Source organism: Aquarana catesbeiana, linkage group LG03 (assembly GCF_042186555.1).
Source record: "Aquarana catesbeiana isolate 2022-GZ linkage group LG03, ASM4218655v1, whole genome shotgun sequence".
Lineage (NCBI taxonomy): Eukaryota > Metazoa > Chordata > Amphibia > Anura > Ranidae > Aquarana > Aquarana catesbeiana.
The window spans coordinates 473,251,445-474,404,877 of record NC_133326.1 but is presented as its reverse complement, the minus strand read 5'-3'; the positions used below and the strand labels follow the sequence as shown (position 1 = coordinate 474,404,877).

Sequence of the window (1,153,433 nt, the reverse complement as noted above, 5' to 3'; positions counted from 1 at the left end):
ATTAAAACAAGGTGTGCATCCTTTCATGCTGTTTTCCTTCCATTGTACAGCTGAACCTGGAAACAATTAGTACATGTTTTATGCCTTAGAATATTACAGTAAGGTCAATGCAATGTCATATGAAAACACACCGTCTGACTGCCAAATGCACATTTCCATCAAAAATAAAATATATAAATGCTAAGCATTACTTTTTTTTTTATTTCCAACAATAAAATGGTTTTAGTAAGAGTCAAAGTGAAGTAAACCACAGCAACCATTCAGAAATCATCCTTGGTCTACCCAAGCTAATGTACAATCTGATTGGTTGCTTTAAGTCAAAGTAGCTTAACAAAGGCCAATTCTTTGCACATGATGCAATTGTGAACCCAGCACATACAATGGGACCGTATGCAGAACATTACATTTACAATTATAATAATTAATCAATATTAAACCAATACTACAATGGATTTGAATGACCGGGGCCCTTTATTATTGGTTATATATTTTATTTACCAACTTATAACAATAATAAACATGTCCATTTTCTTTAAAACACAACACTCATTTATTTTTACCATAAACTATCACTATAACTCATTCATGACAGCTCGAGTTAATACCAAGACATGTTCAATATTTCCATAACTTGAGAAAAGGACCAAACCACATAACAAGGTCCTTGACGATGGAAGGGAGGGTGGGATGCTTCTTCTTCTCAGCTGATCTGCCACTCCTACACAATATTAATTCCTTATATAAGGACTAGCTCGTGCCACCTTAACACCTGCCTTTTAGCCAATAATATTTTAAAATTTTATTTAAAAACTTTACTAAATAACTGTCATTTTTAACATGTAGTCTGCCCCGACCCCATAGGTGGGCGTAGCAAATTCTTTTGCTCTTCCCTTTTCCTTCTAATTTAATTTATGAGTGCTTGAAACAGCCAAATAAATAGTGCTGTATATCAGAGAAAACTTAGGTATTTTTCTAGCAAAGAGAAAATCTTAATTTTTCCTTTTAGGGTCTGTTTAAAGTAGTAGAAGACCCAGAACTTTTTTCTGTCATACATGCTGACTGGTTAATGAATATGCTGGCTTTTTATATGTCTCAGGGACAAATAAAAGTGAGCTTCCATCTCCTCCAGTCTGCCACAGTCATTACATGGGTCTAACATTTTTTTTATTTCACCTTTTTCTTTTAATTTCTTTATACAGTAGGTAAAATGCATCAAGATTGAGCCTCAATGTCAGGGAATGCTGACCTTTGGAGTCCATAAAACTTAAAGGGTAACTCCACTTTCGTAGAAAAAAATGCACATAAAAAAGCATATACAATTGCTACACAAGCAATATCGTAATTTAATGTTCATAAAAATGACCTTTCCTTTTTAATCTGCAGTCACTTTAATTTTCTATAAAATTCAATGCACTATAGCAGCCTGGAGACAGTCTTTATGCCTTTTGTGTACAAAATGCCTCCAATAATGTAATTTCCTGCCCAGGTGAAGAACTCTGCACTAAGATACAGGTGAGGTTTTAAGCATGATCTGCAACAAACATGTCATTTTACTTTTTGTGGAGATACTCCCTAATCATTACTAACTTCTAAAGGGATGAAACACTGCACCTTTTCTCATCAAAACCCTGAAATTGCATCAGCTAGCCAATGGATGTGCGCTGGCACCCGCCGATCGTCAAGGAGAGAGGCTGGACAGAGCTCCGCCTATGTAAACTGACAGCGGGGGATGTGGTGGATTGTCTTTTCCTCCAAATCAGGGAATAAAATCCATCACATCCTTTAGTAAAAGCACCACACACAGGACACATAAACATTGGCTAGGAACACATTCACCCCTTTGATCTCCCTAGATGTTTAACCCTTTCCCAGCCAGTGTTATAAGTACAGTGACACTGCATATTTTAGCACTAATCACTGTATTGGTGTCTCTGGTTTAAAAGTGTCATTTAGTGTCAGATTGTCCATCGCAATATCGCAGTCCCTGGTCACTGATCGCCGCCATTACTAGTATAAAAATAAAAAAATTAAAATTCCATTAATATATACCATCGTTTTTAGACACTATAACATTAACATCAACCAATGTAAACCAATCAATATACGCTTATTTTTTTTTACCAAAAACATATAGCAGAATACATATTGACCCAAATTTATGAAGAAATATGTTTTTACAATTTTTTTAATTGGATATGATTTATAGCAGAAAGTAAAAATCGTTGTTTTTTTTTTTTTTTCAAAATTGTCTGCCTTTTTTTATTTATAGCGCAAAAAAACTAAACAAATGCAGTGGTGATCAAATACCACCGAAATAAGCCTCTATTTGTGGGAAAAAAGGTCATACATTTTATTTGGGAACAGCGTGCCGTGCAATTGTCAGTTAAATAACGCAGTGCCATATAGCAAAAATGGCCTGGTCATGAAGGGGGTAAATCTTCCGGAGGTCAAATGGTTAAAGTAGAACTAGGATTAAACTATAAGATCATGTCAATTATTATGCCAAGTAGAAAACTGGGCTCCCTGCTTCCACTCCCCCAGAACATTTGATCCTGGGAGAAGAAACAATGGATATGCACTTCCTTTGATAGTCACAACTTTCTGCAGTGAAATAAATTTAGTGTTGTCACCCTTGCTGGTGTAGCTGCTTAGACCAGGGGTCTTCAAACTATGGGCCTCCAGTTGTTCGGGAACTACAATTCACATCATGCCTAGTCATGTCTGTGAACACCAGAGTTTTACAATGCCTCATGGGATGTGTAGTGGAGGGCCATAGTTAGAAGATCCCTGGCTTAGATGCTACCACTGTGGATAGCTGTATCAATGAATAACCACACCTTGCTCCACCATCAGGTGATAGCATATTTTTCAATCTATTGGAGCTCAGGGAAATTATGTAATAGCCTTGCTTAGTCCTACTTATCTACTCCAACACTGTCTAGCAGGGTGCAGAAAAATCCAACTGTCCATCTGCATTTACCATTAAAAAAGAGGTAAATTATTAATGACGACAATGATCAATCTGTAACTCTCTGTAGCTGTGAACACTCTTTCCAATGAAAACTACTGAAAGTGAAAGAAGTATATAGAAGTGTATTACATTTTAAAGACTTTAAATATGTCAATTTACCTTGAAAATGTCTGTGAATCACTCTGACAGGAAAGGGAAAAAAGTGAAGACATTAGGAGGAGTTTTAAAGAAGCCAGTGGAAGAGTCCACCAGTATTTATTTACCCATAACTGAAATGTAATTTTCGGTTGGATTGACCCTTTAAAAATGTAAATAATCTGAACATTAGACTCTTAAGCCCCATACACACTATCAGATCTTCTGCTGAGTTTTTCCTTTAGATTCACCAAAACCATGTAGTGCAAGGGCCGGCCTGATTGCATACACATTGAAATTACTAAGGTTTGACCTCATATTATATGGTTTTGGTAAATCTGAAGGAAAAACTCAGCAGAAAATCTGATAGTGTGTATGGGGCTTTACTAGCTCACAACTCTCTAGTGGTACTGATTATTAAACATCTTGTGTTTGCATTTAGTTGACTTTGAGAGATCTTAGTTCTTTGTTTCACACGGAACATAAAACTATCCAGGGATCTATATGTTAAGAACTTTCGTTTTTTTCCCAGCATATCAAACTTTCCCAGGAGGCGTCTGATTTTTGCATTTGTGAAGACGTAAAAATTCTTCCAGACTTGTTCTACAGTGTAATATGTAACATCTGTGCCAAATGTCATAACATGGTGGGCCTCTGGTCATGACAGCCATGAATTCCATTGCTTTTTGTACGTGTTGTATGACTGCACAGTATAATTCCACTGAAACTGGAGCAGGAAGTGAGGTAATAAAATACCCTAAACATTAAGCTGCTCTTTTGTACTTGGAAGATATTTTATTGAAAAAAAGTAATGTAAATGCTCCACAGAGTTCAATGACTGAGCAAGTAGTCACTTATTCAAGTTACACACACCCACACATGAATACTTCTTCCTCTCCCTCTTTTTTTTTCTCTCTCTCTCTGATTTTGTGTATGGCACAGTTTGCTATACCTGAGACTACACATTTCAGGCTGTTTTTGAAAAGTAAATAGTTATTTGAAGGTCTTTAACAAGTAAAGAATGCTATAAAAGAGGAAAACATGTATGATGGTTGGTGTTATTGCACATCCCCTATGGCCCAGGCTAGCAATATCACATATATAAACATGGGTATAAAAAACAGAAAACACCTCCAAGGGGAAATGACCAGCTCTATAATGTAAGGTATTGCAGACACAAGTCATCAAACTGTATGGTATGCTGCTGAAAAGAAAGTCCATGGAGACTGGACTGCAGGTAACCCCTACAAAAGGGTGACTTCCTTCAGCTTCCACTGTCTCTGTCCACTATACCAAGGCTGACAGAGAGGCGCCCAGGATCTCCATCTAACCTCCGCTCTGGAGCTGTCAGCAGCTTGCGGCTCCAGTGACCATCCCCATGTGGATTCACACCATCTCAGCACCCCAGCTACATGTCTTCCCCCCCGGCCAGGAGTTGACTAAGGTAGTAATCCATCCACATGATCCATCCAGGTCTGTTTCACTGCACTTTTACAGCAGCTTGGTCGCCTCACCGTTAGTTCTGCCAGTGTATTATTGTCTTTTATCCTTCATTGACTTACTACTTCATTGACTACATCAGTTTGCCATGTTTGGGACCACTTTTTTTTATAAATAAACATTTTTTTTTTAGGCCACTAGGCTCTTAGTACACATACGTGCCAAGGGGCTGTTCGAGTGGCAACATACTTGGGGCATGACTTTTTCCTCCCAGGTGGAATTACAATTCCATGTATGTCTAGTTTTTGCACTGATCCATTTTGTGTCTATATGAACGTGGGTACCACTCAAGAGTATCAATGTAAAACAAGCATAGTGCTGATTTTCTTTGGGGTCTTATAGATATTCAGCAATATTTTTAACCCAAATAGATTTAAAGCTATTTGAAGGCCATCTGTCAGCTTTGTGTGGTTATTATTAGAGAATATACTGTAAATGTACAACTTGTTTGTATGTGTACAAACCCAGAAATTATCACAAAAATTACCCAATTTTAAAATCAGCAATTACGGTAGTTATAGCAAACCAAGAGAAGATTTACAGGTATAAGAATGTCTCAAGCACATGCATGTATCTCAAATATACAGAAAGTATACAAACATTTTTTTTACTAATAGAGAACCACATATTGATAGATTATACCTTTAAAACTACTGAAAAACATATAATATATATATATATATATATATATATATATATATATATATATAAAAATATATGCTATATACAGTATATTGCTCTGTTATAAGGCACTAAAATCCCCAAATGTCCAAAATAAGATCTTTACTTTATATTAAAACTGTAAAATTCAATACTGTAGCACCACACTGTTAACATGTACTGTAACTTCCGAAAGGTCTGGTTAATGTAACTTCAAACCCCATGCTGATCCATTTATTTTATTGATATTATTTAGAAGAATGATGGCTTTATTGGAATTACCGGTATATATATTTGGACATAACCTCGTTGTTTATCCATATTTGTAAGAAAATATAAGAATATGGTATTAGACTTTATATAACCACTTGACCTCCAGAAGATTTACCCCACTTCATGACCAGGCCATTTTTTGTGATACGGCACTGCGTTACTTTAACTGACAATTGCGCAGTCATGCAATGCTGTACCCAAATAAAGTTGATGTCCTTTTTTTCCCCACAAAAACGGATGGTCTTTGAACACTACTGCATTATTTTTTTTTTTTTGCACTATAAACAAAAAAGGCCGACCATTTTGAAAAAAGAAAACAATATTTTTTACTTTCTGCTATAAAACATATCCAATTAAAAAATTGAACAAATATATATTCTGCAACATATTTTAAATAAAAAAATCCCAATAAGCGTATATTGATTGGTTTGCGCAAAAGTTATAGTGTCCACAAACTATGGTATATATATTGGATTTTTAGTTTAATTATTTTTTAACTAGAAATGGCAACGATCGGTGACTTATAGCAGGGCTGCGATAGCATGGCGGGAAATCTGACATTAACTGACACTTTTGACACTTTTTGGGAACCAGTGACACTAATACAGTGCTCAGTGCTAAAAATATGCACTGTCACTGTACTAATGACACTGGCTGGGAAGGGGTTAAACATCTAGGGTGATCACAGGGTTAAATGTGTGACTAGCCAGTGTTTTGGTGTATTGTGTGTGGTGCTTTTACTGAGGGAGATAATGGATTTTACTTCCTTCCCTCTACTTAGCAGGGAAAAAAAACATTACTTCCCTGCTGACATGACAGAGCTTTGCCTTGTTTACATAGGCAGAGCCCTGTCCTGTGTGTCTTCCCGACAATCGGCGGGTGCCGGCGGTCATCTATTGGCCGGCACCTGTTGATCAGCATCTGCTGTGTCTAATCAGTCACCTCCTACCCAGAAGTGCCAGATCATGTACTTAGTACATGATCTCCAATGCAATACTCCCAACGCACATGTTCCTGCACCAACGGCTATATCTTAGATTGGTAGGATTGATAGGTGCTGAAATGACCAATGACTGGAACCGACTGCAATCATGAGAAGAAAGTATCACCAGCACACCAGGATCTCCAAAACTGGGTCCAAAACTTTAATCACATAGTATGAAAAAATAAAAGCGACGTTTCGGAGCCACGCAGGACCCCTTCATCAGGCATGTGACCTGCATGCCTGATGAAGGGGTCCTGCGTGGCTCTGCTTTTATTTTTTGATACTATGCGATTAAAGTTTTGGATCCAGTTTTGGAGATCCTGGTGTGCTGGTTACACTTTCTTCTCATAGTATGTGATCTGGCGCAGAAAGGGCCGCCTTGCGGCCGTATTTGTAAGTTACACAGTCAGCAAGCGGATAATAAATAACAAGGTGTCAACATTTGTATTAAAGAAGTATCAACCTCTAGGTCAGCCAAATGTTATTTTGCTAGCGTTTGATATGACGTTAATATAAATGTTGATAAATGTTGACACCTTGTTAATTTTAAGAAATTTTAAATTTGGTAATATAATTTTGACTGTAGCTACTTACATGCACTGAGATTTGACATCCCTGTGTACATTGGCATCCCTCCTTTAAGGCATGTGACCCTCTAATGCAGAGTCTCTGATGTGACCCGGGACCTCATGCTGTGTGATGGTTGGTTTGACAAGCCCAGATCGTGTTTAACAGGTTGCTAACCCATCATACCAGAGTATCAGAGTGCATGGAGTCGACAGTGGAGTAATCAAGAGGAAGCAGGAGCCGTATAAGCCGATGCTTTCTCTGTACGACCAGCTCCGGTCCCAGGCAGAGTGATACCAAGCGCGCTTTGCCTGGGACCTTTCTTGCAGCCTGGAGAGTGATGCCAGCAGAAGCTGGAAGAGAAAAAGGTGTATCAAACTTCACATACATTGCACTTTTGCAATGGGCATATTAGCACTTAGAAAGAAGAGCTATTAGGCTGCTTTTTCACTGATCCACCGGTGCAGCACAGTGCTCATCAAAGGCCACCTGCAGCATTCCTGTGCACAGGAAACCCTCATAATGGGTACAGCAGATGTAAGGACATGGGAACTCGGCACAGGGATAGTGGAAACCCCTCATAATGGGCACAGAGGGTGTACAGACCTGGGAACTCAGCTCAGGGATGGTGGGACCCTTCATAATGGGCACAGCAGGTGTACAGACCTGGGAACTCAGCTCAGGGATGGTGGGACCCTTCATAATGGGCACAGTGGGTGTACAGACCTGGGAACTCAGCTCAGGGATGGTGGGACCCTTCATAATGGGCACAGCGGGTGTACAGACCTGGGAACTCAGCTCAGGGATGGTGGGACCCTTCATAATGGGCACAGTGGGTGTACAGACCTGGGAACTCAGCTCAGGGATGGTGGGAACGACTCATAATGGGCACAGCGGGTGTACAGACCTGGGAACTCAGCTCAGGGATGGTGGGACCCTTCATAATGGGCACAGCGGGTGTACAGACCTGGGAACTCAGCTCAGGGATGGTGGGACCCTTCATAATGGGCACAGCGGGTGTACAGACCTGGGAACTCAGCTCAGGGATGGTGGGACCCTTCATAATGGGAACAGCAGGTGTACAGACCCGGGAACTCAGCACAGGGATGGTGGGAACTCCTCATAATGGGCACAGCGGGTGTACAGACCTCTGCACAGGGGGGGCAGCATTTACTAGAACTGATTGTCCGTCTTTTCTTCCTGCAGCTGCTGACTGCTGGTGGAAGGGAGAGGAGAAGAAGACAGTTTTCAGATGCTGCAAGTGAAGGAAAATACAGCCCAGTTCTAGTAAATGCTGCACCCCCAGGCTGTACTAGTATCAGCAGTCACCAGGAGAATCCATAGGGACTAGTAGTGAGCAGCAGCCTGATGTGTAGGCAATGTTTTTCATGGGTGGTCACCAGCAGAAGAAAGAAACATAAAGAGAGACAACACCCTGACTGCCCTGCACAGCACTGATATCAGTAATAGCATTGTGTAGCTGGACACTGATCACTCACCCACATCCTCTGTTTCCAATCTGCCATGCTGTGACCTGTGCAATGTGACCGGGGGAGGGGGAGGAACATTCCAGGAGGCTCGGGGTTATCAGGAGGAAGAGCTGAACTGAACATTGGTATCATATCATCCTGTCCTGAAAGTTGTAGAAAGCCGAAGGAACTGTTTCATGTGCCATGTAATGGACAGGCTGAGTGTGTGCAGAGCGCAGTGTGCGGAGCAGTCAGTGGGGTGGATATGCTGCAATGTAAAGGCTCGGGGGTCAGTTGTGTGTAAAATAGCGGCATTTACAAATACCAGTCTCTGTATTTTCCTCCACTGGTGTCTCCTTATACACGTGACCTGCGGATGGCTCCCTCCAGCTAGGACTTTATGTGTGTGTGTCAGTGCCGAGGATTACTGTCAGGAGCTGGGCGGAAGACAGCAGCCACAGTTGCACCCTAGGTAGCAGTGCGCCCTAGGCGGCTGCCTAATCTGCCTTGAGTACTATGGTTGCATGCTATAAACTTTATGACATTGGTGTCACTGTTACACACAAACCATTGCAGAAAAGAGACTGTACCTCCACACCAGAGTAAACTCCAGGGATGTCAGTCTCAAACAGTCCAGGTTCCTGCACATCTCTATAACTAGTATATAAAGAAGCTGGGGTTTGCTTCTGGTCCTGAGTGATACTTAATTTTTAAAATGACAAGCAATCGAGAGCATCCATAAAAATCAGTTAATGTGTTTCAGCATTTTAGTAAAAATAAAATAATTGCAATTATTGGTATTATGTTTACAAACTTCAGGTGGGGGTTTGGGGAGGTGAACTTGCCAAAATATGGCTAAACTGTTAATCTGTTTGGTAAAATGTAAAGAGGCTGGTTGTGGATAGAACCCATGTTCAATCCCAACCCATAGCTCACCGTAGTGTGTAGGGTGCTATAGTATCAAAGTGGCCATGTTTCTTTTTGCACTGGTCCAAATCATTTGATGGAGGGGGGATTATGGTGTGGGGTTTTTTTTGGGGGGTTGGGCTTGGCTCCTTAGTTCCAGTGAAGGGAACTCTTAGGACATCAGAATAGTTGGACACTTTAGACAATTTCATGCTCCCAACTTTGTGGAAACAGTTTGGGGGTGGCTCCTTCCTGTTCCAACATGACTGCGCACCAGTGCACAAAGCAAGGTCCAAAAAAACATGGATGAGCAAGTTTGGTGTGTAGGAACTTGACTGGCCTGCAGAAAAATGGTCAAACATTCCCATAGACAAACTGCGAAACCTTGCGAACAGCCTTCCCAGATTTGAAGCTGTTATAGCTGCAAAGGGTGGGCCAACTCAATATTGAACTCTACGGACTAAGACTGGGATGCCATTAAAGTTCATGTGCGAGTAAAGGCAGGTGTCCCAATACTTTTGACAATATAATGCATGTACTGCCATGTTGGCACCAGTGAAGTTACTTGGCACAAACAGTTGGAGTGGTGGAAATTGTGGTGTGCATATGTCATTGTTTTGTTGGTTTTGCTGCACTCTACAAACCTATTGCTTGTAATACAGTGTTACTTCATTTATACTAGTGGATTTATAAAGATTCCATAAGTTCCATAGTTTTAGGGCCCAATCTCACCACATGCATTGGTCAGCACAGTCCTAAAGATGGACAAGGAAGATAAGCCTTGTTTTGTGCTGTGACCGTTTGTACCAATGCACTGTGTTAATGTGGGTTGTATAAAAAATAAGGCAGGCATCATTTTATTGCATTGCAATGATAAAAAAAATTGCAACAAACGTAAAACACACATCACAGCACATGCTAAAATGTACCCAATCTGATGTGAACTGACCCTTACAAATCAGAGTTTGTGTGGAATGCTAGTCTTACTTCACCTCAGTTTTAAGACCTTAGTGCCAGATCTAAATACAAGAGGAAAAATGAGAGCTATGTAACTGCAATAGCAAAGCTTTGTGTTTTACAAGCTCTTTTTTAAGCCAAGGCATCTGAAGTGTCCTGATGGAATGAAGCACATGAAAAATGTTTTCTTTGGGAAGAGCACATGTTGTTTTTTCCAGTCATCATTCCCAACAGTAGAGTGTGAAAGGCCTTGCGGTCAGCTCCTCTGGGAAAATGGTCAGTCGTCAAGCCAGTATCCTCTGTGGAAGCTACAAAAAAAAAAAAAAATTAACTCCAAACAAAACCAGAGGCTGATTATGCTTTGTTTCCTCATTTAAAGATAAGGACACATGAGAAAGCTGAACAATGCATGAAACCTATTTTCTTTTTCCTTATTTTTTTACATCTAGAATAAAGACTGTAGCAAAAGCCCGGCTATAATATTTTCAAAAGTACTGTTTTTCTTAAAAGCAATGCTGTCCCATGAGCAGCATCTGATATCAAGTAGACCTTACTCCCAGAATCCTCAGCTGTGATCAGAGCTTTGGTATTTTCACTATCCTTTATAATAACTTCTATTGAAGGTACACGTAGACCATTTGCTTTTTGTTTTCCCTTATTTTATTGGCATTGAACTTAAAAGAAGGTCTGTGGTATGGGGCAGCGTGATTGCATGGAATATAAAGAGTTTTCAAAGGACATCTGTCGTTTGTTGCTACTGACGTTCACTTTTGTTTATCCCATGAAATAAAATGCGGCTTCTATTTCTAAAGACTATTGTCTATTTAAGTGCTCCTTTTAGTTACTAGACAACAATAGCAAAACAAAAGGTTACTTTGGAAGGAACGAAAAACTGTAACATCTACACAATTTGTACTTATTATTTTCCTTTTACTTCTCTTATAATCAGTAGGTTCCTCCTTTACACATTCATTTGTGTGGAGGATGCCGTGAAGTATGTGGGATAAATGTCTAGTTTGTTGGCTCAATAGGAGCAACTGAAACATGTGGTATTAGGTTAAAACATCTACTAGGTACAAGTGTCTAGAAACCCATTTAAATGGACCACAGAGGGCAAAGCAACAGGTTCCCTTTTCTCTGGGCACACTCTCACCACCCACAACCATACACCAAACACCATAGGTGTACGTCGGCCGCTTTAAGAGCGATAGGGGGCTCCCGCGTAACGCCGGTGCTGATGTGCTTGGCCTACGGCCGCGATGTCCGCCGGCCACCTGTGATCACTCCACAGAGAGCCAGAATGGGGATCCATGTATGTAAACAAACAGATTCCCGTTCTGACAGGGAAGTAGAGAGAGATCTACTGTTCCTAGTGATTAGGAACATCGATCTCTCTCCTCCTCCAGTCAGTACACTGCCCCCACAGTTAGAAACACCTCCCTAGGGAAACCTTAACGCCTTGATCGCTCCCTAGTGTTAATCCCTTCCCTGCCAGTGACAGTTATACAGTAATCAGTGGCTATTTTTAGCACTGATCGCTGTATAAATGTCACTGGTCCCAAAAAAGTGTCAAAAGTGTCCGATCTGTCCGCCGCAATGTCACAGTCCCGCTTATAGGGCAAAAAATAAAAAACGCAGAGGTGATCAAATACCACCAAAGAAAGCTCTATTTGTGGGAAAAAAGGACGTCAATTTTGTTTGGGTACAACATCGCACGACCGCGCAATTGTCAGTTAAAGCGACGCAGTGCCAAATCACAAAAAATGCTCTGGTCATTAAGGGGGTAAAATCTTCTGGTACTTAAGTGGTAAATGTCGGTCTCGCACAGAGCACATTTTTGCCTTTCCTTCATTCGCTACCACTCAGGGAAGGAGCCCATTCTGTGTAGGACCAAGTTGTGAGAACTGTCTCCACCTTTATGTGACACTGATGGGTGCCTAAGCAGTCAATCACTAAGCATCAATGTTGTCACATGGAAGTAACATGGATGGTGAGTCACATGTTTTCTATAAGCAGAAGTACTGTTTTTTGGTCTTTGCTGCTGGACCAGAGCTTTTTTTCTCAAACAATAGGTGCTGGAACTTAACCACAGCCCCACAAATCCCCTCCCCCTACACACACCCTCCAAATCATATCAAATAGTGGGTGTGTTCAATCAAATTTCATGAAAACAGTAGGAGGGTCTTAAAGGGGCATTAAATATCGGGATTGCATTACATACAGAGTACAGAGTTCATGGGGGTTACACACAGAGTGCAGAGAGCTTTCACTTGTAAACACAGAAACCAGACTTCTGTGTTTACAGGTGATTGTGGTGAGCAGGCACCAAAGGGTCTGAGCCAGAGGTGGTGGAACTGAGTTCCACCAAGTTCCCCCTGAAAAAAAGCCCTGTGGTGGACAATAAGTGGAGCAGTGGAGGGACATAGGAAAAGATAAGTATCTGGTTGGGCTGCCATTAAAGTATCCAGCTCTTGTTTTTGCCCTGCATAATTTGTTTTTAGTTCAAGCCAATAAAATGGCAGCCTTATTGTGTGATTGTAAAAATACATTATGAGGTATTTCTGTACGCTCCCAATCTCAGCATAACCAACCTTCTTTTCAAATAAACACCTACATTTTCCAAACCTCTATATGTGATAATGGGGATATATTGTATATTAGTCTGCTCTAATGGATATATATCTATAACTATCTATCTATCTATCTATCTATCTATCTATCTATCTATCTATCTATCTATCTATCTATCTATCTATCTATCTATCTATCTATCTATCTATCTATCTATCTATCCCTTCTTTAATATCTAATGTACTAACATTGGATTGTTAGTACAGCGGCTCTGACCTGAGCCGTAGCGTGTACGAGGCTTAAAGCAGAGTTTCACCCATTTCTGTGTTTATTAAAAGTCAGCAGCTACAAAAAGTGTAGCTGCTGACTTTTAATAAACAGAAACTGACCTGTCCCATGGTCCTACGATGCGGCCGCCCAAATGCTCGCTTCTCTCCTTCTCCTCTCCGCAGCGCCGGCATTGCAAGTGTGGGCATCTGGCTGTGACAGCTTGGGTCTTCACAGCCGGGTGCACACTGCGCATGCACAAGTCGCGCTGCGTGTTCTGAATGGCCGGGCAATCTTCTGGGACCTGTGAGGTGTCCCAGAAGATTGCAGGTAGGGAGGAGAGGAGAAATTCCACTCAGAGCCACTGCGCCATGAGAGGAAGTGGGAGCTGGGTACCTGTCAAAACTAGGTACCCGCACCCCACCAAAAAAATGACATTCCAAATGTGGCATGTCAGGGGGTCAGGATTTCTTAAAGTGGAGTTCCACTTTTGGGTGGAACTCCGCTTTAAAGTGATTATAAACGAAAAGCAAAACATTTGTGTATAGATATAAAAAAAATTAGTATAGTTCAGCCCCCCTAAAGTTTGAAGGACAGTAAACTGTCCCTTTCTTCAAAAAGTTTAGAGACCCCTGGTCTAGCAGATCAGATCAGATAGCGGTCAGGTGTAAATGGATAGGCGGTCCGTTTACATCCCAACGCCCATAGCGGAGAGCGGGCTGTGTCCACTCTGTATAAGTAGAGCTGACACAAAACAGCCATCCTCCTGCTCAGTGAGGATCGGCGGATAGATTCCCCTCTGAGCAGGTGGACTCCATGTGAAAGAGGCCTAAAGCTAGAAGATTTTTATTTTATTTTTCTTTTATTATACAGCCCATCCTCATGTTTTTAAGCAGGCATTTTCAGCCAGGAATGTTCGTTCATCAGTACCGTGTGCCTTAAACTGACCATAGATGGGTCCAAATTCTGCCAGCTCAGCAGAGACCGGCTGGTTTTCGATCCATCTATGGTCAATGGGCTTGTTGGAAGACATTGCTTTGATCAGTGCTGAAGCGAAGTGATCAGGTCCTATGCACTGCACATCACTGCAAGACCCTGTGGATATGTGAAATGACAGCCTCAGCCCGAGCTCCAGCCAAGCCAAGCCAAGCCATGCGCCCAACGCATTTCACTCTGGCCCCGGAGCTTAATCAAGGGGATTGGGGTGCAAAGGGCCTTTATATGTTGGTTTTCACCCTTGATTACACCAGAGTTTATATACTCCCTTCAGTTTAAAGATTGCCCCTTGTGGTTGTTGGCCTCTTTGGACATTGTGCACCATTATGGACCATGTGTGTCGGCCTAGGAGTTTCAGGTAGCATTGTGGCAGATTTTCTTTCCCATTCCCTTTACCCTCTCCTTTGGTGTGTGGTCTCCATTTCAATATATGTATCCCCCATGGTTTCGGGAACATCAAGTTACTTCTCATACTTTCCCTTCACTCCACACCCAGATATGGTATATTCCCATCTAATCACTATTCCCCCCACTACTTCTCGGGGACAGCATTGGTCCACACTCTATAATCTTAAATAGGTACACTATATGTAATAATACACATAATTCTCATACTCATTTGCAGAGGTTCCACGGCTATGTTATTCACATCACCCCTGACTAAGGGGGACCTTAGTCCCAGGGACACCTGTCTCCTGAGGGTTTTTTCACCAATTTATCTTGGGTTTTTCCACCTCAGCTCCCAGGGCTGAGGACTGGTCTAGCCAGCCTGCAGCTCTCATCGCTCTATTTCAGACTCATAGTTATATAGTAAGTATGGGTGGATGTTTTCAGTTTTTCCATACTTTTCTTTTTCCTCCCCCTCCCCTGCCCTCTTACATTGAGACCCATTATTAAAGGTAACAACTTATCAATTCTAGATATATATCAAGCATCTGCTCCAGATGAGTGGAGGTCATCCACGAAAGGCAGTGTGCTATTCTGATGCCACTATCATGTTTAGAGTTCAGGACCATTGCACTAATTTTTTTTTTATCATGTTTTATTGTATTATGTTGTAACAATCATGTATTCTTTTATATATGTACTGTGTGATATATGGATCAATGTGTTGGATGTTCCACAAACGTTATTATCATGGATTATTATGCTATTTTATTATGATTCCAAAAGAAGTGGAAGGTCCCCTTGGGGTTTTTAAGCAGCAATCAAAGAAAGGTTTTTTTGATTGCTGCTTAAAAACCCCATCTAATATATTTCATAGCTGCTGAACTGATTAAAAACAAAAAATGTCTGCATGATAATAAAAAGATTCTTCAACCTTGGACCTCTATCACTCTACTAAACCTTTAAAATATCAACACAGAATGCACAACATAGGTTTAAACAGTTGCAGCAGCCATTTTCGTTACAAAGACAAAATAAATAACACATAAATAATTTTGACAGTGCAAACAGGGAGGGATTCTGGATGTCCTTAACCAGTTCCTCCCGGCTTATTGACAAATGACGGCCGGGAGGTCCATTTGCCGTTTTAGATGATTGTCATATGATGCCCCCCTGAACATTCCTTGTGTGCACCCCATAGACTGTGCTGTGGCGTGATCTGTCACCCGCTGTGTTCAACAGACACAATAGATGACCGATCAGTTTACCGGCCATTGCCGGTACAATGTGATTGCTGTGACCAATCACAGCAGATCACCTGACAATTGTACACAATGGGTAGCTTTCATTCATGCAATCCATTGTCCTCTATTGTGTTGATCTCTGTGATTGGTCACAGTGATCACAGAGTATAGACAGGGCCAGTCACAGCCCATGTGTAATAAAAAAGAAAAAAAATGATTCAATCTTTTTGTGTTTAATTTTTTATTTTTATATATACTGTCATCATTACAACTTAAAAAAACTCGCCATGCCTCTTACTAAATACCTTGGACTGTCTACTTTCCAAAAAGGGATCATTTGGGGCATATTTGTACTGTTTTGGCATTTTTGGGCCTCAAGAGATGACACAGGGAATCAGAACATCAGGATTGATCAATTTTCAGATATATACAGTATATACTATACTGTAGCTTGTGGACTAATTTTCCTACAGTCTAATAATAAACACTGATTTGGGTTATATTCACCAAAGAAATGTAGCAGAAGTTTGGCCTAAATTTTTTGAAGAAAGATTATTAATTAGCAAATTTTTATAACAGAAATGAAGAAAATGCGTATTTTTTCAAACTTTCTGGACTTTTTTAGTTTATTTAGAAACAAAATAAAAAAATGCAGTTGTGATTAAATACCACCAAAAGAAAGCTCTGTTTGTGGAAAAAAAAAATTATAAAACTTTAATATGGGTACAGTGTTGCATGACTGCGCAATTGTCATTCAAAGTGTGAGAGCACCGAAAGCTGAAAATAGGCCTGTTCAGGTAGGGGGTGAAAGTGCCCAATATTGAAGTGCTTAAAGGCACAATTTATAACTAGAATCACCCTTGTCTTCAGCTGCACCCCAACTGCCTCGAAGACGTTGCAAACTCACACACTTACTTTTTTCCTCAGAGCACCTAGCTCCTGGAAGAACAACCAATAACCAACCAACTGACCTGCCAAGCTTCTGCGACAAGAAATCTATAAATATACTTATTTATTTTTTTAAATTAAGACCTCCCATGACCCTTGACTTACAATGAACCGCAAGTCTAGGGTGGATGGGTGGGGAAAATTTCTCTTTGCCTAAACTTCTCGCAATGATTACCCAGCATCCTTCACGTGAACAACCCTCGTGGCTCTACCCTGCTCACCTGACCGCCAGCCTCCAATCAGGTAAGATATACATCACCTTATGCATAGAACTCACATTTTTAACCTTTTATGATCTGTTCCGCCTTTTAGTCATGCAGCCCCTCCATCCATTTTCCCTTCTCTGGGTCTCACTGGAATATGAATATTTGCAAAAGTGTGGAATGAAGTTCGGAAATACCAGTGGTATGAATAACTTTTGTGCATTATTATGAGAAATTTTGTTATGTGGTATGGAATAATCGGGGGATCAGGAAGGAATTTTTTTCCCCTGCTTTAGCAAATTGGAGCATGCTCTGCTGGAGTTTTTCGCCGTCCTCTGGATCAACTGTGGATGAAGAATTGTGTATATGGGATTGTATGATTGTTTATTTTATTTTTTTGGTTGAACTAGATGGACTTGTGTCTTTTTTCAACCTGATTAACTATGTATGTAAAAGAAAGCACAGCATACAGATTTGAGTGGTGCGGGGTATGTAATGTACTAAACAGTATACAGAATGGGGCAGTCTGGTGTATGTCACGCACAGCATAGTATATGTGTATTTATATATTATATAGAGTTAAATCTATCAAACGAACAGGAAAGGATAAATAACTGGTTATATATAGTCTCCTAACAGCTCTTTTAATGTTCTAGCAGTGATATTAGGGATACTGGCTCCCAAACTGCTTGAGAAAAAAAGTGTCAGGGCATTGATATAAACACAGATCACTAAGCAGCTCTGTCCACAGCCTAGAAGAATGGAACTTGTTATTTACTCAGCTAATGATTTCCTGCTTGTCCCTCTGCGGATGAAGGCCATCTGCTGACTCTATCCTTATGTCCAGGAAAACACATCTCTGTGTCTTTTATCAATAGAAATATCCTACTTCCTAAAAAAACAGCCTATTACACTTCCTAATGATCTCATATTCGGAAGAGACTTTAGTCGATGAAAGAGTTAAACTGGCTGACAAAGTTTTTAATCACTCTTTTAAAACTAAGTCCCAGACAGATATAAAGTCACACTTTAACCTATTTATGTATTAATTGGAAAATCATAAAATGTATTTTACATAGAACTAATTTAGATAACTGAATCTGCCTCTTGCAATGCCCTGCACAGATTCACTCGGCCTGGGACAGAGAGGGCCTGTAACAATAACCTTTCAGTGCTCTGCTGTGTGCAGTGCTGTCAGTGAACAGTTTGAATATACTTACAGGAGACGAGAGCAGAATGGTTATCTCATCAGCTTGCTGCCCCTTCTTCATCCAATTACAGACAGTTGCCGCCTGTGCTAAACAAACCCCCGCCTGCACTCAGCCTCTCAATTGTGATGGCCCCCCCTGCACTCAACCCTCCATGGTGATGGTCTCCCCCACACTCATCCCTCTACGGCTTCCTCGGCTTCTCCTCCCGGCCAACCCGATTGGCCAGGAGGAGAAACCGGAAGACAAATAAATTCGCAATTGTTACAAGTGGGTGGGTTCGGGGGGCAGTGCTCTGCAACCCAAGCCTTTTTCAAGTCAATTAGAGCCTCAGGCTCTATTTATGTGGCTTGAAAAAAAAAAAAAACTACAAACTTATGAATCCAGTGCCCTGGGGGGGGGGCACTGATCACAGACTAGGAACTGGTTGGTGACCAAGTTGTATTACTGTATCTTAAAGCTGAAAGCCAGACAAACAACTCAAGACTTAAATGTGAGCTGTTGTTCCTGACAAAGTATTTGTATTTCTGCCAATTCAGTTCAGAAATTTGCACAGCTCTGTCCCACAGTGCAGACCTGTCTTGCAGAGTGGGAGACTTGATTTCTCCACCCCTCTTCACTAATTATTACATCATAGAATAATAGGAAGTAATATTTCCTATCAATCATTGATCTACAAAAGTCTTCTATCAGGGAATCTTGTCCTGCCTGGATTCTTCTACCACCTTGTAAACGTCTCCTGTGAGCTCCCGAACATCTCCTTTACTTCTCCCTCACTTCCGTCTGTTGTGAATAAGCAGTGCACATCAGTTATGGTCATGTACACTACTCTATGCACACTACAAATCCCATAATTCACAGTTCATAGTCTATAGTCCAATTTGGGAGCAAGCAAGAAAGGGTGCCTACATTCTTACATACTGTAGGACCATGGAGAACTAATGTCGTCACCCACCAATAGGAAGTCAGACCACAGCACCAAAAGAAAAAAAGAATTTGGAGATTTGGAGATGGCTGAGAGCAATAGAATGGATTTTTTTTTTCAAGCTAAGAATACATACTTTTTTTAAACCAGTCTAGTGACACCTGGAGCGGGTTCTTCTTTTTGTTACAGTACTGATCAAATCAGGGGAATTGCCAAATGGCCTCATCTTAACGCATATATTCAAGATACTCATCAAATATGCAATTTTCCGATTCGCATGGTTTGCAAACCAATTTGACCATCATAGAGGTCTTTCAGTAACAGCTTGCAGATGTAATGGCTTCATCCTAAAAAAATATTTCAGTGCCTGGTAAGAATTAAAGTCGACTCAGCAATATTCTTTGTTTCAGTGAAGTGGTGTGTATACATTGTGCATTGTTTACTTTACCAAAAGAATTTTCCTAATTCCTATTGTTAATTTTTCCAAATACAGTAAAACCTTGGATTGTGAGCATAATTCGTTCCAGAAACATGCTTGTAATCCAAAGCACTTGTATATCAAAGTAAATTTCCCCATAAGAAATAATGGAAACTCAAATGATTCCTCCCACAACCATTTATTCATAAGTCCTTCAGTTTAAAGTCTATATAAAAATATTTTAGCAATGTGATAGGTTGTGTAACCATAAAATGTCCATCCACAAATGGAAGCCTCCACAAGGGGATTAGAAGCAAACTCCAGCAGGAGCTACAGAGTATAAAAGAGAAGAGAGGCGCCTCTAAGTGTAGCAATATGGTTACATTTAATGAAGGTACAACATTTAGCAACTCACATGGTTGATGGTTAAAAAAGGCACATCTAAGTATGCAGGCATCCGGGGTGAAGCTGTCCACATAGACCATCTCCCACACAGCCGGCTCTCACCGTATCCCACACCGCCGGCTCTCACCGCTTTCAGTCTGCAATCATGACTGGGAAGACTACCCTGCAGTAGAGCGATTGAACCGCTCATGGAGCGCAGTGTAGAAGGGACGATGTTGATGGCGGTAAGGAGGATGGTCTATGTCAGGGGTCTCAAACTGGCGGCCCTCCAGCTGTTGCAAAACTACAAGTCCCATGAGGCATTGCAAGGCTGACCGTTACAAGCATGACTCCCTCAGGCAGAGGCATGATGGAATATGTAGTTCCGCAACAGCTGGAGGGCCACCAGTTTGAGAACCCTGGTCTATGTGGACAGTTTTACCCCAGATGCCTGCATACTTAGATGTGCCTCTTTTAATCATCAACCATGTGAGTTGTTAAATGTTGTACCTTCATTAAATATAACCATATTGCTACACTAATGCCCCGTACACACGGTCGGACTTTGTTCGGACATTCCGACAACAAAATCCTAGGATTTTTTCCGACGGATGTTGGCTCAAACTTGTTTTGCTTACACACGGTCGCACAAAGTTGTCGGAATTTCCGATCGACAACCAAGCGGTCACGTACACCACGTACGAGGAGACTAGAAAAGGCCAGTTCAGAACCAAGCGCGGCACCCTTTGGGCTCCTTTTGCTAATCTCGTGTTAGTAAAAGTTTGGTGAGAGACGATTCGCGCTTTTTCAGACTCGTGGCTTTCAGATCGTTTTCTGCTGTTCAGTTTGTGCTTGTGGGTTTGTATCTGCTCTTCAGTGCGTGCAGTCAGTTCGTATCAGAGTTTTCTGTGTGATCTTGCCTGCTCGTTACTGTTTTTCAGGTCACTCTTCACAGGCCTTGCTGTTCTTCAGTGCGTTCTGTTACTTCGTTCTGAGCAGCCGACCGTTTTCTAGCCATGTTTCGTATGCGTACTCCTCGTACAGTTCGTGCTCTGCGGGGGCTTGGTGTTGGGGTCCTGACCTTGACACAAGTCCAGTCCATGAACAGGGTGGGGAGGAGTTCATGGACCAAGAATTGGTTGCTCCAGCGTGACCAGTTCTGTCATATGCCTTTGCTCCGTGAGATCCGTGAGAATAATCCTGATGATTTCAGGAACTTTCTCAGGATGACGGACCCCGTGTTTCACCGTTTGTTGGCTTTGCTGACCCCTTATATTAGCAGGCAGGATACCTGCATGAGGCAAGCCATCACTCCGGAGCAGAGGTTGGTCGCTACCTTGCGGTATTTGGCCACAGGGAGAAGCCTGCAGGACCTCAAGTTCTCGACAGGCATCTCCCCCCAGGCTCTTCTTTGTGGACATTTACTGCTTGTGTTTGTTTTAGCTGACCCTGACAGAAATGTGTGGAGTGCAGAAAATGTCGTGATTGTGTAACCTTATACAAAGCACTGTTGGCTGTTATTTACTAAATGCAAAGACACTTTTCACTACAAGTGCACTTGCAACTGCACTGAAACTGCACTTGTAGTGCAAAGTGGATTTGCCCTTAGGAAATAACCCCCATTTTCTCATAAAACAACAATTACATCACCCCAAAAGTGTTGTAGCGTGAGACAATAATCCACACATTCTTGATGAACAATCTTTTTAATACCTGCACAATCACATGTGCATTTACCCAAGGTTTTTCTGACAAACCAACATGTTTGTTGTATAACAATTTTTGTGGTGTCATTATCCAAAATCAAAATGTCCATTTTATAGAAAACAGGCCTGTGTAAAACCCACAAGAAAGACACAAATCTTTTGATCTTACAAAGTTCACATTTGGTAGAACTGGAAGGCAATATCAGACATGAGTATTTAGGAACTGTGTTTGATATTGCGTTCAGATGGGGGGAAATCACCCCTGGAAAAGCCAAATTTGGAAGATGCACACAAATTTTCCAATGTCAACATGTGCTATCTGCCATCAGGGGGGATCAAGGGACGTGTTTTGGGGGAGAAAGCCCTTCCTGACCGCTACTTTATTATTTAGGAAGGGGTTGCACCCCCAAAACGCGTCCATTGATCTCCCGCGATGGCAGATAGCACATGTTGACACACTGTGTGCATCCTCCAAATTTGGCTTTCGGAAAAATCACAAAAACATTTAGCACATTGTAGCACACAAAAGAAGAAAGTGATTTGGAGGGGTTTTAAACTCGCCCCAAAACATCAATGATGTTTTTATATTTTGGAATAACATCATTGATGTTTTGCTTGATGTTTTCCAATTGTAAATTGCACCCCATGATCTCCCCGATCACGATCTGGGCACTTTCGGATGTGAAAGGATCTTCATCCACAACCTCACGATCACCTAAAAAGAGAGGAACCCCAAAATAAATTAGATTTAAAAAAAATGCCGCAATCCATCTCTTATCTGAGCCTGTGGTCGCAGACACTCACCTGTTGTGGTAACTACTTCCACCACGTCTTCTTCCTCCTGCTCATCTTGTGTTGGGGGGATTTCCCCTTCTTCCAGAGGGGGGGGGGGCTCTGGTCTCCTCGGATGAGGGGTGTCCTCTGAGTCTTTTCTCCCCTATGTAAAACAAAAATGGTATAATTAGCACACAGATATTTAATGTCAGAACTATAAAGATGAAACATTGCTTGGAAGTGGGGTAAAATTGTCTATTTTAGCAGAGTTCCAAGATGTAGCTTTTTTAGTGCCCTTTGTCAAGCTGCAATACTTTACCTGTTTGGTAAAAGCTTCACAGATGTAGCCCCCCCTATAGTATACACTGGAGCACCTGTGTGGCCCCCCTAATAAAAATGGTGTTCTGGGGTCCCACACTAGTGCTCCAGTGTCCAGATGTGAAAACAGCTGCTGAGTGTCCTCTCCTTACACACAATCTAGTTTGCATTTCATTCTAGTAACAAAGCCATCTACACAACCCAATTCTTTAAAGACAAGTATAGGGCGTCAAAATGGTGGCCAAATGCATATGGCCTAAACAATGGTATTTTATCGTCCGAAATAACAATGTGTGATCTGAACGAATAATGTGCCCATGAACATGAAAGTTGCCATTTTAAACTGTACAACAGTTCCTAAAAGCACATGGAGCAGCACGAACGTAATAAACATAAAGAATAGGAACACAGCACAACTACTTACTTTTTTGCAGCACTCTCCGGATCTTTCTGTACTGCTCGTGTTCTCGTAATTTCAGGTCCGACCACCGCTTCCTGAGCTGATCTTTCGATCGTCGTACCCCGAATTTCCGGTGCAGACTCCTGACCACTTTCGCCATGATCTTGGCCTTTCTGACATTGGGGTTGGGGTAAGGCCCATACTTTCCATCATAGTCGGCCTTCTTCAGGATGTCCACCATCTCCAACATCTCCCCAAAGGACATATTTGAGTCCTTTAATCTCCTTCTGGATTGGGACGTTTCAGGCTCCAGCCTTTCCTCCTCCTCCTCGTTGCTACAATTAGCACGATCCTGCTGTCTATCCACCATGTGCTCTTCCCCCACTGCGCTGAACGAAAAGGGGCGGGGAATAGACTAGAAAGAACGTCAGGGGCGGGCGGAGTTATACGCATGCGCAGTGTGTATAAATTGTAACGCGCGCGTCTTACGTACGATCTGTGAGCGGAGAAAGGAGCATCGGAGACGCCGATTGTGCTAACGAAGGTAGGATCTAAACTTGGGCCTATACTGCTTCGAAATGGAAGCCTATATTGTAACAAGATTAGGAGAGTTTGGCCTGACATTAGGCTTTGTCTTGTGTTGTGTCTTACAGAGAAAATGGATGGGTTCAACGACCACAATTTCCTGCCCCTGTTCATAGACAAGTACAGGGAGCTGCCCTGTCTGTGGCAAGTGAGACACCCCCACTATAATCACAAACAGAAGAGGCAGGCAGCGCTGGAGAAACTGCTGGAGTTGGTGAAGCCGGTGGTCCCCACAGCAACCATCCCTTATTTGAAAGCTAAAATTGGTGGCCTGAGGAACACTTATCTTAGGGAGCGCAAGAAGGTCACAGATTCCCAGAGGTCCGGAGCTGCAGCAGATGACGTTTATGTCCCCAGGCTGTGGTACTATGAGAGACTGCGATTTCTGTCAGACCACACTGAAGTCAGGGAATCCCTCTCCACTCTTCCTTCCACTCTTCCTTCCACCCCAGCTGAGGCTTCCGATGTCCAACCTGGGCCTTCCAGCCAGGAAGAAGTGGAGGAGCCCAGCTGGAGTCAGGTATAGCATTCTTCAACAGATTTCTGGGCAATAAAGAAATTATGTTTACTAGATGTTATTATTGATCACTAATTGCTGATTGAAAGTGTTTTACATATCAATAGACAGTAGTGGGCACCCAAAATTGGGAAAAGAATGAAAACTGCTGGGCTCAGAAGGATAGTCTGTTATATTTGTTAACATTCAATTTGCAGCAGTCAGGAGGTGAAAATTGTGTGTGATTGATGAATAAAAAACTAAAACTATGTCCCTTTTTCATACACAGGAAGACCTCAGCCAGGAGGAGGCTGTGGAATGTGGCAGTCAGGAGGAGGCGGGGATTATTAGTGTCAGCCAGGAGGAGGCGGGGATTAGTGGCAGCCAGGAGGAGGCGGGGCTAAGTGGCAGCCAAGAGAAGCCTGGGACAAGTCGCAGCCTGACTGAGTCTCAGGTCCCTCCCCTCCGCCTGCCATATAAACGAGCCAGGAAGGCCACTCCGAGTCCCGTGCAGGATTCAGCGTACAGGCTGATCCAGGAGGCTTCTGCGTCCCTCAGAGCCTTCCCCAGTCCTGAAGAGGCCTTTGCCTGCATGGCTGCCACAAAATTGCAGGGCATGCAGGAGGGTCAACGCAAGATCTCTGAGGACCTGATTTATCAAGTCCTTTGTAAGGGGGAGAGTGGGGAACTGACACACAAGACGGATGTCATTGAGAGGGACGATCCTCCTCCTCCTCCTCCTCCTGCTGCCACAACTCCACCACCACAGCCAAAGCCTGTAAGGAAGCGTGGAAGGAAGACCAAAGAGTGATGACCCTGGGTTCAGTCTGGTCTGACAGAAGATGCAGTCTCTCGTATGACCACAGCCTGGGGACACAGATGTCATCTGCTGCTTTCCGGACCAGACTGCCCTCCCTTATGATATGGACTCCTCAGGCCACCAATTTTGCTTTTAAATAGTTGATGTCTGCCCCAGGGGTCCAAGGCTTTGCCCACTTCTGCAGTTTCTCCAGCGTTGCCTCCCTCTTTGTTTAGTTGTGAGCCCTTACTAAAATTTTTTTGGGTAAATTATACTCTCCTGTGTGTGTTTTCATCCAAAAAGGACAGTTTGTTGGTGACGATTCAGGTACATTTCTAAAGTACAATGTGAAATTAACAAGGGACAACAACACCAAACAATCTCCTACAGATTAAATAGAACAACATATCAATGGTGTTGTGGGAACTTGTCACCAAAAACACACACAAACATTTTCGGGAATACAAATCAAAATCACCAAAAAAAAAAAAATAATAAAAAAGAGAAACACAAAAAAAGAATCTACATTAAAGTCCAAAAAAAACAAAAAATGTTGTTGTCAGATGTGAGAAATCAAAATATATTGAGGGAATCCCGATAAATAGTAACGAAATAAGTTTGTGAGAAGTGTGTGTGAATACGAGCAGCAAAACTACTTAATTCTTGTCACATTATAAAGAAGAAGAGAGTGCGCTGTATTAAACCATTTTGAACATTGCAGCGTGACGAAAGTGCTGTATCCATTCCGAACGCTACGTTTACCAGAACGAGCTGTCCCGTGTCGGAATTTCTTCTGAGCATGCGTGGCACTTTGTGCGTCGGAACAGGCCACACACGGTCGGAATTGACGCGATCGGATTTTGTTGTCGGAAAATTTTATCTCCTGCTGTCGAACTTTGTGTGTCGGAAAATCCGATGGAAAATGTCCGATGGCGCCCACACACGGTCGGAATTTCCGACAACACGCTCCAATCGGACATTGTCTATCGGAAAATCCGACCGTGTGTACGGGGCATTAGAGGCTCCTCTCTTTTCTTTTATACTCAGTTGTGACGTGACGCTGCTTGTATATCAAGACATCGCTTGTATATCAAGTCAAAATTTGTTAAAAAAAAGTTTGCTTGTTTTGCAAAACGCTCTCAAACCAAGGTTTTACTGTACACATATAAAATGAATTATCTGGGTCATGAGCAGTACCCATTTTCTGCCACCAGATGGTACTGTTGCCAATGGCTAGGCTTTTAGAGCTAATCGGTAACAGATGCTCTAATGTGCTTTTATAGATTTAGCTTTCATCCCAGTTGTTTCCTTGACAACGGGGAGTCACAGGATGCTGATCAATGCAGTGTTAACCTTCTATTTGCCGCCTGGAGGAAGGAACAGTCTCAGTTGGCAATTCCCTTTTCCTGTTCCCTTATTTCTGTCTTTCTTGGTGACATATTCAGCTTCAGCTTCCTGCTATTCTGGATTTCCCTGCCTGGAAGAAAACAAATGAGCAATAGCATTAGCGCTGGGCAGCGGAATGGGTCTAGTTTTTTTTTTTTTCTTTGGCTTAATATGGACATAAAGGAAGGAGAGCATAAAATCTGCAGCTGCTGTGGAGCAGGAATCCAGGGGTTACTGTGCTATAAAATTTCATTAGTAAGGATTTGGATGTCTATTTACCAGTCTCCTGTTGAAACAGAGAGCTGGGGGGAAGGGGGCTGAGTTTCCCTTTGGAATGTAATCATCAGAGGGAAAACGTTTTATCCTTAAACCTTCGAGGTGAATGCATTGTTGCGTTGCACGCTTGTTAGGGCTTAGCATTCGCACCTGTGCCTGTGCTCTCCAGGGGTAATCGGTCCACACAAGGGAGCGACAGAAATGATCAGGAACTGCGGTATATACCAGAATGGTTGCTGCAGTCCACATTCATTTTTACACGACACAGAGCCCTCCCCATTTGTGCAGAGCCATTCACACACTGCCTGTGTGCCAGCAATGTATCCTAGGTCCTCTTGTTTGTCTGCTCTTGTGTACAATGTCTACCACACTAGGTGCTTATTTATTGATGCCTGAAAATATGGCTTAAAGGATTGTTATTGCAAAAAGCATGGTATTCTGATGACTGATTATTACATAGAATGATGGCTTTCAGTGTATGAATTTATTTTCTGATTTATTATGTCTTTATTTTTATTTTCTCCACCTTTACATACAAGCTGGGTGTGGTCTGCATGTCAGTGTGTGGAAAACCTAATTAAAGGCATATTTATGCCTAAAAAAATGGACTTCAAATAGTGAATGCTATCAGTTCATGTAGTAACCACATGCAGTTCTCAGTATACATTATTATACGTTATATATATATATATATATATATATATATATATATATATATATATATATTATTAAACATTTATGATACATGTATGATACATGTCGCTATACTTCCAGGGCTGCAACAGGAGAGCTACACCTCTCATAATCACATGCCACATGTTGTTTGTCCACCCTTCCTCTTTTGCCCATTCATAGAACACTTTGTATTTTGTAAACAATTCATTATTATTATATAAAGCGGAGGTCCACACAAATTACTGGCCTAATGCTATCCCCTAAAAAAAATTTAAGTGCTGTATTTACCTTATAATTTGTCTTTATTGTGGCACTTCCTGTCTGTTACTCCCACGGGAGTAGGCATGTACATTCCTTTTCCCCGGCGGCGCACTGTCTCCTGGGAGGTAAGTGTCAGCATTTCCAGGAGTCAGTGCAGATCGCCGCCGCGAAATCTCGAGAGATCATCTGCTCTTTCTCCCCGTACTGACCTTTGCTTCGTCTGTGTTTGTTGAGTATATTTTTGGTTGCTATCACAATGAGGTGGGAACTTCCAACAACGCCGCCCATTGTGATGGCAACCTGCTCAGTTTGCAGCGCTCCGCGCCGTTACAACTGAGCATGCACGGGAACGAGCAGTGAATGCTGGTAGCTCAGCATTCACTAGAACCAGGAAGTTAATGTTTGTGGGCTTCTCATGCCCACAAGCAAGATGAAACCGGCCGTACCCTTTTTTTCATAACTTCGTTTTGTAATGGAAACCAGACATCGGGGGAGATAAATCACTAGAACAGTGAGTGTAACATTGCAATTAGACCTTACCTCACTAAACCCATCAATTTAAAGCGTTTGTTACCCTAAAAAAAAAAAAAAGGATCCTGTTAACCCTAAAGCATGAATAACAGCACAGTGCCTGTGCTGTGTAATTTGGCCCCATGTATAACCTAAAATACCTGGCTAATCCTGCCTGGTTCTGCCCCCTCCCCCGTAAACTGACCATGTTTATCATGGCTGCCGTGTTTGTTGGCAGACAATTGTGTACCGTTTGTATGCAAGACAAATTCATGGTACAGCCCCTTCGGACAAAAGTCTGATGCTTTGTTGGCGGAAAATCCGATTGTGTGTATGAGACTCTACATCACTGGGATTTGGATTTTAAACACCAGTAGAATATTATATGTAGAACATCACAGTTGAAGGCTATACCTAATGGTGGAATTCACACCAATAAAAGAGATTGAACACTGTTTTATACACTATTACCAAATAGTGTTGTTTGGACATTTTAGCACTGGACATTTATTGTATTTATCAAGGATCACTGGATATTATTGGAGTATTTTATGAGTATAAGCCCGGGTTCACACCTATGCGAATTAGATGCGGCTTACACCACATCTAATTCGCAGGACATTTTAAAATACATTCATATGAATGCATCTGGTTCACATATGTGCGTTGCATTCGCACTGCGCATGGCACAAAAAACGTGTGTGTTTTCTGGGCATTGCGGTGCGAATTACAAGCCCCTTATCTTCTATGGGAACGCATCTGCTTTGCAGATGCATTGCGTTCTGAACATGGATTTTCTCCTTCTCCTCAATACACCTCCCCCTCTCCCCCCCTCTTTCTCCCCCTCTCCCTGCTCACTGATCCTGAGCTAAAACGCAGTGATTCCTTTGAACAGGAGATTTTTATCTCCCCAGTGAAACCTGAGCTTCAATTTGCACCGCACATGTGTGAAACCGGGCTTAGTATTTTATTTAGAAAGTTAATTTCTACTCACTTCTTTGATGTCTATATAGTATTTTTCATTGTACACATTGGTATATAACAGCAGTGCAGAACTCTTTATTTATATATATATATATATATATATATATATATATATATACACGCCTTACTGATAAATATTACTTCCTGTGCCTGAAGAACTGATTGTATGGTCTGCAACATGTAGTACCCTTGGTATAACTGCCTTGTTTGTGCCTTTTCTTATTCTAATATAAACAACGTTCAAATACCTCTGTGTAGTGATTCCTAATATCCTTCGGGTACACTGATTAGGCCCAACCTACACACACTGATGCCACAAAAAAAAAAGAAGTGACAGAAATAGATGATGGATAACAATCTCCTGACAAATAATACAAAATCACTTTAATGTCTCTAAATATTAGACTGTTTCTTTTGCCTTTTATCTACCAATTTAAATTGTGTGTACAACCCCCACACTTATAACTGATAAAGAAAAAAAGAAGATGAGAAAGAAGGGGAGTTATCAGAGCAAGTATTAATGAACACAGAAAGACATTTATTATTCCTATTACTTCACAGAAAGTAACAAAATGCAACGTTTATGCAGCAGACACATATTACCTGTCATTTCATGGAGTATATGGATCTGTTCACATAAGCGTCAGTCTGCCGAAGGTGGGAGCCAACTAATCAACCAGTGTAGTTTTGAATTGTGTGATGAAATCTACACATGCACAGGGAAAGAAAGGCAGTCAGTGAGACATCTGCATATCCTTGATACTGTCTGGTGTTGTCTGTGTTATCTGGCTTATGAGCATGGGGGAGCTCATGTCCATAATGGGGGTGGTAGTGACACAGCCCCAAATGATCCACAATGGCTCAAAATTGATATGGTGCAGAAATATTTAGACAGAATAAAGGTGGATAAAGCATCTGGACGAGATGGCATCCACCCACGGATCCTAAAAGAATTGAGCGCTGTCATTTCAAAGCCATTGTTTCTAATTTTTAGGGACTCTTTAATGACTGGCATAGTACCACTGGATTGGTGTAAGGCTAATGTGGTGCCTATATTTAAAAAGGGATCAAAGTCTTTACCAAGTAACTATAGACCTGTTAGTTTAACTTTTGTAGTTGGGAAGATACTGGAAAGTTTAATAAAAGACCACATAGATGAGTTCTTGCTGGAAAAAAGTATTTTAAGCAACAGACAGCATGGATTGATGAAAGACAGAAGTTGTCAAACAAACCTGATTTCTTTTTATGAAGAGGTAAGTAAAACCTTGGACAGAAGGGTGACTGTGGACGTGGTATACTTGGATTTTGCAAAAGCGTTTGACACATTTCCCCACACACGGCTCATGTGTAGGGTAAAGTCTACAGCAGTGATGGTGAACCTTGGCACCCCAGATGTTTTGGAACTACATTTCCCATGATGCTCCACTACACTGCAGAGTGCTGGAGCATCATGGGAAATGTAGTTCCAAAACATCTGGGGTGCCAAGGTTTGCCATCACTGGTCTACAGGCTTGGAAAGATCATTTTGTTAATTAATAGAAAACTCGCTCAAAGACCAAAGTCAGAGAGTAGTGGTTAATGATTCTTACTCTGAATGGTCTAAGGTTATCAGTGGTGTACCCCAAGGTTCAGTGTTGGGACCCTTACTTTATTTATACATGATATAAGGTCTGGGATTAAAAGTACAATTTCAGTGTTTGCAGCTGACACCAAGCTATGCAGTGGAATTACGTCCTTACAGGATGTCTCCAACGTACAAGCCAACCTCAATGCACTGTTTAATTGGGCAACTATGTGGCAAATGGGGTTTAATGTTGATAAATGTAAAGTTATGCACTTGGGGGCTAAGAATATGCATGCATCATACATACTATGGGGAGTACAACTGGGGGAATTAATGGTGGAGAAGGATCTGAGGGTTTTGGTAGATCATAAGCTTAATAATAGCATGCAATGCCAAGCTGCGGTTTCCAAAGCGAGCAAAGTCCTTTCTTGTATTAGGAGAGGTAAAGACTCCAGAGAGAGAGAGAGATACAATTTTGCCCCTGTACAAATCATTAGTAAGACCTCATCTGGAATATGCAGTTCAGTTTTGGGCACCGGTTCTCAAAAAGGATTTCGGGGAACTGGAGAAAGTGCAGAGAAGGGCAACCAAACTGATAAGAGACATGGAGGAGTTCAGCTATGAGTAAAGATTAGAGGAACTGAATTTATTCTCTCTTGAGAAGAGGAGATTAAGGGGGAATATGATCAACATGTACAAATACATAAGTGGTCCATATAGTGAATTTGGTGTTGAGTTATTCATCACAGAGGATAAGGGGGTACTCTTTACGTCTCGAGGAAAAGATATTATTCTCCAAATATGAAAATGTTTCTTCACAATAAGAGCTGTGAAAATGGGGAATAAACTCCCTCAAGAGGTGGTTCTGTCCAGCTCAGTAGATTGCTTTAAGAAAGGCCTGGATTCTTTCCTAAATGTACATAATATAACTGTATACTAACATTTATAAGTAAAGTTGATCCAGGGAATATCCAAATGCCTCTCGGTCGGGGCTCAGGAAAGATTTTTTTCCCCTGCTGGAGCAAATTGGATCATGCTTTGCTGGGGTTTTTTGCCTTCCTCTGGATCAATGATTTGGGTATAGGATTGTGTACGGTATATGGGATTGTATGATTTTTTCCCTTTTTATTGGTTGAACTAGATGGACTAACTATGTAACTATATATGCAGGCAAATAATGTAGCTAACACTTTGCTCTTTTTGCTATGGACAAAATAAAGACTTGACTCCCATCATACAGTCGTTCTGCAAAAAGTGTGAAATTCTCTCAGTCATAAATGCTTATAACTGTCAAGAATAGGAATTATTGTAAGATTTGGAATTGGACCATGCATGGCCACCATTAACTGAAAATGTAACATTGTTATATCTCATTTACTGATAGTGAGCACAGTGGTTGGTTAGGCAGCCTATGACCTAAGACAGAGAGTGGACTCTGTATTATATGATAGTGCCAGGATTAGTCTTTAGTAATAGCTAGTATACATTCTTAAAAAAAATTTTTTTTTTCAATCCAAAGAGTTTCGAAAAGAGAACAGTGAGGTTTACGTGCTCTCACAAAATGTGATGAAATCTACTTGGCAGGCACAAGACTATGCACTTTATTCTAGGCCTCTGTTGTCAGTTCTGAGGGTGACAGAGCATGCCAAGGCTCAGTGGGTGATACTTTGTCAGAGCATTAAAGTGGGTCATCCTGGATTCTCACAAAAAACAAAAAAATCTTACATTTGATTTGTTAGCCAACCTTTGAAGTATTTTTTAGTTTAGTTTTATTTGCATCTGGTGTTTCCTGTGAGGTAAAAAAAACTGAAAATATCCCTTCCTCATCTGACAGGAGAGGACAATGCTCCATTTGATTTTTTGCTTCACGATCAATAACACATGAGGAGTGTGATAATTAGATTAAAAACAGGAAGAGCTTTTACTTGCCAGATGACCTGAGGCCAGAGCCTAGCAGGAAGCTGCATTTCCAATACTGAGATAAATAAATAGCATCACATTTTATTATAGCTGTACAGTAATCTGGAAGCATGTGTGCTTTATTTGGAAATTGTGTTTTATTGACTCCAGGTTGGATTCCATTAGCAAATTATGGTCTTTATTAATAAACAGCAATGTTTAAGCAAAGGTAAGGCTTATATGTCTATTTATCAATGATTTACTTTTTGTTAATTGAAAGTTGTGTAGCTCTCAGGTCAAAACATTGATAAATAGACCCCTAAATGTAGGTTGAAATTTTTATAACTCCAAAGACAGCTGGGCAGCTTTTGTTAAACACAAAACTACAACAGACAAGTGCAAATCAGCACCATAGCAGAAAAAGGGTGATTAACTACTTGCCAACCAGCCGCTGTCATAATACGGTGCCAGGTTGGCTCCCCAGCGCAAATTGCCGTAGCTGTACGGTGGGCACTTTAAAGGGTATAGGGGCGTGCGCGTGTGCCCGCCGCCTGATGTAGGAGCTGATGCACGTGGCCGGCCTACTGATTAGGAACAACAATCGGTCTCCTCCTCCAGGCAGTCCCATCCCCCCACAGTTAGAAACACTCCCTAGAACACACATTTAACCCCTTGATCTCCCTCTAGTGTTAACCCCTTCCCTGCCAACGACATTTATACAGTAATCAGTGGCTATTTTTAGCTCTGATCGCTGTATAAATGTCAATGGTCCCAAAAAAGTGTCAAAAGTGTCTGATCTGTCCGGGAAAAATAGGACATCAATTTTATTTGGGTACAGCGTCGCATGATCGTGCAATTGTCAGTTAAAGCGACGCAGTGCCGTATCACAAAAAATGGCCTGGTCAGGAAGGGGGTAAATCCTTCCGGGGCTGAAGTGGTTGATTGAATTAATTATTTTTAGTCCTTCATTTTTAAAGTGATGCTGTTGATATGTTTAACTTCAGGCAAGGCATTACTGTAAAAAAAAGAGTGTAACCAAACATCAAACACTGCTTTGTTTATTAGGAATTGTCCCTGGAAGTCCAATGGGAAATCTGCACTTTTGGTAGTGTCCTTCCAGGAATGTCCATCCCCTAGGTCCCCCGAAGCCCCCACTGGTTCCTTCTACTGAGAGCTGTTGGAAAGCTGGGAGATTAACACTTCTGGAAGTGTGGTTTCCCTGAAGATTTAAGGGGTGAATACATATGAATGGAGCAGTGTTCATGGTGTGGGTGACAGAGGAGGAAATTACTCTTTTTTTTCCTACAGGTATGCCTTATCTGGAGAATTTTAATTTAGTATAGAAAAAGGGTCTCCTTTTATGCACAAAACACCCTTAGAAATCTCAATGAGTGATTGGCTGACTGCTTTTCCCAGGATTATGAACGAGCATGTGATAACCTTTCAAGAACAACTACAACATTCTTTAGCATCAACACCAGGTATCCACCAGTTTAGAGCATTGGGGTGCTAATCAGAATGAAAGGCATCTCAATTTACCATAATGCATAGTTTTAAATGCATAGTTCTAAGTGGCACCATAATGCATAGTTTTAAATGGGCACTTAGAGAACTAACGCCTTTGTCTCCTATAGTGTTCTTTTTGGTTGCCCTTTTTTAAAAAACAATTTAATTTTTTCCCAGCCAAATGTTGTCAACAATATTTTTTTTTTGCCTGTATACAGTTTTAAACATTTTCTCCTTTTTGTCCTAATTTCTGGGATTTCAAATGTGTTTGTGTTCCTATTTATTTATTTATTATTATTGGATCTGAAAATCGGCATGCAAACTTTACTGTATTTACTATAGTGCAAACCCAACTGCTTACTGAATTTATTTAAATTTAAATACTCTTTTCCTTATCCAGTGTTGTTGTATATGTATACTGTAAAGTTGAAAAATATCAGTTGTTTTCACTACTGCTGACTTTGACCATTTGCAGAACTGCATGCAACCACAGAGAAAGCTGGAGGAAAGCCCAACCTATCACCTGGGGAACACAGAGGAAGAGTAGACTGAACTGCTGTGAATTCTGGGAAGGACAGAGCCTCCTGGGAGCAACTTTGACTATTCTGGAATGTAGTCCCCAGGAAGATTGAGCCTGCATTGCAGATGGGCTCTGGGAGTACATATTCCAGCATTACCAGAACTCTGTGGGCAGTAAAAGGCAGGACTATTCTGGAATGCAGGGCAGACTGAGAGAGAACGGGGTGGAACACACACACAGTGTAGCAGGCTGCTGTTGGGTAGTTTGCCTTAGTGTTGGGGATGCACAGAGGCTAAGTAACAGTATATCTTGGTTTGTGGGAATGCCACTGTCGAGCCTGGTGTCACCGTCAGATCGTGGAGAGAATGTCACGGCAGCTGAAATTGCTGAGCCCTGGACGGGGAGTAGGAGGAGACAGGTCATCACCCTAGTAGTTGGTAAAACACTGCTGGTCATACCCTACCCCACCCTACTTAAAAGAACAGCATTGCTTATTGGGTACACCATTCAGACACCTACATCCAGGTTCTAAGGGACCTAATTTTGAGTGCTTCAATGCTGGATTTGGGCCCCAGTAAACTAGCCAGTAGGGGAAGGTTTGCCAAAGACTGCTGGACCATTGTCTTTGCATCACCCCTTAGACAGGTCCCCTCATATAGTTTTGGGATAAGGGGTCAGTCCCCAGTCTGCTTGTTTATTACCAAGTATATATGTTAATTTGCAACTGTTTCACATATTTGTTGAAGTGTTTATTGCCATTTTAAATTCTTTGCTTGATGAATTAAGGTGCATTATTGCAATAAATATCCACCCTTTTGCCTTGTTGTGTCAGAGGGTGTGGTGCTGCTTTGAGAGTCGTGGCCACTGAAAACAGGGAACCCAATAAAACAATTGGGGTAAGCGCTATACAAGTACATGCCCCAAAGTAATGAGACACTTGAAGGCAAATGTTCAGTGACATATTACCCATGTAAGTTTTGTTCCTTGCCAGTACACCTGATAAGGGTCAAAACGTGGTGGTGTGTATTCTGGTGGTTTGGTATTTTTCCAAAGCTGGCTTTCTGGCTCCATATAGTCTACTTTAAACAAGTAGACCTGAACTTAAAAAGTTAAAAAAAAATCACAGATTTTCTATAGGATTGAGGTCTGGGCATTGACTAGGCCATTCAAACACATTTACAAGTTTCCCCTAAACCACTCAAGTGTTGCTTTAGCAATGTGTTTGGGGTCATTGTCCTGCTGGAAGGTGAACCTCCGTCCTAGCCTCAAATCACACACAGAGTGGTACAGGTTTTGCTCAAGAATATCCCTGTATTTAGCACCATCCATCTTTTCCTCAACTCTGACCAGTTTCCCAGTCCCAGTTCTTTGCATGATGTGATGTGTTGGGTTTGCGCCAGGCAGCGTTTTCTTTGATGGCCAAAAAGTTCAATTTTAGTCCCATCAGACCAGAGCACCTTCCTCCATACATTTTGGGAGTCTCCCACATGCCTTTTTGCAAACTCAAAACATGCCATTATGTTCTTTGCTGAAAGTAATGGCTTTCTTCTGGCCACTCTGCCATAGAGCCCAACTCTATGAAGCGTACGGCTTATTGTCGTCCTATGTACAGATACTCTAGTCTCTGCTGTGGAACTCTGCAGCTCCTCCAGGGTTACCTTAGGTCTCTGTGCTGCCTCTCTGATTAATGCCCTCCTTGCCCGGTCCCTGAGTTTTGGTGTGCGGCCGTCTCTTGGCAGGTTTGCTGTTGTGCCATGTTCTTTCCATATGGTTATAATAGATTTGATGGTGCTCCTAGGGATCATTAAAGATTTGGATATTTTTTTATAACCTAACCCTGACTTGTACTTCTCAACAACATTGTCCCTTACTTGTTTGGAGAGTTCCTTGGTCTTTATGGCAGTGTTTGGTTAGTGGTGCCTCTTGCTTAGGTGTTGCAGCCTCTGGGGCCTTTCAAAAAGGTGTGTATATGTAATGACAGATCATGTGACACTTAGATTGCACACAGGTGGACATCATTTCACTAATTATGTGACTTCTGAAGGTAATTGGTTGCACCAGAGCTTTTTATGGGCTTCATAACAAAGGGAATTAATACATACACAGGCCAATTATCAGTTTTTTATTTCTGAAAAATTGTTTTATGTATATATTTTTCTAATTTTACTTTACCAACTTAGACTATTTGTGTTCTGATCCATCACATATAATTCAGATTAAAAAAAACATTGAACTAAAGTCTGTAATGTAACAAAATAGGTAAAAAGCCAAGGGGGGTGAATACTTTTGCAAGGCACTGTAGATGCCTTGCACATTACAATGTCATTAAAACAAGGTTTGAAAATACCTTTTTTTACTTTTATAAAAGATATCTTGTTCCGGGAATCGGCAGCTCCCTCTTTACTACTGATTTCTGTGTCTTGTGTGAACGTCATTTCTGCCCTTCCTTTGTTCCCCTGTCTAAATCTCATGCATGCTCTGGTTCACTCCCCCTTTGTGACGTCTTATACAGTCACAAGGGGAGAACCAGGCTGAGGAGGAGGGCACACTATTGCGAGGCTTCCTTTCTGTGCCGTTTATAGGGAAAAGAAATGACCCGGCATGCTGATGATATAGAAACGGCACACATAAACTATGAAATTACGGACTGTGCATGCGCTGCTGACATCATTAAACATTGCAGGATGGATTCTGAGGAGACTATAAAAGTAAGTGAAGTTTCACAGGCACCAATCAGCAGCCTTATCAGTGTAGATTAGAATGAGCTAACATGTAACATGAGAGTTTACAACCACTTTAACCAGTAGCCTACCACCCACCGTCATATGACGGCGGGACGGTAAGCCTTTTGTTCTGGGTGGACGTCATATGACGTGAGCCCGTTTAAACAGGGTATGCGCGCGATCGTGAGCGTGCAGCCCTGTACTGTCGGTGGCGGCGTGTCACCGAGACACCGCTCGTCACCGACAGGGGTAAACAGCCACTGGGCATGGCTGTTTACCACGTGATCGGCCGTGATGAAGTCACGGGCGATCACTAATGGTACATCCCCGCATTGCACGGCGCATGCGCGCGATCGTAAGCGCGCTGCGCGTGCACGTCGGTGGCGGCGTGTTCCCCGGGAACACTGCTCGTCACCGACGATAGTTTACAGCCATTGGCCAGGGCTGTGTACCATGTGATCGGCTGTGATCCATTCACAGCCGATCACTAACTGTAAACAAAGAGCTGTCACTAGCTGTTACTAGCCCTTCTCTCCTCACACACCGTTTCCAGTGTGAGGAGAGAAGAGCCAGGAGCAGTGAGTTACAGATCTATGTACTGTAGTGTCTGCACCAACACCACTTCTGTCCCATCGCCCCCCCCAATTGTCATCTGTCACCTAACAGTCACCCCATAAAAAGTGCTCCTGTCACATAGAGACTGCCTTCAGTGACCATCAGCGGCCGTGCCCTGTCACCCGTCACCCACCAGTGACCGTGCCCTGTCACCCGTCACCCATCAGTGACCTGCCCTGTCACCCGTCACCCACCAGTGACCGTGCCCTGTCACCCATCAGTGACCATCAGCGGTGCACCCGTCACCCATCAGTGACCTGCCCTGTCACCCATCAGTGACCATCAGCGGTGCACCCGTCACCCATCAGTGACCTGCCCTGTCACCCATCAGTGACCATCAGCGGTGCCACCGTCACCCATCAGTGACCTGCCCTGTCACCCGTCACCCACCAGTGACCGTGCCCTGTCACCCATCAGTGACCATCAGCGGTGCACCCGTCACCTATCAGTGACTGTCGCCTGTCAGTGACCGTCGCCTGTCAGTGACCGTCGCCTGTCAGTGACCGTAGCCTATCAACAATCTGTGACTATCACCTGTCACCGTCCGTGGCCTGTCACCCATCAGTGACCGTGCCCTCTCACCCATCACCCATCAGTGACTGTGCCCTGTCACCCATCAGTGACCATCAGCGGTGCACCTGTCACCCATCAGTGACCGTCGCCTGTCAACTATCTGTGGCCATCGCCCATCACACCATCACCTCTCAGTGAACGTCACCTGCCACCCATCGCACAGCCCATCAGTGACCGTCACCTGCCACCCATCTGTCACCCGTCGCACAGCTACCCGCCACACAGCCATGTCCAAAAGAGTTTATACTAGTGAGGAGGCGTTCCAGATCCTCTCTATGACTGATGAGAGCACCGGGGAGTTCTCATCAGAGTCCAATTCTGATTCCGAATCAAATTCGGCATTTGAACCGATCGAGAGTAGCAATGATTCGGATGAAGAATGGGTCCCTCCTAAAAGGGCACGACACCTAAAAGGGCACGACACTCTGGAAACCAGGACGCCACCAGCAACCAGGATTATATTCCCAGTCCCAGTACCAGCTCTGCCGCCAGAAATAGGCCCCAGGAAGAAAGGCCCAGTACCAGTGCTGCCGCCAGCAATAGGCCCCAGGAACAAAGGCCCAGTACCAGTGCTGCCACCAGAGATAGGCCCCGCGCACAAATGCCCAGTACCAGTGCTGCCACATCACACCTGAGTTCCAGCACAGGAAATTTAACTCCCCCAACTACTGGAGTGTCACGTCCCCCAAGAGCCAGGGCCGCTACATACATGCCAGATGGTCTTGCCAACCCAACATGGCTGCCTTCCAACTCGGGTTCACCAAATATTCCCCCTTTCACAGCACAGCCAGGTGTGCAGACCAACACCCAAAATTTTACAGAGATCAATTTTTTTGACCTGTTTTTGCCCAACACTTTGCTGCAGTTCATTGTGGACCAGACAAATTTGTATGCCCAGCAGTATATTGCCAGCAACCCCCAATCATCTTATGCCCGTCCGTTTGAGTGGAGAGATTTAAATTTGGAGGAGTTCAAATTGTTTTTGGGCCTCACCCTAAATATGGGCCTTACAAAAAAAAATGAAGGACATACCTATTGGTCCACCCACCCCATCCACCATATGCCCATGTATTCTGCCGCAATGTCCAGGTCCCGATATGAGATGATTATGAGATTCTTTCATTTTAACGACAACACCCAGTGCCTTCCCCGCAATCATCCAAATTCCGATAAGCTATACAAGATTCGCCCACTGATAAATTTATTTTCCCAACGATTTGCAGAACTTTATGTCCCCGAGAAGAATATATGTGTGGATGAGTCCCTGGTACCATTTTCAGACCGGCTAGGAATAAAACAATATATTCCTAGCAAAAAGGCCAAATATGGAGTCAAATTTTACAAGCTGTGTGAGAGAGCCACGGGATATCTATATGCGTTCCGCAAATATGACGGAAGAGATTCCCAGCTCCAGCCCCCTGAGTGCCCGGCCAACATGGGCACAACTGGAAAAATCGTATGGGACCTGGCTTACCCACTTCTGAAAAAAGGCTATCATATATACCTGGACAACTTTTATACCAGCCTGCCCCTTTTCAGACACCTATATATTGAAAAAACCCTGGCCTGCGGAACCTCAAGAAAAAATAGGAAGGGCTTCCCACAATCCATAGAGAACAAAAAGCTGCAAAGGGGGGAAAGAGCAACACTGAGATGTAATGAAGTGCTGGCCTTGAGGTGGAAGGATAACAGGAACGTGTACATGATGTCCACCATTCATGATGACACTACAGTTGTAGTTCAGCGAAGACGAGGTCCCATTGAAAAACCGACATGTGTCCAAGACTATAATCTCTACATGGGGGGGGGGTGGTGGATTTCAATGACCAAATGATTCAGCCCTATTTGTCAATAAGGAGGTCCCGATTCTGGTACAAGAAGGTAGCAATATATCTAATCCATTTGGCCATTTACAATTCCTACATAATCTACACAAAATCCACAGAAAGCCCCGCCCCCTTCCTAAAATTCATAGAAGTAGTAGTCACGTCCCTCATCTATCAACAAAGACCCCTCCCAGAAGGACTTCGTTCTGATGCTGTTAGCTGACTTCATGAACGCCACTGCCCGTACAACATTCCACCATCGGAAGCAGGCCGAAGACGGCAAAAAAGATGTTGCGTGTGCAGCAGAAGAGGTTTTCGAAAAGATACCAGCTTCCATTGTCCCCAGTGTCCCTCCCAACCTGGCCTTTGCATTGGTGAATGCTTCGAACTGTATCATACATCCCTAACTTATTAGCCCATATTTTCCCCATTTTCGCTGATCATTTTCCATGCTTCCCCAAATAACCATGCCACTGCCTTCAATGTGAACTGACCCTGGCCTGCCTTTTGACTATGCCTCTGCCTACCGTTTGGACTGCTTCCACATGAACTGACCCTGGCCTGTTTTGACTATGCCTCTGCCCACCGTTTGGACTACTTGCTCGTGAACTGACCCTGGCCTGTTTTGTGACTACGCTTCTGCCTACCGCTTGGACTGCTTGCACGTTAACTGACCCTGGCCTGTGTAATGGACTATGCTTTTGCCTACCGCTTGGACTGATCTGTTGCCCTGCTACTATAGTACACAGGGGTCTCACATATGTGAGGGGCTCCAGAAAAGTTTTTCCGGATGGAGATAACAATTTGTTTTGTTTTCTCCCGGTTTTGTAATTTCCGGATTAGGGTCTGGAGTCCGGAGGCTTCATAGAGATTTGGGTGGGTCGAAGCCTCTACCCCTGTGCACAGGTCTTACCCGATTGCGGCCCTCAGCCTTCTGCTGACTTACTGCCATCATGCCTTTGCCTGCCGCATGAACGGACCACACCTCTGCCTGCTACCTGGACTATGCAAATAATTCGCTGTAGCAAGAGGCAGTATGTTTATTAAGGGCTGGAGAGCGGTACAATAATGAGTGTCTGCAGGTAACAGTGTACCAGGACCAATATTATGGCTGTGCTGGCTGTCTCTGCCTGGACAATTCCTATGGACTGTGCTGTGCCAACTATAGACAATATTCCTGCCTGCTGCCTGGATAGTTATTATTGCTGTCGCTAAGCACATCCCTGACTGCTGCCTGGACCAGTGCTCTCTTCTATGGACACTACTAAAAGCACAGGTAATACTTTTTTTTTATCCTTTCCGCAATAGAATTTATTTTGGATTGTAATTCTTGGTATGTACATGCTATGTGTTAGAAATATGAAGGGCCTTCAAAAATGATAGGTTGCCAGGAAATTATCTATGTAATGTATGCTCCTAGAACGCCTGATGGTGCTACTTGGATGTTGGGCCTCTGTATGTGGCCAAGCTGTGTAAAAGTCTCACACATGTGGTATCCCCATACTCAGGGGGAGTAACAGAATGTATTTTGGGGTGTCATTTTTGCTATGTGTTGGAAATATCTTATAAATGGACAACTTTGTGTAAAAAAAATGCGTTTTTATTTTTTTTCCACATTTTCCAAAAACTTCTGGAAAAAAAATAACCGTTCAAAAGACTCATTATGCCCCATAGATTATACGTTGGGGTGTTTGCTTTCCAAAATGGGGTCATTTTGTGGGCAATTCCTTTGTCCTGGTGCTCCAGGGCCTTCAAAAGTGTAATAGGTGGTTGAGAAATGAGATGTGCAATTTATGCTCGTAGATCGCCTGATGGTGCTACTTCAATGTTGGGCCTTTGTATGTGGCCAGGCTGTGTAAAAGTCCCACACATGTGGTATCGCCATACTCAGGAGGAGTAGCAGAATGTATTTTGGGGTGTCATTTTTGCTATGTATTTGCTATGTGTTGGAAATATCTTATAAATGGACAACTTTGTGTAAAAAAAAAAAAGCGTTTTCATTTTTTTTCCATATTTTCCAGAAACATCTGGAAAAAAAATAACCATTCAAAAGACTCATTATGCCTCATAGATTATACGTTGGGGTGTTTGCTTTCCAAAATGGGGTCATTTTGTGGGCAATTCCTTTGTCCTGGTGCTCCAGGGCCTTCAAAAGTGTAATAGGTGGTTGAGACATGAGATGTGCAATTTTTGCTCGTAGATTGACTGATGGTGCGTTTTCAATGTTGGGCCTTTGTATGTGGCCAGGCTGTGTAAAAGTCCCACACATGTGGTATCGCCATACTCAGGAGGAGTAGCAGAATGTATTTTGGGGTGTCATTTTTGCTATGTATTTGCTATGTGTTGGAAATATCTTATAAATGGACAACTTTGTGTAAAAAAAATGCGTTTTCATTTTTTTTCCACATTTTCCAAAAACATCTGGAAAAAAAATAACCGTTCAAAAGACTCATTATGCCTCATAGATTATACGTTGGGGTGTTTGCTTTCCAAAATGGGGTCATTTTGTGGGCAATTCCTTTGTCCTGGTGCTCCAGGGCCTTCAAAAGTGTAATAGGTGGTTGAGACATGAGATGTGCAATTTATGCTCGAAGATCGCCTGATGGTGCGACTTCAATGTTGGGCCTTTGTATGTGGCCAGGCTGTGTAAAAGTCCCATACATGTGGTATCCCTATACTCTGTAAGAGTAGCAGAATGTATTTTGGGGTGTAATTTGTTGTATGCATATGCTCTGTGAGAGAAATAACCAGTTAATATGAACATTTTGAAAAAAAAAAAAATCTTTCTTTTGCAAAGAATTGTGGGAAAAAATTACAACTTAAAAAAACTCACCATGCTACTTACTTAATACCTTGGAATGTCTACTTTCTAAAAAGGGGTCATTTGGGGGGTATTTATACTTTTCTGACTTGTTAGTACCTCAAGAAATGAGATTCACCTGATGTACTGAAGGCCTGATCAGATGTTTTCAATTTTCAGTGATTGGCACCATAGTTTGTAGACTCTATAACTTTCACAAAGACCAAATAATATACACTAATTTGGGTTATTTTTACCAAAGATATATAGCAGTATAAATTTTGGCCAAAATTTATGAAGAAAAATTACTAATTTGCTAAATTTTATGAAAAAACAAAGAAAAAGGCAATTTTTCACAAAATTTACGGTCTTTTTTTATTTATAGCACAAAAAATAAAAAACCCATTAGTGATTAAATACCACCAAAAGAAAGCTCTATTTGTGTGAAAAAAAGGACACAAATTTCATTTGGGTACAGTGTTGCATGACTGAGTAATGGTCATTCACAGTGTGAGAGCACCGAAAGCTGAAAATTGGTCTGGGCAGGAAGGGGGTTTAAGTGCCCTGTATTGAGGTGGTTAAAGTGTATGCATAGCCAAAACTTTTTTTTAATCTTAGGCTAGGGACAGTCATCTTCTCTGTTTGTCCTTAAGACCACTGTAATCATGTAAAAAGTGATGGGAAATCTCAAACTAAACAGTTGTCACCAGGACAAAAGGTGAGGTGAAAATTTTCCTCCATATGGGGACATCAGTTCCTGCGTTGTCTAAAGCTGGCCATACACTGATCAAAATTTGGCAAGATCAGCAAGTACCATCTGAATTTCAATCAGTGTGTGGCTGTCCTTGCTCGACAGAAGTTGGTTGTCTGCCAAAGGGGCATGCTAAAATCTTCTCAGGCTGCATCCGCTGATGGTGATGGTGGTCCCCACTGTCAGAATACAATGTCCTGGCAGGGGAGATTCCTCCATCCACTTGTTTGTGTGGATGAAGGAATCTGTTACTTTTTTTTCATTCAGTCTGCTGGCTGTCTATGGCCAGCTTAAGAGGGCTAACGCATAACTGTGTGCGTAGCAGCCATTTTGTCATGTCTCAGCTCACCTCAGCCATGTTGTCTTGTGAAGGGCACATCACAGTGACTTTGCCCCCCCCTTACCTTTTTCTTTCAGTTATCCAAATACACAAACTGGTGACTGAGGCCAGGACCTTATCAGTCCAGCGATCAAACACACAGACTTTTTCATTACCCAATCCACAATTTAAGGCTGGAAAACCTAATAAAACTGTCACCCTCTCAATCCAGAGAACCAACAGATATGTGTCGTAAACACCTCAATCCACATGGAGTGCAGACAGTTTAGTACTTAATAATAGCACAGCCATAATATGGACATATTTAGTTTCCTCAGATAATTTGTAACGTTTCAAGTCCAGAGACCCCTATGTCAGATCATATGGGGAACCACTGGTACCCCGTCTTTCTCCTAGTTAAACTAGACATTGGAAACCTGCCATGTTTATATTTGTTTTGAAGCAAATGTCACACTGGACCATAATATGGATGTTAGCAGTCTGTAAACAGTAGAGATGCAGAGATATGAATATTTATCCCAAACTGTACCTGAGACATGGTCACAAATGTAGAGACCTCCCAGCAACCAACCCCTAAATGAGATGACCAGATGATTGGTCATTGGTATCTGTCAACACCCCTTTGATCCCAAAGAAAAGGGAGATGCCAGGACAGTTTGACAGTTCTCCTTTACCATCAAATCAGGAACATCTGCCAAGTTTGAGAAGCGACCAAACTCTGATCAACCCAAGAACATTGATTGCAAGTATCCTTTCTCCTCAATTCTACCTTATTTCTTTGTTGCTGTATATTGTCTTTATTTCCTTGAAACACCCTTTTATGTAAATACTTTATTTGCACCAATTTTGACCTTTTAATTTTTAAAACCTTATTTTGAAAAGTGTTAACCTGTCCCTAAGCTCCTAATGCAAGCTAACCAAGAACCTGTCTCTTGAAGAGTGCTACTGTATAGGATAAACTTTCTGAACATACCTGTCTGTGGTGACAGTGTGTGTTACAGATGATTATTCTAAAATCATAATTGTAATGCTAAATTGGTGGAAGTTCTCACACTTCAGTAAACAAACGTCACTGGTGACAGTTAAAGGGTTAATTGTTTAATTAGTCCAGTGACAATCATTCTCAGGCTGCTGGCATCTAGATTGTGGTTCCACAAGCTGGAAAATCTGTCTCGTATGTCTGGTATATTTGCAATGTAAAATCTAAAGCAATGCTGCCTCTGCCTGCAAATTTTAGGATTTTTGGAGTGAGATTTGGCGATGTTACTGCTGTGCCACTCACTCTTCTCAATGCTGCAGTCTTTAACGTGAGGAACAAAGTCCTCTACCAGGATGGCCATCTCCACACAGAGACACAAAACAGAACAAAGCATGGTAAGTTGTAATAGAGACATAATAAGCTGCAGGGAGATCACAGGCAATACTACTGACCAGATCTTGAAGAAAATGGGACACTTGGGAAAAGGAAGTGGCTGCACACCCCGAAAGATTCAGAAAAAAGGGAATTCTCCCCCAGGAGGAAGGGGTTTTCGGGGCAGCAAGCAACGTATAAGGGTGACACTCAATTTAAAAGGATCATTTTATTGAAACATATGACAATGGAGTAAAAAACATGAGCTGTGGTACAAGAGATATTAAAAGCACAGGAGCACATATAAAACTACACACAAATTATGCAATAATCAAGTGCTTGGATAGTGCTGACGCGTTTCGACCCCATCGGTCTTCTTCAGAGGATATGTATGTGCTGTAGAAAACGTTTGCATGCATAAAAATTGTATCAATGCAATTGTGCAAAGTTATGTATAGTAAATATGAAGATGCACAAACAATTTGAAGCATAGTTACCAATTATGTGTGTATAGCCATATCTCCTGAACCTAAGGCTTTCAAAAGACCCCCACCATCCAGCCCTGGCCCGGATCCCCCCAGCCCGCCAGCACCTCAAGGGAAAAGGCCAAGCAGAGACTGCACAACTTACAGTGGATTACACTTGTGGAATTCCCTGTAATTGGCAAGGGGCTTGTGGGCCAGCGGCACCTGTGATCTGGACATCAAGCAATGGCACTAATTAGTGCATATAAGGAAATGTAATTATAAGTTCTAACTATGTATACTTAATTAAATAAAATAATAATGATCATAATTTTACAAAATTTGGGCTATTTTGCCTTGTTGTAACAGCAATTAAAGTTATATGTATTTAATAATAAAAAATTATTAACATGTATATAAGTATACCCAGGATGAAAAAAGGCAAGAATAAAGTAGATGAGAAAAAAAGGAAAGAAGGAAAAAGGAAAAGGAAAAAACCCACCGTAAGTTGCGCAGTCTCTGCTTGGCCTTTTCCCTTGAGGTGTTGGCGGGCTGGGGGGATCCGGGCCTGGGGCCGGATGGTGGAGGTCTTTTGAAAGCCTTAGGTTCAGGAGATATGGCTATACACACATAATTGGTAACTATGCTTCAAATTGTTTTTGCATCTTTATATTTACTATACATAACTTTGCACAATTGCACTGATACAATTTTTATGCATGCAAACTTTTTCTACAGCGCATACATATCCTCTGAAGAAGACCCGATGGGGTTGAAAAGCGTCAGTACTATCCAAGTGCTTGATTATTGCATAATTTGTGTGTCGTTTTATATGTGCTCCTGTGCTTTTAATATCTCTTGTACCACAGCTCATGTTTTTTACTCCATTGTCATATATTTCAATAAAATTATCCTTTTAAATTGCGTGTCACCCTTATATGTTGCTTGCTGCCTCGAAAACCCCTTCCTCCTGGGGGAGAATTCCCTTTTTACTGACCAGATCTTTGCCCTCTGCTTTTCTTTTTACTGGTTTCCAGAGTTCATTTCCAGTTTAAGACCTATTATCGGTTCAATGTGATGTCTTTTCAATGGCATGTCACAACTTACACTATACTTACTACATTTTTAAAAATTACCTCCATTGTTCCCTCCTCTTTCCCTTAGTAGAGTTCTTTGAACTACCTGATAGATTGCAAATCAGTGTTTCTCTTTTATAATTAAAAAGCAGAGCACAGAACAAACTCTGAAATCCCCTGCCTCAGGTCAGGGAGTATATTATTCAAACTCTAACTATATGTCATGAACGGAACTGTGGCAAGATTATCTAACCCCTTTCACTCATTATTACATCAATGACTAATAGGAAGTAACATTTCCTATTAGTCATTGATCTACTAAAAGTGACAGGTATCAGAGAATCTTGCCCTGCCTACATTCATAAAATGTTTTTTTTTCTATCATTCATATTCATTTTTTCTTCTTTCACTTTAATGGCATAACTTTGGTGTTTATTAATTATCAAAAACCACGATAAAAGTCACAATTTGGTGATATTAATTGAAACAAAATAGCATTATTTTACTTTAAAGTTAAGCACTAGACAAACAGTTAAATACAAAAAAGAAAGCAAAAAATGTTGTATTTCTGTCTATCCAGTCCTGAGAAATACAAAACTCTGACCCACAACCCAGCACCAGTGAAGTAACACTTACTTGTCTCTCCCCCTCAGTGAAAGGAGAAGCAGCAGACTGATGATCACATCTTTTTGTTACTCTGCTCACTCCAATAAGCATGTTCTTTTTTAGCACTGCAGCACAACAAACTGGCTCTTTGTGCTGTTTCTCTCTTGCGGTCTGAGCTATGCTGTACAAAAACTGCAAAATGCTGCTACGAAGTCAAACAAAGGTACTTACACTGACAGCATTAAAAATACATTTAAATTGTATGTAAATTCTATCAATGAACGTCCTCTATTTGCTCCCTTTTGGTCTGTTAAATATACTTTTAACCGCTGTATAGTAATATCATGACTGCGCAGGACCGCTTCTTTTCTGGGACGACGTCATCCCACTCTTGCTGCGCATGCTTCTATGCCGTCTGCATTGTTTATCCACCACGTTTCTGCCTTCCAAGTTAACTGACCTTGTCTGTTAATTGACAATGTTTTTTATCTGCCGCTTGGACTGATCTGTTGCCCTGCTACTATAGTAGTGGGATTCATGATAACACAGTGGTCTCACATGTATGAGGGGCTCCAGAATTGTTTTTCTGGGCAGAAAAAACAATTTTATGGTTTTCTCTTTGTTTTTTTAGTTCCTGGATTACGGTCTGGAGACTGGAGGCTTCAAAGAGATTTGGGTGGTAGAAGTCCCCTGGGACTTACTGCCATCATGCCTCTGCCTGCCGCAGGAATTGACCACAACTCTGCATGCTACCTGTACTATGGACCATGTTCCTGCCTACTAAACATGTGCATTCGTTTTCGTCTGAATGCATTTTCGTCCTAATTTCGGGTATTTTCATTATCGTTTTAACAAACGATAATGAACGTGCAGAATCCGAAAACCGAAAAATCCAACATAAACAAATGCTTCATTTTCGTTTTTGTTGCGACAACAGTACGATATAGATAGGAGGTTCGACTTGACGCTGACAATAGCGATCTGTGTCCATCGAACCTGTGGTCGAATGTGACTACCCTTAGCTCTATTAATCCAAGATTATTCTGCATAGAGAGAAAAGATTCGACATAGAGAGAAAAGATTCGACATTATAGAGACAATAGCAAAAAATATCGAATGTGCTTAACCTAACTCTATTAGTCCAAGATTATTCGACATAGAGAGAAAAGATTCGACATGAAGATTCAATGAAGCAGGCGCCCGAGCGGACATTTATGGTCAAATAGGCTATAGAAGAATTCTAATGTTGGTTGACTAGTAATAATAATTAATAAATATAATTATTACTAGTGTCATACAACATTAGAATTCTTCTATAGCTTGTAGGCAAAATATTCAACCGGAAATGTACGATTCCGACGTCGTACAGCTTAGCTGCTCCGTCAAACATTCAACAGACACCATAAGCTTTCAATGACAGATTCGACCTTTAATTATTTTGGATTTTCGGACGAATGCATTTTTTAAAGAAACAAAATACATAAAAACGAATTTCGGGAGTAACTAAATAAATGTGTTTTTCGGATGAAAACGAAATTCCACATGTCTACTGCCTACTACCAGGACCAATATTTTGGCTGTGCTGACCATGTCTCTTCCTGGACTATTCCTTTAGCTGTTGCTGACCACATCTCTGCCTGCTGCCTGGACCAATGCTTTGGCTGTGCTGACACTATCTCTGCCTGCTGCCTGTACTGATTATAGACAATATTCCTGCCTGCTGCCTGGACAATTACTTTTGTTGTCGCTGACCACGTCTCTGCCTGCTACCTGGACCAATGCTCTCCTTTGTGGACAACTGCACTTCTAAAACCTAAGGTAATCTTTCGTTTATCCTTTGTTTAGCAGAATGTATTTTGGGGTGTAATTCTTGGTATGTACATTTTATGTGTTAGAAATATGAAGGGCCTTCAAAAATGATAGGTTGTCAGGAAATTAGATGTGTAACTTATGTCCCTAGAACACCTGATGGTGCTCCTGGCATGTTGGGCCTCTCTATGTGGCCTGGCTGTGAAAAAGTCTCACACATGTGACATTGCCATACTCAGGAGGAGTTTGGGGTGTAATGTTTTGCTATGTACATGCTATGTGTTAGAAATATGTTTCAAATGGACCACTTTGTGTAAAAAAAAAAAAAGATTTCATTTTCTTTTCACATTTTCCAAAAACTTGTGGGAAAAAATGACACGTTCTAAAGACTCATTGTGCCTCATAGAATATACATTGGGGTGTTTGCTTGTCAAAATTGGGTCTTTTTGTGGGTAATTCTATTGTCCTGGTGCTTCAGGGACTTTAAGAGTGTAATAGGTAGTCAAGAAATTAGATGAGTAATTTATGTCCCTAGAACACCTGATGATACTACTTGGATGTTGGTCCTCTCTATGTGGCCAGGCTGTGTAAAAGTCTCACACATGTGGTATTGCCATACTCAGGAGGAGTAGCATAATGTATTTTGGGGTGTAATTTTTGTACATGCTACGTTTTGGTAACATCTTATAAATGGACAACTTTGTGTAAAAAAAAAATATGTTTTCATTTTCTTTCCACATTTTTTGAAAACTTGTGGAAAAAATACATGTTCAAAATACTCATTATGCCTCATAGAATATACATTGGGGTGTTTGGTTTCCAAAATTGGGTAATTTTGTGAGTGTTTCCATTGTCCTGGTGCTTCAGGGCATTCCGAAATGTGATAGGTAGTCAAGAAATGAGATGTGTAATTTATGCTCCAAGAACACCTAACGGTGCTCCCTCTCTATGTGGCTGGGCTGTGAAAAAGTCTCACACATGTGGTATCACCATACTCAGGAGAAGTAGCAGAATGTGTTTTGTGGTGTAGTTGCAAGTATGCATATGCTGTGTGAGAGAAATAACCTGTTAATATGACAATTTTGTGAAAAAAAAAAAAAAAATCTTAATTTTGCAAAGAATTGTGGGAAAAAATGACAACTTCAAAAAACTCACCATGCCTCTAACTAAATACCTTGGAATGTCTGCTTTCTAAAAAGGCATCATTTGGGGGGGGGGGAGTATATGTACTGTCCTGGCTTGTAAGTGTCTCAAGAAATTAGATACTGTGAGTACATCAGGTGTAATCAGGTGTGATTAATTTTTTGGTACAATGTTTTTATTGATATCCAAAAAAAAAAAAAACAGATGTCAAATTCCCACGCAGGGGATATTAACAGGAACATAATAAAGATTTTCACTCAAGAACATGGGACAAAGCGACGGGCAAGGGGCCCAGGAATAGAAGAAAGGGGTAGGAAGAGAGGTGAAGAAGAGGTAGAGAAAGGAAGTTCCCTCAGGCTGGAGATGGAATCAAGGTTATGTTAGTTTGAGAGCCCTAGGCTGGTTGGGTGTAGAGTTGGAAATGCATAGGACCACCACGGGGCCCATACACTGAGAAATCTGGTATGGGAGTTGTGGAGGATACTGGTCATTTTTGTGTGGATCATAAGAGTCATCAAGGTGCTTGATGTTATTGTGCGCTTAGCCACAATAAACAGATGGGTAGCTAGTTTCTGCTGCTAAGAGAAGAGGCCTGGAATTGGACAATGGAGCAATGCAAGTTTAGGGTCCTTATGGAAGGTACGTGAAAGAGGGTAGACAGGAGTCCAAAGACCCTTGACCAAAATCCCACGAGGGGGCAGGACCACCAAATGTGCATTTCATCTCCTTGCTGACCGCACCCTGGGAAGAATCTATCACTATGGGATGGGTTCGACTTAGCAATGCGGGCTGGAACCCAGTACCAACCGAGGAGGACCTTATAGGCAGCCTCCAACGTGGCTGTGTTAAAGTAGCATTTCGCTATGTTGAACCAGGCTTTACTCCAGTTTGCGAGGGTGGTGTGGGACAGGTCTTATTCCCATTTGAGCACATAGGAGAGGGAGGTAGAGGTGCAGTTGGCATGAAGCGAAGTGTAAATCAAAGACAGTGCAGACAGGTACGTTCAAAGGGGGTCTTTTGGTACGGGAAGGTGTTGTGACACTGGAGGGAACTAATCCAGTGCTGCAGATGAAGATATTGAAAGAGTTTTGCTGAAGGAGCTTTGTGGGTCTCTTGGATCGAGGACCATGTGGGGAAAACACGAGAGCTAAGAGAATGATAAACCTGTGAGAACCCATGGGCAGGCCATCGTGAAAATACATGTGGTTGTTCTAGGCCTGGTGGGTACATGGGGTCATTTAAGAGGGGGAGTAGTGGAAGGAATGGAGACATGAGCTTGCCGGAGTATCGTATTGAGTCCCAAAGTTTCAGTCTATGTGCCATGAGGGGGCTGACAGAAGGGGGATGAAAATTGGGGGGGTAGCCACAGTAAGGTGGACATGGGGCCGACGCACAGTTTGGCACCTCTAAGAAGACCCATAGAAGGTGTGATCAATTTTCAATGATTGGCACCATAGCTTGTAGACTCTATAACTTTCACACAGACCAAATAATATACACTGATCTGGCCTTATTTTTACCAAAGCAATGTAGCAGTATAAATTTTGGCCAAAATTTATGAAGAAGAATTGCTAATTTGCAAAATTTTATAACAGAAACAAAGAAAAATGATTTTTTCATTTATAGTGCAAAAAATAAAAAACCCAGTGGTAATTAATTACCACCAAAAGAAAGCTCTATTTGTGTGAAAAAAAGGACTCACATTTCATAACGGTACAATGTTGCATGATTGCGCAATTGTCATTCAAATTGTGAGAGTGCTGAAAGCTGAAAACTAAAAAACTGGTCTGGGCAGGAAGGGGGTATAAGTGCCCAGCAAGTGGTTAAGAGGGTTTTGTTACATCTGTTGGATAAGTGTAAAAAACACCTGTTGGTCCTAAAAGAAATCTACTGAATTGATAACTTTCTGTACACTATGTCTATGAACACTTCTGCCTATGTTATGGAAAAGAAAGGAGAGTTGGCAATACTGCTTCCTAATAAATACGGTACATTAAGCGAGTATTGTCAACTTAGCATAGGATATATGTTACTGTTGGAATCACCAGGTGAAAATAAAGGAAAAAAAGCCTTAAAACCAAAGGTTGTAAGTGTAATATATATTGGTGTAATGCTATCGGTAACCAGTCCTGGCATATTTGGCTCTACTGATGCCCAATAGGTACATGTGAATGTCCCAGACCCACTTACTTGGTGATAAATGTCCCAGGCACATTCCTTCTTGGGGGTGAAAGTCCTTTTGCTTGTGTGATGGTGGATTAATTAAGGGCACCAGTCAGTGCTGTCTCTTGGCCTAGGCCAACAAGGCCCAGGCTTAAGGCGGCACTCTGTGGGGGGTGGCAAAAAAGCCACCTCCAACACGAAAAAAGCCCCCTCCCTGACCCGTCCTCCCATATCCCGGCTCCCGCCCAGAATAAAAGTGACACTGGGAGCAGCCCAGAATGCAGGGGACGGGGATGGACTGAGTTACGGTAGCGCTGGCTCGGCTCCGCCTCCACCCGACTCCTGGCCACTGGTTGCTAGAACCACCTGGCGTCTAGCAACCAGTGATGTCACGGCCGTGACTCCCTCCCAGCCCAGCAATCAAAGCAGAGGAGGACTTTACTTCCTCCTTCTCCAGCGCGGAGGGGCTCAACAGCTGCCCGGCTCCTTGAGCTGAGCCCCTGGGAAAGTCACATGGGGCGCAGTAGGGACTTCAGACAGGGCTAGGGGGTCTATCTCTCCCACCCCTCTCCCTCCCCCTCTCTCTCTCCCACCCCCACACACCCATCCCCAACTCTCTCCCACCCCCCTCTCTCTCACACACCCACACCCCCTCTCCCACCCCCACACACCCACCCCCTCTCTCTCCCACCCCCACACACCCACCCCCTCTCTCTCACCCCCCATCTCTCTCTCCCACCCCCCTTCTCTCTCTCTCCAAACCCTCACACACCCACCCCCATCTTGGACACTGACTGACAGGTGACAGCAAGTGAGAGTTACTGAACCCATCCCCGCAAGCACTGACACTGCACCCACCCCCTCAAGCACTGACACTGAACCCATCCCCCCAAGCACTGACACTGAACCCACTCCCCCAAGCACCACCACCACTGTCACTGATTCCATCCTCCTAATGAAGGACTACAGGTCCCAGCATGAACCCGTGAGATCTAAAGGGTTACATCCCTAGATCTTAGGGGTTCATGCCGGGACTTGTAGTCCTTCAATTTTGGAGGGAGACACATACTTAGATTTAAGAAGCTCATGTTAGAACTTATAATTCTTCACTTTTGGGGGATGTGACCCCCCCAGCATGAGCCCCTCAGAGCTGAGGATGCTACACGCCCCCTCAACTAGTGAAGGACTACAGGTTCCAGCATGAACCTGTGAGATCTAGGGATGTGACCCCCAATAGTGAAGGACTGTAGGTCCTAGCATGAACCCCTCAGAGCTGAGGATATGACACCCCCCCTCCAAAACTAGTGAAGGACTACAGGTCTGAGCATGAACCCGTGAGAGCTCAGGGGTTCATACTGGAACTTGTAGTCCTTCAATTTTGGAAGGAGTCACATCCATTAAACAGGAAGGGGTGGGGCAAATTTACATATGGGGGAGCCCAATTTTAGTCTTGCCTAGGGCAGCACAAAACCAAAATACACCACTGGCACCAGTCACTTTGAATACATTTTAGATGTTTTAATAATGCCTGTGCATGAAGAGTGGGAAGGAGGGTGGAGGGAACACAGGATACCTAAGGGTTCCATTAACAATACACAGTCTCTGGTCCCATACCTGGTCTTCTCACAAATATCAAACCTTCTGTCACAGAACTCTGCTGGCCGGAATACATCTCATAAATGTGGCTCCTTGTCCACTGAGGTGCCTGTGTATTCTCAGTCTTAGCGTACAAGGCAGGAGAGCAGTAAAAAGGTTCATGTGATGCTTCCCAGGTCAGTCGGTCACCCACCATTCCTGTGGTAGGACAACCACAGCTTTGCTTCCCCAATGGCCAGTAGCACTTCATCTCAGCCAACAGCTTAGGGACTCCTCCCATGACAGGAGATCCCTCAACACTTCATACCTCTAGGCCCTAAGGCCTGAGGCCTATATAAGTGGATCACACAGACATCCTCTCCAGAAAAGTCCCTGGAGGGAAAGAGAGAGAGCAGGAAGTGACTCAGATATTTAATAGCTTTCCCAGCATGCACAGCAAGCTCCCTAGGCCTGCTGATTGGCCAGGTATTAAATATCTTTTATCTGCAGTAATATCTCTAGCATACCCTGCTGGAGAACACTCACAGAGCATGTGACTGAGAAAAATTACTGGACACTATGGGGTTGATTTACTAAAGGCAAATATACTGTGCACTTTGCAAAGTGCAGTTGCACTCTGCAAGAGCAGTTACTCCAGAGCTTAATAAATGAGCATAAGCTTTACTGACTTCCATCATCCAATCACGTGCAAGCAAAAATGCTTTTTTTGTATTTTCTTTGCACGTGATTGGGTATTTTCTGCCAAGTATAGCTTTACCTCCTTTACTAAGCTATGGAGAAACTGTACTTGCAGAGTGCAGCTGCACTTTGAAAAGTGCACAGCCTGTTTGTCTTTAGTAAATCAACCCCTTATGCCGCGTACACACGGTTGGATTTTCCGACGGGAAATGTTCGATAGGAGCTTGTTGTCGGAAACTCCGACCATGTGTAGGCTCCATCAGACATTTTCCGTCGGAATTTCCGACAAACAAAATTTGACATCTGGATCTCATATTTTCCGACAACAAAATCCGTTGTCAGAAATTCCGATCATGTGTAGAGAATTCCGTCGTACATGTTGTACATCACCGCGTTCTTGACGTTCGGAATTTCCGACAAGATTTGTGTGACCGTGTATATGCAAAACAAGTTTGAGCCAACATTCGTCGGAAAAAAAACATGGATTTTGTTGTCGGATTGTGCGATCGTGTGTATGCGGCATTGGGGTGCACTGTCCAGCACACATCTAAGCTGACTAACACTGAACTAACAGATCACAATACACAGCAAAAGGAATTTAAGAAATAACTACATCCCTACATTCGATTTTGTACTTGGGTTTAGATATGCACTTTAGTCATGCATTGATGAATACAAAGCTGCAATGAATTGTGTCTAATTTTTGCCTTGCTTTCAGGTTTAAAAAAAAAGTATCACTTTAAAATGGCTAAGATGACATCACTCCCGCACATGCGCAAGAGTTCATTTATCTTGGCAGATGCTGAAATTGTACGCTTTGGTGTTCACACACAGCTATGTGTACATCATAAATAAGCAGGTAAGAATACTTAAATGCAGTTAAAATCTGTGCTGGCAAACTTTTTTAAAAAGAAAAGTTCCACTTTACATTTCTTTACACTATTCACAGGCCTATAGGGCAAAGGCACAACATAAAGATTTCATTGTATTCTGGGCTGTATATTACATACTCTTGGCCCCAATGTATTTGTCATTTTTCTTATAGGCATGCATACCATTGGATGCCACACCATTTCCCTATTTGCCCAATGGGGCTACAGTCTGCATATTATTAAACTGTGATTGTTTATTTCATAACATTACATTTTTATATTATGACCAAGCAATTCTCTATATGATATGACTTCTTCTCCTGGCTTCTCCTCTTATACCTCTGCAGCAGGACAGCACAAACAAAAACAAAATGTCTGGAACCACCCCTGAGAATCAGTAACAAGAACATGACTTGTACAATTTTCAGTTAAGGCTAAGCCTTCATTTGTGTGATTTGGTTAAGCTATAGTTTGAGAATTCATGTATACGACCTCAAGATAAAAATAGCCAGCCCCTGAATGCTGTGTTTGTCACATATTATGCTCCTGGTGATAATTATAGCACAGTGACTAAGCCTTGTGCTGAGATGAAGAGCATCACTTATGAGCACTCTGAGTAAGATTTATTACATGGAAAATGTACTATTTCAAATATAGAAATTCTAAACATTTTGTATTTTATATTTTCATTTAATTAGATGGACAAAATGATCATGAAGGAAAAAAAATGTCAGCATTGGACTGGTATCTCCCCTCTTGTGCTTGATAAGGTCAATGTGCTGCAAATGGAATTAAAGAAGAATAGGGGATAATTCAAGTATTAGTTGAGTGTTAGGGTCAAAAGCTAAGAGGTTAGGGTTACAACCCCTCAATAACCTATTGATCTCTCCAGGAGAACCATTATTTTTATTTTTTCTTTAACAGGTCAAGCTCTCCATCAGAAGTGGCAGTTAGAGGAGTTAGAACAAACCACTGACAGCTTTTTCCTCTAAGAAAAGAAAGTTGCTGTAAGTGCATAAAAAGGGTTAACTGGAGTTTAGAGTTTAATTTTCTGCTCATCTAAAGTCCATCTAAGACTATTGTGTCACCAGGTCAGCAATGTTGCAGTGTAATTTTACTGTAGAAGAAAAGCCTCTTCTCCCTTCCCCACTGTCAATCACAGAGTGTTGAATTAGAATATAGAAAGGACAGAGATACTCAACTGTAAGCACCACATCCTATGATAAAGTACTAAATGGGGGATAAGGGCTGAATTGCCCAGGAGGATGGGGAAAAAGGACTTTTAAGGTGCTGTTTACATCAAAGATCTAATCCAAAAATTCTGTACAATCATATTAAAAAATGAAAATTTTTATTGAGTTAGGTTAAAATAATTAGTGTCTCTCATAGAAAATGGGACATGCTTTGAAGAACAATATGACATTAATGAATATCACCCAAAATTGTTCACATTGGACAATGCAACATAAGGCAACTACTTAAAGGTGCCATGACAATCTGCCGCTCGACATGTTTCGCTCTAATACGAGCTTCTTCAGGAGTTTAAAGGCTGTGATTGTATTGGACTCTATAATGATGGGAAAATAGACAATAAATCAATACAAATGTACAAACACATTGAAAATACATCCAATGGATGAGTAAATTAGCTTATCAGAAAACAAATTGATACAGAGCATATAAATGCATACATGTAAGTAAAAGTTTGGAGAACAGACCGTTCCACCAACTGTATATGAAAAATCATAATTTGTATATCTTACCAGGCTGTAATGCATCAATGCGACATAAATGTTTCAATTGAGTGGCGACATGAGTGTCTCAATAGAGAGGCAAATTAGTGCTAATTTTGAACCGGGAGATTCTATTATACATGTAGGGACATCGCTGCCATAATATGACCACAGGGGAACACAAAGTTATATACTGGCCCTTTAAAAGAAACAACAAGATAGAATTAGTAAGGGAGGGGGAATGGGGGGGATTATCTGAGAGTGAAGAAATCAGACTCAAAACATCCCTATTTCGTTTTAAGGTGTATTTATAGGGTAGAGCCAATTAGGAGTATTTACCTGAAGCATAAAAGTATCACGGTATATATGTTGAATAAATGTGGCTAAATATAGTAGTTTCGTCAAACCAGTCAATGGTGACTACAGAAACGATAACCAATCGCGATATTTTCTACAGTGGAGAAAAGATATAGTATAAAGGACCATGAAAGTTCCACAAGTGCGGCTCACTGCCAACTGACAGTAATGCTGTAGAGGGAGAACTTACTTTGTGGGCAGTAGTCCGGCATGCAGATTAAGAAGAACCTCACGCTGCCTCCATTGAATGGCGCCGGTAGCAGAGCTGTGGGCGGTAAATGACCGCCTTTATGTACCCCCACCACGGCGGCGTCTGATTTCGCCGCCGTGATGCGGACGCTTATTGAGGCTGGCCGCGTCATGCCCTGGGGGAGGAGGAACGCGGCGGCGTCATTCTGACGTCCGTAGCGTGCCAGGAGCGTAGTGCGCATGTCTCTGGATTCATTGAGCCCGTGAGATATCCGGGTGCCGACAGCGCCATGTTGGAAATGGGAAAAGAAAAGGTATAAAGTATTAAAACTAGACTTGAAGCATTCCGCCTAATCTAGCAACCAATAAGTAAAAGTACTGGCTCATATGTATCTCTTTGTACGTGTTTAAACACCCCATTTAATGCAACAACCAGGATCAAAAAGGGGGGGGCCACCACTCTGGGGACGATTGGCTCTACATCTCCAATAGTGGGTGCCCCAGGCGTCCGTGTGGTCTAAATTGACAGAGATCAACCCAACATAAGAGCATTCCCGGAATATTGTTGCCAATCATAAAGAGAAACAAACAAAGTTTTTGTTAAAAAAACCTTAATTGATGTTTACAGCAACAGCCTGGCAGAGTATAGCACAAAGTAAAACAGTGAAGGTTCAATGATATCAAATATAACATACAAAAATATATATGGTCATAATCTAGTTATTATTAAATATTTTAACATAGCTTATACAGATATGTGACGCCAGATCAGTACAGTATTGATAATACAGAATATAGTTAATATTTTAACATGAATTATGTATATATGTGACGTCACATTAGTACAGCATTGAAAATTTTTTTTAATATGTGTGATTAGTGACCTTTTAAAGGCAAGGAAAAAGAAAGCGCAATGAAAAACAACATCAGAAAAATTCCATCAAAACAAATTTTTAAGCATTTTTCTAAAGGGGTATCCTTTAGTATTAAATCCACTATCGTGTTATGTTTGGGAAACCAAAAATCTTCTGAAAAACAAAGAATGAAAAAAAAAAAAAAAAAAAAAAAAAAAAAAGGAAAAGGAGGAAAGGGGCAGGGGAGAACAGAGTTATATCTAAACTGGAGATGCCCCAATTTTCAAAGGAATGGCTTAAAACTGAACGCATCGTTCATGCCTGGATGCTGGAGAGCTGACAACTCGTGTATCCAGCGTGCCTCCTTTTGGAGGAGGAGCTTATCATAGTCTCCCCCTCTTACACCCGGAGGAATATGTTCCAAGGCAAAAAAATGTAAACAGTTAGCGTCAAAGTTGTGCTGCAGACCAACATGGCGACTGATGGGAGTTTCCATTCTTTTTTTCTGTATAAGGGAAACATGGTCCCTGATGCGGCAAAAAAAGGGTCTCTTTGTCTTTCCGATATAAAACATCTTACATTCGCATAGCATAATGTATACTATACCGATGGATTGACATGTTACTGCAAATCTTGGTTTGAACAGGTGGCCGTTAGGCAACAAGAGACTACGAGTGGCTAGAATGTATCTACAGTATGAGCATTGATGGCAGGGTCTACTTCCCCTGTCGGTTTCTTTGATTTTTGCACTTGGGCTTTCATAGTGGCTATGTACAAGTGAATCTCTTAGGGATCGACAACGTCTGAAAGTAATCGAAGTATTTTTTCTTTAACAGGTCAAGCTCTCCATCAGAAGTGGCAGTTAGAGGAGTTAGAACAAACCACTGACAGCTTTTTCCTCTAAGAAAAGAAAGTTGCTGTAAGTGCATAAAAAGGGTTAACTGGAGTTTAGAGTTTAATTTTCTGCTCATCTAAAGTCCATCTAAGACTATTGTGTCACCAGGTCAGCAATGTTGCAGTGTAATTTTACTGTAGAAGAAAAGCCTCTTCTCCCTTCCCCACTGTCAATCACAGAGTGTTGAAGGCTTCACTGGTGGCTGTGGGACACCCTGGTGGGCCAGAAGCCAAAGGAAGAGAACAGTGCGGCTGTAAAGAACACAACATCGCTGTTACTGACAAAAAGAATAATGAGTTGTTTCTGCAAAGGCATCATTTTGAGAGGAATTTGTACAAATTTTATTCAAGAGAGCAAAATGAAAAAAACATTTCTTGATGATGGTGTCTCTTTAACTGCAAAAAAAGTCAGCTTGCCAAGTTGGCAGTGCTTCCTGACCAGGCTGTGTAAATCATAGGACTTAATAAGCAGACACACAAATTCAAATTGTATTTAGTTGTTTTCCTGGTGTTCAGCTTTATCCTGCCACCTGAGCCTTTGCCCCTCCTGCCCGTCTTTTCATATTTTATTAAGATGGGCACCCACACTGACCAAAGGGAGACTCAGGTCGCAGGGTGAAGCCTGAATCACAGGAGCAGTTCCGATTTGCACATAAATTTAGCTAACTCTATATTTTTTAAAGCTGAACTCTGGGATAAGCAAATTGTATCTAATTATAAGAGTTATATGTATTCTGACTTGAATCTTGGCGATCTTTGTATATTTCTTCCAGATCTGTGCAGCAATCCAGTGTACAACTTTGCTTCTGTGCAGGAGCTTCCTGTAATAAAGACCGGTCACTGCTACTTTGACCACAGCTGTGGACCACACATGTGGACACATTGTAAGAACGCTGAAGTTTAATCTGCTTATATTTTGCTTTCCCTGGTTCCTCCTTTCCCTCCTCATCAACAGTGCTAACAACATTTTCAAATAAAACATTTGTGCTTTAATTACATACCTTATTTCAGACCCAGTGATATCATCATAGGGTCTCTGTGCTTCTCTATTTAACCGCTTCCCGAACGCGTCACAAAAGATATACTGCGGCAAAAGGGCACGTACAGGCAGATTAACATACCTGTACGTTGCCCTTTAAGAGGCTGCTTAGATGCGCGCGCGCATTGCCGGAAGCGCGCGCCCACCGGGGCTCCGTGACCGTTAACGCAGGTCCCGCGGACTCGATGTCTGCGGAGATACCCGCGATCGTCTCACGGTGCGAAAGAACGGGGAGCTGCTAATGTAAACAACCATCTCCCCGTTATGCCTAATGACACTGTCACTGATCACAGCTCCCTGTAATTGGGAGCAGTGATCAGTGTCGTGACACACACAGCCCCTCCCCCCACAGTTAGAATCACTCCCTAGGACACACTTAACCCCTACAGTGCTACCTAGTGGTTAACCCCTTCACTGCCAGTCACATTTACAGAGTAATCAATGCATTTTTAATTGCACTGATCACTGTATAAATGTGAATATTCCCAAAAGTGCACCAAAATTGTCCCATGTGTCCACCATAATGTCGCAGTCATGATAAAAATCGCTGATCACTGCCATTACTAGTAAAAAAAAAAAAAAATCAATAAAAATGCCATAAAACCATCCCCTATTTTGTAGACGCTATAACTTTTGCGCAAACCAATCAATAAACGCTTATTGCGATTTTTTTCACCAAAAATATGTAGAAGAATACGTATCAGCCTAAACTGAGGAAAAAAAATGTTTTTTTTTAATATATTTTTTGGGGATATTTATTATAGCAAAAAGTAAAAAATAATGCTTTTTTTCAAAATTGTCGTTATTTTTTTGTTTATAGTGCAAAAAAAAACCGCAGAGGTGATCAAATACCACCAAAAGAAAGCTCTATTTGTGGGAAAAAAAGGACGGCAATTTTGTTTGGGAGCCACGTCGCACGACCGCGCAATTGTCAGTTAAAGTGTCGCAGTGCCGAATCGCAAAAAACACTCTGGTCTTTGGCCAGCCAAATGGTCCGGGGCTTAAGTGGTTAATGCAGGCATATCATGGGTGGTGGGAAGGGCTGGTAGGGTGCTGTACATAGCTTCCTGAAAACATCACAGCACCAGAATTTTTTGGGAGCCAAATTTTTTGGGGGGGAGGGGCGGCGAACAACCCCCCCCCTGCACGGCAGGTCGACAGGAAGGCAGCGATCCGTGCCTTACCTTCCGATGATGAGGCGGTGCTGGATCCTGGAAGCGGCTGTTGCTGCCCTTCCACCCGCTGCTCCTCGCTCCAGCTGGTGATGGGTCGCCGATTCTGACGGAACACCGGGGCCATTGCTTCTCCTCCTGGCCGAACAGGAAGTGGGTCCTAAGACTCCCTGGCCAATTGGGTCTAAGGACACGCTTCCTGATTGGCTGGGAGGAGAAGCAGGAAGACATTAGCGAATATTAATATATTAATATTAATAAAATGGCCACTTGTGACACTGAGTCTCTGTGATTGAAATAATTAAATAACAGGGGCCAGCCAGGGACATGCAGGCAGGGGAGGAAAGGGATAGATTCTGGATGTCCTCAAGCTAGGAAAAGAGGCGGGCTGTATCTGCCTTGCAAAAACTTCTAAAGCACATTATAAGAATCTCACAGACCGGTAAAGGTAAAGCTCAGCTTTAGTTCAGCTATAGTCATTCATCCCTGGACTTTGTCAGTAGGCTTATGCATCTAGAACAGGCATGTAAAACTGGTCCTTTATAGGTTGCATGCAGCCCCCTCAATCCTTCTTTGTGTTCCTCATTGGTTTAAGGATGTAATAATCCAATTCAACCCCAGCTGTTCTTCAGCTGATAAGTTTCACTTTCTTACATCATTTTGCTGAAAACTTTAGGAATGCTACAATTTTTACTGTAATGTTAGTTAGAAAGTGGTATGATATAGAATGAAGTAGGTGCAGCCCTTAGTAGACAAAACAGGGCCGTCTTTAAAGCAGGGCAAAAGGGGCAGCTGCCCTGGGCCCTGTCATTGTTGTGGGGCCCAAAGCAGCTGCCTCATACTTGCCAACTATCCTAGTTTAAATTCCATTGTCCCTTGAAGTTTTAGTCCCGTGCTGTGTCTTGATATCTCAATGTGAAGTGCAGCTGCTAATTCTGCCCAGCTCTGCCCTATTGTTGTTTACAGATGACTCACCTGCAGACCCTGTGTTTACATGTAAATAACTGGCATTGGTATGTAAATAGTGATGGCATTCATATGTAAATGTCAGAGACCAACGGCATTCATATGTAAATGGAGGCAGCATTCATATGTATATCATGCCCCCCTGAGGTCATATCCACCATCACCTCTGCTGAATGCTGCCCACTGGGGAGATAAAGAGGCATGCTTGAGAGTCCTGCCTGCAACTGTGATCATTCAACTTAACATCAGCCTGTTCTGCAATGGTAAGCAAATTGTTGGGGGGGAGGGTAGTGTGGGGTGTGCACAGGTAGGCAGAGAAGGAATTACAGTTTGGAGAGCACAGGTGAGCAAGGAGGGAATGTATAGAGGTAAGAAAGGTGGGTGCAAAGATGAGTAGAGGAGGCCGGTAGAGTGCAGGGTTATGGAGAGGATGGGGGAGGTTTGGGGTGCAGAGCTTAGCAGGGGTTTTAGGATGCAAAGGTGTACTGACAGGGTGGATAAAGATGTAGGTAATGTGTAGGGAAGCCCAATTATTTCAATGGGCTGCTCTATGCACTAGAAATCCAGGAAGAAAGTCCCTAATGCTTTTTCAAAATCACGCGGTTGTACAGCACATGTCAGCAGATGTGTGAGGATATCATTCAATTAATGGCACTGCTGTGTATTTGCTAAAGGGCAGCACGTTTCTGTGGTGTCAGTAAAGTGATTTTGCATGCATTCCCGACACACACAAATCAGTGTTGCCAACCGCCCGTAGATTTTCGGGCAGCCCGTAAATTTAACCCCTTTTTCGGGGCGCCCGTGAATGCCCGTTACGGGCACCGATGCCGACCACACAACTGCGCATGCGCCGTTCCGAAGCCGGCCGTGCTCGGGAAAGCTCGTACGCGCTCGGCCGGGTGGCGCATGCGCAGTAACATAATAGCGCTGCCCGGCGCCATTTTCAAATCGAACGAGAGAGAGCACGGCGGCCAGCTGACAGCTGAGCCAGGCGAGGCGACTCAGTCCTGTCATGCAGTGCATGACTTGGCTGGCTGCACACACAGGCGCCAGGCGGAGGTACGGAGAGTGAAGCTGTGGGGGGGGATATTCATAGTAAAAGGAGGACATTACTGGGACTGGAGCCGGGAGAAGTAATATGACTCCAAAGACATGCTGGTAGGTTAATTAGAACCTGTCTAAATTGCCCCTAGTATGTATGAATGTGAGTTAGGGACCTTAGATTGTAAGCTCCTTGAGGGTAGGGACTGATGTGAATGTACAATGTATATGTAAAGCGCTGCGTAAATTGACGGCGCTATATAAGTACCTGAAATAAATAAATAAAATAAAATATGATGGTGAATAGAGCACATCAGTCTCTGTCCCTGAGCCCTGGCTGCATGGTATATGCAGGGGACAGAGACGGATGTGCTCTATTCACCATCATATTACTTCTCCAGTCCACATGAGACTCATCAGTGTGCTGTGTCCTCCTCCTGTACCCCTTTCACCTCTGCCCTGACCTGTGGAGAGGTGAAAGGGGTACAGGAGGAGGACACAGCACACTGATGAATCTGATGTGGACTGAAGAAGTAATATGATGGTGGAAAGGGGAGGAGGCTGCTGTGAGGATGTATCATGTCCGCAGTCTTTGTCCACGTCCTGTATCATGCCCGCAGTCTTTGTCCACCTCCTGTATCATGTCCACAGTCTCTGTCCGCCTCTTGTAGTATGCCCGCAGCCTCTGTCCACCTCCTGTAGTATGTCCGCAGCCTCTGTCCACCTCCTGTAGTATGTCCGCAGCCTCTGTCCACCTCCTGTAGTATGTCCGTAGCCTCTGTCCATCTCCTGTAGTATGTCCGCAGCCTCCGTCCACCTCCTGTAGTATGTCCGCTGTCTCTGTCCACCTCCTGTAGTATGCCCGCAGCCTCTGTCCACCTCTTGTAGTATGTCCACAGTCTCTGTCCACCTCCTGTAGTATGCCCGCAGCCTCTGTCCACCTCTTGTAGTATGTCCGCAGTCTCTGTCCACCTCCTGTAGTATGCCCGCAGCCTCTGTCCACCTCTTGTATTATGCCCGCAGCCTATGTCCACCTCCTGTAGTATGCCCGCAGCCTCTGTCCACCTCTTGTAGTATGTCCGCAGCCTCTGTCCACCTCCTGTAGTATGTCCGCAGCCTCTGTCCACCTCCTGTAGTATGTCCGCAGCCTCTGTCCACCTCCTGTAGTATGTCCGCAGGCTCTGTCCACCTCCTGTAGTATGTCCGCAGCCTCTGACCACCTCCTGTAGTATGTCTGCAGCCTCTGTCCTTCTCCTGTAGTATGTCCGCAGCCTCTGACCATCTCTTGTCTCTTATCATGTCTGCAGTCTCTGAGGGGATCCTAGAAAGGATTCAAGAGTGGGAGCGCCACCAGGATGGGGGTTACAGGAAGAGACAGACACGTGTGGACTGTGGAGAGGAGGCTATAGAATAGCCACCAAGCTGGAGCCATCTGACTGAGCCCTGCAGGGTGCACCTGAGAGGAGGTCAGTGACAGCGCCTCCAGGCCAGTCTGGGGGGGATCACTGATGTAAGGCGGGAGTGAATACAATAATGTAAGGGGGCACTGATATAAAGGTTCCCCCTTATATTAGTAATCCCCCCTTACCTTAGTGTATTCACTCTGTGGAAGGTGGTCTCTGGTCACCATCCTGCAGACTCTGATGTAAGGGAGAACTCTCTGCTGGCTGGGTTATAGTAACCTGACCTTCATGTAAATTGAGAAATATGTTTTTTGACTTTTGTTTAACTTAAACACATTGCTAATAGCACTAGCTATGTGTTTATAGTTCAAATATTAATATTTGCACTGTTTAGCACTAAAAACAGTAATTTTAGGTACTTTTTTGCAGTGCCAGTAAAAAATATGGATCTGCCAGTAAATTTTATGTTTTTTTGCCAGTAAAAAATTGTCACTGTTTGTAAACAACACTGACACAAATGTGAACGCAGGCTAAAAGTCTCAGTTACATTGGTGGTCGGTGTAAATCTTCTCATTTCATTGGGACTTGGTGTAGAATCCTTTCATTCACATTAGTGGCCAGTGTGAAGGTCCCCCTTACATTGGTAGTCAGTGTAAATCCCTCCTTACATTAGTGGTTACTGTGAATGCTCCTATTACATTAGTGGTCAGTGTAAATCCCCTTTACATTGGTGGTCAGTGTAAATCTTCTCATTACATTGGGGCTTGGAGTACAATCCTTTTATTCACACTAGTGGCCAGTGTGAAGGTCCCCCTAACATTAGTGGTCAGTGTAAAACCCACCTTACATTGGTGGTTACTGTGAATGCTCCTATTACATTAGTGGTCAGTGAAAACCACTATTACATTGGTGGCTAGTGTTGAAACTCCTCTTTATATTGGTAGTCAGTAAAAAAAAAAAATCAGCATTGCCATTGATCACACACACCCTCCCCTCCCCCCCAGCACTGCCACTGATCCCAGGAGTTCTAGGATCCCTAGGAGTTTCCTGTTTATTGATGGGTCCCCTCACCTCCCCAGTCCATGGTGTTCAGACAGGTGGAGAGCGAAACTGCATGGGCGGGGCCCCAAGAAAATTTTTGCCCAGGGTCCAATCAATATTAAAGACGGCCCTAAACATAATGTGGGCCTTTTGAAGATTTTGCTCTCTCTATTTGGTCCACTGTTTCATTTGAGTTTGACATGAATATACTATACATATAGAAAGCATAAGGCCTGGTTCACACTTATGCAGGTTGCTGTTTGCATCTTGCAGGTGCATTTTGAATTTTTCAATACTTGTTTTTCATCCATTGAAATCTATGGAACCAAAAACCAGAAAAAAAAGTCCCTGGCCCTTTCCATAAAATGCACAGATGTGAACTACATCCATAGGACTGTAGTGTGTTTCTGCAAAACTGAAAACGCACTAAAAAATGTATAGGTGTTAACCAGGCCTTAGAGAATGTAAAACGTTGGGGGTAGGGGAGAAAAGTGTGATTAAGTAGTTTGTACTTATCATATATTACATTTTATTTTATCGCATATTCTTTTTTCAAGGTCCTTCTGCAGATTACGTTGTATGTATTTCTTAGAAGCAGAAACAAAAGAGGTATTTTTATCCTGCAACACTATTTAGCGTATCGGAAAATAAACACAGCTCTGACACAGGAAATTGATCTGCACTGCAGCAAACGGTGAACAATCTGCTGAAGGTCAGCAAGAAATTCCCATAACTCATTCCCTTTGCTGTGGATCTGGCACCTCTCCCATGCGCAATCGTTTTCCTGTGTGCAGCCTTGCTGATTATAATACGTAGCAAAGACACTCTGTACTCTGTGTAAAGCACTGTTTTTTCACCATCATTAGCACAATGTACAGCTGAACAAAGTGACCTCGAGAGATTAAAAAAGAAGAAAAAAAAAAAGCACTGTCTGTACTATTTTTCAAATGGTCTTGCTGGAGGAGAATCTTACAGTTATATATCCATATTGTGTGTGTGTATAGAAAAAAGGAGATATTGGTGTTGTTTACATAGATTATAAAGCAGATATGCTTTGCACAGTATATATCTCCTCTTCCCCCTCCTGGAAAGTAGTTTTGATCTATTTGATTATGTGTGCAGTTGAAAGCTGATTGAAAATTGCCCAAAAATTGCCACTGTTGGTCACTGTATCTATGAGGACCATGTCCATGTTAGCCCTCTTCACTCCAGGTCATTACGGTAGTGAACAGTAAAATGTGTGTGTTACAGCAACACATGGTAACACACAGTATGTTCGTTAATGGTTTGTGATGCTATTGATTGTGGAGGGCACCCTTATGCACCTCAACAAGGTACCTTGTTCTGCAACACATCAAAATGTGTTGTGGTGTGGTGTGCTGCAAAAAAATATAGCAAGCCCTATTTTTTGTGCATTTAGGTGTGTTGGAGCTCATTCATTTTGAATAGGATCTTGCACAGCATGCCCTAGTATACCTTAACATTCAAAAATGCATGCCTTGTGGTATGAATGGGCTGTTAAAGGTCTGCGTGTATGTTTATGTACTTACAAACCTTCCCAGGTCCAAAATTAATATTGAGTAGAATTATGTTTATCCCCCAAAACAGTCCCAGTTTCTCATGTGGCCCCTTGGGAAAATTAATTGCCCACCCCTGTTCTCTGTAAAACTGTCCTTGGCAGAATATCCCGGTCCTTAAAGTGGTTGTAAACCTTCACATATACCCAGTGAAGGGAACAGCCTCAGATGATACACAGAGATGAAACAAATGCTCCAACATAGGTTTTACTTTTTATCTGCAGTATTCTCTTGTTTACACCCCTTCAAAAGGGAAGATCATGTTAAAAACATTTCCTCATCTGTCAGGAACACAGGGGAGGGGATGGAGAGAAAGGAACACACCCCCCTTCACACAGCAGAAGAACTGAATTGTGAACAGACAAGTTCAGTGCTGAGCTCTCCTAACACAATTTTACCTCATGTGTTGGGAAAACTTCTCAGAAGTGACTCATGCTGATAACAGAGGAATGAAGCACCAGAGAGAAAGGACACTTAAAGCTTTGAAGAGAGGTAATTAAACACTACAGATATATGTGCTTTGCTCGGATTCCATGACTGAGGTTTACAACCACTGTAACGATTGACCTAAAGTCTAAATTAAAGCCTCTGTTAAAATAAATGAATATTATTACAATTCTACCGTGTATAGCATAAAAAAGTGGGCTCCCTCCACTGCCAGTTACAGGACCAAATGCCGAAGCATTGGCCAATATGGTCTCTGCTGGATGTAAGAATCACAGAATGTCCAGCTATATCTGAAGACTTTATACCTCACGTCCTTCTGGCAACAAGAGAAATTTCCCAGAATTTGGTCATATGACTGGCCCTCAAATGTAGTCTTGATTCCAGTTTTTATAGTAACAGGTAAACATTCAAGCCTTCTTTGCGTATACATAAGATTACAGGGATTGAGGAGTATAAGTCTGTCATTAAAGTGTAACTCTAGCCAAAATGTTTTCTTTTAGTCTTGCAAAGAGTGGGGCAGGGGTAAAGCCTCTGTAACAGCTGTCTGGCTCCACCATGCAGAGAATTACCCTTAATTCCTTCTAGATTGTAAGCTCTAACGAGCAGGGCCCTCTGATCCCTCCTGTATTGATTTGTATAAAGCGCTGCGCACACTGTTGGCGTTATATAAATCCTGTATAATAATAATAATAGTCTGCTTTAAAGATACTGTCTCCAGGACATGAAGTCAAGGAAATATCTCTAGCAAGGACAAAGACAGTATTAAAAAACTAGCAAAAGTTCTAATTCAGACCCTCTCTACTAAAATGAGCTTTTCTCACTGACCCATTGAAAAGTTTTCCCTTTACTTTTTGCCCTTGTTGACCACACTCTCTCTGATGGGAAATGGAGGAAATCCTTTCCAATGGATACATAGGCAGCAGTAAAAACTCTGACAGAGGTTCTCAGCCTTCCTCACTTTATCTAAAGGCCCGTACAAATGATACGAAAATCGGATGGAAAAATTTGTACTGTCTGCCATTTTTCGGATCACGGTGCTTTCGACAGCCGATTTTGCTTTTTCGTCAGACAAAAGCTGGATGTGCAGACTATAAAAAGTTTTGTCGGATGTGAACTCCGATTTTCATTTCATTAGTACAGTTTTCGTACAAAAAAAAATCGTAAGAGCAAGACTACGCCTGCTCGGAAACGAAAGAATACATACAAAACTATTCAACACATTATGTCACTTCTGATGTTGTATTCTGTCATACGAAATTTTTCATTTTTTGAGTAACCTCTTCACTTTTGACATGAGACTAGCATGCCACAAAAAACGGACGTTCGGTTGTCCGAAAATCTAAGTGTGTATACAAGGCTTAATAATAAGGAAAAAACATTTTTGGCTGAGTTTAAACTTTAACAGCTGGAGAAGTGTGGGTTACCTTAATCTGCTGTAGGACATGTGGTTCTGATCTTGTTTGTTCATACCACACTTTGTAAAGCAACTTAACAGTTATAAAGTGCATTACATGAGGAACCTACATGATATATCATGTACTAGTTTCCCATCTGCCAGCTTGCTGAACAGGATAAAAAATTGGACAGAGTATACAGCCAAGCTGCTCCCATGGCCTAAAGGGACCTTAGCATACGCATGGCTACATGTGTATTCATACAGGTCTCCTATTCCCTTATCAGTACAGCCTTGACATCATGACTGGGTCATTGGCTATTTAGGTCACTAAGCTGTTTTGCGTTCACCAGCTCTTAATGATTAAATCAGATTTTTATAACTGATTTCTTCCTGTGTGGCTGTGATTCTACTGTAGAAGCCGTATAGGATGGTGTGGGAGCTCATTGCTTCTGTGTGGTTGCTGTGAGTAATACGAGTACTGGGAAAATGTCCCAGTCCCCCTACATTACCTCCTTTGCTTTTACTTGACTATGCTTTTCAAATGAAGCTGAAAGACCCATATGAATAAATAATCATTCAGACTCGCTATACGTAAGAAATTTCTAATGGCAGTTTAACTAAAAATTATTTGTTGAGAATAAGTAACATGTTCAGCAGGCTTACTTTAGTTAACTATACTGTATTTTTGTTTTAATATTAACAGTAAAAAGTAGACATTTGGTTACATTTTGTTTCACTGTACAAATACCAGTTAATGGAATAGTATAAATTAAACTGCAAAGCTCAAACTCAAAGTTTTCTTTCTTTTAGGTCCCATGCCAAGGAACTAAATAATTAATTGAAAATCACTATGGACATAAGAAAACAGTGTCAAATGGAGCTATGCTTAGCAACCAACTTTTTTACATTTAGCGCACCTGTTGGCTTACTAAACATAAAAGTAAGATTTACTTTTGTTGCACCACTCTTCGATTCCGAAAAAGGCCTACCTTCGCTCACTTGCCATGCATATGGTAAATGCAGCAAAGATGTGCATCCCCGCTAAATGGCATGTCCCAGAACCACCATCTGTAGCCGAATGGCTTAAACGTATACAGAAAATCACGGAAATGGAGGAACTTATACACCAAACGAGAGACCCCCCCCCAAATGCAGGAAAATTTGGTCTTACTGGTTAAACTTCGTTATGTCGGATGAGTACACGCAAGTTATGACTTGAAATGACTTGAAAGCGTTGTGGTAGGGGAGGGAGGTAGGTTTTTTTTTTCACCCCCCCTTCCCTTTCCACAATATAACACTAAAAGACACCTAAATAACCCTTTTCCACCTTTCCTAATATACCCCCATCCATCCTCCCTTTTGACCCCCATTCATATTTTACTATCCCTATGTTACCGATTTGTACATCATGACCTAGCTACATACTCATTTATAACAACAACTATAGTACAATCTGACAGTTTCTGGAAGAACAGAGAGAACAGAGACTAAGCAGTTAATGAGCTCAGTAGCTTCCATGATGAGATGCACATAGTTTTCACTAGACACTAGGAAAACAAGAGTAACAGCCTAAGAGGCCATTTGCCTACTATCATGTTATTTACGTTATGTCATGTGTAATCTACTTCAATCGGGCACATGTTTATGTCCGTATGTTTATTACAGCGCCTGCATCTCATTTATGCTTTCAATTGCTATGTCTTCTATACCCACAATAAAAACTTCTTGAACAAAAAAAGAAAATTAAAATTTACTCCTGGGCAGCAAAGTGAGGAAAAGTGTGGTGAGTAAAGCAAAAGAGGGTCTGGTGGTCCAAAGTTTACCCAGGGACCTCTAGACTAGTGGCATCTCAAACTGCCCTTAATACATCCTTTGGGGTTGATGTACTAAAGACAAATAGGCTGTTCACTTCACAAAGAAATTGCCCCACAGCTTAATGAATGAGGGGCAGCTCTACTGTCTTCTGTCATCTAATCGTGTGCAAGTAAAAATACTTTTCTTTTATTTTCCTGCACGTGATTGGGTATTCTTTGAAAAGTGAAGCTTTACCTCATTTACTAAGTTCTGGAGCAACTGCACTTGTGAAGTGTCACTGAATTTTACAAAGTGCACAGTCTATTTGCCTTTAGTAAACAACCCCTGTGTAACTACAGGATACACTAGTGAAATAGGGCCACTGGATGGATCCACAGGTGCAGCAGGTGGCGCAGACATGCAAAGTGTGTTGGATGCAGAAGATACTTTGAACATCAAAGCTCTTCAAAAGAACAAAGGTCTTAGGTACTGGAGGAGGAATGGGTAGATAGTTTTGGTAAATGAAACTTGGCCACACGCCCTAAGCATTGTTGCAGTCCATTTGCCTTTAGTAAATCAACCCAGTTGTGTATGATAAACATTGGCATTATAGTATACCATAAGAGTTTTTTTCCCTATTACATAAAGAACTGCTGTGTACAAACTGGCTTGGAACACTCAATCAACAGCTTTTTGTTATTGTACAGTATCACTCCTTATTTGTGCCACTAAATTGTTCAGTCTTAACACAGTGTTCCATTGCTGACTACATGACACTACACAGCTGAAAGGGAACTGAATTTGTTATAATTATACCATAGGCTCAATGTTGGATAAACTATGGCAGCTGTGATTCATCTCCAGTATGAAATAATTAAGTCAGGAAAAGAGATTATGTAAAGAAGTAAATTGGATTGGAGGAGGCGCACAGCATTTGATATGTTAAGTAATCTATTGAAATATGCATTTAGTCAGAATCCTTAAAATTTCCAATTAATTCAACAATCTTCATCCATCCTACACACTGTGTTCTTAGTTTGTAAATTATTCACTGACATTAGGCAAGGACAGCTATACCTGCTAGAGTAGGATGATAGGCTGAAGTATGTATTCATTACTTCCCACTTATATCATCTGCTACACCACGCACATTATTTAATATCATCTTCCTGCCCAGGCAGATACAGTACATAAATGTTTCCACTAGTCTTGATAGAAAATACCAACTCTGCCCACTGGCATAATCCATTGCCAGTTCAACCCACTCCCTCAATGATCTCAGATATTGTCAACTTATAAGAACACAACATGATGGAATATTATTAATTATTTGGTAGAAGAACTTTGGGCTAAAAAAAGAAGAAAGAAGTTACTTTAAAATATATCCTAGAAACACATTTACTTAATATCCCTGCAATGGAAAAGGAGATGATAGGTAAACCCAATAACTACCACCCTCCCAAATATACAGAAGCGTGTTTACAAAGAGCAACTCAGAGAGCAGTCCAGTAGATGGAGTCACATTTTTTATTTCTTTCTAACTATGACATACAGAGGAAGTGATGTAGTCAGGATCAACAACAAAATGACATATTTTTCCACCAGCTACCTATGATGCACCAAGGCCACTCATCACAGAAGAAATGAGGTTTAACCTTAAACTACGTAGAGGGTTCTTTACGGTAAGAGTGGCAAGGATGTGGAATTCCCTTCCACAGGCGGTGGTCTCAGCGGGGAGCATCGATAGTTTCAAGAAACTATTAGATAAGCACCTGAACGACCGCAACATACAGGGATATACAATGTAATACTGACATATAATCACACACATAAATTGGACTTGATGGACTTGTGTCTTTTTTCAACCTCACCTACTATGTAACCTACTTTAACCAACCAATAGGGAGAGGGGTGGGCAAACTTTCCAATTTTTCCAGGATAGTTGAGATCTGCATAGCAGAGCTCCCTGGTATATGGGGCTTTCATGTGCACTGAAGATACTGCAGAGGGATATGTGGATGCACCTGAGGCTGCCTGCCGGATGCAGGAGGTCAGTTTGGATACTTATAACTACTGACAGGTGTCATTTAAAGTGGGAATGAAGCAATGGTAGAATGCAATGTATAAGGGCAAACTGTGCTTTGCACATGCAAGGCAAAGCCACAGGATCACTTTGAAAACCTTTTCCCAACAGCATATACTGTACTTACTCTTCCTTCTGGTTGTTTAATTCAGCTGCTGGGAGAAAGTAAAAACAGTTCTGTATAATCGTAAAGGAAAACTATCATATCATTTTTATTTTAGAGAACTGCCCCCTATGAGACAAAATACATGTAGTCTTTTGTCCCATGTTTCTAAGCACTTTCTAAACTTTGTCATGAGTACTAACATGTCCTCCTCCCCTCCTGCCACAGGCAATCTGACAACAGCTATGAAAGAGACGGTTGCTGAGACAAATATTGGCAAGAGAAATGCAGAGGGAGTGCATTCCTCTTGCGGTTGCTTGACACGGGAAAGTGTTCACAGCTGAGACAAGCTGCAGCTATGAATGAACAATCTCTTTTATAGTTGTTGTTGGATTGGCCGTGGCAGTCAAAATCACATTTTCAGTAGAAGTTCATAAAGGGCTGACTGTCTTTCTGCCCCATGTGACGGAGCTGAGCCAATCATCAAGTACCAGCATTGTCACACGGAGTGAGTTATATGCTGCTCTATACCCAGAAGTACAAAATATTTTCTTTGCTACTGGCAGCTGAATAGAGCATATTTATCAACACCGCCGGGTGAGCGAGAGACAATTTTCCAACAGGCTGCTTGTACACAAGTTGAGCAAGAAATCGTCATACAACCAGCCTGCCCATACATGGATTGAAATTCGGCCAGTCCCTGCTGATCTGGCCAGATTTCGATCTATGTCTTTAAGAAGGAATGATTGCTGTTTTAGGCTGGGTTCACACTGCTGAGGTGCGGGAACGCAGCGAATTTACTGCGGGTTCCCGCATTGCACCAACTCGCATGGCAGTTCACACTGCCATATGCGAACTGCTGGTGAATGTCATACAATGTTAATGACCCCCCCAGTTCAGCCCGCATATCGCACTGCGAACTGACAATTCGGACATGTATCGGATCGCATAGGTGTGAACACCCATGCGATCCAATTCTGGTCCGAACAAAAAAAAGGGTCCTGTGCGAGTTTGGACCGAATGCGGTGTGATATCAGCCATACTATCTGTATGGCTGATATCGCACAGCACAGACATCGCATGTGATGTGAACAGCAGTGCGCTGCGAATCAAATACAATGTCTGCCACCGCAGCAGTGTGAACCCAGCCTTACAGTTGCATCTATCTTTTATGTTAGGGCACAATTTTATCTATAGCTCTGACTTGCATTTGAAATGAAATATTTTGCTTTAATGCTGACACTTAGGGGCATATTTATGAACCAATGAAGGTGACTTTCACTAAGCGTTCACTGGCGGTGAATTCATCACTGTCATTTAAAATACATGCATCAAGAAGATTAACCTGCAGTGAATGCCAGATTAATTGCTTCATAAATATGTCCCTTAGATGAGGTCCATTGTTTTCTACAAAATCACAGGTGCAGATTAACAGTGCATTCATTAAATTAGAACTTAATTTAACATTTCATAAGCTTTTTCAGGATGTAAATTTGTGAATCAGGAAAGGGTGTGGGATCATCTGAGAGCAGCACTACAGCAGTGCATGTCTGTGCTTATTCAGGACATTTAGTAATTAGACTGGGTATTGACTGAGCTAAGTCAATTAGTATTTGACTAATTAACAACATAATCATGTTTTTCTAGGTTGTAGAAATGATTTAATATTTTATTACTTATTCTAGCGTAAAAATCTGGTAATGACATTTTTATTGAACTGGACCTGTCTTGGTTCTTACAAAAAAAGTAAAAAAAATAATACATGTAGCAAGGACCCCAACCCCCTAGAGGCCTAATGGTGACCTCCAGAGTCAGGGAGGATGAACCGAACACCCCCCAGTTCGGTTCGCACCAGAACATCCGAACAGGCAAATAATTTCGAAGAACACATGAACACCGTTAAAGTCTAAGGGACACGAACATGAAAAATCATAAGTGCTAATTTTAAAGGCTTATATGCAAGTTATTGTCATAAAAAGTGTTTGGGGACCCGGGTCCTGCCCCAGGGCACATGTATAAATGTAAAAATTGTTTTAAAAACAGCCGTTTTTTCGGGAGCAGTGATTTTAATAATGATTTTAATAATGCTTAAAGTGAAATAATAAAAATGAAATATTCCTTTAAATATTGTGCCTGGGGGTGTCTATAGTATGATTGTAAAGTGGCGCAGTTTTCCCGTTCCCTGTTTTTAGAACAGTACCACAGCAAAATGACATTTCTAAAGGAAAAAAGTCATTTAAAACTGATAGTGGCTGTAATGAATTGTCAGGTCTCGGCAATATAGCTAAAACTCATTGAAAAAAACGGCATGGGTTCCCCCCCAGTCCATTACCAGGCCCTTTGGGTCTGGTATGAATATTAAGGGGAATCCCGAACCAAAAATTAAAAAAAAAAATTGTGTGGGGTCCCCTCAAAATCCATACCAGGTCCTTCATGTCTGGTATGGAAATTAAGGGGAACCCTGCACCAAATGTAAAAAAAATGGCGTAGGTGTCCCCCCCAAAATCCATACCAGACCCTTCAGGATAAGGGTCTGGTATGGATTTTGGGGGGGGAGCTCTATGGCATTTTTTAAATTTTGGCGCAGGGTTCCCCTTAAAATCTGGTATGGATTTTGGGGGGACCCTTATGCCATTTTTTAAAAATTTGGTGCAGGGTTTCCCTTAATTTCCATACCAGACCTAAAGGGCCTGGTATGGATTTTGAGGGGACCCCCACGCAATTTAAAAAAAAATTTTTGGTTCGAGGGTTCCCCTTAATATTCATACCAGACCCCAAGGGCCTGGTAATGGACTGGGGGGAACCCGTGCCGTTTTTCACCCTTTACATTTTTGTAAATATTTTATTATATCTTTTCATGTGACAACACTGAAGAAATGACACTTTGATACAATGTAAAGTAGTGAGTGTACAGCTTGTTTAATAGTGTAAATTTGCTGTCCCCTCAAAATAACTCAACACACAGCCATTAATGTCTAAACCGCTGGCAACAAAAGTGAGTACACCCCTAAGTGAAAATGTCCAAATTGGACCCAAAATGTCAATATTTTGTGTCACCATCATTATTTTCCAGCACTAACCTTAACCCTCTTGGGCATGGAGTTCATCAGAGCTTTACAGGTTGCACTGGAGTCCTCTTCCACTCCTCCATGACGACATCACAGAGCTGGTGGATGTTAGAGACCTTGCGCTCCTCTACCTTCCGTTTGATGATGCCCCACAGATGCTCAATAGGGTTTAGGTCTGTAAACATGCTTGGCCAGTCCATCACCTTTACCCTCAGCTTCTTTAGCAAGGCAGTGGTCATCTTAGGGGTGTGTTTGGGGTCGTTATGTTGGAATACTGCCCTGCGGCCCAGTCTCTGAAGGGAGGGGATCATGCTCTGCTTCAGTATGTCACAGTACATGTTGGCATTCATGGTTCCCTCAATGAACTGTAGCTCCCCAGTGCCGGCAGCACTCACACAGCCCCAGACCACTCCCACCACCATGCTTGACTTTAGGCAAGACACACTTGTCTTTGTACTCCTCACCTGATTGCTGCCACACACACTTGACACCTTCTGAACCAAATAAGTTTGTCTTGGTCTCATCAGACCACAGGACATGGTTCCAGTAATCCATGTCCTTGGTCCGCTTGTCTTTAGCAAACTGTTTGCGGACTTTCTTGTACATCATCTTTAGAAGAGGCTTCCTTCTGGGACGACAGCCATGCAGACCAATTTGATGCAGTGTGCGGCGTATGGTCTAAGCATTGATAGACTGACCCCAAACAACTTCAACCCCTGCAGTAATGCTGGTAGCACTTATACGTCTATTTTCCAAAGACAACCTGTGGATATGATGCTGAGCTTGTACACTCAGCTTTTTTGGTCGACCATGGCGAGGCCTGTTCTGCGTAGAACCTGTCCTGTTAAACTGCTGTATGGTCTTGGCCACCATGCTGCAGCTCAGTTTCAGGGTCTTGTCAATCTTCTTATAGCCTAGGCCATCTTCATGTAGAGCAGCACTTCTTTTTTTCAGATCCTCAGAGAGTTCTTTGCCATGAAGTGCCATGTTGAACTTCCAGTGACCAGTATGAGAGAGTGAGAGCGATTAACACATCTGCTCCCCATTCACACATGAGAACTTGTAACACTAACGAGTCACATGACATTGGAGAGGAAAAATGGCTAATTGGGCCAATTTGGACATTTTCACGTAGGGGTGTACTCACTTTTGTTGCCAGCGGTTTAGACATTAATGGCTGTTTGTTGAGTTATTTTAAGGGGACAGCAAATTTACACTGTTATACAAGCTGTACAGTTACTACTTTACATTGTAGCAAAGTGTAATTTCTTCAATGTTGTCACATGAAAAGATATAATAAAATATTTATAAAAATGTGAGGGGTGTACTCACTTTTGTGAGATACTTTATATGCAGTAAATCATGCGTGTTATACTCACTGTGGAACCTAAGGCGTTAATCCTCTGCATTGTTTAAAAAGGCTGTTTGATCCTGTATGCACAGATCCTCCCCTTCTTGCATTGCCCCCAAAACATGTACGGATATGACAGAGTTACTGGAGTCATGCTCAGTTTGGTGTGTATTACTAGAGAGTTTTTTTTTTCTTGGGAGAGTGCATGTGATCAGCACAGGGCCAATCAGCACTGTCCAGACAGAGGGTCAGGGGTCCTGCATCCTATTAGGACAGCCAGTGCAATATGAAAACTCTTTCTACAAGCTTTAACCAGGGACTGATAGAAGTCACAAGACTGCTAGATACTGCTGATGAGAAAAGGTATTTAGCAGTTTATATTTACTAAAATAATTGCATTTCCATACTCAGTGTACTGTGGGAGGCCAGATAAAGTGACTGCAGGGTCCTAGGTTTAGTAACACTTTAAAGATCTTATATAGAATCATCTACTTTCCAATGATCGTATTTTCCATCCAGACTAATCAGAATCATTTTGATTAAACTGACTGGTTTTGCTTAACGTGTCTTTTTGATTTTTCATGGGTCCTAACATATTATTCGATTCTTTGAACAATTGTTTGATTAGATGATTATGTGTAAGGACAGTCTGGACCCACTGAATCTGGAGGCCTGTCCTAGTGAACCATATGGAGTCTACCCCTAAATGTATTCTATAACCTAAATTAACCAGATCCTGCAAGTATATTAAATTAGATGTTTGGTGTAGTGTACAAATATTCCAAAATGTGACATACAGTACAATGTACAGTTCAATTATTGTTCATGCTGGTATACAAACTACATTTTTATGCAACTTGAAGGGCCCCAATAATACATGAAGCTGGGGTGATTGCATGTAATGCTACATAATAAAACAATATAATCTAAGGTCCCTGAAGAGGGCATGTGGTCACGATTTGAGGTTAACCATTAAGTACTGAGCCTCTTTCTGAGATTTGGTGTTTACAAGTTAAAATCATTTTTTTTTGCTGGAACCCCAAACATTTTATATAATTTTCTTTTCTATCTCCCTAGAGAATAAAATGGCGGTTGTTGCAATATTTTCTGTCACACAGTATTTGCACAGTGGTCTTACAAGCGCCCTTTTTTTGGAAAAAATACTATTTTTTGCATTAAAAAATAAGACAACAGTAAAGTTAGCCCATTTTTTTTATATTGTGAAAGATGATGTTACGCTGAGTAAATTGATACCCAACATGTCACGCTTCAAAAATAGCGCCCGCTCTTGGAATGGCGACAAACTTTTACCCTTAAAAAGCTCCATATGCGATGTTTAAAAAATTCTACAGGTTGCATGTTTTGAGTTACAGAGGAGGTCTAGGGCTAGAATTATTGATCTTGCTCTAACAATCACTGTGATACCTCACATGTGTGGTTTTAACACAGTTTTCAAATGCGGGCACTACTCACGTATGCGTTCGCTTCTGAACATGAGCTTGCCGGGACGGGGCACGTTAAAATTTATTTTTTATGTTTTCTTATTTATGTTACTTTTTATTTTTTATTTTTACACTATTCTTTAAAAAAAAATTGTCACTTTTACTCCTATTACAATATGAGATCTGGGGTCAAAAAGACCTCAGATCTCATATTTACACTATTAAAATGCAATAAAAAATATATAAAAATGTTTAAAAAAAAAAGAATGTGAATAAAAGTGTAGCGCTAATATGAATAAGTAAACTGAGGGTAATCAGAATATAAATTTGTATGTGAAAAAGTGCCTTAAACACTTAATGTGACACTCGAAATCTCAAAGTGAACAAAACAATATATGTAATGAAACATATATCAAGTTGCACCAATGCGACTATGCTCAAAATTGAAGTCACACAAATCACTGTGATATGTAAAACATATATTCAAAAATATAAAAAATATATTTTTAATAAAAAAAGAAAAAGAAAAAGAAGCTATGCGTCAGCTCACCCTATACTAGTAATCCTAAAGATCACCAAATGCCAAATGTACAGACATGGATGGATAAATCTTAATATGAACAATACATGCCTAATGTTTCAAAATAATAAATATCAGGAAACATAAACAGAATGGTATCATGCAGATATAGTATTTAGCATATAGAGTCCATGTTACTGTGCAAGGTGAGGGTTCATATAAACGAAAATATTGTGATGTTGATATCCCAAATTTCTTATGCTTCTCAGGAAGCTCTAGGAGTGAGCTGACATTCAAGTTAATGCCTTCACATTGCTAGCTTCAAAAGGTAAGGAAAGATGGACTCACATGCCATAAGCGGTGAGTCAAATGCGCTTGTACCGCCAAGCGGTGGATGTAGGTCCCGTCCCAATCCATGGAATATTCCTGCTGGAAGGGGAGCCTGGAACCTTACTCACCAAAGAAGGGAATGAGCTGAGCCAGAATGCCCGGCTATCTAGTTTGCCATCTTACTCTGAAGTGTAGCGGGTATGTATGTATGTATGATATTCATAACCCAGCAGAAGTCTATGAGGACGAAATGCGTAGGGTCTACTTGCTACCCCAGCCACATTTTCACTGTGCTTTTTTTAGTTCAATTGAACTGAATTTTTATTGTCAGGATTGTTTTTATCGGATGTTGGAAGATACAATTATTTAAAAAATCCCTTATCCTTTTGTTTGATTTACACCATGTGGAGGCTCTCTTTTTTTCTTTTATACCCTGGGAACTGTCTTTGATTGAGTGGATTGTGGATGATGACTAAAACCCGCTACACTTCAGAGTAAGATGGCAAACAAGATAGCCGGGCGTTCAGGCTCAGCTCACAGGGGCCATAAATGAAAAGAAGGGGCTGCCACATAGTGTAGTAATTTTAAACCAAAGTCAGGTTTATTAAGGTAAAAGGTACTCACATAAAACACAGCAAAAATCACAGAACTCCAACGAGCAGCGAGCTCGTAACGCATCTCTCAGTGTAAAGTGCCTGTCCCGTCCCAACGCGTGACGTCACACACCTCGTGACTTCATCAGGGGATACTAGGAGGCACACATTACTGTCTTTAAATAGTAATAGCTTAATTCAGGGGTCTTCAAACTGCGGCCCTCCAGTTGTTCAGGAACTACAATTCCCATCATGCCTAGTCATGTCTGTGAATGTCAGAGTTTTACAATGCCTCATGGGATGTGTAGTTCTGCAACAGCTGGAGGGCCATAGTTTGAGGATCCCTGGCTTAATTCATATACGGCGGCCATTTTCGCGTAGTTCAATGGGAAAACACCATAGCGGTCATTTTCCTGAAGTGGGATGGAGGCGGCCATTTTCTTGGTTATCTAAAACTGACACAGACGCTGATAAACCTGCGGTCGGCGTCTGTTGCCGTGAACAACAGGAAAACTATAAAATTATATGACCCAAGTATAAATCGACTATAGATTAGGGGAGAATTGGGTAATAGGTCACTGGGATAAACCCAAAGCCAAATCATCCCTATGCAGTATTAAAAAGAAAAAAAAAAATTATTTGACAAAAAGCTAAAACCAATTTTTAATCTGCGTAGGGACGGGACAGGCACTTTACACTGACAGATGCGTACGAGCTCGCCGCTCGGAGTTCTGTGATTTTTGCTGTGTTTTATGTGAGTACCTTTTACCTTAATAAACCCGACTTTGTTTTAAAATTACTACATTATGTGGCACCCCCTTCTTTTCATTTATGGCCCCTGTGTCCCCTGAGGGACTGAGACATATGGAGAACTAGCCTTGGATCCAGGATTTACTTGAGAAGGAGCCGGTATCAGCGGTGTTGTTTTATGCTGTGACCTCAGTATTATGAGGTAAGGGGCCACTGCTTATCAGTGTAGGATTGGTGCATGAAGAGGAGCCACTATTCTTCTCTGGTCTATACACTTCACGGTTTCCACCTATCTCATGGAATGCCCTATGGAGAAATATCGTTTTATGTTTAAATTCACTGACTGGCACTACATGGACTGATTTGCTATCTAAGTCACTGGATTTTTTGCACTTGTCACTTTTTCTTTTTATGTATTTTCTTTGTTGTTCTATACATCATACATAAGATAACTTTTTAGATTCATCACTGTCTTTGTTTGCACTGGACACTTTGTTATTACAGTGCGTTCCGAGGTGTGTTTGGACGTACAGCACTGTATTGTCCTGCACTGAATGATTTGTATCTTTCACTGTTGTTATGCCGGATGTACCAACATTTTCAGTATTTTTGCACTAAGCTCTATTAAGATGTATCGGTATGTAATTCTGTAGGATGTATGCACCTCATTGGACCTTGCACTTTATTTATATATATTAGAAGGCTAATTATATATTCAGTGTAAACACAATTAGTTCATCTCACTCTCCCACAGGGATAGTTCTTTACCTACCCATATTGTTACTTTTAGCACGATTTTTTAAATATTTTTGGATTAGCGCAGCACCATACTTGATACTGATTTTACTGTTGCGATAGGGGTGAGTTGGACCCTATTCGGTGTAAGCAGCTTTTCCAGTGTCGTCTTATACTTCCACATGGTAGCGCGGGAATAACCATTTTATATTTTATATCTGCATGATACCATTCTATTTATGTTTCCTGATATTTATTATTTTGAAACATTAGGCATGTATTGTTCATATTAAGATTTATGCATCCATGTCTGTACATTTGGCATTTGGTAAACTGTAGGATTACTAGTACATGGTGAGCTGACGCATAGCTTCTTTTTCCTTTTATTTCCATTTTTCATCATAACTATTTTCACTTATTTTTAGTTTTTTGCACTTTGAGTGTTTTATCACTACCTTATATACATTTTTCACATTTATTATTGAAGGCTCACACTTTTGTATCATGTGTATTTGGAACATATGCTACTAGTTTAGAACATTCAATTGAAGATGTGAGCCTCATTGAGGCTTGGAGATATATTCCTGTCACAGATATCACTAATACCTATTTTTGCACACTTTACATTTGAATATATGTTTTACATATCACAGTGATTTGTGTGACTTCAATTTTGTACATAGTCACATTGGTGCAACTTGATATGTTTCATTACATATAATGTTTTGTTCACTTTGAGATTTCGAGTGTCACATTAAGTGTTTAAGGCACTTTTTCACATACAGATTTATATTCTGATTACCCTCAGTTTACTTATTCATATTAGCGCTACACTTTTATTCACATTTTCACTATACAATTGGTCTGATTGTTGTGTTGGCTGCTCACGTTCCTTAAAGTTGGCACGGTAATATCATTATTTATATTTTTTTTAAAAATGTCCCTTTAAGACCTATGGGCGGAAGTGACGTTTTAACGTTGCTTCCACCCTGCAATGGTATGGAGCTGGGTGGGGGCCACCATCCCCTCACTCAGCTCCATACCACACAGGGAGAAGGATCCGATCGCCTCCACCGCTGCCGGCGGATCCAGTAAGGGCCTCTCCTGCCACCGATAAAAAAGATCTCGCGGCGAATCCGCCGTAGAGACCACTTTTATCTAGAACCGGACCGCTCACTGAAGAAGAGGATACCGGGGTTATAGCAGCTAGCTGCTGCCATAACAACGATATTACTCATCAAAGTGCTGACGTATATCGGCGTGAGCCGGTCCGGAAGTGGTTTTTAAAAGAAAGTTTAATCTTAGATTGTAGAAAGGGTTCTTTACTGTTAGAGCATTAAAATGGGGAACTACCCCAGGAAGTGGTAGTAACTGGGAGTGTTGACAGCTTCAAACATTTTTTAGATGTCTTCCTCAGGAAGCAGAGTATACAGGACTATGAGAATTATTAGAGAATCAAAAACAGATGCACGCACACATAGTTTGAACTGGATGGACCTGTGTCGTTTTTTTTAATAAATGTAACCATGCAATATTGTGGCTTTAACATTTTTTAGAAAATAGAAAGTGTGTTGAAAATGACATAGATTTGCAATTAGTGACTCTCCTTCTATTAACATGCTCCTGTCACTGCAGCATAAATGATCAGCTTCTTGTATTGGTACTTCCTCCCTTTCAGAAACCATGAAATCAGGCCGAGACAGAAGTACAGTTAAATCACACTTGTTTAACCACTTGCCTACCAGGCATGAACACCTCCTTCCTGCCCAGGCCATTTTTCAGCTTTCAGCACTGTCACACTTTGAATGACAATTGCACGGTCATACTACACTGTACCCAACAAATGTTTTATCATTTTCTTCACACAAATAGAGCTTTCTTTTGCTGGTATGTAATTACTGCTGTTTTTTTTTTTTTTTTTTACAAAAAAAAAAGATCAAAAATTAAAAAAAAAAAAATAATTTTTTACTTTTTTTCTGTCAGTAAATTTTGTAACTAAGTAATTTTTCGCCTTCACTGATGTGCGCTGATGAGACGGCACTGATAGGCACTGATAGGCTGAACTGGTGGGCATTGATGAGGTGGCACTTATGGGCACTGATGAGGCGGCACTTATGGGCACTGATGAGGCGGCACTTATGGGCACTGATGAGGTGGCACTGATGATGAGGCACTAATATGCCACACTTATGGGCACTGATAGGTGGCACTGATATGTGGCATTGATGAGCACTGATAGGCGGCACTGATGGGCACTGTTAGGTGGCACTGATGGGCACTAATAGGCGGCACTGGTGGGCACTGATAGGCGGCAGTGGCGGGCACTGGGAGGCGGCACTAGTGGGCACGGATAGGCAGCATGGATAGGCGGTACAGATGGGCACTGATGGGCATTGATGGGTGGCACTCATGGGTGACACTGATGGGCATTGATGGACAGCAGTGATGGGCAATGATGGGCAGCACTGATAGGCGGCACTAATTGCCAGCACTGACTGGTATGGCTAATGGGCACTGATTTGTGGCACTTGTGGGCACTGATTGCTGCCACTGGTGGGCTCTGATCACTGGCATTGGTGGGCACTGTATGCTGGCATTGATGGGCGTGGTATTTTATTTATTTATGGCACTTTATTTATATATTGTAATCAGGGCACTGATGATCAGTGCCCTGATTACTTCCTAGCTGTCCCCCTGTGAGGAGATGCCGGTGATCGGCTCTCCTCTCCTCACACTCTGTCACTGTGAGACGGCTCTCCTCTCCTCACACTCTGTCAGTGTGAGGTGAGGAGAGCCGATTACCGGCATCTCCGTGTTTACATGTGACCGGCTGTGATTGGACACAGCCGATCACATGGTTAAAGAGCCGCGGACGCTCTTTACGGCTCTTTACACAGATCGATGTCGCACCGTGTCCTAGCAACACGGTGCGGCCACGATCGCCGCGTTGCGCGCCCCCGCGTTGCGCGCCCCCGCGGGCGCGCGAGAGCAGCCGTTCTGTGCCGCTGTCATATGACGGTGGCTCAGAACAAGAGCTGCACTGCCCCACCATCATATGACGGTGGGCGGGCGATAACTGGTTAATAATAAAAGTAAAAAGAACAAATGTAGTCAAAACATAGCCAAAGTTCAGTAACCGGAACGGATAGTCAGCCAAGCCAGAAGTCAGAGATCAATGTAATGGAACAGCAAGCAGGATCTGGAGCCAGAAGGGATGTCAGCAAAGCAAGTCTTGAACAGGATCGCAGGAGAGCGTCTCAGTTTCTGTGATGTTGACCAAGGCGAAGGCAGAGCTGACGAGCAGGATATCATCAACAGCTGCGTAACTGTGGAGAGATAGGAGCTGGCAATTAGCTGACAGCTGAGCGGCCAGCTCAGAGCAGGGGCTGATCCAGAGTCTAGACTCGGGAGCGCACTGCCAGAAAATAAGGCTACTTTCACACTGGGGCAGGCGTGCGTCGGCGGTAAAGCTGCGCTATTTTAGCACTGCTATTTGGCCGCAAGCGGGGCGGTTTTAACCCATTTATTTCTACTGAGACACACAGCCGCTATATCCCAATATGACATGCTGGTGCGGGTCCTTGAATAAACACTGCATGCATTCTGGGATCCGCACGCATGACATATTGGGATATAGCGGCTGTGTGTCTCAGTAGAAATAAATGGGATGCCGGCATTGGGATGCATGTAACACGTTATGCATCCCCAAGCCAGTAAAAGACAGCCCTGCATGTTGGACGCATGTCTGCAGCACGCCCTGTGTGAATAAAGCCTAAAGATTAATTTTTCTGTCATTTTATATCATCATTATTATCATGATAATCACACAATACAGGTGATGTGGCTCAACGCACCTGTACTGTGTGATTATCATGATGATAATGATGATGATTGGTAATTGTAAAATTACACACGGAGGGGGTTAATGTACTCACTGATGTATTACTAGTGGCAATTAATGAACCCCTTTGTGCTGCATTAGTGGCACTAGTGGCAGTGTTTATAAACTCCTTCACGCTGTAGCATAAAAGGGGTTAACTAACATTGATGGTGCCTCTGTCATTAATGCTGCACAAAGGGGGTTAATTGCCACTGGTCACTAATACATGAGTGAGTACATTAACCCCCTCCATGTGCCATATTACAATTACCAATGTAAATTACTTAACCCCCCTCCCACAAAGCGTTAACCACTTCACATGTAAGACAAGGTGTTAACTCATTAATGTAACAATGCCCGCCTTTGCTCATTAACATAATAATGCCCGCCGTTGCTCATTAACAACTCTGCCGCCACTGACTATGGATGCTGACATGTTAGTGCAGTCAGGGCCCTTTCACACTGGGGCGGGGGTGGCGTTGGCGGTAAAACGCCGCTATTATTAGCGGCATTTTACCGTCGGTATTCGGCCGCTAGCGGGGCAGTTTTACCCCCCACTGGCGGCCGAGAAATAGTTAAAAACCACCGCAAAGCGCCTCTGCAGAGGCGCTTTGCCGGCGGTATAGCCGCGCCGTCCCATTGATTTCAATGGGCAGGAGCGGTGAAGGAGCGGTATACACTCCGCTCCTTCACTGCTCCGAAGATGCTGCTGGCAGGACTTTTTTTCCCGTCCTGCTAGCGCACTGCTCCAGTGTTTACTCTAATCTCTAAACAGACTAAACTGCAACTGTTACTGTCCCCCCCCCCCCATTTTGAGGCTCCAGCAGCTCTGTCCTGACCTGTTACGGTGACTAACCATCATGTTGACTCGACTCCGACGTGACTCACTGACGTCACTCGTTGCTAGACACCAGGCGGCCCTGGCATTAGCAACGAGTGCAGGAAAGAGGCTCCACCCACCTCCTCCTCCTGGTATCCTGCTCAGTCAGTGCGGGTCTCTCTCTCGGCACCACTGATCGGCTGATGTGAGAGAGACTCGGGCAGAGGCAGTGGCAGCCGCAGAGGCACGGCAGAGCCGCTGAGCAAGCAAGTGAGTGTGACTGTGAAAAATCAATGAGATGTCAGTGCTACTATTTCGGGGGGGGGGGGGGAATTGCCCTGTTGCCCCCCCCCCGATCCGCCCCTGGCTCAGAGAAGGAAGGGCTGAGCCCAGCCCTGACACTCCCCCATTTTAAGCTCTGCTGTACAGAGCCTGGAAGAGAATAAAACAAAGCTAAATTCAGATACATACCCTGCTTGCATTTAAAAATATAATTTACAAATGTATTAATAAATCAGAGCTGCATTAGTTTGTGTCTTTTGTATCTGCATAGAGTTCAGCTTTAAATGGCATGCTCTATTGTGGTTTACAAAGAAAGGCAACAGTTTTATTGTCCTACATTAATAATGGAATTTGATGCTTACAAAAGAACAGATGGTTTAAACTTTTGGGCATTAGGTTAATTACAATTTACTTTATTAAAATGCCTTAGATTCCCATGCCACACCCAATTCAATAGAGCTTTGTAATATATGTCTTCACGTTCACTATGCCCTTGCAGTTCATTGCTGCTGATGACATACAGTGAGATGCAACAGATCTACATTAGTCACTAAGCTTGCCCTTGGAATTTGAATTCTTCATTTATATTCCCTAAGCTTAGAAAGTCTGACACAGAGCTTGTTGCTCAACAAAGATAGTAATTGTCAGGGTCAGTGGGATGATTGTTCTAGACAGTTCATCAGAGAAGATAAAGAAGTCTTTAGCAGCAATGACAGCGATGGTTTTGTGCTCATTATGTACTCTTACAATGCACCAGTATTGCCTGTGTAACTCAGTGCATTTGTCCGTAGTCACCAGTCTGAGCCAATGATTCATAATGCTCCGGATGTGGTTTTCTGAATCAGTCCTTTAAATCACAGTGGCCATCTGCACTTTAGGCCTTGGTCATAAATAAAAAAAGGAACCCTTCTTAACAGAGCTGATTATAAACTCCTACTGTTTATAGACTTAAATCAGAAAGGGATTCTAGTACTTGTGGTGTGTTAGCTACTTATAAACATTTCACAATGTGGTTATTTTACCATTTTTAAATATAAATGTGTGGCATTTAAAGAACAACAAATAAAGTGTTGTTTTTCTAAGTATATGCATTACGATGACAATGCAATTTAACTAAAAGCCTTTATGATGTCATTATACCCCTGGGAACCATTGTGCATGTTAAGTCAGCTGTAAAATCACTCCTATCAGAAACTAGGACTAAATACAAAATACTTCAAGAGCTTGCTTTTCTAGCAAATCAAATATTTTAAGGTGGGAGAAAAAATGAATCAACTTTGTAAAATGTCTTTATTACACTGTGTATATGCATTTCTATGCACATACATTTACAGGCCTTTGAAATATCATTTGTACAAAATGTTTTATTGTATTTGGGAGCTACAGACACTTGATGGGGGTACATTTATAAAATGATGGCCCTAGTCTACCCATGTCATCTTACTCGCATTTGCCCCTATGTGTCTAGTTACTAATCTTTATGGGTTTACATATTTTTGGTATTCACCGATCATAACATTTTACCTATACACATCCATCATTTTTCCTAGACACTTTTGAAGCCATTGCCCTGTATTACCAGCAACGTCAACATGGACCTCACCATCCTTTTGGGAGCTTTGGGCTCACGCCCACATTATTTGTGGTTCCTCATCCTCTTAGCTCCCGGAAAAGACACTCGAGATGGTCCCCATCTGTCCAGCAACACGTGTTCACACTTTGAACCAATATGTAAGTAGGGGGATGAATAATCTCCTTCCTCCTGGCTTCTTTTGCTCATTTTCTTTTGTCTATCTTGCCCATTTATGGGGTTCAACATTAGATTATACTGGCTTTTATATATTTTTTCTATAGATTCATCATATGCATCCGCTCCTGATGAGGTGGAACAATCCCCCCAAATGCGTCAAGCTAACTATGATGCATATATGTCCCGTACATACGACGTGGTTTACTCTATGTTTATTTTTGCCTTTTATGATTTCCTACATGGAACATTTGGCTAATGATATTTAATACTTTTTAATTCAATGCTGATGCCCCTATATATCATCGCTCTCACTTTCTCATACTGGTCACTTGAAGTTCAACATGGCACCTCATGGCAACAAACTCTCTGAGTATCTGAAAAAAATAATTGTTTCTCTTCATAAAGATGGCCAGATGGCCTAGGCTATAAGAAGATTACCAGGACCCTGAAACGGAGCTGCAGCACAGTGGCCAAAACCATACAGCAGTTTAACAGGACAGGTTTCACTCAGAACAGGCCTCGCCATGGTCGACAAAAGAAGTTGAGTGCACGTGCTCAGCGTCATATCCAGAGGTTGTCTTTGGGAAATAGATCTATGAGTGCTGCCAGCATTGCTGCAGAGGTTGAAGGGGTGGGGGGGGTCAGCCCATCAGTGCTCAGACCATACGCTGCACACTGCATCAAATTGGTCTGCATGGCTGTCATCCCAAAAGGAATCCTCTTCTAAAGATGATGCACAAGAAAGCCCACAATCAGTTTGCTGTAGACAAACAGACTAAGGACATGGATTACTGGAACCATGTTCTGTGGTCTGATGAGACCAAGATAAACTTATTTGGTTCAGATGATGTCATGCGTGTGTGGCGGGAACCAGGTGAGGAGTACAAAGACAAGTGTGTCTTGCCTACAGTCAAGCATGGTGGTGAGAGTGTCATATTCTGGGGCTGTATGGGGAGCTACAGTTCATTGAGGGAACCATGAATGCCAACATGTACTGTGACATACTGTAGCCAAGCATGATCCCCTCCCTTCAGTGACTGGGCCGCAGGGCAGTATTCCAACATGATAATGACCCCAAACACACCTCCATGATCACCACTGCCTTAATAAAGAAGCTGGGGGTAAAGGTGATTGACTGGCCAAGCATATCTCCAGATCTAAATCCTATTGAGCATCTGTGGGGAATCCTCAAACGGAAGGTGGAGGAACGCAAGGTCTCCAACATCCACCAGCTCTGTGATGTCGTCACGGAGGAGTGGAAGACTCCAGTGGCAACCTGTGAAGCTCTGGTGAACCCTATTCCCATTAGAAAGAGAAAAAAAGCCCCTAAACGAGGATTGGGTGGGACTTTCTGCATGGGTGCTATCTATATACTCATTAATAACGACTTGATACAATAAAAAAGGGGTATTTTATTATAACACAGATACATGAAAGAAAGACAGTATATAACAATACACTTTTTGGCATACAGAATACCACACTGTTTGTTCTACATGTTTCGCCTTGCGGCTTCTTCAGCGCGGGTATTCTTGTCTAATAAGTAAGAATACAGAAGTTAAAAATACAACATTTTTATTGCTATTAGAACAATACATTAATGCAAAAAGTTTTTTTTACAAATTTTATTAAATAGTATGGCAGTACCTGGACATTCACAGAAACCCTGAAATATGTGACTCTGGATTCACTGGTGAAACAGTCAGAGTGTGTATTAGAAAGGGTGACATCAGGGCCATTCATCGAGCACAAAAATGCTGACCCCAACCAAAAAATGTAGGGAGTCACCTCCAAAAAAAGCTGGGGTCCTAGAGGTGGGGAATGATAGTCTTGCTATTATATTGTCTTTCCTAAGACCTAGTTACCTGTGGGTTATAATGACAAGATATACATTTTTTTATCATCGTTGTTTTGCTACTTAGTATTTAAGCATTTATTATATAAAGAACGAAAACCACAAAGTTTGCTTACATAGCATATTTGAATGACATTGCATATCTAGGAGCCACATTTCTTGATGACCAACACTGCAGAAAATTTAGACTGAATATTGAAAATTAACTTTCACATTTGCCAATCTAATTAAAAAAAGAAAATTAAAGAAAGAGCTAGTATATATCTCTCAGTACTATAAATTTATACATTTACTAATGCTTCATCTCATATTTATATGTTTAGATTGGTTACCTCCTCAGTGGATAGTTAGTACCAAGTTCTAATGGTGTACAGAGTCCAAAACTCTTGAGATGTTATTTAGGTCATGCTTGATCGCAGGATCTGCCAACAAACAGACTTTAAATGAATATGAGCGTTATTCCCCATAATTATTAATCCCTGATTTATCTAACTATAACAACATATGTTGCCGTGGTTCAGGTAGAGAGAAAATATTTTTGTTACCTGGTTGCAGCGTCAAGAAATGATGTGGCTCTTAGAGGGTCCTGTGGACTGTCTGTAGCCGCGTGGGTCTATTTATGTTCCCCACTTGTGCGTCATAAGCGGCGCGACGCATGACGTCATGCCGCTTCCGACGCTGCACTGGACGTGTGTGGGTGGCGTCAGCATGTGGAGGGGCGGAAGCCTCCTCCACAATGTGACCTGATATGATGAACACACGCAGCGTCGGGGAACGAACGTAGTCATCCCCGGTGCATGCGCACCTCCAGGTCACTGTGGCAACAGGAGATGGTGGTTGCCAATGGGTAGGGGAGCAATGAGCGTGGTCACAATTAACCACGCCCTCCCCTAGCCTAAACGTCACTGTGTATCCAGACATACATAACACGCCTGTCTCCACAGGGGTTCAGTGTGAGCCATTGTGCAACCGCACTGATGTATGCCCCTGGGTGTCCGTTTGGGAAACCAATGCTGGCAAGGAGGAATGATGCAAAATTATTGTGCTCAAGGATGGCTCTGATATGACAAAAGAACAAAAAGATGAGTAAACAAATTGCAGCAGTGGCAAAAAAATAAAGAAAAAAAAGGGAAGTAATAGTAGCCGTGTTGCTGCAAGCGATTTAATCGCATGCTACAGGGTTCTATGAATGTGCAAGCATTGCAAACAAATCATTTTCAATACAGTCATATAAAAGAGAAAACACATAATACATATTGAATAATAATTGATTAAACATACAATATCCTCAATTTTCATATTATATTCATCAATTTGGTAGAACAAGGAGGGGGGAACGCACAGCAGCGCAAAGGCTACACTGTGTCCCACCTAAATTTAGCGGTGCCCAAATGGCCAAAACTACACAAGGCACCCATGAAAGGCGGGGCCCTGTATAGAGTCCAGATAATGTGTAACGTGGACAAGCCGCGCTAACCCCTAACAATAAGTAAAGTGCCAATAATTTCTTAATAATTGTGAAATAAATAATAACGTGACTAAAGGTGCTGCAACCTAAAAAACCTTAAACATAAGATTTTAGACAAAATAAAAATGGAACTAGGTGCGCTACCCAAAATAATATAACAAAACAGTGAAAATCTCCTGTGAAATCTTTCCTATAGGCTGAATAGAAAATAAATAAAGGTAAAAACCATATACATAAATAAATATATAGATATATGAATTCCGTATAGTATAGAATTCTTCAAGTGACTAAGTAGTGTCCTTTGAAGATAACACTCAAATGATCTGAGGCTTCATTGAAAGCAAGTCCTTCAGTTATATCAGGGCGATGTTATCTGCCTCACATATCTCCATACGTCAAGCAAAGGTAAAAAGGGTCTGCTTACCAGATACGTAGGACCCCTATTACAGAGATCTTTAAGGCTCAGGTCTATCAACCCATCAGTCAGGAACAGCTGATTCAGAACTTCAACGAGACTTCCCCCTCCTAGGACAGTTCAAAACGCTGTGTAGCAGCCAGCAATATTCTCTTTTTGCCCATTATCCAGAAGGGACCGCTCATGGCATATAGTGAAGCATTAAAGAGAGGAAAGAAGGCGCTTCATAGTGCAGCAGGTTAAAACCCTTTTATTTCCACACGATGGAAAACTGACATCATAAAAAGCAGAGCAAAAGCAGTAGTAAACAAAAAACACAGCTGTGGCGGAGGCCAGTTAGCTGGTACGTGGTGACGTCAGGTCCTCAAGCTCCACCCGACGCTGCATTTCTCCGTAAGAGGCATCGACTGGGAGAGCAGCGTCCTCTCCCAGTCGATGCCACGAGCGATCCCTTCTGGATAACGGGCAAAAGCAGAATATTGCTGGCTGCTACACAGCGTTTTGAACTGTCCTAGGAGGGGGACGTCTCGTTGAAGTTCTGAATCAACTGTTCCTGACTGATGGGTTAATAGTCCTGAGCCTTAAAGATCTCTGTAATAGGGGTCCTACGTATCTGGTAAGCAGCCCCTTTTATCTTTGCTTGACGTATGGAGATATGTGAGGAGGATAACATCGCCCTGGTATAACTGAAGGACTTGCTTTCAATGAAGCCTCAGATCATTTGAGTGTTATCTTCAAAGGACGCTACTTAGTCACTTGAAGAATTCTATACTATACGGAATTCATATATCTATATATTTATTTATGTATATGGTTTTTACCTTTATTTATTTTCTATTCAGCCTATAGGCAAGATTTCACAGGAGATTTTCACTGTTTTTCTTATATTATTTTGGGTAGCGCACCTAGTTCCATTTTTATCCTGTATAGAGTCGGCAAGAAGGTGCAGATGAACCCCAACATTGCGACTCTGGAATTGCCATATTCAGGATCTAAACAGAGTGGCTACAGAAAAGGTTTGTAACCTATACTTTCATTCAGGTCTGGGTATCTTGTGGCCTGCAAAAGATAAATCCATTTGGCTTCTAATTGAAAAAGTTGTTTGTCAGGATCCCCCCCTCTATCATTTGGGGGAATGTGCTCCAGAGCATAGAATCCAATCATTTCATGAGGTAAATGACTCCTATCAATTGGCATATCACTCTTCATTCCGGTGCATAGATTGTACCATTTGGAAGATCTGTATTTTCACCTTGCAAGATGTAGTGACAATAATTGCAGCCACAGCAAGAGTATGTGCCTGATTTGTCTATCAGATTTGATCTGCTCGCTGTATAGTGATTTGACACCGTAGTGTCCTTGATGGATCGAGATCTCCGGAAGGTGATCTCGGGGAAGGTTTTTACATATTTATTAATTTTATCCTCTGCTGTAAGCAGATACTAGAGTTTCTTGAAGATCTTTCTAATCTTCTTATGTTGTCTGTTATATCTAGTTACAATCCTAGTGGAATTATCTTTGTTTTCCTTCCTAGGTTTATAAATCAAGTTATTCCTATCCAATAGTCTTGCTTTGTTATATGTCCTTTTTAGACATGTTAGTGGATCCCCTTGCTAGTAGCCATTGATATAATTGGTATACCTCTCTCTTGAAGTCTTCCTCTTGAATACAGTTGCGCTTTATTCTAAGGTACTGGCTATACGGAATACTATTAACCAGAGGTTTAGGGTGTGAACTGGTGACGTGTAACAAGGTATTTCCAGTGGTTGGTTTTCTGTATAAAGTTGAACATAGATTGCCGGTCTCATTCACATAAATCTCTACGTCCAGGAAAGTGATCCTTTCCTGGCTGTGGTTATACGTGAATTTGAGATTGTAACTATTGTTCTGCAAATTTTCCAAAAATTGTATTAGTTCATCTTTTGATCCTGCCCAAACCATCAGGACATCGTCTATATAACGGTGCCAGGTCGTTACATTGTTCAAATCAACGTTGATTTTTTCTTGTGAAAATAAATTGCGCTGCCACTCCTTCAGATACAGGTTAGCATATGAGGGGGCACAGCCCGCCCCCCATAGCCACGCCCTGTATCTGGAGGTAGTGGGACCGCTTGAAGATGAACACATTGTTAGAAAGAATGAATTCCAACATTTCAATATTGAAGTTATTGTATTTGCGGGAATCAGTATCCCTTTGCTCAAGAAAACTATGTACTACTTTTATTCCTGAAATGTGCGGAATGGAATTATATAATGCTTTGATATATATCGCGACTAGCCACACCCCTTTCGGTATCTGTAGTCCATCTGTTATTTTTAATAAATCAATAGTATCTTTCACATGTGAGGACAGACTCACATGTGAAATATAAATATTCATCTATAATTCTACTGGCATTTTCAGTTAAAGAACCACAGCTGGATATTATAGGGCGTCCTGGAGGTGGTAGTATTCTCTTATGCACATTGGGTAGTGCATAAAAGGTGGGTTTGTGGATTTCCAACATTCAGAAATGTAAAGGTGTTATCGTCTATGGTTCCTGTCATATAAGCTTGGTTGAGGATGTTCATGTATTGCTTGAAGTCTGACACAAATGCTAATGGTACAGGCTTGTACCACTCTCTATTGTGTATCGTGTCATAACACATTTTTTCATAGCCCTCTCTGTTCAAGATAACGGTCTTCCCACCTTTATTGGAAGGTTTTACCACTAAGTTGTCATTATTGGGGAGAGAGTTGAGCGCTCGTTTTAGATTAGAAGGCAAATTAGGGAGGGGGCCTGATTTCCAGTTGATGGCTTCAATATCTTTTGTTACCTGCAGGACAATTGCCCAAATATTTGGGTTGCCCTGCAGGACAGGGAACGATTTAGATTTAGGTTTATACGTTTTGGGTGGTACAAAGATAGGTTTACGAAGTTGACTGTGAACTGATTTACCTGGATTGACTCAAGGTACTAGGTGGGTCCAACCTTCCTCTTCTGGGTTACTTTCATCCCATAATTCCATTAAATCATGAAGTGCTTTTAATTCCTCCAAGGTCACATCTTTTAAAACTGAATTATCGAATTCTGGGAGTTTACTAGTACTCTGTTCTTTGTCGTATAGAACCTTATATATTAATCGCCTTGCAAACAAATGCAAGTCTTTTACTAGTTCAAATTTGTCAGCCTCACTATCAGGGCAGAAGGTGAGGCCTAAACGTAATACTGTCTGTTGATCCTCAGTTAAAGGATAGGAAGATAGATTGACAATGTCATAGTTATCCCGGCTTCCACAATCGTGGGGGTTGGGACCTGCTACTTTGGCGCTGGTTTGGTAGCGCGTGCTGATGTAGTAGCTGCTGGTACCCTCCTGGAATCTTGTATGGTTCCTGTGTTAAATATGGGGGCAGTACGCACATCCATATTGCTTTGACTTGTGTTTCCGGAATCGACTACTTGTTGTTTTAATGAACCTTGTTGTAGCCATTTATAGGCTTGACCGTTATCATATGCTTTCTTGTCTCTAGGAAATGTTGTTTCTTTTGTTTTAATTAAGCTTGTAGCTTATTTTGTTAGGTGTTCTTTTAGTTTTTTCTCACTATCATTGTATCCTTCGTGTGAGGTTACGTTGCTATGATGATCCTGCTATTCTTGTATTTCTGCATCTATATTCTCTATATCCATACTTTACTGACCACATAAAATCTGCATCATTTTTATGGAGCAGGCTTGAAGATTAGCCTCCCATGCCTCTTTAATATTTGGTTCAACCTTTCTTATATTAGGGACTAATTGTATACGGAGTCCCCACGGGACTATTTTATTGTCTATATATTGTTCAAAGAATTCCCTGTGCCAAAAAGGCAGGTCTTTTTTTCTACCAGCCTTTGTAGACCAAGGAAAAACTTGTTAACATCTTCTTCTGAGGCTTCACCCTTAGATCTAGATTTTTTAACTTCTGCTATAAAACCTTCCCACTCCTTACCACAATAAGCGGTCATTGCGTCTCACTTCTTACCGACTCCCCCCTCTGGATGAATAATTGGACTCTCAAATTTTTCCGAATGCACCTGCACCTGAAATGACAAATGGACACCACCACTATTGCTTGTTCTCCAAAATGGGGATCAATAAATCCTAAATACAAAAAATGTAACTTAACAAAGATACAAATGAAAAAAAGGAAAAGAAAAGGAAAACAGTGTTACTTGATACAATTATCTCATAAATACATCAATAATTTAAAAATATTACGTTTGTTGATATTTAACCCTATTCCCATTAGGGGTTAAGGCACTGCTTGAAAATAATGATGGCCACACAAAATGTTGACACTCTGGGCCCAATTTGTACATTTTCACTGAGGGGTGTACTCATATTTGTTGCCGGCGGTTTAAACATTAATGGCTGTGTGTTGAGTTATTTTGAGGGGACAGCAAATTTACACTGTTACACAAGATGTACACTCACTACTTTACATTGTAGCAAAGTGTAATTTCTTCAGTGTTCTCACATGCAAATATATAATAAAATATTTACAAAAATGTGAGGGGTGTACTCACTTTTGTGAGATACTGTACATGGTTCGAATCTCGGCCGGTTCAGCAGGAACTGTCTATGGTCGGCCTTACTCTCTTCATCTCTACAACAAAGACACCTTTATTCTTTAGTCCAAGATAAGAACTGGGAAGGCTAATTAGACTCCTCTTTAACCACTTCTGGACCGCCGCATGCCAGCGGTCCGGTTTCTGATAAGAGTGGTTTCTGTGGCGTATTCGCCGCAAGATCACTTTTACTTTTACCGGAGCCGTCGGCAGCGGTGGACACAATTGGATCTTCACCCTTGCTAGGCATGGAGACGAGTGAAGGAAAGATGGCCCCCACCCGTCTCCATAACTTACTGCATTTAAGTGTAAATGTGAGACCTGAGGTCTTTTTGACCCCAGATCTCATATTTAAGAGGTCCTGTCATGCTTTTTTTCTATAACAAGGGATGTTTACATTCCTTGTAATAGGGATAAAAGTGACACAATTTATTTTTTTAAAAAAAAAAACAGTGTAAAAATAAAAGGTAAAATAAATGAGAAAAAAATAATTTTAAACGCGCACCGTCCTGCCGAGCTCGCGTGCAGAAGCAAACGTATATGAAAACGGTGTTCAAACCACACAAACCACACCTCACTCTTCAGCGGTAAATATACCACCATGGCTTATTCAATGTGATGTATGATGACATGCTTCTTTCATTCTGAATATATGTAATGTATTTTTTAGAGCCAATTGGTCCTAAAGCATACTGCAGCTGCAGACTTTGAATATATGGACACTTACTTGTCCTGGGAGCCCGCGATGTTGGCACCCGTCCCTCGGCTCCGGGTGCAGCCTGTTTCCTACTGTGTATGCGTGAGTCGCGCTGCATTTTCTGAATGGTCCCTGCTGTCTTCTGGGACCCGAGTGTCTCCCAGAAGGCAGCGGGGGGGAAGAAGGAGGTGCCGGACATTGCATATTTCACCACACAATCTTGTGGCATCTTTCCTCGGAAGCGGGAGCAGATACCTGGATTTGACAGGTATCCGCTCCCCCCTGAAAAGTGCCAAATGTGGCACCAGAGAGGGAGAGGAATTCGATCCATGGAAGTTCCATTTCTGGGTGGAACTCAGCTTTAAGCTGGCTAATATCTTAAGTAAAATTGTAAAAGAAAGTTGTATAATGTGTAGCCAGCTTTAGTCTAGATAACCTTGTTAGATTCTACTAGGGACTAATAGGCTGGCTCTGAGTTCGGTTCCACACCACACCACCATTTCTGCTGGTGAAAAGCTGTGTTTTAGGCTGGTTGGACAATGGCTGGAGGATCTCACTATCATCACAGATCTTGTCTTCAGGTCTCTGACACCAAGACGAATGGCGTGATCATCCTCAGGGGCCTCTGCAGCTGGACTTTGCTGCAACGATCATTTTGGAGGTATCTCTAATAATAAATATATATACTCAGGTATATGTGCACAGTACCACCTGGACTCTCATTGGGCACTTTGCTGATAATATCAGTTTGTACATTGGATCTACTGTATGTACTATTATAATCTTTTAGTAAAGCTCATATTATTTCCATTATGGTGTGCATCTGTATCCTTATGGTTAATGTTATATGCTGATTGCAGTAGTTCCTCTGCTATCAAATTTGATTAGATTACTGGTTAATTTCCCAGGAAGGGACTTCCCTCTGTTCCCTATTCTTGTTGGAGGCATTGCCAACTTTATTTTCAAACCCACACTTCCACTTAGTGAAGGTTCTGATTCTCATGTGGACCTACAGGTTTAGCTCAATTTCCTGTTTGGGGAGGGCTGTTTGTCATAATCCCCCCTCCCCAACTACATATATGCTACATTAAATATACAAATAATTTTATAAGATTTTGTCTAAATGAATGGTCTGGCAGCAGGGTCTCTTTAATGTCCTATTTTGTGTTTTTTTTTTTTTTTTTATATTTTGTGATATATTTTTTTCTTTTGTGATATTAGGCATGTATTGTAATATCCATTGATCCCAAAATGTAGATAAATGTGTGCTTGCAGTTTGATCTCTATTCATCCTTAGGCACACAACCCTCCTAAATGTCATACCGTATAATCCAGCAATAAGAAATTGTTAATGGCACCAGCAGCAGATAATCACCATTATATTGTTCTTATAGATGAGTAGATGTAGTCAACACAATGAGTGTAGTTTTTGTGCAGGCATTCATTTTCTTGTGATTCATCAGTTATTAGCAGAAATTTTTCCATATGTATAGATAATTACTAAGACCTGCTCAATAGATCTTCATTTTTTTTCCTTGCTATCCATGCCATTAACTTCTAACTTCCTCTTCAGCATAGAAACCCCCGCGAAGAGAAACTTTCCTGGAGCTAATTCTAGAAATAATTACATATGAGAGCGGAGAGCTAGGGAAGGAGGTTGGTTCACAAATCCACCCACACAAGTTGGCTGCAGGCTTGAAACAACAGCTTTCTTTCACAGGATTTCACAAGTATTCTGTTAGAACAGCTCATGTGTGCTGTGTTAAATTACATCAGCTCTTCTCTTTGATATTTATATAATAATGTACCAGAACAACAGAATGGATATGATGCCCATGTTTAGTCTCCAATTTCAGAACTCCAGAACAGTAAAAAAAGGTTAAGAAAGCATTAAAACATTATATCATTCTCCGCTAAGAGAGTCTCACTTTTCCTGTTGAAGAGTCTTAATGTTCTTGCTGAATGTAGTATGTAATATACACTATGTAAACTCATAGAATGTGACATTCTCTTGTAAATTTTATGGTAGGTAAACTGCATACATTTGAAGCCCTACAGAGACTATTTGGATTACCACAATCCATGCGGTTATACTACATGCAATTAAAGCACACTGTAACGACCCAGAGTAGATCCTCGGAATGGTCCCCTTCACCAACCTCATTGTTTAATCTGATAGCAAGGGCAGTCAACACTAAGGGATTATAGTATGGTATCGCAGAACTTTTTAGGTAAGCACCCCCTGCGAATGCTGGACAAGTGGGAGGGAGATGTGGGCCCGATTTATGGAGATCAGTGAGAGGAGGTCCTTCAGGCTGTGCCCACATGCTCTTTGAATGTATCGAATGTGATGCAACTATACATATTGTTAAGAGTATATTATACCCCCCACAGAATTATGTTATGGGTCTCCGGCCCACTCCACTGTGTACCAGATGCAAGAGAGACCATTGAGACATGATCCACCTACTGTGGAGGTGCCCAAAACTCCACCCCTACTGGAAGGGGGTGGTGGACACCATAAACAGGGTGTTTCAGATCTCAATGCCCACAAATCCAAAACACTGCCTACTCAATGTACTAGATGAGTTAGAATGGGAGGAGAGCACTAGAGTGGCGGTTACTAGAGCTCTATTCCTGGCACGTAAGTTAATAATGACTCACTTGATATTGGAGAACCTTCCTGCTATCAAAGAGTGGATTAATGCTGTGGGAGAAATGCTCCGGAAATAAAAAATAATTTACTAACATAGAGGTTGCTCCCAGAAGTTTGAGAAACTTTGGGGACCGTGGCTAAATGTACCGGGACTAGCCCTGGTGGATCTGGTCATGGGCAGATTGCTGGGCATAGGCATCTGATGTGGCTAAATGTCAGACCAATAGAGCAATTCTTTAGACACTAGTGCCTTAAACCAGATTAGGGAACAAGTTATGACCAGATAGTCAAGAAATGTATTGACAAGTATGTGGCACACGTGATATCAAGAAAAGTGCAGTTTGCAGATTAAGCAAGTTTACTGTATCTAATATTTGACTATGTACTTGAATGTATCTGAAGCGTCGGTATGTATTTATATGTTTACTTCAATAAACTTTTTTCTGGATAAAAAAAAAAAATTATGGCAGGTGGTCATAACTGAGAGTTCATATGTAGAGGCTGAATACCTGTTGGTGTAGTGGTGTTGGTTAAAGTCATTCAAGTGATCTGCACAAAACAGTTCACGTCTGAATGAATCTATTCTTTAAAAAAATATATAAGCAAACATTTTTTTGTGTAATGGGTACTTTTATTAAAATGAAATTTCACAAATGATGTTGAGATGTTATGCAGAAATATGATGTGCCCTTCATTGTTAGCAGCATGTGAGAAGGTAGCCTCACAAAAAACAGCGTAAAAAGTTATCCATTGATAAAGGTATCACACTAATGTATATTATTTTGACCCTAGATTCATTTAAACCATGCATAAAGTACAATTTATTACACTAATGCCCCGTACACACGATCGGACATTGATCGGACATTTCAACAACAAAATCCGACGGATGTTGGCTCAAACTTGTTTTGCGTACACACGGCTGCACAAAGTTGTCGGAATTTCCGATCGCCAAGAACGCGGTGACGTACACCACGTACGACGAGACTAGAAAAGGCCAGTTCAGAACCAAGCGCGGCACCCTTTGGGCTCCTTTTGCTAATCTCGAGTTAGTAAAAGTTTGGTGAGAGACGATTCGCGCTTTTTCAGACTCGTGGTTTTTAGATCGTTTTCTGCTGTTCAGTTTGTGCTTGTGGGTTTGTATCTGCTCTTCAGTGTGTGCAGCAAGCAACGCGTGACTCTGTCATTGTGTTCTTGTTCGTTCGTTACTGTTTTTCAGGTCACTTTTCACAGGCCTTGCTGTTCTTCAGTGCGTTCTGTTACCTCGTTCTGAGAAGCCGACTGTTTTCTAGCCATGTTGCGTATACGTACTCCTCGTAGAGTTCGTGCTGTGTGGGGGCTTGGTGTTGGGGTCCTTACCTTGACACAAGCCCAGTCCGTGAACAGGGTGGGGAGGCGTTCATGGACCAAGAATTGGTTTCTTCAGCGTGACCAGTTCTGTCATATGCCTTTGCTCCGTGAGATCCGTGAGAATAATTCTGATGATTTCAGGAACTTTCTCCGGATGACGGACCCCGTATTTCACTGTTTGTTGGCTTTGCTGACCCCCTATATTAGCAGGCAGGATACCTGCATGAGGCAAGCCATCACTCCGGAGCAGAGGCTCGTCGCCACCCTGCGGTACTTGGCGATGGGGAGAAGCCTGCAGGACCTCAAGTTCTCGACAGGCATCTCCCCCCAGGCTCTGGGTATCATTATCCCAGAGACCTGTTCTGCCATCATTCAGGTCCTGCAGAAGGAGTATATTAAGGTAAGATTTTTATCCTTTAATATCACATTTTATTGTATATAATGTTTGTTAATATATTGTATTTCTTTCCACATTCCCTAATTACCATGATTGTAATATGCTGTGAATGTCCCCTTTGTCCTCATGCATGCTGGATTTTTAGGTAATTATTTTTGTTGTCCTTCATACTTATTTGCCTTCACTTACCTCCCCAGTATGCTCTCCTACCCCTATATTCACCTCATGTAGTCACTTAACAATGTATTTTATCAGCTCCATAGTAGTGCTTTACCCTAAATACCCCCTAAAATGTTTATAAATGTGATTTGTGCTTTAAATTCAGGCAGAGTGCCAGAAACTTTTTTTGGGTGTGCCCAAATCATTTTTAACCCGCCCTCCCCCCAACTGCTAAGTCAGCTGATACCAATTTTCTATCTATCCTCAATCATCTATCTGCTGACTTTGCCAAACCCATACACACTATACCCATCTCTTTAGTGGTCAGATGTATGGATGAATTCCCCAAAGCATGTAGTACAAGGGCCTGCCTGTATACTTTCAAATGGTACTGTTTAAAGTTTTTGTATCCTATTATTATCTTGATAGGTAATAGCAGAATGTCCAAATGTGCTCAAATGTGTACAGTGTGTATTTATATCTTTGTATTATGACACTTCTTACCTGTCCAGTAGGCTGCCAATAGTGTAACTAAGGAGGGGCTGGCCAAAGTAATACCCATTATTTAGGCATTCATCTCTCAATAAAGTGGAGAGGCTTACTTGTCCAAGAATCCCCCCCCCTATAATGTTAGAAATGGCCCATGGGGGGGGGGGGGATCTGATAGGTGTACCTTATACTTTGGTCTTTAAAAACTCCCTCAAATAAATGTTATCTTGATGTTGGCCAAGAATGTTTGTGTCTAATCTGCTTTCCCTGTTTATGTGCAAAATTAATAATTGTTTTTTTTTGGTTTGACCCCACAGTTTCCTTCCACGCCACAGGAATGGCAGACTGTGGCCTCCCACTTTGCCCAGCGGTGGGACTTTCCTAACTGCGGAGGGCCAATTGATGGGAAACATGTCCACATCGTCCCACCACCCAACTCGGGGTCGTACTATTATAATTATAAGGGGTTCAATAGTATTGTGATGTTGGCGGTGGTGTCAGCTACTTATGAGTTCCTGTATGTGGACGTGGGGAAGAATGGCCGGATGTCAGATGGTGGAGTCATCGCGCAGACGGAGTTCTACAGGTGTCTCCAGAATGGCAGCTTGGACTTGCCACCTCCAGAAGACAATGTGGAAGGACTTCCATTCATCTTCATTGCGGATGAAGCGTTTGCGCTGGGGGACCATCTTATGCGGCCATTCCCGATGAGGACCCTCACCCCGGACCAGAGGGTTTTTAATTACCGGTTGGCCAGACCCAGAAGAGTGGTGGAGAACATGTTTGGAATCATGGCCAGCCGGTTCTGCCTATTTCTTACACCCATACATATGGCGGAGTATAAACTGAATCATATCATCCTGGCATGCTGTGTTCTACACAACTTTTTACGGCAACATTCTGCCAACTATGCTGGATCAGTTAGGCCTGAGGCTGGACTTCAAAATGAAACAACCATGGCGGCGCTTGAAAGTGGTCGTCCTGGCTTGCCCCCCCCTTAGTGCCCGTGATGTCCGGCTAAGATACCTTGAATACTTTGCGGGTAGGGGGGGCTATCAATATGCCAGACAATGTCTGAAACCTTTTTCTAATAAAAAAAACCAAATAACTACTCAAATCTTTGGTGACATTTACTGCTTGTGTTTGTTTTAGCTGACCCTGACAGAACTGTGGTGAGTCCTGAAAATGGCGTGATTGTGTAACCTTCCAAAGCACTGTTGGGTGTTATTTACTAAAGGCAAAGACACTTTGAAACTGCACTTGTAGTGCAAAGTGGATTTGCCCTTAGGAAATAACACCCATTGTCACAGAAAACACCAATTAGACTACCACAAAAGTGTTGTAGCATTGAGACAATAATCCACACATTCTTGATTAACAATCTTTTTAATACCAGCACAATCACATGTGCATTTAGAAAAGGTTTTTAAAACAAACCAACATGTTTGTTGTATAACAATTTTTGTCACATTAGAAAAAGTAGAAATGCCCATTTAAGATAAAACAGGCATGTTTAAAACCAACAAGAAAGACACAAATCTTGAACTTACAAAGTTCACTTTTGGTAGACCAAAAACTACAAAATTACTGCGCTTCCCAATACCCCAAGCTGCAGTTCTAATTTGTAGGTAACAAAAAATACATAAATCAGAATAATCAACAGAACCGCGCTAACAATTAAAATTTTAAGATTGTGAAGAAACCACAATTTCGGAAAATTATTGAAATAATCTCACACAGTGCAGCAAATTAAAAAAACACAATATGTAATCCAACCCAGATAGTGATATTTGGAAACCATATGTGACTTAAAATAAAAATAAATAATCAATAAGTGAATAATGGTGACTCAAATATAGGAAAGTCCTTAAAGTCAATAAATCCACAAATGGTGATTGAAAAGTTGATCAGCAAGCACCAAGTGAAAAAAATCCACCACCTATAACGATGCACACTTACCAGAGGTAAGCTTTAACCCAGCTTATATTAGAAATCCACTCAGCAGGGACACCACCATCGGTCTCATCACAGGGGAAGGACAACCGGAACTCTCCGTCCAAAGAAACCGAAGGTCGTAAGGGGAGCTTGGTCCAAAGTCATTGGCAGCCTCTGTCATGTACTAGCCCAGCAATTCCCCATTAGTCACTCGAGAAGGGATTTTTCTGTCCAACTTCTCATACAAGAACTCTTCAACCCGTGCACTAGGATTGGGCTGTAAGAGAACCTCTGTCTGGCGCAGGATCTTTTCAGTCCAGTTCTTTGTACTGTCAGCTCTTGTCAATAGGTTTTCAAAGTGAGCATCTAGCTCAGTCCTCTCAGCTTGACCAAACTTCTCCTCTGTAAACTGCACTGCCCTGGTGAAGAATATCCCGGCAACAGAGGCTAGCTTCTTCACATTGAAAAAAAAACAAAAAACTTTTGGTAGAACTTGAAGGCAATATCAGACATGAGTATTTACAAACTGTGTTTGATATTGCGTTCAGATGGGGTGAAGTCACCCCAGGAAAAGCCAAATTTTGAAGATGCACACAGTGTGTCAACATGTGCTAGCTGCCATCACCAGGGATCAAGGGACGTGTTTTGGGGGTGCAACCCCTTCCTCACAGCTACTTTATTATTGAGGAAGGGGTTGAACCCCCAAAACGCGTCCATTAATCTCCCGTGATGGCAGATAGCACATGTTGACACACTGTGTGCATCTTAAAAATTTGGCTTTTCTCAAATTTTTCAAAAAATGTCAAAAATTTTTATCACACAAAAAACTCAAAAAATTTGGAGGGGTTTTAAACTCTCCCTAAAACATCAGTCATTTTTTGAAGAACATCATTGATGTTTTTCTTGATGTTTTCCAAGTCCCTATTACACCCCATGATCTCCCCGATCAGGATCTGTGCACTTTCCGAGGTGAAAGGATCTGGATCCACAACATCACGATCACCTAAAAAGATAGAGACCAAAAAACACCATGTATTATAAATATGCCGGCATCCATCTCTTACCTGAGCCTGTGGTCGCAGACACTCACCTGTTGTGGTGCCAATTTCCACCATGTCTTCCTCCTCCTGCTTTGCTTGTCTTGGGTGGATTTCCCCTTCTTCCAGAGGTGGGGGGTCTGTGGTCTCCTCTGATGAGGGGTGTCCTCCGAGTCTTTTATCCCCTATGTTAAAAAAAATAGTTATACTTAGCACACAGATATTTGATGGCAGAACTATAAATATGAAACATTGCTTGGAAGTGGGGTACAATTGTCTGTATTGGCAGAGTTCCAAGATGTTGCATTTTCTTGTCCTTTGTGAAGCTTCAATACTTACCTGTTTTGTGCAAGCTTCACAGATGGAGACACCCCTATAGTATACACTGGAGCACCTGTGTGGACCCCCTAATAAAAAGGGTGTTCTTGTGTCCCACACTAGTGCTCCAGCGTCCAGATGTGTAAACAGCTGCTGAGTGTCCTCTGCTTACACAGAATCTAGTTTGCATTTCATTCTAGTAACAAACCCATCTACACAACCAAATTATTTTAAGGCAAGTAGGCCCTAAAAAATGTGGGCAAATGCATATGGCCAAAACAATGGTGTTTTCTAGGCCGAAAGAAAAATGTTTGATACGAACAAATAATGTGCCCATGAACATGAAAGTTGACATTTTAAACTGGATAACAGTTTAAGCACATGGAGCAGCACGAACGTAATAAACATAAAAAGAATAGGAACACAGCACAACTACTTACTTTTTTGCAGCACTCTCCGGATCTTTCTGTACTGCTCGTGCTCTCTTAAATTCAGGTCCAACCACCGTTTCCTGAGCTGATCTTTCGATCGTCGTACCCCCAAATTCCGGTGCAGACTTTTGACCACTTTTGCCATGATCTTGGCCTTTCACACATTGGGGTTGGGGTAAGGTCCATACTTCCCCTCATAGTCGGCCCTCTTCAGGATGTCGACCATCTCCAACATCTCCCCAAAGGACATATTTGATGCCTTAAATCGTCTCCTTCTGGATCGGGACGTTTCTGCCTCCGGGCTTTCCTCCTCCTCGTTGGTGTAATTATCTGACACCTGCTGTGTCTCCACCATGTGCTCTTCCCCACTGCGACGAACGAGAAGGGGTGGGGAATAGACTAGAAAGAACATCAGGGCGGGCGGAGTTTCACGCATGCGCAGTGTCTTTAAAGCGTAACACGCGTGCATAGTACGTACGATCTGTGAGCGGAGGAAGGAGTAACGGAGGCACCGATCGTGATTGCGAAGGTAAGATTTAACATTGGGCCTATACTGCTTCTAGATTGAGGCCTGTATTTGCACAAGTTTAGAAGACTTTAGGCTGACATTGGGTTTGTCTTGTGTTGTGTCTTGCAGTGAAAATGGATATCTTGAAAGATAAGGACTTTGCCAATGCCAATCTTCATTGATATGTTCAGGGAGCTGCCTTGTCTGTGGCAGATAAACCACCCTGAATATAAGAACCAAACAAAGAGGAAGGCAGCGCTGGATAATTTGTTGGAATTTGTGAAGGCGGTGATCCCCACGGCAGACATCCCCTATTTGAAGATCCTAATTGGTGGCCTGATGAGCACTTATCTAAGGGAGCACAAGAAGGTCCAGGATTCCCAGAGATCAGGAGCTGCAGATGACATTTATATCCCCAGGCTGTGGTACTATGACGGGCTGCATTTTCTGGCAGGTCAGACTGAACCCAGGCCAGCACTCTCCAGTCTTCCTTCCACGCTTCCTTCCCCCCCAGCTGAGGCTTCTGACGCCCAACCTGGGCCTTCCAGGCAGCAACATGTGGAGGAGCCCAGCTTGAGCCAGGTATAGCATTCTTCTAAATATTGCTGGTTGTCCAATCAATGATGTTAAATAGATGTTAGTTTGGAGTACTAATTTATGATTGTGATTGATGATGCAAAAACTAAAACCATGTCCCTTTTTCATACACAGGGAAGTCTCAGCCAGGAGGTGGCCGGGCCAAGCAGGCTGTCTGATATCCAGGTCCCTCCCCTACACCTTCAAAGACAAAGTGGCAGGAAGAGGAGTAACCTGGAGGAGGCTGCCATAGGCCTCGTTTGGAAGGCTACAGAGGCCCTGAGAACCCCCCACAGTGTGGAGGAAGACTTTGCTGGCATAACTGCCTGCAAAATGATGCAGATGGAGGAGGTCCAACGACTCCTGTGTGAGTCCTTAATTTTGGAAGCTCTCAATAAGGGGTTGAGGGGCCAAATAAAATGTGCTACCCACATTTGTGACCTCACACATAGTCCTCCTCCTCCTCCTCCAGGTCCTACTCCTCCTCCTCCTCCTCCAGGTCTTACTCCTCCTCCTGCCACATCTCCAACATCAGAGCCACAGCCAGGAAGGAAGCGTGGAAAGAAGACCAGAGAGTGATGACCCTGGGCTCAGTCTGGTCTGGCAAAAGATGTAGGCTCTTGTATGACCACAGGCTGGGGACATACATGTCATCTGCTACTTTCATGATCTCTGGGAATTCTGGACCAGACTGCACTCCCTTATATATGGACTCCTCAGGCCACCTATTTTGCAGTAAAATAATTGATGTCTTCCCTGGAGTCCAAGGCTTCGCCAATTTCTGCTGTTTCTCCAGCTTTGCCTCCCTCTTTGTTTGGTTCTGAGCCCTTAATAAAGGAATTTTTGTTTCAATTATACTCGCCTATGTGTGTGTTCCTTCAAAAGGGACAGTTTGTTGATGAGGATTCAGGTACATTTCAAAAATACAATGTGAAATTAACAAGGGACACCAACACCAAGCAATCTCCTTGAGATTAAATAATAAAAGATATCAATGGTGTTGTGGTAACTTGACACACAAAACACACACAAAAATATTCTGTAGTTAAAAAAAAATAAATAAAAAAAACATCAGCCTTGAAAAAAATACAAATCCAAAAAAAAAATATAGTGTGAAGTCTGTGTGAATATGAGCAGCAAAACTACTTCATTCTTCTCACATTATAAAGAAGAGAGTGCGCTGTATTAAACCATTTTTTTCATTGCAACGTGATGAAAGTGCTCTATCCATTCCTTACGCTAATTTTACCAGACCGAGCTGTTCCGTCTCGGAATTTCTTCTGAGCATGCGTGGCACTTTGTGTGTCGGAATTGTCCACACACAGTCGGAATTGATGCGATCGGATTTTGTTGTCGGAAAATTTTATAGCCTGCTCTCAAACTTTGTGTGTCGGAAAATCAGATGGAAAATGTCCGATGGAGCCCACACACAGTCGGAATTTCCGACAACACGCTCCGATCGCACATTTTCCGTTGGAAAATCCGACCGTGTGTACAGTGGTCCCCTAGTTACAAACATCCAACTTACAAATGACTCCTACTTACAAACAGAGGGAGACAACAGGAAGTGAGAGGAAATCTACCCCTAGGAAGGAAAATTCAATCCTGTAATGCCCCGTACACACGGTCGGACTTTGTTCGGACATTCCGACAACAAAATCCTAGGATTTTTTTCCGACGGATGTTTGCTCAAACTTGTCTTGCATACACACGGTCACACAAAGTTGTCGGAAAATCCGATCGTTCTGAACGTGGTGACGTAAAACACGTACGTCGGGACTATAAATGGGGCAGTGGCCAATAGCTTTCATCTCTTTATTTATTCTGAGGATGCGTGGCACTTTGTCGGTCGGATTTGTGTACACACGATCAGAATTTCCGACAATGGATTTTGTTGTTTTATATCCTGCTCTCAAACTTTGTGTGTCGGAATTTCCGATGGAAAATGTGTGATGGAGCCCACACACGGTCGGAATTTCCGACAACAAGGTCCTATCACACATTTTCCATCGGAAAATCCGACCGTGTGTACGGGGCATAAGAGTTATTATGGGAAAAAGATGTCTCCACTGATGCTTTATCACCAAAGCTTGTTTCCACAACAACCCAAAATTTTCCAAATCCAATTATCATTGGGTCAGGAAGTGAGGTGAAATCTTCTGAACAGGGGCACAGACAGCAAAACAAATATTACAGGGGTGTTAACCCTTCCCTATGCTATCCAAAAAGCTTAAAAATAGTATTTTTGGCTGGAGCTACACTTAAAAAATTTACCTGTTCCGACTTACAAACAGATTCAACTGAAGAACAAACCTACAGACCCTATCTTGTTTGTAACCCAGGGACTGCCTGTATATTGAAAATTAAGTGTCACTTTAAATGCTACTAGTATAAACAAAAAAGTACAAGTCGTTAGGCAAATAAAACAGCTTCTATATATGCATTTCAACTGCATGTTGGTTTGCCTTTTGGCAAACCTATTGGTGAAGAAGCAAAGGGAAGGAAAGTAAAAGAGTCTGAAAAGAGTCTGCTGAGGGCAGCATTCACATGAACCAGTGTTCAGTATAAGTGAACACAGGTTCATTACCCATTAACCACTTACACCACGGAAGGTGTTACCCCCTTCATGACTAGAGCACTTTTTTGCAATTTGGCACTGCACTGTTTTAAGTGGTAATTGCGCGGTTATGCAATGCTGTACACAAACGAAATTTGCTTCCTTTTTTCCCCACAAATAGAGCTTTCTTTTGGTGGTATTTGATCACCTCTGGGATTTTTACTTTTTGTTATAAAAAAATCCAATAAACTCAATTTTAGTTATACATTTAGGCCAAAATGTATTCAGCCGCATGTCTTGGGTAAAACATTTTTTAACCCTTTCATGACTAAGCTTATTTTTGAAATTTGGTGTTTACAAGTTAAACGGCGATTCTGAATACTGTATATTTTTTTAAATTCGGCGCCATTGGCAGCCGAGTAAACAGGAAGTGACGTCATGACGTCGCTTCCGCGTTTACAATTAGAAGGCTGGAACGAAGCCATTCATAGCTTCGTTCCAGCCCGCCCCCAGCCGCCGGAGGCAGCCGATTGGACACCGAGCATCTCGATCGCACGGGAGGCCCGGTAAGAGCGGCGGGAGGCGGCGGGAGGGGGGCGTCCACTCCCGCTCCTCCGGTATAAGAGCAGAGCGGCTTTTAGCCGCATTGGTTGTTATATACGGATAGCCGATCGCCCGCTGTAAACAACGATACTGGGATGATGCCTGCAGCTGCGGGCATCATCCCAGTATAACCCCCAAAAGCTGAGTACACACATCTGCGTACGGGCGGCGGGAAGGGGTTAATAAGCGTATATTTTTTGGTTTGCGCAAATAGTTATAGTGTCTACAAACTATGGTACATTTTCTGGAATTTACGCAGCTTTTAGTTTATGACTGCCTATCTCATTTCTTGAGGTGCTATAATGGAAGGGCAGTACAAAACCCCTCCAAATGATCCCTTTTGGAAAGTAGACACCCCAAGGAATTTGCTGAGAGTCATGTTGAGCCCATTGAATATTTTATTTTTTTGTCACTGAGTGATTGAAAATTGCCAAAAAAAAAAAAAAGGTTGTTACTGAAATGATATATTGCTCACATATACCATTGGTATATGTGGAATTAGATCCCAAAATACGTTCTGCTGCTTCTCCTGAGTACGGGGATACCACATGTGTGAAACTTTTTGGAAGCCTAGCCGCGTACAGGCCCCTGAAAACCAATCACTGCATTCCGGCTTTCTGATTTCACTCCTCACTACCTATCACAGTTTCGGAGGCCATGAAATTCCAAGATAACACAACCTCCCCTCCCAAAATGGCCCCATTTTGGAAAGTAGACACCCCAAGCTTTTTTCTGGGAGGCATGTTGAGTCCATGGAATATTTTATATTTTGCCACAAGTTTTGGGAAAATGACAACTTTTATTTTTTTTTTACACAAAGTTGTCACTAAATGATATATTGCTCACACATGCCATGGGTATATATGGAATTACACCCCAAAATACATTCTGCTGCTTCTCCTGAGTACAGGGATAGCACATGTGTGAGACTTTTTGGGAGCCCAGCCATGTACAGGACCCCGAAAACCAATCACCGCCTTCCGACTTTCTATGGGTGTAAATTTTTGATTTCACTCCTCACTACCTATCACAGTTTTGGAGGCCATGAAATGACAAGATAGCACAAAACCCCCCACAAATGACCCGATTTTGAAAAGCAGCCCATGGGCTGAACAAAAAAAAAGAACCTAACAGATTCCTTCATTCACATCGATCGATGTGGATAAAGAAATCTCTGCCATGAAAAGTAAATAAAAATATATGCCGAAGCATAGGGGCAATCCACTCCTTTGTCCACCCCCACCCCTATGCTTCGACATATATGCTCTTTTTTTAACTGTGGTGGTGAAATCACCTCCTACAGTGCTGGAGTCACAGATTTATGTATCATGAGAGAAAACCCAGTTGCTGTCAAAATAAATAAATCAGTGCTGCAGCTGAATGGCGTACCTGCAAAGCAAACAATGGTTAATAATAAATCACAGTATCAATAAAATAAAATATTAACTCAATAAAACGACTTTTTTTTTTAATTGCAATCTGTGCCAAAAAAAAGAGTAAAAAATATATGCCGAAGCATAGGGGCAATCCGCCCCTATGTCCACCCCTGCCCCATGCTTCGGCATATATGCTCTTTTTTTTAACTGTGGTGGTGATATCACCTCCTACAGCGCTGGAGTCACAGATTTACGTATTGTGAGAGCAAACCCTGTTGCTGTCAAAATAAATAAATAAATCCGTGCTGCAGCTGAATAGCATACCTGCAAAGCAAACAATGGTTAACAATAAAACACAGTAACAGTACAGTAAAACAGTAGAATGATATACCTGCAAAGCAAACACAATAAAACACAGTAACAATAAAATATTACAATATAGCACAAAATACAGTAAAACAGTCAAATAAATAATATATATACAGTATCTCACAACAGTGAGTACACCCCTCACATTTTTGTAAATATTTTATTATATCTTTTCATGTGACAACACTGAGGAAATTTCATTTTGTTACAATGTAAAAGTAGTGAGTGTACAGCTTGTATAACAGTGTAGATTTGCTGTCCCCTCAAAAAAACTCAACACACAGCCATTAATGTCTAAACCGCTGGCAACAAAAGTGAGTACACCCCTAAGGGAAAATGTCCAAATTGGGCCCAAAGTGTCAATATTTAACCCTCTTAGGCATGGAGTTCACCAGAGCTTCACAGGTTGCCAATGGAGTCCTCTTCCACTTATCTATGATGTCATCACAGAGCTGGCGGATGTTAGAGACCTTGAGCTCCTCCACCTTCTGTTTGAAGATGCCCCACAGATGCTCAAATAGGGGGGACAGGAGAGGGTACTAATTAAGTAACCAAAAGTCGGACTTTAAGGGCATGGAAACAATGGAGAGGTAGTACAAATAATATTCATTGTATTTATAGAAAAAAATTCATCATATATCACAGTGTTCAAAGAAGATAAAAAACATGAAGATGATACAGTTTGTACAGTGAGCCCTTGTGCGTCTACGCGTTTCACCGTAAGGCTTCTTCAGGACACGATCAAGGTTCAAAGACGTAACAAAAAAGAAAAAAGAGCAAATCTTACTATCTTCAAATGGATTAGGCCTCATGTACAAATTCGCAGTAACCGTAAGGTTTCCAAAAGTATGGAATGCTTATAGCAAATAGTGTGTAAAATGTAAGCAATGCTACAGCAGGGGCAGGTGTGCATCTTATGTCCAAGGGTAGGGGTGACCACCAGAACAATAACACTGGAAAATCCGGATCCAGAAGGAAAAAGCCCTGGTAACGTTCCGCAGAGTTAGCGGCATATAATACAACCCAAACTAGCATACACTGCATAGATATTGAAAAAGATGCGTGTGCCCCTGGGAGACAGCCGAGTGCTGTACACAGTGAGGTGTACATGGAACAATGATGGGAAGAATATATATGTATGTGAAGAGATTATTTTCTAATGCAATAATAATGGTAAGGAAAAAATGAGAAGGGAAAGAGCGAGAAAGAGAGAAAAAAAAGAAATGGGGTAAGATAAAGTAGAAAGGGAAGAGCGAGAAAGAGAGGGTAGCATAGAGCGCCACAGTGGTGTAGTGGGTAGCACTCTCGCCTAGCAGCAAAAAGGGTCGCTGGTTCGAATCCCAACCCCGACACTACCTGCCTAGAGTTTGCATGTTCTCCCTGTGCCTGCGTATATTCCGGGTATACGCAGGGTTTCCTCCCACATTCCAAAGACACACTGGTAGGTAAATTGGCTTCTGTCTAAATTGGCCCCAGTATATGAATGTGAGCTAGGACCCTAGATTGTAAGCTCCTTGAGGGTAGGGACCAATATAAATATAGGTTAATTGGCTTCTGTCTAAATTGGCCCCAGTATATGAATGTGAGCTAGGACCCTAGACCGTAAGCTCCTTGAGGGTAGGGGCCAATGTAAATGTACAATGTATATGTAAAGCACTGTGTAAATTGTGCTATATAAGTACCTTCAATAATAATAGTATAAATGGATGTAAGGATGAGATTTAATTTTTGTTTTTTGGGAAATATATAATGATAGAACTAGGAAAGAGGTTTAAAGCAAATAGATGCTGAGGGGGGGTGGAGGGGGAAAGAAGAGAGGCTGGAGTTGTGATGAGGGAATGGTACGGTGGTGGTGCCGAGAGACATGCTTGGGAAGTGGGGGATCGAGTGTTGGGGGGAGGGGGGAGGAAAGGGGGGGTGGGGGGTTGATGGGAAGCGTACTTGCTATTGATGGATGTCTAAGAGGGGTCATGGACCTAAAATGATTACTGACAAATCATAACATATGTTAGGCAACGAACAAAACAGGATTTCACAAAAGAGAGAGAACAAAAAAATGTATATATCTAAATGTTACTTGTCTTTTTGAGAGGGAAGGAAGAATGCTTGCTGAACAAGAATTTAGAGTAAAGGGCTAATCTCCAGCTCCTCGTTCAACCCACCCGGCGTAAGAGCATCTAGTCTGTAAATTCAATAGGATTCCCATGCGCACAGGCGTTTGTAGCGTTCAGCTGCTGGAAAAGTATTGGGTATGGCTTCGATTACCCAAACTTTAAGATCATGAGGGGAATGTTTATGATGAATTAGGAAATGTTTGGGGACACTATGTTTATCTGACCCTGCATCCACTAGACACCTGTGTTCCCCAAATCTTTTTTGTAGTGTACGGATCGTTTGGCCTACATATAATAGGCCGCATGGACAGGACAGGCAATATATCACAAACTCGGATGAGCATGTGTAAAAATCAGAGTGAAATTCTTCTTGTCTGTGGGTGACATGTGAGCAAATCAGGCATTTCTCTCTATTTGAGCTGACAGAGCGCACATGAACATATGTATACAATATTTCTAATCGTGATATAATAACTGCCTGATAGTATTTTTTAGAGTCTGGCAGTGCCAGCCCACCTGCTTTCTTCTCCTTAGTCAGTACAGCGTACGAGATTCTAGGACGTCTCTGTGCCCATATGTATTTCAATATTAAGGTTCTACATTTCTTAAAGTATTCCTGTGGAAGGGGAATTGGGAGCATCTGGAATTTATACAACAATTTGGTCATGATACTCATTTTAAATGTATTTATTCTGCCCAACCACGAGATGGGTCTAAACTTAAGGAAGTTTACATTTTCTTTAATTACATTAAGTAGAGGAATGTAATTAGCCTTATACAGTCCTCTTAGTGAAGTTGTCAATTTGATGCAGCCACCTTGTGTTCCCTCTCCCCGTTTCCCACTCCCCTGATGTCCCTGCATTCCCAGATTGCCATCAGCAGGGTCTCCAGGGTAAGTACAAACAGAATCGGCAAGAGGGGACACCCTTGCCTAGTTCTATTGAATAATTCCATGGGTGGAAATAGATTTCCGTTTATCCTAATTTTTGCTGTTTGATGTTGATATAATGTCCTAATCCACTGCATCATCCTATTCCCTATTCCTAAAGCCCCAAACTCACTATTAGATTTTCTGCAGATTTTTGTCTTCAGATTTACCAAAACCATGTAGTGCAAGGACCTGCCTGATTGCATACAAATTGAAACTCTTAAGGTTTGACCTCATATTATATGGTTTTGGTAAATCTGAAGACAAAAATCTGCAGAAAATCTAATAGTGTGTATGGGGTCTAAGTGTCTCAGGGTTTCAAACATGAATTTCTAGTCTACCCTGTCAAAAGCTCTCTCAGCATCCATTGACAGGAGTAGAACTGGGTCCCCTCTACGTTTAGCTTCATGGATCAGGAATAATGTTTTAAGGCAGTTATCTTTCCCTGCCCTTCCAGAAACAAATCCTGTTTGTTCATTATGAATCCATTTAGGCATCAAAAATATTAGCCTATTGCCCAATATCTTTGCAAATATCTTTACATCGACATTTAACATAGATATCAGCCTTTAACTTGTAGGGGCCTTTGGATCCTTTCCTTCTTTTAAAATAAGAGTCAAATGGGCTAGTAACGACTCTTCTCGTAACTTTGCCCCCTCTCCAAGTGCATTTAGATATTTACACAAACCTGGGTAATAGGAGTCTCTGAAACCTTCTGTAATACATAATGTTATATCCGTCAGGGGCTGGGCTTTCCCCTACTGCCATATTTTTTATTGCCTTTATCACCTCCTCCTGTGTAATTGGGCATTCTATCTGGTCCAATTCGGGAAGTCCAGGCCCTGAAGGTATTGTTGTATCTCAAGATCTTTCTAACTTTATAACCTACTATAGTATGCATAGAAGACCTTTGCTATATCCAAGGATGAATGGATCATTTCACCTTTCTCATCTTTTATTTTCAGAAAAAAGGATGCATTTTTCTTTTCCCACAGAATTTTAGCCAGCCACTTCCCGGGTTTGTTTCCCCACTGATATTTCTTCTTCATGACCATGAAAAATGCACTCTTTGTTTCTTGGTCCAAGAAAGAAGTCAGCTCCTCCCTTTTCTTAGCTCCTGTCTCTCTGAGATGCCTTTCATAGTTACATATTACATAGTTACATAGTAGGTGAGGTTGAAAAAAGACACAAGTCCATCAAGTCCAACCTATGTGTGATTATGTGTCAGTATTACATTGTATATCCCTGTATGTTACGGTCATTCAGGTGCTTATCTAATAGTTTCTTGAAGCTATCGATGCTCCCCACCGAGACCACCGCCAGTGGAAGGGAATTCCACATCCTTTCAGCTCTTACAGTAAAGAACCCTCTACGTAGTTTAAAGTTAAACCTCCTTTCTTCTAATTTTAATGAGTGGCCACAAGTCTTGTTAAACTCTCTTCTGCTTTCGGTCGGGGCTGCTGTTCTATTTCTTGGATTTCTTTTAAAAGAAGGTCTAATCTCTCCCTTCTCCTCTTCATCGCTCCTATTTTCATCAGTATGCCTCTTATATACGCCTTGTGGGATTCCTACAAAGTGGGGATAGAAATATCTGGCGTTTCATTAAGAGTGAAGAATTCCTCTAGCTCTCCCTCTATCTTGTTAATGACCTCGGGATCTTGCATCACTGATTCGTTCAATTTCCAGGTGTAATTTCTTTGTGCCATTAATGGGACGTCTATCTGGGCTATTGCAGGCGCATGATCGGATAAAGTAATTGGTTACATCAGAGATCTAATAGTCAATGTTCTAGTAATATATAATCTATCCTAGAGTAGGATCCATGTACATATATTCTCTAAACGCTGGGCATCTAATTCTCCAAATATCTACTAACTGGTGTTCTAGGAGTAAGTTCTTACTCTCATTTTGGCTTTGTCTTGATAGACAGAAGGAATCCCCTGAGGAGTTCATCCGTGAATCAAGACGCATATTTAAGTCCCCTGCTGTAAACAGTTTCCCTTCTTCAAATACCCTTAACTTTTTAAGTATTTTTTTCAGAAATTTGTTTGGTTCTCTATTGGGGGAGTAGATATTAGTGAATGCGCATTTCATGTTAAATAGGCTTCCTTTGAAAAATAAGAATCGTCCATCAGGGTCTGCTAGTTGTCCTTGTACTGTAAACATAGTAGCTCGGTCAAATCCAATGGCGACCCCCCTTGAATGATTCGAAGTTGAGTCACCATAAAACTAAGTAGGGTAGAACCGGGAAGTCAACCTACATCTCATCTAGCAGCATGTGAAATGTGTGTCTCTTGTAGAAAGACTATATTTGCCTTATATTGATCTAGTTCTCTATTTATCTTATATCTCTTACTAGGGGTATTTAGACCTTGGACATTATAAGTTATTAGATTTACCAAAACCATGATTGGCTAGTAATGCAATTATCCAACCTGCATGTAGGGGCCAAGAAGAGGGAGACAAGAGAGGAAAAAAAAAACACACTACACCCCCCTCCCCCCAACCCACCCCTGTGGGGGTTCTGCCCCCCAATGGTTCCGGGTCACGCCCGGTAACTGGCTCTGGTCACACTCAACTTGGTGTCGCAATTTGTCCATACCCTCGGGGGGTAAATTCTATATTTTATATTTATATCCACCCAATGCTATGGGTATCACAGGTACTAGTCCCCTCCCGCCGCCCCATCTCCGAGACAGGTCTTCCCCTACTTTTTCTCTCCCTATTCCATATTTCAGGAAAATCCCCCTTGTATATATGTATATGTATATCACAAAAAACATAGCTTTAGGTCCCCATCTTCAAAACTTTATTTAACTCCTCTATCTAGAGGAGAGAGAGGGCCATCCTAGGGGAGGAGGCTTCAGAGAGATAGAGAAGGGGGAGGGGGCTATCTAAGACCCAAAAAACTCCCTCTTCTAATCCTTCCCCCCTCATTCCTCAGCTTCCTCCCTTCTGACTCCCCCCGCCTGTGACCACTGCTTTTTCCCCAAAAGGGACAAGCTATCTCTCTTCTACTCCCAGCCAGGGAGTGTTGGAGGAGATAGATCTAGCTTAGTGCAGAAATCTAGGAGATCCTCAGGGAATCTCAGCACTTCCATACGTCCATCTTTTATTCCTTTAAGACAGGCTGGAAAACCCCACCAATATTGAATATTGGCTAGGTGCATTTGTTCTGTTAATGGCTTCAAAAACCTTCTTCTTGTCAATGTTTCTGCTGCCAGGTCTGCATAAATCTGTAAGGTTGTCCTTTCAAAGATTATTTCAGATGATCGTCGTGCTTTCTCCGCTATTGTAACTTTTTCTTCTACATAGTGGAACCTCACGATAATGTTTCTTGGGACTTCTGTGATCTGGCTTCAAAGTCTCCCCAATCTATGCATTCTGTCAATTTTTAACATCTCTTATGCTTGCCTCTCTAGTACTGGATTAAATATTTCTCTCATTAATGTGGGTAGTTTCTCTGATAAGCCTTTAATACACAAATTTTTGCGTCAGCTTCGATTCTCCTGAACCTCCATTTTGTATAGTAGGGATCTGTGTGCTCGCTTCAAGGTCTGATCTGATCTCGCTTCACCTCCATCACCTGATCATGTATGTCTAACCTTTCCTCTGCCTCCTGTACTCGGTTTAAGACCTGTCCAAGGTCAGCCCGGGCAACTGCAATGTCTATTTTAAGTGAACTCTCTAGTTTTGCTAGCAACTCCACCAAGACATCTTTTGTTAATGGGGTACTTGCCTGGGCTTCCTGATTTATTGTGCTATCTTCAAATGATATCCCTATCTCCTTCGTAGAGGGTTCCTTCAATTCCTTGTTGTTGTGTATCTTAAGACCTGGATTGCCCCCCATGCTTTTTGGGTGGTTAGATGGCTGGCCATTGGGGTTTGTTGCCTCTGGCACAGGTTTTTGCTTGCCTACCCCTGCTTGTGTTGACTTGATATCTGTTTTGGGCTACTAGAGCATCCTTCTATTGAGCTTCTATCTGCTGACATATACCGTTGAATCCCCCCTGGGCTGGGCGCTGTCTGATTAAGTATGGTGCCATCATATGGTCGTTGAAGTCCACCCCTCCCATTTAAGGTTGTATTCATGGGCACAGAGGGGCTTCTCAACAACACCAGTCGCCGTAGTAATTTGGACTGCCTTGTCTGCGTGAATGAAAGACAGAATGAAAATGTTCCGTTTGTCCTTCCATCTCACGGCAAGCAATTCGGACCTCAAGCAGGCTCTCTCCCCCATATAAGTCAGGTATCTACAGGCTGTTGGGGGAAGTCTCTGCGATTAGATGGCATGGTGCAATATGCGCCAATTGCTAATCAAAAATGGTGTCTAAAAAGTGGCACGCTTGTATAAAAAAATTGTCCACGTATAAATGGTACCCCTTTCTGAACAAGGGTGGCACCAAGTCCCAAACAATCTTTCCACTGATCCCTATTGTAGTCCAGGTAGTTGGGGAGCTCCACACTCCTATCTTTTCCCTCGTAAATCATAAAACTATATGTATAGCCTGTTGCCCTGTCACAGAGCTTATACATATTGACCATATATCTGGCACGCTTGCTGGGGAGAAACTATTTGAACACAAGGCGGTCAGAAAATGTAATCAGGGACTCATCAATGCAGACATCTTGATCGAGAATAAACAAGGCTGCAAATTGTTGGTTGAAGTGGTTTACGAGGGGCCGAATTTTGTGGAGCCGATCATATTCAGGGTCACCCTGAGGACGACAGAGTTAATTGTCGTTGAAGTGCATGAACCGCAAGATTTGCTCATATCAAGTCCTGGCCATGGCAGTAGAAAACACGGGCGTATGGTGAATTGGGTCAGTGGACAAATATTACCGCAACTCAGTCTTTTCAGTAATGCCCATGAGGAAGGATAGGCCCAGAAAGGTCTTAAGTTCGGGAACCGTTATAGGTTCCATCTAAATTCTCTGGCAAGGGTCAAATTTGGATTTGGGCCAAAAAATTGACCAGCATATAAATTGCTTTGGTCCACAATAAATCTGTACAGATCTTCTGTGAAAAACAGTGCATAAAAGTCAAGGGAAGTAAAATCCACTGTTTCCACCTGAATTCCAGGTTGGCCTGTGAATGGGGGAAGTACGGGCGCTGCAGAAGTGGTGGGCTGCAAACACATCAGGAAGGGCACTATGCGCTTCTGTGTTTTGAATTCTTGGTGGCTGCGAGGCACTACTTGTGCTCAGTATCCTGTAGGCCTCTTCACTAGAGTACCTTTTGTTTAAAATTTCAGCCACTAAATTTACAGGTACCTAGTGTAACTCACAGGTAAAAAAAGCACCTGGTTGTCAGAGACTGTTTGAATCGCTACAAAAAAAATGAACTGTTAGTGCTTGCAGGGTTCAGGTGTGACTCTGCTAACGCTGCAGTTTTGTCTGGTGTGTTTTGGAAGTGACAGAGATCTACTGATCCTGCACTTTGGGTGGACTGGGCTGAGGGGCTAAACACAGGTACTGGCAGGTGTCTGGGCTGATCCTGCTAACACCACATTTTTGGGAACACTATACTATTGGCGATGCTAGATATTGATCCGTTCAGACACCATACTAGTAATGGAGGTACAGTGGGGACGGAAAGTATTCAGACCCCCTACATTTTTTTTCACACTTTGTTATAGTGCAGCCATTTGCTAAAATCATTTAAGTTCATTTTTTTCCTCATGAATGTACACACAGCACCCCATATTGACAGAAAAACACAGAATTGTTGACATTTTTCCAGATTTATTAAAAAAGAAAAACTGAATATCACATGTTCCTAGGTATTCAGACCCTTTGCTCAGTATTTAGTAGAAGCACCCTTTTGATCTTATACAGCCATGAGTCTTTTTGGGAAAGATGCAACAAGTTTTTCACACCTGGATTTGGGGATCCTCTGCCATTTCTCCTTGCAGATTCTCTCCAGTTCTGTCAGGTTGGATGGTAAACGTTGGTGGACAGCCATTTTTAGGTCTCTCCAGAGATGCTCAATTGGGTTTAAGTCAGGGCTCTGGCTGGGCTATTCAAGAACAGTCACAGAGTTGTTGTGAAGCCACTCCTTCGTTATTTTAGCTGTGTGCTTAGGGTCATTGTCTTGTTGGAAGGTACACCTTCGGCCCAGTCTGAGGTCCTGAGCACTCCGGAGAAGGTTTTTGTCCAGGATATCCCTGTACTTGGCCGCATTCATCTTTCCCTCGATTGCAACCAGTCGTCCTGTCCCTGCAGCTGAAAAACACCCCCACAGCATGATGCTGCCACCACAATGCTTCACTGTTGGGACTGTATTAGATATCTTCCTGCCTTGTAAGGATAGGGCACAGAATCACAAATTAGTTTACAGAGCAAATGCTTTTCAAACAAGTGGGTAAATATATTTTTATATTCCACATTGTGTAGGTTACGTGACAGCGTCTGCTTCTTTCTACTTAGCATGACCCGGAGGTCAGGGGCTTGGCTAAGCCAAAGAGCATCACATGTCCTGGTGACATTTCTTTAGCTTTCTTATGCTCGCCCCTCCCTGGCTATGGAGAGTGAAGTAGAGTTGTCTGTCAGGCATTTGCTCCATCCTGCAAGAGTTGCTGCTGTTACTTGGCCAGCTGGAAAAAAATACACTCACATAGCTGAGTTGCTAAAAGTGGGTGGAGTACATGCTGCATAGGCTATATGAGCTCCCAAATCTTTCCCAGAGAGAAGAAGGAGGGCCTAGTAACTGGTGGGGTCAATAAGTAATTTCTATCAATAGAAAATTCAACTAAACAGAGGTTAGAAAATGATTGGGAAGGCATTTGTTTACGACCACTTTAAAGTGTATGTAAAGCTAAGCTTTTTTTGTCTGTGTCCTGTTTTGGGAGGTTTCCCTTTACTTCCTGTCCCAGGGGCACAACACAAAATGAGATGAAATCTCTTCAAAGCAAGGGAAAATCCCTTCTTAGACAGTTGTTACAAGAGCAGCTGTACCCATGGCAAAATGTCTTCTCACCTCCGGTTCCAGTGACAACTTTAAAATGTCTGGACTTTCTGTACCAAAAACAGTGGTCACCAGGACAAGTAGAAAAGGGACAATCCCATCAGCGGGCATACAGACAGCCATAAAATCCCGACAAGGGTTTTAACTATTCCACACTATTTTAAAAACAAAATGAAAGTATTACAAAACCTTACAAAAAAAGTTATTGCTTGTTTTTCATTTTCATTTTCTGATTTTAACAACAGTTCTCTAAAATATATAGATCATTAATGAAAACCAAACCTCCTAAATCAATGACTTAAGAACAACTCTCTGAGAATGTGCAAGTTTCTCTAACATTTGTCTCTTAGGTTTTGCCTAGCAACTGCCTAGCATATTACAAAGCTATTTTTTGGCATTACAATTAAAAGATCCTAAGAAAAGGTCATGCAGGCCAGTTTATCCTCTTATGATTGGAGAACAGAGACCTTCATTCTTGTGTATCAAGCACAGAAGGGACAGTTACAATAGTAAAGAGACAGACTGTATTGAAAATAGTCAAGAATGTACTTCTCCTGCCAGTACTCAGCATTCATTTTGGCACCCTTGCTTTCTCGTTTAAAGAAGTCCTAAGTTGCTCTTTATTTCATTACCTTCCCACGCTCTTCGGGAAATATGCCACTAAGAGCCCCACTTCTTAATTCTGGTTTCCTAATTCATGGAACGAAAGATGAGCTAAAAATATAATTTTAACCAAGACATCTGAACAAATTAAAGAACATTTACTGTTTGAAATGAGAAACAATAGAACACACCTACATAACTGTACATTGTACATTGTAATTTATATAAATAATATATATATATATATATATATATATATATATATATATATATATATATATATATATACATTAAAAGGATAAACTGGATATAAACAATCTTATCAAATTATGTTAATGATTTTAAAACTTGATTTTATGTTTTAAATGAATTGAATGCAAGAGAGCAACCATATTTTTAAGCAGGCTTTACTTTCTACCAATTTATTTTTCTTATCAATAAGGTCTGTTATTAAATATAACATTCTGTGCAGTTTGTAATGATGTCATATGTCCCACAGTGCACCAGGTAGTTAGAAATGTCATGTTTGCCTAAGCTTTAAGTTACATGATGGAGTTCAGAAGAGGGTTTATAACCGCTTGCCGACTGCCCGCCATCAATCGGCAGCAGAATGGCACTTCTGTGCAAAACGCCGTAGCTGTATGGCGGGCACTTTAAGGAGTATAGGGCGTGCGATGAGGAGCTCGTGCGCGTGACGGGTGGCCCCGATGTCCGCCGGCTACTCGCGATTGCTCCTGAGAATGAGAGAATGGAGCTCTGTCAATATAAACAGACAGATCTCTGTTCTGTCAGGGGTGAGGAGAGCGATCTGTTGTTCCTAATGCTTAGGAACCACGAATCGCTCTCCTCACCCAGGCAGTCCCTTCCCCCCACAGTTAGAATCACTCCCTAGGTAACACATTTAACCCCTTGATTGCCCCTAGTGTTAACCCCTTCCCTGCCAATGACATTTATACAGTAATCAGTGGGTATTTATAGCACTGATCACTGTATAAATGTCAATGATCCCAAAATAGTGTCAAAAGTGTCCAATTTGTCCACCGCAATGTCGCAGCCATGATAAAAATTGCAGATTGCTGCCATTACTAGTGAAAAAAAAAGTAATAATAAAAATGCCATAAATCTATCCCCTATTTAGTAGACGCTATAACTTTTGCGCAAACCAATCATTATACGCGTATTGCAATTTTTTTTTACCAAAAATATGTAGAGGAATACATAACTGATGAAGAAATTAGTTTTTTCTATATTTTTGGGGGATATTTATTAAAGCAAAAAGTAAAAAATATTGCTTTTTTTTCAAAATAGTCCCGCAGAGGTGTACCACCAAAAGAAAGCTCTATTTGTGTGAGAAAAAGGACGTCAATTGTGTTTGGGTACAGCGTCGCACGACTGCGCGATTGTCAGTTAAAGCGGCACAGCACCGTATTGCAAAAAATGGCCTGGTTAGGAAGGGGGTAAATTCTTCTGGGGCTGAAGTGATTAAATCATTGCAAGAAAGCCATACATTTTACACCCCTATATAATGTAGTTTGTTAATGCTGATACATTTCACATTATTCTTCATCCTCTTGAAAAAAGCCCTAGGGAAATTCCCTCACATTTTCTATTTCATTTGTTTCAGACAGTAGAAGGAACTGAAAATTTCCCCAACAGGGACACAGGTAACAATATTTGGGTGGGGAGAGACTGTGTTTAGTTCACAAAAACCTTGACACCATCCACTATTATTTATAAATAGGAAGTAGAAAAGAAAACCCCAAATCACCAAACTGGAGAATGGAGAAGGGGGATGTCACAGTGTCAAAATGCACAAAAAATAAAATAATATAGAAAAAATAAATTTACTTTATTATTATATTAAACAGTTGTTGTATATTAAAATTTAGTTCATATCTACATAATAGGTGTACATGACAAAACACAATCACATTACTACATATACACGCATTATACAAGATAAATCCCATTGTGGAGAAAAAATAAATAAATAAATAGTCCAAATGTCCTAAAGGGTCATAGAGATGGACCAGATAACTCTCTGGGGGGACAATACAGACAAGAATAAAAGGCACCATCTCAGCTAAAAACATTTAGCAGTAAGTAGCTAGTTTGTGCATCCGGAGTTCATCAGTTTTCATCTGTAAACCCCTAATACTAGAATGGAAGATCAAACCAGAAATTATACCTTCCAAATTATCCCTTCATGTTAATTTATTTGAAAGAAGAATCTAAGGACATGACACTACCACATACCTTAATCATTGGCCAAAATGTGAGAGGCCCAGGTTTTCATATCATATATTGAGAGGGGATCTCATATAGTAAGAGACAGATATAACCGTGGCCCAATGGCTAGACAATGAAAAACTATCCAAAACAAAAGAAAATTATTTTGATTGAATTTGGTCATTAATCACTTGCCGACCGGGCCATAGCCTAATGACAGCTACAGCACGGTTGGCTAGTTCAGGGAGGGCGTACAGGAATGCCCAACCATGCCTCATCCATGCCCATCTGTGCCACATCCGTGCCCATCCATGCCCATCCTTGCCTCATACATGCCCATCTGTGCTTCATTCGTGCCTCATACATGCCTATCCATACCACATCAGTGCTCATCCATGCCTCATCAGTGTCCATCCACGCCACATCAGTGCTCATCCATGTAACATCCATGCCAAGTCCGTGCTCATCCATGCCTCATCCGTGCCACATCAGTGCTTACACTGACTGTGCTCCCTGCATGTTAGGCCTCTGTATGTGGCCAGGCTGTGTAAAAGCACATGTGGTGCCACCATACTCAGGAGGAGTAGCAGAATGTATTTTGGGGTGTAATTTTTGCTACATACATGCTATGTGTTAGAAATATCTTATAAAATATCCACTTTGTGTAAAGAAAAATGCGCTTTCATTTTATTTCCACATTTTCCAAAAACTTGTGGAAAAAAAATGATATATTCAAAAGACTCATTATGCCTCCTAGATTATGTGCTGGCGTGCTTGCTTTCCAAAATGGGGTTATTTTGCTGTTATTGCCATAAAAAGTGTATGGGGACCCAGGTACTTCCCTGGGGGACATGTTTCAATGCAAAAGTAAGTTTTTAAAACAATCGTTTTCAAAGGAGTAGTGATTTTAATGATGCTTAAAGTGAAACAATAAAAATGAAATATTCCTTTAAATATCATGCCTGGGGGGCCCCCTTAGTCTGCCTGTAAATTAGCGCATCTGTGCAATGTGCAGAATATGCCATAGCAATAATGACATTTCTAAAGGAAAAAAATTTATTCAAACTTGCTTGTGGCTGTAACGTATTGCCGACTCCCGGCAATATAGATGAAAAAAAACGAAAAAAAAAAAACAGCGTGGGGTCCCCCCCCAGTCCATACCAGGGCCTTCAGGTCTGGTATGGATTTTAAGGGGAAATCCGTGCCAACATTTTTTAAAAATTGGCGTGGGGTCCCCCCAAAAACCATACTAGACCCTTATCCGAGCATGCAGCCTGGCAGGTCATAATAGGGGGGATGAGCGAGCGCCCCCCTCCTGAACCATACCAGGCCACTAGCCCTCAACATGGGGGGTGGGTGACCCCTCCCCCTTCTGATGTCATGTGACACTATGTGATATCAGAGGGGGCCGGGGTCATCCGTGTGGCTTGCCCTTACCTATATAACAGCTGTCAAAGTGAAGAGACAGCAGTCGCCGGGAGGCCTCCCATGGAGGTGGAGCTTTTTTTCTATTTTTCAGGTCCATCGGGCGGTGTGATTGACGATGGATGTACATCACGAGACGCTTTTTTTTTTCTTTTTTAATAAAGGAATTGTCAAAAACTGTCTTATGTGGTTTTTACTTTTTGACACTTTTTTGGTGAATGGGTAGGGCTGCAATTTACCTGATACCCATTCACATAGGGAGGGGGCCGAGATCTGGGGGCTCCCTTGTTAAAGGGGGCTTCCAGACTTATATAAGCCCCCCCGCCCGCAGACCCCGACAACCACTGGCCAGGGTTGTCGGGAAGAGGCCCTAGTCCCCATCAACATGGGAACAAGATGCTTTGGGGGCACCCCAAGCACCATCCCCATGTTGAGGGCAAGCGGCCTGATATGGTTCAGGAGCTGGGGTGCTCGCTCGTCCCCTCCCTTTCCTGGCCTGCCAGGCTGCATGGACTGGCTAAGGGTCTGGTATGGATTTTTGGGGGGCCCCACGCAAGCACCCTGCCTTTGGCCAATCATAGCTCTCACAGCACATTGTCATTGCCAATCAGCAGTTGTCAATGCACTGCAATCTCGCAGTGCATTATGGGGCGCTTCGGGGCGGGCGAACTTCCCGCGAACGCCCCATATGTTCATTTGTTCTACTAACATACAAAAATTCCATGTTCGAGTCAAACTGACGTTTGACTCGAACATTGGGCCCATCCCTAATGTAGACCAGTGACCCTCTAAAAGTCCACAGGGTCTGTCCAGATTTGTCATCTGCAGTTTACAGTTAAGTTTGTCATAAAGGCTCAGCTTCCAAAATGCAATGTTTCCCCCAATCTTGTATTCACAGATAAAACATATAACAGTGCGTCAGGTGTGAAATGTGTAATCAGTGGGCTACGAGTCAAGTAAAGGATATTACTAGTTCGGTTTCAAATAGTACTTAGTATATTCATTGCAAAAGTAGATTCTAGTGCCAAGATTTTGTTTCTGGCTTATTTTGGTGCAGGATAGTACATTTTCAATGCAGGGGAACCCAAAGCAAGACATATAAATATGCAAATGAGGAGCTACATTTTACTAACAGTTAGTGTGAGGGGGGCTTTATGATAAGGCATGTCTTTTTGTGTTAATTGCTTATTAGCTGAAAGCTAATATATCATATTGCTCTGGATATTAGCTTTTACTATCGTTCTTTTCAAAGCTTGCAATTTTATAATAATAAGCTAGATGATCTACAATGTTAACATCACTCATTTTCACACATGATGACAATTATTTCACTGTAATATGTTAATATTCTCGTTACATGAGAGTTTCACGGACCTTTTTTTGCCTCTATTTTCCACCTATTGTATTTATTTTCGGCAGCAAAGCTGCAGCAATACATCATCTACATTGTAGGAGTCTGACATCTCAATCTACCCTCTTGCAGCATCAATTATTGAAGTGCCCCTTCCCCCCTCAAAGGCTTTTAACTCTTTTCTGCCTCTGTGATAATGCCTGAGAAGAAAATAATGGGTTTTCCTGCCAGAGGTGACTTCTGCCATTAGAGGTTCTGCCCCTGCCATCTCCTGCAGCGAAGACATTAGCCACTCAGTCATTACCTCTCTAGTCAAACATTTCGCTGGACTGGAAGCTGTCTATTATCTCTGCACTGTAAACTGCTATCAGAAAACAACATTACTGCTGTTGTCAGTGGATTTATCTGTGTATTATGACTACTCTAAGCAAGTGTTTTTTTTTTTTTTTTTTTTATTGTAACTAACAGTATTAAAATATATTTATTATATTTGGAGCAAAACTAGCACAGATAGCTTATAGCAGCTCATAAAAATGAATTGATTCATTTGAAAGGTAAAATCCTACTGGTGGCCTAGTCCAATACTGTTTTATGTATGTATGTATTGCTCCAGTTCTTGCATATCTTCTCTACAGTATGTTTGAGAACAATACATGAATTGTTGGATAAAAAGATTTCCACTTATTGAATTGTTATTATTAAAATTGTTTTTAATTTCACAATTTTCTTTTAACTTGAATATTTTCTATCTTAACAGGTATATATCATAGTTCATAGGTGGTGTAATTCATTCCCATGGTGATGTTTGATTTAGTTTAGGGTGATGTTCTTCAGGGTGTTGGTAGTTTCCAGATTTATATTGTTTATTTATCTGTCTCCTCCTGCAACTGATGTAAGTTAGGAGATTTGGAGGAGCGTAAGATAAAGAAGAAGGGTTAGTGATGAATTGAGGAGACTGGTTTGGGGATAGGTAGAGGCAGGGCTGGGACAAGGGGTGGGCAAGAGGGTCAGCTGCCCTGGGCCAGACAAGCAAGGGGACAAAGAACAGACACGGGTGGTACGCCTATTCTATAGCATGTATTAACAGTGAGAGAGGGGTGCAATTCTGGATGCTTGCCCTGGGACGACCCTGTCCCGGTATTGGGTAGAGGGAAGATTTATAGATATAGGATGAGATTTAAAGCCCTTTCCTGGGGAGAAGACTTTCTCAGGGTTCCTATATATTGTTATGTATAGTATTTCTAGGGCCAAGGACCAAACCTTCTTAAATCTTTGGCACACGCACTGCATTTTTTATGCCCACCACATGCCCATCACCACAGATAGCTTTGCAGCAGTCCTAGGGTCTCCCCGCCCACCCACCACCTTTAGACAATTCCTATGTATACAGCTCAAATGTCTCCATGCATTAAAACATGCTATTTCCTTTGCTATGACCCACTCCAGCATCACTCTGGAGCTGTAGCTGCTCTTCATATTCCACCCAACCACTATTAGAGTGCCTACATTCTGGACAGAGGAGCAAGAGAGAATCATTTGGACAACAACATTGTTAATCTGGGGAGAAGGAAATGTTAGATGTGCTAGCAGATTTAGATACACAAACAAATTAAAGGCAAACTCCAGCTCATACATTTCAAGCAGTTACAGCAACATTTTATGTTCTTTTGTGATAAGGTTTTACATACAAGCTGACTGTTGTAACCAGCCCAGTCTCAACCCTCTAACTGCTACTGGACTGTTTGTTATTTTGAAAAACAACAGGCTTACAGGCCAGATCACCAGGTGCAAATAAAAGAAAGAAAGCCTCAAAAAGAAAACCAATGCAGCCATCATATCTAAGAAGTGGTAAGCTGTGATATAATAAATGTTTGTTTTGGGATTTAATACCACTTTAGGTGCTTATTTGTTCATCAGTTGGATGACCCAAATGTCTAAATGTTCAAAACTTACAGTTACAGCACTGACATGTAAAACATGTTATTTTCCCACTATGGTGGCTATCGGTATAGTAAGAAGTGGGATTAAAGGAAATGGTACAAACCAAAAGAATGCCTAATGCATTCCGTCTGATGTGAATGACAGACTTTAACTAAAAGAACAGTAAAGTAGTAATTACCAACCACTCTATGAGAGTGGCATCAGGCATCCGAGCAGGCAGGGAAGCAGAGCTAAAGTTATGTATAGGCACCACAGTCTACCTTGCACGGGATGGTTTTAGAATGTTTTTTATTCAACAAGTTTCACTTTCAGCTGACCAAAATGCCATTTTTTTTTTTTTACCTTAGAATATGTAATATTTCACCTTAATTTTAAATAATGTATTGGTTTGAATTTGGTATGCTAGAGCACTTGTTAACGTCTGTTGCTTACCTTTGTGCCTACAGAGCTGAGGCGCACCAAGATGGGACAATTCTGTAAGCTGTCACCATTTGGACAACATTCTAATTTAAGCATAGCTGACAGAGGTGCCTGAAATATATACATTCATTTTATCCCAAACTAGTCAGAAGCTATTGTGGACTCCATGAATCATTATGCATTAATGCTGTACTGGCTATTCTTATGTTCACTAAACTGGAGAATGCAATGCACAGCATATGTTTTATATAACTTATAAGTATTCATGTAAAACTATACCTAAGAGTTAGAAAAAATGTAAGATTGCACATTTTTTCTTTTTGTTGGAAAAATATATAGAGATATAATATACCACATTAATAATTCCAAAAGCTACATTTCATAAACTCTTTCATATATATTTTATAAGAATGTAAAAGTTTAAAGGGAACCTATATAGTTTTTGGTCAATTTAATTTTTTGTCTAAAACCTGTAATATACTATCTACAGTATATACCCAGTGGGCCAAAAGTAGGTATACATCACTTCCACCTTATACATTATTGTACATTATATATTATAATGTGGCCCCTTCTTATTTTGCTTTGTTGGTACAGAGTTATCTTAACAACACCTTCCTACTGTGTTGGGTGACGTGGCAGCATTGCCTGGCCACCATGTTCACCTGACCTGACACCTATGTGTGACAACAGCAGTGTCAGAACTCAACGTGCTGCCACCAATATGTGGTGAAAACTCTGTGAGCTCACACCACGCTGTCATGAATACAAGATGACACTGTCAGCCTCACAGAGGCAGAGATTTTCTAGCTCTTGAGACCACACTTCATGTGCCAGCAGACTAATGCCCCGTACACACGGTCGGATTTTCCAACGGGAAATGTTCGATGTAAGCTTGTTGTCGGAAATTCTGACCATGTGTATGCTCCATTGGACATTTGCTGTCGGAATTTCCGACAACTAATGTTTCAGAGCAGGTTCTCAAATTTTCCGACAAAAAACGTTGTTGTCGGAAATTCCGAGCGTGTGTACACAAGTCCGAGGCACAAAATTCCACGCATGCTCAGAATCAAGTAAGAGATGAAAGCGCTCAGTCTGTTAAAACTAGCATTGGTAATGGAGATAGCACATTTGTCACGCTGCAAATTTTTAACTCTTTCAATGCAGCTCATTGTCTTCTTCTTTATAATGCTAGAATAATAAAGTTGCTTTGCTGCTGATATTCACACACAGTTCTGATAAACTGATTTCTTTATTATTTTTCGTAATCTACTGAATAATCTTTTTTATTTTTTTTTGCCAGATCTCCAAAATAATGTTTTTTTTTTTTATAGTAATCTTCTTTTTTTTGTTTTTTTTAATCAAGATCTCCTGAATTTTTTTTTTTTATAGTGATCTCCATAATATTTTTTGTCGTTTTGTGTGTCAAGTTACCACAACACCATTATTATCTTGTTTTTTTTACCTCTTGTAATCTTGTATTTTAGAAATGTACCTGCCTACTCACAAACAAACTATCCTTTTTGAACTAAAACACATATTTGTAAAAAAAAATAAATAGTAATTTATTAGAGGTCATAACAAACTAAAGCGGAAGGCAACGCTGGATAAACTGTTGAAATTGGCAAAGCCTTTGTACCCCAGGGCAGACATCAATTATTTGACAGGCAAAATTGGCAGCCTGAGGAGTCCATTTAATAGGGAGCACAATCCGGTCCAGGACTCCGAGAGATCGGGAGCAGCAACAGATGACATATATGTCCCGAGGCTGTGGTCTTACAACAGCCTGCGTTTTTTGCCAGACCAGACCGAACCTAGGCCATCACTTTCTTGACTTCCTTCCATGCTTCTTTCCAGGCTGTGGCTGTGGTGTTGGAGTTGTTGCAGGAGGCGGAGGAGGAGTATGGTCCAACTCACATACATGACTTTTATTGGTGAGTTGGTCCCTCACCCCCTTATTTAGGGCCTGAAATATGACCTCCCCACAGATGAAGCATTGGCGCTCTTCCATTTCTTGCATCTTACTGGCCATCATACAGCCAAAGTCCTCCTGGACATTAGGGATGTTTCTGAGGACCGCAATAGCCTGCCGAATCAAACCAAGTGCTGACTCCTCCACGTTCCTCCCCTTCCTGGGCCTTTTTGTTGGAAGGCAGAGGGGAGGAACCTGCGATTCGGTCAGGCTACTGGGCACGGCCACCTCCTGGCTGCCACTTTCGCCCACCATCTCCTGGCTGCCACTTTCCATGGCCTCCTCCTGGCTGAGACTTTCCTGTGTATGAAAATGGGACATAGTTTTGGTTTTTTGGTCATCAATCACACACAATTTTGAGCTCATGGCTGTTGAAATTAAATGTTAACAAATAGAAAAGACTATCATTCTGACCCCAGCATTTTTTCATTCTTGTCCCAATCATTTTTGGCTACTACTGTCTATTGATATGTAAACCACTTTGTTAAATCAGAAATTAGTGATCAATAATAGCATCTAGTTAACATCATTAAATTTTTTGACAAGAAATATGTTGAACAATGCTATACCTGGCTCAAACTGGGCTCCTCCACATCTTCTTCCTGGGTGGAAGGCCCAGGTTGTACATCGGAAGCCTCAGCTGAGGTGAAAGGAAGAGTGGAAGGAAGGGTTAAGAGTGATTGCCTGGGTTCACTCTGGTCTGACAAAAACCGCAGTCTGTCATAGTACCAGAGCCTGGGGACATAAATGTCATCTGCTGATGCTCCTGATCTCATGGAATCCTGGAACTTTTTGCGCTCCCTATTATATGTGCTCCTCAGGCCACCAATTTTTCACTTCAAATAGGTGATGTCTGCCGTGGGAATCACCGGCTTCGCCAATTCCAACAGTTTCTCCAGTGCTGCCTTCCTCTTTAGTTTGTTGGTATAAAATTGCTCCTGATCTCATGGAATCCTGGAATTTTTTGCGCTCCCTATTATATGTGCTCCTCAGGCCACCAATTTTTCACTTCAAATAGGTGATGTCTGCCGTGGGAATCACCGGCTTCACCAATTCCAACAGTTGCTCCAGTGCTGCCTTCCTCTTTAGTTTGTTGGTATAAAATTGGTGTTTCACTTGCCACAGACAGGGCAGCTCTCTGTACATATCAATGAAGTTGGGGAGGAAGTCATGGTCATTGAATTTATCAATTTTATCTGCAAGACACAACACAATACAAACCCTAATGTCAGGCTAAACTCTCCTAATCTTGTCCCAATATAGGCCTCAATCTATAAGCAGTATAGGCCACTAACCACTGATGCTCCAAGTTAAAATTGTACCTTTATTAGCAAGATCGGCACTTATGCTACTCCGCCCTCCGCTCACAGATCGTACGTGCGATGCACGTGCCTTATGCTTTATATACACTGCACATGCATCAAACTCCGCCCCTGACCTTCTTTCTAGTATATTCCCTGCCCCTTCTCTTTCGGCGCAGTGGGAGAACACATGGCGGAGAGACAACAGGTGCATGATAATAGCAGCAATGAGGAGGATGACAACAGCCCGGAGCCAGAAACGTCCTGATCCAGGAGCAGATATAAGGCTCAAATATGTCCCTTGTAGAGATGATGGAGATGGCTAAGAGGGCTGACTATAATGGGAAGTATGGACCCTACCCAAACCCAAATTTAAGAAAGGCCAAGATCATGACTAAAGTTGTGAGAAGTCTGCACAGGAATTTTGGGGTACGACAATCCGAGGAGCAATTGAGGAAACGCTGGTCAGACCTGAAATTGATGGAGCATGATCAGTACAGAAGGATCAGGAAACTGCTTCTAAAAAGTAAGCATTTGTCCTGTGTTCCTATTATTATTACTACTTGCATGCTGCTCCATGTGCTTTTCTTTACTGTTGTACAGTTTAAAATGGCAAGTTTCGTATGCACAGTAATCGTTCGTAGTAAACATCGTTCGTTCACCCACTAATACGATGTTTTTGGCAGATGCAGATGCAACTACATTTGTTCATGCCTATTTGTATTAAAAGAAGTTTAGTACATTGTTCTCTAGATGGGTTTGTAACTAGAATGAAATGCAAACTTGATTCAGTGAATAAGGAGAGGACACTCAGCAGCTGTTTTCACATCTGCTTTAACCTCTGGGCAAACTCTACTCAAGACCCTATCGCGACCACCTGCATTAACCAACTGGAAGAACTAGGTCTTCCACAGCTGATAAATGCTCCCACGTACGGTTCAGGACACACTCTAGACCTCATCTTCAAACAGAATATGGACATCAACATATTCGACAACACACCACTACTGTGGACTGACCACCACGCTATCAAATTTAAAATCACCACTAACACCACCCTCCAAAAACAGAAACACGCAACAACAACGCACTGGAACAGATCTCAGAAGAAACTACACTCTGAACTCTTCAAAACCACATTATCAAACAAAATACCATTGCTAAACTTAAACCTCTCAACGGAACAAACACTCAACTCCCTAAACAAGGCATTACTACAAACAGCAGACTCAGTGGCACCAAAACGCAGAACACTCATCCGCAAAAAAAACTTGAGATGGTTTAACGGCACTCTCACCCTACTCAAGCAAGAACGTAGAAGAGCTGAAAGAGCATGGAGAAGAAATCCTACCAAGGAAAACCATACAAACTACAAAACACTCACTGTGAAATACCACAAAGCAATCTTCAAAACCAAAAAGAACATTTCTCGAACACCATCTTAACTGCCTTAAACCAGCCGCGGGAACTTTTCCAAAATCCCAATCTCGACCCTAAGGACCCTAACAACCGCAGACCGATAACAAGCCTCAACACCATCTCCAAGATTATGGAGAAAGCAGTAGTACAACAGCTACAATGCCACCTTGACACACACCAATTCCTGGACCCGCTGCAATCAGGCTTCCGCCCAGGCCATGGCACAGAAACAGCTCTTCTCAAAATATGGGACGACGCCCTTGAAGCAGCAGATGACGGAGAATCATGTCTCCTGGTACTGTTAGACCTCAGTGCAGCATTTGATACAGTGGACCACAATACTCTACTTGTCCTCCTCACAGAAGTAGCAGGAGCCACAGATTCTGGTCTAAAATGGTTTGCATCTTTCTTAGCGAATCACTCTCAGACAGTGAAACTAGGAGCATTCACCTCTGAAACCCGCGCAATCTCCTGTGGAGTCCCTTAGGGTTCACCCTTGTCACCAGTGCTATTCAACATCTACATCTGCCCACTCCTCAAAATCATCAGAAAATCGGACTTCTGCTTCCACTCATACGCTGATGACACCCAACTCTACTTTCGCATCACCGGACAAAAAGACCATCATTAGAGAAATGTCTCACTTTGATAGATGACTGGATGACCATTAGCTCCCTCAAACTCAATGGTTCAAAAACAGAACTTCTTCTCCTACACGCTAACAAAAATTCCAAAACCAATACTCCGTGGACACCTCCCACCATCTTTGGACAGACCATCTCTCCAAGCACCAAAGCCAAGAGTCTCGGAGTCATCTTTGACTCAGAAATGACAATGGATGCACAAATAGGATCAGTAGTTAGCGGATCTCACCATCTCCTCCGCCTGCTACGTAGACTCATCCCCTTCATCCCAGAAGAGGACAAAGCAGCAGTAGTTGGAACAATCATCAATTCCTGACTCAACTACTCAAACTCGCTCTACATAGGATTACCCCAATATCAGCTTGCGCGCTTACAACTCATCCAAAACACGGCGGTAAGACTGCTAACAGGAAAAAAAAACCTGGGAATCCATTTCCCCATCCCTGAGGAGCCTACATTGGCTAACCATAAAGAATCGGATCACATTCAAGACCCTCTGCCTCACCCACAAATGCATACAAGGAAACGCTCCTCAATACCTTCGAGAGAAAATAAAACACTACACACCCAATCGCAGTCTTCGATCATCTAACTAAAACCTCCTCCTCATTCCCAAATACCGCTACAAAGCAAAGGGAGAACGAAGATTCGCAGTCCAAGGACCTTGGCTATGGAACGCTCTTCCGACTGACATCCGCATGGAAGAAAACCATCAGACCCTCAGGAAAAAACTCAAGACCTACCTCTTCTAAGAAGCTGACAACACAGAACGCATCTAGCACCTTGAGGCGATTCAGTTCGCATTTGCAGCGCTTTACAAATCATTCATTCATTCATTTATTCATCTGGACGCAGGAGCACTAGTGTGGGACACCATAACACACTTTTTAGGGTGTTCCACACAGGTGCTCCAGTGGATACTAGGGGTCTCTACATGTGTGATACTTTACCAAAAAAGGTAAGTATTCCAGCTTTAAGAAAGGGAAAAAATCATATCTTCAGCTTGGAACGCTGCCAAAACAGACAATTGTACGACACTTCCAAGCAATGTTTCATATTCCAATTTCTTGCCTCAAATATCTGTGTGCTAAGCATACTTTTTTTTTATTCACATAGGGGAGAAAAGACTCGGGACATCTGAGGACACCAAGAACACCACACCTCCTAAGGAAGGGGAAAATCCCCACACACCCTGAAGAAGATGTGGAGGGAGGAGAGGTTCAGGAAGTGTGCGAAATAGTGACCACAACAGGTCAATGTCTGAGACCACAGCTTCAGGTAATAGATGTATGCCTGCATATTTTTAATACATGGTGTGTTTTTTTATTTTTAGGTGATGTAGATGTTGTGGAAGAAGAAACTCATTTCACCAGTGCAAGTGCACAGATACTCATCCGGGAGATAATGGTGTGCAATCGGGAATTAGAGAAGATAAGGGAAAACATCAATGATGTTGAAAAAAGACTCAACAACATCATTGATGTTTTAGGCAGAATCTAAAACACCCAAGAATTTTTATTTTACAGTTTGTCGTTATATTTTAGAATTTTATAACAAATTTTAAGTCATTTGAAAGCCAAATTTTAAAGATACACACAGTGTGTCAACATGTGCTATCTGCCATCACGGGATATAAATGTACGCATTTTGTGGGTGCAACCCCTTCCTCGCAACTAAAGTAGATGAGAGGAAGGGGTTGCACCCCCGAAACACGTCCATTGATCCCCCATGATGTGATCTAGTCATTGTTGACATTAGGCATGGAATCAGGAGGGAAATCCACATTTTGACTTGCAATTTGTGTGAATCTTCAAAATTTGGCTTTTACAGGGGTGACATCACCCCATCTGATGAAGACAAGATCAACACAATTTTGACATACTAATGTCTCATATTGCCTTCAATTTATCAAAGTTGAACTTTGTAAGTTCCTGAGTTGTGTATGTTAATGGTTTTAAACATGTTTAACCCAAAAAAAGGATATTTCTACTGTCAAACATAAAAATGTTATACACCAAAGATGTTGGTTTGTTAAAAAACCCTTTTCTAATGCACATGTAAATGTGCTTTGAGTAAAATGTTTTATACTCAACAATGTGTGGCTTCTTCTTTCAATGCTCAATACCAGTTTTTGGAGTAAGCTGGTGTTTACAGTGACAACGGGGGTTATTTACTAAGGGCAACTCCACTTTGCACTACAAGTGCACTTTCAGTGCAGTTTCAGTGCACTCTCAAGTGCGCTTGCAGTGCACTTGTAGTGCAAAGTGGATTTTCCTTTAGAAAATAACCCCCACAGTGCTCTAAAATTTGCCACAATCAGGCCATTTTAGGGACTCAAAGCAAATAATTCATGTTGCTGAAAAGGATGATAGTTTTTATCATTAATGCATTACATACATTAACAACAAAAATAATGTGTGTTTGTAGCGAACCCACAACATAATAGTTAGCTGAAGAAGAGATTGTCACCTCATGTATCAAATAAATTATGTTTGCACTATTGAAGAAAATGGACAAAAATAAAAGGCCATTGGAGAACCTAGGAGACAGCTAAAAGAAACACAAGCAGTAAATCAAATAAAATATTAGTTCAGTTTATAATAAAAATTTATTTTAAAAATGTTTCACACATTCTCTAGCAGATTAATGGCCCCCCACCCGCGAAGTACTCAACATAACTTTTTATAACTTCGCGGGCGCTTTGGGGGGGCAAGCCAGGACGACCAGGTTCAAGTGTCCTCAGATTTGTATTTTGAAATCCGGCCTCAGCCCCAACTGAGGCCACATAGTTTGTTGCATTTTTTCTGAGGTAATTGTGGAGAATGCAGCAGGCAAGTACAATATGGTTCAGTTTATATTCCGCCATGTGTATTGCTGTCAGAAATAGGTGGAACCTGCTAGCCATTATTACGAACGCATTCTCCATGACTCTTCTGGCTCTGGTCAGCCGGTAGTTAAAAACCCTCTGCTCCGGGGTGAGGGTCCTCATGGCGAACGGCCACATTAGGTGATCACCCAGCCCAAACGCTTCATCAGCGACGAGCACAAATGGAAGACCACCCACATTGTCTTCCGCAGGTGGCAAGCCCAAGCTGCCATTCTGGAGCTGTCTGTAGAATTTCGTCTGGGCGATGACTCCACCATCTGACATCCTGCCATTCTTCTCCACGTCCTCATACAAAAACTCGTATGTCGCTGACACCACCGCCAACATCACAATACTATTAAACCCCTTATAGTTATAACAGTATGACCCCGAGTTGGAGGGGTGGGACGATGTGGACATGCTTCCCATCTATTGCCCCTCCGCAGTTAGGAAATGCTGAGCAAACTGGGATACCACAGTCTGCCATTCCTGTGGGTTTGAAGGAAACTGTGGAGTCAAACAAGAAAAAAAATTAGTACGTTTGCACATAACATTGCAAGCAGATTAGACACAAACATTCTTGGCCAACATAAGTATAACATTTATTTTAAGGAGTATTTTAAGACAAACGTATAAGGACTACTTATCAGATTCCTCACCCCCTCTGATAGCCCATTGTAAACATTTTAGGGGGGGGGATGTTTTGGACAGGTAACCCTCTCCACTTCATTGAGGAATGAATACATAAACAATGTGTGTTACTTTGGCCAGCCCCTCCTTACTTACACTATTGGCAGCCCACTGGACAGGTAAGGAGTGTCATATTACAAAAATATGAATACACACTGTACAAATTAAAGCACATTTTTACATTCTGCAATTACCTATCAAGATAATAGGAGAACAAAACTTTAAACAGTACCATTTGAAAGTATTCAGGCAGGCCCTTGCACTACATGGTTGGGGGGGAGGGAAGGTTTCCAAATGAGTTAACCCCCCCCAAAAAAAGCCTCTTGCACTGTGCCTGAATTTAAGGACAAAAATAACATTTAAACACATTTTAGGGGGTGTTTAGGGTAAGCACTACAATGGAGCTGACAAAATACATTGTTAAGTGACTAGGCTAGGTGTGTATGGGCCCAGGATAGCATGCTGGGGAGGTTAGTGAAGGCAAATATGCATGAAGGACAAAAAAGGAACTTTAAAAGCTTCCAGCATGCATGAGGATAAAGAGGACATTCACAGCATATTACAATCATGTGAATTAGGGAATGATGAAATAAACACAACACATTAGCAAACATTAAATACATAGAATGTGATGTTAAAGGGGAAAACTTACCTTAATATAGTCCTTCTGAAGCACCTGAATGATGGCAGAACAGGTCTCTGGAATAATGATCCCCAGAGCCTGGGGGGAGATGCCTGTTTAGAACTTCATGTCCTGCAGACTTCTCCCCATCCCCAAGTACCGCAAGGTGGCGACTAGCCTCTGCTTGGGAGTGAGTGCTTTGCTGCATGCAGGTGTCCTGATTCGTAATCTAAGGGGACAGCAAAGCCAACAAACGGGGAAAAACGGGGTCCTTCATCCAGAGATAATTCCTGAAAATAATTAGATAATTCCTGCAACAAAGGCATGTGAGAGAATTGGTCATGCTGGAGCAACAACTTGGGTCAAAGAAAGAACTCCAACACCAAGCCCCTGCACAGCACGAACTCTACGATGAGTACTTACCCGCAACATAGCTATAAAACGGTCGACTGGTCAGAACGAACTAACAGAACGCACTGAAAATCAGAAAGGACCTGAGAAGAACGATCTGAAAAACGAGTGGACAAGAAGGCACTGTAAAACAGATACGAACTGACAACACGCACTGAAGAACAAATACGAACCCACAAGCACAAACTGAAGAGCAGTAACAAACTGAAAAGCACGAGGCTGAAAAGAAAAAATCGTCTCTCACCAAACTTCTACTAACACGAGATAAACATGAGATTAGCAGAAGGAGCCCAAAGGGTGGCGCACTTGGTATTGAACTTCCTTTTTATAGTGCCATCGTATGTGTTGTACGTCAGTGCGTTCTTGGTGATCGGAATTTCCGACAACATTTGTGTGACCGTGTGTATGCAAGACAAGTTTGAGCCAACATCCGTCAGAAAAAAAATGTCCGATTATGTGTACAGGGCATTAGAGTGACTGACATTGTTTTTATAAAGAGAGAGCTTATATTTGCAGAGTGGAGTATAGTTCAACTGATACATGTGGTATAGAGATATCATCCCAGTACAATAGTTAGAGGGCAAATGAATACTGGATTTGGGACTTTGAATATACTTCTATAGTCACTTAACTTAGCAGGCCCCCCAGCACCCCCTAATACTTACCCTGTGCCTTATCTCTCTCCAGCGATGTTCATGATTCCCTCGGCCATCCGGGATTCTCCTTCTGATTGGCTGGGGCACAACCGCTGTGCCATTGGCTCCTGCGCCTGTCAATCAAAGTCAGTTAGCCAATCAGGGGGAGAGGGGGGCCAGGTTGGGGCTCTGTTTCTGAATGGATACATGGAGCTCTGACTCCGCTCGGGTGGCCCCATAGCAAGCTGCTGGTCTATGGGGAGGGGCCAGGAGCAGCGAAGAGGGACCCAGGCTGCTCTGTGCAAAACCACTGCAACAGGGCAGGTAAGTATAACATGTTTGTTATTTTTTTTTTTTTATTAAAGCAAGACTTTACAATAACTTTAAGAAGGGTGTTGAGAGAAATTACCTGAACATGAACAATCAAGAGATAAGAGGACTCGTTGGTGGGCTGTTTGCAGCTGCCATTACCTCAGATACAGTTTTCTAAATGTGTTAATATCTTCAGATTCCTACAGGTTACATTCTGGTAGCACATATATTACTGTCCAGATGTCCAGAATGGAATTGCCTTTTGAATGAATACAGATACAATAGTTATTAGATGCCTATACCACCTGCGAAGTGGGATGTTTCTAACCAGCCTCTGGTACCACCTCCTAATGTAGGTATGTTTGTTCTGGTATGTAGTTAATACATGTACATTTTTTATTTTTGATCTTGTCATCAGCGCAGGAGTTATGAAACATATTTACATTTTAACTATACAGAGAGAGATATTTGGCCAGGAATGCGTACTATGTTTTCTGCAGGCTAAACTTTTTTTATGGTAGGGCAATAAACCTGGCCTAGCAGGTTGTTAGCATGGACTGGCAGATGTTAATTGTTGTATATACTTCAAGCCTGGTACATTTGGCCCTCGTGTACAGGGCATGCTGGAATGGGCATGCTGGAAATACAGCAGCCGATCGGCATCTGATCAGTGCTTGCAGCCATTGGCTGTGAGCGCTGACCAGTGTGCTCTGATGGGGGGCAGTTCCCCTGTCAGAACACAATAGCTCAGCAGGGAGATTGCATAGTTAGTATAGTTAGTACAGTGAACTCCATGCAAGCTCCTCAGTTTTTTTATGTTCAGCCCACTAGATTGAATAAGAAAAAAACTGTCAGTGTGTACCGGGCTTAAGCCTGGTTTCCACACATCCTTTCCATTGCCCTTAAAAAGGGGATCTTTTAAGGCATTGGCTGACAGCTGCAAGAGTGGTTATACCACTGTCATGTCGGCACATGCTCCACCGTTGATTGAATAGGTTACAGAGATGGACCATATTGAGATGATGAAGACTCCCCTGTCACGTGAATTGGACACATATGAACAATGTTGCCAAATCTGGCTCCCTTGGAAGATGCTCAGGGAATCCCCTGAAATGCGAAATTTATATACGGGTCAGCGGTAAGATTTGAAGCTGGTCCAGAGCCGGGGTGAGTGAGGTGATATCGGTCCAAGTGCCTATTTCTGGTTGCATTATTTTTTATTTATTTTTACTTTTATTTTTAGCTATTCTCCTTTGTTTAGTTTTGTCGTGTTCCGTGTGATGTTGGGAGTTGAAGACATGTATTAGTAAATCATATATTCCATCTAAGTTGGATGGAGGAAGATATGATATGGTTATTCTTTCGAGGGGTTAAAATCTGAATAGTCTAGTTTACCACCATATTTTTCCTTATAATATATGAGTCTATTTATTGGTAGCCTGTCCCTAATTGTACTCCCCCTTTTTTTTTCTTTTTTTTTTTGGGGGGTAGGGGTTTCTGCAGGGTGTATGCATATGTTTAAGTGTAATATGTTTTATGTTGTGTACATTTCTGTACTGTGGTATGTTTTTCATTATTGCATTATTATTATGGTATGTGGATAATGTCTCTTGTTATAGAAATTTGTTTAAATTTCAATAAAGTTAGAATTGAAACAAAAAGGGCATCTGGTTGTATAACCAAGGTCTGTATGTAAAGTGCCATAATCCAGCCAGTAATATATACCCACTTTTGGCTCATCCTGTGTGGATACAGTATATATATACTGTATATGTGTGTGTATATATTACATTCAATCTGTACATTGCAAATAAGCATTTAATATTTACAGGGTGCATCCAATACACAGGCATTATAGAACATTTGGAGGTTTCTGGCAGACAGTTTAAATCATACATCCAATGTGATTTCCTTGGCAAGCTCAACATCAACACTGTAGGTTCAGCATCTTTGTGAGGAAGACTTGTAAAAAAAAAGGAAAACTGCCAAGTGTCCATGGCAACTGGACCTATTTCATGGTAAAACAATGGATATTATTACAAGACCTTCACAAATGAAGCAACCTCAGTTGCAAGCTCTTGAGGGTTAAATGAAAAACCTCTGTTAACTTTGCCCTAAAAGAAATGTAATCTATCAACTAATTTTATGGACCTTAGGATGTTTTTTCCCATTAACTTCAGTTAAATATTTAGACATATGTGCATTTTGAATTATATTCCCAGTGCTCTGAATAGGATTATATGGTATCAAATCCTAGAAAATAGATGAAGCATACTCCTTATTGTACAACAAAGAATGCTATTTTCATTCCCTAGCAGACAATAGGTTATATGAGCCATGTGGCTTCAGGTTCAAAGAGTCATTCAATCCAAAAAAAGATTTTCTGGAACTTGTGTATATGACCAAAAGGAAAATTTTGTAATTGTTAGTCACGGAAAATACATTTTACCAGTGTTCATATCAGTAACGAGATATCTTTCTACTCATTTTTTCAGCAAAGAAAAAGGTCTTGTAAAATCTATACTGTATTTACAGGGTATATGGTAGCCCCTAAATATATGTAGGTGCATATCTTGGTTTATGCTTTTTTCTTTATAGATTTTGGCAATTTATATATTGTGGATAGTACTGAAAGCAACAGACCTCACTGTTAAAAAACCCCCCTGATATTTCACTACAGTGTTATCACCATTTTGACCTGTTGTTATGATCACTTAAAAAAAACAATTAATGCTATAGGACCCCACTCCCATAAATTTGAGCTCACCGCTGGAGACTGCGTTCTGTAACTAGCCAACTCTTTGACCAATGGATGGAAATCACTCTTGAAGCACACCCGAGAGATTCCAGCCTCTCCCTCTCAAGAACCAGACCATCAGTCTCAGCAATGCTGGACAAGGGCGCAAGACTGCCCCCTGAAAGAGAAGGTCCAGCCTGGGAGGGAGAGGCACCGGGTCCCGGAAGCTGACCTGGGTCAGGAGGGGAAACCTTGGCCTGTTCGGCCAGTAAGGTGCAATCACCACCACCTCAACCGCTTCCACCTGGAGTCTCCGTAAAAACCCGAGGATGACCGGGAGTGGGTGAAAGGCATATGTCCTGTTGAAGATCCACTGATCTGTCAAGGCATCCACCCCCAAGGCCTGACTGCAACGGCTCCGTGTGTAGTACTTCTTGATCTTGAAGTTGCAGGGGGTTGCAAATAGGTCCATTTTGGGATTGACTCCCAAGGACAGGATCCATTCAAACATCTGTACATGAAGAGACCATTCGTTGTTGTCCAACTGTGTGTGAGACAGGAAGTCCGCTTGGACATTCTGCACTCTGGTGGATGAAGACCGCTGAAATATTGGCCAGGTTTTTCTGAGCCCAGGACATGATGGGCTCGACTTCTTGGAGCAGAGTGTAGCTCCGAGTGTCCCCTTGCCTCTTCACATAGGAGACTGCTGTGATGTTGTCCATTCTCAGTAAGACAGACTCCTCTTTCAGGAGATGAGAGAAAGATTGAAGGGCACACCAGGATGCCCATGGTTCCAGGACGTTTGAGCCCAGGTTGTGAAGACGGGTATCCCACTTGCCTTGTGCAAGTTCTGACCTGCAGAGGGCTCCCCAACCGGTCTCGCTGGCATCGTTGTGACCATGACCTATAAGACGGGGGAATGGAGTGGCAAGTGAGCAGATTTCTGTGCTGGAGCCACCAAAAGAAGCTGTCCCTCATCACCGAGGTTATGTAAATGGACTGATTGAATTTTATTAACTTGTTTAGATAAGTTAGGTCTATCACGGGGCGCCATGAACAATTTTTCTTCTGCATGAGGAAGAGAGAGGAGTATACCCCCTGAAACTCTTTACCTTTCGAGACAGGCACCGCAGCCCCTTGCACTAGCAATGAGCCCATTAGGTCAATAACACCTGCTTCTTTTCTTCTGACTGTGGTAGCAGGGTGGAAATAAATCTGGGGGGAGGAGTACTAGTGAAGGACCAGGTGTGGCCTATTGAGACCGTCCTGATGGTCCAGTAATCCGAGATTGAAGCCACCCAGATGTGCCGGAAAAGAAGCAGATGCTCCCCCACCCGACCCCCTTGGGTGGGCCCAATCTCAAAAGGACTTAGTCGGCTCTCGTCCACTGGATGCCTGGCTTTTAGCAGACTTTTGGAAGGACGTTTGACCTCTGCCCCAATTCCTTCCCAATTCCTTCTGAAATCTCGGCTGGGCCTGTAAGAGTGTGCTTCCCTTGAACGCTCGGTACTGCGTCTTCTGCACCTGTTACCAAACAATGAGGGCCCCTCAAAGGGGATCCTGCACCAGGCTTGCTTAGATGCTGGATCAGTGAGCCAAGGGCGCAACCAAAGGGCCCGCTTAGCCGTGACCGAGGATAGCATAGTCCAGGCCAATAGGCAGATCAGATCAATAGAAGCCTCCCCCAGGAAAGCCACTGTCAGCTTCAATACCTGGATTGCCAAGCTCCTGGCTAGATATTCTGAAACACCTTTGAGCACGGAGTCTACATTTTCTATCCAATCCTCCAAAGCCTTGGACGTGGCAGCGAGGGCCAATGCAGGTTTGCAAGCCGTTTCGGCTAACCCGTAAATTCTCTTGAGGTCTTGATCTATTCTCCTCTCAAGCCCATCTTTGAAAGATACAGTATCCTCTAAAGGAAGAGTGACGTGTTTGGCAAATCACATCAGAGCTGCATCTATGAGGGGAGCATTTTCCAATTATTTCACTTCTTCTGCCTTGAAGGTATAATCTGGAGGTTTTGTTTGACATAGAAGATTTCTTATTCCACTCCTCGTCAAAGATATCCTTTAATTTGGAAATCATCTCTCTCCAATTTGCTATCTGAAGAGTCAGGGGAGGCATTGTAAGGATGGGAAGGGCCCGGATCCTCCTGGGCCTCATCAGCCAGAAGCCAGATAGAGTGGTGGACTGGCTCTGCATGTGGGTTGTATCCCACTCCTTTAGGGATTGCTGCACCACATGCTTAACAAGAGACTCCATTTGTTGGTTTTCCGTCTCTTATTCCCCAACCGCCCGGGCATAACATGGATCACACAGTGATTTGCCCTCCGGGACTCGTGTCCCACATCCCCAGCAGGTTCTGCGATCAGAGCGGCTGTCATGGCGGTGGGTGCGGTGTCTGGAGGAGGAATGGGAACGTCTGCTTTGTTTGGAGGAGGAATGGGAATATCTCCTCTGCTGTTGGGTCCTAGATGGAGAGTCACGTGAGTGATGATGTTGCAGCCTGGCAAGGTCTCTGTCATCTCCAACCACCCTTCGGTGGTCTGAACTGAAAGGACTGAAGGAAAAAGAGGGAGGGAGATGCAAAATTTGATGTCACGCATAATACATGTACATAGATGTATCTATCCATGAAAAATTCTCAGCCCCTCCCCCTCATCTGCACATACCTTGTGCATGAGGGCTGGCCGCACGAAGGCGGTGACCTCTCCATGACACTTCAAGGTTACGTCAGGTAATCCCACAGTTTTTAGGCAAGACCTAGGAAGCCTAGGACGATACCAAGAAAAAATAAGCCAAAAAGCATTTTTTTTAGGTATGCCCCTCCCTTTAAGAAGGGAGTAGGAGCTAAGGTTAAGTCTTACCTTCAGCTGTGCGAACCTGGGCTCGGGGAAGCTGCCACACTGACCATAGAGCATCCCATACTGACAGGAATCTGACAGCTATTTAAAACCCCCCGCCCGGATGATGTCACCGCCTCTCCTGCATCGTGCCTGCACCACAGAAAGTGGTTAAATGGCGCCTATGTGGCCGCCGGGTGCTCCACCGGTCTGCGCATGCGCGAACCAAGCCTCGATGTCATTGAGGCCTTGTGCATGCGCAGAAACACACGGCGGCCGCAACTCGGAAGTACTGCAGCGTCCTGGAAAGCAGAAGTGCTCCAGGCACCATAAGAGGCCCAAAAAAAGGCTAGCAGAGGCCACCAGGGTGTAACACAGACACACAAACAAATGACATAAGTGGCTGGCATGAAAGATAAAAGATGTCAGACCTTGCCAGCCGAACAAAACTTGATCCGGACGTCCGTCTCGGGCATACTTAGGCAGCCTTCCCTCCACTGGGGTATTCTGTGCCTGAAAACCACACACCCGCCCATGGCTGGGCCCTGGGCTTGCACCGCATGAAAGGTATGCCGGACTCAGGAGTCATCCCAACTGGACGTCGTACAGGAACAAATGATGTAGGTCCATAGAGGAGGGCAAAAAAGGAACGCAGTCTCCGCGGTGAGCTCAAATTTATGGGAGTGGGGTTCTATAGCATTGGAGAGGAGGCAGGTTAACCCACACGTAGGCTGCCAAGGAGTCTGTCAGGAAAGGGAACATTTTTATGTGTGGGCTTATTTTTTTTATTTATTTTTTAATATATACAATTTGAAATGTATGTGTTATATCTTTCTTTACTATATACTGTATATAAAGTTTAGATTTTACAAATCACCTTTTAGTGGATGCATTGATGACACTGGAGTGCACTACTGCAACTCCCTCCTCATTGGCCTACCTTTACACAGGCTATCCTCCCTTCAGTCTATCATGAATGCTGCTGCCAGATTAATAAATCTTACTAACCGATCTGTGACTGCTTCCCCTCTCTGCCGTCTATGTCTTCACTGGCTTCCCTTACCCCATTGTATAAAATTCAAAATACATACCACAACATACAAGGCTATCCACAACATCATCCCCAGCTACATTACCAACCTTATCTGCAGATAGCGCCCAAATCATCCTCTCCACGCCTCCTAGGAACTCCTGCTCTCTAGCTCCCTTGTTACCTCCTCCCATGCTTGCCTCCAGGACTTCTCCAGAGCCTCTCCCATACTCCCCAGTATGTCCGGTCAGCTCCTACCCTGTCTGCCTTTAGGTGATCCTTGAAAATGCACTTATTCAGGAAAACTTACTCCACCTCCTAAGAACTGTACTTGAGTTCCCTCTATCAGATCATCCCCTGCAGCCACTACCTATTGTACCACCTTCCTCTCCCTTTAGATTATAAGCCCCATGAGCAGGGCCCTCATATTCCTTCTGTATTAAACTTTATTGTAAATTGTACTGTCCCCCTTTTATTGTAAAGCACTGCATAAACTGCGCTACATAAATCCTGTATAATAAAAAATAATGATGTTCTTTTTTAGGGGGGGGGGGGTGGAGGCAGGGCAAGGCAGCATCTGCTTATGTTCAGACTTTTAACAATTGAAACTCCAGAGCTATAAGACATCATCACACTACTACCCGGAAACCAGGAGTGAAGGTTTTTTCATGTGGATGTGATGTCAATACTGTGTCTTTAAAGGGGCAAGGATCTTTTAAAGTGGCAAATACTCCCAGTACACAGGATTTGTGTGCACTTTACTTGTGAGTGTATTTTCACTGGGTTTTAATGCGTTTTAGCCAATAAAGTGTATGATGTTAATACATATTGCACAATGAGGGATTTTTTTTTCTGAGCATTATGGAATAAAGAAAAGGCTGGCTGGTGTATTTGGAGCTTGGAGGTTCATGCACAAGACCTGTGCTCAAGATCTAGAGAGTTGGCTGGAAACCTGAAGCCGGGGTTAAAGGATAAGGCGCAATTGGACCTATTTTATAATATAGGTCAATATTCAAAGGCGAGCAGGTGGTGTGAATTATGATGGTGTTCACTGAGGTGATTCATCATTGAGAAACACATAAACATGAGATCTTCAGTTTTCAAGCAGTTTATTATGGAACATTACACATGCTGCACATAACCACTTGCTGACCACCCTATAGCAGTTTTACTGTTACGGGGCAGCAGCTGTGCACCTGATCATTTTTATATCTGTGATTTGGCATTTCCGCCAGCAGGGGGCGTGCCACTTCTGCTATCAATATCTACAACCGAAGCCGATCTGCGGGTGTCGGGCACTCCATGTCCTCCAGCACCTGCTGATCATTGGTTAAGAACACAGAACGGCGATCTGCTTATATAAACAAGGCAGATTGCCATTCTGACAGGAGGGAAGGAATGGATTCTGTATTCCTGTAAAACAGGGACTATTTCATCCCCTAGTAAAAACAGCGCACAATGTACACCAAAACACTGGCTAGGTGCACATCTAACCCTTTGATCTCCCTAGATATTTATCCCCTTCGCAGCCAGTGTCATTAGTACAGTGACAGTGCATATTTTTAGCTTTAGTTCCCAAAAAGTGTCAGTTAGTGTCCGATTGACTGCCACAATATCGCAGTCCTGCTTTAAGTCGCTGATCGCCGCCATTACTAGTAAATAAATAAATAACAATTCCAGTCAATTAATATACACTTATTGGGATTTCTTTTAAACAGAAACATGCAGAATATAATATATATTGGCCTAAATTTATGAAGAAATTCGATTTTTTTAATTGTATATGTTTTATAGCAGAAAGTAAAAAATTGCAGTTCATGGTGAATCCACGACAATATGTCCCACAATAAAGTGCTAGTGCTTCAGTGAAATACATTCCACAATAAAAGTGCTAGTGCTTCGATGAATCCGACCACCTTTCAAGCTACATGCTCACTCCTCCTATTGACCTCTCTTACTAGATCAAATTACGCTTTCCCCTAAGCTGGGGCATGCAAGGTAGGATTCCTTTGTACTCCTTCTCTGTTTCACTTGTTATCCTGTCACTCTATCCGTAATTGGGTGTATATCCCATATGCAAGAAAAGGTATCCTCATAGTGCAGTAGTTTTGCAATACAATTTATTAAAACAATAGTAACTTACAAATAACAATATAAAACTTCCAGCTTCTAAAACTGACAGCAGAGCTAGGAGGCTCCCGCGTCACTTCTGGTATTGGCAGAACTGTAATTTTTGATTTAAAGGACATTTGAGGAGCTGTTATTTTATATTTACTGTATATATGATATATATATATATATATATATATATATATATATATATATACACAGTGACTTGCAAAAGTATTCACCCCCTTGGCTTTTTACCCATTTTGTTACATTACAGCCTTTAGTTCAATTTTTTTTAATCTGAATTATATGTGATGGATCAGAACACAATAGCCTAGTCTAAGCTGGTGAAGTAAAATTAGAAAAATATACACATAAAACTATTTTTCAGAAATAAACACTGATAATTGGCATGTGTATTCGCCCCGTTTGTTATGAAGCCCATAAAAAGCTCTGTTGCAACCAATTACCTTCAGAAGTCACATAATTAGTGAAATGATGTCCACCTGTGTGCAAGCTAAGTGTCATCTGTCATTACACATACACACCTTTTTGAAAGGCCCCAGAGGCTGCAACACCTAAGCAAGAGGCACCACTAACCAAACACTGCCATGAAGTCCAAGGAACTCTCCAAACAAGTAAGGGACAATGTTGTTGAGAAGTACAAGTCAGAGTTAGGTTATAAAAAATATCCAAATCTTTGATGATCCCTAGGAGCACCATCAAATCTATCATAACCAAATGGAAAGAACATGGCACAACAGCAAACCTGCCAAGAGACGCCCGCACACCAAAACTCACAGACTGGGCAAAGAGGGCATTAATCAGAGAGGCAGCACAGAGACCTAAGATAACCCTGGAGGAGCTGCAGAGTTCTACAGCAGAGACTGGAGTATCTGTACATAGGACGACAATAAGCCGTACACTCTATAGAGTTGGACTTTATGGCAGAGTGGCCAGGAGAAAGCCATTACTTTCAGCAAAAAACAAAATGGCACGTTTTGAGTTTGCAAAAAGGCATGTGGGATACTCCCAAAATGTATGGAGGAAGATGCTCTGGTCTGATGAGACTAAAATTTAACTTTTTGGCCATCAAAGAAAACTATGTTTTCTATGTCTGGTGCAATCCCAACACATCACCCAAAGAACACCATCCCCACAGTGAAACATGGTGGTGGCAGCATAATGCTGTGGGGATGTTTTTCAGCAGTCGGGACTGGGAAACTGCTCAGAGTTAAGGGAAAGATGGATGATGCTAAATGCAGGGATATTCTTGAGCAAAACCTGTACCACTCTGTGTGTGATTTGAGGCTAGGACAGAGGTTCAACTTCCAGCAGGACAATGACCCCAAACACACTGCTAAAGCAACACTTGAGTGGTTTAAGGGCAAACATGTAAATTTTGCAGTTTTGCAAGGAGGAATGGGCAAAAATCCCAGTGCTAAGATGTGGCAAGCTCATAAAAACTTATCCAAAGTGACTTGGAGCTGTAATAGCCGCAAAAGGTGGCTCTACAAAGTATCGACTTTAGGGGGGTGAATAGTTATGCACATTGACTTTTGGTTATTTTGTCCTATTTGTTGTTTGCTTCACAATAAAAAAAAAATCTTCAAAGTTGTGGGCATGTTCTATAAATTAAATGATGCAAATCCTCAAACAATTCATGTTAATTCCAGGTTGTGGGGCAACAAAACACGAAAAATGGCAAGGGGGTGAATACTTTTGCAAGGCACTGTATGCATGGTATGTCACAATGAATAGCACACAACGTACCATAATATGAAATCTGGGGTGGGATGCCATTTGTTAATCTTATTTATGTTCTTATAGGCATCATCCCAAAACAAACTAGAACCATAAGTAGAACCACAACAAACGGACTTTAAGTATGCCTTTGAGAATTGAGACTATTATAAGTTTGTATAAAAAATACAAAAAATCTTTATTAACTACTTCCCACCCACACTATAGCCTAAAGACGGTTATAGCGCGGGCCTTAATTGCTGGGAGGGCGTCCATGGATGTCATCCCGAGCAAGCGCTGTCTGCGCTTCCTTGCGGGTCGCACGTGCGGCGTGCTCTGTGATCAGCGAGTCTACAAGACTCGGCTGATCACAGATAAGAGTAAGGGGTCGATCCCGGCCCTTTACCATGTGATCAGCTGTCAGCCAATGACGGCTGATCACGTGATGTAAACAGAAGATCGGTAATCGGTATATTTTTTTCTCTCACGCTGATAGCGTGAGGGGAAAAAACAGCCAGTCACCAGCTTCTGTCAGAGGGACATCGGTCCCCCACACAGAGAGCCGTGGCTGCATTTTCTCAGTGCCACCTATCAGTGCTTATTAGTGCCACCTTATCTGTGCTTATCAGTGCCCATCAGTGTCACCTATCAGTGCCCATCAGTGCCACCTATCAGTGGCCATCAGTGCAACCTATCAGTGGCCATCAGTGCAGCCTCATCATCGCACATCAGTGAAGGAGAAAAATGACCTGTTTTCAAAATTTTATAACAAACTATAGGTTTTTTTTCAAAATTTTTGGTCCTTTTTCGTTTTATTTAGAAAAAAATGAAAAACCCAGCAGCGATTAAATACCACCAAAAGGAAGCTCTATTTGTGTGAAAAAAATTATACCAATTTAATTTGGGTACAGTGTAGCATGGCCGCGCAATTGTCATTGTCAAGTGTATGAGCACAAGCTGAAAATTGGTCTGGGCAGGAAGGGGGTTTAAGTGCCCAGTAAGCAAGTGGTTAAATGACATGTTAAAAAAACACAATAGACAGACATTACAATGTGTATATCCAACAGTACTGAATATAGTCATAGAGCTAATACATAACTTGGATATAGTAGGTTAATGATTTCCCGTAATGTAAGTCTACGCGGCACAGTGGTGTAGTGGTGTAGTGGGTAGCACTCTCACCTAGCAGTAAGAAGGGTCGCTGGTTTGAATCCCAACCACGACATTACCTGCCTGGAGTTTGCATGTTCTCCCTGTGCCTGCGTGGGTTCCCTCCGGCTACTCCGGTTTCCTCCCACACTCCAAAGACATGCTGGTAGGTTAATTGGATCCTGTCTAAAATGGTCCCTAGTATGTATGAATGTGAGTTAGGGACCTTAGATTGTAAGCTCCTTGAGGGTAGGGACTGATGTGAATGTACAATGTATATGTAAAAGCGCTGCGTAAATTAACGGCGTTGTATAAGTACCTGAAATAAATAAAAATAAAAATACACGTTTCCCGGGACCCCCTATTCTGCAGGACTTTGGGAGCATATAGCTCTGTAAGTATACATATTAGACAGCAAAAGCAATGAGGATCCAGTATAAAATCAAGAGAGAAATGAAAATCTTCAAGTGAAAGCATGCCTACCGACCCATGGGACACATTTCAATACCCCTATAAATAGGTTGACATATTTGATGATAAGGATGGACAAAAAAGTGATGTCTCTCTGGTTGTTAAGTATAGATGGATTAGTAAGAGGCAGAATGAAATGGATCAAACATCTATAAAGGGCATACATAAAGGATCCCCCTCTTCAGTCAAACATCCTCAAAGAAAACAATCAAATCAGCGGCCGCTCCTCCTGTATGAAGATGGAGTCAATGAATAGCACACAACAGTGAGGGTATAGGCGCAACAACATATATATATTTTTGATATTGATTTACATTGTGGGAACGCAATCAGGTTGTATGCGGCCAACCATTATAAGATCGCCAACACACACGAGATTTGCTTAGGTAGCGCAGGATAACACACTCATTCTTTTTTAGAAATAAGTGTCTTTTTTTGTTTATAGCGTAAAAAATAAAAAACGCAGAGGTGATCAAATACCACCAAAAGAAAGCTCTATTTGTGGAAAAAAAAATTACATAAATTTTATTTGGGTACAGCGTTGCATGACCGCGCAATTGTCAGTTAAAGTAACGCAGTGTTGTATCGCAAAAAGTGGCCTGGTCATGAAGTGAAGGGGAGTAAGTCTTCCAGAGGTCAAATGGTTAAACACATGAGACTGTGGTCTGGATGAATATTATGCACATATAGTATATGGGTTCAAATAAGCACTTTATTGCAGCACATGCTATATTTGGACTATTTGATTACTTATAACACACATGTAAGATATTGGAGTATATGTATGTATGTATATGGGGTATATATAGACATAAAATATTATTAGCTTCCAAAAGCAATCTTAGCCTCTGGGGAAGGGATGTAAACTGAGAAAAAAAATGGTGGTGGGTATCCCCGAGGTGAAGCCCACAGAAGTAGGTAATTCAACATATCAGGGTCTATCTACAGTTACAGTGCCTTGAAAAAGTATTCGTACCCCTTGAAATTTTCCACATTTTGTCGAGTTACAACCTAAAACGTTAGTTAGTTTCATTGGGATTTTATGTGATATGTGCCACTTTGTGTTGGTCTAATTGTGAAGTGGAAAGAAAATGATAAATGGTTTTCATTTTTTTTTTCAAATAAATATCTGAAAAGTGTGGAGTGCATTTGTATTCACCCCCCTTTACTCTGATACCCCTAACTAAAATCTAGTGGAACCAAATGCATTCAGAAGTCACCTAATTAGTAAATATAGTCTACCTGTGTGTAAATTAATCTCAGTATAAATACTGAGTATAAATACAGTATAAATACTGTGAAGCCCTCAGAGGTTTGTTAGAGAACCTTAGTGAGCAAACAACATCATGAAGGCCAAGGAACACACCAGACAGGTCAGGTATAAATTTGTTGAGAAGTTTAAAGCATTTGAACATCTCACAGAGCACTGTTCAATCCATCATCTGAAAATGGAAAGAGTATGGCACAACTGCAAACATACAAAAAGACATGACCGTCCACCTAAACCAATAGACCGGTCAAGGAGAGCATTAATCATATGGCCGGTTCCGAGAGGAAAAAGAGAACTAAGCAAAATGAAATAGCCTTAATTAAAGAAATCTATAAATTAGAACAGCTACATAAGACCACAAGAGATATGGAACTGTTATTAAAACTCAGTCGAAAAAGGGAGGCTATGAGAGATCTAATAGAACAGGAAACGCGAACGGCCTACAACTTAGTTAAAAGAGATAGGTACCAATATGGGAACAAGCCTGGGAAACATCTGGCGAGGGTACTGGAAAAAAAAAAAAGCTGAGTATCCCCCTGATGATGACACGTGATCCCTGTGTCGAACACGCATAGGGGAGGGGCCAGGACGGAGCGAGAGACAGCTGAGCTGCCTATTGAGGAGACGCACACCATACCCTCACGAAAAGTATCATATTTTCCATGCTTAGAGTGGTGCACTGACGCACCTATATATTGTACCCCTTTTGGGGAGAGTATCTCTATTTTTTAATACATTTTAAAACGGTATTATACTATGTAGTTTTTTCTTCCCATCTATATATACCTTTTACTGCATTGGAGCCTGGGATCCTGTGATCTACATAGAACCCGGGGTGGTTCACAAGCGTGGTTTGACTTTGTCTAGCGACTTGGTCACACGCTCTGAGGTGAGCGCATTACCTTTGGGGTCACCGAATCAGCAGCTTTATATCTCTTGCAGGACTTCATAGTGAACTATATGTTTTGGTTCCATTGAGGACTTTTTTACACATAAACTAAACAAATTTCCTTTTGTATTGTTTTTGGCACCTAGCACTTTTTACATGCTCATATATATATATTTAGATTGTAATAAGTTATGTTTATTTACACATTTGCATTCTATACGTTTATATTTTGCACATTTGAGTAATATTGTCATATAGTTATGCATATTGGCACATTTGCACTTTGATGCGTTTATATTTATTTATTCATTGCTTTTTTGTAATGCTGTGATTTAGTTATGCTTATTAGTACTTGTGCACTTTGATGTGTTTATTTGGCATATTTCACTTTTGAATTTGCATTTATTACTTTGATGCGTTTATATTTATATGTTATATTTCACATTTGTATTTACATTTATTAGTATCCATCTATTATTAGGTCCGCTTACCTTATAGAGGTATTTTGCTCCCCCATCCACATGCGTTTATTTAGACGCAGTTGTTCTATCATGCTATAATTTAGTAGCATGTCCAACACACTCTAGCGCAGCGTAATCTTTCTTCTTTACATTTTTCATTTGCACGCGTATGAGACATATTTAATGCATGCAGCTGAGTAGTGTTTTACTAAGTTTTGTGTGGCTCGCAGGATCTTTCCCATCGTGGAAAAAAAAGCTGCTAACTATATTGAGAAAATACAAACAAGTACAGGGGAACTGGTACATAAAACAGCAGAAATTGCTAAGACCTTCCAAGATTACTATGGGAGACTTTACTCAATAAACAAGCAGGGCTCCAAAGAAGAGGTAGAACGGAAACATGAGAAAATAAAAGCCTTTTTAAAGGACACCTGCTTAAAAATCTCAGAGGACCAAATTAATCATCTAGAAGCCCCTACAGAGGAGATAAAAACATCTTAAAAGAATCACCAGCAGGGAAAAGTCCCGGACCCGACGGCCTGACGACACTCTATTATAAAAAATTCAGGGATATTTTAATCCCTAATATGTGCTATATATGTCCTATATGAATGGGATCGGGGACAAGTGGGAGATGCATAAAGAGGCCTTGGAAGCTACTATTGCCATTATTCCGAAAGAGGGGAAAGATAGCATGCTCTGTTCCAGCTATAGACCCATTTCACTCCTAAACTCAGACACTAAGATATTTGCGAAGGTTCTTGCTAGTAGGATGAAAACAATAATGCAGGACATTATAAACCCAGATCAGGTAGGCTTCATTCCAGGAAGGGAGGGGAGGGACAATGGAACCAGAACACTACTGGCAATACAGAAAATTAAAGATAGTAGGGCCCCAGGACTACTCCTGTCAATTGATCATGAGAAAGCTTTTGACAGGGTAGACTGGGGCTTTATGCAGGGTACATGGGAGGAAACTGGACTGGGAGCGAAAATGAGTGGTTGGATAAAGGCATTGGGTGGCACAGTGGTGTGGTGGGTAGCACTTTCGCCTAGCAGTAAGAAGGGTTGCTGGTTCAAATCCCAACCACGACACTACCTGCCTGGAGTTTGCATGTTCTCCCTGTGCCTGCGTGGGTTTCCTCCGGGTACTCCGGTTTCCTCCCACACTCCAAAGACATGCTGGTAGGTTAATTGGATCCTGTGAAAATTGTCCCTAGTATGTATGAATGTGAGTTAGGGACCTTAGATTGTAAGCTCCTTGAGGGTAGGGACTGATGTGAATGTACAATGTATATGTAAAGCGCTGCGTAAATTGACGGCGCTATATAAGTACCTGAAATAAATAAATAAAATAAATTGTATAACCGACCTACTGCAAGGGTGAAGGTAAACGGGATAGTTTCGGGACCGTTTGAAATGTATAATGGCACCAGGCAGGGGTGCCCACTATCCCCCCTACTGTTTGCGCTGGCACTGGAACCCCTCCTGATGAGGATAAGGTAGAATCCAGATATCAGGGGGATAAAAGTAGGTGAGGAAATCCATAAACTTGCGGCTTACGGGGACGATATTTTATTGTATATAACTCGTCCCAGGATAACCCTCCCAAACCTATTGAAATCCTTAAAAGAGTGTGGCGAGATTTCCAACTTTAAGATGAACCCAGCCAAATCAGAAATCTTAAATATTAACACATTAAAAAAAGAAGAGCTTACTTATCAAAAAGATTTCCCATTTGTCTGGGGAAAAAAAGAACTGAAGTACCTAGGCGTTAAGATAACAACATCTACTGAAACAGTATACCAAGTAAACTTTCTCCCATTATTGAATGACATCAAAACAGAGTTGAATAGAATTATATCAGGACAACTATCCTGGGGGGGAAGAATTTATATCTTTAAAATGGTTATCCTTCCTAAAATCATGTATAAGATGCAAATGCTCCCAATCCCACTCCCACAGTTTTTTTTTCAAAACAATACAAACAATGTTTTTAAGGTTTAAATGGAGAGGGAAAAAAATCACAAATAAGTTTGACACAGTTAATCAAGGATAAGGCCCAAGGGGGGTGGGGGGCACCGGATGTTAGAAATTATTATAAAGCAATTATATTGTCACAAATAATAGAATGGGCAATTAATAACAAGGAAAATAGATGGGTTAAGATGGAAAGCACATTAAGTACAGTCACATTGGAGAAAATAATATGTATTCCGGCATAATATAGAAATCTTAGTAAAGATATACACACTATCACGGGGAATGCATTAAAAATATGGGATAACTTACACAAAAGGGAGAAATGGGAATAAAATTCACCATTAATACTACTAAAAAATACAGAATATTTCACACCAGGAATAGAGACACTGTTTAGAAATTGGATAATACAAGAGAATGCACAACTGAAAGATATTATGGAGCAAGGTAAAATGTACACTTACCAGGAACTAAAAAACAAAAAGGAGTTGCTGGTGATAGATGGATGGTGGTATAGCCAACTGAAACACTTTATAGAGACACTGCCTCAGCTCATTAGAGCGGCAGAAAATCTACTTCCCTTGGAGAAAATGTGTGTAGATAAAGGAAGGAAGAGGGTGATATCCAGGATCTATAGAGTGCTGCTTGATATGAAAGGGCCGGAGATACCGCCATACATCGAGAAGTGGGAAAGGGAATTGGGAATACCGGTAAAAGAGGTGGGGATTAGCCAATTATTGTGACGGGTCCATGCTACGTCGGTTAATAGCAACATGATAGAGTTAAATTATAAGGTGCCTGGCCCGATGGTACATAACCCCTGATAAGGCACACAAATGTCAAAGTGAAACATCGCAATTATGTTGGCGAGGGTGCAAAGTAATAGGGACTATGGCCCACATATGGTGGCATTGCCCAGAAATTAAAAAATATTGGGGGGAGATCAGGCAAATAATTAGAGAGATAACCAACATAGAGGTCCCAGATGACCCGTGGGGGTGTTTATTTCACGGGATTAGAATGCCAACCAAGCAATATACGAGAACGTTGCTCCCACAGCTTTTAAATGCGGCTAAAAGCCTAATACCTAGATATTGACAGGAACCAGAAAGGCCCACCGTGAAGAATTGGTGTAATAAAATAAATGAAATCCAAAATCTAGAGTACCCAAGGTTTAGTGACGCAGAGGGAATAGAGGAGTTCGAAGAGAAATGGTGGGATTGGGTCGAATATAAGCTAACAATAAGATTTGCGGAAGTAATGGAAGCATAAGGCAAAAATCTTAGTAGAGGAATGAATAAGCTAGATACACAGAGGAAGATGCGGAATAGTTGAAAAGAAGAGGATAGTTTTGGATTGAGAAAGGTAAATGGGGTGGGTATAGGGATAGAGTGGGTAGGGGATTGGTGGGGGGGGTTCTGGGGTGGGGGTTTTGTTTAGAAATGTATTAAGTACCTGTGTTTATTGATGTTACTGCGAGGTTGCACCTCGCTAAGTGTGATATGTTTTGATACAAATAAAAATCAATAAAGAAATTGAAATAAAAAAAAGGAGGGGGGCAGGAGGCGGAGCCTAGCGGAGCAGACATGCATTGTTAGAGCTCCACACCGCTGAGGAGAAAAGAGAAGGACAAAGCGGAGCCTGCAGCCTCAAAAGGTATCCATTTGAACCTTTTTGCCCCAGGGAACAAACTGTGAAAGTTTGGGCAGGAAATATGGTACTGGGAGGAAACCGTGGCAGAAATAAAAATCACCTCACAAAGAGCTCACAGGCACTCACTGCAGCTGAAGCAGCTCCAGTCACCTCACAAGATACAGCATCAGGGCGCTCTCACAGACAGAAAATGTCACAGCAAGACTCTCCATTTGAGTCAGATACAGAACAAATCCTCTCACAAACTTCTCCACAAGCCTCCTCAGTATCCCCAGTAATATTATTACGATTTGAAAAGATGCTTCATAAGGCTTTAAAACAAACCTCAGACCAAATAACAAAAAGCCTAACCAAAGAAATAAGAGAGCTGGGAAACCGCACCGCAGCCTTAGAAATAAAAATGGATGAAATTGAAATTACAACCCAAGAAAATATAACAGAATTGGAACAATTAAAAAAAGAGAATTTAATACTTCAAACTAAGCTCGAAGATTATGAAAATAGAGCCAGACGTTCAAACTTGCGCATAAGGGGAATACCTGAAACTGTGACAGACCTGCAATCTACTATTACTGCTCTATTACAAGAACTAAAGCCAGATATCCCTATTGAACGTTTAGAACTGGACAGAGTACACAGAGCCCTCACAGCCAAAAAGAAAGATGGACCCCCACGTGATATAATCACAAAATTTCATTATTACAGAACGAAAGAACAAATACTAATTGCTGCAAGAGAAAAAAAGGAACTTAATTTTCAAGGACACAATTATCAAATTTTTGCTGACCTATCCCAACTTACTATTACTAAAAGACGATCCATGAAACCCCAACTAATGGAACTGCAACGCCACAACATTATGTATCAATGGGGCTTCCCCTTTTCAGTCAGATTTAACTACCAAGGTACAATTTACAGAAGCAGATCAGCAGATGAACTACAACAAACCCTTTTAAAATTAAATCTGACAGAACCCACAAGCAGCAACACTCCCATACGCAGAAGAATGGCATCATCTTCACCTTCAGGCAGCACCCAGAAAATTTCAGAACAAAATGGGAATCATCATTCTCACAAAAGAGGCCGTTATGCCACATCATCCATGGACCAAGAAGATTCAATGGACTGACATCCTAATTCCTGATATCTCTTCATTTATTATACTAAGAGATGGTTCTCTATAAAAAAACCTATATTTATAACTGAATGTAACTGCATTCTGATAGTCACACACTGTGTGCGATCATGTTACATTCCAGTTATATTTCTTATTACTTCTGATTCATATAGCCTTAGAATATATAAGTGAAATAAGGAAATTCTTGTTCAGTTATATATTATCAGGTAATAACAATAGATTTATTACTTTTTAGGACAAATATGTTCAATAATCCAGAAGTAATGGAAGCTTTTTCTTTCTTTTCTTAAAACAAATATATTATTACCTAACTAGTTCCTAGAATTATGTTTTTGTTTATTCTAATCTGAAGCAATACAACCTCAATTTTATGAGTTAACATATCTAAACAGTTACATATGAATAAAATATGTAATTGTTTACTCTAAAAGGGTTAAAATCCCAAAATAATTCAAACTATCTTCATCAATACCAAAGTTATTAACAGTACCTTTCTAACTGAATTATTTAGCCTAGGGCAAGACTAACCATATACAACCACCCTGGAATAAATAATTTCAACAAAAACTATATTCTGCACTCCAATTAATGAAACATCATTTTGATGTCTTTTGACATAGCACTTCTCTCCTGTAAGCGGAAGATCCGTGTACCCCCATTAGCCCTCCTCATTCTCCCAACCATATTATGTGGGAGTGTGACGAAGGCACTTATTCCCCTGAGAGAGATATTTATTCTCTTTCACGGGTAAATTGTGATTACTTGCAAAAAATAATTTATACAATGTATCATCTAATCTCATATGTTTTTTGTTTACTCTTTACTCCAGAATTCACTGGTTTCTTTTCTATCTTTTCATCTCTTCAGTCCACACAGGTTGATCTGCGCAGTCAGCTCTGCATAACAAAAAGTAAGTCAAAACTATTTGATCTATTGCCATGGCACCACTGAATATACTTTCCCTGAATGTTCAGGGAATAAATGTCCCTCAAAAAAGGACCAAAGCCTTCCGTACTTTCCATAACAAGAAGGCTCACATAGTATGCCTCCAAGAAACACACTTCACCAAAGATTCTACTCCAAAATATATTTCTCCTTTTTATCAACAAATTTACACGGCTTCTGCCTGTACCAAGCAAAGGGGAACTCTAATTGCATTTCACCGATCCACACCATTCACCTTATCATCAGAAATTAAAGACCCAGAAGGTAGATACCTGATACTCATGGGTTATATAATGGATACAGCAATCACGGTGATTTCCTACTACGCTCCTAACAAACAACCTACACCATTCCTCTCACATATATTACAAGTGATTAATACACACAAAATAGGAACAGTGATAATGTGCGGGGATTCGAACCAGGTCCTCCTCCCATTTCTAGATAAATCACCTTTTACACCATCCAAAATAACCTCTAGATTACCTTTTTCTCAACTTCTTTCCAAATACAATCTGGTAGATTCATGGAGAGAAAGTAACCCAATGAAAAAGAAATTCACTTATTTCTCACACCCTCATCAAACCTTCACCAGAATAGATCATATTTTTCTAACAATGGGAATGATACCAGAAATGATTGCATCAGATATAATTCCGATTCCGTGGTCTGACCATAATGCAGTATACACTACTATAGCCTCAGCCATACCAAAAGCACATGACCCAACGTGGTACTTACCGGACATAATGCTCAAACACCCACTACATCAGATGGCCATTGAACAAGCTTTAAAGGAATACATATCAATTAATAATACAACAGACATCTCCCCAATAACACTGTGGGAAGCTCATAAGCCTGTCTTGCGTGGTACAATACAAAGACAAATGGCACTATTTAAACGGGAACGCAAAAATCTAGCAAAAAAACTAGAACTCAATTTTAATGCAGCCTACATATCATTTCAAGATAATCCATCTCAGAGTACAAAATCTCATCTGGAAAAATCTAGATTGGAATACGATCTATTTCTCACTGAGTCAGTTGATAAATCCCTCAAACGCTCCAAACACAATTTCTACATGAATACAAACAAACCAGGTACATATTTGGCTCGGGCATTAAATTCAACTAACAAATCTTTCAAACCAATACGTTTGAAATTATCAAAAAATGTTTACACTTGTAATCCAGTTAAAATAGTCTATAAATTTCACTCACATCTCGCAACTTTATACAAGACAAACAATGAATTTAATCCTACAGAGGCTGAATCCTTCTTCTCAAAAATAACCTTACCTGAGTTATCTCAGAATCAAAAAAGCAGTTTGGATGAGCATATAACTATAGATGAAGTTGCTAACGCCATAAAAGACCTAAAACTTAACAAAAGACCAGGCCCAGACGGCTACTCGGCTTTATACTATAAAACATTCTCAGAAATACTCTCTCCCATTCTCACTGAAACTTTTAACAAACTTCTAGATGGACATTCTTTTCAGCAAGAAACACTAATGGCAATTGTTTGTATGATCCCAAAACCCTTTTCTGATGATACTTCCTGTGTGAATTATCGGCCTATCTCTCTGTTAAACCTCGATATTAAATTATTAGCAAAAATAATAGCAAAACGCCTCAATAGCATTATAGGAAAATTAATACATAGAGATCAAGTAGGCTTCATGCCAAATAGACAGGCAGGCGATAATATACGCAGGGCAGTGTTATTGGCACATATTGCTAAAAAACGGAAAATCCCTTTATGTTTTCTATCTCTCGATATTAAGAGGGCATTTGACACAGTATCCTGGCAATATATGCAATATTCATTACAAAAATGGGGTTTTGGACCCCACTTTTTAACATGGATTAAAGCATTATATAATAAACCCAAAGCCTATATAAAATATGCTGGATACAAATCTGAAGCCTTTAATATCGAAAGAGGTACCCGACAGGGTTGCCCATTATCTCCCTTATTATTTGCCCTTATACTCGAACCCATGGCCCAATACATCAGAACAAACCAAACTATAACTGGCATTGAAGTAGGAGGTATTACACACAAATTATGTATATTTGCAGACGATATATTACTTTTTCTATCATCACCACAGGTCTCTGGTCCTAACTTAATACCAGCTCTTGATGGATTTGCAGCCCTATCCGGCCTTATGATTAATCCTAAGAAATGCCTAGTGCTTAATATTTCACTCACAAACATGGAATTGATCCCGGCTAGGGCTGCACTCCCATTCACATGGGCAGAAAAATCAATCCCATATCTTGGAATTCATTTAACAGCATCTCATTCTGACTTATTCTCAAACAATTATCCTCCTGTATTAAGACAGATCACAAATCTAATAAAACAATGGTCGCAACTTCCTTTATCCTGGATAGGGAAGATTAATGCAATCAAAATGACTATTCTACCCAAATTGCTTTATCTATTCAGAGTCCTCCCTATTCCAATTCCTTCCTATTTTTTGAGAATAGTACAAAAAAGAGCAACTTCGTTTATATGGGGCTCTTCTAAACCACGTATACCTATACACACACTACATCTTCCCAAAAATAAAGGAGGCCTGGGATACCCTAATTTTACTAACTACTACAGAGCAGCACATTTGGCCAGTCTGTCCAAATACCATGCAAAACAGGAAATCCCATTATGGGTATTTATAGAGGCTTCAGAAAATGACCCTCTATTAATATCAAATTTATTATGGCTTGATCCTAAAGACCGCTTTAAAATTCATAATCCCATAACTAAACACTTCCTATCTCTCTGGGATAAACTAAAAACCAAATATCAGTTACAATCTCCACACAATCCTCTCCTTTCTTTTATCAGAAATCCGGCCTTTTATCCGGCATGGATCTACCCAAATTCTTTTAAAGCTTGGACAACATCAGGCATTCAGACACTAAATGACTTCATAGCATCTAAATCATTCCTTTCATTCCCATCGCTTAGAGAAAAATATGATCTACCAAACTCTGAGATATTTAGATATCTCCAAATCAAAAATTTCTATACACCATTCCTAAAGGGGGATACACTATTATCCCAATTATCCATTTTTGAATCAATCTGTACAAAAGATCCATTTGCTAAAGGTACAATTTCATCACTTTATAATCAATTATATGGAGTAGCAAATCTTAATAGACCCTCTTACGTTCAGCGGTGGGAGGAGGACCTGGGACGAACTTTAGAAGACACGGACTGGTCTAACATATGGCTCACATCTAAGTCATCTTCACCCAACATCTTAGCGCTGGAGACAAATTATAAAGTCCTAACTCGCTGGTACCTTGTACCCGCTAGAGTGGCAAAATATTCACCTAATACCTCAGCTCTTTGTTTTCGAGGATGCCCAGAAATAGGCACATATTTACACATATGGTGGACGTGCCCAGTAATCCAAACCTTCTGGAAGGAAGTCTTCGTGATTGCATCTAAAATATTTAAAAAAATAATACAACCAGATCCATATTTAACTTTACTTAATCTAAAACCAGAATGGTTAACACTCTCTCAATTCAAACTTATGATCCAACTAATAACGGCTGCAAAACAGACAGTGGCCAAGGCATGGAAATCTCCTACATTGGTACTAGCAGAAACAATTCACAGAATGAATAATACAATGTCCCATGCCAAGATGGTAGCCATCGATCAAAATCAAATTCCAAAATTTGAAAAACTTTGGCATCCTTGGATAAAACAACAGTTCCTATCAAACTTCAATGACTCTGTCCTATTGCCATGGTAGCAGATTAAATGACTTACAGAGACACCCATTCTAAGGCTTCAAAGAGAACTAAAAAGAATAATAAACTGACGAGCGGGACAACCTTGTGGACCATACCTCTACCTTTCAACCCTTTTTCTTCTTTCTCTTTCCTTTTCTCCACCTTACGATTAAAGCTCATTATCAGAATTTATTTGACCTATATACACTCTACTTGTAAACAATATGTAGGTATAAATCATTTAAATACCTACAAAAGTAACTAAGGAAATGATATATATCTTTAATTTAGGTTTACGTGAACCCAATGTTTAATATTTGAAATTTCATGATATTCACCTATATAAACCCTACTGTAAAACAATGAGCTTACTTTATAGATCCTTGTAAACTTACTTTATGTATCTTTATAACATTGTATACTCAATAAACTTCTTTTGACAAGGAAATAAAAAAAAGGAGAGCATTAATCAGAGAAGCAGCCAAGAGGCCATGGTAACTCTGGAGGCGCTGCAGAGATCTACAGCTCAGTTGGGAGAATCTGTCCACAAGACAACTATTAGTCGTGTACTCCACAAATCTGGCCTTTTTGGCAGAGTGGCAAGAAGAAAGCCATTCTGGAAAGAAAACAATAAGGAGTCCCATTTGCAGTTTGCGAGAAGCCATTTGGAGGACACAGCAAACATGTGGAAGACAGTGCTCTAGTCAGAGGAGACCAAAATGTTACTTATTGGCCTAAAAGCAAAATGTTATGTGTGGTGGAAAACTAACACTGCACATCACCCTGAACACACCATCCCCACCGTGAAACATGGTGGTGGCAGCATTATGTTGTGGGGATGCTTTTCTACAACAGGGACAGGGAAGCTGGTCAGAGTTGATGGGAAGATGGACAGATATAAATACAGGAATATCTTAGAAGAAAACCTGTTAAAAAGACTGCAGACTGGGGCGGAGGTTCACCTTTCAGCAGGACAACAACTCTAAACATACAGCTAGAGCTACAATGGAATGGTTTAGATCAAAGCATATTCATGTGCTAGAATGGCCCAGTCAAAGTCCAGACCTAAATCCATTTGAGAATCTGTGGCAAGACCTGAAAATTGCTGTTCACAGATGCTCTCCATCCAATCTGACCGAGCTTGAGTTATTTTGCAAAGAAGAATGGGCACAAATTTCACTCTCTAGATGTGTAAAGCTGGTAGAGCCATACCCAAAAAGACTTGCAGCTGTAATTGCAGCTAAAGGTGGTTCTACAAAGTATTGACTCGGGGGCTGAATACAAATGCACGCCACACTTTTCACATATTTATTTGTAAAAAATGTTAAAAACCATTTATCATTTTTCTTCCAATTCACAATTATGTGCCACTTTGTGTTGATCTATCACATAAAATCCCAATAAAATACATTTACATTTTGGTTGTAACATGACAAAATGTGTAAAATTTCAAGGGTTATGAATACTGAGGCACTGAAAATCAGGTTTGAGTTAATTGACTGTTTAAAAGCAACCTCAACGAGGAACAGCATTCTCAAATAAATCATTTTTATGCTCTTTTACCACTGAGGGATTCCCCGCCTCTTCCTATTCTGGTGAAGTCACAGGAAATAAAGAGGGGGGTTCCCAACAAAGACACAGATGACAATAAACATCTGTACTAAATCTTTGGCTGAAGTTTTTGCCCTTTCTCCACACAATGCCTAGCAGCAGATGGGATACTAAAGGGCCAACTATAAAGGATCGGCAAATTCAGGGAAACTGAATTTGCTGTTGTAATGATCTATAAATAGGCGGCAAACAATTAAAATAAATGGAAATAACATTTAATTAAATATACCAATAACCAAAGCATGTATGTAAGTTCTATAAAATAATAAAGTGAAGCAGAGCTATAAAACTATAACCAATGAAAATGCAAAAAAGTATAACATCTATCATATAAATCCAAATACAAAGTGCAAATGCAATAAACAAATCCTGTGTCAAAGTGCAATTATATAATCATATAACGAAAAATAGTCCAATGAAAGTAGAAAAAATGTGCATCAAATATTACAATGATTTAAAGTCTCTTCAATTGTGCAAATATTTGCAAAAAAAAGGGGGGGGGGGGGGGGGGGGGAGAGGAGAAAAAGTGTCCAAGTGCAAATCAGCAGGGTGGGATGTGATGATAGCCTGTAGATAACCTTCAAAAATCCACACCCAGTGTTTGCCTCTCACCTCAGGAATAGACCCCAATGGGTCTAGTCTTGCATCAAGATATTGGATCGTGGCAATCTGTGCTGTCTTCCTCTTTATTGAAGATATCCCGGCGGGATAAGGAACAACTGCAGCCTTAGGGGATAGATGGATCTTTTCCCATGCGGTCCACGTTCCACAACAATGTCTCCTTGCTACATTTTTATACTTGGATTTAGCACTTTATACTGTTTTGCATTTTCATTGGTTATAGTTTTATAGCGCTGCTTCACTTTATTATTATATATCCATTGGTGCTGTTGACACTTCAGAAGTTCAGCCAACATTTCTAGTATTTCACCCCCTTAAGTTCTATAAAATATTTTAATCGTGTCTGATAAAAAAAATACAAATTACACATACTCATTCCCTTTGTCTTGATAAATAGGAACCCAAGTTTCTTATGAAGTTAGAACCATGACCCATTCTATATTTTAAATAATACTAATTTTAGAAGAAATGTTAAATGTTTACATTTGACGTGAGTGGATTATACAAACCAGCCCTAAAATGTATGCAAGAATATATCAGTAAAGTCTTTGTGAATAATATTGTAGCTGTGTATTTAGATGGCTCCAGAAAGGTTGGTACGTCATAGCATTCTGCACTCTGGAATTTAGCAAGTGGGACTGCTTGTCATATGCTGAGGTTTTAGTAAAGCACACAGATTACTAGCAGATGTCGGTTAAGCTTTATCTAGACTAAAAGGCCAAGCTCTGAAGTGTTATCACACATAACATACAATATTCCTTTTCTCAACTGGACATCAAAACAGCATTAGAAGATCCAAAACCAGAGACACATAGGTGTTTTTTTTTTTTTGAACGCTTGTTCTTTGACCCCAAGCTTTCATAAATAGTTTTAAAGATAAGGAGCAGTATGCAAAATGCCACAATAGTAACAGTCAGCCATCATCTTTCACTGTTCTAAATAAACTTGTTAGAGACAAAATCTGGCCAGTATGGGTATCATTGCTTTTTTCATTGGCTCCTGAAGTCGAGCTCTGACCTGCCCTCTCCTGTACCTTATCTTTGCTCACTCTAAATACCCATAATAGTTATGAATGGTAAGGCCCCTTTCACACGAAGGGTCCGTTCAGGTCTATCTGTCAGTTTTTCAGGCAGACCTGAATTGAATGGTCTATTCACCCCTATGGACCAGCGGGTGAATGGATCCCCTTCGTTTTTTTTCCAGCAGACTGGATCAGATCGGAAGTAGGTGGGTGTAAACAGACACAAGTCAGTTTTCACCCCCCTACCTAAAATCTGATCCAGTCTTCTGGAAAAAAATGGAAGGGAATCCATCCATCTCCATCTAGGTGGACTGGATCAGAGGGCAGCCTGGTGAAAACGGACAGCAGAGTCTGTTTACTGCCAACCACCCATAGAACACAGCGGGCCCTGATCAGCAGGGAACTAGAGGATAGATCCCCTGCTGATCAAAACGGAGTCCACCACATGTGAAAGGGGCCTAAAGTATGAGAAATGAGAGGTAGTCAGCTTAAGCTTTACTTCATGAACCAAGTCAAAGTTATTTTAATAGAAACACATAAGCAAAATGATCCACTACAGACAGAGTATGCCAATGAACAGACAGCTTTGCTCAATATTACAATTAAAGCAAATGTCCTGCCTAAGATCAGACATCACAAGACACTCACTATTACTTTTTTTAGTTAGAAAATGTTCTTCTATGCTCCTTTTTGATTTTGTTTCATGTTGTTACTGGTGTAGGCAGGTGTTGGGCTGCAGTAATCTGAAGGTGGCACTGTACCATTTCTTCAGGCTGGCAGGAGGCTATTGAGGTCTATTTGTCCTCTGTTGTGGGCTCCAGGCAACCATCATGGGGAGAATGGCATCTCTTATGGGAGATTCTGCATCAATCAGGAAGCCTGCAGTGTGGGAGTAGGTTAGTAACAGAGCTTTTCAGATTGGGGAGAGAGTAGGAGCAATGACAGGGCAAGGTACCTGATGAGGAAGGAAACAGTAGGTTTACCTTTACTACCATCTTCCTGGAACAGCGTTTGCAAAGGCCTTTAGGGGATCAAAGGGTGGCCCAGTATTTCCATGGCCCTTCCATAGAGAGTGGTTCTCAGAAATTCTGTGGTCTGTAAGGGCATGGTATATTACTATTGGAGAGTGCCTTCTTCATAAACATTACTCTCTTCTGCCCTAAGACATACAGTATCTCACAAAAGTGAGTACACCCCTCACATTTTTGTAAATATTTCATTATATCTTTTCATGTGACAACACTGAAGAAATTACACTTTGCTGCAATGTAAAGTAGTGAGTGTACAGCTTGTATAACAGTGCCCTCAAAATAACGCAACACACAGCCATTAATGTCTAAACCGCTGGCAACAAAAGTGAGTACACCCCTAAGTGAAAATGTCCAAATCACCTTTACCCTCAGCTTCTTTAGCAAGGCAGTGGTCGCCTTGGTGGTGTGTTTGGGGTCGGTATCATGTTGGAATACTGCCCTGCGGCCCATTCTCGAGGGGAGGGGATGTCACAGTACATGTTGGCATTCATGGTTCTCTCAATGAACTGTAGCTCTCCAGTGCCGGCAGCACTCATGCAGCTCCAGACCATGACACCCACCACCATACTTGACTGTATGCAAGACACACTTGTGTTTGTACTCCTCACCTGGTTGCCGCCGCACAAGCTTGACACCATCTGAACCAAATACATTTATCTTGGTCTCATCAGACCACAGGACATGGCTCCAGTAATCCATGTCCTTAGTCTGCTTCAGCAAACTGTTTGCAGGCCTTCTTGTTCATCATCTTTAGAAGAGCCATGCAGACCAATTTGATGCAGTGTGCGGTGTATGGTCTTAGCACTGACAGGCTGACCCCCTATCCCTTCCACCTCTGCAGCAATGCTGGCAGCACTCATATGTCTATTTCCCAAAGACAACCTCTGGATATGACACTGAGTACGAGCACTCAACTTCTTTGGTTGACCATGGTGAGACCTGTTCTGAGTGGAACCTGTCCCGTTAAACTGCTGTAGGTCTTGGCCACCGTGCTGCAGCTCAGTTTCAGGGTATTGGCAATCTTCTTATAGCCTAGGCCATATTTATCTAGAGCAACAATTCTTTTTTTCAGATCCTCCCAAGAGTTCTTTGCTACGAGGTGCCATGTTGAACTTCCAGTGACCAGTCTGAGAGAGTGAGAGCAATAACACCAAATTTAACACACCTTTTCCCTATTGACATCTGAGACCTTGTAACACTAACTAGTGACATGACACTGGGGAGGGAAAATGGCTAATTTGGCCCAATTTGGACATTTTCACTTAGGGGTGTACTCACTTTTGTTGCCAGCAGTTTAGACATTAATGGCTGTGTGTTGAATTATTTTGAAAGGACAGCTAATTTACACTGTTATACAAGCTGTACACACTACTTTACATTGTAGCAACGTGTCATTTCTTCAGTGTTGTCCCATGAAAAGATATAATAAAATATTTACAAAAATGTGAGGGATGTACTCACTTTTGTGAGATACTGTATATAACCTGCAACATACAGTATGTAGTGGCATTACTGTAAGCTGCTTTATTTCTGTTATAATTCAATTGTGATCTACAGTAAAAACAATGTTTAACTTGACTTCCTCTCTAATTACAACAATTAAAACATTTTTTTTAAATCAACATTTTGGTGCCACACCGATTCTCTTTCTCAAGTGCAATCAAAGATGCAGAGTTACTATACATGCTATTAAAGTGTACTTCCTTAGTGTGCATCTTCCTATGCGTTTCCACACACAGTTCCATGTACAAGTTCACAGGCACATGCAACCTTACTTAAAGTGGTTGTAAAGTCAAAAGGTTTTTTACCTTACTGCATTTTATGAGACTTTTATCTGTGCGTGGCCTAAGTTTCTCGTTAGACTGACTTCTGTTGTATGGACACTCCACTGTCAGAATACAATGTTCTGGCAGGGGGATTACTTCATCCACCTTGCTTGTGTGGATGGAGGAATCTAACTACCTATGCCCAAGTTTAGTCACTAGTCTGGAGCAAGGATGCAGATTAGAAGCCCCAAGTCAGTGTCTATGCAAGCACTGCAGCTGGAGGCAGCCAGGCAATTAAGGCCCCCTTTCACACGGGGCATAATCCGATTAGATTAGCAGGGAATCTGTCCAGGAGGATGACAGGTCTATGTCCGCTCAGTTTATGCAGAGCAGATCTTCCATGTGAATAGGGAATAATATTTTAGGGCTGGAAGTCTACAATGGCATCCTCTGTCTTTCTCTTAGTATCGTTTTTCATATGTCTAAAAGTAGGGTCCACAAATATATAAGAAGCACTGCAAATTAGAGTGTATATCTAAACTCCTTTGCCTTTAAGGGATTATCATAAAGTCTTCTCATCAAACTGTATATTGCAATCTGTTCACTACTATGGTGAAACGATTAGAAAATTGAACGAAAAACAACCACAAAATGTTAGCAAATCAAGCACATGTTTATTTCAGTACAGGCATACAATTCAAAATGCAAAATCCACATAGTTCTATTAAAAACATCTGTTAATAAAACTTCTTTTAAACAAAGGCACATCTGCATTGTATTCTACTGTGAAAAAGGCGGGAAATTTTAGTTTTTAACCATGTCATGAAACTGCAGCTTTAATGAACAGGCAGTTGTAGTTGTATAGTGCCTGATAACAGAATGTTCATGCTACAGACACAAATATATAATGATATCCTTATATGCAATCTCTACCACTGGAACATATGTTATCATTAAGATTTTGCAACAACTGCTGGTTATAGGCTATTTGAACTGCAGACAGTCTTAGCAGGTCTTGCAATGTCATCAACCCCTTCAGTTGTGCTGCTGGATGTATTTAAAGTTAACCACTTACAGACCGGAAGATTTTCCTGCTTAATGACTGGGACATTTTTTTCCAAACGGCACTGCAGCGTTTTAACTGACAATTGGGTGGTCCTGCGACATTGTACCCAAATAAAATCGATGACCTTTTTTCCCACAAATAGATCTTTCTTTTGGTGGTCTTTTGATCACCTCCGCGGTTTTTATTGTTTACGCTATAAACAAAAAAAGAGCAACAATTATGAAAAAAACCCAATATTTTTTACTTTTTGCGATAATAAATATCCCCAAAAATGTTTTTAACCGCTTGCCGCCCGCAGGCTGTCATATGACGGCCAGACGGCATGGTTCTTGTTCTGGGAGGATGTCATATGACGTCCCTCCATTTAAACAGGGAATGCGCGTGATCGTGTGCGCGCATCCCTGTTCCTTCGGTGGCAGCATGTCACGGAGGCACCGCTCGCCCCAGAGGGGGGTGAACAGCCATTGGGCATGGCTGTTTACCACGTGATCAGCCATGATGAAGTCACAGCCAATCACAGGTGGTACTGCCCTACTTTGCACGGAGCGTGCGCGCAATCTCGAGTCGGTGGTGGCGTGTTCCCAGGAACATTGCTCGTCACCGACGCTGGTAAACAGACATTTCACAGCCGATCACTAAATGTCAACAAACCACGGTAACGAGATGTTACCGGGTTCTCCTCCTCACACACCGATCGTGTGTGAGAGGGAGATTGCGGTAACATCTCGTTACCGCTTACAGTGTATACCAATCACACTGATTGCCCCCCAATAAAGAGGACCTGTCACCACCCATCATCTGAGTACCTGTCAGTCCATATGAGTACCTGTCACAGTTCATTTGAGTACCCAAGTACCTGTCACAGTTCATCAAAGTACCCGAGTACCTGTTACAGTCCATCAGAGTACCCGAGTACCTGTCACAGTCCATCAGAGTACCCGAGTACCTGTCACAGTCCATCAGAGTACCAGAGTATCTGTCACAGTACATCTGTGTAACCGAGTACCTGTCACAGTTCATCTGAGTACCCGAGTACCTGAGTACCTGTCACAGTCCATATGAGTACCTGAGTACCTGTCACAGTTCATCTGAGTACCCGAATACCTGAGTACATGTCACAGTCCATATGAGTACCTGAGTACCTGTCCCAGTCCATATGAGTACCCGAGTACCTGAGTACCTGTCACAGTCCATATGAGTAACCGAGTAACTGAGTACCTGTCACGGTCCATATGACTACCTGTCACAGTCCAGATGAGTACCGAGTACCTGAGTACCTGTCACCACCCTTCAGAGCACCTGAATACCAGTCACCAGCCCATCAGAGTACCCGAGAACCTATCTGTAGCCCATCAGAGTACCCCAGTACCTGTCACCAGGCCATCAGAGTACCCGAGTGCCTGTCACCAGACCCTCAGAGTACCAGAGTACCTGTCACCAGCCCATCAGAGTACCCGAGTACCTGTTTGCAGCTCATCAAGTTACCCGAGTACCTGTCTGCAGCTCATCAAGTTACCCGAGTACCTGTCTCCAGCCCATCAAAGTACCTGAGTACCTATTTGCAGCCCATGCCTCATAGAATATACGTTGGGGTGTTTGCTTTCCAAAATAGGGTCATTTTGTGGGTAATTCCACTGGGCTGGTGCTCAAGGACCTTCAAAAGTGTGATAGGTAGGAATGAAATGAGATGTGTAATTTATGCTCCTAGAACGCCTGAAGGTACTACTTCAATGTTGGGCCTCTGTATGTGGCCAGGCTGTGTGAAAGTCTCCCACATGTGGTATCGCCATACTCGGGAAGAGTAGCAGAATGTATTTTGGGGTGTAATTTTTGCAAAAAAAAAAAATCTTCACTTTGCAAAGAATTGTGGGAAATAATTACAACTTAAAAAACTCACCATGAAGACAAATTACTATTTAGCAAAATTTTATGACAGAAACAAAGAAAAAGGCATTTTTTTCACAAAATTTACGGTCTTTTTTTATTTATAGCACGAAAAATAAAAAACCCACTAGTGATTAAATACCACCAAAAGAAAGCTCTATTTGTGTGAAAAAAAGGACGCAAGTTTCAAATGGGTACAGTGTTGCATGACTGAGTAATTGTCATTCAAACTGTGAGAGCGCTGAAAGCTGAAAATTGGTCTGGGCAGGAAGGGGGTGTAAGTGCACTGTATTGGTGTCAATGGTAGGAATCGTGCCCCATTGTTGGTGTCAGTGGAAGCAATTGTGCCCTTTTTATGGTGTCAGTGGGAGGAATAGCGCCCAATTATTGGTGTCATTGGATGGAATAATGCCCCAAGGGCCAGATAAAGGCAAGCAAAGGGCCACATCCAGCCCCCGAGCCACAGTTTGTAGACTGCTGATCTATAGGTACAAGTACGACCTCAGCTCTGATGAACATGGTACACCACTCAAAATGCTCTTGTTTCTGCTTCTCAGTGAGGGCTCAGTTTTACAGTGGACTTCCATCTCCTTCTGAGTCGTATTTGTACCTATATGTTTATAGCCATATGGCTATTGTGAGAATATACACTTTCATTGTTTCATTAATAAATGTTTTTTAAGGTATGCACAAGTCTGTTGTACCCTTCTTGTTATTTAGAAGTAAAAATTCACCATTTGGAAGAGGGTGGTGTACTGTAGCTTAAAGTATTGCATTTGCAATATTGAAGTTTCTGCTCATCAAATTCTCTGCTTTTGGGCTGCCTGTTTTTTCACAGGACTTTAGCACTGATGTCATATCTCTATTTTTTCTGGTCTTATCAAAGAACTTGCAAATGACAGGCAACTTAACATATGCTTTTGTGAGTACTTAAACTTGAGATGTTTATCCTTAAAGGCATGGTATGGTAACAAGGTCTCTTTAAAGCCCAACTCCAGGAAATTAAAAAAAATCTGCCCTTGCAGTGCCCCCATGTAGAGTTGTAGATGCTGTTTCCCTTACTGATTCCTCACTCCAGCCAGCTCCAATGTTCTCTACCTCTGCCTAAAGCTCCATTCTGTGAGTGGAGCCTGGTGTTATTAGATATCATACAGTGAACATTAAAACGTTACTAAAGACTAAACTTTCTTATATTCTTACCTGCTCTGTGCAGTGGTTTTCACAGAGTAGCCTCAATCCTTTACTGGGGTCCCCTGTGGGTGGTGTCTGCTACTCCTCTTTTGTGTCTGCCCCCATAGCAAGCTGCTTGTTATGGGGGCAGACGTTATGGGCTCAAACCTTACTCGAGCTGGGTGTCTATAGACAAACATAGTGTGGCTTGGCCCCACCCCTGCTTCCTCCTCACTGGATTTGATTGACAGCAGCAGGAGCCAATGGTTCCCTCTGCGGCCTCCATGCCCAGTGAGAAGAGAGGAGAGAGCGCAGTGCTGGTGCTCTCAGCCACAGCACTGGATTGAGATTGGGCTCATATAAGTATTTAGGTGGGGCTGGGGGGAGCTAATCATGGAAGGTTTTTTTTACCTTAATGCAGAGAATGCATTAAGGTAAAAAACCTTTAGCCTTCACTCTAACCCTGTATAGTACTCTATGGGACTGGTGGCAGTGCTAGAGGGAGCCTGCTGGAGTGAGGAGTATAGTATGTATTTACACTTTAATCCTCTGCTCCTAGACTAAATGAGCAATTTAGTGACATCAAATATATGTCACTCTCTCCTACACGGGATAATTTATCCCCTTCCCAACAGAGGTCAATCATCAGAATCCGGAATCATCTGGACCTGGTGATCAAACCCTTGGACAAAGGGGGTAATATTGTCCTGATGATAACCAAGCAATACACCAAGTTGTGCAGTGACATCCTTTTGAACAGATTGTGGTACCATCGTATTCCGTCCACTTCTATCATATTGTTTGAAAAGGAATATAGGTCACTAATCGCAGAGGCCCATAGCATTGGTCTCATCGATCAAGAGATACATGCCTACCTTAATCCTAAGCATCCACGACAAGCAACTGTTTATTCATTGCTTAAAGTCCACAAGGATGCGCAGGTTCCTCCTGGCAAACCTATTGTGTCAGGTATTGGAGCCCTTACAGAGAATGCCAGTAGACTAATAAATTTGTACACCTCATGTAACACGATTAAAGTCTTTTGTTAAAAGACTTATTAAAACATATAGAAGGTATGGTAGTTCCTCCCGACGCCCTGCTCGTGACTTTGGATGTCGAGGCCCTTTACTCGAGCATCCCTCATGAACGGGGTGTCGGGATGATTCACACCTTCCTCAGGGAACAAAATCACCATCTATGGACATTCAACATGCTCATCTTAAAACTTTTTGTTTATAATCCTGACGGACAGTTGGTTTGTCTTCAATGGCTCCCACTACCTCCAGATGCAGGGTGTGCTTATGGGCACATGTTGTGCACCAGCCTACGCCAACCTGTACCTGGGGAGGTGGGAGCGAGATCTCTTCTCTGACAATAGTATGACCATTTACACTAGCCATGCATCTGTATGTCTTTGTTATATCGATGATATCTTCATTGTGTGGACGGGTACCCAACAACTTCTCGAAATGTTCATTAAAGCGGTTATATACCCGCAAAAAAAAAACCTGTAAGACAAAGGCATACTTTGAAATACTTACTTTGGCGCTGGCATCACCTCCCAGTCACAGCTCAGAAAGCTGACATGTTCCCTCTGCTTTTCTTTCGGGTTCACGGCTCCAGCTCTGTGAGTGGCCAGAGCCACGATGGCATCACTCCTGGGAGTCCTTTTTCTGGCAAGGACCTCTGATTTTCCGGCAGCATCTGCCGAACCTTCAGAGTGCTTTGTGCCACTGACGTCAGCGGCTGCATGCAAGGTGAATATCTCCTAAACCGTACAGGTTTAGGAGATATCCATTTTACCTACAGGTAAGCCTTATTATAGGTTTACCTGTAGGTAAAAATGTGAAAGCAGGGTATACAACCGTTTTAATACCCTCAACATCAATACTTTTAATCTTAAGTTTACGGTTACTAGCCCTCCAAAGACTATTTCATTCCTTCATCTTCAGATCTTTAAGGACTCTGATAATTGCTTAGCAACAACCCTCTATCCTGCACGCATCTAGTGCCGATCCCCAAAGTCTAGTCTGGAACATACCATACGCACAGTATATCAGACTTGGGAGGAACTGTATACACCTTGATGACTTCAAATTTCAGGAAAGTCTACTACAACGTGGATATACAAAATCACTTCTGCGTAAGGCCTATAACAAGGCACTTCAGTAGTCCCGTAATACATTTTTCAAAAACAAAAATCACCGCTACCTCGACTGTTATATTCATCACCCAATTTTCTGGTCACCATCACCAACTCAGAAGTAATCTGTCAAATCATTGGCATATCTTACGTGATGATTCAAATTTGGCTAAATACATTCACAAATACCCAGAGATTGTATACAAACATGCAACCTCTCTTAAAGACAAATTGCCCAATAGTAATTTCTCTCTGATGTCACAACCAAAAACAAACAGAAAAGGCATCTCTAAATGTGGCCAATGCACTTTTTGTGAATTACTACACTGCGCTATATGCTAAATAAATAAATCAATATACAAATGACGTAGCAATAATGATTGACACTAATGTGCATTAGTAACAGTCCCAATCCTGTGATATTTAGTGCTCACGCCCCAAGCTAAATTCAGTGCTCCTTAATGCTCAAACAAGGTGTCTCCACATGGATGTGCACTCACCCCTCAGTATGGACCAACTATCTCTAGTTTGGTCAAATAAGCGTGTGGGGAGATCCCTGAAGATTCTTTTGCTGATGGTTCCTGGAATGGATGTGCCTCATACAGATAGATATGAAAAAAAATGTGCTTTTTTGGTAGCTACAGGGTCCTGTTTTACGCTCCCCAATGGGGAACTATTCTATCCGTGGTTTCAAGCCAATTGTGGTACACAAGGTCTTGTATATTTAATGACCTGCAAATGTGGGGCATTTTCTGTGGGTAAACCCATATGACAGCTAAGACAGAGACTTAAAGATCACATTTATTACTCTGCTAACGGTAAGATGACACCTGGACCTATACCACAGATTTGATACATCTGTGGTTAGATTCCTGGTTTTAACAGTTGGTCCCACAAGACCCTAGAGGAGGTGACCGGGACAAAAAAATTTTACAGCAAGAAGCCAAATGGATCGAGCGGCCTAATGCCACATTCCCTCCAGGGATAAACTAAGTACAGTCCTATAAATCATTAATGTAAACAGGGGTAGGATGAATGAGTTGGGGTGTTATTGCCCATTTTGGTGTAAGGGCATTAAGCTTAATTTTTCATCATTCAAACCATTTACCTCAAAATTTGCCTGTCTTTTCCTATTCATTTTCTCTCCCCCCCCCCCTTTTTTTCAAATGAATATGAGCACAAATAATGATTTGTGTTAATATATTCTAAATATATTCTATATTAAAACTATATCACCTATATTAATTGCTAAAATATAATTATTTGCACTCTTTGTATGTTATACGACTATATTACTGTATCTAATAATGCCTTCTGTCTATTTTTTGTTTTAGGCATATTTAATACATTCTTTATCTACGTGTCTCTGTGATCCAGCATCGATCTTCACATGTAGAGTATTATGGGCGGATGTGCGGCCAGGTAGCCGCAGTCCTATGCCAGGGAACTCCCATTGGACTAGGCTGCAGCAATTGGCCATCGGGGCAGATGGCTACCCTCTTGGCCTCCAGCTCTATCAGTGCCTTTTTCCATCCCCTTGACGCTATGCTGGCCTCTCCCTGATTGCTTCTCCCTTGCGATCTATGGGATGTATGCTCTCTAGGATCCACTGGAGGGAGTATCTCTCTGTCCTGCTATCCCCATGGAGCGCACATTTCTGCTCTCCCACTGTGTTACAGATTCCCTGTGAATCACGCATATGCGGCGAGTGTAGGGTGTGATCGGTACCCCCCCCCTCCCGGCCGCCTCATTTGTGAGCTTGGTTTGGTAGCAGCATCTCTCTCCCCATGTGTGATCCTGCGGTCTGCCTTTTGTGTTATCACACACTTTAGGTATGTTTTTAGGCTTATATTGGAATTCTCTCTTTTTTCTCTTGCATTGTGAAATTGGAACCAAATCAGTACTATCTGTACTATCTGCAGAGTGTTTATATACAACGGAAGAAGTGTATGCTATAATAGACTTTTAGTCTATGGACACCCCTATATAGCACTGAAGAGCAACTCACTATATGTATACTATATGTATATATATATGTGCTTCTCAGATACTACCTAGAGGTGACAGCCTTGAAATATTTATTATCTGACCTATAGTTCTATAGATCTATCTACTTGACTCAAATGGTGCTTATATGGCAGGTTTCATGTATGTCCTTACTGACTATCCATTAAAAAGGAACTTCTATAATTATATTTTGAACACTGTGGGAGAACCAAGCTGACTTTAGCAGGCTGGGTCAGATGATGCGCTGCTCACCTGACCAGGATATGCATTTAAAACTCATTTATGAGCTTGGCTAGGTAGCAGCACCTCTCTCCCCGTGTGTGCTCCCGTGGTCTGGCTTGTGGTGTGTTCCCACACACCTTAGGTATGTTTTTATACCATTTTTATGCTTATATTGGGACTCTCTTTTTTTGTGGTATTGTGAAATTGGAACTAAATCAGTATTATCTGTATTATCTGCAGAGTGTTTATACACAACTGAAGAAGTGTATGCTATTAATGGACATTTAGTCTATGAACACTCCTATATAGCACTGAAGAGCGATCCACTACATATGGTTGACTTATCTGTGATGTTATCTTTGTGGCGCTGAAATGCTTCTCAGATACTACCTTGAGGTGAGAGCCTTGAAATAATTATTATCTGACCTATAGCTCTATCTACTTGATCAAATGGTGTTTGGAGTTCTTTCATTTGACTGTTTATATGGCAGGTTCCATTCACGCCTTTACTGACTACCCATTAAGAATATTTGAATACTGTGGGAGAGCCAAGCTGGCTTGGTTTGACCCTACATATCAGTATTAGAGGTGAGTCTGTATGCAACCAGGTGATTCTTTATCACCAACGCAGGTGATCCCCTGGTGGTGGGATAGTAATAAGGAAGGAGGGAACAGCTATCTATTCTGGCTAAAGTGCATTGCAGGTTAATGCCTCACGTCTAATGATGAGGTCTCTCTAACTTGATGCACTTTATGATACCTGGCATGTCCCCACATACATTCGCCCATAACGCAATTGCATGTGTATGTCTGAGGTGCTGGTTTATAGACACACTATTTGCTATATGTTTATATCACACCAGTGAATAAGTATATATCCTGATGCATGATCTATGGAATTATATCTATGTATATATACTTAATGAATGTCTCTCCATTTTCATTTAGAAATTGTATATAAGCTCCCGAAGAAGCAGTTCCCCGTGAAACATGTTGAGCTTCCTGTAATTCATACTTTGTATTAGCTGTCATGACAATAGTTGGGGTTGTCACCAGTACACCCCTAATGTCTTGATTACTGTGTTTTCTCAATTACTGTCTTTTAAATTATGTATTTATGTGGTATGTTAAATAAAATGCATTACTTTTTATCAGTGATGTCAATTTCTCAATATGTTAGAACATGGCGCTCCCCTCTCCTTGTTTGGGTTTTTTTTTTTTTCTCTCCTACATTAGGGGGAAGACTGCTATATGATGTAATAAGTGGTTATGCTTGGGGAAATAGGAGTAGAGGAAGATATAAATTTCTCCTTTTTTTTTTTTTCTTTTTTAGGCTGGGCGATATGGCGGTAATATATTATGTGACTATAGCCGGGGGAGTAGAGTTGGGAGCGGAGCATCTCAGCCAGGTCAAGCCAACTCCCCATATAGGCCAGCACCCACGTGAACCGCAGCTTGGAGGTGGGTGCTCTCTTTAGGGGTTTAGTAAGGGGGTGTTTTTTTTTTCTTTTTTTTTTTCTCTTTGGGGGTTTGTCCTTCCGTTCTCAGGGGAGATGGACGGGGTGTGAGTGACTATTCTAAACGTGAAAGGACTGAATGTCCCAGAGAAACGGAGGATGCTTCTTAATGACCTGAAGCGAACATGCACAGATGTGGCATTTGTACAGGAAACACATTTTAAGGCGGGTAGACTCCCTTTTCTTCAGAACAGATTTTTTCCATGTGTATATCATGCTTGTAATCAAGAAGCAAAATCTAAAGGTATCGCCATTTTGATTTCCAGTCGAGTATCCTGGTCTCTTATAGAGAAATGTTTGGATCTAAATGGTCGTTATCTTTTTCTTAAAGGATACCTCGATGGCATTAAGGTGACACTGGGCACTGTTTACGCACCAAACCTAAACCAAGACACTTTTTTGAACAAAGTTCTACCAAAGCTAACAGAATTTGCAGAAGGTAAACTGATCCTGGGGGGGGGACTTTAATATCCCCCTGGACCCTAGAATAGACACTTCCGTAGGGACTTCATCGGTTTCAGGCAGTGTCAGAAAGCGTATTCTGAGGAAACTTTACGAATTGCAACTGGTAGATGCCTGGCGAATCCTTCACGCAGGGGAAAAAGATTATACTTTTTTTTCTAACCCACATCAAGTGTACTCTCGAATAGATTTATTTTTGGTTCCACATTATTTACTTTCCGCAGTACGGGATGTTTCCATTGGAAATATAACGTGGTCAGATCATGCCCCGTTGACTCTCTGCCTCTCTCTATCAGGCTCGGCTGGCTCCCCGGAGTGGCGCTGGCGTCTTAATGAGAGTTTGCTACAAAATCTTGAAATTTGGGATGATGTGGCAAAAGAACTTACAGCATACTTTCAGATGAACGACACGCCGGGGAGCGACCCGGGCATGGTATGGGAGGCACATAAGGCAGTAATACGGGGGATTTTAATCAAACATGGATCCCGTTTGAAGAAAGCACGAGAAGTACAGATAACAAAATTACTGGGAGATATACAGGTCCTTGAATTACAACATAAGAGAACACAGGAGCCCTCTGTGGGGAATGATCTGGCTCATTTGAGGCGACAAATAACAGACCTCCTTCGTTTTAAAGCTAAAGCAGCGATACAGTCTGGTAGGAAGGTGACATATGAACTGGGAGATAAATGCAGTAAATTGTTGGCGGGGAAGCTTAAGGAGAGGAGTTCGACAACATATATACCTCACATTAAAGGAAGGGATGGTCAACTAATTGCGCTGCCAAAAGATATTGCTAAGACGTTTGGAGAATTCTATTCGTCTTTATATAATTTGACATCACCATCCTCTTCTCCTTCTGTTCTGGAAGAATACCTTTCCTCATCATGTCTTGCTCGACTTCCCTCTCCGGTACGTAGTAGTTTAGAAGCCCCTATTACTATAGAGGAGTTGATGACGGTAATAAAAACGGTTAAATATGGGAAGGCACCAGGCCCAGATGGATTTACCTTACAGTACTATAAAAACTATCTTTCTGTGCTGGGTGCGCACATGATAAAGATGTTTAATGCGCTGGGCCAGACGACCACACTGCCCCCAGATGCACTTCTGGCGTATATTTCCGTTATTCCAAAGGAGGGGAAAGATCCGTCAGAATGTGGAAGTTACCGTCCAATTTCGCTATTAAATGTAGATTTAAAGCTTTTTACTAAATTACTAGCCTCCCATATTCAACATCAGCTTACTCAGTTAATCCATCTAGATCAAGTAGGGTTTATCCCCTCTCGTGAAGCAAGAGACAATACTATCAAGGTACTTAATTAGATCCATCACGCTAATAAGACAAATACCCCCTGCGTCTTTCTGAGCACCGATGCAGAAAAAGCGTTCGATAGAGTAATGTTTTCGGTCCTGAGGCACATGGGACTAGGAGACCGTATGCTGCAATGGATTGCTAAGGTCTATACTGCTCCACAGGCGTCGGTTAAAATAAATGGAGTATTCTCAAAACCTTTTAGGATCTCAAATGGTACATGGCAGGGATGCCCTCTGTCGCCCCTGTTGTTTGTGCTTTCGCTGGAGCCATTGTTGAACAAAATTCGGCAAAATCCAGATATCTTGGGGCTACAGATAGGAGATCACAATTACAAAGTCTCAGCCTATGCAGACGATCTGTTGTTCTCTATGTCTAATCCACACATTTCATTGCCTAATCTTATGAAGGAGTTTGAAGGCTATGGAGCTCTCTCAAATTTAAAAATACATTTTACTAAATCGGAAGCTATGGGAGTGGCACTTCCTCAATTAGAGCGTGGTATTATACAACCTAATTTTAAATTCAAATGGGTGACTTCAGCATTAAAGTACTTGGGTACATATATACCATCAAACCTGGGCAATACTTTTGCGGCAAATTTTCCACCATTATACAACGCAGTACGATCTTTATTGGATAAATGGAATCAGGGGCTACACTCGTGGTTTGGCAGATGTAATATTATCAAAATGAGTATCATGCCAAAATTCCTATACCTTTTTCAGGCATTACCTATCGTTATACCGGCAGTTTTTTTTCTTCAAATTCGCACCCTTTTTACTAAATTTATATGGGCGAATAAACGCCCCAGGATTAGTAGATATCTTTTGACGCTACCCAAGTGCTTTGGCGGTGTAGCTGCCCCAGACGCATTTAAATATTATCAAGCAGCCCATCTGGGCAGGATGATCGATTGGAGCAGACATAGGGGATTCAAACTTTGGATAGACATAAAACAACAATCTAGCCCGATACCTTTGGGTAGAGCACCTTGGTGCTATGCAGCCCTACCCGTCCCTTTTAAAACACATCCTATTATAGGCCCTACATTGAGAATGGGATCTGGGCTCTGTTGGAACCCTAAATTTTAGATGACACAATCACCCAATATTTGGAAACCCTAGTTTCCCCCCAGGTATGGAATTAGGGACGTTTAAGAATTTAATAGAGAGGGGCTGTTTTCAGGCATTGCAATTTCTGGATCACGAGAATTGGCCCACAGTGGCCACATTGACGCACCCGGGGGACCGGTATGAAATAAATCTTTGGCAGGCGTTGCAGCTACGTCATTTCCTTAGGTCTCTGGGACCACAGACAAATTATCAGCGTCAATTAACTTTATTTGAGTCATATTGCGATGGAAATGAACCCCTCCCTTGGACGGTTTCAAAGATATATGCCTTGCTTAGCATGCCCTCAGAAGATTTTGTGATGCCAGGCTTTGGTAAATGGGAGAGAGATCTGGATAGGACCTTTAGCCCAGCCCAACGACAGAATATTATCTATCTTTCATTGAACTCATCAATATGCACACGGATTCAGGAATCTAATTATAAATTACTGACACGATGGTACTACACCCCGGCAAGGCTAAGTAAATTTTCTCCAGAGGCCTCAGACCGTTGTTGGAGATGTAGAGAGGATCGGGGGACACTATTTCACATATTTTGGTCCTGTCCTAAGATTAGACAATACTGGCTGGAGGTACAGAGGATGTCTCAAAAGTTTACAGTTTTTCCAATATCAGACGACCCCGCATTTTTTCTGCTTCATTGTTCACAAATCCCCCGGCAGGCATATAAAAAATCTGTGTTATGTCAAATGGTCAATGCAGCTAAAGCCTGTATTACTCTTAGCTGGAGGGATCCCAAACCTCCTTCCATTGCTCAGTGGCTAAATAGGATAAGGAACATCGGGATTATGGAGCAATACACTAGAACATGGGCAGACTGGGATCAATTCATATACTCAGAAGAGGGGAGGAGACTAATGGGGAGTGGGTCTGGGGAATGATGGGCCCTATGTTGGTGTGTTTTCACCTTGTACGCCCGTCTCCTCGGGGAGCGGAGGATGACCCCTTCCCCCCTTTCTTCCTTTTTTTTTTTTTTTTTACTTCTTTTGTTTTTGATTTGTTTTTTGGGTTTGTGGGTTTACTGATTTATTTACTTTTGTAGGTTTTTGTTTTTGGTAAAATATAAAAAGAAAGGGAGGATTCCTTTCTTCTTTTGAGTGGATATACACATATAAGTATAAGTAAATGAAGACGTATATATACATGCTTATATAGTTATGGATTATTAAGTTGGTACAAAATGTATGGCAGTTAAAAGCAAATGTGTATATGGAAAGTGATATGATATTGGATTACCTGCCTCCTTTCGAACAAATAAAGAATATTAAGAACATGGCGCTCTGTTACTTTTGTACACCCGCAGTGCCTTCCTGCGTTGGTGTGCTTAGCTTTTTTCTTATTAATGAGCAATTGACCCTTGAAATGCCAGAGGGTCCAAAATGTAAGGGCGGATTTTTGTTTATTTTTTAGGAGTTGGGCTTTAATATATCTAGACGTCGTAGTCTGTTATTTTTAAGTGTGTCAAAGCTATTGTTCTAATTTTGGGCATTTTTTGGCCCCATATTCGTAAATCAATATAATACAGCTTAAAACATAGTTCCAGTCGGACCCCAATAAATCAGCAGAATAAAAGAGTGAATTTTACTAAACTTTCCAACTTGTCTCATGTTGGCAAAGGGAAATTGTTGAATAGTTGTGTGAAATTTGTTTGAATCATGGGCCAGTTTAGCTCTGTGGTGCCAATTTGTGTAAGGTGTAGGAAAGAAAATTAGTGATTCTACTGTCCATCAAATTCAGCTTTCCAAGTAGGTGCCTGCAGGACGCTGAAAAGAAATTGCACAGACTCTTTTTCTTACCGCAGATCAGAGTTAATAGAAGACAAACTTCCTTATTTTGACAGTTTGAAGATCAAAAACCTTTTCTGGTTCTGAAGTTGGCATATAAAAGTTATGGAAAATTCTTGTATTCAAAGCAGCAGACACCTAATACAATCCATGTGGTAATTCTTTTTTACAAACTCAGCTCTGTCTTCTGGGTTGAATTGTCTTTGTTATAATCTAAGTTCAGAAGTGATGTATTCATTTTATAATTGACATTTGGTTTACGCATGGCCTCACAATCAGGAGATTATTGGAACCAACACTGTCAGTTTTCTTATTTGCAGTAGAGAATACTGCATAGGTCTAAAACAGGGATATGCAATTAGCAGACCTCCAGCTGTTGCAAAACTACAAGTCCCATCATGCCTCTGCCTCTGGGTGTCATGCTTGTGGCTGTCAGAATCTTGCTAGGCCTCATGGGAGTTCTGCAACAGCTGGAGGTCCGCTAATTCCATATCCCTAGTCTAGAACTATACAATAGCTAAACTGATACCCACCTGTTAGGTAGTCTTGGATGTTTAATTATGCCTTGTATTACATACAGGTAACAAACACTTTCTGGTTATTTTCAGTCAGTCATAGATGGAATGCACCAATTTATACTGACTTTTGTGGTTTATCTGTTGATCTGAGAACACCTCTTGTTTAACCACTTGCTTACTGGGCACTTAAACCCCCCTCCTATCCAGGCCAATTTTCAGCTTTCAGCGCTGATGCACTTTGAATGACAATTGCGTGGTCATACAACACTGTACCCAAATTAAATTTTTATCATTTTTTTCCCACAAATAGAGCTTTCTTTTGGTGGTATTTGATCACTTCTGCGGTTTTTATTTTTTGTTAAAGAAATGTAAAAAGACCGAATTTTTTTTTTTATATTTTGTTATAAAAATTTTAAAACGGCTAATTTTTCTCTTTCATTGATGTATGTTGATGAGGCGGCACTGATGGGCACCGATAGGTGGCAGCGATGGGCACTGATGGGTGGCAATAATGGGCACTGATCGGTTAGACTGATTGGCACCACTGATGGGCATTGATAGGTGGCACTGTTGGGCATTGATAGGTGGCACTTGTGGGCATTAATAGGTGTCACTGTGGGCACTGTTAGATGGCAATGGAAAGTGGCACAGATGAGGCATAATTGCCTCTTCCTCTTCGGGACCGATGTCCCTTGCAGATGAGCCGGCGATTGGCTCTTTTTTTCTCCTCACGCTGTCAGCTTTTGTTTACATCATGTGATCAGCTGTCATTGGCTGACAGCTGATCACATGGTAAGGGGCTGGGACCGGCCCCTTACTCGGATCAGTGATCACCCGAGTCTCAGTGACTCTGTGATCACAGCGCACTCACAACTCCCTGCAGGGCGCACGCCGGGCACGTGCACAGAGGAGGCCGTCATATGACAGCCTCCTGGAATTTCAGGTCCGCGCTGTGGCCATCATTCAGCTATAGCGCGGATGTCAAAAGGTTAAAGGGCCAAATATTGGGCAGCATCGGTCGGCTTCAGCGCTCAAATCCAATGGCTAAAAGCACTGATTGGTGTGTTCTGGCGGGGGGCCTCCCCCCCTTTCAGGACACAAGAACTCAGCAGGGGAGATCGCTGTACTAACATCGGATAGTTAGTACAGTGGTTCCTCCTGAGCTCTTCGGTTTGAACGAGAAAAAAATTAATAGTGTGTACTAGGCTTAACTTTACAGTGCAGTAGAGGTATTCACCAACACATCCACTGCAGCGGCCTAATGTTCCACAATGTAAAGCTGACCAGTGGGTTAAACGTAAAAAAACAAAGTGAAGGAATACCCCCCGCCAAGACATTTTTTTTTTTACAGTGGCTCCCAAAGTTTTCCAACTTATCCTTACAACAGAAGTCACTCAAATGATCGACTTCCAATATGAGGAGACACACTGGTCAAAATTTTAATTTTATTGCTGTCTTTGTCCTCATTTGCTATTTTTTCCCCTTAGTCCCTGCCTCTGTAATAACACAGGAAGTGGGGAGATATTTTCGCAACATAGACACAATCGGTTAAAATGATAGACTCTAACCCTTCTTCCACACTCTAATCAAATGGAATACTGTTTTAGGTTTGACAAAGGGAGGTCATCAACAGATGGCTGCTCTTTCCACATTGTTCTTTGCATTAGAAAAAATGTTAATAGATTTATTTTACACATTTACAAGGGAAGCATATCAAAGTGGATGTAAACCCAATGTCATCCTTTCTAAACTACTGCCATAGGGGTTATCTATAAGGATATACATGCCTCCTGCATGTATCTTTACCTGTCAAATGTCTCCCCTCTGTCTGTTATTAGACCTGAAAAACTGCAGATTCTGTGGGTGGGTCTGTTGTCTGGAGCTCGGTGGGTGGAGTCATGATGTCAGTAGACTCCCCGCCCACCTCTACACTCCCCTTGTCAATATGCATTTTCTCCTGTGTATTTCTAACACTGAACTTCTGCTATGATCTCTAACATCCAGTGAAAAGACAGGAAAGTAACCACATGACTTCAGCATGCCAAATCATGCTGAGGTGTGATACAGCCAATCCTTGCAGAGCTGCTGAAGAAAGGAGTGGGAGGGAATTAAAAAATACTGCATGTCTCTTAGGCTAGTGCACGAGATATGTAAATCACCTGTCACTCACAGCAAGGGGGAGGATTTGACAAAGTTTTTCTCAGTTTGTCAAGATTTATCTCACTGAACAATAAAAGAGGATTGCTCAGAGATGGATTAACTCTTTGTGGCAAGACTGGGCTCAAATGATAGGAAATCTTATACTCTACAGTATGATATATATAAAAAAAAAAATTCGGGTTTACATCCACTTTAACTTCTTCCCGACCAGCCGCCGCAGCTTTACTGCGGTAGGTTGACTCCTCTGGGCAAAACGACGTTACCTTACGTTGCTTCGCCTTTTGACCACTAGGGGGCTCACGATGCGAGTGCCCAGCGGGTGCGATTACTGTGGGCACCCGCGATTACTCATATCTAAACACACACAGATCCCGGTTCTCTCAGGGGAGAGGAGACAGATTGTGTGTTCATACAAAGTATGAACACCGATCTGTCATCTCCCCTAGTCAGTCCCATCCTCCCACAGTTAGGACACACCATAGGGAACACAGTTAACTCCTTGATAGCCCCCCTAGTGTTAACCCCTTCTCTACCAGTGACATTTATACAGTAATAAGTGCATTTTTATAGTACTGATCGCTCTATAATTGTCACTGGTCCCAAAAATGTGTCAAAAGTGTCCGAAAAGCAGTCCCGATAAAAATCACTGATCACCGCCATTACTAGTAAAAAAATTTTGTAGACACGATAATTTTTGTGCAAACCAATCAATATACGCTTATTGCGATTTTTTTTTTTTTTTACATATACATATTGGCCTAAATTGAGGAATTTTTTATTTTTTTTTTAATTTGGGAAATGTATTATAGCAAAAAATAAAAGATATTGTGTTTTTTTTTTTTTTCAAAATTGTCGCTCCTTTTTTTCTTTATAGCGCAAAAAATAAAAACTGCAGAGTTAATTAAATACCACCAAAAGAAACTTCTATTTGTGGAAAAAAAAGGACAATTTGTTTGGGTACAGCGTTGCCGACCGCGCAATTGTCAGTTAAAGCGACGCAGTGCCGTATCGCAAAAAATGGCCTGGTCATTGAGCAGCCAAATCTTCCAGAGCTGAAGTGGTTAACAATGGTCGTTTTTTAATTTTTGTTTTTTTATTAGGAGCATATTGTAATGCTATTTCTTGTCTTATATGCATGCCCTCCAAATCTTTAAGGACTCTGAAATAACATTGTCCATTTTGCACATTCTTGGATCTCATCCATGCCTCAGTTCTTTGACAGTTGAAAGTTTAATGGTTACAGTATGTTTTATACATTCTTTGATATTCCAGGACTTGTTACATGTGGCAATGGGAATTAGATTTGTCTTTAGACTGCATATGGAAACAATAGTCCCGTTCTTCAAGTTTTGGATCAGAGCCTGATGCTGTACAGTGCTTCTGAAAATAAAAATTTAGTCATTTTTCTTTACAAGCAAATTTATAATTTGTGCATTTTCTTGCTGGAGAAAGTATTAAGTCTCAATTACTGGGAATTCCCTTTCCTGTGATCCAGAAACTCGAAGCACCTCAAATAGTTTTTTTTTAAGGAAGTCAGACATCCTTCCTTAACCCTTAAGGAAACTCTGTTATGAAATAATAGCAATACAAAATAATTACTCAGTAATTCTTAGCAAAAGAACAATGATATACTATACTCAGCAAACAATCAAATTTCACTTAACTAGAGTTAAATGTGTTAATTATGATTGGTTTTACTGCTTAAGGGTTTATTCACACCAGTCTGGCCTGCTTTGCAGTAAACGTGTAGGGCTAACCCATAGGAGCCCCTGGATAGGATGGGTCTTCTGTTCTTTGAATCAACATTTTCCAAAAACCTCAGCTCCTCTAACACACCAGGTTGAGTGTACAATTAAACAATATCACAGTAATTCACTGGAAGTAATATTTAGTACAAAATAGTATCTCTATATAAAATAAACAGGCACTAAACCAGGTAGTAAAGGCTAAGTGAATATATTGTCACCTAATATATTGTCCAAATCAGCAAAAACAGTAGCAAGGCCACCTCATGTGCCCCAGTGAGCAGTAGCAAAGTTTAATCTACCGAGTGCTGGAACTATACTGCTCGAGCATCGGCGGCGATGCTAGACTTAGCCTGACTGGGTATGCACTGTCCAAAAGAAAAGGAGGATGGTAGCGGTAGGGGCTAATTTTTACAGGAGAGGCAGTCCTTTAAGATCTTCTTCCAGCTAATTAGGGCCATTTAGGAGTGTCGGTGCACTTAACAACAGCCCCAGTTAACCTGCATGCAGTATAGGTACAGTATAGATGTTGTATAGTCTCAGCACAGGTACAAGGTAGATGTGGTTCAGATGCAGTAAAGATTTGGTATAATGCAGTATAGGGTTGGTAAAGGTTCAGTCTAGGTTTGGTTAAGTGCAGTATAGAGTGCACTAGGGGTGCAGTATGGATTGGGCACACTTGGTGTCCTTTGGCTCAGTCCCTGCTAACAGTATCAGCAATGGGTGAATAGCCTTCTCACCCGTCCCCAGGATACTGTGGGGACCTCTCACTGTAGAAGGGGGTCCCCTCGGTTTCTCCCTGAATGCCTCCAGTGATCAACAGTGGGTGAGTTGATGCTCCAGTCTCCCTGCGACAGCGATGCAGGTGCTGTGATATGGGCTGTGCTGCGCTGCACCCAGGTGTCTTCACTCCCAAACTCAGGCTCATATCTCTGCTGGTATAGTCTCCCACTGGCAGGTGGAAATACAGACAGAGGTGCTCTCTCTCTCTCTAATTCCCTCTGTGCCAAGAGAAAGAACTTTTCCGGGCAGTTTAATTAAAAAACATCTCTCCACTCCTCCTACTTAGAGGTGGTTCTGGCCAGCTCAGTAGATTGCTTTAAAAAAGGCCTGGATTCTTTTCTACAGTAAATATACATAATATAACTGGGTACTAACATTTATAGGTAAAGTTGATTGCCTCTCAGGGGATCAGGAAGGAATTTTCCCCCTGCTGTAGCAAAATCATGCTTTGCTGGGGTTTTTCGCCTTCCTCTGGTTCAACTGTGGGTATAGGATTGTGTATATGGGATTGTATGGTTGTTGTTGTGTTTTTTTTTTTTTTTTTTTGGTTGAACTGGATGGACTTTATCTTTTTTCAACTTGGCTAACTATGTAACTATATAATGCACAGTGCCTGTTGGGATCTGTAGTGTAAGGAGTCTATTTGTCCCAGTATATTGCTGCCATCTCTAACTACAGTCCCAGAATTCTGAGCTATCTGCAAAAAAGTCTAATGCTGCATACACACGATCGGATTTTCCAACAGGAAATGTTGGATGTGAGCTTGTTGGCGGTAAGTTCGACTGTGTGTATGCTCCATCGGACATTTGTTATCAGACTTGTTATCAGACTTTCCGCCAACAAATGTTGGCTAGCAGGTTCTCAAATGTTCCGCCAATAAATGTTTGTTGTCGGACTTTCAGATCGTGTGCACACAAGTCCATCGCACAAAAGTCCACGCATGCTCGGAATCAAGTACGAGCCGGAAGCGCTCGGTCTTGTGAAACTAGCGTTCGTAATGGAGACAACACGTACATCATTGTACATCACTACGGTCGTAGTTGTTGGGCAACATTTGTGTGACCGTGTGTATGCAAGACAAGTTGGAGCCAACACACTTCGAACAAAAATCCACGGTTTTGTTGTTGGAAAGTCCAATCGTGTGTACGGCGCATTGGAGCTTGCTTGGCTTGAGCTCTCCCCTTTCTGGCTGAAGGAGAATGGGGCCACATAACATCACTATCTCAGTAGAGGGAGAGAAGAATAATAGGCAATAGGGCTGGTTTACTAAAACTGGAGAGTGCAAAATCTGGTGTAGCTCTGTACAGAAACAAATCAGCTTCTGGGTTTTATTGTCAAAGCCTAATTTAACAAGCTGAAGTTAGAAGCTGATTAGCTACCATGCACAACTGCACTAAGATTTTGCACTCTCCAGTTTTAGTAAAAGAACCCTTTTGTCTCCTTCTCCATATTGCTGTAGCCCAGCACCTGGCTACATACTCGTAATGTGCCGTGCATCTGTGGTTCATTAGGGCACTGGTTCTCAACCTTTGTCAGAAAAGGTCCCTGTAAATTCTTTAAAATAAAATGCTTCCATGCCAAAAAAAAAATCATGTGGGAAATAAAAATGTGTGTTCATTTTTTTTTCATTTTGTCAGTGACACTTGTTTGTGACATTCATTTGTTTTATTGATCTAGCCTGGCAATCCTGTTACTGGTCATTTGCTGCTAAAGATGGGATTGTAAATGTGACATCGACCTAAAATCACACCACAATTGCATTTTTGTAAACGTGCAGTTGATGATTGTGGTGTATGAATGTGTGGAGAAGACATATAATTTCATTGTGCATCTGTTTTCTACAATGACAGTAAATTCTCAGAGTCACTTGAGAGGTGCACTTTTCATTTGCCAAAACTCAAACTTTTTTTTATAACCATAAAGGAGACAGGGCCCCTTCTAACTCTCAGCTACCATCTTCAGATATTAGTGCCCACATTATGCTCCTCAGGTAAACTCAGCAACTATCCTGACTCAGCGTGACTATGATCCATATCCTAATTTCTGTTAGGCATTATTAGCTAAGCTACATATAATAAATGCATAATGATTATTTTAAGTCTAACTGCCCCAAAGATACAGTTATGCCCCGTACACACGGTCGGATTTTCCGATGGACATTGTCCGATCGGAGCGTGTTGTCGGAAATTCCGACCGTGTGTGGGCTCCATTGGACATTTTCCATCGGATTTTCCGACATACAAAGTTGGACAGCAGGAGATAAAATTTTCCTACAACAAAATCCGATCGCGTCAATTCCAACCGTGTGTGGCCTGTTCCGACCCACAAAGTGCCACGCATGCTCAGAAGAAATTCCGACACGGGACAGCTCGTTCTGGTAAACTTAGTGTTCGCAATGGATACAGCACTTTCGTCACGCTGTAATGTTCAAAATGGTTTAATACAGCGCACTCTCTTCTTCTTTATAATGTGACAAGAATGAAGTAGTTTTGATGCTCATATTCACACACACTTCTCACAAACTTCTTTACTATTTATCGGGATTCCCTCAATATATTTTGATTTCTCATATCTGACAACATAATTTTTTTTTTTTTTTTTACTTTAATGTAGAATCTTTTTTTGTGTTTCTCTTTTTTAATTTTTTTTTTTGGTGATTTTGATTTATACTCCCGAAAATGTTTGTGTGTTTTTTGTGACAAGTTCCCACAACACCATTGATATGTTGTTCTATTTAATCTGTAGGAGATTGTTTGGTGTTGTTGTCCCTTGTTAATTTAACATTGTACTTTAGAAATGTACCTGAATCGTTACCAACAAACTGTCCTTTTTGGATGAAAACACACACAGGAGAGTAGAATTTACCTAAAAAATTTTATTAAGGGGTCACAACTAAACAAAGAGGGAGGCAACGCTGGAGAAACTGCAGAAGTGGGTGAAGCCTTGGACCCCCAGGGCAGACATCAATTATTTAAAAGCAAAATTGGTGGCCTGAGGAGTCCATATCTAAGGGAGGGCAGTCTGGTCCAGAAGTCCCAGAGATCCGGAAAGCAGCAGATGACATCTGTGTCCCCAGGCTGTGGTCATACGAGAGACTGCATCTTCTGTCAGACCAGACTGAACCCAGGGTCATCACTCTTTGGTCTTCCTTCCACGCTTCCTTACAGGCTTTGGCTGTGGTGGTGGAGTTGTGGCAGCAGGAGGAGGAGGAGGAGGAGGATCGTCAATCTCAATGACATCCGTCTTGTGTGTCAGTTCCCCACTCTCCCCCTTACGTAGGACTTTATAAATCAGGTCCTCAGAGATCTTGCATTGGCCCTCCTGCATGCCATGCAGGCAAAGGCCTCTTCAGGACTGGGGAAGGCTCTGAGGGACGCCGAAGCCTCCTGGATCAGCCTGTATGCTGAATCCTGCACAGGACTGGGAGTGGCCTTCCTGGCCCTTTTGTATGGAAGGCGGAGGGGAGGAACCTGAGACTCAGTCAGGCTGCGACTTGTCCCAGGCTTCTCTTGGCTGACACTTAGCCCCGCCTCCTCCTGGCTGCCACTAATCCCCGCCTCCTCCTGGCTGACACTAATAATCCCCGCCTCCTCCTGACTGCCACATTCCACAACCTCCTCCTGGCTGAGGTCTTCCTGTGTATGAAAAAGGGACATAGTTTTAGTTTTTTTTACATCAATCACACACAATTTTCACCTCCTGACTGCTGCAAATTCAATGTTAACAAATATAACAGACTATCCTTCTGAGCCCAGCATTTTGCATTCTTGTCCCAATTTTGGGTGCCCACTACTGTCTATTGATATGTAAAACACTTTTTTTAATCAGCAATTAATGATCAATAATAACATCTAGTAAACATAATTTATTTATTGACCAGAAATCTGTAGAAGAATGCTATACCTGACTCCAGCTGGGCTCCTCCACTTCTTCCTGGCTGGAAGGCCCAGGTTGGATATCGGAAGCCTCAGCTGGGATGGAAGGAAGCGTGGAAGGAAGAGTAGAGAGGGATTCCCTGACTTCAGTGTGGTCTGACAGAAATCGTAGTCTCTCATAGTACCACAGCCTGGGGACATAAACATCATCTGCTGCAGGTCCGGATCTCTGGGAATCTGTGACCTTCTTGAGCTCCCTAAGATATGTGCTCCTCAGGCCACCAATTTTAGCTTTTAAATAAGGGATGGTTGCTGTGGGGACCACCGGCTTCACCAACTCCAGCAGTTTCTCCAGCGCTGCCTGCCTCTTTTGTTTATGGTTATAGTGGGGGTGTCTCACCTGCCACAGACAGGGCAGCTCCCTGTACTTGTCAATAAACAGGGGCAGGAAATTGTGGTCATTGAACCCATCCATTTTCTCTGCAAGACACAACACAAGACAAACCCTAATGTCAGGCCAAACTCCCCTAATCTTGTTACAATATAGGCTTCCATTTTGAAGCAGTATTGGCCCAAGTTTAGATCCTACCTTCATTAGCACGATCAGCGTCTCCGATGCTCCTTCCTCCGCTCACAGATCGTACGTAAGACGCGCGCGTTCCGATTTATACACACTGCGCATGCGTATAACTCCGCCCGCCCCTGACATTCTTTCTATTCTATTCCCCGCCCCTTTTCGTTCGGCGCAGTGGAGGAAGAGCACATGGCGGATAGACAGCAGGATCGTGCTAAGTACAGCAACGAGGAGGAGGGGGAGGAAAGGCCGGAGCCTGAAACGTCCCAATCCAGAAGAAGATTAAAGGACTCAAATATGTCCTTTGGGGAGATGTTGGAGATGGTGGACATCCTGAAGAAGGCCGACTATGATGGAAAGTATGGGCCTTACCCCAACCCCAATGTCCGAAAGGCCAAGATCATGGCGAAAGTGGTCAGGAGTCTGCACCGGAAATTCAGGGTACGACGATCGAAAGATCAGCTCAGGAAGCGGTGGTCGGACCTGAAATTACGAGAACATGAGCAGTACAGAAAGATCCGGAGAGTGCTGCAAAAAAGTAAGTAGTTGTGCTGCGTTCCTATTCTTTTTGTGTTTATTACGTTCGTGCTGCTCCATGTGCTTTTAGGAACTGTAGTACAGTTTAAAATGGCAACTTTCATGTTCATGGGCACATTATTCGTTCGGATCACACATTTTTATTTCGGACTATAAAATACCATTGTTTAGGCCATATGCATTTGGCCACCATTTTGAGGCCCTATACATGTCTTCAAAGAATTGGGTTGTGTAGATGGCTTTGTTACTAGAATGAAATGCAAACTAGATTCTGTGTAAGGAGAGGACACTGAGCAGCTGTTTTCACATCTGGACACTGGAGCACTAGTATGGGACACAAGAACACCATTTTTATTAGGGGGGCCACACAGGTGCTCCAGTGTATACTATAGGGGGGGGCTACATCTGTGAAGCTTGTACCAAACAGGTAAAGTATTGCAGGTTGACAAAGGACACTAAAAAAGCTACATCTTGGAACTCGGCTAAAATAGACAATTGTACCCCACTTCCAAGCAATGTTTCCTATTTCTAGTTCTGCCATCAAATATCTGTGTGCTAATTATACCATTTTTGTTTTACATAGGGGAGAAAAGACTCGGAGGACACCCCTCATCTGAGGAGACCAGAGCCCCCCCCCCCCTCTGGAAGAAGGGGAAATCCACCCAACACAAGATGAGCAGGAGGAAGAAGACGTGGTGGAACTAGTCACCACAACAGGTGAGTGTCTGCGACCACAGGCTCAGATAAGAGATGGACGGCGGCATTTTTTTTAGACCTAATTTATTTTGGGTTTCCTCTCTTTTTAGGTGATCGTGAGGTTGTGGATGAAGATCCTTTCACATCAGAAAGTGCCCAGATCGTGATCGGGGAGATCATGGGGTGTAATTTACAATTGGAAAACATCAAGCAAAACATCAATGATGTTATTCCAAAATATAAAAACATCATTGATGTTTTAGGGCGAGTTTAAAACCCCTCCAAATCACTTTCTTCTTTTGTCTGCTACAATGTGCGAAATGTTTTTGTGATTTTTCCCAAAGCCAAATTTGGAGGATGCACACAATGTGTCAACATGTGCTATCTGCCATCACGGGAGATCAATGGACGCGTTTTGGGGGTGCAACCCCTTCCTCAATTATAAAGTAGCGGTGAGGAAGGGCTTTCTCCCCCAAAACACGTCCCTTGATCCCCCGTGATGGCAGATAGCACATGTTGACATTGTGAAATTTGTGTGCATCTTCCAAATTTGGCTTTTCCAGGGGTGATTTCCCCCCATCTGAACGCAATATCAAACACAGTTCCTAAATACTCATGTCTGATATTGCCTTCAAGTTCTACCAAATGTGAACTTTGTAAGATCAAGATTTGTGTCTTTCTTGTTGGTTTTACACAGGCCTGTTTTCTATAAAATGCACATTTTGATTTTGGATAATGACACCACAAAAATTGGTATACAACAAACATGTTGGTTTGTCAGAAAAACCTTTGGTAAATGCACATGTGATTGTGCAGGTATTAAAAAGATTGTTCATCAAGAATGTGTGGATTATTGTCTCAACACTTTTGGGGTGATGTAATTGTTGTTTTATGAGAAAATGGGGGTAATTTCCTAAGGGCAAATCCTCTTTGCACTACAAGTGCAGTTTCAGTGCAGTTGCAAGTACACTTGTAGTGAAAAGTGTCTTTGCATTTAGTAAATAACAGCCAACAGTGCTTTGTATAAGGTTACACAATCACGATATTTTCTGCACTCCACACATTTCTGTCAGGGTCAGCTAAAACAAACACAAGCAGTAAATGTCCACAAAGAAGAGCCTGGGGGGAGATGCCTGTCGAGAACTTGAGGTCCTGCAGGCTTCTCCCTGTGGCCAAATACCGCAAAGTAGCGACCAACCTCTGCTCCGGAGTGATGTCTTGCCTCATGCAGGTATCCTGCCTGCTGATATAGGGGGTCAGCGAAGCCAACAAACGGTGAAATACGGGGTCCGTCATCCTGAGAAAGTTCCTGAAATCATCAGGATTATTCTCACGGATATCACGGAGCAAAGGCATATGACAGAACTGGTCACGCTGAAGCAACCAATTCTTGGTCCATGAACTCCTCCCCACCCTGTTCATGGACTGGACTTGTGTCAAGGTCAGGACCCCAACACCAAGCCCCCGCACAGCACGAACTCTACGAGGAGTACGCATACGAAACATGGCTAGAAAACGGTCGGCTGCTCAGAACGAAGTAACAGAATGCACTGAAGAACAGCAAGGCCTGTGAAGAGCGACCTGAAAAACAGCAACGAGCAGGCAAGATCACACAGAAAACTCTGATACGAACTGACTGCACGCACTGAAGAGCAGATACAAACCCACAAGCACAAACTGAACGGCAGAAAACGATCTGAAAGCCACGAGTCTGAAAAAGCACGAATCGTCTCTCACCAAACTTTTACTAACACGAGATTAGCAAAAGGAGCCCAAAGGGTGCCGCGCTTGGTTCTGAACCGGCCTTTTCTAGTCTCGTCGTACGTGGAGTACGTCACCGTGTTCTTGGCGATCGGAAATTCCGACAACTTTGTGCGACCGTGTGTAGGCAAAACAAGTTTGAGCCAACATCCGTCGGAAAAAATCCTAGGATTTTGTTGTCAGAATGTCCGAACAAAGTCCGACCGTGTGTACGGGGCATTACACTTAAATGTTCATTGAGCATTTCCTGAAAGATATTCTGAACTGAACAGAGTGCTTTTAGACTTATTAAGGCACTGCTAAATCTCCTATATACAGGGCCGGACTGGAAATAAAAACCAGCCCTGTAAAAAATGTCATACCAGCCCCATAGCATTATTATACCAGCCCAACATCAAAACCATCATAACGTCATTATTTCCTTGTTCGTGAAAAGGGAAAACCATGCATTTTAAAGCACACTTGAAGAGTGTATTTTATATATATATATATATATATATATATATATATATATAAAAGCAAATTCCAGTTAAATGTGGTAAAATTGGTCCATCGTCAAGGGGCACCTCAGGAACGTGGGGGGGGACTCTGGTTTCCAGAGACCACCTTCCACAGAAAGAATGGGGGGGTTACTGATATAAGGGGGAAACCTTTATATCAGTGCCCCCTTATATTATTGTATTCACTCCCTCCTCAGACTTGCCTGGCGACGCTGTCACTGACCTCCTCTCAGGTACACCATGCAGGGCTCAGTTAGACGGCTCCAAGTTGGTGACTCTGGTTTTATCCCATAGTCTCCTCTCCACAGTCCACACATTTTACTTCTCCCATGACCCCCATCCTGGCGGTACTCCCACTCTTGACTCCTCTCCAGACTCCCCCTCAGAGACTGCAGACATGATATAAGACAAGAGATGGTCAGACGTTGCGAACATGGTAGAAGAGATGGCTAGAGACTGAGGACATGATACAAGAGATGGCTAGAGACTGAGGACAGGATACAAGAGATGATCAGAGGTTGTGGACATGATACAAGAGATGGTCAGATGTTGCTGGCATGATACAAGAGATGGTCAGAGGCTGCAAGCATGATACAGTAGATGTCAGAGGCTGCAGAAATGATACAGTAGGTGTCAGAGGCTGCGGGCATGGCAAAGGAGATGGTTAGAGACTGAGGACATCATACTAAAGATGGTCAGAGACTGCAGACATAGTACAAGAGATGGCCAGAGACTGCAGACATGGTACAAGAGATCAATGCAGCCTCATCAGTGCCCATCAAATGCAGCCTCACTGTGCCCATCAATGCAGCCTCACTGTGCCCATCAATGCAGGCTCACTGTGCCCATCATTTCAGCCTCACCGTGCCCATCAAATGCAGCTTTATGGTGCCCATCAAATGCAGCTTTATGGTGTCCATCAATGCAGCCTCACTGTGCCCATAATTGCAGCCTCACTCTGCCCATAATTTCAGCCTCACGGTGCTCATAATTGCAGCCTCACTATGCCCTTCAATGCAGCCTTGCTGTGCCCATCAATGCAGCCTCAACATGCCCACCAATGCAACTTCTGTGTGCCCACCATTGCAGCCTCTGTGTGCCCCCCATTACAGCCTCTGTGTGCCAGCCATTGCAGCCTCTGTGTGCCCACCATTGCAACCTCTGTGTGCCAGCCATTGAAGCCTCTGTGTGCCAGCCATTTCAGCCTCTGTGTGCCCGCCATTGCAGCCTCTGTGTGCCCGCCATTGCAGCCTTTGTGTGCCCGCCATTGCAGCCTCTGTGTGCCAGCCATTGCAGCTTCTGTGTGCCCACCATGCTGTGTGCCAGCCATTGCAGCCTCTGTGTGCCTACCATTGCAGCCTCTGTGTGCCAGCAATTGCAGCCTCACCATTTCCTGGATCACACACAGCGACCGATGTATGGCAAGGACGGAGCTGGGTCTGTGTGTGTAAGGCAGTGCTGTAACAAGGTCCCACCCCCCTAGACCGGCTCATGTGATAGGCAGGAAAACTGATTCAATTACTTTTCCATCTAGAAGACTATTACACGAGCCAGTCTAGGGGGGCGGGACCTTGTTACAGTGCCACCTTACACACACAGACCGAGCTCCGTGCCATACAAGAGGAGGAGCTGGAGGACATAGGGAGGGAGGGGAGCACTGCAGCCGCCACTCAAAGCGGCCCAAGGGCAGCCGGCCTACCGGGAAATTTCCCGGTATCCCAGTAGGCCAGTCTGGCCCTGCCTACATACTATGAAGAGGAGACAATTTGTTATCTGAGGCTGCAACATTCAGTAGGGGACAGCACCCCAACAATTTAAGCTCCAGGAGAATCTTGATATGTTTTAAACAGATCTCAACAAAGCTAAAAGCCATTGGAGATAGACTGAACAAAACTTTTAAATGAAAGGTAATAGGCCTGGTATTATTTAAAAAAATATACTACATTTTCATTTCTTCTAATGGTTTATCCACACACCAGAAACCTTAACAAAATCTATTGGGGAGTTTAAATTTCATCTAGCTAAGCTTTTCTCAGGCTCTTCTAATGCATTGTTTCACTTTCGAAAATGTGGAACATAATTGACTCCATTACACTGGTCTCACTGTATGGTAATACCATTATATAGTTCTTGATTCTTCCTTTTATTTTATCTACAAAAGTTTTAAAATAATATTACATTTCTGAAATAACTTTGTCTTTTTCTGTTATATTTTATTTGAACTGAAAACCGAAAAATCTTTGCAATCTAGAATTGGTATTTTGCCTCTTCTATGAGTGAAAGCTGATGGTCCATTGCTGCAGTCTATGCCTCATGATGTCCTTATGTCTTACAGTCTTTTAGAGCATGAGAGGATCCCACTCCTGGGCCTGTAGGGGGAATTTAAAAGCAGAATTCCAGGTAATCAGCTAAATAAATGGCTGGAATGCATCTATTCTTACTACTTTGCATACCAACGCCTTTGCAATTTTGTACAGACAGTTTTATGAATGACGCATTTTCCAAACTGGACAGGCAGTGATGTGACACACCTAATTTCTAAACAATTCAGCTTCCTGGCACGGCAATTCATCTTCCTATGTCACCACTTCACCTTCAACCTACCCATTGGACAGTGAAAAGCACAATTAAATCTGTCCAGAATGCAAGGAGCGACCTTGCTGACCTGCAGAGGAGACCTAATAACAAGAATGGCTAGCTGAAGTTAATGACCTTTTGGCATTTAAAACAGTAAAAATTATGTGCTTTAACTGTTGTGTCCCCTTTAGCTATTTTGTTACTCCCTACACCTTGACCTATGTCCAAGAACCGGCAGTCAAAAAAGTATCAGTTCCATAATGCTTTCACTCAAGTATCTGACTTTGTGTACAAAAAGAAACCCTTATGATGGGAAAGTAATAATACATGGGCTGCAATATTTATAGCACAAGGAATCACTTGCTGTAATGATGCAACAACACTCAAGTTGAGTTGCAACACCAAAGGGCTGACATGTGTCAGATATTTGAGAACTTGTAGGCAGGTGCAGTCTGTTTTCTCCCCAGCAGGTGGTGCTTCACCGCGCTGCTGTTGAAGAGGAATTTAGGAGGAGCAAGGCTCCTCTATGATTTCCTGGGTCACTGGGGGAGCGATCCTATTGGATGCTGCTGCCCTATGTGACTCAAGCAGCTATCTTGGGTCAGGTACAGCCTATATAAGGCCCTGACTCCTGGGCTTGGCACACTTTTGTGGGCGAGTAGAGACAAATACTCTTCCTGTGAGGGACAGTAACAGCACTAGGGAGAGGTTTCTCTGGACAGTCTCCTGATTAGAACCTGATGACAGGCCACATGTTGTCCCTTCTCAGCAGATGCTGTCATTCTGTCTGGAATCTGTTCCTGTCCCGCTGCTGAACTGTGAGTGCACCCGGCTGGTTGGCCTTCTCCCCGAGTGTGGTTGTTACTGCATTTCTTCAATACAAGTTTTATTGCACCTGCCAGTGTGAATTATTGCCTCTGCACCACACTGCACCCCACCTACAAACTGCACATTCACCAGGATTTATATCATTGTTCCATCTCTGTACCAGTATCTCAGTCCAGAAAGTATATGATGTCCTTGGATGATGCCTGAACACATCTGCTGCCAGCCTTCTAGAGAGAAAAATAGATGAAGGCATTGCTAGAAGAATAACTGTGATCTCTGTGAGAGATACTAAAAACATGAAAGATAAAGAATACAGTGAGCATTTAATATGTATAAAATACTGCCAACATCCTTAATTAAATATAGAAAAAGAAATGTGCATGGGGTGCACATAGGGGTCGCCCCTTAGGACTTTGAAGGCAAAATAGATTGAAGTATGAAAGGTGGATTATATAAAATGCACGAAAGTGCCAATCTTATTAAATTATAGAAAAAATATAGAAATACAAATGTAGATACAATTAACAACATACGTGTGCGTTTAAAATACACATATCAGGTTATACAAGATAGATATGTCAACCCAGTGCTTACTGCCCCCAGCCTATATCTTTAAAGGTCAAACGGATGAATTTACAGCACATATCCCGACATGTTTCGGAAATTAGTATGTGTTATTCCTTCATCAAAGGATTTACAGTTGGGTGATCAATCTTTATCTGCAATATAAATTTTTACATAGTAAAATAGCAGCGTAATATATGCGGCTACTACAAAATATTGGTTACGTCAAAACCTTTTTTTTAAAAAGTATTTGGGCGGTTATACTTACATAAAAGGTTTATAGAAATTGAAACATAGCAAAACATAGCAGAAACCAGAAGTTAGAACAGGCTGGCTGGAGAATCCACAGGCACATGGGGTGGGCAGCTCCGAGTGCGGGGCCGAATGCTGATACACATTCACAAGAGGTGCCTGATTGAAGTCTACACATTAGAAATAGTTTAAAAAAAAAGGGGTATATGAATTAGTCCCGAGTGCAGCTGAAAAAGTTGTCAAGCTGAAGTATAGGGACATACATTAAAGTTAGTAACGGTAGTGATTAAATTACCTGTATGCTTCACATTTGTGCACAAGACACAGACCTCTGGGCAGCAGTTCCACAACTGACAGATGTCCAGTGAGTGTCTGCGTCTTATGGGTGCTTCTTATAAGGCTGCAGCCAATCAGAGCCTGCTCCAATAGCTCAGCTGTATCGATAACAGCTGTGACTGGAGCTCAGAGCGTCTCCCTGACGCTGAGGCGCGCAGCGTAGCCACGCACCAGGGGGCGTGATGACGTCACGCGTCACCGCGTCACCAGCGGATATCGTATCCAAGCATAGGCTAAAAACCAAATTCGGGGACACAGAGAAAGCTCCTCCACGCTCAAAAGGCACAGGGGCCCCTGCAAGGTCGCCACCTCTTAGCCATGAGCGAGTGGAGCTTACCCGCCGGGTGTCCGTGTGCAGACAGACGGCCCGCACAACATTAGCTGCGCCATCTAGTGGATGAGGACGTGACAGCCAATCTGTTGTACATAGGTAGAGATAAACATAAAAATATACATTTGTTCAGGTGAAGCAGAAAAAGAAAAAAGAAAAAGAAACACAGGCAGCACATCTGGTATTTACACTGAGTAGTGCACAGAAGTGTATGAGGACATGCATATTGCATAGTAGTTAACTTACAGAGTTATACAGATTGCTTGATGGACAATTTACAGAATCATATGTGACAGGTAAAAAAGACGATACATAATTCGCTGTAAAAAGCGGTACCCTGTATAGATACATAGTTATTCATTTTTATATTTTTAAATCATGGATACATAATTCACCCATCCAGCATATACAGATATAAGAAATAGGAGAGAATAACAAATGGGAGCCCCTATAGATTCAGCTCACAGACCCCTGATGCAAAACTAAGGGGGAATGGTCTAAAATTAAAAGCCCCGTTAAGGCCAGGTGGAAAATAAGCCTGTAAATTGTATATCTACCTCAGTTCACATTGAAGAAGGCGTTTGTTGGAATCCCCGCCTCTTGGGCTGAAGTGGATTTTGGGAATTGATGCTGGGTGGACTTTGGCCATGTGACGGCCAATGGGTACCTCAGGGTCACGTTTGCGTATAGTGCCAAGATGTTGGTATATCCTTTTCCAAAACTCATTAATGGTTTTGCCAACAAAATAGCACCCGCATTTGCATGTTAGCAAGTACACTATTCCTGGGGTTTTGCGATTCACATAGTGTTTCGGAGAAAAGTGTTGGCCGTTTGGTAGCGTAATATTATTGCGTCTATCCATGTACTGGCAATATTGGCATCCCCCACATGCAAAGGTCCCCAATGTTTTACATATATCGCCTTTGTATGGTCTATACTCACTGCTAACCAGTTTGTCACCTATAGAGGGCGCTCTCCTGAAGGTAATGGCTGGGAAACTAGGGACAAAGGGGGCCAGAGTTGGATCCATGGTCAGTAAGTGCCAATATTTATTTATGATCCGTTTTGACTTGCTGATGTTGTAAAGAATATGTTGTAATGATTTGTGTTGTTTCATCATTGGAATGTTGTTTTTGTGTGTTAAGCAGGTCGCGACGCGATTTGTTAAGGGCTCGTTTATATGCTTTTTTGAGACAAGTACTTGAATATCTTTCAAGGAGTCTCTTTCTCAAAATATTGGCTTCAGTTTTGAAGCCAGTGTTATCGGAGCAGTTGCGACGGGCCCTTAAGTACTGGCTGTACGGTATAGAGGCAAGAAGTGGTTTAGGGTGGAAGCTAGTCGCGTGGAGTAAAGAATTGCCTGCTGTAGGCTTGCGATACAGTTCACTAGAAAGGTATCCATTGGGTAGTCTCTTTATAAGCACATCTAAGAATGTAATTTCACTGGGGCTGTAAGCCATTGTAAGTTTTAAATTGAACTCGTTCTGATTGAGTGAGTTCAAAAATTGATGTAGTAGGTCGATCGATCCGTCCCAAATGAGGAATATGTCATCTATGTATCGTCGCCATGACATATACACGGACAACGATTCACAAACAAGCAGTGAGTGTTCCCACTCCCCCAGGTACAGATTGGCTTACGATGGGGCACAACATGTCCCCATCGCAATGCCCTGTACCTGGAGGTAGTGGGAACCGTCAAAGCAAAAAGCGTTATGGTGAAGTATGAAATCGAGGGAGGTCAGAATGAATTCAGTGTAGTTAGGTTCACATTCACTATATTGGGACAAGACATGCCGTATGGTCGCCAGGCCTTTGGCATGAGGGATAGTACAGTAAAGGGATTCCACGTCAATGGCCACCAATAGCGTACCATCCTCGATGTATAAATCCTGAATTATTTGCAAGAATTGAATAGTATCGCGTACATATGATGATAAACAAGCAACTAGAGGTTTGAGATGATTATTTACCACGCGACTGAGATTTTCAGTTAGACTGCCACATCCCGAAATAATCGGTCTGCCTGGTGGTTTCTTTTTGTCTTTATGCAGCTTAGGTAGCGCATAGAAGGTGGCCTCCCTTGGATGGATGGTCCGGATGTAGTCCCATAATTATCTCGACACTACATTATGGTGAAATGCAGTATCGACCAATGAGTAAAAATCTTGGGTGAATTTGTCCAGTACTGACCTAGAAATAGGTTGATACCAGTCCGAGTTGTGCAATATAGTCATACACATCTCTGTGTACTGGGCACTGTCCATAACCACGACATTGCCACCCTTGTCAGAGGGTTTGATGACAATGTTGTGGTTACGAGACAGTGCTTCCAGTGCAGTTCGCTCATTCCGATTGGGATTGGAATGAGAGTTGGAAAAGTTTCTCATGTCTCTGATGTCAGTTGACACCAGTTTCAAGAAAGCTGATGCATTAGAGTTAGAACTAGATGAGGGATAAATGGTGGATTTCCTTTTAAGTGGGGGGTCCAAAGGATGTACCTGTGTTTGCGAAGTAGGTGTAACATCAGTGATCGCATCAGAACTTGCAACGTCAGCAGTGATCAAGGGGCTCTCAGATTCATTCTCTTCTAGTAGGGAAATAAGGTCGTTCAGAGCTTGAATTTCTTGTTTCGTGGGTCCAGATACTGGGTTGGTTTTTTTTGCATAGAGGCTTTTGAGTAAGACCTTACGAATGAATAGATGGATGTCCTTAATGGCGCCAAATCTGTCCAGATGGGTGTCTGGGCAGAAAGTGAGGCCACGACCCAGGACGGCCATCTCATGTGTATTTAGTTGATATAAGGATAAGTTAACTATATTTAACGTGATTGATGTATGTTGGTCTTGTGAATTTTGGAAGGATGTATTTTTTCTTTCTTTTGATGAGTTTGTATACGGCCCCTCATTTGGTCTAAAAAAGTTCCGAGGGGCAAAGGTTGGGAATGTGGGGTGGCAGATGTATTGGATGATATATTTAGAGATGATCCGGAACAACTGGCCGGAGTGTGCATCTCTGACGTGTCGCTATTGGTGTGATAGCGTAAATGAATCTCTTTACCTGCCTGTGGGGAGGAGCTCTCTGTATGTGAGGATTCGTCATGTGAATCATTGCCTTGACGGTGGCGTTTTGGTCGTCTCCGACCCTTTGTTTGAACCGGACGCTGTAAGGAAGAAGAAATAGATGAACGTACAGGGGGTTCATATGCATTAGTATATTTATTTTTGTGTGGTACTTTAGAGGAATTGTTACTTGCATTAGATTGCCATTTGTATGCCTTGCTGTCCTCAAAAGCCCTCCTGTCCCTTTGTAGTTTTTTATCCTTTTTAATTAAAATGTTTTTATTAAATTGTTCTAGATGGCATTTTAATTTGTCCTCTGACTCAGCAAAAGATGCATGAGTTCTTAGAGATGACAATTGAGTTGCCAGTACATGGATAGACGCAATAATATTACGCTACCAAACGGCCAGCAGTTTTTCCAATTTACCATGTGTGTTGGTCATGCGTTTACGATACTCATCAATTAGCAACAACAACATCTTTTTTGAGCATTCTTTTAGATTGTTCTCCCATGCGATTTTGAAATCAGGATCCATATTGTCAAATGTGGGGAAAATTTGTACCCTAAGTCCAAAAGCATTAAGGTTTTCCGCAATGTAGTCTTCAAATGACTTAATATGCCAATATAAAAGAGATTTTTTCTCCAACATTTGACGAAGGTTCGAGAATGTTGATGATAGTTCAGAGTCAAGGGACTCTTTTTTTTTTTTCAAACTCATCATGCAATTTGGACATAAAGTCCGTCCAGTGATTACCCTGATAGGATGCCATGAGATAAAGAAGAAAAGAGATAGAACCGTAATTATCAAGTATAGCCCAAAATATATACACATATATCAAACTCAAAGATGGGGGACTTACACCGGTATTTGCTACCTAATCAGGAAAGATAAAGAATACAGTGAGCATTGAATATGTATAAAATACTGCCAACATCCTTAATTAAATATAGAAAAAGAAATGTGCATGGGGTGCACATACTAAAAACATGCAAGTGTTACATTTACACAATACTTATATTGAACAAATATACAGTATTTGACACTGCTTTAAGGGCAAGTTTGATTAAATGTGCTGTCAAATGCACATGCAGTACCACGCAGTTTGGTGGCCACAACCATGCTGCATTTGCTAGATGTGTTTGGGGTGTCATTAACATATAATAACACCTGTGCGCATCCAGCAAAGGCAGTGTGATCCTGTGCAATGTGGGAAACGCGCATGGAAATGCACTTTTCCCATCACGTGTTCTAGTGTGAAGGGACCCTAAAAGTAAAAACCCAAATGTAAAACCATTTTTTGAGAGTGAGAAAGGGTTAAAACCTTCACCAGGACTCACAGTGAGGGTAAATTCAAACATGTGAAGTTTTCCAACAGGAACACTAAATGTGAAAAGTGAATCTCTCCAATTAGAAACAGATAACAAAAATGACAAGGATTTTATTAATTCCCTACTGTATTCCATACTAAGAAAATGGGGCGTGGCTACACAGCGACTGTATGTTGAAGCTGGGAAGGTGTTCTGATGTCTAGCGAATGAAGCAGTGGTGAGATCGCAACACTGAGCCGCTCAAAATGTCTTGTACTATGTTACAAAAAGGCTGGTTTTAACTGTATTTGATGTACATGCAATATATGTTTTAAATAGATCAATATCTCAAATTTCCCCCTCTATTTTCTACATGTGGAGTTAAACCCAAGCATGTGGATGGGGTGTGGCAGTTTACAGCAGCTGCTCAATATAATCTTTGAGCTTGTTTGCCAAACACGAGAGTGAATGGCAACATCATCTGGTGAGCTTGTTAACGGGAGTTGATCTCCCATTCATCACTGTGGTGGAAAACATGGTGTCATCATATTGTTTTTGCACTCTTCAATAAGGACTTTTTGGTGTGGATTCACAAGACTTTCTCATTATTTATTTATATATATATACAGTGGATATAAAAATTCTACACACCCCTGTTAAAATGTCAGGTTGCTGTGATGTAAAAAATGAGACAAAGATAAATCATTTCAGAATTTTTTCTACCTTTTAATGTGACCTATAAACTGTACAACTCAGTTGAACAACAACCTGAAATCTTTTAGGTGGAGGGAAGTAAAAATAATAAACTAAAATAATATGGTTGCATGAGTGTGCACACCCTTATGCCGCATACAGGCGAACGGAATTTCTGACAAAAAATGTTCGATATGAGCTTGTTGTCGGAAATTCTGACCGTGTGTATGCTCCATCAGACATTTGCTGTCGGAATTTCTGACAACAACTGTTTGGGAGCTGGTTCTCAAATTTTCCGACAACAAGACTTGTTTTTCTTTTTTAATTTAATCTTTATTGAGGAATTTTTCCTTTACAAAATACACAAAGTTCTATATGTATTAAAATTTATCATACATCCTCCTTTTCCCTTTTTTCTTCTCCTTTCTCCCTTCCCTTCCCGCCTCCCCCCTATCTCACCCCCCCTATCCCTTCCCCACTCCCCCTCCTTATCTCATCCCCCCCCCACGATCTGTTGTCTTTGCTTCTTTTACTTCTATTATTCCTGTCTCTTTTCACTCATATTCTGAGCGTATTTCTCAGAATTTTTATAGACCTGCCATTTCTCCCAGATTTCTCTATGGGTCTCCTCTCGTCCCTGTTCTCCGCAGCACAGAAACTCCATATTACTTATTTGGTCTACTCTTTGTAGCCACTCTCTTATACTTGGTTTCTCCATGTGTAACAATTTTTTGGAATGAGCCCCTTTGCTGCGTTGAGCAGGAACGGGACCAGAGTTTTCTTATATTGTTTTATTGTTTTGTTCGTTCCATGGAATAGACAGTTCCAGGGATTTTGTGGGATCTTCTCTCCGGTAATCTCCTTAATAAGTTCTAAAACCACCTGCCAATATTCTTTTATTTTTGGGAAGTCCCACCATATGTGTATTGTCGTTCCCAGACACCCACAGTTCCTCCAGCATTGAGAGGACTTGCTTGGCTGAATTTTATTGATTCTTTCCGGTGTCATGTGCCAGCGCACCATACACTAATGCCCTGTACACACAATAGCATTTTCTGATGGAAAATGTGTGATAGGACCTTGTTGTCGGAAATTCCGACCGTGTGTAGGATCCATCACACATTTTCCATAGGAATTTCCGACACACAAAGTTTGAGAGCTTGCTATAAAATTTTCCGACAACAAAATCCGTTGTTGGAAATTCCGATCGTGTGTACACAAATCCGACGCACAAAGTGCCATGCATGCTCAGAATAAATTAAGAAAGGAAAGCTATTGGCTACTGCCCCGTTTATAGTCCCGACATACGTGTTTTATGTCACCGCGTTCAGAATGATTGGATTTTCCCACAACTTTGTGTGACCGTGTGTATGCAAGACAAGTTTGAGCCAACATCTGTCGGAAAAAATCCATGGATTTTGTTGTCAGAATGTCCGATCAATGTCCAACCGTGTGTACAGGGCATTATGGTTTGCCTCTATCGTGGTTATGTCAGAAGCATAGTTATGTACTGCCCCTATCATTTGTGTTTCATCTAATTTTATGCCCAATTCTTGTTCCCATTTTTCTATGAAGGGGAGAGACCCATGTCCTTCTAGTTCTGTTAATATTTCATACATTCGAGATATTCCATGTTTTAAGTGCGTTTTTATATTACAGAGCTTTTCAATTGAAGTTAACACCTTCTCTTCTCTAATCAGTTGAGGGATTGTGTTTACAAGATGTCTCATTTGTAAATATTCCAAGTCATTAAGTTGGTGCAACCTGTGAGTCAGAATTAGAGCTTTGTCTTAATTTTGCCGTGTATAATAATATCCTTTAATTGTGCGGTTCCTAATAAGTTCCTCAACAGTGTACCATTTCCTGGGATCCATTCTTCTTTTCGGTGTAGTGTATCCCATACTTTAAAAACATTTTTCGTTAACTCACGTGTGTCTTTACTGTGTGTTCTCAGTTTAGGTGGCGTCCAAATGTTTGTTTTTAATTGTGCCGTGTTTAATGTGTCTTCCATTTTCACCCACCTCTTTCTCGTGTTTGTGTTAGTCCTTTCTATTAATCTAGCCAATATGGTTGCCTTATAGTATCTTGCTTTTATGCTCTGCATAAATCATGCAACCTATATCCACATTGTTCTTTATCTTTAGGCTTGATTCACACTAATGCGTTTTTTGATGCATTTTGGAAATTTTTTAACATGGGTTCCTATGGAACATGTTCACATCAATGCATTTTTGTGCCTCTGCATTTTTGGAAAGGATCGGGGACTTTTTTTCATGCAAAATGCAGCATTTTGCATGTAATGGAATTCAATGTACCCGCATCCAAAACGCAAGTACCGCGCTTTTGCCACGCTTTTGGAGCGATTTAGTTTTTTTTTGTTTTTTTACACTGTATATAGCTGGTTGCTAATCAACCACAGTGTAAAAAAAACCTGTAAAATAAAAAAAAAAAACGCAAAACGCGGCAAAAACGCATGTTCAAAAATGCGGCAAGCACCACAAAAAGCACTGCAGAAACGCTCAAAAGCAACATGCATAGATGTGAATCGAGACTAGCTAACAATGGTTCCAGTGCAATTACATATAGGAGCGGCGAGAGTGGGCATCCTTGTTTTGTTCCATTGAACATCTCGAAAGCAGGCGACATATATCCATTGACCCCGATCCTGGCTGTCAGATGGTTATATAGATTATTAACCCATCTCATCATTCTTGGTCCTACACCTGTACTCCGGAGTGCCTCCATCATAAATCCCCAATCTACTCGGTCAAATGCTTTTTCAGCATCGATCGAGATAAGTAGCGTTGGGGATTTCCTCATCCTATCTTTATTCATTATTAACAATGTCCTTATACTGTTGTCCCTTCCCTCCCTTCCTGGTACAAAGCCTGCTTGATCAACGTTTATCAATTCTGGCATGAGATTTTTTAGTCTCGATGCCAGGATTTTTGCATATAGTTTTGTGTCTGCGTTTAACAACGCTATGGGCCTGTAGTTGGAGCAGACAGTTCTATCTTTCCCTATTTTTGGTAATATTGAGATATTGGCAAGGCGGGATTCTCTTCTTATTTCTTCATTTTCTCCTATTTTATTAAAGTAATTACATAGTACAGGGACTAATTGTTCTTTACATTTTTTGTAATATTTTATTGTAAACCCATCCGGGCCTGGGCTTTTCCCCCCTGGTATTTCTTTTAGGGCGTCGTAGATTTCCTCTTGATTAATTAATTCTTCTAGTGATTCTACACTTCCTGGTATTTTTGGTAGGTTGGCTTCGGCTAGGTATGCCTGTATTTTAACTTTTCTACTTTCTTCCTCCTGTCGTGTCTCTTTACTTTTTATTGCATATAAAGCGCTATAATATGTTTTAAAGGCCTCTAGAATATTGTATCTTATTGTATCGTATTGTCGTATCTAATTGTATTTTGTGGCTTTGTTCTAGGTCATGTAGTTCTTTTATTACATTTTTCATGGTTATTTCTCTTTTTTTTCCTGCTCCTATTGAGATCAGCTTTCCCCTTATATAGGCCTTATGGGCCTCCCAAATAGTCGCCTTTGTTACATCTGGTGTGTCATTTATACTGAAATATTGTTCAATTTCTGTCGTTATTATTTTTTTTACTTCTATGTCGTCTATTAGCTCTTCATTTAGTCTCCAGGACCCTTTTTTATATAGACTTGTTGTCGGAAATTCCGAGCGTGTGTACACAATTCCGAAGCACAAAAGTCCATGCATGTTCGGAATCAAGCAGAAGAGCCGCACTGGCTATTGAACTTCATTTTTCCCGGCTCGTCGTATGTGTTGTACGTCACCGCGTTCTTGACGTTCAGAATTTCCAACAACATTTGTGTGACCGTGTGTATGCAAGACAAGTTTAGGCCAACATATGTGGGAAAAAAAATCCACGGTTTTGTTGTCGGAATTTACGATCGTCTGTACGGCATAACAGTAATACTTTGTTGAAGCACCTTTTGATTTTATTACAGCACTCAGTCTTTTTGGGTATGAGTCTATATGACTTGGTGATATTTGTCCACTCTTCTTTGCAAAAACATTCCAAATCTGTTAGATTGCGAGGGCATCTCTTCTGCACCGCCCTCTTCAGATCACCCCACAGATTTTCAATTGGATTCATGTCTGGGCTCTGGCTGGGCCATTCCAAAACTTTAATCTTCTTCTGGTGAAGCCATGCCTTTGATTTAGATGTATGTTTTGGGTCTTTTTAATGCTGAAAGGTGAAGTTCCTCTTCATGTTCAGCTTTCTAACAGAAGCCTGAAGGTTTTGTGCCAATATTGACTAGTATTTGGAACTGGAACTGGTCATAATTCCCTCTACCTTGACTAAGACCCCTGTTCCAGCTGAAAAATAACCAGCTGATGCTACCACAACCATGCTTACGGTGGGTATGGTATGGTATGGTATTCTTTTGGTGATGTGCAATGTTGTTTTTGCGCCAAACATATCTTTTGGAATTATAGCCAAAAAACTTCAACCTTAGTTTTATCAGACCATAACAATTTCGTAAGAAAAGGCTTCCGTCTTGCCACTCTACCCCATAGCCCAGACATATGAGGAATATGGGTGATATGTTAGGGCTGGGCTCAGCCCTTCCTTCTCAAAGTTGGCAAAACAGCTGTCGGCTAATTGTCAGCTCCTATCTCTCCACAGTGACTCACCTGTTGATGATATCCTGCTCGTCAGTCCTGCCTACTTAAGCCGTCCAGTCCAGATGATCTCTGTCTTTGCCTTGGTCATATCTCTAGAGACCCTCTCCTGTGTTCCTGTTTAGGGATGAGTCAAACACCCCCCTGTTCGGTTTGCACCAGAACTTGCGAACAGGCAAAAAATTCGTTTGAACACGCAAACACCGTTAAAGTGTATGGGACACGAACATGAATAATCAAAAGTGCTAATTTTAAAGGCTTATATGCAAGTTATTGTCCTGCCCCAGGGGACATGGATCAATGCAAAAAAACGGTTTTAAAAACGGACGTTTTTTCAGGAGCAGTGATTTTAATAATGCTTAAAGTGAAACAATAAAAGTGTAATATTCCTTTAAATTTCGTACCTGGGGGGTGTCCATAGTATGCCTGTAAAGGGGCGCATGTTTCCCGTGACTAGCACAGCAAAATTACATTTCAAAGGAAAAAAAGTCATTTAAAACTACTCGCGGCTATTAATGAATTGCCGGTCCGACAATACACATAAAAGTTTATTGATAAAAACGGCATAGAAATTACCCACAGGGGAAACCCGAACCAAAGTTAAAAAAAAAAATTTTGTGGGGGGTCCCCCTAAATTCCATACCAGGCCCTTCAGGTCTGGTATGGATATTAAGGGGAACCCCGGCCAAAATTTTTTAAAAAAATGGCGTGGGGTCCCCCCCAAAAATCCATACCAGACCCTTATCAGAGCACACAACCTGGCAGGCCGCGGGAAAAGAGGGGGGACGAGAGAGCGCCCCCCCTCCTGAACCGTACCAGGCCACCAGCCCTCAACATTGGGAGGGTGCTTTGGGGTAGCCCCCCAAAACACCTTGTCCCCATGTTGATGGGGACAAGGGCCTCATCCCCACAACCCTTGCCTGGTGGTTGTGGGGGTCTGCGGGTGGGGGGCTTATCAGAATCTGGAAGCCCCCTTTAACAAGGGGACCCCCAGATCCCGGCCCTCCCCCCTGTGTGAAATGGTAAGGGGGTACAAAAGTACCCCTACCATTTCACAAAAAAACTGTCAAAAATTATAAAAATGACAAGAGACAGTTTTTGACAATTCCTTTATTTAAATGCTTCTTTTTTCTTCTATCTTCTATCTTCTTTCTTCTATCTTCTATCTTCTATCTTCCTTCGGTTTCTTCCTCCATCTTCTTCTTCTTCTTCTGGTTCTTCTGGTCCTTCCTCTGGTGTTCTCGTCCGGCATCTTCCTCCACGGCGTCTTCTTCCCTTCTTCTCCTCGGGCCCCTCCACATCCATGATGGCATGGAGGGAGGCTCCCGCTGTGTGACGCTTCTCCTCTTCTGACGGTTCTTAACCACTTGCCGTCTGCCTAACGCAGATATACTGCGGCAGAATGGCACAGGCAGGCAAAATCACATTGAAAACAAAATAAGTGCAGCGTAAATGATATGTTGAAAAAGTCCATAAGTCAAGGAAACAGAAATCCCCTGTGGTAAGATAATTCTTCTTGGTGAAACAGAGATCCTCTCCACTTACACACATATAGAATGCTTACCAGATGGGATGGACCTCTTAAATTACAGGAGGTCATATGAGCATGAACTCCTGAGACACTGGATGGACACGACACGGATACTCTAGCTATCCTCGATAATTCCCATCAAATACCTATTAATTGCGGCAATATGACAGGTGGACTTCCAATGCAATGCAGCAGTCCCCAAAGAAAAAAAAAGAGGATACAAAACTTAAGAGCAGTCCGTGTAGTTCAGCTGTAGGACAGTTTATTAAAAATATATGTAATCCACTTAAAAAACGCACTGGTAGAGCGCTAATCAATGAATAACGGTAACAAGTTAAGAACAGACTGTTCGCGTCCGAATAGCTGTGAGATGGCAGCGGGTGACGTCAGAGTGAAAACTCCACCCCCGTATGCGGCGTTGCGTCCACAGGACTTTGTCAGCGAGGGGGTGGACTTCGTCCCTCGCTGACGAAGTCCTGTGGACATAACGCTGCGTACGGGGGTGGAGTTTTCACTCATTCGTGGCCACCCCCTCGCGATCGCTCCCAACGAATGAAAATCTTCCTCTGCTGCTGTAATGTAAACAGCGGCAGAGGAAGTGATGTCATCTCTCCTCGAGCCGGTCTTTTCGTTCCGGCGCCGAGGAAAGAAGACATCAATGTGAGTTGCACCAACACTACACTTACAGTAGAACACGCAGGCACACTTTTCACCCCCCATCACCCCCCGATTACCCCCCTGTACCCCTTGTCACAGTGACACCAATAGCAGTTTTTTGACATTGGTGTCAGTTTGTGACAGTTATAAGTGGTAGGGCAGTTAGGGTTAGCCACCTTTAGGTCTAGGGTACCCCCCTACCCCCCTAATAAAGTTTTAACCCCTTGATCACCCCCCGTCGCCAAGCGATCGTTTTTCTGATCGCTGTATTAGTGTCACAGGTGACGCTAGTTAAAGAGGTAAGTATATAGGTTCGTCTTCAGCAATTTATAGTGGCAGGGACCCCCATATACTACCTAATAAAGGTTTTAACCCCCTGATTGCCCCCTAGTTAACCCTTTCACCAGTGATCACCGTATAACTGTTACGGGTGACGCTGGTTAGTTAGTTTGTTTATTATAGTTTTAGGGCACCCGCTGATTATTACCTTATAAAGGTTTAACCCCCTAATCGCCCGGCGGTGATATAAGTTAAGTTTTAGGGTCTGCGTCGCCCCAGGCAGCGTCAGGTTAGCGCCAGTACCGCTAACACCCACGCACGCACCATACACCTCCCTTAGTGGTATAGCATCTAAACGGATCAATATCTGATCCGATCAGATCTTTACTAGCGTCCCCAGCAGTTTAGGGTTCCCAAAAGCGCGTGTCAGCCCAGATACCTGCTAGCACCTGCATTTTGCCCCTCAGCCCAGCCCTGCCCAGCCCACCCAAGTGCAGTATCGATCGATCACTGCCACTTACAAAACACTAAACACACGTAACTACAGCATTCGCAGAGTCAGGCCTGATCCCTGCGATCGCTAACAGTTTTTGTTGGTAGCATTTTGATACAGTCGCTGACAGTCAGGAGCTTTTTTGCCTATGAGTCTCACTAGTGTATCACTAAATTTAGAGCCCAAAATGGCAAATCGAAGGTACACTAGTGAAGAGGCCTACAGGTTTCTGAGCATGACAGATAGTGAAGAGGAAGTCACTCATCTGTCAGATTCAGGCTCAGAATACGATCCTGTAGACGACAGCGGCTCCATGGCAGATAGCTCTGAGGACGGAGTTGTGGTCCCTGCCAAGGTCAGGCTTATCAGACCCCGAACTTCTTCTTCTGTCCTTGATATGCAAGAACCGCAGGTCCCTCGTATGGAGCAGAGAAGTACTAGCGCCGCTATTCCTTCTGGTGAACTGGCAAGCACCAGCGGCCAAGTACATCCAGCACTGCAGTAACACTTGGTGACGTGGCGAGTCCCATAAGTGCAGTTCAAGGTGGCAAGCACAAGTAGTGTCCCGCTGCCACCAAGAAGACGAACACAGGCCCATCGTGCCCATAGTGCCCTTCCTGCTGCATTCGCCAATCCTAATTGGGAACTCACCACTTCTACAGCACCCGTACTTGCCCCATTCACTGGCCAACCCGGCATTCAGGTGGAAACAGTTGATTTTACATCACTGGATTTTTATTCACTGTTTTTCACCGAAGATCTCTATAGATCTATTGTGGACCAAAGCAATCTGTACGCTGGTTAACACATCACCACTATTCCCCAGTCCTCCCTTGCCAGAGATTGGAAACCAATTACGGTTTGCGAATTTAAGATCTTTCTGGGCCTTTCCCTCCTCATGGGCATAACCAAAAAGAGTGAGTTGCGGTCATATTGGTCCACTGACCCAATTCACCATATGCCCGTGTTCTCTGCTTCCATGGCCAGGGCACGATACGAGCAGATTTTGCGGTTCATGCACTTCAACAACAATGAACTCTGTCGTCCTCGTGGAGACCCTGAATACGATTGGCTCTACAAAATTCGGCCCCTCGTAAACCACTTCAACCAATGTTTTGCAGACTTGTTTACTCCCCATCAAGTTGTCTGCGTTGATGAGTCCCTGATTAAGTTTTCTGGCCGCTTGTCATTCAAACAGTACCTTCCCAGCAAGCGTGCCAAATACGGGGTCAAGATGTATAAGCTCTGTGACAGGGCCACAGGCTATACATGTAGTTTTATGGTTTACGAGGGAAAAGATAGTCACGTAGAGCCGACAAACTTCCCTGACTACATAGGAAGTGCTGGCAACATTGTGTGGGACTTGGTGTCACCCTTATTCGGAAAGGGGTACCACTTGTACGTGGACAATTATTACACGTGCCACTTTTTAGTCACCTTTTTGATCATCAGATTGGAGCATGTGGCACCGTGCGACCTAATTGCCGGGGCTTTCCCCAGCGGCTTGTAGATTCCCGTCTTAGGCTGGGGGAGAGAGCCTGCTTGCAGTGTAATAATTTGCTCGCTTAACATGGGAGGGGTGGACCTCAACGACCAGTTGTTGGCGCTGTACCTAGTTGCCCATAAGGCCAGGCGCTGGTACAAAAAAGTGTCTGTTTATTTATTTCAATTGGCTTTGTTGAACGCTTATGTGCTATACAGAGCTTCAGGACGGACTGGATCCTTCCTTAAATTCGAGGAAGAGATCGTCAGAGCCCTTCTGTTTCCAGACGGTGCTCCACCTCACCTTCCCCAACCAAATGCAGTAAGCCGGCTGCATAAGAGGCATTTTCTTTATGTCCTCCTGAGTACCCCTACCCAACGAGCCCCCCAAAAAAGATGTCGTGTCTGCAGCAAGCGCGGATATAGGCGTGACACCCGGTATTATTGTCCCTCCTGTCCTGACATTCCTGGTCTTTGCATTGGTGAATGTTTTGAACGCTATCATACACTAGTTGAGTATTAGCGTAGGGTACAGCACTGCACAGACTAGGACACACTTTCACAGGGTCTCCCAAGATGCCATCGCATTTTGAGAGACCCAAACCTGGTACCAGTTACAAAAGTTAAAGTTGCAAAAAAAGTGTAAAAAAAAGAAAAAAAAAACACAAAAAAAATATAAAATCAAAAAATCAAAAATAGTTGTCATTTTATTGTTCTCTCTCTATTCTCTCTCTATTGTTCTGCTCTTTTTTTACTGTATTCTATTCTGCAATGTTTTATCGTTATTATGTTTTTATCATGTTTACTTCATAGGTATGCAATTTTTTTATACTTTACTGTTTACTGTGTTTTATTGTTAACCATTCTTTTGTTTTCAGGTACGCCATTCAGCTGCAGAGCGGATTTATTTATCTTGACAGCAACAGCATTTGCTCCCACGATACATAAAGCCGTGACTCCAGCACTGTCGGAGGTGATTTCACCACCACAGTTACATACTTCAGCATATATGCCGAAGCGTGGGGGCAGCAGTGGGTGGAGGAGCGATTTACTCCTACCTTTTGCGGGAGGATGCCCCCATGCTTCGGCATATATAAACGGTGCATGTATGCCCATCATTAGAAGTGGGTGGATGAAGCCCCACAAATGTGGTATCCTCATACTCAGGAGAAGCAGCAGAATGTATTTTGGGGTATAATTCCACATATGCCCATGGCATGTTTGAGCAATATATCATTTAGTGACAACTTTGTGCAAAAAAAAAAAAAATTGTCACTTTCCCGCAACTTGTGTCAAAATATAAAATATTCCATGGACTCAACGTGCCTCTCAGCAAATAGCTTGGGGTGTCTACTTTCCAAAATGGGGTCATTTGGGGGGGGTTTGTGCCATCTGGGCATTTTATGGCCTTCAAAACTATGATAGGTAGTGAGGAGTGAAATCAAAACTTTACGCCCTTAGAAATCCTAAAGGCGGTGCTTGGTTTTCGGGGGCCCCGTACGCGGCTAGGCTCCCAAAAAGTCCCACACATGTGGTATCCCCGTACTCAGGAGAATCAGCAGAATGTATTTTGGGGTGCAATTCCACATATGCCCATGGCCTGCGTGAGCAATATATCATTTAGTGACAACTTTTTGTAATTTTTTTTTGTCATTATTCAATCACTTGGGACAAAAAAAAATAATATTCAATGGGCTCAACATGCCTCTCAGCAATTTCCTTGGGGTGTCTACTTTCCAAAATGGGGTCATTTGGGGGGGGGGGGGTTGTACTGCCATGCCATTTTAGCACCTCAAGAAATGACATAGGCAGTCATAAACTAAAAGCTGTGTAAATTCCAGAAAATGTACCCTAGTTTGTAGACGCTATAACTTTTGCGCAAACCAATAAATATACGGTTATTGACATTTTTTTACCAAGACATGTGGCCGAATACATTTTGGCCTAAATGTATGACTAAAATTGAGTTTATTGGATTTTTTTATAACAAAAAGTAGAAAATATCCTTTTTTTTTTTTAATTTTTGGTCTTTTTCCGTTTATAGCGCAAAAAATAAAAACCGCAGAGGTGATCAAATACCATCAAAAGAAAGCTCTATTTGTGGGAAGAAAAGGACGCAAATTTCGTTTGGGTACAGCATTTAGCACTTAAAGTGACGCAGTGCCAAATTGTAAAAAGTGCTCTGGTCAGGAAGGGGGTAAATCCTTCCGGGGCTGAAGTGGTTAAATAACGGGGGGCAGGGCCACCCAGTGACCCTGCCCCCCTCTGACGCACTGAGACTTGACGGGGACTTCCCTGTGACGTCAGAGGGGGCGGGGTCACCCGTTACGTAACCCCGCCCCCTTCTGACATCACGGGGAATGCCACAGGGAAGTCCCCGTCAAGTCCCCATACGTCAGAGGGGGGGCGGGGTCACCGGGTGGCCCCGCCCCCCATTATTATAGAAGAGGAGAAGCGTCACACAGCGGGAGCCTACCTCCATGTCATCATGGATGCGGAGCGGTCCAAGGAGAAGAAGGGAAGAAGACGCCGCGGAGGAAGATGCCAGACGAGAACACCAGAGGAAGAACCAGAAAAACCAGAAGAAGAAGAAGATGAAGAAAGAAACCGAAGGAAGATAGAAGATAGAAGATAGAAGAAAGAAGATAGAAGAAAGAAGAAGCATTTAAATAAAGGAATTGTCAAAAACTTCTCTTGTTATTTTTAACATTTTTGACAGTTTTTTTGTGAAATGGTAGGGGTACAAAGTACCCCCTTACCATTTCACACAGGGGGGAGGGCCGGGATCTGGGGGTCCCCTTGTTAAAGGGGGCTTCCAGATTCCGATAAGCCCCCCGCTCGCAGACCCCCACAACCACTGGCAAGGGTTGTGGGGATGAGGCCCTTGTGCCCATCAACATGGGGACAAGGTGTTTTGGGGGGCTACCTCAAAGCACCCTCCCAATGTTGAGGGCATGTGGCCTGGTACAGTTCAGGAGGGGGGGGCACTTTCTTGTCCCCCCCTCTTTTTCTGTGGCCTGCCAGGTTGCATGCTTGGATAAGGGTCTGGTATGGATTTTTGGGGGGACCCCACGCCATTTTTAAAAAAATTTTGGCGCGGGGTTCCCCTTAAAATCCATACCAGACCTGAAGGGTCTGGTATAGATTTTGAGGGGGACCCCATGCCATTTTTTTAAAAATTTTGCCCGGGGTTTCTCTTAATATCCATACCAGACCTGAAGGGCCTGGTATGGAATTTAGGGGGACCCCCCACGTCATTTTTTTGAATAATTTTGGTTCGGGGTTCCCCTGTGGGGAATTCCTATGCCGTTTTATCAATGAACTTTTATGTGTATTGTCGGACCGGCAATTCATTAATAGCCGCAAGTAGTTTTAAATGACTTTTTTTCCTTTGAAATGTCATTTTGCTGTCAGACTGTTCTAAACACGGGAAACATGCGCCCCTTTACAGGCATACTATAGACACCCCCCAGGTACAAAATTTAAAGGAATATTTGACTTTTATTGTTTCACTTTAAGCATTATTAAAATCACTGCTCCCGAAAAAACGGCCGTTTTTAATACTTTTTTTGCATTGATCCATGTCCCCTGGGGCAGGACCCAGGTTCCCAAACACTTTTTATGATAATACAATGCATATAAGCCTTTAATATTATCACTTTTGATTTCTCCCATGGACTTTTAAAGGGTGTTCCGCGGCTTTCGAATTTGCCGCGAACACCCCAAATTGTTCGCTGTTCGGCGAACTGGCAAACAGCCGATGTTCGAGTCGAACATGAGTTCAACTCGAACTCGAAGCTCATCCCTATTCCTGTTAAGGACTTGCTTGGCTGATATTCCTTCTGGCTCCAGATCCTACTTGCTGTTCTACTATGCTCATCTCTGGCTTCCTGACGTTTTGGCTTGTCTGACTATCCATTCCGGTTCTGGCTATGTTTTGACTACGTGTATTCTGTTTACCTTTTTTTATTATTATTAAACAAGTGTGATTTAAAGTGGTGGGCCAGCTGAAAAAAAAAAATTAAAAGTCAGCAGCTACAAGCACTGTAGCTGCTGACTTTTAATAAGCACACTTACCTGTCCCTGGTGCCCGCGATGTCGGCCGCCCGAGGCCAACCCATCTCTCGGCTCTTGGGTCACGGCGCCGCCATTCAAACTAAGGGAAACAGGCAGTGGAGCCTTGCGGCTTCACTGCCCGTTTCCTACTGCGCATGCATGAGTCGCGCAGCGCTTTGTGAATGGGGCGCGCTGTGTTGTGGGACACACACAGTTCCCAGAACACAGCGTGCCCCATTCCCCAGAAGACAACGTGAGGAGGAGAAGACTGAAGATCACCGCGGTGTAGGAAGTGGCAGATTAGTATGATCTGCCTAGCAACAGCCATTTCTGTTAAGTTAAAAAAATAATCATATTTTTTTTCCTCCAGATTTTTAGGAACATTTTGATGTAATTTTTTTTTCAGGGTGGCCCTCCACTTTAACTGTACTTCTGTCTCAGTCTCATGGTTTCTGACAAGATTGTTGTCACATGTACCACAAAGCCAGTATTTGGCAAATATTCTTGAAGCTCCTTTAATGTTGCTGTAAACCTCTAGGCAGCCTCCCTGACCAGTTTTCGTCTTGTCTTTTCATCAATTTTGGGGGGACGTCCAGTTCTTTGTAATGTCACTGTTGTGCCATATTTTCTTCACTTGGTGATGACTGTCTTCACTGTGTTCCATGGCATATCTAATGCCTTGGAAACTCTTTTGCACCCTTCTCCTGACTGATACCTTTTAATAATGAGATCCCTCTGATGCTTTCTGTGGACCATAGCTTTTGCTGTAGGATGCGACTAAGAAAAAGTCAGGAAAGACCTACTAGAACAGTTGAACTTTATTTGGGTTTAATCAGAGGCAATCTAAATGATGGCAGGTTTGTACTGACTCCTAATTTAACATGAGTTTGAATGTGATTGCTTAATTCTGAACACAGCTACATCCCCAGTTATAAGAGGGTGTGCACACTTATGCAACCACGTTATTTTCGTTTTTTATTTTTACTTCCCCTCCCTAAAAGATTTCAGTTTTTTTTTCAATGGAGTTGTACAGTTTATAGGTTACATTGACCTCTTCCCATCCCACGTATAGTCAAATGACGGCCGCAAGGTGGCTCTCTCATATTGGGCGGCTATCTTATGACGTCCTCGGCTTCCCGGCTGCTAGGGGGCGCTCACCCGCCACGTCACTCGGGATTCGATTGTAACTGGCGGCCGCAATGTCCTCCAGGCACCGGCTATTACCGGTCACAGAGCAGGGATGTGGATCTGTGTGTGTAAACACACAGATCCACGTCCTGTCAGGTAAGTGGAGCTCGATCGTGTGTTCCCAGTACAGAGGAACACTGATCGGCCAGTCCCCTCCCCCCATAGTTAGAATCACTCCCTAGGTAACACATTTAACCCCTCGATCGCCCCCTAGTGTTAACCCCTTCCCTGCCAGTGACATTTTTACAGTAATCAGTGCATTTTTATAGCTCTGTTCTCTGTATTAATGTGAATGGTCCCAAAAATGTGTCAAAATTGTCCGATCTGTCCGCCGCAATATCGCAGTCCTGACAAAAATCGCAGATCACCACCATTACTAGTAAAAAATAAATTTTAAAAATGCCATAAATCTATCCGCTATTTTGTAGGTGTTATAACTTTTACACAAACCAATCAATATACGCTTATTGTGTTTATTTATTTGTTTATTTTTACCAAAAATATGTAGAAGAATACATATCGGCCTAAACTGAGGAAGAAGTATGTTTGTTTTTGTTTTGTTTTTTTGTTTTTTTAATTGGGATATTTACTATAGCAAAAAGTAAAAAATATTGTGTTTTTGTTTTTTTTTTTGAAAATTGTCACTCTTTTTTGTTTATAGCGCAAAAAATAAAAACCGCAGAGGTGATCAAATACCACCTAAAGAAAGCTATATTTGTGGCAAAATGTCATATGGGTACAGTGTTGTATAACCGCGCAATTGTCATTCAAAGCATGACAGCACTGAAAATTGCCCTGGGCAGGAAGGGGGTGAAAATGCCCTGTGGTAGTTAAAGGTGGAAAAAGTTCTGAAATGATTTATCACTGTAATTTTTTTTACATCACCTGACATTTTAACAGGGGTCTGTAGACTTTTTATATCCACTGTACATGAAACATTTTTTTCACTATATATATATATATATATATATATATATATATATATATATACTGTATATATATATAGTATTATTATTATTATATATTTTTTTTCATTATTAAGGACTTTTTTTGTCTTTTTTGGACACATTTAAGAGCGCTACTGTGGATTATATTATATATACACTGTTATATATTTATGTTTTTCATCTCTTGTTATAATACTAAGAAAATGTTTAGATATGTGTACTTTAAAGGGGTTGTAAAGGTAAAAGTTTTTTCACCTTAATGCATTCTATGCATTAAGGTGAAAAAACATCTGACAATACCGGCCCCCCCAGCTTCCCCGTTTTAATTACCTGACCCTTCGAAAGTCCCGTGCTTGCCCCCGACATCCTCTTCGTCGCTCAGCCTGGCCGTTGATTGGTTACAGTGGATGGATTGAAGCAGCGCAGCCATTGGCACGCGCTGCTGTCAATCACATCCAATGACGCGGCGCGCCGGGGGTGGGGCTGAGTGATACAGTGAGCGGCTATGGCCACCGGCTGTATCACGGGAGAGCGCCCGCAAGCACTCAACACCGTGCGAGGGAGCTCGCATGAAAGTGTTGAGTCCTTGCGGGGGGAGCCGAGACAGCCGCTGAGGGACCCCAGAAGATCAGGTTCGGGGCCACTCTGTGCAAAACGAGCTGCACATTGCAGGTAAGTATAACATGTTTGTTATTTAAAAAAAAAAAAATTATCTTTAGTGATCTTTTAATCATGCACGCCTATGTACGGTCATTTTGTATGTTCATCCAATATCTATGGCTACTGTAGAATAAGAACTAATTTCCTTAGTAATGGGTAATTTCTGCTTTATTTATTTTTAATACTGTATAGAGTACTATTAGACTAACATCCTTCATACACGTAGTATTACTGTAAAGACATGTTTCGTACTTTCAGCTAAGTGGAATAATTGATTTGAAATAAGTAGTGCAGTCTGTACTTCTAATTACCAGTGTCCGAAGATGGGAAACACATTTATTGTTTATAATTAATATCCTTCCTAAAGATAAATTGGAATTTAATGAGGTTCTGAAGGCCTTTTTTACCATCTGAAAGATGGACGTTGGGGGGAAAAATCAGTAAATTAAAGGAATCGTTTCTTTATGCTTTGATAGTTGAATTTTACAATGATGCCAAATGTTCTAGAAACTAACTTAATGCAATTTTACATATAACTAACACTCTGAGCCTCGAACAGTTCTGTCTGTGAACATGCTTATAGGAGGAGAAAGCACAGGAAGGTGACCTCATCACTAGGATGCTGCTCCTCTACTGTCCAATCACAAGTTATATTTAGCTATTTTGCCTAATTGTAGAGTAGCCTGCAAAGGTTGGAAAAAAGTGCATGGCAAAGTGTTTGGATCACAAGAATAGCTGAACAGAAACAAAAATCATTTGGTAGGTAAGATAGTTTACATATTAGTCCATACATTGTGTGTTTAGCTGTTTGCTTGGAGTTCAGCATAAAACTCACAACATCAACTTAAGTCTGATCAATCAATGCACTGATAGAAAATAAAAATAACAAAAGGTTTAAGCCACATGATGGAGAGCCAGAACTCGCTTGTGGGAAGTTCTGAGGGGAAAAGGGGAAGACAACAGCTCAGATAGGCACTCGCTGACATATAGGCCAAGTGTGCCAAAGTCCATTGAGTCCATTCAAAAGTCAAGTAAATTAATAATTAATTACAAATCGTTGTATTTGGTCCAGTAGTACATATACTGGACTTTTTGTATGGGAGCCGAAAAAAAAATCAACATTGAAAAAATCAATCTGTATCATAAAGCTCACTTTATTTAAAGTGGAACTGTGGACCCAATTATAAATGTCAACGAGGTCCACCTAATGTATCTAATTGGGTGGCAATTCTGAGCTACTACTCCTTTTGTAGACTGTGCCTGCTTGCACTAGAATGGGATGAAAACTACGGGGTTGATTTACTAAAACTGAAGAGTGCAACAATCAGCTTCTAACTTCAGCTTTGACAAAAAAAAAACAACTGGAAGTTGATTGCTTTCTATATAGAGCTGCATCAGATTTTACACTCTCCAGCTTTAGTAAATCAACCCCAATGTTCCATTGGTGTTTCTATACGCAGTATTCAAACCTTTTATATAGGAAGATAAATGCCCACTTTAATTTACTGACTGGACAGAAGCAACAGTCATGCTTTTAGCTAGTCACTCCTTCTTTCAGACTTCTGAGCAATGGAATAATTTTCAGCTTGAGCAACTTTTTCAAACTTCTTTGACAGTGTGTAATGAAGCGACCATTTAAGTTTCCATTATTGTGCACATTACCACATTGCATGGTAATGCGTTTTATGCACTTTGGTGCTATTCTTCATGGACACCCCAGCACGGTGCAATGCGCAGCAATACACTGCCATCTTACTATCCCAAAACTTTTTTGCCACATTGTGCTGTGTTGGTCAGCCCATTCAAATGAATGTTCCAATGTGTTTCTGTGTGGAATATTTCTCAGCCAGGCTTGATATCTGTAAGACTGTTGTGACAGACCTAGCCGGGAGAGAGACTTTTGGAGGGGACTGTATGCTAGCCTCTTGCCGATCGATCGGGGGCCCTTGCATTTGAGGGAATGGTGCTCTTTGTGAGCTGTATGCCTGGGGACCCTTGAGGTGGTATTACTGTGGATTCGGGTCCTGGTCCCCCAGGACACACAGACTCTGGGGACACTGGATTTGCCATATTGGAATAGTGGCTGATTCATAATGCTGGGACAGATACTGTTAGGAGATGCTGATGTAAATTCCAGCACCTGTCTGTCTGTTGTCTGCTAAAATGTGTATTGTAAATAAGTCTATAGTATGGGATCTAAGAGTCATTAGATCCCCATTGTTGTTTGTGTTAATTAGCTCTGCTATTGTGTGAAGAAGAGTCTATGTTGATTGTGATAATGTTGATTGGATTTTCTGAACTACAAGACGGCCAGTCTGGCCTAAAAGTCATGTCTGAGTCATCTAGGCTGTCTAAAGGGATTAGTTAATTAGGTCATGTTAATTAGGTTAATTAGGTTACAGCTGTATTGTTAGAGTAATATGAGCAGGAGGTCGCACCTCCACTTTTAGTGTATAAAAGCCTGTATTTTGCAATAAAGTGAGATTCCTGTTTGAACTTACATACAGCCTGCCTGGTATTTGTTCTGAGCTATCACAACTGGGTTAGGACGGCACATAGCTGTAGTTCTAATCCTGGAACATTGGATGACCGAACAATCAGATGTTGCGATCTGCAATCTGATTCTATAGCTGCAGAGGAGTGTCGGGAGAGTGGAATCGAGCGAGAAAGGGGATCGTTACAACTGTTTTTATGAGTATTTGCAGAGTTGGCATTTTGATTCTGTATGCCTGCAGACTGCTTTCATTTCTGCTGGAATGTGGCATGAGAGCTGCTGCTATTAGTCTCTGCAGAGTCCCTCTTGATGACTCTCTGCACAGTCTTTCTATCTGAAGCTGTTTGTTTACATTCTGTGCCTACCTGGAAGTAGATGGCACTTACCTTACAAGCTACAGAGCAGGTTGAAGGATGCTGCTTGGGAGGAGCTGTGTGAGTGGAAAGCCGAAAGCCACCCCTTCTTGCAGCCGCCAGCTGCACAGAAGGAGGATGGGATCAGCAGCTAGCAAGTTATAAAAGGGCAGGGGCAGGGTGGCAATTGCCCCCCAGGCCACTCTAACTTATATTCAAAATGTCCGGTGGCTGCTGCCCGCTGACAATTTTTTTTTCTTGTGGAGGAAGGAAGTTGGTGAAATCTATCATAGTAACCGGTCCAGGAGGCGGGGCTTCGGATGACAGCGGTCGCACCGGGTAAACAGCAGATCCCCGCTCTGTGTAATCCAGTGGCTCTCCTCTTTCTGCATTGCAGGCTGCATTGGATGGGCACTGATCAGGCTACATTGGATGGGCACTGGTGAGGCTAAATTGGATAGGCACTGATCAGACTGCATTGATGGGCACTGATCAGGCTGCACTGATGAGCACTGGTGAGGCCGCATTGATGGGCACTTATGAGGCTGTGCTGATGGGCACTGGTGACACTGCATTGATGGGCACTGATCAGGCTGCATTGATGGGCACTGATGGGCACTGGTGAGGCTGCACTGATGGGCACTGGTGAGGCTGCATTGATGAGCACTGGTGAGGCTGCACTGATGGGCACTGGTGAGGCTGCATTGATGAGCACTGATCAGGCTGCATGATGGGCACTGGTGACGCTGCATTGATGAGCACTGATGAGGCTGCACTGATGAGGCTGAGCTAGTGGGCATTGTTGAGGCTACACTGATGGGCACTGGTGAGGCTGCGCTGATGGGCACTGGTGAGGCTGCGCTGATGGGCACTGGTGAGGCTGCACTGATGGGCACTGGTGAGGCTGCGCTGATGGGCAGTGGTGAGGCTGCATGATGGGCACTGATCAGGCTGCAGGATGGGCACTGGTGAGGCTGCATTGATGGGCACTGGTGATGCTGCACTGATGAGTCTGAACTAATGGGCACTGTTGAGGCTTCATTGATGGGCACTGATCAGGCTGCATTGATGGGCATTGATGAGCACTGGTGAGGCTGCATTGGTGGGCACTGGTGAGGCTGCATTGATTGGCACTGATGAGGCTGAGCTAATGGGCACTGCTGAGGCTGCACTGATGGGCACTGGTAAGGCTGTATTGATGCACTATTGCTAAACCTCCTTTGTTGCTATTAACATTAGATTATGATACCACATTGTATGATTTTTCTTGCTCCATAACATCAATATCCATTATAAAACCAGGTGGGCATGGATGGTGAGCTGATTTGGTGGTTCAAGGGGCCACTTGCCTGGACTCGCCCCCCCAGGTCTAATACTGCCAGTCCTTCTCTGAAAGGGGTGAAGCACTGAAAGAAAAAATGGGGGGGGGGGGGAATACTGTTAATTACAATTTGCTAGGAATTAAATTCATGGTGCTGGTGTGGAGGTTTGGGATTACTGGAGAAAGGCAATGCAAAGTGCTGCTCAGGGGTGAACAATGAAACAAAATTTTTACTGGTAAAATATGCTGTTTTTTTTACAAATAATGCAGGTGTGATATGATTTTAGGCCCATGTCACACTTACAATCCTGTCGCTGGCAGCAAATGACCAATGACAGGATCACTAGGATAGGTCAGGAGACAAATGAAGCTATATTTATACATAAGAATGGAAATTAATACATATTTTACATTCTCATATTTTTTTAAAAACTTTTTTGTTTTGTTTTGTATTTTACTGTCAGGGCATTTTAAAATTTTTACTAGGCCCTTACAAAGGTATGGAACCACTAATCCAAATCATAGTTATTAGTATTAATTAATATTAGTCCTGTCAAGTGCCTTTTAGTCAGGGGTAGGCAACCTTTCAGAGGTTAAGATCTACCTGGACAGCATGGAGGAAAACAAAGATCCCCGGGAGAGGGGGCACTAGGCGACACCCTTAAATAAAAAAACAAACAAAAAAACTATCAAGCTCCCAATATAAATATGTAGATGTCATGTTCTGTACCCCCACAACGCAGGGTTCTCTGCCCCTTTCACTTTACCCCCCCACAGTAGTGTCCTGTACCCCCAATGCAGTGTCCTCTGCCCCCTTCACATCACCCCCCCCCACTGTACTGTCCTTTTCCCCCCATAGCAGTGTTCTCTGACCCCCTTCACATCACACATTCCACTGTAGTGCCTTCTCCCCCCACAGTAGTGTACTGTACCCCAATGCAGTGTTCTCTGCCCCCTTCACTTAACCCCCCTACTGTAGTGTCCTGTATCCCCCAAAACAGTGCCCTCAGCCCTCCTTCACATAGCCCCCACCCACTGTCATGTCCTGTACCCCCCAAAACAGTGTCCTCTGCCCCCCTTCACATCACCCCCATCCCCACTGTAGTGTCCTCTACCCCCCATAGCAGTGTCCTCTGCCCCCCCCAACAAAGTCTCCTCTGCTCCCCCATAGCAGTGTCCTCTGCCTCCCCATCCCCCAAAGCAGTATTCTCAATCCCTTCCCACTTCACTCTAGTGTCCTCTGTCCCTCCCTCCAACAGTGTCTCCTCCCCTACATACACACAGGTGTGTAGGTAGCAATTCCTACCTGCCAGCATGTGTACAGCAAAGTGGAGATTAGGAGACGGCATAGTACTGAGTCGAAGATGGGAGCAGGAGCCGCTGGAGTTAACATTTCATAAGTTGGTGATTGGATGCGAGGACCGCTTAACAAGGTGAATAAAGCACCTGGACCAGATGGCATACACCCACGGATCCTAAAAGAACTGAGCTCTGTCATTTCACAGCCATTGTCTCTAATTTTTAGGGACTCTTTAATGACAGGAATAGTACCACTGGCTTGGCGGAGGGCCAATGTGGTGCAAGTTCGACTTGAATATCGGGTGATCATTTTTTTGCAAACTAACCAAACATATGTGGCGTTCGCGGCAAATTCGAGCACCGTGGAGCGCCCATAATGCACTGCGAGATAACAGTGCATTGATGGCTGCTGATTGGCAAAAGCATGCACCTGAGCTGCATGCTTTAGCTAATCACAACGTGATCTGCTGTAAAAGACTAAGATTGGCCAAAGGCAGGGTGCATTTGGCCAATTATGGCTCAGGGGGCCATGCCCCACACTATATAGGGCTGCTTACACAGCGGCCATATGTAGTCTGATACGTGGAGGAGATTGAGAGAACTTGAGCTAGATTAGGCTGGTTAGTTAGTGGAGTGTAGGCAGTTTAGTGTGTGTTTATGTGTGTGTATATATATGTGTGTATGTATATGTGTGTGTGTGTGTATATATAGATATAGATATATATAATATCTATATCTATATCTATAGATAGATTATAGATATCTATAATCTATCTATAGATATAGATAGATAGATATATATATAGTGTAGACTATATATACAGTGCAGGCAGTGTATTAATATATAGACAGTATTTCACAAAAGTGAGTACACCCCTCACATTTTTGTAAATATTTTATTATATCTTTTCATGTGACAACACTGAAGAAATGACACTTTACATTGTGGAAAAATAGTGAGTGTACAGCTTGTATAACAGTGTAAATTTGCTGTCCCCTCAAAATAATTCAACACACAGCTATTAATGTCCAAACCGCTGGCAACAAAGTGAGTGCACTCCTAAGTGAAAATGTCCAAATTGGGCCCAATTAGCCATTTTCCCTCCCTGGTGTCATGTGAATCATTAGTGTTACAAGGTCTCAGGTGTGAATGGGGAGCAGGTGTGCTAAATTTGGCGTTATCACTTTCACTCTCTCTTTCTGGTCACTGGAAGTTCAACATGGCACCTCATGGCAAAGAACTCTCTGAGGATGTGAAAAAAATAATTGTTGCTCTACATAAAGATGGCCTAGGCTATAAGAAGATTGCCAAGACCCTGAAACTGAGCTGCAGCATGGTGACCAAGACCATACAACGGTTTAACAGAACAGGTTCCACTCAGAACAGGCCTCGCCATGGTCGACCAAAGAAGTTTAGTGCATGTGCTCAGCATTATATCGAAAGGTTGTCTTTGGTAAATAGATGAATGAGTGCTGCCAGCATTGCTGCAGAGGTTGAAGGGGTGGAGGGGTCAGCCTGTCAGAGCTCAGACCATACTGCATCAAACTGGTCTGCATGGCTGTCGTCCCAGAAGGAAGCCTCTTCTAAAGATGATGCACAGAGCCCGCAAACAGTTTGCCAAAGACAAGCAGACTAAGGACACGGATTACTGGAACCATGTCCTGTGATCTGATGAGACCAAGATAAACTTATTTGGTTCAGATGGTGTCAAGCGTGTGTGGTGGCAACCAGGTGAGGAGTACAAAGACAAGTGTGTCTTGCCTACAGTCAAACATGGTGGTGGGAGTGTCATGGTTTGGGGCTGCATGAGTGCTGCCGGCACTGGGGAGCTACAGTTCATTGAGGGAACCATTAATGCCAACATGTGCTGCAACATACTGAAGCAGACCATGATCCCTTCTCTTTGGTGACTGTAACGCAGGGCAGTATTCCAACGTGATAACGACCCCAAATACACCTCCAAGATGACTACTGCCTTGCTAAAGAAGCTGAGGGTAAAGGTGATGGACCGGGCAAGCATGTCTCCAGACCTAAACTTTATTGAGCATCTGTGGGGCATCCTCAAACAGAAGGTGGAGAAGCGCAAGGTCTCTAACATCTACCAGCTCCATGATGTCGTCATGGAGGAGTGGAAGAGGACTCCAGTAGCAACCTGTGAAGCTCTGGTGAACTCCATGCCCAAGAGGGTTAAGGCAGTGCTGGAAAAAATGGTGGCCACACAAAATATTGACACTGGGCCCAATTTGGACATTTTCACTTGGGGTGTACTCACTTTTGTTGCCAGCCGTTTAGACATTAATGGCTGTGTGTTGAGTTATTTTGAGGGAACAGCAAATTTACATTGTTATACAGGCTGTAAACTCACTACTTTACATTGTAGCAAAGTGTCATTTCCTCAGTATTGTCAAATAAAAAGATACATAATAAAATATTTACAAAAATGCGAGGGGTGTACTCACTTATTGCGAGATACTATGTGTGTGTGTGTATTTGTGTGTATGTGTAGATAGAGAGTGCATTGAAGCAGGCCAGGAAAGGAGGGGGGCGAGCGAGCGCCCCCTCCCCCTCCTGAACCATACCAGGCCGCTTGCCCTCAACATGGGGAGGGTGCTTGGGGGTCCCCCCCAAAACACCTTGTCTCCATGTTGATGGGGACAAGAGCCTCTTCCCAACAACCCTGGCCATTGGGTACATTGTACCCCTACCCATTCACCAAAAAAAGTGTCTAAAAGTAAAAACCACAACAGACAGTTTTTGACAATTCCTTTCCTAAAAAAGAAAAAAGTATCCCGCAATGTCGATCCATCTTTATTCACGCCGTCGGGCCAGAAAAATAGTACAGCGATCTCCCCTGCTGTTTGTGTTCTGACAGGGGGACGGTTCCCTGCCAGAACACTCCGGTCAGGAGCCGGACAGCTGCTGGTTTTCCAGCATGTTTGTCTGACAGAAGCCAGCCAAACGGCTCCCATACACACAAGCCGAATGTTTATTGAACCAGCCAATGCTGCCCAGCATTCAGGCCGTGTGTACTAGGCTTAAGACCTCATGTACAGAGTTTTTTTTCAGCCTGTAAAAGCACCACTATGTGGTTTCCCCCGACAATAAGACCTAGCGTGATTGTCGGTGATGGCTGCAATATAAGCCCTACTCCCCAAATAAGCCCTAGTTAAAGTCCTTGTAGGTCTTATTTTCAGGGTAGGGCTTATTTTCGGGGAAACAGGGTAGGGCTTATTTAGGGGGTAGGGCTTATATTGCAGCCATCACCGACAATCACGCTAGGTCTTATTTTCGGGGAAACAGGGTATGTGTCCATGTGCACATAGACATTTACAGGCGCATTAAAAGAAGAGTGATTATAGGCTGAAAAAAATAAACATTGCCCACACACGTGTTTAGGAGAGGAGCCGTAGAACAGAAAGAATGCTGCCCACACATAAACTCGTCTAAACATACCTAAATGTTGGACGTGTTTACACATTTTTGAACATTAATGAATTCCAGTGGAAAGAATAAATTTAAATTCTGGTCAATGACATCCATTAATGCTCAAATGTTTGATGTGTCTAAATATGCAGTTTTATGCACGGTTTCCCTAACTTGCCTGAGGGTTATGGGCCCTGGATATATTGAGAGCTAACCAGTTAATAATCCCAGTTCATTTACATAAAGGGAAGACCTTGAACTGGTTTGGTTTAAAGTCACCTTTAGAACTGCTGATAAAGTTATTCAATTCAAAAAATTATACAAAACAGGGATAATTACCATAGACATGTTACATGTACAGTATTCTGGTTGTGTACCTCTGCGTCAGAGTTATGGAAGCAAGTGTTTAATTTTCCGAATTTGAATAGTTTTCGAATTCGAAAAGTTTTCAAATTCAAAACGTTTTCGAATTGGAATAGTTTTCTATTTGTTTTCCAATTTCCAAAGAGAATAAAATAGAAAAGAAAATAAAGAAATAGAATATAAAAAAATATGATAGAATAGAAAATAATATAACAGAATATAATAGAGTAAAACAGAACAAAATAGAATAGCAAATAAAAACGGAATAGTATAGAAACAAATAAAACAGAATAAACAAAGAATATAATAAAAATAGAAAGAATATAACCATCTTCTGAAATTCGAATAGAAAAGAATAGAATTTAAAAAACAATAGAATAGAAAGAATATAACCATTTTCCAAAATTCACATAGAATCAATTCAAATTTGAATAGAATAAAAAAATAGAATAGAAAATAACAGAACAGTATAGAAAAAAACAGAATAGAATATAACCATCTTCCTATTCAAATCTGTTTTCTATTCTATAGTTTTTTAAATTCTATTATTTTTCTATTTGTTTATTCTTTTCTATCCTATTCTTTTCTATTCTATTCCATTCTATTTTCTATTCAAAATTTGAATTTTGGAAGATGGTTATATTCATTCTGTTCAGTTTTTTGCTATACTATTCTGTTATTTTCTATTCTATTCAAATCTATTCTATTCAAATTCAATTTGATTCTATTTGAATTTTGGGAAATGGTTATATTCTTACTATGCTATTCATTATTATTATTATTATTTTTTTTTACCACTTCAGCGAACACAATCGAGAGACTTTTTTCAACTTTACGTTCATTTATTGCCTTTTTCTCGATTTCATATCATTGTGGTATTTTCTTATTTCTACTATTATCAATTTTTTTTAAATTAATTAAACACAGTAGTAATAAAAGTCCAAGCTTTAATTTAAAATTTTAGTTGCTAGTATTACTTTTATATCTATCTTGCAAAAATTCTATTCTTTCTCTACCCATATTCATCCACCCTCCCCCCTACTTCTCTCCCCCCCACCCCCATCTTCCCTCCCCATTGGTCTGCGCTCGGTCCTTTTTTCTTATTTCCGAGCCTACTCAGGCCCTGCCTTACTTACTATGCTATTCTATTATTTTTTTAATTGTATTCTTTCTATTCCATTATAGTTTACTCTATTCTATTTTTTTTTTCTTTTTTTTATCCTGTTTTTTCTATTCTTTTATGTATTCAAATTCAAATTTATTATTAGAAATTCGAAATGAATTTGATAACTATTTGAATCGATTCGAATTATGCCTAATTTTTCAGATTAATTTAAATTTGGTACTATTTTAATTCGAAAATTCGGATACATCCGAATTTCCGAAAACAGAAAATGTGTCCGAATTTCAATTCCTAACGATCCGAACTGCACATGTCTAGTGTGGGATGACTGTGTATGTGAATGTAAGTGTGTGTGTTCTATGTTAGCACACCTTTGGATGTGCAGCTTGATTTTTGTTACTAAAGTACAAAAGCACACCTAAACAACTTTTAAAAAAACATCATGGTCCTTAGTTAAAGCATCTCTAAACCCCAAAACAAACTTTTTCTAGGCTTTGGTGTTAGATGGATTAGTAGATTTAGATTAATTTTACAAAGTGACTAACAAATTAAAGCCAAACTCAGGCTATCACACTTTAGGCAGTTATAGAAACTGTTTTTTTTTCCCTATTGGAATAAAGGTTTTACATACATTAATAAAAGCTGACCACTGTATGCACCCTTGTCAGTGTAAAAATGGTTTGTTTCAACCCTCCAACTACCACTTTTGCTGGACAGACTAAATAACAGACTAAAATGTAGGATAAACAGGTAATAAAACTACACTATTACCAAAAGTATTGGGACACCTGCCTTTACACGCACATTAACTTTAATGGCATCCCAGTCTTATACCCCATACATACGGTCAGATTTTCCGACGGAAAATGTGTGATAGGACCTTGTTGTCGGAAATTCCGACCGTGTGTAGGCTCCATCACACATTTTCCATCGGATTTTCCGACACACAAAGTTTGAGAGCAGGCTATAAAATCCGTTGTCAGAATTTCCGATCGTGTGTACACAAATCCGACGCACAAAGTGCCACGCATGCTCAGAATAAATAAAGAGATGAAAGCTATTGGCTACTGCCCCGTTTATAGTCCCAACGTATGTGTCTTACGTCACCGCGTTCAGAATGATCGGATTTTCCGACAACTTTGTGTGACCGTGTGTATGCAAGACAAGTTTAAACCAACATCCGACGGAAAAAATCCTAGGATTTTGTTGTCGGAATGTCCGATCAATGTCCGACCATGTGTACGGGGCATTAGTCCGTAGGATTCAATATTGAGTTGGCCCACCCTTTGCAGCTATAACATCTTCAACTCCTCTGGGAAGGCTGTCCACAAGGTTTGAGTGTGTCTATGGGAGTGTTTGACCATTCTTTCAGAAGCGCATTTGTGAGGTCAGGCGATGAGAAGGCCTGGCTTGCAGTCTCTGCTCTTATTCATTCTAAAGGTGTTCTATTGGGTTGAGGTCAGGACTCTGCACAAGCCAGTCAAGTTCCTCCACCTCAAACTCGGTCATGCATGTCTTTATGGACCTTGCTTTGTGCACTGGTCCAAATCATTTGGTGGAGGGGGATTATAGTGTGGGGTTGTTTTTCAGGAGTTGGGCTTGACCCCTTAGTTCCAGTGAAGGAAACTCTTAAGGCACCAGCATACCAAGACATTTTGGACAATTTCATGTTCCCAACTTTGTGGGAACAGTTTGGGGATGGCCCCATCCTGTTCCAACATGACTGCGCACCAGTGCACAAACAAAGTCCATAAAGACATGTATGAGTGAGTTTGGGGTGGAGGAACTTGACTGGCCTTCAGAGTCCTGACCTCAACCCGTTAGAACACCTTTTAGGATGAATTAAAGAGGAGACTGCTAGCCGGGCCTTCTCATCCACATCAGTGCCTGACCTCACAAATGGGCTTCTAGAAGAATTGGTATAAAAAGGAGAATACCATCCAAATAGGTCATAGGAGTTGCCACCATCCCTGGTATACAGAGAAGAAAAACTAACCCCTCAAAAGATAGGTGGGACTTTAAAGGCAACGAAGTAATAAAAAACAATTTTATTCATACAAATATACAAAAATACAAGTAGAAAAAGTCTGATACAGTTCACTCAATAAACAATAGAATAATATAAAAAATGAATATACTGATGTAGGATTCGAATGTATATTCGTGTAGTCTTCCACCTGGGCCTACGCGTTTCGGGACTACCTATAGAGTCCCTTCATCAGGGGAAAACTTGTAGGAGGAATTACACCAGGTATATTCAGTACAGGAAGCTCACTGTCAAGGTCTCGGAGGTGAGTACGGACAGAGCGCCACGAGGGTCCAAAAGGAATCGAGCGTATGTCTGGCCCCACCTTATCCACACTGGTCCCAGAGAATACAGATTTCCTATGAGGACAGGATCGTGTTAGTCAATGGGCTGTATCACAGTGCACCATGGAGCTCCGCTCATCAGATCCGTAGCCGCCGCCGCCGCCGAGCAGGACAATGTATTCTCTGTGACCTCTTGGAGCTGCTTGTGCATTTAGGGGTCTCCACTCCTCCTCGGGAATTTGGGGATCTTTTGTCCACTCTCCCTAACGAATTTCCGTATGAACAAGTACTAGGACACTCTCCTTTTGGTGCTTTTTCAATTGGGATTCCTCTGGGATAGTGTTGCGCCGGCTGAGCTAGCTCCTCTGGGGCCACACGGGGGGACCAGTGTGGATAAGGCGGGGCCAGACATACGCCCGATTCCTTTTGGACCCTCGTGGCGCTCTGTCCGTACTCACCTCCGAGACCTTGACAGTGAGCTTCCTGTACTGAATATACCTGGTGTAATTCCTCCTACAAGTTGCCCCTGATGAAGGGACTCTATAGGTAGTCCCGAAACGCGTAGGCCCAGGTGGAGGACTACACGAATATACATTCGAATCCTACATCAGTATATTCATTTTTTATATTATTCTATTGTTTATTGAGTGAACTGTATCAGACTTTTTCTACTTGTATTTTTGTATATTTGTATGAATAAAATAGTTTTTTATTACTTTGTTGCCTTTAAAGTCCCACCTATCTTTTGAGGGGTTAGTTTTTCTTCTCTAGAAGAATTGTCACACATTCCCGTAGACACACTCCAAAACCTTGTGGACAGCCTTCCCAGAAGAGTTAAAGCTGTTATAGCTGCAAAGGGTGGGCCAACTCAATATTGAACCCAACAGACTAAGACTAAGCTCATGTGCATCAAAAGGCAGGCATCCCAATACTTTTGGTAATATAGTGTATGGTATAGTGGGACGCAGAAAAACAGACTGCTGTGTCAATGCTAGTGACATTTAAGGGGGCATTAGGTGGAAATAAGGAGCTTTTTATATTGCTTCACCTCAATAGATGAGTCGAAGCATCATTCCCTGTTTTACCCCCATAGGTCATCCTTTCCCCTTTAGAATAGGAAGAAGGTTACGGGAGTGCAGTACAGAAATTTAGCTTTGGCTCCCATGGAAGTTTCTGGAGCTTTGGACAGCAAGTTATAACCATGCCATACAAATGGCCTTCTTTGACTGGGGGGACTCCATGACACCCCTCCCTCTAGAGGGCTGAGCCTAGGGAGAAAGTTGACAGAAGAATATTCTAAACCAGGCATACGTTGAACACTGCTCATTTGGATGTCAGAACTGTAATTTGCCCAAAGGTTGCAAGTAAAGCACAGTTAGAAAAGGAAGATTTGGAGTTCTATTATTATATGCTTGTCTTTGACCTATTTCTGAACATGTGAGTACACACCTGACTCAAGCCTAGAAGGGGCTGGAACATGATGTGGTATATGGACATTGTGATCATGATTGAGAGACTGTGTTCGAAACATGTTTGGAAATGCTCCTCCTATTACTCCATAATGGAGTGAGGGTCCACACCAGCATTGAGGGAGACCTGAAGCCTGCTAGTGGTATCCAAGATTGGAACCTATTGCCTGCATTCACTAAGCCCCTCTCACAGACAGACTACATCATATATGCAATTTCTGATTACACCTTAGTTCCATTTTAATAAGTACATCATTGTATGTAAACCTTAAAAAGAACTTATTGTTAGGTACCTGGTAGTAGAGCCTGACTTGTAGGAGAAGACCTCTCATACAACGCTGGTTCAGGAGCCACTGGAGTGGTCTCCTGAGCGCAGTGGGGTAGGAGTGCCTGTTGAGCAGAGTCTCTGATGCTGGGATGAGATGGAGATCCCTCCAGGGATGGCTGGACTGCAGATCAGGTGGTAACTGGAAACAGCAGGCTGGAACACTGGAGGTGCAGAGATCACTGGAGCTGGAGCTGAAGGTGCAACAGCAAGGACAAACAGCAGGCACAAGCAAGGTCAGACAGTCCGGGTCAGCAGGCAGGTGAGGCAGGAAATAACGGCAGGCAGAGGCAGAGTCGGTAGGCAGGCAGGGATCGGCAACGGTATCAGGCAGAAGCAACAGAATAGTCAGGCAGGCCGGGTCGGATTGGAGCGTATGGATGGTCAGACAAGCCGGATCAATCAGGTAACAATCAATCAGGTGCAGATTAACAGGAATCACAGAGCTGAGACGAAGCAGCAATGCGCCCATGGAACAGAGGAACTTTTATGCGCTCTTTGGCGCCAAACGGCGCTAACGCGAACGCGCGCACCAGAGCGCCGCGCTGATGCCCGGGAACAGCAGACATTCGTTGCAATGTTTGCACAGGGGCGCGCCGGCGCATAGGCGCATGCAAACGCCCAGGTCTGGCACTGGTAGATCCCTGACATTGCCCCCCCCAAAGGGCAGCCTCTGGATGCCCATAAGCCTTCTCTTCTCAGGGTGGGTAGAGAAATAGGCGCGAACTAAACGCCTAGCATGAACATTACTGTCTGGTTCCCAAGAGTTACTTTCTGGGCCGTAGCCCTTCCATTTAATTAGGAATTGGTTTTGTCCCTGTCTTCTTCTACAATCAAGGATAGCCTCCACCTCAAATTCCTCACTGCCATCAATCAAAATAGGTTCAGGAGGTCTAGTTCCTCTATCAGGGAAGGGATCAGGTACAGCAGGTTTAAGCAGAGATACATGGAATACTGGATGAATCTTAAGAGAATCAGGCAAAGACAATTCGTAAGAGACTTCATTGATTTTCCTCTTAACCGGAAAAGGTCCCATAAATCTAGGTGCCAACTTCTTAGAAGGACATGCTAATTTGATATTATTGGTAGAAAGCCATACCTGATCACCAAGCTGTAACTTCAACTCCCCTCTTCTTTTTCGGTCGAAGATTCTCTTGCCGTCTGCCTGGGCTTTGGACACTGCTTCCTGCAACATCTGGTTGTTGTGGCTGAGGAAATACACTGTACTCTGTACTGCCGGAACTGAAGACTCTGGAAGGAAATCGGGTAGAAAGGTTAAATGGAAGCCATAATTGGCGAAAAAAGGGGATTGTCCGGTGGCAGAATGTTTGGAATTGTTGTAGGCAAATTCTGCTAAGGGCACCAGGGATACCCAATCGTCCTGTGTGAAGGATGTAAAGCATCTGATGTATTGTTCAAGGGTCTGATTGGTCCTCTCTGTCTGCCCATTAGTTTGAGGGTGATAGGCCGAGGACAGGGCTAGTTCAATTTTTAAGGTTTCACACAGGGCTCTCCAAAAGCGTGAGGTGAATTGTACCCCTCTATCAGAGACTATGTTTGCAGGAACTCCATGAAGTCTGATGATTTCCTTGATAAATATACAAGCAGTCTCAATGGCCGATGGGGTTCCCTTTAGAGGAAGAAAATGGGCCATCTTGGTTAAACGGTCCACTACCACAAAGATGGCTGAACATCCCTCAGAACATGGCAGCTCCACAATAAAATCCATGGAAATCATTTTCCAGGGTCTATCAGGTACTGGTAAAGGTTTTAACAAGCCCCAAGCTCGATTCCTGGATGTCTTATTCTGGGTGCAGATAGGGCAGGAGCTGACGTATCTTTCGCAAAAGTCTTTCAGATTGGGCCACCAGAATGTACGCTGCACCAATTCCAGGGTTTTGCGAACCCCAAAGTGACCTGCCAGTGGGTGATCATGAAGGAGCGTCAAGACCTTGACCCGAACCTCCTCAGGGACAAAAATTTGGCTTCCTTTCCAGAACAATCCATCTCTGTTTATCAATGTAATCCCTGTAGGCCTGGCTGACTCAGAGGATGCTTCCTTAATCTGGGAGAGTAGATCTGTTTGTAGGAGTAAGAAATTGTTTGCAGGTAAGATGGTGTCAGGGATAGATAAGTCCTTTGGGTTGTCATGCATTCGTGATAATGCATCTGGTTTAATATTTTTTGAGCCTGGCCGATAAGTAATATGGAAGGAAAAACGTGAGAAAAACAGAGCCCAGCAGGCTTGTCGAGGCTTTAGTCTTTTAGCAGATTGCAAATACTCCAGATTTTTATGGTCAGTGTAAATTAGTACTGGATGCATAGCCCCTTCCAACAGGTACCTCCACTCCTCCAGAGCAGTCTTGATAGCGAGGAGCTCCCGATCACCGACATCGTAGTTCCTCTCCGCCGGGGAGAGTTTTCGTTAGAAGAACCCCACAGGATGCATCACGTCACTACTGCCTTTGCGTTGCGAAAGTATTGCACCCACCGCTATCTCAGAAGCATCTACTTCTAAGATGAAAGGTAATGACGGTTCAGGATGACTGAGGATAGGTGCCGAGGTAAACAGTCTCTTGAGGTTCTCGAAAGCATCTTGGGCCAGTTGATTCCAGGAAAAACGGGCATTCTGTTTGGTCAACTGCGTGATGGGTGCAATTATGGCTGAGAACCCCCTGATGAACTTGCAAACTCGATAAACCGCTGAACTCCCTTCTTGTCCAGGGGTACCGGCAAGTCCAGAACAGCGGAAACCTTCTGTGGGTCCATCTTGATGCCAGTTGAAGAGAATATTAACCCCAGGAATTGAATGCTCTGTTGCTCGAACTCGCATTTCTCCGCTTTTGCATAAAGTCTGTGTAGGCGGAGACGACCCAACACCCTGCGGACATGTTCTCGGTGTAGCTCAAGAGATTCCGAAAAAATCAAGATATCGTCCAGATATGCGATCACAAACACATCTAGAAAGTCCCTGAGAACATCAATGATCAAATGTTGGAAGGTCGCAGGAGCGTTGCAGAGTCCGAAGGGCATAACTAGATATTCATAATGCCCGAATCGGGTCCAAAAAGCTGTTTTCCACTCGTGCCCGGCCCCAATACGGATCAGATTATAGGCCCCTCTTAGGTCAAGTTTAGTGAAAATGACAGCAGTCCTTAATTTCTGTAATAGTTCAGGTATCAAGGGTAGGGGATACCGATTCTTGACCGTGATTTTGTTCAGTTCTCGGTAATCCACACATGGGTGGAGAGACTTGTCCTTCTTGGTGACAAAAAAATATTCCGGCACCAACTGGGGAGGTGGAATGGCGAATGAACCCCTTGGCCAGGTTTTCATCTATATATGTCTTTAGTACTTCCTGTTCCTTTTCCGATAAAGGAAAGATGCGTCCGAATGGGATTTCGGATCCTGGCAGCAACTCGATGGGGCAGTCGTAGGGGCGATGAGGTGGAAGAGAGTCTGCCCCCTTCTTACTGAAAACATCGATGTATTGGTGATATTGTTTAGGTATGGTCTGGCAAATCTTCTGGTCGGTGTCCAGACAAAGCAAAACGGCTGAGGAATCTGTATCTTTCATCAAACAGTGCTCTTGACAGTAGGGTGACAGGAATTTTATTTCTCCGGATGCCCAGTGGATGTGTGGGTTGTGGGCCTGTAGCCAGGGAATGCCCAGGATAATGGGAAACATAGGAGAGGTGATGACATCAAGGACCAGCAGTTCCTTATGTTGGGAAGAAGTGATAGCAGGCAATGGCAGAGTCTCTTGAGTTACTTGCCCGGACCTGATGCGCGAACCATCAGCTAAAAATACAGAGAGTCCATGGGTTTTAGTCCGTAAAGGGATATTATGTTGGCTGGCAAAAGTTGAATCGACAAAGCAACTGCATGCTCCGGAGTCAATGATGGTGTTGACTGGGATTATCTCTTCTTGGAGCTGTAATGGGAGAGGAATGGCAAGATGGGTAGAATTCGTAGACAGAGCAGAGAGACTGGTATACACAGGAGATGAGCACTTACTTATTTTAACGGGACAATTATGAACATAGTGCCCGGTTCCACCGCAATAGAGGCACAGATTAAGTTGCTGACGTCGAGCACGTTCTTCGTAAGTCAAGGCAGGTCGCATCAGTCCTAGTTGCATAGGTTCAGAAGTGTCAGGCGTGATATTAGCAGGATTCATACTGGGTGAGGGTGAGTAGCGAGCTGCAGGAACCGGAGCCCGTGCTGTCATCCAGGTATTGTTAGGCGGGATTGTTGAGCAGAACGTTCAGATCGACGTTCTTGGAGGCGACGGTCAATCTGAATAGTCAAGGAGATCAAGGCCTCAAGAGTATCTGGTATACCCACTCGAGCAAGTTTATCTTTTAGTCCTTCAGATAGACCCATGCGGAACTGATGGCGCAGGGCCGCATCGTTCCACTTTGTGTCCGCGCTCCAACGCCTGAAGTCAGTGACATAGTCCTCCGCTGGTCTGCGGCCTTGCTGGAGCACGAACAGAGCTGATTCGGCTGTGGCAGTCTGTTAAGGGTCCTCATATAGTTGCGCCATGGCTTCAAAAAAAGATGATAAAGATTGGGTTAGGGCTGAGTCCCCCTCAAGTAAATGGTGGGCCCAGGTCTGGGGTTCTCCTTGTAGGAGGGAAATCACAAATCACACCTTGGTGGCTTCCAGTGAGAAAGTTCAGGGCTGTAAGGCAAAATAGAGCTGGCAGGCGTTGCGAAAGGCCCGAAACTTAGCCCGGTATCCAGAAAACCTTTCAGGAATGGGAACCCTTGGTTCAGGTGGAAGCATCACAACTGAAGGGCTTGAAGCAGTCTGTGCTGGGGCTGCAGCTGAAGAGGAGGCTGTAGGGTTAGACCCTGCAAGATTCTGAACTTGTCCTTCCAGTCTGTTATAGTTATCCTGAAGGGATTGCACTGCTTGAGTGAGGGCCGCAAGGTGTGTGCATATCTCCTTTAATGGAGAGGTGTCTCCTGCAGGCTCAGTCATGGCTGCTTCGTACTGTTAGGTACCTGGTAGTAGAGCCTGACTTGTAGGAGAAGACCTCTCATACAACGCTGGTTCAGGAGCCACTGGAGTGGGAACAGTGGTCTAGGGGGGTAGGAGTGCCTGTTGAGCAGAGTCTCTGATGCTGGGATGAGATGGAGATCCCTCCAGGGATGGCTGGACTGCAGATCAGGTGGTAACTGGAAACAGCAGGCTGGAACACTGGAGGTGCAGAGATCACTGGAGCTGGAGCTGAAGGTGCAACAGCAAGGACAAACAGCAGGCACAAGCAAGGTCAGACAGTCCGGGTCAGCAGGCAGGTAAGGCAGGAAATAACGGCAGGCATAGGCAGAGTCGGTAGGCAGGCAGGGATCGGCAACATTATCAGGCTGAAGCAACAGAATAGTCAGGCAGGCCGGGTCGGATTGGAGCGGGATGGATGGTCAGACAAGCCGGGTCAATCAGGTAACAATCAATCAGGTGCAGATTAACAGGAATCACGGAGCTGAGACGAAGCAGCAATGTGCCCATGGAACAGGGGAACTTTTATGCGCTCTTTGGCGCCAAACGGCACTAACGCGAACGCACACGCGCCACGCACCCGCGTGCGCCAGAGCACCGCGCTGATGCCCGGGAACAGCAGACGTTCATTGCAATGTTTGCACAGGGGCGCGCCGGCGCATAGGCAAACGCCCAGGTCTGGCACTGGTAGATCCCTGACACTTATCTTCTGTACTCACTTTTGGCCTGTTAAATATTCCATGGAAAGTGTTTGTTATATAGTCTCAATAAGTGCAAAAAAATACTTGTTGATCACATCAGAAATTCAGAGCTGTCCTGTGTAAAGTGCTCACTCCCTGTGTTATCTCAAGGAAAGCAATTCTCTTTTACTCCTAGTTGCTATCTTGGGACTGCCAATTGATTAGCTCTATGCTTTGGTTATGGAGGATGTTGATGTTCTTTTTGCCCCCTTATTTTGGGTCTGAACTGTGGAAGCACATCAGGTCTGACTAGTATTGTAGGCTCACACAGCTTAGACGTGAACCAGCGGTGGGGCTGGCTTGAAACCACCCAGGAAAGGAAACCTAAATTTTATCTGAAATGAAAGTAATCTTGGGCTTATTAGTAATTAGGTGAAACACTAGAAATGGCTGTGTATATGCATAGAATCTGATTCCTGATGGTCAGCTGTATGCCTACTTTTTACTCAGTTCAGCCCTTCCCGCTTCCTGCTTTTGTTCTCCTATGTGTAAAATGTTGATGTTATGCTTTTAGTCTGACAGTCTTTTAAGAGCAGTAATTTTAAGTCTGCCGTTGTAAGAATCATTTATCGCTGCTACCTTAAGTGAAGCATTGCTCTCGAGTTGTTGCGTGTCTAATGTATCCATTGGGAGCTTTGCATATGAATTAAACATCATATAACTTTCAGCAGTCACTTTCCTAACATTTTAAGCTGAATATCTATGCAGAAACACAGAGTAGAAATTTACTGGAGGGAAAAAGAATGTCTTGTATTACTTTGAAGGCCATTTCTAATTGATAATTTGCAAGAATAACCTCTAGCTAAATTCTTGGTATAATATTTAAAAAGGATGTATGTAAAATTCTAGCTACTAATTTGATTACTTCTAGGAGACTGTATAGATTTCTAATGTTAGCCAAACTGTCCTCAATCTCAAAAAGATTTGATGCACAATAAATGCAAGGAGCAATAGTGTTAATACCAAGATCAACCACTTGCCTTTTAGATACAAATTTTATTACCTTCTTGCTAAAAGCTGTTGCATTTCCATCATCTTGTCCTTTGATTTCATGATATCATGAAAGTATTAACATGCATCTGCTTTTCTATACCGTCACAGCATCAGTATACATCAATGCATGTAGTTATAAACATTAGGTGGGGTTAAAGGATTGGCAGATATGTTCTGTCTATAGAAAAAAACATTTAAAATATTTAGAAACTTATACTAAAACATGCTATGTTATGTCTATTAGGTGTCTATGCCATGGTGAGAGCAGGAAGAATAAGCTGGTGCCAGCCTAATATCAATAAAAAATCATAGAAATAAGTGCTAGTTCCCCCAAGAACAGGGAATTTCTCATATTTAAAGACACGGGGATCATCAATAATGAGACTATCCCATGGCTATGCATACTATAGGGCTCTGTTAAAACATGGTCTATATTTGCCACCTGTGGTAACCAGAACTGCCCATAACAACATGGTCTATTAAATGGAAACCTCCCTATATTTTAGGTAGGTTTGATGTTACACAGTTACATAGTAAGTAAGGCTGAAAAAAATGGATTTTTAACCACTTGCCGACCGCCTCACGCCTATATACGTGAGCAGAGCGGCACGGGCAGGCAAAATCACGTACCTGGTACGTGATTGCCTTCCCGCGGGCGGGGGGTCCAATTGGACCCCCCCCCGGTGCCATCCGCGGTCGGCATTTGGTTGGGAGCGATGAGAGACGAGGGGGAGACCATCCGATCGTGGCCCCCCCTCGCGATCGCTCCCAGCCAATGAGAAACATCCCCTGCCTGTGTATAGTACACAGAGGCAGAGGATGTGATGTCATCTCTCCTCGGCTCGGCAGTTTCCATTCCAGCGCCGAGGAGAGAAGACATGTAAGTGCACCAACACTCACACACAACACAGTAGAACATGCCAGGCACACTAAACACCCCCGATCCCCCCCCGATGGCCCCCCGATCCCCCCCCAATCACCCCCCCCAGTCACAAACTGAAACCAAGCAGGTTTTTTTTTTTTTTTTCCTGATTACTGCATAGTGTCAGTTTGTGACAGTTAGCAGTGGTAGGACAGTGAGTGTTAGCCCCCTGTAGGTCTAGGGTACCCCCCTAACCCCCCCTAATAAAGTTTTAACCCCTTGATCACCCCTTGTCGCCAGTGACGCTAAGCGATCATTTTTCTGATCGCTGTATTAGTGTCACTGGTGACGCTAGTTAGGAACGTAAATATTTAGGTTCGCTGTCAGCGTTTTATAGCGACAGGGACCCCCATATACTATCTAATAAATGTTTTAACCCCTTGATTGCCCCCTAGTTAACCCTTTCACCACTGATCACCGTATAACTGTTACAGGTGACGCTGGTTAGTTCGTTTATTTTTTATAGTGTCAGGGCACCCGCCGTTTATTACCGAATAAAGGTTTAGCCCCCTGATCGCCCGGCGGTGATATGTGTCGCCCCAGGCAGCGTCAGATTAGCGCCAGTACCGCGAACACCCACACACGCACCGTACACGCACGGTACACCTCCCTTAGTGGTATAGTATCTGAACGCATCAATATCTGATCCGATCAGATCTATACTAGCGTCCCCAGCAGTTTAGGGTTCCCAAAAACGCAGTGTTAGTGGGATCAGCCCAGATACCTGCTAGCACCTGCGTTTTTCCCCTCCGCCCGGCCCAGCCCAGCCCACCCAAGTGCAGTATTGATCGATCACTGTCACTTACAAAACACTAAACGCATAACTGCAGCGTTCGCAGAGTCAGGCCTGATCCCTGCGATCGCTAACAGTTTTTTTGGTAGCATTTTGGTGAACTGGCAAGCACCAGCCCCAGGCAGCGTCAGATTAGCGCCAGTACCGCTAACACCCACACACGCAGCATACACCTCCCTTAGTGGTATAGTATCTGATCGGATCAATATCTGATCCGATCAGATCTATACTAGCGTCCCCAGCAGTTTAGGGTTCCCAAAAACGCAGTGTTAGTGGGATCAGCCCAGATACCTGCTAGCACCTGCGTTTTGCCCCTCCGCCCGGCCCAGCCCAGCCTACCCAAGTGCAGTATCGATCGATCACTGTCACTTTTTTTTGTAGCGTTTTGGTGAACTGGCAAGCACCAGCGGCCTAGTACACCCCGGTCGTAGTCATACCAGCACTGCAGTAACACTTGGTGACGTGGCGAGTCCCATAAGTGCAGTTCAAGCTGGTGAGGTGGCAAGCACAAGTAGTGTCCCGCTGCCACCAAAAAGACAAACATAGGCCCGTCGTGCCCATAATGCCCTTCCTGCTGCATTCGCCAATCCTAATTGGGAACCCACCACTTCTGCAGCGCCCGTACTTCCCCCATTCACATCCCCAACCAAATGCAGTCGGTTGCATGAGAGGCATTTATATGTCCTCCCGAGTACCCCTACCCAACGAACCCCCCCAAAAAAGATGTTGTGTCTGCAGCAAGCGCGGATATAGGCGTGACACCCGCTATTATTGTCCCTCCTGTCCTGACAATCCTGGTTTTTGCATTGGTGAATGTTTTGAACGCTACCATTCACTAGTTTAGTATTAGCGTAGGGTACAGCATTGCACAGACTAGGCACACTTTCACAGGGTCTCCCAAGATGCCATTGCATTTTGAGAGACCCGAACCTGAAACCGGTTACCGTTATAAAAGTTACAGTTACAAAAAAAAGTGTAAAAAACAAAAAAAAACAAAAACAAAAATAAAAAAAAATAGTTGTCGTTTCATTGTTCTCTCTCTATTCTCTCTCTATTGTTCTGCTCTTTTTTACTGTATTATATTCTGCAATGTTTTATTGTTATTATGTTTTATCAGGTTTGCTTTTCAGGTATGCAATTTTTTATACTTTACCGTTTACTGTGCTTTATTGTTAACCATTTTTTTGTCTTCAGGTACGCCATTCACGACTTTGAGTGGTTATACCAGAATGATGCCTGCAGGTTTAGGTATCATCTTGGTATCATTCTTTTTAGCCAGCGGTCGGCTTTCATGTAAAAGCAATCCTAGCGGCTAATTAGCCTCTAGACTGCTTTTACAATCAGTGGGAGGGAATGCCCCCCCCCCACCGTCTTCCGTGTTTTTCTCTGGCTCTCCTGTCTCAACAGGGAACCTGAGAATGCAGCCGGTGATTCAGCCAGCTGACCATAGAGCTGATCAGAGACCAGAGTGGCTCCAAACATCTCTATGGCCTAAGAAACCGGAAGCTACGAGCATTTTATGACTTAGATTTCGCCGGATGTAAACAGCGCCATTGGGAAATTGGGGAAGCATTTTATCACACCGATCTTGGTGTGGTCAGATGCTTTGAGGGCAGAGGAGAGATCTAGGGTCTAATAGACCCCAATTTTTTCAAAAAAGAGTACCTGTCACTACCTATTGCTATCATAGGGGATATTTACATTCCCTGAGATAACAATAAAAATGATTTAAAAAAAAAATGAAAGGAACAGTTTAAAAATAAGATAAAAAAGCAAAAAAATAATAAAGAAAAAAAAAAAAAAAAAAAAAAGCACCCCCGTCCCCCCTGCTCTCGCGCTAAGGCGAACGCAAGCGTCGGTCTGGCATCAAATGTAAACAGCAATTGCACCATGCATGTGAGGTATCACCGCGAAGGTCAGATCGAGGGCAGTAATTTTTGCAGTAGACCTCCTCTGTAAATCTAAAGTGGTAACCTGTAAAGGCTTTTAAAGGCTTTTAAAAATGTATTAATTTTGTTGCCACTGCACGTTTGTGCGCAATTTTAAAGCATGTCATGTTTGGTATCCATGTACTCGGCCTAAGATCATCTTTTTTATTTCATCAAACATTTGGGCAATATAGTGTGTTTTAGTGCATTAAAATTTTAAAAAGTGTGTTTTTTCCACAAAAAATGCGTTTGAAAAATCGCTGCGCAATTACTGTGTGAAAAAAAAAATGAAACACCCACCATTTTAATCTGTAGGGCATTTGCTTTAAAATAATATATAATGTTTGGGGGTTCAAAGTAATTTTCTTGCAAAAAAAAATAATTTTTTCATGTAATCAAAAAGTGTCAGAAAGGGCTTTGTCTTCAAGTGGTTAGAAGAGTGGGTGATGTGTGACATAAGCTTCTAAATGTTGTGCATAAAATGCTAGGACAGTTCAAACCCCCCCAAATGACCCCATTTTGGAAAGTAGACACCCCAAGCTATTTGCTGAGAGTCATGTCGAGTCCATGGAATATTTTATATTGTGACACAAGTTGCGGGAAAGAGACAAATTTTTTTTTTTTTTTTGCACAAAGTTGTCACTAAATGTTATATTGCTCAAACATGCCATGGGGATTTGTGAAATTACACCCCAAAATAAATTCTGTTGCTTCTCCTGAGTACGGGGATACCACATGTGTGGGACTTTTTGGGAGCCTAGCCACGCACGGGACCCCGAAAACCAAGCACCGCCTTCAGGCTTTCTAAGGCCATAAATGTTTGATTTCACTCTTCACTGCCTATCACAGTTTCGGAGGCCATGGAATGCCCAGGTGGCACAAACCCCCCCCCAAATGACCAAATTTTGGAAAGTAGACACCCCAAGCTATTTGCTGAGAGGTATAGTGAGTATTTTGCAGACCTCACTTTTTGTCACAAAGTTTTGAAAATTGAAAAAAGAAAAAAAAAAAAAAATTTTCTGGTCTTTCTTCATTTTCAAAAACAAATGAGAGCTGCAAAATACTCACCATGCCTCTCAGCAAATAGCTTGGGGTGTCTACTTTCCAAAATGGGGTCATTTGGGGGGGGGGTTTGTGCCATCTTGGCATTTTATGGCCTTCAAAACTGTGATAGGTAGTGAGGAGTGAAATCAAAAATGTATGCCCTTAGAAATCCTGAAGGTGGTGCTGGGTTTTCGGGGCCCCGTACGCGGCTAGGCTCCCAAAAAGTGCCACACATGTGGTATCCCCGTACTCAGGAGAAGCAGCTGAATGTATTTTGGGGTGCAATTCCACATATGCCCATGGCCTGTGTGAGCAATATATCATTTAGTGACAACTTTTTGTAATTTTTTTTTTGTCATTATTCAATCACTTGGGACAAAATGGCCTCAACATGCCTCTCAGCAATTTCCTTGGGGTGTCTACTTTCCAAAATGGGGTCATTTGGGGGGGGGGGTTTGTACTGCCCTGCCATTTTAGCACCTCAAGAAATGACATAGGCAGTCATAAACTAAAAGCTGTGTAAATTCCAGAAAATGTACCCTAGTTTGTAGACGCTATAACTTTTGCGCAAACCAATAAATATACGCTTATTGACATTTTTTTTACCAAAGACATGTGGCCGAATACATTTTGGCCTAAATGTATGACTAAAATTGAGTTTATTGGATTTTTTTTATAACAAAAAGTAGAAAATATAATTTTTTTTCAAAATTTTCAGTCTTTTTCCGTTTATAGCGCAAAAAATAAAAACGGCAGAGGTGATCAAATACCATAAAAAGAAAGCTCTATTTGTGGGAAGAAAAGGACGCAAATTTCGTTTGGGTACAGCATTGCATGACCGCGCAATTAGCAGTTAAAGCGACGCAGTGCCGAATTGTAAAAAGTGCTCTGGTCAGGAAGGGGGTAAATCCTCCGGGGGCTGAAGTGGTTAAAACAGCTTACCTGTAAAATCCTTTTCTTGGAGTACATCAGGGGACACAGAGCACCATAATAATGACTATCTGGATTATATGCTACCTTTAGGTGATTGGACACTGGCAACCAATAGTAAGAAGGTTCCTCCCATATAACCCCTCCCATACAGGAAGTACCTTTAGTTTTGTAGCAAGCAATGAAGATCCCAGAAAAAAGAGGGGAGGGACCTCTGTGTCCCGTGATGTACTCCAAGAAAAGGATTTTACAGGTAAGCTGTTTTAAAAATCCATTTTTCTTTATCATACATCACGGAACACAGAGCACCATAATAATGACTATCTGGGATGTTCTAAAGCAATGCATTTGAGGGGAGGGAACATAGTATAACTAGACCCCTTTTTAGGCCCAGAATTATAAAGCTGCTTGCAGCACGCTGTGGCCAAAAACAGTCTCCCTTTGAGACCTAACATCCAGTTGATAAAACCTGGTGAACGTATGAACTGAAGACCAGGCGGCCGCTTTGCAAACTTGAGCCATGGACACCTGTTGGCAGACTGCCCAAGACGTACTAACTGCTCTAGTAGAGTGCGCTTTGAGATATCGAGGTGGAACCTTGTGTTTCAACTCATAAGCCTGAATAATGACCTGGTGAATCCACCTAGAGATGGTTGAACTAGTTGCTGCCTGTCCCTTTTTAGGACCCTCTGGCAGAATGAAAAGAGAGTCAGTCTTTCGAAAAGGGGTTGACATCTCCAAGTAAACCTTGACTGCTTAGACCCAGGGTTGGGAAAGAAGGATGAAAAAATGATATCCTGATTTAAGTGAAAATTGGAAACCACCTTAAGTAAAAAATCTGGATGGGGTCGCATCACCACCTTGTCCTGATGTACAAACAGAAAGGGTTCTTGACAAGAAAGGGCAGCCAATTCTGACACCCTTCTAGCGGAGGTTATGGCCACCAAAAAGACCAATTTCCTAGTTAATAGGATCAAAGGAATATGTCTAATAGGTTCAAAGGGTTGACTCTGTAGAGCTGATAGCACTAAGTTCAAATCCCAAGGGCATAAAGGCGGCTTAACCGGCGGCCTTATTTGCAGCACCCCCTTGACGAAGGCTCTTACCAAAGAATGAGCTGCGATTGGCCTCTGGAAAAAAAACGATAAGGCCGAAATTTGTCCCTTAATGGTCCCTAGAGAAAGGTTTAGATCAATTTCTGTTTGAAGAAAGGCAAGGACCCTCCCAATCGAATACTTGCGAGGGTGCCATCTTCTCGTCTCGCACCAGGAAATGTATGATTTCCAAACCCTATGGTAAATGCTTCTAGAAACTGGCTTTCTAGCATTTATCAGAGTAGACAGAACAGATCCTCTGATACCACGGTCCTTCAGCACCCTGATCTCAATAGCCATGCCATCAAATTCAGCGACCGTAAAGAAGGATGGTATATGGGACCTTGAGACAACAGGTCTGGACGGTATGGGAGGCACAACGGGTCCTCCGCCGCCATCCTCACAATCTCTGAGTACCAGGACCTACTGGGCCTGGATACAAAGCTGTCCACCTTGGCATTGAACCTGGAGGCCAGGAGATCTACCTCTGGCATCCCCCAATGCTGGCAGATTTGAAGGAACACCTTGGGATGAAGGGACCATTCCCCCGGTAACAATTGCTGACGACCTAGGTAGTCTGCCTGCCAATTGTCCACACCTGGAATAAAGACTGCCGACAGAAACGGTACGTGCCTTTCTGCCCAAATTAATATGTGATTTACTTCCCTTTGGGCTGCCCAGCTCCGGGTGCCCCCTTGATGGTTGATGTATGCCACAACCGTGGAGTTGTTGGACTGGACTCTGATCGGAAACCCCGCAATCTGGATGTCCAGAATAGGAGAGCCAAACGAGCTGCTCGGATTTCCAGCAGATTGATGGGTAAGGTCTTTTCTACTTGGGACCATTTCCCCTGTACTGAGGCCTCTTCCAGGACTGCTCCCCAGCCGCGACGGCTGGCATCCGTAGTCACCACCTTCCAGGTTATAGGCGGAAAGGATTTTCCGCCCTTTAAGTTGTTGGTTTTTGACCACCAAGAGAGGTTCTGTTTTACCTGTAGGGATAGAGACATGGGATGACCCAAGGCTTCCAGGATAGTCTTTTGGAACAACCTGGAGTGGAACTGCGCATAAGGAACTTGCCCAGCAGCCTCATGCACAGTCGAATCGAAGGCCTTCCTACCCTTTTGACTTCCCGGACCAGCTCCACTATGGACCTGACCTTTAAGGGAGGTAAAATTACCCTTTCCTGGGTTGTATCTAGGATTAGGCCTAGATATGTCAAGATCTGAACTGGACGAAGGGCTGATTTGTCCGTATTCAGAATCCATCCTAGGAACTTCAGAAAGCAAACGGTAGTTGAAACGTTTTCCACTAAGGTGGAGTAAGACTGGTCCCTTAACAGAAGGTCGTCCAGATATCCTACGACCGAGATCTTTTGGGACCTTAGAAAAGCCAACACTGGAGCCAAAATTTTTGTGAAGACTCGAGGGGCTGTGGCTAGACCGAACGGAAGTGCCACAAACTGGAAATGACACCCCTCTAGCGCAGAAACCTTTGATGGGGACCGAAAATTGGCACATGTAGGTACGCATCCTTAATGTCTATGGATGCTAAAAAATCCTCTCTTCTCAAGGATGCGATTACTGAAGGAACCGACTCCATACAGGAGGTTTGGACGTTTAGAAAGGAATTTAGGGACTTGAGGTCCAGAATGGGCCTTACCTCCCCATTTGGTTTTGGGCACTGTGAATAGGTTCGAATAGAATCCTTTGAATTTTTCCTTGTGCGGAACCTCGATAATTACCTGCTGCCTTTCTAGCTGTCTTAAGGCTAGGAATAGGCTTTTCATTTTTACTGGCTCCGATGGGACTCTGGATACCAGAAATTGATTCGGAGGAAAATCCCGGAACTTTATTTTGTAACCCTGTGTTACAGTGGAAATGACCCACCTGTCCTGAACCAATTTTCCCCAAGCGTCTGCGAATCACCGCAGTTTGCCCCCCATGTGCATGGCATCTCGGCTGACCAGTTTTTTAGCCACAAGACTCTGCGCATATGTATTGAAAGTAGTGCAAATTGAGACATCTGCTGGATCGAGTCCTTTAATGCGTCTACCGCAAAACATAAAGCGCGAGGAAGTTCTGACAATTCGTCAGAAAATTCCTCCTGAACAAGTAAGTTCCTGACCAACCTTTTAAAATGGTCCTTCAAGGACTGACAAATACCTATAGCCGTAACTGCTGGTTGTACTGCTGACCCAGCCACCGCAAAGGAGGCCTTTAGTAAGGATTCCAGCTTTGTATCTGCTGGATCTTTAAACCCTTGGGCATTATCCACTGGACAGGTTAAGCTTTTATCCACTGATGAAAAAGCGGCATCAACCGTAGGCGTATCCCACCTTTTCCTGAATTTTTCCTCCATAGGGTATAAAAAGGAAAACCTTTTTGGAGGCAAACATATCCTGTCCGGGTGGTCCCAGTCATCGTAGATCACCTGCTCCAATAATGGATGCACAGGGAACGCCTGGGAACCTTGCTGAGGCCGCAAAGATACCAACGTAGAACAGGAAAGTCCCGGTCCCTGTACGGGGGGTAACTTAAATCCTGCTCTCACCATTTCAGCCAAAGATTGGATGAATAATTTTTGGGATTGGGAAGCCGACATTGGTTCCTCGGAACCTGAATCCCCACTGAGGATTCTTCAGCTTCTGCTTCCCCCCTATCTTTTACGGCCACCTCCTCCAAATTCTCTGCCCATTCTGGATCCAAATCACAAGGACCCAACTGGCTAAGAGAGTCCTGGTGCTCTAGTGATTCTCCACTGGAACCAGGCTCAGGAGAGGGAGATCTATGACGTTTCTACCCTCCCTGCGTTACTGAGGCAATCATACCCCCTATTTTGCCTTCAAGGCCAGCTAGGGCTGATGCCAAGTCATCCTTAGTAACATAAGCCGATGCAGGGATATTGGTAGTGGCCACTACGCCTGACAGATGCAATGGCTCAGCCAGGCCAAATGCCGCAGGTCTTTCAGGGGAGATTGATGCTGCAGTAGCCTGAGGTTGATCTCCTGCCACGCCGCGATGCACGCGGTGACCTCCCCGCCCCGCGCACGCCGTAGTGCATGTGAATGCGGGTATGCGGCGCACATCCCTGACGCACGCTCCTGCCCGGCACACACGCCACCATGCGGGAGACACCAGCCTCGGCAGTTTGCAACATAAGGCACGAAAATGTTTGGCAAAACAACACATGTTATAGCAACACAGTAATACAGTTTAGGCCCCCAGAGGGAGCACTCACCGATCCTCGCTGCAGGGCCTGGAACAGGCCCAATCTTCCCCCATCACCACGGGTAGCGCCACAGAGGACCTTCAAGGACCGGGTGCCCCTTTTGTTTCGGGGTCCACACCCTTGGACCTGTAAGGCACCCTTCTGGTTTCCTTGGGCAGGTGATAGACCAGGAATACCATATAACAAGGGTCCAGCGCCATTAAGGACACATTACAGGCAAAACCTTGTTCTTGAACCAAGGCTCCGGTACCATCCACTTTAGCTTTTAATATGCCATCTGAATTGTCCGATTATAACATCCTCACTGGGACATTATTGAAGAATTTGAAGAGCTTCCACAGCCGTGACCATCACCTTCAAGACACTGGCAAAAAACTAAAGGTACTTCCTGTATGGGAGGGGTTATATGGGAGGAACCTTCTTACTATTGGTTGCCAGTGTCCAATCACCTAAAGGTAGCATATAACCCAGATAGTCATTATTATGGTGCTCTGTGTCCCACGATGTACGATAAAGAAAAGACAATCCATCCAGTTCAACCTGTGTTGGTGTACATGTGTCATTGTCTATAATTATTTCCCATATCCCTGTATGTTGTGTTCTTTAAGATATACATCCAAGAGTCTTTTAAAAATATCCATACTCCCCTCAGCCACCACCAATTGTGGAAGAGAGTTCCACATTCTTATTGCCCTGACAGCGAAAAAACCCCTGCGCACTTTAAGGTTAAACCGCTTCTCCTCCACTTTCATTGCATGGACCTGTGTCCTCTTATGCCACGTACACACGATCGGAATTTCCATCAGAAAAAACTTGGATGGTTTATCCGACGGAATTTCGCTCAAGCTTGCCTTGCATACACACGGTCACACAAAAGCTCTCTGAACTTTCGACCGCCAAGAACGCAGTGACGTACAACACTACAACGAGCCGATAAAATGAAGTTCAATGCTTCCGAGCATGCGTCAAATTATTTCTGAGCATGCGTGATTTTTTGCGCATCCGAATTGCATACAGACGTACACATCTTCGGATAGAGACTTTTCCCGACCGAAAAATAGAAAACATGCTCTCAATCTTTTGCTGGCTGGAATTCCGCCAGCAAAAGACCGAGCATACACAGTTGCATTTTCCGACAAAAAGCTCTCATCGGAGTTTTGCTGGCGGCATTTCCGATCGTGTGTACGTGGCATTACACTCCCTGAGACTGAATAGTTTGTTTTCTATGTTGGGATCCCCATTGAGGTATTTGTAGATTGATATCATGTCCCCTCGCAAGCATCAATTTTAGTGTTTGCAGTTGTTCCTCGTAATTAAAGTTCTCCAGTCCCCTTATTAGTTTTGTTGCCCTTCTTTGGACTCTCTCCAGCTCCAGCACATCCCTTCTGAGGACTGGTGAGCAGAACTGGACAGAATACTTCAGATGTGGCCTAACCAGAGTTAAAGTGGCAGGATTATAGTTATATCCCTGGAGTATATCCCTTTTTTATTATGCTAATATTCTGCCAGCTTTGGTAGCTGCAGCTTGACATTGCATGCTATTGCTCAATCTGATTTTGCTTGCATATTTAAACAATAAACCTCATAAAAACACCTTCATCTATGAATCTAAAAAAGCATTGTATATTTATAAATCAGAAGTCAATTATAATATTCAGGTATATTCAGCTCTGAAGTGTGGACAGCCTGCCTGTGTTTGTGTTGAAAGTTTGAGCAGGAGAAGAGACTGATAGAGTGTGAAGACTGAAGAACTGCTTATGCTGTATGGACAGAAGTGGAGTCTGTGGAATGTAAAGCCAGGGTAAAAAGTCTACTGAAAAGGTACAAGTAAGTTTAGTCATACACATATAGATTTCTCTCATTCTGCCCGCAGGCTGAACAAGGAACAAGAGATTGATTACATCCTTTCAACCACGCTAACCAGCATGGATGGAGGAATCTCTCCTGCTGGCTATTGTATTCAGACACTAGCAATTGTCTGAATGCCTAAACAGTAGTTTCATCTGTTTGGATGTAGTAGCTGTTCGGTTGGCCGGTGTCAACTCAGATCCTTTGATGTTTTAATTTGAAGTTTGTCAAGCCTGGGGATGCTGATAGGTTCACCCATAGCTTATTTGAGATGTTTCCTGCTGTAACAGCCAAAATTCAAGCTGTGTATCATAGACTTCACTTTATATGGATTCAGACTAAGCTGATGCTCTGCCCCTGTGTCTTGTTCTTTGATGTGGAAGCCAGGACTTCACACTAGGCGTGAACTAAACATTTACCACATAATGGGAATTTTCAAAATACAAACTTTTTATGATTTGCCTACATAAAGTCTTGCGGACTAGATTAAAGTGGAAAGAATAATACAATGTATTAATATCTGTATCTTCAATTGCACAGTTTTAGACATAACAGCACAAACAGATGTGTGTGGAAATATTCAGGCAAACTGAAAATTGTGATTTGACAATAATTTGGAGTTCTCTGGAATATTTCCAGGCATATTCTTTTGAATCTTGAATTATTGTATACATTGCAAAAGCAATCAAATGGACATGCTGTACTGTACTGTACAGTATATGCAAATATTCAAGCACACAAAAAATTAGGCAAACTGCAAATTTTGGCCAAAAAACATAAAATTCAAGATAATCATAATTAATGCATTGTGTGATTCTCAGCAGTTTGAACAAGACTGCCAGAAAATGTTCAGTTGATTCACAAAAGTCTGTGTTTTTTCAGATTCAGTTTATATGAGAATTGAGTTGCGCATTTCAACTGAGCACCATACACTGAAGGGATTGATGCCACAGACTTGTAACTTGGTGACTTAGACATAGAGGTAGGCTTCAGGCAGATGCTGAATTGGTGGGCATCCTGGTAGCCATCTGCAGAAGAAGTAGAGCAATGTCTGGCATGTTTGAACTAATAGGAGGTGCCCAACTGGCAATTTTCTGGGAAATATTTTGAATTACAAGGTCATGAAGCATTAATGAATAACACAAGTGAAATATAGATGCCTTAGTGCACGGCACATTTTGAAAACTGTAAATAATACTGTGTGTGTTTAGCCTTGAAATGGAAAGCCTTAATGTATTCCATATTACAGTATATATGTAGCACATATGTGCTTAGAGATGATTGATTCTGATTTAACAAGGATCTATACAGCTGTCACCATTACACAGGAAAGTGGATTAAAGTTACTGCTAGAACAGCGTCTTTAAGTTTCTAAAGCAATGTAAAAATCCTTCTATATTATACTTGGCATAGTTCTGATTAGTGGGTTATGCAGCACATTTTGTATAATATGGCAAGGTATAAATGATGTGTTCTGGAAAATAAAAGTTCCCAGTGGTAATTTACAGACATATTTTACACAGATGGAGCAGGGATTTGTTTCCAGAGAGGAAATGGTTCTGCTTCTCATGTGAAATATTAAACATATTTCATAATGTTGAAACTATTTCAGAAAACCTTAACCATTTTCTATCTAAAATATTGTACATGTTTGGGTTATGGAATACCTGCCTTCTATGTACTGTATAATCTATTATTTTGTCATATTAATATTACGTATGTGCATATATACTGTATATGTACTGTATACTTATTATAATACAGTTCCAGATCTGCACAAATGCAACAAGCCCAGACCCAAGTCAGTGGGACTCCTAGAGGAACACTGTTTAACTACTTAAAAATGTGGTTCCTGATACTGCCGCCTGCAGCCTAAGGTTATGTTTTGATAAGTGAAAAGCATGCTCAAATGAAAAAGTAGTCTGAAAAAGTTTCTAGATGTTGGAAGTTGACTGTGGCATTGTGCTCAAAAAGTGAAAAATTGCTATGTTACAGGGAACATCCAAAAGTGTTAATTATGCCCAAGCAGTGCCCTGAAAAAAATATACATATTGTCTGAAAATCCTCCTGAATATGAATGAAGTTTGGGTTCACTGCTACTACGGGTTTCAGGTGAACCCTACATGTTTGGTGTTCATGGTCCTATCAAAATAATGCAAAATAATGCAGAAATATGCCAGACCAAATTCTTTGTAACAATAATTGCCTGCTTGACCTTTGAACTTAGGTAACCTGGCTTATAAGGGCCAAGGTCTCAACAGCCATATTGACAATGTGCTTTATTTGTGATAGGGAAAGTGCGGCTGACAAACTGCATTAGGAATGTGCCAATTAATAGGTCTGAGGAACCCCAAACTGAATAGAGCAAAGGGGAAGTGGTACTAAACACATTTACTCTCAAGTTCCCTAATAGTGAGCACTTTAATAGGTCAGGAGAGGTGATAGGAGCTTGTAATGGTGGCAGATACAATTTTATTTTGGGATGGGGAGGGGTAGCTGACCATTGATGTAGTCTGCGGATTTAGCAGCGGGGGTTTTGCAGTTATTGGTAATCTACGACTGGTTTATTCAAATGAAAATGAGCAGGGCTACAATGTCAGGGGACATGTAGATTTGCTTGTGTATAATACAACCTCCTGCTATGCAGAAGGGCATTTCAGACAGCACCCTGCTGCAGGACAAGTCAGAAGCTCCAGCGCATATTCTGCAAACTTCAACCAGTGGTTCAGCCTGAAAACCCAATAGTCAATGATGTCCTCACTTCTCAGGGTGTCCACAAAGGCCCTGAACCCCATGTAGTCAACAAACATGTGGTTCGGGCGCTGTTTGTGAATGCTACCTGCAGTCAGGCCTGGCCACTGTAGTATAAACAATCCAAAAAAGTTGATCTAAGGCAGCCACTGCTGCCCCTCCTTTCAGAGATTTGAGGTATGTTATCATTCGATGGGATCCTGCCCCCATCAGGAAGGTGGCACAGTTTGGACTCTTTCTCATATGGTGGCAGTAGATTGCCCATTTTACCCTTGTATCAGTGATTGAAGAAAGTAGCCTAAATTCTGGGGTTCTTGCCCAGGCACTTTACCATGAAAGACTGCATTTGCCACAAATTGGCTGCTGCAGAGGACCCTAATGCCCCATACACACGATCGGATTTTCCGATAACAAATGTTGGATGTGAGCTTGTTAGCGGAAAGTCCGACCGTGTGTATGCTCCATCGAACATTTGTTGTCGGACTTTCCGCCAACAAATGTTGGCAAGCAAGTTCTCAAATTTTCCGCCAACAAATGTTTGTTGTCGGACTTTCCGATCATGAGTACACAAGTCCGTCGGACAAAAGTCCACGCATGCTTGGAATCAAGTATGAGCCGCAGATATAACTAGCATTCGTAATGGAGATATATCATGTACGTCTTGTACGTCATTACGTTCGTAATTGTTGGCCAACATTTGTGTGACCATGTGTATGCAAGACAAGTTGGAGCCAACATCCTTCGAACAAAAATCCACGGTTTTGTTGTCGGAAAGTCCAATCGTGTGTATGGGGCATACGTTTTTGTAGTTGCTAAGGACAACACCATGCTCAATAAAATCACATTAAACACATACCTCACGGGGTTTGGGAGGTTTTGAAACATCCCCTGTAAAGTCTAGCCTGTTTCCTCCCCTTTCTTACCACTAGCACCCAACCCTCCTCCTCATATTCACCCTCAGTCTCCTGCTGCCTCTGCCTCACAGGGATGAAGGCAGTAGGCAAAGGTTCCTGCTGGCCCTGAGACAGCAGCAAATCCTCCTTCCCCTCTCCCTGCTACTGTGCTTGCAGTGTGTGTTCCAGTAGGGGCATGAGACCAATTTTATGGCGCACTGCAGCTGATGAAGCTTTTGCAGCATGAAACAACCTTGAGATTCATTGTGTGGGTATGTCACAAAAAGGTGGCAGGCAGCTGAAATTAGTGTTAGTATTTATTTCATGCGAGTCATCATTAAGCATGACTCCCTAGAGCGGCCATTAACCTTTCAACCTGATGAAGGACCTCCTGGAAATCAGGGTACTTCATATAAACAAGGGGTATCCAAACTTTTTAAACAAAGGGCCAGTTTACTGTCCTTCAGGCTTTAGGTGGGCTGGACTGCGGCCAGTGTGAGTAGAAAATGTCCCGGCATCAGTGGAAGTCAACACTGCCCCATCATTGGTTTTAACAGGAAGAATAGTGTCCTATTAATGGTGTCAGTGAAAGGAATGGTGCCTCATCATTGGTGTCAGTTGGAGGAATAGTGTCCAAAGGGCCGGATAGAGGCAAGCAAAGAGCTGCATCTGGCCCCCGGACTGCAATTTGGAGACCACTGAAAACCATTGCACCATCAGGGTTGGGACATGTTTTGAGCAAGGTGCATGTGTGATTTTTCTCAGGTAAAAGGTGACCATCAGGTTAGTGGCATTGACTCACATGACCTTGCCTGGCTAAAAATGATGTGAGGTCAGCCACCTTTTTGCCTGGGCTTGGAGAGCTGCTAGCAGTTCTGGCCTAGTGTGTCATCTTTCCCCAGGCATACAAGCAGGAACACAGTACAAGATGAAAACAGGGGGGAGAAGACGTACAGGTATTTGCATCGTTACCATCAGATCAGACACATGATGGTACCATCAGGTTCAGCGGTATGTCCCGTCCTGCATTCTTCCCAGTAACCAGAAGGTTAACCTAGTGCACCATGAGGGGTATGTAACACCCCTGCCCAGTTCTTACTGGACCACATATCTGTAGCCATGTGTACCCTGCTGCTGACAGGGTGGTCCAGTGACACAGACACAATATGTTCCACGTGCTTGTGGAGAACAGCGATGACCTTCCTGGGAAAAACTTGCCACTTACCACTGTGGTGTAGCACAGGCCATAACTCATGAAGGGAAGCTGGTTCCATGAGCTGGAATGGGAGCAGCTATAAGGCAAGCAGTTTTGCCAAGCTGGAATTAAGACTCTGTGCATGGGGGTAATTTGGCCCAATTGTTTTCTTCCACTCAAACAGCTGTAGAAGAGACACCAGCCTTATGATGGATTCTGCTGGAGATGGCGTGTGGGTGAATTCTGCAGAGGTTCAAGCCTTTGCTTGACCTCCTTCAGCATGGCCCTATGAACCATCACCCCATTTCCTTAGCCTCTGAAAACCATGTGAGACTCTCCTCATCACTTGAAGCTGTAGGTGTTGCAGTGGATGCAGCACGGAAATGGGGAAGGGGGATGTGTAAAGTGAGGAATGAGGAGGAGGAAAACGAGTGTGGAACTTTTGCTGTAGTCTTGTCACATTAAGGTGCTGCTCCTATTGAGCTCTGTGGTGCAGAGTCATGTGTTGTCCCACACATATGGTATCCATGTGCTGGTACTTTTATAATGGCTGATCCTCTGCAGGCAGAGGCTGCACACCACAGTGGTGCTGTTGGTGGCAGATGCATTTAAAAGGCCCACATTGCAGAGCTCTGTTCTTTGCTTATTAGTAGCCTGTACTTGTGGGGCAGTACCACCAGATGGGTTAGAATGTCTGCTCCCCACAGTTCTCTGCAAGCTGTCCCTGCCCCTGGACAAAATCATTCATCACTGCTGTTTTACCTCATTCTCAGAACTTCCCTTCTCTCTTTTCAGTGGCACCCACAGATGGTTTTCCACCCCATCATCATCAACCCCCTCATTGATGGAGCCTACTTTGTAGTAAGCTCCATCTAGAACATCACTACATCTTGCTGCTCCCTACCTGATGGTTTCTTCCTCTAGAGCACTTTTTCCTATTATATACAAGAACAAATGTTTGTGCATGACCAGGATCATTTTCGTTTAGCAAGTCAGTGATCATGTGATCAAATAATTGTACTCCTAGTTGCCAGTTTGTGGCGCTATGGCAGGATTAGGAGAAGAGGAGGAGTAGGAAGAAGGTACATTAGCAGCAGTAGCAGAAAACTGACTGTTATATGTTATATATAACCGTTCTCTGGTATTAGAATTTAGACTAGAATACATTTGAATTAAAACAGAATAGATTTGAATAGACTAGAATAGAAAAAAAACAATAGAATTGAATAAAGTAGACTATAACCGTCTTCCGAAATTCAAATTTCGGATAGAATCATTTTGAATTAAAATGGAATAAATTAGAAGAGAATAGACAAGAATAGAATAAAAAAATTAAGAGAATAGAATAGAATAAAAAAAGAACTGAATAGAAAAAACAATAGAATAAGATGAAATAGAAAGAATATAACTGTTTTGCCAAATTTGAATATAGAATAGAAAAGAATAGACTAGACAATAATAGAAAAGAACAGAATAGAAAATAAGAGAATAGAATAGAAAAGAATTGAATGGATAAAACAGTACAATAGAATAGAACAGAATACAAAAGAAAGACTATAACAACTTGAAAAATTTGAATTTTAAATAGAATAGATAAGATCAGAATAGCAAATAAGAGAATAGAATAGAAAATAAATGAATAGAAATAAACTATAGAATAGAACAGAATAAAATAGAAAGAATATAACCATCTTCAGAAATTCTAATTTCAAAAAATAAAATAAACGTTTGAATGCAGATTCAAATTCGAATCCAATTCGAAAATGAATAAACTAAACTAAACAAATTCTGAAAAGTAATTAAACAGATTAAACAAATTTAATTAAAATAAATTATTTAAAAAACGAAATGAGACAAAACAAAACACATTTTTTTGTTGTGCACATGTCTACTCCCCATAGCCTGTATGGTTATGATATCTTAAATAAATGCAGGTGTGATAGATTCACCCGGGACAGAGGCTTTTGGAGGGGACTGAATCCTGGCCTCTTGCCTACTGATTATGGGCCCTGGATTTTGGGGGGGCGGTGCTCTTTGTGAGGTGTATGCCTGGGGACCCCTAAGGTGGTGTTACTTTGGATTCAGGTCCATGTCCCCCAAAGACACACAGGCTCTGTGAACCCTGTATATGCCATATTAGAAATAGTGACTGATTCATACTGTTGGGACACATACTGTTGGAAGATGCTGATGTCATCAACTCCAGCCACCCGTCTGTCTGTTGTCTGCTATAATGTGTTTATTGTAAATAAGGCTAGTGTGGGCTCAAGAGTCTTTCACCCATTGTTGTTTGTGTTAACTCTGCTATTGTGTGAAGGCGTTCTGTGTTGATATTTATGATAATGTGTATTGTATAGTCAGTGAGCTAGGAGACGACAAGGCTAGGACGTGAAAGGTCATATCTCGGAGTCACCTTGTCTGGTTAAAGGATTAGTAATTAGCTCATGTTAATTAGGTTTCTGGTTACAGTTTGTATTGTCATCCTGGTGTATATATTTGTGTGAGATCTCAAATAAAGCAGGCTATTTCTGATGTACTCCAAGACTGGTTTTGTCTGGTTCTTGGGGCTTACTATAGCCAGATCATTGGTCTCATGTTCCAGGACTTAGGAAACAATATACTGACGGAAGCACTCAAGCGGAGTGTGGGAAGCAGTGGGACACTTCCTGCAGTCTGGGACATCCAAACCTCCACCTGGATCCAAGATCAGGATAGCAGACTTCGGTCCCAGCAAAGATATGGACCTGGCATCAGTTCCCGGGGCTGCTGTGGATCATCCTTTCAGCATACACCAGGACTGTGTCTGAGGATGAATACCTGGAGCTCAGGCAGCAGATTTGGGTGGAGCTCTGGATTGGAGCCCTCCAGCTCACTGGTATAAAACAGGGCAAGTGCTTTCCAACCCCAGAGCAACGGGCCAGTGACCAACAGGCATTGCAGATGGCATTCCTGGGAGAGCGGCCCCAGGAGCAATGGGTGACTGAGTTGGACAGGCTGGTCCAGCAGGAGATAGAGCTGGACAATCATTATTCGGCTCTGCAATAGCACGCAGAGCAGGGATATTTAGGGGAGACAACAGAATGCTCTCCGGAGGGATATGACTTTGGCAGCCCTGGATTGCTGTGGGAGAGCCTTACAGATTGTTTTGTGTTTGGCAATGAAGGGGAACCTACCCTTGAGGACCTGCGAGAATATAGAAAGTCTATGCTTGGTCTTGCAGGGGTCTCAGAGCCTAAACCTGATCTGGACTATTTGCTAAGGAAGGAACAGCATCTGGAAAGGGCATACAAGAAACTGCTTGATGACATTCAGCAGCAGGCCAGGGAATCGTGAGTGGAAACTCCGGAGATTGCCATCTCCAAAGCTGAAGTGCTGACAACAGGGCAGAGCTCTGCTAACCTCTGCCCAGCATCATCAGTGGCTTCAGCCTTCTTAAGAGAAGAGGTAGTCGGACTTTCTCCCACAACACTGACAGGGACATGGTATTTTCTGCCAGCAGCATCTGTGGAGTTACCACAAACTTCTCTAGCTGAAGCGCTGGCAACCGAACATGAGGGTCCAAGACCTCTGCCCCACACCTGCGGCAGTTCCGGAGGCCCAGGGTGAGAAGGAGAGGGTCTCTCCCCAACAAGGATTCGTGCACCGAATGACAGAGAAATGTCATCCCAGCAGCCAGATGAGGGAACGGCTGAGGAAGCAGCCAGCTCACCTCCCCTATGGCAGCTACACAGTTTGGGAGAGACAAAGGTCATCCTTCCACCCCAGCAGCAAGTCCACAGTCTGGGAGTGGAGGAAGTCGGTCTCCCGCCCCAACGGTTAGCCGGAGTGGAGTGGAGTGGATAATGTGGGGTCCCCAGCATCTATGGAGTTACCACAAACTTCTCTAGCTGAAGCGCTGGCAACCGAACATGAGGGTCCAAGACCTCTGCCCCACACCTGCGGCAGTTCCGGAGGCCCAGGGTGAGAAGGAGAGGGTCTCTCCCCAACAAGGATTCGTGTACCGAATGACAGAGAAATGTCATCCCAGCAGCCAGATGAGAGAACGGCTGAGGAAGCAGCCAGCTCACCTCCCCAATGACAGCTACACAGTTTGGGAGAGACCGAGGTCATCCTTCCACCCCAGCAGCAAATCCACAGTCTGGGAGTGGAGGAAGTCGGTCTCCCGCCCCAACGGTTAGCCGGAGTGGATGATGTGGGGTCCCCAGCAAAAGTGCTGGCAACAAGGCAGAGTGGTACCGCACTCTGCCCAGCACCGGCAACATCTACAGAGTTCCAGGAGCCGGGGCAGTCGGCTCCTCTCCCCAGCGACAAGCGAATGTAGTGAAGCTTCTACTCCCAGCTGAATCATTGGCAACAGGGCAGAGTACTGCTGGCCTCTTCCTAGCACCTACAGTTTCTTCTCAGCTTCAGGAACTAGGGCAGTTGGTCCCTCTGCCCAGCAACAGGCCAAGCCTGTTGGGAATGGTAAAGACCACCCAGCTGAAGCGCTGACAGCTGGACAGAGAGTCCATGACCTCTCCCCCACACCTACTGATGACAACAATTCCTTGCAGCAAAGAATTTGAGGGAGCTACAAGCATTTAGGAAGATATTCTGTTATGTAATGCAAAAGGACATTATTAAGGAGGATATTATGGGATGTGTATGTAGGTTAGCTTTGAAATTGGTGGGGGCAAATCCCTTCAACAGCTCTCACTGCTGATTGGATAGTCTATATCGCCCAGAATGCAAAGGTGGGGGGATTGTCCAGAGTATTACCTGTGTACCTGTGTTTTCAATAAACAGTCCATGTTCAGCAACCAAACGAGTATTGTGTGTTTTGTGGTTGTTAGAGGTTGGAATATCTGATATCTGTATTCATACTGGGAGGAAGCAGTATATGATGAAAGCACTCAAGCGGAGTGTGGGATGTTTCGTTACACATACCCTTTCCATTTTCGGATGATGGATTGAACAGTGCTCTGTGAGATGTTCAAAGCTTGTTTTTTTTTTTAATAACCTAGCCCTACTTTAACCACTTGCTTACTGGGCACTTAAACCCCCTCCTGCCCAGACCAATTTTCAGCTTTCAGCGCTGATGCATTTTGAATGACAATTGCGTAGTCATAAAACACTGCACCCAAATTTTTATCATTTTTTTCCCACAAATAGAGCTTTCTTTTGGTGGTATTTAATCACAGCTGGGATTTTTATTTTTTGCTAAACAAACAAAAAAAGATTGAAAATTTTGAAAAAAAAAAAAAAAACATGTTTCATAGTTTGTTATAAAATTTTGCAAACAGGTAATTTTTCTCCTTCATTGATATGCGCTGATGAGGCGGCACTGGTGGGCACTGATAGGCTGCACTGATGGGCACGGATAGGCACAGTTAAGGTGGCACTAATAGGCACAGTTAAGGCGGCACTGATAGGCACAGTTAAGTCGGCACTGATGGGGACAGATAAGGCGGTACTGATGGGCACAGGTAAGGCGGCACTGATGGCCACTGATGGGCGCTGATGGGTGGCATGGATGGGTGGCATGGATGGGTGGCACGGATGGGTGGCACGGATGGGCACTGATAGGTACCACTGATGGGGGGCACTGATGGGCGGCGCTGATGGGGGGCACTGATGGGTGGCACTGATGGGCAGTGATGGGCAGCACTGATGGGCACTTATGGGCACTGGTAGGTGACACTGATGGGCCCTGATAGGTGGCACTGATGTGCAGCACTGTTGTTGTGGCACTGATTGTGGGCATTGATGGGTGGCACTGTGGGCATGGTGGGTGGCACTGTGGGCACTGATGAGTGGCACTGTGGGCACTGATGGGTGACGCTGGTGGGCACTGGTAGGCGGCACTAGCAGAGGGCACAGATGATTGCTGTGATCGGGACTTATGTCTCTCTCACGGCCACCGGTGATCAGCTTTTTTTTTCCTCCTCACGCTGTCAGCGTGGGGAGAAAAAATAGCCGATTACCGGCTCTGTTTACATCACGTGATCAGCTGTCATTGGCTGACAGCTGATCACGTGGTAAGGGGTTGGGACCGACCCCTTACTCTGATCTGTGATCAGGCGAGTCTCATAGACTCGCTGATCACCGCGTGCACCCTGCAGGGGGCGCGCAGGCTGCTCGTGCACAGGACAACGTCAATAGACGTAGTCCCGGCAATGTAGGTCCGCGCTGTTGCCGTCATTTGGCAATAGCGCGGATATGAAGAGGTTAAATGTCTACACAACTTTATCTCCGACCTGTCTGGTGTGTTTCTTGGCCTTTATGACGCTGTTTGTTCACTAAGGTTTTCTAACAAACCTCTGAGGACTTCACAGAACAGCTGTATTTATACTGAGATTAAATTACACACAGGTGGACTATATTTACTAATTAGCTGTCACCTGAAGGCAATTAGTTCCACTAGATTTTAGTTAGGGGTATCAGAGTAAAGGGAGCTGAATACAAATGCATGCCACACTTTTCAAATATTTATTTGTAAAAAAAATTGAAAACCATTTATCATTTTCCTTCCACTTCGTAAATATGTGCCACTTTGTGTTGGTCTATTACATACAATTCCAATAAAATACATTTATGTTTTTGGTTGTAACATATTTACATAGTTAGGTTGAAAAAAGACCATCTGGTTCAACTAAATAAATAAATAAATATAATACAATCCCATATATCCAATCCTATACCCACAGTTGATCCAGAGGAAGACGAAAACCCCCAGCAAAGCATGATCCAATTTGCTTTGTTAGTACCAATTATATTATGTACATTTAGAAAAGAATCCAGGGCTTTCTTGAAGCAATCTACTGAGCTGGCCAGAACCACCTCTGGAAGGATTCTATTCCACATTTTCACAGCTCTTATGCCCTGTACACACGGCCGGTTTTCCTGTCGGAATAAACTCTGAAGGTTTTTCCGACGGAGTTCCGACGAAGTTCCGACGAAGTTCCGACGGAATTCTGCTGAAACTGTCTTGCGTACGCACGATCGCGCCAAAGTCCGACCGTCAAGAACGCGGTGACTTACAACACGTACAACGGGACTAGAAAAAGGAAGTTCAATAGCCAGTAGCCAATAGCTTCCATCTCGTACTTGCTTCAGAGGAAGCGTTGTTTTTGGTACATCGGAACAGCATACAGACAAGCGGTTTTCCCGATAGGAATTGGTTCAGTCGGAAATATTTAGAACATGTTCTCTCTCTAGGTCCGTCAGAATTTTCGACGTGAAAAGTCCGATGAGGCATACACACGATCGGAATATACAATGAAAAGCTCCCGTCGGACTTTTTCTGACGGACATTCCGCTTGTGTGTATGGGGCATTACTCTGTAGAAACCTTTCCGTATTTGGAGATAAAATCTCTAATCCTCTAGGCATAAAGAGTGCCCCTTTGTCCTCTGTGTTGACCGCAAAGTGAATATTTCAACACCAAGTTCACTCTATGGACCCCTTATATATTTGTAAATGTTGATCATACCCCTCTTAATCTCCTCTTCTCAAGAGAGAATAGATTCAGTTCTTCTTATCTTTCCTCATAGCTGAGTTTCTCCTTGCCTCTTATCAGTTTGGTTGGCCTTCTCATGACAAAATGTAGAACATTTCAAGGGCTATGAATACTTTTTCAAGGCACTGTATATATGCCCAGCTCAAATTTCATGAATCGGGTTTATATCCACTTTAAATTTTTCTTTTAGTTTCAGAGTGGAGGTGTATTAGAACACCTGCCAGTTTTTATTGCTGTCTGCAATTGGGAAGAGTCACCCTCTCTATTTGTTTACCGTTATCACTGAGAGTAAAGAGTGAAAGAAAAACACACATTTTGGGTTGTTACCAGAACAGGAATGGAGGGGAAACCTTCCAATGGAGAAACTAGTTCTGGTGACCTTGGTTTCATTCAGGGATTCCCTCGCTTTGGAGATATTTCCATATACGATTATGGGACAGGAAATTAAGAGAAATCTCCCTGATGGGACACAGATGACAAAAAAAGAAAAACCGAAAGGGAGCATAGCTTTCCCTTACTCTATGCACAATAAAAAAAAGTTTTGCCTTTTGTTCTGTTTTAATTTCAGGGATGTCTATATTATGTGTGAAACCAAAACAGCTCTATTTTGTGTAAACATTACACCATTATCATTGTCTGTTCTGGACACAGCTTACATAAACAAGGAAGAGCGGCACAGGGAACATAATGCACCATATTTCCTCTCACATACTGTCCTCCACATCCTTACATTTGTCCCCTTTGTTCTCTTTAAGTGAAAGGATTTTTTTCCCGCCAAAATCCACAACACTGCTTTCCTCTGATAAAGTACTGAACCCATGGATGTCAAAAGCCATGAATTTAGAAATCACTTCATGGACAAATCAATTCACGGATTTATTTTTGGGTCTTAGAAGGAATGACAGTGATGGAATGAAAGCAGGATTAATGAGCACAGATCCTCTGCCAGTATTTCTATGCAGTATAATGATTGGAACGGGCCTTGCTAATATTCCACGCAGCTTTACTCCTCTCCTGTCTCATTGCTTCTGCTCTTGGCAACATAATTCTGTGCTCACATTTCCCTCCCCCTCCTCCATTTCATAGGATTTTTGTGTCTCTTTCTCTCTGTGAGTACTGCTTGTTTTTTCCACAGAATTTGTTTTTCTCTCGTCTGTGACATTGCATAACAGCAATCCCAGACAAGGAGCTGGTCCCAGCAGAAGAATTAGCATACTGCAGAGAATAGCAATGTGTTCAGGACTGCATTGTAAATGGCAAGGCATTTTGTCCTTGATTAACAGGCTCATATTGGAAAATGTCGGATTTTGCTGGGCAGTATAATCCCATGGAATTATTGTTGCTAAGGTAGCGTACGGTGGGGAGTGGTGCTAGCATCCTATTTGATTACTAAACAACAACCATTGCTTAATGCAGATGGACAGTAGTGGATTGGGTATCCTTTTACAAAAAAGCTGTTTATCATTTTTTTTCATCATGTTTCCTTCTAAGGCCTTCTACACAGCGTTTTCCAAAATTTACTTAAGGGTTAGGAAGGCTCTGCTTTTTGGGCTAATGTTATTATTAAAGCTGGCCTTCACCCCCATATCTAGCACTGTATGTCCATCCAAAAACTTCCTAAAAGTCATTTGTAAAAATCAAATGTAGCACTATCCCTGTAGGAATTGCAGATAAGAGGGTCCCCCACTGCTGCACAGCCAGGCACACAACTTCAGCTTTCATCCGAACACAGTGAACAGTACTTGAGCTTTTTGTTTTTTTTATTGGGGGTAATAACTTGGATGGGGTAATAACTTGGATGGGGATAGGAATTCTGGGATCCCCAACTTAACAGTAACAAAACCAGGGACAACTTCCTCCCTATTTACAGCTCTGCTTGATTCTTCTCATTTTTATCCCGTGCAACTCCAATTGATTCCTCTTTCTTGGTCTGTACAACTCTGATCCCTCTTTAGTAGCTAACAGTCTCTGTCAGATCAGCAACAGCCTCTTAAGTAGTACAATATGGTGTGAACTGCATCCTGGAGTAACTCCAACTCCCTTGTAGACACTGGTCCCAGCATTACCAGGAAATGCTAGCCCACCTGGCTGCTTCTCTTCACCAGTCTACCCGAATGACACGCTGGAGATCTCCCAGAACGAGGTAGGGAGATTTAAGCACACCGCTAACTTCCAGAGAGACCTGCTACATGTGGCAGTCTCTCCCTTTGTAAGTCCCTGCACCATGCTGTAGTATTCACACTGTCTTCGCCTTGCTCTCGCTGCCTCTCAGGAAAGGCTCCATCCAACTTCTCCTGTGGTAGGATCCTTGCAGGTTAGCACTTGAGCCCTGGCCCGAGAAAGAGTCCCTCCCCGGCAGGGATCCCTTGAGGGCCCCGACAGTTCCCTCAGCACTACATCTCCATCTTTCAACCGACTCTCTTCCCAGCATGACTCATTTCTATTTAAGGGCTCACCTAGTCCCCTGCCAGACCCTCCACCTGGGGATAGGCTAAGTGCCCCTCAATATGCAGAACAGCCCTCCTAGCCACCACCCTCTAGTTTCCAGAATGTTCTCCAACTTTCCAGAACCAAGGAGAGCCACCAGAGAATTGTCTGTATAAGTCAAGCTGCCCCGAACTCTAATAACCAATTACAGACTCACTGGTTTAAGTATGAGTCAGGATATGGTTTACCTACTCTCCCACTAGTAGCACACTAGGGGGATGCTACACAAATACTTTTTGATACATTTACATTCTTTTCCTACTTCCTGGGGGTACGTGCACCAAGGGCAGGGGTACGCCCAGTGTCTCCCAAGTCCTGCCTCGCGCAGCCACCTCCAGCGCACACACACATACAGTGTGGCAATGTGGCCTACCTACAGGGGGCAGTCTGCCCCATGTGCCACACATTGTTGGGGGTTTCAGGCTGGCGCCGGGCTGCCGGTCCTTTCATCAATGGATCCTATCACGCTGGGAGTCCACCACGCTGCCGCAAGATGTTTCCCCGGCCACGCCTGACTAATCGGGGTCAGTAGGCAGCCCCATGTATTTCCATCTTCCGGCTCCTCCCCCTCTCCAGGGTGCTTTGGATCTCCTGCCTGTGTGAAGAACCCATCGAGATGATGACTGCTACGGATCCCTGATCTCCGCTCCACTGTGCAATCCTGCACATAGCTGGCACACTGCAGACAAGAAAAAAATTAATGTGAGTCCTGCCTGTCACTTCTCATCTCCCCGTGTCTGCTCATGAACTACACATCCCAGCATGCCCAGCCATCAGTGCAACCTCATCAGTGCCGCCTATCAGTGCCCCTATCAGTGCCGCCATCAGAGCCACCTCATCAGTGCCGCCTGTCAGTGCCCATCAGTTCTTCCTATCATCACAAACACATATTGACATTACACACACACAAACCATGACACCCAAACAAAAGAAATTACTTTCTCGAGACAGGGGTACTAAGGATTTTTTTTTTAGACCTGCAGGGGTATTTCACTGTAAAAGGTTGAGAAGCACTGCTGTAGGACATATGTGGCAGGTGTTGTAGACTGCATATGTGAGATTTGGCGTGACGTCATCAGTGGGCTTGCACTGTATAAGAATAGAAGAATAGGCCAGCCAGAAGGTAGAATAACCCCTTCCCGCCGAGCGTACACAGATGTGCATACTCGGCTTTCGGGGGTTATACCGAGATGATGCCCGCAGCTGCAGGCATCATCCTGGTACCGTTTTGTAGAGCGGGTGATCGGCTATCCAAGTATAACAACTGATGTGGCTAAAAGCCACTCCCGATCCCCCGGGAGGCCCAATCACCAATCCACCGCCTCCGGCGGCTGCTGACAGCTTCCTAATTGTAAACGCAGAAGCAACGTCATGAAGTCACTTCCCGTTTACTCGGCCGCCAATGGCGCCGGTTTTAAAAAAATATACAGTATTCAGAATTGCCGAAAATGGCGATCTGAATACTGTGAAGTGCAAAGGAGGGGACCCCCGATCCCTCCATAAAGAGTACCTGTCACCACCTATTACTGTCACAAGGGATGTTTACATTCCTTGTGACAGCCTTAAAAGTGATCAATTTTTTTTTTAAACACAATTTATAAATATAAAAACAAATAAAATAAATAAGAAAAAAAAAATTTTTTTAAAGCGCCCCCGTTCCCGCGAGCTCGCGCAGCAAAGAAAACGCATACGGAAGTCGCTTCCGCATATGTAAACAGTGTTCAAATCACACATGTGAGGTATCGCCGTGATCGTCAGAGTGAGAGCAATAATTCCAGCACTAGACCTCCTCTGTAACTCTAACCTGGTAACCGTAAAAAAAATTTAAACCATCGCCTATGGAGATTTTTAGGTACCGTAGTTTGTCGCCATTCCACGAGTGCGTGCAATTATACAGAGTGACATGTTTGGTATCTATTTACTCGGTGTAACATCATCTTTCACATTATACAAAAAATTGGGCTAACTTTACTGTTTGTTTTTTTTTTAAATTCATGAAAGTGTCCCTTTTCCCAAAAAGTTGCGTTTAAAACACCGCTGCACAAATACCGTGTGATAAAAAATATTGCAACAATCACCATTTTATTCTCTAGATTCTCTGCTAAAATATATATATATATATATATATATATATATATATATATATATATATATATATATAATATGTTTGGGGGCTCTAAGTAATTTTCTAGCAAAAGATACAGATTTTAACTTGTAAACACCAAATGTCAAAAATAGGCTTAGTCATGAAAGGGATAAACTAGCCAACAATTACCTTATTTTTAGAAATGGCAATGCAGGATTTGGAACCCAGGCAGAAAGGACCTGTGGGAAAGGAGGAATCCAACAAAGAAAGATGCATATCCTATTTGTAAGTTTATTTGCTTGTTTGAAAAAAATGTATTTAGTGTGGGAACGGGAAGTATATTAGGTGGAGGATTTACAGGTAGGGGAATGTAGCTCTGAAGAGGAACTTTATTTAAAAAAACGAATTTCTACACGATTCTGTAGAGGAATACCTTTCTCTGTCTCCTAACAATCTTTTTCTTAGTGTACACTGCCTGTGGGTCATACACAGTGCATTGTGCATTTGATGGAGCTGAGTACTGGGACTGTAAATCTGGTGTGCATGTTACATCATCAGTGGCCACCCAATAACCAAAAAGAAGCATTGATAACCCTGATGATGACTGGGAGAAGATGGCGAGTTCGTATGGAGAGATGAGGGACAGCTCTGATCTGTCAGCACTTAGATAGGCAAGCAGCCAAGGTCTGCCATAATGTTTAAGTATGCTGTGTTTGTAATCGTTCCTGATCATGTACTGTTCACATTATTGCAAGAGCAGTTCCACTTTAAAGTGATTTACAGACATTATATAAACAAAGAAATGTAATAATACTCAAGATATGAGGTAGCTATTGCACTCTACCATGTTGACTAACTGAATGAAGTCCAAACTGTTATGCTTCCTACTGCCAGGCTTTCACTTTGAAGTTTGGTGAGAGGTTTAGAGGGAAAAACTGGGTTAAACATGTGTAATTAAAGCAGAACTTTACCCATAACAACCTGATAAAAAATTATGTTCTTTAGCAAGGAACATACATTCCACATTATGCTACTAAAATAAGAGTGTGCTGTAAATTGTCTCCAGCATTGCTCCCATTTCTTCTTGCTGGAGCTGCCATTTTGCTGAAGCCCAGAGCCCCTGAGCAGCAGTAAATCATAAAGTGGAACTAAGCCCATCAATGTAATAGTGTCAAAAAACAGTTACATTCTTGGAATGCAGGGATTGCTAATTGCCACATTTGCTTGTGTCCTCAACCTAACTGTCAAACCATCAAATGGCTGGTGTCATAACTGATCAAGCATGCAGCACCATGTCAGTTGCAGATCAAACAGAAGAAGCTTCCTTGGCTGTAAAGAACAGGAGAGCTTAAAGGATAAGTTCCCTGTAAAAAAAAAAAAAAATGCATATTTTTTTTGCAGGTAAAAATGCATTTTTTGTTGCAGGGACCTGTAAAGCATTGCACCAGCAATCAGCAGATCACTGGTGCCATGCAGGTCTCTTGCAGATCTGTCCAGTGTATCGGCTTGCTCATACCTCGTACAAAGAAGCTGATACATTCTAACAGGAAGCCTCAATGAACTACCACAGTGCTCTCATTGCCATGGCAGCTCAGTGAAAACATCAAGCCGACAGCCACAAAGGCCGCCAGACCTTGTAGTTTTCCATTCACAGGGGACTATGAATGAGTGACGCGGTAAGGTGTGAGGAGCTCATCTGTTTCGAATTGTGGCAAAAGACATGGGGAGAAAATTGCCGATCTGCTGTCACAGCTGGGAGCCAGTGCATTCATAACATTGTTACATGTTACATCCTTAATACGGGCGTAACATGTAACATGTTATAAAGGTGAATTAATCCTTTATTTCTGCTGTGTAATGTGCAGTTTCAGTCAATATCACCATTTGCATTTATCTTAAACTTTATTGAGAGAGTACAAATGTACACACACCATTCAAGTCACTGCACAGCAGTGGCGTGCAATGTGTTCCGGTGCAGTGACCTGCGGGGCCCACTGAAGGTCTGAGGAAAAATGCAGCATGTCTGGAACTGCACTTTCCTTGACATAGGGTTGCTACCTCATTCCTTTAAAAGCCCCGATATAAGAAAAATAAAAGAAAATAACTACCCTCTCCAAATTCCTGCTGTGTACAATGCATCCTGTGATTTTATATACCTTATCTGCGCCAGGCTGCATGCCAAGTAAAAATTCTGGTAAACAGATTACACTCCCCCAGCCTTTTCACAATGCAGTACTTGGTGTCTGGGCATTCAATCGCCAGTCCCTTACACTATAAAGGACAGTAGGAAGTCAAGTATTCTACTGATTCCTTTTGTAACATGGACCTCTTTAGCAGAATGTAGGCAGCTGCAGCAGGAACAGGATAAATGAGCCACAATCAGAAGTCTGTATTCTGGTACATTACCATGGAGCTTGGTAATGGTGCATTAGATGGGGGAATTCATGGTGGAAAAGGATCTGGATGTTCTGGTAGATCATAAGCCTAATAATAGCATGCAATACCAAGCTGCAGTTTCCAAAATGAGCAAAATTCTTTCTTGTGTTAAAAAGAGGTATGGATTCCAGAGAGAGAGATAACATATTACCCCTGTAGAAATCATTATTTTATTTATTTTTTTATATATACTTTCTTTTTATTTGTTTTATTAATGATTACATCAAAGAATTATTCAACATAACACATTCATCAAAAACCCTTCATATACCCCTCACTGTAATCTTTTACCCCTCCCTTTCCCCTTCTCCCCCCCCCCCACCTTTCTGGAGTCCCACATTTTCCCATCTTGATCTTTCCCAAGTAGCCATTTCTCTACTTACTCACAATATTGGTGCCCCCATCCGTTCTCATTCTCCTATGCCCAACATTTCCATATACAGTGGGGCAAAAAAGTATTTAGTCAGCCACCAATTGTGCAAGTTCTCCCGCTTAAAAAGATGAGAGAGGCCTGTAATTGTCATCATAGGTATACCTCAACTATGAGAGACAAAATGTGGAAACAAATCCAGACAATCACATTGTCTGATTTTTGAAAGAATTTATTTGCAAATTATGGTGGAAAATAAGTATTTGGTCAATATCAAAAGTTCATCTCAATACTTATATATCCTTTGTTGGCAATGACAGAGGTCAAAAGTTTTCTGTAAGTCTTCACAAGGTTGTCACACACTGTTGGTGGTATGTTGGCCCATTCCTCCATGCAGATCTCTTCTAGAGCAGTGATGTTTTGGGGCTGTCGCTGGGCAACACAAACTTTCAACTCCCTCCAAAGGTTTTCTATGGGGTTGAGATCTGGAGGCTGGCTAGGCCACTCCAGGACCTTAAAATGCTTCTTACGAAGCCACTCCTTCGTTGCCCGGGCGGTGTGTTTGGGATCATTGTCATGCTGAAAGACCCAGCCACGTTTCATCTTCAATGCCCTTGCTGATGGGGGGAGGTTTGCACTCAAAATCTCACGATACATGGCCCCATTCATTCTTTCATGTACACGGATCAGTCGTCCTGTTCCCTTTGCAGAGAAACAGCCCCAAAGCATGATGTTGCCACCCCCATGCTTCACAGTAGGTATGGTGTTCTTTGGTTGCAACTCAGCATTCTCTCTCCTTCAAACACGACGAGTTGTGTTTCTACCAAACAGTTCTAGTTTGGTTTCATCAGACCATATGACATTCTCCCAATCCTCTTCTGGATCATCCAAATGCTCTCTAGCAAACCTCAGATGGGCCCGGACATGTACTGACTTAAGCAGGGGGGCACATCTGGCACTGCAGGATCTGAGTCCCTGGCAGCGTAGTGTGTTACTGATGGTAGCCTTTGTTACATTGGTCCCAGCTCTCTGCAGGTCATTCACTAGGTCCCCCGTGTGGTTTTGGGATTTTTGCTCACCTATCTTGTGATCATTTTGAACCCACGGGGTGAGATCTTGCGTGGAGCCTCAGATCGAGCGAGATTATCAGTGGTCTTGTATGTCTTCCATTTTCTAATTATTGCTCCCACAGTTGATATCTTCACATCAAGCTGCTTGTGGACAGGTGTCTTTTATACTGATAACAAGTTCAAACAGGTGCTATTAATACAGGTAATGAGTGGAGGACAGAGGAGCCTCTTAAAGAAGAAGATACAGGTCTGTGAGAGCCAGATATCTTGCTTGTTTGTAGGTGACCAAATACTTATTTTCCACCATAATTTGCAAATAAATTATTTCAATAATCAGACAATGTGATTGTCTGGATTTGTTTCCATATTATGTCTCTCATAGTTGAGGTATACCTATGATGACAATTACAGGCCTCTCTCATCTTTTTAAGTTGGAGAACTTGCACAGTTGGTGGCTGACTAAATACTTTTTTGCCCCACTCTACCTCCCAGATTTCATAAACTCCAGCCATTTCCCCCAGGTATCTTTTATATCTCTCTATTAAGTCTTCTCCATATATGGAACATATCTGATTGATTTTTAGGATCCATTCCTTCACACTTGGTATTTTTTGCGTTCGCCAGTACCTAGGGATCACACCTTTAGCTGCATTTAACAAGTGTGGTACTAAAGATATCCTATATTGTGCTATGGGTTTATCTGTTTTATGAAACAGACATTTCCAGGGTTCAGCCTGTATGTGCTCCCCTATTTCCTGGATAACCTTAAAGGGTAACTCCACTTTAGTGGGGGAAAATAATAGCAAATATAGAAAAAATAATATAGCGTGTTCATTTGCGATACAAGTCATATTGTAATTGAATGTTATTAACCACTTGCTTACTGGGCACTTAAACCCCCCTCCTGCCCAGACCAATTTGAAGCTTTCAGCGCTGACGCACTTTGAATGTCAATTGCGCAGTCATACAACACTGTACCCAAATGAAATTTTTATCATTTTTTCCCACAAATAGAGCTTTCTTTTGGTGGTATTTAACCACTTCCCGACCGCCGCACGACTATGTACGTCCTAAGTTTGAACGGGGATATCGTTGTTATGGCAGCAGCTAGCTGCCATAACCCCGGTATCCCCGTTTTCGTGCGGCGGCCGGCTTTCAGATAAAAGTGGTCCCTGCGGCGGATTCGCCGCGAGATCACTTTTATCGGTGGCGGGAGAGGGGCCCCCCCCTCCCACCGCGATCCGGTGCCCTCCGCCGCTTACCTGAGCCGTCGGTAGCGGCGGAGGCGATCGCGTCCTCTGCCGTGCTGTGTATAGAGACGAGTGAGGCCAAGATGGCGCTCACTCGTCTCCATGACACTGCTGGGCGGAAGCGACGTCAAAACGTCACTTCCGTCCACGCCTCTTAAAGGCATATTTTTTCAAATGTAATTTTTCTAAATGACTTTTTTTTTTTTCTTTTTTTTTTTATTGCATTTTAGTGTAAATATGAGATCTGAGGTCTTTTTGACCCCAGATCTCATATTTAAGAGGTCCTGCCATCTTTTTTCTATTACAAGGGATGTTTACATTCCTTGCAATAGAAATAAAAGTGACACAATTTTTTTTTTTTTTTTTTTAAAGTGTAAAAATAAATAAAATATTGTAAAATAAATAATAAAAATAAAAAAATTTTTTTAAAACCCCCCTGTCCCGACGAGCTCGCGCGCAGAAGCGAACGCATACGCTAGTAGCGCCCGCATATGAAAACGGTGGTCAAACCACACATGTGAGGTATCGCCACGACCAGTAGAGCGAGAGCAATAATTCTAGCCCTAGACCTCCTCTGTAGCGCAAAATATGCAACCTGTAGAATTTTTTAAACGTCGCCTATGGAGATTTTTGAGGGTAAAAGTTTGACGCCATTCCACGAGCGGGCGCAATTTTCAAGCATGACATGTTGGGTATCAATTTACTCGGCGTAACATTATATTTCACAATATAAAAAAAAATTGGGATAACTTTACTGTTGTTTTATTTTTTTATTCAAAAAAGTGAATTTTTTCCAAAAAAAGTGCGCTTATAAGACCGCTGCGCAAATACGGTGCAAAAAAAAGTATTGCAATGACCGCCATTGTATTCTCTAGGGTGTTAGAAGAAAAACCATATATAATGTTTGGGGGTTCTAAGTAATTTTCTAGCAGAAAAACCTGTTTTAAACATGTAAACACCTAAAATCCAAAACGAGGCTGGTCTTAAAGTGGTTAATCACAGCTGGGATTTTTATTTTTTGCTAAACAAACAAAAAAAGATGGAAAATTTTGAAAAAAAAAATCATGTTTCATAGTTTGTTATAAAATTTTGCAAACAAGTAATTTTTCTCCTTCATTAATATGCACTGATGAGGCGGCACTGGTGGGCACTGATAGGCTGCACTGATGGGCACGGATAGGCACAGTTAAGGCGGCACTGATGGGCACAGTTAAGGTGGCACTGATAGGCACAGATAAGGCGGCACTGATGGGGACAGATAAGGCTGTACTGATGGGCACAGATAAGGTGGCATTGATGGCCACTGATGGGCCCTGATGGGTGGCACTGATGGGTGGCACTGATGGGCACTGATAGGTACCACTGATAGGTGGCACTGATGGGCACTGATAGGTGGCACTGATGTGCAGCACTGTTGTTGAGGCACTGATTGTGGGCACTGATGGGTGGCACTGTGGGCACTGATGGGTGGCACTGTGGGCACTGGTAGGCTGCACTGCTGCCTATTACTAGGTGGCATTGGCAGGGGGCACAGGTGGGCACTGGTGATCTGGTGGCAGATCTCCGTGGTCGGGACTGATGTCCCTCTCACAGCTGCCGGTGATCGGCTTTTTTTTCCTCCTCACGCTGTCAGCGCGAGGAGAAAAAATAGCCGATTACTGGCTCTGTTGACATCACATGATCAGCTGTCATTGGCTGACAGCTGATCATGTGGTAAGGGGTCGGGATCTGCAGGGGGCACGCAGGCCGCTCGTGCACAGGACGACATCAATGAACGTAGTCCCGGCAAAGGAGGTCCGTGCCGTAGCCATCATTCGGCTATAGCACGGATCTCTAGTGGTTAAAAATTACCTTTCCTTTTAAATCTGCAGCTCTGTAAATTTTCTATAAATGCAATGCAATATGGCTACATGGAGATGTTCTGTACACAGAATGTGTACTGACAATTCCCCAGAAACATAATTTCCTGCTTGTGTGACTGGCTCACCAATTTTCACAGAAGTCTGCACCAAGATACAAGTCAGATTTCAGGCACCCCCTGCAACAAAAATGTCATTTTTGATGGGATATTTTCAATAGGAACACATTTAAATGGATGCAGGCCGAGCAGATTTCCTCATTAGTGCTCTTCAGCTGACACAGCTGACTGATAATTATGAAACCACTCCCATTAGACCTACTCAGCCCAGAGGCATAGACAAACACACATGGATTTCTTCAGAATAACAAAAGGTAGGAATCTGCAACAAAGTTTGTTATAATCCTTGCAGTGCACATAGATCACCCAGGTGGAATGTTTTTTTCTCAAAAAAAGTGGAGTTACACTTTAACAATTTCCCTCCAGAAGGCCTGTATCTTAACCCTTTCATGACTAAGCCTATTTTTGAAATTTGGTGTTTACAAGTTAAAATCCGTATTTTTTGCTAGAAAATTACTTAGAACCCCCAAACATTATATATATATTTTTTAGCAGAGAATCTAGAGAATAAAATGACGATTGTTGCAATATTTTTTATCACACGGTATTTGTGCAGCGGTGTTTTAAACGCAAATTTTTGGAAAAGTGACACTTTCATGAATTTTAAAAAATCCAAACAGTAAAGTTACCCCAATTTTTTTGTATAATGTGAAAGATGATGTTACGCCGAGTAAATAGATACCAAACATGTCACCCTTTATAATTGCACACACTCGTGGAATGGCGACGAACTACGGTACCTTTGAATTTCCATAGGCGACGCTTTAAAAATTTTTTACGGTTACCAGGTTTGAGCTACCGAGGAGGTCTAGGGCTAGAATTATTGCTCTCGCTCTGGCGATCGCGGCGATACCTCACATGTGTGGTTTGAACACCGTTTACATATGCGGGCGCGACTTCCGTATGCGTTTTCTTCGCTGCGCGAGCTCGCGGGGACAGGGGCACTTTAAAAACATTTTTTTTTTTTTTTATTTATTTTATTTATTTTTGTACTTTATAAATTGTGTTTAAATTTTTTTTTTTTTTTTTTACTTTTATTGCTGTCACAAGCAATGTAAACATCCCTTGTGACAGTAATAGTTGGTGACAGGTACTCTTTATGGAGGGATGGGGGGTCTAAAAGACCCCCCATCCCTCCTTTACACTTCAAAGTATTCAGATCGCCGAAAACGGCGATTCTGAATACTGTGTACTTTTTTAAATTCGGCGCCATTGGCAGCCGAGTAAACGGGAAGTGACGTCATGACGTCGCTTCCGCATTTACAAGAAGAAGGCTGGAACGAAGCCGCTCACAGCTTCGTTCCAGTCCGCCCCCAGCCGCCGAAGGCAGCGGAACGGACACCGGGCCTCCCGATCGCACGGGAGGCCCGGTAACAGCGGCGGGAGGCGGCGGGAGGGGGGGGATGTCCCCTCCCGCTCCTCCGGTATAACAACCGAGCGGCTTTTAGCCGCATCGGTTGTTATACTCGGGTAGCCGATCGCCCGCTGGAAACAACGGTACCGGGATGATGCCTGCAGCTGCGGGCATCATCCCGGTATAACCCCGGAAAGCCGAGTATGCATATATGCGTTCGGTCGGCGGGAAGTTCCTACGACAGGTGCGCAACGGTTCCCAGCAAACCGCATCCCCTCCAATACAAGGGGGATACATCTGCCCGAAGCCGCATGCTCAGCATCACCTACCATCTGGCAAAAAGTTTAAAACTCATTTCTGTCGTCATAGCATCTATTGAGGAAAAACATGACAATTTTAGTATTCACCTCTTCTGGTACTCATTTAATCATATCCCCAGGTCCTGCTCCCATTTCCCAAGATAGGGTAGGAACTCAGATTCTGTTTCTTTCACTAGCACTTTGTATATTTTTGAAATGCTGTGCTGGGTACTAGAAGGAGAGCTGAACAGTTTTTCTATTGGCATACTACCCTGTAGCTCCCTGGGGTTTAGTCAGGGAGCTCCTCACCAAATTGCTTGTCAGGGGTAGCTACCATAGTTAAATTGTTAGAGATCCATTGCTTTCCCCCTAAGTTTGGCCTTATTGTACTTTTTACTTCTACTACTAGGTGGCCGGGCACTTGGTGGTACTAGTTATGAGAAGGACAACTCAAGGTCAGGTTATGGGTATATGGGGTATCTCAGCCCTTGGTTTGCTGGGAGAGCCTATATATTCGGATGAAGTCAGTTGATCTGTGTTCTGTGCCACCCGGACTGCCGTCTAGGTGGACGTGTGTCGTCTGCCCCGGGCTGCTAGGCCGGAGATTGGGACTATCCCGGAGGCATCTGGCTGCCAGGCTGTGTGAGGACCTATTTAGAAGTAAGAGGGCAGCGCAGGGTTGGAACTGCGGCTTGCATTTCAACCAAAAGTGACCGTTCTGCCGGCCGGAGAACCTGTTGTGGTGAGAGGCAGAAGGGAAGCTGTCGCCACTAAGGGACCAACCACCTTTACCAGGGACCACAGTGAGTAACTGAAGCAAGTACCGGAGCAGTATTCTCACCGAACGGGCATGGTGGAGAAGCGGGAAACTTCAGGCGGTGATCAAGTCAGGGACCCAACCAGTGGAGGTGACCCTTGCAGAGCAGCCTTGTGTGTCAAGCTAGGGACTGAGCTGGTCAGCAGGGGTGAAGCTTGAAGGTATTCAAAGTGCCAAGCTAGGGACCCAGCAGGAAAGCATGGGTGACGCTTGAAGGAGATACCACCGCAAAAGCCTTGAGGAGCTCACAGGATTCAGAGTTAGTGAATCAGCGGGTCCAGTGAGAGACCAGGTGCTTAAGGGGCTGAAGACAAGTAGAAGTTGTAGTAAAGCTGAGAGAACTGTTACATTTGAATTAGGAACTGTTAAATACTGTAGCCATAGGGGACAGCAAACCTGCACATGCAGAAGTGGCACTTTGGTGGGGCCTTTCCATGTATGGCTGTCCTCCTATTGAAGCCTCTGAGTCTGCCTATTGAAATTGCAACTACTTAAGGGTGTCCTGGCCCCAACCCTCTTTCCCTTGCAAAATATAAAAGGACTGTTAAAAGAAATACAACCCCTTTTGCATCCAAGAAGTGTCTGGCGCCCCATGACTTTTACCACCTCTGCACCCACTATGCCTCACAACCCACTACATATTGAGGGATGTCAGTGGTCTATGGCCTCAAAGGTTCTCATTAGACTGGAAGAGGTTAGAGATTCTGCTACATTTGGTGCCCAATTTGGGCTAAGGTGCTGTCTTTGCAGCAGTTGCCCATAGCAACCGGATTCCGCTACATCGGGACGTCGCCTGGCTCCGTGGGAAGGTGGCAAGTAACATTTACCCTTCTTATAGGCTTTGTTGTCGTGTGTACTATTAGTGTGGGGAAAAACCAACAAGTCTCACTGCTTATGGAAGAAAATCAGCCTGGTCTTTTGACACTTCCCACCAGCGCTGTAAGGGTTAAAACAGGCCCCAAAATGGACTCCATTACAGTTTTGTCATACCACACCAAGAAGGAGACAGCGCCACAGTTTCCGAGAAAACATTTGCACAAATCTTTTGGCAGGGGGATGAGCTCCCGCTCTGCAGAGGAGAATGCATTACTGTTCGGGTCACCATCTTGGGTTCACATGCTGAGACCTCTCGGACTGAAAGGATACATGGTGCACTTGAGAGCCCCAAGGCTCGAAGTGCCTCAACCTATGATGCTGAATATGACTCCCAGGAAATCGCCCATTTCTTTGCCTCTGGGACCACGGTTACTCAAACGGGTATTCAAATGGTACCAAAGGGTGAGATCGTTTTGTATATTTCTCAGAGCTCTGCAGCTATGGGGATTGTCTGCCGATGGCTTTATTCATGCGCCCTTGGAGTCGATGCTGTCAATGTGGGGAGTTATTGCTAATAGCTGTCAGGCCTCCGTTGCCATCACGAGTGATGAGGGCAGATTGGGCTTGCGGATATGCTTCTGTGGAGGAGCCTATCTCCAGCACTGAAGCTGTAAATCCTAGCATCCCTACCCCAGCTCAGGCTGACTCTTCCGCTGAAGAACTAGAGGTGTCAGACAAACCCATAGATACTGCAATGGAAGTGTCAGTTCCTACTGCCAGCGTTTCTTCAGAAGCCTCTACAGTAACTGCTAGTCCGGAGCAGGTGGTACCAGGAACCCACCTATCTCCTAAAGTGGTTCAAGCATCTACTTCGCAGTCACCACGAATGTCATTATTACAGAAGATGGTGGGCCTACTGTCATTACTCGTCTAGCTCAATACATTCAGTCATCATGAGCAAAGAGAGGCGGGCGGTCTTGGATCCCTCCTCAGCGATGTTTGAAGTAAAGAAGAAGACAAGGCTGAAAGGAGTAAAGTAACAATGAAGTAAAGCTGCTAATATGTTTTGGATTCTTAGAGACTGTGTTCTGTATTGTTTGCCTCTGACCATGAGGGAGGAAATGTTCACTGCGGGTGAGGTTGCAAAAGTCTCACTGCCTTAAGAATTGTGTAACCAAGTTATTACTACTGAAACAACTACCGAAACATGGGAAAGAATCGGGGATCGGAAGTCCCCACTGTTACTTGTTCCGAGTCTATTTACTGACTTAAAGTTAATAATATTAGTTTCACAAAGAGACTTTAAATGTTATCATTAGGGTGAATGCTACAAGAGGAACCATGATTCTGCCCGGCCAATTGTTATGGAAATGCTACAGCCAGCTCGCGGGGAAATTATAAATGTGCACCTGTGGAGTAAAAGACGCTCTACAGTGTGTACTCCAGTGTCTTTATATCAAGCTCTTGAAAAGAGAAGTACCTCTCAGTGTTGAATGTCTGGGGCTATGGCCGTAAAATTTAATATGGACAGTGTGATCTGCCGTAGGCCACACAAGCGAGATGTTAAATACCATGTTGTCACTGTAAATGCCAAATGGGAAGATGTAACACTGCCTGATCCCAGATATTACGGTGATATAAGGTGAAGCCTTGTCAAAATCATACCTTGTGGATTACAAATATGGGTTGTGTGATGCAAATGACACTATGCTAACTGGTACCTTGCACACCCATTCAAAGTGCTACAGCTTTCTGGGATAGTTCTCATTAGTAACGCCAGGACTGTGCTGGGCCGAAGGCTTCCGGCAGTTACAGGAAGTGATCGCATGAGCCTGTTGGCTAAAGATTAAAGTTATTGGGGGTGTTTCACCCTAAAGAGCGATCTGTGAACTTTAGCATGTTGTTAGTTGCAAAAGAGCAACAAAAGTGTTTGTCTTTGGCTGCCATGTGGACAGACTGAAGATGTCCGTGCAAGGGGGCCTGTGTCACGAAGTGTGGTCCCTTGCAATTTGGCCTGACTGCTTATTGCTTGAAATGCAGTCATGCCCTGTGCCCGGAATTTTCTTTAAAGAAGAAAAGTAATTGCTGGGAAATGTAGTCCATTTGCAGTAAAGTTAATGGACGGTAACCAGTCATGGACACTGAACATGTAGTTAGTTAGAATAGGCTGTGGTAGGGAAATGATTACCTATTCCTTCAAATGATGGACTCATAAATATATATCAGGACTGTCACTGATTGAAGTATTACTGAAAGTTTTATAGTTCTATACTACTGATGAAAGGGGGTGGTATTCTTTCAAAAATGTAAATAATGTAGACATTACTGTGTACATATCGCACATTGCTTTTATAGGATAAAATGTGTTTGCAGTGTTTTCTCTCTTTCAGGTGTTGCCGAGTCTGTGCGTCTTCCTTGGCCAAGGAGAGACAGGGATCTAGCTGGATAACAACACTAACCATTTGTAAATTGTTACAACTGTATATATTAGATAGATAGTCAGGGAGCAATGCTATTGCCTTACTGCCTTTAAAGTGTAAATCAATTTTGATAATCTAAACCTCATAAGTGACTAACTATTTTATGTTTGATAATAATGTTTATTCATTTGGTACGCCACATACATGTATTATCTTGTTATACTGTTAATCCTTTCCTGTTTTCCCTACCCATCCCAGTTTTGCCAGGACATCCGCTCTCAGGCTTGGGAGCTCAAATTGTTTTGCAAACTCTGAGATGTAGTTTCTTGGGCAGGTGGAGGATGTAGTGCCCTGGGGTTTAGTCAGGGAGCTCCTCACCAAATTCCTTGTCAGGGGTAGCTACCATAGTTAAATTGTTAGGGATCCATTGATTTCTTCCTAAGTGTGGCCTTGTTGTAGTTTTCTCTTCTACCACTAGGTGGCTGGGCACTTGGTGGAACTAGTTATGAGAAGGACAACTCAAGGACAGGTTATGGGTATATGGGGTATCTCAGCCAATGGGCAGGGGCTTTCTTGAATCCCTTGGCTTGCTGGGAGAGCCTATATATTCGGGTGGAGTCAGGTGTTCTGTGTTCCGTGCCACCCAGAGTGTTGTCTGGGTGGATGTGTGTCATCTGCCCCAGGCTGCTAGGCCAGAGATTGGGCCTATCCAGAAGAAAGAGGGCAGTGCAGGGTTGGGACTGCAGTTTGCAGTTCAACCAAGAGTAACCGTTCTGCTGACTGGAGAACTTGTCATGGTCGGAGGGTTTCCCTACTAAGGGACCAACCACCTTTACCAGGGACCACAGTGAGTAACTGAAGCAAGTACCGGAGCAGTATTCTTACCGAATGGTGGAGAATCGGGAAACTATAGGTGGTGATCAAGTCAGGGACCCAACCAGCGGAGGTGACACTTGTAGAGCAGCCTTGTGTGTCAAGCTAGGGATCAAGGCGGTAAGCAGGGGTGAAGCTTGAAGGTATCCGAAGTGCCAAGCTAGGGACCCAGCAGGAAAGCATGGGTGACGTTTGAGGGAGATACCACCGCAAAAGCCTTGAGGAGCTCACGGGATTCAGAGTTAGTGAATTAGCGGGTCCAGTGAGAGACCAGAAGCTCAAGGGGCTTAAGAAGCCCAATGATTTTTATCACCTCTGCACCCAATATGCCTCACAACCCACTACATATTGAAGGATGTCAGCGGTCTGTGGCCTCAAAGGTTCTCATTAGACTGGAAGAGGTTAGATATTCTGCTACATACCCCATTTGTGCTTTAATTTAAAAAAATGAACAAACCCTTTCCCCTATCATCACATATTGTAACTGTATTGTCCCCTTGTTTGCCCATCCAACAAAATATAAATAATCTTCTTTCCCTGGTACAAAACAATTTGTGTATTATTGAAATCAGAGGTGAATTATACTCCCAGTGATAGTGCCTACACAGGCTACCCCATATTCTAAAAATGTTTCCTGTCAGTGGATTTGTGCTATTTGCTAGATCCCGATACAATCGTGAGATCCAAACCATCTTACCTAAATCTACCTTACTTTGTGCAAACTCTATCTCAGCCCAACTTTTGTCTTTATTATTGTAAAACCAATCTGCTAATTGTAAAATAGTGACCGCCTGATAATACTTTTTAAGGTCTGGTAATGCCAGCCCACCTGCTTTCTTCTCCTTAGCCAGAACAGCATAGGAAAACCTAGGGCGCCTATGTGCCCATATATACTTTAATATAATAGTTCTGAGTTCTGAGTTTCTTAAAATATTCCTGGGGGAGGGTAATAATGGAAGCATTTAAAAATTAATATACCACCTTGGGCATAATATTAATTTTAAATGCGTTTATTCTGGCTAGCTAGGAAATGGGCCTATATTTGAAGGAATTTAGGTTCTCTTTAATTATATTAGGGAAGGGAATATAGTTATCCTTATACAGTGCCTTCAATGATGTTGTTAATTTCATTTCAGAGGCCCAGTTCATCTTTACACCACGTAAAGGTGAACATAGGCTAAATTGCGAGCTGCTCTCTCACTGTTATATTCAGAATCTCTGATTTGGATGTATTAATTTTAAAATTTGATAATAGCCCATATCTCTTTAATTCCTAGATCACATCCGGTACTGTCAGCCTAGTATTATACCCCTTCTCCTGTACAAATCATTAGTAAGACCTCATCTGGAATATGCAGTTTAGTTTTGGGCACCAGTTCACAAAAGGTTTTTGGGGAACTGGAAAAAGTGCAGAGAAGGGCAACCAAAACTGATAAGAGGCATGGAGGAGCTCAGCTATGATTAGCAAAGTTTAGGATAGATTAGCTGAACTGAATTTATTATCTCTTGAGAAGGGGAGATTAAGGGGGGTATGATCAACATGTATAAATACATACCCTGTTTCCCTGAAAATAAGACCTAGCGTGATTGTCAGTGATGGCTGCAATATAAGCCCTACCCTGTTTCCCCGAAAATAAGCCCTACCCTGAAAATAAGACATACAAGGACTTTAACTAGGATTTATTTGGGGGGTAGGGCTTATAGTGCAGCCATCACCGACAATCACACTAGGTCTGATTTTCGGGGAAACAGGGTAAGTGGTCCATGTAGTGAACTTGGTGTAGAGTTATTCATTTTAAGGTCATCACAGTGGACAAGGGGGCACTCTTTACATCTTCAGGAAAAGAGAAAAGAGATTAAATCGGAAAATACGGAAAGACTTCTTCATAGTAAGAGCTGTGAAAATGTGGAATAGGCTCCCTCAAGAGCTGGTTCTGAGCAGCTCAGTAGATGTTTTAAAAAAAGGCCTGGATTCTTTCCTAAGGCTCGGTTTCCACTATTGCGGCCCCAAAGTCGCACAATTTACAGTGAGACTTTGCAATGCGATTTTTGATGCGATGTCATGCGACTGGTGGGAACAATGGGAGAACAAGTTGCACCAAAGTCGGAACAAAGTAGTACATAAACCTTTTTTGGAGTCGCTGCTACTTGAGTCGCACCAATTAGAACAGGGACCATTGTTGTTGCACAACAACTCACAGTAGTGGAAACAGAGCCTCAATGCACATAATATAACTGGATACTAATATTTATTGGTAAAGTTGATCCAAGGAACATCCGATTGCCTCTTGGGGGATCAGGAAGGATTTTTTTTTCTCCCACTGGAGCAAATTGAATTATGTATTGCTGGATTTTTTTTTTTTTTTTTTGCCCTCCCCTGGATCAACTGTGGTTATAGAATTGTGTTAATGGAGATTTTCAATTTGTGTGTGGTTTTTTTTTTGGGGGGGGGGGCTGAACAGGATGAACTTGTGTCTTTTTTAAACCAGATTAAGTATTTAACTATGCAGATGCAGCACCCACGGGTTACACACAGGGGGAGGAGGTGGCCAAGGAGTTAAGTTAAAGGTCACATACAGTAAGAAAGTGGAGATGGGGATAAAGTGCAAATGAGCAGGATGAGGGAGGTCACTGAAGAGACAGTATGGAGATCAGATGTATAGGAGAGGGGGTGGTTAAAAACCTCACTTGCATCTGCTCCTGCCATGATCTGTATAGTGATGGGGAACTAATAAATGATTCATTCATTCATTAGTTCCTCTTTCCTCCATTGTGAGAGAAAGAGGAGGGTTCACAGGTGTAAACACTACATTGTTTACATCTCTGATTGCTGTGATTGGTCTCTCTATAAGAGTTAACGTCTACAGTGGCCATTATAAATGGTGCTGCTGAAATAAGCATCCACCATTTTGCCATTTAAAGACATATGGTGGTAGGTAAGTGGTTAGGGTATGTTAACTTAGATTATTTTCTCCTAAAATCCTAAGGTATTTTCTCTTACTATCTAGTGTTTTTTTTAATGTGTTGCATCCAGTACTACTTTTATACAAATAAATAATAGGTTACACATTCTAACCATATTCAATCTGAGATGTTAGGACAAACTGGGATCACCAATTGATTATTAGTTTTACCCTGTGAAAGTCAACTTAAATTTCAAAAAACAACATTCACAAGGACATTATTCTTGACTTTTGAACGATTGATTTTTATATATACAGTTCCTTTTGTGTATTGACTTCACTGTGTCACACAAGATAACATGATCCTGTTTGCTGGGGTTTCACCCCTTGCCTCACATCAGGGCCCCTGTATCTTGCAGTTTTTCTCTACACTGAAGTACAGTTGTGTCCTCCATTCCTCTTTGCTCTGCTTCTCTTGTATGTCCCTTGCTGAGCCCTCAGAGAACACTGCATGCTCCCCCTCCCTTCCTCCCGCTGTTACCAGCCAGATTTCTAATTTCATAAGCGTGGCTGTAACGGCTGCTCTCAAGCCAGGCAGGCTCTCTGTATAACACAATCAAATTAGTTCCACAAGCTCAACCTTACAATGGATCAATCGCGATTGTGGAAATGATGTACGGAGGACAGAAAATATCAAGGCACATGGTAATGACAGCATGTGTGAATGTCCTAGGAAAAAAAGAGTTTGTCACTGTAATGATTTATAACAATAAAAGAAGCTGCTGTCCCAGAAGATAATTTAAGCACCTTCAAGTTAATCACTTCTGTTGTGATTATTATACATTAAATGATCTCATCAGCATCGCATCGTTTTGCTTTATACAGTAAATAGTTTTGCTTTGTAATGTGTACATGATTATTTCTATTGGCTCTTTTGGTAAAAATGCCTACAAATCTGTGGTTTAATGCACCATTATGTGCAGGATAGTATAAAATGCTTAAAATGAAAAACCTTGGCAAGGTTGGAATTTACCTTCAGCTCTTGATGGAGGATGGACTCCAAGACTCTGGATTTGTGGTAAAGAATTGTAGTGGAGGAGTCCACCAACTATTTTCATGTTACATAGTTACATTGTAGGTGATAGTAGGTGAGGTTGATAAAAGACACAAGTCCATCAAGTCCAAACTATGTGTGTGATTATATGTCAGTATTACATTGTGTATCCCTGTATGTTGCGGTCATTCAGGTGCTTATATAATAGTTTTTTGAAACGATCTATGCCCCCCCCCCCCCCCCCCCGCTGAAACCACTGCCTGTGGAAGGGAATTCCACATCCTTGCCGCTCTTACAGTAAAGAAACCTCTACGCAGTTTAAGGTTAAACCTCTTTTCTTCTAATTTTAGTGAGTGGCCACGTGTCTTATTAAACTCTCTTCCGTGAAAAAGTTTTATCCCTATTGTGGGGTCACCAGTACAGTATTTGTAAATTGAAATCATATCCCCTCTCAAGCATCTCTTCTCCAGAGAGAATAAGTTCCGTGCTCGCAACCTTTCTTCATAACTAATATCCTCCAGACCCTTTATTAGCTTTGTTGCCCTTCTTTGTACTTGCTCCATTTCCAGTACTTCCTTCCTGAGGACTGGTGCCCAGAACTGGACAGTATGCTCTAGGTGCGGCCAGACCAAAGTCTTGTAGAATAGGAGAATTATTGCTTTATCCCTGGAGTTGCCCTGCTTAGCTTATTGTCTTCCACAAATACAGAGATTGAGCTGTTTACCCCATTCTCCAGATCGTTTATGAACAAATTACCACACCCTGCCCTTTCCTTGAATGGAGATTGATCAGCTGCTCAAGTACAAGGTGAGGAGAAAGTTACTTTTTATAGATTTTCTTTGGGATTTGTTCAGTGAATCTGGAAAATTTCTGTGGGCTGGCTCCTCTGTTCAGAAAATTAAGCTGTTGGCCTACCTTAAGACTATCCCAAGAGGGCATCTAGGAAGCGGGATGGTGAGAGCTGCGAGCAGCCCTTCATAGCTTTTATATGAGTAGAGCACATCCCAGTTCTTTTCCTGTTAAGGACTTCCGGTCTGGCTCACGCTAATATACGTCGGCAGTTTGAAAAGGGTTATCGTTGTTACGGCCGCAGCTAGCTACCATAACCCCGGTATCCTCTTCAGTGAGCGGTCCGGTTTCCGATAAAAATGGTCTCTGCGACGGATTCGCACCGAGATCACTTTTATCGGCGGTGGGAGAGGGGCCCAGGCCCCCCCTCCCGCCGCTCTCCGGTGCCCTTCGCCGCTTACCAGAGCCGTCGGTAGCGGCGGAGGCGATCGGGTTCTCTTCCTGGCTTGGTATGGTGATGAGTGAGGGAAAGATGGCCCCCACCCATCTCCATACTATTGCATGGCGGAAGCGGTGTCAAAATGTCACTTCTGCCCATAGCTCTTAAAGCAACATTTTTTTTCTTTTTTTTTTAAATTACATTCAATTTTTTTTATTTATTGCATTTCAGTGTAAATATGAGATCTGAGGTCTTTTTGACCCCAGATCTCATATTTAAGAGGTCCTGTCATGCTTTTTTCTATTACAAGGGATGTAGGTATCGGTAGAGCAAGAGCAGTAATTCTAGCCCTAGACCTCCTCTGTAACTCAAAACATGCAACCTGTAGAATTATTTAAACGTCGCCTATGGAGATTTTTAAGGGTAAAAGTTTGTCACCATTCCACGAGCAGGTGCAAATTTGAAGTGTGACATGTTGGGTATCAATTTACTCGGCGTAACATTATCTTTCACAATATAAAAAAAAATTGGGCTAACTTTACTGTTGTCTTATTTTTTAAATCAAAAAAGTGTATTATTTCCAAAAAAAGTGCGCTTGTAAGACTGCTGCGCAAATACGGTGTGACAAAGTATTGCAACGATCACCATTTTATTCTCTAGGGTGTTAGAAAAAAATGTATAATGTTTGGGGGTTCTAAGTAATTTTCTAGCAAGAAAACCTGTTTTTAACTTGTAAACAACAAATCTCAGAAAGCGGCTCGGTCCTTAAGTGGTTAAACCATCAAGATACTCACCCCCTCCATTTTGTGCAATGCACCTTGGCATGGATGGTACATTGTTGTGTGCCCTGGTTAGTGCTCACCAGGCATTTAAATGGCAATGTACTAATGTGTTTTTTGGTGAGGGTGCTTTCTGCTAGAGGTGAGATGGTTGGTGCTAGGTACAGTAATCTGGAAGAGTGAGAGGCTCTAATCCTGCAGCCTTTGCCCCTCCATCAATAGACCAGTGGCCCATTAAAGTGGCACTAAAGGCATAAGGTTATTTTACTTTAACGCATTCCATATATTAAGGTAAAAAACCTTCCAGTATCACCCCCCAGCCCCCTCTAAATACTTACCTGGCTGCTCTTTCGACCCAGCTCTGTGCCAGAGAGCATCGCTGCTCTCTCTTTCACAGGCACAGAGGTAGCAGCAGGAGTCATTGCTCCTGCTGCTCTCAATCAAATCCTGTCAGGACGGAGGGGTGGAGCCAAGCTGGCCTGTGTGTGTCTATGGATACATACAGCCTGGCTCGGGAGCAAGCCAATGCATCTGCCCCCATAGCAAGCGCACACAGAAGATAAGAAAGAGCTGAGAGCACCAGCGGGAAACCCCAGAAGAGGAAGTTCGGGGCGGCTCTGTGCAAAACTATTGCACAGAGGAGGTAAAATATAACATGTTTATTATTTATATATTTTAAGAAAAAAATCTGAGCATTTACAATCACCTTAAAGGATATGTTCACCTTTTAAGGTAATGTAAAAGAAACATTTAAAAAAAAAACAAAAAACAAACATGTCATACTTACCTGCTCTGCGCAGTGGTTTTGCACGGAGCAGCTCCGATCCTCCCCTTCTCAGGTCCCCTGCTGGTGCTCTGGGCCCTTCCCCCTTGCCGAGTGCCCCCCATAGCAAGTCACTTGCTGTGGGGGCACTCATGCATGTTCGCTCTACAGCCGACTCTCTGCGTCAATAAGACACAGAGAGCGTGGCTCAGTCCCTCACCCCACTCCTGCCTCAATGACTGTGATTGACAGCAGCGGGAGCTAATGGCTCCCGCTGCTGCATCTCAGCCAATCAGGAGGGAGAGACCCAGGAGAGCTTTGGGTCTCGTGCACATCGCTGGATCAAGATTCGGCTTAGGGAAGTATTAGAGGGGTCGAGGGGGGACACTCCACACTGAAGGTTTTTTACCCTCATGCATCGAATGCAAGAAGGTAAAAAACATTCAGCCTTTACAACCACTTTAGGAAAACCACCCATCCCTCCAAACAGCAAACAATTACTTGTAGAAACCTTCGCCACTTTAACCCTTCTCTTCTCTGTTCTGCTACTGACCACCTATATGACATAATCTCTCCCCTGTCCTGTCCTGATCTGGCCACCTCTGTCTACAACAGTTCACTCTCATCATCACTAGATGCACTTGCTCCTCTAACCACACGCAGAATCAGGCCCCGACCGTTACAACCCTGGCAAACTGACAACACTAGAAATCTCAAGAGACATTGCCATGCTCTTGAACGACTGTGGCGTAAAACCAAATGCCTGCAAGACTTCCCCCTATATAAATCTGCCCTTCTAAAATACAATTCCTGCCTCCATGCTGCCAAACAAGCCTACTTTGTCTCTCTTATTAATTCCTTGTCATCCAGTACCCGTCGGCTCTTCTCAACCTTTAACTCTCTGCTTCGTCCCCCACCCCCTCTACCCACTAACTCACTCACTGCCCAAGAGATTGCCAATCACTTCACAGACAAGATTGATGCAATTCGGGAGGACACCTCCACTGTGCGTACGTCTTCCCCACCCAACATACCTTGCCTAGCAGCACATTCAACACTCTCCTCTTTTGAATTGGCTACTACTGAAGAGGTTACAAAGCTTTTCTCACATGCCCACCTAACCAATTGTCCCTTGGATCCTGTTCCCTCACAACTACTACAGTCACCCTCTTCTTCTATCCTATGCTCCCTTACTCACATCTTCAATCTCTCCCTCTCTAGTGGCACCTTCCCCTCCCCTCTAAAACATGCGCAGATCACTCCCATACTTAAAAAGCCCTCACTGGACCCTGCCAACCTAAACAACTTAAGACCCATCTCATTGCTTCCATTCACCTCTAAACTTCTAGAACGCTTAGTCTACAACCAGCTCCTACCTCAGTGAAAATAACCTTCTTGACCCCTTACAGTCTGGCTTTCGCTCGCAGCACACGGAAACTGCCTTACTAAAACTCACTAATGATTTACTAAGTGCTAAAACCAACAGCCAGTACTCCATACTCCTACTACTTGACCTCCCTGTGGTCTTTGATACTGTTGACCACCCGCTCCTTCTCAATAAACTACATTCCCTTGGCCTCCGAGATTCTGCTCTTTCCTGGTTCTTTGCCTATTTATCACAGCGCTCCTTCAGTGTCACCTACAACTCTGTCTCCTCCTCTCCAATGCCCCTTTCTGTGGGGGTCCCCCAATGCTCTGTTCTTGGACCCCTTCTCTTCTCTATATACACCTCCTCCCTTGGTCACTTGATAACCGCCCACGGCTTCCAATACCACTTATACGCTGATGACACCCAAATCTATCTGTCTACTCCTCACTTCACTCCTTCAATCTCCTCTCGCATTACTAACTTACTAACTGACATATCAGCATGGATGTCGCACCACGTTCTTAACGTAAATCTCTCTAAAACTGAGCTATTAATATACCCCCCCGCCCGTGCCCCCCTCCATGACTTTTCCATCAAAATCAACAATGCAACCATCAGTCCCACCCCTCACGCCGGGGTACTAGGTGTAATCCTAGACTCTGACTTGTCATTTCAGCCTCAAATCCAATCGTTGTCAAAGGTTTGACGAATTCACCTCCGTAACATCTCTAAAATTCGCCCCTTTTTAACAAATGAAACCACCAAGCTCCTCATTCACTCCCTTGTTATCTTTCGCCTTGACTATTGCAACTCCCTTCTCATTGGCCTGCCTCTCCATAGGCTATCCCCTCTTCAGTCTATCATGAAAGCTGCTGCCAGACTTATACACCTTACCAACCACTCACTGTCTGCCAACCCTCTCCTCCAATCCCTACACTGGCTCCCAATCACCCAGCGAATTAAATTCAAAATACTAACCACAATATACAAAGCCATTCACAACTCTGCCCCGGGCTACATCACCAATCTTGTCTCCAAATATCACCCAAATCGTCCTCTCCGCTCTTCTCAAGACCTCCTACTCTCAAGCTCTCTCATCTCCTCCTCCCATGCTCGTCTCCAGGATTTCTCCAGAGCCTCTCCCATCCTCTGGAACTCGCTACCTCAACCTGTCTGGCTATCCCCTACCCTTGCTACCTTCAGGCGATCCCTGAAAACTCATCTCTTCAGGAAAGCCTATCACGTCTCCAACTAATCTCCTACCACTTCCAACAGCTCCCCACAGTTACAACCTTTTGTACCACCTGCCCCACCCTATTAGATTGTAAGCTCTTCTGGGCAGGGCCCTCTTAATCCTCTTGTATTTTATTGTATTATAATTTTATTGTCTCCCTTTTAAATTGTAAAGTGCTGCGTAAACTGTTGGCGCTATATAAATCCTGTATAATAATAATAATTAAAGTTAATAAATGCACATATTTTTGCAGAAACAAAAAATTGCATTTATTATTTTTTACTGCAGGATCCTGGAAAGCCATACAGCCCTGATCATTGAATGGGGAGGGGAGGGGGTCAATTTCAGGCTTCTGCAGACAAGCCCTGCAGCTTTCAGCCTGTACTTGCAAATGGGCTGTCAGTTACAAAGCTGCAGAGATTGTGAAAAAACAAGGGCACTCATCAGCTCCCTCACAGTTAATTCAGAACTACAAGCCATCAGCCACGGTGGCTGATGATAGTTGTAGTATCTCACAAAAGTAAGTACACCCTCACATTTTAGTAAATATTTCACTATATCTTTTCATGTGACAACACTGAAGAAATTACACTTTGCTACAATGTAAAGTAGTGAGTGTACAGCTTGTATAACAGTGTAAATTTGCTGTCCCCTCAGAATAACGCAACACACAGCCAATAATGTCTAAACTGCTAGCAACAAAAGTGAGAACACCCCTAAGTGAAAATTTCCAAATTGGGCCCAAAGTTTCAATATTTTGCGTGGCCACCATTATTTTCCAGCACTGCCTTAACCCTTTTGGGCATGGAGTTCACCAGAGCTTCACAGGTTGCCACTGGAGTCCTCTTCCACTCCTCAATGATGACATCACGGAGCTGGTGGATGTTAGAGACCTTGCGCTCCTCCACATTCCGTTTGAGGATGCCCCACAGATTCTCAATAGGGTTTAGGTCTGGAGACATGCTTGCCCAGTCCATCACCTTTATCCTCAGCTTCCTTAGCAAGGCAGTGGTCGTCTTGGAGGTGTGTGGGGGGATCATGCTCTGCTTCAGTATGTTGCAGTACATGTTGGCATTCATGGTTCCCTCAATGAACTGTAGCTCCCCAGTGCGGGCAGCACTCATGCAGGCCCCAGACCTTGACACTCCCACCACCATGCTTGACTGTAGGCAAGATACACTTGTCTTTGTGCTCCTCACCTGGTTGCCGCCACACACGCTTGACACCATCTGACCCAAATAAGTATCTTGGTCTTATCAGACCACATGACATGGTTCCAGTAATCCATGTCCTTAGTCTGCTTGTCTTCAGCAAACTGTTTATGGTCTTTCTTGGGCATCATCTTTATAAGAGGCTTCCTTCTGGGATGACAGCCATGCAGACCAATTTGATGCAGTGTGCGGCATATGGTCTGAGCACTGACAGGCTGACCCCTCACCCCTTCAAACTCTGCAGCAATGCTGGCAGCACTCATACGTCTATTTTCCAAAGACAACCTCTGGATATGACGCTGAGCATGTGCACTCAACTTCTTTGGTAGACAATGGCGAGGCCTGTTTTGAGTGGAACCTGTCCTGTTAAACCGCTGTATGGTCTTGGCCACCATGCTGCAGCTCGGTTTCAGGGTCTAAGCAATCTTCTCATAGCTTAGGCCGCCTTTATGTAGAGCAGCAGGTAGAGGTGCCATGTTGAACTTCCAGTGACCAGTATGACAGAGTGAGAGCGATAACACCAAATTTAACACACCTGCTCCCCATTCACACCTGAGACCTTGTAACACTAATGAGTCACACCAGGGAGGGAAAATGGCTAATTGGGCCCAATTTGGACATCTTCACTTACGGATGTACTCACTTTTGTTGCCAGCGGTTTAGACATTAATTGGCATTAAATGAAGGATGCAGCTGTTTGGGCATCCCACATGGCATCCCGCATGGTCACACAGGTGGGATGCGTTCCTCCACAATATCAAGAGACCATGAAAAATAAAAAAGCAAAACAACGTTGTATTAAAAATAGACAGTGGTGGGTCGACCCACCTTCCCCTAGATTCCCCTTCCAAACCCCAATACCCCAGGGAGACCGAGCTAAGGTATGCTGGTGAATGAATTGAATCTTGTACTTGTCCAGATGAAGTGCTAGTCGTATAGCACAAAACGCGTCGACAATTCGATGCCATAGATGCTGAAGGTCCCCCCCTTCCCCCCTCCTCTTCACTGTCTCGGAGTAAGCCTTCAACATTTACAGCCTGGCTCGTCTACGAATATCCCTTACAGCAGTATCGCTATGGATATGTGAAGCAGTGCCCTCCAGTGGCCATCCACTTATACAGCACACAGAGTACCAACAGCACGTTCACTCGGAAGTCCCAGTACGCCAAGCCGACCCTTCCCTGATGGAAGCCAAACAAGGATTCAGAGGCAAAGCGGGTCCCAAGTCTCCACATGCTGGTCTCACGATCGCATGGAGGGATCCAGCCGGCTATCGCGCTGAACGGCAGGATGGGTAAGAACCCTGTGTCTTGAACTGACCTATACCTGCAGCTGTACCGTCATACACTTTATCCCCCATGCTTAGACCGTTCAGTTGAACAGTGCTACATATAGTGGAAACATTGAGGCAGTTATTACACGCCTATCACAGGAGCCAGCTCCAAGAACAAGACTGTACACACCCCATGACTAGTACTCTGGGCATTTTGGGTGCCAAAGACTGTATGTCCATTCAAATTGAACACAGGGAGCACATGTGAATGCTGAAGCAATGACGCCGGTGAAACTATCCTTGTAGCCCATACATTCTATTGAAGTTTATTTCTGCAGTCCATTCATCCTAGTCCTGGTCGGGACCAAGTGCACCGGCTTCAACTTGGGTTAGGGGCTTTTCACCGTGTGCACCCTGTCAATATTGACATACAGTGTTATCTTTATCATGGACATATCAGGCATCCACATTCATGATATAATACCACACTATTAGGACTCGGACTTTATATTGCCCCTCTAGTGGCTGCATATAGTATATCTGTATCATATACACAAGCCTAGTCACAGGAATTACTGGGTATTATCAGTCCACACCCCTGTATCTGGTTGTGCTTCCCCCAGTGGATGGAATCTGAGTCAGTAGTACAAGATTCAATTCATTCACCAGCATACCTTAGCTCGGTCTCCCTGGGGTACTTGGGGTTTGGAAGGGGAATCTAGGGGAAGGTGGGTCGACCCACCACTGTCTATTTTTAATACAACGTTGTTTTGCTTTTTTATTTTTCATGGTCTCTTGATATTGTGGAGGAACAGATCTCACCTGTGTGGACTAGATCCGCAGACGTGGGATCCCTTACTATATGTTCTTATACAGATTTTCAATAAAGTTTTTTGTACATTTTTTATCTCAATACGTGGTAGCTTCTCCCTCTGTTGGCATTCTTGGGACCACTCTGGCCCTTCCTCTTTTTTCCTTAGGCTCATTGTTTACTGCTACTTGGGAAGGAGCCCGTCGGTTTGGCGAATCGTATAGATCATATCCTATACAATTCCGTTTACTTACATGAGTTGATTCAATCAATAGGGGTGTTTTTTTAGCATTATTTTGTCCCGCATGATCACACTGTTTTTGAATTGTGACAGTGGGAAGAGAATCTTTTGCCTGCCATCACACTGAGACAGGGATTGGGGGGAGAGGCTGCAAGAGCTGGAACATGTTACATGTTTCACCCTAAATACAGGTGAATTATGTAACATGTTCCAAAAGGTGATCTTAGCCTTTAAGAGCCTTTTGAGAGAATGGAAATCTAAACAGGTAGAGGGCAAGTAATCACACGGATAGCTGTAGAGGATTGCTTTGCCAAATAGTTGTTGGGGTATTTTGTGTGGGTTTCATGCAAGTGCCACCTGGAGCAGTTGTTCTGATGTGGGGTAGGACCTAATTGGAATTGAAGGAGCTCAGCATTCCTTAACAGCCTCTGCAGAGTATTTGGCTCTACTGTTTTCCTCTTTTTATAGTCATTGCAGACCCTCTTGCAGGCTTTGATTAGAAAGCTCAGTGTACATACAACACACCACATAGTACAGTATATAGCATAAAGAACATTGATTAATGCAGTAAAAGGAAATGTTGCCAAAGGTCCCGTATTAATGTTCTGTGCAGGACCTGATTGATGATATCGACTTTAATGAAACCATACATATTTCTATGATATTATTTCATCTTTTCACATCAAAAGGTTAATGTTACTGTCAAACAGGCATTGAAGATTCAAGTGATCAAAACAATGATGTTTTAATTTCTTTATTATAAATTACACAGCGAGATCACTTAGAAAAGCTTCTGAACTAGCATACTCTGCACTTCTTTCTCTGCTGCAGGCAGTGACATGAAGGAGATATCTGGGACTGAGATTACACAGCTCTGCCTAGCAACAGCTATAAAGTCATTTGCATGTGTGAGATGTTGCTGGGCAGACCTGCAACGTACCTACTGGCTGGCACATCACTGGTCTCAGACAGAGGAAAGATTCATCTTCTGATACATGATTCGAGAATTCTTTTCTGTGAAAAAAAAACCTGAGCTGTAGTTTAAAGTTAATAAAATGATCAATTCAGAAGTAGGGTTCCTTATCATTCTCAATTACAAAGGCTCTTTGATACAGTCAGTTTGTTGAAGCCAAAGTAAACATTCAACTCTCTCATTATTTGTGATATCAAAGCAGGACTGAAATAATAAGCTTTGGCAATGGATCCCTTACTAATCTGGTGCATATTGACCAATTTAGGCTTTTGCCATATCCATTCTGTCCAATGAGTAAGGTTCACATTCTGCCCATCCAGTATACACAGTTCTGTGGCTGTCAATGATAAACAACATTGTTTATAATACAGTCTAATTTTATTAATAGAAGCCACTATTGTCTCCCTAGAATCACAAGGACAGGAAGAAAGGTAAAATCTCTCCAGTGAGGCACAGGTAACAATGAAAACCTGACAGAGGTTTTAACCATTCCATGTCTAAAACAAATTAGGTTTTGGGTAGAGTTTGCTTTTACTGGATTAGCACCCAAGTGAAAGGTTATGGTAGGCATGTCTTCTGCCTGAATGCCAGCTTGCTCCTTTTAAGTATGAAGGTGTGGGTGCTGAGCAGAGATAGCCATGAAAAATGCAAGTTGGGTGGATAGTGGGAGTTCCTGAGCTCTCAAAGATCACAGGCCAGGCTGAAGTTGTAACAGCCCTACTGTCATTTGTCTGAATGGCATCCATCAGAATTTTAATGAGCACAGCGGTTGGGCTTAGAAAATCTGGCTCCATTTATACCTCCCACCCACAAAGTGTCGAACCGGGCCGTATATGCTCCCCCAAGATTGATCCAACATTTCTATACATGATTTTATCATAGTTAACAAAAACAAACGCCTCTCCTATTTCCAGCTTCCATTATGTGATTGCATTATTGGAGATTGAGTTGCTTTATAACCTTTTATAACCTCTCTGAGTTGTCTGTTCCTGGTTAAAATGTCTTTGGCATGACTATATGCATACAATTATCGTCTTTTTCTGTGTGCGTCTCTTCCTCTTCAGTTCACCTCCCCCCATTTTGGCAGTGTGTTCTCAGCTCTGAATCACGCTGTTCCCTCAGTGTCCAAAGTGCTATAATGCAAAATTGCTGATGGATTTGCAGTGAACACGCACACACTGACTCACGTTAACCCTCTCCCTAACAGAATACATTCCACTGATGCATAAATGAATATGTAGAAAAGCATTGTTTTTGTCTGTTACTGTGACAGCTACATCATGCTGTTAGGAGTGTCCTATTAGGTGATGATCTAATCTACACAGTGTGACCACGTATGGTGAATTTGTTTGCCAGTCTTGTACTGATTGCAAAAGTCTAGTCACAAAGGAGTTACACATTTTGACCCAGTGCAAATAGGTGTACAGTATAATTTCCCATACATGTACCTACTTTTAATATAAATATAAACCATTTTATTTTTTTATTCTTTATTTAACACAAGAAACTTGTGGACCAATGCCTTGGCCAGCAGAGATAGAAAGGGCAACACTAAGCCTTGAAAAGTGCAAATTTGGATAATTCCTCAAGATTGGGATACAGTGCCTTGCAAAAATATTCACCCCCCTTGGCTTTTTACCTATTTTGTTACATTACAGCCTTTAGTTCAATTTTTTTTTAACCTGAATTATATGTGATGGATCAGAACACAATAGTCTAAGTTGGTGAAGTAAAATTAGAAAAATATATACATAAAACTATTTTTCAGAAATAAAAAAATGATAATTGGCATGTGTGTATGTATTCACCCCCTTTATTATGAAGCCCATAAAAAGCTATGGTGCAACCAATTACCTTCAGTAGTCACATAATTAGTGAAATGATGTCCACCTGTGTGCAATCTAAGTGTTACATGATCTGTCATTACATATATACACCTTTTTGAAAGGCCCCAGAGGCTGCAACACCTAAGCAAGAGGCACCACTAACCAAACACTGCAATGAAGACCAAGGAACACTCCAAACAAGTAAGGGACAATGTTGTTGAGAAGCACAAGTCAGGTTAGGTTATAAAAAAAAATCCAAATCTTTGATGATCCCTAGGAGCACCATCAAATCTATCATAACCAAATGGAAAGAACATGGCACAACAGCAAACCTGCCAAGAGACGGCCGCACACCAAAACTCACGGACTGGGCAAGGAGTGCATTAATCAGAGAGGCAGCACCGAGACCTAAGGTAACCCTAGAGGAGCTGCAGAGTTCCACAGTAGAGCCTGGAGTATCTGTACATAGGACGACAATAAGCCGTACGCTCCACGGAGTTGGGCTTTATGGCAGTGTGGCCAGAAGAAAGCTATTACTTTCATCAAAAAAGAAAATGGCATGTTTTGAGTTTGTGAAAAGGCATGTGGGAGACTCCCAAAACGTATGGAGGAAGGTGCTCTGGTCTGATGAGACTAAAATTGAACTTTTTGGCCATCAAAGAAAATGCTATGTCTGGCGCAAACCCAACACATCACATCACCCAAAGAACACCATCCCCACAGTGAAACATGGTGGTGCCAGCAGCATGCTATGGGGATATTTTTCAGCAGTTGGGACTGGGAAACTGGTCAGAATTGAGGGAAAGATGGATGGTGCTAAATACAGGGATATTCTTGAGCAAAACCTGTACCACTCTGTGTCATTTGAGGCTAGGACAGAGGTTCATGTTCCAGCAGGACAATGACCCCAAACACACTGCTAAAGCAACACGTGTGTGGTTTAAGGGAAACATGTAAATGTGTTGGAATGGCCTAGTCAAAGCCCATACCTCAATCCAATAGAAAATCTGTGGTCAGACTTTTTTTGCAAGATTGCTCTTCACAAGCGCAAACCATCCAACTTGAAGGAGCTGAAGCGGTTTTGCAAGGAGGAATGGGCAAAAATCCCAGTGGTAAGATGTGGCAATAAATATTTAACAAGTACTTACCTTTCCAAATAATGATTGCTCACCCCCTTTTCTAAATAATGATTGTTCATTTTAATAGGTTTTTAAATAATGATTGTTTACTATCATCATTATTCATTCTTTATTTTTTTATTTTTATTTTAATTAACTTTTTTTTTTTTTTATATTTATTTTTATTTTAATTTTAATTTTAATTTTATTTTATTCTTATTTTTATTTTTATTTTTATATTCATTTTTACTTTCATTATCATTTTTTATTATTATTTTCTCTACTATTATTATTATTTTCTTTATTTATTCAAGTCATTAAATTCATTTTTATTTTATTTTATTTTTATTTTATTTTATTTTGCTGATCATATTTATATAGATACCCCAAACAACAGCCTTCTTCCCGTTATAATATTTCCAAAAAGAATTCTGTAAAATAACAGTTCAGTCCTGATCAATTGTCCATTGTTTTTAGATGAAACCACATTCGTTCCTTAATATGCTTACTCCGGCCCCTCCTCCCCCCTTCTCTCTCCCTCCCCCGTCCCTCCCTTCCTTCTACGTAAGCCAGTCTTACTATCTATCTATAGCTTGATGAAGGAGCGCGGCTACCAGAATATCGTAGCCCGCTCAGGAAACGCGTCGCGGCCCTGTGACGTCACAGCTGTGCGCTTGCCCTCCATCTGCATTCCAAGCCTCATCTGGATTTCCATCATCACCGCGGCCGGCTTTAGCGGTATACCAGGAGCTACACGCAGACCTGCCAGCACCACTGTGACCCACTGGATGAACTGCCCCATGATGGATCATTCCTCTGGCTTCCTAGATGCTTTTTTTACACTACTAAAATGTGAGTTGTTTGCATATTGTTTTTAAAAATAAAAAACGGCCCTTTATACTACACCCAGAGGCGCCTCCCTTCCTTGTGTTTTTTCTATAGATTCTGGAGCTTGGTTTCAGTTCCCTGGAAGGCAGCCCTGCTGGTGGACTATACATTTATCCCTTTTCATATAGACTTGTCACATGGACCCTTAATGGACTATTCATGCTGATTTTTCCTTTATACATTGTACATGTATTTTTTAAAATTGTATGCTGCTTACTGTGATGTTGCTAGATATTTTCCAGTGTTTTTGCGCCTTTTCCTTGTACAGTAAGATGTGGCAAGCTCACTGAGCCTTATCCAAAGTGACTTGAAGCTGTGATCGCCGCAAAAGGTGGCCCTACAAAGTATTGACTTTAGGGGGGTGAATAGTTACGCACATTGACTTTTTCTGTTATTTTGTCCTATTTGTTGTTTGCTTCACAATAAAAAAAAAAAAAAAATCTTCAAAGTTGTGGGCATGTTCTGTAAATTAAATGATGCAAATCCTCAAACAATCCATGTTAATTCCAGGTTGTGAGGCAACAAAACACAACAAATGCCAAGGGAGGTGAATACTTTTGCAAGGCACTGTAGCTCCTCATTTTGTCCAGCTGTTGTAATTTGTTCCTGAATTCAGCAAAAGAACCATAAAGGGATGGAAGTGCAGGGGATGCTTGAAAGAGTCACATTTGTAAAGAAGATTTTGAGAAAATAATCACATAATACAAGGGGTGGAGCTTGTACTAAAGGCCATCATTACTTAGCTTTGCCTAGGGCAGCATGAATCTGTTTAACCAGGCTTTAGAAGACTATTTCATGAAACAGCACTCAGACTTGTAATTCATTTTCTTGTAATCAAACAGTATTGGCTATAAACAATAACCAGTGCTGATAAGGCCCCTTTCACACTGGGGCAGGAGGTGCGTCAGCGGTAAAGCGCCGCTATTGTTAGCGGCGCTTTACCGTCGTTCAAGCGGCGATATTTGGTTTTACCCCCCGCTAGCGGCCGAGAAAGGTTTAAAAACCACCGCAACCTCTGCAGAGGCGCTTTGCCGGCGGTATTGCCGCACTGCCCCATTGATTTCACCGCTCCGAAGATACTGCTAGCAGGACTTTTTTTCCCGTCCTGCTAGCGCACCGCTCCAGTGTGAAAGCCCTCTGTTCACTGAGCAGGGAGGGGCTTGACAAGAGCCACTGCTGCCTATGGAGAGATCGGACGATAACGGACAGCATGTCCGTTTTCATCAGATCTCACCCGATCCGATCCGCCAGCGACGGATCCGAACTTGGAGGCATTCGTCTGCTTTTAGCGGATCGGACCGGGTCGGATGTCAGCGGACATGTCTCCGCTGAATTCCGTCGCTCCATAGGCTAACATGGAGCGCCCGTTCAGGTCCAACGTCAAAACTGACAGGCGGACCTGAACAGTCCGATCATGTGAAAGGGGCCTTTAGTTCGCTACAATGTTGAACTTTCATAAAAAAAAAACAAACAAAAAAAAAAAAAACATATTAGGCTGATCATTTTTATCTTTCTTTACATTAACCCAAATCGTATGTAGACCCCCAAGAATGTCATATTTTTTCCAGTTCTTGGATGCACTGGCTTAATTAGTATCCTGTTATTAGACTTTTTTTGCCTTTGGGCCTTTTTCACATGGGGTTACATCATTTTTTCCCATGATTACATGGATGAAGAATGGACTCCAATGCATCCTTATGGGTGGCCACATGTAAGCCAACATGTGTAATTTTGCCATTTGGTTGATGGATTGTGGGCTGAAGAAGTAAATTGCAAAATCTTATCCTGTGTTCTGATTGTATTCTACATGATTATATTTTGCAGCTTTTAGAATAGACATGCTCTTTACTTGTCTTTTTAAAGTTGTTTTAAGACCGGCCATAGCTGCAGCGAATTTCTTTCCTGCAACCATGGGTGACCATGACAGGGTTAAGCCGTCCCCGCTGGGATAGCACAGATTATTGTTAGCAACTATAACAGCTGCAAGCAATAATCACATGTAAAATTGGCAGGCTGGTTGTACCCAAGTTGATCGATCGATCAACTTGCTTACATTCAGCCTGCCCATACATGATTTGAACTATCTACCGTATGGCCGGCCTAAAGTCTCAAGTTTTTTTACCGTAATGCATTCTGTGAGTTCTTTGTGTCCTGGTTTCCCATGCAGCCTCCCTTTATACTTACCTGAGCCTAATTTTGATGCATCAATGTGCACCAGAGCAGCGGCTCTCTCTTATCTCTTCCTCCTCACAGGGCAGATTGATAGCAGTGGGTACCATTGGCGCCTGCTACTGTCAATAAAATCCTATGATGAGTTTGTGTGGGGTGGAGCGAAGCCGTGCTGTCAGTGTCTATAGATGCAGCCAGCGGGGCTTCAAAGCAAACCTGCACAAACACCCCCCTAGCAAGCAGTTTGTTGGGGGGTACTCAAAGGCAGGAGGAGCAGAGGAGGAGGATCAGGGCTGCTCTCTGCAATTCTATTGCAGAGAGCAGGTATGTATAAAATGTTTGTTATTTCAAAATAAATAAATAGATAAATAAAGGTTTAAAATCACTTTAACCACTTGCCGACCACCCATAGCCAAAATCGGCTGCAGGGCAGTCGGATAACTCTGGGAGGGCATCCTATAACGTCCTCCCAGAATCGCCCTTGTATAGGGCCGATGGCCCACAAATGACAGAGCTATCAGTTGTAAACAAGCCAGGGAGAAAGCGGGTGCAGCAGCGCTGTGGGCTGGATCTGTAGTGCTCACAGCACTGCTCTGTGCCCATTCCTGCCTCATCTATCCATGCTCAGCCATGCCATCCATACTCACAGCCATCCATACTCACAGCCATGCCATCCATACTCACAGCCATCCATACTCACAGCCATCCATACTCAGCCATTCCATCCATACTCAGCCATGCCATCCGTACTCACAGCCATCCATATTCAGCCATACCATCCATACTAACAGCCATCCATACTCACAGCAATCCATACTCAGCCATTCCATCCACACTCAGCTATGCCATCCGTACTCACAGCCATCCATATTCAGCCATACTATCCATACTCAGCCATGCCATTCATACTCACAGCCATCCATACTCAGCCATTCCATCCATACTCAGCCTTGCCATCCATACTCACAGCCATCCATACTTAGCCATGCCATACATACTCATCCATCTATCCATGCTCAGCCATGCCATCCATACTCATCCATCCATCCATGCTCAGTTATGCCATTCATCCTCAGCCATCCCATCCATCCTCAGCCATCCCATCCATACTCAGTCATCCCATACATGCTCAGTCATCCCCACTCATACTCAGCCATGCCATCCATGCTCAACCATCCCACCCAAACTCAGCCATGCCATCCATACTCATCCATCCATCCATGCTCAGCCAGCCCATCCATACTCAGCCATGCCATCCATACTCATCCATCCATCCATGCTCAGCCATCCCATCCATACTCAGCCATGCCAACCATACTCATCCATCCATGTAGCCATCCATACTCAGCCATCCATCCATGCTCAGCCATCCCATCCATACTCATCCATCTATCCATGCTCAGCCATCCCACCCATACTCATCCATCCATCCATGTAGCCATCCATACTCAGCCATCCCATCAATGCTCAGCCATCCCATCCATACTCAGCCATGCCATCCATACTCATCCATCCATCCATTGTATGGATGGCATGGCTGCGTACTACAGTGCCCATCAGTGCCACTACAATGCCTCACAAAAGTGTAATAGGTAGTCAAATTAGATTTGAAATGTATGCCCCTAGAACACCTGATGGTGCTCCCTGCATTTTGGGCCTCTGTATGTGGCCAGGCTGTGTAAAAGCCTCACACATGTGGTATTGTTATACTCAGGAGGCGTAGCAGAATATATTTTGGGGTGTATTTTTGGCATATGTTATGTGTTCGAAATATTGTATAAATGAACAACTTTGTGTAAAAAAAAAATGCGTTTTCATTTTTTTCCACATTTTCCAAAAACTTGTGGAAAAAAATGACACATTCAAAAGACTCATTATGCCTCCTAGAATATACTTTGGGGTGTTCGCTTTCCAAAATGAGGTCTTTTTTGGGGCGTTTCCATTGTCCTGGTGCTCCAGGGCCTTCAAAATTGCAAGAGGTAGTCAAGAAATTATATGTGTAATTTATGTCCCTAGAATGCCTGACAGTGCTCCCTGCATGTTGGGCCTCTGTATGTGGCCAGGCTGTGTAAAGGTCTCACACATGTGGTATCTAGGGATGAGCCGAACACCCCCCCGTTTGGTTCGTACCAGAACTTGCTAACAGGCAAAAAATTTGTGCGAACACCGTTAAAATCTATGGGACACGAACATGAAAAATCAAAAGTGCTCATTTTAAAGGCTTGTATGCAAGTTATTGCCATAAAAAGTGTTTGGGGACCCAGGTCCTGCCCCAGGGGACATGTAAAAAACCCAGAGGTGATTAAATACCACCAAATAAAAGCTCTATTTGTGTTGCATGACTGAGTAATTGTCATTCAAAATGTGAGAGCACTGAAAGCTGAAAATTGGTCTGGTTAGGAAGGGGGTTTAAGTGCCCAGTGGGTAAGTGGTTAAAGGTTTGTTCACACTTGTGGCAGCCCTTGCTGCCCATCTGTAAAGTGATTCCCCACAATAAACTTACAGGGGATTGTTGACAGGCAGCTGGAAGGCCATAGGTCACCTCCTTACCACTTGTTTTAACCCTGAAAACTGCACGCATTACACATTACTGCCTACCAAAAAGTTGCATATGGTGTAACTTTTAGACATGTGCGGTTTGTTTCGTTACGAATTAAAATTTGGACGCATTTTCGTTATTTGGAAATTCGAATGTATCTGAATTTCTGAATTAGAATAGTACCAAACTTAAAAAGAGTCCGAAATAAAGAAAAAAAAATTCGGACGAAATTTGAATTCAAATCGTTTTCAAATACTTTTAGAATTTGAATAGTTTTCAAACTCGAATTCGAAAAGTTTTCGAATTCGAATAGTTTTCAAATTTCCAAAGAGGATTAAATAGAATATAAAGGAATAGAATAGAAAAAAAATTGAATTGATTAACAAATAAAATAAACGAATTCTGAAAACGAATTAAACAAATTAAACAAATTTAAGCAAACGAATTTATGTAAATAATGTATCGAAACAAAACAAATGTTTTCGTTCTGCACATGTCTAGTAACTTTTAATGCAGCTGGGAAGCAAAGCATTCAGACATGAATAGGTACAAGGCAAAATAAAATTAAATATGTTTCACTGAGAGACAGAAATGTGTCTAGAAATACAGACAGAGGAGCAAAGGCAAGAAGATGTTCTAAAATGTTGCTTTAAAAAAATGGGAAGTTTTAAGCAGATGCTAGATGTAGTAACAACCAGCAGTCCAATCATTTCCCACTCTAACTATCTAATCATCTCATTGCTCCATTTACTAATAAAGAGTAAAATGTTGAAAGCCACTTATTAATTATTATGCAGGATTGGGATGTCAATTATTCAGCTATACCTGCAAGTGACCTAAACGATGATGTCATATGTCACTATTACATCACTTTTGGGCCCCATTGTGGTCCTTAGGGCCCTACTTGCATCCCCGGAACTATCCACACATCACAATTTAGGCATGAAATAACAGTAGATTATGCGGCAAGCAGAGAAAGAAAAAAGGGACTGAATAATTTGGCTGTGCATAGTGAGAGAAGCAGATGTTAGATGCACACATTTTGGGCAGAGGAAGAAAGAGATAAACTCATCCCACAGACTATTTCAAGTTCTCTGTTAGACTACTTAATAAATAATGTATCTGCTTTTCTATATTGTGCACAGACACTGTTATCCCAAGGGCTTTTCAAAGGACAATATGAGTGATTTAAAATGGATGATAGGTTACAGTGATATCTGTTTTCATCTTATCCTTGTGCTTCCTCTATGCAGGAAACTGACTTTTAATTTCATTGAGTCCCTGTTGTTTATCATACTCTCTGGGAAATCATTTCAGATTGCTGACACCAGTCAATGAACAATAGTGGTAACACCCAAATGTTACTGCAGACAATGACTTTAAGCGCAGTGAACTGGTTATACAATTACCACGTTTAAATAATTCATTTCAAAGTGAAAAAAAAGCTACATTGCAGTTGATTCTTTTATGTCTTTTTTAGCCCTTTCATTTATTTATGTTGCCCAACAGATAAATCAACCCCCTATAATCCAGATTTTATTGAGTACCATACAGTCACATTTATGATTAGCTGAGCAACTGTGATGTGGGATTCGCTTCCCCATTCTTTAATGACCTGTGACTGATGATGGTCACAATGCAATTACTGCTGCAACCCACCCTAGTTGTGAAAATTTTAGTGTCATTGGGTAAAAATTAATGACAAATGTGGATCCCTGAAACACATGTAGTATGTGATATTTATTTTTAAAGTATATAAAACCTATATCATACACTGCACAATAAAACCTCCTTTTCTCAAATCCTTCATTTTCCTTCCATTACTTGCCTGTCTGTTTTTTTTTTTTTTTTTTTTTTGCACATAACACATCATTTTGCACATAATTTTATGCTGTTACTGAGGATATAGACTTGTGTGTTTGAACTAGGTTGGATTGTGTTTACTTGACAAGATATATTTTGCTTTGCTTATCTCTGAAACATTTCATTTTCAATTTAAATGAGCAGTAATTGTTATTTTTCAATTGTATGACAGCAGCATCAGGAAATCACAAGCATAGCAAACTATAAAGATTTAGAAATTCAAAATGACAGAGGGATTAATAAGGTAAAGGTGAATATCTGTTTAACGGGAATAGACATGGATGGATCTAAATTTGTCCAGTCCCTGCTGAACCATCTACATTTTGATCCATCTAGGGATGGCTTTAGACATAGTTAGTCTAAAGCAGTGGCCTCCAAACTGCAACTTTTATCCGGCCCTTAGGGCACTATTACTCCAACTTGATACAAGACACTATTCTGCCCACTGACACCAACATTAGGGCATAATTCCTACCACTGACATCAACAATGGGGCATTATTCCTATTAAACCTATTTTACAACTCTTATTAACACTTTCTCATCCAATCCCCGTAAACTCTTCTCTACCTTCAACTCTCTACTTTGTCCTCCACCGCCTCCACCCACTGACTTACTCACTGCCCAGGAAATCGCTAATCACTTCAAAAACAAGATTGATACAATCCGTGATAAAATCTCTATTCTACAGGTATCTCCCCCAGCTAAGACCCCATGTCAACAGATACAACTGACACTCCCCCTATTCAAATCTACTACTACAGATGAAGTTGCTAAACTCCTTTCTATCGCCCACCTAACCACCTGTACCCTGGACCCTATTCCCTCTCAAATGCTACGGTCACCCTCTGACCCCATCCTACACTCTCTAACCCACATCTTCAATCTTTCCCTCACCTCTGGCATCTTCCCCGATGCTCTAAAACATGCACTGGTTACCCCCATACTCAAAAAGCCGTCCTTGGACCCTACCAATCTTAACAACCTACGCCCAATCTCCTTGCTCCCCTTTTCCTCTAAACTCCTTGAACGCCTGGTTTACAACCAACTGAGTGACCACCTCATTAAAAACAACCTTCTTGATCCCCTTCAATCTGGATTTCGCCCTCAACACTCCACAGAAACTGCTCTTTTAAAACTCACAAATGACCTACTAACTGCAAAAACCAATGGACACTATTCTGTACTCCTACTTCTGGATCTTTCAGCTGCCTTTGACACGGTTGACCACCCCCTCCTCCTCAAAAAACTTTACTCCCTCGGTCTCTGTGACTGTGCTCTTCAGTGGCTCTCATCCTACCTATCCCAATGCACCTTCAGTGTCACTTACAATTCTACTTCCTCCACTCCTCTTCCCTTCTCTGTCGGGGTCCCCCAAGGTTCTGTTCTTGGACCCTTTTTTTATTTTCAATCTACACCTCTTCCCTGGGTCAGCTGATAGCCTCTCACGGCTTTCAATATCATTTCTATGCTGATGACACACAAATCTATCTCTCCACCCCTCAACTCACTCCATCAGTCTCCTCACGCATCACTAACTTACTAACCGACATATCTGTATGGATGTCACACCACTTCCTCAAACTCAACTTGTCCAAAACCGAGCTTATAATATTTCCTCCCCCACGTTCCTCTTCCCCCGACTTCTCTGTCAAGAGCAATGGCAAAACCATCCACCCGTCCCCACATGTCAGGGTACTAGGTGTTATCCTGGATTCTGAACTCTCCTTTCAGCCCCACATCCAATCACTTTCCAAAGCTTGCCGCCTCAACCTCCGCAACATTTCTAAACTACGTCCCTTTCTAACCAATGAAACCACAAAGCTCCTGATTCACTCCCTGGTTATCTCTCGCCTTGACTACTGCAACTCACTCCTCATTGGCTTACCTTTAAACAGACTATCCCCCTTCAGTCCATCATGAATGCTGCTGCCAGACTCATCCACCTTACAAACCGCTCAGTGTCTGCTACCCCTCTCTGCCAATCCCTCCATTGGCTACCACTCGCCCAACGAATTAAATTCAAAATACTAACAATAAGTTACAAAGCCATCCACAACTCTGCCCCCAGCTACATCACTAACCTAGTCTCAAAATACCAACCTAATCGCCATCTCCGTTCCTCCCAAGACCTCCTGCTCTCTAGCTCCCTCATCACCTCCTCCCATATCCGCCTCCAGGACTTCTCCCGAGCCTCGCCCATCCTCTGGAATTCCCTACCCCAATCTGTCAGACTGTCTCCAACTTTATCCACTTTTAGGCGATCCCTGAAAACTTTCCTCTTCAGAGAAGCCTATCCTGCCTCCATCTAACAACTGCACTATTTTCTCCATTAGCTCATCCCCCACAGCTATTACCCTTTTGTATCACTTGACCCTCCCTCCTAGATTGTAAGCTCTAATGAGCAGGGCCCTCTGATTCCTCCTGTATTGAATTGTATTGTACTTGTACTGTCTGCCCTAATGTTGTAAAGCGCTGCGTAAACTGTCGGCGCTATATAAATCCTGTATAATAATAATAATAATAATAATAATTATTCCTCCCACTAATACCAAAGATGGGACACTATTTGCTCCCACTGATGCTGGCAAAAAATTCCTATTCCTGCTGGCAAAAGTCCGGTCCCCCTAAAGTCTGAAGGACAGTAAACTGACCCTTTGTTTAGAAAGTTTGGAGTCCCCGCATCTAAAGGAATCTGTAGACATCAGATCAAAGTTACCCAATATGGCTTTTATAAATATGTCCATGGCTGGCCCAGCTGGCTGTCTGCTTCCTGGGTGAACAAGTAATTAGAATGGTTAGAAAATCCATCCCGATCCTTAATAATTTCTTATATGTTTTGTAAGTGACCTGTTCTCTGCTTCACTCCCATGATCTCTCCATAGAGTTTGCTTGTATGTTCAGTTGAACTTCTGAGTTAATAGAGTGCTGTGCAGTGCTTTGGCAGCAATATGCCCTGATGGCAGTTAGATTACATCTGGTCAACAAACTACCATTGAATATTATGAGAACTTTTACTCAATAAGGTACAAAACAACATTTAGGTAACCCATAGAACTCAGAAATAACAGTTTACTAATTTTAAAGTCATTGGTTGCAGTGAGGTAATAAGATCACTGATTGTAGTGGGTTACCTCACTTTGAATATTACCTTTACGCTGCACTTGTGTACAGTAGTGTATTCAGGTTTTGTGCTGCCCTAGGCCTGACTAAATTCATGCACCCCCTAATTCAAATATGACCCACCCCTTCCTGTCCAGGCCACACCCCTTGCTGTTTAAGACCCGCCCTGAAATTTTCGAGTTGGGACACTAGTTCTGGGGGCTTGGGGGGTGGAATGGATTCTCTTAATTTGCATAGATTTCCTCTCAATTCCTGTTTGGCTATGGGGCAGGAAGTGAAGTTGAAATCTCTGCAATGGGGCAGGCATTGTAAAAAATAAACTGACAAGGGCTATAAACCTCCCTTACTCTTTCCAAAATGAAAGAAAAGAAGTGTTGCCTATAGTTCTACTTTAAGCACAAATTTCTGACAATTTTTTGGAGTGGACTAAGAAGATATAACCATGCCAATGGTGCAGCAGAAAACATAGAGCGCAGTGAGGAAGGTTTGTGGTCCAAGAATGCCAGTCGCCCACATACCGGAAGCAGTGAGGCCGCTTTATGGGGGCACTAGACCAATTTACCTATCAGCCCATTCTGCCCCATAAGACTGGTGAAAGCTGGTGGGGACTCTTTCCGTACTGCCCGCCTGAAAAGTGCTGCCCAGGCCTGGGCCTTGTCGGCCTAGGCCAGGATACAGCGTTGCTTGTGTATAATGCACATGCTTTCCATTAAAATCAATGGGAATACATGAAAATATATGTCATCATGAATTGTAATGATGCAAATGAACACAAATCACCTGAGTGAACATGCATGGACATTGACACACATTTTCAATTTTCTATTGCTTATATTGGAAAAGGCATGTCCACACATATAGAGGTATATATGCAGCGTTGATTCCTTTTATGTCTTTATTTAATAGGCCTGTTGGATGCTGAATTCCAGCATGCATTTATGCAGTCCTGTGTTCCCAACTGCACCAGCTCTAAACCGACTGTCCAGTTGCCTAGACTTGGACTAAAGTCTAGGCTCACAAAGGGCACAGCCTTAATGCATCATACAGTAATTTAAAAGTTCATGTAAAAAAAAAAAAATCAACATTTTTTTAAAGTGTAGTTTAATGGTTTAATTACCTTCTCACAAGATGTGTAACTGCTGTAAAAAACAAAACAAAAACAAAAACAAAAAAAAGATGTTGAACCATTAGAATATGGCAAGGAAAACTGTTTCTACTCGTAATGTCATCTCAGTTTCCTGGACTGCTTGTGCTACCATTCCTTGAACAAATTAATAATGTAGATGTACATGAGTGTTCTTTTACACAATGTTTGGGCAGATCCATAAACAAGGACAGTACTGCCCATGTAATTTGTACCTGCCCCGACTGCTAGGGGTTGATTTACCAAAGGCAAATAGGCTGTTCAGTTCACCTTGCAGGGGGATTTTCCTCAGAGCCTCATGAATATTGTAACATTTGACTTTGCAAAGAATACCCAATCACATGCAAGAAAAATAAAAAAACAACATTTTTGCTTGCACATGATTGGATGACAGAAGTCGGCAGAGTTTTACTTTATTCACTAAGCTCTGGGGATAATTCCCCTGAAAAATTCAACTTCCCTTGCAAAGTGAAAGGTTTATTTACTTTTAATAAATCAACCTTTTTGTGTCAAACCATAGGCATGAGTTTGAATTGGTAGGACAGCCAGAGTACGCATAACTTGGCTCCACTCACCAGCACCATTGGATATTTGGCCAAGCTAAGTTGCTTACACAGGCAGCCAAAATGAAGGATTGTGAAAATCCTTACCATTATCAAGGCACAATTGTATTTCCTTTCCATTTAGGAGTGATTCCAGCACCAAGTTTTAGGATTTGTAAAGACAACAGCAAATGTTTATCAGCTAAGCCATATCTTTAAGCACTAACCTTCATTTTGCCTTTTTTTTTATGGGGACCCTTTTATACATTATATATTTATTTTTATAATTTTTTTTTTTTTTTTTAAAGGCAAGGGTTTACAGTTGCATTTTCAGTGTCAGAGCAGCTCACATGCAGCTGTGAGAAACAATCAAAGATGAATTTGTACAACTAATACAGATGTGCCATGAGGTTGATAACCCCTTATATTAAATACATAGCATAATGCAAAAAAAGGTCAATGCCCAAAAAAAGGAGTCTTAGCAAGCTGCCTATTAGGTTTTGTAATGCGGTGCCTTCCTACATTATGTTTTATATACTGTATGTTAAAAAGAATACAGAGAGAGTTGAGGGAAGGAAAAGAGGGGGAAAAAAGAGAAGGGTTAAGGGGGGACCTGAGGCTGGAGGCGGGGATGTTGAGCCAGGGAAAAAGAGCCAAGGGCTGCGAGTGCCTTAGCAGGATGTATATTAGGGACCCACAGGAGTGTTCTAGGTTAAGTCTAGTTACTCAGAGCCATGCAATGGCCAGCACTGCTTGGATGATGTCCCCTATCAGAGGGAGGTATTAATTCCTGGTATTCAGAGGAATGGAAGGTGTTATGAAATTTCTCTTTTCTATGATAGAAGGAGGCCGTAAGCGGTTCCATGCATTAAATGTCATTGATTTTTGCCAGCCACAGAGAGATTGGGTTGCTTCCATAGGGCCGGATCACAAGCCCCGGCTGCATTAAAGCATTTGTAAAGGTTCACATATTTTTTCTTTAAATAGCAAACATGTGATATTTACCTGCTCTGTGCAATAGCTTTGTATGAACCAGACGTGATGCATTTGGCTCCAGATGGAGAAGATATAGGGACTATATAGGTTTTCTGTTGTCGATCCCTAAGGGCTGTTGCCTGCATGCAACTCAGTTTACCATGGAACTTGTAAAAGGATCTATAAACCTTCACAAGTTTCCATTTAAGATCATCAGGTAGGAGCGAATTCAATCTGTCCCATAGGACCAGGAGTTTGCGACGTGCTGCAGGGGCAAGAGATCTTTTCTGGAAGGATTCTAACTTGAGCTTTATAAGTATGAGTATAAGCTCTAACATTGGAGAGAACGTTGGACAGACTCCATGCTTTATTAAAAAAAAAACATTTTTGGGCTTCCCACAGTTGAGGAGGACATGACTGCAATATCATTGTCTTTGAAGTAAGCTGTGAGTTCTGTAACCTCAAGCATACTTTCTTGGAGCAGGCTATCATTAAGATGCCAGTTTGGTACTGCTTGGCATAGATGATAAAGTCAAGTGGATGGGGCATGGTCTGCCAAAACTATGGAATCAATGGTGGAATGGTGGACAAAAACATAATCAATGGTGGAATGGTGTACAAAAGCATAATCAAGTCTGGAGCCGGTTTGATGTGGGACTGAGAAGTAAATGTTCATCCTAAGCGGTATCCCTCAATGTACTACAACAGACATGCATTTTAGCACACCACAATGCACAGATGCAATCACTGTGCTGTGAAAATACTGCATTGAAAAAAAGGTGCATGTGTGTAAAAACCTACATTGTAGTTCGTTGATAGCCTAAATGAACACAACACACGTTAACACAGGTAATAATGCGTGTGTGTTTCTGCACTGCACAGAATTATTATGGACTTCAGGTATACTAACTTTGGTTATACTTTACAAGATAACATGACAGCATGTGCAACTATGCTATTTGCCCATCCATTATGCATCTTTTATGTTTTGTAACAAAACCTCCCAGAATATGCTAATGGTCAATAACAGGAGGATGTTAGTTTTTGATGCATTTTCCAAAATTTAGTACCATATATGACTCCCTTTACTCTCTGATGAAGCAGAATAGGGTCTGGGAAATGCGTATTCTGGAAGGTTTTGTAACAGAGTATACATACCCTGTTTCCCCGAAAATAAGACCTAGTGTGATTGTCGTTGATGGCTACAATATAAGCCCTACCCCCCAAATAAGCCCTAGTTAAAGACCTTGTAGGTCTTCTTTTCAGGGTAGGGCTTATTTTTGGGGAAACAGGGTAGGGCTTATTTGGGGGGTAGGGCTTATATTGCAGCCATCACTGACAATCACGCTAGGTCTTATTTTCGGGGAAACAGGGTAGCTTTATAGTGGATAGGCAAAGGGATGTGTAGGTGCACACACTGTGATGTTATCTTTTACCTTGTTTTTACATCTTCTATGGAAGTATATATTTGATATGTTTCTATTGTGACATTGGCAAATAAAATTGGTCTTATAAATGATTGTAATGTTTGGTATGACCTATGACACCTCAAAAGTCCTGGTGCATTTACATTTTTCATGTTTAATCTGTATATACTGTATAGAGATGTGGTGTCCTGATAGTTAAAAGCTGAATTAAGTGATTGTCAGCTTCCCCAGCTCTCAGATATGAAATAATGAAAAAAGCATACTTCTTTTGGTCAAAGCTAGACCAGTGTAAGTATGCAATACTTGGAGTTCAGTTTTAATACTAAATGATAACTTTAGTCAACACAAATATATACACATCCACTACTTATTGACCCTGTTTTTGTCTCCTTGTTACGTCTTCTGTGAGCTTCTGAACTTCTCCTTTTCCCACTTGCTTCCTTCTTTTTTGGAATGGTATTAGTCATGTGCACTACAAATCCCATAGCCCACAGTCCATCCCAGGAGTGAGCAAGATAGGGTGGCTATGTTTCTACGTACAGTGGGACCATGGTATATGAACGTAGCCACCCGCTAACAGGAAGTCAGATCAAAGCAGCAGAAAAAGGAAATGTGAAGATTTGGGGGAGGCTGAGAAAGAACTTATGTGCGGTAAGAATACATACTTGAATATTTTATTTTTTTAACCAGAGTTTAGTGCCACTTTAAAGTAAATCTAAATAGTCATACAACAAATTACAATAATTTAAAACAATTAGACAGAGTAAGGATAAACGTAACCCACAATACAAGGTTGAGTTATTTTGTCTTTATTTTGTCAGCTGGTCTTACCTATTTCTTATCTCTTTCATGATAAAATATGCATTTTTTGGGCCACTCTTTAAATCACATGTTCAGGCACGCTCACATTGAGCCAACAGCCATACCAAACAAATCATTAAGAAATATGGGTCATCTCTAACAAGCTTAGCAAGGCAGCAATCTCTCCAAGGAAATAAGAAGACTTATCTGTGCTTTGAGTAATACGAAGCAAGCACTACAATCATCTACATAACAAAGGGTCCCAGACACTGGAATTTTGAAGAAAACATTTTATTTATTTTTTTTTTCTCCCGAAGAAAGAAAGCAATATAAAAACAGAGTATAAAACTTGCATGTAATACAGTGACATGGGTATATGGATACAGGGAAGGGAATAAGCCTATATATATTTATATAATATGTAGATATAGTAGTTCAGTATTAATAGACACATTAAAAAGGACAGATGCAATTCAACTCATGTACATTGAGATCACAAACCACACGTAAAGATAGGAGAATATTAAAATACTGCTGTTCACAAGTTAGCTACTGGGATGAAATAAGCACTTCATTCTTACAAGACAATATTATCTCTACATGACATATTCTTTTTTGTTTCAATAGAAAGAAAAGAAAAATAGCAAAAATGTAATCTATCGCTAAAAGACTCACATTACTGCCTTAGTTATTAGTATTACAAGCAGTGAGGATGGTTACTATTATTACAAGAGACATGGAGGAGGATGGTGAAAGTTTTCTTCCTTTTTTTTTTTTAGCATTTTTTTTTTTTTATCTAACCTGATACTGAAGTGAAGGAGAGAGAAATATAGCAAAGCAACATTACGCTGGCATAAAATGTAAGAATTCTGCCCAATTTAAAAAGCAAGTTACTACTGTATATTAATAAAAGCAACGTCAGTAGCCTTTAAAAGGCAATTGCTAAAGAAGCTTGGCCAAATTCATCTTATATATCATAAGTGACCCCAGTGTCCAAACTTTACCTTCCTTTGCAAACAATATTGATATAGAGGCTTACTTTCTAATAGGATAATGGCATTGATCGTGCGCAATGTTTTCCACATCAACCATTCTAATTTCATCTTCCCTTAGTTTATAGCAGTCAGAAAATGATTTCTGATAGGATGTTATAGGTTGCTTCACTTTGCACACTGGTCTCTATCTGATTAAATAAGCCTCAACATTTTAGCGGATAAATTAGTGCTCAAAAGAGTTCATTAGTTGCTTCATAACTTAAGCAGTAGGGCATTTTGAAATGTGACTATTTTTTGTCATTTCTTACATAAATTACTGGAACTGTAAGAAATATTTTGATTTACATTTAATTATGAAAATGTAGGATAGTCTAGTTTGTGTCTAAGTCTCCTCCCCCAGTGAAAGTACTCAATATACTCAAACACTTTCCCTGCACTACACAGGCTTACTTTAACCATTCTATATAAAGAATGAATGACCCCCATGCTGGCTACATGCAACAAAGTTCCTACATCTGGTGGAAAACTGTAGACACCATGTGAAAATTAGACATGCATTTCTGTGTGCAGAAGTGTAAAGAACCCAGTTTACCACCCTGAAGGAGTGAGTTGGCATGAACAATTTTATCTGTGTTTTCTGTACATCAAATAATGTGAAACTTGTAATCCATAGTTGGGGGAACTTACATATTTTTTCTGTCAGAAAATAAACAAAACATCAACAAGTACAGTATTAAAAGAAGTACTGCACGAGACCATTGACACTCTTGCTAAGTAGTAGTACAATCACTACATATATATTTGTTTTTACATATTTAAGCAAAATAAACTCAGTTAAAGTGTTTCCATTACTTATACTCAGTGGAGGCAGCCACTTTGCAAGCTAACCTAGGTTTTTTTTTTTTTTTTTTTAGGACTACAGCTTAAATTTTCCAAGTGGGGCACAAGCGTTTTAGTATAATGGTGCCTTCACTTCTTGTAGGCAATGACAACACAAATTATCCATAATTACCAATATTTCCAGACCCAATGACATAAAGGGCAGGGTAATACCTAGTAGGAAAGATTATGAGCTGGTCAAAATTTGGCCCTGGATTTAGAATATTGGCAAGTATATTTTTCCATTTTTATCATTTTTCAGGGCTTGCCTTCATATGTACCAAGCCCTTTTAGGAGTATTTATTTTTTTAATTTTGTGACATATCACTACTTTTAGCACACTGACTAGTGCCACTAGTTAGTCAATGGAAAAATAATGGGAAACAGGTAAAAAACACTTAATTACCCGAATGCTTATAAATTATAAATATCTACTCTGCTGGGATTATATACATTGGAAGAAATTCCACAAGATGGAACTGTGGGAGCAAATCAAATTGAAGAAGTTTGTAAAAAGAGTGCATACATTAGCTAGGTAATTAGCCTGCACTAGTACAAAATATTGACGAATATATCAGGGCACTTATTTCAGAGGTTTTACATTATGTTCTCATCACAAAGGCTAGAAGCAGACAAATGTCCAGCTAAAGGACATTATGTGCAGCCAGAAATAACGATGACACATTCTTGATACTGCTTTTATGTACATGTTTTCCTAAGGTGACATTCAACTTCATCCTAATACTTTTTATTTTAAGATGGAAAAGCTCTCAAACAATGGTGCCCTGTTGATGTAAACTGCTCTAAAATGGTTACTTCTTGTCTTTCTTCCCCGACTTCTTCTTGTTTCCACCACCTTTTCCATCACGCTTCCCTGCAGCATTGGTCGGGGTTAGTGTACTTCCCGGAATGTAGACATTTTGTCTGTAGTCGGGCACATGCTGCAGGGTGAACTGTGGTCCATATCGGGCACTAAGGCCCATGGTGCCTGTGCTTCCTCCAAGGCCTGATGTTCCTTCAGCAGCCTCTGTAAGTTAATATATTAAAATGTTGTTAATGCTAATTAAGAACTACTTTATATCTGAATTCCAAATAACAAATATATAACTATAAATGTATAAATGTATTCTTATGCCCATCCTAGGAAAAATAGCTTTTTTACATTAAAGAGCAATCCTACTTAAAAATAGTTTTAAGATGGAAAATACTAATAATCTCAGCCTGTAAAACAAAACAGAAATAAATTCCTACGCTAAAGGCTGTGCTCTTGGTATGATCTCTTTTCCTCTAAGTTTGTATTGGCGGCAATGGCAGGACTGTCTGAGTTTTAAAGGTTTAGTTTCTAAAAATGTATTTTCCGGCCATATTATTTTTGTGTTTTTGAAGACCTCAGAAACTCTGTTTGGATCTAAAATCATTGCAATTTGCACCACCAACTTATTGTTTTATGTCTGCTTGAGTGTGACAGATCTCTTGACCTAACCCAATTCATTATGCTCACAGGGAACATGGGCTAAAAATGTAAGTTGATCATCATCAAGGAAGCATTAGAAAGGAAGATCTACATTAAAGCAAATTTTCCTGAAATGGATATGGCGTCAGCATTGGTGATCCCCTTGCTGTTATACAGATCGTTTTGATTCACTGACCCTGAATAAGTATCCATATTACGAAACTCAGAGTAGACTCAGAAATCCTTATCATACTTGTTCCAGGCTAATGACACAAAGGGGTTGATTTACTAAAGGTAAATAGACTATGCACTTTGCAAAGTGCAGTTGCACTCTGCAAGTGCAGTTGCTCCAAAGCTCAGTAAATGAGGTAGAGCTCCACTTTGTAAAGAATACCCAATCACATGCAAGGAAAATAAAAAAAATACCATTTTGGCTTGCATGTGATTGGATGATGGAAGTCAGCAGAGCTTCTGCTCATTTACTAAGCTCTGGAGCAACTGAGTGCAACTTTGCAAAGTGCACAGTCTATTTGCCTTTGGTAAATCAACCCCAAAGTATTGAGTTTAGCAACTAAATTAGAAGTTAACATGGCAGCCTTGGTATCTTTACAAGGTTTACTTTACGATACAGCAGAAATAATCATTGTTTAGTCATTAATAAGACTGGTTATTACTTTAATATCTCAAATAAAAAATCTATTTTCAGTGCATTCTCGTTTTTAAATATTAAGGTACAAAAGACTTAATAGTTGCTGTGGCTCCATATAGGCAGGAAAAAAAAAGTATCATAGATCATCTAGTGATTGATAAGCACATACAACTATGAACAACAATGTACATAGAACTCTTGTTATTTTTTTTCTCAGTCTGACTTCATCTTATAACTTTAGCTATGTTCTGTAATTTAAACGTACAACCTAATATTATGGCATTATGGCACCGAAATTGCACTGTATTTATACATACAGTATACTGTATATAAAAAGAATCTTGCAATGTAGGCTGTTACTCTACCCCAGAGAATGAAGGAGGGGATTACTAAGGGTAGAACTAATCACAGTTAGTAAAGTAAAGCTTTTTTCTTTTCTTTTCAAGCAGCTTATTTAAAGCAGATATATTTGATCTCTAAGCAGATAAGGCATAAATGTATTACATTGCCTAACCCTTGGCTATAAAGTGTGGGGCATGGTGAGTGAATTGCAAGAGTGCCCACACAGAATTTCAAAAATTCAGCTGATATATATACAGTATATATACAGTATCTCACAAAAGTGAGTACACCCCTCATATTTTTGTAAATATTTTAATATATCTTTTCATGTGACAACACTGAAGAAATTACACTTTGCGACAATGTAAAGTATTGAGTGGACAGCTTGTATAACAGTGTAAATTTGCTGTCCCCTCCAAATAACTCAACACACATTAATGTCTATATATATCCACACAATCCACACAATCCACACAATCTCATTTCTATTCCTCTTCAGCCTAGAACCAGCCTCCCCTTCTCCTGTGCCCTTTGAAATGCCCGCTCTGTTTGTAACAAACTCACCACCGTCCATGACCTATTTATCACAAACTCCCTGAACCTACTTGCAATTACTGAGAACTGGATTCAACAATCTGACCTTCCTTCTCCTGCTTCTCTCTCCTATGGTGGCCTCCTGTGGACTCACTCTTCCAGGCCTAGTGGACGGAAAGGAGGTGGTGTTGAAATCCTCCTATCCCCTCAAAGCACTTTTCAGGTTCTTCATCCAACCCCCTCTCTGTCCCTCTCCTCATTTGAAGCTCGATGTATTCATCTATTTTCTGCAGTTTCATTGAAAATTGCTGTGATCTGCTGTGAGCTTGTACCAAATTGTAATGTAACTGTAACGTCTGCCCTCATGTTGTAAAGCGCTGTGCAAACTGTATAAAACCTGTATAATAATAATATAGACAGTATATATATATATATATACCGTACAGTATATATGTATGTGTGTGTGTGTCTATGTGTGCGTGCGTGTATATCCCTCTTCCTATTGTTGTTAGCCCGAGGCACTGGTCAACACACAAAAGATAGCCATACCAATATATTCAATTTACTTTATGTGAATTAATAAGCTACAATACTAAGCCTGGAAAAACACACCAAGTATTAATACATGCCAAAAAATAAACATTTAAACTTGCCAAAGGAACTAATTTCAATGTGTTTTTTTCACTCTTATGACATGTTGCATTTTTGTTCTGTCAATGGAAAAATTAATCTTACTCTAAGAGCCAGATAACAGATGGCAGAACTTCTGCTACGATATTTATGCAATGCAAGCAGTAATGTGACTTTTAGTTTATAAGACTAAAAATACCATGTCCTACACTTGACTGGATCATTTATTTTTCCTTCAGCCACAAAATATAACTGTAACCATGCCAGTAAAATTAATAAAAAATTGACAAACTCATTTGCAAAAAAAACTCATATCTGCTTTAAAACTAATATCAGTTTAAAATTAATTTTCAATATTTTTAAATCTGCAACTTTAGTAAAATAATACTTAGTGAACCTGCTATGTTTAGGCACCCTTTTTTCTGGGAAATTCATAACCTAATGTACACAGAGAATCATGTCCTGAAGTGCTGTCATTTACCTTTTTGACAAGATGCTTTCACAAGGTGAAAAGAAATTACTTGAAGTTCTGGTGATTTTTTTATACCCCTTGAACTTTCAAACAGTGCCATCTGTTATGTCATTGCAAGTACCCCACTACTTTGGTCACAGCCTGCAGGCTGAAGGTACAGTGCAGTTCACACAAGTACTATAGGATGAATGTTATGAAGACTGCTAAGTTGGATACATTCTTTTATATTTAGTAATATACATACAGTATCTCACAAAAGTGAGTACACCCCTCACGTTTTTGTAAATATTTTATTATATCCTTTCATGTGACAACACTGAAGAAATGACACTTTGCTACAATGTAAAGTAGTGAGTGTACAGCTTGTATAACAGTGTAAATTTGCTCTACCTTCAATGTCTAAACCGCTGGCAACAAAAGTGAGTACACCCATAAGTGAAAATGTCCAAATTGGACCCAACGTGTTAAAATTTTGTGTGGCCACCATTATTTTCCAGCACTGCCTTAACCCTCTTGGGCATGAAGTTTACCAGAGCTTCACAGGTTGCCACTGGAGTCCTCTTCCACTCCCCCATGTTGACATCACGGATGTTAGAGACCTTGCGCTCTTCCACCTTCCGTTTGAGGATGCCCAATATAGTTTAGGTCTGGAGACATGCTTGGCCAGTCCATCACCTTTACCCTCAGCTTCTTTAGCAAGGCAGTGGTCGTCCTGGAGGTGTGTTTGGGGTTGTTATCATGTTGGAATACTGCCCTGCGGCCCAGTCTCCGAAGAGAGGGGATCATGCTCTGCTTCAGTATGTCACAGTACATGTTGACACTCATGGTTTCCTCAATGAACTGTAGCTCCCCAGTGCCGGCAGCACTTATTCAGCCCCAGACCATGACACTCACACCACCATGCTTGACTGTAGGCAAGACACACTTGTCTTTGTACTCCTCACCTGGTTGCCGCCACACACGCTTGACACCATCTGAACCAAATAAGTTTATCTTGGCCTCATCAGACCACAGGACATGGTTCCAGTAATCCGTGTCCTTAGCCTGCTTGTCTTCAGCAAACTGTTTGCGGGCTTTCTTGTGCATCATCTTTAGAAGAGGCTTCCTTCTGGGACAACAGCCATGCAGACCAGTTTAATTCAGTGTGCAGCGTATGGTCTGAGCACTGACAGGGTGCCCCTCCACCCCTTCAACCTGTGCAGGAATGCTGACAGCACTCATACGTCTATTACCCAAATCTAACCTCTGGATATGAAGCTGAGCATGTGCACTCATATGCTTTGTTCGACCATGGCGAGGCCTGTTCTGAGTGGAACCTGTCCTGTTAAACCACTGTATGGTCTTGGCTACCATGCTGCAGCTCAGTTTCAGGGTCTTGGCAATCTTCTTATAGCCTAGGCCATCTTTATGTAGAGCAACAATTATTTTTTTCAGATCCTCAGAGTTCTTTGCCATGAGGTGCCATGTTGAACTTACAGTGACCAGTATGAGAGAGTGAGAGCAATAACACCAAATTCAACACACCTGCTCCCCATTCACACCTGAGACCTTGTAACACTAACAATTCACATGACACCGGGGAGGTAAAATGGCTAATTGGGCCCAATTTGGACATTTTCACTTAGGGTGTACTCACTTTTGTTGCCAGTGGTTTAGACATTAATGGCTGTGTGTTGAGTTATTTTGAGGGGACAGCAAATTTACACTGTTATACAAGCTGTACACTCACTACTTTACATTGTAGCAAAGTGTAATTTCTTCAGTCTTGAAAAGATATAATGAAATATTTACAAAAATGTGAGGGGTGTACTCACTTTTGTGAGATACTGTACATTGCCCCTCTTTAGTCAAAATAATTTGACCACTAAAAGTAGTCAATAGCCCCTTTTTTGCCACCAACCAGATTCACATCTGATCCACAATATGATATTGAATAATAAAGGGAATAAAATACCTGGGGCAAAAAAAAGATTTAGTATGTCAGACCCTTTGAATAACTGTGTGTATAATCAATGAACACCTAGTCAAGACTCAAGTATAATCTCAAAGCAGACATTCAGCAGAAAAACAGCTGTATTTGTATCTTGTGGGCTTCAGGGAGTTCGTTTTGTCTGCTTAGTCTCATTTATCCCTGTTTAAACAATTTAGCATATTCATTGAAGTGCATATTCTGCACTTGATTCCCAATTTTTAGGTCTATAATTATGTTGTCAATTCATAAATATTACTACTGCATTGGGCAAAGCAATATTTGCTCACAAATGTGGGCTTGTGCATTTAATATGCCTAGGATTATTTTTAATCCTAGTTCATGCCCACACATTAAATCTCCAATCTGAGCCATGGCATGTTAGTACACAGTAAAACATCACAAACAAGCAAAAAAAGACTTAACAAGGACCCAAATAGATTTGCAGGGGTCACAGCTACACCAAAAGCTTTGGCTGACTATTCTAAAGACTGTCATTTTATGGGCTTGAGCAACTTTAATTTGGTCCCATTTACAGAAATGCTTTTGTAACTTTACTATTCTGAATATTACATTTGGGTATATGATTCACACGGAGGGAAATTAAGCACTCCAGTATTAGGCACCCCTCTACTGTAGTAAGTAAAAGATCTATTAAAGAAACAACTATTCGTGTTGCTCAAATCTCAAACATTGTACATTATATTTTAGATGTATGCATTGCTGAGTATCCTAGTGTATTGACAGTATTGCCACCTACACAAGAAAGCTTCTTTTAAGGCATGGGTGCTCAACCTGTGGCCCCCAGCTGTTGCAGAACTACAAGTCCCATGAGGCATTGCAAGGCTGACACTTACAAGCATGACACCCAAAGGCTGAGGCATGATGGCACTAGTAGTTCCGCAACAGCTGGAGGGACACCGTTTGAGCACCCATGCTGTAAGGTATAGGTGCTCAACCTGTGGCCCTCCAGCTGTTGTGAAACTTTGAAACTACACACTAAGTAAAAAGGTTGGGTTTTTGTCTTATGTGTGTTACAAATTGCTTCACACAGGGGTCCAGTCTAAGTGCTCCCTACTGTGCCTCTTTGTACCTCCAATCACCCCTTACATAAGAATCCCTTTATCACTTTCTCCTCTTTCAGATAATCAGGAGCCATTATAGGATGCTTTAGCAAAACTAATCTGATCACCAGCGTGGTTCCTGTAGAGCTGCAACAGGGACAGGAAGGTTCAGTTATGGTTGGGAACAATTATTGTGCAGGTGGTACAGCCAGTGATGCAGCATGAGCATCACAGGAGACAACCTTTTGAGCTATAATAAGGACAGTTGAAGGCTCTGGCCAGCAGCCATTTTGCAAACAAAACATAGCATTTTTCTTAGAACAGAGTGTACATTTATTTTGGCTGTGCATTCTATAAATCAAGCAGGACAACTATAACCAACACCAAGATTGTAGCCCAAGAACGGAAGGTGCTGGACTGTTTGTCAAAACATGCTTTGCATTGACTAATAAGCTAACAAAAGGGGGAACTATGGGGGGGGGGGGGGGGTGATGATTTTTTATTCCTAGATCCTAAACATTCTATGGCACATAACAACAGTGCCTTTATGCTCCTCATGGAAAATCACAGCCTGCACCACATACAGGAGCACATAAGGTCCACAGATCTCTGTACTGAATTAAAAATACCATACACTGAAAGTCACTGCATGGTTTCCATTTTGCATCCTCATAGACTATAACATTTGGTAGAAGAGAAGATGTCATTTTATGTAAAACGACTTATCATGTAACCAGGACCACTGATAAGGTGGTACCACCAGGCCTCCTGTAGTGGGCCTGGGCCCCGTCACTTAACAGAAGGGCCCGGCCAGCCGTCAGCTTCAGGCTTCATGTACAGTGTATACATACTGTGATTATGTTCCCCATTATGATTCCCTGGTGGTAATCATATTCCTTGGGTTGGGGCATCAGTTCATTCAGAGGGACTATAGAGAGAGGGACTTTTTTTTCATTTTCGGGCGTACTTGCGGACTTACATAGCCGATGATAAGATGAAAGTGCTGACTCTATCAGTCCCTGTGCTGTTGCTGGAGTGATTCGGCTTGCCTTGCACATGGCCTACCTCCTTCAGCAAGTAAGTGCTGAACGAATCAGCGGCAGAAGAAGAGCACTGGCAAACTGGCAGGCTCAGGGCAGGCTGACTGGAACTGGAAGCAATCAGTGCAGGGACGCGCAGGCAGTAGTTAGTCCATGTCCGTCCACTCAGCAGCCAGCCCAGCTATGCACACAGAAGGATCGCCAGCAGAAGTCTCAGGAAAGGTACAGTCATGATGCACTGCACACACCTTTTCCCATGCCTTAACTGTTGCATATGTTCAATTATACAGCAGGGAGCAGCCAAATGTGATCATCATTATCATCATAATGAGAGTCACACAGTACAGGTGCTTTGAGCCACAGAACCTGTGTTGTGTGATTATCATGATGATAATAATGATGATCATTAAAGGAGAGACAGTGAAATGTATCCTTTTGTAGGCCATACATGGATTGAATGACCAACCAAGCCTTCACGTTCACCTCATGTTGCTACAGAAAAGAATTTTCGTGGCTAGGAATCTTCTTTTCTTTCCAGGTCACAGGTCATGCACTTTTCTTTTTCTATTTTATTTGTCACACGACTCTCCTATCATTGACTAGACATTCGTTCACTTTTCCAAAAATTCCCAACATGCCACGATCACTCAAATTCAATGACCGCACAAAAATCGGCCATTGATGCAGCCCACTAATGGTGCGAAATTCGAATGAAATTTCTTAGATTTTTGAAAGAAAATTATTGTGGAATTCGACATTGTATGGCAGGCTTTAGGCCCCTATCGCACAGGGTGGACTCCGCTTTGCTCAGCGGGCATCTATCTGCTGATCTCTCACTGATCAAAGCAGAGCAGGCAGATGACAGCTCAATGTCTTCTCAGTTTATGCATAGTGGATGTGGACTGAGCCCACTCAGCTCTATGGGCGGTTGGGTGTAAATGGACTGCGCTGCAGTGTAAATGAACGATATGCCTCGATGGAGCAGGATGGATCCTCTCCCAATTATTTAGCAGTCTGGATCGGATGTAGGCGGGTGTAACAGACACAAGTCCGTTTACATCAGCCACTTTGTAAAGGTGAATGGAGGGTCCGATTGGGTCCCACTGAAAAACTGACAGGCAGACCTGATCAGATGGATCTTGCGAAAGGTCCTTAGGCCTCATTTACACTTTTTAGGTGCATGGGTGGGGTCAGGGGTGGGGTTGGGGGGCCCCGTCAGGTAACGTGTGCCCCATGATATCTAATTGTGGCCCTGCATGTAATATCTTTCAAATTCTTGCAACCGAAAAGTTTGATCTGTATTTTAACAACTATGGGCTACACCTTCACAGTCCTTTATCTATTTTAAATTAACAATAATGATTTGCTTGGATTTGACAGATAGCAGGCCTATATCAATTATTAAATATAACATGCTGTTCTCCCATATGCTTTTATAGAACACTGACCGTTGGCGGATGCCAGGATCATCGCCTGAAGTCTCTCGGTTTCAAACTGGTTGTTTGGCCATACTCCAGCTTCCTCTGTGGGTTGAGCTCTAAAGAAATCATAATGACAAAGCACAATTACCATTAAACAACAAAAGTAATTGTAAGAAACCACAGAAATACTAGCAGAGATCATCAGCGGTAAGGCTGTAATTTACAGGACTGCACAACAATGATGAAGCTGTTCTTATAATTACTGAACTATGTTTTAGAAAACAAAACATGATGATGGGCAATTCTGTATACAAAATAGCGTTTGCCCACAGGACAATTATATGTATTCAACTTATTGGTACACAGCTTCACGACACATACATTTTCTGTTTAACAAAGGAAGGTTATCATTATGATAACTCTTCTCTCACACCATTTTACATGCATATTTTATTTTAATTATTTTAGGTTTAGGTTATTGTACATATGTATTTGAAGTTAAACTTTCCTTGTTTTTTGTCCCATTGATAGAAATGGTCTGCTCAAGTTTTATGCATAGCTAGACTTTTCATGTAATTTGAACAGGAACACAGACAAAAACAAAAACACATTTTTAGTAGATTGGGCAAGGGTTAAAACGTCTGACCATGATGTTTTTGTTGCTTGTGACTTCCTGTTCTTGTAGCTATGGCTTTCCACATTCATTGTATATGTGTGATAGGAACAGGAAGTAAAAACTGAACTTTAGTCTTACGTTTAACCACTTGACCGCATGACCAGGCCATGTTTTGTGATACGGTACTGCGTTACTTTATCTGACAATTGTGCGGCACAGTACCCAAATAAAATGTATTTCATCTTTTCCCTTTCTTTTGGTGGTATTTGATCACCTCTGCATTTTTTATTTTTTGCACTATAAACTTAAAAAAGACAAAACAATATTTTTTTACTTTCTGCTATAAAATATATCCAATATTTTTTTTTTTTTTTTAAATCACATTTCTTCATACAGTTAGGTCAAAATGTATTCTTCTACATATTTTTGGTAAAAAAAAATCCCAATAAACGTATAATAAATGGTTAGCGCAAAAGTTATAGCGTCTACAAACAATGGGATATTTTTATTTATTTTATTTATTTATGTATTTTTTACTAATAATGACGGTGATCAGCGACTTTTAGCGGGACTGCGATATTGCAGCGGGCACTCTGACACTAACTGAAACTTTTGACACTTTTTGGGTACCAGTGACACTAATACAGTGATCAGTGCTAAAAATATGCACTGTCACTGTACTGACACTGGGTGGGAAGGGGTTAACATCAGGAGCGATCAAATGGTTAACTGTGTTATGGTTAACTCCATAAACTCCATCACTTCCACCCCTGTCAAAAAGGTGATCTGCCTTGTTTACATAGGCAGTCCTCAGTTCCGTGTCTCTGCCTGAAAATCGGCTGGTGCAGGGGGACATCTGGTCTCTGGTACCCGCCGATCGGCTTCCTCTGCGTGTAATCACAGTGGGAGTGAGCTGCCGGTGCCGTGCATTTGTGTCCCCTACCCGAAAGTACAGGTACAGGTTTATATACAGTATACGTTATCTGCCGCACAGCTGCCGCCCTGTAGCAGTAAAACTGCTATAGGGTGGTCGGCAAGTCTTTAATCCTGCACAGTTGTACACGGATATTCCTTAAGCAGCCCATAGATAATTCATTGTTTTTTGTTCAACCAACTGACCTGATTCCCTTATCCACACATTTGAGATGTTATTCGGTTCTGATAGCGGGGAGACTTCCAAGCCATCAGATAACACTGATCAGCACCACTGGCTATAGCTGGTGGTGCTGATTGAGCTGCATTCATCCAACTGGCAGATTGTGCAGATTTATGCTGGCCATACATGGATCGAAATTTGTGTGGTCCCTGCTGAACTGGCTAAATTCTGATCCATGTATGGCTGGCTTTACTCACAATGTACATTAGGAGCTGCAGCATGTCAGATAGAGGCTGCTTATTTTGGGGGACACCCAGCATATCTGGCCGTGTCCTCCCAGCATTAGTATAACTGGCCTACCCCTTTCAAGTGTCAGACATGTGAGCATTACCTAGGACAGTCTGTCCACAAATGCAGCCTGCACAGAAATGCCCACAGCTTCATACCGAAACAATGAGATGTCACCAGCATTCCATTGCAAACCATAGCATACCCATAAGCCATAGTTTCAGGGACATACAGGGCCTCACTGTCAAGGCCACATAGCGACAACTAGCAATGCAATAATGCATGTATAGTACATACACTATATCACCAAAAGTATTGGGACGCCTGCCTTCACACGCATATGAACTTTAACCACTTCAGCCCCGGAAGATTTGGCTGCTGAATGACCGGGCCATTTTTTGCGATTCAGCACTGTGTCAATTTAACTGACAATTGCGCGGTCGTGCGACATTGTACCCAAACAAAATTGATGTCCTTTTTTTCCCACAAATAGAGCTTTCTTTTTTTGGTATTTGATCACCTCTGCACTTTTTATTTTTTGCGCTTTAAGCAAAAAAAGAGCGACAATTTTGAAAGAAACACAATATTTTGTACTTTTTGCTATAATAAATATCCCCCTTTTTTTTAAAAAAAAGCTAATTTTTCCTTAAAACTACTTGCGGCTATAAATGAATTGCCGCTCCGACAATACACATAAAAGTTTATTGATAAAAACGGCATGGGAATTCCTCACAGGGGAACCCCGAACCAAAATTAAAAAAAAAAATGACGTGGGGGTCCCCCTAAATTCCATACCAGGCCCTTCAGGTCTGGTATGGATATTAAGGGGAACCCCGGCCAAAATAAAATTTAAAAAATGGCGCGGGGTCCCCCTCAAAATCTATACCAGACCCTTATCCAAGCACGCAACCTGGCAGGCTGCAGGAAAAGAGGGGGGGACGAGAAAGCGCCCCCCCTCCTGAACCGTACCAGGCCACATGCCCTCAACATTGGGAGGGTGCTTTGGGGTAGCCCCCCAAAACACCTTGTCCCCATGTTGATTGGGACAAGGGCCTCATCCCCACAACCCTTGCCGGTGGATGTGGGGGACTGCAGGTGGGGGGGCTTATCGGAATCTGGAAGCCCCCTTTAACAAGGGGACCCCCAGATCCCGGCCCTCCCCCTGTGTGAAATGGTAAGGGGGTACCCTACCATTTCACAAAAAAACTGTCAAAAATGTTAAAAATGACAAGAGACAGTTTTTAACAATTCCTTTATTTAAATACTTCTTCTTTCTTCTATCTTCTTTCCTCTATCTTGTATCTTCCTTCGGTTTCTTCCTCCATCTTCTTCTTCTGGTTCTTCTGGTTCTTCCTCCGGTGTTCTCGTCCGGCATCTTCCTCCGCGGCGCCGGCGTCTTCTTCCCTTCTTCTTCTCGGGCCGCTCCGCATCCACCATGATGGGAGGCTCCCGCTGTGTGACGCTTCTCCTCTTCTGATGGTTCTTAAATAACGGAGGGCGGGGCCACCTGGTGACCCCGCCCCCCTCTGACGCACGGTGACTTCCCTGTCCGCCCTCCTCTGACGTCACGGGGAATGCCACAGGGAAGTCCCTGTCAAGTCCCCGTGCATCAGAGGGGCAGGGTCACCGGTTGGCCCCGCCCTCCGTTATTTAAGAACCGTCAGAAGAGGAGAAGCGTCACACAGCGGGAGCCTCCCATCATGGTGGATACGGAGCGGCCTGAGAAGAAGAAGGGAAGAAGACGCCGGAGCCGCAGAGGAAGATGCCGGATGAGAACACCAGAGGAAGAACCAGAAGAAGAAGAAGATGGAGGAAGAAACCGAAGGAAGATAGAAGATAGAAGATAGAAGATAGAAGATAGAAGATAGGAGAAAGAAGATAGAAGATAGAAGATAGAAGAAGCATTTAAATAAAGGAATTGTCAAAAACTGTCTCTTGTCATTTTTAACATTTTTGACACTTTTTTTGTGAAATGGTAGGGGTAAGTACTCCCTTACCATTTCACACAGGGGGAGGGCTGGGATCTGGGGGTCCCCTTGTTAAAGGGGGCTTCCAGATTCTGATAAGCCCCCCGCCCGCAGACCCCCACAACCACCGGGCAAGGGTTGTGGGGATGAGGGGAGACCCCACGCCATTTTTTTTTTTATTTTGGCGCGGGGTTCCCCTTAAAATACATACCAGACCTGAAGGGTCTGGTATAGATTTTGAGGGGGACCCCACACCATTTTTTAAAAAAAAATTTGGCAGGGGTTCCCCTTAATATCCATACCAGACCTGAAGGGCCTGGTATGGAATTTAGGGGGACCCCCACGTCATTTTTTTTTTTTTATTTTGGTTGGGGGTTCCCCTGTGGGGAATTCCCATGCCATTTTTATCAATGAACTTTCATGTGTATTGTCGGACCGGCAATTCATTAGTAGCTGCGAGTAGTTTTAAATGACTTTTTTTCCTTTGAAATGTCATTTTGCTGTCAGGCTGTTCAAAACACGGGAAACATGCGCCCCTTTACAGGCATACTATAGACACCCCCCAGGTACGAAATTTAAAGGAATATTACACTTTTATTGTTTCACTTTAAGCATTATCAAAATCACTGCTCCTGAAAAAACGTCAGTTTTTAAAACTTTTTGCATTGATCCATGTCCCCTGGGGCAGGACCCAGGTCCCCAAACACTTTTTATGACAATAACTTGCATATAAGCCTTTAAAATTATCACGTTTGATTTCTCCCATAGACTTTTAAAGGGTGTTCCGCGGCTTTCGAATTTGCCGCGAACACCCTAAATTGTTCACTGTTCAGCGAACTGGCGAACAGCCGATGTTCGAGTCGAACATGAGTTCGACTCGAACTCGAAGCTCATCCCTAGTCACGAGCGATCGCGGGAGCCTGGCACGCATCGGCTCCGAGGGGGAGGGGCGCTTGCCCCTAGTGGCCACATAAGGAAGCTACTTAACATGGCGGCGATTCGCACAGCCGTGCCATTCTGCCTCAGTACAACTGCGGTGGCTGGTCGGTAAGTGGTTATTGGCATCCCAGACTTATCCCAGAGTCCTGACCTCAACCTGATAGAACACCTTTGGGGTGAATTAGAGCAGAGACTGAGCCAGGGATTCTCATCCACATTAGTGCCTGACCTCACAAATGCGCTTCTGGAAAAATGGTCAAACATTCCCAAAGACTTAAGCCTCGTACACACGATGGGACTTTCCACTAACAAAACCGTGGAATTTTGTCCAAAGGGCGTTGGCTCAAACTTGTCTTGCATACACATGGCCACACAAATGTTGGCCAACAATTACGAACGTAGTATCATACTAGACGTACTACATGGTTTTTCAGCTCTTTAGCGCCACCCTTTGGGCTCCTTCTGCTAATTTCTTGAAGTTTGGTGAGTGTTAATTCGCGCTTTTCTTTTTGCGTTTTTTCATTTAACGCTTTTCAGTTTGCGCTTTTTTTTCTGAACGGTCGGGCCATTCGTCAACCAGCCATGTTGCGGAACAGGAGGCGATAACATGTTATTTATTATTGGCCTTGGAGTTATTGCTTTGACATTATTTATTTGGTTGATTAATGATTTGAATTGGTCTATTTTCTATATTTTTGGATGCATAGAATGCATTGGTTAAGTTCTATTGGCAGATAGCACGTCTAATTTTTATTTTTTTTATTTTTTTAATGCACAATAAAAAAATTGTGTAGAATAATACTGGCTATGTGTTTTACTTCAAATGACAGTTTGGGAGTAGGCAGTTACATTTAAAAAAATACAATGTAAAATTGACAAGGGACACCAACATAGTTGTATCTTTGATCTTAAAAACTACGGGATAATGGTGATAACTTGCCCAAATAAAAAAAAATAAAAGCATAATAATATTATTCTTGATATCACTAGAAAAAAAAAAGCCTTTGAAAATTTGTTTGCAATAACGCCATCAGTATCACCAGCAAAGCAGCTTCATTACTATCCCATTAAAGAAGAAGAGAATTGTGCGCTGCATTTGGAGATTTCATAATTTGCCACATCACGAATGTTTATTCTCTTCCCCTATTGAGTATGTGACCCCACCTTATATGAGAGACCTCCTCTCGACCAAACAAATTAATGAGTGGTCACTGGTCAGGACTCTCACATGAGCTTCCTGCCACTCAGATCTCAGCCCATCCTCTCCCTCCCAGAAAAATTCACCGTCAGGCAGAGGAGGTATCTCTGAGCCTAAGTGTAGGTGGTCACACCCCCTTCTATTCTGACACTCCCACACCCAAATCAAAACAACCAGGCCTAGAAAAAGACCGTAGGCCTGGCCGAATTTACCTGCAACTAAATCCTATTCTACCAAACCACACTATAGCGCCTACCCTAAAGTAGAGTGCGCTACAGGTGTAAAAGAGCACAGTGGTGGGGGGGGGCTGAGTATAATTGGGTTATCTGTTACATTGCCAATTGACAAAAATATATTGATTGACATGGTTATAAATTTATGATTCACTTTCAGAAAAAAAGACACCGACTGCTTTGTGTCTGCCAATCAATCCTTGTTACAATATAAAAGGGTGGATTATAATTATTAATAAGTAGCTATATGTACCTCCTTCCAGGGCAGAGGATAACAAAAAGAGTGTGCAGCTGAGAAAACAACATAATAGGGGCTATGCACTCCCCAAACTGAAACTGATAGATTATCTTTAACTCAGAACTTTACACAATTTGTCAAAGGGGTCCACTGCCAAATCTTTCAAGATCTGCTGAACCCTGTTATGAAGATCTGCATGGAAGCCTTATCTAATCTATTTGTGTGTCTCCTAAAAAGTTTCCTTGACTAGTGACACAGTGAAGGACAGACAGCAGAATCGCATCGCATCACCTGGCAGTAAATCAAATCCTCTTTTCATCAACAAATGTGGAGTGCTTTTCCAAAGATAATATGGAATGTTAGATTTTAAAAAAACAGATTTCTCTGTAAATCTTATGTTTATGATCCCACCTAAGTGATTGTCCTGCCTAGAGTTTTTCCTTTTCCAGGTCTTCAACTGGACTTGGTGAGGCTGATTTACCAAAGGAGTAGAAAATATTAACTTAAAAAAATTGAGCAAAATGTACTTTAACTATCCAATCGTGTGAAAAGCAAATATCCATTCATTTATTTCATCTGCACATGATTGAAAGTGAGCACAGCTACAAAGAAGATTCTGAACTCCTCTAGTAAATCAGCTTCACCATGCGTGCTAACCTTGATGCTAGAAAATTTCCCATGGACTTTGATAAGGAAACTTTTCAACTAATATGTATGCTACATGTAGGACCTAAGCGATAAAGTGTTTGGGATATACTTATCACTTGAACTGGAGTCTACTGGTAATGCAAAGCTGATCTCTATCTCCCTCTGTCTGCATCATAGGCGTGTGCACAGGGTAAGCCAGGCGTGCTTGGGCAAATCCTAATCACCCCATGTACATTTGCATTATCGCTCTGTTTGCCAGCAGGAAGACGGGAAAGATATCCCTCTTACCAGCTCCACCATAAGAGAATTGTTTACTCACTTCTCTTTCACTGTGCTGGCAGGGAGATAAATGTGTCGGGGTCATATATATGTACACACACACACACACACACATGTTTGAGCTTTAGGATGCACACCCTAATGCAAATGGATGTTCACACCTATGGTCTGCATACTATACCATTGTCATCCTAGCCAATATTTGTTTTTAAATTTTTTCGGGTCCACATAAAACCATTATCTTCAATACACTAGTCCATACACAGACTGTGTGGAGGAAAGCAATATGCTCCATATTGACCACATACTTTCACAGATCCTATCACTGCATGACTAAATTTACCTTCACAGTCATTCAGTATCTAACTGCCAGATCATATCTACACTACATTACCAAAAGTATTGAGATGCGTGCCTTTACACGCACATAAACTTTAATGGCATCCCAGTCTTAGTCCGTAGGGTTCAATATTGAGTCGGCCCACCCTTTTCAGCTATAAGAGCTTCAACTCTTCTGGGAAGGCTGTCCACAAAGTTTAGGAGTGTGTCTATGGGAATGTTTGACTTTATTCTAGAAGTGCATTTGTGAGGTCAGGTACTGATGTGGACAAGAAGCCAGTCAAGTTCCTCCACCCCAAACTCACTCATCCATGTCTTTATGGACCTTGCTGTGTGCACTGGTCCAAAACATTTGGTGGAGGGGAGATTATGGTGTGGGGTTGTTTTTCTGGGGTTGGGGTTGGCTCCTTAGTTCTAGTGAAGGGAACTTTTAAGGTGTCAGCATACTAGGACATTTTGGACAATTTCATGTTCCCAACTTTGTGGGAACAGTTTGGGGATGGCCCCTTCCTATTCCAATATGACTGCCCACCAGTGCACAAACAAGGGCTATAAAGATGTGGATGAGCAAGTTTGTGGTGGAGGAACTTGATTGGACTGCACAGAGTCCTGACCTCAACCCGATAGAACACCTTTGGGATGAATTAGAGCAGAGACTGCAAGCCAGGCATTCTCATCCACATCAGTGCTGACCTCACAAATGTGCTTCTGGAAGAATGGTCAAACACCCCCATAGACACTCCTAAACCATGTGGACAACCTTCCCAGAAGAGTTAAAGCTGTTATAGCTGCAAAGGGTGGGACATCTCAATGTTGAATCCTACGGACTAAGACTGGGATGCCCTTAAAGTTCATTTTTTGTGTATAGGCATGCATCCCAATACTTTGGGAATATAGTGTATGTCAATCAGATACTCAGCCTCAGTGTTTTAACTTAAAAAGATGTTTGAATAAAAGATACTAATCTGTTAACTATAAATTACTGAACTTTTAGAGGTTGTCCTAAAGGGTAGTTCTTTTGAAAACTGGTTCATGCGATCCCTTAACTTAAATTGTGTGTATAGACTTTAATTGGTGACCATTTGAGCAGAGTTTCTTTCACTGCTGAATGAATGGAGGTCATCTGGCACTGCATGTACGGGTGACTGAAGCCCACAGGCAGATTTGACAATTGTGTATGGTGAATGGTGAATAAACCCTCAGTTGAAGGCAATAAAATATGACCTATTACCCATTTCTTAGCATTCACAGCTTCTTGTTCACAGCTTTACAGATTCTAATCAAGGTCATAAGAAGTAGTTGGATGTAGCGGGATGTCAAGTATGTGGATTGAGAAAGGCTGCAGAGGTATTCCTTGATCTACACAAAGGTGTTTAAGTAAACTTCAAACACTGGGGTACAATGAGTGCTCAGAAAAGGCAATGACCCAGTGATTGCAATGGGGCTCTTTTACCACTAACATTTAATAGTGTATTAAAATTTTTGCAGCCACATTGGGAATACTGTACATATAGTACATACAGAGACCGAGGTCTCACAGAGAGCCCCGGGCCCCTACTGACAATCAGGACCCGGAACTGTGAAGCCCACCCCTGTGTTTTCTCTCTGTGAATGTGTCAGGGTCAGTTTTTTTTTTTTTGGAAATGTTTTTGTTTCTTTTAATTAGTATCAGTGTCAGTTAGTGTCAGTGTGTTTTAGGTAGGATAAAAATAAAAGCAAAATGTGCATTATTGTTTTTGGACTACTGGAACAAACAACAACTAACATACACATACAGCGCCTTGCAAAAGTATTCAGCCCCTTGGCATTTTTCGTGTTTTGTTGCCTCACAACCTGGAATTAACACAGATTGTTTGAGGATTTGCATTATTTAATTTACAGAACATGCCCACAACTTTGAAGATTTTTTTTTTATTGTGAAGCAAACAACAAATAGGACAAAAGAACAGAAAAAGTTGATGTGCATAACTATTCACCCCCCTAAAGTCAATACTTTGTAGAGCCACCTTTTGTGGCTATCACAGCTCCAAGTCGCTTTGAATAAGTCTCTATGAGCTTGCCACATCTTACCACTGGGACTTTTGCCCATTCCTCCTTGCAAAACTGCTCCAGCTCCATCAAATTGGATGGTTTGCACTTGTGAACAGCAATCTTTAAGTCTGACCACAGATTTTCTATTGGATTCAGGTCTGGGCTTTGACTAGGCCATTCCAACACATTTACATGTTTCCCCTTAAACCACTCAAGTGTTGCTTTAGCAGTGTGTTTGGGGTCATTGTCTTGCTGGAAGGTGAACCTCCATCCTAGCCTCAAATCACACACAGTGGTACAGGTTTTGCTCAAGAATATCCCTGTATTTAGCACCATCCATCTTTCCCTCAACCCTGACCAGTTTCCCGGTCCCGACTGCTGAAAAACATGGTGTTCTTTGGATGATGTGATGTGTTGGGTTTGCGCCAGACATAGCTGCAAAGGGTGGGATATCTCAATGTTGAATCCTACGGACTAAGACTGGGATGCCATTAAAGTTCATTTTTTGTATAAAGGCATGCATCCCAATACTTTGGGAATGTAGTGTATGTCAATCAGATACTCAGCCTCAGTGTTTTAACTGAAAAAACTGTTTGAAAAAAAGATACTAAAAAAGATACCTTCTTTGGATGATGTGATGTGTTGGGTTTGCGCCAGACATAGCTTTTTCTGTGATGGCCAAAAAGTTCAATTTTAGTCTCATCAGACCAGAGCATCTGCCTCCATACATTTTGGGAGTCTCTCACATGCCTTTTCGCAAACTCAAAACGTGCCCCCTTTTTTTTTTTTGTTGAAAGTAATGGCTTTCTTCTGGCCACTCTGCCATAAAGCCCAACTCTATGGAGCATACGGCTTATTGTCGTCCTATGTACAGATACTCCAGTCTCTGCTGTGGAACTCTGCAGCTCCTCTAGGGTTATCTTAGGTTTCTGTGCTGCCTCTCTGATTAATGCCCTCCTTGCCCGTTCCGTGAGTTTTGGTGTACAGCCATCTCTTAGCAGGTTTGCTGTTGTGCCATGTTCTTTCCATTTGGTTATGATAGATTTAATGGTGCTCCTAGGGATCATCAAAGATTTGGATCTTTATTTATAACCTAACCCTGACTTGTACTTCTCAACAACATTGTCCCTTACTTGTTTGGAGAGTTCCTTTGTCTTCGTGGCAGTGTTTGGTTAGTGGTGCCTCTTGCTTAGGTGTTGCAGCCTCTGGGGCCTTTCAAAAAGGTGTGTATGTGTAATGATAGATCATGTGACACTTCTATTGCACACAGGTGGACATCATTTCACTAATTATGTGACTTCTGAAGGTAATTGGTTGGACCAGAGCTTTTTATGGGCTTCATAACAAAGAGGTGAATACATACGCACATACCAATTATCAGTTTTTAATTTCTGAAAAATAGTTTTATGTATATATTTTTCTAATTTTACCTCACCAACTTAGACTATTGTGTTCTGATCCATCACATATAATTCAGATTAAAAAAACATTGAACTAAAGGCACTGTATGTGGTATCACTACGTTCATCAAGAGGAAAATTTAATTTGAGTTGTTCTTTGGTGGAAGGCTATGGTATTAGCAAGAAATATACAGCTATTTTTTTTTTTTACTATTTTCCTTTAATAATAAAAAACAAATCAGGATATATCCATTACCATTTACCACCAAGTGAAAGCCCAATTTGTTTGAAAAACACTGGTATAATCCACCTTGATGCATAAAGTAGTTGTGATGATATGTACGGTTTTACTAACACATGTCAAAGTTGCAAAATTGTGCTTAAGCATTAGGATTTGTTTTACCCTTAGGCATGAAGGGGTTAAGGTAAAAAACTTTCCATGTTTAACTCCCCAGCAGTCCCCCTTATACTTTTCTGAGGCAGATCTTGATTCAGCAATTTGCTTGTGGGCTGTAGTGATGTTCTTTCTCTCCTCACAGGACTCAGAGGCAGCAGTGAGATCCATTGGCTCCTGATGTTGTCAGTCAAACCCTGTGAGGAGGGAGTGAGGCAAGGGGCCAAGTAACACTGGGTATGGCCATAGAGAGAACCAAAGGGGGAATGGTGAAGAGGAGGTTTGGGGCCGCTCTGTGCAAAATTATTGCACAGAGCAGGTAAGCATAATATATATATATATATATATATATATATATATATATATATATATATATATATATATACACACACACACATTATAACACCAAAAGTATTGGAACACCTGCCTTTACACACACACACATGAACTTTAATGGCATTCCAGTCTTAGTCTGTAGGGTTCAATATTGAGTTGGCCCACCCTTTGCAGCTATAACAGCTTCACCTCTTCTGGGAAGGCTTTCCACAAGGTTTAGGAGTGTGTCCATGGGAATGTTTGACCATTCTTCAAAAAGTGCATTTGTGAGATCAGGCACTGATGTGGACAAGATGGTCTGGCTCACAGTCTCTGCTCTAATTCATCCCAAAGGTGTTCTATCAGGTTGAGGTCAGGACTGTGGAAGCCAGTCAAGTTCCTCCACCTCAAACTCGCTCATCCATGTCTTTATGGTTCTTGCTTTGTGCACTGGTGTGCAGGCATGTTGGAAAAGGAAGGGGCCATCCCCAAAGTGTTCCCACAAAATTGGAAGCATGAAATTGTCCAAAATGTCTTGGTATGCTGATGCCTTAAGAGTTCCCTTCACTGGAACTAAGGGGCCAAGCCCAACCCCTGATAAACAACCCTACATCATAATCCCCCCTCCACCACATGATTTGGACCAGTGCACAAAGCAAGGTCCATAAGGACATAGATGAGCAAGTTTGGGGTGGAAGAACTTGACTGGATTGCACATAAGCCAGGCCTTCTCTCCAACATTGGTGCCTGACCTCATAAATGCGTTTCTGGAAGAATGGTCAAACATTCCCACAGACACACTCCTAAACCTTGCGGACAGCCTTCCCAGAAGAGTTGAAGCTGTTATAGCTGCAAAGGGTGGGCCAACTCAATATTGAACCCTACAGACTAGGACTGGGATGCCATTAAAGTTCATGTGCGTGTAAAGGCAGGTGTCCCAATACTTTTGATATAATAGTGTGTGTGTGTGTATATATATATATATATATATATATATATATATATATATATATATATATAAACAAAAAAACTTTCACCTTTTCAAGGTTGAAAAACACACATTGAGGTTGATTTTCTAAAAGAATAGAAAACATTCACTTTGCAAAGAATACCCAATCATGGGCAAGGCAAATTAAAGAAAACAGGATTTTTGCCTATACATGATTGTAGGCTTTGACTCAAATTAACTTTGAAAATAACACTCTCTACTAACTGCTATTTATTAAAGGAATATAGGCCAGCCATTACTGATTTCCTTCTAATAATGCTGGCTCATCCTAAGATTGTAATCCTCTGAGTCACTGACCAGAAGCAAGCATGCAGCAAGTAAAGTCAAAATTACTGATGTGCATACTTATTCTGGGCAAATAACTGGGCAAATAAAATTTACTGCTTGAGTCCTGGGTGGTGTTTTAAAAGGGCACAGGGGCAGAGGTTATTTGACCCAGGCATGATTACAAAGGCACCTAGACTCTAGACATCCTGCAGGCTCCTGCTGACATTGGTGCTGGAAGTGCCGGCTGTCAATGACAGCCATGACCTAGTGCTAAGCCCAGAAGCTGAAACAATAAGATCCTGGACTTCAGAGCTTTCTACTAAAGGAATGGTCAGTTGAGGAAATTGTAAACTCAATACTCTTGCATTGTGTTTACATTGACAGTGCAGTGACATAGTGCAGTTATATTATAGCACAGCCTGTTTCAGCTCTGTCCAGGCTCTCCCTACAACATAACACTACTATAGTGTTCTTCAGCTGGATGATTGCAGACAGCATTATATCACTAATAAAGGGATCTGTTGCTGCAGAGATGCATAGGTGGGGGTCTGCATCTGGTCTTCAATGAGCAGAACCAGTCCTACCATGAAGAAAATAAAATGTAAATAAAACGTAAAAACCTGTTAAAGTAGCAAAATAAATGAATAAACATACAGGGGTTGATTTACTAAAACTGGAAAGTGCTAAATCTGGTGCAGCTATGCATGGTAGCCAGTCAGCTTGTTCAACTAGGCTTTGACAAAAAAACCTGCAAGCTGATTGGTTTCACCAGAGCTGCACCAGATGACCTGGATGACATTTACATTCACTGATCAAGTATCAAATGCTCAAGCTTGTAAATGCAATGTCATTCGAATCTTTAGTGATCACAAACCTTTAAAAATTAATTGTGGTAATTTGTGCCTTTGTCAACCCAGCTTAATGTTATCTTAATGTTACATTACTAGTTTATGCAAAACAAGTTTTTTCCCTGTGTGAATCACAATGTAGTGTTTTATAGGGCAATAAAGCTTCCCTAAAGTAAAATGCATGTGATCACTTTACCATTTTACATAAAACTCACACTAAGGTAATATCATTTTAAAAGAGAAGTATGGATTTACAAAAAAAATATTATACTCACCTAGGTGGATGCAGCATCAATCCGATGCTGCATCTGTCCCCGCCGCCTCTGCAGAGAGAACCGAGTGCTCGAGCACTGCCGATCTCGCAGTTCTTCGCTCTGAATAGAAAGCCGTGACTGTCAGTCTGGATATTTTGCCAGCCTGTACCGACTGAGTGATATCATCTGACAATGGGCTTTAGCCCGCTGTCAGCTGAAAATGGGTCACAGAAGTGCAGATCAAACTGCACTCCTGTCATTAATAGAAGTATAACCAAATAAGCTTTGGCCATACTTCTCCTTTAATTAGTAGGTTTAGTTGCTTATATTTTGGCTTACATTTACGGGGGTGCACACATTTTGTAAATGATGTGTTGGGAAAATTTCAATTTTTTCCAATTTTTTTAATTATTATTCCTAATAAAAAAATTAGGAAATATATGTTTCAAAACATATATTAGTATTATAATGCATTAGGGTAGACTACAAATGTAAAAAAGTATAATATAAGTGAGACATCACTGAACTGAAAAACAAAAAAACTCTGAAAACCAAGGGGATCTAGGGAGAAAAATCCCTGGGGACAGAAGTTGTTAAATAAAAAAAAAATCAGTATCACATAGTGATAAAGAATTAAGTGGAAATTAAACACCAACATGAAACTAACATTCAAATACATATAACTCTCTAATTTGTGAAATGAATGTGGAAATAATTATTATTGTAGAACTAAAAGCTGAAACTTTTCACAAAAATGTTTAATGCATTTTGTATGACTGCTTAAACAATTGGTAACTTTGCACAGAATAAGTTTGAAATTGTGACATGCACATGATATAGTTCTGCTGATTCTAAACTTAAGCTGTTTAGACTAGAGGAAATAGAAGCTGTAATCCATTTTGCTCCAGTGATAAAGTTGTAGGAAACTCAATTCTTGATCATTTTGAAGAATTCTGGTTATGAGCGGGGTTTATTAGAAGCCTCCCTCACTGTGCACAGGAAAAACGTAAGGAGGCTTGATGTGTGATCAAAGTCTTCTCACAAAGATGTGGGTCATTGGGTCCAAGGGGAACAGATGTGCTCCCCAGTGGAATACTTAGACATTTCAAAAAACACGGGAGGTGGAGATTCTATATATTGTAAATGTTCAGTGATTGTAACATTTTCTGGCTGCAAAGGGGCTTCTCATTCTCATTAAAAAATAATAAAATCCTTGATATGGCCACCAATGCTGACCAGTTTTGGTCTCTGCTGATGGTAAACTAAGTGAAGGTGGCTGAATTCCCTGGAGAATGTTATAATTTATTAGTATGATGGTCAGATTCCCTGTCTATATCATTTTTTTGTTTTGCCAGTAGGAGATTCTATTAAAACATAAAACTATTTCAGCTTCTTCTTATTATTTTCTTCTAAGGATTTTCTTTCTGTGTTAAGTGGAACACGAAGATAAACATCTAACGTCACTATACAGCCTATTTTCGCCTTTAGTTTTTGACTGACTCAGCATTACATTGGCAGCAACCCAGATATAATAAAACTTTGTCATATAAAATAAATAATGCATTCCTTATGTCATATAATACACTTATTATTTCTGTATTTCAATCCCCACAGATGTGAAATATGAGGGAACTAATAAGACTTGTGCTAAAACTGTGATGCATTTACACAGAAATGTGGCGTGTTAGCCAACAATTTGAGGAGCAGGCCAACTTTCTAACAAATTTGTCCTTGGAAGTCAGAAAAATCATTTACTTTATAAATTGCATTTATGACAGGGCATTATTCCTTATTTTTATGTATGCACTTGAAATATCAGTAGTACCCAGTGGAAAGTGTTCAGGTTTAAATACTGACATTGAAAAACAAGTTATTAATACTAGCGCGTTCTTTTTATATCTATTCAAACAGACATGAGTACACTTAGGCATTACATTCCAGAGACACAGCTGTGACCACACTTAATCCATTATAACAAGCATTACAATGTAACATTTGTAAGCCAAAATTAGGGTTAAGGTAGTTCAACACAATTTTGTCACTTGATAGCTTCTTCACAAATCTCTAGAACTATGGGTGAATGAACACCCAAGCACCACATTCCTGAATCTACCCTAGCCATGGCTGTAGCAAACCATTATGGCGGGCATCAGTGCTACCTAATTTATGCTGCATATTTACATGGAATTCCAGTAGGTGGTAAATGACAGCTGCATACAGCTGAGAAAGATCTACCATGACTGCAGGTGTAGATGTACTATGTTCTCCAAAAGCAGTAGTAAAGGCAGGTCTTCATGTTGGCCATAGTCCTTTATATGTTACCAGGTAACATCTTACAAAAAAGGATCTGTACTGGCCATCATGCTAAATCTTACTATTTAAAGATGTATTTCTGGCCAAAACTGTTAAGGGACTGTGGTGTCCGTTTATGAAGCAGTGAAATCTATTCACTGCTTCATTCTCCGGCATTCACAGAGGAGATCTTTCTCCTCTGTGTGCCTGTTTATGAAGCAGAGTAGATCGCTTTACCTTTGGAGGAGTGAAGCGATCTACAAACGCTTCCAACAGTATAGAACGGCCCCTGATACTGGAATCTCATGAGACTTTTCGAGATTACAGTACCAGAAATTCACAGAAACACCGAGATGTCAGTTTATTAAGCAGTGATAAATTATCACCGCTCAGTACACTGACAGACGGTGTGGTTAATGCTAATAAAATAACGAGTCCCCCCTACATTATATATATATATATATATATATATATATGCACACATTATATATACATGTATATACACACACATTTTATATATATATATATATATATATATATATATATATATATATATATATATATATATATATATATATATATATATATATATATACCCTGTTTCCCGAAAATAAGACCTAGTGTGATTGTCGGTGTCGGTGATGGCTGCAATATAAGCCCTACTCCCCAAATAAGCCCTAGTTAAAGTCCTTGTAGGTCTTATTTTCAGGGTAGGGCTTATTTTTGGGGAAACAGGGTAGGGCTTATTTGGGGGGTAGGGCTTATATTGCAGCCATCACAGACAATCACGCTAGGTCTTATCTTGGGGGAAACAGGGTATATATATAGATACATATACACTATCTATATATATATGTATATGTATACACATAAATATGACAGGGGGACATGGTTACAGTGTCGGGGGGTCTGAACGAGGTAGAAGGAAGTTAATAATGTTCCTCTTTCCTCCTCAGATCCCCCGGGATTCCCTCTTCACTCCCCGATTCTCCACCTCTGAGCTGGTGAATCGTGGAGGATGAATTCTGACACAGATCGCCAGTGTAGCGCTGAGATCGCAGCTTCATAAACTGGCCGTGTCTGTGTCAGTCAATGTGGATTCTCGGTGTGTGGAGATCATCGGTGGGAGAACATTTCTCCCCCGATTATCTCTGTTTCATAAACTGTTTATGGGTTGTGATCAGCGGCCATCCTGGGGATCACCACTGCTTCATAAACGGACACCTAAGTCCCTGTTAGGAGTCTCCCCCTCTTCTGCCTTGGGGATGAAGTTCAGAGGAACATAACGTGAAGAAAAGTCTCTCCAAGGGGGATAAAACACAAATGAAAACAATTTCATATAATGGGGAAAGGTCAGCACATCTGCTTAGGTTTAAATGTACTACTATCCCTTTCAGTTACAATAAAGAAGTGGGAAGAAATACCAACAGCCTCTCATTTATCTGATGACAGGACAGAAAGGCTTAAAGTGAACGTGCAGTGACACCTTCTCCACTCTGCACATATTACATTTAGTTTCTGCTTTCTCTACATTGCTTGTACACTAACAACTTTGCTCCAACTGGCAGTTCAATTGAATTATGTTGCGGGTGCACAAATATTAACCGGTTCCCGACCGGCTCACGCAGATTTACTGCGGCAGAATGGCTCCCCTGGGTGAATTCCCGTATGGGTACATCCTTCCCTTTAGCGGCCACCAGAGAACGCACGTGCGTCACCAGCGGGGGACCCGATGCATGTGGCCGGCGGGCACAATCGCCGCCGGCCACGCGCGATTGCGTGCACGAGCGCTGGCACGAGGATTTGTGTGTGTAAATACACAAATCCCTGTGCTGTCAGGGAAGAGGAGCCATATTGTTTGTTCCTACTAAGTAGGAAAAACAATATGTCTCCTCTCCTAGTCAATCCTATCCCCATACAGTTAGAACACACTGAGGGAACACACAATTAACCCCTTGGTCGCCCCCTAGTGTTAACCCCTTCCGTGCCAGTGACTTTTACATAGTAAGCAGTGCATTTTACTAGCACTGATCGCTGTATAAATGTCAATGGTCCCAAAAAAGTGTCAAAAGTGTCAGATCTGTCCATTGCAATGTCGCAGTACTGTTAAAAATCGCAGATCATCGCCATTATTAGTAAAAAATAAATAAATAATAAAAATGCCATAAAACTGCCATAAATCTTTCCCATAGTTTGTAGACACTATAACTTTTGCATAAACCAACCAATATACGCTTATTGCAATTTTTTTTACCTAAAATATGTAGAAGAATATATATTGGCCTAAACTGATGAAGAATTTTTTTTTTTTTTAATATTTGGGGATATTTAATATAGCAAATGTAAAAAATTGTGTTTTTTTTTCAAAATTGTCGCTCTTTTTTTTGTTTATAGTTTACAAATAAAAAACACAGAGGTGATCAAATACTACCAAAAGAAAGCTCTATTTGTGGGGGAAAAAAGGACGCAAATTTAGTTTGGGTGCAGCATTGATGACCGTGCAATTGTCAGTTAAACGATGCAGTGCCAAATTGTAAAAAGTGCTCTGGTCAGGAAGGGGTAAAATCTTCCAGAGCTGAAGTGGTTAAATTGCTGATTTTACCTAAAATCCTAAAGATTGCTAACAAGTACCTGTGCAGGCTCCTGATGTCTGTTATCACAGCAGCTGAGAAAGGGGGCAAGAGCAGGGGTCGGCATAGAAAAGAATTGGCACTTTAAGAAAGTGGTCAGATTCCTATTAAACGTATTCATTTCACAACATGGGTAAAAAACAACTAAAATAAAGTGGGGAATCAAGCAAGTGTTTTTTATTTATCATCTAGTGCTGTAAGATTTTTATTTAAAAAGTGACGTCTGATGACAGTGTCTCTTTAGGGAACACTGTATTATTTTCTTTAGCTTCCTCCCGCATTTTTTTAAAAACTATGACAAAATGATGAGCATCCACTCACCCGCTGGGTCCGGGTCTTTGAGCCTGAGAGATACGCCAGTCCGCATTAGGCTGCGCCTGCTGAAAAGAAATGGTAAAGTGCTTGTAATTGCTTTTAATATACAAAAATAAGTCATTTAAGTTTTTTTTTTTCTTCAAGTTTAGACTGAAAGAGAGAAATACATTCAAATATTAAAACTCTACCATACAGTTTTTTCTTCTGCTCTGTTCCAAGATAAAAGAAAAGTTATATTACATGTCATTTCCTTTAAAAAAGGCAGAACTGGTAGGATGAGAAATCTATAATAATAATAATAATTGTATTACATGTAAACCAACAACATATTGAAATATTAATATATGGAACACCGTTGCATATATATATGTACAAATGAAAATAATAATAAACAGTTCAGCAACAAAAGTCTTCATGAATATTATATTATAATGATCCACAGCTTTCCACTTTACTGGCTGCTTATTAAGTAAAGGAGGCTGTTGTTTTGCACTAGATACCCCAAAGCCTAGTACACACAGGCTGAATGTTGGGCAGCATCGGCTGGTTTAATAGAAACCAGCCAACATTTGACCCATGTGTACTGCAGTCGGTCCGACAGAAGCTGGCCGGTTGGAGCATGACCAAGAAAGGTCTGCCGACCGGCTCCTAATTAGCGCTCTCATCCAATGGCTGAGAGTGCTGACCGGAGTGTTCTGGTGAGGCCGTCCCCCTGTCAGAACACAAAACAGCAGCTGCTCCGACCTGAGCTGTGAGGTTTTTTTCGTTCAGCCCGGCGAGAACGAAAAAAAAATAGTAGTGTGTACTAGGATTAAGGGGCCTGCTGCTATCCAAACAGGTCTAAGCACAGGTATATGTGTGGTATGGAGGAGTGCCTAAACTATTTTTATCAGTCTTAGTTGTTTTGGGGTGTGGTGTTACAACCCACCTATTAATCCTATTCAGTAATATTCTGTTTCTGAAATTTGTCATTCATATACCATTTTTTGGGAGCTGTATCAATGCACTGGGGACAACTCTGTGTTGATAATAGCAGGCACCTTGTGAGCCCTTCTGCAAAGTTTCTGCATTACTTTGCTTAATTGGTAGTTAATATAGGCTTACATTAATGGTTTGGTAAAATGTCACAGGGATCAAAAAACAGACTTTGAACATAAGTTCAAAGCTAGTGTCCAAAGAGCAAAGAGGAAAAGCTATGGCACACAAAAATGAAGCTGGTAGTCATGCTTTTATTGCACGTCTACCAGTCACTGTTATATTCTAACCACTGACTCCAAAAAAAAAAAAGGTTCAGGTATTAAAACAATAACTTCTGAGCCATTTATAATAACGGGAAACAAGCAATGAAATGCATGGCTTGGAAGTCATCAGTACAGATTTACATTATTGGCATGTTAAGATATCACAGGTATCAAAGACCAGAGTTTGAACGCTAGCTCCAAGTTGGTGTCCCAAGTAGAAAGAGGACAAACTGCGGACAGACCAAAATTGAACTGAAAGTCTGCGGTGTGACTGCACTCCTACCAAGCAAGTACTGTATTTCAACCACTGCCCCCCCCCCCCCAAAAAAGAAACAAAAAGCTCCAGGTGTATGGAACGCTCTATAAACCTGTCACAAAATAGGAAATGTTTTCATTCATTTTTGACCTTATTAGAGTTTTATTTAACTATCAGATGCATAAAATTTTGACCTTGTTGTACTATTGGCTTGTAATTCATCTGTGTTTTATAGCAGCTTGCCAATGGTTTTGCCATTTTGCAAACACACACGTGCTTCAGCTAGCAATTTGGGAGAAAAAAAAGGTCCCTGTGGACCACAGTGTGCCAGACTATGTATGAGGAATGCCCACACTAAAAATATAAATGCTACAATGGCAGTCTTCCAGCTGGACAGATAGCAGAACTGTCTTGTCATATATACTACTTGCAACGGGGAATTCACACACCACAAGCACAATCAGAGATGTGAAGTTTAAGTACCTCATCTATTGACAATAACAGATACTTAGAGTTGTGATGCTTTTGAAAATAGAAGCCTGTACAGTATATGTAAATTAAAATAGTTATATATAAATAGTTACATACACTTATATTATTAATCTTTTTTGGCAGGCACACAATAGGGGGCAATTATTAAGATTGGAGCAGACAGATTCTGGAGTAGCTGTGCATAGTAACCATTTCACTTCCACCTTCAGGTTCTTCAGTTAAGCTTTAAAAATGAAAGCTAGAAGCTGATAGGTTGTCACTCATAACTGGTCCTGATTCTGTCTGTCCCAGTCTAAGTAAAACCCCCATAAATATATTTTTTAGCAAGTATATCCCATATAAGATGCATCTTATTTTATATATATTTATATATACATATACCCGCATACCAGGAGCAATAGCTTGTGTGCCCAACACGTGTAGTACAACATACACAATGAATTATTCATACTACCTTGTGCATTTAAAGCGGAAGTAAACCCAACATATTCATATTTTCAAAAAACAGTTAAATTCCCAGCATGCCAGAAATGCTAACTGTCATATTGGCTGTGCTCTCAACCAAACTGTCAAACCATCCAATGGCTGGTGTCATAACTGATGTGCAGCACCATGGCAGTTGAAGATTGAACAGAGGCCGAGGATGGCAGCTTCCTTGGCTGAAAATGATCAGAGGGTTTACTTCCACTTTAAATTTGTCTGTCTTTAAAATTTAGCCTGTCTGTTTATTTCTATCCCTAGTGCAATGTCAGTTAGATTTATAGTGTAGCTATATTTGTTTTCTGTTATCAAGCTCCTCTGTTTTGTAAACTGCAACTTTATTTTTAAGAACAATTAACTAGTCAAAATGAATATCTTTCAACTGCTTTAACAGGTTAGAACTGTCCACATGGTTGTATAACAGTTGGGATCAGATAAAAGGTCCACACAACTAAATCAGAATAGAAGACATTTATCTACATCTGGATTGAATAATTAACTTCTGAGGGTATTTCCTCTAATTAAGTATTTAAACTTTGATTCCACATTTTATAATGTGACATAACACTCCTCTAACACTCACAGGTCAAATGTCAGCACTTAAAATGGCTTTTTCAGTTGCCATTCTGCTGACAATTTAATTACAAGCTTCCTTCAAAAAGGAAAAATGTGTTTATTTAAGCCTGTTGCCCCTTCAACTTCCTTCCAAGAGTACCAGGACACTGTCAAGTCACTATAAATCACTTCCATCCATTATTAATCCTGTTGACTGGCAATACATTAGTTAAACCTAGTGTTTCTGGGTTAGGCAGTGAGATATCCCCCAGCTGTTGCCAAAGATAGGACTTTGGAGTCCCAATAATCTGCTTAATCAATCTAACATGGCTCTGTGGAAACAAATGATATCACATAACCTGTAAGACTGCCATGCTATGTTTCATTTGTAATAAATAATGATTTGACTTATTAAAGACAGAATTCTCTGTAGACAACAAACTGAAGAGGTAACAGAAAGGACATCCTTACTACTGTTGCATGAAGTAGAATTTGAATTCTAATGACAGTAATAATTTAGATTAATTCCCAATACACATAATTTGAAGAATACTATTCTTACATCAAAGGCGTTTAGTATCTACACAGTATGTACATGTGTATATACTGTATATATATGTATATATATATATATATATATATTTGAATTGTATTGTAACTGTACTGTCTGCCCTCATGTTGTAAAGCGCTGTGCAAACTGTTATAAATCCTGTATTATAATAATAATAATAATATATTTTATTTTTTTGAACCGTGCCATTTTTCTTGCTATATTATCGAACAATACCTATGCATAGAGGCTTTTGTATGTTGTAAGTTCTTTCTGTTCCTTCTCTAATATCACAGCTCTCTGCCAATCTGTAGACAGCAGCTGTAAATACTCAGACTTTGGAGGCAAAGGGGTTGATTTACTGAAGTCAAATAGGTTGTTCACTTTTCAGGGGAATTTTCTTTTAGCTTAGTCAATGAAGTAAAGCTTTGTTGACTTCCATCATCCAATCATGTGCAAGCACAAAAGCAGTTTTCTTTTATTTGCTTTACACGTGATTGGGTATTCTTTGCAAAGTCAATTTTCACCACATTCACTAAGCTAAAGGAAATTTACCCTAAGGAGTAAACAGCCTATTTGCCTTTAGTAAACCAATCCCAACATCAGTTCTTACACAGTCTGTTCGAATACAATATTATCCCTCCTTTTCTAATTGTAACTATTGTTTTTTTATTTCAGTTTGCTGGGATCAGCCAATAGAAGGCAGATCTTTCATTTATCTGTCTGTCCGCCATTGATGGAGTGATTTTCACTGTGGGAACTGATGGTGTGGTTTCTATGAATGGAGCGCAGGGCGGAAAGGGCGTGGATAGTTGACACTTGACAAGTGCTTGTCACAGCTAACCCCCACAGCACTGGAAGATCACCAATGCAGAGATATCAGCAAGCATCCAGGGGCAGAGGACTTTGGATTTCAACAGAACATAGCAGTCACTAGCACTCTCCATGCCTATTGTTTTTTTTTTTTTGTTCTGTTTTTTTTTTCACTAAACATTCAGTAAACATAAAAAAGTCAAATAGGTCATGTATATTTCTTACAGTCTTATAATGTAATATCTATTATATGTTTACATTGACATTGATTTTCCCAGAAGTTAAATGCTCTTCTCTTTTTAAAAAAGATGTGTGGGCCTTTAGCAATAATGTAACCAGTAAATACACTTATCAAGCTCTTCACTCACTCTGCACAAGTGCCACCATTTTTAGTGGAAATGAAAAAAAAACAACAAAAACCAACATACTGTATATGAAATGCAAGAATCTGAAAAACTAAAAACTAATGTGTATGTATGGCCCTATATTTTTCTTAGCTTTGGATAGAGTAGGAAAGGATAAGAAACCCTGTCCGCTCTTTACTGCTTTCCAGGTTAGAGAAATGTCCCCTTGCTTCTTGTCATGCTGATATTATTTTACAAGAAAGGAAGTGAGGATGGCTCTCCACTAACAACACTGACAGAAATATAAATGTTTTTGCTTTTGTAAATTAGGGGAATGCTAGAGCCCCTTTCATTATTTTATTTCTGTCTCTGTCCGGTGAAGATTTTCCCTCACTTTCTGTCTGTGACCCTAATGTCAGCAGGACAAGTGAGGGGAAATCTATCTAAGATAGCCTCAGATAGCAAGTTAGAAAACCAGCTGATCAGTGCTGGCAACCAATGACTGCAAGCGCTGATCAGTGTGTTCTGGTGGGTTCTGGTGGGGTTGGGTTTACGGGTTAGTAGTCCCCCTATAGCTCAGCGGGGGAGATCAGTGCACTAACATCGTTTAGTTAGTACGGAAACCTTTTTTTTCATTCAGCCCGCTGGGTTGAATGAAATGAAAATAAGAAAAAACTTCTAGTGTGTACCTAGCTTCAGCTTAGCTTCCAATTTAAAGTGATATGAAAGGCAAAAAAAAAAAAAAAAAAAACAAATATGTCATACTTACCTGCTCTGTGCAGAAGTTTTGCACAGAGCAGTCCCAAACCTCCTCTTCTCAGGTCCCCCGCTGGCGCTCCTGGCTCCTCCCTCCTGGCAAGTGCCCCCAGAGTAAGCAGCTTGCAATGGGGGAGCCAAAGCAGGCATGCTCCCGAGCCGCTGCTCTGTGTGTCCATTCAGACACAGAGCTGTGGCTTGGCCCCACCCTCCTCTTTTCTCTTGCACATTGCTGGATCCAGAGGGAGCTCAGGAAAGTATTGGGGGGGGGTTGCTGTACACGGAAGGTTTTTTTTTACCTTCATGCATAGAAGGTAAAAAATCTTCAGTCTTTAAAGTCACTTTAAATATACCTCATACTGTATATATCTGACAGCTTTATTTCCTGTAATGGGTCCAGGACTTGGTGAAAATGATGTCATTATTGCACTTAATATTTTAACTACCACATAGGGTGGGTTGATGGGATCAAAAGCAATGTGTCTGCATTGAGAGCTGTTTGAGTACACTAGAGCTTCTAGTCAAGTTTTGGAAAAGTTTTGGCTGGAACCTTAGGCAAAACTTATGTTAGACACTTTTAGGGAGTAGTATCCATAAAAGATGCTCTTTGGGTTAAAATAGTGCTAATAAGAACATTTCTGGACATTGGAGATATTAGCTAGACTGCTGCATAAGTTTGAGAATAAGAAAAAAAAGGAATAATACATCTATAACATCAAAATAGAAAAAGATCTTTTAAAGAAGAGTCAGTACACCTGCATACAGAAAGCATCTAATTTACACATCAATACAGTTCTTGGTGGTTGTCATAGAAACAGAAGGCACAGAGGAAAGGTCTAAGATGTCGGCATGTTCTCTTCCTGTTTTCATTAAAGCAAATAATAAAATACATTTCTTTGTTTTTAATGCAGCTTCAGTCTCCCATTTTTGTTTATGCAATTTACACTTCCTTGAAGACTGGCACCTTTATTTATATATTTAAAAAAAAAAAAATCTGTATTATATGTTTAAAGAATAACTAATTTAACCATTGTAAATTATTAAACAGTCTACATCCCTGGAGTCCAATCTTTGGCACTTACTGTGTGATCCTTGGGGACCCCTGAACACAGTAGTCTGTTTTGCTTTGCCTGGGTGCTTACTTAGGTGAGTGAAGGTTTGTGGGCCAATAGCGATGGGTATAATGGGGTACTATAGACAAATAGGCTGTTAACTTTGCATAGTAAGTTGCACTTTGTAAGGGAATTGTCCCCAGAGCTTAGAGAATGTGGTAAAATCTCACTTTGTAAAGAATACCTACTCATGCAAAAAGCATTTTTGATTGGACGACAGAAGCAGAGCTTCACCTCATTAAATAAGCTCTGGGGTAAATATCCTTGCAAAGAGCAATGTTCTCTACTCAATCAACAGCCTATTTGCAACCCCTCAACCCCGTGTCTACTCCCTAGTCTCCAATAACTCCTATAGCATGTTTGCAGTCTTTTACTAGTACCATGTTTCTAGCTTCTGATCATCTCCTACTGCAGTCTCTTTTTTTTTTTCTTTTTTTTTTTGTAGAATTACTAAAAATGAACATTATGCTGCACTTGAACCCCCCCATATCAAGAAAGTTGACCTGACCACCATCAGTCTACTGACTATTGTAAAACAGTTTCTAACACCCCTCATAAAACGGAGGAAAGCTCTGCTAGACCAGACAACACACACACACATATACAGTCAGTCTATGCTGGGAGGGGGGAAGGGGGGAACAAAAATTTTTTTAAACTAGCACACATGTACTGGCCTGTTAAATTGTATTAAATTTAGAAGAGTACTAGCTGATTCTTGTTTTATCTAACTGGAACAGGGTAATACTTCTAAATTAATGACAACATGGATATTGCATCTGTGCTAGTGGCATTTGCTAATGATTTGAATGATTAATTATAACAGATGACCTCTCTTTGTCAGCCTATGTGATGAAAGAAACTGACCTTTACAAAAACAAAATCTATTCATTTGCTAACAGCAACGTGAGTTATAGAGCATTGTTATTTATTAAAAAAAAAAAAAAAAAACCTTACAAGGTCACTATATAAAGTACTGAAACACATGGTTAGGCATTCTTATTTTATTCCTAACCTTTGAAGTATGAAAAAGAGATCCATAAAAATGTACAGTGCTGTAGACCTTATGCATCATCATCAATGTACACATTAAAATATCTTTTTAAATGTATTTCCAAATTAATACAAATGATTGCAAATTAATATTTGATTGTTTGCAGAAGAATTGCATCAGCAAATTAAGTAAATTACTCCTTCTAATCCAGCTCTAACTCCCTGCGCTTGGCATTAGGTATGTTTGCCAAAATTCCTGCTTAAGAAACTGGGACTAATTAGGCCCTGACCTTGCCCCTACTTCAGCCAGATTATAAAATATATTTATGTGTGGATAACGCTTAGGTACTGTTGGTTAGGATGTTGTATACTGGTGGGAGGGGGCAAGATTAATAAAAGTTACACTAATTCTTGAACTGCTGCCGATCAAATACTCTGATATTATTGAAAAAAAGGATTCCAGTACCAACAGATACAAGATCATTATTTTGAATTACTGCAAAAAATAAAAAATAAATAACATAATAATATGTAATATAATGTGGTAAGAGTAGCATGGGTCTGCACACCAATCTCCAATATCCAAAGTCTCTTCATGGTAAATAATAAACTTTGCTTTAGAATGTTCACTTTCTGTATGTCTAAATAATGATTAACAGGAAAAAGATGATCAAATCCAGTCTGTGTGCAGCTCCTAACATGATGCAGCTTGCAGAACCATAATACATTTATTTCATTGCAGACATATAATTATTTTGAGAAACTAAATCCCGCGTGCCAAATAGTATTCCATAAAACCAATGCTCCAAAGCCACGTCAAGACTACTTAATAAGTAAATGCATTCAAACATCAATCTACATAGCCATGCCTTTCCAAACTGCTCCTTCTCTGACAGCTATGTGAGTCAGCCAAAGTTCAGGATAATTGCACCAGAACTGTGACATCTTGGAATACATTGCGTAATATCAGCTTACAATAAAGAAACACACAGATGTTGTTTTCCTGAATGAGAAATTGGTACCTAAAAGCGCTTCGCGCTAATTCAATAAATACTAAAGAAAATACCGTACACCAGTACAAGATTACAAGCTCTTAGTTTCAAGGTATGCCTATTCATATGCAAATTAAACCTTGCTGTGTTCTCTAGTGATTTCTAGTGAGATTCAATCCAAATTATTTTAAATAGGGTCTGTTGACAAAACCTTGCAACTGGTAACCAATATTAATACAATCACAAACTCATACAAATGGGTTCATTCTAATAATTTTAGTGAGAATTAGACAGAATAGAATACAATTAACAAGTCTGTGATTGTAAATGACAAAAATAAACCTGGCTTTAGTCCAACATTCTGGGAAATCTCTATGCTCAACTGAGCATTGTTCATTTTTTTCTACAGAAAAAGATATGGTCACAAAAAATTGTGAGAAAAAAGACACAACAGGTTCAGGACATACAGCATTTCTGTTGACAGAGTTTAAGGTGACTTTAGCCCTGAACATGGCTTGGACCGAGAAGAAGGGAACACCCCAAAAGCAAATGTAAATATTAGTGCATAAAAAAAAAACTAGCATGGTGAGTACTCAGTTAATATTGTTGAGGACAGACAAACTGCTCATCTCTAGTTCAAAATGATGAGAAATTTAGCTAGCTGCATTAATTGCTAATAGAGAATTCAGCTGCCATGCTACAGACCAGTAGAAAAGCTTCAGTGCCATTTAATTTTCTTGTGCTGGCAATATTTGGTCCACCTAAAAGTGAAAAGCTACTTAGGCAATCTATACAACCTGAGATTTTCAATTTGTGCAACTAGTTCAGAGTCACTTGGTCGACAATTTAGCAATGCTGGTAAAAGTGAGACAATTAGCTTGTGTAGCACTGTGAGTAAAACAAGATTGCATTATTTTTTAGGTTAAAAATACAAGCTTTCCTTATCCTCTACACTCTTCCTGTGAAAAAATGCACACTCCACATGGTGAATGTCACAATTTTACTGTAATGAGTATAGTGGAACATGCTTGTGCTCTGACACGGGTGTTTGTAGCCCAACTTAGAAGTATACAGGAAAGTGACAACGCTTCAGCTGAGTTGTCACACTACAAAAGGAAGTGCCTGTGGATATATCTTGCTGCTATGATCACAGGGAATGCTTTATTTAAAGCAGAACGTATATTATTATTATTATTAAGGTACTTATATAGCGCCGTCAATTTACGCAGCGCTTTACATATACGTTATACATTCACGTCAGTCCCTACCCTCAAGGAGCTTACAATCTAAGGTCACTAACTCACATTCGTATACTAGGGCCAATTTAGACAGAAGCCAATTAACTTACCAGCATATCTTTGGAGTGTGGGAGGAAACCGGAGTACCCAGAGGTAACCCACGCAGGCACAGGGAGAACATGCAAACTCCAGGCAGGTGGTGTCAGTGGTAAATTAAAGGTCTGAAAATTTTGATATTACATGAACATGAGTAAGAACATACTACTGCTTTAATTAGGTTTTAGATACACTTCCACTATTCAAGTGTTAATAAACACTTATGAGTACCAAAAGTTCTGATTATTAAACACACGTTGAAAATCTCTCTAGTCAATCAATGAGCATTTCCTTTTTTCACTGAAAAAGGAAATGTTCCCTCATCTTTTGGCAACTCCAGTTGTCTGCTATATCATGGAAAAAAGCTGTTTTGGATCTTGACAATACTCTGTCTGTGTAAGACAGGAAGACATTGCACAACCCATTGTTCTTGGTGGGAAAAATGGTATATATGGCAGCTCTTAATTGAGGCATTCTTATACTTTAGACGACGGTCCTCAGACAGCTCAGGGCAGAGTCAAACATCCGTGGGGAAACCCCAATAACTGTAAAGATCATTCTCAGGGTACAAAGCAACTAGACAAGTTAGAAAAACTGATTGCTATTGTTTTCCGAATGATAAGCTGACACTGGCACTCCTCTATTGCCAGGAATGCTTGTGTGATCAGAGAGTTCCTTCTATGGATAGAAGCTGATTGAAAAGGCATTGTGAGGGTTTTATATTTGTATGGTTTATAACCTTAACCACTTCAGCCCCGGAAGGTTTTACCCCCTTAACGACCAGGCCATTTTTTGCAATACGGTACTGCGTTATTTTAACTGACAATTGCGCGGTCGTACAACGTTGTACCCAAATAAAATTGATGCCTTTTTTTTCCCCACAAATAGAGCTTTCTTTTTGTGGTATTGGATCACCTCTGTGGGTTTTGTTTTTTGCGCTATAAAGAAAAAAAGACTGACAATTCTGAAAAAAAAAAACAATATTTTTTACTTTCTGCTATAATACATATCCCAAAATAAAAAAAATCAAATTTCTTCATCAGTTTAGGATAATATGTGTTCTTCTACATATTTTATTCTAGCACTGATCACTGTATTGTGTCACTGGTCCCCAAAAAGTGTCACTTAGTGTCAGATTTGTCCATCGTAATGTCGCAGTACCGCTAAAAATCGCTGATCACTGCCATTACCAGTAAGAACAATAAAAAAGTCCATAAATCTATCCCATAGTTTGTAGACGCTATAACTTCTGCGCAAACCAATCAATATACTGGGATTTTTGAAAAGTAAAAAAACCTCAAGAATGGGATTTTAAAGACAATTATGAAAAGGAAAAAGTATATAATAAAGAAAATGATGTATATAAAAAGTAGACCTTATTAATATAAAATTCGAATCATAAAAACAGGGTTCTTATGCAAACAAACCACAAGAAAAACATATGTACATGCATAAAGAATATTACACAATTATAGACAAAGGTGGTAGACTCCTACTCCATAGAACCATCAAAGAGGGTAGCCTAGAAGGTGAGTAGTGTAAAAGTCCAACGCGTTTTGAAAAAGTACATACAATTATAATCTTCATCAGGGACTGTTACCACCTCTGAAATATATAGAATACAATATTAATACATTGAAGTACACAATTCGATTTTGCTATTGAAACATTAATTATAGTGTATAATAAACACCTATCAATACAAAAACTATTCATACAATAAACTTACATATCAAATAAAATTGGTCTGGAGAAAGAATTCCCTCAACACCCTTCAGGACGAGTTCTGTGTGTTGAGGGAATTCTTTCTCCAGATCAATTTTATTTGATATGTAAGTTCATTGTATATGTATTTTTTGTATTGATAGGTGTTTATTATACATTATAATTAACGTTTCAATGGTAAAATCTAATTGTGTACTTCAATGTATTCATATTATATTCTATATATTTCAGAGGTGGTAACAGTCCCTGATGAAGATTATAATTGTATGCACTTTTTTGAAACGCGTTGGACTTTTCCACTACTCAACTTCTAGCCTACCCACTTTGATGGTTCATGCCTATGTAGTAGGAGTCTACCACCTTTGTCTATAATTGTGTAATATTCTTTATGCATGTACATATGTTTTTCTTGTGGTTTGTTTCCATAAGAACCCTTTTTTTATGATTTGTAATTTGTATTAATAAATTCTACTTTATATATATATCATTTTCTTTATTATATACTTTTTCCTTTTCATAATTGCCTTTAAAATCCCATTCTTGAGGTTTTTTACTTTTCAAAAATGCCAATATATTGATTGGTTTGCGCAGAAGTTATAGCGTCTACAAACTATGGAATAGATTTATGGACTTTTTTATTGTTCTTACTGGTAATGGCAGTGATCAGCGATTTTTAGCGGGACTGCGACATTACGATGGACAAATCTGACACTAAGTGACACTTTTTGGGGACCAGTGACACCAATACAGTGATCAGTGCTAAAAAAATGCACTGTTACTGTATAAATGACACTGGCTGGGAAGGGGTTAACATCAGGGGAGATCAAAGGGTTAAGTGTGTTCCCTGGGAGTGTTTTCTAACTGTGTGGGGGGATGGACTGAAAGGAAGAACACAGAGATCGATGTTCCTGTTTACAATGAACAGAAGATCTCTGTGTACTTCCCTGTCAGAACGGGGATCTGCCTACAGAGGCAGATCCCTGTTCTGCCTCTCTGTGGAACGATCGCAGATGGCTGCCGAATCGCTGAGGAAGTCCACACGGACGATACGTGTGCGAGGGGCTCTGTGATGTCAGTACAGCCACCCATCTGGTTCATTTTATGCTGTATACTCCTGCACTGGGAAACAGTGCTTGCTTTGTGAGTAATATTTTTCTTATTTAATAAATTTTATACCTTTTCGTATGGAGAGCACTATATCCTGTTATTTTTGTTCTTAACATGATATATCAACCGATGAGACTGAATTTGGGATACTGCCTGTGGACCCCTATCTCCATAATCTACCCTGTGGAAGGGAATGCATGAGTGACCTTGCTTTTAACACAGAAGGTCCACTCAATAAGGTGAGCAGCCTAGACCCTTGGTGGAGGTTCACATTGGTGGTGATACAACGAATACAATCTTATCCTATCACTGCACCCTTTCCTTGCCAACTGAGGGATCCCCCTTCTGCAAGTAGGCAGCTTTTGATCTCCTCGGACTAAGATATACTTTTTGGAACTTTGCCTTATGCGTTTTATTTATGTACGTTTAATATGTACATTTTATGTGTATACATCTGACCTGTATTGAGCGCTGCACTGCTATATTTTGTGTATTGCAGTATATAAGTGGTTAATAAAAATGATTGGAAAAGAAAAGGCATTGTGTGATGCTTAGATCATGCACTGCCATCCAACCTTTTTTTATGTTTATTACTACAGGTACTTATATAGTGCCAACAATTTATCCAGCACTTTACATATATATTGTACATTCACATTGGTCCCTGTCCTCATGGAGCTTACAATCTAAGGTCTCTAGCTCACATTCATACATACACATAATAAGGGGCCAATTTAGATAGAAGCCAATTCATCTACCAGCATCTCTTTGGAGTCTAGGAGGAAACAGAAGTAGCCAGAGGAAACCCACGCAAGCACAAGGAGAACATGCAAACTGCAGGCAGGTAGTTCCATGGTTGGGATTCAAACCAACAACTCCAATGCTGCCAGGTGGAAGTGCTAATCACTTAGCCACTTGGCTGACCACTAACTTTAAAGTTAGATCCTAAACCCTTGGTTAAACCCCACACTGTGATCAACCACTGCTACTTAGCAGTTTACTGTTTTTCGTGCACCTTAAAGGAAACAAGTGATTGAAACTGTAGAGTAACACAGCTTGAAAATATGTAATCAAAACCCACTGGTAATTTAGTTCTTGGTGGGTCATGTAAATGTGGGTCGTTTCGTCAATTGCATTGTAATTCAGGCAAACACAGGATTTGCCATAGAACTGCAAATGTTACTGACAAGGGCAATTCAAATCAATTCATTTTAATGATAAATGATGTAAGAGTCAAAGGGCACTGATGACAAGCAAGCATGATCAATATTATTATGTAAGAAATGATATCAGATTTGTGTGTGAACATCAGTAAAAAACAAAGATAAAAGCTGAAGCAAAGCATTGGTGCTGTCAAAAATGAAGGTATTAATTCATGTAGAACCAGCATTTATCACAATGCTTTACAAGGAGCAAAACATAATTAATTGATGATCTACTCAAGCCTTTAATAAAAGATTCTACAGCAATCAAACACATACAGTCTGTGGCTAACTGATATCTCAGTACATTTTTTGATTGTGGGATGAAACCCAAATATATAGAAAAATCATGCAAATACCATGCAGTCATGTGTCACTGGGTTGAATGCCAGATTCTATGGCACAACGCTAATTATAAAAACATGTAGTTCACTACCACTAAACTACACAACGTTGTTTGCACCTAGTCTGTCCATAGTCTGTACTGTACAACATGTCTGCAGACCTGACTGAGAGGAATGCATCTGCTCCACATACCTGTTTAAATCAGTAGTGCTCACTATGTAAAGGCAAATAGGCTTTTACTACTTTGCATGGGAATTTCCCCTCTGCCTAAAGAATGAGGTCAAGCTCTGAAAACTTCCATCATCAAATCACATGCTAGCAAAAATACTGTGTTTTTTTTTTTTTTTTTTTGCATGTGATTGGGTATATTTTGCAAATTAAATTCATTTAGGCTAAGGAAAAATCCCATTGCAAAGGGAACAGCCTATTTGCCTATAGTAAATCGATCTTAGCGTTTTACAAGAAGCCATAAATTATACATTTTATACTACACTGCTGTCATGCATTCACTAGAGAAAATAATTACAAAACACTGAGAAAAAAGGCAGGCCCTGCATTTGGTATGTGTTAATATAGTTTAAAAGTACAGTTATCTTTTATTTCTCATAATGATTCTCAAGCGCTTTTAGGCTCAACAGGTGAATGTCACAGCTGTCAGATGACAGGTCTAGACGTGTTTGCTCATTAGTAACTTTGCAAGCACTTAAGAGTCTTTTAAACTAATGCATGTCTACAATCATTTTTTATGAAACCAAAATTTCAAGCTGTAATAAGGAAAATGTTATTCTATGAGGAATCATATAATACAATAAAAGGATCAGCTGGGACCAAAATAGCGATTAGTTCTTGTCCATACAAGTTTAATTGTCCATCTACACTTAGTGATGGAAAAAAAAGAGTAAAAAGCTATATTTATTTGGTTAAACGTATGTTTAAATATAAATGTGTGGAAAGCAATAAAATAAGCCAGGCAAGACTAAACACTGAGCAGTCTCCACATGTAAAACAAGTGAATAGAATTAGGCAAACCCACTGGAAATGTGCCAGCTTAATTTGTATCTTGTTTAATCTGTGTATGTGGAAACTGACTATTAAGCAAAACGACATAGAATAAGCAAATACCAGTATAAACATAGAACACAAGTTGAATATTAGCATCTTATTGTAGGTTAAGGCCTAACTTAATGTGATGTTTATGTATTTAGGGATAAAATTAGAGCTGGAAACACATTTCTTGGGGATACATGGCTGTGCTTTCAATAAGACCACCATGCTTTGTGTTTACTCAGCCCAAATGCACCAAGACTATGGCTATATTATTCCAAGCAGCATCTAAAATGGGTACTGCATGATGCTTAAAATTATGCAGCCTAAGGGCCGGTTCCCACTGTTGCGATGCGGGAACGCTGCGAATCTCCTGCGGGTTCCCGCATCGCATGTCTCAGGCAGCAGTTCACACTGCCCTATGCGAACTGCTGGGAGTGTCAGGTAAAAGTTAATGACACCCCCAAATCAGTTCGCATATCGCAGTTCGATCTGCAAACTCGGACAGGAATCGGATCGCATGGTGTGAACACCCGTGCGATCCGATTCTGCTGCGGACCAAAAAAAGGGTCCTGTATGAGTTTGGTCCGAATGCGATGTGAATTCAGCCATACGATCTGTATGGCTGAAATCGCATCGCACAGAGATCGGATGTGATGTGCACTGCAGTGCGGTGCGAATCACATCTGATCTGGGACATCGCAGCAGTAGGAACCTAGCCTTAAAAACAATCCCACCAAAAACCTGTTCAAACTTAATTGACCAATTCTACCTTCCATTTTAAAGATACACCCATTATGCTACCCCCAGTCAAAATCATCATATATTTGACAAAATATCTGCACAAGAACATAACTTTCAAGTGTCTGTGCCGTAAAATGATGTGACATATGAGTGCTAAATAATGACAATAATAGCAATACAAAAGGAAGCCCCAGATAGCAAAAAAAACAAAAACTAGCTAACAGGATGGGTGGGTGTCTCAGCATTCCAAATTTTTAGTTACTATTAGCTGTTATTACCTCTATACATACTGCAGACAAGAACCAAGTGTGCTAGGATAGCACTGTAGCATCTGTCCCAGTATCTGAAGTGGCATAATTGCCTTCAAAAACAACTGTACAGAGATAGCAAGAATTGACCTTGGTCTTTAGACTTATACCCAAAGCATTTCTAGGCATTATTTATTAATTTTACAGAGGCTCAGAAAAAGGTACATTAAGCCCCATACACACGGTCGGATTTTCCAACGGAAAATGTGTGATAGGACATTGTTGTCGGAAATTCCGACCGTGTGTGGGCTCCATCACACATTTTCCATCGCATTTTCCGACACACAAAGTTTGAGAGCAGGATATAAAATTTTCCGACAACAAAATCCGTTGTCGGAAATTCTGATTGTGTGTACACAAATCCGATGGACAAAGTGCCACGCATGCTCAGAATAAATAAAGAGATGAAAGCTATTGGCCACTGCCCCGTTTATAGTCCCCACGTACGTGTTTTACGTCACCGCGTTTAGAACAATTGGATTTTCTGACAACTTTGTGTGGCCGTGTGTATGCAAGACAAGTCTGAGCCAACATCCGTCTGAAAAAATCCTAGGATTTTGTTGTCGGAATGTGCGAACAAAGTCCGACCGTGTGTACGGGGCATTAGAAACACAGAACATTCGTTTTATTTTTTTAATGCATTTGATCAGGTACTAGAAGTACAGAGGGGAGGACTAGAAGGCTGAAATATATAAAAATAATACCATTTTGTTCGTGAGTTTAATCACTACTTTAACAATAATAAAGAAGAAATAAACGTGTTTTACTGCAGCTAAACATCAATAAAAATATCTTCAGCTTTATTTGAAGTGCTTGAAGTAGTAAGGAGAAAAAAATGCTTACAAAAATGCAATTCCAAGTGATTTTCTTTAAGGTAAAACTCATTTTGCATAATTCTTAAAGTGGTTGCAAACCCAGTACAACCACTTTTACCTACAGGTAATCCTATATTAAGGCTTACCTGTAGGTGCTGGAAATATCTCCTAAACCTCCACGGTTTAGGAGATATTTACAATATACGTTTGCGCCAAAGTCATCGGCGCATGCGCACTTTAGAAAAGGCACGATCGTGCCATTTCTAAAGGGATTGTGTTGTGACTGGTGGCTCCCATGCGCATGTGTGGGAGTAACGCCACAGAGCCAGACTCCGCGGCCCCGGAAGGAAGAGGGGCGAAGATGGACGCTTCCAGCTAGCAGGGACAGCGGTGACATTGCAGGCTTCGTTTTCAGGTAGGTGACACATAATGGCCTACTATAGCCCATTATGCTTTAACTTTGCAGGGAAATAAAGAGGAAGTAAAACCCATCAGTGTTTACTTCCTCTTTAAGTGTGGCAATGAGATGACAGGTTTATTTGGACAGTACTTTAGCTGACACCACAATTTTAGAAATGCAAAATATGGAATTACTTTGTACTTTATTTAAAGCCAACATTAACAGAAGCCGTGGTAGAATATGTATAGTTTTTATTTATTAACATATATACTGTATTAACATTTGGATTGTAAATGTGTCACTTCTGCCACTGTGGATCAGGTTAGAAGGGAAGTAACACAGCTCTACTGCAGCAACAAATCATACTTGTGATCTAATATTTTTATAATATACAACTATTATTTCTTTACCTGTACATGGACTGTTGATGAGGTCATCATCATCTCTTGCAGTCAGGTGCAAGGCATTCCTAATACTATAAAATAAAACTGTACCACAGGAGATGAACCAATCAATTTTGTGTTAGAACCATGCTATCACTAGCAGCTAGGGTCCTGGTGCACAACCTGTGCTCATTTGGTACTTATTGTACATCCCTGCAGACAGTAGTAGTTTGTGTTTTCCTTACTTAAAGTGGAGTTCCAACCACTTTTACAACTCTTTAGCATCCCTCACTAAACTGTGCAGTGTAAACGAATTGGATATATATATATATATATTTTTTTTTTTTCTCAGCACCTACTGTATATCTGCTGTATTCATTTTTCACTTCCTCTTCCCTGGCCGTGGCCCATCGCATCATTTCCTGTTTGCAATGCCTTGTGGGAAGGGGCGGCAACTTCCTCTGACACTGCCGTTGCTATGGAAACCTGACCTGAAACCTATTACACTGCTTGTGCTGCACTGAGCATGTGCGAGATCTGCAAGGATGAGATCCAGGAAGAAATACAGTCTGGCTTCAGATGCCCACACTTAAGATGGCCACGGCCTGCTGTAAGTTTATAAAATAACAAACTACTGCTATAAACTAACAAAATAGACCTTAGTTTACAGACTAACTTTACTAGAATACATTAAGCTTGTGTATTATAGGGGTATTTTTATTTAAAAAGCATAATTTTGGCCGGAACACCACTTTAAGTGCTTACTCAAGAAGGAAATTGTTCTGGTTTCTAGTAGTTAAATGGCTTGGTTTATTTATTTCACACTATCTTACTTTTTTCTATGTTGTCTATCCCTTTTCCCTTTTTATGCCCCCCCCCCCCCACACACACACTGATTTGTACAGGAGGTATAATACCAGAGATTCCTCTCAGTCTCTTGTAAAATAAAATTGTAACTATAACTATCTTCTTGACTTTTAAAGCATGTCCCCAGTCTCCAACAACTTCTTTATCAAATTGCATAGCCTCTGAAATCTTTGTTCATCTTCTGTACCATATCTACAGTCCCTGATAGCATACCATTCAATAAATATTATTTTCAGCCCTGTGGTCACAGACTTGAGTCCCCCTCATAAGGCTTAACTACCACTGGCTTGAGGATTTGAGCACCTGCATTCCCCAATCTCACCTTACTATTGCATCTCATAAAAACATCCAGTAGAATTAACTGAAAAAGTATGAGAGGACATTTTATTAAATACATGGTTGGGCAACCCAAACACTACATCCCATATAAGCTTTAATGTGTTTATGTATTCTTAAATCCTTTTAAAGGAGAAGTCCAGCCTGAGCTCGTTTACTCTTCTCCTATGGGTCACAGGAGTGCAATTAGTTTTGCACTCCTGTGACCTGTTTTCAGCACAGAGTGGTCTGAAGTCCGCTCTCTGCTGACATCACAGGAATCAGTCCAGGCATCGCATCATCACGACAATAAAGTCTGGATCTGCCAGGTGCCTGGACTGATGCCTGTCTCAGCCTCTCAGTCTCCACAGCTTATCGCTCCAATGAGCGTGGAGGAGCAGAGAGGAGAGCTGCTGACTGACAGGCAGCAGCTCTCTGCTCAGGGAGCTGTGAGAACCGAGCCATTGGTGATGTTCGATGGTTCGATTCTCAGTGCAGAGGCGCCGGGGGGCATAAGCAGCATCGGATCAATGCTGCATCCACCTAGGTAAGTATAATGGGTAAATAAATTTTTTTTTAAAATGTACCCTTTTTAATTGGCATTTTCATTGCAGTATTACCTGCCATAAGGGTCTTTGTTCAGACACATGTGCCTTAATGTTGTGCTCCTGCATTGTCACCCCCTTAAACAATAGCTGCATAAAAGCTGCAGGACATTAGCAGTACTGAGAAGAAACAAAGGATAAAAAAGGTAAAAACAATATTTTAATAAAAAAATTAAAAAAAAAGAAGGTAATTGTTTATGATATGCAATGCTTTAGCAAACTTAATGTCATTTGTTTAGGGTTTACATCTGCTTTAATAAGCCTATCACTCATGTAAGCATTAGCATGTTACGTAAAAAAGTGCCTGCGCTCATTTTGCGTCTTTACAATTATTTGGGTACAAAACTATGCAATCCATAATGTACTGTGATCAGATGGCAATGTGGCTGAAGTGCTCAAGACTAATTTCTAGATTAGCTCAGAATGGCTGTTCATTAAGAACGTGTACACTGGGGAATTTTTACAGACAATATGGAGATTATTGTGGGTATTTATAGCACTGCACCTGTGCTAATTCAGTTTGAGTTACCAAGCTCAGGATGTCAATAGAGCAATAAAATGTAGGACATAAACTCTACCAGGCCATATAAAGAACACGCATGCAAAGTGTGGTAAATCAGGGCAAACAATCTGATATTACCTTTAGCTTATTTATACCAGCCATAGAAAAGAAAAATATCTGCTTGCTGACTGCTTTGTGTGACTGCATATTGATCCTTACTATATTGAATATACATGTACAGCATTTCTGCTGCGTTCTACACACTTGAAATACATAAATATGGATTCCAACGCAAAAAAAAAAAAACATGGATGTCTTCAATGCTAAATGTTTTAAAATTCTATTCAGCCAGCCTTGTTTACTTGGGTACCACTGCCAAACATTATGCCCTGGACCCCTGTGCAGATGCCGCTGCTAAGCAACACAACTTTGTCAACGACCCACACCAGCCTGTGACTAAACAATAAAGAAGCAGCAGCTTATTAATGAGGTCATCCCTGTGGGACCCCCTCTATAAGCATGTTCATAAAGTTAGAATGAGGCCCATGAGGAACATGCATTGAGCCTTTCGAATATGCATGTCACCTGCTACAGTAAAGTATGTTAGGGTGCAACACACCACACCATACGTTACTGCTACACATATGTTGGAATGGACTCTGAAAATACTATATAAAATATTACAGACCTTATGGGCTCAGCATGCTGACCCTCCATCTCCTAGAATCCTGCATATTTATAGCAAGCTGATATCAGTATAGAATTCAGATACTTATACTAGTTCACATCGGCTGATTTACTAAAGGAGTAGGGAATGGTCACTGAATTTAAGTTCCCATAGCTTAGTGAATAAGGTGACGATATTTACACGCCTATCATTCAATTATGTGCAAGAAAAATCCTGTGTGTTTTTTTTCCTTTATTTTCATTGCACACGACTGCATATTCAAAGTGAACACAGCTTTAGCATGTTTACTAAGATAAGTGAATTTTGCCTACTGCTTTAACCACTTCAACCCCAGAAGGTTTTACCCACTTCCTGACCAGGCCATTTTTTGCGATATGGCACTGCGTCGTTTTAACTGACAATTGCATGGTCGTGCGACGCTGAACCTAAACAAAATTGATATCCTTTTTTTCCCACAAATAGATCTTTCTTTTGGTGGTATTTGAGTACCTCTGCGGTTTTTATTTTTTGCGCTATAAACAAAAAAAGACTGACAATTTTGAAAACAAAACAATATAGCTATAACACATATCTAAAAAAAAAAAAAAAAAATATGTCTTCACCAATTTAGGCCAATATGTATTCTGCTACATATTTTTGGTAAAAAAAATCCCAATAAGCATATGTTGATTGGTTTGGGTAAAAGTAATAGCGTCTACAAAATAGGGGATATATTTAGGGATTTTTATTTATTTTTTATTGTTTTTACTGGTAAAGGTGGCGATCTGCGATATTTAGTGGGACTGTGACATAGCGGCAGACAAATCTGACACTAAGTAACACTTTTTGGGGACCAGTGATACCAATACAGTGATCAGTGCTAAAAAAAATGCACTGATCACTGTATAAATGACACTGGCAGGGAGGGGGGTAACTACAGGGGAGATCAAGGGGTTAAATGTGTTCCCTGGGAGGTGTTTCTAACTGTGGGGGGGGGGAGTGGATTCACTGGAGGAAAAGAGAGATCGTGATTCAGCTTAGCTGAAACACAATCTTTCTTTTTTCCTCCTTGACAGACCAGCAGTGTGCTTTGTTTACATCGGCTCACTGCTGCTCCGTCTCTCTTGTGAACCATCGGCGGGTCGCAGCGGACATCGCGGCCGCCGGACCCACTGATGTGTCCAATCACAGCTTGTCATAGCGGCGGGAGTCTATGGCTCCCACTGCTGCCTGTGTGTCCAGTGTGGAGAGGAAGAGAGGAGAGCAGGGCTGCAGTCGATGGATAGAGGACTCAGGTATGTGTTTAGGGACAAGGAGAGAGGAAATTAGTATTGGAGCGTTTTTACCTTAAAGCAGTATTAAAACCCAACAACAAACATGTATTATATTGCAGCTCCCCAGGAAATACATTAGTTACAGAGATGGGGCAAACCATTTAACACTGACAGGGGTGTTTACAATGATCCATTTTTATGTATTTATTTATGTAAAACCTTTATTCCAAAAGGAAAAAAATCAGTTTCCTGCAACTGCTTACAAAGTATTAACTGGAGTTTGGTTACATGTTTTAGTGTATTTAAATATGCTAATACATATAACACTCCCCTCCCCCAGGCTGACAATGCTGCTGTCCAAATGTGCCCCCTGTGCTCATTCATCCAGAGTAGGGGCACTCTAATACAGGAGGTGTGTTATTGGCCAGATCCCTAGGCAATAACAGAGGGCAAAAGCCTAAATAAAGAAAACAAATGCAGCCACCACATCTATGGATTTGTAAGCTGCAATATATTATACTTTTTATTTTTGGGTTTCAAAAGTGATTTATTAATGCATAGAATGCATTAAGTTAAAAATGTTAAGACTTTAGAACCACTTTAAGTTAAAAAGCATGCTATTATACTCACTGTGGAACCTAAGGGGTAAATCCTCTGTATTGTGTAAAAAAGGCTGTTTGATCCTGTCTTCTCTAATTCTCCCCTTCTTCCACTGTCCCCAAGTCATCTCCTCATAGTACAGAGCCTTGGGGGCAAGCTGCACATGCTCAGTTTGTTGTGAATTGCTAGAGAGTTTCTTTTTTCTCGGGAAAGTGCATGTGATCAGCACAGGGCCAATCAGCACTGTCCAGACAGAGGGTCAGGGGTCCTGCAGCCTCAAAGGACAATCAGGGGAGAATGAAAACTCCTCCCCTTTAGCTTTAACCAGACACTGATAGAAGTCACAAGACTGCTCTAACTGCTGACGAGAAAAAAGTATTTAGCAGTTTATATTTAGTAAAACTTTTGCATTTCCATGTTCTATTTACTGTGGGAGACCAGATAAAGTGAATGCAGTGTCCTGGGTTTAGTAACACTTTCAGCACCATAAAATCCAAATATAATCTATATCAATGAAATCACTCTGTTGAGAATTGCGATGACATTGCATCACATTTGATACTTGCACATGGTTGACAATGATATGAGTTAGGCTTAAATTAATGTGTATTAATGTGTCTATCTATCTATCTATCTATCTATCTATCTATCTATCTATCTATCTATCTATCTATCTATCTATCTATCTATTCTTCCCGTTTATCCATCCATCCTTTCCATGTCCACCTCCAAAAACATTGCTATGCTCTGTGTCACCATAGGGTTATTTTCTATATCTGTGGTCCTGGTAAGACTCGTGCTTCAGTTCACACACATACATATGTATACAACCTCCTCTCCTGAGGCTACTGCAGATTAACATTGTTCATTATGTGCCCCCCTGCGGAGTAAACCTCTGAAGCTAGGAAGTGTTCAGGAAGTTGCCTGTTACTTTCACTGACGCCGCAAAATGTAAGCTATTCACTGTTTGTATATATTGTACCATAAATATGTAATATAATATACTAGTGCTGGCACCTTTAGTAAAGGTCTGCAAAAAATAAAATACAAAGTAGGCGGACACAAATGACAAAAGGACTAAGCTGACAAGAATTTGCCATTTTTTTCCTTTTGCAGTAGACAAGCCATGTGGAAACACTGATGCATAGCATGAATAAGGCATTATAACTATTTGCTATGCAAGGAACATTCAATATTGTTTTTTCTATACAGGATCTCACTTACAAAAACTGGGCTGACTGTATTGTATCTGCTCAAGAAAGTGAAGACGCATCCCTTTTTACAGGTACATCTCATTGTATGTTGCAGCACTTCTTTCCACTGAATCCAAATAGCCTTCAATCACACCTGAGCATACTGGAATCGCAGGCAGAATCGCACAATTCTGCCCGTGATTTCAGAATCGCGGCAAAACGCAGGGCGTTAATTGCATCCCAAACATGGTGCGATTTTGCCACGGTTGTCATGTGACAAAGCGCACTAAAATCATGGCAAAAACGCAACGCCAAACATGTTTGGCTCTGTGCCAAAATTTGGTACATGAGCTTCATTGCCGCATTTTTGGAGTGGTGGGAGGCCCATTCAAATGAATAGTGCCGCTCCAAAAATGCGCCACAAAAATACAAAAAAAGCTAAATAAAATGTGGTGCAGCAGGTGTCGCTGCAGTACACTTAGGTGTGAATGGAGCCAAGATTGCAAGGTGTAGAAAAGAGCTACTAAAGACCTACTAAACCTCTTACCTCACAACAGTGACTGAATGGGAAAATCCACTTTGAAAAATTGATCCTTCACTCAAGACTGTTTGGCAAGTGGGTGTTCATACTGGTTGCATAGTTTACAAAGACATAATCATTGTCTAACCCACCTGCAATTAAGTGGGCCAAGCAACTTCCTTGTTAATACTATGGGCACCGGAGAGAGCATGTTAAATGCTTATAGTCGCAATATTAGCAATTAGATGGCACAATTCAATGAATTATACCTAGCACATTATAGAAAATTATGATGTCTCACCTGCCCAGGCCCCCTTAGAGTGGAGAATAAAGCCTCGTTTTCACTGAACATGCTTTTCAGTTGAGGAAAATTTAAAGGCCTCATGAAGTTGATATCATTTTTATCTGACATTGTGGAATAGCAGGATTTGTAACACTGACCCTTAGGATCTGTTGGTGCCATCCTAACTTCCATATACTTCAAAGTACCATCTGAGTTCAAATGTAGAGTTGGTTGATACTGTCCCGTGTAGTGATTTGGCTCAGAATCATCTTTGCAACACCATGCTGGACCACCGCTATCTTTTTTCAGACATTTTATCAGCAATATCGTGAAGGTAATAAATGATACCGCACTTATTGCCACCAAAGAAATAATTAAATACATTGTTATTTCAGAACTGTTTGTTGAGCTTGGAAACAAATCCTGGGACTTCATATTTTCCTGGATTGTAGTATCTTCTAATGTAATGATGATTGTCACGGTAGAAGACAAGGGAGGTTCTCCATGATCACTAACTGAAATAACTAAACTATGTTCTTGATTTTCATTTTCCTGAAAACTACGGGTAGTCCTAATTTCTCCAGTTTGGGAAGATATAGAAAATAAAGATGAGTCAGTGGCATTGACAAAGTTATATACTAACCATGCATTATGACCAGAATCAAGGTCCACTGCATTTACTTTAGTAACAAAGTATCCACCTGGGGCTGACCTTGGTATCTTCTGATAGGCAAGGAACTCATCAGAATGCTCAGGGTAGAAAATTGATGGAGAATTGTCATTAGCATCTAAAATGAAGATATACACCGTTGTATTGGAAAACCGTTTTGGAGATCCAGAATCCTCAACTTTCACTGGGATTTGTAAAACCTGGACCTGTTCAAAATCAAATGAACGCTGTGCATAAATATTTCCAGTTTTTGAATTAATATATACAAAAGATGATATTGTGGAACCTCCAACTTGGCCATCAGTAATTGAATAAACTAAGCTGGAATTCTCACCTTCATCTGGATCTGATGCCAAAACCTCTACAAGTAACTGTCCAGGCTTGTTGTTTTCTTGTACAGTGGCACTGTAAGTAACTTGGGAAAAGGTGGGCTGGTTGTCGTTAACATCTGAGATTTTTAAAATGATTGTTTTTTGCGTCCTTAGAGGAGGAGACCCCATGTCACTTGCAACCAGATCAATGACATACTGGGACATTGTTTCCCTATCCAAGGTACCATCTGTAATTAATGAATAGTGATCATCTGAAGATTTAAATTTAAATGGTAAATTAGAGGGCAGCTCCAGTTTTACCTCTCCATTTGGGCCCAAATCTTTGTCATTTACACTGAAGAGCCCAACAACTGTTCCGATTGCTGTATCTTCAGGAACATCTGTCATTAAAGAGGTCAGCACTATCTCCGGTGTATTATCGTTGACATCATCAACTTCCACGTGAATAACACAGCTCCCCTCCATTTCTGGCACACCTTTGTCTTTTGCTCTGATGGATAACTCAAACGACCTAGACTCTTCATGATCAACTGGCCCAATAACAGAAATAACCCCTGTGCTTGGATTTAAGGCAAATATTCTTTTAATAGAATCTGGTGTGTGATCATCAAAGGAATATTCAATTTCACCGTTGGCACCTTCATCTAGATCGGTGGCATTAAGTTTTAAAAGTATTGTGTTAACAGCAGTGTTTTCCCTTAAATTAACTTTATAGGATCCCTTTTCAAAGGTAGGTGGATTGTCATTTAAATCCATGACAATGACATTTATTTGTGTAGTTCCAGACCTTGGGGGAGTGCCTCCATCTACAGCTGTAAGGATAAGGTGATGCCTGTCTGCTTCTTCTCTGTCCAAAACTTTTTCTAACACCAACTCTGGAATGACAGTTCCATCTTTACGGTTCTTTACAGACAGGGAAAAATAAGGACTTGGTTCCAGTTTATATTGTTTAATTCCATTGGTCCCCACATCCAGATCGTGTGCGCTTTCCAAAGTAAACCTTGCTCCCGGACTTGCTATCAATTCTGTAATCTTTAAAGTTCTTTCATTGTTTGAAAATATGGGAGAGTTATCATTTATATCCAGAATCTCTACCATGACACGGTGTAGCTGTAGAGGGTTTTCTATAACTACTTCAACAGGTAACACACAGCTTGTGCTAGAGCCACACAGGCTCTCTCTGTCTATCTTTTCATTCACTACCAAAGCTCCATTTTCCCAGTTCACAGCAAAGTATTTTCTGCTTCCCTCTGATCCCATCCTAAGCTTGCGTTTTGAGAGATCAGAAATTTTCAGCCCCAGATCTTGTGCTACATTTCCCACCACTGTCCCTGGCTCAGACTCCTCCACGACTGAATAGCGAAGCTGCCCAGAGACCCAGCCCCAGCTACAAAGGAAAAAGAAGCACTTTACTTGCCATTTCCAAGTCTCTGCTGAGTTTTGAATGTCCATAACTTAAACCTTCCCTCCAAGCAGCGTGACTGCTGTCTCCGAATCCACATGTAAATCCTAGGAATTAAGTGCATCCATGGTGCACAAAGGGACCTTCACAGAGTAGCACATTTGTATCCAACTTGCTAAATACATCCACAGAACTCTTATCAGAGCAGCAGCCTTCCTTTCTCTGTTGCTGGAGGAACGCTTCACAAAACCAGGGGGGGAGAGAAAGGATGACAGCAGAGGCTCTGTTGTGTGTTGTGTGCAGCGCAGAAGGATCAGATGTCATCTCTGCCCTCTACTGGTCACTGTTGTTATTTAATAACTGCAAACTGGAATAATATAGTGCTGTATTTACAGTCACAACTAAAAGAAACCTTCCAACTTGTACATTTTGGGAACTCTTTAGTTTTCTATGATTTCTCCTACTGCAGACTTACATTTTTTAAACAGTTTCCTCTAAAATTTACAAAAAACTGAAGTCCCAACTAAATCTCTATTTCACTAATAATAATTACTACATGAAAAATGTTGTTTAGTGGTAATCCCTATAAAACAATTTATTTAGTGTTAGTTTTTGTAATTTTTTTTAAGCATGGTTGTGTATTTTTGATTAAATACACATTTACACACAACAGTTAACACAATATTAAAGGAACAATTTTCTATGTGTATAATTTAGTTTTGAAGTCTTGTAAACAGAGAGCAAACTATGTCATAAATGAATGTCTACTTTATTATAACATTGGCATTCCTTTAATTTGACACTACCACAACTAAGAAAGCATTTAATCAAATTACAGTACATTCAGAAGTACCAAATGCAATTCCCTTTGCAACGTAGAGGTTTTATATAACAAGAATTTCAAACACAAAAACAGGATTTAAACAGGTACTCTATAAACACAAATATACTCTTTAAAATCTTCATTCATTTTTTCATCTTTAATAAAACCAAGTGCAAATCCATGCTATTCGTAAAATCCTCTTGTACTTAAAAAAGTAACTATACTATAACATTTATACAATCATCATATTTACCTTTGTTGTCATCTGAATTTGAGGGTCACTGTTGGGGGGATAATCCCTCCACGCGTTTCTTAGAGTCTACTTCATCAAAAGTAGCAAAAGAAGGCAAGTGTTAGACTACTATAGTCCAGTAGCCAAATGTATAAAACATCTGCAATAGCATTCCCTCAATGCTCTATGTTCAAAGATCCAGAGAGGGAGACTGCAAAGGATACCCCTGGATAATAGCTTATGTTAGACCCAGAAAGTACCAGTTTTGTTATTTACAATTGATACAATATCCTATATTGCCCTTCTTACCATGGTCATAACATTGATCTTTTTATATGCACATAGACTTCCCTGACCTGGGATGATTAAAAAGAGATCTGGCTGATTGCAATCTTTTGACTCACATTGGAAAGATGAGTTAACTACAGGGTATATCCTGGGTATGGTCTGATTGTTTTTTTTCTTTCTCTTGGGATTGAATGAATGTCACTATGTGCATACAAAAAGATCAGAATGTTATGACCTCAGTAAGATGGGTCTTACTGGATATTATACTAATTGGGGCTAAAAAATTGTACTTTTTGGGTCTAACACTGGTCATTATATTGGGATATTCTTTTTCTAGCTCTCTGGAACTTTGGAGATATGACATGAGGGAATGCTATTATAGATTTTATATACATTGTGCTACTGTAATATGCTTTTCTAACACTCCTCTCTTTTTGCTCCTTCTGATGAAGTGGACCAGACAATACACAAAAATAGAATATCCCCCCAACAGTGACCCTCAAATTCAGAGTGTGGATGACAAAAATGTTAAATATGAAGATTGTATAAAGGTTATTGGACAAATGTTGGGGGAGTCAGGATAGTACAAAATTTTAAGGTATATAGCACTTGTTTTATTTATGAGAGGATTTGGCTTATGAATAGGAAATGGCATACAAATGGCATAAATGTGCACTTCATTTTTATAAAACATTCAAATAAAAAAATGAAAATGTTAAAGAGTATATTTGTGTTTGTAGAGCAGATGTGAAAATCTTGTTTTTGTATTTGGAATCCCTGTTATATTTATATTGGTATGAGGGTACAGAATAACAGTAGGAAATAATCCAATCATACACATTTATTCTGTTTGTTGCGAGGAGTTTCCATAACCATGTATTTGAAAAGCTACAGTTAAGCTGGAGTTAAACTTCCAGCAGGATGATACTGGTTGGAATATGAATACATTTATAAATATTGCACACCATTTTAGAAAACTGGTCTACCGTCTTTGGATCTTTTCACTGGGGGTTAAGGAGTTTAATAATAACTATAAAAACTTCAATGCCCTTTTCTCTAAAGAAAGGGAACGATAGGCTGTCAATATAAACATGCCATTGTGCAATATAATTAAGTTCTAACAGTCATTACCACCTTGCTTAACAACTCAGCTTTCACAAGTGATGCTCAATTGGATTCATTGTTTATTTGAATGGCTAACCTAGAAATGTGGCTCGTGCCCAATAACTAAACAACCGTGCTTACTCATTTTGGGCACCTTGTGTAAGTAAGCATAATGATGAATGTCATTTGCATTAATTCACAGAATGTTTAAGCAGCAACTAGAAAAAAAAGCAAGAAGATGAATAAATAACATTATGTGGGTTCTTTAAAGAAACAAAATTGGTAGATATGAAGTTAACATTTATGTACCTCAGTATTCCAACTCCAATCTCATCTGAAGATCCTGCATAGCGCAATGTTGCTGTCAGCCTGTTCTGACCAAGAAGAAAGGGTGTTACAAAATTTCCCATCTGTGAGAATGAGGAAATCTTCCAACATCCATCCTTAAATTTGCCACTGCTTTTAGAAGCAACCCCAAAATATGATATTAAAAAACAGGACAAATACATCACACACTTTTCAAAAGACCCAACCATCTTTACCACTCATGGCAAAGTGACAAAGCCTCTTTAAAACCCATACTATCCAGGTTACACTTAGTTTCACAGTTTTGCCCTGCCACTTCTTCCTTCATTGCAGCTAACACAAAATACCAGGTGTCCATGATTGGACTCTCTTGGGGCTCTTTCATCTAAATTCATGACATGTTGCTTTATACGTCACCCTTGACCTCTTTACCTGATGTTACAGAATTTAACACATTCCATGTCCTAAACAATTGTAAAATAAACCTTAACACAAATGATACACTCCAGGCAAAAATCATAAACTAACGATCTCAATTATAAGACACCAATACAGTATTTAAAGCTCAAGCTCAAGCTTTAAAGTTCAACCTTCATCTTTTCACTAGAAAAATGTACAAACAAAGAAGACATTTACACAAATCCTGTCTCCATCTAATATAAATGTGTGCTTCATGGTATACATGATGAGGCTCCCATATTTAAAACATATGACAAAAGAATTTAATAAAAGTTTGGATTAAATCCAATAAGATTACACAAATAGAGGACAAGAGACTTGCTTAAAATTCATCTCTGGATGGCACCAGAAACTTTGAAAATATGTTGCCTTGAGCTTTCTGGCTTTGGTTTGTGATGTAAGAAAGGAGAATGATCAGTAAACTATCAAATGTTATACTTCTCTTGGGAAATGTATGTTATCTTCTATGACAGCCTTTTTCAAGCTTTTTACCTGGGAGAAGCCCTTATTAGCCCTATAATTTTCAGTCCTCAGGGAACCCCAGCTAAAAGGAGTTCATTTGTGGTAAGTGGGTAGAATGCTCCCCTTACAAAGTTGGTTAGAATGCCACCCTTACAGACAGCTAAAAAGATCATTCAGCATGTCCCTGGCTCTGTCAAGTGACACTGGATCTAAAATTATGCAGGCACCATCAGATGAGAGGTCAATCAGCCACAGTTAAGGGAACCCATAGCAGCCTCTGGAGGAAGCATGGAACCCTGGTAGAGAAAGGCTGCTCTTTGAGGTTTCAAAAAATAACAATGTTCTGTAAATAGTGCTACTTAATATATTTATTTACTCTGCGCAATACCAAAAAAATTGGGAATTTTATTGTGTTTATGTGCACTAAAATGCATGTACAGTAAATACATTTTTTTTCTGAAAGTTTGTGTTTGATAAATGGCTTTGTGCAACATAAAACAATTGCACCAACTGTTATTTTATTCTTTAGGGCCTCTGCTTTTAGAAAATATATAATGTTTGGGGGTTCTACATAATTTTCTAGTTACAAAATGCAGATTGAACATTTATATGAAAAATGTCAGAATTGGCCTGAACTGGAAGTGGTTAAATATGCCTGGGACAAATGTAAGTTCAAGCAAAAATGTTTTCTTGTTTCTGTTAGATTACATTATTATACACAGTATAGTGTATAAACTTTGATATGACTGATATGAAAGCTATTTGTGTTCCCTATCTCTAGAGGACCTGTGTTTGCACTCTAGATTAGAGCAGTGGTTCTCAACCTCAGTCCTCAAGTACCCCCAACAGGCCATGTTTTCAGGTTTTCCTTTACTTTGCACAGCTGCTTTAAATCAAAATCAATATGGTATTGATAAGAGCTATTTTATCTAAGGGAAGTTCCCAAAACATGGTCTGTTGGGGGTACTTGAGGACTGAAGTTAAGAACCACTGGATTGGAGAAGCAAAGGGTTCTTTGTAGTCTATGTAAAGACAAAGCTATTTTTTCATATTGTATGGTGTATAAAAGGGATCCAAAGGTGTTCTTTTGCTGTCTATCTGTCTGTCTATCTAGGGGAAACCAACATTGTCACCAGAGCAGAAAGTGAGGGTAAATCTTCCAAAGTGGACAAACATTTCAGTAACAACTGACTAAGATCATTTTCTGTTGCATCTCCAGAATAGGAAGCAAGAAAAAAATCACCCTGGAGGGACACAGACACACAGCCTCATCAGTGCCAATCAGTGCAGCTTTATTAGTGCCCATCAATGGAGCCTAAGTGCCCATCAGTGCAGCTTATCAGTGCCCGTCAGTTCAGCCTCATCAGAGCACACCAGTGAAGAAGAAAAAATACTTATTTGCTCAATTGTATAACATAAAGGAAGAATAAGGGTTTTTTCTCAAAATTTTTGGTCTTTTTTCGTTTGTTTAGCAAAAAATAAAACCTCATTGGTGATTAAATATCACCAAAAGAAAGCTCTATTTGTCTCCAAAAAACTATGCAAAGTTCATATTTGTACAGTGCTGCATGACCACGCAATTGTCATTTAAATTGTGACAGCGCTGAAAATTGGCCCGGGCAGAAAAGGGGGTGAAAGTACCCTGCATTGAAGTGGTTAAATTACACTGCAGGTCATCAAATAAAAAAAAATAGGGATCCCACTGTAATTTACAGATGAACTTCAGGAGGATGGACCTCTCCATATTATACATAGAGGGGCCCTAATTGAATAGAGTTGTTGTTATTTTTTCATAATTTTTTTCATTATTTCTGTAAACAAAAGCAAACAAATAAACAGTGCAGCTACTGTATGAGCTCCAACATCTACAAGGCAAAGATAAAAAGGCAGTCAAGGTAAGAAGAGCAATTAACATCCCATCGATAATCGGGGCTCACCAACTCATCAAAGTTTGATATTAGTGTTTTCAGCTCATAAAACGCTCGTAAAACGGCCGAAGAAAAATCACGGCAAAAACGTGGCAACGTTACGGTAAAATGCAGTAAAAACTCAGCAAAATCGCGGTAAAAACGTGCGACTTTGTAACACTCAGGTGTGAATGCAGCCTCAACCCTAAGACAAATGAGACATTGGGGGTTATTTACAAAAGGCAAATCCACTTTGCACTACAAGTGCACTTGAAAGTGCATGGAAAGTGCACTTAAAAGTGCAATCGCTGTAGATCCGAGGGGGACATGCAAGGAAAATAAAAAACAGCATTTTAGCGTGCACATGATTGGATGATAAAATCAGCAGAGCTTCCCCCTCATTTCAGATATACCCCACAGATTTAAAGCGATTGCACTTCCAAGTGCAAAGTGGATTTGCCTTTCGTAAATAACCCCCATTATTTGATATGTAATGATGGCCAAAATAGTTTTTATAGGTTTGAGTGGAGTAGGAAAAGATTAGGTTCTACTGCTGTGACTCCTTTAAAAGATTTCTCTCACTTCTTTGGTGACACAGTTTTACGTAAACGGTGAAGGAAACTCTCCAAAGGCAACACAGAAGTAAAATCCCTAAGGCCCCTTTCACACTGGGGCGGTGGGGGCGTCGGCGGTACAACAGCGCTATTTTTAGCGCTGCTGTACCGTCGTTCTTGCAGCGGTATTCGGCCGCTAGCTGTGCGGTGTTAACCCCCCGCTGACGGCCGAAAAAGGGTTAAAAACCTCGTACAGCGCGGCTATAGCCGCGGTATTACCGCGGTATAGCCGCGCTGTCCCATTGATTTCAATGGGCAGGAGCGGTGAAGGAGCGGTGAATATACTGCTCCTTCCCCGCTCCAAAGAAGCGGTTTGCAGGACTTTTTTCACCGTCCTGCCACCGCACCGCTTCAGTGTGAAAGCCCTCGGGCTTTCACACTGAACAAACAGCGGCGGCTGTTTAGGGGCGGTTTTCAGGCGGTATTTTTAGCGCAATACCGCCTGAAAACCGCCCCAGTGTGAAAGGGGTCTAATTAAAGAGGAACTAAAACCTCCCATCCCTTACAGCTAAGGAAGCTGCCATATTAGCTTCTGCTTGATCTGCATATGCCATGGTACTCCACATGTGATCAGTTTGGATGAAAGCACAAGCAACTATGCCAGTTATAATTCATGGCATGCCTTGAATGTAATTGTTTTAGGAAACTGTTAAATGGGTAGTTTTAGTTCTGCTTTGAATGATATCTGTAACAGCATGCTTATGTTAGCTCTCAGCCAAAATATCAAGCCATCAAATGGCTGATATTAAAGCTGAGCACCGTGGCATCTGCAGATTAAAATGAAGCCAAGATGACTGTAAAGTAGAGGAAGGTTTAGTTTTGCTTTAAAGGAGAAATACAGCCACAGTTCATTTGGCTGTACTTCTCTTGTGGGTCACAGGAGTGAAGTTTGTTCTGCACTCCTGTGACCTGTTTGCAGCAGACAATGGGCTGAAGCCTGCTTTTGGCTGACGTCACAGAGCCAGTCCAGGCTTGGGCAAGATCGCAACAATTGTCAGGATCCGCCCACAACTCCCGACCGGAACTTGGCTCAGCCTCCCAGCGCACCGCTGAGAGCCTGAGCCGGACGCTCCTGCCTCCTCCATAGCCCAGCACTCCAGGGAGCGAGGGCAGAGCAGAGAGCCGGTGACTGACAGTCAACAGCTCTCTGCTCACAGAGCTCTGAGAACTGAGGGACCAGCTGTCTTTGATCGCTCGGTTCTCAGTCTTAGAGCCAGTGGTGGACAGATACTGCTTCGGACCGATACTGCATCCACCTAGGTAAGTATGATTCTTTAAAAAAAAACACGAAACTTCTCTTTTATGTACGGGAATGCTAGAAACTCTGCAAGCATTTTATTGTTGACTGTTACCCTGTTGCAGATTTTTTCACTTCCTGTTTGGTTTAATAGTATTTTTCTTTAAAAACAGGATATTTTAGCCATAGGTAGATACAAATAATAAAAAGCAATGAATTTAACATAAAATAAAGCTTACAAGCACATATAAAACAATTACAGTATAAAACCTTAAAACAAAGAAAGTAAAAGCTACTATATAAAAACTTCAGACTTTTATACACCATTAGTGTATATATCTGTAAAAAAAAATAATAAAAAAAAGCATATACAAATAAAAAAGGGTATGTTTACAACACACGAAATGATAGATGTATCAAATGGAAATGGAGAGGGTGCCTTCTTGCTTGACACAATGGATAAAATGCAAAGCGGTGTTCTGTGAAGTGTAAACAAACATTACATGGCCGGAGCTCCCTTGTTGCCTAGGAGATAAATGGAGCAGCAAGATTTCTGCAGAGGAACTGCAATGCTAAGAGCAGAGTTACTCATCAAGGATGCATACACTGTACATTATGCTTGACTGCTCTGTGCAGAAGGTGCTTAATACACTCTTGCAAATGGCTACAGTAAAATGAACACAACCATTATGTTTTCTCACTATCTGGGTTTAAAGGTTAACTGAACAGAGCATACAAAAAACAAAACTAACACCCATTCCAAAAATCCAGCCATTCAATGACCACATCTGCTTATTTTAAACAGTCACCCTAAAATCATATTTTAATGGCTACAAAATTGTAGATTTCTGCATCTTACTGTCTGGCCATTATGTTTTTTAGAAAAGCTTTCTTATCTAAAATACACATTCAATTTCATCCAATAAAAGTAGAGGACCAGAGGCTTTTTAAAACATTAGTTCATTTTCAGGGTGTGATAACAGCTTTATATATATAATATTGTTAACACAAAATAAAACAATAAAAAAAAACATGCAAATGTATCAGATTCCACTCCATTAATTCTGACCTCGAAGACAGAATTCTTGACCTGAAAGATGTTACAACGGGTTTGTATGTTGTGGCTTCCACTTTATATTTGGTCTTTGTAGTGATCGTAAACATTAGAATGTTCTTCCTGTGAAGTGTGGTCATTATTAATTGGCTCTCATGTTACAAAGCCAGACAAATATTTCTCCTGAGAACACATCCTAACGCAGTTCTTTTTCTGACCACACAAGAGAAACTTGTCCACCACTAAGTGTCTCCCTAAGCATATTTTTCTGATAACCTCCAGCACAGGACACAGACTGGAATAGTAATTCCATTCAGTACGGGGCTGCAGCTTTCATACGAAATACATAGAAATTTAACCGAGAGGGCACACTATTATTATTATTAATATACAGGATTTATATAGCACCGACAGTTTACGCAGTGCTTTACAACATTACTACATAATGCATTTTTTTTTAAATAAAACAAATAAATATCATTGTCAACATTATCATAAATTAAGTTTTACAGGGAGACCATTTTTAATTGTTTTTACATCATTACAAATGCTCTTTCTTGTACTTATTATCATTATGTCAGGAGTGAGAGACTTCATTTTAGCAATGCAACACATTGGGCTTTATTTACTAAAGGCAAATCCGCTTTGCACTGCAAGTGCACTTGAAAGTGCAGTCACTGTAGAACTGAAGGGGACATGCAAGTAAAATAAAAAACAGCATTTTTGCTTGTAAATAATTGGATGATAAAATCAGCAGAGCTTCCCCTCATTTCATATCTTCCCCTCAGACCTAAAGCTACTGCACTTGTAGTGCATTTGTAGTGCAAAGTGGATTTGCCTTTAGTAAATCAACCCCATTGCATAAAAGCTAAAGAAAGAGACCTCTACCTCCTAGCTAATATAGCCCATGAAGTGTCAGCTCTATGACTAGATCCCTGCTCACCCTTGTAAAACTCTTCCAATCCTATGTACAGCAGCTACAGCTAGCTAGGTCAAGGACAACATAAAAGCAACTCATATAAGTATATAATCAGTGTATTTCTCTTCTAATATGCACACGCAAAATGACAGATGGCATCTGGGTGACGCAGAGACATGTCATGTCAACAGGCGGAGGCTGGGATTAGGATAGACTGTCTGCACACATTAATTGCATTGATCTCTATAAACACTGCTAATGCCGATACAAAAAAAAAAAACATCTGAATTCCAACACTTCCTTTGCCACTGATATGTGAACAGTAAGAACAAGTAATTCTTTCTGAGATCATATTTGCAGCTTTTTAAAAAGGAATATAATAACAGTACACAGGTTCTGACATAGGTGCATGTTTTGTAATCATATCAGTTGTGAAATACACTGACTCGGAATAAATATTATTACTAATAATAACCTTATAACATGTATTTGTGGCAGTTCATTTTGTCTACAAAATACTCAGAACTGTTCGAGCAAGAAAAAGTTTTGATTTATGAAAACTACGGGAAACAAAGGTGTATGAAAAATGGAACAGTTTCGCTTCCTTGTTTCATTTAAAACATAAAATTCATAATAATTGCTCTATAAGGTGGCTCCAATGTGTCTGTTTTGGCATTTTGTTTAAAAAAACAGCATAACTGTATGCTATCTTTATATCATTGCTCATGAAGTCTAGTTTTTAAGAAGGGCATTCACACATTCTCTTATTATATGATTTTGTAAACTTCCACAATAGTTAATTCATAAAATAAAAATGGGAAAACATTTTGGGAGATGGGAACACCAATAGGGACATACAGATCAATAACGTATAAGGAAACAGTAATGTGACTGGAAAATATTATTACTGTACAGATAAAAACAGGCTGTTCGTTGTACTGTTTTGCGTCATGTATAACAAAAAACAGGACATTTGAAAACAATAAATCCTCACTTGATTGGGGTCATTACACTCATTTATGCCAATGAAAGCCTCTGCCTCACTAACCACAGTCTTTATTTGTGGGAAATGTAGAGGCCTAAGAAAGGTAAAATCATTTTTATCTCCTGGTGGTAAACAGGTTTTGAATCCTTGAACAGTAGGGTCCATCCGAACCTCCATGTACTTTAAAGTACCATCTGCGTTTACATGGAGTGTTGGTTTATATGGTTCGGAGAAATATTTGGTCTGAGGTCTTCTGGCACAGCACCAGTAACCATTATAATACGAGTCTTTCTTTATACATCTTACAAACAGTATTATGAAAGTAACAAGAGAAACTAAACTAATGGCTACCAAGGAAATAATCAAGTACAAAGTTATGTTGGTCTTGTTGGAGGTGTTAGAAAGAAAAGTATTAGACTGATGGCTCACTTGTAGATCTTTGTCCTCAACTGTAAGGAGGATAGTGACAGTGGAAGACAATGGGGGTTCTCCATGATCTCTCACTTAAATAATAAGCCTTTGTTCGAAGTGGTCACCATCCTGGAATGACCGTAAGCTTAGAATTTCTCCTGTATGGGCTGTTATTTTCTCCTGTATGTTAAAAAGTAGCCAAGCATTAAGACCTGAGTCTGCATCAACTGCAGATACCTTTGCGACCAACACTCCAGAAGAAACAAATTTTGTGATCTTCTGCTGGAAGGCAAACTCCCTGGAAAACTCAGGGTATAATATTTGTGGAGCATTATCATTTGTATCCAAAACAAAGATCAAAACATTTGTAGTAGAAGAAAGCTTTGGAGAACCAGAATCCTCCACTTTAACAGAAATTTGCAATACCGGAATATGTTCATAATCAAGGGAATGTTGGGCATAGATGTTGCCATTGTTGGCATTATTGAATACAAACTCGGATGCAGATGTTTCACCTATTTCTGTTTCAAGAACTGAAAAAGCCTGAACTGAGCATTTAACCCTTTGTCTAGATCAAATGCTAATACAGTAAACTTCCAGGGTCATTATTGTCTTTGACAAAAGCACTGAATTGCAATTGAGCAAAGGTAGGGGGATTATCATTAACATCAAGTACATTTAAAATAATGATGGTCTGGCTGTGTAAAGGAGGAAAACCAAGATCTGTTGCAACCAACTCTAGCGTATACTGTGCTACTTTCTCTCTATCAAGAATTCCATTTGTTACTATTGAATATCTGTTATTGAATGGTTTTATTTTAAACGGGAGATTAGGTTTCAATTCTAAAGTCACCTCACCATTTTTTCCAGAATCCTTGTCTTTTACACTGAGAAACCCTACAGTCGTTCCTACTGCTGCATTTTCTGGTATAGAATTTACCATGGACATTAAAGTAATCTCTGGAGAATTATCATTAATGTCTTCTATTTCAACCACTACACTACAACGGCTTTCCAGTTCTCCTTTGTCTTTTGCTCTTACAGATATTTCATAAAAGTCAGCTTCTTCAAAGTCTGCAACACCCTTGACAGATATTTCTCCGGTTTGTTCCTTTAAGTCAAATAATTGTTTTACAGGCTCCAATGTGTGGTAATCAAAAAAATACTCAACTTGTCCATAAAGTCCTTCATCCAAGTCTGTTGCATTCAGTTTTAGAATAATTGTTTTGGGTGCTATATTTTCCGCTAAGGACACTTTATACATTGTGTGGTCAAAAATAGGTGCATTGTCATTGCTATCCATAACAATTACAGTGATCTGTGATGTACCAGATTTGGGAGGTTTACCACCATCAAAAGCAGTTATTAAAAGTTTATGGCTTGCTGTCTCCTCCCTATCTAAGGACTTTTCAATTATAAGTTCAGGAATAATAGTTCCATCATTTCTTTTCTTTACTGACAAGGAAAAATATTGGCTGGCACTAAGAATGTATTGCGACACACCATTAATGCCTGTGTCTGGATCCTGTGCTTGTTCCAAAGGAAAACGAGTTCCAGGGTTTGCTAAAGCTTCATAAATTTTAATAGTTTGCTCACTGGAGGAGAAGCTTGGAGAATGGTCATTAAAGCGGGGTTCCACTCAAATTTTTAACTTAATCTTACCCCCTTCAGTTAATTGCATAGATGTTCAAATGCCGCACGAAATTTTTTTTTATCGCTCTATTTACCTTTATATTGTACTTTATTGTGGCACTTCCTGTCTCTCCTCCCATGGGAGTAGGCGTGTTTATTGCCTTTCCCCGGCGCTGCACTGTCTCCTGGGAGCTTAGTGTCAGGCTTCCCAAGATTCAGCGCGGGAACAATGATCATGCTTGTGAACAAGCTGTGAATGAACAGCATTCACTGCATCCAGGAAATCAATGCTTGTGGGCTTCACATGCCCACAAGCAAGATGGAAACAGCCAGCATCACATTTTTAAAGTTATTCTTCAGTACGAAAACAGATAGAGGCAGAAATATTACACCCAAACTGTGAGTATTATTTTGGGATTAGCAAAGTGTCTCAATGACCTAAAAAAAAAAAAAAAGATTGGTCGCCGGACTCCCACTTTAAGGTCAAAGATTTCTATCTCTAGACTATGCAGTTCCAGAGGCTGTTCAGTAATGATCTCTAGAGTCAACAAGCAGCTTACTGCAGATCCACAAAGGGTTTCTCTGTTCACCTTTTCATTTACAACTAACACCCCACTTTCCCGATTTATTGCAAAATATAAATATTTTTTGCTAATATCTGAACCCAGTCTCATCTTCCACCTAGATGCATCAACAAGGTTTATTTTCAGATCCTTAGCTACATTAGCTATGTATGTCCCATGTTCCGACTCTTGTCCATAACATTCATGAAATCCAACATATGTTATAAATCCTTTTATAATCCTAAGACAGGAGAAATCCTGGGATTTTCAATTAGGAATACATCCATAAACATCCTGAGGATTTCTCTAAGCACAGTAGCTATGGTTCCTCTGTTGCTGGAGAGGTAGGGTGGCAACTGAGACAGAAGGAGAAGAGTAAAAGATAGCATGGACAGATCCAGATATCTGCAGCAAAGCAGCTGACTGATTGGCAACTCTGGCACCTCTGCTCTCTCCTGGCCAAACCTAGTTTTGCATCTCAATATTGACATCAACTTTACACTTAGAAGTTTTCAAATAAATATCCTTTCAATCAAGGTTATGACTTGTGTTTCAAGATTTTGAAATACGGATGTTTTAATATTATTGTACAGTATTATTGTAATATTATTCAATGTATATTATCACTTTTCTTCCATGTAGTAATTCCATGCAGTAATTCTAATGTATATCATATAATATGCATCATCATCAGAGGCAACCTTAACTGAGAATTAGCTTCTGCATAACATTTAGTGAAAAATTTGATAATGCTTGTTATGAAAGTTTTGCTAGGAGGAAGGAGTGACACACGTTTCACCATGTATTTCCAATAGACTACTGTATATATTTGTGTATGATCTGTATACACAAATGTATAACACCTGATGCAACTTCATACACAATAAATAAACCTACAGTATAAACTTGTGCAAGGAGATCATTTTTATTTATTATTGAAAATTCTTAATTTATTATTTAGAATCTGTCTAAATATTCAGATGTTTTAGATTATCCCTGAAGGGTCATCCAAAAACATAACCAAGTCCTGAAGCTGGCAAACAAATTGGCTCCAGTCCCACCAGGGCCTTAGTGCCTGTATAATTTTCCATAGGCAATGGTTTTCCAAAAAAGACAGAGCTAGCTAGAGTGGGCTGGCCTTCGAGCTGCATACATAAAATGATCCCTCAAATGCATTGAATGCATTATATCCAAGGTAAAATTCTCTCTTTGCTCTGCAGATAAATGAATATGGATTTGTTTAGGAACCTACATTGCCTGCCACTATGGTAAATTTAAATATAAGTTCACACTGAGAACAAATTAAAATTCAACTAATTAGATCTCAAGAGCCTCTAAGCTGTCTGTACATAAATTCCCTGATCATGCTTGTGCAACTTAATACATTGCTTACTCTAGATGACAATACGAGAATTTTGTTATACTGCATATACCAGCAATTTATACCAGCTCTACTGGGCAAAAGCTAGTCAAAGGGCAAAATAACAAGTTTGTGGATAGCATGTTTCATAAGGAGTGTTTTCTCACCTTCAACAAACTCCCCTTCCACCTTGTTCACCAACCTGAACACCCCCAAAATAATGCTTATATTTATGAAGAAGCATGTGACTTTCTCCCCTGATTTCTGCAATCCAGCACTAGCAGACTGAAGGGTGCTTTAAAAAACACATATTACCATAGCTCCCTTTTATAAATGGAGAATTTATTGTCCATCAAGAGTGGGAGCTGGGGTCATTCAGTAATTTAAAGGACAGGTGAGGCTATGTAGGTTGGTTGGTGAGAGAAACAAGTGTAGAGTAGTCCTGCTTTTTTGCTTTCTGGTTTCATAAGGAACTGCAGAGATGTGAGAAAGAAAACATTTTGTTTCCTCTTGGAGAACATCTGTGTTCCTCTGGAGATTTTGGGTGGCCCAGTTCCTCAATGGAGATTCAAAAAACAGCATGATTTTCTTTAGCTGTCAGTGCCCTTGGAGAGAACGGTGTGTACCTGGGAATATTTTTTTCTGCATATCCAAGCTGGAGTTGATATGAAGCCTTTACTGAGAATCTACAAATGATACTCCAATTTCCTAACTTTATTTTTAGTAAAGTTTAATTTTCTATTTCATCCAATACTGACTGGAAAATTCTTTATTTCTGCAGACTACTCTGTTGGGAACTTCAGGGGCATGTCACAAGGCAGACTCTAATGCCGCGTACACACGACCGGACTTTTCGGCAGAAAAGGTCAGACGGAATCATTCCGTCGGACATTCCAATCGTGTGTGGGCTTCATCGGACCTTTCCTTTCGAAAATTCTGATGGACCTAGAAATAGAACATGTTTCAAATCTTTCCAACGGACTCAATTCCTATAGAGAAAACCGTTCGTCTGTATGCTAGTCCGACGGACCAAAAACGACGCAAGGGCAGCTATTGGCTACTGGCTATTGAACTTCCTTTTTCTAGTCCTGTCATACATCATCACGTTCTAAACGATTGGACTTTGGTGTGATCATGTGGAGGCAAGTCCGTTTCAGCGGAACTCCGTCGGAAAGACCGTCAGAGTTTACTCTGACGGAAAGTCCGCTCATGTGTACGTGGCATAAGAGGAGATTGCAGGCTTATTTTTTTTTGTGTCTCTGTGTCACCAGAGCTGTCCTGGGGGTTATGGCTTTCAAACCCGACGTGGCACTATGTAAGACTCGGGCCAAGTATTCCCTGTGTCTACTGATGACTTGAGAATAGCTAAAAGGAGAAGAAGCATCTGGCTGACTGCTTGACTTGGAGGAACTTTGGGGGTATATTTGAGCAACTACAGAGTTTCTTGTTCTAAGAAAGACTTCTTAGAACTGATAGAAAGAGGATGGGTCAGTGTGTTGTCTTTTTACAAGCTAATTAACAGGTTTGAATGCTGTTACCTGGGATGGGCGGAAAGTCCCATAATTTAGTGTATAGCAACTTACACAGTTATTGGAGATCCAGAGAGTGGATGGTACTGTAAGAACAGGCTAAGTACAGATTGGCATTAGGAATTAATGCTTAAAAATGATAATTCTCCCTTAAAAATCCTTGAACTTCTAGTGCATAGTTGCCATTTGTCCTTGCCAAATCTAAGACCATATTATTGATGGCTACACAGTGCAAATTTCCCTTTACCAAAGCAAACAGGAGAGTCTAGAAAGGCATAAACAACTGCTTGCACCATATGTATACTGTAAAGGTCGCCATACACAGCTCAAACTTTGGCCCAGTCCTGTGGAAGTGGCCAAAATTCAAGCCATGTCCCTGACACGCCCAGCTCCACACAGGTCAACTGAAAGATCAAAGGAGCAGAGTGGAAAGTTGTGTATTCAAACAGCTGCAGGTGCTTTGACTGTCCGAATACAACCGTCAGCAGTGCAGATTCCTCCATCCACAATCTTCAGTGTAGATGGGGGAATCAAGTAAAATCTAAAAGTCTATGGCTTTAGCGTTTATCAGAACTTTCAGCAATAGCAGGCTGATATTTATTAACTGACAGAACCCGAACTGCATAATATAATGAAAATATTTCTCCACATTGCATTATTCTGTATACTAACACAAGTCAAGTTACCTATCCAAAAGTTTTTCTATTAGATTGCACAAAAATAACCAATTAGAATGGAACTCTGCCCTATATTAAAGGAGACACATTCCTACATATTTCATGGTCATGCACTAAAATGTTGACCTTTTGGAAAAGTGGTACTATTATAACCAACAACACATCTGGTGTTACAATGATATATGCATGTCTATACCTATTCAGTTGTATCGAACTCTCTGCAATTCTATGGCCCAGGCCAGGTCTCTGGGCACCATGTCTGATATGCTTGAAAGCCCTTTCCATAGAATTACTTGGAATGCTAAATATGAAAACACATACAGTATGCATAGGTAATTTATACAATTAAATCTAATCCCTAAATACTGCTGCTGGGAAATACTGACCAAATCTGGGAACTGTTTATTTGTTAACTATTTTTCTTTGACAAGAACTTCTTTTATATTGATGAGATCAAATTCATATTGATTAATTCATATTGATGAAATAGAAGCCACGTATCTTCCCACTCAGAAAAACAGCCTGGTTGAACATAATTAACTTTCCTTTACCATTATAACAATTCAAACTAAAATCCAGCTATACCTTCAGTCTTGTACAGTTCTACATGCTCTGGAGAGGAAGGTCCTGGTGCTGCATTGCATAGATAAGCACAGAGATCCAGTGATGAAGCCATTGGGTTGAAAATAAGGTAATAAAAATAGAAAAGGTTTTATTTAAAATGTAATTAGAATGTTAATGAGGTGAAGGGAGGAACTAGGAAAGGCAGATTAAGCATCAGCTTTAGCCTACCTCATCCAGACTTGCTCCAGAAAAATAAAACAATATATATTCCCCTTGCCTTGAATGTTTTACAGCCAGCCCCAACTGCAAGTAGTTAAATATTCCTCTGCTTTACCCACCACTCCCCCAGACTAAACAAGGATTTAACCTTACTAAATGGGGGGAAGAGGTGGGAGCACAAAAAATTGATTAAATTACTAATCGAAGTCTTGAGACCTGAGCTTTAAACATTGACTATAAGCTAGCATACAGTCAATACAGACCTTAAGAAATGTCTGTCATTTCAAAAATTACATTTGCAATACAAAATAAAATTAAAAATGCAAATGTATATAGTACAACATAACAAAATACCAGACAGGTGTTCTCAAAGGCTCTATCCAGTAAAAGAAAGCTCTTACACATACATGTAGGCATCACATGTGTAAACACAATATGACTGAGTATATACTAGCATACAGTCAATACTTTCCTTAAGAAGTACAATGTCTGTCATTGCAAAAATTACATTTGCAATACAATATAAAATAGAATAAAAAATGCCAAAGTATATAGGACAACCTAACAAAATACCAGACAGGTGTTCTCAAAGGCTCTATCCTGTAAAGGAAAGATCTTACACAGAAATATAGGTACCACATGTCCCATTTCCTGCAGGAAAGTCCTCCCATCTTACAAAGTGCCCTGTACATTCCCATTTTCAGTGGCATGTCCCACTAGTCAGATGGCAACAAATATTTCTGCCACAAACACAAGTTGCCAAAGCAGTTGACATATGAATTATGGCATAATATTGCCTATTGCAAGAAAGTGTCTGTCCAGTTGTTGGTGAATTTTGACTACTTATAAGTCATGTATAATTTATATGACTTATAATTACTGTAATAAAAATTATAATAATAGTAATATTTCAAAGACTGAACAGCACCAAATCAAAGAAACTGATTTACCTCACATGACACATATTCAACTTATTGCCTAAATTGTTTCCTGAGCAACGTCATATAGATGTACCAAAAATACTGTATTTATTGGCGTATAACACTCACTTTTTCACCATGAAAATCGGGTGCAAATAGCGTGTGCGTGTTATACGCCAATACTTAAATTTTAGCTGCCTCGGAGGGGACAGGGAGGGGGGCGAGACGAGCGCCGTCAGATTACATGCAGTGAGAATCTCCTGTTTACTTGGCGGCCTCTGTAATAGGAAGTCCCGTCTCCTGGGCCACCATTGGACCTCTGTTCTGTCTATCATAGGATTCTCACTGCATGTAATCTGTCAGCACTCATCCCGCCCCCCTCCCTGTCCCCTCTTGCTGCAGATGGGCATCAATCAGACTGCAATGATGTCAATGGCAAAGCTGCTGCATTGAAGGCAATGGTGAGGCTGCTGCATTGAAGGCAATGGTGAGGCTGCTGCATTGAAGGCAATGGCAAGGCTGCTGCATTGATGGCAATGGCGAGGCTGTACTGATGGCACTTGTGAGGCTGCAGATGGGCATTGATAAGGCTGCATTGATGGCAATGGTGAGGCTGCAGATGGGCACTGACCCTTCTTTTGCTTCAAAGTTCCTTATTTAAAATTTAAGTTTTTTTCCTGAAATTTCCCTCTTAAAATGAATGTGTGTGTTATACGCCTGTGCGTGTTATACGCCGATAAATATGGTAGTTATGTCAAAATGATAAAATCTTGAACTAATTGCATTACTACTGTCTTTTTGTAAAAAGCTTATAATAATGTATTTTTTGTATCTAATAAAGAGGCAATGTGATAAAGTACCAAATATATGAATAGTGAGAGCACAATTATCCTTTGACAGCAATGTTTACAAAGTGACATTGAAGAATCAAATAAATGACAGCAGAAGCCATGCTACTTGACATCATGGTTGGCTTAAAAGCCTGACCTCTCCTGGTTCAACACAAGAACTACAGCTATCTTGTCTACTTCAAGAAAATGTAGCTACATGCATTCTCAAAGTGGTTAAGAAGTATTGTATGGTCACGCAAGCTCATGTATATTTGCCAAAATGAAATACATTTGAAATGTTATTTACTTCTGAATGTACACTCCTATTACATAGACATTCATTTATACACAGAGCACTTATAACAAAAAACATACGTTCTGCATGTTGTAGAGTTTTACTGGTAAATTTACAATAATCCTCTGGTTAACAATAACGTAAGGCTTTTTTTATGAATAACCTAGGGCCCGTGTTGACAGGCTTTTGTTCATATCAGACTTTTTTCACTTTCCATACAAGTTGATGATAACACAAAGGTAACTCATAGGGGGTTGATTTACTAAAGGCAAAAAGACTGTGCACTTTGCAAAGTGTAGTTACACACTGCAAGTGCAATTGCTCCAGAGCTTAGTAAATGAGGTATTGCTTCACTTTGCAAAAAGTACCCAATCACATGCCAGGAAAATAAAAAGACAGCATTTTTACTTGCACGTGATTGGATGATGGAAGTAAGCAGAGCTTCTGTTCATTTACTAAGATCTGCAGCAACTGCCCTTTGCAAAGTGCACAGTCTATTTGCCTTTAGTAAATCAACCCCAAAGATACAACTTAGAAAGAGATAAAAATACAAGTCAGAAGATGATTAACTGGTCAAAAGCGTTTCAACCTGATCTCAAAAACAAGTGAGAAGCTAGCATCCAGCATATCACTCACTAAAACATACTTATCACTTCTGGGAGCCTAAACCTTTTATAGTCTGCACCAAAATATTATTCAACTAGTCATAACAGAGTCTTCCTAAGCACATTTCAAACAATAGAACAAACACACATACTACCACTTCCTGGCCATCCACCGTCATTATACGTCGGTACTTCGTAGAGGAGTATCGTTATTATGGCAGCAGCTAGCTACCATAACCTCAGTATCCTCTTCTTCAGTGAGAAGTCCGGTTTCAAATAAAAGTGGTCTCTGCGGCGGAATCGCCACGAGATCAATTTTATCAGCCGCGGGAGAAGGGCCTGCTCCCGCCGCTTACTGGAGCCCTCCGCCGCTTACCGGTGCCCTCCTCCGCTTACCGGAGCAGTCGGCAGCGGCAGAGACAATCGGATCTTCACCCTTGCTGGGCATGGAGACGAGTGAGGGGAAGATGGCCCCCACCCGTCTCCTTAACAATGCAGGGCGGAAGTGACGTCAAAACACCATTTCTGCCCATAGCTCTTAAAGGGACATTTTTTTTTTAATAATTTTTTTTTTTAAATGACAATTTTTTTTTATTGCATTTTAGTGTAAATATGAGATCTGATGTCTTTTTGACCGCAGGTCTCATATTTAAGAGGTCCTGTCATGCTTTTTTCTATTACAAGGGATGTTTACATTCCTTGTAATAGGAATAAAAGTGACATTTAAAAAAAAAAAAAAACAGTGTAAAAATAAAAAATAAAAGGTAAAATAAAAAAGATGCCCCGTCCCGACAAGCTCGCGTGCAGAAGTGAACGTATATGTGAGTAGCGCCTGCATATGAAAATGGTGTTCAAACCACACATGTGAGGTATTGCCGCGATCGGTAGAGTGAGAGCAATAATTCTAGCCCTAGACCTCCTCTGTAACTCAAAACATGCAACCTGTAGAATTTTTTAAAAGTCCCCTATGGAGATTTTTAAGGGTAAAAGTTTGTCGCCATTCCACGAGTGGGTGTAATTTTGAAGCGTGACATATTGGATATCAATTTACTCGGCATAACATTATCTTTCACAATATAAAAAAAAATTGGGCTAACTTTACTGTTGTCTTATTTTTTTATGTATTTTTTCCAAAAAAAAGTGCGCTTGTAAGACCGCTGAGCAAATACGGTTTGACAGAAAGTATTGCAATGACCACCATTTTTATCTCTAGGGTGTTAGAAAAAAATGTATAATGTTTGGAGGTTCTAAGTAATTTTCGAGCAAAAAAAAACAGTTTTTAAATTAACAAATCTCAGAAAGAGGCTCGGTCCTTAAGTGGTTAATTGTCATATAACATCCTGTGATGTTTATACCCCCCCATATGTATTATAATAAATATATATTGGAGAAGGGGAAATTGTGACATTTAGCCATACCTCCCTGACTCACAGAACGCATTGCATTCTGAGAAAAGAGTGCAAGACATTTTCTGAATGGAAGAGAGTGCAGAGCAAACAACCAGCTATGATCAGTTTACTACATCCTTATGTTTCAGAAGTTTCAACTGTGCACTGTACGAGCTGAATGAAAAAAAAAAGTTTCCAATAACACAGCAGTACCCAAACACACACTTGTCACATTAGCAGTTATTTATTTTTACAGTACAAAAATGTTTGCCTAGAGTTCAGCTTCAATAAAGCCTGCACCAATTTTGCAGAGATAGGTGGCCTACTGTTCCTAAACTGAATCTTAATGGCCAAAGATTATCTTTATAGCTTACCTATTCTGTTACTAAGACTTCATTCCCATGACTTTAAAAATCGTACTGATGTTAGTACACATGTGTTTTCTAGGAGAAAAGTTGCTGCGTAATGATCAGCAAAATACTTGTGAATAGATGCGTTTAAATGTGTAAAGACGTGTAAAGATGCGTATGCGTACACAATTTTCTTTTATGATAATTTACTTTTCCCCTTTGTTTAAACTTAAGTTACATGCTTACAAATGCGCATCCATGTGTTTATACACATAAGCATGTAAAGGGCATGTTCATAGATGCAGATTTTTTGATTCTGTGTTATTGATCTGAAAGCAGCTCATGTTAACGCAGCTTTGTGAATGGCTCAGTTGAAAACAATGCAGCTGGATTCAGATCCATAATTTAAATAAACACTTGTACAGTATATGTGTGAGTGTAAAACCCTGTGCAATCTCAGTGTCAGAGTTAAGGCAGAGCCAAGGACCTTTCCCTCACCCCCATGTGCTAGTACTCAGAATTAATGGCTGGCCAAAGAGGTGCTTTGCACTGTATAACAGAAGGATAGGGGCATATGTTGCTGGATATGTGACAGTATTTCCATGGGCCTCAGCTGTAAAAAGGGTGGGCAAGAGTATAGGAATAGTATGCGTTAGTAGCCTTATGAATAGAATGGATAAAGTGACAGGTTTACTTTAACTGCTTGCCGACCAGCCACCGCAGTTTTACTGTGGCAGAATGGCATGGCTGGGCGAAACAACGGTATGTTACATCGCTTCGCCTTTTGGCCACTAGGGGCGCGCGCGTGCCCGCAGCATGTGCCCTACCCTGAAGCGAGTGCCTGAATCCGATGTGCCCGGCGGGCGTGATGACTACCGGGCTCCCGTGATCGCTCGTGACAGAGCGAGAACCAGGATCTGTGTGTGTAACCACACAGATCCTGGTTCTTTCAGATGAGAGGAGACAGATCGTGTGTTCATACTATGTATGAACACCGATCTCTCTCTCCTCCTCTATAGTCCCATCCCCCACAGTTAGATGGGGGATGGGGCTAGGTCATTGAGCAGCCAAATCTTCTGGGGCTGAAGCGGTTAAGCAATGCTAGGATAAACATGTGCTCTGGTCAGGTAAGATATTTCTATTGTCTTTGCTTGAATACTCAAGCTTCATATTCATTTGTAGTATACCTTGTGGTCACTTCGCCTTCTTCAAAAATGTATGTGTTTGCATAGCCAACTGATTATTGTAAGTGGAACTGCTGAATAGTAAGCATAAGTAATATGGAACACTAATACCTAAAAACGTACATAATTATTCATATACTCATGAACTCCCAGTACAGATATATCACAGTCAGAAATCCATTTGCTTGTTTCCCCTATGTAGGTTTATTTCCCAGCCTTCATTATGTATAATTCTGGAAGTGACACTCTTCTGCTCTATATATGATTATCGTAATAATGATGATGAACATGATAATTTGCATGTGTGACACCTGTGTCCTACTTTGCAAAGATTTTCTGTGTGTAAATTGCTTTTGCTATGGCCCGCAAAGAATAATGCTTACTTCTGGATTACTTGGCACCATCAGATTAGGTAGTAAAAGTTATATACATTTCAAAGTATAACCAAACACAACAAAATGTATTGGCTTTAATGAATATTCTATTGATTTTAGAATGCAGTGTATATAAGTGATGAACTACTGTATGTAGGCAGACTACACAAACCAGATCCATTGCTTTTCACCCAATCAGGCTTTATGAGAAGCCCTGATTGGGTGAAATGCGTCAGTCACAATGGCTTGTCTGTATCACTCTCCTGACAGCAGTGAAGGCTGATAATCGTTGGGATGAACATTGTCACACTAAGAACTTATGCCTTTTAAGGAATAAAGTATAATTATTATAATGCGCAAGGATGAGCAATTTCTTGTCTCTTTTATATTTCATTTCTTTCACAAGAACCTTCCATACCAAATGAGAGCAGCAAGACCTAATATTGTATTGTGATTGGATTTATAAACTTGTTCTGTGCTATCTGCACTGACCTACTAGCCTGGAATTTCTTGTTTTCCTCATTCAACTTCTACTTTTCTGACTTGAAATTAGAGATTATTATTATTATTATCATACAGGATTTACCGTATTTATCGGCGTATAACACGCACTTTTTTCCCCTTAAAATCAGGGGAAAGTCGCAGGTGCGTGTTATACGCCAATCCCCTGCGATCCCGAGCTGTCAAAATAACAAAATCGCCGACCGTGATTAGAAAATGGCGCCGCTGGTGCCGAAATACACAGAGCCGGTCCTCGGCTCTTTCCGGCGGCTCTCATTTACTTTCGGTTTCACTCGTAGCCCCGAGCGGAGCTATCCGAGTAGGTTCGGATAGCTCCGCTCGGGGCTACGAGTGAAACCGAAAGTAAACGAGAGCCGCCGGAAAGAGCCGAGGACCGGCTCTGTGTATTTCGGCGCCGGCGGCGCCATTTTCAAATCGCGGTCCGCGATTTTGAAGCCCAGCAAGCAGGGACAGGGGATCGAAGGCTGCACTGAGGCAAGGCTGCACTGGGGAAGGCTGCACTGGGGAAGGCTGCACTGGGGCAAGGCTGCACTGGGGCAAGGCTGCACTGGGGAAGGCTGCACTGGGGAAGGCTGCACTGAGAAGGCTGCACTGACATGGCTGCACTGACATGGCTGCACTGACAAGGCTGCACTGACATGGCTGCACTGACATGGCTGCACTGACAAGGCTGCACTGACATGGCTGCACTGACAAGGCTGCACTGGGGAAGGCTGCACTGACAAGGCTGCACTGACATGGCTGCACTGACATGGCTGCACTGACAAGGCTGCACTGACAAGGCTGCACTGGGGAAGGCTGCACTGACATGGCTGCACTGGGGCAAGGCTGCACTGAGAAGGCTGCAATGATGGGCATTTAAATGTAAGTTTTTTTCCCTTCAACTTCCCTCCTAAAAGTTTTTTTTTCCTTAAAATTCCCTCCTAAATTGGGGTGCGTGTTATACGCCGGTGCGTGTTATATGCCGATAAATACGGTATATAGCACCAAAAGTTTGCGCAGAGCTTTACAACATGAGGGCAGACAGTACAGTTACAATACAATTCAATACAGGAGGAAGCAGAGGGACCTGCTCGTTAGAGCTTACAATCTAGAAGGATCATATTTATTAGTTGCAATTGGTTATTGCACTAAAAATCACAGAGTAAAAAAGGAACTCTCTATTAAGTAAGCCTGGTGATTTATCCAAAGAAATGCATTTAAATCAATAGAAATAATGGTAAATAACTATATGAGCCAATAAATATTAGCCATGCTACCTGGAAGGAATAAAAATGCAGCCTTATCACATAAAAATATTCTTAATCTTAAACTGTATGTGCTGTAACCCATAGCAGGTAAATTAATATAAACATCAAAGTCTCATGACAAGTCATTCCACATGTTTTCCAATGATAATCATTCATATATGTGCAATTTAAAGTTGCAGCAACCTCAAAGTAGTTCATGCACTACTTTGGTCCAATTTTCATGCAGCTTGAAGACCATAGACTTTAATGTTAACCCTCAAAATTTGAATGAAAGTTGTTCCTGAATGTTATACAATGCAACAGCTGTGCAACAGTTGTCCATTATCACTGGTCAAAGCCAAAGTCGTATACAAGTGGCACCCATCCAAAGTTGGGTCAAATTTGCTTCAAAGTTGCATCAAAGTTGCACTCCAAAGTTGGTGCAACTTTGGAGTCATATAATTGTGAATGGAGACTAAAAGTAGTGGAAAATATTTATACAAACCGCAACTGCAAGAATATTCAATAAACCATGTGCCTAGAAGGGCAGCTTAAAAAAATAAAACAAATCTAATATAAATAACAGGGACCTTTTATAATTACACTGAAAATATCATTTAAAAAAGTTATTGCTTTGATTTTTTTTTTCCTCACCTGACTTGGGTCAATCAAAAGGTTCAAATTAGAAGCATCAGGTGCACTCTCTGGATCTTTAAACTGTGAAATATTTAATTGACTCCTTAATGTCAAGTCATTTGTTCCTGTACCAGGAGGAAAACAGATTGGATAACAAGGTCCTGGGGGTTCTGGAGGAGCCATCCTTACCTCCATATATTTTAACGTTCCATCCGTGTTCAGGTAAAGTGTTGGTTTGTACTGATCCAAATAAGATGTAGAAAGTGGTTTGTTTGAGAAACAAGATCCACAGCTACTTTCATAATTCTTCTTAAGGCATCTGACGAGTAATATTGTAAAAGTAGTAAGAAAGACTAAACTAATTGCTGCTAAGGAAATGATAAGATATAAGGTCATATTTGGAGCTGATTTAGAATTTGTAAGAAAATCATGAGATTTGGGGCTTTCCTGAGCAATATTCTCCATTATATTTACAATCAAAGTGACTGTAGAGGACAGTGAAGGCTCCCCATGGTCACTGACAGAAATGACAAGTCGATGTTCTGTGTTATCTGTCTCCTGTAATCCTCGCAGAGTTCTGACTTCTCCTGTATATTCAGAAATGTGAAACAAAGCTGGACTGCCAGACTGAAGAAGACTATAGGTGAGCCAAGCATTGTGCCCAGAATCCAGATCCACCGCAGATACTTTACTGACTAAATAGCCAGCAGATGCAGATCTGGGAATGGTTTCTTGTGCCATGACTTCCCCTGAGTTCTCTGGGTATAATATAGAGGGATAATTGTCATTTGTATCCTGAATAAATATGAAGACTGAAACATTGGAAAACAGCTTTGGGAATCCAGAATCTTCCACTCTCACAGTGATCTGCAGAACTTGGAGCTGTTCATAGTCAAAGGAGCGCTGGGCATAAATATTACCAGTGTCAGAGTTAATGTAGACAAATGAAGAGACAGGAGAGCCATCTATGTGGCTTTCCGCTATGGAGTAAATGAGCTTTGCATTATCTCCTTCATCTGGATCTCCAGCAGATACTGTACACAACAGTCTGCCAGGATCATTGTTTTCTGATATGAAGGCATTGTAAGCTGACTGTAGAAATGCTGGATGATTATCATTAACATCAGAAATAGTAATGATGATTGTAGTCTGGCTGCTTAAAGAAGGAGATCCCATATCAGAAGCGATCAGTGTAATAGTATATCGGGAGACTTTCTCCCTGTCCAGATGTCCACTAGTGACCAGTGTATAACGGTTTGACATGGGCTGGCATTTAAAAGGTAAATCCGGTGATATTTCTAATTTGATTTCCCCATTTTTACCAGAATCCATATCTCTGACTGTGATAAACCCAACAATAGTCCCTACTGGGGCAGCTTCCAGAACTTCATTTTTTTTAGTAGTAAACACAATTTCTGGTACGTTATCATTCACATCTTGCACTTCAACCTGTATAATACATCGTCCTTCAAGTTTGGGTGATCCTCTGTCTGCAGCTTTAACAGACAATTCATACAATTTTGTCTCCTCAAAATCCACATGTCGCTTGATAAATATTTCACCATTCTGAGGATTTAAATCAAATATTTGTTTTGCAGACTCCAAAGTATGGTGATCAAATGTATAGAATATTTCACCATTAATTCCTTCATCTAAATCAGTGGCATTAAGTCTCATAACAACTGTTTTTATAGGAACATTTTCTGGTAAGCTGATTTTATAACGTGGCTGATCAAACACTGGTGCATTGTCATTAATATCTAGCACAATAACAGTTATCTGAGTAGATCCTGATCGGGGAGGTTCTCCTCCATCAATGGCAGTGAGAACAAGCTTGTGTTCAGATTTGTCCTCTCTGTCTAGGATTTTTTCTAGGACTAACTCTGCAATGAGCGTTCCATCTATGCGATTTGTAACCATCAATGAAAAATATGGATTTGGGTTCAGTTTGTAATTATTAACATCATTATTACCTACATCAAGATCCTTGGCTATTTCTAGTGGAAAACGAGCACCTGGGAAAGCAAATACTTCTGTAATCTTTACAAGTTCATTGGTGGTGGTAAAACTGGGAGAATTATCATTGATATCCAAAATCTCAATTTCTAGATTAAACAGCTCCAGAGGATTCTCAGCTACAACCTCTAAATGCAGTAAACAGCTGGAGATGGATCCACACAGACTCTCCCTATCAATCCTCTCATGAACAGTCAGGGCTCCGTTTCTTTGGTTGATAGAAAAATATCTGCTGCTTTCTTCAGATTTCAACCCCAAGCTTCGTTTTTTAACATCTGCTAGATTCAATCCAAGATCCACAGCTACATTCCCTACTACAATCCCGAGATCTGACTCCTCTGCAATAGAATAATGAAGCTGCCCAGAGACCCAGCCCCAGCTACAAAGGAGAAAGAAGAAAGCTACTTGCCATTTCCAAGCATTTGAGATGATTTGCCAGTCCATATCTTAAACCCTTATTGTATGATTGATTAAAATGTACATCCTTTATAATCCAAATGTGTTTTTAGTATAAATATGAAGCATTTTGTTGAGATTTTCTGTTGTTGCAGGAAAAGCATCCAGCGGGCTCTCATTGCAGACGCAGCTCTTCTTTGTGTGTGAGAGAAGAGATGGGAGGGTGAATCACTGAGCCAGGGGGAGGAGAACACTGCCAGCATGAACAGATTTTGTAGTGTAGCTGAAATACTTGACTGGATGACAAGTATTCCCTCTGCTGGCCACTAGTGATTATTACAGCTAAATACCATGCAATATGCTGATACTAATCTGACTGTATATTTCCAATAAAAACATTTAGAATATTGTAACTTTGTACAAATACATACTGGGCAGAAGAAGGTATGTTAGGTGTAAAAAATAAAATCTTTAACAGTCTGTATAAGCTAGCTATCAGAGTACTGGCACCCATATTAAATACAGTATCATTACATAATCTATATTTATGCTGGTTTTTTTTAAGATTCAAAGATGGAAAAAAAGGTAGTACGTTTGCAAAATGGAGAAGATTAAAAAGGGACAGGTTATTGATAATTTTGCATATACCTAGTACCTTACCTAAGTTGATGTTATATATGATCATATCATCACTGTCTATTGACATATCTGATCATTTAACATTTTAAATGTGTTTTGTTATGAACTTATGATGTATTTTAAATTTAACTAAAGCTTAAAAAATATTGTGGATAAAATGGCATCTGTTTTCTGGTATCTTCACAATGTTGACCCCTGATCTCTGGTATCTTTATGAAATAGCTGCTAGCTTTTTATAATACAAATCACAAAGTCTTGTAATGTTACACTAAAAAACATATGGCTTTGAAGTGCAGATCTCAAATCAGTTTTATCTTTATCTTGCAGATCTCCAAATCTCTGATGGTCCTAAAATTCTTCTCCAAGTTGCAGTTAAATTTACCCGTGCAGTGCCTCCTCCCAGCACCGCTTGAATGAAATGCTCATTTGGCTGGAGGGGAAGGAATCAGTACAAATACTTACCCTATCCCTTGATCCCCTGGCAGCAGATGCTCTACTTCATTGTCCAATGCTTTAGGTACTCCATTCTTGCATACAATGCAGGACTAGCCCTGCATTGTGCGTGATAACCTACGACAGCTGAGAACGACTGGGCAGCAAAGTGAAGCTGCTTCATGGAACAAGTTGCATGGAAAGGAGGAAGCCTGCGAGAGCAAAGACTACAGTAAGTATTGTGATTAAGTTATTCTTTACCCCCCTAGCCAAAAGAGCATTTAACGCATACAATGTAGGGAAGGGTACTTCATAGGGTACATTTAACAGCATCCCTGTGTAGGGCTTTAAAGTGGCTCTATGTTTCTTCTGGTTTATTTTGTCTTTTTTTTGACAGACTAGATCACAGAGTTAAAACAGATATATAGCACAACCTACTAAATCCCCTATAAGGTCTCTAACTTCCAGAGGTTTTAAAAATTCATAACCCAGAAGCTCAGGTAATTCTACAATTTGAACATAATTTCTTTAGTTGTATCAGGGCATTGATGGCATACTGGGAAGTGACTCCCAGGGAGCATACACGTGTATTCCACATGATCACATTCATTATGAATTCTAACCGTGAGAATAGCCACATTTATAGATTAATAGACCCATATCTAATACAGTCAATCACTTGTACTGACATACTCTTTACCAGACAGCATCAGCTCCCCCAAGCACAGAGCTGAGTTACTTGGAATAATTATTACTTCTCCTCAACCTGCTTGGTTATTTGTAGGGATCTCATGTTAGAGTAAAAATGTCTGCTTTACTAAATCAGGCTTATAATGTATATGTGATAACCCCACCTTGTAAACATTATGCATTAGATACTAAATTGCTACAGTATATCACTGACAGTTCAAAATGCTATGAATGTTAGCAAACCAAACTTATAATATTTCCACAATTATGTCTCTACTAGTTTTACATAAAATTAAACCATAATTTTATTTCAATGAAAAAAAACCTGTTATTTTCATTTTGGTTTACATACTTTTAAATATGTAAAAATCCATGGTACATACATTCTCATTCCCTCTTGCCCCTTCAATTCACAGTCACTGTGAAACTTTTCAACCCTTTTTGTGGCCAGAGCCTCGATTTCTACAGCCCTAATGTTTGGCAATTACTACCCACTCAAGTGCATGTCAAGCAATGTGTAAGTTTTTTTCTCCTAAGAAAGCTGATGCAGTGATTGCTCAGGCACCACACAGGAGCAGTATCTGCTTCCTCAACCATGGTTTAAGTCCACTGATGAGTCCAAGTAATGGGTCTAAGTTCAATTGTGGAAATTCTGGTGGCTACAGAGTATACTGTGTGTTTTCATACAGTTCTCGTACAGTTCAGCACCCCCTTCTGCTCCCTGAAACCTTGTACACTGTAGTTACGTGTCAGATAGTTAAGCCTAGTATACACGGCTTCTGTCGAAGGGTCATGACCGAAAAAGGTCTACCAACCGGCTCCCGATCAGCGCTCTCAGCCAATGGCTGAGAGCACTGACTAGAGTGTTCGGGCGCTTTAATAACATCGGATTGTTTTTTTATAGCGGCTTCGACCTGAGCTGTCAGTTTTGTAGTGTGTACGAGGCTTTACAATGTTAAAACAATCTCAATTAGTGATTACTAGAGGCAGGGAAAGAAAATGCTCTCCTTGCCTGTATCTTGCCTGACTTCTATCATCCAATCATGTGCAAGCAAACATACCATTTTTAAGATTCCTTGCACATGATTGTGTATTCTTTGCAAAGTGAATTTTCACTGCATTTGCTAAGCCAAAGGAAAATTCACTTGCAAAGTGAATATTCCCACACAAAGTGAAGAGCCTATTTTCCTTAAGTAAATCAACCCCTTGATGTGGAAGCCTGGTCATAGCACCCTTTAATATAAGAAAGGAAGACATACAGTTATGTTTGCAAGTCTTAGAAATGCATGTATGAAATGCTAAAATACCTTTGAATATAACAGTCTGCATTCAATGTAATGCATTAATTCTCTAGTTATTTGCGCCAGTCACCACAGCCACAACACTTCTGGCATACACAACTCATATTTTACCTCTCCTGCATCATCCTACCATGCAAATAAATATATATTGGTTGAATTAAAGAGGTTGGTTATGAATTATTATTTTCCAAAACCGAGAGATGTATGCTGATAGATAGATTTACCTAGATATATATAGATTTACCTAGCAAAGGGACATACTGTATGCATAAGCTGGTCAGTCATTCATATTTTATTTGTTATACTGCATATTTCTGGTCTCACATTTTTGCAACAGTAAACCATTCATACTATATCAGGAATTATATATAGCAATTAATACGTTTTGCTAAAGTTTGCACACACAAGTATGTAGTAAAAAAGCTACCATGGCCAACTCTTCCTTCAGAAAAGGTGACTAGCTCTCATGCTTACCCTCCAGTTTCAGTACTTTCTGAGTTACTTACCAAAATAAATATGCAGATTAGGATTTCAAATATCATGTGATGGATTCTGTTTTCAGGTTTGTGACCCAGAAAGTATTGAAGCCAGAAAAAGTCAATTAAGATTTTTAAAACGTGTTCATCAATGTTAGCATACATATTTATTTCATAACAGGTTTCCTGTTACCAAATTTGAGTGTATGTAAACTCTAACAATATACTTCTCCTATTGGCTCCCTTTTGCCTCCCTGGTAAATATTCCACTGAAAGCGTTTTGTTATATCTGTTTAATAAATGCAAACAATTTCTTGCTGATTATAGAATATATTGTGCATATTGCCTGTGTTATCTCAATAAGTCTAATTAGCCCTCCTAGTTCTTATCTCAAACTACAGAACAGTGTCTATGTAGATACAAGTAGACTGGGAGCAATTCAGTAGTTTAGCAAAGGACAACTGTGCATGGCTAATGCCATTGGTTCACTGTGTTGTCAGCCTACAAAAGAATTTAGGAGCTGAGTGCATTTCTAGCAGATCAACACATCATTTTTCTGTACTTGCAGGGATAAAACATGTATTGAAGAGATGTACTGTATATGTTTTTTAGTCCCAACATACGCTTTACCTGTTGATATAACCATTATGTCATATAAAAACAAATGATTTACTAATTATTATTCAAGCAATTCTTCACAAACTAAGAATAAATAGGCTTGTTCATAAACACATGCGACAATAATAGATTAAGATTGTTTCTTCAGATTTCTGAAAATGTTGGTAAGCTATTAGTTTGGGCATATGTAAGATGGTATGCTGACATTTCAGGGTATGAAAAGTGTGATTTGTACCAATTTATACAAGTGCAACAATATTTTATATGTAAGATAAATTATAATATTTATAAACCAGTAACATTATTATTATTATGTTCCCTACCTGGCTTATTTCATTTAACAGGCTTGCACTGGTGGATTGATTAACCTGTGTATCCATTAGAACTGAATCTAAAGCTGTGACTGGTTTTGTCAATGTAAAATCTGCAGCGTTGGTTGACGGAGGAAAGCAAGGCGGATAACATTGTCCTGGTGGGTCTGTTGGAGCCATCCTCACTTCCATGTATTTTAATGTTCCATCTGTGTTCAAGTAAAGAGTTGGCTTGTAATGATCCATGTAATTACTAGAATGTGATTTGTTTGGGAAGCAAGACCCACAACCACTACTGTAATGATCCCTTTTAAGGCACCTCACAATTAATATGATAAATGTAACCACAGAAACCAAACTGATGGCTACAAGGGAAATAATAAGATACAAGGTCATATCTGGTGTTGATTTAGAATTTGTAAGAAAATCATGAGATTTGGGGCTTTCCTGAGCAATATTCTCCATTATATTTACAATCAGAGTGACTGTAGAGGACAGTGAAGGCTCCCCATGGTCACTGACAGAAATGACAAGTCGATGTTCTATGTTATCCGTCTCCTGTAATCCTCGCAGAGTTCTGACTTCTCCTGTATATTCAGAGATGTGAAACAAAGCTGGACTGCCAGACTGAAGAAGACTATAGGTGAGCCAAGCATTGTGCCCAGAATCCAGATCCACCGCAGATACTTTACTGACTAAATAGCCAGCAGACGCAGATCTGGGAATGGTCTCCTGAGCAATGACTTCCCCTGAGTTCTCTGGGTATAATATAGAGGGATAATTGTCATTTGTATCCTGAATAAATATGAAGACTGTAACATTGGAAAACAGCTTTGGCAATCCATGGTCTTCCACTCTTGCAGTGATCTGTAGAACCTGGAGCTGTTCATAGTCAAAGGAGCGCTGGGCATAAATATTACCAGTGTCAGAGTTAATGTAGACAAATGAAGAGACAGAAGAGCTGTCTATGTGGCTCTCTGCTATGGAGTAAATGAGCTTTGCATTATCTCCCTCATCTGGATCTCCAGCAGATACTGTACACAACAGTCTGCCAGGCTCATTGTTTTCTGATATGAAGGCATTGTAAGCAGACTGTAGAAATGCTGGTTGATTATCATTAACATCAGAAATAGTAATGATGATTGTAGTTTGGCTGCTTAAAGATGGAGATCCCAGGTCAGAAGCTATCAGTGTAATTGTATATTGTGAGACTTGTTCCCTGTCCAGATGTCCACTAGTGACCAGTGTATAACGGTTCAACATGGGCTGGCATTTAAAGGGTAAATCTGGTGATATTTCAAGTTTTACTTCTCCATTTCTGCCAGAATCCCTGTCTCTGATTGTGATAAATCCAACAACAGTCCCTACTGGTGCATTTTCAGGCACATAAGAATTTTTTGAGGTATATATAATTTCTGGAGTGTTATCATTAACATCTTGCACATCCACTTGAATAACACAGTGTCCCTCTAGTTTGGGAGACCCTTTATCTTCTGCTTTTATAAACAATTCATAAAAATCTGACTCTTCAAAATTTATGATACCTGTAACAAACACTTCACCTGTGTATTCATCTATATTGAATATGTTCTTTGCAGAATCCAGTGTGTGATGGTCAAAGGAATACAAAATCTCACTATTTGTACCCTCATCTAAATCTGTGGCATTTAGCTTTACAACAACTGTTTTTAAAGGAGTATTTTCTACAACACTGATTTTATAGCTTGAGTGATCAAACACTGGTGCATTATCATTGATATCTAAAACCACAACAGATATTTGTGTGGATCCTGATCTCGGTTGTTCTCCACCATCTATGGCTGTAAAGATCAATGTATGTTCTGCATTTACCTCTCGGTCTAAACTTTTATCTAATACTAATTCTGCAATAAGGCTTCCATCCTTACGATTCTTAGTTAATAAGGAAAAATATGGATTTGAATTTAAATTGTACTGTCTAACACCATTCTTACCTACATCCAAATCCTTTGCTAGCTCTAACTGGAATCGCAAACCAGGACTTGCCACTTCTGTAATTTTTATAACTTGATTGATGCTTGAAAAAAAAGGTGAGTTATCATTTATATCCAATACTTCAATTTCCAGGCTGAACAGCTCCAAAGGATTTCCAGCTAAAACCTCTAACTGCAGCAAACAGCTGAAGCTGGATCCACACAGGCTCTCCCTATCAATTCTATCTTTTATAATCAAAGCACCATTTTTTTGATCTATAGCAAAAATCTTGCCTCTTCCTTCAGATTCCAGACTTAGTCTTCTTTTATTAATATCCACCAGGTTTAAGCCCAGATCCTGAGCTATATTCCCAACAACAGTCCCTGGGTCTGACTCCTCTGCAATAGAATAACGGAGCTGCCCCAAGACCCAGCCCCAACTACAAAGGAGAACGAAGAAAGCTACTTGCCATTTCCAAGCATTGGGAAATCTTAGGATGTCCATATCTTAAATTCTTTCTGTGAAAAATAAAATATACATCCTCTTTGTAATCCAAATGTTGTTGGAGATTAGATTATCATGAAAAAAGCAGAGCTTTTCTGCATTTGAATGATCCACAGGGTTTTCATCGGAGCAGCAGCTCTTCTTTGTGTGTGAGAGGAGAGATGGGAGGGTGAATCACTGAGCCAGGGGGAGGAGAGAGCATAGCTGAAATGAGCAGATTCATTACTGTGACTCGTAATCCTAACTGGATGACAAGCCTGCCCTCTTCTGGTAAATAGTAAGAATAAACCTTAAGTAAAGGCAACATGATTCCCATTTTTAAATAGGAATATACATATAGATATATATAGATATATATATATATCTATGTATATATTATATGAAGGAATAAATCAGTGATATGCTTTATAATGATTTCCTCAACGTATATGTCAGTATTGTATGGGGAACCTAGCACAAGAAATAATAATACAAAGGATTCTGTTACGTTTCAATAAAGTTCATCTTCATTAAAATAAAATAAAATCAACCTGTGTATCACCTGTCAAGGTGACCTACATGCTCAATTCTAATAAATTATACAAACAAGAAATACACCTCTACAATGTGCTTTCTTCATCAGAAAAGTTGGTTTCATTAACCACTTGAAGACCAGGCCTATTTCTGACATTTGTTGCTTACAAGTTCAAATCTGTATTTTTTGCTAGAAAACATTATATATATATATATTTTTTAGCAGAGACCCTAGAAAATAAAATGGCGGTCATTGCAATATTTTATGTCACACTGTATTTGCGCAGCAGTCTTTCAAACGCAAATTTTGGGGAATTTTTTTTTTCAAAAATTAAAAAATAAAAAATAAACAGTAAAGTTAGCCCAATTTCTTTGTATAATGTGAAAAATGATGTTACGCCGAGTAAATAGATACCTAACATATCACACTTTAAAATTGCGCACACTTGTGGAATGGGAACAAACTACGTTACTTAAAAACCTCCATAGGCAACGCTTTAAAAACATTTAGCGGTTTAGAGTTACAGAGGAGGTCTTGCACTAGAATTATTGCTCTCTCTCTCTAATGATCACCGCAATACCTCAAACGTGTGGTTTGCACACTGTTTACATTTGCGGGAGCAACTTACGTATGCGTTTGCTTTGGCGCATGAGCACGGAGGGATGGGGCGCTTTAAAAAAAAAAAAACAATTATTTTTTTTTTTTTACACTGTCCCTTTAAAAAAAAAATTCTGGTCACTTTTATCACTTTTACATCCCCTCCCGCTGCTTGTAATAACAGCCGAGTGGCTGCTTAGGTGCACCAGTTGTTATTACAAGAAAGTTGTCAGTTCTAAAAAACGCTACCTGGGTGATGCTTACAGCTGCATGTATCACACCATACAACCACTTGAAGCCAATGATGTACAGGTATGTGATTTGGCGGCAAGTGGTTAATTCATTCATTCTGTTAATGTTAACACCTTAAGTCTATATACTGTATATTTTTTTCAAAATTTAATTTGTGAAGGGGAGAGTTTTGACTTCCTATCGAATACAAATTACATTTTTTTTTTTTATCTTTGTGATCATTTTTCTACTGTGGTGAATGTGTAAGAGGCGTAAAGGATCTCTTTGCAAATTGCACATAGGCTCTCCTATACCCCCACCTTGTAAACTGGAGGTGCAGAAGACCCCAATGCCTGTCGTCACTGTGCTGGTGATATCGAAACACATGACGCTGAAGTGTATGGTTCTAACTATCCACAATTTTCCAGGCCCACATGCTTGTGGTTCTCCTGCCCTTGGGATACCATTCTCTATGCCTGGCATACAGGAGTATAACCTCTTGGATGATACTGCTATTTTCTTTAACATTTTAATAACCTATAAAGAAACACATAAAAGGAAATTTCTCTTTTAATTACAGACTTAACGCCAATTATTATCATAGCAACATCATACACATCACATCATCCTCACATCAAAACCACTGTCCACTGCCTAATTTCAAAAGCATACAAATTTAGTACCCAGTCAAACTCCATTATCATGCAGACTTGCGTGCAGATTTTCAAAATAAGTAAATTTCTGATACTCTAACATTGAAATATTTCATAACAATAGCATTAACAGAAACTGAGCAATTACTGAGATGTGTCATTCAGCAAAATCTTAACTTTTGCCAACACTAAAACCACAATTCGGAGGCTGACATTTTTACATCTTGGGGCATGCTGAGAGCCTCTTTGGAGGGTAACCAAGAACTTGGTGGCCTTGTAATACTGTATATCCCCTTAACAATGCCAAAAATGTGCAAACATTTAATATTTTGCCATATTAATTTTTTTTTTTTTCTGCAGAAAACATAAGACTCTAAGAAGATTGCACATAGTCATATCTGCAAAACAATACCAGCGCAAGATGGTTGACAATGTTTTTCCTACTAATCAAAAAGGAATTTAATTTTATATTAACAGGCACATTTAAATGTCTGCATCACTCAGCATGCTGTCTTATACCATCCATACTGACATTTCTGAGATTAGATTCTTATTTTGTTTATTGAGACAGAAATACTCCAAGTTTACATAAATATGTAAAAAGGTGATTCATAAATGAATAAATTCACCATATTAATTTTATTTTATTTTTCACCAAGGTAACTGAAGTTTAATGTAATATTCTATGTTAAAAATGTGTAAAAGTAGTTGACATGTAGAATTTACAGGCCTCAGATGTGGCCTCCAACTTTTGTTAATGGGAAAGTTGTATAATTAAAACCGGGCTTTGGAAAACAAACTGCAGTAAAAAGGACACAGGTACCGTAGCAGGAAGCTCTGATGTGGTGCAACAATATCCTCAGGCCCCTCCTACAAAACAAGATCTTACTGAATATCAAAGACCCGCACAGAGACCTAATAATGACTTTACTGGGTTAGAAAATCTGTGTATTTTGAAAAAAAATACTTTTTATTTAAAAATGTTATTTGCAAAATAACACTTAAGCTTTAAAAGGGGCAGCACCAAGCATGAAAATGTAAAAAGTAGAATAACTTTTTTGTTATTCCCCTTTTTTTCCACCTTAGGACATTTTTAACTAAACTCAGCAAAAGCTCTTTTCTGTTTATGATACATTAAAACCATTTTTTTTCCTGTGACAGTCTATATAGTTGTATATGTCAAGTATAAAACAGACCTCAAGCTGAGTCCAATAAAGCCTTTTTGGTTAGTTTTTACTAAAATAATTATATGGCACAAGGGGTGAGGCTTTACAAAGAAGAATACTGTATCAATAAAGACAGCATGCATATTTTAGATATATGCATCACACCAGCTTTAAAAACACTAGCTTTAATCAAAGTCTCTATATTTGCTGACCATATACTATACTTGACATATATGTGGTTGATTAACTAAAGGCAAATAGGCTGTTCACATTGCAAGGGAAGTTGTAGGGGAATTTGCCCCAGAGCTTAGTGGATGCGGTAAAGAATAGCCAACCACGTTGGAGAAAAAAAACAGCAGAGTTACCCCTTATTCACTAATATAACCCCTATGTTATTGTAATATTAAAACATTGGGCTTTGTAGCAGTGAAGATACCAACAATGAACAACTGAATATTAAAAACATTGGATATCAGTGCAATGCTAGGTAAAGCAATCAGTGTTCTGAAAAATATGTAGAATTTGTATGACACGAACATCCAGAAAATAGATAATTTCTGAATATAAAAGATAAATATTTGTAGTAGCTCACCTGAATAGGTTCATTAAGCCAGTCTGAGTCTGTATGGTTTTTAGATGTTACAACTGTTTCATTTAATGGGGGAAAAAAACAAGCTGGATGGCATGGTTGTGGAGGTTCTGGAGGAGCCATTCTAACTTCCATGTATTTTAAAGTTCCATCAGTGTTCAGGTAAAGTGTTGGTTTGTACTGATCCATATAAGATGTAGAAAGGGATTTGGTTGAGAAACAAGACTCACAAGTACTTTCAGAATTCTTCTTAAGGCATCTAACAAGTATTATTATGAAAGTAACAAGAAAGACTAAAGTGACAGCTGCTAAGGAAATGATGAGATACAAGGTCGTATTTGGTGTTGATTTAGAGTTTGTGAGAAAATCATGTGATTTGGGACTTTCTTGCACTATATTCTCTATTATATTTACAATCAGAGTGACTGTAGAGGACAGTGAAGGCTCCCCATGGTCACTGATGGAAATGACAAGTCGATGTTCTGCGTTATCAGTTTCCTGTAATCCTCGCAGAGTTCTGATCTCTCCTGAATATTCAGAGATGTGAAACAAAGCTGGGCTGCCAGACTGAAGAAGACTATAGGTGAGCCAGGCATTGTGCCCAGAATCCAGATCTACTGCAGATACTTTACTGACTAAATAGCCAGCAGACGCAGATCTGGGAATGGTCTCTTGTGTCATGGCTTCCCCTGAGTGCTCTGGGTATAATATAGAGGGATAATTGTCATTTGTATCCTGAATAAATATGTAGACTGAAACATTGGAAAACAGCTTTGGGGATCCAGAATCTTCCACTCTTGCAGTGATCTGTAGAACTTGGAACTGTTCATAGTCAAAGGAGCGCTGGGCATAAATATTACCAGTGTCGGAGTTAATGTAGACAAATGAAGAGACAGGAGAGCCGTCTATGTGGCTCTCTACTATGGAGTAAATTAGTTTTGCATTATCTCCCTCATCTGGATCTCCAGCAGATACTGTACACAATAGTTTGCCAGGATCATTGTTTTCTGATATGAAGGCATTGTAGGCAGACTGTAGAAATGATGGAGAATTATCATTAACATCAGAAATATTAATGATGATTGTAGTCTGGCTGCTTAAAGAAGGAGAGCCGAGATCAGAAGCAATCATTGTAATAGTATATTGTGAGACTTTCTCTCTGTCCAGATGTCCACTAGTGACCAGTGTATAACGGGTTGACATGGGCTGGCATTTGAAAGGTAAATCTGGTGGTACTTCTAATTTAATTTCCCCATTTTTACCGGAATCCCTGTCTCTGACTGTGATAAACCCAACAACAGTCCCTACCGGGGCATTTTCAAGTACCTCACTACTTTTAGAGGAAATAATAATTTCCGGACAGTTATCATTTACATCTTCTACTTCGACTTTGATTACACACCTTCCTTCTAATCTGGGTGATCCTTTATCTTCTGCCTTTACAAATAATTCATATGATTTTGATTCTTCAAAATCAACAGGTCCCTTCACAAATATTTCACCAGTATGTGAATTAATGTCAAATACTTTCTTTGCAGCATCTGATGTATAGTGATCAAAAGAATAAAATAGTTCACCATTTGCACCCTCATCTAGATCTGTAGCATTTGGTTTGATGATAACTGTTTCTAAGGGAACATTTTCCATGACAATTGTCCTATACCGTGGCTGATCAAACACTGGTGCATTGTCATTAATATCTAAAACAATAACATTTATCACAGTGAATCCAGATCTGGGAGGTTCTCCTCCATCAATAGCAGTGAGGAAAAGCTTGTGCTCTGATAATTCTTCTCTATCAAGTGTTTTTTCCAGCACTAATTCTGCAATCAATGTTCCATCATTGCGATTAGTTTGAAATAAAGAAAAATATGGATTTGGATTTAGTCTATATTGGTAAATTCCATTGGGGCTTATATCTAGATCTTGAGCAATTTTTAGAGGAAAATGAACACCAGGGCTCGTCACTAGCTCTGTAATCTTTAGTACCTGGTCATTTAATAAAAAAATAGGACTATTGTCATTAACATCTACAACCTCTATTTCCAAACTGAACAGCTCCAGAGGGTTCTCAGCTACAATCTCCAAATGCAGCAAACAGCTGGAGCTGGATCCACATAGGCTCTCTCTATCAATCCTCTCTTGCACAGTCAAATCTCCGTTTCTGTGGTCAATAGCAAAAAATCTGCTGCTTCCTTCAAATCCCAAATTAAATTTTCGTTTATTAATGTCTGCCAGGTTTAACCCAAGATCCCTTGCTGTATTTCCCACTACAGTCCCTGGATCTGACTCTTCCACAATAGAATAACGAAGCTGCCCAGAGACCCAGCCCCAGCTACAGAGGAGAAGGGAGAAAGCTACTTGCCATTTCCACGCTTTCAGAGAGGTTTTGTAGTCCATATCTTAAATCCTTTGTGTGGGATAGTATAAAATATACATCCTTTTTGTAATCCAATGCAAATGTGGATGAAGATTAGATTATCATTAGGTAAAGCAGTTATGCTGCAATTGAATCATCATCTTGGTTTATAATGGAGCAGCAGCTCTTTGTGTGTTAGAGAGGAGATGGGAGGGTGAATCACTGAGCCAGGGGGAGGGGAGTGTATGGCTGAAACGAGCAGATTCATTAGCGTGGCTTGAAATCCTTACTGGATGACAAGCCTGCCCTCTTCTGGTTAAATGTGATAATAAAATTACAATTAAGATGAAGTAATTCCAGACCTTTGAAATTACTAATTATTAAGGGATATTGATATAAAGTATATTATTATATAGCAGATACTGATATATATATCAGTATATAGATATATATATATATATATCTATATATATATATATATATATATATAGTGTATCCTCTGGTAAGTTGTGTCACATATGGTTTTTAAAAATTTCCTTAGCAGCAATAGTCACTGCAAGCTGAATCATGTTGATCCTTATGGATTTTCTATAATATACAGTAGATTAATGCTAAAAAAGACACCTTATACCATGATATTTCCAATATCATGTTTAAGGTGTCCTTTTTAGTATTAATCTATATTATAGAAAATTTGTAAGGATCAACATAGCAAAAAAAAAATAATATAGCATATACAATTGTGACACATGTCACATTGCAATTGAATGGTATCAAAATGCCCTTTCCTTTTTAGTCTGTAGTGCTGTAAGTCAGATTTCGGCATATCCTGCAACAAAGTTGTCATTTTTGGGGAGATAATCCCAAAGTGAAATCATGACTAAAGGGATGCAGACCTTGATACTTTCCTCATTTGAACCCTGCAGCTGCAGCAGCTGATTGATAATTATAAAATCACTTCCATACAGATTCATATGGACACAGACAAACAAACAACTATTTCTTCAGAATAACAAGAGGTAGGAAATTGGAACACAATTTGTTAAAATCCTTGCTATGTACATCACCCAGAGAGGAATTTTTTTTCAAACAAAAGTGGAGTTACTTTTTAAACCAACAAGTCAGATATATCTTATAATTATGACTTTTTTCTTTATATATATATATATTAAGTACATGTGTATCTGTCACTTTTTATTGTAGACACAAATTAAATATTTTATAGGCATGATGTACCAATAATGTAGTTTTAAAAGCAGATACTGAAAAAATTTGCTTCATAGAGTATCTAATATTATTATTATTATTATATTACAGGATTTAGCGCCAACAGTTTACGTAGCGCTTTACAACTTGAGGGTAGACAGTACAAATACAATACACTTTAATACAGTAGGAATCAGAGGGCCCTGCTCCTTAGAGCTTACAATCTAAGAGATGTAATACATCCTAATTTCTATGAGTAAAAAAAAAATCCTTGGCTGCCCAATAGTCATTTGCACACAACTATGCAGGTACGTGAGCATTCATACTGAATGACATGATCATTGTAAAGCACAGGTATAGAAATATATGTGACAATGGCTTATTAAAGAATAAGTGCACTTTTATTACAAAAATATTTTTTTAATGTCACCTCACTATTTCTTTCCCAGTACTAAAAATGCTCTTCTACCCTGAAGCTCAGATCGGAATAAACTGCATTCCCCTTGGCCTTGGTAAGCTTAGTCTTTACTGAAACCGGTGCTTCATAGCTATCTTTTTTTTAATTAGGTGCCTGCTGTGAGCTGGAGAAGGGGGGTGGAAGGTCTGGGGCAGGTTGGCTCACAGAGAATCATACGTATTTTTAGCTTTGAACAAATCAGAGTTTTCTTATATTTTTTAATGTCAAAGTGCATGTATAGTCAAAACATATTACTGTAATACTGATAAAGCGAAGTATGCTATCGACATCAATGTGAAGTAATTTATACAAGAAATACAAAGAACATTATACAACAAGATGCCACATTTACATTACATTAAATAAGGACAAGCTCTCAGAATAGTACATTTACCCATTATTGTATTTAATAGTTTAGGCTACCATAGAGCAGAAATTCAAATGTCAGTATAATAGTGGTATGAAATAACAAAGGAATTGTTAGAAATACTGTCAGCTGTTTTAATGAAAATTCACACTGAGGGATTGATTAATAAAGCTGTAATATCTCTAACTGGGATATAATTGTTTTCCTTAAAAAAATATATATATTTTATTTTTATAGGGCATACAGAAGGACACCACAGGCAACATATCACACTCTTGATGTTATGAATTAAATGTACAATGCAGAAACTGGGAGTGGATATTGCTCTCCATTATAAATTGGCCCATAAGTTATCAATACATTTAAAAAAAAGTAATTTCAGGTTACAAGAAGAGGTAAGCTTTTGAAAATGACCAAGACTGGAATATTTTGTAAACAAAAGTGTGGACATAATTTAGGATGGTTTATTGAAATTGCTCTTCCACAAAAGCATTGCCCAACACCAAAAGTTTGGATACACCGAAATCCTATAACAAAACCTCACATGCATAGCTGCATAATTACATTAACAGAAGTGTATTTCATCTATGAAAATCTAATGATAATTATAAAATAATAAAATAATAAGATAAAATATTATATATTACTTCTATTTATGTGATAAGGAGTAGAAATGTTTGCCCCATAACAGCCTGCACAATTTAGAATGAGATTCTCATTGACTTCCACAAGTGTAAACTTCCCGCTCCAGTAATAATGCACAGCCACTCAGCTTTAGCAAAGTGATCCTGTAGGTCAATGGTGTTCAACTTAAAAGGGGGCAAGTGCCACATTTGTATCCACAAGTTGAGTGGAGGGCTGCATCAACCATTTTTTTTACAATTTAAAATCTAAAAATATTAGGCAGTGTTAAAGGTATAGAGCCAGTAAAAGACAAGCCTATAACAGGTATAACCCCCTTCTCGGAACCTTCTTCCTCAAGTGCACTTCTGCAGGGCTGGCATCAGCATAAGGCTGCTTAGGCAGCTGCCTTAGGGTGCCAGGATGGGGAGGGGGGCCGTGTAAAAATCTGAATCTCCAGCAACTTGCTGGAAAAGTAGGATTTTTAAATTACCCATCTTCTGTTTCTTTGCGCTGCACCCTTTCTCCTACCAGGCATAATGCAGAGGTTTTTTTTTTCCTGCCAGCTACCCATGGCCGGTGGGGGAAGGCAGAGAGTGTGTTGCCCCGCCCCCTATTTGCACACTGCCATTTGGTTTTGTGTTTTGGCGCATCTCAGTTTTCAGTGCTGTGTGGCACTCTTCCTGCTGCGCTCCATCACATTGTGGTCATAGTGTGGGGGATGCCGGCAAGGCTGTGGATGGTGGGGTGATTTGGGGGGGGTAGGTGGACCCACCCCCTCATTACACGTGCCATTTGAGGGCAGTTTGGTTGGGATCTTGGGTGCAGCATTGCTTTCTTCACTGCGCAGGTGGCGTGTGTGCCATGTGGGGGGGTTGCATTGTGGGGGGTGACGAGAGGTGGTGGGGTGCACCTTCACCTGTGTAGACAGGGATCCTTGCACTAGTCCTGTCCCTCCGCTTACCTGCACACTTATGCTATATCTTCCTTCCTTTTAATGGAGTCAGTGGCAACAATAATAAACCCAGCAATAATAAACTCCCCCTTCAGTGGTATCAGTGGCAGCAATAACTAACCCACCCCATTTGTTGATGCTCAGTGGTTACTTACCCTTGACATACACTCCTCTGCGTATTCTTACCTTCCAGATGATATCAGGCTGGAACTATACCATGCCTGTCAGGGTGCTGGAATGCAGAGAGTATTCCAGCCTTCAGCACTCCACTGCCATTCTACATTGTTGAACCTTACTTTCCATACAGGGCTGTTAAATTTGTGGGAAACATTGGGCCTGTGAGCTATCAGTTGGACAGCCCTGTTTTAGGTAGCTCTTTGAATCATTTTTTTATCAGTTCAATCATATAACAGAACACCAGCAGAAAGGAATTTCTATTTTTTACTCATATCTACCATTTAGCAAAAATCACTTCAAAGAATGTTGCAATAGCAATATTCAACCCAAATGTTTATCTGTAAAATACTATACAACCTATGCAAAACTTACTGGCAAAGGGGAAAAAAATATTGTATATCTACACAGGACTTTCTACAAAGCTGTGAGCGACACTCTGGGACTAAAGACAAATAGGCTGTTCATGTTACAAGAGAATGTTCAGTTAACTTTTAGAGATTACCCAAATATATGCAAGGAAAATCAAAACACTAATTTTGCTTACACGATTGAATGATGGTAGTCAGTAGAGCTTCACTTCATTCACTAAGCTAAGGGAAAATGTCCTTGCAAATGCAAACAGTCTAGAAGAAAAGAATTCCTACGAGCCACACAGAATCCAATGCTAAATATAAGCACTACTCAGCAGCATGCACAAATCACGTCCCGTATTGCGTGTAGATACAAAATAATAAATAAAGTGATGCGCTAGAGCGTGCTGGGTGTGCCCATATAATGACACGACCAACAGTGTATCAAAATCTATATAGGTAAAGCGTATTCAACACTAATAAATAGATATAAATATAATCACGCATTTATAAGTGATGCACTAAATGTGCTAGGTGTACACAAAATTAGTGTATCAAAAACACATTCAACATTAATTGGTAAAAAAACAAAATATATATATATGGTGCATAAACAGATACGGTAAACATAAACCACAATTACTTAAACATGCATCATATGCGGAAACAAATTCCAAAGAATGCCATGTGCCAAACAAACTGTAAAGTGCTAAGTGCCACCCTATAGCAAGCGTGTATACAGGTACAGCAGTGAGGATATGGTGTCCGTCCCAACACTGGCAGCAATCACTGCCTAACACTCCGTCCAGGCCCCTCCCCTACGTGTCTTTGACACAGGGCATACGTGTCATCATCAGGGGGATTGACACGTATGCCCTGTGTCGAAGACGCGTAGGGGAGGGGCCAGGATGGAGTGTTAGGCAGTGATTGCTGCTAGTGTTGGAACAGACGCCATATCCTCGCTGCTGTACCTGTATACACGCTTGCTATAGGGTGGTGCACTGACGCACCCTAGAAATGTGAGTACCCCCTCTTGGGGTGAGTGTTTTTATATCTGGTTGGAATAAATATTTTAAAAACGTATTACACTATATGGTCCTTTCTTTTTATCCAATAACTGTTCCCATGTTGGAGTCTGGGATCCTGGGATCTGCACAAAGCCCGGGGTGGCTTAAAAGCGTTTTCTGACTGTGTCTAGCGACTTAGTCACAGTCTCTGAGGTGAGCGTATTACCTTGGGGGGGTCACCTGTATTGCACCTGTGGCATGTGGAGATTTGAGCACATTTTGAATACATCACCATTGAAGATCTTGTACAAGCATTATTATTCATGTGCAGGACTATTCATACACCTAATTTATATGCACACAGTTCCTTTTAATATACTGTATACATGAATTGTGTGTCACTTAGCACTTTACAGTTTGTTTGTCACATGGCACTCTTTGGAATTTGTTTCCGCATATGATGCATGTTTAAGTAATTGTGGTTTATGTTTACCGTATCTGTTAATACACTATATATATATATATATATATATATAGATCTATCTATATATATATATATAGATATATATATATATATATATATCTATATATATATATATATATATATCTATATATATATATATAGATATATCTATATATATATATATAGATATATAGATATATAGATATATATATATCTATATATCTATATATCTATATATATATCTATATAGATATATAGATATAGAGATATATCTATATATACAGTATATATATCTCTATATCTATATCTATATATATATATAGATATATATATATATATATATTCATTATTATCATTAATTTTGTTTTTTTACCAATTAATGTTGAATGTGTTTTCACATCTATTTGATACACTAATTTTGTGTCACCGCATGGGTACACCTAGCACATTTAGTGCATCACTTATAAATTTGTGATTATTTATTTATATTTATTTATTAGTGTTGAATACGCTTTACCTATATAGATTTTGATACGCTGTTGGTCGTGTCATTATATGGGCACACCCAGCACACTCTAGCGCATCACTTTATTTATTATAAATGCAAACAGTCTACTTGCCTCAAACACTCTGTCCAAAGACTGGCATAGAACAAGGCTTCCACTGGTTTTTCTGATATAAATTCTATTTAGTTATACTACTGGACTTTATTTCACTTCCTTTCTTAACATTTTGTAGCTACATTACTATTTCTACCATAACAACACAGCAGTGGTTCATAGTAAAATTAGTATATAAATAAAAAGTGTCGCACATAGCAACTAAACTGCCCCCACAATAAATCTTCGTCCAATTTCCTAAGAACATCTGCCATTTATTGCCGTTTCTTCCCTTTGTATATACCAGCTGCACCAAAACAAACTTAAAATAAAAGATATAAAGAAATAAGATAGAGTGCAACAAAATCACTACTCAGTAGTGATAAAAAGATATCAAACATTGCCAAGTAAAGCAAATTATGTAAATTTAGAACATCTGTAAAATATGTATGGAATTAAAATCCTAATAGTAAACTAGCAATTTTTAGAAAATAAGTGCATTTACAAATCAGTAATTACATCTCACCTGAGTGGGTTCATTTAGCCAACTTGAGTCTGAAATGTTTTTGGGGTCCATGACTGTTTCATTAAATTGGAGAACATGTTTAGGGTCTACAAGAGTGAAATCTGGATTTGCTGTCGGAAGAAAACAGGCTGGATTACAAGGTCCTGTGGGTTCAGGTGGAGCCATCCTCACTTCCATGTATTTTAAAGTCCCATCTGTGTTTAGGTAAAGTGTTGGTTTATACTGATCCAAATAAGATGTAGAAAGAGGTTTGTTTGAAAAACAAGATCCACAGCTGCTGTCATAACTCTTTCTAAGGCATCTAATGAGCAATATTGTAAAAGTTACAAGAAAAACTAAACTAATTGCTACTAAGGAAATGATAAGATATAAGGTCATATCTGATACTGATTCTGAGTTTTTAAGAAAATCATGAGATTTGGGTCTTTCCTGAGCAATATTCTCCATTATATTTACAATCAAAGTGACTGTAGAGGACAGTGAAGGCTCCCCATGGTCACTGACAGAAATGACAAGTCGATGTTCTGTGTTATCCGTCTCCTGTAATCCTCGCAGAGTTCTGACTTCTCCTGTATTTTCAGAGATGTGAAACAAAGCTGGACTGCCAGACTGAAGAAGACTATAGGTGAGCCAAGCATTGTGCCCAGAATCCAGATCCACCGCAGATATTTTACTGACTAAATAACCAGCAGATGCAGATCTGGGAATGGTCTCTTGTGCCATGACTTCCCCTGAGTTCTCTGGGTATAATATAGAGGGATAATTGTCATTTGTATCCTGAATAAATATGAAGACTGAAACATTGGAAAACAGCTTTGGGGATCCAGAATCTTCCACTCTTGCTGTGATCTGTAGAACTTGGAGCTGTTCATAGTCAAAGGAGTGCTGGGCATAAATATTACCAGTGTCAGAGTTAATGTAGACAAATGAAGAGACAGGAGAGCTGTCTATGTGGCTTTCCGCTATGGCGTAAATGAGCTTTGCATTATCCCCCTCATCTGGATCTCCAGCAGATACTGTACACAGCAGTCTGCCAGGCTCATTGTTTTCTAAAATGAAGGCATTGTAAGCAGACTGTGGAAATACTGGAGGATTATCATTAACATCAGAAATAGTAATGATGATTGTAGTTTGGCTGCTTAAAGAAGGAGAGCCGAGATCAGAAGCGATCAGTGTAATAGTATATTGTGAGACTTTTTCCCTGTCCAGATGTCCACTAGTGACCAGTGTATAACGGTTTGACATAGGCTGGCATTTAAAAGGTAAATCTGGTAATATTTCCAGTTTGGTTTCACTATTTTTACCAGAATCCTTGTCTCTGACTGTGATAAACCCAACAACAGTCCCTACTGGGGCATCTTCAGGTACTTCATCGCTTTTTGAGGTAAACATAATTTCTGGTACATTATCATTTACATCTTCTAATTCAACCTGGATGCGACAACGTCCCTCCTGTTTTGGTGTTCCTTTATCTATTGCTTTGACAAATAGTTCATAAACATTTGATATTTCAAAATCCAAAGGTCCTTTATTGAACAGTTCCCCAGTGATTGGGTTTATATCAAATAGCTCCTTTCCAGCAAAAGACGTACGATGATCAAAGGAATACGTAAATTCACTATTTATACCATCATCAGCATCAGTAGCATTCAGTTTCATTATGACAGATTTTAAAGGAACGTTTTCCCTGACATTGATCTTATACCGTGATAGATCAAATATTGGTGGGTTATCATTTATATCTAACACTGCAACCGTTATCTGAGTGGATCCTGATCGGGGAGGTTCCCCTCCATCAATGGCAGTCAGAACAAGCTTGTGTTCTGATTTCTCTTCTCTGTCTAGGATTTTATCCAGTACTAATTCTGCAATGAGGGTTTCGTCATCCTTTGTTACGGATAATGAAAAGAATGGATTTGGGCTTAATTTGTACTCAGTAACACTATTAAGTCCTACATCAAAATCCTGAGCATTTTCTAAAGGAAACTGTACACCAGCACCAGTTATTAGCTCTGTAATTTTTATAACTTGATCAGAGTTCAGAAAAAATGGGGAATTGTCATTTATATCCAAAATCTCAATATCCAGGCTGAAAAGCTCCAAAGGATTCTCAGCTACAACCTCTAAATGTAGCAAACAGCTGGCACTGGATGCACACAAGCTCTCCCTATCAATCCTTTCATATACAGTTAAAGCTCCATTTCTCTGATCAATTGCAAAAAGCTTGCTGCTATCCTCAGATCTCAAATGCAGCTTCCTTCTATTAATATCTACTAATTTTAAGCCCAGATTCTGAGCTATATTCCCCACAACAGTCCCTGGATCTGATTCCTCTGCAACAGAATAACGAAGCTGCCCAGAGACCCAGCCCCAGCTACAAAGGAGAAAGAAGAATGCTACTTGCCATTTCCAAGCTTTGGGAAAGCTTAGGTAGTCCATATCTTAATTCCTTAGTGTGAGACTGCATAAAAAGCATATCATTTTGTAATCCACATGTGTCTGCTGTGTAAATTTGTATCCTGTTGGTGTAAAATGCCTCTTTTGTTGCAATGAAAGCATCCAGAGTCGTCAGTGGAGTAGCTCTTCTTTGTGTGTGAGGAGGAAGACGGGAGGGTGAATCACTGAGCCAGGGGGAGGAGAGTGCAGCGTACAGAATAGCAGATCTCCTAACAGTTGAAAAATCAGAATGGATGACAAGTCTGCCCTCTTCTGGTCAATTTTGATAACTTCAGGTCCCATCCTGAAGTGTTTAAACCCTCAAAACAACAACTTGCTTTAATATTTCAAGGATAAGCTGAAACCAAGTTAGGATCACAGAATTGTAACCAATAATTTAAATATTATTATTGATACTTTTATTAATTGCTAACAACTTATCGGTAGTAGATTTGATATAGAAAATATATTATTGTATATGGTATATACAGAAAACATTACCTAAAGATCTTAGACGTATTTGTAATTACATTTAGGAACATGCTGTAAAATTGCAAAATGTCACAATGGCATATTGTAATATAAACACTAATACTATGATATATGAGATGTCATAATAATTTATATAGCATCACTATGTTATCCAGGAATTATATAACTATGCACATAATTTCTTGCCTCTGTGAAGCCTACGACCCATCTAAATGAGGCTGTGATCATTTGACCATATAAAATTTAGCACTTGCATGATCATCTGTTCATCTAATATATACATATATAATTTGAAAGATGCAAGAATGAGAGCTATAGAATAAGGGTTGATTTACTACAACTGGAGATTGCAAAATAATGTGGTGCAGCTCTGCATAAAAGAAAAAATTTCCATTTTTTTTTTTTTGTCAAAGCTTAATTGAACAAGCTAAAGTTAGAAGCTGATTGGCTACCATGCACAGCTGCAGCAGATTTTGCACTCTCCAGTTTTAGTAAATCAACCCCACAGTTTTAAAAGTTACAGTAGATGTAATAGTTTCTATTTGACCAAGATACTAATTCAACTGAATTTACAGAATCAACTGTCAGTTTTTAGATGGAAATAATTTCTACAAGAACACAAAGAGATGTTCATAGAATTTTCATAGAACTGCAAAAATCATACAGTACAATCTGTCTGAAGTCCTTACTAAGTGTGTGTGTGAGTCTGTGTCTGTGTGTATGGTGTGATATCTGTTCAGTTATATTTGACTCTCTACAATTCTTTGAATCAGCTCTCTGGCATCATGCCTGATACCCTTGAGCGCTCTATCCATAAAAAGTTTCTAAGGGAGGGTGCCAGCTCTTTCCTCAACCTACCCTATTTAATCGAACTTGGGGCCAGCATGCAGAATGTGATAACACATGTACATAGCAAATTCATACATACACATACTAAGGACAATTTAGACAGACACCATCAGTCTACCAGTATGTCTCTGGAATGTGAGGGGAACTGTAGTACCAAGAAAAAACATACATAGGAATTTCTAAATACCCCATTTATTTATCACAGGAAGAACATGCAAACTCTATGCAATTAGTGTCTTGACCCAGATTCAAACCAAGCACCCTGGTGCTGCAATGCATAAGTACTAGTAAGTCATATCCTATGTTGGTTCTGAGAAGTTTTTTTCCACATTAATAGAATGTAAAATTGGATTTAATAAAGTCCCTGGGTTGTTGACTGGGCTAGGTCAATCTAAACAATATTTAATAGAAGAAACTGTTACATCAAGACCCCCCCCCCCCTACAAACCATGAATACTGGATTATTTTTATGTGACCTTACAACCACAGCCCATGTAAAGATATATGTACAGACAGACTAGGTAATAAAATGTATGTCATATGTCTCTTTAAGATTGAATTTCCCTATTTCTATATGTGGTTTTGTGTTGAGGTGTCAGAGTGGGTAGTTCATTCAGAATCTGCCTCATTGCTTTCCTAGACTAAGATCTCAGAACAATACAGAAGCATAAGCTAATTACTGTACAGTTTATATTATGATAGACATATAATCCCTGTACCATTCCTGGTAAGGTTTAGATCTTTCTATATGTACAAATTCCAGAACTTACGCACATAAGGTCTGTACCCATGCTGAATGCTTTACATATTTCACTGTTCTATAAGTGCAAAGTCTAGAAATGTGCGTGTTTGCAAAGGTTTCATTCATAAACAGTTATGTTAATCTTAAGGTTACCAGTTAACCACATTGAAGTCTATTTGAGGGCTAATATGCAAGATGTTGTCAAACAAAAGCCATGGGAAGAATGGAAGACAGGCAAAGCAATAGGGGAACACATACCAATGACAAAATTATAATGAATAAATAAAAAGAAACAGTATCTTTCCCTACACTGAATTATCAGCCCTCTCTAACAGCTCCAATGCACATTGACAATATGGATGCTGTGAGCCCACCTTTTTGTAAACTATTGGTTGTTCCTTATTTCTGGTGGCAAACCTTGAAACTTTTGGCCAATAGTTCACAATTTGTAAACTTCATGAATCCCGGGGATTCACTGTGAACCCATAGTAATGGTTAGTAATGGTGAACTTGATTCTCATCCCTAGAAGTCACACAATCCTTTTACTATGGATGGTACTATATGTACAAAGTCTAGAACTCTAAGGCACAATTGTACAATTCCTGAATGCTTTACATCATTCATTGCTCTATATGTGCAAAATCTAGACTGTGCAGAAACTTTATTATGCAATACATATCCTATAAATAGCAATGTAATGGACAACATTACCAAAGCCCTATCAGAATGTATGTACTGAAAACACATACCAAGCACAAAAGTGCAAAAGCCAATGATATTTTTCTCGACCCACAGAAGTAAGGCACTGTTCACATTTGCATTAGAAACAGGCACTTGGGATGCATTTTGGTTGCTCCCAGAACATCTAGCAAAGCAGCCTACATTGGATAATATGGACAGTAGAGAGAGCTGTTCACATTTGAAAAGCATGCACCATTTGCTTCGCTTCATGTCACTGTGAGGCTAAAATGTCCACTGTGGGAGGAGGTGAAGCTTGTCAACTACTTCCAATCAAGTCTAGAGTAATGCATCATAAATGCACTGTAAATGCACCTGTAAGTATTTGCAGCATGTCTGGCAAGTGTTTATCAAATATCAGTGAGATTTAAAAAAAACACTTCCCCCTTAATAAAGAATAAATCACTTTGAAGGCTTTTAGCTTGTCAAAAACACATGGTAAAGTGTTCATTTTAGTGTCAACACTAAAATTTTGTGTGTGTGAACATATACACACTTATATAGTAGGCACAGAATATATTTTTAAATATTTAAAAATTTGTCATGCCATATTTGATATGCCCATCGTAATGATTACACTTCCAGATCGCAATAGATAGATTATATTCTTGAATGCCAGAATTTTCAACAAAGGCAGAAGATTTCTAAAACCAGACATCTTTTATTACTTTCCCATCCTTCTTGTTACTAGACAAGAGTGACACATCTTATACAGACCTCAAGCTTGAGATTGAAAGTTTGTTTGGCTTAGAGGATGATTTAAAATAAATGTAATGTTAATTTACTATTATTTCCTGACATCTACTAATTGTATTGTGTGCTTACTCCTAAATTTGTAACAATAAAGTAAACCCTTCTCATCTACATTTATATTCTTCAACTTTCAGGTGGCAGTAAAAGTTTTTTTGTGCAACAGACATTTGGATAATCAGTTATTCACGTGTGAATACATGTCCTCTACATAATGATGAAAAATCGTACATAAATATATATTTTTTAAGGTTTGCTTTTGTTCTGTGATGCACACAGAGTTTACATGATTTTTTTAGAAATGTATTGTGTTTGTTTATAAGGGACGCTACAGTGGTAGTACAGTGGTAGTATTCATCGTGGAGGCAAATGCAAGAGTGGAAAGGTGTAAAAGGAGGCAGAAAAGGTTGACTTAAACCTAGTACACACTATTATTTTTTTTTTGTTCAACTCAGTGGGCTAAGCGGAAAAAACTGAAGAGCTTGGCAGGTGATCCTGTACTAACAATCTGATGTTATTGTGTTCAGAAAGGGGCACTGCCCTCCTGCCAGAACACACCGGATCTTATGGCATTCATACTAATAATTTCTAATTGTCAGGCTACTTGCCTAATGAAAGATACCGATAACAATAAAATATTAGCTTTGTATCAGCTGTGCTGTTTGGTTCAACCTACTGAAGGGTTAACACTGCTGTGCTGCCAGGATACCACACCACAGAAAAATCTATAACATAATTCCATTTTCTCTTATTTGTCATCATTGTATACTTCTCTGACTGATTAGCTCATGATTCTTGTTCACCTTGTCAAAAAAATTAAACCTGATGAGGTACTGACAACAGTTTTAGTTTGGTGTTTATGTTCCGCCTTGAAAAAATATAGAATCAGCCCCAATGAATAACCCCAGCAACATTAACAATCCAAACATTAACAATAATTTTGAAATTCTGTCAGTCAAAGTTATCATGCATGTAACTTACTATTTATGACATTCTACAATTGCAAATCTACACACCACACCATATTAGCTTGATTTGGCTCAAAACCACACTGTATGCTTTATTGGTATTCTAGTAAACTACAGTCATATGCATATGAGTATGTAAACTACATTTATATATCATAATGGGGTTTATTTACTAAGGCTGGAGAGTGCAAAATCAGGCTCACTTCTGTATAGAAACCAATCAGCTTCTAACCTCAGCTTGTTCATTTAAGCTTTGGCAATAAAACCTTGAAGCTGATTGGCCTCTATGCAGAAGTGAGCCTGATTTTGCACTCTTTAACTGTAGTAAATAAACCCCAATGTGAAGCTAACTGTTAATTTACATATTCCCTTAATTGACAGCATCTCACTTTGCTAAATTAGCGTTTAAGAGTTTGTCTGGAAAAAAAATCTTCAGTTAAGTATCTGAAAATACAAGCACATTTGCCTATTAAAAATCTGTAATCTGCAATATATATATATATATATATATATATACTCTGTATATCAAAAATATATTATGCCATATTTTAGTTTCACAATTTTTAGAACCAAATACGAGAAAGAAAAGCAGTGAAAGTTGTTGCTATTCAAAAAAGAGTAAATAAACAATAACTGGTTATATAGATCTATAGATTGATGTATGAAATAAAAAGTGATCATACAAAAAGTATAATTTTGCTGGTGTCTCACCTGATTTAGTTCATTATATTCCCTTGGCTCAGAGCTAAGTGTAGGATCATTGATCATTTCACTTAATTGTGGAAAGTTTATAGGCTTATTCAGTGTAGATCCAGTAAAATCTGCAGCAGGAGGGAAACAAATTGGATAACATTGTCCAGAAGACTCTGGAGGAGCCATCCTCACCTCCATGTATTTTAAAGTCCCATCAGTGTTCAAGTAAAGTGTTGGTTTATATTGATCCAAATAGGATGTAGATTTACTTGGAAAGCAAGACACACAATTGCTTTCATAATTCTTTCTAAGGCATCTGACGAGTAATATAGTAAATGTAACAAGAAACACCATGCTAATTGCTGCTAAGGAAATTATTAGATACAAAGTCATGTCTGTCCTTGATTTAGAATTTGTAAGAAAATCATGGGATTTGGGGCTTTCCTGAGCAATAGTCTCCATTATATTTACAATCAGAGTGACTGTAGAGGACAGTGATGGCTCCCCATGGTCACTGACAGAAATTACAAGTCGATGTTCTGTGTTATCCGTCTCCTGTAATCCTCGCAGAGTTCTGACTTCTCCTGTATATTCAGAGATGTGAAACAAATCTGGACTGCCAGACTGAAGAAGACTATAGATGAGCCAAGCATTGTGGCCAGAATCCAGATCCACTGCAGATACTTTACTGACTAAATATCCAGCAGATGCAGATCTGGGAATGGTTTCTTGTGCCATAACTTCCCCTGAATTCTCTGGGTATAATATTGAGGGATAATTGTCATTTGTATCCTGAATAAATATAAAGACTGAAACATTGGAAAACAGCTTTGGGGATCCAGAATCTTCCACTCTTGCAGTGATCTGCAGAACTTGGAGCTGTTCATAGTCAAAGGAGCGCTGGGCATAAATATTACCAGTGTCGGAGTTAATGTAGACAAATGAAGAGACAGGAGAGCCGTCTATGTGGTTCTCTGCTATGGAGAAAATGAGCTTTGCATTAACTCCCTCATCTGGATCTCCAGCAGATACTGTACACAGCAGTCTGCCAGGATCATTGTTTTCTGATATGAAGGCATTGTAAGCAGACTGCAGAAATGCTGGAAGATTATCATTAACATCAGAAATATTAATAATGATTGTAGCCTGGCTGCTTAAAGAAGGAGAGCCAAGATCAGAAGCGATCAGTGTAATAGTATATTGTGAGACTTTCTCCCTGTCCAGATGTCCACTAGTAACCAGTGTATAACGGTTTGACATGGGCTGGCATTTAAAGGGTAAATCTGATGGGGTTTCCAGTTTGACTTCCCCGTTTTTACCAGAATCCCTGTCTCTGACTGTGATAAATCCAATAACAGTCCCAATTGGGGCACTTTCAGGCACTTCATTATTCTTAGAGGTAAATGTTATTTCAGGAGTATTATCATTTACATCCTCTACTTCCAACTGAACAACACATCGTCCTTCAAGTTTTGGTGATCCTTTATCAACTGCTCTAACAAAGAGTTCATATGCATTGGAGTCCTCAAAATCCACAGTTCCTGTGGTAAATATTTCACCAGTCTGTGGATTTAAATCAAATATTTGCTTTGCAGAATCTAGTGTACGCTGATCAAATGAAAATGTAAACTCACTATTTGCACCATCATCTAAATCAGTAGCATTAAGTTTTATAATAGATGTTTTTAAAGGGAGATTTTCCTGGACATTGATTTTATAACGTGGCTGATCAAACACTGGTGCATTGTCATTAATATCTAGCACAATAACAGTTATCTGAGTAGATCCTGATCGGGGAGGCTCTCCTCCATCAACAGCAGTGAGAACAAGCTTGTGTTCAGATTTCTCCTCTCTGTCTAGGATTTTTTCCAAAACTAATTCTCCAATCAGTGTTCCATCCTTTCGATTTGTAACAGACAAAGACAAATATGGATTTGGAGACAATTGGTACAGAGTAACACCATTATTTCCTACATCAGGATCTTTTGCATTCTCCAAGGGGAACTGCACCCCTGGACTTGCTATTAGCTCAGTAATCTTTATAATTTGATTATTGTTTGAAAAATATGGTGAATTATCATTGATGTCTAGAACTGTAATTTCCAGGCTGAAAAGCTCCAAAGGATTCTCAGCTACAACCTCTAAATGCAGCAAACAGCTAGAGCTAGATCCACACAGGCTCTCTCTATCAATCCTCTCTTCCACAATCAAAGATCCATATTCATGATATATGGCAAAAAGGTTGTTGCTTCCTTCTGATCTCAAGCTCAGCCTGCGTCTATTAACATCTGCTAGTTTTAAGCCCAGATCCTGAGCTAAATTCCCCACTACAGTCCCTGGATCTGATTCCTCTACAATAGAATAATGAAGCTGCCCAGAGACCCAGCCCCAGCTATAAAGGAGAAAGAAGAAAGCTACTTGCCAATGCCATTTCCATGCCTTGGAAAAGCTTTGATAGTCCATATCTTAAATCCTTGTTTTGGTACAGTATAGAATGCACATCCTTTTAGAATCCAGTAATCTGTTTAGTGTAAATTGCAATCATTTTTCTGCAAATGCCTCTTCTGTAATGAAATCATCTCATCGGAGCAGCAGCTCTTCTTTGTGTGTGAGAAGGAAGATGGGAGGGTGAATCACTGAGCCAGGGGGTGGAGTGCAGAGATGAATTGAGCAGAGCCACTAGTATAACTGAAACATCCTTGATAGGATGACGTGTCTGCCCTCTTCTGGCCAGTTATAATTATTACATCCTTACTGTGATATTATTTATTTTTATATTTCCTGAAATATTTATATTTATTAAAGGTTTAATCAGAAAATGTGTCTTGTAATTTACTATAATACTAAGTCTTTGTACACTGGATCTTCAACATAATTAGTAAAAAAATGGCAATTGTATTAATTCATACAGCTCAAAAATGAGCAAATGAGTACCATGTTCCATTTTAAACTGAATAAGACACTTATTTATAAATCTGTTAATCCGGTTACTATTAATAAATAAATGCCCCTTATTTTAGACCAAAGTACAATTGAGCATAGTTTGTTTTTCTTGCATTAATTTCTACAATGATTTTACTTAAAATGTATTTTATTGATATTCAGATAATACCTTACAAAATATCAACTATGTTTGAATGTGGAAAGTCTGTAAAGTGTGATGATAGATATAGATGGGCAGTAATCACAAGAAATCTTTATCACATTTGATTAAAGAAACTGTGCACTGGGAGAATCTTCAGGCTCACAGAGAACTCCTCCTGAAAATGAAAATTCTAAATGCCTACCAGTTGTGTAGATATGATGACTTCAAAACCTTGTAAGGTACTAACCTGGAGCAAAAATGTAGGTCAGAAATTTTGATTTCACTCCAATTTGCAGATTTGATGGATTTTTGTCCGTCCGGATGTTAGTGATTCAAAAAATACTTAAGACAGAAACATCCAGATAACTGGTATTATGAGAAGGTAATCAGCAGTAACACAACATGTAGTTCTCTCATTACACGCAGGTATTATACATGTTGCAGGTATTAAAGCGGAATTCCACTCGTTTTTCACTTCATTAAAAGTCAGCAGCTACTGCTGACTTTTAATAAATACACACTCAGCTGTCCCATGGTCCAGCGATGCGGCCGCCCGAATCCTCACTCCTCTCCACCTCCTCTACACGACGCCGTCATGGCAACAGTGGGCACACTGCTGTGACAGCTTGCAGCTTCACAGTCAGGCACACACTGCACATGTGCGTGTAACGCTGCTCTCTCCTAGTGGCCAGGCAATCTTCTGGGACCTGTGACATGTCCCAGAAGATTGTAGAGAAGGAAGGGCCGCCTAGGCGGCGAGAAGACGGAAGGAGGAAGTAGGACAGGATGTACCTGTCAAAATCAGGTACCCACTCCCTCCCCCCAAAAAAAATGACATGCCAAATGTGGCATGCAAGGAGCAATGAGTGCTTAAAGCAGAAGTTACACTTTTGGGTGGAACTCCGCTTTAAAAAAAACTAGCATCCAACAGATGTAGAGCTTGTTTTCTTTGAAAGGGCTTTCCAACACTGGCCTAGGAGGTGTAAACCTTAACTAAAGAAAGTCAAACATTTTGAGCATTCAATTAACTATCGGGCATTCCCCACTTATCAGACTGCAAATGGAAAATGCCTTTGGTCTAATATACTGCATACCTAGTGTATGCTGTAGCATTATAAGTATTTTCCTGTCCTTTGTGTATAGTAAGAGATTTGTACTGGACTAAATTGTTCCGTATAACCAAACTGTGGGTCTAACTGCACTGCAGTTATACTTAGGTTCCTGCCTTGCATAGGTCCATAATACCTTACATTATAATCATACTGTATACAAGTACCTATCTATATTTAGCCTAAATGTGAGATATTTTTATTGTGCAACAACACAGCAAACAAAAGTCCTGGATGGCTTAACTCTAATGTAAAAATGCATATAAAAGCAAAGGAATACAAAAAATACAAGGCTGAGGGATCATCACCAGCATTCAGACTTTACAAAGAATGCAACAAGATATTTAAGGGTGCAATTAGGGTGGCTAAGATAGAACATGAAAGACACATAGCGGAGGAGAGCAAAAATAATCCCAAGAAACTCTTTAAGTATATAAACAGTAAAAAAGGGAGGACAGACCATATTGGCCCCATAAAGAATGAGGAAGGACATCTGGATACAAAGGATGGGGAGATGGCGAAGGTATTGAATTTATTCTAGTCTTCACGAGGGAATTGGGGATCTTCAGTAACCAAAACTGCAGTGTTTGTCCTCATGACATATCACAAGAAGCACCCTCATGGCTAACAGAGGACAGAATTAGAAATAGACTTGGGAAACTTAACATTAATAATTCACCGGGACCAGATGGCTTGCCCCCTAGTAGACTCAGTCAAGTAATTGCCAGACCATTGTTCCTAATTTTTACTGACGGTCTACTGACTGGAATAGTACCAGCTGATTGGAGAAAAGCCAATGTAGCATCAATATTTAAGAAAGGGCCAAAATAAATCCCTGGGAATTACAGACCAGTTAGCCTAACATCAATAGTATGCAAGCTCTTGGGGATGATAAGGGACTATATACAAGATTTTAGTAATGAAAATGGTATCATTAGCAGTAATCAGCATTGATTCATGAAGAATCGTTCTTGCCAAACAAATATATTAACCTTCTATGAGGAGGTGAGGTGCCATCTAGATAAAGGAAGGCCCGCAGATGTGGTGTATCTGGATTTTGCAAAAGCATTTGAAACAGTTCCCCATGAACGTTTACTGTACAAAATAAGGTTCGTTGGCATGGACCATAGCATGGATTGAAAACTGGCTACAAGGGCAAGTTCAGAGGGTGGTTATAAATGGGGAATACTCGGAATGGTCAGGGGTGGGAAGTGGGGTCCCCCAAGGTTCTGTGCTGGGACCAATCCTATTTAATTTGTTCATAAATGACTGGAGGATGGGGTAAACAGCTCAATCTCTGCATTTGCGGACGACACTAAGCTAAGCAGGGCAATAACTTCTCCGCAGGATGTGGAAACCTTGCAAGAAGATCTGAACAAATTATTGGGGTGGGCAACTGCATGGCAAATGAGGTTTAATGTAGAAAAATGTAAAATAATGCATTTGGGTGGCAAAAATATCAATGCAAACTATTCACTGGGGTGAATCTCTGGAGGAATCTAGGATAGAAAAGGAACTAGCGGTCCTAGTAGATGATAGGCTCAGTAATGGCATGCAATGCCAAGCTGCTGCTAACAAAGCATACAGAGACGGTGAGAGTGTCGCCGTTGATAGCCGGCTTCATAAGAGGCCCTGCAGTTGATAAAATATCATTGTATGCAGATGATACTCTCCTATATTTGGGAGATACCTCCACTTCACTACTAAACGTAATGTCTATAATCACACAATTTGGCACCTTCTCTGGCTTCTCCATAAACTGGAGCAAGTCGGCCCTCCTACCCTTGGATGAACTTACAGCTCCGCTGCCAGAGTGCGCCCGATCCCTTCAAGTTGTCTCCTCATTCAAGTATTTGGGAGTGCAGGTTACTCCGGATACTTCCAAATATCTAACCCTGAATTTACTCCCTAATCCCTATGATCACTAAGATACAAACCAAATGCAGCGCCTGGTACAAGCTACCCATTTCTGTCACCAGTAGGGCCAATCTTATAAAAATGGTATGGGCGCCGCAGCTACTATACATACTACATAATTCCCTGCAATGGATCCCACGTAGGTGGTTCACATGTATTGACACTATATTTAGAAGCCTCCTTTGGAAGAAAAATATTGCTAGAATCAAATTATCCACATTGCAGTACAGTAAAGACCAGGGGGGGTTGGCAGTCCCTAACATGCGACTCTATTTCCTGGCCTCACAACTGCAGCATCTGGGTGGCTGGGGAGAAGTTGATATGACAGAGCCTAATCGTAACATACTATTCCATGTCACATCGGGCCTTCCTGCAGCTTCACATCTTGAGGCAGATCTCCCCCAATACCCCAAATCGATGCCTACCATAAACTTACTGACCAAACTATGGTGCCTCATTAAACATAGCCTGGGTATGAGGGGCTTCACAATGTATACCCCACTGTGGCGTAATCCTTGTTACCCGGAACTGCAGAAACTGGAGGGGTTCCAGTCCTGGGAGGCTAAGGGCATTAGGTACATATCACAACTCTATTTATAGACCATCTTTAAATCCTTCACTGACTTGCAGGAGGAGTTTGGGCTACCAAGACACAACTTTTATAGATACCTCCAACTCCGGCATGCTGTGCAATCACAGTCACGGCTGTCCAGGTTGGAACACATAGAAAATCCGATCATGACTTACATTCTTAACACACAGAATAAAAAGGGGATGATCTCACAAATATATAACACACTCTCATTTAGATCGCAGGATGCAGCAAAACTTCAGTGTAGACATAGGTGGGAGCAGGACCTAGGAGAGATTGGGGGTGAGGACTGGAAACTGTGTTTACAGTCTCTGCCAATCATCTCGGTGTCTCCATCATACAGGCTCTCCCAACTCTTCATTTTACACAGAACTTACCGTACTTCGGTGCTGCTTCACAGATGGGGCAGGAGGGACTCCCCTCTGTGCCCCAGATTACGGGGCTAACGGGGATCTTATACACTTGATGTGGCGTTGCCCAAAATTATTCAGCTATTGGACTACGGTAACTAATACCATATCACACATATATCGATCCACTGTTCCACTACACCTGGTCCCATGCTTGTTGGGTGCGGTGGATGAGGAATTTTTCATCCCCCCAGCTAATATAGCAGTCTCAAGATTACTATATCTGCATGCAAGCAAGCTCATCTATGGTTATAACCACATAGCCCAACAATGAAACAATGGATCAAACAGGTTAATAATACTATATTTAAAGAAAAACTGACGTATCAACACAGAAATGCGATTAATAAGTTCTATAAAACCTGGCAGCCCTGGCTGGACACTCTGGGTTTGGTACCCTCTCAGCTAGTTCTCGATAGACTACTCCAAATGTAGACTTCTAGCTCCCTAAAAGTATTAGCCAACTGTCTGTACCATGTTACAATAATACAAAGCCTTGAGCCAGCTCAAAGAATTAGGGTTCATTCTTAATACCTCCTTTCCTAGGGGTTAACCAGCAGTATGGACCGCTATGACCTAACCAGGTCCTGGTTGTCAGTAGAGGCATTAGCTAGTTTCACCTTCCCGTTGGAAGGTAGTTAGTTCAATAACAGTTCCCCTTTTTGTTTAGGACTATCAGTGTGTCATGTACATTGTTACCAACCTACTAAAGAAATATACGGAACTAAAACCATTGACGGAACATACCTGATATAAGTATATTGTTAGAAATGTTATGACTAAGTTCCATGCTTTAGACCAACAACTGAATATAATACTGTTGCTAATGTATACCTGAAGTTATTACAATGTATCTGTTTACAGTGTACATCTGTTTTTGTGACACAATAAAAACTTTTCTGATTAAAAAAAAAACCCAAAGCATACAGGATATTGGCATGCATTAAAAAGGGGATTAACTCCAGGGATAAAGCAATAACTCTCCCACTCTACAAGACTCTGGTCCGGCCACACCTGGAATATGCTGTCCAGTTCTGGGCACCAGTCCTCAAGAAGGATGTGCTGGAAATGGAGCGAGTACAAAGAAGGGTAACAACAAAGCTAATAAAGTGTCTGGAGGACATTAGTTATGAGGAAAGGTTGCGAACACTGAACTTATCCTCTCTGGAGAAGAGGCGCTTGAGAGGGGATATGATTTCAATTTACAAATACAATACTGGGGACCCCACAATAGGAATAGAAAAATAGGGAATTCAATAAGACACGTGGCCACTCACTAAAATTAGAAGAAAAGAGGTTTAACCTTAAATTGTGTAGAGGGTTCTTTACTGTAAGAGCGGCAAGAATGTGGAATTCCCTTCCATAGGCGGTGGTTTCAGCGGGGGGGGGCATCAATGGTTTCAAAAAACTATTAGATAAGCACCTGAACAACCACAACATACAGGGATATACAATGTAATACTGACATATAATTACACACATAGGTTGGACTTGATGGACTTGTGTCTTTTTTCAACCTCACCTACTATGTAACTATGTCTATGTGTAACAACAGTCAAATAAAATGTACAGTTTCCTCCGGTTCTATGAAAACACCTTTTTTACACTGACCTCAGCCTTTACATTCTGTCACAAATCTGTCTAAAAACAACCATAGCATTACCATCTTAAAACGTTTGGCAAATATTTAGCAATTTGGTAAACAGGTAAACAGCTATGGCCCCCCTCCTCATAAGCCACCTTTCATTTTGCTACCCATTTCACAATGACTCTTATTTACCTCTTTTTCCACTAAAAGACTGTTGGCTCTTCCAACTTTTGTATCCACCATTAAACCAAATACCTTGAAAGCTCTTTCACTTCTGTGTTCTTCCCTTATACCATTATAAATTGTAAATCACCTTCTGTATCCTCCATTAAACCCTAATATATTGTAAGCTCATTACACCATTGATAACATAAAAACAAATACATTGTTGAAAAAGAGAAGCTATTAAGAAAAAAAAAACAAAAACAAACAAATAAACAGTACATCCCATATCCCCCTCCCCCTTAAGCACAGGGGTTCACTCTGCTGTGCTAAGCATATATATATATAATGTGGGGCTTCATACAAGGCCGCATTTCATGAATGGGTGAGTTGTGGGGTATGCATTAGTTAGTATATCGGCGAACAATATCTGCTTTCCATAATAAATGACCCCCTATACTTATCAAAGTACTTTCCATGTCACGGACAATGCTAATAATAAGAGGCATGGTGCTAAGAAGGATCTGAGCAGTGGGATATTTGCAAAACACACATAATACCTTCATGTTTCTTCACACTATTTTGAGTTCACACTCACAGTATATTGTAATCAACCTTATTTATAAAAGTCTGCTGGTTAATGTGCCAGGGTGCAATCAACTTGCAGTGTGTAACTTGGAAAACCAATTTTAAACCAGCAATGCTGAGCAGTCCCTGGAAAGCATGCATCAACACCTTAATTAGGACTTCTCACTGAGGTAATACTGTAAACAGGAAAAATGCAGTCCTATGAGTGCTCACCTTTTACAACAGCTTGTAGGTTTTGTTGTAGAAATGATCCCTGCCAGGCTCCCAATTTCCAACAGTGGTATGGGAAAAGAAGCCCAGCATGTGAGCTTTTCACACTGGGGAAGACAAACTGGGGTACAAAATAAATTACCCTGCTCTTGTTTATTTGGGGTGTTTGTCCATGCAAAGGTCTAACCCACCCTCTTCCCAGCTCACACCTCCTACAGCTATTCACTCCTTCCGATTCAACCCTTGTATGCTGACAGTGATGGTCTTAGGGGATGCCCATATAGTTCATAAGGTTTAAAAAAACTGGCCACTGGAAATCATCTCAGACTGCCTAGGTTGCCTTGTGGGTGGACTTGATAACTGACCCATAACAGACCTTAGAACTGCTCACCACTGAGGGCAGCTTCTTATGTAGTGTCAATGTCCCTCTTCTAATTACTCCTCCTTCTCAGGAGTTTAGCATGTAAGGTCCTAAAGTGTTTAACTGCATGTCCTAAGGTGTTTAACTGCTTAGTGTTAGCTAGCTTTTGATTAGCTGCAGGTACAGACCAATTAGAAGTTGGCACTGTGTAGTCTCACCTCTTGTTGGATACTATTCACTTCAAAGCAGTGTGTAGAATAAGGTTCATTTGCAGCTTTAGTTTATTTCTAATTTCTCCACATTGTAATTCAAGAGTAATTGTGTATCTAACGGTCAACAAAGTTAACTGTTAAACTAAAGACAGAAAAATGACCTGAGAATCAATCAGTTTTTTCTTAGAACCAGGGCTGCTGTTATAAATCAATGGGCCCCATGCAGCCTACCAAAGAGGGCCCCCTTCCCCTGTCTGAAAGTGACTGAGGACATAAATTTATCAGTCCATGTTTATGTAGCCATAGTTGCACAGATGAATAAATAGGTAGCCCTATGAGGCGTCCTGCTCATTCACATATTGAAGCATAGTAAACACAGTTCACTATGCTTCAGTGATAAATGGACACATGAGTGATTGGTACCGTTCGCTCACTGTGTTTATTTGGGAAAGGAAGGGGCCAGCAAATGACATATTTACCAGCATCTTCCCCCACTCCATCTTAAAACATCCCCCTGTGTTCCCGCAGCAGCTGCCGGTGGGAAAGGAGAGAAGGGAAACCGTCAGTGATGTGGGGGAAATGGGCACAAAGGGAGACCCAGACAGCAGATGGAAGAGGCGCATGTGATAGTACATTACAGTTGGCAGCGCTGCAGTGCGGGGGGAGGGTGGGCAGAAGAGGATCAGCATCTACAATAAGATAGTATAGCCAGGCTTTCTGCTCAACAGGTGCCCAGGCCCCAATTTTCAACTGATGGGGCCTGGGCCCAGTACAGGAGGACTGACTGTACTACCTTATCAGTGGCAATGCCTTAGAACAGTTGGATTTGAGAGGGCTGGTTTGCAGAAAAAGGTGCCACAGATATATGAATTAAGTAGAATTTTCGTCAACACAAACACATAGAAAAACAGACTTGAAATTAATCGCTATCTTAAATATCTTTCAGTTCTTTATTGCCCTGGGTGTCAGCTTCATGTGACAATAGCACAATAAGGTCTGTATTATATTATAGGCCTTTAATGGACAATTCTAAAAGCATATAAATGCAGGTAATGATTGTTCAATGGTGCCATTCACACTGCGCGTTTACCTGCATTTATGTAAATTTAGCTGTGTTTTCAGAGGAAATAGAATTCAGTTTGTCCAGAATCTTATTAGAAACTCTAAACACAGCTAAACCTATACATTCATCTAAAAGCACCTGAATGCAACTAAACCTGCTTTAAAACAGCAACATTAAACAAGAACAGGAAAATTAGGTCTGTGAAGCATAAAAGTTTTCTGCATTTTGAGAACATAAATGCAGGATTGCAAGTGATTATGGCCTAAAAACACAATAAATATAATGATTGAATTGTTGTCAATTGAGTGCACGCATAAATTGGCGGCTTACATAAAAATACACTAGTTTTTCAATGAAAATGATGTGGCCTGTTAACTACCAATACATTGGTTGGAATCATAACTAAAATTTGTTTTTCTCCTGACAAGACCTATTGAGTGCTGTGTCCCTTTCCATAATTTTAGAATAAACTAACATCTCGTTACTTTTGATTGCTTCATCCAATACATTTTAATTAAAAAAAAAATATCATCAGCTTAAAAGTGAAGTACAGTAAATTAGTTTTGTACAGAAAAAACTACTGCCATCTCACCTGATGTGTTTCATTAAACCAGCTGTCAGAAGTGGGGTTAGGCTCTGCTATTTGAGTACTATTTTGATATTTTGCAAGGGTTGTGGAGGGAATATTTGCTGTTGCAGGAAAACAAGGTGGATAACAAGATCCTGGAGGTTCTTGAGGAGCCATCCTCACTTCCATGTACTTTAATGTCCCATCTGTGTTCAGGTAAAGTGTTGGTTTATACTGATCAATATAAGACACAGGGAGAGATTTGTTTGGAAAACAAGAACCACAACTGCTGTCATAATTCTTTCTAAGGCACCTTACCAATAATATCACAAATGTTACCAAGGAAACCAAGCTGATGGCTACAAGAGAAATAATAAGATATAATGTCATATTTGGTGTTGATTTAGAATTTGTAAGAAAATCATGAGACTTTGGACTTTCCTGCATAATATTCTCCATTATATTTACAATCAGAGTGACTGTAGAGGACAGTGATGGCTCCCCATGGTCACTGACAGAAATGAGAAGTCGATGTTCTGCGTTATCCGTCTCCTGTAATCCTCGCAGAGTTCTGACTTCTCCTGTATATTCAGAGATGTGAAACAAAGCTGGACTGCCAGACTGAAGAAGACTATAGGTGAGCCAAGCATTGTGCCCAGAATCCAGATCCACCGCAGATACTTTACTGACTAAATATCCAGCAGACGCAGATCTGGGAATGGTCTCTTGTGGAATGGCTTCCCCTGAGTTCTCTGGGTATAATATAGAGGGATAATTGTCATTTGTATCCTGAATAAATATGAAGACTGAAACATTGGAAAACAGCTTTGGGGATCCGGAATCTTCCACACTTGCAGTGATCTGTAGAACTTGGAGCTGTTCATAATCAAAGGAGCGCTGGGCATAAATATTACCAGTGTCGGAGTTAATGTAGACAAATGAAGAGACAGGAGAGCCGTCTATGTGACTCTCCGCTATGGAGTAAATGAGCTTTGCATTATCTCCCTCATCTGGATCTCCAGCAGATACTGTACACAGCAGTCTGCCAGGCTCATTGTTTTCTGATATGAAGGCATTGTAAGCAGACTGTAGAAATGCTGGAGGATTATCATTGACATCAGAAATATTAATGATGATTGTAGTCTGGCTGCTTAAAGAAGGAGAGCCAAGATCAGAAGCGATCAGTGTAATAGTATATTGTGAGACTTTCTCCCTGTCCAGATGTCCACTAGTGACCAGTGTATAACGGTTTGACATTGGCTGGCATTTAAAAGGCAAGTTTGATGATATTTTTAATATAACTTCCCCATTTTTACCAGAATCCCTGTCTCTGACTGTAATAAACCCAACAACAGTCCCTACTGGGGCATTTTCAGGGACCTCATTATTTTTAGAAGTAAATACAATATCTGGTACATTATCATTCACATCTTGCACTTCAACCTGGACAACACAACGTCCTTCTAGTTTAGGTGATCCTTTATCTACAGCCTTCACATATAATTCATAGGATGTTGCAACTTCAAAGTCTACAGCCCCTTTAGTAAATATTTCTCCAGTGTTTTTATTTAAATCAAATATTTCCTTTGCAGAATCTGCTGTATGATCATCAAATGAATATAATATTTCACTATTCGCACCCTCATCCAGGTCTGTAGCATTTAGCTTTAAAATAGCTGTGTTTAGAGGTAGATTTTCCATTATCCCTACCTTATAGCTTGCCTGATCAAACACTGGTGCATTGTCATTAATATCTAAAACAATAATATTAATCTGTGTAGATCCTGATCGGGGAGGTTCTCCTCCATCAATGGCAGACAGAATAAGCTTGTGTTCTGATTTCTCTTCCCTGTCCAGATTTTTCTCGAGTACCAATTCTGCAATCAAAACCCCATCATTACGATATTTTTCTGATAAAGAAAAATAAGGATTTTGATTTAAGCTATAATGTCTCACACTGTTTTTTCCCACATCCAAGTCTTTAGCAGTAGGTAAAGAAAATCTTACTCCAGGACTTGTAAACTGCTCTGTAATTTTGATTACCTGATCAGTAACAGAGAAAATAGGATAATTATCATTAATGTCCATAATCTCAATTTCCAGCCTGAACAGCTCCAGAGGATTCTCAGCTACAACCTCTAAATGCAGCAAACAGCTGGAGCTGGATCCACACAGGCTCTCTCTATCAATCCTCTCTTGTATAATCAGAGCTCCATATTTTTGGTCGATCTTAAAATATTTACTGCTTCCTTCAGATCCCAAACTCAGTCTCCTTTTATTAATATCTGCCTGGTTTAAGCCCAGATCCTGAGCTATATTCCCCACAATAGTCCCTGGATCTGACTCCTCTGCAATAGAATAACGCAGCTGTCCAGAGACCCAGCCCCAGCTACAAAGGAGAAGGGAGAAAGCTACTTGCCATTTCCAAGCATTTGAGGGACATTTGCAGTCCATGTCTTTAATCCCTTTTCTGAGAGTCAAGTCCTTTTGTAATCCCAGTAAGTATCCAAGCTGAGTTTAAATGATTTGTTGTATAAAAAACACCATATTTCCTGCATTGAAAACATCCACAGGGTTTTCATCGGAGCTGCAGCTCTTCTTTGTGTGTGAGAGAAGAGATGGGAGGGTGAATCACTGAGCCAGGGGGAGGAGAGCATAGCTTACATGAATAGTTTCAAAGGGTTGCTTAAAAACAGACTGGGTGGACTGGTCTGCCCTCTTCTGTCTAAATTTGAGAATTACAGCTTTATTGTAACAGATTAGGGAAACAATACTTTTCGTGCATAAAATAAAAATAAATAATACAAAATGAAATAAATTGATGATATTATGTATTGCAAATACAAATCTAGTTATTAGCTGCTGTATGCAATAAACAAATTCATTTTTTGGTTAAATTAATTGTTTATAATTTTAAATAAAAAGTTTGAGTGAACAAAAATAAATCTTCTATTCTTCAGTACCAGCAAAGCTCAAAGAAAATGAAAATAATGAAAACAGTAGTACACATTTTTATTATCATTAAAAAAGATACTTTTCTAAAAAGATTTAAACATAATATGATAGAATGATGCAATAATGTTTACACTAAGAATAATGCCATTTTTGTTTAATACGTAGAAATTATTCAGGCAAGTTTTTGGTTTCATTATAGAAATAGATAATAGACCTAGGCAGGCTAGCTAAGGAGGATATTAAGGTTTCCTCCCAATTATTCTATTGAGAAGGCAGCAAACTAAAGCGGGTACTGACGGGCCCGAATGTCAGGAGACAACGGGCGGTTAAAAAAAAAAACATTTGGCCCGTGTGTATGTCGGTCTGTCTGGCCGGCTTCTGTCAGACGTGCATGCTGGAAAACCAGCATCCAACCGACTCCCGATCAGCGCGCTCAGCCAATGGCGGAGAGCACTGATTGGAGTGTTCTAGCGGGGGGCCGTCCCCCTATCAGAACACAATAGGTCAGTCTGTCAGTCTTTTTCTGTGCAACCCGCTGGGTTGCATGAGAAAAAACTGTTATTGTGTACCAGGCTTAAGTGGTCAAACTTTTTACTGCCCAGTCAAAATATAGGCTTTGGTCACACCGTTTGCTGCTTTCCAAGAACAGAAGTCCATGACTTCATCTTATGTAATCTGCATTTTTGATGATTGGGAGAATGAGCCAAATTAGATATTATCACAATGTCACACCTGACCTTCCTTTAGGACTAGAGCATCATGGGTATCCCTTTTAAAAACAGTGAAATATGGTGGTCCTAGACTTCCTACAAAACTTTTTCTTAAGAGGGCTGACTACAGAAAGGTTCGAGTACTGTTGCTCCAACCTGGAGAAAGCACTAAGCACATATGTTGTTATTCAAATTTTCTTTTTAATTTTTTTTTTTGGGATGGACTTTAAACATTTGAACTTGGTTTTTACAGTCCAGAGCCAAAATAAAATCATCAGTTTAGTAATATACAATAGCAAAGTGTAATTATGTAACAATAAACATGTATAGCACAAAGGTTAGTGGTCAGCAAGACACTGCTTGCATGGAGTTTGCATGTTCTCTCTGTGCTTGTGTTGTTTTCCTTCGGTTGCTTTGGTTGACTGCCACATTCCAAAGACATGCTGGTAGGTTAACTGATCCCTGTCTAAATTGGCCCTAGTATGTGTATGTATGTATGTAAGATAGGGACCTTAGAGTGTAAGCTATAAGTTCCTTGATGGTATGAACTGATGTGAACTAAACAATATACTGTGTATGTAAAGCAATGCATTGCTTGTTGGTGCTATATACATAGCTGTGATAAATAAATATTATACAAATATCACAACTGAGCCAAAATACAAATATATCATGTATATTATCTGAAACATGCTGCAGTTCCTGTAGTAAATTATGCATAATTATTAAATTAAACAGACCAGTAACTTTTTTAATGCCCACGTGTTGAGTAAACACTGCATGAAACAGAAATAAAACTGAAAGAAGAAATAAAAATACCTGAAGTACATTATAAATGTAATTGCTTGTTTGTTACCTTAAAAAATATATAATAATCCAATTCCTTTAAAGCATATTATACAGCACAGTGCTTGTGCTATGTCATTTGGACCCTTGTATCACCTGAAATACCTGGCTGATTCTGCCAGTTTCTGCCCTCCCCTATGTAAACTGACGACAGTTTATCATGGCTGCTGAGCCCTGACACCATGGTCAGTTTACGTGCCTCTGTCATGCGCAGCTCTCCAGTCCTCCTCTGTCCTCTCTCCCCCTCCCTCCCTGCCTGTCAGCTCTGTGCGTGTCAGTGTTAGCTGCCCCTCCCCTCCTGCTGCTATTAATATTTATATAAACATAAAAAAAATACTGCCGTCCCCACTCTTATATTCAGCTATAACACACCGTGTAAGTGTATGTGTAAAACAAAGCTTCTAAATACCATTTTTGCAGATATCTTCAGAGTGGTCATGTGACTCCCGTCCACCCCCATCTAAGGGCTACGGCGGCATGAGCCAAGCGGCCAGCACAACAAATTTTTCAGTTTTTGATATGCCAGTTTCTTATATCTCTCGGCAACTCTATTATTGATATATCCTAACTTGAATTCCTAGATCTGCACACATGCAGTGACCATTAGACATGTGCACTCGTTTTCGTCTGAATGCATTTTCGTCCGAAATTCGGGTATTTTCGTTATCGCTTTAACAAACGATAACGAACGTGCAGAATCTGAAAACCGAAAGATCCGACATAAACAAATGCTTTATTTTCGTTTTCGCTGCGACAACAGTTCGAAATAGATAGGAGATTCGACATGACGCTGACAATAGCGATCTGTGTCCAACGAACCTGTGGTCGAATGTGCCTAACCTTAGCTCTATTAGTCCAAGATTATTCAACATAGAGAGAAAAGATTCGATATAGAGAGAAAAGATTCGACATTATAGAGGCAATAGCAAAAAAGGTCGAATGTGCCTAACCTAACTCTATTAGTCGAAGATTATTCGACATAGAGAGAAAAGATTCGACATAGAGAGAAAAGATTCGACATTATAGACAATAGTAAAAGAGGTTGAAAGTGCCTAACCTAACTCTATTAGTCCAAGATTATTCGACATAGAGAGAAAAGATTCGACATGAAGATTCGAAGAAGCAGTCGCCGCGAGCGGACATTTATGGTCAAATGCTCAGCCCATAGGCTATAGAAGAATTCTAATGTTGGTTGACTAGTAATAATAATTACTAAATATAATTATTGCTAGTGTCATACAACATTAGAATTCTACTATAGCCTGTAGGCGGAACATTCGACCAGAAATGTTTGAATGCGGCGTCATACAGTTTAGCTGCTCCGTCGAATCTTCTTAGAACATTCGGCAGACACCATAAGCCTTCAATGACAGATAAGACCTTAATTATTTCGGATTTTCGGACGAATGCATTTTTTAACGAAACAAAATGAATAAAATCAAATTTCGGGAGTGACTAAATACATTTATTTTTTGGACGAAAACGAAATTCCGAAAGGAAATATTTCAGCGTGCACATGTCTAGTGACCATTATGAGCAGTTCCTACTTTCCCTGTTGGTTTTAATTTCAATATATGATGAAAATGCAACAGAAGCACAGAAGCTTCTGAAACACAATAAGGTGGCTGGAATATTCAAAACATCCAGGTGGACAGAAACAAATTAGTTCTTGCTATTGAAGTAACCAAGATACATAAAAAGTCAGGGGCTGACTAAGCCTACCACTCTCCATATGCAGTTGTGCTCATTTACATATTGTATCGCTGGCACACAGATCACCTACAATATACAAAAAAGCACATACAGAATCCTGAAAAAATCTAGAACAAAAAAAAAGAATTGGACTGATATGACCAAAATTAAACTTCATGGTCACAATCATAATGCTATGTTTGGAGGACGATCAACAATGCCTAAATGCACTATCCCTTCCCTGAAGCATGAAAGTGGACCACTGCTGTTTTGGGGTCATTAGCTACAATGGCACAGCCAAATTAAAAAAAAAAAAATAGAGAAATGGATGCAGCATAGTATCACAAGATATTAGAGGAAATTTTGCATTCATCATCCTCTAAATTGCTCATGGGGTGCATTCAGACTTTTCAAAATGACAGTGATCAGAAACATAAAGCTAAATTACCTGTTCAGTGGTTGCAGCAGAAAAAAACTGAATGCTCTGGAGTGGCACAATAACAATCTTTTAACCTCAACATCATTGAGCAAAAACCTCAAACATTCTGGCCAAGCAAATAATTTGCAGGATCTGGGGGAAATGTGTCAAGAAGAATGGGCAGCTTTATAAATGAGAAAATAAAGGGCCTCAGTCACAAAGGACTTCAAGACATCATTGGAGGCAATACATGATAATAAGAATTACTAAATCAATTAAGTGCATTCAAAGTCACAGGACCACTTTATTATTTTCCTTTATTGCTGTGCTTTGTTTAATGATTATGTGACATCTAATAATTTAACCACTTCCCGACCGCCGCACGACTATGTACATCCTAAGTTTGAACGGGGATATCGTTGTTATGGCAGCAGCTAGCTGCCATAACCCTGGTATCCCCGTTTTCGTGCGGCGGCCGGCTTTCAGATAAAAGTGGTCCCTGCGGCGGATTCGCCGCGAGATCACTTTTATCGGTGGCGGGAGAGGGCCCCCCCCCCTCCCGCCGCGATCCGGTGCCCTCCGCCGCTTACCGGAGCCGTCGGTAGCGGCGGAGGCGATCGCGTCCTCTGCCGTGGTGTGTATAGAGACGAGTGAGGCCAAGATGGCGTTCACTCGTCTCCATGACACTGCTGGGCGGAAGCGACGTCAAAACGTCACTTCCGTCCACGCCTCTTAAAGGCATATTTTTTCAAATGTCATTTTTCTAAATGACTTTTTTTTTTTTTTTTTATTGCATTTTAGTGTAAATATGAGATCTGAGGTCTTTTTGACCCCAGATCTCATATTTAAGAGGTCCTGCCATGCTTTTTTCTATTACAAGGGATGTTTACATTCCTTGTAATAGAAATAAAAGTGACACAATTTTTTTTTTTTTTTAAAGTGTAAAAATAAATAAAATATTGTAAAATAAATAATAAAAATAAAAAAATTTTTTTTAAAACCCCCCTGTCCCGACGAGCTCGCGCGCAGAAGCGAACGCATACGCGAGTAGCGCCCGCATATGAAAACGGTGGTCAAACCACACATGTGAGGTATCGCCGCGACCGGTAGAGCGAGAGCAATAATTCTAGCCCTAGACCTCCTCTGTAGCACAAAATATGCAACCTGTAGAATTTTTTAAACGTCGCCTATGGAGATTTTTGAGGGTAAAAGTTTGACGCCATTCCACGAGCGGGCGCAATTTTCAAGCATGACATGTTGGGTATCAATTTACTCGGTGTAACATTATATTTCACAATATAAAAAAAATTGGGATAACTTTACTGTTGTTTTATTTTTTTATTCAAAAAAGTGATTTTTTTCCAAAAAAAGTGCGCTTATAAGACCGCTGCGCAAATACGGTGCAAAAAAAAGTATTGCAATGACTGCCATTGTATTCTCTAGGGTGTTAGAAGAAAAACCATATATAATGTTTGGGGGTTCTAAGTAATTTTCTAGCAGAAAAACCTGTTTTAAACATGTAAACACCTAAAATCCAAAACGAGGCTGGTCTTAAAGTGGTTAATTTTCATCACAATAAAATATGTGTTTTCTCTGATGGTTTATGTTTTCTTAAAAAGGTACACATTTTACAAATGCTGCCTAGGATAAGTAAACTTATGAACAAAAACTGTATAACCAAAATGTCACTTTATGTTAGGCTGATCCTTTATATTACATTATCCTAAGGTGTGCTTTATGTGGGTCAGCAGAGAATACATTTTCTGTTACCAAAAAAGGCATAACACATGAGCCCAGGTGGTTCCAATATAGTTACAGTACATGGAAAAAAAATGCCTACATACCAATAGTGACAGGTTACTTGTCATAGACAGAAGTGTACAATCATCAATCATAGTAATTGTAAGGCATAAGAGATAAGTAACGTGGTCAATCAACGCTACCCTCAGTAGATATTGATGAATATATAAAAAAAATTTGATATAAAAAATGATGCAGTGAATATTAATACTTAAGTGACAGGTGCTGCAATCTAAAAAAAAACCTGGAATATTCAGATTGGAAGTGTAATGTGAAAAAATAGATGCGCAACCCAAACAAAAGGAAAAGAAAATCAAGTGTGTGCAGAATAGGAACACCAATAATGTAATGTCCCTTCAGGACAAATCAACCAACTGAAAACATATACCAGAAAACTAATGAATTATCTGAATGAAACTTGTGTTGGGATATAAATTGTACATATGTGCTAATAAAAGACACGTAAAAAAAGGTCCATAGAGTGTTCTATAAAGTCTAATAAAGGATTGAAAAGAAGGCAGGTAGAAAACCCCCAAATGGTCCTTTCCAGAATGTAATCACACACTATAGCCAGCAGATGATAGATGAAAAGGAATGCCGGATGGCCGCTTACCAGAACCGTGGGACCTCTGTTATGGAGGTCTACTGGGCACAGACAGGACAAAACACTCAGGCGAGGGTGGTAGATTTAAGCGTCCGTCCGGCTCCTCTCCTCCAACGGTAAAAACTTGGCTCCACTATGCTCCGTGGGACCCACGCTGGTGAGCAGGAATGGGGGGCTTCCAGAATATAGGTCATAAGAACAAAGAAGTGGGCTTCATAGTGCAGTCCATTTGCATTAAAAATGTATTAAAATGCCGACATGCATATAAACAGGCAGACTCTTCAAAACGAAAGGAAAAACACAGCCGCGGGTCATGCCAGCTGGCTGATATGCGGTGACATCAGATCCTCTAGCTCCGCCCGACGCTGCATTTCTCCGTACAAGGCATCTATGGGGAAGGAGGCTAGACACCTACGTTTCTCCATACAAGGCATCTACGGGGAAGGAGGCTAGACACCTGAGTTTCTCCGTACAAGGCATCTACGGGGAAGGAGGCTAGACACCTAGCCTCCTTCCCCGTAGATGCCTTGTACGGAGAAACGCAGCCTCGGGCAGAGCTAGAGGATCTGATGTCACCGCATACCAGCCAGCTGGCATGAGCCGCGGCTGTGTTTTTCCTTTCGTTTTGAAGAGTCTGCCTGTTTATATGCATGTCGGCATTTTAATACATTTTTAATGCAAACGGACTGCACTATGAAGCCCTCTTCTTTGTTCTTATACCTATATTCTGGAAGCTCCCATTCCTGCTCGCCAGCGCGGGTCCCACAGAGCATAGTGGAGCCAGGTTTTTACCGTTGGAGGAGAGGAGTCGGATGGACGTTTAAATCTACCGTCCTCGCCTGAGTGTTTCCTCCTGTCTGTGCCCAGTAGACCTCCGTAACAGAGGTCCCACGGTTCTGGTAAGCAGCCATCGGGCATTCCTTATCATCTATCATCTGCTGGCTATAGTGTGTGATTACATTCTGGAAAGGACCATTTGGGGGTTTTCTACCTGCCTTCTTTTCAATCCCTTATTGGACTTTATAGAACACTCTATGGAACTTTTTTCCATGTCTTTTATTAGCACATATGTACAATTTATATCCTAACACAGGTTTCATTCAGATAATTCATTAGTTTACTGGTATATGTTCTCAGTTGGTTGATTTGTCCTGACGGGACATTACATTAATTGGTGTTCCTATTCTGCACACACTTGATTTACTTTTCCTTTTGTTTGGGTTGTGCATCTATTTTTTCACATAAGAGATAAGTGTCATTATTTGGGTAATGGGAAAAACATCAATAAGCACAAGAAGCATAAAAAAAACAAGCCACAAAATAGCTGCCAAATAGCCACATGAGTCAGTAACAGGAGAACTAAATGGACTCTATCTGCTCTAGGTGACAGATGCCATGACCACAAAACCAAGTAATGATAAGAAAATTAAATGGAAAGATGAAAAAGAAGAAAGGACCAGACTTGAAGAGAACAGGCAGCGAAGCAAAGATAGGCAAAGGAAAATGAAGGGGATGGGAAGGGGAAAGGTAGTGAAGGAAAGAGGAAGGAAGGGAAGGAAAAGAAAGGAGTTTCTCCAGAGGTTGGCACACTAATTATGAGAGATCAATGGGTAAAGAAATGAAAGATTCAATCAGGATAGAGAGCTAATCTTGGAGTTATAGATAATACATTCTTATTGCACTTCTAGTCCCTCATTATCTCTGGGTATTAAAGTGCAAGAGCTTTTCGGAATAGCAGTGACTCTGACTAAGGAGAAAACCCTTGTGGATCAAAGAGAAAATTAGAAAAAAGGGTACTTGATTCTCATCTGCAATGAGCTAGAGCAGGGAAAGTTTGTAATAACAAAAGAATCGAGGAGGCCAATAATAATACTTCTGTGGAATTCCCCTAAACACACATGCAGAAAAGAAAGCCTTTAAAAGCCTATAATGACATATTATAAGAATTAAGGCATAAGGAAAGTTTTACAGCTCAGAAGATGCCAAAGTAGTCACAACCATTATTCTGCTGGTTTCCATTGCGCTAGGTGCCAGCTATGCAAAAGACTGACACGACAATGGCACACCAAATTTCTTAACTATACACAATGATTATCTAATATAATTGTCAACGAGGTACTACTGACATTGTTTGTTTGGTATTGGAAATCTAGCAATACATTTCTTATTGTGTTCTACGTGCATTTAGCTATAGGACTAATTACACAGTAGTGACACAATAACTATAGTTACAAAATCACAATTAACTGACAGTAAATGACACTTTGAGCACATAAATATTATTACAAAGAGTGTATATCTGTTGGATGGAAATAGCGTGTGGTAATATACGAGGGGTCTTCAAGCCAAACCGGGACTTTTAATTTAACAGGTATAAAAAGGGATGCTAGCGTGGAAGTACTACATACAGTAGTAAGTGGTCTATTACTGATAGGCGCCACACATGTCGCGGGTCAGTCCAGAGACCGGTAATCAAGATGGCAGACAACAGTATTAGTACATGCATAGAACAGCCTGTGGTGATGAAGTTTCTTGTGAACAAAGGAGTAAAACCCGCTGATATCTACAGAAGACTTCAAGCACAGTACGGTGATGAGAGGCTCAGCTGCAGTAAGACAATTGAATGGTGTAAACATTTCAAAGTACGTCAGCCAGTGACGATTCCTGCTGTGGTAGTTCCCAGCCCACAGCAGCCATTCCTGTGAACATTAAGAGCATGTAACACTTGATCCTGGATCATCGACTCATAACCTGTTGTGAAATTGCACAAGAGATGAATCTTTCTGTGGAAACATTGAACGAAGTGAAGCAGGTTGTCCTAGGATGGTTCTGACGTACTGACAAATCTTTCTATGCCGAAGCTTTCCAGTCATTAGTTAAACGCTGCGATAAGTGTATAAATGTAGCAGGGGAGTATGTCAAAAAATAAATGCAGTTTCCACATTGTTCTTTCATTATATAAATAAAAGTATTTTGTATAAAAGATAAATAGCTGTGCAACCCCAAATATTGTGACACAATCTTGCAGCAGGTAGACCATAAGTGCCAACAATCATTTTTTCAATCTCTGTGCTCCTCCACCACACATGAAATTCAATCTGCTTACTGGAGCTACAGACCCAAAATAATATGACATTAATAGTGCTTGAGGATAGGGATATCCCCAATAGCCACCAGGTCACACTGTAGCATGAACCACCAGCTCCACTGCTTTTCAACCACTTGTATATGTCAGTAGCTTGGGAATCTACTTTATACCACTCAAGGCCCCAGCACAAGCCCCATTGTGCTGCAAAAGAAGAATGGAGGAACTATAGTGCATTTCCTGCTCCACGCTGCCCTTCACATCTCCCTCCATGTGAAGTGTGGACCAGGTTATGTAATGTAGTTCCTCCATTCCTCTTTTGCAGTACAATGGGGCTTGTGCTGGGGCCATGAGTAGCACTGTATGAATATGCACCCCAAGCTACTGACATATACAAGTGGTTGAAGAGCAGAGGAGCTGGTGGCCCATGCTGTAGTGTGAGCTAGTGGCTATTGGGGCTATATCACTATCCTCAGGCACTACTAACCTCTTATTATTTGGGGTCTGTACTTCCAGTAAGCAGATTGAAATTCATGTGTGGTGGAGGAGCATGGGGATCGAACTAAGGATTGCTGGCATTTATGGTCCACCTGCTGCCAGATTGTGTCACAATATTTGGACTTTTTGCACTGTTTGAATTTAGTCACATACAACACTGCATGGTGTTAACACTGTGGTATATATATTACAGTTTAAAGTGAATTTGTCACATAATATGTTATATTTTTTAAAGGGACAGCACACCTAATTAGTTTTTATATTTGGTTGAGTGTAATATCCTGACACTGTATAAGGGGCAGCATTCCATATACTTCAGTGTTTATTTTCGTAATTTATTTTCTTAATTTTTGATTTGCACTTTATTTAGTGATTAATTTTTCATGATTTTCAAACTAAGCGCAGGAGGAAGGTTTTACATGCACGTAATAGATTTTGTAAATAATATTTAAAAGTCAGAAAGAACAAATATTAGCTCAAACTATTCTAGCTGCTAGTATTTTTTGAAATGATACAAATATACCTTTCTTTTTTTAAATCAACAGTCAAAACGAAGACCTGAATGGAACAATGAGGCGTTTTTTTGTTAAAAGACAATAATGAACCACAGTGAATAAAAAAGTCATAAGCAAATACTATACAAAAGACATAATAAATACAAGCCATAAAAGAGGTGAAGCTAAGTAGATTCCTCATAGACATGAAGAATAATAAGCCTCTAGCTTACTTTGTGAACAGGGGCATTGAACTGAAGTTCTGATTTCACATAAGATTTATAGTGTGGTGCAAAGCCTAAACTACCATTGCAAATAAATACTAATTACCACTGCAAAAAATAAAATAAAAAATAAATCATATAAAACAAACAAAAATTATAGAATCTCACCTGATTTGTTTCATTAAACCAGCTGTCATAAATGGGCTTAGGCTCTGTTATTTGAGGATTATTTTGATATTTATTTAGCGTTGAGTCTGGAATATTTGTTGTTGCAGGAAAACAAGGTGGATAACAAGATCCTGGAGGTTCTGGAGGAGCCATCCTCACTTCCATATACTTTAATGTCCCATCTGTGTTCAGGTAAAGTGTTGGTTTATACTGATCCATATAGGACACAGGGAGAGATTTGTTCGGAAAACAAGAACCACAACTGCTGTCATGATTCTTTCTAAGGCACTTTACCAATAATATGACAAATGTTACCAAGGAAACCAAACTGATGGCTACTAGAGAAATAATAAGGTATAAGGTCATATTTGGAGCTGATTTCGAATTTGTAAGAAAATCGTGAGATTTGGGGCTTTCCGGAGCAATATTCTCCATTATATTTACAATCAGAGTGACTGTAGAGGACAGTGAAGGCTCCCCATGGTCAGTGACAGAAATGGCAAGTCGATGTTCTGCATTATCTGTCTCCTGTAATTCTCGCAGAGTTCTGACTTCTCCTGTATATTCAGAAATGTGAAACAAAGCTGGACTGCCAGACTGAAGAAGACTATAGGTGAGCCAAGCATTGTGCCCAGAATCCAGATCCACCGCAGATACTTTACTGACTAAATATCCAGCAGACACAGATCTGGGAATGGTCTCTTGTGCCATCTCTTCCCCTGAGTTCTCTGGGTATAAAATAGAGGGATAATTGTCATTTGTATCCTGAAAAAAGATGAAGACTGAAACATTGGAAAATAGCTTTGGGAATCCGGAATCTTCCACTCTCGCAGTGATCTGTAGAACTTGGAGCTGTTCATAGTCAAAGGAGCGCTGGGCATAAATATTACCAGTGTCGGAGTTAATGTAGACAAATGAAGAGACAGGAGAACCATCTATGTGGCTCTCCGCTATGGAGTAAATGAGCTTTGCATTATCTCCCTCATCTGGATCCCCAGCAGATACTGTACACAACAGTCTGCCAGGCTCATTATTTTCTGATATGAAGGCATTGTAAGCAGACTGTAGAAATACTGGAGGATTATCATTAACATCAGAAATAGTAATGATGATTGTAGTCTGGCTGCTTAAAGATGGAGAGCCAAGATCAGAAGCGATCAGTGTAATAGTATATTGTGAAACTTTCTCCCTGTCCAGATGTCCACTAGTGACCAGAGTGTAATAGTTTGACATGGGCTGGCATTTAAAGGGTAAAACTGGTGATATTATCAGTTTAACTTCTCCATTTTTACCAGAATCCCTGTCTCTGATCGTGATAAATCCAATAACAGTCCCTACTGGGGCATTTTCAGGCACTTCATTATTTCTAGAAGTAAATACAATTTCTGGTACGTTATCATTCACATCTTGCACTTCAACCTGGACAACACAACGCCCCTCTAGTGTTGGTGATCCTTTATCTACAGCCTTTACAAATATTTCATATGACTTTGCAATTTCAAAATCTATAGCCCCTTTCATAACTATTTCCCCAGTGATTTCATTTAATGAAAACATTTCCCTTGCTAAATCTAACGTATGATCATCAAATGAATATAATATTTCACTATTCGCACCCTCATCCAGGTCTGTAGCATTTAGCTTTAAAATAACTGTGTTTAGAGGTAGATTTTCTATTAGCCCTACCTTATAGCTTGCCTGACCAAACACTGGTGCATTGTCATTAATATCTAAAACAATAATATTAATCTGTGTAGATCCTGATCGGGGAGGTTCTCCTCCATCAATGGCAGACAGAATAAGCTTGTGTTCAGATTTCTCTTCCCTGTCCAGATTTTTCTCTAGTACCAATTCTGCAATCAAAGTCCCATCATTACGATATTTTTCTGATAAAGAAAAATAAGGATTTTGATTCAAGCTATAATGTCTCACACCATTTTTCCCCACATCCAAGTCTTTAGCAGAGGGCAAAGGAAATCTTACTCCAGGACTTGTTAATAGCTCTGTAATTCTTATTACCTGATCAGTAACAGAAAAAATAGGAAAATTATCATTAATATCCATAATCTCAATTTCCAGGCTGAACAGCTCCAAAGGATTCTCAGCTACAACCTCTAAACGTAGCAAACAGCTGGAGCTGGATCCACACAGGCTCTCTCTATCAATCCTCTCTTGTATAATCAGAGCTCCATGTTTCTTATCAATAGTAAAATATTTACTGCTTCCTTCAGATCCTAGACTCAGTCTCCTTTTATTAATATCTGCCAGGTTTAAGCCCAGATCCTGAGCTATATTCCCCACAACAGTCCCTGGATCAGACTCCTCTGCAACAGAATAACGCAGCTGCCCAGAGACCCAGCCCCAGCTACAAAGGAGAAGGGAGAAAGCTACTTGCCATTTCCAAGCATTTGAGGAACATTTGCAGTCCATGTCTTTAATCCCTCTTGTGAGAGTCAAGTCCTTTTGTAATCCCAATAAGTAACCAAGCTGAGTTTAAATGATTTTTTGTATGAACTGCACCATATTTCCTGCATTGAAAACATCCACAGGGTTTTCATCGGAGCTGCAGCTCTTCTTTGTGTGTGAGAGAAGAGATGGGAGGGTGAATCACTGAGCCAGGGGGAGGAGAACACTGCTTACATGAATATATTCACAAGCTTTGCTTAAAAACAGACTGGATGGACTAGTCTGCCCTCTTCTGTCCAAAGTTGAAAACTACAGCTTTATTGTAAAAAAAAAAAGGAAAACAATGCTTTTATGCACTGAAATTTAGAACATCCGTTAAAAATAAACCAACGGATGCTATTAAATATTTAATTTAAAAATCTAGTAATTAGCTACTATATGTAGTATGCTAATTATTTTTGTTTTGATGCAGCTTTTTGTTTTGATGCAGCTTTTTTATATTTTAAATAAGTTTTGTGTGAAACAAAATGTTTGAACCTTTTCAGTATCTCAAAGAAGATATGAAAGGAATAAATACATTTTTCAGAGTTGTTTTTTTTTGTAAAGAAAAGTTATATTTAGAAAATATTTAAATAGTCTACCATAGAATGATGCAATATAGTTGTACTGCCATATCTGTATATTTTGGAGGCATGGAAAAGATTCAGTGAGGTTATTGTACTACTTATGAATAATGTATTTCATATGAGATCCTCCTATGCACCAAAATAGAAAACATAATTTACCAGTCCTGTGTAGGAACATGTTCCCATCCTGCTTTATAGATAAATAGATAGCTGTCGTGGCTTGGAAAAGGAAACAAGAAAATAAAAATGCTTGTACCTTGGAATAGGAGATGAGCACTAGAGGCCAGACAGATTAGATCATGTAAACATGAAGGTTGTTATTCAATCAGATTGGTTAGGATGTCGGCAAAGCATGTGACCACAATAAGTATTGCTCATTTAGAATATGGGCTGTAGTTACTTGGTGTGCTGCCTTCCCAGAGGAGCAGTCTGGGAGGCTTCTCTGATCTTCTCTTATGTAATCTGCATTTGTGATATAGCACCTGGATGTTCTTTAGGACTAAACAATAGTGGGTGGGATCAGATATACCTAGATCTCACCTTCAAAATCAGTGAGTAATGGTGGTCCTAGATAGGGATAAGTGCACCTTCCCAGGTTCCTATTACAGGGGGTTTGTTGAATCCTATTTGAAATCCATGAAACCTGAACTTAACTTCGAACCTTACTACCTACCTACCTACTATATGGGGTTAATCCTAAATTGTATTCATTTTGAAAGCTAGTAGGAATGTTATTGGCGGAAAAGGACAAGTGAGCAGGGCACTGCCATGGAGGAAATTTAACAAAACATTTTTTTTAAAAAAAACATACAGCAGAGAGAGAATGTCCTTTCAATGCTAATTTGAGGGCATGTAAAAATCACAGATCCTTTAAATTACATGTTTCAGAGATACGCTTAAAGTGGTTGTAAACCGCTGCAGTAAAAAAAAAACTTTCCTCTGCCAAGCAATGGCATAATGTGCTAGTATGCATCACATAATAGTGCATTATGAAATACTTATCTTAGAACAAAGTCTTCCAGAGACGCATTGTCACTGCTGACAGGGCTTCCATCTCCTCCTGGTCTTCCTTCTGGATTCAGGGTTCCAACTGTGTGAGTGGCCGGAACTGTGATGACATTAGCCCTCGGTTCTGGCACGGTGCTCTATAGCTGTGGCACGGTATGCTGGACCTACAGAGCACATGCGCTGGTGATGTCACCGGCTGAATGAAGTGTGAATATCTCCTAAACGGTGCCCGTTTAGGAGATATTCATTTTAACTACAGATACTCCTTATTATAGGCTTACCTGTAGGTAAAAATCACAAAGAGGCCTTTACTACCGCTTTAAGCTGTATGTGGTATAACAGAACAGTACAAATTTTTGGACTGTGACAGTGACACTGGATTCTGGCATCTAATATTTTGCATGTGTTATTGATATTTTTAACCTTTACATTTAGCTAAAATACAGCATGAACACTCCAATCTGATTCCAGCTGCTGGTACTGCCATGTGCCTTGTCTGATGGTGACAGCGCAGTCACCTGTAACCCTCCTCCTTACTGGCATCATCCTCCTACTCCTCCATTTTTATTTTCATGAATTCTCCTGAATGAATAACAATTAGAATGACAATTTTTAATAATAATTTGTATGTGTTCTCCAAAAATAATGCAAAGTCCTTCTTCAAAGGACAACTGTACCTTTGCTTCAAATCTTAGTATTGTAATGAGGCTAGCTCACTTATTTAATTAGCAATATAAATGCTATACCTTTTTTACACACAAATTGTTAAACTACATTTTGCCATGGTGTGCCTAATTGATCTCTGTTGCTAAAATCACAGGGAGTACTATCTTGTACTCTACAAGTCCTTGTATTAAATGCATCTGAGGGAAGTCAGTCAACCAATCAGATAACAGGTGTACAGGGTGAACAGAAGGTATTTGATTGCTTGAAGCTCCAAAAATCTTGTTGCATACTGGGTAGTGCTTCCTACTTTTTTCTCCACAAGAACCTGAATGTTCAGTTAGTTGTAAGCTGCCAACATTTTTATTGATGTTATCAACAGAGTTAAGTTAAGCAGACCACAGAAAAATCTTAACTTATGTGGCAAATGTATAGCATTATTGTAAGCATCAGTATTACTGATTTAATATGTGTGCTAGACTCACTACAGTATTGATTTTTAAACAAAGTTGCAGTTGTCCTTTAAATGACAATTCACTCAAAATCAATATATTTTAGTTTTTGACGGAGGCTGGACAATCAACTGAAAGTTTCTTATATTTCTCAGTGACCCTATTGGTAATATATCTGCACTTGATTTCCTAAGCCTGCACACATGCTGTGGCTGTTATGAGAGGCTCCTGTATATCCTGTTGGATCTTTAATTATTCTATATGGTGGGGAATACAGCAGGAGGCACTGGAACATAAAAGGATGACATAAACACCCAAAACTCCCAGGTAGACAGAAACAGAATAAGAATTATAGAAATTAGATTTTACTATTGGGGTATCCAAAACACATAGGAGGTCAGGTGATATTATCTTAAGATACACTATAAATGGGACATCAGAGAATAAACGTTCATTGCACCACCAGCCGCTATGCATTACAGTGCAAGAACATTTCTGAATAGCAGTATCTTTGATGATTAAAACAATCTTCATAAATCACAAAGGAAAACAGAACAAAGGGGATCACAGTCTCATCCTGCAATTAGCTAGAGCAGGGAAGGTTTGTATTAGGGGCAGAAAAGAGGAGGTATTGAACACACAGTAATGACAGACTTGAACCTTATAATTAATTTCAATTGACAAGAATTAAAGCATAAGCAATCTTTTACAGCGGAGATTCCAATGTAGTTAAAAAAAAAACCACTCACAGTTCTTTATTGCTCAAGGTACCAGCTATGCAATGAACACTAAAGCTGGCCAGGGATGGATCTAACTTATGTCTGTTCAGCAGGGACCAGTAGAATTTGAATCTGTCTGTGCTCATTCCTGCTTGACAGAAGTCAATCTAATAATCGAATGGGACTGTTGGAAAACTTTCATTTGATCAGTGCTTGCAATCAGTTGCAGCGCTATCAGTCTCCACTGTCAGAATATAATAGCACAGCTTGAAGAATTCCTGCATCCACCTCGCATATGTCGATGGGAGAATCTGTACATGTTACTTTTTTTTGGATCAGCCTGCAGGCTGATCCAAAAAAAAAAATGATCCTGCAACTACAGGCATCATCCCAATATTTTTCTTTTCAGACAGCGATTCCCTGCAATGTAAAAGCCATCCTAGTGGCTGATTAGCCACTGGATGGCTTTTACAGGTGGCAGGAGGGTGGGGGACATCCCCTCCGGCTGCCTGTAAAAGCAATCCAACAGCACCTCTCTGGGCTCTCGCATGTGATCCCATCTCTATGACCCTGGAAGGCCGGAAGTGATGTCATGACATCATTTCTGGCTCTGTCAGATATAAACACTGCCATCTTTTTAACTGGAAAGCAGAGATCAATGTTTTTGATGTCTCCACAAAGAGGACCCATCATGCCTTATTTCTGTCACAAAGGATGTTTACATTTCTTGTGATAGGAATAAAAGTGATAAAAAAAGAGACAGTGTAACTAAAATAAAATAAAAAATAAGAAGAAAACATTTTAAGTGCCCCCCGTGTTTAGGTGCAGAAGCGAACACATATGTAAGCGGTGTTCACAACACACATGTGAGGTATCATCTAAACATTATAGTGAGAACAATATTTCTAAAGCTAGACCTCCTCTGTATCTCTAAACTGGCAACCTGTAAATATCTTTAAAGCACCGCCTATGGAGACTTTAAGTACCGTCGTTTGGCACCATTCAACGAGCGGGCACAATTTTAAAGCATGACATGTTAGGTATCTATTTACTCAGCATAACATCATCTTTTATATTTTACAAACAAATTGTGTTATATTTTGTTTTTTGTTTTTTTGCTTAATTAATTCATTATCCCTTTAATGCATAGTGGTCACTAAAGTGGACAACCATTTAAAAGCGGTTCTCTTGTGAATGCATCTGTTCTGATGGTATAGTTGCATATCACCCATTACAGTGGACGCTAGTGTGTCACCCTATACTCTGCCACCCACTGGAAAGCCATTGTAAGTGCAAGAAAAATTTCTCAAAACCAAGATGGCTGACGGAAATACAAAAAGGCTGAGCAGCTTAGGAATATCTTGCCAATGCTTCTATAGGAGAAAACCCTTGGAGGTAATACAAGTATGGTAACATCAAGTAACACCTAAATAAACATATTGTAATTCAGTTTTACTAGTATTGATTTTATCTTTGGACGGAAATTACAATTAATCATCTGTCCACTAAACTGGACATGCATCACTGATTATAATTCAGCTACAATTCATAGTATTACTGAGACTTTGTTTTTATTGAAAACAATGCAGCTGAAGTAAATTGATTTACAGCCAAAAAGTTATTCATGCTATTAGAATGTAATTTGCAGTTTTTGTAACAAAAACATCATTTTATGCATATAAGTTCATAGATAACTCTCGTAGAAAGGTTTTTCTCCTGGCAGCAGCATTTTGGCTTAAAAAATGCTTGACGCTTGTAAACACGTGTAATGTGTTTAGGCACATCAAGTGTTTGGGCGTTAATTCATTTAATTGGTAAGAATAGTAATTTATTCTGGCCATTGAAACGAATTGACTCTCAAGCACTAAATGCGCCTAGTGTTAACGTGCGTTTACATGCATGTACATACATCAAGCGTATTTTCATTGCCTGCTCCTGGATGCCCCGGTAGTGGGCTTTTTTTTCCCCCTAAATGCCCCTGCCTCCAAACTCCTCTAAATGCTTATGCATGCATGGGCGTTTAGAAGAAGTAAAAAGCAAAACATCAGATGCCCCTAGAAGCAGCATTAAGAACATCCAATGTGAATGAGGCTTAATATATCCTTATATTTTGTAGAGCTCAAGTGCAGAGTGTGATTGAAAGGCCTAAAGGATTATGGAGCAAATACCATCTAAATGGTTTCTTCCATTAAAACCTCAAATGCATGCTGCAGTCCAACGAGTAATAAAAACACTAAGGAAAAAAATTCCTGACTCTGACTCAGAACTCATGCATAAAACGGTTTAAGTGTGTTTTTTTTTTATTGCGTTTGAAAAATCACTGCACAAATACTGTGTGACATAAAAAATTGCAACACCCACGATTTTATTTCCTAGATCTCTGCCTAAAAATATATACATAATATTTGGTGTTCTGAGTAATTTTCTAGCAAAAAAAATATAACTTTTACATGTAAGAAAGAAATGACAGCATTGGCCCAGTAAGGAACTAACTAAGGTTATTACATAAACCAATAGGCAACTGCTATACAATGATAAGGCATTGTAAATATAAGCTATAAAGACAGGTGGAGCAACCAGTAGTTAACTAAAAGAAACAACGAATAATAAGCCTCGTTCAATCCAATAGCTTACTGTGGAAAACAGGTATACCAAACGGAACATATGATTTAACTATGGTACAACATCTTAAAGTACAAAGCTAAAATGTTTCATTGCAAAATATAATATAAAAACATAAATTATATCAAATAAACATAAATTACAGAATCTCACCTGATGTGTTTCATTACACCAGCTGTCAGAAGTGTGTTTGGGGTCTGCTATATTAGAATCACTTTGAAACTTTAAAAGTGTTGAGTCAGGGATATTTGTTGTAGGAAAACAAGGTGGATAACAAGATCCTGGAGGTTCTGGAGGAGCCATCCTCACTTCCATGTACTTTAATGTCCCATCTGTGTTCAGGTAAAGTGTTGGTTTATACTGATCCATATAAGACACGGGGAGGGATTTGTTTGGAAAACAAGAACCACAACTGCTGTCATAATTCTTTCTAAGGCACCTTACCAATAATATCACAAATGTTACCAAGGAAACCAAACTGATGGCTACAAGAGAAATAATAAGATATAAGGTCATAGTTGGTGCTGATTTAGAATTTGCAAGAAAATCATGAGATTTGGGGCTTTCCTGAGCAATATTCTCCATTATATTTACAATCAGAGTGACTGTAGAGGACAGTGAAGGCTCCCCATGGTCACTGATGGAAATGACAAGTCGATGTTCTGCGTTATCCGTCTCCTGTAATCCTCTCAGTGTTCTGACTTCTCCTGTATATTCAGAGATGTGAAACAAAGCTGGACTGCCAGACTGAAGAAGACTATAGGTGAGCCAAGCATTGTGCCCAGAATCCAGATCCACCGCAGATACTTTACTGACTAAATATCCAGCAGACGCAGATCTGGGAATGGTCTCTTGTGCAATACCTTCCCCTGAGTTCTCTGGGTATAATATAGAGGGATAATTGTCATTTGTATCCTGAATAAATATGGAGACCGAAACATTGGAAAATAGCTTTGGTGATCCAGAATCTTCCACTCTCGCAGTGATCTGTAGAACTTGGAACTGTTCATAGTCAAAAGAACGCTGGGCATAAATATTACCGGTGTCGGAGTTAATGTAGACAAATGAAGAGACAGGAGAGCCATCTATGCGGTTCTCTGCTATGGAGTAAACAAGCTTTGCATTATCTCCCTCATCTGGATCTCCAGCAGATACTGTACACAACAGTCTGCCAGGCTCATTGTTTTCTGATATGAAGCCATTGTAAGCTGACTGTAGAAATGCTGGAGGATTATCATTAACATCAGAAATAGTGATAATGATTGTAGCCTGGCTGCTTAAAGATGGAGAGCCGAGATCAGAAGCAATAAGTGTAATAGTATATTGTGAGACTTTCTCTCTGTCCAGATGCCCACTAGTGACCAATGTATAACGGTTTGACATAGGCTGCAATTTAAAGGGCACATTTGGTGATGTTTCCAGTTTAACTTCCCCATTTTTACCAGAATCCCTGTCTCTGATTGTGATAAATCCAACAATAGTCCCTACTGGAGCATTTTCAGGGACTTCATTATTCTTAGAAGTAAATACAATTTCTGGTACATTATCATTCATATCTTGCACTTCAACCTGGACAACACAACGTCCTTCTAGTTTTGGTGATCCTTTATCTACAGCTTTTACAAATAATTCATATAATTTTGCAACTTCATAATCAACAGCACCTTTTATCAATATTTCTCCAGTGATTTCATTTAAATCAAATATTTTCTTTGCTGAATTCAAAGTATGCTCATCAAATGAATATAATATTTCACTATTTGCACCCTCATCTAGATCTGTAGCATTTAGCTTCATAACAACGGTTTTCAGCGGTAGATTTTCCATTATCCCTACCTTATAGCTTGCCTGATCAAACACTGGTGCATTGTCATTAATATCTAAAACAATAATATTAATCTGAGTAGATCCTGATCGGGGAGGTTCTCCTCCATCAATAGCAGAGAGAATAAGCTTGTGTTGTGGTTTCTCTTCCCTGTCCAGAATTTTCTCTAGCACTAATTCTGCAATTAAGGTTCCGTCACTGCGATATTTTTCTGATAAAGAAAAATAGGGATTTTGATTTAATCTATAATGTCTCACACCATTTTCCCCCTCATCCAAGTCTTCAGCAGAGGGTAAAGGAAATCGAACCCCGGGGCTTGTAAACTGCTCTGTGATTGTTATTTCCTGATCGGTAACAGAGAAAATAGGATAATTATCATTAATGTCCAAAATCTCAATTTCCAGGCTGAACAGCTCCAGAGGATTCTCAGCTACAACCTCTAAATGCAGCAAACAGCTGGAGCTGGATCCACACAGACTCTCTCTATCAATCCTCTCTTGTATAATCAGAGCTCCATGTTTCTGGTCAATAGTAAAATATTTACTGCTTCCTTCAGATCCCAAACTCAGTCTTCTTTTATTAATATCTGCCTGGTTTAAGCCCAGATCCTGAGCTATATTCCCCACAACAGTCCCTGGATCTGATTCCTCTGCAATAGAATAACGCAGCTGCCCAGAGACCCAGCCCCAGCTACAAAGGAGAAGGGAGAAAGCTACTTGCCATTTCCAAGCATTTGAGGGACATTTGCAGTCCATGTCTTTAATCCCTCTTCTGAGAATCAAGTCCTTTTGTAATCCCAGTAAGTATCCACGTTGAGTTTAAATGATTTTTTGTATAAAAAACACCATATTTCCTGCATTGAAAACATCCACAGGGTTTTCATCGGAGCTGCAGCTCTTCTTTGTGTGTGAGAGAAGAGATGGGAGGGTGAATCACTGAGCCAGGGGGAGGAGAACACATGAACAGATTCACAAGCTTTGCTTTTTAACCGTTTGGATGACTAGTCTGCCCTCTTTTGTCTAAAGATAATAACTACAGCTTAATTTTAAGATGTAGATAGAATCAGAAATTTTCAAGTTCAAAAGTTAAGAAAAGCAGTTTTTAATGGTATATGTAATGCATGCTATTGACAATGCTACACAAGTCTAGCCATTTGTTTGCTCTTTTTAAACTAAAAAAAAAATATATATATATTTGTATAAATACATTTTAGGTTTTCCATTGTGTCTGTTTTAAATTTAAGATGTAAATGGAAGAAAAAACAAGGATTTTGATTGTCAGAGCAAAAAATAAATAAATATATTAAATACAGTGGGTTTATATAGTTCTGTTTATAACCTAAGTATTTAAAGCTAGGATTTAAAAAATATAATTATAACCAGGAATGAATATACATTTATTTAATGCCAGAACTAATTATTTAATTAAATTAAATTATGTATAACTAATATTTAGCAATTGTTGTATTTATTAAATAATAGCAGAATATAAACAAAATATGTCAAATATTATATATATATATATATATATATATATATATATATATATATATATATATATATATATATATATATATATATATATATATATATATATATTATATACAGTGTATATATATTTTTTGTTTTTTGTTTATGTTTTACAAATCACAATACTTTGAATCGAGTGATCCCCTCCAAAAACAATAGGGGGAAGATTTACTAAACTGGTGCACTCAGAATCTGGTGCAGCTATGGTAGCCAATCAGCTTCTTCCTTCAGCTTGTATGATTAAGCTTTGGCAACAAAACCTGGACCCTGATTAGATTCTGTGCAGAGCTGCACCAGATTTTGCATGCTCCAGTTTTAGTAAATGACCCCCTAGGTTATTAACATTACATCTAGAGTGGATTGTGCTGCATTAAAGGCAGAGAAGGTTATAGCGACATGAAAAACGAGATCAGAAGATCACTGATGTCTTGAAGAGATTAAGTGCACATGAGCTTGCCTGATTATCTATGGAGGATCATATTTGCCCCAAGTACCTCTGCCTGCACTGTCCAATGGGAGGTATGATGTGGCCACTCTCAAGCCACTCTTCCATGGAAAGCTGCCTCAGAGGCAAATAGAATTTTCTCTTTATCCAATCTGTATGTTCATTAGACACAGAAAAAAACAGACCAAACAATACAGGATAGCATTGTTTACTATTGGAGACTACAGCACAGTAGACAAGATATGAAATACCAAGCTTGCATTTCAAGATCTGTAAGCATTGGTATTCCAAGGAAAAAAAAGGCTACCAGCTGCAAATAATTGACTTAAGTGGGATGACCTAGTGTGTTATACACACACATTAAACGTGAGCGTGAGTAAGGCTAGCATTGCACTGCTCAGTGTTTTCATTCGGCCAGCGGGTAGAATGAAAGAAACTAAACCGATTTCCCCATCCAAACAATGGATGCGGATGGGGGAGTCCTCCCCACTGCACTATTGTATTGGGACACTGCCCAGCTGTCAGAATACACAGATGAACATTGCAGCTGTTGATTGATTGGCTTTTACCAGTCAGGGCGATTGAACATAAGTTGATCAGTAGATCGCCTTCTATTCAACTGCAGTGGCCTCACATGTATATAAAATTTGTCCGGTTCCTCTTTAACCAAACAAATTTTGATCCATCTATGGCCAGCATTAGAACTATAACTGTGGGTAGAAAGGTAATGCAATGTGTAAAGCTCAGCTTCCGAATAAACATACAAACTGATACGCTATCCAATTGGTTATCTTTACAGAATCAAAATATACACAATAATTGTTATGCTCATAAACATTGCTAGGGTGAATACACTACATATTAAATTAAGACACGCTTGTATGATTAATGCCCACACATGAAGCAAATCTATGCCCAGGAAAAAAAATGGTAAAAATGAAAAAAACAAAACAAAATACACTTTGTAGATAAAGCTACATTTTAGCTTTTAGAGACAGTGATGTTACACAGCAATCATTCTGGCAGACATTTTACGATCTTATAATATAGAGTGTCCATGTGTGTGCTCTGTGCTCTTGAAATAAACCTAAAGATTATTGCATAGATATGAAGCTGAATTACTACATGTGTCATTTTCAGCTTAGCCGACAGTATATTCATTCCAACGACTTTGTTTTTAGAAGTTTATTTTCTACTATATTAAGCCCCTTTAATACGTCCATTCTAAAAGGTTTGTTATTATTGTATGTGTAAGTGAGGAGTCAAAGCCAATAATAAGCTTTCATAAAATCTCTAATCTCAAGATCTCATATACAACAGAAAGTATAAGTTATTTGGGTCTTGTAATTAAATTTGAAGCAGTAGATATATAACAATTTGGTGTTAAGGAGAAAATAGAGATGTTACATAGTAAGCAAGGAAAAAAGAAGGACTCAGCAGAGCCAGATTACGCATACCCAGTTGAACCCATAGCCTAGAGCAGTGGTGGTCAACTTTCTTGATATATGGGGTCCCAAATGGAGCCTTTGACATGGTCAAATGGCAACACATTATATTAAGTGAATGTAATACAATGGAAAACTATCATGGACTCACAGCATGCCATAGCAGATGGTTAGAGACCACAGGTATTCTACAAGACATGGTCAGAGGCCGCAGATATGCTATAGGAGTGGTGGAAATCTGATGACATACTTAAGGACATAATCAGAGACTGAAGACACATAACATAAGACTGATAAAGATAACCGCTATTACAGATGTTTTATAAATCAATGCTTCCCCATTTGTACTCCCTACAACTCAATTATAAATAACTTGTACCACAGCAAGATCCACTAGTAAGATTCAGACGAAAAAAAACATGGTATGGGAAATGGTATGAACAGTAGAGAACAAAGTGAAATAGCATGAAAAAACATTTTACTACTACAATTAAAATCCAATTAACATTTTCCTTCACTGGCCTGACTGGGCATCTAGGTTAAGAAAACGCAGATTTGTGTATGCAGGGTCTTAGAGGGCTACAATTTAAGTGCTACACACTTACGCTAATCATCATACATAAAATGTATGGCATTCAGTATATTATAACACATCACTTACAGTTGTGTACTCTTAGGTGCAATTAGCCATGTCATTAGATGCACCAATAGTAATACACTAATTGTAATTACAGAATAAATCCTTTAGTTAACTGATACACGCAGCAACTAACATTTTTTATATATCAAGAATATAAATAATAATAATAGTATAAAAATTACATAACTTGTATGAATATCATATGCAAATACATTTGGTATAATATATAAAATTGGTACTGTTAGTTGATAAAAAAAAAAACGTGTAGCTTTCAATGCAAAGATTCTATTTTTACAAACCATACTGACCCATTATAACTGTTTTTTTTTTTTTTGTTTTTTTTTATAGACAAAAAACTCCATACAATGTGAAATATGCACCAAAGAACATGGAAAGCACATTGTCTCCATTCTATCTGTATTTTTTTTTTTAAATAGATAAAAAAACTCCATACAATGTGAAATATGCACTAAAGAACAGGGAAAGCACACTGTCTGCATTAGGGGCCACAGACCCGCTTCTACTCAGCTTGTCAAATTTTGACATGCGGCTGCATCCATGCAGCCGCTGTTTCTAATTTGCCTTCTATAGGCTGCCTGCATGCAGCATGCTAGTGCCCATGTGAATGAGATGAAAATCCTCAAAGATGTAAAAAATAATCAACCTAAAAAGTGAAGTAAAGGCATTGGCCTGTATTACCAATAGCAAACGTTCACATTTCAGGGGCCCTTTTTTTAGTTCAGGTCGCAACAAAACTCACCAATCAGCTGTTCCTTTATTTTTGTTATAATAACAATCTTATAATGTTATCTACAAAAGCACTACTGAGAAGTTTCACTAAACCAGCTGTCAGAAGTAGATTTTGGTTCTGTGATTTGAAGCTAGCATTAAAATGTTGTTAATGTTGAGTCCATTGCTAAAATGTACCATTGCAAAATAAAAAAGGGATATATATTGAACAAAAATGATGGAATCTCACCTGATGTGTTTCATTGCACCAGCTGTCAGTAGTGGGCTTAGACTCTGCTATATGAGGATTACTTTGATATTTTGTAAGTGTTGATTCTGGAATATGTGTTGTTGCAGGAAAACAAGGGGGATAACAAGGTCCTGGAAGTTCTGGAGGAGCCATCCTCACTTCCATGTACTTTAACGTCCCATCTGTGTTCAGGTAAAGTGTTGGTTTATACTGATCCATATAAGACACGGGGAGGGATTTGTTTGGAAAACAAGAACCACAACTGCTGTCATAATTCTTTCTAAGGCACCTTACCAATAATATGACAAATGTTACCAGGGAAACCAAACTGATGGCTACTAGAGAAATAATAAGATATAAGGTCATATTTTGTGTTGGTTTAGAATTTGTAAGAAAATCATGAGATTTGGGACTTTCCTGAGCAATATTCTCCATTATATTTACAATCAGAGTGACTGTAGAGGACAGTGAAGGCTCCCCATGGTCACTGACAGAAATGACAAGTCGATGTTCTGTGTTATCCGTCTCCTGTAATCCTCGCAAAGTTCTGACTTCTCCTGTATATTCAGAAATGTGAAACAAAGCTGGACTGCCAGACTGAAGAAGACTATAGGTGAGCCAAGCATTGTGCCCAGAATCCAGATCTACTGCAGATACTTTACTGACTAAATATCCAGCAGACGCAGATCTGGGAATGGTCTCTTGTGCAATGCCTTCCCCTGAGTTCTCTGGGTATAATATAGAGGGATAATTGTCATTTGTATCCTGAATAAATATGAAGACTGAAACATTGGAAGACAGCTTTGGGGATCCAGAATCTTCAACTCTTGCAGTGATCTGTAGAACTTGGAGCTGTTCATAGTCAAAGGAGCGCTGGGCATAAATATTACCAGTGTCAGAGTTAATGTAGACAAATGAAGAGACAGGAGAGCTGTCTATGTGGCTCTCCGCCATGGAGTAAATGATCTTTGCATTATCCCCCTCATCTGGATCTCCAGCAGATACTGTACACAACAGTCTGCCAGGCTCATTGTTTTCTGATATGAAGGCATTGTAAGCAGTTTGTAGAAATGCTGGAGGATTATCATTAACATCAGAAATAGTAATGATGATTGTAGTCTGGCTGCTTAAAGGAGGAGAGCCGAGATCAGAAGCGATCAGTGCAATAGTATATTGTGAGACTTTTTCCCTGTCCAGATGTCCACTCGTGACCAGTGTATAACGGTTTGACATTGGCTGGTATTTAAAGGGTAAATTTGGTGGTATTATCAGTTTAACTTCCCCATTTTTACCAGAATCCCTGTCTCTGATTGTGATAAATCCAACAATAGTCCCTACTGGAGCATTTTCATGGACCTCATTATTTTTTGAAGTAAATACAATTTCTGGTACATTATCATTTACATCTTGCACTTCAATCTGGACAACACAACGCCCTTCTCGTCTTGGTGATCCTTTATCTACAGCCTTCACAAATAATTCATACAAGTTTGCAACTTCATAATCTACAGCCCCTTTTATCAATATTTCACCAGTGTTTTCGTTTAAATCAAATATTTTCTTTGCTGCGTTTAACGTATGATCATCAAATGAATATCGTATTTCACTATTCGCACCCTCATCCAGGTCTGTAGCATTTAGTGTCATAACAACTGTGTTTAGAGGTAGATTTTCCATTAGCCCTACCTTATACCTTGCCTGATCAAACACTGGTGCATTGTCATTAATATCTAAAACAATAATATTAATCTGAATAGATCCTGATCGGGGAGGTTCTCCTCCATCAATGGCAGACAGAATAAGCTTGTGTTCTGATTTCAATTCCCTGTCTAGATTTTTCTCTAGTACTAGCTCTGCAATCAAAGTCCCATCACTGCGATGTTTTTCTGATAAAGAAAAATAAGGATTTTGATTTAAGCTATAATGTCTCACACCATTTTTCCCCACATCCAAGTCTTCAGCAGAGGGTAAAGGAAATTGTACGCCAGGATTGGTTAACAGTTCTATAATTTTTATTTCCTGATTAGTTACAGAGAAAATAGGATAATTATCATTAATGTCCAAAATCTCAATTTCCAGGCTGAACAGCTCCAAAGGATTCTCAGCTACAACCTCTAAATGTAGCAAACAGCTGGAGCTGGATCCACACAGACTCTCTCTATCAATCCTCTCTTGTATAATCAAAGCTCCATATTTCTGGTCAATAGTAAAATATTTACTGCTCCCCTCAAATCCTAAACTCAGTCTCCTTTTATTAATATCTGACAGGTTTAAGCCCAGATTCTGGGCTATATTGCCCACAACAGTCCCTTGATCGGACTCTTCTGCAACAGAATAACGCAGCTGCCCAGAGACCCAGCCCCAGCTACAAAGGAGAAGGGAGAAAGCTACTTGCCATTTCCAAGCATTTGAGGAACATTTGCAGTCCATGTCTTTAATCCCTCTTCTAAGAATCAAGTCCTTTTGTAATCCCAGTAAGTATCCACGTTGAGTTTAAATGATTTATTGTATAAAAAACACCATATTTCCTGCATTGAAAACATCCACAGGGTTTTCATCGGAGCTGCAGCTCTTCTTTGTGTGTGAGAACAGAGATGGGGGGGTGAATCACTGAGCCAGGGGGAGGAGAACACAGCGTACATGAACAGAATCACAAGCTTTGCTGTTTAACCCGTTTGGATGACTAGTCTGCCCTCTTCTGTCTAAAGATAATAACTACAACTTAATTTTAAGATTTAAGCAAAAACACGTATTTTTCAATTAAAAAATTATGAAAAACATATTGTTTAAATATATCATTTATTATTATATAAGGGATAGGGATTGATTATATAAGGGATAAAATACAGCAATTCTTTTTATAGCTTTACATGTATTTAATGCTAGTGTTCGAAAAATATATACATATAAAAAATAAATACAATATAAATTATGTAACAGTTAGCAATGTGTTTAAAAAAATAAAACTGTCATTGTGGTTTTCTATTAAAAAGTCTGGGAAAATAGATGGGGAAAAAATTGTAGGACTTTAAGTTAGTGCAATGGGATGTATTACTGGAATTTTAAATAAAAGATCATCTAAAAAATGTAATGGGTTTTTGTCATGTGTACTGTGTATATATATATATATATATATATATATATATATATATATATATATATATATATAGATAGATATACTTATATAGATATAGATCTATATCTATATCTATATCTATATCTATATATATATATATATATATATATATATATATATATATATATACAGTATGCTGTGAGAGTGCGGTTGCCTATCATGGTGTATGTTGCTCATGATTCTCAACTAGGCAGGTTGAGGGACTCTAGGATGCTAGTTAAGTTTGGAGGAAATAGTTTTTTCAGTGTCCTCTGTACTGGTTTGGGACCTGGAGCTTTCTTAGTGATCTGGATGGGATGAAAGTTTTGGCCATAGCTGGCACACTGATTGTGCAGGTGTGTGTGGGTCTTTTGTAGCCTTAGGATCAGGGCTCTGGGCTTCACCCTCCCAAGGAGTCCAGGTGTGTACAAGGGAGCAGTCAGAGGGGTGCATATCTGCACTGGAATAGACAGAGACCCAAGCATGAGGGCCAGAGCAGCAAGGACCTGAAGGGTCTGGTATGGAATTTAGGGGGACCCCCACGTCATTTTTTTTTTATTTTGGCCGGGGTTCCCCTTAATATCCATACCAGACCTGAAGGGCCTGGTATGGAATTTAGGGGGACCCCCACTTTTTTTTTTTTTTTGGCCATAGCTGGCACACTGATTGTGCAGGTGTGTGTGGGTCTTTTGTAGCCTTAGGATCAGGGCTCTGGGCTTCACCCTCCCAAGGAGTCCAGGTGTATACAAGGGAGCAGTCAGAGGGGTGCATATCTGCACTGGAATAGACAGAGACCCAAGCATGAGGGCCAGAGCAGCAAGGACCTGAAGGGTCTGGTATGGAATTTAGGGGGACCCCCACGTCATTTTTTTTTTATTTTGGCCGGGGTTCCCCTTAATATCCATACCAGACCTGAAGGGCCTGGTATGGAATTTAGGGGGACCCCCACTTTTTTTTTTTTTTTTGGCCATAGCTGGCACACTGATTGTGCAGGTGTGTGTGGGTCTTTTGTAGCCTTAGGATCAGGGCTCTGGGCTTCACCCTCCCAAGGAGTCCAGGTGTGTACAAGGGAGCAGTCAGAGGGGTGCATATCTGCACTGGAATAGACAGAGACCCAAGCATGAGGGCCAGAGCAGCAAGGACCTGAAGGGTCTGGTATGGAATTTAGGGGGACCCCCACGTCATTTTTTTTTTATTTTGGCTGGGGTTCCCCTTAATATCCATACCAGACCTGAAGGGCCTGGTATGGAATTTAGGGGGACCCCCACTTTTTTTTTTTTTTTTTTTAAATTTTGGTCCGGGGTTCCTCTGTGAAGAATTCCCATGCCGTTTTTATTAATGAACTTTTATGTGTATTGTTGGACCGGCAATGCAATAGCCGCGAGTAGTTTTAAATGACTTTTTTTCTTTGAAATGTCATTTTGCTGTCAGACTGTTCTAAACACGGGAAACATGCGCCCCTTTACAGGCATACTATAGACACCCCCCAGCTACGAAATTTAAAGGCATATTACACTTTTATTGTTTGACTTTAAGCATTATTAAAATCACTGCTTCTGAAAAAACGACCGTTTTTAAAACTTTTTTTTTGCATTGATCCATGTCCCCTGGGGCAGGACCCAGGTCCCCAAACACTTTTTATGACAATAACTTGCATATAAGCCTTTAAAATTAGCACTTTTGATTATTCATGTTTGTGTCCCATAGACTTTAACGGTGTTCGCGTGTTCGAACGAACTTTTTTCCTGTTCGCATGTTCTGGTGCGAACCGAACGGGGGGGTGTTTGGCTCATCCCTACTAATTATAAATTAAGTGATATAATCAGCTGATAGTCACAGTAAATAAAAAAATTTATATAGCAAAAATATAAACAATAATAATATAATGATTTCATAATTGTTATTCATATCATATGCAAATATATTCGGGAAAAATATATAAAATTGGCAAAAACTGATATTTAAAGAAAATGACTACTAGCATTTTAAAAATTGCAAATATAATATTTTGACAATTACACATTTTAATTTAGACCTATTATATATACACTGGTCAAAATTATAAACGCAACACTTTTGTGTTTGCCCCTATTTGAATTTAAAGATCTATGACTTTTTTTATGTACACAAAAAGCCTATTTCTCTTAAATATTGTTCACAAATCTGTCTAAATCTGTGTCTGTGAGCACTTCTCCTTTTCCAGAATAATTCATCCACCTCACAGGTGTGGCATATCAAGATCCTGATTAGACAGCATGATTATTGCACAGGTGTGCCTTAGGCTGGCCAAAATAAAAGGCCACTCTAAAATATGCAGTTTTATAACACAGCACAATGCCACAGATGTTGCAAGTTTTGAGGGAGTGCACCAGAGCTGCTGCCCTTAAACTGAATGTTAATTTCTCTACCCTAAGCCATCTCCAAAGGCGTTTCTGAGAATTTGGCAGTACATCCAACCGGCCTCATAACTGCAGACCACGTGTAACCACACCAGCCCAGGACCTCCACATCCAGCATCTTCACATCCAAGATCGTCTGAGATCAGCCACCCCGACAGCTGCTGCAACAATCGGTTTGCATAACCAAAGAATTTCTGGACAAACTGTTAGAACCCATCTCAGGGAAGCTCATCTGCATGCTTGTCGTCCTCATCAATCCTGACTGCAGTTAGTTGTTGTAACCGACTTGAGTGTGCAAATGCTCACATTTGATGGCATCTGGCATTTAAGAGAGGTGTTCTCTTCATGGATGAATCCCGGTATTCACTGTACAGGGCAGATGGCAGACAGCGTGTATAACGTTATGTGGGTGAACACAGGTGCATTTTATTGATGACATTTTGAATGCACAGAGATACCGTGACGAGATCCTGAGGCCCATCATTGTGCCATTCATCCACAACCATCACCTCATGTTGCAGCATGATAATGCACTTCCCCATATTGCAAGGATCTGTACACAATTCCTGGAAGCTGAAAACATTACAATTCTTGCATGGCCAGCATACTCACTGACATGTAACCCATTGCGCATGTTTGGGATACTCTGGATCGGCATATACAATAGCGTGTTCCAGTTCCTGCCAATATCCAGCAATTTCACACAGCTATCAAAGAGGAATGGACCAACATTCCACAGCCACAATCAACAACCTGATCAACTCTATGCGAAGGAGATGTGCTGCACTGCATGAGGCAAATGGTGGTCACACCAGATACTGACTGTTTTTTGGACCCCCCAATACAGTATAACTGCACATTTTAGAGTGCATTTTAATGTGGCCAGCCTTAGGCACATCTGTGCAATAATCATGCTGTCTAATCAGTATCTTGATATGCCACACCTGTGAGGTGGATGGATTATCTCAGCAAAGGAGAAGTGCTCACTAACACAGATTTAGACAGATTTGTGAACAATAATTGAGAGAAATAGGCCTTTTGTGTATATAGAAAAAGTCATAGATCTTTAACCACTTGCTTACTAGGCACTTAAACCCCCCTCCTGCCCAGACCAATTTTCAGCTTTCAGCGCTGATGCACTTTGAATGACAATTGCGCGGTCATACACCACTGTACCCAAATGAAATTTTAATCATTTTTTTTCCCACAAATAGATCTTTCTTTTGGTGGTATTTAATCACAGCTGGGATTTTTATTTTTTGCTAAACAAACAAAAAAAGATGGAAAATTTTGAAAAAAAAAATCATGTTTCATAGTTTGTTATTGTTATTTTATTGTAAAATTGTTATTAATTTTGCAAACAGGTAATTTTTCTCCTTCATTGATATGTGCTGATGAGGCGGCACTGGTGGGCACTGATAGGCTGCACTGATGGGCATGGATAGGCACAGTTAAGGCGGCACTGATAAGCACAGTTAAGGCGGCACTGATAGGCACAGTTAAGGCGGCACTGATGGGGAAAGATAAGGCTGTACTGATGGGCACAGATAAGGCGGCACTGATGGCCACTGATTGGCGCTGATAAGTGGCACTGATGGGTGGCACGGTTGGGTGGCACGGATAGGTGGCACTGATGGGCACTAATAGGTACCACTGATGGGGGGCACTGATGGGCGGCACTGATGGGGGGCACTGATGGGGGCACTGATGGGCAGTGATGGGCGGCACTGATGGGCACTTGTAGATGACACTGATGGGCACTGATAGGTGGCACTGATGTGCAGCACTGTTGTGGCACTGATTGTGGGCGCTGATGGGTGGCACTGTGGGCACTGATGGGTGGCATTGTGGGAACTGATGGGTGGCACTGTGGGCACTGATGGGTGATGTTGGTGGGCACTGGTAGGCGGCACTGCTGCCTATTGCTAGGTGTCACTGGCAGGGGGCACAGATGATCGGCTTTTTTTTTCCTCCTCACGCTGTCAGGGCGAGGAGAAAAAATAGCCGGTTACCGGCTCTGTTTACATTACATGATCAGCTGACGACCCCTTACTCTGATCTGTGATCAGGCGAATCTTGATAGACTCGCTGATCACCTGCAGGGGGCGCGCAGGCCGCTCGTGCACGGGACAACGTCAATAGACGTAGTCCCGGCAATGTAGGTGCACGCTGTTGCCGTCACTTGGCAATAGCGCGGATCTGAAGAGGTTAAGTCCAGCTCATGATAAATAGGGGCAAACACACAAGTGTTCCGTTTATAATTTTGCTTAGTGTATATTTAAGTTAAAAAAAAATTAAGTGTAAGAAAAATATAAATTAGGCTAAGAAACACTACATTATGTGAAATATGCACAACAGAAAATAGAATGTAAACAATAATAAACATCATCAGTAAAACTGAAGGAAATGCATTTGCCTACAATACCATCAACAACTAATTCAACCTCTTACAGTCTTTTCTTTGTTCAGGTTCAGATTAAATGAATATTCTATTGGCTTCCAGAAGGCAAAACATTACTGGATGAAAGGAACAGATCTTATATAGCTTATAATGCAATAAAAAAAAGCTTATAGTAAAATCTTTACAAAAAAATGTATTAATTACAAAATTATAAAATGCTAAGACCTCACCTGCTGTGTTTCACTAAACCAACTGTCAGACGTAGATTTAGGCTCTGCTATTTGAAGATTGCTTTGATATTGTGTAAATATTGATTCCTGAATATTTGTTGTTGGAGGAAAACAGGGTGGATAACAAGATCCTGGCGGTTCTGGAGGTGCCATCCTCACTTCCATGTACTTTAATGTCCCATCCGTGTTCAGGTAAAGTGTTGGTTTATACTGATCCATATAAGACACGGGGAGGGATTTGTTCGGAAAACAAGAACCACAACTGCTGTCATAATTCTTTCTAAGGCACCTTACCAATAATATCACAAATGTTACCAAGGAAACCAAACTGATGGCTACTAAAGAAATAATAAGGTATAAAGTCATATTTGGTGCTGATTTAGAATTTGTAAGAAAATCATGAGATTTGGGGCTTTCCTGAGCAATATTCTCCATTATATTTACAATCAGAGTGACTGTAGAGGACATTGAAGGCTCCCCGTGGTCACTGATGGAAATGACAAGTCGATGTTCTGCGTTATCCGTCTCCTGTAATCCTCTCAGTATTCTGACTTCTCCTGTATATTCAGAGATGTGAAACAAAGCTGGACTGCCAGACTGAAGAAGACTATAGGTGAGCCAAGCATTGTGCCCAGAATCCAGATCCACCGCAGATACTTTACTGACTAAATATCCAGCAGATGCAGATCTGGGAATGGTCTCTTGTGCCATGACTTCCCCTGAGTTCTCTGGGTATAATATAGAGGGATAATTGTCATTTGTATCCTGAATAAATATGTAGACTGAAACATTGGAAAACAGCTTTGGGGATCCAGAATCTTCCACTCTTGCAGTGATCTGTAGAACTTGGAACTGTTCATAATCAAAGGAGCGCTGGGCATAAATATTACCAGTGTCAGAGTTAATGTAGACAAATGAAGAGACAGGAGAGCTGTCTATGTGGTTCTCTGCTATGGAGTAAATGAGCTTTGCATTATCTCCATCATCTGGATCTGCAGCAGATACTGTACACAACAGTCTGCCAGGCTCATTGTTTTCTGATATGAAGGCATTGTAAGCTGATTGTAAAAATTCTGGAGGATTATCATTAACATCAGAAATATTAATGATGATTGTAGTCTGGCTGCTTAGAGAAGGAGAGCCGAGATCAGAAGCGATCAGTGCAATAGTATATTGTGAGACTTTCTCTCTGTCCAGATGTCCACTAGTGACCAGTGTATAACGGTTTGACATGGGCTGGCATTTAAAGGGTAAATTTAGTGGTATTATCAGTTTAACTTCCCCATTTTTATCAGAATCCCTGTCTTTGATTGTAATAAACCCAACAATAGACCCTACTGGGGCATTTTCAGGCACTACATTATTTTTTGAAGTAAAAACTATTTCTGGGACATTATCATTCACATCTTGGACTTCAACCTGAACAACACAACGTCCCTCTAGTTTAGGGGATCCTTTATCTACAGCCTTTACAAATAATTCATACATCTTTGCAATTTCAAAATCCACAACCCCTTTAATAAATATTTCACCCGTTTTTTCATTCACTTCAAATATTTCCTTTGCTGAATCTGATGTATGATCATCAAATGAATATAGTATTTCACTATTCACACTATCATCCAGGTCTGTAGCATTTAGCTTTAAAACAACTGTGTTTAGAGGTAGATTTTCCATTAGACCTACCTTATAGCTTGCCTGACCAAACACTGGTGCATTGTCATTAAAATCTAAAACAATAACATTAATCTGAGTGGATCCTGATCGGGGAGGTTCTCCTCCATCAGTGGCTGAGAGAATGAGCTTGTGTTCTGATTTCTCTTCTCTGTCCAGATTTTTCTCTAGTACTACTTCTGCAATCAAAATTCCATCACTGCGGTATTTTTCTGATAAAGAAAAATAAGGATTTTGATTCAAGCTATAATGTCTCACACCATTTTTCCCCACATCTAAATCTTTAGCAGTGGGTAAAGGGAACCTTACTCCAGGATTTGCAAACAGCTCTATAATTTTTATTTCCTGATCAGTAACAGAAAAAATAGGATAATTATCATTAATGTCCATAATCTCAATTTCCAGGCTGAACAGCTCCAGAGGATTCTCAGCTACAACCTCTAAATGCAACAAACAGCTGGAGCTGGATCCACCCAGGCTCTCTCTATCAATCCTCTCTTGTATAATCAGAGTTCCATATTTCTGGTCAATGTTAAAATACTTACTGCTTTCTTCAGATCCCAAACCCAGTCTCCTTTTATTAATATCTGCCAGTTTTAAGCCCAGATCCTGAGCTATATTCCCCACAACAGTCCCTGGATCAGACTCCTCTGCAATAGAATAACGAAGCTGCCCAGAGACCCAGCCCCAGCTACAAAGGAGAAGGGAGAAAGCTACTTGCCATTTCCAAGCATTTGAGGAACATTTGCAGTCCATGTCTTTAATCCCTTGTCTAAGAATCAAGTCCTTTTGTAATCCCAGTAAGTATCCAAGTTGAGTTTAAATGATTTGTTGTATAAAAAACACCATATTTCCTGCACTGAAAACATCCACAGGGTTTTCATCGGAGCTGCAGCTCTTCTTTGTGTGTGAGAGAAGAGATGGGAGGGTGAATCACTGAGCCAGGGGGAGGAGAACGCAGTTTACATGAATAGATTCACAGGCTTTTGCTTTTTAACTGTTTGGATGACTAGTCTGCCCTCTTCTGTCTAAAAATTATAACTACAGCTTAATTTTAAGATATAGATGAAATCACAGATTTTCAAGTTCAAAAGTTAAGAAAAGTAGTTATTAATGGTATAAGTAATGCATGCTATTAACACAGCTACACAAGTCTTAATTAAAACCTAATTTTAAGGTGTAAGTAAATAACAGATTTTTAAGTTCAGAAGTTATGAAAAATCTAGTGTTTTATTTTTATTACAGATTGATACATAATTTTATCCTAAATCTAAGATGAAAAACTATCATTGTTATTTTTCTATTATAATGCCAAGTGAAATTTGTAAGACCTAAAGCTTGTGTTGTGGACTACATTACTAATGGCCTAGTATTACAGGTAATTTAAAAGGAATACGTAAAGCTTTTGGGTCAACTGTAAGTCATTAAACGGCTCATATGTGTATAAATACATATATATATATATATATATATATATATATATATATATATATATATATACAAAGTCAGAAACCCCATTTAATACACCTTCAAATTAACTGATCTCCCCAAAAGCAGTAGTTGCTAATAAGCCATCTGAAGAAGATTGTGCTGCAGAGCACAGAAGAAAATTAGACAAGGAGAAGAGTACTGATGCCTAAGTAACCCCAAAACAAAAAGCACAAAAATGTGCTATGATTATTTATGAAGAGGTTCAAGTTTGCCCCAAGCAACTCTGCCTCTACCTCTGTTGCCACTCTGCACATTGTATTTCAGGAAAAGCTGATTTGAAGGCAGTCTTGCTTTTCTTTTAAAACCTGTATCCTTTAAAATCTGTAAGATCATGTATATAAAATAGAAGCAGCAGAGATATAAAAGTAACTGGTGTTACAGTAGAATTAAACTCTCTGCATTGTTTAGCCTAACACATTGTGCACAACAAAATAAATAGTAAACTAAGTGCCTGTTCACACTACAGCAACTTGGGATCCGACTTGTCAGACCTCAAGTTGCCCCAAGTCCCTGGACATAAGAAATTCCATTGAAGTGAATGAGAGCTGTCTCAATGTACACTACTGAAGTTGCTCCGACTTCAGAAAAGGTTCCTGTACTACTTCAAGGCGACTTCTAGGCAACTTGCACCCATAGATTTCAATGGAAGTTGCTTCCAAGTCGGATCTCCATCTATATTGAAGCAACTTTACAGGAAAAGAAATTTAAAAAAAGGTTACCCAGGCAAACCCCTCCCTCCCAGAGAGCTGATTATTCTGTGACTGGCCACAGCCAAAGTCGCCTGTCCTGGAGGCAACGTTAACCCTTTCATGACTAAGCCTATTTTTGAAATTTGGTGTTTACAAGTTAAAATCCGTATTTTTTGCTAGAAAATTACTTAGAGCCCCCAAACATTATATATATATATATATATATATATATATATATATATATATATTTTTTTTTAGCAGAGAATCTAGAGAATAAAATGGCGATTGTTGCAATATTTAATTTCACATGGTATTTGTGCAGCGGTGTTTTAAACGCAAATTTTTGGGAAAAGGGACACTTTCATGAATTAAAAAAAAAACAAACAGTAAAGTTACCCCAATTTTTTTATATAATGTGAAAGATGATGTCACGCTGAGTAAATAGATACCAAACATGTCACGCTTTATAATTGCACGCACTCGTGGAATGGCGACAAAACTACGGTACAGTTTACAGTTACCAGGTTAGAGTTACAGAGGAGATCTAGTGGAAGAATTATTGCTCTTGCTCTGACGATCGCAGCGATACCTCACATGTGTGATTTGAACACCGTTTACATATGCGGGCGTGACTTCCGTACTCTTTATGGAGGGATCGGGGGTCTAAAAGACCCCCGATCCCTCCTTTGCACTTCAAAGTATTCAGATCACCATTTTTGGCGATTCTGAATACTGTGTATTTTTTTAAAACCGGCGCCATTGGCAGCCGAGTAAACGGGAAGCGATGTCATGACGTCACTTCCGTGTTTACGATTAGGAGGCTGTTTACGATTAGGAGGCTGTAACGAAGACGCTCATGGCTAAAAGTAGCAGCGCTTTACTGCCGACGCAGTCCCTGCCTCAGTGTGAAAGGGGCCTTACGAATCAAAGCTTCCACATTTATGTGCCCTACAGTCCACTTAAAAATGACATGTACCACAAAAGAACCTGTTATTACAGATCAGAAGACAATAGAGAAAAGGGTGATAAATAAACCAAACCATATAACTACCAGAACAGTCTAAAGAATATTTTCCTTCACTGAAATTAAAGTACTTAGGTAAATAAAACACAAACTACAGTCCACAGGGGCTTTGAGGGGTGCACGATAAGTGCCAACAGGCTTCATGTGTCTCCTGAACTGCAGTTTCTGTACCTAGAGCACTGCTCTTAATGCTAGAATGCTAAAGATAGGAACAAAAGTTCCAGGGTGCCATTCTGCCTATCAGTGGCATGCAGCTGGGGCTTCATTACTGACCACTGCCTGTGCCATTTCTTGTATGGCAAGTGTATTATAATTATGACTTATTCATTTCTAGCTGCATTTCTATTCTGGTTGTCTCAATATTCTGACTGTGTATGGACATGCTAACGTGACTACATACACAATTCTTTAATTTGGGTATTGATTTGACCTCTAGATTAATGGTGATGATCTTGTTATCCATAGACATGACATGGTGGTTAAAGATGGCTGAACTGTTGCTTTGATTCTTCAGCTTATTTGGGGCAGATTTCTCTGATCTCTAAAGAATATTGCATTTTTTTTGTATCCAGGCAACCTTAAGGTTTTTTACCTTAATGCATTCTGTTGCAGAGGATTCCCTCCCAGCCTCGCTCAGAGCTTATACTTACCTGAGCCTGATCTTAATCCAGCGATGTGCATGAGATCAGCAGCTCTCTCTGTGCTTTCTCCCTCCTCAGTGGGCAGTTTTATCCTGTCAATCAAATTCTGCGATAAGGGAGCAGGTGAGCCTTGAAGTCTGTGTCAATAGATGCAAACAGAGTGGCTTGGGAGAGAGCGTGCTCAAGTGCCCTAATAGAAAATGGTTTTCTTTGGGGCACTAAGCGTGGGAGGATCCATGAGCACCAGTGGGGGGCCCAAGAAGAGGAAGACTGGGGCTGCTCTGTGCAAAACCATTGCACAGAGCAGGTAAGTATGACATTTTTATTATTTTAATTTAAAAAAAGGAACTTTTACAATCACTTTAATTCATGATTTCCTGGATTTGAAACCAACTCTCAAATCACAAATGGTGGTAAAACACCCCAAAGCCAAGCCTATGTATTTATGTAGTGAGAAGACAACCCTGCAGCTGGTCTTAGAAAACCACATGAGAGTGAATATAAAATAGTTAATGTAGAGGGCCAAGACATGTGCAAGTTGGCTATGGAGATGGCAGAACTTAAAAATCCAGCCCTGAGTGGAATTCCACTTAACACATACTTCACAAACAGCAAACTTTTCACTTTCCATTTCACCGAAAGTACTAAAGAATAACAAATCATATACAGTTGGTAACTGTACTAGGCCCCACTGAAGAAGTCCACACGAGGATGCAACGCGTATGGAGTAATGAGTCAGCAGCTGACACTATCCCCTGACCATTCCTAACCAGACAGCGGCAAGCCACTGGATTTTACATTGTGCAATTTTCAGCTGGCACAGCTTTTAGTCCCTTTTATGTAAGTGAACCACTATAAGATTGTATGGCAATAAAATTGTTTTTTACAGGGAGCACTAGATGGTATGTTTTCTGTTTTATATGGCTGGTAGTATGTGAAGATCCCATGAAGGAGAGAGCTAACCTGTGAAAGCTATAAGGATACTCATCCATCCACACAGATCTCCATATAAGCCTCAAGGAGACCTGCATGCTTTGACTCTCTACTAAAACAGGGGTCAAAACTGGAGGTGATCGTTACACACAGAGGTGGCAAGAATATTCGATCTAAGGATTTAGTCATTTTTTTCTAGTTTTGAAATGTTTTCACACTTCTGTGAAGAAGAGTGAATTCTGTTGATATACTTGGATATTAAGATACTTTTTCTTTTTGGTACACTTATATTGTGTTTGATGTATGTTATAGTATCACTTTACTGATGATTGCGCTGTACTAAATTTATCCTATATGCCAATAGCTATGCCATTAGATGTGCCAAGAATGACACAATACTTGCAATCACAAAATAAGCCCCATAATTAACTCACAGTAACTAACATGCTGACTTCTCTCATCCAATCATTTGCAAACATGATTGGGTATTCTTTGCATCACATTTACTAAGCTCTGGGGAAAATTCCCTTGCAAAGTGAACAGCCTATTTACCTATTATTTCTATATTTTTTTTATAATTAAAAAAAAAAAAATAGGTGTTACAATAAAAAATAAATAATAATAACAATATACAACATAAAATATGCACTGAACAATATGGAGAAACTGCAAACTGTTTGTAAAACCAACAACAATAATCAGTCTCGAAAAAATGAGAAAATGCATTGGTGTTTATTACCAATAGAAACCATTTACATTCCAGCAATTCTTTTTTCCATCAAATAAAAATAATAATCTATTTGCTTCTTGCAGGCTAAAGGGTGCTGAACTAAACTGTTGATTTCACCAAACATCTTATTATGTAATTGGAAAACCCTAAATATTATTTTTATTACCTAATAATATATTGCCATCTCACCTGATGTGCTTCGCTAAACCAGTTGTTGGAAGTGGGCTTAGGCTCTGCTATTTGAGGACTACTTTGATATTTTGTAAGTGTTGTATCCACAATGTTTGTTGCTTCAGGAAAACAAGGTGGATAACAAGATCCTGGAGGTTCTGGAGGAGCCATCCTCACTTCCATGTACTTTAATGTCCCATCCGTGTTCAGGTAAAGTGTTGGTTTATACTGATCCATATAAGACACGGGGAGAGATTTGTTTGGAAAACAAGAACCACAACTGCTGTCATAATTTTTTCTAAGGCACCTTACCAATAATATCACAAATGTTACCAAGGAAACCAAACTGATGGCTACTAGAGAAATAATAAGATATAATGTCATATTTGGTGTTGATTTCGAATTTGTAAGAAAATCATGAGATTTGGGGCTTTCCTGAGCAATATTCTCCATTATATTTACAATCAGAGTGACTGTAGAGGACAGTGAAGGCTTCCCATGGTCACTGACAGAAATGACAAGTCGATGTTCTGCGTTATCCGTCTCCTGTAATCCTCTCAGCGTTCTGACTTCTCCTGTATATTCAGAGATGTGAAACAAAGCTAGACTACCAGGCTGAACAAGACTATAGGTAAGCCAAGCATTGTGCCCAGAATCCAGATCCACCGCAGATACTTTACTGACTAAGTATCCAGCAGACACAGATCTGGGAATGGTCTCTTGTGCCATCTCTTCCCCTGAGTTCTCTGGGTAAAATATAGAGGGATAATTGTCATTTGTATCCTGAATAAATATGAAGACTGAAACATTGGAAAACAGCTTTGGAGATCCAGAATCTTCCACTCTCGCTGTGATCTGTAGAACTTGGAGCTGTTCATAGTCAAAGGAGCGCTGGGCATAAATATTACCAGTGTCAGAGTTAATGTAGACAAATGAAGAGACAGGAGAGCTGTCTATGTGGTTCCCTACTATGGAGTAAATTAGATTTGCATTATCTCCCTCATCTGGATCTTCAGCAGATACTGTACACAGCAGTCTGCCAGGCTCATTGTTTTCTGATATGAAGGCATTGTAAGCAGACTGTAGAAATGCTGGATGATTATCATTAACATCAGAAATATTAATGATTGTTGTAGTCTGGCTGCTTAAAGAAGGAGAGCCAAGGTCAGAAGCGATCAGTGTAATAGTATATTGTGAAACTTTCTCCCTGTCCAGATGTCCAGTAGTGATCAGTGTATAACGGTTTGACATGGGCTGGTATTTAAAGGGTATATCTGGTGACATATGCAATTTAACTTCCCCATTTTTACCAGAATCCCTGTCTCTAACTGTGATAAACCCAACAACAGTCCCTACTGGAGCATTTTCAGGAACTTCATTATTTTTTGAAGTAAATACAATTTCTGGTAAATTATCGTTGGCATCTTGGACTTCAACCTGGACAACACACCGTCCTTCTCGTCTTGGTGATCCTTTATCTACAGCCTTCACAAATAATTCATAGGATGTTGCAACTTCAAAGTCTACAGCCCCTTTAATAAATATTTCTCCAGTGTTTTCATTTAAATCAAAAATTTCTCTTGCAAAATCTGCTGTATGATCATCAAATGAATATAATATTTCACTATTCGCACCCTCATCCAGGTCTGTAGCATTTAGCTTCATAACTACTGTGTTTAGAGGTAGATTTTCCATTAACCCTACCTTATAGCTTGCCTGATCAAACACTGGTGCATTATCATTAATATCTAAAACAATAATATTAATCTGAGTGGATCCTGATCGGGGAGGTTCTCCTCCATCAATGGCAGACAGAATAAGCTTGTGTCCTGATTTCTCTTCCCTGTCTAGATTTTTCTCGAGTACCAATTCTGCAATCAAAACCCCATCATTACGATATTTTTCTGATAAAGAAAAATAAGTATTTTGATTTAGGCTATAATGTCTCACACCATTTTTCCCCACATCCAAATCTTTAGCAGTGGGTAAAGGAAATCTTACTCCAGGACTTGCAAACAGTTCTATAATTTTTATTTCCTGAGTAGTTACAGAGAAAATAGGATCATTATCATTAATGTCCAAAATCTCAATTTCTAGACTGAACAGCTCCAGAGGATTCTCAGCTGAAACCTCTAAATGCAGCAAACAGTTGGAGCTGGATCCACACAGGCTCTCTCTATCAATCCTCTCTTGTATAATCAAAGCTCTATATTTTTGGTCAATAGTAAAATATTTGCTGTTTCCTTCAGTTCCCAAACTCAGTCTCCTTTTATTAATATCTGCCAGGTTTAAGCCCAGATCCTGAGCTATATTCCCCACAACAGTCCCTGGATCTGACTCCTCTGCAACAGAATAACGAAGCTGCCCAGAGACCCAGCCCCAGCTACAAAGGAGAAGGGAGAAAGCTACTTGCCATTTCCAAGCATTTGAGGGACATTTGCAGTCCATGTCTTAATCCTTCTTCTAAGAATCAAGTCCTTTTGTAATCCCAGTAAGTATCCAAGCTGAGTTTAAATGATTTGTTGTATAAAAAACACCATATTTCCTGCATTGAAAACATCCACAGGGTTTTCATCGGAGCTGCAGCTCTTCTTTGTGTGTGAGAGAAGAGATGGGAGGGTGAATCACTGAGCCAGGGGGAGGAGAACACATGAACAGATTCACCAAGGTTTTATTAACAAAAAGACTGTATGGACAAGTCTGCCCTCTTCTGTCTAAAAATTAGAACTACAGTTTTATTGAAATATTTAGGGAAAATGCAGTGCATTGTATGCTTTGTATACTGCATACAATGCTTTTTTGTGGTAATGTTTCAGAAGAAAATGATTATTCTAAGAAAATTCTATACTAAAAACGAGTCTGGATCTGATGGTGTAAGAAAGCAGAAACAAAGCATTTTTTTTTCTTATGCCTTATGCATTTATTCTGACACTTTAAAAAGCATAAGAGACCTGGAACAAAACCTCGATCTCCTCTAATCAGTATCTATGGTGGTCAGGAAGAGATAATGTGCATTCATGATGACAAAGCTGCAATACCAAGTTCACAAGTTATTAACCAGTAATTATAGGAATTCCCAAAATACCACATTATCAGCAGTAAGAAAAAAAATTCTAGAGAAGGTTGGCCTACTGCAAAATAAAAGAAAAGTAAAAAAAAAAAACAGCCTTCGGCTGTGTCATCCTCTTTTATTCATATCAAACTTTTCATTATCATCATGCTGTAACAACTGATAATCACTTTTATAGCTGTTTTAACAGTTACCAGTTTAAAATAGTAAGGATGTTTTTATAACTTGTATATCAGAGTGCATTATTACTTTTACAGAGGGTGAATAAAATCAACACAAAGCACAATCAGACTTAATAATTCCTTCAATATGTTGATCTTTACAAAGTATTAACTTGGTTTTAATGCCCTTTCCCCTTCCTTTTTTAAAGTAATGTTGTCAAGTGTCAAGCTAGACCTGCAGCTGTTACAGAATGTTATCATTGGAATGGTATTGCTATGTGAGCAATTCAAGATTCATTTCTTTCATTCTACACATACAGTATTCCTCTACCAAGTATGCTTTAGGGGAATATCAGCAATTAGTGATTGGATGTCTTTTAGTTAGATTTCCAGTTTTTTTTTTTCAAGAAAGCTGTGTGGAGTCAGGCTTATCTATACTCCTACGCACTTTTTTTATACTAATCACACAACCACTGAATTTGGCTTTACATTATCTCATCAATCTGAATACAGGCATAATAAGAATATTATTTTATTTAAACCAAATATCTAGTATAAGGTCCATGTTGTGATAAAGTAGGCTGCTAGCGGAAAGGTTGATATAGAAAAACCCTGTGGAACCATAAAGATATTTACCTACAGCACCACACAATCAGAGGGCAACTATTAATCATAAAGTGCAACAATTAGTCACATATCTAAATAAATTGCAATATAATATCTCAATAAAAAAAAAGTATATATATGTATAAAAGTGCATAAAGTGCAGATATAGTGCAAAAAAGTCCGGTATAGCTGAAAAAACACGTGTTATAATTCCTCCCCAAATGACTCAGATTGTTCCCAGGCTCTTCCCAGTGTAAAGAAGCACCAGCCACCACCTCATGAAATGAACACTCACCAGAAAATGTGCTACAAAATGTGCTTAGCGTGTCATCATAGGTAGGTGTCATCCAGAGTAGCCTATGCAAACATCCACAGTGCTCTCCAGTTCCCAGCACTGATCCAAGCTGCATCAAATAATGCTCACACCTGAGCCAGCAAAGATGGTAATAGTGTAGTATATATTGCACTATGAGAATCACATACATAGCACGCCAAACAAACAGACCGATATATCAATACAAAACCACTGTAACTCACATAGAAGGATGCTGCTGACTTATATCATGCAGCAGCGGGACGTCAGCACTAAAGTCTGCCCCAACACTTGTTTCAGCTGGTAGGACCTCCAGTGCTGAGACACAACATGTTTATGTATCCTATTTATCTCCACCTATAGGGAGGATGAGGGTGGACTATTCAGCTATGTTGTTGTAGTCAAAAATAAAAAGAAGCTCATACAGTTGAGAGTAAGAGTTTGAACTTTGAAGCAGCTTGCACCACAATTTAAAGGTATCAATGGGCAGGGTAGTGATGCAGTGATGTAGTAATGTTTTTTGCCCACTAGAGGGCTCATTTATCTAATTAGACCTTTCACCAAGGTTTATTTGTAAACATTGGCATATTTAAAATAATCTATTAAAGCTGCATTAAATAGATTCCTTTTTTTATATACATACATCAATTTTTGGACTATACTGGACACTTAATTGCCACTTTATGCATTTTTATGCATATATATACTTTATTTTTATTGTGATATACTGCACTTTAGGATTGATGTATTTATATTTGTGTTGATTTTCACACTTTATATAGATATGTGACTAATTGTTGCGAATTGTGACTAATTGTTACACTCTGATTGTGTAACGCAGCAGGTGATTATCAGTATTTTAACGAAATGATGAGTTGACGAAAGTACTCTTTTAATGAGATAATATGTATTTTACAAATAATACCATCAATGAGTTCCAAGTCTCCTTACTACAAAATGCCTTTTGTAAGTTCATAGCAGTTTAGTTTAAAGTTACATTAAAATGTATATAAAAAATGGTAAGAACCCTTGTCAAGTTTTATCACTCTCTGTTGTCCACTGGGAAAATTCGACCTCTCAATGTGTCCTATTGGTTATTGTTTGTCACCAAAATCCAGAACTTTACAGTTGTACCAACAACAAAGGGTAGTGGAGGAAATCTTCCAATGGGGAACTGACTAAAGCTGACTAAAGCTGGATTCACATCTATGCAATGTTTGCTTGATGCATTTTCCATTGAAAATAAATGAAAAGCCATCACAACATATGATGCAGGTAAACACCTCATGATGTGTATTAATGTGAATTGATGCCCACTATCATGCATTAAAAGTTTAATATGTGTTTTGATGAGTTTCTGTTGATTTTAATGACAAACGCAGCAGGGGAAACATGCATAGGTGTGAATCCAGCCTAAAAGGGGAATTTCTTTAACTTTGCAGTAAGGTACTCCTTCTGTCTCCACCACAGGAAGTGAAGGGAAATCTCCCCAATGGAGAAAACAGCAAAAATAAACAGACAGATTTTTAACCTTTAGCTAATGTATTCACAAGTCAAGAAAACGTTTTGGGTATACAGTACATACACTTTAACTGTATTTACTGGCTGTATAGTTTATTTACCCCAAAAAGGCATTTTCTGAAGGCAGCTTTTACATTCTGGTTTATCTCTTATTATGGGCCTTGCAAGTTCCTCATGGTCTTTTTAGGCTAATGCTATAATGTAAGCATTTCCTTTTGCTATAGTAATTGCATTAAGTGCTTGCTTTGTCTAGGGGTAAGGGATAAGGAAGACTACCGTATTTATCGGCGTATAACATGCACAGGCGTATAAAACGCACATTCTTTTTAAGAGGGAAGTTTCAGGAAAAAACTTAAATTTTAAATAAGGAACTTTGAAGCAAAATAAGGGTCAGTGCCCATCTGCAGCCTCACCATTGCCATCAATGCAGCCTTATTAGTCCACATCAATACAGCCTCACCATTGCCATCAACGCAGCAGCCTCGCCATTGCCATAAATGCAGCAGCCTCGCCATTGCCATCTATTGACTTCCTATTACAGAGGCCACCAAGTAAACAGGAGATTCTCACTGTATGTAATCTGACGGCGCCCCCCCCCCGTTGCCTCCGAGGCAGCTGAAATTGAAGTATTGGCGTATAACACGCACACGCTATTTGCACTCGATTTTCATGGTGAAAAAGTGAGTGTTATATGCCAATAAATACAGTATTTCTTTGTTCCTCACTCCTGCAGGTTTCCTCCCAGGTGCATGGCCCATTTCACTAAGCTGCTCCCATTTTAAAGGTTGTCTAGTCGCTACCTCTCTGACATCATCAGGTTCAATTAAGGTCCTGCACTGTACTTGAGAATGTCAAGGGCCTGCCCACACATCAGGAGAATGTAGGAGAAGGTCAGCTAGTGTTAGAATGAGAAGTAAGGAAAACTCCTGTACCACTTAGATTAAACAAGCATTTACCTCACATTTTTTGTAAATATTTTATTATATATTTTCATGTGACAACACTGAAGAAATGACACTTTGCTACAATGTAAAGTAGTGAGTTTACAGCTTGTATAACAATTTGCTGTCCCCTCAAAATAACGCAACACACATCCATTACCGCTGGCAACAAAAGTAAGTACATCCCTAAGTGAAAATGTCCAAATTGGGACCAATTAGCCATTTTCCCTCCCCAGTGTCATGTGACTCGTTAGTGTTACAAGGTCTCAGGTGTGAATGGGGAGCAGGTGTGTTATGTGGTGTTATTGCTCTCACTCTCTAATACTGGTCACTGGAAGTTCAATATGGCACCTCATGGCAAAGAACTCTCTAGGGATCTGAAAAAAAAGAATTTTACCTCTACATAAAGATGGCCTAGGCTATAAGAAGATTGCCAAGACCCTGAAACTGAGCTGCAGCACGGTGGCCAAGACCATACAGTGGTTTAACAGGACAGATTCCACTCAGAACAGGCCTCATCATGGTCGACCAAAGAATTCGAGTGCATGTGCTCAGCGTCATATCCAGAGGTCGTCTTTGGGAAATAGATGTATGAGTGCTGTCAGCATTGCTGCAGAGGTTGAAGGGGTGGGAGGTCAGCCTGTCAGTGCTCAGACCATACGCCGCACACTGCATCAAATTGGTCTGCATGGCAGTTGTCCCAGAAGGAAGCCTCTTCTAAAGATAATGCACAAGAGAGCCCGAAAACTGTTTGCTGAAGACAAGCAGACTGAGGACATGGAATACTGGAACCATGTCCTGTGGTTTGATGAGACCAAGATAAACTTATTTGGTTCAGATAATGCCAAGCGTGTGTGGTGGCAACCAGGTGAGGAGTACAAAGACTGTGTATCTTGCCTACAGTCAAGCATGGTGGTGGGAGTGTCATGGTCTGGGGCTGCATAAGTGCTGCCAGCACTGGAGAGCTACAGTTCATTGGGGGAACTATGAATGTCAACATGTACTGCAACATACTGAAGCAGAGCATGATCACCTCCCTTTGGAGACTGGGCCGCAGGGCAGTTTTCCAACATGATAACAACCCCAAACACAAGGGACTGGTGGACTGGCCAAGCATGTCTCTAGACCTTAACACTATTGAGCATCTGTGGGGCATCCTCAAATGGGAGGTGGATGAGCGCAAGGTCTCTAACATCCATCAGCACCATGATGTCGTCATGGAGGAGTGGAAGAGTACTCCCGTGGAAACCTGTGAAGCTCCGGTGAACTCCATGCCCAAGAGGGTTAAGGGAGTGCTGGAAAATAATGGTGGCCACACAAAATATTGACACTTTTGGCCCAATTTGGACATTTTCACTTAGGGGTGTACTCACTTTTGTTGCCAGCGGTTTCAACATTAATGGCTGTGTGTTGAGTTATTTTGAGGGAACAGCAAATTTACACTTTTAAACAAGCTGTACTCTCACTGCTTTACATTGTAGTAAAGTGTCATTTCTTCAGTGTTGTCACATGAAAAGATATAAAACTTTTTTTTTACAAAAATGTGAGGGGTGCACTGACTTTTGTAAGATACTGTAGATATGAAGCTGATTTACTAAAGATGTCATTTTCAGCTACGTCAACAGTATGGTAAATTCAGAGTCTATGTCTCTGCATTTCTTTTCTACTTAATAAAGCAGTCCTTTCTACAAGGTATGGTGTTATAATATATGTAACAGAAACGGAAGTCAAAAATAGGCTTTTACCAAACCTCTATTCCCTATGACTACAAGTTCTTAGTCACTACAGAAAGGAGTGTAAGCAGACTGTAGAAATACTGGAGGGTTATCATTAACATCAGAAATATTAATGATGCTTGTAGTCTGGCTGCTTAAAGATGGAGAGCAGAGGTAATTAGTGTAATAATACATTTTGAGACATTCTCCCTGCTCAAATGTCCACTAGTGACTGTGTAAAATGGTTTGACATTGGTTGGCATTTAAAGATTAAATCCAGTGGTATTATCTGTTTGACTTCCCCATTTTTACCAGAATCCCTGTCTGTGATAAACTCAACAACAGATCTTATTGGGGCATTTTCAGGCACTTCAGTATTCTTAGAAGTATCATTCATATCTTTCACTTCAACCTGGACAACACAATGCTCCTCCCGTCTTGGTGATATCTAAAGCCTTTACAAATAATTCATACAATTTTGCAACTTCAAAATCTACAGCCCCTTTAAAAAACAGTTCTTTAAAAAATAGTTCCCCAGTGATTTATTTATTTCAAATATTTCAAATATTTTCTTACTTTCTACTATCTTACAGGAAACGTTGATTTGGAGGTAACCTCGATTTTCTCTTTATCCAATGTCTTCATAAGAGACAGAAAGCACCCGCCTGAACTGAAGCAGCAGAGATATAAAACCCTACAGCATTATTTAGCAACACATTGAGCACAATAAAATAAACATTCCCCAGTAAACTAATTGTTAAACATTCTTACCCCATTACTTACAGTTTACAACATTTAAATGCTGCTGGCTCCTGCTCTCAGTGGCACTTCCCTGAACCTTTGGTCTTTTCAGGAAAGTATGAACAGTGTCGTCTAGATCAAGTCTGTTAGCTTGGAGAAGGGAGGATGGAGGAAGAAGGAGGAGAAGGGGAGGGATTTTTTTTGCCATTCTAGGCCACAGAGCTGTGTTTTTCTATTGAAACACACAGTGTAGGAAGCACAGGTTTAGTCTCTGCATACAAGGGTGACTCCATAGGTCTGCAGGACAAAGGAACCACCTTGAAATATGAAACATTTAGGAGCAATCATGACACAAGCTAAATACTAGACAATAGGCAAGGATTAAAAGATAAAGAAGATGCATACTTGAATCAGCTGCTGAAAATGCTTACAAAATGAGGGTTTAATATCCCCTTAATTGGAGCAGAAATGTGTAGCAGAGTAAGTAATATATAAGTAAGTAATAAATAAGTAAGACTGTAATGCAATTAGAGCCAAATGATTCATACCCAGCACAATTCATAGTCTACAGCAGTGGTGGTCAACTTGTTTAATATGCAAGGCCTTAAGTATGGTCCCTGACACCAAAGAGCCACACTTTATATTAAGGGAAAGTAATACAGCAGAAAACTATCAGAGACTCAAGCCAGACTTGCAACCAGTGGTGGCCGGTGGAATTTTTTTTGGGGGGGGGCCGCAAACAGTATGCCACCCGCCCCCCCGGTCGGTAGCACTTACCCCATCACCAGCGGCTTACCCTGCTTGGTGGCGACGACTTCCCGCTCTCCTGCTCTCCACGGGTCATCACGGCTGCGGCTTCCGTTTCCTCCCTTCGCCAATCGGGAGTCTTTTCCTTTCAGCCAGTTGGAAAATGGCTCTCACACACGCTTCTGATTGGCTGGATTGAGGATCAGTGTTTCAACACCGAATATTTATTCACTGTTGTAACACACCTGGGTGGGCTCGGTTTGCATTCTCTTCGACCGGAACCCATCCTATTTTGAAGCCTATTCGAGCCTGTGGCTCTAATCAGGTGCTTAATTAAAAAACTGGCCGCTGTAATTCATGCGCCCGGTGCCCTGAAAGGGGGCAGACGCATGAATAGGGGGTGGCCGCCGCGGTCTTGGATAGATTCATGCTATGCATAAATCTATCCATTGCATATAGGGGTTTGCCTGGAGGGAGCTGGGCAGCACCCAGGTGCCCCTAATGGATGGGCCACCACTGCTTGCAACAGTAGAAGGACAGTGACTATGGCCAAGCTACATGGGATGGTCAGAGGTTGCAGATAATCTGGAGTGGTTGGAGACTGAAGATATGCTTTGGATCACTGCTATAAAAGCTCCTTTACAAATCATATCTTCCACATTTGATCATACTACAGCCCACTTAAAAACAACCTGTGCCATAGCAGAACCTGTTTCTAAATATCAAAAGAAAAAAAAAAGAAAAAGAAAAGGAATGGGCAGTAACAGTGGAGAAATAGGTAAGTATATATTTCCTTCACCAGGCAAGAGTAAGCTCCTAGGTAAATAGAACACACACCAGAGTCCCCAGGGACTCAGGTTCAGTACTTAGAGTACACTGCTCATAATGATAGAATACTGACCACAAATTGTCAACACAAATGTTCCAGGCTGCCACTCTGCCTACCAATGACAGCTGGGTTTTCATTATTGATTTCTCACCTCTGCTTGTGCACTTTCTTTAATGGTATAATGTACTATAATTATGGTTTAACCATTCCTAGCTGTGTCCTAGAAGTTTATTTTCTGGTTATCTCAATATGGTACTGCTTCTGAAAGCATTGAAGATTCTGGCTGTATAAGTATGGTCATGTTAACATGATAACACCCATTTTTATAGGTTACAGAAGGGATAAAGGGATTTTAACGGTGCAGGCAAACTAGACATGAAAAAAAATTTTTTTCTTTTCTTAAAAAACAATTTTTTAATTCAACCATTAAAAGACATACAGTTTGTACAAAATTCATGAAATTTCAATTTTGATAAAAACACGGTGGTCAAATGGGATATGAGTGGGACACCCATAGTTCTATAATTTGGATATCTGGGAGGCTGAGCCAGCTGCCAGTCCAGCCATCTGGGTAAAGTTGGGATCGATCCAGAGCCTGGACTAGTTGAGTGACATCAGCCGACAGCAGACTTTAGCCGCTTTTAGCTGAAAACGAGTCACACGAGTACAGAGCTGGCTGCATTCCTGTAATCCATAGGAGAAGTAGGGCCAAAATAGCTTTGGCCCTATTTCTCCTTTAAAATTTGCTGAACTTTGAGAACTGTAACTTTGATTCTTCAGATGATTTGAGGCAGAATTTTTTTAACTCTGTATAACACTGCTGTTTTTAAAATCCAGGCAACATTATTTCATTAATTGTATGACTTTCTCCAGACCACACAGCTCTGCATTGCAGTGGCAGAACTTAAAAATTCAGTCCTGAGTGAAATTCTCCTTAACACATACAGCAAACATAACCTTGAACACCATCAACTTCACTCAACAAGTATACAAAGAATAACAAACCATTGGTAACTGTACTATGTTGTAGATGACAATAGCTATGCCATTAGATGTGCCAGGAATAACACAATAATTGCAATCACAAAATAATCTTTATAGAACATTGAAGTTTTTTTTTTTCAAATCTAGGTAACCTTAGATCATGAATCATATGATTTTCTGGATTTCAAACCAATTCCCTCAAAACAAATGGTTGTTAAAAGACCACATAAAGACTGTTCTGGCGAGTGATTGGTCCATGAGTATGCACAAATATTTGAGCCAAGCACTTGTACCTATGTAGTGAGAAGACACCCCTACAACTGTTAGAAAACCATGTGAGAATAAATATAAAATAGTCAATGAGGAGGGCAAAGACATGTGACAGCTGGCTTTGGAGGTGGCAGAATTAAAACTCCAGCCCTGAGTGAAATTCCACTTAACATATACTTAAGCAAACCCAACCTTAAACTTCATAAATTTCACTCAATCAGTACCAAAAAATAACATATCATATACAATTGGTAACTGTACTGGGTTCCAATAGCCATGCCATTAGAATGACACGTTAATTGTGATCACAAAAAAAGCCATGTAATTAAGTGACAAGCACAGTAACTAACATAATTTATATAGCAAGAATATAAATCATAAAATAATGATTTCATAGCTACTATGAATACATATACAAAACTGTTGACCAGAATTGATATCTGATGAAAGAAAAAAAAAGAAACATTTTATATAAGAAGTGCAAACATAGGGGGCACATTGACTGTTCATTTTGCAATGGGAATTATCTCAAAGCTTAGTGAATGAGTAAAGCTCTACCGCCTTCCATCATCCAATCATGTGCAAGCTGTTTTTTTCCCCCTTGCTTTGATTGGAAATTCTTTGCAAAGGGACATTTTGACACATTCACTAAGCACTAGGGAACATTCCCTTGCAAAGTGAACAACCTATTTGGCTTTAGTAAATCAATACCATTACATCTATATTTACATTTTTTTTAAAGTAAATGTAACAATAAAAATAAGTAAGCCAAGAAACACCATATAATGTAAAATGTGAACTGAAGAACATGAAGGAACTGCAAACTGCATGTAAAACCTTCAACAATAAGAAGCCTCATTGGAAAAATGGAAGGAAATGCACTTGTCTTTATTACCAATGGAAACCATTCACATTCCAAAAATCATTTTTTTAGTTCAGGTTTCCACATTAAAAGAGTAATCTATTTGCTTCCTGAAAGCAAAAAGGTACTAAACAAAACTGCTGATTTTACCAATACAAATCTTATCGTAAAATCTTACAAAAAACTCTAAAAATGTATTTTTATTAATTAAGCCAATTTATTAATTAAGCCATCTCACCTGATGTGTTTCACTAAACCAGTTGTCAGAAGTAGGCTTTGGTTCTGCTATATGAGGATTACTCTGATAATGTGTAAGTGTTGTGTCCGGAATGTTTATTGCTGCAGGAAAACAAGGTGCATAACAAGATCCTGGAGGTTCTGGAGGTGCCATCCTCACTTCCATGTACTTCAAAGTCCCATCTGTGTTCAGGTAAAGTGTTGGTTTATACTGATCCATATAAGACACGGGGAGAGATTTGTTTGGAAAACAAGAACCACAACTGCTGTCATAATTCTTTCTAAGGCACCTTACCAATAATATGACAAATGTTACCAAGGAAACCAAACTGATGGCTACTAGAGAAATAATAAGATATAAGGTCATATTTGGTGTTGATTTTGAATTTGTAAGAAAATCATGAGATTTGGGACTTTCCTGAGCAATATTCTCCATTATATTTACAATCAGAGTGACTGTAGAGGACAGTGAAGGCTCCCCATGGTCAGTGACAGAAATGACAAGTCGATGTTCTGTGTTATCCGTCTCCTGTAATCCTCTCAGTGTTCTGACTTCTCCTGTATATTCAGAAATGTGAAACAAAGCTGGACTGCCAGACTGAAGAAGACTATAGGTGAGCCAAGCATTGTGCCCAGAATCCAGATCCACCGCAGATACTTTACTGACTAAATATCCAACAGACGCAGATCTGGGAATGGTCTCTTGTGAAATACCTTCCCCTGAGTTCTCTGGGTATAATATTGAGGGATAATTGTCGTTTGTATCCTGAATAAATATGTAGACTGAAACATTGGAAAAAAGCTTTGGGGATCCAGAATCTTCCACTCTTGCAGTGATCTGTAGAACTTGGAACTGTTCATAGTCAAAGGAGCGCTGGGCATAAATATTACCAGTGTCAGAATTAATGTAGACAAATGAAGAGACAGGAGAGCCATCTATGTGGTTCTCTGCTATGGAGTAAATGAGCTTTGCATTATCTCCTTCATCTGAATCTCCAGCAGATACTGTACACAACAGTCTGCCAGGCTCATTGTTTTCTGATATGAAGGCATTGTAAGCAGACTGTAGAAAAACTGGAGGATTATCATTAACATCAGAAATAGTAATGATGATTGAAGTCTGGCTGCTTAAAGATGGAGAGCCAAGATCAGAAGCGATCAGTGTAATAGTATATTGTGAGACTTTCTCCCTGTCCAGATGTCCACTAGTGACCAGTGTATAACGGTTTGACATTGGTTGGCATTTAAAGGGTAAATCCAATGGTATTATCAGTTTGATTTCACCATTTTTACCAGAATCCCTGTCTCTGACTGTGAGAAATCCCACAACAGTCCCTATTGAGGCATTTTCAGGCACTTCATTATTCGTAGAAGTAAATATAATTTCTGGTACATTATCATTTACATCTAGCACTTCGACCTGGACAACACAACGTCCTTCTCGTCTTGGTGATCCTTTATCTACAGCCTTTACAAATAATTCATACATCCTTGCAACTTCAAAATCTACAGCTCCTTTAATAAATATTTCCCCGGTGATTTCATTTAATTCAAATATTTTCTTTGCTGCATTCAATGTATGATCATCAAATGAGTATAATATTTCACTATTCGCACCCTCATCTAGATCTGTAGCATTTAATTTTACAACTACTGTTTTTGGAGGAAGATTTTCCAATAGCCCTACCTTATAGCTTGCCTGATCAAACACTGGTGCATTGTCATTTACGTCTAAAACAATAATATTAATCTGAGTAGATCCTGATCGGGGAGGTTCTCCTCCATCAATGGCAGACAGAATAAGCTTGTGTCCTGATTTCTCTTCCCTGTCCAGATTTTTCTCTAGTACCAATTCTGCAATCAAAGTCCCATCATTGCGAAATTTTTCTGATAAAGAAAAATAAGGATTTTGATTCAAGCTATAATGTCTCACACTGTTTTTCCCCACATCCAAGTCTTCAGCAGAGGGTAAAGGAAATCTTACTCCAGGACTTGCAAACAGCTCTATAATTTTTATTTCCTGATCAGTAACAGAAAAAGTAGGATAATTATCATTAATGTCCAAAATCTCAATATCTAGACTGAACAGCTCCAAAGGATTCTCAGCTACAACCTCTAAATGTAGCAAACAGCTGGAGCTGGATCCACACAGGCTCTCTCTATCAATCCTCTCCTGTATAATCAGAGCTCCATGTTTCTGGTCAATAGTAAAATATTTACTGCTTCCTTCAGATCCCAATCTCAGTCTTCTTTTATTAATATCTGCCAGGTTTAAGCCCAGATCCTGAGCTATATTCCCCACAACAGTCCCTGGATCTGACTCCTCTGCAATAGAATAACGCAGCTGCCCAGAGACCCAGCCCCAGCTACAAAGGAGAAGGGAGAATGCTACTTGCCATTTCCAAGCATTTGAGAAGCATTTGCAGTCCATGTCTTTAATCCCTCTTCTGAGAGTCAAGTCCTTTTGTAATCCCAATAAGTATCAAAGATGGGTTTAAATGGTTTGCTGTATAAAAAACACCATATTTCCTGCATTGAAAACATCCACAGGGTTTTCATCGGAGCTGCAGCTCTTCTTTGTGTGTGAGAGAAGAGATGGGAGGGTGAATCACTGAGCCAGGGGGAGGAGAGCACATGAACAGATTAATAAAGGTTTTATTAACAAAAAGACTGTATGGACAAGTCTGCCCTCTTCTGTCTAAAAATGAGAACTGCAGTTTTATTGAAAAATTTAAGGAAAAATGAAATCCTTTTTATGCACTGCAGTTTAGAAAAACTACAACTTGTCACACAATGTTATCTTTTTTAAATCTAAGATGTAAATACAACACAAATATGGGATTTTATTTTTTTTGTCAGAGCGGGAAAAAAATGACCGTTCTATTTATAGTTTTACAATGTATTTAATCCTAGTGTGTGATAAATAGATGCATATGAAAATAAACACATTTTTTATTTATCAATATATAATTATATACCTAATTAATATACATTTTTCCCTGCCAACAAATATAAAATATTTATGTAAAAATATTTAGCAATGGATTTAGCCATGAGATCTTTGAAAAAAACTATTAGTTTCATTTTTCTATTAAAAGGAGGTGTATATTACTAACAGATTGTATAAAGGTCACTTAAAAGGAATCAGTAATGATTTGGGGTCAACTTAATTTTTTTAGAATACAGTACAAAAACTCCACGCTTTGGAAAGAAAAGAAGGTATGCAGCCTCCCCTAATAAACCCCCAAAGGGGCTATTATATATAGAGAAAGTGGAAAATGGGGTAAATGGCGCTCCCTAGTTAAAAATTATGTGAACTAAATGTGTAACAAAAGTGTACAAAGGTCCACTGTAATAATATACACTTTAAGTAATACCCCTTATAAAAATAAAAATCTGATACTGGGACATAACATATATAACATATAGAATTCAGTGATAACACTTATTGTAGTACTAGATATATGAACAGTAGTGCATCAATCTGTACCAAATGTGCATCATATCAAGTCCAGTGTGGTGAACATAAATATGTATAAAAAAAAAATTAAATTAAATTAAACACCAAAAAATGCAAAAAATGTTAAGACACTGGAATGTTACTGAACGGTGTTGCAAAAATGGTGTTGGAAAAAAGTGTGCTTTAAAACAGTTCAAACAGCTGGTGACTCTTGTGCTCAAGTTGACCGGTGACTTCTGTGCTCCCCCTATGGTTCCCCACTCACCAGCTCCTCATACCCCTACAGGGGTAACAGGCATTAAGGAACATCAGAGGTTGGTCTTCGTGGATAGTGGGACGTCCCGATCGGTCAGTCACACATTCCAGCCTCTACCACCATATCCAAAAAAGGGTGGGTGATTTTTCTTCAGGGATAAGTCCTCATTGGAAGAGATAAGACTCCCATAGTGTAGTATTTATAGTAAAAAATGCTTTTATTAAAATAAAATAAAAAGAACCAAAAGAACATCTTATAAAAGCTTAAAAAACACTAGAGCTATGGGTAATAGGTAACCAGGAAGAGCTGTCTCGCGGCGTGCGGTCTCTTTAGCCATGAGATTTTTAAAAAAAACTATTAGTGTCATTTTTCTATTAAAAGGAGGTGTATATTACTAACATATTGTATTACAGGTCATTTAAAAGGAATCAGTAATGATTTGAGGGTCAACTTAATTTTTTTGTAGGTCATTAAATTGCTGTTATGTATATACAGTGTATGATACTGCATCTATGTATAGTCTTTGTTTTGCAAAATATTTTATACATGACAGAGAGTTCAGAGACCATTAAGAGTTAACCAAAATTGGAAAGCTCACTTAATACAGCTTAAAATGAAGGAATCTCCTCCAGAAACGTTTGGTTGCTAATTAACCATCAGTAGAAGATGACACTTCATGTAGGGCATTAAAGACTATAGTGGCATGGAAATTGGAGCTTGTCATGATTATCTACAGAGGGGATCAAGTTTGCCCCAAGTACCTCTATCTGCAATGTCCAGTCAGAAGGTAAGTTGTGATCACTCTGACTATCTTTCAGGAAAAGCTGCTTTGGAGGCAACCTTGATTTTTTTCTTTATTCAATCTGTATCTTTAAAAGAAACAGAGAGCTCCTGACCCAACAACATGAGAAGACACAGTGCACTCTTGGAGAATATAGCACAGAAGGGTCAAAAATACCCAGTCTGCATTTCAAAATCAGTACGCATTGGTGTTCTCAGAACCACAGATTACCGGGAGCAAAACAGTTCCTTGAGTGGGATGGTCTGGTGTATAGCAAGAACAAAATTAATAAAAGGAAGCACTGAACACATACGGCTACTGCAATGCATTTTATGACTTCGGTTTTACCGAAATTGACCTTTTACATGTTCTAGCTGTGTTAGTAATACATCTGACACCAAAAGTCTGCAATAAAACACATGCCATTTAAACTTAAAGAGCAATTGTACTTTTTACCATCAATCCCACTCCTGTCCTTAGGAACACACCTGCGTAAGATTCCATTCTTCGTCCACCCTAATGATTCTTTAGATACATTGCCTGCCCAGAGCTGCCTGCATTACATTTTGTGTCATATACGTATATACCATACACATGGGTATAGGAGTAATACAGGTGTGGGTGGAAAAGTACCATGTGTAAACATTTTGAGATACAGCACAGCTTCTAAACAAACATAGATAGTGATATTTTATCCAATGAATTGTCTTTACAGATTCAAAATATGAACAGTTATCAATTTTAGTTATATAATTTACAAAAAGAAGATGTTCCTGTAGTTATATGCACACCTAGGATGAATACACTATAAGGTAAAGTAGGACAAGCTTGCATTCTAAATGTGCAGACATGAAGGAAATCTACAACAAGAAAGGGAAAAAAAAACCATGGAAAAAAAAAACCAATGCGTGTTGCAGGTAAAGCATAAATTGTTGCCCCCCCCCCAAAAAAAAAGTCAGTGAGGTTGCTCAGCAGTCATTCTGCCACACATTTTAAAATCTTGCAGCAGTGAGTGATTGTACTATATTGCCAAAAGTATTGAGGCACCTGCCTTTACACACACATGAACTTTAATTGCATCCCCGTCTTAGTCCATAGGCCCTTCCTTTGCAGCCTGGGAAGGCTGTCCACAAGATTTAGGAGTGTCTATGGAAATGTTTGACCATTCTTGCAGAAGCGCATTTGTGAGGTCAGGCACTAATGTTGGAGAGAAGGCCTGGCTCGCAGTCTCCGCACTAATCCATCCCAAAGGTTTTCTATCGGGTTGAGGTCAGGACTCTGTGCAGGCCAATCAAGTTCCTCCACCCCAAACTTGCTCACCCATGTCTTTATGGACCTTGCTTTGTGCACTGGTGCACAGTCATGTTGGAACAGGAAGGGGCCAGCCCCAAACTACTTCCACAAAGTTGACAGCATGAAATTGTCCAAAATGTCTTGGTATGCTGACGCCTTAAGAGTTTCCTTCACTGGAACGAAGGGTCCAAGCCCAACCCCTGCAAAAAAAACCCACACCATAATCCCCCCTCCACCAAATGATTTGGACCCGTGCACAAAGCAAGGTCCATAAAGAGCAAGTTGGGGTGGAGTAAATTGACTGGCCTGCACAGTCCTGACCTCAACACGATAGAACACCTTTGGGATGAATTTGAGCCGAGACTGCAAGCCAGGCCTTCTTGTCCACATCAGTGCCTGATCTCATAAATGCACTTCTGGAAGAATGGTCAAACATTCCCATAGACACACTCCTAAACCTTGTGGACAGCCTTCCCAGAAGAGTTAAAGCTGTTATAGTTGCAAAGGGGGGGGGGGGCAATTCAATATTGGTCCCTACAGACTAAGACTGGGATATCATTAAAGTTAATGTGCGTGTAAAGGCAGGTGTCCCAATACTTTTGGTAATATAGTGCATGTGTGTGCTCTGCACACCAACATATCAATGAACATAATGATTGTTACATAGATATGAAGCTGTTTTACTAAAAATGTAATTTTCAGCTAAGCCAACAGTATATTTAATTCAAAGACTTGGCTAGCAGAAGAATATTTAACCACTTGCCGCCCGCCATATAGCAGAATGACGGCAGGAAAGTGGTTTCAAAATCCTGACTGGACGTCATATGACGTTCACAGGATATTGAGCCGCTGCGCGCCCCCGGGGGCGCGCATCGCGGCGATCGTTGTTGCGGGGTGTCAGTCTGACACCCCGCAGCACCGATCTAGGTAAAGAGTCTCTGACGGAGACTCTTTACCACGTGATCAGCCGTGTCCAATCACGGCTGATCACGATGTAAATAGGAAGAGCCGGTGATCGGCTTTTCCTCACTCGCGTCTGACAGACGCGAGTAGAGGAAAGACGATCGGCTGCTCTCCTGACAGGGGGGGTCTGTGATTGTTTATCAGCACAGCCCCCCCTTGGATCCTACCCAGGACCACCAGGGAAGCCGCCCAGGACCACCAGGGAAGCCGCCCAGGACCACCAGGGAAACCAGTCACACTGGACCACCAGGTATGCCCCCTAGACCCCCAGGGACATACTAATCAGTGCAAAGGCAGCTGCCAATCAATGCCCAGGCAGCTGCCAATCAGTGCCCACTCCAATGCCTACCACCAGGGATGCCTATCAGTGCAGCATATCAGTGCCCATCAGTGCCACGTATCAGTGCCCATCAGTGCCCATCAGTGCCGCCTATCAGTGCCCATCAGTGCCGCCTGTCAGTGCCCAGCAGTGCCACCCATAAGAACCCATCTTTGCAGCCTTTCAGTGCCCATCAGTGTTGCCCATCAGTGCCCATCAGTGCCACCCAGTGCCACCCATGAGTGCCCATCAGTGCCGCCTATCAATGCCCATCAGTGCTGCATATCAGTGCCACCCATCAGTGCCGCCTACCAGTGCCCATCAGTGCTGCATATCAGTGCCCGTCAGTGCCCGCTCATTGGTGCCACCTCATCAGTGCCACGGTCTCTGTGCCTGTCAGTGCTGCCTTATCAGTGCCCATCAGTGAAAGAGAAAACTTACTTATTTACAAAATTTTTAAACAGAAAAAAAAGCAAAACTTTTATTTTTTTCAAAATTTTCGGTCTTTTTTTATTTGTTTCGCAAAAAATAAAAACTGCAGAGGTGATCAAATACCACCAAAAGAAAGCTCTATTTGTGGGAACAAAATGATAAAAATTTAGTTTGGGTACAGCGTAGCACGACAGCGCAATTGTCATTCAAACTGCGACAGCACTGAAAGCTGAAAATTGGTCTGGGCAGGAAGGTGTCTAAGTGCCCGGTATTGAAGTGGTTAAGAAAGAAAGGGTATTTGGACCAAACCCTGTAATTAAAACTGAGGCAGCAGAGTTATAGTAAGCCCTCAATAGTTACCAACTTTTCAATGTTGCTAACTCCTGCTCTCTTGGTGCTGCTTTCTTGAACCTAGAGTCTTCCCTGGAGTGAGTTAGGAGTGGACAGTGTATTCTGAAGCCAAGCTTGAAGATGGGAGGGGGGAGGACAGAGGGGCAGAGGTGTGCCTTGTCACCCTAGGCCACAGGGCTCTGTGTTGTTATACAGTGTAGGGAAACAAAGCTTCAGTTCCTGCATGCAAGGAGAGCTCCATAGGCTGCTGCATGACAAAGGAACCACCCTGAAACAGGAAACCTGAGGCAGCAGTCATGGCACCAATTGAAACTGGAACATACAGAAGAATTAAAAAGATAAAGAAGCTGCATACTCAGTAAATGATTGAAAAAGCTGCCTAAAGTGGCTAAAATTCGAGTTTAAAATCACTTTAAGGAGAAAAGGGAGGTGCTGTAAGGAAAAAAGTAAGACGGTAATGCAATTACAGCCAAATAATGCATATCCAGCACAACCTATAGCCTAGAGCTATGGTGGTCAACTTCTTGATATAAAAGGCCTTAGTGTGGCCACTGACACAAAAGAGCCCCACATCATATTACATAAAAGTAATACAGCAGAAAGCTATCAGAGATTCAAGACTTGAAACAGTAGAATGCCGGAGACTACATGTATGTTACAAGAGATGGCCAGAGGTTGCATACATTCTATATGAGTGGTTGGAGACGTATGACATGCTTCAGGAGACAGTCAGAGCCTGTAGACACATTACATAAGACTAAAAGAGATCACTGCTTTACAAATCAAATTACCAGAACAGTCTAAAAGAATAGTTTCCTTCACTAACATGAATAGCACTAACACAAACTACAGTCTGCAGGGGCTTTGAGGGGTTGCTCAGTAAATGCAGCATGTGCCCCCTAAATTGCAGGTTCAATACCTAAAGTGGTAGTACACTGCTCATAATACTAGAATGCTGATGATAGTGATATAAAAGTACCAGGTTCCCACTCTGCCTGACAACAGCATCCAACTGGGTCTTCATTACTGATCCCTCACCCTCACTCATTTTTGCACTTTTTTTGATGGTGTAGTGTACAATAGTTATTGTTTGCCCAATCCTAGCTGCATTTCTCATTTGCATTTCTCTGCATTTCTGGTTTTCTCAATATGGTTCCTCTTCTAAAAACATTAAAGATTTTGACTGTATAAGCATGGCCATGTTACCAAGATTACACACTCGTTTCTATCATCTGGATATTGATTTGACCCCTAGATATATGCTCCTGGTCTTGTAATCCATAGACATAACATGGCGGTTAAAGATAGATGAACTCTGAAAACTGTAGCTTTGATTCTTCAGATTGTTTGGGGCAGATTTCTCTAAACTCTAAAAAATTGCAATTTTTTGAACCCAGGTCACTTTAATTCATGAACTGTACAAGTTTCTGCATTTCAAACCAATTCTCTCATCACAAATGGTGATTAAAAAAATGACATAATGACTGTCCTGGAGAGTGACTGACCCATGAATATGTACAAGTGTTTGAGTCAAGCCTTTGTATTTATGTAGTGAAAAAACACACTTGCAGCTGTGTGAAAACCGTGCAAGAATAAATATAAAATAGTCAATGAGGAGGGAGAAGACAGTTGACCGTGGAGGTGGCAGAAATTAAAAATTCAGCCTGAGTGTATTTCCACATACTTAGAGCAAACCAAACCTTAAATTTCATTAATTTCACTGAATAAGCACTAAAGAATAACAAATCAAATACAGTCGGTATATTGGTACTGGGTACCAATAGCTATGCCATTAGATGCGTGAAGAATGACACATTAATTGCTATCACAATATAAGTCATGTCATTACCTGATCGGCACAGTAACTAACATTTTTTAAATAGCAAAAATCTAAATAAGGATTTCCTGGAAAAACTGAAGAAAGCCTGCATTGGTCTGTATTACCAATGGCATTCACATTCCAGCAATCTTTCTTTTGGTTCAGGTTACCAAACGCAAAGAATAATCTATTTGTTTCCTGAAGGCTAAAGGGTAGTGAACACAACTGCTGATTTCATCAAGCATCTTATAGTGTAATAAAAATCTTATTGCAAAATCAAAAAAGAAGAAAAAAACAAGGTATACCCTGAAATTCATAAAAACTGCTGCATGCAGATTTTGCAAAAGCATCTCTCATGTGTTCTAAAAGTGGTACAGCATGCACCAAATTCATGTGCCTGTCTAGAACTTGTACCTGAATTTGGCTCATACCGTTCTACTTTTAGGAAGCACGCAAGGCACTTTGGAAAAATCTGTCTGAGCCAGTCTCTGTACACCAAAACAGAGTTGGTCTTAATTAGCTCCATTTTCATAAGATATGAACTGTCAGTATTTTATTTTGGATTTGTTGCATTGAATGTGACACAATTAAATTTGGTGCACTCAATGTAACACAATGTAAGTGGCACATTTATGAATTTGATGCAACAGTAGCTCTTATAGCCTAAAGTGTTGTATATGCTTCATGAATTTGGCGCAATACCTTAACAAGAGGGGTTAACGCCAGAACAGCTTTATTGAATTCCCCCCATTATTTTTTATTAATTAATATACTAAGGCAATCTCACCTGATGTGTTTCACTAAACCAGCTGTCAGGAGTAGGCTTAGGCTCTACTATTTGAGGATTACTTTGATATTTTGTAAGTGTTGTGTCCGGAATATTTGTTGTTGCAGGAAAACAAGGTGCATAACAAGATCCTAGAGGTTCTGGAGGAGCCATCCTCACTTCCATGTACTTTAATGTCCCATCTGTGTTCAGGTAAAGTGTTGGTTTATACTGATCCATATAGGACACAGGGAGAGATTTGTTCGGAAAACAAGAACCACAACTGCTATCATAATTCTTTTTAAGGCACCTTACCAATAATATCACAAATGTAATCAAGGAAACCAAACTAATGGCTACTAGGGAAATAATAAGATATAAGGTCATATTTGGTGTTTTTTTAGAATTTGTTAGAAAATTATGAGGTTTAGGGCTTTCCTGAGCAATATTCTCCATTATATTTACAATCAGAGTGACTGTAGAGGACAGTGAAGGCTCCCCATGGTCACTGACAGAAATGACAAGTCGATGTTCTGTGTTATCCGTCTCCTGTAATCCTCGCAGAGTTCTGACTTCTCCTGTATATTCAGAGATGTGAAACAAAGCTGGACTGCCAGATTGAAGAAGACTATAGATGAGCCAAGCATTGTGCCCAGAATCCAGATCCACCGCAGATACTTTACTGACTAAATATCCAGCAGACACAGATCTGGGAATGGTCTCTTGTGCCATGACTTCCCCTGAGTTCTCTGGGTATAAAATAGAGGGGTAATTGTCATTTGTATCCTGAATAAATATGAAGACTGAAACATTGGAAAACAGTTTTGGGGATCCGGAATCTTCCACTCTTGCTGTGATCTGTAGAACTTGGAGCTGTTCATAGTCAAAGGAGCGCTGGGCATAAATATTACCAGTGTCAGAGTTAATGTAGACAAATGAAGAGACAGGAGAGCCGTCTATGTGGTTCTCTGCTATGGAAAAAATTAGCTTTGCATTATCTCCTTCATCTGAATCTCCAGCAGATACTGTACACAACAGTCTTCCAGGCTCATTGTTCTCTGATATGAAGGCATTGTAAGCAGACTGTAGAAATGCTGGAGGATTGTCATTAACATCAGAAATATTAATGACAATTGAAGTCTGGCTGCTTAAAGAAGGAGAGCCAAGATCAGAAGCAATCAGTGTAATAGTATATTGGGAGACGTTCTCCCTGTCCAGATGTCCACTAGTCACCAGTGTATAACGGTTTGACATAGACTGGCATTTAAAGGGTAAATTTGGTGATATTTGCAATTTAACTTCCCCATTTTTACCAGAATCCTTATCTCTGACTGTAATAAACCCAACAACAGTCCCCATTGGGGCATTTTCAGGGACTTCATTATTTTTGGAAGTAATTACAATTTCTGGTACATTATCATTCACATCTTGCACTTCAACCTGAACCACACAGCGTCCCTCTCGTCTTGGTGATCCTTTATCTACAGCTTTTATAAATAATTCGTACAAATTTGCAACTTCATAATCTACAGCTCCTTTAATATATATATCACCAGTGATTTCATTTAATTCAAATATTTCCTTTGCTGAATCCAAAGTATGGTCATCAAATGAATATAATATTTCACTGTTTGGACCCTCATCTAGGTCTGTAGCATTCAATTTTATAACTAATGTTTTTGGAGGTAGATTTTCTATTAGCCCTACCTTATAGCTTGCCTGATCAAACACTGGTGCATTGTCATTAAAATCTAAAACAATAATATTAATCTGAGTAGATCCTGATCGTGGAGGTTCTCCTCCATCAACGGCAGACAGAATAAGTGTGTGTTCTGATTTCTCTTCTCTATCTAGATTGTTTTCCAGTACTAACTCTGCAATCAATGTTCCATCACTGCGATATTTTTCTGATAAAGAAAAATAAGGATTTTGATTCACGCTATAATGTCTCACACCATTTTTCCCTACATCCAAGTCTTTAGCAGAGGGTAAAGGAAATCGTACTCCTGGACTTGCAAACAGCTCTATAATTTTTATTTCCTGATTAGTTACAGAGAAAATAGGATAATTATCATTAATGTCCAAAATCTCAATTTCCAGGCTGAACAGCTCCAAAGGATTCTCAGCTACAACCTCTAAACGTAGCAAACAGCTGGAGCTGGATCCACACAGGCTCTCCCTATCAATCCTCTCTTGTATAATCAGAGCTCCATGTTTCTGGTCAATAGTAAAATATTTACTGCTTCCTTCAGATCCCAATCTTAGTCTTCTTTTATTAATATCTGCCAGGTTTAAGCCCAGATCCTGAGCTATATTCCCCACAACAGTCCCTGGATCTGACTCCTCTGCAATAGAATAACGCAGCTGCCCAGAGACCCAGCCCCAGCTACAAAGGAGAAGGGAGAAAGCTACTTGCCATTTCCAAGCATTTGAAGAACATTTGCAGTCCATGTCTCAATCCCTCCTCTGAGAATCAAGTCCTTTTGTAATCCCAATAAGTGTCCAAGCTTAGTTTAAATGATGTGTTGTATAGAAAACACCATATTTCCTGCATTGAAAACATCCACAGGATTTTCATCGGAGCTGCAGCTCTTCTTTGTGTGTGAGAAAAGAGATGGGAGGGTGAATCACTGAGCCAGGGGGAGGAGAACACATGAACAGATTCACCAAGGTTTTATTAACGAAAGACTGTATGGACAAGTCTGCCCTCTTCTGTCTAAAAATGAGAACTGCTAGTTTTATTGAAAAATTTAATGAAAAATGAAATGCTTTTTATGCACTGCAGTTTAGAAAAAACTTTTGAGAAAAATGTAAAAAATAGATGGCATTATGATACCTAAAATCATTATTTATATCTCATATCTTTAGTTATAGTGGAATAAAATCTAGTGTTAAGCTTTGTAGTAAAAAAACCCACCAATGTTTGTGGAAATGTATTATTATTTCAAGTACATTTTAAACTAAAAGAGAGGCTTGAATTTGTTAGTGTAAAAAAGCATAAACACAGTCATTAATTTTAGTATGCTTTGTACATTTATTCTGACTCTTTAAAAAGCATAAGACAACTGGAATGAGACCTTGATCTCCTCTAATCAGTATCTGTGGCGGTCAGGAAGAGATAGAGAACTATGTGCAATCATGATGACAAATCTGCAATACCAAGTCTACAATTTATTGACCAGTAATTATAGGAATTCCCAAAATACCACATTATCAGCATTAAGATTTTTTTTTTCTAGAAAAAGTTTGCCTACTGCAAAATATCGAAGCCTGCATAAAAAAGCAGCCTTTGGCTGTGTCATCCTCTTTGATGCATGTAAAATGTGTCATTTTCATTATGCTGTCACTTAGTATAGTAATAGTCACTTGTATAGCTGTTTTAACGGTTAAAAGTTTAACATATCAAGGATGTTGAATATCAATGTTGATTATAGTGAAATCTTGTCTTCTGACCATTTTTTTGTTGGTTTGGCACTGATAGTTTTACAGAGGTTGAATAAAACCAATATAAAGCACAAGCAAACCTAAGAATTCCCTAAATATGTTGATCTTTACAAAGCACTAACTTGGTTTTAATGCTTTCCTGTTTTAAAGTAATTTTGTCAGGTGTCAAACTAGAACAGAAGCTGTTACCGAATGTTATCATTAGAATTGTATTGCTATGTGAGCAGGTCAAGAATTTTACATTTACAGTGTGCCACTACCAAGTGAGCTTATGGGGAATATCAGAAATTTGTGATTGGATGTCTTTTAGTTGGATAGACTGGAGATAATTTTTCATACTAATCACACAAGCACTGAATTTGGTGTTACATTCTCTCAACCTTCAGGCATAATAAGAATGTTATTTTATCTATTTAATTTACAAATAATACCATCAAAGAGTTCCATCTCTCCCTCCCACAAAATGCCTTTATATCCAGTAAGTTCATAGCAATTTATTTTAAATTTACATTAAAATGTAAAGTCAAAATGGTGAGAACCTCTGTCAAATTTTCATCGCTCTCTGTATCCCACTGGGAAAATTCAACCTCTCACTTTGTCCTGTTGGTAATTGTCACCAAGATCCAGAATTTTACAGTTGTACCAAGAACAAAGTGTGGAGGGAGATATCTTCTAATGGGGACACTTGATCTGGGCACAACTGTCTAAAACTGGATTCACATCTATGCAATGTTTGCTTGATGCATTTTCCATTGAAATCAATGAAAAGGCATCACAACATATGATGCAAGGAAACACCTCATGATGTGTATTAATGTGCATTGACGCTAATTATGATGCATTCAAAAAATGTGTGACACCCCACATTAACACGTGATCAACATATGTTTTGATGAGTTTCTGTTGGTTTCAATGACAAACACAGCAGGGGAAACATGCATAGGTGTGAATCCAGCCTAAGAGGGGAATTTCTTTAACTTTGCAGAAATGTACTCCTTCTGTCTCCACCACAGGAAGTGAAGAAAAATCTCCCCAATAGGGCAAATACAGCAAAAATAAACAGGCCAGTTTTTAACCTTTCTCTACTCTAGTCAATAGTGATGAAAACATTTTGGGTATACATGCACCTTAACTATATTTACTGGCCATTCAATTTATTTACCCCAATAAATTTTTTTTTTTGAAGACAGCTTTTGTGTTCTGGTTTATCTGTGATTGTGAGCCTTGCAAGGGTCTTATGCCCCGTACACACGGTCGGACTTTGTTCAGACATTCCGACAACAAAATCCTAGGATTTTTTCCGACGGATGTTGGCTCAAACTTGTCTTGCATACACACGGTCACACAAAGTTGTCGGAAAATCCGATCGTTCTGAACGCGGTGACGTAAAACACGTATGTCGGGACTATAAACGGGTCAGTGGCCAATAGCTTTCATCTCTTTATTTATTCTGAGCATGCGTGGCACTTTGTCCGTCGGATTTGTGTACACACGATCGGAATTTCCGACAACGGATTTTGTTGTCGGAAAATTTTATCTCCTGCTGTCCAACTTTGTGTGTCGGAAAATCCGATGGAAAATGTCCGATGGCGCCCACACACGGTCGGAATTTCCGACAACACGCTCCGATCGGACATTGTCCATCGGAAAATCCGACCGTGTGTACGGGGCATTACAGTTCTCTTTAGACTAATATTATATATTTATGCATTTAACATTTTATCTATACTAATTGCGTTATTTGCTTGCTTTGCCAAGGGGTAAGGGATAAGCAAGAATATTTCTTTATTCCTCACTCCTGTAGGGTTTACTCCCAGCTGCATGACCCATTTCACTATACCACTCCCCTTCAATGATTGCCTAGTCGCTGCCTCTCCGATATCATCAGGTACAATGAAGGTCCTGCAATGTACTTGAGAATGTCAAGGATCTGCCCACACATCGGAAGAGTGTAAGAGAATTATTCTTTAATTTCTTATTCCTTACCGCTCAGAATAAACAAGCATTTAACTCTTGCTGTGAGTTTTTCATGCTGACTGGAGTTCAGCTTAAACTATTTTGCAGAGAAAATTACCATGATATAAAATACGCGATGCAGTTAAAATAACTCCTATATCTTAGAAACAATACCCTAAGAGCCGGTTCACACTGGGACGACTTGTCAGGCGACTTAGCCGCCTGACAAGTCGCGTTCCGTTCTGTACAATGGAACCATTCTAATAGGAGCGACTCAAGTTGCTCAGACTTAGAAAAAGGTTCCTGTACTACTTTGGGGGCGACTTGAGGCAACTTGCATTGACTTCTATATAGAAGTCATTTTTCAAGTCGCCGCTGCTGTCGTGTGCAGGTCGCCTGAGGCAGTCGCGCTGCAAGTCATGCTGCCTCAGTGTGAACCAGCTCTAACACATAAAGTGTTGCCAGTCCTAGAGAGCCTTTCCTATGATATAAACCACTCTCAGCAGAAATACAGTAGTCATGCCTACAGCCTTTCATGGTGACCACTGCTTAAATTCTGCAATAACAATGGAAATGGAAGCCTATGGACAGAGGGTGAACTGCCTGGAGTGGGGTTTTTTTGCTACAGCTTTTTCCAGCAAATAACACTTTGCAAAGTGAATGTTCACTGTAGAAAGTGAATGTTTACAGAGTTTAGGAAACAAAGTGAAACTGTGTGGAAATTTACTTTGCTAAGTGCATGTGCGCTACTCTCCTATTAAATCAACTGCATTGCACATATTACACCTACCTCCCTAAATGCCTTTGTAACATGTTTTATGTAGTTCTTCTTTAATGTTGTTATTAAAAAAGAGAGAAAAGAAAGTATGATAATATAGTATGGTAACTGATTTAAGACCTCAAAACTGTAAAAACATCCGAATAAACTGTTAGCAGAAATCCCTAAAGTAAATCCCACAAATCCTCCTCGGTCACCACCCCATCACATTGAGTGCCAGGCATAGGCAGCCCATCAGGGCTCCATGTCCTTTTCCAGGCAAGTAAGTAGGTGCACACCATGACTTGTAACAAAACTTTAATGAACGAGCACAGACATACTAAGAGTCCCCAACTACAGACCATCTCATTCTAATGCATAAATAATATATTTGCCTCTGCACTGCTTTACTGTACAAAATAAAAGTTAAAATCTGTGTATATTGTTGTCATCACTGATAACATATTTTAGTGACACTTATGGATTAATTTAGCTAAACAGATTAAATTCTAGTGGAAGAATGATTTTACAGTTGTACAAATAAGTATAATTTTGTAATAATCATAAAACCATAACAAGCCAAGCAGCACACTATTGAGCATATTCCAGAGATATTGTGTTATATAATGTAGATCGTTGTGTTTGTGTTATCCATAGCAACATTTCCTACCCTTCGTATAAAGGGTTTGCCAGAATCTTACTGTTTCTGGGCCCTAATCCTTCCTCTATTTTTGGAGAAAGCCACAGTGCCTTCTGTTCAAGAGCAGAGGAAAAGGGACTGCTGGGGATGAGGAATTAATTACAGTTATTTAATGTAAGAGAAGATTCTACCTTAGCTTAATGATTGGTAGAAAAAATAAATCAAATAAACAGAGTACTACTTTTACCCCACTTTGTACTGACTGATGCATATGATAGCCTTCTAGAAACTTCTGAATATGAAGGACATCAAATTAATAATAGAAAGATTATATAAATACAATAAAAACATGTCTGCATCCAGTACTGCTAGCTGCCAATATAAACAATGGATTTGAACGTGTCTACATACAATTGTTATATAATAGATTCCAGTAAATGTGGCGTGTATATGAAGCAGTGGCGAGAGTTCATTTCATCCCTAATACATATTGCTGCTTGCGGACTTTGTCAACAGTAGCGATGAGTGAATCTGCCAGGGTTCAATCCATGAACAGCTGTGCATGAATTTTGAAGTTTGCAAACATTGCAGTTAACCTAGTTGAAATCTATAAGGGCCACGTACTGTTTTTCAATGTTAAGTTTTGGTCATTTGTAGAGCTAATAAGCAACCAATTGTCAAACAAAGGGCATAGGAAACTGGGCACTGTCATGAGGAACATAGCCACTACATTGCTTTTTATAAAAATGAAGCTGGGATAAATAGGTACCTCAAATCTTTGGCTTTTGTGACTCAGCCGAACCGGAGTAAAAGTTATACACAGCATTATAGGTGCTTCTTTTTTTGACTGTGAAACTGCAAAGCTTTTGTCTAAAAGTTTGCAATACATGGACTTTGCAAATCATATAGATTTGCAGCAAAACTGAACCTTATCCCTAGTCAACATAATGTAAACCTAGCAGTGTAATTGTAGACTTGTGGAGGTTTTTCCTAGTGTAAATTGTTCCATTGTAGTAGACAGTATCCATATATGATGACCTGTTTACAAGGAGTCAAAAAAGGAATCATATGCAAGACACGGATACATCACATTCTTAAGCCAATGATAACTTGCTGTTCATAGATGCTAAAGACAGTACTAGAATGTACCAGCTTTGCATTGTTATCCTTATCCAGAGGTCACTCCTTGACCTTGTATTTGGCCTTTATCTACATTTACAAAATCAAAGCAACTACTGTATATTACCTATGAATTAACGTAACTGACCACCATATTTTATGTTTGCACTAGTGTTTATAAAAATGTATTCTATCTCACCTGATTTGGTGTAGTCACACAGTTGGATTCAGAAAGTGTCTGAGTCTCATTTAACAAATCATTAGACCTTAAAAGATTCCCATTTCTTGGGAAGGAAAAATCATGTATTTCTGTTGACGGGAAACAAGCTGGATAACATGGACCTTGTGTTTCTGGAGGAGCCATCCTCACTTCCATATACTTCAATGTTCCGTCTGTGTTAAGGTAAAGTGTTGGTTTATATTGATCTGAATAGCTGTGGGAGTATGAATCACTTGAGAAACAGATCCCACAACTGCTGTCGTAATTGTCCTTTCTAAGGCACCTCACAATTAGAATTATAAAAGTAACCAAGGAAACCAAACTGATGGCTATGAGAGAAATGATAAGATATAAAGTCATATCTGAAGTTGATTTTGAGCTTGGGAAAAATTCATGTGATCTGGGACTTTCTTGCACTATATTCTCCATTATATTTACAATCAGAGTGACTGTAGAGGACAGTGATGGCTCCCCATGGTCACTGACAGAAATGACAAGTCGATGTTCTGTGTTATCTGTCTCCTGTAATCCTCGCAGAGTTCTGACTTCTCCTGTATATTCAGAGATATGAAACAAAGCTGGACTGCCAGATTGAAGAAGACTATAGGTGAGCCAAGCATTGTGCCCAGAATCCAGATCCACTGCAGATACTTTACTGACTAAATATCCAGCCGACGCAGATCTGGGAATGGTCTCTTGTGTCATGACTTCCCCTGAGTTCTCTGGGTATAATATAGAGGGATAATTGTCATTTGTATCTTGAATAAATATGAAGACTGAAACATTGGAAAACAGTTTTGTGGATCCGGAATCTTCCACTCTCACAGTGATCTGTAGAACTTGGAACTGTTCGTAATCAAAGGAGCGCTGGGCATAAATATTACCAGTGTCGGAGTTAATGTAGACAAATGAAGAGACAGGAGAGCCGTCTATGTGGCTCTCTGCTATGGAGTAAATGAGCTTTGCATTATCCCCCTCATCTGGATCTCCAGCAGATACTGTACACAACAGTCTGCCAGGCTCATTGTTTTCCGATATGAAGGCATTGTAAGTTGACTGTAGAAAAACTGGATGATTATCATTATCATCAGAAATATTAATGACAATTGTAATCTGGCTGCTTAAAGAAGGAGAGCCCAGATCAGAAGCAATCATTGTAATAGTATATTGTGAGACTTTCTCCCTGTCCAGATGTCCACTCGTGACCAGTGTATAACGGTTTGACACAGACTGGCATTTAAAGGGTAAATCTGGTGATATTTCTAGTTTGATTTCTCCATTTTTACCAGTATCCCTATCTCTGACTGTGATAAACCCAACAACAGTCCCTACTGGAGCATTTTCAGGGACCTCATTAACCTTAGAAGTAAATTTAATTTCTGGAGCATTATCATTTACATCCACAACTTCAATTTGAACAACACAACGCCCTTCTAATTCTGGAATACCTTTATCTATTGCCCTGACAGATAATTCATATACATTTGCCACTTCAAAATCTACAATGTCTTTATTAAATATTTCTCCAGTCTGTGTATTTAAACCGAATACCTTCTTTGCTGCCTCTGGAGTGTTGTGATGAAATGTATATTCAATTTCTCCATTAATCCCTTCATCTAAGTCTGTTGCATTCAATTGTATAATAGGGGATTTTAAAGGAAGATTTTCAAGAATACTGATCTTATAAATTGATTGATCAAAGACTGGTGCATTATCATTTATGTCAAATACTGTAACAGTAATCTGCGATGTCCCTGACTGAGGATTTCCTCCTCCATCAATAGCAGTAAGAGTGAGAATGTGTTCTTTTTTCTCTTCCCTGTCTAGAATTTTTTCCAACACCAGCTTTGGAATAGGATTGCCATCTTTCTGGTTAGTGACAGATAAAGAAAAAAAAGGATTTTTATTTAATCTGTATTGAGCTACACCGTTAACACCCAAGTCTGGGTCCTGTGCTGTTTCTAGAGCTATCTGAGTACCAGGACTAGAACCCTGTTCTATAATTTTTAATACCTGCCTATCAACTGGAAATGATGGAGCATTGTCATTTATATCTAATATTTGAATTTCCACACTGAACAGTTCCAGTGGATTTTCTGCTACAAGCTCTAAACGCATTACACAGCTTGAAGCAGATCCACACAGGCTCTCCCTATCAATCCTTTCCTGTACAATCAAATCTCCATATTTTTGGTCAATAGAAAAATGTCTGCTATTCCCTTCAGATCCCACATGTAATCTCCGTTTACTAATAGCTGTCTGGTGTAAGCCCAGATCCCGAGCTACATTTCCCACAACAGTCCCTACATCTGATTCTTCTGCAAACGAATAATAGATTTGTCCAGAAGCCCAGCCCCAGCTGCAAAAGAGAAAGGAGAAAGCTACTTGCCAAGCTTTGGAACAACCTTGGATGTTCATATTATAATGTCCTTCTTTGAAAGGTCTTGAAATGTGTTAACCTTGAGGTCCTTTTAATCCAATATATGGTCATCCTTAGAAAAAATTCACTGAATGGAATACAATCCTTGGTCTGTACATGAAAGCAGCATTCGTCAGAGCAGCAGCTCTTTGTGTGAGCGAGGAAAAAAGATGGGAGGGTGAATCACTGAGCCAGGGGGAGGAGAGAGCTGCATTGACATGAGCACGGCATAAGAAAGTATCAGATCAGATGAATCAGATGACAAGCCTGCCCTCTTGTGGCCTAATGTGAGAATTTCAAGTAACTTTACTACTGACATGAAAACTAGCCTGGATGTATTTAATAAGATTATTCTTATTATTATTAGAAATAAACTTCATAGTTGAACACAAATTACCTCCATATTGCCTTTCTAATAGATGACATATATGATTAAGATATACTTGCTGTAGAATTTATCTAGTCCTTACTATTATGGCAATCAATCAAAAAAAATCCCTAATTTAAATTTTACAGTAAGCTTCTAAACAAAGGTACTAATTATTAAAATGTTAACAGTGTTTTCTGGTTTACAGGTTTCTAGCAGGCTAAGTAAGACAATGATACTCAGAAATGTTAAATAAAAATATAAAAAATATATGACACTAACAGATCACATTGGTCTCCTAGTATAATTAGATTGTATGCAATTATTAATAATCATATCTATTAAATATATAAATAAGCTCCAGTCTTCTTCATCACAATCAGCTATACTTAGATACCACATGCGTTGGGAAATATTTAAAAAAAGAAACTAGAAAAGGGAATGCCATAGGATTTTTTTTTTTTAAGAACTATAAATGATATATTTAAAAGAAATATATTTCTCTGCTTCACTATAGCTATCATGTAACAGGAACCCACTCTGAGGAGTTTATGGTAGGATGGCTGGATACTTAGGAATGACAGAATGGGGGGATTTACTAAAATTGGTGCACACAGAATCTGGTGCAGCTGTGCATAGTAACCAATCAGCTTCCAGGTTCTATTGTCAAAACTTAATTGAACAAGCTGAAGTTAGAAGCTGATTGGTTACAATGCACAGCTGCACCAGATGCTAAGTGCACCAGTTATAGTGAATCAACCCCATAGTGTCTTTTTTGACAGCATAAAAAAACAGAAATATGCATCTTGTGTAACATTTCCTGGCCTGTCACCTACCACACAAGCACTTTGAGGTCAGATAATTTCAGGCAAGTTTTAATGCCTTTTTATTTTAATAAGCTGAGAGAGAAAGTAATATATTATGTCTCTTAAGTATCCAGTGGTCTGTGAAGTGGGGGCAAAGGGAAAGCCCTCAGCCCTGTGTAATCTCTAATGCAGGGATATCTACTCAGGGCTCCAGCAGGTACTCTCTTGCCTGCAAGTAACATAATCACATTTAGGTACGTAGGAGGGTCAAATAACAGATACTGTACACATTGTAAGGCAGCCTATAGATCGATCAGTTTTTTTTTTCGTTCAACCTGCTGACTTAAATCCCCCATCCACACACTGGATGTGGATGGTGGAATTCTCCCTGCTGATCTATTGTATTCTGACAGCACGGAGACTCTCTACCTTCAGAATACCCCAATTAGTGCTGCCGGCTATAGCCTGCAATGCTGACTGAGCAGGGAAAAGTCTGACAGGGCAGATGTACAGAAGTCGATCGGTAGATCAACTTCTGTACAGCCCCCCTGCCCATACATGGATTAAAATTCAGCCGGTCTCTGCGGAACCATCTAATTTTGATCCATGTATGGCAGGCCCAACTCCCTACCTCTTAACCACTTGCCGACCGCCTCACGGTGATATACATTAGCAGAATGGCACGGGCAGGCAGAATCACGTACCTGTACGTGATCTGTCTCCCGCAGGCGGGGAGTCTGATTGGACCCCCCCAGTGCCCGAGGCGGCCGGCGTTTGTCCCCTGGCGATCGGAGGTGAGGGGGAGGCCATCCATTCGTGGCCCCCCCCTCGCGATCGCTCCCAGCCAATGGGATCATTCCCCTGCCTCTGTATAGTACACAGAGGCAGAGGAAATGATGTCATCTCTCCTCGGCTCGGTATTTTCCGTTCCGGCGCAGAGGAGAGAAGACTGCAATGTGAGTGCACAAACACTACACACACAGTAGAACGTGCCAGGCAAATATTACACCCCCCTTTACCCCCCGATTCCCCCTGATCACCCCCTAATCACACCCCCCCCCGTCACACTGACACCAAGCAGTTTTTTTTTTTCTGATTACTGCATTGGTGTCAGTTTGTGACAGTTAGTGTGGTAGGGCAGTTAATGGTAGCCCCCTTTAGGTCTAGGGTACCCCCCTACCCCCCTAATAAAGTTTTAACCCCTTGATCACCCCCCGTCACCAGTGTCGCTAAGCGATCATTTTTCTGATCGCTGTATTAGTGTCACTGGTGACGCTAGTTAGGGAGGTAAATATTTAGGTTCGCCGTCAGCATTTTATAGTGTCAGGGACCCCCATATACTACCTAATAAATGTTTTAACCCCTTGATTGCCCCCTAGTTAACCCTTTCACCACTGATCACCGTATAACCGTTACGGGTGGCGCTGGTTAGTTCGTTTATTTTTATAGTTTCAGGGCACCCGCCGTTTATTACCTAATAAAGGTTTAGCCCCCTGATCGCCCGGCGGTGATATGCGTAGCCCCAGGCAGCATCAGGTTAGCGCCAGTACCGCTAACACCCACACACGCAGCATACGCCTCCCTTAGTGGTATAGTATCTGGACGGATCAATATCTGATCCGATCAGATCTATACTAGCGTACCCAGCAGTTTAGGGTTCCCAAAAACGCAGTGTTAGTGGGATCAGCCCAGATACTTGCTAGCACCTGTGTTTTGCCCCTCCTCCCGGCCCAGCCCAGCCCACCCAAGTGCAGTATCGATCGATCACTGTCACTTACAAAAAACTAAATGCATAACTGCAGCGTTCGCAGAGTCAGGCCTGACTGCAGTAACACTTGGTGACGTGGCAAGTCCTATAAGTGCAGTTCAAGCTGGTGAGGGGGCAAGCACAAGTAGTGTCCCGCTGCCACCAAGAAGAAGACAAACAGGCCTGTCGTGCCCATAGTGCCCTTCCTGCTGCATTCACCAATCCTAATTGGGAACCCACCACTTCTGCAGCGCCCGTACTTCCCCCATTCACGTCCCCAACCAAATGCAGTAGGCTGCATGAGAGGCATTTTCTTTATGTCCTCCCGAGTACCCCTACCCAACGAACCCCCCCAAAAAAGATGTTGTGTCTGCAGCAAGCGTGGATATAGGCGTGACACCCGCTATTATTGTCCTTCCTGTCCTGACAATCCTGGTCATTGCATTGGTGAATGTTTTGAACGCTACCATACACTAGTTGAGTATTAGCGTAGGGTACAGCATTGCACAAACTAGGCACACTTTCACAGGGTCTCCCAAGATGCCATCGCATTTTGAGAGACCCGAACCTGGGACCGGTTACAGTTATAAAAGTTAGTTACAAAAAAAAGTGTAAAAAAAAAAAAAAATATATATATATATATATATATATATATATATATATATATAATAAAAAAAAATAGTTGTCGTTTTATTGTTCTCTCTCTCTCTATTCTCTCTCTATTATTCTGCTCTTTTTTACTGTATTCTATTCTGCAATGTTTTATTGTTATTATGTTTTATCACGTTTGCTTTTCAGGTATGCAATTTTTTATACTTTACCGTTTACTGTGTTTTATTGTTAACCATTTTTTGTCTTCAGGTACGCCATTCACGACTTTGAGTGGTTATACCAGAATGATGCCTTCAGGTTTAGGTATCATCTTGGTATCATTCTTTTCAGCCAGGGGTCGGCTTTCATGTAAAAGCAATCCTAGCGGCTAATTAGCCTCTAGACTGCTTTTACAAGCAGTGGGAGGGAATGACCCCCTCACTGTCTTCCGTGTTTTTCTCTGGCTCGCCTGTCTCAAAAGGGAACCTGAGAATGCAGCCGGTGATTCAGCCAGCTGACCATAGAGCTGATCAGAGACCAGAGTGGCTCCAAACATCTCTATGGCCTAAGAAACCGGAAGCTACGAGCATTTCATGACTTAGATTTCGCCGGATGTAAACAGCGCCATTGGGAAATTGGGAAAGCATTTTATCACACCGATCTTGGTGTGGTCAGATGCTTTGAGGGCAGAGGAGAGATCTAGGGTCTAATAGACACCAATTTTTTTAAAAAAAGAGTACCTGTCACTACCTATTGCTATCATAGGGGATATTTACATTCCCTGAGATAACAATAAAAATGATTAAAAAAAAATGAAAGGAACAGTTTAAAAATAAGATAAAAAAGCCAAAAAATAATAATAAAAAAAAAAAAGCACCCCTGTCCCCCCCTGCTCTCGCGCTAAGGCGAACGCAAGCGTCGGTCTGGTGTCAAATGTAAACAGCAATTGCACCATGCATGTGAGGTATCACCGCGAAGGTCAGATCGAGGGCAGTAATTTTAGCAGTAGACCTCCTCTGTAAATATAAAGTGGTAACCTGTAAAGGCTTTTAAAGGCTTTTAAAAATGTATTTATTTTGTTGCCACTGCACGTTTGTGCGCAATTTTAAAGCATGTCATGTTTGGTATCCATGTACTCGGCCTAAGATCATCTTTTTTATTTCATCAAACATTTGGGAAATATAGTGTGTTTTAGTGCATTAAAATTTTAAAAAGTGTGTTTTTTCCCCAAAAAATGCGTTTGAAAAATCGCTGCACAAATACTGTGTGAAAAAAAAATGAAACACCCACCATTTTAATCTGTAGGGCATTTGCTTTAAAAAAATATATAATGTTTGGGGGTTCAAAGTAATTTTCTTGCAAAAAAAAAAAAAAATTTTTCATGTAAACAAAAAGTGTCAGAAAGGGCTTTGTCTTCAAGTGGTTAGAAGAGTGGGTGATGTGTGACATAAGCTTCTAAATGTCGTGCAGAAAATACCAGGACAGTCCAAAACCCCCCCAAATGACCCCATTTTGGAAAGTAGACACCCCAAGCTATTTGCTTAGAGGCATGTCGAGTCCATGGAATATTTTATATTGTGACACAAGTTGCGGGAAAAAGACAAATTTTTTTTTTTTTTTGCACAAAGTTGTCACTAAATGATATATTGCTCAAACATGCCATGGGAATATTGGAAATTACACCCCAAAATACATTCTGTTGCTTCTCCTGAGTACGGGAATACCACATGTGTGAGACTTTTTGGGAGCCTAGCCGCGTACGGGACCCCGAAAACCAAGCATTGCCTTCAGGCTTTCTAAGGGCGTAAATTTTTGATTTCACTCTTCACTGCCTATCACAGTTTCGGAGGCCATGGAATGCCCAGGTGGCACAAACCCCCCCCCCCAAATGACCCCATTTTGGAAAGTAGACACCCCAAGCTATTTGCTGAGAGGTATAGTGAGTATTTTGCAGACCTCACTTTTTGTCACAAAGTTTTGAAAATTGAAAAAAGAAAAAAAAAAGTTTTTTCTTGTCTTTCTTCATTTTCAAAAACAAATGAGAGCTGCAAAATACTCACCATGCCTCTCAGCAAATAGCTTGGGGTGTCTACTTTCCAAAATGGGGTCATTTGGGGGGGGTTTGTGCCACCTGGGCATTCCATGGCCTCCGAAACTGTGATAGGCAGTGAAGAGTGAAATCAAAAATTTACACCCTTAGAAATCCTGAAGGCAGTGATTGGTTGTCGGAGCCCCGTACGCGGCTAGGCTCCCAAAAAGTCCCACACATGTGGTATCGCCATACTCAGGAGAAGCAGCTAAATGTATTTTGGGGTGCAATTCCACATATGCCCATGGCCTGTGTGAGCAATATATCATTTAGTGACAACTTTGTGCAAAAAAAAAAAAAAAAAAATTGTCACTTTCCCGCAACTTGTGTCAAAATATAAAATATTCCATGGACTCAACATGCCTGTCAGGAAATAGCTTGGGGTGTCTACTTTCCAAAATGGGGTCATTTGGGGGGGTTTTGTGCCATCTGGGCATTTTATGGCCTTCAAAACTGTGATAGGTAGTGAGGAGTGAAATCAAAAATTTACGCCCTTAGAAATCCTGAAGGCGGTGATTGGTTTTCGGGGCCCCGTACGCGGCTAGGCTCCCAAAAAGTCCCACACATGTGGTATCCCCGTACTCAGGAGAAGCAGCTGAATGTATTTTGGGGTGCAATTCCACATATGCCCATGGCCTGTGTGAGCAATATATCATTTAGTGACAACTTTGTGCAAAAAAAAAAAAAAAAAAATTGTCACTTTCCCGCAACTTGTGTCAAAATATAAAATATTCCATGGACTCAACATGCCTGTCAGGAAATAGCTTGGGGTGTCTACTTTCCAAAATGGGGTCATTTGGGGGGGTTTTGTGCCATCTGGGCATTTTATGGCCTTCAAAACTGTGATAGGTAGTGAGGAGTGAAATCAAAAATTTACGCCCTTAGAAATCCTGAAGGCGGTGATTGGTTTTCGGGGCCCCGTACGCGGCTAGGCTCCCAAAAAGTCCCACACATGTGGTATCCCCGTACTCAGGAGAAGCAGCTGAATGTATTTTGGGGTGCAATTCCACATATGCCCATGGCCTGTGTGAGCAATATATCATTTAGTGACAACTTTTTGTAATTTTTTTTTTGTCATTATTCAATCACTTGGGACAAAAAAATTAATATTCAATGGGCTCAACATGCCTCTCAGCAATTTCCTTGGGGTGTCTACTTTCCAAAATGGAGTCATTTGGGGGGGTTTTGTACTGCCCTGCCATTTTAGCACCTCAAGAAATGACATAGGCAGTCATAAACTAAAAGCTGTGTAAATTTCAGAAAATGTAACCTAGCTTGTAGACGCTATAACTTTTGCGCAAACCAATAAATATACGCTTATTGACTTTTTTTACCAAAGACATGTGGCCGAATACATTTTGGCCTAAATGTATGACTAAAATTGAGTTTATTGGATTTTTTTTATAACTAAAAGTAGAAAATATCATTTTTTTTCAAAATTTTCGGTCTTTTTCTGTTTATAGAGCAAAAAATAAAAACCGCAGAGGTGATCAAATACCATAAAAAAAAGCTCTATTTGTGGGAAGAAAAGGACGCAAATTTCGTTTGGGTACAGCATTGTATGACCGCGCAATTAGCAGTTAAAATGACGCAGTGCCAAATTGTAAAAAGTGCTCTGGTCAGGAAGGGGGTAAATCCTTCCGGGGCTGAAGTGGTTAACTGTAGTGATACATGGCAACACATACATAGCTAAATCTGTAAAGGGTTCTTTTCCTCTCCCCTCTTTCTTTTTCTTTTAACATATATTTCTCTATATATATTTTTTTGATTGTTGTCCTGACTGCCTCAGTGCATTTAAATCAATACTGAATTACATCTATATATATGTATGGTATTGTCATCTGCTTTATAATGTACATCTTTGTGTACACTTCAATGATCTATTTAATGTAATTCATGTAGCCTTCATTCATTCATTCATTTATTACATGATGCCTTTTTTCCTATTATGCTTTGTACAACAGGCTGGCTGTATGTTTTCTATCTGTCCACTAGATGGCGTAGCATGTAGTTCATGGACCATTTGTCTGATCGCAGACACCTGGTGGGTAAGCTTCACTCGCATCTAGCTGGAAGGCGGTGCTTCATCACCTAGCCTCCTGTGCTTTTTATGCGGGGAGGAGCTTTCTCTGTGTTCCCACTGTTGGTTTACCATACAAATTGGGATTTCACACACGCCGGTGATGCGTGACGTCATCACGCCCATCGGGGCGTGGCTACTCCGCTCACCTCCGTGTCAGGGAGATGCTCTAAACTCCAACCACAGCTGTTATCCACACAGCTGATTAGGTGGGGCAAGCCTATTCACGCCGAAAGTCACACTGATTGGCCAAAGCCACATCAGTTGTGCTATTTAGGATGCAAACACTCACTGGGCATTTGTCAGTCGTGGGACTGCCGCCCAGAGGTCTGCATCTTGAATGTGTAAAGCTAAAGGTAAAACTACTATTTGCACAGACTAACTAGGGATATATATCCCTATGTTCTTACACTGCAGTCTGATAGATTTTTCAAACTGTATGTGGGACTAACTTTAAATTGTCCTCCTCTTTTTACTATTTTGACTGTTTAGACCCTAATCAGGCATCTCTTGTGGATGCGCTGCAGTATTCGGTCCTGCACCCATAACTGCCCATCTTATATTCCTGTGGACCTCTCAGCCAGCCTGTTCCTTTCTGATTATTGTTTTGTATGATTCTCTGTGAAACGCATCTATGTAAGTATGACTGGCCTTAATATTGAACACTATATAAATTGTTATGATCAACACTCTTTCACAGTTTTATATATCATGATGTCATTATCATTACACTTTTTTTATTACCATATAAATTCTACATTACAGATAAGGATTTGATCACCCAATTGTAAATCCCTGATGAAGGAACACTACATATTAATTTCCGAAACATGTTGGGACATATGCTGTAAATCTATACGTCTGATCTCAACTCCATTCAGGCAGCGGGTTGTGAGCTCTGGGTTGATATATTTACCTTATATATAACTGATTTATTGATGTATATTTTTAGTGAATATATACGTTTTGTAGTTGTATTCGTATATATTTTTCATATTTTCTATATATTTAATAAAATTGGCACATATGTGCATTTTATACAACTTTACTCTCTATACATCTTTCTGCCGCTAAAGTCCTAAGGGGCGACCTCTTTGTGCATTAATTGCACATTTCCCTTTATTCCATTCAACCAACGATGTTGGCAGTATCTTATATATTTCCAATCCTCACACAATTTCTCCAACACATACATAGAGTGACAAGAAAGCCCTTTTGCAAACAATGTGAATTATACAAAAGTATCAGTTTTACTTTTGCGACTTTGTTGTTTACAAAAAGATGACAAAGTTGTACCTCTAGAAGAACTAAATACTTTCCTGCTGCACAGATTGCTGAATGTTGCCCTACTGTAAAGTAATTCTCTACTAAAGTTCAGCAACCGACACTTCCAGGAGTGTCAATCTCCTGTGTCCCCCTCTGTGCTCAGTTGTTTTTCCAGTTACTATAGGTAGGGCCGGGATAAGGGGTGTGAAGGAGGGGTGGCTGCCATGGGCACTGTGGTATCAGGTAAGGTGTGGGGGCATCACAAGGATATTGGGGGGAGGGGATTTGTATTGGGTGTGGGAGCTTAGGGGGCAACAGGAGGCAAGAATTGTACAAGGAGGGGGGATATGAGGGGTGGGGGTGCTAGGAAAGGTGATTTGGGGGCATTTGTTTTGGAAAGGGGATCAGGGAAGATGATTTGTGCTAGAATGGGTGATATTGTGGGTGGGTTGTGCTAGGAGGGGGGGATTTGTGTTAGAAGGGGGATTTGGAGTGAGGGGAGAAGATTTGTACAATTTGAAGAGGAGAGGATTTGTGCTAGGTGGAGTGATTTTTTTTGGGGGGGGGTTTGTGCTGGGTGGATTTGGGCTGGGAGGGGGATGGGGGGCAAAGATTTGTCCTGAGAGGGGGGATTTCATCAGGGTGGAGGATTTGTCCTGGGAGGAGGGGGGATTTATGCGTAGGGGTTAAGCATGTGGATTGGTACTCAATTATTTTATTTTTTTTGTGGAGGGATTTTTGATAACACATCTGCTATTTGCTCATACATCTTGGTGGGGGGGGGGGGCTGCAGTTTGGCATGTTTGCCCTGAGCTCTAGATGAACTTGTCCTAGCACAGGAGATCGACTGTCTTGGAAGCATCCGTTTTGGAAAATACTTTAGGAGAAAAAAAGTTTTTTTTACAATGGAACAGTGCAGGCAGCAGGAGAGGTATGTATTCATTATCATGGATGAAGTCAGTTCTTCATTTTAAATATTAGCATGCCACAATATATAAAACTCAGAAAATATTCTTAAAAACAAAAGGAAAAACATTTTGACTCTACAGCCTAATCAGCACACATTTTATTTTTCCCAATTATCATTTGACCTTCTTAGTTAACAAATAGTAATTAGTGCATTAAAAAAAATGCAATTATTTGAGTTTGAATTATTAAGCAGAAATCCTGTAAGTAGTGAGATACAAAGAGTAGGCCTATCTCTTACCTTGCTTGGATCATTCAAATAGCTTGTATCTGATGTACTGTCACTGTCTTTTACAAGTTCTCTTAACTGAGGAAAATCCAGAAACTGCAGAAAAGTAGAATCCCTCTGTTGTGGGGCTGGGGGCACATTCGTTTGGTAACATTGTCCTTGTGTTCCTGGAGGAACCATCCTGACCTCCATATATTTTAAGGTTCCGTCTGTGTTCATGAAAAGAGCCGGCTGATACTGATCCATGTATGATTTAGACTCAGACCCACTAAGATAACAGCAACTACTACTGTAACCATAACTTTCCTTTCTCAGACATTTCACCAATAATATAACAAACGTCACAAGGAAAACTAAACTGATAGCTACAAGAGAAACAATTAAGTATAAAGTCATATCTGATGGTGCTTTGGAATTTGTAATGAAATCCCCAGATTTGGGTCTTTCTACTACAACATCATCTGCTATACTGACAAATACAGTAACAGTGGTAGATAATGGGGGATCCCCATGATCACTGATAGAGATAATGAGTTGCTGTTCTGTATTTTCTGTTTCCTGAGACCCTCGTACAGTCCTGACCTCTCCGGTATGTTTAGACACTTGGAACAGTGAAGGACTGGCAGGATCAATGAGATTAAAGGCCAACCAGGCATTGTGACCAGAGTCCAGATCCACTGCAGTCAGTTTTGCCACCAGATATCCAGCACTTGTAGATTTTGGGATCCTCTCTTGGACAATGAGATCCTCAGAGTGCTCTGGATACAGCAGGATGGGAGAGTTGTCATTTGTATCCAATATGAATATAAAGACAGGGACAGTAGAAAATAACTTTGGAGATCCCGAATCCTCTACTTTTATGGTGATTTGTAGAGTCTGAATGTGCTCATAGTCAAAAGAACGCTGAGCATATATATCACCAGTATTAGAATTAATGTAAACAAAAGAGGATACAGAGGATACATCTATTTGGGTCTCTACTATAGAGTACACCAGATCAGAGTTGACCCCCTCATCTGGATCAGTAGCAGACACTGTACATAGAAGAATCCCTGGGTCACTGTTCTCCTTAATGAAGGCATTATAGGTAGATTGTGTAAATGTCGGTGCATTATCATTAACATCAGAAACCCTGAGAATAACAGTTGTCTTGCTGGATAGAGCTGGAGACCCTAAATCAGAAGCTGTCAGCTCAATAGTGTAGTGGGAGATTTTTTCCCTATCTAGATTCCCATCAGTAATTAGTGAATAATGATTTTTATTAACCCTGATTTTAAATGGTATGTCATTAGATATATCTAACTTTATTTCTCCATTTTTCCCAGAGTCCTTATCTTTCACATTTATCAAACCCACAACAGTGCCTACTGGTGCATTTTCAGATATCTCATTGTTAAATGAAGAAAAATAAATTTCTGGGGAATTATCATTTACATCTTCTATTTCCACCTGAACCTGGCAATTTCCTGTTAGTTTTGGTGACCCTTTGTCTACAGCCTTTATTGACAATTCATAAAAATTCAGCACCTCGAAATCCAGATGATCTGTTAGAAATATCTCTCCACTTTGTTGCTTTAAATCAAATAATTTGCGGGCAGATACAGAAGTGTGACCATCAAAATAATATTGAATTTCTCCATTCATAGCCTCATCTTGGTCTGTTGCATTCAGGATTAATAAGGGGGAATTTAAAGGGAGATTTTCTTTTAGACTGATTTTATAAACTGATTGATTAAATATTGGTGGATTATCATTAATATCTAAAACGGTTATTGTGATATGACAGGATCCTGATCTAGCCGGTTCTCCTCCATCTATAGCAGTGAGAATAAGATTGTGTTCTTGTTTCTCCTCCCTATCTAACACCTTCTCTAATATCAGCTGAGGGATGAGAGTGCCATCCTTACGATTCTTTACAGACAATGAGAAATAAGGATTTGTGTTTAATGTGTACTGACTAACACCATTAATACCAACATCTAAATCCTCAGCAATCTCTAAAGCAAACTGAGCACCAGGGCTTGTTAACAATTCTGTAATCTCAATAAAATGACTATCAATTAAAAATGTGGGAGAATTATCATTAATGTCCTGAATTTCTATTTCTATATTAAAAAGCTCTAAAGGATTTTCAGCAACCACCTCTAAATCTAATCTGCATTTTACTATGGATCCACAAAGCATCTCTCTATCAATCCTGTCATTAATAATCAAGCCTCCATTTTCCTTATTTACAGTAAAATATTTTTGGTATTTCTCAGATGATAAATGTAATCTGCGCTGAGAAATCTCTGCACGTTTTATGCCCAGATCCTGAGCTACATTTCCTACCCATGTCCCTGGATCTGACTCCTCCACAATAGAATAACGAAGCTGCCCAGAGACCCAGCCCCAGCTACAAAGGAGAAGGGAGAAAGCTACTTGCCATTTCCAACACAGAAAGCAGTCTCTGATGTCCATATCTTACAATAGGTCCTTGATATTTGATGTGACATAAATCCTTTGTAATCCAAGTTATGTTTGGTTTAAAAATTGCTGTTTCTAACCCTAAAAAATAATCCATCCATAGGAAAACAAGTCCACAGGATCTTCATCTCAACGCAGCAGCTCTTTGTGTGAGAGAAAAGATGGGAGGAAGAATCACTGAGCCAGGGGGAGGAGAGAGCTGAGCTAGTGTTGGATGATCTAGCTGTAAAGCTAGACATACCAAGACTGCCCTCTTGTGGGCAATATTGTGAACTTCATCTACCATTTCAATGAATGAACATAACTGTGTATTAAACTCTGAACGTAACATGATTTGATACTTATTATTAAATTCTATAATGCATTATGACTGACTGTTAATATTTCAAAGATGGAATATTTAAAATATATTATTTTGAATGCTACAAAGTAAACTCTATTACACTTATATCTCCGAATGACAAAATGGTATCCCCTCTAAGAAGTAATAGCATAGTTGTTGCTGTGTTCCTGTTATTGAATTTTTAAATATTTGGTGAAGCTGGATAAATCCAGCTCTCCAGTTTACATTGGAAAGCGGTGACACCACCCAGTGCAGATTGATCTGACTGAGTTTGCAGTCCAGATGCAGCACTGAGTTTACCACCATGACCTGACTTGGATCTGCATTATTAGACATTCTCATAAATTTAGATTTTGACTTAGACTGCATTTAGCCATAACATGCAGCAGCATCAATCTGAAAAGTAAGCATACAGCTTCCATGTAGTATTGTATGAGACAGCAAAATCTTCTTCAAGTACAAAGCACACTTTTTGAAAAAGTCTATTAGTTCCTGTGTATTACTGAGGGAATGCACTGTAGTGGTGCTGAAGTTGGAGAAAGGTTGTGCATACCTTATTTCTGCTTTGGAGTGCTGGGGTTAAACACCCCTTTTAAGCAAATTAATTAAATCACTGATATATTCAACTGAGCCCAAAATGTGCAGGCTGTGGAGGAAATCTTGTGTGATTTTGGTCTGCTGGTCATGTTGTCTGTGGCATCAAAGCCATTGCCAATTTCCTACAGTGGCAGATCAGAAGCACTGTCAGTATGTGGATCATCTCAGTAATGTAGCTTGCTGGTAATATGACATGTTCTTACATGAAGCTTGGCCTTGGTAATGAGAACACAGTCTCTAGACAGAGGGATGCCATAACAAGGACACAAAAGATCTCCCGGCTATTCAGACACACCAACGTGTTGGCAGAAATTTTGAAAAGTTGCATGAGATTAGGGCAAGTGGGGCATACTGCAAATACTGTGTGTATAGTCTCTATTCTAAAAACTAAAAACTAAATAGATGTAAGGACCAGTTTAGTGAAAAAAAAATAATGTTCAGAGATGGAGAGCTACAATTTTTAAAGGGTTTGATTTCCTCTCATAATTAAAGTGCATGTAACAAACAATATATGCTTCAAGCAATGTACATTAACCTGTATTAGTTACCATAGACAATTAACTACCACTATATGTATGAATTATTGGTAAGTATATTTGTGTTTATATTTCTGTATTTGTGTGTGTCTATTGGGCCTCATTTACATTTGAGGTTAGGGACGGTAAAAACGCACGACTGAGCCACATTGTTACTGCCACCCAATGCGTTTCACCTTAAGCTGCCTCTACCAAGGTGGCCACCTCCAGAGACCCAGTGCAGAACAAGGTATGGTAAGCTGGGAAATATAAAAAATAAACATCACAACAGTCTTTGCGCTACAAGTCCAAAAAGTCCAAAACAGAAACACACTAACCAAGGAATAGATCAAGGGAAAGAGTTAATTCAAAAAATCAATCTGACACCACACTCCTTGCAGCTCCGTGATCAGGGGGAAACTGATAGCTGTGGAGACAAGAAAAATCCGAACGCACAGGCTCATGGTTCAAATAACGTTTGTTTAATGAAGTATAGAGGATAAAACAATGCACTTACAAACATAGGTTAAACACAAGCATCAAAAATCCTCCAGTGGGGAAACCTGAACAGAGTCCCATCCAAGTGGTGTGGTTAATGAGATGTCCAAAGGGTGGATGGATTCACGGGCTCATCAGGCACCGGCTCATCAAGCAGCTGCCGACAGGCTGCAAGCAAGCCGCTCACTGACTCCGAGAACCGGCTAATCAGAACTGAGCTGAGGGAAGAGGCCACGCCCTCTGAAACGCATTGTCCTGGCAACCACACAGCATGCTCTGTCAGTCAGTTCCATCTGCTCTCTCCGTGGGCTATGTGGTGGAGGTGGTTACAGCTCTGTTCTGATCGGCCGGTTCTCGGAGTCAGTGAGCGGCTCGCATGCAGCCCGTCGGCAGCTGCTTGATGAGCCAGTGCCTGATGAGCCTGTAAATCCATCCACCCTTTGGAAATCACATTAACCACACCACTCGGATGGGACTCTGTTCAGGGTTCCCACTGGAGGTTTTTTGATGCTTGTGTTTCACCTATGTTTGTAAGTGCATTGTTTTATCTTCAATAAGGAAATATCAGCTGCAGGGAGAACCCAGACAATGCTGGTGTCTCATAATTTTGCTTCTATTAGCTTTTCTTTGGGCACAGCTTCCAGTGACATAGTAACAGAAAACTAACTACAATCGCTTGCAAACATAGATGTATTCTTGTCCTTCCGTATACCAAACAACAGAGAGCAAAAATATGTCCTCATAGAAATCATTTATATCTTTTAGGTAATGGCTGCAGCCTTTCTGCCCACACACAATACATATTAAGTAGTCATTAGTCCAAGCTAAAATAAAGACAGTTCTAGCCTTCACTTGTCTGAAATCTATGTAGCATATTTAAATAAATGACCAGGCTTCTGAATGTTTTAGTGGATTATTAAGCAAACGGATTAGCTTGATGTAAGTAATCTTAATAGTGTGCTTTAATGTTTAAAAAATGTTGATATAACCATAATTTGCCATTATGCTGTATATGTGGAGTAGAGCAGCCATATTTACTCAATATACACACAGGTCTGCTTCCTGCTATACTGAGCTATACAATGGCTGTCCATTACTGCTCCTTCTCACAATGCAAGTCTTTGAGGTGGTAAAACGTTAAAGATAATGCACTCCCTGTTTCGATGATACCTTATTGCAACAAAGCAAAACAACATAGATTCCACTGGGAATTCCCTCTAGAGGCCAATCTAAAGATCTATATTTGTAATACAAACACATGAAATACCTGAATATAGATGTTAAAGAAGAACTCTGATTTAAAAAGCCATACAATTCCATAGTTTCTAAGGGCAGAGATGTTTAGATCTGTAAGTATAAAGTATTCTGTCTCATTTTTAGTAGCAGATATGCAAATTTGTGTCAGGGGATCTTTTAGTAGAATTCATCATCCCTTTAAAATGTCTGGCCCCATCCCACCATACCTTACCCTCATGTTCTGCCCTTAGCGTGGATGGTGTCATGTTCCTCTGGGGGAGAGCCTGGGGAACAGACAGCAACTCAGATCTCTCAAGCAGGCATGCTTGCAATTTTATTATTATTATCATTAACGATTTGTATAGCGCCAACAGTTTACGCATCGCTTTACAATGTATAGGGGCAACAGCACAATTACAGAACAATACAGAAGGGACAGGAGGGCCCTGCTCGTAGAGCTTACATTCTAAAGGGAGGGGATGGTGGTACAAAAGATAATAGATGCGGGAATAATTTGATGGGGTTGTTAGGTGGGTGTGGGATAGGCTTTCCTGAATAAGTGAGTTTTCAGGAATCTCCTAAAGGTGGACAGGTTAGGGGCTGGGCTTGTAATTAACTAGATTATATTATTGTAAGATTTGAGGTACTTATTGTTCCCCAGGAATCATTGTGAGAGGATGGTGGCATCAATCCCAGTGATGCGGAAGATGTGAGCAAGGTAAAAATAAATCTAACTTTCACTTTACAAGTACCTTTTGTGCATAATATGATTTTGTGCATAATATGAGCTATATATTATATCTGGAATACATTCAAAATTGTACTGCAAGGTCTGCTATAATCTTCTAAGGCTGGGTTCACACTGGTATGACACGACTGTTGTACGACTGTCATCCTACTTTGCCATGCTACATCTGTCCTACATGGGTCCTACATCAATCCGACTTGAATGAACAAGATAAGATTTTGCTCTGACTTTGAGATAGTACGACTTGTCCTTTGACCAATCAAAACAATCCCAGAGTGACTTAAATTCCTTTTACTGCTGCTGTAATCACCATGTCGGATGTCACAAGTCAGATGGTTAGGACAAGGATCCTACTTTGATCCAACTTCAATGATATTCAATGGGCTGAAGTAGGCCCAAAGTAGTGCAGGAACCTTTTTCAAAGTCTGACTGACTTGTGTCGGACCAATTAAGACGGCTCTCATAAGGAACCACTGATTTACAGAAGTCATGCGACATGTGCTCCCAAAGTCAGAGCGTAACAGTGTGAACCCAGCCTAAACCAGACACCTTGCTCACAAATCATTAGTAGGTGTGGGAAGCAAGCTGTATCCATGCTGGTCCCCATTCTTTGCAGTTATATATGAATGTGTGAGGAAGGGTGACCGAATAAAGTAAATAACCTTTTTAAATGACTGTTTGTAGGATGGGGTCTTCTTAAATAGTGAGCATTATATAGTAAACATTACCAAGTTAGTATATATTTCACAGATTATTAAAACAAAAATGTGAAATAGAATTTAAAAATGCCGGCTCACATATATTCTTCACAAGTAGTTTGCGCTTCCAGTTAACACAAAATGATGATGGTTATAGTAAGGAGGATATGCTTCTTTCTTGAAAGAAACATAACAAACCTAATGAGCAATACAAGAACTAAGGAAAAAAATGTTGTTTCTCACCTTGTTTGGATCATTCAAACAGCTTGCATCTGATGCACTATCATAGTCCTTTACAAAATCTTTTAGCTGGGGAAAATCCAAAGACTGCAGAAATGCTGAATCCCTCTGTTGTGGGGCTGGGGGCACATTCGTTTGGTAACATTGTCCTTGTCCTCCTGGAGGAACCATCCTGACCTCCATGTATTTCAGGGTTCCATCTGTGTTCAGGAAAAGAGCTGGCTGATACTGATCCATGTATGTTTTGGTGTCAGACCCACTCAAATAACAGCAACTGCTGCTATAACCATAACTTTCCTTCCTCAGACATCTCACCAGTAGTATAATGAATGTAACAAGGGAAACTATGCTGATAGCCACAAGAGAAACAATTAAATATAACGTCATATCTGATGGTGGTTTGGGGTTTTTGATAAAATCCCCAGAGTTAGGTCTTTCTATTGCAAGCTCATCTACTATACTGACAAATACAGTAACAGTAGTAGACAACGGAGGCTCCCCATGATCACCAATGGATATGATAAGTTGCTGTTCTGTATTTTCTATTTCCTGAAATCCTCGTACAGTCCTGACCTCTCCTGTATATTTAGACACTTGGAATAGTGAAGGACTGGCAGGATCAATGAGAGTAAAGGCCAACCAGGCATTGTGACCAGAGTCCAAATCTACTGCAGTCAGTTTTGTCACCAGATATCCAGCACTTGTAGATTTTGGGACCCTCTCTTGAACAATGAGATCCTCAGAGTGTTCTGGATACAGCAGGGTGGGGGAGTTGTCATTTGTATCCAATATGAATATAAAAACAGGGACAGTAGAAAATAACTTCGGAGATCCAGAATCCTCCACTTTTATGGTGATTTGTAGTGTCTGAATGTGCTCATAGTCAAAGGAACGCTGAGCGTATATATCACCAGTATTAGAATTAATGTAAACAAAAGAGGATACAGAAGATCCATCTATCTGGGTCTCTGCTATAGAGTACACTAGATCAGAGTTAACCCCCTCATCTGCATCAGTAGCCACGACTGTACATAGAAAAGTCCCTGGGTCACTGTTCTCCTTAATGAAGGCATTATAGGTAGATTGTGTAAATGTTGGTGCATTATCATTAACATCAGAAACCCTGAGAATAACAGTCATCCTACTGGACAGAGCTGGAGAGCCTAAATCAGTAGCTGTCAGTTCAATAGTATATTGGGAAATCTTTTCTCTATCCAGATTTCCATCAGTGATCAGTGAATAACGATTTTTAACCGTTTTGATCTTGAATGGTAATTGTGGAGAGATATCCAATTGTATTTCTCCATTTTTCCCAGAATCTTTATCCCTCACATTAATTAGTCCGACAGTTGTTCCTAGTGGTATACTTTCCGGAATCTCATTTGTCAAAGAGGAAAAAGAAATTTCTGGAGAATTATCGTTCATATCTTCTATTTCCACCTGAACCAGACAATTACCTATCAGTCTCGGTAATCCTTTATCTTCTGCTTTAATTGATAATTCATGAAGATGTGTGTCCTCATAATCAATATTTCCTTTGATAAAGATTTCTCCACTATGCTGGTCCACACCAAATAACTGCCTTGAGGTTTCAGAAGTGTGACTATCAAAATAATACAGAATTTCTCCATTTGCCCCCTCATCTAGATCTGTTGCATTTAACAACAATACAACTGTATTTAAAGGGAGATTTTCCTTCAGTTTGAGCTTAAAAACTGATTGATCAAAAACTGGTGGATTATCATTAATATCTAACACTTTTATTGTGATATGACAGGATCCTGATCTAGCTGGTTCTCCTCCATCTATAGCAGTGAGAATAAGATTGTGTTCTTTTTTCTCCTCCCTATCTAACACCTTCTCTAATATCAGCTGAGGGATGAGAGTGCCATCTACACGATTCTTTACAGATAATGAGAAATAAGGATTTGTGTTTAATATGTACTGACTAACACCATTAATACCAACATCCAAATCCTTTGCAATTTCTAAGGCAAACTGAATACCAGGACTTGTCAACAATTCTGTAATTTCAATAAGATAATCATTGGTTAAGAATATGGGAGAATTATCATTAATATCCTGAATCTCTATGTCTATGCTAAAAAGCTCTAAAGGATTTTCAGCAACCACCTCTAAATTCAGCACACAGCTCACACTGGATCCACATAGGATCTCTCTATCAATCCTGTCATTAATAGTCAAGCCTCCATTTTCCTTATTTACAGTAAAACATTTTTGGTATTTCTCAGATGATAAATGTAATCTGCGCTGAGAAATCTCTGCACGTTTTATGCCCAGATCCTGAGCTACATTTCCTACCCATGTCCCTGGATCAGACTCCTCCACAATAGAGTAACGAAGCTGCCCAGAGACCCAGCCCCAGCTACAAAGGAGAAGGGAGAAAGCTACTTGCCATTTCCAACACAGACAGCAGTCTCTGATGTCCATATCTTACAATGTTTCCTTGGTATTTGATGGAACATAGATCCTGTGTAATCCACAATGCCAGTAGCTGTCAAAATTTTCTCCTTAACATTGAAAAAATAATCCATCCATAGAAAAACATGTCCACGGCATTGTCTTTTCTGCCCAGCAGCTCCTCTTTGTGTGTAATGAAAGATGGGAGGGTGAATCACTGAGCCAGGGGGAGGAGAGAGCAGACTTAGCTAGAACTGATTTAGCTGTGAAGCTAAACATACCAAGCCTGACCTCTTCTGGACAATAATATGAACTGCATCCACCAATATAATGCAAGCACTATTATATACTTATACTTAGGCTTATACTTATAAACTTGTATAATTTAAACATTAAATAAAATAGTTATTATACACTCTTTTATTTTTAAAGACTGTAATCTTTTTGAGGTTTACAGGGGAATTTATTATACCTACAGTGCAGTAACTGTCATCTCCATTGCTGAAATAGCAGTGTAGTACACCAGCTAATGTATAGTATCCTTCCAGTGAGATTATATTTGTGTTTCAGTGAGAATTCATATTACCTAAAACTACAGTCGATGTATCTCTGGAGGGTAAGCTATGATAGCAAAAAAAGCATAAAGAATTAAACTAATGTATTGCTAGAGTATTATTAAGGATATGTTCTCAATAAACAGCCTTCTTTTTTTAGTCCTATGTGTACTGTTGATTTATTGCAGGGTGGTTGTCCTTATGTACAAACTTCAAACATTTTTAACATTTCTAACATGGTTTTATGGATTAGACTTGTGCTTTTAGTGGTGTGACTCTTTTTTGCATGGATGGTCACATACATAATTATACTATTCCTATATTTTATAGAACTATAATACAGTGCTTGAACAAAATCACATGTGTACACAAGATTTAAATAATTGTACTCAACAAAGCTTAAATGTTCATTTGTATGTAATGTCATACAAATGTATGACTGGCTAGGAGGAGTATTATGCACTAGTCAGTTAAACAAATGAATTTACATATCTCTGCTCAACATTAGTTTTCCTCAGGTGCAAGAAAACAAATTAGCATAACAAGGTAAAGCTATACTCTAAGTAAGCTTTAAAATATAAAATTGTATTTAGTTGTATATTCAATTAAAAAGTATATATTTATGCAACTAGCGTATACTGTATACCTGCATCTGTGTTGATATCAGTTTCCTAAACTTTCCAGCACAGCAGCATTCATACAAGTAAAGTGAGGGGCAACACTCTCTACCAATCAGAGCTATATTTCTTTGGAAAACATTTTTCAGTCTAACATCAAACATGCTGGCAAAAGGGAAAGAGAACAGTGATCATGATTGTCTAATCATAAAACAAGTGAAAGAGGGATGCTTATGTATCAAAAACATCAGCAGTCACGTTTTATACAGTCACTCAAGGGAAGTCCAAAAGAGCAACACATTTTGGGCTGAATATAACCTACCTATTATGGGTAAGTACCATTAACATGATTTTGGAGAAATGGTAGGGGAGTGGGAGTGGTGTTAAGCTGTGAAAATGGAAGGCGCTGATAGCTATAAGATTAACTTAGGACATATATTTTAGATATTAAATTTAATGAAGAAGTATATACTGACAGCTACTTCTTTAAATAAAAATATTTTGGGAAGAGTACTTTTAGTGTGATATTGGTGTAGCATTTCTTGAATGGCTCCCACATTATTCTCAAAAATACCAGCATACTTTTTGCATTATTTTCTTAAATAAAAAAGCTGACTCAAAAAAGTTCGATCTGGCTGTAGCTTTTTAAGCTGGTACCTAGGTGCTATACAGAAATAAACTGATCTATGTAAAACACAGATTGGAGCTGATTCAAGCATGCATAACTCTTGAGAAGCCTAGGCCTAATTACATATTATGTTATTGGACTGAATTGGACTGAATCAAATGTACCTTGCATTTTTCCACACTTCAATAAAAATGAAACTGTTTGGGTTAGCACAACCTTCTGGGACATGTCATAGGTCCCAGAAGGCTGCTGAACCATTAACAAAGGGCAGCGTGGGTCATACATGCGCAGCTGGCTGTGAAGCCACAAGAAATCACAGCTGGCTGCGCATAGTAAGTCCTGATTCACACCAGTGTGGCTTTGAAGTTGTGTTACTTCAGCATGACTTCAAAGCCGGCTATCAGTGCGATTTCATATACGGCTTGCTGACATCCGTGTGACTTCATTTAACAGAAGTCAATGCAAGTCACACTGAAATCGCACAGAAATAGTGCAGGGACCTTTTTCAAAGACTCAAGTCGCAGTGATTTTAACTGTTCCATTGTCGCAAATGGGGTGTAAATTGTCATGCGACTTTGAACTGTCAAGTTGCATGACAAGTCACACTTGTTTTTGTAGCTGCTGACTTTTCTTTTTTCTTTTCAAAAAGGCTGAAGAACTGCTTTAACAAATGAACAGAATGGGAGGATGGAAAGTGCCCAATTCCTAGCCCCCCCCCCCCTAAAAGTGAAGATATTCAATGGACTCAACTACATTTTTTGCTACAATGGGTTTATGTCAGGAACATGTGTCAAGTGTTCACTTTACCTCACCAGGTATGATAGCCACAAGCTAGAGAGTTGCATGTTCCAATAAGGTTACCTAAGTACAAACAAGAAACGGAATCCGGAGACCAAAATACATCGTAAGAGCATGTTAAGGTGATATTTAGGTTCAACATATCCTGAAACACACACAGGAAATAAAGTAAAACCAATACCTGGTGTCCTAAAACGATAGAAAGCTGTAGCTGTAAACATTAGAATAGTGTAATATGCCTAAAAATTTCATTTTTTTAAGTAAAGAAATTTTAAAAATCCGACAGTGGTGAAAAAAAAAATTCAAAAACTCAAACTAATAATAATAGCAGCAGAAGAAGTGATGCAACTAGAGGATTAGACTGACAGTCAAAGTACTAGGATCATCAGAAGAGGGTTTGAAACAACAGCAGAGATATATTTTTCATAAAAGTTTCCCTTTAATGTGAAACCATAAAATATTCTTAACACAACAAACAGACAAACCTGTTGCTGTGCCAATCCCAAGCACAAAAGCACACAAAATACTGCGTACAGAATGGTGTATACAGACAGCTAGATCACAGTTATTTTTTATTCATTACATCCTTATGCCGCGTGCACACGAGTGGACTTTACGGCAGACTTTGTCCTGCGGACTTTTCAACGGACTTTACGACGGGCTTTCAGAATGAACGGACTTGCCTACACACGATCAACCAAAGTCCGACGGATTCGTACGTGATGACGTATGACCGGACTAAAACAAGGAAGTTCATAGCCAGTAACCAATAGCTGCCCTAGCATCGGTTTTTGTCCATCGGACTAGCATACAGACGAGCAGACTTTTCGACCGGACTCGAGTCCGTCGAAAAGATTTGAAACATGTTTCATTTCTAGGTCCGTCGAACTTTTGGGGAAAAAAGTCCGCTGGAGCCCACACACGATCGAATTGTCCGACGGACTCCGGTTCGCTGAACTAAGTATGCCGTAAAGTCCAGTCGTGTGTACGCAGCATAACAGTATTTATCAGTAAAATGTAATTTACTACATCTTGTAAACCGAGCTGAGAGAAAAGACAATTTGAATTAGATTAATGCAACACCTGCACTTTTCACATTTTTGTTTGCTGTTGTGATAAAAAAAACTGCAAAAAAACATACAATTACTTAAAAATATTGTAACAAAAGTCAACCAAAGATTTTATTTCCTATAAAGTCTCAGACAAACACAAACAACATAGATAAAAAAGTACTTATACTGCACTATTAAAATATATATATATATATATATATATATATATATATATATATATATATATATATATATATATTTATTTATTTTTTAAGGATTGTCTATATAATTTTATATAATTTTTATCAATTATCAATTGACCTGTTAATAAAAAATAAAAACAGCCTAACTACAGAATTATCATATACGAGGTGTGGCAATTTAACCACTTGACCTCCGGAAGATTTACCTCCCCTTCCTGACAGGCCATTTTTTGCGATACGGCACTGCGTTACTTTAACTGACAATTGTGTGGTGATGTAGCGCTGTACCCAAATAAAATGTATATAAAACATATCCAATAAAAAAATGTAAATCAAATTTCTTCATCAGTTTAGGCCAATATGTATTCTGCTACATATCCTTGGTAAAACAAAATCCCAACAAGAATATATTGAGTGGTTTGAGCAAAAGTTATAGCGTCTAAAAACTATGGGATATAATTATTAATTTTTTTCTTTTTTTTTTTTACTAGTAATGGAGGTGATCAGAGACTTATCTGACACTTTTGACACTTTTTTGGGAACCAGTGACACTAGTACAGTGATCAGTGCTAAAAATATGAACTGCCACTGTACTAATGACACTGGCAGGGAAGGGGTTAACATCAGGGGCGATCAAAGGGAACACAGGATCTGTGCCTTCGCTACTGATAGAACGGCAATCTGTCTTGTTTACATCGAGTCCGTGGTACCCGCAGGTCAGCTCCTGCTGTGTTTAATCACAGCAGGAGCGGGCGGCCCGCTGTGCGCATGCACGCACCCTACCTAGAAGTGTATCTAGTACGTGATCCGGCTCAGCAGTGCCACCTTGCTGCCGTACATATGTAAGTTATACGGTCAGTAAGTGGTTAATTCCCAGAATAGACTATAAAAATATATACTAGATGATATTTGAAGATGACCTTCTTTCTGATCTTCTGTCAAGATTTGAGGCACCATCTGCCGCACTTTTTACCTGTTTATGTTCAATTCTGCCATAATTTTCACAATCAATCTTCGATCTGAGCATTGGAGGGTTTGTACTCTGCCCATTTTGCATCTGTTCCTTGTATTTTTGTTTGACCATTTCTTGTGTCATCGTGGACATCTTCCCACCCCTCTTTAAGCCACCTATACCATTCAAAAACACTTGATTCTTCATGGAATAGTCACCATAAACCTGTTGTAACACAGCTACATTTTTACTCACACGCTTGCCAGTTTACGCAAAATTTGATGTTTTTTCTGCTTCTCCAGATCCCTGTCACTCATTTTTGCCAACAGCCCAACACACACACGCATTATTACTTCCACTAATCCGTAAAAATGAATTGTTGTGTGACTCGTCATAGTGCCACAGTGCGGACATTCCAGGAATTATATATATATATATATATATATATATATATATATATATATATATATATATATATATATATATATATATATATATATTATCTCACAAAAGTGAGTACACCCCTCACATTTTTGTAAATATTTTATTATATCTTTTCATGTGACAATACTGAAGAAATTACACTTTGCTACAATGAAAAAGTAGTGAGTGTACAGCTTGTATAACAGTCATTAATGTCTAAAGTGCTGGCAACAAAAGTGAGTACACTCCTAAGTGAAAATGTCCAAATTGGACCCAATTAGCTATTTTCCCTCCCTGGTGTCATGTGACTCGTTAGTGTTACAAGGTCTCAGGTGTGAATGGGGAGCAGGTGTGTTAAATTTGGTGTTATCGCTCTCACTCTCTCATACTGGTCAATGTAAATTCAACATGGCACCCCGTGGCAAAGAACTTTTTGAGGATCTGAAAAAAGAGAATTGTTGCTCTACATAAAGATGGCCGAGGCTATAAGAAGATTGCAAAGACCCTGAAACTGAGCTGCAGCACGGTGGCCAAGACCATACAGCAGTTTAACAGGACGGGCTCCACTCTAAACAGGCTTTGCGATGGTGGACCAAAGAAGTTAAGTGCATGTGCTCAGTGTCGTATCCAGAGGTTGTCTTTGGGAAATAGACGTATGAGTGCTGCCAGCATTGCTGTAGAGGTTAAAGGGGTGGGGGTTTAGCCTGTCAGTGCTCAGACCATATTCTGCACACTGCATCAACATGGTCTGCATGGCTGTCGTCCCAGAAAGAAGCCTCGTCTAAAGATGATGCACAAGAAAGCCCACAATCAGTTTGCTGGATTGCTGGAACCATGTCCTGTGGTCTGATGAGACCAAGATAAACTTATTTGGTTCAGATGGTGTAAATCGTGTGTGGCAGCAACCAGGGGAGTACACAGACAAGTGTGTCTTGCCTACAGTCAAGCATGATGGTGGAAGTGTCATGGTCTGGGACTGCATGAGTGCTGCCGGCACTGGGGAGCTACAGTTCATTGAGCAAACCATGAATGCTAACATGTACTGCTAAATATTGAAGCAGAGAATGATCCCCTCCCTTCAGAGACTGGGCCGCAGGGCAGTATTCCAACATGATACTTACCCCAAACACAACTCCAAGATGACCACTACCTTGCTAAAGAAGCTGAGGGTAAAGGTGATGGACTGGCAAAGCAGGTCTAACAACCACCAGCTCTGTGATGTCGTCATGGAGGAGTGGAAGAAGACTCCAGTGGCAACCTGTGAAGTTCTGGTGAACTCCACGCCCAAGAGGGTTAAGGCAGTGCTGCAAAATAATGGTGGCCACACAAAATATTGACACTTTGGGCCCAATTTGGACATTTTCACTTATGGGTGTACTCACTTTTGTTGTCTGCGGTTTAGACATTAACGGCTGTGTGTTGAGTTAATTTGAGGGGGCAGAAAATTTACACTGTTATACAAGCTGTACACTTACTACTTTACAGCAAAACAAAGTGTAATTTATTCAGTGTTGTCACATGAAAAGATAATAAAATATTTACAAAAATTTGAGGGGTGTACTCATATTTGTGAGATACTGTATATATATATATATATATATATATATATACACAGTATATATATATATATATATATATATATATATATATATATAATGCCATAACGTCCATGCAAAGTGCATGAGCGCCTAGGTCACGTATAGATATTGCTTTAAATGTAAATGTCCTCAATAGCAAAGAAATACATATTTAAAATTAAAGAATTTATGCTCACTTTCCTTGGACAGTCCAGGCAGTTTCAGAGCAGAAATCAGCATGTTTCACTCCAAAACTATTATTTTTACACATTAAAATGATAAAAGGAAAATATAGTAAATTTAAATTATATCTCACCTTGTTTGGATCATTTAGGCAGCTTGTGTCTGATGTGCTATTATTGTCTTTAACTAGTTCCCGTAACTGAGGAAAATCCAGAGACTGCAGAAAAGCTGAATCCCGCTGTTGTGGGGCTGGGGGCACATTCGTTTGGTAACACTGTCCTTGTCCCCCTGGAGGAACCATCCTGACCTCCATGTATTTTAGGGTTCCATCTGTGTTCAGGAAAAGAGCCGGCTGATACTGATCCATGTATGATTTAGTGTCAGATCCACTAAGATAACAACAACTGCTACTAAAACCATAACTTTCCTTTCTCAGACATTTCACCAGTAGTATAATGAATGTGACAAGGGAAACTATGCTGATAGCCACAAGAGAAACAATTAAATATAAAGTCATATCTGATGGTGGTTTGGAGTTTGTGAGAAAATCCCCAGATTTGGGACTTTGTACTACAATATCATCTGCTATAATGACAAGTACAGTAACAGTGGTAGATAATGGAGGATCCCCATGATCACTGATAGAGATGACTAGTTGCTGTTCTGTATTTTCTGCTTCCTGAAATCCTCTTATAATCCTGACTTCTCCTGTATGTTTAGACACTTGGAATAGAGAAGAACTACCAGGGTCAATGAGATTAAAGGCCAACCAGGCATTGTGACCAGAGTCCAGATCCACTGCAGTCAGTTTTGTCACCAGATATCCAGCACTTGTAGATTTTGGTATCGTCTGTTGGACAATGAGATCCTCAGAGTGTTCCGGATACAGCAGGGTGGGGGAGTTGTCATTTGTATCCAATATGAATATAAAGACAGGGACAGTAGAAAATAACTTTGGAGATCCAAAATCCTCCACTATTATGGTGATTTGTAGTGTCTGAATGTGCTCATAGTCAAAGGAACGCTGCGCATATATATCACCAGTATTAGAATTAATGTAAACAAAAGAGGATAAAGATGATCCATCTATCTGGGTCTCTACTATAGAGTACACCAGGTCAGAGTTAACCCCTTCATCTGCATCAGTAGCAGACACTGTACATAGAAGAGTCCCTGGGTCACTGTTTTCCTTAATGAAGGCATTATAGGTAGATTGTGTAAATGTTGGTGCATTATCATTAACATCAGAAACCCTGAGAATAACAGTCATCTTAGCAGACAGTGCTGGAGACCCTAAATCAGAAGCTGTCAGCTCAATAATGTATTGGGCTATTTTTTCTCTATCCAGATTCCCGTCAGTGATCAGTGGATAATGATTTTTAACTGCGCTGATCCTAAAAGGTAATTGTGGTGACAAAGCCACTTGTATTTCACCATTTTTTCCTGAATCTCTGTCTTCTACATTAATTATTCCTACAGTTGTTCCTACTGGTATATTTTCAGGAATTTCACTTGTCAAAGAAGAGAAGGAAATTTCTGGGGCATTATCATTGACATCTTCAATTTCTACCTGAACCAGACAATTTCCTATCAGTCTGGGTAATCCTTTATCTTCTGCTTTTATTGATAATTCATGAAAATTTAACTCTTCATAATCAATATTTCCTTTGGTAAAGATTTCTCCACTATGCTGGTTTAAATCAAATAACTGTCTTGAGGAGTCAGAAGTGTGACTATCAAAATAATACTGAATTTCTCCATTTGCCCCCTCATCTAGATCTGTTGCTTTTAATGATAGCACAATAGTATTTAAAGGGAGATTTTCCTTCAGTTTAATCTTATAAACTGATTGATCAAAAACTGGTGGATTGTCATTAATATCTAACACTTTTATTGTGATATGACAGGATCCTGATCTAGCCGGTTCTCCTCCATCTATAGCAGTGAGAATAAGATTGTGTTCTTGTTTCTCCTCCCTATCTAACACCTTCTCTAATATCAGCTGAGGGATGAGAGTGCCATCCTTACGATTCTTTACAGACAATGAGAAATAAGGATTTGTGTTTAATGTGTACTGACTAACACAATTCATACCAACATCTAAATCCTTTGCAATTTGTAAAGCAAACTGAATACCAGGACTTGTCACCAGTTCTGTAATTTCAATAAGATAATCATTAGATAGGAATGTGGGAGAATTATCATTAATATCCTGAATCTCTATATCTGTAATGAAATGCTCCAAAGGGTTTTCAGCAACCACCTCTAAACGCAACACACAACTCACACTGGATCCACATAGGATCTCTCTGTCAATCCTGTCATTAATAGCCAAAGCTCCATTTTCCTTATTTACAGTAAAATATTTTTGGTATTTCTCAGATGATAAATGTAATCTGCGCAGAGAAATCTCTGCACGTTCTATGCCCAGATCTTGAGCTACATTTCCTACCCATGTCCCTGGATCAGACTCCTCCACAATAGAATAACGAAGCTGCCCAGAGACCCAGCCCCAGCTACAAAGGAGAAGGGAGAAAGCTACTTGCCATTTCCAACACAGACAGCAGTCTCTGATGTCCATATCTTAAAATGCTTCCTTGGTATTTGATGGAACATAGATCCTGTGTAATCCACAATGCCTGTAGCTGTCAAAATTCTCCTCTTGACATTGAAAAAAGAATCAATCCAGAGAAAAACATATCCACAACATTGTCTTTTCTGTACAGCAGCCCTTCTTTGTGTGCGATGAAATATGGGAGGGTGAATCACTGAGCCAGGGGGAGGAGAGTGCAGAGGCAGCCTGAATAGATCTAGCTGTGCTACTAAATGTGCTAATTCTGCCCTCTTCTGGCCAATAATGTAAACCTCACCCACCAATTTAATGTGAAGAAATCCTGTTAAAATGACAATTACTTTTTTTTACTATTTCTTTATATGCTGTAATAATTAAATAAAAAGGGTATTAGATACTTTTTGGTTTTGATGAATGCATATTATTCCTAAATTACGTATTATATATACATAACTGTCAAGTTATCAATAGTGCTAAAAAAATAGTGTGGTTAAAATACATTATAGCTCTTGTAAATTATATGTGTGTTTGAGACATTTTATAACTTAAAGCTGAACTGCAGGCAAATATAAAAGGCATGCATTAATTCAGCTATTTAATCATTAATATATTGTTACTGTTTTTAATACAAGCAATGAATTTTACCTTTTATCCACTTCTTGCTGCAACTTGCTGTAACTGTATAGCAGAGTTGAAACCTGACATGATACCACAGAAATTAGTTCATAAGCTGGCAAAAAGCATACACACGGGAACTTAAAGCAGAGTGACAGAGAAAACGGCTCATCACTGTGCTGCTTCACAAGCTGGAGTGGTTTGTTGGATGACCCGGCTCATAGGAAATAGGATTAAGTATGCTGGTCATCTGACATATAGTGGAAAAAATGACTGCAGAGAAAATATCTGGATTGCAGCAAAAAACGGTTTTATTTTATGTTTTGATTTTTACCTTATTATTGGCTTGAGGTTTGGTTAAAAGCTACAATTTGATATGTTGGTATATTTACTAAAAAAAAGAACAAAACCTCAAAGTTTACCAACTCACTGCTAAACAAATGTTACGCTAAAAATGAAAAGAAAAAAAAAACAAATGTTGTAGGGTATTCTTATATGTAAATAATGTGTGCACTAATGGTGCATTGAAAAAAATGCATTTACACTAACTTGTAAAAATATTTTTAATCCTTTTTGTAGTTGTCACAGACATGTACATGTAGAGTTCTATTAACTTTTGTAGTTCACTACAAACTGTAGAAAACATTTTGCCACAACGTACACAAAATCAAAAAGCTTTACAGATCCTGTTTTCTAGTAGACTGCCAATGTACAAACATATACTGTAAGAAACCAAATTCATACAGAAAAATTAAAGTGTAAAATCATGGTAAAGTGAATGTTTCCCTACATAGATTGAATTTTACTTGCAACATTCACTGCATATAGAGTACAAATAATACCCAGAGTTTTCTCTATCTGTATACATCACAAGTACAGTAGTGCCCTTAAGTTAATAAAAAATATCAATCAAGTGAAACCATGAAAAAAAAAAACACAAACTAACAATAGCAGTGGCCAATCATTAAACTATGCTGTCAGAGAATTTGCAAAACAGGGAAGTGGCATCTTCAGAATGAGTCCTGAAACTGCAGTAATATGTGTGCTAATTCTAGCCACAGACAGACAAACCTGACCTTGGTCATTATTCACACATTGTACACTTGCTGTGTTTATCATTACAATAACATTACTACTAATAAAAACTGAACAAAAAAAAAAAAAAAACATAGTTTTGATTAGATTACCTCCAACACTTCTACTTCTTCCCCTTTATTTGTATGATAAATACCCTGTTCTATAATTGATTAAAAAATAAATACAATGAACTAAAAAAGAGCCAAAGATGACTTCTGGAAAAAAAATCTGAAAAAAAAAAATCTCGACTTGACACAAAAAGTACAGTAAGACAAACAAAAAGTAAATGTACTGCACTAATAAAAAGGAGCATATACTGATCATAACCTAATGACCACTGACAGGTCTTGAAAGCAGAAAAAATGGGCAACTGTAAGAATTTGAGAGACTTTGACAAGGACCAAATTGAAATGGTTAAACAACTGGGTCAGAGCAATTCCAAAACTGCAGCCTTTGTGGGATGTTCTTTGTCTGCAGTGGTCAGGACCTACCAACAGTGGTACAAGGAAGGAAAACTGGTGAACCATCAGCAAGGTCAACATGACCGGCCAAGGCTCTTTGATGAATGTAGGGAGCGAAGGCTGACCCATGTAGTCCAATACGATAGAACAGCTACTGTAGCTAAAATTGCTGAAAAAGTTAATGCTGGTTCTGGTAGGATAGTTTCAGAACACACAGTGCTGCTCAGTTTGTTGTGTATGGAGCTGTGTAGCCTCAGACCAGTCAGGATGCCCATGCTGATCTGTGTCCACAGACAATAGCACCCACAATGGGCACATAAGCATCAGAACTATAACATAGAGCAATGGAAGGTGGCCTGGTCTGATGAAACATGTTTTTTTCTTTTACATCATATGGATGGCTGGGTGCATATGTGTTGCTTCCCTGGGATAGAGATGGCACAAGGATGCAGTGTGAGAAGAACAGAGGCATTGTGATGAGTTCTTACTTAGGTACACAAGTGTGATTCTCTCCTTGAAAAATCAGCTTGCTACAAGGGCACACAGAAAACAGTGGTTGTCTATGTCCTCAGTTCACACTTGAACAAAGCTGTCAACCAGGTTAAACTGCATCCGCACTGCTAGGCACATAATTGCAAATGAACTCAGCAAAATGCACAGTAAATCAATGCAGCAAAAAGTAAAGAGCAATAAAAACTGATGGCTGGCAGGTGATTGGCCTGTACAGTGATAGCGTCTTGTAAACACAATATGTAGAAAAAAAGTGCATAAAAATGCAGGTAAATGCACATAAAATGCACAAAAGCACGTGCATGTTCTTGAGGTTTTACTTATGTACTCAAGTGTGAGCCTGCCCTTAAAAACCAGTTGCTTCCTGCTTCTAGCAGGTTTTTACTTTCTGTGAACAATGTACAGCACATCAGGGGCGGATCCAGGGGGGGCAACGGGGTAATTGCCCCCCCCCCCCGGAGAAATTAGATGCGGGTGAGAGCAGGCCGGTGGGTGAGAAAGCAGACGGGCCGGACTGCCGGGTGGCTCAGTGTGTGAACGGGCGGGAGGTTTGGCGGCGGCTGAAAGAGCGGGTGGTCAGCTGAGCGGCTCGGTGTGTAAGTGGGTGGCTGGCCAATCAGTGAGCCGGCGGGTGGGGGAGCAGAGAGATGACATCATCCCCGCACCCCACGCCCGCCCTGCATCCCTGCAGTAACTTCCACCCTCACTGTGCAAGCAGCACGGGCAGCAGAAAGATTACATCATCTCTCTGCTGCCTGACTGGGTGGGAAAAAGCAAGAGACAAGCAAAACACTACCGTAGCAGGCAAGTGACAGTCCGCAAGTTGTGGCAGGTGACGTGGCACGTGACAATCTGCAAGGTGTGGCAGGTGAGGTGGCAAGTGGCAATCCGCAACATGTGACAGGTGACGTGGCAAGTGACAATCTGCATCTGGTGGCAGGCAAGTGACAATCCACAAGGTGTGGCAGGTGACGTGGCAAGTTACAATCCACAAGGTGTGGCAGGCGACGTGGCAAGTGACAATCCGCAACTTGTGTCAAGTGAAAATCCGCATCTGGTGGCAGGCAAGTGACAATCCGCAATGTGTGGCAGATGATGTGGCAAGTGGCAATCCGCAACTTGTGGCAGGTGACGTGGCAAGTGACAATCTGCATCTGGTGGCAGGCAAGTGACAATCTGCAATGTGTGGCAGGTGAAGTGGCAAGTGACAATCTGCATCTGGTGGCAGGCAAGTGACAATCCACAACGTGTGGCAGGTGACATCGCAAGGGTCAATCCGCAACATGGGGCAGGTGACATGGCAAGTGACAATCTGCATCTGGTGGCAGGCAAGTGACAATCTGCAATGTGTGGTAGGTGATGTGGCAAGTGACAATCTGCATCTGGTGGCAGGCAAGTGACAATCCGCAACTTGTGGCAGGTGACGTGGAAAGCGACTATCCACATCTGGTGGCAGGCGACGGTGGCAAGTGACACACTCAGGGCTCCCTCTGATTCTGCATTATGGTGAGTTGAACCATTTCATTTTATATTACAATGTAATAATAGAAATAATGCGCTTCAATCATCCTTACACCATAACAACCATAGTGCCAGGATGATTGAAGCGCCAACACCAGCCATTTCCCCGATAAATTGCCCACAAAAAAAGTATTTTCTGGCAGTGCCCTTCCCGAGACTAGACTCTGGATCCGCCCCTGCAGCACATGCGGCATATAGTGTACACTCCAGCTATGTCCTGCCAAGAATGGAGCCAGGTATGATGTAACTTCTGTGAGATTGCCCAGGTGGCTGCCAAATGGTTACATAGGTGGATAGTTACATAATTAGTCAGGTTGAAAAAAGACACAAGTCCATCTAGTTCAACCAATAAAAGAGAAAGAAAAAAAATCATACAATCCCATATGGGCTGAAGAGGATGATTGGAGACCCTAAAGAAGCAGCAAACAAACAAGTTAATAGTGGTGGGGGGAAAAATGCAGTGACTGACAGCATCGATCATTCAGCGTTGGAGGAGGGCAAACTTGTAAAATAATGTGTAAATATACTGTGCATACTTGCAAATTATGGCAAGACTCACTCAGTTTACTTCACATTACTTCTGCTCTAAATCAAAGTTGCCACTAATTAAAGTGTATCTAAACCCAAAAACAAAAATGTTATATATTGCATCCTACTATTCTTTGATGTGGAGGCTACATTATTTTTCTTTCGCCACACTTTTTTCTTTTTATTTTCACCTAGTAATTCTGCCAATAACATACTTACAGTCCTTGGATGACTGCAATCACTCAAACTACTGTATCAGGACAACAAAAACCGAGTAAGACTAAAGGATGCCGCCCCTCTCCTCTTCCCCATAACATAGAGGATGTGGTTCTGTATTCCTCAAATATAGCTGTGAAAAATGCAACTGATAACTTTCAGCACAGACAGAGAACACAGAAAGTTAGGCTCACAAGATCTCTGGCAAGATCATTTTAAACCAATGTAACAAAACTCTTTCAGTGACACGATTAACATACCAAAATGAGCCAAATAAGGCAAATGCATTAGGCAGGCATTCATTTTGAGGCTGGGTTCACACTTGTGCACTAGTGCGGAAGCGGCTTGCTGCAAGGGTCCAGTGCGTCCCTGTTCTCCGTTTCAGGGACGCATCAGGCCCGAATTTTTTGCCTGAATTCAAACCTAAAACGGAGCCAAAGACGCACAGGACCTCTGTGCAATCCGCTGCGGCCGCCATGGAGATGTGTGGACCGGCTCCATTGGGAGACGGGCACACTCTCCTGTCATGCCAATTGGATGCGGAGAAACCCACATCCAATTCACACTAGTGTGAACCCAGCCTAAAGAGTTAACATACCCTTTCAGAATGATAAGCTAACCACATGTGGAGATAGATGAAAATAACCACTGCTTTGAAGTACTACTAGCAAGTTTTAATGTAGTATTACTATAATTATAAACTTTAAAAATTCTGTTTGTAAACACATGCCCACATCATATCCCCAACAATGCAGGGATTCATCCATTAGGCGCTCACCAAACTGCATTGTGAGACACAGTGGGGTTGTTCCATTTTTGGATAGTGGAAACTTAAACTTAAGTCTAAATATTTTATTGAATTTTGACATTCAGTATTGATAATTACCCGCAATTTTGCATGAGAAGCTATGAATTAAAATAAAAATGAAATCTTAAATAATAATAGTAATACCTCACCTTGCTTGGGTCATTTAAGTAGCTTGCATCTGATGTGTTATCATTGTCTTTAACTAGTTCCCGTAGCTGAGGAAAATCCAGAGACTGTAGAAAAGCAGAATCCCTCTGTTGTGGGGCTGGGGGCACATTAGTTTGGTAACATTGTCCTTGTCCTCCTGGAGGAACCATCCTGACCTCCATGTATTTTAAGGTTCCATCTGTGTTCAGGAAAAGAGCCGGCTGATACTGATCCATGTATGGTTTGGTCTCAGACCCACTCAGATAACAGCAACTGCTACTATAACTTTCTTTCCTCAGACATTTCACTACTAATATAATGAAAGTCACAAGGGAAACCAAACTGATAGCCACGAGAGAAACAATTAAATATAAAGTCATATCTGATGGGGGTTTGGCGTTTGTGAGAAAATCCCCAGATCTGGGTTTCTCTACTACAACATCATCTGCTATACTAATAAGTACTGTGACAGTGGTAGATAATGGGGGATTCCCATGATCACTTATAGATATGGCAAGCTGCTGCTCTGTATTTTCTATCTCCTGAAATCCTTGTACAGTCCTGACCTCTCCTGTATGTTTAGACACTTGGAATAGTAAAGAACTGGCAGGATCGATGAGGTTAAAGACCAACCAGGCATTGTGACCAGAGTCCAGATCTACTGCAGTCAGTTTTGTCACCAGATATCCAGCACTTGTAGATTTTGGGACCCTCTCTTGGACAATGAGATCCTCAGAGTGCTCCGGATACAGCAGGGTGGGGGAGTTGTCATTTGTATCCAATATGAATATAAAGACAGGGACAGTGGAAAATAACTTTGGAGATCCAGAATCCTCTACTTTTATGGTGATTTGTAGTGTCTGAATGCGTTCATAGTCAAAGGAACGCTGAGCATATATATCACCAGTATTAGAATTTATGTAAACAAAAGAGGATACAGAGGATCCAATTATCTGGGTTTCCACTATAGAGTACACCAGATCAGAGTTAACCCCCTCATCTGCATCAGTAGCAGACACTGTGCATAGATAAGTCCCTGGGTCACTGTTCTCTTTAATGAAGGCATTATAGGTAGATTGTGTAAATGTTGGTGCATTATCATTAACATCAGAAACCCTGAGAATAACAATCACCCTACTGGACAGAGCTGGAGAGCCCAAATCAGTTGCTGTCAGTTCAATAGTATATTGGGAATTTTTTTCTCTATCCAGATTTCCATCAGTGATCAATGAGTAACGATTTTTAACTGTTCTGATCTTAAATGGTAATTGTGGAGAGATTTCCAATTGTATTTCTCCATTTTTCCCAGAATCTTTATCTCTCACATTAATTAATCCCACAGTCGTTCCTAGTGGTATACTTTCTGGAATATCATTTGTCAAAGAGGAAAAAGAAATTTCTGGAGAATTATCGTTCATATCTTCTATTTCCACCTGAACCAGGCAATTCCCTATCTGTTTTGTTAATCCTTTATCTTCTGCTTTAATTGATAATTCATGAAGATGTGTCTCTTCATAATCAATATTTCCTTTTATAAAGATTTCTCCACTATGCTGGTCCACACCAAATAACTGCCTTGAGGTTTCAGAAGTGTGACTATCAAAATAATACAGAATTTCTCCATTTGCCCCCTCATCTAGATCTGTTGCATTTAACAACAATACAACTGTATTTAGAGGGAGATTTTCCTTCAGTTTAATCTTATAAACTGAATGATCAAAAACTGGTGGATTATCATTAGTATCTAACACTGTTATTGTGATATGACAGGATCCTGATCTAGCTGGTTCTCCTCCATCTATAGCAGTGAGAATAAGATTGTGTTCTTGTTTTTCCTCCCTATCTAACACCTTCTCTAATATCAGCTGAGGAATGAGAGTTCCATCTACACGATTCTTTACAGACAATGAGAAATAAGGATTTGTGTTTAATATGTACTGACTAACACCATTAATACCAACATCTAGATCCTTTGCAATTTCTAAGGCAAACTGAACACCGGGATTTGTCAACAATTCTGTAATTTCAATAAGATAATCATTGGTTAAAAATGTGGGAGAATTATCATTAATATCCTGAATCTCTATGTCTATACTAAAAAGCTCTAAAGGATTTTCAGCAACCACCTCTAAATTCAGCACACAGCTCACACTGGATCCACACAGGATCTCTCTATCAATCCTGTCATTAACAGTCAAGCCTCCATTTTCCTTATTTACAGTAAAATATTTTTGGTATTTCTCAGATGATAAATGTAATCTGCGCTGAGCAATCTCTGCACGTTTTATGCCCAGATCCTGAGCTACATTTCCTACCCATGTCCCTGGATCAGACTCCTCCACAATAGAATAACGAAGCTGCCCAGAGACCCAGCCCCAGCTACAAAGGAGAAGGGAGAAAGCTACTTGCCATTTCCAACACAGACCACAGCCTCTGATGTCCATATCTCACAATGTTTCCTTGGTATTTGATAGAACATAGATCCTGTGTAATCCACAATGCCTTTAGCTGTCAAAATGCTCTCCTTGCCATTGAAAAAATAATCCATCCATAGAAAAACATGTCCACGGCATTGTCTTTTCTGCACAGCAGCTCCTCTTTGTGTGTAATGAAAGATGGGAGGGTGAATCACTGAGCCAGGGGGAGGAGAGAGCAGGTTTAGCCAGAACTGATTTAGCTGTGAAGCTAAGCATACCAAGCCTGACCTCTTCTGGCCAATAATATGAACTGCATCCACCAATATAATGCAAAGGAAATTAGTAAATATTCCAATTTCTTCTTTAACACTATTATATATGTATAGTGACATGGACTTTCACTGTATTGTTCATTTAAGCACAAGAAACTCCATTTTGTTCACGCTGTTCTGTAACCTTCACCTAACACACAGACACATCTTCTGCTAGAAGGTCTCTCTGTCTCTACCCCTCCCTCCCTTCTCAAGGTTTTACTTTTGCAATTGTTCTATTCACTAGCTTTTAATAATATATTCCTATTTGTGAGCTTTTAATAAAATATTTCTATTTGTTAGTTTTTAATAACATCTCACACCACCCCTTTCTTCTGTATGTATAAAATAACATGTAATAATAAATTTTGCTTTGAACGGACATTTTAAACACAGTGATTGCATCCTGTGAATCTGTTCCTGCAATTGCAGTATTAACTTTTGTTTTTAGAGTCCCAATCTGAAATAGTTCCCATATCAATACGCTTTGTATAATTTAAACATGAAATGAAATAGGTATTACACACTTTTATTTTTAAAGATTATCTCATATTTTTCTATTTACAAAGGAATGCATTATACCTATAGTGTAAAAACAGTCATCTCCATTGCTGAAAAAGCAGTAGTACACCAGCTAATGTTTAGTAACCCTCCAATAAGATTATATTTGTGTTTGAGGGAGAATTCATATTACTTAAAACTACAATCTAATGATCTTTTGAGCGTAAGCTTTGATAGCAAAAGAAGCATAAAGAATTAAACAAATGTTTTGCTAGAGTATTATTAAGGATATGTTCTCAATACTCAGCCTTCTTTTTTTGTCGTATGTGTACTGTTGTGTACTGTTGATTTATTGCAGGGTGGTTGTCCTTATGTACAAACTTCAAACATTTTTAACATGGTTTTATGGATTAGACTTTTAGTCTTTAAGTTTTGCGACTTTTGTTGTATGGATCCTGCATAGTTTGTATTCTATTTCACGATGGTCACATACATAATTATAATATTCTACTATTTTATAGTCATATAATGCAGTGCTTGACCAAGTTTACATGTGTACACAAGATTTAAAGAGGAAGTAAACCCTGATGGGTTTTACTTCCTCTTTATTTCCCTGCAAAGTTAAAGCAGAATGGGCTACTATGCATCGCATAGTAGCCCATTATGTGTCACTTACCTGAAACCGAAGCCTAAATGTTACCGCTGTCCCCACTAGCAGCAAGCATCCATCTTCATCCCTCTTGCTTCCGGGGGCCATGAATCCGGCTCTGTGACTGGCCGGGGTCACGTGACGTCCCTCGTGCGGGAGCTGTCAGTCACGGCATGACCCCCTTTAGAAAGGGCGCGATCTGTCCTTTTCTAAAGTGCACATGTGCCGTAGACATCGGCGGACGGCTTTATTTTATATAATATAGGCTTACCTGTAGGTAAAAGTGGTTGTACAGGGTGTTCAACCACTTTAAATATTTGTACTCAACAAAGCTTTAGTGTTTTCTTGTAGTTGTTCATTTGTATTTAATTTCATGCAAACGCATGACTGGCTACTAGGAGCATTATGCACTCGTCAGGTAAACTATTTAAAGTTAATATCTCTGCTCAACAATAGTTTTACTTAGATGCAGGAAAACTAATTATCAAAACAAGGTAAAGCTATACTCTAAGTAAGCTTTAAAACACACATTTTATTCAGTTGTATATTCAATTAAAATGTATATATTTATGCAACTAGCATATACTGTATACCTGCATCTGTATTCGTATCAGTTTTCTAAACTTTCCAGCACAGCGGCATTTATACAAGTAAAGCAAGGGGCAACACTCTTTACCAATCAGAGCTATATTTCTTTGCAAAACATTTGTCAGTCTAACGTCAAACATTCTGGCAAGAGGTAAGAGAACAGTGATCACTTTAACAACGCAGTACTGCTCCGTCATTGTCTAATCATAAGACAAGTGAGGTGCTTATGTATCAAAAACATCAGCAGTCATGTTTTATACAGTCACTCAAGGGAAGTCCAAAAGAGCAACATGTTTTGGGCTGAATATAACCTACCTATAATGGTATCGTAGGTTAATGGTTGTACCATTAACATGATTTTAGAGGAATGATAGGAGAGTGGGGATGGTGTTTAACTGTGAAAATGGAAGACCCTTGCAGCTATAAGATTAAATTAGGACATATATTTTAGATAATAAAATCACATTTTCCAACTTAATAATAAAAAAAAGTAAAAGTTATTATTTGATGTCTGTTAGAAGTATATACTGACTGCTACTTCCTTAAGTACAAATATTTTGGGAAGAGTGCTGTTTAGTGTGATATTGGGGTAGCTTTTCTCTAATGGCTTCAACATTATTGTCACAAATAACAGCATTCTGTTTGCATTATTTTCTTAAATAAAATAGCTGACTCAAAAAACACTAGTTAAATATGGCTGTAGCTTTTGAAAGGAAACCAGGTGCTATACAGAAATGAATTGATCTTTGTAAAACACAGATTGGAGTTGATTCAAGCATGCATAACAGTTGAGAAGCCTAGGCCTAATGATTATTAGGTTATTAGGACTGAATCAAATGTACCTTACATTTTTCCTCACTACATTAATATGAAACTGTTTAGAAAGCCAACCCCCCCTTTCTGTTTGCAACCTTTTGGAACATGTCATAGATCCCAGAAGGCTGCAGGACTATTCAAAAGTGGCAGCATGGCTCGTACATGAGCAGTGGGTAGGTGGCTGTGAAGCCACAAGGAATTGGGGCTGGCTGCGCACAGTAATGCCACGTACACACGGTTAGAATTTCCAACAACAAATGTTCGATGTAAGCTTGTTGTCGGAAATTCTGACCGTGTGTATGCTCCATCGGACATTTGCTGTTGGAATTTCCGTCGACAAATGTTTGAGAGCTGGTTCACAAATTTTCCGACAACAAAGCTTGTTGTCAGAAATTCCAATCATGTGTACACAATTCTGATGCACAAAAGTCCACGCATGCTCGGAATCAAGCAGAAGAGCCGCACTGGCTATTGAACTTCATTTTTCTCGGCTCATTGTACGTGTTGTACATCACCGCGTTCTTGACGTTCGGAATTTCCAACAACATTTGTGTGACCGTGTGTATGCAAGTTTGAGCCAACATCCGTCAGAAAAAAAACATGAGTTTGTTGTCGGAATGTCCGTTCATGTGTACACGGCATAAGCGCGTGCATGTCCGATGACGTCACAAGGGGGTGGGAAACTTTGGTGCGAGCGGACCTTATTTTTTCTGGGTCAGCAGTGGCAGCAGGCGTCGTGACGTGAATGACGATGGATCTGCACCGGGGGACATTATTTCTTATTTTTATTTTTAAAATAAAGGACTTTTCAAAAACTGTCTATTGTCTTTATTTACACTACACTTTTTTGTGAATGAGTAGGGGTACTATGTAAAAAGTCTGGTATGAATATTAAGGGGAACCCCCAACCAAAATTAAAAGAAAAAAATTGCGTGGGGGTCCCCCCAAATTCCATACCAGGTTCTTGAGGTCTGGTATGGATATTTAGAGGAACCCCGCACCAAAATTTTAAAAAAATGGCTTGGGGGTCCCCCTCAAAATTCATACCAGACCGAACCCCGCGGCAAAATTTAAAAAAAAATGGCATGGGAGTCCCCCAAAAGTCCATACCAGACCCTTATCCGAGCACGCAATCTGGCAGGCCGGAGAAAAAGAGAGGGAATGAGAGTTCTCCCCCCTCCTGAACCGTACCAGGCCACATGCCCTCAACATGGGGAGGGTGCTTTTTGGTAGCCCCCCAAAGCACCTTGTCCCCATGTTGACCCACCTCCATGGGTAGCCCCCCAAAGCACCTTGTCCCCATGTTGACCCACCTCCATGGGAAGCACCCGCCGTATGACGCGTCTTCGCATTGACAGTTCTTATATAACTGAGGGCGGGCCCACGCGGTGACATTGCCGGGTGACCCCGCCCCCTCTGACGCATGGGGACTTCACCATGGCTTTCCTGGGGTGTCAGAGGGGGCAGGGCCACCAGTTTACATAATCGGGTGGCCCTGCCCCCCCTATACAGTATTTATCAGTAAAATGTAATTTACTACATCTTGGAAACTGAGCTGAGAGAAAAAACAATTGGTATATGATTTATGCAACACCTGCACTTTTCATATTTTTATTTGCTGTTAATGTGATAAAAAAAACAGCAAATAACCATACAATTAATTAAAAATAATGTAATAAAAGTCAACCAAAGATTATTTCCTATAAAGTCTCAGATAAACACAAACAACATAGATAAAAATGTAGGATTTCATTTTATACCATTTTCATCACTTATCAATTGACCTGTTGATAAAAAAATTGCCTGACCATAGAATTATCAAATATAAGGTGTGACAATCTAATTCCTGGAATGGACTATAAAAAAAATACACTAGATGATATTTGAAGATGACCTTCATATAATATCTTTTGTCAAGATTTGAGCTACCATCTGCCACATTTTTTTCTCATTTCATGTTCGATTCTTCTGCCATCATTTTCACAATGAATCTTCGATCTGAGCATAGGAGGGTTCGTACTCTGTACTCTTTGTATTTTTGGCTGCCCCTTCTTGTGGCATCGTGGACATCTTCCCATCCCTCTTTAAGCCACCTATGCTATTCAAAAACACTTGATTTCTTCATGGAATGGTCACAATAAGACTGTTGTAACACAGCTAAATTTTTACTTGCACTTTTGTAAATTTTCATGCAAAATTTGATGTTATTCCACTGCTCCAGATTCCTGTCACTCATTTTCTGCCAACAGGCCAACGCACACGCATTATTACTTCCACTAATTCGTAAAAACTGAGTCAACTGGTCTGTGACCCAGGTGAGTGCAAGTTAGAACATGCCAGAACTCGCTCACGTGCGTATGGCTGTGTGACTCATCGACTCATCATAGTGCTACACCACAGGCTTTCTGGAAATGAAATTGCCACATTTCATTTATATATATATATATATATATATATATATATATATATATATATATATATATATATACACAGTATACAATGCTATAACCCCCCCCAAATGCAGTACAGTTGTGCTGTTATGCATTGAAAGTGCAGGTGCTCCTATGTCATGCATACATTTTGCTTTAAATGTACAGTAAATGTCCTCAATAGCAAGAAAATACGTGCGGTATTTAAAATGTGAGAGCAAGTAGTTTCAGAGCAGAAATCAGCATGTTTTATTCCAAATTATTATTTTTACATATTAAATGAATACAAGGAAGATAAAATAGGTTTAAAATATAACTGACCTTGCTTGGATCATTTAAACAGCTTGTGTCCGATGTGCTATCATTGTCTTTAACTAGTTCCCGTAGCTGGGGAAAATCCAGAGACTGCAGAAAAGCTGAATCCCGCTGTTGTGGGGCTGGGGGCACATTAGTTTGGTAACACTGTGCCTGTACTCCTGGAGGAACCATCCTGACCTCCATATACTTTAGGGTTCCATCTGTGTTCAGGAAAAGAGCCGGCTGATACTGATCCATGTATGACTTAGTGTCAGATCCACTGAGATAACAACAACTGCTACTATAACCATAACTTTCCTTTCTCAGACATTTCACCAGTAGTATAATGAATGTGACAAGGGAAACTATGCTGATAGCCACAAGAGAAACAATTAAATATAAAGTCATATCTGATGGTGGTTTGGAGTTTGTGAGAAAATCCCCAGATTTGGGTCTTTGTACTACAACATCATCTGCTATACTGACAAGTACAGTAATATTAGTAGATAATGGAGGATCCCCATGATCACTGATAGAGATGATAAGTTGTTGCTCTGTATTTTCTGCTTCCTGAAATCCCCGTGCAGTCCTGACCTCACCTGTATGTTTAGACACCTGAAATAGAGAAGAACTACCAGGGTCAATGAGATTAAAGGCCAACCAGGCATTGTGACCAGAATCCAGATCTACTGCAGTCAGTTTCGTCACCAGATATCCAGCACTTGTAGATTTTGGTATTCTCTGTTGGACAATGAGATCCTCAGAGTGTTCCGGATACAGCAAGGTGGGGGAGTTGTCATTTGTATCCAATATGAATATAAAGACAGGGACAGTGGAAAATAACTTTGGAGATCCAGAATCCTCTACTTTTATGGTGATCTGTAGAGTCTGAATGTATTCATAGTCAAAGGAACGCTGAGCATATATATCACCAGTATTAGAATTAATGTAAACAAAAGAAGATAAAGATGATCCATCTATCTGGGTCTCAACTGTAGAGTACACCAGATCAGAGTTAACCCCCTCATCTGCATCAGTAGCAGACACTGTACATAGAAGAGTCCCTGGGTCACTGTTTTCCTTAATGAAGGCATTATAGGTAGATTGTGTAAATGTTGGAGCATTATCATTAACATCAGAAGCCCTGAGAATGACAGTCATCTTAGCAGACAGTGCTGGAGACCCTAAATCAGAAGCTGTCAGCTCAATAGTGTATTGGGCTATTTTTTCTCTATCCAGATTCCCATCAGTGACGAGTGTATAATGGTTTTTAACTGTGCTGATCCTAAAAGGTAAATTTGGTGACATATCCAATTGTATTTCACCATTTTTTCCTGAATCCCTGTCTTCCACATTAATTATTCCTACAGTTGTTCCTAGTGGAATATTTTCTGGAATTTCATTCATCAAAGAAGAAAAGGACATTTCTGGGGCATTGTCATTGACATCTTCAATTTCTACCTGAACCAGACAATTTCCTATCAGTCTGGGTAATCCTTTATCTTCTGCTTTTATTGATAATTCATGGAAATGTAACTCTTCATAATCCATATATCCTTTGGTAAAGATTTCTCCACTATGCTTGCTTAAATCAAATAACTGTCTTGAGGAGTCAGAAGTGTGACTATCAAAATAATACTGAATTTCTCCATTTGCCCCCTCATCCAGATCTGTTGCATTTAATGATAGCACAATAGTATTTAAAGGGAAATTTTCCTTCAGTTTAATCTTATAAACTGATTGATTAAAAATTGGTGGATTATCGTTAATATCTAACACTTTTATTGTAATATGACATGTTCCTGATCTAGCTGGTTCTCCACCATCTATAGCAGTGAGAATAAGATTGTGTTCTTGTTTCTCCTCCCTATCTAACACCTTCTCTAATATCAGCTGAGGGATGAGAGTGCCATCTAAACGATTCTTTACAGACAATGAGAAATAAGGATTTGTGTTTAATATATACTGACTAACACCATTAATACCAACATCTAGATCTTTTGCAATTTCTAAGGCAAACTGAGTACCAGCACTTGTGAATATTTCTGTAATTTCAATAAGATACACATTGGTTAAGAATATGGGAGCATTATCATTAATATCCTGAATCTCTATGTTTATAATGAAATGCTCCAAAGGATTTTCAGCAACCACCTCTAAACGCAGCACACAGCTCACAATGGATCCACACAGGATCTCTCTATCAATCCTGTCATTAATAGTCAAGCCTCCATTTTCCTTATTTACAGTAAAACATTTTTGGTATTTCTCAGATGATAAATTTAATCTGCGCTGAGCAATCTCTGCACGTTTTATGCCCAGATCCTGAGCTACATTTCCTACCCATGTCCCTGGATCAGACTCCTCCACAATAGAATAACGAAGCTGCCCAGAGACCCAGCCCCAGCTACAAAGGAGAAGGGAGAAAGCTACTTGCCATTTCCAACACAGACAGCAATCTCTGATGTCCATATCTTACAGGGTTTCCTTAATATTGTATTGAACATAGATCCTGTGTAATCCACAATGCCCGTAGCTGTCAAATTCTCTTCTTAACATTGAGAAAAGAATCCATCCAGAGAAAAACATATCCACGACATTGTATTTTCTGTACAGCAGCCCTTCTTTGTGTGTAAGGAAATATGGGAGGGTGAATCACTGAGCCAGGGGGAGGAGAGTGCAGAGGTAGCCTAAATAGATCTAGCTGTGCTACTAGATGTGCTAATTCTGCCCTCTTCTGGCCAAAAATGTAAACCTCACCCACCAATGTAATGTGAAGAAATGGCAATTCCTTTTTTGACACTATTTGCTTTAGATGCTGTAATACATAAAACATGTATTATATACTTTGTTTTGATGAATGCATGATATTCCGAAAGTTATGTATTATGTATGTAGTGTATCACAACTGTCAGGTTATACCCAGTGCTATAAAAGTAGTGTTTTTAAAATACATCAAAACTATTTTTAATAGCTTAAAACTGAACTACAGGCAAATATAAAAGGCATGAATGAATGCAGCTCTACAATCATTAATACATTATTACTTACTTTTTTTTTTAATACAAGCAGTGAATTTTACATGACATCAGCTTTTTGCTGTAACTGTACAGCAGGAGAGGAAACGGCAGAAATTAGTTCATAAACTGGCAATAAGCATACTTATGGGAAGTAAAAGCAGAGTGACAGGGAAATGGGCTTATCACTGTGCTGCTTTACAGGCTGGGATGGCTCATAGGAAATAGGATGAGGCTGACCATCAGACTGAGGACATAAGTGGCAAAAAAATGATTGCAAAGAAAATTTCTGGACTAAAGGTGAATATTGCAGCAAAAGACGGTTAATCATATTTTATCTTTCAATTTTAACTTATTTTTTCTTTGAGGTTTGTCTAAAAGCTACAATTTGATATGTTGATATATGTGAGATATGTGGATGTGTTGGTATTTTATTTATTTTAGGTACTTATATAGCGCCGTCAATTTACGCAGCGCTTTACATATAAATTATACATTCACATCAGTCCCTACCCTCAAGGAGCTTACAATCTAAGGTCCCTAACTCACATTGATCCATACTAGGGCCAATTTAGACAGGATCCAATTAACCTACCAGCATGTCTTTGGAGTGTGGGAGGAAACCGGAGTACCCGGAGGAAACCCACGCAGACACAGGGAGAACATGCAAACTCCAGGCAGGTAGTGTCGTGGTTCGAACCAGCGACCCTTCTTACTGCTAGGCGAGAGTGCTACCCACTACACCACTGTGCCGCCCACAGTAAAATATGGTAAAATATTAGTTAAAAAAAAAACAACAAAACCTCAGGGTCTGCCAACTCACTGCTTATCAATTGTTACGCTAGAAATGAAAAAGAAAAAAACAAACGTTGTGTATTCTTATATATTGAGTGTCTAACCTCAATCTTTGTTACCTATTCAATGTTGTAAATAATGTGTGCACCAATGGTGCATTGAAAAAAATGCATTTACGCTAATTTGTAAACATATTTTTCATCCGTTCGTAATTGTCACATACATGTACATTAGAGTTCTACTAACTTTTGTGCACTAAAAAAAAAAGTAGAAAACCTTTTACCATGACATACATAAAATCAAAAAGCTACACAAGTCCTGTTTTAGGGTAGGTTGCCTGGTTACAAACATATACTGTAAGAAACCAAATTCACACAGAAAAATAAAAGTGTCATGTTAAAGTGAATGTTTCACTGCATACATTGTGTTTTACTTGGAACATTAACTGCATATAGAGTACAAATCATACGCGGAGTTATCTCTATCTGGATACAAGTACAAGTACAGTAGTTCCCTTTAGTTAATACAGTTGTACCTTGGATTACGAGCATAATTTGTTCCAGAAGAATGCTTGTAATCCAAAGCACTCGTATATCAAAGCAAATTTCCCCATAGGAAGTAATGGAAACTCAGATAATCTGTTCCAGTGGCACTGCTGGTGTATGCAGTACTGCATGTGGCCAGAGATGGGGGGGACATTCGTAAACACTCAGAGAGCACTCGGAGCCGCTTGGATGCACTCGGAGAGGCTCAGAGACACTTGGGAACAGAGTGTTTCCGAGTTTTTCCGAGTATTTCTGAGTGTTTTTCTGAGCGGTTCCGAACGGCTCCAAACGGCTCCAAGTGTCACTTGTGTCACTATTGTGACTACTGAATTTGCTATTTAGAGCCAGTTCACAATGTGTCTACATTTTTCCACATTGCTACGCACAAAAATTCAAATGAACCCAGCAAAATGCACAGTAAATCATTGCAACAGGAAGGAAAAAGCAATAAAAACGGATGGCTGGCAGATGATTGGCCTGAACAGTGACAGCGTCTTGAAAGCATAATATGTAAGAAAAAAAAAAGTGCATAAAAATGCATGTAAATGTACATAAATTGCACCTAAAAGCAGGTGAATGTTCTTGAGTTCTTACTTATGTACACATGTGTGATTCTCTCCTTGAAAATCAGCTTCTTTCTGCTTCTAGCGGGTTTTTACTTTCTGTGAACAATGTACAACACATGTGGCATGTACTGTAGTGTATACGCTAGCTACGTCCTACCAAGAATGGTCCCAGGTATGATGTAACTCCTGTGAGTATGCCCAGGTGGCTGCCGAATGGGCTGAAGAGGATGATGGGAAAAGAAGCAGCAAACGAGCAAGATAATAGTGGTGGGGGAACAAAGCAGCAACTGACAGGATAGATCATCGATCATTCAGTGTTGGAGGAGGGCAAACACGTAAATAATGTGCAAGAATACCGTGCATACTTGAAAATTATGGCAGGACTCACTCAGTTTACTTCACATTACTTCTTCTATAAATCAAAGCTGCCACTAATTAAACCGTATCTATACTCAAAACCAAAAATGTTGCAGCTCACCATCCTTTGATGTGCTCACTACATTATTTTTCTTTTGTCACGCTTTTTTTCTTTTTCTTTTCATCTAATAATTCTGCCAATAACACACTTACAGTCCTAGGATAACTGCACTCACTCAAACTAATGTATCAGGACAACAAAAACAGGGTAAGACTACAGGATGCCACCCTCATCTCTCCCCCATAACATAGAGGATGTGGTTCTGCATTCCTCAAAGATAGCTGTGAAAAATGCAAATGATAACATTCAGCACAGGCAGAGAACACAGGAAGTTAAGCTCACAAGATTTCTGGCAAGATCAACAGGTATTTAACAGATATAACACAACTCTTTCATTGGTACGTTTAACAGACCAAAAGGGCAAATGCATTATTCAGACAGTCATTTTAAAGCGTTTACATACCTTTTCAAAATTATAAGCTAACCACATGTGGAAAACAGATGGAAGCAAGTAATATTTTTAGGTACTGCTAGCAAGTTTTAACCACTGAAGCCCCGGACCATTTTGCTGGCCAAAGACCAGAGCACTTTTTGCGATTCGGCACAGCGTCGCTTTAACTGACAATTGCACGGTCGTGCGACGTGCTCTCAAACAAACTTGACGTCCTTTTTTACCCACAAATAGAGCTTTCTTTTGGTGGTATTTGATCACCTCTGCAGTTTTTATTTTTTGCGCTTTAAACAAAAAAAGAGCGACAATTTTGAAAAAAACGCATTATTTTTTTACTTTTTGCTATAACAAATATCCCCCAAAAATATATATAAAAACATTTTTTTTCCTCAGTTTAGACCGATACGTATTCTTCTACATATTTTTGGTATAAAAAAATCACAATAAGTGTTTATTGGTTGTTTGCGCAAAAGTTATAGCGTCTACAACATAGGGATAGTTTTATGGCATTTTTATTAATAATTTTTTTTTTACTAGTAATGGCGGCGATCAGTGATTTTTATTGTGACTGCGACATTATGGCGGACGAATCAGACAATTTTGACACATTTTTGGGACCACTGGCATTAATACAGCGATCAAAAATAAAAAATTCCATTGATTACTGTAAAAATGTCACTGGCAGTGAAGGGGTTGACCAGTAGGTGGCGTAGTAGGAGTTAAGTGTATCCTAGGAAGTGTTTCTAACTGGGGGGGGGGCTGTGTATGACACGTCACTGATCAGCGCTCCCGATCACAGGGAGCAGAGATCAGTGACAGTGTCACTAGGCAGAACAGGGAAATTCTTGTTTACATTAGCATCTCCCCATTCTTCCTCACTGTGAGATGATCGCGGGTATCCCGATCACGGTCTTGGAGCTCCCGGCGAGCCGCCTCTTAAAGGGCAACGTACAGGTACATTAATCTGCCCGTACGTGCCCTTCTGCCGCAGTATATCTGCGTGAGGTGGTCGGGAAGCGGTTAATGTAGTATTAACATGATTATAAACCTTTCAAATCCTGTATGCAAACACATGCCAACATCACATCCTCAACAATGCAGGGATGCATCAATCAGGAGCTGACCACACTGCATTGTGAGACACAGTGGAGTTGTTCCATTATTGGATAGTGGAAACTTAAAATTAAGTCAAAATCTCATTGGATTTTGACATTCAGCATTGATAATTACCCACAAGTACCCACAATTTTGCATTAGAAGCTATCAAATAAAAAAAAAAAATGTAATTAAATCTTAAATAATAATAGCAATACCTCACCTTGCTTGGGTCCTTTAGGCAGCTTGTGTCCGATGTGCTATCATTGTCTTTAACTAGTTCCCGTAGCTGAGGAAAATCCAGAGACTGTAGAAAAGCAGAATCCCTCTGTTGTGGGGCTGGGGGCACATTCGTTTGGTAACATTGTCCTTGTCCTCCTGGAGGAACCATCCTGACCTCCATGTATTTTAAGGTTCCATCTGTGTTCAGGAAAAGAGCCGGCTGATACTGATCCATGTATGATTTGGTGTCAGACCCACTCAGATAACAGCAAGTGCTACTATAACCATAACTTTCTTTCCTCAGACATTTCACCAGTAATATGATGAAAGTCACAAGGGAAACCAAACTGATAGCCACAAGAGAAACAATTAAATATAACGTCATATCTGATGGTGGTTTGGAGTTTATGAGGAAATTTCCTGATTTTGGTCTTTCTACTACAACCTCATCTGCTATACTGACAAATACAGTGACAGTGGTAGATAATGGGGGATCCCCATGATCACTGATAGAGATGACTAGTTGCTGTTCTGTATTTTCTGCTTCCTGAAATCCTTGTATAGTCCTGACCTCTCCTGTATGTTTAGACACCTGGAATAGTGAAGAACCGGCAGGATCAATGAGGTTAAAGGCCAACCAGGCATTGTGACCAGAGTCCAGATCCACTGCAGTCAGTTTTGTCACCAGATATCCAGCACTTGTAGATTTTGGGATCCTCTCTTGGACAATGAGATCCTCAGAGTGTTCCGGATACAGCAGGGTGGGGGAGTTGTCATTTGTATCCAATATGAATATAAAGACAGGGACAGTGGAAAATAACTTTGGAGATCCAGAATCCTCTACTTTTATGGTGATTTGTAGAGTCTGAATGTGCTCATAGTCAAAGGAACGCTGAGCATATATATCACCAGTATTAGAACTAATGTAAACAAAAGAGGATACAGAAGATCCATCTATCTGGGTCTCTGCTATAGAGTACACCAGATCAGAGTTAACCCCCTCATCTGCATCAGTAGCCACGACTGTACATAGAAAAGTCCCTGGGTCACTGTTCTCCTTAATGAAGGCATTATAGGTAGATTGTGTAAATGTTGGTGCATTATCATTAACATCAGAAACCCTGAGAATAACAATCGTGTTATTGGACAGAGGTGGAGAGCCTAAATCAGTAGCTGTCAGTTCAATAGTATATTGGGAGTTTTTTTCTCTATCCAGATTCCCATCAGTGATCAATGAATAACGATTTTTAACTGTTCTGATCTTGAATGGTAATTGTGGAGAGATATCCAATTGTATTTCTCCATTTTTCCCAGAATCTTTATCTCTCACATTGATTAATCCCACAGTTGTTCCTATCTGTATATTTTCTGGAATCTCATTTATCAAGGAGGTGAAAGAAATTTCTGGGGAATTATCATTGACATCTTCTATTTCCACCTGAACCAGACAATTCCCTATTAGGCTGGGTAATCCTTTATCTTCTGCTTTAATTGATAATTCATGAAAATACAACTCTTCAAAATCAATATTTCCTTTGATAAAGATTTCTCCACTATGCTGGTTCAAATCAAATAACTGCCTTGAGGATTCAGAAGTGTGACTATCAAAATAATACTGAATTTCTCCATTTGCCCCCTCATCCAGATCTGTTGCATTTAATGACAATACAACTGTATTTAAAGGGAGATTTTCCTTCAGCTTGATTTTATAAATTGATTGGTTAAAAACTGGTGGATTATCATTAATATCTAACACTGTTATTGTGATATGACAGGATCCCGATCTAGCTGGTTCTCCACCATCTATAGCAGTGAGAATAAGATTGTGTTCTTGTTTCTCCTCCCTATCTAACACCTTCTCTAATATCAGCTGAGGGATGAGAGTGCCATCCATACGTTTTTTTAGGGATAAAGAAAAGTAAGGATTTGTGTTTAATGTGTACTGACTAACACCATTAATACCTACATCCAAATCTTTTGCTATTTCTAAAGCAAACTGAATACCAGGACTTGTCAGCAGTTCTGTAATTTTAATATTATGATCATTATTTTGGAAAGTGGGGACATTATCATTGATATCCTGAATCTCTATGTCTGTACTAAAAATCTCCAAAGGATTTTCAGCAACCACCTCTAAATGTAACACACAGCTTACACTGGATCCACACAGGATCTCTCTATCAATCCTGTCATTAACAATTAAGCCTCCATTTTCCTTATTTACAGTAAAATATTTTTGGTATTTCTCAGATGATAAATGTAATCTGCGCTGAGCAATCTCTGCACGTTTTATACCCAGATCCTGAGCTACATTTCCTACCCATGTCCCTGGATCAGACTCCTCCACAATAGAATAACGAAGCTGCCCAGAGACCCAGCCCCAGCTACAAAGGAGAAGAGAGAAAGCTACTTGCCATTTCCAACACAGACAGCAGTCTCTGATGTCCATATCTTAAGATAGGTCCTTGATATTTGATTGAGCATAGATCCTGTGTAATCCACAATGTCTTTAGCTGTCAAAATGCTGTTCTTAACATTGAAAAAATAATCCATCCATAGAAAAACATCCACAGCATTATCTTTTCTGTACAGCAGCTCTTCTTTGTGTGTGGGGAAGATGGGAGGGTGAATCACTGAGCCAGGGGGAGGAGAGAGCAGGCTTAGCTAGAACTGATCTAGCTGTAAAATTCTAAATATGCCAAGGCTGCCCTCTTCTGGCCATAATGTGAACTTCATCCACCAATTCAAAGTAAAGAAATCAAGGAAATATCCTATTGCAATTTTATTATTATTATGCTTATTTATTTATAAGATACATGCTGATGATTTGTTTAGAGTAAAACAATGATAGCAAAAAAAACATTACTTTGAAAAGTAAACAAATGTATTGCTAGACATTTACTCAGCTAGAGGTTAATTTTTACACTTTGTGATTTATTTGAATACCTTGAATGTGTAATATTGGGCTTCGTTATCTATATTACTCCTGTTATAAATAATGTGTATAGTGGTTAGTTTTTTAAGTAAATTGTGTTACTGTATATTAACCTGTAAGAAAACATTTATTATATCTATGCGTTTATTATAACATCTGTTTGAATGAATCAGATATGTACAGTAGATTTTAAATTTTTTATATAATTTAGCTTGACAATTTCCCTCAATGTGATCACAAACAACAGATTGGCCTGTACAGTGACAGCGTTTTGAAAACACAATATGTAAAAAAAAAAAAGGGCATAAAAATGCAGGTAAATGCACAGAAAATGCACCTAAAAGCTGGTGAATGTTCTTGAGTTTTTATTTATGTACACAAGTATGATCCTGCCCTTAAAAGCCTGCTGCTTCCTGCTTCTAGCAAGTTTTTACTTTCTGTGAACAATGTACAGCACATGCGGCATGTACTGTAGTGTACACTTCAGCTATGTCCGGCCAAGAATGGAGCCAGGTATTATGTAACTCCTGTAAGCATGTCCAGGATGCTGTCAAGTGGGCCGAAGAGGGTGATGGGAAAATAAGCAGCAAACGAGCAAGATAATAGTGATGGGGGAATAAAGCAGTGACTAACAGCATAGATCAGCGGTCCACAACCTTTTTGGCACCGGGGACCGGTTGCATAGAAGAAAATTGTGCCAAGGACCGGGGGGGTGGGGGCGCACATGGGATAAACGATATTTTGCAGGCAATGGCTGGTGTTAGCACTTCAATCATCACAGCACTATGCTTGACCTGCCACATTGCCTGTCACCAGATGCGGATTGTCACTTCCCACGTCACTTGCCATGTTGCCTGTCACCAGATGCAGAATGTCACCTGCCACGTTGCCTGCCACCACTGTATTGGTGGAAGCACTGGTCCATTTAGCACAGAGGCAGGCCTCTGTGCTGTGGTGGGTTCAGAATGAAGGCAGGAGAGCGATGATGTGGGGCGGGCGGTGAGAGATTATGTCATCTCTCTTTTCCCTGCTACACCTCCGACATTAAGGCTGACAGAACACCGGTTGTGAGGGCGGAGGAGCGGTGATGCGGGGGGTGGAGAGAGATGATGTCATCTCTGCTTGCTCCCTTCTTCCATCCACCCGGCTCTCATATGCCGGCCACTTGGCTGTCTCATGCTGCCCACCCGGCTCTCTTATGCCAGCCACCCGACTCTTTAATGCCGCCCGCCCGCCCAGGTGTCTCATACCGGCTGCCCGCACCCATGGCTGCAGAAAGGCCATGGCCCAGTAGTGTGCCACGGCACGCTGGTTGACGACCCCTGGCATAGATCATAGATCATTCAGCATTGGAGGAGGACAAACTCGTAAAAAATGTGCAAGTATACTGTGCATACTTGCAAATTATGGCAAGACTCACTATGTTTACTTCACATTACTTCTGCTCTAAATCAAAGCTGTCACTAAATAAAGTGTATCTAAACCCAGACCCAAAAATGTTATACTGTATATTGTATCTCACCATCATTTGATGTGCTGGCTACATTATTTTTCTTTTTGCCACGCTTTTTTCTTTTTCTTTTCACCTAGTAATTATGCCAATAACACACTTAAAATCCTAGGATGACTGCACTCACTTAAACTACTGTATCAGGACAACAAAAACAGGATAAGACTATAGAATGCCGCCCCTTCCCTCTTCCCCATGATATAGAGTAGGGGTCTCAAACTAGTGGCCCTCCAGCTGTTGCAAAACTACAAGTCCCATGATGCATTGCAAGGCTGACAGTTACAAGCATGACTCCCACAGGGAGAGGCATTATGGGATTTGAAGATTCGCAACAGCTGGAGGGCCGCCAGTTTGAGACCCCTGATATAGAGGATGTGGTTCTGTATTCCTCAAAGATACCTGTGAAAAATGTATTTGATATCATTCAGCACAGGCAGAGAACACAGGAAGTTAAGTTCACGAGAGTTTTGGCAAGATCAACAGGTATTAAACAGATATAACAAAACTCTTTCATTGGTACATTTAACAGACCAAAATGAGGCAAATGCATCAGGCAGACATTCATTTTAAAGAGTTGACATACCCTTTTAGAATTATAAGCTAACTGCATGTGGAAATAGATAAAAAAAAACATTTTAAGTATTATTAGCAAGTTTTAATGTAGTATTTAAACCTTTCAAATCCTGTATGCAAACATATGCCCACATCATATCCTCAACAATGCAGGGATGCATCAATCAGGAGCTGACCACACTGCATTGTGAGACACAGTGGAGTTGTTCCATTATTGGATAGTGGAAACTTAAAATGAAGTCAAAATCTCATTGGAGTTTGACATTCAGCATTGATAATTACCCACAAGTACCCACAATTTTGCATTAGAAGCTATCAACTAAAAAAAACTAAATCTTAAACTAAATCTTAAATAATAAGCATTCATAATTACCTACAATTTTGCATTAGAAGCTATGAACTAAAATAAAAACTAAATCTTAAATAATAATAGCAATACCTCACCTTGCTTGTGTCCTTTAAGCAGTTTGCATCTGATGTGCTATCATTGTCTTTAACTAGTTCTCGTAGCTGAGGAAAATCCAGAGACTGTAGAAAAGCAGAATCCCTCTGTTGTGGGGCTGGGGGCACATTCGTTTGGTAACATTGTCCTTGTCCTCCTGGAGGAACCATCCTGACCTCCATGTATTTTAAGGTTCCATCTGTGTTCAGGAAAAGAGCTGGCTGATACTGATCCATGTATGGTTTTGTGTCAGACCCACTCAGATAACAGCAAGTGCTACTATAACCATAACTTTCTTTCCTCAAACACTTTACTAGTAATATAATGAAAGTCACAAGGGAAACCAAACTGATAGCCACAAGAGAAACAATTAAATATAACGTCATATCTGATGGTGGTTTGGAGTTTATGAGGAAATCTCCTGATTTTGGTCTTTCTACTACAACCTCATCTGCTATACTGACAAATACAGTGACAGTAGTAGATAATGGGGGATCCCCATGATCACTGATAGTGAGGACAAGTTGCCGTTCTGTATTTTCTGCTTCCTGAAATCCTCGTAAAGTCCTGACTTCTCCTGTATGTTTAGACACCTGGAATAGTGAAAAACTGGCAGGATCAATGAGATTAAAGGCCAACCAGGCATTGTGACCAGAGTCCAGATCCACTGCAGTCAGTTTTGTCACCAGATATCCAGCACTTGTAGATTTTGGGATCCTCTCTTGGACAATGAGATCCTCAGAGTGTTCCGGATACAGCAGGGTGGGGGAGTTGTCATTTGTATCCAATATGAATATAAAGACAGGGACAGTGGAAAATAACTTTGGAGATCCAGAATCCTCTACTTTTATGGTGATTTGTAGAGTCTGAATGTGCTCATAGTCAAAGGAACGCTGAGCATATATATCACCAGTATTAGAATTAATGTAAACAAAAGAGGATACAGAGGATCCATCTATCTGGGTCTCTGCTATAGAATAAACCAGATCAGAGTTAACCCCCTCATCTGCATCAGTAGCAGACACTGTACATAGAAGAGTCCCTGGGTCACTGTTCTCCTTAATAAAGGCATTATAGGTAGATTGTGCAAATGTTGGTGCATTATCATTAACATCAGAAACCCTGAGACTAACAATCGTGCTACTGGACAGAGCCGGAGAGCCTAAATCAGTAGCTGTCAGTTCAATAGTGTATTGGAATTTTTTTTCTCTATCTAGATTCCCATCAGTGATCAGTGAATAACGATTTTTAACTGCTCCAATCTTGAATGGTAATTGTGGAGAGATATCCAATTGTATTTCTCCATTTTTCCCAGAATCTTTATCTCTCACATTAATTAATCCCACAGTTGTTCCTATCTGTATATTTTCTGGAATCTCATTTAATAAGGAGGTGAAAGAAATTTCTGGGGGATTATCATTGACGTCTTCTATTTCCACCTGAATCAGACAATTCCCCATCAGGCTGGGTAATCCTTTATCTTCTGCTTCAATTGATAATTCATGAAGATACAATTCTTCATAATCTACATTTCCTTTTATAAAGATTTCGCCACTATGCTGGTTCAAATCAAATAACTGCCTTGAGGATTCAGAAGTGTGACTATCAAAATAATACTGAATTTCTCCATTTGCCCCCTTATCTAGATCTGTTGCATTTAATGACAATACAACTGTATTTAAAGGGAGATTTTCCTTCAGCTTGATTTTATAAATTGATTGGTTAAAAACTGGTGGATTATCATTAATATCTAACACTGTTATTGTGATATGACAGGATCCTGACTTAGCCGGTTCTCCTCCATCTATAGCAGTGAGAATAAGATTGTGTTCTTGTTTCTCCTCCCTATCTAACACCTTCTCTAATATCAGCTGAGGGATGAGAGTGCCGTCTATACGTTTTTTTAAGGATAATGAGAAATAAGGATTTGTGTTTAAGGTGTACTGACTAACACCATTAATACCTACATCCAAATCCTTTGCTATTTCTAAGGCAAACTGAGCACCAGGATTGGTAAACACTTCTGTAATTTTAATAATATGATCATTAATTAAAAAAGTGGGGAAATTATCATTGATATCCTGAATCTCTATGTCTAGACTAAAAATCTCCAAAGGATTTTCAGCAACTACCTCTAAACTCAGCACACAGCTCACACTGGATCCACATAGGATCTCTCTATCAATCCTGTCATTAACAATCAAGCCTCCATTTTCCTTATTAACAGTAAAACAATTTTTGTATTTCTCAGATGATAAATGTAATCTGCGCTGAGCAATCTCTGCACGTTTTATGCCCAGATCCTGAGCTACATTTCCTACCCATGTCCCTGGATCAGACTCCTCCACAATAGAATAACGAAGCTGCCCAGAGACCCAGCCCCAGCTACAAAGGAGAAGGGAGAAAGCTACTTGCCATTTCCAACACAGACAGCAGTCTCTGATGTCCATATCTTAAGATAGGTCCTTGATATCTGATTGAGCATAGATCCTGTGTAATCCACAATGCCTTTAGATGTCAAAATGCTCTTCTTAACATTGGAAAAATAATCCATCCACAGAAAAACATCCACAGCATTATCTTTTCTTTACAGCAGCCCTTCTTTGTGTGTAGGGAAAGATGGGAGGGTGAATCACTGAGCCAGGGGGAGGAGAGAGCAGGCTTAGCTAGAACTGATCTAGCTGTAAAATTCTAAATATGCCAAGGCTGCCCTCTTCTGGCCATAATGTGAACTTAGTCTACCAATTCAAAGTAAAGAAATTAGGAAAATATTGTATTGCATTTTTAACAATATTTTCCTGATTTCTTTACTTTGAATTGGTGGATGAAGTTCACATTATGGCACATTTTAGGATAATATTTGTTTGTAAATTATATTATTTTAAAGATACATGCTGATGGTTTGTTGAGAGTAAAAAAATGATAGCAAAAGTAACATAACTTTGAAAATTAAACAAATGTATTGCTAGACAATTACTTAGCTTAATATTACTTAATAAATTATACCCTTTGTGATTTATTTAAAAAGCTTGAATGTGTAATATTTGGCTTCATTATCTACTGTATATTACTCCTGTTAGAAATGGTTTGTTATTTAAGTAAATCTATTTACTGTATATTAACCTGTAAGAAAACCTTTATTATAACTATGCGTTTATTATAACATCTGTTTGAAAGAATCAGACATGTACAGACAAATTAAATATTTTTATTAATTTAGCTTGACAATTTCTCTCAGTATGTAATAGTACACATGTGTGATCACAAACAGGACCATTATCAGGTAAACATATTGGAATTTGTTTTGCATTTGTTTGTTTTGTATGAGAGATCATATACTAAGTTAGCAGCTTTTCAGCACCGATTGATAGTATATAATAACCACTAGCATGATTTCCAACTATTTAAATACACATATTTGAATTGCCAGCCCTGTTTACTGATATTCTATTTTGATATATTTATTTTTTATGCAAATAGCAAATATACCTGAGGGTGTATTCACACCATCCTAAAACACCATGCACAGCAGAACTCATATAGGGAGAGCGAAGGACAACAATCTCCACTAATCAGGGCTATTGCTTTGCACAATACTTGTCAGATTAACAACAAGATGTTTGCAAGAGATGACTAGCAATGTACTGCTTATCTTTCTGTACCCGATCAGGGGAGGAGAAGTGAATGAGAAAGTAAAATGACAATATCCATTTTTTTTAGTTACCCATCAGATTGATAAATACATTGTTAGTTCTGGCAGAAAATGATTAGGGCTCAATATAACCTATTTATTAAGGGTAAGTACCATTGCCATGAATTTCAATGGGGTAGGAGTGGTGCAGAATTACATGGGATGTATAAGTTACAAACAAAATTTGGGACATATTTGTTGGATTTATACTTAAAACAATTAGATGATATTTTAACCAGGATTTCCACTCAATAATAAAGATGTAATTTTTTTCATGCCTCAAAGACATTTTTAAGTATAACGTTTTTAATATTTGTAAGAAGGGACTGCTGAGTATATTATTATGGTAGCAATGACCCCAGGTTAATCCAGCATCATTTCTACATGATTTTTCCTAATAAAAGGATTCATAAAGCACTGGCCTGAGGCAGTATTACAAAATGCACTCAAGTTCTTTACAGAAGTATAATGTTCCTTACAGAATGTGTAAGTCCCACGCTTATGGAAAAAAATATTTTGAAGGAGGAGAACTGCTGCCTCTACCAATACAGTACATCCACCTGGGTGGAATGAATAAGGTAAGTATGTGAAGGAGGGAGTGTAGAAGTGGCGCTGTTCTGGGGTGTAGTGTCACATAGCCCTCTAAAGCTGGCAAGAAATCCAAAATGAGATTACAAATAAAATATATCTCAGATGTAAACAAAGGCAAAAATATATAAAGTGTGAACCAAATATGCAAATGACCTGTGTCCTGGTACAACAATCTGATATGCTCATATATATATATATATATATATATATATATATATATATATATATATATATATATATATATATATATATAACCTCAATGTGGCTCATGTGATCAAAATACAAAAGGTAATACCATGAATATGTGCATGTGTTTAAACACCTATGAAAACATAAAGTGACTGGTGCCCTTTACATGCGTATCTAAGGTGATACTCCCATATATCAATTGACAAATTAAGACAATATATGCTATGTGCAAAAATAGTCCATATGCCATATTGATGCAATAACAGAAGAATTAAAAAATAAATAAAAATAAGAATAAAAATAAAAATAAAGTGTCAGGTGCTCTTCATAAACTGTGCTCTGTGCTACTTATAGGTGCCCTATAGGTAATGCACTCATTGGAATCATTCACCCCACGTAGGGGTAATGCCCTTTCACAGTATCTGCCAATGTGTAGCAAACAAACAACTTTTTTCTGTGTCAGCTAATTGTTTCCGTGTTTGCAGTATGAGATATGAGATATGAGGATCTCCTTTAGCTTTACCTTTATAGCTCCTGTCTAGGATCAATAGCTTGCAGCAGCAGAATGAGCTGTCCCATGTGAGGTGAAAGAGTGAAACTACAACCCAGAACAGCGCCATTTCTACCCTCCCTCCTTCACATCCTTACAGAATGTAACTGGGTTTATGCATTCATTTAGTGCTTTAGTAAAATAAGATAGTGTTGCCTATCAACAACTTTATCTTTAGCTGAACACAAAACTTTAGACTGGTAAGAGATTAGTTTGTATCAGGAACATATGTGATGTGTACTGTATAAATCAACAAGCTAGAAAGTTGCAGTTTTCAATTAGGTTATCTAAATGAACATTAAAGCGCCATTAAACCCAAAAATGTAATACTGTATATAGCAGTTTACCAATCCTTAGATGTATCAGCTGTATTCATTTTGTTTTTGGCTTTTTTTCCTGGTAATCTGGCCAGTAACATACCTCTTGTACTATACAGTCACCAATCCTGGATGAAGGAGTACAGGGGGCAGATTTAGCAGCATTTTTAGTCCTGGGGGAGGAGAGTGTTAGAAATACTGGCACTCTTATGCCCCGTACACACGGTCGGATTTTCCGACGGAAAATGTGTGATAGGACCTTGTTGTCGGAAATTCCGACCGTGTGTAGGCTCCATCAAACATTTTCCATCGGATTTTCCGACACACAAAGTTTGAGAGCAGGCTATAAAATTTTCCGACAACAAAATCCGTTGTCGGAATTTCCGATCGCGTGTACACAAATTCGACGCACAAAGTGCCACGCATGCTCAGAATAAATAAAGGGATGAAAGCTATTGGCTACTGCCCCCGTTTATAGTCCCGACGTACGTGTTTTACGTCACTGCGTTCAGAATGATCGGATTTTCCAACAACTATGTGTGACCGTGTGTATGCAAGACAAGTTTGAGTCAACATCCGTCGGAAAATATCCTAGGATTTTGTTGTCGGAATGTCCGATCAATGTCCGACTGTGTGTACAGGGCATAACTCTACTTAAATACACTAAAAAAATGAAGCTGAACTTCAGCTAATACTTTATAAGCAGTCACACAGTTTTTTTTTTTTACTTTGGAATAAAGGTTTTACATAACTAAATAAAAGCTGATCTTTGTAAGTACCCCATGCCAGTATTAAATTGTCTGTTTTACCCATGTAACTGCAAGGGAGCTTTTCTATTGAAAATCAACAGACTTACAGGTTGGATCACCAGATGACGATAGAGGAAAGGAATCCTAAAAAAGGAAACAAATACAGCCACCACACCTAAGAATTAGTAAGCTGCAGTATAATAAATGTTTTCTTTTGAGTTTCATACTACTTTAAGAAACCAAAATCCACAAAGCAAAGAAAAAAAACCCCACATGTTAAAATTAATGTTATCCCAAATAATTTCAACCTGCAACGTACACTGCATGTAAAGTACAAATATGTATACGTATACATCAGTTGTACAATCGTTTCCTACACTTGATAGAAATGTCTTTAGCTTTTTTTCAGTAAATAAAAAAACAACTAAATGAAACAGCTGAAAAAAAAAAAATACACAGGACACAAACTAAGCGTAACAGTAGCTAAGTAGCTAATTACTATGTGATGCAGTCAGAATATCAGCGTGATAAACAAGAAAATATTATAGGGCTCCATTTCTTCCCTTAACCTTTGATAAAGTCACGCGGTGTGACGCAACGCATCAGGGAAGGAGGAGCCAGGTGCCATCACTTCCTAGGGTACGGCCGAACCTGGAAGCTTTTAACTCTGCTGTTGATCGCTGATTTATTACATGTAAGTGACGAGATCGATTATATTAAAATTTATTTGAAACATACTACACTATGGAGCCTATTTTTTTCTTTTTTACGTCCATCTGAGAATATCGACCAAGTGAGGGCGAATATCATACCATCCTGCTCCAATCCCACTCCCAAGGGAGCTGACATCTAGATTGGGAGTCTTATTTTGGGAAGCCGTTCCAGTTTTGGTATCCCTACCCACCTGTGGGTATAAGCGTGACTCGGCCCATTTGGGGGCCGCTACTACAGGTGAGAGGCTGGGGGAAATGGTCACCGTGGTCACCGCACATCACACTTTGGAACAGGATTGGATGAACCATTTATAGACGTTTGTTTCTATCACTGCACCAGCACTTTTCTAATTTTTAGAAGATTTTTGTCTTTCTGTATTTTGGAGCGTTATTAGAAGTCGCACTCATATGTGTCTGGACTACACCTGAATATTTTTACTTCTATATCACTTCACTTTGAGATATGAACTCACAGTCAATTGGATAGTTTACTTATTTTATTTTTCACTGAATATTATTTATGTATCCATTATGCACATTGCACTTTGTTAGAAATTATATATATTTTTGTTGTATTCAATTATCACATGTGTGAATTGCATGCTTGTGGAATTTTGAACTATATGCACATTACATTTTGTATGAATTTCAATATTATTATTATTATATGCACATTGCACTTTGCTAGAAATCATATATCCTTTCAGTCGCATTGATTATTGCATCTGTGAATTGCATACTCGTGAAATTAATTATTTTTAGCTATATACACATCATATGTAGCAATTTTTTTTGTTTTGTTTGGAAGTTGCAGTTGTGAAGTGCCTGTTTATGATTATGGGGTCCTTCAGCTATTTTTCTTGATCACGCACACTGCACTTTGTTAAATTGTGGGAAGTCGCATTGTTTTATTACATCTGTGTATCGCACACTTGTGAACATGAATGTTATTATTATTCTTTAGTTTCTGGTGGTTTTATTCATGTCAGATGCTCAATATTGATGGACACTTTTTGAGACATTATTTACGATTTATTTATTACACTTTACCATGTGAGGTTGGATGTTCCACAATATTTTGTGTGAGACTGGATTATTCTTTTGTGTTTCACTTTGCACTTTATATGTACACATTGCTGTACTGAGCCTTACCTGTTTGTGTCTATTTTTGCCTTGGACGTATTAATTATTATTTCTTCATGTTGGGACTGAGGTAGCGCTATATATATATATTTATCATATGTTGAGTAAGGTTATGTGAGTATACCATTAATGTTGGCGGCTCCTTGTCTTTTTTCCTATTTTGGTTTTTGCGCATTAGTTATTATCTCTTATATACACAGGTTCCCTTAAATATAAGATTGATAAATATACTAAACGCAATAAGCAATCATGATAGGTAGCGGTACCCATTGTAGCCACAGAGGCTTATAAAATACTGTTTACAGAGAGATGCTTGCAGACAGCTTGAACACAGCCGTTGTTAATTCAGTATACACTTGCAGCTTTCATTAGTATAATATACAACAGTTTATTATATCTGAAATAGGAAAAATATTGCTGCAATTAGACAGTCTGTAACACTTATGCCTTTCCTATTATTTTAACTTGTTGGTGGTCTCTTCATAAACGCCCTATTTTATGAATAATCATAGAATTAACATAAGCCCTCATGCACACGGAATGCTTACTAGCTCCTGTGTGCTGAGGCGTAAAATCCCCAGCACTTTCAGGTGCCTGGAGAGTCACATAAGCCACGTACAACCACCAATACAACTGAATGGCTGTAAATAGCTGTGCTTGGGTAAACACTCAATAAAAGTGAGCAAAAAAATCTTTCATAAAATGTCTCAGAATATCAAGTAGAATTAACAAAAATAAATGTAAATAATAAAAAAACTAAACATTAAATATTACATGCAATTTTTTGTTTGACCAGTTTGAAAATGTACTATGATTACTGAATGCAAAAGCATTACAAAAAATAATATGTTCAAAAAGATAAACTAACCACATGGGGTGAAAGCTTTGGAATGCCCTCACGGCATCCTCTCTAACTCCAGCCAGCTCTTAGACTGAGAACTGAGTGATCAAAGACTGCTGATCACTCAGTTCTCAGTGTTCCATGAGCAGAGAGCTGGTGACTGTCACAAAACGAACTGCATTCCTGTGATCTCTAGAAGAAGTATAGCCAAATGAGCTTTGGCTATGCTTCTCCTTTAAGACGGCTCTGAATAGGTCACCACGTTGCATTATGAGAGGCAGTTAGGTTGTGCTGCCTGTTAACTTCACTAAATAACTGTGTATGTAAAGAAAGACTGGGAGTTCTTGGTCATACTAGTTAACATTGAAGTTTGCTTTCAGTGTCACAGAAAGTTGGTGCCTGACGTCAGCCCTAGAGGGTTATAATAATAATAACTTAGCTTTAAACGTGAATCTTTTAAATAGCAAAAAAGCACAAAACAGGTGGAATGCTATCTCTAACTTTGCATGCATTTATCTAGGAAGGTATAACCATATTTCATTAATTCCAACAAATCTGAAGTCTGCCATATTCCAATGAGTGAAATGTAGATTTAAAGTATAACTCACCTTGCTTGAATTATTCAGACAGCTTGCATCTGATGTGCTATCACTGTCTTTAATGAGTTCCCGTAACTGAGGAAAATCCAGAGATTGCAAAAAAACAGAATCCCTCTGTTGTGGGGTTGGCGGCACATTTGTTTGGTAACATTGTCCCTGTACTCCTGGAGGAACCATCCTGACCTCCATGTATTTTAAAGTTCCGTCTGTGTTCAGGAAAAGAGCTGGCTGATATTTATCTGTGTATGGTTTGGACTCACTAAGGAAACAGCAGCTGTTACTATAACCATAACTGTCCTTCCTCAGACATTTCACCAGTAATATAATGAATGTAACAAGGGAAACTAAACTGATTGCCACAAGAGAAACTATTAAATATAAAGTCATATCTGATGGTGGTTTGGAGTTTGAGAGAAAATTTCCAGATGTGGGCCTCTGTATTACAACCTCATCTACTATACTGATAAGTACAGTGACAGTAGTAAATAATGGGGGATCCCCGTGATCAATTATTAAGATGCCAAGTTGCTGCTCTGTGTTTTCTGCTTCTTGAAATCCGCGTAGAGTCCTGACCTCTCCTGTATGTTTAGACACCTGGAATAGTGAAGAACTACCAGGGTCAATGAGATTAAAGGCCAACCAGGCATTGTGACCAGAATCCAGATCCACTGCAGTCAGTTTTGTCACCAGATATCCAGCACTTGTAGATTTTGGGATCCTCTCTTGGACAATGAGATCCTCAGAGTGCTCCGGATACAGCAGGGTGGGGGAGTTGTCATTTGTATCCAATATAAATATAAAGACAGGGACAGTGGAAAATAACTTTGGAGATCCAGAATCCTCTACTTTTATGGTGATTTGTAGAGTCTGAATGTGTTCATAGTCAAAAGAACGCTGAGCATATATATCACCATTATTAGAATTAATGTAAACAAAAGAGGATACAGATGATCCATCTATCTGGGTTTCCACTATAGAATAAACTAGATCAGAGTTAACCCCCTCATCTGCATCAGAAGCAGACACTGTACATAGAAGAGTCCCTGGGTCACTGTTCTCTTTAATGAAGGCATTATAGGTAGATTGTGTAAATGCTGGTGCATTATCATTAACATCAGAAACCCTGAGAATAACAATCATTGTACTGGACAATGCAGGAGATCCTAAATCATTAGCTGTCACCTCAATTGTGTATTGTGAAATTTGTTCTCGATCCAAAATGCTATCAGTGATCAATGAATAATGATTTTTTATTGTTCTGATATTAAAAGGCAAATGAGGGGACATATTCAATTGTATCTCACCATTTTTCCCAGAATCCTTATCGCCCACATTAATTATTCCCACCGTTGTTCCTAATGGTACATTTTCTGGAATCTCATTTGTCAAAGAGTTGAAAGAAATTTCTGGGAAATTATCGTTGACATCTTCTATTTCTACCTGAATTAGGCAGTTCCCTATCAGTCTGGGTGATCCTTTATCTTCTGCTTTTATTGATAATTCATGAAAATGTAATTCTTCATAATCCAAATTTCCTTGAAGAAAGATTTCTCCACTATGCTGGTTTAACTCAAATAACTGTCTTGAGGATTCTGAAGTGTGACTATCAAAGTAATACTGAATTTCTCCATTTGCCCCCTCATCCAGATCTGTTGCATTTAATAGCAATACAACTGTATTGAAAGGGAGATTTTCCTTTAGCTTAATCTTGTAAACTGATTGATCAAAAGATGGTGCATTGTCATTAATATCTAACACTGTTATTGTGATATGACAGGATCCTGATCTAGCCGGTTCTCCTCCATCTATAGCAGTGAGAATAAGATTGTGTTCTTGTTTCTCCTCCCTATCTAACACCTTCTCTAATATCAGCTGAGGGATGAGAGTGCCATCCTTACGATTCTTTACAGACAATGAGAAATAAGGATTTGTGTTCAATATGTACTGACTAACACCATTAATACCAACATCCAAATCCTTTGCTATTTCTAAGGCAAACTGAGCACCAGGACTTGTCCAGAATTCAGTAATTTCAACAACATAACTATCAAGCATGAATGTGGGAGAATTATCATTAATATCCTGAATCTCTATGTCTAGCTTGAAAAGCTCTAATGGATTTTTAGTAACCACCTCTAAATGCAACACACAGCTGACACTGGATCCACACAGGATCTCTCTATCAATCCTGTCATTAACAATTAAGCCTCCATTTTCCTTATTAACAGTAAAACAATTTTGGTATTTTTCAGATGATAAATGTAATCTGCGCTGAGAAATCTCTGCACGTTTTATGCCCAGATCCTGAGCTACATTTCCTACCCATGTCCCTGGATCAGACTCCTCCACAATAGAATAACGAAGCTGCCCAGAGACCCAGCCCCAGCTACAAAGGAGAAGGGAGAAAGCTACTTGCCATTTCCAACACAGACAGCAGTCTCTGATGTCCATATCTTATAGTGTTTCCTTGATATTTGGTGGAACATAGATCTAGTGTAATCCACACTGCCAGTGGCTGGCAAATTCCTCTTTTCACAACTGAAGAAAATATCCATCCATAGAAAAACACATCCACAGCATTTTCTTCTGTATACAGCAGCACTTCTTTGTGTGCGAGGCAAGATGGGAGGGTGAATCACTGAGCCAGGGGGAGGAGAGTGCAGAGCTAGCTTGAATGGATTTAGTATAGAAACTAAATAATCCAAGGCTGCCCTCTACTGGTCAATAATGTAACCTTTACTCTTTTAATGTCATGTATGAATTTTCAGCAGAAAATCACATATTCTGTTATTATTTCTATTTATATTTTAAAAACATAGTAAAATAATAATAATTGTTCAGTTATCATGACTGTATGATAATTTGAAAGCTGTCAGCAAAATTGTATTATATTTTAACATTTTAATATACATAATTCAGTGCAATTTACAAAATGGCTGTGTCCCCGGTACTAGAAAACAATATGCTACACTATACAAGATATTCCTACTCAAAAATTGAGTTAAGATTTTAGAAATTTTCTAAGCTACTATTAAATGTATTATTAAGGGTAAAATTATGCATGAAAAGAAACACAATTTTGACCGTTCAGCCCCGGAAGATTTTACCCCCTTCCTGACCAGAGCACTTTTTGCTATTCGGCACTGTGACGCTTTAACTGACAATTGCGTGGTCATGCGACATTGCACCCTTTTCCCACAAATAGAGCTTTCTTTTAGTGGTATTTGATCACCTCTGTAGTTTTTATTTTTTGCGCTATAAACAAAAAAAGAGCGACAATTTAAAAAAAATGCAATATTTTTTACTTTTTGCTATAATAAATATCCCCCCAAAATATATAAAAGAACAAATTTTTTCCTCAGTTTAGGCCAATATGTATTATTCTACAAAACGCAATAAGTATATATTGATTGGTTTGCGTAAAAGTTATAGCATCTACAAAATAGGGGATAGTTTTATGGCATTTTTATTATATATTTTTTTTTATTAGTAATGGCAGCAATCTGTGATTTTTATCGTAAATGCGACATTATGGTGGACACATCGGACACTTTTGGCACTTTTTTGGGCATTTTTGGACCATTGTCATTTATACATCGATTAGTGCTATAAAAATGCACTGACTACTGTGTAAATTACACTGGCAGGGAAGGGATTAAATACTAGGGGGCAATCAGGGAGTTAAGTGTGTCCTAGGGAGTGATTTTAACTGTGGGGGGATGGGCTACCACTCACATGACAGCGATCACTGCTCCCGATGACAGGGAGTAGTGATCTCTGTCATGTCACTAGGCTCCGTGACACGTTCACCGGGAGACCGGCGGACATTGAGTCCCAGGGCCCACGGGCACGGTCACGCTGTACGCGGTGGGCGAGCGCGCGTGCCCGCTAGCCCCGCCAATTAAAGGGGATGTACAGGTACGCCCATTTGCCCACCGCTACCATTGTGCCAATGTATATCGGCATGCAGCGGTCAGCAAAGGGTTAAAGACTACAATCATATTATTGATAGAGTTTAAAGGATAAACATACTATTTGATGCCTTGAAAATCCAATATTACTGAAATAATGGCGTGTCAGTTAAGTAGCCTCTAAAAATGTACACTAATCTGCAAAAAGGTCTTCATTATACTTCAATTTAGTTGCAGACAGTAATCTAACATTCTATAATCTACAACGTCTTATCCCTCCAAAGGAGAACAGTTTTCTGTAAAAGCCTTAACCCTTCTCTTCTCTATTCTGCTACTGATTACTTATTACCTTTGTCCTGCCCTGACCTGGCCACTTTTGTCAAGAACAGCTCGCTCTCAACCTCCCTGGACATACTTTCTCCCCTTGCTACATTAGACCCTAACTGCTACAACTCTGGCAAACAGGCGACACCAGAAGTCTCAAAAGATATAGCCATGCTCTTGAGTAAGTGTGACATAAAGCTAAATCTCTGCATGACTTCACCTTTTGTAAATCTGCTCTCCTAAAATATAAATCATTCTTCCATACTGCCAAACAGACCTGTTTGTTCACGCTCAATAACACTCTCTCACCCAGTCTCATTATTGTCCCCACTGCCTTCACCCACTTATTGATTCACTGCCCAGGATGTAGCTAATCATTTAAATCATTTCAAAAACAAGATAAATGCAATTTGTGATGAGATCCACTGTTTTGATATCTCCCCTCACTTAACATGCAGTGTCCACCTCCACCCTCACTACTTTCCCCTTTTAAATCTGTTATCACAGAAGATACTGCTAAACTTTTCTCCGATGCCACCTAACCACCTGTCCCCTTGACTCTATTCCCTCACAGGTACTCGGGTCATCTTCTTGCTCTATCCTTTTTTAGCATTCAATGGTGATATTCCCTGGTTCTGTGTCCTTTCCTTGGTTTTCTTTGCATGGGACTCACAGACTGTGGTGTTGCACCTAACCATCAGTGTCCTGCCCAATACCATAATATTGGTGTGGGCAGGACTGATATATTTAGTGGGCAGTCTATGTTGCTGACCTCACTGCACAGTTGTAGGTGCTTGCAGGTTCTTGCAGGTTGCGACACATTGGCTAGAAGGTGACATCTATCAGCTATGTCATCACGCGATGTTGCAGGTGTGTTCCATTGTGGAGCACACCTATGGTTTTTGGCAGGAACATCAGGGAACGTGCACCACTGGGTGCTCCATGCATGGAGGATTTATGGAGTGGATGTGGGGAGTCAGATTTAGTTCTGCTCCCCATTTCAGACTGGAAGGTTTGCTTATCTCTGTGACTGTTGGCCTCTGCTAGATAATTTACCTCTCTCTGACCATGCACCATAAGGGCAGTACCCCTAAACTTGGTCCTGTTCCAACTGATTAGTTTCCTTTCTATGTCTCCTTCCAACAGGTTTCCTTCATGTCTTCTTTTCTGGGGGTTTCTCTCTTGGCAATCAGCATTGTTCCTCACTCATATAAATCTAGTTTTTGTAGTCACTTGTGCAGAATAGTCAATATGTGTCAATATGTAGATATATACCACCTTGTTTTTGGAGGTTTAAGTTATGATAAACAGCATGCAAGTATATAAAGACTGTCATCCGCATAGGGTCCCATCACAAAACAAGAGCTTAGGCCACCTTGAGTTTTATCAGCAGTAAATCCCATGTTTGTCCTTATATTTATAAAAAGTGGCATGAACCAGCATGATAACATCACATGCTTAACCCCTCCCTATTTTGTCGAGTGACCTTATTAGGAGCCTTAAGCTTAGTTTGTCCCCTTACAAATATTATAATTGTAATAATTATTTACATTATTGAGAATTCTTTTAGATGGACATGAAAATCAATATTTACTACCTCATGATATACAGTATATATTCATAGTCCTAAGGCATGGTTCTGAAGATGCAGATGCTGCAAAATGCGTATGTGTCTGTTTTTTATCCTTAGTATGATTAATAACATGTATATTAAATAATTAAATTATGGACAGTGCTTGCTCCATTATACTAATATAAAGTGCCACTACGTATAGTGTAGGTCGTATAGTGTAATGAATGAAGAGAGATTAGGCAGCTTATTTGCAGGCAGTGTAATATATATATATATATATATATATATATATATATATATATATATATATATGGTCTTGTATATATATGTGTATATATATATATATATATATATATATATATATATTTTAGCGTAGATTAGATATTCAGTGTAGAATCTATATTCAGTTAGTACAGGCAGTGTATTGATATATACAGTATATATACAGTCTAGTATATACTCTGCATTTAGTGTAGATTAGATATTCAGTGTAGAATCTCAATTCAGGCAGTGTAGTATAAATAATGTAGTGTATTGAAGTGGTTAACCCTGTGCCAAAATGTAAAAAAATGTCGTGGGAGTCCCCCCCAAAATCCAAAATCCATACCAGGCCCTTCAGGTCTGGTATTGATTTTAAGGGGAACCCTGCGCCAAAATTTTGTAAAAAAATGGCGTGGGGGTCCCCCCAAAATCCATAACAGACCCTTATCTGAGCACACAACCTGGCAGGCCGCAGGAAAAGGGGGGACGAGAGATTGTCCCCCTCCTGAACGTACCTCCTGGGGGTCTGCGGGCGGGGGGATTGCCAGAATCTGGAAGCCCCCTATCCCCCTTTAACAAGGGGGCCCCCAGATCCCCTCTTCCTATGTGAATGGGTATGAAAAAACTGAAAAACGCCCACTCCATGGGATGTGTCTGCTGACTGCCGTATTTTTGTTTTGACAGCTCTTATAAAGTCAAGGGCGGGGCCACCCGGTGACGTAAACGGGTGACCCCGCCTCCCTCTGACGTCACATGATGTCACATAACGTCAGACAGGGTGGGGTCACTCAGTTTGCTGTCAAAGCAAAAAGACGGCAGCTGCAGGACGCCTCCATTTTTCCATTTTTTCCTTGGGATCGTCGGATGCCGTGATTGAAGATGGTAGGACATTGCGGGACACTTTTTTTTTTTAATAAAGGAATTGTTCAAAACTGTCTCCTGTTTTTTTTTTTACTTTTTTGACACTTTTTTTGGTGAATGGGTAAGGGTACAATACCATACCCATTCACATAGGGATGGTGGCATCTGGGGGTATGCAGGCAGTGTATTTGAAAAATATATATATATTAGATTAGATATTCAGTGTAGAATCTATATTCAGTCAGTGCAGGCAGTGTATTTAATATATATATATAGATATATATATATATCTATATAGATATATATATATATCTATATATATATAATATATAGATATATATATATATATATATATATACAGCCTAGTATATTTTCAGTGGAGAATCTATATTCAGGCAGTGTAGTATATATAATATAGTGTATTAAAGTAGTTAAGGGGAATCCTGCGCCAAAATGGAAAAAAAATGGCGTGGGGGGTCCCCCCCACAATCCATACAGACCCTTATCTGATCACGCAACCTGGCAGGCCGCAGGGAAAGGGAGGGGGGATGAGAGAGCGCCCCCCTCCTGAAACGTACCAGGCCACACATGATTTTTCACATTCGTGTCCCATAGACTTTAATGGTGTTCGCATGTTCGCACTAATTTTTTGTCTGTTTGCATGTTCTGGTGCGAAGCGAACCGAGGGGGTGTTCAGCTCATCCCTACTCTACACGTGTCACAGTCAATCAGGCTTTTAAAGTTATAACTGGGTACAAAAGCAATCAGTCCACTATGTGCCCAATGTGCAACCAAGCTGTAGGTACTTTCTTCCATCTATTGTGGCAATGCCCACGGATCCAGCCATTCTGGACACAAGTGTTACGCTTTCTCCACGACACTATGGGCTCTCCTGTAACACTTCAACCCAAAATATGGCTCCTGGGAATATTATCAGATCCAGAGATCAATAAATTCAATAAGACATTTCTACATGAAACACTTTTCTCTGCACAAAAGGTTATAGCTAGAGTCTGGATGAGTCCCAATCCTCCGGAGATTACCCACTGGATAGCGGAAGTTAATAACACTTTGCCTTATAAGAAACTTATATATTCCCACAGAGGTTGCCCTTCAAAGTATGATAAAATATGGGACAAATGGACTAAGATACCTGAAACCTGCATGTGAGTGGAGAATAGACACAAGACGACTCACGAGACAGCATACCTAACATCACACACATAGAGCGAAAGGCAGCAGAGATTTAGCCAGCATAGTCTGTGCAATTTGAAATTATTTGTAATGTACATGATACTATAGGACCTGTTTTAATATGCATAACATGGGGGAAAATATGGTAAGATAGCTGATACTATCCTGTATGTGATCCTACATGTTTGTCTCGGAAACTTTATTGACGTATATCTTGTATACAATACTTTTGTTTGATCAATAAAAGTTTATGTTTAAGGAAAAAAAAGTTATAACTGGGTACTCCCTGTAATACAATTCCCATATACTCCCAGTAATAATGCCCTGGTATTAAAATTCTGTATGTGGAAAGGAACCTAAGTACTTGTTCTTCTGGGAGCTTCCTGTTAGTTATACTCTTAGTTATTAGTAGTAATTTTGGACCTCAATTGTATTTCAGAAAAAAAGAAATCATTCTATGAGCCATAACTTAGGTTGAGATCTAGTTTAAATGATATATTGTATATTTATGTGACAAGAAAAGTAATGTCACTGTACTATTGTGTTTTTTGATCAGTTACACTATTTTACCCTCAGAGTGATTACTGTTCTTCACCTTATTACAGATTGCTAATTCTTTTTAAAGTATCCTTATTTCGCTGATATCCAGGCATGTACTGGCCATCGGGACTACCGGGAGTTTCCCGGTGGGCCGATGGCTCAGTAGGCCGGTTTCAGTGACAGCCTGTCAAAATAATGGCTGCGCGGCCCATGCAGCCATTATTTTGAGCACTGCTGTACTGCCCAGGGCCGGCCCTACCATGGGACCGAGGCGGCAATTCAGGAGTGGTGGGTCGGGATGATGCTTCAGTGTTTCACTGCATCCGTTGCCGGCCCGCCCACCACCTGTAGCACAGAGCCGATAGGCTCTGCCGCTGCAATAGGTGTCTGAAATGTCACGCTGGTGGGTGGGGACAGAAGTTCTCTGACGGCCGTTGCATCCTCCAGGACATCCCTGGTGTCAGTGTGTGGGCAGCGGCTCGGTGCCGCTGCCCTAGAAGAGGGGGTTCGCACAATGCTCTCAGTCTAAGCTGTGAATGAGCCAGGCTTGAGACACACTGCTTCCCGACCCTCTCTCCCTGCCTGTGCGTTACATCGATGAAGAGCAAGAGGGAGCGGGAAGATTAAACAAGTAGTCGACTCGACAGCCACATTAAAGCCCCTCCTACACCATTCAAGTGAGTGATATGAGCACTGTCACTGACCAGACCCGGACCCCTCTCTCTGCCCCCTCCCCTTTCTCTCTCCGTGTCCCCCCTCTCTCTCTCTCCCTGTCCCCCTCTCTCTCTCCCTGTCCCCCCTCTCTCTCCCTGTCCCCCCCTCTCTCTCTCCCTGTCCCCCTCTCTCTCTCCCTGTCCCCTCTATCTCTCTCGCTGTCCCCCTCTCTCTCTCCCCCCCTCTCTCTCTCTCCCCCCCTCTCTCTCTCTCTCTCCCCTCTCTCTCCCTGCCCCCCTCTCCCCCCTCTCTCTTGCTCTCCCTGCCCCCCTCTCTCTCTCTCTCTTTCTCTCTCCCTGTCCCCCCTCTCTCTCTCCCTGTCCCCCTCTCTCTCTCCCTGCCCCCTCTCTCTCTTTCTCTCTTTCCCTGTCCTCTCTCTCTCTCCCCCTGCCCCCCTCTCTCTCTCTCTCTCTCTCTCTCCTTGTCCCTCCTCTCTCTCTCCTTATCCTCCCCTCTCTCTCTCTCTCCCTGTCCCCCTGCCCCCTCTCTCTCTTTCCCTGTCCTCTCTCTCTCTCTCTCTCTCTCTCTCTCTCTCTCTCTCTCTCTTTCTCCCTGTCCCCCCTCTCTCTTTCTCTCTTTCCCTGTCCTCTCTCTCTCTCCCTGCCCCCTCTCTCTCTTCCTGTCCCCCCTTCTCTCTCCCTGTCCCCCCCTCTCTCTCTCTCTCTCTCCCTGCCCCCCCTCTCTCTCCCTGTCCCCCTCTCTCTTTCTCTCTTTCACTGTCCTCTCTCTCCCTGCCCCCCTCTCTCTTCCTGCCCCCCCTCTCTCTCTCTGTCCCCCCTCTCTCTGTTTCTCTGCCCCCTCTCTCTCTCTGCCCCCCCTCTCTCTCTCTCCCTCTCCCCCCTCTCTCTCCCTCCCTATCCCCCCCTCTCTCCCTGTCCCCCCTCTCTATCTCTCTCTCTCTGCCCCCCTTCTCTCTCTATCTCTCTATCTCTCTCTCTGCTCTCTCTCTCTTTGCACTCTCTCTGGCAGCAGATGAATTGGCATGTGACACACTGCATGTGGTGGCAAGCGACAGTGGCAAGTGACACGCAGCATCTGGTGGCAGGCGATAGTGGAAAATGACACGTTGCGTCTGGTGGCAGGCGGCGGTGGCAAATGACATGCTGCATCTGGTAACAGGCAATGGTTCCCACTGATTCTGCATTCTGGTGAGTTGAACTATTTCATTATATATTACAATGTAGTAATAGAAATAATGTGATTTGATCATCCTGACACCATATTAAGCATGGTGTCGGGATGTTTTCATTGCCAGCACCAGCCATTCACCCGACAAATTACCCCCACTGCTGAATTCCCCGTCAACCCTGAGACTACATTCCCCCCCGGTCCTTGGCAAAATTGTCCCTGAATGGCAGTCTGGAAGTGTGGTCACCCTACCGGGGGGAAGGTGTCAATTTTCCTCTAGGTCGCTCTGATGCCCCATACAAAGGCCGCACCGCTTCCCTCAGATCCATAACAAACTCAATAAGTATCCATATTGCGCAATTGCGTATGGTTTTATATACTGGTTATGTGCATGTTTTCAAAATTAAAGTGGGCGCTCTGGGTGAAGTCCAGGGCCAAATTTTTGTCCCAGTCCAGCCCTGCTGATATCTATAGTACTGTGGAGTTTTATAAATCATCTGGTTTGGCCAAATTTCATATTGTTTTGGCAGAATTTTAAATAGGATACACTGGGCCCTTGACCAATTGGTCAGATTCAACCATCTCTAATAACACGTCAAATATTGTATAATCAAATAATGAATATGTATAAATGCTATAATTTTGTCTGAGTATTAAGTCATATTGGCAGACTGAAAGGAGAGAAGAAACCTTTCATAGATTTTGTGAAGACACAGACTGACTAAACCTGTTTCACTATCACAAAAAAAATTACAGGAGCCAATTAACCACTTGAAGTGGAGTTCCACCCAAAAATGGAACTTCCACTTTTTGGAATCCCCCCCCGGTGTCACATTTGGCACCTTTCAGGGGGGAGGAGGGAGCAGATACCTGTCTAATACAGGTATTTGCTCCCACTTCCTGGCATAGATCACCACTGTGATCGCGGTGACCTACGCCACTTCCAGCGCCTACTCTGTCCTCCCCTGCTGTCTTCTGGGAGACACACAGGTCCCAGAAGACAGCGGGGACTAGTGAGGATGCGCAGCGTGACTCCCACATGCGCAGTAGGGAAGCAGGAAGTGAAGCCGCATGGCTTCACTTCCTGAATTCCTTACCAAGGATGGTGGCGGCAGCAGCCGAGAGCCTACGGACAGAACGGCTTCAGCTGCCGACATTGCGGGCTCCCTGAACAGGTAAGTGTCCATATATTAAAAGTCAGCAGCTGCAGTATTTGTAGCTGCTGGCTTTTAACATTTTTTTTTGGCGAACCTCCGCTTTAAGGACCGAGCCTCTTTTTGAGATTCATTGTTTACAATTTAAAAACAGGTTTTTTTGCTATATACATATATAGTTGGATGGTTTTCAGAAACAGAACATTACTCCCAGTCCCTGGTATTAGTGAGAAGATTGTGAAAAGGGAGACATGGCTCTCTCAGAGGATAGTGGGATTTTGAATGGAGATAATGTGTCTATTTGAAGGTGAGCAATACCGACAACGGTTAGTATAAAAATATACATTTTGATGAGACAAATGGATAAAAGACAATACAGTCTAATTACAATCAAAATACATATTGTGACCTTAGATTACACCTTGGTATATGAAATCAATTTGTGTAAGTATGCAGGAGCAGCCAACATGTTTCGCTTATCGCTTCATCAGGGCACTACATGCATTACTGATTTCATCTAGATTACATAAAATATGAAACATACCATTAGTATAATGATGCATATCCCATAATCAATTTAGAAACACCAACAGGTTATTCAGATAAAGAACATTTATGTACAAAAAATATTACACATGCTCACCTGGTCTGATAAAAGAAAGTGAACCACTAAATCACACCACTTCACAGCCATTCACCAATGATAGCACCACCTGGGGCTGATTTCCCGTGGATGTCAGGTCCGATCGGATTAAGCCGGTAAGGAAATTGGTCCATGTTTAAATTGTGGAAAGAATAGTAATGTGACAGTTTAAGAAGACAAAATTATATGATTAATGACTTACAAAAATAAGAAGATTTAAAGTTGATAATCATGCTGGTATTAACCTATGTATAAGCAGCATACATATTATTGGAATCTGTATAGGCAACAGCATATGATGTCTAGTGCCACATGTTATAGATTCCAATAAGGATTTTAGCAATGCCGTCTAAAATCTATAGATAATTAATGTGTTAATTTTGTATATATAATTCTAATTAATTATCTTCGGTTTGTAAATAATTAATATCATGATTTAATATATATTAATTTTTATTGTTATCATTAACTATTAAATTTATGTAATAGATATAATTAATTGATTTTATTAGCCACTATAAAATAAATAAAGGGTGTATGAGGTATAGAGAAGCCACTTGGATTGCTGGGGCTGGCTACTTACATATAAAAAGAAAAAAAGTTACTAGATCAAGATGCGAGTGTCGGCTGACCCTTCACTTCCGGTGGGACCGTGTACATTTAAGATGGCGTTGTCGGCTTATTGCCGACACTCTCATCTTGATCTTACAGTGATGCGGTACTTTCCACACCGCTGTCTCACCACCTCCTTAGGATAATCTCACCTATATCATCCACAAGGTAAGAGTTGTTCTCCCAATTGTGGGTCCTTTCCACTGCTGTTTGCTTTCTGGTTGGACGGCCGTTGTGCGGTGTGTTTGGTGTATCACCCGCACCGCTTTATTAGTTCATGTAGTAACTTTTTTTCTTTTAATATGTAAGTAGCCAGCCCCAGCAATCCAAGTGGCTTCTCTATACCTCATACACCCTTTATTTATTTTATAGTGGCTAATAAAATCAATTAATTATATCTATTACATAAATTTAAAAGTTAATGATAAAAATAAAAATGAATATATATTAAATCATGATATTAATTATTTACAAACCGAAGATAATTAATTAGGATTATATATACAAAATTAACACATTAATTATCTATAGATTTTAGACGGCATTGTTAAAATCCTTATTGGAATCTATAACAGGATATTAATTATTTACAAATAAAAGATAATTCGTAAGTCATTCCTCATATAATTTTGTCTTCTTAAACTGTCACATTACCATTCTTTCCACAATTTAAACACGGTCAAATTTCCCTACCGGCTTAACTCGATCAGACCTGACATCCACGGGAAATCAGCCCCAGGTGGTCCTATCATGGTTGCATGTTTTGAGTTACAGAGGAGGTCTAGGGCTAGAATTATTGATCTCGCTCTACCGATCAGGGCAATACCTCACATGTGTGGTTTGAACACCGTTTTCATATGCGGGCGCTACTCACGTATGTGTTCGCTTCTGCAAGCGAGCTCGGCGGGACGGGGCATGTTTAAATTTTTTTTTTCTTATTTATTTTACCTTTTATTTTTTATTTTTACACTGTTCTTTAAAAAAAAATGTGTCACTTTTATTCCTATTACAAGGAATGTAAACATCCCTTATAATAGAAAAAAAGCATGACAGGACCTCTTAAATATGAGATCTGGGGTCAAAAAGACCTCAGATGTCATATTTACACTAAAATGCAATACAAAAAAAAATTGTCATTTAAAAAAAAAAAAGTCCCTTTAAGAGCTATGGACGGAAGTGACGTTTTGACGCCGCTTCCACCCTGCAATGATATGGAGACGGGTGGGGGCCATCTTCCCCTCACTCGTTTCCATTTCACACAAGGGACAGCATCCGATTGCCTCTGCCGCTGCCGACGGCTCCGTTAAGCGGTGGAGGGCACCCGAGCGCGGAGGGAGGGGGGCCCCTCTCACGCCACCAAAAAAGTGATCTCACAGCGAATCCGCCACGGAGACCACTATTATCGGAAACCAGACTGCCGGCCAAAGAAGAGGATACCGGGGTTATGGCAGCTAGTTGCTACCATAACAACGATATTCCACTTCAAATTTAGGACGTATATTGGCGTGCGGTGGTCTGGAAGTAGTTACCCTGTAAAATATGAAGCTGGTGAATGGTTTCCAACTTGCATACTTTTTCCTGCTTAAGCTAGCCATACATGCATAGACTTATTTTATTCAACCTAAGGGCTGAATGAAAGAAGTCTAGTAGATTCCACCATCCACCATCCATCCAGCTGATTGGCTTCTGACAAAATTCTACCCGGCTCTTTCAATCCTTAGATAAAAGTTTGTTGAGCTGGGGGTGCTGGCAGGGGCATGCATGAATAGAATGTTTGCTGAATCAACAGGAAACAGACAAAATTCAATTTATGTATGGATAGCTTTAGTAAATCTAGAATTATTTCAAATGATCAGCATGACGGCCAGGAAAGTAATATTAAATATTGTCTCGAAAGAACAGTAGTGGTATTTTATGTGAGGTTCCCTGTAAGATAAAAATGCCAAGTGTACTGGACATAGCAGGTTTAGCTTTGCACATTCTATCCACAGATATATACAATGATCTAGGTGCACAGACATATATATATAGACACGCATGATCACAGCCATTTAAATAATGGAAGCTTGAATTGTTCTTCAGTATAATATTATTTAATACATCTTTTTTTAACTGAGATAGAAAAAAGATAACTGGGATTAGATTACCTTCAACACCCCTATGTTGCACTGTCATAAAAATAAACTAATTATTCCACCTTAAAATATTTTTCTTTATTCTTTGCAAAAAAGAGTACCATTTGAAAACCTGCCACGAGTTAGGGTTTATAAAATTTACCTCATGGGTTAACATCATACCTGTAATAACTGCCAGAGAGCCTTTGTGGAGCACCAGCATGATCTAAGAGTTTCATTTTTTTGTAATCATGGACTCTTTACACAGTCACCCCCACCCAGACTCACATAATGCAGTAAGGAACCTCTCAGTAGGTCACCATATTATTTGGTGCAAAGCATTAAGGGTCTAATTGTATGAAGTGGTTTATGCAGTAGGAAGTTCTTAGAACATGCTCATGCGTCACTGAAACATGCTGGCAGTGTCTACATGCAGCATGTTTGTTTTAAACAGGAATACCTTAAAAAAAGGAAAAAGCATACAAGAGAAATATAAACTCTCATACTGCTTGAACTTTTTAAGCAGTTCTATGTAAGCACTTATTTATGCACCCTCTTTTACTAATTCATCCAAGAAGAATAGAAAATCGATAAGATATAAAGTTTGCCATTTTCTACATAAATATTTGCTAGGTAAATCACAGTAGACTGCACTTTTAACTCACCTTGCTTGGGCCATTTAGGCAGCTTGCATCTGATGTGCTATCATTGTCTTTAACTAATTCCCGTAGCTGAGGAAAATCCAGAGACTGCAGAAAAGCTGAATCCCGCTGTTGTGGGGCTGGGGGCACATTTGTTTGATAACATTGTCCTCCAGGAGGAACCATCCTGACCTCCATGTATTTTAGGGTTCCGTCTGTGTTCAGGAAAAGAGCCGGCTGATACTGATCCATGTATGATTTAGATTCAGATGCACTAAGATAACAGCAGCTACTACTATATCCATAACTTTCCCTCCTCAGACATTTGACCAGTAATATAATGAATGTCACAAGGGACACTAAACTGATAGCCACAAGAGAAACAATTAAATATAAAGTCATATCTGTCTGTGGTTTGGAGTTTGTGAGAAAACCCCCAGATCTGGGTTTCTCTACTACAACATCATCTGCTATACTAATAAGTACTGTAACAGTGATAGATAATGAAGGATCCCCATGATCACTTATAGAGATGGCAAGTTGCTGCTCTGTATTTTCTATCTCCTGAAATCCTTGTACAGTCCTGACCTCTCCTGTATGTTTAGACACTTGGAATAGTGACGAACTACTCGGGTCAATTAGGTTAAAGGCCAACCAGGCATTGTGACCAGAGTCCAGATCTACTGCAGTCAGTTTTGTCACCAGATATCCAGCACTTGAAGATTTTGGGATCCTCTCTTGGACAATGAGATCCTCAGAGTGCTCCGGATACAGCAGGGTGGGAGAGTTGTCATTTGTATCCAATATGAATATAAAGACAGGGACAGTGGAAAATAATTTTGGAAATCCACAATCCTCTACTTTTATGGTGATTTGTAGAGTCTGAATGTGCTCATAGTCAAAAGAACGCTGAGCATATATATCACCATTATTAGAAGTAATGTAAACAAAAGAAGATACAGAGAAGCCATCAATCTCACTCTCCACTATAGAGTATAACAGATCAGAATTAACTCCCTCATCTGTATCAAGAGCAGACACTGTACATAGAAGTGCCCCTGGGTCACTGTTTTCCTTAATGAAGGCATTATAGGTAGATTGTGTAAATGTTGGTGCATTATCATTAACATCAGAAACACTGAGAATGACAGTTGCCTTACTAGACAGAGTCGGAGACCCTAAATCAGAAGCTGTCAGCTCAACAGTATACTGGGAAATATTTTCTCTATCCAGACTGCCATCAGTGACCAATGAATAACGATTTTTATGAGTTCTAATTTTAAATGGCATGGTGGGGGACAGATCCAGTTTGATCTCTCCATTTTTCCCAGAATCTTTGTCTTGTACATTAATAAATCCCATAACAGTTCCAGTAGGTGCATTTTCTGGAATCTCATTTATCGCTGAAGCAAATGAAATTTCAGGATAATTGTCATTTACATCTTCTATTTTTATATGTACCACACAGTCACCTTCTAATTTAGGAAGTCCTTTGTCTACTGCTTTGATAGATAATTCATGAAAAGCAAGTTCTTCATAATCCACAGATCCGTTAACATAAATTTCTCCATTTTGACTATTTAAAACAAATAGTTTCCTTGCAGATTTAGATGTGTGGCTATCAAAAGAATATTCAATCTCTGCATTTGCACCCTCATCCAAATCTGTGGCATTTAATTTTAAGATAACAATATTTAAAGGTATGTTTTCCTTAAGGTTAATTTTATAAATCGATTGCTCAAACATCGGTGGATTATCATTAATATCTAGCACTGTAATTGTGATATGACAGGATCCTGATCTAGCTGGTTCTCCACCATCTATAGCAGTAAGAATAAGATTGTGTTGTTGTTTTTCTTCCCTATCTAACACCTTCTCTAATATTAGCTGAGGGATGAGAGTGCCATCTACACGATTCTTCACAGATAATGAGAAAAATGGATCTTTGCTTAATATATACTGACTTACACCATTAACACCTACATCTAGATCTTCTGCAATTTCCAAGGCAAACCTAGCACCTGGACTTGCCAATAATTCTGTGATCTCAATATTATGTTCATTGATTAAAAAAGTGGGTGAATTATCATTAACATCCTGAATTTCTATTTCTAAACTGGAAAGCTCCAAGGGATTTTCAGCAACCACCTCTAAATTCAGCACACAGCTCACACTGGATCCACAAAGGATCTCTCTATCAATTCTGTCTTTAACAGTCAAGCCTCCGTTTTCCTTATTTACAGTAAAATATTTTTGGTATTTCTCAGATGATAAATGCAATCGGTGCTGAGCAATCTCTGCACGTTTTATGCCCAGATCCTGAGCTATATTTCCTACCCATGTCCCTGGACCAGACTCCTCCACAATAGAATAACAAAGCTGCGCAGAGACCCAGCCCCAGCTACAAAGGAGAAGGGAGAAAGCTACTTGCCATTTCCAACACTGACAGCAGTCTCTGATGTCCATATCTTAAGATAGGGTCCTTGATATTTGTTGCACCATAGATCCTTTGTAATCCAAAATGCATGAAGTTTACAGATTTTGCTTTCCAGTCCTAAATAATGATCTATCCATAAATAAATAATCCATGGGATTCTCTTATGAGCACAACAGCAGCTCTTCTTTGTGTTTGATGGAAAATAAGGGAGGGAGAATCACTGAGCCAGGGGGAGGAGAGAGCAGAGATGGACTTAGAAGAGCCTGTGTTGTAACTGCAGTAATCAAATGGATGGCAAGCCTGCCCTCTGCTGGTCATTGGTTCTAATTTCATCCTAAGCAAGATTATCCAAGCTAAAAATTTGTTTAGAGGAATATCAAAAACTCAATCTCTATTTTTTTTAACTGAACTAGATAAATAATATTTAGTTTTAAATTGTAGTAGACAACACAGACATCTTAATATTACTTGCGATAAAAATAATTTCCATTATATCTGGAAAAACAAAATAATACTTAAAGAATGTAGGAAAAGAAAGTGGAAGTTTTATTAGTTGTCAGTTAATACACTTTTTCCTGGTGAAGGTTCGCAAACCTATATGCATAGTTTACTTTTTTTTTAGGATAACACCAATTTTGTTGATCTATGCATATCAGAAGGATATAAGCAACCTCTGTTGCAGATTCATAATCTTCTCTGTTCTGAAGAAGCATGTGTTAGTTTTGCCCTGTCCTTTCTCCAAGCAATTTTTTAATTATAGGGTTTGCCGTCATTATAACCATCTGAGAAAATTTCTGTGAGTTAAGAAAAGTGCAATGTTTGCATCCCTTTAGGATTGCACAGGCCTTAGACAGTAAATCATCAAAGGTACCTAAAACTTGACTTGTAAGTTAATGCAGGCATCCAAGAAAACCAGTGAACCAATCACACATGCAGGAGATGACATTTCTGGGACCATTGGGTACAGCAACATTATTGACGCATCTTGGTTTCCCAAGAGCTTGTGATATTATTCTATTGGAATTAGTATTTCAAAGAAAAGAATATGAAGGGAATCAGAATCCTTATCTGGCTGAATACAGGAATAAATGAAAAAAAGTTACAACATTATACCAAGTGTATTGGAGCTGCTTATTTTACAGATGTCATATATTTCTGGTGAGTGGCTTGAGTCATAAGGGTAACGTGTAATTAACGCCAAATATTCTTTTTTATTACTTTGGATACAGTAAAAAAAAAGGTAAAATTGTTTAAAGGAGGTTTCCTTTCACCTTCAATCCATCTAACATAATTGGAAGTGATAGAAAATCTCTCTAAAGAAAGGGAAGTGACCTCGTAGACAGTTGTCATTGGAGCAAGTGTTCCCATTGGAAGATTTTGCCTCTTTTAAGGTATATAAAGGTTTACAGATAGAAGATGGAGTTTCTGGAGTCAGCAGTGACATATAGAACATTAGTTAAACGTGCAGTGTGCTATTTGTTGGACTTTACTTTAATGTTTTTTCTTGTATCATTCACTGTGTGTGTTTATAATTTATGATTGGATGCACACATTTATGGGGATTTGTGAAAAGTAGATGAACAAAGATAGTACTGCAAAATTTTCACAATGTTTGCCATATTTGCATTGTTTATACCACAGCAGCTGGGCCTGTTAATATGCTTTTATTAATAGTGTACATATTAGCAACATTTTAGGATATTGGTTTAAAACATTACATGCATATGTTTGGATTGTGAGAGTACATATTTGATTTTGAAAGAATAGCACAGGAATTGGAATGTTAAATAAACATTAAGAATCTACTGTTTTCAGCTAGACTAAGCAAACAAGTTTGCATTAAACCACAATAACCATATAGCGTTAATAAAAAGGAAGCAAAATCTGTATACCTAAAGGCAAAGGATTTAGGGAGAATGTGGCCCTGACTGATATCTGTTTTTTTACTTTAGGACAATTACGGTTGTACCTGCCCCCTAAAAATTCACTGGGCCTTAGACTCCTGTCTGGGTTGCCTTGTGGATAATCTGGCTCCGTGCAGGGGCCTTTGTTGGTTGCCTACCCTCTCTCTCTCTCTATATACCATATATATATATATATATGTCAAATAATAGGGTGAGTTACTTCTCTCTTATATCTTTGTTTTCCTGGAGCAGTGTCACTGTGGGCTCCCAATGGTCCACCAATATTCAATAAAAAAAACGATGGGACACGATCTCCAATGCAAAAGTTTAAAATATTTCAGTAAACTTTTGCATTGGAGTGGAGATTGTGTCCCGTTGTTATATATATATATATATATATATATATATATATATATATATAAAATGTTTACTTTTTGAATTTCTTTTTGATTGGACGATAATATACTGATGCTGTGTAAGATTACTACTGCGGTACATCAGTCTCAAAAAAAATTCTACACTTGTCCATAAACTACATGATATAATGCCATGTAAGCACATATATTATTCTTTAAAATATAGAAAAAATAAGAAATTTACCAAATATTCTATTATGTTGCATGACAGGCATGTTTATAAACCCCCCCTACAAACTAAAAGTGGTAGTAGAAAAATAAATGCACTTAAATAAACATAAAAAAAAATTTCATATAAAAACGAAAGCATATACTACCAATGTAAGGAACAAAATTATTAAATGATAATAGTCAACTTCTTATAACCTCTCTAACTTAATGCAACTTTGTTGAGACTATAACCCAAAGTATAGTAACATACAACTGGCAAGTTTACACTGCTACACACAATAGACATATTAGGGGGCAGGTATCCAGGCAGCATGCTGGCATTTAACGCTAGTTGTATTTACCGACTAATTCAAGAAAAGGCACATTCAGATGACTACTGGAAAATGTAAACAGCAGTATGAACAACTCCAATGCTTACCTAAAGAGCTGGTTACCTGTATAGAAGACACCTGGGAGCCAGAAATCTTTCTGTTTTAAATGCTGTTAAAATATACCTACCATTAAAATTATAGACTGTTCATTTCTATGTCAGTGGGCAAATGTACAAAATCAGCAGGGGATCAAATACTTTTTCCCTCACTGTATAGTGATTTCTTCTTTACAGGGCTAGCTAGGTTAACCTTGGAATGTGGATGCCTGTAGATTTACAGATTTTAATGTTAGGATGAACTTCTACTTAATCTTTTCCTGACGAAAAAAAAAAACACTTTCAGTACATCTTTGCAATATTTCCCGATGGTTCTGGAAGAATAAACAGGTGTTTTCTCTATTCATGGGAAATACTGTATGAATGTATTGCAAAGATGTACTAAAGATGTTTTTTTTGTTTTTTTTTTTGGCCAAGCACAGCATTTAAGAAGTGTTATAAATTTGAACTCCACTGTCTCAAACAGCTTTTAAACACTATTGGGCTGATTTACTAAAGGAAACAATAAATCATTTGACGATTCAATACAATTATCCAGTCATGGTAAAGTGGTTCTAAAACCTTCAGTGTGCAGCTCCCCCCTCAGCCCCCCCCCTTATACTTACCTTAGCCTGATCCTGATACAGCAATGTGCACAAGAGTCAGGGCTCTCCTGGGTCTCTCCCTCCTCATTGGCTGAGATGTAGCAGCAGGAGCCATTGGCTCCCACTGCTGCCAATCACAGCCAGTGAGGAGGGAGTGGGGGCAGGGCTGAGCCGTGCTCTCTGTGTTTTATGGATCAATCAGTTACAAGTGCAACAAGAGCAACTATAAAAAAAAGAGTAACAAATTTTACATTAAGTATTTTTGGTACATAAGAAATGATCTATTATTAAAAATAATGTACTGAATCTTGTTTGGATCCATCAAACCTTTAATAAGATATCAGTGTCCTTAACAAAACCTGTTCATTGTCAAAGATCGTGAGAATGCATTTCAAATAATCTATAGGTTTAAAAAACAACTCACCTTGCTGGGATCATTCATACAGCTTGTATCAGATGTACTATCATTGTCTTTAACTAGTTCCCGTAGCTGGGGAAAATCCAGATACTGCAGAAAAGCAGAATCCCTCTGTTGTGGGGCTGGGGGTACATTAGTTTGATAACATTGTCCTTGTCCTCCTGGAGGAACCATCCTGACCTCCATGTATTTTAGGGTTCCATCTGTGTTCAGGAAAAGAGCCGGCTGATATTGATCCATGTATGATTTTGATTCAGATCCACTAAGATAACAACAACTGCTACGGTAACCATAACTTTCCTTTCTCAGGCATCTCACTAACAATATAATGAATGTTACAAGGGACACTAAACTGATAGCCACAAGAGAAACGATTAAATATAAAGTCATATCTGACGGTGGCTTGGAAGTTCTGTGGAAATCTCCAGATTTGGGTCTTTCTACTACAATATCATCTGCTATCATGACAAGTACTGTGACAGTGGTAGATAATGGGGGATCCCCATGATCACTGATAGAAATGACTAGTCGCTGCTCTGTATTTTCTGACTCATGAAATCCTTGTATAGTCCTGACCTCTCCTGTATGTTTTGATACTTGGAAGAGAGAAGAACTGCTGATGTCATTGAAGTTAAAAGCCAGCCAGGCATTGTGACCAGAGTCCAGATCCACTGCAGTCAGTTTTGTCACCAGATATCCAGCACTTGTAGATTTTGGAATTCTCTCTTGGACAATGAGATCCTCAGAGTGCTCTGGATACAGTAGGGTGGGAGAGTTGTCATTTGCATCCAATATGAAAATAAAGACAGGAACAGTAGAAAATAAATTGGGAAATCCAGAATCTTCTACTTTTATGGTGATTTGTAGAGTCTGAATGTGCTCATAGTCAAAGGAACGCTGAGCATATATATCACCATTATTAGAACTGATATAAACAAAGGAGGATACAGAGGTTCCATCTATCTGGGTCTCAACTATAGAGTATACCAGATCAGAGTTAACCCCTTCATCTGCATCAGTAGCAGACACTGTACATAGAAGAGTCCCTGGGTCACTGTTTTCCTTAACAAAGGCATTATAGGTAGATTGTGTAAATGTTGGAGCATTATCATTGACATCAGAAACCCTGAGAATAACAGTCATCTTAGCAGACAGTGCTGGAGAGCCTAAATCAGAAGCTGTCAGCTGAATAATGTATTGGGTTATTTTTTCTCTATCCAGATTCCCATCAGTGATGAGTGAAAAATGATTTTTAAGTGCGCTGATCCTAAAAGGTAATTGTGGTGACATATCCAATTGTATTTCACCATTTTTTCCTGAATCTCTATCTTTTACTTTAATTATTCCTACAGTTGTTTCGAGGGGTATATTTTCTGGAATTTCATTCATCAAAGAGGAGAAGGACATTTCTGGGGCATTATCATTGACATCTTCTATTTCCACCTGAACTAGACAATTCCCTATCAGTCTGGGTAATCCTTTATCTTCTGCTTTTATTGATAATTCATGAAAATGTAACTCTTCGTAATCCAGATATCCTTTGGTAAAGATTTCTCCACTATTCTGGTTCAAACCAAACAACTGTCTTGCGGATTCTAAAGTGTGACTGCCAAAGGAATACAGAATGTCCCCATTTGCCCCTTCATCCAGATCTGTTGCATTTAATGACAATACAACTGTATTTAAAGGGAGATTTTCCTTAAGGTTGATCTTATACACCTTCTGATCAAAGACAGGTGGATTATCATTAATATCTAACACTGTTATTGTGATATGACAGGATCCTGATCTAGCCGATTCTCCACCATCTATAGCAGTGAGAATAAGATTGTGTTCTTGTTTCTCCTCCCTATCTAACACCTTCTCTAATATCAGCTCAGGGATGAGAGTGCCATCCTTACGATTATTTACAGACAATGAGAAATAAGGATTTGTGTTTAATGTGTACTGACTAACACCATTAACACCAACATCAAAGTCCTTTGCAATTTCTAAAGCAAACTGAATACCGGGACTTGTCAACAATTCTGTAATTTCAACAACATAATTATCAAACATGAATGTGGGAGAATTATCATTAATATCCTGAATCTCTATGTCTAGATTGAGAAGCTCTAAAGGATTTTCAGCAACCAACTCTAAATGCAACACACAGCTGACACTGGATCCACATAGGATCTCTCTATCAATCCTGTCATTAACAGTCAAGCCTCCATTTTCCTTATTTACAATAAAATATTTCTGGTATTTCTCAGATGACAAATGTAATCTGCGTTGAGCAATCTCTGCACGTTTTATGCCCAGATCCTGAGCTACATTTCCTACCCATGTCCCTGGATCAGACTCCTCCACAATAGAATAACGAAGCTGCCCAGAGACCCAGCCCCAGCTACAAAGGAGAAGGGAGAAAGCTACTTGCCATTTCCAACACAGACAGCAGTCTCTGATGTCCATATCTTACAATGCTTCCTTGGTATTTGATGGAACATAGATCCTGTGTAATCCACAATGCTTGTAGCTGACAAAATTGCTTCTTTTATCAACAAAAAAATAATTCATTCACAGACAAACACATCCGCAGCACTGTCTTTTCTGTACAGCAGCCCTTCTTTGTGTGTGATGAAAGATGGGAGGGTGAATCACTGAGCCAGGGGGAGGAGAGTGTAGGCTTAGTCTGAATAGATCTAGCTGTAAACAACACATGTCAAGCCTGCCCTCTTCTGGCCAGTATTATGAACTTTTTATACCAATTTAATGTAAGTAAATCCAAAAAAAAAAAAATTCACATTCTGCTTTTTAAGAAGCTAACAAAAATATTGTATTATACATAGAGTTCTGTCATGCTGACACAATTGACACAATTGCCAGTTGCCCCCAGTTAAGATCATATGTGTGTTTTAATAAATACAGTTATATTTTCAACTATAATATAATGTTTTGAAGAGGATGCACTGTGCATTAAAAACATCAAGTAAGCCCATAATATATTGCTATACAGTTTTTTAATGTGGAAATTATAAGCTTAGTAATATGTTTTTTATTCTTTGGGTGTTTAATCAAATATTGCATTTTCCCTGTATGTTATTGGTGCAATAATCATTAATAGTGCACAAATATTTATCTAATATGATATGTAAATATAAAGCAATGACACTGATCAGTGACAATGATGCCTAACAAGTAACTTCATGCCTGACAAGTGACTCTGACTCCTGACAGGTGATGCTGGAATTGATAAATGTTTTCTTGATACTGAAGTTTGAAGAAAGAAATGAACTCACAAAAATATTAAACACACAATTTTGCCATGTTGTGTACTAATTTAAAAAAAATTTGAATATACCTACCTGTACATGAAACTATAATATATACATTATCTTTCTATGAGTCTCTTATAATCTACTATTGTAAGAAAGAAGACAGCACTTTCAAAAAATCACAGCTCTATTATTTCTTAAAATACATATGTATAATAAATAAAATGTATATACATTTATAAAATATTTGGAAATTGGATACCCCGATCCCAAAATAAAATCCTAAAATGTTCCTAGTAATAACACTGGTAATAACATTCTGCCACCACAGAGAACCCATTGCCCCAGATAAATGTTTTCATTGCAATTGGAAATATTCACTGGTGTGAATTCTCTGCAGGTTTTACAGATTCCTCTCAGTGTGATCACTGTCCTTTTTTTGTAGATCAGAGAAATTAAGCCATTACTTGGGTTGAGATAGTTTACACTGATCTAATGCATGTTCCTATGACAAGAAAGAGCAGTGTAGTTCCAGGATATCCTGCTTAATATACTTATTATACTTGCACAATTTGTACCCATGCTTGCATACTTTACATTTGTTTTTGGTTAGTTACACTAATTTCATTTAGAGGGATCACTGTCCTCAATTTTATTGCAGATTGCTTATCCTCATGTTTTTTTCATTTCTCCCACCCTTATTGTGCTATGAACTTTATTATTCATATGGGCAACATTTACACAGCTTTATCAGCCTGAAACTGAACATGCCTACAGAAAGGAAGAGCACAGTAATGAGCTCATCACTGTTCTTCTGCTGTTTCTTTGTCCAATCAGTGGACTATAGTGGACTAATAGACTATAGATTATAAGAGACTGAAAGCAAGATAGAGTAAAGTATATACTATAGTTTCATGTAAAGATACATTTAGCACCAGAACACATTTTGGAAACCTGCGTTTGGTGCACGTTTCAAAATGTACACTTGTGATCTGTGGTAACTTAACGACATTCCAAACTCAGGTCGCAAACACAGTGCGCTTGCCCGTACTGGATCGCCTGGTACTGAAGTATTATGCTATGTCTTTTGTAAAGTAGTGCATGCATTACTTTTGGAGCAGTCAAATGAATGGGCTGAAATTGCACTGCACCCAGTTTACATGTGAATCACCGACAGACCTTGTCGTTTTCTGATTCATAGAACACAGGTTTTTTTTACAGATTGTGACTGCTAGCAGGAGGGAGAAGATCCCCCGCTAGCCGTCAGACCAGGGGTTCGGGGGGAGTGGGGACCGGTGCATCTGTAATAAGTTACACATTACTCCCTGAATATGGGTGTAACATGTAACATGTTACAAAAGGTGAACTTATCCTTTAAGGATTGTTTTAAATTAACTAATAAAATTGGGTGTTTTGTTTTTGTTACTTTGTGAGTAAGTAGTACTACAGCAGCTGTTTTTTCCAATAATCACCTATCTGATGGGATAGTACCATGATAACCTGGAGGATTGTGTTTGAATTTTTTATGCTTTGATCTCACGGTCTATCCGTACAGCATGGGCTAATCCACCTAAAGCCATGTCTAGGTCTTGCGCCACAGGTCGAGTAACTGTATACCCTACATAAGCCCAAGGTCAGCGTTTGACAACCAGGTGGTGTGGCCTTGCCTTCGAAATGTGTTCTGATTGTCCAAACACAGTGGTAGGCAGTATCAAGGTTTGACAGCCCTGGAAACACCTCCACGCTGAGAGACCCTGCAGGCATTTTCCCAAGTCTCCTCGAGGCTTCAGCTACCGCTGACACAAGGCGCTCGCTGCAGACATCTCCAGGCTCCAGCACCATATGGCGCTCACTGCTGACTAGGGATGGGCGAACGGTTCGGCCCGAGCATAAGTTCGGGCCAAACTTTGGTTGTTCGGATGTTTTGCGAACACTGAACAATATGCAGTGTTCGGGGCAAATTCGAAAGCCGCCAGAACATTGTTAATGTCTTTGGGACACTAACATGCTAACATGCAAGTTATTGTCATAAAAAGTGTTTGGGGACCTGGGTCCTGCTCCAGGGGACATGTATCAATGCAAACATTTTTTTTAACCCTTTCATGACTAAGCCTATTTCTGACATTTGGTGTTTACAAGTTAAAATCTGCTAAATTGATCACTTTTATTGCTGTCACAAGGAATGTAAACATTCCTTGTGACAGTAATAGGTGGTGACAGGTACTCTATATAGAGGGATCGGGGGTCTAATCTAAATCCTGAATACTGTATATTTTTTAAAAACCGGCGCCATTGGCAGCCAAGTAAACAGGAAGTGATGTCACTTCCGTGTTTACAGAGAGAAGACTGGAACAAAGCCGTTTCCGGCTTCGTGCCAGTCTGTCTCTAGCCGCCGGAAGTGGGGGATCGAGCATCAGGTCTACTGGTGGGACGGGAGGCCCGTTAAGAGCGGCGGAAGGCGGTGGGAGGGGGGATGTCCCCTCCCTCTCCCCTGGCATAACAACCGAGTGGCTTTTAGCCACATCGGTTGTTAGCCCTGGATAGCCGATCGCCCGCTCTAAAAATGGTACTGGGATGATGCCTGCAGCTGTGGGCATCATCCCGATATAACCCCTAAAGCCGAGACCACGTATCTGCATACGTTCGGCGGCAAGGGGTTAAAAACGGACATTTTTTCGGGAGCAGTGATTTTTTTAATGCTTAAAGTGAAACAATAAAAATGAAATATTCCTTTAAATATTGTGCCTGGGGGGTGTCTATAGTGTACCTGTAAAGTGGTGCATTTTTTATGTGTTTAGAACAGTACCACAGCAAAATGACATTTCTAAAGGAAAAACTGTCATTTAAAACTGATCGCGGCTGTAATGAATTGTTGGGTGTCGGCAACATAGATAAAACTCATTGAAAAAAAGAGCATGGGATCCCCCCAGTCCATTACCAGGCCCTTTGGGTCTGGTATGAATATTAAGGGGAACCCCGAACCAAAATTTAAAAAAAAATGGCGTAGGGGTCCCCCTAAAATCCATACCAGACCCTTATCCAAGCACGCAACCTGGCAGGCCACAGGAAAGGATGGGGGATGAGAGAGCACCCCCCTCCTGAACCGTACCAGACCACATGCCCTCAACATGGGGAGGGTGCTTTGAGGTAGCCCCCCCAAAGCACCTTGTCCCCATGTTGATGGGGACAAGGGCCTCATCCCCACAACCCTTGCCCTGTGGTTGTGGGGGTCTACGGGCAGGGGGCTTATTGGAATCTGGAAGCCCCCTTTAACGAGGGGACCCCCAGATCCCGGACTCCCCCCTGTGCGAAATGATAACGGAGTACAAGTACCCCTACCATTTCACAAAAAAAGTGTCAAAATGTTAAAAATGACAAAACAAAGTCCTTTGTTAAAAAATAAAAAAATAAAAATGTCCCACGATGTCCATTCATCTTCTTCTATCACGCCGCCTGGACCGAAAAAGAAAAAAATCCACACGGATCTGCCTCCATGGGAGGCTCCCACCGTCTGACGCATCTTCGCTTGTGACAGCTCTTATATAACTGAGGGTGGGGCCACCTGGTGACATAACTGGGTGACCCCGCCCCCTCTGACGCCACGGGGACTTCCCCATGGCTTCTCCATGGTGTAAGAGGTCCCCGTGGTGTCAGAGGGGGTGGGGTCACCTGGTTACATCTCCGGGTGACCCCGCCCTCAGTTATATAAGAGCTGTCACAAGCGAAGACGCATCAGACGGCGGGAGCCTCCCATGCAGGCAGATCGGTCTGGATTTTTTTTCTTTTTCGGTCTGGGCGGCGTGATAGAAGAAGATGAATAGACATCGTGGGACATTTTTATTTTTTTATTTTTTAATAAAAGACTTGTCCCAAGCTGTGTTTTGTTGTTTTTAACATTTTGACACTTTTTTTGTGAAATGGTAGGGGTACTTGTACCCCATTACCATTTCACACAGATGGGAGGCCAGGATCTGGGGGTCCCCTTGTTAAATTCCGATAAGCCCCCCACATGCAGACCTCCACAACCACCGACCAAGGGTTGTGGGGATGAGGCCCTTGTCCCCATCAACATGGGGACAAGGTGCTTTGGGGGGGCTACCCCAAAGCACCCTCACCATGTTGAGGGCATGTGGCCTGGTACAGTTCAGGAGGGAGGGCACTCTCTCGTCCCCCTCTGTTCCTGCAGCCTGCCAGGTTGCATGCTCGGATAAGCGTCTGGTATGGATTTTGAGGGGACCACTACGCCATTTTTTTAAAATTTTGGCGCAGGTTTCCCCTTAAAATACATACCAGACCTGAAGGGTCTGGTACGGATTTTGGGGGGACCCCTACGCCATTTAAAAAAAATTTGGCGCAGGGTTCCCCTTAATTTCCATATCAGACCCAAAGGGCCTGGTATGGATTTTAGGGTGACCCCCACGCAATTTTTTTTTCAATTTTGGTTCGGGGTTTCCCTTAATATTCATACCAGACCCAAAGGGCCTGGTAATGGACTGGGGGGATCCCATGCTCTTTTTTTCAATTAGTTTTATCTATATTGCCAAGACCCAACAATTCATTACAGCCGCAATCAGTTTTGAGTGAAATTTTTCCTTTAGAAATGTCATTTTGGTGTGGTACTGTTCTAAACACGGGAAAAATGCGTCACTTTACAGGCATACTATAGACAACCCCCAGGCACGATATTTAAAGGAATATTTCATTTTTATTGTTTCACTTTAAGCAAATCACTGCTCCCGAAAAAATGGCCATTTAAAAATTTTTTTTTTGCATTGATACATGTCAGGACCCGGGTCCCCAAACACTTTTTATGACAATAACTTGCACACAAGCCTTTAAAATGAGCACTTTTGATTATTCGTGTTTGTTTCCCATAGACTTTAACGGTGTTCGTGTGTTCTGCTGAATTTTTTGCCTGTTCGCATGTTCTGCTGCGAACCGAACAAGAGGGTGTTCGGGTGATTAAGCTAGGAAACACAAGGAATGATGTCTTAACATCACAATTTTTTCTGAACTTCAGCTTAAAGAGACCTTGTAGCCATTCATTTAATCAAAAATATTCCCATAAGAATATATATATATGCATTTAATGTATTTTATGTATGTTAATTACCTGTAAAAGTCTCCCTATATAGAAATCTGAAAGCCCTGAGACTGCTAATGCACATCACCTTCTTGAATGTCTCTTTACCTCACTCAATACACTCATTCCTTCCCTGGCAGCTACATATTTTTTTTATAGGAAAGTGAGTGGTGGAGGAGCTGGGCTAGCACAGAGAGTAATTTGACAGAGAAGGCTAAGACATATGCACTTTGTTTACAATAGAAATTAGAATAGAAATTAGAAAAGGCTGGCGGGCTGACAGACCACTGCTAGGAGGGGGATCAGGGAGACTGAGCTAAAGAGGGGAAATGAAAGCTGAGAAGCTTCTGCTGTAACCTTTGAGGATAAATGTGAGGATAAATTGCTCCAAAGGGGCTGCAGCTACACAGGTCAATGATGGCTTGTCTTAAATGGTATTTACTTAAAACATTACTCATAGCCTCTTTACATTTCTTCTTTAAAGATGTAAGTTACAACAGGTTTGCTTTAAATATATTGAAATATACAATATACAAATATTGAAGATGCATTTTAACTTTCATATGTTCAAGCAGTAGTTAACTAAAAGAGATCCACCTCTTATTCCCCCGTGAAAAAAATTAAATTATAAAAACATAAATTCTGCCATATTACACATACATAATTGACAGGTAAATTGTTTTAGATTTAAATTATAACTCACCTTGGTTGGATCATTCAGACAGCTTTTATCTGGTGTACTATCATTGTCTTTAACTAGTTCCCGTAACTGAGGAAAATCCTGAAAAAAAGTGCAATCACGCTGTTGTGGGGCTGGGGGCACATTCGTTTGGTAACATTGTCCTTGTCCCCCTGGAGGAACCATCCTGACCTCCATGTATTTTAGGGTTCCATCAGTGTTTAGGAAAAGAGCTGGCTGATACTGATCCATGTATGGTTTGGTTTCAGATCCACTAAGATAACAGCAGCTACTGCTATACCCATAACCTTCCTTCCTTAAACATTTCACTAACAATATAATGAATGTGACAAGGGAAACTAAACTGATAGCTACAAGAGAAACAATTAAATATAAAGTCATATCTGATGGTGGTTTGGTGTTTGTGAGAAAATCCCCAGATTTGGGTCTTTCCATTACAACATTATCTGCTATACTGACAAGAACTGTGACAGTTGTAGATAATGGAGGGTCCCCATGATCATTTATAGAGATGACAATTTGCTGCTCTCTGTTTTCTATTTCCTGATATTCTTGCACAGTCCTGACTTCTCCTGTATGTTTAGAAACTTGGAACAGTGATGAACTGTCTGAGTCTATTAGGTTAAAGGCCAACCAGGCATTGTGACCAGAGTCCAGATCCACTGCAGTCAGTTTTGTCACCAGATATCCAGCACTTGTAGATTTTGGGATCCTCTCTTGGACAGTGAGATCCTCAGAGTGTTCTGGATAAACCAGAGTGGGGGAGTTGTCATTTGCATCCAATATGAATATAAAGACAGGAACTGTAGAAAATATCTTTGGAGATCCAGAATCATCTACTTTTATGGTGATTTGTAGGGTCTGAATGTGCTCATAGTCAAAGGAACGTTGAGCATATAAATCACCACTTTTAGAATTTATATAAACAAAAGAGGATACAGAGGATCCATCTATCTGGGTCTCCACTATGGAGTAAACCAGATCAGAGTTAACCCCCTCATCTACATCTATGGCAGACACTGTACATAGAAGAGTCCCTGGGTCACTGTTTTCCTTTATAAAAGCATTATAAGCAGACTGTAAAAATATTGGTGCATTATCATTCACATCAGAAACCCTGAGAATAACATTTGCCTTACTGGACAGAGCTGGAGACCCTAAATCAGTAGCTATCAGCTCTATAGTATATTCTGATATTTTTTCTCTATCCAAAATCCCATCAGTGACCAGTGAGTAACGGTTCTTAATAGTTCTGATTTTAAACGGAATATTGGGAGATAATTCTAAATGAATCTCTCCATTTTTCCCAGAATCCTTGTCTCCCACATTAATAAATCCCACAGAAGTTCCCAAGGGTACATTTTCAGGTATCTCATTTGCTATAGAAGTAAAAGAAATCTCAGGATAATTGTCATTTAAATCTTCTACTTCTATTTGAACCAGACAGTCACCTTCCAGTTTAGGAAGTCCTTTGTCTACTGCTTTTATAGATAATTCGTGAAAAATAATGTCTTCGTAATCCACTGTCCCATTAATGTAAATTTCTCCATTCAGACCATTCAAAACGAATATTTTTTTAGCAGATTTATATGTGTGACTGTCAAAGAAATATTCAATTTCTCCATTTGCACCGTCATCTAGATCTGTTGCATTTAATCTTAGTATTACTGTGTTTATAGACAGATTTTCCCTCAGTCTGATTTTATATATTGATTGATCAAAAACTGGTGGATTATCATTAATATCTAATACTTTTATTATTATATGACAGGATCCTGATCTAGCTGGCTCTCCACCATCTATAGCAGTGAGAATAAGATTGTGTTTTTGTTTTTCCTCCCTATCTAACATCTTCTCTAATATCAGCTGAGGGATGAGAGTGCCATCCTTATGATTCTTTACAGATAATGAAAAAAATGGATTTTTACTTAAGGTATACTGACTTACACCATTGATACCTACATCTAAATCCTCTGCGATTTCCAAAGCAAACCTAGCACCAGGGCTTGTTACTAATTCTGTAATTTCAATAATATGTTCATTCATCAAAAATGTAGGTGAATTATCATTGATATCTTGAAGCTCTATGTCTAGATTAAAGAGCTCTAAAGGATTTTCGGCAACAACCTCTAAACGCAACACACAGCTCACACTGGATCCACAAAGGATTTCTCTATCAATCCTGTCATTAACAGTCAAGCCTCCATTTTCCTTATTTACAGTAAAATATTTTTGGTACTTCTCAGATGATAAATGTAATCTGCGTTGAGCAATCTCTGCACGTTTTATGCCCAGATCCTGAGCTACATTTCCTACCCATGTCCCTGGATCAGACTCCTCCACAATAGAATAACGAAGCTGCCCAGAGACCCAGCCCCAGCTACAAAGGAGAAGGGAGAAAGCTACTTGCCATTTCCAAAACAGATAGCAGTCTCTGATGTCCATATCTTAAAATATATCCTTGATATTTGCAGTATCCTGGATCCAATTTAATCCAAAATGCCTTTAGTTTATAGATTTGTATTTCCAGTTCTAAATAATAATATATCCATGAACAAAACATCCATGCAATTCTCTTATGAGAACAGCAGCAGCAGAAGCTCTTCTTTGTGTTTGAGGGAAAAGATGGGAGGGAGAATCACTGAGCCAGGGGGAGGAGAGATTCAACACTAGATGTGGAAGATTCTGTGCTGTAACTGCTGTTAACATATGGATGTTAAGCCTGCCCTCTTCTGGTCATTGCTTCTAATTTCCTCCCTACCAGAATGATTTAAGTAGAGATGTTTTCCAGAAGGCTACAAAAAAAATGCAATCTTACCTTCTTTTCAAATCGGAGCTAAATATTTTTATTTTTTCAGAATTGTTGCATGCATTTATATAAATCCTATACATTAATAATGATAATAAAAATATTAATTAGCAATATTATTATTGCTATTATTATTTAAATTATATCTGGCTACTAGTCATAATAAAAGTGAACATTTGAAAACTATCATTATTAATATATTATTTTTATAGTGAAGGCTATGGGAAAAAAAGGAAAAAGGAAAAAGGAATTGAACACCTACAGTATATACATCGTTTTCATTTTTTAAGTACAACTAGAGTTATGTTGAGTATACTGTATGTATTACATTGCAAGGATTTTAGCAACCTTTGTTGCAGATTCATCTTCTTTTTTTTTTTTTTCTCTTTTTTGGTGTTTTTTGCACCATGTCCTTTTCCTAACTGGTTTCTGAATAGGAGGGTCTACCTTTTTTTTAATCATTGGAGCAATTCCAATGTTCTTTAAAAAAAAAAAAAAAGAGAGTTTACATGCTTTACATGCCTTTGGTAGAATTTCACCAAAATGAAACTCCTTTTTCCGAAGATACCTAAAATTTGACTTGCATCTTAATACAATCATATGGGAAAAGCAGTAAATCAATCACACAAACAGAAAATTACATTGCTAGGAGCATACTATACAGCATAAGTTCTCAATGCACTGTGCTTTTCATCCAAAATGTGACTTTCTTAAAAGTTGTTGACAATACTCGATTGGGATGTGTGTTGGCAAATAGGAGATGGCCATCTGAATCCCTATCTAACTGATTACAGAAAAAAGATTTAGGAAAATGGGTATGGACAGAACAAAAGAGCATAGACATTATACCTAGTGCATTAGTAGTGCTATTTTTATATTCATCATTTCTGTTGAGGGGCTTGAATCCCAGAGTATACCTCACAACAGGAAGTTTGAGAAAATCTCTCAAAAATGAGGGAAATGGGCTACTACACAGTTGTTGCAGGAACAAGTATGCGTGAAGCTTTTACCTCACCTAAGGTATATAAGAATATACAAATAAGAGGATGAATGTGCACTGTGCTTTTGGTGGACTTTACATATATTATTATTTTATGTACTGTGAGTGCATAATTTATGAGTGGATGTACACTTTTAGGGGGATTTGTGTAAAGTGGAAGGACAAAGATAGCACTGTGTAATCTTCAACATTTTTGTCATATTTGCATTATTTATACTACAACAGCTGGGATTAAGAGATAAATACATAGATTACTGATTATTGAGCTACTGTTTTCAAACAAGGTAAACAGGCAGGATTCCAGGAAACCATAACAACTATATAGCACTACTAAAAAGGATGAAAAATTTGTATACATAAGGACAGAGAATCAGAGTTGGATTGAAGGAGAATGGATCTCCTACAGTGGGGGCGGAAAGTATTCAGACCCCCTTAAATTTTTCACTCTTTGTTATATTGCAGCCATTTGCTAAAATCATTTAAGTTCATTTTTTCCCCTCATTAATGTACACACAGCACCTCATATTGACAGAAAAACACAGAATTGTTGACATTTTTGCAGATTTATTAAAAAAGAAAAACTGAAATATCACATGGTCCTAAGTATTCAGACCCTTTGCTCAGTATTTAGTAGAAAGCACCCTTTTGATCTAATACAGCCATGAGTCTTTTTGGGAAAGATGCAACAAGTTTTTCACACCTGGATTTGGGGATCCTCTGCCATTCCTCCTTGCAGATCCTCTCCAGTTCTGTCAGGTTTGATGGTAAACGTTGGTGGACAGCCATTTTTAGGTCTCTCCAGAGATGCTCAATTGGGTTTAAGTCAGGGCTCTGGCTGGGCTATTCAAGAACAGTCACGGAGTTGTTGTGAGGCCACTCCTTCATTTTTTTAGCTGTGTGCTTAGGGTCATTGTCTTGTTGGAAGGTAAACCTTTGGCCCAGTCTGAGGTCCTGAGCACTCTGGAGAAGGTTTTCGTCCAGGATATCCCTGTACTTGGCCGTATTCATCTTTCCCTCGATTGCAACCAGTCGTCCTGTCCCTGCAGCTGAAAAACACCCCCACAGCATGATGCTGCCACCACCATGCTTCACTGTTGGGACTGTATTGGACAGGTGATGAGCAGTGCCTGGTTTTCTCCACACATACTGCTTAGAATTAAGGCCAAAAAGTTCTATCTTGGTCTCATCAGACCAGAGAATCTTATTTCTCACCATCTTGGAGTCCTTCAGGTGTTTTTAGCAAACTCCATGCAGGCTTTAATGTGTCTTGCACATTGTGATTGTTGACTTTCTACAACTCTCTCCCATCTCCCGACTGCATCTCTGGAGCTCAGTCACAGTGATCTTTGGGTTCTTCTTTACCTCTCTCACCAAGGCTCTTCTCCCCTGATAGCTCAGTTTGGCCAAACGGCCAGCTCTAGGAAGGGTTCTGATCATCCCAAACGTCTTCCATTTAAGGATTGTGGAGGCCACTGTGCTCTTAGGAACCTTAAGTGCGGCAGAATTTTTTGTAACCTTGGCCAGATCTGTCCCTTGCAACAATTCTGTCTCTGAGCTCTTCAGGCAGTTCCTTTGACCTCATGATTCTCATTTGCTCTGACATGCACTGTGAGCTGTAAGGTCTTATATAGACAAGTGTATGGCTTTCCTAATCAAGTCCAATCAGTATAATCAAACACAGCTGGACTCAAACGAAGGTGTAGAACCATCTCAAGGATGATCAGAAGAAATGGACAGCACCTGAGTTAAATATATGAGTGTCACAGCAAAGGGTCTGAATACTTAGGACCATGTGATATTTCAGGTTTTCTTTTTTAATAAATCTGCAAAAATGTCAACAATTCTGTGTTTTTCTGTCAGTATGGGGTGCTGTGTGTACATTAATGAGGAAAAAAAATTAACTTAAATGATTTTAGCAAATGGCTGCACTATAACATAGAGTGAAAAATTTAAGGGGGTCTGAATACTTTCCGTCCCCACTGTATGCAAGGTTGCCCCCATCCCTTCATCTTTTTTTTTTTTTTCTTATTGCTGGAGAATTAGGATATTATCTGGCCAGCTTGGAATTTACTGGGCCTTAGGCTTCTGCCTAGGTTACCTTGTGGATGATCTGGCACTGTGGAAACACCATAATTGGCTGCCTACTTATCTCATTAAGGCCTTATTCACACCTATGCATTTTTTGTGCTTTTTGCAATTTGCAGATTTGCACTACAGGACGTGGTCCATAGGAAACCATGTTAAATGCACTATAGTGCAAATCTGCAAAATGCAAAAAGCACTTAAAAGCACTTAAAATCAGACCTAACAGGTAAAAAAACACAAATGTAGGTTATAAAAACACACAGTCTCCCCAATTAAGCCATGCAATAATAAGGCTTAAAGTGATTCTAAAGGTTTGCAGTTTTTTTTCTTAAATAACAAATATGTTATACGTACCTGCTTTGTGCAATTGTTTTGCACAGAGCAGCCTTAATCCTCTTCTTTTTGAGTCCCCTGCCGCTCTCTCCTCATTGGCTTTCTCCTCATTCCCGCTGCTGTGTCAGCCAATGAGGAGAGAGAGACCCGGGAGAGCTGCTGTTCTCATGCACAGCACTGGATTGAGATCGGGCTCAGGTAAGTGGGGGCTGGGAGGGAAGCTGCACCCAGAAGGTTTTTTACCTTACCACATATAATGCATTAAGGTAAAAAGCCTTCTGCCTTTAGTACCACTTTACATTTCAGTGAGTCCATAACAATGAACAAAAGTCCATAAGTTGAGCCAAAAAAAGGCACACATGTAGGCAGCTCCACCAAAAGACAGGAATCAATCTCTGGAATACAACAGAAGTACACAAGACGGCACCAACTAAGTGCAGTATTAATAATAACTTTAAATGCAGCAGCCACATGTAAACTCACATAAATCCACATGAAAGTACTTTTCAGTATAGTAATAGCTGTTACAGGGAATGTTAACCCAAGACAGACATGTCAGCAGTGGCATTTAGCATGAATGGAGAAGCCATAGAGCCGCTTGTTAGTCGAGGCAGGAAGTCCTCGGGAATCAGATCTGGTTTGACAAAGGAGCCAATTGGGGCTCCAAAACATTTTACCCTGGTTACAGGACATTTCCCAGAGTAACAGCACTTCCAGTTCCGCGCTCCACGGTGGTTCCGGATTACTTTTTTGCCTCAGCTAACAAGCAGCTACATGGCTTCTCCATCCACACTGAATGCTGCTGCTGACCTGTCTCTCTTGGGTGAATGATCCCTGTAACAGCCATTACTATACCGGCAAGTGCTTTTCTGTGGATTTATGTGTACTCACATTTGGCTGCTGCATTAAAGCCCAGTTCACACCTGAGCGATTTTCTACTTGAAGCTTGTAGCTCTAAAATGCTCAACAAGCTAAATCCCATTCATTTCAATGGGGCCTGTTCACAACTGAGCATTCTGCTGCCTGAAGCAAAAAATGCCTGTCTCTCAAAAAAAATACATGAGCTGTTTTCCGGCAGATTACAAGCGTTTTTTGGCCCCATAGACTTCAATAGAAATGCATGACTTGAGTGTTTTACCAGCATTTTCTGCTCAAATAATAGCTCTTTCCCCCTAATTTTCTCCCCCTCTCCTCCTCCTAGTGCTTTCTATTGGCTAAATAAAAACGCCTAAAGCTGTAAAACGCTTGTAATACACTTATAAAATGCTTTAACAATGCTTGTAAAAAGCTGCAAAAACGCTACGCTCAGGTGTGAATGGAGCCTAAACATTATTATTAATACTACATTTAGTTGGCACCCCCTTGTGGGCATCTATAAAAATTAATTTCTTTAAGGCCCAATTCCTAGACATTTTTCTTTTAGCTGTGGATATAATATAAAGTGATAGAACCTCTTTCAGATTTGTATTTCCATCTGTTTACCAATGAAGAGATATTCCCTTATTTGTTGACAGGCAAATAAGGAACAGTGACAGCATCTTTCTTGTCCTTGTCCACAGGGATAAAAACATAGCTAAAAATCCTGACAGTTCTTCCTACTCAGCCCAAAGCTCAAAAGTCAAGTTTTGGCTGAAGCAGGGCTTTTTAAAAAACAGACTGTTCCTTCTACAACAGGCATGATAGGTTAGCATGCCTTAAATCATTTGTGGAGACACGTACAATTAAAATTATGGCTTTTCTGCATTGGTGACATTCGCCAAGAAAAAACAAAAACAAAAATGTATGCATTGTAAAATGTATATGTACAATATGACAGAAGTACATTTATGTTGTACATACTGAACCCACCAAGAAATCAAGAAATGAGAGTGAATGAGAAAGAAAAAAGTGTTAACTTCAGAACACAGGTTGCAACTCATACTTAGGGTTAAGATGCACCTAGTAACATGGGACAAAGTTCTACATATACATAGGGGACAGAACTGTAGAAATTTATAGTTATACATCTTTTTTAAAACAAACAAATTAAAGTTTAAAACAAACAAAGTAATCGTCGTACAAATGTTCAAGAGCTAATATTTTAATTTGCAAGGGCAATTTCTGCTGGTTTTAAATGTATGCCTGACAAAAAAAAAAAAAAAAACACGTTAAGTACATCATCTTTGCGGTACTGTACCTTCCTGGCTGAATAAAAAAGTTTTTTTTCTATATTTGCATGTTATCTATTTTCGTCTGCATATGACTGGATAATTTAAGTGAATAGTCACACAATTAATATAACCTGCAGTAAATAATAATAATAACCCGGCATGTATGTATGTGTATGTGTATGTGTATATATATCTATATCTATATATAAAACATAAAATGATACCACTTCACCTGACAATCATCTTGCCACATATTAGAACTTGCACTGCCATATTGCACAGTTCCTCTCCTACATGCCACTTGGCATTCTTTCTATGCAAAAGAAAACAAAAAACTCCTGTGCTGCCACAAATCACCACAATAATACAAAAATAAACAAAAACAAATACAAGAGCTGCTGCAAACACCTAAATGTGTTCCCACATTCAAATACCTAACAACATGAATAATAAATAGTGTTGTGCTACTCAAAATCTAATTAAATCTAACTGAATCAGCTTTCTGTTTCTTCAAAACTTATAACATAGGTAAACACACTACAGAGCTATTTCTTGAAAGACTCATAACATACTATAGAGCTCCAACCAAAACTACTAATATAAAGTGTGAATAGTGCAAGATAACCTCAAAATGCAATAACATGAAAAAAAAAAATGAATAAAAAAAATTGCTACAAATTTTGCATATAAAAAGTAAACATAAAATGTGTCATGAATTTTAAAGTTCCACCAATAGTAGTCCAAAATGTCAATATCAGTCCACAATATTTAGAAATGCACAAAATAATGTCACAAATCTTAATTGCACATATTTTCCCCTGTGCTGACAAAGCACACAGTTAGGTAATCTTTTCCGTGCTCCACTGACAGGTGCTTGACCACCACACAGACTGCATGATCATCTCAGGGTATGTCCCATAAAATATATAGGTCAACTGCACATGATTCAATAATGCTGGGATCTCTTCCACCTAGAAAAGATATCTTGTACCAAGAGGTTTGGTGTGCAGGTCCCTTTAGGAATCTCTTTTTTACTGCCAGTGGTTAGGGGCCATCAGGCTTTGGGTGATGTCACTTCCGGCCACAGTCGAAAACCAGAAATTGCAGGTACACACATCCTAAATATATTCTTAACACTGTAGCAGAGTCTTATTGACTCTTAGCTTATGGGAGTGCATCTTCTGTCTGGTTTTTATTATTTTAATATACTTGTTGCACTATGAGCCATCATTCCTTTGTTTGAGTTTGGCCCCCTACCAGCAGAAGGAGACTCTTAAAGGGACCTGCACACTACACCTCTGAGTACTAGACATCTTATCTGGGTGGGGGAGAACCCAGCATTATTGGATCAAGCGCTATTGACCTATATATTTTATGTGTCATGCCCTAAAGTGATCATGCAATCTGTGGGGTGGTGCAACACCTGCCAGTGGAATGAAGCATGGTCTAGATTACCTAACTGTGTATTTTGTCAGTGCAGGTGGATATTTGTGGAATTAAGATTTGTGACATTATTTGTGCATTTGTGAAGACTTGAAAGCAACTGTGGACTGATATTTACTTTTTGGACTATTATTGGTGGTACTTTGTAATTCATTGCACATTTTATGTTTACTTTTTATATGCAAAATTGTTAGAAATGTTTATTTATTCATTGTAATTGAGGTTATTGCTTAATTGCTTTATTTTGCACTATTTACACTTTATATTAGCACTTTGGGGTTAATCTCTGTATGGTGTTCACTTATGTTATGAGCCTTTGAAGAAAAATCTCTGTAGTGTGTTTACCTATATTATAAGTTTTGAAGAAACAGAAAGGTGGTTCAGTTAGGTGTAATTAGAATTTGAGTAGCTCAACACTCTTTATTATTTATGTTGTTAGGTATTATTTCTATACACCTAAATTCAGATAAGAAAATATCAGAATTCTAATGCCACTTTCTGAGAAAACTATGCTACTTGCCAGTGACCCAAGACCATGGACTAAGTATCTAAGAAAAATAAGACTAAAACCAGAGAAGATGAACATGTTATCGAGGAACTGGGGATCCAAATAAATAAGATACATTAAATAAGAGCAACTATAAAAAAAAGGAAACATGAATTTTACCATAAGTATGTTGGATAAATAAGGAAAGATCTATTAGTAAAAATAACATATTGTATCCTGAGAATGGATCTCAGATAAGGGAAATGAGCAGAAAACATGCTATAAGTTTAAAAAATAACTCACCTTGCTTGGATCATTCAGACAGTTCGTATCTGATGTGCTATCATTGTCTTTAACTAGTTCACGCAACTGGGGAAAATCCAGAGACTGCAGAAAGACTGAGTCCCTCTGTTGTGGGGCTGGGGGCACATTAGTTTGGTAACATTGTCCTTGTCCCCCTGGAGGAACCATCCTGACCTCCATGTATTTTAAGGTTCCATCTGTGTTCAGGAAAAGAGCCGGCTGATACTGATCCATGTATGATTTTGATTCAGATTCACTTAGATAACAGCAGCTACTAAAACCATAACTTTCCTTCCTCAAACATTTCACTAGCAGTATAATGAATGTCACAAGGGAAACTAAACTGATAGCTACAAGAGAAACAATTAAATATAAAGTCATATCTGATGGTGGTTTGGAATTTCTAAGGAAATCTCCAGATTTGGGTTTTTCTACTACAACATCATCTACTATACTGACAAGTACAGTGACAGTAGTAAATAATGGGGGATCCCCATGATCACTGATATAAATGATAAATCGCTGCTCTGTATTTTCTATCTCCTGAAATCCTTGTACAGTCCTGACCTCTCCTGTATATTTAGACACTTGGATCAGTGGAGAACTGCCAAATTCTAAAAGGTTAAAGGTCAACCAGGCATTGTGACCAGAGTCCAGATCCACTGCAGTCAGTTTTGTCACCAGATATCCAGCACTTGTAGATTTTGGAATCCTCTCTTGGACAATGAGATCCTCAGAGTGTTCCGGATACAGCAGTGTGGGGGAGTTGTCATTTGTATCCAATATGAATATAAAGACAGGGACAGTAGAAAATAACTTTGGAGATCCAAAATCCTCTACTTTTATGGTGATTTGTAGAGTCTGAATGTGCTCATAGTCAAAAGAACACTGAGCATATATATCACCATTATTAGAATTTATATATACAAAAGAAGATACAGACAATCCATCTATCTGGGTTTCGACTATAGAGTACAACAGATCAGAATTAACCCCTTCATCTGCATCAGTAGCAGACACTGTACATAGAAGAGTCCCTGGGTCACTGTTTTCCTTAATAAAAGCATTATAGGTAGATTGTGTAAATTCTGGTGCATTATCATTCACATCAGAGACCCTGAGAATAACAGTTATTTTACTGGACAGAGCAGGAGATCCTAAATCAGAAGCTGTCAGTTCTATAGTGTATTGGGATATTTTTTCTCTATCAAAAATCCCATCAGTGACCAGCGAATAATGGTTTTTGGTAGTTCCAATTCTAAATGGAATTTCGGGGGATAATTCCAATTGTATATCTCCATTTTTCCCAGAATCCTTGTCTACTACATTAATAAATCCCACAGCAGTTCCCACAGGAGCATTTTCTGGAATCTCATTTGCCATAGAAGCAAAAGAAATCTCAGGATAATTGTCATTTACATCTTCTACTTCTATATGAACCACACAGTCACCTTCCAGTTTTGGAAGTCCTTTGTCTACTGCTTTGATGGAAATTTCATAAAAATTTGCTTCTTCAAAATCAACAGATCCAATAATACAAATCTGACCATTGTGTTCATTTAAAGAGAATTTTTCTCGGGCTGATTCAGATGTATGTTCATCAGTATAATACAAAATTTCACCATTGGCTCCCTCATCAAGATCTGAAGCATTTAAAGTTAATATAACTGTATAGAGAGGGATATTTTCTTTCAGATTGAGTTTATATACTGATTGATCAAAGACTGGTGGATTATCATTAATATCTAACACTGTTATTGTGATATGACAGGATCCTGATCTAGCCGGTTCTCCTCCATCTATAGCAGTGAGAATAAGATTGTGTTCTTGTTTCTCCTCCCTATCTAACACCTTCTCTAATATCAGCTGAGGGATGAGAGTGCCATCCTTACGATTCTTTACAGACAATGAGAAATAAGGATTTGTGCTCAATATGTACTGACTAACACCATTAACACCAATATCTAAATCCTTTGCAATCTCTAAGGAAAACTTAGCACCAGGACTTGTCCAGAACTCTGTAACTTCTATAATCCGATTATTAAATACAAATGTAGGAGAATTATCATTAATATCCTGAATATCTATGTCTAGACTAAAAATCTCTAAAGGATTTTCAGCATTCACCTCTAAATTCAGCACACAATTCACACTGGATCCACAAAGGATCTCTCGATCAATCCTGTCATTAACAATCAAACCTCCATTTTCCTTATTTACAATAAAATATCTTTGGTATTTCTCAGATGATAAATGTAATCTGCGCTGAGAAATCTCTGCACGTTTTATACCCAGATCCTGAGCTACATTTCCTACCCATGTCCCTGGATCAGACTCCTCCACAATAGAATAACGAAGCTGCCCAGAGACCCAGCCCCAGCTACAAAGGAGAAGGGAGAAAGCTACTTGCCATTTCCAACACAGACAGCAGTCTCTGATGTCCATATCTTATAATGTTTCCTTGGTATTTGCTGTATCATAGATCCTTTATATTCCACACTGCCTGTTGTTTTATAAATTCATATGTGTTTTATAGCAAAAATAATCCATCTGTAGCAAAAACATCCTCAGGATCCCTAACGAAGCAGTCCTTTGTGTGTGAGAGGAGAGATGGGAGGGTGAATCACTGAGCCAGGGGGAGGAGAGTGCAGAGCTAGTTTTAGCAGATATATTTCTGTAACTAAATAAAATCTTCAGATGACAAGTCTGCCCTCTTGTGGCCTTTAGATATAACTGCAGCCTTATACAATACACCCAGGAGTTATCATGTTGATGAAAAGGAAAATGGAAACAACTCCCTGATAAATACTTGAGCTGTGCAAACTAAAAAATAAAAAGCAATTGCTGCCAGAGATGGATACATAGTTATAACCTGATGCAGTAATGTTTTTTAAAGTGATTGTAAAGTCTTGTTTATAAACAAACATGATATACGTACCTGCTCAATTGAAGTGGATTTGCACACAGCAGCCCAGATCCTCCTTTGTGCTCCTGACCCCTCCCTCCTGTTGAGTGCCCCCACAGCAAGCAGCTTGCTATGGGGGTACCCAAGCTGTGTCCATTCCAACTTTACAACCCCTTTAATATCTATTTATGAAAACTGTTTTTTTCCATAAATATTGGAATTGAATCAAATCAATATTAGTTAAACTGAGAACATAATTGTAAACAATTATGGTTTCTAGCAACTTTCTCTCTCTCTCTCTGTCTATATATATATATATATATATATATATATATATGTGTGTGTGCACCATGTTGTTTTCATTTATTGTAGCACAAATTCAATCGTAATGTTAATCTCTGGGCTGAGTCCTGTATAATACTTTGTATCCAATGTATACAAATATAGATTTAGAAATTTATGTACTGGTGGGTTATAGACATGCAAAGCCATAACGTGATTGATTGTGATGCCATTAGACTTACGTTTGGGACTTCAGTTTTCCTAATATGGATCACGAGCTTTCGCACAGGTTGATGTTCAAGAGAAGAATCCAGTGGGATTGGTTTACCAAAACTGGAAAGTGCAAAATCTGGTGCAGCTGTGCATGGTTGCCAGACAACTTCTAACTTAAGCTGATTGGTTTCTATGCAGAGCTGCAACAGATTTTGCAATCTCCAATTTTAGTAAATCAACCCCAGTGTGTACTTCCTACTGTGAAGCTCATTAAAGCAAAACCTAAGACTAAGTTTCAATTTTTTACTCTTCTAAACCATATTAATTGTGCCATCACTAAAATTACACATCTTTGGTTGTACATAATCCTCTATATTAACTATAAAAAATAAATATATATGTACTCCTAAGGGTAACTCATTATGAGATTCCTGGTTTATTTCCTATTTTATTACAGGTATTTATATATTGCCTAAAAAAAATAAAAAATATATAGCACTTTACATACTGTACATTCAAATAGTCCCTGCCCTCAAATAGCTTACTATCTAAGAATAAACACAGAAAATATTAATTTAAGAAGAAGATGCTGAAATGTAAGCTAGCTGGTCTTTTCCACAAGTGCGGCAAAATGGGACTATAAGGCATTTGCAGATTCTGGCTCTTTTAACCACAAAAATAATAAGATGTGTCCCTCAAGACCCAATAGAACATAAGAAGCAGCGTAGATAGAGAGTTTGATTTACCCTTTTGCATTTGAGGCAGAATATCGATATTAAACTGCATCTAAATACATAACCTATATGTAACGTTCATAGTACCATTCTCATCATAAGCAGTTTTCTGTGTGATGCCCTATTTTAAGAATTTAGCTGCAGTTTCTAGTAAGCACATATTCCCTACAAAAGAACAGCACTGCTTATTAGACATGTTGCCTATGGTGTATATACACTTTAGAGCCTTACATATAGACAATGCATGCTAAGACAAGACATACTCAAAACACATTGACAGCACCCTTAAATGCATAATAAAAAGACACATGTGTTATGTACCACAGTAACAGTAACACTTATGCCGCGTACAGACGATCGGACATTCCAAAAACAAAACCATGGATTTTTTTCCGACGGATGTTGACTCAAACTTGTCTTGCATGTACACGGTCACACAAATGTTATCGGAAATTCCGAACGTCAAGAACGCGGTGACGTACGAAGCGTACGACGAGCAGAGAAAAATGAAGTTCAATAGCCAGTGCGGCTCTTCTGCTTGATTCCGAGCATGCATGGAATTTTGTGCGTCGGAAATGTGTACACACACTCTGAATTTCCAACAACAAGTTTTGACAGCAAATGTCCGATGGAGCATACACACGGTCGGATTTTCCAACAACAAGCTCACATCGAACATTTGTGGTCGGAAATTCCGACTGCGTGTACGCGGCATAACAGAACACAAAACTAAATACAGCCAAATATGTAATAAACATACAATTAAGCTCACTAATAAATCGACAGAATTAGTGTTACAACAGCACATTCTATGAGTCTTTAGATGCCTAGCAGGGTATAGCATAGAAAATGTTACTAAGAATTGTTAAGCACAGATTACTCCAAATACATGATTACCCCACTAGCTGACAAGTTTAAAACCTTCCATAAGTTTTGTTAGATAAAATAATTTACAGGCTTTCAGAACAACTTACCTTATTTGGATCATTCAGGCAACTTACATCTGAACAGTTATCACTGTCTTTAACAAGTTCCCGTAGCTGAGGAAAATCCAGAGACTGCAAAAAAGCAGAATCCCGCTGTTGAGGGGCTGGGGGCACATTAGTTTGGTAACATTGTCCTTGTCCTCCTGGAACCATCCTGACCTCCATGTATTTGAGAGTTCCATCTGTGTTCAGGAAAAGAGCTGGCTGATACTGATCCATGTATGATTTAGATTCAGATCCACTAAGATAACAGCAGCTACTACTATAACCATAACTTTGCTTTCTCAGACATTTCACCAGTAAAATAATGAAAGTCACAAGGGAAACTAAACTAATAGCCACAAGAGAAACAATTAAATATAAAGTTATATCTGTTGGTGGTTTGGAATTTCTGTGAAAATATCCAGATGTCGGTCTTTCCACTACAACATCATCTGCTATGCTGACAACTACAGTGACAGTAGCAGATAATGGGGGATCCCCATGATCACTGATGGAAATGACAAGTTGCTGTTCTGTATTTTCTATCACCTGAAATCCTTGTACAGTCCTGACTTCTCCTGTATGTTTAGACACTTGGAAAAGTGCAGAGCTGCCAGGGTCAATAAAGTTAAAGGCCAACCAGGCATTGTGACCAGAGTCCAGATCCACTGCAGTCAGTTTTGTCACCAGATATCCAGCACTTGTAGATTTAGGGACCCTTTGTTGAACAACAAGATCCTCAGAGTGTTCCGGATACAGCAAGGTAGGGAAGTTGTCATTTGTATCCAATATGAATATAAAGACAGGAACAGTAGAAAATAACTTTGGAGATCCAGAATCCTCTACTTTCACCATGATTTGCAGAGTCTGAACATGCTCATAGTCAAAGGAACGCTGCGTATATATATCACCATTGTTAGAATTAATGTAAACAAAAGAGGACACAGATGATCCATCTATCTGGGTCTCCACTATAGAGTAAACCAGCTCAGAGTTAACCCCCTCATCTGCATCAGTAGCAGACACTGTACATAGAAGAGTCCCCGGGGAACTATTTTCCTTTATAAAAGCATTATAAGTAGACTGTAAAAATAGTGGTGTGTTATCATTAACATCAGAAACCTTGAGAATAACAGTAATTTTACTGGACAGAGCTGGAGAACCTAAATCAGAAGCTGTCAGCTCAATAATGTATTGAGATTTTTTTTCTCTATCCAGAATCGCTACACTGACCAGTGAGTAATGGTTTTTATTAGTTTTGATTTTAAATGGAATATTGGGAGATAATTCCAATTGAATCTCTCCATTTTTCCCAGAATCCTTGTCTATCACATTAATAAATCCAACAGCAGTTCCCAGAGGAGCATTTTCTGCAATCTCATTTGGTATAGAAGAAAAAGAAATTTCAGGATAATTGTCATTTACATCTTCTACTTCTATATGAACCACACAGTCACCTTCCAGTTTAGGAAATCCTTTGTCGACTGCTTTGATAGATAGTTCATAAAAGTTTACTTCCTCAAAATCTACAGATCCATTAATATAAATCTGACCATTCCATTCATTTAGAGCAAATTTTTCTCTGGCAGATTCTGATGTGTGCTCCTCAATATAATACAAGATTTGACCATTTGCTTCCCCATCAAGGTCTGTTGCATTTAAAGTTAATATAACTGTATTTAGAGGTAAATTTTCCTTTAGATTGATCTTATACACTGACTGATCAAAGACTGGTGGATTATCATTAATATCTAACACTGTTATTGTGATATGACAGGATCCTGATCTAGGCGGTTCTCCGCCATCAATAGCAGTGAGAATAAGATTGTGTTCTTGTTTTTCCTCCCTATCTAACACCTTCTCTAATATCAGCTGAGGGATGAGAGTGCCATCCTTACGATTCTTTACAGACAATGAGAAATAAGGATTTGTGTTTAATATGTAGTGACTAACATCATTAACACCAACATCTAAATCCTTAGCAATATCTAAGGTAAACCTAGCACCAGGACTTGCAAGTAACTCCGTAATCTCTATAAAGCGTCTGTTAGATAAAAATATGGGGGAATTATCATTAATATCCTGAATCTCTATGTTTAAACTAGAAAGCTCTAAAGGATTTTCAGCAACAACTTCTAAAAGCAGCACACAGTTCACATTGGATCCACACAGGACCTCCCTATCAATCCTGTCATTAATAGTCAAACCTCCATTTTCCTTGTTTATAGTAAAATATTTTTGGTATTTCTCAGATGATAAATGTAATCTGCGCTGAGAAATCTCTGCATGCTTTATGCCCAGATCCTGAGCTACATTTCCTACCCATGTCCCTGGATCAGACTCCTCCACAATAGAATAACGAAGCTGCCCAGAGACCCAGCCCCAGCTACAAAGGAGAAGGGAGAAAGCTACTTGCCATTTCCAACACAGACCACAGCCTCTGATGTCCATATCTTACAATATTTTCTTGATATTTGCTGTATCATAGATCCTTTATAATCCACAAAGTCTGTTATTTATAAATTCATATGTGTTTTATAGCAAGAATAATCCATCTGTAGCAAAGACATGCTAGACATCCTCAGGTTCCATAATGAAGCAGTCCTTTGTGTGTGAGAGAAGGGAGGGCGCATCACTGAGCCAGGGGGAGGAGAGTGCAGGGCTAGTTTGAGCAGATATATTTCTGTGACTAAATAAAATGTTCAGATGACACGTCTGCCCTCCTGTGGCCTTTAGATATAACTGCAGCCGTATTTAATACACACACAAGTTATGTTTAAAATAAACATATTATTTTCCAAAAGGTATGATTGTTTTGCTCTTTTTTAACATGTATCCAGGTCATGGAAACAATTGGAAACATCTGGAAAAACATCTGGAAACAATTTTCATTCCTTGCTATTTTTCCAAGTGCCTGGTCAGTCCACCTATTGAGCCAGTGGAATATCCTTTTTCTGGTGTGCAATCCTGTGATTTAGAGCCTGAGATGATGATTTGGCCCCACTACGGGCTCATCATAAAGATGGGGCATTGTTTTGATTTGAAAATAGTTTTCTTGCTTTGTTATATTTCTAGGTGCCATCAGAACTGATCAGTATTTCTGTTCAGCCACCAGAATCCAAGGTTGTTCTGGTATACAGATTTCTACCAAATCCTGTGAATGAAAGTCTGTCATGGTTTTGGGCCCCACTATTGGCTCATCACAAGGATGGGTCATTGGAAGAGCAAACAAGGCATAAGTGGGTGGGTTGAAATTTGCATATCAGAGCTTACATCGTTTTATAATGAAGTGTCTGGTATCTCATATTGCTGGATATATAAAAAAAGATTGGCTGACTACAGAGTAGGCCGTTAAATTTAAGAAAATTTGTCAAGAGCGTGTACACAAAATTTATTTTTAAAAAAGGAAAATAAAAAGGCAGGTGAGAAAAAAAAAACTCCCTAATAAGTATTTGAGCTGCACAAACTGTAATAAAACCAATTGCTGACAGACATAGATAAATAGGCATAACCTGATGCCATAATAGTTTGCCGGTGCTTACCCCACAGATATTTCATATCTGGCAGTTTAAAATAAAATATACCAACAGGTGTATACTGTAAAGGTCAGCCTGAATTAATGCATTATTTCGATTCCTGAGGAAGTCCATTGAACAAAATGTGTTGAGGGTTGGCTACATCTGACGTCAGATGCCACCGTGGAAACCCAGAAGCAGTCATGTTGGCTGGGGGACTCTAACGACACGTTCCACCAAATAGACAGTATTTTGTATTATTTACAGGTCACTCGCTGTATTTCAAAATCAAGCTTTTTCAAAATAAGGTCACTGTTTTTTCTCAAAACCTTTATAAATGTTAATTTTACAAGGTTATATGTTTAAGAAAAACATATTAATAAGACACATAATAGACCCTAATAGAACACAAAGTAAAAAAAGTCAAATATGTAATATATGCACCATCAGGCTTACTAATACATGTACAAAATTAGACCTAGAACTACAAATGTGTCTAAAAAGAAATGTACTGTAGGGTATAGCATTTAAAATGAGTCTAAGACATTTTTTAAGCACAGATGGCATCAAATACACGATTACCCCATTAGATGCAAACTTTAAAACCCTCAATACATCATGTTAGATGATCAGGAGATAAAACATTGCAGGTTTACAGAAAAAAACTCACCTTGTTTGGATCATTCAGACAACTTGTATCTGATGTGCTATCACTGTTTTTAACTAGTTCCTGTAACTGGGGAAAATCCAAAGACTGAAGAAAAACAGAATCCCTCTGTTGTGGGGCTGGGGGCACATTAGTTTGGTAACATTGTCCTTGTCCCCCTGGAGGAACCATCCTGACCTCCATGTATTTTAGAGTTCCGTCTGTGTTCAGGAAAAGAGCCGGCTGATACTGATCCATGTATGATTTAGATTCAGATCCACTAAGATTACAGCAGCTACTACTATATCCATAACTTTCCTTCCTCAGACATTTCACCAGTAATATGATGAAAGTCACAAGGGAAACTAAACTAATTGCCACAAGAGAAACAATTAAATATAAAGTCATATCTGATGGTGGTTTTGAATTTTTATAGAAATTTCCGGATTTGGGTATTTCTTTCACAGCCTCATCTGCTATCATGACAAGTATTGTGACAGTAGTAGATAATGGAGGATCCCCATGATCACTGATAGTGACAACAAGTTGCTGCTCTGTATTTTCTATTTCCTGAAATCCTTGTAGAGTCCTGACCTCTCCTGTATGTTTGGAGATTTGGAATAATGAAGAACTGCCAGGGTCAATGAGGTTAAAGGACAACCAGGCATTGTGACCAGAGTCCAGATCCACTGCAGTCAGTTTTGTCACCAGATATCCAGCACTTGTAGATTTGGGGATTCTCTGTTGGAGAACAAGATCCTCGGAGTGTTCTGGATATAGCAGGATGGCAGAGTTGTCATTTGCATCCAATATGAATATAAAGACAGGGACAGTGGAAAATAACTTTGGAGATCCAGAATCCTCTACTTTTATGGTGATTTGTAGAGTCTGAATGTGTTCATAATCAAAGGAACGCTGAGCGTATATATCACCATTATTAGAATTTATGTAAACAAAAGAGGATACAGAAGATCCATCTATCTGTGTTTCCACTATAGAGTACACCAGCTCAGAGTTTACCCCCTCATCTGCATCAGTAGCAGACACTGTACATAGAAGAGCCCCCGGATCACTGTTTTCCTTTATGAAAGCATTATAAGGAGAGTGTAAAAATATTGGTGCATTATCATTAACATCAGAAACCCTAAAAATAACAGTAATTTTACTGGACAGAGCTGGAGACCCTAAATCAGAAGCTGTTAGCTCTATAGTGTATTGGGGTATTTTTTCTCTATCCAAAATCCCATCAGTGACAAGTGAAAAATGGTCTTTATTAGTTCTGATTTTAAATGGAATATTGGGGGATAAATTCAATTGAATCTCTCCATTTTTCTCAGAATCCTTGTCTATCACATTAATAAATCCAACAGCAGTTCCCAGAGGAGCATTTTCTGCAATCTCATTTGCCACAGAAGCAAAAGAAATCTCAGGATAATTGTCATTTAAATCTTCTACTTCTATATGAACTACACAGTCACCTTCCAGTTTAGGAAGTCCTTTGTCTACTGCTTTGATAGATAGTTCATAAAAGTTTACTTCTTCAAAATCTACAGATCCATTAATATAAATCTGACCATTCTGTTCATTCAGAGCAAATTTTTCTCGGGCAGATTCTGATGTATGCTCTTCAATATAATATAGGATTTGACCATTTGCTCCCTCATCAAGATCTGTTGCATTTAAAGTTAATATTACTGTATGTAAAGGTAAATGTTCCTTTAGATTTATCTTATATACTGATTGATCAAAGACTGGCCGATTATCATTAATATCTAACACTGTTATTGTGATATGACAGGATCCTGATCTAGTCGGTTCTCCTCCATCTATAGCAGTGAGAATAAGATTGTGTTCTCGTTTCTCCTCCCTATCTAACACCTTCTCTAATACCAGCTGAGGGATGAGAGTGCCATCCTTACGATTCTTCACAGACAATGAGAAATAAGGATTTGTGTTCAATATGTACTGACTAACACCATTAATACCAATATCTAAATCCTTCGCAATATCCAAAGTAAACCTATCACCAGGACTTGTCCAATATTCTGTAACTTCTATAATGCGATTATTAGATACAAATGTGGGAGAATTATCATTAATATCCTTAATCTCTATGTTTAGACTAAAAAGCTCTAAAGGATTTTCAGCAACCACCTCTAAGCGTAGCACACAGCTCACACTGGATCCACAGAGGATCTCTCTATCAATCCTGTCATTAATAGCCAAGTCTCCACTTTCCTTATTTACAGTGAAATATTTTTGGTATTTTTCAGACGATAAATGTAATCTGCGCTGAGCAATCTCTGCACGTTTTATGCCCAGATCCTGAGCTACATTTCCTACCCATGTCCCTGGATCAGACTCCTCCACAATAGAATAACGAAGCTGCCCAGAGACCCAGCCCCAGCTACAAAGGAGAAGGGAGAAAGCTACTTGCCATTTCCAACACAGACAGCAGTCTCTGATGTCCATATCTTACAATATTGTCTTGATATTTGCTGTATCATAGATCCTTTATAATCCACACTGCCTGTTGTTTATAAATGCATAGGTGTTTTTATAGCCAAAATAATCCATCTGTAGCAAAAAACATCCTCAGGATCCCTTTACGAAGCAGTCCTTTGTGTGTGAGAGGAGATGGGAGGGTGAATCACTGAGCCAGGGGGAGGAGAGTGCAGGGCTACTTTGAGCAGATATATTTCTGTAGCTAAATAAAATGTGTGGATGACAAGTCTGCCCTCCTGTGGCCTTAACAAATAACTGCAATCTTATGTAATACACAGCAGTTATGTTTTAACAGTAAATTGGGCTATTTTTTCCAAAAGGTAGGACTGTTTTGCTTTTTCAACACGTATTTTTGCTGAGCAATGATGTATATATTATGATCATTAAAGATATTTAAAATTTAAAATATATGTAGTAAACTTGGTAGGTTTAAACCCATTAATTGATACAAGCTTATCGTTAATCCTACTGCATTCAGGGTATGGTTTGGATTTGAAAGTAGTTTTCATGCTTTGTTATGTTTCTAGGTTCCATAATGCCTGATCATTCTTTCTGTTTAGTCACTAGAAGTTATGCTGGTATGCAAATTTCTACCAAGCACTTTTGCATTAAAAAACTATCAAGGATGAGTACAGTGGAACCTTGGATTATGAGCATAATCTGTTCAGGAGAATGCTTGTAATCCAAAGCGATCGCATATCAAAGTAAGTTTCCCCATAGAAGTCAATGGAAACGAAGATAACTCGTTCCACATTGACTTCTATTATATGCAGTACCGCATGTGGCCAGAGGTGGAGGGGGCGCCAGAGAGACTTGGAAATACTAGGAGACCCCCCGGATGCACTCTGAAACCCTTGCAAAGGCTCAGAAACGCGGGAACAAAGTATTTCCTAGGGTTTCTGAGTATTTCCGATTGTTTCCGAGCAGCTCCGAACGGCTCCAAGTGTCACCGGCGCCCCTGCACCTCTGGCCAAATGTGGTACTGCACACTGCAGAGGCTTGAATCCTGCTCGTTTTGCAAGACAACACTCGCAAACCGAATCAGCATTTTTTAAAAAAGAATAGCTCGTATCGCAAAACGCTCATTAACCGTGTTACTTGGCATCCGAGGTATTACTGTATACACAATACATTTTAAAAGGGAAGACCTAAAGGCTGGCAGAAACAAACTCTCTAACACGTTTCATAAGTAATAACGCTTTTACTTATGACCCAAACAGTAAAATAGCGAACAAAAAGTACCATATCAACTATTTTACTGCTAAGCAAAACTAAATAATTTGTCAGAATATTGTGTGCCACAGGAAGAGAGTATTTATCTGTCCAGAACAGACAAATGCCTACAATTTACTTTTTTTAAATGCAGGCTAAATATGAAGGAAGGACTTTGACTAGAAATAGTAGGAAGGACTTTTTCTTCTAAAAACATGCTATATAAAAGGAGAAAATAATAATCAAGTCAAAGAAACTGCAGTCCTGCATTGCAAGTGAGGAAATGAAGGGCCTGGTCACAGTGTCAGGGGGAAGAGGGGGGTGAGGGGTCAGGTAAGTAAAACTGCTTCTTAACAATACCCTATACAAAAACGAGCATTTAACCCTTGCACTGTGTGTGGTAGCCTGGTATTCAGCTTTAAATCATTGCTAGATCCCAATTCTAACAAAAATTACAGAATGTCCCATTAACTCTACTGCAGGCACAGGAGGTTTCTTTACCCTGTTGCATTTCAGTCAGAATATGCTATATAAAACTGCAAGTGTAAATACACTTTAGAGCTTCACATAAAATTAAGGTGCCCCTAGAAATTCCATATTGAACACCCACATGCTTATTTTTGGTTTCTGTTATTTCAATCATGGAGGCTCTGCATCATGAGGATTCCCTTGGGACAGTCTGCCCAGGAGCTCGCATTACTCCACACTGACATCCATACGACAAGGCATATATTTGAATAGCTCCCCTCTGGAGAGAGCCTGCTGCTTGCACCAGGATTAAACACTGTTTTGAGGAGCCATGATCTACCTTAATTACACTGGGTCTAAAAAAGGTATGTCATAAAAACAGAGGTTTTATTTATCAATTGTATTAGCATGTTGATAAGGGGAGAAAGGAGGAACCATGGGAGGGAAATATAAGCATAAAATAGCAAAAAGAATGCAGCGCTGTGCAATAACAACCTTAATGATAAAAAAGTACTATTATAATATCATCAATACTAAAAAAGAGAATTGAATATAAAATATGGTGCAACGAAAATTTGTATCAAGCAAGTTCACAGTGAAAATCAAGCAAGTTCACAGTGAAAATCAAGCAAGTTCACAGTGAAAAAAATCTAGCAAGTTCACAGTGAAAAATATGCTTCTATCATTGCAATACCATCAATACTAAGTATACAAAAGGAGAAATGAATATAAAATATGGTGCTAAGAAAATTGGTTAATCAAGCAAGTTCACAGTGAAAAAAATCCTTCCGTTGAATAAAATGTGTCCAAAAAAAATGTCCTCAGTAATCTTCAAATCCTCAGATATTAAAGTATATACGTGCAATAATAATCCAAAAAGTGACTCTTGTGAAGAAAAAATCCTGTTCAATAAGAAGTGTGACTGCACTTGAACCACTCCTGGGCTCCGAGTTAAGAAGTTTTCAGCAGGATCCCACAGTTACATCCACAGAGGATATCCTAAATGTTAAAATAAGAAAGAGGCTGGATAGTGTATTATCATTTGTTTGTAAGAACATCAGGGTACTCACATCCCCCTGAGGAAGACACGTGATTTGCCCTGTGTCATCACATGTAGGGGAGGGGCCAGGACGGCGGAGGAGACAGTTTCATGCTTGTTTGAGCTGACTACTGGCACACATACGATTTGAAGCTACCTGGAAGAGGTTTTTTGCTACGTTATGCTTTGTATAGTTGGGTGCGCTGGAAGCACCATTAAAATGTGAGTAACCTGATGTTCTTTTTTTAATTAAACTTACAAACAAACGATAATACACTATCCAGCCTCTTTCTTATTTTAACATTGAGGATATCCTCTGTGGATGTAACCGTGGGATCCTGCTGAAAACTTCTTAACTCAGAGCCCAGGAGTGGTTCAACAGCTTATGTGGACCAAACTTAGTTGTGCAAAGTCACCTTCTTATTGAACAGGATTTTTTCTTCACAAGAGTCACTTTTTGGAGTATTATTGCACGGATGCACTTTAATATCTGAGAATTTGAAGATTACTGAGGACATTGTTTTTTTGGACACATTTTATTCAATGGAAGGATTTTTTTCACAGTGAACTTGCTTGATTTTCACTGTGAACTTACTTGATTAACCAATTTTCATAGCACCATATTTTATATTAATTTCTCTTTTTGTATACTTAGTATTGATGGTATTGCAAGGATGGAAGGATATTTTTCACTGTGAACTTGCTTGATTTTCACTGTGAACTTGCTTGATTTACTAATATTCATTGCACCATATTTTATATTCAATTCTCTTTTTTAATATTGATGATGTTGTAATATTACTTTTATCATTAAGGCTATTATTGCACAGCGCTGCATTCTTTTTGCTATTTTATACAGGTTTTTTCACACATTATGAGATTGTGATTGATGCATAGCAGCTGTTTATAGGCACTTGATTCACCTTCATTGCTTTAATGACACCTGAAGCTAATTGTAGCTTAGGGTTTGTTTAGGGTAGCTTGCAAGATTTTGTATTATATATAAGGTAAATATAAGCAGTCTAAGCTTCAAAAGGAACAGCAGAGGACACATTTAAATGCAGTAAAAAAAAAAACAACCCACATTTATTGATAAAAACAACAATTGGCAACTCACAGTAAAGTGCCTGCCATATGAACTTTATTCACTTAGGGCTGTCATCCTAACCACAACAGCACATAGCAGAGGTAATCCGGTAGAGAAACTCTGTGCTTCCAATGGCCAGGAAAGACTCAGGGAGACACGTGAGCCAGTCAGACAGCAAGCTTAACATCCTGTGTGAGGTCAGATGCTGCGTGAAGGAGGTATGGCTACATTTTGCAAGGTCACTCTGCCTCTTTCTCAAGTCTTTCTCAAATGTGAGTTGCCAATTATTTTTACTGTTAAATGTGAGGTTTTTTTACTGCACACCAGGACTTTATGAGCATCCATTTTAGAGGAGTTACTGTTTCACAACTTGTGTCACGATATAGTATGTTTATAAACGTCAAGAGGACCTGCCACCTAAATGTCAAATATTATTTCAAAACATTCCAATAAAGGCTTATGTATTATAATAAAAAAACAAAAACTACTACATATTAGACCATGAAGTACAGTGATGTCTTTCTCGCAGCCAACATTTTCCTTGTGCTTCTGTTATGCCATGCTGTCAGCTTGAATCCATCAGGACTTGATAGTTACTTCCAGACTTTCAAAGCTGCCCCCTGCCCAGTCATGATAATGTGCCTCTGTATCTCATGCTGATGCATGTTTAAATTTCACTGGCAAGCTTTGAATATAATAGTTGATTATCAGCACCAGTTCACATAAAGACTCTATGGCAACCAATAAGAAAGCAATATCCTTAAAGAAACAACGTGGGCATGAAATCTTTCCATACTTCAGCAATCTCTCAATACTTCTGAACTTACTACCTGCAGCCTTCTGGGATGTGTGATGTGCATATCACAGAAGGCTGTAGGTGATCCAAGGATACTTTACTGTTATCTGGGGGAAAACCAAGAAAGTGGGAGGATGAATCCAACCAAAACAACTATATTCGAAAACACAAAAAATGAAAATTGGATTTGATTGTGTATGAGACAGGAAAAAGGACGGGAATGCCAGAAAGTGCAATTACTGATGAAGAGTCCTCATTAAGCTTTACATGCTTTGCTTATTAAAAAATAATTTGTTTTGTGTAACAGAGTGTAAGTGTATACTAATAGAACACAAAACTAGAACAGGCAAATATGGCAAATATGTCATATATATATATATATATATATATATATATATATATATATATATATATATATATATATATATATATTACATGAGTGAACAAAGCAAGGTCCATAAGGACATGGATGAGGAAGATCGGGGTGGAGGAAATTGACTGGCCTGCACCTCACCCAAAAGAACACCTTTGGGATGAATTAGAACGCAGACTGACCTCACAAATGTGATTCTGGAAGAATGGCCAAACCTTCCTGTAGGCACATTCCTAAACCTTGTGCACAGCCTTCCCAGAAGAATTGATGCTGTTATATTTGCAAAGGGTGGGCCAACTCAATATTGAACCCTATAGATTAAAGCGGGGGGCCACCTATCTATCGTTTTTTTTTTTTTTGAGTTCATTCACAAACTTTTCTTCTCAGCATTACATACTCACATATTGTGTGTAATATGTCCGCCTGTGTCAGATTTCGTCGGAAAGAATAACTTATATTATTCACTGCAGGCGGTTTCCATCTTCATTGCGGACATTTGAAGCCCACAAGCATTTATTTCCTGGATGTGGTGAATGCTGTGCTCCCAGCATTCACCGCTCGTTCCCGCACATGCTCAGTGGCATCCTGGGAAGCCTGAGACCAGCTCCCAGGAGTCTGGGAGAGGCTAGAAACACGCCTACTCCCACGGGAGGAGAACCAGGAAGTGCAAAGAAGAATAGAAAAATAAAAGGTAATTACGGCAATTTAATTTTTTTTAAACGGCATGTCAGCATCTAGGCAAGGAAGAGAATACATACAGATATTGTTCAAAATTTGGGTGGAACCCCGCTTTAAGACTGAGATGCCATTAAAGTTCAGTATATATATATATATAGATATATATATATATATATATATATATATATATATATATATATATATATATATATATACACACACACACACATTTATACATGCAATGAATTTTTCTAATAAATTGACATTCCCCAGTGTTCTGGGGAAAAACCTTCAATGAATATCTCACAGGATATAGTTTAGAATGTTAATAAAGAAATATGTTAGCCTTGACTGCACCAACTACATAATCATCCAGCTGCCAAATCTAAAACCTTTGAAATATAATGTTAAAAAATTAGGAGATACGAAGCTGCAGGTTTAAGGAATAACTTACCTTGTTTGAATCACTCAGACCGCTTGTATCCAAACAGGTATCACTGTCTTTAACTAGTTCCCGTAGCTGGGGAAAATCCAAAGCCTGCAGAAAAGCAGAATCCCTCTGTTGTGGGGCTGGGGGTACATTAGCTTGATAACATTGTCCTTGTCCCCCTGGAGGAACCATTCTGACTTCCATGTATTTTAGGGTTCCATCTGTGTTCAAGAAAAGAGCCGGCTGATACTGATCCATGTATGATTTAGATTCAGATCCACTAAGATAACAGCAACTGCTGTTATAACTATAACTTTCCTTTCTCAGACATTTCACTAACAATATAATGAATGTTACAAGGGAAACTAAACTGATAGCCACAAGAGAAACAATTAAATATAACGTCATATCTGATGGTGGTTTGGAATTTCTGAGGAAATCTCCAGATTTTGGTCTTTCTACAACAAAATCATCTGCTATGTTTACAAGTACAGTAACAGTAGCAGATAATGGGGGATTCCCATGATCACTAATAAAGATGACAATTTGCTGCTCTGTATCCTCTATTTCTTGAAATCCTCGTACAGTCCTAACTTCTCCTGTATGTTTAGACACCTGGAACGGTGAAGAGTTGCCAGTATCTATTAGGTTAAAGGCCAACCAGGCATTGTGACCAGAGTCCAGATCCACTGCAGTCAGTTTTGTCACCAGATATCCAGCACTTGTAGATTTTGGGATCCTCTCTTGGACAATGAGATCCTCAGAGTGCTCCGGATACAGAAGTGTGGGGAAATTGTCATTTGTATCCAATATGAATATAAAGACAGGGACAGTAGAAAATAACTTTGGAGATCCAGAATCCTCTACTTTTATGGTGATTTGTAGAGTCTGAATGTGCTCATAGTCAAAGGAACGCTGAGCATATATATCACCAGTATTAGAATTTATATAAACATATGATGATACAGATGATCCATCTATCTGGGTTTCCACTATAGAGTACACCAGGTCAGAGTTAACCCCCTCATCTACATCAGTAGCAGACACTGTACATAGAAGGGTCCCTGGGTCACTGTTTTCCTTTATGAAAGCATTATAAGTAGACTGTAAAAATATTGGTGCATTATCATTAACATCAGAAATCCTGAGAATAACAGTCGTTTTATTGGACAGAACTGGAGATCCTAAATCAGAAGCTGTCAGCTCTATATTGTATTTGGATATTTTTTCTCTATCCAAAGTCCCATCAGTGACCAATGAGTAATGGTCTTTAGTAGTTCTGATTTTAAATGGAATATTGGGAGATAATTTTAATTGTATCTCTCCATTTTTCCCAGAATCCTTGTCTCTCACATTAATAAATCCCACAGCAATTCCCTGAGGAGCATTTTCTGGAATTTCATTTGCCATGGAGGCAAAAGAAATCTCAGGATAATTGTCATTTAGATCTTCTACTTCTATATGAACCAGACAGTCACCTTCTAGTTTAGGATGTCCTTTGTCTACTGCTTTGATTGCCAGTTCATAAAAATTTACTTCTTCAAAATCTACAGATCCATTAATATAAATCTGACCATTCTGTTCATTCAGAACAAATATTTTTCTAGCAGATTCTGATGTGTGTTTGTCAACATAATACACGATTTCACTATTGGCTCCATTATCAAGATCTGTTGCATTTAAACTTAATACAACTGTATTTAAAGGGAGATTTTCCCTTAGATTGATCTTATATACCGACTGATCAAAGACTGGCCTATTATCATTAATATCTAACACTGTTATTGTGATATAACAGGATCCTGATCTAGCCGGTTCTCCACCATCTATAGCAGTGAGAATAAGATTGTGTTCTTGTTTCTCCTCCCTATCTAACACCTTCTCTAATACCAGCTGAGGGATGAGAGTGCCATCCTTACGATTCTTTACAGACAATGAGAAATAAGGATTTGTGTTTAATATGTACTGACTAACACCATTAATACCAACATCTAAATCCTTAGCGATATCCAAAGTAAACCTATCACCAGGACTTGCAATTAACTCTGAAATCTCAATAATGTTTTTATTAGATAAAAATATTGGGGAATTATCATTAATATCCTGAATCTCTATGTCTAACCTGAAATGCTCTAAAGGATTTTCAGCAACCACCTCTAAATTCAGCACACAGGTCACAATTGATCCACACAGGATCTCTCTATCAATCCTGTCATTAAAAATTAAGCCTCCATTTTCCTTATTTACAGTGAAATATTTTTGGTATTTCTCAGATGATAAATGTAATCTGCGCTGAGCAATCTCTGCACGTTTTATGCCCAGATCCTGAGCTACATTTCCTACCCATGTCCCTGGATCAGACTCCTCCACAATAGAATAACGAAGCTGCCCAGAGACCCAGCCCCAGCTACAAAGGAGAAGGGAGAAAGCTACTTGCCATTTCCAACACAGACAGCAGTCTCTGATGTCCATATCTTACAATGTTTCCTTGATATTTCCTGTATCATAGATCCTTTATATTCCACACTGCCTGTTGTTTATAAATTCATATGTGTTTTATAGCAAAAATAATCCATCTGTAGCAAAAACATCCTCAGGGTCCCTAACAAAGCAGTCCTTTGTGTGTTTGAGAGGAGATGGGAGGGTGAATCACTGAGCCAGGGGGAGGAGAGTGCAGCTCTACTTTGAACAGATATATTTCTGTAGCTAAATAAAATGTGTGGATGACAAGTCTGCCCTCCTGTGGCCTTTAAAAATAACTGCAATCGTACATAATACACACAGGAGTTATAATGTTTTAAAATTAAATAGAGCTATTGTTTTTCCAAAAGCAGGATTGTTTTGCTTTTTTTCAACACCTATCTTTGCTGAGCAGTAATTTATATATTATGATCATTACAAATATGTAACATTTTCTAAGCAAAACATAGGTGTAAACTTTGTGGTTTTGAACCCCTTAATCAATTAAAGTTTATCATTATTATTACTACATTCAAGCCATGGTTTTGTTTTGGAAACAGTTTTCATACTTTGTTATATTTCTAGGTGGTCAGTCTTTCCATTTTCCACCATAATTCCATGTTTAGCTGGTATACACATTTCTGCTTCAATCGTTTTTTGTTGAAATTTTTTAAAGAGTATAAGCAATATGAACATTGTGCAGAGCAGCAAACAATCATTGTATGCTCTGTATAAACAGGAAGAGATGGTACATGAGTAGGGGGAAAACAAGGTTACAGAATCTCTCTGTAATTGAGTGATGTCTTCTCTAAACTCACAGGTGAGCATTTAGTCACCAGTTATAAAAGATATGTTTTCTGCTATAACATGGATCTAGAAACGACCAGAACCTTATAAACACTGTGGGGTATTGTATTCAAAAAAGGAAACTATTTTGGGACTTTAAATGAGGCTAGCACCAAAGGGATGCTCGCCTCCATCCCGGTCATTGGTTATAATGAAAAAGAGAGAGAAGTGGGACTTTAAATTAAGCACACAGCAGCACAACGCAGGTCAAGTGACCAACATTTATTTATTTGGTATAATCCATGGTATGTAAAAAACATTTTGGGCATCCAACCTCTAAAATGCTGTGGGCATCAGGCCTCTATATAATAAACCATGGATTGATTATACATAAAATACATATAAATTACACAATAGGTCATGATCCATTGTCACACAGAGAGCACAGATAACAATCAATATGCATGTGTACATTTGTTACTATGATTAGACCCAAAAAAGAGCCATGAAAATTAGGACAAATAATTATAATAATAAAAGAGATTTAATGCCATGACAGATACTTATGGAGGTAGGTGGAATCATTGAAATCTTGGTATTCCATGATATGGGAAGATTGGTAATAATCAAAGCTCTACGTGTTTCGCGGTATAGCAACCGCTCATCAGGACCATACGTCATGGAATGATTGTCTGCATCAGCGATCCAGTGAAACAGCATCCAGAATCGCAGAGAGCTGCAAAGCAAAGCAGCCCGATGCCAGGGTGATCTGCGGGAATGGACCTCCATGTGGGAAACCTGGTGTGCACAGAGTGGACAATTCCAAGCATGTGTGTGTGATGCTGAACAGCATCACACACACATGCTTGGAATATGCAGTAAAAACAGTCAACAAAAAGCACAATATAAGCTAATTTATTGTAATACAAAAACAATGCACTTTAGAATGCAAATAATTCCCAAAAACGAATTTATTACAAACAAAAACAAAATAATTTGTGAGAACGAATATGTACCGATACAGGCTAAGTATGACGGAAAGACTTTTACCAGAAACAGGAAGAAGATGTTTTTCTTTAGAAATACTTGTCATATACAGTACCTGTGCAAATAAGAATCAAGTCAAGGAAGATTAATTAAATCATGTATGTCACTTTTAAGCAATTAAGTCCAATCCTGATTTCCCACCCGGTAGCCATAATTTTCTTTTTTAAGCACAGACAAAGTTTCCATACTGCTCATACACTGCCTACAGGCAGGCCTAGTCAAAATCTACTCTCCTTTGAAAGCAGATTGTGAGGTACAATGGCTCCCTTTCTGGACATATCTACAGATATATAGCTACTTTACTAGTCACCAGAGGAAACATTGCTTCACCAGAGTTTCAAAAATATGAACACTCCCAAAATGTGTAGACCAATGTATTATAATATAATACAGTAACATAATATAGTGTCCTTAACAGAAAAAAAACACAACTAAATGAAAACTTTACACCTGAATCAATTCAAATTAATTTGCTGTTGATTCATATTTAGTAAAGTGAGTTTTGATTATTTTCTATGTAAAAAATAAAGGAAGAAATTGTGCTCGAAGGTGTCTATTGCAGCTGACACATCCATTGACATAGATTGATATAACTTAAATACAAAAATAGTGCAGCGCTTGGTGTAGACTGAAGTGAAAACAAATATCAGTGCAAAAAGTGAGAAAAATAGTTCAATATATAGTCTGAAATGTTAACACCACTGTGATCATCCAAAGGCACTGTGAAAATCACCATGCAACAGTCCGTGAGACACCCAATTCTCCCATGATCCACTGCTGTGAAGAGAAACATACAGGCTTTCCAAATTGATTCGACTCCCATACCGTAGGAACAGAGTCAATCCTGCTTGTATGGATGTGACAACCACAACAGTAATATGGACACCTCTCCACTAGGAATGGTCAAGTTAGTGGTGTATCGCATATAATTCTCAAGATGGGTCATAAATGTAAAACCTGTGGTTGGTCACAGGTCAGATGGCAGTCCATTCAGCACCTAGATGTAGAAGTTCAGCCTCAGCCCCATCCTCTTCCTGCAGCTCCGATCATCCCCTGCTGTGGGCGTAACAAGGAATGCCCACAGCTGGGGATGATCAGGGCTGCAGAAAGAGGACGGGGCTGATGCTAAACCTCTATATCTAGATGCTGCATGGACTGCCATTGGACCTGTGACCGACCCCCAAGTCTTACATCTATCACCCATCTGGAGAGTTATATGCGCTAAACCACTAACTTGACCCCTCCTAGAGGAGAGATGTCCATATTACCGTTTTGGATGTCACATCCATACAAGCGTGATCGACTCCGTGCCTGCGGTATGGGAGTCCACTCATTCTCATTGGAGAATTGGGTGTCTCACAGACTGTTGCATGGTGATTTTCACATAGAAGGAGGCTTTTGGTTGATCACAGTGGTGTTAACATTTCGGACTATATAGTGAACTATTTTTTCTCACTTTTTGCACTATTTGTTTTCACTTCAGTCTACACCAAGCGCTGCACTATTTTTGCATTTAGATTATTTACTATAGGCTGCAATATTATTAATGCATAACCAATTTCCATAATATATTTCAATTATTTCATATAAGCACAGCTTTTATTCATAAATGTTAAGTAGTCACACAAAAAATTGGTTTCAAACAGGAATTATTTGATTTTTTTTTTTTAAAGCGGTATTAAAACCAAAACCAAAAATGTAATATATTGCAGCTTACCAATCATTAGCTGTAGTGGCTGTATTCATTTTAGGCTTTTTTCCCCTCTGTTTTCCCCTGGTGATCTAGCCAGTAACATACCTCCCACATTAGAGTGCCCCCGCACTGGATGAAGGAGTACAGGGGCACCTTTGCACAGCAGCATTGTCAGTCTGGAGGGAGGGGAATGTTAGATAGACTAGCAGATTTAAATACAGTAACAACTTGAAGCTATGCTCCAGCTAATACTTTATACGCAGTTACAGCACACAGTTTTTTAAACTTTGGGATAAAGGTTTTACAGCAAATAAAAGCTAATCAGTTTAAGCACCCCATCAGTGTTAAATGGTCTGTCTCATCCCTGTAACTGCAAGAGAGCTTTTTTTTAAAAAAGGAACAGACTTACTGGCTGGTTCACCAGATGAAAATAAAAGAGATGAAGCCTTAAAAAGAAAACTAAGAAATAATAAGCTGCTATATAATACATTTTTGCTCTTGTGTTTAATAATGCTTTCAGTTTATGATAATGTTTGTCTGCATTGGATTTGACTTCTAATCCTGTCTGTCTGTTCTGCTGTCTGTGTTTGTCCAGCTAGGCGATTCTTTGGGTCTTGTTGCCTCTGTACCTTCAGGAAGAAGACCAGTTACTTCTGTTCCCTGCAACTATCAACTGCTATGCTTTACTACTGTTTGTCTATCCAGATGCTGTACTTGCTCTCCTGTGTGTATATATTCAGATTCTGTTCTTATCTGACCTTGATTTACCACTATGCTTCTGCTAACAGGTCTCTTTATCACAACAGCTCCCAAACCCCCAGAAAATTGTACATCAGTTCCCTGCTACAAGTAAAAAAATATACAGGGAATACAATATCCTCCCATGTGAACCAGAAAACACTTACAGCACCTACAGAACTGAAAAAATATTAAGTAAACAAGTGAACTGCCTACTTCCCCTTTAGTAAATCAACTCCATTGTCTTCAATGGCAAAACCTTCATCAATCTGTTATTGTATGGTATTTTTTTTTTAATCCTGCATTTTGCAGTTTAGCTCATTTTCCTAAACAATTCTTTCTATGGTTAAATCAAACTATATGGGGCATATTTATAAAGCAATGAATGCAATATTTTACCGAACATCCACTCTGGGTGTATCTTCTTGGTGAATGTGCACTCACAAGATATTTAAAATAAAATTGCTTAAGATTTTTTAAACACTAACACAAATGTGTAATGAAAATGGAGATGAAGGGTGTTAGATTTAAACTTCAACTCACCTTGTTTGGACCACTCAAACAGTCTGTATCTGAAGAGGTATCATTGTCTTTAACTAATTCCCGTAACTGGGGAAAATCCAGAGCCTGAAGAAAAGCTGAATCCCGCTGCTGTGCGGCTGGGGGCACATTAGTTTGATAGCATTGTCCTTGTCCTCCTGGGGGAACCATCCTGACCTCCATGTATTTTAGGGTTCCATCTGTGTTCAGGAAAAGAGCTGGCTGATACTGATCTATGTATGACTTGGACTCAGATCCACTAAGATAACAGCAACTTCTGCTGTAATCATAATTTTCCTTTCGCAGACATCTCACTAGCAATATAATAAATGTCACAAGGGAAACTAAACTGATAGCTACAAGAGAAACAATTAAATATAAAGTCATATCTGATGATGCTTTAGGATGTGTAAATACATCACCAGATTTTCGTCTCTCTACTAAAATATCATCTGCTATACTTACAAGTATAGTGACAGTAGTAGATAATTGGGGATCCCCATGGTCATTGATAGAAATGATAAGTTGCTGCTCTGTATTTTCTGTTTCTTGAAAACCTTGTAGAGTCCTGACCTCTCCTGTATGTTTAGACACTTGGAATAGGGAAGCACCGGTAGGATCAATGAGGGTAAAGGCCAACCAGGCATTGTGACCAGAGTCCAGATCCACTGCAGTCAATTTTGTCACCAAATATCCAGCACTTGTAGATTTTGGGATCCTCTCCTGCACAATGAGATCCTCAGAATGCTCCGGATACAGCAGTGTGGGGGAGTTGTCATTTGTATCCAATATAAATATAAAGACAGGGACAGCAGAAAATAACTTTGGAGATCCAGAATCCTCTACTTTTATGGTGATTTGTAAAGTCTGAATGTGTTCATAGTCAAAAGAACGCTGAACATATATATCACCATTATTAGAATTAATGTAAACAAAAGATGATACAGATGATCCATCTATCTGGGTCTCCACTATGGAGTAAACTAGTTCAGCATTCACCCCCTCATCTGCATCAGTAGCAGACACTGTACATAGAAGAGTCCCTGGGTCACTGTTCTCCTTAATGAAGGCATTATAGGTAGATTGTGTAAATGTTGGAGCATTATCATTAACATCAGAAACCCTGAGAATAACAATCGTCGTACTGGACAGAGCTGGAGAGCCTAAATCAGTAGCTGTTAGCTCTATAGTGTATTGGGATATTTTTTCTCTATCCAAAATCCCATTAGTGATCAATGAATAACGATTTTTAATAGTACTGGTTTTAAATGGACTATCTGGGGATAGTTCAAACTGTATTTCTCCATTTTTCCCAGAGTCCCTATCTTCTATATAAATATAACCCACAACAGTTCCCAAGGGCACATTTTCTGGAATCTCATTTGCCATTAAAGCAAAAGAAATCTCAGGATAATTGTCATTTACATCTTCTATTTCTATATGAACCACACAGTCACCTTCTAGCTTAGGAAATCCCTTGTCTACTGCTTTAATAGAAAATTCATAAAAATTGTTATCCTCATAATCTACAGATCCATTAATATAAATCTGACCACTCTGTTCATTTAAAGCAAATTTGTCTTTGATGGAATCTGCTGTGTGATCAACAATATAATACAGGATTTCACCATTTGCTCCCCCATCAAGATCTGTTGCATTTAACATTAATATAACAGTATTTAAAGGGAGATTTTCCTTAAGGTTGATTTTATACACTGGCTGATCAAAGACTGGTGGATTATCATTAATATCTAACACTGTTATTGTGATATGACAGGATCCCGATCTAGCCGGTTCTCCTCCATCTATAGCAGTGAGAATAAGATTGTGTTCTTGTTTCTCCTCCCTATCTAACACCTTCTCTAATATCAGCTGAGGGATGAGAGTGCCATCCTTACGAATCTTTACAGACAATGAGAAATAAGGATTTGTGTTTAATATGTACTGACTAACACCATTAACACCAACATCTAAATCTTTAGCAATATCTAAGGTAAACTTAGCACCAGGACCTAATAATTCTGTGATCTCAATGATGCGCTTACTAGATAAGAAAGTGGGAGAATTATCATTAATATCCTGAATCTCTATGTCTAAAGTAAAATGTTCTACAGGGTTTTCAGTAATCACCTCTAAGTGCAACACACAGCTCACACTTGATCCACACAGGATCTCTCTATCAATCCGATCATTTACAGTCAAGCCTCCATTTTCCTTATTTACAGTAAAATATTTTTGATATTTCCCAGATGATAAATGTAATCTGCGCAGAGAAACTGCACGTTTAATGCCCAGATTCTGAGCTACATTTCCTACCCATGTCCCTGGATCAGACTCCTCCACAATAGAATAACGAAGCTGCCCAGAGACCCAGCCCCAGCTACAAAGGAGAAGGGAGAAAGCTACTTGCCATTTCCAACACAGACAGCAGTCTCTGATGTCCATATCTTACAATGTTTCCTCAAAATGTGTTGTACCATAGATCCTCTGTAATCCAAAATGCCTGCTTATAAAATTGCACTAATGGTTTAGCAAAAATAATCCAAGCGTTGCAATAACATCTTTGGGATCGTTAATTGAGCAGCTCTTTGTGTGTGAGAGAGGAGATGGGAGGGTGAATCACTGAGCCAGGGGGAGGAGAGAGCTGAGCTAACTTGAGCAGATATATTGCTGAAGCTAAATAAAATGTGTGGATGACAAGTTTGCCCTCTTCTGGTCATAAGACATAACTTCTACCTTACCAAACAAGTAATGCCTACATTTTACTAGAGCAAATTAATATTGCTTTTAATTGAAAAGAAATGATCTACAAATGTGATAACTGTTTATCTCCTGTTCTTTTAATGATAAACAGTGCTTTACATATGATTTATGTAAAACAAAATGTTATGTTTCTTACATAGAACACATATGCGAATACATAACTGGCATCTTTTTTTTGTAATTGTATATCCCTACTAATCAGACTCTAGTTTAATGTAGGAAAAATCTGTAATGCTTGATTTAAGTGCTATGAAAACCAAAACCAAAAATGTTTATTGCAGCTAAGTTAACAATTGTTAGATGTGGTGGCTGCATTCGTTTTCTTTTTTTAAAGCTTTTTCCCCTCTGTTTTTACATGGGAATCTAGCCAGTAACACACTTCTATTAGAGTGCCTACACTCTGCATGAAGGAGCAACAGAGACACTTTTGGAAAGCAGCATTGTCAGTCTGGGGGTAGGGTATTGTTAAATGAACTAGCAAATTTAGATACACTACACATTGAAGCCAAACTCCAGCTATCACTTTATCAGTAGTTATAGCAAACAGTTCTGTTCCTTATGGGATAAAGGATTTACATAATAATTTTCAAAATAATTTACATAAAAGCTGATCACTGTAATCACCCTTGTTAGTGGTAAATAATTTGTCTCAACCCTCTGTCACATCTGCAGGACAGCTTGTTCTATCAAATAACAAACTTACTGGCAGAATCACCAGTTAAAAAAATAAAATAAAATGAATGCAGCCATAACATCTAAGACCTGTAAAGCTGCGATATAATAAATGTTTGCTTTTAGGTTTAATACTGCTTTTAGTCTCAAACCTCATTATTGTTGATTTGTTGAATTTAGTTAAATTATTAATACATTTTTGATATGGTGGTGATAATACTAAAATATTGTAAAATTAAATAAATAGCTAAAAAAATTGCCAATCCACCTCTTTGTTGTGCTGCAACTGTAAAGCCTCGTACACATGATCAGATTTTCCGACAGGCTGTTGGCGGAAAATCTGACCGTGTGTATGCTCCATCGGACAATTATTGTCGGATTTTTCACGGACAAATGTTGGATAGCAGGTTTTAGAATTTTCCGTGGACAAATGTCTGTTGTCAGATTTTCCAAGCGTGTGTACAAAAGTCCATCAGACAAAAGTCCAATGTACAAACGTGCATGCTCGTAAGCAAGGACGAGCCAGAAGCGGTTGGTCTTGTAAACTAGGTCTTGGAGAATTAACATTCGTGACGTCGCAAATTATGAAATCTCGATAAGCAGCGCACATTCTCTTCTCCTTTAATGGGATAATAATGAAGCTGCTTTGCTGGTTATACTGATGGAGTTATTGCAAACAAATTTTCAAAGGCTTTTTTTTTGTAGTGATATCAAGAATAATATTATTATGTTTTTTTTTCTTTTTTTCTTTAGGCAAGTTACCACAACACCATTATCCCGTAGTTTTTAAGATCAAAGATACAAATATGTTGGTGTCCCTTGTCAATTTTACATTGTATTTTTAAAAATGTAACTGCCTACTCCCAAAATGTCATTTGAAGTAAAACACATAGCCAAGTATTACTCTACACAATTTTTTTATTGTGCATTAAAAAAAGAAAACAAATAAAATTAGACATGCTATCTGCCAATAGAACTTAACCAAAAAGTGCATTCTATGTATCCAAAAATATAGAAAACATACCAAATCAAATCATTATTCAACCAAAAAAAATAATGTCAAAGAAATAACTCCAAGGCCAATAATAAATAACACGTTATCTCCTCCAATTCCGCAACATGTCTGGTTGACGAACGGCCGTTCAGAAACGAACTGAAAAGCACGAAATGAAAAGCACGAAAAGAAAAGCGCAAATAAACACTCACCAAACTTCTACTAACACGAATTTAGCAGAAGGAGCACAAGGGGTGGCACTAAAGAACTGAAAAACCATGTAGTACTTCACTATGTTCGTGATTGTTGGCCAACAATTGTGTGTCGTATGCAAGACAAGTTTGGTCCACGGATTTGTTGGCCAACAATCCGATCGTGTGTACGAGGCTTTAGGAAAAAGCAAGTAAGGGCATTTCATACCATTTCACTTGCAAGAGCTCTGCCTGGGTCCAATTGATGTGTTAATTCCAACTATATCTGTGTAGAGTTGGGCGAACAGTTCGAGCCGAGAAACAATTTGGTCAAACAACTCCTGTTCGCCTATTTAGGGAACATCCAAATTTGAGGGGCGACTGCTGAGTGCCCCACAATGTATGCTGCATGATGCATTATAAGCCCTTAATGGTTAAAACTTTGCCTAATCAGAGCACAGTGAATAGCTGGTTGTTAAAGAGCAGGCCACTGTCTTTAACAACGGATGACTAACCAGCTGTCAATGGGCTTCCCCACTCACAGCTGAATGAAAATAATACATTGCTGGCAATAGAAATTTAAAAAAAAAAACAACGTGGGGGGTCCCCCCAATCCATACCAGGCCTTTTGGGTCTGGTATGGATTGTAAGGGAGACCCCACACCAAAATTAAAAAAAAAATGGCATGGTGTCCCCCCAGAATCCATACCAGACCCTTAGGGGATGATCAAGTGCCCCCCCTCCTGAACCATACTAGGCCACGTGTCTTCAACATGGGGGGATGCTGTGGGGCAGGGTACCTCTTTGTCAAAAAGAAATAAAGCACACACACAGTTTTTGACAATTTCTTTATTAAAAAAAACAATGTCCCCCGATGTAGATCCATCATCAGTCAAGACGCTCGGTGATTTCACAAGAGAGCGGTGCCACCAGGTGATGTCGCCAGGTGGCCCAGCACCTTACCTATATAAGAACTGTCAAATGGCAGAGCAGGTAGTGTTTGTTAGCCTTCATCGTGGGTGGAGCGTTTTTTTTCTCTTTGATAGAACCCCCCGGACCAAAAGCACCCTCATATGTTGAGGGCATGTGGCCTAGTATGGTTTAAGAGGGGGTGCCCACTTGTCTCCCCCTTTCCTGACCTGCCAGGCTGCATGCTCAGATAAGGGTCTGGTAAGGATTTTGGGGGGGACCCCATGCCACTTTTTTATTTTGGCATGGGGTTCCCCTTAAAATGCATACTAGATGCAAAGGGCCTGATATGGATTGGGGGGGCTGCTGGCAGTTTAAATGTTTATTTTTTCTTTGTAAATGTCAGTTTTGCTGCAGCAGGTTCTATACATGGTACAGATGTGTCACTTTACAGGCAGACTAAGGGGACCCACCAGGCAATGTATTTAAAGGAACTTTTCTTTTTATTATTTCACTTTAAGGATCATTAAAATCACTGCTCTTTTAAAAATGATCTTTTTTAAAAAGTTTTTTTGCATTGATACATGTCCCCCGGGGCAGTACTCGGACCCCCATACCCTTTGTATGCCCAATAACTTGCATATAGGCCTTCACAATGGGCGATGTTCAAGAGTTCTGGCGTGAACCAAACTGGGGGGTGTTTTGCCCAACTCTATATTTGGGTTTCATTGCACTATATGAGGCAGAGGCTTTGACAGACTGTGTTTTCCATAAGCAGTCAGTCAGTGCTTTACCCGTAACCTGGCCTTGCCAGTGTCAGAAAGTCAGTAATAGCAGCTAACCAATTAAAAATAGAAGGGCACCTTTACTGGCTGATAAGTAACAAAAGAAAGCTGGACTTTAGGTCCAGTTTATAAACCATGTTTAATTAATTCTGTTTAAGGTAAACCATAAAACAATCAGTATTTGAACTAAACAAAGGTCTATTGATCTGTGCTGAATCGTTTTATTCAATGATTTCATTAATATGACTTATTCCTAAAAGCATTTATGAACAGAAAGAGGTTATTAAAAGTTATTTATTTATATATTTTTTTATTTTTAATCAAAAAAGAGTAGCTACCGTATATACTCGAGTATAAGTCAACCCGAGTATAAGTGGAGGCCCCTAATTTACCACAAAAAAACTGGGAAAAACTTATTGACCCGAGTATAAGACGAGGGTGAGAAATGCAGCAGCTACTGTAAGTGGAAAAAGAGGGTCAACAGTGCCCATCTGCAGTTGCATGCCTCCCTGTGTCCTGTGCAGCCTACCTGTATCCTGTGCATGTGCATGTGTCCTGTGCATGTGCATCTGTCCTGTGTCCCTGTGTCCTGTACATGTGCATGTGTCCTGTGTCCCTGTGTCCTGTGCATGTGTCCTGTGTCCTGTACATGCGTCCTGTGCCCTGTACATGTGCATGTGTCCTGTGTCCTGTGCATGTGTCCTGTGTCCTGTACATGTGTCCTGTGTCCTGTACATGTGCATGTGTCCTGTGTCCCTGTGTCCTGTGTATGTGCATGTGTCCTGTACATGTGTATGTGTCATGTGTCCTGTGTCCTGTGTCCCTGTGCAGCCTACCTGTGTCCTGTGCATCCTCCCTGTGGCGATCTTCATCCTCCGATCAGTGTGTAATAATAAAGTTGGGCAGCCATTCCACTGTTCAAAAGCCACGCCTCCTCCTTGTCTGTGATAGGCAGAACACTCAGCAGTCAGCGGTCAGCCTATCACGGACATTCTCTCATTCTCATACCACGGACGAGGATGAGAGAATGTCCGTGATAGGCTGTATACACACTGCTGGGAAATGGAGTGTTCAGCCTATCACAGACGAGGAGGAGGCGCGGCTTTTGAAAGCTGGAATAGCCTCCGAACTTTATTATCACACGCTGGCCGCCGTCTGCCTGCATGACACGCTGATCATGTAGGCAGACGGCAGAGACTCAAGTATAAGTCGAGAGGGGCACTTTCAGCCTAAAAAAGGCTAAAAATCTCGACTTATACTCGAGTATATACGGTATATATATTTTTATAGATCTTATTTCCTACCTGCCTATATGTGTGAGCACTGGTATATAGAATACAGCCACTAGATAGCGCTGTCATATATTTTAAACAAAAAATTATCTTTTATCTAGTAATCAGTATACTAACTGTTCAGTTATTATTTAATAAATTAGCCCATATGGTAATATGCTATATGCAAAATGAGAGTTATGGGTTTATTTCAAGATAGGGTTTTTTTTGCACCCAGATCTCTTAGTCGCTTTTTGGGGTTTATATTCATGCTGTCTGTTTTAATATCAAATACATTTTTTCACATACGGTTTATTAATTGTTAAACTCAGCTCGGATGAGACAGATGCTTGTCTTTTTTTGTGTTATTTAGATAGCTTGTGGATATGAATATGTTCCATTCCATGTATGATTGCCACTGACCAATGGCATTGATTTGTTTAGCATATAGGCTCCGGTATCATGGCAGTGGCTCCATTTTCCTGACGACGCGTGCCTAAGCGCGAAATGCATCGAAATTGAGGCTTGACACGCATGATACAGGAGCTCTCCGCTTCCACCTTCAGCTGAGACGCATGCCACGCTTCCAGCATCACATATAAAAGTGACGGACTGGCCTCTGCCTCGTCCCCCAGCTGCGCTGCTATCTGCTGTGTTTTTGATATATGCATGTAAGTGCTTTTAATTAAAGAGAGTATTACACTATTATTGCTTTTCTGTGGCTCGTTTATGGGGGAGCCTAACTTCATAGATTTAATGAAAACTGAGTTGTGGTTATACACCTAATAGTGTAACAGATTGAGGAATTTACCATTTACCATTCATGATTGGATTGAAGTCTGATTAACTCTGGAAACAGCTGATTGGAGCTGCATGTGACTTGGAAGATTCTAGCCAAAGGAGGAAGGATCCCCTTTATTATATGCCTGGTGATCATTCTGTGGCCAAAGATATCTGGTGAGCACATTTATTTGTCACTTTGGGTGAAGCACTTTTGTTTCTTCAAGATTTAAAGCACACTGCACTTTAGGAGGCATGGTGTTGGAGTAAGCACATATAGAGGATTGTTTTTGTTATTGTTTTTTATCCATAATTTATACTTTTGCTGGACTTTGTTGACACTAAATTTATGGCCCATTTGTTGTCATAATACATTATATATTCACGTCATATTGGGTGACTCTATGTCAATTTGCGCCCTTTTTTATTATGTCATGCTTTATTAGTTTTTACTCATTTTTGGTGCTGCATTAGAACAAATTTTTTTTTTTAATTGGCGCTTCTCATTTTCCATTTTCACTATTAAAAGTCATTGTCTGTCATCACTGATTATCAACATACTATTATTTTATTTAAAAAAATACACTCTCATTTGATGTAATATTATGCTTATTAAATATCTTTAATACATTTAAATTGTGCAAAGCAAATAGACAATCCTAATATCTCTGTATATACATTCACATATTTAAACACAGCCTTCAAAGTTTAATATGGTCTTTATTTTGAATAAAAAAGTGAAGGATTAAGATAAGTACTAATAGGTCAACTAAGATACAGTTGATTTTAGCAAGGCATTGTAATAGAAACGAGAGCAAGTCCTGAAACACACAAGAACAATACAATAAAGCTGAATTTTAGGTATGGAAATGTTTACAGGCAGTAGTTACATTGGTCTAGCTCGGGACGATGTATTTGTGTGAGATGACCGCTAAACGGTAATTGCCACTGGCTTATGTGTACTGGGCTAAGTGACTGCCCTGCTATTTACTAAACACAGAAGGTGAACACTTTACATTTTTTTAATTAATGCAAAGTGTTATTTAATTGGATGAGGTGGAGATCTTGACATCACTGCCTTGTCTTTCCACCTTGTCCTATTAGATAACATTCTGCATTAATTGAAAATATGCAGTGTTCTCTGAAAAGTCCCCATGCCAAGTGATTGACCCCCTGTGTTCACAGTGCAGCTGGGCAGCTGTTTGGCATGGACCCCATTAGCCTAGTGGAGATCACTGTAGTAGCAAATCCCTCAGGTATGGAACATACATTCTGACATCTAAGCTGAATCAATGTAACTATGTAAAAATTGTCATACTTAAACTTCAATTTAACTAGACACAGTAAAATTTTGAATGGGAAAGTTGTTATCTGCAGAGCACTGCAAGCAGCTTCCATCTGAAGTTTTCCAAATTTGGGCTAAAACTTGAAGGAAACAATTTTCAGTTTCTTAACATAATCTCACCAGTTTCTGTAAAGAAGAGACTTCTGATGACACTTTCTCAATGTTAGATTCTTTAACCTCCCTGGCGGTTTTCCCGAGTGTGGCTCGGGGTTAAAAATCAGGACCATTAGCGGTAACCCCGAGCCACACTCGGGATTACATTGCAGGATCCTGGTGTGGCATTACTTACCTTGTCCCCGGGATCCTGCGATGTCCCCCGCAGTGTCCGCGGGCTGTGTCCTCTGCCCGAAGCCTCTCCGTGCCAGGCTCCGTTCCCTGCGAGCGTCGCGACGCACGGGGGCGGAGCCTGGCGGCAAATTCAAAAAAATGTCAAAATCATAACACATACAGTACTGTAATCTTACAGATTACAGTACTGTATGAAATGATTTCACATCCCTTTTGTCCCCAGTGCTTTGGCCCATGCCCTGCATGCAGTTTTATGTGATATATACTGTTCTTTCTGCCTGGAAACTGGAGATTGTCCATAGCAACCAAAAAGTGTCCCTTTACGTCAAAAATGGCTTTAGACCAGCTAGAAAACAGCGATAATAAATTAGAACACTTGCAGAATTGAGCGATAGTGAATCGTGGGGTAATTTATTTTTTTACTATTTATTTTTATTTTTTTAAATTATTTATTTTTATTTATTATATTATAATTTATGTTTTTGTGTTTCAAACTTTATCATACCCGGGATATCTACTAGACTCTTGTTTGGACAGATTTAAGTGTGTTATTGTTAAGAATTACAGACCTACAATATAAAACGCCAAATTTCCATGCAAAATAATGGTACCGCTTTCAGCACCTAAAATCCGAAATAATCATACCGCCAGGGAGGTTAAAAAGCCATAACCAATACCAAGATTAAAGCCCCGAACACAATAGAAACCGGCTGACATTTGGCCCATGTGTACGACAGCTGGTCCGACAGAACCCGGCCAAACGTTGTTGAAGGGGCATGACCAAAGAAGGACTGATGATCACCATCTGATCAGCACTCTCAGCCAATGGCGGGGCCAACCCCCTTTCAGAACACAATAGCTCAGTAGGGAGAACGCTGTACTAACACTGGATTGTTAGCACAGGATATCCTCCCGAGCTCTTCAGTTTTTTTTTGTTCAGTCCGCTGGGTTGAATAAAAAAAAACTTATAGTGTGTACTAGGCTTAAGCTTAAGCTTTAGTTTCATGATCACAGATCTTTGTTTTGACACACTGTTTGATAAACAGTGTAGACGCAAGTACCTGATCTAATGACTTACTTTTTTCTAATGAACAAATAGATGAATCAATCAACCAATCAATCAGAAAACATGATTGGACAATGAAAAGCTACTATTCTAGGCTCAAGTCTGTATAACATTTTCACAGTCTGGTTAACTTTAGGATTAGGGTTATGCCTGCAAATATGAATGCCTTTTGGAAAAGTGTAGGAGCCCAATACTAATACTAATTTTCAATATGCTAATTAAATTCACACTCCTCCCTACTGCTATATTTGATAAATACAACATGCAACATCTACCTGAATGTAAGTAGAAGGACTTATTCACATTTTAGTTACTTAAAATAAAAACACACCAGGTACATTTAAACTAAAGTTCAGGGACTTGTAAAACTGTCGACAATGATTTAGCTTTCACCTTTGTATATTTGCGTGCAGTGTTTATAAAAATATAATCTACTTTCTGCAATGTACTACATCTTCCTTAGGAATGATGAATAAATTATATATATGCACTTTAGTACGGTAAATACAACACCAGGAAATATATGCAAATAAGCAAAAAAAAATACTCATGAATACACCTTGTATGATCAATGTGACCTCTATGCTTTTAGAATACGTAAAATATTACAAACTTGCTAAAGAAAATGAAATAACAACTCACCTTACTTGGATCATTTAAACAGCTTGTATCTGATGCAGTATCACTGTCTTTTACTAATTCCCGTAACTGGGGAAAATCCAAAGACTGCAGAAAAGCAGAATCCCGCTGTTGAGGGGCTGGGGGCACGTTAGTTTGGTAACATTGTCCTTGTCCTCCTGGAGGAACCATCCTGACCTCCATGTATTTTAATGTTCCATCTGTGTTTAGGAAAAGAGCCGGCTGATACTGATCCATGTATGGTTTTGTGTCAGTTTCACTAACATAACAGCAGCTACTGCTATACCCATAACTTTCCTTCTTTAGGCATTTCAGCAGTAATATAATGAATGTCACAAGAGACACTAAACTGATAGCCACAAGAGAAACAATTAAATATAAAGTCATATCTGATGGTGGTTTTGTATTAGTTAATAAATCACCAAACTTAGGTCTTTCTACTACAGCCTCATTAGCCATACTGACAATTACAGTGACAGTAGTAGATAATGGAGGATCCCCGTGATCACTGATAGAGATGCAGAGTTGCTGCTCTGTATTTTCTATTTCCTGAAATCCTCGCACAGTTCTGATCTCTCCTGTATGTTTTAAAACTTGGAACAGTAGAGAACTGCTGGGTTCAATAAGGTCAAAGGCCAACCAGGCATTGTGACCAGAGTCAAGATCCACTGCAGTCAGTTTTGTCACCAGAAATCCAGCACTTGTAGATTTTGGGATCCTCTCTTGGACAATGAAATCCTCAGAGTGTTCTGGATAAAGTAGAGTGGGGGAGTTGTCATTTGTATCCAATATAAATATAAAGACAGGGACAGTAGAAAATAACTTTGGAGATCCAGAATCCTCTACTTTCACTGTGATTTGTAGAGTCTGAATGTGCTCATAGTCAAAGGAACGCTGAGCATATATATCACCAGTATTAGAATTGATGTAAACAAAAGAGGATACAGAAGATCCATCTATCTGGGTCTCTGCTATAGTGTAAACCAGATCAGTGTTAATGCCCTCATCTGCATCAGTAGCAGACACGGTGCATAGGAGAGTCCCCGGGTTACTGTTTTCCTTTATTAAAGCATCGTAGGTAAGTTGTAAAAATATTGGTGCATTATCATTAACATCAGAAATCCTGAGAATAACAGTCATTTTACTAGACAAATTTGGAGATCCTAAATCAGAAGCTGTCAGCTCTATAGTGTATTGGGATATTTTTTCTCTATCCAAAATCCCATCTGTGGCCAGTGAGTAATAGTTTTTAATAGTTCTAATTTTAAATGGAAGATTGGGAGATAATTTCAGTTGAATCTCTCCATTTTTCCCAGAATCCTTGTCTACCACATTAATAAACCCCACAGAAGTTCCCACAGGAGCATTTTCTGGAATTTCATTTGCCATAGAAGAAAAAGAAATCTCAGGATAATTGTCATTTACATCTTCTACTTCTATTTGAACCAGACAGTCACCTTCCAGTTTGGGAAGCCCCTTGTCTACTGCTATGATAGACAATTCATAAAAATTCAACTCCTCATAATCAATTGTTCCAATAATATAGATTTCCCCATTCTGAACATTCAAAGCAAATATTTTTCTTGCAGATTTAGATGTGTGGCTATCAAAATAGTATTCAATTTCACCACTTGCACGGTCATCCAGATCTGTTGCATTTAATGTTAATACAACAGTAGTTAAAGAGAGATTTTCCTTCAGTTTAATCTTATAAACCGATTGATTAAATATTGGTGGATTGTCATTAATATCTAACACTGTTACTGTGATACGACAGGATCCTGATCTAGCCGGTTCTCCACCATCTATAGCAGTGAGAATAAGATTGTGTTCTTGTTTCTCCTCCCTATCTAACACCTTCTCTAATATCAGCTGAGGGATGAGAGTGCCATCCTTACGATTTTTCACAGATAAAGAGAAATAAGGATTTGTATTCAATGTGTATCGGCTAACACCATTACCCCCAACATCCAGATCTTCAGCTATTTCTAAAGCAAACCGAGCACCTGGATTTGTAAACACTTCTGTAATCTCAATGTTATGATAATTCACTAGGAATGTGGGAGAATTATCATTAATATCCTGAATTTCTACGTCCAGACTAAAAAGCTCTAAAGGATTTTCAGCAACCACCTCTAAATGCAACACACAGCCTACAGAGGATCCACAAAGGATCTCTCTATCAATCCTGTCATTTACAATCAAGCCTCCATTTTCCTTATTTACATAAAAAAATGTTTGGTATTTCTCAGATGATAAATGTAATCTGCGCTGAGCAAGCTCTACATTTTTTATCCCCAGATCATGGGCTATATTTCCCACAATGGTCCCTGGATCTGATTCCTCTGCAACAGAATAACGAAGCTGTCCAGAGACCCAGCCCCAGCTACAAAGGAGAAGGGAGAAAGCTACTTGCCATTTCCAGCACAGACAGCAGTCTCTGATGTCCATATCTTACAATGTTTCCTTGGTTTTTGATGCAACATAGATCCTTTGTATTTAAAATTGCCTGTAGTTTAGGATTTTAAGTCTTTACCATCCCAGAAATCATCCATCCACAGAAATTAAAATCAGAAATTAATACCATAGAAATTAAAATCCACAGCATTCACATCTCAGGGTAACAGCTCTTCTTTGTGTGTGAAAAGTGGGAGGGTGAATCACTGAGCCAGGGGGAGGAGAGCACCGAGCTATGCAGAGCAGATACTGCTTTATCTAAACAGCATGACAAGAGTGCCCTCTTATGGTAATTGTTTAGAACTTCACTGTTAACCAAGTGAATTATGCTTTTCAACAAGAAGGTGACTACAGGGGAATTCAATGTGGAAAATAGTTAATTAAAAAAGTCTTAGGTAACTGACTGATAACACTTATGATTAGTTTTCATTCATTATAATGCAAAAGAATAAGCAGACTTTTATTAACAGTAGCATAGCAATTTTATTTTCTCTGTAGCAAAATTAAATGCCTTGTTTTTTTTTTTTTTAAAGAATATTAATCTTGCAGATAGATGCGATATGTGCTTAATTGGAAACAGAATTATTTGGTATTTGTTAGTATATATGCCAAAGATAAATTACTGACTAGAAGATAATAAGGTTACATGGTGGGTAAAGGTAGTTTTACTTTATTTTAAATTAGTCCACCTACTTAGTATTTCTTAAAGGCATCCATTACACTAAGGTGAATCTCAGTGTTGTTCTTTGTAATCTTACTAAGGTAAAAAAATATATAATTGTTGGATGTATCTTCAAAATGATTGCTTGCATGTGTTGAGTCTTAAAGCATCCTGGCGACATTTACTGTGCGAAAATGTAAATTGTAGTTTTGGAATATCAGGAAAATTCATTTGAGAACTCATATACATATATATATATATATATATATATATATATATATATATATATATATATATATATATATATATATATATATATGCATATATATATTCCGCTTTATACAAAGCATTTGATAAATGGGAAAAGACAGGATACTGTTCACTAAGGGACTTTCTGAATAAAAAAGGTGATCTTACCCCATTTGGGATTCTTAGAAAAATCTGGGGCATCCCTAACATTATATATTATGATTAAGTAGGAGTCAAGGTAAATTAAGTTGTAGTTTGAAAAATCTCCCCATTAGATTAATATACAAAGAAAACCTTCCTTTGATAATCAAATTGTTATAGACCTTTATATTAAAAAATGAGGGAAGACTTTTCCTAAAATTGGGGCTATAAGGGGATTTATGGAGAAGGTCTTAAAAAGGCAAATAAGTTATATGTTGGAAGCAATTTTAGATAAATATTCTTTAATTGATCAATAGAGCTTACAGTCCCTTGCAAAAGTATTCACCCTTGGCTTTTTACCTATTTTGTTACATTACAGCCTTTAGTTCAATGTTTTTTTTAATCTGAATTATATGTGATGGATCAGAGCACAATAGTCTAAGTTGGTGAAGTAAAATTAGAAAAATATATACATAAAACTTTTTTTCAGAAATAAAAAAACTGATAATTGGCATGTGCATATGTATTCACCCCTTTTGTTATGAAGCCCATAAATAGCTCTGGTGCAACCAATTACCTTCAGAAGTCACATAATTAGTGAAATGATGTCCACCTGTGTGCAATCTAAGTGTCACATGATCTGTCATTACATATACACACCTTTTTTAAAGGCTCCAGAGGCTGCAACACCTAAGCAAGAGGCACCACTAACCAAACATTGCCATGAAGACCAAGGACCTCTTCAAACAAGTAAGGGACAATGTTGTTGAGAAGTACAAGTCAGGGTTAGATTTAAAAAAAATATCCAAATCTTTGATGATCCCTAGGAGCACCATCAAATCTATCATAACCAAATGGAAAGAACATGGCACAACAGCAAACCTGCCAGGAGATGGCCGCACACCAAAACTCACAGACCAGGCAAGGAGGGCATTAATCAGAGAGGCAGCACAGAGACCTAAGGTAACCCTGAGGGAGCTGCAGAGTTCCATGGCAGAGACTGGAGTATCTGTACATAGGGCAACAATAAGCCGTACGCTCCATAGAGTTGGGCTTTATGGCAGAGTGGCCAGAAGAAAGCCATTACTTTCAGCAAAAAAACAAAATGGCACATTTTGAATTTGCGAAAAAGCATGTGGGAGATTCCCAAAATGTATGGAGGAAGGTGTTCTGATCTGATGAAACTAAAATTGAACTTTTTGGTCATCAAAGAAAACGCTATGTCTGGCGCAAACCCAACACATCACATCACCCAAAGAACACCACCCCCACAGTGAAACATGATGGTGGCAGCATCATGCTGTGCAGATATTTTTCAGCAGTCAGGACTGGGAAATTGGTTAGAGTTGAGGGAAAGATGGATGGTGCTAAATACAGGGATATTCTTGAGCAAAACCTGTACCACTCTGTGTGTGATTTGAGGCTAGGACGGAGGTTTACCTTCCAGCAGGACAATGACCCCAAACACACTACTAAAGCACTACTTGAGTGGTTTAAGGGGAAACATGTAAATGTGTTGGAATGGCCTAGTCAAAGCCCAGACCTCAATCCAATAGAAAATCTGTGGTCAGACTTAAAGTTTGCTGTTCATAAGTGCAAACCATCCAACTTGAAGGAGCTGGAGCAGTTTTGCAAGGAGGAATGGGCAAAAATCCCAGTGATAAGATGTGGCAAGCTCATAGAGACTTTTCCAAAGCGACTTTGAGCTATGATAGCCGCAAAAGGTGGCTCTACAAAGTATTGACTTTAGGGGGTGAATAGTTATGCACATTGACTTTTTCTGTTATTTTGTCCTATTTGTTATTTGCTTCACAATAAAAAAAAAAAAAAAATCTTCAAATTTGTGGCCATGTTCTGTAAATTAAATGATGCAAATCCTCAAACAATCCATGGTAGTTCCAGGTTGTGAGGCAACAAAACACAAAAAAATGCCAAGGGGGTGAATATTTTTCCAGGCACTGTATATGATAAGTGGAGGGGAGAAACTCTGAAATGTGAATCTCCTGGTCCACATCTAAATCATATGTCATTCTACAGTATGAAGGTTAAGCGAATGTGGACAGACTTGTGTAATGGTTAAGTGGCTTGTTGAAGAGATGTATTATGACGTTTGGATTGATACTTTTTCTATCAAACTCCAGGGAAAGAGGTGATAGTTAATCATTGGTTATATTGATTACATTAAAGGAGCTGTTTAAACCTTGAATGGAGAAAATATCACCCCACACTAACTAATATTCTATTTAAAATTTCCGGCTTTTTTATAGGGGAATGAGAATCAAGCAAAACAATAACTCAATAAAAAAAAGAGTTATATTGAAAGCTGATGGGCCAAATACAGAAATACATTTAAGTGCTTCTGTTACTTACATAGGGTACTGTCTTTATCCCCTTTAAAGACCTGTCAATGGACAGCCAATGGGAAGTGTTCATGTCAATCGGCACCCAAAGAAGCACCTTCTCACTCTGCAGTCCAGAACTGAGAAGATTTAGGATGTAGTGTGTTATGAAACGGCTGATTATCATAAGCACGTTGAGCATTTTGTCTTTAGAGAAGGTTTGAGATATTGTTTGTGGTAAGAGAATGATCACTGGCCAGGCATCAAGGTTAAAGAAATTTGATTTAGTTTGGAATTTACTATTAATTAGTCATAATCTATTTAGTTTCTTTTGGACAAAAAAAATGTCACTGGTATAATAATTTACTTCCCTTGGTTGTCAAGAAATGTGTTTTTAACTGTGAGAAATTAGATAGCAACATGCCACTCTTATAAATAGACATGGAAATTGTTTTAAACTATAGATATTGCACATCGTAGCCAAGTATAAAATACACTTACATTTTCTAACCATGACTGCTGCACTGTTGAAATAAGGTTAGCTGGTATATGTACATACCACTATTCTGTTATTTGTTTTTGGCCCGTTAACACCGCTACATATACACCCAAACTTTAGAAAAGGAAACATAAGTATCCTTTTACTTAAGAAACCTCCAGTAATTGTTTGCTTTGCCTTTAAAACATTGGCCCTGATGCACATTTTAGTAATTAGGGCAAACCTCAAATCTACTTCCGCCTTCATTCCCCTTTAATTCTACATATTCTAAAGTGTATGTATTTTATTAGTGTCCCCTGGACAGGAGGTGAGAGGCAATTCTCCAATAAGGAAGCCTCCTCTTGTGTCTTCAGCACAGGAAGTGAAGGAAAATCTTCCCCACATGATGCAGATAGCCAAAAAAAAAACTGTCAGGGGTTTTACCTATTCACTAATGGGTCCAAAACAAAAACAAATGCACATGAACACAATTATTTGGGGTATTGGGTTTAGATACAGTTTAAGATCTGGTTTAGCACAAATCAGTTTGTATTGTAAAATAATTCACAAATAACTAAACTCTGTACTCAAACATCTTTGTCTCTTAAGACATCACCACCAGTTCCAGTAGATGCATTGGGGTTGATTTAATAAAGGCAAATATACTGTTTACTTTGTAAGGGAACTTTCTCTTTACAAGATAATTTCCCCAAGAGCTCAATGGATGTGTAGCTTGGCTGATTTCAGTGTAGCTTGGCTGATTTCCATCATCCATTTAGCAGGCAAAAAAAAATTTTTCTTTATTTTTCTTGCACGTGTATTCTTTGCAAGTGCAACTACACATTCACTAAGCTCTGTGGACAATTCCCTTGCAAAGTGTAACTTTCCTTGAAAAGTGTGTGATGTACGAACACTGAACGATATGTGGATGCGTTTTAACGGGATGGGTGTTTTTTGGTCCTAGAGGTTGCTCACCAGCAACTGTGGGGTCTTACTGGATCCCCAGAGGAGTGTGTTAAAATTTTGAAAGGATGAGAGCACTACACCAACTTGTACAGATTTTTTAAAAGATTTTTATTTTGTAACAGCCAATGCAATTTGGGGGCTCAGCACTCCCCTTCTTTAGGGCTAAAAACAGGATGATGCAGGCACTTGGATAAGGGTCTTGAAAAGTGAACAGCCAATTTGCCTTTAGTAAGTCACCCCACCGAAATAGGTGGAACAAAATAAATCAAAAAAGCATTATCTTCACTTTATATTTGACACACCTGTACAGTCACATCAGACTCTGCCCTCAAGGAGTTTACAGTCTAAGGTCTGGTTAATAGTCAATTAATCTACCAGCATGTTTTTTGCAGTGTGGAAGGAAATCAAAAGTAAACCCACACAAGCACAAGAACATGCAAATTCCATGCATATATTGCCCTGGCTTGGATTTTAACCGAGGACTTCAGTGCTACAAGGCAGAAGTGCTTACCACTAAACTACTGTCCTATTAAGACTGTGGCATGTTTAACAGCAAAGATCAGTCAGTGAAAGTAGCATGAAATATCTCATTATATTAAAGCAGAAGTAATGTGCTTGTGAAAAAGACTGAAAGGATGCAGTCCAGGAAATATCATCTAGGCTGACATTGGGGAGGTGCCTGAGCCTGTATGGGTGGATTTTTTTGCTGTGGCACAGATGCCTCCCCTTTCTTGCCACGTCCTTGTGACACTGGGCAGGACACGCTGTATCAGCTGGGAGCATTTAAATTCGCCTCACTTGGTGTCTATGTGTCTCTTTGGCAACGCCTCATATGCAAGCATTCACTTGTGATTTTGGTTCCCAATTACCATGTGAACCAACAAGGTAAATCACCATAGGTTTCACCTATACTTTTAACACTTTGTTCATCTTTCTCTTTGGTTCCTTCACTATCTCACCCAGGATATAATTTTATTTTATTTTATTTCCTTTCTTTTCTTTTCCATTCTTTTCTTTCTTCCTCTTTCATATTTGGTGCTTTTTTGAGTATCTGTTTTTTCATCTATGCTCAGTTCTTCCCTTCATCTGATCTGGTGTATGGCCTTTTCACACTTCTCATCAATAATATTATACATTCAATATATACTACTGATCTCAATCCACAGAAGTGTTGGCTCACTGTCACCTACATTTGCACATTGACCTTGGGGAATCCACAGTGCTCCCTGCTTGTCTACATGCCTCTACCTCAGCTCCCATGCCAGATCTTTCTAACAGATTTGATTTGACATGAGTATTTATAGGGATGTCCATCCTGTCCCTTACACCCATTACTTATTCCTATTATTCAGCTGGAATATTATATCATATGGTTATGTTTCTTTATAGATCACCGTTGCATTCGCCCCTGAAGAGTTGGTATACCTCAACGAAATGCGTCGGGCTTAAATAGATGCACGATGTCCATACAGATGATTTTATGTCTCTTATATTGTTTTTCTCTAGATTTTCCAACACCATCCAGCCCCTCCAGTGGCCCATGTTGTGCAGGACTTGTCTTTACCCCATGATATGCCAAGTATCATGGCGTTAATATTTATATTTGGTTTTTAGCATGCCCTGTGTTTATGCGATTCTGTGTATGCCTTTTTTGTGTCATTCAGTATGCTGTACATGATTTCACAAGGTATAATAAAATTATCTTTGCCAAGACTGCTCTTTGGTACACATCTCTCAGTCCCCAAAAAACTCCCCCCTTTTTGTTGGAAACCATAAAATCAATACTGTGTTTTATATCCCACATGCTTACTCTATATAGTGATTGGCCTCATAGTGATTTGTAAATGATTTGGATTCAGAGCCACTGAGGTAACAGCAATTGTTGCTATAACCAAAGCTTTCCTTCCTCAGACATTTTACTAGTAATATAATCAATGTGACAAAAGTCATTAAACTGATAGCAACAAGAGAAACAATTAAATATAAAGTCATATCTGATGTTGGTTTGGAATTTTTGATAAAATCCCCGGATTTGGGTCTTACAACCTCATCTGCTATACTGACAAATACAGTGACAGTGGTAGATAATGGGGGATCCCCATGATCAGTGATAGAGATAAGTTGCTACTCTGTATTTTCTAATTCATGAAATCCTCGAACAGTCCTGACCTCTCCTGTATGTACAGACACCTGGAACATTAAAGGAATGACAGGATCAATAAGGTCAAAAGCCAACCAGGCATTGTGACCAGAGTACAGATCCATTGCACCAAGTTTTGTCACCAGATATCCAGCACTTGTAAATTTTGGGAGCTTCTCTTGAACAATGAGATCCTCAGAATGCTCTGGATACAGCAAGGTGGGGAAGTTGTCATTTGTATCCAATATGAATATAAAGACAGGGGCAGTAGAAAATAACTTTGGAGAGCCAGAATCCTCTACTTTTATGGTGATTTGTAGAGTCTGAATGAGCTCATAGTCAAAGGAACACTGAGCATATATAACACCAGTGTTAGAATTAATGTAAACAAAAGAGGATATGGAGGATCCATCTATCTGTTTCTCTGTTATAGAGTAAGCCAAATCAGAGTTAACACCTTCATCTGGATCAGTGGCAAACACTGTACACAGAAGAGTTCCTGGGTCACTGTTCACCTTAATGAAGGCATTATAGGTAGATTGTGTAAATGTTGGCTCATTATCATTAACATCAGAAACCCTGAGAAGTTATTTTATTGGACAATGCAGGAGAGCCTAAATCATTAGCTGTCACCTCAATAGTGTAGTAGGATACATTTTCTCTATCCAAAATCCCATCAGTAACTAATGAATAATGACTTTTAATATTTCTTATTTTAAATCTCACCAATTTGTTAATTTAAAGTAAATAGTCTTCTTGCAGATTTAGATGTATGATCATCAAAATAATACTCTATTTCACCATTTGCTCTCTCATCGGGATCTGTTGCATTTAGCTTTAATGTAACAGTATTTAGGAGGATATTCTCTTTTAGACCGATTTTATAAACTGGCTGATCAAAGGCTGGTAGATTATCATTAATATCTAACACTTTTATTGTGATATGACAGGATCCAGATCTATCCGGTTCTCCTCCATCTATAGCAGTGAGAATAAGATTGTGTTCTTGTTTCTCTTCCCTATCTAACACCTTCTCAGCTGAGGTATAAGAGTGCCATCTATACGGTTTTCCACGGATAAGGAGAAATAAGGATTTGCATTTAACATACTGACTAACACTATTAACACCAATATCTAGATCCTCTGCTACTTCTAAGGCAAATTTGGTTCCTGGACTTGTCCAGTATTCTGTAATCTCTATAATGCGATCGTTAAATGAGAAAATAGGGGAATTATCATTAATACCCAAAATCTCTGTTTCTATACTAAAAAACTCTAAAGGATTTTCAGCTACTACCCTTAAACGCAACACACAGTTCACACTGGTTCCACAAAGGGTCTCTCTATCAATTCTGTCTTCACAGTCAAGCCTCCATTTTTCTTATATACAGTAAAATATTTTTGATATTTCTCAGATGATAAGTGTAATCTGGTCAATCTCTGCAAGTTTTATGCCCAGATCCTGAGCTATATTTCCTACCCATGTCCTTGGCTCAGACTCCTCCACAATAGAATAACGAAGCTGCCCAGAGACCCAGCCCCAGCTACAAAGGAGAAGGGAGAAAGCTACTTGCCATTTCCAACAATGAGAGCAACATCCAATGTCCATATCTTAGATAATTAACTGTGTATTTTCTGTAACAGATTCTTAGTAATTCCTAAATGCCTTGAGTTTATCAATGTATCCTTCCAACCTAAAAAATCATTCATTCCATAAAAAGGGAAACACCCATGAGAATCACATCTCGGAGCTGAAGCTTTTCTTTGTGTGTGAGAGAAAAGATGGGAGGGTGAATCACTGAGCCAGGGGGAGGAGAGAGAGCAGACCAAGTCTGAGCAAATAAACACTGTATCTCAGTTATGTGAATGAATGGCAAGAGTGACCTCTTTTGGTAAATCTTAATACATAACAGTATTTTTCTTCATGTATTTACAGCAAATGCATGCATTTAATACATGTAGGTGTTCAGTTGAAAAATACTATATTGTTCTGATATAAAGGCAATAATTCTTTGGTTGCTTTTGACTCCCAATAACTATGCAATATGTTTTAATGACAAAAAATACATTAGAATGAATGCACATTTTATGTACATAGTTCTTTCAAACACCTAATTAATAAGATCCTATTATTATACCTGTTTTGCTAAAATTAATATTTTGAAATAAAAACAATAACAAAAAATCATATTATTGGAAGCTGATGGGGTTGTATGGTTAGGATGTGGTATGTTTTAGTTTTAATATACCAACAATTCCCCATAATATGATTTTTTGTTTTTTTCTCTCCCTTTCACACCCCCTTTTTTTCTTCCTAGTGGTGTGGTTGGTGGTGCCCAGGTCCCTGATCCCATGATAGGTGATATTATTATAAAGGTATTTATTATTAACAAAAATTTGCATTGATGTTCTATAAAATATTTCTTGAATGAAGACTGATGTCTTTTAATAGTTTCACAGAACCAATAACCCACAGAAGTGGGATATTTGTGACCCACTAAACATTTAATGACTAAACCCCCCCTGCCAGAGCCATTTTTTTGTTTCATTAGTTGTTATTGAAATATAAGTATAGAATTACATGATACAACAAATATTTGAGTATGTAGAACCCCAAGGGGTTGATCACAACATGAAATGTCATGGAACCAGGAATTGGCACGTGTTGCACAGGGCATATAAACTAACAAAAAAACTCAGGAAAAAGGTGCCACGGGTATGAAACAGACATTACAAAGACTAAAACACTAAAGCAAGAAAACAAAAACAATAAGACAATAGAATATTAAAGCACTGAAACAGTATGTTGGTAGCGAAGTGGTCTCCCAGAGTCATTTTGAACCTACAAACTACTCAATTCTAACAACAATAAAGGAAACAAATAATATACAATAAAGTGGGGTGAACAATGATAAGCTGTGAAACGAACTTTTAAAATGTTTTGCCCATGTTGGGCAAAGTCATTTTTAATGTTTTATATGAATTGAATAAATGAATGTAATTTTAACAGTAATGTATATGTATTGCATTATCAAGTACTGTTAAAGTCCCTTGATTTGTGAATTTTCTTGTTGCTTACTTTTTTTGTTTTGTATTGAGTGAGTCAGATTTTTGCTACTATTAGAGGTTCCATTAGATAGATTTCCCTCATGTCCTGTCTTGGTGACAATGTTTTTTTTTTTTTTTACTAAACAGAAGGTGAGGGAAAGTCTTTAAAGTTCCTGTAAAAAAAAAGCTTTTTTATTTCTGTCTGTGTCCCTATCACTGATTTTCCCTTGATTCCTGTCTAATAAAAGTGTTCTTAGAGACACAGTAGGTTGGGGAGAATCTCTCTAATAGAATCATATACAGCACTAAAAAACTGACATTGATTCTAACTATCTCTCACTCGAATCCAAAACTAAAAAAAAAATTACTGCTACAGTAGGTATACACTTTAAATATTCCTAAATGAGCAGAGATTTAAGAGATTTCACCAATGAGGTGCTCTTCTTTACTGAGCAGCAGGTGTGGAAGAGTCCAGGACCAGGCTGTATATAGAGAGCCAAGTGTGCCTGAGTTACAAGACCAGCTCAATAGAGATGTAAACTCCTTTGCAGGAAACACTTTAAATATATGAAGTTCAATTGTTCATTTAGATGTTTTCTTGGAGTTCATCTTGACTGTAGAAGGCCATAAAGTAATGATTATCTCTAAGATAATGATAGTTGGAAAGAAACTAACCCATCCCCTGTACAAATATAACTCCACATAACTTCTTGTATTTGACCAAAACATTATGGCCAGGTTGCACAAGGCTTGTATGACAAGCTGGGAAACCTGAGTGGGCAGTTGAAAATTTTTGCAACCATATCTTATTAGGGTATGCTTATTTTTGCCTTAGCATTGTATAAAGTGTCATTTATGCCCACCCATAAATCCAAGAAAGTGCACTGTTGGTGGGGATAAAAACATTACTGAAATTGTTCTAATTATTATGCTTTATTTATGAACACCTAGAATGTTACATTGTGCTTTACATTACATTGTAGAACATCACTTTAAATTGTAAGTCTTAAAGGGGTTGTAAACGTTAGTTTAAAAAAATAAGAATAAAATAACAAAATTGCCTATACTTACCTGCTTTGTGCTAGGGATGGGCTTTATGTTTGGGTCGAACGTGAGTTTGTCTCGAACATTGGCTGTTCGCCCGAATAGCGAACAGTTTGGGGTGTTTGGTTTGGATTGGTGACGTCACGCGTAGGGACGGAATGGGCACTACATACTGACTGAGGCTTAACAAGCTCGCTGCTCGTAGGAGACAGGCATCGGTCTGGTACTTTTAAATGTGAGTACTTGTATTTGTTACCAATAAAGCTCTATCCTTTTAAACATACTACACTATCTGGTACCCCTTGTCCTTTTATTATCGGTTTATCCACATTTGAGGGACGGAGGCAGAGATAGGACCCGCATTGGTCAGATCATTACCACCTGCATTTTTCTGCGGTTTCACTGAGTACCACCAGGCGTGGAGGCAGAGGCAGAACCCGCGCTGTCCAGGACCCCAAAGCAAAGACCACAGCCATCTGCAGTTACAGTTTTTGCAGTTGACCTAGCGCCGCTAGGTAAGGGGCCACTGCTTACTTTAGTGTGATATATGCACGAAGAGGACACAGATTTTACTTCCAGGCACCACACCTCTACTTTTCATTTTGAGCACATTGAACTTTGTTTGCACTGCAGAGGTTATCACCACTATTGTATTATATGTCTTTTCACCTATGTACATAGCTGCATGATATTTGGACCTCCTTTTGCAGCAGATTCTTTTAGGATCGCACACTGCTGTTACACTGTGTGACTTATTGGAGTACTTTCAGGTTACTCAGCACTATGCACTTTTTATGCGTTTTTTGCACGATCAAATAAGAATGTTTATCACATTAAGGCTGCACATTGTTTTTTGGGTTATATATATTTTATACTGATGGTGTAACCTTTATTATAACAGCTTTAGTTTTATGTTTTATCATTAATTTTCTAATTGGATTTGGCACATGCATTTTTAGGCATAGGATTGTATCTATTTGTCCAGTATTTCTCTGATTGCACGTATTTGCTAGATTTTGCACATATGGTATGTTCTTTATTTTTGTAATGGGGACACCAGCATGACATTTGGCTGTTATTGTTGACATCATCATTTCCCCAACGGCTTGCACCACTTTCTTCAGCAGCCCTCTACGTAGATTCCTTAGTGTAACGTTCCTGGATAAGCGCAGCACCTCTCCCCCCTTTGTCAATTTGGGGTGTTCCCGGCAAATTCGAAAGTCATGGAACACCCTTTAAAAGTGTTAAAAGGGTCAAGTGCTAATTTTACAGGTCAATATGCAAGTTATTGTCATAAAAAGTATTTGGGGACCTGGGTCCTGCCCCAGGGGACATATATCAATGCAAAATTTTTTTTTAAAAAGGCAGTTTTTTCGGGAGCAGTGATTTTAATAATGCTTAAAGTGAAACAATAAAAGTGTAATATTCCTTTAAATTTCATACCTGGGGGGTGTCTATAGTCTGCCTGTAAAGTGGCGCATGTTTCCTGTGTTTAAAACAGTCTGACAGCAAAATGACATTTCTAAAGGAAAAAAAAAGTAATTTAAAACTACTCGCGGCTATAATGAATTGTCGGTCCGGCAATACACATAAGGGTTCATTGATAAAAACGGCATGGGATTCCCCCACAGGGGAACCCCTAACCAAAATTTTTTTTAAAAATGCTTGGGGTTCCCCCTAAATTCCATACCAGGCCCTTCAGGTCTGGTATTGATATTAAGGGGAACCCTGCACCAAAATTTAAAAAAGAAAATGGCGTGGGGCCCCCCAAAAATCCATACCAGACCCTTATCCGAGCATGCAACCTTGTAGGCCGCAGGAAAAGAGGGGGGGACAAGAGAGCGCCGCCCCTCCTGAACAGTACCAGGTCACATGCCCTCAACATTGGGAGGGTTCTTTGGGGTAGCCCCACAAAGCACCATGTCCCCATGTTTATGGGGAGAAGGGCCTCATCCCCACAACCCTTGCCAGGTGGCTGTGGGGGTCTGCGGGCTTATAGGAGTCTGGAAGCCCGCTTTAACAAGGGGTCCCCCAGATCCCGCCCCCCCATTTGAAATGGTAACGGGTACATTGTACCCATACCATTTCACAAAAAAAGTGTGAAAATGGTAAAAAAAACAACACACACCATGGGAGAAGTCCTTTATTAAAAAATAAAAAAATAAAACTGTCCCACGTAGTCCATTCACCTCCGCCGACGGACCGAAAAAAAAAATAAAGAATATCTGCCTCCATGGGAGGCACACGCCATATGACGCATCTTCGCAGGTGACAGCTCTTTTACAACTGTGGGCGGGGCCACACGGTGTCGTCGCCAGACCAATTTTCAGCTTTTAGCGCTGTCACTCTTTGAATGACAATTGCGCGGTCATACAACACTGTACCCAAATGAAATTGTTATCATTTTTTCCCCACAAATAGAGCTTTCATTTGGTGGTAATTGATCACCTCTGTTTTTTGGTTAAAAAAAAAAAAAAATAAATAAAAAAAAAATACAAAACTGTTTTTTATTTTGTTAATACATTTTGCAAACAGGTAGTTTTTCTCCTTTATTGATGTATGCTGATGAGGCTACACTGATGGGCACCGATAGGCTTCATTGATGGGCACTGATAAGGTGGCACTGATGGGCGCTAATAGGCAGCACTGTTGGGCACTGATGAGGTGGCACTGGTAGGCACTGATATGTGGCATTGGTGGGCACTGAGAGGTGGCACTGATGGGTGGCACTGATAGGTGGCACTGATGGGCATTGATAGGTGGCACTAAATGGCACAAATAGGTGGTGGCACTGATAGCTGGCACTGATAGCTGGCACTGATGGGCACTGATGGGTGGCAGTGATGGGCACTGATTGGCACTGGTAAGTGACACTGATAGGCAGCACTGCTAGGTGGCACTGATTGGCACCACTGGTGGGCATTGATAGGTGGCACTTGTGGGCACTGATAGATGGCACTGATTGCTGGCACTTACATACTGTGGGCACTGTGTGGTGGGCACTGTGGGCACTAATTGTGGCACTGGCAGGTGGTACTGGTGGGCACATATGAGGCTCTTCCTCTTTGGGACCAATGTCCCTTCAAACAGAAGCTGGTGATCAGTTTTTTTCTCGTCACGCTGTCAGCGTGAGAAGGAAAAAGATGATTACCGATTCTCTGTTTACATCACGTGATCAGCTGTCATTGGCTGACATCTGATCACATGGTAAGGGGCCATGCGCGTATATATATATATATATATATATATATATATATATATATATATATATATACTGGGACTTGTGAGACTCATAGTGATTGGAAAATAGCAGGGAGTATAGTACAATTGTACTTAACAGTAATTTAGTTTGATTGTTCCTGAAGCCACAAGTAATTGGTGACATCACACTTATCCATATTTTGAAATCAAGTTATTTTTGTCTGCTTAGTCGACACTGCCTAATCTGCACTGAGACCTCTTAAAGTGATGACCTCTTCCGTAGCCTGCTAAAGGCAGGACTTGTACAGTAGCTACACACGGTAGCCAAGCACGGAGATATATGCACAAATGTTTGGCACCAGCCAAGGTTTTAGCACATCAGGGTTGGTATAACTGAACACAGTTTCAGTGAAAGGAGTTAGTGGTGAGTTGCGATGGCAACAAGATCCCCCTGGACACTTGAAGGGTCATACACACACACAGGGGTATTCAGCAGAAGGCGGGCAGAGTTACTTGCAGGCATATGGCAATGGATGAAGAAAGATAGGTGATGAAAATCAGACAACCTGGCTGAAGGGCATAACCATTCAAATTGTTACACATGTCACTGGGAAAGGGTCTCATTATTTTGTCGCAGTATATCTATAACAATTCTAATCAAAGGTCCTTAATACTCAGAATGACAATATAAGCATGCATTTGAATGCATATGTCTTAAAAGCACTTGTGTTTTTCTTTCTCTACATTTGTCCACATAATAAAGTATAATCTCAAAAAGCCAGAAAAGCTGGTCCAAAGGCCATTACTGTATGCTGTATCCAATTGGAATCATCATGGAAAGCTGTCCCAGAAGCAAGGGCAACATGGCTAGATTATCATTATGGACTTTCGTACTATTATTATTGGACTGTTGAGAACCAGGATCCTCATGTTTGTTTTTGGTGTTTTGTCTCTTATGATTTTATTATTGACTTATTACATCCAGAACAAGTGATGACTACCGATACTGGGATCCAGAAATGTAGAGATGGAGAGTTTAAAAGTTTTTTTTTCTCAGAGTTTCTTTTTATTTCATAAGGCAAAGCCAAAAGTTCCAAAGATTAAAGGAGATAACACATAACCATTATTTTAGGTGTGGCCGAGCCTTATATTCTCAACTGGCCACAAGGGGCCATCTGTTTCCTTATGAGTTTATGTGAAATCTACATTAATAGCTGTAAAATATTGTAATTATGAATATATTTCAGTTAGCTTTGTATCTATATCACAGAAGTCTATGTTAGACAGACAAGTCGGGGGCCTAGGCTTGTGTATATAAACAATGGGACCCAACCCTCTTTGTTGTATACATATTCACTTCAAAGGATCCCTTGTTTAGATATGCAATGAGGGTGGTCAGCCCGTCATCAATACTTAAATTTCATGAAGATCATGTACCTACAAGTTAAGTCTCCCACTCAAAATAATCGGTGCCAAAGATTTGCATTAAAGGGACTGACTCCTGAACCAGGAATAGGGAAACCCACCAATCAGAGCCACGCCATGCCAACCAATGAGGCATCAGCCTGTAATGATATACACAGACTAGATGGGAGGGAAACACACACTTTCTAGTAGAGCGGTCACCCAAATGGAACCTTTGTGGGTCATAGACTGGTAATTATGGGAAATCTCTGCCTTGTACTAACTAAATATGTTTGTCTTATGTCTTTTATTTCCTACTGTTTGTACTGTAGATTAATGTTTTAAGGAATATACTCTATGTTCCTTCATGTAATCCATGATTTCTACCCTTTCCCTGTACAAATAGATAGATTGTGTGTAATAGTCTAGGCCTCTTTACTATATGCCAATACATTTTTGTTATTGTGTTAAAGCTTTCACTCAAAAAACTCTCATTTAACCCAAATCATATCTGAGATATTAAATCTCAAATATAGTAAATGGGTAACAGCATAGAATGCATTAAGGTGAAAAACCTTGAGGCTTTACGACCACTGTAATCCTAATGCTGTTTCTAGGTACACATAATGATATCCTGCTTTTGAAAGGGGATATAGTAAAGATGAGTGGTATATACAATGTATGTTCTCCTTTACTTTAAAGAAAGTACATGTAGCATGCAGGTATCTGGTCCCATTTAAAAAAGTGTAATAATTACCTATTTTCCAGCAGTAAAAAATGTTTATAACTTTCATTGTTTAAGTAGGTTGTAAAATAATACATGTTTTCCTTTAATATGGTACAGAGACTACAGAGATGTAAACATACATATTTGCAAACATCTCCCATCTCCTTTATGATTTCAGCTAAACTATAAGATTACTAGTAAATGGCATCATAACTATTGTTTAATCAAAAGTGGTGTTTTATGATTAACACAAAATGTGTGCATTATTTTATAATGCATGCATGGTTTATTCTTTCTACTGATATAAATGCACTCCTGCTGGGTAAAACTCTGCCAAAAAAGTAGAAAGCAATTAAATTAAGATGAAAGACTTGTTTGGTTGATCCTTGTTGGGATCATTCAGGCAACTTGTTTCAGATGATGTGTCTGCATTCCTAACCAAATCTTTTAACTGGGGAAAACCAAGTGACTGCAAAAAAAGTGGAACCCCTTTGTTGTAGGGCTGGGGGCACATTTGTTTGGTAGCATTGTCCCTGTAATTCTGGAGGAACCCTACTAATTTCCTTGTATTTTAGAGTCCCATCTGAGTTCAGAAAAATAGCTGGCTGATACTAGTATATGTATGGCTTGGACTCGCATCCACTAAGATACCAACAACTGTTGCTATAGCCATAATTTTCCTTTCTCATACATTTCACTAGTAATATAATAAATGTCACATGGAAAACTAAACTGATAACCACAAGGGAAACAATTAAATATAATGTCATATCTGAATTGGATTTGGCAATTGTCAGGAAATCTGCAGTTTTGGGTCTCTCTACCTATCATCTGCTATGCTGACAAGAACAGTAACAGTAGCAGATAATGGAGGATCTCCATGATCACAAATAGAGATCATAAGATGCTGCTCTGTATTTTCTATTATATGGAGCTGTTGCACAGTCCTAATATCTCCTGTATGTTTGGACAGTTTTGTCACCAGTAAGGATGAGCCAAACACCCCCCGATTCGGTCCGCACCAGAACATGCGAACAGGCAAAAAATTCAGTCGAACACGCGAACACCATTAAAGTCTATGGGACACGAATATGAAAAATCAAAAGTGCTCATTTTAAAGGCTAATATGCAAGTTATTGTCATAAAAAGTGTATGGGGACCCGGGTCCTGCCCCAGGGGACATGTATGAATGCAAAAAAAAGTTTTAAAAATGGCTGTTTTTTCAGGAGCGGTGATTTTAATAATGCTTAAAGTGAAACAATAAAAATGAAATTATCAAGTAAGTATTTCCGCGCTGTATCAAAGAGAAAAACTACAACTAAATAACTGCATTCATTCATTGTTAATAAAAAAGAAATATTCCTTTAAATATCGTGCCTGGGGGTGTCCTTATTATGCCTGTAAAGTAGCATATTTTTCCCATGTTTAGAACAATACCACAGCAAAATTACATTTCTAAAGGAAAAAATGTAATTTAAAACTACTTGCGGCTGTAATGTATTGTCGGGTCCCGGCAATATAGATGAAAACCATTGAAAAAAATGGCATGGCCCTTTGGGTCTGGTATGGATATTAAGGGGAACACGCACCCAAATTAAAAAAAAATGGCGTGGGGGCCCCCAGGCACTATATACTCTGAACAGCAGTATACAGTATCTTACAAAAGTGAGTAAACCCTCACATTTTTGTAAATATTTTATTTTATCTTTTCATGTGACAACACTGAAGAAATTACACTTTGCTACAATGTAAAGTAGTGAGTGTACAGCTTGTATAACAGTGTAAATGTGCTGTCCCCTCAAAATAACTCAACACACAGTCGTTAATGTCTAAACCTCTGGCAACAAAAGTGAGTATACCGTTAAGTGAAAATTTCCAAATTGGGCCCAAAGTGTCAATATTTTGTGTGGCCACCATTATTTTCCAGCACTGCCTTAACTCTCTTGGGCATGGAGTTCTTCAGAGCTTCACAGGTTGCCACTGGAGTCTTTTTCCACTCCTCCATGGCGACATCACGGAGCTGGTGGATGTTAGAGAACTTGCGTTCCTCCACCTTCCATTTGAGGATGCCCCAGAGATGCTCAGTAGGGTTTAGGTCTGGAGACATGCTTGGCCAGTCCATCACCTTTACTCTCAGCTTCATTATCAAGGCAGTTGTAGTCTTGGAGGTGTGTTTGGGGTCGTTATCATGTTGGAATACTGCCCTGCGGCCCAGTCTCTGAAAGGATCATGCTCTGCTTCAGTATGTCACAGTACATGTTGGCATTCATGGTTCCCTCAATGAACTGTAGCTCCTTAGTGCCAGCAGCACTTATGCAGCCCCAGACCTTGACACTCCCACCACCATGCTTGACTGTAGGCAAGACACACTTGTCTTTGTACTCCTCACCTGGTTGCCGCCACACACGCTTGATACCATCTGAACCAAATAAGTTTATCTTGGTCTCATCAGACCACAGGACATGCTTCCAGTAATCCATGTCCTTAGTCTGCTTGTCTTCAGCAAACTGTTGGCGGGCTTTCTTGTGCATCATCTTTAGAAGAGGCTTCCTTCTGGGATGACAGCTATGTAGACCAATTTGCAGTGTGTGGCATATAGTCTGAGCACTGACAGGCTGACCCCTCCACCTCTTCAACCTCTGCAGCAATGCTGGCAGCACTCATACGTCTATTTCCCAAAGACAACCTCTGGATATGACGCTGAGCATGTGCACTAAACTTCTTTGGTCAACCATGTTGAGGCCCGTTCTGAGTGGAACCTGTCCTGTTAAACCACTGTATAGTCTTGGCCACCATGTTGCAGCTTAGTTTCAGGGTCTTAGCAATCTTCTTATAGCCTAGGCCATCTTCATGTAGAGCAGCAATTCTTTTTTTCAGATCCTCAGAGAGTTCTTTGTCATGAGGTGCCATGTAGAACTTCCAGTGACCAGTATGAGAGAATGAGAGTGATAACACCAAATTTAACACACCTGCTCCCTATTCACACCTGAGATCTTGTAACACTAACGAGTCACATGACACCAGGGAGGGGAGATTGCTAATTGGGCCCAATTTGGACATTTTCACAGTGTACTCACTTTTGTTGCCAGCGGTTTAGACATTAATGGCTGTGTGTTGAGTTATTTTAAGGGGACAGCAAATTTACACTGTTATACAAGCTGTATACTCACTACTTTACATTGCAGCAAAGTGTCATTTCTTCAGTGTTGTCTCATGAAAAGATATAATAAAATATTTACAAAAATGTGAGGGGTGTACTAACTTTTGTGAGATACTGCATATACTATATGGCCTGCCCTATATACTCTGCAGAAAATTGGGCCTTAGGTGTTGGTGGTACCAGAACACTGTAAGCCCTCACAGCTACTCGGTTGGCGCAGGTGGGCGCAGGAACGGGCCCTGCTATGAAATACTATATAAAAAATTGTAATTACATACCCCTGTTAAACAGGGGCAGAAAGACTGGGCCTTTGGTGGTTGCGGTGGTGGTGGTGATGGTACCAGAACACTGTAAGCCCTCACAGTTACTCTTGGTGGGCGCCGGTACGGGCCCTGCTGTGAAATATTAGATCCAAAATTGTAATTACATGTTAAACAGGGGCAGGAAAATTGGGCCTTTGGTGGTGGTGGTGCCACAACACTGTAAGCCCTCACAGTAACTCTTGTTGGGCGCAGGAATGGGCCCTGCTGTAAAATATTATATCAAGAATTTTAATTTTAATGTTAAACATTTGGGCCTTAGGTGTTGGAGGTGTCCTAAATCAAAAATATTGTTGGAAGCTAGCATCATCAAGATTGAGGAGGAATAGGATAGTCAGCATAGGCAGTCTTCAAGGGATCCCACATCCATAGCAAATTCAATCAGTTACATCAGGTGCTTGATAGCTGCTGATCCAAGACTGATTCATTTTTATGAATATGAGCCTATCAATGGAGTCTGTGGACAGGCGCACTCTTTGATCTGTTACAAACAGCAGCACTAATTGTGCGTTCAGAAAGCACGCTGGATGCAGGACAGGCCAGTAGCTCAATTGCATATTTAGCAAGTTCTGACCAGTGGTTAATTCTAAAGACCCAGTAACCCAGTGGATGCTTTGTTGGAAAGGTCTCCAAGTCTGGTCTTGCCCCTAGATATTCCTGCACCATGTAATGCAGACGCTGGCGATGGTTGCTTGAACCAATCAGACCTTGGTGCTGAGGACCGAAAAATTGTTTAAAGGCATTGGTCAGCCGTCCACCTTTTCCACCACTCTTCCTCTGACTAAACAAAGCCTCAGCAACATGTTGTCCAGCACCAGGAAATTGTAACCTCCCAGGGTCTGGAAATGCATTGCACAAACCTTTCTTCGAGGCCTCCTGAAGATGTTTCATCCTCTGCTCCCTCTGCGAAGGCAGGATGAGTTCTGGAACCTTACCCTTGTAACGTGGATCAAGAAGGGTTGCCAGCCAGTAATGATCCCTCTCCTTGATATCATGAATCCTAGGGTCCTTTCACAGGCTTTGCAGAATCAGGGAGGCCATGCAGCGTAAGTTTGCAGAGACATTCGATTCTGAGTCCTCTAGGTCACTAAGGATCACATGATCCGTAACTACCTCCTCCCAGCCATGTACAACTCCTTGGATTTCTGGGGACTGAAAACCATCCCTTGAAGACTGCTGCTGAGTGTTATCCTCTACATCCAAGCTGACACAATCTGCCTCCTCCTCCTCCTTCTCTTTTTCCTGTGTGTTTGGTGGGCCAGCAGGAATGCTATCTGGATAAAGGGGGCCTTGAGAGGTAAGGAAGTCCTCCTCTTCCTCCCACTGTTCTGCCTCAAGTGCCCTGTCCATGATTCAAAGTGTGTGCTCCAACAGGAAGACTAGAGGGACAGTGTCACTGATGCATGCATTGTCGCTGATCACCATCCTTGTGGCCTCCTCAAATGGTGACAGGACAGTGCATGCATCCTTGATCAGTAGCCACTGGCATGGCTAAAAAAAGCCAAGCTCCGCTGACCCTGTCCTGGTGCCATACTCGCACAACCACTCATTGATTGCCCTCTGATGTGTGTGCAGCTGCTGCAGCATTGCCAATGTTGGGTTCCACCTGGTGGGCATGTCACAAATAAGGCGGTTGGTGGGCAGATTGCATGTCCTTTGAATGTCAGCCAGCTAAGCACTGGCATTGTATGACTGGCGGAAATGACCACAGACTTTTCTGGCCTGCCTCAGGAAATTCTGTAAGCCTGGGTACCTGCTCAAAAACCGCTGCACCACCAAATTCAGGACGTGTGCCAAACATGGAAAATGGGTCAAGTGTCCCTGTCAGAGGGCGGAGAGAAGGTTTGTGCCATTGTCGCATACAACCATTCCTGGCTAAAGCTGGCGTGGCATCAACCACATCTGAGCCGGCCCCTGCAGTGCTGACAGAATCTCTGCCCTAATATGGCTCTTGTCCCTTAAGCTGACCAATTCAAGCACCGTATGGCATCTTTTAGCCTGACTGCTTGCGTAGCCGCTTATGGAGCACTGCTGGTTCAGAGGACAAATCTGCAAAAGAGGCCATAGAGGAAGAAGAAGAAGAGGGGGTGGAGGAGAAAGCTGTGGCAGAATCACCACTAGCATTTTGAAGGCGTGGTGGCGAAAGAAGCTCCAACAACACTGAACCATGTCTTGCATCCTTCCCAGCTGCCAGCAGAGTTACCCAGTGCGCAGTGAAGGAAAGGTAAAGTCCCTGCCCATGCCTGCTGGACTATGAGTCAGCAGTAATATGCACCTTACTGCTGACCACCCTTTCCAACAAGGCCAAAACATTACCTTTCACATGCCAGTTTCTGTCGGATAGTGCCCGCTATCGAGAAGTGCCCGGGATGTACTGCGCATGCGCCATACAGAATAGCACAACAGCTGATTTTACGATCAGTGAGATGGCACATTTTTCTGTCAGATTGTGCCTTGCGCTGCTGATGCGTGTTCATGCCAGTGAGGGGCGGATTTGTACATGTTGGGGGAGGATTGTAAAATTATGGGCGGTAAGGCAAAGATGGGGTGGATTTTTAAATGATGCCTCATGCAGTAAGGGGCGGATTTGTACATGTTGGGTGCAGATTTTTAAAAGATGGGCACGCTCCGCAAGCGTCCAGGAAAAATAGCAGAATAAAATTTATGTGATCAGTAAAGTAATTTAGTGGGATTTTGTGGGTACCAAGCAAATAGAATTAGACAAACATCGAAGTAAAAAAATATAAATCCAAATACTTTCAACAAAGTAGGCACCTTGAACACTATGTTTCCCTCCATGAACCCTTCACATTCTGATCCCAAATTGGCTCCTATTTTTTTGGGGAAGGCACAGGAGGTGGACCATTGCCCATCTCCGGATGCCGCGCCTCAACAGATGGGAGAATAGCTCAATTTGAAATAGTTAACCTGTCTTCGCACTGGTTGTCCGAGGCGGAGAGCCAGGTCCTTCAGTTGGGACTGACTTTCTGTCCGGACTCCGATGCGGACAGGTTTACAATCATCAAAGACATTCACTTATTTGCACGTAGACTTATGTTCAAAACTTTGTATGATAAACCCACTCAACTATCTTACCGAATCTGAGGATTTTTCCTCGGATGGTTTTGGGGCTACAGCCTTCCCCCCTCCCTCCTCATTCAAGTTAAAATCACGCAATTTTCCACTACTGAATAATAATCCCAATATATGGGCTTTCGTACAACAAACCACACGGGAGATCGAAAAGATCAAATGGCATGAAACTAAATCTCATAACCTTTCACTTTAACAAAAACGTGCACTATCCTCCTTACAAAGTAATCAATAATAATAAAACCAGCCGACAAGGGTGGAAATCTGGTAATAATGGATGTCGAATTTTTGAAGCTATGTGCTTAGAGATTTTGCAAAATAAAGATTGGTACAGACCAATTATCAAAACCGTGATTGATCACTATAATAATGAATACTATAGCATCATCACAAAAGCCCACCGTCAAGGTATTATTGATGTTAATACTTGGAATTTCCTCCATGTTAAGAACCCAAAAATCCCAACTTTTTATGCCCTCCCAAAGACCCATAAATCCTTAACATCACCACCGGGCAGACCCATTGTGTCCGGTTGTGAGTGTTTAACCGAAAATGCCAGCAGTCTTATTGACCAATACCTTAATCCACATGTTATGTCACTCACTTCCTACATTAAGGACACAATGGATCTGCTTAAAATATTGAAGGGGTAACTCTTCCCCCAAATACATGGTTAGTGACCATTGATATCGAAAGCCTATACAATACTATCCCACACGAAAAAGGTTTAGCAGTAATTGAAGATCAACTAAAGGAAGGAGGCAAATTAGCTAATGATTACAATAAATTCGTCATTGAACTTTTGAGATTTATCCTCACACGGAACATATTTGTTTTTGGACTCTCCCACTACCTCCAGGTGCAGGGGGTTGTGATGGGGACACACTGTGCTCGTATGCCAACCTGTACCTGGGGGGGTGGGAGAAGGAACTATGTTTTGCCAATGTAGTAACACCCACATCGGCATTGCATAATGTAGACCACGCCAGGGGTTTGGCACGTCACTTTGTGTCTAATGAAATTAGTTGTACCATTTGGAAGAAGTGTAACAGTGCTATTGCTGATGAAACTGCATACATCGCAACCACCACAGGAGAAGGTCCCTGTTGTGCCTGGCGCTGGCGAGGCACGAACATGCCTCGCCAGCGCCAGGCACAATCTGACAGAAAAATTTCTTCTGTCGGCTATTGTGCATAGGCTGATCGTAAAATCAGCTATTGTGCTGCTAGCTATGGCGCATGTCTCGATAGCGGTAGAACACTGGCAGTGAGCCTGAATGGCCTTCTGTGAAATGAAATGGCATCTTGGAACCTGCCACTGAGGTACAGCACATTCCACAAGAGGGGAGAGTCTACCAGCTGAAAATGCAGCAGTTTGCAGTGCTAGCAATTTGGCCAAGCTAGCATTCAGACGTTAAGCAGGTGGATGGCTGGGACCAAATTTCTTTTTACGGTTTAGCAACTGGGGTAGGGAAATTTGCCTGTTAAAATCAGATGGTGGTGTACTGCTAACAGATTGGCTGCAAGTACTTGGGACACCTATTGCTATACCTTCATTCCTCTCAGTGCAGGTTTTTGAGAGGACTGGCTGTATAGTAGGGTTGGAGATCCCAGATGAGGAGCAAGGAGAAGTCTGTCTTTTTTTTTGATGTTGGTCTTTCAAGTGCTGTTGCCAACAGGATGCATGACAGGTCGTCATATGTCTGGTCAAGCATGTGGTGCCCAAGCGACTGCTGTTCTGGCCGCGCTTGATCCGCTTCAGACATAGGTTGCAAACAGCAACAGTGCTATCTGCTGTACACATGTCGAAAAAGGCCCACACCAATTAACTTTTAAAAGCTAAGAAGCAGAGAAGCTGCGCTAAAAAATTGATAAACCTGAAAGGGTGACTGATTTACAGTATGAACTATAAAAACAAAAAAAACAAATGAATAAATATGTGAAAAAAATTATAAAAAATATGAGCCCAGGCCTTGATGGAAAACAGTCACAGAAAGGTGAATCGATAGTAGACTTGAACCACGGGTTAACGCTGATTCCATGTTATAAAATCATTCCGGAAAAAAATTAAATAACATAGCGTAATACTGACACAGAAAAAAAAATTTTATATTTAAATTAAAGTGGCACTCACATTGTGAAAAAAAGGAAAGTGCATAAAGGACACCCAGTGAAGGAAACAAATCCAATCACCAACACCACACAGAGAGCCTCCTTACCAGTTCTGTGATATGTAAATTAAAGTATAAAATAGTAGATGTTCCAATGCTTCAAATAATAACACTCAGTGACTTGACATAATGAAGTGTGCACAACTAATGAATGGCATGTTTACCAGAAAAGCCAATTAAACAGGTGGCTTAACCCGGCCCAGGCCTTGATGGAAAACAGTCACAGTAAGGTGAATCGATAGTAGACTTGAACCGCATGTTAACGTTGATTCCACGTTATAAAATCATCCCAAAAAAAATTAAATAACATAGCGTAATACTGACACAGAAAAAATGTATTTTATATTTTAAAATAAAGTGACACTCACATTGTGAAAAAAAGGAAAGTGCATAAAGGACACCCAGTGAAGGAAATAAATCCAGTCACCAACACCACACAGAGGGCCTCCTTACCAAATGGCAGGCTCAAAAAGCAGATATCCTATTGAACAGATGGATCACCAGCTGGATACAATGAGGCTAATGAATGGATGGACCAGACTCACAGCATTAAACCGAAGGCTCCATAACTCACTTGGTTTGGATGAGACCTGGAGGTGCTGCTGTGTAACCTCTCCTCATGTGTTCAGACTAAGAACACAGCTGCCCCCTAGAGGACATCCTGCCTCATTGGAGTTGTGCCTCCTCCTACTCTCTTCTCTCAGGCACCCAAGTACAGTCAGTGACTTCACCATCCCCTCCTTCCTCACTGAGCAAACTTAGCAGTATGCTGCAGCTGGGGGAACATGACTGCCAGTTTCTTGTCCTTCTTGGGCACCCCCTCTCTCTAGGCATCCTCCAGCAGCATGTACCCGACACTGTGGTCAAATAATTCTGGGGACTCCTCCATGCATGATGGTAGGGCTACGGAAGTAGTGACTATGGACAAGGAGCCGGTGGAATAGGCCGCTTTGGCAGCTGCGTTGGAAGGCAAACTACTCTGAGTCTGGGTGACAGAGGATAAGGAGGATGAGGACGGCTTTGTTATCCACTCCATCTACTCTTCTGCATGTTCTGGCTCAATAACACGACCAGCAGCAGAGAAAAAGGACAAGCGTGCCCCACGGCCACCTGCAGAGGATGCACCACGTCCACGACCAACACTGTTGACTGTAGAATCTGCTTGCCCTCTTTTAGTGGCCTGTGAGCGTCTGCCTCTCCTTGGTGGCCTTCCAGTCATGATGTATATTTTGTTTTGCAACACCACACTGCACTTTATTAGATACTGTGTACACCACCAGAAGTGTAGTAGAAACTGTACACACTGTATTAGATACTGTGTACATTGCCTGCACTGTATTAGCAACTGTACTATGGCTGCACTGTATTGTGTACTGTGTACACCACCAGAAGTGTAGTAGAAACTGTACACACTGTATTAGATACTGTGTACACCGCCTGCACTGTATTAGAAACTGTACAACGGCTGCACTGTATTTTAAACTGTGTACACCACCAGAAGTGTAGTAGACACTGTACACACTGTATTAGATACCGTGTACACCGCTTGAAGTGTATTAGAAACAGTACACCACGGAATGCACTGTAGATATAGGCAACACTGGGTGCAGAGTATATATACATATATATATCTATAGATATATATCTATAATCTATCTATCTATCTATCTATCTATCTATCTATCTATCTATCTATCTATCTATCTATCTATCTATCTATCTATCTATCTATCTATCTATCTATCTATCTATCTATCTATCTATCTATCTATCTATCTATCTATCTATCTATCTATCTATCTATCTATCTATCTATCTATCTATATATATATATATATATATATATATATATATGTGTGTGTGTTAATACACTGCTTGCACTGACTGAATATAGAGTAAACACTGAATATATAGTCTATGCTAAATGCAGAGTATATATATATATATATATATATATATATATATATATATATATAGACTGACTGTATATATATTACATTGCCACTAACTGAATAACCTGCCTGCTTAATCTAAATCAAGCTATCTCTCTGTCCACACCAACAACACTACACACGGCCACCGTGTAAGCCTTATATAGTATGGGGCGTGGACTTAGTCCCCCTGATCTATGATTGGCAAAAGGCACCCTTTGACCAATCATGGCTCAGGGGGCTAAGTCCACGCCCCACACTATATAAGGCTGCTTACATGGTGGCCATATGTAGTGTGATACGTGGAGGATACACATAACAAAACAGTGTTGCACTTCCTAAATAACTACCAATAAATCCTTAAAGAGAATAGATGATTAACTTGCAATAAAACAAGATAATGAGTGCACAATCAAATATCCGTGTTCCCTGACTGGGAATAGTGAACAATACACAATAATAAATATACGTGTTCCTTATATGGGAATAATGAACAATAGTCAATAAAGATAAATTCCACACACTCAAAAAAAAAATGAATAAAAATAAGAGTCCAAATGCACAAAAATAATCCTCAGAGTCTTCTGCACAAAAACGCACAACACACCACCAGTGCATAAACGTTGAAAATGCAAGTGCTCTCCTCCACCCCAATATCCTAGCCGCTGACCTCACGTTCTGACCCCTGTTTCGCCAGAAGGTCAGAAAAGGCAGGTTCCCTCTCAAGGATATAAACGAATCAGCTGGTCATGGAGCTCCTATTCCGTACGGCTGATTAGATGGATACCAGCCAGCACAGATTCCCTCAATGGTGTCCGGTGCACATAGGAACAGAAAAGGCAAAATCTAGTGATCTCTGTATATCAAAATGGTTTATTTCCTCATAAAAACATTAAAACGTTACTCACAAACACAGCACTTGAGCAGTGCAGGCTCAGGATGCATAGAAACGACAAGATGCTCGCGGGATGACGTTGCCACTGTGACTTCTTATAGGGGGATTTTGTCACATCACCTATTACACATATCACTACATAGAGATTAAGGTTATTATCCTTTGCGCATTTTCTGTGTGTGCAGCAGCCAGTTGGGGGGGATATTTTTCTTCTTTCCTCTTTTTTTTGTGTGTTTTGTGGGATTTTGCTATATCACCTACTACTCATGTCACTACATAGTGATTAAGGTTATTAATATTTGCGCTGATAGAAATGTATTTTATTGTTTGATACGTGGAGGAGATTGGGAGACCTTGAGCTAGATTAGGCAGGTTAGTTAGTGGCGTGAAGGCAGTTTAGTGTATAAATATTTTATTATATTTTTTCATGTGACAACACTGAAGAAATAACACTTTGCTACAATGTAAAGTAGTTAGTGTACAGCTTGTATAACATTGTAAATTTGCTGTCCCCTCAAAATAACTCAACACACATCTATTAATGTCTAAACCGCTGGCAACAAAAGTGAGTACACCCCTAAGTGAAAATGTACAAATTAGATCCAAAGTGTCAATATTTTGTGTGGCCACCATTATTTTCCAGCACTGCCTTAACCCTCTTGGGCATGGAGTTCACCAGAGCTTCACAGGTTGCCACTGGGGTCCTCTTCCACTCCCCCATGTCGACATCACGGAGCTGGTGGATGTTAGAGACCTTGCACTTCTCCACCTTCTATTTGAGGATGCCCCACAGATGCTCAATAGGGTTTAGGTCTGGAGACATGCTTGGCCAGTCCATCACCTTTATCCTCAGCTACTTTAGCAAGGCAGTGTTCGTCTTGGAGGTGTGTTTGAGGTCGTTATCATGTTGAAATACTGCCCTGTGGCCCTGTCACTGAAGGGAGGGGATCATGCTCTGCTTCAGTATGTCACAGTAAATGTTGGCATTCATGGTTCCCTCAATGAACTGTAGCTCCCCAGTGCTGGCAGCACTCATGCATCCCCAGACCATGACACTCCCACCACCATGCTTGACTGTAGCCAAGGCATACTTGTCTTTGTACTCCTCACCTGGTTGCCACCACACACGCTTGGCACCTCTGAACCAAATAAGTTTATCTTGGTCTCATCAGACCACAGGACATGGTTCCAGTAATCCATGTCCTTAGTCTGCTTGTCTTCAGCAAACTGTTTGCGGGCTTTCTTGTGCATCATCTTTAGACAAGGCTTCCTTCTGGGATGAGAGCCATGCAGACCAATTTGATGCAGTGTGCGGCGTATGGTCTGAGCACTGACAGGCTGACCCCCCACCACTTCAACCTCTGCAGCAATGCTGGCAGCACTCTTTTCCAAAGACAACCTCTGGATATGATGCTGAGCACGTGCACTCAACTTCTTTGGTTGACCATGGAGAGGCCTGTTCTGAGTGGAACCAGTCCTGTTAAACCACTGTATGGTCTTGGCCACGGTGCTAAAGCTCAGTTTCAGGGTCTTGGTGATCTTCTTATAGGCTAGGCCATCTTTATGTAGAGCAACGATTCTTTTTTTCAGATCCTCAGAGAGTTCTTTGCCATGAGGTGCCATGTAGAACTTCCAGTGACCAGTATGAGAGAGTGAGAGCGATAACACCAAATTTTACTCACCTGTTCCCCATTTACAACTGAGACCTTGTAATACTAATAAGTCTCATGACACCGGGGAGGGAGAATGGCTAATTAGGCCCAATTTGGACATTTTCACTTAGGGGTGTACTCACTTTTGTTGCCAGCGGTTTAGACATTAATGGCTTTATGTTGAGTTATTTTGAAGGGACAGCAAATTTACACTGTTATACAAGCTGTACACTCACTACTTTACATTGTAGCAAAGTGTAATTTCTTCAGTGTTGTCACATGAAAAGATATAATAAAATATTTATAACAATGTGAGGGGTGTACTCACTTTTGTGAGATACTGTATATATACAGTGCCGTCAGTGTAGAATATTAGAATATACAGTATATACAGTGCTGGCAGTCTAGTATATATGTATATATATATATATGTGTATATATACAGTGCAGTCAGTGTACAGTATATAACACAGGGCAACTTCATGCCAAAATTTTGTAAAAAATGGCGTGAGATCCCCCCCAAAATCCATACCAGACACTTATCCGAGCAAGCAGCCTGGCAGGCCACGAAGGGGGGGGGGAGTGAGCGCCCCCCCTCCTGAACCATACCAGGCCACATGCCCTCAAAATAGGGACCTATCCCTATTGCACAGCTATTTTGTAATAGGATTATTTTTTTATAAGATTTTTTTCCATATACGTTCATGGGGCTGCTTATATCAGCAGATACTTTTCTCTGATTACCAACTGTAAATATTGTGATGTGCTACCCAAGAGAGATGAGATACTATCATCACCCAGCAGAATGAGACCAACAGTACAACACCATACCATCAGCTACTAGTATTCTAAATAAAAGTACCCATTAAAATCACAAAACTATTTTTCTTTCAGAAAACATAGTAAGGGCTAGGTTGTTAATCTATTCACCCAGTATCCTTCACTTTTAATACCCTTGCAGTAGAGTTAGATATTAGTATAAAAATATAATTTGTTTGTAGGTGACACATTTAAATACCAACTTACTTTGAAGCAAGACTACAAAACATTCTGGGATGTTTGCCATACTGTATAAAATCATGGAACATTTTAAAATCGCATTTTCTTACATATAATTAAAATTAATAAATATAATTGCCATCCCTATCCAACACCCATGAATCTTGGCAGTCACCAATGAGATGTTAATGCCAAAGACATGTCTCATTTGTTCTTCATATCAAATATATATCAAATATGGTATTACAATATAATATTAGTCTAATATTTTTGCAGCAGTATAACAACAATCTATCGCAATGCTTTTTCATTTACATAAACTGTTAAACTTGGCAGAATTTTAAATGTGAGGTATAAACACAATCCGTGTACAGTAAATTCAGGTTTTACAGCCTTTTTCAGAATTCAAACTTTGTCAGTACTACATTTGTCCATAGTCACAAAAATTTACTATGTAATCATTAGGGATGGGCCGAACACCCCCCCCCCCCCGTTCGGTTCACACCAGAACATGCGAACAGGCAAAAAATTTGTTCGAACACGCGAACACTGTTAAAGTCTATGGGACACGAACATGAAAAATCAAAAGTGCTAATTTTAAAGGCTTATATGCATGGTATTGTCTTACAAAGTGTTTGGGGACCTGGGACCTGCCCCAGGGGACATGTATCAATGCAAAAAAAGTTTTCAAAACGGACGTTTTTTCGGGAGCAGTGATTTTAATAATGCTTAAAGTGAAACAATAAAAGTGTAATATTTCTTTAAATTTCATACCTGGGGGGTGTCTATAGTATGCCTGTAATGTTTCCCGTGTTTAGAACAGTCTGATAGCAAAATGACATTTCTAAAGGAAAAAAAGTAATTTAAAACTACACGCGGATAATTTAAAAAAAATTTTTTAAAAAAATGCGTGGGGGTCCCCCCAAATTCCATACCAGGTGCTTCAGGTCTGGTATGAATATTAAGGGAACCCCACGCCAAAATTTAAAAAAAAAATGGTGTGGGGGTCCCCCTCAAAATCCATACCAGACCCTTCAGGTCTAGTATGGATTTTAAGGGGAACCCCGCACCAAATTTTTTTTTAAAAATGGCGTGGAGTCCCCCCAAAAATCAATACCAGACCCTTATCCGAGCACGCAACATGGCAGGCTGCAGGAAAAGAGGGGGGATGAGAGAGCGCCCCCCTCCTGAACTGTACCAGGCCACATGCCCTCAACATTGGGAGGATGCTTTGGGGTAGCCCCCCCAAAGCACCTTCACATAACGGGTGATCCCGCCCCCCTCTGACAACACGGGGAAAGCCATAAGGAAGTCCTCGTGCTTCAGAGGGGGTGGAGTCACTGGGTGGCCCCGCCATCCGTTATATAAAAGCTGTCACCTGAACAGAAACGTTACACAGCGGGAGACTCCCATTGAGCGCAGATCGGAGGACAAAGTGGAGAAGAAGGAGCCGGAGGATGATGCCGGACAAGAAGACCGGAGGAAGAAGCGGAGGAAGATAGAGGAAGAAGCGGGGGAAGAACAAGATGGAGGAAGTAGAAGAACACCGAAGGAAGACCAGAAGAAGATGGAAGAAGGAGCGGGGAAAGAAGAAGACAATAAAGGAGTTGTCAAAAACCATCTATTGTCTTTTTTTTTACATTTTTGACACTTTTTTTGTGAAATGGTAGGGGTACATTTGTACTCCATTACCAATTCACACAGGGGGGGCGGGATCTGGGAGTCCCCTTGTTAAAGTGGGCTTCCAGATTCCGATAAGCACCCCGCCTGCAGACCGCCACAACCACCGGGCAAGGGTTGTGGGGATGAGGCCCATCTCCCCATCAAAATGAGGACAAGGTGCTTTGGGGGGCTACCCCAAAGCACCCTCCCAATGTTGAGGGCATGTGGCCTGGTATGGTTCAGGAGGGAGGGCGCTCTCTCACCCCCCTCTTTTCCTGCGGCCTGCCAGGTTTGCGTGCTCGGATAAGGGACTGGTATGGATTTTTGGAGGGACCCCACGCTATATTTTTTTTAATTTTGGTGCGGAGTTCTCCTTAAAATCCATACCCAGGTCTGGTATGGATTTTGAGGGGGACCCCCACTCCATTTTTTAAAAAATTTTGGTGAAGGGTTCTCCTTAATATCCATACCAGACCTTAAGGGCCTGGTATGGAATTTGGGGGGACCCCCACGCATTTTTTTAAAAATTTTGGCTCGGGGTTCCCCTGTGGGAGAATCCCATGCCATTTGTATCAATGAACTTTTATGTGTATTGCCGGACTGACAATTCATTATAGCCGCGAGTAGTTTTAAATGACTTTTTTTCCCTTAGAAATGTAATTTTGCTGTCAGACTGTTCAAAACACGAGAAACATGCGCCACTTTACAGGCATACTATAGGCACCCCCCAGGTACAAAATTTAAAGGAATATTACACTTTTATTTTGACGCTTTAAGCATTATTAAAATCACTGCTCCCGAAAAAACTGACGTTTTTAAAACTTTTTTTGCATTGATACATGTCCCCTGGGGCAGGACCCAGGTTCCCAAACACTTTTTATGACAATAACTTGCATATTAACCTTTAAAATTAGCACTTTTGATTTCTCCCATAGACTTTTAAAGGGTGTTTCGCGGCTTTCGAACACCCCAAATTGTTCGCTATTTGGCGAACGGGCGAACAGGCAATGTTTGAGTCGAACTCACATTCGACCCGAACATAAAGCCCATCCCTAGTCATCATTTTACAACCAAAGCACATTCACACAACTATATCTAAACAATACCAGTTTTATGGTGGATAATAGAAGTCGAGAGCTTTGCCTTAAAATAAATATATTGTGGGTTTTATGTATATTTTATAAAATATGGCTGCAAGTTCAGTTAAAATATACAAATGATATTTATATTAGCAGTAAATTGATTAACTTTTTGGTTTTCATCTGATTTGATTCATTCAACCTAATTGCAAACTAGATTTGTGCACTTACCCAACTTGTGCAGTTATCCAAATTTCTGTAACTAACCATATCTCTAAGTTAAGATACATTTAGAGGCTTCAAAAAATGCCCAATGGCTTGAGGAATCAAGATCCTGGGTAACCATTTGACTTTCATGTACTTCAACCCCTTCATGAACAGAAGTTTATAAGTCCACACCAAAATCCCAGTAAGCATTAATTAATTTGACAGTAAAAACACTTTGTTTATCTAAATATGTTTACATTGTTTTTTAAAAACATAAAACGTTTTATTTGGCATGCTGTTTTATTGAATACCTTGTTCATGTTTTTATTATGAGCTGATACTGTAGCTGGACAAAAATGTGATTAAATACACTTTTGGTATTTTATATAAAACAGTTTTTACTCAAACCTAATTTTTTTCAGTTTATTTTTTTTTTACACACTATACTATTTTCTAACACTGCATGTCTTCCTCTGTGCACTCCCTATGCTCAGAGAGGGAGAGAGAGACACACACACAAACTATGCAATCTGCAAGCTGGAAAAGATAAAGTGATCACCATGCTTGGTTGTCATGATAATCATATGATGAAGAACTGTGGAGATGGTTATTAACTGACAGTCTGAGACCTGCAGCTATCAATGCAAGAGAATTCACAGAACTAAGAAGACACCCATTTTCAAACTCCTAGTTCACTGCAGCAATGTAGATGGTTCAGATTTACTAACCATATAGCGTTTAGAATAACAGAGGAAGCAGCATCTTCCAACAGTCTTCACTTTTTCACTGTACATTCCATACTCATGATATAACAAAACTTGTATCCACTCCAAATACATAACTATAACTGATTAAAGAAGGGTCATGCTCAAGTATGCATTTAATCAGCTTATCCTCAGAATTGTTTCCAGGAAGGCTCTACCCGGTGCAGACACTTTGAAATAAGGAGTATCAGATACTGAAAACAGGTAAAATAAAACCAGGCCTCAAAGCCAGGGATATGAGCCAATACATAAAACTGGGCAGCCAAAGTTACAGATCCTGGAATCTTTACTTCTCTATAATTCTCTGGTTATAAGGGACATTTCACATCAGCATGGTCTGCTGTTGTCTGTCAAACTTGTGGGCTGAATGGCCTACCCAATGTACTACAACAGATCAAAAATCATGCATGTAGAATTTCTGGCAGCTTAGAGTACTGCAATGGGTGGTAGTGCATTGCCACATGTTGCACTACATTACAATGCAATTGTGATTGGAAAGTGCATCAGAGGGCCATTCAGAAGTAATGGCACTGCAGTGCACTAATTACACACCTCACTGATGTGAATGGGCCCTAATACAGGTGGGCATTCAGAAGAAATACATTGGGTTGACAGCAATAGAGCAAGAACATGTGAGATGCCAGATGAAAGCCTGTGCACTGTAGACACAACTGGTCTTTTAGAATACTGTGTGGAACTGTCATCAGTCTGCAGGGGTATGTAGTAATAAGTTGTAGTATTAAGCACAAAGCAAGCAGTAAGTCCAAATACTTCTCATGTTGAATTATGAGTCATTTGCTTTATGTAAACGGGTCATTTGACTCTCTTACCAATCAACTTCTGTAAGGAACACAGTTCCCCAGTTCCCCGCTACTCTTGAGCTGTACAACCCATTGTCAGTGACTGGAAGTAAATGTGAGAATAGTGAAGAGCCCAGTAAAGGGGGAGTATGGCCAAACACTTACAGCATGCCCTTACATCACAGAAAAACAATAGCAAATGTACAAAAGTATACAATAAAGCCAATGACTCTTCTGTGCACAGGCAAAGAAAAAGACATTCTATGCTTCTGGGCTGAGAAAAGAAGGCCATCTTTTGTCTCATCTGCATATTGCATTGCCATGCTTTCACTTGCACTTTGTTGAATATACTTTAGTATAGGATGTGTAGTATTTAATATATAGACTGTTTGCGGATTACTCAAATTGTAATGCTTGTTACTTAAACCCTTGTGTTAGTAATAATTGTTCCACTGATAGATGCTGATTTCTTTTTTTTTGCAGTGTGTGCCGAACTTACATATACTGTACATGTTCGCAAAAATGCATTCATTCTGTAGGTGCACCAATTTTTATAAATGAGATGAAATGAGTCCATAATGTGCATGGTTTTATTAATGACAACAATTCAGTAATTGTTTGTAAAAAATAAAGTTTAGACTATAAAGGACAATATTGATTTGGCTAATTTAGGAACCCTTAACATACACTATATTGCCAAAAGTATTGGGAACCTCGCCCTTAGGAACTTTAATGACATCCCAGTCTTAGTGCATAGGGTTCATTATTTTATTATGTTTGCCCATGCTTTGTAGCTATAACAGCTTAAACTCTTCTGGGAAGGCTGTCCACAAGGTTTAGAAGTATGTTTATGGGAATGTTTGACCATTCTTCTAAAAGCGCATTTGAGAAGTCAGGCAATGATGTTCAATGAGGAGGCCTAGCTCACAGTCTCTTCTCTAATTTATCCCAAAGGTGTTCTATTGGGTTGAGGTCAGGACTCTGTGCAGACCAGTCAAGTTCCTCCACCTCAAACTCGCTCATCCACACTATATTGCCTAAAGTATTGGGCCACCCCTCCAAATCATTTGGGGGAGGGGGGATTATGATGTGGGGTTGTTGCTTGGCCCCTCGGTTCCAGTGAAGGGATCTCTTAAGGCGTCCACCTACCAAAACATTTTGGACAATTTCATGCTTCCAACTTTGTTTGGGGATGGCCCCTTCCTGTTCCAATATGACTGTGCACCAGTGCACAAAGCAAGGTCCATAAAGACATGGATGAGCGAGTTTGAGGTGAAGGAACTTGACTGGTCTGCACAGAGTCCTGACCTTAACCCGATAGAACACCTTTGGGACGAATTTGAGCAGAGACTGCGAGTCAGGCCTTCTCATTTAATATCAGTGCCTGACCTCACAATTGCGCTTCTGGAAGAATGGTCAAACATTCTGACTCCTAAACCTATTGGACAGCCTTTCCAGAAGAGTTGAAGCTGTTATAGCTGCAAAGGGTGAGCCAACTCAATAATGAACCCTACAGACTAAGACTGGGATGCCATCAAGTTCATGTGCCTGTAAAGGCAGGCAACCCAATACTTTTGGCAATATAGCGTAACTTATAATTAATATGTTCAGGATAAAGCCTTGTCCTCAAATACTTTAATTGTAATTAGGGATGAGGTTCTGGTTCACTGCAACCATGGGTTCACTTCAGGTACCCAAAATTCCTATCAAATTATGAACTTAGAGCTAAAATTTAAACTTACTTAAAAAAAAAATAAGGAACTCCCCTGATACAATTCATAGCTTTTGCCCCTAGTAAAAATAGTCACAAAAGCCAATAATCCGAAAGAATTAATAACTCAGCCCCCTTTCTATAAAGGGTGGGCTCTCAGCAGCCATATTGCTAAAAATTGTTGGAGCTGTTTATTCTTTATTTTTGTTTTTTTAGCAGCTTCCTGCACAGTCTATAGTAATATGATGGCTTGGCGGGAGCTCCCTGGTTCCAGGAGGAAGTCATATGGCATCATCCCAGTCATGTGCCTCAGCTTGATCTGTTATCAGCTGTATCCATTGGACACAGCGGACAACAGATCAGTGTATCAGGCTGGCCTCAGTATCATGTGATTGCTGTGGCCAAGCTCAACGATCACATAACAGTTGTACACAATGAATGGCTTTCATTCATAACCATTCATTGTGTACTATTTTGTTGATCTCTATGGTGATTGGTCACATTGATCACATGGTACAGACAGGGCCAATCGTAGCATACTGTACCATGTAATAGCTGTGGCCAATCACAGCTATCCCAGTAGTACATAATGCCTATCAGTAGATGCCATTTATAAAACATATTGCTTATAACAGTGTTCATCACTGTTTTAAAAAATCATAGTATCAGTGTAGTACAATGTCACTATGGTAACATTGCACTGCTCTGGTCACAGTATGTATATATATATATATATATATATATATATATATATATATATATATATATATATATATACACACTGTATCTCACAAAAGTGAGTACACTCCTCACATTTTTGTAAATATTTTATTATATCTTTTCATGTGACAACGCTGAAGAAATGACACTTTGCTACAATGTAAAGTAGTGAGTGTACAGCTTGTATAACCATGTAAATTTGCTGTCCCCTCAAAATAGCTTAATACACAGCCATTAATGTCTAAACCTCTGGCAACAAAAGTGAGTACACCCCTAAGTGAAAATTTGGTGTTATCACTTTCACTCTCTCATACTGGTCACTGGAAGTTCAACATGGCACCTCATGGCAAAGAATTCTCTGAGGATCTGAAAAAAAAATAATTGTTGCTCTACATAAAGATGGCCTAGGCTATAAGAAGATTGCCAAGACCCTGAAACTGAGCTGCAGCACGGTGGCCAAGACAATACAGCGGTTTAATAGGACAGGTTGCACTCAGAACAGGCCTCGCCATGGTCGACCAAAGAAGTTGAGTGCACATGCTCCACGTAATATCCAGAAGTTGTCTTTGGGAAATAAATGTATGAGTGCTGCCAGTATTGCAGCAGAGGTTGAAGAGGTAGGGGGTCAGTCTGTCAGTGCTCAGACCGTACGCCGCACACTGCATCAAATTGCTCTGCATGGCTGTCGTCCCAGAAGGAAACCTTTTCTAAAGATGATGCACAAGAAAGCCTGCAAACAGTTTACTGAAGACAAGCAGACTAAGGACAGAGATTACTGGAACCAGGTCCTGTGGTCTGATGAGACTAAGATAAACTTATTTGGTTCAGATGGTGTCAAGCGCATGTGGCGGCAACCAGGTGAGGAGTACAAAGACAAGTGCATATTGCCTACAGTGAAGCATGGTGGTGGGAGTGTCATGGTCTGGGGCTGCATGAGTGCTGCTGGCATTGGGGAGCTACAGTTCATTGAGGGAACCATGAATTCCAACATGTACTGTGACATACTGAACCAGAGCATGATCCCCTCCCTTCATAGACTTGGCCGCAGGGCAGTATTCCAACGACCCCAAGCACACCTCCAAGATGACCACTGCCTTGCTAAAGAGGTTGAGGGTAAAAGTGATGGACTGGCCAAGCATGTCTTTGAACCTAAACCCTATTGAGCATCCGAGGGGCATCCTCAAATAGAAGTTGGAGGAGTGCAAGGTCTCTAACATCCACCAGCTTCGTGATGTCATTATGGAGGAGTGGAAGAGGACTCCCATGGCAACCTGTGAAGCTCTGGTGAACTCCATGCCCAAGAGGGTTAAGGCAGTGCTGGAAAATAATGGTGGCCACACAAAATATTGACACTTTGGGCCCAATTTGGACATTTTCACTTAGAGGTGTACTCACTTTTGTTGTCAGCGGTTTAGACATTAATAGCTGTGTGTTTAGTTATTTTGAGGGGACAGCAAATTTATCAACAGAAAGAGGAGACAAGGGAGTCCCCAGAAAGCAAAAAAGGGGAATGGTCAACTACGGCTTATGGTACAAAAATGCAAAAAGGCTTTATTAAGGGTAGGGGGGGTGGGGGTATTTACATATACAAAAAATTCCAAATATATGTAGGATAAACAATGTATCTAAATAACACAGTCCGTCTCACTACACTAAACCAAAATTAAAAACCATGCTGCAACATTGATGAATAAAACTGCAGAGCGTGCCTGCAGGCCAAAAACGCATGCAGTGTCCATTTGAATCCAAAGAAAAAAGTATTGCACCAAACATTACATGGAGTAAGCTACTGATGGGATATCAAGTCTTATGTGGTCTAGTATTAACTGTGCATCAGATTGAGCAGTACTGAGAAAAAAAAAAAAAAAAACCCACATATATCCACATAGACAGGACCTTACATAGCTGAATTAGGTGGGGTTTTTTAAAAAAAAACCTCTATTAGAAGGAAATCCTCCACAAGCAGCTTCCAACCTCAGTGCACTAAATGTGTGTTTACACCAGTTGTTTTGGAAATGGAAAGACCAGCGTTCCTGTTACTAGGTATGTCCAGTGCACAAACACTATTTCCTCAATGCAGCATAAAAGGAGCAAAGGACAAACCACTCCAAAGAAAGGGCTTAGTCTCTTTTCCAATCTAGACCAGGATGATATTTTCACAGTTCATCAGTTTCAAGTGTGTCAATCCATGCAGGAGGGTGAATGGCAAACAGATGCAAAGACTATTGATAAGCAGGTAAGGAGGGAAAGAGAAACTGCCCATTGGGCTCTCACCTCTTTCAAGTACTGGGGATGTCCTCAGACTCTGCTGTCTTGCTGTTTGGCATGGAGCGGCTCACAGTCAGTTCAGAGCAACATTCAGTGTGTAGTCACAGCACACCATTCTCCTCAATAGTAGACACTGCAGACTGTGTGATCACATGACCGGTCACATGGTTAGGAAGAGACCAGGAACCAGGAACTTTGCATTCAATTGCTGATGCGGAATTAGCTTGTGAAGTATGGTGCTGTATGCAAATCACAGGGAAACCCTTTTACATTGCTGGAAAAGGAAGCATGTTGAAGGCCTGCTGACAAGCCCTGCAGGGGCTGCGTTGACGTTTCGTACGCCTCCGCGTACTTCTTCAGAACAATTTGGCATTGAATTAAGGTTGATTTAAATAGGGAACACTGTCCAATCAGATCAAACCATGCCAAATAGCTATTTTCTGCCATCTTGTGGTCACATCAGGTAATGCAGTGGAAAAAAGGTGCCAATCAGTTGCTCAAACAAAAAAGTACTTATTTGCAAGGGGGGAGAAAGAAATACAATCTCACATATCACCAGGCATCAAGTAAAGAGCGCAATAGACATTGTAATAAATTTCCTCATAAGGTGGAATGGCCCTCATGGTCAGAAATAAATTCTATCAAAAACAGCCAAAACAAGAGATCAGCCGGGGAGCCTTTATAAAACACTTCAAACCTAATGTTTATGGTTCAAGAAAGACACTCAGGCTTAGTTCGTGGTTCAAGCCATTAGGTTGAAGAGTACCAAGCCTGAATATCCATTTTTTCTCTTTGCGTAGGAGTACCCTGTCAAAGTCACCCCTACGGTCTGTCAGAGAAAGGGCATAAAAGCCCTTTACCCTCAGACCTGTGGTTTTGCCCTGATGAAAATCCAAAAAGTGTTGAGCCACTGAAGTTTCTTCCTTTAGCCTGATACTCTTCAGGTGTTCCCCGAATCTAACACGCAGCTGTCTCTTAGTTTTGCCTACATACAATTTATGACATGGGCATTCGAGAACATAGAGTATTCTAATTGTGGCACAGTTAATGAAAGACCGAATCTCAAATTGTTGACTACCATCCGAATTTCTAAAGGTTTTTGAGCGGTCCACATACTTACATGTGCCACAGTGGCCACACAAAAACATGCCGTTGACCCGAGGCATATCAGTGAGCCAACTTCTTTGATGGGAGTGGGGGTGGAGCCGCCAGTGCAAGACGACCTAAAACCCTTATTCAAGGAACACAAAAAATTAATTATTAAATCCCTGAATAGAAAATGGGACATTTTGTCACTTGAGTCTTATATAGAAAGGGGTATTGTCCCACGGGGACTAAGGGAGAGGGTAGTGCCGGATACCCACCTTCATACTGAGAAATTCCTAACTAAGTGGAAAGAACAATGTATTAAACATGGCCTGGAAGTAATGCGGTTGATTGTAGAGGAGGAGAAAGATCAATTGACCTCGTTACAGATCCAGATTCAAGAGACTAGTGAAAAGCTTGAGCCATTGAAGGATAATCCTGATTTTGAGAGACTCAACGATTTCCTCAAGAAGGAAGTCGATAGAACTCAAAAAAACTTAAAATTACCAAACACAACAAATTTAAGAGGGATTTAGATGACTGGGCAAAAGGGGAAATTTTTGACCTGTCAGTAAGGGGAAGCAGAAGTAGATCGCGGAATCGTAGATTCCCCTCTTGCTCTGATACAGAGACAGGTGCCCAGTCTTCTGGTAGTGAAGACGAAACACGCCATACCGTGTCTTTTTTAGACAAAGACCTACTGGACCAGCAGAAATCTCCCCCGTCCAGGGGTATACTAAAGGGAGGCAAACAAGGGACAACAGGAGGAGGAGGGAATCGAGGAAAAGGAAGACAAGGAAGGAAGGAAGGAAGGGGGGACCCAATAGGAACAGAGCGGACAACGACTCGGAGCCAAAAACGCCCCAGCTAAATGCACTCCATTTGAATGACCCAGTAGAAGATTTTAAAATCATTAATCTCTCTGATTTTCAATTGGAGAAACGACATATTGATTTATTAAGCAAGGGTCTATCCTTTTCCCCTACTACGAGTATGGACCACTTTGGGGTATATAAGGACCTCTGCCTTTTTTTGAGGAAAGTATACCTCAAGGAGATCTATTCTGACAAAACTCCCCTAAATGATCTACAGCTAGATACCAGAGAAACTGAGGCCCTAGAATCATTAATGATATTGATGGAAGAAGGAGGCCAGTCCTCTGGTGAGGAGGAAGCTCCAGAGATGTCGGGGTGGAAAAGAGATCCCAAATTAAAGATCCGTTCAACCAAAATGCCTTTATTTCGGAAGAACAAATGGCTTGGGGTGTCCCTCTACCTTGTTGAGGAGGACCTCAAAAAATTAAATTGGGAAACCATCATGGGTGATAACCTCACATATGAGGAAAGGAAGGCATTAAAAGAGCTTAGGGAAGCGGACCAAGTGATTATCAAAAAGAGTGATAAAGGAGGTAATGTCGTCCTCCTCTCGGTGGATTTTTACGAGGGGGAGGTACGACGACTCCTAAATGATGAATCTACCTATAAAAGACTACACCATGATCCATTCCAGGACCTGGTGGAACTTATTAATGAGAAATTACAATGGGCATTTGAGGCCAATTTAATTTCTAAAAAGGAATTGGAATTCTTGAGAGTGGTGGACTTCAATAAACCAACATTTTATATAATCCCTAAGGTCCATAAAAATAGAAAGGCCCCTCCAGGAAGACCTATTGTCTCCGCCATTCGTGGTCCCCTGGAGAGACTGGGGAAATATATAGATTCCTTAATCAAGGACATGGTCTTGTCTTTGACTTCGTACGTACGTGACACAGGGGACGTATTGAATAAGATTAGTGCATTAGAATTCCCGGAGGGTGCCCTACTCGTGGGGATCGATGTGGAGTCGCTTTACACATCTATTCCCCACGAGTGGGGCATTTTGGCGGTATATCACTTCCTAGAGAAACACTTCGCAGAAATGGGAGCCCAAAATGAATTCATCATTGATCTCCTAGAGCTTGCACTCAAGCACAACTTTTTCCAGTTCTCTGGGTCTAACTATCAGCAGCTGCGTGGCACCTCTATGGGAGCCCCATGGGCCCCGGCCTATGCGTGTCTGCACCTGGGCTGGTGGGAGGAGGAGAAAGTTTATGCCTCATCGATGTACCTCGGCCATGCATGCTGCTGGCTGAGGTACATCGATGATGTCCTGATGGTATGGGCAGGGACTTCAGATGAACTGGAGGTGTTTATGGCAGAGCTAGAAAACAACACTAGAAATATACATCTAACTTATACTGCGGATCCCCATCAACTCTCCTTCCTGGACCTATCTATCCGACTTGAGGGTGGTAGGTTGATTACTAGTACTTTCCGAAAGGAAACAGCCGCAAATACATTACTACAGGCGGATAGCCACCACCCCAAGTCTCTGATACATGGGATCCCGGTTGGACAGTTCATGAGAATCTGCAGAAATTGCTCTACTGAGGAGGACTACTTTTCCGAATCTAAACAACTCTACCAGAGATTCAGGGAAAGGGGATACCCCCACCGTACCCTCAAGCGAGCAATGAGCATCGCAGGACATAAGAGGAGAGCTGACCTCCTCTTACCCCAGAAAAAGACACAACAGGAGACTTAGGGACTGGTGAGATTTATCACCCCCTATGGGTCCCAGTGGCACCAGGTTAATACAATCCTCTCAAAACATTGGCACATACTGTTGCGGGCTGTTGGGTCGAGGCAAATGATCGGTGAGAGACCATCAATGGTTGCTAAACGAGCCCAAAACCTCAATGACATGCTGGTGCAATCTGAGTTTGTACGGCCCTCAAATAGAAGTTGGCTCACTGATATGCCTCGGGTCAACGGCATGTTTCCGTGTGGCCACTGTGGCACATGTAAGTATGTGGACCGCTCAAAAACCTTTAGAAATTCGGATGGTAGTCAACAATTTGAGATTCGGTCTTTCATTAACTGTGCCACAACTAGAATACTCTATGTTCTCGAATGCCCATGTCATAAATTGTATGTAGGCAAAACTAAGAGACAGCTGCGTGTTAGATTCGGGGAACACCTGAAGAGTATCAGGCTAAAGGAAGAAACTTCAGTGGCTCAACACTTTTTGGATTTTCATCAGGGCAAAACCACAGGTCTGAGGGTAAAGGGCCTTTATGCCCTTTCTCTGACAGACCGTAGGGGTGACTTTGACAGGGTACTCCTACGCAAAGAGAAAAAATGGATATTCAGGCTTGGTACTCTTCAACCTAATGGCTTGAACCACGAACTAAGCCTGAGTGTCTTTCTTGAACCATAAACATTAGGTTTGAAGTGTTTTATAAAGGCTCCCCGGCTGATCTCTTGTTTTGGCTGTTTTTGATAGAATTTATTTCTGACCATGAGGGCCATTCCACCTTATGAGGAAATTTATTACAATGTCTATTGCGCTCTTTACTTGATGCCTGGTGATATGTGAGATTGTATTTCTTTCTCCCCCCTTGCAAATAAGTACTTTTTTGTTTGAGCAACTGATTGGCACCTTTTTTCCACTGCATTACCTGATGTGACCACAAGATGGCAGAAAATAGCTATTTGGCATGGTTTGATCTGATTGGACAGTGTTCCCTATTTAAATCAACCTTAATTCAATGCCAAATTGTTCTGAAGAAGTACGCGGAGGCATACGAAACGTCAACGCAGCCCCTGCAGGGCTTGTCAGCAGGCCTTCAACATGCTTCCTTTTCCAGCAATGTAAAAGGGTTTCCCTGTGATTTGCATACAGCACCATAATTCACAAGCTAATTCCGCATCAGCAATTGAATGCAAAGTTCCTGGTTCCTGGTCTCTTCCTAACCATGTGACCGGTCATGTGATCACACAGTCTGCAGTGTCTACTATTGAGGAGAATGGTGTGCTGTGACTACACACTGAATGTTGCTCTGAACTGACTGTGAGCCGCTCCATGCCAAACAGCAAGACAGCAGAGTCTGAGGACATCCCCAGTACTTGAAAGAGGTGAGAGCCCAATGGGCAGTTTCTCTTTCCCTCCTTACCTGCTTATCAATAGTCTTTGCATCTGTTTGCCATTCACCCTCCTGCATGGATTGACACACTTGAAACTGATGAACTGTGAAAATATCATCCTGGTCTAGATTGGAAAAGAGACTAAGCCCTTTCTTTGGAGTGGTTTGTCCTTTGCTCCTTTTATGCTGCATTGAGGAAATAGTGTTTGTGCACTGGACATACCTAGTAACAGGAACGCTAGTCTTTCCATTTCCAAAACAACTGGTGTAAACACACATTTAGTGCACTGAGGTTGGAAGCTGCTTGTGGAGGATTTCCTTCTAATAGAGGTTTTTTTTAAAAAAACCCCACCTAATTCAGCTATGTAAGGTCCTGTCTATGTGGATATATGTGGGTTTTTTTTTTTCTCAGTACTGCTCAATCTGATGCACAGTTAATACTAGACCACATAAGACTTGATATCCCATCAGTAGCTTACTCCATGTAATGTTTGGTGCAATACTTTTTTCTTTGGATTCAAATGGACACTGCATGCATTTTTGGCCTGCAGGCACGCTCTGCAGTTTTATTCATCAATGTTGCAGCATGGTTTTTAATTTTGGTTTAGTGTAGTGAGACGGACTGTGTTATTTAGATACATTGTTTATCCTACATATATTTGGAATTTTTTGTATATGTAAATACCCCCACCCCCCCTACCCTTAATAAAGCCTTTTTGCATTTTTGTACCATAAGCCGTAGTTGACCATTCCCCTTTTTTGCTTTCTGGGGACTCCCTTGTCTCCTCTTTCTGTTGTTGATATAGTGCCATTGCTTTTAGGGCAGGTATCCCGTCACATATTGACGAATCGGCTGGTACTCCATTTGCTGTTTGCTACTTTGGTGAGTGTGGATTCAAGGTCTTTTTACCCCCCATTTTTTGCTGGACAGCAAATTTACACTGTTATACAAGCTGTATACTCACTACTTTACAATGTAGCAAAGTGTAATTTCTTCAGTGTTGTTACATGAAAAGATATAATAATATATTTACAAAAATGTGAGGGGTGTACTCACTTTTGTGAGATACTGTATATATATATATATATATATACTGTATATAAAAGACAAAAAATTGTTTAAAAAAATGTTAAAAATGTTTTTCTTTACCAGTCAGTATTTCTGATCACCACCACACCAAACATATGATGACGCTGTACTGCTCTGGTGACAGTATGTAAACAAAAATTGTGAAAAAAAATCTAATTTTATTTATTTTCTTAATTTTTTCAAAAACTTCAAAGAGTGTACCATGCCTCTTACTAAATACCTCAGACTGTCTACTTTCTGAGGCGTATTTGTACTATCTTGGCATTTTAGGGCCTCAAAAATGTATATAGTCAGTACATCAGAACTGATCGATTTTCATATGTACTGTATGTACCATAGCTTGTATACTCTATAACTTTCACGTAGACTAAAAGCATTTGACACAGTTCCCCATAAACGTTTACTGTACAAAATAAGGTGCGTTGGCATGGACCATAGGGTGAGTACATGGATTGAAAACTGGCTACAAGGGCGTGTTCAGAGGGTGGTGATAAATGGGGAGTACTCAGAATGGTCAGGGGTGGGTAGTGGGGTCCCCCAGGGTTCTGTGCTGGGACCAATCCTACTTAATTTGTTCATAAACGACCTGGAGGATGGGATAAACAGTTCCATCTCTGTATTTGCAGATGATACTAAGCTAAGCAGGGCAATAACTTCTCCGCAGGATGTGGAAATCTTGCAAAAAGACCTGAACAAATTAATGGGGTGGGCGACTACATGGCAAATGAGGTTCAATGTAGAAAAATGTAAAATAATGCATTTGGGTGTCAAAAATATGAATGCAATCTATACACTGGGGGGAGAACCTCTGGGGGAATCTAGGATGGAAAAGGACTTGGGGGTCCTAGTGGATGATAGGCTCAGCAATGGCATGCAATGCCAAGCTGCTGCTAATAAAGCAAACAGAATATTGGCATGCATTAAAAGGGGGATCAACTGCAGAGATAAAACGATAATTCTCCCGCTCTACAAGACTCTGGTCCGCCCGCACCTGGAGTATGCTGTCCAGTTCTGGGCACCAGTCCTCAGGAGGGACGTACTGGAAATGGAGCGAGTACAAAGAAGGGCAACAAAGCTAATAAAGGGTCTGGAGGATCTTAGTTATGAGGAAAGGTTGTGAGCACTGAACTTATTCTCTCTGGAGAAGAGACGCTTGAGAGGGGATATGATTTCAATTTACAAATACTGTACTGGTGACCCCACAATAGGGATAAAACTTTTTCGCAGAAGAGAGTTTAATAAGACTCGTGGCCACTCATTACAATTAGAAGAAAAGAGGTTTAACCTTAAACTACGTAGAGGGTTCTTTACTGTAAGAGCGGCAAGGATGTGGAATTCCCTTCCACAGGCGGTGGTCTCAGCGGGGAGCATTGATAGCTTCAAGAAACTATTAGATAATCACCTGAATGACCGCAATATACAGGGATATGTAATGTAATACTGACACGTAATCACACACATAGGTTGGACTTGATGGACTTGTGTCTTTTTTCAACCTCACCTACTATGTAACTAAATAATATGCAATAATGTGGGCTATTTTACCAAAGAAATGTAGCAGTATAAACGTTGGCCTAAATGTATAAAGAAAAATTACTTATTTGCAACATTTTATAACAGAAACTAAGAAAAAAGTGTTTTGTTTTGTTTTTTTAGCAAAAAATAAAAAAACCCAGCAGTGAATAAATACAACTAGAAGAAAGCTCTTTCTGTCTCAAAAAAAAAAATTAATTATAGTACAGTGTTGCATGGCCGAGTAATTCTCATTCAAAGTATGATAGCCCTGAAAGCTGAAAATTGGTCTGGGCAGGAAGGGGGTGAAAGTGTCTGGTATAAACGTGGTTCATTTTGGCACTGATACCTATCCTCATGGCAGCACACAGCTTCCCTTTGCCTTTTGTTTGACAATAACTTGCTTGTTAACCCTGCAAGTAGTCAGCATTGACAAACAAGATTCACTCCCATAGACTTCATGAACTGTAGCAGCATAATGTTTTCACCTAGGTTTCTCACACTTCTCATTAGCTTTCGTTATTGCCAGCTGGTCCCAATGTTTAAGGATTCTGAAGATATTGATCTGTTTAGCATATGATAGAAAGTAGCAGGAAATGTTTGTTTACCTTTATTTATTTATTTAATTCAATAGACCTGAAAATGTTAAAATCAATAACAAATGCAGAATTCCCTGTAGTACTCACCTCTCTTTTTCCAGGTTGGATGACATCTGTCACCTTTTAACCCACTTAAGTCAAGAAAGCTGCCATCTTAGCCTCTGTTTGATCTGCAACTGCCGAGGTGATGCACAAGTGATCAGTTATGACACCAGCCATTTTTGGTTTGATAGTTTGGTTGAGAGCAAAGCAAATGTGTCAGTTAGCATTCCTGGCATGCCAAGAATGTAACTGTTTACCACTGCTATGTGGCTGCATCAACTCTTCTCAATTTCATTGGTTCTGGGTTCTGCAGCTTTACTACTGTATTTTTGTTTTTGCTACCAGAAACTGGAATGTGTGGGGTAGATTTTCTTGTTTTGTTGGTTTTCTTGCTCAAATTCATAATCATTCCTTTGAACACAAGATTTTATTTAATTATAAAGAGAACATATTTCTTTAATTACCAGTGTATCCCTTCAAGACATTATTTTCTGTACTGTAACTAGATGTAAAGAGTTCAGCACACATTAAAAACTAAATATTCATTATTTTTTACATGAATAATTAACAGAATGTGTTCTCAGTTGCATTCTATTAAAGTGTTTGCATGTCACCTAATGATTTTTTTTAACTATTCCTGAAACACATTCCTGAACCACAGTATTTTATATTTAACTTTGCTATGCCCCCAACAGTTTACTGGTGCATATTATTAATAATTCCACATTACAAAATTGACAAAATGTTATTATATTTCACAATCACCACTTAGAATGCTATAAATGTACCTTTTCTTGACAATCCTTCTTGCTCAGTAAAAGCTTTCCTGATAAAGTACATTGTGTATGTGTACTTGTGCTGCAGCTTTAAAATAAATTGAAAAATTAAACGAATATCACTACCATACCTGAAGATCAGGCTATCTGAGACCTATCCTTGTTTGCCTGATTCTGATGGCCAAAGTTGACAGATATGGATAGCTCAGGATAGCCCTGACCACCTATATAATGTAGGTTGCTATGAAAAAGGCTGTGCAGGAGCTGTACCTTCATCTCAGCAGCTTTTGAACAACAGCCTTTTACATGTCTGGTTGGCAGCACCCCATACATGTGATAATTGCCATTAGAACAATGTAAAACAAGGCTTCTCTGAAGATTATGTAGTCTTTAAAAAAAATCCTGTTTACAGAGAGACAGTTGAATTTAACATTAGGTGCTTTGAGCAGATTTTCTCACCTGGATCACTTCATTGTATTCACTATTCATTGACAAGGAATCTTCATCATTCAAAATATCCTTTAGTTGTGGAAAATCCAAAGGCCTTAAAAAGGTGAAGTCAGTTCGCTCTAATGCTGGTGAAAGGCAAGTAGTATAACACTGGTTTGTAGGTCGAGTCAAAGTCTTAACCTCCATATATTTTAGAGTTCCATCTGAATTAAGCTGTAGAGTTGGTTGATAGTGACACTGAAAATCATTTATGTCAGACCCAGTGGTGCAACTGCGGACACTTCTGTTATTTTTTGTTCTTACACACTTGACAATTAAAACAATAAAAGTAATGATTGATACAGTACTGACAGCTGATAAAGATATTATCAAGTATAATGTCATATCTGATTGTTCATTATGAGCTGTTTGGAAATCTTGGGATTTTGGAGTTTCATCTTGAATGATATCCTCAAATGATACAAAAATAGTAGCTGTGCTTGATAAAGCTGGTTGTCCGTTGTCTTTAACTTCAACCAATATGGTGTAGGTGCTATCATCTGACTCATGTAAAGTTCGCATCATTCGTATCTCACCTGTGTGTGGTGCCACTCTAAACATGGAAGGGTCAGAAGCTTCCAAGATACTGTAAGACAACCATGCATTATAACCGGAATCTGCATCCACTGCTGCTACTTTGGTGACCAAATAACCTGCAGATACAGGACGAGGTATTCTTTGATGCTCAATGGCCTCCCTGGTCAAGAGAGGATAGAGGATGTTTGGATGATTATCATTTTGGTCCAAAATAAATATGTAAAGAGTGGCATTTGATTTTAATTTTGGAGATCCGCCATCTTCAACAAAAACAGTGGCTTCCAAGAGTTGAATATATTCATAGTTGAAGGACCTCTGAGCATATACATTTCCACTGTATTCATTTATATATATGTATGAAGACACTGGAGAGCCAGCAATATATATTTCTGATAGAGAAAATTTTAGGTGTGAATTCTCTCCTTCATCTGCATCAGTGGCAAATAAAGTGCAAAGAAATATTCCTGGTACATTATTTTCATGTATGTAAGCAGTAAAGGAATGGTGTGAAAAAATTGGAGAATTGTCATTAACATCTGAAATATTGAGAACAATTGTTCTTTCTGTGTACATCAAAGGAGACCCTAAATCTGCTGCAACTAAGTGGATAACGTATTGAGCTGTAATCTCCCGATCCAAAATACCATCTGTGATCAAAGAATAGTGATTTTCGAAGGATTTAAAAGAAAAAGGTAGCCCTGGTGGTACCTCCAACTGAACTTGACCATTTTCGCCAGAATCTCGATCAATTATATTAAACAGTCCAATCACTGTGCCAATTGGTGTATTTTCTGGTATTGGATTTTCAAGAGACATTACAACAACTTCAGGGGCATTGTCATTGGAATCTTGAATTTCCACTTGTATAACACAATGTCCTTCCATTACTGGAACACCTTTATCTTTTGCTCTTACATAAATTTCAAAGAAACTGCTCTCTTCAAAATCTATATTTCCTTGAACATAAATTTCACCTGTGTGTGGATCTAGCTTGAACAGCTTTCCCACTGATTTTAAGCTGTGATCTTCAAAAATATACTCAATTTCACTGTTTGAACCTTCATCGGCATCTGTAGCATTAAGGTTTATTAATAATGTTCCTGGGATAATATTTTCTGATAAACTTGCTTTATAAACAGGTTGATCAAATGTAGGTGGATTGTCATTATTATCTAAAACAAGCACAGATATTCTTGTTTTTCCTGACTTAGGTGGCTGGCCACCATCCAGAGCTGTCAGTATAAGGTGATGTTCTGCTATTGCCTCTCTATCTAAAGCATTTTCTAAAACTAATTCAGGTAAAAGTGTTCCATCTTTTAACTGTTTGACATTTAGTGAAAAGTATTGGCTTGGGCTCATTTCATAGGAGCTTACAGCATTAGAACCTACATCCAGGTCAATAGCATTTTCCAAAGGAAACCTCAACCCTGGAGTAGCCAGTTCTGCTATTTTAATTAGTCGAGCATTATTTACAAAGTGAGGTGAATTATCATTTATGTCCTGGATCTCAACAATCAAATGAAACAACTCTAATGGTTTTTCTATTAGTAGTTCTACAGGCAGCAAGCAGCTTGAACTAAAGCCACAGAGACTCTCTCTGTCTATCTTTTCATTCAGTAGCAGCTCTCCGTTTTCAAATCTCAAAACAAAATACCTCCTGCTTTCTTCAGATCCTAGTCTTATACTCCTCTGAGATATTTGTTCAGCATTTAATCCCAGATCATGAGCCACATTTCCAATAAATGTCCCAGGCTCTGATTCCTCCATTATAGTATAATAAAGCTGTCCACAGACCCTTCCCCACAAATCAAGATAAACAAAATATAATACTTGCCATAGCCAAGTATTGAAATGCTTCCTGAAGTCCATTTTAAATATATAATGTAGGTCCCTGAGATGGATAGGCACGAGATGTCAGGTTTCTAGATAAGCTCAAACATCATGATATGGTCTGAAGTAATCCAATAAAGCAAATTAAATCCTTCCTAACTCTTCCTTTTTAGCATCGATTTTGCATAGCTTTGTTCTTCTTACTGATCAAAGTGAGAGAGGGAGGGTGAGTCACTGACGGGGGTGGAGAGAATGAAGACAGTAAAAGCAGATATTATGTGGTAGCACATAAGATTATTGGTTGGGAGTTACTCCCACTCTTCCAATGACTAAAATTGCCTTGGCTTTACAAAACATACTAAAATTATAGCATCTCTTCGTACAGAGCAACCGATGTAATCCACTTCTCATTTAAATATGCTAAACAGCAATTTTGGAATAGACTTGTAATCCATAAAAAGAAAAGCACACCCAAAGTTAATTTCTAATAATAAAATGATATATTTTGACGAGATATTCATTCTGCTAGAGCAGATGGAACCAAGAAAGATACATTAATCTTTTACATACATTGAAATTTGAACATGACGCAACATATTGTAATTATACATAAGTAATTTACCATGGTGATACGCAAATTAATTTGGTTAGAGCATTCTTTATTAAAAAAAGGATTCAAGAAATAAGTAGAATCCTAATGTGTGTGACAATGCAGAATGGATATCTTTTTTTTTTCTGTATGAGCAATCTATCATAAATCCAAGATTATTTTTGATTCTTTTCCAAGAACACGTGGGTACCGAATGCTCAAGCCCCGTCTGTTGCAATGTTGTTAAAAAGTGCTTGTGTGGGAAGCTATCTAATAAAATCCTACAATTTACCACGCAAAATAATTCTGCATTAAATACATGATTATATCATTTTTTATTTTCCCTGAGAGCAGATACAATTACTAAAAATGTAAAAACTTTCATCAACCAAAAAATAAAGTTTTCACACCAAACAAACCAAAGATGATGTTTAAAACAAAAAAACAAAATAATCAGTAACTAACGCTGAGAGCACTGAGTGTAGAAAACAGAGCTTTGTAGTTGTTAACATTTATCTTAACTATGTACTGTAGCTCTGATACTTGACATTGTCATTGATTTTAGGAGTTGACAGGCAGTAAGGATAATTTTCTAAGATTAGAGCAATCAGAATCTGAAGAAGCTGTGCATGGCAACCAATGAGCTTTTGGGTTTCATTTTCACAGCTTAACTAACCAAGTTGAAGATGGAAGTTGATTGGTTACCATGCACAGCTGCTACAGATTCTGTCTGCTACAGTTTTATAAAATTCCCCCCAATGTGTTTAAAGAGGGAGTCCACCTGAAAAAGAATTATTAAAAGCCAGCAGCTACAACTACTTCAGCTGCTGACTTTTAATAAACGGACACTTACCTGTCTTAGAGTCGAGCGATGTCGGCAGCCGAGGCCGAGCAATAGCTTGGCTCTCGACTGCTGCCGCCGCCATTCTCGGTGAGGGAATAAGGAAGTGAAGCTTTGCGGCTTCACTTCCCGGCTCCCTACTGCGCATGCGCGAGTCGCGCTGCGCACCATAAGTGGTCCCCGCTATCTCCTGGGACCTGTGTGTTTCCCAGGAGACAGTGGGGCAGTGCGAGAGGGGGCGTGACTCCCGTGGGAGTCTATTCCCGGAAGTGGGTGCAGATACCTGTCTAATACAGGTATCTGCACCCCCCTCCCCCCTGAAAGGTGCCAATTGTGGCACCGAAGGGGGGGAGGAATCAGATGAGCGGAAGTCCCACTTTTAGGTGGAACTCAGCTTTAAATATGAAGCTGGGGTGGCTCTTGGACAAATAGCTGTTATCCTTGCACCACTTTTAAGTGACACTGGGGACTCAAGTGGTTATGCAAACATTTTTTTCTTGAATGCGTTACAAAGTTTCTTACCTGGAGATCCTGCCAGTAACAGCAATACCTGTTATATGCTAACAAAGCTAAGCCAATGCCTCGCATCAGCTTGCTCTGTGTAATTGGCTATTTGGCTACCTTTCTGCTAGCTTTATACACACAATGCTACCCCACAACATATATACAGTACAGGGAGACAACATTAATGTGTTACTGGCAAATGATTAGGCGAAAATAAAGGATAAAAAGCCTAAAAAAAGAAAATGAATGAGGCCACTGCATCTAACCTACCATGCTTTACCAGTCAGTGCAAAAATAATTAGATCTTGTGCCTCCTTACCCGGGTGGGGGGGTCATGCCTGATGTCACCCACGGTCATCTTCCTGGTTAGAGACCAGTAATCGTGCAATGCTCGTTTGCCTGCACTTGGCTGGAGTGCTATGTTTGTAAGTAGGATTCTTCTTTTTATATTGAAAATAAACCTGTCAAACGGAGAGCACTAGATTATTTTTCTTTGTCCTCATGTCTGGAGAGATCATCGGCTGGATCGTATGTTATCGGTACCCCAAGTGTGGGTCAAATCTGTGTGACCTTTACAGGTCGAGTCTGTGAGGTGAGAGGCTTGAATATCTGTGGTGGATGGGCTGTGAACACCACTTCACCTCTTGTCTGTCATCCATCATTGCACATAAGGAGGCTCTCTTTGTTTGCTCTTACACAGGAGCTTTCATCACTGAATGTTTTTTTATGGACAATTAATTTATTGCACTGCACTATATTTTGTTTTATTAGTAGGTAGAAGCACTCAAAGGTTTATTAAAAGCAAATCCAGAATGGGGGCATGGCCTGGAGAGTGATGGAGTAGGATGTGGATAGAGTGAGCTCCTCTTGCCGTCTATCCCATCTACTATCCTGCACACAAACCTGCCTACACACCTACCTGTACGACTTCCATTGAATCCTGGAACAAGCCGGGAACATGTCTCCACCTAAAAGGACTACCGATGCGATGGATAAGTGGAAGAAATATCACCATCAGGAGAAAGACCAGCAGGCCAAAGATGGCGCCAAAATATGCCCAGACACGAAGCAACATAAGGCTGACACCACTAAGGTACAGAATGCAATAGCAACGCTTCAGGGTACACTCACCGCGAAAATAGACAAGGTGAAAATAGATATATCTCTTCTACGTCAAGATCTGTCTGAACTTAAAGACAGGGTCACAGAGGCAGAAACCCGCATTGGCACGGCAGAAGACATCCAGCATCCTCTATGTCACACCATGGAGGATGACACGAAGAATCGTCAGAGACGCTGTAACCTCTGGTTCATTGGGCTCCAGGAAAGAACAGAAGGAAATGACCCAGCTGATTACCTGGAGACCCTTCTGATCAAAACCTATGGTAGAGAAGCCTTCTCTGTCATGTTTGTGGTGGAGAGGGCACACAGTATACCGGCGAAACCCCCACCAGGCGGAGCACACCCCCAAACTTTTATTGCCAAGTTCCTCAATTTTAAGGACAGAGACAAAATCCTGAGACTAACCAGGAAACAAGGTAATATTCCTATGGGCAATGGGCAGGTAGCAGTGTTCCCTGACTTTTCTAACAAAGTGCAATGAAAGAGACCTAGAGATACAAGACGTCAAACAGCGACTACGTGAACTACACCTTAAATACGCCATGTTGTTTTCTGCCAGACTCAGAGTGGAAGAAGATGGCCGAGTGCAGTTTTTTTAAGATGCGGCCATGGCTGCGGCATGGCTCGACCAACGAGGTCGCCAGCTTAATAGCATGATAGACCGGACACCCCCGTGAGTACAGTTACTTTGAATACCTACCAGGAGGCTTTCTTCTTTCCCTCTCCCCCTCCATATACCCTGCATTTTAATTCCCTAATGCCTCGGGTCCTGTAAGGGATCGAAGACATAAGTTATGCACTATGAGAGGGGGAGTGAAACCCTTATACATCATATCTCATACTGCTGATCTGGGATTATTTATTTATTTATTTATTTATTTATTTATTTCAGGTACTTATATAGCGCCGTCAATTTACGCAGCGCTTTACATATACATTGTACATTCACATCAGTCCCTACCCTCAAGGGGCTTACAATCTAAGGTCCCTAACTCACATTCATACATACTAGGGACAATTTAGACAGGATCCAATTAACCTACCAGCATGTCTTTGGAGTGTGGGAGGAAACCGGAGTACCCGGAGGAAACCCACGCAGGCACAGGGAGAACATGCAAACTCCAAGCAGGTAGTGTCATGGTTGGGATTCGAACCAGTGACCCTTCTTACTGCTAGGCGAGAGTGCTATCCACTACACCACTGTGCCGCCCATACTGTTACCTGCACACGTTCATTCTTGTCGCTGCATGGAGAATCTTTATTCTTTATGGCTGACACAGTGTTGTCTGCCCTGACAGGTATACCTAATAATAAATCATTCTCCTGTCTGCAAGAGACCCACACAGGCGGAGTTCCAGAGAGAATTGGATTCCCCCCTCACTAATAATATTGTTCTTTCATACAGTTCTTATTGAAAAGACTGATTCAAGATGTGTACCTCCAGCCAGTTTGATCTGCTGGACGATTGTTCACAAATTGGTTCCACCAAGTTGGGGAAGTGAGGAGCTGGGAGGGATGGAAAATGCTCGATCTCTGGATTGGAGCGTTGGGTTGAAATACACCATTGTTCAAATGGTACTAACTTGGAATGCACGTTTGAAAGCACATGAATATCATATGTTTTACTTGAATATATATGTGTTTGAACCAGATTCTTTACTTTGTATTGGCACTGCTCTGCTGGTCTATATATACACCATTTGCCCACAAGCCTCATGACTATAATTAAGTTTATGACATGGAGCGTACGGGGAGTGCGGGATAACATTAAATGCACTGCAGCCCTTGAGTTCTTAAAAGCACAGAAAACAGATATTATAGCTTTAGTAGAAACTCATGTTACAGGTCACTTGCAGGCTGCTCTGAACTGCCCCTGGGTGGGCTGGGCATATCATAGTACGTACACAAACCTATCCAGGGGGGTTTCTATACTTATTGCAAAATCCACCCAATTTGAATTGGTTTCACTGGTGTCAGACTAGCAGGGCAGATACCTGTTTTTACATGCGGTAATAGGGAGATCCCCCTTGCTACTATTAGCTTGCTACATCCCTCCCCCATCAGATCAGATGTGGTTACAGAGGGCCTAGCATTTATGGCTCAATGCCAGACGGTACCTGCTGTGTGGATGGGGGATTTTAATATAACAATGATCCCCTCAATGGATCGTCTGGTGCAGACGGAGACCCGAGCCGGAGAGCCACTGCAGACTAGGCTATGTCGTACATTGACCGAATTTGCCTTGATCGATGTATGGAGATATCATAACCCAACAGCCAGAGCTTATACGTGCCACTCCACTAGTCATAATACAATGTCTAGAATAGACTTTATACTAATCTCTAAAACTCTTTTACCTAAAGTCACAGGCTCGGGATTTGCACCTAGGGCACTGTCAGATCACTCCCCATGCTGGATGACAGCATCTCTGCTAGTCTCATCCCCTACACATATATGGAGGCTTAACCCCTACTGGTTATCGGTTCTTCCAGACCATGACTCAATAGCAAGGGAAATGTAAGTCTTCTTTGATAAGATCCAGGATCCATCCATGCTTAACTCACAATGGAATAGATTTAAAATACATGCACGTTGTATCCTTTCCACAAGAATAAATAGGCTCAAGCTGTCATCTAAACTTATAATACAACTGTCGTTAGATAAACTACAGGAGTTAGAAATTACATATAACACACATCCCACTTCTGAAAACCTAAATAAAGTTAAGCTTCAGGCCCACACGGTTACACAACTATATACCGAGAAGGCTAAGCAACATATATTCTTTTGTAAGCAGCGGGTCTATGAACAGGGGGAGAAAGCCGGGAAGCTATTTGCATACCTAGCTCATCTAGACAATAGACCACCAGTGGTAGTCTCCCTAACTGAACCAGATGGAATAAATGTCACGACCCCTCCCAAGTTGCAGCCAAATTCAAACAATTCTATAGTAATCTGTACAAATCACAATGTATATATGCTCAAAGAGACATTCAAAATTATCTACATACCATACAGTTCCCCGTCTAAATCCTGAACAAATCAAACAATTAGAAGCACCCATAACTACACATGATATTACCAAGGCAATTTCCCAACTAGCTAAATCTAAAGCACCAGGGTTGGATGGACTGGAATTTTATGCAACCTACTCTGATATACTTATCCCAAGCTGAAGACCCTGTACCAATCTATATTTGACCTAGACATGCTTCCCACCCAAATTATAGTACTTCCCAAACCAGGTAAGGACCCCCACTACCCTGAATCATACCGCCATATGTCACTTTTACCAGTGGATATTAAAATACTAGCTAAAATACTTGCCTCCCAGCTAAAAACGGTTATACTTTCCTTAATTCACCCGGATCAAACCCGATTTTTGCCAGGGCAAAACACTGCTATGAACACCAGATGTTTATATATGAATATTCAGGCTCAACATGACAATTCCAGCTCCAGGGTGGTGGTGGTCTTAGATACGGCCAAAGCCTTCGATTCAGTCAAATGGCTGTATCTCTGGGAGTGCCTTCATAGTTTTGGATTCCGTCCACATTATATATAGTGGGTACAGCTCCTATACCAGACACCCAAAGCGAGAATATTCGTGAATGGTTGGCTTTCAGATCAATTCCCCCTCGAGAGGGGCACACATCAGGGCTGCCCCCTCTCCCCCCTACTATATGCACTAGCAGCTGAACCATTAGCAATAGCCATTGGGGCAGACCCTGATATTGTAGGCTTACAACGGGGCCCCACATTGGAGAAAATAGGCCTATATGCAGATGATACCATATTCTATCTAGCAGACCAGGGACCATCGCTTCAAGCTGCATTGACAATTATTGAACAGATGGGAAGTTTTTCAGGACTACGCATAAACTGGGACAAATCCCAGATCCTCCCTATAGACATTTTCCCTCTTCCCTCTGTGGTTCCTATGCTGCCCCTAACCAGAGTGTCAAAGATCAAATACTTGGGAGTGGCGATCACCAGAAATCTCAGGGATTATATTCCCCTGAATATAGAACCGTTATTTGCGCTGCTTAAAACCAAAACTCAAGCATGGCCCAGACTACCCTTAGGAGTGATGGGGCGCATAAACATAATTAAAATGATTATACTACCTAAAATCCTATATATGGTTTGGCATGCCCCCTTCTATAGCCCCCTGAACATTTTTAAATAAATGGAGGCCATCCTAAACTCTTTTATATGGGGACATAGTAGGCATAAATTAACGTGGCATATTTTGAAAAATCCCGCATCTATGGGAGGAACTTCTCTCCCAGACCTACAGGACTACTATTTAGCATCTCAGCTTTCCCATCTGTATCATTTTAATGCAACTGAAACACAGCGCTATAGATCCCTGGTTTGCAATAACCCCGGACACCCGGCATACACCCCTCTCCAAGCTATCCTTCGTGGGAAGTAAACGAATAGCATTTTATCCCGATATAATGCAGGGATGCTACTACATCATCAGAGGGTATGGGAAATCACTCTTAAAAAACAAAACATAGGACAGATACACTCCCACACGCCACTATGGCTAAACAGCCATATGCCCGAACTATACTCCATACCGGACTCGACAGTCTGGGACTTACACGGGATAATATACCTACACCAAGTACTATCGACCTCCGGGCCTAAGACGTTTCAAACACTTAAAGAAGAATTCATGCTCCCAAATCACCTATTATTTATATACCTGCAGCTTCATCACGCGATACGAGCCCAGCTCGTGAACCTCGAGGTCACGATAGACCCCCCTCCTGTTTTAAATATAATTATGGGTGAGGATCCCTCTAAACTTATATCAAACGTTTATTCCATTCTTAGACTTCAGAAGACGATAACAGTCGCTCAAACAGCTAAAAACGCATGGGAACAAGATGTAGGCCCTATTAATGATACGGATTGGGATGAAATACTTTAGGGAGTCAAGACAGTATCCCCTAAAACATCAGATAGGCTGACGCAACTGTATATCATACTCAAAGCGTACCTGACGCCATTGAGACTGGCCAGGTTCCAACATACAAACAACTCATCATGTCGCCTATGTACAGCTGCCCCTGGTACGTTTTATCACCTGATATGGAGCTGCCCCAATATACAAGCTTATTGGCTACAGGTAGTTGGCTTCTTCCATGATAATATGGGATCCCCTGTAGTCTTTGATCCTAAGTTGTGTCTGCTGAGTTTACTGCCAGAAGCAGAAGTAGACAAATATCAAGCTACATTTATATATGAAACTCTCTTTTTGGCACGTAAAGTAGTGGCCAGGCTCTGGATAAAGGCAGTACCTCCCACGATCCAGATATGGAAGAAAGACATCAATAATACCCTTTCATTTAAAAAAATTGGTATCTACCCACAGGGGATGCTCACACAAATACTCCAGAGTATGGGATAGATGGCTGGAGGATGGTGAAACATGTACTTGATAGCGTCGAGCCCCTAAGGGAACTAAATCACACCCCAGGGTTGTACCCCTGCCCTATAGTGCAGGTATTTGTTATCCTTCTCTATATTTCCATAGAACCTAGGAAAAGAGGCACCAATATCACTGTCCACTATATTAGAATAATGCTGTTATCTTTGATACATGTATTGTTTAGGCCACTGAAACAAATGCATGTTAACTTACCTTCTTTGATAATTGTACTTAAATGCAATGTACTATGGGCTTTTCACAATAATAAAGTTGTTTTTTTCCAAGTAAAAAAAAAAGGAAATCCAGAATACTCACATTTCCAACAGTAAAAACGAGCGTGTCAGATACACAATGTTTGGTGGAATCTAACCAACAAGATGGTCGCAGTCCGCACATGCAGCAACGTGGCGGATTGCATCCAGGCTGCACCCTATGTGTTTTGTCCAATCAGACACCATCCAAACATTATGTATCTGAGACGCTCGTTTTTACTGTTGGAAATGTGAGTATTCTGGATTTACTTTTAATAAACCTTTGAGTGCTTCTGCCTATTACACTATTAGGCGGTGTTTGTTCTCATTTTGGCATATCTGACCTGCTGAAAGACGATTCTCAGAGGGGCCAACTAGTTTGATGTTATCTTTGATGAACACAGTCGAGTCTGAGGAGTGTTGGAGCGCTGTTAGACCACCTATAATTTAGTGGTCCACATCTAAGGGTAAGAGGCCTGATGTGCTATGTTGTCGGTGGAGGATTATATCACCTACAGTTTATATCACAACACACTCTGGGTGTCCCCTAGGATTTGTGGACTTTTATATGTATGGACTTTTAGGAGGCTACATTTGTGTTATATATGCTGGGAGTTCCTAGGATTTGTGGTCTTTTTTTATAAATGGACTTTTAGAGTGCTGCATTTTTTTTCTATTTATGTTACAGTGGTGGCTGGTGCTCCATCGGTCGGGGGGGGGGGTGGCAGACGGACCTGACCATGGACCCCCCTGTCGCTCCTGTCCACCACCACACCAACACCCCCCCCCCCGGTCACCGGCTTTCTTACTGTGTGCTGCTATCTCCAGATGGACTATGCCCAGGGCTGCCAGCTTGATGAGGTCGGTGTCAGAGGGGGATCGATGTCAGAGAGGTTGCATGGTGTGCGCTTACAAAGGGGTGATCCATGGAGAATGGTGTGCATTAAGCATGGCGGCATCACTGCTGCTCTCTGATACCTAACCCTTCCCTCTATAGGTGTGTGCTCCCCTCTTCTGCAGCCAGCAACCCATCTCTGACAGCCACAGGAGGAGCTAACAGCACTCACCATGGAGGGGCCGGAGGATCGAATTTGGTGGCTGGCGGGTCGGTCGGTCCTCGGCATCACGGCAGCCATGCGTCTCCTTCCTCCTCCTCCTAGGCCAATAGGATCACTTCTCCTTTTGGCTAATTGGGAAACGGGTCTCAAGACCCGCTTCCTGATTGGTTGGGAGGAGAATCAGTGTGACAATAGTGAATATTAATTCACTATTGTCACACAACTGGGTGGGCTCGGGGGGCAGAGCTCACCCTTTTTTGAAGCCTATTAAAAACTCAAGCTCTAATCATGTCCCTAAAAAAAAACCCCATTGTAATCCATGCATCCGGTGCCCCACAGGTAGATTAGGGGACCGGACACGCGGATAGGGGGGCGACACCCATGCGCCTCTAATGGACAGGCCACCACTGATATGTTACAATTGTTACCTACAATTTCTGCAATTTGTAGTCCACAATCCAAGCGTAGTGGAAATTCTTTTGTTTAAATGTAAAAGCCTGCTTTTGACAGCACAACTGTGTACACAATTCTTTATGATGTGCAGATTACATAAACCCTTCCAGTCAGAGATTACATTTAACCACTTGACCTGTGGAATGTTTTACCCCCTTCATGATCATTTTTTGCTATTCAGCACTGTACTACTTTAACTGGCAATTGCACAATCATGCAACACTGTAGACAAATTAAATTTATATTGTTATTATTATATTTCAGTGCCTTGAAAAAGTATTCATACCCCTTCATACCCCTTGACATTTTTCACATTTTGTCATGTTGCAACCAAAAATTTAAATGTATTTAATTGGGATTTGTGTTGATAGACCAACACAAAGTGGCATATAATTGTGGGAGGAAAATGATAAATGGTTTTCAACATTTTTTTACAAATAAATATCTGAAAAGTGTGGCATGCATTTGTATTCAGTCCCCCTGAGTCAATACTTTGTAGAAACACCTTTTGCTGCAATTACAGCTGCAAGTCTATTTGTGTATGTCTCGGCCAGCTTTGCACATCTAGAGAGTGAAATATTTGCACATTCTTCTTTGAAAAATAGCTCAAGCTCTGTCAGATTGAATGGAGAGCGTTTGTGGACAGCAATTTCCAAGTCTTGCCACAGATATTCAATTGGATTTAGGTCTGGACTTTGACTGCGCCATTATAACACAAGAATATGCTTTCATCTAAACCATTGTAGCTCTGGCTGTATGTGTAGGGTCGCTGTCCTGCTGAAAGGTGATCCTCCACCCCAGGCTCAAATCTTTTGCAGACAGGTTTTCTTCTAATGCCGTGTACACACGACCGGTTTAGCCGTCGGAATAAACTCCAAAGGTTTCTCTGATGGAACTCCGATGGAATTCCATTCAAGCGGTCTTGCCTACACACGGTCAATCCAAAGTCCGATCAAAGTCCGACCGTCCAGAATGTGGTGACATACAGCACGTACGACGGGACTAGAAAAAGGAAGTTCATTAGCCAGTAGCCAATAGCTTCCGTCTCGTACTTGCTTCAGAGCAAGCATTGCTTTTGGTCCGTCGGAACAGCATACAGACGAGCGGTTTTCACTATAGGAATTGGTTCCGTCAGAAATATTTAGAGCATGTTCTATTTCTAGGTCCATCAGAATTTGCGAAAAAAAAAGTCCGATGAGGCACACACACGATCAGAATAGATGATGAAAAGCTTCCGTCTAACTTTTTCTGTTGGACATTCCGCTCGTGTGTACACGGCTTTTGATTGCCCTGTATTGGCTCCATCCATCTTCCTATCAACTCTAACCAGCTTCCCTGTCCCTGCTGAAGAAAAGCAGCCCCACAACATGCTGCTGCCACCAATATGTTTCATATTCCACCACACAGAGTGTTTTGCTTTTAGGCCAAAAAGTTCAATTTTGGTCTCATTTGACCAGAGCACCTTCTTCCACATTTTTGCTGGGTCTCCCACATGGCTTCTCACAAACTGAAAACATGATTTCTTATGGCTTCTTTCAACAATGGCTTTCTTATAACAATGGCTTTCTTCTTGCCACTCTTTCATAAAGGCCAGATTTGTGGGGTGCATGACTAATAGTTTCTCCCACATGAGCTGTGGATCTCTGCAGCTCCTCCAGAGTTACAATGCACCTCTTGGCTGCTTCTCTGATTAATGCTCTCCTTGCCTGGCCTGTCAGTTTAGGTGGATGGCCATGTCTTGGTAGGTTTTCAGTTGTGCCATACTCTTTCTATTTTCAGATGATGGATTGAACAGTGCTCCGTGAGATGTTCAAAGCGTAGGATATTTTTTAATAACCTAACCCTGCTTAAAACTTTTCCACAACTTTATCCCTGTGGAGTTAACTATGATTCTTTAGTAAACCTCTGAGGGCTTCACAGAACAGCTGTATTTATACTGAGATTAAATTACACACAGGTGAACTCTATTTACCAATTAGGTGACTTCTGAAGGCTATTGGTTCCACTAGATTTTAGTTAAGGGTACCAGAGTAAAGGGGGCTGAATACAAATGTACGCCACACTTTTTTTTCAGATGTTTATTTGTAAAAAAAAATGGAAAACCATTTATCATTTTCCTTCCACTTCACAATTATGTGCCACTTTGTGTTGGTCTATCACATAAAATCCCAACAAAATACATTTACGTTTTTGGTCGGAAAAAGACAAAATGTGAAAAATTTCAAGGTGAATACTTTTTCAAGGCATTATATATATAAATTCTTAAATTTTTCACACAAATAGAGCATTATATGCATTAAGATAAAAAGCCTTCTGCGTGCAGCAGCCCCCTCAGCCCCCCTAATACTTACCTGAGCCCCATCTCTGTCCAGCGTTGGGCACAAGTGCCTCGGCCATCTGGGACTCTCCCTTGGCTGAGACACAGCAGCAGTGCCATTAGCTCCTGCTGCTGTCAATCAAAGTCAGTTAGCCAATCAGGAGAGAGAGGGGGCGAGGCCGAACCACAGCTCCATGTCTGAATGGACACAGAGCTGCAGTTTGGCTTGGGTGCCCCCATAGCAAGCTGCTTGCTGTGGGGGCACTCGACAGGAGGGAGGGGCCAGGAGCACCAAAGAGGGACCAGAGAAGAGGGGGATCCAGGCTGCTCTGTGCAAAACTGCTATGGTCACTGCTACCCAGATGTTTGTTTATATGAATATTGGTAATAAGCTCTGCAAAGCGTCATTCCTAGTCGGGGCCTCAATAAACTGGACCATAAAATTGTCTTATCATAGATTTATACATGTTTGCCCTTTAACTGTTCCAGCAGTGCCATTACTCCAGTCAATTTCCAGGTAGTTAAAATCCCCCATTATTATCACTGTCCCAGCCCTTGCAGCCCTTTCTATTTGTGCAAGGAGCTGAGTCTCCACCTCCTCATTAACACTGGGAGGTCTATAACAAACTCCAATGATAACCTTTGTAGTACACACACCCACGTACAGTTCCACCAAAAATGCTTCAGACTCATTACACTCTCCATCAACTAGGTCCTCTTTCACACTCACTTTGAGATCACTTCTCACATAGAGACAGACACCACCACCCTTCCGTTTTAACCTGTCTTTCCGAAAGAGAGCATAGCCAGGAATATTTAATATCCCAGTCATGTGAAGAATGAAGCCAAGATTCAGCAATACCAATGCATCAGAGTTTCCAACTCACCAATTTTGTTTGCCAGACTTCTGGCATTGGTGAACAAACACTTTTATTCATTGTCACATTTCGCACACTTATGTTGCATATTTTTTATTTTAGTACAATCAGTAACATTTCCAGTGGTTGTTTGTAACATGGGAACATTCATATCACCTGCCATAGCCTTCCCCCATCTTTCCCTTTTCCACCCACCAATAGAGTGTTAGTTTACTGTTAGTATAGTGTTTAAGAATAGTGTATCAGTGTAGTGTGTTAGTGTAGTGCAGTGTTTATCACAACATTCCATTACATTTAGTGCTGTATACAGTGCTGTATACCCTTTTTTTCTTTTAACGTAAGGCCATTCCAGCTCTGTACTATCAAGTGGAAGGCAATGTTTTGGAATTGTTACCACCTTACTGCTGACTCATGGTCCAGCAAGCATGGCCAGGGACTATATATTAAATTCACAGAACACTGGGTAACTCTGTTTGCAACTAGGAAGGATGCAGGACAGGGCTCAGTGCTGGAGCTTGTTTTTCCACCACATCTCCTTACAGCTGGTGGTGATAGTGTAAGATCTGTCAGCTCCACCCCCTCCTCCTTCCGCCCCTCCTCCCCATGCCCTCCTCTGCTGGATTGTCCTATGAACCACTGGTACCCTTAAGCGTTCAAGGGGCAATTCAATGAGGCAGGCTAAAAGATGCCATGCAGTGCTTCAGCTGGTCTGTCTAGGGAAGCAGAGATTCTTTCAGCTCTTTCAGCCCCAGAGGTGATTCACACCAAGGAAGCTTGAGCCAGGAATGGTGGTGTGTGATAATGGCACTAACCTTCTGTCAGCCCTTTGACAGGGAAAGTTGCCATGCCTGACACATGTCCTCAATTTGGTGGTGAAGCTTTTCTTAAACAGGTGCCCAGGTTTGCAAGATCTTCTAAAGCAGGCCAGAAGAGTCTGTAGCCATTTCAAGCGGTCATACATAGACAGTGTTTGGTTGGAAATTAGGGGAATTCCACCTGCCCCTAAACCACCTGATTTGTGACATGTCCACACCAGGTGGAACTCAACTTTGGCAATGCTGTTGCTGCAGCTCAGCTGCACATGCAGAAGAGGGCCGTCAATGAGTACCTGTTTGTGCATGGTACAACAAAAGGCTCAGGGAGGCTGGGCTTTTTTCCCCCACACCAATGGCTGCTGATAAAGGATGCATGCACTGTACTGTCACCATATGAGAAGGCAACAAGGATGGTATGCCGTGACAATGCATGCATCAGTGCCTTGACCCTGTTGTGTTTCTGCTGGAGCAGACTCTGTGTGGCATTATAGACAGGGCACTCGAGGCAGAGCAGCGGGAGGAAGAGGAGGATTTCCTTTCCTCTCAAGGCCCGCTTCATGCAGACCCCATTCTTGCGACGCCACAGGACACACAAGAGGAGAGGGAGGAGGCGTATGGTTGTTTTGGAGACATTGAAGCAGAGGAAGACATACGTCAAACCTTAAGAGATGGTTTTCAGTCCCCAGAAACCTTGGGAGTAGTGCATGGCTGGGAGGAGGCAGATACTGTAATCCTCAGTGACCCCAAGGATTCTGCTTCTCATGCCTCCGCAGGGCTTGGGCTCCCTTATTCTTCAAAGCCTGTGAAAGGACCAGAGACTTCATGGCATCAAGGATAGGGATCATTATTGGTTGGCAACCCTCCTTGACCACCGTTACAAGGGGAAAGTCTCGGAACTCATCCCGTCTCCACAGAGGGAGCAGAAGATGAAATATCTTGACACCTTAAAAAGGAGTTTATGTAACACCTTTCCAGACTCTGGTAAGTTACAGTCTCATGGAAAAGCAAGTTTTGAAGCTTCTGTTGGTCAAAGGAGGCGCGGTGGAGAAGGGGACCGCCTCAGTGATGCATTTCAACATTTTTTTAGTCCTCGGCGCCCAGGGCTGTCAGCTTCAACATCTCATCGGCAATGTCTGTATTAAATAGTGGAAGATTATCTAGGGGTGAAAACAGACATGGAGAGCTTTCCAGTAGACAATCCACTGGTTTTCTGGGTCATGAGAATAGACCACTGGCCAGAACTTGCCCAGTATGCAATTTAGCTGCTGGGATGCCGTGCATCCAGCGTGCTTTCCGAATGGGCATTTAGTGCTGCCGGAGGTTTTATGACTGATAAAAGAGCGTGCCTGTCCATAGACTCTGTTGACCGGCTGACATTTGTAAAAATGAATCAGTCCTGGATTAGCAGCAGCTATGAAATCCCTGATGCCGATGTCGCTGATTAAGTGTTATTGGGATTGCAAATCTCTGCAAGACTGTCTAGGATGCCTAGCTTTGTGGGTGTTGATTTTATCTTGAAATCATTTTTAGAAATAGGGTTCATGGGCATAATTAGCACCCAAGGACCAATTTTCAACACCTGTTTGACAGGTGCATCAGGTGCAATTCTTGCTTTCCTCAAGACTACCTTTAGAAGGTTACGGGGAGAGGGCACCAACAACACCCAAAGACCAATTTTTCCACAACTGTTTGACAGGGGCATCAAATTAAATTTATTTAACAGCAAGGCCAATTCTTTCTTTTATCAAGACTACCTCTGGAAGGTTACAGGGTGAAGGCATCAACAACACCCAAAGACCATTTTTTAAGCAAAGGTTTGATAGGGGCATCATATTAAATTTTTTTACAGCAAGGCCAATTCTTGCTTTTATCAAGACTACCTCTGGAGGGTACAGGGTGAAGACATCAACAACACCCAAAGATACATTTTTCCACAGCTGTTTGACAGGGGTGTCAAATACATTTTTTTTACAGCAAAGCCAATTCTTGCGTTCATAAAGAGTACCTCTATAGGGTTTCGGGGGGGAAGGCACCAACAACACTAAAAGACCAATTTTTCCATACCTGTTGCTTCTATCTAAGGTCTGCGAAAGAGACACCAGACCTTTTCTAAAAAAAATTGTTAATCTTGGCCTGAGTGTACTATAATTTGGCTTCTTCACATAAAGCTTGCTCAATGTGGTGCAAAACATTATTTTCATACAAAGTCTGCCAAAGAGACACTAGGATTTATCCAAAAAAATCTCTAATCTTGTTCCGAGTGCACTAAAATGTGGCCTCATCATACAGACTGGCTCCCCAAACCCAAGCTTGCAGGGAAAAAATCTATTTAAATGTCTTTTTTTTTTAATAAATGTCATTTGCAGCAGGTTCTATACACGGTACAGATAGGCCACTTTCTAAGGGGACTCCCCCGACACTATATTTAAATTCATTTTTCATTTTTATTGTTTTACTTTAAGCATAATTAAAATCACTGCTCCTTTAAAAACAATATTTTTTAAAGGTTTTTTTGCATTGGTACATGTCCCCCAGGAAAGTACCCGGGCCCTCATACAGTTTTTATTGCCAAATAAGCCTTCAAAATGGGGACTTTTGATTTATTTCTGTTCAGATCCCATCAACTTTAAATGGGTTCATCGTTCATGTCCGAACTTTTGTGATGTTTGAGAGTTCTGGTGCAAACCGAACAGGGGGTCATCCGGCCCATCTCTACTGTCTATCAACTAGATCCTTTTTCACATTCACTTTGAGACCACTTGTCACATAGAGACAGACACCACCACCTTTCCATTTTACCCTGTCTCTCTGAAAGACAGCATAGCCAGGAAGATTAATAGCCCAATCATGTGAAGAATGAAGCCAAAATTCAGCAATATAAATTAAATCATAGTTCACTTCATGCACTTCATTGCTTGGCAGACTTCTGACATTGGTGAACAAACACTTTAATTCATTGTCACATTTTGCACATGTATTTTGCATATTTATATTGTAGTACAAATAGTACCATTTCCAGTGGTTGTTTGCAACATGGGAACCTTCTTATCATCTGCCATAGCCCCCCCCCATTTCACCCATTCCACCCACCATTAGGGCCTGACCCCTGTCTGACCTGGAGTCAATCTTCCAGCCTTCCTATAAACCTCTCCCCTAGCACAGCAGACCCCCCCCTTCCATTTAGGTGCAAACCATCTTTAGCATATAGGTTGTACCCCAATGAAAAGTCAGCCTGGTGCTCTAGAAACCCAAATCCTTCCAAGTTACAGCAAGTCTTTAGCTATGCATTTAGTTCTCTAAAATCCCCCTGTATTTCTTGTGTTGTGCATGTCACAGGTCCTTCCCTTAACTTTCAACCTAGGTCTTTCAATTGATTCTTAAGGAGCCTCCACCTTCCATGTAACCATAGGAAGAGGCAAGTCCTTGAAATGCATTAGCGTTGTTTCATGGTTCCAGTGTTTCCAGTCTTATGAGGGCAGCAAGGAGAGACATATTCAGTAAACCAGAATGGGAATATAGACAACTGTCATCTCTGGGCCCATTCCTAAGCGCAGGAGATTTTGTGTTTGTTATCCACCTTCCACGAATTCTGTCATTGGTACCAACATGGACCAAGACAGCTTGGTCATGCTCAGCCCCTCCCATTAATTTATCAACCTGGGCCACCACATACCAAACCCTGGCACTATGGAGACAGTAAACCATTTGTTTGAGGTGATCCTGGTGACAAATTATTCTATTAGTCCTCCTGATTATAGAATCCCCTATTACCACCAACTGTCAGGCCTTCCTGCACTACCCTCACCACCAGCGTTAATTTAGTTGCCGAAAATATTTTCATCCTAATTTTCATCAGCAGCATGTTTTCAGTGATGAAAACAACATGAAAATACTCAGAATTTTTGTCAACTGATGAAATATAGGACAAAAATCAATTCCAATTTTCATCAGTGAATAAGAGCAGAATGAAAATGTGTGTTTACCCACATAAACTTCCTTTTTAATCGGAGCTCCACCTGTAAAGCCTGTGAGTGTTTCCCCTCCCAGCAAGCAAGGTAGCAAAAGTAGCGTGCTTAGTGCTTAGCACTGTGCAGCATTACAGCTCTCCTCAGATGACCATTCAAAGCACTGTGCAACATTTTCAGGCCTCCCGAGAGTCCAGACCATCCAGAGCACTGTATTATTGCAGGCCTCCTCAGACAGACGACTGTCCAGAGTACTGTGTGCACCATTACAGGCCTCAGACCACCATCCAGAGCACTGTGTTCATTACAGGCCTCTTCAGACCATCCAGACCACTGACTGTGCAATACAGGCCTCCTCATATCACCGTTCACAGCACTGTATGCATTACAGGCCTCCACAGGCCATCCAGGGCACTCTCTGTGCAGTACAGGCCTCCTTAGATCATCCGGAGCACTGTATGCATTACAGGCCTCCTCAGACCATCCAGAGCACTCACTGTGTATTACAGGGCTCCTTAGATCGTTCAGAGCACTGTATGCATTACAGGCCTCCTCAGACTGTCCAGGGCACTCACTGTGCATTAAATGCCTCCGCAGATAATCCAGACCACTCTCTTTCTCTATTCTTGTAACAAAACTTGGTTTTATTTATAAAGACATTATAGAATGGCTAAATTTGTGTCTGTTTTTTGTTCAAACATTAGTACCATAAATAATAACATATTACTCCAGGAGTATATAATGACTTTGGAAACCCTAGAGAAATTCCACTTGCTGACTGCCTAAATGTAAATGTACATCATTATTTGATGTTAAATACCAGGGTTATGGCAGTAGCTAGCTGCCATAACTCAGGTATCTTTATTTACAGCAGGTGGTCGGCTTTCATATAAAAGTGGTCTCAGTGATGGATTCACCGCAAAATCAATTTATAGGCAGTAGGAGAGGTGTCCCCTGCCCTCCCGCAGCTTCCCAGTGTCTTCTGAGTTTACTGGAGTCGTCCATAAACCCGGAAGCGACCTGGTCCGATCGGTGGCTGGGCAGGAAACCGAATGAGGACAAGATAGCCCCCACTCGACTCTATGCCCTTGAAAGACCAGAACGACGTCTCACGTCACTTCTGCCTCTCAGCCCTAGAGGGTTTTTTTTCTTCTTAAAGTCAAATATGCTTTTAAAGGTAAATGAGAGATCTTTTTGACCACAGATCTCTCAATAAAGAGGACCTGTCATGCTTATTTCTTTTTCAAGGAATGTTTACATTCATTATAATAGGAATAAAAGTGAAAAAATGAAAGCAACAGTGTAAAAATAAAAAGTAAAATGAATGAGAAAAAAAAGTTGCCCATGGACATTTTAAAGTACCATAGTTTGTCGCTGTTCCATCAGCATGCACAATTTTAAAGTATGACAAGTTAGGTATATATTTACTCAGTGTAACATCATCTTTCATACCATATATTTCTATTATTTACCGTGTCTAATGTGTAAAAGTCACACACAATAAAAATAAAAAGTGGCGCTTCCTAAAAAAAAAAAATAAAATAAAATAAACAATCTTTATAGTGACTACTCAATCTACTAACACACATCTGTTTAAAAGTGCATCATAAAAAATGACATAATTCTTATACATGCGTAGGTGAACACCAAGTGACACAAATCACAAATATTGCCACAATATCAATACTGCTCCAACAAAAAATTATATATATAAAAGTAATCCAAAAAAAAAAAAAAAATATATATATATATATATATATATATATATATATATATATATATATATATATATATATATATATATATATATATATATGTTGAAAATAGTGAAGTGAATGTCCTTCAACCTTTGTGAAGATGCGATCCAGTGAAAAAAACAAATGTTCAATCAGATAAGTGCCAAAAAAAGGAGTCCTCAAAACACTGTGTGTTCACCTACGCATGTATATGAATTATGTCATTTTTTATGATGCACTTTTAAACAGATGTGTGTTAGTAGATTGAGTAGTCACTATAAAGATTGTTTATTTTATTTTATTTTATTTATTTTTTTAGGAAGCGCCACTTTTTATTTTTATTGTGTGTGACTTTTACACATTAGACACGGTAAATAATAGAAATATATGGTATATTAGACACTTACAACATGGCAGCTATAGTGAGACAAGTGTACCGACCTTAATTAGTGAGGTTGGTGTTCACTCCAAGGCGCAGTGGTGGGGAACCTGGTATAGGGTGGCGTATTATACTGTGGAGACCATTTATTAGTGTAACATCATCTTTCACATTATACAAAAAAATTGGGCTAACTTAACTGTTTTGTTTTTTTGTTATTCATTAAAGTGTATTTTTTCCCAAAAAATTGCGCAAATACAGTGTGACATATTGTAACGACCACCATTTATTCTCTAGGGTCTCTGATTAAAAATATTTATATAATGTTTGGGGGTTCTAAGTAATTTTCTAGCAAAAAAACACTTCAGGCGGTGTAATAATATACCGTATTTATCGGCGTATAACACGCACTTTTTTCCCCTTAAAATCAGGGGAAAATCGCGGGTGCGTGTTATACGCCGATCCTCTGCGATCCTGACCTGTCAGAACTAAAAAATCGCTGACCGCGATTTGAAAATGGCGCCGCCGGCGCCGAAATACACAGTGCCGGTCCTCGGCTCTTCTCGGCGGCTTTCGGTTTCACTCGAGCGCCGCCCGAACCTAGCCGAGTATACTCGGCTAGTTTCGGATAGCTCTGCTCACCCTCCGAGTGGAACCGAAAGTAAACGAGAGCCGCCGAGAAGAGCCGAGGACCGGCTCTGTGTATTTCGGCGCCGGCGGCGCCATTTTCAAATCGCGGTCGGCGATTTTGAAGCTCAGAGGCTTCAGCAAGACTGCACTGGGGCAAGGCTGGACTGGGGCAAGGCTGGACTGGACACTGGGGAAGGCTGCACTGACATGGCTGCACTGACATGGCTGCACTGACATGGCTGCACTAGCAAGGCTGCACTGACATGGCTGCACTGACATGGCTGCACTGACAAGGCTGCACTGACATGGCTGCACTGACATGGCTGCACTAGCAAGGCTGCACTGGCAAGGCTGCACTGACATGGCTGCACTGGGCAAGGCTGGACTGGGGCAAGGCTGCACTGAGAAGGCTGCAATGATGGGCATTTAAATGTAAGTTTTTTTCCCTTCAACTTCCCTCCTAAAAGTTTTTTTTCCTTAAAATTCCCTCCTAAATTGAGGTGCGTGTTATACGCCGGTGCGTGTTATACGCCGATAAATACGGTATATATATATATATATATATATATATATATATATATATATATATATATATATATATATATATATATTTATACAGTCTAGTCAGAAAAAGGTCTGGTCTTAAAGTGGTTAAATAATGCATTACAATTTAACTAAAACCATTAGATTTTAGATGCCTAAAGGGATTTTAGTCAACTAAAATGTACTGGAAATTTTAATTGACTAAAATGTAGGAGATTTTAGTCAACTAAAATGTACTGGAGATTTTAGTTGACTAAAATACAGCTAAAACTAAAACAATTCAGATGACTAAAACACGACTAAAACAAAAATTGCATTTTAGTCAAAAGACTATGACTAAAACGAAATCAAAATTTGACGTCAAAATAAACACAACTCACTACCCTTACTAGCTGTCTGCTCTCCTGGCTGTTAGGGATAGTATTGACGTCTAGGGCTGCCACGTCTGAGTTTGCCACCTCCACATCTTCACCCAACTTGCTAAATGTGTTTGGGTGCTCAAAACACAGGGCTGGCCTTGCTTTTCTGTGAGCCCTTACCACTCCCTCTGACTACAGTAACCCATCTTTCTACCTGATAATCCTGACTTACATATCAATCTCATTAACCACCTGCTCAGTGAGTAGAAGACCCCTTTCAAGGTTGTCAGTTCTTCCCAGTGTTACAATTTGCTCCTCCAGATTTCCAATGTGAGCATCCAGAAGGGCAACCACTGACATTTGTCACAGTGGTGTTCATTCTGGAGCTGTTGCTCCTTTGCTGTATATATGTGACACACTGTGCTCTGCAAAAAACCTTCAGGCTTGCTAGCACTCATTATCCTAGTTACAATATTAAAATGACTTGAAATTTAAAATGTTACTTGCAGGTTAGAAGACTCCTGTTCCAATCTCCTGTTTTAAACTCCCGTTTTTAGCTCACCACCTCTCAAATTTCTCACTTTGTCAAAGTTCCAGCAAGCTAAATGTGGGCAAGTTTAATTGAGTTCTACTTCAACATAAAGTTATATACTACCTTTAACATCTGTGTTGCATCTGTGGTTGTGCACACTCATCCATTCAATGTTTAAAAAAAAAAAACAAGCTGCCATGGTTTAATATCTTGCTATTATTTTGAGATGTTTAGCGATTCTGAAGAATGTGCAGGTTCAGTATCGATGCTGAGATACTATATTTAAACAGTGCATCTTCTGCACTGTGGCCATGGAGCACGCTTGTCCTTTTTATCTGCTGCTGGCTGTGTTACTGAGCCACAACATGCAGAAGAGTTGGTGGAGTGAATAACAAAGCTGTCCTCATCCTCCCCATCCTCTGTCACCCAGGCCCAGAGTAGTTTGCCTTCCAACACAGCTGCCAAAGCGGCCTATTCCACTGGCTCCTTGTCCACAGTCACTCTTTCTGTAGCCCCTCCATCATGCATGCATCTTGCTCCTGTGATGAGGAGAGAAGGGATGATGAGGTCACTGACTGTACTTGGGTGCATGAGAGAAGAGAGGAGGAGGAGGCACAACTCCAATGAGGCAGGATGTCCTCTAGAGGGCAGCTTAATGGCAGCCACCCTATTGCATCACACCGCAGAGCCCCGCAGGTGCAGGGCGCTGCTGACTCCCCACTGACTTTTAAAAGTTCCTTGGTGTGGGCCTTTTTTCGACACGTGTGCAGCAGATTGCACTGTTGCTGTTTGCAACCTATGTCTGAAGCAGATCAAGCATGGCCAGAACAGCAGCCGCTTGGGCATCATATGCTTAACCAGACATATGACAACCTGTCATGCAGTCTGTTGGCAATAGCATTCGAAAGACCCACATCATAGAAAAAGGCGGACTTCTTGCTCCTCATCTGGGATTTCTAACCCTACTATACCTCCAGTCCTCTCGAAAACCTGCACTGAGCAGAATGAAGGTATAGCAATAGGTGCCCCAAGTACTTGCATCTGCTGGCAGTACACCACCAATTGATTTTAGCAGGTAAATTTCCCTACCCCTGTTGCTGAATCGTAAAAAGAAATTTGGCCCCAGCCATCCACATGCTCAGCGTCTAAATGCTAGCTCTGACAAATTGATATATTTTTGATATAATATTTTTGATATAATATTTCACAGCAGAACCTATTCCTGTTACCCTTACACTGTTCTGGCACCACCAAAACCAAAGGCCCAAATTTTCTGCCCCTGTTTAACAGGGGCATGTAATTACAATTTTTGATATAATATTTCACAGCAGGGCCCATTCCAGTGCCCAACAAGAGTAACTGTGAGGGGTTACAGTGTTGTGGCACCACCACCACCACCCAAGGCCCATTTTTTCTGCCCCTGCTTAACAGGGGCATGTAAGTAAAATTTTTGATATAATATTTCACAGCAGGGCCCGTTCCTGCGCCCAACAAGAGTAACTGTGAGGGCTTACAGTGTTCTGGTGCCACCAAAACCAAAGGCCCAATTTTTCTTCCCCTGTTTAACAGGGGCATGTAATTACAATTTTTGCAATAATAGTTAAGCATGGCCCATTCCTGCGCCCAACAAGAGTAACTGTGAGGGCTTACAGTGTTCTGGCGCCACCAAAACCAAAGGCTCAATTTTTCTGCCCCTGTTTAACAGCGGCATGTCATTACAATTTTTGCAATAATAGTTGAGCAGGGCCCGTTCCTGCGCTCATCAAGAGTAACTGTGAAGGGTTACAGTGTTCTGGCACCACCAACACCTAAGGCCCAATTTTTCTGCAGAGTATATAGGGCATACATGTCCCCTGAGGCAGGACCCGGGTCCCCAAACACTTTTTATGGTGTTAACTTGCATACAAGCCTTTAAAATTAGCACTTTTGATTTTTCCCGTTCGTGTCCCATAGACTTTAACGGTGTTTGCACAAATTTTTTTGCCTGTTCACATGTTCTGCTGCGAAACAAACTGGGGGGTGTTCGGCACATCTCTACTTGTGATAATCAAACTTCTATAGTAAAATGACTGAGAAAAAAGTCCATAAAATAAACAAATGTGGCAGTCCTTGTGGATGTTCAAAACTTAAGTGCTTTAAACACCAACTCCCAAAAAAAACTCCCACTTTATAGTATTATTCCACCTTGTGCTCTTCTGACATGCACTGCATTCACCGGAATCCAATGACCCCCTTACTATACAGCAAGAGAAGTCACAACTGCTTTGTTGGTCACTATGGGACCTATCCCGACCTTCCAAACAGCTCCTGGCTTGGATCTTGTCGCCTCCTTAATGTGATCTGGATCTTTTTTCCAATTGAATCAGTAGTCAGGAAGTAAATAATAAAAGGAGAGGAAATCTCTTTAGTGTAAAAACGTTTTCTTATTTACTAAAAAAGTTAATTAAAACATTAAAAAGTGCCATGAAAACACCAAGAAATCATTCACATCGGTCCGCTATTAAGAAGAAATACGTTTGATTACCACAAGGTTGTTTTTTGGAGGTTTGGCATTAGTGGATCAGCAAAGATTATATGATTAAAAAGCACGTATGGTATATACTGTATATTTGATATGTTTATGCACATTATAGCAAGCGCTGTTTAAATATAGTACCTCACTGTCCAGATCTCTTTTCAGACAGCAGTTGCATAATATATATATATATATATATATATATATATATATATATATATATATATATATATATATATATATATATATAAAAAGCTCAAACTTTCTTAAATTTTATCCTTTTTTGGTTATTTAGTTTTTGCTTGTAAAATTGTCGATATGGGTAAAGCATTTTGCAGACAATTATCCTGGTCATACAAAGGAGTAAAATCGCCACACCATCATATAAGAATAACCAAATCTATGTGAAAAAATTTCTCTATTTGGTTGTCCAGTATGGAGGAGCAAAACCTAACTTAAGAGTTGAGCTCTACACCAATGCTGCAGGATCATGTGGATATGGGGCCTATTTTCAGGGTGATTAGTCCACTGAATCTTGGTTAGCCTCATTGGTCCAAGTACATTTCATGCATAATCTAACCCTGCTCAAATTATTTCCCATCATTGTGGCTGTAGAACTGTGGGGAGAAAACTTGCAAAACAATCATCTGTTTTTTTTTACTGATAATTTAAGTGTAGCACATGTCATAAACTGTTTGTCTTCAGGGTCACCACCTGTTACTTCCCTGGTTTCTAGTATTAAAATATTTACGGACAAACATGTGATTTGTGGCCAAACATGTTCTGAGGGTGATTAATACCATTGCTGATGCCCTTTCATTCTTGGTGGGAACATTTCCAAATTTTGGCATCATGACAACAGTGACAGTGAGCAGGTCAGACGTTCCATTTTTTTGTATTAATGTACTTGCAAAAAAAGGTGCATCTGGTGCCACTGTAGAAAAATGTCTATCCGCCTTGTCCTTTCTATTCCATCTACAGGGCTGGCTAGATTTCACTTGTGACTATCTGTTCCTCCGAAAGTGTCTCTACCAGACTCGAGGTGCCCGGTATCTATTGATGTATTGAATTGAAAGCAGACCTGGCACAAGCGTATGCCCTCTTTCTTACATCATTATAGTGTGGTCTGAAATCATTACCCAAGTTTGGGCTGAAGGTATTCCTGGTCCTCTCCTTAAACTCAGTAGGAGGAGAGTTAATTGCAGGTTGTCAAACTTTGGTCATACTTTGGGAGGCCAATTGGTTTGCATCAAAGAATTGGGGGCAGATAATGCTAACCTTCTTAGGGCTGATGGAATTCACTTGGTTGATAGCTCTCTGTGCATATTTTTTCTAAGTTTAAGTTCTGGCATTGAATGGGAACTGGTGTTAGTGGGACGCTACATCAGTAAATGACTGACGTGCGGGTGGTGGATGGTCACCTTGCCAGCTACAAATGATCTGGGTAAAAATAAAAAAAAATTAGATGGAATCCTGAAATAGATGAAATTCACCTTGACTAGTAGTTTTTAGCCCTAAATCCATCAGGTTTGAGGAGAGATAACTATTTAAAGCAATAGCACAGAATCTATAAAAGTTGAAATTACTCAGGCCTATTAAAAAACAATGACGTCTGAAAAAGTACACAATTTCTTTCTGTACACCAGTTTTCAGAAAAAGTTTGCCACCCATTTTCCACCAAATTTATAGGACAAACTAAATCCGATTGGTTGCATAAAATTACATACAAACTTCATAAACTGAAAACACTGAATGATGACAGCCCTCAGCCGTCAACATTAGTGCACACCAATACAGAAGCAGAGTAATAAAACCGGTGTATTCACCACCATAAATACACACAAAAACCACACTTTACCTACCTTTATAAATGTGCAGAACAATATTTAACATACCAACAATTTGTATAAGTTAATCAGAACATGGCAAATTCCAGAACAGGTAAACTCAACAATATGGACTTTTCTAGAAATGTACAAACTTCCCATTATAAATTGGCTGGGCAATATAGGACACTGTTGTTTTCCGTGGTCTTCCGGGTCTTTTGGTGTTGCTGAGCTCACCGGTCGGTTCTTTCTTTTTAAGGATGTTCCAAACAGTTGATTTGGTCACACCTAATGTTTTTGCTATCTCTCTGATGGGTTTGTTTTGTTTTTTCAGCCTAATGATGGCTTGCTTCACTGATAGTGACAGCTCTTTGGATCTCATATTGAAAGTTGACAGCAACAGATTCCAAATGTAAATAGCACACTTGAAATGAACTCTGGACCTTTTATCTGCTCCTTGTAAATGGGATAATGAGTGAATAACACACACCTGGCCATGGAACAGCTGAGCAGCCAATTGTCCCATTACTTTTAGTCCCTTAAAAAGTGGGGGGCACATATACAAACTGTTGTAATTCCTACACCGTTCACCTGATTTGGATGTAAATACCCTCAAATTAAAGCTGAAAGTCTGCAGTTAAAGCACATCTTGTTTGTTTCATTTCAAATCCATTGTGGTGGTGTATAGAGCCAAAAAGATTAGAATTGTGTCCATGTCCCAATATTTATGGACCTGACTGTAAGTATACCACTGAACACTACAGATGGGGTGTTTTTATTGTAGCGTCTAAGCCTAAACCTGACCCCCAAAGCCAGGGGAAATTGTAATTACTGCTACTGACCCACTAATGCTGGGGGAGTTCGTATTTCACCCTAAGTAGTTCTTATTACAGCCCAAGCCTGCCACTGATGACCAATGCAGGGGGGGGGATCTTATTAAAGCCTAAGCCTGCCACTGACTACCGATGCTGGGAATGGAGAGGTTCTTATTAGAGCCTAAGGATGGCAAAAAACACCATTGCTTGGAGGGGTATTATTATGGCCTACCACTGAACCCCAATGTTGGGGGGTTTAACAATACTGAAACTAGCCACCTATGAAGGGGGTTTATTCTGCCCACTTACACTAATGCTGGGGAATATCATTTCTGCTGCTGAAACTAAGTATGGGGCTTCTTTTACTCCCACACTTCAAACCTCACACATAAAGAAACACCCATTGCAACCATAGTTACAGCTGCTGCTGTCCTTCCTCTACCTCCCAATTCTGCTTCCACCCCCAGTGTGCATGACAAGAAATATCATGATTATTACAGAAAATAATATTTGTGTATTGGTGATGTTGCAAAATGATCAGCCCCAGGTATCAAATGTTCCTGATACACCACTGATTTTAATATATTCTAGGTCATGTATGAATTTCTATTGTTCCAGAAATTACAGATCGTCACAAATGACGGTCACAATAAGGTGTCAGAGTTTAGCAAGCAGGTTTTACAGGCCAAAAATCAATGAAATATCATGCAAAACCTCATTTGTACCTAGACATCTGTCTCAGTGATACATAGAGTTATGTTAAGCCTTGGTTCTTACAGCTCGGCATTAGTGTTTTTGGCACCAATAAAAAGTGTAAACCATGCAGCTCTCCTGACATTCTCTATGTTGTAAAATCTCCATAACAGTGAAATGACTCTCTAAAATTCAACATTTTCCCTTATCATACCCTTTAATAGTTAAACTAAACTTTTAAAGCAATAGTGTAATTCTAATTCCCAATGTTAACACTTAACACTTATTCTAACTCTTTACTCTAATTCAGGGCAATTGTGCAGCTCCCAGTGCTGCAGCAGTCTGCTCTGGCTGCCCTGCCGTCAGATCGACTGGTTGAGGCACTTGTGGATGACGGAAGGGGGCTCTCTCCCAGGCTAGGTCCATTCTGGCCATCAATCACCATCCCTTGCCACCCTGTCTTGCTTCCTCCCTCCACTTGGGCAGATGGAGGGGAGTGGACATGGTGGTGGGGCAGTACTGAGGTGTGGCTAGAGTCTGCTGTGTCTGGTGACGTCACGCGCCAGACTCGCGGCCAGCGGGACCACCATATAAGAGGGGGTGGGGGAATAGGGTCACAAGGTGTTAAGGTGTCAGAGTTTAAAGCCACGTACACACGAGCGGAATGTCCGACAGAAAAAGTCAGACAGAAGCTTTTCATTGTCTATTGCGATCGTGTGTGTGCCTCATCAGACTTTTTTTTCGAAAATTCTGACGGACCTAGAAATAGAACATGCTCTAAATATTTCCGACAGAACCAATTCCTATCTGTAAATCGCTCGTCTGTATGCTGTTCCGACGGACCAAAAACGACGCTTGCTCTGAAGCAAGTACGAGACGGAAGCTATTGGCTACTGGCTATTGAACTTCCTTTTTATAGTCCCGTCGTACGTGCTGTACGTCACCGCGTTCTGGACGGTCGGACTTTGGATTGACAGTGTGTAGGCAAGACCGCTTGAATGGAATTCCGTCTGAGTTCCATCGGAGAAACCTTCGAGGGTTTATTCTGACGGCTAAACCGGTCATGTGTATGCGGCATTTCAAGCAGGTTTTAGTACAAGCTGGATGATCCCAGTAATAGGAGCATTTTGGGTGAGTTTCAGATACATTTCTATACTCTATACCTTCATACCTGCCATATACCTGCCTTCAGAGGTGAGTGATGTGATACCTTTATGCCACAGAGATGCCACAGAGATGCCCCCAGTGATGGCTCTCCCTTATTAATGCATTAATTTTCAAGTTCCAAATACTAGAGGCACAACTTTATTTGGAAATGACCAAGAATTAGGGCAGTTTAGATCCTTGTTGTAGCAAACTCAGAGATATTTTTCTGTTTTTCCTACCTTTCCCCTAGAATCACCCCTTGCTTGGCTGGCTGGTTTCTACATTCGCCTCAGGTTCACGCACCCTGCTGGGTAGCATCCATTGCACTCACCTGGATGTGCGCTGTCGCATATATATGTGTTTGTAAGTGTACACCTTACTGTACCCAATGATGATATATATGACAATGCTTATATGTTTATGATTGTAATAATTTGCTTTTTCATTTGTTTAGAAGTATATACTCAAGCTCCTCAGGAAGCAATATTTATTGCAAAACATGTAGAGCTCCTCATTTAAAGGCCCCAATATATCAAGATACCCTGTTATGGGGATAGCCCAATGTTTTTGTGCACAGTTGTTGGGTGGATTAAAAAACACATATTGCAGCAAAAAACACACTAAATGTTTTCCTGCAGCGCCTTCATTGAAGTCTATTGAACCAAAAACGCACCGTTTTGCTTTTAAAAAAATCCCTTAACCTTTCCAAAAGTGCAGCAACTAAAAAAAGCATAGATGTGAACGTGTCCCACAGCAAACCATGTTAAATGGATGTAGTGTGTTTCTGCAAAAAGCAATAAAAAAACTCATAGGTGTGAACCGAGGTTAGTATACTTATTCTATCTTGTACCAAGTGCTGTTCTGTATTCTTAAACTTGTAGTAACAGCTCTGCATTATAAAATATCGCTGACAAACTAGTTAGCCAGAACAGTGATGTTTTTCTGCACAAAGCTTCTTGTGAAGTCACAGTGCTTTTACACAAGAGACTGTTTTGTGTTAAAAGTGTTATAATACTACAACATTTTATAGGTAAATGTATAAAGACTTTCTGTTCTGTTGGTGACATCATTTTTTTTGTCATTGCCAGAGTTGGTTTTCTTTACTCTCATATCAATCATTAAATATTTAACCTCTTTTTACACTACCCATAACACAATCAAATATTTTGTCATCAAATGTTATGGTTATTAAAAATTAAATTTAAAGTAGCAGGTAAAATGAAATGATGTTCTAGAGAAAATGTCTTCAACAACCATTAAACATAGGTCCCTTAGATTTGCATAGAGAAAAGGGAACATATGTTCTCTGAAGTTCTCATGTAGCGCAGTTTATATACCTGTACATAATAAGCAACTATTTCCATTGCCTTTGTGTACATATATAATTGAAAAACATATGCAAAAGATATTAAATCAGTACGATTACATATAAGAAGCATGGTCAAAATTATCAAATCACAATTGTTTTTAATTTCCCAAATGTATGAACCAGTGCACACAAAATTATATTTGGGGGTTCATCTACTAGAAGGAACAATTAATAGCTGGACGATCTATAGCGGGATCAGGAACTCATCATGCATTGCAAACTAACATATGTGTGTAATTGAGAACCTAAAGGGTAAAATACTAAAAAAGCATCAAATCAAGGGCACTTAAATGATTACTGTAACTATATAATGATTGTGAAATCTGCAAAGACAAATTTTTAAAATCAGTTATTAATATGCAAACAACTGCATCATAAAATCTGGGCATTTGTGACCAGGTAGAAAATGTCTATGTAATACTAGTGTCTAACATTCTGATAATAAAAAAAAATCCTCCAATACCGCAGTCCAAAACAACAACAATTTAACTTAATGCGCAAAATACAATGAGCCTTTCAAACATGTATTTCAGTATATGTGACCATATAAATATTTCATTTATAAAACCCTGAAATGAAGTTATCTGCATATTGTAGCATAGTATTGTAAGGTTATTATGATGTCTCAGACAATTACAGGGCAATGCTGTACTATCCACAACATGTGCCTATTGTAAACCTGTATAATCTGCATGTCACTGCTGTATGCAGAAAGAAAATGTAATACAGTGGAAATAATGTAGCACGCTAATAACACTTGATAACCGCTAATTTATCCACATGTATCTTAAAGCGTAAAACCAGACTTAATAATAAAAGTAAGTAGAAATTGAACAGGAGAAAATAAATTAAAATATGGTATCTATACTCACCACTAAGGAATGATTCAATGTATAGCTCCACAGAGTTGGACAGGAGGAGCGGGCAGACTATAATACTAATTATATTGCAAATGCATGATCTGCTTATGGTTAATGCTGCTGGTTTAATTACCTAACATACATTTACCTTGTCTATCACCATATCAATACCCCTCTAACACAAAATTAAATAGTAGACATAGGGATTACTAAGACAGGGAAGAAGTTAGAGTAGTACAGTGGTGTCCAAAACCGCAGCCCGGGGGCCGGATGCAGTCCTTTGCTTGCCTTTTTCTGACCATTGGGGCACTATTCCTCCCACTGACATTAACAATGGGGCATAATTCTTGCCACTGACACCAATAACGGAGCACTAGACCGCTCATGGACACCAATGGTGGGGCACTTTTCCTCTGATAGATACCAATGATGGGATATTGTTGCCAGGACATTGTCTACTCCTACTGAACACAGTTCAGGCCCTCTAAAGTCTGAAAGATTGTAAACCAAGACTCTAAAATGAATCTATAAGTGTAAGGGTATGTTTACCCTTGGAAAAAAAAATACAATCTTATGGACTAGATTATAAAGTGTGGCAAAAACACAAGCTGTTTTTTTTTGCCCTTTTCAAATAGGAAATAAATGGGAATTGCAAGGCTGGCTTGCAACCATCATCATTAAATTTATTGAAAGAAGAAGTAGGGGACCCTGTGAACATAGTACTTTTCCCCATTAAATTTGGTGCTGTGGTTTCTAAGCAATGTTATTGGATAACTAGCCCCTCCCACCACTCTCTTACAATTCTAGACAAAAGACAAACGTTTAAATGACAGCACATAGAGGAGAGTGGATGGTGTAACACACAGCCCCCCCCCCCCCCATCTTCCTAATGCTGCAGACAGAACATTTGAAGCTCTCCAGATCCTGCACCCTCCATGTCACCCTTCCTATATTTGTACAGCTAAACGACTGAGCCTGCAACCTCCCACAGCCCCCCTCTCTACTCTGCAGCCACACCTCCTCTTCTCTATCTGCTACTTTTGTTGCCAGCTAGTTCTTAGGAGATGGCTACAGTAGTTGATGGCCGATTGTGTTGTGTGAATGACAGCGGCTGAGGAGCTTTGCTGTGATTCACATAAACAAACGCTAATTCACTTGCACACTTGCAGCTACTACACTTGTCTGAGAGATACTACCAATTTAGTCATCTTCTCAGAACTAACTGTCAGCTGTGAAAAGTTGTGTGGGCTAAGTCTTTTAACAGTAGCAGAGGGAGCAGAGGAAGAATGAGTGTAGAATGAAGAGGGTGTTGTGGGAGGTTGCATACTCAGTCCATTATCTGTACAAACAGAGCAGGGGAGGCATCAGCTGTAGGGCAAGGAGGGCTGCAAAATAGAGAGGGGACTGTGGCTTCAAAGTTGCCTGTACCTCCCACATAGAAACTGACAGTGACAAACATATTATTTACAAACCACAGCACTGATTTTTACATGGACAAGTGCTATGGCACATGGAGAATTTAAAGTGGAATTCTGGCTATACAACTAACTAGCCTTAAAATTGTCCCCTCCCATCTCCTAACCCATATGCTAACTAACTTGTGTATACCTATTTTACATCACCCATAGACTTCAATGGACCATACATTGTCCCCACTCCCTCCTCTACCCTGTAGCTGTGCTGGTTGACACAGGAGAGCTGGATCACATGACTAGACCAGAGTGGACTGGAAATAAATAAATATAGACATCTTTCTTACACAGGTTGGTTAGCATAAGTGTTAGGAGGAGGTGGTTGGGGACAGTTTTAAGGCTAATCAGGTGTTTAGCCGGACTTCAGCTATAACAAGCCTTTTTAACTTTTAACCTCCCTGGTGGTATGATTATTTCAGATTTTTGCGTCTTAAAGCGGTACAATTATCTTGCATAGAAATTTGATGTTTTATATTGTAGGCCTGTAATTCTTACCAATAACACACTTAAATCTGTCCACCAAGAGTCTAGTAGATATTCCGGGTATGATGAAGTTTGAAACACAAAATCATAAACACAAAATCATAAATTATAATATAACAAATAAATATAAATAATTATAAAAATAATAATATAATAATAATAAAATAAATTTCCACCCGATTCACTATCGCTCAATTCTGCAAGTGTTCTAATTTACTATCATTGTTTTCTAGCTGGTCTAAAACCACTTTTGACGTAAAGGGACACTTTTGGGTTGCTATGGACAATCTCCAGTTTCCAGGCAGAAAGAACAGTATATATCATATAAAACTTCATGCAGGGCACTGGACAAAGCACTGGGGACAAAAGGGATGTGAAATGATTTCATACAGTACTGTAATCTGTAAGATTACAGTGTACTGTATGTGTTATGAATTTCCACTTTCTTGAATTTGCTGCCAGGCTCAGCCCCCGTGCGTCGCAACTGTCGCAGGGAATGGAGCCCGGCACAGAGAGGCTTCGGGCGGAGGACAGAGCCCGCAGACACCATGGGGGGACATCGCAGGATCCTGGGGACAAGGTAAGTAACACTGCACCAGGATCCTGCAATGTAATCCTGAGTGTGGCTCGGGGTTACCGCTAATGGTGCTGAAATTTAACCCTGAGCCACACTCGGGAAAACCGCCAGGGAGGCTACTGAGAGATCACCTTTAATATTGGGGTTTTGCCCCTTATTTAAAATATATAGTTCAAAACTTTTTGGGGGATTTCACCAACTGAACTGTTTACAGGACACAATTATTGGGGGACTCCATCTTCCAACATTAGCAGTCAGTTTGGTTAATTTACTATGAAATGATAAATTTAATGATTTACTAAGCAATGAAATGATAATTTTTCTTAGTGAATTTGGCGATACTGTCTTCCCTTCAAATATCCAATCATATCCTAGAAAATCTTTTGTTATAATTTACCTTAAACTTTGGTATTCAAAGTGAACCCAAATTCGCCCTCTTTAACAAGTAATTTTCATTAAGCCTGCTGTGTTTCCATGTATAGCTATACACACTCTGCCCTAATTAATAAATATTCAGTACAGTAACCCTTGCAGCCAATAGTAATCCATCTTCTACTGGACTGTTTTAGGCAAAGTAAATTGTGGTTGGTTTCAATTGTTTATTGAACTTACAAATATGAAACCTTTTTAATAAGTCTGTATAAATCTGTTAACAAAAATTTCCACAGTATACTATATATATATATTCTATTTGTACTAGCTAGTTATATTGATTCATGCTCCAATTATTCACGAGAACATGAGAAGATAGGATTTGCCACCTGAAAATCTTTTGCTTCATCAATTTTTAATAAGTCTTACCTCTACAGGGTTAGGTAATGGAAGACCTTTCTGTAAGTCATTATCTTCCATTATAGGATCATCAGTGTCTATGAGATTATCTGTTGGGACATTCTGGGCTGGCTTTAAATATGCAATTTCATTCTGCTTTGAGTCAAGAATTACACACACATCATATGAAAAAGGAAAAGGTAAAGTTCCATCACTGATCTCAGAGGAGCATCCCAGGGTAAACTGCCGATACACGTTTCTACTGAGAACTCCAACAGAACTCTGCATGTTGTTTCTTCTACACTTAGAAATGAATATAACTATTACTTTAACAATGAATAACAGGGAGATAAGAGCAATGGAAACTATTAGGTAGAATTTTACATTATAATAAGAAGAATCCACATTAATTGACTGGCGCCTTATATCTGGAGAAATTTGTTGAAAGTTTTCAGCAACAACCAAACTCAAAGTAACTGTGGATGACAAGGATGGAACTCCATTGTCTTTTATCAGAACTACAATCTTCTGCTTCAATAAGTCCATGTCTTATAGGTCCCTTCCCATCCTGATTTCTTCATTGTGTTGGCCAAAAGAGATTGTTTGGAAACTTGTAGAAAGTGATATGAAAGCCAGGCATTGTGCCCAGAGTCAGCATCCACTGCAATCACTTTGGTCACTAGTTAACCTTTCTCAGGAGAGCGAGTAAAGAATTTTTGGAGCATTATCCATGACAAAAAACCCTCACTGTGACATTACTGCTTAGAGGAGGGGATCCACTGTCTTTAACCATCACCTGGAACTGAAACTCCCATAACTGTTCATAGTCAAATGATCTCTGAGCATAAAGAATACCACTCATTGAGTTTATGGAAATATATGATGATACTGGTATGTGATCAATATTTGTGTTAATAACTGAATAAATATTTTTGTATGGGCGGAAGAGATGTTATGTTATGTAACCTTCGACATTTCGGCCTATCAAAAATCCATCATCAGGACACCGTGTCATCGCGTCTCTTCCGCCCATACGAAGCTACACGGGAATCCAGCAAAACGCCGCAAACGGCAGCTTTCCTTATCAGGGCCGATTACCCTTAACAATCACCTGCTACACACTCTGGGTACCAGGACTATTAGGCACTTTTAAATGTGAGTGGAACTATTTTAATCTGTGTATTCAATAAACCTGGTTTTACTGCATTGCGCAATGAAGGTTTTCCTTTGTCATTTCCATCTATATTTATGAGGTGCACTCATGCAAGAGACGTCATTTCAACAGGCTCCCTAGGGGTATCCCCATATGCCTATTAGACCATACTAGCGATAGTTGGTCAACATCCAGAGTGAGTGTACATCTATGTGGGGCACCCAGTCTGCACCATTGCACAGGAGATGTCAATTTAAGCACGAGCACTTTATTTCATCACCTAATGGGACTTTATTAACCCTTTGTGTGTTCTGAAATTTGTATGCGTGTTCTGCATTTTTTTGCATGTTCTGCATGTTTTACATGAATTTGATCAACCCTAAGCGCAGCAAACTGTTTTTACATTCCTACTTTGCTTCTTTGCCATTTGCTTATTAGCGAGTTTTTTTACTGCAGTTGGAGTTTGATGACCAGTTCTTTCATCCAAAAGTGCTAAGGTTTATTTCCCTGGAGAGGGAACACACAGCGTTTCAAGACCAACTGGCGGGAGTTCAGTTCCACGCAGAGGACTTAGAGAACCGGAACTGCCGCAACAATTTGCATATCAGGGGGCTACCTAAGGCCCTGAGAACCTTCAAGCTACTGTTCAGGCAATTTTGCTTAGAGTGTTGTACACGAACCCCCCCACCAGCCTGGAATTCGGCCAGGTGCACCGGGTGCTGGGACTTAAGCTGTCTGAGCATGACCGACCCCGAGACATGATCTGCCGTCTCCATCGGTACGCCCAGAAAGACCAAATTATCCGGGCTGCATGGTCTAAAGGCCAGATTGATTTTGATGGTGCTCAGGTCTCCATCTACCCGGATGTTTCCAGGGCGACCCTGCAAAGGCTAGCCATGCTAAAACCCCTGCTGGAGCCGCTACAATGTGCAGCCACTACCTACCAGGGACTCCCGCTCTACTCCTCGGGCACCCAGACCGGGCCTACTCCGTCACTCCACCAGACATAGGAGAGGAGACCAGACGCTGGCGCAGATGCATGACCCCAAAATATGAGCCTTGGCAGAGACAAACGTAAATGACACCTGTCTTGGGCTGCACACGGCTGCCCCGGCACACGGCTCAGGGACATATTATGCCTTCAACACTGTTGCAGGGGGAGGCCTGGTGGCCATACATCCATTGACTCTGTGATCCCCCTTGCCTCTGCCATGTGTTTTACTGGAGTTCATGATGCTTTCCCCCCTTCCTGGTTCCCTGAAGAGACTCTGAAGCCCCTTCACAATTCGGAACCGGAGACAGTGCCACAAACTATCCGCAAACCCCTCCAGGATAGGGCATCTCCCATTCCAGATGCGGGGAGTATGTGGGGTTATGGCAGGAATAGCCTGCTCAAGGCGGGGGGGTGGGTGGGGCGTGGGTCTTGATCTTCTTCAGAGACTGTGTGTGCTGGGCTGGTGGATGGGGCGGGTATGGGACTCTCCATATATTGTATGTATTGCGCTATGGGAGATGCTGGCCAAGCTGCTATCATCCAACTAGCACAGGAAACCAGATCTCCCTGTGATATGTGCTTGGTTCCCCCTCCCACTGTGTTCTCCAGAATCCCCCCTTATTTTCTTTTCTGCTCTCTGGGCCTCTCCCCCTCCTTCTGCCCCCCTTTTCACCCCCCATCATCCCCCCATTCCCCCTCTTCTCCCTCCCCTCCTGCTCCCCCACCCTCACCCTATTTTCCCTTCATCTTCCCTCGCCCCCCTCCGCCTCCCTCCACCCAACCCACCCCTCTCTCCCCCCTCATCTTGCCCCGCCCCCCTTCCCTTCTTCTGCCTCTCCCCCTGTCTCTTCCTCCCTTGCTCTTTCTCTGTCCCATGTGTGCAGCCTGTAAACAAGACAGCTCTTGCCCCGTGAAGCACTCCATGGTGATGGCTAACTTGGCTAATGGCTAATGAAACATATGAAAGCTCACGTCTGTTTTCTCCAGGGGACGCATTTTCGTGCTGATAAAATACTAAGACTCCGGGACCTTTTTTCTGATGGCACACCACAGGTGCTCCTTAGATTACAAGTCAAAGGGGGTGAGTGTTTTGATCCGGGGTACAACCTTGTGGTTGGAGAAGGATCAGTGGAGTGATACGGAGGGCAGGGCACTGTTTGTGAAGGGAAAATTAGGGGGCTCCTTGGTCACCTTGTTGAGCCTATACCTCCCTAACTCAAACCAGATCAATTTCCTAGACCCAATCTTGACCAAACTCGGGGAGTTTGCTGAAGGGTCAGTGATCCTGGGGGGCGACATGAACTTCGTCATGGATCCGGCCCTGGAATCTTCCAGGATGGCCTCCCAGCTCTCTTACGCAGCGTTGAAACGCCTAAACAGAAGCGTCTATGCTTTCCACCTAGTGGATGTGTGACGGATCCTTCACCCGAACCATAAAGACTACACATTCTTCTCGCATCCCCATGACTCCTACAATTGATCTTTTTATGATGCCTCAATCCCTCTTGATCAGGGTCACTTCGGCCTTGATTGGCTCCATAACATTCTCTAACCACGTTTTGTACTCTCATCTCCCCTTTTTCTTCTTATTTTTTTTTTATTTAATATAAAGCAGAGTTTGCTGTGGAAAATTGGTCATGCAGGATGCAGAACCTCCCTAATCCTATGTGGATAGGCGCTACTCCCTACAGATAGAAGACCCTTATTATAATATTACGGTGTCTGTACCAGTGACTATATTTGGGGGGAGCCCAATGCTACCTTTAAACTTACCATTGGGGAAGTTTCTGTATTTCTGCATGTTCGTCCTTCTTAAATAAAGAATTTATAAAGAATAACATTCGAATAACATTCGCCCTTATTTTTCACTGCAATTTTAAAAGTTTTCAGCACTGGGTACAGATGGTAAAAACTTGCATGCAAATAATGAAAATTTGGGGTTAATTATATATATATATATATATATATATATATATATATATATATACAGTATCTCACAAAAGTGAGTACACCCTCACATTTTTGTAAATATTTTATTATATCTTTTCATGTGACAACACCGAAGAAATGACCCTTTGCTACAATGTAAAGTAGTGAGTGTACAGCTTGTATGACAGTGTAAATTTGCTGTCCCCTCAAAATAACTCAACATACAGCCATTCATTTCTAAACCGCAGGAAATAAAAGTGAGTACACCCCTAAGTGAAAATGTCCAAATTGGGCCCAATTAGCTATTTTACCTTCCTGGTGTCTTGTGACTTTTTAGTGTTACAATGTCTCAGGTGTACTGGTCACTGGAAGTTTAACATGGCACCTCATGCCAAAGAACTCTCTGAGGATCTGAAAAAAAGAATTGTTGCTCTACATAAAGATGGCCTAAGCTATAAGAAGATTGCCAAGACCCTGAAACTGAGCAGAGGTTGAAGGGGTGGGTCTGCATGGCGGTCGTCCTAGAAGGAAGCCTATTCTAAAGATGATGCGCAAGATGGCCCCAAAAGGGTTTGCTGAAGACAAGCAGACCAAGGACATGTATTATGGGAACCATGTCCTGTGGTCTGATGAGACCAAGATAAAATTATTTGGTTCAGATGGTGTCAAGCGTGTGTGATGGCAACCAGGTGAGGAGTACAAAAACAAGCGTGTCTTGCCTATAGTCAAGCATGGTGATGGGAGTGTCATGGTCTGGGGCTGCATGAGTGCTCCTGGCACTGGGGAGTTACAGTTCATTGAGGGAACCATGAATGCCAACATGTACTGTGACATACTGAAGCAGAGCATGATCTCTGGCCTTCGGACACTGGGCCACAGGGCAGTATTCGAACATGATAACGACCCAAAAACACTGGCGGCCATCCATAGCGGGCGCCTGGGCGCCATCCCCCCACCTCCAGGCAGTCAAAAAAAATGTAAAAAAAAGTTTTTAAAACTGGCCCTTTTAAAAAAAATACAAAAAAACGGTCCTTAAGTGCACTGTGTTCAGACGCCGGACACAGTGCGACGCCGGACACAGTGCACTTATGGAAAGCGCCACGTCTATGCAATCACGAGATTGCAGACATGGCGCTGCATTTGCGGGTGTTTAGCCTGCCTTGCGGAGCTTTGTGAAGCGCCGAGTAGCTTCAGCCCGGTCCTAGTATCTATTACTATGGCCGGGCGGTTTGATTGACATCTGAGTATGATGTCACTTTCTGCTTCTCTCTCTCTCTCGAGGAAACAGGAAGTATGAGAACAACGGAGCTCTCCACAGGAGACATCGCTGGAGAGGACAACACATAGCAAGGTAAGTAACGAGGAAGGGGGGTTTGGTGGTGACACACGCTGCTGCAATTTGGGGACATACACTGCTGCAATTTGGGGACACACACTGCTGCATTTTTGGGACACATATTGCTGCAATTTGGGGACACATACTGCTGCAATTTGAGGGCACATACTGCTGCAATTTGGGGACACATACTGCTGCAATTTGGTGACACTGCTGCAATTTGGGGACACATACTGCTGCAATTTGGTGACACTGCTGCAATTTGGTGACACATACTGCTGCAATTTGGTGACACTGCTGCAATTTGGGGACACATACTGCTGCAATTTGGGGACACATACTGCTGCAATTTGGGGACACACACTGCTGCAATTTGGTGACACTGCTGCAATTTGGTGACACATACTGCTGCAATGTGGGGACACATACTGCTGCAATTTGGTGACACTGCTGCAATTTGGGGACACATACTGCTGCAATCTGGTGACACTGCTGCAATTTGGGGACATGTACTGCTGCAATTTGGTGACACTGCTGCAATTTGGGGACATATACTGCTGCAATTTGGGGACACATACTGCTGCAATTTGGTGACACTGCTGCAATTTGGTGACACATACTGCTGCAATTTGGGGACACATACTGCTGCAATTTGGGGACACATACTGCTACAATTTGGTGACACATACTGCTGCAATTTGGGGACACATACTGCTGCAATTTGGTGACACTGCTGCAATTTGGGGACACATACTGCTGCAATTTGGTGACACTGCCCCAATTTGGGGACACATACTGCTGCAATTTGGTGAAACTGCTGCAATTTGGTGACACTGCTGCAATTTGGGGACACATACTGCTGAAATTTGGTGACACATGCTGCTGCAATTTGGTGACACATACAGCTGCAATTTGGTGACACTTGCTGCTCTAATTTGGTGGTGACATGTGCTGCTGCAATTTGGTGGTGACACGTGCTTCTGCAATTTGGTGGTGACACGTGCTGCTGCAATTTGGTGGTGACACATGCTGCTGCAATTTGGTGGTGACATAGGCTGCTGCAATTTGGTGACACAGGCTGCTGCAATTTGGTGGTGACACATGCTGCTACAATTTGGTGGTGACACAGGCTGCATTTTATGTGACACAGGCTGCATGTAAGGAGGGACTCCGCTGGAGGCACCCAATGTAAGGAAGGACTCCGCTGGGGACACCTGATGGCATCTGATGGCAGGCGACATGGCTAGTGACACACTCGGGGTTCCCACTGATTCTGCATTATGGTGAGTTGAATGATTTCATTTTATATTACAATGTAATAATAGAAATAATGCGCTTCAATCATCCTGACACTATAACAACCATTGTGCCGGGATGATTGAAGTGCTAACACCAGGTGTTTGGAGTATCTTTATCTGTTGATTGTCAAACTTTCTAGAATACACATATTTCTATTGTTGTGTAGGATCTGGGCCTGCTGTCCCTCCATCCCTCTCTCTCTCCATCCCTCGTTCAACTCAGACACTAACCACACTACCTTAGAGCCACGCCCAAAACCACGCCCATTTTCACAAAGTGGGAGGGGTCAAAAAGGAAGGGCGGGGCCTGGCACCCCCCCATCCTAAAACTTCACCAGCCGCCACTGCCCAAAAACACACCTCCAAGACAGCCACTGAGGGTAAAGCTTATGGACTGGCCAAGTATGTCTAGGCAGGAAGGCCACCCATGCTAAGGCAGAGCTGGAGTAGGACAGCATGGTGAACATGTAATGTGTATAGGAAAAAGTACAAGGGGGGCGCTGCACAGCAGCCTGCAGCACCAGGAATGTAGATTAGGAGATAAGTACAAAAACAGACATGAACCCAGTGTAAAGTCACCAAATAAATGTGCTGAAGATGAAAATAAACAAATTAGTAGACAATTAAAAACAGTTTGCGCTCAGAACAAGGAAAGCACCGAAGGTAAGAACACTCATACCAGAGTAGTCCCACTGCTCGCAAAAAAGCACATGAGGACAATTAGGAGAAGAAACTCCACAGACCTGTAGTAGGTGTCATCAGAAAGGAGATCACAGGAGAAGGAGGAGGCTGAACCCAGGGCTGGAGGAAAGGCTCGAGAGTGGACAGCAAGCAGGAAGAAATGGTTGGAAACAAAATGTGAGAGCCAGAATGAAAGAGAAAATGTCTGCAAAAAAGTGTACTGCTCACATAGTAAAGGTGCATAAAAGAGTAACCACAGTCAATCAGTCAACAGTACTGTATATACAATCTCTATAAGTAGTGCCAAAGAACAAAATATCTATGTTTCCAAACCACAATAAAACAAATGTATACATAGGTTCCGGGTTAGGCAGATTGCACAGTGTATAGGGCAAAAGATCAATTAGCATCTGAAGGACAGACCATACACAGTGCAATCAATGCTGCCAGTCATCTCCAGAGGATTAATGTAAAAAACAAGAGAACAAATTATGATTGTAAAGACTGTACATGATGATGAAGACTGTGTGAGTGAAGGTATGGGGAGAGCAAGAGAAGAAAAGGTGAAGACTGATCCACTGATAAAAGTGGGGGAACCCTCTAAGTGGAGATCAAGGTCAGCCTGATCACAAAGTGCATGGGACCCAAGGGCCAAGAAAAACTCCTGACGAGACAGTCAAACACCCTGAGATCACTACCACCAATCATATCCCAGAAAAGCTGCAAATCAAAAAAGGTAGTCAATCTATCATATGGTGCAGAATCTTGTTGTGATGAATCAGATCTCAGGAAGCAATTGTAACGCAATTGTTCATTGAGGCCTTGTGGTGCTGCGGTTTGTAAGTCATAGAACCAGCAACATTCACATTGCAGTAATAGGCAATGGCGATCTTTATCTCTGGTCAGTGAGGGAGCCTGGTCAATCACCATACATTTGAGGGTGGGTAGTGGATGATTCAATTTAAGGAAATGACGTGCAACTGATTGCGTGGCGGATCTTGAAGACAAGGCATGTCGTATAGCCGATCTAAGGTTATTAAAGTGGTCTCTAAAGGGAGTAATGGTTTTACCCACATAGTACAAGCTGCATGGGCAGCGGAGTAGGTAGATCACATATTCTGAAGTGCATATAAGTCTATGTTTAATAAAAATCCATTTGCCAGACTGAGGGTGTAAAAAGTACTTTCTAATTAGCATGTGTCTACATGTGCTGCAATCAGGATAGCGGTATCAGCCCAATTTGATGATATTGATGGGAGGGGTTTTAGGATATATATGTTGTGTTGCTTCACTTGTTTTTAGTCCTGAGGAAGACGAGCTTGTGCCTTGTCGAATCGAAAGGTCAAAATAAAATCTTCACCTTTCAAGACCCATGAGTGCCGCTCTCTCTTTTGGATTACATATACTATAGTCTGCGCACCCGGGACCATTTTTTATTTCTGATATGTGTGCTGTGGCAACCACTGGATATTATATTTATACTATATATAGAAAAATCACCTGCACTCTCACAGTCCCCTAGATTAATTTTATTAGCACATCATATCAAAGTCACAAGGTAAAGCAATGTTTTGGAGCCTCATAGGGTTCTTTAACCACTTCCCGTCCCGCCCATAGTCATATGACGTCCGCAGCTTCCCAGTGGTATAGGGGGTGCGCGCGTGTGCCTGCCGCATCACTGAGGAGCTGATGCACATGCCCAGCGGCCGCGTTGTCCATGGGGCACCCGCGATCACTAGTGACAGAGCAGGAACGGGAATCAGTGTGTGTAAACACACAGATCCACATCCTGTCAGGGAGAGGAGACAGATCGTGTGTTCCTAGTATATAGGAACACCGATCGCTCTCCTCCAGTGGATCTGCTTTCCTGAACCACCCAGAGCTCCATCCGCAGCAGTCAGCTGTAGGGTTCACTACCTTATTGGTGCACTCCTGACCCCAATGGTGTGCATCTGTCACCTGGCCTCAGGTGACCCGACAGTTTGATCAGCCATGGACCCGGCTGATGTGCCACTACCTGCAGATGATCTGTTGCAGGGCATAGTCCACAGACCCGGGACTCAGGAATCTTGCAATTCTATTTGGGGTGACGTTCATGATTCCCTCTGGGTGGCTGCTGACAAATTCAAAGGTTTTTCGGACCATCGCAAGCGTAAACCCCCTTCTCTACAATCAGGGGACAAAGTCTGGCTTTCCACCAGAAACATCAAGCTCCCAATTCCTTCTCTGAAGTTTGCCCCAAGATTTATTGGCCTGTACACTATAACTTCTAAACTTAATCTGGTTTGTTTCAAACTTCAGATTCCTAAAAGCCCCAAGATCTCCAACTCCTTCCATGTTTCCCTTCTGAAGCCTTTAATCCTCAATAAGTTCTATCATCCTCTCCCTACCGTAGCCCCAGTTTCTGAGGATAATCAAGAGTAGGAGGTTAGTCAAATTCTGGATTCCCAGCTCTTTAAGGGCATTCTTCAGTACCTCGTGCACTGGAAAGGGTTTGGTCCTGAGGAGAGGTCTTGGATCACTACATCTGATGTCTTTGCGCCTTCTCTGTTGAGGAGGTTTCATCTCAGGTTTCCCTCCAAGCCTGGGCCCAAGCGGTACTGTCATGAATCTGCAGAAATGTTCATGTCTGTCTGCTTACCGCTCTGTTGTGTTCAGCTTAAAGACCAGTCGCTGTTCACCTGTATGTTTAAGTAATCTTCCCTCAGGCATGGCTCCACCCCAGCCTCTAACAGGAAACATTATATTAACCTGTGCACTGCAAGCCAAGCCTTGCTGATCAATATTGTGTGTTTAGCTTCCTGTGTGCTTCTTGCCGTGTGCTCTATGTCTGATTCTTTGGCTTGTATCCTAACTATCCCTTGTTGTCCTGGACTGCTGCTGCCTCTCTATCCTCCAGTAGCCTTCCGTGAGCGTGAGCTGGAACACCCTGGGGGCCGTGACCTGGAGCCAGTTGCAGTGAAGGCCACCCTCTCCATTAGAGGCACTGTTGAACACCTACTGGCTCTTAGACTCCACACCCTGGGGAATCTCATGCTCTAGCTCCCAGTGTGATTTGTGTTGATGCTCCAGTGTACCTGCTTTTCTGAACCACCCAGAGCTCCATCCGCAGCAGTCAGCCGTAGGGTGCACTCCTGACCCCAACAGTGTGCATCTGTCACCTGGCCTCAGGTGACCTGACACACCTGTTCCAGTAACAATTGTCTAAGATGGGAATTATGTTACTTTGGAGAGATTACCTTGTATTACTTGTTGTGTCTGCAGAACAGAAAGTGAAGTGAAATGTTCAGAGCAGTAAAAAAAACTGCAAATATTACATTTAACCTTTCCATATTAAAAGCTAACAAAAAGTTAGTTAAAAAAATTTAATGTTCAAAAACAGTGTGTCATATGATGGTTTGTACTTTGTGATAATTTTATTTTACATATAAAAAAAAAATGTCCATCAGGGAATAGAGTAGAACAGAGAAAGGAAAGGCTTCCACCTCAATGTGGTCATTGGGGTGCAGTTGGAATGGTAGCCACTCCTGCCTCAGCATCTCTTCACCTGTATTCTGCACTGACAGCTCAGTCTACAGGGGGAAAGGGTGGTTCTTCAGGTGTAATCAGTCCAGTTGATTTTTTTTAAACTGTAGTACATTTTTAACCCTAATTAGTTTGTATTAGCACTTTTAACCTCTTCTAGTGAGTTATAAACTACTTTACTGGTAGAACAATGTATCATTACAATGTGAAAGGTAACCTGGATCACTTTTAATATGCTGATTATGACTAAATCAAACACAACCTAGAAACACGCCCTCCATCCCGTTTGTTTTCTCTTGAACAAAAGGTGTGCAAATAATTATTTGCAGAAAGTGATGTGTTTCTCATTCTTCCCAATCAAACCATTGAATATTCAAATATATAACCACATTGTGATAAATGTATAATACAGAATGGGGGCTAATTTTATAAAAACAGAATACATTAATACAAAAAATGTTAACATTGTACAATAAAGGTTATATTTTAACATCCAGTATGCTAGATGCACAGAATGTGAAGCACATAAAGCTCCACAGAGAGGTAGCATTTAAATAACTCATGTATATACAGTCCCTGACAAAAGTCTTGTCGCTTCTCTATTTTGTAGAAACTCCTGCTATTAACCTGACTTTTAATTAATCAATTGGTGTTAGAAATAGCTCATATGAAAAGCTAAAGCCCTCCCAAATGATGTTTAATGCACTGAAATAAATTAGTTTCACTGAAAAAAGATTTATCATTTAATCAAGACAGACAGGTCAAATTTTGGCAAGACAAAAGTTTTGTCGCCTATACAGAAATTGAACAACTTTACTGAAAATCCAAAAATATGTCAGCAAATTAAGTAGTGGTGCTGTGAGATCCAAATTTAATATCTTGTATGACTTCCATGAGCTTGAAGGGCAGCATCCATGTGGTTTGGCAAGAAAGTCTTACATGCCTCCCAGAGTTCATCAATATTCTTTGGTTTCGTCTTTCATGCTTCATCTTTCATCCTACAGCACATATGCTCAATGATGTTCATGTCTGGTGACTGGGCTGGCCAATCCTGGAGCATCTTGATCTTCTTTGCCTTAAGGAACTTTGATGTGGAGATGCAAGTATGCGATGGAGCACCATCCTGCTGCAAAATTTGGCCTTTTTTATGGTTGGGAATATAAGAGGTAGCTAAGATTTCTTGGTATTTTCGACTATTGATGTTGCCTTCCACCCTGCAAATCCCTTGCACACCCCCATACTGGATGTAACCCCAGACCATGATTTTGCCTCCACCAAACTTCACTTCCATCCTTTCAGCACGCTGTGGCCCTTGGCAAATGCCACACGGTTTTTCAATTGTCTTTTGTTTAGTGCTGGCTGATGGGCACTGATTCGACCATGTATGCCATTTCGAGACAGAATCCGACAAACACAGGGACTTCAGGTGACCAGGTCTCGTGGAGCTCTGCTGCAGTGGAAAATGGGCTGGCCTTGGATTTTCGAGCCAACAAACGGTCCTCTCGAGCAGTTGTCTTGCGGGGTCGGCCTGACCTGGCCTTGTCCAAAATGTCTCCAGTCTCTTCAAATCTTTTTTTTATCCTCTGAACTTGACGCTGAGACACATTGAAGGTGTCTGCCACATCAGCAGTGGATCTGGTCTTCAGCCTCTTGATAATCAACACTTTAGTCTCCGGGTGAATCTTAGGCATGTTTCCAGAGGTCTAGTTGCAGTTGAGAAGGTCTAGTGTACTGGTGTTCTTTTTATACACACCTGAGACCTAATTGATCCATTATTAGTCACAGGTGAAGCTCATATAACAAGGCGACAACACTTATGTCTTGGCAAAAATTGACTCAATGGGCTTTACCAAGCTGTGAATATTAGAATTCTTTTTGTCAGTTTTGTTTTGCACTGAAACATTATTACAAAAGCTGTTGGGAATAAAATGACCCATTTCTTGTAACAAAATCTTGATTAGAAATATATTTTAGTGGCACTTCAGGTCAATTTGTACACAAGCGACAAGACTTTTGTCAGGGACTGTACAGTATATTAAATATTGGGCCAAAAGGTGGTAACCCTAGAGGCAGTAGACAGCAGCTGTCTTTTATGTACCCTCTACTGTATGTATGGCATCTTCAAAACCCATCAATGTCGGCCCAGGATGGCGTTTGCACATTGTGCCACCTTTACCTTAGGTGCCAGATGACCTTTTCCTGGCACTGCAGCCCATACACAGTTGGTGGTCAGATGATCTTGTTATTTGTTTAAAAAAATCTTGGCAAAACTTGTTAGTTTGTATATTTACACACTGAGCACACACCCAACATCACCCTTCTGAAAAATCAATTATCACAACAAGCATTAAAAAAATACATGAAAGCCAGGAGTGTTTCAAAAGGCCGCACACCTTTTTTTTCTGATCCAACCATACTCAGTTGAAAATGATCACATCTATAAGTATGATACCTATAAACTAAATAATTTAGTGACTTAAATCAGTATTGCTGCACCCTTTAAGAAGTGTGTCCTTAAGGAAATCCAAAAATCTGAGCACAACTCTATAACTTAATATGGATTTGTATAGTTACATACTGTAATTACATAGTTACATAGTTAGTCAGGTTGAAAAAACACACCCAAGTCTATCTAGTTCAACCAAAAAAAAATACAATCCCATATACAGACTTCTTCACCTATAGTTGATCCAGAAGAAGGCGAAAAACCCAGCAATGCATGCTCCAATTTGCTACAGCAGGAGAAAAGATTCCTTCCTGATCCCCCGAGAGGCAAATGGATTTTCCCTGGATCAAATTTACCTATAAATGTCAGTACCCAGCAGGGCCACCATCAGGGGGGTACAGCCATCACAACTGTAAAGGGCCCCGGAGCCCGAAGGGCCCGCCCGGACCAGAAGAAGGCAGGACGGGTGAAGGGGAGCCATGCTGCACATTACAGAAATGATTTCACAGCTTCTGCTGTTCTCGTGTCACTGAGCTCAGACATTGAGCTATTTACTGCCACCTCTGGCTACTATGTGTATGTGCACCCCTCATGTGATTTGTACTGTGCTTCTCAGCAACATGTCAGCTTTATGAAAATGGACTGGGACTAGGTAGGAAGACCTTCTTTACAAGTAGGGGCTGTGAGAGAAAGGGAGGGGGCTGTTTGTGTACAGGGAGGGGCCAGAGCCTTATGTGTTTACAGGTTTGTGTATGTGAGGGGCTGCCATATATACTGGTTTGTGTATGTGAGGGGCTGCCATATATACAGGTTTGTGTATGTGAGGGGATGGCATATATACAGGTGTGTGTGTGTGGGGGTCTGAAATATATACAGGTGTGTGGGGAGCTGGCATATATACAGGTGTGTAGGGGGCTGACATATATACAGGTGTGTGTGGGGGGCTGACATATATACAGGTGTGTGGGGGGGTGGGGCGCTGACATATATACAGGTGTGTGAGCGGGCCCTGACCTATATACAGGTGTGTGTGGGGGGGCTGACATATATACAGGTGTGTGTGGGGGGCTGGCATATATACAGGTGTGTGTGGGGGGCTGACATATAAACAGGTGTGTGGGGGGGTGGGGGCGCTGACATATATACAGGTGTGTGAGGGGGCGCTGACCTATATACAGGTGTGTGTGGAGGGGCTGACATATATACAGGTGTGTGGGGGGGCTGACATATATACAGATGTGTGGGGGGCTGACATATATAAAGATAGGAGGGGGGCTGACATATATACAGGATTGCAGGGGGGCTGAGTGCGTACAAGTGAGGTGGCCGGTGTGCGGATTCAGTAGGATGGCCCGTGGGCAAGCCCTGGGGAATGTTGGTGGTCAGACTCGGGGGGGGGGGCAGGCCTAAAGCTGTGTAAGGGGTCCAGAAATTTCTGATGGCTGCCCTGGTACCCATTTATATTATGTATATTTAGGAACAAATCCAGGCCTTTTTTAAAGCAATCTACTGAGCTGGCCAGAACCACCTCTGGAGGAAGTCTATTCCACATTTTCACAGCTCTTACTGTGAAGAAACCTTTCCATATTTTGAGATTAAATCTTTTTTCCTCTAGATGTAAAGAGTGATTCAAGTACACACAAGACATTTTCCTGAAATGTTGGCTAATACTGTATAACCAATGGTTAGTATTTTGTTTAACATCTATCAGATAAAGGCATCCACACACAACAGATGACTTTGGTGATGTTTTTCATATTGTATCAGTAAAGTCAGCCAGCATGCTGCCTTAAATAGAGTAAAAGTTTTGAGTGCACTATTGAAGGCAGCACAGAGCCTTCTTTATAAAGTATGTAGGACTAGAGCTATACAAACCACTACATAAAATGGCACATTTTTTACAGAAACATTCTGACTCTTACTTAGGTCCCCTGTACTTCCTTGCCCTCAAAGTTTTTAAATTGAACTTACCCTCAATTATCTAGAAATGCCCAAAAGTTGGAAAATATCACATTTTAAAATAAAAAGTTCCATGCCATGTAAGGAAGCAATCGTGAGTATTCAGGGGGCACTCTGGAGGATGTAAGGGGCACTCTGAAAGATTTAAAGTGGAACTCTGGAGGTACTAGGTACTCCAGAGTGGCTCCTTAATGACTCCAGAGTGCCCCCTTGGTGCCTCCAGAGTGCTAGCTTAAATCACCCAGACTGACCCCTTAGTGCCTCAAGAGTGCCCCCTCACATCCTCCAGACTGCCCCCTTAGTGTCCACTTGGTGCTTCCAGAGTGCTCCTTTACATCCTCCAGAGTGCCCCCTTAGTGCCTACTGTACTAAGGGGATGCTCTGGAGGAGGATTTACACTGGAGGTACTAAGATAGTTCCTCAAGGTTAGGGTCATAATCTATTTTATTACCTTCTGTGATTTTAAATAATTTATTTTTGTTTATTTATTTTTTCTGTTGTATATTTAATGCCTACAGGTATATTGGTTTTATACATCTTACATATGGTATTTGTCAAGCAGGAGTTAAAATGTTTTTGGTTTGCATCTCGCTTTGGTGTTCCCCCATCCTTGCTACGGAGGGCAGCCTTGAGCTGTTACTCACCTTAAGCTGTGTTTCTCTCTGTTTAGTTACAGTGGGCCGCCCGTAACCTGCAAGCTGCTGGGAGGGTGTCGGAACGCTGATTGGAAACTGCACATGTGCAGTTCCAAATTCAGCCAATTAATGTGCTGTTGCGCTCGGTCTTTACTCATGCAGCGGGGCATGTGAATTTAAGCCACACCCTGTTGTCCAATTGGAGGCCAAGCCTGGCAGTTCTCTAGTTGGCTGTTTCTGGAACTGCGCATGTGCAGTTAAAAGCAGTTAAAATCCGCTGACAAGGACATTTTTTTAACTGGAGAAAAGTGCCTGTTAACACTACCCCAGACACATGGCCTTCTTGGGGTCCCTCCACAGTAGTGGATAGCCAGGACTCAGTCGCAAGTGCGACCTGTGCGACCCTGGTAGTTCCGTCACTGACTTAGTTACTGACCCACAAGTACCATTATGGAAAATACAGACCCGACAGATGTTTTTTCACCATTTTTACCCATTATTAGTAGCCTGTGTGATCTCTAGTACTGAATGAAATTATAGAAATTGCTTATCCATTAGTAGTCTGATATGCCTTGAAAGTTTTTGTTAATAGAAGGTTAACTATATTATATATATTAAAAATATGAGTAAAGCTTGTGGCAGATATTTTTTTCTAGCTGCTTTATATTTACTGTGAAAATAACCTAATTATTATTATTATAATAATTATTACTTTTTGATCCTTCTGGGGGTGTAGAGTTATTTTATTAATTTGGCTTTATAACAGACATCTGTATTCATGCTACTTTCATATGTCCTCATTACATTGTAACATTGAGAGCTCAGCATAAGTCAGGTCTAGAAATAGTAGTGTGAATGTCATTTGGTCCAGTTGCTCTCCTGTCCAGTGTTTATTGCTTACGGTCAGTAGGTCAGTGGTTTCTAACATAGGAATACACACAGAGGAATGTGACAAAGAATTGAACAAGAGACAGAAAGATATATTTTATAAGGAGAATCATTGGTTATCTATAATACAGTTAATTAGTTAAGTTAGTTATTTAATATAGTTAGCTAATTAGTTAGCGAGTTAGGAATAGTGTGCAATAATATTCTCAATTATAGTTAATTGTGTCTATGCATTTGTAAGTTTTTGTACAGAAATGTGACCCTTTAGCTTGAAAGAAGGTCACACCATGTTTTTTTTTAGAATACTTTTATATGTTTCTGTCAATCAAAGTAGTTTAAGTGATGTCAGCTTAAAAGCCATGTACATATTTGGAACAATTACTAATATGGTTATTACACATTTAGCTTAAACTGTATTAGGAAATAACTGCATGATAGGTGGTCTTGTAGGTTTGAGAACAGTATAAAAACGGTGCTACACATACTCTAAAGGACACACCACTTTGCACAAACATACAATTCTCACACTGAAGTTAACATACAGAGACACTATTTACATAAGGCCTACATGTTGCCTCATTCTAACAGACACCTCATAGCAATAGAGCAAGCAAGAAGCTAAATATGTTTCTGTAAATTATTATATCTAACTACAGGTTTTATTCATTATTTTTTTGTTTTTCTACACCAAACTATAATTTGTTTTATCCGTTGTATTCATTTTATGTTGATGCCAAGTGTGATTAAATAAACTCACACTTTGTTTTAAGTCAGCCTGTCTATTGAACTATTGAACAAAACGCCTAAAAGACGCTACAGATATTGTATGTCTGCTATATTTTCCAGAGGATAACTACATTAAATTATGAAGTGTCAGATATTTTTTAACATTTGTTTAGATGAAAAAAACAAAAATAGTTCCTAACATGCTTAACCCCTTCGCGCTGACGTAATGCAAATATGCAGCCTTCTGTTCAAGGGGTTGTACCGGGGTGATGCCTGCAAAATTTAAAGCGTCACCTATAGAGATTTTTAAGTACCGTAGTTTGTTGCCATTCCATAAGTGTGCGCAATTTTAAAGCATGACATGTTAGGTATCCATTTACTCAGCGTAACATCATCTTTCACATTATACAAAAAGAATTGGCTAACTTTACTGTGTTTTTTTTATTCATGAAAGTGTATTTTTTCCCAAAAAACTGTTTGAGAGACTGCTGTGCAAATGCAGTGTGAAAAAATATAATGTTTGGGGTTTCAAAGTAACTTTCTAGCAAAAAATACTGATTTTAAGCACCAAGTGTCAGAAAAAGTCTCCAAGGAGTTAAACCTAAAACAAGATAAAAAATTTTGTGATAACATAAGTAAAAGTAAGCACAATGATATTTAACTTCTCAGGCTAACAAATTAATATTACTCAGGAAATTTGTTAACTGTTTTCATACCTTTTACACTGAAATGCTGAATTAGATACTACCATATTCTTGGTGCATGATACAAACAATTTTATTATAATTAATCATTTATCTGACCATATCATCAAACACAAAATAAACATGATAATGAACTATCTTTGTAATACATTTCCTAAATGTTTACCTGTGTAAAAAGCAGATGATATAATAGTGTTTGATTTTACTAACTAAATTGTTTTTGTGTGAGATTGGGGCAATTTAGACAAGCAGTTATAATTTCAAGAGTCAAATTTGTTTAAAGTTATGCTGGTTTGTTTTATTTTCTTTGCTTACAAATTACTATAAACACCATTGCGATATTAGATACAAAAGCCATTATACCTACTGTATATTATGAAGTCATGACTAATGTGATATATCTATTATGTTATGTATCTTACCTGTTCTGTCTGATCATTTTCTACTGCTGAATCTTCCATGACAATGAGATTCTCTGTAGGTACATTCTGAAATGGCTTCAGAAAAGCAATTTCATTCTGCTTTGAGTCAAGAGTAACACACACATCATATGAGAATGGAAAAGGTAGACTTGTATCACTGATCTCAGAAGGGCATCCCAGTGTGAACTGAGGGTACACATTCCCACCCAGAGATCCTAAAGATGTTGGACTGTTAATTTTCCTGAATTTAAAAATCAATGTAACTACCACTGTTATGATAAAGAAAAAAGAAATCACAGCAATAAAAACTATTAAATAGAATTTTACATTGGATGAGGATTCTGACGTATTTGGTTGGCGTCTTATCTCTGGTACAATTTGTTGAACATTTTCTGCAACAACTAAGCTTAAGGTCACAGTTGATGATTGGGATGGGACTCCATTATCCTTTACAAGAACCACAATCTTTTGTCTTAAAGACTCTGTGTCTGTAAGGTCTCGCCCTACTTTGATTTCACCAGAATGCTGACCAATTATAAATATTGATGGATCAGGTACTTGTAATAAGTGATAAGAAAGCCAAGCATTGTGTCCAGAGTCAGCATCAATCGCAATCACTTTGGTCACCAGATAACCTTTCTCAGCAGAATGAGGAATAAATTCAAATAATACTGAATCTCCAGTGTCTGATGAAGGGTAGAGGATCTTAGGGGCATTATCATTTTTATCAACAATGCATATCTTTACTGTGACATTACTGCTTAGAGGAGGAATTCCATTGTCTTTGGCCATCACTTGAAACTGAAACTCCCACAACTGTTCATAGTCAAATGATCTCTGAGCATAGATAATCCCAGTAATTGAGTTTATGGAAACATAAGATGACACTGGGATACCATCAATGTTATTATTAAGAATGGAGTAGCTGATTTTAGCGTTTTCATTGATATCACAGTCTGATGCATACATTCTGTGTATAGAAGTTCCCTGTGCATTATTCTCTTGTATATAGACAGTATAACTTGATTTCTCAAAAACAGGAGCATTGTCATTTAGATCTAATACAGTGAGCTGTATGATTTTGTCGGTGGACAGTTGAGGCAATCCATTATCCATAGCTTTGATTAATATGTTATATTTAGGCATTTTCTCTCTATCAATATTTTCAGCTGTCACAAGTTTATAGTAATTTGCAGATGATGATATTAATTTAAAGGGTAAATGATCAGAGATTTCACAGACAACCTCACCATTCTCACCAGTGTCCAAATCCTGTACATGAATTAATGCTACAATTGTATCTGGTGGAGAATTCTCTGGAATTTCAGTTGAGAGTGATGTTATTGTAATTTCAGGGGCATTGTCATTGATATCAACAATTTTTATTAAGACTTTGCAATGGTCAATAAGTCCTCCTCCATCTTTGGCTTCTACAGTTAACTCATACTTCTCTTTAGCCTCGTAGTCTAAATTTCCAATTAATTTAATCTCTCCGTTTGATGGTTCTATAGTAAAAATTGAGTAGAAACTTTCTGGAATATCATGAAATGAATATGTTATTTCTGCATTTGAACCTACATCTTCATCATGAGCAGTAAGCTGAAGAACCAAAGAATTTAAAGATGTGTTTTCATTCAACTGTATTTCATATGTATCTTTCTTGAATTTAGGAAAGTTGTCATTTGCATCATTGACTATAATCTTTATAAGAGCAGTACCAGATTTGGGAACCTGTCCACCATCTAAAGCAGTTAATATTATTTCATGAATATTTTGTTTTTCTCTGTCCAGAATTTTTTCTAGTATAAGCTCTGGAGATTTTATTCCATTGTTGGTCATTTTAATTCCAAGTTTAAAGTATTCATTTTTGCTAATTGTATAATCCTGTACAGAATTGGTACCCAAATCAGGATCCTGTGCATGTCCTAAAGGAAGATGTGCTCCAGGTATTGCAGCCTCACTGATCACTATATCAAAGATATTTTTGGAAAAAGATGGAGGATTATCATTTATATCTTCAATTTCCACATTAATTGGGTACAGGTGTAATGGATGTTCAATCACGGCTTCAAAACTTAATACGCAGTTCTGTTTTATTTCACATAGCATCTCTCTGTCTATTCTTTCTGCAATATAAAGGTCTCCATTTTCAAAATTAACAGCGAAGTACTGAATTTTGCCTCTTGGAACAATATGGAAATTTCTAAGTGATAATTCCTTTGCATTGAGCCCCAGATCTTTTGCAATATTTCCTATTACAAATCCTTGTTTCAAATCTTCTTGTATATGGTAGTAAAGCTGAGAAAATATAGGTTTAATTGAAAAGGAAATGATAAAATATACTACCTGCCAGTCCATTGTTATTCTGCATCCTTTAATCTTCATTTCTATATAGTATGATTTTCTCCAGTGTTTCCTTTAATTGTGTAAAACGTAAAGATGAAATATGTATATCCCCTTTTGCAGTGAATTGTAAGACAGTGGTTATGGATCCTCTTCTGTTCCATATCTTGAAGGTTTTTGCTGTGACAGCAGTGGAAGAAGTAGAAGTCCGTTGTGCTAAACTGAAATATGTAGGTAACCAGTGCCACTTAGAGCCTTTTTGGGAGAACTGCAGCGACAATGCTTGCACAAAATGTATAATGTGTCTTTTAACAGGGCTTAATTATCATATTCTAAAAAACAATCTTCTTTAAGAAATGTTTAATGGTGTATAACAATGTATTTGATTTATTTTTTTTTTTTACTTTCCATTTTTGTGAATTTTTTTTCTTTTGTGGGAAAGCTTTTTTGTATGATTTAGTAAAAATACATTGTCAAAAGGAATATAAAAATAAATGCTGTAAATGTCTATGAGTGATTTTATTGATGACCTCCGGGGAACTGAAAAAACAAAACTACCTTTGCACTGCCCTGCACTACAAGGATTAAATGCTCAGTTTTGCCTAGAATACCAGTAAAAAGGACCACCAGCCAGAGTTCTAAAGAGAAGAGACTTTGATGGGACACTCGCATGCAAAAAGAGGAATGCGGAAACAAGGGATAAGGTAACACGCAGGCGTATTTAAAATATGTAAGATAGAATGATAATAAACAGATCCATGTTATAAATATAACATAATGTAATAAAAATCAAAATACAAATATAAATACAAAATACATACAGAATAAATATAGAATATAAAGTCCTGCTGGCAGTTCCATATTTTAATTACAAACTTTGGTCAAATCCATCATATTGAGGAGTATTCAGTAATATTGTTCAAATAGCAATGAGGATCAGCAAAGTACAGTAACCCATGCTAACCAATCAGATGTCAGTTTCCTGCAGTCAGATCTCTTAATGGGTGATTTCTGGTTAGTTACAGAGGTTAAGTGATATTTTCATAGCTTATTCATTCCTGGTATGGTTCATTTACCAAGCCCACTGGTGTAGCTGTAATTTGCAGAACATTATTTTTTGTTCTACCAGCCTCAATAGTTTTACAAACAAGATTTAACATATAAGTAGCAAAAACAGGCATAGTGGCTTTGCTAACCTAAATTGAAATTATTGTCTGCTGTTTCTTGCTTGTGAAATTCTTACCTCCTTGCTGCAGTGGTTCTGCTAAGATCTGTGATTCCATTAACATGTGCTTCTTGCTTCTGGCTTCACCTATGGGCATCCCCTGCTCCACTGTAGATTTAAATTTGTTTATTTTCTATCACTTGCTGGCCCAACTCTCAGTTTTCTTCCCTATATAAGACATGCTCAGTGCACCCCAAGTTGCCTGAGCAATGTCCAAGTTTTCTGAGCTCCTGTTTGCCTAGTAGTACTTGTATTCAATGTCTGACCTCCTATGTACTGACCCCCGGCTGTGTCTATCGTTTTTACTTGCCTGCCACCTGCCCTGACCTCAGCTTGTTTCCCAGGTTCTCTTCTGTCCCCTGCCATTTGTACTCTGCATACATGAGTTGTCTCCATATCGTCAGCTGGGCGTACCTGGGGGGAAGCGACCCGGTTCCAGCTTGCTGCAAGTTAATCTCTGCTATTAGGGGCCCAGGTGAAGAAGCAGGCTAGGGTTTAGGCTCCGTTCACATCTGACCTATTTGAAATTGCGGCAGATTGAGGGACAATTGTGCAATTCCATTACTTCTTAATGACACCCCAATCGCAGTACGCATTGCAGGAGTTCTTTCTGAGTGACAACATTGCACGTTGCGATGTGCCGCTTTTGCAGCACAATTTTCATGCAACAATTCCCGCAAAATTACGCCATGATTAGGGTATCATTAAGAAGTGATGGCATTGCACAATTGTCCCGCGATTCAGATGTCAGTTTCCTGCAGTCAGATCTCTTAATGGGTGATTTCTGGTAAGTTACAGAGGTTAAGTGATATTTTCATAGCTTATTCGCAGGCAGAATCGTGGTGATTCAGCCCGCAATTCGGATCACTCAGGTGTGAATGGAGCCTTAGACTCCACTCCTTGGGGTTCCCCAAGCTGGTATTCTACAAGGTCACATTACCACAGAAACCTGACACCTGCATTCTGGTAAAATTATATTTTGTCCATAGCTTTGAAAAGAAAATGTGGATGTATAGTGGTGTCCACATAGCAAGTAATTACTTTAACATTTACTCTATATAATTAGAATATAGTTTTACACAAGCCCCTTTCTTCTTTCTTAAAACTATATATCTGTTGATCCTGGATTAGTTGTCACTGGTACAAAATAGGCTCTACACAAAGAAAAATGTATGAGCAGCAAGAAACTCAGTTAATCCTCTGTCAAAATTGGCAATTGATGCTGCAAGCAAAACATACCTATGAACACCTTGTGAGCTCTCCGTGGACTCTAGTCTATGGCCAAGTAGCACCATGGCAAGAAACTATGTACATGGAAAAAATGACAAGTGTAAAAGGGTGCCCCAAAAGTTACTTTGCATACAAGCCCTTTTTCAAACTATTTTATAATGGTAAAAGATTCCCTTGTTATTTTTTGCCTGATTACAGCTGTTACTTGTTCTAGAATATACATGCATCATCACAGACACAAAAGTTGGGTGACTTGGATGTCCCAACAAATGCTCCTTTATTATCTGTGTGCGTGTCACCGGCGCAAAAACAAACCTTAGTTCCTCAAACAATATTACATACTAAATGTTGGGGATGCTGCATTCAAAAAAAGACCCTTCACTTAGATGGGTAAGAAATACTAGTTGGTGTATGTGAATGCGCTACTCCCTTAATATCTCAAATACACAAGTGAAAGCTACCATCACCTGTAATGCTTATCAGCTACCCATCACAAATATTTCATGTGTATAAGTTTAAAATTTAAGATCAATAAATCATATATATACATATAAAAAAAGTCCTTCAGATATGTTGCAAAATCTTGTAACCATTAAAGTGACTGACGTGCTCCTATATTGCTTCAGTGTTCATATGTGACTGAGTGGGACCCTCCACCATTCAGATTGGCCACTCACCAGATACTTCACTAGGGGTACGCCTTTGGTTCATTCAGGGATAACCACTCCACCCAGGTACCACTTCTCACCGGTTAAAAACTTGTATTCTAATGCTCCTCATAGGAAAGCATAGGGACAAAAGGCAATCATAGCGCAATATGTTTGAACCATTTATTTTTTAAAAGATTCCAAAGGTTAAAATCACTCACATTTAAAAGTGCCCTCGAGCCGGCACGAAGCTTATCCAGCAGTTACGGACGAGTGGCTATTAGCATGGTTCGCCTGATGTTAATGTGCGGTCTCCACGCTCGGCTTGCGCTCCAAGTCTCGTTTCCGTTTTCGTCCGGTCACGTGATGCATAAAATTCTCCCAGCAGCCTCTACGCGTTTCGCATCATCAAATGCGTCATCAGGAAGCTTCCTGATGACGCATTTGATGATGCGAAACGCGTAGAGGCTGCTGGGAGAATTTTATGCATCACGTGACCGGACGAAAACGGAAACGAGGCTTGGAGCGCAAGCCGAGCGTGGAGACCGCACATTAACATCAGGCGAACCATGCTAATAGCCACTCGTCCGTAACTGCTGGATAAGCTTCGTGCCGGCTCGAGGGCACTTTTAAATGTGAGTGATTTTAACCTTTGGAATCTTTTAAAAAATAAATGGTTCAAACATATTGCGCTATGATCGCCTTTTGTCCCTATGCTTTCCTATGAGGAGCATTAGAATACAAGTTTTTAACCGGTGAGAAGTGGTACCTGGGTGGAGTGGTTATCCCTGAATGAACCAAAGGCGTACCCCTAGTGAAGTATCTGGTGAGTGGCCAATCTGAATGGTGGAGGGTCCCACTCAGTCACATATGAACACTGAAGCAATATAGGAGCACGTCAGTCACTTTAATGGTTACAAGATTTTGCAACATATCTGAAGGACTTTTTTTATATGTATATATATGATTTATTGATCTTAAATTTTAAACTTATACACATGAAATATTTGTGATGGGTAGCTGATAAGCATTACAGGTGATGGTAGCTTTCACTTGTGTATTTGAGATATTAAGGGAGTAGCGCATTCACATACACCAACTAGTAAATGCTCCTTTATACCCAAGATTTCATGATTTTGTAATAAAGCACATGCAGTTTAACCAATTCATTATTGGAAAAATAAAACACAAACACATACAGCGCTGGTAAAAATACATAACCACACCATGAATATGATACTAAATCGAAAGTGCTCTGTGCAATGTTCCTATAATCATAAATCCAAAAGATATGAATAAAGTGCTAAATACGTACAATATATGCTAAACACAAACCCATGTAGATGTAGATGTGATATGAGTAGCAAATGAGTCATATACTTGTAGGTGTCCACCATCGAATCAGACCCAAAAGGCAAAGAAAAGTGATATGGTGAAGTATTGCGGAGAAAGAGATCATTTGCGCATCATAGCGCTACTCACAAGATCCTTGGTTGCAAACAGGCATATCAGAAAACTTTCGCGATCGCCGCTAGAAGCGCGCGTTCCACGGAAACAGGAAGAAGCGTCACTGGTTAAGCGTGAGCCGGATGTTTCGTCGACGCGTTTCGCCCCTCCCCCAGGGCGTCATCAAAGACATAACATCCAGCCCACGGATGTTAGGATATATAAAGTGTGTGGACTCCTCCCAACAAGGAAATGAAAGAAGTGACAGCCAATCAAGGCTAGTGGGAATAAATCACCACCATTTGTCCTGATTCATCATATCCTGTTGCAACACCAAAAAACTTTATTATTCAAAATATATAGACACAACATTCAATTAATATATATAAAGTTTAAAAAATTTAAAAAAAACATAGACAACTAAAACTCGCATGGATAAAATAGGTCTCAAATCATTAATATAATTTGTCTAGTCATAAAATGAACGTATTATTTTGATAGGAATATGGAAAAATTGGAAAAAATGAAAGAAATAATGAAAAATAAAAAATAAAATGTAGAAATAATACCAAATAAAATAAAAAAGTAAATGAAAAAATAAAATAAATATAAATATGAAATAAGAAATAAATAAATAATAAATATAATGAAAAAATAATAAATAATAAAAATAAAAAATAAAAAATAAAAATAAAATAAAAATAAACATAAGCTTAAAAATCAAAATCAAAATCAAAATAAAAATAAAAATAAAATAAAAATAAAAATAAAAAATACAATGAAAAATAAAGATGATAAAAATAAAAATAAAATTGAATGAGGATGGAAATAAAATAAAAATAAAATAAAAATAAAAATAAATATAAAAATAAAATAAAAAATGAAAATAAAAATAAAATAAAATAAAAATAAAATTAAAAATATACCAAACTCCACATGTGCAAATATCAGAAGGACGCCAATCTGAAGAACATAAAAATTGACTAAATCTCATCTCTCCTAATCTGAATAAAAATAAATAAAAAATATTTTTAATAAAATACAACAACATATTAGGGGGGAATAGATATGGCTTATTCTCTAATCTAAAGTATACTCCACCCCACAATAAAATATGAAAAAATATATAAAAAATATATATAATCGGAGTACATCAGCATTCAGCAAAGAACTATATAAAAATAGAATATAACCAATTAGATAGAACCAATTTAAATCTAGAAGAATATTACCAATTCGATAAGAAACAATTAAGATCCAGCTCAATGTTGAGCCCATAGGGATGCAAAGTACGAAGCCTATGGATCCATTGAGTTTCGTTCTGGGAAATGGCTCTCTTGAGATCAGAGCCTCGCCAGTGATCCTCGACTCTATCGATTCCACAAAAAGTTATGGTTTGAGAGGCCATGATGTTTGTATCCTTTCTTAATTCTGTTAACATGTTCTCTAAGCCTAACTCCTAACTGTCTAGTGGTCACACACTGTAGGTAACACGGACAGGACAGTAGGTAGGTAACATGCGTGGTACTGCATGTGATTAATTTTTTTATTTCAAAAGATCTTCCTTCGGATAACGACCTAAAATGGGTGATTTTTTTCTTCCGAAATGTTGAAGTCCTACATATCATACATCTTCCACAGCTTCAGAACCCAGTCCTATTCAAGAAGGTGCACACCTTCCTGGGTGGGTTCACCACATTATGTGCCAATTGTAATCTAAGTGTAGGTGGCTTTGTGTAGATGAATTTGGGCTGGGTAGGTAGGATCTTCTTCAAATCAGTGTCTTCCAACAATAGAGGCCAATGTTCTTTGATAATTTTTTCAAAGTGACGATATTGTCTATTAAAACCGGTTATGAATGCTATACCATAATCATTTTCTTTTTTGACTTTAGGTTTAAATAAATCCTTTCTATCCATTTCACCAACTGTCCTTTTGGTTCGTTCCAAATCTTCCACTTTGTATCCCTTGGCTTGAAAACGTTCCAAAATGACATTTGCTTGGGAATTGTAATCATCTTCTTTGCTGCAGTTTCTTCTGACTCTAAGCATTTGACTTTTTGGAATACCCCTCAACCACCTCGGATGATGACAGCTGGTCAGCGGAATGTAACCATTCCTATCAACATCCTTAAAGAAAGTGCGCGTGCCTAGTTTGTCACCTTCTCTGAATACAGTGAGATCTAAAAAATTAATCTCCGTGTGGCTGAAACTTTCAGAAAAGAAAATGCCGAAAGGATTTTCACTAATTTTCTTTAGAAATTCACAAAAAGATTTTGGTGATCCTGCCCAAATTATAAAAATGTCATCAATATACCTTTTGTAGAGTCTAAGCTTCGGTATATTGGTTTGGTACATAGCTATATTTTTATTTTTATTTTTATTTTATTTTTATTTTTTATTTTATTTTTTATTTTTATTATATATTATTTTTCATTATATTTATTATTTATTTGTTTCTTATTTCATATTTATATTTATTTTATTTTTATTCATTTACTTTTTTATTTTATTTGGTATTATTTCTACATTTTATTTTTTATTTTTCATTATTTCTTTCATTTTTTCCAATTTTTCCATATTCCTATCAAAATAATACGCTCATTTTATGACTAGACAAATTATATTAATGATTTGAGACCTATTTTATCCATGCAAGTTTTAGTTGTCTATGTTTTTTTTAATTTTTTTAAACTTTATATATATTAATTGAATGTTGTGTCTATATATTTCGAATAATAAAGTTTTTTGGTGTTGCAACAGGATATGATGAATCAGGACAAATGGTAGTGATTTATTCCCACTAGCCTTGATTGGCTGTCACTTCTTTCATTTCCTTTTTGGGAGGAGTCCACACACCTTATATATCCTAACATCCGTGGGCTGGATGTTATGTCTTTGATGGCGCCCTGGGGGAGGGGTGAAACGCATTGACGAAACATCCGGCTCACACTTAACCAGTGACGCTTCTTCCTGTTTCCGTGGAACGCACGCTTCTAGCGGCGATCGTGGAAGTTTTCTCATATGCCTGTTTGCAACCAAGGATCTTGTGAGTAGCGCTATGATGCGCAAGTGATCTCTTTCTCCGTAATACTTCACCATATCACTTTTCTTTGCCTTTTGGGTCTGATTCGATGGTGGACACCTACAAGTATATGACTCATTTGCTACTCATATCACATCTACATCAGAGGCATCATACTGCAGCACTCCAGGAGATTGACTGTCAGCATAGGTGAAGAGATGCTGTTTTCTCTCCAGTGAGATAGCCACCAAAAGCCCTTTGTAGCAGTCTAGCTGATGGCATTTATTTGAGACTATTTACCACTATTATTAATTTCACTTATTCTTTTAACACATAATTTATATTGTTTTTCACTATTGGTTTGTGTTTAACACCTATTGCACATTCATTTGGCACTTTATTTGGGCTGAATTAGCAAATTAGTAATCCATTAACTAGTAATGGGTTTGTGTTTAGCATATATTGTACGTATTTAGCACTTTATTCATATCTTTTGGATTTATGATTATAGGAACATTGCACAGAGCACTTTCGATTTAGTATCATATTCATGGTGTGGTTATATATTTTTACCAGCGCTGTATGTGTTTGTGTTTTATCATTTAAGTATTAGTACTTTTCTTACAGCTGCGGTAATACACATATGTATTTGGTTTAATTTGTCACGAGCGCTGCATTATATATATCATTTTTTCCATTATTGGAAAAAGGCTAAACTATAGACACTGTGTTCCAAAAGAAATATCCCTCCAGAGTAACAATGAAAAAGGAATTTATGTAATATGTTTTTTTATTAGTTCAGCTCTTACATCGGTTATGGCCTTATGTACAAGGTACATTTCCACTATGGGCCTATTGATTCAACAATAACCTTTTCTTTAATTTAAATAAAACAAAATAACAAAAAATAATGTTTTACAATATTCTACAATTTCTTCTTTATAACATGACAGTATTTTTTTTTTAATTTTTCAATTTTTTTTGAAAGCTCCATTAAAATCGAAAAAAAATGGAAAAAAATGAAAAAGATGAAATTTTAACTTACAATTTAAATTGTACTTTTTTTAAACAAAATCAGCAGAAAAAAGATTTGTAAGTAATGATGGAGAGGAAGGAGTTAATTAGGGTTACATAAGGGCTACTGAGGGGTTAAATAGGAAAACGTTTTAATATGTGTTTTAAGCTTGCAAAGTTCTTTTAACTGAATTCACATGCAGATCAAAGGTAACCTCCCTGATCTGCTATAAATAAACAAAAAAAGTTATAATGAAGTAATAGCAATTCATCACAGGATCTCCTCTTGTGTTCTGAGTGTCTGTTCACACCATTGACATTGTATATAAAACAAGCCCAAGCTATTGCCAGTGTAGGCCTGCAAGGGAAAAGGGGCTGGGCATACTACACACACCTAAAGTATTTAAATTATGTTTTTTGGGGGCTTGTGTAGCATGCTTGAGTGGTTAAACATATTATACAAATAAATTATACATTGTCTATATAGCCTACTGAAAGTCTATAAATCACTGTCCTTAAAAAAGGGCGATAAAAAAGAGAAACAAAACAACTTTAAAAAAGCTTGTGAACATTGCAAAAATAGTAATTGCAGTGACTTAAGCTGGCCATACATTATACAAATTTCTTTAGATTTACCTTTAATTGTGTACTGTAGTGCAAGGGGGTTTATGATTGCATACAAATTGAAATTGTTGAGGTTTGACCTCATATTATATGATTTTGCTAAATCTTAAGGAAAATTGTATAATGTATGGCCAGCCTCAAAGTTAAATGTGTAAAGCTTTTTTTAATGCATTTTGTATATATGTTCATATATATGTCAGACTGACATTTAACATATATATATATATATATATATATATATATATATATATATATATATTGATTATATATAATGGAGCTTAGAATAAGATAGGAGAAATGTGCCATGAACAATGTATAATGACCTGACACAAAACATCAGCTGTTTTAATGCCTTAAAGCTGTTAATCTCCATACCAAGAAAATTGAACTATTGTCTCTTTATCTAAATTCACCAGCATTTACTATAATTACCTGTTTACATATTTTATTTTGAACTATTATATATATCGTCATGGATACATTTACTACTAAACTGACTAATCAAATTTCCAAGTAACACTTTATCCATCCACTCTATTTACTAAAACTAGGGAGTGCACATGTGGTGCAACTGTGCATGGTAGCCAATTAGCTTCTAACTTCAGCTTGTTCATTTAAGCTCTGACTTAAAAAGCTGGAAGCTGATTGGTTTCTATGCAGAGCTGTGCCAGATTTTGCACTCTCCAGTTTTAGTAAAGAAACTCCCTTTTGCTTAACTTCAGCCCCCGGAGGAATTTACCCCCTTCCTGACCGGGCCATTTTTTGCGATACGGCGATACGTCGCTTTCATTGACAATTGCTCGGTCGTGCGATGCTGTACCCAAACAAAATTGACGTCCTTTTTTCCCACAAATAGAGCTTTCTTTTGGTGGTATTTGATTACCTCTGCGGTTTTTATTTTTTGCGCTATAAACAAAAAAAGACAGACTGTTTAAAAAAAAAAAAGCAATTTCTTTTACTTTTTGCAATAATAAATATCCCCAAAAAATATATAAAAAACGAATTTCTTCCTCAGTTTAGACCGATATGTATTCTTCTACATTTTTGTGGTAAAAAATAAATCGCAATAAGTGTATATCAATTGGTTTGCACAAAAGTTATAGCGTCTACAGAATAGGGGATAGATTTATGGCATTTTTATTATTATTTTTTTTTTTTTACCAGTAATGGCGGCAATCTGCGATTTTTATCAGGACTGCGACATTATGACGGACAGATTGGACACTTTTGACATTATTTTGGGACCATTGACATTTATACAGCGATCAGCGGTATAAATAGCAACTGATTACAGTATAAATGTCATAGGCAGGGAAGGTGTTAACACTAGGGGGCGATCATGAGGTTAATTGTGTTACCTGGGGAGTGATTCTAACTGTGGGGGTATGGGACTGCCTGGGTGAGGGGAGCAATCTGTTGTTCCTAAGCATTAGGGATGGGCTATCTGTTCGAGTCGAACATGAGTTCGACTCGAACATTGGCTGTTCGCCCGTTCGCCGTACAACGAACAATTTGGATCCTGGATCCTGCCTCCACCGGAGGCACATAGCCAATGACGCAGCGCCAGCTTGACAGCTCTTATGTAGCTGTGGGGGGAGCCACCTGTCACGTGACCCCATACCCCTCTGACAAGGGGAAACACCGGGGTTTCCCAGTGACGTGTATGGGTGACCCCGCCCCCCCGATGCAATGGGAATCCTGCGTTGCATCAGAGGGGGGCAGGGTCACCCATACACGTCACTGGGAAACCCCAGCGTTTCCCCTTGTCAGAGGGGGATGGGATCATGTGACGGGTGGCCCCGCCCTCAGCTACATAAGTCAAGCTGGCACCGCATTATTGGCTGGGTGCCCCCGGTGGAGACAGGATCCTGTGAGTGTTCCTCGCTGGAATCATTGGAGATCATCCATCGCTGGAGATCGAGAATTGGATTACATCGCTGAAGTAGGAGCATGGATTTATTGGATTAAATCGCTGGAATCTCTTTTTTATTATTTATTTTTTTATTTTTAATAAAGGACTTGTCCCAAGCCGTCTCCAGTGGTTTTTTAACATTTTGACACTTCCTTTTTGTGAAATGTACCCCTTACCAATTCACATGTGGGGGGGCTGGGATCTGGGTGTTCCCTTTGTTAAAGGGGGCTTCCAGATTCCAATAAGCCCCCCGCCCGCAGACCCCCACAACCACCGGTCAAGGGTTGTGGGGATGAGGCCCTTGTCCCCATCAACATGGGGACATCGTCCCCATGTTGAGGGCATGTGGCCTGGTACGGTTCAGGAGGGGGGGCGCTCTCTCGTCCCCCCTCTCTTCCTGTGGCCTGCCAGGGTGCGTGCTCGGATAAGGGTCTGGTGTGGATTTTTGGGGGAACCCCACGCCATTTTTTAAAAAATTTTGGCGTGGAGTTCCCCCTAATATCCATACCAGACCGGAAGGGCCTGGTAATGGAATTTTGGGGGACCCCCCTGTCCCAGGGTCCAGCGATGTCGGCAGGCGACGCTGAGAACCCGCTCGGTCCTCGGCAGCTGACGCCGCCATCCTAGGTGAGGGAATCAGGAAGTGAAGCATTGCGGCTTCACTTCCCGGTTCCCTACTGCGCTGCAAGTCGCGCTGCGCATCGTAAGTGGTCCCCGCTCTCTCCTGGGAGCTGTGTGTTTCCCAGGAGGCAGCGCGGACTGACAGGAAGAGGCATAGACTCCCATGGGAGTCTATGCCGGAAGTGGGTGCAGATACCTGTCTTAGACAGGTATCTGCACCCCCTCCCCCCTGAAAGGTGCCAAATGTGACACCGGAGGGGGGAGGGTTCCGAAAAGCGGAAGTTCCATTTTTGTGTGGAACTCCGCTTAAATGCCTAAGCCCAGTTTTGCAACTTTGACATGTGTTGGTAAAACCGTACATATAATCACAACTGCTTTGTGCATCCAGGTGGCTTATACCTTGTTATTTTCTGGACAAATAAGGCTTTCATTTGTTGGTAAATGGTAATTGAGATCTCCTGATTTTTTTTTCAAAGGAAAACTCGCCCAAAATAGTAAAAAATAGTAAAAAAAACATACTGTATATTTCTTGCTACTACCAGTCTGTAGTCTGGAACACATAGACATCACCAGACGCTGGGTTTCATCCCTGGCGATGCTCTGCCAGGCCTCTACTGCAACTGTCTTCAGTTCCTGCTTGTTCTTGGGGCATTTTCCCTTCAGTTTTGTCTTCAGCAAGTGAAATGCATGCTCAATCGGATTCAGGTCAGGTGATTGACTTGGCTATTGCATAACATTCCACTTCTTTCCCTTAAAAAACTCTTTGGTTGCTTTCTCAGTATGCTTCGGGTCATTGTCCATCTGCACTGTGAAGCGCCGTCCAATGAGTTCTGAAGCATTTTGCTGAGTATGAGCAGATAATATTGCCCGAAACACTTCGGAATTCATCCTGCTGCTTTTGTCAGCAGTCACATCATCAATAAATACAAGAGGACCAGTTCCATGGGCAGCCATACATGCCCACGCCATGACACTACCACCACCATGCTTCACTGATGAGGTGGTATGCTTTGGATCATGAGCAGTTCCTTTCCTTCTCCATACTCTTCTCTTCCCATCACTCTGGTACAAGTTGATCTTGGTCTCATCTGTCCATACGATATTGTTCCAGAACTGTGAAGGCTTTTTTAGATGTTGTTTGGCAAACTCTAATCTGGTCTTCCTGTTTTTGAGGCTCACCAATGGTTTACATCTTGTGGTGAACCCTCTGTATTCACTCTGGTGAAGTCTTCTCTTGGTTGTTGACTTTGACACACATACATCTACCTCCTGGAGAGTGTTCTTGATCTGGCCAACTGTTGTGAAGGGTGTTTTCTTCACCAGGGAAAGAATTCTTCGGTCATCCACCACAGTTGTTTTCCGTGGTCTTCCGGGTCTTTTGGTGTTGCTGAGCTCACCGGTGCATTCTTTTTTTTAAGGATGTTCCAAACAGTTGATTTGGCCACATCTAATGGTTTTCTCTCTGATGGGTTTGTTTTGTTTTTTCAGCCTAATGATGTCTTGCTTCACTGATAGTGACAGCTGTTTGGATCTGTGCATGGCTATCATTAAAGAAGACTGTTTAGAAGTCTGTGTTTTTGAATGCCTTTGATCTCCTGTCATATTGTTAATGCATTTTTAACTAGTTGAATAAAAAAATTGTATGGTTTTACACTACGCAAAGGCCTGTATTGGAGTCATGTATAAAGAGAAGTGGGAGCCATTGTAACTCTTGTTTGATGGATTGCTGAAGAATCTGCAAACTGTCCAAAGGGTGAATTAATTGTATCGAAAACCACTGTTTGACCTCCTATTTATATGAGTAGTGGGGTCCACCTCAAAAGGTGAGAGTACATCTGTTGTGGCACGGTGGTGGTGTTACACAAATGTATGAAGACTATAGAAGGCATGGTGGATAACTCTTAAAGACGCAGTCACAGTGTTTTCATCTTCTATATAAAAAAATGTTTGCTTTAAAGGACTGTTTTTTGATAAATGAGACGTTCTCTTTTTATATATTGAAAGTTTATGCTGATTCACTTATCACTTGTATACGGTTTCAAATGCACGACACAGTATTATTTATGGTTGGTTTAGTCATACATTAGTTATATAGTGCTTAAAGAGAGCGCTGCATCATACTCTCTGGTTAATTTTATGATTTATGTGAAGTGATGCCACATAATGGTGTTTAGCAGATCTTTTTCAGATTAATCACTGTGTTTTGAGCTATATTTATTTATTGTCATATATTGGTGTAGCACAGGGGTCATATATATATTTTAGTCTTTATACTTATATTGACTGTTGTCAGATTACATCCACAGAAACCCGGTAATATAAATTATTTCAGCAATAAAAGCATTGTTTTGTTTACCTACTTATATATCCATTTTAAAGCTATTACTTTAATACTTGTATATACATTATTACTTCTATATACTTAAGCTCAGTGTTGCTGTTGTTTCTCCCTGTTGGCAGTAGGTGTCACAGGTACCTCTGGAAATAAATGAGATGCCACAGTAATACTGAGTTATGAATATTTATGTTCCACCTGACCAACCAGTTGGAGGGTGGAGGGTGGCTGTGGCCTGGGGAGGGTGTGTGATATACAGTTTTGTGACTATTCCAGGGGAATTTGTATGTACTTGGTACAAAGCTTGGTAGCATATGACCTCTGTCATTATAGTATGGTCATGCTGCTGGAGGCCCTGAACTCAGAGAGCCCCACAGAAGACAGAAGTCTAGTTGGAGAAGAAGTGATAACTGGGATGGAGTACCAGATGGGACTCTGATGCTAAAGATCCTAAGGACAAGGAACTTGTGGAGAGGCTGCAGTTGCAAATAGAGGTGCTAATTATTCTGGAAAGGGTACAGGTTGCTGGATTCAGCTTAATGGCCTGAGGTCTATGGGTGAAGACTGTGGGTCTACAAGAAAGTAAGAGTGTTATGAATTCCCTACCCCTCTCTCTCTCATGTGTTGCTGTGAGGAAAAAACATCTTTAAAATACCCTTAAAGTGACTGGTGCACAATTATTTTACACCCTCCACCTATTTATGCCCTGAGGGCCAGGAGGTTGCTACACATTATTTATTTATTGCTAAGGACTTCTCTAAATGCAGTCATGGAAGAATAATCTATTGAACACTGCTCTATGGTATTCCATTAAAAGACAAATATTGTTTTAAATGGGCTTGAAAGCTTTGCAATCAGTATACATTGATTATCCAAAAGGTGTTTGAAGTAAATTGCACAAACGTTCAAATACACCATAATACTTAATTGAATGCTATTTTGTTCTTGGAAAAACTTAAGTGGTTCTAAAGGCAGAAGGTTTTTTTTTTTTTATAAATGCAATGTCTGCATTAAGGTAAAAAACTTCTGTATGCAGCTCCCCCCAAACCCCCCCCCTTATACTTACCTGAGCAAATCTCGATCCAGCGCCATGCCCAAGAATACTGGCTCTCTCAGCTATCTCTCTCTACTCACTGGATAGAGAGGCAGCAGCAGGAGCCATTGTCATTGAACAAAGAGAGCGAAGATACTATGGTGGCACACCGAGTAGAGGAGGAGCCAGGAGCACTGGCGGGGGACCCGAGAAGAGGGTCGGGGCTGCACTATTATTATTATATGCAGCGCTTTACAATGTATAGGGGGGACAACACAATTACAGTACAGTTCAATACAAAAGGTACAAGAGGGCCCTGCTCATAGAGCTTACATTCTAAAGGGAGGGGGTAGTGGTACAAAAGGTAATAGCTGCAGAGAATGATTTGATGGGGTGGCTCGGGGACAATTGTTATATGGGTGTGGGATAGGCTTCCCTGAATAAATGAATTTTAAAGGGATCTCCTAAAGGTGGACAGGGTAGGGGCTGATCGGACATACTGGGGCAGGGAGTTCCAGAGGATGGGAGAGGCTCTGGAGTAGTCCTGAAGGCGAGCATGGGAGGAGGTAACAAGGGAGCTAGAGAGCAGGAGGTCCTGGGAGGAGCGGAGAGAATGATTTGGGCGATATCTGCAGATGAGGTTGGTCATGTAGATGGGGGCGATGTTGTGAATGTGTGAATGGCCTTGTATGTTATGGTTAGCAATTTGAATTTTACAGGGTGGGGTAGGGGAAGCCAGTGAAGAGATTGGCAGAGAGGGGCGGCAGTCACAGATCGTTTAGTGAGGTGTATTAGTCTAGCAGCAGCATTCATAATAGACTGAAGGGAGGATAGTCTGCTTAAGGGTAGGCCATTAAGGAGAGAGTTGAAGTAGTCAAGGCGGGAAATAATCAAGGAGTGAATAAGTTGCTTTGTGGTGTCATTAGTCAGGAAGGGTCAAATTCTGGAGATGTTGTGGAGGTTAAGGTGCAGGATTTAGCCAGTGATTGGATATGGGGGCTAAAGGAGAGGTCAGAGTCAAGGATTACACCCAGGACCCTGACATGTGTGGAGGAACCAATGGTTGTGTTGTTACATAGTTACATAGTAGGTGAGGTTGAAAAAAGACACAAGTCCATCAAGTCCAACCTATGTGTGTGATTATGTGTCAGTATTTCATTACATATCCCTGTATGTTGCGGTCATTCAGGTGATTATCTAATAGTTTCTTGAAGCTATCAATGCTCCCCGCTGAGACCACCGCCTGTGGAAGGGAATTCCATATCCTTGCCGCTCTTACAGTAAAGAACCCTCTACGTAGTTTAAGGTTAAACCTCTTTTCTTCTAATTGTAATGAGTGGCCACGAGTCCTATTAAACTCTCTTCTGCAAAAAAGTTTTATCCCTATTGTGGGGTCACCAGTACAGTATTTGTAAATTGAAATCATATCCCCTCTCAAGCGTCTCTTCTCCAGAGAGAATAAGTTCAGTGCTCGCAACCTTTCCTCATAACTAAGATCCTCCAGACCCTTTATTAGCTTTGTTGCCCTTCTTTGTACTCGCTCCATTTCCAGTACATCCCTCCTGAGGACTGGTGCCCAGAACTGGACAGCATACTCCAGGTGCGGCTGGACCAGAGTCTTGTAGAGCGGGAGAATTATCGTTTTATCTCTGGAGTTGATCCCCCTTTTAATGCATGCCAATATTCTGTTTGCTTTATTAGCAGCAGCTTGGCATTGCATGCCATTGCTGAGCCTATCATCTACTAGGACCCCCAGGTCCTTTTCCATCCTAGATTCCCCCAGAGGTTCTCCCCCCAATGTATAGATTGCATTCATATTTTTGCCACCCAAATGCATTATTTTAATATTTAATATTTGATATTAATGGTGAAGTCACGGGGGGGGGACCGTGAAGGAGGAAATATAACAAGCTCAGTTTTAGAAAGATTAAGTTTGAGGAATTGGTGTGACATCCATACCGATATGTCATTCAGTAAATTTGAGATCCGTGAGGTGATGGAGGGGGTGAGTTGAGGAGTGTAGAGATAGATCTGGGTGTCATCTGCATAGAGGTGGTATTGGAAGCCATGGGAAGTTATCAACTGGCCCAGGGAAGAGGTATAGAGTGAGAATAGGAGAGGCCCAAGGATGGAGCCTTGGGGTACCCCAACAGAAAGAGGAAGGGGAGTGGAGGAGATGGAGTTGTAAATGACACTGAAAGTGCGCTGAGATAGGTAGGAGGAGAACAAGGATAATACAGAATCACGGAGGCCAAGGGAGTGTAGTTTGCTGAGGAGGAGCAGGTGATCAACTGTGTCAAAAGCAGCAGAGAGGTTTAAAAGTATGAGTATGGAGAAGTGGTACAATGCAAAATCATTGCACAGAGCAGGTAGATATAGCATATTTGTTATTTAAAAAAAGTTTAGGTTTGCAATCACTTTAGGGGAATTTCTCAACAAAAAGAAGATTCATGACGCAATAAATTCCATATACATACCAAGGATGTATGACACAAAATCCACATTTGTATACTGACCCATCAATTTGAAATTTAAATAACACAATATGAATTATACAAGAGAGTAGTTTGAGCTTAAACCCCTTGATTATAATCTAGATAGGTTTAAGATTTTTTTTTGAAAGGGAGGCCTTTATTATCTACTATCCAGAATTTACTTGTAAATATGCAGAGTTAAGTTGTCCATATACTAGTAGAATTTAGTTTGAGATTTTTAGTTTTAATATTATTCATTTGATTTCTTAATCAATAGTGGGGTCAATTTGACATTCATTTTCAACCACAGTGATGAGAACATTTTAAAGGAGGCACTGAAAATGTTTCACATATGAACTTCTAACAGTGAATAAGGTTTTTTGTTTTTTTAACGTTAAAAGCACATTACATTTTTAGGAACTTTTGAATGGCATTTGTGAAATCTTTGAATGTTCAGAGAACTTTTGTGTGCATTTTTATAAGGACGTTGGTTAGAAAAATCTACTAGTGTATGGCCAGCTTAATGAACAGTTTAACCACTTCCTGGCCTATAGCAGAATGGGGTGGTGGTTCAGTTATCAGTCTGACACACCGCTACACTGATCTCGGTAAAGAGCCTCTGACGGAGGCTCTTTACCACGTGATCAGCCGTGTCCAAACACGGCTGATCACGACGTAAACAGGAAGGGCCATTGATCGGCTTTTTCTCACTCGCGTCTGACAGATGCGAATAGAGGAGAGCTGATCGGTGGCTCCCCTGACAGGGGGGTATGCGCTGATTGTTTTTCAGCGCAGACCGCCGCGGATGTCCACACTGGACCACTAGGGACGCCACCAGGGTTGCCCACAATAGATGGATGACCAGGGATGCCAACCTAGACCGCCACGGATGCCAGTAAGTGCCCAAATAATGCCAATTGGTGCCCACACATCTTGCCAGTCAGTGCCAGTCAGTCAGTGCCTGCCAGATGTCTCCTCATCAGTGATGCCGAGCAGTGCCATCTATCAGTGTTCATCAGTGCCGCCCATCAGTGTCCATCAGTGCCACCTATCAGTGCCCATTTGTGCCCATCAGTTCCCACCTATCAGTGCCAATCAGTGCCCATCTGTGCCACCTATCAGTGCCACCCATAAGTACCCATCAGTGCCGCCTATCAGTGCCCATCTGTGCCACCTATCAGTGCCCATCAATGTCCATCAGTGCTGCCTATCAATGCCCATCAGTGGTGCCCATCAGTGCTGCCTATCAGTGCCCATCAGTGCTGCGTACAAGTGCCCATCATCAGTGCCCATCAGTTCCAACTCATTGGTGCCACCTCATCAGTGCCCATCAGTGCCACCTTATCAGTGCCCATTAGTGCAGCCTCATCAGTGCCCATCAGTGACGCGAAAACTTATTTATTTACAAAATTTTATAACAGAAACAAAGAAAAACTTTTTTTCAAAATTTTTGATCTTTTTTATTTGTTGCGCAAAAAATAAAACTGCCAGCAGTGATCAAATACCACCAAAAGAAAGCTCTATTTGTGGGAACAAAATGATAAAAAAATTTGTTTGGGTACATTGTAGCATGACCGTGCAATTGTCATTCAAAATGCGACAGCGCTGAAAGCTAAAAATTGGCTTGGGCAGAAAGGGACAAAATTTCCTGGTATGTCCAAAGATCATTAATTCCAAGATGGGCAGGGCAGATTTAGCACAAACAAGGCTTTCATTGGTAAACTTAATACATTTACACCTGTTGGTGTTTTTATTTTTTTCTGTATTTTAGGTTTTTTAATGCATAACACTTTTTTATTTTTAATACTGCTTGAAAGTGGCAGTGTTCATCTGCAGACTACAGGCTTTATTTGCTTTTTTCATTGAAGCCTCCAGCTTTCATATGACCATAGTGATTGCATGATCAGGAACCATGCAGACTGGTTACCATATTGACAATGGGGACCAATGGTGTCAGCTAGGATTGAAAGCCCCCAGGTGCAGTGTCAGCTAGAATCTCTAAAATTTTGTAAATGTATACCCAGCATAGCACATGCTGGGGAACATATATACAGTATACAGTTGATGGGTGGGAAGAGGGTTAATGAACAATCATTGCTCTATAATTAAGCAACTTAAAAAGATTTCTCAGAGTCAATATCACAGTGGTGAACTGATAAGGAATGAATATGGTTAAAACTACAATATATATTTTACTACTAATTGGTAGTGGTCAGAAAAGGAATTTCTATAATAGCCTAATTAGCAACAGTGTTTACAGTTTTAGACACTGAAGAAAGCAATATTTTTTAGGCAAGCATACATGGAGTTAAAGTGACACCACTTAATAGCCAACACAGTAATTTGTTTTTTTCTAGCGAATGCATGTTTGTTGCTTTAACTGCATTTTTCCTCTTTAAGCAGACTGTGCTTCTAAAATTGAATTATTGCTTCTATGCTTTGACTGTTATGGAATCTGAAATAATACTCCCTTACCTGTTGAGCTTGATCAATTGAAATTTCTGAATCTTCTGTATCAATGAGATTCTCTGTGGGTACATTCTGAACTGGCTTCAGGTAAGCAATTTCATTCCGCTTTGAGTCAAGAGTCACACACACATCATATGAGAATGGAAAAGGTAGACTTGTATCACTGATCTCAGAAGGACATCCCAGTGTGAATTGAGGGTACACATTCCCACCAAGAGATCTTAAAGATGTTGGACTGTTTGCTTTTCTAAATTTAAAAATCAAAGTAATCACCACTGTTATGATGAAAAAAAGAGAAATAACAGCAATGAAAACTATTAGATAGAATGTTACATTAGTTGAGGATTCTGAAGTACTTGGTTGCCGTCTTATCTCTGGTACAACTTGCTGAAAATGTTCTGCAACAACTAAGCTTAAGGTCACAGTTGATGTTTGGGATGGAACCCCATTGTCCTTTACAAGAACCACAATCTTTTGTCTTAAAGACTCTGTGTCTGGAATGTCTCTTCCTACTTTGATTTCACCAGTATGTTGACCAATTATAAATAGTGATGAATCAGGAACCTGTAATAAGTGATAAGAAAGCCAAGCATTGTGTCCAGAGTCAGCATCAATCGCAATCACTTTGGTCACCAGATAACCTTTCTCAGCAGAACGAGGAATAAATTCAAATAATGCTGATTCTCCAGTGTCTGATGAGGGGTAGAGGATCTTAGGAGCATTATCGTTTTTATCAACTATACATATCTTCACTGTCGCATTAGTACTTAGAGAAGGATTTCCACTGTCTTTGGCCATCACCTGGAACTGAAACTCCCGCAACTGTTCATAGTCAAATGATCTCTGAGCATAGATAATTCCAGTAATTGAGTTTATGGAAACATAAGATGATACTGGGATTCCATCAACGTTATTACTAAGGACAGAGTAACTAAGTTTAGCATTTTCATTGATATCGCAGTCTGATGCATGAATTCTGTGTATAGAGGTCCCCTGTGCATTATTCTCTTGGATATAGACAGTATAAGTTGATTTCTCAAAAACAGGAGCATTGTCATTTACATCTAAGACAGTGAGCTGAATGGTTTTGTTGGTGGACAGTTGAGGTAATCCATTATCCACAGCATTAATTGTTATGTTGTAGTGGGTATTCTTCTCTCTATCAATATTTGAAGTTGTAATTAGTTTATAATAATTAGCAGAAGATAATATTAATTTAAATGGTATCATGTTGGATACTTCACAGACAATCTCTCCATTCTCTCCACTGTCTACATCATGAACATTAATTAATGCTACAATTGTATCTGGAGGAGAATCCTCTGGAATTGTAGATGAGAGAGAAGTGACCAATATTTCAGGAGCATTGTCATTGATATCAACAACCAGCACTGAGACTTTGCAAAGACCCGCAAGACCTCCACCATCTTTGGCTTCCACAGTTAGTTCATATCTTTTTTTCACCTCATAGTCCAGAGTTCCTATAACTTTAATATCTCCATGCACTGGATCTATTGTAAAGACTGAGTAAATGCTTTGTGGAATATCACGAAATAAATATGTTATTTGTGCATTCGAGCCTTCATCTTCATCTTCAGCCTTTAGCACGAGAACCGAAGAATTAACTGGTATATTTTCATTTAGGCTGATCTTGTAAGTGGGTTTATTAAATCTTGGGAAGTTGTCATTTATATCAAGAACTATAATTTTTATAAGAGCGGTGCCACTTTTAGGAGGTTGGCCCCCATCTATAGCTGTTAGAACCAGTTCATAAATACTTTGTTTTTCTCTGTCTAGAGGCTTCTCTAGAATGAGTTCTGGAGATTCAATTCCATCATCAGTCATTTTTTGTCCCAGTGTAAAATATTCATTTACACTGATCATATAATTTTGTACAGAATTGGTGCCTAGATCCGGATCTTGTGCATGGCCCAAGGAGATCCTTACACCAGGTAATGCAGCCTCACTAATACCTATGTCAAAAATATTTTTTGAAAAAGTAGGAGGATTATCATTTATATCCCTAACGTCCACTTTAACTGTGTACAACTGTAAAGGGTTTTCAACCACAGCTTCAAAGCTTATCAAGCAGTCTTCTCTTATCTCACATAGCATTTCTCTGTCTATCCTTTCTGCAGCATACAGTTCCCCATTTTCAAAATTAACACTGAAATACTGTATTTTGCCTCTTGAGACAATATTGAAACTTCTGAAAGATAATTCCTTTGCCTTCAGCCCCAGATCTGTTGCAATGTTCCCTATTGAGGATCCTTGCTTCAATTCTTCAGGTATTGAATAGTAAATCTGTGCAGAAATATGCTCAAATATGAAGCAAAGAAAGAATAGTACCTGCCAGTCCATTGCTTTCTGTCCATTGTTCTTCATATCCATAGTAGCTGATATAGATTTCCTTTAATGATACCAAAATAGTACAGTTGACTTTAAAATTCCAATTTCTTTTCAGTAAATTGATGGGGAGTTAGTAAAAATCCTGTGATGCCTTGTGTTGCAGGCTTTTACTGTGACATGTTAGTAGAAAGCAAGAGCTCCTTGCACTAAGCTACAATATACAGGCACTCAGCACCACTTAGAGCTTTTTTAAGGAATTGCAGCAAAACTGCTTACAGAACATTTATGTGATTTCTTGCATTAGTATTTTAGCAACATTATGAATTTTTACTTATTGGTATTGCCTTTAAAAAGGGGGTTTTATTAGAATTCTATTTATCTACAGATAAAACAGTATCTATGAATTAAAATGGCACAAACTTTTTTGTTATATAAAATGCTTAGACATTTAATCATGACATCATGTTAGCAGGATAATCTTAGTGGGACTACATGCTTTTAAATGTAATTAGTTTTATAGGAAAATAATGACAATGTTCAGCATATTTTAAAAAATAAACTGAAAAAATATATTGTAAAAACAAAAATAGATCAGAACACCTGTGCTTTATAAAAAATAAATAATATTGTATATCCGGGTCATGGCACAACAAAAAAAATATGTTATTCGATATTTTAAACATTTGAGAATCTTTTTTTAAAGATTTACATTCTTAACTGTAAACAGCTATTGCTTGCATAACACTTTGATGATGATAATAATAAATGTGGACACTTTGAGAAAGTTAAAGTGACATTAAAGCAGAGCTCCATCCAAAAGCGGAAATTCTGGTTGTTCTAACTCTCCCATCCACTGCCACATTTGGCACTTTTTTTGGGGGGGAGTACCCGCTCCCACTTCTGGGTAAGATCACCACAATGGTCTACATGTATGTCTGGCTCCTCCTTCTTCCCCCTGCTGCCTTCTGGGACACACACACAGGTCCCAGAAGATGGCGGGACCATTCACAAAGCATAGCATGACTTGCGAATGTGTACTAGTAAATTGGCTGTAAAGCCTGAAGGCTTCACTGCCAGTTTCCCTTAGTGAAGATGCTGGTGCCTGCACCCAAAGCCGTTTGAAGAATCAGCTCGGGTGCCAATATCGCTGGATCCCTGGACAGGTAAGTGTCCTTATATTAAAAGTCAGCAGCTACAGTATTTGTAGCTGCTGATTTTTTATTTTTTGGGGGGGAGACTGGAGCTCTGGTTTAAAAAATATATATTGTAGTATGTATTCTTCACTCACATAAGTACCTTCTGTTGCATTCAGGCTCTTCCAAATCTCCATTTTTTGTTGCTGCTGCTGTGATCCAACTTCCTGCAACTAACTTGCATAGCTTGTTTCAAAAAACTGAAGTTAGGGGTTGTTTGGGAGCGCATGAAAGATGTTACAAGAAGGCAGAAAAACAAAATAAAAAATGATTTAATAAAAAAATTAATTACAGGGCTAGTAAGTGTAAATGGGTATGGATTTTTTTTTTAGAAAAAGGGTATTGTTTAGTGTCACTTTAGGGCAACCTCTACAAGTGCCCAATTTTGAATTCGGAATATTACACTTGGCAAATCTGAACAAGGAAACAAACCACAAGGTTTCCTTCTCAAGGTCGTTTATATTTACATTTTATAGCATTATATAAGTGTTTGCTAGTGATTACACTTAGTAGCAACGGTATGTTTTTTTATGTTTTAATCATGTGAAAATGCAATGCATATTAAAAAAATATATGGTTTAATTGAGAATAAAAATAATGCAGAATCAAAAATCCTAGATCTAGCATCAATCATATTTAAATGAAGTAAATGTTTATATGTTTTATTATTCTGGTACAATGAATGTCATAGTTATTATTAGACATGTCTTCTTTAAATATATTAGTAATAATAATATCCACTAAATTGTAGCAGTGATACAAGCAGTAATTTAGAAGGAGGAGTTGTTGCCTTATGAGTTTATGTGAAATCTCCATTAATAGCTGTAAAATATTGTAATTATGAATATATTTCATTTAGCTTGTATCTATGTAGGGCGTAACATATTATCTTCACAGAAGTCTCTGTTAGACCAGACAAGTCGGTGCCTAGGCTTGTGTATCAAACAATGGGACCCAAATCTCATTGTTCTACACATACTCACTTCAAAGGATCCCATGTTTAAATATGCAATGAGGGGCCGTGGCCAGTCCAGCACGTATACTTCATTTCCCTGAAAATGTAATCTACTTACAAGGTTAAGTTTCCTGCTCAAAATAGTCTGGATTTGCATTAAAGGGGGCTGACTTATGCAAAGTATAGGGATTGGAGATGTAGCCAATCCAGAACCAGGAATAGGGAAGCCCACCAATCAGAGCCACATCATACCAACCAATGAGGCATCAGCCTGTAATGATATACACAGACTAGATGGGAGGGAAACTCACACTTTTTGGCAGAGCTGTCAGGTGAATGGAACCTCTATGGGAATGGTAAATATGGGAAAGGTCTGCCTTTTACTTGTAACTAAATATGTTGATCTTATGTCTTTTCTGTCTTACTGTTTGTAGGTTAATGCTTTAAGGAATATACTCTGTATTCCTTCATGTAATCCATGATTTTTACCCTTTTCCTGTACAATTAGATCGGTGGCTGTGTATTAGATAGACTTTCAGCTACTCACCAATAAATGTTGTTATTGTGTTAAAGCTTTCACTCATGGTCAAAGAACTCTCATTTAACCCAAATCATATCTGAGAGATATTAAATCTCCAATATAGTATACGGGTAACAGAGTCATGACAAAAATGGGCTGTTTACTCTGCAATGGAATTTTCCCCAACGTTTAGTGAAAGAGGTGAAGCACTGCTGACTTCCATTATCCAATAATGTGCAAGGAAAAATGTTTTTTCTTTCCTTGCACAAGACTGGGTATTCTATGCAAACTGTAAATAAGAACTGGTGGGAGGAGCAAGAGAGAGCTACAATAGATAGTAATGATGAAAAAATAAACAAGAGTTAACTGTTAACTATGTTGAAAACATAATTCATGCAGTGAGACGAGATGCTAAGCCACTTTGCCTACAGTATAAGATCCAGTGGACTTGCCTATCAGTGCCAAAAAAAGAAGAAGTGGTATACAAAGTGTACAAGCCTACTTCTACATAATGAATCATAATTTCCAAAGACCTTATGTAGACAGGCCTTGTGGCCCCATCTGACAGCGCAACCTGCTTCAGCTTCAAATCTAAGTGAAGTGTAGTGGAGATATGTTTATTGAACAGCATGGGTCACTATACACTTTAACCAAACAGGTGCTTCAGAGTAAATGCTGATGAAAATGATCAGATCCTATTAACTTACATCATTGTTTGGAAGATGCCCTAAACCTGATGGAGCACCCTCTGCTTACTGCTAGCAGATCCTGCAGTAAGTGGAGTTTAGGAGAGCAAGACATGTCCCTAATATGGTCTGTATAGTTGACTTCTACCTCAGTTAAAGTAAAGAATCCCAACTAAAGTTGTATCAAAGGACAGCCTATAGTGCAAAGGGCAACCGTTAAATATTTCATGAAATTCTACTAATTAAGTTCATTCACAAGTTTACTCTGCATAGCCCTTTTTTACCAAGAACATTCAAGTTTTCACAATAACATTAATTTCTTTCCAAGCATGTACCAGGGTATGGACATGAATGAAGGCATTAAGGTAATTCAGGAACTGGCTTTAACATTGAGGAATTTATTGCATTTTCCAGAAGAATAGAGACAACCATATCATCAGATTTACCTATGCAACTGATAAAACTGTGTGCCTAGATAAATAGAAATTTATGGTTTCTGTATATGAGTGGAATCTCCCATATCAGTCTGTGAAGAGATTCACATCAACTACGGTACTTCCTGACCATTTATAATTATCTTGCATGGCTAATAAATGCATTACATTATTGAATGAATGAATGAATTACATTATTCTGAAAACACCAAATTGATGTATGATATATTTTTATTTAGTTATAAAATATGAAGGGGGGTCACTAATATATAGTATATATTGAATTAACACATAAAAAAATCAAATAAATAAATAACATTTCTCAAAGAAATAGCAAACTTAAACAGGACTAGCATCCTGCATGATTTCACTTGATTCCCAAAAAGTAGTTTAAAATATGAAAGCTTACATTAATGTCAGAAGCAGTCAACAACACATATATATTAAAAGTTCATGGCTCACTATTAAAGCCTGATTGATGTGATGTTTTATTTCCTGTCCGCAAAAATAAGGAAAACTAAAATATTGGATGATACCTTGGGGTGATGAATACACCTAAAATGTTTACAAAAACAATAAAACTCATAAAATATAACATGTCCTAAGAAAACTGGCACTAGTTGATTTAAAATGTTTTTTTTTTTTTTAAAAAAGGAATGTAACCATACAATAAACATTTTATTTGGCTGACAAAGTCTTCCTTTATAAAAGGCGTAAGGTAAATAGAAGGGGCAAAAATATAAAAACGAGAAGAAAAACCAGAACTAATGCTTTATAAATTACATATGTAGAGGGAATGTGCATTAAATTACTACTTTTATAATATTTCTGATAATATATGACAAATGCTATGTCATTATGATGATTATGTAAATTAACTTACTTGTTCAGTGTGTTCATGTGCATCTGACAAAACACCAGTCTCAATTAGATTGTCTGTGGGGACATCCTGCACTGGCTTCAGATAAGCAATTTCATTTTGCTTTGAGTCAAGAGTCACGCAAACATCATATGAGAATGGAAAAGGTAGACTTGTATCACTGATCTCAGAAGGACATCCCAGCGTGAACTGGGGGTACACATTTCTGCCAAGAGTTCCTAAAGATGTTGGGATGTTTATTTTTCTGCACTTCAAGATTGCTATGACCACTACTGTTACAGCAAAAAAAATTGAAATCACAACTATGAAAACTATTAGATAGAATGTTACATTAGATGAGGATTCTAAAGGACTTGGTTGCCGTTTTATTTCTGGTACAACTTGTTGAAAGTTTTCTGCAACAACTAAACTCATACTAACAGTTGATGATAAGGATGGGACTCCATTGTCCTTCACAAGAACCACAATCTTTTGTCTTATAGACTCCATGTCTGAAATGTCTCTTCCTATTCTTATTTCACCACTGTATTGTCCAATGATGAATAAAGTTGGATCAGAAACTTGATGTAAGTAATAGGAAAGCCAAGCATTGTGTCCAGAGTCAGCATCCACTGCAATCACTTTGGTCACTAGATATCCCTTTGCAGCAAAACGAGGAATAAATTCAAATAATGCTGAGCCCTCAGAGTCTGGAGATGGGTACAAAATCTTTGGAGCATTATCATTCTTATCAATGATACATATTCTCACTGTGACATTACTGCTTAAAGAAGGAGATCCACAGTCTTTGGCCATCACCTGGAACTGAAATTCCCGCAATTGTTCATAGTCATATGATCTCTGAGCATAAATAATTCCAGTAATTGAGTTTATGGAAATATATGATGATACAGGGATTCCATCAATGCTATTACTAAGAACAGAGTATGTAATTTTTGCATTTTCATTGATATCATAATCTGATGCATGTATACTATGTATGGAGGTTCCTTGTGGGTTATTTTCATGTATATAGACAACATAGCTTTTTTTGTCAAAAATAGGAAGATTATCATTCACATCTGAGATAGACAGTTGAATGGTTTTGTTGGTGAACAACTGAGGCAATCCATTGTCCATAGCTAAAATTGTTATGTTGTAAAGAGACCTTCTCTCTCTATCAATATTTGTGGCTGTCACCAATTTATAATAATTTTTGGATGATGAGATTAGTTGAAAAGGCAAAGCTTCTGAAATTTCACAGTTAACTTCTCCATTCTGCCCACTGTCCAAATCATGAACATTAATTAGAGCAATTATTGTATCAGGAGGAGAATCCTCTGGAATTTTTTCGAGAGAGATGTAATTGTTATTTCAGGAGTATTGTCATTGATATCGATAACTTGTATTAAGACCTTACAATGAGCAGCAAGTTCTCCACCATCTTTGGCTTCCACAGTTAATTCATATCTGTCTGTATCTTCATAATCTATAGGCCCTTTTACTGTAATACTTCCATTTATAGGATCTATTGCAAACAGATCATACATACTTTGAGGAATGTCACATAATGAATATGCTATTTCTGCATTTGTCCCTTCGTCATCATCCACTGCATTCAGCTGAAGAATCAAAGAACCCACTGGCATATTTTCATTTACGTTTATCTTATAAGTGTCTTTATTGAATTTTGGAAAGTTATCATTTGCATCATGAATTCTAATGTTTATCAGAACAGTGCCAGTTTTAGAAGGTTGTCCACCATCCACAGCTTTAAGAACTAATTCATACATATTTTGCTTTTCTCGATCCAGAGCCTTTTCAAGAATAAGTTCAGGAAATTTGATTCCGTCTGCAGTAATTTTTTCTTCCAACTCAAAAAAATTATTTTCACTTATTGTATAGCTTTGCACAGAATTTGTACCAATATCAGGATCCTGTGCATGTCCCAAAGCAAGATGTACTCCGGGTACTGCAGACTCACTTATCACTATTTCAAATACATTTTTGGAAAAACTAGGTAGATTATCATTCACATCCTGAATTTCAACTTTAATAGTATATAGATGTAAAGGATTTTCAATGACAGCTTCAAAACTTATTAAACAGCTCACTTTTATCCCACATATCAGCTCTCTATCTATTCTATCTGCAACATACAGGTCTCCATTTTCCAAATTAATACCAAAGTATTGCATTTTTCCTCTCAAGACTATATGAAAATTTCTTAGTGATAATTCCTTTGCCTTCAATCCCAAATCCTGTGCAAGGTTTCCTATTACAGATCCTTGTTTTAATTCCTCAGGTACAGAATAGTGAAGCTGGGCAGAAATAAAATGATATGTAAAGGAAATGAGGATTAATACTACCTGCCAAGCCATGGCCCTTCGGTTACTTTTTGTCTTCAGGTCCTTTATTAAGTGTTGTAGTAAAAGGTGGCAGAATGCTTTTAGTTCTAAGATGAAATGTGAAATTCTTGAGTTTTCCCTTTTTTCAGAATAATATTCAAGAGTTGAAAGATAATGAGTAAGATCCCATAATGTGTATTCCCCTTCAGGTTTATACTGTTATGTTGTAGTACAAAATCCAGATTTCTATGTGCAGAGCTGCAATATACGGTCAAGCAGCGCCACTTAGAGTCTAGTTAAGGTTCTGCAGCAAAAATGCTGCTTGTAGCCCATTTAACTTAATGTTTGTGAACAAATTACAAACTGAGAAGAAGAACTATTGGATTTTTTTTAGTATTTAAAACTAAAATGTATCTATAATCACAGTGAATATTCATGACATACAAATTGAGTCAATTACGGTATATATTCTTATGAGAGCCTTAAAAAACTATTCCCTTTAAAATTAAATCTTTAAACAACATAAGGTCAGAAAACGAAAAAGTGTAAAGCACATAACATTTTATTGTGAACCACACCATGCTGCTGTTGCCTTTATAACTGTTTAATTAAACATACAGAGATCTTATAATTTTTAAACTGCTATTTATAGAATACCTAGTATGTCCTTTTTTTTCTTTTTGCCACAGACAGAATTCCACAACACCAGTGTAAAAGTTACACAAAAATAAATGTATAATCTGACACTTACAAAGTATTTTTATGTGTATTTATATACACAGGTATATTTATTTAATATGCACATATTACTTTGAGGTCTCTAATAACATTTCAATTTACATGAAAAGGTAAATAAACATAATACAACAATACAACATATTCTTTTTAACTATTGAGAGCCATACACTATGTGTTTTTTTTTTTTTTTCTCAAAGATATGATTTGTTTATAAACAAATAACAGAAGAAGCTGTTCACCTGTTCATCATTCTCTCTTTCATTGGTGTAACCAGATTTCCAAAATGAAATATCTAGGGACTCCCTGTTGACCCTGTCCACTTATAACAACACCCGCAGAATCTTAAGTCCCCATCTGTAACCCTACCCATAAAGTCTCATCCCCATTTTTAATACACCCTCAAACAACTGATCACAAACTTTTGGAATAAGAGACAGATATTCAAAGTTTAAAGAGCAACTAAACAGATTTCAAATGAGAGTAACCAAGATACACATGACTCAATTATCAAGTGAACCTGTCACAGAACAAAATTAAAGGGGCTGTAAACCCTCGTAGTTTTTCTCCTTAACTGCTTGCTGACCAGCGCACTCCGATTTACTTCAGCAGAATGACGCTGGTAGGCAAAAGGGTGTACAAGTACGTCCCCTTTAAGAAGCGTTGTCGCGGATGTGCGCCCATGGCCGGCGTGACTGCGACCGCGGATCCCGCGGACTCGATGTCCGCCGGGTGCGCGCAATCATGTCACAGAGAGGAAGAACAGGGAGATGCTTTTGTAAACAAAGCATTTCCCCGTTCTGCCTAGTGACAGGACAGTGATCACAGCTCTCTGTCATCAGAAGCAGTAATCACTGTCCTGTGTGTTAAAGCCCAGTCCCCTCACAGTTAGAATCACTCCCTAGGACACACTCAACCCCTTCACTGCCCCCTAGTGGTTAACCCCTTCACTGCCAGTGTCATTTACACAGTAATCAGTGCATTTTTATAGCATTGATCGCTGTATAAATGACAATGGTCCCAAAATAGTGTCAAAAATGTCTGATGTGTCCGCCATAATGTCGCAGTCCCAATAAAAATCGCAGATCGCCGCCATTACTAATAAGAAAAAATGTAAAATAAAAATGCTGTAAAACTATCCCCTATTTTGTAGACGCTATAAATTTTGCGCAAACCAATCAATATACGCTTATTGCAAATTTTTTTTTACCAAAAATATGTAGAAAAAATTTTTTTTTTAATATTTTTGGGGGATATTTATTATAGCAAAAAGTAAAAAATATTGCGTTTTTTTTCAAAATTGTCGCTCTTTTTTTGTTTATAGCGCAAAAAATAAAAACCGCAGAGGCGATCAAATACCACCAAAAGAAATCTCTATTTGTGGGAAAAAAAAGGACCTCAATTTTGTTTGGGTACAATGTTGCATGACCACGTAATTGTCAGTTAAAGCGACGCAGTGCCAAATCGCAAAAAGTGCTCTGGTCAGGAAGGGGGTAAAATCCCCCGGGATTGAAGTAGCAAATGCATTCTATGCATTAAGGTGAAAAACCTTCTGTCATGCTGCAGCCCCCCAGACCCCCCGTTTTACTTACCTGAGCCCTGTATTTCTCTCCTCGGGGAGAAGCACACCAGCTATCGTGTCCTGATTGGATAGATTGATAGCATCGCAACCATTGGCTCCTGCTGCTGTCAATCAAATTCAATGACACAGGTGCTGGGGGGGAGGAGCCGAGTCCTGCTGTCTGTGTGAACAGACGCAGCAGTAGGACACAGGAGCGTGCCTGCACAGGTGTGCCATCTGAGAGCGCTTCTCTGGCAGGACACTCGAGAAGAAGAGGATCCAGGAGTGCCACGGTATATAACCAACTGCAAAGCGGAGGTAAGTATGACACGTTTGTTTTATTTTTGTTTTTTAAATGGAACCTTTACATGGGTAAATAGCAGAACATCTCCCATAACACACACACCTAACATTCCTGCAGATCAAAAGGAACTGTTGAATGAATTAGGTTCTCAATCTAAAGCCTGTCATATGTGTACAGCTAGCTAGGTTAACCCCTTACCAACAGCAATATTTCATACACACTAATCCTTGTTTCGTATTCTAATATATATATATATATATATATATATTCCCAGTTGCTAATGGAGATTACTCCTCATAAGGCAACACATACATCTAAATAGTTAGCATTTCTATAATTAGTGCTCTTTTTATATTTTACATTTTAAAGTTTTATATTTAAAGATTTGTGATGACTTACTGAATATATATTATATTCCAAAAGGCTACTGAAAGGAATGCTTTTAGCACAATCTGAAGTTCAAATATACAAAATATACATGCTAGTAAGGCTGCTTTCACACTGAGGCGCCTTACAGGCTCTATAGCTCTAAAAATAGCGCCTGCAAAGCACCTGTAAAGCGCCTTTCCTCTCACTCCAGTGTGAAAGACTAAGTGCATTTACACTGGTGCGGTGCGCTGGCAGGATGCTAAAAAAAGTCCTGCATGCAGCATCTTTGAGGCGCTGTAGGGGTGGTGTATACACCGCTCCTAAAGCGCCCCTGCCCATTAAATTTAATAGGCAGCCCCGCCGAAGCGCCGGCAAAGCGCCACTACAACGGTGCTTTGCAGGCGTTTTTAATCCTTTTTCCGCCATTAGCGGGGGTTAGAAGTCCCCCACTAGCAGCCGAAAAGCTCAGTAGAAATGACAGTAAAGCACTTCACCACCCGCCCGCCCCAGTGTGAAAGTGCCCTAAGAGTTTTTACAGTTTTGAGCAAGTCACTAATTTAGCATTTTCATTCGGTAATGTACTCCGCCAGCTGCTGCCTAGTACATTGTGTGTGGGCTGGATAGCACTTTTGTTTACTTCAGTATTCCTCTGCTCTCTTATTTTATGTGCATTAATCAAAAGTATTTGTTTTGGTAAAGGTTTTATATGGTTCAGCTGGTCAATGTAGTCCACTGTTGCTATCCTTGTCAGTATAGAAAATACCAGGCTGCAGTATTGTGGCATGTGCCCTAAAGCAATCACAGTATTGCCCTAGGTAGGCTTTACAAGAGAGGAAGTCCTTCAAAATGTGTGTGTCAGGGCTGGGCTCTCAGCCCTTCCTTCTCTGTGCTCAGGTTGTTCATCTGTCTGTTAATTGCCAGTACTCATCGTTCCACAGTGGCTCACCTGTTAATCATCTCCTGCTCATCAGTCTAGCCCACAGCCAGTCCCTTCTGGCTATTTAAACTGCCAGGTTAACTTTCTCAATGCCTTCACTTCAGTCAACATATCTAGAGACTCTCTGCTGTGTGCCTGTTGAAGACTTGCCTAGCTGACGTTCCTTCTACTGTAGTTCCTGATCCTGTCTGCTGCCTCTGACTATGCTGATCTCTGGCTTCCTGATTTCCTGGCTTGTTCTGACTACACAATTTGGCTACCGAACCCTGGCTATGTTTTGACTACGTTTACCAGGTGTACCATGTTTACCACTTTATTAAAAGGTGTGATTTTTACTACATTTTCTGTCTCCGTCTGTTTCATCGTTCCTGATAGTGTGTAGCCACATCCAGTGCATCACTGGCATATGGTGTCATCCAGGAGATTCCCTGCAAGGTCAGAATTGCAATAGCAGATGCTGTGAATGGTGTTAGTTAAGACACATGGTGGTGGCTACCATGTGTGTGTGCTTAACCAGCAGCATATAATCACCTTTCCAGCACTCCCCTGCACCTCTTTATTTGCTGCTAGAAGTGAGGAAAGAAGGCTCTGTGTAAGCTCTGAGTTATTCAAGTTAAAACTTACACAGGGCACTGAACTATCTCCCTGCCCCAATGTGATAGCATTTGGCCAATCTCCAAGCATTATTTCAGTCACATGAGAGGAAAGAAAGTGAGTCACATGCTCCACCTTAACTAGAGTTACTGGGTATTTAACATCACTACTAGCAGTTGAATGAAGAAGCCCATAGACAAATAAAAGGTAAGGGCCTCTGTTGAAGATATTTGGGCTTGTGTCAATGGCACCAGTTTGACAAAGGTTTAAGATGCCTCTAAGATCGATCAGAACGCACTGACAGGTACATTTCACCTGCAATTAACCTCTTTCTGACTTGCATTTAGCCTGCTTTAGGTGGGATTTGCATTTTCATAGTATGGGAATGCAAAACCCATTTGAAGTGAACAAAAGCCCATCAACATAGGCCCTAAGTATAAACTGCTGGGTGGGGGGGGGGTATTAGAGCAAATCTGTTGTTTTGTGTTGTATAAGCAAAGCAAAGATTTGCTTTAAAGTGGAGCTCCACCCAAAAGGGGAAGCTCCGCTTATCTGCCATCTGCTGCCATTGGCACCTTTTGGGGTGGAGGGGGTATACCTGGTTCAGACCCCCTCCTCCTTCCTCCGCAGCCAGCCCATTTAGAGAGCGCAGCACACTTTGCGCATGCGTGGTAGAGAACTGGCTGTGAAGCCACACGGGTTCACTGTCGGTTTTCTTTAGTGGAGATAGTGGCGACAGCACCCGATAGCCGATTTACAAAATCGCCCCGGGTGAAGATATCACTGGATTCCTGGTAAGTGTCCTAATATTAAAAGTCAGCAGCTACACTATTTTCAGCTGCTGACTTTTATTTTTTTCTGCAGGAGCCTGGAGCTCCTCTTTAAACTGCAGATGCCAGAATAATTATAATCATATATAATTGTCTACAGTAAAAAGTTTGAACAAAAATTGTGCTAAAATCAATTAAGCCCAAGAAAAAATTACAAAAACAACTCTTCAAGAAAAAAAAAATTTAAATAATGATAACAGTACCTATGTGATTAAATCAAACAGTGTGGCCTGTTTTGATGGGCTTCAATTGGCCAATACAGCATGCCTTGATATCTGTTTGAAATGCTTCTGAGATCATTCAGAATTAATTGCAGGTGCGGTTAATATGCATTTGATCTGATTTAGTTGGTTTTGCATTTCTGTAGGCTTGTAGGGGTGAAAAATCAATTCAGGAACAAACAAAACCTTGCTAACATTGAACCCAAAACTGGTTCCCAAGCATGGATGAATAAATATGCACATGTGACAAAGACTATCGAAGCAGAACTAAATTGATTTAGCAGACAGTATGAAAAAAACTATCAGTAAATGGACCAAATCTTTGAATGAGCAGTTATCAACAGTCCTGACCATTTCAAAAGAGTTGCCACCGTTTTAACTCAAAGCAATAAGATATCAGTAATAACAAAAATATTACAATTAATCCAATTCTAGAAATCAACTAATGAACAAAGTGTACTTGGCTTACCACCACCAGCATTTAAATTGTAGACATCGTTATCAACAACAGTCACAATTAAAAGTCCACGTCAAGGTGAACATATGAAATCAGCAAAAATGTGATAGAGAAAAAGAATATAGCTATGAAGATTGTTTTTCTTTTTGCAAATAAACCAAAAGAAGAGCCACATGCAACAGGCATACATATTGTTTTGCCAGTTAGTGAATGTTTCTTACCTGTAAGCCATTAGCTTCCTGCAAACCATCTGCTTGTTGATTATTTGCCTCCACCAAATCATTTGTATCAATTAGATTGTCTGTGGGGACATTCTGGGCTGGTTTTAGATATGCAATTTCATTCTGTTTAGAATCAAGAGTCACACAAACATCATAGGAGAATGGAAAAGGTAAACTTGCATCACTGATCTCAGAGGGGCATCCCAGGGTGAATTGAGGATACACATTCCTACTATAATTTCCAATAGATGGAGGATTTATGACTGTCCTGCCCTTATAGATTACTATTACTATCAAAGTCACAATGAAGAAAACAGAAATCAGCACTATCGAAACAACTAGATAGAATGTCATATTAGAGGAATTTTCTGAGTTGTTGGTCTGAAGTCGTATCTCTGGTGAAACTTGCTGATAATTTTCAGCAACAACCAAACTCAACGTAACCGTAGAAGACAGTGATGGAACTCCATTGTCTTTTACCAGTACAATAATTTTTTGTCTTAAAGAATCCATTTCCCGAAGATCTCTTCCAATTCTGATTTCTCCACTGTACTGATTTATAGTAAATAGTGATGGTTCGGGAGCTTGTAGAAAATGATACGAAAGCCAGGCATTATGTCCAGAATCAGTATCCACCGCAATCACTTTTGTCACCAAATAACCTTTCTCGGCTGTGTGAGGAATAAATTCAAATGATGCTGAATTCTCAATATCTGATGATGGGTAAAGAATCTTCGGGACATTATCATTTTTATCTATGATACATATTCTGACTGTGACATTGCTGCTTAGAGGAGGGGATCCACTGTCTTTAGACATCACCTGGAACTGAAACTCATGTAACTGTTCAAAGTCGAATGCCCTCTGAGCATAGATAACTCCAGTTACTGAGTTTATGGACACATATGATGAAACTGGAATGCCATCTATGTTATTACTCAGGACAGAGTAACTCATTTTGGCATTTTCATCAATATCTTCATCTGAGGCCTTTATCCTACATATGGAGGTTCCCTGTGGATTATTTTCTTGCACGTAGACTGTATAAGCTGATTTCTCAAAAATCGGAGGATTGTCATTTACATCTAAGATGGTAAGTTGAATGGTTTTATTGGAGGAAAGCTGAGGAGATCCATTATCTGTGGCTTTAATTGTTATGTTGTAGTGAGAAGTTCTCTCTCTATCAATATCTCCTTCTGTTATCAATTTATAAAAATTGGTAGATGACACTTCTAGCTGAAAAGGTAATATTTCAGCGATTTCACATACAACTTCTCCATTCTCACCACTGTCTAAATCTTGTACATTAATAAGTGCTATAATTGTACCTAGTGGCGAATCTTCTTTAATAGTAGCTGAGACAGATGATATAGTTATTTCTGGAGCATTATCATTGATATCAACAATATTTATTAACACCTTACAATAAGCTGCAAGGCCTCCACCATCTCTGGCTTTGACAGTTATCTTATACCTATCTCTAACCTCATAATTTAAATCTCCTATTATTTTAATACTTCCACTTACTGCATCTATACTGAAGACAGAATAGAAATTTTCAGGAATTTCATGAAATGAATATGCTATTTGTGCATTTAAACCTTCATCTTCATCGAGAGCACTGAGTTGTAAAACCAAAGAATCAACAGGTGTGTTTTCATTTAAACTTATTTCATATGTATCTCTATTAAATTTAGGAAAGTTATCATTTACATCATGAACTATAATCTTGATAAGTGCAGTTCCCATTTTTAGAGGTTTTCCTCCATCTACAGCAGTTAAAATGAACTCATAAAGACTCTGCATTTCTCTGTCCAATGGTTTTTGCAGTATAAGTTCTGGAGATTTAATTCCATCAGTAGACATTTTGATTCCTAAAGTAAAGAACTCGTTTTCTTCAATCTTATAGTCCTGGACAGAATTGGTGCCTATGTCAGGATCCTCGGCATGTATCAAAGCAAGGTGTACTCCAGGTAATGCAGATTCACTAATTACTATGTCAAAAACATCTTTTGTGAAACTTGGAGAATTATCATTTACATCCTGAATGTCCACTTTAATTGTGTACAGATGTAAAGGATTTTCAATCACAGCTTCAAAGCTTATTATACAGCCTTGTTTAATCCCACATAATACCTCCCTATCTATTCTCTCTACAACATATAAGTCTCCATTTTCTAAATTAACATTGAAATATTGGATTTTACCTCTTGAAAAAATGTGGAAATTTCTAAGTGACAGTTCCTTTGCATTCAGTCCCAGATCCTTTGCAATGGTTCCTATTGTGGATCCTTGTTTTAGTTCCTCAGGTATTGAATAGTGAAGCTGAGCAAATAGAAGCTTAAATGTAAAGAAAATAAGGAATGATACTACCTGGAAATCCATTTTTATCCTTGGTTAACGGATCAATTTCTGGTTTGATCTTCCTTTAACACATCCAATATACAAATTCTGTTAAGCTGAAAAATATTTGCTGCAAGAGCATGAGTTCATATTCTGTATTGTTCCTTGTAGAATTTTATTGTGACAGTGCACTAAAAAGCAGGATTTTTATGTACGGAGCTGCAATATGCAGGCAAATATCGCCACTCAGAGTTTAAAAAAGGAACTGCAACAGCACGCTTTGCAGCACAAAATGTAAATGAAATTGACAAAAGGGTGTCACAATTATTAGTCTGTCAGTGCTAAATAAAAAACAGCTTCACACTGACAGCACTAAGGATGCAAAAAAAATAAATAAACCTGAAAATTTGAAATAAGCCAAAAATATTTCAGTTTTAGTTTTTATTTCATTCTCTATAATGTATTGGTGTTTTATTTTCCCAGGGACAAATATTGGAATATTGGAAATAAGTTTAATTTTGGAATGAAACAATGATGTTACTGTATACAGTCCCATTTTTCAAACCTACAAACACATTATTCTTTATGGTATGAAAATTTTAGTGATTATTATAGCTAGGAATGTATGTTCCAAAACATGGAAAGCAAACATAAAAAATAAAAATACTATTGTTAATTTCAATTGATTTCTATCTGTTTTTGAGCTCTACAGGTAAAAATTCTCCCCCTTTCCAACTTATTCACATATATTTTATTCTTTATGCAATTTTAGACTTTATCTGCCATACACAAGGTATTCTGCCAGTCAGATATAAAAACATTTGGTGGACTGGTCCAAAATAATTTGGTAGTGGGTGGGGGGGCAGATTATGGTTTGGGGTTGTTTTCAGGGGTTGGGCTTGGACCCTTAATTCCAATGAAGAGAACTCTTAAGGTGTCAGTATACCAAGACATTTTGGACATTTTTTTGCTCCCAACTTTGTGGGAACAGGCTGGGGATGGCCCCTTCCTGTTTCAACATGACTGCACACCATTGTACAAAGCAAGGTCCATAAAGACATGAATGAGCGAGTTTGGGTTGGAGGAACGTGACTGGCCTGCACAGAGTCCTGACCTCAACTCAATAGAACACCTTTGGGATGAATCAGAGCGGAGACTGCAAGGCAGGCCTTCTCATCCAACATCAGTGCCTGACCTCACAAATGCGCTTCTGGAAGAATGATCAAACATTCCCATAGACACACTCCTAAACCTTGTGGGCAGCCTTTGTAGAAGAGTAGAAGCGGTTATAGCGGCACAGGGTGGGCCAATGCAATATTGAACCCTATGGACTAAGACTGGGATGCCATTAAAGTTCATGTTCATGGAAAGGCAGGCGTCACAATACTTTTATTTATAATAATAGTGTATATATCTTAAGAACCAGTAGCATAAGAGTATTAAAAAATAGTGCAAAATGAAAGAATGGAGAATGAATACAAAAAGTAATAAACTGTCAGCTGTGAATAGTGGCTATCATTTATTAAACAAATGCAAGTAAACTGTCAGCCACTTAAAAAAATAATCCTTCAGTGATACCCATCACCTTTCTAATTCTCTTCTTTCTCCTATTTTAGCAGCATCCCATTATACTATTACTCATCATTTGCCACCTCAAGAAACAATCTATACTAGAAATCCTACAGGTCAGTACTTTTAATAAAAGACCTATTTGTGTTGATTTGCTAAAGTAATTAAAACTGTTAACTTTGCAAAGAGTTTGAACCTATGAAAAAAGGTGAAGATATGTTCACCCAATCATAAATTAACCTTGGAGTCTTTCCAAAAAATGTAACATTGGGAAGTTATAGTAAATGAGTTAACAGTACTCTGCATTACTAAGTTACTTGATTCACTGGCCACCGGATCCAAGGTTCTTCACTGCTGGGACCTCTTGCCAATATTAGTGCATCTCAGGTTCTCTGTGAAATCCTCATAGCCTTACATATGACCTACATGTGGCATAGGAGTAGCACTAAGGCCCCTTTCACACTGGGGCGGTGGGGGCGTCGGCGGTAAAACAGCGCTATTTTTAGCGCTGTTTTACCATCGTTTTTGCGGCTGTATTCACCCGCTAGCGGTGTGGTTTTAACCCCCGCTGGCGGCCGAAAAAGGGTTAAAACCATTCGCATAGTGCGGCTATAGCCGCGGTATTGCCGCGGTATAGCCGCGCTGCCCCATTGATTTCAATGGGCAGGAGCGGTTTAGGAGTGGTGAATACACCGCTCCTTCACCGCTCCAAAGATGAGGCTTGCAGGAGTTTTTTTCTTCTCCTGCCAGCGCACCGCTTCAGTGTGAAAGCCCTCTGGCTTTTACACTGAACAAACAGCAGCGGCTGTTTTGGGTCGGTTTGTAGGCGGTATTTTTAGCGCAATAACGCCTGCAAACCGCCCCAGTGTGAAAGGGCTCTAAGGTTGGCTATAAGTCCTCGCAATAGAGCTTACTAGGTTATGCAAAAAGTAATTCAGATGCAAAAGGCCATACAATTTAGTATTTAAAACCCCTACATCTCCCAACTCTTGATTGGTTTATCAGCCAGATCAAGGTACGCAAACTAAATTTAGGAAAGCAATATTCTATATTGATTTGAAAGATCAAACTGCAGAAAAAAGAATGGACAGAAAAAAATGTAACTAGAGAAGAAGTAATTCAAGCCTTGCATTCAAAATGTGAAGCGTAATAAAAGAATAAAGTATGTCATCAATTAATGGGGGTTAGGTGCTGAAATATTACAAATAAAAGTATCTGAAATGAAAATGCAGATCATAGTTACATAGTTACATAGTAGGTGAGGTTGAAAAAAGACACAAGTCCATCATCTCCAACCTATGTGTGTGATTATATGTCAGTATTACATTGTATATCCCTGTATGTTGCGGTCATTCAGGTGCTTATCTAATAGTTTCTTGAAACTATCGATGCTCCCCGCTGAGAACACCGCCTGTGGAAGGGAATTCCACATCCTTGCCGCTCTTACAGTAAAGAACCCTCTACGTAGTTTCCGTTTAAACCTCTTTTCTTCTGATTTTAATGAGTGGCCACGTGTCTTGTTAAACTCCCTTCCGCGAAAACGTTTTATCCCTATTGTGGGGTCACCAGTACGGTATTTATAAATTGAAATCATATCGCCTCTCAAGCGTCTCTTCTCCAGAGAGAATAAGTTCAGTCCTCGCAACCTTTCCTCATAACTAATATCCTCCAGACCCTTTATTAACTTAGTTGCCCTTCTTTGTACTCGCTCCATTTCCAGTACATTCTTCCTGGGGACTGGTGCCCATAACTGGACAGCATACTCTAGGTGCAGCCAGACCAGAATCTTGTAGAGCGAGAGAATTATCGTTTTATCTCTGGAGTTGATCCCCTTTTTAATGCATGCCAATATCCTGTTTGCTTTGTTAGCAGCAGCTTGGCATTGCCTATCATCTACTAGGACCCCCAGGTCCTTTTCCATCCCAGATTCCCCCAGAGGTTCTCCCCCCAGTGTATAGATTGCATTCATATTTTTGCCACCCAAATGCATTATTTTACATTTTTCTACATTAAACCTCATTTGGCATGTAGTTGTCCACCCCATTAATTTGTTCAGATCTTTTTGCAAGGTTTCCACATCCTGCGGGGAAGTTATTGCCCTGCTTTGCTTAGTATCGTCCACAAATACAGAGATTGAACTGTTCACCCCATCCTCCAGGTCATTTATGAACAAAATAAATAGGATTGGTTCCAGCACAGAACCCTGGGGGACCCAACTACCCACCTCTGACCATTTCGAGTACTCCCCATATATCACCACCCTTCGAACTTGCCTTTGTAGCCAGTTTTCAATCCATGTACTCACCCTATGGTCCATGCCAACGGACCTTATTTTGTACAGTAAATGTTTATGGGGAACTGTGTCAAATGCTTTTGCAAAATCCAGATACACCACGTCTACGGGCCTTCCTTTATCTAGATGGCAACTCACCTCCTCATTGAAGGTTAATAGATTGGTTTGGCAAGAACAATTCTTCATGAATCCATACTGATTACTGCTAATGATACTGTTCTCGTTACTAAAATCTTGTATATAGACCCTTATCATCCCCTCCAAGAGCTTGCATACTATTGAGGTTACTATTGAGGTCTGTAATTCCCAGGGAAGTATTTTGGGCCCTTTTTAAATATTGGTACATTGGCTTTTCTCCAATCAATGTTAAGTTTCCCAAGTCTAATTTTAATTCTGTCCCTCGTTAACCATGGAGGTGCTTCCTGTGATGTGTCATAAGGATAAACACTGCAGTTTTGGTTACTGAAGCCCCCCCCCGATTCCCTTGTGAAGACTGAGGAGAAGAATAAATTCAATACCTTTGTCATCTCCCCATCCTAATTGGAGTTAAGCCATCAGGACATTTGTTCGCTCTTTTAAATTTATTACCCAATCGGATGATTTGGCTAATGCCCTTATTTAATATGATCTTAAAGCAAACCCATCTCTCGTGTTCTTTGTTCCTAATATTTTATCCCAATTCATGCCTTCTAACAAGGTTCGTAGTTTAGGGAAGTTGGCTTTTTTTTTGAAGTTTTGAAATTCAGTGTCTTTGTATTCCACTTATGTTTCCTATTTGTGCGATTTATACTGAAGCCAATTGACCTGTGATCGCTGTTTCCTAAATTGCCCCATATTTCCACATCCGTGATCAGGTCTGTATTGTTGGTAATCAGTAGATCCAGTAACGCTTTATTTCTAGTTGGTGTGTCATCTACCATGAAATTGTCCTGCGAGACATTTGGGAACTGGCGAGCCTTTGACGAATGCATGGTTCCCTCCACCCAGTCTATGTCTGGATAATTAAAATCCCCCATTATGATAACACTTCCCATGCTTGCTGCTAATCCAACTCGTTGATAGAAGATCTGTCTCCCCCTCCTCCCTCAGGTTAGGGGGCCTATAGCATACTCCCAGTAATATTTTCCCCTAAGCTTCATCCCTTTGGAGCTCTACCCATAAGGATTTCACCTCCTCCCTAGCTCCCTTAGTTATGTCATCTCTCACATTCACTTGTACATTATTCTTGATATATAGGTATACTGCTCCCCCTTTTTTACCCTCTCTATCCCTGCGATAAAGGGTATACCCTTGAATTGTTGCCAGCCAATCATGAGAGCTGTTGAACCAGGTCTCTGAAATTCTCACAATTCACAATTCTCAAAATCCAAATCCTCCTTGTACAACAGTATCTCTAGTTCACCCATCTTGTCCACCAGGCTCCTGGCATTGGTGAACATGCCACGTAGTTTAGACCGGTCGCATACTAACCTCTTATTGGGTGTTCCGAGATTGCAACTAGGACTTGTTACTATACTTATCTTGGGTTTATGTGCTTTAGTCAACCTACCACTAATGCCCCCAAATACTACCCTCTGGAATATGTTCCGCGCTGAATATCTCTACCTCTGCCCCCTCGTCGCCTAGTTTAAAAACCCCTGTAACTTTTTGGCCATCTTTACTCCCAGCTGATCTGCACCCTCCTCATTTAGGTGCAGTCCGTCCCTTCTATAGTACTGGCCCAAACCCCTCCTTACTACACCAGCTCTTCAGCCACTTGTTTACTACCCTAATCACCCTCTGCCTTTCTGGTGTGGCTCGATGTAAGGGTAGTATTCCTGAGATCCTTTTCCTCAATTTAGCTCCCAAGTCCCTAAAATCGTTCTTTAGGACACTCCATCTGCCTCTGACGTTGTCATTGGTGCCAATGTGCACCATGACAGACAAGTATTCTCCAGCCTCTCCCAGTAATCTGTCCACCAGATCCGTGATGTGCCGACCCAAGCGCCCGGTAGACAACATACAGTTCGTCGCTTCAGGTCTTTGTTACAGATTGCCCTCTCTGTCCTTCTAAGAATTAAGTCCCCTACCACCAGTTTCCTTTCCCTTCGCTTCCCCCCCACTCTCACTGGAGGAGTTCTTCCCCCGGCAGCTAGGAGAGTCCCTCAGCTCCAGCAGTGCTGGCCCCTGACTGGTTTCACCAATGTCACTAAATGGAGCGTACTTATTGGGACGCTCCAGCCCTGGATCAGCCTCCCTGGCACTTCCCCCTCTATCCTTCCTGACTGTCACCCATCTACTCTTTCCTAGTGCCTGCACCTCTTTGTCTCCACCCGCCTCTGTGCTGGCCCCTGCCGCCACCTGCCGTGTACGTTCCTGGCTCTCCTTTAGTATGGAGGGACTTTTCAGTGCTGACAGTTGCTTCCCCAGATTCAGAACCTGGGCTTCCAGGGAAATAATGTGCTTACATTTTGCACAGCAGTATTCACCCTCGATCGGATGATCAAGGAACACAAAATGTACACCGAGTCACATCTCCACTCCCACTGGGCATCGTACCTACTAATTTAATGAGGATTAGGGATTATACCCTGTTCAAATTACCTAACAACTAGCTTCCTGGCACTAATACTCAACAAGACAATACACAGGTCCTCAACAAGACAATACACAGGTACTCGCTGACCAACGTGCACTCCCAGACACTAGCAGACCCACGTGCACACACACACAATATACAAGTACTAACGATCCACACACACACTAATCATAATATATATCAATTCAAAATCCAAAAAGCCATACAAAAAAGCATATTATTTAAAGATACTCTAGAAATTTTAGAAATATCTTTTTCATCGTTACACAATAGTAACCAAACACTTTCTTTGTAAACGATATTACTGTATAAAGAAGGTTTGTTGTAAATATAAAGATTTATGAATTTTCATCTACATAAACAAAATGTTTGGACATTTAAAGGCCCCGACAAGTCTGCTAATACAACACTTATTTACATATTTTAACTCAGTCAAGGTGATTCTCTGTTTAATGAATTAAAAAACAAAATGTGTCTATCTGAAAGTAATAAAATGTCTTACCTGTTGGGTTCCTGCTTCTGCAGTACTGTTTGCTACTATTGAATCACCTGTGTCTATGAGATTGTCTATGGGAACATTCTGGGCTGGTTTGAGATATGCAATTTCATTCTGCTTTGAGTCAAGAGTCACACACACATCATATGTGAATGGAAAAGGTAAACTTGTATCACTGATTTCAGAAGGACATCCCAAGGTGAACTGAGGGTACACATTCCTACCTACTGTTCCAAAGGTTGTGGAAATATTAGTTTTTCTACACTTATAAATGACCATAATTATCACTGTTACAATAAACAAAAGCGAAATCATAGCTATGGAAACAACAAGATAAAATGTCATATTGGATGAATCAGAATAACTTGGCTGGCGTTTCATCTCTGGTGCAATTTGCTGAAAATGATCAGCAACAACTATATTCAAGGTGACAGTAGATGACAGGGATGGAACTCCATTGTCCTTTACCATAACCACCATTTTCTGTCTAATAGAATCTGTATCTGGAAGGCTTCTTCCTACTTTGATTTCACCATTGTGTTGACCAATTATGAATAAGGTTGGATCAGGAATTTGCAGTAAGTGATAAGAAAGCCATGCATTATGTCCAGAGTCAGCATCCACTGCTATTACTTTAGTCACTAGATAACCTTTCTCAGCAGAGTGAGGGATAAATTCAAATAATGCTGATTCCTCAGTGTCTGGTGATGGGTACAGAATTTTGGGAGTATTATCATTCTTATCAATGATACATATCCTTACTGTGACATTGCTGCTTTGTGGTGGTGATCCGCTGTCTTTAGCCATCGCCTGGAACTGAAACTCACGTAACTGTTCATAGTCAAATGATCTCTGAGCATAAATAATCCCAGTTACTGAATTTATGGAAACATATGATGATACTGGGATACCTTCTATGTTATCACTAATAATTGAGTAACTAATTTTAGCATTTTCATTGATGTCATAGTCTGATGCATGAAGACTATGTATTGAGGTGCCTTGTAGATTATTTTCTTGGATACATACTATATAACTTGCCTTCCCAAAAATTGGTGGGTTATCATTCACATCTAACACAGTCAAATGAATAGTTTTGTTGGTTGAAAGTTGAGGAGAACCATTATCAAATGCTCTAATCAAAATATTGTATTCTGGTGTTTTTTCTCTGTCCAGATTTATTGAAGTTAAAAGTTTATAGTAACTGGAAGATGATAATATTAGCTTAAAGAACAAGTTGTCAGAAATTTCACATGTGACCTCGCCATTCTCCCCACTATCCAAATCTTGAACACGAATTAATGCTATAACTGTATCGGGTGGAGAGTCTTCTGGAACTGTGGATGAAAGAGATGTGATCAACATTTCAGGAGCATTGTCATTGATATCAGTAATCAGTATTGTTACTTTGCAATGAGCGGCAAGGCCCCCACCATCTTTGGCTTCCACTGTGATTTCGTAACTTTCAGTAACTTCATAGTCCAGATTTCCAATCAAGGTGATGTCTCCATTTACAGAATCTATAGTAAAGATATGACGTGCATTTTCAGTAATATCACGAAATGAGTATGTAATTTGTGCATTAGAACCTTCATCTTCATCAGCAGCATTTAACTGTAAAACTGGAAATCCAGCTGGAGCATTTTCTTTGATGCTTATTTGATAGGTGTTCTTTGTAAACTTTGGAAAGTTATCATTAACATCATGAACAATAATCTTAATAAGAGCATTCCCTGTCTTTGGAGGTTTTCCACCATCCCAAGCAGTCAAAATCAGTTCATAAAGACCTTGTTTTTCTCTGTCCAGGGATTTTTCTAAAATAAGCTCCAGATCTGAAGCCACTCTTTCTTCTAGTGCAAAATAGTCATTGTTACTTAATGTATATCTTTGCACAGAATTATCTCCAAGGTCAGGATCCTGTGCACGGCCCAAACTAAGACGCACTCCAGGTAATGCAGATTCACTAATCACTATGTCAAAAACATTTTTTGAAAAACTAGGAGGATTGTCATTCACATCCTGTATTTCCACCTTAATTGTGTACAGATGTAAAGGATTTTCTATTACGGCTTCAAAGCTTATTATACAGGTCAGTTTGATCCCACATAGCATTTCTCTGTCTATTTTTTCTGCAATATATAACTCCCCATTGTCCAGATTAACACTAAAATATTGTATTTTACCTTGTGTGATCACATGGAAATGTCTCTGTGATAATTCCTTTGCATTCAATCCCAAATCTTTTGCAATGTTTCCTATAGGAGATCCTTGTTTCAGTTCTTCAGGTATGAAATAGTGAAGCTGAGCATAAATAAGTTTAAATATAAAGAAAGAGAGTATAAATACTACCTGCAATGTTGGTTTCATTTTATCTCTTTTAGCAGTCTTCTTTCTCAGGATTCTGAAATTTTACTGAAGCCAATAAAAGGACCTGATCCAATATTAATTCATTAGCAGTGGTAAAAACTAATATCCATCCTAATACCCATGCATAAGCGAAAAGTCCAGATAAAGAGCAGAGTAGAAAATCCTGCTGTGTCTACTCTTGCAGATCTGCAATGACACTGTATTTTAAATCAGGTGTCTTTTAAAAACTGTACACTGAAGTACAATCTTAGTCCAACAGTGTCACTTAGAGTAAGACTGTGGAACTGCACCAATATTCCTAATACACTACATTTCTTTGACTGCAATACCTCAATAACCACAGCTATATTATATAATATTTTACTTTTATTATGCTTCCAAAACTAAACTAACTAAACTAACTAAAACGAAATTATCTTGAACTATTTTGTAGAAAATAAAGTTGCTACTTTCTACTAAGGTATTTGTATCTACTAATCATGGTATTCATAGGGCTTCTTTAGATGTGTTTTGTGTTTAAAGAGGAATATATCATTTATGCCTCATAGCTTTTCTGTAACTTTACAAATCAGCATCATTAAATTTCTGATGTATCACAGTAATAATTTATGTATTTATTTTTCTTTAAAGTATCATTAAACGGCTCTTTTTTGCACTCTGTTCTGCATTCTAGTCAAATGCACAATATCTCTTGATCTCCCTGAGAAAATCGCACTTGGATGAATGAACTCATCAATGTGCTGCATGCAGAAGGAAAGCAGTTCCTTGGTCTTCCCTCCTCCATTCATCATTCATTAAGACTATTGTAGCTTTGTAACTTACTAGCAGCTCACAATCTGACAAGCAGGAAAAGAAAGATGGACTGTGGGAGACGTGTACATTACAGTCTACAACATAAAGATTACTGCACAGGCAACAGTACTTACATTTGATTTTTTATGACTGTAAGTAGATGCTGGCCCTAGACTGTCGACAAATGAAGAAAAAGGAATTCTAAGAAGTCCTCTAAATGTTAGTAGTACAGTGTCAGAAGTACAAAAAACATTATTTAGCATGCATGTCAAAAATCTTGTGGTTAGCTGTAACTTATGTATCTACACTGCAATGACCAACTGTCTATTTTATAGTTGTAACAGCGTAAAACCATATAAAAAATTAGCTGATGTGTAAGATTTTTTTTTTCAGATTTACTGTATTCCTTTGCTATTCCATTGGTGGCTAATTTAGTCTATGTTAAAGTGTATGGTAACCCTAACAATGAACTTCACTTATTTGCTCACTTTAATCCTTTTAAATTTACCATTGAAAGAATTGTGTTATATCTAATAACCTCCCTGGCGGTATGATTATTTAAGATTTTTGCGTCTCAAAGCGGTACAATTCTTTTGCATAGAAATTTGGCGTTTTATATTGTAGGTCTGTAATTCTTAGCAATAACACACTTAGATCTGTCCACCAAGAGTCTAGTAGATATCCCGGGTATGATGAAGTTTGAAACACAAAATCATAAATTATAATATAATAAATAAATATAAATAATTAAAAAAAATAATAATATAATAATAATAATAATAAAATAAATTTCCCCACGATTCACTATCGTTCAACTCTGCAAGTGTTCTAATTTACTATCGCTGTTTTCTAGCTGGTCTAAAACCACTTTTGACATAAAGGGACACTTTTTGGTTGCTATGGACAATCTCAAGTTTCCAGGCAGAAAGAACAGTATATATAATATAAAACTGCATGCAGGGCATGGGCCCAAGCACTGGGGACAAAAGGGAAGTGAAATGATTTCATACAGTACTGTAATCTGTAAGATTACAGTACTGTATGTGTTATGATTTTTACATTTTTTAATTTGCCGCCAGACTCCGCCCCCGTGAGTCGCGACCCTCGCAGGCAACGGAGCCTGGCACAGAGAGGCTTCGGGCAGAGGACGGAGCCCGCAGACACCACGGGGGGACGTCGCAGGGTCCTGGGGACAAGGTAAGTAACCTGCACCAGGATCCTGAGATGCAATCCCGAGTGTGGCTCGGGGTTACCGCTAATGGTGCTGAAATTTAACCCCGAGCCACATTCGGGAATACCGTCAGGGAGGTTAACTGAAAACCACCTGTGCTCTCTGCCTTTTCTAAACATTGCTAATTATTTTCCCAGATATCTCTATGGACTACAGGCACCTCATTCCTGTGTTATAGAGAAGAGGAGAGAAGAGGTGTTCTCTAGTCCTTTAATTCCTACATAGTTTCTGTTCATTGAGAGAGCCTTTTTACCCATAGAACAGAAAGTTTGTAAATAGCAGGATCAACAGGTGAAAATGGAAAAAAACTAATGAAGCTACCACATCTAAGGACTAGTATGTTATAATATATTACATTTTTGTTCTCATGCTTAGAAATATATGAAAGAATTCTATAGTGTAGAATTAACTGTTGTAGAGTTGAAGAAAGTACTTCACCCTTATTTGAAATGTGTAAGGCCCCTTTCACACGAGCTTGTCCGTTTTGAAGGACTCCGCTTGCTCAGCGGGGATTGATCCATTGATCTCTGCTGAGCAGGTGGATGACAGGTCAGACAGACCTGTCAGAGCCCCGCTCTCCTATATGGGGAGATCCTCAATGGCCATTTTCATCCGACCCCATCCGATCTGATCCGCCAGCCGGATGGAAAAAAGCATCTTCATCTGTCTGGATTTGGCGGACAGGATCGAATTGGATAGCGGTGGATGTCAGCGGGCATGTCACCGCTGACATTCGTCGCTCCATAGAGGTGAATGAAGCGTCCGATCGGGTCCATCGGAAAAACGGACAGGTGTACCTGATCGGACAGTATGTGTGAAAGGGGCCTAATGCACACTTTGAAACTTTAGGATGACAACTAATAACATATGAATGATGTATTTACTTCTGGTATTTGCAAAATAAAATGTGCCGTTATTGAATTACAGAAACATTAAAAAAAAACTGCCACCCCATAATGATTAGGGTCTACAATTTATTAATGTATTTTACTTGCTAATGTTTTAGTCTAAGGATAAATTTACTGCTGTCCCGCATGTGTTCTAATGGAAACAATAATTCGTTTTCGGTTAATAACATATTCAGGGAAAGTTTACAGGTTTATAAACTGATGTTTCATATTATTTTCTTAATTCTTTTATAGAAAAATTATATTTTACAAAAAAACAGTATTGTTTGCCTGATACTATATTTATAAAGGATTCCGCTCTTTCTATTAAGAAGATGAGCGCAACTTTTGTGTCTGGCAAACTGGGTTATTTCACTAGGAAATATTACAAAATGAGCAGGAAGGTGTGTCCACATACTTTTATTAAGTCAGGTCTCTGCTTAACACAACAGCTGCTCAGCACATTTACATGATATTAATGTTATCAATGTGTGTTAGTATTTTATATATAACAATTAATGGATCTGCTTAGTACATGCACAGGCTCTGCTCTCTGCTTTGCAGTGCAGTTTTGTTAAGAAGGAAGGCTGAAATTCATAAGCGAGAGCTCCAAAGAATGTACAGTGCCTTGAAAAAGTAATCATACCCCTTGAAATTTTCCACATTGTGTCATGTTACAACCAAAAACTTAAAAATGTATTTTATTGAGATTTTTATGTGATAGACCAACAAAAAGTGCCACATTATTGTGAAGTGGAAGGAAAATGATAAATGGTTTTCAAAATGTTTTACAAATAAATATATGAAAAGTCTGGCATGCATTTGTATTCAGCCCCCTTTACTCTGATACCCCTAAGGCCTCATATACACTGCTGCTGCTAAACGGACATTTAGGAGCAGTTGGGCATTTTTTTCAACTGCTCCTGAATTCTCCTCTATGTTATCCTATCAGTACATGTACACAGGGTCGTTTAAAGTCGTTTCTAGGCAGTTGAGTTTAGAGGCTTTTTTTGGAATGCAAAAAAATGGGTTCAGAAGCTGAGTTTAGAGGCATTTCAAGCACCAAACGCTTCTAAACGCAGCTAAACGTGGCTAAACGCAGTATCTCACGTTTAGCCGCATTTAGCCACATTTCATTTACAGGCATTTTAAATTTTTTGCTATTTTGAAAAAAAAAAAAAAAATATATATATATATACATATATATATATATAAACGCAAACGCGACAGAACGTTGCTAAACACAGCATGTAAACGCGGCAAAACAGACGTTTTAAACGTGGGTTACTATCTGTCAAGTTTAATCATTCAGGAGAGGTTGTAAAAACATTCCGTGTACATGAAGCCTAACTAAAATCTAGGGAATCCAATTGCCTTCGGAAGTCACCTAATTAGTCAATAGAGTTCACCTATGTGTAATTTAATCTTAGTATAAATACAACTATTCTGTGAAGCCCTCAGAGGTTTGTTTCAAGCCACTGTAAACATACTTAAGATACTGCAATAATATTTCAAAAATACATGTGTAATGGAAATTTGTAAGTTCTGTATATAATTGTATTGTATTTTGTATGTATCGCACACTGCCCTCACTGTGCACACGGCACTAATAATGTTTTCAGTACATGTTTACATTCTTTTGAGTCCTGATTAGAATTAGCCTGCCTATGTAACGCCCCTTGTTACCATAAACGTACAATTGTAATATTAATGTGATACCTACGTAATCATGTGCATAAAAACCTTCAATTGCGTCATAATAAAGCAGAACAGTTATTTGGAAAGATGCTGAGCGTATCTTTTGTGTCTGTTCCCTACTGCAGTAGTTATTATTAATTTGGAACCACTAATCAATATGAGGATAGGAGTTGCCTATCATCAATTTAACCGAATCAGTATGGCGAGCTTTGCCTTAGGAGGGGATTCCAGGTGACCCTGAGTATCCGAAACGAGGAGCTTGAGACGATCCGGGAATTTCTGATAATCAGCCGGCTGAGGTAAGCCTTTTGCTTACATGTGAGTTATCAGACTACCTTGATCGGTAAGGCATTTTCGGGATAAAGGGTACCTATTTTACTCCCCTTAATCGAACTGTATTGATTGGTGGTTATATGTTATGTTGTCCCTGTCTACTGTCCATTGGAGTGTTATAGAAAAGAAAGGGAAGAATAGTGCTGTTCACAGGTATATGTAGTAAATCTGCTAGATATAGTAGTTTAGAGGCAAGAGGGTATAGGCACACGTAGAGAAGAGAGAAGACTGGCCAGTCATTATGGGCATTGAATTAAGTAAGGGAATGAAGGGTAAGAGACCCTCAAAAATGCCCAGCGCAAGAGGAGCGCTATATATGAACCAAAGGTGCGGTTCCGCCTATACTGAGCCCCTAGATTAATGGTTAGAGTGGACATGGATCCACAATGGGTAACTGGGTTACCAAGGTCCACAGGGACCAAGAATCATGCAGAGTAAACAGCTAGAGAAACAGCTATCTATGTGAGTAGCATGGATCAAGGGTGACATTAACACTAGACAGAAAAGGGACATTTTCATGTTAAGTTGTGGGATGAATTTGGAGTCAGGCACTACAACTAGTAAAATCAGAAACAGAGAAATGAGAGGTAAAACAGAATACTTTATATGTTGTCAGAGAGAGAAGATGGAATGAGTACTCTGGCTGCCCATCTGATCATAGAAGCTAGATATAAAAGATATCTGAACAAAATAAGGAATGCAGAATTTAGGCAGGGAAATATTAAAGAGTTAAAAGAAATTGAGAGAATGATATGCATGTGTTGTGTACAAATGGGAAAAAGTAAACGATTTTAGAGAGATATTGGTGTATGTGTGTGCGAATGCTGGGACCTTTAGTTCTATTGCTTGTGTGTGTCATGTACGCAGATGTGACCCCCTCCTTTGTGCTCTCCTGAAAGAATGTCCCTGAGAGGTCAGTGATAAGCTGGAAGGACACCATGCCAATTTCAGTTTTTTAGACAAAACATGTGCCGGGTTAACGAATCTAATGGAAAACAATGTGATCACAATTATTTTGAATCTGTTTTCTAAACATGGTAAAATGAAGGTTGCATTTAACTGTGTATTACACAAATTGAATATCCTTTGATAGTGGAAACAGTGCATTTAAAAAAGGGAAATTAAGTAAAATTAAGTAATAATGAGTATTCATTTCTAATATGAGTTTAACAATTTTATTAATAATATAGATATATTGAAACTGGTTTAGACAACCTTTGGTTGGAAATGAAATCCAGGTTATTGGGGAAATTTGTAAAAATTGGATTAGTTTAGATTAAGATAACAATTTTGTAATTTTACATTTATACAATAAGCCATTTTTGAGAGAAAAAAAGATTAAGATGAGGTTGTTATTTGGAATACAGCTGAAATAATATTTAACAAAGCCAAGATGGATGGGATACATAATGAAATTTTAAGGTTTTTGATAATAACTTGATGTGCGGTCCATGATGTGAGAGTAATAATAAGTGGAATTTGGATGTAACAGACCCATCACATCAAGTCCACACACCCTGTTAGGATAGATGCCACCTGCAGCCAGTTGTTTTATAGTTTTTGATGCTTTCTGGTCCATCATACAGATTACTGGTCCTTTTGTTTTTATTTATTTTTATTTTTGAAATCCAAAGCAGAATGTGTGGATTGTGAAATGATGTGCCCCTTTTTCTTGTAAGTACTGTGGTATAAGCAGAAGAATATTTTGGATTTATGGGCATCTCTGCATGACCGCAAGGTATTGTTATCATTTATTATAATATTGCCAGGAAGAAGTTGTCTTTTGAAACATGAAACTGGAGTTCTTACACAAACAGTGTGATAGAAAACAAGCCATTGTAATATATTTATGTAGCTGGACCCAGTAATGAAGGGTTCACCCTGATATATCAGAGCTGTAGCTTTTATGCAAAGGTGCTATTATACAAAGTTAGATATTTGTTTTGGTCAAACATTTAATTTTTAATGGTCCGACATTATGCACAGCAAATATACAGCTAACTAAATGTTTGCCTAATGAAAGGTTTAAAATATGAGTTTGTTTATGTACAAATCTAACAATGAAAAATGCGTACATTTGAATCCAGCCACCTTACTGCCTCTATTGGAGGAGGTTGGAGACAAAGGAAGACACATGTGTTAAATTGATGATGTAGGAATCAGCTGCTGTGAGCCCAGTGCGGGACACACTCCCTGAAGACCCAGATATTACATTTTTTGTAGATTTGAGTATGCAGTTTATCACCCAGAAGGATACTCTGTATTCAAAGTTATTGGATCCTTTTTCCCCAGCTCCAGAAGCAGAGCTCCATGTTTTAGCAAAGCCTGTGAGCTATAAAAAGAGTGTATATTTATATAGATAGTCGAGATATAGAGAGCTTTTGGTTCCATTTAAAAGGGCCAGAAGTTTGTTTTTACTTTGGCAGGTAAACCAACCAAGCATGCCAAGTTAATTTGATCGGCTGTTTTCAGCCTTCCAGGTTCTTGCTGAGGTAGCCATATTAACTTTCACACATGGAAGCAGACCAGGTGACTAAGGATGCTGCATTTACAGCCCCAGACACTTGATGGGTCTGTGCAACTCACAGATTCCACCCTAGTTCTGACCCAGTATAGCTGGGATTAATAATTCAACTTTAAGGACCCCAGAACGAGAAGAACAAGTGGTCCACAGGGGGCAACTTCTTATGAAACAGGACTTTGGAAAAGGTGATCATTTATGTCTGCCAGCCACTCTTTTCCCTCCAGCTTGACACATGGACCGTGTCATCAGTCACAAGAAGTTATGGCTGCCTTAGTAAATGAGCATGGGCTAGAGCCAGGGTTCTCCACAGTTGTTTTTATAACATACCACTTCTTGTTTTACCTGCTACCAAAGGTGTTACCAAAAGCGGAACATCCCTCCCAGAGATTACAAAAAAGATATATCCAGATGCCCAAGTCAGGATCTTACGAGTATGCATTTTGTCTGTATGGACATGTTTTTTGGATGTCCAGTGGCAAATGCTACTGCAAAGGCCACAGTAAAAAGTGTTATCAGAAGTAGTTTGTAAGTACAGAGTGCCAGAAAGTACAGAGAGTAACAGAGGAAATAATTTTTTATAGGAGAGTCCTTAATAGAAGTTTTGAGGTTTTATTTTTACACCCCCTACTGTCTACAATGTAGCGGACAAAGTAGAGTAATAAATTAGAAAACTTTTGCCTGAATGTTTTCTTATATTTTATGAAGCCCCTAAGGGGATGTTGGACTCTCTCCCTATGGGATTTTGTTTGGGAGTGTGTTACTCACTTGCTTATATTTTGTCTCAACAGCTGAAGTCCTTCATTCGGATCTCACAGAGAATGTTGCTGATCTTTTAAGGTTTTTTGACAAACTCATTTATGTGTTTTCTCCCCAATTCCAGATCCTAAAAGTTTGGAAGGATCTAAAACTAAAGCCAGGTGACTTGTGGATTGTTAAGAGACATTTATATATAAGGAAATGTTTGGAGACTCAATACAGCATCTATTTCATGTACAGTTTTTGCAAAACTTGAAGGAAAAGTCACCTGGATCCACACCAGACACTGCAAAAATGACTAAATTAAAGAAATCTCTGAGTTTGATTTGTTTCCCTCTTGTGATCACAGTCTAGGGTACTTTTTGATTAAATTACTTTAATTGTAAGGGATATATATTTGAAAAGTAGTTTAGCCATGTTGAAGTCATATTTTGTCTTTTGTACGTCTTCCATTTTATGTAGAATTGTCTGTGTTCACATATGCTGATAAGTCAGCATGCTCACAATTAAGCTAGAAGGCCATTCTGGCCACAGGAGTGTACAGCCAGTACTCTGTAAATATGTCTTATCAATCATTTGTTTTTCACAATGAAAAGTCATTTGGTAATGAAAAAGTTGCTCAGCTATTATTTTCTCCACAATGGAGTTTTTTTGCCTCTTTGGCCAGGACTACCTCTACCTAAGCATGTGGAGGTTCCAGGTAAAGGTGATAGCAGGTATGCTTAGTGATCAAAATATTAATCAAAAGAGGGGAGACTGTAATGGAAATTTGTAAGTTCTGTATATAATTGTATTGTATTTTGTATGTATCGCACACTGCCCTCACTGTGCACACGGCACTAATAATGTTTTCAGTACATGTTTACATTCTTTTGAGTCCTGATTAGAATTAGCCTGCCTATGTAATGCCCCTTGTTACCATAAACGTACAATTGTAATATTAATGTGATACCTACGTAATCATGTGCATAAAAACCTTCAATTGCGTCATAATAAAGCAGAACAGTTATTTGGAAAGATGCTGAGCGTATCTTTTGTGTCTGTTCCCTACTGCAGTAGTTATTATTAATTTGGAACCACTAATCAATATGAGGATAGGAGTTGCCTATCATCAATTTAACCGAGTCAACATGCTAACTGAAAATAGCACACATTGAGATGTTAATGGTCTCTGTGTGTTATAAAGAGATGTGGAGTTTGTTGCCAATCTGTTGAGGATGAAAATAAATATATAGCATGTTAGTTACTGTATCCCCACACCCAACACACTAGCAAAACATTTATGAAATAATGATGGAAATCCGCACAACATTGGCCAGTGATTACATTTTTTCACAGTGTTGCATGACCAGTGCGTCTTTCTGAAAAATATCAATTTCAGTGTCTCCAAGACCACAACTTAAGAATTCTGTTGGCCCAAATCTTTGTACAATATTGACATCATGATTGTATCTTGTAGGTACGATTCATTTTATGTGCAGTTAAAGACTAGTAATGTAATTGTTTTATGTGACGTCCAATGAAATCCATTTTTATCAGTATAATCCTTAGAATAGGTCACCAAATGCAATGGAAGGCATAGCAAAAAGCCCTAGTTTATCTTAAATGTAATATATTTTACCTTTATAAACTTGACCCTCCCACTTCAAATTGGTAAAATCGGTACTCAACAAAGGTTAGTACTAATTCCTATATTGATCAATCTTTCACAGCTGTATGCCCAATGTAACACATTACCCTTGCTTTTTCACTCTCTATCATCTTGCCCTATACTCTGGCTCGCTCCTTTTTCCAACTCTCCCTCCACACATTCTCCTTCTTCTAGGTCACCTACATTAATATCACATGAGTAGCCATGGTTCAGCCGATAATATTTTTCATGGACAATATATTTGGCTTCTTCTCACTTCCCATATGAACCAAGGAATCCTACAATGGCATATGCCAATCTTGTTATAGGATGCCCTGTCCCTTCTATATCGATTTTGTATCTATTGTTCTTATGTAGAAAGCTGTACCTATTCTGCTCTTATGAAAAAAATAAAATATTTATAACATTACAGGAAAAACTTAGACTGACGTGCAAAAAACAAAAGGACAGAGATACTGTGTACATAGTGTAATTGTATGCTACTGTTATTAGACTATAACTTAAATAGCAGTATTCAGACATGGTAGCTCATTACAGACAACATCCAATATCTCACTGATAATAGACTGGCACTGAAGCTTATTGGAGGAGCTGCTGAAAATCACACCCCTTAAGCTTGAGGTTTGTTTGTCTACATGGGGTAGCTAACAGGGAGAAGAAGCCTCTATCAATCATCCCTGCTAGATCTGCCACGCTATATGGCATGGTAATCATATGAGTCGCAGGGGGGCGACAGTGTGGACATGTTAGTCTAGGTGCTGGAGTCAAAGCTGATGAAAAGTGTCACATGGGGTGCATGCAGAGAATAAAAAGAAGTGAACATCTTCCTCTGAGTTCAATGACAGAGCACGCACAATGACAATGCTACAACCAGAGAATTGACTGCTATTGGGTTGCCACTAACAGCTAGTTGGTGAAGTGAAGACAAATGGCAGGATCGAACAGTTATTTAAAAAGGGACATGCACAAATTAAAGCTGCTGCTATAAGGTATAATACCTCGTTTTACATTTAAATATACAAAGATTTTTCTTTTGTTTAATGACCCCTTTTAAATCTTTTGAAAGGCAAGAATTAACAGATGTTCAGTCTCATAACATGAAACATAGCAGAAATTAAAACCATTACATTAAATGCACAATAATTAAGTGTATAATTATCAGTTAGTAAATATTTTTTACCTGGATGACAGAAGCTGCTGTAAGACTGTCCTTTGAAGGTTCAGACTTAACTGTTAAATCATCAGTATCAATGAGGTTGTCTGTAGGAACATTCTGTACTGGCTTCAGATAAGCAATTTCATTCTGCTTTGAGTCAAGAGTCACACACACATCGTATGAGAAAGGGAAGGGTAAGCTTGCATCACTGATCTCAGAGGGACATCCCAGTGTGAACTGAGGATATACATTTCGATTGAAAGTTTGAAAAGATGTTGGAGTGCTAGATTTTTTGCACTTAAAAATAACTGTTAGAATCACTGTAACCATAAATAGAAAGGAGATGGTACATATTGAGACTATTAAGTAGAAGGTTGTATTTGAAGATGTTTCAATACTACTAGGGTGTCGTCTTATTTCAGGTACAACTTGTTGAAAATTTTCTGCAACCACCAAGCTCAGTGTAACTGTGGATGACAATGAAGGTTGTCCATTATCCTTCACTAAAACCACAATCTTTTGGCTTAAAGAATCCATGTCTTTAAGGTCTCTTCCTATTTTTATTTCCCCTGTCCGTTGACTTATCATAAATAAGGATGGATCAGCAGCCTGTAAAAAGTGATAAGAGAGCCAGGCATTGTGTCCAGAATCATTATCAACTGCAATCACTTTGGTCACTAGATATCCTTTCTCAGCAGAATGAGGAATAAACTCAAACAACGATTCTTCGGTGTCTTGTGATGGGTAGAGAATCTTGGGAGCATTATCATTTTTATCAATAATACAAATCTTCACAGCAGCATTACTGCTAAGAGAAGGAGACCCGCTGTCTTTAGCCATTACTTTAAACTCAAACTCCCGTATTTGTTCATAGTCAAAAGATCTCTGGGCATAAAGAACCCCAGTCACTGAGTTAATCGATATATAGGAAGATACTGGAATGCCATCTATGTTACTAATGAGAATGGAATAACTAATTTTAGAATTTTCATTAATATCATGATCTGAAGCATAAATTCTATATATTGAAATTCCTTGTGGGTTATTTTCCTGAACATAAACAATATAATTTGTTTGATCAAATATGGGCATATTATCATTCACGTCAGACACACCTAGCTGAAAGGTTATGTTGGTGGATAACTGAGGAGATCCATTATCCAGAGCTTTAATTGTGATGTTATAGTGAGATGTTGTCTCTCTGTCAATGTTTTCTGTTGTCACCAATTTATAGTAACTAGCAGATGATAATATTAATTTAAAGGGTAACGTGTCAGATATTTCACAAACAACTTCTCCATTCTCACCGGTGTCCAAGTCGTGAACATTAATTAATGCTATAATTGTATCTGGTGGAGAGTCCTCTGGAACTGTAGCTGAGACAGATGTGATAGTTATTTCAGGAGCGTTGTCATTGGTATCTGTAATTTGAATTGATATTTTGCATTGAGTGGCAAGTCCACCACCATCTTTAGCTTCTACAATCATCTTATATTCCTCTGTGACCTCAAAGTCAATATCTCGTATTACTTTTATGCTTCCGTTTCTTGAATCTATTCTAAAAGTGTTGTGAGCATTTTCAGGAACATTGCTGAAGGAATATGTAATTTCTGCATAGGATATCTCATCTTTATCAGTTGCATTTAGCTGCAGAACAACAAAACCTATTGGGACATTTTCAGTCAAATGAATTTCATAGGTGTCTTTATCAAATTTTGGAAAGTTATCATTTACATCAAGGACTTTGACATTAATGTAAGCAGTGCCTGTTTTAGAAGGCTGACCTCCATCTGAGGCAGTTAAAGTTAATCTATAAATACTTTGTTTTTCTCTATCCAAAGACTTTTCCAAAATGAGTTCTGGATATTTTATTCCATCAGAAGCAGTAATTTCTCCAAGTGAAAAGTATATGTTTTCATCAATAGTATATCTCTGCACAGAATTAGAACCAATATCAGGATCCTGCGCAGGTCCCAAAGAAAGGCGTACTCCAGGTAGAGCAGATTCACTGATTGCTATGTCAAAAACATCCTTTGAGAAACTTGGTGCATTGTCATTCACATCCTGAATTTCCACTTTCACTGTATACAAGTGTAAAGGATTTTCAATCACAGCTTCAAAGCTTATGAAACAGTTTAGTTTTGTTCCACATAGCCCTTCTCTGTCAATTCTATCCATAACATACAAGTCCCCGTTTTCTGAATTAACTAAAAAATGTTGTGTTTTGCCTCTTAAGACAATGTGAAAATTCCGTAGTGACAATTCCTTTGCATTTAACCCTAAATCCGTTGCTATATTTCCAATAGTAGATCCCTTCTTCAATTCTTCAGGTACAGAATAATGGAGCTGAGCAAAAATATTCTTAAATGCAAAATAAATAAAACAATATAGTACCTGCCTTGTCATTGTCTTTCTTCCTCCATAGTACTGCATGGTTGGATATTTTCTTAAAGTCTCCTTCATGCATCCAAATGGAAATGTTAGTCCAAACAATTTTTCATCTTCATTTTTAGCTGAATTATCCAATATCCAAGAGAACACTCAGAAATGTATTATGGTATGGTACACTGCAGTCTTGATCAGTGAAACTGCACTAAGAATCAAAGACTATTGAAATTTTAGATAGAATAAAAATCTTTGCAGTGCAACAGTGGCACTCAGAGTCTCTACTTGGAACTGCAGGTTCTAAACTAAATGCAGAACCATCAAAATACTCACTAAGCAATGAAAAATATAAATAAATACATATGCTTTAATTAAAAAAACATATTCAGAAACTATCAGTTGTAGTTGCACAACAATGCAAAACCCATAAAACAAATCATAATAATTAACAATGGGAAGTTTCAAAATTTATCTGAGATAAGTTAGATTAGCTATAACCTTTATATACAGGAGTTTTGTACTATGAAAATATGATTTTAATTAAACAAACATATATCATCACTATGAAGAATTTGTGCCTAAATGCTGATGTGTATGTTAGCAAAAATCATATGTATAACAAGTGTTCTCAATATTATGTATAATAACTATGTATAAAATCTATTTAAAAAAAATCATTACTCTAAATTATTCATAATATTATGATAATTGTGTATATAAATAGAAAAATGTTAGTGAATTGTGTTATGATCTGTGTATTTCTGTTTTCAAAATTTGTAATTGTTAGTAATTGATGCTAAATGCTTAAAAACAAATCAAGCACTTAAAACAATTCTAAACTGTTTAATGAGTCCTTTTTCCAGGACTCAAATATAACTATTCATCCTAAGTATTTTTTTAATCATTTGAATCTCTATTACTGATTTGATAAAGTGTAAGTCTGTAAAGGCTCTCTTATCTTCCTAAACTCAATGCTGATACTCATGCCATCACAAAATCCTGCTGCAGGATTACATGAGAGAACCCTAAAAACCTTATCAATTGATACATGTATTCGAAACTGGTAACCTAAACATTGTGTCAGTTATCATACCTGACCTCAGACAAGTGATAGTAGTTTCTTGTTGCTGCATTACAGCCAGACACTGGGCTAACACATCTACTCTGACAGGACAGAATAAAATGTTACATCAGTACACACACCTATCCCTGAGACAGGGTCATAACCAAAGCAAAATCTCAATGGGGTGCCCCTGACAATCTCTCTCGCTCTTTCTCTCCCCTGGCAATGTCAACTGAGAAAATTCTGCAAACTATCTTAACATAAAGTATGCCTAAAACAAGCACAGGTGAGCTAGAGGGATGTCAGCATAGTCAGAATACTACCAGTGCAGTGGATAAAAGTTGTCAAGGAAGAGCATTGCAGAGAATTACCTTTTCACCATAATTTTCTATCTAACTGCTTTGTACTCAGTAACTTCTTTTTTCAGCAGGCATTATGTGCAGATAGACTTGATCTAGGCATTGGTATAAGTAAGAAAAAACCCTCAGATATTTGAAGTAGAAATAATAACAATAATATCATGAAAAATAATTGTTAATGCTCCTGCACACAATTACTCTATAATCCTAAAACTTGTTAAAACAATGGCTTGTTCTTTCAGAACTACAATGCTCAGATGTGTTATGAGTTTTTAGCTATGTGAACATGCTGGGATTTTTTTTTTACAGCCAGAGGAACACTGCATTGGACATTCAGGGTTTACTTCAGAGTGAGAGCAATAAATTCACATTTATAAGACAGCTAAACAGTTTAGGGCTAATTGAAAGCAGGGGGGAATTGGGAAATGTTCCTAAAGACTCCTTCTAGGCTGTTGAATTCACAGAAGCTTAGAGGTAGATTTACAAAAACTGCTGCACTCAGAATCGGGTGCAGCTGTGCATGGTAGCCAATCAGCTTCTAACCTCAACTTGTTCAATTAAGCTCTGGCAATAAAACCTGGATGCTGATTGGTTTCTATGCAGAAGTGTGCCTAATTTTGCACTCTCCAGCTTTAGTATATAAACCCCTTAGAGTCTGCATCAACATCAATCTCACTGTAGTCACCTTAATACAATTTTCCCTGCTACCTGTTCTGATAACTTACAATTTATTTATTTTATTCCGTAAACCTGATACCTTCACCTGGTACGTGGCATAATTCATTTTGTATCATTTCACACAGACTGTCTCTCTACTACCAGAAGACAATGTTCTTAGGCAACCTGCAAGCAATGGAGTTCAATTGTCTTCAGACTATCTCAAAATGGCTACTACAATTCACCTATAAGGGGGAGCTACTGAAGAGAGAGACACATTTGTCAGCCTGCACAGTCAATGACATCAGAGAGAGGAACATTCTGTGGAACAGTCCAGAAAAAAAGGCCTGAGAAAGGGCTTTCTTGAGAAAGAGAGCAGACAAGAGATACAATACGATAGACTGTAAGCTAAGCACAAATGATAAATACAGACAATTGCTACATTAGTTTCTGCTGGATAACTTCAGGCAGAGAGGTGACTTTCTTCAGAATGGATGATCTTAACCCTTTCATGACAAAGCCTATTTTTGAAATTTGGTGTTTACAAGTTAAAATCCGTATTTTTTGCTAAAAAATTACTTAGAACCCCCAAACATTATATATATTTTTTTAGCAGAGAATCTAGAGAATAAAATGGTGATTGTTGCCGAGTAAATAGATACCAAACATGTCACCCTTTATAATTGCACGCACTCGTGGAATGGCGACGAACTACGGTACATTTGAATTTCCATAGGTGACGCTTTAAAAATTTTTTACGGTTACCAGGTTTGAGCTACAGAGGAGGTCTAGGGCTAGAATTATTGCTCTCGCTCTGACGATCACGGCGATACCTCACATGTGTGGTTTGAACACCGTTTACATATGCGGGCGTGACTTCCGTATGCGTTTTCTTCGCTGCGCGAGCTCGCGGGGACAGGGGCACTTTAAAAATTTTTTATTTTTTTTTATTTAATTTATTTATTTTTGTACTTTATAAATTGTGTTTAAAATTTTTTTTTTTTTTTTTACTTTTATTGCTGTCACAAGCAATGTAAACATCCCTTGTGACAGTAATATGTGGTGACAGGTACTCTTTATGGAGGGATGGGGGGTCTAAAAGACCCCCCATCCCTCCTTTACACTTCAAAGTATTCAGATCGCCGAAAACGGCGTTTCTGAATACTGTGTACTTTTTTAAATTCGGCGCCATTGGCAGCCGAGTAAACGGGAAGTGACGTCATGACGTCGCTTCCGCGTTTACAACAAGAAGGCTGGAACGAAGCCACTCGCAGCTTCGTTCCAGCCCGCCCCCAGCCGCCGAAGGCAGTCGAACAGACACCGGGCCTCCCAATCGCACAAGAGGCCCGGTAACAGCGGCGGGAGGCGGCGGGAGGGGGGGATGTCCCCTCCCGCTCCTCCGGTATAACAGCCGAGCGGCTTTTAGCCGCATCGGTTGTTATACACGGGTAGCCGATCGCCCGCTGTAAACAATGGTACCGGGATGATGCCTGCAGCTGCGGGCATCATCCCGGTATAACCCCGGAAAGCCGAGTACGCATATCTGCGTACGGTCGGCGGGAAGGGGTTAAAGAAATTGTGCAATCATTGCTTTTTTTTCAGTCTGTAGTATTTTAAAGGGAAAGTATATCAACTGCTACTTTGTTGTATTGGAAAATAATCTGTTACTTTGCAGTTGCAATGCATTCCTGTGAGCTCACCAATGGACACATTTGGAACTCACATATTAGCTAGCCTAATTAGATAGGAGAAAATGAACTACTACATAATAGTCTTGTTAACGTTCAAATGGCAATGGTATAATTTGGCAGCTGGTCATTGGGCATGTTGCTCTATTTGTACTACCCATTTTCTTATTGTCAGCATGCAGCAACTACTGAATAAAGTGACATATTATTTAAAATTGTCTGTATTTCTGTGTCATAGGATTTTGACTGTGCAGCCAGATTCAGGTAGGAGCTGTACCTGCATACTTATTAAAGCCAAAACTTACAGGTGCACTACATCTGCAACACTTAACAATATAGTACTAGATCTGTATTATCTTTATATGCACAAATTTACTGCAGTAAATTGAGACATAAAGTTGCATTATAACAGTTTATAACAGTTTATAACTGGAGAACAGATCTTTCACAGACAAGATTCCTTGATATATATATTTTTTTAAGATGATATTTATTAATTTTCTAAAATGTACAATGCACAAATACCAAAATAAGAACAATAACCTTTTACATATTTTTACAGAGTTCATGTCCTGTGTAACTCATTTACATATCCATTACAAAGTGAAGCCTGGCTATACAATATACATTATCCACTTCAGCCCCGGAAGAATTTACCCCCTTCCTGACCAGAGCACTTTTTGTGATTTGGCACTGCGTCACTTTAACTGACAATTGCGTGGTCGTGCGACATGGCTCCCAAACAAAATTGACGTCCTTTTTTTCCAACAAAGGGGCATCGGACAATTTTGACACATTTTTGGGACCATTGGCATTAATACAGCGATCAATGCTTAAAAATTGCATTGATTACTGTAAAAATGTCACTGGCAGTGAAGGGGTTAACCACTAGGTGGAGCTGTAGGGGTTAAGTGTGTCCTAGGACGTGATACTAACTGTGGGGGCGGGCTGTGTGTGAGACGTCACTGATCAGCGCTCCCGATTACAGGGAACTGTGATCAGTGACAATGTCACTAGGCAGAACGGGGAGGTACTTGTTTACATTAGCATCTCCCCGTTCTTCCTCACTGTGAGACGATCGTGGATATCCCCACGGACATTGGGTCCGCGGAACCCACGATCGCGGTCATGGAGCTCCCGGCGGCGCGCTAGCGCCCGCGAGCTGCCTCTTAAAGGGCAACGTACAGGTACGAAAATCTGCCTGTACGTGCCCTTCTGCCGCAGTATATCTGCGTGAAGCAGTCGGGAAGTGGTTAAAATAATAATTTAAAGGTATCTGAGAGGAGTATATGACACATGTTTGTTTTATTTTTTGTTTTTTTTTCACTGTTACCAATTTGCTAGTTTGAGCAAGATAATTCACCACATTGATTTGACTATCGCTGTGGTCACTATTGATAGAGTTTGATATCTTTTAACCGACAGCACACTTTTATTTTACTTTTAGAATAGTTTCCAGATCATTGACACTATGGCTTTTCTATAGCGAGGGGTCTGGCTTATCCAAAAGTCTCTTTATTGGTCCTTTTAATCCTGCTGACCATAGTTAGTTCATGTCCAGCATGGTTTTAAAAAAAAACATTTTCTAGGCAAATCTCTACATAAATTTGCCAGAAAATGAAAACTCAAACCAACACGCCCTTCTTGAGTTCTCACCACTGCGCTCAAATGCCAGACAGAGGGGCGTGGCTGTACGGCATCCACTATTAACAGCTAGTGAAGGACGGGACGTTGCGGTGCATCTCCGGATACCGGCGAGAGCTTTTGAAGGCGCTATAGGAGCCGCATCTTGGGCGTGCAGGTCAGCAGGAGATCCACACCAGCAAAGCGTCAGTGAAGAGGGGTGAGAACCCATCCAACCTTTTTCTTTGGGGTCCGCCGCGACCCTCTTTTCACAGTGGTGCTGGGCGTTTCACAGAGGAGGATTGAGTTGGAATTTGCTTTGCAGTGTCATTTCGGTTTGATTCAAGAGTTTTCTTGTGAGTGCAATGATTGAAGGTTTTTAAGTTGAATAAATTTTATATGTTTTACGGTATCACACTATGTTGAGTTTTTTCTATGCATTGAGGTGACACTGGGATAAATAAGGAATTCGGAGCTTACACCCTCAGATGACCAACTATACACCCATGCTTTTTTGCCAAAACACGAGAGTGTGAGGCATTTTGAGTCGGTGAGTGTTGAATTCAAGGGGAGTGGAGTCACTGACACTAAGTGAATTGGTGGACTGTTTCCAGATATATCACATTTCCTGCACGGTGACCTGTCTATGGACTTTTTATGGACTATACTACCTGGTCTCACCTTTGATTTTATTTGCAATTGAAATTGCTTTGTGTATGGCACATCTTCACATACACTGTTACAATTTCCACTGTTATATTGTATATTGAATAGTGCTTTTTCTGATATAGATAGTCTTACGCATTTGATTTCCCCTTTTTTTAGATAGATGCACTAGACCACTTTCTGAGCATTGGATGGTTTAATCACTGTCATTTAGCGCCACTTATATTGATTCACAGGGGCGCATTTGGGCTCTTGGAAACAATAGGAAGTTCTATAAATTTGCCAGAACTACAAATATTAAACCTGCAAGATTCACCCCAAACCCATATTAGCAGTAAACCCAAACCTCATTGCTACGAATAGTGGTTGTTCACCTTGCAAAGTAAATGTTAACCTTGGAAAAGCATTCCATTGGAAAATGCCCATGCCCATCCAAAAAGGACAGGTTTACATTATTTACTGACATTCATTCATTATTTACTAACATTTACAAAGTTAACATACATCTTCTAAACTACACATTCCACCTCTACTTCTTTAATAAACCAACCACAAAATGTTCAACTATATATTATGTGAACCTGTCATGGCTTAAATTAATTTATCATGACCTGGAGAGGATGAAAAGCCAGCTTGGAATCCATGAGCTTTTCTAGAGCAAGAGCTCAATTTCTAGACAAATCTATCATCCCAAGTTTGTTTTACATGTGTGAGGAATTCTTGATAGTTGGTATAAAGATTAGGGAAATATTATGAAACTCTGGTTTACATTTTGCATTATAGCCCAGAAGATTCCTGGTAATCCTGGGTAAGGAACATTTGTATTGGTAATTATTTTACGTAGGTAGCTAAAAATTATGCTATTAGTTTTACACAAGGGCCTGTGTACTCTATACTCTCAGAATATGTCAATGGATATTTGAATGTGATACACATGTACTATGCATGTGAACACAACTGAATAATTTAGGTAAAATAAATTATTGGTTTAAAAAGTTTCTTAAGTGCTCCACTATTCCAGAGCACTTGATTGAAAAAAAAATTTGAACATTTCTCCAAAAAAAAGGTATAACCAATGAACATAAGTTTACCTAATTTCATTGTAGTGGAAGCACACATACATACTGTACACTAAAGCAAACAAATATGTACCTCAGATCTGCAAATTTAACACAGACTTTTTTACTGTGTGTCTTCCAATAATAACACAGCAATGGAAATGAAAGGTAACCCCATCAATTAAAGCACACTATCCCATATGGTTGTAGTCCATCTAGGCAACAGTGTTTCTTGGTAACGCTGTTGACCCAACAGACTGTCTTAAAGGATGTAATTTCAAGCAAAACAGGGAGCAGGAGGTCTCACAAGAAATTATTTCAGATATGCCAGACTTTATAACATATGCCTGATTGCAAATCCAAACATTAATATTTTTTATTTTATTTATTTCTTTACCTTAATCTTGCAGTAACTAAAATCTGAAGTTATTTTGTTTACAATCACTTAAAAAAGTATTCATTAAATGTATGTTTAAAAAAAATAATATTGCTAAATAATTCTTACCTATGTAAGGCTAACTCGATTTAAACCATTTTAATTATTAAAAGAAAGGACTTGGCACCAATGGAGACTATTAAGTAGAAGGTTGTATTTGTAGATGTTTTAGTACTACTAGGGTGTAATCTTATTTATGGTATAATTTGTTGAACAATATCTGCAACCAGTAAGCTCAGTGTAACTGTGGATGACAATGAAGGTTGCCCATTGTCCTTCACTAAAAACACAGTCAATAATATCAATAATCCATGTTTTGAAGATCTCTAACTATTTTGATTTCCTTTCTGTTAACTCATGATGAATAGGAATGGATCAGGAGGCTGTTCAAAATGATAGAAGAGCCAGTCACTGTGTTTGGAGTCATTATCCACCGCGATTACTTTGGTTTGGCTAGATAACCTTTTTTAACATAATAAGGACTAAAATCAATTTTTTATCAATAATACAAATCTGTTCCATAACATTACTGCTAAAATAAGGGTCTTTAATTGACATTTCAAACTGAAACTCCCATAACGGTTCACAGTCAAAATATCTTTGGGCATAAGGAGCTCCAGTCACCAAGTGAATTCATATAGATGAAGATACTGGAAATCCATCTATATTATTAATGATTCATTATTATTATAAGTATGAACTCTTTATACCGAAGTTCCTTGTGGATTATTTTCCAAAACATAAACTACAGTATTTTTTGCTCCATAATACGCACCTGACCATAAGACCTCAGTCCTGCCGCTGCTTTATTAATTCCCACCCCCGTTGCTGACAGAAGAAGGGTGAGGAAATAGAATGCACACACAGCCTGCTCTGTGTGTCTTTGATCTCCTGCTCGACTCGTGCTGCTGCCCGGAGAAGGGGGGGACACAGAGAGCCTGCTCTGCCCAGAGAAGGAGGGGGAACAGAGAGCCCGCTCTGCCTCACTCCCAGTCACAGACTCACAGATGCTCCGGTCCTGACAGGGAGAAGCAGGCAGCCCACAGCTGAGGTATTCGGCAGTGGCGACGGGGGGCTGGTCTATATTTGCTCCATAAGACGCACAGGCATTTCCCCCCATTTTTTTTGGGGGGGGGGGTGTGTGTCTTATGGTGCGAAAAATATGGTATATAATTTGTTTGCTGAAATATGTTCATATTATCACTCACATCAGAGATACCTATTTAAAGGTTATGTTGGCGGATAATTCAGAAGATCAATTATCCAGAGCTTTAATTGTTAAGTTATAGTGAGATGTTCTTTCTCTAGCGATACTTTTTGTTGTTACCAACAATTTACTTAATTTGCAGATTGTAATATTAATTTAAAAAGTTAGGTGTCAGAAAATTCACAAACATCTTACTCATTCTCACTACTGTCCAAATGATTACTACTAATTAACTCTAGCTGAGATAGATGGGGTAGTTATTTCAGGAGCATTCTATTTGATATCAATTATTTGAACTGATACCTTGCATTAAGCTGCAAGTCTACCACCATCTTTAGTTTCTACAACTATTTAAAATTCTTCTGTGACTTCAAAGTCAATATCTTTTGTTATTTTATATGCTTCCATTTCTGTAATGTATGATAAATGTGTTTTCAAGAATACTAATAAATGAATACGTAATTTGTGCATTGGATTCTTCATTACCATAGCCTCGGTTCACATTCAGTGCCTTGAAAAAGTATTCACACCCCTTGACATTTTCCACATTTTGTGCATGTTACAACCAAAGAATTTAGTTTGTTGGTGCCTAGAGGTAGCAATAAGGTAGTCCAACTTTTATGTTTGACGCTATATATGTACTGTAATATTGTGATATATATGTAAATTAATAAATTCATTTTGTTTATATATGTGCTTTTAACCTCCCTGGCGGTATGATCATTTCAGATTTTTGATGCTGAAAGCGGTACAATTATTTTACATGGAAATTTGGCATTTTATATTGCAGGCTTGTAATTCTTACGAATAACACACTTAAATCTGTCCAAACAAGAGTCTAGTACACATCCCGGGTATGATAAAGTTTGAAACACAAAATCATAAATTATAATATAATAACTAACTATAAATAATTATAACAAATAATAATATAATAATAATAAAAATTATTCAATAATGTATTCAAATCAAAAACAGTGAAATTTGCTCAGTTGCAGAATTGTCTCTGTCATTACTTTCAGTGTTTGATGACGAATTTCCCCACAAATCACTATCGCTCAATTCTGCAAGTGATTATAATTTACTATCGCTGTTTTCTAGCTGGTCTAAAATCACTTTTGACGTAATGGGACACTTTTTGGTTGCTATGGACAATCTCCAGTTTCCAGGCAGAAAGAACAGTATATATAATATAAAAGTGCATGCAGGGCACTGGACAAACCACTAGGGACAAAGGGGATGTGTAATTATTTTAAACAATACTGTAATCTCCAAGATTACAATGTACTGTATGTATTGTGTGTTTTTAATTTTTTGAATTTGGTGCCGAACTCCGTCCCCATGCGTCGCAATGCTCGCAGGGAACGGAGCTCTGCACTCAGCACTAGGCACTGTGAATCGAGCGAGATAACAGCTCGCAGACACAGAGGGGAGACATCACAGGATCCTGGGGACAAGGTAAGTTACTTTGCCTGGATACTGCGATGCGATCCCGAGTCTGGCTCGGGGTTACCACTTTTGGTACTGAAAACTTTTGGTACACTCGGGAATACTGCCAGGGAGGTTAAAGTCCATCTTTTCAAACATTGCAAATGTTACAACCAAAAACATAAATGTATTTTATTGGGATTATATGTGATAGACCAAAACAAAGTGGCACATAATTGTGAAGTGGAAGGAAAATGATAAATGGTTTTCAACATTTTTTACATATAAATATCTGAAAAGTGTGGCTTACATTTGTATTCGGCCCCCTTTACTCTGATACCCCGAACTAAAATCTAGTGCAACCAATTGCCTTCAAAAGTCACCTAATTAGCAAATAGAATCCACCTGTGTGTATTTATTTGGAAAAACATTTTGAAAACTACTTATCATTTTCCTTCCACAATTATGTACCACTTTGTGTTGGTCAACCACATAAAATCCCAATAAAATACATTTACGTTTTTGGTTGTAACATGACAAAATGTGGAAAATTTCAAGGGGTATGAATACATTTTCGAAGGCACTGTAAATGCGGTGCGGGAAACGCAGCAAATCCTATGCATTTCCCGCACCGCATTGAAATTGCACGGCATTCACACAATCTACTGCGGGTGTCAATGTTAAATTAATGGCACCCTGAAACAGCTCTCAAAATGCAGGGCATTTTCCTAAATCGGATCCGAAACACATTCAGTTCCCCACATCGTACCAGTATGAACCTAAGCTAAAACCTATTGGTCATTCAATTAAATTTCATATAGAGCTTCATCAAATATTGGAAAGTTATTTTTGACATCAAGAATGTTAACATTAATGCGGGCACTGTCTGTTTTAGAAGGCCGAACTCCATCTAAAGCATTGTTAAGTTAATATTCAGACATTTTGTAAATTCATTTCAATGGCCATCAGAATTACCCAATGTTTAAAAGAACAGTAGTAATCCAAATCCAGAGCTTATAAAAAGTATTCACCCCCTTGGATGTTTTCATGTCTTATGCTTTAATGTCAATGGGAAAAGAGATTACTCATGTGTAGTCAAGGGGTTTCAGGTGATTTAGTATGAATACACATGTATATGGAAGGTCTAAGTTCAGACGAGTTAGTATCATGGCATAATGTACAATACTGCAATATTAACAATGTCCATTCCATACTGATTATCTATATTTTAATTTGAATTATTTGTCATTGCATTTACCCATGTAAACTGTCAGTAGCAGTTGCAGACTTGAAAAAAATACATACTTTAATTCTCTATCATATTGTCCTAGCATAGTTTTACTGTTACAGTATATCCTCAGAAAGATTCTTGTTCATATCCTACAGCATAGAATAAGTTTCAATGAAGTGTTCTGGATAAACAGAACAACAGCTCCTCGCACTGCACATATGTCCTCTGAAGTCTATTTTCTACCTGATGTATTGAAGTAGTAGCAGCTAAGTAAACCTAGATACAGTTGTCAACTCTAACCTATACCTAAAAATGTCACTTTCCTTCCCCAGTCATTCACCCAGCTTAAAAAGAACCTGTCATTACCAACAGTGCCTTCGACTTTGGCAAAAGTTGAAGGCGCGAATGTAGCCTGAGAATACAGGGGCTCCTTTTTTATCAGTTATGAGGCAACTTCATAGTCATATGTTTTTTACATTTTGTGAGGTATTTTTGATGGCATTAATTTATTTGCTAAAATAAGGATAATTGGGAAATATAATGAGGCCCTCGATTGCATTTTGCATTATAGCCCAGAAGCATTTTGGTACCCTTGGGTATGCAAAAATGTTGCACTGCCATTTTTGACAGGGAGAACCAGAACATTTTTTTCAGAATGTGAGGATGGATGTTTATTATCCATCCAATGATTTAAATACAACTGTACTTCTGCTCTGCTCTCCTGTGTAGTACAGGAGTAGAGTTGGCAGAGCTGAAGCAAATTGTGCACACAATATATGGAAACTAAACTATTTGAATTCAAATTCAGAAAATTCAAATCTATTTGAATACGAATTAACTATACAAATTCTGAAAACAAATTAAACGGATTAAACAAATTTAACTAAACAAATTTATGTAAATAATGAATCAAAATGAAACAAAACTAAACACATTTTTTCGTTCTGCACGTGTCTACCAGCCATTTAATGGTTTGACACTTTGGTTGAGGACACAATCAAATGTAACAGTTTGCACTTCCAAGATTCCAGGAATGTAACTGTCTAGCTTTATGATTTACTGCTGGTGCTTTGGGCTTTAGCAAAATGGCAGCCTCCAGCAAGAAGGATCAGGAGCAATGCTGGAGGCAATTTACAGCACACACTAATTTTGATACCATAATTATTATTGTAGAATGTATGTTCCTTGCTAAAGAACATTATTTGTTATCAAGTTGTTATGGGTAAAGTTCCGCTTTTGAAGCAGAATCAAACGCAGCGATTTGACGGTTTCTAAAAATGGTTAAATGTGTTGGGAATGTAACTGTCACATTGGTTGTGCTGTCAACCAAACTGTCAAACCATCAAATGGCTGGCGTCATAACTGATCACATGTGCAGCATCCTGGCAGCTGAAGACCAAACAGAGGCCAAGATGGCTGCTTCCTTGTCTGAAAACAATAGGTGGGTTTAGTTCTGCTTTAAGTTTAAAAAAAATTGAGCCACACATATTATTCATTACTATGCATACCATAGTAAGAGCAATTATTCTAGGGCCATTATTCATAGTTAACTCTAAATTGATGACCTGTAAGGACTTCTAAAATATCACTGACAGACAACTTTGGGTTCTCTAGTTTCTTCAACATTCGGTATCTATTTATTCAATAAAACTTTATATTTTATATTTTACAAAATCTGAGGATGATATTATGTTTGTGTGCTCACATTATTTGAGTGTATTTTTACTGAAAACATGATTTAATAAACAGTAGTGCAAATATTGGGTTACATGAGAAATTGCAATTGCCACCCTTCCGTTTTACGGAGTTCCTGCTTTCATAAAATACATAAAGCGTGTTTTCACATGAAAATTTTGAAATTAAGCATGTATGCCAAAAAAAAGATGGTTCTGGCAATAAAAGGGTTAAAGGAAAAGTATAGTGTATTTATAGATAAAAATAATTTTCAGTAAATGTAATGTAGTATTTGAGATAGCTTTTACATTTTGACATGCTTGTGCTTCTATATTTTTGCTGTTATATTATATATAGATTGTATACAGTATATATGCGGCAGTCCCTAGACTAAAGAAATACTCAAATTTTTGTCAACTGGACTACAATCCTAGCATCAGCCAAGATAGAATATTTGCAAGTCAGGGAGAAAATTGTGCATAAAGAGTTTATCAGCTCCCATAGGTTGCTCTACTAAAGGAATATTGGCTGTTTACTTAGCAAAGTAGATTTTTACTGATGAGGTGAAGTTATGGGGCGTACACACGGTCGGACTTTTCGACCGGACGCCGACGGACCAAATCCGGCGAATAATCCGATCGTGTGTGGGCTTCACCGGACCTTCAGCGGACTTTTCCATTCGCAAATCTGACCCAGAAATCCGCTCGTCTGTATGCTAGTCCGACGGACAAAAACTGACGCTAGGGCAGCTATTGGCTACTGGCTATCAATTTCCTTATTTTAGTCCATCGTACGTCATCACGTACAAATCCGTCGGACTTTGGTGTGATAGTGTGTAGGCAAGTCTGGTAGTTAGAAAGTCCGTCGAAAGTCCGCCAAAAGTCAGTCGAAAGTCTGTTGAAAGTCTGTCGGACAGGCTGTCGGACTTTTGTAGCTGAAAAGTCCGACCGTGTGTACATGGCATTATGCTGACATTATGGGGTTGATTTACTAAAACTGGAGAGTGCAAAATCTGGTGCGGCTGTGCATGGTAGCCAATCAGCTGCTAACCTCAGTTTGTTCAATTAACCACTTGCCTACTGGCACTATTACCCCCTTCCTAACTAGGCCAATTTTTCAGCTTTCAGTGCTGTTGAAATGACAATTGCGTGGTCATGCAACACTGTACCCAAATTACATTTATATCATTTTTTTAATACAGATAGAGCTTTCATTTGGTGGTGTTTAGTGACCAATGTTTTTTTTCGCTAAACAAATATGCACTGATGGGCACTGATATGCACACAAATGCACTGATAAGGCAGCACTGATGGGCACTGCTATGCTGCACAGATGGGCACTGATATGCTGCACTGATGGACACGGATGGGGCTGCACTAATTATCAGGGCCCTGATTATCAGTGTAAATGTCTGCTGTCACAGGAAAGCTGGTTATCGGCTTAACGCTGAGGAAAGGAAATGCCAATAACTGATTGGACACAGCTGATCACATTGTAAAGGGCCGCTGTAATTGGTCCTTTACCTTGATCTGTGATCAGCTGTGTCCGAAGGATACAGCAATCACAGAGCATGCCTGATACACGCCCTGGGGGCATGCAGGAAGGCAGGGTTCTGTAGGGTGAACTTTAACAGATGCCCTCTCAGAACTGGACAACTGTGCTGTAGCCGTCCTTTGGCTATAGCATGGTCAGAAAGTGGTTAAGCTTTGACAAAAAAGAAGCTGATTGGTTTCTATGCAGAGTTGCACTAGATTTTGCACTCTCTAGTTTTAGTAAATCACCCCCTCGTTGTCTCTCTTTTATGTGAAAGCAAAATCCTGTTTTTTTATTTTCCTTGTACATGATTGGGTATTCTTAGCAAAATTAAATTTATCATAGCTTCAGCGAATTCACTAAACAAAGTGAAAAGTCAACCCATTGATTTGCTTTATGAGAAAGAGTAGTAAAGTGAAACTGTTGTGTACTGTAGCACAGCAAAAGTAAGCAAAGTAAATATAGCCCCTATGTACATATACAATGAAAAAACTATGCACATAAACAGCACAAGAGATTAAATGTTTTACTTCAAGGTGATCTCTTTTGCACATATATTTAAAACACCACTGAAAAGACTATACATTCTAGTAAACAATAAAATATGTACAAATCAGTTGGCAAACTTAAGTAAAATTAACTTGTGTATTGTGTCTATTTTCTACAGCAGCAACCTACAAATTTGCACATTACTGGCTTTAATACATTAAGGTGGTTGTAAACCTCAGACATGAAATAGGAACAAATCACATCCCTCTATAGTGTATACTTGTCTCAATCCAGAGCACTAAGTGTCATTTCCGTCTGCTGCTTCTTTCCTCTGCTATCAGCATGAATCACTTCTGACAAGTTTTTCTGACCACAAGGGAAAAAAGGTGACATGGAGGGATCTTCAGCTGATTGACAGCCTCAGCTCTGTTCCTGTGTGAAAGGGGGTGTGTCCCTTCCCTCCAATCAGCTCTCAGAGCTCTCCTCACTGAGCTCTGCAGAGGGTAACTTCAGTTCCCTGCCCCCTTTTTTCTGTATGCTTAGATAGCTTCCTAAATTCAGGACTTTGAATGGCTGTAGAGAAGAGAATTCCTGCAGATAATCAACTGCAACTTATGTAGGATAATTTGTTTCATCTTTATATATCATCTGAGGCCAGTCATTTCACTGGATATATATACGGGTTTACAACCACTTTAAAGTTTGGTATGGTTGCAGGAATTTCTTAATCATTACATAAAATGTGCATTCTTTTTTCCCAATATCTCTTCTCATCTCTCTCAAATATAAGAAACTGGATATATTTTTTACAAATATTATAAAAAGAGAGTTTTAATTATAATATCTAAAGAACAAAAAACATAAAGAGATGAATAAAATCAGTTTGAAAATCTAATGTGTTGATCTGATATTGTTTCATTGCAAGCTGCACAAGGTTTTCTATCTTCTTGATAGCAGCACATCTGTGATATACAGAATATTTCTTATATTATATGCTAAATTGCACTACCCAAATGCCAATATTATTTCTCTTAGATTAAGATATTTGAATACCGAGTAGATAAATCTAAAAATACATCAACTGTGTTTGCTGTTCAATGTAAAATAGCTATTGTGACACAAATTAACCATCTTAAAATATGGCATTTCCTGTTACAGAAATGTAATAACAAAAAGTTGTTTGAAGTTGAACTGCTAAACACATTAAAAAATGTTACCAAACAAATAAAGCTACATCAAATATTAGGCAAGAGAATGGAGGAGCTGAAAAGGATGGAAGATTTAGTATTATCAGCTCAAAACATGAACCCTACTTCTTAAAACTGGATCCAGTGGAACATGTTCATTTTTGGACAAGGATAAGGCCATTTTCAGATCTAGCGCCCAGTAATCCAACTTTTTCTGTCCTCCTCTTTCCAGCGAACCCTAACTTCCTTACTTTCCTTTCCCCCTCTTTTTTGTTTTACTCCTCCTCTGTGAAGTGCCTCCCCTACCCCCTCTCCCCACAAGCCTGCCTTCCCTCTGTGCACCTTCTATATGTATGCATCTACCAGTAATTTAAAGAGAAAACCCTGTATCCCATGCATTCTCACCATTCTATAAGGTTATGTTAAACATTGGTCCAGTCATAGAACAGCATTGAGGAACCCCCCCCCCCCCTTCTAGTAGATAGTAGGGGATTGACTACACCGACTGAATGCCTTTGTACCTTGTGGTTAATGCACTTTTCCTGTTTATCATTATAGTGCTCATGGTATGACATTATATCGCATTGTATCTGTATGTTTTAATTATTAACGTACGAATGCCGGGTACTTTAAAAAAAGAATTAGCAAAAAAAAATTTAAGCATATATCAGAATACTTGTGCAGGTTGATTTCTCTTACATTTGATGTGTCTATCTCACATGCAATATATCTCTTTTGATTATATGAAATGTTATTATCACTGCTACTGCTACTAATCATAATTGTATGTATAATATTGCAATATCCTTATTCAGATGAGAAAACAGCACACATCATTTCTAACGTAAACACAAGATTTACGGTTAAATAGTTTATGGCACCATTTGTAAGTCACATTGATGTACTTTTCTGCCTGCTTCTTTTGGCCAGCGGAAACCCCTACAGTTGGATTGGGTGATGGCAATACTGACTGGGCTGTGTCCTGAGGTCTGTGACTCGGTACATCTCCCAGTACCGAGTCACAGACCCCAAAGCCCTCTGTATGAGAGGTACTGTTCAACATAAATGGATATAAAAAATACTGCGCTATAAGTGAAAAACATAAAAAGAGCTACGACTGAAAGTGTTATACTACACCAAACATATGTAAAGATAGAGTGAAAAGTCGCGCTAAGCAATGAGATTTGCAAAAATGAAAAGCAAACATTAAACAAACAAATATTAGGTGAATACCAAACAACCCAATACATAATAATGCATATTGATATCTGCAAATTACAATAGGTGTATCTGATAACCCATAGCGTGATTATACACCAAATGTGCAAGTGAAAAAAATAAATATAAATGATGATTTGAAATGATACAAAATCAGTCCATAAAGAAACACAGTCTGTATGAGTAAACATCAGAAATTCCAATAGTGAAGATGAATCCACAGTGATGAATGGTGAAGGTTCACACCGAAGTGACTAGTGCAATATGAGAGTCTCCTCCACCACTGAGAAATACTGCCGCTTACCAGAAAGTGTTGGTCCCTTGTTACAGGGGACCACACAAAGCGAATGGCTGCAACCCCAGCCCGGGATCCCACTGGCAAGCCCTGATCTCCAAAGTGTCAGCAAAGATGGTCAGCAGAAAGGATCAACAGGAACCGGTATTATACCAAAAAAACAAGAAAACTCCACATAGTATAAACCTGTTACATTTATTCAAGTATAAAAACAGGTGGCAACTTACATCAAAGGAGAGTTAAAACGCATGTAAAAGATTAGCCGGCCGGCTTACACAAAGCCCGTATGCTTCCGGGACTCAGCGGTGACGTCAGGGCGTAGCTCCTCCTCCCTACGTCGTTTCGTCACTAGCGGACGTGGTCACGGGATACGGGCGGCGTCCTGACGCACCGCTTAAATAGCAATCTATCAACCATAAAAACCTAGCAGCCTAGCAACCCTGCCCCACTCTGAGTCACAGGATATGAATCACAGGGCGCCATCCTACTCAAGGGAAAAGCTATGGGCAAACCCAACAAATTAGCTGAAGCCGTGAGCCATAGATCACCATGGGGATAAATCTAAATAGTGTCTTGGAAAAACAACAAAATATATAATGAACATCAAGATATATGGTGAACTAAATAAATGAATGAAAACAATGTGTAGCATAAACAGTGTTCTGTTACTTAAATCGGAGTTACCTGGTGGTAACATACCTCAACTAATGGATTAAACATTAAAGGCTACAACCGCCAGAGCGGACCAAAACATACCACACACAAGTGGTAGCTCTAGGCAAAGATATACCCAGAAACTCACAAAATAAGTAAAAAAAAAAAAAAAATTTTTAAACAAAAAATTTTAAACAAAAAAATAACGGGAATAAAAAAATTCATACACACATTTCTATTGCTAGGAAAGCGCCCCGCCATTCTCCATGGACCCCTCACAATATAAATATAAAAATACACCATGTATGGAAATAATATCATACAAATACACATGTATAGAAAAAATATAAAATATTTTCACATAAATGTGTAATAAATTAACCGTTACCAAATTTGAAACCATAAATGGAAGGAAATGAAAAAATATGAAAAAAATTATAAAAAAATATAAATACAAAAAAATACAAAAAATATACTAATGGTAAACTGGCATTGGAAAATACCTATCAAAAGGGCCAACTAACATCCCAATAAATATATAAATATCCCCACCGGTCCGAATCTATGAGTTGTCAATAAAGGAGTTGACATCGACTTCGATGTTAAGACCGAAAGGGGTGTAACATTTCATCTTATGGACCCAGGCCATTTCCAACCTAGAGATACTTCTGACTACCCCACTACCCCTCCAGTGAGGTCTGAATTTGTCAATCCCCCAAAAAATAGTACCAGTAGGGTCTCTCTTATGGGTGGTCAAGTAGTGTTTAGAGACGGAGTGTTTAATGAAACCTCTACGTATATTATTAATATGTTCATTTAATCTTAAATACCTGTAAACTGTCTCTGTTTGAATTTTCAGATCAACTAAGGAGCATTGGAGTTCTGTTCCAACACCATGATATTCAAAACACAATGGCCCTAGAAAGCAGAATGGGGGGATAATCTGGTCCTTCCTAAACAGGGCATAGAGATAAAGTTATTACCCATAATTTTAGAGTGGAGGACAGGAAGAACAGACTGTGGTGCAACAACATCCAGGTTGTAGGCCTCCAACATAGCAAGGGACATTTCACCACAGTTCTTTTTGGAAATATGGTCTTTGGTGAAAGAGAGACCACCAAATGCCATCCTTTGAGTATAATATTTGAAAGCACTAAACCATTTTCTTGCAGGCAAATTTGAATTGATGTTTTGGGCAGATATACTATAAATTCTTGCATTGTGTTATTCCTTTGTAAGTACTGTGTATGCTAGCTATTATTTATGTTTCCTCACTATTTCTCACTTACTATTCCCCTCATTCCAGTACCTAATACATACAACTTATTGATAGGCTTAAGTATTTAAGAGTGTATATCACAGTCAACCCTAGTGCAACCTTATTAAGATGATATGCAGGTTTTACAACATATATATACTTCACAATTTCCCCATGTGGATATTAGGTTCATAGTTTAATAAGGTATATTACTTATTCAGGGACCTTATTTGGAAGAAAGGTCAGGTCAGGAAGTCACTCAGTCCATTACAGCTTCCCAAAAATATGGGTGGTTTAGCAGTTCCTCACCCTTGGTAATATCTTGCTGCACAAATGCAACATCTGCTGGGTTATGACATTAAAAATTCCAACTCCATTCAGACCATTTTACTCCCTCATACTACTGTATATAAAGCTTTAGAGGCAAACTCTTTGCTATGTAGCCCTAGGTGCCTAACGTTAATCCTCATGCCCAAAGTTTGGGAAATATTGTGCTATCTACTGAATTATGAAGGTCTTACCACTTTTACTCTCATGTGGGACAATAACTATCTCTCAGAGCTTCTGAATTTAAAAACGTAAACTCCTGGAAGGAGCTATCTTAAAGAGAGCAATTTTTGTTATTACATAATACATTCTTTCAATAGCTACAGTTATGACACACTCTTTCAGCCCAGTTTAGATTCACCCTTTTGAAATTAACTATGGCTATTTGGCCAGATAGCTCAGACCATCTCCAAAAAAAGGCCTGATTTCTACTTTTTATGACTCTATTCTCCCTCTGGCTTTTAACGCCAGTAGCAATCTTCTATGTAAACAGAAAAAGGAGGAAAACCTGAGTTAATTACCAGAGTAACAACAAACATGCATACTGGGAGCAATCTGTTTGACATCCCTGTCATCTTCTCTAAAGCTCACTCAACTTTTTAATTTACATGACATACTGCATGCCACAAAGATGTCAATGTCAACATGGTCATTGGCCAGACTCTGCCTGTGCTAGATGTGGGAAGTCTCCAGTGAGTCTCATTCATATGAAAACTGCCCAAAACCTTTTTGCTACTAGTCAGACATGTTAACTACGGTAAATACCATATTTTACATTGCTTTCCCCATGGACCTCAAACTATGCTTGTTTGTCTTATGAATATAGAACTGATTCCACCCACAGTAAAGAAACCAAGGCGCAGAATCCTATTTCTGCCCCTAAACTTACAGTACAGCACAAAGGTAGACTGCTTCCACTCTTCCAGACCTCCATTCAAGGCTACTGTGATCAAGCTGGGGTCTTAGAATGTTTCCTTGATTTGCTCCCCTCTTTTCACTGCTTCAATGACTCATTGTTATGAAGTGAATGCATTATAATATTAATATATAACTACAAGTATCCAATATGTTACTGATGGCAGATGAAGGCATATATGTGTTACCATGCAGACATTTTTGCTTTTTTTCTGCCAATAAGTTTCAGTTTTTTTTTCTTTTTCTTTTTGTTTTGGGTTGGGGAGTGGGAGGTGGAGAGGAGAAAATGTTGGTTTTCTCTGTGAACCTTGAAAAAAGTTGTTTTATAAAAAAATGTAACGCAACCATCAATAGAAATAGAGAAAAACTATTAGCGCTCTACCACGCTGCTAAAACAATATATACAGTAATACCTTGGATTGCGAATAACGCGGTTAACAATACGAGCTATTATTTTAAAAGAATCCTGACTCGGTTTTCGAGCGTTGTCTCACAAGACGAGCAGGATTCAAGCCTCTGCGGTGTACAGTACCGCATTTGGCCAGAGGTACGGGGGCGCCGGTGACACTTGGAGCCACTCAGAAACACTCAGAAATACTCAGAAACACTCTGTTCCCGAGTGTTTCCAAGCCTCTCCGAATGTTTCCAAGTGCATCCGAGCGGCTCCGAGCGGTTTTCGTGTGTTTCCGAGTGTCTCCGGCAGGCCCCACCTCTGGCCACATGTGGTACTGCATACAATAGAAGTCACTGTGGAACGAATTATCTGAGTTTCCATCGACTTCTATGGGGAAACTTGATTTGATACACAAGTGCTTTGGATTACAAGCATTCTTCTAGAACGAATTATGCTCGTAATCCAAGGTACCACTATATTAGGATATGTAAAAATACTCTAAACAATTCCTTAAGAAATAAAAACACAATTATGAAAAGGGCAGGTAAGCCCACTTAAAAAGTATTGGGTCACCATAAGCAGCAACAGTAAAGCCTATTCACATATGGCTGTAGCTAAAATTCAAACAGGTAGTCCTATACACTACGCATGAACCACTACTACTGACACTAACTGCAGCCACATGGAGATGATTCCCTAAAATACGTGAAGACAAACCAAAGAGACAGAGCACAAAAGAGCCCATACTGCAGAAAGTAATAAAAATTTAAAACACTGAGGTATGTACACACAATGATAAAATGTGTGGCGCATGAAAGTGTAGTCCAGAGTGGCCAGTCTCCTGTGGAGGCCCCAAGCTGAAGGCGGGGAGGTCATTCCCAAAACACATTCCCATTACACAAGCCTTGTGTATGATGTCACTTGTGAGTGATGACATGTGGGCAGTACATCACTGGACTAAGCTCAGGCGTTGTTCTCTTCTCAGAGAGGCTTCCATACATCAGAGTTGTTCAGCTTCTAAGCTGTCATTCGCAGCCAGGGCCTGGAGTCCCTATAGGAAGGAGACTGGCTGCTCGGGACTCTTTTTTTTACTTACTGCAGTGTGGACTCTTTTGCGCTGTATCTACTGTTGTGGTCTCTTTTTAGAAAACCCATAATACTTTGTGAGACCAGTGTCATGAATGCAACCTAAATTAAATGCTTATTTATAAAATACTTAGTATATATAGTAATAAAAAAAAATAAAAACTCCCCCCCCGCCCCCTCCCTCTTTTCATTTAATCCCTTTCCCTCTTTCCCCCTCTCTTCCCTCCTCCCTCCTTCCCCAAATACCTTGCTAACTATCTACCCACTGCTCTTTGGATTACTGTATTAAAATAGCAAGCACAATTGCTAGCTATCTGCATATTATTTATTTCTTTTATATTAACTTTTGCTCTGTTACAGAGGCTTATTATGAACATTCCATGAAGAAATTAAGTGTTTTTGAATGGCATAGGCAGTTTAAGGAGGGGCGGGAAGATGTCCATGATGATGTGAAGAAGTGTGCTGCCAAAAATGCAAAGGACAGATGCAAATTTGGATAGAGTGTGAACCGTCAGACGCTCATTCTGGTGTGTTCATAGAACATGACCCAAAATTCTGAAAAAGATACAGGAATCTGTTTGGAGGAAAAGACCAGAACTTTGGCCTCGCAAAGTGTATTCTCCACCATGACAATGCTCCTGCACAAACATATTTTATTTTTACAGTCCATTCCCAGGAATTAAGTTGTTACACCTCATATATACAGTAAATGTAAATGGATCTATCCACTACAACTATCAAATAGTAAATCTGTATTATACAACTACTAGAAGTGAGTAAAGTAAGGAATAGGAAAACACAAATAAATTGTCATATTGCAACCTTGGCATATTGTCCAGCACATACACACTAGCCTAGCCTTTAAGTACTACAAACAAAAACTCAAAAAAGTGTGTACTGAAGGATCATGTAGACTGCCTTTGCTGACCTCTGCTTCTATAAATAGTATTTGCCTCGTTTAAATGCTGGTCCAATTACCTGTTCCATGCTAATTACCTTTACCTGCATTGCAATGCCTCTTCTACATCCATAGCTCAAATTATTGAGGCTGGGAAAAGCAGGGTAACCAGTAATTAAGAAAGAGGTCAGCAATAGCAGCCTATAAGTTTCTCTCACAAGAGGTGTACTTTCAATGCATTTAACAGCAGTCTCTTTGGAATATGATTGTTGACAAGATCTGTTTTTAGGATTGACAGTGCATATGACCTCAGTTTTTTTAGTCATCCAAAAAATGCTAACTGCTCATATGAAAAAAGGTCATTTCTAAAAAAAAATCCTTACCTGAGTAAGACTAAATGACTGAGAATTTTCTTTCAGAATTCCAGTTGTGGTAGTTGAATCACCAGTGTTAATTAGATTGTCTGTGGGAACATTCTGTACTGGTTTTAGATAGGCAATTTCATTTTGCTTTGAGTCAAGAGTTACACATACATCATAGGAGAATGGAAAAGGTAAACTTGCATCACTGAACTCAGAAGGACATCCCAGGGTAAACTGAGGATACACATTTCCATTACATGTTCCAAATGTTGCTGATGTAATTGGTTTTCTGCACTTTGAAATCACTATAGTTATCACAGTTACAATAAATAAAAATGAAATAAAGGCTATTGAAACTACCAGATAGAATGTCACATTAGATGAAACATCGGAACTACTAGGCTGGCGTTTGATTTCTGGGGAAACTTGCTGGAAGTTTTCTGCAATGACCAAGTTTAAAGTGACTGTAGAAGAAAGGGATGGAGTTCCATTATCTTTTACTAGAACTACAATTTTTTGTCTTAAGGATTTCAAATCTGGAAGGTCTCTTCCAATACTGATTTCACCAGTTTGTTGGCCTATAATAAATAATGATGGATCAGGAACTTGTAATAAATGATAAGACAGCCAGGCATTGTGTCCAGAGTCAGCATCTACTGCAATCACTTTGGTCACTAGATAACCAATTTCAACAGAGTGAGGAATAAATTCAAATAATGTTGGTTCTTCTGTGTCTGGAGATGGATAGAGAATCTTTGGGGCATTATCATTATTGTCAATGATACATATTCTCACTGTGACATTGCTGCATAAGGGAGGAGATCCACCATCTTTAGCCATCACCTGAAATTGAAAGTCCCGTAACTGTTCATAGTCAAAGGATCTTTGGGCATAAAGAACACCGGAAACTGAATTTATGGAAACATATGATGACACTGGTATATTTTCAATATTGCTACTCAGAATATTGTATGTGATTTTCCCATTCTCATTAAGGTCAGGGTCTGAAGACAATAATTTAAATACAGATAATCCTGGCTGGTTGTTTTCTGAGATATAGATAATATAACTTTTTTTCTCAAAAACAGGAGGATTGTCATTAACATCTGAGATAAATAGTTGGATGGTTTTGTTGGAAGACAGTTGAGGTGTCCCTTTATCAACCGCACTAATGGTGATGTTATAATCTGAAATGTGCTCCCTGTCCAGGTTGGTTGTGGTTTCTATTTTATAGTAGTTAGGGGTGGAGGATGTCAGTTGAAATGGCAGATTTTCAGATATGTGACAAAAGACTTCACCGTTTTCTCCAGTATCCAAATCGTTTACATTTATAAGTGCTACAGCTGTACCGGGTGGAGAACTCTCTAGGATTGTAGATGAGAAAGATTTAACCTTTATTTCAGGTGGATTGTCATTGACATCAATAATTTGTATTGAGACCTTACAATGAGCTACAAGCCCACCACCATCTTTTGCTTCTACTGTCAACTTGTACTCCTCTGTTACTTCATAATCTAAGTTTCCTCTCACAGTAATATTTCCACTTACAGAGTCCACTGCAAACATTTGTTTTACACTTTCAGGAACATTTCCAAATGAATATGTTATTTTTGCATTGGATCCTTCATCTTCATCAACAGCATCCAAATGGAGAACCAGGAAGCCGACTGGTGCATCTTCATTTAAACGTATGTGGTATTTGTCCTTTTTGAACTTTGGAAAGTTGTCGTTAGCATCATGAACTGAAATTTTAATGAATGCAGTACCTGTTTTAGGTGGTTGCCCACCATCCAATGCCAATAAAATTATTTCATGACTCTTTTGTTTTTCTCTGTCCAGTGCTTTTTCTAAAATAAGCTCTGGATATTTAATGTTATCTATTATTTTTTCTCCTAATGTAAAGAACTCATTATCACTAAGCATGTAACTCTGAACAGAATTGGTACCAAGATCTGGATCCTGAGCATGCTCCAAAGCAAGATGGACTCCAGGTAATGCTGACTCACTAATCACAATGTCAAATGTGTCTTTTAAAAAATTAGGGGAATTGTCATTGATATCAAGAATTTCTGCTTTAATTGTATACAAATTCAAAGGATTTTCAATTACAGCCTCAAAACTAATTAAACATGTCTCTTTTTCTCCACACAGTGTCTCTCTATCTATTCTTTCTATTATGTACAAATTCCCATTTTCTAAATCTACATTAAAGTATTGAACATTGCCTCTTGAGATAACATGGAAATTTCTAAATAATAATTCCTTTGCACTGAATCCAAGATCTTTAGCTATGTTTCCTATTGGAGATCCTTGCTTCAGCTCCTCAAGTATTGAATAATGAAATTGAGCAGAAATATGTACAATTTTAAAAGAAATGACAAACAGCAGTACTTGCCACATCATTGTCTTGCCAGTATATTCAGTCCACAATATATGTGTGGGAATGGAAACTTTAAATCCAAGTCTTCTTTGGAGAATACAAAAATAAGCAATTTACAGTACTATATTTCTTGTTCAGTCGACTAAAAAATGCAGTAGAGTGGGAACAAATCCTGTGTTGTGTGTTCCTATGCAGCTTTGTGCTGTGACACTATAGTGAATTGAAATCTCTATATACTTAACTGCAAAACCTTTTTCTGATGCAACAGCGGCACTTACTGGTATTACATGGAAATGCAAACACTATTTTATCAACCACACATGCAAAGACGTGCCTAAATGTTTTATAGTGTATTATTTTTAAAAATGTGCATAAGAAGCATATATTAAAAATGTAACATAGTTAAAACTGAAGATATATTAGAAAGCTTTAGCTCTCAGAACATGTAAAAAGTTAATTGCTAAAGTTTTGTATCAAGTTTTTAAAAAATAGATATTTAATTTACAAATTACTGACTCTAAGTAGGTAGGAGTTGTAAAAGTTTCAGATATGTTAAACAAAATCTAAAACACATTTTTCATTGCCAAAATTTTTTATTTGGTTATTGTTAACCAGATAGCAGGGCTTGCTGCAGGGTGTATGAACAACACAAATAGACTTTTATTCTACTATTCTAAAATACAATTAAAAAGTAAGTAAAATCGATTTCCTATATTTAATATACTGCTTCAATAGAAATGCTTATTTACATTACTATTAACAATGGTGTGTAGCGGTGTAGTTGACACTAATAACAAACATCCACCAATTCACCCCGCTGCCAGACTCCCATACATCACTTGCAGAGACAATGAACAGTCTTTTGCTAGTTTTGTTTTTGTTTATTGGGCTGATACAACTTGGTTGGGGAAAAGGGTATATGGGATGCCCATAGGATAGTTCATGTTTGCCATCATACTTTGATGATTTCACAAATTAGCACATAGTTAGAGCCAGAAGAGATGATGTGCATATTTAATTGCTATGATCTTCTCCTGCATCACCATGCAAACTGTTCCTCCTCCTCTGATTAACTCCTGCAGACTATTGCTTCCAGGACTTCCCCACCCATTACTGCGTAAGGATGAGGATACCACTCTTGACCGTGTAAGGGTGATGTTCTTAGGACTCCTCTCCTCCTGCACAAAACTTATCCTGTAGTTCTCCTCCTGCACAAACTTATCCTGATGTAAAGTAATGTCACATCTTCTTTTGTAAGCAAGAAGGACCCACTCTGAATAGTTCCTTAAAGCTGGCTCTGGTTTCTTGCTGCTACTAGGCCAGAGGCCTGCATCACCTCTCCCCGGAGGCCTAGTAGTTTAAAAGCAACATGTTAGACGGTGGACTACTGTTCCCAGCCAGCCCATCTTGCAAATCCTGTGCCCTCAGGCCACATCGATTTAAAACATATCCCCACAGTCTCTCCTCTGTTCCAGGACTCCTCATCATTGACCGTGTAAAGACTTTGCTAATGACAGTGTAAAAGCAAAGTTCCCTCACAGACTTCCTGGCACATCCAGCCCTCCACTGTGGTACACTCACCAACCTTTCTTTGCCCTGAGTCCTTAATGGAGAACTTGACCGGACCATACGTTCCGACAGCTTCACCTGCCCCTCTTCTCCAGGAGTTCCTTATCAATGACTATGTGATGATAAGGACATTGCCAATGATGGTGTAAAGGCAAAGTTCCTTCACAGTTCCCCCTGGGCCTCCTCCTGCGATCGGCGCACCCCCCCAGATGGGGGTACCCTTCTGCTGCTGTCTAGTATTCCATCCTCCACTTCACTCAGCCGACAACTCTCCCCAGTGGCATGTTACCTCAGGTTATATAGGAGGCCCGCCCCCCTGCCAATTCCAGTTGGGGTTTGGTCAGGGCTCCCACATGAGCTGCCTGCCACTCTAGTTCCAGGCCCTGCCCCTCTTCCAGAACATTCTCTTTGGAAGCAGGGGAGGCGCCTCAGAACCAGAGCACAGGTGGCCACACCCACTGCTACTCGAACCACTCCCAGCCCCCAGACAGGCCTAGCTTGCAGCATAGGTCTGCCTAAATTTACCTATGCTGACAGTCTAAACAAAAATCCTATTACTAGCACCTACCTATTAGTAGAGGGTGCTACAGGTGTCAATTAGTAACACCTTTATTTCATGTTATCTACTAGAACTCACTATCAAAAATGATTATGTGTCTATGGTTTTATTCTTAGTGATGCATTTGTCCTACACATAACATATTGTATAATATTGCATGTACAAAAGTGAGTACACCCCTCACATTTGTGTAAATATTGTATTCCATCTTTTCATGTGACAACACTAAAGAAATGACACTTTGCTAAAATGTAAAGTAGTGAGTGTACAGCTTGTATAACAGTGTAAATTTGCTGTCCCCTCAAAATGACTCAACACACGGTCATTAATGTCTAAACCACTGGCAACAAAAGTGAGTACACCCCTAAGTGAAAATGTCCAAATTGGGCCCAATTAGCCATTTTCCCTCCCCAGTGTCATGTGACCCGTTAGTATTACAAGGTCTCAGGTGTGAATGGGGAGCAGGTGTGTTAAATTTGGTGTTATGGCTCTCACTCTCTCATACTGGTCACTGGAAGTTCAACTTTGCACCTCATGGTAAAGAACTCTCTGAAGATCTGAACAAAAGAATTGTTGCTCTACATAAAGATGGCCTGGGCTATAAGAAGTTTGCCAAGACCCTGAAACTGAGCTGCAACATGGTGGCCAAGACCATACAGTGGTTTAACAGGACAGGTTCCACTCAAAACAGGCCTAGCCATGGTCAACCAAAGAGGTTGAGTGCACATGCTTAGCGTCATATCCAGAGGTTGTCTTTGGAAAATAGACATATGAGTGCTGCCAGCATTGCTGCAGATGGCTGCCATACCAGAAGTAAATATAAATATGTAGAAAAGCAGCGCTTGCAAAATTAATAAGTGCACCACAAGCCTTATTGCAGCTGCAAGAAACAAGTACTGTGACTTAGAATGAATATACAAAAATGTCTTTGATGACGCCCTGGAGGAGGGGCGAAACGCATCAACGCAATATCCGACTCACGTCTGAAAACCAGTGACGCTGTTTCCTGTAGTCAGTGGAGCGCATGCTATCACAGCGGCGATCAACGACAAATTCTGAATGCCTGCTCTGCATATCCATTCTGTGAGTAGCGCTATCATGCGCAATTGATCTTTCATCTCACAGTATTACACCATATATATTTCTTCTTGTTTTTTGGGTGGAAAATGATGCCCGCGGCTCCCAAGGTTATTCTATTATAGTATCAGCAGTCCATCTCTCTATATCCACCGCAGTATTCCAGGTGACTGTAATCAACCTTTTGGATGAGAAGGTGGAAGTCTGCTGTCATTGTTGTTTTTGTTTCTCTGAAAGAACATTTCTATTCATTTTGAACTCACAATGGTTTGTTTATTGAGGTGAACATCACCAACACTTTTTTGATTGTTTATGGTTATACATATTGTATATTTTTAGAGGGTTTATGATAAATAGAAAAAATATTTTTATCACATATTTTTCACCAAATGAAGTTTGTATAGTCGCATTTATGTAGCGACTTTTTTCACTTTTTTATTTTTGCTAGTTGTTGATGCACAAGAAAGACCACAATCAGTTTGCTTAAGACAAGCAGTCTAAGGACAAGGATTACTGGAACCATGTCCTGTGGTCTGATGAGACCAAGATAAACTTATTTGGTTCAGATGGTGTCAAGCATGTGTGGTGGCAACCAGGTGAGGAGTACATAGACAAGTGTGTCTTGTCTACAGGCAAGCATGGTGGTGGACGTGTCAAGGTCTGGGGCTGCATAAGTGCTGCCGGCACTGGGGAGCTACAGTTCATTGAAGGAACCATGAATGCCAATATGTACTGTGACATACTGAAGCAGAGCATGATCCCATCCCTTCTGAAACTGGGCCGCAGGGCAGTATTCCATCATGATAACGACCCCAATCACCTCCAAGACCACCACTGCCTTGCTAAAGACGCTGAGGATAAAGGTGATGGACTGACCAAGAATGTCTCCAGACCTAAACCCTATTGAGCATCTGTGGGGCATCCTCAAATGGTCTCTAATATCCACCAGCTCCGTGATGTCATCATGGAGGAGTGGAAGAGGACTCCAGTGGCACCCTGTGAAGCTCTGGTGAACTCCATGCCCAAAAGGGTTAAGGCAGTCCTGGAAAATAATGGTGGCCACACAAAATGTTAACACTTTGGGTCCAATTTGGACATTTTCACTTAGGGGTGTGCTCAGTTTTGTTGCCAGCGGTTTAGACATTATTGGCTGTGTGTTGAGTTATTTTGAGGGGATGGCAAATTTACACTGTTATACAAGCTGTACACTCATTACTTTACATTGTAGCAAAGTGTCATTTCTTCAGTGCTATCACATGAAAAGATAGAAGAAAATATTTACACAAATGTGGGGGGCGTACTCACTTTTGTGAGATACTGTATAACATTGCAAAAAAAACAAACACAGGATAATGGGTTCTTGAAGGCTGCATCCTTAATTTGTTCAATGATTTGTTAGGTTACAAGTCAGATAGCATGATGTCAGGGCTAACATCACATAGGGCAAATTAAAGTAACTACACAACCTTTTACCAGACATCCTATGCTCCACACTCCAAATACATGCTGGTAGGTAAATTGGTCCTAGTACGTGCTTGTGTGCATGTGAAAGGTTGCAAGTTCCTTGAGGGACTGATGTGAATGTACAATATACTGTGTGTAAAGCTCTACATCTACCTGTAATATATAAATAAATAAACAAACAATTACAGCAGCACACAGAAACAAGTAAATTAACTAAAATACCTTTATATGAAGGTGACCGCTCAGAAAGGTTGTGTTGTTCTTTTTGTTATATAAATAAAGGGGTAATGCCCACATGAATGCAGTCAAGCTGCAAGATTCAGAATACTGATTATAGCAACTAATAAGTGTAGCACCCTTGTCTTAAACAGGGGCTACCAGTAAATTTAGCTGTGCTGTGTTGTACTTAACCTGGCTGATTTGTAGTCTTTGTAATCATTTGGGTTTTCTCTTAAGCCTGGTGTAGCTGTGGTTCCCCCCTTCTGTCAGTAGGGGATGCCGTTACCTTTGGCATTAATATGATGAGCTACAGTAAAGGTAGCTTATGAATATGCATACTTCTCTCAGCCAATCAGTTGGAGTTTCATGGCCACTGAACATGTTGGGAGAGAGTATAAATATTTGGGGAGGTCAAGTGATCAGGTCCGGTCTGGATATGCAAGGAACAGCTACGTCGGGTGAGCCCTGAAGCCTAGGGCCTAGCCATGTGCTTGAGGCTCTGACAGAAAGAGACTGTTTGTTGCCTGGAGGCATGAGGAAAGGGATGGCTTTCTGAGATGAAGTATCAGAAGTTTATGTTCCATGAGTCGAGGACTGTGGAGAGCCTGGGAAAGCATCAAGACGGACTCATCCAAGGAAAACCTGCATGGTGCTGTGAGTTTATGGTTGCTATAGGAGACAAATGTTGCTACATAGATACGGAACACGGGATGCAGACCTAAGGCCCTTGCTCTGTATTGCTGTCTTACCTGGCTATTTTGTCTTTGGAGTCTGCGGGTTTGTTTGCCTACTGTCCTTGGGTGTCCTGTGCTCTAACCCTCTCCTCCTCATTGTTTCTGCAACCATCCATGCCCATCATGCCTAAGAACCAGCACCCTGAGGTGAAATGTCAGCCCACCCTGGTGCGGGGGGTCAGGGGGGCACTACATAAACAATAATCTCCTAAATAAACAGTCTACAATCATTTCAAATCTGATTGCATAAAATGGTTATTGCACTTGCCTGTCCTTACAGCTCCTTGCAATGCCTCAAGATAAGTTGAAATTATATTTATGCATAGTAGTATATGTAATTTGTAAGTAGTTTATATGCTGTGCATACTGTTGTTTAGCACTACTAAACTACAATACATTTCTAAACTTTTTTTTCTTTAAATAGAAACTCCAAGCAGCAGCTACTGCAAACACACAATTGACATTCATATATGTTTGCTGTTTTATCTGGATTTGGAATGTGGCCATTGTTGTAATATACACAACTATTCTATTTATTTATTTGAGGCATTTACTGTATATAGCACAGCCAATTTTTACATACTACTCATTTACCTCAGTGTCTGCCCTCAAATATTTTACAATCTAAGGTCTATAACTTACATACTGTACTGTAAACACATACTAGGGCCAGTTTTGCATGCAGATAGTATCTGGGTCGGGATTGAAACACAGGACTCTAATAAACAATTAACATAATGATTTCAACTACAGTGCTGTGAAATAGAATTTGCCCCTTCCTGATTTTTTTTTGCATATTTCTCACACTTAAATGATACAGATCATCAAACAAATTTTAATATGACACAAAGAAAATTATTATTATTATTATTTCATTTATTAAGGGAAAAAAGCTGTTCAAACCTGCCTGGCCCTAGGTGAAAAAGTAATTGCCCCCTCTCATACTGAATCATGAATGAACTGCGATTAACCACAGTTTTTTGGAAAGCTGAGTTAAATTTCACTTGCCACACCCAGGCCTGATTACTGCCAGGCCTGTTGAATTAAGAAATCACATAAATAGAAGCTGTCTGACAAAGTGAAGCATGCTAACAGATCACAAAAAGCCACACATCGTGCCACAATCTAAAAAAATTCAAGAACAGATTAGAAACAAAGTAATGTACATGTCTAGGAAGGATTTCAAAGCTTTGGAACTCCAGTGAACCATGGGGAGAGCCATTATCCACAAATGGAGCTAACTTGGAACAGTGGTAAACCTTCCCAGGTGTGGTCGGTCTACAAAAATTACTCCAAGAGCATGACGACTCATCCAGGAGGTCATAAAAGAACCAAGAACAACATCTAAAGAACTGCAGGCCTCACTTGCCTCATGTAAGATCAGTGTTCATGATTCAAAAATAAGAAAGAGACTGGGCAAAAATGGCATCCATGGGAGAGTTCCAAGGCCAAAGCCACTGCTGACCAAAAATAACACAAATGCTCATCTCACATTTACCAAAAAAAACTTGATTATTCCCAAGACTTTTAGGCAAATATTCTGTTGACCGATGAGACAAAAATTAAACTTTTTGGAAGGTGTGCGTCCCATTACATCTGGCATAAAACTAATACAGCATTTCATAACAAGAACAATATACCAACAGTCAGACATGGTGGTGGTAGTGTGATGGTCTGGGGCTGCTTTGCAGCTTCAGGACCTGGATGACTTACCATAATTGATGGAACCATGAATTCTGAGTTCTACCAGAAAATCCTTAAGGAGAATGTCCAACCATCAGCTTGTGAACTCAAGCTCAAATGCACTTGGGTTATGCAGCAGGACAATGATCCAAAACAAACCAGCAAGTCCACCTCCAAATGGTTCAAACAAAGCAAAATTTAGGTTTTGGAGTGGCCTAGTCAAAGCCCGGACTTAAATCCAATTGAGATGCTGTATCATGACCTTACACAGGCCAATCATGCTGGAAAACCCTCCAATGTGGCTGAATTAAAACAATTCTGCAAAGAAGAGTGGGCCAAAATTGCTCCACAACAATGTGAAAGACTCATTGCCAGTTTCGCAAACGCTTGATTGCAGTTGTTCCCGCCAAGGGTGGCACAACCAGTTATTAGGTTTAGAGGGCAATTACTTTTTCACATAAAGCCAGGCAGGTTTGGTCAGCTTTTTTGCCTTAATAAATGAAACCATCATTTAAAAACTGCATTTTGCATTTACACGGGTTGTCTTTGAGTAATAATAAAATTAGTTTGATGATCTGAGTCCTTTAAGTGTGACAGATATGCAAAAAAAAAAAAAAAAAATCAGAAAGGGGCAAATACTTTTTCACAGCATTGTATGTGTTTAGCAAGAGTTTTACTTTAAAATGAGGTTCCATAGGGGATAACGCACTCTTTATAATAAAAATGATTTGACTCAAAAGAATAAAATGACATGCACCCCAATATTGTTGTGATATTATACTCATACAAGTTATACAGTGACAAGCTTAATATATCATTGAAACAGCCTTCCTCTAAGCAACAAATCAGTGGGCATGTTTGTGAGTTTAGTAAACTGTAGTTTACTTGTGCAAATGTGATGTGCTTAAAGTGGTATTAAAATAAAAAAATTGACTTTACCCTACAGGTAAGACTATAAAACGTCTTACCTTTAGGTGCCTTTCAAATGGCTTTAACTTGTACAGTTTCGTATATAGTGGTATCAGCCTAAGCCGATGATGTAACTGGCCCATGCCCAGTACTCTCTGCAGGCACAAAACACTGAGTATGCCTTGGATGCAGAGAGTGCTGAGCCGCTATGCCAAGTCCCATGTACAGAAGTGACATTGCTGCGGCCTGAGAGCATGAACCTGAAAGGAAGACTAGGCAAAGATGGAAGCACCTGCAGCAGTGACAGCATGCCACTGGAGGGCTCCATTTGTAAGGTAAGTCTGACAAAATTTGCTAGCATGTGGTACATTATAGCACATTATGGCATTAACCTGCAATGAGCCATTTCATTTTTTTTAAAGTTTACTACTGCTTTAGCATTTACATTTCACATAAAACAAACTTCTTTTTAGGACTTTTAGTTATGAAATTAACTAGATAACAGGTGCTCTGGAGGAACACCACAAGGAAACAATTCCTCTAAAAACACTTAAAATTTACTTCAATATTATTTTCAGTTTTAATGTTAAAGTGGACATCAACATGAGATGGCACTTTTTCAAAACAGGCGTTTAGACTTAGTCATATGACTGCAGATTTTCCCTCACTTTCTGTCTAGTGATGTCAGCAGGACAGGAAGTGAGGGTATATCTCTCCTACAGAGCTCTAAATAGCAATAAAAAATGGAAAGAGATATATGAGAGTCAACAAAGCTGCACACCCCAGAAGTATACAGAAAGTGGAAAAGTTTCCCCAAGGGGGTTTTTTAGCAGCAAAAATTTTTTTATAAAAAAGTGATTGGTTAAAAATCTTTTATTCTGGCAAAGAATGAATACAATTATACAGTTAATTTAAGATATAGGTTCTGGTTAGCGACACAAACAACAACATAAGTCATCACCAATGGCAAACAATACATCAAGGAGACCATGGTTTGTCAATTACATTATAACATTACTATCCACAGGAATACCCCAATGCATTTCGACCTTTCATTTCTGGTCTTCTTCAGGGAGATTTTTAATTCTAGGAAATATATCAGAAAATTCTAATTTAGATAACATTCTTAAAATTTTGCAGTATACAAAGCATAGTTGGACATTTCATATTATTCAAAAATACATCTCCATGTATGCGGTGATATATTTACCATTAAGAGGATGGAAAGGTGAGAGTGTATCGTACAACCAGGATTACTAAAAACAAGGCCGTATAGCAGTACTGCATACTTATAGAATACTTGTTTATTACTTATGGAGATTTATCAACACCAAATTGCAGGTGCCTTGCCCTATATCTTCCTTTCAAGGTCCATAGGCGTGGCCCTTTGTAAGCCCTGTGGACTGTGGACTCACCTGGAGGGTGCGGAGGGGACATGCAGACAGTTTGGGACCATTGAATGTAACTGTTTTTAGTAATCCTGGTTGCACGATACACTCTCACCTTTCCATCCTCTTAATGGTAAATATATCACCGCATACATGGAGATGTATTTTTGAATAATATGAAATGTTCAACTATGCTTTGTATACTGCAAAATGTTAAGAATGTTGTCTAAATTAGAATTTTCTGATATATTTCCTAGAATTAAAAATCCCCTGAAGAAGACCAGAAATGAAAGGGTTGAAATGCATTGGGGTATTCATGTGGATAGAAATGTTATAATGTAATTGACAAACCATGATCTCCTTGATGTATTGTTTGCTATTGGTGATGGCTTATGTTGTTGTTTGTGTCGCTAACCAGAACCTATATCTTAAATTTACTGTATAATTGTATTCATTCTTTGCCAGAATAAAAGAATTTTAACCAATCACTTTTTTATAAAAAAATTTTGCTGCTAAAAAACCCCCTTGGGGAAACTTTTCCACTTTCTGAATAGCAATAAAAACCCATGAGAAGTTCCAATCCATTCCCACTCTATCCAAATCAAGAAAAAAGTTTTAGACATGCATTTCAAGCATTTATTATGATAATTTACTGGATGTTGAGAAATGTTTTTTAACTCAATGATGATTTTCAAATAAAAGTATGGAGTTTCATTATAATCCTGAGCCTTAAATTCATAAAGAAGTTTGATTTTACAAGATAGCATCAAGAAAAGCTTGATATTACTTGAGACAACCCTAAATTCTATGTCAAGTATCTACAATGTTATGCAAAGACATCAAGTATTGAAATGTACCAGAAAACATAATACATTATTGGAAAGGCAATACCACAGTGGTATCCCGAGTATATACATTAAACCAAAAATGGGTTTGCAACTTGAATTTTCACTATATTGCCAATTAGTAACAGTAATTTTTAGTTTATCAAAATTAAGCAATATTGTGTGAACATAGTATTTTCTATCAATATAGATGTATATTTTAATGGTTATGTCCATTTCTCTTACCTTTGGAGCCTGATCACTACCAATCCCTGAATCACCGGTGTCAATAAGATTGTCTGTGGGGACATTCTGGACTGATTTCAGATAAGCAATTTCATTCTGCTTTGAGTCTAAGGTCACACACACATCATATGAGAATGGAAAAGGTAAACTTGTATCACTGATCTCAGAAGGGCATCCCAGGGTGAACTGAGGAGCGAACTGAGGATAAACATCTCTACCAAGAGTTCTAGTGGATGTTGGGTTATTCATTTTTCTGCATTTAAAAATCACTATGATCAATACAGTTCCAATAAATAAAAATGAAATTAATGCTATGGCTACTACTAGATAGAATGTGGCATTAGTTGAAGTTTCTTTATTACTTGGTTGACGTTTTATCTCTGGAGAAACCTGATGAAAATTTTCTGCAACAACCAAGTTCAAAGTGACTGTAGATGATAGGGATGGGACTCCATTGTCCTTTACCATAACTACAACTTTTTGCCTTAATGAATCCATGTTTGGCAAGTCTTTTCCAAGTCTGATTTCCCCAGTGTGTTGACCAATGGAGAACAAAGAGGGATCAGGAATTTGCAGCAAGTGATAAGAGAGCCAGGCATTGTGTCCTGAGTCAGCATCGACAGCAATCACTTTGGTCACCAGATAATCTTTCTCAGCAGAGTGAGGAATAAATTCAAACAAAGATGATCCCTCATTCTCTGGTGATGGATAGAGAATTTTAGGTGCATTATCATTCTTATCAATGATACATATCTTCACAGTGGCATTGCTACTCAAAGGAGGTTTTCCACTATCTTTAGCCATAACGTGAAAATGAAATTCCCTTAACTGTTCAAAGTCAAATGATCTCTGTGCATAAATAACTCCTGTCATTGAGTTCATGGAAACATATGAAGATACTGGAATTTCTTCTATGTTGCTACTTAAAATGCTGTAAGATACTTTTCCATTCTCATCACAATCAAGGTCTACAGCATGTACATGATGCACAGATGTCCCTGGTTGATTATTCTCTAGAATGTAGACAACATATGTGTTTTTTTCAAAAATAGGTGAATTATCATTTACATCTGAAACAGTCAATGGAATGGTTTTATTGCTGGATAATGGGGGAGATCCGTTATCCACACAGGAAACTGTAATGTCATACACAGAGTTTTTTTCCCTATCCATGCTCACTGCAGTTACAAGTTTATAGTAACTAATTGATGATGGTATTAATTGAAATGGTAACGTATTAGAGATCTGACATGCAACCTCCCCATTAAGTCCAGAATCTAAATCATGAACATTAATTAATGCTATGACAGTACCCGGAGGTGCATCTTCTTGAACTGTTGCAGAGAGGGATGTAACAATTATTTCTGGGACATTATCATTCATGTCAAATACTTGTATTGATATCTTGCAACGCGCAACATGTCCGCCACCATCTTTAGCTTCTACGGTAATCTCATAAGAATCTGCAGCCTCATAGTCTAAATTTCCTATTATTTTAATATCACCAGTTAAGGGATCCACACTAAAAAGCTGATGTGCATCTTTAGAAATATGACTAAACGCATAGGTTATAAAAGCATTAGAACCTTCATCTTTATCAGTTGCATTCAAATGGACAACCAGAAAACCAATAGGTACATTCTCCATTATATTTATTTGATATGTATCTTTTGTAAAAACAGGAAAGTTATCATTAACATCTTGTACTGTAATTTTAATATGTGCAGTGCCAGTTTTAGGTGGTTTGCTTCCATCTGAGGCTATTAAAACTAATTCATAGTAACTTTGTTTTTCTCTGTCCAAAGATTTTTCTAGTGTAAGTTCAGGGTACCAGATTCCGTCTCTCATAGTTTTTTCTCCCAAGCAGAAATAGCTAGTATCACTGAGTGCGTAGTGGTCTACTGTATTTGTTCCTAGATCTGGATCATTTGCATTTCCTAATGCAAAGCGGGCTCCAGGTAAAGTAAGTTCACTTATTTCTATATCAAAATGACTGGTTGGAAAGGTAGGTGTATTATCATTCACATCTTGTATTTCAACAGTTATTGTGTAAAAATTCAGAGGGTTTTCTATAACAGCCTCAAGGTTTAAAAAGCAGCTCTGTTTAGCCCCGCATAATGTTTCTCTATCAATTCTATCTGAGATAACCAAATTTCCATCTTGTAAATTAACAGTGAAATATTGTTTTTTTCCATGAGATACAATCTGGAATTTTCTTAGTGCTACTTCTTTTACATTTAATCCAAGATCCTTTGCCACATTCCCAACCACAGAGCCTTGCTTTAATTCTTCAGGTATAGAGTACTGCAGCTGACAAAACACATGTTCAAAGAAAATCAAAATCAAACACAATAATTCCTGCCATTCAAGCATCCAATATTTATACCTGCATCTTGTAAAATCTTTCATGTTTGCGAGAAAGTATATCCTTCTTCAATAAATCCAGGAGAATAATGATTAAAATTTGTAATACCCAAGATTTATCTTGTTGACAGGATCCAGGTAAAAGATATAGCAGTGTGTGCAGAGAAAGTGCAACGTTTACTACATACAGCCTTGCACCATGAGATGTATTCATTCTCCACTCTTAGCTAGAATTCTCAAATCTGTGGTACAATAGCGGCACTCAGAGTTCAAAGTAAGGTACTACAGCTTACCAGCTTAAATCCTCAATTTATAGTGTATGATTTAGCAGTAACTACATATATTATTAATTACGGATCACTTTTCAAGCTTGTTATCAAATAAAAAAAAAACTGGTCTAGTCCTGAATTTTGTGGTTTTATGTAGCTTTACTTTCCCAGCCTACTGAAAAATTTAATCTCATAATCAATCAATCTACATATAGCAACAACGCACAAAATGATCTGTCCACAAATATTTAAAGATTAGTAGCTGTATTTTTTTTACCACTAAATAATTGATGTATGCATGATATTTTTTATAATTCAAAAAATTCACAAACAGGTTACATTTGCCTTGCTTAAATCCTGCATTTGGTTAATTATTTTTTTATCAGCTCAAAGGAGAATACTTACATTCAACAAGTGTCCCTTGTGCTGGTGACAGCTGTCCTAGATGAAATCTTCCATCCTCTAATCACCCCCATACCCCTGCAGTGGATGATGGAAGCTATAGCACAGCTTCTATGAATGGAGAAGGGGAACAGAATGGGTGAGCACTTGAGGTGCCAGATGTTGTGGTGGATGTGGCAGGAAAACACTGTGGAACACAGGAGATGTGGAAATTAATGAGCAAAGGGAGGGAGGGCAAGTTGTTGCCAACTTGTTTGCCAGTATGCCAGTGGCAGGTGCTGTCAACAGCAGATGCTTTAAAAAGGACAACACTTCAGAGCTCCGTGGGCCAGCCCTAGGGATAGCAGTGGCCTGTATCTGTGGCGTACTGCAACCAGATGGATTTTATGCAAGCTGCTGCTGCCCCTGCCCCTGCCCCTGAACAAAATCCTGCCTTGTTGCTGTTCTGCCTCTCCCTCAAAACTTTCCTCCTCTCCAATCGGTGATACCCATGGATGATCTGCCACCTCATCTCATTGCTGGTGCCTATTTTCTGCAATATGCTGCAGCTGCTGGAATATCACTGCCTCTTGTTACTCCCTTCTTGGTGCCCCCCTCACTATGGTCATGGTGCTATCTTCATCATACTCAATATCTGAAAGGAGTAATGCTTGCTTATGGTCAAGATCATTCTCCTGCAGAAAGTCAGTGATTGTGTGATCTGCCTTTGAAGAGGAGGGCGAGTATTCCTTTCAGCCACTCAAATTCCTCATGTGCCACTCTGAGGTAGAAATGGCAAATGTGACCTGACTCTAGATGGTGCAACCCAACCCCAGCTTTTTTCTGCAAAACCAGCAACTCTCAGGACACCAACAGTAGGAGAAGGGCTCTAGGACCCAGCATCTTACCGGAACTTCACATGGGCCTATATAAACAAGCCTGCCAGTGACTTCAGTTGGTGGTTGAACTTCAGCTCCTCCAGTGTGTTATCTCTGTAATATTCCTGTGTATCCTGTTACCGACCCGGCTTGTCCTTGCTTGCTTCCTGTGTTTGACCTCGGCTATCTATCGGACCATGTCTGATTTGATACCCACCTGGCTCCTGACCTCGGCTATCCATCTGACCACGTCTGCTCTGATACCCACCTGGCTCCTAACCTAGGCTTCCTTCTGACTACGCTCCAGTCTCTGCATTGTCAGAGTCCTGCAACCATACACGGGCGCCACCTGTCTGCTGATTTTACGCCAGCACACCAGCTGTACTCTGGAATCTCCTGTACACAGTCCAGAAGGCGACCTGTGCTACTTTGGGCCTGACCTCTCCTGTTTTCACTCCCAGGGGGGTCTGGAACTTAGCCACAAGGGAAGCCCTCTCTCTCCATTGGCCTCCAGCACCAGGTACATGATAGTATCAACCAGCCAAGAAGTCTGAAGCCGAGAGAGGTGCTTTGGAGGCCCTATGTCAGCAGACGACGGCTCTTACACAAGCAGTCCAGAGCTTACAAGATGGCTAGGATTCAGCTGGAAGGACACCTTCACTCCCTCACTGCCTTCATGACTCCTGCAGATCCTATCCAAGCTACTAGCTCCACTGTCTCCACTCCAATGGCAAGTCTTCCTCCTACAGCCGAACCCCCTGTGGGATTGCCTCCTCCGGAGCCCAGAGTCCCCACTCCTGAGCACTTCTCAGGTGACTGATGGAAATTCGGGGCCTTCAAAAATGCCTGTGAACTTTACTTTTCCCTGCAACCAAGGACTTTTTCTCTTGAGACCATCAAGGTGGGTTTCATTATCTCACTTTTGTCAGATGAACCACAGTCCTAGGCTCATAACCTCCTTGAGCAAAAAGAACTTAGTACTGGATTCAGTTGCCACTTTCTTTTAAGCTATCGCCCTATATGATGATGCACAGTGGAATGCCATCACTGAGTCTGCCCTTCATGCTCTAGTACAAGGCAGATGACCAGTGGAGGATTGTATTGTGGAGTTTCGCAGGTGGTCAGCTGATACCTGGTGGAATGATGCCGCCCTAAAATACCAGTTCCGGCAAGGCTTATCTGAGACTCTCAAGGACAAGTTGGCTAGGATTGTGCCTTCCGCATCATTAGAGAATCTCATCCAAGTCTCTATCCAATAAAAAATAGAATTAGACCGTGCTGAGGTTATAGTAGTTAATTAATCCTGTCTAGCTGCTGTCTAATTGAGAAATCTCAACATGAAAAAAATAAATGAAGAACGACAGCGCTTAGCCAAATGTGTATCAAGGTAATCTATCCTAAGAAAAGTGTGTATGTAATATATGCAGTTGTGCTCATAAGTTTACATAACCTGGCAGAATTTATGATATCTTGGCCATTTTTCAGAGAATATGAATGATAACACAAAAACTTTTCTTTCACCCATGGTTAGTGTTTGGCTGAAGTAATTTATTATCAATCAACTGTGTTTACCCTTTTTAAATCAGAATGACAACATAAACTACCCAAATTACCCTGGTCAAAAGTTTACATACCCTGGTGATTTTGGCCTGATAACAAGTTGACACAAAAGGGTTTGAATGGCTATTAAAGGTAACAATCCTCACCTGTGACCTGTTTGCTTGTAATTACTGTGTGTGTATAAAAGGTCAATGAGTTTCTGGACTCCTGACGGACTCTTGCATCTTTCATCCAGTGCTGCACTGACATTTCTGGATTCTGAGTCATGGGGAAAGCAAAAGAATTGTCAAAGGATCTGCGGGAAAAGGTAGCTGAATTGTATAAAACAGGAAAGGGATATAAAAAGATATCCAAGGAATTGAAAATGCCAATCAGTAGTGTTCAAACTCTAATCAAGAAGTGGAAAATGAGGGGTTCTGTTGAAACCAAACTACGGTCAGGTAGACCAATGAAAATTTCAGCCACAACTGCCAGGAAAATTGTTCGGGATGCAAAGAAAAACCTACAAATAACTTCACGTGAAATACAGGACTCTCTGAAAACATGTGGTGTGGCTGTTTCAAGATGCACAATAAGGAGGCACTTGAAGAAAGGTGGGCTGCATGGTCGAGTCGCCAGAAGAAAGCCATTACTGCGCAAATGCCACAAAGTATCTCATTTACAATATGCCAAACAGCACAGAGACAAGCCTCAAACCTTATGGCACAAAGTCATTTGGAGTAATGAGACCATAATTGAGCTTTTTGGCCACAACCATAAATGCTACATTTGTAGAGGAGTCAACAAGGCCTATGATAAAAGATACACCGTTCCTACTGTGAAACACGGAGGTGGATTGCTGATGTTTTGATGATGTGTGAGCTACAAAGGCACAGGAAATTTGGTCAAAATGTATGGCAAGATGAATGCAGTATGTTATCAAAAAATACTGGAGGAATATTTGCATTCATCAGCTAGGAAGCTGCGCATGGGACGTACTTGGACATTCCAATATAACAATGATCCAAAACACAATGGCCAAGTCAACCTATCATTGGCTACAGCAGAATAAAGTGAAGGTTCTGGAGTGGCCCTCCCATTCTCCTGACCTCTATATCATTGAGCCACTCTGGGGAGATCTCAAATGTGCAGTTCATGCAAGACAGCCCAAGAATTTACAGGAACTGGAGGCTTTTTTCCAAGAGGAATGGGCAGCTTTACCGTCTGAGAAGATAAAGAGCCTCATCTGCAAATACCACAAAAGACTTCAAGCTGTCATTGATGTTAAAGTGGGCAATACACGGTATTAAGAACTGGGGTATGTAAACTTTTGATCAGGGTCATTTGGTTTGTTTCTGTTGTGATTATTATTTAAAAAGAGTAAACACAGTTGATTGACAATAAATGGCTTCAGCCAAACACTAACCATGAGTGAAAGAAACGTTTTTGTGTTATCATTCATATTCTCTGAAAAATGGCCAAGAAATCATAAAATCCGCCAGGGTATGTAAAGTTATGAGCACAACTGCATAGACTGACCCAACATAATACTATAATCTCTATTTAAAATAGAAATAGTGATATAATCTCTATCAGAGTAGGTGATAATAATAAAAAATTAATAATTAATATAATATGATGTGTGACTACACCAATATGTGATGAAAAAGTGGTAACCAAACCCACATAAAACAGCCACTTTAATCTATATGTGTCTATATAGCCAAAGAACAAAAACAAAAAACAAAAGTCCATAAAAGTCTCAAAGTATTAGTGCCAAAAAATTGTAGCCAAAAAATATTATTATTAGTGAACATGTGTATCAAAAAAAGAGTTTTAAAAAAAACAAAAAAAGTGTTCAAAAGAAACTATGTTCAATCCCCCAAGTTTAAGTAGCAGATTCTTCATATTGTCTATCCTCCACCGCTTATGATCTAAATCACTCACCAATGTTAGTGACTGGTAAAGACAAACCAGCAAACATGCTTATTCCCTTAGCAGGATGCAGTACTCTGTCCAACTAGACCGACGGCTGCAGGAGCGACGATCCGAATGCACTCAGACCTTTTGGCCCACATGGGTAATGCCAAAGGTCCCAGGACCAACAACTCCAGGCTCTGTTCCCCAGTCCATCAATACTTATGATGAGGAACCCATGCAAATTGGCCTACTCTGCCCAGCTTTAACCCCCGAAGAGAAAGCACTCAGGCGACAAGGTAACATGTCTCTACTGTGGAGCTTCGGCCCACTTCCTTCACAGTTGTCCTATTCGTCAAACCTTCCACAATCCTCATACCTCCAGTTATCCGGGACTGTATCCACTCATGTAAATCTCCCCATCTCTCTGCAGGTGTCTGGAAGGGAAGTCAAGCTACGGGCGATCATTGATTTTGGACCCTGTAGTTGCTTCTTGGACATCAACCTCACCAAGAACTTGTGCATACCCCTGAAACTGAAGGAACAAAGATATGACATACATTTAGCAGATGGCACTGCCCCCAGCTCTGGACCTTTCACTCAGGAGACTATCCGTGTCCTGAGCACCATTGATGCCAGCCATCAGGAATTACTCCGCTTTGACATCATCAGGTTTCCTATATTCCCACCCATCTTAGGGATACCCTGGCTGCAGGCCACCAAACCCAAAAATCGACTGACCCAAGGGAGAAATCATCTTCTAATCTTCCTACTGTCACCATCGCTGTGGCATGCCCGTCAATCCTTCATTATGTCTCTCCGTTCAACCCACACTGGATCCCTGTCATGACGTCCCTTTGGCCTACCTTGATTTCCTTCATGTTTTTGACAAGAAAGGTGCCGATGCCCTGCCCCTGAATTGGTCCTTCCACTGCCCTATTGAGTTGCCACCTAGAAGCAGAAGTACCCTTCGGGCGTATTATTCCTTTATCTGGGTTGGAGCTGGAGGCCCTGTGACAATATATGGATGAAAACCTAGCCATCTGCCCCTCCTCTTCACCTACTGGAGCCAACATCTTCTTCGTCGAGAAGAAGGATCATTCTCTCAGCCCATGCATTGATTATAGGGACCTTAATAAAATTACTATCAAGAACAGATACCCACTTCCTCTCGTTTCTAAGTTATTCCAAAGGTTCCGAACAGCTCGGGTTTTCACAAAGTTGGACTTACGGGGGGCCTACAACCTGGTTCATATTAGGGAACATGCTTTGGTCACTTTGAATACCTTGTGATGCCCTTCAGGCTATGTAACGCCCCCCGCGACATTACAGCATTATGTGAATCATATCTTCAGGGAATACCTTGACCTGTTCTTAATTGTCTATCTGGACAACATACAAATTTTCTCAGCGTCACTTGAACTCGAGAACACATCAGAAAAGTGTTAAAGACCTTAAGAAGCCATGGCTTATACCCCAAAGCGTAGAAGTGCGAGTTCGAGAAACAATCTATCCAGTTCTTAGGACTCATAATTTTCACTGAAGGGATTTTCATTGATCCTCAGAAGGTCTCAGGAATCTTGGAATGGCCTGTACCTTCTGACAGGAAAGGGGTCCAGAGGTTCGTGGGCTTCACTAATTTTTATAGGATCACCCAGCTCACTCGCCTGCACTCACACTTCTCCTGGAACCAGGATTCTCAAATAGTCTTTGAACAACTGAAGGCTCTATTCACCTCTGCTCCCATGTTGCAACACCTAGACCCAGCTTCCCTTTGTCCTCGAGGTGGACACATCCGAAGTAGCTACGGGAGCTGTGCTCTCTCAGCGTCAGGGCTCAAAGGCTCTGCTTTACCGAGTAGCCTTTTGCTCCAGGAAGCTGAATCAGGCTGAGAGAAACTACGATGTGGGTAACAGAGAACTCCTGGCAATTAAAGTCACCCTTCGAAGAATAGAGGTACCTGCTGGAGGGCGCTAACCACCCAATTATGATTTTCACAGATCACAAAAATCTGGAATATCTAAGATCTACAAAACGCCTAAGACCTTGACAAGCCAGATGGGCCTTATTCTTTTCTAGATTTAATTTCCACTTGACATACCGCCCGGGTCCAAAAACGGGAAAGCCGATGCCCTGTCCAGGATGTTCTCTGAATCCACTGAATGTGCGACTCCAAGCACCATCTTATCCGCCCAAAATATTTTGCTGATTTAACCCAGCCTAAAGGAATCCATTGAACAAGCTTCAGCATCTTGCCCCGAATCCAAAAATGACTCATTAAGGAGACTGGATGGATTACTTTGCCACCAGGACAAAGTCTTCGTACCTCAGGAAGCAAGGTTTCAGGTTCTCAGGACATTTCATGACCACCAACTTGCAGGGCACTTTGGGGCCTGTAAAACTAATGTGCTCATTTAGATGTCCTTTTGGTGGCCTAACCTCAGTAGGGACTGTAGATCCTACGTCAAGTCATGCACGATATGTTCCAGAGTACAGCCATGTGTATGGCTGTACTCTGGAACCTCCTGCACACAGTCCAGCAGGCAACTTGTGCCACTGGGCCTGACCGGTCCTGTTTTTACCCTCGGGGGGTCTGGAACTTAGCCGCAAGGGAAGCCCTCTCTCTCCTTTGGCCTCCTGCACCAGGTTCAAGATAGTCTGACGGACATTTTTAATAAAGAGAATTGCCTAGATTTAATTGCAGTTATTGCACAAGGTCGAGTAAATGTGACTTGAACTTGAAATAAATACAAATTAAAAAAAAAACACAACAAAAAAAAAGATTGCAGGAGGGAAACAATAGAAGTATATTATTAATAGTACTATTGTATTAGTCTCCCTGGGGGGGTAACAAAAATATGTAGCCCAGCACTCTGCAATTGAACACAATATAGCACAGTATAGCATCATATACCAACTATCTCTCCATACACAGACTGGAGACAGCTCTCCCAATACTACTTCAACACACACTGACAAATGGCTTCTCAGAACCTACCCTTTTATAATAAGGGAGCTGGCACATTAAAAAAGACCCGAATTGCTGACATTTTTAAAGCAGCTAACCTAAGTTTAAAAAACAGGCATTGCATTATGGTTACAAAGAATGATGTACTGATATACATACTCAGACTCAATCCAAAAAAAAACAATTCAAATATTTATAAACTTAGTCCATTCAAAACAATAAAAAATTATCATAAAATACAAAAATTCACTGCGCTCCAGAATAGTGTCAAACTATATATAACACACTTGTAATGCTACTACTGTATAAACATACTGTAAATAGGCCAAAAAGGTGAAATATCATCAGTACTAATCCAATAATAATCCACAGTAGCGCAAAAAATAAACCCAACAAAAAATAATAAATTAATAACATAGTAAGTGCTGTAACAAATGTCCATAAAAGTGCAATAACAAGCGTTCATGAAAGTGTCAAAAGTAGTGCTTCAATTCTTCTCACTGAAGATGACACACCAAATATCCACCACCAAAGAAAATGTGCAAGTCCCTCTCCCTTAAGAATATCACTTACTGGACCTCATTGCCCCTCATTCTCATGACTGGCAAAAGTGCTTAAATGTTGGTACAAACTCAACCTCGTAAATACAAATCGCTATCTCGCATTCACTACTCTTGCTCTCACATTTATTAGCCACCTTTGTAACTGTTATGGGGCTGATATTCCTCTGTCTGAATGAGTGTCCAATTTTTGTTGGGTTTATTGTGTCCACTTTTTTGGGGGGTTTATTTTTACGCTACTGTGCATTATTATTGGCCTAGTACTAATATTTCTCCTAGTTGGGCAATACAAAAAATTGCTGCAGTAAAATGTTATCGGTTTCATCTTCACACATTGGTGGGCTAATAGTAAATTCAAAATATTTTATTGTATTATTTACTGTATATAAACAATTTTCTATGGTACATTTGTTTTGATAACACAAATTATCAATAAAGCTGGTCCTATTTACTGTCTGCAAAGGTTTGAGCTAATAGATAACAATGTATTACAAATATACTAAATATTTTGTTAAGAAAATTACAATTCAAAATTGATTTTTAAATCAAAATGGTCTAACCCATCCTTTACTTCTGCATAATTGTATGATGTCCTAAAAGGATAAAGGTATCATCTGAAGTGTCACATAAAGGAAAATTGAAATGTATAAATGATTTTTCTGCAAAGGTGTTTTAAAAAAACCCTTATCAAAATAAATCATCTGTCAAAATACTGCTAAGAGTCACCCTTTACAAAATTTGTAGGTGTACTTAGTAAAAGATAGTTTTATGTTAACTAGATTTTTAGAATTCCATGTTTAAACATGTTTATTCTATTCATTTGATCAATTATATGAAATTCAGTCACTGCTTCTATAACTGCATACACAGAGAAAGTCTTCTGTAACTAGAATGCATATTCACAGTTTAAATGACATTGTAACAACAATATCCAGCTATAGAATCAAAGTAGCAATATCTTACTGTATGTGTAGGTGAAGATATTGTATTACCGCAGATTAGTGTGTCATTTAGTGTTTGCGATCTTCTGCCCCTGACATGGTAACATATATGATTAATGCCAGGCTATAGAAAGATATATCTTTTATCTTAAAACGTGCATTCATTGAAAAAAAAAAAAAAAAACATCATCAAAATAAAACCAGAAAACGTGATTTCACATCATTCTAATATCACCTACTGCTATGGTGGAAAGGGGAAAACATGGATGTTCTGATAATGGGATTGGATAGTCAGCATTAAGGAATTGACATGTGCACAGGTTTTAATAAATCTGTAAGAGGCATCCCTGCTCCACCCATGTGGCCTGATTCATTCTTTTCTTCCATGTGATGCGCATGTCCTTTTTCCTTACTGGGACTTAAAGTGTATTTAAACCCTTGCAGTCAAATTTGAGAAAATCCCATTATACGTTTGTTATGTGTTTCCATTCATACAGTATACCTAAAAAATATATATATATTCTTATATTTAGATGTATCTAAGGGGAAAGGTATTATAGGCACTAGCAGTAATCACTCCCTGTTCTCCCGGTTTAACCCTTTGTTGGCCAGTGTCCAAATCAAGTTTACAGCTGATAAAATACAGTAGAATTGTGAACACAGTATCAGCAAGGTTATTTATTTTAAACATTACTTCACAGCCCACTTCTAAACATTACACAGCAGGGAGAGCATGTAATGATTTTTAACCACTTCCGGACCACCTCACCCCGATATACGTCCTTACTTTGAAAGGGGATATCGTTGTTATGGCAGCAGCTAGCTGCCATAACCCCGGTATCCTCTTCTTCATCCGGGGGTCCGCTTTCTGATAAGAGTGGTCTCTGCAATGGATTTGCCGCTCCGTTGCCCTCCGCTGCTTACAGGAGCCAGCGGCGGCGGCGGAGGCCATCGGATCTTCACCCTTTCTGGGCATGGAGATGAGTGAGGGGAAGATGGGCCCCACCCGTCTCCATAACAATACGGCTCTTAAAGGGCCATTTTTTTTTTTTTTTTTTTAAATGACACATTTTTTTTAATTGCATTTAAGTGTAAATATGAGATCTGAGGTCTTTTTGACAAAAGATCTCATATTTAAGAGGTCCTGTCATGCTTTTTTTCTATTACAAGGGATGTTTACATTCCTTGTAATAGTAATAAAAGTGACAATTTTTTTTTAAAAAAAACAGTGTAAAAAAAAATAAATAAAAGGTACAATGAATAAGAAAAAATTTTTTAAACGCACTCCTTCCCGCTGAGCATGCAGAAGCGAATGCATACGTGAGTAGCACCCGCATATGAAAACGGTGTTCAAACCACACATGTGAGGTATCACCGCGATCAGTAGAGCGAGTGCAATAATTCTAGCCACCTCTGTTTAAAAAAAACGACGTAAAAGTTTAAAAAAACGACGTAAAAGTTTAAAAAAAGACGTAAAAGTTTGTCTCTATTTCATGAGCAGACGCAATTTAAAAGCGTTACATGTTGGGTATCAATTTACTCGGCGTAACCTTATCTTTCACACTATAAAAAAAAACAGGCTAACTTTACTGTTGGCTTATTTTTTAATTCAAATAAGTGTATTTTTTCCCAAAAAAAAGTGCTCTTGTAAGACCGCTGCGCAAATATGGTGTGACAGGAAGTATTGAAACGACCGCCATTTTATTTTCTAAAGTGTTAGAAAAAAAAGTATAATGTTTGGTTCTAAGTAATTTTCTAGCAAAAAAAACTGTTTTTAACTTGTAAACAACACATCTCAAAAAAAGGCTTGGTCCTTAAGTGGTTAACCAAGTAAAAGCACTTGAAGTGTAACCAGAAACATTTAAATATTTTTATTAAAGTGTATGTAACCCCCCAAAAAAGAGAGCTCTTGTTCCTTTATAGCAGGTTAAACAGCACAGTGCTTGTGCTCTCTAACCTGCCCCTCTCTAAGCTGTAAAAAACCTGGCTGATCCTGCCACTTCCTAAGCCCCCCTCTGTATACTGACAACAATAATCATGGCTGCTGAGTTCTGTATCGTGGTCAGTTTACGTGCCTCCATCATCCACAGCTCTCCTCTGTCCTCCTACCCACCCTCCTCCCTGCCTGTCATCTCTGTGTGTCTGTGTCTCTCCCCCCCGCCACTATTAGTAGTTAAAAAAGTTTAAAACCTGTCACTGCCAGCTCTGCACGACACACTCTGTAAGTGTTTTTTTTTTTAAACAAACCCTCAAAATACCTTTTTCTCAGATATATTCAGGCCGGTGACGTGACTCCCGGCCGCTCTCCTACTCCGATCCAGGGCTACAGAGGGAGGGGCCGAGTGGCCACATGACTTCCTGATGTCAGAGGGAAATCTCGGCCTCTCCCACTGTAGCCCTGGATCGGAGTAGGAGAGCGGCCGGGAGTCACGTTACCGGCCTGAATATATCTGAGAAAAAGGTATTTTGAGGCTTTGTTTTAAAAAAGAGTGTGTTATGCATGGATAAAATAAAGGGGCTGCCAGTAAATTTAATTTGAAAGGCAACAACCACTTTAAGTTATGCTATGTTAATGGGAACAAAAATAAAGTTGGTGTTATCCAAATGTGGCTGCAAAAGTGGAAATACCCTTTAATAGTAAACATTGTGGCTTAAAGCAGTATTTGTTTTTGTTGCCAGCAATAATGCATTAAGGTGTATTTAAACCCAAAAATTTAAATCTAATATATTTCAGCAAACCTGTCCTTCGATGGGGTAGCTGCATTTGTTTTTGTTTTTTTTTCAGGTTTGTTATGGTATCTTTAACTGGTACTCCACTGTTTGTATGTTGGGAACCATTAATATATCCCACACTAAACTGGATAAGAGCATGTTTTTGCCTGCAATTTAGCTCACAGGAAGTGACATTTACATTGCATTTCTCACATAATAAACAGCAATTCTCCATACTTGCTGAAAATGTTTTTAGCTTGAAAAATAAACACTAATGCAAATAACACATCTAAGGTTTGATAAGCTGCAATATTACATTTTTGTTCTTGGGTTTAGATATTCCTTAAAGTGAAACTTTACCAATTCTTTAGCAAGGAACATACATCCCACATTAATAATAATGCTATCAAAATTAGTGTATGTGGTAAATTTCCCCCATCACTTCCCCTGTATGTTCTTGCTGAAGGCTGCCATTTTTCTGAAGCTTAGAACCCCTAAGCAGTAGTAAATCTATATGCTGTTAGCAGATTGGCACAGTGCTTAAAAACAGAGAGCAACTGAGCATGTGCAGAGCAGTAAGAGACAGTGTAGTACTGGACTGTAAACAGTATAGGTACTTATTTTTTAATGTTTTACATAGCTATACCTGCAAAAGGGGCCAGCCTGAAGTGATCTATCGGGACCTAATTTTCTGACTAAAGCTTCACTTAAATAACCCATTCATGTAAACAAATACAATATTTCTACCACATACCTGTCCAATATTGGCAAAAGAGATATTATTCTGTGTAGAAATATTTGTTGTGTCATCGGTATCAATGAGATTGTCTGTGGGAACATTGTGGACTGGTTTGAGATAAGCGATTTCATTCTGCTTTGAGTCAAGAGTCACACAGACATCATAAGAGAATGGAAAAGGTAAACTTGCATCACTGATTTCTGAAGGACATCCCAACGTGAACTGAGGATACACATTTGTGTTATACGTTCCAAAGGTTGTTGAAGTATTGTTTGTTCTGCATTTATAAAGCACTGTGACCACCACAATTATGATGAATAAAAGAGATATTAGTGCTATAGCTATAATAAGGTAGAATGTCACATTAGATGATGTTTCCAAATCCTTTGGCTGCTTTCTTATCTCAGGAATAACTTGCTGAAAATTGTCTGCCACAACCAAATTTAAAGTAACAGTTGCTGAAAGAGAAGGAACTCCATTGTCCTTAACCAAAATCACAACTTTCTGCTTCAAAGTTTCCACATCTTGAATGTCCCTCCCAATCCTAATTTCACCAGATTGTTGGCCTATACTAAGTAATGATGGTTCAGGAACCTGAAGTAAATGATATGAGAGCCAAGCATTGTGTCCAGAGTCAGCATCTACTGCGATTACTTTGGTCACTAGATATCCTTTTTCAGCAGAGTGAGGAATAAATTCAAAAACTGTTGATGCCTCTATGTCTGATAATGGGTAAAGAATCTTAGGATAATTGTCATTCTTGTCAACAATACATATTTTCACTGCTATAGTACTATTTAAAGGTGGGGAACCATTGTCTTTGGCCATCACCTGGAACCAAAGCTCTTGCAATTGTTCAAAGTCAAATGATCTCTGAGCATAAATAACACCCGTTACGGAGTTTATGGAAACATATGATGTTACTGGAATATCTTCTATATTGCTATTTAAAATATTGTAGGTAATTTTTCCATTCTCATCTCGATCCAGATCTGATGCATGAACTTTGTATACTGATGTGCCTGGTTGATTATTTTCTGCAATGTAGACAACATAGTTCAACTTTTCAAAAACTGGAGAATTATCGTTCACATCAGAAATATTTACCTTAATAGTTTTATTGTTACTCAGGGGTGGTGATCCATTATCTGTGCAGAAAATTGTAATATTATACAAAGAATTTTTTTCTTGGTCCATGTTGGCTGCTGTTACAAGCTTATAGTAACTGCTTGATGATGGTATCAGTTGAAAAGGCAATATGTTGGACATTTGACAAGCAACCTCACCATTCAACCCGAAATCCAAATCTCGAACATTTACTAAAGCTATAACTGCACCAGGTGGTGAGTCTTCTGGAATTGTTGTTGCAAGAGATGTGACTGTTATTTCTGGAACATTATCATTCACATCAACCACCTGAACTGACAACTTGCAATGTGTGACATGGCCTCCACCATCTTTTGCAGCTACGGTCATTTCATAATTATCTGATATTTCATAGTCCAAATGTTCTTTGATCCTAATATCACCCTTTAAGGAATCTATGGTAAATATTTGTTGTGCTTGTTTAGAAATATGACTTAAAGAATATGATATTAAAGCATTAGAGCCTTCATCTTCATCAGTTGCATTTAAGTGGATTACTAAAAAACCAAGAGGTACATTCTCAAGTAATTTTATGTGATATGTTTCTTGAGTAAACACAGGAAAGTTATCATTAAAATCTTGAATTTCAATTTTGATTATGGCAGTGCCTGATTTAGAAGGGTTTCCCCCATCGAAAGCAGTTAAAATTAACTCATAGGTACTTTGCTTTTCTCTATCCAGTGACTTCTCCAAAATAATTTCTGGGTATTTCCTTCCATTAGTACTAATTTTTTCACCAAGACTAAAATATTCAACACTGCTAAGTGTATAGCTTTGAACAGAATTATTACCTAGGTCTGGGTCCTGTGCATAACCCAGTGCAAAGTGTTCCCCCGGTAAGGTTACTTCACTCATTTCCAGATCAAAATATTTTTCAGAAAAGGTTGGTGCATTATCATTCACATCTTGGATTTCTATAGTGATTGTGTAAAAATTCAGAGGATTTTCAATTACAGCTTCAAGGTTTAAAAAGCAGCTCTGCTTAGCTCCACATAATGCTTCTCTGTCAATTCTGTCTATCACAAGCAAGTAACAATTTTCCAAATTAATAATAAAATACTGCTTATTTGCTTGAGAAATAAACTGAAATTTTCTCAGTGCTAAATCTTCACAGTTTAATCCAAGATCTTTTGCTATATTTCCAGCTACAGATCCTTTCTTCATTTCTTCAGCTATGTGATATTGTAATTGGCCAGAAATAAACCTGATTAAAAAAAAACATAAGTAGAATACTTGCCATATCATTTTCCTTGGTCGTCTTCTGTATCCAGCAATACTGTAGGATTGTTTAGTAAACCCAAATATATATGTAAGTCCTTTTTATAAAAATAAAAATCAAAGAAAATTTTCCAGGTCTAAGCTGGTTTATAAAATTATCCAATTACTGTTAGCTTCGAATTGCAGAATGCACAAGTCACTTCTTGCAGTATTTCCCTCAGATCAGATTTGTAGGACTGTAGCTAAATTCATTTTGGTTCACATCCACAACACAACCTTTTGTAGTGCAATGGTTCCACTTAGAGTTCAAAATAAGGTACTGCAGCTTTACAACATAAAGTAGTAGATATATTAACATCAATACAAAAGTGCGAACTATAGATAGACAGAAAGACTGACAGAATTGATAAACAGACAGATAGACAGACAGGAAGATAGATAGATAGATAGATAGATAGATAGATAGATAGATAGATAGATAGATAGATAGATAGATAGATAGATAGATAGATAGATAGATAGATAGCTAGATAGATAGATAGATAAAATGTTTTAATTTAAACATTGTGTCGCTCACAGTATAACATTGTTTGAATATCATTAAAAACAAAATTAGAAATTAATATTAAAGATGACACTACATAACTGTTCCTTATAAAAACAAAATTTCTTAGTATGACACGGTTGCAATGGCAATTATACAAAGCCATATGGTACCAGGCAAAATCCAGTTATTATTTTGCATTTAAATAGAAAAATAAATAAATGTTAAAAAAGAAGAATGAGAACTTAAACATAAAAATGAAGGAGACCCCGAGGCTTTGAGGAAATTGACTGAGCTTAGAGAATTGTTTTTGCGCTTGCTGGAAAGACAAGCACGGAAACAATTGAGATACCTATCACACAGGTATTATGAACATGGCAACAAATGCGGCCATATGTTGATGAGAGCACTACGTAAAAAAAGAGCCCAGACACAAATACACAAACTTTGCTCCCCCTCAGGGGACTCGATGTTCAAATCCTCCCAGATAGCCATGGGGTTTCGCGACTATTATGCTACCCTCTACAACCTTGAAGCTGATATAACTCCAGAAGGCAAGACTGACGAAATGTGTAGAATCCGTGAATATCTAACCACAAACGGTTGACCGCCCCTGACTGAAGACCAAAAAACTGACTTAGACTTCCCCATAACAGTTGAAGAGATCGAGACCACCATTAAATCACTGCCCAATGGGAAAAACACAGGCCCAGATGGATACACTAAAGCTTACTATAAAAAAATTCACAGATACTCGCCAGCCAGATGTGCAAATACTTCAACTCCCTGACAAAAGTTAATTGTATACCCCCAGAGGCCCTACTGGCACACATTTCAGTTATACCGAAGGAATGGAAGGACCCCACCACACCACAAAGCTACTGCCCCATATCCCTACTGAACACTGACATGAAAATATTGGCAAAAATTCTGGCGAACCGACTGAAGTATCTTATACCCCAAGTAATCCACCCCGACCAGAGATAACTCCATATGAGCGATTCAGCTCATCCACTGGGCCAAGAAACAGGAAGACCCCCTTTCCTACTTAATACTACAGATGCAGAGAAAGCATTTGACCACATTGATTGGTCCTATCTGCGTGCAGTACTTGACACATTGGGTTTAGGCTCCAATATGCTAACCTGGATACAGGCCCTATACACAGACCCTAGTGCACAGGTCAAAGTGAATGGCACTCTTTCATCCAAGTTCCTGATCAGGAATGGCAGGAGACAGAGGTGCCTGCTTTCACCCCTCCTCTTTGCATTAGCTTTGGAGCCTCTGTTGTGCAGGGTGAGGGTGAACATGGATATAGGTGGGTGAATCTGGACAATCTCGAACTTTAAAATCAACTACGCAAAGTCCGGAATCCTGCCCATACAATTATCCCCAACCATGACAGATAGACTGAAAACAGTATTCCCCTTTATGTGGGCTGCAACCTCTCTATGTTAATTAACAGAAGGTTTTGACACACTATATATGACGAATAGGGATGAGCCGAACACCCCCCTGTTCGGTTCGCACCAGAACATGCGAACAGGAAAAAAGTTCGTTCGAACATGCGAACACCGTTAAAGTCTATGGGACACGAACATGAATAATCAAAAGTGCTAATTTTCAAGGCTTATATGCAAGTTATTGTCATAAAAAGTGTTTGGGGACCTGGGTCCTGCCCCAGGGGACATGGATCAATGCAAAAAAAAGTTTTAAAAACGGCCGTTTTTTCAGGAGCAGTGATTTTAATAATGCTTAAAGTCAAACAATAAAAGTGTAATATCCCTTTAAATTTCGTACCTGGGGGGTGTCTATAGTGTGCCTGTAAAGGGGCGCATGTTTCCTGTGTTTAGAACAGTCTGACAGCAAAATGACATTTTGAAGGAAAAAACTCATTTAAAACTACCCGCGGCTATTGCATTGCCGACAATACACATAGAAGTTCATTGATAAAAACGGCATGGGAATTCCCCAAAGGGGAACCCCGAACCAAAATTAAAAAAAAAAAAATGACGTGGGGGTCCCCCTAAATTCCATACCAGGCCCTTCAGGTCTGGTATGGATATTAAGGGGAACCCCGGCCAAAATTAAAAAAAAAAATGACGTGGGGTTCCCCCTAAATTCCATACCAGACCCTTCAGGTCTGGTATGGATTTTAAGGGGAACCCCGCGCCAAAAAAAAAAAAAAAACGGCGTGGGGTCCCCCCAAAAATCCATACCAGACCCTTATCCGAGCACGCAACCTGGCAGGCCGCAGGAAAAGAGGGGGGGACGAGAGTGCGGCCCCCCCTCCCTCCTGAACCGTACCAGGCCACATGCCCTCAACATTGGGAGGGTGCTTTGGGGTAGCCCCCCAAAACACCTTGTCCCCATGTTGATGAGGACAAGGGCCTCATCCCCACAACCCTGGCCGGTGGTTGTGGGGGTCTGCGGGCGGGGGGCTTATCGGAATCTGGAAGCCCCCTTTAACAAGGTGACCCCCAGATCCCGGCCCCCCCCCTGTGTGAAATGGTAAGGGGGTACATAAGTACCCCTACCATTTCACGAAAAAAGTGTCAAAAATGTTAAAAATGACAAGAGACAGTTTTTGACAATTCCTTTATTTAAATGCTTCTTCTTTCTTCTATCTTGCTTCATCTTCTGGTTCTTCTGGCTCTTCTGGTTCTTCTGGTTCTTCCTCCGGCGTTCTCGTCCAGCATCTCCTCCGCGGCGTCTTCTGTCTTCTTCTCCTCGGGCCGCTCCGCACCCATGGCATGGGGGGGAGGCTCCCGCTCTTCTCTTCTTCTCTTCTTCTTTTCTTCTTTTCTTCTCTTCTTCTCTTCTTTTCTTCTTCTCTTCTTCTTCATTTTCTTCTCCGGGCCGCTCCGCAATCCATGCTGGCATGGAGGGAGGCTCCCGCTGTGTGACGGCGCTCCTCGTCTGACAGTTCTTAAATAACGGAGGGGGGCGGGGCCACCCGGTGACCCCGCCCCCCTCTGACGCACGGTGACTTGACGGGACTTCCCTGTGACGTCACGGGGAATGCCACAGGGAAGTCCCGTCAAGTCACCGTGCGTCAGAGGGGGGCGGGGTCACCGGGTGGCCCCGCCCCCCTCCGTTATTTAAGAACTGTCAGACGAGGAGCGCCGTCACACAGCGGGAGCCTCCCTCCATGCCAGCATGGATTGCGGAGCGGCCCGGAGAAGAAAATGAAGAAGAAGAGAAGAAGAGAAGAAAAGAAGAAAAGAAGAAAAGAAGAAGAGAAGAGCGGGAGCCTCCCCCCCATGCCATGGGTGCGGAGCGGCCCGAGGAGAAGAAGACAGAAGACGCCGCGGAGGAGATGCTGGACGAGAACGCCGGAGGAAGAACCAGAAGAACCAGAAGAGCCAGAAGATGAAGCAAGATAGAGCAAGATAGAAGAAAGAAGAAGCATTTAAATAAAGGAATTGTCAAAAACTGTCTCTTGTCATTTTTAACATTTTTGACACTTTTTTCGTGAAATGGTAGGGGTACTTATGTACCCCCTTACCATTTCACACAGGGGGGGGGCCGGGATCTGGGGGTCACCTTGTTAAAGGGGGCTTCCAGATTCCGATAAGCCCCCCGCCCGCAAACCCTCACAACCACCGGCCAGGGTTGTGAGGATGAGGCCCTTGTCCTCATCAACATGGGGACAAGGTGTTTTGGGGGGCTACCCCAAAGCACCCTCCCAATGTTGAGGGCATGTGGCCTGGTACGGTTCAGGAGGGAGGGGGGGCCGCACTCTTGTCCCCCCCTCTTTTCCTGCGGCCTGCCAGGTTGCGTGCTCGGATAAGGGTCTGGTATGGATTTTTGGGGGGACCCCACGCCGTTTTTTTTTTTTTTTTTGGCGCGGGGTTCCCCTTAAAATCCATACCAGACCTGAAGGGTCTGGTATGGAATTTAGGGGGAACCCCACGTCATTTTTTTTTTAAATTTTGGCCGGGGTTCCCCTTAATATCCATCCCAGACCTGAAGGGCCTGGTATGGAATTTAGGGGGACCCCCACGTCATTTTTTTTTTTTAATTTTGGTTCGGGGTTCCCCTTTGGGGAATTCCCATGCCGTTTTTATCAATGAACTTCTATGTGTATTGTCGGCAATGCAATAGCCGCGGGTAGTTTTAAATGAGTTTTTTCCTTCAAAATGTCATTTTGCTGTCAGACTGTTCTAAACACAGGAAACATGCGCCCCTTTACAGGCACACTATAGACACCCCCCAGGTACGAAATTTAAAGGGATATTACACTTTTATTGATTGACTTTAAGTATTATTAAAATCACTGCTCCTGAAAAAACGGCCGTTTTTAAAACTTTTTTTTGCATTGATCCATGTCCCCTGGGGCAGGACCCAGGTCCCCAAACACTTTTTATGACAATAACTTGCATATTAGCCTTTAAAATTAGCACTTTTGATTTCTCCCATAGACTTTTAAAGGGTGTTCCGCGGCATTCGAATTTGCCGCGAACACCCCAAATTGTTCGCTGTTCGGTGAACTTGCGAACAGCCAATGTTCGAGTCGAACATGAGTTCGACTCGAACTCGAAGCTCATCCCTAATGACGAACTACCCTAAGTTGATATCCACGGTCAAACAGGATTTTCAACACTGGACGAAAACCACCTTCACTTGGCTAGGGAGAGTGAATATTATAAAAATGTAAGAGACAAACTATAAATTAATGTCACGCTGGTACAGGGTCCCTGTGAATTTGGTACGAATGTACCCTACCTGCTCTGAGTTATGCTGGCGGGGATGCGGAGGTCGAGGAACCCAACTACATTTGTGGTGGGAATGCCCAACAATTACACCTTTCTGCAAAGATGTTAGAGACCAGGTTAGTAAAGTTTTGGGGATAGATATCCCCTTCTACCGGTCCACTTTTTCTTGCACATCCCTCCCATGCCGCAGTCGTTACAAAAAGAACGCACTACCCCACCTGCTCAATGCTGCCAGGCGGCTAATTCCTATTCATTGAAAGAAAACACAGATACCAAGCAGGGAGGAGTGGATATGCAAGATAAATGAGATCAGGGAAGCAGAAGAATGTACTGCAACCTGTAAAGGTACCAGAGATAAACACACAACCCGATGGACTCTTTGGACAGATCATTTCTCTGACCACAACCAGTTTAGATGTGTCCCTACTAAAGTTAGCAGACCCAACCCTAGGTCACAATAGGGTACTAGATGGTAATTAATACCAACCCCCCTTGAAATGGAGCACAGACCACGAACATTGCATAACCATTTTTTTTATTACTAGAAGACACAATAGCCGGGCGGCTGGCGGTCCGGTGCAGGTAATGTGAGTCCATTGAATGCCTACGGTGAGATCCTGATCTTCTTTCCCCCCTATCCCAAACTCTGTCCCCTCCTGTGCTTTTTTCCTGAGATCATACCCAGCATTCCCCCCCTCCTCCCTCTTCTCCCTCTTTAATGCTGCAAAAGTCGTACTGTTGACAAGATTGTTGGTAGACGCCTCCGAAATGCTAAGATGGTTATGGGCGGCAAGGTACAGCTCATACACAAGCCCCCTGAGTGACTAAGCTAGCGTTGTGACTTCACCTAATGAGACCTTGGGAACCAGGGGGGGACCTGAACCTGGGCAAAAGTCTGAGGAGGTTAGTTGGTGGCCTTAACTGGCACCCCTCCTTCGGTGCAGAGCCGGGGCGGAGCCACCCCTGGAACTACCTAAGGTGGTTTCTTCCCATGAAGATAGCTGGGTCTTGACCGCGCTGAGATTAGATAACTGGTGAAGGCACGCAGGCCATCCACCCTACTCTCAAAAATAACCTTCTTCATGTCATATTCGCTTCTGCTATCATAAGTTCCTTTTTCCTTTTCTTTGTATTTTTGTAAAAGATAAAATGTTTGTCACTGTTAAGTACAAGCCTTACCTGATTGTTAAGCTGTGACTGAACCCAAATAAAAAAAGTTTTACAAAAAAAAAGAAGAATGAAAGAAACCAGCCTATAAACAAGCCCACTCTGCAGGGAGAAAGAAGACAGTTTATTTAACCACTTGACCTCCAGAAGATATATCCCCCTTCATGACCAGGCCAATATGGCACTGCGTTACTTTAACTGACAATTGTGCAGTCATACTACACTGTACCCAAATAACATACATTTCATTTTTTTCCAATAAATAGAGCTTTCTTTTGGAGGTATTTGAACACCACTTCGGTTTTTATTTTTTGTGCTATAAACAAAAAAAGGACAATTTTGAAAAAAACGATAGTTTTTACTTTCTGCTATAAAACACATCCAATAAAAAAATGTAAAAATCTAATTTCTTTATAAATTTAGGCCAATATGTATTCTGCTACATGTTTTTGGTAAAAAAATCCCAATAAGTGTATATGGATTGGTTTATGCAAACATTATAGTGCCATGGAAAAAAACCATGGAATATATTTATGGAATTTGTATTTATTCAATTTTTTTATACTAGTAATGGCGGCGATCTGCGACTTATAGTGGGACTTCGATATTCCGGTGGTTTATTGGACACTAACTGACACTATTGACACTTTGCGGGAACCAGTGATACTAATACAGTCACTGTACTAATGACACTGGCTGGGAAAGGGTTAAACGTGTGTCTAGCCAATGTTTTTGTGTGCACAGTGTGCTGCTGTCACTAGGGGAAGATATTTATTCTAGTCCCTGCTTTGCAGAGACACAGGATCAGTCCCTTCCCCCCCTGTCAGAACTGAGATATGCCTTGTTTACATAGGCATATCTCAGTTCTCTGTGTTTTACTGACAATCGACGGGTGCGGAAGGATCGAGTCCCTGGGACACACAGATTGGCTTCTGCTGTGAATTATCACAGCAGAAGCATCCCGCCGGCAGTGCATGCATGCCCCCAGCAGGCGGAAGTGCAGGATCGCGTAAATATACATGAGCCTGCCCACAGCTGCCACCCTGTAGAAGTAAAAGTGCTACAGGGCAGTCAGCAAGTGGTTAAACCTTTTATCAGACAGCTCAAATTCAAAAAGCACAGAAACAGGAAACAGGCTTTGTAATATTTTTTTTTGAAAGGTGTTTACTTTTTCTTTTTCTACTATGGGTTGGAACGGCTGTGTCTAAGTGTTAACAACTAGGCTGTGCAGACCTAAACAATAAGATTTAATGGCTTTGCTAAATTCAGTAAATAAAAAATGTCTACTTGTAAGATCCCCTTAAAGTAACTGAATTGAATGTGCATAAGAAATTGCCTGTGCCATCCAGTTTTAGCTTTCATTAGACTATGGTGCAGTTTTTATTATTGAATCATTATTTACAGCAAAAGTTGGTAAAAGTATATTTTTCTACTGATAAAAGTTTTACTGTGATATAGAAACACATATTTACAAATTTCATAAAATATTGGCAATCACCTTTTTCAATGCAGTTTAAAGTGATTCTACAAAATGCTTACAGTATCTCACATAAGAGAGAGTGATAACACCAAATGTAACACACCTGCTCCCCATTCACACATGAGACTTTGTAACACTAACTAGTCACATGACACCGGGGAGGAAAAAGTGCTAATTTGCTAATTGGGCCCAATTTGGACCTTTTCACCTAGGGCTGTACTCACGTTTGTTGCCAGCGGTTTAGATATTAATGGCTGTGTGCTGAGTTATTTTGAAAGGACAGAAAATGTACACTGTTATACAAGCTGTACACTCATTACTTTACATTGTAGCAAAGTGTCATTTCTTCAGTGTTGCCACATGAAAACATATAATAAAATATTTACAAAAATGTAAGGGGTGTAATCACTTTTGTGAGATACTGTGTATCAGGGTTTCTCAACTCCAGTCCTCAAGGTGCCCCAACAGGTCATGTTTTCAGGCTTACCATTATTTTGCACAGGGGATTTAATCAGTTTCACTGCCTTAGTAATTACCACAGCTGTTTCATCCTGAGGGAAATCCTGAAACATGACCTGTTGGTGCGCCTTGAGGACTGGCATTGAGAAAACCTGCTGTATATATATATATATATATATATATATATATATATATATATATATATACCGTATTTATCGGCGTATAACACGCACTTTTTTCCCCTTAAAATCAGGGGAAAGTCGTGGGTGCGTGTTATACGCCGATCCCCGCTATCGCTATGTGAATGTCGGCGATCGCCGCCGACATTTACATAGCGAGTAGTTTCAAATATGGCGCCGCGGACTTCGGAAGGACTCGGCGGTGCTGAACGAGCGCCGCCGAAATCACAGAGCCGAGATACACATAGTCGGGTGTATTCGGCTCTTTCCAGCGCCGCTCACTGTCACGCCCAGTCCCGCCATTGGACCTGTGTTATGTCCATCGTAGGGCGGGACTGGGCGGGACTGTGAGCAGCGCCGGAAAGAGCCGAGAACCCTCGGCTAAGTGTATCTCGGCGGCGTTCGTTCACTTCCGCCGGCGCCGAGTCTCTCCGAACTCCGCGGCGCCATATTTAAAACTACTTCTATGTGTATGGCGGCGGCGGCAGCGACAGGAGGCATGGACACTAGGCTGCACTGGGGACAAGGCTGCAGGGACAAGGCTGCACTGGGGACAAGGCTGCATTGATAAGGCTGCACTGGGGACAAGGCTGCATTGATAAGGCTGCACTGGGGACAAGGCTGCATTGATAAGGCTGCACTGGGGACAAGGCTGCATTGACAAGGCTGCACTGGGGACAAGGCTGCACTGACAAGGCTGCACTGGGGACAAGGCTGCATTGACAAGGCTGCACTGGGGCAAAGCTGCACTGACAAGGCTGCACTGGGGCAAAGCTGCACTGACAAGGCTGCACTGACACTGAAAAGGCTGCAATGACACTGAAAAGGCTGCAGATGAACACTGATGAGGCTGCATTGATGGGCATTTTAATGTAAGTTTCTTTTCCTTAAACTTCCCTCCTAAAAGTTTTTTTCCTTAAAATTCTCTCCTAAACTTGGGGTGCGTGTTATACGCCGGCGCGTGTTATACGCCGATAAATACGGTATATATATAAATGTATATACTGTATAGATACACATCTTCATAAACTAAAACATACATAGATTGTTATACAGTATATATATTTACAGTATGTTTCCTGGAAGATATGCATGCTTTAAGAAGTGAAGTACCAAATCTATAGTTGTATGTCTATGTAGAAGAGGAAGCCAGTTAAAGCATACGTCAGGCCACTAACAATGTGAATATGTACAAATGGACAAATGGACCTGATGCCACTCTACAAAGCAGAGCAACAGATGGCTCTTCTTTAAACGAAGCACCAATGAACAATTACTGGCAAATACATATTTACTCATAGCCCAGTTTATATATTATATCTTACTAGGTAACGATTAATGTCTTAAATAATTCTTACCTGTTTACAACTAATTGCCTCTGGACATTCTTTTGAAAGATCAGCTGTGGGAGGGTCACCAGTATCAATGAGATTCTCTGTAGGGACATTCTGGACTGGCTTCAGATAAGCAATTTCATTTTGCTTTGAGTCAAGAGTCACACATACATCATAGGAGAATGGAAAAGGTAGACTTGTATCACTCATCTCTGAAGGACATCCAAGGGTGAACTGAGGGTATACATTTCTGTTATATACCCCTAAATCAGTTTGTGAGTTTGCTTTTCTGCATTTAAAAATAATTGTAGCCATCACAGTCACAATAAATAACATAGAAATCAGAGCTATAGCTATTACCAGATAAAATGATAGATTTGATGAGGTCTGTGATGTATTAGGTTGTTTCCTTATCTCTGGCACAACTTGCTGAAAGTTTTCAGCCATAACTAAATTCAACATTACTGTAGATGAAAGGGATGGGATACCATTGTCCTTTACCAGAATCACAATCTTTTGTCTAAAAGATTCCTTGTCTGGAGGGTCTCGCCCTATTCTAATTTCACCTGTCTGCTGACCAATAGCAAATAGAGAAGGTTCAGAAACTTGTAACAAATGGTAGGAGAGCCAAGCATTGTGCCCAGAGTCAGCATCCACTGCTATCACTTTAGTCACTAGATAACCTTTCTCAGCAGTATGAGGAATAAATTCGAATAACCCTGATTCTTCAGTATCCACAGATGGGTATAGAATTTTAGGACTGTTATCATTCCTGTCAATGATACATACTCTTACTGTGACATTACTGCTTAGAGCAGGAGTTCCACTGTCTTTGGCCATCACTTGGAACTGAAATTCTCGTAACTGTTCATAATCAAAAGATCTCTGAGCATAAAGGACTCCAGTCATTGAATTTATGGACATGTATGACGATACTGGAATTTCTTCTATGTTACTGTTTAGAATGTTGTAAGTGATTTTTCCATTTTCACCACGGTCTTGATCTACAGCACGGACATTAAGTATTGAGGTTCCTGGTTGATTGTTTTCAGGAATATAGAAAATGTAGAGCCTTTTCTCAAAGACAGGAGGATTGTCATTTACATCTGAAATAGCCAATGGAATAGTTTTATTGCTTGTCAAAGGAGGAGATCCATTATCCACACACTGGACTGTAATGTTATAAAAGGAATTTAATTCTCGATCCATGCTTGCTGCAGTTACAAGTTTATAATAACTGCTAGATGTTGGTATTAGTTGAAAGGATAGTGTGTTAGAGCTCTGGCAAGAAACCTCACCATTCATTCCAGAATCCAAATCCTGAACCTTGATTAATGCGATGACTGTATCTGGTGGTGAATCCTCTGGAATTGTTGAGGAGAGGGAAGTGACTGTAATTAAAGGGACATTATCATTGATATCAATTACTTGAATTGATATTTTGCAATGTGTGACATGCCCTCCTCCATCTTTAGCTTCTACAGTCATTTCATAACTTTCTGATGTTTCGTAATCCAAAGTTCCAGATATTTTAATGTCACCGTTTAGAGGAGCTATAGAAAAGATTTGCTGGGCTTTTTCAGAAATGTGGCTAAATGCATAGGTAATTTGGGAATTAGAGCCTTCATCGTTATCAGTTGCATTTAAACCAATCACTACAAAATCAAGAGGTGCATTTTCATGTAATAGTATGTTATATTTGTCCTGGGAAAATACTGGATAATTATCGTTCACATCTTGAACTTCAATCTTAATTATTGCTGTACCAGATTTTGGAGGATGTCCACCATCAAAAGCAGTCAAAATTAATTCATAGGAACTTTGTCTTTCTCTGTCAAGTGGCTTTTCAAGTATAATTTCTGGGTACATAATTCCATCATTAGTATGTTTCTCCCCAAGACTGAAGTACTCAGAACTTGTAAGTGTATAGGTTTGAACAGAATTGGTACCTAGGTCTGGATCTTTTGCAATGCCTAGTGCAAAATGTATCCCAGGTGACGTAAGTTCACTTATTTCTATATCAAAATATTTCTTTGAAAATATAGGTGAATTATCATTCACATCCTGAATTTCAATAGTAACTGTATAAAAATTTAAAGGTTTTTCTATGACTGCTTCAAGGTTTAAAATACAGCTCTGTTTAGCCCCACATAATGCTTCTCTGTCAATGATTTCAGACACAAATAAGTCACCGTTTTTCAAATCTACATTAAGATATTGTTTCTCTTGTTGAGCAATCACCTGGAACTTTCTCACTGGGAATTCCTTAACATTCAGCCCAAGATCTTTTGCAACATTCCCAACTACAGATCCTTTCCTTAGCTCCTCAGGTATTGAGTATTGTAATTGTCCAGAAATAGTACAGATCAAAAAAGAAATTAAACTAAATACTTGCCAAGCCATAGCCCTCTGCGTTCTTCTGTATCCGGTATTATGATCCATTCTGTACAAGCACATACATCAGTTTGGCCTTCTTTTAAAAATTTAGAGAGTAAACTAAGACACCTAATATCTTTTTTGGAAATATTTAGAAAAAAATCATAATAATATGAAGCTCGTGGTATATAGTACTGCAGTGTTTCCTTCTAGTCTGTACCATGAGACTGTAGTAAAAATCATTTTCTTTAAACGTTAAGTAGGATAAAATGTTTTAACAGTCCAACAGTGACACTTAGAGTTCAGATAAAGGTATTGCAGATTTCAAGACATTCACAGCAACCTCAAGTATGTACTAGTTCAAATTATTTATAAGAATTGTATGTTCTCTATGAATCACTGCCTGTTTGAACATATAATACATAAAATATATTTACGCTGTCAATAATAAATAATCTATTTCAGATTATTATATGAACAGCACAACTAAAAATTAACTGAAAACTTAAAAAATGCTAAGTAACATTGTCAATCTAATTCTAATCAACTACTTCCTACACTGTAGACAAATACTTTAATTAGTATCAGTAATATTGTATATTATATTACAATGAAACATGTAGTAATTAAATCATGTACAATTATTTATACCAATAACATGCTGCACCGCACCATCTGCAAAGAAATTAGTTATATATATATATATAGGGGCAGATAAGATACCACAGTCAAAACTGGGGGAGCACTAATCTTCACCACTAAGCCATACTACTGAAAAAAACACAATAAGCATATATAAATATGATTACAAATTACGAGAGTAATGCGGTGTGCAATGATACTTTTTTATTGTACTAACCTAACACTTAAAAGACAAGCTTTCAAGAGTTTTCCTTTCTTCCTCAGGTATTGCTTCAGACCTGAGAAACAGAGGACACATTTCTTTATAGTTTAAAGCAATTTCAGCAAACACCTGTGTAAAGAATCCACTATGTTAAATATATATCTAATTCTAAGTACCATCATGTACCAATTTTACACAGCCAGCCACTTTCTACCTACTTCAAAATGAAAATTAGAATTTGTATTTTTTTTTAACTGCTTCCCACCCGCGACATTGTAAAATGGCAGTCGGACAGGAAACCGATTGTTCTGGGAGGACAACCAGAATGGGACGTGTTCTGGTGGTGTGGACACAGCGGATGACTGATCAGTGTACCCACCTGCTGCCGGTACCATGTGACCGCTGTGACCAATCAAAGCAGATCACGTGACCGTTGTAAACATAGAATAGCTTCCTTTCATGCTATTTGCTGTATACAATTGTGTTGCTAGCTGTGATTGATCACAGTGATCACATGGTACAGACAGGGTCAATCACAGCCTATTTTTACCATGTGATTAGCTGTGGCCAATCACGGCTAATCACAACAATACACAGTGCCTACACACTGTTTTACAGTAAAAATATTTGCTTATAGCAGTGACATAATGTTTTCTTAATTTTTAACTTAAAAAAATGCACCACCTCTTACTAAATACCTTGGACTATCTACTTTCCAAAAAGGTCATTTGGGGGTGTTTGTACCGTCCTGGCATTTTTGGGTCTCAAAAAATGAGAAAGGCCATCAGTACATTAGGATTGATACATTTTCAGAGATATATACCATAGTTTGTGGACTCTATAACTTTTCTACAGACTAAATAATATACACTGATTTGGGTTACTTTCACCAAAAAAATGTAGCAGAATACATTTTGACTTAAAGATTATTTATTTGCAAAATATTATAAGAGAATCTTAGAAAAATGCATTTTTATTCAAAATTGTTTGCCTTTTTTCATTTATTTAGCAAAAGAATAAAAAACCCAGTGGTGATTAAATACCACGAAAAGAAAGTTCTATCTGTGTGACAAAATGTTATATGGGTACAGCGTTGCATGATCGCATGATTGTCATTCAAATTGCGACAGTGCTGAATGCTGAAAATCGGTCTTGGCAGGAAGGGGGTAAAAGTGCTCGGTATTGAAATGGTTAAACAAAACTTTATTTTCTAAATAGGACAATCAATGACCCCAAACAGACCAATCGCTCTGAACTCACCGGCTGCACTCCTGTTCTTGGTCTGTGACTCAGGCAGCCAGGCAACTAGTATTTTTAGCCTGTGCTAAGCAAAGGCAGCCTCCACGTTTCACCCAGTACAGGATTCCTTTCCATGAAGCACATGACACAGAACACTGTACTATACAGCCTGCTCTCCCCATAATATATTTTATAATGCTTCTCAATGGAAGGACTACAAGTCCCAGCATGTCCCAGGCACAAAGCAACACCAGAGAGGCTGGAAATATACGTGTGTGGCTATCAGGGCACTTGGGAACATGCAGTCCCATCCCAGCACCGTGCACCCTGTACAGGACTCTACACCTCAGCCCTGTGCATACCTCCCCCATCTTGCATGTAATCTACCCGGCCCCTTGCCCATCTCCCTCCAGTACCTGCCAGTACAAGTATGGATTCATCATCATTCAGTAAATGGTTATTGTGGTTTTCAGGGTTTTCTTGGTAGAAATAGCAAACAGTCACATGCTCCTCCTCATCTCCTCTACTATCCAATACCCTGGCTTTACTGAAGCCTCACCAGAACACAGCACCCTCTGGTGGCCCCTACCAATGGCAGAACTGCTGTGTTGCACTCCTCATGGTCCCCCCAGGTGGTGGAATGCAAGGGCCCGCTCACTGCGACCCTGGTAGTTCCACCAGTGCCTGGCAGCCTAATTTAGTGGGGGGGCACATTGGGCAAGAAATAACCTGGGAGGGGCAATTGCCCCCTGTAATTTCACCACTGCACCACAGCTCCAAAAGGTAGCATGTATTCTAGCAGGATTAAACCACAATAACATCTTTCACTGCAGGCAAATCTTCCTGGTACATGTGCTTTTAATGTCACAAATGAATTCATTTGCAGCAAATCACTTTCCACAGCAAAACATTCTGAGGTTGATTTACCAAAGGCAAATATATGATGCAAGTTGTTAGTGCAGTTGCACTCTTATGCCCCGTACACACGGTCGAACATTGATCGGACATTCCGACAACAAAATCCTAGGATTTTTTCCTACGGATGTTGGCTCAAACTTGCCTTGCATACACACGGTCACACAAAGTTGTCGGAAAATCTGATCATTCTAAACGCGGTGACGTAAAACACGTACGTCGGGACTATAGACGGGGCAGTAGCCAATAGCTTTCATCTCTTTATTTATTCTGAGCATGCGTGGCACTTTGTGCGTCGGATTTGTGTAAACACGATCGGAAATTCCAACAACGGATTTTGTTGTTGGAAAATTTTATAGCCTGCTCTCAAACTTTGTGTGTCGGAAAATCCGATGGAAAATGTGTGATGGAGCCCACACACGGTCGGAATTTCCCACAACAAGGTCCTATCACACATTTTCCATCGGAAAATCCAACCGTGTGTATGGGGCATTACAGGGAAATTGCTCCAAAGCATAGTAAATGAAGTAAAGCTTCTCTTTGGAAAGAATACCTATTTGCATTTACGGAAAATGTAAAAAAAAAATTGCTTGCACATGGATGGATGATGGAAGTCAGCAGAGCTCCCCTCATTTAGTAATCTCTGGAGCAACTGCACTTGCAAAGTGCACAGTCTATTTCCCTTTATAAAAATCAACCCCACTGTATGCTTTTGCTTTTTTAACCCCCAGTATTTTCAGACTCAGAACTCTAGTCCTATCATTTCTGAAAATGTTTCACACCAGAAAAGAGTTGCATTCAGGGATCTGCATGCCCACAAGCACTTTTAATCATTAAATGCTCAAGGTATACAAAACATATCAGTTCCAAGATGTTTATATTGTGTTCATACACAATATAATAAAAAATTTACATTGCAGTTGGATGAGGGATTCTGGACACTTGTACAACCCCCTTGTACTTGCCTACCGTTCTTAATGAACTTTCTAAACCAGAAATTTGGGTGGCAGAAAAACACTATTTAGACATATTTCTAAATTCTTGGCATTGTCTGATTCAGAGATTCTATGACAGGAATTTACTCTTATAAAACTGCACAAAAGAATATTTCAAATAATTAAAAGTAAAGTGTTAGTAATTAAAGCAACTGCAATTTTCACAAGCCCAAATTTTAATAGATCTGAACTAAACAATTTATCCAACTCTACTCATTTCCCTGGTGTCAATGAGTAAAGTAACTTATACTGTATACAGTAACATATACTGTATTTTCTATGTAAAAAATATACAATAATTAAAACTTTTGCAAATCTATACCTTATCAATATTTACCATAGACTAGACTTTAAACTCTGCAACTCTAAATAGTCATGAAATTGTGGGAGATATATACTACAGAACATCATGTGCAACGAATTAGCCTAGACCCAAATGTCACAAATCATTGTAACTTCACATGTACTGCTACCATATCACCATCTGCCTTTAGTGTACGTTTGCTAATAAGTTAGCTACCTACAGGAAGGTGTGAGGAAACAAAGAAAGTCGTCACCAACTTGACTGATGATAAAAAAAGTTCAAGCTTTATTCAATATCCATCAAGACATAAAAGTACCCATCATATAAAAGAATGTACGCGTTTCTGCCCCAACCTCAGGGCCTCAGTCATAAATGAAAGATAGTCTTAAAGTGATATTAAAATGATACTAAACCCATGCATTCACTGTCTGGTCTCCCACAGAACACAGAACATGGAAATGCAATTATTTTAGTAAATACAAACTGCTAAATATCTTTTCTCATCAGCAGTTAAAGCAATCTTGTGACTTCTATCAGTGTGTGGTTAAAGCTTGTTGTAGGAGTTTTCATACTGCTCTCACTGTCCTAAAAAACTGCAGGACCACTGACCCTCTGTCTGGACAGTGCTGATTGGCCCAGTGCTGATCACATGCATTCTCCCAAGAAAAAAAATACTCTCCAGCAATACACACCAAACTGAGCATGTGCAGCTTGTTCCTTTTCCTCAATAATATCCAGAGATGAGTTGGAGACACTGGAAGAATGTGAAGATCAGAGGAGACATGATCAAACAGCCTTTTTACACAATGCAGAGGATTAACCCCTTAGGTTCCACAGTGGGTATAACAAGGATGCTTTTCTGCATATACAGACTGATTTTACTGTTGTGGGTTTAGTAACACTTTAAAGTCTTGTTTTTTTGGTTTAAAAATAACAAACATGTTATACTTACAGTGCCTTGAAAAAGTGTTCATACGCCATTTTGTCATGTTACAACCAAAAACGTAAATGTATTTTGTTGGGATTTTATGTGATAGACCAACACAAACTGGCACATAATTGTCAAGTGGAAGGAAAATGATCAATGGTTTTCCAAATTGTTTTACAAATAAATATGTGAAAAGTGTGGAGTGCATTTGTATTCAGCCCCCCTGAATCAATACTTTGTAGAACCACCTTTTGCTGCAGTTACAGCTGTCTTTTTGGGTATGTCTCTACCAGCTTTGCACATCTAGAGAGTGACATTTTTGCCCATTCTTCTTTGCAAAATAGCTCAAGCTCTGTCGGATTGGATGGAGCGCATCTGTGAACAGCAATTTTCAAGTCATTTCAATGTTGCTCTGGTTGTGTGTTTAGGGTCACTGTCCTGCTGAAAGATGAACATCCACCCCTGTCCCAAGTCTTTTGCAGACTCTAACAGGTTTTCTTTTAAGATTGCCCTGTATTTGGCTCCATTCATCTTCCAATCAACTCTGACCAGCTTCCTGTCCCTGATGAAGAAAAGCATCCCCACTACATGATGCTGCTACCACCATGTTTCACGGTGGGGATGGTGTGTTCAGGATGATATGCAGTCTTTGTTTTCCGCCACACATAGTGTTTTGCGCTTAGGCCAAAAAATTTAATTTTGGTCTCATCTGATCAGAGCACCTTCTTTCACATGTTTGCTGTGTCCCCCACATGACTTTTTCGCAAACTGAAAATGGGACATCTTATGGCTTTCTTTCAATGATGGCTTTCTTCTTGCCACTCTTCCATAAAGGCTAGATTTGTGGAGTGCCCTACTAATAGTTGTCCTGTGGACAGATTTTCCCACCTGAGATTTGGATCTCTGCAGCTCCTCCAGAGTTACCATGGGCCTCTTGGCTGCTTCTCTAATTAATGCTCTCCTTGCCCGGCCTGTCAGTTTAGGTGGACAGCCATGTCTTGGTAGGTGTGCAGCTGTGCCATACTCTTTCGCTTTTTGGGATGATGGATTGAACAGTGCTCCATGAGATTGTTCAAAGCTTGGGATTTTTTTTTATAACCTAACCCTGCTTTAAACTTCTCCACAACTTTATCCTGACCTGAGAGGAGATAAGGGCGCTCTGGTGGAGGTGGGTAGCTGGTTAGCACTTTGGTTAGAGGAGAAGCAACTCTGAAGATATAAAAAAGGAAAAGAAAGGCGCCTCTAAGTGCAGTATGCAAAATTTAATAAAGTGCTCAGACCTCTGACGAAGGAGCCGCACATGCTCCGAAACACGTTACCACCCTCTTCTCTACACTGACACCATCAGCCTTGTGTGTCCCGCAGTGAATACAGGCTTACCTGCTTCCTCCTCTTTCCAACACGCATGAGAACGCTTTATAGCTGCTGGATGGCTCTACACTGCTCTCTACAAACATGCTGAGGATGGACACATGCCACAGATGAGGACTCCTGATTTTATCATGTCTTTTAACACTCAACAATCTTGTAAGTGCTTTTTACCCTTTGTGCACTTTATTAATATTTGCATACTGCACTTAGAGGCACCTTTCTTTTCCTTTTTTATCCCTGACCTGTCTGGTGTGTTCCTTGGCCTTCATGATGCTATTTGTTCACTGAGGTTCTCTAACAAACCACTGCGGGCTTCACAGAACAGCTGTATTTATACTGAGGTTAAATAACACACAGGTGGACTCTATTTACTAATTAGGTGACTTCTATAGGCAATTGGTCCCACTAGATTTTAGTTAGGGGTATCAGCGTAAAGGGGGCTGAATACAAATGCACAACACACTTTTCAGATATTTATTCGTAAAAAAATTTGAATACCATTTATAATTTTCCTTCCACTTCACAATTATGTGCCACTTTGTGTTGGTCTATCACATAAAATCCCAATAAAATACATTTACGTCTTTGGTTGTATCATGACAAAATGTGGAAAATTTCAAGGATTATGAATAACTTTTCAAGGCACTGTACCTGCTCTGTAATAGTTTTGCACAGAGCAGCCCTGAAACCTGACAGATCACACAAGCGAAGCTAGTATGGCGATCTCTCATGCTGTTCTACTGAATTCTGACAGCGGGGAAGCTGTACGCTCACCCCCCCCTTCACACCACAAATTCACAGATTAATACTCACAACCATTGGCTGCAAATGCTATACAGCTGTACACACTGGTTCCTGCTTAACTGGCTGATTTTTGGCCAGTGTGTACCCAGCTTAAATTTACAGTTACTCACTATGCCTTTGTTTCCTGCCACATTCCCCTAATGTGCTACATATGAGACAGCTACTAAAATTAAAAAAAAACAATACTACCAGGGACAACATGCTGATCAGCGCTAATAATATGTCCATGCCAAAGTCTGCAGACTGAAATTAAAATGATGTAATGTTATATCAAATGATGTTATGAGTAAATCAAATTATGTTAAGGATATATCAAATGATGTTGAGGATTGTAATAATTATTGAGAAAAACTCCTTTGTTTACAAACACTAAATTAAATGTCAGCTATAAACTACAGTATATAAAATATCAGTTTAGCAGAACAAATATAATGTATATTATTTATATGATAATACTCATTGTTTATTATTGATATTAACACTACAATTTCATTTAGATTTCAGCCTTTAGTGTGTGTCCCCTGACCAGAAAGCCTAATATAACGTAGAACAAATAACTTGAAATTCTCCTAATCAGTCTTTACCTTGGATTACAGTTATTAAACAATGTTATTTTATTCCATGCATGTCTTAATATGTTTAACTATATAATTGTATTATGTATATTCTAACTCTCATTTCTCAACACTTTTCATAACACCTGTTCTTTATATGATAATTAAGATGGACATCATTCACTACTAAATAGGGTGCTGGGTCCTAAAGGAGCTAGGGAACCATGGGAGCTTATAAAGACATTGAGATATATACTGGGGTTGGAATAAAATATGGAGACACTACATGATTTGCAGGTGTGAATGTGACAACATGTTTCGCTTTGAAAGCGGAAGTGATGTAACATTCTTTTGCTTCCGCTGTGTGTTGAGACACCTAGCTAACAGGTGAGAAGACTCATTTTCGTCATTCACTGCGTGCTCTGCTAGTAATACGGAGTCATGTCAGAGCTTACTGGGTTTCAAAGAGGGGAAGTTGTTGGTGCCCGCTTAGCTGGTGCCTCTGTGACTAAATTTGCTAATTTATTTGTGGTGTTGTGAGGAACTGTATCAAAGATTATTACGGCATATACAGTTTTCTGGAAAACGTTGTCTGATAAGTATAAGCACGGTCGACATGACCAACTGAAAAAAAGAGACAAAAGGACATTTTGCAGGATTGTGACTTTGCTTGGTACTGTCTTCCACACATAATATTTTAAGTGGCAGATGAGTGGCTTAAGAGAGGCCTGCCAAAACAGCAGTTGCATCTATATATACAATAGCCAGTTAGTTAAAGCAAATGACAAGCCACAAGCAATGTGGGGATTTGCAAATGGACACAGAGTACCCAATGCCACAGATGTTTCTTTTCTAAACAAAGCACCAATGGACAACTACTGCTAAGTTACTCATAGCACAGTTTATATTTTGTAAATGTCTTAAATAATTCTTACCTGTTTAAAACTAGTTGCATCTGAACATTCTTTTGAAATATCAGCTGTGGGAGGGTCACCAGTATCAATGAGATTCTCTGTAGGGACATTCTGGACTGGCTTTAGATAAGCAATTTCATTTTGCTTTGAGTCAAGAGTCACACATACATCATAGGAGAATGGAAAAGGTAGACTTGTATCACTCATCTCTGAAGGACATCCCAGGGTGAACTGAGGGTATACATTTCTGTTATATACTCCCAAATTAGTTTGGGTGTTTGCTTTTCTGCATTTAAAAATAATTGTAGCCATCACAGTCACAATAAATAACATAGAAATCAGAGCTATAGCTATTACCAGATAAAATGATAGATTTGATGAGGTCTGTGATGTATTAGGTTGTTTCCTTATCTCTGGCACAACTTGCTGAAAGTTTTCAGCCATAACTAAATTCAACGTTACTGTAGATGAAAGGGATGGGATACCATTGTCCTTTACCAGAATCACAATCTTTTGTCTAAAAGATTCTTTGTCTGGAAGGTCTCGCCCTATTCTAATTTCACCTGTCTGCTGACCAATAGCAAATAGAGAAGGTTCAGAAACTTGTAACAAATGGTAGGAGAGCCAAGCATTGTGCCCAGAGTCAGCATCCACTGCTATCACTTTAGTCACTAGATAACCTTTCTCAGCAGTATGAGGAATAAATTCGAATAACCCTGATTCTTCAGTATCCACAGATGGGTATAGAATTTTAGGACTGTTATCATTCCTGTCAATGATACATACTCTTACTGTGACATTACTGCTTAGAGCAGGAGTTCCACTGTCTTTGGCCATCACTTGGAACTGAAATTCTCGTAACTGTTCATAGTCAAAAGATCTCTGAGCATAAAGGATTCCAGTCATTGAGTTTATGGACATGTACGAAGATACAGGAATTTCTTCTATGTTACTGTTTAGAATGTTGTAAGTGATTTTTCCATTTTCATCACGGTCTTGATCTACAGCACGGACATTAAGTATTGAGGTTCCTGGTTGATTGTTTTCTGGAATATAGAAAATGTAGCGTATTTTCTCAAAAACAGGAGGATTGTCATTCACATCTGAAATAGCCAACTGAATAGTTTTATTGCTTGTCAAAGGAGGAGATCCATTATCCACACACTGGACTGTAATGTTATAAAAGGAATTTAATTCTCGATCCATGCTTGCTGCAGTTACAAGTTTATAATAACTGCTAGATGTTGGTAATAATTGAAAGGAGAGTGTGTTAGAGCTCTGGCAAGAAACCTCACCATTCATTCCAGAATCCAAATCCTGAACCTTGATTAATGCTATGACTGTACCTGGTGATGAATCCTCTGGCACTGTTGAAGAGAGGGACGTGACTGTTATTTCTGGGACATTATCATTTATATCAACCACTTGAATTGATATTTTGCAGTGTGTGACGTGCCCACCTCCATCTTTAGCTTCTACCGTCATTTCATAGCTGTCTGATGTTTCAAAGTCCAAATTTCCAGATATTTTAATAACCCCATTTAGATCCATAGCAAAGATTTGCTGAGCATTTTCAGAAATTTGGCTAAACGTATAGGTAATTTGGGAATTAGAGCCTTCATCTTTGTCAGTTGCATTTAAACTAATCACTACAAAATCAAGAGGTGCATTTTCATGTAACCTTATATGATATTTGTCCTGGGAAAATACTGGATAATTATCATTCACATCTTGAACATCAATCTTTATTATCATTGTACCAGATTTTGGAGGAAGTCCCCCATCAAAAGCAGTCAAAATTAATTCATAGGAACTTTGTCTTTCTCTGTCAAGTGGCTTTTCAAGTATAATTTCTGGGTACATAATTCCATCATTAGTATGTTTCTCCCCAAGACGAAAGTACTCAGAACTTGTAAGTGTATAGGTTTGAACAGAATTGGTACCTAGGTCTGGATCTTTTGCAATGCCTAGTGCAAAATGTACCCCAGGTGACGTAAGTTCACTTAATTCTATATCAAAAGATTTCTTTGAAAATATAGGAGAATTATCATTCACATCCTGAATTTCAATAGTAATTGTATAAAAATTCAAAGGTTTTTCTATGACTGCTTCAAAATTCAAAATACAGCTCTGTTTAGCTCCACATAATGCTTCCCTGTCAATGATTTCAGACACAAATAAGTCACCATTCTCCAAATTCACATTAATATATTGTTTCTTTTGTTGAGCAATCACTTGGAATTTTCTCATTGCAAGTTCCTTTACATTCATTCCGAGATCCTTTGCAACGTTCCCAACTACAGATCCTTTCTTTAGTTCCTCTGGTATTGAGTATTGTAATTGTCCATAAATAGCACTGATCATAAAAGAAATGACACTAAATACTTGCCATCCCATAGCTCTTTGTGTTCTTCTGTATCCAGTATTATGATCCATTCTGCACAGGCAAATACATCAGTCCATCTTCTTTTTATAAATTAAGTAAAACTGAAACATCCAATATGTTTTGTGGAAAAATTCTAATGCCAACAAAAACTGGGAATAGTGCTTGCAGTGTTTCCTTCTAATCTGTACTGTGAGACTGTAGTACAATTCATTTGGTTTTTTCATTCAGGCAGGATAAAATATTTTGCAGTCCTACAGTGGCACTTAGAGTTCAAACTAGGGTATTGCAGGTTTGAAGACTTCATAGCAATATAAAATATGTACTAGTTCTAATAATTTATAAGAATTTCATGTTTTCCATGAAGCATTGATGGTTTGAAAACATAATAAATTAGCATACTTGTAACAAATAATAAATTACAATATATTTTAAATTATTGCATAAACAGCACTAGTGTCAACTGAAAACCTTAAAAATTATGGTTAACGTTATTCATCTAATCAACAATAAAATACTTCCTATTGTTTATTTTAGTTTACAATTGTGACAAGGTCAGTTATGTATCACATTACAATGATGCATGTAATGATTAAAAATGTTTACAACCACAGACCTAACTATATTTACACAATAACAGAATATGCTGCCCCACACTAACTGCAAAGTGGGAAGCAAGTTTGTGAGTATGGTCTTATAGAGGCATAAAACAAATTCTGAAAGTTTCCCCCTTTGTAATTACTACAGCTGTAATATATTGTTATGTGTGTGTGATTTCACCTGTGTGGCTCTTAAAGGCAGCCAAAATATATGAAATACTATATGATCTTTTCAAGATTTTTAATTTATCTTTAAAATGTTTATTGCCTGTTTATGAAGAAACATATTTTATAGTGTATGAGCAATACAACATCTTATTAATTATATGAAGATATCAAGGTTGATTTACTAAAGGAAATGGGCTGTTCCTTTTGCAAGATAATTTTACCTTAGCTTAGTAAATGAGGTGAAGCTCTGTTGACTTCCATCATCCTATCATGTGCAAGCAAAAATATTGTTTGTTTTTTTGTTTTTTTGTTATTATTTATTTATTTACTTGGTATTCTGTGCAAAGTGAATTTTCACCACACTCACTAAGGGCAAATTCCTATGCAAAGTAAACTGTCTGAAGGGATGAGAGGCACTGCACACCACTAGCTCAACAGTCCTGGGCATCATTTATTAGGGCAACCTTGAGCAGTACTATAGGTGGTGTCAGGAAAGGCTTGCCAGAAGAAGAGATTGTTCTTGCAGGCTAACTTCTGTTCCCCGAACTTGTCTTAGAAAAGGTGCGTTCCTGCATTTGCATATGCGCACGTGCACAAGTATGTGCCACAGTTTGATTAGCTATGTGCATGCACGCATTAATGTGTGCAGCGCATCCTGTGACAGATGAGGGTGCCAAATGGGCTATTTAAACTGGGTCAGTACCCAGGATTAGTGTTGTCTTGTCTACATCATTCCTGTGATTGTCCTGTTCCCTGTTTATCTGCATCTGATTCCAGTTACCTACCCGGCTTGCTCTGACTACTCCTGCTCTCCACCTGCACTGACCACGGCTTGTACCTTGACCATTCTTCAGTCTCCACATCTGTACCTGATCTGATTGCACTGTGTATGACCCGGCTTGTCTGGCTCTGTTTATGTTCCAGTCCATACAGAACTATCTAGCTGCAAGCATCTGTCCAGCTGCCATTGGGACCTGCTCTTCCACTGACTACATCCAAGTACTAGCTTGTTCCAGTCCCCGGGACATCCGCTGTCATCTGGCATACCATTCAACTGGAAGCCCAGCAGCTAGCACGACTACCAGCACTTGTGCGACTCTGCACTCTTGCACCACCTGTCTGCTCTGTCAGGGGCCCCGAGTCAGAGGTGTAAAAGAGGCCTTCCTCTGCATATCAGGCTTTTCCTACCAGGTATGGGGCAGCCTATATGCTTTTAGTAAATCAACCCTATGTTAAATATGTATTTATAATTCACTATGCACAGCAGAACATAAGTGTTTTTTTTTTTTTTTTTTTTTTAAACAGTATTTTCAGACTCAGTACTGTTGCTCAGTTATTTGATTTTGGAGAATTTTGCATTTCAGATTAAAGTTCCCTGAAAAACAATGCTCACAATAACTTACCATCAATAAATACTCGAGGTACAGAAAACATAGCATTTTCAAGTTTATATATTGCAATCACATTGCAGTTAAATTTGGGGGTTCTAAACACCTGTACCTCATCTTCATTTGCACTTGCTTACTTTTCTTGATTCTGTTTAAAGTATTATACAGAAATATGCATATTAAAAAGTTCTTAGCATTTTTTGACAGGAATTCCCAATTATTAAACTTAACAAAAGGACATATTTAGCCCTAATGAGTCAGATATAATCAATGAATGTAACTGCATCCAGTTTCTTATATTTCAAAATGTACTAGATTTAGACTTGATAATTTATACAACTATAATTATAATTAATAGTTGGTTCTTATTTGTAAAGTTATACTTACAACTTTACAAACAAGTTCTATGTTCTTAGTTCTATTTGAAATAAATATATAACACTAAACTTTTGCAGGCTAAAACTTAGGAAACTATAATACAGACTAAACTTTAAAATGTGTATCCATGTGCAAATGCACATGGATGCAATCATGTAGCAAGCAATCAATCAATCAAGCAATCATGGTAGCAATCAAATGGTTGCAGATAAATACTACAGAACAGGAAAAGGACAGCCTATTTGGGATTTTTAAGGTACTACAATAATCTAAATATTCAAATAACAAATATAACAAATATATAACAAATCAGTAAGGCTCCACACATGTGCTACTGCCACAATATCAACTAGCTTGACTTGATGTTTTTTAAAGAAGAAATAAAACCTATCATTTAAAATGTTTCACAAAACAGTTACATTCAAGGCATGCTGTGAATAATAACTTTCACAGTTGCTTGTGCTAGCAACTAAACTGTCAAGCCATCAAATGACTGATGTGATAATGGATCGCATGTGCATCACCATGGCAACTACAGATCAAACAGAGGTTAAGAGGGCAGATTGCTTGGCTCTAAAGGAGAGGGTGGTTTAATTCCACTTTAACGTGGAACTAAACTCTTTCAATCAACATTAACTATTATAATCCTTTGCTGCTAGCATTTGTAGATAGAAAGGTATATTATATTTATGTGTTTTCGTTTATTTTTTTATTTTTTTTACATTCCTTCAATTACTTCCTGCTTTCTGGTCTAGGTCATAACATTGTCTTGTAACCCATAAGTCTTCATGGCCTTTTTAATTCTCTCACCTGGAGGAGGGGAGGAGGGGCTTTCTCAACTAAGCACACCTTCCTGCCTGCATGCTTGAGCTAAGGGCAGATGATACATGAACCATCTGCCTTTCTCAAATGGTAGTGGTTAGAAATGTTAGGGGGGTGTTTTCCAAAGTGATTTCTTAACAAAAAAAGCACGGCGACATGGCTGGTTGGATGAGAGTGCTTTGAAGTGTAAAAATGTATTAAATAGCATTTTCACTTTGCTCAGATACATTGTAGTTCTGCTTTAATGACTGGTGTCTTCTACTGAATGTTGTGCCTTAAATTGCCGATACTCGTTTTACTTGTTTCCAGCAACATTTGCCCTAATTTGCTCCAGATGGAAAAAAAAAGGTAATACCACCAGTGTTTATGTGCTTGCCAGCATTAACAGATGAATTCTACGCCAAAGCCTTCAGATTTAAAAATATTGAAGAAGGCTTTTAAAAATACATTACAATGTTGAAAATGATATTACATTTTAGTGTTTAGATTTACAAATACTTTAAAACTTCAGCAGCATAAGTGGAGGTTACACAGGTAGTAGGTTTGCCCTTCTGGTCAAATCTAAATCACTATTTACAGACCAATAAGGAAGCTTATGAATAAATTTGCAACTGTATTTTTATGTAATTAAAGCAAAAAAAAAAGTGTTTATAGCATCAAATATAACATTTTTGAGCTTCATTTTATGAACAGTTCTTAAAGTGTTACTAAACCCAGTAATATGAAAATAGTTCATCCACACCCCCACACAGCTTATAAATCTTCTCTTTACATTAAAATACTGCCACTATATACCTTTTTGGATGATCTGTATACCACAGTTACATGATAAACTGCACAGTTCAGTGCTGAGAGTTCAGGTAGGAGGAGATTTCCACTGCAGCCTGTATACACACCCACATGTGTGATGTTAATATCATGTGACCTGGCTAGCTCTGAGAACAAGAAGCTGTTAAAAGACACAGCTAAAGATGTGCAGGCCAGCTACCCTGCCTGTGTTAGCTGTCCTTCCCCAGATAGACAGTGCAGGAGGGGGAGAATCTATGCATACAGGAATAAACAGCCGTTTTACAGAATGCAGGGAATTAACCCCTTAACTTCCACAGTGAGTATAACAAGCATGCTTGCTGCATATACAGACTGATTTTACTGTTGTGGGTTTAGTAACACTTTAGCCTTAAAATGGAATAAAAAATGTGCTGTATATTTTAATAGACAGTGTAGTACTATACATCTGAGTATGTAAATAATTCTAAAAACTATTAGTAAGTACTCTAACTTCTGCCAATGCAAATGCAATTGCCTCTCAGGGGATCACAAAGGAATTTTTTCCCCTGCTGTAGCAAATTGGATCATGCTTTGCTGGGATTTTTCACCTTCCTCTGGATCAACTGTGGGTATAGGATTGCGCATAAGGGACTGTATGATTTATTTTATTTTTTTATTGGTTGAACTAGATGTACTTGTGCCTTTTTTCAACCCCACTAACTAAGTAATTATGTAACCCTAACACTGACCTAGATCAAACCTTGTTTAGATATTTTTCTTTATTTTTATTTCATTTTTATTTTACACATTTTTGCTGGCAAGGAGGGAAAGATACAATTTATTTTTCTTGTATCTTGTATATGCAGGAGGGCTGCATAGTGACTGATCACTGTGATAGCCAATCAAAGGCTATCACAGCAATCAGGTGACTGGGAACTGGGAGCCCCGGGTTTTGATTGTTGGTGAGATCCCAATCTCTTTGCTGGGAGCATGCCGTGTATTGCGCTTCTACAACAATGACGAATAGACATATATCCTTATGGATAAAGTCCCACTTCCGTGAGGCCGCATATAAGTGCGCAGGTGGCGTCAAGGGGTTAAAGGAACATGACACATTTCGTTTATTTACTTATTTCCTTTATTATTTTTATTCAAACCTTCAAGATGTTGACAGTCCTAAATGTTAGTGCTTACAGGCATATTATTATTTTATTTCCAGTATTGTTATATGAAGTACGTTGTTTCATCCCACTTCATAGTGTGTTTACCACATGTACCTTATATTCTCATCTAGTATTTCAAAACTTTTATAAATAAAACAGTTTAGAAAAAAAGAAACTCGACAAGTAAAAAAAAATAATAATAAAATTGTCTTTCCATTTAGCGATTTATCAATCATTAGTGTACTCTGATCAAAGTAAAAACAAAGTTCATTTTTTAGTTGTGTTGTGTTTTTTGTGTATGGATTCAGTCAAATAAAATAAACTAATTGTTGCTAGAAAATATCACTAAAAGAAAGCCTTGTTTTTTTTCTGAAAATGATACATGTTATCTGTTGTTCTTCTAAGTAATAAAGAGGCCCATAGCAGAAATGTAAAAATTGCTCTGGTCTATAATGGATGTACTCGAAAGTGGTTAAAGCTTTAGTTTATGTGTTTAAGATATTTTAATTATGTATGTTTTTGAATGTTTCTGAGAGCAGATCATTTTGTTTTACGATATATGTTTTTGAGCATTTCAAAGAATCCAAGAAAATACAAAGTAAACCTTCTGAGCAAGAACATTTGCATAGCATAAACTATTAATTTAGCATTTCTACAAATGCCATGTCGCTTCTTTATAATCATGGAGAATAAATCTTTTCCTCGGATATAAAAAACAATATTTTCTTTTTGTCTGTGTTTGTTTGCTGAAAGAAGGAAGGAAGTTGAGGGTAAATTCAATATGCCTTGCTTCCATTTCTTGCATACATGCTTAAAAAATCATTTTAGGCTTGAAGGTTGCATAAAACCCCTAAAACATGATATATTTTCCAAAAGAAGACACTCTAGAGCATAAAATAGTGGCAGTTCCAATTTTTAATGTCACATGATATTACTGCAAAATTTCAGTAAAAAATAAACTAGTTAATTTTGGGGCACACAAACACAATAAAAAATTAAATTTGTTGGGAGAATATAAAAGATGACGATGCACCGAGTAAATAGATAACCAGCATGTCAAACCTTGTGCCCTTGAAAAAACGACAAACTTCAGTACCCTATATTTTCCATAGGTGAAAAGGCGTTAAAGCGGAGTTCCACCCATTTTTTTTTATCTTTGGCTGTGCTGCATGCCCTTAGCTCATAGTTTTCACAATGGGCAACTTTTTATTTATTTTTTGCTGGTAAATACCTTTTTTTTGTATTTTTAAATTACTTCCTCCTTTAGATCACCTAGGCGATTGCGTCACTAGGCGATTCTCAAGGGTTCCTGGGATAGCGGCGTCATGTATCCCATGACTCCTTGCAAATCGCCTACTGCCGAAATCTCACATATGCAGGGAGAGAGAGTATCTCTCAGAATTCATTGGTGATGTCGGAAGCGGGACCAAGCAGCTATCGAACACCAGCCAATTATTGGGGTTCTTAAGAAAGGGGGCGGAGCCACATACACATAGCGGCCCGCCCTGACCCCATCCTATTGACTGGTGTTCGATAGCTGCTCAGTCCCGCCCACCCCCGACATCACAGATGAATTCTGACAGCTCCTCTCTCTCCCTGCACACAGTTACATTACAAGACACACACAACGGATCTTACAAGCACCAATATCTGCTCAAGGTTATATGGTCTCAGCGCGGGCTACACATTGCTTGATATAGTGATTATATATATTATTATATATATATAGAGAGAGAGAGAGAGAGAGAGAGAGAGAGAGATTATATAGAGGCATTACTGAGCATGTGTGAGATTTGGTGGTGCATGATGGGTAGACAGTTGCACAGAAATCCAGGAAATTACCACGAGAGAGCTTCAGATGCCCACAACTAAAATGGAACCTGCCTGCTTCCGAGATCAGAAAGTAACTAACTATTTTTAAAAAAAGTAAAAGCACAAAAAATATGACATGTTAGAAATGTTCATTTACAGGTTGAGAAAGTTACAGAGCAGTATTTAAAAAAAATGTTTGGGGGGCTGGAACTCTGCTTTAAAAGCCCCATATAGGTCATCAGTTTAGCCTTATAGAGGAGGTGTGGTGCTAGAATTATTGCTTTCACTCCAGTATCCACGATGATATGTAAAATGTGTATCACAAGTCCTTAGATAACATTACAAACAGACTGCAGGTCAGAGCAAAGCCACTTGACATCTATGTACTATAAATAATTGGCAATTCCCAATGCTGTTCAACAAAGCCAATCTGTTAAGAAGCAAGAAAATAGATTTCTAATGGCATGTACTTTTGAACTCAGTAGCAAGGTTCAGTAATCAGTGAATAGGTAGGCTACATGTCTGACAGATCTTCCAGTTGGTAATACACATACCGTATAGGTCTTACACAATTTTCTGATCACATGAACAAAAGTTCCAAAAAATGGATGCTGCAACTGTTCATGCACGCCAAGCCACAGCTCTAATAAAAAGATAGAGAAGAGAATAAGAACACTGCAGGGCTCCTGGCTGGAGAGCTACAGAATTGTGCCCTCTAGTTTAAATCCTCCCACTATTATCAACAGGCAATATTCTTTGCCGCATGTGTATAAGAAACAACTAATGCGCAAAAACCACACTATTAAATAAAACACAAGGAGCCGCCAACATAAAATAGTATACTCACATAACCCTAATAGTAAAGTGTAATGAAATATGTGGCGCTACCTCAATCTTCAATACGACAAACTAAAAATAGCCAAAGGCCTGAATAATGTGCCAAAATAATAATAAAAATAAAATTAGATGCAAAGGTAATGTGTATGCCAACAAAGCGCAAAGTACACCCAATGAAACAATAAAACCCAAAAAACAATCAGTGTGAACAACGTCACATAATAATGTAAGTGTCCAATCAATTGTGAACTAATAGCAAAACCACCAATAATGAATGCAATAGCTGTGAACGATAGAATGTGTGTCCAATCAATTCACATAACTAACATAAGATATAAATAATAATCATGTGTAAAAAAATCAAGTGCAATGTACCAACATGTGATGCAATTAACCAGTGCGACTCCCAGGAAGGGAATAATTACAAAGTGAAATGTGCTTACAATATGAAATAATATGCAAATAAACAAATGAAATAAATTACATTAACATGTGATGTGTTGAGTGCCCAATCCACTGGAAACTAATAACAAATAAAAGTGAAAATATATTGTGCAGACCAACACCATGCAATGCAATTTTCAATGCAACTTCAGGTGAAAATAATATATTGTGCAGTCCAAAAACATGCAATGCAATTTTCAATACAACTTCAAATGTAAACAGCAAGAAGTCCTTCTAAAAGTGAAGAAAAGTGCAGGTGCAGTGGTGACAGATGTCTAATTCATCCAGTTTTGTTCTGATGTGCGGTGATCATTTCCCCCAGCCTCTCACCTGCAGTAGCGGCCCCCAATGGGCCGAATCAAGCTAAGATCTACAGGTGGGCAGAGATGTATGCACCGGAGCAGCTTCCAGAATCGATTTCCAATCGAGATCCCAACTCCCAGAGGGAGTATAGGTTGATAAAGGAAGGGATGGCACTCTCCCACACTCAATCGGTATTTCTCAGATATAGAATGAAAGGAAGAGAGTGGGCTCCATAATGTAGTAGATTAAAAATAGTTTTAATGAAAGTGCTGTAATAACTTACATAAAGATAAAAAAACGATCAGCAACAAGAGTGAAAGCTTCCGGGTTTGGCTGTACCCTGGAAGCAGCGGCACCTGGCTCCTCCCTCCCTGATCGTTTTTTATCTTTATGCCCACTCTCTTCCTTTCAATCTATATCTGAGAAATACCGTTCGAGTGTGGGAGAGTGCCATCCCTTCCTTTATCAACCTATACTCCCCCTGGAATTCTGGAAGCTGCTCCGGTGCATATATCTCTGCCCACCTGTGGATCTTAGCTTGATTCGGCTCATTGGGGGCCGCTACTGCAGGTGAGAGGCTGGGGGAAATGATCACCGCACATCAGAACAAAACTGGATGAATTAGACGTCTGTCACCACTGCACCTGCACTTTTCTTCACTTTTAGAAGGACTTCTTGCTGTTTACATTTGAAGTTGTATTGAAAATTGCATTGCATGTTTTTGGACTGTATTGAAAATTGCATTGCATGTTTTTGGTCTGCACAATATATTATTTTCACCTGAAGTTGCATTGAAAATTGCATTGCATGGTGTTGGTCTGCACAATATATTTTCACTTTTATTTGTTATTAGTTTCCAGTGGATTGGACACTCAACACATCACATGTTAATGTTGTCATTATTTATTTCATTTGTTTATTTGCATATTATTTCATATTGTAAGCACATTTCACTTTGTAATTATTCCCTTCCTGGGAGTCACACTGGTTAATTGCATCGCATGTTGGTGCATTGCACTTGATTTTTTTATACATGATTATTATTTATATCTTATGTTAGTTATGTGAATTGATTGGACACGCATTCTATCGTTCACAGCTATTGCATTCATTATTGGTGGTTTTGCTATTAGTTCACAATTGATTGGACACTTACATTATTATGTGACGTTGTTCACACTGATTGTTTTTTGGGTTTTATTGTTTCATTGGGTGTACTTTGCGCTTTGTTGGCATACACATTATCTTTGCATCTAATTTTATTTTTATTATTATTTTTGCACATTATTCAGGCCTTTGGCTATTTTTAGTTTGTCATATTGAAGATTGAGGTAGCGCCACATATTTCATTAGACTTTATTCTTTGCCGCATGTTTTATTTTTTGTTTACAAACGATTTTTATTATGTAAAAGGTCAAGGTATAAAACAATTACAGTGATGGTACAGGTATACATACAAATATCTTTAACAGTGAATGTTGTACAGGAAATAAAAAAGGGTTATGGTTATTTAGATTAAATATTGCACAGTGTCATAAATATGCCAGTTATCATGGAGGGAAGAAGGAAGGGCAATTACGTATGTGTTAAGGAGAGGAGGTGAGGAAAATTAAATAGAAATTTTTCTAAATCAGAGAGGTGGTGTCCCAGAGGGTCCACTTTTTTTGATAAAGAGGCATAGAGTCATATAACGTGTGGTGAATTTTTTCAGAAAGTCTGATGTTCGACATGCAGTTGAGAATTTGTGACCAAGGTACCGTAGTGGAGCGCCAATTGAAGGCTATAGCCCAATGAATGGAGCTGAGAAATGTGTGGATTAGCCTTGTGCTAGTGATTGGAATATCCTGTATAGGGGAGAAAAGAAGACATATTTGGGGTGTAAGAGAAAACTTCCTACCGGATATTTTTTCAATGATTATGCTAGCCTTATGCCAGGTGTTTTTTATATGGGGACAATCCCAAAAGATATGTAAAAGTGTACCCTGAGAGGGGCAACCCCTAAAGCAGAGTGGGGATAGTGAGGGATAGAATGAGTTAAGTTTAGCGGGGGTAAGATACCATCTATAGAGCAATTATAGAGCAATTTGATGGATGATTCTCTGATCGAGGTTGTTTTGGAACATTTATGGAGATTTGTAAAAATAGTATCCCATTGATCAGGAGTAAATGAGGTATTTAGATCTGATTCCCATTGTAGCATGGGATGTGACTTCTCAGGCATGTTGGTCTCATTTTTATATATTCTGGAGATTAAACCACTATCACGGGGGAAAGAGATACAAATTTGCTCAAATTGTGTATAGGGGGGATGAAGTGTAAGTGAATGATATTTCTGATAGAATTGTCTTATATTTGTATAGTTCTCTAGTTCAGAAGGTGGAAAATCATATTTTATTTGTAGACTGGAGAAAGTGAGGAATGAATTGTTGTGGAAGAGCGATTTTAAATGTGTTAGGTTATGTGACTTCCAATTCGTTAGAGAGTTTTGATCTTGAGCTCTGTCTGGGAGGGGGAAACGAGGGTCACCTAGAAAGGAGGCCAAGGGGGGAATGTCAGAAGATAATTTGAATTTAGAGGCTTGTCTGTTCCATAGTTGAAGGGTGTGAGTGACAATGAGATTTAGGGGTTTAATTTTTTGTGGTGGGATAGTCTTGGACCAGAGAAATCCTTGTAGATTGTAGGGTAGGACAGATTCTTCCTCGAACCGGAGCCAAGGGATTTGAAGTGAGGGGGCATACCATTGGGCTAATTGGGTAAATCTGGCCGATAGATAATAAAGCCAAAGATTAGGAATGCTGAGGCCTCCTTTTCCTTGGGGTCTAAACATAAGGGAATAGCTGAATCTGGGTTTCTTGTTTAGCCATATGAATTTGTTGATCTCTCTCTGTAAGGAATCTAATGTTTTTTTATGTAGAATAATAGGAAGGGCTCTGAAAAAAAATAAAAGCTTGGGTAGTATCATCATTTTTACAGCCACTATTCTACCCGAGAATGAAATCTGGTATGATGACCAAAGTTTAAGTAAATTTTTAATACTATTAAATAAAGGAGGATAGTTTGCTTGGTAAAACGTTTTATAGAAAGAAGTAATTTGGATGCCTAGATATCTAAATGAATCCATATTCCAATTAAATGAGAATTTGTCCTTAAGTGAAGCTATTAAGGCTGGAGGAATATTGATTGGTAAAGCTGAGCATTTAGATAGATTTACACTCAGGCCTGTCACATCGTGGAAGATGGCAAGGGTTTTAGTTAGGTTGGGTAGGGAGATAAGAGGGTCGGTTATAAACAGAAGCACGTCATCTGCGTAGAGGCTTAGTTTGTATTCCTTGGATCCCTTGGAGTATCCTTTAATGTCTATGTTATTTCTAATCGCGCAGGCAAGGGGTTCTATCGCGAGGGCGAAAAGTAGAGGGGAGAGGGGGCAACCCTGTCTGGTACCTTTGGTTAGGGGGAAAAAGTCTGAGTTGTTGCCTGGGAGTTTGATACGTGTTTGTGGGTTGTGATAGAGAGCCTTAAAACCATGTAAGAATTCATTGTTGATGCCATATTTGGGGAGTAGAGTGTCAAGATATGACCAGGAAACGCTGTCAAACGCTTTATGTATGTCGAGACTGAGTAGTAGTGTGGATTTGGAATTTGTGTTGGAGTCTTGAATGATATTTGTGGTCAGTCGTATATTATCTGTTATTTGTCTGTTAGGAATGAAACCCGTTTGATCAGGATCAACTAGTGGGGAGATAACAGCCGATAATCTGTCTGCCAAAATTCGGCCAAATATTTTTAGGTCATTATCAATAACTGATATTGGGCGGTAGTTTTGAGGGGTGGAGTGGTCTTTATTTGGTTTGGGAAGAAGAGACATGTTGGCTAATAGCATTTCAGATGGGAATTGGCCGCCTTGTAAAATACTATTATATAGTTTAGTAAGGTGTGGGGTAATGGTAGGGGCAAATTTTTTATAGTAGGACGAGGAATAGCCATCTGGGCCTGGGGCAGTGGATATCTTTAAAGTTCTAATAATTCTGCAAACTTCTATGTCTGTACAAGGGGCATTGAGAGATTCTATTTGGTCCTTAGAAAGAGTGGGCAATGTAATGTTGTTAAGCCAATCAAGGGAAGACTGTTTGGGGGCTGATTATGATGTGGAAAGAAGATTTTTATAGAAGTCTAAGAACAGTTTCATGACTTCTTTGGGATGGGACACCATATTTCCAGATGGGTTCCTTAATTTGTATGTGTGGGGTGGTTTTGTAGATTGGTTAAGTTTTCTAGCGAACATGGTGGAATATGAATTACTGTTGAGTAAGAATCTGGCTTTAGACCACCTGAGGGCCTTTTCGGTGTCCGATGCTAATAATGTGTCTAAGGTAGTGCGTTTCTCTTGAATCTGTTTAAAAAGGTCACTAGATGGGTTTTGGTTGTGTCTGTGATATAAATTATCTAGATCGTTTGTAAGGGATCTAATATCTGCAAGTTTGGATTTGTTTTTAATTGAGGTAATATTTATCAGATGGCCTCTCATTACCGCTTTATGTGCCATCCAGATATTTGTAGGAGACATATCAGGTGTTACGTTGTGTGCGAAGTATTGCTCTAGGTGAGATAGAATTTGTTGGTTGCTTGATGGATCTGTGAGCAAGGAATCGTTAATTCGCCATGAGTGTGTTGTGTTGGCTAGACCTATGCGTGAAGTGTTAAAGGAGATTATATGGTGATCCGACCAAGGACATGCATGTATATCTGCTTTAGAGGAATTGGCCAATAGGATTGGGGTGCAGAAGATATAATCAAGTCGTGCAAAGCTGTTATGTGGGTGCGAATAGAATGTGTAGGATTTGATACCTATGTTGTGGGCTCTCCAAGTATCTACTAATTGATGATTATATAGTGATCTGTTCAGCGATTTAGGGAAAGCTTTAGAGGAAGGGACAACTCTGCTTCTGTCCAGAACCGAGTGAGCTGCTAAATTGAAGTCCCCACCCACTATTAGATGTGCGGAATGATAATTATCCAAAGTCTCAAAAAATTTGTTAAAAAAGTTTGAGTGGGCCTCGTTAGGAGCATATACTGAGGCAATGGTAACCGAACGTCCTTTAATTAAGCCTTTCAAAATCAAATAACGACTTTCTGGGTCCTTAAAGACATTCTGAACCTCAAAAACCACCGAGTTCCTAATAAATATGGCAGCACCCCTAGATTTTGTGTTGTAAGTAGTGCAACAAAATTGGCTGAAACTTTTGTCAATGAATTTAGGGTGTTTGTCTGTAGAGAAGTGAGTTTCTTGCATTAATATTATATCAGCTCCTAATCTTTTATAGTGGCGAAAAGCTTTCTTTCTCTTGTGAGGTGAATTAATGCCCTGGGCATTGTGAGAAATCACCCTAAGCCCCATTGTATTGGTGTTAGAAAGCGATGATAATTATAAGGTAGTGTCAATGGATCACATGGCCCAGGGCAAAGCATTTGGCAAAGTTGGTATGGTGATAGTAAATTGGATAATAATGATAACGTCGATAAAGAAGAATTACCTGAGATAGAGAAAAATCTGGTGATCACTGTGTTACCATCTATATCTTCATATATACGATATATCGGAATATACCTCAAAATTTTGCATAAGTGTTTTTTTGTTGACCTTTCTATATCAAATAATATATTATACTTATATATGTGTAGACTGAAGATTTGGGTACCTGAACCGTAGAACCCTAGAAAAAATAAACTCCTAGATAATAACAGTGCTACATTGCGCAACAATGCACCATCATAACATCTTAAGTAAAATACAGAGAATTTGTTCAACCTTTTCAAAATTTTGTAAAAATAGAATATTTTAGTATAATTATGAGAAAAATTATTTATAGCTTGGGGGTCAGGGTGAGAAGCACTGCCTGACCGAAAATAAAATTGTAGTGGACAATATTGTCCATTACTCACAAGTGGAGCATCCATCATTAAAACAATGGATAGCAGGGTCAGTCGTAGAAATGTATCCACTATTTGAACCATGCTTTTGGAGTCCATTGTGAGTAGGGGAACAAACTAGCTGAGGCGGAGCAGATCAGCCTCAGCGAGGATTCTATAGACAAAAATATAAGAGCATGCCGTGACGTATGTTGAAAAAATTAGTGGAGAAAAACCTCATAGATGGAGAGAAAAAAAAAAAAAAAAAAGGGGTTAAATGTATATGATCGCATAAGATTGCATAGTAGGAACTGTGAAATACCTACCCAATACCTTTTAAAGGGGTAGAACTACTTTATTAAACACAGTAAATCAAACCTCAAAATTTGTAAATTTTTAGAACTGTAAAAATTGTTCTATGAACCCTGCGAAGGAAAAGGAGACAGAAAAAAAAAATAAAAAAAAAAATCCTTTTCTCCTTCTCTTCCTTCTTTCTCTCCTCCCCCTACAGAAGTGTGAATTTTCAGCCGTAGGTATGCGAAAAATTTTAACTTCAAGCATCCAGATTTCTGAGTGATGGACGCCATCTTCCTTGTCCACGACGCGTGGCTGGGGTGGCCCAGATCGGTGAGGTATGAGGGGTGGCAGGAGGTCTTGCCACCGCCCCTGGGTCTAAAAGACCCAACTTTACCAGGAGATCTTTACCTTCCGCGATGTTGAAAACTGTATAAGTTGTGCCATTGTGTGGCACTGTTAATTTAAATGGAAAGCCCCAGCGGTATCTGATGTGAGCTGATTGTAATACTGAAGTTATCTCTTTCATTTTGCGTCTCCTTTCCAGGGTAGCTTGTGAAATATCAGGAAATATTTGAATTTTTGTTCCATCCAATTCAATGTTATGCATATTCCTGGATGCTCTTAGTATGCTTTCTTTTGTGATAAAGTCTTTCATGCATAGTATAATGTCACGTGAAGGTTTGTCTGGGGGTGGCTTAGGACGCAAGGCCCTATGGATTCTGTCACACACAAATGAGGATGGAGGTAGATCCGGAAGGAGATTGTGGAAGAGTTTGGACACCGCTGGCATCAGTTCGGTGACCGATTCTGGAATACCACGAATCCTCAGGTTGTTCCTACGGTTTCGATTGTCCAAATCTTCCACTTGAGATTGTAAGTATGAGTGGTTTTCAGCTAACAGTTCAAAGTCCCTTCTAAGATCGTTGTGTGCAAGTGATAGCTCATCATGCTTGGTTTCAAGAACATCTGTTCGTCCTCCCAGGGTTGCTATTTCTTGTGTGAGTGTGTTTGTTGTTTTTTGGAGTTCACACTGTATTTTGTCAACAAGTTTTTCGTAGATCTTGGTTAAGCTGGAGTCCAAATCTGCTTTTGTGATCTGAGAGGGGAGATCACTGTTCTGTGTTGGAGAGGACTTGTGCGAAGGGCCACTGGCAGTTGTAGGGGACTGTACCAGCGACGAACTAGCACCTTTATGCGCCATTTTATTCTGCTCCTTATTGCGCAGAGGGTATGTGATTAAAGAGTGCTGTTGCGCACGGCGATTGTACGCCTTCTTGCCCGACGGCATGCACTAGTATGAACTGCAGGGATGTTTATAAAAAATATAATTATTTAAGGTAATTGATCCTTGCAGTGTGTGTTAAATCCTCGCTGAATAGATGAAATTCTCAATTACAAATGGTGAACTGCATCGCGTCTCGCAAGCGCCCCCACTTAGTTATGATTATGACTTTAGTTCATCTTATCACCCCTATCCAAGGGCAATAGCTTGTTCCAAATTTGTTGTGGGGCTACATGTTGCCCGAAGAGGTGTACTCTGAGCTTTGAGGGGGTAAAGATCAAACACCCAGGACTTTTGAAGAATCAGGCTATGAGATGGTGGGACCACACCCCTGTGAGCGGGGCGATTTTGTAATAACCTGGGGTCTGGACCCGGTCCAGGAGGGACGAGGGAGCTACTGGTGGGCCCACGGTGCAGCAGGAAGGCCGTTCCTCACCTCTGTTCCCAGAGTGTAGTCCCATGCAGGGTATTTCTGGCGGTATCCAGTTCTCACAAAATCCCGCCTCTCGGTCCACGGAGCCGCCACGGGTATGTACGGAAGGTGCTGACGTCTGTTCCGCTGTGAGCGGTAGCCGAGTGTGGAGGATCTGCAGGTCCCAAGGCCCCGAGATGCCAGATGGAGCCAGCAGTGAGACTGGTAGGGCTAATGGACGGCTGGGACTCTCCAGGTAGGCAGGGGTCTGTTCAGGGGATGCCCAGGAACCTGGATGGAGGACCCAGTGGGGGATCCAGCAAGCACCGGGGCAGGATGGCAATGGATTCTGTCCAGGACAGCACAGCTCCCTCACAGCGCTTCTCAAGATGGCAGCCAGTCCCCAAGTAATGGAGCCGGCCGTAGGCCGGATAGAGGGGCGAGTGGATGGCCGGGATACTCCAGACAGACAGGGGATTGTTCAAGGGGTGCCCAGGGACCTGGATGGAGGACCCAGTGGGGGATCCAGCAAGCACCGGGGCAGGATGGCAATGGATTCTGTCCAGGACAGCACAGCTCCCTCACAGGGCTTCTCAAGATGGCGGCCAGTCCCCAAGTAATGGAGCCGGCCGTAGGCCGGATAGAGGGGCGAGTGGATGGCCGGGATTCTCCAGACAGACAGGGGATTGTTCAGGGGGTGCCCAGGGACCTGGATGGAGGGTTTGGTGGCGGAATCCGATAACCCTGGAGCAGGATGGCTGTGGATTCTGATCAGGGTAACAAAGCTCCCTCACGGCGCATCTAAGGATGGCGGACCGACCCCCAGCAACACAGCGGTGCACAGTCTCTTTAAGGGGGTACCCAGTATGGGAAGGATAGGCGACTGCCCAGCTACTCACTGTGCCCAGAGGATGAGATAGGCCGAGTCCGCAGGCCGCAAGATGGCGTCCGGCCGGAGGGTACCGGAGCAGGTTTTAGGGATCTCCAGTCCACCATCCACCGCTGTACAGGTAGCCCCCGACCCCCGGAGTCACTGATGTGCTGGGGCAAGATGTTCCTTTGATCCACGGGATCCGGGATGGAAGAGCCGAGACCTCCGGGGGATCCGTAGGCCTCAAGATGGCGACGGGCGTCAGCGGTGCGGGCCAAGCCGCAGGCCCGAATCTGATTTAGGTCGCCCAACTTCACTAAGAGCCACCTAGGGCAGTAGCAGAGGGGGCCCAGGCACCGGTTCAATTTAAATGCAGGCTCTCCGAGGTAGATTATGGCAGGGATGGCACTGGATTATCTCTGCCTGTGAGGAGCTCAGCTCTAGCACGTCTTCCCTGGCTCTCATCCGGACACGCCCACTTTGCCGCATGTTTTAAACTACTCAAGTGCTTAAAGGCTTGTGCACAATGCCACCAGATATGCAGATAGTGCCCAAACAGACGAACACATGAGCCTATTGTGAGAAGATTGCAGGGTCTTACGTTTAAGCTGCTTTCTACCTTGTGCATGTAAAAAATCCATGTCACAGACCACTGTATAATGTAGTATGATGGCAAATAGCATGCAAATAGAGTGTTGATGATAGAGATCAATCTCTAGACAAATCCTCTTCAAGGTGAATTGGGCTGAATGCACATTATAGTCACAATAGCGTGGAAGCAGTAAAAGAAAGAAACCCAGTGGATGTGGTGCCGCATGTGTTCTGACACATTATTGCTGCTGGTTAATAAGGCAATACTCCTTTATAAACAACTCAGTAAAAAGGGGGAAAGCTCCCGAAAGCACCTTATTTATATATTAGGGAAACACTTGGTTGTAAATGTCAAACATGAAATAGGAAAAAATGTGACAGGGAAGGGAGCTCCAGCTAATTGACAGCCTCAGCTCTGTTCCTGTATGCTGTGTGAAGGGGGTGTGTCCATTCCCCTCAATCAGCTCTCGAAGATCTCCTCACTGAGGTCTGCAGAGTGTAATTTCATCTCTCTGTCTCCTGTTTTCTGACACGGTTATACATTTTGGACTGAATGGATGTAGAGAAGAGAAGACTGCAGATAAACAGGTACAACTTAGGATGATTTGTTTCATCTCTGTGTATCACATGAGGTCAGTCACTTCGCTGGGTATATGAAAGGGTTTGCAACCACTTTAAATACTTAAAATTACATTGAGAAACACATAACACCAACGAGGAGTATGTCATAGTAAAACACATTAGAGCATTTTCCTGACAATCAGGCTAGATGAAGCATGTTTATCAAAGTATGCAGCACAGGTTTCATATTTCATATTTTTACAGGAAGAACTGTTAAGATCTCCAAACATAAACTGTTAACACTGGCTTTTTATTTCTGAAACTGGAAGAACAAATCAATGAAACCTAACACAAAAAAAACAAAAATACAAAGCAAATGTTGTCTGCCACCTTCCTTTATAGTCATTGAGCCCACTTCCATGACAGAAACAATGGTGCGCATTTTGAATTTTTTTTTCCTGCCTTAAACACACTGACATTGACACTAATGCCCTGTACACACGGTTGGACATTGATCGGACATTCCGACAACAAAATCCATGGATTTTTCCGACGGATGTTGGCTCAAACTTGTCTTGCATACACACGGTCACACAAAGTTGTCGGAAAATCCGATCATTCTGAACGCGGTGACGTAAAACACGTACATCGGGACTATAAACGGGGCAGTAGCCAATAGCTTTCATCTCTTTATTTATTCTGAGCATGCGTGGCACTTTGTGCGTCGGATTTGTGTACACACAATCGGAAATTCCGACAACAGATTTTGTTGTTGGAAAATTTTATAGCCTGCTCTCAAACTTTGTGTGTCAGAAAATCCGATGGAAAATGTGTGATGGAGCCTACACACGGTCGGAATTTCCGACAACAAGGTCCTATCACACATTTTCCGTCAGAAAATCCGACCGTGTGTACAGGGCATAACTGACATTGATACTAATTAAAAATTATGTAATTTAAATTCTACCCAAAATATGTATGCAATATAGGAACGGGATTTTAAAGGTGCCAACACAAGCAAAAAAATAATTAATTCAATTTTTATTGCAATAAACATTAAAATAGTAGTATAAATTGCATAAAAACACCATGGAATATAACAGTGATGATGCAGTAGCTTTATCTCTACATGTTTCTCCAAGCTATGGCTTCTTCAGGAGATAATGCACATACTGTATATAAACACACTAGAGATTTAAAAACAGTGTATTAGTTTATAGAAAAATAACATTAAAAAAAATCACATATTGAGAATTAGTACCAACATATACAGATAATTGAAACCATATACTGTATTCACAAACATTTTTTTGGGGTTGTAAATCATTTGGACAGGCTCTAGGAATGATTTGCTTCTATTTCTGGAGATTGTGAAGTTAAATAGCTACAACCTTAAATTCACAATGACCTGTCATCAACAAACAATTCATTTCATGGATCTTCAAATTTGTGTGAATGAAGTTGGGAGTATAGGATCTACCCTGTAAACAAAACCCTCTGCAGAGAATACCGTTTACATACATCCAGCTATCCCACCCCTATTGAGTATACCTTATAGTCAATATTTGCGACTTGAAAGGAATTGTGGCCGACATGAAGATTTTGAGGTTGAGGTTAAGGCTTTGCAGAGTCGGCTTATGAGTAGAGGCTATAGTCGATCATGCCTCAAGAAGACCTATCATCAAGGCCTAATTCAGGGAAGAGATACCCTGATTCATACCAAGAGATGTAAACCTAAGGAACAAAATGTCAAACTTATCACCTGGTACGCTGGCCAACAAAGGCAGGTCCACCTGCATAACAACCAATAAGAACTGTATTGGAAACTGTTCCATTTTATTTTATCTATCTGTGTGGTTACCTTTGTTATCCACATTTGTGGTAGGTATAATTTCATAGTCCTAATGGTATGTTTGTATTTAGCTCTCATAACCATTACTTACTATCCACTCTTCCCCCTCAGGCAGATAATGTTGGGTTCCATATCCTCCCCTGTGATACACTGATATCTCCTTAAAATATCCTTAAGGTGCTTGACTGTTATTTTGGGTCCATTTTGAACCACTGTGCTGTAACGCGGGTGAGGGAGACCCCAGTTGATCTACAATATGTGTATTTGTGTATATATTGTTTCAATTATCTGTATACTTTGGTACAAATTCTCATTATGTGATGTTTTTTATGTTTTTTTTCTATAAACAAATATACTGTTTTTGAATCTCTAGTGCATTTATATACAGTATGTGCATTAGTCTCTTGAAGAAGCCATAGCCTGGCGAAACATGTCGAGATAAAGCTACTGCATCATCACTGTTAAAAACCGTATGGATATTCCATAATGTTTTTATGCAATTTCTACTACTACTATTTTAATGTTTATTACCATAAAAATGTTTTTTTTTTAAATTTGCTTGTGTTGGCACCTGTAAAATCCTGTTGCTATTTTGCATACAAATTTGTTTTTTTGGGTTGCAGTGCCGGGGAGACTCTCAGACACCAGACAGATCTTCTTTGTCTACCCAAAATATGCTGGCCATGACCTTTAACCCCGACCTTGACCTTTGACCCTGACCTTGACCCCAACACTAACCCTGGCAAACCTTGATCTTGTTGTTTTTAGTTTCTATCCCTCTTTAATTTTTTGTTCTTTATTTTTTATTTATTTAACTATTTATTTTTTACACACACTTGTTTGTGTATATCTTCCTTTTGTGTAGGAAGAGAAAGATACAATGTATATTCCTCTTCATTCAGAAGAGGAAGCAAACACAGGGCAGGCTCACAGTGACTGATCACTGTGATAGCCAATCAGAGATGATCAGGTGACCCAGAACTGGAAGTCCTGGGTAAAGATCATTAGTAATATGCGACACACACATTTGAGGCCCTATGGAAAAAGACCCATTTCTGTGAGGTCACATATATGGGTACAGTAGGCAGGAAGGGGTTAAGTACAGAAAGAAAGCTCTTGTTGGTTAATGAATAGCTCTTTGTGTTTCTGATTCAGGACTGCTCATCTATGACAAGTGTTATAACGCAAGGTTGCTAATCGTTTAAATAATTCCACATGTTTTTACAGGCAGGATATTATTATGCACTTGTATTAGGGTTGTAGTAAAAAGGCTACACAATATATACAGCTGATATACTCATTCTAATTAGGGATTGAAATCCAACCAATCAAAATTACTCAGGGGGTATAAATATCTTCAAGAAAATGGTGGTCCTCGTGGCTTTCCTGAAGACTCGATTTGCAGAACTAGTCAGAAATCTTACAGCCGCTGGAAGACTGTGATCGATTCTGATGGGCCAATCAATATTCTGAAGTGCTTACTGACCTTTATTCATTTAGAGGTCATGGGAGCTACGATGAATGGGTACTTCTTATTGGTGATTTGTTGGAGGATCACTCTTTAGATATAAGAAAATCATATGTTTATGGTATGGGATCATCACATTTAATTTATGGACTTTGTCTATGAATTTTCTTTTTCTATATGTTTCATGTTGAAGTTGATATAGCGCATATTTCCCCTTTTTTGGTTTTATCATATAAGTAAACCTAAACCTATGGATTTCAATGAAATTGGAGCAGGAATGACAAACTCAGATTATAATTCAGAGGCCAAAATCTTCAAAGGCATTGTATTACGTCTACAGTGGGCTGCCTCATGTCTACAAGCTTACTGTATACCATTTCAGAACTTAACAGCATTGTAAAAATTGTAATGTACAATGTTTACTCCTAGAGAAAGGGAAAACATCATAAAATGTGCATAATTTGAAGTAAGTGATGTATTGATGTAGTTATAGACAAAGTGTGTTTGTCCATGGCTAGACAAAGGTCTCAAAGTTTCAACGAGTCCCACTTTAGTGATAGTACCCTATCTTTCTTTTGCTCTTTCACTCATGTAAAGAGGTAAACACCCTTTAACCATAGTGACAACAAAAACATTTTTTCTTTTGGATGGAATAAGGGGGGTTAGAATGACTAACACGTTCATACTGTTCTCTTTATATTGAGGAGATTTCTTCTCATTTCCTGCACCATTGTTCATGTACCCTTGTTGTCCCCAAGAAAGTGAGAAGACAGTTTTCCAACATGGATACAGACAGCAATATAAGTTGGTATATCTTTCCTCTTTTGAGAGATTTTCTCTAATTTATGGTATACATGGAGTGAAGGGAAATTTCTTCCATGGAAATAGAGATAACAGTATCAGCCGGACATAATTTTTAAACCTTCCTCACTTTGACCTAAACCTATATTTTAATACCTAACATTGTGCAAGTGTTGCATTATTAATTTTAATATAATGGAACCATAATATAAACCTAAGCTGACTGCAGGAAATTCAGTGAGAATACATGGAATTCTGACATAGGAACACTTTATAGCAATATTATGTATGTTTACATATATTTTAAAAAGCAAAGCACACTTCTTCTAAAATATACAAACACAGATGACAACATTCAATTAGAAATGCATAGTTTGAATAGTTTTCTTTAGCATACCTGAGCTTCACTAGTAGAAACATCCACAGGAGCTAAAGCACCAGTATCAATGAGGTTGCCTGTAGGGACATTCTGGACTGGTTTCAGAAAAGCAATTTCATTTTGCTTTGAGTCAAGTGTCACACACACATCATAGGAAAAAGGAAAAGGTAAACTTGTATCACTGATCTCAGAAGGGCATCCCAGAGTAAACTGAGGGTACACATTTCTATTATATATTCCCATGTTTGGTGTGGAACTTGTTTTTCTGCATTTATAGATAATTGTAGTCACCACTGCCACAATAAATAACAGAGAAATCAGAGCTATTGCTATTGATAGGTAGAATGTTACATTAGATGAAACATCTGAAGTATTAATTTGTCGTTTGATCTCTGGCACAACTTGCTGAAAGCTGTCAGCAACAACCAAATTTAAAGTGACTGTAGATGACAGGATTGGGACTCCATTGTCTTTCACCGAAACCACTACTTTCTGTCTTAAAGAATCCATGCCTGGTAGGTCACGTACGATTCTGATTTCCCCAGTTTGTTGACCAATTGTAAAAAAAGATGGTTCAGGAGCTTGTAGTAAATGGTAAGACAGCCAGGCATTGTGTCCAGAGTCAGCATCTACTGCAATCACTTTGGTCACTAAAAAACCTTTTTCAGCGGTGCAAGGAATAAATTCAAATAATGTTGATCCCTCAGTGTCTGATGATGGGTAAAGAATCTTGGGAGCATTGTCATTTTTGTCAAGTATACATATCCTCACTGTGGCATTACTAGTTAGAGGAGGAGATCCACTGTCTTTGGCCATCACATGGAACTGAATCTCCCGTAACTGTTCATAGTCAAATGATCTTTGAGCATAAAGTACCCCAGTCACTGAATTGATGGACACATATGATGACACAGGTATGTCTTCTATGATGCTAGTTATGATGCTATATGTGATTTTTCCATTCTCACCATAATCTGGATCTGAAGCACAGACACTGAGTATTGAGGTGCCCTGCTGATTATTTTCCACAATGTAGATTACATAGTTAATCTTCTCAAAAACAGGAGGGTTGTCATTCACATCTGTGATAGCCAACTGAATGGTTTTATTGCTGGAGAGTGGGGGAGATCCATTATCCACACACTGAACTGTTATATTGTACACAATTGTTTTTTCTCGATCCATGCTTGCAGCAGTGACAAGTTTATAATAACTTGTAGATGAGGGTATTAGTTGAAAAGGCAACAAGTTGGAGATCTGACAAACAACTTCACTGTTTATTCCAGAATCTAAGTCACGAACATTAATTAATGCTATGACTGTACCAAGTGGCGCATCCTCTGGAATTGTTGATGAGACAGATGTGATTGTAATTTGTGGGACATTATCATTCACATCGATCACTTGTATTGATATTTTGCAGTGTGTAACAAGGCCCCCACCGTCTTTAGCTTCCACAGTCATTTCATAAGTATCTGATGATTCAAAGTCCAAATTTTCTGTTAGTTTTATATTTCCATTATTGGGATCTATAACAAATATTTGTTTTTCATTTTGAGGAATGTGGTTAAGTGAAAATGTTACAATGCCATTAGAACCTTCATCTTCATCGGTTGTATTTAAATTAATTATTACAAAACCAACAGGTACATTTTCAAGTAATCTTATGTGATATGTGTCTTGAGTAAATGCAGGAAAATTGTCATTAAAATCTTGAACAGCAATTTTAACTACAGCAGTACCAGATTTTGGGAAAGTTCCACCATCTGCTGCAGTTAAAATTAGCTCATAGAAACTTTGTTTTTCTCTGTCGATTGATTTTTCTAGTATAATTTCTGGATATATAATTCCATCTTTAGTAATTTTCTCCCCCAGGCTAAAATACTCATTGAGAGTAAGAATATATGTTTGTACAGAATTACTTCCCAGGTCTGGATCACTTGCATAACCTAAAGGGAAGCGTGCCCCTGGTAGAGTTACCTCATTTATTTCAATATTAAAATATTTCTTAGAAAATGCAGGTGGATTGTCATTCACATCCTGGATTTCAATAGAGATAGTATAAAAATTTAGAGGATTTTCAATTACAGCCTCAAGGTTTAAAAAGCAGCCTGGTTTAGCACCACATAAAGTTTCCCTGTCAATTCTGTCAGACACAAGTAAGTCTCCATTATCCAAATTAACCCTGAAATACTGTTTTTTTGCTTGAGAAATAACTTGAAATTTTCTTACTGCCAATCCTTTCACATCTAATCCAAGGTCTTTTGCCACATTCCCAACCACAGATCCGTTCTTCAATTCTTCAGGAATGGAGTACTGTAACTGACCACAAATTAGCCTGATAAAAAACAAAATAAAACAAAATATTTGCCATGCCATTATCCTCTGTGTGCTTCTGTATCTTCTATTATCATGTGTATGTATTCTTCTTCCACTGGTCCATAAAACAAGAATATAACCTTAAATGTAAGATATACTGTAGATAGAAGATATACAAATATCCAGGTACTTCAGAATGCAGGACTAAATCTTGCTGTATCTTCTCCTGAGCAGCACTGTGAAAATGTAGTGAAATCGATTTGGATTCAACATCCAAGCAGTGTAAAATGTTTTACAGTCCAACAGTGCCACTTAGAGTTCAGAATTAGGTAGTGAAATGTCTGTGCTCAAAGCAATAAGGTTTTACCAGCATTAAAATACATAAAGCAGTGCACATTTATTAAATTAGCTCTTTTATCATGCCTCATCTTAACGTTTCAAAGACAGTAAATAAAATGACTCACTCACTACATCTTTCAATACATATTACATAAATTCTAAAACAGTAGCTGTGTTTTACTAATGTTACTCTATAGGAACGTACATTTACAAAAGATAAGTAACAACATTTTTTTTAGATCCTTTCCTAGCTTCTGCTACTGTTTTTCTAACATATGCAAACAATCCCTACACTCCTTCATGACCAGCTGATTCCATGTTCCAGTTTCCATGCACACTTTAGCTCTATTATTCATTTAACATATGACAAAATGATATGCAGCACTCAGAATCAAATATCCTATTTAAATTAAAATGTTATTATTTACATCTGTGCACAATATAAAACAAAAAAGACAACAAACTTTAAATATTCCTAAAACGTTAATAAATATAAACAAACTCCATAAAATGTTGCCTTCAATAACTACTGTGCCAATACTTTACAATACTCCAATACTTTACCACTACGACTAAGCACCGGTAAAGATGTGTGAAATGCGTCAGTTATTTATCTGTGATTCCGTATGCTGTATGTACTGTTTTCCATTCAATAAAGACATCAACTTGGAGTGCAGCTATCTGGATCTTTTTCGTTCACTGATAGGTGAACAATCAAAAGTGCCAAAGGGCGTCTTCTTTACACACCAAAGTGATAGTCCCCTTGATTTACATTGGCCTCTTATGCAATATTAAGGTCAGATAGCACTCAAATAAACCACTTGCATAAGCAAATCATGGTGTCTTTTTTCCAATGTTAGTTTCCCACACAAGTATTTAATAAAAAAAGAGGCATAGAGAGAAAATACAAAGGGCAAAGCTGAGAAATTAAAAATAAATTATTGGAACTCATGGAAAACAGTGCTCAGCCCAGCACTTAGTATTGATGCTACTAGGACAATGCATCACTCATGCATCCATCTAAGTGTGTGAGGCCATACCTTAGTGCATGCTATCACAATGCTTTGCTCCTCCCAACTTGTTTCATTTCTGAAGACTTTATCAGGAACAAGCAATAGAATGGCATGAGTGGTCTATCTCCTAGTCACAACAATATTATTTGATCCCGAATGCATTTTATGTAATTCACACAGACATGTGGTCATTACTGATATGTCTAATTCCATGCAAAACATTTATTAGTATTTAATCAAGTGGGAAATGGTTACTCTTGTGTCAGGTCATAATTGCTGTGTATTCCACTGGGGAACTTTTCATTCACAAGAACCGTCCTAAGGGCATAGAGACAGCAGTGAATATTTAACAAAGATTCTAAACAACCCCTACTTTACTAAAGAAAGCGTCTTTATTGCTGTCAGTGACACCACTGATGACACCCTGCTTACACCGTGTCACATAAAGTAAGGAAAATTATTCCCAACAGGGTCATATACAACTACAAACAACAAAGACCTGAATGGGTTATAAACCTTTCTTGCAATATTTTTGATGATGATAGTCTTTAGCCACTTGTGTACTAGCCTGTAATACTCCATCATTATGAAGCCATTTTTCAGTTTTCTGTGCTGTGATAGTTTGACTGATAATTCCTTGGTCACGTGGTGTCAGAGGGGGGCGGGGTTACCCATTTACGTCAACGGGGGCCCCACCCTCAGCTATATAACAGCTGTCACCGAGAAGAAGAGTCACTTGGTGGGAGCCTCCGATGAAGGCAGAGCTGTTGCAGCTTTTTCTTTCTTTTTTAGGTGACGTGAGATGGATTTACATCGTGGGACATTTTTATTTTTTAATAAAGGATGTGTCCCAAGGTGTCTCCTGTCTTTTTTATTATTATTTGACACTTTTTTTGTGAAATGGTAGGGGTACAGTGTACCCGTTACCAATTCACATGGGGGGAGGCCAGGATCTGGGGGCCCCCTTATTAAAGGGGGTTTCCAGATTCTAATAAGCCCCCCGCCCGCAGACCCCCATAACCACTGGGCAAGAGTTGTGGGGATGAGGCCCTTGTCCCCATCAACATTGGGACAAGGTGCTTTGGGAATCTACTCCAAAGCTCCATCCCCATGTTGAGGGCATGTGGCCTGGTATGGTTCAGGAGGGGGGTGCTCTCTCGCCCCCCCTCTTTTCCTGCGGCCTGCCAGGTTGCGTGCTCGGATAAGGGTCTGGTATGAAATTTGGGGGGACCCCTACACCATTTTTTTTTAAATTTTGGTGCAGGGTTCCCCTTAAAATCTATGGATTTTACAGGGACCCCTACACCATTTTTTTTAATTTGACACAGAGTTCCCCTTAATACCCATACCAGACCTGAAGGGCCTGGTATGGATTTTGGGGGGGACCCATGCCATTATTTTCAATGAGTTTTATCTATATTGCCGAGACCTGACAATTCATTACAGCTGCAATCAGTTTTAACTGACTTTTTTCCTTTAGAAATGACATTTTGCTGTGGTACTGTTCTAAACACGGGAAAACTGTGCCACTTTGCAGGCATACTATAGACACCCCCCAGCCATGATATTTAAAGAAATATTTTATTTTTATTGTTACACTTTAAGAATTATTAAAATCACTGCTCCCGAAAAAACTGCCATTTTGAAAACTCTTTTTGCATTGATACATGTCCCCTGGGGCAGGACCCAGGTCTCTAAACACTTTTTAAGGCAATAAATTGCATATAAGTCTTTAGAATAAGCACTTTTGGTTTTTCATGTTATTGTCCCATAGACTTTTATGGTGTTCCAGGGCTTTCAAATTTGCCGCGAACACCGCATAATGTTTGCTTGTGGTGAACAGGCAAACACCCGATTTTCCAGTTGAACTTACGTTTGACTCGAACATCGGGCTCATCCCTAATTCTGAGTACATTAGGAAAAGAAATAGCTATGTAGGACTTTATTAACATTATTTTATTAAATGATGCATTGCTGCAAATGTATTAGTTTAAAATGTATTGTATTACTCTAACTCAGGGGTGCATTCCTATGTAAATCTACCTTGTGGCAGAAATATTATGAAACTTGGATTACATTAAAGCCTCTAAGGCTAAATAAGGCTGGTTGAAAATATCTGTTTGATTTACTATATAATTGATTATTAATATGGTAATGTTTCATTTAAACTTAGAAACCAAAAATGTTCATAAATGAAATTGAAGAATATTTTGCCTATGCATATTATAAAATAATGTCTGTGAAAATTACCAACTTTTAATAATTAAAGTAAAATAAATGAAGAATATGGTGAAACAAACATAAGCAGAGGTTAGTTTAACGCGATATTAAAGCCTAATTTGTTTTGACCAATTCTACCATAGATACTAGGACTTACAATGTAAGCCACTCAGTGCCAGATTACCGAATAGGCACCGGCCTATAGGATCCACGCCATTTAAGGCTGGGTTCACAATGCTGCTGGATGCGGCTCGCAGCAGGGGTTCCGTGTGTCCCTGTTCTCCATTTCAGGGAGGAATCAGGGCCGAATTTTTGCCTGAATTTGGCCCTGAAATGGAGCCAAATATGCACAGGACTCCTGTGCAAGCCGCCATAGAGATATGTGAACCAGCTCCATAGAGAGCCAGTCACAATCTCCTGTCATGTGCAATGGATGCAGGGGAAACCCACATCCAATTCACACTAGTGTGAACCCAGCCTAAAGGTCCTGTGATAACAGATCAAAATAATATTGATTTGCTCTTGAAAGAAAATCACAATGAAGCTTTCTTAAACTGCTAAAAAATGAATCAACCCAAAGAAACAAAAACTTTACAAAAAAGACTCTATAGAGAAAATACTGTATTATTGTAATGCCCCAGATAACAAATTAAAGTACAAAAGCCATAGACATCAGGTTCACATCACAGTTTTTCTCTTACAAGCTCATTTTCTTTCAGCTGTCAGTATGTAAAAAATGTTGGTGCAACCTACGAACGTGTAATGTACAGTAGTGATGGTCATTTTCATCTAGTAGCTGGTATGCACACTACTGTTATCAATGATATCCCACTAAAGCATGATCACAAGAAACCTCCAGAAACCTGCAGGGGGGCAGGTTTCAACTGCCTGGGGGCCTCCACAAATTTTGATCCGGCACTGATGCCATTTTTTCTTTTAAAGGAATTTCCTTTCCTCCAGATTATGCTGATTCCCTGAGCGCTAGCCTCACTTTCTGTTTTCTGGGTGGCTCCTTCCCCCTTTAGGATTATATCAAGACTACAAGTCCCATTATGCATACATGCCCCATTTTTTAAATTTATCATTGATATGAGGAAGCTGCATGTGCCAATATGTGCTGCAAAAGTGACCATTAGATGTGCGATCTTGGGGAGGACTACAGGGTGCATGAGCACAGGCTGCTTCCACACATCAGCAATAAATGACAGACAGACATGCAAACATGCATGATGGGAGCATGTAGTCCCATCGAATGTAATGTAATGAATGATACTGATGTTATTAGTGTGTACCCCCCCAACAGGAAGCAATGCACAGGAATGGTGTAGGATGTGGATGCATACTGTTAACAAAGTACGTTTCCCTGCACTAAGTGTTATAGAATAGATTTCTGTACTGTGAAAATCTAATCAAATCTTGTACATTGCTGTACATAAAAAGAGGCTTTAGCATTACTTTAAACAAAGTAATCACAGATATAGGAAGCTGAAGTTATATGTAAATTTCAACTTTATTTTTGGCTCTGACACCTGCCAACTCTTTTTTCTGTACAGTGAAGCTGCCAGTCCCATTAAATTACAAAATCAGAGGCTTGGTGGGTGTGTCACTATTTGCATATAATTCGAGCCGCCATGTTTTGTTTAACTCACTGACACCAGAACAAATACAATAAAGTAAGTAAATACTTTAAATGACTGGAAAATAATACCCAAGACAAACAGTGTAAATGTGTTTATAAAATCTGGTTGCACTGTCCTAAAGTAGAAAAAATAAATAAAACAATTTCTTGGTGTTCAGTGTCTCATCTACGAGTGGAAAGTAGCTACCGCATTTTTCAGTGTATAAGATGATACTTTTGTCTAAAGTCGTTAGACTAAAAATTGAGGGTCATCTTATACACGGAAGTAAGCTAAAGAGAGAACTGCGTGGTTTCAAAACTGCAAACAGGTTTCCTCCTATCACTAGCCTCCAATCATGAGCGAAACTGCTAATAGCTTGTCTCTGCAAACAGGCTTCCTCCAATCACGAGCCTTATGTTACTGATGTCAGCTGATGCTGAACAAACCAATTGGAACACATCCCGATGGAGGTGGAAAGCATATAGGCAGTGCACAGATGCGGCTGAGCATGATCTAACATATATAGACAGTGACTCAGAAGACAGCAGTGATGCAACAGAGGCTGAATAAAGTGATATGCTCAAAGCTAAGTGTGATGCATAATATCACAGTACTGGTATGTAAATGTTACATAATTACTAAATAAAAATATATAAATCATTTATGTTTAAAATATTGATTTCTTAATTTGGGGTTGGAAAAGTGGGGGTCGTCTTATACATGGGAGCATCTTATACACTGAAAAATATGGTATATAATGACATATGCAAACTGCTTTATAAAACTCTACTTTTTTATTACGCACAACTTCATAAATAGTCCAGTGACATCACAGGGGACACTACAATTCCAACTCATACTGCTATGCTCTGTTAATAAATAAGTGTAGAATCCAAACAAGGTTCCAGAAACTATTGACGAGAGGTGGAGGAGGAGAAGGGAGCCCACATTTAATGTGGTACAGGCAAAAATTCCAAACAAACTATTTACTAGTTTACTACCAATAGGATAGTAGTGAATTTGTGTCCACAGGAGTCAATCCTAGCTCTTCACTCTATTGAGATTTTCTCATCACTAGTAGAGGTACAAGCTAAAATAATAATTTACAAGAAATGTATTAATACACCAAATGTAATTCAAAATGTCATTCATATATGCCAGACCCAAATCATACAAAACACAGAAAAAAGTACCACTCTAGGTCAGAGTGCCATGCTAAAAGAATACTACTGGAAACAAAATATGGTTGAACATACCTGCATGCCATTAAAGGCTAAATCTTGATTTGTGAAACCATTGGCAGCAGATGAGTCCTCAGTGTCAATGAGATTGTCTGTAGGGACATTCTGGGCTGGCTTCAAATAAGCAATTTCATTCTGCTTTGAGTCAAGAGTCACACACACATCGTATGAGAATGGAAAGGGCAAGCTTGCATCACTAATCTCAGAAGGACATCCCAGGGTGAACTGAGGATAAACATTTCTATTATAAGATCCTAACGTTGGGGTACTTGTTTTCCTGCATTTGTAAACTATTGTAGCAATCACTGTTAATATGAATAAAAGGGAAATCAGAGCTATAGCTATTACTAAGTAAAATGTTACATTGTATGAAGATTCTGATGGTTTTGGTTGTCGTCTAATTTCTGGTACAACTTGATGGAAGTTTTCAGCCACAATCAAATTAAATGTGACAGTAGCTGAAAGGGATGGGGATCCATTGTCCTTCACCAAAACCACAATTTTTTGCCTTAAGGATGCCATGTCTTGAAGGTCTCGACCTATCTTGAGTTCACCAGTTTGCTGGTTAAGAATAAATAAAGATGGATCAGAAACTTGTAATATGTGATAGGAAAGCCAGGCATTGTGGCCAGAGTCACCATCTACTGCAATTACTTTGGTTACAAGATAACCCTTCTCAGCAGAGTGTGGGATAAATTCAAACAGGGCAGATTCTTCAGCATCTGATGGTGGGTAGAGAATCTTAGGGACATTATCATTCTTATCTATGATACATATCCTTACTGAGACATTACTACTTAGAGGAGGAGATCCACTGTCTTTAGCCATCACCTGGAATTGAATCTCCCGTAACTGTTCATAATCAAATGATCTTTGAGCATAAAGAGTCCCTGTCATGGAGTTCATGGAAACATATGAAGATACTGGAATTTCCTCTATGTTGCTATTTAAAATACTGTATGCAATTTTTCCATTCATATCCTTATCGAGATCTGAAGCATGCACATTGTGTATGGAAGTCCCAGGTTGATTATTTTCTGCAATGTAAACAATGTAGTTGGAAGTTTCAAAAACAGGTGGATGGTCATTCACATCTGAGATGTTCACCTGAATAGTTTTATTGCTAGAAAGAGGAAGAGATCCGCTATCCACACAGAGGATTGAAATATTATACACAGAGTTACTCTCCCGATCCATGCTTGCCGCAGTTACAAGTTTATAGTAGGTGCTTGATGAGGGTATTAGCTGAAAAGGCAAAGTATTTGAGATCTGACAGACAGCCTCACCATTTATTCCAGAGTCTAAATCAAGAATATTAATTAATGCAATGACGGTACCAGGGGGCGAATCCTCCAGAATTACTGAAGACAAGGAGGTAACTGTTATTTCAGGGGCATTATCATTTACATCAATCACTTGTATTGATAACTTACAGTGGGTGACATGACCACCACCATCCTTCGCTTCTATGGTCATTTCATAAGTCTCCGCAGCTTCATAGTCCAAAGGTCCTATTAGTCTAACATCACCACTTACAGAATTAACATTAAATATTTCACGTGCATTTTTAGGAATGTGATTAAATGAATAAGTTATTAGAGCATTTGAACCATCATCTTCATCAGTTGCATTTAAATTAATTACTAGAAAACCAAGGGGTGCATTTTCAAGTATTCTTACATGATACGTGTCTTGAGAAAACACAGGAAAATTGTCATTAACATCTTCAACTGCAATCCTGAGTAAGGCAGTTCCAGATTTGGGAGGTAATCCACCATCTATAGCAGTTAAAATTAATTCGTACAAACTTTGTTTTTCCCTATCTAAAGTTTTTTCTAAAATAATTTCAGGGTATTTGATTCCATCCTTAGTAATCCTTTCTCCAAGGCTAAAGTATTCAGTAGTAGATAGTGTGTATCTTTGTATAGAGTTGGAACCTACATCTAGATCCTGTGCATTCCCCAAAGCAAAGTGTGCCCCAGGTAAAGTAAGCTCACTAATGCCTATATCAAAATGTTTCTTAGAAAAGGAAGGTGCATTGTCATTAACATCTTGGATTTCAATTGTGACAGTATAAAAACTTAGAGGACTTTCCATGACAGCTTCAAGGTTTAAAAAACAATTTGGTTTAGATCCACATACTGTTTCTCTGTCAATACAGTCATACACAAGTAGCTCTCCATTTTCAAGATTAACACTGAAATACTGTTTTTTGACTTTGGGAATAATCTGAAACTTTCTGAATGTTAATTCTGCAACATCTAGTCCTAGGTCTTTTGCCATATTACCAACCACAGACCCTCTCTTTATTTCTTCAGGTATTGAGTACTGTAACTGACCAAGGGTAGCATCTAAAAGAAATAAAAGAAACCAAAGTACTTGCCATGCTGCTATAAGCTGTATATTTCTGTATCTTCTGGAATCCTTCATTATGAGCAGACAGATCTCTATTGTTCAGTCAAAACTCTGTGACATCCAGTGCTTTTGAGAAATTGTCCAGATAAGTCAAGTTAAGTCCAGATTGCAAGATGTACAAAGGAAATTCTGCAGTATGTCCTATTGAGGGATCTGCTTTTAAAGACTCTGAAACATAATGTGGCTTCCACATGCAGGTGAATAAAAGATTCTACAGTGTAATAGTGACATCTTGTGGTTGCAAGGAGGTGTTGAGGCTAAATTAAACAAAGCTATTTTTAAAATATACAGTAAGTATTCAGAACATTTACGTGACATGAGTTTGTTATTTTAATGTTAAACATTAATGGAAATATATAGAGTTTACAAAAAAAATGTCTTCATAGAGTTGTTTTGCTAACTAAAAATGTAGAAGGCCATATAACAATTGACCATATGTTGACAATATAGCCTAATGAAATTTAACTTAACCACGTATTAAAAATAAACAGTGTTTTTTTTTGTTTTTTTTGCAGTGAACCTATAGAGAACACTACATATCAAAACTGATAGCAAGATTATTCGTATATTTCTTTCTTTCAAACTGATCCTATTATTTGTCATTTAAAAATTAGATATGGGGGATCTAACCATCATTGGATTATTAGTACATTAATATTTAAATTTGGTATTTACAGTAGTTGGGCATATACAGTAGCTATATTGAATAATTAACTGAATACTGAATATATATTTAACCCGTGTACTACTGATGCTGTAACTACTGCAGCGGCAGCACCAGCAAGCAAACATCTGAATCCCCAACCCTGGATTTACATGCAAATGCTCTGCCCTGTGCACCTCTGGGTTCAGAGCTGTCAAACTCAGCATATCAAGTGCATTTTTTGTGACACATTCTAGGCACTGCTGTGCAAGTCGGACTGAGAGGGATAATTCTGGGGAAAAACATTTAATGTTATCTCTAAATCAATAGGCTGTAAATAGGCTGTCCTTCTAAAGTTTCGGTACTGTAATGTCTTAAGCAACTTTGAGGTTTTACATATTTTTTATCCTTTTATTAGACACAGCTTTGACTTTTATATTTTACTAAAACACTGAGCACTATATTGTGTTTGTATTCATTAATATTATTTGAGTGTATGTTTTATTTAAAATACAAATTTGAAAACAGTGCCACTAATGTTAACATTGAAGGAGGCTAAAGCTGTCTGATTGTAGTAAGCAAGTGTCTTGGTGGGGATGGTTTGGGGGCTGGATTGGTGCACATTTTACTAAAAGTGCACTTATATTTAAACTTGATTTTACTTTAAACCATGAAGTTGCCATTTACAGTGATTGGTCGATAGGAGAGTGAGGGTGCAAGGCTTAGAAAGTGTCAAAGCTTTATCTGTCAGAGAAACTCAGCATTCGGTCACAACAGGAATGTTTGGTAGACAGACTAGTTCAATTATCTACAGGAACATCCAGGTTCCTCCATTTCATTCCTGTAGCAGTTTGTCCCCCTTCTTCCCAATGTTACAGAATCTCTGTAAAATAAAGTAATTATGGATTTGGATTCTGAAATTTAAGTTGAAAATTTAGATCCTATTATTGTTTGTCAAATTGGCATGCCAATGTTTTTTGACAATAGGCCCCATTCCAGGTTAAAACTATTTTTCCCACCCATCTCTAACCCAACTAGGCATTTTTTCCCTTTACATTGTGAAGCCAGAATTGCTCACTTCCTCTCCAGGTCCCTCGTCACTGCCATTTCCAGGTGTGGGGACCATGAATCTGTGCAGCGACATATCCTGTAAATGGCCAGTGACCCATTATCCCCCTGTGATAGCATTAGTCCTGAATGTGTGCACACTATTATCTGAATACCTGTATACTTGATACAGTATGTATATAGTAAGATAAATAAATAGAAAGTTAGATACATATATTAATAGACAATATAGGATCTATTGTACAGTCATATTATATTTTTTTCATAAGGCCAGCAACAGTTAGCACATATTAAAATTCATACTGCAATTAGCTAATTTGCAAAGTTAAAGAATAAGTCTAGTGAGCACATATTTTTAGTTAAAATTCCAATGTTTATGTTTATCTTAAAGTCATGTTTAACATAATCACCACTTTTTACACACTAAGTATTTTATATTGCTCTTTCAGCTATATATATATTATCTTTGCAACCATTGTGTGGCAATGCAAAGCAGGATACAGAGGCTATATATACAGTATATTGGGTAAATATGGCTGTTTTTATGTACATACACATAATAACAAACTATACACAGATTTTTTTAAACGCTACCAACTATATGAATAATTACATCAAACTGATATCATTTTAGAATATTACTAAAAATTCACTCCTTGTAAGATGGGCACAGAAGGGCAGATGCCATCAGTTTTGGCTTTAGATTCACTTTTGCTAAGGACCAATTAACACATTTTAAAAATGTTAATTAATTAACTATTTCTGTAATGGGAATTACATTTAATTTCAAACTCTAAGATTCAAACAGCATTTGATGCCTTAATACAATTTCAATCGTCTAAAAGTTAACAGGGTAATGTTATTTTTAAAAGTAGGTTTAAAATATTTTGTTAAATCTTGTTTTCAAAAACATTGCTATTGCTCAAAATTTCCATGACTAATATTTGTTTTTATGAAATTATATGATTGTGGAATGTTTTCAATATGCTGATACTCTACAGTATTTAGAAATAGAATGATTATACTTAAATAAATGACAAGCAAGTTTATTTATTTTCTAATTTTATAATTTTTGTCAGGCAAATATGAAATATTGTAAAAAAAAAACAAAAAAAACCAAAAAAATGATGTTTACAAATGCAGTTTGATGGAAACTCTTTCTATTAATATAGAGCTAAAAAACACAAGCTCAGATTACAAACATCTGAATGGATCAAATAATTAACTTATTACTGCCCTTATGTCTACTTGCCTTTGGAGTTCAAATTAAAGAGACAGCCTAAACGTAGTGTATCTTCAATCAATGCTTATTCATAAATTAAAGATTTTTCAAAAAAAAATTAAAAAATATATTACATATATAGTTGGCAACATATAAATGTAGAATTACATGGATCCAGAACACAATAGTTTAATTTTTAACAGTTTCATCATATTTGGAAAATTCAACAAGAGACAAAATGATCAATACAAAAGTTTTAATTTGGACTATCTTGGTACCTCAAGGATATAAACAAGAGTATATATAATAAATATCTTTAATTGAGACAATATTCCATTTTAAAAATTGAACCATAACTTTGTTTTTGTATGCCTGCTGGCAATGAATGCTCTGAAATATGCTACCTTCTCTAAGTCCTGGGAAATATGGACAGATAAATGTAAGACCTTCCCATGTTTACCTAAGTGATGATGCAGTATAGTAAATAATATTGATTGTGATAGACTCATTACTTATACTCAAGAACTGTAGTAGACTGATATTTGAGGCCTGTGCTGTACTTTCAGTTCAACTTGTTGAACATTCTGTTTGAAAAAAAAAATGGTTAAAAAAAGATATCTAAAATGAAGGAGGTTTAGTAGAGAGCAATATTAAAAAAAGGAAAATGGAAATCTCAGAAAAGCTACAATCATATTGTATCCTCCTGACCAATGGGTCAGCAATCTTAGCAACAAACTAGAGAACAAAATCGCCCAAATGTAAAATATCTAATTTACTGTGCAGATCAGGGCACAAACATGCATTCTAAGCCCTTCAGAACCCCTTTAAAACAATTCAAATTCTGTATTGTTTTTCATTTTCACAATATAGATCACTATATAATACATAATCAATGATCATTGCATCAAAAATATTGCTCTAGTAAAAGAATAATGGTATGCCATTTTAGCCCTGCGATGAATGTAGTAAAATTGAATTTGAAGGATTACAATTTACACATTTACATCTCACATACTAAATGGAAATTCAAGCTTTGAAATCGTCTTTATATGGCATTATATGCAGTAGATGCACTAGAAATCATGCCTGAATAAAAATGTTTGTATCTATTGTTGCTCAATTAATGCTATCATTCTAAATATAAACTTTCTACATTCCTGCTTTAACTAGGACTCATAAATGCAATAGAATATTTAGTTTAAAAATATATATATTGTAATAAAAATATACAGTATATCCCTCACATTTTTAATGAAAGAGCATAACCACACAGGTTACTCTGAGCTAGGCTACAAGTAACCAAATAACCCTTCAATTAATCAGTGTGAATCACAGCAGAGCCGTTGTTGGTGCCCCAGACCTACTCTATAGAAGCCATGATTTCTATACACTGCTGTGATGATGACTATCAAGTCTGAAACAGCTTTATGGGTTTGAAATATATAGCTGTTCAATATTAGGCTGTATTTTACGTTTAAACCATTGACTCCACGTTCAAAGTTGGTCAGGGGTGTAAAGGAATTTTTTCATGGCTCTACCTACTAATGTAAAGACAGAATAAACCCCTTAGTTTTGGATTTGGCAATGACAGATGACAGTGAGAGATGCAGATGCTTTATATTTTAAGAAAATTCCGCTTTGCAAAAATTACTGAAAAATTATTGTAGGGTATATGACACTTCAAGCAAGTTATTGAATTTGTTTATGGTTCAAACAGTACTGTGCAACATTTCAATTTGGCAAATTGCAATCATATTTTTCAAAATGACATACTAACTTCACCAATTGCTTCACAATGTATTTATAAAGCTGTTGCTTATGATAAAGTATTTTTTAAATCTGCAAACAGTAAAGTTGTAGAACAAAGTAACTGAGTAGCTTTTAAAGGTATAGAAGGAAGTTTGTATTACAGGTAAGTGTGTGTGTCATTTTCAGAAGCATAATCAAAATAGAAAATGTTGGCAAATATAAAACAGAAAACCAGCAAACTAGACTCAAGCACCTTGCCAACTTTCAATTATTTGTCATCATTTTCTAAAGAAGTAAACAAATACTGTCTGGTATATCAAAATTGTACACATCAAAAGTAACACCTGTCCACTGGACTTCTACAGAGCCAATTCCTAATACAACAAGCAAAAATGAAATAGCTGGAACTTGAATCCCATAAAATATTTGTTCATATATACAAAATAAATATCACTTGAATAAAAACACTCTGGATGGTTGAATAACTGGTTACTGAGACATCCCTCATGTATACTAATATCAACCTAATAGAACAACCAGCTGACAGGGCCCACATCTACAATGCATATAAATGATCCATATAAGCAAATATTATGGTCCATAAATTGGTGTGGTGCAGAGAAGTCCCCTCTCCAATGTGCATGCTTTGGTATCATGGATAAAACCTTAATTGAAGAGTATATGATGAAAAGATGGCTCACAGACACACCCCCACAAAGTAATGGGCAATAGATCTTACAGTATAAAATTGTTCTTTATATGTTGACTAAGTGGTTCATAGTTACTTCTCAAGGGCTACTTTCTCATAACAGACTGTACAGAAAAACATCAGTTCCTGTTCACAGATGGTGGGAGACCTCATATAAACATAGGTTGACCAATCATAGGTAAATCCACTGTAGCATTCAATGACCAAAAAAACCCTCATAAGCACAGTAGTGTTCCTCCACCTTTAGAGCTATTCCTACAGGTAAGGAACATCCACAAACTACAAGAACTGTCTTTGTGAAATTGGGTATTATGTTGCCTTTATGAGTAACCTTTTTTTTTTTTCCCTGAAGATAGCAGTTCGCGGGGCTGCTGTACCATGATAAACTGTGTAGAAAACTGTTAGCTCCTGTTCATAGAAGTGATGGAAACCCCCTAAACAAACATGAGGTAGTTTATGGAGAATGGTAAGTAGGAGCGCTTCTGCTAGAAGGGTCCTCCAGTTGCTATATACATTCAGAATCATCCAAGGTAGCAGAATAGCAAGCTGACAGGCACTCGAGCAGCATTTACAGGAGAGAAGCAGGCTCTGGATAGACAAATATATGCAGAGAAACGCGCAGTATGTGCGGTATGTCAGCAATTTTATTCAAAGGCAACAGTTAAAAACACTTACAGGATTACATAGTAAATAGGCTCATCAATGTATGAAATCCTCCTGAGATGATCTTCCCTGTCACTGTGCTGGCCAGCAGCTGCAGGAACTGAGGGTCTGGAGATGGCTGCCACAATTCCTGAACCCACTGTGGAACACAGAGGTGGAAGTGACGTCAGCAAGGGGCTGTGACAAGTTTCAGAGCATGTTCAGAGGCCCCTTCTACAAAACCTCAAAACCATGTTTCACGGTGGTTTCGGGAAGTCCGGCAGCCATTTTGCTCCTCCAGTTCCTGCAGCTGCTGGCCGGCACACTGACAGGGAAGATCATCTCAGGAGGACTTCATACATTGATGAGCCTGTTTACTCTGTAATCCTGTAAGTGTTTTTAACCGTTGCCTTCAAATAAAATTGCTGACATACTGCACTTAGAAGCGCCTTTCTCTGCATATGAGGCAATTTATGACCATGCATTCATCTCCATAAACATGCCTCCTGTTATGCAGAGGTATCCATACACAGTATAAAAAAAGAAATTCACAGAAGTGGTGGAAGTCCCCCATATAAACATAAATGAAGCCAGTGTAGCAATTGGCCAAATATCTTCTGTAAGCAGTACAGTGCTCCTTCAACTTCAAAGCAGTTCTGTTTCAATCATTTTTATTAATTGTTTTGAAAAGAGCAAATGGAAAAAAAATCACTTGGCAGAGTAGCATACTCTGTACATACTGTATAACAAAGATGATACATAAGTGGGGGGGAGAGAACAAAAGAAGACCATATCATTTGGCTCAGATTGTAAGTAATAATGAGTACTGGTGCGGAAACCACAAACTAAAATATAAACTAAATATAAATATATAGTAAAATGATAAAGCCGCCACCCCAAAGGTGTTCCCACACCAAGAAATATCTAACAAAATAATAATAGGTAATGTGGCGCTAAATCCAAAAAATGCGCAATACAATACAAATGGTGTGAAAAAATAAATTACTAAATATTAAGATAATGATGTGAAACAACCACGTGAATGGAGATTCTACACGAAAATCCAAATAATAATTGTGTCAACAACAATTAATCTACTATCATACTGTGTACCAAAGGTTATATTAAACCATTGCTACAACAAAAATAGGTGTGGATTTCCCTATTTCTAAATCACTAATAAGCCTCATACATAAATCCAAAAAACAAAGTTTGTCATCAAATAATCCAAAAAGTGACTGAATCCGAAAAAAAAAAAAAAAAAAAAAAAATATATATATATATATATATATATATATATATATATATATATATATATATACAAACAGTAAATATGATACAAAATAATAAAAATGAGTGATAACAGTGCAAAATAAATTCTGTGTAATCACAATATATGTAAGATATATAAGGTTACAGTCCAATATATACCAAAAAAGTAATAGATTCATGCAGAAATCATGCCCTCGATAAAAAGTCCCATACACAGTGCAATCCGGATTGTGACAATCTCCAGGAAATGGTGAAAATATTAATACCGGCAACAGCTCCCCAGTGCAGCCCAGATGCGGTCCCCCAGCCTCTCACCTTAAGGCTGATCGATTACAGCCCAGTAAATACAATCCAGATGGAAGGACAGCTCCACGATCCTCCTCTAAAGGACTCTCCTAAGGGTCTCCTGTTTTGGCACAGCCCTCCACTCCCAGGGCACCCCAGTCAATTAGCCAAGCAGTATAAAAGAGGGTAAGGAATACTCCATGGTGTAGTATTAAATGTAACCAAAATTTATTTAAAATATCCACTTACATTGATAAAATCAAGCGAGCACACACTACAGCTTCCCGTTCCCGGCCATGATCGGGAAAAGCCGAACAAGACAAGACCCGCCTCTCCTCCCTGATGTGTTGCGTGACCGTCACTTTTTCAAAGGGTATGGAGACGGGTAAAGCGGGGATTCCTCTTATAGCAGGAAGGTGACCAAGGTAACCTCTGCTCGATACTTAAAGCATACTAATCCTTTCCATTAGGCAAATAGCAACACAAAACAGCAGATAATATCATATTATTTTTAAAACAGACAATGGCTATTCCATAAAATTACAAATAATTATTAAAAATAGTATATATAAAAGATCTAGGTGTAATGGCTATATTCAATAGACAAACACCAACTAGTGGTCAACTGAATATTGCAAATGTCCACATAAATTGATTCTTTTCTCCTGGTATTAAAACTGCCATCTAGTGGGCAATTAAGATGTTCCAGCAACAAAACAAAATATTATTGGATTCAATAAAAATTATATTAATTAATAGCGTATCATACCATGAAAAAAAGATCAATAAATAGTTCTATCATTAATTCTAAAATCAATCAATACAATAACCATTTTATAAATCACCTAAATAAAAATGTTAAAATGCATAAATATTTCACTCCTAGAGTCTCATATACTAAACATGTTAAATAATAACTAAAGACAAGTGTATAGATGTATAACTTCCTCGAGTCTCATATTGCACATTATCTAAAAATTATTTAATTATAGAGAGAGAGAGCTTAATGATTTATATACAATTACAAAAAGGGAAAGAGAATAGTGAGAGTGGGAGGGAGGTGGAATATGATTTTAAAATAAAAATAAAATATTCAATAATCAGAAATAAAACAGTTAAGATCAAATTCCACATTATGTCCTAATGGCGCTAAAGTATGAAGCTCAAATATCCTACGAGATTCAGACTAAGTTCAATTACTTTGTTGTCACCTCTCCAATGGGGTTTGTATCTATCTATTCCCCGTACTTTTAAAGAAGAGGGATCTCTATTATGAAACTGATCATAATGTTTAGATGTTAGGCTATGTTTTGGGTAGCCATTCTTAATATTCTGAGTATGTTCCCTAAGTCTCTTCCAGAGTTCACTCTTAGTTCGTCCAACATACTGAATTTGACATGGACATTCCAGCAGGTACACCACCCCTTCTGTTCGACACAATATAAATTCTTCTATCTCATATTCTCTACTAGTAACAGTAGATTTAAAATGTATTTTTTTCTTCTTTGTTTCCTTTGTGTGTCTACATGTATAACATGTCTTACAGGGATAAAACCCTTTCCCATCAAAGAAAGAAAACTTATTTTGAGGAGGGGGATCCAGCACATTTTTTGCAATACGATCCCGTAAAGTTGGTGCCCTTCGATATGTAAATCTAGGTTTTTCCGGTAATATTGTTCCTAGATGTCGATCGGCTTTCACAATGTTCCAATATTTCTTAAAGATTTTTTCTATTTGTTTGTGTTGCATACTAAAATCCATCACAAATGGTAACAGTATGTATCGATTCTTTATCTCTAGTTGAATCTTCTATCAATCTGCTTCTATCCAAAGCCTCAACATCTTTAATTTTTTCTTTAATAAAACTGGACCAATATCCTTTCTGAATAAATCTTTCACCAATGAATTCTGCTTGTTTTATAAACACCTCCTGCTTAGTGCAGTTTCTTTTTAACCTAATAAATTGGCCTTTATGTATATTATTTAACCAAGGAGCATGATGGCAACTATCCAATGGGAGATAATTGTTCCTGTCAACCTGTTTAAAGAATGTTTGTGTGACCAATTTTCCATTTTCTTTTAGAATTTCCAGAACCAAGAACTGTATCCTCTCATCATTAATCTCCCATGCAAGGCTAATATTCTTATTATTAACATTCAGGTTGAAGCAGAAATCCATCAGACTTTCTCTATCCCCAGCCCAGATAACGATAATGTCATCTATGAATCTTTTAAAAAGGAGGAGTTGTTGTGGCTTATTTTTATATAAGGCCACTTCCTCCCACTCAGCCATATAAAGATTGGCAATGCTAGGTGCATATTTTGCACCCATTGCTATTCCGCAAATCTGTTTATAGAATTCACTCTCATACTAAAAGTAGTTGTGATCCAAACTGTATCTTAAGCAATCACAAAAGAACTTTCTCTGCATCACCTTCAAATCACTAAATTCCTTCAGGGCCCATTCGGTTGCTTGTATTCATGATTGATAATGGTATAAAGCGATGCTACATCGGCCGTTGCAAGATATACTGGTCTATCCCCAAATGAGATGCTGTCAATAACTGTATCAGACGTTTCGTGTCTCTTAGGTACGACTTTGTTTTCTTTACTAGCGGCTGTAGGAACCATTCAATATACTCCCCTATTCTTGCTCCGACTCAATTGATTCCATTTACTATCGGGCTTCCTGGTGGTTTCTCTTTATTTTTATGGATCTTAGGGAGAGTATATATTACCGGAATACAGCATCCATGTGGCTGAAGATATTTCGCTTCTTTTTTATTTAGTAAGCCTTTTGATTTTCCTCTTTCCACTAAATAAGCTAAGTCATCTTTGTATCTTACGATTGGGTTACCTGGCAGTTTCCGATAGGTACTAGCATCACTCAATTGTCTATTTAGTTCTTCCTGATAGTCCTTCTTTGATTGGATCACTATTGCTCCACCTTTATCCGCCTGTCTTATCACAATGTTTTTCCTCTCTGCAAGATTCTTAATGCCATTCTTGATATCCCCAGGGTCATTCATCTTTTTAATCTTAAGGTCCTATAAATCCTTTAAAACCATTCTTCGGAACACCTCAATATGTCCTTCTGTTCCCATTGGGGGATTAAATAACGATTTGTTTTTTAGATCACTAAACTTGATTTCACTTTTCACGCTACTATTCCTCAATAAATTCTCTCCTGGTTTACTCATCATATATTTTTTAATATGAAGACTTCTAGCAAATTTATTAATGTCTATGTAAGTGTTGAATCTATTTAAATTCTTTTTCAGTGCAAATTTTAGACCTTTGTTTTCTGTCAATTCCACTCCACTAATATTCACTATCCCTTCTCCTATTACTCTCTTTTTCTTTTGTTTTTTTGTTCCTGCTCTGCATCTGCGCTTTGTTCTCCGTTTCCTGCAGATAGCTTTTCTGAACCTCTTCTCTGGGATCTCATTGATCTCTCTCCCCGGTCTCTCTGTTGGTCCCAATGTCTTTCTTCCCTTCTTGTTTCTCTCCTCAGTGTCCGATCTGGGCTCCTCCTGATAGATCTTCGTGATCTGTTCTTCATCTGATAACGCCTGGGAGACCCCCGGGGTCTCATTTCTAAAAAACGAGTCGGAGTTCTATCACGTCTCCCATATTGATAATTCGGTGTTCTAACCCTTTCCCGGTGGTCTCTAGGGGTCCGTCCTCCTTCATCAGGTCTTCTCAGATATTCATAACCATTATGTTTTGGGATATTATAATGATTTTCATAAGGCCCTTGTTCTCGTCTTCCATCATAATAATATGGTCTGGTATCTCCATTCCTATTCTCATATCTCTGGCTCTCATAATTTCTCCAAGGAGGTGTCAACGGCTCTCTCCTATCCGGGAACTGTTGAAAGGATCTCTGAGAATTATAAAAATTATTATTATGCCAGTTATTTTTCCAAAACAGGAGACCCTTAGGAGAGTCCTTTAGAGGAGGATCGTGGAGCTGCCATCTGGATTGTATTTACTGGGCTGTAATCGATCAGCCTTAAGGTGAGAGGCTGGGGGGACCGCATCTGGGCTGCACTGGGGAGCTGTTGCCAGTATTAATATTTTCACCATTTCCTGGAGATTGTCACAATCCAGATTGCACTGTCTATGGGACTTTTTATCGAGGGCACAATTTCTGCATGAATCTATTACTTTTTTGGTATATATTGGACTGTAACCTTATATATCTTTACCTCACTTGTCATAATCCTTTCTTTACATATATTGTGATTTCACAGAATTTATTTTGCACTGTTATCACTCATTTTTATCATATTTTCATATTTATTGTTTTTGCATATATATATATATATATATATATATATATATATACATATTATATATATATATATATATATATATATATATATACATATACATATATATATATATATATATATATATATATATTTTTTTTTTTTTTTTTTTTTTTTTTTTATTGGATTCAGTCACTTTTTGGATTATTTGATGACAAACTTTGTTTTTTGGATTTATGTATGAGGCTTATTAGTGATTTAGAAATAGGGAAATCCACACATATTTTTGTTGTAGCAATGGTTTAATATAACCTTTGGTACACAGTATGATGGTAGATTAATTGTTGTTGACACAATTATTATTTGGATTTTCATGTAGAATCTCCATTCACGTGGTTGTTTCACATCATTATCTTAATATTTAGTAATTTATTTTTTCACACCATTTATATTGTATTGCGCATTTTTTGGATTTAGCGCCACATTACCTATTATTATTTTATCATTTGGGTCAGGTCTTCCGTAAGGCCCTAAATAAACACATAAACACATACTGAAGGGAAGAACAAACATCTGGCTATAAACTGCATATGAAGAATCAATAACATCGTAACCACTAAGAGGTGGCCATCAATATGACCGCCTAGTGAATCATATTATGGGAAACATAAGGACCATGAGGTCTAAACATCATTAAAGCATACTTGCTCAAAGCAGTTCAACATTTAGTGAATGCTCACAAACCGATAAAGAACAATCTTTTGTGAAAGTTGGTATTATGGTGGAAACTCTTCAAACAAGCACAAGGCAATCCAAGGCCATGCTACTTCCTGCTTTGCAGAGGTATCCATAGGATATATAAAAAACAGGTTCACATATAGGCTTCTGCTCAAAACGATCAGTTCATTACTATAATTTATGCAGTCCAGGTTTGAAAAAGAAATAAGAATTCTAGTTGGTTGTTATGAGTAACAGCATTTCTTTTCTGTTAGCACACTTTTCATACTCACAAGGTCCATAAATCATTAATATTCTATATATATATAATATATTTTGGCTTTGAGTTGGTATAAGAAGGTTGAATTACACAATGGCTCCTTTAATTGTTTAAAATCCTGATAGTATTTCTACACCCAGGTTCAGAGTAATGCACTCCTGCTGTCGCTTCTACAGATTTGTTTCTCTTCCCTGTTAGATTTACTACTGTATATACATGTTTTTTTTTTTTCCCATCAGCCTTTTGAATTCCGCATGTACTATTTTTTTATTAACTATTTGTTATTGTACCTTCTATGTATATATACAACATAATCATCAAGAAACTACCAAGCCTAGCTTAAAGGCATAGTTCACCTTTACCAAAGAACTGCCTATGCAGATAAGTGATGTTAGTAAATAAAACAAACTGTGGGCTGTGACCAAAGTTGAATAATGCCCTTGCTATAGGTGTAGGCCATTTACATACCTCATGATGACTGAAAAACTTCCAAAAGTTACATCTATCCATCCTGCCTTGCTGCTAGGACATTGCTAAGACCTGCCCAGTTGTTACTGTTCACCTCTACCTTCACACAAACAAGCTCTTTCTCTGATTCAAATCCCTCACAATGCTCTTTCTCTTCCTTGATGCAGTGGCTCTGAGCTCAGGGTTTTTAGAGCTCACTCCTGTGATGGTGAATGTGAACACTGACAGCTAGGTATGCTTTAGCAACGTCCTAGCAACAAGGTAGGATGAAAACTCTGGGAGCTTTGCAGTCAGGCTTCATGGGGTATGTTAGTGGCCTACACCTATTGCAAGGGCATTATGCAACATTAGCCAAAGCTGTACTGTTGGTTTTTATCTAAAGACATTCCTTATCTGCATATGCATATCTGGTTAGTAGCACTTTAAATCCCCCCCAAAAAAACAATATCAAAACATTGGTGAACACTGACACTCTAAATTCACCCTACAAATCCCATATTATTGGTGGTCATTGGCCCCTTAACCTCCCCATCTTCGATTGCAGCTTTCCTTTAGTGCAGCTGGAGGATTTAATGAATAGATCTGCTCAATAAATCCTCAGTTTTCCCTTCCTCTCACAACAGAGTACTCATCAATGTAAACAGTACTACACTGTATATGCGACTTTATGTGCATTTACCCTATATGCAATTGTGTAAATTTTCAGCACTTATCAGATCTGCAATTCAATGTTTAGCGACTTTATGTGCATTTACCCTATATGCAATTGTGTCAATTCTCAGCAATTTGACAGGAGCGCAGCTTTGATATTATGTGTCTTTTCACATTTGTTTGTTTAATGTGACAGACTGTTGTATCTCATATTCATTCATTTATTTTTTAGTTTAAGTGGCAGCCAGATTATATATTTCTCTCTTATTGTGATTAATCACAGTGCCAGCATGTGTTAATCTGTTTGGAAACACATTACGCTGGGTTGGAAGGAGATAAGTGAGCCTAGTTTTATTTCTTTCCTCTTTTTTTCACTACACTGTATATACTGTATTGGTGATCCCTGTGATTGGTCGTCACAGCAATCATGTTGCAAACAGCCACTCCAAGCAACTCTGTGCCTTTAGCCAAAGCTATCTGCTATCTAATGACTGACATTTGGAGCAACAGTGTGTGTGTTAGTGTGTGTACCAGGCATGTGCATATACATAAAAAAAGTACATACAGGATGTAAGGACACCTTCTGGCCATTTAGTTACATCAGACAGATATAAGGAGGTTAAATGAGTATTCAATTATTATGTTTATTTGTAAAACAAATATTGCACAGGCATAGAAAAATAAGAAAAAAATAGAAACAAAAATACTTTAAAACATATCTAAAATATAACTGTCAGAAAAGCCATATACTTTTCACTAAATAAAAAAAACTGGGTATGTAAAAGTGACATACGTGCAGCATACCTGAACATCGTTGCTGATTTTCAAAGCTTGGCCTGTAGAACCACTGGCAGGAGCTGAGTCATCTGTATCAATAAGATTTTCTGTGGGGACATTCTGGACTGGCTTCAGATAGGCAATTTCATTCTGCTTTGAGTCAAGAGTCACACATACATCGTAGGAGAATGGAAAAGGCAAGCTTGCATCACTAATCTCAGAGGGACATCCCAGGGTGAATTGAGGGTAAACATTTCTGTTAAACTCTCCCAAGTTTATTGGTGAACTTGTTTTTTTGCATTTGACAATAATTACGATCACCACGGTCACAATAAATAAAAGAGAAATAAGAGCTATGGCTATTACCAGGAAGAATGTTACATTAGATGAAGCATCTGAAATATTGGGTTGTCGTTTGATTTCTGGAACAGCTTGCTGAAAATTTTCAGCTACAACGAGATTGAAAGTGACTGTAGAAGACAGCGATGGAACTCCATTGTCCTTCACCAAAACCACAATCTTTTGTCTTAAAGAATCTATGGCTTGAAGATCTCTTCTTATCCTAATTTCACCAGTTTTTTGGCTAATATGAAATAATGATGAGTCAGGTGCTTGTAGGAAGTGGTAAGAGAGCCAGGCGTTGTGTCCAGAGTCAGCATCTATAGCAATTACTTTGGTTACTAAATAACCTTTCTCAGCATAATGAGGGATAAATTCAAATATTGCAGACTCCTCATTGTCCAGTGATGGATAGAGAATCTTTGGAGCATTATCATTCTTATCAACAATTCCAATCCTCACTGTGGCATTACTGCTTAGAGGAGGAGATCCACTGTCTTTAGCAATCACCTGGAACTGGAATTCCCGTAACTGTTCAAAGTCAAATGATCTCTGAGCATATAGAACTCCAGTAATTGAGTTCATGGAAACATATGAAGATACTGGAATTTCTTCTACATTGCTGTTTAAAATGCTGTAAGTGATTTTGCCATTGTCATCTCGATCCAGATCTTCAGCATGGACCTTGTGCACTGAGGTGCCTGGTTGATTATTTTCTGTAATATAGACAATGTAATTTGTTTTCTCAAAAACAGGAGGGTTGTCATTAACATCCGATATAGTTAACCTAATGGTTTTATTACTTGAAAGCGATGGTGAGCCATTGTCCACACAGTTGATAGTAATATTGTACACAAAAATGATTTCTCGGTCCAAGTTGGTTGCCGTTACAAGCTTGTAATAACTACTTGAAGATGGTATAAGTTGAAAGGGCAAGGTGTTTGAAATCTGACAAACAATCTCAGCATTAATGCTGGAATCTAAATCATGAACATTAATCACTGCTATCACTGTACCAGTTGGTGAATCCTCTGGAATTGTTGCAAAAAGGGATGTTAGTATAATTTCTGGAATGTTGTCATTCACATCAGTCACTTGAACTGATACTTTACAATGTGTAACATGACCACCACCATCTTTAGCTTCTACGGTCATTTCATAATTATCTGAGAGTTCATAGTCCAAATTTCCAATTGTCCTTATATCACCATTTATTGAATCAATGTTAAACAAGTGGTGAGCATTTTCGGAAATGTGACTAAGAGAATATGACACTTGCGCATTTGAGCCTTCATCCTCATCAGTTGCATTTAAACAAATTACTAGGAAACCAATTGGTACATTTTCAGGCAATCTTATATGATATGTGTCTTGTGCAAACGCAGGAAAGTTATCATTAAAATCTTGTACAGCAATCTTAACTATAGCTGTACCAGATTTAGGAGGCTTTCCGCCATCTTTAGCAGTCAAAATTAACTCATAGGAACTTTGCTGTTCTCTGTCCAGGGACTTTTCTAGTATAATTTCTGGATATTTAATGCCATTCTTTGTGGTTCTTTCCCCGAGACTAAAATGTTCATTTCCAGCAAGAGTATAGCTTTGTACAGAATTACTGCCAAGATCTGGATCCTGTGCATTGCCTAGAGCAAAGTGTGTCCCCGGTAAAGTAACTTCACTAATTTCTATATCAAAATGTTTCTTAGAAAATGTAGGTGAATTGTCGTTAACATCCTGAATTTCAATGCTGATTGTGTAAAAGTTTAAAGGATTTTCTATGACAGCTTCAAGGTTTAAAAAACAGCTCTGTTTAGCTCCGCATAATGTTTCTCTGTCAATTCTCTCTGCCACAAATAAGTTACCATTTTCCAAATTAATACCAAAATACTGCTTCTTTGCTTTATGAATGATTTGGAATTTTCTGAGTGTTAATCCCTTGACATCCAACCCAAGGTCTTTTGCCACATTTGCAATAACAGATCCTTTCTTCAGTTCTTCTTCTACAGAGTACTGTAACTGACCATATGTAATGTTAAAGAAAAATAAAATAAAACCACATACTTGCCATAGCTTTGCACCCTTTGTTCCCTGTCTTCTGGTACTATTCATTGTAAATGGCAAACCATTAGCTGTTGCTCCTCATTAATAAAGGAATTAAGCAAGAATAAACATTAAAATGCAATAGATTTTTGAAGATGTCCAGAAGCAGCCAAGCATCAGCATGCACAGTGAAATATTGCAGTGCTTTCTTTTCTTCTGCACTGTTAGACTGTAGTAAAATTCATAAAGGTATTTCGTCAAATAGATGGTTTAGAAATGATACAGTCCTATACTGACACCAAGAGGTCAAATAAAAGTATTGCAGTTAAACTGCTTACAGATTATTTACATTATATATGATAAAGAAAATTGAGCACTGTCCGTGATTTTTCTTTATTTGCACTAACATACAATTTTTCAGGACAAGCTTTCGGGGTATGTCCCCTTCTTCAAGGTCCGAGCAGTCTCTACTTTCTTAAGGTTGTGTCTTCCATAAAATATTTGGGTATAACTATTTCCGATTCCCCACAGTCATATATTCTGGATAACATACTTCCATTAATCTCTAGATTTCAAGACCAAAGTAAAATCTGGAAAAAGCTCCCTCTCTCTTTAATAGGCCGTATAAATCTAATCAAGATGATATGGATGCCTCAGCCCTGATATGTATACCCATATGGATTTTTACCAAGATTAATAGCATATTCAGGTGGTTAATATGGCAGAATAAAACCCCCAGTATTAAACTGGAGTCTCTACAACATCCCAAAAATGCAGGTGGACTGGTAGTTCCTAATCCAAGGATATATTTTTTCGCATCCCAACTACAGCATTTTGCTGGATGGGAGTCTGAACAGATACCCCTTCTTGCCCGACTACTATTTTCTTATGCATTTAAGGGTCGGCTACTACTTCATGTTCGGGGCAAGAGGGGGTGCCTCGCTTGTTGATATGCCCACCTGTAAGTTAATGTGTAAAATATGGGATACAGTTAAAAAAATGATGGTTATTTCCTATCCTAACAGATACACTCTTATATGGGGTAATGATAGACTCCCTTAACTTTTGGCTCTTGTACATTTTCAGAGATGGGGAAAGTCAGGAATAACAACTCTAGCTCAGCTGCATGAAAGCTGTATACTTTAGTCCTTTGAAGAGCTAAGGGGAAAGTTCTCTCTACAATCTAATTGGTTCTATCAATTCCTTCAATTGAGACATGCTTTACTTGCCCAATTGCGTTTGGTTTAATGTGATTTTGTTTGAATAATCTGTTTGTATTGTTTTAATGTTGTTTGCATATATAAATAAAAAGAGATCTGATTTAAAAAAAAAAATCTTGAACACCAAATTCTAATTTTATGGTTTTGAAGTAGTGGTCAATGTAGTTGTGTGCTCCTTTTTTCACATGAAAAATCTGCAACGTGCGTTAATTTAGAACATGAAAATAAATACACTATGTCAGTTTTATGTGTCATTTGTTCAAGTATAGCACCTTTATCTGTAAACATAATTTAAATATGTAATTTTTGATTGTTAAAAAAAGGTAAAAAAATATGTAATGTTTGATTGTTAAAAAAGATTTTTTAAAAAGTCAAAACTTTCTATGGGGTGTATTTACTTTTCACATGACTTTATAAGCCAAATAATGCATCAGATAATGGCTATCAAATCGAAACATGTACTAGAGAGATAATGAGAAATAATACATAAAAAAAAACACCCCATGAAAACAACGGCCCTTTAAAAAGTTTTTATGTTAGAAAAAAGCGATACATTAACCAATAAATAAATAGAATGCCAGACATCTCTGAACCATTAATTCTTTACATTTTATAGATTTCCTAATAATATATATATATATACATATATATATATATATATATATATATATATATATATATATATATATATATATATATATATATATATATATATATATATATATATATATATATATATATATATATATATATATATATATATATATATATATATATATATATATATATATATATAGTGACAGTACGGTTCCCTGTTATGGGGAGATTGTGTTTTAAGTTTCCTCTGTGGTTTGTGAAATCCAGTTGGGAAACTGGAGCCTGCAGCGATTTCGCAGCGATCTGGGTGGGAGGAAATCTCCAATCCTGTTTTGGGAACATCCAGGAGGTTAATTTTGCAGGTGGGTCCTGGGCCAATAGTAGAATCAGGACCAGAGTTCTGGGTTCAACCCTCTTGAAGAGTCCAGGCCTGCACTGTCAAAGCCAGAGACCCAAGCCTGCGGTCGCTGCCAGGAGTCAGAAGGGCTACACGTGAAAGCCAAAGCAGTAAGGGGCTGCTTACTGTATTATCCCCACAGAGTGTGTTTTAAAGACTGTCTGTGAGAAACAGACAAAGGGCCTATAGCGGAAAACCTGAGCGGCATGGCAGTATGTGTAAGCCAGGAAGTTGACCCTACCGTTGTTTGGTGTTGATGGTGAAAACACCTGCGGGGGGGGGCGTGGCTGTAGCATGCACGTGTGAGGACGTGTTGAGAGAGAGCTCCGCTCAGCATACAGATTAAACCGCACCTGCAGCAGCTTTCCTGGGAGGATTTCAACCCCAAACTATGCCATCCAGATGGCGGACATCTCCGCAGCCTCAGCGGAACCACTCGGGCTCCCTGGATCTGTACTTTACAGAGCCCCGCCGTAACGCTCCGGGAACATCCAAGATGGCGCTTGTGCTGCCTCTCCTATTCCCTCTCCAAGGCCACCTTCTCCTTCTCTCCCTCTACTTGCCTCTCCTGCCAGCTCAGCTAGCTCCGCTCCTCCTGCAAATCTGGGGGATGCACTAGGGGACTCAGATTTGCGGGCTCACATTTTGGTCCTCCCCACAAAGACAGACTTGGAACTGTTTGTTAACAGGGTGGAGAAGGCCTGTAGGCAGGATATTGAGGTCTTGCAGGCAGACACAGCACATATTGGGGTAGAGTGGAGGATCTGGAAGCTCAATGGAAAGTTGTTACTCCTGCTCTGCAAACTCTCCATGAACGCTGTAAGACACAGGAATGCAGGATTAACTCCTTAATTGACCAAATGGATGACTTTGAAAACAGGAGTCGCAGAGTTAACATCCGCATCAGAGGCATGCCTGAAGCTACTGGACCCAAAGACATAGTCCCATCCCTGCAGGGTCTTTTTAAACAGATCCTAGGCCACGCTGCACCTGATTACATTGAGATAGACAGGGCTCACAGGGCCCTTCGTCCGCCCTCAGAGGATCCAGATAAACCACGAGAGATTATTTTCAAACTACACAAGTATTCCTTGAAGGAAAGCATAATGCTTCACGTCAGAGGTGTCCGCCACGTGGACTTTGTGGAGCAAAACTATCCCTTTTTCCGGATCTCTCCAGGCGCACCCTGATGCAACTCCGGGCCCTTAAGCCGGTATCGGAGGCCTTGCAAGACGCAAAGCTGATTTATAGATGGGGTTTCCGTTTCAACTGTCGGTAACTAAAGATGGCAGACAAGTTGTTCTACGCTCCAGGAAAGAATTGCCACAGTTCCTGCAACAGTTGGGACTACCTGCTATTGACATCCCGGATTGGAGGTCCGCTCCGGAGATACCACTCCCCGCACGCCCTCAACCCTGGCGTACTTCTCGCCGCAGAGGTCGGAATAGGCGCAGATCTGGAGAAGAGTCTCACTGGGATGACTCACATTCACCCCTTCATCCCTCCCTTCCGAGGAGATCCTAAAGGATTCTTGTGACTCTCTCACCTTTGGTCATGTTTACAGGTTGCTCTTCCCCCCTGTTTCTTACTTTGTGGAATGTAGCAACTTTTATTGTAGCTGCTGCGGTTACAGTGCACCTGGCTGGCACAATGTAGCTGCTGCTAAGCCCTTCTTGCTGGCTGGATGTGATGGCTCTGGGCGGACTTACACTTGGTGTTGTGCCATTTTCCCCCACGTAGGCCTACTCCTAGGAGTTCAGTCCCCTGTTTGGGATCCCTCGCTGCTCGCTGACCTTCATCCCTTTTTTGGTCGGTTGACTGGATGGAGGTCCCCGACTGGCGATGGCTGGTTAGTTTGGAGGGCCCTTATGGCATCCTCCTTGTTGGTTGTTTTAAGAGTTTTTTTTATTTTTTGTTTTCTGCATTTTTATGCTTACCTTTTGTTTTCTCAGCACTCATGGAGCTATGAATGAACTTTCTGCAAATCTGCTGTTCCTCCTGGTGATGTCAAGGAAGGGTTGGAGACCCTTCCTTGACATCACCACCTTATGGCATCTCTGAAAATGGTATCGTACAATGTCCGAGGGTTGAGTTCGCCCAATAAAAGCAGTAAGTTGTGGCTCAAGACCAAACGCATGGGGGGCACAGATCCTTCTATTGCAGGAGACACACTTTTGCACTGACTCAGTCCCCCGCCTTCCCACCCACCTGTATTCCCAATGGTTTCTTAGTAATTCCCCTTGAGCTAAATCGAGTGGTGTGGCAATAGCTATACATAAACAATGTCCATTTATCCTGGTGGACCAGCTGATTGACACAAATGGCAGATATGTTTTTATTAAAGGCACCATCCTAGGCCGTAAATTTACATTTGCAACCGTGTATGCCCCAAACACTCACCAACTAACCTTCTTGGACTCTCTTCTAGAGTCCCTCTCCCATTTTAGGGAGGGACAATTAATTGTGGGGGGAGATTTCAACATCAGCCCTGATCCTAAGCTAGACACATCTGCAGGTCGTTCCACACACTCATTTGCCTTCCTTAAACATTTTAGAAAACTTTACAGTCACATCACCTTAGCGATTGCTGGAGATTGCTTCATCCCTCCGACAAAGATTTCAGCTACTACTCGGCGACTGTCATGAACAGGTGTGACCAGAACCGTGTGATCTGCGACAGAGGACACCCAAACGTATATAAGTGAAAATATAATAATTTATTAAAGAAAGTGAGTAATATAATACAACCAACTCCAATATGACACAGTGCAATAACCAACCACAGACAGAGACCCACAAATGACAACAGATAGATAAGTGCAATAAATGGGAAATACCAGGTTCATAAACAATAGCCAGGCCAGGGTCATACACAGCAGATCAGCAGATGGACAAGGGATGTTCCAGAGACGTAAACGTAAGCCAGGCCAAGGTCATACACAGGGAGATCAGCAGATGGGGGAAGGAACGCAGGACAGGGAGAGGATGGATGGGTCAGACTGCAGGCAGGGATACAAGGTAACAGGTGGGACAGGATAGGGTCCGAGACAGGATCAGGTTCAGGTTCAGGGCACAGGATCAGGATTGCAAGCAGGTCAGGAGGCAATGAAGAAATCAAGGCAAACATGTGAATGTTTGCCGGGTATTTATAGGCCTATGATTGGCCTCAAGTGACACCTGATTGTAGGAGGTACTGTCTGCTCCACACTGCCAGGATCCATCCGCTGGTGGATGCCAGTACTGCGGCCCAAAGATGATATATTATTAACAGGGAAAAGCTCTCCTGACAGTTCCAAACTGCCAGGAGACACCTGCTGGTGGACCTCAGTACTGCATGCCAAATAACAGGTCTTACCAGCGGATGGAACATTTCCTGACAGTACCCCCCCTCAAAGGAGCGACCTCCGGACGCTCCAACCAGCCGTTGCTGGGGAAAGTCCATGGTGTCCAGCTGGGCAGTGGGCACATCAGGCTGGGCAGCGGACAGGAACACTCCAGGCTGGGCAGCGGACAGGAACACTCCAGGCTGGGCAGTGGACAGGAACACTCCAGGCTGGGCAGCGGACAGGAACACTCCAGGCTGGGCAGCGGACAGGAACACTCCAGGCTGGGCAGCGGACAGGAACACTCCAGGCTGGGCAGCGGACAGGAACAACTTGAGCTGGGCAACAGACGGGAACAACTTGAGCTGGGCAGCAGACGGGAACAACTTGAGCTGGGCAGCAGACGGGAACAACTTGAGCTGGGCAGCAGACGGGAACAACTTGAGCTGGGCAGCAGACGGGAACAACTTGAGCTGGGCAGCAGACGGGAACAACTTGAGCTGGGCAGCAGGCTCCGGGTCATCGAGCTGGGCAGCAGGCTCCGGGTCATCGAGCTGGGCAGCAGGCTCCGGGTCATCGAGCTGGGCAGCAGGCTCCGGGTCATCAAGCTGGGCAGCAGGCTCCGGGTCTTCAAGCTGGGCAGCTGGCATGGGCACTTCAAGCTGGGCAGCTGGCATGGGCACTTCAAGCTGGGCAGCTGGCATGGGCACTTCAAGCTGGGCAGCTGGCATGGGCACTTCAAGCTGGGCAGCTGGCATGGGCACTTCAAGCTGGGCAGCCGGCACCGAGACATCAGGCTGGAGGGCAGACACCTGGACATCAGGCTGGAGGGCAGACACCCGGACATCAGGCTGGAGGGCAGACACCAGGACATCAGGCTGGAGGGCAGACACGCGGACATCAGGCTGGAGGGCAGACACCCGGACATCAGGCTGGAGGGCAGACACCCGGACATCAGGCTGGGAGGCTGGCACATCCGACTGGGAAGCTGGCACATCCGACTGGGAAGCTGGCACATCCGACTGGGAAGCGGGAGCAGGTTGGGTTACTGGCAGGATTGTATGAGTGGGGAAGAACTTCCGTTTCTTCTTTGGCTTAACTGCTGGAGATCTGTAGGTGGCTGTAGGACTGTAGACAGGAGGTGAGGCATACTGAAAGGAAGGGCTGGGATATGGCAAGGAAGGGGGAACAGCAGCCAGAGGGAGTTCTTGTGGGGAAGTTGCAGATATTAGAGAAGAGGCAGGTGGGTTAAAGGCAGGATAGGTACAGGAAGTAGAAACAGGGCATTGATACTTGGTGGGGAGCAGGGTATATTGGGCTGTAGCTGAGGTTGCCATGAGCGATGGGGGAATAGATTCTTGGGAAGGCAGGTGATTAATGGCACGGCTGGGTTGTTGTGGCTTGGCTAAATTAAGGAGATCTGACCATGCCTGTAGCACAGGATGAACAAACATTGATTCACACACAGCCTGATTAACCAGCGATTGCACTGAATGGATGCAATCAGACAACACCTGCTGTGAACAAGAGGCATAACGTTCCATGAAAAAGGCTGGGTCATCCTCTAATAACCACACCAGAGACTCAACCTGATCAAAACTGAAGGGGGGAGAAAAATCATCCCTGCCCTCTGGAGTACTGGACAAGGCTAGCTCTGCACACAGCTGGATCAGAGGCTGAACATTTTCAAATAGCAATCTACCCTGATCAACCAGAGAATGGGCCAGACGGATACACTCCAGGAGCTGATCCCTGGCCCACTCTTTCAATACCAGACGACAGTAATTGTTATCCTCCAATACCAGTGAGGCAAGGAGAACAACTGTTTCTGATTGCATTTTAATAGCACTACAATGGTTCCTTTGCGCAGTCACTTCTGGTCAGAGATGGCCTTGATTTACTGTCATGAACAGGTGTGACCAGAACCGTGTGATCTGCGACAGAGGACACCCAAACGTATATAAGTGAAAATATAATAATTTATTAAAGAAAGTGAGTAATATAATACAACCAACTCCAATATGACACAGTGCAATAACCAACCACAGACAGAGACCCACAAATGACAACAGATAGATAAGTGCAATAAATGGGAAATACCAGGTTCATAAACAATAGCCAGGCCAGGGTCATACACAGCAGATCAGCAGATGGACAAGGGATGTTCCAGAGACGTAAACGTAAGCCAGGCCAAGGTCATACACAGGGAGATCAGCAGATGGGGGAAGGAACGCAGGACAGGGAGAGGATGGATGGGTCAGACTGCAGGCAGGGATACAAGGTAACAGGTGGGACAGGATAGGGTCCGAGACAGGATCAGGTTCAGGTTCAGGGCACAGGATCAGGATTGCAAGCAGGTCAGGAGGCAATGAAGAAATCAAGGCAAACATGTGAATGTTTGCCGGGTATTTATAGGCCTATGATTGGCCTCAAGTGACACCTGATTGTAGGAGGTACTGTCTGCTCCACACTGCCAGGATCCATCCGCTGGTGGATGCCAGTACTGCGGCCCAAAGATGATATATTATTAACAGGGAAAAGCTCTCCTGACAGTTCCAAACTGCCAGGAGACACCTGCTGGTGGACCTCAGTACTGCATGCCAAATAACAGGTCTTACCAGCGGATGGAACATTTCCTGACAGCGACTGACGCCGTATACACTCACATTGACATGGTGATGATGGACCAATTTTCCCTGGAGACGCTGGCAGGGGCGTCGATAGGTTCGATTACCCTGTCAGACCATGCTCCAGTGTCTGTATCTATACATCCATTGTCCTCATGGACCTGGCGTCTGAATGAGAACATCCTGGATGATACTATAGCCTCTAAAAGCGTGTCAGATACTATCTCCCACTATTTTGCCGAAAATTCCACGGCAGACATGGGGTGGTCTTCTATATGGGAGGGGCACAAGGCGGTGATTAGGGGGGAATTTATCTCCCAGGGCACGAGACTGAAGAAAGCAAGGGAGGGAGACCTTCAATGCCTTTTGGGAAAGATCCACTTAGCGGAACTTAAGCATAAGCGCAGTGTCACTTCAGAATTGACATCAGAACTCCAGTCCCTTCGCTTAGAACTAGCCACCCTTTTAGACACTCGGATTCGTGCCCGATTTCGCTATGTCTCCCACAAGTTTTACGAATATGGGAATAAGTGTGGACAGTTGTTAGCCAGAGCTCTAAAAAGACAACAGACCTCTAACCACATACATAAACTTCAGTCTGGGAATGGACAACCTGTGATCCACTCATCGAAGATAGCGGCTGCGTTTAGAGAGTATTATGCTCAGTTATACCAGCTCCCTGACACGCTACCCAATTTGACTGCTGACCAGAAATTAGCTCATATTATCGAAAACTTGACAGAGGCTCAGGCTCCCCAACTTACTGCCCAAACCAGCAAAAATCTGGAAGTCCCTACCACTCAGACAGAATTAGAAACTGTAGTCAAAGATCTGCCAAAAGGGAAAAGCCCAGGCCCTGACGGATACACGAATTCGTATTACCGCGCTTTCCTCCCTCAACTGTCTGGCCCCATGTGTACTTATTTTAATGCGTTAGCCTCGGGCACTGTTAGATAGTAAGATGGGAAAGATCACACGGTCCCCAGTAATTATAGACCTATCTCGCTCCTAAATACGGACATAAAAATCCTGGCAAAGGTCTTAGCGAATCGCCTATAACCTATTATGCCATCCGTCATTCATCCAGATCAAACGGGATTTATAACTGGCAGAGAAGCGAGAGATAATTCCAATAGGGCAATTCAGCTGATCCACTGGGCGCAGACGCAGGCTGACCATCCACCCTGTCTCCCGTTCTCCACTGATGCGGAGAAGGCATTTGACAGGGTGGATTGGATATATCTTCGAGCAGTACTGACTAAGTTGGGACTGGGATCTAAAATGTTGTCATGGATATTAGCGTTATATAGCCACCCAGAAGCACGAGTCAAGGTGAATGGTATGCTTTCTGACTCCTTCTCTATTAGGAACGGGACCAGACAGGGGTGTCCGTTATCCCCTCTCATCTTTGCCCTTACCCTGGAGCCATTGCTCAATAGGATAAAAACTAATCCAAATATTAAGGGCTTAGACGTTGGATCTCAGGAACATAAACTATCAGCTTACGCAGATGATGTTTTGTTTTACATGGCTAACCCGCTGATTTCTCTCCCCAATATAATGGAAGAATTACAGACCTTTGGCTCTATTGCCAATTTTAAAATAAATTATACTAAATCAGAGATCTTACACCTGAATGTTTCCCCAAATTTGCGTACACGGTTGCAATCTTCCTTTTCCTTTCAGTGGTGTAGTAATCGTTTAAAGTACCTTGGAGTGTATCTCACCCCACATTGCTCCCAGCTATATGATAACAATTACACTCAACTATTATCCACTATAAAATCAGATTTACATGGCTGGGACAGGGAAACCTTTTCATGGATGGGCCGAATCAGTATGTTAAAGATGAACGTGCTCCCGCGTATTCTGATTTACTTACAGATGGTGCCTATTTCTTTACCCAGGTCTTTCTTCTCGAGCCTCAATAGTGTGTTTATAAAATACATCTGGAAGGGGCGAGGTTCCAAAGAGACCAAAAAGGTGGGGAGGCCTGGGAGTCCCAGATCTCTGCAGGTATTATAAGGCGATTGCCCTACAACGGATCTTGGACTGGCACCACAGAGTGACCACTAGGGTTTGGGTTTCACTAGAAAAATTTTTAGCAGGCCGCAATTTATCACATGCCCCTTGGTTACCCCAGGTTTATAGAGGCCTGTCCTCTTACGTTTCCCCCTTGACAGTCCATGCACTGAAGATATGGGACGCCCTGAATAATTCAGGACAACTGGCACCCCAATTTTCCCCACTGACCCCCCTGAGTGGCTTCCCATGGTTTGCCCCGGGGGAACACCCGTCTTTCTTTCGCACGTGGATGGCAGATGGAGAGGTGAGGTGCGGCCGGTTCTTTCAGGACCAGGGATTACTCTCACTGGAATCTCTTAGATCCCAATATGGCAGTTTCCCATTGGATGGCTGGAGATATGGGCAGCTTCAGCATTTTGCACACGGTTTGCATCAAACCATACGCTCCCCTACCTCATCCACCCCTTTTGAGAAGCTGTGCATGGCCGCTAATTCAATACCTCACTCTATATCTGTCCTCTATGATCTACTGTTAAGGAAGATACCTTTGGGGAAACCAAGTTACATTAGGGAGTGGGAAAGGGACTTAAACCATGAGTTCTTTGACATGCAGTTAGATTACCTATACCGTCTTACTCATACCAGTTCAGTAGACACAAAAATGCAGGAGAATGGGTTTAAGATATTAACAAGATGGTATAGAGTACCCACAAAACTCGCTAAAATATTTCTGACCTCCTCAGTCACTTGCTGGCGGGAATGTGGACAAAGGGGTTCCTTCCTGCATATTTGGTGGGATTGCCCCAAGTTGAGATCTTACTGGCAAGATATCAGATCTCAGATAAAATTTATTTTGGATATTGACCTGCAGGACTCTCCCTTGGGCTTTCTCTTGCACGTCCCATCTATTCCTCTCAGCCTTTACCGAAAATCAGTACTACCTCACCTTCTGAACGCAGCCAGAAGATTGATTCCCATTCATTGGAAAAGTAGTGCAATCCCAAGCCGATCAGATTGAATCCGCTTGGTGAATGAAATTATGGCTGCAGAGGAGTGGATGGCGAAGTGCAAAGATAGATATGATAAATGGTATAGTGTATGGGCAGTTTGGAAGCATTATGTTGAAAAGGCAAACACTGATGAAGGACTGAGAGAACCCGCCCCGATGGGAGAAGAACAGCGCTTAGCATAGTTACTTGCTCTACTTAGACTTGAATTGACCTCCGAAGAGGTGACTTACAGAAATATTACCTTATATGTCATGAGTGCACCTTTCTTCCTTTCTTTTCTTTTCTTTATTATTTTTGTTTTCAAGATTCTCATTTGCAGATTCTGCATGCCACATGGCTATAATCACCTATTAGACTTAGTAGGATGTGCCCATGCTTAATGCCTTTATCATTTTGTAGGATTAGAGACGAATCCATGATGATATGACTCATATTTTTGCGCACCTTTTAATTGTCACCTTTGTCTCTTAGTCCCTCTATGTTAGATGGCCAATAGGGCGTGTCCATTTTGTATTTTATGAAGACACATGAGCAAATGGCTATGATGTGCAGATTCTTACTATACTGTATACTATACTGTGTCTCGTTTGGCTTTTATTTGTTTTTCTTTGAATGTTATGTCAAGAAAATATATCCAAAAATAAAAATTATATAAAAAAAAAACACCTGCGAGGGAAACCATTTGATTTTGTTTTCTTGAACTTTCTTTAGTAGTAGTGTTATTTCAAAATGAACACAAAGAGAAAAAGTATATTAAACATTTTTTTGTGCTTCTGTGAGGATAGAAGGATATACCATAGACACCAATTTAAAGTGGTTGTAAACTCTCCCCGAAAAATGTATCCCATGTAAATCAGCATAAAAAACCCTAATGAACACTGCTTGTAGATATCTCCTTACTTGCTTAGTATTGTTGTAATCTTTTTTGTTCTTTAGAATGACTTCACTGAGCATGCCCAGATCTCCCCTAATTTACGGCACACTCTGTGTACTTATCTGTCTATTATCAGATCTTCCTACGGCACAACTCTGAAATCCCACAAGACTGCATAAACACTCAGAGCTTCATACTACACCCCATGTAACCATGTGACATAACATGCAGTGTAAACTTGGGCATCGGACAGGATTACTGCAGCCTTATCAGCTGAAGCTGATAAGACTGCCACAGGCAAACACTAGATATGAAACTATGAAAATAAAACAAGTCAGCTATGAGCAGTGAAACAGGGTTGCCATAGAAACTTTGGATTGAGAAGGAGGCTTGGTTAACAGTACAGGAAGTGCTCAATGTAAGGGCGGAAATACACTCTACTGTGGACTCAGAAAACAATACTTAAGATGGCGCTGCCTAACCCCTGGAAACAAGTTTTTTAAAGTTATGCAATTATGCGATTTGGGCTGGATTACAGTGGCTAAAGTTTGATAATTACTTATTATAATGGACTAAATGAAAAGCAGCATCAGAGTGGGAGAGTTTATTTCCACTTTAAAGGATAAGAGCACTTTCATTACACTAACTATTTTGTAGCCCTGCTTCTCTTCTCTTCTCTAGTGTACCTGTAATAAACCATACTTACAGTACCTGTAAACCTTTTCCTCTGAGATCTTCATTGTGTGACCCAACTGGTGCCATACAAATTTTCTAATGAAAACTTCTATATTGTTAACAAATATATATGTTATTTAATTATGTTCGGGAACCTGTAAAGGTTTAAACATTAGTTTCCTCCAATTCAATAGCTAACCCCTAGCTATTTTTTCATCAGAGCAGATATGCACATATTGTAACTAGTATGCCCTGTACACGCGGTCGGACTTTCTGACGGAATATGTGCGATCGGAGCTTGTTGTCGGAAATTCCGACCGTGCGTGTGTGGACTCCATCGGACTTTTTCCATCGGAATTTCCGACACACAAAGTTTGAGAGCAGGCTATAAAATTTTCCAACAACAAAATCCGATCCTTTAAATTCCGATCGTGTGTAGACAAATCCGACGGACAAAGTGCCACGCATGCTCAGAATAAATTAAGAGATGAAAGCTATTGGTTATTGCCCCGTTTATAGTCCCGACGTACGTGTTTTACGTCACCGCGTTCAGAACGATCAGATTTTCCGACAACTTTGTGTGACCGTGTGTATGCAAGACAAGTTTGAGCCAACATCCGTCGGAAAAAATCCATGGATTTTGTTGTCGGAATGTCCGATCAATGTCCGACCGTGTGTATGGGGCAATAGAGTTGGTTGTGATAAAATCAGGAAACCTAACAATTTGCTAGGTTTTTTTTTTCACCTGAATATATGTGTCTGCATCACACAATTCAGGAGTCTAGATAATCGCTATTGTTAAATTATATGATTCTTTGTAGACTGGACAAATGTAGATGTATTTAATCTAGTGAATTATAAAATGTGCAATTTTATGTATTCCGAATACATTATTAGTGGGCTGGTAAATGTTTCACCAAAATTAATAAACTTTTCCAAAGACATATGATAAGTTCATTAGACATATTGACATATAAGGAGATATTATAAAGTTTATTATTAGAGTTTTTTTTTAAAACAAAGGTACATTTAAATGAACAGTCCAAATGAACAGCTGGTAAATGGTGGTAAAACCTAAAGCACAAAGCTAAGTCAAAAATATTTAGAGGTATTAGTAGGACAGATTATATTTTAGGTAGTATAAAAAATATTTCCAAGTAAACTTGCATGTGTAGAAATGTTATGATCAAATAATGTACAGTAATATTATAGTTAGTACTTTTTAAAAAAAGTTTTTTTTTTTTTTTTTCATTTGATGTGGATTTGTCTTTAGACCACTCTCTATTTATAATTATTGCATTTGATATTGTATTTCATTTTAAACTAACTCAAAATGCTGTAATTGTAACAAATATATCCTCCAAAGAAATGGGTAGGATGAATTAATAGCACTAAAATGCTAAACTATTTTACATATCAATACATAAGAAAATGAAATTATTATTATTATCATTCTTATTTTTCTTCCTATTGTTATTATTATAAAGCTAAAAGGTTTTTAAAACTCCATTTTAATGATCTGATAAATTGAAGTGTTCATTATTTTTTTTTGCAGAAATAAAGAATGTTTTAATTAGCTTTTTATCCAACATCCACCACTAAGTTGAAAGTATTTAAAAGTATATAGCGATAGTTTTTTTAAGAGTATTGGGACAGTAATAAATTCTTTCATTCTTAATAATTGCAAATGTTTTTGTTCAAATAATATTTGATAATTGTATCTTACCAAAAAACATCATATCCACCTCATAAAAATATTCATATTCTGACTTTTTCAGCCATTGAATAAAGAAAAAATAAATGACAGATATCGCAGCATTATTTTTTGTATAGTTTGATAACTAATAATAGCTGTAGGTAGTTATATGTAGCTGCTTCATCCCTTGGATTCTTATTCGTCCTGGATTTTCTAAAAGATCTTACTGTTATAATTCTTAAATCAGTTTTTTGTTTACTGCAAAGTTTTGGGTGCCCCAGTCCATCTTTACATGTTCCAGTTCCTCCTGTTGAAATTTCCATTATACAAAATGAATAAAAATAAGGAGAGAGGAAACTCCTCATAATGGCTATAACCATGTATCAACCCAGGAACTCAAGCCCAATGATCTCACCAATGGGAGACTTCAAGCAATACACCCTGGGAAATGTATATAAATAAGCTTTTTAAAAATGTGAAATGGTTGCTTTGTAAATGTCAGTTTTTATAACACAGGCCAGAAAATAAATATCCCTCCAATCAAATGTTTAAAATAACATTAGTCCATTGCTGAAGTGAAACATGGAAAAGGTCTTAAAAGCCTAAAAGCTTAAGTAAAGCTATCTTCATAGCGCTTCACATGCTGAGCAGCACTGCCAACCACACCTTGCTGAAGCCCAATATTCTGAATAAATGCCATCACTGCATAAGTGTTCTACTTTAGCAATAGCTGTGTGAAGTTTTAACTACCTGTAAAATGAGATTCTCACTTACATTTTTGCAAGGTAAAAAATGCATCTACACATAAGTGTTTTTTTTTTCTACACACATTATAAACTACACATAAACATTTTTTCAATTGGACTACATTTAAGTGATTTAAAGGATAAGCGTACCAACTGAAACTCTGCAGAGTTCCTGTTTTACTTCAGTCACTAAATAATGCTGTTGGAAGGCAAGAGTGGCCAGGATCAGACTACTCTGTAGCACAGAAAGATGAAACCTAACCAGTTACAGTCTGTCAAACCACTAAATCAGGAAAGAAAGTACAAATATGTACAAATAAAAGTTTTTTTTACAAGTTTTACGCAAAGTGGAACTATGGAAAATGACATATTTGATGCAGTCTGCCGCTAGCATTAAAGCAAATTTTTTCTTTTGTTGTACCTGCAAAGTAATGTCATAATGTGCTAGTATGCATTGCATACTAGCACATTATGTTAAACTTACCTTAAAATGAAGCTCTTCCAGCGCCGAGATGCCACCATTGCAGGCGCTCTCATCCTCACCCGTCTTGCTTCCAAGTTCGCAGACTCCTGCTCTGTGCCCTTCACGGCACAGAGCTATGAATAAATGGCACGGATCGGCGTTCCTTCAGAGTGCATGCGCCAGTGATGTCACTGGCTGTATGTACAGTAAATATCTCCCAAACGGTACACGTTTAGGAAATATTTACACTACCTATAGGTAAGCCTTATTATAGGCTTACCTATAGGTAAAAGCAAGAGATGGAAGTTTACTTCCATTTTAAAAGTTTATGTCCAATCAAAATCTTTTTTTCTTGTACAAAAGGGGAAGGAATAGAATGCCTGTCAAGTTTCTACTGGTATCTGGGGCACCTTTAGTGAAATTAATCGTCACTGTCTGTCCTGTTAACAACATTTTAACAGACAAGAAGTGAAGGAAACTCCCCAACAGTAATATGAAAAATCTGTAGCAATAGATGAAGGCTAGAACCCGTGTCAGCGTATATTGATTGGTTTGTGCAAAAAATTATATTGTCTACAAAATAGGGGATAGATTTATGGCATTTTTATTATTATTATTTTTTTTACTAGTAATGGCAGCAATCTGTGATCTTAATCGGGACTGAGACATTGCAGCAGACAGATCGGACACTTTTGACACTATTTTGGGACCGTTGACATTTATACAGTGATCAGTGCTATAAATAGCCACTGATTACTGTATAAATGTCATTGGCAGGGAAGGGGTTAACACTAGTGGCAATCAAGGGGTTATTTGTGTTACCTAGGGAGTGATTCTAACTGTGGGGGGGTGGGACTGCCTGGGTGAGGAGACCGATCATTGTTCCTAAGCATTAGGAACAACAAATCGCTCTCCCCACCCCTGACAGAATGGAGATCTGACTGTTTATATTGACAGATCTCCGTTCTCTCCTTCTCAGAAGCAATCACGAGTACCCGGCGGCCATCGGGGCCGCAGGCCACTTGCAAGGGCTGCTATGTCACGCCATGGGCGCGCGCACCCTATACTCCTTAAATGGCCCACCGTGCAGCTACGGCGATTCGTGCAGGAGTGCCATTGTTCCACCGTCAATCGACGGTGGGCGGTCGGCAAGCGGTTAAGTAAGTCTCAAACAAAAATAGCCTAACTCTAGCAAACACTTTTCAAGCAGTTCCAACAACATTTTTTTCTTTTAGAATTTTTTTTAAAACATATGAGTAAAATCTGACTGTTGTAAGTCCTTGTGGTATTGTTTTATGGTATGCCCCAAACCTGTAACAGTGACCCTTTCAAGACAGCTTGGCCTGCATGAAAATGTGTAGAAAAATATAACTAAGGGTGAAATAAAAAAGGAAAGCAAATATTATCATTATGCATTAATCATTATGTATTGTATATTAATCAGTATGTATGTATATTATCATTATGTATTAACCACATAAATATACCAAAATGTTATGCTATAGTGGTCCCTTAATCTCACTACATGATATTTCTTACAGTTTTAGAATGTATAACAGCTTACCAATATGGAAATGTGACAAAAATAGGCATCTAGGTACATAAGATCACATACTTTTATTGGAATTTGGGGGGGGGTTAAGATGCCACTAAACAAAATGTTATGGGATTGTTTTGCGAATCTAAAGTGTTGCTGAGCCCCAAAGATGGGGGGGGGGGGTTGTTTTGGGTTTGTCCATAACATCTAGCCATACACTGCAATTTCAATCTGTAACTTTACAACAAGACTTACACATGACTTCTGTTGGCAATTTTTAAAGGGTAAGCCATCCTAATTTATTTTAACCACCTCAAAGCCATTATTTTTAATATCCAAAACAATTATTGCAACAAATTAAATCACCTTGGGGTGTCCACTTGTTAAAACGAGGTCAGTTTAGAGATGTTTGTACTGTTCCATCATTTTTATTTGATATGTTTTATAAGGGAAATGGAAACATGTTCTGCCTATTTTCTTGACATAGTAAAAAATAAAAAATCCAATTGCTAATCAGTACTACTAAAATCAATTTATATGTATCTCAAAAAATATATAAAGTTAACTTGGGTGTGTTGAGTGTTGCATTGCCAAGTAATTGTTAGTCAAACACTCACAGCACTTAAAACTAAAAAATGTCCTTGACAGTTGACAGGACATCAAATAACATGCTGGTCATGAAGTGGTTAATGTCTTTGTTGTGGAGATGAGGAGAGTTGGACAGGTTGATTTGTTCGGAGGAGGGCTGACAGCACTTGCTCCACAAAAATGTTTTGTCAGCTGACAACAGGAATTAGTTGCTGTGTGCATGGGAGCATTTAAAGGGATAAAATATGGGGAAATGGGCATGTATTGCAGAGATGCATTTTGTTTTTTTTTTGCCCTGACATACACTAAGTCAAAATTTATTGTAAATCCTATATTCACGTACACAGTTATCGCAGCACTGAAACAAAGTTCTTCCAAAAGTTAAATGAAGCTGCACGTGAAAGGCAATTTATGATTAGAATACACTTACATTTCAAAGCTGTAACCAATTTATATTAATAATAAACAATTAACTTATGAGCTTTCATAAGACCCCTTTCACACTGAGGCGTTTTTCAGGTGCTTTTGGGCTAAAAATAACGCCTGTAATGTGCCTGAAAAACGGCTCCCCTGCAGTCTCAGTGTGAAAGCCCCAGTGCTTTCACACTAAGGCGATGCGCTGGCAGGACGTTAAAAAAACTCCTGCAAGCAGCATCTTTGGAGCAGTGAAGGAGAGGTGTATACACTGCTCTTCCACCTCTCCTGTCCATTGAAATGAATGGGCAGCGCCGCTGAACCACCGGCAAAGTGCCATTGCAGCATCGCTTTCCGGGTCGTTTTAACCCTTTTTTGGCCGCTAGTAGGGGTTAAAAGCACCCTGCTAGCAGCCAAAAACCTCCATAAAAACTACGGTCCCGACGCCCCAGTGTGAAAGCAGCCTAAATGCAAAATAATTACACGCAGGAGATTAATTTCAACATACCTCTGCCATACTGTTAGCAGGTAAATCTTGATTTGTGGAACCATTGATAGCAGCTGATTCATCAGTGTCAATGAGATTGTCTGTAGGCACATTCTGTACTGGTTTCAGGTAAGCAATTTCATTCTGCTTGGAATCAAGTGATACGCAAACATCATATGAGAATGGAAAGGGTAAACTTGTATCACTGATCTCAGATGGACATCCCAGTGTAAACTGAGGATACACATTTCTACTATATGTTTCAAAGGTTGTTGGAGTATTTGATTTTCTGCACTTAAAGATGATTGCAACAATGACCGTCAAAATGAATGTAAAAGAAATAAGAGCTATAGCAATTATTAGAAAGAATGATGCATTAGAGGAATTTTTTGAATTGTTGGGTTGCTGTTTGAACTCTGGAACAACTTGCTGAAAGCTTTCAGCTACAACCAAGTTCAAAGTGACTGTTGATGACAGGAATGGAATGCCATTGTCCTTCACTAACACCACAATTTTTTGCTTTAAAGAATCCTTGTCTGGAAGATCTCGTCCTATTCTGATTTCACCACTTTGTTGCCCAATGACAAACAATGATGATTCTGGTACTTGTAGAAAATGATACGAAAGCCAGGCATTGTGTCCAGAGTCAGCATCAACCGCAATCACCTTTGTCACCAAGTAACCTTTCTCAGCTGAGTAAGGAATAAATTCAAACATTGAGCCATCAGTATCTGGTGCTGGGTAGAGAATCTTAGGAGCATTATCATTCTTATCTACGATACAAACTCTTACTGTGACATTACTGCATAAAGGGGGAGATCCATAATCCCTAGCCATCACCTGGAATTGAAATTCCCGTAACTGTTCATAGTCAAATGATCTCTGCGCATAAAGAACTCCTGTCACTGAGTTTATGGAGATGTATGATGGAACTGGAATGTCTTCTACTTTGCTGTTTAGAATACTGTACATAATTTTCCCATTGTCATCCTGATCTAGATCCGATGCATGAACTGTATAAATTAAAGTCCCTGGCTGATTATTTTCAGCAATATAAATAATGTAATCCATCTTTTCAAAAACAGGAGAATTGTCATTCACATCCATAATCATCAACTCAATGGTTCTATTACTGGACAAAATAGGTGATCCCTTATCCACACAGTGGATTGTTATGTTATAGCCAGAATTTCTTTCTCGATCCATGTTTTCTGCAGTTACAAGTTTATAGTAACTACTAGATAATGGTAATAGTTTAAAAGGCATTGTGTTGCAGGGCTGACATATAACTTCACCATTCTTTCCAGCATCCAAATCCCGAATTTTAATTAAAGCTATGACAGTGCCAGGTAGCGAATCCTCTGGAATAGCTGAGGAGACAGATGTAACTGTAATTTCTGGAATATTGTCATTCATGTCAATCACCTGTATGGATATTTTGCAATGTGTGGCATGTCCACCACCATCTTTAGCTTCAACAGTAATTTCGTAAGAATCAGCAATTTCATAGTCCAAACTTCCTATTATCCTAATATCACCGGTTTGTGGATTCACGGAAAATATCCGGCTAGCGCTTTCGGAGATATGATTAAATGAATAGGTTATTTGAGCATTAGATCCCTCGTCTTCATCAGTTGCATTTAAGTCAATTACTAGAAAATCCACAGGTGCATTCTCTTGTAATCGTATGTGGTATGTGTCTTGAGCAAAAGTAGGATAATTATCATTAACATCCTGAACATATATTTTAACTGTAGCAGTACCAGATTTGGGAGGTTGTCCTCCATCATAAGCAGTCAAAATGAACTCATATAAACTTTGTTTTTCTCTATCTAGTGAGTTTTCTAAAACAATTTCGGGATATTTTATTCCATCTTTAGTAATCCTTTCTCCAAGACTGAAGTATTTATTGACAGTAAGAGTATAGCTTTGTACAGAATTAGTACTAAGATCTGGATCTTGAGCATTTCCTAAAGCAAACCGTGCGCCTGGTAAGGTAAATTCACTAATTTCTATGCTGAAATTGTTTTTGGAAAAGGTAGGCAGATTATCATTCACATCCTGGATTTCAATAGTGATGGTATAAAATGTCAGTGGATTTTCTATGACAGCTTCCAGGTTTAGAAAGCAGCTCTGTTTAGCACCGCACAATGTTTCTCTGTCAATCCTCTCTGAAACAAGTAAGTCCCCATTTTCAATATTCACCCTGAAATACTGTATTTTATCTTCAGCAACCACCTGGAATTTTGCTGCTAACTCTTTAACATTCAGCCCAAGATCTTTTGCCAAATTCCCAACTACAGTTCGTATTTTAAGTTCTTCAGGAATTGAATACTGTAACTGACCAACAATGACTTTAAATAGAAATAAAATAAAAGTAAACACTTGCCACACCATTTTCCCTTTTGTGCTTGTACCTTGTTATCAATCAAAGTGAGCAGGCAGATGTGTCGTCCTTTAATCACTCCATAAATAAAAAATTGCATCTGACAGATCCAAGATGTTGTGGAGTATCCTGAATTGCAGGATGCACAATGAAAATATTGCAGTATTTCCTTCTAAGCTGCAATTGTGAGACTAATTAACATTACTTGGATATATATTCCAAAAGAAAGAAAGAAAATATTATAGGCCAATAGTGACACCAAGAGGTTAAAATCAGGTAATGCAGCTAAACGTCTTGTATTGAAAAGGATATATGAAGGGGTTTACAATTGTTTATTTGTGTTTGCTTGTCATTTGATGTTTATTAAAAGCCATAAAAAATAATAATAATAAAGGGTAAGTCAAAGGCCACTTGGTAAAGACTGTTGCTGGATAGCCATCGAAAAAGGTTGGGATAAAATATCTATTTATGCATGTAATTGATTTTGCCTCTAGATGAACTCTTATATTTATTTATCATTTATTTATTTATTATTATTTTTTGCCTTTTAAAATGTATTTTATTTATGTAGAACACATGAAAATATATGTAGAAATATGACATTACAATATGTTTGCTGAGGTATACATGATATAAAAATACAAAAAAGGAAAAGGATCATCTTTGTTCAAAAATATTTTGGATTGCAATGTGAATGTAAGAAACTGTAATATCTGATGTAGGATGAATAACTATTCTGGACCAGGTTTATTATTGCTGTAATGGTCCCTTTCCCTCCAGCCTCCTAAAAGACAGTGAAGCTGATTTACTATAGGAATACAGACTGTCAGGCTAATAAAAGAATACACTGAATGTTTACTTAGCTTAGTGATAAAGGGGAAGCTGTGTTCATTTAAGCCAGTCACGAGGAAGCAAAAAAAAACTTTTTTTATTTCACTTTCATATTACTATATGCATGAATACATAGATTCACTATATTTATGGTTATATGAGCATTTGCTTTTAATTATAGCAAAAATATATGATTTTTATGTATATATCTTTTTATCTTTAATGGCATAAGCATCAATATTTGTTCTCTCTCTCTCTCTCTCTCTCTCTCTCTCTCTCTCTCTCTCTCTCTCTCTCTCTCTCTCTCTCTCTCTCTCTCTCTCTCTCTTTCTCTCTCTCTCTCTCTCTCTTTCTCTCTCTCTCTCTATATATATATATATAATATATATATTTTTTTTATATGATAACATTTTAAGTGTTTGGTATAATTTATAATGTTATGGAAAACACATGCACGCAGCAAGGAAGGAAAAAAACTGGTGATTGATTATAATTCAAGATGCTCAGACAAATTAAATAATTATGTAATGGCTTCCACAAGTATACAAACACTTCCCAAACTGTGGAACATTACCATCTTGGACTCCTACTGGGTGTCTCAATAAATGAGGTCAATACAGGTAACCTTTGACTTGGCATATACACTGCAGACTTTAGCCCTGATTAATCAATCTGCAATATCACTTAGAAATGCTAAATAGTACTTAAAGGCATGTTACAATCATATATGATAACCTTGTTTGAGAGACGATGATAGCATGCCTAAAATACAGCTGAAGTCAAAACTTTATTTTTAGGTTAGGATAGAATAGGGAAAAGTTACCAACCCTTTCAGGCTTTTTTTCTAATATCTGTGTCTGCTGGGTAGCTTCACTCTCTCTCACACACGTTGGGGATATTTCCTCTCACTCCCTGTTCTTTCTATGGGGCAGGAAGTGGAAGTAAACCTCACATGCTGCTGTGTGAAGGAAGTCACCATAAGTACTCATATCATTCTTTCAACTCAATTTATGTAATAGCCTCAAAAAATAAGCAGGCTGCCAGTATTCAAGCTTCCCTCAAAATTCTTTAGAAAGTATTGATTATGCAAACCCTATATGTTGTGTACAAAATAACATAAATGGTCAGTTCACCCAAATTGGATACTTCAATTGTTAGTATATTTCTAAGTGGAGTGTGACATTCATTAATGGTTTCTTATATCTTTCAAGACTCAATTTGTGACAATTTTGCAATTGTGTTTTTAGGCCTGGACACCTACCTACTAAGTAAAGTTTACTAGATTCAATCTGTCAGCACAAGAAACTTGAAAGATATGCTGGGCACACAGGATAGGTACAAGATATATTAAATTAGATACAATAAACCAATAGACCACATAAGAACCTGAAAAAAAAACAAAAAAATCTTAGTGCTTACATAAAAATGCATATCAAGAGAAAGAAAATCTGGATGGCTGCACTCCCAGTAGTGAGATCCAAAAAAAAGCCTTTATTCAATAAAACTGTATAAAGCACAGAGACGTACAACAATAACCCAGCTCACCTTTGGGCAGCATGAATGTGTGTTTGTGAATCCACCAATGCATATTAGTATTAGCAGGCAAGTTACCTTTTTTGGTCTGTGAATGAAAATAACTTATTACATATATAAGATTTAGTTTCACATACCTGAAAAACATTGTGTTTAGGCAAATTCTCTTGAGGTAAACTATTCACAGCTGTTGAATCTTCAGTGTCAATGAGATTGTCTGTGGGGACATTCTGGACTGGTCTCAGATAAGCAATTTCATTCTGCTTTGAGTCAAGAGTCACACACACATCATAGGAGAATGGAAAAGGTAAACTAGTATCGCTGATCTCAGAAGGACAACCCACAGTGAACTGAGGATACACATTTCTATTATATGTTCCTAGGTTTGTTCCTAGATAGCTTGTTTTTCTGCATTTAAGAATAATTGTAACCATTACTGTCACAATAAATAGAACAGAAATCATAGCTATAGCTATCACCAGGTAGAATGTTGCATTTGATGAAATGTCTGACAAGTTGGGTTGTTTTTTTATCTCTGGCACAACTTGTTGAAAGCTCTCTGCCACAACCAGATTTAAAGTAGCCGTAGATGACAAGGCTGGGACTCCATTGTCCTTTACAAGAATTACAATCTTTTGCCTTAAGGAGTCCACATCTGGAAGTTCTCGACCTATCCTGATTTCACCGTTTTGGCTTATAACAAATAATGAAGGTTCTGAAACATGCAGTAAATTATAAGAAAGCCAGGCATTGTGTCCAGAATCAGCATCCACTGCAATTACTTTTGTCACTAGATAACCTTTCTCAGCAGAGTGGGGGATAAATTCAAATAAAGATGATCCTTCTGTTTCTGGTGATGGATACAGAATCTTAGGGGCATTATCATTCTTATCTATGATACATATTCTTATTGTAACATTACTGCTTAGAGGAGGGGATCCACTGTCCTTAGCCATCACTTGGAACTGAAATTCTCGTAACTGTTCATAGTCAAATGATCTTTGAGCATAAAGAATCCCTGTCATTGAGTTTATGGAAACATAGGATGACACTGGAATAGATTCTATGTTACTATTTATAATGCTGTAAGTGATTTTTCCATTCTCATCACGATCAATGTCTAAAGCATTGACTTTGTGTACTGAGGTCCCCGGCTGATTATTTTCTGCAATATAGATGAGATAATTATTTTTTTCAAAAAGAGGGGGATTGTCATTCACATCGGAGATCATTAACTTAATTTGCTTATTGCTCGACATCAGAGGAGATCCGCTGTCAATGCATTGAATTGTAATGTTGTACAAAGAATTTCTTTCTTGATCCATGTTTGATGCAGTAACAAGTTTATAGTAGCTACTTGATGATGGTATTAGTTGAAAAGGAAGTGTATTAGATATCTGGCATACAACTTCACCATTCTTTCCTGAATCCAAATCACGAACATTAATCAATGCTATCACTGTACCAGGTGGGGAATTTTCTGGAATTGTATCTGAGAGAGATGTGACTGTTATTTCTGGGACATTATCATTCACATCAATCACCTGTATAGATAATTTGCAATTTGTCACATGACCTCCACCATCTTTTGCTTCTACAGTCATTTCATAAGTGTCTGAACTTTCATAATCCAAATTTCCAATGATTTTAACATCCCCATTTTGAGCACCAATACTAAATATTTGACGAGCAGTTTCAGGAATGTGGCTAAATGAATATGAAATTAGGGCATTTGTTCCTTCATCTTCATCAGTTGCATTCAGGTGAGTTACTGTAAAGCCAACAGGCACATTTTCAGGTAGCCATATGTTATAGGTATCTTGAGTAAACACAGGGAAGTTATCATTAACATCTTGAACAACAATCTTCACTATAGCGGTCCCAGATTTCTGAGGCTTTCCGCCATCAAAAGCAGTTAAAATCAGCTCATAGAAACTTTGCTTTTCTCTGTCCAGAGACTTTTCTAGTATGATTTCTGGATATGTAATTCCATCCTTGGCAGTTCTTTCTCCAAGGCTAAAGTATTCAATACCACTCAGTGCATAGCTAGTTACAGCATTGAAACCTAAGTCAGGATCCTGTGCAATACCTAATGAAAACTGTGTTCCAGGACTTGCTGATTCACTGATGCCTATGTCAAAATATTTCTTAGAAAAAGTAGGAGAGTTGTCATTCACATCCTGGATTTCCACAGTAATCGTGTAAAAATTCAAGGGATTTTCTATAACAGCCTCCAAATTTATAAAGCAGGTCTGTTTTGTTCCGCATAATACCTCTCTGTCAATTCTTTCTGCAACAATCAAGTCTCCATTTTCAAGATTAACTCCAAAATATTGCTTTTTGGCTTGAGAAACTATTTGAAATTTTCTCATTGTTAGGTCTTTAGCACTCAACCCAAGGTCCTTAGCCACATTCCCAACCACAGATCCCTTTTTCAATTCTTCAGCTATAGAATATTGCAATTGACCAGAGCTATGTTCAAAGAAAAATGAAGTAAAATAAAATACTTGCCATATAAAAATCATCCTGGTGCTTCTGTTTCTTTCTGTATTCTGCATTCTGATAAGTAGCTATAGCTTCTGTTCCTTCACAGAATAAAATATCCAAAGTATTGTAAATACGGCAACAGAAAGCAAAATGGAAACAAATTGCAATTTTTCTTAGTATCTGCATTGAGGCTGGATCCAGTTTCTACATTCTAACAGAGTACAAAACATTGTACAGTCTAGTAGTGACACCAAGAGTTCAAGAATAGGTATTACAACACAACTGGTAAAGACACTTAAAATACTGGGACATAAAAGCATATGTGTATATATACATGCTGTACTGTAATTCTTTTTTTTCTTACAAGTTTCTAAAATATGAAAAAAAAATCACATGCAAAATGTGATAAACAATTATAAAGGTATCTTTAGTACATGCCTGAATCCTTTTGTTCTAAACCTTATACCCTCTTGTTTACAATTACATTGCCATATTTCTAAGGTAACATTTGAGGTTGGTTTACTGTTGTTCACAGACAAGTCTATATTTGTTTCAGTGAACCAGGTTGAGTATACTACTTACTTAAAAATATCTCCTTTAACCTGACTACCTGAAGAAAACACATGTGTACTGTTGTGTAATACCACTGGACAATCATTTGTAATTTTTATTTTGAAAATATGTAAACCCTTTGGTATTGGTAATTTAGAAGTGGGCCAATGCACACCCTTGTAAGGATATTGACCTAGGTGCAATCCATGAAAAAGTTTGTAGAATGTGAAACAGGTAGTAGGTGCACTCAACAGGACTTGCAACAAAAGGAATTTCCAAAGTAGTTTTAATAATGGCAACATTTTGGCAGGGCACAGCTCACCTTTCTCAAGGGAAATTTATCTTGAGAGAGGTGGGCTATGCCCCGCTGAAACTTTTACAATAATAAAACTTTAAAATAAATGAGAAACCAGGCCTATTTCCAAACAAACAAGCACCTTTGGAATAGTGAAATAGATTGTGTCAATCAACCATAATGATTGCAACAGCTGCTGCCTAAAAATAAACTCTTTTTTTGAAAAAAAGATAGTCAAAATTAAATTAAAGCAAAAAAAGTCCAATAGACTCAGGAAGCGCTTATACATATGATTATTCACATAACATGAGCAATCTATTCAACATATGTCCATTCTATGTAGTCCATACAAAATATATAAATGGAGTTTGTCATTAACTGCTGCAGAGAAAAGCCAGTCCTTTAAAATCATTTAAGATTAAATTTGCTGTCACCGAAAGATAGCACAGAGAGAAGAGAGGGGGTGTGCAAAAGGACCCCCTCTTGAAAAAACTCTTACCAGACAAGAGCTTAATCTTTGCATGTAAATCTCAAAGCAGTGGAACGTCTCCACGGGTGTATTCTTTCCCTGTTCAATTTGTGCCAGCCACTCTAATTGCTCAGTTAGTCAAGTGAAGAAAAGAGGGATCGGAAATAGCGTAATCTTGTTTTAAACAACTTTTAAGACCATTAAAAAACAAACCCCCTTCAGCTCCCCTTACAAGAAATCACATATATCACAGCGGTGTTCACAAAATGTCATCAGCTAACATCAGGTATTGTACAGCATCTCCTACCACTCTCGGCTTGTGTGACCTGCGGGGATTCGTTCTGTGTTTCTGGGCTTGCTGACGTAACTACGCTCGTCGTATGGCTCCACCCTGATGTATTTCATCATTCACGACATCATCTGAGGGTGGAGCCATACGGCGCGCTCTCTCTTTTATGCATCCGAGATCAGCTCCTAATTTTTAACCATTTGGCTGCACAAGTCTCCTCATCCAACTTCACGGCGGCATGATCATAGACTCTATGGAGCTGATCACTGAAAAAAAACATCTCAATCCCATCAAACCAGAATAAATATCAATAAAATTTCTATCAACAAAAAATAGCTAATTATAAAAAATTCCATTAGGATCACTCAATGAGTGATGTTAAAACTTTAAAAATGAATACCCACAAAGATCTACAAGAACAGGCATTAGGGAATAAACTTACAAAGGGCGGGATGGGTGAATTGTCTAAAACCTCAACCCATCACCTACTTTTATCACGTTACACTAATCTCACCTGAGAATTGAATATATAAAACATAGAATAAAATAACATAAAAAGGTAAACTGATATTGCAAAAGTGAGACCCAGACAGATTTTCATTACCTTAATAGTCACTAATAAAACAATTGACGTCCAGTTCTACATTTAAGCCACCGGGCGTCAATGTGTTCATCAAATATATCCAGCAAGACTCTCTCTTGGATATTTCTCGCACCAGATTTGACCCTCTCTGGTTGGGGTGAATCCTATCAATGCCCCAAATTTTTAAACTGGAGGGGTCCTGGTTATGGTGTTTTTTTAAAGTGCAAAGAGACCCCATGGTACTTAAACCCAATCTCTATGTTGTGAATGTGTTCTGAAATGCATTTTTTAAGCATCTTTTTCGTGCAACCTACATACATTAAGTCGCATGGGCACTGCAAAAGGTAAACAACATGTGGTGCTGCAAGTTATAAATTTCTTAATCCTGAAACTCATATTACTGCCTGTCGAGATGAACTCAGTCACGCCTCTAATTGGTTGGCTGACCTTAGCACATGTTTGGCACCTTCTACAGGCAAAAAAACCTGCACGGTCCCAAAACAACACCAGTCTTACTGGTGGATCTAGGATCTTCTTAACGATCATATCTCCAAAATTGGAAGCCTTTCTATTTATGAAAGAAGGATTTTTGGAAGAGATTGATTAAGCACTTTGTCCATACAAAGTATGTGCCAATGTCGTCTAAAAATCCTCTCTATTTCCTTATATTGTACATGAAAATTAGAGATGAATACCCATTCATGTTTAGAGTTCCTCTCCTGTGGTCTGTCTTCCAAGCAGGACTCTCGTGGGATATTGCTAACAGTCGTGATAATCTTATTCAAATCAAGCTCATTATATCCCTTTTGCATGAATCGTTTTTTAATTATTTCGGATTGTGATTGAAAGTCAGCATCCAATGTACAGTTTCTCCTAACTCTCATTATTCGGCCTCTTGGAATGTTTTTTAGCCAGTGTGGATGATGACCACTAGTGAGAGGGAGAAAACTGTTTCTGTCCGTTGGTTTAAAATAGACAGTAGTGGTTAAACTACCTCCTTGTCTGACAATATTCACATCCAAAAAATGTTTTCTTTAAAAATGTTTTCAATAAAGAAAAAATGTTTTCTTTATTTAACTCGTGATCCAACACAATATTATTTTTGTTAAGTTCAATCATAAACTCATGCAGTGAACTTTCAGTGCCCTCCCATATAAACAGGAGGTCATCAATATACCTCCTGTAAAAGAGAAGATGATTTCTCTGTTTTGAAAAGACCGACTTGTCCTTCCACAATCCCATAAAGAGGTTTGCTAAGCTGGGGGCAAATTGGCCCCCATAGCAACGCCCCTCGTTTGTGAGTAGAACTGGTGATCATACCAAAAATAGTTATGAGACAGGCAAAAGTCAAGTGCCTGTTTCAAAAAGACTTTTTGCTCAAATGGGATATCGTCTCTTTGGCATAGTGCCCAGTTCAGCGCCAATAAGGCGTCATCGTATTGGATTATGCTATACAGTAAAGAGACGTCTGCTGTCACCGGATAAACTTCATGTTTATCTGATAAATCTATTTGACTGATGACTAAAACATTTTTTGTATCCTTTAAATAGGCCTTCGTTCGTAAGACACTTGCCTGTAAAAAGGTATAAAAAAAAAGGTATCAAGATACTGTCCCAGTCTCGCAGTTACCGATCCAATGCTATTTACAATTGGACGTGCTGGTGGAGTTGTCGGATTTTTGTGCATCTTTGGCAAGGTATAAATGGTTGGGACTCTACAATAGCTAGGCACCAGAATAATAAAACCATGTTGGAAATTCCTCCTGTTGCAAATCTTATTGAGTGCACCTGCTGCCTGTTTCATATTCTGTTAACCCTTTGTTGATATTTTACATATTTTACACATGATTTTGTGTAGCCATTTCGTTTTTATATCACTTTATTTACTTACTCTATATGTGATGCCAAGTTCAACCAAATTATGTCATACTTAAAAGGTATTTACTTTCTTCATTTAAATCTTTATGGTTTAGTTTGGGAGACTGTGTAAGCATTAGTATAATATAATCAAATCAAATGAATGCTGTAATAAAAAAAGTCCTGCATTTCCTGCATTTAGTAAGTGTTTATTTACTAAAGGAGTATGGAATTTTTACTGTGCAATAGGGAAGCTATGTTCAACTTGAGCATCTGATTATGTGCAAGAGAAATACAATATGATTTTATTTAATGAGCAAATTAAACATTCACTCTGCAAAGTGCACAATTTATATTCCTTTTGTAAATTAACCCCAGAGGACTGAGATAAATTGTCAAAAAAATACAAAGTGCACAATACACAATCGTTTTCAAAATAGTTGCAACATATTTTAGACATGATTTTATAACAGCTTCAAAATCTAAATATGGAATTTAAAGGAGTTTTCCTATTTAATAATTTAATTAAGTTAGAAAACAAATTGACTCCAAAAGATCATCACAGTTAAAAGAAGAAACAGTTGTCAGGAAAAGTAACTCGACAATTGTGAAATATTTAAAAAAAAAAAAACCTAACCAATGTATGGGTATGTACTATAATATCTTTGCCATTCAATTAAAAAAAAACACAATCATATTTAATTCCACAAGACGCTTAGGGGGAATATTTATAAAGTTGTGAATCTGACATCACCAGGTATTTAGTGCAGGTGAATCTTCCTGGGTGTTTTAAATAACAGTGATTAACTGCCATTGTAAATTCAGATACAACCATCAAATAATTAGGTGAATCTTCCTGTAAATATTTGTATCCTCATTTGGAGTGTATATTATCCCCACAGTAAATTCAGATACAGCCATCAAATAATTAGGTGAATCTTCCTGGGTGTTTTAAATAACAGTGATTAACTGCCATTGTACGTTTGGTAAAAGCCATATTCACTGCTTTACAAATATGCCCCAAGGTTATACTTATAAAGCAATGAATGTGATATTCCCCAAACATTCAACTGCAGGTTTCTCTTCCTGGTCAGGTGTTTTCAAATACAGTGATTGATTCACCTGCAGTGAATGTTTGTAGAATGTCACATTTACCGCTTCATTAGTGTGCCCCTAAATGCTACCTTCTAACAACCCATAATCCAAAATCTAAATCCCGGTTCTACTAATTGTGCACTATTCTAAAAAAAAAAATCAGAACCACATAAAATTATATGGATTTTGACATGCATGTATTTGGGCTAATACTTTTTTTTTTTTTTTTGCTTATTTTTATTTTTCATTTTTATTTTCATTTGCTTCTGTTCAAGGTGTTGATTGCATCTCACAGGGCATACATGCACTGGGTTTTTCAACCAAGATACAAAGGATAGCCGTTTTGAAATTGTAAATATTTTTCTCCTCATTTGGAGTGTATATTATCCCCACAGTAAATTCAGATACAACCATCAAATAATTAAATGTAAAGACTAACAACAGGTGAACATCATCCCTATCCAATGAACTCTTACAGACAGCTGCCAAGCCACTTGTAACACTGATGAACAGTGACTTTATTTGTATGCACCAAAACCTTAAAGCCAAGCTGTCAGAACAAAAGTTGAGTGTGTGGGAAAAAAAAAACAAAAAAAAACAAAAAACAAAAGAAAAACAAAAGAAAAAAACACAATTATGTACATAGGGGCAGACCATAGAGATTTGCATGAAATTCAGCCACAAACAGTACAAAAATTATTCACAATAAACTCAGAAAAAATTAACACAAAACAAGAATGTACACAAAAAATTAAAATGTGAAAAAAATTAAATACATAAGTTTGCATTTTTTGACAAGAAACATTCCACATAAACCTAATCATACTGCTGTAACTACAATAAATACTTAAGTGCATTTTTTTCAAAATGGATGAGTATACTAGTTTTGATTAAAAAAAAATAATAATAATAATAAAATAAATGAAAATGTATGTAAACTTAAATTTAACAAAAAGATAAATATATTTCTGATATGATTTAAAGTCATAGAAATACATATTTACATATGTGGAGAAATTTTTTTCAGATTTCTTTTAAATTATAAATAAACATATAATGTATCACAAAAACTGTTTGCTTTCAAAACTGATTGGCCTGTGTGTTAATTCTCACGTAGACACAAAACAAAAGGTTTGTATTGGGACGTTTTTATGGTGTGATCACACAATATTTCATATTTCATAGAAGAAACAGAGGATGTCCAAACATTATATACATCAATACAGTCATAAAACACAGACACATCGCTCAAGACTGCTCAGCGCAAAACAGCTGCATGTTCTGCCCCCACCAGGTAGGACCAGAAAAGCGTTTGAAGGCATGGGAACTCACTTCCACTCATGGAAAATTGGAAAACACAAAAAAACGAAATACACGAAAATAAAATGAAACAAAAACAAAACAAAAAATATATATGATATATAGTAGCAGGTAACTGCTAAGGTTAATACACAATCCTAATGGTTACTTTCGCAGCTGTGCTACACGTTTCAGAAGAGATAAAACTAAGCCCTGGGTTTGGTACTGGTGGCTCACTTTGAAACTCTGAGCAGCAATCTGTTCTTCAAAGGCTTCAGACTCACATTTCTCATGTCAAAAAAACAGCATCTTACAAATTTACAAGAAGTCTTTAATGTTAACATCTGCTAAGGGATCCTTTGATGGGGTTTTTTTCGGGCTCCGTGAAGCAGGGTTCAGACTTGGAGATAGCGGAGCACCAGGAATAGAAGCTCCAGCAAATGACGGCCTAATCATAGGCTGGCCATACATTATTGGCTGTTGGGGCATCATTGGTATCCCTTCCCCTGATAAAGCTAGAGCAAACCCAGATCTGTTGCTGCTGCCTGTGCGCTGGGAGCAGTTGTTGCTGATGAGGGTCCCCCACTTCCTGGAGTAACAGGTCCTTGCATAGTAGCAGTTGATGGGCCAACAGTTGCCCATGTTGGTGGAGCTACCATTGGTTGCCAGTTGGCACAACCCATGAGTTTCTTTTCTCCTGCATTCCACTGAAGATCTCCCTTTTTTACCAGAGGTGCCAGAAATTCCAAGATTACCAACTAAGCTTGCAAGAGAAGAATCAAGGTCACTACCAAGACCTTTGTTGGAGCCACTGACATTATTTCCTGATGTCTTTTTGATGCATGAACCTTTGAAGAGTGGCTCTTTAAAACTCTGTATATACTTTATATATACCTCAGAGCAAACTTCACCGGTTAGTATTAATTAAGCAGCATTCAGCTATGAAAGCAGAGTTCTGAACCCCTTCCACATTGTAGTATGGGTATATTATATATTCATATATAACTTTAGTTATTGAATTACAAGAAACTTAGTAATAGTTTTAAGGTGATTACTTATATATATATATAGATATATATATATATATTTCTATATATGTATAATGTATGTTTCTGAGCTCACAGACGGTCATTCACAGATGGTCACATTGTCTTGGGATAGGCTTTGTTAGTACCAGATAAAACCAGCTTTTCGCGCCTTCCATCTAGCCTTTAAAAGGTCAGACAATAGAGCAGGCTAGTGAACCTCGTTGAGGACATGAGTGGTCCTAGATCTTGAACAGGCTGTCGGCTTCCAGAACTATCTGAGAATTCAGAAGTTGAGGGGTTCCCTGGATTGAATGCTGAATTTATCCTGTATTGTAACATCTGTAATACATCTTTAATCGAAGCTAAGTAAATCTTTTTTATTACATTCTTTGTTTTGTGTGTTTTAATCATTGCATTTACTGACCACATATCTGAAAGGGTAAATATATAAATGAATCTATGAATAAATGTATCACAGAATTTAACCCCTTGTTACACACATACTAGAATTTCTGGCCTATAGAGAAGCATGCATTGCATGGACACATTGCTAGAGATCCAGCTTCACAAATGGCTGCTAATATTTCCATGACAAGGCAATCTGAGTTAAGCAATATGAGCTGTTGCTCAACAATTGCATTAATGTGAATACAATTTGAAGCAATAAATGTAGTTCCGTGTTTGACATTCATTAGTCTTGAAGCTATCTTCTTTTTAGATTAGGCATCATGTTGTATGCACTAATACTTAGAAATAAAGTTGGGCCGAACACCCCCCTGGTTCGGTTTGCGCAAGGACTCTCGTACACCGCAAAAGTTCAGAACCGAACTTCGAACCCTATTAATGTCTATTACACCCTAACGTCAAAAATCAAAAGTGCTCATTTTGAAGGCTTATATGCAAGTTATTGGCCATAAAAAGGGTATGGGGGCCCAGGTACTGCCCTGGGGGACATGTATCAATGGTGGCACCGCGCCACACCAAATGCCCCTAAGCACCCCTCCATGTTAAAAGCATGTGGACTGGTATGGTTCAGGAGGGGGGCTGCTCGCTCCTCCCCCCCTTTCCTGGCCTGCCAGGCTGCATGCTGTGATAAGGTTCTGGTATGGATTTTGGCAGGCCATGCCATTTAAAAAAAATTTTGGTGTGGGGTTCCCCTTAAAATCCATGCCAGACCCAAAGGGCATGGTATGGATTGGGTGGGACTCCCACGCCATTTTCTTTAACATTTTTCCACTGCCGGCAATGTTTTTTTTTTTAATTCAGCTGTCAGCAAGGAAGCCGTTGACAGCTGATGACTCATCTGTTGTTAAGGACTCCACAGCTGGCTTCCCAGCCTGCTCCTTAGCAACCAGCGATTCACTGTTCCCTGATTGGGACTTAGAATGCACTGTGCAGGCAATGTTCAGGCCCAACTTTTGCTCGGCTCGAACTGTTCGCCCAACTCTACTTTAAAACACATATTATAAATTATCATACCATGTGTTTATAATGTTAACTATACAAAACACGGTTGGATAATCAAAAGAATAGGTGTTTAAAGTAAAACTTTACAATTTTTACAAACAAACAAAACAGTAGCATCAAAGTTAATTCTTTGCATTGCAAGGATTAGAAAACCTTATTGCAGCCTCTTATCTTTTTGGGTTCTGCTTACACGGATATATAGGCCATTATTGATATTACCATCATAGTGCTAAGTGGGAGGATCTGTCTGCTGTAATAAAATTAACATTCCATGTGTTGGAAAATTAGAAAAACTTCAAGGAAAATATGAATGCATGAGCATGTGTTCATTCTGGCTGTAATTTTTCTATTACATTATTCCCCATTATCATTAGCTCATTCTAGTGGCCAAAATGTGGTATATTTCCTTATTGAGGTATTTCAAAAAACAATACCGCATTTGGCCACTAAGATGAATATTGGGATTACTCTATTAGGGAAATTATGGTCCGAATTTATGTAGCATGCGTGAAAGTGTGTGACGTTCTTCCACAAAAAGTTTTGTAAACATGCCCCATAGTATTCACAATGCCCATAGTGTGAATACTTTAGTTGCCAGCTTGCAACATTTTTATTTTAAGTAGAACATCTTAGAAATAAAAATGTAATTTTAACATTAAGTTATATAATGACTTTTGTAGTAATTATATCAATTATATTTCATTTTTGTTGTGAAAGTGAAGTTTTCATTTTATCAAAAATTTGAATAAAAACTAACAAAGCATTTGTGGTTTGTAAATTTCAAAGCATTCTATGGTATCATGGCAGCTTTTTTTGGTCATCCTCTAAATAGTTTAAGGTAAAAAATTACTCATGTACTCATCTTCAACATTTGCTTTGGCCTTTGCTTATTCAAAAATGTTATTGCACACAGCACATACACAATGGGGTTGATTAACTAAAATTGGAGATATCTTGTGCAGCTCTGCATAGAAACCAATAAGCATCCAGTTTTTTTGCTTAATTGAACAAGCTGAGGTTAGCAGCTAATTGGCTGTCATACACATCTGCGCCAGATTTTGCGCTCTCCGGTTTTCATAAATCGAGCCAAATATGTATTTCAAAAGTTCATTTTTTCAGCCATTATAAATAACGTTACAACAAAGTTTGATAATGGATCCACAAATATTTGTTGTCTTCAAGTACTGTATAATAATTAAAGAGATAAAAGGGACCTTTATCATTACACCTTGTGCAAAGTTGACACAAAGATAACATCCAGCTAGAAAGCAGCCACTATCCAAGAGCTAAAGAATATGCTAATTCCAGAGCAGTAAAAACCATAAATAGCCCAATAGCACAATATAAGTCTCACCTCATCTAATTATAAAAGGCTGTCATAGAGACTATTTTGGTTTGGTTCAACTTTGATTTAACACATAAAAACAAAAAAACAACTTAAAGTTTGAGGAAATCAATTTTAATATAAGTGCATACATCAGTCTTTATGAAAATATTCTTAATTATAATAGAAAAAAAACAAGAAACTTTAATTTTCCTGGACAAACCTGCAAACTTGTTCTGCTTATTGTATAAATATCAAAAAAGGCAAAAAAAGTAATAACAAAATAATGTTCAGATGCTCACGTTCAGTTTTTCTTAATCATTTCACAAGTTTTTCCTAATTCTATTAAATACTTTTTTTACTCCACTCCTTTCCTTATAGAAAATGTTTGTGAGCAGGCATCATGACATATAATAATGTGTTTGAAAAGTATTTGACCTCTCGTCTTGCACAGCTCCTGAGCATCCCTTCAGAAATAGCAACCAAGCAATGAGGGATTCTAATGTTACATACTGTTGACCATTAATCAACACAGCTAGAAGATAATTCCATGTTTAAGGTAAAAAGTATAGTATGTATTTTCAAGGAAATGTTGTAAATATGTGCAAAATCTGCTTTGAATATGGAAATGTGTTTCTTTGCAAACTCAACAACCACGAAAATTAGTATATATATGACATATAACTAAAGTAGTCATGGAGCTTGCTTCTGAAACAAATCCCACAGGGCTTAGCATATAAAGTCTTTTGATAACTGTTTCCACCATAAGACTTCCTGTAAATTCTTTGGAAACCATCAGAGGATACTGTTTGTAGAGGCTCACAAAATCACACAATAAATTAGTTGACCTTAAAATTCAAACAACAGTGCCATGCAGTATTCACTAATATAAAGCTGCAAATAATATATTAAACAGAAAAAATTCAATCTTAGTGAAAATGTATTCCAATGAAAATAAAGTTCACCAAAAACATGTATAAGTGTCCTTTCTTCATCAATACTATATTCCTCTTATTAATTTAATCCACACTGTGGATCTTCACTGAATCCTAGTGCCACTGATTTCACAATCCACTGTGCAATTCCATCACATACAATCAAAAGCTCCCACCATTTTTATTTGACCTAGGGAAATTAGGTCTAATGTGCCTTCCACTTTAAGTGGGGTCACTGATGCAATGACTGGTCTTCCCAGTACAGATTCCTAGCCCTCTCAATCCAAATCCATCTAGGCATCTCTGCAGGTAAATAACCACCATAAGCTCAAAAAGTACATGATCATAGTGCTCTCTGTTTCAATACCAATATTGTTCAATCCAATATTCTAAAAATATACTCACATAACACAGTGCATTAAGCTGGTGCACTACAAATTAAACATATGCACTGCCCCCCTTAAGACTCACAGTTCTCCCGGCCACTCTCAAGATGGAGGTCTGTTCATTTCCGGTTATGCGGCATGGCATCATTGGCTCCTCCCTATGCATTATGTAACTACATCATGTGACTTGATCAGGGATAGAAGTCTGGCAGCATTTATATCTCATCTTTTTTTATATTCAATTTCATCATAAAGAAATCAAAAGAATATTGTTTTATCCTGGGAAGGTAACACTTTGGAAATATCTGTTGAGAAGGAGAAGATAACATGCACCTATTTTAAGCCAACAGATAGAAATTACTACATATGGTACAACAGCTACCATCATAGATCCTGGCTGATAAATATAGGGACAATTGCTAGGACCAAAGAGGAACTGTACAGAGAATCAAGATTTTTTTACAGCAAGCATCAAGAACTTGAGATATGTTTAGAATTGGTACCATAGGAGAAACATTCAGAAACAAATAAAGCAGGTGGAGCACGTTAAGAGACATAATTTAATTAAAGATAAAGAAAAGGTAAATAAGAATAATGATTATTCGCTAGCAATTGTATATAACTATAATAAACAGTATAGAAAGATAGAGAAAATAATAAAGAGGCATTGGCCAACCTTGAAAGCTGATAAATACCTGAGGGTGATATTTTACCTGTAAAACTGAAATTTATATATAAAAAGTACCCAATTTGAGAAATAAATTAGTTGAAAATGTGGTTGATGCTCAAAAAAAAAAATAAAAAGAGAATTATCCTTTAATGGAAAAGGATTTTTTTTTTGCATGTGGCCATTGCTATGGGTGTAAAAGCGTTAAAAATAACCAGAGAAGAAGAAAAACATTTCTATCAAAGAGCACAGGCAGGAAATATGATATACAGGATTGTATTACCTGCCAGACTGAAGGTGTAGTGTATGGCATGGAATGCCCATGCAGATTACAATATATTGGCCGCACGAAAAGAACACTGTCTAAAGCCTCGTACACATGATCAGATTTTCCGACGGGAAATGTGTGATGACATGCTGTTGGCGGAAAATCTATCATTTGTACGCTCCATCAGACAATTGTTGGCCAACTTTCCATGGACAAATGTTGGATGGCAGGTTTATAAATTTTCAGCAGACAAATGTCTGTTGTCGGATTTTCCTAGCGTGTGTACACAACTCCGTCGGACAAAAGTCCAAAGTACAAACACATATGCTCGGAAGCAAGGATGAGCCAGAAGCAGTCGGTCTTGTAAACTAGCGTTTGTAATGGAGAATTAACATTCGTGACGTGGCAAATTATGAAATCTCGAAATGCAAATCACTTTCTCTTCTTCTTTAATGGGATAATAATATAGCTGCTTTGCTGGTGATACTGATGGAGTTATTGCAAACTAATATTCAAAGGCTTTTTTTTTCTAGTGATATCAAGAATGATATATTTTATTTTTTTGGGCAAGTTACCACATCACCATTATCCCATAGTTTTTAAGATCAAAGATAAAACTATGTTGGTGTCCCTTGTCAATTTTACATTGTATTTTTTTTTAAATGTAACTGTCATTTGAAGTAAAACACATAATATTATTCTCCACATTTTTTTTATTGTGTATTAAAAAAAAAAAACAAATACAATTAGGCATGCTATCTGCCAATAGAACTTAACCAAAAAGTGCATTCTAAACATCCAAAAATATAGAAACTATATTAAAATCAAATCATTCTTATTCAACTAAAAAATAAAATAAAAGCCTTGTGCATGTGTCCTGTTTCTTAATATAGGGGGGCAACAATGCCAAGAGTTGGTGAAAGCAGGGGTCCGTCATCCGGAGATAATTCCGAAAAACATCTGGATTATTCTCCTGGAGCTCCTGCAGCATATGACATAATTGGTCACGATTAATAAAGCAACCAATTTTTGGTCCAAGAACTTCTCCTCCTGTTCCTGGACTGGACTTGGGTCAAAGCAATAACTCCAAGGCCAATAATAAATAACACGTTATCTCATCCGATTCCGCAACATGTCTGGTTGACGAAGGGCCGTTCAGAAAGGAACTGAAAAGCATGAAATGAAAAGCACAAACTGAAAAGCGCAAAATGAAAAGCGCTAAATGAAAAGCGCAAAATGAAAAGCGCGAAATGAAATGTGCGAATCAACACTCGCCAAACTTCTACTAACACAAAATTAGCAAAAGGAGCCCATAGGGTGGCTGAAAAACCACGTAGTACGTCACTACGTTCGTGTTTGTTGGCCGACAATTGCTTGTCGTTTATATGAAACGCACGTTTGGGCCAATGCCCTTCGGACAAACGGCTTTGTTGGCGGAAAATCCAAACGTGTGTACGAGGCTTAAGGGTGTACATGGACATATTTATAACATTTCTATAGGGCTTAGGAAACATAAGCTAAGCATTTTGCACTTTGTCACAATAAAGAACCAGCAGAATCTTTTGGGGCATTCAAAAGTTTAGTAAACATTGGGAGCAACAAGGTAAAACACTTAGTAAGAAGGAATCAAGATGGATATATTACATGCAGATGCTGTGTTGCTATGGATATTTAGGTGATTTTATAGCATATGTATCTGTTAATTGTTGGATTTGGGACCATGTGTTGTTTGGTGGTCTAGGTTCTCGCTACTGATATGCAAATGAACTAGTCAGACTAGTTTATGAGCAGAGGAAGTTCTTTGCAGTATGATGCAACAGGAAGTAGGAGGAATATATTAGGTTTTGAAACAAGCATGTGGTGAGACAAAGGGAGATCTGGTTTTGGAAGACAAAGAGGCAAGACATGGCTGCCAGAAGCTGGAGAACTTTTGAGACGTTTGAAAATTAATCCATATCTAAGTTGAGTAACTGTTTAGTTTACTTATTGCATTCATATTATACATGCTTATTTTTTATAGAAAGGATAATTGGTGTGTGCATGTTGTAGGCATATTTTGTAACTAATTGTGTTTTGTTCAGTTGTATGTGCATTTTTTTCTGTTTAGTAAAAACATTATTATAACACAGAGGTCTAAGTTTCCTTGGCTTTTACCGCAAGAACCTTTTAAAAAAGACGCAAGCAAAACAGACACTGGCCCTAAAAGAGTTAAATATCGAATTTCATAGTTGGTAAGGTTGAATAAAGACACTAGTCCATACAACTCACCTGTGTACTTGGTGTATGTGTGTTCATGCAGATAACTATTTCCCATATCCCTGTACTGTATATTGTGTTCATAAGAGGCACGTCAAAGAGTCTTTTAAAACTATCAATACTTCCTGCTGACACCACTGATTGTGGAAGAGAGTTTCACGTCCTTACTACCTTGACAGTGGAAAACCCCCTATGCAGCTTCTACTCCAATTTCGTTGTGTGACCCTGTGTCTTCTTACACTCCCTGAGACTGAATAGTTTTCTACCTACGCTGGGATTACCATGGAGATATTTGTATATCGCTATCATATCTCCTCTCAAGCGCCTCTTCTCCAGGAAGAATACGTTTAATGCTTGTAGTCATTCCCCTTATTCATTTTGTTGCCCTTCTCTGGATTCTCTGCAGTTCTAGCACATCCTTCCTGAGGATTGGTTACCAGAACTGGACAGCATACTGCAGATTTGGCAGAACCAGACTTTTATAAAGTGTCAGGATTATCGTTTTATCAGTGGAGTAAATTCCCTTTTTAATGCATGCTAATAGTTTGCTAGTTTTTCTTACTGTGGCTTGACATTGCATGCTATTGCTCAGTCTGTCTTCAACTAGGATTCCCCCAGAGGTTTCCCCCTAGTGAGTAACTTGCGTTTATATATTTAGCACCCAAGTGCATTACTTTACAATTTTCAACAATAAACCTCATTTTTAATGTAGTTGCACACCCCATTATTTTATTTAGGTCTTCTTGTAAAGTTTCGATATCCTGCTGTGAAGTTATTGGCACACTTATTTTTGTGTCATTAGTAAAAACTGAGATTGAGCTATTTATATCAACCTTTATATCAAGTGTGAATAAATTGAACAGAATTGGTCCTAAGATAGGGCCTTGGGGTACCCCACTTAACACTCCAGACCAGTCTGAGTACACATTATTTATCACCATCCTTTGGAGGCGCCCCTGCAACCAGTTTTCTATCCATGAACAAACCCTATGGTCCATGCCTGTTCTCAGTTTGTAAATTAAGTTTCTATGGGGGACTGTATCAACTGCTTTTGCAAAATCCAGATACACCACATCCATGTAGTGATATAGTAGTGTGATAAGGATTCATTAATTATTATAATTCTAGTTATTCCAGCAGCAACCCAGTTCTTCCAGAGAGATGCATTTATTGAGTCCCAGCACAAAAAAATTTCACAAGATACTTGCAACAGATGACAAAACCCAGCAGAGTAAACCCAGTACAATTAAAAGCAGCCTTCAGAGAACCCAGTTTTTCCTGTCACATTTTAGCCAAAAAGAAAAAGACCCTTCCCTAATATATACCTTTTCCCCATGGTTGACAAGGACAAGCAATTAGATTGACCAGTTTTATTAGGCCTTTGATCTGCTTTTGTCCTTAGCCGTAGACAGCTGCAGTGATAAACACCTCCGTAAATTTCCTAATTTGCATTTTTTTACTACTAAGTAGGTTTTGCCCTCAAGGGCCGAGGTGGTCTTTTATTAAAATGAACATAGCACAGAGTCATTATCTGTCCTCTGGATGTGTAGAGTATACCTGGTTTGGTCAGTCTCTTCTTTAGTCAAGAGCAAGTTCAATTTGAAATGCCTAATTAGATAAACAATCTATTCCCAAATACCAGTGTGGCCTTGCACAACATTAGCATCCTTTTGATGTGTTAAATAGACTTGTCACTTACCTGTCCCAGAATGGGAACCCATCACAATACATATATATATATATATATATATATATATATATATATATATATATAATATTCTACATATAACAACATATACCCCCACTTGGGTCAGTTCTAACTACTAGAACTGACCCATAAATCAAACAGCATAAAACAACATATAACAACAATCCACAGTCCTACTTTTATCCAGGTGGCAGCTCACTTCCTCGTAGAATGTTAACAGATTGGTTTGGCAAGAATGACCTTTCGTAAACTTATGCTGATTACTACTAATGATACCGTTTTCATCAGCAAATTCTTGGCTATAGCCCCTTATCATCCCCTCCAATAGTTTACATACTATCGATGTTAGACTGACAGGCCTGTAGTTTCCATGAATATTTCTCTGCCCTTTTTTGAATATTGGTACCACGTAGACTTCCGCTGGTACCATTCCTGTCAGTATGCTGTCCATAAAGATTAGGAATAAGAATTTGATTTCAACTGTTTTACTGACAATTTTTAAGGTGCTTTTATATTATAGGTGCTTTAGTGTTTTGATAGTTTGATACCGGCCTCTTATCTAAGGTGAGAATTTGTACAGTACAATATTTTTTTAGTGGTCACTTTAAAAGATTATGTTTTTCATTTTTATTAATTTGTGTGCAAAATTAAACAATTTTTTAGAGGATTTTATTGTACATGGGTAGTAGTAATAGGAAGGGAATGGACAAGTATTTTTTTTTTTAACAAGAAAAGGAATGGACAAATAGTTTAATAGTTTTTTTAACTTATGGTGACAAATTATTAGTAAATATTGTGTAAATTCTCGGTTGCTTGCACGATGTGCAAACAATAAGAAAGATTAACTATTACAAAATGCCAATCGTAACAAGATTTAAGTAGTGTGCAGGCTGTTAATGTAGATGAATATGAGCTTCAAAAAAATGTCAACCTGGGGGGGTGGGAGAGAGCATTATTTTCGGATGACAGTGTGTCAATGTACCTTCGCCACATCCTTTTGTGGCACAGGTACATCAATGACATACTTGTCATCTGGACTGGCACCGCCAATGAACTATCTGAATTTATGACATTCATATCTGTTAACCAATTCAATTTGAAATTCACCATGCAATCAGATACCCATAGTATTCCATTCTTAGATTTGCGACTTTTCCTAAACTCTGACGGAGCTATCCACAGTACCCTATATCGGAAGGAAACTGCTGGTAATACCATTCTACACTATTCCCCCGCCCTCCCTGGTACGGAGCATTCCATTTAGTCAATACCTCAGGTTACGTCAAAACTGTGCCAGGTAAGAAGACTTTGAAAATGAAGCCAAAGCTCTTTTTGGGCGCTTAAAAAATAGGGGATACAGCACAAAGGTCCTTAAAAGGGGCAAGGTCCAATCGATGTGAACAACTTATTTTTAAACCTAGGGCCCAGAGTAACAATTCTACCACGAAATGAATTACTAACTTTAGTGCCCATCAGGACCAGTTTTGTGCCTTAATAGCCCAAAACTGGTATTTCCTTTCAGAGGACCCAATAATCTCAAAATATGTATCAGAACATCCAGAAATAGTCTAAAGGATGTCTCGGTCTGTAAGGGATAGTCTTGTACACAGTCACCTTTCACTACCGCAAATAGTGGAAGGAGCAGTGGGGGGCAATGGCACATATAAATGTGGAAACTGTGATCAGTGTCCCTGGATAAAAGAGGGTGAAGTTTGCACATTGCCTAGGGCTGGTTACTTCAAGTCCAGTCATTTGCTGATTGCCGCACCATAGGTGTGGTTTATCTAGCTACTTGCACTTGCGGTGCATTCTATACCCTTTTTATAGCAGATGTCTAACTAGGAATTTTTGTATTTGTTATTGCCCTCTTACACAGCTTATGATCATAGGATTGTGGCGATTCCTATATAAAAAGGAATCTTTATGTAGTCATCTAAACTCACTATTGTTATATTTGTTTTTTTTTTTGTTTTTTTGTTTTGTTCTCTTTATTTATGTAATTGTATTTTGTTATGATGGATATTTATCTTAATATTGCAAATGTTTTGGCTGAGGATTCACGGTCGTTTTTGCATCACTGAGAGGGGATGAATTCTACATTAGTGTTGGTTATTTTGATGTGATGTTCGGGTGCCTCTTGTGGACGAGGAGGCTCCTTTCTCCTCCATAACCATCTGTGGTTACTATTCTTGCAGCTTGGTGAAGGTTGCACATTGCACATATTCTGGCAGAGGGTGAAGGTTGCACATTGCCAAGGGCTGGTTGCCTCAAGTCCAGGCCATATGCTGATTACCGCACCATAGGTGTGGTTTATCTAGCTACTTGCACTTGCGGTGCATTCTATATTGGTAAAACTAAGTGTACATTTGCGAAACAGATACGGGATCACCTATACTATTGTTAACCTTTATAAATGTATATTTATGATTTACTAATCACAAGATATGAGGTTGGTTAAATGAGTTCTTTTGACAAGAAGTGGAAGCTTTAATATAATAGCATTTATTAGAGTATAAAAGTCTACCTAATACTATAGAGTATTAAAAGTCTATCTAATACACAGACAATATCTATAGTCTTAAACAAGGGAGGAAATATTAGGTTAAAATACAAGAATACAGAGTATATTCATCACAATACAAATAGTAAACAAACATATGACAAGCAGGTATAACTTTAAGTTCTGGGAGATGCTCTGATACTTACCTATATTAATGGTCCTGGGCCCAGGTCAGTTTTCATCTCTCTAACCACTCTCTTTGGGACTACTTCTTATAGGCCCATATCTCATTGACTTGAATAGGGCCACTCTGATTGGGTATTCTGTTAGCCCTCTACTCCCTCCGGGCATATCTCCTAGTTTGGGCAACTTCCTCCTCTTTGGGTAACGAGTTAGTGATAATTTGTTTGAAGAGGAATTATGGTGAAGGTCGTCACCTTTTCTTGAATGGGGCATTTAACTATGCATGGCATTAGCCAGGGCAAAACCTCCTTTCCTGAACAGATGAAAGAAATATTATCAAGCTAATGAATTCGGCCATGTGACGAATACACACTTCAGATGGTATCTCTTCCTGGCCCTTTGAATATTAAGCTAGGTACACAGCAGAGCGTCTCCACAGCACATCCTTTTTGCATACTACCCTTTACTGACGCAATATCACCTACACACTACTATTATTTCTTATCCAAAACCATATATACATCTATATACAAATATTCTCAGTCGCTAATGGAGATTACTCATAAACTCCTCATAAGGCAACACTAGCTTGATGCTAGCCTACTTTACACACCTACCTGTAGGCATGTTGGGCTCAATCATGGTTATGATCCCTCATTTATCTCATTGTCGGAAGTGATGTCGGTGAGCCGTTTCTGGCTCATTCACTTCCAGTGGGATTGTGTATTTAAGGGCAGCCTTGATTAGCTCTCTGCCAGGACGCACATTACGGCATTGAGGAAGGACCGACTACAGACCGTGGTGCAACTGCACCTTGCTTATTTGCATTACATGCATGTGTTCCCTTCCCTTTGGTGGACACTGATCAGGTAGTTAATCATATATTTTTTACCTTCCCTGTTGGATCTTTACTCTGTCTTTATTAGATTGATATCTGGTTTCATGCAATATTATCCGGTGGCTATATATTTTAAACTCAATCAGTAGTGCATCTTTTTTTCTCTTTTTTATTAACCTCCAGCCTAACATACCAGTTCTGTGGGAATATATGGGGATATTGGATGATTGGATTGGATAATTGTCCACATGACAATCTATATACCCCGCTTATGTTTTTTGATATGAGTATATGGGGCAAGCCTCCTTAACTATTTAGTTATGTGCTGAGGCATTTGCCTATAGTTTTTATCTATAGCTATACTGATGCACACCACTGGGTCAATGCATTTTTCAGCTTATTCCTGTATCCATTGTGGACATATATGTCGACATCAGATGTTATGCATCTCAACATATATGTTTGATTTTTAGATTATTATTGACCAAACTATCCATGCCCTGCACACGATCTGACGTCCATCAGACCATACTGGTGATTCTGACATCACCTTATAATCACTGGATGTGATTTGTTTCTGCTCCCTCTAATGTTGCGGTCACCACAATGTCAAAATGTTTTGGTGAGCACCTTAATAAGACATTGTTAATATTATGAATATGATAATTACATTTTCTCTATGTTGATACTTATGTCATATCTTTTTATAACTTGGACAATGATATAGATGCATGGTGAACAGCCCCAAAGAAGCAGATAACTAGTCTGCAAAACGCGTCGGCTATCCATACACACAAGCATTTGTTCAAGCTCTTGTGATTGATTATCAACTGTGGTCAAATACACATACGACCGAATGTTATTATTGTATCTATTTTAAATCATGTACACTTTGTAATAATTATATTTTTTGATTTACCTTTTGTGGTTGTGCTTACCTTGGTGACAGAAAAATGCATCCGTTAAAATCCTATTACTCTATGAGGGAGTGAGATTCTCTCTCTCTCTCAGTTTCTTTTCTAGCAGTATAAATAGTTGTAAAACACCAGGGATAATTTTGGTAATTGCACTGGAGTTTTTTTTACTATTGGAAATTAGTTGACCTTAATGATGAAATGTCAGTAGTTTTCTCGACTAATGCCCAGAAAAATTACAGCATTCTATATTTTTATTTAACATAATAGAATAGAGAACCACAGATATACATATACTTTCCCATCTGAATGTATTACAAAAGGAAAACATTAATCAAATGGCACCTGATCTCACTGCCAAAGAAATGGGTTCAAGTTAACTTAAAGAGGAAGTAAACCTTGATGGGTTTTATTTCCTCTTTATTCCCCATGCAAAGTAAAAGCATAATGGGCTAGTATGTGATGCATACTAGCCCATTATGTGGCACTTACCTGCAAACGTAGCCTGCGATGTCTGCGATGTCCCCACTGGTGGAAGCATCCATCTTCGCCCCTCATCCTTCTGGGACCGCGGACTCGCCGGAGCCATGTGACATCACTCCATACGCGTGGGAGCTGCCAGTCACAGCACACTGCGCATCCAGTCTGCATATTTTCCACTTTGTGCAGTTCAGAGCGCCTCTTTAGCTATTCATTTGCCACATACTTGAATTGAGCAGCTTAACAAAGTGATATTGAACAGTTCAAAAAGTTTATCTTTGTAGCATCACAAACACTAAGAATCTACAAACTATTTCCATTTTGAAGCAAGTCACAAATAGAAATTATAATATATATTCTTCCTATTTTGGTGAACCTCACCATTATCACCATAATTATATTAGTAGGTCTTACCGGTGTTGCTATTTCCATGATCTTGTTATCTTTATTCAAGTTTGGCCTTACAGCTGTATCTTCTGTGTCAATAAGATTGTCTGTGGGGACATCACGTACTGGTTTCAGATAAGCAATTTCATTCTGCTTTGAGTCAAGAGTCACACACACATCATATGAGAATGGAAAAGGTAAACTTGCATCACTGATCTCAGAAAGACATCCCAGGGTAAATTGAGGATACACATTCCCATTAAATGATCCAAAGGATGGTGGAATATTGGGTTTCCTGCATTTGTATGCTACTGCAATTATCAATGTTATAGTAAATAACAATGAAATTAAGGCTATTGCGATTACAAGATAGAATGTTGCATTGTATGTGGTATCAGAATTAGTGGATTGGCGTCTTATTTCTGGAACAGCTTGCTGAAAATTTTCAGCCACAACCACATTCAAAGTGACTGTAGATGATAGGGACGGGATTCCATTATCCTTTACCATCACCACAATTTTTTGCCTTAAGGTGTCCACATCCCGCAGGTCTCTGATTATCTTGATTTCGCCAGTCTGTTGGCTAATAGTAAATAAGATTGGATCAGGAACTTGCAAAAAGTGGTAAGAAAGCCAAGCATTGTGTCCAGAGTCAGAATCCACTGCAATCACCTTGGTCACTAGATAGCCCCTCTCAGCAGAGTGTGGAATAAATTCAAATAATGCTGATTCCCCAGGGTCTTCAGATGGGTAGAGAATCTGAGGAGCATTATCATTCTTATCTATGATACATATTTTAACTGTAACATTAGTGCTGAGAGGAGGGGATCCGCTGTCTTTTGCCATCACCTGGAACTGAAACTCCTGTAACTGTTCATAGTCAAATGATCTCTGAGCATAAAGAACCCCAGTCATTGAATTTATGGAAACATAAGAAGATACTGGGATATTATCAATATCTGTGTTGATGATAGAGTATATGATCCGAGCATTTTCATTGTAATCCAGATCTGATGCATGAACTCCAAGAACTGAGGCTCCTGCTGGGTTATGCTCTGGAGTGTAGGAAATAAAACCTGATTTATCAAAAACAGGTGGGTTGTCATTCACATCAGAAATGGTTAAATTAATATCTTTCTTAGTTGACAGCTGTGGAATGCCTTGATCTTCAGCTATAACAGTAATGTTAAAAAAAGAAAAATATTCTCTGTCCAGGAAGTGTGCAGTTACAAGTTTGAAGTAATTATTAGTTGAAGGTTCTAATTTAAAAAATATTGTCTCAGATATGTGGCATATTATATCACCATTTTTTCCAGAATCCAAATCCTTGACATTTATTAATGCTACAAGTGTCCCAGGGAGAGCATCCTCTGGAACTGTTGTATAGAGAGATGCAAGAGTTATCTCAGGAACATTGTCATTCATATCAACAATCTCTATTAATATGGTACATCTAGCTACTAAGCCACCCCCATCCATGGCTTCCGCTGTCAACTCATAAGATTTTATTGCCTCATAATCAAGTTCTCCTATGGTTGTAATGACTCCAGTCTGAGAATCCACTGCATAAATATGACGTGCTTTTTCAGGAATGTGGCTAAATGAATATGTCATTTCCGCATTGGTCCCATCATCTTTGTCAGTGGCATTTAGCTGAAGTACAAGAGACCCGCTTTGTAAACTTTCCTTTAGAGTTATCCTGTATATATCTTGACTAAACAGTGGAAAATTGTCATTAAAATCTTGAACCATAATCTTTATGATAGCCGTTCCTGTTTTCATAGGTTTACCCCCATCAGAAGCAGTTAAAATTAGTGTATAACTCTGTTGTTCTTCACGATCCAGGGGTTCCTCCAGAACAAGTTCTGGGTGTTTTCTTCCCTTGCTGTCAACTTTTTCTCCCAAACTAAAATGTGGATTGGGAATAAGGTTATAGCTCTGCAAAGAATTAGTTCCCAAGTCTGGATCACGGGCATTTCCCAGAACAAAACGTGATCCAGGGGAGGCAGATTCACTTATTGCTATGTCAAAAGTGTCCTTAGAAAAACTTGGAGGATTGTCATTGATATCCTGGATTTCAATCTTAACAGGATAAACATTTACAGGATTTTCAGCCAGTATCTCAAGATCTAGAAAGCAACTCTGCTCTGATGTACATAATTCTTCCCTGTCTATTCTGTGAGTGACATAAAGGTTGCCATTTTCTGAATTGATATTGAAATAATTCCTGTTACTCTGAGAAACAATCCTTAATTTTCTTATATTCAGGTTGTTACTGTTCAATCCCAAATCCTTTCCAACGTTTCCTACAATGGAATTTTGCCTCATCTCTTCTAGAATAGTATAATAAATTAAATTAGAAGCAGATACCAAATAAAAAATTAAAGAGAGATATAATACTTGCCATGCCATAGTCCTTTGCACAGTGCTGAAGTTCTAAACAAAAGTGGAATCTGATGTTTTAAATCCTTGACAAAAGTATTTCAATTCACAAGTACAAGGAAAAATATGAAAATATGTCTTTCTTCTGTTAAAATCTTCAATGTCTGAGTATTATAATGCTATCCAAACACTAACACTACAAAATCAGTTCTGCACCACGTTAGGCAATAGTGACACCATGAGGCTTAATAGAAGAAATGCAGCAACACGTATATTCATGTAAAGTATTTACAAAATGAATTGTTTTACAAACCTATTTTGAGCATTAAATAGAATAAACAATACAATAATCATATAAAATGTGTTCAGTACTTTGCATACTGTATGTTTAGATTAAAAACATTTTAAATGTATACTGTGTATAACAGCAGATTATATAGCAGATTATATAACCAACATTTGACTTCCAAGCATGTATATTTGCAACATTTCACTTTGGGTTGGACATTTTATTTATTTATGTATTTATTATTTATTATTTATTATCTTTGTTTTGGTAAATTAAATGTGAGCATGCAAGGTCCTATTTACTAGACTATTTGAAAATAATAATTCTTTAACATGTGATAGTCATCTTTGTGAATGAATCACACACACAAATATACTGTTTACTACAGTATTCTTATTTTGTTATTATTATTGACATGCTGGGAAGATTTGCTAAAAAAATTGAATGAAGTGAACCCATTTGGAAAATAGAAATTTCCTTTGCATACAGTAAGACTGGATGACTCCAATAAGCTAAGTTGCAATTTGCCCACTTTAGAAAATGAATTCTTCTGTACAAATATGAAACAAAATTATATATTTTTGACAGGCTACAAAAAGAAATTATCTCTAGCAAAATTTTACAACACAGAAATTATATTTCCAAACAGGAAGTTGTTAGATTGAAAACAGTGTTAAACATGTAAGAAGCTTGTGAGCAAATGTAAAAAAAATATTATATATAAACAACACGCTGATATATATTAGACTAGGTCACTGTTGATTAAACCTCAGTCAAAGTTTCAGTTTCACATTTTGCAGCGTATTAACAGTCCTCAAAGTAAAAATTACACAATATATGTAAAAACTGGGAGCTTACATTATAATTTTATTGCATTGTCACAGCTCAGGAAAAGCACCCACAGATTCAAAGTTTTAAGTGATAATAGAATGTTGTTGAGAATGTTCAGTTATAACATGTTCCTAAAAGTAGATGTAAAGGCCCTTTAGCAGTGCACTTCTTTCCACTCTAATTAACTATTTCTCATTAGATTCCAATAGTGAAGTTACATTGTCCATACAATCAAATTGTGGAGATGCAAAACCTCTGCTCCATTGTTTAAAGTACATACAGTGGGGACATAAAGTATTCAGACCCCCTTAAATTTTTCACTCTTTGTTATATTGCAGCCATTTGCTAAAATCATTTAAGTTCATTTTTTCCCTCATTAATGTACACACAGCACCCCATATTGACAGAAAAACACAGAATTGTTGGCATTTTTGCAGATTTATTAAAAAAGAAAAACTGAAATATCACATGGTCCTAAGTATTCAGACCCTTTGCTCAATATTTAGTAGAAGCACCCTTTTGATCTAATACAGCCATGAGTCTTTTTGGGAAAGATGCAACAAGTTTTTCACACCTGGATGTGGGGATCCTCTGCCATTCCTCCTTGCAGATCCTCTCCAGTTCTGTCAGGTTGGATGGTAAACGTTGGTGGACAGCCATTTTTAGGTCTCTCCAGAGATGCTCAATTGGGTTTAAGTCAGGGCTCTGGCTGGGCCATTCAAGAACAGTCACAGAGTTGTTGTGAAGCCACTCCTTCATTATTTTAGAATCAGCACCCATGGCAATTAGTTTAGTTACAAGATATATATATATATATATATATATATATATATATATATATATATACCCCATCATTGGAGTTGATATACTAACGGCAAATAGACCGTTCACTTTGCAAAGAGCAAAGAGCATTTTCCCCAGAGCTTAGTGAATGAGGTGAAGCTCTGCTTACATCCATCATCCATTCACATACCAGAAAAAATGGATATTCTTTATAAAGTAAAATTTTACCACATTCACTAAGCGCTAGAGAAAATTCCCTTGCAAAGTAAATTTGTCTAAAAAAAACAAAACTATTTGCCATTGTATATCAAAACCATCAAGTTTATGGAAACATATGATATGACCGGTACATCCTCTATGTCCATAGTTACAATACAGTATGTTATCTGAACATCTGATTCCTACTGTATTAAATTGTATTGTAATTGTACTGTCTGCCCTTATGTTGTAAAGCGCTCCATAAACTGCCAGCGCTATACAAATCCTAAATAGTAATAATAAAAATAATAATTTTTTCTATCATCCAGGTCTGATGCATGAACCCTATAAAATAATTTCCCTACTGGATTGTACTCATAAATGTAGTATACAGACTAGGTTTATTAAAGACTGGCAGTTTGCCATTAATATCAGAAACAGTTACAGAACTTTTTTGGTTAACAATGATGTTAATTTTTTTTTGTTAGCATTGAAGGTGTTCCTTCACCTTCAGCAATAATTCTGAGATTTTAAATGGCTTTAAATTATTTTTCTAGCCAGACAAGCTTGTAATAATTATGCAAATTCCCATGTGACTGACAAATCGCAATTGACCTCATTAATCCCTTCAGAGTTTCAGCCCGCGTTCACACTGAATGTGGGTTTTAAACGTATTTCAGTGCGAGCTCGGGGGTGATTTGAACCGATGTGAACTGGGGCTAAACATTTACATTCATTATTTACACTAGTGTTCCAGGTGAAGAATGCTCTGGAACTGGTGTATTGAGTCTGAAGCACTGTCGTTAACATTGATCATCTGTATTAATAAGATTTGTTGTGCTCCATTAACTTTTTTAGCTTTCATATACATCTCAAAACTATCTCAAAAGCTAGCTCTTCCATTAATAAAATAAATATAGTTTCAGAAAGTAAATAGTAGTTCATTTTCAGAAATCTGACTGAATGGATATTTAATTTCTGCATTGAAAATGTAACCTTTATCACTAACATTTAATGGACAATTAGAAAACCAGTTGGTAAGTTTTTATTTAAATGTGTCCTGTAAAGGATTTGAATGAAAACAGTATTTATGCTATTGGCACACTTTAACTAGTAAAAGTAGTTTGTATTTAACTTTAAAGCTGGACACTTTGTTGTTCACTTAACAACTGAATACATTTTAAACTAGTCAAGCTGTGTTTGCTTTTTTGAACTTTTGTAATATTATCACAGCAAGCATCAACTAGCAACTTATCTCTAATTTACTTTTGCATTGTTTTTACATTGTTAACTATTCGTTTTACCTAACTTTCATTACTTCTTTGCCTTGATTAAACGGTTGGTGTGTAGTATAGCTTTGTGACTATACAAAGACAAGTGAATGGATTAAACAAACTTTATAGTAGTATAAAGCAGTGTTCTTGATTTATTACTAAACTTTGCAATGAACATTTAAAAATTACATTGAAATATACAATGCATTTAACTTAAATTGTAACTACACAAAATACTTGATTTAATATTAAAATAGGTATCTTAGTTTATACCTATGACGTGCATATTAGCTTTTTTATTATCTATAAAATGTTTAAATTGAATAAATAGGGTTAAGATGTGTTTAACAAGCTGAGCAGATTAAATCTGACATACCCATAAATCAGCATGTTGGTTGTAAATTGGGAATTTTTGCTTCCACCAGAGGGTTCCTAGGCATTTTCATTAGTGATGAAATGCTACTTTTATTAACATTATTAATGCAGGAAAATAGTAAAATAAGCAGAAAATATGAAGCTTCGCTGCTGTTAGCAACTAATTTATATCATATTCTCCTTACTTTTAGTAGATGTTTACAATAGAAGACGCACAATGCTACACTTTTCTATGTATCAATTAATTAAAATGTAATTAAAGGATGTCTCATAAGTACGTAGCTGCTCTCAACCATTAGCCTCTCCCCATTGGAGTTTGCTTCCAAGGCTGGAACTAGCTCCACCTAAATGTAAGATCCCAGGTTAAAGGTAATAGCAGGTATGGTCAGTGAGAATGGCCATAAGGTCAGAAACATGAGAGAAATTTTAAACCCCCAAATTCTGCATATATAGGTAGCTCACAACCATTTTTGTTTTTAGTATTACCCCATACTAACTGTGTTAGTGTATGACACTAATCCAGTGGCGGCTGGTGAAGTTTTAGGATGGGGGGCGCCAGACCCCGCACTTCCTTTTTGACCCCTCCCACTTCTAATAAGCCACACCCCTTATAGAATCCACCTACTCCATCCCCTGTATTCCACCCATAGTGTCAGGAGTATTCAGCCCAGCCTCACAGGACATAGTATAGAGCCCAGCCTCACAGGACAGAGTATACAGTGCAGCCTTACAGGACATATAGTATACAGAGCAGCCTCACAGGACAGAGTATACAGCGCAGCCTCACAGGACATATAGTATACAGCGCAGCCTCACAGGCCATATAGTATACAGCGTAGCCTCACAGGACATATATTATACAGCTCAGCCTCACAGGACATATACAGTAGTATACAGCACAGCCTCGCAGGACAAAGTATACAGTGCAGCCTCACAGGAGTATACACCCTGTTCCAAATTATTATTATGATATTTTTCTCATTTACCTAAATAATTGATGTAAACAACAGTCAGCATAACTCTCATGTTATCAACTATTAGGAGCACAATTCAAATTTTATTGAACAAACCTCCTAATGATAACACTTTTTTTTTTAAATAAAAAAGTACAATGCACTGTTCCAAATTATTGCGCACGGTAAGTTTTTAAACACTTTATAGGTTGTAAAGAACTGAAAATTGTCATTTTTTGTGTTTGCAGCATATTTACTGAAATCAAAAGCTATTTCAATCAAACTTTGAACAACATTTTAACTTTTTAAACATTTTAACAGGTCACGTTACATTTTAACATAGGACCCTTTATTTGATAGCAGCTTCACAAGTCTTGCATCCATTGAACTTGTGAGTTTTTTGGACAGTTTCTGCTTGAATTTGTTTGCAAGATGTCAGAATAGCCTCCCAGAGCTGCTGTTTGGATGTAAACTGCCTCCCACCCTCATAGATCTTTTGCTTGAGGATGCTCCAAAGGTTCTCAATAGGATTAAGGTCAGGGGAGGATGGAGGCTACACCATGACTTTCTCTCCTTTTATCTCCATAGCAGCCATTGATGCAGAGGTATTCTTTGCAGCATGAGATCGTGCATTGTCATGCATGAAGATGATTTTATTACGGAAAGCATAGTTCTTCCTTCTGTACCAGGGAAGGAAGTGGTCAGTCAGGAACTTTGCTTTGCAGAGGTCATCTTTACACCTTCAAGGACCCTAAAGGGGCCGACCAGCTCTCTTCCCATGATTCCGGCCCAAAACATGACTCCACCACCGCCTTGCTGACGTCGCAGCCTTGTTGGAACAGGGTGGCCATCCACCAACCATCCACTACTGAACAGGAACTAGTGAATAGGACTGTTTGAAAATTTGTCTTCATGTAGTTTTCTGCCCAATGCAGCCATTTCTGCTTGTGAGCATTGGTTAGTGGTGGCCGAATGAAAGGTTTATGCACAGTTGCAAGACTCTGGATGACTCTACACCTTGATGTCTGTGGGACTCCAGAAGCACCAGCAGCTTCAAATATCTGTTTACTGCTATGTAATGGTGTTTTAACAGTTGCTCTCTTGATCCGATGAATGGATCTGGCAGAAATCTTCCTCAATGTGCCTTTATCTGCACGAAACCCGTCTGTGCTCTGAATCAGCCACAAATCTCTTAATAGTGCGATGATCACACTTAAGGTTTCGTGAAATATCTAATGTTTTCATACTTCGTGCAAGGCATTGAACTATTTTAATCTTTTCGGCAGCAGAGAGATCATTAATAATGTGGAACACCCTCCCTTAGTAGTTTTTCCTTTAATTGGGCTCACCTGGCAATCTAATTATCACAGGTGTCCGAGATTGTTTTCAGTAATCAAAAGAGCCCTGAGACACAATGCCATCCATGTGTTAAACCGAAAAACAAAATATTTAATTTTTGTGACACTGAAATAGAATTTGAATAATAATTTGGAACAGGGTGTACAGCGCAGCCTCACAGGACAGAGTATACAGCGCAGCCTCACAGGACATATAGTATACAGCGCAGCCTCACAGGACAGAGTATACAGCTCAGCCTCACAGATCATAGTAAGATAGAGAGAGATTCCAATTCCTCAGATCAGCTCATAGCACCAGGAGACATCCACTAACTAAAGCCTGTCAGCCTTCCTGTACTCTCAGTTATGTGTGAGGGCAGAGAAAGGCTGTTGGTGCAGGAGGGGGCTGGGTTATCACAGAGGATATTGCAGTCTATCAGTGTATGATGTTCAGCTGCTTCCTCCAGCTGCTTGCTTTGCTCAGACTGCCTCCTCCTCCTCCCCTTATGTTTACATTACATTCTCTCGTTCCTCCAGCACAGACTGCCATCCTCTGTCTCTCTATTCCAGGCTCTCCTACTCACAGCTCTCAAACTTTCCCATAGTCACTATGAGCAGGGCAGGAGCTGGAGGATACAGAGCAGCTCAGTAGTAGGAAAGTGGAGCAAAGAGGATTCTGAGCCAGCCATGAAAGCAGCCTATCAGAGGAGCCCAGGGGAAGAGAGAGACATACACACACTCAGTGATACACATTACTGTCACCTTCGATCCCTGCGCTCACCTTAGATATACTGAGTTAAGCTCAGACTCAGCACTGCCAGCTCCGTGCATCAGTGATCGACTCCCCATCTTGCCTCACATGACAGGGTCCACTCGGCAACCCCTGGCACGTGGCCACCCGTCTGAAGTCCGCTCTCTGCTGATGTCATTGAAATCAGTCCAAGCACCGCGTCATCACGACAATAAAGTCTGGATCTGCCAGGTGCCTGGACTGATGCCTGTCTCAGCCTCTCAGCAAGCTGCTGAGAGACTGAAATGGCCACTCCCTGCCCCTCCACAGCTCCACGAGCGCGGAGGGGGCAGAGCAGAGAGCTGCTGACTGACAGGCAGCAGCTCTCTGCATGGGGAGCTGAGAGAACGGAGCCATTGGTGATGTTCGATGGCTCGGTTCTCAGTGCAGAGGGGGCGGAGAACAGATGCAGCATTGGTCTGATGCTGCATCCACCCAGGTAAGTATGATGGGTTTAAAAAAAAAAACACATACTTGTCTTTTAAGTGCATTTGTGAAGGTGCTTTCTTTTTATATAAGTATGTTTTTAAAACCGAAACATGCCATGACAAACTTTAGAACAGCCTTGGAAACATGCCCAGTATGTTTGTCTGTTTACTCGCTGCAGTGATACGTTTAATAGCAATTAGGAGCCACTATTCAATTCTTTCACAAAATTTTGCTGTAAATAAATAAATTCCACAACAGATTCTAGATAAATTTATTCCAGCAGTATCCTCAAAAAAGCATGTTCAGACCTTACCAAAAATTATACATATCACATAACATCCTTTCTAACAAAATGCCAGACTTCAATTTAAATCTCAATAATCAATTCAAAATTCCACTATATTATGGCATCTACACCTCCCACCATAAAAGCTTCATGGGAATGCAGCACTTTTTTGCAAAGACATACAGCATGTATATTTTGGGATGTAGGAAATTATTTGAAATGTTATTTTATGGACATGAACACGTACTTCGTTTTGAATATTTACATTCAAATCATTAAACATTTGTCTACTTCAGGTACATAATAAATATGTATATCTAAGCATAGTCCAAATGGTTTTAGGATCTTAAAAACAAGGTGATTGGTGGAAGTACAGTGGATGGCACTTCCGTATGAATCAGGGATCAAAAATATGTTTATCAGTACATCTAGTAGCTCGTGAAGAGAAGCCTTACAAACATTATACAGGGTTTCCATACATCATTCCCTTGCTACACTTTTTTTGGTCACTGGAGATTTGTCACCAGCAACTAGTCTGCCATGGCCCTTGCTGTATAAAATAGTCAAAGATAATCTATATTGGCATAAATTCTAGTTTAATATACATTTCTTTGGAAGTTTGCAATTTTAAAAATAAATGTTTCTTTTCTTATTATGTAAAATATTTTTTTTAAATAAAATTTAATGGAGGGTACCTCCATTACCTGCTGGACTTTTTAACCGCTTGCCGCCCGCCCACCGTCATATGACGTCTATCCGTTTAAACAGGGCATGCACGCGATCATGTGCGCGCAGCCCTGTACTGTCGGTGGCGACGTGTCACGAGACACCGCTCGTCACCGACGGGGGTGAACAGCCATTGGGCATGTGATCGGCTGTGATGAAGTCACAGCCAATCACAGATGGTACCTCCCCACTTTACACAGCTCAATTTCAAAGAGATCGATTGTTTTTATCTGTTTTTGCCCAACACTTTGCTGCAATTCATTGTGGACCAGACCAATTTATATGCCCAGCAGTATAATGCCAACAACCCCCAATCATCATATGGCCGTCCATTTGAGTCGAGAGATCTGAATTTGGAGGAGTTCAAATTGTTTATGGGCCTCACCATAAACATGGGGCTTACAAAAAAAATGAAGGAAATGCGTATTGGTCCACCAACCCCATCCAACACATGCCCATTTATTTTGCCGTAAAGTCCAGGTTCTGATACGAGATGATTATGACATTCCTTCATTTTAGCGACAACACCCTATGCCCTCCCCGCAATCATCCAAATTACGATAAGTTATATAAAATTCACCCACTGATAAATTTCTTTTCCCAACGATTTGCAGAACTCTATGTCCCCAATCAGAATATATGGTTAGATGAGTCCCTGGTACCCTTTTCAGGCTGGCTAGGAATAAAGCAATACATTCCTAGCAAAAGGGCCAGATACGGAGTCAAATTTTACAAGCTCTGTGAGAGAGTCACCAGATATCTGTATACGTTCCGCATATATGAAGGAAGAGATTCCCAGCTCCAGCCCCCTGAGTGCCCGGCCTACATGGGCACAACTGGAAAAATTGTTTGGGATCTGGCATACCCACTTCTGAACAAAGGATATCACATATACCTTGACAACTTCTACACCAGCCTGCCCCTTTTCAAACACTGCAGAACCTCCAGAAAGAATAGGAAGGGCGTCCCACAATCTCTAGTGAACAAAAAGCTACAAAGGGGGGAAAGAGCAAAATTGAGATGCAACAAAGTGCTGGCCTTGAGGTGGAAGGATAAAAGGGACGTGCACATGATGTTCACCATCCATGAAGACACTGCAATTGAGGTTCAAAGAAGACGAGGTCCCATTGAAAAGCCAACATGTGTCCAAGATTACAATCTCTACATGGGGTGGATTTCAATGATCAAATGATTCAGCCCTATTTGTCAATAAGGAGGTCCCGATTCTGGTACAAGAAGGAAGCAATTTATCCATCCATTATATCCATTTGGCCATTTATAATTCCTACGTAGTCTACACCAAATCCACGTAAAGTTCCGCCCCTTCCTAAAATTCATAGAAGAAGTTCTCATGTCCCTCATCTATCAACAAAGACCCCCCAGAAGACCTTTGCTCTAATGCTGTTAGCCGACTTCATAAGCGCCACTTCCCGTACAACATTCCACCATCTGAAGCAGGCCAAAGACGGCAAAAAAAAATGTTGCATGCGCAGCAAAAGAGTATTTCGAAGAGATACCAGCTACCATTGTCCACAGTGTCCCTTCCAACCTGGCCTTTGCATTGGTAATTGCTTCCAACTTTATCATACATCCCTAAAATATTAGCCCATATTTTTACCAATTCCCCATTTTCATCATCTATGCTGACCATTTTCCATGCTTCCTCAAATAACCATGCCACTGCCTTCCACATGAACTGACCCTGGCCTGTTTTTTGACTATGCCTCTGCCTACCTTTTGGATTGCTTCCATGTGAACTGACCCTGGCCTGTTTTTTGACTATACCTCTGCCTACCGTTTGGACTGCTTCCACGTGAACTGACCCTGGCCTGTTTTGTGACTATGCCTCTGCTTACCATTTGGACTGCTTCCACATGAACTGACCCTGGCCTGTTTTTTCAACTACGCTTCTGCCTACCGCTTGGACTGCTTGCACGTGAACTGACCCTGGCCTGTTTTATGGACTATACTTTGGCCTACCGCTTGGACTGATCTGTTGTCCTGCTACTGTAGTACACAGGGGTCTCATATATGTGAGGGGCTCCAGAATTGTTTTTCAGGATGGAGAAAACAATTTTTTGTTTTTTAAGGGTTTTGGAATTTCCGCATTAGGGTCTGGAGTCCGGAGGCTTCATAGAGATTTGGGTGGGCAAAGCCTCTACCCCTGTGCCCCTGTGCACAGGTCTTACCTGATTGTGGCCCCCAGCCTGCTGCTGACTTACTGCCATCATGCCTCTGCCTGCCGCATAAATGGACAACACCTCTGCCTGCTACCTGGACTATGCAAATAATTAGCTGTAGCAAGAGGCAGTATGTTTATGAAGGGCTGGAGAGCAGTACAATAATAAGTGTCTGCAGGTAACAGTGTACCAGGACCAATATTATGGCTGTGCTGGCTGTCTCTGCCTGGACAATTTCTATGGACTGTGCTGTGCTGACAATATCCTTGTGCTGACTATCGACAATATTCCTGCCTGCTGCCTGGATAATTACTATTACTGTGGACACTACTAAAAGCACAGGTAATGCTTTTTTTTTTACTCTTTCCGCAATAGAATTAATTTGGATTGTAATTCTTGGTATGTACATGCTATATGTTAGAAATATGAAGGGCCTTCAAAAATGATAGGTTGCCAGAAAATGATATATGTAATTTATGCTCCTAGGACGCCTGATGGTGCTACTTGGATGTTGGGCCTCTGTATGTGGCCAGGCTGTGTAAAAGTCTCAGGAGAAGTAGCAGAATGTATTTTGGGGTGTCATCTTTGCTATGTACATGCTATGTGCTGGAAATATCTGATAAATGGACAACTTTGTGTAAAAAAAAATGTGTTTTCATTTTTTTTCCAAAACTTTGGGAAAAAAATGAACCGTTCAAAAGACTCATTATGCCTCATAGATTATACGTTGGGGTGTTTGCTTTCCCTTTCCAAAATGGGGTCATTTTTTGGGCAATTCCATTGCCCTGGTGCTCCAGGGCCTCCTTCAAAATTGTAATAGGTGGTTGGGAAATGAGATGTGTAATTTATGCTCGTAGAACGCCTGAAGGTGCTACTTCAATTTTGGGCCTTTGTATGTGGCCAGGCTGTGTAAAAGTCTCACACATGTGGTATCGCCATACTCGGGAAGAGTAGCAGAATGTATTTTGGGGTGTAATTTGTTGTATGCATATGCTCTGTGAGAGAAATAACCTGTTAATATGACAATTTTGTAAAAAAAAAAAAATATTAATTTTGCAAAGAATTGTGGGAAAAAATTACAACTTAAAAAAACTCGCCATGCTACTTACTTAATACCTTGGAATGTCTACTTTATTTCATTTTAGGGGTATTTGTACTTTCCTGACTTGTTAGTGTCTCAAGAAATGAGATAGGCCTTCAGTACATCAGGTGTGATCAGATGTGATCAATTTTCAGTGATTGGCACCATAGATTGTAGAGTATTTTAACAACACATTACAGCACATATCACATTACAATAACATAATGCAAAACCCTGTACATGGCCCTTACCACCATGCATATACTGTACATATATAATATTACAACACCACATGATTAGACAAACGTCATACAAGTGAGATGATACACTCCCAAGATACAAATGGATATCTATCATTGTATATCCAATGGGTGGGGGCTGTGTCCTAACACATTTCGCAGAAAGCTTCTTCGGGAGCCAAGGATAAATGACATATACATAGCGCTATGAGGCTAAGTGTGGAAAGGCGCTGTGTGGCCTTATTAGGGAAGTTCCTTATATCAGATATGAGACATATCAGACATGTGATTCTTTCATGAATCACAGGCTGGCATCTTACTTACAGCCATAGCAAACTATGGATACTGGAGGCAGGATGGTCCCAATCCATCTCTGAAATGGGATTCTAGAGAAGTTCCCTTCTCTGGCTCAGAGGTTGAGCAACACGGGCTACTTTTCTGAGCATTGATAAACAGGATTAAACAGATTATCTAAGTAGTCCTACTTTCACTTGCAATTAGCAGTCAGACCCATTCATATTCACTGTTTTTAAAGTGTTCAATTACAGTGACTTTGAGTGTTAAAGTGTATTTGAAGGCAAAACCTTTTTTCTAGTTCTGTATACAATGATGTGAATGTACAATGTATATGTAAATTGCTGCATAAATTGTAAGCACTATATAAATACCTGTGATAAAATAATAATAATTAAATAAAGATTTAGACCCACCCTCTGTCAAGGTGCTGCCTGTGCCCCCATTGGAGAAATTCCCTCTCTAATTGTCTTGGTGACCACTGTTGTTGAGAAATAACGTGAGGGGTAATTCAAGGTTGTCCCCACAAGAAAAGGTAAGAAGAGTCTAAGAGGGGAATTCCTATTATTTCCTGTTTAGTCTCTGTGACAGGAATTGAGGGGAAATGTCCCCAATATTACACATACAGTAAAAATAAACTATCAAGGGATTTAACCCTTTCCTACTCAATCTAAACCAAAAAAAGTTTTGGCTATGCATAGCCTTGTAGAAGTGCATTAAAGGCCACACACTTTTGGCCATCAATGTTAAATGCAGGATAAATCAAGATTAATAGAATAGTCTAATGGTATTTCCATTGTATGTGGAATTAATCTTACCTGTGTAGTGTTCTCAGAAGGTGAATCGTCGGTGTCAATAAGATTATCTGTAGGGACATTCTGAACTGGCTTCAGATAAGCAATTTCATTCTGCTTTGAGTCAAGAGTCACACACACATCATACGAGAATGGAAAAGGTAAACTTGTATCGCTGATTTCAGAAGGACATCCCAGGGTGAACTGAGGATACACATTTCCCCAATAAATAGGACAGAAATCAAAACTATTGCTATTATTAGAAAGAATGTTGCATTTGATGAAATATCAATGTTACTGGGTGTATGTTTTATTTCCGGTACAACTTCCTGGAAGTTTTCAGCCACAACTAAGCTCAAGGTGACTGTAGAGGACAAAGAGGGTTGTCCATTGTCTTTCACAAGGACCACAATCTTTTGCCTTAATGAGTCTGTATACTGAAGGTCTCGACCTATCCTGATTTCACCATTGTGTTGACCAATGTTAATTAAGGTTGGATCAGGAACTTGTATAAGATGATAAGAAAGCCAAGCATTATGCCCAGAGTCAGCATCCACTGCAATCACTTTAGTCACTAGATAACCTTTCTCAGCATTGTTAGGAATAAATTCAAATATTGTAGAATCCTCATTGTCTGGTGATGGATAGAGAATCTTTGGAGCATTATCATTCTTATCTATTATACATATCCTTACTGTGACATTAGTGCTTAGTGGAGGAGATCCACTGTCTTTAGCCATTAGCTGGAACTGCAATTCCTGTAACTGTTCATAATCAAATGATCTCTGAGCATAAATAACCCCAGTCATCGAGTTCATGGAAATGTATGAAGATACAGGAATGTTTTCAATAATTGTGTTAGTGATTGAATATGTGATACGAGCATTTTCACTCTCATCCAAATCTGATGCATAAACATTAAGTATTGAGGTTCCAGCTGGTGCATGTTCTGGAATGTACGATACATATATTGGTTTACTAAAGATAGGTGGGTTGTCATTCACGTCTAAAACTGTTACATTAAATGTTTTCACAGTTAACATTGGAGGTGTTCCTTCATCTTCAGCTCTAACAGTAATGTTATAGAATGGGTTTTCTTCTCTATCCAGAGGATGTGCAGTTATAAGTTTGTAATAATTATTAGATGACGCCATCAGTTTGAATGCTGGGGTATCTCTTATTTGGCATACCACCTCCCCATTTTTTCCAGCATCTAAATCTTTGACATTAATTAATGCCACAAGTGTCCCAGGTGGAGAATCCTCTGGAACTGGTGTATATAGGGATGCAAGAGTAATGTCAGGTGCATTGTCATTAATGTCCACAATCTGTATGAATACAGTACATTGTGCAGCTAAACCTCCACCATCTTTAGCTTCAACAGTGACTTCGTAACTTTTTGCTGACTCGTAATCCAATTCCTGAATAGTTTTAATGACTCCAGTTTGGGAATCTAATGAAAATACCTGACGTGCATTATCACGAATGTGACTAAAAGAGTATGTGATATGCGCATTTGAACCTTCATCTTCATCAGTAGCATTTAAATTAATAACGAGGGAGCCAGGTGCAGAATTTTCATTTAAATCGATTCGATATATTTTTTGACTGAAAATAGGATAATTGTCATTCACATCTTGTACCTCAATCTGGATAATAGCAGTTCCAGTTTTTACAGGCTTTCCTCCATCAGAAGCTGTTAAAATTAAACTATATCTTTGTTGTTTTTCACGATCTAGCTGATGCTTTAAAATAAGTTCTAGGTATTTATCCTCTTCATTGGGTGGTTTTTCAGCTAATTCAAAATCTGTGTTTGGACTAAGTTCATAGCTCTGCAAAGAATTTGAGCCTGAATCCTGGTCAAGAGCATTTCCCAGGACAAAACGGGCTCCTGGGGAAGTGGACTCGCTTATTCCAATGTAAAAAATGTCCTTTGAGAAGCTTGGGGGATTGTCATTTACATCTTGAATGTCAATCCTAACAGGATAAACATTTACTGGATTTTCTGCCAGAATCTCAAGGTCCAGAAAGCAATTAATCTCTGACCCACATAACTCTTCCCTATCTATTCTGCTAATGACATATATATTACCACTTTCTGAACTGATATTGAAATAATTCATATTTTTGTTAGAAACCATCCTTACATTTTTCATTTTTAGCTCATTGCTAGTTAATCTCAAATCTTTTGCCACATTCCCCACTACAGCATTTTGCTTTATCTCTTCTAGAACTGAATAATGAAGGAAATCAGAAGCATCCACAAAACAGAAGGAAAAATATAAAAATATTACTTGCCGTGCCATGTTCTCCATAAATGTATACCTTCAAGCCTTGTAATCTGCTTTTCAATGACAATCAGAAAAAGCTAATATTTGATCAACATTGTGAGCATTAAAATTATCCAAAGAGAGGAGTGGTAAATATGTATCTTCTTTGTAGAGATCTGCACTATCTTTACTGTATAGCATAAGCAGGATAAGTTCCTTCAAAGTATTTAAGGAATACTACCTTGTTAGGCAACAGTGACACCATGAGGCCAAATTTAAGAAATGCAAGCATACTATATGCCCAATATGCATACAGCGATATTTTTCCTAATAATAAACATCCAATATGTAAACAAAAACTATAATCTCAGCATATCATCTTTGATGCAAACAAACATATTTTTAAATAAAATCTAACTAGTAATATTCTTATCGATTAAAAAGATACCCAATAAATCTAAGCCCATATGCCCTTTTTTTTTTTTTTTTGCACAAAAAGTTCTAATTAAATATGACAAAAGGAATCACTGTCTGCACAATTGCACACCTATGATATATTCATTTTAGATTTCAATTGTCAAACTTGTTTCCTCTGTACCCTTTGTGCATGTAAGGGATACCAGATTAACCACTTCAATACTGGGCACTTTCACCTCCTTCCTGCCCAGGCCAATTTTCAGCTTTCAGTGCTGTCGCACTTTGAATGACAATTGCGCTGTCATGCAACACTGTACCCAAACAAAAAAAAGTATCATTTCAAGAGTTTTTTTTGGTGGTATTTAATCGCCACTGGGTTTTTTATTTTTTGCTAAACAAATGAAAAAAGACAGAAAATGTGGGGGGAAAAAGATTTTATTTGTTTCTGTTATAAATGTTGAAAATAGTACATTTTTCTTCTTCACTGAGGTGTGCTGATGAAGCTGCACTGATAGGCTGCACTAATAGGCACTGATTGGCTGAGGCTGCACCGATAGCACTGATGAGGCTGTATTGATGGCCACTGATGAGGCTGTATTGATGAGTACTGATTAGGCTGCACTGATGGGCACTAATGAAGCTGCACTGATGGGCTTTGATGAGGCTGCACTTAAGAGCTGGCACTGATGGGCACTGATAGGCAGCACTGATGAGCACAGATAAGCTGCACTGATGGGGGTGCACTGATAATCAGTGCCCTGAATAGCAGTGTAAACAATGAGCTGACAGCCTTGCTGTTATTTGCTCTCCTTCCCTCGAACAGACACAGTGCATGAGGAAAAGACTGCCGCTAACCCGCAAGTCTGTTTACATGTGATCAGCTGTGATTGGACACAGCTGATCACATGGTAAAGGGCTGCTTTCATTGGCCCTTTACCCCGAGCTGTGATCAGCTTTGTCTGAAGGAAACAGTGGTCACAGAGCGCGCCCGATGCACAGCCCAGGGGGCATGCAGGGAGGGCGCGCAGTGCGAACTGTAGTACTATAGATGCTAATAACATGTATTATTAAAGGAAAATATATCATAATCTTTTTCATAAGCAAAGAACTGCCTCTGCAGTCCAACGCATAAAATAGGCGCGGGTGTTCTGACAAGCTCATCCTGGCTAGCAGAAGCAAATCAGAAGACAGAAGGTAGGAACACCACACACCGAAGCCCAGGCACTATGCAGACAGGTGAAGATACAGCTTCAGCCTCAGCTCCTCCTGACTACACTACTCTGACATGTTTCGCCCCACCCATGGGGCTTAATCTCTATGGTTAAGCCCCATGGGTGGGGTGAAACATGTTAGAGGAGTGCAGTCAGGAGATGCTTAGGCTGAAGCTGTATCTTCACCTGTCTGTATAGTGCCTGGGCTCCAGTTTGTGGCATTTACACCTTCAGTCTTCTGATCATTATTTTTTTTTGAAGAGGGACAAATGTGATAGGAAAGGTCCATGCAGACTCTGAACTTGAGTAAATTAAAAAACCCACTAAATGCAAATGATACAAAATTAAGTTGCAGAAATACAATAAACATTTGTTGTGTTTATGCAATATTTAATATTTTACCCAAAGGCCAAAATTCTAATTTGATTGCACAAGCTACAGTTTCAAAATGTGAAATATCTGGTTTCCTCCTTAGGAGGAAACCAGAAAGCTTTTTTGTTTAACTTAAAAGAGAAATTATTTTTAACAAGCTTTTTACACTTAGTCATCATCATCTTAAATTATAGTATTATGAGGTTTATCAGTTCTCTGAAATATTCTATATAGTAAGCCTTTAATAATTGTGCCCGGTAGATACCATAGTAAAATTAAAAATGAGTGGGTCCTTTACCTTTAAATTATCACACTTATTTCAGTAAATCACGTACATTCAACTAGTACAGTAACCATTAAAAATTTGACCAACAAATTTGGCATAATAAAGTAGTTCAGAGCTTTTTAAATTTCTAAAATGATTGTTATAACAAATGTTTAATTCAGGTAGCCTAAATGCCAGTTTGCTGAAACTTGTCGTTTAGCAGCAGAGGAGTAATAGATTAAATATTTTAACAATACAATAGTATTTGGATGTTTAAAGATACGATTTATTTACATGGACACTTCAAAGAAAAAAGTATGTGAATTAAAAAATTATACAATTTAGCTTACCTGTTCAATGTTCTCAGAATGTAAGTCATCTGTGTCAATGAGATTTTCTGTGGGGACATTCTGGACAGGTTTTAGGAAAGCAATTTAATTCTGCTTTGAGTCAAGAGTCACACAGACATCATATGAGAATGGAAAAGGGTAAACTTGATTTCAGAGGGACATCCCAGGGTGAACTGAGGATACACAGTTCTTCCAAAAGTTCCAAGAGAAGTAGGGGAGCTATTCTTTCTACATTTGAAAATTACTACAGCCAATACTATCACAATTAATAAAATTGATATAAAAGTTATAGTGATAACAAGGTAGAATGTTACATCAGATGATGTGTCTGAATTAGCTGGCTGTTGCTTTATCTCTGATAAAACTTGTTGATAGTTTTTGGCCAAAAGTAAATTCAAAGTGGCAGTAGCTGATAAGGACGGGACCCCATTATCCTCCACCAGAACCACAATCTTTTGTCTTAAAGAGTCAATAACCTGAAGGTCCTTTCCAATCTTAATTTCACCAGTATGTAGGCCAATGGTAAATAATGATGGTTCAGGAACTTGTAGTAAATGGTAAGAAAGCCAGGCATTGTGTCCAGACTCAGCATCTACTGCAATCACTTTGGTCACTAAATAACCTTTCTCAGCAGAGTGAGGAATAAATTCAAATAATGCTGATTCATCAGTATCTGATAATGGGTAAAAAAAATTAGGAATAATATCATTCTTATCTATTATACAAACCTTTACTGTAACATTACTGCTTAGAGAAGGAGTCCCATTGTCCTTAGCCATTACTTGAAACTGGAATTCTCGTAACTGTTCATAATCAAATGATCTCTGGGCATAAATAACTCCAGTCATTGAGTTTATGGAAACATATGAAGATACTGGAATGTTAGTAATATTTATGTTAATGATAAAAGAAATAACCCGTGCATTCTCAATATTATCTAGACCTGAAGCATGAACATTAAGAACTGAAGTTCCAGCAGGGGTTTGTTCTGGAGGAAATATACACTGGTTTATTGAAGACTGGCATATTATCATTCACATCTAAAATATGTATGTAGGTTGTTGACTGGGTTACCATTGGAGGAGAACCTTCATCTTCAGCTAAAAGTGTTATATTGTAACTTGAATTTTTCTCTCTGTCCAAGTATTCTGTAGTGACAAGTTTGTAATACTTATTAGATGATTGTATTAACTTTAAAGGAACATTTTCTGTTAGATGGCAAGTGACCTCGCCATTTTTTCCTGAGTCCAAATTTTTTACATTAATTAAAGCCACCAGTGTCCCCGGAAAAGAATCCTCGGGAACGGGTGTAGATAGTGATGCTATCACAAGTTCAGATGCATTGTCATTGACATCCACGATCCGCATTACTATATTACATTTTACAACTAAACCACCACCATCTTTGGCTTCCACACTCATTTTGTAGTTTGGTGTACTTTCATAATCTAAATCTGCTTTTGTTTTTATGATTCCAGATTTAGAATCCAAAGTCAAAATTTGATGTGCATTTTCTGGAATGTAACTAAAGGAATAAGTGATATCTGCATTGGAACCATCATCTTCATCACTGGCATTTAGATGAAAAACTACAGAACCAATTGACACACGATCGGACTTTCCAACGTAAAATGTGTGATCGGAGCTTGTTGTGGACCATGTGTAGGCTCCATCGGACAGTTTCCATCAGAATTTCCATCGCACAAAATTTGGGATCTGGTTCTCAAATTTTTCGACAACAAAATCCGTTTGCGTAAATTCTGATCGTGTATACACAATTCCGATGCACAAAGTGCCACGCATGCTCAGAATAAATTACGAGACGAAAGCGCTCGGTCTGGTAAAACTAGCGTTCGTAATGGACATAGCACATTCATCACGCTGCAAATTTTGAAATCTTTTAATGCAGCACATTCTCTTCTCTTTAGAATGCTAGAATAATGAAGTTGTTTTGCTGCTGATATTTACACATGGTTCTCACAAACTTCTTTCTTTATAATTTCTCGTGATCTCATGAATAATATTATTTTTATATTTCGTCAGATCTCCATAATACTTTTTTTTTGTTTGTTTTTTTATCAAGATCTGCATTTTTTTTGTTTTCTAGTGCTCTCCATGATATTATTTCTCATTTTGTGTGTCAAGTTATCACAACACCATTATTATCTTGTATTTTTTTACCTCAAGGAGGTTGGTTGGTGTCCCTTGTTAATTTGACATTGTATTTTTGAAATGTACCTGCCTACTCACAAACAAACTGTCCTTTTTGAAGTAAAAGACATAGGCTAGTATTTGTGAAAAATAAATAGCCATTTTTTCTGGGTCATAACAAAATAAAGAGGAAGGTTACACTGGATAAACTGCAGAAATTTGCAAAGCCTTTGTACCCCAGGGCACACATCAATAATTTTACAGTCAAAATTGGTGGTCTGAGGAGTCCATATAATAGTGAGCACAATCCGGTCCAGGACTACAAGAGATCAGGAACAGCAGCAGATGACATATCTGTCCCCAGGCTGTGGTCATACCACAGCCTGTGTCTTTTGTCAGACTAGACTGAACCCAAGCCATCACTCTCTGGTCTTCCTTACACGCTTCCTTCCAGGCTGTGGCTCTGGTGTTGGAGGTGTGGCAGGAGGTGGAGAAGGAGGAGGACCTGGAGGAGGACCATGATTCAACTCACAAATGTTGCTTTGGCTTGTGAGTTCGCCTCTCAACCCCTTATTTAGGGCCTGTAGAATCACTTCCTCACATAAGAGGAATTGGCCCTCATCCATTTCCAGCATTTTGCAGGCTGTCATGTAGGCATAGTCCTCTTGAACACTGGGGGGGTTCTGAGGGCCACAGTAGCCTTCAGAAATAGGCCAATTGCTGCCTTCTTCAGGTTACTCCTCTTTCTAGTGCTTTTTTTGTGGAAGGCCGAGGGGAGGGACCTAGGATTCTGACAGGCTACTGGGCCCGGCCACCTCCTAGCTGCCACTTACCCCCGCAACCTCCTGGCTGCCACTTTCCACGGCCTCCTCCTGGCTGAGACTTTCCTGTGTATGAAAAAGGAACATAGTTTTAGTTTTTTGTTCATCAATCACACACAATTTTCAGATCATGACTGTTGCAAATTGAATATTAATAAATAGAAAAGATTATCATTCTAACCCCAGCATTTTTTACTCTTGTCACAATCATCTGTGGCCACTACTGTCTATTGATAAGTAAAACACTTTGTGAAATCGGAAATTAGTTATCAAAACTAACATATATTTAACATCATTAATTTGACAACCAGAAATATTTTGAAGAATGCTATACCTGACTCAAGCTGGGCTCCTCCACATGTTGCTGCCTGGAAGGCCCAGGTTGGTCATCAGAAGCCTCAGCTGGGGTGGAAGGAAGCCTTAAAGGAAGACTGGAGAGTGCTGGCCTGGGTTCAGGCTGGCTTGCCAGAAAATGCAGTCTGCCATAGTACCACAGCCTGGGTACATAAATGTCATCTGCTGCAGCTCCTGATCTTAGAGAATCCTGGACCTTCTTGCGCTCCTTAATATAAGTGCTCCTCATGCCACCAATTAGGGCCTTCAAATAGGGGATGCCTGCCGTGGGGATCACCGGCTTCACAAATTCCAGCAATTGATCCAGCGCTGCCTTCCTCTTTGGTTTATTGTTATAAAACGGGTGGTTTACCTACCACAGACAAGGCAGCTCCCTGTACATATCAATGAATATGGGGATAAAGTCCTCATTGTTGAATAGATCCATTTTCTCTGCAAGACACAACACAAGCCAAACCCTAATGTTAGGCGAAACTCTCCTAATCTTAACCCAATATAGGCCTCAATGTCTAAGCAGTATAGGCCACTGATGCACCAACTTAAAATTGTACGTTCGTTATAACGATCGTCGCTTCCGTTACTTCGTCCCCGGCTCATAGATCGTACGTACGATGCACACGCGTTCTGCTTTATATACACTGCGCATGCGTGAAATTCTGGCCGCCCCTGATGTTCTTTCTAGTCTATTCCCCACCCCTTGTCTTTCGATGCAGTGGGAGAGAACATGGCAGAGAGAAGCAACAACAAAAGGCTGGAGCCTCGAACCTCACGATCCCGGAGGAGATTGAGGGCCTCAAATATGTCCTTTGTAGAGATGGTGGAGATGGTGGACATCTTGAAGAGGGCTGACTATGATGGGAAGCATGGACCTTACCCAAACCCAAATGTGAGAAAGGCCAAAATCATGCCTAAAGTTGTGAAGAGTCTGCACAGGAATTGTGGGGTACGGCGATCCAAGGAGAAATTGAGGAAATGCTGGTCAGACCTGAAATTGAGGGAGCAGGATCAGTACAGAAGAATCAAGGGAGTGCTACAAAAAAGTAAGTAGTTTGTCGTGTGTTCCTATTCTTCTTCTTAACGTTCGTGCTGCTCCATGTGCTTTTCTTTACTGTTGTACATTTTAAAATGGCAACTTTCATGTTTATGGGCACAGTAATTGGTTGTAGAAAACAGTTTGTTCGCCCCCTTATAAGATGTTTTAGGCAAATACAGGTTAACTACATTTGTTCAGGCCTATTTGTAATAAAAGAAGTTTGTTGTCTAGATGGGTTTGTAACTAGAATTAAATGCAAACTTGATTCAGTGTAAGGAGAGGACACTCAGCAGCTGTTTACACATCTGGATGCAGGAGCACTAGTGTGGGACACCAGAACAAACTTTTTAGGGTGTCCCACACAGGTACTCCAGTGGGTACTAGGGGTGTCTCCATGTTTCAGAACTGAACAAAAAAGGGAAGTATTCCAACATTGGAAAGGTAATAAAAATGTCTTCAGCTTGGAACTCTGCCAAAACAGACAATTGTACGACACTTTTATTATTATTATTCAGGATTTATATAGCACCAACAGTTTACGCAGCGCTTTACAATATAAAAGGGAGACAATACAGTTATAATACAATAAAATACAAGGGGATTAAGAGGGCCCTGCTCAGAAGAGCTTACAATCTAATAGGGTGGGGCAGGTGGTACAAAAGGTTGTAACTGTGGGGAATGAGCTGGTGGAAGTGGTAGGAGATTAGTTGGAGACCTGATAGGCTTTCCTGAAGAGATGAGTTTTCAGGGATCGCCTGAAGGTAGCAAGAGTAGGGGATAGCCGGATAGATGGAGGTAGCGAGTTCCAGAGGATGGGAGAGGCTCTGGAGAAATCCTGGAGACGAGCATGGGAGGAGGAGATGAGAGAGCTTGAAAGCAGGAGGTCTTGAGAAGAGCGGAGAGGTCGATTTGGGTGATATTTGGAGACAAGATTAGTGATGTAGCTCGGGGCAGAGTTGTGAATGGCTTTGTATGTTGTGGTTAGAATTTTGAATTTAATTTGCTGGGTGATTGGGAGCCAGTGTAGGGATTGGAGGAGAGGGTTGGCAGACACTGAACGGTTGGTAAGGTGGATAAGTCTGGCAGCAACATTCTTGATAGTCTGAAGAGGGGATAGCCTATGGAGAGGTAAGCCAATGAGAAGGAAGTTGCAATAGTCAAGGCGAGAGATAACAAGGGAGTGAATGAGGAGCTTGGTGGTTTCATTTGTTAAAAAGGGGCGAATTTTAGAGATGTTACGGAGGTGAATTCTACAAACTTTTGACAATGATTGGATTTGAGGCTGAAATGACAAGTCAGAGTCTAGGATTACACCTAGTACCCTGGCGTGAGGGGAGGGACTGATGGTTGTATTGTTGATTTTGATGGAAAAGTCATGGAGGGGGGCACGGGCGGGGGGAAATATTAATAGCTCAGTTTTAGAGAGATTTAGTTTAAGGAAGTGGTGCGACATCCATGCTGATATGTCAGTTAGTAAGTTAGTAATGCGAAAGGAGACTGAAGGAGTGAGGTGAGGAGTAGACAGATAGATTTGGGTGTCATCAGCGTATAAGTGGTATTGGAAGCTGTGGGCAGTTATTAAGTGACCAAGGGAGGAGGTGTAGATAGAGAAGAGAAGGGGTCCAAGAACCGAGCCTTGGGGGACCCCCACAGAAAGGGGCAATGGAGAGGAGGAGACAGAGTTGTAGGTGACACTGAAGGAGCCCTGTGATAAATAGGCAGAGAACCAGGATAGAGCAGAATCTCGGAGGCCAAGGGAATGTAGTTTATTGAGAAGGAGGGGGTGGTTAACAGTATCAAAGGCCGCAGAGAGGTCAAGTAGTAGGAGTATGGAGTACTGGCTGTTGGTTTTAGCAGTTAGTAAATCGTTAGTGAGTTTTAGTAAGGCAGTTTCCGTGGGGTGCTGCGAGCGAAAACCAGACTGTAAGGGGTCAAGAAGGTTATTTTCATTGAGGTAGGAGCTAAGACGGTTGTAGACTAGGGATGAGCTTCAAGTTGAACTCATGTTCGACTCGAACATTGGCTGTTCGCAAGTTCGCCGAACAGCGAACAATTTGGGGTGTTCGCGGCAAATTCGAATGCCGCGGAACACCCTTTAAAAGTCTATGGGAGAAATCAAAAGTGCTAATTTTAAAGGCTTATATGCAAGTTATTGTCATAAAAAGTGTTTGGGGACCCGGGTCCTGCCCCAGGGGACATGGATCAATGCAAAAAAAAGTTTTAAAAACGGCCTTTTTTTCAGGAGCAGTGATTTTAATAATGCTTAAAGTTAAACAATAAAAGTGTAATATTCCTTTAAATTTCGTAGCTGGGGGGTGTCTATAGTATGCCTGTAAAGGGGCGCATGTTTCCCGTGTTTAGAACAGTCTGACAGCAAAATGACATTTCGAAGGAAAAAACCCATTTAAAACTACTCGCGGCTATTGCATTGCCGACAATACACATAGAAGTTCATTGATAAAAACGGCATGGGAATTCCCCACAGGGGAACCCCGAACCAAAATTAGAAAAAAAAATGACGTGGGAGTCCCCCTAAATTCCATACCAGGCCCTTCAGGTCTGGTATGGATATTAAGGGGAACCCCGGCCAAAATTTAAAAAAAAAAATGATGTGGGGTTCCCCCTAAATTCCATACCAGACCCTTCAGGTCTGGTATGGATTTTAAGGGGAACCCCGCGCCAAAAAAAAAAAAAAAAACGGCGTGGGGTCCCCCCAAAAATCCATACCAGACCCTTATCCAAGCACGCAACCTGGCAGGCCGCAGGAAAAGAGGGGGGGCGAGAGTGCTGCCCCCCCTCCTGAACCGTACCAGGCCACATGCCCTCAACATTGGGAGGGTGCTTTGGGGTAGCCCCCCAAAACACCTTGTCCCCATGTTGATGAGGACAAGGGCCTCATCCCCACAACCCTGGCCGGTGGTTGTGGGGGTCTGCAGGCGGGGGGCTTATCGGAATCTGGAAGCCCCCTTTAACAAGGGGACCCCCAGATCCCGGCCCCCCTGTGTGAAATGGTAAGGGGGTACTTACCCCTACCATTTCACTAAAAAACTGTTAAAAATGTTAAAAATGACAATTCCTTTATTTAAATGCTCTTTCTTCTATCTTCCTTCATCTTCTTCTTCTTCTGGTTCTTCTGGTTCTTCCTCCGGCGTTCTCGTCCAGCATCTCCTCCGCGGCGTCTTCTATCTTCTTCTCCTTGGGCCGCTCCGCACCCATGGCATGGGGGGAGGCTCCCGCTCTTCTCTTCGTTTTCTTCTCTTTTTCCTTCTTCTCTTCTTCTCTTCTTCATTTTCTTCTCCGGGCCGCTCCGCACCCATGCTGGCATGGAGGGAGGCTCCCGCTGTGTGACAGCGTCTCCTTGTCTGACGGTTCTTAAATAATGGGGGGCGGGGCCACCCGGGGACCCCGCCCACCTCTGACGCACGGGACATGACGGGACTTCCCTGTGGCATTCCCCGTGACGTCACAGGGAAGTCCCGTCAAGTCACCATGTGTCAGAGGGGGCGGGGTCACCGGGTGGCCCCGCCCCCCGTTATTTAAGAACCGTCAGACGAGGAGATGCCGTCACACAGCGGGAGCCTCCCTCCATGCCAGCATGGATGCAGAGCGGCCCGGAGAAGAAAATGAAGAAGAGAAGAAGGAAGAAGAGAAAAAAACGAAGAGAAGAGCGGATAGAAGACGCCGCGGAGGAGATGCTGGACGAGAACGCCAGAGGAAGAACCAGAAGAGCCAGAAGAACCAGAAGAAGAAGATGAAGGAAGATAGAAGAAAGAAGAAGCATTTAAATAAAGGAATTGTCAAAAACTGTCTCTTGTCATTTTTAACATTTTTGACAGTTTTTTAGTGAAATGGTAGGGGTAAGTACCCCCTTACCATTTCACACAGGGGGGGGGCGGGATCTGGGGGTCCCCTTGTTAAAGGGGGCTTCCAGATTCCGATAAGCCCCCCTCCCGCAGACCCCCACAACCACCGGCCAGGGTTGTGGGGATGAGGCCCTTGTCCTCATCAACATGGGGACAAGGTGTTTTGGGGGGCTACCCCAAAGCACCTTCCCAATGTTGAGGGCATGTGGCCTGGTACGGTTCAGGAGGGGGGCCGCACTCTCGTCCCCCCTCTTTTCCTGCGGCCTGCCAGGTTGCGTGCTCGGATAAGGGTCTGATATGGATATTTGGGGGGACCCCACGCCGTTTTTTTTTTTTGGCGCGGGGTTCCCCTTAAAACCCATACCAGACCTGAAGGGTCTGGTATGGAATTTAGGGGGAACCCCACGTCATTTTTTTTTTTAATTTTGGCCGGGGTTCCCCTTAATATCCATACCAGACCTGAAGGGCCTGGTATGGAATTTAGGGGACCCCCCACGTCATTTTTTTTTTAAATTTTGGTTCGGGGTTCCCCTGTGGGGAATTCCCATGCCGTTTTTTTCAATGAACTTCTATGTGTATTGTCGGCAATGCAATAGCCGCGAGTAGTTTTAAATGGGTTTTTTCCTTCGAAATGTCATTTTGCTGTCAGACTGTTCTAAACACGGGAAACATGCGCACCTTTACAGGCATTACACTTTTATTGTTTGACTTTAAGCATTATTAAAATCACTGCTTCTGAAAAAAGGGCCGTTTTTAAAACTTTTTTTTGCATTGATCCATGTCCCCTGGGGCAGGACCCAGGTCCCCAAACACTTTTTATGACAATAACTTGCATATAAGCCTTTAAAATTAGCACTTTTGATTATTCATGTTCGTGTCCCATAGACTTTAACTGTGTTTGCGCGTTCGAACAAACTTTTTTCCTGTTCGCATGTTCTGGTGCGAACCGAACAGGGGGGTGTTCGGCTCATCCCTATTGTAGACTAAGCGTTCTAGAAGTTTAGAGGAGAATGGGAGCAATGAGATGGGTCTTAAGTTGTTCAGGTCTGTAGGGTCCAGTGGGGGCTTTTTAAGAATGGGAGTGATCTGCGCATGTTTTAGAGGGGAGAGGAAGATGTCACTAGAGAGAGAGAGATTGAAGATGTGGGTGAGGGAGCATAGGATAGAAGAAGAGGGTGACCGTAGTAGTTGTGAGGGAACAGGATCCAAGGGACAATTGGTTAGGTGGGCATCTGAGAAAATTTTTGTAACCTCTTCCCTAGTAGCCAATTCCAAAGAGGAGAGTGTTGAATGTGCTGCTAGGCAAGGTATGTTGGGTGGGAAAGGTATACGCACAGTGGAGATGTCCTCACAAATTGCATCGATCTTGTCTTTGAAGTGATTAGCAATCTCTTGGGCAGTGAGTAAGTTAGTGGGTAGAGGGGGTGGTGGACGAAGCAGAGAGTTAAAGGTTGAGAAGAGCCGACGGGGACTGGATGACAAGGAATTAATAAGAGAGACAAAGTAGGCTTGTTTGGCAGCATGGAGACATGAATTGTATTTTAGAAGGGCAGATTTACATAGGGTGAAGTATTGCAGGCATTTGGTTTTACGCCACAGTCATTCAAGAGCACAGCAATGTCTCTTGAGATTTCTAGTGTTGTCAGTTTGCCAGGGTTGTAACGGTCAGGGCCTGATTCTGCGTGTGGTTAGAGGAGCAAGTGCATTTAGTGATGATGAGAGTGAACTGTTGTAGACAGAGGTGGCCAGGTCAGGACAGGACAGGGGAGAGATTATGTCATATAGGTGGTCAGTAGCAGAATAGAGAAGAGAAGGGTTAAAGTGGCGAAGGTTTCTACAAGTAATTGTTTGCTGCTTGGAGGGATAGGTGGTTGGAGGCAAGGATACAGTGAAAGTAATGAGGTTGTGATCAGATAGAGGAAAGGGGGTGTTGGTGAGGTTGCCAGGGTTGCAGAGATGGGAGAATACAAGGTCAAGGGTATTACCATTGGAGTGAGTGGAAGTATGTGTCCATTGGGTTAGGTCAAAAAATGAGGTTAAGTCGAGAAGTTTAGCTGTAGTTGGACTGTTAACATTGACAGGAATGTTAAAGTCACTAAGAATAATGGTGGGTATTTCAGAGGAGAGAAAGTAGGGTAGCCAGGCAGCAAAGTCAACAAGAAAGCGCGATACCGGTCCTGGAGGCCTATAAATTGCTCCAATCCTCAGAGAAATGGGAGAAAACAGACGAATACAGTGCATCTCGAAAGAAGAGAGGGATAGAGAGGGAGGGACAGGAAGGACTTGGAAGGTGCTTTGTGGGGATAGAAGGAAGCCAACTCCACCTCCTTTCTGTCTGTTGGGTCTGGAGGAGTGAGTCCAATGGAGACCACCATGGGAGAGGGCCGCAGGAGAAGCTGAGTCAAAATTTTGAAGCCAGGTTTCTGTTATGGCGAGTATGTTCAAGCCATGAGAGATGAAGAGGTCATGTACAGATGTTAGCTTGTTACAGATGGAGCGGGCGTTCCAAAGGGCGCATGAGATTGGTGGGGTGCTTTGAGGAAGCAGGGGGATAGAAATTAAACTGAGTGGATTGCGGTGGTTGGCAGAGGGGGAGGGGTATTGGATATGTGGCCTGCATTTGGAAAATGGCGGACCAGGATTAGGAGAAATGTCACCTGAGACTAGGAGAAGGAGGAGGGCGAGGAAGGCAAGGTGGGAGTGGGGTGTGCATGAGCGCATGTGTCTAGAGGCCCTGGTGTTTATGTCAGCATGTGGGTGCAGCAAATGCAGGAGATGATGGGTGCCATAGTAGGGAGAGGGTAGGAGTGAGGGTGATATGTGCATGCTGCAGGGAAGAGAGGAGAGGTAGAGTAAAGATAATTTGAGGATAGAAGACACCAATGTGAGAAGGAAGAGAATAAGGAGCATGTTAGTGTATAGAGAGTGGGAAACTAACCTAATATAAAATAAACGTCAAAGCTGGTCAAAGCAATGTCAAAGCAATGTTTCATGTTTCTATTTCTGGCATCCAATATCTGTGTGCTAAGTATACCTTTTTTTTAATCACATAGGGGAGAAAAGACTCGGGACATCTGAGGACACCAGGGACCCCCCCACCTCTGAAAGAAGGGGAAGTCACCTAAACCCAAGCAGAGGAGAAGGAGGGAGAGGTTTTGGAAGTGGGCGAAATTGTCACCACAACAGGTGAGTGTCTGAGACCACAGCTTCAGGTAAGAGATCTGTTCCTGCATATTTATTATACATGGTGTGTTGTTTTGGTTTTTTTTAGGTGATGTGGATGTTGTGGAAGAAGAATCTCATTTCACCAGAGAAAGTGCCCAGATCCTCATCAGGGGGATAATGGGGTGCAATTGCGATTTTGAAAATGTAAAACAAAACATCAATGATGTTCAAAAAAAAATGAAGAACATCATTGATGTTTTAGGGAGAATCTAAAACACACAAAAATGTAACCCTTTGCTTTCGTGTATTTGGGGATTTTTTAAAAAAATTAATTCAAGTATTTTAAAAGCCTAATTTTGAAGATGCACACAGTGTGTCAACACGTGCTATCTGCCATCACGCGATATCAATGTACGTGTTTTGTGAGTGCAACCCCTTCCTTGCTACTAAAGTAGCTGAGAGGAAGGGGTTGCACCCCAAAACACGTCCATTGATCCCCCATGATGGGAGCTAGCACATGTTGACATTAGCCAATTTGTGTGCATCTTCAAAATGAGTCTTTTAATGGGGTGACATCACCCCATCTGATGACGGCACTATCAACACATTTTGGACATACTAATGTCTGATATTGCCTTCACTTTGTCAAAGTAGAACTTTGTAAGTTCCTGAGTTCTGTATGTTATGTTTTGAAACATGTCTGTTTAACCAAAAAAGGCTATTTCTAATTAATGTGACAAAAAATAATGTTATACACCAAAGATGTTGGTTTGTTCAAAAACACTTTTCTAAACGCACATGTGAATGTTTTTTGAGTAAAAAGTTTTCTACTCAACAATGTGTGGCTTCTTATTTCAATGATCAAAAGCAGTTTTTGGAGTAAAAGTTGGTGTTTACAGTGACAATGGGGGTTATTTACTAAAGGCAAATCCACTTTGCACTACAAGTGCTGTTTCAGTGCAGTTTTAAGTGCACTTGGAGTGCAAAGTGGAATTTCCTTTAGGAAACAACCCACAGTGCTTTCTACTTTGCCACAATCATGCCATTTTCATGACTCCACAAAATTCATTCATGGTGCTGAAAATGATTAATATTTTTGTCAGTAATGCATACGTACATACATTAACAACAAAAACAAGGTCTGTGTGTAGCAGACCCACAACATAATAATAGTTCGCTGAAGAAGAGAGTGTCACCTCATGTATCAAATAAATTACATTTGCACTTTGAAGAAAATGTCCAAAAAGAAAAGCCCATTGGAGAACCTAGGAGACAGCTAAAAGAAACCAAGGCAGTAAATCAAAGGAAATCTTCTCTCAGTTTAAGTTCAAAAATTGTTGATAAAATGTTTCTTAAACTGTTTCTGGCATATTAATGGCCCCCCTACTCGACATACTTCTGTCTTACTTCACGGGTGCTTTGGGGGGGCAAGCCAGGACGGCCAGCTTCAAGCGCCATCAGGGTTTCTTGTTGAAGTCCGGCCTCAGGCCTTACTGAGGCCACATAGTTCATTGAATTTCTCCTTAAATAGTTGTGTAGAATGCCGCATGCAAGGATTATATGGTTAAGTTTATATTCCGCCATGTTGATTGGCGTAAGGAATAATCAAAACCGGCTGGCCATTATTGCGAAAACAGTCTCCACCACTCTTCTGGCTCTGGCCAGACGGTAGTTATAAACCCTATGGTCCAGGGTAAGGGTCCTCATGGCTTCAAAATGGTCGGCTGAAAAGAACGAACTAGCAGAAAGCACTGAAAAACAGAAAGGCCGTAGCTGAAAATCAAATACGTAATAGAAATACGAACCCACAAGCACGAACTGAAGAGCAGTAACGATCGTAAAAGCAGGAGGCTGAAAAGTGCAAATCGTCTGTCACTAAACTTCTACTAACACAAGATTAGCAGAAGGAGCCCAAAGGGTGATGCACTTGGTATTGAACTTCCCTTTTCTAGTCCCGTCATACGTGTTGTACGTCACCTCGTTCTTGACGTTCCGAAATTCCGACAACTTTGTGTGACTGTGTACATGCAAGACAAGTTTGAGCCAACATCCGTCGGAAAAAATCCATGGATTTTGTTGTTGGAAAGTCCGATCAATGTCCGATCGTGTGTACTGGGCATTACACCTAATGCATTATCAAATAGGAACTTGCATATTTTAGAAATCTTAAGTAAAAAATGATAAATGGGGTTTAACTATTTAGATAGTTAAGTTTAGTTTAGTTTTCAAGTGCATATGTGAAAAATGTAAAATACTTTTAGCCTTTACTATAAAGTAATACTTCTACTTTACTGTAAGGCATTTACTTTCTGGTACAAATAATAAAAGCCCACATCATTGTAACAATTAAAAAGTGCTGTCAATTATTTTTTTACAGTTGTTGGAACAGTTGTCTGGGTACTCATCTAATACGGAAGGACAAAAAGTAAAAAAATTAATCTTAAAAATATCAAAGGTGATTATGAGACATTTCCTACAACAATGACTGTGTAGAAAAAAACGTAACCATTCCAAAGCAGCTTTAGAGATCTAAATGATAGACTAAAGGAAATAACTCTCAGTTTGGAAAAAGAAAATCAAGGCCTTTTTTTCTGTACCTGTATTTAAACAAATTTACAATTTTCCTTTAAAATTTACCATTGCTTCACAACTCAGTTAAGTAAGTCAGATTATTCAGATATATGGTTTTACCTGCTTCATATGAAAAAGAACATTAAATTAGCTTTCTAACTGTATTAATAACAAATAGTTAAAACAAAATGTTGTGCTTACCTATGTGACCTACAGCCTTATACTAGCGATAGCTATATATAAATCCCACCACCCCTTTGTTTACATTCTGCTCGTTTCCAGCTTTTTGAAAGCTTGTTCCACCACTGCTAAATGTATCACTTCCCACTGCAGCTGGAAGTTTAGCCTATTTAGTTATCTTGTTTGCTGAAGAGGGAGAGCTCACACCACATTCTACTTCAGCCTAAACCTGAAGTTTATTCTCTAGTGTTAGATAAAATAAGCACCTTTCTCCTGGCTTCCACAGTGCAGGGAGGGACTTCACCATCTGGCGCACAAAATCTCAGGTATGCTGAGATTCAAAATTATCATGAGAAGACACTGCAGCACTTAAAACCTTTAAATCCTATATTTGGCTGTTTTGGGACATGTGGACTTTCATCATTTTCAATATATGGACTTTTATATATATTTTTCTTTGAAGTTCACTGCTTTGTTATGCATAAGTAAATTATATGTTGTGGGGCTGTTATTGCACCATTTACGTGATGCACATTGTTCATTATGGTTCAATATGAGTTAACTTTATTTCTTACACACATATTTTTGTATTGATCACTACAGAGATCTACAATACAATATACTACAATAGATTTAATTTATTCAGCCTGTAGGCTGAATGAAAAAAGTTCTAACAGATTCTTTTCTGCTATTGTATCCCAACACCCATCTGTCAGAATACCTGAACACCTAGTGAACTGCAGTCACTTTTTCTGCTGGTCACCTTCAATTTTCTGATCAAAGTTTGCTGCACTGGAAAGTGCTGATGGGGGCACCTATGGATCAAGTTTATGCTCATTCAGCAGGAAATGACCAAAATCTGACACATGTATAGCAAGCTAAAGGGTGCATCCATGCTGCACAGTTGGCCACTAGTATTTTCATAGCAAATCATTTTTGTTTAGGATTTTCAGGAAGGAATACAACAAACAATTATACACAATTGCATGGGGAAAATTGACAATGTAAATACAATGTGGAATTGAAATTTCCACGAAGCCAATGATTTTTTGTTTATAAGAGCGAACACAAAACCAATTTAGGTGGAATTTAAATTTGCATTCTGAAGTATAGATATTGTGCTTTTGGGTTGAGGGATTAAATAAATTGGGATACACAACCCTTAAGCATTTTTTACGTAAAGACAATTTATCAATGGCCATTGCAGTTATCCCACTGAAGAGTAAACAAATACAAATGAAACAACTAGGTGAACGCTTTCATCATTTTTAATAAGTATACACTACCAGTCAAAAAGTTTTAGAACACCCCCATTTTTAATTTTTTTTATTAAAATGTACACAGTTTAATCTCAATGTACTCTGAAAATAAAGCATAGTCAACAACTGGACATAAAAAATAAATAATTGAATAATTATCTTTAACAAAATGTAAATTTTGAACTGAATTTTTGACTCAAAGTGGCCACCTTTTGTAGATATAACAGCCAAACACACTTGTGTCATTCTTTCTACAACAGAAATCAAATATTGTTCTTGTCAACACTGTTGCAGAAGTTCCCACAAATGTGTTGCACTTCTAGGTGGCTTTAACCCTTCTGTCCAGTTCACTCCAAATCAGCTTGATGGGGTTTACGTCTGGAGACTGTGCTGACCATGCAATTTGAAGCCTACTATATTGTTCTTTTCTTCTAAGGTAGTCCTGACACAACCCGAAGGCATGTTTTTGATCATTATCTTGCTGTAGGATGAACCCCTGACTAACTAGGTGTATTCCAGAGGGTATTGCATGGCGCTACAAAATGCTGTGGTAGTAGTTTTGGTTCAGAGTGGCACTCGCTCTGTGCAAGCCACCAACTCTGGATCAAGCAAAAGAGTCCCAGACTATCATGTTACCTTCTCCATGTTTGACAGTTGGTTTCACACACCGAGGAACCATCCTTTCCCTTACTCAATGGTGTAGGAAAACATTGCGTGATGAACCTGGAAATCTTAGATTTCATATTGATCAGGGGTTCAAAATTAACTACTATTAACTACTACATTAGGGAACCAACACAAAATGATACACTCAGCATCTTTACAAATCACATTAACCATTTGCCTACTGGGCACTTTCACCCCCTTTCTGACCAGGCCAATTTTTAGCTTTCAGTTCTGTCGCACTTTGAGTGACAATTGCACGGTCATGCAGCACTGACCCAAATTAGATTTTTGAGAGACAGATAAAGCTTTCTTATGGTGGTATTTAATCACCACTGTTTTTTTTATATTTTGCTAAACAAGCGAAAAAAGACTGCAAATTTTGGGAAAAAACTTTTTCTTTGTTTCTGTTATAAAATGTTGCAAATAAGTAATTTTTCTTCTTCACTGATGCGCCCTGATGATGCTGCACTGATGAGCACTGATAGGCTGCACTGATGAGCACTGATAAGGCTGCACTGATGGGCACTGATGATGATGGGCACTGATGAGGTGGCACTGATGGGCACTAATAAGCTGCACCGATGGGCACTGATGAGGCTGCACTGTTGGGGCAGCACTGATGAGGCGGTACTGATGGGCACTGATGAGGCTGCACTGATAAGGCTGCACTAATGGGTACTGATAGGCTGCACATATGGCCACTGATGGGCACTGATTGACACTGATTGGGCGACACGGATAATCAGGGCACTGATGATCAGTGCTCTGATTATCAGTGTAAATGTGTGCTGTCACAGGATAGCCAGTCATCAGCTTTCCTTTCCTCCCACAGTGACAGTGCTGAGGAAAGGAAATACTGATAACTGGCATTTGTTTACAGGGGATCAGCTATGATTGGACACAGATGATCACATGGCATAGGGCCGTTGTGATTGGCCCTATACCTCGATCAGTGATCAGCTGTGTCCAAAGGACACAATGATCACAAAGCGCGCCCGATGCAAGCCCCGATGGTTTAGGGTTCTAGGAGGATGTCAATAGACGCCCTCCCAGAACTGGACAACCATGCTGTAGCTGTCTTTTAACTATAGCGCGGTGGGCAAATGGTTAATATTACAGTTTCACTTTTAAGATAACAAGGGGCATTACATAGGCAGGCTTTTTTCTTATTTGGACCCAAAAGAATGCAAATATGTAATCAAAACTTTATTAGTGCAATGAGTGCATTGTGCAATACATAAGCAAACCATCCAAAGTATAGTTAAACAATAAACAAAATTTACAATTTCTTTCACAAACTGAAGTTCTCAAATTTTGATTCATCAGCCCATAAGAACTTCTTCCAGTCATTAGTATTCCACTGGTGGTGTTTCATGGCCCAGTCAAGCCTCTTTTTCTTATTTTGCCATCTTGGCAATGGCTTTCTTACAGCCACTCAACCTGTCAAACCTGTAGCTCAATGTTTTCCCTTCACATTTGAAACTGAGACTTGATTACTTTGATAAGTGTTATGCTGTGCTTGAAACTGTTGTCCAGTGACTCTCAGAAACTTGTCATCTGATTCTGTTGTGGCTTTGGGTCCGCCAGACCTCCTCCTGTCAGAGATTCCTACAGTTTCCAGGTGCCTTTTGATAGTGTAGGAAACTGTACTCACTGGCACCTTGACTTTGTTAGTTTGTTAGTTGCCTTTTTCTCACCATTTTGAGAGCAATATACTACTTCCTGCAGTGCAATACTGTCCAAATATTAATAAAAATATAAATACTCAAGCTATGTGCTCAAGTTAGTGCATCCAATCTCCTGTAGTTGCTGCTCACCAAGTGTTATACCACTTATACAAAAATCTCAAACATTACCACAGCACATACAGTGTATATCACATTCTAGTGCTGAAGGGCTCCAGGTAAACATGATGTGAAGTGTGGCACACACCCCTCTTGTACCCCTACTCACCAGAAGAAATGGACCCTCAGCTTTTCAGTCTGGGGGTCAAACTCGCTTATGTCAGGCGGGGGGGGTACCACAGATCTTCTCTTTTCTTTCTATACTTCAGACTTGCTGGTTTTATATAAAACTCATATTTCCACCAGACTCAATAAAAGGAGACAGTTCTCATAGTGTAGTATTTAAGATTTAATAAAATGCAACATATAAAATTACACTTACAGAGTCTCAGACATATTCACGCTTTGCATAGTTAAAGGGCTCTTCCGGGTTTGCCGTGGCTTGGCGTGCATTCCACGGATGGCAGTGACGCAGTTGGTTAGGGAACTGTAAATTGCATCACCCCTCCTACAGGACATCATCAAAGACATAATTTCTGGTCTCCTGATTGCTCTTATAAACACAGGGGAGACACCTCCCCTGCGTAGGTTGAGATTTCCCTTTGGCGATTACATCACCTCCTATAAGATGCATCAGCTTCACTCCTATGTTATTACCTATCGCTTCCTCTTCCCAAGTTGTCTCTCAAATAGCCAACTATACATATTACCAACAATGTTAATAACACTCCAAATACATATATCTATGTATATAGATATATGAATCTGAAATACCAAAAAAAAAATCTTCAGAAAATATACATTTTATATATATATATATATATATATATATATATATATATATATACATACACATCAATATTTTGTGTGGCCATCATTATTTTACAGCACTGCCTTAACCCTCTTGGGCATGGATTCACCAGAGCTTCACAGGTTGCCACTGGAGTCCTCATCCACTCTTCCATGATGACATCATGGGACAGCAAATTTACACTGTTATACAAGCTGTACACTTACTACTTTACATTGTAGCAAAGTGTAATTTCCTCAGTGTTAAAAACAAATAGTAAAGTGATCTTGCGCGGTCCTTTAAAATAACCCAAAAACAATAAAATATTCCTCAGCGTGGAAATGTGTAAAGTACTAATGAGAACAAAATGTGAACAAAATAAATTCAACACATCAAAGTACAGTGCAACATGAAATAATTCCAGAGGAGTTTACACTATGATAGGTCTCCACAGTTAAAGATGGTGAACTGCGAAGAGGTGAAATCCAGGGTAAATGGATGGGAATAGTAAAATAAAAAATGTATAAAATAATAAAATAGTCTTTCCGGGAGACTAAAGTTCATAAAGAAGTGGTGTACAAAAAGTGGCTATGTATAGAGATGGTAAAAGAAGAAAAGTTCCGGAGCAACTCCACAGGTGGTTTCCTAGTGGCAATGGTCTCCCAGAACTCTCACCTAATATATATGTAGAAGTCAGCATCAACAGCATCCAGATAAAAACCAGTGAGATTCTCATGCATAGGCCATGGCTTTAGCAGCTTCTCCTCAGACTCTGTAAATTTCCATATTCTTATCCTAGTAGACTCCGGTGTATTACAGGTAATATAGTGATAAAGAGAAGAAAGAGGCCTCCAATAGTGTAGTAGGTTAAGATAAACTGGGGGTTCATTTATTAAATGCTGAAAAAATGGACTTACATTTAGAACAATAAAAACAAGCATATAAACAGAAGGATCAGCCTTCTCACGTTACTTCCAGTATACGTCTGCTTATGGCAGCTCCCTACGCGTTACGTCACGTGACTTCATCTGGGGAACCGGATTGACTGAATGGCTATTCCTTATATATCATAAAACGGAAGTTCAATCGCGGCCATTTTCTTGTGGTCCGCTCTTATGTTGACACCGCGGCCATTTTGTTGGTTGTCTAACGGCGCCAACAGCGGCCATTTTCTTGCAGTCAGACATGAACATGAATAAATATTAATATGTAGCAGTGTTAAATAGAGGGATGCATCCAAAAGTTGAAACGCAATATAAGCTAAATATAAAATTGACAAGGTAGGCTCAAGGTAAATATAAAATGTTCATATCAATGGGGATAAATAAATAAAAAAACACTGGACGTGGATAAAAATGAAATGTGATTATACTGGGCCAAACAGTCGCACAGCAAAGTACGTAAATGGGCACTGTTATCAAACATAATGATTAGACACATATATATCATATATACATACAGACCAAGTTCCATGTATATAGATGGGTGCATGAAATTATGTCCATATACAATACAAAATAATAAAAAATAAATAATATTAGAAAATAAATAAAAAATAATAAATAGAAAAGAAAGAAAAATAAAATAAAAATAAAAATAAAATGAAATGAAAAATAAAATTAGATAGAATAAAGTAAAATAAAAGTGAAAATAAAAATAAAAATAGAAATAAAAAAAATAGAAATAAAGATAAAAGTAAAAATAAAGATAAAGATAAAGATAAAAATAAAAATAAAAATAAAAGTAAAAATAAAATAAAGTGAAATAAAGATAAAGATAAATAAATAAAAATGAAAATGAAAATAAAAATACAAATGAAAATAAAAATAAAAATAAAGATAAAAATAAAATAAAAATAAAAATGAAAATAAAAAAATACAAATAAAAATAAAGGTATAGTAAAATAAATAATGAAACAACCAAATATCTGTATTCAAAATTGCTAAGGAAACAATTGAGGTTGAACTCAACGTTCATACCTCCTGGGATTAGTGTACGCATAGTGTGTATCCATTTTGACTCCCTCTGGCTAATTGACCTGATTTTGTGACTGCCTCTCCATGATCCATTGTATTTTTCTATGCCCCAGAATTGGAGCTGTGTAGGGTCTTGGTTGTGCACCAATGCAAAATGCCTTGATACATTGTGTTTGGGAAATCCATTTTTAATGTTTTGGACATGTTCTTTTATCCTAACTTTTAAAGCTCTTTTTGTTCTTCCGACGTATTGTAAGTTGCAGCTACATTGGAGCACATAGACCACTCCCTCAGTGTGACAGCCATTTAAGTCTCCGATCGAAAAACTCTGACCTGTACTTGAAGCTATAAACTCTGTTCTCTTTCCCTGGAATTTCTGCGCATGTCTACATGCATAACAGTTTCTACAGGGAAAGAAACCCTTTCCAGTAAAAAAAGGTATAAGGGGCTTTGGGAGGGGGTTCCACTACTGCTTTCACAATCATATCTCTAATCGTGGGTGCTCTTTTATATATTATGTTCGGTTGATCTGGAAGAATTTTGTTCAAATTTCTATCATTCCTGAGAATGTGGCAATGGCGTTGGATCAGTTTAGACACTTCTTTGTGGACATTGTAATCTAAAATTGGACTATGTGCTCCCTGTTGGGGTATCTTTTTTTTTATTTTATCTTTTTTGGTTTATTCTGTAACATTTCTGTCCTGTCCATTTCATTGACAGATTCTATTTGTTTCTCAATCCATGAGTCATCATATCCTTTTGTTTTGAATCTCGCTCCAATTAGTGCAGCTTGCTTCTTGTAGTCCTCTTCTTTTGTACAGTTCCTTTTGATTCTAATTAGTTGTCCTTTAGGGATATTAAATAACCAAGGTTTGAAGTGACAGCTATCTATAGAAAGGTAGCTGTTGCTGTCCACGTTTTTAAAAAAGGTTTTCATTACTAGTTTATCTCCTTCTAAGCTGATGTTCAAGTCCAAGAATTCCACATTCTTTTGATCAATCTTCCATGTCAGGCATATATTTTTATCATTGTCATTTAGTTTGTTTAGAAATTGTTCCAGTGTATTTCTGCTCCCATTCCAGACTATGATTACGTCGTTGATGTATCTTTTGTAGAGTGTAAGTTCCACAGGGGTATTGGTATAGACAGCTTTGTCTTCCAATTGCGCCATAAAGGCATTAGCCACGCTAGGTGCGAATTTGGCCCCCACCGCAATCCCTATAGCCTGCTTATAATAAGTCTGGTCATGCCAAAAATAATTATATTTTTTATCAAAATTCTAGACATTTGATCAGGTATTTCCTTTGTTTACAAATCAAGTTACTGTAGTTTCTAAGGAGCCACTTGGTTGCTGAACATGCATCATGATGTTGAACTATTGTATACAACGCTGTTACCTCTGCTGTGGCCAGTAATGGTCTCCCCTCCATTTACGTACTTTGCTGTGCAACTGTTTGGCCCAGAATAATCATATTCCACTTTTATCCACGTCCAGTGGTTTTTTATTTATTTATCCCCATTGATATGAACATTTTATATTTACCTTGAGCCTACCTTGTCAATTTTATATTTAGCTTATACTGTGTTTCAACTTTTGGATGCATCCCTCTATTTAACACCGCCACATATTAATATTTATGTTCACATCTGACTGCAAGAAAATGGCCGCTATTGGCGTCATTAGACAACCAACAAAATGGCCGCGGTGTCAACATAAGAGCGAACCACAAGAAAATGGCCACGATTGAACTTCCGGTTTTACGATATATAAGGAATAGCCATTCAGTCAATCCGGTACCCCAGATGAAGTCACGTCACATGATGTAACGCGTAGGGAGTGGCCGTAAGCAGACGTATATGGGAGGTAACGTGAGAAGGAGCTGTAAACGCCGATCCTTCTGTTTATATGCTTGTTTTTATTGTTCTAAATGTAAGAGTCCATTTTTTCAGCGTTTAATAAATGAACCCCCAGTTTATCTTAACCTACTACACTATTGGAGGCCTCGTTCTTCTCTTTATCACTATATTACCTGTAATACACTGGAGTTTACTAGGATAAGAATATGGAAATTTGCAGTGTCTGAGGAGAAGCCGCTAAAGCCATGGCCTATGCATGAGAATCTCACTGGTTTTTATCTGGATTCTGTTGATGCTGACTTCTACTTATATATGAGGTGAGAGTTTTGGGAGACCACTGCCACTAGGAAACCACCTGTGGAGTTACTCGGGAACTTTTCTTCTTTTACCATCTCTATACGTAGCCAAATTTTGTACACCATTTCTTTATGAACTTTAGTCTCCTGGAAAGACTATTTTATTATTTTATACATTTTTTATTTTACTGTTCCCATTCATTTACACTGGATTTCACCTCTTCGCAGTTCACCATCTTTAACTGTGGAGACCTATCATAGTGTAAACTCCTCTGGAATTATTTCACGTTGCACTGTACTTTGATGTGTTGATTTTATTTTGTTCACATTTTGTTCTCATTAGCACTTTACACATTTCCACGCTGAGGAATATTTTATTGTTTTTGCGTTATTTTAAAGGACTGCGTGAGATCACTTTACTATTTGTTTTTAGATTTATGTACTGTGAACACTCCGAGGTTTTGCTGCTAGTCTTGCTCACTACAATTACACACATTTGCCATTTGACATAGTTCTATTTACTCAGACTAGCGCGAAGGACATTTGTCACATTATTTCTTCAGTGTTTTCACATGAAAAGATAAAATAAAATATTTACAAAAATGTGAGGGGTGTACTTACGTTTGTGAGATACTGTATATATAAAATACAAAAATTTAAAAAATATTAATATATATAAGAAAAATTTAATAAAAGATCAAATCAATAAATCTTTCATTACTAAAAATAGAAAAAAGTAATAAAAAATTGGATTTCATTCTGAGAGATAGCCTCCTTTAAATTAGTTCCAATGGGCCTCCACCTTATCAATCCCACAGAAGTTCAAAACCGTGGAATCTCTGCTATGAAAGAGTCTAAAATTATTAGACAAATTGTGGTGTTTGTAGCCTTTTTTGATATTACTCACATGTTCTCTCAACCTCACCCCTAGCTTCCATGTGGTTCTCCCAACATATTGGAGCCCACAAGAACAGTCCAGGAGATAGGTAACACGTATACTACTATGTGTAATACATTAATTTATTTCAAAAGATCCTCCACATGAGTAAGACTCAAACTGTGTTGTTTTCTTCTTCCTGTGTCTAACTGTCCTGCACATCACGCATTTCCCACAGCTAAAAAAAGCTACCTGATCCAAAAAGTTGGTGGTCTTTTTAGGGAGATTAACAATGTTCTGTGTTAGCAGTGGCAGCCTGTGCAAATGAATATTCGCTTCCCTAACAGTGAACCGCCTCTCCGCCAATCAGGTGCTTGGGGCTGTTACCTGTCACCTGATTGGCTGGAACGACAGGTGCCGCTATTGGACATCTATCAGGAGGAGAGGACGGGAGTCAGGAGATGAGATCGGCAGGAGACAATGGCTTGAAGGATCCCGCTCATCGCCATCACCCGCTGCCCCACCAAGACAGGGTAAGTGCCGGGCAGACGACAAGTGGGCGGGTATCACTGGCGACATTTGATGGCACAGTGGCAACATTTAATGGGCACACTGGCAGCATTTGATGGGCACATTGGCAGCATTTGATGGGCACACTGGCAGCATTTAATTGGCACAGTGGCTGTGCTTGATGGCACAGTGGCAGCATTTTATGGCACAGTGGCTCGTTTGATGGCAAAGTGGCAACATTTGATGGGCACAGTGGCTCGTTTGATGGCACAGTGGCTGCAATTGGTGGGTTTTTTTTTCAGAATTTTTCAGTTTGTTTGCGTCCCCCCAATAAATTTTGAGCACCAGCCGCCACTGTGTGTTAGTTTGATACCTAACGTGGGAGGTCGAGTGTAAATAAATTGAGGTTTAGTAGGTAGAAATTTCCTCAAAACCTCATCCTTTAAAACAGGGGTCTCAAACTGGCGGCCCTCCAGCTGTTGCAAAACTACAAGTCCCATGAGGCATTGCAAGACTGACAGTTACAAGCATGACTCCCTCAGGCAGAGGCATGATGGGACTTGTAGTTCTGCAACAGCTGGAGGGCCACCAGTTTGAGACCCCTGCTTTAAAAGTATAGGCCAAGGTTGTCTAATTATTTTTTCAAGTATAAATATATTCAAATATAAGTAAATACCAGCATACTCATCTGAAGAATAATTCAATCTTTAATTCTAAAATAGCCAATAATCATTGCGCAGAAGTTTTTAAAACTATGGTGGAGCATGACTTAGAAAATTTGAAGATAAACCCTATTAGGCATAAGAAAGATACTGAGAAAAGTTTGGAACAATTAGAAAAAAAAGAAACAAATATTTATTAGACCGGTGGACCTTGTTTACATAGGCAGACCGCTGTTCTGTGTTGATGTAGGATGATCGGCGGTTGCTGATAGACATAGAGTCCACAGCACCTTCTGGTTGGCTCCCGCTGTGTATAATCACGGATCATGTAAATATACAAGATCTGGCTCTTCCGGATAGAGGGCACAAATTTGTGGTGCCAGTAGCTCACTCCCGCTATCTGGAAGGGCCGGATCACATATATATACATACGTGGTCCAGCGCAGAGCTGTATCAGTAAAACTGTTATAGTGTCTCTGTAGGATGATCGGCGGGTGCTGGTAGACATAGAGTCCACAGCACCTGCTGGTTGGCTCCCGCTGTGTATAATCACGGATCATGTAAATATGCAAGATCTGGCTCTTCCGGATAGAAGGCACAAATGCGTGGCGCCAGCAGCTCACTCCAGCTATCTGGAAGGGCCAGATCACATATATATACATACGTGGTCCAGCGCAGAGCTGTATCAGTAAAACTGTTATAGGGTGGTCAGCAAGTGGTTAAATATGTTTAAATTTTGTGATTGCTTTTTTTCTCATTGTGATGTGCAAATGTACATCACAGTACAATGTACATTTTTAAGTCTTAGGCTATTTTTCAATTTCAGAGAAAATAAATCAAAGTTATTTTGATGCCATCATATTAATGTCCAAAACAGGGCTAAACATATTTAGACCTATGAATGCACAGAACAATCTATCTATCTACAGCATGTATCTATCTATCTATCTATCTATCTATCTATCTATCTATCTATCTATCTATCTATCTATCTATCTATCTATCTATGTCTTTTCTATCATAAATGCACTGTAATATTACATGGAGCAAAATGGCTTTAACAGAAGTGTAGTTGTACTAATTACTGAAAGAGATAAGTTTTCTCTATTTTCACAAATATTTTCAGCCTTTTCAATCCATTCAGTGTGGCGCATACATGTCAACCCTGTCAAAACTCGCTTTGTTAGTTCACGTAAAATAACAAAGACTTTCACCTCAAATGTTTAATTCAATATAGGCTATTCAGCAGGAAGAAAACTTTTTATAAACTATAATTTCCCTAGCATATACTACAATACCCACTGCAGGATTTCAGTATACATATATAATCATTTTCTATGACATTAACTTACAGATACCTTCCATTTCAAAAACAGCAGTCAATATAGGCTGTACTTTGTAAAATTGAAAATGCAACAGAAATAACGACATAAGCACACTCAAACACAACAGAAATACTATCTGAAAGGGCCAATGAGGAAAAACATTACCATGATTTAATATTTTACACCGTAAACAGAGTTGACCATTGACTAGAACATTAGTTAGCGATAACACAAATATTTTTCTTTTTGGTGTTCAGTGAATGGAACAGTGTTCTCTTGGTGAGCATGTTTTGAACAGTTATTGTAATTTTTACCTCAATACCTTAACATTTTACATACATGCAGTGCCTATCTATATTTCACTACAAACTCCCTACTCAACAACTGAGATGGAGGGGGTGGTTTACTACATGAGTTGAGGCATTTTATTATGTCTAAAAATGTGTAAAGACTCTAATCATCCAATCATGTAAAAATTATGTACACATGATTGGGTATTCAAAGTGAGCAGGAATTTGCTTTTCACATGATTGGATAAATAAAGTAATTATAAAGTAATAATTCACAAGACTTTTAAAACATAAAGAGAGGGATTTCAATCAGTAAGACCTGACTGGTAGATTTGTAGCAAGGGATAAGAACAGCAAGGAGCAACAATCGGAAATTATAGATAGAAACAGGATTTGAAAAAATATATTTACATTGCTAAAATATCAGTATTAAAATTGATATTGGTTGATCACATTTAAATGCAATAAAAAATAAAAATAAAGATCATTTTTTGTTAAAATTTTATCTGGCAAATCTACTGTACAGTGAGATGTTACTTTTAAGGGAAACTGTATTTTTTTAATTCTAGGAGATTACTGCAGTCAGAACAATCAAAATTCAAAAACATTTTAACAAAAAAAAGATGGCATATAGGGTATTACATACCTCTGCATTGCTGGTAATAAGTAGACAATCTTTAGTAGAATCATTGGCAATAAGTGAAGCATCAGTGTCAATAAGACTGCCTGTGGGGACATTCTGGACTGGTTTCAGATAGGCAATTTCATTTTGCTTTGAGTCCAGTGTGACACATACATCATATGAGAATGGAAAAGGTAAACTTGTGTCACTTATCTCAGAAGGACATCCCAAGGTAAACTGAGGATATACATTTCCACCAATAGCTCCAAAAGAGGGCTGTGTATTTGACTTTCTGCATTTAAAAAATACTGTAACAACCACTGTTGCAATAAAAAAAAGGCAAATCAAACCTATGGAAACTATCAGGTAGAATGTGATGTTGGAAGATGATTTTGAATCAATATTCTTGTATATTATCTCAGGATGAACTTGCTGAAAGTTTTCAGCAACAACTAGATTTAAAGAAACTGTGGATGATAAAGAGGGATGTCCATTGTCTTTTACCATGACTACAATTTTTTGCCTTAAAGATTCCACATCTGGAAGTTCTTTTGCAAGCCTAATTTCACCAGTGTATTGATCGATTGTAAATAATGAAGAATCCTGAACTTGTAGTAAGTGATATGAAAGCCAGGCATTGTGTCCAGAGTCAGCATCTACTGCAATAACTTTGGTCACAAGAAAACCTCTCTCTGCTGAGTAAGGAATAAATTCAAATACAACTGGTCCCTCGTTGTCAGGTGATGGGTAGAGAATTTTAGGGGCATTATCATTCTTGTCAATGATATATATCCTTACAGTTACATTACTGCTTAGAGGAGGAGATCCATTGTCCTTAGCCATCACTTGAAATTGAAACTCACGTAACTGCTCATAATCAAACGATCTTTGAGCATAAAGAACCCCAGTCATTGAGTTTATAGAAATATAAGAGGACACTGGCATTTCTTCAGTATAATTGGTTAACATAGAATAAATCATTTTTGCATTTTCGTCATGGTCAAGATCAGATGCACAAATCCTGTACACAGAGGTTCCAAGCAAATTGTTTTCTTGAATATAGATAACATAATTTGTTTTCTCAAACATAGGAAGATTGTCATTCACATCTGAGATTGACAGTTTCAGAGTTTTGGTAACTGACAGATGTGGTGATCCTCTATCTACAGCTTTGATGGTTATGTTATAGTTGCTGGCTTTTTCCCGGTCCAAGTTAGCTGAAGTAACAAGTTTGTAATAATTAGTAGACGAAGGAACTAATTGAAAAGGTGACTTATCAATAATCTCACAAAGAACTTCCCCATTTTCTCCTGTGTCCATGTCAAAGATATTAACAAGGGCTATAACTGTGCCAAGTGGTGAATTCTCAGGAACTGATGCCAAGAGAGATGTTATGATTACTTCTGGGATATTATCATTAACATCAGTAACTTGTATAAACACCTTACAATGAGCCGTCAGACCTCCCCCATCTTTAGCTTCCACTGTAAGCTCATATCTATCTTTCGATTCATAGTCCAACTTTCCCATTAGAATAACATCTCCTTTTAGGGGGTCAATGGCAAACAGGTTTTGTGCATTTGCAGGAACTTCAATAAGTGTGTAAGTTATTTGTGCATTAATTCCTTCATCCACATCAGTAGCATTTAACTGAAGAATTAGAAAACCACTTTGCGCATTTTCATACAGGCGTACCTGATAACTGTCTTGGCTAAATTGGGGGAAATTATCATTTACATCATGAACCTTCATCTTTATTAAAGCTGTCCCACTTTTCACAGGTTTTCCACCATCAAAGGCTGTTAAGATTAATTCAAAATAGTTTTGCTTCTCGCGATCAATGGGTTTGTCTAGCACAAGTTCAGGATACTTTTTCCCATCAGATGCAATTTTTTCTCCTAGCTTAAAAAAGTCATTATCACTGAGCCTATAACCTTGCAATGAGTTAACACCAAGATCTGGATCTTTTGCTGTCCCAAGAGCAAATCTTGTTCCAGGTAAAACAAGCTCACTCATTTCTAAATCAAATATGTTCTTAGAGAATTGTGGTGAATTATCATTGACATCTTGTATGTAAACTATAACTGTGTAAAAATTCAATGGGCTTTCAATTACTAATTCAACAGTTAAAGAGCAAGCCTGCTGGTCCCCACACAATTCCTCCCGGTCTATTCTTTCTATAATGTACAGATCTCCATTCTGTAAATTAATGTTAAAATACTGTTTCCTGGCAGGTGACACAATTTGTAACTTTCGACTTGATAAATTCTTAATACTCAAGTTCAGATCCCTTTCAATATTTCCAAATTTAGATCCTTGTTTTAGTTCCTCCTGTATAGTATACTGAAGCTGAGCAGTTACAAAATTACACAGAATAAAGATCAGAGAAAATATAACTTGCCATGCCATTGTACTGTTGACGACTCTGCACCTCTTCTTCACTCTTCTTATTCAGAATAAATTACAAATAATTTGCAGTCCTGTGGTTATCGTGGTTATGATAAAATTATTTGTGTGAGATTCTATATATAGATTGTAATGCTGCTTCAATGTGCAATGCCAGATTGTAGTGGGGTTTAGAATAGCTCTGCTATACATTTTGTTAGTACAAATTTACTTGTGGTCTACAGTGACATCTAAAGGTTGAAATCAGGAAATGCAAGAAAGGTAGAAGTATAGAACAGCTTATGCCAATAAAGTTAGACTTTACTATATATATATATATATATATATATATATATATATATATATATATATTTATGGTCGTGGCCCTATGACCGAGTGAAATGTGGATCACGTAAACACGTGACAAAACTTACAACATAAATAGACGTGAAGTGTGCCTTGGTGGTCTTGTCGGTATGCCAAGAAAAGGGGGCATACCCAAGGTAAGTAATGGGTAGTTTATGAAGAAGGATGTGCTGAGAAGTGCCCTGAAAAAGGGAAGGGCGGGAGGGTATCGCACACTGAACTGACAAAGAGCATGGGCGAGTGGGCTGCCTAAATATCCTCCCATAAATTCAGGCCACCACACCGGTCTTCTTTATATATATATATATATATATATATATATATATATATATATATATACACACACACATACATACAGTGCCTTTAAAAAGTATTCATACCCCTTGAAATGTTACACATTTTGTCATATTACAACCAAAAACATAAATGTATTTTATTGAGATACAAAGTGGCACATACAGTAATTGTGAAGTGGAAGGAAAATGATAAATGGTTTTCAATTTTTTTTTACAAATAAATATGTGAAAAGTGTGGCGTGTATTTGTGTTCCGCCCCCTTTATTCTGATACCCCTAACTAAAACCCTAACTAAAATCTTGTGGAATCAATTGCAGTCACCTAATTAGAAAAAAAGCATGGTGTGTTCAGCGTGATATGCGGTGTTTGGTTTTTGCCACACATAGCATTTTGCTTTCAGGCCAAAAAGTTCAATTTTGGTCTCATCTGACCAGAGTACCTTCTTCCATATGTTTGCTGTGTCCCCCACATAGCTTCTCGCAAACTGCAAACAAGACTTCTTATGGCTTTCTTTCAACAATAGCTTTCTTCTTGCCACTATTCCATAAAGGCCAGATTTGTGGAGTGCAGGACTAATAGTTGTCCTGTGGACAGATTCTCCCTCCTGAGCTGTAGATCTCTGCAGCTCCTCCAGAGTTACCATCGGCCTCTTGGCTGCTTCTCTGATGAATGCTCTCCTTGCCCGGCCTGTCAGTTTAGGTGGATGGCCATGTCTTGGTAGGTTTGCAGTTGTGCCATACTCTTTCCATTTTTCAGATGATGGATTGAACAGTGTTCTGTGAGATGTTCAAAGCTTGGGATATTTTTTTATAACCTAACCCTGCTTTAAACATCTCCACGGCTTTATGGCTGGTGTGTTCCTTGGCCTTCATGTTGCTGTTTATTTACTAAGGTTCTCTAACAGACCTCTGAGGGCTTCACAGAACAGTTGTATTTATACAAAGATTAAATTACACACAGGTGGACTCTATTTACTAATTAGGTGACTTCTAAAGGCAATTAGTTCCACTAGATTTTAGTTAGGGGTATCAGAGTAAAGGGGGCTGAATACAAACGCACAGCACACTTTTCACATATTTATTTGTAAAAAATTTGAAAACCATTTATCATTTTCCTTTCACTTTACAATTATGTACCACTTTGTGTTAGTCTATCACATAAAATCCTAATAAAATAAATTTACATTTTTGGTTGTAACATGACAAAATTTGGAAAATTTCAAGGGGTATGAATACTGTTTCAAGGCACTGTATATATATATATATATATATATCTATATCTATATCTATATATCTATATATATAGATATATAGATATAGATATAGATATAGATAGATAGATATATATATATATATATATATATATATATATATATATATATATATATATATATATATATATCTATCTATATCTATATATATAGATATAAATATAGATATATATCTATATCTATATCTATAGGTATAGATATAGATATATATCTATATATATATATAGATATAGATATATATCTATATCTATATATATATTGAATGATAAAGGTATGATTTCTCTGACACCCACCTAAATTTTGTTTGGCTTGGAGAAAAAGTTGTATTTTTGACAGACAAAGAGGCCATGTCTTACTTAATACATAGTTTAACAATACTAACCACTTCAATACTGGGTACTTTTACCCTCATCCTGCCCATGCCATTTTTCAGCTTTCAGCGCTGTCACACTTTGAATGACAATTGCGTGGTCTTGCAACACTGTACCTAAATTAAATTGTTATTATTTTTTTCACACAAATAGAGCTTTCTTTTGGTGGTATTTATTCACTGCTGGTTTTTTTATTTTTTGCAAAAAAAAGAAAAAAGACCACTTTTTTTTTTACGTTTTTGTTTAGTTTCTGTCAGAAAATTTAGTAAATAAGTAATTTTTCTTCTTCACTGATGTGCGCTAATGAGGCTGCACTGATGGGCACTGATAGGCACTGATGAGGCGGCACTGATAAGGTGGCACTGATGAGGCACTAATATGCCGCACTCATGGGCACTGTTAGGTGGCAGTGATATGCGGCACTGATGGGCACTGATAGGTGCCACTGATGGGCACTGATAGGCAGCACTTATGTGCAATGATGGGTGGCAATGATAAGCAGGCACTGATGGGCACTGAAAGTCAGCACTGACTTGCATTACTAATGGGCACAGATTAGCATCACTAATGGGCACAAATTGGCATCACTTTTGGGCAAAGATTGGCATCACTTCTGGGCACTGTTGGGGCTGCACTGATCATCAAGGCACTGATGATAAGTGGTCTGATTATCTGTACATTCTCCCCTATGAGGAGATGCCACTGATTGGCTCTCCTCCCCTCACACTCTGTCAGTGTGAGGTGAGGAGTGACGATTACCGTCACTTTCTTGTTTACATGTGATCAGCTGTGATTGGATTGGGTTTAAAGCTGCGTCATCGGCTCTTTACCGAGATCGGGGTTGTACTGTGTCCCAAGGACACAGAGCACCCCCAATCGCACTGCTGCATGCCCCCGCAGGTACACGAGCACAGTGAGACTGGGGTGAGGTCATATTACGTCGTCCCAGAAGGAGAGAGGATCCCGCCCATTCTATATGGCAGGTGGGAGGTAGTTCACCATCACAATTGTAAATTGTAAGAAAATTATATTGAACAGCCACACAATAGAATAATAATTTTGTACAAGCTTTAAAGGCTAGGTGCACGATTGAAGAAAAAATGTAATAAATGCACATGTTTTTGATGAAAAAAATATGTGACTGTATTATTTTTATTAACAAGAGACTACAAAGCATTGCACCCACAATCAGTGGAGGAAGTATCAACAGACTACAAGTGTGCAGATTAGCGCAATGTTACATGTTACACCCTAAATACAAGTAACATGATCAAAAAGGTAAACGTAGCCTTTATGAAAACAAAGAAATCTATTTGACGTATTTAATTAACAACCTAGTGATGGTTTCTAGTTGCACTGTTAATGTACACATATAAAATGGAGTAACAATTTTAACAAAAAATGGGTATGTTGTATCTTACCTGTATGTTGCTCGTAGAGGGCAAGCTATTGTTACTAGGAACATCCCCTGTGTCAATCAAACTATCCGTGGGGACATTCTGGACTGGTTTCAGATAAGCAATTTCATTCTGTTTTGAGTCCAGAGTCACACATACATCATATGAGAATGGAAAAGGTAAACTTCTATCACTAATTTCAGATGGATACCCCAAGGTGAACTGTGGATATATATTTCCACTAAGCATTCCAGAAGTTGGAGGAATACAAGTTTTTCGGCATTTATATATTGCAGTAATTATTGCTGTGACAATGAATAACAAAGAAATGAGAGCTATTGCTATCACAAGGTATAAAGTGACATTAGATGAAACTTCAGAATTACTGGGATGATGTTTACTCTCTGGAAGAGCAAGGTGAAAATTTTCAGCTACAACCAAGTTCAAAGTAACTGTCGATGACAGGGATGGGGTTCCATTGTCTTTCACAAGAACCATCATTTTTTGTCTGAAAGAAGCCATATCAGGAATGTCTCGGCCTAGTCTAATTTCACCAGTATATTGATCAACGGTAAGTAAAGATGGATCAGAAACTTGGAGTAAGTGATACGAAAGCCAGGCATTGTGTCCAGAGTCAGCATCAACTGCAATCACTTTGGTCACTAAATAACCTTTTTCAGCAGAGTGAGGAATAAATTCAAATAATGTTGATCCCTCATTGTCTGAAGATGGATAGAGAATCTTAGGGGCATTATCGTTCTTATCAATGATACATAATCTTACTGTGACATTACTGCTTAGAGGAGGAGATCCACTGTCTTTGGCCATCACTTGGAACTGAAGCTCTCGTAACTGTTCATAGTCAAATGGTCGCTGTGCATACAGGACCCCAGTCATGGAGTTCATGGAAATATATGAGGCTATAGGTATATCCTCAGAACCATTGTTAATTAATGAATACACAACTCTTGCATTCTCTTTATGGTCACTATCCGCAGCATGTATCCTGTATAGAGAAGAGCCAGATAGATTATTTTCCTGGGTGTAGATAACATAATTTGTTTTCTCAAATACAGGAGAATTATCATTCACATCAGAGATAGACAGTTTTATGCTTCTGATGACTGACAATGAAGGAGATCCTCTATCCACAGCTTTGATGGTGATGTTATATTCGCTGACTCTTTCTCGGTCCAAGTTAGCCGAAGTCACAAGCTTGTAGTAACCAGTAGATGATGGAATCAGCTGAAAGGGTAATTTTCCATCAATATCACAAACAATTTCACCATTTTCTCCAGTGTCCATATCATAGATATTAACAAGAGCTATAACCATACCAACTGGTGAATCCTCGGGAACTGATTCTGTTAGAGAAGTAATTGTTATATCAGGGACATTATCATTAACATCTACAACTTGTATGAACACTTTACAATAAGCGCTCAGATCGCCTCCATCTTTAGCTTCCAATGTGAGCTCATACTTGTCTTTCATCTCATAGTCTAAGTTTTCTGTTAATATAATATCACCTTTTTGAGAGTCTATTGCAAATAGATGGCGAGCATTTTCAGGAACATCGCTAAGGGAATATGATATTTGTGCATATGACCCTTCATCATCATCTGTAGCATTCAGCTGGAGAATTAGAAAACCAACAGGAGTATTTTCTGGTAGGAATACTTGATATATATCTTCAGCAAATATTGGGTAATTATCGTTAACATCATGAACTTTGATCTTTATTAAAGCTGTCCCATGCTTTACAGGTTTTCCTCCATCAAAAGCAGTTAATATTAGTTCGAAGTAATTTTGTTTCTCACGATCAAGAGGCTTGTCCAGCACAAGTTCTGGATGCTTTTTACCGTTGATACTTATTTTTTCACTAAGGATAAAACAATCATTGTCACTGAGTTTATAACCCTGTAAGGAATTGGAACCAAGATCTGGATCTTTTGCAGGATTAAGAGCAAATCGAGTTCCAGGTGATGTTGATTCACTGATTCCTACATCAAAAATACTCTTAGAAAAGGTTGGTGAATTGTCATTAACATCTAGTATTTCAACATTAATAGTATAAAATTGTAGGGGGTTTTCCATGACCGCCTCCACATTTATTGAGCAAAATTGCTGGGACCCACATAATCTTTCTCTATCTATTCTATTGGCAACATAGAGATCTCCATTTTGTAAACTAATGTTGAAATACATTTTTTTGGCACGTAAAACAATCTGAAATTTTCGAATAGATAAATCTTTAACATTTAAACTTAGATCCTTTACAATATTTCCTACTACAGATCCTTGTTTCAGTTCTTCCTTAACTGAGTACTGAAGCTGAGCAGAAATAAGACCATAAGTGTAAAGAGAAAGCAAAAATGTCACTTGCCATTTAATGGTCCTGTGCATGAGTCCATACATCTTCTTTCTGTTTTCACTCTTTAGGTGATGAAATCCTAGGGTATAAATATATATATATATGATTCAGGCATGAAGGAGATAGTGAATAATAATGCAATGTTGCAAATGTTTGCTTCTGAAATGTTCTGTAAGAAACAGTAGAGCTCAACATTTAGCTAGTTTAGTTTACTTATGGTCAACAGTGCCATCCAGGGGTTAAAATGAGGAACAGCAGCCAGTTTTACAAGCAGTCATTTCATATATGTAAATAAAGCAAAAATAATAATAAAAATCAGAACACAATGTTTTTAAGATATGCTGGAAATTATTCATTTAAACATAGACTATAAATATTAAATTACATAAATGTGAACAAGCCTTACAATTCATTAAAAATAAGATAATAGAAAGAAGGTAGGAAAGAAAGGACGGTAGCTAGATAGATAGATAGATAGATAGATAGATAGATAGATAGATAGATAGATAGATAGATAGATAGATAGATAGATAGATAGATAGATAGATAGATAGATAGATAGATAGATAGATACAGTAAATAGATAGATAGATAAATAGATAGAACATATACAGTGGGTATTGAAAAGAATCACCCCCTTTAAAATAATCACATTTTGTTGCTTTGCAGCCTGAAATGAAGACAGACACAGTTTTTGTTTTATCCGGCTGTATTTACTCAGTGCAACTTATAATATCCAAGTGAAAGATATAACACCAACATGTCAGAAAAAAAAGTAAAAAAAAAAATCAAAAACAGAATCACTGAGTTGTAAAAAGGATCACTCCCTTATGTCATTATTTTGTAGAACCACCTTTTGCTTTAATTACAGCCTTTAGTCTGTTGGGATATGTCTCTACTAACTTTGCACATCTAGACTTCGCAATATTTGTCCCCTCTTCTTTGCAGAACTGCTCAAATTCAGTTAAATTTGATAGTGACCGTTTGTGGACTGCAGTCTTCAAGTCATTCCACAGATTTTCAATGGAGTTTAACCACTTAGGGAAGGAGGGATTTGCCCCCCTAATGACCAGGCAATATTTTGTGATACGATACTGCGTCGCTTTAACTGACAATTGCGTGGTCGTGAGATGTTGTACCCAAAAAAAATTTATGTCCTTTTTTCCCCACAAATAGAGCTTTCTTTTGGTGGTATTTGATCACCTCTGCGGTTTTTATTTTTTGCGCTATAAGCAAAAAAAAAGTGACATTTTTGAAAAAAAACCTATGTTTTTAACTTTTTGCTATAATAAATAGCCCCAAATTTTAAAAAACAAAACACATTTCTTCATTTTAGGCCAATATGTATTCTTCTACATATTTTTGGTAAAAGAAAATGCAATAAGCGTATATTGATTGGTTTGCGCAAAAGTTATAGCATCTACAAAATAGGGAATAGATTTATGGCCTTTTTATCATTTATTTCTTTTTTACTAGTAATGGTAGTAATGGTGGCGATCTGTGATTTTTAGTGGGACTGCGACATTGCAGTGGACAGATCGGACACTTTTGACACTTTTTTGGGAACATTGACATTTATACAGCGATCAGAGCTAAAAATAGCCACTAATTACTGTATAAATGTCACTGGCAGGGAAGGGGTTAACACTAGGGGGTGATCAAGGGGTTAAGTGGTCCCTAGGGAGGTGTTTTGAAATGTGGGGGGAGTGTAGTGACTACAGGAGGAGAGAGATCGCTGTTCCTGATCTCTCTCTATTCCCCTGTCAGAACGGGGATCTATCTGTTTACATTGACAGATCCCCATTTTGGCACATTAAAGAGCGATTGCGTGTAGCCGGCAGACATCGCGGCCACTGGCCACACGCATTGGCTCTGGCATAGCGCCCTATATCTTTTTATAGCAGCGGATGTACAATGACGGCGGATAGTCACCAAGTTGTTAATATTGTTGTCACATGCACATAATGACCACTTTGTCATAAATTCCTGCAACTGCTTCAGAGTTGCTGCAGGCCTCTTGGTAGCTTCTCTGACCAGTTTCCTCCTGGCTCTTTCATCCAGTTTGGAGCGACGTCCTGATCCAGGGAGGATCTGTGTTTTACCAAATACCTTCAACTACCTAATACTGTGCTTCTAGGCATTGATAAAGCCTTTGAAATTGTTTTGTATCCATCTACTGACTTGTGCCTGTCCACAATTTTATCCTGGAGATCTTTTGACAGAGCATTGCCACTCAGGGTGGATTGGTTGCTTTAGTTGCACTACCAGGGGCTAAAATGCTCCAGGAAAACTCTTTTCATGCTGAGCTAATTAAAATGATCACAGCTGGGGAGCATGGCCGAGCGAGGATTGTAAGAGGACCCACAGCCGTTTGCTCTGCCGATCATCCTGCAAAGTCCAAGCCATAGCACCGCCATCCTGCGACCTACAGCCTCAGGACCGACACCGCTGAGCACCGTGGGACCTGCTGCATAAAAGGCCAGTATTATTTTTGTGCCCCATATATGTCTAGGTGCGGACAGGGCCCCCGAGTCCTGCTAGATGTCCCGACCCAAGATGGCAGCCTATCCACACCGCTCGGCTAAGGAAGTGGCCCAGCACCTCTTTTCCAAATGGGGAAAAGATACCCCAGGGCCTAGCAGACACGATCCGAAGGAGGATTCCATGGATCTGGATGATACTCCTCCGATCCTGGCTAATCCACCCGCTCTATCCCATGTGTCTCAAGGCCCCACAAATCATCCAATATGGCGGCGCCCAGCATACAGGACAGTAATGATAATAATGATCCTGAGCCAACCCTCAGAGATATATTGGCTGCTGCCACTGTCTGCAACTCCTCTATTATTAATCTTGCAGGGGAGGTGAAAAGCATAAAAATGGAAATATCATTTGTGCGGCAGTGGAAGGGCGTATTAGCACACTGGAGGATGAATGGCAACCATCACAGAGGGATGGTAAATAAAGTCACTCCATGGAGGCTGCAAACGCATCCAGGTTGGAGAACATGGAGAACCGCCTCCGCAGAAATAATGTACGTGCATTAGGCATTCCGGAGGGGGCAGAGGGCAAGAATCCTGTGGTGTTTATCGAAGCATGGTTATCTGACATGTTTGGGAAGGATGCTTTTTCATCTATGTTCGCGGTTGAGAGAGCCCATAGGGTCCCAACACGCCCGCCACCACAGGGAGCACCCCTGAGACCCTTCTTCTTCCGTCTGCTCAATTACAGAGACAGGGACACCATACTTTCTAAAGCCAGGGTTACCCCCTCCCTCAAAGTGGATAATGCAAAAATCTCGCTGTTTCCTGATTTTTTGGCGGAAGTACAAAGGCAAAGGGTGAAATTCCTGGAAATCAAGAAACGACTATGGGTAGTGAATGTTCAATATTTTATGCTCTACCCGGCTAAATTGAAGGTACTCGCCAATGGATCATCTCATTTCTTTGATAATCCTACCTCTGCTATGCACTGGCTGGACAGGGAGGAACGTAATCTGGAAGGCCTGAAGGGTGAAAACAGAAAGAATTATTTTCATCGGTGCAAAGCACATAATATGAGCTGTGTGGTGGGGCAGGTTAGGTCTGTTTGATCTTACGATCTATTCATCCCACCCTGCACTACACAGCTAATCTACTACATTCTGGGACATATATTAAGTGATCAAGTTTGACACTAGTTACCTGGTCTATTTACCTCTTGGGCTACGTTATTGCCCCCCCAGCAACCTGGTCCTGAGCGGACTTATCCCCCCTCATGTTGAGGGGCATCCTATGATTACTTGGGTCCTGTTGACTCGGAACTATAGTTTTGGTTCTCTTTTTGTTCTTTTACAATTTTTTTTCAATAGTTTAGCTTTTCTTATATATTTTCATCTTTTTTTTACAAATGGGTCAGAACTGGGGAAATTTACAGTTGACTGTTCTTCAATCTAACACTAGAGGGAGCACCAAACATGTGTTAATACTGCTGTTTATACTGACAAACTACATTATGTGCCTAGCCTTACAACAAAGAGGACAAGCTAATAGTGCTCCCCCATATTCTACCTCTATGTACTATGCCAGCCAACCCTAATAGGGGATTGCTCTTCCTCTCATGGAATGTGAGGGGCCTGAGTGATGGGACAAAGCGGGGGGCAATGTTTCATTATTTATCTAGAATGAAACCACATGTCGTGTGTCTCCAGGAGACACATTTACAACCTGACTCTGTCCGCCTGCTCAAATCTCGTAAATATCGGGTACATTTCCATTCCACCTACTCCTCTTTTTCTAGGGGAGTGAACATGCTGATTGCTAAGAATATCTCTTTTAATTGTATGGAGAAGCAGGTTGACAGAGACGGTAAATTTGTATTCCTGTTGTGCAGCCTTGGGGGTTTTAGATGTATTGTTGCAGCAATGTATATTTCTCCACCCTTTTACTTCAGATCCCCTGAAGAAATTAGCGCAGTTTATGGCATTACACCCCGGACCTCCGTTTTAGCTCTGGGGGATTTTAATAATGTTAGTGACCCACAACTGGACAGGCTGTCCACTCGCCCTGGAGCCAAAAGAGTGATGTTCCGCACATCCCCTTTGCAACTTTACTATCGTAGCTGGGTCTTCGAGACATCTGGAGGGGGCGTAACAGGGATGTACAATGCTACTCCTGCCATTCTGCTTCCCATGGAGGCCTCTCTAGAATTGACATGGGTATTGGAAATTATATGCTGCTCCCACATGTTATGGATACTGCCTATGAACCCGTCTACTTCAAAATATTGCCCTACTTAAATGTAGAACGCACTGGTCCGCGAAAGTGGGAGGCATAGACGGGGACCAATGGAACATGGCCCTGGAATTAATTCCTGTGGTGTCAGTCTCGGCATCTCATAAACTCTCGCAACTGTTCATACTTCATAGGTCATATCGTACCCCTATACAACTGTATGAATGGGGCAGAAGAGACTCCCCCCATGCCCTAAATGTACCATCCACAGGGGAGATTTTATACACATGATATGGCGCTGCCCGAAGCTTACTAGATATTGGACAGAGGTCACACAAACTGTATCCGCTGTAGCACAAACACCCATACCATGTACACCACTGGTGTGCCTCCTGCAATCAGTTGATGCTGAAATGTATCCAAAAGGCATTTATATAATGGTAACTAGACTATTGTATCTGGCCTAGAAACTCATAGCACGATACTGGCTGGCGGCTATTGTGCCCACAAAGGCCCAGTGGATCGCATATGTCAATTCCCTCCTCCTCAGGGAACAGTTGGCATACCGACACCGAAATGCATCCAAAAAATTCAACCTTATATGGCAGAACTGGTTGGACAACCCCATCTTTGCTCCCCCTCAGCTAATAATGGATAGACTGCTAGGGTTATAGACATCACCACCCGGGGCATGATGGGGCGGTGAAGTCATAAGGGGCGGGGTCACCAGATGACATCACCCGGTGACCACGCCCCATGCCTATATAAGTCATTGCTCACTGAGCACACAGCATTACAACGGGAGAGAGCGTTGTGTCCACATCGGAAGAAGACCGGAGGGAAGAAGGCGACCGAGAAGACCAGGCCAATGCTAGCAAAAGAGCCGGCAAAAGAGCAGAAGATAGCGGAGGAGCCCGGCAGAAGATACCGGAGAGCGGGAGAAGAACTGGATAGCGTGGAGAAGAGGCCGGAGAACGCGGAGAAGTCGGAAGAGACCCCCGAAGTCAGAAGAAGACCCCCGGAGCTGCCTAATAAATGACTTTAAAAACCTGTCTAGTGTGTTTTTTTATTGACACTTTTCCCCCAGGTGAATGGGTAGGGGTACGATGTACCCCATACTCATTCACATAGGGTGGGGGGCCGGGATCTGGGGGCCCCCTTATTAAAGCCCCCGAATAAGCCCCCTGCCCGCAGACCCCGACAACCAACGGCCAGGGTTGTTGGGAGAGGCCCTTGTCCTCATCAACATGGGGACAAGGTGCTTTGGGGTGGGGGGCCAAAGGGCGCCCCCCTGCCCCAAAGCACCCACCCCCCTATGTTGAGGGCATGTGGCCTGGTACGATTCAGGAGGGGGGCACGCTCACTCGTCCCCACCCCTTTTCCTGACCGGCCGGGAGGGACCCCCACAATGTTTTTTCGGCGTAGGGGGTTCCCCTTAAAATTCATATCAGACCCAAAGGGCCTGGTATGCCCCTGGAGGGGGAATCCATGCCCGTTTTTTATTTAAAATTTGGCGTGGAGATCCCCCTCAATATTCATACCAAACACAGTGCCTGGTATTGGCGGGGATCCAAGTCGGATCCCTGTTCATTGAAAGTCGAATGTATGTCGGCTTCAAGTCGCAGGGTAAAGTCAGATCCAAAGTAGGACAGCTGTTGTGTCGCACCAGTGTAAACCTGGCCTTAGGAGGGGGTGATCCTTTTTCCAACTCAGTGATTCTGTTTTTGAATGTATTTTTTTCTGACATGTTGGTGTTATATCTTTCACTTGGATGTTATAGGTTGCAAATACAGTAAATACAGCGGGACAAAAACTGTGTCTGCCTTCATTTCAGGCTGCAAGACAACAAAATGTGATTATTTTAGAGGGTGGTGATTTTTTCAATACCAACTGTCAATAGAAGTGATAAGTATACATCATACAGTATATTAAATAATTACGAAACAGTATTTTATTTATCATGAAGGGATCTAGTGTCACTAGAGGTAAATCATTTCATTCTTAGAAAGTCAATTTTCTTCAACTGAATTCAACTGATTTCCAAACCTACTTCCATACAAGATGGAAAAGGGTTTTGAGGTGAACTATAGTTAAAAATGATATGAATGTCTGGCAGTGCCAGATTACCAAATAGGCAGAGTAGGTACCAGATTATGGGCCCCACACCGTTTAAGTGAAAACAGATTAAAATAATATTGATTTGATCTTGAAAGAAGATTTCAATGAACTATTTACTAAATTGTTTACAAAAGATAGAAAATAAATACCGTATTTATCGGCGTATAACACGCACTTTTTTCCCCTTAAAATCAGGGGGAAATCGCGAGTGCGTGTTATACGCTGATCCCCTGCGATCCTGAGCTGCCAGATCTTCAAAATCGCCGACTGCGATTTGAAAATGGCACCGCCGGCGCCGAAATACACAGAGCCGGTCCTCGGCTCTTCTCGGCCACTTTCGGCTTCTCTCAAGCGCCGCCCGAACCTAGCCGAGTGTACTCGGCTAGGTTCGGATAGCTCCGCTCACAGTCACGCCCATCTCGGGCGGGACTACGAGTGGAGCTGAAAGTAAACGAGAGCCGCTGAGAAGAGCCGAGGACCGGCTCTGTGTATTTCGGCGCCGGCGGCGCCATTTTCAAATCGCGGTCGGCGATTTTGAAGCCCAGGATGGCAGGAGATCACAGGATCGAAGGCTGCACTGGGGCAAGGCTGCACTGGGGAAGGCTGCACTGACAAGGCTGCACTGGAACAAGGCTGCACTGGGGCAAGGCTGCACTGGGGAAGGCTGCACTGACAAGGCTGCACTGGGGAAGGCTACACTGACAAGGCTGCACTGGGGAGGGCTGCACTGACAAGGCTGCACTAACAAGGCTGCACTGACAAGGCTGCACTGACAAGGCTGCACTGACAAGGCTGCACTGACAAGGCTGCAGTGACAAGGCTGCACTGACAAGGCTGCACTGACATGGCTGCACTGGGGCAAGGCTGCACTGAGAAGGCTGCAATGATGGGCATTTAAATGTAAGTTTTTTTCCCTTCAACTTCCCTCCTAAAAGTTTTTTTTTCCTTAAAATTCCCTCCTAAACTTGGGGTGCGTGTTATACGCCGGTGCGTGTTATACGCCGATAAATACGGTAAATCATCTCAAATAAACAAAAACTTCACATTAAATACTCTATAGAGAAAATAATGTATAAATGTAATGTACCCAGTAACAACTTAACCAATTTAATACCGACACTTTCAACCCCTTCCTGCCCAAGCCAATTTTCAGCTTTCATTTTTTTTACACAAATTGAGCTTTCTTTTGGTGGTATTTGATCACTTTTTTATTTTTTTCTAAATTCATAAAAAAGACAGAACATTTTGAAATAAAGGTGTTTTTCTTTATTTCTGTTATAAAATTTTGCAAAGAAATAATCTTTCTTCATAAATTTAGTCAGAATGTATACTGCTACATTTCTTTGGTGAAAATACCCCAAAACAGTATACATTATTTAGTCTGTAATAAAGTTATTGAGTTCACAAACTATGGTATATATCTGAAAATCGACCAATGCTGATGTACTGATGGCCTATCTCATTTTTCTTTTTACATACTGTCATCATTGCAGTCAAGTGTCATCATATAACTGGTGTGGCGGTGATCAGGGACACTGACTGGTGACAGTATGTAAAAAAAAAAAGTTAAATGTATTTATTTTTTTCAATTACATTTTTGTTCTTTTTTTTATTACATTTGTTTTCTTTTTTTATGATTTTTTTTTTTTTTTACATACTGTGACCAGAGCAAAAAGGTGTTACCATAGTAACACTGTACTCATTTGGAGAGTTTTTTGTTACACACTTTTTTTGCACACTATGTTTGCTTATAATAGTGAATTTCACGGTTATAAGCAACCATTTTTTCTTTTCATTCAGTGTTTACTATTGTAATTAGCTGTCATTGGCCACAGTTAATCACATGGTACAGATGGGCTGTGATAGGCCCTGTCTGTACCATGTGATCATTCTGTCCAATCACAGGGCTCAACACAATAGTACACAATGAATAGCATGAAAGGGAGGCATCCATTGTGTACAATGTGATTTGCTGTGATTAGTCACAGCAATCACATGGTACTGGCATCTGGCCAGTACACTGATCTGTCATCCGCTGTGTCACAGTGGGTGACAGGTTGTGCCGCACCGTGGTCCATGGGACGCGCGTGAGGTGCCTTCTGGGGAGGATGAATTTCCCACCCAGCCGTCATTTTACTATAGGCTGGGCGGGAAGGTGTTAAAGTCCAGACCTTAGACATCAGGTTCACATTATAGTTTGTCTATTAAAAGCTCATTTTCTTGCAGCTGTCAGTTTGTAAAAAAAATGTGGTGCAACCTATGTAGGTGTAATGAACAGTAGTCATCTCCATCTAGCGGTCGACATGCACTCTACTTAGTTTAATGTTATTCCAGTCGAGCGCACACACGAGAAACCTCCAGAAACAAAGCCTTTTGTGAAATAGATAATATGCCGCTGCTCCAGGTAAGTCTGCCATTTCAATCCTTCACACCTTCAATCCTCCTTTATGTACTCAGGTGCCAGTTCAGCTCGTCTTGGCTGTGTGCAGTGAAACATTAGTAAACACTGAGGTAGAGCGAAATAAGTCAACCTTTTCCCTGTCCCCACAGTGTCTTTTTGTTGTATTGGAGTGCTTTTACAAGTCTCAATAAATACGGATTTTTTCTGGAGTGCAGCTGTCCAGATCTAAGCCTTCTATTAGTGTTCCGTGAGTTCCCACTGACTCCATATTTTAGTAGAATATTGGATTGGTAAAATTAAAAAAGCATTAGGAGATCATTTGCAAGGGGGGTCCCAAGGTTTTGACTGCTTAGGGGCCTCCACAGAGTTTTTTTTTTTAATCTTTTTATCTTTCTTAATAAACACACAGACAATACAAATGTACAACAGCACAGCTAACATCTGGCTAATATCAGGGAAGGGACCCGCACAGGGGCCACAAGGTAGCATTACGGTACCAAGAAATGTTAGATTATTTATGACTACCATAGTGTACCATCATCAATGAGCTGGCCTGGCACATGCTCCAAGGGTGGGCTGATATTGAACTAACTCACCTAAACTATTGTGCTATCAAGGATTGATCTATTAGGACTTCAAGGGAGACCATCAGATATTAGGAAGGCTTCCTAGTCTGCTGCAGTGGTAGAGGGTTCTGCTAACCACTTAGTCCAGGCTCTGTCATATTTTTTCGGACAGCCTCTATGTATATAGGTGTCCTTGTATAGGGGTATCACATTATTTACAAGTGTTTTCCATAGACATATAGAGTGAGGAGTCTTACGCTTCTAGCATAGGACGATGGATATCCTGGCATAGAACAGCAAGAGAGCTGAAGAGAAGCCGAAGCCTCTCTTTTAGCATCAGCATCAATAGCAAGCAATTGCGACTTTGACCAATTAACCCTAATAGGGCGTACACACGGTCGGACTTTGTTCGGACATTCCGACAACAAAATCCTAGGATTTTTTCCGACGGATGTTGGCTCAAACTTGTTTTGCCTACACACGGTCGCACAAAGTTGTCGGAATTTCCGATCGACAACCACGCGGTCACGTACACCACGTACGACGAGACTAGAAAAGGCCGGTTCAGAACCAAGCGCGGCACCCTTTGGGCTCCTTTTGCTAATCTCGTGTTAGTAAAAGTTTGGTGAGAGACGATTCGCGCTTTTTCAGACTCGTGGCTTTCAGATCGTTTTCTGCTGTTCAGTTTGTGCTTGTGGGTTTGTATCTGCTCTTCAGTGCGTGCAAGCAAGTTCTGCGTGACTTTAGGTAGTCATTGTATTCTTGTTCGTTCGTTACTGGTTTTCAGGTCGCTCTTCACAGGCCTTGCTGTTCTTCAGTGCGTTCTGTTACTTCGTTCTGAGCAGCCGACCGTTTTCTAGCCATGTTTCGTATGCGTACTCCTCGTAGAGTTCGTGCTGTGTGGGGGCTTGGTGTTGGGGTCCTGACCTTGACACAAATCCAGTCCATGAACAGGGTGAGGAGGAGTTCATGGACCAAGAATTGGTTGCTTCAGCGTGACCAGTTCTGTCATATGCCTTTGCTCCGTGAGATCCGTGAGAATAATCCTGATGATTTCAGGAACTTTCTCAGGATGACGTACCCCGTGTTTCACCGTTTGTTGGCTTCGCTGACCCCCTATATTAGCAGGCAGGATACCTGCATGAGGCAAGCCATCACTGCGGAGCAGAGGTTGGTCACTACCTTGCGGTATTTGGCCACAGGGAGAAGCCTGCAGGACCTCAAGTTCTCGACAGGCATCTCCCCCCAGGCTCTGGGGATCATTATCCCAGAGACCTGTTCTGCCATCATCCAGGTCCTGCAGAAGGAGTATATGAAGGTAAGATTTTTTTCCTTTTATATCACATTTTATTGTATTGAATGTTTGCTAATATATTGTATTTCTTTCCTCATTCCCTAATTACCATGCTTGTAATATGCTGTGAATGTCCCCTTTGTTCTCATGCATGCTGGATTTTTATGTAATTATTATTTTATGTCCTTCATACATATTTGCCCTTCAATAACCTCTCCAGCATGGTGTCTCCTGCCCCTATATTCACCTTATATAGTCACTTAACAATGTATTTTATCAGCTCTATAGTAGTGCTTTACCCCAAACACCCCCTAAAATGTTTGGAAATGTTATTTTTTATTTAAATTCAGGCAGAGTGCCAGAGGCTTTTTTTTGTGGTGTCCCCAAATTTTTTGTAACCCTCCCTCCCCCAAACTGCTAAGTCAGCTGATCCCAATTCTCTATCCTCAATCATCTATCTGGTGAATTTGCCAAACCCATACACACTATACCCATCTCTTTAGTGCTCAGATGTATGGATGAATTCCCCAAAGCATGTAGTGCAAGGGCCTGCCTGTATACTTTCCAATGGTACTGTTTAAAGTTTTTGTATCCTATTATTATCTTGATAGGTAATAGCAGAATGTTCAAATGTGCTCAAATGTGTACAGTGTGTATTTATATCTTTGTATTATGACACTTCTTACCTGTCCAGTGGTCTGCCAATAGTGTAACTAAGGAGGGGCTGTTCCAAGTAATACTCTGTATTTAGGCATTCATCTCTCAATGAAGTGAAGAGGGTTACCTGTCCAAGAGTCCCCCCCCTATAATGTTAGAAATGGCCCATGAGGGGGGGAGGGGGAATATGATAGGTGTACCTTATACTTTGTTGTTGTTAAATTCCCTTTCATAAATGCTATCTGGAGGTTGCCCCATAATGTTTGTGTATAATCTGCTTGCCATGTTTCTGTGAAAAAATAGTAATGTTTATTGTTTTTTCCTCAACAGTTTCCTTCAACGCCACAGGAATGGCAGACTGTGGCCTCCCACTTTGCCCAGCGGTGGGACTTTCCTAACTGCGGAGGGGCAATTGATGGGAAACACGTCCACATCGTCCCACCACCTAACTCGGGGTCGTACTATTATAATTACAAGGGGTTTAATAGTATAGTGATGTTGGCGGTGGTGTCGGCTAATTACGAGTTCTTGTATGTGGACGTGGGGAAGAATGGCCGGATGTCCGATGGTGGAGTCATTGCCCAGACGGAGTTCTACATGCGTCTCCAGAATGGCAGCTTGGACTTGCCACCTCCAGAGGACAATGTTGAAGGTCTCCCATTTGTGTTCGTTGCTGATGAAGCATTTGCGCTGGGGGATCACCTGATGCGGCCATTCCCGATGAGGACCCTCACCCCGGAACAGAGGGTTTTTAATTACCGGCTGGCCAGAGCCCGAAGAGTGGTGGAGAACACATTTGGAATCCTGGCCAGCCGGTTCCGATTATTTCTGACACCCATCCATATGGCGGAGTATAAACTGAACCATATAATACTTGCCTGCTGTGTTCTCCATAATTTTTTAAGAAAACATTCAGCCAACTATGCTGGCTCAGTTGGGCCTGAGGCCGGAATCCCAAATCCATCAACACTGACGGCGCTTGAAAGTGGCCGTCCTGGCTTGCCCTCCCTGAGTGCCCGTGATGTCCGGTTACGATACCTGGAGTTCTTTGCGGGTAGGGGGGCTATCAATATGCCAGACAATCTGTGAAACCTTTTTCAAATAAAAAACAACCAAAAGAAATTCTTTGTGGACATTTACTGCTTGTGTTTGTTTTAGCTGACCCTGACAGAAATGTGTTGAGTGCAGAAAATGTCGTGATTGGGTAACCTTATAAAAAACAGTGTTGGCTGGTACTTCCTAAATGCAAAAACACATTTCACTACAAGTGCACTTGCAACTGCACTGAACCTGCACTTGTAGTGCAAAGTGGATTTGCCCTTAGGAAATAACCCCCATTTTTGCATAAAACAGCAATTACATCACCCCAAAAGTGTTGTAGTGTTGAGACAATAATCCACACATTCTTGAGTAAGCCACTTTTTTATACCTGCACAATCACATGTGCATTTATGAAAGGTTTTTAAAACAAACCAACATGTTTGTTGTATAACAATTTTTGCAGTAGCATTATCAAAAATCGAAATATCCATTTCAGATAAAACAGGCCTGTGTAAAACCAACAAGAAAGCCAAAAAACTTGAACTTACAAAGTTCACATATGGTAAAACCTGAAGGCTATATCAGACATCAGTATTTAGGAACTGGGTTTGATATAGCGTTCAGATGGGTGGAAATCACCCCTGGAAAAGCCAAATTTGGAAGATGCACACCAATTTACGAATGTCAACATGTGCTATCTGCCATCAGGGGGGATCAAGGGACGTGTTTTGGGGGAGCAAGCCCTTCCTCAACGCGACTTTATAATTGAGGAAGGGGTTGCACCCCCAAAACGCGTCCATTGATCTCCCGTGATGGCAGATAGCACATGTTGGCACACTGTGTGCATCCTCCAAATTTGGCTTTTCTAAACATTGAAAAAATTTTTGGAAGATTGGACCACAATAAAACAGGTGATTTTGTGGGGTTTAAATTCGCCCCAAAACATCAATGATGTTATTATTTTTTTTTTAATAACATCACTGATTTGTTGCTGTATGTTGTGCAATTCGAGATTACACCCCATGATCTCCCCGATCAGTATCTGGGCACTTTCAGATGTGAAACGTTCTCTCTCCCTCACATCACGATCACCTATAAAGAGATAAAGAACAAAAAAAAAGGTCTCAAAAATCTGCCAACATCCATCTCTTTTACCTGAGCCTGTGGTCGCAGACACTCACCTGTTGTGGTGCCAATCTCCACCACATCTTCTTCTTCCTCCTACTCAGCTTCTTGTGTTGGTGTTATTTCCCTTTCTTCCAGAGGTGGGGGGTCTGTGTTCTCCTGGGATGAGGGGTGTCCTCCGAGTCTTTTCTCCCCTATGTAAAACAAAAATGGTATAATTAGCACACAGATATTTGATGGCAGAACTAGAAATAGGAAACATTGCTTGGAAGTGGGGTACAATTGTCTATTTTAGCCGAGTTCCAAGATGTATATTTTTTATTGCCCTTTGTCAAGCTGCAATACTTTACCTGTTTGGTAAAGGCTTCACAGATGTAGCCCCCCCTATAGTATACACTGGAGCACCTGTGTGCCCCCCCTAATAAAAATGGTGTTCTTGTGTCCCACACTAGTGCTCCAGTGTCCAGATGTGAAAACAGCTGCTCAGTGTCCTCTCCTTACACACAATCTAGTTGGCATTTCATTCTAGTAACAAACCCATCTACACAAACAAATATTTGGCATCCAAGTAGGCCCCAAAAAATGTGTGAAAATGCATATGGCCTAAACAATGGTGTTCTAGAGGCCGAAAGAAAAATGTTTGATACGAACGAATAATGGGCCCATGAACATTAAAGTTGTCCTTTTAAACGTTACAATTATTAAAAGCATATGGAGCAGAACGAACGGAATAAAGACAGAAAGAATAGGAACACAGCACAACTACTTACTTTTTTGCAGCACTCTCCGGATCTTTCGGTACTGCTCTGGCTCTCTCAACTTCAGGTCCGACCACCGCTTCCTGAGCTGATCTTTAGATCTTCGTACCCCGAAATTCCTGTGAAGGCTTTTGATCACTTTAGCAATGATTTTTGCCTTTCGGATGTTGGGGTGGGGGTAAGGCCCATATTTTCCGTCATAGTCGGACTTCCTCATGATGTTGACCATCTCCAACATCTCCCCAAATGACATATTTGTGGCCTTAAAACGTCTCCTTCTGGATCGGGACGTGCCTGGATCCGGGCTTTCCTCCTCCTCCTCCTCGTTGCTAGAATTAGCATGCACCTGCTGTAACTCCACCATCATGCTCTTCACCCACTGCGCCGAACGAAAAGGGGCGGGGAATAGACTAGAAAGAACGTCAGGGGCGGGCGGAGTTACACACATGTGCAGTGTGTATAAAGCGTAACACGCGTGCGTATTACGTACGATCTGTGAGCGGAGGAAGGAGCATTGGACGCGCCGATCGTAAGAACGAAGGTAAGATACAAACTTGTGCCTATACTGCTTCTAGATTAAGGCCTATATTGTAACAAGATTAGGAGAGTTTTGTGTGACATTAGGCTTTGTCTTGTGTTGTGTCTTGCAGTGAACATGGATATCTTAATGAAAGACAATGACTTCATGTCAGTATTCGTAGAGATGCTAAGTGAGCTGCCCTGTCTGTGGGAGATTACCCACCCCCATTTCAAGAACCAAGCAAAGAGGAAGGCAGCACTGGAGCAATTGTGTGCAATTGTGAAGCAGGTGATCCCCACGGCAGACATCACCTATTTAAAGATTTTCATTGGTGGCCTGAGGAGCACATATCTGAGGGAGCGCAAGAAAGTCCTGGATTCGCAGAGATCTGGAGCAGCAGATGACATCTATGTCCCCAGGATGTTGTACTACGACAGGCTGCACTTTCTGGCAGGCCAGACTGAACCCAGGCCATCCCTCTCCAGTCTTCCTTCCACGCTTCCTTCCCCCCTGGCTGAGGCTTCTGACGCCCAACCTGGGCCTTCCAGGCGATATGTGGAGGAGCCCAGCTTGAGCCAGGTATAGCATTCCTCTAAATATTTCTGCTTGTCCAATCAATGATGTTAACTAGATGTTAGTTGGGAGTACTAATTTAGGATTGTGATTGATGAAGCAAAACATTACAACCATGTCCCTTTTTCATACACAGGGAAGTCTCAGCCAGGAGGTGGCCGGGCCGAGCCGGCTGGCTGATCTGCAGGTCCCTCCACCCCCCCTGAAAAGAGAAAGTGGCAGTAGGAGGAGTACCCTAGAGGAGGTTACTATAGCATTCTTTTGGAGGGCTACAGAGGTCCTGGGAGCACCCCACACCATGGAGGAGAACATTGCTGCCTTCATAGCCTATAAAATGCAGAGGATGGAGGAGGGCCAAAAAGTCTTGTGTGAGGCCCTCATATCGGAGGCTCTGGAGAAAGGTATGAGGGGCCAAATTACACCTCAGACACATCTTTGGGATGGTCCTCCTCCTCCTCCTCCCTCTCCTCCAGGTCCTCCCAGTCCTCCTCCAGGTCCCCCCAGTCCTCCTCCAGGTCCCCCCAGTCCTCCTCCTCCTCCTCCAGGTCCTACTCCTCCTCCTGCCACATCTCCAACTGCACAGCCACAGCCCGGAAGGAAGCGTGGAAGGAAGACCAGACAGTGATTGCCCTGGGTTCAGTCTGGTCGGCCAAAAGATGCAGCCTCTTGTGGTACCACAGCCTGGGGACACAGATGTCATCTGCTGCTATCCAGATCTCTACGAATCCCGGACTAGACTGCCCTCCCTTAGATATGGACTCCTCAGGCCACCAATTTTGATGTTGAAGAATTGTTGTCTGCCGTGGGGGTCCCAGGCTTCGCTAATTTCTGCTGTTGATCCAGTGTTGCCTCCCTCTTTGTTTGGTTCTGATCCCTTAATAAAGGATTTTTGTTTTGAATTATACTCTCCTATGTGTTTTTGATGATTCAGGTACATTTCAAATATACAATGTGAAATGAACAAGGGACACCAACAACAAACAATCTCCTTGAGATTAAGTAATAAAAGATATCAATGGTGTTGGGGTAACTTGACACACAAAACACACACAAAAATATTCAGGAGTAAAAATAAAAATAACATTGAACAAAGATCAGCCTTGGAAAAAATCCAAACATTAAAGAAAAAAAAAGGCTTAAAATCCAAAAAAAAAAAAAAAAAAAAAAATATAAAACTGTCAGATGTGACAACTAATAACAATATATTCAGGGAATCCCACTAAAAAAACACAAATAAAAGTTTGTGAGAGGTGTGTGTGAATATGAGCAGCAAAACTACTTAATTCTTGTCACATTATAAAGAAGAAGAGAGTGCGCTGTATTAAACCATTTTTAACATTGCAGCGTGACGAAACTGCTGTATCCATTGCGAACGCTAAGTTTACCAGAACGAGCTGTCCCGTGTCGGAATTTCTTCTGAGCATGCGTGGCACTTTGTGCGTCGGAACAGGCCACACACGGTCGGAATTGACGCGATCAGATTTTGTTGTCGGAAAATTTTATCTCCTGCTCTCCAACTTTGTGTGTCGGAAAATCCGATGGAAAATGTCCGATGGCGCCCACACACGGTCGGAATTTCCGACAACACGCTCCGATCGGACATTGTCCATCGGAAAATCCGACCGTGTGTACGGGGCATAAGCCCTGTCACTTCCGAGAATTTTTCTAGGACTGACAATGCCCCCCGCAGAGAGGAGCCAGTATCATTTAGGAGAAGTAGGAGGTCAGCCTTCATAGGGTTTAATATGTTTGGGTCTTATATTTTTATCCTTATTGCAGTATTTAATCATTATACTTCAACATGGTCACCATGTTACAAGATACATCTTTGAAGCTGATTCCCAAACTGTATTTTACATAATGAATACACCATTTGTGCTTGTATTGTGATTGTTACTTGACCTTGAATTTATCCAAAGAACAGGTTTGATTAATATACAAGCACTGAGGTGAATACTCAGTGGTTAGGTTTATTTTCACACTTCTACAAGGCACAAACTCCTGAGGAAAATTAGTTTTGTTTTGTTGAAGCAAGTTGCTATATTACTGCTTTTATGTGTATATATGTGTATACCTAAGTTGCTGTACCTACTTTGCTGTAACCCTTTTGTATTATATATTGATTAGCTTGGTGGTTTTGTTGGGATCTACTTGGTTATTTGCATGGATATTATTTGCTGGTGGTGGCTACCCTCTTAAATTGTGTGTTTTTTCCTAACTGCGGATGTGCAGAGCTTGGTTTTGATCTAGGGCTGTTTTCACCACCAGCATCTGCCCCATATTGGAATTATATGTTTATATTTTCAAGAGTAGTTATTTTAGCAAATAGGAGTTGGTAAGATAGAGTAGGACTGGTCAGAGAGGGATCACTTTGGCACAGGTGGCCAACTTGAACACGGGTTGCAATATATGGTAACTAGTCCCCATTATTTAAGCTAAAACTTGCTATAGGTAAGGGTTACTAGGTGGTAATACCTTTTTAGTATGTGTTGTATAGATCAATCTATTTAGGACTTGAGCCCTCATATATTCATCTTACTACATGGTGCAGGTTGATAACTATAAAAGGCAGAGATGCTTGAAGTTACTTGTATTACTGGCTATATGTGCATACCTACTTTGCTTTAATCCCTTTGTGTGTGTATATATAAATATATATATAATATATATATATATATATATATATATATATATGAGACACTGCAACTTTTTTTAGCCAACGTCTATCGTCACATTTACCCTTAGTCTCAATTCTTAGGTAACTTGTAAATACCCAGCTTGGAATCACCTTTACATTTATTTGGTGAAGCTTATATCAATCTAATATAATAACTCTATATACACCTGGGCTGAAAACAGAGACAATCAGAATGTTCCACACATGAAAATTTTCCAATACATGCAAATTACATTTTGTCTTACTTTATTATTATCTAACAAGGAAATTATCACTTTCTCCTAAATTAATCACTATAATAATTACAATTGAATCTCCTAATTAAGCCAACATCCCACTATTGTGTTTACAAATGGGAAAGTGATCTTAAAAGCTGCAAGACCTTAGAGGACTGGCAAAAAATTTGGTTCATAGTCTCCTCATGCTCTATTAACTTGTTTGCCACTGAAATGGCTTTTAAGGTTCTCACTCGATGGTACATGGTACAAAACAGGCTGGCACACCTGCTCACTCTAACTTGTGTTTTAGAGGTGTAATGTTGCTGGCGATGTGCTTCATAACCTGGTGGGCCTGTCCCATGCTAGGTAAATTTTGTACCAAGGTATTCAAACTTCTACATACACTATTCAAAGGTTCTAAAGACCCTTGGCATGTGCTTCTGGACCTCGTACCTCCCTCACTGAATAAATCTTTTGGCAGCTAAACAAACCATGGCTAAGGCATGGAAAAAAATTGTACATTTTATAAGATCTGAACAACATATAGACTCATTCTTTGTCTTTGAGCAACTTACAAGCATACTTATGCACACTCATAAGAAATTTCTCAAGCTCCATTCCCCTTGGATTCAATATGCCCATTCCTCACTGTCAAAGGACATCTATACTTTCCTCTGAACCTTTCCATAAGGAGGAATGAATTGGAAACTTCAGGGCCTTCTGTTTCTTTCCCTAAATCTCTACTTTCTTCTCACTACTCCTAATGTCCGAGCCCCTAGCGTTTATGCGGAGGCTCCATGGGACAGTACAGAGGGCGGTGGTATCTTCCACTGTTCCCCCCCTTCTCTGTTTTAATTTTAGGTTGCCCCAGGTGATGGCAGAACTTTGAGCGGCGTAGCAACGGTCCCCGATTGGCTGGATCGGGCGGGATTGAGCCAGGCTGTGGCTATATATAGCTGTCGGCTTTCCCGCTACGTTCACCGCCTGAGGAGACATTACTGAAGACAGACCCGCGCTGCTCCACAGCATACCTGAGATGTAAGAGCTGCTGCGCCGCCTTATCCACAAGGCTGAGAGCTGTGGAGGGGCGGAATGGTTAAGGCGGTGTCTAGATGAAGATGCAGTCCCGTCGGCGTCAGCCTCGGCTGACATGGAGTATGCCCAGTCTGTACCTACTGAAGTAATTATGGATGACAGTCTCCCAGCTCCCCCTGCTGGTATAAAGAGAGGTCGCAGAGGTAACAAGGGAAAGAGGTTGAGAGGTGATATTTCTCCCTCTTCCCCTGTGAGAGGAAAATTAATTCAGGAAAGGTCACGCTCCTCAGACAGAGCCAGAATGGATTCACCTCAGGAGGCTTCTGCGGGCTTATCCTGTGAGGTGCCAGCTTCTGGGCAGCCTGTCAGCGTGGACCATTATTCTGGTGAGAAAAATGATTTACAATTAATAGAATTGGGTAAAGTAGTTGGTTCTTTAGCCAATGTACTTGCAAAAATGGGTGAACCTGTTAATATTGGTAATGTGTGGAGTGGCGGTGGCTCTGGAGGTTTAATATTAGCTGATAATGCTGTTATTTCACAAGGTAACCCCGCCATTCCAGTGAGTTTTAATCACCTGAGTGAAAATAAATTACCTGTACATAATACCAATTTAAATGTAAATCCCTCTATGCCTGTTTCTGTTGCTAATTCTACATTTTCTTTACCTGTTAAAACTCTGGTTTCTGAATCCTGTTTTAAAGAAGCTCTCCCCTGTGAATTATCTCCCCTTGGTTATCACTTATCTACTGCTGTTAAATTTGGCGTGTAGAATTCATAGACATTTTATCATTACTCCCGTCATCTAAAGAATTTTTATTAAAATCTGATAAAAGAATAGACGATAGGTCTGAGGAAGATAGGAGGAGGGCAATTCCCCGAACTTTTCAAAATTGGCTTCAGGCCTTTTGCATTTTTGCTTCTGTCATGGGGGAACGTTTTCCAGATAAATGTTCAGGTTTATTTCAACACCTGGATATAGTGTCGGAGGCATACCGCCATTTTGGCGCAATTGCATGGTTTAACTATGATGAGAGCTTTAAACAGAAGCTCTCCGTTCACCCATCTCTAAGATGGGGAGTTAAAGATGTAGGTTTATGGTTGAACCTGATGCTGCCACAGAGGCCTCAATACACACAGAGACCTTCATTAACAAATGTTCAATCGACTTTTCGTAAAGGAGTATGCTTTGCATATATAACGATTCCCAATGCAGATTCCTATCAAACTGCAGATATAAGCATGAATGCTCAGTCTGCGCAGGTACAACCATCCAGCATCCCGGTGTTTCAAAAAATCAGCTACTGCATCTCAGTCAAGGGACATTAATGCAAAGGGCATGGACACCAGTGAGATTGTCAAAAATGCAGTTCTGGCTAGATCAGTATCCAGACCGCAGGATGGCGGACCTTCTTTATGAAGGTTTTAAATTTGGTTTCTCAATTCCTGCTTTTTCCGGACAAGGTTGTCTTTTAGTTAAAAACTTACGATCTGTCCTTGTATGCCCTGATATAGTCCGAGAAAATTTTTTTAAGGAATTAAAGGAAGGCAGAATCGCTGGACCTTTTTCCTCTCCTCCTTTTAAAAATTTCCGTTTATCTCCTTTAGGCCTGGCTCTTTTCGGTTGATCCATCATTTATCTTTTCCTTGTGGAAATTCTCTAAATGATGAGATAGCTGATTTTGAGTCAGCAGTGTCATATGCTTCTTTTGAAGAGGCTCTTTGCTTATTGAAGCGTTTTGGAAAAGCATCTCTTATGGCAAAAGCAGATATAAAATCTGCATTTCGGCTTTTGCCAGTTAATCCCAGTGGTTTTAACTCCCTTGGTTTTTCCTTTGAGGGTAAATTTTATTTTGACAAATGCATGCCCATGGGTTTTTCCAAATCTTGCAGTTATTTTGAGTCTTTTTCGACTTTTTTACAATGGGTTTTGTCACAAAATTCCCCTCAAGGTGGCATTATCCATTATTTAGATGATTTTTTATTTATAGGCTCAGCTGAATCGCATATTTGTTCGGAAATGTTAGGTTGTTTTTTCAACATTTGCGATTCTTTTGGCATTCCCTTGGCCAATGAAAAAACTGTCGGTCCAATTTCGGTTATTGAATTTCTGGGCATCACAATCGATTCTGTAGCCATGGAATTCCGTTTGCCGATGGACAAAATTATAAAAATGAGGTCTTTGATGAAAAATTTTTTGTCAAAAAGAAGGGTTTTGTTGAGGGATGTTCAGTCCTTGTTGGGTCTTTTTGCTTTTGCATCCAGGGTCATCCCAGTGGCGAGAATTTTTCTCGGAGTTTTGCTTTAGCTATTGGGGGTTTTGAAAATCCTTTTTCTCATATATCCATTACACGGCCCATTAAGGAGGATCTAAAAGTGTGGGATCAGTTTTTGATTAATTTTAATGGTCAAGCTGTATGGCAGAGCGAATTTGTTAAAGATTCTGAGATTCGTTTGTTTACAGATGCATCTGGTTCGGTTGGTTTTGGTGCCTTTTTGGATGGCCATTGGTGTGCTGAAAGATGGCCTTGGAGGTCACCAGAGATTAGTCGTAATTTAGTTTTATTAGAATTATTCCCAGTGGTGGTGGCTATTACCATTTGGAGTAATTTCTTTGAAAATAAACGAGTTATGCTTCATACAGATAATAAAGGAGTATTTTTTGCAGTAAACTGTTTGTCATCTAAGTCTGAGTTAGTGATAAAATTACTCCGTTTTTTGGTTTTGCAATGCATGATTTTTAACATTTGGCTGAAAGCAAAACATGTTACGGGCATTACTAATGAGATTGCCGATTCCTTATCTCGTTTGCAGTTCCAGAGGTTTCGGGAACTTGTTCCGGAGGCGGACCAGGAAGGTTTCTCTTGCCCAGATTTTCTCTGGGGCCTGATATGGGAGTAATTGAAGAAAATATAAGGAATTCCATTGCTCCTAAAACTTGGGAAGAATACTCACAGGCTTGGTTCAGATGGTGCAAATTTTGCGAAGAAAATAATTTTTCGTATAATACAGTTACCGTGCAAATGTCGTTATGTTTTGTTACTTTCTTGATTAAAGCTAAACTTAGCAAAATTATAGCAGGGGCTTCATTCTTTTTGAAAATGTCTGGACTCCCTGCCATTAATTCTTTCTTTCCAGTTAGACAAATGCTAAAGGGTTTTAAAAAATCCTCTCCGGCGTTAGATAGCAGACTCCCTATTTCCTCTAATTTATTGATGCAGCTTATGGCTACGCTGGAGTTAGTTTGTTTTTCCTCTTTTGAAACTTTGCTGTTAAGAACGGCTTTTGTTCTGGAATTTTTTGGTGCTCTTAGATTAGGTGAATTTACTGCACCTAATAAATCCTCTACTTCAATTTTAGTTTTTTCAGACATTTCTGTTGTAGATGATCCGGTCAGAATTTTTATACGTAGATCCAAAATGGATAGATTAGGCAAGGGATGTTGGTAGACACTTTATAAAGCCCCTTTTGAAACCATATGCCCAGTTTTTAGAGTCTCTCAGTATCTGTCTTCTCGTCCCCCCTTTTTGGGTTCATTTTTTATTCATCTAAATTTATCCCCATTAACTAGATATCAATTCTCCTCTGTCCTGTCTTCTTGCTTTTAGGATAGGGGCGGCCACGGAATCCAGTCTTCTTGGGTTTTCTAAAAACGTTTTAAAGCAGTTAGGTCATTGGGATAGTGATAGATTTAAACTGGATGTTCGTCCTGATCTGGTTATTGTTTAATTTCTCTTAGGTCCTTCCAAGCGCATCATTTGGATACTTGGACATTCATTTATTTTTTGGGCCAAAAGGAGAGCTTCCGTCAAGAATGGCACAATCAATATTGGTCTGGATGAAAGACACTTTCAAGTATTATGGTGGGGAATAAGAGGGCTTAGATGGAGGAATGTAAAGGACCAGTTAATTTACTTGTTAAGTCAGTGGCCTTCTCCCGATGTTCTGATTGTTCATGCCGGGGGCAATGACCTGAGCATGATCAAAACTTGGGAGTTGATTTGTGAAATGAAAAGAGACTTATCTTCTTTTAAGTTATTATTTCCTTCCACTGTAATAATTTTTTCAGAGATAGTGCCGAGACTCATTTGGTCAGAATTAAGTAATCTTCATTATAAAGATAAGATTAGGAAACGAGTTAATAGAACAATACGCAATTTGGTTATTTCCCAAGGTGGTTTTTCATATCGCCATGTAGATCTGGAGGGTTTCCTGCCTGATCTGTATGGATTTGATTTTGTTCACCTATCGGAAGTTGGTTTAGACATTTTTATTGTAGGTTTGCAGAATATGATTGAGCAGGCTGCGGCATTTTGGGGGCTTCAGCCACTCAGTTCTTGAGTGGCTTTCAGCTGTTGGGGTTTGTCATCCAGTTCAGTTCTGGATGGACTACGTTATATCATTAATAAATTAAATATTTTATGGTATGGAATTTTAAGTTAAATATTTGGTTATAAATGATTATTGTTCATTGGGTAACTTAATAAATGCCGTGGCCATTATTGCCAACATGATTTTGTGTTGTGTCGATTTATTTATTTATATATCCTTTTAGTCCTTTGTGCTGTCCCATGTCCCATGTCCGAGCCCCTAGCGTTTATGCGGAGCTCCATGGGACAGTACAGAGGGCATGGTATCTTCCACTGTTCCCCTCCCCTTCTCTGTTTTAATTTTAGGTTGCCCCAGGTGATGGCAGAACTTTGAGCGGTGTAGCAACGGTCCCCGATTGGCTGGATCGGGCGGGATTGAGCCAGGCTGTGGCTATATATAGCTGGCGGCTTTCCCGCTCCGTTCACCACCTGAGGAGACATTACTGAAGACGAACCCGCGCTGCTCCCACCCTCCCTCCCTAAATATATTTATTTGAATCCGTCATGGCATTTTTTAGTGGTGTTTGTCATCCAGTTCAGTTCTGGATGGACTACGTTATATCATTAATAAATTAAATATTTTATGGTATGGAATTTTAAGTTAAAGATTTGGTTATAAATGATTATTGTTCATTGGGTAACCCCTTAATAAATGCCGTGGCCATTATTGCCAACATGATTTTCTGTTGTGTCGATTTATTTATTTATATATCCTTTTAGTCCTTTGTGCTGTCCCATGGACGTTTACTCTTTTGGCTAGAGCCATACTACCCTTTGTTATCTTTATTTATCCCCCTTCACCTTCCTTCAACCTCTTTATCTTCCTCTTTTTCCCTCGTCTTTCCTTTCTTCATATTTCTTTAATAGCAAAAGGAAAATAACAATCAAGAGGAAGATAATTATGTAGCACTTTGTGAATATATCTTCACTCTATGAAAGCTCCTTAACCACTTCATCCCGGGAAGGTTTCACCCCCTGTCCAGGCCATTTTTTACGATACGGCACTGCATTGCTTTAACTGACAATTGTTTGGTCGTGCGACACTGTACCCAAATACATTTTATGTCCTTTTTTTCCTCCACAAATAGAGCTTTCTTTTGGTGGTATTTGATTACCTCTGCAGTTTTTATTTTTTGCGCTATCAACAAAAAAAGACCAACAATTATGAAAAAAAAACAATATTTTTTACTTTCTGCTATAAAACACATCCAATAAAAAAAATGTAAAAAATTGAATTTCTTCATCAATTTAGGCCAATTTTGGTTTACGCAAAATATGATACCAGAGGGTCCACAGATCTACTTCACTGCTAAATGGAGTAAAGTTCTTCTTAGGGTGTATGTGGATATATATCTTTACTCATTCGCATCAACCATCTCGGCATCATATGAATCTGCTAATCTGACTATCTGATAACACTCTATCTCTTCCTTGGGGTCATCTTCCTCAGTTCTAACTGCCATTGTAGTAATCTTTTGTATTCCACATTTAGCACACCTGAAAAACAAATAAGCAGGCAATCCAATGACAATGATTCCTGCTAGGACAAAAATAATTTGTTGAATTCATGAGCCCATCAACCTACCAATTTTCCAATTACCAAATGGATTCTAATTATTGCCCTTTTTCAGGGGTGGAGAGATTAATGGCCTGTTTCCTTAGTTTCTCTATCATCTCGATTATCATGTCTTGTGTTTCAGGATCTTCAAACCAGGTGTAACAGGCAGTATAATTTACGATTACACATAGACCTCCTTCCTTAGCTAACAGATAGTCCAAGGCCAATTTAGTTTGCAGGGTACGCTTGTGCAGTAATCTTAGGTCTGCAGCTATTTCCTTGACCAAACTCTCAGTTTCATTAAACATCTGGTCAACTAATGTACTATAATTATAAAAAGCATTTTCCATTTTATTGATTATATTTTTACCTCCCCCAAACATTGCTGAAAACCATGCCCATACCTTGTCTCCAGTATTGAACACAGCTCTACGTGTTCATGCAGGCATAGGTTGATGGTGGTCCTCTAAATGATTCATTGTTACCTTGTATATCCTAATGTCATTTTCCTCAACCACAAAAAGGGATGGTGCTAATGTCCCAATATAGCAGGTACTATAACTATGGGGAGGTATCCACTTATAAGCCTTTTTACCACAGATAAGGTAGTAAGGATCTATTAGTACATATTGTGTAAAAAGTCTATGACCAGGGCAGCGTATATACTCATGAGTCTGATGATTGTAAGGTGAAGTCCTAGCAGATAGCATAGATAGGTTGGCCCCCCCTCCAGTATTTTCTGCTTGAATGGAACAGATGGTTTTCTGTGGGACCTTAACAATTTGATCAAAAGATTGTTTTATTTCTTTCAGTTCTTTCCTACACTGTACCACATCTGCATGGCATGCTTCATATTTTACCTTAAGAACATGTTGTGATGTTTCCATTATTTTATTGGTATTTTCCCAATTATGAATATGCGACTTCAGTAGTTCAATCTCATTTTCAAGAGAGGTAATTGTGCTAATTAACTTAACCTCTTTCAGAACTGATTTCCTGTGCTGTAATCTGAGATCACTTTCCATGGAATTTACATTCAAAGGGGAGCATGAGGCTATTTGCCTTTGACTAGTACCTGGGGGGCCATGCCTATAGATCTTATCTTTGGAGGCATTGTAATTGTAATGGTGCCTCTTTCTGTTTGAAAAGGTGGCAAATTCTCCTGTAGTGTGACTTGCTAAACAGGTTTTGTTGTTTGTACTCGGGTGATAAATCTTTGATTTCACAGAATTAGACCTTCTGGCTACATGAAAAAATTTGTGCATACAGTCCATGATGCATTGATATGAATCTCTAAGGGGATTTATAAAAAATCCACATTTAATTTTAAATTTTGGATGGGCATTAGCTATTAGGAGGGTTTTGTACTCTGGGTCCTCTCTGTGTACGTTTCTCCGTTTGCCTACATAGTAAGCTGACCATAGCCTGTTTGCATAAAGAAGTGGATTCTCATTATTTTCCTGTTTTGTTCTATATGCTGCTTTTAAGCCTAGGTCAAAGGGATATATTATTTTTAGCAATTCATCTACAGTTTCATTGTAATCTGCTCTTCCTTCTTTAACATGGTCTGGTAGGGAAGACCATGTGTCTAAGTTAACTGTTAATAGTAAAACTTTAACCTGATCTCTGGAGTTGGCAACTCCCAGCAATTTACATCGTTGCAAGACATTATCTGCATGAAATGTTATGTGCACTCCTGGCAACAGTTTGCCAATATTGTTAGCTACAAGTAGCACATTTTCTAAAGACTGTCTGTCCTTCCTATCCATCTTTTGTGCTGTGCTCTCAATTCCTGTTGATATGCATACATACAGGAAACAGCTCTCTTTTTTTTTTTTAAATAGACTGAACCTTCATGCATAGAAACATTGGGCAACAGCTCTTTTCATCTCCTTCTAATGCATCTGGACTCTTCATGTACCAATTCTATATTATATTTAGTTTTTAACAAATGTTATGTGTTCCTCGTAGGCTCCCTATTAATTACACACTGTAGAACACAGCTATTTCTTATAGCCCATTTCTATATCGAGCACATAGAGCACCCAATGTTCATTTTTTTAGCATTCAAATGAAAAACCCTTTCAAAGTGTGCCTTTTGTAGATATTGCAACCCCTTGAGATATTGCTGAAAGAGACCACCAAATTTTTCTGTCCCTTCGTGTTCGCCATTTTGTTGACTAGTTCTGTATTTTGTGCATACACCTCAATCATTGTAGTAGTATGAACATATACATATCTAGATCTGAGATGTTTCCAACCCTAGGATATTGCCGCATTCCAGCATGGAATGGATTAGATAGAACAGATTCTGATCAAACTGGGGGAAACTATCTACTTTAGTTTGAGTATAATCCCATGGGGGCTCGATAGGATTTATGGATACACAGATAACCTTGCTTCTATAGTTTTTGAGTGTATGCATGCGTTCCCGGGCAATCCTTTGGGGCTAAAAACATTCTGATGACTTAAGGTATTTACCATCTCTAAACAAGGTGTCATTTGGGTTTGTCATGTTTTCTATCTCAACACCACATCGTATGTTTCTTGCCCTTGCTGAGCAAGAGGATATTCCCAAAGACCTTTGGTTATATTTAGCATAAGGTGTATTTTCATAGGAGTAGAACATATGTAGCATGTCTATTGTCTATTTGTAAAAAGATATCCACGCTTAGTACATAAAATAGCCAGCAGCTGAGCACTATAACCCAGATATCAGGCACAAAGAAAAATGTTTAAATAAAAGTGCAGCGCTAGGGCAAAAAGTGCAATTCATGCGAATCACACAACACATGTGATGTGCATAAAAAAACAAATTTCCGCACTTAGGGGAAAGGAACTGCAGCCCCCCCAGCAAGGAACATCACCTCAGTGAGGTTCAAAAGACAGTCTATTTCAGGGGAATTGGCGCTGTTCAAAAGTGATAAAAATAATAAATAAAAAATAAATGATAAATAATAAAAATGAAAATACAAATAAAAATAATAGAAATAAAAAATACTCTCTGTGTTATGAATCTGAACCACTCACAATAAAGTGCAAAGTGCTAAAAAAGTAAATCTGAAATATATAAAAATTCATGAACAATAAATAACAGTGATGATCCCAACGTCAGATAATAATATCAAGTGACGTGCTAAATAGCTAAAGGAGCTAATTTAATAAATGAACAGTATCCCCATGTGAGTCCAAAGAAAAACTCTTCAAGCTAATAAACAACAAGAATTAATGTGTAAAAAATAAATTAGAAAACATTAATGAGTAGTATAAAAATGGTGATAAAAAAGTCCAACTGGATATGCGTATATATGTGACTATATACTAAAAAAATATAGTCTGTGAAAAATATCCATACATAAACTCAAAAATAATAATAATGTGATGATTCTTCAGTGCTCCCCGCCTTCATCCGCAACTCCCACTTGTGCCCGCACTCACCAGAGCGCCTAACCCCTGCAGGGGTAACAGGCGTGTTAGCTGAGATCCAGCAGCGGTGTCCCCTTGTGGTCGATCGCTGAGGTGAGTCGGTAGAAGCACCGGAGGGCGGCGGGAGGGAGGGACGTCCCCTTTCGATGCCCGTAAGAACGATCAAGCAGCAGAAAATCCGCTATGATCATTCTTATGGTGTACGGAATTGCCGGCTGAAAATGCCGATATCTGAATGAAGTCTGTAGCCTCAGGCATCATTCAGATATAACCCCGGAAAGTCGAGGCCGTCATATGATGGCCTAAGGATATCAAGTGGTTAAAGTAAAAAAAAAAAAAAGTGAAATATTCCTTTAAATATCGTACCTGGGGGGTGCCTATAGTATGCCTGTAAAGTGGCACATGTTTCCTGTGCTTAGAACAGTCCCTGCACAAAATGACATTTTTAAAGGAAAAAAAGTCATTTAAAACTGCTTGCGGCTTTAATGTAATGTTGGGTCCTGGCAATATGGATCAAAATCAGTGAGACAAACGGCATGGGTACCCCCCCAGTCCATTACCAGGCCCTTTGGGTCTTGTATGGATATTAAGGGGAACCCCACACCCAAATTAAAAAAAGGAAAGGTGTGGGGCCACTAGGCCCTATATACTCCGAACAGCAGTATACAGGCGGTGCAAACAAGACAGGGACTGTAGGTTTGTTGTTAAGTAGAATCTGTTTGTAATTTTGAACTGGTACATTTTTAACGTGTTTAGCTCCAGCAAAAAAATCTATTTTAAGCTTTTTGGAAAACATAGGGAAGGGTTATCACCCCTGTGACATTTGTTTTGCTGTCTGTGCTCCTCTTTACAAGATTTCACCTCACTTTTTGTCCCAATGACAAATGTTTTTTTAAAATTTGGGGTTTTTAGTGAAACAATGATTGGTGATAAAGCATCAGTGGAAAGGAGAAACGTTTTTTCCCATATTAACTCTTACAGGAGAGAATTTCCCTTCCTAGGGGTAGATTTAATCTCACTTCCTGTTGTCTCCTTCCGTTTGCAAGTAGGAGTCGTTTGTAAGTTGGATGTTTGAAAGTAGGGGCCTGCCTTATATACTCAGCAGAAATTTGGGCCTTAGGTGTTGGTGTTGCCACAACACTGTAAGCCCTCACAGGGCCCTGCAGTGAAATATTAGATCAAGAATTGTAATTACATGCCCTTGTTGAACAGGGGCAGAAAAATTGGACCTTTGGTGATGGTGGTGGTGGTGCTGGTGCCACAACACTGTAAGTCCACACAGTTACTCTTGGTGGGCGCTGGAACGGGCCCTGCTGTGAAATATTATATCAAGAATTGTAATTATATGCCCTTGTTGAACAGGGGAAGAAAAATTGGGCCTTTGGTGGTGGTGGTGGTGGTGCTGGTACTACAACACTGTAAGTCCTCACAGTTACTCTTGGTGGGCGCAGAAACTGGCCCTGCTGTGAAATATTAGATCAAGAATTCTAATTACATGTCCCTGTTGAACAGGGGCTGAAAAATTGGGCCTTAGGCACTGGTGCTGGTGCCACAACACTGCAACCCCTCACAGATACTCTAGTTGGAGCGCAGGAACGAGCCCTGCTGCAAAGAATTGCATCAAAAATTGTAATTACACGCCCCTGTTAAACAGGGGCTGAAAAATTGGGCCTTAGGCACTGGTGCCACAACACTGCAACCCCTCACAGATACTCTAGTTGGAGCGCAGGAACTAGCTCTGCTGCAAAGAATTGTATCAAAAATTGTAATTACATGCCCCTGTTAAACAGGGGCTGAAAAATTGGGCCTTAGGCACTGGTGCTGGTGCCACAACACTGCAACCCCTCACAGATACTCTAGTTGGAGCGCAGGAACTAGCCCAGCTGCAAAGAATTGCATCAAAAATTGTAATTACATGCCCCTGTTAAACAGGGGCTGAAAAATTGGGCCTTAGGCACTGGTGCCACAACACCGCAACCCCTCACAGATACTCTAGTTGGAACGCAGGAACTAGCCCTGCTGCAAAGAATTGCATCAAAAAATTGTAATTACACGCCCCTGTTAAACAGGGGCTGAAAAATTGGGCCTTATCATTGAGGAGGAAGAGGATAATTACTCAGCATAACAGGATAGTCACTCAGCATCAGCATAGGCAGTCTTTGACGGGATCTGACATTTCCAAAAAAATTATTCGGTTACATCAGCATCAGGTGCTTGGTAGCTGGTGGTGACCCAAGACTGATTCATTTTTATGAAGGTCAGTCGATCGACCGAGTCGGTGGACAGACGCACCCTGTGATCGGTTACAAAGCCTCCAGCAGCACTGAATGTGCGTTCCGAAAAACGCTGGATGCAGGACAGGCCAGTAGCTCAATTGCATACTGTGCAAGCTCTGGCCAGTGATCCATCCTCAAGACACAGTAACCCAGAGGATTTTCGGTGGGAAAGGTGTCCAAGTCAGATCTTGCCCCTAGGTATTCCTGCACCATGTAAAACAGACGTTGGCGATGGTTGCTGGAACCGATCATACCTTGGGGCTGCGGACTAAAAAATTGTCTGAACACATCGGCCAGACGACCACCTTCTCCACCACTCCTTTTTTGACTGACCGAAGCCTCAGCAACACGTTGTCCAGGAACAGGCGTTTGTAAGATCCCAGTCTCTGGGAACTCGTTGCACAGGCCTTTCTGCAAGGCCTCCTAAAGATGTTTCATCCTCTGCTCCCTCTGTGACGGCAAGAATAGGTCCGCAACCTTACCCTTGCAACGTGGATCAAGGAGGGTTGCCAGCCAGTATTGATCCCTCTCCTTGATACCACGAATACGAGGATCCTTCCGCAGGCTTTGCAGGATCAGGGAGGCCATGCAGCGTAGGTTTGCTGAGGCATTCGGTCCAGAGTCCTCTGGGTCTCTAAGGAAGACATGATCAGCAGCCATCTCCTCCCAGCCACGTACAAGTCCATGGGTTTCTTGGGATTGTAAATAATGCTGATGCTGAGTGCCAGGCTCCATCTCCATACTGACACAATCCTCCTCCTCCTCCTCCTCCTCCTCTTCCTGTGTGATCAGCGGGCATGCAGGAACACTGTCTGGATAAAGGGGGCCTGGAGAGCTAAGGAAGTCCTCCTCTTCCTGCCTCTGTTCTGCCTCAAGTGCCCTGTCCATTATTCCACGCAGCGTGTGCTCCAACAGGTGGACAAGGGAGACAGTGTCACTGATGCATGCACTGTCACTGCTCACCATCCTCGTGGCCTCCTCAAATGGTGACAGGACAGTGCATGCATCCCTGATCATGGCCCACTGGCGTGGGGAAAAAAAACAAGCTCCCCTGACCCTGATCTGGTGCCATAGTCGCACAGGTACTCATTGATGGCCCTTTGCTGCGTGTGCATCCATCCCAATGACAAATGTTTTTTGAAAATTTGGGGTTTTTAGTGAAACAATGATTGGTGATAAAGCATCAGTGGAAAGGAGAAACGTTTTTTCCCATATTAACTCTTACAGGAGAGAATTTCCCTTCCTAGGGGTAGATTTAATCTCACTTCCTGTTGTCTTCTTCCGTTTGCAAGTAGGAGTCGTTTGTAAGTTGGATGTTTGAAAGTAGGGGCCTGCCTTATATACTCAGCAGAAATTTGGGCCTTAGGTGTTGGTGTTGCCACAACACTGTAAGCCCTCACAGGGCCCTGCAGTGAAATATTAGATCAAGAATTATAATTACATGCCCTTGTTGAACAGGGGCAGAAAAATTGGACCTTTGGTGATGGTGGTGGTGGTGCTGGTGCCACAACACTGTAAGTCCACACAGTTACTCTTGGTGGGCGCTGGAACGGGCCCTGCTGTGAAATATTATATCAAGAATTGTAATTATATGCCCTTGTTGAACAGGGGAAGAAAAATTGGGCCTTTGGTGATGGTGGTGGTGGTGCTGGTACTACAACACTGTAAGTCCTCACAGTTACTCTTGGTGGGCGCAGAAACTGGCCCTGCTGTGAAATATTAGATCAAGAATTCTAATTACATGTCCCTGTTGAACAGGGGCTGAAAAATTGGGCCTTAGGCACTGGTGCTGGTGCCACAACACTGCAACCCCTCACAGATACTCTAGTTGGAGTGCAGGAACGAGCCCTGCTGCAAAGAATTGCATCAAAAATTGTAATTACACGCCCCTGTTAAACAGGGGCTGAAAAATTGGGCCTTAGGCACTGGTGCCACAACACTGCAACCCCTCACAGATACTCTAGTTGGAGCGCAGGAACTAGCCCTGCTGCAAAGAATTGTATCAAAAATTGTAATTACACGCCCCTGTTAAACAGGGGCTGAAAAATTGGGCCTTAGGCACTGGTGCCGGTGCCACAACACTGCAACCCCTCACAGATACTCTAGTTGGAGCGCAGGAACTAGCCCAGCTGCAAAGAATTGCATCAAAAATTGTAATTACATGCCCCTGTTAAACAGGGGCTGAAAAATTGGGCCTTAGGCACTGGTGCCACAACACCGCAACCCCTCACAGATACTCTAGTTGGAACGCAGGAACTAGCCCTGCTGCAAAGAATTGCATCAAAAAATTGTAATTACACGCCCCTGTTAAACAGGGGCTGAAAAATTGGGCCTTATCATTGAGGAGGAAGAGGATAATTACTCAGCATAACAGGATAGTCACTCAGCATCAGCATAGGCAGTCTTTGACGGGATCTGACATTTCCAAAAAAATTATTCGGTTACATCAGCATCAGGTGCTTGGTAGCTGGTGGTGACCCAAGACTGATTAATTTTTATGAAGGTCAGTCGATCGACCGAGTCGGTGGACAGACGCACCCTGTGATCGGTTACAAAGCCTCCAGCAGCACTGAATGTGCGTTCCGAAAAACGCTGGATGCAGGACAGGCCAGTAGCTCAATTGCATACTGTGCAAGCTCTGGCCAGTGATCCATCCTCAAGACACAGTAACCCAGAGGATTTTCGGTGGGAAATGTGTCCAAGTCAGATCTTGCCCCTAGGTATTCCTGCACCATGTAAAACAGACGTTGGCGATGGTTGCTGGAACCGATCATACTTTGGGGCTGCGGACTAAAAAATTGTCTGAACACATCGGCCAGACGACCACCTTCTCCACCACTCCTTTTTTGACTGACCGAAGCCTCAGCAACACGTTGTCCAGGAACAGGCGTTTGTAAGATCCCAGTCTCTGGGAACTCGTTGCACAGGCCTTTCTGCAAGGCCTCCTAAAGATGTTTCATCCTCTGCTCCCTCTGTGACGGCAAGAATAGGTCCGCAACCTTACCCTTGCAACGTGGATCAAGGAGGGTTGCCAGCCAGTATTGATCCCTCTCCTTGATACCACGAATACGAGGATCCTTCCGCAGGCTTTGCAGGATCAGGGAGGCCATGCAGCGTAGGTTTGCTGAGGCATTCGGTCCAGAGTCCTCTGGGTCTCTAAGGAAGACATGATCAGCAGCCATCTCCTCCCAGCCACGTACAAGTCCATGGGTTTCTTGGGATTGTAAATAATGCTGATGCTGAGTGCCAGGCTCCACCTCCATACTGACACAATCCTCCTCCTCCTCCTCCTCCTCTTCCTGTGTGATCAGCGGGCATGCAGGAACACTGTCTGGATAAAGGGGGCCTTGAGAGCTAAGGAAGTCCTCCTCTTCCTGCCTCTGTTCTGCCTCAAGTGCCCTGTCCATTATTCCACGCAGCGTGTGCTCCAACAGGTGGACAAGGGAGACAGTGTCACTGATGCATGCACTGTCACTGCTCACCATCCTCGTGGCCTCCTCAAATGGTGACAGGACAGTGCATGCATCCCTGATCATGGCCCACTGGCGTGGGGAAAAAAAACAAGCTCCCCTGACCCTGATCTGGTGCCATAGTCGCACAGGTACTCATTGATGGCCCTTTGCTGCGTGTGCAGCCACTGCAGCATGGCCAAAGTTGAGTTCCACCTGGTGGGCAGGTTAAATTCCTTTTGGAGGTCTGCCAGCTGAGCACTGGCATTATATGACCGGCGGAAATGCACACAGACTTTCCTGGCCTGCCTCAGGACATCCCGGGTACCTGCCCAAGAACCACTGCACCACCAAGTTAAGGACGTGAGCCAAACAGGGCACAAGGGTCATATGTCCCTGTCGGAGGGCGGAGAGGAGGTTGGTGCCATTGTCGCAAACCACCATTCCTGCCTTAAGTTGGCGTGGCGCCAACCACCTCTGAACCTGCCCCTGCAGAGCTGACAGAGCCTCTGCCCCAGTGTGTCCCCCAAGCACACCAGCTCAAGAACCGCATGGCACCTTTTGGCCTGCGTACTTGCGTAGCCCCTTGAACGCCTACGGAGCACCGCTGATTCCGAGGACAAAGCACAGGAAGAGGCCATGGAGGAAGAAGAAGAGGAGGGGGTGGAGGAGAGAGGTGTGTCAGAATCACCAGTAGTGGCATTTTGGAGGCGTGGTGGCGGAACAACCTCCAACACTACTGCACCTTGTCCTGCATCCTTCCCAGCTGCCAGCAGAGTCACCCAATGCGCTGTGAAACTTAGGTAATGTCCCTGTCCATGCCTGCTGGACCATGAGTCGTGGTAATATGCACCTTACCGCTGACCGCCCTGTCCAGCGAGGCCAAGACATTGCCTTCCACATGCCGGTAGAGAGCCGGAATCGCCTTCCGTGAGAAAAAGTGACGTTTGGGAACCTGCCACTGAGGAACTGCACATTCCACAAACTCACGGAAGGGGGTAGAGTCTACCAACTGAAAAGGTAGCAGTTGAAGTGCTAGCAATTTTGCCAAGCTAGCATTCAACCGCTGGGCATGTGGATGGCTGGGAGCGAACTTCTTTCTGCAGTGCAGCAGCTGGGGCAGGGAAATTTGCCTGGTACAATCTGACGTCGGTGTATCGATAGCAGATTGCCTGCAAGTACTTGGCTGTGACACACTTAATTCTACACCTTCATTCCTTTCAGTGCAGGTCTCAGAGAGGACTGAAGGTATAGTGGGGTTGGAGATCCCAGCCGATGAGGTGCAAGGAGAGGTCCTCTTTGTTCTTTGGTGTGGGTCTTTTAGGTACGTTTTCCAACTAACTGCATGGCAGGTCAACATATGTCTGGTCAAGCATGTGGTGACCAAGCGGGAGATGTTTTGGCAACGTGAGATACGCTTAAGACATATGTTGCAAATAGCAACGGTGCGATCTGATGCACTCGTCTCAAAAAAGGCCCACACCAAAGAACTTTTGGAATAACGAGACAGCAGCGCCCTGCACATGCGGAGCTCTGCGGTGTGATGCAGTCAGTGTGTTGCCCTTAGGCTGGCCCCTGGAGGGCATCCTGCCTCGTTGGTGATGTGCCTCCTCCTCCTCCTCCTCCTCTCTCCTATCAGGCACCTACGTTGAGTCAGTGACCTTATCATCCCCTCCCTCCACATCACTGGAGCAAACCTGGCAGTATGCTGCAGCAGGGGGAACATGACTGCCAGATTGCTGTCTTTCTTGGGCACCCCCTCTGTCCATGCTCACGTTACTGCCTTCATCTAGCTTAGTATCATCATCAGAGCCTTCAAAACGCTGGGCATCCTCCTGGAGCATGTACCCAACACTGTGGTCAAACAGTTCGAGGGACTCCTCAGGAGGACATGGTGGGGCTAGGGAAGGAGTCACTGATGCCATTGAGCCGAGGGAAGAGGCCGCGTTGGCAGCTGCTTTGCCAGACAAAGTACCCTGAGCCTGGGTGAGAGAGGATGAGGAGGATGAGGATGGCTTGGTCATCCACTCGACCAAGTCTTCCGCATGTTGCGGCTCAACACGGCCAGCTGCCGAAAAAAAAGCCAAGCGTGTCCCATGGCCACGTGCTGATGAGGATGCACCGTGTCCACGAGCAGCACTGTTGCCTCTAGACACAGAGCCTGCTTGCCCTCTTTTATTGGCTTGTGACTGTCTGCCTCTCCTTGTTGGCCTTCCAGACATACTATTGGTCCGCAGTGAGCTGCACAAAACTGGGATATATATATATATATATATATATATATATATATATATATATATATATATATATATATATCTATATCAATTATACTGCAGCTAGCAGAATCAACTGCCTTTTATTAGTATGATTAGTATTATTAGTATGATAACACCTGTACTTGTCTTCAGGTAGCTATACTGTAGGTGCAACTGTGCAGGGTACACAGTACAGTAACTGGAAATATGTCAAGAGCTTACACAAGCACCTGGCTGCAGGTTGCTATACTGTAGGTGAGACTGTGCAGGGTACACAGTACAGTAGCTGGAAATACTTCAATGAGCCTACACAAGCACCTGGCTGCAGGTAGCTATACTGTAGGTGAGACTGTGCAGGGTACACAGTACAGTAGCTGGAAATACTGTAAAAACACCTGCCTGCATGTCAGTATATTAGGAAGAGAAGAACAGGATCTAGCTAAACTGAATACAGTGTATATATATATATATATATATATATATATACAATACCTGGGATGCATATATATACACAATGCACTGTAACTGCAGCTAACTGACTCGACCTGCCTACTCTATCTAACTTAAATCAAATGACACTGTCTGTCACTCTCTCTCTATCTATCTATAGTGTGGGGCATGTACTAAACCCCCTGAGCCATAATTGGCCAAAGCCTCCTTGGCTTTGGCTAATTACGGCTCTCTGTTCAGACGGCGCTGTGATTGGCCAAGCATGCGGGTCATAGTGCATGCTTGGCCAATCATCAGCCAGCAATGCACTGTGATGCCGCAGTGAATTATGGGCCGTGACGTGCCACTCGAATTTGACGCGAACGGTCCATATCGTTTGTAATTCGGCGAACGACCGAACACACGATGTTCGAGTTGAACATGGTTTCGACTCTAACAGGAAGCTCCTCCCTAATCAACATACAGCTTAAAAAGAAAAAAGAGACAGCGCTATCTACCCCCATTAAACTAACCCCTTAAACTAAAAATCCCCCCCCCCTCCTATCTTGCACACTCAGAAAAGAATATTTTTCCCCCTTTAATACTTAACAAGTAATCTCAACATATCTCCACGTCTTTTTGAACATCCTCCACCCTTCCCATTTATCTTTGCGTTCTATCTCGTCTTCTGGTTCTACTTTAACCCCATCGGTACTCTCTATATTACAGATTTTGTTGACACAAAAAATCCAGTCCTGTATTTTGGGGCTTTCCATTTCCTGCCATCTCTTTGGTATCTGACTTTTTGCTACATCCAGTAAAATAGGAACAATAGATGATTGATATTGTGAAACTGACTCAGCTGTCCCATGGAACAAACACGTCCATGGGTCTTCCAATATATCTTTATTAGTTACTTCCTCTATTAGCTGTAAGATTTTCTTCCAGAATACTTTGATGATGGGACATTACCACCAAATGTGGGCCATTGTTCCTATGACTTGGCATCCTCTCCAACATTCCGCGGATTTCTCCGCTTGGAATTTACTTATTTTGTCTGGTGTCGCATTCCACCTTGCTAAGCACTTAACGTTTGTTTCAATCATCTTAGTATCTACCGAGGTACTGTGCGTCATTTTCAAAATTTTTTCTAAACTGTGTTTGCTGCATTGTGTACCCAGTTCATTTTCCCATTTCTTGATGTAGGGTGGTACAGTCAGATCCTCTTTAGCTGCTAGAATTTTGTAAAGTCAAGAAATATTATTCTTTGTTGTTTCTCTCCTACAGAGCTGCTCTAGCGGCTTGTAGTTTTCCTCACCTCTAATAGGCTTCGGAAGTTTCTCCACAAAATGCGACAGCTGGTTGTACCGCCATGCATCAATCACCATAAAATCTGTGTCTAATCTTAACGCGTGATAAGTGCAAATTTTACCTTTTTTAATAATGTCTTTTAATTGTGCATTTCCATTTTTTATCCAATTTCCTCCCACCTCCCTTATCCCCGGTTCAAAAAATTTATTGTCCTTCAAATATATCAGTGGTGAATTATAGTCCCAATTATTTTGTGAGTGAGTCTTATCCCATAATTTTAGTGTAATACGTGTTAACTCAGATGTTTTTGTGCCCAGTAGTCTATATTGTGGGGGATTCCATATTATGTGTCCTAGTTGTGTACTGCTCATGTTATGTTCAATATTGACCCATCTCTTGTCTGAGACTGCCCTTGACCATTCCATCACCCGTGAAAGAGTCATTGCAATGTAATATTTTTTACCATCGGGGATAGCCAAACCTCCCTGTTTTTTCCCTCTACTCAAAACCGTATATGCTATTCATGGTTTTTTGCCGCACCAGACAAACCTCGCAATTATTCCTTGTAAAGCTCTCAAATAATCCTGTGGGAGAGTGATTGGAAGTATCTGGCGCATTAATACTTTTACTGTATTAATGCGCCCGATCCAAGAGAGAGGGCGCATTGATATTTTTTCAGTATCCTTCTTAATCTCGTCGAGCAACGGTATATAATTTATTAAATATATTTTCTTCAATGAGCAAGACAGTTTAACTCCTAGGTATTTTATGTCCCTTTTCCATGGGAAATTAAATTCCCTGGAGAGTTTATCTTCTTCTTGTTTGTCTATATTAATATTTAAGATTTCAGACTTGCTGAGGTTGACTTTAAAATTAGAGATATCACCATATTTTTTCAAAATCTTCAGCAAGTTTGGAATCGAAATTCTTGGGTTGGTAATATAAAAGAGTACATCAGTCCCTATCTTGACCCCACTGCAGTCTGGGTTGTTTCGTATAGTAGCCAGGAGGGGTTCTAGGGTTAGTACGAATAGAAGGGGTGATAGAGGGCACCCCTGTCTAGTTCCATTCTCCATTTCAAATGGTTTAGACAGAACCCCATTCACTTTGACAGATGCCGAGGGGTGGTTGTATAGTACTTTAATCCACTTAATCAATCTTGGCCCCACTCCCATCATTTCCAGTGTTTTTATCATGGGTCCCCAGTCTACCCTGTCAAACGCTTTTTTGGCATCCATTAACAGGAATAGCCCTGGGGACTCACCAGAATTAATGGATTCAAGAAGAAGTAATGCCCGGAGGATGTGGGAGCCATGGATGGGGAGACCTGGAACCTTTGCCTTGCATCTGCTTCCCTGGTCTTGGCATCTGCCTCTCAAAAGCTTTCCCACCTCTATTGTTACACAGGGCATACAGGACTCCGGTACGTCTATACAAATGGGGAGTGCATGACTCACCTCTATGTCCAAAATGTCAGAGGGACAATGGTGACCTTTTGCATATGCTCTGGAAGTGCCCCAAACTTTTTAGCTATTGGACGGAAGTCCTTGATACAATTTCTCAGGTTCATGCTTTTACTATTTCGCGAGACCTTACGACATGCCTACTGGATGCCCTGGATGAAGAACTATTGTCCCCATCCGTACACACAGTGATTCTTCGCTTGTTATATATGGCTCGCAAACTAATTGCACAGCTTTGGATAACTTCCAGGGTCCCCACTAGGCGCCACTGGGTTGAGCAAGTCAATAACATGTTAGTCAGAGAGAAACTGACATACCAGCATAGAAATGCACCCCGCAAATTTTTTACAATGTGGCAGGCCTGGCTGGAGGTCCCTGGGTTAGCACCGCATCAATTAGTCAAGGATAGACTTTTACAGGGCTAACATTTTTAAAAGGTTTAAAAAACAAACCAAAAAAAAGAGAAGAACTGACATAATTTTGAAATGTGACAGTAGTCATAACTCTGGTGGGTTGAGTAGAATGTTGGGGAACGGCTTGTCTACAGGGTCCTGAAGGCATGCAGAACCCGTTCATGATGTTTGACAGTTTTATTGTTCCTTGCACTAAATCTTTAAAGGTTTAATTGGTTTGTTTCTTTACACTCATTATACCTTGTCTCAGGTATCATTGTATATTATGTGTAAGTTTTGCCATATGTTTGATTTACATGTCTTTAAAAAAATCTGACAGTATAACATGTCAATTAATGCTTCATTTCATGCTTTGTACTACTCTGTATGATGTATATTTGACTCATTGAACAATCAAAATAAACAACTTTTTTCTTTGACTAAAAAAAAAAGTAGTAAGGAACGTATCCCGTTGTCCCTACCTTCTCTTCCTGGTATAAAACCTACTTGGTCCGGGTGCACCAGGGTGGTCATCTTTTCCTTCAACCTGCCAGCTAGAACCTTGGCATAGAGCTTAGTGTCTGCGTTCAATAGTGCTATAGGCCTGTAGCTAGAGCACAACACACTATTCTTACCCTCTTTTAGTATCACTGTTATTGTAGCAGCTAGTGCATCTCCCCCCATTTTCCAGTCAGTGCCCAGACCGTTCCAGTAACGGCAAAGCTTCGGGACCACAATGTTTTTATATTTTTTAAGATAATAAGTTGTAAAACCGTCTGGTCCAGGGCTTTTTCCCAAAGGAGAATCCTTCATTGCCGCAAAGATCTCCTCCTCTGATATAAGTCTATCCAGGTCAGATCTATCGTTTTCAGTCAGCCTTGGCAATCCTGCCCCGTACAAAAACTCCTCCACCTTCCCCTCTTCTCTATGATCCTGTTGTCCCTTCTGTCTTATAGCATAGAGGGCTTCGTAGTAATTCCTGAACTCTTCCGCTATTCTCTTAGTTGTGTATACCAATTCACCATTTTTATTTTGAATTTTCTCAATAAAGTTCCTTTCTCTTTTCTTATTCACTACTCTTGCTAGATGTTTACTTAACTTATTTCCCCAAAATTATCTATCTCTAATGCCCTGTACAAACGGTCGGATTTTCCGACGCAAAATGTGCGATCGGAGCTTGTTGTCGGAAATTCCAACCGTGTGTGAGCTCCATCTGACTTTTTCCATAGGATTTCCGACACACAAAGTTTGAGAGCAGGCTATAAAATTTTCAGACAACAAAATCCGATCGCGTCAATTCCGACCGTGTGTGGCCAATTCCAACACACAAAGTGCCACGCATGCTCAGAATAAATTCTGAGATGGAACAGCTCGGTCTGGTAAAATTAGCGTTCAGAATGGATATAGCACTTTCGTCACACTGCAATGTTTTAAATTGTTTAATGCAGCACACTCTTTTCTTCTTTATAATGCTAGAATGAAGTCGTTTTGCTGCTCATATTCACACAGACTTCTCACAAAGTTATTTCTTTATTATTTATCGTGATTTCATCAATATATTTTGATTTGTCACATCTGACTAAAACATTTTCATAATTTTTTTTTTGTTTGTATTTTTTTCAAGCCTGATCTTGTTTTTTTTTGTTTTTTGTTTTTTATCCAGAATATTTTTGGGTGTGTTTTGTGTGTCAAGTTACCACAACACCATTATTATCTTGTATTATTTAATCTCAAGGAGATTGTTTGGTGTTGGTGTCTCTTGTAAATTTCACATTGTATTTTTGAAATGTACCTGCCTCCTCACAAACAAACTGTCCTTTTAGAATGAAAACACACATAGGCAAGTATAATTGAAACAAAAATTCCTTTATTAAGGGCTCATAACCAAACAAAGAGGGAGGCAACGCTGGAGAAACAGCAGAAATTGGCGAAGCCTTTGGCCCCCAGGGCAGACATTAATTATTTTACTGCAAAATTGGTGGCCTGAGGAGTCCATGTATAAGGGAGTACAATCTGGTCCAGAAGTCCAAGAGATCATGAACAGCAACAGATGACATACATGTTCCCAGGCTGTGGTCATACAAGAGCCTGCATCTTTTGTCAGACCAGACTGAACCCAGGTCATCACTCTCTGGTCTTCCTTAGACGCTTCCTTCCACGCTGTGGCTCTGGTATTGGAGGTGTTGCAGGGGAGGAGTAGGACCTGGAGGAGGAGGAGGAGGAGGAGAACTTGGAGGAGGAGGAGGAGGACCATGGGTGAGCTCACAAATATGGCTTTCGCATGTGAGTTGGCCCCTCACCCCCTTATGTAGAGCTTCTAAAATGAGAAACTCACATAAGAAAATCCTCTTCCACACTGTGGGGGGTTCTGAGGGCCTCAGTAGCTTCCAAAATAGGCCAATTGCAGCCTCCTCCAGGTTACTCCTCTTCCTGCCACTTTTTCTTTGAAGGCGGAGGGAAGGGACCTGGGTATCGGGCAGGCTACTGGGCCCGCCCACCTCCTGGCTGAGACTTCCCTGTGTATGAAAAAGGGACATCGTTTTAATTTGTGGTTCATCAATCACAATCAGAAATTAGTACTCCAAACTAACATAGATTTAACATCATTAATTGGACAACCAGAAATATTTTGAAGAATAATATACCTGGCTCAAGCTGGGCTCCTCCACATGTTGCTGCCTAGAAGGCCCAGGGTGGGCATCAGAAACCTCAGCTGAGGTGGAAGGAAGCGTGGAAGGAAGAGTGGAGAGTGCTGGCCTGGGTTCAGTCTGACCTGCCAGAAAATGCAGCCTGTCATAGTACCACAGCCTGGGGAGATAAATGTCATCTGCAGCTGCTGATCTCAGGGAATCCTGGACCTTCTTGTGCTCCCTTAGATAAGTATATACACTGCGCATGCGTGAAACTCCGCCCGCCCCTGACGTATTTTCTAGTCTATTCCCCACCCCTTCTCATTCAGTGCAGTGGGGAAGAGCACATGGCAGAGACACAACAGGTGCATGCTAATTACAGCAACGAGGAGGAGGAGGAAAGCCCGGACTCAGAAATATCACGATCCTGGAGGAGATGATTTAAGGCATCAAATATGTCCTTCGGGGAGATGTTGGAGATGGTCGACATCCAGAAAAGGGCCGACTATGACAGGAATTATGGACCTTACCCCAACCCCAATGTTAGAAAGGCCAAGATAATGGTGAAAGTAGTCAAGAGTCTGCACAGTAATTTTTGGGTATGACGATCCAAGGATCAACTCAGGAAGCAGTGGTCGGACCCCAAATTAAGGGAGCACGATCAGTATAGAAGGATCAGGAGAGTGCTGCAAAAAAGTAAGTAGTTGTTCTGTGTTCCTTTTCTTTATTTTTGTTACGTTCGTGCTGCTCCATGTGCTTTTCTTAACTGTTGTATAGTTTAAAATGGCAACTTTCATGTTCATGGGCACATTATTCGTTCGTTCGGCCCAGAAAACACCATGTTTTGTCCAGATGCAGTTCAAAACATTTTTTCAGGCATACTTCTATTAAATAAATTTTGGTGTCTAGATGGGTTGGGAACTAGAATGAAATGCAAACTAGATTCTGTGTAACGAGAGGACACTCAGCAGCTGTTTACACATCTGGACGCTGGAGCACTAGTGTGGGACATCAGAACACCCTTTTTATTAGGGGCCCCACACAGGTGCTCCAGTGTATACTATAGGGGTATCTCCATCTGTGAAGCGTGTACAAAACAGGTAAGTATTCAAGCTTGACAAAGTGACAAAAATATTTCTTCATCTTGGAACTCTGTTACCTGTGTGCTAAGTATACCTATTTTTTTTAACATAGGGGAGAAAAGACTCGGGGGACACCACTCATCCGAGGAGACAACAGACCCCCCACCTCATGAAGAAGTGGAAATCCCAAAAGCCAACAGGAGGAGGAGGAAGGAGATGTGGTGGAAATTGTCACAACAGGTGAGTGTCTGCGACCACAGGCTCAGGTAAGAGATGGATGCCGGCATATTTATAATACATGGTGTGTTTTTGTTTCTATATTTTTAGGTGATCGTGATGTTGTGGATCCAGGTCATTTCACCAGTGAAAGTGCCCAGATCATGATCGGGGAGATCATGGGGTGTAATAGGGACATGGAAAACATCAAGCAAAACATCAATGATGTTCAAAACAAAATGAAGAAAATCATTGATGTTTTAGGGAGAGTTTAAAACACCTCCAAATCCCTTACTTTGTTGTGCATTTTTTAATGAAAAAATTTTGAACATTTTTTGACATATTCCAGAAAAGCCAAATTTTGAAGATGCACACAGTGTGTCAACATGTGCTATCTGCCATCACGAGAGATCAATGTATGCATTTTGGGGGTGCAACCCCTTCCTTAACCGGTTCAATACAGGGCATTTTCACCCCCTTCCTTCCCAGACCAATTTTTAGTTTTCATTGCTGTCGCACTTTAAACGACAATTGTGCAGTCGTGCGACGTTGTACCCAAACAAAATTGACGTCCTTTTTTCCCCACAAATAGAGCTTTCTTTTGGTGGTATTTGATCACCTGTGCGGTTTTTATTTTTTGCGCTATAAACAAAAGAAGAGCGACAATTTTGAAAAAAACACAATATTTTTTACTTTTTGCTATAATAAATATCCCAATTTTTTTTTTAAAAAACTAATTTTTTCCTCAGTTTCGGCCGATGCGTATTCTTCTACATATTTTTGGTAAAAAAAAATCGCAATAAGCGTATATTGATTGGTTTGCGCAAAAGTTATAGCGTCTACAAAATACGGGATAGATTTATAGCATTTTTTTAAAAAATTAATTATTTATTTTTTTTACTAGTAACAGCGGCGATCGTGATTTTTTTTCGTGACTGCGACATTATGGCGGACACATCGGACACTTTTGACACATTTTTGGGACCATTCACATTTATACAGCGATCAATGCTATAAAATTGCATTGATTACTGTGTAAATGTGACAGGCAGTGAAGGGGTTAACCACTAGGGGGACACGAGGGGTTAAATGTGTTTCCTAGGGAATGCTTCTAACTGTAGGGGGCGGGGACCTACAAGGGGAGGAGACCGATCAGTGTTCCTCTGTACTGAGAACACAGATCGCTCTCCTCTGAACTGACAGGACCTGGATCTGTGTGTTTACGCACACAGATCCACGGTCCGGCCTGGTTAACGGGCAATTGCGGGTGCCCGGTGGACATCGCCCTAGACGGCCGGGAAGCACAGGCCATCATATGACGTCCACCCAGGATGGGAGATCCCATCTGTGGACGTCATATTACTATGGCTGGGTATTGAAGTGGTTAATAATAAAGTAGCTGAGAGGAAGGGGTTGCACCCCCAAAACACGTCCCTTGATCCCCTGTGATGGCAGCTAGCACATGTTGACATTCGGCAATTTGTGTGCATCTTCAAAATTTGGCTTTTCCAGGGGTGACTTCACCCCATCTGAACGCAATATCAAACACAGTTTATAAAGTCATGTCTGATATTGCCTTTAATTTATAACAAAGTTGAACTTTGTAAGTTTGTAACCTTGTTGGTTTTAACTCTAAATGGACATTTCTACTTTTATTAATGTGACCCAAAAAATTGTTATACAACAAACATGTTGGTTTGTTTTAAAAACCTTTTATAAATGCACATGTGATTGTGCTGGTATTAAAAAGATTGATAATCAAGAATGTGTGGATTCTTCTTTCAATGCTCCAAAACTTTGGGTCAGGTAAAATTGGTGTTTTCTTTGACAATGGGGGTTATTTACTAAGGGCAAATCCACTTTGCACTACAAGTGCAGTTTCAGTGCAGTCTCAAGTGCACTTGTGGTGCAAAGTGTCTTTGCCTTTAGTAAATAACACCCAACAGTGCTTTCTAATGTTACACAATCACGCCATTTTCAGGACTCCCCAAAATTATATCAGGGTCAGCTAAAAGAAACACAAGCAGTAAATGTCAGCAAATATTTTAGTAGTTAAAATTTGAATTTTAATTAAAAAATGTCTCAGATATTGTCTGGCATATTGATGGCCCCCCTACCTGCAAAGTATTCCATGTATCTTAGACAGACCTCGCGGGCACTCAGGGGGGGTAAGCCAGGACGGCCAGCTTCAATCGCCGTCAGGGTTGGTTCATTTACATGAATTCTGGATTCAGGCCCAACTGAGCCAGCATAGTTCACAGAATTTCTCCTTAAAAAGTTGTGGAGAACACAGCAAGCCAGGATAATATGATTGAGTTTATACTCTGCCATGTGTATGGGTGTAAGAAATAGGCGGAACCGGCTGGCCATTATTCCAAACGTGTTCTCCACCACTCTTCTGGCTCTGGCCAGCCAGTAATTAAAAACCCTCTGGTCAGGGGTGAGGGTCCTCATAGGGAATGGCCGCATAAGATGGTCCCCCAGCGTAAACGCTTCATCCGCAATGAAGATGAGTGGGAGTCCTTCCACATTGTCTTCTGGAGGTGGCAAGTCCAAGCTGCCATTCTGGAGACACCTGTAGTACTCTGTCTGGGTGATGACTCCACCATCTGACATCCGGCCATTCTTCCCCACGTCCACATACAGGAACTCATAAGTAGCCGACACCACTGCCAACATCACAATACTATTGAACCCCTTGTAGTTATAATAGTATGACCCCGAGTTGGGTGGTGGGACGATGTGGACGTGTTTCCCATCAATTGCCCCTCCGCAGTTAGGAAAGTCCCACAGCTGGGCAAAGTGGGAGGCCACAGTCTGCCATTCCTGTGGGTTGGAAGGAAACTGTGGAGTCAAACAAGAATAAAAAATGATTCATTTTGCACATAAACATGGAAAGCAGATTAGACACAAACATTCTTGGCCAACATCAGTATAACATTTATTTTAGGGACAATTTAAAGACAAATGTATAAGGTCCACCTATCAGATCCCCCCCCCCCCCATGGGCCATTTGTAAAAATTTAGGGGGGGAGATGTTTTGGACAGGTAAACCTCTCCACTTCATTGAGAGATGAATGCCTAAATAATGTGTATTACTTTGGCCAGCCCCTCCTTACTTACACTATTGGCAGCCCACTGGACAGGTAAGAAGTGTCATAATACAAAGAGATAAATACACACTGTACACATTTTAGCACATTTTTACATTCTGCTATTACCTATCAAGATAATAATAGGATACAAAAACTTAAAACAGTACCATTTAAAAGTATTCAGGCAGGACCTTGTACTACATGCTTTGGGGAAATCATCCATAAATCTGACCACAAAAGAGGTGGGTATAGTGTGTATGGGTTTGGCAAAGTCAGCAGATAGAGGATTGTTATCATCTGAGTTAGCAGTTGGGGGGAGGGAGGGTTCCAAATGATTTTGTGAACCCCAAAAAAAAACCCTGGCACTCTGCCTGAATTTAAAGCACACATCACAATTTTACACATTTTAGGGGGTGTTTAGGGTAAAGCACTACTATGGAGCTGACAAAATACATTAAGTGACTACATGAGGTGAATACAGGCCCAGGAGAGCATGCTGGGGAGGTAAGTGAAAGCAAATATGCATGAAGGCCAAAAAAAAATTACATAAAAATCCAGCATGCATGAGGACAAAGGGGACATTCTCAGCATATTACAATCATGGTAATTAGGGAATGAGGAAAGAAATACAATATATTATCAAACATTAAATACAATAAATGTGATGTTAAAGGATAAAAATCTTACCTTCATATACTCTATCTGCAGGACCTGGATGATGGCAGAACAGGTCTCTGGGATAATGATCCCCAGAGCCTGGGGGAAGATGCCTGTCGAGAAATCGAGGACCTACAGGCTTCTCCCATCGCCAAGTACCGCAGGGTGGCGACTAGCCTCTGCTCCGGAGTGATGGCTTGCCTCATGCAGGTATCCTGCCTGCTGATATAGGGGGTCAGCAAAGCCAACAAACGGTGAAATACGGGGTCCGTCATCCGGAGAAAGTTCCTGAAATCGTCAGGATTATTCTCACAGATCTCACGAAGCAAAGGCATGTGACAGAACTGGTCACGCTGGAGCAACCAATTCTTGGTCCATGAACTCCTCCCCACCCTGTTCATAGACTGGGCTCGTGTCAACGTAAGGACCCCAACACCAAGCCCCCGCACAGCACGAACTCTACGAGGAGTACGTATACACAACATGGCTAGAAAACGGTCGGCTGCTCAGAACGTAGTAACAGAACACACTGAAGAACAGCAAGGCCTGTGAAGAGTGACCTGAAAATCAGTAACGAACGAACAAGAACACAATGACAAGTCAAGGGTAACTCGCTGCACGCACTGAAGACCAGATACAAACCCCCAAGCACAAACTGAACAGCAGAAATATGATCTGAAGACCACGAGTCTGAAAAAGCGCGAATCGTCTCTCACCAAACTTTTACTAACACGAGATTAGCAAAAGGAGCCCAAAGGGTGCCGCGCTTGGTTCTGAACTGCCCTTTTATATTCTCGTCGTATGTGGTGTACGTGACCGTGTTCTTGGCGATCGGAAATTCCGACAACTTTGTGCGACCGTGTGTAGACAAAACAAGTTTGAGCCAACATCTGTCGGAAAAAATCCATGGATTTTGTTGTCGGAATGTCCGATCAATGTCCAATCGTGTGTATGGGGCATTACTAGTCTGTTGAGGGACCTTCTGGAGTCTTGCTCCATACTATCTTTAAGTTCCTCTCGTTTATTTATTAGTTGATGAAAACATTCCTGGTGGGATCCATTATGTTTTTTTGTGCTTGTTCTAATCTATATATTTCCTCAATAAGATTTTCCCTTTTTTGTAATCTCTCCTTTTTTTTACCAGCCCCAATGGATATATGGACCCCCCTTATATATGCTTTGTGAGTTTCCCAAAGTGTGGAGTCTGATATATCCCCTGTATCATTAACCTGGAAGAAAGATTCTATCTCCTTCTGAACTGCCTCTACCACGCTGCCATCTTTAAATAGGTTTTCATTTAAACTCCATGTAAAAGGTTGTCTTTGGGTCCCCGGGAACCTTATCAACATTGAAATCGGGGAATGGTCAGATAACGTGGTTATTTCTATTTTAGTATCCACCACCTGGTCTAGCAAACTGTGGTTCACCATCATGTAGTCCAGTCTTGAGTACGTCCCGTGTACGGGGGAGTAGAAAGTGTAGTCATTGGTTCTTGCAAGTTGCACTCTCCAAGCATCTATAATTTGGCATTGATGGAACTTGCGCCCAATAATTCAATAATTTTGAATTGCGCCTCACTCGTCCCCCATACACGGGACGTACTATCCAAGGAGGGGTTCAAACAAAAATTGAAGTCTCCCGCCAGGACAACCTCCCCCGTCTTAAACGCCATCAACTTGTCCAGAACCTGTTTTAGAACTCTAATTGGATTTTTATTGGGGCAATATACATTTGCCAGTGTAAATATTTTATTCCCAAGCTTGCCCTTCAAGAAGAGATATTGACCCTCGGGATCTGTCATTCTATTAGTCAAGGAAAACGTAGTCATCTTAGCAAACCCTATGCAAACCCTATGGCTACCCATTTGGCCCTCTTTGTGGGTGTATCACTATAGAACCATAACGGCATGGCTGAAGAGTGTAGTTTGATGTTTGTATCCCGAGCCAAATGGGTCTCCTGTAGGAACGCTACACCTGCTCGGTAATGCTGGAGTTCTTTTAATACTTTGTGTCTCTTCACAGGCGAGTTCAAGCCCTTAACATCGTATGATATGAATTTTAATTCTGTCATTTTTTTTCAACTAATGTGGAGTTTCGTATTGTTACCATCATCTGTCTTCTAAAGGAATTTTGTATCTGTCTCTGCAAGATAGAACTCCATAATCCACCTACCCCCCTGACCTCTTTCTTTCTCCCCCGTTCGCTCTATTATTTCAGAGCTACCAGTAGCTGTAAGCGGGGGTTCTAGTAGTTCCACCTCTGTATGATTACCCATCGCTTCTTTTCCTTTTTTTTTTTTTTCCTTTCATTTTCCCCTTCCTTCCCCTTTTCCCCTCTTTTTCCAATGAGCTCTGATAGAGTATATAAACTCGGAACAGTTGTAGCGGGAGACCCCGCTGATTCACTCAGCTTCACTGGGTGTATTAATGTAACGATATTAACCTACAAAGGTAACGGATGGGCAAAACCTATCCCAAGGGGTGCAAAAAGTCTGTCCAGGGAAAATACTGTAACCCACAGGTGAGTTGTGAGGTCCACGCTGTTTGGTGTAGATCAATCTTTAACATGCGGTCGCTTTATAAGCCTTTCACTCCTATTGCCAGCAAAAGACCATTTTATCTTTTCAAAGTCCTCTCAGTTTTTACCTGGCTTTTTTTTTTTTTCCCCTAGTTATTTAAGCCGTCATAGGCCCATGTGGTATGAGAGCACAAGGTAAAACAATGTTGGAGTTCGGCGCTCTCCTCAGGGGGTGCTAACACAATATATTGTCCTCAGAGTGCCAACCAGCTTGGCTCTGCTCCAATTGAGATATTCGGTCGGTTGGTGCAATATATTGGTATACAGGTATACAGGACCCACTTATGTAGCCCTCACAGAGGGATCGTTAACACCAAGCAGGCAGGAAAGGCAAATAGCCATTAAGCAAAACAGGGCCTGCACTCCTTCCTCTGAGATCTGTAGCTTTAAAACCATAAACTGTGCATATTTCACCTCTCCATAACATTTATCCCACAGTTCGTGTATTTATTTACCATGAGAACATGACGTTTAGTCCATTTAGCACAATTCTACTTTGCTTATAGCTGTAGAGGCTCTAAGTATTAGAGAGTAAAGATCATACCTGGAGAGGGCTTCCTGCCGTGGTCTCCCCCTCCCGAGAAGTTCCAAGCCGGACGTTTTGGTGGGCTGTATAGATCCGTTGCCTGGCTCCAATGAAAGCCAGATCCACTCAATGCTTCCCTCTAGCTCGCCCGCTTCTTATACAAGCGTGGTCAATTCAGGAGTCTTTCAGTGAGGTAAGGTGGAAGGCGGAAGGGAGGGAGGGATTGCCAACGACCAGGATCTGTCCGGTCCAGTACCGGCGGGTACGCTAATAGCTCCGCTGCTTCCTCCGTCAGCAAAGAGCCTTCAGTGCTTCCATCTCCCGCCCGCTGGCTCCGGCTCTGACACCTCCTCTCGCAACTGTTGGTGGGCAGTATGGTATGGGGCTTGTCCTCCGTGGGTGCATCTGCGGTCTCTCACCCCGCTCTGCTCCCGCTGATGGATCCAAGCCGCCTGTGCCCGCTCACATCGTCGCCGCCGTCAGGTCCCTCCCCCAGCTCTGACGCATCACGTCAGCATCGTCAGAGTCCGCATCGCAAATATGTCTATTAGGGGTCTCAATCATTTCACGATTAAGCATGCCTATCCAATTCCGTTGATTACGGAGTTATTTGACCGCCTCAAGGGAGCAACGGTTTTCACGAAGCTTGATTTGAGAGGGCATACAATCTCGTGAGGATTAAGGAGGGCGACCAGGGAAGGACTGGCAGCATTAGGCCTGGGGGGCAAGTCCAGGCAAATGGCCCGTTGAACCACCAAATCAGTTCACCATCCATGCCCACCTGGTTTTATAATGAATATTGATGTTATGGAGCGAGACAAATGATACAATGTGGTATCATAATTTAATGTTAATAGCAACAAAGGAGGTTTAACAAATATGCATCAATACAGCCTTACCAGTGCCCATCAATGCAGCCTGATCAGTGTCCATCAATGCAGCCTCACCAGTGCCCATTAGCTCAGCCTCATCAGTGCCAATCAATGCAGCCTCACCAGTGCCCATCAATGCAGCCTCACCAGTGCTCATCAATGCCCATCAATGCAGCCTGATCAGTGCCCATCAATGCAGCCTCACCAGTGCCCATCAGCGCAGCCTCACCAGTGTCATCAGCGCAGCCTCATCAGTGTCCATCAGTGCCCATCAATGCAGCCTCAACAGTGCCCATTAGCTCAGCCTCATCAGTGCAGCTTCATCAGTGCCCATCAATGCAGCCTCACCAGTGCCCATCTTACAGCCTGATCAGTGCTTATCAATGCAGCCTCACCAGTTCCCATCAGTGCAGCCTCATCAGTGCCCATCAGCGCAGCCTCAACAGTGCCCATCAGTGCAGCCTCATCAGTGCCTCATCAGTGTCCATCGGTGCCCATCAATGCAGCCTCAACAGTGCCCATTAGCTTAGCATCATCAGTGCACCTTCATCAGTGCCCATCAATACAGCGTCACCAGTGTCCATCAATGCAGCCTCACCAGTGCTCATCAATGACCCTCAATGCAGCCTGATTGGTGCCCATCAATGCAGCCTCACCAGTGCCCATCAGCGCAGCCTCACCAGTGTCATCAGCGCAGCCTCATCAGTGTCCATCAGTGCCCATCAATGCAGCCTCAACAGTGCCCATTAGCTCAGCCTCATCAGTGCAGCTTCATCAGTGCCCATCAATGCAGCCTCACCAGTGCCCATCATACAGCCTGATCAGTGCTTATCAATGCAGCCTCACCAGTTCCCATCAGTGCAGCCTCATCAGTGCCCATCAGTGCAGCCTCCTCAGTGTCCATCAATGCAGCCTGATCAGTGCCCATCAATGCAGTGTCACCAGTGCCCATCAGCACAGCCTCATCAGTGCCCATCAATGCAGCCTCACCAGTGCTCATCAGTGCAGCCTGATCAGTGCCCATCAATGCAGTCTGATCAGTGCCTATCCAATTTAGCCTCACCAGTGCCCATCCAAAGCAGCTTGATCAGTGCCCATCCAATGCAGCCTGCAATGCAGAAAGGGGAGAGCCGCTGCATTACACAGAGTGGGGATCTGCTGCTTACCCTGTCATCCGAAGCCCGCCTCCTGGACCGGTTACTATGATAGATGTCAGCAACTTCCTTCCTCCACAAGAAAAAAAAATTGTCAGCGAATATAAGTTAGAGTGGCCTGGGGGCAATTGCCACCCTGCCCCCCTGCCCAGCCTGCCCCTGAGGGCGACGAACGGAAAACTACATTTAATACCAGAACAGGCCATTATGAGTACCTCGTAATGCCTTATGCCTTTGTAATGCCCTGGCAATTTTCCAGGAATTTATTAACGATGTCCTCCGAGATTTGTTGCAGTTATGTGTGGTGGTTTATCTCGATGATATCCTCATATTTTACCTGGAGAGTCACCACACAGATGTCTGTTGTGTGCTTCAGAAACTAAGAGAGAGCAATCTCTATTGTAAACTGGAGAAGTGCGAGTTCCATCGTGAACAGGTTAAATTCTTGGGTTATGCCATTTCCACTGCTGGTTTTTCACCACACAGATGTCTGTTGTGTGCTTCAGAAACTAAGAGAGAACAATCTCTATTGTAAACTGGGGAAGTGCGAGTTTCATCGTGAACAGGTTAAATTCCTGGGTTATGTAATTTCCACTGCTGGTTTTTCGATGGACCCAGAGAAACTTTCGGCAGTCCTACAGTGGCCCCGACCCATGGGTTTACATCCTCTGCAGTGTTTCCTGGGCTTTGCCAACTATTATCGGAAGTTTATTCGTAACTTCTCGTCTCTGGTCAAGCCCTTGACTGATATGAACAGAAAGGACGGTAACCCACAGAGTTGTTCTCCGGAGTCCATTAAGGCCTTTGAGAGTCTCAAGGCTGCCTTTGTTTCTGCTCCTGTGTTGGCACATCCTGATCCTACGTTACCTTGTATCCTTGAGGTTGATGCTTCTGAGACTGGTGTTGGCGCCCTCCTGTCTCAATGCCCTACCTCTGAGAGCGCTATGCATCCTTGTGGCTACTTTTCCAAGAAATTGTCACCTACGGAGTGCAATTACAAGATGACAGAAAGCTGTTGATCATTTTATCCCTGTAGGAATGGAGACATCTCCTCTAAGGTATCACTGTACCGGTTCTCATTCTTACTGACCATAAGAATCTCACATACTTGTCTGAGGCTAAACGCCTCTCTCCCAGAAGGGCACGATGGGCTCTTTTCTTGTCAAGTTTCAATTACATTGTCTCATTCTTACCCGCTACTAAGAATGTAAGGACTGATGCATTGTCACGACAATTTTCCTCCACTTCCAAGTTGGAGTCAGTCCTGGTTCCTGTGATTCCTTCTGATCGTATTCTGGCTATGGTTCGCACCAGTCTCACTCCTCCTTTGGGTGAAAAATTCTTGCTGCTCAGGTCCATGCTCCTCCTGAGAAACCTTGTGACCACTTCTTTGTCCTAGAGAGTCTCCGTACTGCCGTACTCCAGACTTACCATTCTCCCAAGGCTGCTGGCCACCCTGGGAAGAATCAACTCTTTTGGACCATTTCCCAACAATTCTGGTGGCCTAGTCTACATGCTGATGTAACTGCCTTCATAGCTGCCTGTTCCGTGTGTGCTCAGAGTAAGACTCCACGACACCTTCCAGTGGGCCTACTACAACCCATACCCAATGGAGAGAGGCCCTGGACCCACCTGCCTATGGATTTCATTGTGGAGTTACCCAACCCACAGGGCAACACAGTTATCCTTATGTTGGTTGACCGGTTCTCAAAGATGTGTCATTGTACTCCACTTAAGAAGTTGCCCACTTCTAAGGAACTGGCTTCCATTTTTGCCCGGGAGATCTTTCGCTTACGTGGGCTACACAAGGTGATTGTCTCACACAGGGGTAGTCAGTTTGTGGACCGGTTCTGGCGAGCCTTTTGTGTACAGTTGGGAATTCAGCTTGCTTTCTCCTCTGTGTATCACCCGCAGTCTAATGGGGCCGCAGAACAAGCCAATCAGTCCTTGGAGCAATTCCTACGTTGCTATATTTCTGACCATAATAACAACTGGTCAAACCTATTACTGTGGGCAGAGATTGCTCACAACAGTGTCTTGAATTCTGCTTCCAGATTGTCCCCGTTTATTGCGAATTATGGTTTGCAACCTTCCATGTTGCCTGACTCATTTGTTCCACAAAGTATTCCTGCGTTAGAGGAGCATCTCCGTCATCTTCGTTTCACTTGGGCACAAGTCCAGGAGGCTTTGTGACATGCTAATGATAGGTACAGACTCCATGCTGACCGCAGACGCCTGCCAGCGCCTTCCTACCAGATTGGGGACAGGGTCTGGCTGTCATCTCGCAACCTCCGACTTCGTGTTCCCTCACTGAGGTTCGCACCTCGGTTTATTGGACCTTTCCATATTCTTCACAGAATTAACCCAGTGGCTTGCGCATTAGATCTTCCTTCTAATATGCGTATTTCAAATGTATTTCATGTCTCCTTATTAAAACCTTTGGTCTGCAACCGCTTTACCACCTCGGTGCCACGTCCTCACCCTGTACAGGTTGAGAACCATAAGGAGTATGAAGTACATTCCATTGTTGACTCCCGTAGGTTCCGTGGGCGCATAAAGTAACTTGTGCATTGGAAAGGGTACGGTCCGGAGGAACGCTCTTGGGTCTCATCCTCAGACGTACATGCCCCTGTCCTTCTCCGTGATTACCATAGATGTTTTCCCCTCAAGCCTGGTGGTCCTCCGAGGGGGAGGGGTCGTTGAGGAGGGACTACTGTCAGGGCTGGGCTCAGCTCTTCCTTCTCTGAGCTGGCCGGTCAGCTGTTGGCTAATTGCCAGCTCCTATCTCTCCACAGTTATTCAGCTGTTGAGGATATCCTGCTCGTTAGTCCTGCCTACTTAAGCCGTCCAGTCCAGAGGTTCTCTGCCTTCGCCTTGGCAACATCACAGTAACTATCTGCTGCGATTCTGTTCAAGACTTGCTTTGCTGACATCCCTTCTGGCTCCAGATCCTGCTTGCTGTTCCACTACATTGATCCCTGACTTCTGGCTTGGCTGACTATCAGTTCTGGTTCCTGAACTCTGGCTATATTTTGACTACGTGTGTTCTTTTTACTTTGATTATCAAACAAGTGTGATTTAACTGTAGTTCTGTCTTGGCCTAATTTCATGATTTCTGACAAGGAGTTATTTGGGTCAAACTGTATAGCATTAACATTACTCTGGTTTGCATTCATTTTATCTCACCATCACATCCAAAAAAAAAAAATCAGACTTCAGCCAATGGACCCCAGATACCAACTGGTACTTACCGTGGCAGGCAGAATAAATAAGAACAAAGATTTCTTACCGTGGCCACTGGTTCTGGTTTCGCATCTCTCTCTGGTTGGATGTCCACCGGAACTAAATCCGAGTCATGGCATCAGCTGTTAAATCCGTTTAGGGAGTCTTCAAACAAGACCTTCCAGAAGAGACAGTGAGTCCAAATCGATAAAAGAATTAGGTGCGTTTATTCACTGCAGTGGAGAAATACAATACACAGTTCTCAGTTAATATGAAGAGAGTAAAAGTGAAAGTGTTTCTGATGTTACATCTACAGGCTATACAATTTTATAGTCATGAATATGCATAAGATATGGATGTGTTTAAAGTGTATGCTAGGCGTGATCTAAATGTGATCGTATAGTTAGTCCAATCAGAATTCATATCTTCTTAGTAGTTAACTAGTAGTTAAATGGGTGTTAACATCATGTGACTGATAATAAGTGAAACTTGAAATGAAGGCCGCCATGACAGCTCTAGCTCAAACTGGTTAGATAAGATATTTTTGAGCCATCTTTTGGGTTCTTATCAGTAGTTCGTGTCATCACATGTGTTCATTCGTCAGCTTCACTTCTCAGGAAAAAGAAACAAGACATCTAAGAAAGTAAGAAAACAAGCGTATTACAAGCTCTTAAAACGTTTCTCTATACTGTATATATAATATAACTCAACATTGGTGCACCCCTATAATCCTACTCACTGATTAGCAGAAAAACAAGATCTCTCTCTTCCTCTCTGACGGAACAACGGTCTTCCTAGTTTACATAGGTAGACCACAGTTCTGCCTCTCCAGCGCACGTCCCAGACCCAGAAGAGGATACAACGTACAGGTATATTGTTTCACACAGCCGGGCCGCCCTGCCCCACTAAATGAGCGCTGGGTGGCACGGACGCAGTTAATCGCAACAATGATCATTATGTAACTCTATAATTGTGAAACTTTTCTTTAAATAGAATAGAGTAAGTGCAAGTATCACATTTATCAATTAGCAGTAGATATTTTATTGAAAAATATAAAAATGCACTTAAAAAGGGTAAACAGAAAGTTTAATCAAAAGTTCAAACCATTTTACATGTTGTTGAAGGTAATAATGCTATAATTCATTTTAGACAGACAGTGGGGTGGGCTTACCAAAGGCAAATAGACTATGCACTTTTCAAGTGCAGTTGCACTCATTTTCCTTAGTAAATGTAAATGTGATAAAGCTTCATTATATAAACAATAACCAATCAAGTGCAAAGGAAAATAAAAAGGAATTTTGCTTGCACATGATTGAATGATAGAAATCAACAGAGCTTTATCACATTTACTAAGCTCTGGGGAAAATGAGTGCAACTTCAGTTGCAAAGTGCACAGTCTATTTGCCTTTAGTAAATGCACCCCATTGCCTGCCCAGAGCTGTTTGAATAAAAGTAGACTAACAAGCCCGAGACCATCACAGTACTGACTGACTCTTCTATATGTCCAAAACAGCCAAAACACTAATAAAGATCTGCTGATCTGATGTGTGTAGGAGTTTTGTTACAGATCTGGCTTACTCATGATCATATTTTTAAAGGTGTTTTTAATATATAATAGAAATATGACGCATATACAAGTAAGTAGACCAATACAGAGAACAAACACACAACTATACACACACACATGTACATTGAACAATCTTCACTTCCTCTTTGTAAGGTCCTACAGTGATTTAACCTTCCTGGCGGTATGATGTCAGATTTTTGAATCTCAAAGCGGTAAATTGTTTTGCATGGAAATTTGGCGTTTATATTGTAGGCCTGTAATTCTTAGGAATAACTCACTTAAATCTGTCCAAACAAGAGTCTAGTAGACATCCCGGGTATAATAAAGTTTGAAACACAAAATCATAAATTATTATATAATAAATAACTATAAATAATTAGAAAAAATAGTATAATAGTAACAAAATGTATTCAATAATGTAATCAAATCAAAAACACAAAAATCTGCTCAGTCGCAGAATCATTGATGTTGTCACTTTCGGTTTCTGATGACGAATTTCCCCACGAATCACTATCGCTCAATTCTGCAGGTGATTATAATTTACTATTGCTGTTTTCTAGCTGGTCTAAAACCGCTTTTGGCGCAGGCACTTTTTGGATGCCATGGACATTCTTAAGTTTCCAGGCAGAAAGAACATTATATATAATATAAAAGTGCAGGCAGGGCACTGTACAAAGCACTAGGGACAAAAGGAATGTGAAATGATTTGATACAGTAATGTAATCTTGCAGATTACAGTGTATTATGTGTGTTATGGGTGTGTTTTATACTTTTTAAATTTACCGCAGTGTCCCCCCCCCATGCGTCGCGACGCTTGCAGGGAACGGAGCCTGGAACAGTAATACATCAGGCAGAGGGTCTGGCAGAGGACACAGTGGGAGGACATCGCAGGATCCCGGGGACAAGGTAAGTAACGTGTAACCGGGTTACTGCTTTTGGTAATGAAAATTCACCCTGAGCCACACTCGGGAATACCTCTGAGGAGGTTAAGGCAAAATGTACTAACATTTTTTTTTAAGTTGTTTAAACAAAAGACCATGTTCAAAAGACCAATTCAAGCCTCTGCTGCCGACCCACTACCCAAAGCATACCGCTGGGCATGCCCTGGCAGTATAGATCAATTTAATTTGGGGAAAAGTACCCTTAATTAGATGAATAAAAAGCCCTGTGGGCGGTTTATTGTCTTTCCATTGAAGTAGAATTGGCTTGCAGACAAGTTTCAAGTTGAAAGTTTTAAGTGAGGTGGTCTTTATAGTTATAGTTAAGGACTTAAATTGTATTACTATAGTGTGGAGCAACAAAAGGTACTTGAAGAATTGCTGATTGCAAATATTGTGATTGTCCTCTAGAAATTGAAAACTAACAAACTATGGGAGTACAAATGAGACATATACTTCCTGCTTTTAAATGCCCACCATACGATATCCAGATTACTGTACAGTACTTGGAGGCTGCGATCAAACCACAAAGGCATGTGAGGGGAGGAACAGTTCTGGTCATAGCCCAACAATGTAATAACCCTACACTACGCCATAGCAGAAATCTCTGATTGGGGCTCATGCTGTCATGGAACAGCTGAGATCCTGTGAAGAAAGTTTGTAGCTTCTAGACATTCCACCACATCTGCAACAGCAGCAGTGGCTGCATTGTAATTAGAGGGAGAAGTGACATGTTTAGGAGGTGCAGTCCACACTGAGTACCAGCATTCTGGGGGTGTGGACCAACCAACAGTTTTTTCAACATGCAATTCCTGTTGTCAAACAGGCATGTCAAACAGGCAAAATTGGTGCTATATAAAAAATGTGATTATCTGCGCTATTCAATACAATAAAAAAGCAGCCAGCAAAGTAAAGTTTGTTGATCATCAAACATAAAAGTCCAAAGAGTCTATGAGAGCGGCGCTAAAATAGATGATGTTAAAAATAGTGAGTCTGAGGAAAAGGAAGGAATGTTCCTGTCACCGGTTAAAGTGCATACATGTAGAAGCACTCAACACCACGTGGTAAAGTAATCTGCTTAACAGAAGGCAAAGAAAGCTAGGCGTGTAATTTAATCCACAGCTCATCCAGCATGTCGGCCTCCACCATACACCCTCAAGGATTGAAACAGCAGTATCCAGATAACAATCACACTCAATATAACTTCTCCAGGGATTCACATCAAAAGTGCAGGCTCTCAGCAAACCAATCAGCAATGCTCAATGAAGAAAACATAAACAACCAATAGTGAAGCCCGTAATAGCAAAAGAACTTAATTTATTGTAGTAACTTACACTTAAAAATCAGGAATGTATGCATCAAGGAAAGCAGTAAGCTGCAGCGTTCAGCGTGCTGGTGTCAACCTGCCACATACAAAGAGAACAATTAAGTCTAATGGGGGTGAGAATAATCACCCACCAAACAGCTGAATGTAATATATCGTTATACAAGTGAAAAACTTGGCATTTGCAAACCTCATGCTCTCAGTTCATTAGTCGTCTAGTGGTGAATGCAGTGGGGGTGATGTCCCACACGTCATTGCATATTAACAGGAAACCCAAGAAGCAGCCAGTGTCACCGTGCATGTGCACCTGCCATCAATGTTACAGTGCATGCGCACCTACAGGGGCCTTGCTATTAGCTCACGGAGACTGCAGCGGTCCTCGTGAGCAATTCCAATGCATCATCACGTCTGACGTAAGGAATGCAGCGTTGGAACGCAGACGGAATCTACATCCGCGCTCCAACGGCGCAACCAGGAAGTCACTCCAGTGTGAGAGAGTGGAGGTGGAGCGCAATGCGGTCCAACACCCCGGAACACAGATTAACAAAAAACTAGGCATCAGAGAGGGGAATTAATACTGGATGAATAAAATGAATAGCATTAAGGGACAAAAAATAACATAAAAATGCATATAGGGACGTTATGGAGGAAACAATTCCAGAAAAACAATGGATATAATATAAAATACAATGTTAACTATGTAATAAATATTAAAAAATAGACTAAAAACAGATATGAGCATTACTCCATAAATGTATGACTACAAATAGCATCTTGGATAGAGGTTCAAGGAGGTGAGGTAGATGTGATAAAAACCAAAGAAATAGGTATCAAATGCGAATGGGTATAAATTTAACTGTTATTAATAAAGCTATTAACATCCCACTCCACATTCAACCCAAAGGGGCTATAGCACTTCAAATTAAATATCCAGCGGGTTTCCATCTCCCCCTTTGTATAACTCCCCCTCCAATGGGGAGTGAATCGATCTATGGCGGTAATGGTTGTCCCAGCTGGATTTTTATTATGGTGCTCCAAGTAATGGCGTGACACTGTGTGTTTGGGGAACCCTTTTTTATGTTAGCTAGATGTCCCTTGACACGCACATTCATGGCTCTCATAGTGCGGCCCACATATTGTAGACCGCATGGACAGGTTAGCAAATATACTACATTTTTGGATGTGCATGTTATAAAGGTATCTATATTATAAACCCTTGCAGTGGTATGGGACTTGAACTGACTAATTTTTCTATCTTTATTATTATTAACCCGGCATACCTTACATTTACGACAGGGGAAAAAAACCTTTTGATTTGTGAAAGAACGATACCCTGTTTGGTGCATCTAAAACGTTAGGAGCAACCTGCAATTTAGGGGGTGGTACCCCTCTGAAAATCACCTGAGGATACTCGAGTAAAGCGGGGCCCAAAATCTTATCATTTTTCAACACCGCCCAATGTTTTTCGATAATCCTTTTTATCTCATAGTGTTGCCGTGAGTAGGTGGTAATTAAAGAAAATTCATGGGAATTATTATTATTAACAGTTCTACCCTGTCCTTTCAACATGATGGCCCTGTCCATACTGGACACATCTTCAATGACTTTGTCTAAATCTGTACTGGAATAACCCTTTTCCAAGAATTTAATTTTAAGGTCAGAGGCCTGTGTTAAAAAGTCACCCTTAAAAGTACAGTTATGCCTCAAATGGACAAACTGGCTTTTAGGAACGGATTTCATCCATGACGGGTGATGGCAACTTCCCTGTCAGATATAACCATTCCAGTCAGTTTCTTTGAAAAAGGTAGTAGTTTTAATCCTATGGTTAACAATCTGAATATTTAAATCTAGAAAGTGGATAGCAGCTCTACTCATTTCAAATTGTAAACTTATGCCTAAGGTTTTGGCATTAAGTTGTTGCATAAAATCAGTCAGTGACGTCTCATCACCATCCCATAGTAGGAGGATGTCGTCTATATATCTGCCCCAAAACACCAACTCTGGTCTTCTGTCAGAATAGACGACATCCTCCTCCCATTTTGCCATAAATTAGCCATGCTAGGCGCAAATTTGGCGCCTATGGCTACCCCTCTGTTCTGGAGGTAAAAGGCACCCCTGAACCAGAAATAATTGTGTGACATGGCAAACTTAAGTAGAGGAAGAATAAACTCCCTCTGTGAAGAGGCCAGATGATTATCTCTAGTTAGAAAAAGATTAACAGCTTCTAGACCATCAGAGTGGGATATGATGGTGTAGAGCGAAGTTACATCCGCAGTGGCCATAATGAAACTTTCTTTCCGCTCAATGGTTTCTAGAATCTGCAAAATTTGTGAAGAATCTTTCAAGAAGGAAGGAGTCTGAATTACCAGCGGTTGTAGGAACCTGTCGATATATTTCCCAATGAGAGAAGTTACAGAGTCTAGCCCACTGATGATGGGCCTCCCCAGTGGTTTCTCTAGATTTTTGTGAATTTTAGGTAAATAATAGATAACCGGAATCCGGGGGGCCATCGGAACCAGGTATGCTCTCTTCTTCTTATTAATCAGATATTAATCAGATGTTTCATGTAACCAGACTCAATAAGTTTCTCCAGCTCCCTCTTATATTTAGCCATAGGGTCATGGTGTACAGGTATATATGTATCAGTGTCAGAGAGGATTCTATCCATTTCTTCCATATAGGTGGCTTTGTCCAGAATCACAATCCCTCCTCCCTTATCCGCAGGGCGGATAACAATGTTTGTCCTATCGTTCAAGATTTTCAATCCCTCTCGAAATCTACTATTATTTCAATCTTTTTTAACCTCAAGTTTATCCAAACCCTTTAGGACAAGATCTTTAAAAACCGAAATGGATGGAGGAACAAAGCCAGGAGGGTTGAAAAGCGAGGCGTTTGACAGGCCAGACTGTCTAATTTCACTGGTAGTGTTAACCACTCTTGCTGGAGGTTGTGACAAAAAGTATCTTTTAATGCTTATTTTTCTAATATATTTTTGCACATTCATAAAAGCCCCAAATTTACTCAGAGGTTTATCAAGGGCATATTTAAGCCCATGATTTAGAACAAACTTTTCATTCTCAGATAAGGTTACTTTGCTGAGATTAAAAATCCCAACATCTTTTATAGTCTCCTTCTTTTTCGTTCCATGTCTCCTCCCCCCTCTGGTCCCTCTCTTGGATCGCCATCTCTTTTGTTCTTTTGGGAACCCTTTGGAAAAAAAGGAAAAGACGAGGGGGGACCAGAGGATGAGGGACCATTAGGAGGGTATTGGTGGGTAAGGATCAGGTCTGTCCCAGCCAGATCGTTCCTGGGTCCTAATTCTTTCCCTAGGAGTTCGCTGTGATGGATGTTCAGTAATATATCTATTATGATAGTCATCTCTGAAATCATCATAATAATTATCATGTTCCCTAATCAGAGGTTCGTAATAATTATTGGTGGAAATTCCTCCAGTATAATTTTTTGGTGGGTGATTACATTAAACATATTCACCCCTCTCATCATGGTTTCTACTCCATGAATGACTGGTTTTATGCGATTTTTTGGGTGCTACCTTCTTCCACCCTGCATCAAATTTATTCCCCCGTCCACCACCCATTTGGTGGGGTGTATTAACAACATCAGATCTAGTGCTGATGGTCTGTCTGGGCACATCCTCGGCTCCTCCATTGGCCAGAGTCGCCCTTCTGACCTGCCATTTGAAAACTTGATTGGTTTTATAATCATCATGATCTCTGATGTATTTCTTCTTCTTTTTTATTTTCTAATCTATGTCCTCCTTTTCCAAAATGCTTTTAAGGTTATCAGGTTTGTTTTTATACTCATCTAGTTCCTTATAAGGGGTTAATTTCAATTTAACCTCAGTGAGATCTTCATCCAACTTATTAAGTTTTCTTCTTTTTCTGCCTATTAAAAAACGTAGGAGGTCTAAACCCACGTCATTGAAATATTTATACCAACCACCAATATCAGGTTCGTCATCCTGGGGTGTAATTTCAAACCTAAGGCTCCTGGGAACCATTCCTGGTTGCGCCGTTGGAGCGCTGCATTCCTTACGTTAGACGTGATGACGCATTGGAATTGCTCACGAGGACCGCTGCGGTCTCCGTGAGCTAATAGCAAGGCCCCTGTAGGTGCGCATGCGCTGTAACATCGACGGCAGGTGGGCATGCGCGGTGACACCGGCGGCTTCTTGGGTTTCCTGTTAATATGCAATGACATGTGGGACATCACCCCCACTGTATTCACCACTAGACGACTAATGAACTAGGAGCATGAGGTTTGCAAATGCCAAGTTTTTCACTTGTATAACGATATATTACATTCAGCTGTTTGGTGGGTGATTATTCTCACCCCAATTAGACTTAATTGTTCTCCTTGTATGTGTATATATATGGCGTGTTGGTGTCTGTATAACCACGCCTCTGAAGACATCCGTTTGCGATGAAACATGTCAGGCAGGTTGACACCAGCACGCTGAACGCTGCAGCTTACTGCTTTCCTTGATGCATGCATTCCTGATTTTTAAGTGTAAGTTACTACAATAAATTAAGTTCTTTTGCTATTACGGGCTTCACTATTGGTCGTTTATGTTTTCTTCATTGAGCATTGCTGATCGGTTTGCTGAGAGCCTGCACTTTTGATGTGAATCCCTGGAGAAGTTATAGTGAGTGTGATTGTTATTTGGATACTGCTGTTCCAATCCTTGAGGGTGTATGGTGGAGGCTGACATGCTGGATGAGCTGTGGATTAAATTACACGCCTAGCTTTCTTTGCCTTCTGGTAAGCAGATTACTTTACCACGTGGTGTTGAGTGCTTCTACATCTATGCACTTTAACCGGTGACAGGAACATTCCTTCCTTTTCCTCAGACTCACTATTTTTAACATCATCTATTTTAGCGCCGCTCTCATAGACTCTTTGGACTTAAAAGTGGTGCTATAGTTCTAGTATCATAGGCACTGCAGCGCTGCTTCTGTCTGTGGCAGTAAAGAACCAAGGGTGGCTCCTTCTCAGCTCAGCTCACATGATACAGTTGAGAGGAGGACTTCCCTCACTCTGAATTGCCTTTATCCACTAAGGAAATCTGCACTAAAGGGGTGTCTGTACTGGGGGGTCTGTAAAAGGGCTGTCTGTACTTGGAGGTCTGTATGGGGAGTGGACATCTATATTGGGTACCTGTTCTTAGGAGGTCTATACTGGAGGGGTGTGTACTGGGGGTTTCTTTACTTGGGGGGTCTGTACTGAGGGGGTCTGTACTGGAGGTGTTTGTACCTGGGAGTGTCTATGCTGGAGGGGTCTACATTGATGGTTTCTGTACTGAGGGCGTCTGTACTGAAGGGGGTCTGTACTGAGGGAAGTCTGTACTGAGGGAAGTCTGTACTGAGGGGGGTCTGCACTCAGGTGTCTACACCAAGGGTGTTTGTACAGAAGGGTAGGGCTAGCCAGGGGAGGGCTAGTAGCTTTAAAGCTGTAAAGGGGAGTAATTAGACATTTGAGTAGGATAACAGGCATCCAGCATAAAGTCAACATAGCACGTAGCAAGGGCTAAGTCAATCATTGGAAATGTTCAATGTGATCTGGACCTTTACCCCCAGGATTTTCCACTGCCTAATTTCAGTAAAATTAAAAGCCTTACATCAATTTTAAAAAAAAAGGTGGTTCCAACCTATCCAAGTTAGGGTTTGTATTATACCAGAAATACTACATATATCAGGGCTCAAAAGCCACTAGCCAGGCTTTAAGAGTTACTCGTCACCAGTTTCCTCACCCAACCCCTACCCTACCCCGCCCCTAAGTCCGCCCCTAAACACACCCTCGTAAATGATCTCATCAAATTACACTGTTAAATGTTTTATGCAGAATTAAGTTCCAAAAATAAATATTAACAGCAACTTTAACAATATTAACATAAAGCATATCAGTACCCATCAGTGCAGCTGATCAGTGCCCATCATTGCAACTGATCACTGCAGCTGATCAGAGCAGCCTATCAGTGCTCATCAGTGCCCATCAGTGCAGCCACATCAGTGAAGTCCATCAATGCAGAATATCAGTGCCCATCAGGGCAGTCCATCAGTACAGCGTATCAGTGCCCATCAGTGCAGCATATCAGTGCCCATCAGTGCAGCCTCATCAGTGCCCATCAGTGCAGCCTTTTCAGTGCCCGTCAGTGCAGCATTTCAGTGCCCATCAGTGCAGCATATCAGTACCTATCAGTGCCATCAGTGCAGCCTCTCATTGTCCATAAGTGCAGCCTCATCATTGCCCAAAAGTGCAGCCTCATGAGTCACCAGCAATGCACCAGGGAGGATCGGGTGGCCGGATGACACAGAGCAGCGATCTCATGCTGAGACATGGCTTGTATATGAATAGCCGCACTGTCAAATGAAGTCCCTCCTCCTGGAATCTAATAGACAGCATACTGGTCCAATGCTGGTCCAGGAGGCGGGACTTTGTTTGCCAGCTATTCATAGACAAGCCATGTCTCAGTGGGAGATCCCCGCTCTGTGTCCTCCAGATGCCCATTCCTTCTGACAGTTTCCTGGCTGATCGCTTCTGCCAGAAGCGGTGCAGGCTTTTTTTACAGGACATCAGAGCGGCCCAGGGGGCAGGAAGTCCCCCCTCTGGGCCATTCTAATGGCCGCACCGCTTCTGCCATAAGCGGTCAGTCGGGAAACTGTCAGCCTGGTCCGTCCCTGCTCCTCACTCGCCCTGCACTAAATTCCGCAAAATGCGAGCAGGCTAGTGGAATTTTTGAGGGCTGTATATATATATATATATATATATATATATATATATATATATATATATACACAGTGGGGACAGAAAGTATTCAGACCCCCTTAAATTTTTCACTCTCTGTTATATTGCAGCCATTTGCTAAAATCATTTAAGTTCATTATTTTCCTCATTATTGTACACACAGCACCCCATATTGACAGAAAAACACAGAATTGTTGACATTTTTGCAGATTTATTAAAAAAGAAAAACTGAACTATCACATGGTCCTAAGTATTCAGACCCTTTGCTCAGTATTTAGTAGAAGCACCCTTTTGATCTAATGCAGCCATGAGTCTTTTTGGGAAAGATGCAACAAGTTTTTCACACCTGGATTTGGGGATCCTCTGCCATTCCTCCTTGCAGATCCTCTCCAATTCTGTCAGGTTGGATGGTAAACGTTGGTGGACAGCCATTTTTAGGTCTCTCCAGAGATGCTCAATTGGGTTTAAGTCAAAGCTCTGGCTGGGCCATTCAAGAACAGTCACGGAGTTGTTGTGAAGCCACTCCTTCATTATATTAGCTGTGTGCTTAGGGTCATTGTCTTGTTGGAAGGTAAACCTTCGGCCCAGTCTGAGGTCCTGAGCACTCTGGAGAAGGTTTTCGTCCAGGATATCCCTGTACTTGGCCGCATTCATCTTTCGATTGATTGCAACCAGCCGTCCTGTCCCTGCAGCTGAAAAACACCCCCACAACATGATGCTGCCACCACCATGCTTCACTGTTAGGACTGTATTGGACAGGTGATGAGAAGTACCTGGTTTTCTCCACATATACTGCTTAGAATTAAGCCCAAAAAGTTGTATCTTGGTCTCATCAGACCAAAGAATCTTATTTCTCACCATTTTGGAGTCCTTTGGGTGTTTTTTTAGCAAACTCCATGGGGGCTTTCATGTGTCTTGCACTGAGGAGAGGCTTCCGTCGGACCACTCTGCCATAAAGCCCCGACTGGTGGAGGGCTGCAGTGATGGTTGACTTTCTACAACTTTCTCCCATCTCCCGACTGCATCTCTGGAGCTCAGCCACAGTGATCTTTGGGTTCTTCTTTACCTCTCTCACCAAGGCTCTTCTTCCCCGATAGCTCAGTTTGGCCGGACGGCCAGTTCTAGGAAGGGTTCTGGTCATCCCAAACATCTTCCATTTAAGGATTATGGAGGCCACTGTGCTCTTAGGAACCTTAAGTATAGCAGACATTTTTTGTAACCTTGGCCAGATCTGTGCCTTGCCACAATTCTGTCTCTGAGCTCTTCAGGCAGTTCCTTTAACCTCATGATTCTCATTTGCTCTGAGATGCACTGTGAGCTGTAAGGTCTTATATAGACAGGTGTGTGGCTTTCCTAATCAAGTCCAATCAGTATAATCAAACACAGCTGGACTCAAATGAAGGTGTACAACCATCTCAAGGATGATCAGAAGAAATGGATAGCACCTGAGTTAAATATATGAGTGTCACAGCAAAGGGTCTGAATACTTAAATGATTTTAGCAAATGGCTGCAATATAACAAAGAGTGAAACATTTAAGGGGGTCTGAATACTTTCCATCCCCACTGTATATACACACAGTATCTCACAAAAGTGAGTACACCCCCTCACATTTCTGTAAATATTTTATTATATCTTTTCATGTGACATGAAATGAGACTTTGCTACAAAATAAAGTAGTGAGTGTACAGCTCGTATAACAGTGTAAATTAGCTGTCCCCTCGAAATAACTCAACACAAAGCCATTAATGTCTAAACCGCTGGCAACAAAAGTGAGTACACCCCTAAGTGAAAATGTCCAAATTGGGCCCAAAGTGTCAATATTTTGTGTGGCCCCCATTATTTTCTAGCACTGCCTTAACCCTTTTGGGCATGGAGTTTACCAGAGCTTCACAGGTTGCCACTGGAGTCCTCTTCCACTCCTCCATGATGACATCACTGAGCTGGTGGATGTTAGAGACCTTGCACTCCTCCCCCTTCTATTTGAGGATGCCCCACAGATGCTCAATAGGGTTTAGGTCTGGAGAGATGCTTGGCCAGTCCATCACCTTTACCCTCAGCTTCCTTAGCAAGGCAGTGGTAGTCTTTGAGGTGTGTTTGGGGTCGTTATCATGTTGGACTATTGCCCTGTGGCCCAGTCTCTGAAGGGAGGGGATCATGCTCTGCTTCAGTATGTCACAGTACATGTTGGCATTCATGGTTCCCTCAATGAATTGTAGCTCCCCAGTGCCGGCAGCACTCATTCAGACCATGACACCACCATGCTTCACTGTAGGCAAGACACACTTGTCTTTGTACTCCTCACCTGGTTGCCGCGACACATGCTTGACACCATCTGAACCAAATAAGTATATCTTTGTCTCATCAGACCACAGGACATGGTTCCACTAATCCATGCCCTTAGTCTGCTTGACTTCAGCAAACTGTTTGCAGGCTTTCTTGTGCATCATATTTAGAAGAGGCTTCCTTCTGGGATGACAGCCATATAGACCAATTTGATGCAGTGTGCAGCGTATGGTCGGAGCACTGACAGGCTGACCCCCTACCCCTTCAACCTCTGGCAGCACTTTAGATGAAACGCAACACACTCAATAATAAAGTGAATAAAGATATAATCAGCACACATATGTTTAAAATAAAGTAAACTATTATAGTGAAAAAATATTCAAAATAATGAATCAATGGTCAATATATTCGGCCTAATGTGCCAACACTAGAGCATGTCCACCAATGACTCTATAAATTACAAATAATTGACAAAATATAATCCCCCCCCCCAGTTGTACTCCCCCTAGTATGCATGCATATTCTTATCCCCCAAGTGCATAACTTTACATTTATCAACATTAAACCTCATTTGCCACATAGTTGCCCAATTAAACAGTGCATTGAGGTCATCTTGTAAGCTGGAGACATCCTGTAAGGACACTATTCCACTGCATAGCTTGGTGTCATCGGCAAGGACTGAAATGGTATTTTTAATCCCAGACCCTATATTATTTATAAATGTATTAAAAAGTAAGGGTCCCAACACTGAACCCTGGGGTACATCACTAACACCCTAGACCATTCAGAGTATGAGTCGTTACTCTCTGAATACAGTCTTTAATCCAGTTTTCTATCCATTTACAAACTGATTTTTCCAAGCCTGTAGACTTTACCCTACACATTAGCCGTGTACTCAAGATCTAGTGGGCCAATTGAACAACTAAATAGGTGTACCCAGGTACTGGTCCTCACAGATGCGGGAGCAGTGTGACCGCACAGAAACGGAGGCGTGCCAGAGATGCAGGATCTAAGAAGCCACCTGGTCTTTACCAGAGCCACTGGAGGTATGGATGTTGCACTACGAGGCAGCCGCCAGGTTGTGGCTCTCTAGCATACCCGTTGCACAGTGCAACCTATCAGCACGCTGGAAGGACACGGGGTACCCACAGGAGACAAGGTGTCATGGTCTGGAGACAGGCTTATAGCCAGTAGCTGTAGCAGTGGAGCAGCATCCACCGACAAGCGGAACAGGTATACAAGCAGGAGAAGGAAGTGTCCCCAGCACACCAGGATCTCCAAAATTGGGTCCAAAATTTTAATCACAGTATCAAAAAAAAGGGCCATTTCAGAGCCACACAGGACCCCTTCATCAGGCATGTGACAAATTGTGATACAAACAGTCCACTATTTAAAGAACCATTCACCAATCAGTGCAAAGAGGAAATAACCCCCAGCCCACCCCCTTACATCCAATGACATCATATCCCATCCGTAAACCTGTGTGTTTGATCACTTTTTACATAAAACAGCCATCAGGCTGTCATAACCACTTTGGCCAGAGTGGATCAGTGTACAAGTATTCTGTTCATACTAAAATGAATCCTATTTGCACAGAGAACTAACCTGTAATTGCAGCCTCAAAAAAGGTCTGTTCCTTTCCTTAATTGTGTACTTCCACCTGGCCGTTTACTACCATTGCTAGGTGACTGTTAGGGGCTTTCCTTTCTACTCCAATCCGTCGACACGATTGCACTGATTGGTGAATGGCTCTTTGAATAGTGGACTGTTTTTATCACAATTTGTCACATGCCTGATGAAGAGGTCCTGCGTGGCTCCGAAACGTCGCTTTTATTTTTTGATACTATGTGAATAAAGTTTTGGACCCAATTTTGGAGATCCTGGTGGACTGGTGACACTTCCTTCTCATAATTGCAGTCAGTTCCAGCCGTTGGTGCTTTCAGCACCCAATCTAAGATATAGCCCATTGTGCAGGAACGTTGGGAGTATTGCATTAGAGGTATACAATCAGGTGACGATACGGGTTCACCTGAGGTGCGGGGTCCAAGTGCTAACCAGTATTCATCAGAACTCCTGATGGTGGGTTTTGCTGCATGTTAGCAGCAGGAGGGGAGCAAGTCGGGGTCCAGTAGCAGATATAGCAGGTAGGGATCAAGCAGAAGAGTAGCCAGGAAACAAGCCAAAGGTCGGTAAGGAATGGTAGTGAAGATATGGACAGCAGCAGGAGAGACAAAAGCAAGATATTGGCTGGAGGAAGCACAATAATCTGACAAACAGCAAGTGCAGAGACACTGCATAAATTAGGAAGTTCATGGGAGGAGCAAAGAGTTCAAGGTTCAAGACAAACAAGATTCAAGGCAGGATCATTCAAACCAGTTATATAATATGCAGGATAGTTTTGGGATCATTTGAGGATACTCTATTCTCAGTCACTCCATCCAGGAACTTGTGTATATTTCTGTGCATGGACCCCCTATAAGTATGCATAAATGTTTTTATACATAATATTATTATTATTTTTATTTTTTTTTGTTATTATATATATATACATGTTTTTGAGTTAACTACTATACCATGAGTTCAACCTTTGTGTGAGGACTTTTTGATTATAGATTTATTTTGTAAACTAGAATATGTCCTGTCACACATGGGTAGACCTCGGTTTGATGTCTTGCTGTTGATTGATTACACGCACATGTTTTGTTCTCAATGATACCCTATATATACGATATGTGGACTGCGACTATGTGATATTGAGAAAGCACAAACTTTTGTGTGAAATGCGTCTACTTGCCTTTTCCCTCCCCTGCCTGATCAGTTGTGGTTGTTTTTATGGACTTTGTTCTACAATAAAGCCATTTTTTTGCAAGTATTGAGTGTGCAGCCATCCAATCATTCATATACAAGAACTCATCCATTGTATCTTTTATTCAACTCTCCAGTATCTTCCCAACTATAGAAGTTAAACTAACAGGTCTATGGTTACTTGGTAAAGACTTTGATCCCTATTTAAATGTAGGCACCACATTGGCCTTACTATGGTTGGTACTATTCCAGTCATTAAAGAGTCCCTAAAAATTAGGAACAATAGCTTTGAAATGACAGAGCTCAATTCTTGAAAGATCTGTGGGTGCATGCCATCTGGTCCAGGTGCTTTATTCACCTTTAATATAACAAAGGTATAAAAAAATAAGGGTAGCCTCTAAAAACGATAGTAATGAATAAATAATGTAGAAAAAGGGGTTGTACCATCATCCAAAGATTTAGAGATAAAGGGATCGGGAGCCTGGTCCCCAACCAGGCCTCCCCAAAGAAATATGGCCAGTGGACTTTCTCGGTACAGTACAAAGAAGGTAGATGTAGATATGTAAACACATATAAAAAAATACAAAGTTTATTGATAAACAATTAATAAAGCATAACAAAAAATCAGTTACAAATTAAAAACATTGATAACAATCCATGTGTATTACCAAGATAATACTCCCCAAATGGGGAAGATCACAGTGGGATAGTTGATCACGGTTAACAATTAATTTTGCGGACTAATGCCGCTCATCAGGAGGGTATCTTTAATTTGATTAACACATGATCAAATGACAATATAATTGGTCAATTACATAAAAGGTAACAGTGTTTAGTACAATATGTCAATCAAACAATACATTTATATGAACAGGGGCAAAAGTAAGACTGCTTACCCACATCCCGGTAGGCACAAAGCACAGGGCGTCACCAGTAATGGGGGTCCCCCGTGGCAACTAGGGGGACTGACAGGATAATAAGCTGGATCTAGATCAGTGGTTCTCAACTCCTGTCCTCAGGACCCACTAACAGGCCAGATTTTAAGTATTGCCTTGGGGAGATGCAGACCAGAATACTGCAATCACTGAGCAGCAAATTATATCACCTGTGATGTATTTTGGTTATCTTGCAAACCTGGCCTGTTGGTGGGTCCTGAGGACAGGAGTTGAGAACCACTGATCTAGATGGAATAAGGTAAATGCGATGGGTAAACTATGTACTGGAGAGGATTACAGGTGAAGGGATGTGAAAGTGTGACCAGAGTGAATTAAGAAGCTGCAGGTGGAAAGATCTGGCGGTGAAAGTGTGATGGGTGAAGGACAGTAAAGGGTCAGTTAATAAAAATCCTCTGGAACTGATGCATAGGGGGAAAAAAAATTAAAAAACACGGGAGAAAGTTAGTTAAAGTGTGAAAAGTGTGAAAGGTGAGGGTGAAAATTGGATTAAGGGTTGTGTGTGGGGTAGTGAGGGGAGCTATTGGGCAAAATGGGGAGAGAAAAGAGAAGAAAGGAAAGGGGGGGAGGGGGAAGAGGTAGAAAAGGAAAGATAGGAAAGAGGGAGAGGGGGAGGAAATGGGGATGGGGGAAGAGGGGGAAGAAAGAGGAAGAGCCAGAAGATGGAGGGGTAGGAAAGGGGAGGGGGGAGAGAAGGGGGGAAGAAGGATGAGGAAAAGAGAGGGGAAGGATAGAGTAATGGGAAAGAAAAAGAATAAAAGGAAAAGGAAAAAATAGAAAGAAGGAAGAGAGAGAAAAAGAAAGGGGAAGGGAGGGGGAGGGGGGAAGGGGAGGGGGGAAAAGGTGGGGGGGAAGGGAGGAAGGGGGGAAGGCAGGGAGACAGGAAAATATAAAAGAAAGATTTGCGTTAGGTGCATACACAATACGTGAAGAAAAATATTATTATAAATAAATAAATAAAAAAACCTGAAAGGAATCCTGCTGCTGAACACTATAACCCTGATTTGAGGGCACAGGAAGTAGACATAGAAAGAACAGTGCAGCGCTGGATATATAACCCAAATGTGAAAAATGTTAAATCAATATATGAAATACCAACAACAATAAATGACAACCAAAAAAAAATATATCAGCTAGTATATAGTTAATCAACCATGATAAATTATATGAAAGTGAAAATACAATTGATATAAAGGGTGAGAGTAAAAGATAAAGTTCCAAAAATGTTGGTGTTCAAATACGAAATCCTGGATCTATGTTCCACCGCAGGTGCTGCCCACCACCTAGTGATAAAGTAATGGAGGCTTACCAGACAGCCTGCGACTGCCCTTATTCAGGGGGGTCAAAACAGGCTCAGTAGAGATATGTAGACCTCAGGAAGTGTCCCCCAGGGAGCTCTGTGGAAGTTCCTCCAGCCTCCTTAATGGAGGGCCAGCCAGCGACACTAAGGAACAGTTCGAAAGATGCGATCCCGGGGGTATTCCTTATATGGCAATCAAGGTTTTACTTCCAATGGAATCCAACAAGGGTAAACCATAAGTGCCAAAAAGAAATAAAGACTCCAGTAGTGTAGAAAAACTCGGTTGGTTTATTAAAATTTAGACAATACAAAACCAATATAAAATTCCTGGCAGTGATAACAGAAAAACTCCACTGCCCTTTTAAAATGAAATCGCGTATGCGCGATGCGTGCTTACGTTGTGACCCTACGGCCGTTTCGTCACAACTGACATCATCAGGGGTGATGACATCAGACCCCTGATGATGTCAGTTGTGACGAAACGGCTATAGGGTCACAACGTAAGCACGCATCGTGCATGCGCGATTTCATTTTAAAACGGCGGTGGAGTTTTTTTCTATTATCCCTGCTAGGAATTTTATATTGGTTTTGTATTGCCTAAATTTGAATAAACCAACCGAGTTTCTCTACACTACTGGAGTCTTTTTTTCTTTTTGGCACTTATGGTTTACCCTTGTTGGATTCCATTGGAAGCAAAACCTTGATTGCCATATAAGGAATACCCCCGGGATCGCATCTTTCGAACTGTTCCTTGGTGTCGCTGGCTGGCCCTCCATTAAGGAGGCTGGAGGAACTTCCACAGAGCTCCCTATGGCCTAAGGGCGGAAACCCAGGCCAGGATGTGTACAAGTGGGAAGAATGGCAGTCCCGAGGTTCAAGATCTGTCCAATCACCAGGGAGCCCACGAAGCTGCCGCAAAAAGACACGCACCTGGGCCGCCACTGCACCAGCACAAGTCAAGGGAAGGGGGCAGGCATTCACACTTTACTTAAAAGTAAACAACACTAAAGATGCAATGGAAATTGTATAGGAAAAAACGTAGTATACACAGTAAAAAATGAAATATATATGTAGCCAAGGGTTTGCTACTATAGTTATTATAGTTGAACAGTTTGTTGTTGTTTCAAATGAGTTTGGCTCCCTCTAGTGGCTGCTGGGCTTTGGTAGGATTCTTCCTTACCCCTTGAGAAGCAATGCAGCAAAGTATAGTGGGAGATGTAGTTTGGAGGAGGAAGTGACTCTGTTAGCTGGATCAGCCCTGAACTACAAGACAGGCAATGCAAAGCGCGCTGCACTGCCTGCTGAGAGGAGAGATAAAAGGACCGGAGCGGCCTGTTTTTTGACTCTCTGGACGCCATTCAACACCTGCTAGCAGGAGGTCTGTGTGTGACCAGGAGTGAAAGATTGCGGTCTATACAGCGGAGAGCCGGATCGCCCGCCTTTGAGGGATCTCGGAGTACAGCCTTGCAATCCTAGCAAGCGAACCGGCCTGCGCTTCAGAGTAACTGGAAGCCGCTGCACTTCAGTCCATCGGGAGTTGCAGCACGGTGCAGTGGCGCCATCTTCACCAGACAGAGACACCAGGAGTGGTGAGAGGACACCTCCCCATTCCAGTAGACAGTACAGTATTGCTGAGTGAGTTCTTTCTACAGACTGCTGGTGAGACTTGTAGTTCATCAGAGGTGAATCTACTTCTTCACAGGCATCATACAGCTGGCCTTTGGGGCCTTGCCATTTTCCCCTGCGATGTAAGGTCAGTATTGCACTCACATGTAAGGAGCAATCTACAAGTGGTGATATTTCTTCAGTTAAGCAGCATATCTTTTGTTCTACAGTCATTTCTTTTCCTTTGTATTTGTGGATTACAAATACTGCAGTTTAAAAATCAGGCTAGCTGAAGATATCCAGAGTTGAAAGAACTTTCATCATCTTCCTCTTTTACCAAGCACTGCTGCTCTACTTATAAGTTGAATTATAGCCTAGGGGGAGCCATTGAGTATATGCTAAACTTTAAACTGTGTTTCTGGATGTAATGGTTATATACTGCATTTTAGTTTGTGTGTTGAGGCCTCAGTGGGAAGGTATTTATATGTTTTGAAGATATTGAGTACTTATCCCTCTGTGCACCTGTTCACATATACTCCTTAAATTGACTATAGGGGTATAGGTTCTGTATATGTGCCTTTATTAATAACAATTGTTGATCATAACTTGTGTTTATTCATGCCCTTTATTGTGTTCTATTACTTATCTTAGTAAACTTTTCTGAGTGGTTCAGTGATATCGTGTGAGTTTCTCATTTGCTAACGTCACATTCCAGAATGGGATCCAAGGTGTCAGAGGTAAGAGAGGATCTGCAGAGTCAGGATAGCCAGTGGGATACAGAGTCAATCAGCAGCCCTCACGAGGGTACCGCTACATATACAATTGGTATAAGGGATTGGATAAATCCCCATGGGGGCCAGGGCAGCCATTGAAAATTCCCAACGGAGACTCAGGGGTATATAAGGCCTGAGGGGCTAAGACACATACTAGGAAACAGGTAAAAAACATACAGTGGGGACGGAAAGTACTCAGACCCTCTTAAATTTTTCACTCTTTGTTATAGTGCAGCCATTTGCTAAAATCATTTAAGTTAATTTTTTTCCTCATTAATGTACACACAGCACCCCATATTGACAGAAAAACACAGAATTGTTGACATTTTTGCAGATTTATTAAAAAAGAAAAACTGAAATATCACATGGTCCCAGGTATTCAGACCCTTTGCTCAGTATTTAGTAAAAGCACCCTTTTGATCTAATACAGCCATGAGTCTTTTTGGGAAAGATGCAACAGGTTTTTCACACCTGGATTTGGGGATGCCATTCCGCCTTGCAGATTCTCTCCAGTTCTGTCAGGTTGGATGGTGAACGTTTGTGGACAGCCATTTTTACGTCTCTCTCCAGAGAAGCTCAATTGGGTTTAAGTCAGAGCTCTGGCTGGGCCATTCAAGAACAGTCACGGAGTTGTTGTGAAGCCACTCCTTCATTATTTTAGCTGTGTGCTTAGGGTCATTGTCTTGTTGGGAGGTAAACCTTCGGCCCATTTTGAGGTCCTGAGCACTCTGGAGAAGGTTTTCATCCAGGATATCCCTGTACTTGGCCGCATTCATCTTTCCCTCGATTGCAACCAGTCGTCCTGTCCCTGCAGCTGAAAAACACCCCCACAGCATGATGCTGCCACCACCATGCTTCACTGTTGGGACTGTATTGGACAGGTGATGAGCAGTGCCTGGCTTTCTCCACACATACCGCTTAGAATTAAGGCCAAAAAGTTGTATCTTGGTCTCATCAGACCAGAGAATCTTACTTCTCACCATCTTGGAGTCCTACAGGTGTTTTTTTAGCAAACTCCATGCGGGCTTTCATGTGTCTTGCACTGAGGAGAGGACTCTGTTGGGCCACTCAGCCATAAAGTCACGACTGGTGGAAGGCTGCAGTCATGGTTGACTTTCTACAACTTTCTCCCATCTCCCGACTGCATCTCTGGAGCTCAGCCACAGTGATCTTTGGGTTCTTCTTTACCTCTCTCACCAAGGCTCTTCTCCCCCGATAGCTCAGGTTGGCCAGACGGCCAGTTCTAGGAAGGGTTCTGGTCGTCCCAAACGTCTTCCATTTAATGATTATGGAGGCCACTGTGCTCTTAGGAACCTTAAGTGCAGCGGATTTTTTTTTGTAACCTTGGCCAGATCTGTGCCTTGCCACAATTCTGTCTCTGAGCTCTTCAGGCAGTTCCTTTGACCTCATGATTCTCATTTGCTCTGACATGCATTGTGAGCTGTAAGGTCTTGTATAAACGGGTGTGTGGCTTTCCTAATCAAGTCCAATCAGTATAATCAATCACAGCTGAACTCAAATGAAGGTATAGAACCATCTCAAGGATGATCAGAAGAAATGGACAGCACCTGAGTTAAATATATGAGTGTCACAGCAAAGGGTCTGAATACTAAAGCCATGTGATATTTCAGTTTTTCTTTCTTAATAAATCTGCAAAAATGTCAACAATTCTGTGTTTTTCTGTCAATATGGGGTGCTGTGTATACATTAATGAGGAAAAAAAATGAACTTGATGATTTTGAATGATCTTGAATGATTTTAGCAAATGGCTGAAATATAACAAAGAGTGAAAAATTTAAGGGGGTCTGAATACTTTCCGTCCCCACTGTACATATTACATGGACAGCAAAGACATATCTAAACCAAAACAAAGGACATAAGGAATTGCAGATTATAGGACAAGTCAGCGTAACTAGCCCATTAGCCAGTTACCATAGCAGAATGGATATACAGGCGTATAACTAGGCATTCAAGATTGAGACAAAACCTACGGGAACCTAAGGGGGAACTCTAGGGGACAGATAAGTTACAAGAATGGTCTGTAAGAGTTAACTTCATCCAGGCCGGGTGGGATAGTGGCGTTAAGCCTCTGGTTCCAGAGGGTCTCTCGTTGCAAGAGCACCTTGTCATGGTCACCCCCTCTGATATCCATTGTCACTACCTCCAAAGCCAAAATTTAACAGCTCGAGGGTAAAATTTATGGTGAAGGCCTATATGCCGGCCAATGGTGCTAAGTTTACCATTCACTGAGTGGTATACATGGTCCCCAATTCTCTGCCTTAGTTCCCTGATAAAAAAAGGTTATGTGTACTCTGCGCCATGTAACAAATTTACTCTAATAATAAAAAATAAAGCAGCTCCCCTAATTAAGTAATAATACTCAAAATGTGATTGAAAAGGATGAAGAATGCGCTGGGTAATATTAAGTGGTATTTTTTAGAGCAAACAAAACATTCATAGATGTGCCAAAAAATAACAGTAAGTTGAATAACAATTACACTACTTATCCCAGGGTCTCAAGTTTGCACCAGATAAAAATGTCAATAAGTTTGATTTATTTGTTGACATTGAAAAATATATTAGAAAACGAAATATTAAAAAACATTTTGCGGGCCAAACCAACATGGTGGTAGATGGCGACAATCTTTACCAACATAGTGGACTTAAAAATAACTCCATGTATTAACCTAAGAAGGGCACTCACCATTTCATATAGGTTTTTAAAAATATGGTACAGGATGAGGTTAGACAAATACAAACCAACAATTATAAAAATAATAAATACATATGGGAGGGAATAAAACAATTGGAAAAAATAAACAAATAGTGGTCAGACCAGCAGATAAGGGGGGGGGGGGGGGTGATGGTACTCACCAAGGAACAATATAATAAAGAAATCCAAAGACTACTTGATGATACAGCTACTTACAAAATACTTAACATGGATCCTACAGCTAGATTAAAGCTAGAATTATCCAAATGGGTAGCAAAAGGATTAACCAACAAAATTTGGGACAAAAAAAAGCTAATTATTTAA

The 1,153,433-nt window shown here is 40.2% G+C and overlaps 2 protein-coding genes across 51 annotated transcripts; both read right to left on the bottom strand.

Moving 5' to 3' along the window:
• Nucleotides 1–322,395: 322,395 nt before the first annotated feature.
• On the bottom strand, nt 322,396–1,073,586 carry LOC141132494 (protocadherin gamma-C5-like). 50 transcript variants are annotated; one of them, XM_073621012.1, is made up of 4 exons: nt 1,071,078–1,073,586; nt 353,171–353,229; nt 333,596–333,684; nt 322,396–325,021 (listed from the first exon to the last, which is right to left on the bottom strand). In XM_073621012.1, the coding sequence occupies exons 1-4, from the start codon at nt 1,073,469–1,073,471 to the stop codon at nt 324,807–324,809; spliced, it is 2,757 nt and encodes a 918-aa protein (XP_073477113.1). In that variant the 5' UTR covers nt 1,073,472–1,073,586; the 3' UTR covers nt 322,396–324,806. The 50 variants fall into 50 exon arrangements, with proteins under 50 accessions (XP_073477113.1, XP_073477110.1, XP_073477115.1 ...); XM_073621009.1 differs by lacking the exon at nt 1,071,078–1,073,586 and adding an exon at nt 993,661–996,176; XM_073621014.1 differs by lacking the exon at nt 1,071,078–1,073,586 and adding an exon at nt 941,814–944,369.
• Nucleotides 808,354–809,860, bottom strand: LOC141132499 (protocadherin gamma-B3-like). The gene has a single exon (XM_073621017.1). It carries the CDS (start codon nt 809,537–809,539, stop codon nt 808,475–808,477), a length of 1,065 nt encoding a protein of 354 aa, XP_073477118.1. The 5' UTR covers nt 809,540–809,860; the 3' UTR covers nt 808,354–808,474.
• Nucleotides 1,073,587–1,153,433: the final 79,847 nt, after the last annotated feature.

Excerpts from the sequence above, each read along its gene's own strand:
- LOC141132494 (XM_073620967.1), bottom strand. The coding sequence starts at position 672,361 with ATGGACATCAGAGACTGCTGTCTGTGCTGGAAATGGCAAGTAGCTTTC. Across the intron at positions 353,230-669,913 it reads GTTTAAATGATCCAAGTAAG|CAGGCGCAGCCTAATGCGGA; the intron begins GTGAGTTGTTAT and ends ATTTCTTTTCAG. Across the intron at positions 333,685-353,170 it reads CAAAGACCCGGACCCAGCGG|AGCTCAACCCACAGAGGAAG; the intron begins GTGAGTGGATGC and ends TGATTTCTTTAG.
- LOC141132499 (XM_073621017.1), bottom strand. The coding sequence starts at position 809,539 with ATGGCTTGGCAGGTAGTATTAATCCTCATTTCCTTTACATATCATTTT.